Raw genomic sequence first — 1153433 nt, 5'->3', positions numbered from 1 at the left:
CCACTGGCAAGCGGACATCCCTCGAGGGCTCCTGGGCTGCCAGAGTGATGTCTGATTGCCATCTTAGGCCCAGTCCCCCGGGGAGTGGGCCTAAGCCAGCAGGTGGACATCCCCCGATGGATTCCAGACTGCAAGAGGGCACAAGCCAAGCTGAGGGACCCCTCTGCGTGCACACATTTTTGTGCACCAGGTGGGCCTCTAGTCTAAACTAATAAAAGACAAAGATGCTAATTGACCATACCTTCACTATGCCCATCAGCCAATCAGAAGAGCATGCAAATTAACCCAACAAAAATGGCTGTTAAATTTGTATACTGCAGGTAGGGCGGGACATCGCCATCCGTCACCTGCACGGCAGCCATCTGGGCCTGCTGTGTGGCCCAGAGAGGTGGGGGAGGCACCGCAGGATCGGGCCTGCCATCTGCCACCAGGGAGCAGGCCTAAGTCAGCATGTGGTTATCTCCCTAAGGTCCCAGACTGTGAGAGGGCACAGGTAGGGCTGAGGGACACCTTCCTCCCACCAGTGCACAAATTTTTGTGCACCGGGTCTCTAATATATAGGTAAAACCCTAATATGCAAATAGACCGAACAGCAGAACAACTAAACAACCAAACAAGCAGTCATTATAACATGTGCTGACAACCAGGGGGTACACGCCAAACATGGTGGGTATCAGCAGTAGGCAACAAAGTGTGGAACATGGTGGCCATTGGCCATGGCAGGATGCTGGAGAAACTAAGCAGGGGTGCCAGACCACAGCGAAGCGCTGGTCTCTGTCATTGGGGCGAACGTCTGGTGGTTACTGAAAATTCTTTGCTTCCATGTGCTGCAGTCCCACCAGGCGATTGCACCTGCTGCTGCCGCTTGGCCCTGCTCACACCTTGTGCTGAAGCCATTGTTTGCACCCACTGCCAGCAGCAGAGCCACTACTAGCACCTGCTGTTGGCACCTGGCACTGGTCCTGATCGCTCTGTGCTGTCAATGGGTGTGAGTGGCAGCTGCCAGTCTCAATTGCCCCTGAGGGCTTCACCTTCCCCTGCTCTTGAGGGGTGATCGAGGCAGCAGCCTGCTCACATGCCCTGCTAGTGCTGGGCCCCATTGCTTTTGCGCCATCATTGGATGTGAGCGGGGTTGGCGCCAGTGTGTGGGAGCAGAGCTGCTAGCAGACAGGGGTTTGGGGCCAGGGTGGGAGGTGCCAGATGGGGGATTAGAGAATGGGCCACGTCCCACCCCTGTGCCCACTGCAGCCTCACAGCCCACAATATCTTTCAAGGTGTATGAATTTGTGCACTGGGTCCCTAGTATAAAATAATATTGAATGTGTACTGTAATTGAATAAAAACAAAGAAAACCCTGAAGACTTCAGCCCACAACTGTAATAAATAAATTAGGTATAGTTGCAAGAGACAGAATCAGCATATAAAAATAAGTTTTTTTTAAATATATATTTTTATTGATTTCAGAGAGGAAGGAAGAGGGAGAAAAAGATAGAAACATCAATTATGAGATAAAATCATTAATTGGCTGCCTCCTGCACACCCCCTACTAGAGATTGAGCCTCAACCCCGGGCATGTGTCCTTGACCAGAATTGAATCTAGGACCCCTCAGTCAGCAGGTCTATGCTCTATCCACTGAGCCAAACCAGATAGGGCAGTAATAATAAGTTGTGTTTTTGTACACTAGCAACAAACTTCCTGAAAAATAAATAATGAAAACAATCTTATTCACTATTGCAGAAAAATCAATAAAGTATTTAGGAATAAATTGATTTAAGGAGTGTAAGATCTGTTCACTGAAACCTATAGGACATTACTGAAAAAAAATAAAAAAACACACACAAAATGAATAAATTTAAACAGAATAAGAGTAAATAAAAAAAGCCCCATTTTCAAGTATTGGAAGAATTAATGTTGTTAAAACATCTATATTTCTGAAGACCATCTATAGATCCAATGAAATCCCTATTGCTGGAGGCTAAGATCAACAGCAGTTAGCATATTAATGTGATATTCAGCAGAGCTGAAAATCAGCATAATATTGCCTGCCATTGGCCAAAGGCTCAAGGCAATTCCCTATCCTGATAATCCTTTTACAGTTTAGCAAACTTTATCTTTGATATGCCTGTTTGCATTCCTAAAGAGCAAATGTGTATTCAAGTGAATAAAAAGCAGATGGGAGTTTTCAGAGAACTTCTTCACTAGAGGCAAATTTCCACATGGCTCCCCCATGCCATCTAAATTCATATTTCTTGTCTAGTGTTTTCATTTGTGTGTGGTCCCTTCTTCAGATCCTGAACCCTAGCCACAAATGTATGTGGCATTCACACTCTATCATGATTCAATATCATTTTTTTATAGAAAGAGAATAAAAACTATCCTAAAACTTATATGGAACCAAAAAAAAATACCTCAAATAGCCAAAAGTTCTGACACAGACAAACAAAGTTGGAAATAACATGCTGTCTTAATTCAAACTGTAGTATAAAGCTTTCGTAATCACAATAATATGGTACTGGCATAAAAAGTAGGCACATAGACAAACGAAACAGAATAAGTATTCCAGAATTAAATCCATACACATACATTCAACTAATCTTCAAAATAATTGTCAAGAATATATAATAGAAAAAGTATAGGAGAGAACCAAGATGGCGGCATAGGTTAACGCCGGAGTTTGCTGCTTTGAACAACTACTTCAAAAGTGAAACTAAAAGACGGAATGGACATCACCCAGAACCACTGGAACGCTGGCTGAGTGGAAGTCCTACAATTAGGAGGAAAGAGAAACGCATACAGACACTCAGAGGAGGCGCAGTGCTGAAGTCAAATTCTGAGGTGCGGAGTGCGTGGAGCGGGCTGGCGGCGGAGGGCGCGGTTGGCGTTTTCAATCGGGAGGGAGTCGCAGACTCTGAGCTCCAGATCCGGGCGAGTCTTTAGGGACCCAGACTCAAACGGGAGAAGCGGGACTGCCTGGCTTCAGTCAGAGCGAGTGCAGCTTTCACTCCGAGCTTTGCAGCGGGTGCTGGGACTCAGAGAGGCAGAGCCCCTGGGGACAGGACTGAGAGTCGCCATAACTGCTCTCTCCGGCCCACCCTATTGATCCTGTGCGACCCGCCCCGCCCAAGCCCTGCACAGAGGTATTTGCCAGATAGCCTCAGGCAAAGGCTGGATTAGCACCTCCCTAGAGGACAGAAGTTCTCTCACTGCAGACACAGCTGATTCTCATAGCCACTTCGCCTGGAGGTCAAACCCTCCCTGGTATTAGCTACAGCAATCAAGGTTTAACTATAAGACCGCGCACAAAGACCACTAGGGGGTGCACCAAGGAAGCATAACAAAATGCGGAGACAAAGAAACAGGACAAAATTGTCAATGGAAGATCTAGAGTTCAGAACCACACTTTTAAGGTCTCTCAAGAACTGTTTAGAAGCCGCCGATAAACTTAATGAGATCTACAAGAAAACTAATGAGACCCTCGATGTTATATTGGGGAACCAACTAGAAATTAAGCATACACTGACTGAAATAAAGAATATTATACAGACTCCCGACAGCAGACCGGAGGAGCGCAAGAATCAAGTCAATGATTTGAAATGCGAGGAAGCAAAAAACACCCAACCGGAAAAGCAAAATGAAAAAAGAATCCAAAAATGCGAGGATAGTGTAAGGAGCCTCTGGGACAGCTTCAGGCGTACCAACATCAGAATTATAGGGGTGCCAGAAGATGAGAGAGAGCAAGATATTGAAAACCTATTTGAAGAAATAATGACAGAAAACTTCCCTCACCTGGTGAAAGAAATGGACTTACAGGTCCAAGAAGCACGGAGAACCCCAAACAAAAGGAATCCAAAGAGGACCACACCAAGACACATCATAATTAAAATGCCAAGAACAAAAGATAAAGAGAGAATCTTAAAAACAGCAAGAGAAAGAAACTCAGTTACCTACAAGGGAATACCCATACGACTGTCAGCTGATTTCTCAACAGAAACTTTGCAGGCCAGAAGGGAGTGGCAAGAAATATTCAAAGTGATGAATACCAAGAACCTACAACCAAGATTACTTTATCCAGTAAAGCTATCATTCAGAATTGAAGGTCAGATAAAGAGCTTCACAGATAAGGAAAAGCTAAAGGAGTTCATCACCACCAAACCAGGATTATATGAAATGCTGAAAGGTATCCTTTAAGAAGAGGAAGAGGAAGAAAAAGGTAAAGATACAAATTATGAACAACAAATATGCATCTATCAACAAGTGAATCTAAGAATCAAGTGAATAAATAATCTGATGAACAGAATGAACTGGTGATTATAATAGAATCAGGGACATAGAAAGGGAATGGACTGACTATTCTTGGGGGGGAAAGAGGTGTGGGAGATGCGGGAAGAGACTGGACAAAAATCGTGCACCTATGGATGAGGACAGTGGGTGGGGAGTGAGGGCGGAGGGTGGGGCGGGAACTGGGAGGAGGGGAGTTATGGGGGGGAAAAAGAGGAACAAATGTAATAATCTGAACAATAAAGATTTAATAAAAAAAAAAAAGAAAAAAAAGAAAAAGAAAAAGTATAGACTCTTCAATAAATAGTGTTGGGAAAAGTAGATAACCAGATGCAAAAAGAAGCAAAACTGGACCCCCTATCTTAGGTCACTTAAAATATTAACTCTAATTGGATTAAATATTTATATGTAAGGCTAGAACCCATATACTTTTGGTATGAAAACAAAGCTTCTTGACAGTGATCTTGGCAATAATATTTTTGGATATGACACCAAAAGCACAAGAAACAAACAAGCAAAAATAAATAAATAGGTCTATATCAAACAAAATCCTCTGCACTACAAAAGAAGCAATCAACTGACTGAAAGGCAACCTACAGAGTGGGAAAAAAAAAAAAAAAAACTTGCAAATCTTAGATCTGATAAGAGATTAATATCTAAACTTTATGAAGAATTCACAAAATCCAATAGCAAAAATACAAATAATTCAATTTAGGTAAATGGGCAATGGGCTTGGATAAATAATGCCAGAACCTTATCAATCTCCCCACCCTTAATACCTTTATCTAATCTTACACTCCTTTCCCCCATCAGAAACACAATCCTCAAATAGAATACGTTATCAAATTATTTGTTTGCTTTGTAACATTTACATTTGTTAATACCTCCTAAAAAACAGATTAATTTTGTCTTTAAAATGTACATAAATGGAATCATATTGTATGTATGAAATTTCAATTTGTTTCTTTTGCTCAATATTAATTTGTGAGATGCATCCATCATATTGTGCATCACTTTAGTTTATTCATTTCTTTCTATGTAATATCACAATTAATTTGCTCAATTGAGATAGACATTTGACAGATGATAGACAATACTTTTATTGTTGACTTTCACAATCAATGCTTCCAGAAACATTATTGTATGAGTATTTTAGTGCTCATATACCAGCATATAGTCACCTTGTGTTTATATGCCAAATTCGTAATTGCTGAGTCATAAGATAAACTTACCTTCAAAATCAATAAGCAATGGAATTCTGCTTCCCAAAACTGTTATGCCCTCCCACCAGCATTGTGTGAGAATTTTCTTAGCGATAAAAATTTAATTTTTGCAAATCTGACATATTATCATTTTCCTTTTCTTCTCCTGGGGCAATTATACTTTGAAACTAATGAAGTTTGAGTTTCCCTGCTAAATGATAATTATTTCATATTAATGTCAGTCATGTGACTGATATGCACTATGTGATTTCTAGCCACCTAGGTAGGAATGATTCCCAGCAATATGCTACTGAATAATTCTGTAGCACATCATGAAGGTGTTGGGTCAAAAGTTTTAACAAGATGTAAACATGTACTAATCAGATGATACTAGAATTTACATGTATGTAATAATATACTAAGAGAAATTTCAGGTAAAATGTTATGTGAGCCTGCCTGGTGTGGCTTAGTGGTTGAGTGTCAACCCATGAACCAAGAGGTCACATTTCAATTCCTGGTCAGGGCACATGCCCAGGTTGTGGACTCAATCCCAGTGGGAGGTGTGCAGGAGGCAGCCGATCAATGATTATCTCTCATCATTGATGATTCTATCTCTCTCTACCTCCCCAATGCTCTCTCTGAAGTTAATAAAAATAAATTATAAATGTTAATTGGATGTTAAAATAGTAATAATAGATTAAGTACAGATAAAATAAAAATGGGTGACTAATAAATAGATATTATCCTGCTATTAAAAAGCATATTCTTATCCGTTCAGCAACCCTATTTCTTTTGATTGGAGCATTTAACCTATTTACACTTAAGATTATTATTGATAGTTACTTATTTATTACCATTTTTTCCCTCTATGTTCATGTTCCTCTTTCTCTTCTTCTGAAAGCAATCCCTTTGCAATGCTGGTTTGGTAGTAATGAATTCCTTTAGACTTCTTTTGTCTGGGAAGTTTTTTATTTGCTTTTGATTTTAAATAATAGCCTTACTGGATAGAGCAGTCTTGGTTGCAGGTTCTTGCTTTTCATTACTTTGAATAATTCATGCCAATCTCTTCTGGCCTGAAATATTTGTGTTGAGAGATCAGTATCAGCAGAGGAGTTGATAAAAAAGTTATGGTACATTTACACATTGGAATACTATCCTATATAATAAAAGGCTAATATACAAATAGACCAAACCAGTCTCTATGAGGCACACTGATTACCAAGGCGCAGACACACAATGCAGGAGCTGCCCCCTGGTGGTCAGTCCACTCCCACCGGGGGAATGCCACTCAGCCAGAAGCTTGGCTCACAGCTGGCGGGCACAGTGGCAGTGGTGGAGCCTCTCCTGCCTCCGTGGCAGTCAGACATCCCCCAAGGACTCCCAGACTGCAAGAGGGCACAGGCCTGGCTGAGGGACTCCTTCTACCCCCCGAGTGCACAGATTTCATGCACCAGACCTCTAGTGTGGCTATAAGAAAGAAGGAACAACATGGATGAACCTGAAGAGTGTTATGCTAAGTGAAACCAGCTAGTCAGAGAAAGACAAATACCATAAAATCTCACTAATATGTGATACCAAGTCATGGGATAAAATTACTAATCCATAGCAAAAAATGATTTTAAAAGACTGATTAATGAATATTTACTCCTGTATACCTTTAGAATTTTAGGAGAAAATTAAGTTTTCATACCCTGATATATATGTTTTTATTGATTTTTAGAGAAAGAAGAAGGGAGAGAGAGTGAAAGAAACATCAATGTGAGAGAGAAACAGAGATTGATTGCCTTCTGTAGGACCCCCAACCAGGGATTGAATCCATAACAAAGGTATATGCCCTGACTTAGAATCTAATCGGCAGTCTTTTGATGAATGGGGCAATGCTCCAACCAAGTAAGCCACCCCGCCAGGGCTATAATATCTTATATTAGTGATTGTTTTTGTATAGTCACAGGATTCTTTACTTCCTCCCTCTTCTTCTCTCCCCTTCTCCTTTCCTTCATTCCTCCCTCTGTCTCTGTTTCTTCTGTTTTCATAAGGGAGGAGTTCTTTAGAAGAATCACTGTGGCCTAGGCTGAGGAAAGTGTATTCTCCAGGAATACAAAGTCACACAGAGCCCAAATCAATGCAAAACATCTGGAGTTTACCAAGAGGGAGTGACAGCAATTGAGACATATGCAGAGATGAGAGTGAATTGTTGATCAAAGCCAGAAAATGAGAAGGAAAGATTAAAACACAAGCACTTTCTGGGACTTTGACCGAATTAGAGCAATGTGATCCTAGGTTTTGTTGAATTATCCTAAAAGTCACAGAGTCAAGTTCAATGATACAGGCAAGTCATGCATTTAATATTTATATTTTTGTTAACATTCTCCCAGTTATGATATCGTCCTCATGAATGTACTCCTATGTAAAATAGGAGTATTGTAGTACAGTGAGGCCTGGTGCAAAAACTTTTGAAATTAATGCAATTTGTCAAGAAATAGAAAAGAGCCATTTAAGAAGTGTAAATAAGTAATAGATTTGCTCTAGCAGTATTGTTCAGGGAGACAGAAAGGGACTTAAGAGATTTCCATGAAAACATGTACTAGAGGAAAAATTCTTCTGAGATATATTTTATTGTATTTAATTGACCTCATCTAAATAACATAAATAAGAAAATAAATAACATCTGGGTTTTTGTCATGACATTTATCAAAACTAAATTCTAAAAGAAGTTAATTCAATACCCCTCCAACGTCCACTCTTTAACCAAAGTATTTTTATCAAAATTAACAAAAATACGTTTTTTTGATGGATAAGTTTTTAATTTGTTTCTACATTTATTTGTTTTAGAAGTGTAACAGTAATGATTTACACCCCTCATGAAATATGAATAGATAAGCATATTTATAGTTCTTTCCATCTTGTCCACCCCCATACCAACTGGTTTTATGGCATCAAATGAGATGTTGTCTTCTTTTTCCCTAAAACTATAATTTTTAAATTATAATATGTCATATGGTTATTTTAATAATTGTTATAATTGTACTATATATTATAATGTATCATAATTATATAAACTTGATTTATTTCTAAATGGACAGGATGTTCTTTGTAAGTCATTTCTCATGCAAATTCCTAAGTTTTCTTGATCATTGCCTAAAGTGCTTGTTTGGTTTTTTATTTTATTACCATAAAATGATGGTAATAATGCTATCAGATATTTTTCATATCAAAGCAAAGAAGTTCTTTGCTTTGGATTATTTTATGTGCAACAACTAAACTAGATGTGGAAATCTCAGTTCAACACATATTTTCAAAACTATCCTAAAATATAAAAAGCCAGGAGCCATCACAACTGAAACAACCAGATGGACGACTGAACAGCAGGCTGTGTGGGGCGACAAGGCTGGCAGGGGGGTTAGTGAGGGATGACCAAATGACTGAACAGCAGGCTGCATGGGGTGACCAGCCAGAAGGGGGGAAGTTGGGGGCAACCAGGAAGGCAAGGGGGGGAAGTAAGGGGCGACCAGGCCAGCAGGAAGAGGTGGTTAGGAGTGATCAGGCTGGCAGCGGGGGGAGTTAGGGGCAATCAGGCAATCAGGCAGGCAGGCATGCAGGTGAGCAGTTAGGAGCCAGCAGTCCCGGATTGTGAGAGGGATGTCTGACTGCCAGTTTAGGCCCGATCCCCAGCAGTTGGACATCCCACAAGGGGTCCCAGATTGAAGAGGGTTCAGGTTGGCTCAGGGAACCACCCTCACATCCCTGTGAAAATATGTCATGCACCGGGCCTCTAGTATAATATATTCTACTCTATTATGAAATAAGAATATGATGCTATTGAATAAAAGTCCGAGAACAGCCTATTTTTCTTTGACACTTTAGTTCAGTCTCAATATTTGGAGGATTTTAAAAATTATGTTTAGAATTAAATAAATACTCAAAAAATATAACCTCATGTTTGTTACCCCCACTTATCCTGGAGAATTAACGTATATCAACATATTTCCTTAGTGCAAAAAAATTATTTTATTTTGAAAAATTGACCTTTTTATTTTTTATGTACAGTTGGATAGGTTCAAATTAATAAATGTAACTACTGTCTGTTTTCTTTGAGGTACTTCACTAGTCCTGATGTCCTGAATTTCTCTTTTGCTTATATAGATATATTTTTAGACTACATTCTTTTTTTAAATATATTTTTATTGATTTCAGAGAGGAAGGGAGAGAGATAGAAAACTCATTGATCGGCTGCCTCCTGCACGCCCCACACTGGGGATTGAGCTGGCAACCCAGGCATGAGCCCTTGACTGAATCGAACCTGGGACCCTTCAGTCCATAGGCCGATACTCTATCCACTGAGCCAAACCGGCTGGGGCTAGTCTACATTCTTAGCATGGTATGGGAACCGTAATCAAAGTACTCCAGATGTTCAAGGCCAATCTGAGGTGGGAACCCTAATCAGACTATGCAGGATGCTCAAGGCCAATTTGCCATACACAGGTGCAAAAGCAAGGACAGAGCAATATTACTGCATGCACTGTGCAGACATACCTTTCTATAACCCAAATATTGATGTCACTATTTGGCAAACAGCCTCTTTTGTCTAAGTATAAAGATGTGTTATTGACCAACTGGTGTGTGGCTGTGTGGTATGGCTCCTGTCTTTGCTGTTGTATTAGCAAGGACTTCTTTGTGCAGCTAGTTTAAAGAATGGCTTTGTCCGATGGCTCCTTGTTAGCAATGGCTACTTGGTCTGCAATAAAGGCTCTCCTATATGCCTATGGCTGCTCATATCTTCTCCATTTAATGCCCAGCATCCATAAAGGTCTGGTTCCTGGTAGGGAACTAAGGACCCACAGTTGACGTAGTCAAGCAGGATCAAGGAGGAACTTACTCCAACCATTGGTGCAGCAAGCAGGGTGAGCAGGATTCAGGAGTAGGTACTCTGACACATGGTAAATTTATCTATTCTTTCATAGTGTTAGCACTTTTGTTAATTTAGTTTAAAAAGTACATAGTTAATGCCTAAGATTATATTTTTTCCCAGAGCTTGAATTGTTCCAAACTGTGAAAGTTCTCTAAAAATACACATGAATTTTCTTTACTTTTCAAAATGACTTTTACAGGTCCTATGGTTTATTTGTTTATATTGTGTGTCTTCTCTGAGTGGAAAAATCTCTAGCAAGTCTTCCCTTTTTGCTGAACAGATTGTTTTTGGCTCCTTAGTTTACCATGGCATCACTTTCATCATTCCTTTAGGAATGAAGCTAGAGGGCACATGCCATGGATTTCTAAATTAGATAGGCTAACATGTCAGCTATGGTAACACAAAGCACTAGCTATCAGTAGCTTAACAAAAGAGAAGGCTGTTTCCTGCTTACATAACAGCCATCCTGGTGTTCCAGGCCTGAGGTAATTAAGGAACCTAGGCCCCTCCATCATGTAACAATACCACCCACTAGGGTCCTGCAGCTTTCCCATCTAGTTAGCAGAAGGAGGAAAAGAGGATATGGAGGACATTTATCTGCTATTTTAAATGCCCTGGCCTAGAGTAACACACATTGTATTTGTCATCATTTTACTGACAAACTTAGTCCCAGGTAAACACCTAGACATTAGAGAGGAAAGCTGATAAGTGTGATGCCTGTGTGGGCAGTCTCTTTCAAGTACAACTTTTACATGTTTATCATGGAAGAGAGATTGCACATGTTGATGGACAGCTACCATCTCTGCTCCATTCATATTCTGTCCCTCTGACACTAAATATCAGTGAACACCCTTCTCACACAGAGTTCATAGTCAGCCATATCCAAGGAGACAACCCATAGTCCAGTCTCATCACAAAAGCTAGCTCAGAGAGCAGGCTCTGGGCGGTGTGCAGTCCTCTTCCGGTCTGCTGTGGCAGTTTGTAGTCCTGACCGTCACCTTACCCACCTTATAATGACAGAAAAAAAACCAAGATAACTGCAATAAACATTCTCATTCAGAAAAGGAGAGACCAGGAAACAAGTACCAAGTGTCTCAGTGGAGATACATTCCTGCTGGCAGGTGCCTTGAAGAGCTCCTGCCGTGGCAATGGGGGAGGTTCCTTGTGCGGATGCTGGCTCTCCTCCCAGGGGATAACTGTGCTGTCCCGGTTTCTCCAAATGCCTTTGGTATTGCCTTCTGGGTTATGATACCATATTTCTTTTTTTCCATATCTGAGGTGGTTACTGGGGAGTATGCATGCCTTGCATATCTATACGCCCCTCTTTGTGCCAGTTATTATGCAATTATTTCTCAGCTCCAAACCCATCTTTCTATCACCTGCTCTGTAACCCTGATGCTGGCACTGTGCATTCACATCTCTCTTTGCCAGCTGGCTCCTGCTGGTCCTTGCCAGGAGTGGCACTAAAGCAGTGGTTCTCAACCTTCTGCCCCTTTAAAGACAGTTCCTCATGTTGTGACCCAACCATAAAATTATTTTTGTTGCTACTTCATAACTGTAATGTTGCTACTGTTATGAATTTTAATGTAAATATCTGATATGCAGGATGGTCTTAGGTGACCCCTGTGAAAGAGTCGTTTGACCGCCAAAGGGGTCGTGACCCACAGGTTGAGAACCGCTGCACTAAAAGGAACCTGTCAGGCAGAAGTAGAGAGCAGAAATGTGCTCTTTCCTCTCAGCTCCCCAGCGATGCTTCTTCACCACACCTGCAGGGGAGCTCCTCCAGCTACAGCAGCTGAGTCCAGTTGGGTGTTTGGCACTTGCAGATGTAGCCTGGGGCACATCCCTCAGAGACACAAACACCAGCCCAGCAACTCCTCAGCCTCACAGGCATGGAACCCCTCCTTGAAACTCTAAAATGTAATTTCAATATCTTTCCTTTGTTCCTTCAGCTCTAAGGATGAGTTGATTCCTGAGGTGACTTTGTCTAAAATATCTTAGTCTTACTCTCTTTTTAGCCTTTTTAGTTATCTAATGAATAACTTTATGTCTGGTTAATAATTCTTTATATTACATTGCCTCTTGTTAAAATAACTCTGGTGACTTCTGCCTCTTGACTATCTGATACAGACATTGAGTCCAGGAAAGATAATGGAAAGTGCAAACACTAAGGATATTTATACAGAAAATATCCTTCTAGGGATCACATAAGCAGGGAAGATTTCTTTATAATTGGATCCCACCTACTCTGGTTAAGAATATGACCCAAGTAATCAATATTTGTGGAGAAGCACAGCATAGTGATTAAAGTCACAGGTTTTCAAAACCAACTAGTAGGATTCACATGGGGCTGCAAGTTGTTTGCTACACGTTTATGGGTATTGCTCTTTGAGTCTCAAATATTTTGTTTTCATCTGCACAATGGGATAGGGAAGCTAATAATAGTAAACTATCTCATAGGTTAAATGAAAAGGCTTATAGGACAGTTTCAGGTATTAGTAACTTTCATTAATATGCATACATATAGCATGAAGGGACCTGGAGAGTATTATGCTAAGTGCAATAAGCCAATCAGAGAAATACAAATATCAAATGATCTCACTCATAAGTGGAATCTAATGAACAAAATAAATGGATGAAAAAAATAGAGCCAGAGACATAGAAGCATGGAACATACTGACAAATCTCAGAAGGAAAGTGGGGGTTAAAGGGTGAGGGGTGGGAAGAGATTAACCAAAGAACTTATATGCATAACCCATGGACACAGACAATAGTCTGGTGAAGGCCTTGGATGGTGCAGAGTGGAGGGGGTCAATGGGGAAAAATAGGGTACATCTGTAATACTTTCAACAATAAAGATTAATTAAAATATGTACATGCATATTAATATGAATAAAATGGTGGTGGATGAGAAAGAGCAAAAATAAAATTATAACAGTGTTCAATTGTTTTTGATACATTTATTTCCAAGATCTTAGGGAAACACAGATGTGGGGCATGCAAATGAGGGTGAGAAGATGGCTCTACAACTATGAGTAGGAATAGATGGAAGAAGCAGTACCATGGAATCCAGAGAGAAAGCCAAGGTTGTGGAGAGACCTAACAGGGAAATCAGAAGGGGTGGGGGCCAGTCACAATCCAACAGGAGAGGATCCCACATGAAGGCGAGGGTCTTGTGCTCCGGGCCAGGTACTGGGCCTCTCTACTGGCATGTATGGGGAGCTACCGATGTACTTTAAACAGAGTAACTCCATACATAGACCTGCATTTTAGAACACTCTCCAAACAAAGCAACAGAAGTTTTGAAAACTGCCACAGGGAGCATCTGTACTACTTGGGGTCTGGTTGGATGGTGCTGAATGCAAGTGGGAAGAGTCCACGTTTTAATGCGTAAAAAACAGTTTTTCCATACCAATATGTGCTACTTCTTAGTAATACAGCTACTGCATAAAATACAATGTAAGTGTACATCATTAATATGAAAGTGTTATCCAAAGGTAACACGAGCCTACAGCCATTTACACAAAATTCTAAAATTCATAAAGCTTAGAAAACAATTTCTTCTTTTTTTATTTAACACAGAAGCTCACCCTACTTGGACTAATTTGTGACAAAATTGACTGGAACTTATATGAAGTATTCATTATTTTTTTAAATATAATTTTTATTGTTGATAGTATTACAGATGTATATTTTCCCACTTATGTAATATTTAAATAATATATATATACTTCTCACAATTTATTGTAATGCAGGGTAGGTATATTATGAAATATAGAACATGCACACTGAATTAATATGCTAAAGTTTACTTTTCTTCCCTATGGTGAATCTTGAAAAATAAATACTTCTGGTGCCAAGAGTTTTAAGATAAAAATATATGTCTCTGTACTATATAATTATAATAATTCAATAACATTAACATTATTATCCAAGTAAAAGCAAGGAAAGCAGTCAAAGCATCTAATTAAATGCATTTCAAATGGAGAGGAGAAAAATAATTATTTCTGTACACTTTACATTGTCTAGAGCTGGATAGTGTTAATGTCTAATCTGGTGGATGACTCCATACTCTTCCTAGCCTTGTTTCACCCTGTAATGCCTCCAAAGAAGCAGTCTTTTGTGACTGTCATATCTTGTTAATGAAGATAAAACCTGCAAGCTGGGGAGAAGGGAGAGACCGCTGCATATGGTCAGGGGATTACAGAAGCGAACGCTAACTAGAAATGAGAAGCACAGCCCACAGCTTTGTGCTAGAACCACCTGCTTACAAACCAGTGCTCTGGTACTTGCAAGCTCATTATTTCATTAATTTAGGAAGATTCCTTTGTGTTCTCACATAATTTAAAATAGTTAAAATGTCATTAAGCTATGAAAGCATTTGCAATAATTATATGCAGCCTCTGCCTCCTCTATAATTTAAAGGAACTTAGGACAATGAATCTGAATTGCCTTCAACCTATTTTATATTTCCCATAGGACTCAGCATATTGTTTCTTGCTCCTCTTTTGGCTTGTCTTGTCTCTTCAAAAATATTTGATATTCATTACATCATCTTTATTTCCAATATCATTTCATCTTTGTGCATTTTCATGACTTTCTAAGGAAGTTCATTCCCCAAATCACATGAATTGGTTTAAGGTCTCATTTTTAGACAACAGAAATGAACTTTCACAGGTTTCAATAGAAAAGGCACTTATAGAAAGCATATTTAGATATTCAAATATCTTTCTGAATCAGTGAATGAACTGCAGGACTAGACTCAGAGTTTGCAGGAGCAGCTGGTGGAAAGGCATAGACAAGGGTGTCATCGGAATGGTCTACCTCAGACCCCAGACAGGCACCCCCACTCACAGACACTCAGTGTCCTCTGGCCTCTGCTCTCCAAGACCCTCCCTGTCCAATCTGGTGGATGACTCCATGCTCTTCAGAGCCTTGTTTTACCCAGTGATGCCTCCAAAGAAGCAGTCTTTGTGACTGTCATATCTGGCTAATGAAGATAAAACCTGCGAGCTGGGGAGAAGGGAGAGACCACTGCATATGGTCAGGAGATTATAGAAACGAGCGCTAACTAGAAATGAGAAGCATGATTTATTAGAGACCTCTCCAATATTCCCTGACTTCTCTGAAATACCATTTCATCAAATTCCTCAGCTATGCTATCTACTTAGCCAACCTTTGGCCGCAGGGCCCACAAAGGGAGAAATATGAATTTTGCTTCTTTCTTGTTTCGAAATATTCTACAATTTAAAGGGTGCTTTGCGCTAGGCAACACACACACACACACACACACACACACACACACTCCATTAAGCCACTAATTTGCTGTTTGAATTATCATTTTTCTTACCTTTAGTGTGTATTGTTTATACTTATGTTGATGTATATGTGATTTTATAGCATTCATTCTTTTTATTATCTAGCTTTTTGTTTTAAATTTCTTCTTGCCTTTCAATTACATTTTAATCTCACACTATTACCCTATCCCATCTCTCATTTTATAGAATCCATGCTCCATAAATTGACTAAGACAAAAGTTACTTCTCTTTCCTACAGGGGATCTTGAAAAATACGTACTTCTGCCTTGTATTGTTATTTTGACATAATGGATTTCATTGGGTTTAATATTACTTTTTCTTCATCTTTATTCATCCTTTTGTAATGAGATAACTAAGAATTAGCATCTGTTTCCAAAACACAGTATGGATAATGGTCTTTGAGACCCCATGTTTACATTTTTAATTAATTAGTTAAATTAAATCTCTCTTGTTCCTTTCCCCCTAGTGACCTCTCCCAGCCCACCCATGAACACAGACAATCGCCCATGGACAGATAGTCCTTGGTGAAAGCCTTGATTACATTTTGAAGTGTCCTTTTGAATCTGTAGCTGGAGGGTTGACTCAGCAGCCCAGGCTTGTGAATAGGGCCAGTGTCACAGGGAATTAAGCAGGAGGAAGTTCATGAGGCTCCAAAAATCTCATGAGGCTCCTGCGCTTTCTTGCTGCTGCGATCCTCAGTGTCAGGGAATAACAAGTTCTCTTTGTGTAGCAGCTCCTGCCATTTTATCGCACTTCCAACAAGTTGATTTGGTAGCTTCCTCTCTGTGCTAACACCTGTCTCAACGCTGCCGTGCCCCCCCCGTGATGCCACAGGAGGCCACTTCATGATATGACTGGCAGACCGTGGCTTGATTGAATTATTTTCCACACATTTCCTAGCCCCTTTCTTGGTTCTGCTTTTAGGTGTAGTCACCCACTCCATGGGTCTCCCAGTTACAATGCCCCTCAAATTGACTGGCATTGGGCCAAGTGCTGCTTCCTTCTCCTCAGGCCAGCACCTTCGGGCTGGGACACCCCCTGCACTTGGCTTCTGTCGTTCACTGAATCCAAGTGGTGCTTTCTCCTGACACCCCAGGCTCTTCTATCCATTCCAAACTGCAGCAAAGTCATGGGATACAGAGTATGGTTCAGTTACTGTCTGCCTCATAAACACAACTTTCAGTCCTGGCCCTTCCTTGAAGGAAGTGCTATCTCAATATCAGGCATCCCTAGGCTGCAGCGGTGAGCGAGGCTCTCTCCTGTCACATGCTCCTGCTCATGTTTGTGGATGCAGAGATGAAAGGAAGGGGAGGCATCTCCTTCCCAAACTGTCCCCATGCCTGTATTTGTGTGAACTTTTAGGCATTCTCATGGATCTCATACCAATCTATTTTCTTACTTGTAAGTAAATTATAATGTACAGGCCTTTGGTCCCTGACTTCATACATTTAAAATAATTTTATGTTTATTTTTAGTCCAAGTTTTATAGCAAAATAGAGAACTACTGTCTTATTATTGGACTTCATTGCAATTCAAAATAATTCATTGGGATGATGTAGAAGAGTCTTACAACTGGTTGTAATATACCGTTACTTTTTATTTTCATTGTTCTGATAAATTTTAAACTTTTGCCTTTGAGTTCTTCTTTTAGATTTTCTATATATTCTGCTAATTTCCTGATGAAAGTGGCAACTATAATACTGCAAAGACAAAGTGGAAGCCATGTGATAGGAGCCTTTCTTTGAGACATTACCTGTCCATACATCACTATGCCATTTTTTATCACCATATTTCTAGGAGTGATGTGTGAAGCGATAGGTTTTGGTTATTAATAACTTAGGTTAAACTATCATAAAACTTTTCAAAAACTCCCTAATTCAAAGTATATTGTCATAAAAATTTAATAACTATAATTTTCTTTAATAAGTATAACTTTTTATTAATGTGTATAAAATCCAATGTCAATAAATTGTCTAGAATTCATTTATTTCTAGATTTAAATTTTTGCCACAAGTTCCTACACATCTTACTTGTATCATGATTTCTTTAAATATCTACAATAATAAAAGCATAATAAGCACTGAACAGCCGGACAGTGGAATGACTGTCTGGACGACTATGCTATGACACCCACTGGTGTCAGGCCAGCCAAGGCGGCTGTGATGTGATTGGTCGGAGGCCCAGCCATCGCCTCATGATTACCCTGCAGAGGGAAGCCCAGGCCACCGGCCAGCAGGGCAATCAATTGGGGGGCTCCACGATCGCCCCATAAAGGGAGGCCCAGGCCACCGACCAGCAGGCTGTGATGGGTGTGTGGGGCTTCCCTCTTTGGGGCAATTGATCATGGGGCTCCTGGACTGTGAGAGGGCGCAGGCCAGGCTGAGGGATCCCCCCTCCCCATGAGTGCATAAATTTTGTGCACTAGGCCTCTAGTCAAAACTATAATACACTAATTGCCTTGGACTGTAAACTTATTTATTTTTTTAAAATGCCCAGCAGCAATTGTTCTGTTTACTTTCTTTTTTTTTTTTTTTAAAGAAATATATTTTATTGATTTTTTACAGAGAGGAAGAGAGAGGGACAGAGAGTTAGAAACATCGATGAGAGAGAAACATCGATCAGCTGCATCCTGCAAACCCCCTACTGGGATGTGCCCACAACCAAGGTACATGCCCTTGACCGGAATCAAACCTGGGACCCTTCAGTCCTCAGGCCGATGCTCTATCCACTGAGCCAAACCAGTAAGGGTGGCTTTAAACTGAAAGTAACTTGGTACAAAAAATAAAAATAAGTTCATATGTTGAAACAGTTTCAGTATGAATTCCAGATTATTTAAGTGCTAAGAGTTGTTTTTTAATTTTTTTTAAAAAAATTTACAATTTAACTTTTTATTATTAAGCATGCTTTACACTGAAAACTATCTTCTATGATAAACTGAAAACAAATTATTTTGGCTACATGAAATATATATTCGAAGAATAATGTCAGAGAAGTTATGCATTTTGTTCTCTTATAAGTGTAGCCACAACAACTCTGACTTCCCACTGTCCATGCCACCCCTCCCCTTCTCTCCCAGGACCCCACTGTATTGATACTATTTTACCTGCCTGTGACACCTGTCTTACTGAGTGATGTGTAAGACTGGAGGAGGAAATGATTGGGTACACATACAGATTTAATTAGAGCATTTAATCAAGATGGGGCCCTACTTCACAATTGTCTGGGTATTCAGTAAAAATTCAGATTTGCAGATCATGTCTTGCTACTCTCCTTGCTTCCCAAGTACTGAATACAAATTATCTCTGGAGCTAGAAACTGGGATTCTGCATTTTAAAAAGTGCCTTACGTGGTTCTAAAGTGTTCATCTCCAAAGTGGTTATAATCCATATGTTAGCTCATTATCTTGATGGTTGTCACATCATTTCTGTAGACAATGAACTGTTTATTATTAACTAGAGGCCTGATGCATGAAATTCGTGCACTTGGGGGGAAGTGACCTCAGCCCTGCCTGCACCCTCTTGCAGCCCGGGAGCCCTTGGAGGATGTCCGACTGATGGCTTAGGCAGTTGGACATCCTTGGTGCTGCTGCAGAGGCAGGAAAGGCTCCCACCACTGAATCTATGCTCACCAGCCATGAGCCCAGCTTCTGACTGACCGGTGCACTTGCTGTGGGAGCACACTAACCACGAGGGGGAGCTCCTCCATCGAAAGTCTGCCCCTGGTGGTCAGTGAATGTCATAGCAACCAGTCGTCTGCTGTTCGGTCAATTTGCATATTTGCCTTTTATTATATAGGATTCTATTAATGATGTGGAAATTGAGGCACAAGGATTTTCAATGAATAATCTATGTTTATTCACTGAATGACAGCTAAACTAAGATGAAAATTATAGCTCTAACTTTATAGCCCACTGTTCTGTCTACCACATTGTGTACAGACTAAGCAAAAGTAGGTTTATAGTCATGAGAAACAAAACACACAATTTGTTCTTATATTATTACTAGAGCCCCAGTGCATGAAATTCATGCACTGGTGGGGGGTGTCCCTCAGTCCAGCTTGCACCCTCTCCAATCTGGGACCCCACAGGGATTGGGCCTAAACCAGCAGTCGAGCATCCCTCTCACAATCTGGGACTGCTGGTTCCCAACCGCTCACCTGTCTGCCTGCCTGATTTCCCATAACCACTTCTGCCTGCCAGCCTGATCACTCCCTAACCACTCCCCTGCCAGCCTGATCAATGCCTAACTGCTCCTCTGCCAGCCCGATTGCCCCCAACTGCCCTCTCCTGCCAGCCCTCTCGTGGTGGCCATCTTGTGACCACATGGGGGGCGGCCATCTTGTGTGAGGGTGTGACAGTCAATCTGCATATTACCTCTTTATTATATAGGATTTATTCTTGTATTTCTATTTTTTTTCCATGCTAACAACTGTATCCCTTCTTTTGCCCATGTAATATTTTCTTCATTACTTAATTATTCCATATTCATATTGGGTTATTGAAATGCCTTCATTTTGAAACTCTGGAGGGTGAGTGAAGATGAGGATATAAAGCTTATTCTTTGATTTGTTAGTTATTATTTTATCTAAGAGTACAACTTAGTTCTATTGAATTTATGCCTTTCTTTTAGTAGCAATTATTTTTAAAAGCAAATGCATTTAACTTTTCTAAAAAAAATAAGAAATTTTAGAATTTATAAAAATATATATTACAAACACTTAAATTGAAAATGTTGCCCTAGCCAGCTTGGCTCAGTGGATAGAGCATTGGCCTGCAGACAAAAAGGTTCTGGTTTTGATCCAGGGCACATGCCCAAGGTTCTGGTTCAGGCCACATGCCCAAGTTGTGGGCTTGATCACTAGAAGGGGCATGCAGGAGGCAGCCAATCAATGATTTCCTCTCTTTATTGATGTTTCTCTCTTCTCTCTCTTACATCCTCTCTGAAATTAATTAAAAATAATAAAAAAGAAAATATTTTCTTCCCTTAAACATATTTTACTTTTATTTATTTATTTATTCATTCATTTATGTATTGATTTTACCTTATTTTTATTGTTGACATTATTAAAGATGTCCCCATTGTCTCCCATTTTCCCACCTAACCTTTGCCCTCATCCCCTATACCCTCTGACTATCACCACAATGTTATCTATGTCTATGGGTTATGCATATATGTTATTTGGCTGGTCCCTCCACATTCTTTCAATATATGTACCCAATGTTCATAGCAGCTTAATTGACAATAGTCAAGATCTGGAAACAGCCCAAGTGACCATCACTAGAAGAGTGAAAAAAAAAAATGCTGTGGTACATTTATACAATGGAATACTATACAGTTATAAAAATAAGGGACTCTTACTTTGGGGGACAGCATGGGTGAACCTGAAGATTGCTTTGCTAAATGAAATAATCCAGTCAGTGAAAGACATATATGATCTCACTTATAGGTGGAATCTAATGAACAAAATAAGCTGACAAACAAAATAGAAACAGGCATGGATACATGGAAAATTTAGATAGCTTTCAAAGGGAGGCAGAGTGAGGGCACTGGATGAAAGTGTTGGTTTGTTTTGATTGACCAAAATCTTCTCTGAACAAAAATTACTTTACCTAGAAATAAACATTTCTTCATAGCTAGTGAAGTTGAGCAGGTTTTCATATATTTGTTGGCCTTTTGGGAAGAGGTAACTGTTTAGGTCCTCTACCCATTTTTTAATTGGATTGTTTTTGTTTGGTGTTGAGTTGTATGAGTTCCTTATATATTTTGGATATTAATCTGTTCTCAAATCTCCTGTTTGCAAATATCTTCTCCCATTTGGTTGGTTGTCTTTTTACTTTGTTGGTAGTTTCTTTTGCTGTGCATAACCCTTTTATTTGGTATAGTTTCATTAATTTATTTTTGCTTTTACTTCCCTTGACTTTGGGGTCAAATTCATAAAATCTCCTCTAAGACCACATTACATACATTTAGTACCTATGTTTTCTGAAGTCAGGGAGTAAGATACCTCTGGCTTTGTTCATTTCTGCCAGGATTGCTTGGTCTTTTAGGGTTCCACAAATATCTGATTATTTTTTGTTCTATTTCTTTAAAAAATGTCATTTGGATTTTTAAAATTCTGTTATTTTTTACTGTCATGTAACTTTTAATTTTTTATTTATTTTTCTTTATTTATTAAGGTATTACATATGTATCCTTACCCCCTCATTGTCCCCCACACTCCCACTCACCCCCTTGGTGTCTGCATCCATTGGATAGGCATATATGCATGCAACAAGTCCTTTGGTTGATCTCTCGCCATTACCCCCACCCTTCCCTACCTTCCCTCTGAGGTTTGATGGTCTGATTGATACTTCTCTGTCTCTGGATCTGTTGTTGTTCATCAGTTTATGTTGTTCATTATATTCCACAAATGAATGAGATCATGTGCTATTTATCTTTCTCTGACTGGATTATTTCACTTAGCATAATGCTCTCCTGGTCCTTCCATGCTGTTGCAAATGGTAAGAATTATAACCTTTTTACCACAGCGTAGTATTCTATTGTGTAGATGTACCACAGTTTTTTAATCCACTCATCTACTGATGGACACTTAGTCTGTTTCCAACTCTTAGCCACTGTAAAATATGCTGCTATGAACATAGGGGTGCATATATTCTTTCTGAATGGTGTTTCTAGTTTCTTGGGATATATTCCTAGAAGTGGGATCACTGGGTCAATTGGAAATTCCATTTTTAGTTTTTTGAGGCAACTCCATATTGTTCTCCACAGTGGCTGCACCAGTCTGCATTCCAAGTAGCAGTGAATGGGGGTTCCTTTTTCTCCACATCCTCCCCAGCACTTGCCATTTGTTGATTTGTTGATGATAGCCATTCTGACAGGTGTGAGATGGTACTGCATTGTCATTTTTATTTGCATCTCTCGCTCTGATGATTAGTGATTTTGAGCATGTTTTCATGTCTCTTGACCTTCCTTATGTCCACTTTTGAAAAGTATCTATGTAGGTCTGTTGCCCATTTTTTGATTGAGTTGTTTATCTTTATTTTGTTAAGTTGTATAAGTTCCTTGTAAATGTTGGAGATTAAACCCTTATTGGTGATAACATTGGCAAATATGTTCTCCCATGCAGTGGTCTTTCTTGTTGTTTTGTTGATGGTTTCTTTTGCTGTGAAGAAGCTTCTTATTTTGATGTAGTCCCATTTGTTTATTTTCTCTTTAGTTTCCAATGCCCTAGGTGCTATATCAGTGAATATATTGCTTCAGCATATGTCTGATATTTTGTTGCCTATGGATTCCTCTGATATTTTCATGGTTTCCCATTTTATGTTTAAATTCTTTATCCATTTTGAGTTTATTTTTGTGTATGGTGTAATTTATGGTCTAGTTTCATTTTTTTTTTTCTGCATGTATCTGTCCAATTTTCCCAACACCATTTATTGAAGAGATTGTTTTGACTCCATTGTATGTTCATGATTCCTTTGTCAAATATTAATTGAGCATAGTGGTTTGGGTTGATTTCTGGGTTCTGTATCCTATTCCATTGATCTATATGTCTGTTCTTGGGCCAGGACCAGGCTGTTTTGAGAACGGTGACTTTGGAATATGGCTTGATATCTGTTACTGAATTCCCTTCTACTTTGTTCTTCTTTCTGAGGATTGCTGCAGCTATTTGGGTTCTTTATTTTTTTCCAGATGAATTTATGGAGAGTCCATTATAGGTCTGTGAAATATGCTGTTGGTATTTTAATGGGGAGTGCATTGAATCTATAGATTGCTTTGGGTAGTATGGACGTTTTAATGATGTTGATTCTACCAATCCATGAATATGGCATGTTCTTCCATCTGTTTATATCTTCCTCTATCTCTTTTTTCAGTGTCCTGTAGTTTTCAAGTAAAGGTCTTTTACCTTGTTTGTTTAGTTTATTCCTAGGAACATTAATTTTTTTTTTTTGGTGTGTCTGAGGAGCAGCAGCATTGTGAGCAGCCCATCCCCATCCAAGGAGCAGCAACTGTGTGAGCATTCTGCCCCTGTCACCAGAGGAGCCACAACTGCTGCAAGAAACACCCACCAGAGGAGCCGCCACCAACTGAGAAGCAGCCAATGCCACAACCACCCAAGAAAAAGCCTCCACCCAAGGAGCCAATGCCACCCGAGTAGCCGCCCCTGCAGGACTAGACACTTAAATCTATCAGTGAGAGCAAAAATGGGGAGACAAAGAAACCCCCAAAGGAAAGAAAAGAAGGAATTGCCAGAAAAGCAGCTAAGTGGAATGGAGGCATGAAATATGTCAGAAAAATAATTCAGAATAAGGGGCATACAGTTCACAAACCAGATGGATGAAAAAATCAGCAACTTATGTAAGAATCAAGAAGAAATAAAAAGTGATATAGCTGCAATAAAAAACACCATGGAAAGTTTCAACAGTATACTAAGAGAAGCAGAAGACCAAATTAGTGAATTAGAACACAGGGAAGCAGAACACAACCAAACTGAACTGCAATTTGATAAAAAAAAAAAAAAAAAAAAAAATTAAAAAGACAGGAGGAGAGCCTAAGAGAGCTTTGTGACAACATGAGATGAGGTAACAGAAGAATAATAGGGGTGCCAGAATGACAAGAAGAGGAGCAAGGGTTAGAAAACGTATTTAAAGAAATAATGTCAGAAAAGTTCCCTGATGTGGGGAAGAAAAAATCACACAAGCACATAGATTCCAAAAGAAGATGAACCCAAAAAGACCCACACCAAGACATGTCATAATTAAGATGGCAAACATTCAGGACAAAGAGATAATCTTAAAGGCTGCAAGAGAGAGACAGAAAGTTACATACAAGGGATCTCCCATTATAATATCAAATGATTTCTCAACAGAAACACATCAGGCCATAAAGAAATGGAAGGAAGTTTACAAAGGAGTACAAAGCAAGAGACTGTATCGAAGAATACTCTATCCAGCAAGAATATCATTCAAAATTGAAGGGGAAATAAGGAGCTTCACAGACAAAAAAAGGCTAAGGGAGTTTATCACTACCAAGCCAGGAATTCAAGAAATGCTAAAGGGACTGGTGTAAATAGAAGAAATAAAAATGGAAGAAGGAACACAGGCACAAAAAATAAAAAAAGGCTACAAACAAGTACCTATCAATAACAAGACTAAATGCTCCAAACAAAAGATATCGAGTGGCTGAATGGATAAAAAAAAAAACATGACCCATATATATATACTGTCTACAAGAGACCCACTTCAGAACGAGGGACTCACACAGACTTAAAGTGAAGGAATGGAAAAATATCTTTAAGTATTGTTTAAAGTATTACATGAGTCTTCTTTTTCCCCCACTGACCTCCCCACACCATCCCCTCCCCCAAGCACAAGCCCTCACACTCCCCTACAGTCTGTGTCCATTGGTTTTGCTCATATGCATGCATACAAGTCCTTTGGTTGATCTCTTACCCCCTCACCCCCCACCCCACCTTCCCTCATAGGTTGCACAATCTGTTTGATGCATCTATGTCTCTGGTTCTGTTTTGGTCCAACAGTTTATGTTGCTCATTATATTCCACAAATGAAAGAGGTCATGTGATATTTATCTTTCTCTTACTTTGTCATTGGAATTTTGAGGGATATTTCATTAAATCTGTACATTGCTTTGAGAAATATGGACATTTTAACTATGCTTATTCTTCCAATCCATGAACACAGAATATATTTTCATTTCATTGTGTCTTTTTCAGGCAAACTTTTAATCTATCTATCCATCTATCTATCTATTTATACATATACTAGAGGCCCAGGGCACGAAATTCATGCATAGGTAGAGTTCCTAATGGCTGCCGGCTGCTGGCCAGGGCCTCCCTTGCCGAAGCCTCCCTTTCTCGTGGTTGGCCAACCAGCCCTACTCCCTGGTCAAACTCCCAGTCAAACTCCCAGTCAAACTCCCAGTTGAAGGGACAATTTGCATATTAGGCTTTTATTATATTGGATTGGTGACAGTATTGTATATGTCACCCACTTTCCTCTCTTTGCCCCTCTCTTAGACCCTACCCCACCCTAGGCCTTTACACACTATTGTCTGTGTCTATGGGCTATGAATACATGCATGTAAGTTATTTGTTTAATCTCTTCCCTTTCCACTCTAAGATCTGTCAGTCTATTCCATGCATTCATACCTCTGCAATTATTTTATTTGTCAGCTTATTTTGTTATTATATTCCACATATAAGTAAGATCATGTGATATCTCCCTTTCTCTGACTGGCTTATTTTGCTCAGCATAATACTCTCTACGTCCCTCCATGCTATCTCAAAGGGTAAGATAGCCTTTTTTACTGGTATAAATGTACCACAGCTTTTTTATCCACTCATCTGTTGATGGGCACTTGGGCTTTTCCAGATCTTAGCTATTGTAATTAACACTGCCACAAACATAGGGGTGCATAGTTTATTCCTGATCAGTGTTTTAGGATTCTTAAGATATATTCCCAGAAGTTGAATCGTGGGATCATAAAATAGTTCTATTTTTAATTTTGTGAGGAAACAATTTTGTTTTCCACAGCGGCTGCACCGGTCTGCATTGCCACCAGCAGTGCACCAGGGCTCACTTTGCTCCACATTCTCACCAGCACTTGTTTGATTGTTTATTGATGGCAGCTATTCTGGCAGGAGTGAGGTAATACTTCATTGTAGTTCCAGTTTGCTTCTCTCTGATCATTAGTGAGCATTTTTTCATATGGCTATTGGACATCCATATGTCCTCCTTGGATAAGTGTCTAGTCATATTTTTGCTCATTTTTTAATTGGATTGATTGTCTTCTTTAATTGAGTTGGATGAGTTCTTCATACATTTTGAAAATTAAATGTATCATTAGCAAATATGTTCTCTCATTGTAGGGGTTCCTTTTCATTTTGATGATCATTTATTTTGTGGTGCAGAAGCTTTTTAGATAGGTGTAGTTCTATGTTTTTTTTGTTTTTTCCTTTGCTTCTCTTTCCATAGGAGATGTAACAGAGACAATTCTTCTACTTGTGATGTCTGAGATTTTACTGCCTATGTTTTCTTCTAGGATTTTTATGGTTTTCACAACTTACATTTAAGTCTTTTTTTTCATTGTGAATTTATTCTTGTTTATGGTATAAGTTGGTGGTCTCATTGCATATTTTTGCATGGTCTTGTCCAATTTTTCCAGCACTATTTATTAAAGATATGGTCTTTACACTGCTGTATGCTCTTGCCTCCTTTGTCAAATATTAATTGACCATAATGGCATGAGTTCATTTCTTTGGTCCCTGTTCTCCATTCCATTGACCTATATGTTTGATCATGTGACAGTACCAGGATACTTTGATGACAATGGCTTTCTAGTACAGTTTGATATCTGGTATTGTGATCCCGCCACCTTTGTTCTTCTTTTCCAAGTTTGCTGCAGCCTCTCAGGGTCTTTTTTGGTTCAGATACATTTTTGGAATATTATTTTCTAGATTTGTGAAACATGCCATTAGTATTTTAATAGGGATTGCATTTAATCTATAGATTTCTTTGAATAGTATGGATATTTTAATAATGATAAATCTTACAATCCATGAACACAGAATATGCTTCCACTTGTTTATATCTTCCTTTATATCTTTTTTCAATGTCCTATAATTTTTAAAGTATAGATCTTTTACCTCCTTGGTTAAGTTTAATCCTAGGTATCTTATATTACGAGTATTTGATTTAATTGTAAATGAGACTTCATTATTAATGTATAAAAATGCCATCAATTTTTGGATATTAACTTTGTATTCTGCTACTTTGCTGAATTAATTTATTGAATCTAATAGATTTTGTTGGTGGCTTTAGGGTTTTGTATCTACAATATATTGTCATCTATTAATAATGGTTGTTTTTACTTCCTTCTTTCCAATCTGGATGCCTTTTACTTTTTCTTCTTCTCTAATCACTGTGATAGGACTTAATGTACTCTGTTGAATAAGAGTGGTGAAAGTGGACATCCTTGCTTTGTTCCTATTCTTAAGGGAAGTACTTTAAATTTTTGTTTCATTTATAGAGAGAGGAAGGAGAAGGATAGAGAGACATAAGTATTGATGAGAGAGAAATAGCAACTGGCTGCTTCTGGCATGCTCCTTACTGGGGATTAAGACTGAAACAGATGCATGTACCCTGACTGGTAATCCAATCTGTGTCCTCTTGGTTCCTGGGTCAACACTAAACCACTGAGCCACACCAACTGAGCAGCTTTTGCCCATTGAGTATGATGATGGCTATAGGTTTGTCAAATATGCCCTTAATTATTCTGAGGTATTATCTCTTTATTCACTCCTTGCTGATGGTTTTTAACAAAAATAGGTGCTGGATATTGTCTTTGGCATCTATTGATAGGATCATGTGATTTTAATCCTTCAATTTGTTTATGAGATATAGCACATTTATTGATTTGCAAATATTGTACCATCATTGCATCCCCAGAATAAGTCATACTTGGTCATGGTGTATGATCTTTATAATGTATTGCTGGATCTGAGTTGCTAATATTTTGTTGAAGATTTTAGGATCTATGATCATCAGGGATATTGGCCTGTAATTCTTTTTCTTTGTAGTGTTGTTATTGGTATGGAATTAGGATAATGCTGGTCTTGTAAAAAGAGCTTGGAAGTCTTCCTGTTTGTTAATTTTTAAAAAAATAGTTTGAGGAGGATAGCTGTTAGTTTTTTGAATGTTTGATAAAACTCACCTACGAATCCTCTGGTCCCCAATTTCTGTTTGCTGAGAGTACTTTTTTTTTTTTTTTTTATTAATGCTTCTATTTTATTAATTGTTATGAGTTCCTTTAGGTTTTCTCATTCTTCCTTACTGAGTTTTAGGAGATTCTATGCTTCTAGGAATTTGTCCATTTTGCTTAAGTTGTTCAATTTACTGGAATATAGTTGATCATCATATTTCCTTACACTTCTTTGCATTTCTGTGATGTCAGTTATTACTTCACCTCTCATTTCTGAATTTACTTATTTGGAATCTCTCTCTTTGTTTCATGATGAGTCTGGCAAAGTTCCATCAATCTTCTTTATCTTTTCAAAGAACCAGATCTTGGTTCCATTGATCTTTTGTATTGTTCTTTTAGTCTTTAAGTCATTTACTTCCAATCTGATCTTTTCTTGTTCTCCTTTATTTGACATTTTTCTTGTGTTTTATTTATGTATGTATGTATGTATGTATGTATGTATGTATGTATTATTTATTTATTTATTTATTTATTTATTTATTTATTTTTATGTGAACTTGTCATGGTATGAACTTCCCCCTCAGGACTGCTTTCACAGTCCCATAGATTTTGTGTTGCATGTTCATTTATTTTTTTCTAGGAAGTTTTAGATTTCTTCCTTGATCTCATTTGTAACCCATTCATTGTTTAATGGCATGCTATTTAGCCTCCATGTATTTGGATATTTTTGATTGTTTTTATTTTATTTTATTTCTAGTTTCATGCCATTGTGATCTGAGAAGATGCTTAATTGGATTTCAATATTCTTGAACTTGTAAATACTTGTGTCATAACATATGGTCTATTGTTGATAATGTTCCATGTGCACTTGAGAATAATGTATATTCTGCAGATTTAAGATGAAATGTTCTGTAATTATCAATTAAATTCATTGGATCTAGTGTATCATTTAAGCTTGCTGTTCACTTGTTGATTTTTTTGTCTGGAACATCTATCCAGTGATGTCAGTGGGGTGTTAAAATCCTCTTGTTGGAAAGATCCTTTAGTATTATGCAGTGTTCTTCTGTTGTTGTTGCTATGGCCTTTGTTATAAAATCGATTTTGTCAAAAGTAAATATTGTTACCCCTGCTTTTTTTAATTTTCCATTTGCATGGAATAATTTTTTCCAACCCTTCACTTTCATACTGTGTGAGTCTTTTGTTCTGATGTGGGTCTTTTGTAGACAGCATATAATTGGGTAATGTGTATATATATATATATATATATATATATATATATATATATCCTATATAATAAAGAGGGAATATGCTAATTTGTCCATTACGGTGTCCAAGTAACAACCAATTTGCATATTGACAGACCAGCAGGTGCATGCGCAGCAGGGCTCACCAGAGTCCTCTTTTTCTCCCAGGTGCATGCGCCCGACAAACACCCCTGCCACACCATGCCCCATCAGAGAGCACTCTGCCTGGGGACGCCACCAACCCCCCACCGAGGGGCGCCACCCTCACAGCAGAAGGCTGGTTCTCGGGGTGTGGTTGGCAGAAGGGCCCAGGAGCAACAACAGAGAGTGCACAGGTGACCCTCACACCATAGGGAAGCCACGGTGGCTTTCTCCAGCCGTCCATTCATTCATCTTCCTGCTCCCACCTGGATGGGATCTTGCATCCTGTGCCGAATGCCCCCCTAGGACAAGCCAGGTCCAACCATGCCTGCGCAAACACACCGGTCATCTGCGAATTCCTGAGGGGAGTGGATGGAGAGCCGCTAAAGGTGTGGGAGCGGGCACACCAGCACTCAACGCTCAATGGGAGAAAAGCCTTGCATGCGCATGAATGCACACGTACGCACAGGTAACGCAGTGGGTCCCAGGTCCCTGCGATGGATGCAGGCCGGGGTTGGCTGGACCCTCCCGCAACTTGAGGGGTTGAGGCGTGGGCCACTGTAGGCAAGACACAGCTGCATTGTCCCTTGGCCCCTCAAAGCCAGTGGGAGAGGGGTCCGAGTGCCCAAACATAGGCGGCTACAGGTCCCAGAGAGGAAAGTAGTCAGTACAAAGGGCAAAAAGCATAGAAATTTTGATTTTTTAAATGAGCCTGTAAAAAGAGTAAAAGAGTGAGAAAGGAGGGGGAGGTGGGGGAGAAGGGAAGGAGGAAGGGAAGAACTTTATGAAGGAGTCAGTAACAGCAGTTAAAGAAGGAAAGAGGATGTATGAGGGAACGGTAGGAGCTATAATGTAAATCAAGTATAGTTGTGTACTGGGGACAGATTTTAAAATTAGGAGTCAGAAAAGAAAAAGGATAAATTATAGTGAATAATTAGGCACATAGATAGATAGATGATAGATAGATAGATAGATAGATAGATAGATAGATAGATAGATATTAAAACAGTGGAAATAAGTAGAGAAGAGTATATGGGAAAGGTAGGATGAGAGAGAAAGAGGGAGGGAAGAAAAGTTTTAAAGGGAAGCTGGTAGAGCTTAAAAGGAAAATGGGAAGAAGGAATAAATGGGGCAGTTAGCAAATCAGGTCCAAGGGAGGAAGTGAAGAAAAAAATTAAGGTGGGAAGGAAGGAAAAGGAGAGGGAAGGCAGAGGTAAAGATAAAGGAAAGAAGGAATGTAGGGAGGGAGGGAGGGTAAGAGAAAGATGAGAAGAAGGATGATGAACAGAAGTAGGAAAGAAGGAGGAAAGAAAAGTTTATAAATGATGAGTCAGTAGGAAAAAGTATTACATAAAGGAGAGAGAAAAATTGTGTGAGAGTGAGAAGCCAGTAAGGAAGTCAAATACAATTGTGTGTGAAGGGGATAAGATTTTTTAAAAAAGTTAATAGGGGTGACCAGGCCGGCAGGGGAGGGCAGTTAGGGGTGACCAGGCCAGGAGAGTAGGGCAGTTAGGGGCATCAGGCCAGCAGGCAGAGTGGTTAGGGCAGGCAGACAGGTGAGCGGTTAGGAGTCAGAGGTCCTGGATTGCGAGAGGGATGTCCAACTGCCAGTTTAGGCCCAATCCCTGCATTGGAGAGGGTACACGTCAGGCTGAGACACCCCCTCCCATGCACGAATTTCATGTACCAGGCCTCTAGTGTATATATATATATAATTTCAAAGAGGAAGGAAGAGGGAGAGAGATATAGAAACATCAATAAGAGAAAATCATTGATTAGCTACCTCCTGCAGGCTCCACACTGGGGATTGAGCCCATAAATCAGGCATGTGTCCTCACTGGGGATGGAACCTTGGCCTCTTGGGTCATAGGTCAATGCTCAAGCACATGAACCACGCCAGCCAGGTCGGTCATGTTTTTGTATCCATTCAAGTATCTTAGGTCTTTTTATTGGAACATTTAATCCATTTGCAGTTAAGGTTATGATTGATAGGTACTTATTTATTGCTATTTTTATTCTTTAAGTCTGTGTTTCTCTCATTCTGTCTCTTTCTTATTATTCTTACAGTGGTAACTTTCACATTTCTTGCAATGCTGGTTTGGTGGTAATAAACTACTTTATTATTATCTACACTAATAAAATACAAACATGCAAATTGACCTTACCTTCGCTATGCCTTAAGCCATGCTCACCAGCCAATCAGAGCAACTATTTTCAAATTAACCCAACCAAGATGGCGGCCAGCAGCCACGAAGCTGGAGCAAGCAGGAGGCTTCGTTACCCCTATGATGGAGGAAGCCAAGCTTCCCGGCTGGCTGCTGCCTCCTCTCAAGGCAACAAAGTTTCAATTATAGAGGGTAAATAAACCCCAGATACCTGCTTCCAGTCTCCGTGGCCACAGAGCTGGAGTGAATAAAAAAAAAAAAAAAGGCTGGGAGCTTCGGTCGCCGGAGGGCTTGGTCAGTCTGAAAACAGCCATCAGCCCCTCACCCAGGCTGGCCAGGCACCCCAGTGGGGACCCCCTCCCTGAAGGGGATGAGTGCAGCCTGAAAATGGCCCTCAGCCCCTAACCCAGGATGGCCAGGAACCCCAATGGGGACCCCCACCCTGAAGGGGGTTTGGGCAGCCAGAAAACAGCCCTCAGCCCCTAACCCAGGCTGGCCAGGCACCCGAGCACGGACCCCTACCCTGAAGGGGCTGTGGCCAGCCTGCAAACAGGCATCAGCTCCTCACCCAGGCTGGCCAGGCACCCCAGTGGGATCTCCACCCTGATCCAGGACACCCTTCAGGGCAAACCAGTCGGCCCCCACCTGTGCACCAGGCCTCTATTCTATATAATGAAAGGGTAGTATACAAATTGACCCTAACAGCAGAAGGACTGAGAATGACTGGTCTCAATGACACACACTAACCACCATGGGCCAGATGCTCAATGCAAAAGCTGCCCCTGGTGGTCAGTGCACTCCCACAGGGGGAGCTCTGCTCAGCCACAAGCCAGGCTGATGGCTGCCAGCACAGCGGTGGTGGTGGGAGCCTCTCCTGCCTCCTCAGCACCACTAAGGATGTCCGACTGCAGCTTAGGCCTGCTCCCCGCTGGCAAGTGGACATCCCTCGAGATCTGCCGGGCTGCCAGAGGGATGTCTGACTGCCAGCTTGGGCCTGATCCCCCAGGGAGTGGGCCTAAGCCAGCAGGTTGACATCCTCCAAGGGCTCCCAGACTGCAAGAGGGCACAGGCCAGGCTGAGGGACTCGCCCGAGTGCACAAATTTTTGTGCACTGGGCCTCTAGCTATTATTAATTTCTGGGAAGCACTTTATTACACCCTTCATTTTAATGATAGCCTTGCTGGAATTGTCTTGGTTTCAGATCCTTGCTTTTCATTACTTTGAATACTTCATGCCATTCTCTTCTGGCCTGTAGTGTTTCTGTTGAGGATTCATCTGAAAGTCTTAAGTAGATTCTTTTGTTGGTATTTGAGTATGTCTCTCTTGCGTCTCTCTTGTGTCTCTCTTGCTTCCCTTAATATTCTCTTTGTCCTTAACATTTGTCATTTTAATTATGATGGTTTTTTTGTGTGGGTCTTTTTGGGTTCATATTGATTGGGAATCTCTATGCTTTCTGAACTAGTGTGGCTTTTACCTTCATCAGAATAGGGAAGTCTTCTGTCATTATTTCTTTGAACAGGTTCACTTCCCTTGCTCTCTTTCTTCTCCCTATGTTGTAGATGTTATTATATTTTATGTTGTACCAAAGTTCCCTTAAGTTGTCCTCATGCTTTTAAAGTATTTTTTTTTTTTTTTGCTGCTCTGATTAAGTGATTTTTTTACCTTATCTTCTAATCTGCTGATTTTATCCTCTGCTGCTAGCCTATTCTTTCTTTCAGTATATTCTTAATTTGAACTATGTCATTCTTCATTTCTAACTGGTTCTTTTTCGTAGTTTTTATGTTATTTTTTATGCTGGTGAGCATTTTAAAAACCATTACTTCATACTCTGTTTGTGATAATTCACTTGCTTCCATTTAATTTGGTCATTTTTCTGGAGATTCCTACTATCTTTCATTTTAGGCCTGTTTCTTTGTTTCACAATCTTTGTTGTTTCTTTGTGTTTGTTTCTGTGTATTGGATAAGACTGCTATGCCTCACAGTCTTGGTGGGGTAGCCTCCATGCTGGAACCAGTGGTTTAGTTTCCTTGATCTTTTGAGCTGATTGCTCTAGGAATGGCGCTGTTTGGGTTGTGTGGGCCTTCTTCTTGTATTTGAGTCTTGATTATTTTTCTCCTGTTTGTGGGTGGGCTCAGTCCTCAGGCTTGATGACTGTGATGCCCAACCCCTATTACATCATGCCAACTGCTGTACAAGTGATTTGGACTTGCTCTTTGTGGAGCTCACTGAATTTTTCCATGATGTTGAATCTGACCTTCCAGGAAGTTATCTGATGCTAATGTGAGTCATTGCACATCAGACCTTTTCTGAATTCTGTATATTCTTCATCAACCACCTGAACAAATTTGAAATGTCAGAGTAATCTTTGTCATACCCTGAGGGCACAACCACCATACCAGAACCCATCGTGTCTTTTCCAAACTGTGTGTTTTAATAATGCTTTGTAGCTTTCAATATATATGTATTTCACATCCTTTGTTAAGTTAATGCCCAGGTATATCACTCTTTTTATTAGAATTGAAAAATGATTTATTACTTTTTTTTTCTGACATTATATTGTTAGTATACAGGAATGCAGTATATTTTTGTACTTTAATTTTGTATTCTGAAACTTTACTGAATTTGTTTATTGTTTTTAATAGTTGTTTTTGGTGGAGTCTTTAGAATTTTCTATATAAACATTCATGTCATTTGCAAAAAAAAAAAAAAAATGACCCTTTTGCTTCTTATTTCCCAATTCGGATGACTTTTATTTCTTTTTCTTGCTTGATTGCTCTGGCTAGGACTTCCAATACTAAATTGAATGAGTGGTGAGAGTGGACAAATGCAAATAAAACTACAATGTGATAATACCTCACATCTGTCAAATGGCTATTATCAACAAGACAAGTAATAACAAGTGGCAAGAGGTTGTGGAGAAAAAGGAACACTCTCATTCCTGATAGGAATGTAAACTTGTACAGCTACTGTCGAAACAATATAAAGGTTCCTCAAAACATTAGTAATAGAGTTACCATATGAGACAGCAACCCCACTTTTGGGTATGTAAAAAATATTAAAGCATTTATTGGTAAAGACAAATGCATCCCTATGTTCACTGCACCATTATTCACAGTGGTCAAGACAAGGAAAAAAATAAAGAGTCTTTTGATAGGTGATTAGACAAAGAATATATGTTACATATATACAATGGAGTACTACTCAACAATAAGAAAAGATGAAGTACTGCCAAGTTTCATGGATGGACCTTGGGAATATAATGCTAAGTGAAATAAGTCTGACAGAAAAGTTAAGAATCATATGATCCTATTGATATGTGGGACATAAATCTGAAAGTAACAAATAAAGAAACAAGAAAGCAAGAAAACAAAAACTCATGGACACAGACCACAGTATGGTTGTTATGAGAGGGAAGGAAAGTAGATGTTAGTGAATGATAAAGGGAGTCAAATATAAAGGTAACAGAAGATGTTTTGACTTTGTTGGTGGCATACAATGCAATATGAAAATTATATATCAAAGAAATGTATACTTGAAACCTATGTAATCTTATTAACCAATGTCACCCCAAAAATTAATAAAAAGAAACAATATAAAGGCCAAAAAATAAATAAATTCTTCTTTTTTTCTAATGGAATACAATAATGAAGATGAAGAAGCAAATACAGTAGTTGTTTTTCATGGAAAAATGGAGTAAATGCCATTCATTCTATATTTTGGGCTGATCACTGTGAACACAATTGTGCAATGAGACATCAATTTAGACTGGACATTGTAGAAAATGCACAAGGTGTCATGATTCTAATACCCTCTTGTACCTAAGACTCAAAGCATCATTTCTATACTGACAGGAAGCTTCTCCCGCGAATGGGGAAAAAGTCACCTAGAAAAACACCTCTACTTTTAATTTCATATCACATTAAGAAGAAGGTGGAAAGATATGATAAGTAGGGAGACCAATTTTTGCAAGGTGCCATTTTGAGGACTTTACGGAAGAATAAGTTTATGCATTACTCATTTGTTTGATTATTACTGTTAATCTTAAATTGGCCAGATACATTAATATGAGGTGTTTTATAAACCACAAGCAAACCTCACTAACTTTTGGAGAGAGTGATTTTTGAAAAATGTTTTTGTTGTATTTTCAGTGAATGATTATCCCCGGAAATAGGCAGCCACAGCAGGCAGACTGCCTGGCATCAGGCATCTCTAGTGCAATTTAAAGATAGTCCATAATTGTCCTGCTTTCTGCAATGTTCCCAAACTAAGATCATGGTGTCCTAAATACTCAAAGGAACAAGGCTTATCTTACTTTCTCATCCTTGTAGAAAACTGAGCTTTATAACATACTTCGGAAAATGTGTACCCTTCTTTCAGTGGAGTATAAACAGGAGTCTATGTTCTTGGCCTTATTAACTAGAGGGATTTAGCATTTAAGTAATATAAGCTTAAGGATCTTCTTAAATATCAAATGTGGAGAAATATTAAATACAAAAAAAAATCATCAAAGCATTGCTACAATACTAACCATTAAAATCAAGTTTGTAAAAGTCTCTGGGGTCATCCATTATCATTAAGTTAGACATATCACTGTAAATATAGCTAAGCGTTAGGTTTAAAGAAGGGACAGAAAACCACGAATTTTTGAGATTGGACTTCTCTTGCAGACATGAAGAAGCTGCGGAAAGCATTACACAAGCAGCAAGAAGGGTACCCCATCTTTTATTTCCACTGGTTCCAACATTAAGAGTCTGCAACGTAGGCTAACACAGCCTCAGAAAAGGTGGTTTAAGCACATGTCTTTCCCACCATATACATAAACTAGAGGACCAGTGCACAAAATTCGTGCATGGAGGGAGGGGGGTCCCTCAGCCTGGCCTGCACCCTCTCCAATCTGGGATCCCTCTCGCAATCTGGAACCACTGGCTTCTAACCACTCATCTGCCTGCCTTCCTGATGTCCCTAACTGCTCCCCCACTGGTCTGATACCCCTAACAGTTCCCCTGCTGGCTTGATCACCGCTAACTGCCTAACTGCTCTCCCCTCCTGGCCTGATCCCCCTAACTGCCTAACTGATCTTTCCTACCAGCCTGATTGCCCTAATTGCCTAACTCAATGATGCCTAACCTTTTGAGCTCGGCGTGGCAGCATTTTGAAAAACCCTAACTTAACTCTGGTGCCGTGTCACATATAGAAATTTTTTGATATTTGCAACCATAGTAAAACAAAGACTTATATTTTTGATATTTATTTTATATATTTAAATGCCATTTAACAACAAAAAATCAACCAAAAATATGAGTTCACGTGTCACCTCTGACACGTGTGTCATAGGTTTGCCATCACTTGGCCCTAACTTCTCTCCCCTGCCAGCCTGATCCCCCTAACTGCCTAACTGCCACCTTCTCCCTTCTCCCTTCTCGCTTGGTGCCACCTTCTCCCTTCTGCCTTCCCCTGCGGTGCCTTCTCCCGTGGCCTCTGCAAAAGGGACCATGGCACTGGACCAGCCCTCACAACCACCGCGGCTGCCGGCCCTTGGGCTTTGCAGCCACTTTGGTTTTGTCTGGAGGGGCATCCAGAAGGAAGTCAAGAAGACATTCAGTCTAATTAGCATATTACCCTTTTATTAGTATAGATACATATTTATTCATGTAAACAAATATCCGTTTATTTTTTTAATTCTTATGGGTATTGAGAAACTTATTGATAATATAAAAGTAGAAATAAAATGAAAGCCTAGCCAGTATGGAACAGTGGATGGAGCATCAGCCTGTGGACTAAAGGGTCCTGGGTTCAATTCCAGTCAAGGGAACATACTCACGTTGGGGCTCAATCCCCAGTAAGGAACCAATGATTCTCCCTCTTCGATGTTTCTATCTCTCGCTCCCTCTTCCGTCCTCTCTGAAATCAATAAAAATACATTTAAAAAAAGAAATAAAATGAATGTAAATAACAATTTACATTAGATCATACACAACTAATGAACTATTAGGCTGTTGATTCAATGATTGTTCACATCTATAATAATAAAAGCATAATATGCTAATTAGACCGGATGTTATTCTGGATGACCTTCCTGACACAGCCATGGCTGCGAGGGCCAAGCCCCTTGCACGAATTTTGTGCATTGGGCCTCTACTTTGATAATAATTACTGTGAAGATAATTATGATGTATAATTACAAAGTTAAAGTGGTTGCATTTGGATATCAAATTATGACCTTTTTGCTTGTTTCAGGGTACTTATCCAAATGTTTTAACAAATCTTTAATAAATTTTGTATAGCAATAAAAACAACTTATCTTAAATATATGTATATTACAAAGTGAAAGAAGCCAATCTGAAAAGGCTACATACTGTATAATTATAACTGCATGGCATTCTGGAAAAGGCAAAGCTATGGACACAGTTAAAATATCAGTAGCTGCCAGGGGTTGTGGGTAAGGAGCAGGGAAGGATAAATAGATGCAGCACAGAGGATTATTAGGGCAGTGAAACTACTCGGTATGATACCATCGTGATGGATACATGTCGCAACACATTTGTCCAAATCAATAGAATGTACAATACCAAGAGTGAACTGTAATGTAAATTTTGAACTTTGGATGGTAATGATGTGTCAATGTGGGTTCATCAGTTGTAACAAATGTACCACTCTGGTGGGAGAGTGCTAATAGTGGGGAAGGCTTTTCATATGTAGGGGCATAGGGATATGAGAAATATCTTTACCTTCCACTCAGTCTTGTTTTGAGCCTAAAATTATTATTAAAAAATAAATTCTTAATTAAAAACAAAACAAAACACATAAATGTCCTTCTGACTGGGTAGTGCAGTTGGAGCACCACCCAAAACATCAAGGTTGCAGGTTCAGTCCTAGTCAGGGCACATACAACCAATGAATGCATAAATAAGTGGAACAATAAATCAATGTTTCTCACACTCTTTCTCACTATAAAAAGTCAATCAATAAAAATAAATCCAATTTAAAAACCATAGATGTTAATATGGGTTTTATTAAGGTATTTTAGTTAAAGTAATAATTCTAGATGCTGTTTCCAATAAGCCCCTAAACCCTAGCCCAATTTTAGACTATTTTAGCAATAAATAGTATAGTTTACAAGATTGGTAGCAATCGACACCATCTTGTATTTAGAGCCTAACAGATAAGTGTTTTACATGTTCTATTTTCAATCTCTGAAACTCATATTGACATATGTCATTGTATGTTCCTTACAAATGTGGAAACTAGAGGTTGGAAAACTTAAACAACTTACCAGAAATCACACTGCAGTTAAGTAGAAAGCCTGGATTCAAATCTACATTTATGTAACTCCAACTTCACTTTTCTCTCCACCTAGAATATTCATTCACTTTTCATCCATTCATAAGCCAGTATCTTCATGTTAACAATGAGGAAACTCAAGGTGACATTTCTCAAGGTTTTATTAATGTTTCTTTTAAAAGAAGATAATCCATCTTCACTTTGACCGGTGTTAAAAATTGTTTTCATAAAATTTTAACTCCCCACTGTGGGAAGGCCTCCATTTGATTAGCTATAACCATCCCTTGATTTACAAAGGCTATCATTTGGGGACAGTCACTTTTAGAGGCATCCATGATACAGTGGAGTACTTGTCCATGGCCTTATATAATTATAGTCCAATTGGCTCATGCAGGGACTGTCTAACCGCTCAGACATTTATTTTACTATCAGCCTTGATTTGAGCTTTAATTAAATAATAATTTATTCAGTACCTCCTTCAAAGAAGCCTGATGTGATTAATACTCATACATCATTTCAAGTGCCTATATTTACTGTGGAAACTCAATAAGTGGTTCTAACTTCAGGCCTGGTGGAAAGAGAAATATTTTTGAGGCAAATATGGTAAAAGAGACCTAGCAGTGGAATTGAATCAGGTGACCCTCATTGGTTTATATAGGGACATAGCCAGGCGTCAGATGAGAGATGCACTAGCAGAAACAGCTGCATCACCTCAATTTACTGTGCCCACTGGCGTATTTTCCTTGTCATTAGGAATATCAGATATGGCATTTTCCCCAAACTGGGTGGCATTTGACACAACAGGCTTCCCTGGAGGAGAGGGGGAGTTAGTTGCATAGTGACTCTGGGCTAAGCCCCACCAGCCACTGCAAGTTAGTACCCCTTCTTCTAAACACTGGGGTTTATACAGGAAATGGTCAGTGCATGCCGTTGTCAATAATAACACTGTGTTGTTTGTTTCTAGGGAAAGGAGTCAAGATGCATCTGCAATGAAGAGAGTTCACACTAGCTCCATGCGTACCATGTGCACTCTGCAGATAAGGATATAAACACCAAAGTATAAATAAAGCATAAATATAACGAATGAAGGTAGTCAGATCACATGCGCACCATACATACAAAGGAACAAAGCATTAACCATAATAATTGAGAAGTTTAAACTGCAATGAATATTTAAGAAGAGACTTACCTATATCAAAGGGTCAAAAAGATAAAGCGCCTTTGATTTATTACCAGAATTACTGCTAGGTAAACATACAGCGCATAGGAATGAATGAAGACAAAAGCCCATCTTTCCTCTGCACCTTTGAATTCTTTGCTTCTGGGGGATGCAGGAATTACTCTGCTCTCTCAGCTTGCGTTCTAAGATCTTTCTATACCCTATCTCAGCCAAAGACAACTATGACCCCTCTTCCCATGAACATATATCTCATGTGGTTCTCATCTAAGGTCAGCTGTCAGCTTTACTTCATCATAGAATTTCAAAAACCCCTGAGCACTAAGGCTAAGTAAGGAAGGGATAATGGAGAGCAACGTTATATTTTTTCTTAAGTAAAGTTAGAGCTCCATCAAAGTCAGGCACTCCAGAACTTTGCCTTTGTCCTGGATTATCTTTTCCCTTACCCTTCTTTGTCATGATGCTTGCTCTACACATTCAGAACCTGCCTCAGTTTTGAATTCTATCCCTAAACCTCTACCTGGATAATTAAGCTCTAGTTACCTGCAGTCAGAATTCAATGGGTCCTGAGACAGAAAGCCTGCCTTGGTTTCTGTGTTTAACCTGCCTATAGAATAACGGACTCATGTTCCAATTGCACAGGACTTAAATTAGCACCCTGTATACTCCAGAAAGAACACCTGTCCATCCTGCTATTATCATTTTCCCAGCTTCCAGAAATTTTGTTCTTCTTTCTGAATGATTTTATTTTTCAGAAAAGGCAGCAAACTCCTCCCTATATAAACAGCTTCCATAAGCTTCTAAGAAATTTACTGAAAATTGCAAAGCTGTGGAGTTGCAGAAAACTTATAGAGAAGTTAAACAAGAAATATAATAAAGACCATGTCTTGCCTCTTGTTCCACACTTACTCAACCTTCATAACAGAAGAGGCTGTGACTGAGATGGATATTTTGAATTCTTAAGCATCAGTAAACAATATATTACAAATGAGATTCTCTAAAAGTTCTCATGACCATTATTCTGCATCTGGGTAAAGCACAACGGTTTAACAGCTGCTCAAAGCCCCAAATACTTAAATCATTTTGACTCCTTTTCTTCTCTCCTACCCTATCTCAAATCCCTCAGCAAACCCTGTCAGCTTTATCTCCAAAATGTGTCCTCTAGTCCAGCCAGTTCGGCTCAGTGATTGAGCATCAATTTATGAACAAGGAGGTCACAGTTCAATTCCCAGTCAGGCATATGCACAGGATGCAGGCTCATTCCCCAATAAGGGGTGTGCAGAGGCAGCCAATCAATGATTCTCTCTCATCATTGATGTTTCTCTCTCTCTCTTCCTCTCCCTTCCTCTCTGAAATCAATAAAAATATTAAAGAAAAAAAAAAGAATGGAGGGGAGCATTTGCATGAGGGAGGAGGACTGCTGCCTTCGGAAGACGGCATATGGGGTGTCTAGCGGTAGTGCTACTGGACAAGCACAGCTGGTAGACTGCTTCATGTTTCATTGATGTTGCAGGTGAGCTTCCGAGGGAGTCCTGTTGTTTAGATAACAAATCAAGTATTTAGTGGGCTATGCCTAGTAGTGCCGGCATATGCACATGTTTCTATCACTCCCTCTTCATTCCCGTCTGAAATCAATAATATATATATATATATATATATATATATATATATATATATATATATTTAAAAAGTATTCTTCACCTGCCAACTCCTTTCTATCTTTTCTGCTACCAACCTTATTCAATTTTCCATTAGCTCTTGTTGGACTGTATAACATATAAGCATGTGTTTATTTCTGGGCTCTCTATTCTGTTCTATTGATATATGTCTCTATTTTTGTGCCAAAACCATGCTGTATTGATTACTGTATCTCTGTAATATTGATTGAAATCAGGGAGTTTGAAACCTCCAATTTTGTTCATTTTTCTCAAGAATGAATTGGCTATTAGGTGTCATTTGTGGTTTCATACAAATGTTAGGATTATTTGTTCTAGTTCTGTTTTAAATGCCACTAATATTTTGATAGGAATTGCAATGAATTTGTAGATTGATTTGTGTAGTATGAAAATGTAAACAATATTATTTTTAAATCTATGAACATGGTATATCTTTCCATTTATTTATGTCTTCAATTATTTCATTAATGTATTATAGGTTTCACAGTACAGTTTTTATCTCCAAGGATAAATTAATCCCCAGGCATTTCATTTTTTGATGCAATTGTAAATTGAATTGTTTTCTTAATTTCTCTATCTGTTACTTTGTTATTTGTGTATAGAAATGTACAGATTTCTTAGTATTAATTTCATATCTTGCAATCTTAATGAATTCATTCGTTTTAATGGATTTGGGGTGGAATTCTTAATGTTTTCTACATGTAGTATCATATCATCTACAAATATTAACAATTTTGCTTCTTTCATTCCTATTTGGATATTTTTATTTCTTTTTCTTATTTGATTGATATAGCTAGGCTTTCCAAAACTGTGTTGAATAAGAGTGGAGACAGTGGGAATCTATGTCTTGTTTCTAATCTTAGAAAAAAGCTTTCAGCTTTTCAACATTGCATATGTTAGTTGTAGGTTTCTCATACAAGACTTTTACTATGCTTGACATATTTCCACTCTGTTGAGAGTTTATATCATAAATGGACATTGAATGTTGCAAACTATTTTTTCTTCATCTTTTGAGATCATCATATGATTTTTTTATTCTTCTTTGTGTTTACATGGTATAACACATTAATTGGTTTGTGAATATCAAACCATTCTTGCATTCCTGTTATAATTCCACTTTATCAGTGTGTGGACATTTCAGTGTATTGCTGAAATTGTTTTTTTTTTTTCAGGTATTTTGCATCTATGTTCATCTGAGACATTGTCCTTAATTTCATTTTTTGTAATATCTTTGTCTAGTTTTGTTACCAGGGTAATGCTGGTTCATTGAAAGATTTTGGAAGCTTTCCCTTCTCTGCTATTTTTTTTTTTTGAAATACTTGTAGTTTGAGCAAAACAGCTATCAATTCTTCTTCAAATGTTTGGTCCTGGGATTTTATGTTGTTGTTGGGATATCACTATTCTTTTAAAACAAATTTTATTATATTATTTATTACCTCAAAACTCCTTAAAATTTTTTTAATGCCATTTAGAATAAACACAAAGATCCTATCATGGTCTAAGATACACTTAATGTCTGGCCTCTGTATACCTTTTATACCTCACTAGGTACCATTTCTTTGCCTTCACATCCTGTCAGACTGGCCTCCTACCACAAGCCTTCTCTAACTACAGGGCTTTTGTTATATTTTATTTATCTATTTGGAACTCTTCTGTAAGTGGTAAATAGACATCCGTAATTTCTGTGCATACATCACTACTATTTCCATAACATTGTAATCATACCAAGGAGAAACTCTACCAGTTAAACAATACCTCCTCAATCTCTCCCTCCTCCCAAGCATTAAAACCACTATTATACTTTCTGTATCTATGAATTTAACTGTATTTGGTAGCTCCTTTATCTACACAATATTCATTATTTTGTTTTTAATTTATCTTAGCAAATGTTTTCAAGGTTCATATATGTTATTGCAAGTAAAAAAATGTTATAGTTTTATATGACTGGATAATATTTTATTGTATGTTTATATCACATCTTACTTATTCATTTTTGTTGCTGTTGTTGATGGTCATTGCTATTTCCAACTTTTTTCTATGGTGACTAATGCTGGTACAAACATTGGCATACAAGTATTAAATCAAGTCCCTGCTTTCAGTTACTTTGGGTATATACCTAGGAGTGGATTGCAGAGTCATATGGTAATTTTATGTTTAATTTTTTGAGGAACAACTACATTTACAACAGCTACAGAAGGGCTCCAATTAGTCCATATCCTAACTTTGGTTATTTTTTGTTTTGTTGATAATAGATATTCTAATAGGTATGACATGGTATTATACTATGTTTTTTATTTTCATTTTCTCAATCATCAGTGATGTGGAGCATCTTTTCACAGGTTATTGATCATTTGCATATCTTCTTTTTGAGAAATGTCTATCTAAGTCATTTGTCCATGTTTAATTTGGTTTCTTTGTTTTGTTTTAGGATTTTACATAGCCTGGATAATAAACTTTATCATGTATATAATTTGAAAATATTTTCTTTCATGCTATTTCCCAATATTGATAATGCCCTTTGGTCACATTTTTTTAAAAAAATTGATGAAGTCCAGTTTATCCTTTCTTGTTTTTGTTGCCTGTGCTTTTGGTGTCATATCCAAGACATCATCATCAAGTCTAATGCCTTAAATGTTTTCTCCTTTGTTTTTCTATGAGGTTTATACTTTTAGTTTTTACACTATGATGTTTAATCTATTTTTACTTGTTTTGTGTTTCTCATCAATGAGTGTTAGAATTTATTGTTTTAGATGTGAATATCCAGTATTCTAATCACCATTTTTGAAACTTGTTATTTTCCCATTGAATAGTCTTGGTATCTATGTTGAAAATCATTTGATCGCAATGTGAGGATTTATGACTGGCTCCCTATTCTATTTAGAACGGAGATATATATGTATCTTTATCTCAGCACCACACTGAATTGACTATAGCTTTCTAGTAAGATTTGAAATGAAGTATGTTTTTTTGTTTGTTTGTTTGTTTTTGCAAGAGTGTTTTTGGGTACTCCAAGTCCCTTGAGAATCCAAATGAAATTCAGGATTTTTTTCAATTTATGAAAAAAATTTCCATTGTGACCTTGACAAAAATGCATTGTATCTGTAGATAACATTAGGCAATAATTTCATTTTAACAATATTAGATCTCCTAACTCATGAACACAAGATATATTTTCATTTATTTATGTTTTCTTTAATTTTTCAATGATAAATTATAGTTTTCAGTGTATATATCTTTCGTTTGGGTTAAATTTATTCCTAAGTATGTTATTTTATTTGGTGCTACTATAAATAGAATTGCCTTTTAAATTTTCTTTTCAGACCAATAGGCTGTTTAAGGTGTATTCTGTAAGCTCCACAGATTTGTAACTTACCCAGTTTCATTCTGTTTTTGAGTTTCAGCTCCATTTCATTGTGGTCACTATATATACCTTGTAAAATTTCAGTATTTTAAAAAAATTTTGAGACTTATTTTTGTGGTCTAACAAATGGTCTATCTGGAGAATGTTCACAGTGCACTTGGAAAAAATAGTGTATTATTTTGTTGGATAGAGTGTTCTATAAATATCTGCTAGGTCTATTTTTTATAGACTTGTTCAGGACTCTAGTTATTGATTTTCTCTCTAGAGGTTCTATTCATTATTAAAAGAGGTGTATTGAAGTTTCTAACTATTACTGTGGAATGCTATTTCAGCCTTTAATTCTGTCAATGTTTGCTTCGTGTACTTTGGGGGCTCTGATATCTGTTGCATAGATGCTTATAATTATTCTATCTCCTTAGAAAATTTATTCCATTTTCAATCTATTTGTCTTTTAAAAACATATTTGATGTAAAGTCTTGTTTGATAGCAAGCACATATGTATTTTTGATTACTATTTACATGAAATATATATTTTCATTCATTAAATTTTAGCCTATCTATTTCACCTATTTAAATATAAGGAAATCTCTTACAAACAGAAAATAAATGAATCATAAATATTTGTCTCTACCAATTCTTACATTTTATTTGAAAAATTTACATTTATATTTTAAGCAATCACTAATAGAGAAGGGATTACTTCTATAATTTCATTTATTTGTGTTTTTTCTTCACTAATGCTATCACTGCCTCTTTCCTTCATTCCCATTTACATGAAATATCTTTTTCTATCCTTTATTATTAATCTCTATGTTTCATTCTGAGGTGGGTCTCTTGTGGACAGAATATGCAATATATATATATATATATATATATATATATATATATATATATATATATATAAAATTTTCATATGCATTCAGATATCCTGTCTTTGTTTGGAACATTTAAGCAATTTATATTTAAAGTGAATGTTGATAGGTACATATTTATTGCAATTTTATTTTTTATAACTTCCTGTTTTTTTCTTTCTTCTGAAAGAAGTTTCTTTAACATTTCTTGTAATACTGGATTGGTGGTCATGAACTCCTTTAGCTTTTTCTTGTCTGGGAAGTCATTTATTTCTCCTTCATGTTAAATGATGTCCTTGATGGGTAAAGTAATCTTGGTTGTAGGTCCTTGCTTTTCATCACTTTGAATATTTTATGCCAGTCCCTTCTGGCCTGCAAAGTTTCTATTGAGAAATAAGCTGATAGTCTTATGGGAACTCCCTTGTAGGTAACTAAGTGCGTTTATCTTGCTACTTTTAAGATTTTATTTTTGTCTTTAACTTTGTCCATTTTAATTATGATGTGTCTTGTTGTGGGCCTACTTGGGTTCATCTTGCTTGGGACGCTGCACTTCCTGGACTTGTGTGTCATTTTCTGTCACCAGGTTAGGAAATTTTTAAGTTGTTGCTTCTTTAAATATGTTCTCAATCCCTTTCTCTCTTCTCCTTCAGATTTGGATATTGTTATGCTTCATCTTGTCCCAAATTTCCCTCAAACTATCCTCATTTTTAAAATTCTTTTTTTATTATTTTTGCTGTTCTCAATGGGTGCTTTCTGCTACCTTGTCTTCCAAATCACTGATTTGTTCCTGTTATATCTAACCTAAAGTTGTTTACTTCTAATGTATTCTTCCTTAAAGATATTGTATTTTTCATTCCTCAATAGTTCTTTTTACGGTTTCTATGTCATTTCTTATGCTGTTGACATTCTCACTAAATTCCTTGAGTATCCTTATATCTATTGCTTTGTACTTTCTATCAGACCACTTGCCTCTATTTCATTTACTTATTTTTCTAGAGATTTATCCTCTTCTTTATTTCAGGGCATATGTCTTTCTCTCACCATTTGGCTGCCTCTCTGTGTTTGTTTCTGAGTGTTAGGTAGATCTGTTATGTCTCTCAGTTTGGGTAGGGTAGCCTTATGTGGTTCTGTTTAATCCCTGTGGGACAAGTCTCCCTGATCCTAAGCTGGGTGCTCCAGGAATGTCCCTTCTTTTGGTTATGTGAACCTTCTTATTATAGATACCTCTTGATTACTGTTGGCCTGTTGATGTTGGGGTCGACCCTCAGGCTGGCTGACAGTGATAATCAACTCTGACCCCAGTGTACAAACTGCTGTGCAGGTGCAACACCATACAAAGAGGAGTTCGCCTCAGCAGGGTCTGGTGCCTGCCAAAATCTCCCATTGAATATGCCTCTTGTGGAGCTAGCTCAATCTTGCTCTAATGTTGTGTAAAGATTGTCACTAGGTGTATTATTTTGAGGACAACTTGATATGGACTCCAGTGCAAGTCAATGTCAGATGCTGCCTGTGACTGGCCCTGGGCAACCTGTTTAGAGCTTCAAAGTGATGCACATTTTGTGGCTGCCTCTACTGGGCCTAAGTGTGTGAGGGAAGGACCAAGCTGTGCACTAACACCAGTTTCCACCAGCACCAAGCATGTAGGCAGGTCAGAAATGGCTCAAGACACACCCAGATTCTCTCTGCCTGCTGGTTGCCTATTAGACTCAGTCACTGAAAGAGCCTATGGCAGTATGAGTTGTGTGAGTCACCAGGAAGAGCCAAATGATGTTCACCAGATTGATACAGGTTCAAACTTGGTGCCAGTTCTGATTTTGAGGCCACTCAGAAAAAATCCCAAAGTACACCAAGGCCAGCAGCCCGCAGATCTTTGTGGTGGGGTGGAGTCCCAGGGCGTCATCAGGGAGTTTTCCCTCTGCTATTGTCCTGTAAGCTGCACATGGTGACTTCTTTAAAAGAAATACAATATGGAAAGTAAAAAAAAAATTACAAGTTCTGAAATAGAAAAACCTGACAACATAGCCTCATCCAGACAATAAAGTTTAACACAAACAGTAATGAGTCATGTTGACCTTGATATGCAATGAAAATGACACTTTGCTTTATGGTCTTTTTCCCTAGACCACAAAATTCTAGTCTAATCATAAGCAAAACAAATTCCAATTAAGAGACATTATACAACACCTCAAAACTTCAAAATCATCAAAACAAGGAAATTCTGAGAAATACTCATAAGAGGAGCCTAAGGATATTAAAGATTAAATGACATGTTTTATGTTGAATGTGATCTTGGAACAGAAAAAGCACCTTAGGTTAAAACAAAACAAAACAAAATAGTACAATAAAAATAATTGTGAATAAATTATGACTGTAATTAGCCATAATATACCCATATCAGCTCAAATGATAACAAATGCATACTACCAAAAGAAGCTAATAACTGGGAACACTGGATAGAGTAAGTAGTACTCTGTACAATCTTCCCAATCAAAAACTGTTCTGAAATAAATAAAATTATTTTAAAGTGAAGACAAAATAAAAATGTTCTCAAACAAAAACTAAGCAAAATGATCAGTAGGAGGCAAGCCCCATAAGAGATTAATGTAAGCTATTTAAAAAAAAAAATACGTAGTTTTGTATTATTAGTGAATGTTATCATCCTTAAATGGTGCGGAATATTGTCAAATTGTTTTTATGACCTATTCCAATCTATTCTTTTATCTGATCAATTGAAATGCGTTTTTGTTGTTGTTGTTGCTGCTGTAGTTTGGCCTTCATTCTGTTGATGTGATATACCAATAGATTTCATATGTTGAACTACTCTTGCATTATAGAAATAAAATAAAAAGCTTCTGCACAGCAAAAGAAACCATCAGCAGCCCTAACTGGTTTGGCTCAGTGGATAGAGCGTTGGCCTGTGACTGAAGGGTCCCAGGTTCGATTCTGGTCAAGGGCATGTATCTTGGTAGCGGGCATGTACCTTGGTTGCAGGCATATCCCCAGTAGGGGGTGTGCAGGAGGCAGCTGATTGATGTGTTCTTTCTCATCGATGTTTCTAACTCTCTATCCCTCTCCCTTCATCTCTGTAAAAAATCAATAAAATATATTTTTTTTAAAAAAAGAAACCATCAACAAAACAACAAGAAAGCCCACTGAATGGAAGAACATATTTGCCAATGTTATCCTATATAATAAAGAGGTGATACACAAATTAACCCTCACGCCCTCACAAGATGGCTACCTACGACCAGGCCTGCAGGGGTGTTAGTGAGGGACGACCAAACAACTGAAGAAGAAGGCTGTGTGAGGTGACCAAGCCAGCGGAGAGGCCATGAGGGACAACCAGGCTGGCAGGGGGAGCAGTTGGGAGCAAATAGGCCAGCAGGTGGGGCAGTAAGGAGTGACCAGGCTGGTGGGGAGGGGGCCAGTTAGGAGCAACCAAGCCGGCAGGAAGTGGGCAGTTGGGGGTGACCTGGTTGGCAGTGGGGGCAGTTAGGGGTGACCAGGCTTCCAGGAAGGGCAGTTAGGGGCTATCAGGCTGGCAGGGGAGGCAGTTAGGGGCGACTAGGCAGTCAAGTGAGCAATTAAGAGCCAGAGGTCCAGGATTATGAGAGGGATGTCCAACTGCTGGCTTAGGTCCAATCCCGATAGAGCCTAAACCAGCAGTCGGACATCTCCCAAGGGGTCCTGTATTGGAAAGAGTGCAAGCTGGGCTGAGGGGACCCCCACCCCCGGTCCACCCACAGGACCCCCACCCACGGGACTCTAGTGTCTGGTAAGGGCCTAATCTCCAAAATTTATAGGGAACTCATGCATCTTAACAAAAGGAAGATAAACAATCCAATCAAAAAATGGGCAAAGGACTTAAATAGACACTTTTCAAAAGTGAACATACAGAAGGCAAAGAGACATGAAGACATGCTCAAAGTCACTATCATCCAAGAGATGCAAATCAAAATGACAATGAGGTACCATCTCACACCTGTCAGAATGAACATCATCCACAGATCCACAAAGGACACGTGCTGGCGAGGATGTGGAGAAAAAGGAACCCTCCTGCACTGCTGGTGGGAATTCAGACTGGTGCAGCCACTGTGGAGAAGAGTATGGAGTTTCCTCAAAAAATTAAAAATAGAACTCCCATTTGACACACTAATCCCACTTCTAGGTTATATCCCAAGAAACCAGAAACACCAATCAGAAAGGATATATGCACCCCTATGTTCATAGCAACACAATTTACAATAGCTAAGATTTGGAAACAGCCTAAGTGCCCATCAGTAGATGAATGGATTAGAAAACTGTGGTACATCTACACGATGGAATACTATGCTGCTGTAAAAATAGAAAGAACTCTTACCATCCGCAACAGCATGGATGGACCTGGAAAGCATTATACTAAGCAAAATAAGCCTGCCAGAGAAAAATAAATATCACATGATCTCACTCATTTGTGGAATATAATGAACAACATAAACTGATGAACAAAAATAAATCCAGAGACGCAGAAACATTGAGCAGACTGTCAACTTCAGAGAGAAGGCAGGGGAGGGTGAGGGGGAGAGTGGTAAGAGATCAACCAAAGGATTTGTATGCATGCATGTAAGCATAACCAATGGACACAGATACTAAGGGTGTGAGGGCATGTGCTGGGGCTTGGGGGTGGCCAGGGAGAGGTCAATGGAGGGAAAAGGAGACATATATAATACTATATGTGATACTTTAAACAATAAAGTATTTTAAAAAAAAACTAATTTGAAAAAAAACGTAAGTTGGTCATGGTGTATAATCCTAATATACTGCGTAATATGGTTTAGCCATATTTTGCTGATAATTTTTGTGTCAGTGTTCATTAAAAAAGAGTAGTCTGTAGTTTTTTTCTAATGTCTTAGTCTGGCTTTAACATCAGGATAGCGCTGGCCTCATGGAATGACAGGAAGATTGACATTAATTCTTCTTTTAAATTTGGTAGAATTTAACAGTAAAACATCTGGTTCAGAGCTATTCTTTGTTGGCAGGTTTTTGATTATTGATTCAATCCCCTTAGTAGATACATTTACATTCAGATTTTCTATTTCTACAGGATTCAATTTTAGTAGGTTTTGTGACTCAAAATTTTGTCAACTTTATATAAGTTATCCATTTTTTTTTAAAGAACCCTACTAGGAATTATTTTATTTTTCTTAGAAAAAAAAAAAAAATTCCAGGCATGAACAGTTGACATTTCAACAACAAAGTACTGATTGAGAGAGGTTTCAAAGAGCTGGGTATTCTACAATATCATGAAGAAAAGTTGGTAACCTGCTTCACTAGAGATGGGAGACTTCTGGCTACTAAGTCAAAATAAGAATTCAGTGGGATGACATTTCTTTCTGTAGTTATTTTTATTTTCTTTCCTGTCTCCCCTAGCCCTCAGAAATGCCACCATATAGAGCCCAGTAGCAGTTAGCTCAGGCTCCAATCTCCCCCTTGGGTAAGAAAGGGTGGAGAGAAGGGAGTCACTCCTGAGTCTCCATGCTTTCCTCCTCCTCTCCTTGAGGTGGTTCTTCTGTATTCTCCTCCTCTTCCTCCCCTTCCTTCTTCTCTGGTGGCTTCTCATAAGCCTTTTCTGAAGGTGTCACTATCACTCCATCCCAGGTAGATATTTCAGAAGCAAGACAGCTGGCATCACCCTCCTGGCCAAGGATCTTCCTAAAGCCACCATGTGAGAGGAGTCGGGCCAGAGTCTGAGCTGTGTAGCAGATCATGTCCCGCTGTTCCAAAGTCATGACCGTGTGGACTCCGAAGTTGCCACTCTCACAGGGGTCTGGGATACCCATTGACCCTGGCAAGAACAGTCCTGCAGCCAGAATCTGCAAGCAACGCCTGTATGCCACACTGAGAGCCAAAGGCTGTCTGGTGGGGTTGTTCATCACAGCATAGTGCCCGAGTAGGTCAAGGATCCAGGGTGTAAGGGTCTCAAAGCCAGAAAAATGAATCCTCAGGTCCTTCAGAAGTCTGATGAGAACTTTAACTGTGGACTGAGAAGCATTTTCTTCAAACCAGCGGGCATGTCGGATGGCTGCTAAGGCACTCTGCAACACCTTGATGTCCAAATGGAGTTCTGGATCCAGTTTTCGGAGATTGGGTGGCACTGTTGTAACGAGAATCTTCACTGTAGCATCAGAAGAACAGATCTCAAAGCCAGTTTCATTGGTCAGCATGGTCAAAACTTCAGAAGGATCCTGCGCTCTTAGGCTTTCCACGACTTTGTTCCCTAGAGCAGCAACAGCTTCCAACTTTGGCAAAATCTTTAGGATGACCGCCACGTCAGCCACATGATGTCCTGCAGTCATTGTTCCCTTTTTATATGATCCAACCTGTCGCACTTCTTCAATTTGCACTTCAAATGTCCCTGGAGCCACAATCAAATTGTCAATCACATTGTTTATTTTTGTCAACAGAAAAAGGATAGGGTCCTGTTCAGCAGAATTAGGAGCAAGGTCCTGATTTCTTTTCGGCAGTGCCTCACTGAAGGAAGATTCATCAGGTGCTGGCTTAACCCCAGGGAAGGCCACTTCACACAGATAGAAATCAAATGGGATGTGGGGCACAAAGGGCCTGACCCCTCCTCCCGGGCCTCCTTTGGAACCAAAGCGCCCTCCACGACCTCGGCCTCTGTCGCCCCTCATGGCGCCCCAGATCCTGAGCAATGGAAGCCACACCAACCGCCCCTCTCCTCCGCTTATGCCTACTGGTTTACCGTAGAAAACGGGCTTGTAAACCAATTAAAAATCCCTGCTGTGTTAGGAACTAGCCAATCAGAATAGACTAGACAATAATGGCGATTTTTTTTTTTTTTTTTTTTTTTTTTTTTTACCATCAGACATTAGACAACGTTGCGTAAAGAGATTAGGACAGAGATCACGTTGAAAACTTTCTAAGGAATCTGGAGACCCTTATACCCATGGAAGCAGAGTGGCGCATCGAAACATGCTGGGCCCATAACCCAGAGATTGATGGATCGAAACCACCCTCTGATAGCAGGACTTTTCCTTTCTTTTCCCCTCAACACTACTCAGAAGAAGCGGCTTTGAGAAAAGGAGGGTGTGTTGATTGAATCAGAGGGGAAAGCACTGATGGTGAGGGACTAGAAAGGAAACTGAGAGGCAGCTTCGGAAAGAGATTTCAGAGAAAGCGAGCAAGGGAAGAAGGCGAGAAGGACCCGGCCCATCCCGTGGCAGTTTCCCCGCACTTTTTTTCTTTCCTCATTCTACAAACTCAACTTATCCATTTTTTTGGGGCATATAATTCTTCATAGTTCTATCTTATGACTTTTTAAAGTATCTATAAAATTGGTAGTAATACCCTTACTTTGCCTTTTTATTTTAGTAATCTGAGTCTTCTCTCTTTTTCTCTTAGCAAATCTAAATTAATCACATAAATTTTGTTAATCCCAAAAGAACAAAATTTTGGCGTCTTTCATTTTCTCTATTTTTTCTGTTCTCTATTTTATTTAACTGTGCTCTAATTTTTATTCTTCTTTCCTTCTGTTAGGTTGAGTTCAGTTCATCTCTGTTTTTCTATTTGCTGAAGGTATAAACTTAGATTTCTAAACTGAGATATTTCTTCTTTTTTAACATAGAGGGTTACAGCTATACATTTCCTTCTCAGCACTGCTGTCACTGAATCCTGGCCCTTAGTGAAGCTCTTCCCTGACAGTCTGCAAAGTCTGGGAGTCTTAACTGTTATCGAAGTTTTATTTTTTAAAAATCTTTATTGTTGAAAATATTACATATGCTCCCCTTTTTCCCCCATTGATCTCTTCAAGTCTTCCCCGCCCCCCACCCCAGACCTTCACCACTCTATTTGTTGTGTACATGAGTTACGCACATATGTATACAAGTTCTTTGGTAGATCTCTTCCCACCCCCGCCCCCACCTTCAATCTGAAATTTGTATATTCCATGCTTCTGTGTTTCTGGATCTATTTTTGTTCATCATTTTATGTTGTTCATTAGATTCTACATATGAGTGAGATCATGTGATATTTGTCTTTCTCTGACTGGCTTATTTCACTTAGCATAATGCTCTCAAGGTCCCTAAGCTGTCCCAAAGGGTAAGAGATCCTTCTTTATTCCATGGTCTAGAAGTACCACAGCATTTATATCCACTCATCTACTGATGGGAACTTGGGCTATTTTCAGATCTTAGCAGTTATAAATAGTGCTGCTATGAACACATGGGTGCATATGTTCTTTCTGATTGTTGTTTCAGGCTTCCTAGGATACATTCCTAGGATGGGATCACAGGGGCAGTTTAATTTTTAATTTTTTGAGGAAATTCCACAGTGATTTCCATAGTGACATTCCCAGTCTGCATTCCCACCAGCAGTGTATTAGGGTGCCTTTTTCTCCACATCCTCAACAGTACTTATTTGTTGATTTATTGATGGCAGCCATGCTTACAGGTGTGAGGTGGTAACTCATTGTCATTTTAAGTTGCATCACTCTGATGACTAGTGACTTTGAGCATTTTCCAGATGTCTCTTGATCATTTGTATATCCTATTTGGAGAAGTGTCTATTTAGTCTTCAGCCCATTTTTTTTTATTGGGCTGTTTGTTTTCCTCTTGTTGATTTATATGAGTACTTTATATATTGTGGCTATTAACCTCTTATTAGATGAATCATTGGCAAATATGTTCTCCCATACAGTGACAAGAACAGACATATAGATCAATGGAATGGAACAGAGAACCCAGATATTGAACCAAGTCATTATGCTCAATTAATCTTTGATAAAGGAGGCAAGAGCATACAATTGAGTAAAGACAGTCTCTTCAATAAATGATGTTGAAATAAATGGATACCTATGTGTAAAAAAAAATGACACTAGACCACCAACTTACACAATACACAAAAATAAACTCAAAATGGATAAAAGATTTAAATGTAAGCCATGGAACCATAAAAATCTCTGTAGAAAACATAGGCAGCAAAATGTCAGACATCTTACATAACAAAATTTTTCACAGTTACAATTCCAAGCACAAAAGAAATAAGGGGAAAAAATATACAAATTGGACTACATCAAAAAACCTTCTGCACAGCAAAAGAAAATGGCATCAAAATAAAAAAGGGAACCCACTGTATGTTTTCAAACAAAACAATCTTTAGGAATTAAAAAAGCAGGAAATTATAGCCTGTTTAAAAAAACAAAATAAATCTCCAGAAACAATCTCTGAAAAAACATAGGCATAAGTCTTACCAGACAAAAACTAAATCTACTGTCTTAATATGGTTAAAGAGAAAAGATTATAAACAAAGAACTAAAGAATATTATGAAAGTAATATATGAAGAAAATCAGAATATAAACAAAGAGATAAATGTTATTTTTAAACAAGCCAATCAGCCCTGGATGGTGTGTTTCAGTTGGTTTGGCAACATCCTGTACCCCAAGGGTTGCTGGCTCGATGCCCAGTCAGGGCACATGCACGAGTTGTGGGCTCCATCCATGTAGGGGGTGTGTGGGAAGCATCCAATGGATGTTTCTCTCTCTCCCTCTTCCATCCTCTCTCTCTATAATTGTCAATAAAAAAATCTTTTAAAAATAGAGCCAATCGGAAGTTTTGGATCTAAAAAATGTAATAACTAAATTGAACTAAAATAAAAAATGTATGATTTAGAACTTAAACAGGCAAAAGAAAGAATCAGTGAATCCAATAATAAAACAATTGATATTACTGAGTCTGAGAACAGTGAAAAAAATCTATCTAATCTAATAAAAGAGAAACATGCAAATTAACTGTACCTCTGCTATACCCACAAGCCATGTCCACCAGCCAATCAGGAGCAAATATGCATATTAAACCAACTAAGATTGCAGCAGCCAAGGAGCTAGAGTGAACAGGAGGCTTGGGTTGCCCCCGGCAATGGAGGAAGGCAAGCTTACCGCCTGCCCTGCCAGCCCTGAGCTCTGCTTAAGGCTACAAAGTTTCAATTCTAGAAGATAAATAAATCCCAGATACCTGGTCCCAGCCCGCAGCTGTGGCCAGCCTGAAAATGGCGATCAGCCCCTCACCCAGGCTGGCCAGGCACCCGAGTAAGGCCTCCAACCCTGAAGGGGGTGTGGCCAGCCTGAAAACAGCCCTCAGCTCCTCACCCAAACTGGCCAAACCCTCATGGGGTGAGGGTCCCACTGGGGGGGCTTGACCAGCCTGCAAACAGCCATCAGCCCCTCACCCAGGCTGGCCAGGCATCCCAGCGGTACCCCCACCCTGATCCAAGACCCCCTTCAGGGCACACCAGCTGGCCCCCACCCGTGAATCAGGCCTCTATCCTATATAATAAAAGGGTAATATGCAAACTGACCCTAACAGCAGAACCACTGGGAATGACTGGTCACTATGACACACACTGACCACCATGGGGCAGATGCTCAATGCAGGAGCTGCCCCCTGGTGGCCAGTGCGCTCCCACAAGGGGAGCTCTGCTCAGCCACAAGTCAGGCTGATGGCTGCCAGTACAGCAGTGGTTGTGGGAGCCTCTCCCGCCTCCTCAGCAGTGCTAAGGATGTCCAACTGCAGCTTAGGCCTGCTCCCCGCTAGCAGTGGACATCCACCGAGGGCTCCTGGGCTGCCAGAGGGATTTCTGACTTCCAGCTTAGGCCCCTTCCCCCCGGGAGCAGGCCTAAGCTAGCCAGTGGACATCCCCCGAGGGTTCCCAGACTGCGAGAGGGCACAGGCTGGGCTGAGGGACCCCCTCCCTAGTGCACAAAGTTTTGTGCACTGGGCCTCTAGTCCTATATAATAAAAAGCTAATATGCAAATCGACCAAATGGCAGAGAAACTGGTCACTATGATGCACACTGACCACCAGGAGGCAGACGCTCAATGCAGGATCTGCCCCCTGGTGGTCAGTGTGCTCCCACAGAGGGAGAGCCACTCAGCCAGAAGCCAGGCTCACATCCCCTGAAGGATCCCAGTCTGTGAGAAGTTGCAGGCCAGGCTGAGGGACACCCCCCACCAAGTGCACGAATTTCATGAACCGTCCCTCTCGTATATATATAAAAGCCTAAGCAACCATCCAACAGTTCGACTGGTGGCTATGACACACAATGACCACCAGAGGGCAGACACTCAATGCACAGGCATGGAAACATGGAACAGACTGATGAATCTCAGCGGGGAAGAGGGAGAGAGGAAGGCCGGAAGAGATTATAGAAAGATCTTATATGCACACTAGAGGCCTGGTGCATGGATTCGTGCACTGGTGGGGTCCCTCGGCCTGGCCTGCAGTGATTGGGCTGAAACCAAAAGTCCAACATCCCCTGAGTGCATGAGAGGATACAGGCCAGGCCTAGGGCCCCCAATGATGCACAAATTTGTGCACCAGGCCTCTAATTATAGAGTAAAGAACAGAAATCAAAACCTAAGGGATTATGAGGCACTATTAAGTCAATATATGTATTATGAAAGTTCTAGATGAAGAAAAAAGAGAGAAATGGGTAGAAATCATTTGGTGAAATAATGGCTGAAAATATTCTATTATTATTATTATTATTATTATTATTATTATTATTATTTTAATTCTCACCCAAGGGTATTTTTCCATTTCCTTTTTATTTTTTTTAGAGCATGGAAGGAAGTGAGAAGGGGGAAGAGGAGAGAGAGAGAGAGAGAGAGAGAGAGAGAGAGAGAGAGAGAGAGATCAGAGACACTGGTGCCTCCAGCACCACCTCAACTGGGGGGTGGGGGGGGGATGGGATCAAGCCTGCAACCAAGGTAGGTACCCTTGACAGGGAACTGAACCTGTGACCCTTTGGTGTGTGGAATGATGGTCTACCACTTAGCCAAACCAGTGAGAGCTGGGAAAGTTCTAAATTTGAGGGCAGATATGAATCCACCAATTCAAGAAGCTCAATAAAACCCAAATAGGATAAACACAAGAAGACTCAAACAAAGATATTAAAATCAAACAATTGGACAAACACAAAGTGAGAATCATGAAAGCAGCAAGAGAATAGTAATTTATCTTTTAAAAGGGAATCTTTAAGAAGTTCATCAACAAATTTCTCAGCAGAAACCTTGGAGACCAGAAGGCAGTGACAAAAACACACACACTTAAATCAATAATTCTATATGCACCCAAACTATCCTTCAAATATGAGGGAGAAATTAAGGCATTTCAAAATGAACAGGAGTTGAGAGTGTTTGTTATTGCTATAACATTCCTACTAGAAATGCTAAATGTAATCCAAGTTAAAATGGAAAGACAAACTGTTTACTCAAAATTATATGTAAATATATACCTCTCTGTTTAAAATACATATGTGAACAAATGTAAAAACTAGTATAATTGTAATTTTGATTTGCAAATTCACTTATTATTTTCTAAAGAATTGTAAAGACACATAAAAGTAATTTAAAATGTATGTTAATAGGTACATAATATATAAGGATATATTTTGTGATATCAATAACATAAAGTAGAGAAGAAGCTGAGCTGTGAGTAGAGTTTTTGTATTCAAACAAAGTTAAATCGGTATTAATTTAAATATTAAAATTGAAGTGAGTAGTAAAAACCAACCAACCAAACAAACAAAAACCCCACCCAAAACCTTATAGCCACAGACAACAGCATGGTGATTACCAGAGGGAAAACAGGGAGAGGAGAGTTAGAAGAGGGTTAGGGGGTAAATGGTGATGGAAGGAGACTTGACTTTGTGTGGTGAACACATAATACAATATACAGATGATGTATTATAAGAATGTACACCTGATACCTATATAATTTTATTAACCAATGTCACCCCCATGAATTTATTAAAGAATATATATATGTATATATGTATATATGTATATATGTATATATGTATATATGTATATATGTATATATGTATATATGTATATATGTATATATATATGTATAAATTTAAAACTTTAGGATGTTACATAAAACTATGGTAAACACAAAAAATATATCTATAGAATATCCTCTAATTCAAACACATAACTGAAAGAATAAATTTAAAGTGAAGAAAAACACAGAATCAAAGTATGAGCTGTCTGCAAGTGGTTCAGTTTGCATATAAGAACATGCATAATTTGAATTTGAAAAAAAACAAAAAAACACACCAAGTAGATTCTATGTAAATATTAACCAAAAGAGAACTAATGTTAGACAAAATAGATTTTAAGTAAAAAAGTGTGGCAAGAGACAGAAGAATATTATATAACTAGAAGCCTGATACACGAAATTCGCAGCCCTGGCTGCCAACCCTTGCAGCCTCAGCTGGCCCTCACAGCCCCTGCTTTGTCCGGAAGGTCATCCAATGGTCATTCTGCTGTCTGGTCTAATTAGCATATTAGCTCTTTATTATATACGATGATAAAATGTTAAGTTCACCAAGATGCTAGGACAATTAAATACATATTTATCAAAATTTAGAGTTTTAAAATATATGAAGTTAACATTGACAGAATTGAAAGGTTAAATGGACAGTTTTATAATAGTAGAAGAGGATTTCAATACCCTACTTTCACTAATAAATAGAACAATATAGATTTGAACAACACTATAACCAGTTGTGCCTAACAGCATTTGACAAAATTTAACACATTCTCCTGATTAAAAATACTCAATATAACAGAAATAAAAGAAAAGTTCTTCAACGTGATAAGGGACACTTTTAAAAAACTCACAGCCAGCATTATAATCAGGGTTGAAAGATGGCTTAGCTGTCATCAAGAACAAGGCAAGGGTGACTGCTTTTCCAGTTTTATTCAACTTAGTACTATAAGTACTAACTAAATTAAACAGTCAAGATAAACATTTTTAATTAAATTTGAAAGGAAGCAAAATATGTTTATTTGAAAATGACATAATCTTATATGTAGAAAACTAAACATTTTACACACATAAGCACAACTGTTAGAAGTAATAAGTTCTAAAAAATTACAGGATGCAAAATCACCACACTAAATTCAGTTGCCTTTCATACACTAACAATAAACAGTTCAAAAATAAAATTAAATAAAATTTTATTTACAATAGCATCAACAGAAGTAAAGTATTTAGGAGTAAATTAAACCAGTAAGGCATACCTATACACTAAAAATATACATGTTGTTGAAAGACATTTTAAAGATGACATTAATAAATAAATTTTAAAAATCTAGTATTCATGGTTTGGAAGAGTTAATCTTGCTAAGAGGTCAATAATACCCCAGTGATCTATAGATTCAGTGCTGAACCTAGAAAAATTATAATGTATTTTCGCAGGAATAGAAATATCCATCTTAAAATTTATGTGGAGTTTCAAGGAAATTTGAATATCCAGAATAATCTTGAAAAAGAATAAAGTTGGAGGCCTCACACCTCCTGATTTCTAAACTTACTATGAATCACAAATAGTGTGGTGTTGGCATAAAAAAGACACATAGTCCCATGGGATAGACTACAAAGCCTAGAAAAATGCCTCATTCTTATGGACAAATGATTCTCATAAAGAGTTGCATTAAGTGGGAAAAGAATACCTTTTTAAATAAGTTGTGCTGGGAAACCTATATATCTACGTGCAAAAAGAATTAAGTTGAGCCCTTACACTAACAACAACAAAAAAATTAAAATTCAAAATGGATTAAAGACCTAAATGTAAGAACTAAATCTATAAAACTATTAGACTAAAACAGAGAGAGAACATTTTATGACATGTATTTGGTTATTACCAAATACTGGAGGCCCGATGCACGAAATTTGTGCAAGAGTAGGCCTTCCTTCCCCCTGCTGCCGGCACCGGCTTCCCTCTGGCACCCAGGACCCAGGTTTCCCTCACAGCCCTGGCTTTGTCTGGAAGTTCGTCTGGAAGGACATCCAGTCTAATAGCATATTGTGCTTTTATTATTATAGACGATAGCATAGGTACAGACAACAAAAGAAAATATAGGCAAATTGGACCTTATCAAAATTTTAAAAATTTTCATGTCAAAGGACACTATCAACATATTAAAAAAAGCAATGTACAGAACTTGAGAAAATACTTACATATCATATGTCTGTTAGTAATTAATATTCATATAATATAGAGAATTCCTAAAATGTTATAAAGAATGAGTTTCCGACCTAATAGCATTCAAATGCCAAAAAAAACAACAAACCCAAACACCAGTATATTAGGTAAACAAAATAAGTCTGTGAGTAATATTTAACTTACAAGCCATAAATGTAAGACCCCCAGTCTGGACTTACATTTCAAAAGAAAAACGGAATAAAGAAGGCATGTGAAAGCGTGTGTTTGGTGTCAAGGAGGGCAGGGCGCTCCCTCCAGGCTGAGGAGCCAGGGCCAAGTGGGCCTCCACCGCTGAGCCTGTTGGATCACCCAGCCTGCTCCCCGCTGTGTCTGAGGCAGTCCAAAGCAGTCCTTTGCAGGTAATAGGTATTGGATTGTTTATAAAAAATTCTATCTGTAAAATCGCTTCTTGACATCCATGTCTGATTCAGTTCCTTGATAGCTCATCTGCTTCCCAGCAACTAAAGATCTAAGCTCTAAACTTCCAATTTCCCAGATCATTATGCAAGTCCTTAATGTAAAGGCTCAATATAGCCCTGTTGCTCTGTCCTGCTCCCCTCTGGGCTCACATGGGGCAGCAATGTGGGATTGGTGATGGGACATAAAGAGACATGTTCCCCCTAGGGTTCATAGTTTGAAGGGTCACTGTGAAAAAGCAGTCAAATAAAACTTTCAGGGGTAAAATTCAGGTGTAAACAGAGCTATTCCATTATTAATCCAAGTTACCATCCTTTAAGGAGAGGTAACTGCCTGTTTTTCTGTCTGTTAATAAAGTAAATTATATAATTCCTTCTACAGTTGATACTTAGCAACAATGACACTTGAAGGGTACTGATTAGGCCATTGTGGAAAGGACTTTAGCAATCCTGCCTCCTACCTGCTTCAGGAAAAAAAAAAAATCAAAGCTTTAAATAGGGCTATTTGAAGTGATGTCGAAGAGGTACACATAATAGCTCTCTGACTTTTGCTCTTATTTATTTTTATTTTAGAAAACCTTTAAAGAAACAGCATGGCCACTAATTATTCCCACCCCACTTTTCCCAACAGAATTAGTATAAAATGCATTTCTTGGTTAGAACCACATGTTTCTGAGGTCTTTTGCACAACTCATTCCTAAAGAAAGTACTTCTTCCCTTAATGTTGCAGAGGCATATCTAAGAGATTTTGCAAGTTTGGTTCTAGACCACACCAATTAAGTATTGCAGTAAGGCAGGTCACCCAAATTTTGGTTCCCTGGAGCAAAAGTTATGTTTACACTATAGTGTAGTCAATTAAATGTACAATATCAGTATGTCTGATAAAACAATGTATAAACCTTAATTTAAGTCACTTTATTACTAAAAATGCTATCTTTTGAGCCTTGTCTTGCCTTGGTGGTAATAACTGCTGACTGATCAGGGTGGTGGTTGCTGCAGATTAAGGTGGCTGTGACAATTTCTTCTTTTTTATTTTTTAAATGTTTTGATTGATTTGAGAGAGAGAGAGGGAATTGAGAGGGAGAGAGAGAGAGAGAGAGAGAGAGAGAGAGAGAAAGGAAGGAAGGAAGGAAGGAAGGAAGGAAGGAAGGAAGGAAGGAAGGAAGGAAGAAAGAAAGAAAGAAAGAAAGAAAGAAAGAAAGAAAGAAAGAAAGAAAGAAAGAAAGAAAGGAAGGAAGGAAGAAAGAAACTTCAATGTCAGAGCGTAGCATCAATCGGCTGCCTCCTACACGCTGAAAATCTAACTGGAGACCTTTAGGTGCGGGGGATGATGCTCAACAAACTGAGCCACACTGACCAGCGTGAGGATATCTTAAAATAAGAGAATGAGGTTAGCCACATCGATTGCCTCTTTCTCAGATTTCTCTGTAGCATGTGATGCTGTTTGATAGCGTTGTACCCACTGTAGAAATTCTTTCAAAAGTGGAGTTAATCCTCTCTAACCCTGGCACTATTTTATCAAATAAGTTTATGTAATACTCTAAATCCTTTGTTGTCATTTTAACAATCTTCACAGTAACTTCTTTAGGAGTAACTTTCATATCAAAAACCACTTTCTTTGCTCATCCATAAGAAGCAACTCTTTTTTGTTAAAGTTCTATCATGAGACTTCAGCAATTCAGTCACAACTCCAGGCTCCACTTCTAATTCTAACTCTCTTGCTATTTCCACCACCAAAGTTTTGGAAGGTTGGAGTAATTCATGAGGGTTGGAATCATCTTTTTTCAAACCCCTATTAATGTTGATGTTTTTACTTTCCCCATGAATCATGAATGTTTTTAATGGCATCTAGAATTGTAGATCCTTTCCAGTAGGTTTTCGATTTATTTTGTTCTAATCCATTAGAGGGATATGCCTTACAGAATATATTCCTTAAATAATAGTCCCAGAAGTAGAAATTACTCCTTGATCTATAGATGCAGAACGGCTACTGGGTTAACAGGCATGAAAACATTAACCTCAGGGCACATCTCCTTCAGAGCTCTTGGATAACCAGGTGCCTGTCAGTGAGTAGGAGTATTTTGAAAGAAACCCTTTTCCTGAGCAGTAGGTCTTAACAGTGGGCTTGACTATTCAGTAAACCAGGTTGTAAATGGTGTGCCATCACTGAGGCTTTGTTGTTCCATTTGCAGAGCACAGACAGAGTAGATTTAGCATAATTCTTAAGGGCCCCAGGGTTTCCAATACAGTAAATAATGTAGTCACCAGCTGCAATCATTCTGAACAATAGAGTCAGTCTGTCCTTTAACTCTTTGAGGCCAGACCTTTGTTTGTTCCTTTGTCTCGCCATGAATACCCTAGATAGCATCTCCTTCCAACACAAGGCTGTTCTGTCTACATAAAAACTCTGTTGTTTAGTGGAGCCACCTTTACTAACTACACTAGCTTGATCTGCTATATAACTTGCAGCTTCTACATCAGCACTTCCTGCTTCACCTTGCATTTTGTTATGTAGATGGCTTCTTCCCACGAAATCTCATGAATTAACTTCTGTTAGCCTCAAACTTCTGTTCTGCAGCTTGCTCACCTCCCTTAGCTTTCAAAGAATTGAAGAGAATTAGGGTCTTTCTCTGGATTAAGCTCTATCCTAAGGGAAGGTTGTGGCTGATCTGATCTTCAATCAGAGCACAATAAAATGAGGTATGCCTGTACTTGCTTATCTCCATTACATGTGACAAAATTCCGATGCAAACAGGAGGTAGTTTAAGATCGCAGACACTGCCTCACTTTGCTTGGAATGCTTGCACAGGATTTACTGATTTATCTGCCATTTTTCCTAAATTCTTAAGGTCTAAATTTCTGTTCATAGAAAAGGAGTTCTTACTAATATATATAGCTCTTGAAATATTAATATTTTAAAGGGGAAAATATCATAGGAATGTAATCACTGAGTGTTGGGTATTATAAACAGGATAAATTTAGAGAAATTAAGGGCAGAAAAGTCTTCACAAAATAACATGGTAAAAGCCAGTGCTTCCCCCAGAACTCAGTGGAGTTTAAATGTTAGAGCCAGACTGTTCAAGACCAACTTCCTAAATTATCATTTGTAGTTGCGTGACCTTGGCAATTTACTTGTCTTCTCTGTACCTTATGTTCTTCATGTTTAAATTAAGCTTATAACAATAGTAATTGATTCAAATGATTTGTTACAAGGACCAGTAAGTAATTCACATAAATTATTTGGAAGGGTGTTTGACAGAAAATGTGCTCAGTACATTTCTAGCTGTAGTATTCATGCTTATTTTAGAGTCAGGCAGACTTGCCTCAAATCCCAAACCTACTTCCTACTAATTTAACTGCATAGAGCTTTAGTTTCCTCATCTGCAAAACAGAGACAAAAAGGTTAGATAAGGAATCAATGATGTCATGTACATAGAAATATTATTACAGCAGTGAACATCTAATATTGAATAACTTTTGATAAACATGATGATAATACATTTAAAGTAAGAGGATGGTATAAAGTCATTACTGAATAAATATTAGTTTACTATATCTGAAGGTCTAACCTTTCTATCAACACATTTAGTCTGTGTAAAAAATGTGACACATAGAAAAGAAACCCAAACAAACCATTTGACCCAGATTAACTATGATATTATATTTAGTACTTAAAATTCAACTCATGTTTGTAACTAATGACTATAGTAATCACCATTTACTGATTATCCTCTTCACATATCACCTTGGTACTTTTTTAGAGTCTTAGAACGTTATATTATTTAATGATTATTACTCCTGCTTTCCTTATAAGCGAAGGCTGAGATGATGAACCAACCCATGCACAGACATCTCAGGTAATGCATGGCGTGCAATGGCTTTGAAAGAGGAAGTGTCCACACACTTTTCATGACATATGCCTCAAAATTAAAGTACGTGGCCCCTTTAAATATTATAGATTTAGCTTTTTATAATGTCAATATTAATTTTTCAGGTCCTACAGCCTCTTTCTATAAATTGTTACCAAATATTGATATTATTAAAATAAAAATAGAAACTAATTTGATTCTGAAATAAATGCAGAGTATCTAGGAAGCAAATGAGCTTATTTAATGAAATGGTGAGTGAAAAAAATCATAGAACACCTTGGGCTGGTCATTTTCTCAGCCAAGTTTCTTTAAGCAAACAGCCTGGCCGGAGATTCTTAAATGATGGCCAGCTCAAAGGAAATGACACCTACCGAGCAGCTGAAAGAGACCCCTGAGCTCTGCCTCTCTGCTGTTTGCAAAGCCAGAGCTCGGAGGAAGCAGCAGCGTGTACACACTGTCTTTTTCTCCAGTACTGAGACTTTTAGATGGAGTGGATAGTATGTACGTTACTGACAGACTCCTTCATACACTAAGGGCTAGGTTGTGAAATTTTAAAATTTTACAGTCATTAGTGATACCTAGAAATAATTAAAATATTTATTAACAATAAATTAAATTACAAACAATAAAAACCAGTTTCAAGGAATAGTCTGGCCTGCCTTTGAATAAGCTTCAAAATGTTCCTTTGAACAAATATACTAGAGGAAAAGATCAAGTTTTTGTTGTTTATACTTAGCAACTCAGAAGGAGTAGAGTTCTGTCTTAAATTCGGTCACTTAGTCAAGTCCAGCCAACCCCAACATAATGGAATTCAACCACCATCCCGTGTTCACTCTGCCAGACACCTGCCATTCTGCCTGGCTGTGGGATCCAGCGATGAATAAGACATGGTCGCTATCCGCAGGAAGCAGCAGCCTGCTCTGGCAGACCTCTAGTCTAGTAGGAAAGGGGCAGAGTTCCTTTCACTGATAACTTGCTTTAATGAAGAAAGATATATTTTCATAGAACAGTTCTGGATTCCAGACAGGCTGTTGAGATGATGCAGAAATGCATATTTCACTATTATTATTCACTTTCATCCAGTATTACGTCTGGAGAAACTTGACAGGGCAGGAGGCAACTGAAGAACTGAATTCACCTTTAAGTATTTAAAATTCATAATAAAATTTATGTAATTCTGCTAAGGTTACAGAAAGATAGGTTAACTGTGATGCCAGTGTGCCCATCACAGTCTGCATTGCTTTGTGTGCTCTCATTCCATCTCCTGTAGAAAGGTCCCTACTCTCCCTGCAATGTTATGGTTCTCATTCACTGTGGTACTGAGTTCTTGTCTCTGCTGGATCCATTACTTGTATTTCAGCTCATAGTTTTATTCCCAATTGCCCCGTCCTAATCAGCCCTGATTTTACAGTCTTTCTCTTAACTGCCATCAAACTCTTTGGAAATTAGGGGATGTGGACAGATTATATTGCAGCAATGCATATAACTTTCAATTCAATGTTAGACATTTCTATAGTTAACAACTCACTCTTATTTCCCAAATTCAGACAGTCTTGCATGCCCTCATCTCTCCTTCTGTGTTCAATCTTCTCTCTCAATCTGCATGCTCCAATTCTTTCATTTCTAATGAGAGATTTATTCATACATTAACCTTTGTTTGTTCCTTTGTCTAGGCTAGAGATAACTTTGTTGCCTAGAGTTGCCCCTCCTCCAACAAGCATCATTTAATAAAATTTCTGAAAGAAAGACCCTCTGCACTAATTTCAACATGACATATAGGTTTACTCTTCTACCATATGTGAATAAACAGATAATTTAATAATAAAAGTCACATGCATAGCTTGTCTCCCAGATGGACTGCACATTCTTTGTGAATGAGACTGATATTTTAAAGTCACTTGAATAGTCTATTTCACTTAAAATAGCTCCCTAAAAGCACCACTCATTGAAGGCAGAGAATGTTCTGCATGCTAAGAGAGCATATGTCGTCTTTTTGTTTGCAACAGCAGAATGTAGGAACTAGAATGCTATGCAAAAACAGATTTTACATCTGGGCTACCCTAGCTGCTTATTATATGAGTTTGGGATAAATCATGTAAGTATTGTGAGCTTCAGTGTCTTCATTTGCAATATTGGTTTAATATGTCACAGTGATATTGTGGGAATTAAATAAGTTAAGAAATAAAAATACAATTTTATAATTATGTTTATAATGATAATTATAATTTTATAATTTTGCTTCTTCTCTTCACAGTATGTAGTTTTTTAATCAAAAAAGGTATAAAATAAATTCTTGTAAATGATTTCCATGCCCATCAAGGGCCAGTGCTGAGGGATGGGAGTGGGGGGAGAGGTTAATGGGGGAAAAAGAAGACATATGTAATACTTTCAACAATAAAGAATTTTTTAAAAAAGTAAATGAAAACTTTGAATTGATTGGGAATTTGGGTGTTCGGTTTCAGTTGCCCTTCAATCGACTGGACTTATTTCTAGTGGACAGCAGTGCATTAACCATATTTCTAGCTTCTGTAAACTGATGCATTAACATCTGCTCTGCACGCATATGCTGGATACATTCACCACTCTGGGGAAATCTGATAATTCAACTGAGTCTCCTGGCTTTGGCCTTGTGCCTCCCTTATCACTCCCTTCCTCCTTTCAATAACATTATTTTAAAACACAAAACAATCAATTCAGAGTCCACACCCCCAGCCACCTCCTAGTATTCCTTATGGGAGTGATGCCTGAGCTGAGATCTGAAAGATGAGTGGAAGTTAAATGGCAGAATAAGAGAAACTTCCCTTCTCTGAGTATACAACAGGCTGAGGAGTAACTGTGAGCTTTGCTGCTTCTTGCTGAACAACCATAGAGTCTTCTACAAAATCATCATCAACAACAGCATAGAAAACAACAAAATATGTATTTTTAATATACAGAATTCAGCTCAATTGGTATAGTTTTGATGTACTAGTAAATTTGATAGCAAAAACGCATATATACTGGTTAGTGACTAATGGCCCATGTTGAGCATACCCTATTTTTTAAAAGCTATTTAAATACACAGTGGAATACTACTCTACTGTAAAAAGGAAGAAAATATTACCCTTCATGAAAGCATGGATAGACCTAGAGAACATTATGCTAAGTGAAATAATCTGGTCAGAGAAAGACAAATACCATATGATCTCACTTATAGATGGAATTTAATGAACAAACTGAACTACCAAGCAAAATAGAGACAAACTCATAGATAGAGAACAGGCAGACATCTCTGGGGTTGTGGGGGCGGGGGTGGGGGGTGGGATAGAGGGATTGAGCAAAAAAGTTAAAAAGAAAGAAAGATAGAACTCATGGGCATGGACAACATTGTGGTGATTATAAGAGTGAAGGGGGATAGGTAGAGGTAGAAGAGGGCATAGGGGGACAAATGGTGATGGAAAAAATTAAATACCATCTAAATTAGCAATAATACAATATTATGATAATAAAGTTAAAATGGAACTAACAAAATATCAAATAATTATTCTTATAATGGAGAGACATCACAATGTATGCAATATATGTTTAATGTGCAGGTAACATGTTCATTCATTGGTACATTTATGAAATATGTATGGAGCAGCTACTAAGCTATCAATATGAGGGTGCGATGAAGAGTCGCACTTCCCATGCTCAGGCATTTGCAACACAGCTGAGGGTGCCGACAAAGAGATACGTCATTACAAACCAAAATGTCCTTCAGAAGATACCAAGGAGGGAAATCATCTCAGAGTCCCAGCAGGCTTTCTAAAGGAAAAGACACTTAAGAAGAGCCTTACAGAATTAAATAGCTTTTTTCACCTTAAAAATCTTGCCACACCCAATAGCTAAGCAAGAGAGACAGGCTGAGAACACAAAGACCCGAGGAGACTAGGAATAGCGTTCAGATAAATTTTCATGTAATTCATAATTACAGTCTCAGCAAGTATATCTTCATGTTATAAGAAAGGAATGTTGAGAGCTGGAGAGGTCAGGTAACTGATTAAGAACAACACAACGAATTGGCTCCTTAGCCAGAACCTGCCTCTGCCTCCTGGCCCCACAGCACATGGCAGCAACTGGAGCCGCTGAGGAAAAGTGAGAGCACTGTAGCACAGTGGTGAGGTATCGTAGGGCCACAGTCTCACCGTGGAGTCTTTCGTAAGGCTCTGCGCTGCCACAGCTCGGTGTTGGGCTTTAGGTTCATTTACCTTCCCCCAGGCAACGTCAGAATGTTATGCTGGCGCTGACCCACTGGGAAAACCCTCAGATGACAGGAAAGCGCCGCTGCAAAGAAGTCAGCTCACCCGTGGGGCTCGTAAATGGGACACAGAACTGAAGTCAAGGTGGGAAGAATTTTTTAAAATGTCAGAAACAAAGACAACAAATATTATACTGACTTGTTAGTTTTTTCTGTCATTCTTCCCACAACATAGGTTGGCACAATAGAGAAGCAGAAAATAATTTTTCCCCACTTTTGTCTATGATGCCCACGTAGGGACAAAAGTACAGTCTCACTTTTGTTAACTGTGTCTTCAAAGAGCTAAGACAAGCGCCTCGAGTAGTATATAATTGTCCCTGACTTAATATACTCAGTCAAAAAACGTAATTGAAATTTTACACTAAATTCATAGTGTACTTCCATTTGAGACAGACTATAGTTCTTGTTCTTTCAAATCTTCATATCTGTTAATGTTGGAGAGGAAAACGAAAAGCAAGCAGTGAACCCATCCCACCTTGTCAGTCTTGGTTGGACTTATTCACATAACCCCTTGATGGCCAGTTCAAGTATCGTCTTCTCTTTCTTTTCTTGGCTCACCATCCCCAAAGGGGTTCTGTGCTTTTTCGTTTTGCTCTGTCATCATTCTGTGTTTATTTCAATTATAGCACTAACCACATCATATAGTGATCATAAATTTATGTGCCTTTCTCATCCATTAGACTGCAGACTCTTGAACATCAATTACTATATTTTATGTATCTTTACATTGTGAGTATGAACATAGAGTATTGTAGATGTCAAAGCAATGTTTCTGTGAAGAAAATTAAACACACACCAAATAGCTGTACATTCCATATGAGTTGGGATTATGTCATATTCATAGTTGCATCTGAAAGAATTCTGAGCTTGATACAGAGTAGGAACTCAATAAGTTTAATGAATAAATATGAGTAAATAGTGGTAAACTGAGGGAAAAACCGTTATATGTAACTAAAAATAAAGAGGAGATTAATGTGAATTTTCCAAAAACAAAGGAAGTTTATAGATAACTAGAGGCCTGGTACATGAAATTCATGCATGGGGAGGATCCCCTCAGCCCAGCCTGCACCCTCTACAATCCAGGACCCCTTGGGGGATGTCTGACTGCTGGTTTAGGGAGCCTAAACTGGCAGTTGGACATTCCTCTCACAATCCTGGACTGCTGGCTCCTAATCACTCACCTGCCTGCTGGCCTGGTCATCCCCAACTGCCCACCCTGCTGGCCTGGTTGCTCCCATCTTCCCCCCCTGCCAGCCTAGTTGCCCCACGCAGCCTGCTGTTCAGTCATTTGGTCGTCCCTCACTAACCCCCCTGATGACCTGGTCATAGGCAGCCATCTTATGATGGCATGCAGGTTAATTTGCATATTACCTCTTTATTATATATGATAAGAATGTGTTAAATGAGCCTTGGAAGACCCTACATTTTGGGAAGAGATTAAGGAATGGGGCAGGAATTTCACTGGGAGATAAGTTTCATAAAGATGTATTACAGATAATAAGCTCAGTATGTTTGAAAACAGGTAGATTAGAATATTGGCATGGGTTGTCTAGTTCAGTCAGTCAAACCTACATAAGCTTCAACAGACATAACTTATAGGCCCCTGATTATATTGTTAATGAAATATTTATAAATACATATTAATATACAACTTTAGTCAATCAAACACAGTTATTGATTAGTGAAGCAATGGCAAATTTGTAAACAATCTTCTGATGACATTAGTGCTTGACTTTGTTAATTAATCCCAAATGGAGATACAGATTTAGCAATGTACATAATGTATTAGCATTTAATAACAATTTTTGCCAATATTATTTAAAAATACATAAGATTTTGTGAACATGACTTAATTTGACAATGATATTTTATCCCAAATATATTTTGTCCCAAATATTTAACTTCTGTTAAAGTTAATTAAAGGCATTTATCAGACCAGTGGACTTAGATATTGCCTCTCTGTGCCATACAATAATATAAGATCTTTTTAAGGATATTAGAGAGAACTTCCTTCAGCAAAGCCAGCATGTGCACTGGAACTAATAGGGTCTTCTTTCAGATACCTGTCTTACTACTTACTATCACAAAAGACACTTAATATTTCTGACATCTTCAAATCGATTTTCATTTCTAAATGCCTACTTTGCAATACTTAACTCAAAGAATTATTGTTATGACTAAAAATGTAATATAGTCTCAAGTGTAATACCTTAAATATACTAGACACCAATAAATGCTGGACACCAATATCTTATTTATTAGTTATTACATGTACTGGTATTTATGTATTCTTTCATATATTTATTGTGTGATAATTGTGTGTGTGGTTCTATGCATGTACTAGTAGGTCAATGAATTAAATGGACAAAAATCCCTACTCTTGCTTGTTTATGTTCTAGTGAGAAGAGGGAGAAAAATTAACAATTAGTAAACAAAAAAGTAAGCTGTAAAGTATTTGCTTTAACTGTCAATTACTAGGGAAGGGCTAAGCCAGGAAAAGGGATAGTGAGTATCAGAGGTGGAAGAGTCTCAATTTTAAATACGGTACTCAGGCTTTTAAGAGGATAAAAAAGTATCCCATTCAGGTATCTGAGAGAGAGTGCATTCCAGTCAGAGAAGAGCAGATGCTACAGCCTTGAGCGGGATATGGCTGGGCCTATCTGAGGGCAGCAGGAGAAGGGCATGGTTGGGGCAGGGAGCTAAAGAAAGCTGAAGACGAATTCAGAGAGGAAGTGTGGCCATTCATTTAAAAAATTAATGACTTTGGCTTTATTTCTGAGTATATGGGGAGAGTGGAGGAATTGAGCAGTGGTGTGGCATGATCTGACAGCTGACATATTTCATAAGATAATTCCGGCTGCCCTGTGAAAACAAACTGCATGCAAGCAAGAACAACTAGTTGTGGTCAGGGTGGGGGCAGATGAAAGACTGGCGGGGTTTGGACTCTGAATATATCACAGGTATGTCAGATGTGGAGTGTGAAAGAAAGAGCAGTATCAAGGCTGACGACGAGGCCTTTGGCCTGAACCACTAAGAGAATGGAGTTGCCATAACAGGTGTGCAGAGGACAGTGGAAGGGGTAACCATGTCCTTCTCCATGCCCCGTGCTTCCCCCAGAAAATTCTCAGTTCTTCAAAAGCCACACTCTGTCTATGTTCTACTTATATCACTACAGGTCTAGAAAAAAATATTCGTCTTCTGTAGCCAATGGTCATCAAATACTTAAACAGAAAAGGAACTAAGTTTTTATGGCCCTTCAATGTCACCATACTATAGTAGCACTTCACATACATTATTTCATTTAATGTTTGAAGAGCTTTTTGACAATGTTTTATATTAAGTAAAATATGAGACTCTGCATGGTCTGTCTACACTTTCAACAAAATTGTTTGTGATATCTGAAATCTAAGCATATAATTTTATTATTAAAATGCACCCAGATCTATAGAATCAGACTTTCTTATCTTCAGCCCTAGAACATGAAATTTTAAATAAGGATGTATAATGGTTGTCACTAAACTTGTAGAATCACTATTCTAAAGCATAACTGGTTGACTGATTGATAATTGAAAAATAATAAAGTTGTAGGTACATTTTCCATGGTTCCTATAACTGCACTTTATTATTGCTATGCTTGTAAACATTTTATTTGCATTTCAAATGTTTAAATATTGCTCTCTATAGAAAATGTCTGCCTATAGCTCCTTACTTCATTAATGAAAACTTGTATCAATGTAGGTAAGTCACTATCTCTCTAAAAATAAATATAAATAATATGTCATAGATTTATTAAAAGGATTACATGCAAAGTGTCCAGCCCATGCCTTTATTTACAGGATAAAAATAGTAATTGACTTACCAAATAACATATTCTTCCTTTGGAGGAAAAAAACTTAAACTATCAAGTGATATATCTGTTCTTGACATCACTGTATAATAATCAGTATTTAATATAGTAATGTTAGTAGTAAAAAAAAATAATCTGACTAATTTCAACCCAAGAACAGGCATATATTTTCATTATTTAAAAACACCAGAAATAAAGATTAACTTTTGGGACCAACAAAATAATTTGTGATATAGAAACATAAGGTAATTACTACTTAAATATAACTTAAAATACATGAACTATCTTTATTAAAACTGCTTTGTTAATCACTCCTTGTCCACCGCTCACCATCCTCACTCATTCTTTGAATTACAAAACCATATAACTATCCTGGCTGCATACTTAGCTCTACAAACAAACCAGATAGTGTTGATAAAGTTAGGAGCTTAATGAAAATCCTTCGATTATACTCACTGACATCAGTCCAGTATTGGAAATGAGTAAGATTGTTCCTATAACCTTTCCTAGTACCAAATCAGACTTCAACTCTGATCTAAATGCTTCCCTGTACATTAGGGTTTCCATTGAGCTAGACCATCAGATTATTTCTCAACAGAAACATTTCAGGCCAGATAAGATAAGCATGAAATATTTAAAATGATAAAGGACCTACAGCCAAAACTACTTTACCCAACAAGGCTAAATAGGAAAAGAAATAAAGAGCTTTTAACACAAAAAAATAATCTAAACGAGTTCATTACCACCAAACCAGTATTGCAAGAAATAATAGTCTTTTTAAAAAATAAAATAAACACACACACACACACACACACACACAAAGAAATATATTAATAAAGAATAAAATGGCTATAAATATTACCTATCAATAATTACTTTTAATTTAATGGCCTAAAGACCCCAATCAAAAGACATATGTTAAATCCTTGGCTGGGTAGCATAGTTGGTTAGTGCATTTTCCCAATATTACAAAGTTGGGGGCTCAATACCTGGTCAGGGCACATAAAAGAATCAACCAATGAATGTATAAGTAAATTGAAAAACAAATTGATCTTTCTCCCTTTCTCTGTCTTCCTCTCTCTCTTTAAAATTAATAAATAAAATTTTTAAAAAGACATATAATGTCTTAATGAATAAGAGAACAAGATTACTATATTTGCTGTCTACTAGAGACCCACCTCAGAATAAAAGATACACATAGACTGTAAGTACAGGGATGGAGAAAGGTATTTAATGCAAACAAAATTGAAAAATAATCAAACTAGGGCAGCAATACTTATATCAGACAAAGAAACTTTAGAACAAAGACTATAATGAAAGACTAAGGACACTCCAAATAATAAAGGAAGCAAACAAGAGAATATAAGCCTGTGAACATTTTTGCAAGAAGCGGAGGAGCACCTAAATATATAAATCAAATCTTGATGGAGATAAAGAGAGAGATCAACAGTAATGTAGTCATAGACAGAAAATTTAAAGTCAGATTAACATTGATGGATAGACTTTCCAGGGAGAAAATCAGCAAGGATAGCAGCCTTAAATCAGACATTGATCAGAAGGATTTAATTATTTTTCAGAGCTTTTCACAACAAAGCAGCAGACTCCACATTCATTTCAAGTATACAGGGAATATTTTCTAAAATAAACCACATATAAGAGAAATTTAAGTCTCAATAAATTTAAGATGATTGAATTCATATCAAGTATCTTCTCTGCTCATCCTATCTAATAAAAGAGTAATGTGCAAATTAACCATCACTCCCTCACTCCATCATTCCCTCATTCCGTCACAAAGATGGTGGTGGCCACAGAGCTGGAGCGAGCAGGAGTCTTGGGTTGCCCCCGGCAATGGAGGAAGCCAAGCTTCCTGCCTTCCCTGGCCAGCCCTGAGCTCTGCTCAAAGCTACAAAGTTTCAATTATAGGAGATAAATAAATCCCAGATACCTGCTTCCAGCCCACTGGCTGTGGCCAGCATGAAAACAGCCCTCAGCCCCTCACCTAGGCTGGCCAGGCACCCCAGTAGGGACCCCCACCCTGAAGGGGGTGTGGCCAGCCTGAAAACAGCCCTCAGCCCCTCATCCAGCTGGACAGGCACCCCAGCAGGACCCCCACGCTGATCTGGGACACCCTTGAAGGCAAACCAGCCAGCCCCCACCCGTGCACCAGGCCTCTATCCTATATAATAAAAGAGTAATATGCAAATTGACCCTAACAGCAGAAGGACTGGGAATGACTGGTCACTATGACACACACTGACCACCAGGGGGCAGATGCTCAATGCAGGAGATGCCTTCTGGTGGTCAATGCACTCCCACAGGGGGAGCTCTGCTCAGCCACAAGCCAGGCTGATGGCTGCCAGCACAGTGGTGGTGGCAGGAGCCTCTCCCACCTCCTCAGCAGCACTAAGAATGTCCGACTGCAGTTTAGGCCTGCTCCCCGCTGGCAAATGGACATTCCCTGAGGGTTCCCTGGCTGCCAGAGGGATGTCTGACTGCCATTTTAGGCCTAAGGCAGCAGGTGGACATTCCCCAAGGGGTCCCAGACTGCAAGAGGGCACAGGTCGGGCAGAGGGACCCCCAACTAGTGCACAAATTTTTGGGCACCAGGCCTCTAGTCTATATAATAAAAGCCTAATATGCCAAAATGTCCCTTTGGGAGTTTGAGTGGGAGACTGGGAGTTCGATTGCTCACTGTGACATGCACTGACCCCAGCGGGAGGCATGGAAAGAAGGAAGGCCCCAATTGGCAGCTGGCAACTGAAGAAGGGAGGTCCTGACCAGCAGCCAGAAGGCCCCCATCAGCCCTGATTGACGGCCAGGCCTAGGGACCCTACCTATGCATGAATTTCGTGAACCAAGTCCTCTAGTAATGGTATAAAACTATAACTTAATCATACGAAAAAAATCTAAAAAATACACAAAGACATGGAGGCTATATAGCATGTTGCTAAACAATCAATTGGTTAATAATGAGATCAAGGAAGAAATAAAAATATAACTTAAAACAAATGAAAATGAGAACAAAACTCCAAATCCCTGGGACATGGCAGAAGCATTTCCAAGAGGGAAAATTTCAGCATTACAGGCCTACTTCAAAGAATAAGAAACATCTCAAATGAACAATCTAACTTTATACTTAAAGGAACTTGCAAAAAACAACAACAAAGAAAACAACAACAAGTAGAGCCCAAAGTAAATAGAAGGAAATAAAAAGATCAGAGGAGAAATAAACAAAATAGAATCTAGAGAATATATCCAAACAATCAGTCAAACCAAGAGCTGCCTCTTTGAAAATATAAAAAATATTGACAAACCTTTAACCACATGTAATGAAGGAGAAGTAAGAACTGACGTCATAGAAATACTAAGGATTGTAAGAAAATATTACAAACAAGTATATGCCAATAAATTGAACACTCTGGAAGAAATGGATAAATTCCTAGAAAGATACAATCTTCCAAAATTGGATCAGGAAGAATCAGAAAATCTGAACAGATGAATTACAACTAATGAAGTTGAAGAAGTAATCAAAACACTCTCAACAGACAAAAGTCTTAGACTTGATGGCTTCACAGTTGCATTTTACCAAAAATAAAACAACAACAACAAAAAAACAACACCTATTCTTCTAAAACTGTTCCAAAATTTCAAGAAGAGGGAAGACTCCCAAGCTCATTTTATGAAGATTGCATTATCTTAATTACTAAACCAGATAAAGACACTACAAAGCATGAAATTATAGGCCAATAATTGTTATAAGCATAGATGCCAAAATTCTCATCAAAATATTAGCAAACCAGATCCAGTAATACATTTAAAATTATATATACCATGATGAAGTCTGTTGGGGATGCATGGTTTTTATAATACTGGCAAATCAAAAATCATGATATATCACATAAAAATGGATAAAAATCACATGACCGTATCAATTGATGCAGAAAAAAACAATGAATAAGATCCAGCACCCATTATTTATTTTATAATAATAAAAGCATAATATGCTAATTAGACTAGACAGCCAAATGACCTTTCAGATGTCCTTCCAGACAACCTTCCAGACAAAGCCAGGGCTGCAAGGGCCAAGACAATCTGCCATGGCTGTGAGAGCTGAACCCCTTGCATGAATTTTGTGCACTGGGCCTCTAGTTTATGATAAAAAAAAAACTCTCAGCAAAGTGGGAATAGAAGGAAATACCTTGAGAAAATAAAAGCCATGTATGACAAATCTTCACCAACATCATACGCAGTGGGCAAAAACTAAAAGTGCTTCTTTTAAGATCAGAAACTAGACAATGATATCTGCTTTCTCCTCTCTTATTCAACATAGTACTGGAAGTTCTAGCCACAGCAATCAGACAAGAGGAAGAAATATAAGGCATCTAAATTGGAAAGGAAGAAATAAAACTGTCATTATTTGCAGATGGCTTAATACTGTATATAGAGAGGCCTAAAGATTCCAGAAAAAAAACAAAACAAGAAACTACTACAACTGATAAATTAACTCAAAATGCAGCAGGATACAAAATAAATATCCATAAATAAGTTACATTTTTATACACCAATAGTGAATTATCAGAAGGAAACATTTTAAAAATAATCCCATTTAAAATTGCATAAAATCAACAAACACCTAGGAATGAATTTAATTAAGGATGTAAAAAAAACTATATTTGAAAAATTGTAAGACACTGTAGAAAGAAATTGAAGAAGATTCAAATAAGTGGGATCATATACAGTGCTTATGGTTAGGAAGAATTAACATCATTTATATATCCATACTACCCAAAGCAATTTATACTTTCAATGAACTTTCTATCAAAATACCAATGGTGCATTTCACAAAATAAATAATCCAAAACAAATAATAGCAATGGCACATTTCACTAGAACAAATAATTCAAAATTTTATATGGGACCAAAAAAGACTTCAAATAATTGAATAATTAAGAGAAAACATGAAGTTGGAGAATCATGCTACTTAATATCAGACTATACTACAAGGATGTAGTAATCAAAACAGCATGGTATTTACATAAAAACAGACCCATAGAACAGAATAGAGATCTTAGAAATGAACCCACTTCATTATGGTCAATTAATATTTGACAAAGGAGGCAGGAACATACAGTGGGGTAAAAACAATCTATTCAATAAATGTTATTGTGGTGATTGGACAGATACATGCAAAAAATTGAAATGACCACTTTCTTAGATTTAAAATTGCATAAAAAACAACATCCAGGAATGAATTTACTTAGGGATGTTAAAAACAAAACAAAAACCTGTACTTAAAAAATTATAAGACACTATAGGAAGACACTGAAGAAGATACAAATAAGTGGAAGCATATACAGTGCTTATGAATAGGAAGAATTAACATCATTTATATATCCATACTACCCAAAACAATTTATAGACCACTTTCTTACACTAAACCTAAGAATTAACTCAAAATGGATTAAAGCATTAAATGTAAGACTTGAAACCATAAAATTCCTAGAAGAAAACAGGCAGTACAATCTCAGACATTTCTTGTGGCAATATTTTTTTTCATATATCTCTTGGGAAAGGAAAAAAAAAATAAAATAAACAATATGACTATACCAAACTAAAATGTTTTTACACAGCCAAGGAAACTATCAACAAAATGAAAAGACAACACAATGAGTGGGAGAACATGTTCACCAATGATCCTATCTAATAAAAGGGAAACATGGTAATTAGCCGTACATCTGCTACCCTTCCCATTGGCTAATCAGGGTGATATGCAAATTAACTGCCAGCCAAAATGGCGGCCGGCAGCCAGGCAGCTTGAAGTGAACATGAGGCTTGCTTGCTTCAGTGACTGAGGACTCCAACGTTCCCTGCCTGCCGCTGTGGGACTCAGACCTTGCAGTCTGAAACATTGTTACAAATATAGAAGCTAACAAAACCCCAGAAACCTGCTTTCAGCCAGCCGGGATCTCGAGCTGGAGTTGAAACAGTGTTTCGATTATAGAACCCAAACAAACCAGATACCTGCTTTCAGCAGTGGAGGCCTAAGTGCTGGAGCCAAGCCTCAGAGCTAAAGCTGGCCAAGAATTAAAAAAAAAGAAAAAAAGGAGAGGTTGAGAGCTTCAGTCACCCGCCAGCCTGAAAACAGCCCTCAGCTCGTCACCCAGACAGGCCAGGCACCCCAGTGGGGACCCCCACCATGAAGGGTGTGTGACCAGCTGCAAACAGCCATCATCCCCTCACCCAGGCTGGCCAGGCACCCCAGTGGGGAACTCCACCCTGATCCAGGACACCCTTCAGGGCAAACCAGCCGGCCCCCACCTGTGCACCAGGCCTCTATCCCATATAGTGAAAGGGTAATATGCCTCCCAGCACCGGGATCAGCGGAGCCACGAGGCCTCCCGGCACCGGGATCAGCGTGACAGGAGGCAGCACTCAAACCCCCTGATTGCCCTGCTGCTCTGTGTGTGACAGGGGGAGGGGCCACAACCTCCCTATCCGCCCTGCTCTGTTCGTGACAGGGGAAGGCGCCCCAACCTCCTGATCAGCACTGCTCTGTGCCTGATAGGGGGAGCTCCCCAACCCCCTGATCGCCCTGTGGCTCTGTGTGTGACAGGCTGCGGCGCCAAACCAGCCACCCCCCCACGGGCCCTGCTCTGTGTGTGACGGGGTAGAGCAATAACCTCCCCATCGGCCCTGCCCTGAGTGTGACAGGGTGCAGTGCCCCAACCCCCTTATCCTCCCTGCTCTGTGTGTGACAGGGGGCGGTGCCACAACTCCCCTATCGGCCCTGCTCTCTGAGTGACAGGGGAGAGCTCCTCAACCCCCTGATCGGCCCTGCTCTGTGTGTGACAGGGGGTGGTGCCGCAACCTCCCCATCAACCCTGCCTTGAGTGTGACAGGGAGCGGTGCCCCAACCCCCCAATCGGCCCTACCCTGAGCATGACTGAGAGTGGCATCGCAACCTCCTGATCCGCCCTGCTCTGTGCATGACAGGGGGTGGCACCCCAACTCCCCAATCAGCCCTGCTCTGAGCCTGACCAGCAGCTTCACCTAGGGACTGGGCCTACCCTCTGCCACCCGGGAGCAGGCCTAAGCCAGCAGGTCATTATCTCCCGAGGGGTCCCAGACTGCAAGAGGGCACAGGCCGGGCTGAGGGACGCCTCCCCCTCCCCCCCCGAGTGCACAAGTGTTTGTGCACCGGGCCTCTAGTATCTGATAAGGGTTAATATCCAAATTTTATAAATTACTTGTATAACTCAATAAAAAAATACAATCCAATTTTAAAATGTTCAAAGGACTGGAATAGATACTTTTCCAAACAGTTCATACAGATGACCAATTGACATAAAAAAAGGCTCAATGTCACTGATCATCAGAGAAATGAAAATTAAAATCACAATGAGATATTACCTCACACCTGTCAGAATGGCTACCATCAATAAATCAACGAAAGAAACCAAGTATTTGCAAGGATGTGGAGAAAAGAGAACTCTGGTACACTTCTGGTGGGAATGGAGATTGGTATTGCTCCTTTGGAAAATATTATAGAGTTTACTCAAAAAATTAAAATTGGAACTGCCTTATGACTCAGCAATTCCAATTCTGCAAATTTATCAGATGAATCCTAAAACACTGAATTGAAAGAATATATGCAACCCTATGTTCCCTGCAGCATTATTTATAAATAGAGGCCCTTAGTGGCTGCTGGCTGCAGGCCGGGGCCTCCCTCCCTTCGCCCGGCCGGCCCGGCCCCCTGGTCAAACTTTGGGATGAACTCCTGGTTGAGGGGACAATTTGCATACTATGCTTTTATTATATAGGATGACCAAGATTTGGAAGCATACCAAGTGCCCACCAGTAGATAAATGGATTAAGAGGCTGTAGTACAGCCTTTACAGGTATGGCTCAGTTTTTTTGGAGCATCCTCCTGGAAGGGTTTGAGGGTTTTATTCCCAGTCAGGGCACATACCATGGCTGCCAGTTTTGGAACAATCAAGTGATCTCTCTCTCTCTCTCTCTCTCTCTCTCTCTCTCTCTCTCCCCCAAACCCCTCTCTCCTCTAAAAATCAATGAGCATGTCCTTTGGTGAGGGTTAAAAAAATAATAAAAAACTGTATTACATCTATATAATGTAATACTACTAAGCTATAAAAAAGAATAAAATCTTACTATTTGCCACAGTGTGGATGGACCTAGACAGTATTTTGCTAAGTGAAATAAGCGAGTCAAAGAAAGACAATTACCATATGTTTTCAATTATATGTGTAATCTAATGAACAAAATAAACAAACAAAATAGAAACAAACTCATGCATGCAGAAAAAGTACTGACAGTTTTCAGTTGGGAGGGGGGTCAGGAGACTGGGTGAAAAATATGAAGGTTTTAAGGAAAACAAACAAACAAACAAGTAGAAAATGCCTCATAGACACAGACAAAAGTATGGTGATTACCAGAGGGAAAAGGGTGTGGGAGAGTAGAAGAGGGTAAAAGAGAGATAAATGGTGATGGAAGGAGACTTGATTTTGTGTGGTGAGCACATAATACAATTTAAGATGATGTATTATATATGTGTACACTTGTACACTTGGGACCAATATGATTTTATTAACTAATTAGAGGTCTGGTGCACAAAATTCGTGCACTGGGGGCTGTGTCCCACAGACCAACCTGCACCCTTTCTAATCTGGGACCCCACAGGGGATGTCTGACTGCTGGTTTAGAATCAGGCCTAAACCAGCAGTCAGACATCCCTCTCACAATCCAGGACTGCTGGCTCTCAATTGCTCGACCTCCTGCCTGCATGCCTGATCACCCATTAATCACTCCTCTGCCAGCCCGATTGCCCCCAAATGCCCTCCCCTGCTCGCCTGGCCACGCCCAACTCCCCCCCCAAAGGCCTGGCCCCCCCAACTGCCCTACCTTGCAGGCCTGGTCCCCCTCAACTGCCCTCCCCTGCTGACCATCTTGTGGCAACCATCTTTGACCACATGGGAGTGGTCATCTTGCGTGAGGGTATGATGGTCAATTTGTATATTACCTCTTTATTATATAGGATGTCATTTCAATAAATTCAATAAAAATTAAAGTTAAAAAAAGAATATTTGCAGCCCTATATTCATTTAAGAATTATTTACACTAACCAAGATATGAAAGCAACCCAAGTGTCCATCAATAGATGAGTGGATAGAAAAACTGTAATAAAGGTATACACTATGGAATATTACTTGTCAATAAAAAAGAATAAAATCTGACCATTTGCAACAGCCTGGGTGGACCTAGAGGGCATTATGCTAAGTGAAATAAGTCAGTCAGAGAAAGACAAGTACCATATGTTCTCAATTATACTGAAATGGAAAACACAAAATAAACAAGCAAAACGGAAACAGATGCATAGAGTCAGGGAAGAGAATGATTATTTCCATATGGGAGGGGTTTTGGAGGATTGAGAAAAAAGGTGAAGGGATTAATAAGTGCAAATCCATATTTAGAAGATATTCATGTTGATGCAAAAGTTCAGCATCATCGGTATATAGTCAATACTATTCTAATAAGTATGTATGATGCCAGGTGGATACTGGAAATATCCTAGGTAATACTTTATAAAGTATGGTTGACTAACCACTGTACAGTGGGGCCTTGACTTACGAGTTTAACTCATTCTGTGACAGAGTTCGTAACTCAAATTACTCGTATGTCAATGCATAAAGTGAACGAGTGAGACACATGATGCTGGGCTGTTGTTGTGGCATTCACTATGACGTTCGCTGCACCAACTAGTGGTGGGGTATCTGAAGCTGGCTCATAACCCGAATTTTAGCTCGCAACTCAAAGCAAAAAATCGGCCAAGAGACAGCTCATATCTTGAAAAACTCGTTAGTCGGGACACTCGTAACTCAAGGCCCCATTGTACTGTACATCTGAAACTAATATAAAAATATTGAATGTAAACTTTACTTGAAATGTGAAATTTAAAAAATATAGCATGCCTTACTCATAGCTCTGTACCAACTCTCAGAAATCTGTCTATGGATAGTAAGCAGAGAGGAACTCAAGTCCAAAGTTGGATCTAATATGGATGATTAGTAGAATCAGGGGGCAGATATAGGAGCACAAAAATGTAGTCCCAAAGAGGACTGAGGGGAGCATTGTGGTCAGGAAAAAGGCACTGTACCCCCCAACCCTCACCCTTCAGTATTAGAGAAATGACACTCCCAGCCGGAAATTAGTCAGTGAAAAAAAGAGAAATAATTCTGTAAAAATGTGGCAATGTTTATATATATATTTTTAATATATTTTATTGATTTTTTACAGAGAGGAAGGGAGAGAGATAGAGAGTTAGAAACATCTATGAAAGAGGAACATCGATCAGCTACCTCCTGCACATCTCCTACTGGGGATGTGCCTGCAACCCAGGTACATGCCCTTGACCGGAATCGAACCTGGGACCTTTCAGTCCGCAGGCCGACGCTCTATCCACTGAGCCAAACCGGTTTCGGCAAGCAATGTTTGTATTTTTAAGAACCAAGTGAGGCAGCCTTTCATTTGCTAAAGTGAGAAATGATGATCAATGCACAGTTCACATGGGCTGACTTGATAAACTGGGCCTCAAACTGACTTACACTTTCTAAAGGCTCCTATCCTGGTGGCAATGCAGCCTCAGGCTTGGGGTAGAGCCCCAATCAGGAACCAAAGGGGCCCTAGGAGACTCTAGATAAATTTCTCCAAGACCAATTTGCTGGTATTTATTTTCCAAAAGTATCAATTGGCTCCAAGATCCCTGCCTGTCAACCTTTCAGGGAAGGGGAAGTCAAACTGAGTCCAGAACAATGGGATCCCAGTTTTTAGACTCTAAGCCTAAAGTTGGGGCGACGAAGGTTAGAAGGACAAGTCAAAAGTAAAAGCAGGATGTTGTAACCTCCTGCTGCAGTCACGTGGGGGCTGGTTTTCCTGCTCTGTCTCCCTAGAGCAGGAATTTAAAAAATATAGCATGCCTTGCTCATAGCTCTGGGTCCTGGGCACACAGACACACACAGACACACACACACACACACACACACACACACTCACACACTCACACAATCAAACACTCACATTCTGAAACCAAACCAGGAATCCATGTTGCTCCTTTGGCCATGGTAGCTTTCTCCTAGGCTGCTCAAATTTGTATTGGATATTCTCTTCACAAAGAAGTTATATGGTGATTTAGTCATATGAACATTTTTTTTTAATTTTCTGATAGAATTATTTATAATCCTCTACTATACAATGTAATATACAAATGTACACTTTAATTATACCAAATCACCCTTCCTGAAAAAGGCATTTTGCTACATGTGTATATGCATATAAGTTCTTTTTTCTTATTTTTTTTAAATTTCTTTACTGATTAAGGTATTACATATGTGTATTTATCCCCCCTTTACCCACCTCCCTACTCATGCCTTCACCCCCCTATTGTCTGTGTCCATTGGTTAGGCTTATATACATGCATACAAGTCCTGTGGTTGATCTCTTCCCCTTACCCCCACCCTCCCCTACCTTCCCTCTGAGGTTTGACATTCTGATCCATGATTCTCTGTCTCTGAATCTATTTTTCTTCATCAGTTTATGTTGTTCATTATATTCCACAAATGAGTGAGATAATGTGATACTTATCTTTCTCTGACTGGTTTATATCACTTAGCATAATGCTCTCCAGTTCCATCCATGCTGTTGCAAATGGTAAGAATTCCTTCCTTTTTACCGCAGCATAGTATTCCATTGTGTAGATGTACCACAGTTTTCTAATCCACTCATCTGCTGATGGGAACTTAGGCTGTTTCTAAATCTTAGCTATCGTAATTTGTGCTGCTGTGAACATAGGGGTGCATATATCCTTTCTGATTGGTGTTTCTAGTTTCTTGGGATATATTCCTAGAAGTGGGATTAGTGGGTCAAATGGGAATTCCATTTTCAAGTTTTTGAGGAAACTCCATACTGTTCTCCACAGTGGCTGCACCAGTTTGCATTCCCACCAGAAGTGCACGAAGGTACCTTTTTCTCCACATCCATTCTTAGCAAATAGTCTGCTTCCATCCAAGTCAGGAACCAGACAGGTCTTTCTATGCACCTTCTATTTTTTTTTCTTTTCTAAAGGCTATGCTACTATGTCAACCCAAATTGACCAGCAGATAACTCTGCTTGCTAGGCTGCCAAAATGAATGTGATTCACACTTATACTTCCTCTTATCTTTCTGGTTGCTATATCACCAGGAAAGGTTGAGAGGAGGTGTCTAGCACACCATCCCCCTAAATTCCTCTGCATTGGTGGCCTACTCAAGGATCTTATCTTTAATGATGTGTATGCTTTAAAAATTCTATTTTCCCCTTTCTCTATCTCAAATGCTTATTTCTTTGGTAATGTATTACAAAAAATATTGTAGATGAAATTAGTTTGTGTTAAGGCATGAATGGCTAAGAACCCATTTGATGTACCTATGGCTACTGCATCTTAATGAACTCCTTGCTGGCACTTATAATGCAAGTAAAGAATTTCCTATGAGAAGAGAGCCAAAAGTACTTGCTTAGAATATTCTAAAAGGTATTGATGAACTCTAGCCTATCTAATAATAGACAAACAAGGTAATTGACCGTACCTTCGCTACGCCTCCCATTAGCTAATCAGCGCGATATGCAAATTAACCACCAACAAAGATGGCGGCAAATTTGCATACTGAAGACAGGGTGGGACAGCGCAAGCCACCATCCAGGTCCCCATGTGCGACCCCAGAAGCTGCCTGTCTACCGTCCGTGATCGGATCCGATCCCGGGCCGCAGGTTGGCCCCAGAAGCCCCAGAAGCGAACTGATATGGCAGTAACTCTATCAGTAAACACTCTGAAAGTCAGTGGCATAAATGCACCAATTAAAAGACAGATTATGAGGGTGAATCAAAAACAAAACCCACTTTAAATATAAAGACACATATAGATTAATAGTAAATGAATTAAGCTGCAGCCTGTTTTGCTCAATGGATAGAGCATTATCCCATGGACTGAAGGGTTCCAGGTTCGATTCCAGTCAAAGGCATGTACCTCAGTTGCTGGCTTGATCCCCAGTCCCTATCAGAGCATGTGCAGGAGTCAACCAATTAATGTGTCTCTCCCTTTCCCTTCACTCTCTCTAAAATTCAATGGAAAAATATCCTTGGGTGAAGATTAACAAAAACAAAGTAAATGGATTCAGTAACAGTAAAGAGATTATAAGAAAAATATATTACAAATTCTGTTAGTTGTATAATGGTTATATTTAAATTATTAACACCTAAGAAATTGGGTGAAAGGTACATATAATATCCTGTAGTATTTTATAGTTTTTTTTACATGTATGAGATTATTTCAAATTAAAATATTAAAAAATTAAAAATTAATAAAATATTAATTGAAAAGTATCTGCATTACATGAAAAATCTCCTAATTCCTTCTAGCATAATTTATTAAATTGTGCTAAAATTTACAAGGGTTCAATTAAAAAATATCTTAACTCTAAATGATATCATAGAAAATATATAATAGTGCAGTTATAAGCACTTACCTAAAAATAAAAATTTAAAGAAGTGAATTTAAAAAAGTGATTAGCCAAAGAAAATATATGCACAAACCATGGACACAGACAACAGTATGGTGATGGCCAGAGAGAAGTGGGGGGCAAGAGTTGGGTAGAGGGGGAAAAAGGTGGGAAATAGGGACATCCTATATCAGTGATGGCGAACCTTTTGAGCTCAGCGTGTCAGCATTTTGAAAAACCCTAACTTAACTCTGGTGCCGTGTCACATATGGAAATTTTTTGATATTTGCAGCCATAGTAAAACAAAGATTTATATTTTTGATATTTATTTTATATATTTAAATGCCATTTAACAAAGAAAAATCAACCAGAAAATTGAGTTCGCGTGTCACCTCTGACACACGTGTCATAGATTCACCATCACTGTCCTATCCTATCTAATAAAAGAGAAACATGGTAATTAGCATATGACCGCTACCCTTCCCATTGGCTAATCAGGGCAATATGCAAATTAACTGACAGCCAAGATGGCGGCCGGCAGCCAGGCAGCTGGAAGCGAACATGAGGCTTGCTTGCTTCAGTGATGGAGGACTCCAACGTTCCCCGCCTGCAGCTGCCGGCCTCTGAGCTGCAACTCTAAGCAACTATGTTACAATATAGAAGCTAAACAAAACCCCAGAAACCTGCTTTAGTTGCCAGGCTACAGCCAGCGGGAGCGCAACATTGTTTCAAATACAGAAGGTAAACAAAGGCCAGAAACCTGCTTTCAGCAGCGGAGGCCTAAGAGCTGGAGCCTCAGAGCTAAAGATGGCCCAGAATTTAAAAAAAAAAGTAAAAAAGGAGCGGTTGGGAGCTTCAGTCACCCGCCAGCCTGAAAACAGCCCTCAGCCCCTTACCCAGACTGGCCAGGCACCCCAGTGGGGACCCCCACCATGAAGGGTGTGTGACCAGCTGCAAACAGCCATCATCCCCTCACACAGGCTGGCCAGGCACCCCAGTGGGGACCCCCATCCTGATCCAGGACACCCTTCAGGGCAAACCAGCCGGCCCCCACCCATGCACCAGGCCTCTATATAGTAAAAGGGTAATATGCCTCCCAGCACTGGGATCAGAGTGACAGGGGGCAGTGGCCAAACCCCCTGATCGCCCTGCGGCTCTGTGTGTGACAGGGGCCAGGGCCACAACCTCCCTATCTGCCCTGCTCTGTTCATGACAGGGGAAGGCGCCCCAACCCCCTGATCAGCCCTGCTCTGTGCCTTATAGGGGGGAGCTCCCCAACCCCCTGATTAGCCCAGCTCTGTGTGTGACAGGGTGTGGCACCCCAACCCCCTGATCCGCCCTACTCTGTGAGTGACAGGGGGGAGCTCCCCAACCCCCTGATCAGGCCTGCTCTGTGCATGTCAGGGAGGAGCTCCTCAACCCCCCTGATGGTCCCTGCTCTGTGCATGACAGGAGGGAGCTCCCCAACACCCTGATCTACCCTGCTCTGTGCGTGACAGGGTATGGAGCCCCAACCCCCTGATGGGCCCTGCTCTGTGAGTGACAGGGTGCAGCGCCCCAACCCCGATTGGCCCTGCTCTGTGCTTGACAGTGGGTGGCGCCGCAACCTCCCCATCGACCCTGCCTTGAGTGTCACAGGGGGCAGTGCCCCAACCCCCCAATCAGCCCTATCCCGAGTGTGGCTAAGGGTGGCATCGCAACTTCCCGATCCACCCTGCTCTGTGCATGACAGGGGCGGTGCCCCAACTCCCCAATCAGCCCTGCTCTGAGCCTGGCCAGGGGCTGCACCTAGTTATTGGGCCTGCCCTCTGCCACCAGGGAGCAGGCCTAAGCCAGCAGGTCGTTATCTCCTGAGGGGTCCCAGACTGCGAGAGGGCACAGGCCCGGCTGAGGGACCCCCTCCTTCCCCCCGAGTGCACAAATTTTTGTGCACCGGGCCTCTAGTATAATAATAAAAGGCTAATATGCAAATTTACTGAACAGCAGAATGACTGGTTGCTATGATGTGCACTGGCCACCAGGGGGCATACACTAAATGCAGGAGCTGCCCCTTGGTGGTCAGTGTACTTCTATATGGGGAGTGCCACTCAGCCAGAAGCTGGCTCATGGCTGGCCAGTGCAGAGGTGGTGGTAGGAGCCTCTCCCACCTCTGTGGCAGCACTAAGAATGTCCAACTAATGGTTTAGACCTGATCCCTTGGGGGCCTAAGCCTTTAGTCCGATATCCCCCGAGGGCTCTCTGGCTGCCAGAAGGATGTCTGACTGCAAGCTTAGGCCCAATCCCTCAGGGAGTGGGCCTAAGTCGACAGGTGGACATCCCCTAAGGGGTCCTGGACTGCCAGTGGGCACAGGCCGGGCTGAGGGACCCCCACCCCCGAGTGCACACATTTTTGTGCACCTGGCCTCTAGTCATTTAAATAAAAGTCTTTGTCCCCAGTCCAGACCATCAGAACAGATATTAAATTTGAGGCAATTTTAAAGGAAGAGAGATAGGATTAGGTTTGAGAATGATCTATATAATTGCTTTAATTCTGTTTTATTTGAGCTTCTCATAACTGGCTTTATCTAGAAAAACTCCTGCAAGAAGCCAAAATTAGCAATTCCAAAAAGCAATGAAACTCTAAGTATAGTTAATGGAGAATCCATACAAAAATAATGAGCTGTGAGTTTCAATTGTTGTCAGACTAATGCTGCTTCCTTACAGCAGAAACACTAATCAAGTTTAGAACATCCGGTTCATTTCTGATTTTTTTTTTTCTTAAGTAAGCAAATTAGTCACCCATATATTATTAAATCTCTTGCTCATTTTCCATAAAATGTTTCACTTCATTTTGGGATAGAAGTTGCTGAAATTAAACTGAGAGTGACACATAAAGTTATACCTAGTTTTCCTGTAAATGGTTGTCTAAGTATGGCATATATATTTCCCTTTCTTAAATTAAGCTGGCCTCACACACATCATAATTTCTGCAGAAAATTCAATTTTGATACTCAAAACAGAAATAGTCCTGAAAATTTTATTGTCCCTTATTATTTAGTGTAGTTCTCTATCTTTCAAAAGATTCTGTCACTTTGCAGAAAAATGGACCAACTAAATTAGTTGTTCTTTTGCTATTAAGGCATGACTGTGCATATGTGTGTGAATATTTAATAGAGGATTAGAGGCAGGGTTGGGTCAGAGTCAGAACTTTGCTTCCACATCATTGCAGCTAAATCAGATCTCATTCTTTAGGCTATCACTGGGCCCACTAGGGATTAAGGGAAAGGGAGTGAAGGAAACTAGCAGAGTAGAAAACTATGTTTTTTACTGCAGAATTGGAATAAATAAAGGAAGCATACAGGTTAGCTTCTTCTACTAATGGAGTACATGAACCTGACCTGGGTAGTGCAAGAGATAGAGTTGAGAGAGGGTGTACCTTCTGCACTTTTGTGTGCTGTTGAAGTCATCCTGATGGGAGGAGAGGCTGGGTAACCATGCATGTAAGGTAGAGGTACACAATTGCTTCTCTGAATCTATTTTAGTATGCAATTAATACAAGCAAATGTTTAAAATTATATTATACTAGAGGCCCAGTGCACAAAATTCATGCATGGGTGTGTGTGTGTGTGTGTGTGTGTGTGTGTGTGTGTTCCTCAGCCCAGCCTGCAACCTCTCCAATCTGGGACCCCTCGAGGGATGTCCAACTGCCCGTTTAGTCCTGATCCCACTGGGCAGGCAGACATCCATCTCACAATCCAGGACTGCTGGCTCCCAACTGTTCACCTGCCTGCCTGCCTGATTGCCCCTAGCCACTTCTGCTTGCCAGCCTGATCACCTCCTTACCACTCCCCTGCCAACCTTGATTGACACCTAACTGCTCCCCTGCCGGCTCGTTTGCCCCTAACTGCCCTCCCTTGACAACTTGGTTGCCCCTAACTGTCTTCCCCTGCTGGCCTGGTCCCCCCCAACTGCCCTCCCCTGCAGACCTGGGTCCCCCCCCAAACTGTCCTACCCTACAGGCCTGATTGCCCCCAAATGCCCTCCCTTGCAGGCCTAGTCCCTCTCAACTGCCCTCCTCTGCTGGCCTGGTCGCCTACAACAGCTCTCCCTTGCTGGTCACCTTGTGGCGGCCATCTTATGTCCACATGGGGGCGGCCATCTTGTGTGTTGGAGTGATGGTCAATTTGCATATTACCTCTATATTATATAGGGTATCTATGATTTTCTAAATTATTCTTCCTTTGAGGCTGCACCTCTGGAGAGAGGAAGGAATAGTTAACACATTGTACGCGGGAAACATATTTATACTTTTTACTTATACGTTTTACGTTGACTGGTAGTAGAGTGCGGGACACGTATTAATACATTTTTTATAGACTAGTGGTAGAATGCGGGTAACATATAAATATGTAAACTAAAGTAATTGTAATTTTACTGAACGTTGCCATTTGTGCAAAAAATTAGCAAAAATGGCCCACGCCACCTGTTAGCGCGCGATAAAAACTACCCACAAACAATGTGTTAATTGTGAAGGAGTATTTCAAAGGAGATGTTGTCCCAAGTAACATATCAACCAGCTGGAGAACACCTACTTGTTGACTTGAATGAACATTCTGCCATATTTAGCATCTGTCTTGCATAATATAGGACATTGTGCTGCTCTTGGTCTATTTTTGTTCTTAATATTTCATGTCCCGACAAATACATCTTTTTCTTTAGTTATGTTAAATTCTCCATTAAATCTACAGCCAAATAGCTGTTTCTTATAATTCAGTAAATGATCTGATTCTTCCTAGGTGTTAGAGTTTTACTGTGCAGAAATGACAACAATATTTCCTTTATCTAGAAGAGTTTGGGAAGCACCCGCCTTCATCCTCAGATGTTGCCCTCAGTGTATAACATTCTCTAGTTTCAAAACAACATTATAGACACTCAGATGCCCTGTGCAGTCAGAGTTGCCAAAGCTATCAGCAGAGTAGATGGCTGTTCCATTACAGATACAGAAGTTTAATGGGCAACATGCAATGCCCACCGGCTTCATAGAAGCATCATTACGCTTTCATTTGCCACCCCCTCAGCAAGGCTGACTGCCATGAGAAACTCAGGCTAAGGAATGATTACACTGGAAAGTGTCATCCACAACTGGTCGCACCATAAAATTGCACTAACCAAGCTGGGCCCCACTGAGCCTCAGCACCCCTTTCATTCATTTCCAGTTGTCTTTTCAACATACGTTTGGACATGGTTTGCTATTCCCAAAGCTGAGGCTCTCTCACTCTTACAGGACAATTCACTAGTGCTTAATTGAGATCACCTATGCCTCCTACATACCTTTTCTACCTCAAACATGATTTCCTTTATTTATTTTATCTTTCCTTCAATCTTTCTATTTTCTCTTTCTTTTTTGAAATATATTTTTATTGCTTTCAGGAGGAAAGAAGAGGCAGAGAGAGATAGGAATATCAATGAGGAGAGAGAATCATTGATTGGCTGCCTCCTGCATGCCCCCTACTGGGGATTGAGCCCACAACCTGCGCATGTACGCTTGACTGGAATTGAACCTGAGATCTTTGAGTCCACAGGCCAACACTCTATCCACTGAGCCAATCCAGCTAGGACTCTTTTTTTCTTTATGCTTTCTTCAGTTTTTAATTTGGATTAAATAAGCACCTGTGCTTATTAATCCAGGAATTTATAATTCAACTAGTGGCCTGGTGCACGGATTCATGCACATTGAAAGGAAATTAATTAGAGGGTGGCTGGCAGGGCAGGACTGGGCGAGATGGGCTGGACACATCCTGGAGCCAACCTCCCATGGTCTCTCCTCGGCATCTGAGGAGTGAGCAGGTCTCTCTGGCAGGTAGGGTCCCTCGGCCTGGCCTGTGGGGATCTTGCTGAAACCAGGTCTCTGACATCCCCCAAGGGGTCCCGGAGTGTGAGAGGGCCATCTGCAAAGTTGATGTCATACAGGGTGTGGAACACAAACGCAAGTGTGCAGTAAACCAGATTTGGGGCCAACAGTGCCCCAGCTACAATATAACCCATGGCTGAAAATGGAATTACATGGGCCCACAAGGAATCATGTTCCCTCCTCTCTGGTTTCAGAGCACGTCACCCGAGAACCACAGCTGCTAAGTCACTGCAGCTCGGCAGCTCCTGCATTGAGAGTCTGCCTGCTGGTGGTTAGTGTGCATCATAGCAATTGGACAGATGGCCGGATGCTTAGCATATTAGCCATATATATATAGACTAGAGGCCCAGTACATAAAATTCATGCACGTGAGAGAATCCCTCAGCCTGGACTGCATGCTCTCCAATCCAGGCGCCCTTGGGGGATGTCTGGAAACAGGCAGTCAGACATCCCTCTTGCAATCTGGAACTGCTGGCTCCTAACTGCTCACCTGCCTGCCTGCCTGATAGTCCCTAATGACCTCTGCCTGCCGGCTTGATCGCCTCTAACTGCCCTCTCCTGCCAGCCTGATTGACCCTAACTGTCTTCCCCTGCTGGCCTGATCACCCATAACCACCTCTTCCTCGGCCCCTGTCACCATGTCTTTGTCCGGAAGGAGGACTGGATGACCGGAATATGTCTGGTCTATCCAGTATAATTAGCATATTACCCTTTTATTAGTATAGATGCCAATTCCCTCTGTCTTAGAGGAGGTTCCCCTCTTGTCCCTAAGATGAGACTTAAAGACTCCAAGGTCTAATTCTTTCTGAGAGGTATTCTCTGAGCTCCCTACACTAACTTGGGTTCTTCCTTCCTGTGAACTCAGAACAAATGCTGACCTCACCCCTTACTATGGACTCTTCTGCTGCTGGCCCTGCTCACACAGTCACTTTGATCACAGCTGCCTTTGTTAATTTCTATGCTTTCTATAACATTAGGAACAAAATAAGTTCTCAATGATATTTATTGGATCACTGAAAATCACACACACAAATGAAATAAAAATGTTCAGATTTCTCTCTATGCTCGCTGAATAACTTAGTTCCTGTTTTTGCCTTAAACACGCCAACTTTCTAACATCTACTTTATTTCCTACATTTGTACTTAATCTCCCCATTTAAAAAAGACATGTTTAACCCTCCTAATAACTCAGAATGTCCTTCATTCTTGGGAGAATAATTTGCACTCATTGCCTACAATTTATCACCTCTGGTTCACCATTCTACTCCAGTAGTTTCTAAAATTGTGCTTCCCTGATGTGCAACATCACATGACCTGTGAATCTGTGACAAATGCAACTCTTGGCTCCTGTACAAGAACTGATGGATTAGAAGCTCTAAGGTGTGACCCAACCATCTGTGTTTTGTAAGTCTTCCTAGTGATACCAATGCATGCTAATGTTAGGGAGTCTCTGCTTTTGAATTGTTTTTACCATAAGATTAGAAATCTTGATTTGATTATCAAACTAAAATACCACCTTTTTGTTCTCCTCTCAATAAATATTATAAAATAGTCATGGATCTCAAAAAGTAGCACTTATTACAAACAATGTTTGTGACATACAGTTCTTAGAATAAAGTTTATACTACTAATTGAAATTATTAAAAGAAAGATTGATTCATATTATTATAATAAATATTAAAAGTGCCTCTAGGTTTTTAAGTATTTAATGACTTCTTGGTTTCTGATTTTATTTCATTGTGTCATAAAACAAGATCTGTATGGCATTGATTTTTTGTTATTTTTAAAAATATTTTCTTTGTGACCTAGAACATAATTATATTTTGTGTGTGTGTTTGAACATAATATCTATCTATAATTTTTGGCTATGGGTCACTATCTATGCTATATTAAGCTTGATGATATGCTTATTCAAATATCCATCTTACTACGTTGTTGTATGGAGATTAATATTACTGACAATTTTATATTGCACTAGAGGCCCAGTGCATGGATTCATGCACTGGTGGGGTCCCATGGCCTGGCCTGACCCTCTCTTAGTCTGGCCCCGGAGGGCCCGCAGGAGGTTGCCCAGTCCCAATCAGCCAGACCCCAGCAGCAAGCTAACCTACCAGTTGGAGCATCTGCCCCCTGGTGGTCAGTGCACATCATAGCAACTCGTTGAGCAGTCAACTGAATGATCAAATGATTGGGGAGACACTTAGCATATAATAGATATACTAGAGGCCCAGTGCACAAAAATTTGTGCACTGGTGGCGGGGTGGTCCCTCAGGTCAGCCTGCCCCCTCTCACATACTGGGAGCCCTCAGGGGATGTCCTACTGATGACTTAGGCCCGCTCCCTGCTCCCCTTGGGCTTTAGGCCTGGGCAGGGGGCCCCCAGCTCCCTGTCATCACCGACTCTGCCCCTGCCCAGATCCCACAATCGCCAGCTCCAGCCCTGCTCCCCATGATCACTGGCTCTGCCCCTGCTCCCTGCAATCGCCAGCTCCCCCCCTGCTCCCCGCCATCTCCGGTTCTGCCCCTGCCGAGGCCTAATGTCTCTGACCTAGGCATTAGGCCTGGGCAGGAGACCCCCAGCTTTCCACGATTGCCGGCTCCATCACTTCTCCCCATGATCGCTGGCTCTGCCCCTGCCCAGGCTTAACACCTGTGACCAAGGCATTAGGCATGGGCAGGGGACCCCCAGCTCCCCTCGATTGCCAGCTCCACCCCTGCTCCCGACCATCGCCGGCTTCCTCCCTGTTCCCCTCCATTGAGGGTTACGCCCCTGCCCAGGCCTAATGTCTCTGACAAAGGCCTTAGGCCTGGGCAGAGGACCCTCCAGCCTCCCACGATTGCCAGCTCCACCAACCCTCCCCGTGATTGCCAGCTCCACTTCTGCTCCCAACCATCGCAGGCTCTGCCCCTCCTCCGCACCATCGCTGATTCTGCCCCTACCCAGGCCTAATGCCTTTGGCTGAGGCATTAGGCCTGGGCAGGGGACCCCCCAGCTCCCTCAATCGCAGGCTCCGCCCTGTTCCCAGCCATCCCCAGCTCCGCCCTTGCTCCCCGCCATCCCTGGCACCCTCCCTGCTCCCCGCCATCCCTGGCTCCATCCCTGTTCCCCACCATCCCTGGCTCCCTCCCTGCTCCCCGCCATCCCCGGCTCCACCACTGCTCCCCATGATCGCCAGCTCTGGCCCTGCCCAGGCCTAACATCTGTGGCTGAGGCCTTAGGCCTGGGCAGGAGACCCTCAGCTCCCACAATAGCCAGCTCCACCCCTACTCCCCTCCATGGCCAGCTCCCTCCATGATCCCCACCATCACCGGCTCTACCCCTTTCCAGGCCTAATGCCTCTGACCAAGGCATTAGCCCTGGGCAGGGGACCCCCAGCTCTGCCCCTGCTCCCTGTAATCATTGGCTTCACCCCTGCCCAGGCCTAATGCTTGTGTCCAAGGTGTTAAGCCTGTGCAGGGGACTCCAAACTCCCTGCCATTGCCGGTTCCACCCCTTCTCCCCGTGATTGCTGGCTCTGCCCCTGCTTCCCGCCATCGCTGGCTCTCTCCCTGCTCCCTGCCATTGCTGGCTTCTCCCCTGCCTCCACGATTTCGGGCTCCACCACTGCTCCCCGTGATCGCCGGCTCTGCCCCTGCCCAGGCCTAATGCCTGTGGCCGAGGCATTAGGCCTGGGCAGGGGGCTCCCAGCTCCCCGCCATCACCAGCTCCGCCTCTGCTCCCCATGAATACCAGCTCCCTCCCTACAGCCCACCATCCCCTGCTCCATTACTGCTCCCCGTGACTGCAGGCTCCGCCCCTGCCCAGGCCTAATGCCTCAAGGCGATAGGCCTGGGCAGGGGACTCCTCAGCTCTAATTGCAGGCTCGGATGCCACTGGGTGACTACATATGCAAATTAACCGCCATATTTGTTTGGTTAATTTGCATACTCATCTGACTGGCTGGTGGACATAGCAAAGGTACGGTCAATTTGCATGTTTGTCTATTATTAGGTAAGATGTGGGTTTGTTAATTTCCACTTTAAATTATGTTACTTTTTTCTTTGTATATTTTGATAGTCTACTACTATTTATATAAAAGTTTAAAAATTTTATATTTTATTGGATATATTTTCATGATATAGTGCCTCTCATCATCTCTAAATATACTTTGCCTTAAAATATTAATATAGCTATAATTTTATTATCTGGCTTATTAATGGTGGCAAAACCTTATTTTCATGCTTTACTTTTGTGTGTGTGTATGCTTTAGAAACACTTGAAACATGAATTCAGTAAACAATTACTTAACATTTAAAAAATGCATACTAAGTTAAATAAAAGTGGAGTTTCTTTTTGTTGGAGGTGATAGAAAGTGAAAACCAAAATATTATTACAAAAAGAATAAAAATTAAAAACAGTAAAGAGAGCAATGGATGTGCTAAAAATGGAAAAGCTGAAGTAGAAAAAAAGGCTTGAAATAAAGTAAATGCAGAGGAAAAAGTCAGAGTAATAGTCAGAGTAAATACGTAAACAGAACACATATAACAGACTCGAAGGACAAGGAAAACAAATGATGAACTGCATCTCTCACTGCTGGCACATCAAATACAATGAGCACTGAGCACTACCTCTCAGATGGTACTGGGGGAGGCCCCAGGGATCAGAGCTTTCCCTTTGGAGGATGGTGCGAAGAAAGCCAGACTGAGGGGCAGTCATGGAATGAGGAGAAGAGAAGAGCTAGGAGGCACAGGCAACTTCTATGAGCCTTTGACATTCCAAAATAATGAAAACATGTTGAAATTATTCAGCAATAAGGATCGAAAGTGGAGTGATATGGAGGAAGAACAATGATTGTGGACAAGTGATGTTCACGGTCATTCTTATATTCATTGATAAATGACAGGAACAATTTAACTAAATATGTGAAAACTTAGAACTATAGGCTGTAGGTATGCCACTTCCCTTAAAAATTTTGGCAAAATCCAAACAACATAAATGGCTGTAGTAAAAATGCTATTTTATCTACAGAAGACTTGAAGCCATTGCTCCAAAAACCTATGCAATTTTAAATGCCCAAGAAATGTAGATTTAACCACGTTTTCATTTAAATATAAAAAATATCCTACAGACAATCCCAATAATGCAAAAAATCAGATTTCCCAAGATATGATGCATATTTATAACAGTTATATTTTGATGAACTGACCTAGAAAACATAAACAAAAATATTTACTCAGGAATAAAAAAAGCTATGGCAAGCCATCTGATGATAATACTTATTAAAAAGAATACAAATGTACTGAACTATAAGAGGATATATATATATATATATATATATATATATATATATAACTAAAAATATAGAGGTCAGAGGATGGAAAAGGTGAGAAAGCTTATGGCAATTTTAAAAGTTGTGAAGTAAGGAGAAAATTGCTACATATGTAAAATCAAAACAGTTAATGTGCAATCATTGTCAATGCAAAATGTTAATTATTTTCATGATAATTTTTTCAGTCAAAGGGATATTTTAAAATCCAGTATTTCTTATTTTGATTAAATATCTTGTTTATCGAATTTTAAAATTTAACCTTTTGTTATTTTTAAGTTAAAAGTAAATCTTATGATTTATGGTAAATGATATAATTTTAATGTTTTTAAAAATTACTTCTAAATATTTATTAAGATATTAATGTGTGCTTCTAAGTCTCTTTCAGTACATATCAATTCAAAGATTTTAGTTTTTTTCTCCCCCTTTTTTTATACTTTTCTATACCATTGAGTTTATCAGGAGCAGGACTCACATTTACAAAATTATATCTTAATTTTTATTAACTACTAGTGTAAAATAAAGTATGAGAACACAAAGAAAAAAATTCAGGCCTTTTGCATTTATTCCACTTGACACCAAATTTACTTTCTTATCTAATCCTTAGATTCCCTCTGCCATTCTCAACATGGAGCTAGGGTGACCCTGGAAGTCAAAGGCAAGGCTGTCAAGAGTCATTCCTCCTGGTTCTTTGTCAATTTGTATTGAGTAGGTAAAATGAATACATTTATTCAAGTGAGTGCATAGCTACAACTTTCCAACTCATTTCTTTTAAGCAAAATGGAAATGCCACTGACTTAGTCAGTTATTCAGAAGAGGAAGCCACACTGGCAGAGAAGAAAGGGCCATGTAAGTTTTGGATGAGATGAACTTGAGGTAAACGGATATCAGGTCATAAAAATTGCAGGATTAGGTGAGAGCTTGGGGCTGGCACTGTAAATCACAGACTGTAAGTCCACGTGGTGTGTGGGGGTCAGGTGGGGTGAGGAAAGTCTCCGAGGCTACTGCATGGGCGAGGGTTTCCGGATGTCATTGATTTCTTGGAGGAGCTTCTCTTGGGCACTCATGAGGGCGGCCCCGTGTATGCACTAGAGATGATCATATCCGGACTGTGATCACTGGTCCAGACAGCGTGAAGAAGGTGTGCATAATTAGAACATACAAACATCAATGGAGAGCAATTGTATTTTCACCAGAAATTTAAAACGTTACGTTACTATTTTTCTTGTGATTGTGCATGCAATTTTTTTTTACTATTTCTTTCAAGTTTTGTAGATCTGGGTCAGGATAATCAAGGAAAAAGGCATGAACATATAATTTATTCCATTGAATGTCATGTATACAGGAGTTTCAAGTATTCTTGAGTATTAGCTGAGATTGTATATTTACTAGGAAATTAGAATGATAAAATCAGAATTGGTGGAGCAAAATGTTTTGCAATGCTGCTCTTAAAGACAGTAATGTTACAAAAATAAGTACTGGATTTACTTGCATTTATCACTCCAGCTTAACATTTTGTTATATTTCATGGCATTTAGTAATTTGAGCCCCCAAAATTATGACAGCAAATGACAGATCATTGGTGGAGTAAACATGGACTTGGGGTAGTGGTAAACTAAACTAGTTTCAAATACCAGTCCCACCACTTAAGAGCTGCGTGATCTTGGGCAGAAAACTCAGCTTTTGTGTCACAGTTTCCTACAGAGCAATGTGGAGGATGTGCCTACCACACAGCGGGGTTGTGAGGATGACATAGAGTGATGTATGCAAAGAGCTTGGGAAGTAAAAGGGCTTAATGAGTAGCAACTACAGCTGCAATAGACTGCAGAAACTTATATTTTAAAAGTTTAGCTTTTTAAAGAGGTGCATAAATTGACACTCAAAATCCTTACAAATTTGAACATTTTTAAATTAGCATCCTTTCATTAGCAGATGAATTATTACTGGCTCATGCTGCTCTTTCTTAGATAGGAACAGTTGTTTTGGCTTCTTTGACTGACATTCTAGCCACCCCCTAACCATGATCTCACATTCTGTCCCCTAAGTCCCAAACACTCAAAAGCACACTCATTTTTCTCACATGGAACAGACAGGAATATGATTGCACAGTTGTTGATGACATAAAACAGTCAGCAATATGGTTTCCTCCTCTAAACCACATAAGTTATGCATACTGGACGTGATTTAAACAGACACATTTCCATTCTAATCCCAAAGCCTTAGAGCAATTTGGTTAAAGAATAAAGCATGGGTTGCACCAAGTTCTCCCCTACTGTACCTCAGTTTACACCCTGCACACCAATGCTTTCACTCAATAATATCTTAAAATTCTTTAAAATACCCATGTGTGAGGCAATGTGTTATGTAATTTATATACATTAGAGCATTATGCTAAGTGAAATAAGCCAGTCAATGAAATAAAAATACCATATGATCTCACTCATTTATGGATAATAAAGACCATTATAAACTGATGAACAAAAATAGACACAGAGGCAGGGCAGCATTGAACAGACTGTCAAACTACAGCAGGAAGGCCAGGGAGGGTGGGGTGGGGTGGGGGTGGTAAGAGATCAACGGAAGGACTTGTATGCATGCATATAAGCATAACCAATGGAAACAAGACACTGGGGGTAGGGGAGGCCAGGGGAAGGTCAAGGGGGGGGGTGGGAAGGAGACATATGTACCACTCTGTAATATTTTAAGCAATAAAACAAAATTTAAAAAAATACATTCATATTTAAATCCTTATAACCTGGAAAGTTTAATATATGCTTTTTTTTTTCTTCTTGTCTGATCACTATGGCTAGTACTTCCAGTACTATGTCAAAAAGGAGTGATGAAAGTGGACATCATCATCTTTTTCCTGTTCTTAGGGAAAATGGTTTTAGCTTTTTCCCATTGAATATGATGTTGGCTGCAGGTTTTTTATATAAGGCTTTAATTATGTTGAGGTATGATCACTCTATTCAAACTTTGCTGATAGTTTTTATCAAGAAAGGGTGTTGGATTTTGTCAAATGCTTTTTCTGCATCAATTGATATGATTATGTGATTTTTATCTGTTTATGTGATGTATCACATTCATTGATTTGTGGATATTGTACCATCCTTGATCCCCGGAATAAAGCCCACTTGGTCATGGTGTATGATCTTTCTAATGTAATGCTGGATCTGACTTGCTAGAATTTTGTTGAGGATTTGATCATCTATATTCATCAGAGATATTGGCCTATAATACTCTTTCTTTGTGGTGTCTATCTTGATTTGGAATTAGGGTGATACTGGATTCATAGAAAGAGATTAGAAGTATGCCTTCCTCTTGAATTTTTTGGAGTAGTCTTAGGAGGATAGGTTTTAGTTCTTCTTTGAATGCTTGGTAGAACTCCCCTGTAAAGCTGCCTGGACCAGGGCTTTTTCTGAAAGATTTTTGATCACTGTTTCAAATTCATCAGTCGTTATCATCCTATTCAGGTTTTTTTAATTCTTCCTGATTGAGTTTTGGAAGCTTGTATTTTTCTAAGAATATGTCCATTGTGTCTAAGTTGTCCATTTGTTGGAGTAGAGTCATTCATTGTATTTTTATACAATTCTTTGTATTTCTGTGGGGCTGTTGTTACTTCACCTTTTTAATTCCTGATTTTGTTTATTTGAGTCATCATCTCTCTTCGTTTCTTGGTGAACCTGGCTAGTGGTTCACCAATCTTATTTATCTTTTCAAAGAACAAGCTCCTGGTTTTATTGATCTTTTGTGTTGTTTTTTTTGGTTTGTTTTGTTTTGTTTTTGCTCTCTGTGTCGTTTATTTCTACACTGAACTTTATTATTTCCTTCCTTCTGATCACTCTTGGCTTTTATTATTGCTCTCTTTCTAATTCTTTAAGTTGGAGAGGTAGATAATTTATTACCATTTTAATTGTTTTTTGAGTTAGGCCTGTAGAACTTCCCTCTCAGGACTGCTATCACTGTGTCCCATAGATTGTGGATTGTGATGTTTTCATTGTCATTTGTTACCAGGATGCTTTTTTTAATTTTTTAATCTTTTTGGTAACCCAGTCATTGTTTAATAGCATGCCAGTTAGCCTCCAAATGTTTACTTTTTTTTTATTATAGTTGATTTCTAATTTTATGACATTGTGATCTGAGAAGATGATTGATATGATTTCTATCTTCTTCAATTTGAGGAGACTTTTCCTGTGTCCAAATATGTGGTCTATCTTTGAAAATGTCCTGTGTGCACTTGAGAAGAATGTATTTTCTGTGGCTTTGGGGTGAAATGTTCTGAAGATCTCAATTAACTCCATCTGATCTAATCAGTCATTTAGGATTGATGTTTCTTTGCTGATTTTTTGTTTAGAGGATTTATACAATGGTGTCAGTGGGGTATTCAAGTCCCCTAATATGATAGTATTGCTTTTGATCTCTCCCTTGATATCTTCCAGAAGATCTTTTATGTATTTGGGTGCTCCTATATTGGTTGCATATATGTTTACCAGAGTTATATCCTCCTGTTGAATTGTTCCCTTTAGTATTATGAAGTGGCCTTCCTTATCTCTTGTTATGGCCTTCTCTTTGATGTCTATTTTGTCAGATATTAGTATTGCTACCCCAGCTTTTTTTTCATTTTCATTTACCTGGAAATATTTTTCCATCCCTTCACAATCAATTTTTGTGAGTTCTTTGTTCTGAGGTGGGTCTCTTGTAGACAGAGATATATGGGTCATGCTATTTTATTCATTCAGCTACCCTATGTGTTTTGATTGGAGTATTTAATCCATTTATATTTAAAATTATTATTAATAGGTACTTATTTGTAGCCATTTTTATTCTTCTTGCCTGTGCTTCTTCTTCCCTTCCTATTCTTCTTTTTACAGTAGTCCCTTTAGCAATTTTTGCATTGCTGGCTGTGGTAATAAACTCCCTTTGCCCCTTTTTGTCTGTGAAGTTCCTGATTACGCCTTCAATTTTGAATGATAGCTTTGCTGGATATAGTATTCTTGGACTCAGTCCCTTGCTTTGCATCATTTTGTATATTTCATTCCATTCCCTTATGGCCTGATGTCTTTCTGTTGAGAAGTCAGTTGATAGTCTGATCGGAGCTCCCTTATAGGCAACTTTCTGTCTCCCTCTGGCAGCCTTTAAGATTCTTACTTTGTCACTGGTATTTGCCAATTTAATTATGATGTGTCTTGATGTCAGTCTTTTGGGGTTCATCTTGTTTGGGACTCTGTGTGCTTCTTGGACTTGTGTGATTTTTTTTTTTCTGCCCAATATCAGGGAAGTTTTCTGTCATTATTTCTTCAAACAGGTTTTCTATTCCTTGCTCAGCTTCCTCTCCTTCTGCCACCCCTACTGTGTGGATGTCATTTCATTTCATATTGTCCCAAAGTTCCCTTCGGATCTCCTCCGGCTTTTTAAGTTTTTTATTGTTTTTTTTCAAGTTGCTGCTCTGCTTGGGTGTTTTTTCCTACCTTGTCTTCTAATTTGCTGATGCAGTCCTCAGCTTCTTCTCATCTACTATTGATACTTTCCATTGTGTTCTTTATTGCAGCTATATCATTATTTATTTCCTCCCGTTTCTCATTCATTTCCTCTTGACATGTCGTTGAATTTGTCTTTCACTCTTTTCAGTGTTCTTATAATCATTGCTCTGAATTCTTTATCTGAGAAATTGCTTGCTTCCATTTCATTTACTTCCTTTTCTGGTGATTTCTCCTTTTCTTGTGTATGGGGGATGTTTCTTTATCTCCCCATTTTTGCTGTTCCTTTGTGGTTGTTTCTATGTACTAGAACAAACTTTTATGTCACCCAGATTTCTTGAATTTGCCTTTATAATAGATGTTTTGTGCAACTCAGTGATGCAATCTCTCAGCTCTTCTGGGCTGTACCCCTTGGAATATTTGGGTTCTCTTGGTGTAGTTGGGTCTTGAGTGTTATTTTATCATTCATGGATGGAGTGTTCTCTCAGGGTGTCTGGTTATGTGGTTCACTTTCTACCACATTGACCAAAAGGCACAAACTACAACTCAACAAGACAGGACACAGAGGTAACCAAGCATGAATGTATTCATGAGATGGATAACCCCAGTAAAAGTGACCACAATGGAAAAGAGAATTAGGAGAGAGAAAAGAGAGCAAAAATGATATTGAGAAAAGGAATAAAGATATGAGAAAAGAAAAAGAAGAAGAAAAAAGAAAAAAAGAAGGGGAAAATATACATGTATGGGGAGAAAACTCCACAAAACAAACAAATAAACCAAAAAAGGCAAAAAATCAACACCCGGAAAAAAAAGGGTGGGGGGAGGCAGAGAATCTGGAGAGGCAGAGCTTATTTCCAGAAAGTAAGTTAAAAGAATTGAATGAATAGGGTAATGGCTTTGGTTCAGTATAGAGAGGGTAGAAAGAGAATGAGTGGATAAGAAGAAAAGTAAGAAAACAAAATAATCAATAAATAATAAAAATAAAAATACTTTTTTTTCTTTAATCTATCTATTTACATGTCCATCCATTGTTGGGAAAGGAGAATGGAGAACAGAGCAGATAGACTTGAGTTTAATAAGTGAAACTAATTAAGCAATTAGGGGAAGTAGAGAGCAATAGAGGAGAGGATAACAAAAGCATAAAAATAAAAATAAAATGGCTAGCAAAGAAAGAGAAAAGAGAAGTCTGCAGGGACTTGGAGCAGGGGAGAGGAAATCCGATATGTGAACAAGCCAACAGAGACTACAAAAATAATAACATGTCAATAAATCAGATAAAGAAGATCAATTTTTAAGAAGGGATAAAATGAAAGGAGATAGAAAAACTAAAGCAGGAATAGGAAAAGAGAAATAGGATGAAAAAGAAGTGAGGAAGAAAAGGGTGGCAAAAAAGAAAGCAATAAGATAAAGCACAATAATGATAAAAACATAAAAATAGAATTAAGAAAAGTAATCCAAAATAAATAAACGGTTAATTTTTTTTAATAAAATAAAATAAAGAAAAAAATTTTCTTTCTTAAGTAAAAGATAAAAAATAAAAAAGTGAATTTTCGTTTGCTTCTGCCAAGTTTCAATGCCCCATGGGGGCCACTTTAAGACGCCTCTCTACTGTTCTGTCTGCCACTTCTCAGTTTCCTGTCAGGTAGTCAGGTCATGCTGAAGTTCCCAGGAATCCACCACTCCTCTGTGTCTGTCTCCACCGCCATTGTTACAGGCAGGTGGGACCAACCCGCCCACCTTTTTGTCTGCCTGCCTTCAGTCATATTTACACACGCTTCTATTTCTGACATGGGGTTTGATAGGAGTATCGCTTTATTAGTTTCCGGGACCAAATGGTCCTTCATCCCAGGCCCCAGGGGCTATTCAGATCGTTCATTTCCTCTGCAGAGCCTGAGGCTGGGTGTGGCTGCACCAGGTGCCGGGTGGCTTTGCTGGGAGGAGCTGGCTCTTCAGGAGAAAAATGGCTGTTTAGGGTTGGAGGTTCCAGAATGTCCCAGTGCCGGACGCCCTGTCACCTCCCCCTGCCCTGCTCCTTTCCACAGACAGCCTCTCCCCAGCCTCCACAAAACTGCACCGCAGCCTCGGCGAGTGTTTCTCATTAAACGGTTCTATGAACTGGGTTTAGTGAGTAAAAGCAGAGAAAATATAAAGGCAAAACAGCCACGCCACCACATGTGTCTCTCCCTCCGCAACCGCGTGGTTCAGGCGGTTCCTCGGGCTGCCTTTCTGGGCGCAGCCTCGCAGGCCAGCGGACTTAGCTCTAGATTCCCCGTTGCCAGCTGCGCTGTGGACCCCCGTCCACAGTCACGTGTTACACGTGTACCCACGGGACGCGGACCTGGTGCAGCGCAGGTTCCTCCTGACCCTCGTGTCCCAGTAGTCGGGGGTCTCTCTCTCCAGCCCAGCTCCCGATCCTCCTGTTCTCCGGGCGACCTCTGTCCTTTCGGGCCACAGATTACCTCACCAGCTGTGGTTAATTTGCCAATTCCGGGTGGGTGTTATTCGATTTAGTTGTTTCTTCTATCTGCTCCATGAGAAGGCGCAGGACACGTCCACCTATTTGGCTGCCATTTTGGTCTCCTCCAGGAAAGGACAGTATAAATTGTCCTTTTTACTTAAAGAATGGAATACACAGAGAATGTCAGTATATAGACATTTTATCAGTTATTTTCAGCATGTGCGTCAGCTGTCATGCTTGGCGCTAAACACTCCAGGGAGGTACAGAGAGGAATGAGAGACAGAGGCAGCCAGAAAGGCAAACCGATGCTGCAGGCACAGGCTCGCTTCTCATCCATGCCTGGTTGGTCCCCACACGCCAATCAGGACTGTCATCGGTTTTACAGTTTCACACGTTGACTTCATCAGAGAAACTAATGATTAGAGTCAAGTGTGCTTATCAAACCAAACGCACCTGACTCTGCTCTGTAAACTGCAGGTGAGGGTGTCACTTATAGCTGAGCTTTTTCCCCCTATGATCAAAATATGTCTTCATATTCAGGGCTCTCCCACTTGGAAGATAGAGACTCTGGAAATTGAACTCATAATCAAAATGTTGAGGCAAAGGGGAATGGCAAGTCCTTTGGTATTCCTTACTGAATCTAAGATGAGTCATCAATAAACTATTTGCCCACAATAGCATTTTCTGCACTAAGGATCGGAATAGCAGGCCAGAACAATCCCCTTGATTTTTATAAATAACCATCTCTGTAACGATAACACTATTTTTAAATGTCTTACTGTTTTTTGACCTTCGTGCAAAACTTGATTTTGAGAAACAGATTTTGCTGCTGGTTTGGGCCTGTCCTTTCTGATTACTTCCACAAGCCAATGGATGCATTCCCCGGGAGCAGAGACTGTGGAGTCTGGAGAAAGTGGAGCTGGGGCAGGCACCCTGAGCTTTTCATAGCCCCTGAGGAGAATCCAGGCGTGTCTCTCCCCTTTCTCTATCATCCAGGTTAATTCTCAAATTGTTAAATTGACTCTTGAACTTCTGCAATGGAGAACAGAGTGAAAATACAGAGGGAAGCAGCCAGGGTGGGTGTGAGGCCAGGGCTGGAGGGGAGGGTCACAGAAACGAGGCGGAAAGCAACCAGTGACAGCGCACTTTCACCGTAAGGCCCCCTCACTTTAACTTTAAGATAAGGGGAAAGTAATCTAATTTTTAAAAGTTTACAAAATAGATTTTGTTTTTGTGAAATTATGTCTTTTCCTTAAAAGAATACAAGTAAAATACTTATAACTTTGAAACTATTTGATTTCATAGACTGTAAATAAATTGAAAATTAATTCTTTATTAACTTTTAGCACAATACTACAGTAACATTGCCTTGCCAACTGCAGGCCACTTTTTCCATTTGCTGAGTATGAGTTCTTGTTGTTATATAAGGATGCAACATGTATATGATGCTTACACACTTTTAATATTTACATGAAAAGTCTATTGTTATATAGCACATTCTTCTTAGATGTTTTCATTACATACTTAGATTTTAAGTTTTATCCATACACCTGTGTGTACACCTAATGCTATGCTTTCAAATGTTACATAAAACCCTACATGTTTACTTGTCACTCTCCTGTTGCTGGACTCAGAACATTCTCCCAGTTCTTAGCAACTGTACCGAATACCAGTTAACATGTATGTGTGTGTTCCTGCATGGACCCGTGTGAGCATTTATTCCACATATACACACAGGGGGTCTTTGTGAGGCATACTCAGGAGCAGAATTGCTAAGTCAAAATATATCCCTATATTCTCATGACTGTTATCAGGTCCTGTCCAAGCTAGCCACCCTGCTCTCACTCCCTGCAGCCCTGAGAGTTTCTTATATTCTCTGTTCCTGCAAACTCCAGGCTTTATCTATCTTTCTAATCTTCAGATCAGAGCAATGATTTTCCACTTTTTTCATATCATGGCAGACAAACTAATTACTAAATTTCTGTGGCACACTATAAAAGTATATTTTGTGCTGATCTGACAAAAAATAGGTATACTTTTGATTCAGTCACACCAAAAGGCTTTCTTTGCTGAATGTTGTCATTTTTTATTTGACAGTCTAAGGGTCAGTGCCACTGCAGCAGCCAAGATGAAAAGCACTGGGTTAGATTAATGGGTGTAACCTGGTCTTCTAATAGGCATTTTAATTATGGAATTATTTTTATTTTATTTTATTTTATTTTATTTTATTTATTTTATTTTATTTTATTTTCACTGTCAATACTTTTGAACTATATCTTGTGGGTTACAGACGTACTACTGATAAACACTTTCATCTAGAGCTGTGGTTCTCAACCTTCTGGCCCTTTATTATTTTTTTAATTTTTTTTAAAAATATATTTTATTGATTTTTTACAGAGAGGAAGGGAGAGAGATAGAGAGTTAGAAACATCGATGAGAGAGAAACATCGATCAGCTGCCTCCTGCACATCTCCTACTGGGGATATGCCCGCAACCCAGGTACATGCCCTTGACCGGAATTGAACCTGGGACCTTTCAGTCCGCAGGCCGACGCTCTATCCACTGAGCCAAACCGGTTTCGGCAATCTTCTGGCCCTTTAAATACAGTTCCTCATGTTGTGACCCAACCATAAAATTATTTTCATTGCTACTTCATAACTGTAATGTTGCTACTGTTATGAATCATAATGTAAATATCTGATATACAGGATGGTCTTAGGCGACCCCTGTGAAAGGGTCATCCGACCGCCAAAGGGGTTGCGACCCACAGGTTGAGAACCGCTGATCTAGAGTAAAGCAAATGCAGGCTGCACCAGTCAAGAGGAAGGGAAGTGTCTACAGTTAACTTCTTTTAGGAAGACAGTGGGAAAGTAAAAGTCAAAGAACTCAGAGTCAAGCAAGAGCTGATCCTCGTGGCTCTCAGCAATATAATGGCCATCACACCATTTTATAATAAACTAGAGGCCTGGTGCACAAAAATTTGTGCACTCGGGGGAAGGGGGGGTCCCTCAGCCCGGCCTGTGCCCTCCGCAGTCTGGGACACCTCAGGAGATAATGACTTGCTGGCTTTGGCCTGCTCCCAGGTGGCAGAGGGCAGGCCCAATCCCTAGGTGCAGCCCCTGGTTGGGCTCAGAGCAGGGCTGACTGGGGAGTTGTGGCGCCGCCCCCTGTCATGCACAGAGCAGGGCAGATCGGGAGGTTGTGATGCCACCCTCAGTCACACTCAGGGTAGAGCCAATTGGGTGGTTGGGGCACCGCCCCCTGACACACTCAAGGCAGGGTTGATGGGGAGGTTGCGGTGCCACCCCCTGTCATGCACAGAGCAGGGCCAATCAGGGGGTTGGGGCACTGCCCCCTGTCACTCACAAAGTAGGGCCCATCAGAGGGGTTGGGGCTCCGTACCCTGTCACACACAGAGCAGGGCCCATCAGGGGGTTAGGGAGCTCCCCCCTGTCACTCACAGAGCAGGGCCGATCAGGGGGTTAAGGTGCTCCCCCCCTGTCACACACAGAGCAGGGCCGATGGGGAGGTTATGGTTCTACCCCGTCACACACAGAGAAGGGGCCTTGGGGGGCGGTTGGGGCGCTCCCCTCTATCACCCACAGAGCAGGGCTGATCAGGTGGTTGGGGAGCCACCACTGTCACACTCAGGACAGGGCCGATGGGGAGGTTATGGCTCTACCCCGTCACACACAGAGTAGAGCCCATGGGGGGAGGGTGTTGGGGCGCCGCACCCTGTCACACACAGAGCAGGGCCGATCAGGGGGTTGGGGCGCCACAGTCTGTCACACACAGAGCCGCAGGGTGATCAGAGGGTTGGTGAGCTCCCCCCATCAGGCACAGAGGAGGGCTGATCAGGGGGTTGGGGCGCCTTCCCCTGTCACGAACAGAGCAGGGTGGATAGGGAGGTTGTGACCCCGACCCTGTCACACACAGAGCAGCAGGGCGATCAGGGGGTTTGGGCACTGCCCCCTGTCACGCTGATCCCGGTGCCGGGAGGCCTTGCAGCTCCGCTGATCCAGGTGCTGGGAGGCATATTACCCTTTTACTATATAGGATAGAGGCCTGGTGCATGGGTGGTGCTGGCTGGTTTGCCCTGAAGGGTGTCCTGGATCAGGGTGGGGGTCCCCACTGGGGTGCCTGGCCAGCCTGGATGAGGGGATGATGGCTGTTTGCAGCTGGTCACACCCCCTTCAGGGTGGGCGTCCCCACTGGGGTGCCTGGCCAATCTGGGTGAGAGGCTGAGGGCTGTTTTCAAGATGGTGGGTGACAGAAGCTCCCAACCACTCCTTTTTTTCTTTTTTTTTTATTCTGGGCCAGCTTTAGCTCTGAGGTTTGGCTCCAGCTCTGAGGCCTCTGATTCTGAGAGCAGGTGTCTGGTTTGTTTGGGTTCTATAATCAAAACACTGTTTCAACTCCAGCTCTGAGATCCCGGCTGGCTGAAAGCAGGTTTCTGGAGTTTGTTTAGATTCTATATTTGTAACAATGTTTCAAACTGCAAGCTCAGAGGCCGGTAGCGGCAGGCGGGGAATGTTAGCTTCCTCCGTCACTGAAGCAAGCAAGTCTCATGTTCGCTTCAAGCTGCCTGTCTGCCGGCCGCCATTTTGGCTGGCAGTTAATTTGCATATAGCCCTGATTAGCCAATGGGAAGGGTTGTGGAGGTATGGCTAATTACCATGTTTCTCTTTTATTAGATAGGATGTTTGATTATTCCCTTTTATTATTTCAGAATGGATATTATAATGTAATTTACCAACAAAATTTTTTGAAGTATATTGCTCTAAGGCTATATAAAATGTAAATTAAAAAAGTAAGTTATCTATACTAATTAAAGGATAATATGCTAATTTGACCAGGTCAACTGGACATCTTCTAGTCATCTATCTGGTCCTCCTTCTGGACAAAGCCAGTGTGGAAGGGGCCTAGGCAGAGGTGGTTAAGGGCTATCAGGCTGGCAGGGGAGAGCAATCTGGGCAATCAGGCCAGCAGGGGAAGGCAGTTAAGAGTGATCAGGCCGGCAGGAGAGGGCAGTTAAGGGCAATCCAGCAGGCAGGCAGAGGGGTTAGGGGCAATCACTCAGGCAGGCAGATGAGTGGTTAGGAGCCAGCAGTCCCAGATTGTGAGAGGGATGTTTGACTACAGGATTGGGCCTAAGCCAGCAGTCACACATCCCCTGAGGGGTCCCGGACACCCCCCACCCATGCATGAATTTTGTGCACCGGGCCTCTAGTTATAAAATAATAATGCTTGCAAATGAACAGGAAAATCTATTAAGAGACATAAAGAAATAAATGTGTTTTCATTCATGCATAGAATAATAATAATTACAACAGCTGTAGAAGTTGCCTAAATCAGGTATATTTTATTAGCAATTCAAATATTGCAGCATTGGGTTCTCCATGTGCTTTGCCAAGAATAAGCAATTCTTGGTAGTGTTCTGAGCAAAAACAGTAAAACTTTGCCCCAATTTACAGGTTTAGCTGCATTCCTGGAAATTTCAATAACATTAAAATTATGCAAAAAAAGAAACACAAACCAAAGTGTTTTTTGTGGGGAGGGAGTAATGTAAAATGCAGTCATTTCAGGCTCAACAATTTTGAACAAGTTTTTTTTTCCTTGAATTAATTAGTCGATTCATATATTTGAAAATGACAGGGATTTCAGGACAATTCATTTTGGAGACCTCCTCATGTTCTACTATGCATGTCTCTGCCCATAAGATACCAGTAGCACCCCTTGAACAACCAAAAGCTCCCCTGGGTGTGGAAAACTGCTGGCTGGGCTAAATGATACTTAAAACTAAATCTAAATATGTTACTACTGCTTTAAGCATGGTTAGTTTTGCTTAACCCACAAAGTTACTAACCAGTCACCATTTAACTGAGCAAATACCAATGTGGAAAGACTCAGTTTAATTAACTTACCTACATAAAATCATAATGTATGTATAAAAAATGCTGAATGTGACTATCTCTCTTTCATCATCTATGATATAAGCAATAATTACCAAGAGTAGATAATCCAGGTGGTTATGTTTGGATTCCAATCCTTATTCCTTCTCTAAGATGTAGACTTAATGAAGTTACACATCCTCCCTAAGTTCTAACCCAACTTGGAAGACTGAGTTGCTGATATTTGTTACACAGCATTATTATTTAGTAACAATAATACAGGTACCACCATGTTTCAGAGCCATACAAAATGATGTCAGTGTGCTTTCAATGGCAACTGCTTTTTTCTAAAAGTGGATCTCATCTCTGGACCGTAGGAATTATGTTTTGCATGGATGCATCACAATAAGTACACAGAAAATTTTGTGGATTTATTAACTCCTAAATAATTACACAGAATCATTTAAAGTAAAGTCTACTTTAGAAACTTTAGTTTATGTTAATGTAAAAGAGAAAAAAGATTAGTAAGATCAGATCTTTGGTGATAAGGAGAGCTGATGGAACTGTGGGGTGGGGATGGAAGTCTGTCTCCCAGACTCACTCTGCAGTATTTCATTACTTCAGAAGCTGAGCAATTTGAGTTTCAACTGGGGTCGAAACTATTTGAAACAACGCACAACATGATATTTTTTAAGTCCTTTCTTACACCCTGAAGTGTGTTGTCAGGGGAATAGGTGCAGATTTACAGTGCAGCTCTCTCTTAACTCCATGATGAGCTTTAGATTCCTGATGTACAACTATAGAGTCACTAATGTGGATTCTGTTACAGTGTACTGTTTTAGAATTGATTTTTAAATGTAATCCCTCAATCTGCCATATTATTTATCAGAGGCCTGGTGCACAAAATTCGTGCACCTGGGGTGGGGGGAGGGTCCCCTCAGTCCAGCCTGCACCATTTCCAATCCAGGACCCCTTGGGGGATGTCTGACTGCTGGTTTTGGCCCGATCCCTGGGATTGGGCCAAAATCAGCAGTTGGACATTCCTCTCACAATCCTGGACTGCTGGCTCCTAACCGCTCACCTGCCTGACAGCCTAATTGCTCCTCACTGCCACCCTGCCAGCCTGGTCGCTCCTAACTGCCTTTGCCTGCCGGCCTGATTGTCTGATTTCCCCCAACTGCTACCCCCGCCCTCCCCCCACCAGCCTAGTTGCCCCACGCAGCCTGCTGCTCTGTTGTTTGGTTGCCCCTCACTAACCCCCCTGCTGGCCTGGTCGCCCCACGCAGCCTATCTGGTCCTCCGTTAGGTTGCAATGGTCGCTTAAGCTTTTATATAGATAGATGTAGTTGGTCCTAAGATATTTTTTCAAAATTCATTCTGAGAGACCACTCTCCCACAGAATTACATTTTACTATTTACTTACAATGTCATTTAAACAATTAATACGTTTTAGAGAAACGGGAGCAGCTCCAGAAAACACCTCACCTCTAAATTATTGCAGAGTCCATCGGCAATGATGAGATGCAGTTTCCAAAGGAGTGGCTTACATTCCATTTCCTCTCGGAGAACCAAGGACAATGGCAAGCTTTGTAAAGCATTTGTTGTGGTTGGATATCCCTAGATGAAACGCGTCCTACAAGAGCAAGGCATAATAAATGGAAGAGGCCGGCTTTTATCTTTGCAAAGTACAGTCTGATGTTCCTTTTTGCATCCGTTCAGCTGGGCACAGTGTGATGGAGGACGAGTGCGGGACGCACGGCGTGCGAGTGCGGAAGAGAGCCGGGCATAGAGATGAAAAGAACAGTGGGGGCTCAAACACTCTTTCCAGAGTAAGAAGCAAGAGGGCGATCGCCAGTGGACACGTTTCCAAGCAGCTCTGATGCTCCTTCATGCTGCTGGTGCTTTTCTAAAGCGGAGCGTTGCGGGGCAGACATAACTGTCTGCTGGAGACATTGTTTGTTAACAGAGCGCTGCACTCAAAGCCTCTGCAGGTGTGAGAGTTCAGACGCTCTTCTGCCTTCACCTGGGGCAGAAGGTAACCCCATCCCACCCCTCCGCGGCTGCCAATCTTGGGAGAGAGTTGGAGAGCAGAGGCGCATGTAGCTGGAAATGGAGAGAAACAGCCTGAAATCTCAATAAAGGTGCCATATCACCAAAGAAATGGATGTTCCAGGGGCAGATTGGTCCTGTTGGTAAAGAATGTCAGCAGAACTGACTTTGCAGTGGGAAATGGGAATGTCAACTTAGAGAAAACCAGTCAGGCAGACAGGGATGTTTCTATGGATCTATTCAAAGAATGAAGAAAATGAGGATCAATCAAAATGAAAAGGAAGAGAGAAATCACATTTTGATTTGCTGCACATAAGGAGACGTTGGCTAAGCCCTTTGTTTTGACTAGTTCAGTGGTTCTGAAAACAGTGCCCTGGACAGGCGTCTCAGCATGGCTTCAGCATCAGTGGAAATGCTCATCTCCACCCACCACACCCAGACTCAGAACTCTGGCAGTGGGGCCTGGGAATCTGTATCCCAGTAAATCCTCAGGGGAGTCTCATGTGCCCCTAAATTTGAGAACCTCGGTGTTAATTTATGTCATTTTCACAACAGTTCTGCAAGCTGATTTTGTGAATATTGACTTTTAAGTAATGAAACAAACCCAGTGAGAACAGGCTATGTGTGACATGTACCATCACACCCAAATCTGTTTGACTCAAGTACCTGCTTCTTGTCTGACTTTTCCCACACTGTTTCCCAGCAGGCACTATAAATATTCGTTATGAAAGTAAGGGCAAGACAGGTGTATACATAATCAGACAAAGTCTGCCTCCTCTGTGAGTAGGTGATAAGCATTGCACAAGGAGTTAAAGGCAAGGCTGGATGCTCTCAGATTCTAACAGGTTCAATTAGACTTGGTTATCCACAGGAAATAGCCATACACTGAGGCAGAGTATAGGGATAGGCTACCGGAGAGAAAGGGACAGCGCGAAGGCGGAGGAGGGTATGGGGATAAACGGTGATGGAAGGAGACTTGACTTGGGGTGGTGAACACAAAATACAATATACGGATGATGTACTGTAAATTGTACACCGGCAACATATAATTTTATTAGGCAAATTCAGTAAAAAAAGAATGGGTTACCACAGTAAACAGCTGGATACTGAGCCAAGAGCTCTCCTGAGCCAGGGCCTCTCTGGCTGAAGCAGTGATTTTTAAAGTGCACCCTGTAGTTGCCTGGCCGCCGTGGCTCAGTGGATTTAGCATCGTCACATGCACCAAGAGGTTGCTGATTCGATTCCAGTCAAGGCACATGGCAGGGTTTGGGGTTCGATTCCAATAGGGAATGTGCAGGAGGCAGCCTACTGATGTCTCTCTCATCAATGTTTCCATCTCTCTATCCCTCTCCCTCCTTTCTCTCTAAAATCAGTGATAAAAATACATATATTTAAAGTGTGCCCTGGACAAGGAGCATCACCTTGTTATACATGAAAATTCTGATTCTAGAAATCAGAAATTCTAATGCGGCCAAGCAGTCTTCACTTTAGTAAACTGTCTAGGTGCCTGAGATGCACCCTAAAGCTAAACAAACCACTGGAATAGAGGTGAAATTGGCCTCAGTGGGAGTACATGAGGGATGTCCTAAATAGGGTAATTAGTAGCTAACTAGCCTGAGTAAATGAAGACTGTGCAGAGAGCAAAACAGTCTGAAACTCTGCGTTGGAGGAAAGAGACACGAAGAAAGGACAGAAAAGCAAGGAGGCTTGTGGTCCTAGGTGGAGGCGGGTCAGTCTTCTTTTCCCCTGGCAGCTTCTTTTTGCTTGATCCATGCAAACCATGTGTCAAAAGGTCATGTACTCACTTTTAGTGAAATGGGTAATGGTGGTGTGATTTTTTATGAATAAGATACTGTGTACTTACTATTCCATGTATTTAACAGGGTTTGACATTAACTCCATCACTAACTGAGACTCACTGAGGCTCCTGCAGCCCCACAGGACATGTCCTCTGTGGGGTGGTATCCTCAGGGGGTCTCTCAGTGGTGGTCTTCCCAAGGTAGCTGTGTGATAGACACAGAAACAAGGAGCTTCCCGTGGTCGGTATCATGTTTGCTATTTGCTTGTTGTTAGGGAATATAACAATCACGTCTCAGTTTATGAGTTTATTTTGCTATTTAGTTTAGTTTGTTTTAGAAAATGGACCAGGTATAATTGTCCTAGCTCATTATGGAGCAAAAACAGTGTAGAGCCTCACCTTGAAACTCTTTATATTCAGATGTGGCCACGTCCCAGTCCCTGTCCCTGTCAACACCAATCCTGACCAGTTGTGAAGTGATGTGACATGAAACCCAAGGGAGTTGGCATCAGGCAAGCCTAGGTCTTCACACAGTATGAAGGAGAATGCCCTGCCTTTGAGTCTCTCTTTCTTCATATGTACATTGGTAACACGGAACCTTAAAATAACTGCTATTGTGGGAGTTAATCATGATAACGAACATACAGAGCCTGGAAGAAAAACAGTTACTTATCATGGAGCGGCTACTCTACACTAATATGCACTTACTCAAGTTACTTTTTGTTCTTCACCCTAGAGCTTCTCAAACATTACCACTCTAATAACTTTAAAAATAGAAGAGAATAATGATATCACAACAATCTTAGATGGAATCTAATAGCATTAAGTTTGAATAAATACATGCATTTTATATTAATTTTATGGGAAGGATAAATGTAATTTTGGAATATAATTATATTTGTTTTTATATAAAATACATAATTACTCATTTCAAGTAAATAAGTAACCAGAGATGTATTTTACCCCATTTACTTTAATGACAGTACAATGACTGGGAAACAAAAGCTATGGAGAGATTAGAGTTGTCTTTACGACAGAGAAAAGGTTAGGGCTTTATTTGCATATTCTTGTGCAATAACCCCACTGACCTCATGTGGTAGATTCTAAGATTATTCCCATTATATAGTTCAGGAGACTGTGCTTTAGAGGTTAATTAAACTTTTCAAGATAACAGCGCTTTAAGGGATGAGAATATGAACCCAACTTGTCTGCCCTCAGTCCCTAGGTTCTAACATCTCAGTGGAAGTTTTATTCTTCCTTGATTTTGTTCTTCACCAACATATCTTTATTTTTAACTTGATTTCTAAATAGTTCCTCAATTGTTTTTTCTAGTTTCTATTTTATTTATTTCTGTTCTTTGTTATTTGCTTCCTTGTGCTAACTTTGGGCATACTATGCTGTTCTTCTTTATCTAGTTCCTTGAGGTATAAAGTTAGGTTGTTTATTCGAATTATACACACACACATATATATTTCAGAGAGGAAGGGAGAAGGGGAGAGAGAGAAACATAAATGATGAGAGAGAATCTCCTTGATCGGCTGCCTCCTGCACGCCCCCTACTGGAGATTGAGCCCACACATGGGCATGTGCATTGGCTGGGAATCTAACAATGACTTCCTGGTTCATAGGTCAATGCTCCACCACTGAGCCACTGTGGCTGGATGAGATCTTCCTTTTTTTTTTTTTTTTTTTTAATGGTTGTTTACACAACTATAACTCCCCTCTTAGAACTGCTTTTGCAGCATCTCATTTTAATTTGTCTCGAATTATATATATAATTTCCACATATTCATGAATTTTCCAATTTTTTGAACAAATTAAATTGATAAACATTTAGAGAACCAATTACAAAAAAAGAGAATACTTGAATACATAAACTTATAAGTGAAACAGGAAGAATTACAATTGGTACCACAGAAATACAGAGGATGATAAGAGGTTACTATGAATAATTACATGCCTCCAAATTGGAAAACTTAGAATAAATGGATAAACTCCTAGAAACATACCACTTACCAAGACTGAATCAGGAAGAAATGGGAAATCTGAATGGACCAATTACTAGTAAGGAAATTGAAGATGCAATAAAAAATGCCCCAACAAACAGAAGTTCAGGACCAGGAAACTTTACTGGTGAATTATGCCAAACATTTAAAAAAGAATTTATGCCAATCCTTTTCAAATTGTTTCAGAAAGAAAGAGCAGGCACTACTCCCAAATATATTTTATAAGGACACAACTGACCTCATGACAAAGCCAGACAAGGACACAGGAAGCCACACAAGGGTACTGCATGTCAAAATCTCTGATGAATATAGATGCAAAATCCATAACAAAATACTAGCAAACCGATTTTAGCAACACACTAAAATTATTATACATTGTGATCAAGTGGATTTATCTGTGAGATGCAAAGATGGTTCAAAATATGCAAAAATCAATAACTATGATACACTAAAATAACAGAATAAAGACTAAAAATCACATAATCATTCAACAAATGGGGGAGGGAGGAATCTGACAAAATACAACAAAACCCAGCAGTCTCAAAGAACTAGGTATGGAAGGAATGTACCTCAACATAATACAGTTCCCTTATGAGAAACCCACAGCTAATATCAGGGTCAAAGGTGAAGAGCTCAAAGCTTTTGCTCCAGGGCCAGGAACACGACAAGGATGCTCATTCTCACCACTTCTATTTAATAAAGTCCTGAAAGTCCTAGCCAGAGCAAGTAGGCAAGGGAAAAAGGCACACCAATTGAAAGGGAAGAAGTAAAATAGTCTCTATTTGTAGATGACATTACCTTATTCATAGAAAATCTGAAAGACTCTACCAAAAGAACTGTTAGCAGTAATAAACAATTTCAGTAGAATTATAGGATACAGAATCAACATACAAAAATCAGATGCATTTCTATACATTAACAACAAGGTAACCTAAGAAATTTAGAAAATAGTCCAATTTACAATAGCATCAAAAACAATAAAATGCATGACATTTTTCACAAAGGAGGTGATAAATCTGTACACTGAAAGATATAACACATTAATGGAAGTAATTGAAGAAGATGAAAATAAAGGAAAGATATGCCATGTTCATGAACTTGGAGAATTAATAATGTTAAAATGTCCATATTACCCAAAGCAATCCACTGATATAATGTAATCCCTAACACAATCCCAATGGCATTTTCACATAAAATAGAAAAAGAAATCCTAAAATTTATTTGGAACCCTAAAAGATTCTGAATAGCATAGCCAAAGTGGAGGGGATAAAAAAGAACACAGACAAACAACAAGCTACAACATTACGCTACCTGATTGCAAGGTATACTACAAAGCTATAGTAATCAAGACAGTATAGTACTGACATAGAAACAAACGTATAGGCCAAGAGAAGGGAATAGAGAATCCAGAAACAATCCCACATGTTCACCATCAATTGATCTTCAAAATTTGCCAAAGACACAATAGGGAAAGGGCGGTCTCATCAATAATGGGGGTTGCAGTAAGCTCAAAAGCTTCTGCATGGCAAAGGAAACAATGGCCAGTGTAAAGAGACAACTTACGAAATGGGACAAAATTGGACAAAATAGTCCATCAATTGGACTATTTTCTAAATTTCTTAGGATACCTTGTTGTTAATGTACAGAAATGCATCTGACTTTTGTATGTTGATTCTGCATCCTATTTGCAAATCATAATCTGATAAGAGGTTAATATTCAAGACATATAAGGAACTCATACCACTCAATAGCAGTACAACAGATAATTCAATTTAAAAATGGGCAAAGGACCTGAATAGCATTTATCAAAAGACAACATACAAATGGCCAGCAGGTGTATGGAAAAAATCCTCACCTTCACTAAGTATTGTGGAAATGCAAATCAAAACCATAACATGGTATCCCTTTGCAATTGTTAAATTGGCTATTACAGAAAAAAAATAAAGGTAGGTATTGGTGTGGATATGGAGAAAAGGGAACTATTGTGCAATGCTGATGGGGCTGTAAATTGGTACAACCATTATGAAAAACAGTATAGAGGTTCTTCAAAAAAGTAAAATATATGTGTTACATGATTCAGCAATTTCACTTCAGGGTATTTATCCAAAGGAAATAAATCAGTATCATGAACAGATATCTGTACTTATATGTTCATTGCAGCATTCACAATAACCAAGACATCAACTCAACCTAAGTGTCAATCACATTTGCAACAATGTGTATAAGTCTTGAAGACATTATGCTAAATAAAATAAAGCCAAGCATGGGAAAACAGCTTAAACCTGCATGCTCTCACTCATATGTGGAATCTAAAAAAATCAGTCTCATAAAAAAATAAAATGAGTGTTGCCAGAGGCTGTGGGTTGGGGGAAGGGGGGATGGTGGTCAAAGATACAAAGTCTCGGTTCCGCAGAATGAGTCAATTTGGGAGATGGAATATGCAGCCTTATGACTACAGGTGAATAATGCTGTACTGTACACTTGAAATTTGCTGCTAACTACGGAAGTATAGCTTAAATGTTTTCACCATACACTACAATTACAGCTATATAAATGATAGATGTGTAATTGACTATGTAATCAATTCATAATACATACATATATCAAATCATCACATTTGATATAGTAAAAATGCATATAATTTGTGTCATTTATCCTATATAAAAGCCTAATATGCAAATTGACCGACCAGCAGAACAACCAGTGGAATTACCTGTCGCTATAATGAGGACTGACCACCAGGGGGCAAATGCTCAATGCAGGAGCTGCCCTAACTGGCAGGCCCCAGACCAGCCAAAGTGGGTGCCAGACGGGCCCCCCTGATCATCCCACCAATCACCCCACAGAGGGAGGCAAGCGTGGCAATGTCAGGGCCGGCTGGCAAGCAGACGGTGCCAGGCTGGCCAACGTGGGTGCCATCAGGGGACCCCTGATCGCCCCTTCAGTCACCCCACAGATAAGCCCTGATCACCGGCCAGGCCTAGGGACCCTACCCATGCATGAATTTCGTGCATAGGGCCTCTAGTATCTCAATAAAGATAGAAAAAAATGTATTTCAAAACCTTTGCATATTCTTCATTCTTACCCTCCTTTTTTTAGGATAGCCTCACTCTTCAATGGATGGCATGTAAGCAGTTATTTTTTTATAACAAATAACTTGATATGTGATACATAGTACAGTCTAGTACCAAGATACTTTAGACATAAAAAGGCATTAATTACATGTTTATTGAATTTAATAAAAACTTTTGAAGAAAGTTAGTAAACTAATTTAATCATCATCTTCCAATTTACTATATAGAATTACTGTGATAATGGATTATAATCCATAATAAGTTCCTCAAATGCCTTAAATTCCTTCAGTTTAATTCAAGCTGTTCAATGACCTTGTTATTTATTCATTCATTTATTCAACAAACATTTACCTGGTGCTTGCAATGTTACCAAATCTCTATGCCAAATCCAGACAATATAAAGAAAAATCAAACCTATTATTTGTTTTCAGGAATCAAAACCTGGTGAGACTGCTGATTTAATTTGTTTAATTTTTATATTATCTGAAACCAGTAAAATTGTCTATTTTTACCATTATTCCACAAAAGGTTTTCAACAATTCAGACTGACAAATAATCAAGTTAGATAGATAAGTAGGATTTGAGGTAGGGTTGCCAGGTTTAGCAAATAAAAATAAGAAGCATGAAATTAAGTTTGAATTTTATATACATAATGAATTTTTTTAGTACAAGTATGCCTATAAAATACTTAGTATGTACTCATATAAATTATTTCATGTTATCCTATATAATAAAGAGCTAATATGCTAATTAGACTGAACAGCAGAACAACCATCCAGATGACCTTCTAGACGAAGCCAGGGCTGCAAGGGCCAAGCCCTTTGCATGAATTTCGTGCATCAGGCCTCTGGTTTAATAATATTATAAAATATTATTGGGGTATTTTTTTTTGAAATTCAAATGCAGCTGTTTGTTCTGTATTTAATCTGGAGACTCCAGTATAAGGACTCTTATAATTCAATTTCCTCATCTAATTTTAAATTTAATAATTGTGTAAGTGTAGAGAAAAGAGAACAGCTCGCTGAGGCCTCTCCCTTACAGTCTGCCCAGCACCTTAAACAAAACCAATGAGGGTTTGAGACCCCTGTATGAAAGCATTTTTCTCAATGTAAATTAGGTACCCACAAGCCTTATTTTCCACTTGGAGAGCAAGTTTTCTCTTTTAGTCTGCCTGTCAGGAAAAAATTTGAGTGCAGTGATATTTTTAATATCATATTTCACTCCAGGATTTCAAAGCACTTTAGAAATAATTACATTATTAATGCCTTTGTGACCCCTTTGAAGCAGCTCGGGGGCATGGATTATTTATAATCACATTACTGATGGAGGAACTGGGAGAGTGAAGAAAGGCGCCGTGGTTTGATCAAGGTCACCGACTGAGTCACTGGGGATGCTGAGCACAGAACTCAGATTGGCGAGAGGCAAAGTCCTGTGCGATCAGGGCACCAGGGACTTCGCCAGGGACACCATTTGCTAGAGGCTCTTATAAAGAAAGAAATCATAATTACAGCAAATTAGAATTATTCTTTGAGTCCATTATTCTCTGCCCATGATCCCCTCCTGCCCTGGACGGGGTGGTCGCCTGTGGGTGGTTGGCAGCCGGCAGCGGATCCAGGGGAGGGAGGCTGAGCTGACAGCCGCCCCACTCTGTGCTCTAGGTCTCCTTCTCCTCAGAGGAGTGGCCAACCTCAGAGGCAGAATGAGCGCTGAAGCGATGCAAAGGTCAGACCCAAACAGGTAGTTCAGGTACTGGTCTTCTCACGGCACCAGATGTGAACCCGTGAAAGTCACCCCAAGCCTCCCAGCCTCTGGGTCCTTTCCTCTTTCGTAGAGATTAATATCAATCTCCACAGCTGTGCTTTCACTAAGGCTATTCATAAAAGACTTGGAAAGTGGTTAGCACAGATTTTTACCACCCAGGCTAGTATATGATGTACCATTTCTCTTTCTCTGGTCCTTGGTTTCATCAGCAGAAAGAATAATGGGGTTAGAAGAAAGGCCTCATTGGCCTTCCCTGGCTTTAACCTGATGGGATTTCATGGGTTGTGGATCTGGGGAGCAGGACTGAGAATCACCTTAAAACAGTGTCCAGCTCCCTAACCCGCCTCCTGAGCAGTGTCCAGGCTTCAGCTCCACACACCTCCCCTGCAGGATGCTGCACAGCCACCCACACAGCACAGGCGACTGGCTCTCACCAGAGCCCCTCTGGTAGCTGCAGGTTTATTTCAGAAATTGAAGTTTCTCAGACTGTTCTCCTGCGCGGGATTTGGCACAGGCTGTAACTGAAAAGCAGGGTATCCCTGCCTAGAGCTGCTGTTCCCCTGGAACAGCCCTGGCCTTGGAGTTAGAGGTTCATTTGACTTTGGGCAGGGATACCCTGCTTTATAATCACAGTCGGTGACCTTGATCAAATGTGATTATAATGTGAACTCTCTGAGCCTCCCTCTATATGTGAAATAGTAATGCTATATGTGAAATAGGTATAATATCTAACTTAGAATTTTGCTATAAAAATTAAATGACATAGTAAAATGTGTCATCTTAAATCACTATAAAGTTAAAGTTAATTATCCAACAAGTTGAGCTTGGAAAACCTCATCCCGGGGCCTCCCTATGTGCGGGTGTTTAGGGCACTCCACAACAAATTAAGACAAAAGTGTAACTTTTAAAGATGATTCACTCATTGCCAGAGGGGAGGCGTGTTGGGGCTCTGGGTGAAAGAGGTGAAAGAAGAAGCACAACTTGGTAACTCCAAAATAGTCCCGGGGAAGTCAGTTCAGATAGGAATAGTCAGTAACATTGTGGTAACTGTCTGGGGCCAGCTGGGGCACAGAAGGTACCAGGGGACACTGGAAAGAATATGATCGTCTAACCACTAAGCGTAACACCCTAAATGAATACATAATGAAAAGCTAAACAAACATGCATTCATTCATTCATAAAAATGCTCTTTTCATTTAAAAATCATAGCAAGCTGTTACAAAGAGAGCATTTATTAGTAACTAAATTGGATATTGTTTTTTTATTAAAAATTCAGCATTTGAAAACACATTCTTATTACATAGAGTATCCTTAATCTTTTCTTTTATCATCAATCTACTAATCCATTCTTCTTCCAAAATTTGAAATATTTGTTCCGTTTATAATGATATGGAAAATAAGAAAGAGGAAAATATTTTAAAACTGGTAGCATATTTACATACACACGATTAAAAAGAGATTTTGTAGTGAAACATATTTTTAAGTAAACTGCTAACCAAATATCACAATACTGACTCACCTATTTAATTTCATTTTTATAATCTCACTGAACCTTTGGCCGTGCTGTTTTATACCTATCACAGCAAAGGCCTTACCTGCTGTGGGTAGCATGCTTGTCTTCCACACACAGCCATGGTCCTGGACCCTGCTGCATGGCTCATCCCACCCCACATCCCATCCCACACTCTGCTCCACGTGTTAGCTTCCTCGCTGTGATGCCCCAATCCACCCAGCACCACCTGTCCCTGCTCCCACCGACCTGGTTCTCCTCCCACTGCCCTCTCTTCTCACTCCATGGCCAGTAGACCACAAGGACTCTCAAACGGTGTGCAGGGTCATGCTTCTGTGCTTCTGATTGTGCTTCTGTCTGTCTCGAACACTCTTCCCAGCACACCGCATTCTTGCTGCAGGTTCTCTACCTGGCTTCCCTGCTCTGTCCTCTCGTGGCTGGCAGAGACAGTTTCTGCTGTGACCTGTGATCCATGATGCTATGGCAATTAGAGCACCTATCATTGCACTGGCTGCTCATGAGCTTAGAAAGGCCCTGGGTGTCAGGGACCACATTTTTAATTCCTGAATTACCTCTGCCTAGCACAAAGGAGCTAAATATATGGTAAATGAGTAAACAAGAGGGTACATGGAGGGACATATGCACTGGTGTCCCTATGGGAACCTCTCCAGCTAATCCTCAGTATGAGCAGGAGTTGGTGTAGATCATGTAGGGGTTCATGTAGGCATGAAGAGTGTGACCCAATAGAGGGGGCCTAGAGGATCATGTTTAATGAACAAAAGACTCTCAGGAGACTGACGGGAGATGTACAGAGGCTGTAAGCATTGCTGTTGGAGGCAGGAGCCAGAAAGACACACGGGGAAAGGGAGGCACAAGTTCTATGAATAATGAGAAAACATCTGCCTCATAGGATTTTCACAAAAATTAAAGAAAGTAATGGAAAGCATTTAAAACAGTGTCTGGTTCCAAGGAAGTGTAAGTAATAATTCTCATATTTTTATGGGATCACAAAACTACATAGAGTTCCACAAAGATGCCCTAACTCTGCCTGAACTTCCAGGGTACTCTCTGACACCTCTACCATAAGCCATATTAATGATTTACTTGTCTTTTATTTAAAAAATCCACTTTCCAAATACACATTGCATGCCCATGATACCCCAAACAGTCTTCTTGACAGTTGTTCCTCCCCTATGTATCAAGCTTTTAGTGACTGTGTTTTTAAATGTCTAGTCACAAAATCGAAGAGTGACTGAGGAAAGGACGATTTCTATGATGGACCCACCCCCCACCCCCCCATCATGTGTGCAAGTACGTTAATTTAAACACGGCTCGGGTCACTCATGAAGATCGCCTCTGCTGCTCTCCCAACAAGCCGCTTCTTGTTCCAAGGTGTGAACACTCACTCAGACTTCCTAGTATCTCCAGGCTTTTCTGAAAAAGGATCCCAGTCTTTGCTTTTGAGTTAAGCCAGCATCAAACTGGGTCACAGTTGTATGAGGCATTTCCTGACTATTAATTCATAAACTTGTATTAGTGAGTACCAAGTTTATGTTGGACATTTTCTTAGATACAAGATATAAAGGGACAAATAAGAAAGAAATCCCAGGTTTTCCGGATCTCAGTCATGAATATAAATCCTGACAGAACAATTTGAAACTGTCCATCACACAGAGGAGCAGAGCTGTGACAACACAGACAAGGGTCCCTGAGAGCAGGGGAGAGGAACCAGGGCGCTGCCTACTGGCTAAAATGAATTTGGAGCCTGACTGATGTCACTCAGTGGTTGGACATTGACCTATTGTTATGCCCAGAATTCAAGATCCCCAAGAAACCACACCAGGGAGCCAGTCCGATGCAAAAGCAGAAGGTCCTTTATTGAGTTAGCTAACCCGACCCGGGTCTCCAGTCGACGCAGCGACCGGAAACCGAGTGCCACTCATGAGAAAATCAGGGCTTTAATAGTGAGGGGAGGGGAGCTGACTGTAGGCCCTCCAATTGGCCAGGCGCCAAGTCGGGTCTTGTTCCCGGGGGTGGCCAGCAGGGGCCTGGACCTCCGGGAAGAAGGCACTCCTCTGCCTCTGCCCCAACATGGAGGATCCAGGGCAAGATAGAGGGCATAGCCCTCGCCCTTTCACTATGAACCAAGAGTTCATAGTTTGATGCGCAGTCCAGGCACAGGCCCGGACAGGCAGTTGACTGATGTTTCGTTCTTATCTATGTTTCTATCTCTCTATCTTTCTCCCTTCCTCTCTCTCTAAAATCAATAGAAACCTAAAAAATAAAATGAAATTTGAAAAAAAAAAAGAGTCAATATTAATGAGCTACTAAAGAAGACATTTTCAGGAGAAAGAATGCTGCTTTGAGGGCAAACATATAAAAAAAAAAAAAAAACTTAGCAAAATGCATCCAAGTAATGTTACATACATATCTCAGACATGTTTAACTGTAATAAAGAGTATTATGATACACATCACACATATATTTTATAGAATTCAAATTACAAGAGGGAACACTTTAAAATAACCTATTTTGATGTGTGTAGCCCAGATTTTTTTATGTCTAAATTTCTTGGTGAATCAATTTGACCTTTTATAACTTGATTCTATTTACCTCTCTAGCGTCAAGATTTCCTCTTTCCTTAAAACCAGCATTTAATTTAGGTTTTGGCATATTTTTCCACAAAGAGCTAGGTATAGTATTTTAGGATTTGTGAGCTGCTCTCGGCTGTGACCACCAACCTTTTGTTGCATGAAAACAGCCACGGGGAATACAGAAGCACGTGAGTGTGGCTGTGCTCCAGCAACTACCTCTCATGGACTGACGTTTGAATTTCATGTGATGTCTATGTGTTATAAAACTATTTTTCCTTTGACTTTTTTCAATTATTAAAAAAATGTAGAGTTCTGGCCAGTGTGGCTCAGTTGGTTGAGCATTTCCTTCCTGTACACTGTAGGGTTTGGGTTCAATTCCCATTCAGGGCATATACCTTGGTTGTGGGTTCAAGCCCAAGTTGGCACATACAGGAGGCAGCAGACTGATGTTTCTCTCTCACATAGACATCTCTCTCTCCCTCTCCCTTCCTCTTCCTCAAAAAAATCAATAAAAATATCCTTGGGTGAGGATTAAAAAAAAGAAAGAAAGAAACCTATGTTAGCCTGCAGGGCATACAAAAGCAAGTGCCTGGCTTGATTTGGCCCTCAGAATGTATTACACCAATCCCTCTTTTAGAAAATCATTACAACTTAGTGATTGAAAGCTAAAGTATATGTCTGATTATATAGGGTTTACACTCAACTCAGCCACTTTATTAGCTTTGTAATCTTGAAATAAAGAGAGTTCAAGTAGTTTGCCTTGTTGGTGATGGGAAGTCATTTAAAAATTTTACACAGTACAGCAGAGTAATTTGATATGCTTTTTAGAAAAGTATTTCTAACTAAAAGGTGGACCAGACCAGGCCAGTTGAATAAAGACAAGGCAGTTAGAAGAAATTGTGAAACCAATTTCACTCATTTAGTAAGTTTTTTCTCCTTGTGAAGTATGAAATCAGTGTACACCATATTTAAATATATATATATATATATATATATATATATATATATATATATATATTTTACAGAGAGGAAAGGAGAGGGATAGAGAGTTAGAAACATCAATGAGAGAGAAACATTGATCAGCTGCCTCCTGCACACCCCCTACTGGGAATGTGCCTTCAACCAAGGTACATGCCCTTGACCGGAATCAAACCTGGGACCCTTCAGTCCACAGGCTGATGCTCTATCCACTGAGCCAAACCAGTTAAGACAGTGTACACCATATTTAGTTGTATAATGTATCTGTACTAAAGTTATAGTGTTATTTTCTAATGTCATTTACTAATATACTGTATTTCCCCTAACAAAATAATTAAAGATCAACTGCACAGACGACTGTGAGTATCACATTTGGTGGGAATGAATTCAGAATTTGTGAACTGCTGAGAGGGATGCCTTTGTAAAGCAATTTCACCAGGAACACGGACCATCTGTTTTTTTCTGTGATATGGTATCTCAGTCCACAATGTGGTTCCAAATGGATAATGGAGATTGGTTTTTACAAGTCAACTTCATCTGTTGCAGCAATGATTAATAGCCCCATGGTCAACCTTGCTTACAAAATGAGAGAAAAACATCTGAAAACTATTTTGTATCTGAGTGAGATGAATCCAAATTTTACAAATAAGATTAAAGTCAACAAAAGCAGATTCCATTGAGTTTGGAGCCCTTCCTTAATGGGCTATGTAAACCCCAGAGGGAATGTGGGCACTGGGGCCTGTGTTTATTGGGTTAGAAACCAGGTACCAAAATATACCTTTTAATGTGGCCTCAGTCAAATCACTTATTTCATCTCTGTAAAATGAGGACAGTAACATATGCCTTGTAGTATTAGGATGAACATTCATAATTTTGCATGTATAGAGTCTAAAACATGGTCACCCACATAGTACTTAAAAATGTATTTAACAGAATTATTTTTGGGAGAGAGAGAGAGAGAGAGAGAGAGAGACAGAGAGAGAGAGAGAGAGAATATGTCTACCCCCACTCTAATCCAAGAAGTTCTCATCAGATTAGCTATTCAGGAGGGCCTAATGATCTCCATGTCCCCAAGACACGTTCCCCATTTTTACCTCCTTAGCTTCTCATCAGTAACTCCACCATGTTTAACATTCTTCTCCCTTGGCTTCTTGAACACCATGTTTATTTATTTTTATTCCTACATCCCTGATCTCTCTCTCTTTTTTCTTTCAAACTCATGCTGACTTTCTCTTTGTCTGCTTTAGGTCATTAAGTGTTGTGTGAGACCCTTTAAGGTTCAGTCCTAAAACATCATTTTTCTCTTACTGTATGTTCTAACCCTAGGATATAATATGTGTGCTCATAATTTCAAATATCATTTGTACCAGGTGACTCACAATATACCTCTCCAATGCAAAATTTCCTTTGTGCTCCAGACTTAACCAAAACCTAGTTACCACATGCAACTCTATTCAGATGACTAAGCTGACAGTTTATCCCCTAAACCCAGTACCTTCCTGTGTTTCCTGTAGTGCTGTTAAGGCTTTTACTATTCTACAGTATCCTGACATCTGCTCTCTCACCCCACATACTCCACCCACCACCAGTGTTATCAATTTTCCTTCTAAATTATTCCTTTGCACCAGGTTTTCCATCCTTGTCTCCACTGACACTTCGATCTGGATAATTATTGGCTGGGGTTGGGGCTGTCTATGCATTGTCAGCATCCCTGGCACCTACTCACTAGTTCTCTTCCCAAGTCTGACAAACAAAAATTACTCCAGACATTGCCAAATGTCCTGGAGTGGAAGTACAGGGCAACATTTCTCTCAGTTGAGAACCATCATCCATCCGTTTCTGTCCATCTCACCTTGGCCTCCTAGACAAAGCTTGCATCTCCCCTCCCCTGGATGGCTCAAATAGCCTTCTAACTTGGCAGCCACATGCACTCTGTTCTGGTTCCCTTTTCTTACACGGTGGGGCAGTTTAGTTTGGGGGTTAACGGTGTGTGCTGAAGTCAGACAGCTGGAGTTTGCTCTGCCCATATTCAAAGCATGCACTTGGACACGGTCAGTGCAGTGTTTCTCAATCTCCTTACCCTTATGGTGGGGATGACAGTACAAACCTTATAGAGCTGTTGTGAGCATGCAATCTGTAATACATGCATAGTGCTTAGGCCAATGTCTGGCACAGGGTAAACTCTCAGCAAGTATTAGCTATGGCAGTCAGAGTGGTCTTTTGAAAACAGAAATATAATAATGCCCTCTCTTTCTTAAAAAATTTGCTCCACTCAATTTCATGCCTCCTAAGACAAATGCTGACAAAATGACGCTAATAGCATGGCCCACAAGGACGGCCTGTCATTGCCCCTAATCATCTCTCTAGTCTTAAGTTGCACAGAGCTCCCTCCTGATTCCTGGTGCCAGCAACGTTGTTAGTTTTGTTTTCTGTTTGTCCTGTGTATCATGAGTCTCTCATCCCTGGTACTTTGCACCTTTTGTTATCTCAGAAATCCCCTTCTCACAGTAGGAATAAACCTCAAGAGCGTTATGCTAAGTGAAATAAGCCAGTCAGAGAAAGACAAATACCATATGATTTCACTCATGTGGAATCTAATTAACAAAATTAACTGACAAGCAAAATAGAGACAGTCTCATAGATAGAGAGCAGGCTGACAGCATTGGGCTTGTGGGGGGGTGTTGAGGACTGGGTGGAGGGGTGGAGGGGTGGAGGGATTGAGCAAAAATGAAAAATAAAGAGAGCAAACTCATGGAAACAGATACCAGTGTGATGATTGCGGGGGGGGGGGGGTGGTGGAGGAGGGTATGGGGCATAAATAGTAATGAATGGAAAATTGTCTTGGGGTGATGAACACAATATAATGTACAGATGTTGTGTTGTGGAATTGTGCACCTGAAACTTGTATAATTCTGTTAATCAGCACCACTCCGATAAAGTCAATAAAAGGGAAAAATGACCTTTTTCCCCCCTAACGCTACATTCATCGCCTACATAACCTCTACTCTTCCTCATACTGCTGTCCAGTCACCACTTCTTCAAGAAGCCTGCCCTGGTCTCTGTGACCAGATCTATCATTCTCATCTTACTACTCTATAGATTCGCCCTTAACATTTAACAACATTGTGTTTGTGTGATGCTTTGATGATGTACGCTTTCTCCACTAGACTGTACACTCTTTGAGAGCAAAGTTTCATTGTTGCTATGTTAGTCTTGCATGCCTAGCATAATGTTGAACGTATTGTAGGCATTCAATATATATTTCATATTGAGTAAAGTTGTATAGATAGTTTATAACCGATTAAACATCATTGTAGATATAAAATTAATATGTGTTTCATTGTAATACAGACAGGTGTTCTAGCTAAGTTCCTCAGAAAGGCAGACTGAGAAAAAGGCTTATGTGCCATAAGTTTATCCACAGATTTGTTATCCAGCTGGTTACCGCTCTGGGAAGTGTTGACCCCAAGACTGAATATGCCTTTTGATAAGCACTCCCGGTGGCTAACTGGGCTCAAATTTCTAAACAGAGCCCAACAGTCACTGATAAACAGGAACCTGTCACGCAGACGGCACTTCAGCGAGAAGCCTGCACTGTCTGCCTCTGCACTGAACCGCCAGCCCGTGCTGTGCTCTTGCCATGAATCAACCCTTAGGAAGTAGTTTCTGAAACAGTATTTCAGCCAACAGGGAAGAGACTTACCTGGCCCAATCAAAGCTCACTGCTATTTCCCCATCAATATCTTCAGCAACCAATCAGAGTGGCTCTATTCTGACCAATCAGGACAGTACTTTTTTGACCAAACTGGGAGAATTTGGAATCCTCATTTGCATGAAGAAAGACTAATCAGGGGTCAGGAACAGGACTTCTCTGAGAGAGAGCACCTTCCGTTTTCACCAAGGGCTGAAGACAGTGTTTCCCTGGCTAGAGCTGACCCACCAGGGACATCTCCCAGCCCAGAGCCAGGCAGGGCAAGCAGAAGGGAGGGGTCTGGAGCAGGCAGACAGAGCAGAGAAAGCAGAGCAGAGCTGTCTATTCAGAGCGGGGCCTGCTGGGCCCCAGGGCATCCTCACAAGTGTGCGTTCCACAGCCTGGCCGCCTCTTAATGGAGCTGCTTCCTAGCCATGCTGTATACCAATGAGCTATGTGCACTTACAATGTTTCCGACTTTACCACACCCCAAACTGGGGATTCTGTTTGCTGTTGAAATGACATCAACAACAATCAGCTGATGGTGACCATGGCTGGCCTTTACTAGGTATTGTATAGAAGGGATCTTTAGAGAATTCAACTGAGAGATGTCTACCCAGTGACCAGAAAAGGGGGTTATTTATTTACCACCAGATACTCCCTGTGCTCAAGGGCCCAGTGCATGGATACTAACTTTCTATACTTCCATTCTTTTATGTAAACCAAAAGGCTGAGCACATGCCTGCAGGCTCTGCATACAGTGAAACCAGAGATCTATAGGACAGAAAGCAAAATAGCCAAAGAGCAAATATTGATGTCTAAAAATGTTAATTTATACTTCCAGACTTAGAGTTGCCAGAAGCCAATTCCAGCATGTCATAATTGCAAGAGTTTCATCAAAAGGTTGATGGAACTTGGGGATTCAACAAGGGCTGAGCCACATATGTTGTCACCTGTTGGGAATGGCTGAAGGGCATTTCCCCAAACCTGAAAAGGATGCATTAAATTGATTGTTTGCTGCCAGACAGCTCAGGGCATCTTAATCTACATGTTATTGCCTCCTACTGGCCAAACACCTGAACAGCCATAGACTAATTCTTCCAATCTGACAATGGACTCTGTATAGGAAACCCTACCCTTTGAAGTGTATATCTCTGCCTCGCCTCAGGACAATTTGTGTTAATAAAAAGCATGGGGTCCTGAGACAAGGAGATCTTAGTTTCCTTAACTAGGCTCCTCTGGCCCCCAAATGCCTTTCAAAATTATATTTCGTCACTAGACTTCTTATTATGTTACACACAGCCCCTTCTCCAGATTGCTGAACCCTTCTAGATGCTGGAACAAGAACCCTGGCAAGAGTGAAGTACATAATATTTTTATGTATTTATTGGCTATTTTTCTGATTCCTATAATGTGATTAATTTCCCAGCTGAGTTGCCTGTCTTGTCTATTCACAATTTTAGGCAGCCCTTTGCATAGCACTGGTATAATCCTTTGTCTCATCTTATTTCAATGTAGTCAAGTCTGGTAGTTGGTGCTTTATACATCTTTAATTTCTTCTCTTGCTTCTTGATCTCAGGACACCAAATAATCAACATTTTGCTTCTAATAACTTTATACAAGATATATAATTTTTTTTATGCATATCTTTGATCCATTTGGAACTTTTTTTCTATTTTTGGTGCATCTAAGTATTGCATGATTGAGTAACCAAGATTTGTTGTTACCTCTATTTTTTAAGCCATTTTTATTGTTGTGTAGTAGTAAATTATTGCAAACTGAGTTTGCATTTTCCTAATGGCCAACAATGTTTAACATCTTTTCCAGTTGTAAATGTTCTTCAATGAAATGTCTGTTCATGTATGTTGCTCATTTCTTAGTAGGATTACTGGTGTTAATATTTTTTCTCTCATTTTTTTTTGTCTTCCTTTCTTTCATTTTTAAAAAACTGTTGAGTGTTTATAGTTTTTAAATAATTTCTTTGATCTAGTTTTTGCTTGATATGTGGTTTGCAAATATTTTCTCCTAGTTTATAAGCCTGACTGTCTATTTAAAGGGATCTTTCATTGAGCAAATGTTTTTACTTTTTATGAAGTTTATTTTATTAATTCCTCTTTTTCTGGATCTTGCTGTTTCTCTTTCTTTATATTTTCTACACATCTCCTTGTTACTCATTTGCCATTTCAAAATACAAAGGTATAACTCATGAATGCCTGTTACTTACTATGTACACCTAATAAGCTCTTATTGTGTTTCCCTTGCCCATCATCAATAAAAAGTGCATCTACAAGCAACCTAAATATCCATTAAGATATTCTCTCCCTAGGATTTCACATCATTATGGAGCAAGAGGTTCAAATAGCCACTAGCTATCTTTAGCTATTTCTGCTCACTCAGAGGCATGTGGCTAGGCACAAGAAAAAAAAAAAAAATATATATATATATATATATATATATATATATATATATATACCCTAGTTTTCCATGTATAAGATGCCCTCCACTTTTCCAACCCAAAATTAATAAATCAATAATTTAAACATTTTACTGGTTTTCGTCTTAAGGCCTTCTTCTTTTTTGGCATCTTAAGGAGTTGTTCTTCCTGTTTTCCCCACTATCTGATCACACACTCAGTGGGAGGGGGTGCAAATGGTCTCTCTGAAGCTCTATTTCCATGCTCTTTTGCATAGCTGATTACATTCCATTTGAATTTTGCAGACTAAGACAACCACTTACTGGTATTTATCTTTTTATTTTTTGACATTTTTATAGTCTCAGAACGCTCTGGTCCCTGTTGCAGCTGTACACTCTCCACCTCCACCTGCAATTATGGCATCAGCTGATGTCAGTAACAATAAGTTTCATGATTGGAGGAAGCCGGTTTGACAAGGTATGGACAGCTATGCACCCATGTGGCTGAAGCCAGTTTGACAAGGTATGGGCAGCTATGCACCCATGTGGCTTCCTCCTTGGCTGACTTCCATGTATTAGACACCCCCCGATTTTCAGTCTAACGATTTTAGAAAAAAATTCATGGAAAAATACAATATACATACATATATAAGCCGGCAGTTGGACATCCTTAGCACTGCTGTGGAGGCAGGAGAGGCTCCTGCCACTGCCACTGCACTCACCAGCCATGAGCTCGGCTTCTGGCTGAGTGGCGCTCCCCTTGTGGGAGTGGACTGACCACCAGCGGGCAGCTCCTGCATTGATCATCTACCCCCTGGTGGCCAGTGCGCATCATAGCAACCAGTCATTCCACCATTCAGTCAATTTGCATATTAGCCTTTTATTATATAGGATAGAGGCCCTGTGCATGGGTGGGGGCCAGCTGGCCTGCCCTGATAGGGGTCCCTGATCAAGGTGGGAGTCCCTGCTTGGGGGTAGGGCTGTCTGGGGTGAGGGGCCACGGGAGGTTTGCTGGCCATCCCTGACCCCAATTGGGGTTGGGGGCCCTTGTGGGGAGGGGCTGGTAGGAGCAAGGGGCCATGGTCATTCTGGTCATATTGGTTGTTCTGGTTGTTCCGCTGTTTTGGTCACTGGGCTTTTATTATATAAGATATATATATATATATATATATATATATATATATATATATATAATCTCCAGATTAGAAGTAACTGTTACAAATGTCCTTTAATTATTAAGTGAGTAGTCAGTCTAGCATATAAGCTATATAAATTTAGAGTGAACTGATTATTGGAAAGATAAATTATCCAAGACGGGAAACTAATTATAATTAGACTAAAGGTTTAGAATTCTATGTTCTGGAAGCATTCTAATACAGATTCAAATATGATCTAGTCTGTGCATGAAATAACTATGTATTGATTTATTTGATGAAATACTAAGAATTGGGATGAATACAAAGGAAGAGAAGGAATGGAAGATAATTTTTCCCTCTCTGAGAAGACATAATCTAGCTCAGTAAACAGAATCTATGAGCACTGTGAGGTCTCCATGGCAGTGCCAGAAGTTCTATGTAAGATGGATGTGGTTAAGTACTAGATTTCTCTGAGAAAACAATGCATTGAACTTTGTTAGTAATTGTGGGATATAATTTTAAAGGAGAGTTAAGTTGAACCTGTCTTTAGATAGCAAAGAAAGAGTAAGAACTGTGGCTGGAGTTGGATGGGGTTGGGGAATGTCTGGGGGAAAGTTGCTTAAGCAACACTGTCAAGAGGACAGGGCATAAGCACAAAGGCTTTAAAACTGAAATGAAGTAGTTTAGTAACTTGGCTTCATTTAATTTAATTGAATGTAATAAATATTTCTCAAATCCCAGTCATGTGCTTGGCAATGCTAGACATTGGAGCTACGAGGAGGAGAAACCATGGTAGCAGAAATTAAACAATATTTTTGATTATCAGAAGAGACGATAACTTAAAAGTAGTTAAAATCCAATAATAATAACAATATGAACAGTAGAAATTTTTAGGAGAAAGCAGGTGCTGTTAATTAAATTGATTATAAGCACTAGTTCTAATACATACAATAGCATGATATCTATATTTTCTGTTTCTAAATGAAAATAAAGGTGTGTTGTTTTTCTTTTTATTAGTATTACTGTCTTAACCCTACTTATTTTTGCTGCCACTCTCACAATTCCTTCTGGCCCCTATAATACAGCTGCTCTAAACAGTATTCTGTACTTGTGGCTTTCAAATGCTTTGCCCTGTTCTCCCTTACACCTACCACAATCATTCATTCTATCTCTTTCATATTAACCTTCAATTGCCCCAGCCCCCTGTCTTGAAAGGCTATCTTTCCTCCACTGAATTGCTTTTGTACCTTTGACAAATATCAGTTGAGCACATTTATCTCATTGAACATATTTGTCTTCATGGCCTCACAGTGTTTCTTTCTCTAGCAGTATCTTCTGACCATCAGTCTAGGTAAAGTTTAGGTCTTCCGTAGGGTAGAGTGATTCTCCCACTTTCTTTTTTATTCCAAAATTATTATAGTTATACTAATGTCTTTTTCATATAAACTGTACAGTAAACGTGTGTTTATCTCCAATAAAAACATCTTACTGAGATTTTAGTAGGAGTTCTAATTAAACTTATAATATTGGTGAGAATTGGTATAGTTACTATTGAGTATTTCAATCCATGAATGTGATGTTTCTCCATTTATTAGGTCATTTTTAATTCTTTCATTAGCAATTTGGAATGTTCAACATACATATTCTATAAATATTGTAACTGTATACCAAGCTATTCCCTTTACTTTGCAGTTACTGTGTTTGTGTTTTGATTCTTGCATGTTTATTTTTGGTTTATAATAATGCAACTGATATTTGTGTGCTGATCTTGGATCCTGTGACCTAGCCAACCTCACTTATTAATCCTATACTTTTTAAAAATTCACTTATAGATTCTCTTGGATTTTCTATGTACACATTAGTGTGATGTCTTCTTTTCCAATCTACATACTTTTATCTATTTTTATTACCTTAATTAAATGGCTAGAATTCTGAGTACTGTGTTGGATGAGAATGTTGAGGCAGGAATTCTTGTCTTGCCTCCATCTTAGAGAGAAAGCATTCTGTCTTTTGCCATTAAGTAGAATGCTATATTTAGATCTTCTGTATATAGTCTTCAGCAAGTTGAGGTAATTTCTCTCTATTCCTAATTTGTGGAGATTTTTAAAATTTTCAATAAATTTTAAATGTTACCAAATACTTTTTTCCACATTAATTGATACAATCATATAATTTTTCTTCTTTAGTTTAAGAATTAGTTTATGTGACTTTTGTATGTCATAAAATAATTTTATCACCATAAGTTTAAAAAAAGATATGTTCATTGGTTATGAAATTATGCACTGACTCTTTGTTTTCTTAACTAAAATTCCACTCTGTTTTCTTTTGGCTTACACTGTTTCTGATTAGAAGTTAGACATCTTTATTTTTGTTCTTCTGAGTGTAATATGTCCAATCCCCTGACTGACTTTTGGATTTTTTTCTTAATCTTAGATCTTTAGAAGTTCTTCTCTGATGCTCCTGATTATAGTTTTAATTATATTAATAATGTTTTGAGTTTGTTGTGCTCTATAGATTTGTGAGTTTTATTTCTTTCATTATTAAAAAAAAATCTATCTGTATCCCTCTCCTATCTCTTACCTGGTGTATTAATAGTCTCCTGCAGTCTCAGACAGCATGTTCTATTTATTATTATTATTTAAAATTTAACTTTATTGTTTAAAGTATTAAAGATGCCCCCTTAATTTTTTGTTTATTTTCCCCATTTACCACCAACCCGGCCCTCCCAAGCCTTCACACACTATTGTCTGTGTCCATGGGCTATGTATGTATGCATATAAGTTCCCCTGTAAATCCATCCCTAATCATCCAACCCCATCTTTGCCTCCCCTCTGAAATTGATCAGCTTTTTTCCATGGTTCTATGATTCTGGATCTATTTTGTTCTTCAGATTATTTGTTCATAGATTCCACAAATGAGTGAGATCATGTGATACTTATCTTTCTCTGGCTGGCTTATTTTACTTAGCATAATACTCTCTAGGTCCATCCATGCTGCTGCAAGTGGTAAGAGTTCCTTCTTTTTTACTGCTGCATAGAATTACATTGGGTAAATGTACCATAGCTTTTATACCAATTCATCTGCTGATGGACACTTAGGCTGTTTCCAAATCTTAGCTATTGTAAATTGTAGAGTTATGAACATAGGCGTGCATATATTCTTTCTGACCAGTGTTTCAGGTTTCCTAGGGCAGGCAGATGAGTGGTTAGGAGCCAGCAGTCCCAGATTGTGAGAGGGGTGTCTGACCACCAGTTTAGGCTTGATTCCTAGTCAGCAGTCAGACATCCCCTGAAGGGTCCTCGATTGGAGTGGGTGCAGGCTGGGCTGAGGGAACGCCCCCATTCATGCATGGATTTTGTGCACCGGGTCTCTAGTCTATATATATAAAAGCCTAATATGCAAATTGTCCCCATGGAAGTTTGACCAGGAGAGCAGGAGTTCGACCACTCACAATGATGTACGCTGACTACAAGGGGGCGGCGTGGAACAAGGGAAGGCCCCAGATGGCAGCCAGAAGGCCCCAATTGGCGCTGATCCCTGGCCAGGCTTAGGAACCCTTCTCATGCATAAATTTCATGCACTGGGCCTCTAGTATAGGATAGTATGTGCATTGACTAATATTTGCTGAATTTTTCCAGGCTCTTCTATGTATCTAAATGAATAGGAGACATCAAAACAGCTCAATTCTGAGTAATGGAAAAGGAGAAGGGCACACCTGAAGAGGCAGTGAAAAGCTGTGAAAAGGGAAAGGAAGCTGTGCTAAGTTGATGTGGACAGTTATGTCCCCATAAATTGGAATATACAAAAAACAGACAGTTGTCATGGCCAGCATGTCTCAGGGTTTGGAGTATCAACCCATGTACCCAGGGATTGCGGACACATACCTGGATTGCAGTTTTGATCCCAGGAACTGGTTGGGGTGTATGTGGGAGACAACCATGTGTCCCTCTCATATTGATGTTTCCCTCTCTGTCTCTCTCCTCTCTCTCTCTGTCCCACTCTCACCTCCCTTCTACTCTCTCTAAAAATCAGTGGAAAAAATATCATCTGGTGAGGATTAACAACAACTACAAAAAAAAGCAGGCAGTTATGGCTTTCAAATACATTTATAATTACAGGTTGTCTTTGTAACCTTTATCATTATTTTACACTAGAAGCCCACTGCACGAACATCCGCACAATAGGCCTTCCTTCCCCTGGCTGCTGGCACCGGTTTTCCTCTGGCACCCGGGACCCAGGCCTTTGGTCCGGCCACAGCAAGGCTTGGCTCCTCCGCTGAGGCTGCAGTCTTCAGTCTTCAGTCTTCAGTCTCAGTCTCAGTCTTCAGTCTTCACTCCTCCGTGCCTGCATATGCAAATTAACCGCCATCTTTGTTAGGTTAATTTGCATAGTCACTCTGATTGGCTTGTGGGCATAGCAGAGTGACACCAATTTGCATGTTTCTCTTTTATTAGTGTAGATATGATGCAAACAAGAAACACAAAGGTTAAATTATCTGTCCAAGTTCACAAATTAATTTATTAAAGCTAGTAAGTGGTGGAGGTTACAAATTCAAGCAGCATAATTCCACATATTTAGAGACCAAAATTTGCAGTTAAGACCATTTATATGCATATATTATCCTTTAGAGTGTGAATAAAGTGGCATCCCTACTCTATGTCTTAATATTTCACAAATTTTGATTCATGGGCTACATTTTCAGGAAGTTTCACCTTTGGCTATAGAATCTAAAGAAATAATGAGCATCACATCTTTTTCTTTGAGGCAACAGTGTTTATTAACATGTTAAGACTCTGAGAAATCTGTAGTAAAAATAAGCCATATAACTATAATAGCTAAAAAAACAAACTTATTCAAGTGAAGAGATAAAATATTCTATCAAGAGCCCTTCATATCTTTCTATTCCTACCTTGAGAAGAGTAACTTGAGATCACACTGAAATTAGAACACATAGGCGATGGCAGAATATCTTCTTCCACAAATTAGCTTCATAGCACCTGATCATATTGTCATGAACTTCAGACATTCCTTGGCATAATCCTGGTACAGAGGTAATTATTATGTTTTATTTTTTTCAATATTGGTAAAGACTAGGGAACTTTAACTTGAAGACTTATGGTATTATAGAAAACATTTCCCATATGTAAACCCTGATCCAAGTATTTTTATCAATAAGAAAGTTTAAAAAATTGAATTAAAGATCTAATATTTGGCATGTTTTAAGATTCTCAGTTGAAATTTAAGAAAATATAGTTGAGCTAAAAAGTAAGTTAACTTGTTTTCTGAAAACAAACTTGGTGTTTGGGGGCAGAGTCCAAGCTAAGTCAACAATCTTTTTGCCCTTGCAGCTTCTTCAGCAAGTAAGACAACAAGACCAGACCTTCTGTGTGACATCATGGGTCCTACCTTTCATATATTCAAGTGATTCGTACATTAAAGAGTCCAATCTGTCTGATGAAAATGAGGACACACATGAAGAGTAAAAAGTAAAGAGGGAAAGGAAGCTGCCTGTACAAAGGAAGTTTGTGTGTACAAAGTCCTCTGTCCATGTGAGAAGATAAAAAAACGAGTTGGAATGTAAAGAATCATGCATCTTTGTCTTATAATTACTCGTTTTCTTCTTTGGAGAAGTCACTTGGCATGTCAGGACCTCTGGTGCTTCACCCATGAAGTGGATTCTAGCATGTTTCCGATTTTGCGTTAAGCGCCAACTTACAATGGAGAACTCATTCTCTATACATATACCCCTGATTCCTTCCAAAGATGCTTATTTAGGCAACTTACCAAAACTGTGGATAACTACGATAAAATGAATTTTTTAAAAAAAGAAAAAGAAAGATAAAGTATTAAAATAAAACCACAGCTACAGTGAGTACATAGAAGTACATTCATGCAGCAAGGACTTGCACCTTCTTGAAGATGGGCTATTGTTTAGTTCAGAGTTTCTTTAGACGCTAATGCCAACATAGAAAAACTAGAAGTTACCAGATTTATATGGAGAAAAATCATCCCTACTGGTGCTTAGCAGCCAAAAGGCAGTTTGTGTGTTGATGAGTTGAATAAACCGGGTGTGAGCTGCCTCCGAGCTGCACACATTGTTAACAGCTGGAATGGGAGCACGATCCCACATCATACCCAGGTGAATAGGTCTCCAACCTCTGTTTATTATAATCATTACCAACATATGTGGCAGCTTGGATGACATCTGTACAATGAATGCATTATAAAAAATTCAAAATGTCCATTTCTAATAACACTGATGAAATTAGACACCCATTCTTAGTCATTGTGATTTTTCTGGGTATCATGACATTGGTTCAAGCAGCCTAGCTCCAAGAATATTAACTTGTATCTGTTGCTCTAATAAGTGCAGACAGTGTAGCTTCTACCAGAAAAATGTTTCTGATTTGGAGAAAAATAAATGATTTGATTTTAAATATTCTTAAGTGACTTTCCTAGATGACATAATATGCTCTTTACCACCCAGGCTTAGTAGAAATTGTGCGTTCTCCACTCCATGTCTTAGCAGGGAAGCTATAGTGAAAAGAACATTCCACCTGCTGGCCTTGTGACTCTGATCTACTGCTCCTATCTCAGGATGTTCATCTGTATGAAAAAGTCAGTGGTGTTTACTGGATGATTGCTGTTCCTGGTACCAACCAGGTATCAAATCAGAATTGGAAAAAACATGTTTCTTATCTAATGATAATATGCATGAACCCGTAAAATAGCATTTAAATATTATTTATTTTTATTTATCATTGAAAAGACTCACACTCTAACTAAAAATGGAGTGCAAGAGTTATTAGGTTTGAGTACGAGTAAAGGTTATGGCGACTACTAATGCAATATCTTCTCCATCTTCCAAACTCTTCTCATCTATTCACCAGTGTTTGGAAAACTAGATGGCATGGTCTCGGCAGCTACCATGTGCTTGAAATGTAGAAATCTGTTTGAGAGATACTTCACAGATTTCATTTCCTGATAAGGTATTTCTAAATGGTGCATATTTGTTCATAAAACATTCCTGTGGCATTGTGCTAGATGAGCAGATATATACAACAATTACAGGGCATGATTCATATCCTAATTTGAGAGAACAGATAAACCCCTTTAAAATGCTCATTATGAGAAACTGTAAAACTATTCATTTATCAGAGAATTGTGCAGAACACTCTCTGGGCAGACCACAGTTGCAGCATGCCTTCCTTTATGAATAGAGACGTTTTTTTAAAGAGCTCCCTTGGTTTGGACAGATGGAGCTCTGTACAGGGCATGCGGCTTAGGTAGCCAGCATGTGCCAGACAGCAGCCCCTCATCACCCCTTTGGCTGGGCAGCTTTGGACAGGTCCCAACACACAGCAGAGCATGTGCAATCCTGAGTTAGTGCCACTAAAATGAATCCCAGAGTATTAAAAGATTAATTAGAAAATTAGCAAAGCAATGTCATCCTTAAGATATTCAAAGAAGAAAAGCTCACTTTAGGCAAACATTTTAGGAAGGCTTACAAAAGATGAAGAAACAGTAATTCCACTTTAAAAATTAGGCAGTTTGTGTAGGTAGAGAAAGTCACAAAGCTACTTTCAGTTGGTTGGCTGAAATTGAACAACAGTATGAAGATGGTAGAAGGTAATTTGTAGAAACAGCTAGTAAAGCATTTGGTTGAAACTGTTGATTTGAGAGTGAGAATCTATATATATAAAAGCCTAAGCGACCTATATGGTGGAATGACCGGAACAATCAATAAACATAAATCAATTGTAATTCTATACTAGCAATGAACAATCTGGAATTAAAATAACATAAAATAAAGAATTCCATTTACAATAGCCACAAAATGAATAAACAAATTAGAAATAAACTAAAAGAATTGCAAGACTTCTACAATAAAAGCTACAAAACATTGAAAAAATTTAGGAAGTACTAAATTGATGTTCATATATTCTATTCATGAATTGGAAGACTTAATATTGATAAAATGGTAAACTTATCTAAATTTGTCTACTGATAGAACTCAATTTCTATGAAAGCTAGCTGAACATTTATTTTTTAAAATTTATTAGCTATCCCTAAAATTTATATGGTAATATAAGAAATCCAGAATAGCCAAAGTAATAATAAAAAGAAAAAAAACAAAATTAGGGAAAACAAAACTTAATTAATCCTTACCAAAAAGCTACAAAAATGGATCCTGGGTATAATTGGAATAAGCATAGCTAAGTACATTAATGAAATAGAAATGAGTGTTCATAAATAGAACCATACATTTATGAGACGCTGATTTTTCAATGAATATGTCAAAATAATTCCATAAGAGAAAGAATACTCTTTAATTTTTATTTTTAATTCTTTATTGTTTAAGTATTTAATGTAGTACTACATATGTCTACTTTTCCCCCATTAACTTCTCCCCAGCCACCTCTACCCCCCCCCCCCCCAGCACATTCCCTCACACCCATAGTACCTGTGTCCATTGGTTTATGCTTATATGCATGCATCTCTTACCCCCACACCCAACCCTCCCTGCCTTCCCTCTGAGGTTTGACTGTATGTTCAATGCTTCACTGTCTCTGTATCTATTTTTCTTCATCAGTTTATGTTGTTAATTATATTCCACAAATGAGTGAAATCATGTGATATTTATCTTTCTCTGACTGGCTTATTTTGCTTAGTATAATGCTCTCCAGGTCCATCCATGCTGTTGCAAATGTTAAGAATTTCTTCTTTTTTTACAGCAGTGTAGTATTCCATTGTGTAGATGTACAGCTATTTTTTAATCCACTCATCTGCTGATGGGCACTTAGATTGTTTCCAAATATTGCCTATTGTAAATTGTCCTGCTGTGAACATAGGAGTGCATATGTCCTTTCTGATTGCTGTGTTTCCGTTTTCTTGGGATATATTCCTAGAAGTAGGATCACTGGGTCAAATGGGAGTTCCATTTTAAAGTTTTTGAGGAAACTCCATACTGTTTTCCACAGTGGCTGCACCAGTCTGCATTCCCACCAGCAGTGCACGAGGGTTCCTTTTTCTCCACATCCTCGCCAGCACTTGTCCTTTCTTGATTTGTTGATGATAGCCATTTTGACAGGTGTGAGATGGTATCTCATTGTTTTGATTTGCATCTCTTGGATGATTAATGACTTTGAGCATGTTTTCATATGTCTCTAGGCCTTCTGTATGTCCACTTTCAAAATGTGTCTAAGTCCTTTGCTCATTTTTTATTGGATTGCTTATTTGTTGAGATGTATGAGTTCCCTATAAATTTTGGAGATTTGGCCCTTATTGGGAACAACATTGGTGAGTATGTTCTCCCAAGCAGTGGGCTTTCTTGTATCATTGATGGTTTCTCTTGCTGTGCAGAAGCTTTTTGTTTTGATTTGGTCCCATTTATTTATTTTCTCCTTTGTTTCCATTGCACTAGGTGCTGTTTCGTTAAAGATATTGCTACAAAATATGTCTGATATTTTTCTGGCTCTGGATTCTTCTAAGATTTTTTCATGGTTTTCCATTTTACATTTAAAGTCCCTTATCCATGTTGAGATCATTTTTGTGTATGATATAAGTTGGTGGTCTAGTTTTATTCTTTTGCATGTATCTGTCCAACTTTCCCAGCACCATTTTTGAGGAGACTGTCTTTACTCCATGGCAGGCTCTTGCCTCCTTTGTCAAATATTAATTGAGCATAGTGGCTTGCATCAATTCTTGGATTCTCTGGTCTGTTCCATTGGTCTATATGCCTGTTCTTGTGTCAGTACCTGACAGTTTTGAGAACAGTGGCTTTGCACTATAGCTTGATATCTGGTATTGTGATCCCTTGAACTTTGTTCTTGCTCAGTATTGCTGCAGCTAATCGGGGTCTTTTTTATTTCATATGAATTTTTGGAGGGTTTATTCTAGGTCTGTGAAATATGGTATTGGTATTTTAATGGGGATTGCATTGAATCTATAGATTGCTTTGGGTGGTATGGACATTTTAATGATGTTGATTCTATTCTACAAATCCATGAACATGGTATATTCTTCCATTTGTTTATATCTTCCACTATATATTTTTTTCAATGTCCTGTAGTTTTTTGAGTACAGATCTTTTACCTCTTTAGTTAATTTTATTCCTAGGTATCTTAATTTTTTTTTTTCTGCAATGGTAAATGGGATTTTGTTTTGTTTTGTTTTGTTTCTCTTTCTGTGAGTTCATTATGAGTGTATAAAAAAGCCATCAGTTTATGGGTGTTAATTTTGTATTAACATTGCCAAATTCATTTAATAAATTTAATAGTTTTTTTGATGGAGTCTTTAGGATTTTCTATATACAATATCCTGTCATCTGCTAATAATGACAGTTTTACTTCTTTTCTAATTTGCCTGCCCTTTATTTCTGTTCTTGTCTGATCACTATGGCTAGTACTTACAGTACTATGTTGAACAGGAGTGGTTAGAGTGGACATCCCTGTCTTGTTTCTGTTCTTAGGAGAAATTGTTTTAGTTTGGTCCATAAGTATGATATTGGCTGTAGGTTTTTCATATATGGCTTTTATTAAGTTGTGATATGATCTCTCTATTCTCACTTTGCTGAGAGTTTTTATCAAGAAAGTGTGTTGGGTTTTTTCAAATGTTTTTGTCAAATGCTGATTGATATGATTATGTGATTTTTATCTCTCAATTTGTTTATGTGAGATATCACGTTTATTAATTTGTGAATATTGTACCAGCCTTGCATCCCTGGAATAAATCACACTTGATCATGGTGTATGATCTTTTTAATGTAATGCTGGATATGATTTGCTAGGATTTTGTTGAGGATTTTAGCATCTATGTTCATCAGAGATACTGGCCTGTAATTCTCTTTCTTTATAGTGTCTTTATGTGATTTTAGGATTAGGATAATGCTGGCTTCACAGAAAGAGCTTGAAAGTGTTCCTTCCTCTTGAATTTTTTGGAATAATCTGAGGATGATAGGTTTTAGTTCTTCTTTCAATATTTGATAAAACTCCCCTTTGAAGCCTTCTGGTCCAGGGCTTTTGTTGGCTGGGAGTTTTTTGATTACTGCTTCAATTTTGCTCCATGGTTATTGGCCTATTCACATATTTTTATTTTTCCTGAGTGAGTTTTGGAAAGTTATATTTTTCTAGGAATATGTCCATTTCTTCTAGGTTGGCCGGTTTTTTGGAATGGAGTTGTTCATAATTTTATTTTTAATTCTTTGTATTTCTGTGGGGTTGGTTGTTATTTTGGCTCTTTCATTTCTGATTTTGCTTATTTGGGTCTCTCCCTTTGGTTCTTGGTGAGCCTGGCTAGATGTTCATCAATATTGTTTATCCTTTCAAAGAACCAGCCCTTGGTTTTATTGATCTTTTGTTTGTTTGCTTGTTTTTTGACTCTGTGTCATTTATTTCCACTCTAATATTTATTATTTCCTCCCTTCTGCTCACTCTGGGCTTTTCTTGTTGATCTCTTTCTAAATCTTTAATTTTTACAGTTAGATAATTTATCACCAGTTTTTCTTGTTTTTTGAGGTATGCTTGTAATGCTATGAACTTCCTTCTCAGGATTGCTTTCACTGTGTCCCATAGATTTTTGTTTTGTTGTGTTTTCATTGTCATTTGTTTCCAGGATGTTTTTTATTTCTTCTTTGATCTCTTTGGTAACCTAATTATCCTATATAATAAAATCCTAATATGCAAACCGACTGAATGGCAGAATGACCATTAGAACAACTGGTTGCTATGACGTGCACTGACCACCAGGGGTAAGATGTTCAATGCAGGAGATGCCCCCAGCCCACAGGTCCCAGGCCAGCCACGGCAGGTGCCAGTGGGAGCCTCAGATCAACCCACCGATCTTCCCACAAATCGGCCCTGATCACCAGCCAGGCCTAGAGACCCTACCCATGCATGAATTTTATGCATCAGACTTCTAGTTCTTAATAACATGTTATTTAGCCCTCAAATGTTTGAATTACTGTGATTGTTTTTATTATAGTTTATTTCTAATATTATGCCATTGTGGTCTGAGAAGATGTTTGATATGATTTCAATCTTCTTGAATTTGAGGATACTTTGCCTGTGTCCCAATATGTGGTCTACCTTTGATAATGCCCCATGTGCACTTGAGAAGAATGTATATTCTGTAGTGTGGAGTGAGATGTTTTGAAGATGTTGATTAAGTCCATCTGATCTAGTGAGTCATTTAGGATTGCTGTTACTTTGCTGATTTTTTTGTCTAGAAGATTTATCCAGTGATGTCAATGGGGTAATAAAGTCTCCTACTATGATTGTGTTCTGTTGATCTTTTATTTGATATCTTCCAGAAGTTATTCTTTTTTTTAATGTATTTGGGTGCTCCTATATTGGGTGCATATATGTTTACCAGAGTTACATCCTCTTGTTGAATTGCTCCCTTTAGTATTATGAAGTGGCCCTCCTTATCTGTTATTATGGCCTTCATTTTGAGGTCTATTTTGACAGATATAAGTATTGCTACCCCAGCTTTTTTTTTTTTTTTTTTTTTCATTTCCATTTGCCTAAATGGTATTTTTTGATCCCTTCACTTTTAGTCTGTGTGAGTCCCTTGTTCTGAGGTTGGTCTCTTCTAGACAGCATATGTGTGGGCCTTTTTTTCTCACCCATTCAGCCACTAGATGTCTTTTGATTAGAGCATTTTATCCATTTACATTTATAGTTATTATTGATAGGTACTTGTTTGTGGCCATTTTTATTCTTTGTGCCTGTGTTCCTTCTTCCCTTCCTATTTCTTCTTTTTACAACAATCCTTTTAACATTTCTTGCATTGCTGGCATCATAGTGATAAATTCCTTTGGCCCTTTTTTGTCTGTGAAGCTCCTGATTTCCCCTTCAATTTTGAATGATTGCCTTGCTGGAGAGAGTATTCTTGGATTCAGACCCTTGCTTTGCATCATTCCATTTGTATACTTCATTCCATTCCCTCTGGCCTTATGTGTTTCTGTTGAGAAATCATTTGATTCTCTAATGGGAGATCCTATGTAGATAAGTCTCATTCTCTCCCTAGCAGCTTTTAAGATTCTCTCTTTGTTGTTAACCTTTGACATTGTAATTATGAAGTGTTTTGGTGTGGTTTTTTTGGGTTTATCTCATTTGGGACTCTCTGTGCTTGTGTGAATTTTTTCTTTCTTAAATTATGGAAGTTTTCTGTTTTTATTTCTTCAAATAGATTTTCTAATTCTTGCTCTTCTTCTCGTCCTTCTGTTACCCCTATTATATGTATGTTACTTCATTATGAAGAGGAATGTTTGGACTGGAACATGCAGTGTTCCCCTGGGTAGTCTGTTTTCTGGGTTCTTTGTCCATGGGAATGGAAGAATGAATCCACGGATGGTATCCAAGGTGGTATAACAAAGATGGAAATTTATTGAAGAAAAAGTACAGACTCCCACGTGGGGAAGAGGAAGGAATTTCACAGCACAAACTCCCACATTGGGAAAGGGAAGAGTACCACTGAGTTCCTTTTCTCTACAGCTTATAAAAGCTGCAGATCTTTGTGCCTTGATATGCCCTCTGATTGGTCACTATTCCCTTAGACTGGTTATTATATTAACTCCTAGGCTAAAAGGTTGAACCTCACATGGGTCACATGAGGTTTTCCTCCCCTCCATCCTTATTGTTTTTCTATTCCCTTTGGGGTTTCTTCTTCTCCTTCTGGATGGAGAGCTTCCTTCCTTTTATTTTGTAAATATAGACCATTTTCTGTTTACAGCTGCCTCATTCTATGGAAATGTACCTATTGCAGCTTTTCAGCTTCCCTGTTCTATGGAGATATATCTTATGCTGCTCTGCAGCCCTATGCTTCTTCCATGGTCCCCTTAATTTCTAAAATTTCCTAAAACCTTTCTTTCTCACTCCTAAAAAATCCTGTTTAAGTTTTAAGTTCTCCCCAAAATCCCTTAGGCTCACCTCCTGCTTTCTAATTTTTTCCTCCATTTGTTGTTCAGATTCAGTGTGTTTTTCTGCCCCATCTTCTAACTCACTAATTTGGTCCTCCACTTTTTTAATCTATTGTTGAAACCTTTCATCGTGTTTTTTATTATAGCTATAATATTCTTGATTTCCTCTTGTTTTTTACATAAGTTGTTGATTGATTGTCTCATCAATCTGGTTTATGAACTATATGACCATTACTCTGAATTCTTTTTTCTAACATAACGCATGCCTCCATTTCATTTAGTTCCTTTGCTGGTGCTTTCTCCTTTTCTTCCCTTTGGGGGTTATTTCACTGTTTCCCCATTTTTGCTATCACTGATTGTTCCATGCGTGGAGTTGAGCAGGGCCTGTGACTGAAGCAGAGGGCTTGGTGGGAGGGTCGTGTACCTCAAGAATCACTGGAGAGTCCAGGCACAGGGATGCACAAAGACTGTGCCACAGAAGTGGGTCAGCAGGACCTCACACACTCCTAGAGTCACAGGAGAGTCCAGGTGGTGGGATTCACAGGGCCCAGGGCTAAAGTAGCAGGCCAGCAGGGGAGGGGAGTGTGCTCTGGAACTCTCAGGAGCCTGTGGCCAGGAGGCTGGAGTACTGGTGTCAGTGGGTCTGCAGCTGCTGTGGCAGATCTTTAGCTGGAGTGGTGGTTAGGTCCCGAATGGTGTCTGAGGACAATCTGGGTGGTGGTGAGGCTGGGCTTCTAGTCACAGCAGCTCTCCCCTTCAAGATGGCATTGTTTCTGTGCCAGTGCCAGCCACCCAGAGTGGTTGCAGTGGTAACAGGGGATCCCTATCTATGAGAGCCCTCTCTGTCAGCCCCCAAAAGTCCTGCAGGATATAACTGTCCCTCATTCACACACACACACACACACACACACACTCTCCACACATATCCACACACTCCCCTTTCGCTCACTCACTCACTCACACTCTCTCCCCACTGCCAACTTGCCAGCCTCCATCTTGACTCCCCAATAATACTCTTTTAAATAAATTATGCTGGGACAACTGGTATCCTCATGAAAACCTGTAAGAGCTAAAATTATAAAACAAAAAAAAATGAAAAATATTTGTGAACTTAAATTAGTAATTGTCTCTTATAATTCCTAAAGCCTAAGCATCAAAGGAAAATATTAAAAAAGTAAAAAATAACTCACAGAAAGAGTGAAATATTTGCAATTTATGTATGTGATGAATGTAGAATCCAAACTCTTACAACTCAACAACAAAGGAATGAACAACCCATTAAAAATTTGGCAAAGAACCTGAATAGACATTTCTCCTCCAAAGAAGGTATACAAATGACCAAAAAATGCATGCAAACATAAATGCTAATCAACACCATGATATAGCACTTCACATCCATCAAGACTGCTACGATCAGTAAGTCAGATAGTAATACTAATTGTAGACAAGTGTATAGAGAAATTGGAACTCTTATCTATTTGTTAAAATGTAAAATGGTGCAACTTCTTCCTAAAACAATTTGGCAATTCCTCAAAAACTTAAATATAAATTTATCATATAACCCAACAATTTGATTCCTCAATTCTATTCTATCAATGAGAAGTGAAAATGTTCATACAAAAATGTGTATATAAATGTTCCTAGAAGCATCATTCATAATAGCCCCAAAATAGAATCTACTCAAATGTTCATCAACTATAAAAATAGATAAACAAATGTGGTATCTATGTAATGCAACACTATTCAGCTATTAAAATATAAAATATTGATAGGTGGCATACTATATATCAATTTTTAAACATGCTAAGTGAAAGAAGCCCAGATACAAAAGGATGCATATGGTATCATTTTATTTATATGCATTGTCCAGAATAGGCAGATCTAAGAGACTAAAATCAGACTAGTGCTTGGCAGGGCTGGGGAGAGAAGAATGTGGAATAATTGCTGGTGAATATGGAATTTCTCTTTTGGGGTGATGAAAACATCATATGTATCATTGCTGATAGTTACACAACATTGTGAATATACTTAAAGTCATACACTTTAAAGGATGAATATCATGGTATGTGAATAACATATCAATAAAAAGATGCCAAATCTAAATGTAAAGTATGATTCTAGATTGGATCCTGGAAAAGAAATGCAAAATGGTGTAAAGACATTATGAAGCACTGGCCAGTGTGGCTCAGTTGGTTGGGTGTCATGTTGTGCACAAAAAGGTGGCCAATTTGACTCCTGGTCAGGGCACATACACAGATTGTGAACTTGATCCCAAGTAGGGTGTGTACTGGAGGCAGCTGATCAATATTTTGCTCTAACATTGATCTTTCTTTATCTCACTCTCCCTTCCTCTCTAAAAATAAATAAAACATATTTTTTAAAAAGACATAATTAAGACAATTAGCAAAATTTGAATAAAATCTGTACTTTAGGCAGTAGATTTATATCAATATTAAATTTCCTGTTTGGGGATAATTTGGGAAGTTGCACTGAAATACTTTCTGGGAAGGGTTTCAATGATTGCTGCTTGGTCTCTAATAATTCAGAAAGAGAGAATAATAAGTCAAATGTAGCAAAATTCCCACAATCGCTGATTCTGGGTGAAGGGCATAAATATATTCTTAGTACATTTTTGTCATTTTTATGTAAGTTTGAAATTGTTCTAAAATAAAAATGCTTGTCATAAAGTAAGAGAGAGAGAGAGAGAGAGAGAGAGAGAGAGAGAGAGAGAGAGAGAATGAAAATCCAATTCATGTAGCAGCATCGTGATGTGGTTCTTTCTAAAAAATGGATAAATTAAAACCCACTGATTTTTCTTTGAGGTTGCCTGACACTCTCTTAGCCTGTTATGAATAGTACATGTATAACATGTCAGAATAGCCATTGAAAAATAAAATTTCTTCTATGTTTTAGAAAACAATCAGCAACACATGGACATTTATCTGTTGGATTTAAAAAAATTATTTTACTACCCATATTTGATTGTATGTGTTTACATTAATGGAGTTTATAAAACAAGTCTGTGCCTAGTGCCTTTTGTTGAAAAAGATCTACAGTAAACTGATTTTGCATTTTTGTCAACAAGAAATTGGAACATATCTGAGGGTCTGTTTCTGGGTCACCTGTTTTTTGGAGGGTGATTGATTTTGTTTCATTGATCTACGTGTCTGTTGTCCTTCCAACATAATAATGCCTTGATTCCTGCAGATATTAATCAGGCCTTAGCACTTGGCAAAGTGATTCTTCCTACTGAGGAGTTAGATATGCATGAGCAGATTTACAAAAGAACCTCAAACCAACCTCACACATTAACTGAAAATGGAATTCAAATTTAAATATAAAGACAAAATGATGAAATATTTAGAAAAACTAGAAAATTATCTTAGAAACCAAGGTCCAGGCAAAGTCTTCTTAAACTTGACATCAAGAGCATGATCCATAATGTTGTGGCAGAATGCACAAGAGAATAATCAGCCAGCACTCCGAGGGAGGAAAGTTTAACCTTTATTTCACAGATCTGCTAGTCCAGGGGAATTCCGGAATCAAAGCCTGAAATGAATTCGTGGGGAGGCTCTGACCTATATATCTCCTCCTGTGGCGGCCCCTGAGGGTCCCCACAGCTCTGCCCAAGTCAGTCTTGGCAGGGCCTTGTGGGTATGCTCTACAGCTCTGCCCAAGTCAGCTGTGGCGGGGCCCTGGGGTTAGGCTCTACAGATCTGCCCAAGTCAGTCAGAGTGGGGAAGTAGCAGTACAGTTTTAACCAGATACTGAAGTAGGTTGCAAGCTTCCCCCTCACCTCATTTTCCTTTTCATTAAATGTAAATATTGATTACTTAACATTTGATCAATCAAAATATTAAATTGCTTCATCAAAATTAAATACATTTGCTCTGTGAAAGATGTTGAGGGAGGGATAAGAGAAGCTACAGAATGAAATAAAATAAAATATTTGAAGCACATATACCTAACTAAAGATTTGGGTCCATAATCTAATCTAATAAAAGATAAACATGCAAATTGACTGCACCTCCGCTACGTCCCAAGCCATGCCCACCAGCCAATCAGAGCAACTATATGCAAATTAACCCAACCAAGATGGCGGCTGGCAGTCACGGAGCTAGAGCAAGCAGGAGGCTTTGTTGCCCTGGCGATGGAGGAAGCCAAGTTTCCCGCCTGCCCTGGCTGGCTATGGCCTCTACTCAAGGCAACAAAGTTTCAATCTAAGAAGATAAATAAATCCCAGATACCTGCTTCCAGCCAGCTTCCACTGGGAGCTTGGGTGGCTGGGGGCTGTGGCCAGCCTGTAAACAGCCATTATCCCCTCAACCAGGTTGGCCAGGCACCCCAGTGGGACCCCCACCCTGATCCGTGACACCCTTCAGGGCAAACCAGCAGGCCCCCACCCATGCACCAGGCCTCTATCCTATATAATAAAGGGGTAATATGCAAATTGACCCTAACAGCAGAATGACTGGGAATGACTAGTCACTATGACACACACTGACCACCATGGGGCAGATGCTCAATGCAGGAGCTGCCCCCTGGTGGTCAATGCGCTCCCACAGGGGGAGCCATGCTCAGCCACAAGCCAGACTGATGGCTGCCAGCACAGCGGTGGTGGTGGGAGCCTCTCCTGCCTCCTCAGCAGCGCTAAGGATGTCTGACTGCAGCTTAGGCCTGCTCCCTGCTGGCAAGTGGACATCCCCCAAGGGCTCCCAGGCTGCCAGAAGGATGTCTGACTGCCTCCTTAAGTCCAGTTCCCTGGGGAACGGGCCTAAGCCAGAAGGTGGTCATCCCCCAAGGGGTCCCAGACTGCGAGAGGGCACAGGCTGGGCTGAGGAACCCCCCCAAGTGCACAAATTTTGTGCACCAGGCCTCTAGTATGTAAATAATTTTCAAAACACTTCTAGGCCAGATGTCAGCAAGAGTGCATAGTACTCAAATCTACCACAACCACAGCTAAGTTAAAGAACAACCATCACTCACAATGCCTGAAATTTAGCTGAACAGAAGTCCTATAACTAATAATATAAAATAGAAATCACATAAAGATGGAATGGATGGGCAGAGAAACTGAATGGGCTGGTCCCACAATCACACATGGTTAAAAATCAGGAAAGATGCCTTGGTTGGAGTGGCTCACTTGGTTAGAGTGTCATCCCATACACCAGGTGGTGGGTTCAATTCCTAGGGTACATACCTGGGTTGTGGGTTTGATTGGCAATGGAGGCACATGCAGAGGTGGCTAATCCATGTTTCTCTCTCACATCAATGTTTCTCTCTGTGTGTGTCTCTCTAAAAAAAAAAAAAAAAAAAAAGAATAATTAGAATGGATATCTAGGTTGCAAAGATCCTTCCTGAGGAGTGAAGAGTTCCAGTCCCACACCAGGCTCCCCAATACAGGGTTTTAGTTCCAGGAAAAGAATACCCCATACCTTCTGGATGTAAAAACCAACAGGGATTTTAGCTGAATGAGACTGAGGGCAGCTGGAGACCAGGGCATTCCTCTTAAATGGCCTGCTCATGGTCTTACTTGGATTCACTGGCTCTGAGCTCCAGTGCTGGGGAAAGAGCCCAAAAGATGTCACGGACATATGGAGAGAAACTGGAGTGAATGAGGGCTGGAAGGACTGCTTTCTCTCAGACAGAAGAGCTGAAAGATGTCATTGTTCCTTAGCTGAGCCATTCCCTTACAGAGCCAGCAGGCGGGCATCATATCTTAGACTCCATATGCCTGTCTTGACACTGCCCCACCCAATTTTCAGGTCTACCCAAGCCATTTCCAGTGGCTTTTCCATACAAAGAGTCTTTCCTGGCTGATGCTTCAGAATTTCCTAAAATCTCTGTAACAAACAGAATCTGCCTTCTGCACATCCCATACCTCTTGATAAGTGACCCCAGGTCTGGCATTAGTGGCAGCCAGACTCGGTTCCCAGTTAGGCATCTCCCAGGTTCCTCTAAGAACAGCAAAATTAGCAGCATCTACAGTTCACTTTGTAGCTCATGCCAGTGGTCCTGGGCAGGCTATAGGCAGCTGCTGACCTTGCACCTCCCCAGAGGCCCCAGAGACAGTGTACCCTGTGAACAGCTTCAGACCACACTGCATTACAACCCAACCACCTCCACAAGTGATACACTCAAGGGACAAACGTGGTGGAAACCAAACCCCCAGTAAAGCAGGGCCTGCTCCATGAGGATGGTCCCTGCACATCAGCTTCTCTGCTGTAGTTGCAATCAGTCCTCACTGTCAATTGGCCTGGGGGTCAGTCCCTCCCAGTGACATCCCAACAGCAATCATTGCTCAACCACAATAGAAGCGCACACAGCCCACACAAGGGATGTACTTGGAGCACTCAGTTCAGGTGACCAGGGAGGCTTACCGACTGGGCAATACAGAAAACCTACTAGATAAGGCCACTCTACCAACACAGAGGAGCATAGCAGTCCTATCTGATAAACAGAAACAAACACAGGGAAGCAGCCAAAATGAGGGAACAAAGAAATAGGTCCCAAATGAAAGAACAGGAGAAATATTCAGAAAAATAACTAATAAAATTGAGGCAAGCAAACTACCAGACACAGAGTTCAAAACAATGGTTATAAGGATGCTCAATAAACTTAGTGAGAACTTCAACAGCATAAAAAATACATGAAAACCATAACAAGAACCAGTCAGAATTGAAAAATGCACTAACTGAAATGAAGAATAAATCACAGGGGATCAACATTAGAGTAAATGAAGCAGAAAATCAAATCAGTGATTTGGAATATAAAAAAGCAGAGAATACCCAATTAAAATAGCAAAAATAAAAAAAAAAGCATAATAAATGAGGATAATGAAAGGAGCCTCTGGGACATCTTCAAGAACCCTAAAATTTGTTTCATGGGGGTACCTGAGCGAGAAGAGAGAGCAAAACATTGAAAATCTTTAAAAAAAAATAATGACAGAAAACTTCCCTAACCTGTGAAGAAAATAAACACTCAAGTCCAAGTAGTATAGCGTGTTCCAAACAATATGAACCCTCAGAGGCCCACACCAAGACACCTCCTAATAAAAATAGTAAAGGTTAAAAACAAAGAGAGTATCTTAAAAGCAATAAGAACAAAGCAAGTATTTGCCTACAAGGGAGCTCCCATAGGACTGACTGTCAACTGATTTCTCAACAGAAAATTTGCAAGCCTGAAGGAATTGGCACAAAATATTAAATGGGATTAAAAAACAAGGACTACTTTACCCAGCAAAGCTATCATTTGGAACCAAAAGACAGATACAGAACTTCCCAGCCAAAAAAAAAAAAAAAATGCTGAAGGAGTTCATTACCACCAAACCAGAATTATAGGAAATGTTAAAGGGTCTTTTTGAATACTATGCTGCTCTAAAAAGGAAGGAACTCTTACCATTTGCAACGTCATGGATGGAACTGGAGAGCATTATGCTAAGTGAAATAAGCCAGTCAATGAAGGAAAAATACCACATGATCTCACTCATTCATGGATAATAGAGACCATTATAAACTTTTGAACAATAATAGATACAGAGGCAGAGCTGCCTCAAACAGATTGTCAAACTGCAGCGGGAAGGCCGGGGAGGGTTGGGGGGGCAGGAGGTAGGGGGGTAAGAGATCAACTAAAGGACTTGTATGCATGCATATAAGCATAACCAGTGGACATAAGACATTGGGGGATAGGGGAGGCTAGGGGACTGTCTAGGGCGGGGGGATAAAATGGACACATATGCAATACCCTTTGTAATACTTTAAGCAATAAATTTTAAAAAAAAAGAAGCAGAAAGAAAAAGGTCAAGAATGAATAATAAAATAGTAATAAATACATATCTATCGAAAAATACTTTAAATGCAAATGGATTAAATGCTCCAATCAAAAGACATACGGTGACTAAAGAGATATCAAAATAAGACCCTTACAGACACTGTCTATAAGAGATTCACTTCAGATCAAAAGATACAGAGACTGAAAGTAAAGGGATGAACAAAGATATTTCATGAAAATGAAAACAAAACAAAAATCTGGGATAGCGGTATTTATACTTTAAAACAAATAGACTTGAAAACAAATGTTATAACAAGTGACAAAGTGGGACCCATTAACTCCACTTCTGGGTATTTATTGGAAGAAATCCAAAACTCTAAATTGCAACATTATTTACAATAGCCAAGATATGGAAGCAACCTAAGTGTCCATCAATAGATGAATGGATAAAGAAGAAGCAGTATATATAGAGTGTTCCAAAAAATGTATACACACTTAACTGCTGATAGTTCAATTGATGTTTCTTTCTTTTCACATTTAACCCATTGAAATTAATAATTATTCAAAGTGTGTATACATTTTTGGGGACATCCTGTATATACAATGGAATATGATCCAGCCATAAATAAGAATAAAATCTTGCCATCTGCAAGAACATGGATGTACCTAGAAGGTATTAATCTAAGTAAAATAAGCCAGACAGAGCCCTAGCCAGGTAGCTCAAATGGTTGAAATATTATCCCAATATGCCATGGTTGTGGGTTTGATCTCTGGTCAGGGCACATACAAGAGTGAACCATTGACTATGTGGATGAGAGAAATGGCAAGTTGACATTTCTCTCTCCATCTCTCTCCCTTCCTCTTTCTTTTTCTAAAATAAATTAAAAATTAAATAAAAATAGTCAGAGAAAGACAAATCCATATGATTTCCTTATATGTGGAATCTAAAAATAAATAAAGTAAATAAACAAACAGAACAGAAATAGACTCATAGATATAGAGAACATTTTGATAGTTACCAGATAGGAGAGGGTTTAGGGGATGGGTAAAAATGGTGAAGGGATATAGAAGTACAAGTTGGTAGTGACAGAAAAGTCATAGGGATGTGAAGTACAGCATAGGGAATATAGTCGATAGTATTATAATAACTATACATGGTATCAGTTGGGTACTCGATTTAACAGTGTGATAACTTCATAAGTTATATAAATGCTAATCATGAGGATGTACACCTGAAAAGAATGTAATATTTTACATTAACTGAAATTTAAAAATTAAAATGTAAAAATAAAAACAACACTATACAATATTTTTAAACTAAACAATATGGAAAGAAACAATTCACTTAGCAAATTGGCAGAAAAGATGAATGGACATTTTACCAAAGAAGATATACAAATGTAAAATAAGCACATTAAAAAAATATGCAACATCACTATAATAAAAATATGTAAATTCAAATAGCAATGAATTTCAGTATACACATTACTGTGAAGAAAATTAAAAATAATAGTGACAACATCAAATGCTGGCGAGGATGAAGAAAAACTCATCATTCATACATTATTGGTAGGATTATACAATGGTAGATAGTTTGCTAGTTTCTTGTAAAACTAAACATATAACTACAATATGACCAAGTAATTGCACACTTGAGCCTTTATCTCTAAGAAATGAAAACTTATGTTCCAGCCTTAACTGGTTTGGCTCAGTGGATAGAGCGTCAGCCTGCAGACTCAAGGTTCCCAGGTCTGATTCCAGTCAAGGGCATGTACCTTGGTTGCAGGCACATACCCAGCGGGGAGTGTGCAGGAGGCAGCTGATCGATATTTCTCTCTCATCGATGTTTCTAGCTCTCTATTCCTATCCCTCCCTCTCTGTAAAAAATCAATAAAATACATTAAAAAAAAAAGAAAACTTATGTTCCATAAAAACATGTACACAATTATGCATAGCAGATTTACTCATAATTGTCAAAAACTGAAAATAATACAGATATTCTTCAATGGGTGATTAGTTCAATATCCTGGAATCAACCATTCCACGGAATACCACTCAGTAACAAACTACTGATGCACCCAACTACTTGAATAAATTTTCGTATAATTATTGTGAGAATAAAAGTCAATATAATCTCAAAAGAATATATAGTGTATGATTCATTTTTATGACATTCTTGGAATGACAGAATAATCTAAATAAAGAACAGATTCGTGGCTGCTAGCATTCAGGGACCAGAGGAGAGTGTGGGAGGACAATGTGGTGCCAAAAAAAGCAACAGGGGAAGTCTTTGTGATGGAGTACCTTCTCTGTGTCTTGACTATGTCAATGGCAATATCTCTGTTTGATATTTTACTATAGTTTTGAAAGATGTTACCACTGGTGGAAACTGGGTGTATTAGTTTGCTAGAACTGCAATAGCAAAATACCATAAAGTGAAATTTTTTTCCTCACACTTTTTAAAAAATATATTTTATTGATTTCAGAGAGGAAAGGAGAGGGAAAGATAGAGATATAGAGATAGAGATAGATCGAGATAGATAGAGATAGAGATAGAGATAGAGATAGAGATAGAGATAGAGATAGAGATAGAGATAGAGATAGAGAAACATCAATGATGAGAATCATTGATCAGCTGCCTCCTGCACACTCCTTACTGGGGATCGAGACCACAATCTGGGCATGTGCCCTTGACCAGAATCAAACCCGGGACCCTTCAGTCCGCAGGCCGATTCTCTATCCATTGAGCTACACCAGCTGGGGCTATTTCCTCAGACTTCTGTAGGCTAGAAGTCCAAATTCAGGGCGTCTGCAGGTTTGGGTTAACCTGCAACCTCTCTTCTTTGCTTGCAGACGGCCTGCTTTTCCCTTTGTTTTCACCTGTTCTTTGCTCTGAGTCTGCGTTCTAGTGTCCTCTTCATATATGACCCCAGGCAGACTGGATGAGGACCCACTGTAATTACTTTACTTTACCTTAATTAACTGGTTAAAGGTCCTGTCTCTAAATACAGACACATTCTGAGATACTAGGTTTTAGGACATAAACATTTAAATAGTGAGAGTCACAATTCAGCCATTATAAAGAAATTATTTCCTGCATTATTTATTATAACTGCATGTGAATCTATAATTATCTCAAAATAGTTTAATTTAAAAAATAATGTGAATCATTAGTATCCCTCATATATTAAGAAAATTACTGGTCTTGCAGTTATTCTGAAGTTACAGGCACTGTAACATAGCAACAGGCTATAATTCATTATATAATTAAATTGAGCTTTTAATAGGTATCCTATAAGTATCTACTGTGTCAAGTGATTTTTTAAAATTCTATCTATATATATAAAAGCCTAAGTGACTGAACGACTGAACAACCGGTTGCTAACTGACCACCAGGGGGCAGATGCTCAATGTAAGAGCTGCCCCCTGGTGGTTAGTGCGTTCCCACAGCCAACTTTCTGTGGCAGGCCAGCCTCCCACAATCCTTCACCCCCCGCCCCCCACATTCAACCATTTGACCAATCAGGCCGATTGGGACTGGGCTAAATGGGCTGGACACACCCTGGAGCCCTCCCACAGTCCCTCCGCAGCCCCGATTGTGCACCGGTGGGGTCCCTGGGCCTGGCCTTTGCCCTCTCACAATCTGGGACCCCTTGGGGGATGTCACTAAGCCAGTTTTGGCCCAATCCCTACAGGCCAGGCCTAGAGATCCCACGGGTGCACAGATCCGTGTACTGGGCCTCTAGTATAGAGATAAGATCTAAGTTACTGTGATGGTTAATTTTATGTGTTAGCTTGACTAGACTATGGTGTGCCCAGGTATCTAGTTAAACAATATTTGGAATGTGAGGTTGTTTTTAGATGAGATTAACATTTTAATTAGTAGAATGTGGGTGGTCTGCATCTAGTCAAGTGGAATAAAGAAGAAGGGCGATCCCCTCCTGAGTGAGAGAATCCTTCCTGACTCTTCCTGGGTCAGCTGAGCCTGCACCTTCAGACTGGAACTGAGCCATCAGCTCCCCTGGACCCCAGCTTGCTGACCCACCCTGCAGCTCTGGAAACTTACCAGACAGCCTCCATAATCATTACTCAATTCCTTCTCATAACTATATAATAATAATAATGCATATATATATATATATATATCCCATTGATTTTGTTTCTCTGAAGGACTCTATCATAGTAACTACAATATTCTCTTCAAACCCAGGATCAGTTTTCCCAAGTGCAGTCCTCAAGGTTTGCCTGTCTTGTTTACACACACTTGGGTAGTTGAGTGCTGTATATTTCACAGGCGACTCGGCTGCCAGAGGAACCCAGTGCTGCTGTGGAACGCTCTGGGCAGCTGAGGTGTACCTTTCTCTTGGCCTTCACATTATTTGGGCAGGGGTGCAAGCCTGCCCCACTATAGGGGAATATCTTTACTGTTTCCCGGAGTGTCCACCTTCTGGGCTGGAATAAATGACTAGAAGCAGGTGATTCCAAGCTAACTTCTCCCCAGTCAGAGCCTGGTTTGAATGAAGCTTCCTGAGAGAATGAATATAGTGAGCATGTTTATGCTCTAATACCAAGATCTGGAATAAAGTCTAGCATATGTTTGGAAGCAATCAGATAGATGGCAGATAAATGAATGGATAGATAAATACATCTTTTTAAAAAATGTATCCTTTTTGTTGAAAGTATTACCCATGTCCCCCTTTTTCCCCATTGACCACCTCCACCCCACACCTGCACCCGGAGACCTACCGTACTATTGTCTGTGCCCATGGGTTATGCATATAGGCATACAAGTTCTTTAGTTAATCTCTTCCTCCTTCCCTCTGAGATATATAGATCTTCTGAACGAGTGAACAGACCTTTTCACATGTATAAGCACATTAACATCTGAATGTACTCAGGCATGTCAGTGAGTCTTGCCTGCTTATCTGTAAGTAGGCGAGTGACAGGCTGTGGGTAGCAGACAGGCACTTTCTGCCACAGATTATGTTGTCGATAGTGGGTTCTCTAAGAACTGGTGACTGTATCCACACCCCAAGCCTTTCTTCTCCATCCATGGATATGCGCTAGTTATAAAAACAGGGGAGTTGTTGTCCTCAAAAAATTTGGCTTCATATGATGTTTCCTAGACACTTTATTAAATATTATTTTCTCTTAATTAAAGGTTTGTTCCAGTTTTTTTTTTTTCCCCAGAAATGAGTTGCCAATATTCATAGAAATTCTAAAAGGAACAAGCTAGAGGCAGGGGCAGACACCCATGATGGCACCACACTGTAGAATCAAGCCCCTATAGGGTCACCATGTGGCTCTTAAACAGCACACTTACTCTTTCATGGTGGGCTCACTTCATTGTCAAAGGAGCCTCTCCATAACTGCGGGGCATGCCTCACAGCATCCACATAACATACTTCAAACGGGGCTCCCTGCCTGGCTGGCCGGAGAGTTGTGGTCGCTCTTTTCGGAGACAAAAAGCAGAGCAGCAAGATCATTCACTGTACTAAGGAAACTGGCCTCTTTAATATACATTTAACAAACTAAGTCAACCATCTCATTTAGGAATCTCTCAAGACAGAAAAAAGTCAAGCAATGATTCTTGTTTTATCCCTTAACTGTCAAAATTGTCATCATTCAAGGATTTCTTGAAACACGATGAGTGAACATCACTATTGTTCTTGTTATGATGTCACCGTATTATGAATAACTGTTTCCTGTGTGCAGCGACTGGGCCAAGCATGGAATCTATAAGTTGTCCTGACAGGAACACAAAATGAGAATGGGATGATATTGAAAGTGTGACTGCCCAGGGGTGAGTCCATGAATACCAGGGCGACAGACCAGGATGCGGGAGACAGGAGCTGCTGCAGCAGTAACCGTGGGAATCACAGGGACGACGGTACCTGTGGGCAGGAGTTACTCTGGGCAGCGTTCTCCCAGTGCTTACTTTTTAATCCCATATGAGCCTTTATTTCATTTCAATGATGATGGCTTTGTAATACATAATTCCTTCTGCACAGAACACGCTTTCCTTCACGTTGCTCTTTTTCCTTCCTTGGCACCGCTCCTCAAGCTTACCCTCCACTTTAGTCAATAAAAAGCATTGTGCCAGTTGTTAAGCTCTTGTCTGTCAGCTTCAAACCTGCATCTTCATACTTTGCTGAGTGGTGCTGAAGTTGAGACTAACAACCACTTTTCCACTTTGCCGGCTGCTGCGTTTGGCTCTGTCAGCAGGGAATGTGGAGGGCTGACGAGGCTGGAGCAGGGACAACCAGCCAGTCCTCTCCACTTCCTGTTTCTGCAAGCCCACCACAGCCTCGCTTCTCCACTTTGTTGGCTGTAACTCATACCAGGAACAATGATTGCATTTAATTTTCAGTTTTTCCAACATGCAGGACTAATTTCACTGTGTCCCCTCAGAGAACCCCCTCCTCAGAGATGACAATTCTAGGGTTCCATTCAGAGACCCCAACCACAGCCGAAGGCAGGGCTGGCTGAACTCTGGCTTCTACATTTAAATAATCTCAGCTTCACCCATATTGCTTAGCCAGCCCTAAGGGTGGCAACTACCTCAGTGATATTTTAGTCTGATCCTAGAGGCCACCTTTTGAGGTGAGGAACCTGAGGGAAGGGGCTGGTTTGTAGCTTCTCCATAGACACAGCATTCATCTGCAGCAGGCCTGGAATTCCTATCTCCAGAATTCCCCCATCTCTCTTTATATTTTAATTGTTTATGTTCATTAATAGTTCTTTATATTCACTCTTTCCTCTCTGTTAAGATAGCCAATATAATTTGTCTCCTGCCTAAACATTACTTGATAGAAAAATTGGTAATAGGAATAGGACCAACCACAAAAATGAGATTCAGGGATTGCTTTAATGAAGAGCTGGGTAAATTATTTCTGTAAAGAGCAAGATAGCAAATGTTTTTAGCCCTGTGGACCATAGAATTGGTCACAAGGACCTAATTCTGTAGTTATGGCATTGAACAACATGGGGACAAGTGGGTGTGGCCAGACTTGGTCAATCAGCTGACACTTGAAATCACTGGTTAATGGATAGAGATGGGGGAATTCTGGAGACAGGAATTCCAAGCCCGCTGCTGATGAATGCTGTGTCTATAGAGAAGCTACACACCAGCCCCTTCCCTCAGGTTCCTCACCTCAAAAGGTGGCCTCTAGGATCAGACTGCTCTTCTCAATCTCTATTTCTATGCAGCTAGGCGTGGCTCACTTAATGTAATTACATACCGAGAGCCAAGTTTGGCACAAAAAGCGCTGTAGCAATGCACTTGCAGAATGACACCTTGAGGAGCTCCACTCACCTGCTTTCTAGAGAAACTGCAGAAAAGAATGAAAAAGCCACCGTTGCAGATATCTGCATATGGCCCCTAGGATACACAGCAAAGGAAGAATATATGTAGTCAAGCAAGTCTATGGAAATTCAGTAGGAACAGTAAGAGACTGTACTATTTGAACCAAGAGATTTGGGAAACTCACAAATATGTGAAAACTGAGAAGAAAAGGAAACAATTCTATATAACCCATGGCTCAAAGAAGAAACCAAAATGGAAATAACAGTTTGAGATGATGCAATTGAAGATAAATATCTTAAAACTTATAAGATGAATATAAATTAGTGCTTAGAGAATAGTTTATAGCTGCAACTTTATGGTAAAAGGAAGAAATATTTCAAACGAATAACCTAACATTCTACCTTTAGACACTGGAAAAATAGAAGGAAAATATTAAATACATTTCAATCAACTATATTTTTGTTAACTTCTCTTTTTTTCTCTTTTCTAACAAATTTACCTTTATTAAGAATTTCCTCCCACAACCACATCAAGATTACAAATAAATTATAGAACAGCCATCATTGAAAAGAACCTGAAGACCATCTGAACAGAAACCACAACTAAAGCTATAAAGGAGAAGCCCTGTGAAGATTGGTAGAAGGGATGGAGATGCAAAATGAGCAGGTCCGACATCCATGGGGGACAATTGAAAATCAGAAGGGATATCTCAGTTGTAGAGGTAACTGCCTGAGGAGCAAGAGGTTCCAGCCCCACTCACAGCTCCCCTGCCTGGAACACCAGTGTCAAACCGAAGAACCCCCATAACATTTGGCTCTGAGCCCAAGTGGGGCTTGTATACAAGTGAGAGGAAGGGTTGCTATAGTCCCAGGTGTTTATCTTGAGAGGCTGTGCATGGACTCGCTCTCCCAGACTCACTTGCTCTGGCCTCCAGGCTGGGGTTTAAGACTCAGAGTGCCAGGGACATATGGAGAAACCTGACTTGACTGGCTTCAGGTGAGAGCTGAAGGGGTAGAGGTCAGGGAGGCTCTCTGGGATAGAAGTGCCGGCAGGTGCTATTGTTTGTTTGAGAACCTCCCTCCACCCAGGTGGCAAGTGAAGGCAGATGTCAAATCTGAGTTCTCCATTAACCTGTCTAACACTGTCCACAGGGCCCTGGTGATTGCCTGAGCCTGGTTTATCTCAGCTTGCACTGCAGACTTTGCTAAAATTCTCTTAAAGGTCCACAAACCCCAAACAAGCAGTGTCATGAACCACTGTAAGCAGCCGAGACCTAACCACCACTAGTCTCAACTTGCACTGTAACTCTTACCAGATGGTCCCAGCATGGCAAAATCTGCAGCCAGTGTTGACCTGGAACGTTGCTTCAACTCAGCTGCCCAAGCCCAGTACATGAGGCAGCTGACCTCAGCTCACATTGTGGTACCCAGCTAAGGGTTCCAAACCAAGCACTGGTGGCAGCCAGCCTAGCTTAGTAGTATTGGTTCTCTCAAGTGTCTTAAAATCCAGTCAAGTGACAACCAACCACAGATTTCTTTGTAGCTCCCTCCAGGTGGACACACAAGTGCCTAATCATGGTCTGCACCACAACCCCTCCCAAGATCCTCCAGAACCAACAAACCCAGTGGCCACCTTCACACTCTAGTCTTTACTTTCTAGATTTGGCAATGACATCAGGAGCTGTGTGACCTCTCTCTGGAGGCAGCAGTGACTGTTCCTATGGCATCTGACCAGTGTGGCCACCTTCTCTCAGCCTGAAGAATCGAGGGCCAAGAAGTGCATTGTGTTTGGAGCCAGACTATGATATTATTAAATAGTTCAAATTATTAGAAAGAATATACTTATTCTATACCAGCCGTGGGCAAACTATGGCCCGGGGGCCGGATCAGGCCCGTTTGAAATGAATAAAACTAAAAAAAAAAAGACCGTACCCTTTTATGTAATGATGTTTACTTTGAATTTATATTAGTTCACACAAACACTCCATCCATGCTTTTGTTCCGGCCCTCCGGTCCAGTTTAAGAATCCATTGTGGCCCTTGAGTCAAAAAGTTTGCCCACCCTTGTTCTATACTGATGTCTCCCTAAAACTTCACCCGTGGATTTTGGCCACAGAGAACCAAGGGAAGTCTGTCAGTCTGTCCTTTAAAAAAAAATAAGGCTCCCTATGCATTTTCTTTTTTGGCTAAAAATATCTTTATCTCTGTTTCATCTTTCTTGTCTCAGTACATTAAATATGTTCAGTATTATGCATAGATATGACTTTTGGTTACCATAAGCTCATTTTTAAGTCCCTAAGATGAGAGACATTGAAAGAAGAGCCTGTATCTGAAATGAAGATTCAAGGGTGAGGTGTGATGAGGTCCACACACATCTCCAGATTTTCCTTGCAACCAGTTAATGGCACATTATAAACCTTTAATTCATTTAACTCAACATCTTTTACACTCTGTCTTATTTTAAACATTTTTTTTTCTTAATGTATGACTAAGATATACTTCTAATAGAAGAATTTGTAAATGTTGATAACAAACAATGAAAAAAGAACTTCATTAATAAAGAATATATACATAATTCAGAGTATTTGCATTTTTTATTTACATATTTGTTTTGTTTTTACAAAACTGAATCACATGAGACATGTTTTTAAGCTCTCTTTGAGAGGATGTATACTTTTCACCTCGGAGCCTGCTGCTGCACAGTACACAGCTACTGTGCAGGGGCCACTTACTGGATCTTCAAGATTCAAGTGGGGCGGTACGCAGGTCGAGTTGGCAGAAGACAATAATGTAGGGCTTGGTAAGTAGAGTGTGATCGTCTTTCCCTCCTGGTTCACAATGCTTTTATGCTCTTAACATGTGATCTCTCTCCTCTGCCTCTGTTTCTCTCTTTGTCTCTCCTTTTTGCATTTATATTTCAAGTAGTTCACTCATTGAAGTCATCTTTTTTTTTTTTTTTCATGGATTGTTGTGTTCATTTGATTTAAAAGTGTGTTATTTTAAGAAACACTGAAAGCTCTCAATCCTATATAATAAAGAGCTAATATGCTAATTACACCAGACAGCAGAACAACCTTCCAGATGACCTCCTGGAATGACCAGGGGCGGGGCCGCAAGGCAGTTGGGCTGTGAGGGCCGAGCCCCTTGTCTGAATTTCATGCTTTGGGCCTCTAGTACTTTAATAAATGTTCAAGTGAAAAGTTGTTTTTAAGAATTCCAGGTTGTTTTTATTGGGTTATATCTGGTTAAAATTCAGTCTTCTGAACACGCATTGCAATTCTTCTACAATCTTTTCCTAGTTGTAGAAAAATAAATCATGCAATCAAATTCTCATAATTTTAGGGTGGCTTATTTTCATTTTAGCAAGATTTTCCCCAAAGATCAATCTTTCTGAGGTGAAAGGAGCAGCTGTTGACTGAAAAGAGAGGTAATATAGAAACTAAATCTGTAAGCTATGTAGCATATTAGAAAGATGAAAATGCTAGGGTGGGGGAGAAGTGGCAAGACTATCAGAAGACTGTAGCTGGGTCTTTCAGGAGTGAGTAGTTTGCAATCATATAGAGTGATTGGGGAGGTGATGTTGAGAAAGGAATGTTTGAGCAAAGACCTGAGTGTTGAGCAAGAGCTAGTTGTGTGAATCCTGAGGGAAGGACATTCTAGGTAGAAGAAAACACATGCAAAGATCCTGATGCATTAGCAAGCTTGGCCCACCCACCCTGGAGCCAGCAGGGAGGTGAGTGTGGCTCAGGTGGCATGAGCCAGAGGCAGAGGAATGGCAGAGGAGTTCAGAGGTATTTCAGGACCCCAGATATTAGAGCACCTTGGAGGTCCCTGTAAGGCATTTGGTTTTGCTCTGAGTGGCAAAGGGATGCTTTTAGCATTTTGACAGAAGAGAGACACTAACTGTGTCAAAAAGCAACAAGGACAGAAAAGCTGGTGTCAGTCAAGAAGCTTTGTAAGAGTCCAGGTGAGACTGATAGGGCCCGAGACAAGAGGGCAGCGACAGACCTGGTGCAAAGGGATGCAATCTGGAGGTATTTTGAAGAGAAAGTCAACAGGATACCCGGCAGATTGTCCGTGGAACAATTGTCCATGAAGGGAAAGGAGGGCTGTGGACTGGGCAGCGGGGAGGAGCCAGGAATGGGCCTGCTGAGCTCAGCCACTCGCTCCTCATGCACGTGCCATGGTTTAAGATCTAACACAACGCACAGGAACCACAGCACATCACAAATAGAGTGGGGCATAGAAATTATCTGTGCCTTTATTTTACAGATATGAAAAGTGAAGCCCAGAGAGGTAAACGCAGTTCCTCTGAGACCTTTATGCCTCCCCTCCACTTGGTAAGTGTCACCTGTAGTAAGTAGAACACACACACAGCGACATGCACAGGTCAAAGTCACAGGGGCGATGTGCACATGTCATCACACCCAGGTCAGGAGTGTCCACAGCACCTCAGAAGGCCCCTGACCCTACTTCCCAGGGACTGCATTTCCTCCAGAGTAATAACCACTCCCCCAGGCTTAAACCATAGATTTTGCTTGTTTTTTTGACTAAAAAAATCATATGGTACATCTTTTTATTAAACATTATTTTCATGAAATTTGTGTGCTGCAAAGTGTGATTGTAGTTCATTTTCATTGTAATAAGCTCATAAATATACAATGTAATGATCCAGTTCACTGTGAACAGACATTTGAGCTATTCTTTCTCTCTTGGCCATTATGATTAGTATTGCTATGAATATTTTTGTATATATGTTTAGTAAACTTTTATTTCTTACCTGAAGTTTTACAACATTATCAATTAAAGTTTCATCTCTCTTCCAATAGTCCAGTGGCTTCACAAATATATCATCATTGGATGATTTGGCTTCAGCGTTGTGATTCCCCAGAAAATTTGTCAGCTACACTTTACAAAAACAAAAATCCGTGTGCCTCTCAAAGATGTGATTTCTGACAAATCACTAGTTCTTAAAGATTCTCCAAAGCAGGGGTCCTCAAACTTTTAAACAGGGGGCCAGTTCACTGTCCCTCAGACCATTGGAGGGCCGGACTATAGTTTAAAAACAAAACAAAACAAAAAAACTATGAACAAATTCCTATGCACACTGCACATATCTTATTTTGAAGTAAAAAAACAAAACGGGAACAAATACAATATTTGTATTTGCATGTGGCCCGCGGGCCATAGTTTGAGGACCCCTGGTCCAAAGGGTGGCAGAATGTTGTCCTTACATAAGGACACTTGATAGCTAAATAACATTAAAAAAGAGGTGAGTCTTATAATGCATGATTTCAGTGTCCAAGCTTGGTTATAAAAACATGGAAGAGTGAATACCAAAGGAAGATGATGGTTAGAAATAACAGGAATAATATAATAATCATGAAAGGTCTAAATTATTGAGGGAGGTGGCATAGCATAGCGGTAAATAGAATGGGCTCTGGACCCAAACTGCGTGGTTAGAATCTCAGCCTGCCACTTTCCAGCCACGTAATGTAAACTTGTTTGCCTCAAAGTTATCATCTGTCAAATATGAAAAATAATACTGCCTGTTTCAGAAGGTGTTGATTGAATGAGGCAACTTGTAAAGGACCAGGCACTATATTTAAAATATGGTAAGCATTGTGCATATATTAAGAGTTACTATTTTAATCATTTTGAGCATGTAGATACATTACTTATAGTTTTTATAACCTGTCAAAATATCTATAACTATTTCTAAACATATATAAAGTATTATTTAAAGTTGTTATATTTAATTTTCTATTTTTATGTGCTTAATATGGTTTCTTTCTAAAAGTAATGTATTTTGTATTATATGTCATTAATTTTCTTTCTTTCTTTCTTTTTCTTTTTTTTACTGGATACCTTCATTTGTCTTGTCTCAGTGAATGAAGAGTAAATCATATAGCCTGTTTTATGGATTTAGTTATATAGACCCATATAAGTTAGATAACTTATTCAAGGTTTTGCAGTTTATTAAGTAACCAAATTGATGTCTTCTAGCCTGCAAACCCAGTGGTCTTTTGCTATTTCTTGCTGCCCCCTGTGGCTTAATGGAAAAAATTAAGTCTTCAGTGGGTTTGGCTGTTAGGAGTTAGTATTAATAACCTGTGATAGTTGGATACTGCTGTTGTAAATCTTCATTTCGGGGCTGCAGAAACGACAAGCTTGCCTAAATCATCAGACCAAATTGTGGCTTTTCATTTTGATTATTTTGAAAGTTCATAAAGGGTAGAGGAAAAAACAAAAACAAAAAGAATCCAGACAGCAGCATAAACATTTTTGTTATTTCTTTGCAGCACTGTTAAGCTATACTGAACCTCATTTCTGTTGCAATTTAAAAATAGTTAACGGTAAATTAAGAAGTTTCCAGTGAGATGCTATTGTGTCTTCTGGTAGCTGCAACTAAAAGCCTGAGAGATACACCGAGAAGCTGGGGACGCTGAGAAGCCAATGATAGCAGAAGGATTGTGAGACAAAATTCGATATTTGTACTACAACTAAACTGACAGTAAGACCCCCCGTCCTTTCTATTTTTTTTAATTTTTTTTTCCCCTAGACCAGATCCAAACACAGCACACTACTTAGAAGTACGCACCAAATGTGGACAGAAAGAACTTAAAAATAATCTCTCTGTTTCCGGCACAAGTAGTGGGGAAGAGAACATTTATGGGGCAGATATAATAGGATAATGCCCACCAGCTTTCTTGTGGTTGTTATTATTGTTGGTGTTCTCCCCTAACCTGGCCCCCAGCAATCTCACATTAGCATAAAAGCAGTGGCAACTGAGAAGACTACTAAAATTCCAAGGAAGGTCACGTGAATCCCCATTGATTATTTTTTTTCTTCTTCTCCTAACTTCATCTCTCTTGTCCCCAGAGACAGACAAGACACATAGTCACAAAAAGTTCATGACAACACAAGAAGATGAAGCCCTGGTCTTGTTGTCGGAGGGTTTAGAACAGGGATCCCCTGGTGCAGGAAAGTTTCAGGGAGGTCATAAAGGGGAAAGATCTCATGAAAATGATCCCGTAGAGTTGCGTATGAAGTTCTGAGCTCAACCCAATTCTGTTCATGCTCAACCTACACAGCCAACCAAGCACATTAAGAACTGACCACCACCCAGGTTTTAGACTGGACACTGAGTGGTGCACACGGAAAAGATCTAAATCAAAGAGCGAAGGCTATGAAAACCAGCTTGACCTTGGAACCACAGCCCTCAGGAATGTAGGAACCTGACTGCTGACCATACCTCCTGCTAAAACACAAAGATCAGTATTTTCAATAGGACTCTGAGACTCATTTCAGAATATGCAAAATGCATAAATATAGTTCATAACATGATCATACGAAGGAGCAGGAAATCTTAACACCTTGCAAGGCAAAAAATGCCAATTGATGTTAACTCTGAGAGGACAGAGATGTTGAAATTATCAAATAAACATTTTAAAGTAGCTCTTATTAACATGATCCAAAAAGTAAGGTTGAATGTTTTTGAAACAAAACAAAAAAAAAGAGAGGCTCAGAAGAAAAGATGGAAGATATAAAAAAAGAATAAAATTGAAAATTTGCAAATGAAAACATAACAAAATTTTCAAAATAATTGTTGTATAGGCTAAGTAAAAATGGAGAAAACAAAGAAAAGAATTAATAAATTCAAAGATACATAAAAAATTACTTAATCTGAAAAAAAGATAAAGGAAAGAAGAAAATAATGACAGAAGAAAACAATAACAGAGCCTCAAGGAACTGTGAGATAAAACCAAAGATCTAAAATTTCTGTTATCAGAGTCCCAGAGGGATGGGAGGAAACATGACACAGGAAAAAATAACAAAAGTAAAGAAATAATGGCTGAAAAAAGTTGGCAACATATTTAAATTAAAAGATACAAAATTTCAATGAACCCCAAACATTCAGATACATCATAATGAAACAGCTGAAAACTTAAGAAATAAAGGTTAAAATATATTGAAAACAATTAAATAAAATTAAAGAATTATTAATAGGACAAAAATAATTCAAATGATGGTGAATTTCTTTAAAAAAAAAAAAGAAAGAAAAGAAAAGAAAGAAAAAAAAGCCAAGGAGGCCAGAGAACAATGAAACTGCATTTGGATTGATGAAAGTAAAGAATTGTGAGCTCAGAATCTACATCTATCAAAAGTACCCTGAAGGAATAAAAGTATAATAAATAAATTCTTAGAACAAGAAAAACCGATAAAATGTGTTAGCAGGTCTAAAAAAAAAAATGCTCAGGGAATTTATTTAAATAGAAGTTATACCTCATGGCACTTTGCACTTCCAGAATGAAAGAAGAGAGACAGAAATCTACACTAATAAAAGAGAAACATGGTATTGGCGTATGACCGCTACCCTTCCCATTGGCTAATCAGGGTGATATGCAAATTAACTGCCAGCCAAGATGGCGGCCGGCAGCCAGGCAGCTGATGCCAGGGAGGCATGCTTGCTTCAGTGACGGAGGACTCCAAAGTCCCCGCCTGACTTGCCGGCCTCTCAGCTGCAACTCTAAGCAACTATGTTGCAAATATAGAAGCTATAAAGACCCCAGAAACCTGCTTTACTCAGCAGGGCTTCAGCCAGCCAGACCACAACATTGTATCAAATACAGATGGTAAACAAAGGCCAGAAACCTGTTTTCAGCAGCCGAGGCCTCAGAGCTAAAGCTGGCCCAGAATAAAAAAAAAAAAGAAAGAAAGAAAAAAAGGAGCGGTTGGGAGCTTCAGTCACCCGTCAGCCTGAAAACGGCCCTCAGCCCCTCACCCAGACTGGCCAGGCAACCCAGTGGGGACTCCCACCCTAAAGGGTGTGTGACCAGATGCAAACAGCCATCATTCCCTCACCCAGGCTGGCCAGGCACCCAAGTGTGACCCCACCCTGATCCAGGACACCCTTCAGGGCAAACCAGCCAGCCCCCACCTGTGCACCAGGCCTCTATTCTATATAGTTAAAAGGTAATATGCCTCCCGGCACCGGCACTGGGATCAGCGGAGCCATGAGGCCTCCCGGCACAGGGATCAGCATGACAGGGGGCAGCGCCCAAAGCCCCTGATCGGCCCTGCTCTGTGTGTGACAGGGTGCAGTGCCCCAACCCCTGATTGGCCCTGCTCTGTGGGTGATAGAGGGCGGTGCCCCAAACCCCTCCCCCCCGGGCCCTGTTCTGTGTGTGACAGGGTAGAGCCATAACCTCCCCATCGGCCCCACCCTGAGTGTGACAGTGGCGGCGCTCCAACCCCCTGATCGGCCCTGATCTGTGGGTGATAGAGGGTGGTGCCCCAACCCTCTGATCCGCTCTGCTCTGTGTGTGATGAGGGGTGGTGCCCCAACACCCCTGATGGGCCCTGCTCTGTGCATGACAGGGGGCAGCGCCCCAACCCCCTGATCCACCCTGCTCTGTGTGTGACAGGGGGCAGTGCCCCAACTCCCCTATTGGCCCTACTCTGTGCGTGACAGGGGGGAGTTCCTCAATGCCCTGATCGACCCTGCTCTGTGCGTGACAGGGAGGAGCTCCCCAACCCCCTGATCAACCCTGCTCTGTGTATGACACAGTACGGAGCCCCAACCCCCCTGATGGGCCCTGCTCTGTGCATTACAGGGGGCAGTGTCCCAACCCCCTGATCCGCCCTGCTCTGTGCGTGACAGGGGGTGGCGCCACAACTTCCCTATCGATCCTGCCTTGAGTGTGACAGGGGGCAGTGCCCCAACCCCCCAATCGGCCCTACCCTGAGCATGACTCAGGGTGGCATCGCAACCTCCCGATCTGCCCTGCTCTGTGCATGACAGGGGCGGCGCCCCAACTCCCCAATCGGCCCTGCTCTGAGCCCGACCAGGGGCTGCACCTAGGGATTGGGCCTGCCCTCTGCCACCTGGGAGCAGGCCTAAGCCAGCAGGGCGTTATCTCCCGAGGGGTCCCAGACTGCGAGAGGCCACAGGCCGGGCTGAGGGACCCCCCTCTCCCCCCCCTCCCCGAGTGCACAAATTTTTGTGTACCGAGCCTCTAGTCCTATATAATAAAACGCTTATATGCAAATAGACTAAACTGAGGAACAACCGAACAACCAGTCATTATGATGTGTGTTGACCACCAGGGGGCATGCGCAGAGTGTGGTGGGCGTTGGCAGCAGGCAGCAGGGTGCAGAACATTGCGGGATGGTAGAGCAAGTGAGTGAGCATGCCAGATCAAACAGGGTAGCAAGTCGCTGTCATCAGGGCAAGCCTCTGGTGGTTACTGAAAATTCTTTGCTCCCGTGCACCGTGGTCCCATCTGGCACTCGTACCTGCTGCCAGCCCTGGCCCCACTCACAGCCAGTACTGGAGCCACCGCTTGCACCCTCTGCCGGCACCTGGCACCAGCCCCAATCACTCAGCATCATCAGCCGGTGTGAGTGGGGCTGGCACTGTCAGTACATGGGAGTGGCAGCAGTGGGAGCGGGGCTTACAGGGGACTGGGGGCCATGGTGGTAGGGGCTGGGTGAGTGTGCAGAGGATGGGCCAAGACCTGTCCCTGTGCCCACTGCAGCTTCACATCCCACAGTTCCTTTCAAGATGCATGAAGTCATGCACTGGGCCCCTAGTATTAAATAACTGGTTACATATAATAAACTAGAGTTCTGCTCTGAAGGTTTTAAAAAAGATGCATGGCAGTTGAAAACAAAAGCCCTACCATTGCCTGATTATGATCTTAATATATATAAACACTAGAGGCCTGGTGCATGGATTCATGTACTGCTGGGGTCCCTTGGCCTGGCCTGCACCCTCTCTCAATCAGAGACCTGTCAGGGAATGTTGGAGTGCCAGTTTCAGCCTGACCCCCTCAGGCCCGATCCAGACAGGAGGTAGCCTGATCCTGTGTGTTGAGCATCTGCCCCCTGGTGATCAGTGTGCATCATAGCAACTGGTCGAATACTTGCTTAGGCTTTTATATATAGACTAGAGGCCCGGTGCACAAAAATTTGTGCACTGGCAGGGACGGGGTGTCCCTCAAGCCCACTTGTGCCCTCTCACAGTCTGTGACCCCTCAGGAGATAACGACCTGCTGGCTTAGGTCCACTCCAGGGGGACAGAGGGCAGGCCCAATACCTAGGTGCCTGCATCGCAGCTCCTGGTCGGGCTCAGAGCAGGGTTGATTGGGGAGTTGGGGCGCCACCCCCTGTCACACACAGAGCAGGGCGGATCAGGAGGTTGAGATGCCACCCTCAGTCACGCTCAGGGTAGGACCGATTGGGGGGGTTGGGGCGCTGCCCTCTGTCACACTCAAGGCAGGGTCGATGGGGAGGTTGCAGCTCCACCCCGTCACACACAGAGCAGGGCCCATGGGGAGGTTGGGGCGCCGCACAATGTCACACACAGAGCAGAGCCGATCAGGGGGTTGGGGAGCTCCCTCTACCAGGCACAGAGCAGGGCCGATCAAGGGGTTGAGTGCCTTCCCCTTTCACGAACAGAGCAGGGCGGATAGGGAGGTTGTGGCCCCGCCCCCTGTCACACACAGAGCCGCAGGGCGATCAGGGGGTTTGGGAGCTGCCCCCTTTCACGCTGCTCCAGGGGCCAAGAGGCCTCGTGGCTCCGCTGATCCCAGTGCTAAGAGGCCTCGCTGCTCTGCTGATCCCGGTGCTAAGAGGCCTCCATGCTCCGCTGATCCCAGTGCTGGGAGGCCTCACTGCTCCGCTGATCCCAGTGCTAAGAGGCCTCGCTGCTCCGCTGATCCCGGTGCTAAGAGGCCTCGCTGCTCTGCTGATCCCAATGCTAAGAGGCCTTTCTGCTCCGCTAATCCTGGTGCTGGGAGGCCTCGTGGCTACGCTTGACACAGGGGCAGTGAGGACTCGTTGCTCCGCTGATCCCGGTGCTGGGAGGCATATTACCCTTTTACTATATAGGATAGAGGCCTGGTGCACGGGTGGGGGCCGGCTGGTTTGCCCTGAAGGGTGTCCTGGATCAGGGTGGGGGTCCCCAATGGGGTGCCTGGCCAGCCTGGATGAGGGGATGATGGCTGTTTGCAGCTGGTCACACACCCTTCAGGGTGGGGGTCCCCACTGGGGTGACTGGCCAGTCTGGGTGAGGGGCTGAGGGCTATTTTCAGGCTGGTGGGTGACTGAAGCTCCCAACCTCTCCTTTTTTTATTTTTTTATTCTGGGATTTATTTACCTTCTATGGCTGTCATTGGAGCTGAGAGCCGGCTTTAGCTGTGAGACCTCTGCTGCTGAAAGCAGGTATCTGGGCTTTGTTTAACTTCTGTATTTGAAACTTTGTTGCGACTCCAGCTCTGAGATCCCGGATGACTGAAAGCAAGTTTCTGGGGTTTTGTTTAGCTTCTATATTTGTAACAATGTTTCTTAGAGAGCAGCTCAGAGCCCAGCAGCTGCAGGAGGGGAACCTTGGCTTCCTCCGTCACTGGAGCAAGCAAGCCTCCTGTTAGTGTCAGTTGCCTGGCTGCCGGCTGCCATTTTGGTTGGCAGTTAATTTGCATATTGCCCTGATTAGCCAATGGGAAGGGTAGCTAAGTCATGGCTAATTACCATGTTTCTCTTTTATTAGATAGTACTAGTAGCCCGGTGCACGAAATTCGTGCACTGGGGTTGGGGGGAAGGGGGAGTCCCTCAGTCTGGCCTACACCCTCTACAATCTGAGACCCCTCAGGGAATGTCCAACTACCTGTTTGTGCCCACACTTTTCACAGATAACAGCTCCATTGTTGTTTCTTTCTTATGCTTAAAACCATTGGAATTAGTAGGTATTCAAAGTGTGTATACATTTTGGGGGGACACCATGTATATCTCTAGTCAGTGGTGAAAGAAACCAACAACAGATTTGGAACCCCCAAAACGGGGAACCTTGCTCACTCCCCACATGTCTCCCCACTTCACTTTCCACCTTTGTGGGCAGCAGGAGAATCAATGTTTTCTCTCATTAATTCGGAAAAGCATGTCCTGTCACCCGCTGCCCGGCAGGAGTGCGCTAGGCTCCAAGCAAGCGAGGCTCAGTCAGGGCAGCCTTCGCTCATGGGTGCTGGCATCCAAAGTGCACATTCCTCCTCTACAGTGTCCCCGACTATCCCACTGTTTCACTGAGAGGATGGAATTCCTCTCCGCCTCTGGGTTCTTGATCTTGAACGCTGACCAAAGGCACCTCAGGGAGGGCTGCCCGTGCCCACCAGGTGTGTCTGTCTGCATCTGCTCCTGCCTCAGCACCTGCATTAACGCCCCCAGAGGTGATCTCGTAGCTGCACTGGCCTCTGTGGGAGCAGAGCATCACCACTCCACCCTCTCACTGTCATCTCACAGGCGCCCACCCTCAGCACCCAGAACACCCAGACACTCTCCAAAGGACGTGAGCGGATCAGAGGGGATGTGTGCACATCCTGTGGGGGTGTTAGGCATGCTGGGTTGATGGAAGTGCGGTGGAGAGGCGGGGGAACTTGTGCACGCCTTGGTTTGCAACTGTTGCAGGCGTGGGAGGGTGACAGTGTGCTGGGGGATGTTCGCACACCAGGGGGGATGTGTACACCAGAGGCCTCTGGCTTTTCAGATTCGCAAACCCCCATGGTATGGCCAGGAGGACGTCAGTCTGGCCCACCACAGTGGCTGTCCCTGCAATCCTGCACCTTCTGGGCCAGGAGGCGGATGTTGCACAGCCACTCCTGGGAGCTAATGGCCTGCAGGCGCTACTTCAGCTCAGCCTGCAGGCTCCACTTGGCACAGCTGTCACCACTGTCATGTGGGGAATACAGGCCACCCTCCACTGGCCTGCCTCCCCTGTCCAGAGGCTCTCTGCGCTGCTCACCTGCCCAGAGTGACTGGGGCTGGGTAGAAGCCAGGCGTCCTGCCCTGCCCAACCCTGGCCGATCTGCCCCTGTGCGATCTGCTGTCCCACCGGGAAGGGTCACAGATCCGGGTCCCGGGACCGCAGACAGCCTCAAGTGCTGCCCCCGCGACTGCCAGGTCACAGATCCAGGTCCCAGGACCACGGACAGAATCAAGTGCTGCCCACTGCCCGGCAGGGTCACAGATCCAGTCCCAGACTGCGGATAGCCTTGCCCGCTGCTGCCTGCCTTCAGTATGCAAATTAGCCGCCATCTTGTTGCTTCAGGGTGGGGGTCCCCACTGGGGGCCTGGCCAGTCTGGGTGAGGGGCTGAGGGCCATTTTCAGGCTCGCAGGTGACTGAAGCTCCCAACCTCTCCATTTTTTCTTTTTTTTCTTTATTCTGGGATTTATTTACCTTCTGTGGCTGTCACTGGAACTGAGAGCCGGCTTTAGCTCTGAGGCTTGGCTCCAGCTCTGAGACCTCAGCTGCTGAAAGCAGGGATCTATAATTGAAACACTGTTGCAGTCCTGCTGGCTGAAGCCCGACTGGCTGAAAGCAGGTTTCTGGGGATTGTTTCGCTTCTATAATTGCAACATTGTTTCTTAGACTGCAAGCTCAGAGGCCGGCAGCGGCAGGCTCCTTCACTGGAGCAAGCAAGCCTCCTGTTCGCTTCAGCTGCCTGGCTGCTGGCCGCCATCTTGGTTGGTAGTTAATTTGCATATCACCCTGATTAGCCTATGGGAATCGTGTTGGAGGTACGGTTAATTACCATGTTTGTCTATTATTAGATAGGATAGATAGTGTAAATGACAACCTAAAGAGAATTGGTACACAATGTCTGTTTAGGAAAAGGTTTCTACATCTCACTTGAAATATGATAAAATATGGAACTACACAGTAAAAAGTAAATCAATTTTGTTGTATATACATTTAATATTTTGTAACGAAAAGGTTAAAAAACATGAAAGTTTAATAACAAAAAGTTATTATATATAAAGAACCATAAATATATCCATGGATGACACATTTGTTTTCAGCTCACAGTCATATTATGTTGTATGGAACTTTGAGTGTCTTTTGAGTACAGTATAAAGATGCCAACCTGGGGGACATAGCTAAGGAGCAGCTCCCTGGTGCAGCTTTAGCCGTAATAAGGTGGTCTGGAGGCCTAATGTAAATTGAAATGGAAAAGCTAATTATAAATCAAGTGCACTTGTGCAAGCACCATAATTCTCACTGCAAAGGCATTCTTTGAGTATAAAATAATAAGAATGACAGTTCCATAGAATCAGACATTGCCACTACTAGCTGTGATTCTGCATATGAAATCTGTTGCATCTTGACTTCTTCATTTTTTAAAAGGGGTCTAATAATATTAACTGAGCTGTTGGAATCTATGTACAGTATGTGGAACATGGTAACAACTCAATACAGGTCAGCTACTGTGGGAAGCCTGTTCAGTATGTCCATGTTCTAATCTCCAGCATCTACGAATATGTTAGCGTTAGTGGCAAAAGGGACATTGCAGAAGTGATGAAGTGAGATCTTGAGATGAACATGAATTATCTGGCTGTGCCCAATGTAATGACAAGGGTCCCTCCATGTAAGTGAGAGAGGCAGCCATGGGAGCCAGAGTCAGAGTGTGCCTGAGAACACTGTCATTGATGCTGAGGCTGAAGGAGGAGGCCACAGCAAAGAGTTCAGGTGTCCCCAAAAGCTGAAAAAGGCAAAGGAATAGAACCTCCCCTGGAACCTACAGAAGGAGCCAACCCTATTGAAACCTTACTTTTAGCCTGGTGAGACCCACTGCAGATCTCTGAATGTCAGAACTGTAAAATAATAAACATGTGTTTTATTAAGCCACTGTTGGTGGTCATTTGTTGCAGAATCAATAGAAAGCTTACAATTACTTAAAGCAGATAATTTCTATCTGGTTTTATTTTTAATTTAATAACTGCTATTCTACCACTCTCACAAAACTTTTTCAAATTCTCCACTGTTTTTCTTACAGAAAGTAGATGTTTTGAGATCATCCATAAAGGCTTCTGGGCAGTGGATAGGAACTGAGACTTGGAGTTGGCCATGCCTGGGCTGGGAGCCCGACTCCTGCCCTCACCAGCCCTGTGACCCGGACATGGTGTTCCCAGAGTTTTTGTGCTTGTTTTCCCGTAACCAACAGCGATTACATGATTGGCTGCCTGTAGGATTGTTGTAAAACGTAAAGGAGATATTGTCACAAATCATGTGGCACAGAAAATGACTCCATTAGTGGCCATCCAGTCAGAATTATTGAGGTAAGTGGTTATCCTATATCCTCACTTTCCAGATGAGAAAACTAAAGCGGAGAGAAGACAAAATGCTTGCCCAAGACACATGGCCAGTTCTTAGGCTCTTCAGGACTGAGCCACCACCTTTCTGCTTTAAGACAACTGCAAGCTCGTCATGGAGTTGGCTATTCATGAATATCTTGATGTTAATTTTCCTTTAGGAAACTTTGAGGAGGTAAGCAGAGACATAGAATCACAGACTACAGGTTTTAAATGTCTTCTTGTAGAAATTATTGTTCTGGGATCCCAAAGGAAATTCACATTTCCCTTTTCCAATCTCCTTTATCATGTGATAAAAGCATTTTTTTCAAAGTAGCCTTTTCAAATCCCAATTAAAACCAACTTCAAGTAAAGCTGCCTCCTTTATTCTTGCAAAAATAAAGGTCTCCTGTTTTCTTCCCCTTCAAGCATCTTCTTCGGAAATGAAATTAGTCAAATGTCATATGACAACATAGTAATGCCCCAGAGAAGCACTGCTTCCCAGGCCTCTCTCACTGAAGCACAGTGGACAGGGAGCCGACCCCTCCCGCCAGGCTTCAGTGCTGCTTGCCACCTGGTGGACACTTGCTCTCACTGCAAAAAAGTTTGCAAATCTGTTTTAAAAGTACCTTTGGTTGCATTTTCTGTCAGTGAGCAGATCTACTGAGAGGAGGAGAGCTGTAAGTGTGCAGTATTAGCCTGACTTTGAAAGGAAAAACATCTCTATTTAGCTAGCAATTAGTTTTCTAGCAGTCAGAATGTGTTAGGAGTTTCAGAAGACTTTAAAAACTAGCCAAAGGAACCTGCAGTTCTCATGCTATAAATGGAAATGCCTGTTATTACTTTTTTCAAAAACTATTTCAGATCCTTCAGTGGAGCCATAACCTTTAGGAGATTATATATATATATATATATATATATATATATATATATATATATTTAACTTAAATTATTTACTGTTTAAAGTTTTACATATGTTTCCTCCCCACCCCCAATTACTTCTCCCAGGATGATCCCCCCAGCATATGCCCTCTCCCCCTTACAGTCTGTGTCTATGCGTTATGCTCATACGCGTGCATACAAATCCTTTGTTTTATCTCTAACCCCCTACCCCCTTCCCTGCCTTCCTTCTGAGGTTGGACTTTCGATGCTTCTATGTCTCTGGATCTATTTTTGTTCATCAGTTTATGTTGTTCATTATATTCCACAAATGAGTGAGATCATGTGATATTTATCTTTTTCCGACTGGCTTGTTTTGCTTAGCATAATGCTCTCCAGGTCCTGGTAAGGGTTCCTTTTTTTCAGAGCAGCATAGTAACCCATTGTGTCCATGTGCCACAGTTTTCTGATTCACTCATCTGCTGATGGGCACTTAGGCTATTTCCAAATCTTAGCTATTGTAAATTGGGCTGAACATAGGGATGAATATATTCTTTCTGATTAGTGTTTTGGTTTTCTTGGGATATATTCCTAGAAGTGGGATTACTGAGTCAAATGAAAGTTCCATTTTTAATTTTTTGAGGAAACTCCATACTTTTCTCCACAGTGGTTGCACTAGTCTGCATTCCCACCAGCAATGCAGGAGGGTTCCTTTTTCTCCACATCCTCACTAACACTTGCCATTTGTTGATTTGTTGATGATAGCCATTCTGACAGGTGTGAGATGGAACCTCAATGTTCTTTTGATTTGCATCTCTCAGATTATTAGTGACTTTGAGCTTATTTTCAAATGTGTCTTGGTCTTCTGTATGTCCACTTTCAAAAAGTGTCTACTTGGGTTCTTTGTCCATTTTTTTATTAGATTGTTTATCTTCCTTTTGTTAAGTTGTATGAGTTCCCTATAAATTTTGGAGGTTAAACCCTTATCAGATATAACATTGGCAAATATGTTCTCCCTTGCAGTGAGCTCTCTTGTTGTTTTGTTGATGGTTTTGTTTCTTTTTGTTTTGTTTTGTTTTTGTTTTTTGCTGTGCAGAGGCTTTTTATTTCGATGTAGTTCCCTTTGTTTATTTTCTCCTTAGTTTCAATTGTCCTAGGAGCTGTATTGGTAAAGATATTGCTACGACATATGTCCACTATTTTGCTGCCTATGGATTCTTCTAAGATTTTCATGGTTTCCTGTATTATGTTTAATTTCTTTATCCATTTCGAGTTTATTTTTGTATATAGTGCAAGTTGGTGGTCTAGTTTCATTTTTTTTGCATGTATCTGTGCAATTTTCCTAACACCATTAATTGAAGAGACTGTCTTGACTCCACTCTATGCTCTTGCCTCCTTTGTCAAATATTAATTGAGCATAATGGATTGGGTTGATTTCTGGGTTCTCTATTCTATTCCATTGGTCTATATGTCTGTTCTTGTGCCAGTACCAGGCAGCTTTGAGAACAGTGGCTTTGTAACGTAGCTTGATATCTGGTACTGTGATTCCTCCAACTTTGTTCTTCTTTCTCAGGATTGCTATGGCTATTCGGGGCCTTTTTTAATTCCAGATGAATTTTTGGAGAGTTTGTTCTAGGTCTGTGAAATATGCTGTTGGTATTTTAACGGGGATTGCTTTGAATCTATAGATTGCTTTGGGTAGTGTGGACATTTTACTGATGTTGATTCTTCCAATCCATGAACACAGTATATTCTTCCATTTATTTATGTCTTCCTCTCTCTTTTTTCAATGTTCTGTAATTTTCCCACTACAAGTCTTTACCTCCTTATTTAATTTTATTCCTAGGTACCTTAATTTTTTGCTTGCAAAGGTAAATGGGATTTTTTTTGTTTGTTTGTTTGTTTCTCTTTCTGTAAGTTCATTATTGGTGTATACAGAGGCCATAGATTTCTGGGTTAATTTTGCATCCTGCTACATTGACAAATTTATTGATTAAGTCTAGTAGTTTTTTTTTTATTGTTTGTTTGTTTTTATATATTTTATTGATTTTTTACAGAGAGGAAGGGAGAGGGATAGAGAGTTGGAAACATCAATTTAGCTGCCTCCTGCACACTCCCCGCTAGGGATGTGCCTGCAACCAAGGTACATGCCCTTGACTGGAATCAAACTCAGAACCCTTCAGTCTGCAGGCCCATGCTCCATCCACTGAGCCAAACTAGTCAGGGCAAGCCTACTAGTTTTTTATGAATTCTTTGGGGTTTTCTATGTGTAGTATCATCATCTGTGAATTGGGACAGTTTTACTTCTTCTTTTCCAATTTGGATGCCTTTTATTTCTTCTTGTCTGATCATTATAGCTAGCACTTCCAGTACTATATCGAACAGGAGCAGTGAAAGTGGCATCCTTGTCTTGTTCCTGTTCTTCGGGGAAATGGATTTAATTTTTACCCATTGAGTATGATGTTGGCTATAGGTTTGTTATATAAGGCTTTTATTATGTTGAGGTATTACCCCTCTATTCCCACTTTGCTGAGAGATTTTATCAAGAAATGGTGTTGGATTTAGTCAAATGCCCTTTCTGCATCTACTGATAAGATTATGTGATTTTTGTCTCTCAATTTGTTTATGTGATGTATAACATATCTTGATTTGCAGATATTGTACCATCCTTGCATCCCCAGAATAAATCCCAATTGGTCATGGTGTATGATCTTTCTAATGTAATGCTGGATCCTATTCACTAGAATTTTGTTGAGAATTTTAGCAACTATGTTCATCCAGAATATTGGCCTGTAGTTCTCTTTTTTTGTGGTGGGCTTTATCTGGTTTTGGAATTAGGGTAATGCTGTCTTTATAGAAAGAGCTTGGAAGTGTGCCTTTCTCTTCATTTGTTTGGGATAGTCTGAGGAGGATAGGTTTTAGTTCTTCTTTGAATGCTAGGTAGAACTCCCCTGTAAAGTCATCCGGACCAGGGGTTTGTTTGCTGGAAGATTTTTGAACACTGCTTCAATTTCTTTGGTAGTTATCAGCCTATTCAGGTTTTTTTTTTTTTTTTTTTTTTATTCTTCCTGATTGAGTTTTGGGAGCTTGTATTTTTCTAAGAATATGTCCATTTCTTCTAGGCTGTCCAGTTTGTTGGAACAGAGTTGCTCAAAGTATTTTTTCATAATCCTTTGTGTTTCTGTGGGGTCAGTTGTTATTTTGGCTCTTTCATTTCTGATTTTGTTTATTTAGGTCTTCTCTGTTTGCATCTTGGTGAACCTGGCTAGGGGTTCATCTATCTTGTTAATCCTCTCAAAGAGGATAAATGTTGTTTGAGTTTTTCAGGTTGATACCCAGAAAAGGGTTTGCTGGGTCATATGGTAGCTTTCTTCTTAATTTTTTGAGGAACCAGCATACTGCTTTCCATAGTGGCTGTACCAGTCTACAATCCCATCAGCACTGATGAGGGCTTCTTTTGCTCCACAATCTCTCTAATACTTGTTATTACTTGTTGATAATAACCATTCTAAAAAGGTGTGAAGTGATATCTCATTTATAGCTAGTGAAGTTTAGCATCTTTACACTTATCTATTGGCCATTTGGGAGAGATGTACTTTTAGGTCCTCTGCCCATTTTTTAATTGGATTCTTTGTTTGATGTTGAGTTGTATGAGTTCTTTATATAGTTTGGATATTAATCCCTTGTCAGATCTGTTGTTTGCAAATACTATCTCCCATTTGGTTGGTTGCCTTTTTGTTTTGTTGTCAGTTTCTTTTGTTGTACAGAAGTTTTTAGTTTGATAGAATCCATTCATTTATTTTTGGCTTTACTTCCCTTGACTTTGGGGTCAAATTTATAAAATCTTCTCTAAGACCAAGGCCCATAAGTTTAGTACCTATGTTTCCTTCTATGTAACTTATTGTTCTGGGCCTTATATTTAGGTCTTCATTCTGCACAATCCCCTACTGGGGATTGAGCCAAAAACCTGAGTATGTGCCCTTGACTGGAATAGAATCCAGGACCCTTCAGTCTGCAGGCTCACACTCTATCCACTAAGCCAAATTGGCTAGGCTTCAAACTCTTAATAATGATTTGCATTTTTCAGTATACACGTATTTCACATATTCTGTTAAGTTTATTCCCAGGTAGTTTATTATCTTTGTTACAATTGCTAAATTATTCTTTTCATTTATTTTTCTGAAATTTCAATGTTTGTATATAGAAATGTAGTGGATTTTTGTACATTGATTTTTCAATCCTGCAACTTTATTGCATTTTCTTACAGTTTCTAATAGTTTTTGGTGGAGTCTTCAGAGTTTCTATATATAGAACTATGTCATGATCAACCAAAGGATTTGTATGCATGCATGTGAGCATAATCAATGGACACAGACAGGGGAAGGGGAGGGCATGTACTAGGTATTGGAGGCATATAGGGACAGGTCAGTGGGCGAAAAAGAGACTTATGTAATACATTAAACAATAAAAAACTTAAATTTTAAAAAATAAAATAAAATATGAAAAAACAGGCAAGAACAGGAAACTAGTAAAAAGAAGTATTTCTAATCTCACATCTTTGCTCATTAATAGATCTACATTCTGCTCAAAGACCAAAAGTGGGATTTCATTATAATAGAGACATTGATTCAGCTGGATCTGTATTTAAATCCAACTTCTTTTATTTCTCAACTACAGGCCCAGTGCACAAAAATCGGTGCACTCGGGGGGTGGGGGGGTGGGGGCGGTCCCTCAGCTCAACCTGTGCCCTCTTGCAGTCTGGGACACCTCGGAGGATGTCCACCTGCTGGCTTAGGCCCGCTCCCTGGGGGATTGGGCCTAAGCTGGAAGTTAGACATCCCTCTGGCAGCCTGGCAGCCCTCAGGGGATGTCCACTTGACAGCAGGAAGCAGGCCTAAGCTGCAGTCAGACATCCTTAGCACCGCTGAGGAGGCAGGAGAGGCTCCCGCCACCACCACTGTGCTGGCAGCCATCAGCCTAGCTTGTGGCTGAGCAGAGTTCCCCCTGTGGGAGCACACTGACCACCGGGGGAAGCTCCTGTATTGAGCGTCTGCCCCTGGTGATCAGTGTGTGCCATAGTGACCAGTCATTCCCAGTCATTCTGCTGTTAGGGTCTATTTGCATATTACCCTTTTATTATATAGGATAGAGGCCTGGTGCATGGGTGGGGGCTGTCTGGTTTGCCCTGAAGGGTGTCCCAGATCCGGGTTGGGGTCCCGCTGGGGTGCCTGGCCAGCCTGAGTGAGGGGCTGAGGGCCATTTTCAGGCTGGCCACACCCCCTTCAGGGTGGAGGTCCTGCTGGGGTGCCTGTCCAGTCTGGGATAAGGGGCTGATGGCTGTTTTCAGGCTGGCCAAGCGCCCCCAGCAGGGACCCTCACCCCATGGGGGTGTGGCCAACCTGGGTGAGGGGCTAAGGGCCATTTTCAGGCTGGCCACAACCCCTTCAGGGTGTGTGGGGGGGGTCCCCACTGGGGTGCCTGGCCAGCCTAAGTGAGGGACTGATGGCCTTTTTCAGGCTGGGCACCCCCCCTGGCAACTCAAGCTCCCAGCCTCTCCTTTTTTTCTTTTTTTTTCTGGGATTTATTTATCTTCTATAATTGAAACTTTGTAGCCCTGAGCAGAGCCAAGGGCCGGCCATGGCAGGCAGGAAGCTTGGCTTTCTCCATCGCTGGGGGCAACCCAAACCTTCTGCTCCCTCCAGCTCTGTGGCTGCCTCCATCTTAGTTGGGTTACTTTGCATACTCACTACTATTGGCTGAGCGTAGCAGAGGGACAATTAATTTGCATGTTTCTCTTTTATTATATAGGATTATGTGACTAATGAAGGTTGTTCATCCTCCTTGAACTGCATCTTTCATAACAATATGTGTCTTGAGTGGGTACTTAGGGATATGATATGTGACAGCAACATACCTTACATGATATTGGAACTCAATAAAGTTGCAACATAAACCCTTTGCCCTGTGGTCAAGAAAGTCCATGACCCATGAACAATCTAATATTTTGTCCAACTTCTTGGCAATAATAGACACCAAGATCCATTTGTGCATTTCATGCATTTGGCCATTTTCTCCCTGTAACTTTCCACATGCCATTTCCATGTCAGAAGTGTTGAGCAGATTCCTCCCACCTTCAGAAGTAAACATAATTGTGGGTGAATTTTAGAGAAAGCATGTTGGTTTGGTTGGTCTGTCTATTATGTTTGGGCATGAATAAACAGAAATATTTACTTATTACTTGGATTTTGGGAAGCATTTACTTTGCCAACTAAAGTGTCTGCCTAAATTCATGCACAAAAGGTTTAATATATTTTATACTTACTAGAGGCCCGGTGCATGAAATTTGTGCCTGGATGTGGTCCCTAGGCCTGGCCGGCGATTGAAGTATGAGAGTCTGGGATGGAAGGGCAGGTCCCAAGTGACCTCTGGCAACACCTAGGGGCCCTGGGCAACACCTAGGCTCCTGGGCCCCACATACCCTGTTCCTTCTGAGTCATGATACCTGAGTCCCCACACAGAGATGCAGTGAGACGGCTGGATGCTGCAAGCTGGGGAGCAGTGTGGGCCCCTGGGCCACCCAGTGGCACTGCACGGAAGCTGAGCAGGCAGTGTGCTCTCTCCCGGCCGGCCTTGCAAGCCAGCTCCTGGACAAACCCACGGGGAGCCCTACCAGCCCCCGTGGGCCCAGTGGTTATGGCCCAGCTCACCCAGAAGAGGCCACGCAGGTGTGGGAGCAGACACCTTCCAGGCACCCGGCATGTGAACGCGGGGGCTTCCCTGATGCGCAACCCCTCACACGCCAGGGGAGGGTAGCAGGGGGAGTAAGAGCAAGCTTGGAGGGCACCCCACGTTCTCACTGCACCTCCATCCCCATCACCCCTGCCCCGAGGTAGCTAGCAAGTGGTTGCAGCCTGTCCCCGATGCCCACCATGTTTCACGCCACCCCCTGGTGGTCAGCACATGTCATAGCAAGCAGTCAAACTCCCGGTCTCCTAGTTCAACTCCTGTTCGAATGCAACCTGAGGGAACATTTTGCATATTAGGCTTTTCTTATATAGGATTGAGTCTCTTCTGTGTACTAGCCTCAGAGGTGCTTTGTCTGTCATGTCTATCATTATAGAGAGGGAGCCTAAAAGTTAAAAGTCATACTATTTTCTATAGCACTCCAATCTCACCTGATATAAGCTCTGAATGAACTGAAACACCATACACAACCTCAGCACTGGGGTATGTTTATTGCCCCAAAAGGGGGACTACATTCCAAGAAACTGACATCAACTCCAGAAGAAAATGTCCCAGAGGTTAAATCACAACTGCCAGGAATGAGGCAGGGGCCTCACTTGCTTTGAAGAAATCTGCTGATGCAGTTGGATTTGGCCTGAGCTTGAGCTCAGAGCTCATAATATCCTGGTCCATCTCAAAATCAAATACAAGTCAATCAAAAATTATTTTGGGCCTGCACTAGGGAGGCATGTTGGAGATGCAGTTAAGCCTCATAATGTGTCTGCCAAGCTTCCTCCGTTTCCACAACACAATTAAAAACGGCAGCTCGAGGCATAACATCTACTTAGCCCCATTTGGGGTATTCGCCTTCTCGGGGTTGTCTGCTACAATCATCCTTCCAGGAGGACAGCCATCAGTAATGCAGACACGTTCTTTCCATCATCAGTTACATTAATTAAATCAATAGTCCACTGGCAAAGTAGGTTTCCTAAATTCTATAGGATTTGGCAATCATGGGCACTGGGAAAAATACATTTTTAGATTTACTAAAGGAACAGTCTAGCTTCTGAGTCAATCTTTTGATGAGTTTAAAAATACCATAAAACTAGACAAATAAGACAGCTGAGGAAATTGTCAATTAGAGCTCCATAACCTCTCTCTCTCTCCCAAAGTGTGCTGAGTCCATCCACAAATATTAAAAAATCTGTTTCTCAAACTTCAACACATAATGTAGGCACACACACACACACACACACACACAGTCACATAGAAATGTATTTGAGAATCCTATATGTGGGGCATAACAACAATATTGGATTCACCTTTAGAAGCCAGGCTAGGTCCCCAGGTGGGGCTAGGTATTTCTATTCTAGTGCTTCCCTGTCATCCTATGCTGCCTTCTATCCAAAACAAGACAGTGTAGCTCAATTATTAGTATTTTAGTGTAAATCTATAGACTTACTTTTTGAGAACATGATTGTAATTTATTCATCTGAAATTTTCCTCAGCAAATCACACAGGGTTTGATGTATAGGTAGTGCTCAAGAAATAGAAGTAAAAATGTAAAAGCAAAAACAAAACCCTCAAATTAGAGTGAACGTTAGAGACTAACTACCCGCACAGTTTTGAGGACCAGGCAATCAGTGGGGGATGATGTTAGGAAGGTATAAGAAGAAGGTGAGAATAGGTTACGAGTGTTTGCAAGGAGTTTATACACTGAGTGTTTAGATTATTATGACCACCTGACGTTTGTAGGCAAATTAGCTATAATTTCGCGCTGAAGTTGCTAGAGGGCCAGTTGTTTGCTAGAAGCAGTTGTTTGCCATGACAGTAGAAGTGAATTTTTCCTGAAGATATGGGTAAACAATGCGATTTAACAGCCTTTGAACATGGGATATATTTGAATGTGACTGGCCAGATTATTATACCACCTGAGGTTTGTAGGCAAATTAGCCATACACTGCATTGTATGGGATATGGAAGCCAAAGGCCTGTTCGAACACCTTTGCTGTCTGCAGTTACCAAGATAACATGTCTCCAATTCGCACAGGAACACAAGGATTGGACAGTCGAGCATTGGAAAAGAGTCATGTGGTCCGATGAATCACGTTTCCAGTTGCATCTTGCAGATGGCAGAGTGAGAATTTGGCAGAAACAGCATGAAAGCATGCACCCCACATGCATGAGTACAACCCTTCAAGCTGGTGGGGGCAGTGTTATGGCCTGGGGCATGTTTTCCTGGCATGATTTGGGCCCTTTAATTCATGTGGAAAAATGACTGAATAGCACAACATACCTAAGTATTGTTGTTGATCAAGTTCATCCTATTATGTTGATGGCATATCCCAATGGAGATGGCTTCCAACAAGACAATGCACCATGCCACGGTGCTCGTATTGTGCAGGAGTGGTTTCAAGAACATGAGGGAGACTTTACCTTGCTTAGGTGGCCCCTACAATCACCAGATCTCAATCCAATGGAGCATTTGTGGGATGAAGTTAAAAGAGCCATCAGGCAGCTGGTTCCACAACCATCAAATCTCACAGAACTGGACAGTGCTATTCATCAGGCATGGTGTCCGATTCCTCGCATCACCTCTCAACATCTCGTGGAGTCAATGCCAAGAAGAATCACTGCAGTATTAAAGGCAAAAGGTGGCCCATCTAAGTACTGATGGGGTGGTCATAATAATCTGGCCACTCATAATAATATATATCCCGCATCCAAAGGCAGTTAAGTCACATTGTTTATCCATATCTTCAGAAAAAAATCACTTCTACTGTCCTGGTAAACAACCTGCTTCCCTATGTATAATGGTCTGGCCCTCTAGCAACTTCAGCACAAAATTATGCCTAATTTGCCTACAAACGTCAGGTGGTCATAGTAATCTGGACTCTCAGTGTATATTTATCCATTTTAATTTTAAATGGCATTTTGAGTTTCATTTTTAAACCTCAATTCATTCATTCACTCAAACATCTTATATAATAAAAGCCCAGTGACCAGAATGACCAGAGACCGGAACCACCACTGCCCCTCGGCGGGCTGGCCCCGCCCCCCAAGAAAGCAGTTAGTGGCAATCAGGCAGGCAGGCGAGCAGCTGGGTGTGGTCAGGCAGGCAGGTGAGCAGCTGGGGGCGATCAAGTAGGCAGGCAAGTGGTTAGGGGCCATAATGCAGGCAGGCAGAGCCCCAGAATCAATTGCCTCAAAGAGGGAGACCCAGGTCACAGCCTGTGGGATGGATTCTGGGCAGCTGCGATGGGAGGCACTGGGTGGTGGATGCTACAGGGCAGGGCTGGCACCACTGAGGCTCCTGAGCGGGCATGGTGCCTGCAGCCTGGCCCAGGCCCCAGGGTCACAGCCTCTCCCTGTGGCTTCTGGAGGGCTGGACTGCCACTCCTCCTGCTATGATGCCTGGGCATATCCCGGACCCTTCCATGACTGCGAGCTCTCTTCCAGAGCTCGGCCCCCTGACCAGACTCCCCAGCTTGGCCCTGACTGAAACACGCTGACATTCACAACATTGGGACCATAATCACCCCTTTGCACTTCCTGGAGGTGAAACTGGGCAAGAGGCCTCAACCTGTGAAAAGTAAGCTAGGTGAGGAAGAGGAGCGGGGTGGCAGCCAGATGCCAGAACAAGAAGAAGGAGAAGATGGAGTTTCTGCAGCAGGAATCTGAGTGGCTGGAGCTCATGAATACAGAGCTGAACACCCAAATGGAGGAGCTGAAGCAGAAGCAGCAGCAGCTCATCCTGATGCTGAACCGGCATCACCCCACCTGTATCATTAGGACCAACAGCATTAAGACCCCCGGCTCAGAAGGCAGCCCACTGCTGGAGCAGCTGGAGAAGAAGTGACCATGGGCTGGGAGGAGGCAGAAGAGGAGGAGGATATGAGGAGAGAGAGGAGGAGGAAGGTCCCAGAAGGCTCTTCCTTGCTGCATGAAAAACTTTTCAATGAGGCTCAGCACAGCCAGCATCGGCCAGGCTTTTTTTGTGAAACTCAGATCAGCCACATCAGGGGAAGAAACCCAGGCTGATGAAACCCAGGACCAAGCGCTGAGACCACAGTAGTCTTGAGGGTGGGCTGTTTTGCCTGGGGCCAGGCTTGCAGGAGGCAGGACAGAGGCTCTGGGCCAGAGAGATGCTCAACCAGGCAGCTGTGGGCACTTCTCCGGCCTCTCCACCAGGGCACCCACCAAAGACCTCTGAGCAGCCAGGAAAAGCCATGAGTTGCAACCAAAATTAGGCTGAGTAAGGAACTCAGAGTGAAACTTCAATCTGCCTGCCCTCAGGGCTGCTTCTGACCCTGACCCTGATCCAGATGCAAGGCTGGTGAAGGGCACAGTGCCAGGCCTGGCTGTACCCACCCACCATCGTCCAGCTCAGTCCTGCCTGCAGTGGCAGCCATGGCACACCCTCGCCGGCCCTGATGGAGTTGCTGTGGGCACGAGGCACGGGGGTCTTTCCAAGGCACATGCTCACTGGATGTTTACTGACTCACTGTCCTGGTAGGGCTTTCAACTGTACATGTTCTTTATACTTTCTTTTTTAATATATATTTATTTAATATATATTTAAAATATAAAATATATATTTAATATATATTTTACAAAAGCAATATATAAATGGATTTCTATAATCACTCGATGTGATGCCATATAAATATGCTATAGTTTGTTACGAGCAGATATTCAGCAGTTATGGCTGTTGCGTGTAACTTCTAAGTACTGTAGTCTCTGTGGTTAGAGCGAGTGTTGGGGGTGGCAGGGGCGGGTGCAGTGCATTTCCATCCTGGTAAACCCTTCATAGTACTCAGTTCTGTATCACTCAGTAAACATTACTCTTACTTAAAAAAGAGAAAGAAGAAAGGAAGAAAGAAAGAAAGAAAGAGGGAGGTCCAGGCCACTGGCCAGTGACGCTGTGGCTGGTGTGTGGCCGGCCAGGACGCTGTGGCTGGTGTGTGGCCGGCCAGCGATCGCCCTGCAGAGGGAGGCCGGGGCCAGCCAAGCCATCACACTCCACACCTGTTGCCTGCAAGGGGCCGGGGACAGCACTGCACAGATGGCAAGCAATGGAAGCCATGGGGGAGGGGCCAGTTGCCTGCAGCTGGGGAAAGGAAAGCCCTGATAGACCCTGATCTCAGGCCAGGCCTATGGACCCTAACCAAGGGGCCCCGGATTGTGAGAGGGTGCAAGCTGGGCTGAGGGACCCCACCGAGTGCACAAATATCCATGCACCAGGCCTCTAGTATAATATATTAAGTTTCTTTTCTGAATCACATTGCATAGTAAACCCCAGGGGAGTAGCATTGAAAAGGAAGACTCTTGAGGGCAGTAGAACCTTCTCAAGGAACATGTCATCTAACAATTGCACCTTTTAGACAATGGCATATTGATTTAAATGAATTCCTGTTTTGAAAACTGAAGAAGAAAAAATATTATCTTAAGTCAGTAGGTAAGAACACTAAAGCTCATTTAAGTAATACATCATATATCTAGAAGGGGTTGATGTAGTATTCACACCCAAGACTGTCCCACCTAGAAGCTCTTCATTTTTTTCACTGCCCATAAAGCCTCCAATCAGCAGGAGGTTGTGGGTAGGTAAAGGGAACTGGACTGTGTAAGCAGGGAACAGGCGCTGTCTACCATGAGGAGCCTAACAGCAGCACAGGTTTGGTTTCAGGTGAGATACATTAGGGGTCTACTTACTGACCACTCTGAGCAGCTCCTTCTCTGAGCAGCCAATTTAGGCACCAAGGAAGTGAAAAATAGCTTCTCTAGACATTTTCCATTGCTCCAGCTCCAGGAGCTGACCACATCACCTCGCCTCACCCCAAATTAGTTCTCAATAAAAAGTACTCTGGCTACCAGCCATTTTTAGAACCATGGAAGCTGACTTTAGATCCAGCCCAAGCATAATTCCAAAAACAACACCGTGAAGAGAATGCTGTGGCCTGGAGAGCCTGGGCCGGATGGAGAGAGGTTATCTGACAGCATCATCCCGTTCATTTACTATTAATAACAAGGCAGCCTGCCTGCCTGGGCCTGCTCCAACCTGCTAATAGGTCCCTGGGGATGGCCTCCTCCCTCCTTGGCTGAGTGGAGCCACTGCTCAGGCATCTATGGACTTGAGTTATTGTTTCTAACACAACAGGACCCTGCAGGGTTCTGACCTCTGAGTGACTTCTAGATTCACATGGAAGAATTCTGGCTTCCTGGCCCTGTAGTCTTCCATCCTCCTGATAAATGAGAACATTTAGTATGTCATCCCACTTCTCTGTTTTCCATATAAACACCCCCCTTTAATAAAGGCACAGGCAATTGATTTAATTAAAGGTTAACACCACCAGAGCAACCTAATATTTACTCCGCACCCTTCCCATCTGATTTAGCATTTATGAGAAATCATGGAGAAGGAAAGAGGGAAAAGCATCAAGCCGGTTTTATAACTAAATAAATCAACAGTGGGGGAGGGCTTAGTGTAGTGACTAGCAACCTGCCTTTTCAATTGAGGTGTTTAGATTTTTAAGTCAGCAAGATTCTCATCCCTAGGTTTTTTGGGCAAAGCTCTTCCCCTTTCGAGGGTTCCATTTTCTGATCTATTCAATGACTAGGGTTTTTAAAACTTGCCTAATTATGAGACTCACATGAGATACCTGTCAAATGCAGATTCCCAGAACCCACCTCAGATAAACTACATGTGACTCTTCAGAGAAGCGGAGGACACCTCGGTGTTGCTCATGCTGGACACATTCAGGCCCTGGCGTGGATGGCCTGGGCTCTGACATCTCGTCATATCCGATGTGATTCTAAGGCACCATTTCATTTGGATTGTAGATAAAAACAAAACCAAGGCTTGGGATTTTTTCAAAACTTATTTGAGAGTGCTAAAATAAAAGTCAGAGTGTCAGAAAGTCATGATCAACCGTAGAAAAATTCAAAAGCCAAACAAACTTATTTTGTAGCTTCCCAAACTCCCTTTTAGAGGGCCCTGCTCTGTCTCTGCTGCTCTCCTCCTTCCTCCAGGAGTTCTTTGGCCCAATGCTGGGCTCTGACTTATATGGACTGCCCATCATGTCCACCTAAAGTGCTAGGGTTCCAGTTCCCCATTATCTCTGTCTCACTAGACAGTGTCTGAGAACAAATTAATATTAATATGCTAATAACTAGTTTTAGCATGAATGTATTTCCTCAGAAGAGTATTTGCATTTTAACTACAGATATTACCTACATTTAAAAGAATGATTCTCTGTTGGAATTTTGAATAACATGCACTGTCTAGTGTGGAGATGCTTGGGGCCGATGGGTTGCTTCTGACACACTAAATCACATCGTGTGGTCATGGAAGAAAGTGCATTTACAGGGCTTTTATTTTGTAACACTTTGATGTGTATAGAAGATTTACCTACTAGGCTAAAAATATTTCCGCTTCATCTACATGAAAAGGAATTTTGAAAATTTAATCAAAAATCCACTTAGCGCTTTCCGATGTTACCAACCAAGTTATTATTCCCTCCATTAGGAGCGTCCCTGCCCCTCAGCTCCTGCCAACACTGAAGTCTGGCTCCCCAGTGCAAGTGGAAGGATAAATTAGAACCCTGTGAACTATGTGCATCTTTGAAATGTTTAGAAAGGAATTATGATGGTGTTAAAACCACACATTATAGCATTTGAAAATAATGTAGTCTACTTTTTTTCTGTGAAGCTAAATGGACACACTTGATTTTCTAAATAATGTTGGCAACATTAATACCAAATGCCTGAAGATTTTCCTATGTGCAGATTAGACAACAATTGGAAGAAATGTTGCAGGAAAAGACACAATTTAAAGAAAAATATTTTCATAAGTATTCATCTTACTAAGGTCCCATAAACCCCGAATAGGTAGGCCAAACACAGTTTCGGGCTTTTATAAAGAAACTATTGGCCCAGTGCACAAAATTCGTGCACGAGGGGGGTGTTCCTCAGCCCAGCCTGCACCTTCTCCAATCTGGGACCCCTTGTGGGATGTCTGATGCAGATTTAGGCCCAATCCCACAGATCAGGCCTAAACCAGCAGTCAGACATTCCTCTCACAATCTGGAACTGCTGGCTCCTAACCGCTCACCTGCCTGCCTGCCTGATCACCCCTAACCACTCTGCATCCTGGCCTGCTCCCCCTCAACTGCCCCCCCACTGGTCGTCTCACCCCCAACTGCCCCCACCTGCCGGCCTAATCACCCCCAACTACCCTCCCCTCCTGATCTGATCATCCCCTAACTGCCTCTGCCTTGGTCCTGCCACCATGGCTTTTTCTGGAAGGACGTCTGAAAGGTCTCCCGGAAGGTCTCCCAGTCTAATTAGCATATTACCCTTTTATTAGTATTGATGAAGAGGCTCAGAGCCTAGGTTCCACACAAAGTTCTTGAACTATCATGGAGGCCCTTCCGTCTTTAAATTGAGTTACTGGGCAAATGAATGAATTCCTTATACCTTGGACTTCTCATTTAGAAAGCAAGTAATAAAATACTGCACACACAGTAGAATTTTTGTGAAGAATAAATGAGGTTATGCATACACAAAACTTAAAATAGTGCACCAGCACCCAGTCATCGCATAATGTTAGTAGCAAGTGTTATTATTGTTATCCAATAGTCTTCTTACACAGTGGGGTCATAAACATTAACTGAGGACAATCTTTGCAAATCCAGCTCTAAATACTGTCTGTCTCTTTGGTCCAAATCATGACCCACTTCCTTACAACATGCTGAATAATAAAGTCTCAGGGATGCATTTCCTCCCTGAGAATTAGACCGAGCAGTCCTGACCATGCCACCTGCCCCAGGCTTCCTCCTTCATTCACCTTCCAGGATGGCAGGGCCCCCCTTAATCCTCCCTCAGCAGCCCCCTCTGCAGGTGGGAGGGCAAGCCCAAAGAGAAGAGCAAGAAAACGCTCTCTGCTTGTTCACCTCAGGATCCACCGACAAAAACAACAGACAGACATATCCACTGAAGGTACAGTTGTGACTTTAGTTCTCCATGTGTCCGTTTTAATGTATTTAGTAATGATTTTAATGTGAGTGAACCAGTGTGTCTCTTGATAAATTCAATAACTAGTCATTGAAAGCCAACATTATGGCAAGTGCCATTTTAGGGGCAAAAGATATATTGATGAAAAAGGCAAACAAGATTTTCACTCACATGACCATATAATAAAGATATGTGTGTGTGTATATATAATATATATATATATATATATATATATATATATATATATATATCTCATATATATACATAACAAATGACCAAATATCTACAAGAATAGTATGCACCATAGAAGAAAAGTAGAAGTTGTCTAATATAGTCAAGGATTTGGGGAAAATAATGGCCATTCCCAATGCCACAAGAGGTAGAAACTGCAATCTATCATGAATCTAGAAAGAGGAAAGTCAGAAATAATTGGTGAATGGTGCTAATGAATAATTGGACAGGTGAAAAACACATTGCAGTTAGAATGATTAAAATAAGGGGAAAAGGTTTCTGTTCAGAAGAGAAAAATCCCTAAGAAGGTTATATAAAGAAGAACGTAACAAGCAAAAGCATCCTATATAATAAAAGGCTAACATGCAGATTGAGCGAACAGCGAAACGACTGGCCACTATGACACACACTGACCATCAGGGGGCAAATGCTCAATGCAGGAGCTGCCCACTGGTGGTCAGTGGGCTCCCACAAGGGGAGCACCACTCAGCCAGAAGCCGGGCTCACAGACAAAACCCGAGGGCTCCTGGACTGCGAGAGGGTGCAGGCCAGGCTGAGGGACCCTCCCCACCCCAAGTGCATGAATTTCATGCACCAGGCCTCTAGTAGTGCATTAAAGGAATGAGGATGGAGAAAAAAAGTAACAGAGAGAGAAGTGGGGCCAGTTTATTCATGGCCCGGGAAACAGTACTAAAAATTTAGATTTTTATGGCAGCTGTGGAAAATCATTGGAACATTGTTAATAGAAGAATTAAGAGTTCAGGATTATTTTTAAGAGACCACTCTATTTGCAATATAGATAAGTAGAACTTGTAAAATATTATGGTGGGCATAAGAAATGATGAAAAAATTTGATAGGGATGGTAGAAGAGATTCTGGATTGAAAAAATCACTAAAAAGGTATTGTTTCCTGCAGTGGGCATCGCTGAAGGAAGATAATTGGAACATGCTGAGTTCTAGAGGTCTGTAGGGCATCTAAGTGGCAACATTTGGAAGAAAGTTGAATGTGTGCATATGGAGGTCAGAGGAGTGATCTTGTTTAGCACATAATTTCCAACATCAAAGCTGTGTGAATAGAAGAATTCACCTAGGTAAAGAGTATATAGTAAAAAAGTAAAACAATCTAAATTGAACCTTGAGTAACTCCAAATTTTAAAGACCCAATAGAAGAAAATAAACTTTATAATGGAGCTTTCAGTGAAAAAGATCTTCAGCTAAACGGAAAATGCTTTTCAAAGTGAGAGGCAACAAGCATTTATTTGAGATCAGAGAATAGTTATTTGGAAAGCACTGATTCAGGCAGAAGCCCAACTAATGTTCTGATTAGGAAACAATGGTAATGGTATCTATTAGAAAGGTAGGGGAACAATTACATCAATAAAAGGAATGCATTCTACTGATGCAGGTGAGGTACCATAGTGACACTAATTCTAACCAACGTTTTTATTTTTCAGTCCAATAGTCATGGGTCTTGTAAAAATAATATCTGCTTTATTGTTACCTTGCAAATACTTTTTTGGGACAGAATGCTGCTTCAGGCCCAGTCCACAGGTTATTCTGTCCAGTTGAATATTCCAAATGTTTGAAACATAAGACATGCGAGGCAATTCCTCTGCCCTGGTAGCTCTGCTTCATTTCAAAGTGGCTTTGTTTGTGTTATTTTTTACACAGGAGACAATAAATCATTCATAGGAGCCAAGATGGAAGTATGTGTTAAAACAAGAGAATGGTATTGTGTGAACTGCTCATAGGAGGTCAACTGTGCTAAGGCGTGGCAGTGGTCGATGGTCATACCCTGAGTCTCTGTGATGACTTAACGTAGTTGGTATGATGAAAGGAGAGAACCTAGAGAGTAAATTTGATGTTTTAAGTTCTGCTGAAAGGAAGGAGAAAGGGTAAACGTTTATGTCGAATTGAGGCTGAGGTAATACAAGTATCCTATACAATAAAAGCTTAATATACAAATCAACCAAATGGTGGAACCACCAGTTGCTATGACCCACACTGACTACCAGGGGGCAGATGCTCAATGCAGGAGCTGTCCCTCGGTGGTCAGTGTGCTCCTACAGGGGGAGTGCCACTCAGCCAGAAGCCGGGTTCATGGCTGGCAAGAGCATGAGGGTGATGGGAGCCTCTCCTGCCTCCACTGCAGTTTTAAGGCTTAACAAGCTGAGCAGTAAGGAGCAGTGAGCAGGCAAGCGGTAAGGAGTGAGTGAGAGTTCCCAGATTGCGAGAGGGTTCAGGCCAGGCTGAGGTACCACCTCCCTCCAGTGCATGAATTTCGTGCACTGGGCCTCTAGTAAGATTGTAAAAGGGTGCCCATAATTAAAAATCAAGGATAAGATCTAGAGTAAAGGGAAAAAAGAAGTTAATCTATATCTCAATTCCTGAGAAAGTAAAATGCGCCAGAGAAGACATGAAAATATGGGTTTTAAATTAGGGAGAAACATATCATATTTTTTTTTCTGGTTATTAGGAAATTATAATATGAATACATGAAAGTTCTAGTAAAACTGTTTATATCATTCCTTCCAGGTTTTCTACTGCTAGTTCCACTGTTGTAGTTGGAATAGGAGTGGCACATGTGACTCGTTTTTCTGCTTCACTGGCCTTTCAAACAAGATTATCTATGTCTCTAGAACAAATGTAAAGACAACTGCACATCACCTTGAAATCCATTTGACCTTCATGCCTGGCTGGACGTATGCTGAGTTGTTTCACTTAATAATAATTTGAGTGTGTTCTTGTCTAGAAAACAGCAGCAAAGGAAATGTCTCTGAAAATAAATGTGGGTTTTTTTTGTTTGTTCTTTTTCCCCACTGTGCAACTCACTTCCGTGCCTGCCAATGGGCAGAGGCTAGACAATGGTTCAAGGCCACAGTTTGCTCTGGCATCGGGCACTGAGAGAGACACAGTGGGGCAGGCTTGCCACAGATCCGAGCTGGTGCATAATGCACTCTATCTCTTAATACTTAAATTGTCCCAGATAACCTATCTATATAATAGAGGAATATGCAAATTCAACCAGGTGCCATAACATCACTACTGGACAGCAGGGACCTGAGGCTACATGGTGCCTGGCTGGTCCGGGGGACCTCAAGGTGCACCCCATGCCTGGCGGGGCTTAACTGGGGATCTCAAGCAGTGCCTCCCACCCTGGTGCTAGGCCAGGAGACCTTAGGCCATGCTCCCCCACCCCAGCACCAAGCCGGGGACCTCAGGCTGTGCCCTCTGCCCAACAGGGCTTGACAGGGGACCTCAGACCATGCCCCTCACCCAGCGGGGCTTGATGGGGACCTGAGACTACACCCGCCCCCCACCCAACACCAGGACGGGGGACCTGAGGCTATGCCCTCCACCTGGTGCCAGGATGAGGGACCTGAGTCTGCATCCCCCTCGCATAGAGGGGCTTGATGAGGGTGGGGCCGGCCAGGTCTAGGTCTCCTGCATTTTTGAAGCACCAGTGGGTGGTAGCAGGGACTTAACTCTAGGTCCCACGGCATGCCCCAAACTCTGACAGGAGGGAGGTGTTCATATACAGTTTACTAATTTTCTTTCATCACTGACACTTTTATTATAGAGACTGGGAAAATAGCAACATTAAAATATTTCCTCTAATTAATTCCCTTTTAATGTGCATGAATTTTGTACACTGGGCCACTAGTCTCTGTAATAATCAGGATGGGATAAGTTTATACTACAAAAATAATCCCAAAAGTTTATTGTCTTTTTTATATGTCTATCGCAGGTTTTAAAGAGAAAAGGAGTTCAGGCTAATGAATGATCCACTGACCTAAACATCAAAACTCACACCCTCTAGTCTATACAATAAAAGAGAGAGAAAGCTGGACAGTTGTATGTCCGTTTTTGTGCCTCCGTCCAGAAGGGAAACCTGGTATTTCCTCCCACAGTTGTGGTGGTCAGAACAAATCACTTGGCCTTCCTACTTAGATGGGGGCTGGGAATGTGGGGTAATGCATGCAATTCTGGGAGACACTGCTGTCTTTGCCACAATCCACTCTTCTGGTCACAGAGCATTTCTCCATTATTTACCCTACACACATATATAACACATTCAAATGTTCAACAAGTGAAACAATCCAATGTTTCATTAATTCAGCACGTGAAGCTCAAAGTCTAGGATCTTGGGATGATGTGCTGTATTTTTATGCAATGGTTCCAAACAAAACTGGTCTTAGACTAGAGGTCTATGAATGGCAAAGAAAAATCATGGGCACCACCTGTGCTGCACTGATAATAGAGCGTAGAGATCAAGTAACTGCAATCAGACCCTGATCCATTCACGAAGGGAAAGGAAGAGACGGTCAGCTGGCACATAGGAACCAGAACTCCCATAGGGTGAAGGATGGCCCTGGGTCTGTCCTCCAGGGTGTCCTTGCTTTCCCGTTATCCTTCTGGGATATATCTTGTTAGTGTTGAGACTCTCCTTTTTCTTGGGAGCTATACAACTCTTGGAGAAAGTTGAAAGGCCTTGAGTCTCAAGGAATTTGTTAATTTAGCTCAAGCTTCCAGTTTCTTAGCAATAAAATTCTCTCAAAAATTAGTAGGTTTCTTGCTTATTTAATAACAATTTAAAGTTGGTGCTTATATTTAGGTTCTCATCCTCAACTCCCCCCCCCCCCACCTCCCTTTTCATTTGAAGGGCCTGCCTTGAGGCTTAAGATACTTTATTGAACTCAGCAGTTGTCACGACCTCTGCCTGTGTCAGTTCATTCAGTGGAAAGGTTTTACTATGAGACATGTCCTTAACCTTCTTGTCACCCTGCAGCATCGTTTTAACTTGAGAAGTTTTAGCAACAGGTATGAATATCATACCTGTCTGACACTTGTCAAGAAGTTGAGTGTAACTTGATCTCTGTCTCTCAAGGTCCCTCAGTATTATTTCCTAGATTTATGATCTCAAAGGTATATGCTCCTCCAATATTGGAAGGCTGGATCTCTGCAATCAGTCTGCTCTCTTTTATTTCTGCTTGACACCTGACCAATTTGGTTGTCAGCTTGGGCTTTCTTCTGTAAACATTAGCCCCTCTGGTATGTGGACCATTATAAACGCTCCCTCGCTTCTCTCCCAGCAAGGGGGTCTCTTCTCTTAGAATGCAGCTTCCATTTTCCTACCAGATTAAGATGGGGAAAGCACAATTCTGATCTGATTTAAGTACTTTCATGTATAACCAAGGGGGTACATAGATACCGAGTAGCTATTCTGGGCCAGATGCACTTTCATGTGTTACCTTATGTAATCCTGGCAGCAACGTGATAGACACGGGAGGTGGAACATTAAATGACTGAGTTCCAGGTGCCTTGGTATCCTTAAGAAGTCACCACAGTTTAGCACATCTTATCTAATAAAAAGGGAATATGCAAATTGATCATCACACTGTAATGGTTGAGATGACTGCACCCACAGTGGAGGCAGGGATTCCATTAAACAAGATGGCTGTGACAACAGCAGAGGCTGAGTTCCCGTATGAGCCTTAACGGGCAATCAGCAGGGACCTGAGGCTGTGTGGCACTGTGCCAGGGCAGGGGACCTGAGGCTGCACCCCCCACCTGGTGGGGTTGACAGAGGACCTCAGGCCGTGCCCCCTGCTCTGGCACTGGGCCAGGCGACCTGAGGCTACAACCTTCCACCTGGCAGGGCTTGAGAGAGGTGGGGCAAGCCAGATCTGGATCTAGCCCAATGGGGGTGGGGCCGGCTGGGTCTGGGTATCGCTTGATTTCAAGGCGCACATGGGTGGGCAGGGACTTGATTCTGGTTCCTGTGGCATGCCCCAGACTCTGACAGGAGGGATATTTTTATATACATTTTACTAATTTTCTTTCATCTCTGACAATTCTATCATAGAGAAAGGGCAGATGCAATATTAAAATATTTCCTCTAATTAATTCCCTTTTAATGTGCACAAATTTCATGCACTGGGTCACTAGTCTTGATATATTAAGAATGTCAGTTGTAGACTTTTTGATAGCTTTCTTTCACTTTCTTCTTTATAAAAATCTGGTTAGGGTTAGTGTGGGTGAGATGAGGGAAACCTCCTTCAAGTGCAAAAATGACAAGGACACCATACTTCATACTACAACCTGGTATCCACATTATCAAAATACTGTGTGTAAGGAACTGATAGAAATAGCAGTTGAAATTTTTTAATGCAGCCATTTTGTCTCACTCCTTCTCTAATTTCTGAACTCATACTGTGTTACTTGCAGATTTTTTAAACAGACCAGGCTCTTGTTTGGAATGCTCAGCTCACTCTCTCTTCCAGTTCTTTCACTCTTCCAGAAAAACATCACTGACGACTGACAGCCTGTGGCTTCCATCTTAATGTGCTCTGTCTTTTCTTCTGAATATTAATCTTGCCATGACTATTTTTGTTGAAAAGACATAGCCCAAAATAAAAGTAAAAAATAATGTTTATTCTCACTGTGTTAAATATAGTAGCCCCATGCAGTGTTTATAAATGGGACAAGACAGTGATATGAGTTACAATTTTCTTAGTGATCACACTATTCCATCATTTGGATTTTCTTCTCCTTTTTTTTTTTTTTAAGACTAGTGACAATCAATCATTTCAAATTTGTTTGAAAATATTTTTCAGTCATAAAATAATACATAATTATAAATAATGTAAAAGTTCAATAACCTAGAACAACTCAATCACTAAAAGACAAATAGTTTATGATTTTATGTTCATATATTTTACAGAGCTGTTCATGTATACTGTGTATATGATATATTTTGATTTTATTCTTCCCAATACAGAGGCATTTCTAACATCTCTGAGAATACTATTAATGATTATCATAGGCCACTTCATCATATCCTCATTTAGTGAATCCATCTACTACATCTACTTTATCTGCCTTTTAAATTTTGGGGGTGGGGTTGGGATGCAGGAGTAAATGCAACTCTGCCATGGATAGCTTTTGAGTGTTATTTCCTTAGAATTGATCCTCAAAATTGAGATTGCTGGGTCAAAGTTTAGTGATGTTTTCAAGCCTCCAAGTACATATTATGAGATTATTTTCCAAAATGAACATACAACTTCAATGTTTCAAAAGTAAATAACTGGCAGTCCCCTTACTCCAGCAAATGTTGGGATTGCTTAGAGAAAATGCCATCTTTTTTTTTTTTTTTTATAACTAGTTTACATTAAACACCTGTTGTGTATTTAGCACTCCAGTACCTGCCGGTATTTTTGAAAGTCCTTGAAGGTGCAGTGTTTCATTTAGAAAGCCTTGCAAACAGGCTCATTACTAGACTTTTTTACAGGTGGAGCATTAGAGGCCAATGACAGGCCAACCAATTGCTTGCAGTCATTCAGTGTAAGAGCTGAAATTGTAAGTCACATCCTGCACCCCTTTGCTGGTCCCTCTCCCTCTTTTCCATCTGGCCTGTCTGGGTGACCATCCCTTGGCCAATTCATGTGCATAGAGTCACACCTCCACAGCCCTTGGCCTCCATTTAGCTACTCCCTCACCCCCGCCCCCTATCAAACATATCCATTAAGATGGGTCCCACTAAATATTTTAAAAATATATCTGGAATCATCTGTATATATAAAAAGCCAGTGACCGGAACACCATAATGCTCAGAATGACCGGTCACTATGATGCCCACTGCAGCCAGTGAACTGGCCTGATTGAGGTGGGGCTGGCCAGCCAACCTCCCGCAGCCCCTTCCCCACAGCCAGCCCTGCCCCTGATTGGCCCACCCCACCCTGATCAGCCTGCAGCCCCTCCCTCTGGATGACCCTGCCCCTGATCACCACCCCCACCCCGATAGGGGGCAGGGCTAGCTGGCCAACCTCCTGCAGCTCCTCCCCCTAGACAGCTCGGCCCCCGATTGGGAGTGGGGCTGGCCGGCCAACCTCCCGCCATCTCCTCCTCCCGACAGGCTTAGTCCTGATCTGCCCTGATTGAGGCCAGGCCAGCCGGACCCTACCTGTGCACAAATTTGTGCACTGGGCCTATAGTACTTCTATAAAATTCTGCTAAGTGCTGAGATAGACCTTTAAATTATTGTACTAATTCCTTTATATTTCTTCTTAGTTCTTCTGGATAGCCTAAGAATTAAATTGATATGAGACAGGTTAACAGGAGAAAAATGACCAAATTTAATTACATATGTATATACAAAGGTTTCATAAGAATATGTGGCCCAAGGACAAATCCAGCAGTTAAGGTTTATTTGCCATCTTGAGCTGAGGAGAAGGGGAAAAGAATAGTAATTTAGGATTTCAAAGGGGAGAAAGGCAATTCACATAGAGATGGAAAAGCAAATGTTTGGTAAGCAAATATTTTCTGGGTCATCTTCAACAATTGGGCACAGAGAGAACTTGGATCAAATAAGCCTCATGAAGTTCCTATTGTCCATCACACACTGTCCATAGTTCATATTAAAGTATAGCTTTCCATGATGAGGGCTTCCAGAGCAGGTCCTCTATCTAAATTCTTTTCCACAGTGAGGGGGAAGGTGAAAGGTTCTTCCTGAGTCTTTTGTTTCTTAAAAATAATCACTTTAAAATAATAAATAGGCCAAAAGAGACATATTTTTAAAGGGGCAAACTCTGCTACCCCCCAGATGTCCACTGTGGATTTTCATATGTACCCTTTATTATGTTGAAGTAATTCCTTTAATTCTCAGTTTGTTGAGAATTTTATCAGGGATGGATGTTTACTTTTTGCCAAATGCTTTCTTTAATCTATTTAGGTGATTACATAAGTTTAACCTTTATTCTATTAATATAATATATCACACAAATTGTTTTTTTAATGTTGAACCAGTTTGCATCCCAGAGATAAATATTACTTGGTCATGGTGTATGATCCTTTTAATGTGCTCTTGAATTCAGTTTGCTACTGTTTTGTTGAGAATTTTTTAAAAAAATCTATATTTATTAGTCATGTTTACCTATAGTTTTTTTGTAATGTCTTTGTAAAACTTTTGGTTTAGTATCAGGGTAACACTGGCCTCAAAACATAAGTTTACAAGTATTTGATACTCTTCAAATTCCTAGGAGAATTTAAGAATTGGTGTTAATTATTTAAATATTTGGTGGAAATCACCACTGAAGCCATCTAGTTATGGGCTTTTCTTTATGGAGAGATTGTAGATTACTAATTAAATCTCCTTACTAGTTATAGGTCTGGTTAAAGTTTTTGTTGCTATATGATTTAATCTTGGTAGGTTTTATATTTCCAGAAATTTATTAATTTATTTTAGGTTATTCAGTTGGTATATAATTATTCATAAAAGTCTTATAATATTTTTAATTTTTGTGGTATTAGCTTTAATGTTTCCTCTTTTATTTCTTATTAGAGGCCCAGTGCATGAAAATCGTGCACTCCGGGGGGGGGGGGGTCCCTTCCCCCAGCCTGTGCCCTCTCACAGTCCGAGAGCCCGTGGGGGATGTCCCACTGATGGCTTAGGCCTTCTCCCCGTGTGCACAACTGCTTAAGCCAGGAATTTGACCGCCTTAGCGCTGCTGTGGAGGCAGGAGAGGCTCCCGCCACCACCTTTGCACTCACCAGCAGTGAGCCCAGCTCAGGGCTTCTGGCTGAGCAGCGCTCCCCTTGTGGGAGCGCACTGACCACCAGGGGGTAGCTCCTGTATTGAGTGTCTGCCCCCTGGTGGTCAGTGCACATCATGGTGATCAGTCATTCTGCTGTTTGGTTGATTTGCATATTAGCCTTTTATTATATATGATTGTATTTATTTGAATCTTCACTCCTATTTTTCTCAGTTTAGGTAATGGTTTGTCAAGTTCCTTTTTTTAAAAAAAAATTTTTTTATAGATTTCAGAGAAAGGAAGAGAGAAGGAGAGACAAAAACATTAATGATGAGAATCATTGATGAGTTGCCTCCTGCACGCCCCATACTGGGGATCAAGCCAGCAACCTGGGCATGTGCCCTGATTGAGAATCCAACCATGACCTACTCGTTCATGGGTCAAAGAAACTCAACTACTGACCCACACCAGCTGAGTTGTCAAATTTATTTTCAAAAATTCAGCTCTTACTCTCACTGATTTTTCTATTGTATATTATTTTTAGTTCTGTTCTAATTTTTATTATTTCTTTCCTTCCAAAAATCTAAAATTTAGACAGATCCCAAAGAACCCTGAATAGCTAAATTAACTTGAGAAAGAAGAAAACTGAAGGTATCACACCTCCTGATCTTAAAATATATTATAAAACTACAGTAACTCAGACAGTAAGATTCTGGCATAATGTCAAACACAGAGACCAATGGTACAAAATTAAGAGCCCAGAAATAAATCCATGCATATACAGTCAACTCATCTTCTATATGGTGCCAAGAGTACACAATGGGGAAAAGATAGTCTCTTCAACAAATACTGTTGAGTAAACTGGAGAGCCACAGGCAAAGAATTATATTGAACCCTTATTTCACACTGTACACAAAAAATCAACTCAAAATAAATTAAAGACATAAATGTTAGACTGCTAGGATAAAAATAACTCTAAAACTTCTGAAAGAAAATGAATGGAAACAGCTTCATGATATTGCCTTGGAAAAGATTTTATGGATATGACACATACACACACACACACACAAAAAAAAAAAAAAAAAAAAAACAGTAAAAAAGCAAAAATAGACAAGTGGATTTTAGTCAAATTGAAAACTTTTGCTGGCAAATGAAACAATTGAAAAAGTTACAGAATATAATTGAATATAATATTTGTAAACCATTATCTGATAAAGGGTTAATCTGCAAGATATTAAGTATCTCTTATAACTCAATAGCAAAAAATCTAATAACCCACTTTAAAAAATAGACTAACTACTTGAATAGATATTTCTCTATAGAAGACAAGTAAATGACTAACAGGTATGTAAAAAGATGTTCAATGTCAGTAATCATCAGAAAAATTCAAATTAAAACCACAATGATATCACTTCAATTTGTTAGTATTCTTATTAGTAAAAAAAAATTGTTGGTAAGAATATAGAGAAATTTGAAGTATTATACAATGTTAATTGAAACGTAAAATGGTACAGCCTTTTGGGAAAATAGTATAGATATTTCTCCAAAAACTAAGAATAGAACTTCCATATGATCTAACAATCAAACTTCTGGATATTTACCTAAAGGAATCGAAGTCAGAATTATAAAGCAATGTTAGCACATCCATGTACATTTTGGCACTATTCACAATAGCTAAGATGTAGAAATAACCTAAAAGCCCATGGATTAAGAAATGAACTAAGAAAATAAGATCTATACATACAATGAAATATTATTCAACCCTAAAAAGTGGAAAATTTGCAATACGTGATAACATGCATAATCCTTGAAGACATTATGCTAAGTAAAGTAAATACATCACAGAAAGACAAGCACCACATAATCCCACTCCTGTGAAGTATCTAGAATAGTAAAACCATAAAATCAAACCATGGAATGGTGGTTACCAGGAGCTTGGAGGAGGAGTAATGGAGGGCTGCTAATCCGTGGACACTAGGCTTCAGTTACGCAAGATAAATGAGCTTAGATCTGCTGCACAATACTGCACCTATTGTTAACAATGCTGTGTTGTACACTTAAAACCATGTTAAAATGGTGGATATCATGTTTGAGTTTTATTACCACAAAAATACAAAATAAAATTCAATACATTTAAAATGATTGACCTATCTTATATTCCTATACCATAACAGTAGTATCTATAGTATTTTCTAAGCCTAAACATAAATGGGGAAATTACTTTAGATAATTAATATTTTGCCTTCTGCACTGAAATCTCCTTTCTTACTAACCTAAAATCCAGACAATATTGACACATTTACTCTTTATCTTCTCATCATCTGTACATCCAAGGCATACAACAAGCGCTAGAGCCTACTGGGAAGGTCCACATATTCCTCAGCACAGGGCGCACACACAACTTTGGCCTTGGCCTTCCCCTGGTCTCCCTCCTCTACTCCCATAACTGATGAACTCTGGCTCATCAGCTCTGGATTAAAAATTCTTAGTCCTGCTGAGTTCCAGGCAGACAGACTCGATTTATTTCTTAGTTAATTCATAATTTATTACATATTTAGTGGATTTGGTGTCGGCCTCACCATCTGCATTTGCAAACATTTCAAGGACAGGGACAAACCATGTTCTGTTCATCGTGATAATATAGCTAGTGCAGCCATCATGGAACCTGGCACCTGGTAGGTCTTCAAAATGTTTGTTGGATATATACACCCCAAATTGTTTGGCTCCTTCAGTCCACATATTAAATTCTAAAGCAAAAGGTTTAGAACTACATCAGTAATGCAGTCCCCAAGGTTTTGATTATACATCGAGAGAATCTAACATAGCCTAGCTGGTGTGGCTCTGTGGTGGAGCATTGACGTATGAACCAGGAGGTCTTGGTTCAATTAATGGTCAGGGCACATTGCCCAATAGGGGGCATTCAGGAGGCAACTGATCAATGATTCTCTCTCATTACTGACATTTCTATCTCTCTCTCCCTCTCCTTTCCTCTCTGAAATCAATAAAAATATATATATTTTAAAAAATAACATCGAACATGTCTATGAAAATTGCCCCCAAAGAAAATATGTGCAATGCTTTTATCAATGTCCCCGCCATGTAGTGCTGTACAGAATTAACCCATGTGGGCACAAAAACACAAAAGTAATTGTATGTCCTGATTGTAACTCCTGAGACAAATAACCTGCATTCTTAAGTCAGTCCAAGTAGGGTAATATGTTTGTGAAATAAACCAAATATACCAAAGTCTTTAATTTTCTTCTCAGTTATAATACACTAAAGGCCCGGTGCATGAAATTCGTACACTGGATGGGCGGGGGTGGGGGTGGCCCTCAGTCCAGTCTGCATCCTCTCCAATCTGGGACCTCTGCCAGTAGTCAAACATCCATCTCACAATCCAGGACTGCTGGCTCCCAAGTGCTTACCTGCCTGCCTGCCTGATTGCCCCTAACTGCTTCTGCCTGCCAGCCTGATCACCCCCTAACCACTCCCCTGCCAGCCTGATCAATGCCTAACTGCTCCCCTGCCAGCCTGATTGCCCCCCCAACTGCCCTCTCCTGATGGCTTGGTCACCCCTAACTGCCCTCCCCTGCAGGCCTGGTTGCCCTTAACTGCCCTCCCCTGCAGGTCTGGTCCCCCCCAACTGCCCTTCCCTGAAGGCCCAGTTGCCCCCAACTGCCCTCCCCTGCTGGCCTGGTCACCCCCAACTGCCCTCCCTTGCTGGCCATGTTGTGGTGGCCATCTTTGACCACATGGGGGTGGCCATCTTGTGTGAGGATGTGATGGTCAATTTGCATATTACCTCTTTATTATATAGGATTATTAAGTGATGTTATCATCTTCCTCTGTTTCCCTCAAAACACATCTGGTCTGGGCTTTCTTTATTTTCTCTTTGATAGCAGAACAAACATCATTATGGAGTTATACAAATCATTCAAAAATGGTAAGCTGAAATAATTAAAATCCACCATATGAAAAGCCTGATCAAGATTAAATTGGATATATACTTTATTCATGCACACTTTTCCCCCTAATCTAATTGAATTCCATCCAATCCTGTAAATATAAAGTTGAACACGTAATTCATAGACTCATGATGAATCTAGTTCTCATTTTCATCCAATAAAAAATTGCTAGAACACCAAGATCTAGATTTTGAAATCCATTAATCAGATTTTCTGACAAATAAAAATTTAAAATGCCATTTATATAGAATGTCAGTAATAGAGCAAGGACATTTTGGAAGAAAAAGAAAGAGAGAGAGAGAGAGAGAGAGAGAGAGAGAGAGAGAGAGAGAGAGAGAAAGGAAGAAAGGAAGAAAGGAAGAAAGGAAGAAAGGAAAAGAAATGGAGAGAAGAGAAGAGAAAATAAAAGAAAAACATTTGAAGTTTCTCCATTCTCAGATACTGTTATTGGCAAATACTTCCTGGACTTATACACATGGGATGACTCCTTTGTAAACTAGAAAATAACACCAAGAGTTCTACATTGTGGGGTGGGGTTACAGTGGGTAAATTCTGAGCAATGGGATTTCCTGAAGAAGCATTTGTCTAGTAAGTTTTGCACCGAACTTTTAAATTTTATCATCTAAAAATGATCTTCTTCAATCTCTAATCATTCTGACAAAAATCATTGAGCTACAATTTTTTGCTTTTACTTCAAATAGCTCTTTAAATAAATTACTTTTAATCTCGTTTTTTCTATTATACATTTTTAGTATAATAGGCTGTAGTATGCCTATTCCTTTTGGCTGTGTTGAAAACAAACTCTGAAACTTGCTATTAATTCTTCATGAAAATAAGTCATTGCCCACTAGGAACAAATTGCCAGACACTTAAAAATTGCATTGTCACATTCTAAACATTTTGTTTATCCAAGAGAATATAATTATCTTTGATAATGACAGTAACTATGATCTTGCTACATCTATGAAGCTTTGCTATGTGAGAGGCATTAAATGGCACCAACCTGGAGTTGCTGAGAGTTAAAGTGTTATATTTAACTAGTGGCCCAGTGCATGAATTCATGCACCTGGAAAGGAACTGTGGGCTGCGTGGGCTACGGTGGGCACAGGGGCGGGTCTTGGCCCATCCTCCGTGCCCCCACCCGGCCCCACCTACCAGTCCCCAGTCACCACCATTCCCACGTGCTGATGACATAGAGCCATTGGGACTGGTGCCATCAGTGGATACGAGAGGCGGCTGCTGGCCCCAATTGCCCCTCAGGAGCAGGGGGAGGTGGAGAAGCCCTGAGAGGTGATCAAGGCTAGCAGGTGCCACTGGCACTGAGTGATTGGGGCCAGCACCAGGCATGGGCAGCGGGTGCAAGTGGAGTCAGTGCTGGCAGTAGGTGAAGCACTGGGCAGGACCGTGGCATGCAGGATCAAAGAATTTTCAGTAACCACCAGAGTCTTGCCCCAATGACAGTGACCAGTGCCCCGCCTTGGTCCAGTGCTCCCACTCACCTGCTCCACCATCCTGCCGTGGCTGATGGCCACCATGTTCTGTGCAATGCCACTTGCTGCTGACACCCGCCATGTTCTGTGTGTGCCCCCGGTGGTCATTGCACGTCATAGACTGGTTGTTTGATTGTTCCGCCATTCGGTCTTTTTGCATATTAGGGTTTTATATATATATATATATATATATATATATATATAGATGATAGAAAAATATGAATTGTACTACCCATTTACTCTGTATTCAAGCAGCAAGCATTGCATTTCGTTTACTTCATCTCTGATTTTTAAACAATCTTGTCATTTGACCTCATCCCATTTTACAGATAAAATAATTTAAATAATTTTCTCTCTGTATCATATGCCTAAATTGAAATGAAAACTTAATACATGCCCCATACTCAGAAGACCAACCCTCAAGTCCATGGGCTGCCATTTATTTGAGTAAAGTGTTCAAGATACCAGAAATGAAAGCAGGTTGAGTGGAGGAGTTGTATATTATCTCAATGTAACTCCTAATGCATCTGTAGGAAATGACCTGACTGGCATCAAGAGCCATAGAACTATAAAACATGGAACAACTAGTCACTCCCTTCCTTAAAAAAACAATTTGAAAATCCCTAAATAGCTTTTACTTGCTCCTACAATAAATATTAAACCTTTAACAAATTTTGTCCAGTCTGATGCTCAGCTAATCACCTTTCCGTTTGAAGGCCACCAGTAATATGGTTGTCTTCCTCCTGGCTATTCTGCTCCTTCCCCACAAATTTTTTACAGACAACATCTTTTTTTCATCTCTCTGTGCTCATAAGTTACTTTCCTAAGAACCTTTTCTGGCCACAAGGTAAGGTCAAATCCTTTTCCAGGTGTGAGTTCCCACTACCTTGGAGTTGATCTCCCTATCATGTAATGAAATTGTAATTAGTTTTCAGACAGAATAATACATATTAAATCATGAGTACCTATAAACATGAACTTTCACTGCTGTTCTTCTTGCTTGTCCACTTTCTGGACCATTTTTTGTGTTAATCCAGGTGTTGGGTGAGTTAAATAAATAGAGGAGTTATAGGAGACTATGGTGCATAGAATGAGAAAGAAAAAGGGAGTGAGAAGAAAAGGGGAGAGATAAAACTAAGTAAATTACTTTAACTTAGTTTTTAAGAATGCTGAAAGTAAAATGTATGTGAGAGTTCTTACATTATCTTGACTCTTTTATGTAAATTTGAAAGTATACCAGGGTACATACTAAAATATAAGCATGAATGGAAACATGTAGTTAATAATTCACAACAGGAGTTTATTGAAAGTTAGTGAAATCCTATATAATAAAAGGCTAATATGTAAATCTACTGAATGGTGGAATGACAGGTTGTTATGATGCACACTGACCACTAGGGGACAGATGCTCAATGCAGAAGCTGCCCCTGGGTATTCAGTGCACTCCCACAGGGGGAGAGCTGCTCAGTCAGAAAGAAGCTAGGCTCACAGCTGGTGAGTGCGGTGGAGGTAGCCAGAGCCTCTCCCGCCTCCATGGCCCACTCTAAGCCATTAGTTGGACATCCCCTGAAGGCTCCTGGACTGCAAGAGGGCGCAGGCTGGGCTGAGGGACACCCCAGCCCCCTCGCAAGTACACAAATTTCGTGCACAGAGACTCTAGTTGTTCAATAATCTGTAAAAATCACAGGAATGACAACAATTCAATGATATATTATATCTGTAGTAACTGTGAAATGGCTAATAAAGTGAAGATTCTAACATCTCATTCAGCAGAAATGGTTTTAATACTTTCTAATAACAACAACAATTCTACATATCCAGTCTATATTTTCCATAGACTTGAGAGATCATTTTGTTAAACAACTTATTGACTAGTCTCTGATAACATAGGTTCTTGATTAAAACAAAATTCTGAATGGATTATTGAACCATATCAGGTCTTGTATGGTACTTACCTTATATCTAATGGTGTACTTAGATTATATCAGGGGGTCAGTAAAGAATTATATAGTAAATAATTAAGGCTTTGTACTTCAGATAGTTTTTGTGGAAATTTCTCAACTTCTCAATAATAATGCAAAGGCAGCCCTAGCTAACAACAAACAAATTAGCATGGCTATTAAAATCTTTATTTATAGACACTAAAATTTAAATTTCATGTCATTTGCATATATCACAAAATATTATTCTTTAATTAATTCTTTTCAATCATTTAAAAAATGTCCCCAAAATTTCATAGCTTGAGGGCTGTTTAAAAACAATCATCAGACCAGGTTGGACATATGGGTCAAGGTTTGCAAACCACTGCAACCCACATACATTTTCTTATATACTAATCTTTCCTAAAATGAATAAAGCTTCAGAGCAGGTACTGTCTAAGGATACATTGGTAGATTCCCAAGCAGAGAAATCTTGTGTGAATTGAATCGAGACACATTCTGCTTAAATTAACTCATGTGACTTTTATTCCAAACTTCCTTATTTTAGCAGTTTGTAATGAAAAAATGTTAAATTCCGTTTATATATTATTTGGACCTTAAAAATAGAATTTCTTTTATGTTAAAACAAAGGGAAAATTGTATATACCAAATAGCAGGTGTCCCTGCCATTTGAAGGCATTTTGTCTTCTGTGCTAGGCCATGAGCCTTTCAAAACCACAGATTATAACTAATGAAACTGTGTCCACAGTGCCCTAGCCAGGGCAGGCATAGAGGAGGCACTTAGCAAATAGTGATTGAAGTGGCTTACAAAAAAAAGGAAATGAAAACGGGTTATAAAAAAAGGATATATAGCCCTGACTGGTTTGGCTCAGCGGATAGAGTGTCGGCCTGCAGACTGAAAGGTCCCAGATTTGATTCCGGTCAAGGGCATGTACATTGGTTGTGGGCACATCCTCAGTGGGGGGTGTGCAGGAGGCAGGTGATCCATGATTCTCTCTCAGCGATCTTTCTAACTCTCTATCCCTCTCCCTTCCTCTCTGTAAAAAAATCAATAAAATAAATTTAAAAAAGATATATAGTAAAAATGCATATATCAGTACATATATGTACATAGAAAACTCTGAAGATATTTTTCTAAATTGTACAGCTAGAAATAATTTTAAAAATTATGTTTCCCATTGCAAGAGATAGATGATATATTTATGTTTTAATAAAAAAGAGAATAATTAAGATAGTAGATATTATTTAATATGATGGATTATACACTTACATTATTCTTGATCTTGCATGATGTCATGATAGACATAATATTAAAGTTGTAAAAAAATAAAAAATAAGTCAACAGAGTTATTTTTCTGTGTCATTACCTCCTCTTGTCCTCTCTCCACTTACCCTCAGATGAACACAATTTAGCAGCTGAAGTTCCCACACTGCTGCTTTATTTTTATTATTTTTCCTACTGGTCAACAGTCCCCTGCTGGCTCTAGGCTAACATCCATTGCATCTTGGAAATCTTAATAAAAAGCATTATAGATGTGTTTCACTGTGTTTTTAATGGTGACTTAAATGCAAGAAGGATAAAAGAACGTAAATACAGAGGATTAAGCTACATCATGCAATAAAGCCTTTGAAATTAGCTCTTTCTCCTTCCAAATAATTTTTCCTCAAAAATACACTCATGGAAAATGTAATAATTTTCTAAACAAGTTCTCATAGTAGGGTTATCACAGATCTATGTTCCACTGTCAGTCCAACTTAGGTAAAATGTTCAGGGAGAGCACAGATTCCTACTGCTCTTTGTTAATTCTCTCAACACACTCAATAATAGCAGATTGACATGACCGATAGCTATCTTCTGGAGACAGAGCAAGGCATCAGTAACCCTAAATAAAACATTTTTCTTAAGTAGAAATCAAATTGTTGTCAAAAACTGTTTGCTCATTAGATTCCACATATAAGTGAAATATACAGTATTTGTCTTTCTCTGACTGGCTTAATTTCCCTTAGCATTATAATCCCCAGGTCCATCCATGCTGTCATAAAAGAGTTCTTTTTTATAGCCATGTAGTGTGTGTAAATGTACCGCAGCTTTTTATCCACTCATCTACCCATAAGCATTTAAGCTATTTTCAAATCTTGGCTATTGTAAATAATGTTCCTATAAACATAGGGGTGCAAATATTCTTTCTGATTGGTATTTTGGGCTACTTACTATATATTCCCAGAAGTGGGGTCTCTGGGTCAAACAGCAGTTTCACTTTTAATTTTTTGAAGAAACTCCATATTGTTTTCCGCAGTGGCTACACACCATCGCATTTCCATGAACAGTGTCCTAGGGTTCCCTTGTCTCCACATCCTCACCAACACTTGTTGTTTGTTGATTTATTGATGGTAGACATTCTGGCAGGTGTGAGATGATATCACATTGTGGTTTTAATGTGTATCTCTGATAAATAGTGATGTTGAGGTGTTGTTGTTTTTTTATGTCTTTTAGCCATCTGTATGTCATCTTTGGAGAAGTGTCTATTTAGGCTCTTTGCCCACTTTTTAATTAGATTGTTTGTCTTCCTGGTGTTGTGTTGTATGAGTTATTTATATATTTTGGAAATTAACCCCTTATCAGATGTGTCACTAGCGAATATGTTCTCCTGTATAACGGAATCTTTTTTCATTTTTTTGATAGTTTCTTTGATTATGCAGAAGCTTTTTAGTTTGATATAGTACCATTTTTTAATTTGTTTCCCTTGCCCTAGGAAATATGGAAATATATCAACAAAAATATTGCTAGAGAGATGTCTGAGCCTTTGATGCCTATGCCTTCTGTCAGGGATTTTTGTGGTTTTGGGACATACATTTAAGTCTATTATCCATTTTGAATTTATTCTTGTGTACTGAGTAAGTTGGTGGTCTTTCATTTTATTGCATTTTCTTGTCCAACTTCCCAGAACCATTTATTGAAGAGACTGTCTTTATTCCATTTTATGCCCTTGCTTCCTTTGTCAAATATTAATTGATTTCTGGGCTCTTTGTTCTGTTCCATTGATCTATATCCATATTCTTATGCTAGTTCCATGCTGTTTTGTTTATAATGGCTTTGTAGTATAGTTTGATATCAAATATTGTGATCCCACTGACTTGGTTTTTCTTTCTCAAGATCGCTGAGGGTATTAGGGTTATTTTTGGTTCTATATAAACTTTTGGAATATTTTTTCTAGATCTGTGAAATATGCCATTGGTATTTTAATAGGGATTGTGTTGAATCTATAGATTGCTTTGGGTGATATGGATATTTTAATGATGTTAATTCTTCTAATCTATGATGACAGTTTATGCTTCTACTTCTTTGTATCTTCCTCAATTTATTTCTTCAATGTCCTATAGTTTTCTGAGTACAGGACTTTCACCTCCTTGGTTAAATTTATTCCTTGGTACCTTATTTCGTTATTGTTGTTGTTGCAATAACAAATTTGATTTTCTCTTTCTGATAGTTAATTATTGGTGCATAGAAATGCCATCAATTTCTGGATATTGGTTTTATATCCTGTTATTATGCCAAATTCATTTATTAGATCTAGTAGGTTTTTAGTGGAGTCTTTGGGGTTTTCTATGTACAATACCATGCCATCTGCAAATACTGACAGTTTTACTTCCTCCTTTCCAACTTGGATGCCTTTTTATTTTTTCTTATTTCCTGATCACTGTGGCTGGGATTTCCAGCACTATGTTGAATAAGAGTGGTGAAAGTGGACATCCCTGACTTGTTTCTGATCTGATGGGAAACACTTTTACAAAATAGAGAGAATTTATTAGATGTTTTATTTCATTTCTGAGTATTGGTAGCAATGAGCAATAGCATGATTAGCCAAGATTCTGGAATCAGAACCTGTGCACTTGTTACTTAACAACTTAACAGCTTTATGCTTTGGATCATGTTACCTAATTTCATGAGTCTCAGCATCCATATCTGCCCAATGTAGGTAATAATACATCCTACAGCATCGCGCCATGAATTCTGAAAGATAAAACAAAGGCAAAATTCCTGTTGCAGTTTAGCAGTTAATAAATATCATTCTATTTTCCTCTAAAGAAGTTAACTAGCAGTGGCTTACACAACACACACGTTGTTCCAGAGCAAAAGTAACTGTGGTGATTAAGTAACTGTGCCTTTTGCCATGCCCTTGCCCTAGCCACCTCTTCACGTTTCCAAGTTGGCTACTAGAGATGCAAACCTCTTGCGCTAATGAGATATTGGCCATGCTCTGGGGAAAACTGCAGGGACAACAGCGTTTTTATTCACACTCTTCTCCCTTTTCCCAGGGAAGAAAACCTTTCTCTTCCTTTGTTGGTCAGAACAGGGCCACACAGCAGGTAGGAGATAATCACCCTCTAAGGGGAAAGTAATTGTTCTGGTAGGCTGAGTCAAATTATCACTGTTTTGCAACCAAGGAAGAAGTTGGAAATGGCTGTTGATTAAAAAAAACAATAATGGTTGCCACTTCAATGGACTTGAAACACACTGCATCTGGTTGTTTCTCATCAGGAGCATTCATTATTTATGTTTACATTACCTCCCCAGTTAGAAATCGTGGGGCCCCTAAGAATTGCAAAGACAGGACAGGTCATCTCATCTACTGCATCTCTTTAACCAAAAGTAAATAATACATGTGGAGGCACATGAATGTTGCTGGATAAATTCATGTTGGTTTGTAGAATTATTGTGATGTCTTTGAATAATGAATTATGCATATTTCCCATAGAATGGGTAATCTTTTTACATATATGCATATATTTTTACTCTAAGGATGAATTGACAAGTGAAATGCATGAGAAATCCAGTGGTTATGGGCTGAATAAATAGTCTTTCTTGAGTTAGGACTTAATATTTATAACTCATGGCTGTATAACAAAAATACTTTTTGTTATTCTATTCACTATGCAAAAATACCTAAGCCAGGAATTATCACACTCACAATTTACAGGTGTAGAAACTGAATCTCAAAGAGACCAATTTATATACTCAAGCTCTCATACCTAGTCAGCTGCAAAGCCATGCTAATACTCAGGGTTTCTGATTCTAAGCTCAGAACGCTTTTCATTAAAGCACTGCAGACAAGTTTCTCCTGAAACATGATATATGTCACAAATGTCTCCTCAGTGATTGTAGGCAGAACTTCCTTCAGAAAGAGCCAGAAATAAATGAAGAAGAGAGATTTTTTTTTTACATATGTTTCTGAATATGACATGGCTGGGTTTGTACAAATATAGCTATATATACTTTAGAGGATGAAATCCTCCCCCAAAATAAATCCAAGTATTTGAAAAATACATGGCTAGGAGAATGAACTATCACGATATTATTCTAAATTGCATTCTAGTTGGTTGTCCATAAATTTGACATCCTGATTTCTAAGGTAAATAAGGACTAATACCCTCAAAGGAGCCTCTGAATCTGGTAAAATGCCTGGATGGAGGTGAGGTGTGTGTGTGTGTGTGTGTGTGTGTGTGTGTGTGTGTGTGTGTAACCTCTAGTAAAGTTGACAAAGCATCTTGAGATCTAACATTCTTGATTCATCATGCATTTCTTGAAAGCCTACTATGTATGCTAAAAACTCAAAGTTGAATATTAAGTGATAAGCTACTCAGGGTTAGAAAAATATGCAAACAGAAATATTGTAATAATAAAGACCTCAAGAAAGAGGGCTTAGCTAAATTCGGACATGAATGGTGAATGCAAATTAGCCAGTTAGAGGGGAGAAGTCCACAGAAGAAAGAATGAGTAGTGCTCACAAACAGCATGGCAGGCTCCCAGCTGAGAAACATGCATTCCAGGTAAAGCTATTTAAAATGCTCTTCTGTTTACAGGAGACAGTTGATGACAGAGAACTAGCTTTGAGGTCAAGGATGAGTACTATGGTGACAAATTGAGTTTGAGGTAGACTAGGAGAGAGAAGTAGTGGTGAGAGGCTCAAGTGAATTTTTCTCAAGGTTTAGCTGAAGCCCATTTGCCTTAATAGAAAATTCCACTCTTCTGCAAAGTAGACTTTTGCCCTAAGACTTGACTTTCTGTTAAGCACATAGTCTGACTTAGCTTGACTTGAATATAGGCCTTATGTCCCAGGGTGACCGAAATCCCTTTACCCCCAAAGAGACAAAGGGCCACTTCATTCTGGCAACTGCAAGTTTTCCTTTCCAGAGGAAATATCTGTCAACTTACACAAACTCCTGTAGCACTTATTATTTGAACCATGTGGCACTGCATCACATCCCAACTGTTATCTTAACTTTTTAATGTGTTTACATGATGTTTTCCCAAATCATTTTTGGTTCCATAAAACCAGACATTTTTTTCCACTTCTTATACCTATAGGTTTTGTATATTACTGGTCACATAATATAAAAAGGGGAAAAAAGAATAAACTTAAAACATTAGAAAAGAATAAAAGAAAGATAATTAAATTAACCTTTTGTTACATCAATAGTTTTTAAAAATATTTTGAACATATGGGTGGCAACAGAAGTCTTCCTTCAATCCTTACAACATACCATAATATGTGAGGTTAAAAAGTATCTAAAAGTACTGCTAATCAAAATGGAGTGGCCTACTGGACCCTGGACAGACACTGCTCTCATCCAGACCATGCGCTCCTGTCATAGTGACTTTTAACTCTTCCCTCTCTAAACATAAAGAAAATGAAATTGGAAGTTTTCATTTTCAAATGCTGTATGGTGGAGGCCATTCATTCTGTATGACATTTAACATGTCAGTCTGTCTGCTTTTAAACCCCATCTATAAAATGGGATTCTATATGTTTTACAGAAATTCTATATGTCTTTCAGGATCACAAAATCAATCAGAAAGACCAGTTGTTGAATATTTGAAGGCTAAGAATCCAGTTTGATGAGTGACTTTCCACTTCTACTCTTTTAAGGAGAAAGAAATTGGAACTCTCAAGGGAAATAAAAAAGACACGAAAGGTTCCAGTTCCCTGTTAGCCAGCCATGTGCTCTATCTGTGCAGGAGTCTTAAGCCTCTTCAAAACAAGGCACTTGGAAAGTATGGGTTTTTCTTCTATGTCAATCAACAGGAGAAGAAAAGGGAGATTATTCCGCTTCTACTCATCTATTCAAAAGGAATATTTATTAGACTAAAAGGTTTATTAAAGAATTTCAATAGGTAAATATCAATCTGGCTGAAACGGTTTTAAGAGCATTAATGTGCCACAGCTAATAAAATCTTGCTGGCAAAATGTCCTCAGAAGATGGAATTGTTTGCACTATTGTGTAAGAGGAACCCCTGTTTGCCCCTCACCACATTCAGAGTTGCAGTCTTCTTATTGAAATGCTAACAAATCTTAGACAAATGTTTGCTTTTCAAGGCTCAAAGTTAATCTGAGAACAGGTGTGCTAGAGAAAGAGAGAGAGAGAGAGAGAGAGAGAGAGAGAGAGAGAGAGAGAGCTACAACTGTAAATAGAACTTCAATCTAGGTGCAATTTATGTACTATTCACTAGGCCTGCACATGGACATCTCTAAATGCAGAGTTCCAATATTTACTAATAATATGAAGATCTTTCACAGTTTGGGAGCTTCATGAAACAAATTTCTCTTTGCATTCTAATATATAATCCAAACACATTTCATTGACACAGATTCATTTTAAGTTATTCTGCCAGAAAACAAAGACATGGTCCATAATTTGTTAGTTTATCTAACTACACGATTTTGAGAGGTGTGGAAAGTGGTCGATAGAGTGGAGCAGTAGCCATGTGTTCTCTGGGTATCATGTTCCCATTTGTCCTCAGAGAGGACCTGCGTGTGGGAAGCATGTGAAGCAAGGGGGCATCGCAGGCTGCTGGTGGCAGAGGGGAATGAACTGCTGCCACCATTCCATAGAGAAGCTGTCACTACCTGCTGACACTGAAGGTATTTCCTATGATCAAAGCATTTACTCCCAAGTACATATTTGAGAAAATCCAAGAGATAGGTACAAGATTGTATAGTTTGTGCTGATAAAAAATCAGAATTAATCTGTAGATTAAAAAGAATAATCAATTGATATGTTGTGGTGTCCACATAAAATGAAATATAATACAGCAGTTAAAATGAAAGAATTCAGACTACACGTATCCAAATGTATAAACTTCAAAAATATAATGTTGTGTAAATTGCAAGTTGCAAAATGAAATATGCCATTTATATATTGGTTAAAGGCAATCAAAACAATACTATACATTTCTTAGGAATGTAAATATGTATGGTAAAGGTATAAAAACATGATCTATAGGAATTTTAAAAAGTTTACTTCTAGTTATGATGAGAAATCAATGGGATCAGTCAAGAATGCAAATTACACTTGCAATATATTTTTCTTTTGAAATGTGTGAGTGTTAAAGAACATATAAAGCAAGATAATGGTTCATTTTTTTCTTCTATATTCTCTAATATGATTAAACTGGCCATATACTTGTTTTTAATCCTGGAATCCTCAAAGGCGGGGGTTAGGGTAGCAGCCCTGGAGGCCCTCAGTAAGAGAAGAAAGCCCTAGAGCTGGCCTTTGAATCCGGCTCCTCCTCCAGGCCCTGCCAACAGGACAGTTCTTGCACCACCTCAGCTTCCAAGTCTGGTGAGTCACAACCTCAGGGCATGGCCTTTCTCCCACAACTGAAGCTTGTCCTGGGGAAGTCTTCCCCTTGCTCTAGAGCAGTGGTTCTCAACCTTCCTAACGCCGCGACCCTTTAATACAGTTCCTCATGTTGTGGTGACCCCCAACCATAAAATTATTTTCGTTGCTACTTCATAACTGTAATTTTGCTACTGTTATGAATCGTCATGTAAATATCTGATATGCAGGATGTGTCTTCATTATTACAAATTGAACATAATTAAAGCATAGTGATTAATCACAAAAACAATATGTAATTATATATGTGTTTTCCGATGGTCTTAGGCGACCCCTGTGAAAGGGTTGTTCGACCCCCAAAGGGGTCGCGACCCACAGGTTGAGAACCGCTGCTTTAGACTCTAGTAACTAACATAATTACTCTCCTTTAGAAACTTAGAGATAAGAGGGCCATTCACTTAATCTGTTGGAGGACCCTTGGAATCTTTCTCTAATAAAATAAAGTGTCGCTAATCCAATCGTCATTCAACTGTCTTTACTATTCCAGGAGGTGAGTCCTGCTGTAATCAAACCACAGGCCCTGTGGGGGCCCTGTAGCAGGGCCTGAGACCCAGCGGCCCGGGCTGGCCTGCTGCCCGCAGCTGAGGACCAGGCTCAGCGTTGCTCCAGCAAATGCGCCTGCACTTCTGCTGCTGCCTGAAATGGGGGGGGGGGGGGGTGGGGGGGGGGCGGGGAACCGCATCTTCCTCTGAAGTGATTCTACCCCAACTAGATTGCAATCTCCACACAGGAGAAATCACTGCGGTCCCTCATTTTGTTAGCTTTTGACGGCTGGCAGCTTCCAATAAAAGCAAAATAAGTTGATTTATGATAAAGCAGGAGAGTCACCAGATGTAAACTAGAAGCCAAAGACAGACCCTCCAGGGAGCCTGTAGGAAGAAACCGAAACTATGTCCCCCCTTTTGGAACTTTAATCGCTCCCGCGGAGCCCTCAGCTGTGAAATCTTATGAGCCAATCGGGACCCAGCCACCTCTCACCCTTAACAGACCCAATTGCTCCTCCGCCTCTCGGGCGCCAGCGAACCACCGGGCTCCGGACCCCAAAGCTCGGCGCGCCACGCAGCACCTGCCGGACCCCGTCCCCGCAGCCAGGGGCGCCGGAGGGAGGGCGCGCGGGCGCGGGCGGTGTTAACCCCGTAGTCAGACCTCGCAGCGCCGCCCGCGCCGCCCGCCTCCCCCAGCAGGGAGACACGCAGGGATAATGTCGCTTCCGCAGGCCCCCGCCCCCGCCCTCCCCTCAGTTCTTCGCAAATCTGTCCACAGGATTTTACTTCTTGTTAATGCGTTCGTCTTCCAATTCCTTTCAGTATCCCTTCAGCAGCCTTCTCCCAAAACCCGGTTTACAGCTCAGCGCCTGCACTCAGCCCCGCATTTGGGGGGCGGGGAGACAGAGGTTCCCTTCCACTTCCCTACCCCTTCCAGTCCCCTTCTGCCCCCGCCGCCGGCGGCAGCGAGCGCTCGGCAACGTCCTCCCATCCCTCCCCCCCCCCGCCCCCCGCCCCCGCTACCCCCGGCATTGAGCGCTCGGCAGCACCCCCGGATCCCCCCGCCGCCCCGGCACGGAGCGCTCCGCGGCGCCCCCCGATTCCCCCCCGCGGCCCCCGCCGCCGCCCCCTGGCACGAACGCTCCGCGGCGCCCCCATCCTCCCTCGGCCCCAGCCCCTGCCGCCCGGCACCGAGCGCGGGGAGCGCGGAGAGGCAGGAGCGGGCCCGCAGACGCGCCCAGCCGGGCGAGCGCGGAGCGAGGGGCGGGCCGGGCGGGGGCGGCGCCGCGCAGCCGGCGCGCCTATAAGGAGCTGTCCGGCGGCGGGTGCTGATTGCAGCTCCGCATCCAGCGAGCGGGCGCCTGTGGTTGCAGCCGGGTTTGGCGCTGCTTCCCGGGCAGGCGAGGAGGATCGGCGGCCAGGCCGGAGAGCTCCGCCAGCGGCAGTCGCGGGGACTGTAGCGCCAGCCTCAGCGCCGGGAAGACCGGCTCCGGGTTGGGTCGAGCGTCCGGGCGCGGGATGGACTGAAGCCGCGGTGCCTCTCCGAGGGGGTGGGTGGGTAGGGGTCACGGTGCGGAGAGAAGCGCACGGGAAGGAGGCGCCGGCGAATTCGGGGTTCCGCTGGAAGAGAGCGCTTCGCCGGGGCCATGGATTCTGGACCCCTGCTGCTGAGCATTTTCACTTTGCTCTTCTCCGGCTTGTGGCGTCCGGGATTAACAGCGACAAATTGTAAGTGTCCCTCCCGAGCCGGGGTGGTGGGGAGATGGGAAGCGCTACCATTTGGACTGACCAGCGTGCTCAATTGTGTCTGCTCTGAGCAGAGGGGAGGGGAAATGCTGGTTAGTGTGGTTCCATCACTCTTCCCATCCCAAAAGTTAGCGGAGCTCGAACGACCCGGCCCCCTGGATTTTCTGCCCTCTCCCCAACCGCAAAGTTCAGGGAGAAGGGAGGGGTCTGTGCCCTCACCGCCCGCGGGCCCCGCGTTCCAGCCCCGGGTCGATCGGGTCGTCGCCGCCAGGGCTGCTCCCGGGAAGGCCCGGGTTCAGGTTGTCTGCGCCGCCGGGCTGAGCTCGGGGATAGAGAGTCTCCCGGCCACCGCGCCTGGTGGCCGCAGCTTCCTCTGCGAATGCGGCTGCCCAGGGCTTGCAGGGTGCTCCCAAGACCTGGCTCTCAGCTCTCTGCTAGGCAGAAGGCGCCGGTTGGGGTGTCTTGCAACCAATGGACATCGGTTTACGAGGACAGGGAGTTTGGCCTAAGAGTCATGGCCCGGTGTAGGTGTAGTCAAACCACAAGATCAATGGCTGTCCCTGTTTCAGAGGAAGCCCTCTGATGCACACCCCACCCCAATCCTTGTGCCAAATGACACACCAGGAGTGCGCACTGAAGGTACACACTGTTCTCCAGGCTCTAACCTCCGCAAGTGCCGAGCATTTAATTTAATAGGCAGGAAGGCTGGACACCTGGGGATCCGCCACCTGCACTGTGTATTTAAAGAACTCAGTTTGTCAAAGTTGAATACATCTCTAGAACCATCAGAGGTTTCAGCTCAATTGCTCAGCTGCCTCTCTAGGCAGAGAAGGGGAAGTTTTCCAGCTCTGGAAACTCCTAAATGAGAACGAATGCCATTAAGCCATCTGTGTTTTTCCAACGACGGTTCACCAAGGTTCTTCAATTTTCTGGGCTTGCTTCTCTATCTGCTGACCCCACTGGAACCTCAGACACGTTTACTCATACGTTCTAATACTATTGCTTGTAATCGGAACCATTTCTGAAAGTAAGACAACGCCATACCATGAGTCCCTCTTCTTCACTCCCACCCTCTTAGGTCTGAGAAGGCCTTGAGTGAGACACTCAAGGGAAGAGACTTCGACAATTGTTATTTACTGAAAACTCTCCAAAGCGGAGCCAGTGTTTTTATCTGTCTTTGGAAATTGTAGACATTCAGAATCTATAGCTAGTGGTAATGCTTTCTAAAGGCTTTATTAAAGTTTGAATTCTAAAGCAGTGCTGACGAGGTCATCCTCTCTAAAAGGGAGGTCCTATGGGCTTTAGATTAGAAATTGTTTCAGAGAACAGGTAAGGACAGGCTATAATCTAATTTTTATTCTCCTCCTCCTCCTCCTCCTCCTCCTCCTCCTCCTCCTCCTCCTCCTTCTCCTCCTCCTCCACCTACCCCTGGTTTTCCTTCTTTTCCTTCTTTTAAGTGGAATTGTTCCCATGATGCTTTAGAGAAACATCTAAATCCTTTAGTAGGAGGAAGTTAGGCATGGTGCTGAGCTATCTCTCTACCTCCGGGAACACTAGAGGTCAGTATTGTCCCGACAATGTAAAGGTGCCGCCGAGAAATACGTTTTCCTTGGGCACATTCACCTCTGAAAATAGTGAATATTCTAAAGACACACAAAGATGGAGTGAGCAGTAGTGGTGAAACAGGTAGAATGTACTCTATAGGAATGTGATTTGGGCTTTATTGCATAGTCCGTTTTCTTAAGAGGAAGGAAAAATATAAATCCTTGAATGGCATTTTCTGTAAATTAATTGAATGATGGTTAATATGTTATAATAACAATTATAAAAGTATGATGGTATTAATTTAAGGCTCATCATTATCATTACTAATGCAGCAATAAAGCTTATTCTGATATTTAAAATAAAACTTTGTGATAATGAGCTTTAATATTTTGTCACTGACAGTTTAATTTCCTTATTTCCAATCAACACTTCAATTGAATGCACCCTGCTTGCTAAATACTTTAGGGTCAGTGTTCTTAAAAAATAATGGTGAATGTCTTTGTTATGCTGAACAAAATGGATTAAGTGAACAATAGTCTAGCAGCAGAAAATTACTTCTGAACTCAGTACCTCTTGGTTGGCTTCAGATTTGTGATGCAGAACCTCTGAGGAAACATAGAAAAGAGCTCTCTACAGTTCTCCCAGACCTCGACCGTCCTGCTCTTCACCCATCAAATACAGGGCTTTCATTTTCTAGCCATTCCAACCAGTTAACACGCACATGCATATGTTGAACAACAGTCCATTTGTACAAGTATATAAATTATTTTAATAAATTCTTTTTTTCAAGTTTATTCCTTCTATATTTTGAAATAATATTTCATGTCATTTGTGACAGTAGCCTTGAAAATGGATTAATTATCCAAAGTGCTTCATGGTGTCTGTGTGCTTGTGAACTTTTTTCAAGTAAAATCAACTTTTGTTTCCATTCTTTAATAATAATTTATTGTTGTTGCTATTGTTGTGTGCGTGTGTGTGTGTGTGTGTGTGTGTGTACTTTTCTCATAATCTTACCAAATTTGGGCACTTATCTGCAGGGGGAAAATGAATGCTTACCCAATTATATATTTTATACATTTCTAATTAAATAAAATTTAAATAAAGTTGGGTTAGAAGGCCACTACAGTACAGATATTATGAATTTGTGCAGAGAATATAATTATCAACCAGTAATAAAAACTCTGAAAATTCCCCCATTCCAGATTTTCAGGATATTAAATAACTACAGCACATTCTTTGGATTTACCCTGAGGGGATTAGTTAATTTCATATGTAGATATGATAGGCCAGTGTCAAATGAAAAACCTTTTTACATATAAAATCAACTCATTTGACACAGACACAAAAACAATGTAACCTAATAGTTAATTAAAGTGAAACCAGGATTTTGAAACACCATGGAGTTCTAGCCCTAGTTATGCCACAGCTAAGATGTCAAATGCCCATCAGGTTATGCAACCTTCCTGTGCTCACATGCTTGGGTATAAAATAGTAATTGAGATGTGTATCCTATACAGATCAGCTGCTTAATATTTTACTGAGGATATTCTTCAAATATTAGATATGTTGAAAGAACATTATGATGGGAGAACTTGAATTCTGAAGATAAGATAAGTGCATGGGATAACAGTGTCACTATTCACTTTTTTTTTTTTTTAACAATACTCAGATGTTATGTGATTATAAAGACCCTTAATTTTCATCAGTAAGTATCTTATCTGTTTGTTGTTACATATTAGGTTAACACAGATAATAACCTTGGAAGAGAAACACGAAACTCTTTATCCTAGCCCTCCATCATAGAACTTCATCTAAAATATACAAGGATGCCAATCATGTTCATAGAGACCTTCAAATAAATGATGCATTGTAGCTTCAGTTATCTGATATTGATGCACCGGCCCCATCGATAGGTAATATTACAGACAAGCAAAGGTTAGGTTGATTTCTCTCATCAGGAAAGTGTTTGCAGTATACTTTTTGTGGTATTATAGTCAGCAAAAGTGAAAGAAGTATATAGTGCTCATTTAGAAGAGTCCTAAAGATTTTCCCATGGTTGAATGGCCTTAATTTTGACCATCCATTTGAATTCTCTTTTCTTTCTATTCACATAGCCTCTATCTCCAAACCAGATTCCTGTTTACACTATTGGAAATTTTAAAGGAAATACTAGACTAGCAATTTTCACACGAGGGCACAGAATTATGAGATAATTTATATCCATAGGAATATGCTCCCCCTCCCTTATTCTCAAGCGAGTGAATGAATGTTCTCTAAATTGCAATTTTTCATTTTTCCTTCTTCACTTTGCCCTTTTTTTCTGTAGTGGGATCCAGTTTTCCTTTATAACATTGCTTTATTTTTCAGTGGCTGTTTGTTACAAAACAAAATAATGTGATATATTGTTTGAAATACTTCTAAAAACCTTTAGAATGTGATCAAAACGTCTTAGCTTATATGGCAGAAATCTGTTGAAATATGGCTTTTATACATGAGCTAATTATCCTTGTCATATAAGAAAGCAGGGGGAGGGTCTAGTTACCTGAAAGACCAGAATAGCCACTCGCTCAGTAGGACTTTATATTGAATCTTCAATGTACTGGTTTGGAGCCAATAATGGCATTTTTAATGCAGAAGGGAAGCTGTCTTCATTCATCAGCGCTCTGACACTGTCTGGCTGGTGTCCTTGTGAAGGTTATGAACGTATCCTAATGTTCTTGATGTATTAAATAAAGAAGTTGGATCAAATTATTATTAAGGACCTATCTCATCATAATGTATTCTTGCCTGCTGATGTTGCCTACTGGTCATTCCATTTGGATACTTCAGAAATAATTGTACTCAAAATTGTTAAGCAATTTTATTTATAACAACAGCATAATAGGGTTTTAATTTCTACTAACTGCTTTGTACTTTGTGTCTCTCATTTCATATGCTAAGTCCACATAATTTGGCCAGGCAACACTACTATGTAGACTTTATTAAATTCACTTTACAGATGAGTACATTTAAGGTTAATAGAAGTTAATAATTTCTCCAGGATCATAAAGTTAAGCAATGAAAAAAATCAGGATCTGGAACTATATCTATCTATCCCACCAACCACACTCTTTACAAGATATTAAATGGGTTCCCATGAAGTTAAGCTCTGTGTGAGCATCTGTGGAAAGTGCCTCGGGATTCCTGGATTAGTCTCTGTAGCTCTATCCTCAGCAAAGGGCATGGAGGTCCAGTTTCCACCAGAGCCAACTCTTAAGTCATTCCTTAAAGAAGTATCCAAACATTTGCAATCTATACCTAACGCAAGTAGCCAAGTGTTACAATGATGAGAGATAAGAGGCCTCACATCTGACATGTACCAGATGCTTTATTATTTATAAATTTCTATAAAAATGTGATAAGGAAACAGCATAAACTTGATAAAGACTTGTGACCACACACATACATACACACACACTCACTCACACCACAATGCCTGAAAGGTACCACTATAGACATCATGCCTTGTCAGTTTATAGATGTCAGACCAAACAGCACTGCCTAAAACTAGACTTCATCGTGACCACTTCTTGTACATCCCCAAATTTCTAACTTTATGGAACTCTTTCACACTCCACAAATGAGCCATGTTGTCTCACATCTCCTCACATCATTTATTTGCATAACTTGTCTGCTTAGTTTATAACACCCTTTCCCATTTTTTATCTTCTTTAACTTTCTCACAACTCTACACACACACACACACACACACACACACACACACACACACTTTCCCCAGGCTGGGTCAATTGCCCTTACATATTACTACTAGAGGCCCATTGCATGAAGAGATTCGTGCAATAGGCCCTCCATTCCCCTGGCTGCTGGCAGACACCGGTTTTCCTCTGGCACCCAGGACCCAGGCCTTTGCTCCGGATGGAGCCTACAGTCTTTGCTCTGCCACTTCGCCCCTACATATGCAAATTAACCTCCATCTTTGTTGGGTTAATTTGCATACTCTCCTGATTGGCTGGTGAGCATAGCAGAGAGATGGTTACTTTACATGTTTGTCTATTATTAGGTAAGATTATATTTTTATGGCACTTTTTAAAATCTTTGTCTCCCTAATTAAATGGTAAGTTCCCTGGTAATTATATTTTATTTTAATGTCTGTATTCAAACTAAAACATTGGACAAATGAATAGATGAGGTAATAAATGAATGGTCTCCAACTAAAAAAAAAAATATTTCTAAATTAAAATAATTCTATGGTTTATAGCTAGAATTTTTAAATGTTTTTGTTTTATATTTATTTTTTAAACTGACAAGCATTATCTGCTATTATTTTGGAGATAACAAGGAGTAATTAGCATATGGGACTGTTGGTGAAAGAGCAGACTCAGCTCAGATCTTTCTATTGGCTGTGCAAGCTGATTAAGAATGCTGCACTCACAGGAGCCTGCCTTTGCCATGACAGGGTTCTACTGCCTGTCAAGTGGTCGTTGGTTCCTTCTGTATCCATCTGAGCTCAGTACAAAGTTTGAGCTAATTTTATTAATAAGTTTTTTTAGTATTTTTGCAAATTTAATGAATGTTCTTACAAATATACATATATATTTTCTTCATAGTCCAGGCTTCAGTATAAAAAGGTACTATTTAATTGGGTTTTAGTCATAAATCACTGGACAGACCTTTTTTTGCCTACAACATAACCCAAATAACATTATTCTTAGTTTCCAATGTCATCTCATCAAACTGTGGTGGGGGAAGATTTAAGTGCTATTGGTTTGCGTGTTACTCATTTGAATAAATGAGTCCTTACTAAAGGTTTTCTTTCCACAACTCAAGGTTGTGGTTTCTTTCAAAAAGTAACCTGGAAAAATAAAGATGACTAAGAAGATATAGTCCATGTCCTCAAGGAAATTTGAATATGGGCAGCCAGAAAAACAATTTTTTTAACATGTCAAAGTGATACATGCTGTAACAAAGTTAATCACAAGATGTAATGTAAGGTGTTTGGGTCATCAAGGCAAGCTCTCTGAGGGGAATGAAAATTAATAAAAGACTTAAATAAAGTCAGACTTCACTGGCTGGAGAAACGCTGAGATTATTATAGGCTTTCTGTGCAAAAGTATGAGAGGTGTGCTCTAGTGACTCTGTAGGAGTGGCTCAGAGGCAGAGGGACAGAAGAAGAAACCATAGGGAAGTGTTGGGCTCTTACGTGTTTACTATTAAAGCTATGGAGAGTCATTGAAAGATTTTGTACATCTAATTAGATTTACAAATTCAGATTTCCATTTTTTTAAAAACATCACTGTGAAGAATGGACTAGAATGAGCCAAGACTAATAGTAAGAAAACTAGTTAAGAAATTATTACAATAACTCATATGATAATTAATAAGGGCCAAAAGAAGGAAGTTTCAGAATATGCAAAGTTTGCAAAGAATCAGAAAGAAAATAATGGCCAAGTTAATTCAAAACATGGAAGTGGATGAGCTAGTACAGTCACAAAAGGCACAGATTGGTGGTTAAAATGCATTCTACAGCTGCTTGCATTGTTTTTGACAAATGAGGCCTCTAGATGCTGAGAGAGGTGCTCTGTTCTCTGAAATGAACCTCTTCTCTGGGAATACCAAATGACCAGATTCTCAGTGTGGTATATTTCAGATTTGCATGACACCGTATAGCATATGCTGTCTGTATCTATCATCTTGATGCATCTCCCAGTCTGTAAATTATGCTGGGTTTTGTCAGCAGCGTGAGAACGAGTCATTAAAGAATGTGCAATTAAACCTCCGCATCCCCCTTCTCATTCTGCCTCTGGCAGGGGGTGAACCGGGATCATTACTACCATCTCTGGTTCCTCAGTTGAAACAGGAACTAGGGGACTTGGGAGTGCCACATTGATTCTCTGTCATTGGTGTTTAATTTGCATAAATTCCATGTCACTACTTTTCTAATGTCTTTTGTACATATTCTTGGGGTTGATTAATGCCATCTGTTCACAGGATCAGCTGAATTGATTGAGTTTTAAAGGATGACAACAGTAACGTTGAAGATAGAAAGTGAAGGGAAATGCCAAAACACCAATCATGATGTATATTATTTTTAACTATCCACCTTTGGAAGCAGAAATATTCCTCTGAAGACACTCTAAAGAAACTTGCCTAACAGACAGATGCTTGTAGGTGTTAATCTAGGCTACTGTTTACTTAATTTAGATATTCTCTCCCTCCCTTTATTCCTTCCTCTCCCACTCCTCTCTGTCATGGGGCCATGCATTTGGGTGTTACTTCTGGCTTTCCTCTGAGCTCCTGAATGTGATAAAATATGAGAGGAGGGGAGAAAGTCTGTTGGATCCAGGGCTGCCTTGTGAAACTCTGTAGGCACAATCACCAACCCTGAAACCTCCCAACAAAGCCTATTCTGAGGGCAGGCGAGGGCAGGCCTTACAGGGTCTGCCATCCCGGGCCCTGGGACAGCCCATCTGATATAGTATCCCCAGTCATCTGTCCCCAAACAACTCTCTGCTAACTCCATTAGCCCCCTGAAGCTGCAGATATGGGGGAAAGCCATTTAATTCATAGAGATAAGCATTACCACATAGAGCCCTATGGGGATAGAAAATATAGGAATGTAAATCTATATTGAACTCTACTTGACTGAGAGAAACACACCTTTTGCCAAAGAAAGGTTTATAGAAGAGAAAATACTGGGTATCTGAAGATGGGAAAGCATGTTTTGAGTTGAGGAAGAGCAAATAATAGAACATTCAGGATGTCCAAGAGGAAAGGCCTGCCTCTCCTCTCCTCTGGGAACAATGGGTAGATTCATATCCTATTCACTGTGGCTGGGTGTGAGCTGCAGGTTCTGGACAATCCATAATGGGAGGTGACGAGCTCTTACCCATTCACAGGAGGAAAGGAAACCCAAAAGCCTAAGTAGTGAGCAGAAATGGAGCTTTGTGGAGCAGCTGTGTGTAAGAAGTTCGCCCGGACCCACTCCAATCTGCGTGGAATCCACTGTGGTCACCTGGCACTGTGCTGTCACATCACAGTTTACCTTGGAGTGAAAGCTCTGCCAGGTGACAGGATTTGGGTCAGATTCTTCCAGATTAGAGACAGGCTGAGCTCACTAGGATATTAAAGGAGATTAATGCCTCTCATTGTACAACAATCAGTAACTTTTTGATACAATCAAAAGAAATGAAACCAGCAGATTGGAATGTTGGGATGTTGGAGAATAGATCAAGAAATGTGTCTCTTCTTGGGCAGGGTTTCTATCTGTGATGGAGCGGTAACTGACATGGTCTTATTTCACTCTTCACCTTAAGCCTGTGGACATTTGTTCTTCCCCCACTGCAAATTAACATTTGCCGAATGACTTGTTTTTATGCTTTTCTGGTAGAAGCTAAAGCTTTTCAAACTTTTCCATTGAAGTGCCACTCACCAGGAAAAAAAAAGTGCATAAGAGGCCAGGGGATTTAATATTTAAAATATCCCCCAGTGAGTATGTGCTGGCTTGGATGGCTAGGTAATTAACCAAAATTAAATAGGTAGAAGGTCACAGTGGGATTTTAATACATGTTCTCTGACTCCAAAATCCATACATTATTTTCACTCAAACTGTTGTTTCTTAAACCCAAAATTAAGGCTGAGCTATTCTTAAACTGGGAGGTGTTCAACTTTTCAGAGCCAGTCCTCTCCAATCTCTGGTGAAAAACGGCTTGTCAGTCACAGATTTCTCTTAGTGTTTAGGTAATTCTATTCTAACCTTGCAAGCAGTCCTTCACCCACACCTAGAAGTCCCTGTGGCAAAAGGTTTCTGTTAGTCTGACCACTGTAAAAGTCAATTGCATCATTCATTAAAGCTCCTGCCATCAACTCTTTAAGGCCAGGCTCTGTGCCTGCGACTAACGGCCTTGGATTTGATGATCTGTGCCCACCATTAGTGCGCCTGATCCGGTTTCATTCTCCCTAGGGACTATTTTCACTAAATGTCCTATTTTCATCATACATCATACCCCAACAGTCCAAGAATTTTAGATGGATGTGTGATATTTCTAAGTTGGTGTAAATGATGAAAACACTGTGAGTGATACTAGATCACAAGTTCAATGGCATTCAGTTCTGTTCTCCATCTCCGAGCTGCAGAGTTCAGCCCACACCCAGCCCATAACCCCCTTTCACCTGGTGGGAATAGATGGGGAGGGGTTAACAAGTCCATACCCAATACCAGTACTCTTCATCACACACCAGGTGCTTGGTAGAGGAGGACCGGCCTGGGTGTGAACTGCTTTCATCACAGACTGCTTGGGCATGCTTTGCTTTCTTCTCAGCTCTCCTGCACTTGCTCTTTTGACCTGCACTTGTTCTTTGGACCTGCACTATTGCTTGGCATTGTTGTGAGTTGTGTCTTTGTGTCTTTCTGCCTTCCTTTTCAGCTGTTTTCCTGTCTTAGTTTTCCAAGGCCGGGTGATTTGTCCTCCACCCTGTATCCTCACAGTCTTGACACTCTCCCTCTACCAATGCTGCTCTCAGAAAAGGACTTAGGGGACTCTGAAGTGGCTCACACTGAGGCGATTGATAAATGCTGGGTTCCAGCTCTTCAAAAGAATTAGTTTCAAGGAATAAGGCCTTAGTATTTAAACTTATTTTAGGAGCAGAACTTTTTGGTTTCCAAGATGAAATCATACACAGAATTTCAATATGTGAAGACAAAGATTCTGCTTTGAGGAAGAAGGGGCAAGGAGTGCAAAACCCTGGCCTCATCTGATCCTCACAGAAGGATGCATGAGGACATCCGCCTTGGTCCTCAGTACAGGCATCCCTCAGTGCACATTTCATGCACAAGCAATTAGGCACATGGAGGTTCCAGGAAAGGTGGGCTGGTGCCCTCGATGATCACCAACGCTTGGCTGCTGGCCTTCCCACCTGACTGTTTGCATCAGTCCGTTGAGATTATTAACATTTTTAATGTTACCTCTGCAAAGGTGCCTATTTTTAACCCTTTGGAAATCTGCTTTTTCTTGATGATATTTTATATAAATCTCAGGGCAAGAGAATGTTACTGACATTTGCTGACTTAAAAAAATAGTACCTTGTCAAAGAAACATCTCCTCATTTCCGTCTCCTTAGTTAATTAATAGTCAATAAATATTCTTATTTTTAAAGAAAAGTCATCTTGTGAATACCTTTATATATCCACTCCTGTCCAAGATATCCTCTTGGAACCTCCTCAGAAGAAGGGATTTCATGTTATCCATCAGTGAATGACAAAAAAATCACTTGATAAATTGGATTAAAGCATAGACCGGTAAAGGTAAGCCCCGGTGGAGAGATCAACCTTGGATCAGGGGGCAGTCTATGGACAACCACTGGATGTGGGCACGCAGGTCAGTGCTCCCTCAATAATCTCATGCCGATAAAGCCCATCTCTTGTGAGAGAAATGGAACTTGGCTTCCATCAGGAAGGCGCTCCCAGAGACCCTCATGATAATCAATGGGCTAGAAGTGGTGAAAATCTCAGATTAAATAAAATTGTTGCATGTCTGAATTCAGCCTTGGTTTCTAATTTTGACTGGACTATTAATTGCAGTCACAGGCTTGAATGTGTGCTTAGAGCACCATCCATTAGAAAATCCCATTGCATGTAGATTACAGAGCACTCACATATGAAAATAAATCCAAGTGAATGCCAGATGTTCTTGCCGTGTATTCTTGATGGAATTTCATATAATAAATAATGTAATATATGTATATGTGTGTGTATATATATATATATATATATATATATATATACACACACATATACACACACACACGTACACACGCACGCACACACGCACACATACACATACATGCAAATACTAGTACATTTGAGTTTCTTTTGGTTTCTTTCATGGTTAACATACCAGGTGGAATTTTACGTAGGTATATAGTCTACATGAACTGCTTTTGTTTTTTGTTACATGTCAAAATTTATTATTTCTCAAGGTCAATATTGATATACTAGAGGCCCATTGCATGAGGAGATTCATGCAATAGGCCTTCCTTCCCCTGGCTGCCAGCACTGGTTTTCCTCCGGCACCCAGGACCCAGGCCTTTGCTCTGGCCACAGCGGAGAAGCCAAGACTCTTCAGTCTTCAGTCGTCTTCAATCTTCACTCTGCACCTGCATATGCAAAGCAACTCATCTTTGTTGGGTTAATTTGGATACTCATCCTGATTGGCTGGTGGGCATAGCGGACTGACTCCAATTTGCATGTTTCTCTTTTATTCGTGTAGATTGATGTGGGTGTCACCTTTGTGAATATTTACTTCTCCAGATAACACATTGAAATGGGCACCTGGATGGGAATGAATATTTATTCGTTGGATGGGTTTTGCCAAAAGGATGGATAAATGCTGTTGGGAGGTGTGCTGCCACATTCCACTGTGGCTGCTCTGTTTTAGGGTGGCATTCAATATTCAGCCTTTGAATTTAGATTTACTGTGGTTATTTTTTTATGGTTTCCCCCCATGTGATTCTTTTATCTAATGGATAGAATGCAAAACTTTAAATATGTTCAGCTTGACATTTTAGTAACATAATCAGGAGATAATGGTACTTGAGCATTTGGGTAATACGTGTACATGAGATTAATGAACACCTTGCTTTGGAATTAATTAGGCAAAGATACCTGGTTCTGTTACTTGAGAAACACAAAACTTCTTCCAAAATGATCTAATTAAGGAATACAGGAAGAGACATAAAATTACAAAGTGGCTACTTAGGTTTTACGGTATTGATTTGTTATTTTGAAATAATATTATATTATGTCATGTGTTTTGGAGAAGTATGTGTGTGTATATTTAATGCTGCACCCTTCTTATTAACAAAAGTTAGTATCACATGTTTAGGCATCTTTGAACACATTAAAACAGTTTGAAATTATTTCTAAAAGTGTGAGTATACAATAGAAATATTTCATGATCTAATCAGCACTCCTTTATTAATTTTGAGTATGAATATATATATCTATATATAGATATAGATATTAAGTAAAGTTTTGGCTTAAAAGGTATAATTTTGATAGGTTCTGTATGCTATTATATATACATGGAATGTATATATGCTTTGCTAGGTAAATATTCACACATATTGTATTCATGGTAGTGTCCTTTATGAACAAGATGGACTTGTTTAGCTGTTACACCAGCAAATCTTTTCCAGTCATTAATGGCCTGATAAAAGGCCTGTACTTATGAAAAAATGCCATAATTAAGCACCGACTGTGGCTTAGTAGTCAGGGGAATAAAACATTGTGAAAATTCATTAGTAAAGTTAATCCAAGAAACATCTGAGCAAGTGAAATAAAAACAATTCAAGGGGAAAGTGTATAACTCTATTGATGTTCTCACCCTTGTTAATACATTATTTGGGGTAAAGATCTCTATCTTTTATGCACAAATATCATTTTTGTTGAAAAATTCAATTTGACTTATTGAGTTTCTATAGCTAAGTGTTTTGTAACTTCATTGTGTAAACAATACCATTTTGTATATGGTGAAATAAAAATTCCCCACTTGGCCGATGAGTCTCATGTTACACACCATCTAACTCTCACCCTAGATTAGAAACTAAAGCCAAGAGAGCACCTCTGCTTTGCTGCTGCTGCTGTGTGTGTGTGTGTGTGTGTGTGTGTGTGTGTGTGTGGTGTGTGTGTCTTAGGAAGGTTTGATTCCTAGTGAAAGCCAAAGACTTCTTTGAGAGTCCACTGTCCATGATATACATGTGTATGTACACACATGTCTCACACAGTACTCATATGCTCCCACTGTCAATTACTTAGTTGGTGTTTCTCTCATAACAGAAATTAAACCTGGTAGTATTAGATCTGTAGTTATCAATTAGAAGCCATTTTTCCCCAGGGGACATTTGGCAATATATGGAGACATTTTCAGTTGTCACAATAGGGAGTTTGCTACTGGCATCTAGTGAGTAGAAATCAGGGATGTTAGTGAGCATCCAGCAATGCACAGGAATGCATCACACAGCTGATAATTATCTAGCCCCATAGGACAGAATAGACAAGGTCTGATACACGGTTTAGATCTGTCATTCATGGATTTTCACATGTTAGTTGAAAAAAATAACCCACCATCCAAAAAAACAAACAAACCCTCTCTTCTAATGTCTAGTCCTGCACAAAGATCTGTATACTAGGAGAATAAATAAATAATGGTTCTGTCTGTGTGACTTTGTGCTTATTATTGCACATTTCTCCCATATAAGGATGATGATATCTGCCCTAAGTATGTACTTTTGTGATTAACAAATGAAACAAAGAATGTCTTTTGAGAAGCTGTACTCACATATTCATCTTAATTCACATTATTTAGAGAAGTAATGGCCTGGCTATAATGTTCCCATAGTCTTTAAAAAACAAGGGGTAACAGAGGCACAGTGTGAGCAGGGATCATCGGGACATATCCTGGACTGAGAACTGCAAGGATCAATTTTATACCATTTTTCAGTTTTTCTAGTTATCTTTTGGTTTAATTTTTAGCCTCATCTTGAAAACCATCTGGCCAGGCCACCTTTGGCACCAGCTGAAGTTCATGTGATAAGATAGCATTTTCTAACCATTTGCCATTTATTGTAGGACCCCTCTGGCATACCTATATATTTGAGAAGCTCTGGGATGAAACTAAAGGTGCCATAGCAGCCTATGTAACTGCTAAAGTGACATATGGGCATGGCTCAGGAAAGGCCATCAATCAATTAATTCAGATGACATATTGTACCTTATTTAGCAGCTCAAAGATCAGTTAGAAAGGATAGTAACTTTCACCTCTTATCTGGCCTAATCCAATCTTTAATTTTTAAAATCAATTAAAGCAGACATACAGCTTTTGATTTGCCTTTTCAATGGAAATGGGGTGGTTGGCCTTGGCCTCTACTGGACTTCTACTTTTTTGAAAAGGCAGGTTATAAATTCAGAGGCTGAAGAGTTGGGAAATGCAGACCTCTAGAGTTATTGTAGTCCAGCCGTGACCTGTAAAGCCTATGTAGATTTCCACATTCCCTAAGAGCATTCCAGGTAGGTGGCTGCTTAATCTTACTTCTTTCTCATAAGCACACACCCACAGGATGACTTAACAGGACAGTTAATGTTCCTACTCCACAACAACTATGACTACCAGAGTATCGTGCCTTTCATTGTACCCAGCTATCTCCAAGTAGCACCAAACCACTCCCCTGAGGTCTGCTCACGGGAACATCTCAAACCACAGTTTCTCCGTTTTTATCATGATTTTTCTGTATATACCTAAGGACAGTATCCACATTTCTCTTAGTGTTCTTATATGGTACTAGAGGCCTGGTGCATAAAATTTGTGCAGGGGGGGGGGGTGTCCCTCAGGCCAGCCTGCACCCTCTCCAATCTGGGACCCCTTGGGGGATGTCCGACTGCCGGTTTAGGCCCGATCCTGCAGGCAGTTGGACATCCCTCTCACAATCTGGGACTGCTGACTCCTAACCTCTTGCCTGCCTGCCTGCCTGCCTGATCACCCCCTAACCGCTTCTGCCTGCCAGTCTGATCGCCATCTAACTGCTCCTCTGCCAGCTTGATTGACGCCTAACTGCTCCACTGCTGACCTGATTGCCCCCAACTGCCCTCCCTGCCAGCCTGGTTGCCCCTATAACTGCCCTCCCCTGCTGGCCTGGTCACCCCCAATTGCCCTCCCCTGCAGGCCAGTCACCCCCAACTACCTCCCCTGCTGGCCCGATCCCCCCAACTGCCCTCCCCTGCTGGCCTGGTCACCTTCAACTGCCCTCCCCTGCTGGCCATCTTGTGGTGGCCATCTTGTGACAATGTGAGGGTGGCCATCTTGTGGCGACCATCTTGTGACGATGTCATGCAAGGGCGTTGCACGAGGGTGTGACACCACCTAAGCTTTTATTATATAGGATTCTTTTACTTTAAAAATGTTTTTTTTTATTGATTTTACAGAGAGAGAGAGAGAGAGAGAGAGAGAGAGTGAGAGAGAGAGAGAGAGAGAAATTACACACCCCTTACTAGGGATCAAGCCCACAACCAGGGCTTATTTCCTGACCAGGAATTGAGCCAGAGACCCTTCGGTGCATGGGTAGATGCTCAACCAGATGCGCTATACTGGTCAGGGCTATATTCTTTATCTTTATTTCTTCTAAGATACAACTCTTCATCTTTGGACTTCCCACCATCAAGTTCCCTTATTTTGTACATATTCTTTTCTGTCAATATTCTTTTCATAATAAAATGTCTAGAATATTGCACAAGCATTCCTTAGGTTTAGCTCTTACTGCCTGGGTGTCACAGTGTGTTGGCCATAAGGAGACCAGGGTTGCAGAGAAGATTCAGCTATGCTTCACAGCAACATAAACCTTCACATAGAAAATGAATCAAGCTAGAGAGCAATAGGAGATTATTATTATCCACAGGCTACTATTGTCTCTCCTTTTTCTCACTTATGATTTATTCTTAATTGGTCCTCAAATGATATAGATGTTTCTCCTCACTACTCAATAATATCTTGCAAAATGTTATCTTGAGGTATTCTCCTATATTGGGTGAACTGTAAACTCTCATCTTACCTCTATCTGTACAGATCTTCTCTTCATAATCTATTCTAGTATTCAATTCTTCAACCTTAATTAATTTTGTTATTCTGTAAACTCTGAAAGCCTACACAATATGCATTAAATTTTAAGCTCTTAATTGTGTACTGCCTTTTATAGGTCTCCATTTTTTTTCCATTAATAATTTGTCCAGGTTTACTTCAATGTGTGGAATTACATTTTATATAGTCTCTGTTTATAATAATAGCTACCATTATTGACTTCCTACTGTGTGCCAGACCTTATCATTAATATCCATTACTACTCATCTGCCACACAGCCCTGTGCAGTTAATATTTCTCAAGAAACTTCAGTTTGGAGAGGGTAAATAATTTGCCCAAATATATACAGCTATTATGCAGTTCTATGTAGTTGACTTGAGATCTAACCTGGGCTCTGATTCCAAAGCATTATGTTCTTTCCACTGAAGAGAGGATAATAGAGCCTGGCTAGGGGCTGAGCTCCTAGTATCATTCTGTTTGATTGGTGTCAATCACATTTATTTCACAAATATTTTTTTTTCAGGTTTCAAATTAGGAACTAATTTTAACTTTCCATGAAGTAACACATTCAACTTCTCAATATAAATCATGGCTACTTTCATAGTAGAAGAGAGAGTCCCACCAGCTTGAGGTTCCATGTTATGGAGTCGATGACTTATATTGGCTCATAGTCAATAGTCACCATCTGTGCTTTTACTCTTGCTTACATTTTTCAAAAAGCCCGATGGTTGCTTTAATATCCTCAGTAATATGATGCTGTAAATGATCATATTACTCAGGGTAACATTATCTCTGAACCCTTCTCAGCTGTAGCTTTAGCACCATCCACCAAGAAAGAAGCAATGATATTGAGGAAACACACAGAGACATACACACATACACACACACATGTGCTTATACACACACATCAAAAGAAAAGCCCATGTAGCCCTAACTGGTTTGGTTCAGTGGATAGAGCGTCGGCCTATGGACTGAAGGGTCCCAGGTTCGATTCCGGTCAAGGGCATGTACCTTGGTTGTGGGCACATCCCCAGTAGGAGGTGTGCAGGAGGAAGCTGATCGATGTTTCTCTCTCATCGATGTTTCTAACTCTCTATCCTACTCCCTTCCTCTCTGTAAAAAATCAATAAAATATATTAGAAAAAAAAGAAAAAAGAAAAGCCCATCTTTCCAGAGCACCAACATTCTCCATGGCCTAAGAAATGCACATTATTTTAATATTAAAGAACATACACAGTTGATTCCTGCATATCAGTTTTGTATCCTGCTACTTTATTGAATTCATTTAATTGTACTAATTTGAGTAGGTTCTTTAGGGTTTTCTATATATAGTTTCAAGCCACCTGCAAATAGTGCCAGTTTTACTTTTTTCTTTCCAATTTGGATATCTTTTTTCTTGTTTGATTGCCTTGGCTAAGATTTCCAATATTGTATTGAAAATGCAATGAGTTTAAAAGTGCTCCTTCATCTTCAATTTTTTTGGAATAGTTTGAGGAGAATAGGCATTAACTCTTTTTAATGTTTGGTAGAATTTCTCTGTGAGGTCATCTTGTTCTGGAATTTTTTTGTGTTGTGAGTTTTTTTTTTTTGTTTTTTTGTTTTTTTGTTGTTTTTTTTTATGACAACTTCAATTTCATTGCAAATAATCAGTCTGTTTGAATTCTCTTTCTTCCTGGTTTATTGAGGAAGTTTTATGCTTTTACAAATGTATTCATTTTTTCTAGCTTGGCATATTTGAGTTCAGTGTTCCTTAATGATCTGTTGTATTCCTGTGGGTTGTAATAGCTCCTCTTTCATGTCTGCTTTTCTTTATTTGGATTCTCTCTCTCATTTTCTTAAAAAGTCTTGATAGAGGTTTGCTAACTTTATTTTTCTTTTTAAATAATTAGCTATTTTTTTCTATTAAGCACAGATTTATTCTAGCAGAGAATATAAAATCTCATAAAATTTTCAAATAAAACATGAGATTTCAAACATGTCTCTGGCTTCAAAATGTGTACCCAGAAGCTCAAGGTTAGGATGTCTAGTCTTCTCTGACTTAGAGACTTCTCAGGAAAACCTTTGTAAAGTGTTTCCCTGAATCAATCACTATGGGCTCACATAAAGTTTTCTGGCTTGGCCTCCAATTGAAAATGTCTTTCTTCACATTTTTTAAAAGATTGAATTACTAGGTCATGCTACAGAATGTTACTAGACTGTATGTACAGAATGTTATAGTTGTGTGTGTCTTATCTCTCAGCACCTCTTAAACAAAGGCACTATGTAGGCAGCAACAGTAATAATACTTTCTTTTTATTTTAATACCAATTGTAGACCTATCTCCGCTGATGGCTTTCTGTGTTGGGAAAGTGGAATGCAATGAATTAGACAGAAGGACTGTTCCCCCACCCACCCCCACCTCCCCAGCCTTCTCACAGGAAGTCCTGAACAGTCTCTGCACTAGGACGCTTGGGGATTTTCATTTTGTGTTGCAGAACTGCTGTGAAATCCCTTAAACCACTCAAGCCACTTTGTATGTATGCACATTTGTGCATTCTTCTCTCTTTTTTAAAAAATATATTTTATTGATTTTTTACAGAGAGGAAGGGAGAGGGATAGAGAGTTAGAAACATCGATGAGAGAGAAACATCGATCAGCTGCCACTGCACATCCCCTACTAGGGATGTGCCCACAACCAAGGTACATGCCCTTGACCAGAATTGAACTTGGGACCCTTCAGTCTGCAGGCTGACGCTCTATCCACTGAGCCAAACCAGTTAGGGCTTGTGCATTGTTCTTGAATAAAGGTCTTATGTTTTACCTGGTTTGCAAAACATGACTATGACCCAGGAAAAATGAAGAGGAAAAAACAGTGAGAGCCTCATTACCCTGCATGTCCTCAGGAGAGGAGAAGACAACCTGACTCCCAATGCAGAGCAGTGCCTTTTACCTGAGTATGCATGAGCGGCTTGTTCTCCCCCAGATCCTCACTGGATGGGTGTGAGCTCTGGGGGATAGACTGGTGCAAGAAAGAGCCCCTCAAAGGGCAGAATTGTCTAGAATGTAAAAGGCAAGGACAGGAAAGGGAAACAACATTCACAATTTCTAGTAGCCAAATGTGTGCATCACAAAGAAGCTAGAATAATATGGATTAACATTTTTCATTACAAAGAACAGAGACTCAAAATAAATATTCAGAGTCTGTCCCCTTGTCCTTTGCAAAGCCTGCCCTGGCATCCCTTCACAGAAGAGAAAACGAGGGATGACAACAACCTAATATCTAGAATTTGCGAGTCTCTGAATAGCCACCTGAAATTAGTTGACCTCCCACTGAGGAACCACTGAATTTGAATCTTTTTTATTGCATCAGGAGAAAGATGGCTGAAAGGCCCTTTATTTCCTTCAAATGTCAGGTGCCCACAGCAATGAAAGAATCCCAATTCTACTAGGTCAGGCTCAGGATGATGTGCTAGAGAGAGTGAAAAACCACTTCCCAAGAGACAAAGCCTGCCCTGATGATCTTGGGGTCCTCTGAGTAATCCTGTGCCTTGTGCAGGGGACGCCAGGAAATGGGCGAGGTGTGCTGGAGAGGGAGATCTGCCCTGGGCCCACCTTTTTTATTAGGTTTATACTGTGATGGCCTTTAAAATCTCCAATGTAAGAGATTTCCTTTCTACTGTTCAGTACCCAGCATGGCCTAAGAATAGGATGCTTACCATGTGACAGCAATAAAAACAAGGGAATTACAAGAAAGGCCCAACATTTATGTAATACATTGTGGAGTGAAGCAATCCTGTTATTACTCTTGTTGGCATATAGCATCTTCATAACAACCCTGCATGGCTTCTGTGTGTTGAACTCCATGTTAATGTAAGAAAACATTCAAACCTGTAAAGAGTTTTTGTGACTTTATTTGAGCCAAACTGTTGATAGTTGCCAGGAAGCAGAATTTCAATAAATTGAGATAATGCTCTGGAGAATGGCAGTTTTTCACCTTGTTTTATACATTTCCATCAAAGGCAGAGACATAGGTGGGTTATATGAAATCCATTGGTGATCGATTAGGGAGGTGGGAGGAAGTGAAGTGGAGAAATCTCTGGGATTGGATAAAAAATAAAATGATAGACACATGCTTCTTTTACATAGGTGGGTACTGGATAGTTAATAGTCAACAATTAACACAATAACAGTAAGGGGATTTGGGTCTCCATCCTGGCATTCTGGCGCATTGATAGTACCCTGAGGGGTCCAGAAAAAAAGGAAGTTACAAGTTATCCTGACATTCCACAGGTGTGTTATCCTTGATGCAAAAAGACAATAGGCTCAGTAAAGATCCAAGTTGATCTTTGTCAGGAAGATACTGTCCTAGGATATAACTTGATCTCTAATTAAAATTTTTTTGTTTCAAACCATCCTTTGTGGTTACTTTAGATCTCTGAGTTTGCAAGACCGCCACACAGACCTTCCCTGAGTTAGTCAGGCTAGCATGTGGCCCCTTTTCATCCACACCTAATTTACAGAGAAGGAAAGAGAGACAAGAGGGAGACAGTCACTTGCCTAAGGTCACAGAGCTGGAAAGTGGAAATGTCAACACAGGCAGTCCGACATTAGGGCCCTCAATCTTCAGTCACAGGCAGCCATTATAATCCTCATGTGACAAAGGAGAGACTGTGCTGGGCCAGGTGAAGAACTCTGCAGGTTTGTCACAGCTACACACAGAGCTTGGGTTTGAGCTCGGGCTGTTTGACAGCACATGCCTTTTCCAATGCAGCATCTCTTCATATATCCTCATCCTGCATATCAGTGTGGGAATTCAGCTCATAAGGGACACTGCACCCTAATTCTGGTGCATGCACCCATCAATTAGAAAGGGTCAAGCTCAACTCCGTGGCTCATGCCACTGTCCTGGGCCTCAATGTTGTCTAGTCTTCTCCTAGGTGCCTGGTACGTGCAAGTGCATGAAGTGACTCAATTGTTAAAGGGATGAGCTCCAGGCTCCTTACTCAGAATTGTGAAGTCTTCCCAAGCCGGCCTCTCTCCCTGTTCAGTCACATTGCCCCATGCACTCAGCCTGTGCATATTGCGTGCCTGTTCTGTGCAGTTGTGCAGACATGGTAAAGAGCCAGTCTTCGCCTCATGACACTCCGTGTACCTGTCTAGGTTGTTGGCTAAAACACCCCTATAATAAAAAACAGAAAAAGAGGAGAAAAACAACCAGAAGTTTAATAACATGAAAACCTCGTGTATACATGGGAAAGATCCAGTAAAAATGAGGAACTCCCCAAAATGATCCAAGCCTTCACCTTCACTACTTTCTTCAGCTAAAGACAAAAGAGAAATGTCAGAGGGGGGGGCAGGGGCAACCGATTAGGGGAGGTAAAGGGGAAAGATGCCTTCTCCACTGATAAGAGTTTCTAGAGACTTAGTCATCTTCCCGGTGCAGAGAGGGAGACATTCCTACAAATGGAGATATTCCCGGTAAGTATAAATGTTTCTTACAAGAGCGTAGCTTCTTGGTTTTCAGAGTTTGTCCTGTGTCTGCTTTTTCTTAAAAATAACGAGCTCAAGATAATCCTTGTGCCAAAGAGGCATGTTTCCGGGAGGTGTGGTGTGCCCCCTTTAGCATGGAGAGGTCAGGAGCAGAAGCCAAGGGGCTTGTTTCTGGTGCTGCACTGTTTTTACAGTGTTCCCCGCTCCTGCCTTTCACGTGAGCGCATGGAAGCAATTCCTCTTTGCGGATCTGTCATAGCCCTTCCCAAGCCTATGCTGTTTTCCTGGGCCAGCTGGATCCAACCCTAGCTCTACCCAAAATATGTAACCTGGGAACCTCGGAACCAGCTTTCCATACCAGTGAAATGATAATTCTTCTCCCTCTTGTTTTTTAGCAAATTCTTGCCAGATGCAGTACTCACATGTTGTTTAGTGGCTGCCTTTGCTTTTTCTCTGCACCAAGTAGGTGCTCAGTGAAAGTTTTGTTGGTCCATTCTGGGGTATTACCTGAGAAAGTCATCATCCTCTGACACACTGGCTGGGAAATGAGCGGCTCAGGCACCTGCTTCCTCTCGGATTTCAGGGTGCAGCTCTTCACTGTGATGAAGAATACCTTTGACTGTCCCTAGCCGGTTTTGCTCAGTGGATAGAGTGTCAGCCTGTGGATTCAAGGGTCCCAGGTTCAATTCTGGTTAAGGGCCCATGCCCAAGTTGTGGGCTAGATCCCCAGTAGGGGGTTTGCAGGAGGCAGCCAATCAATGATTCTCATCATTGATGTTTCTCTCTCTCTCCTTCTCCCTTCCTCTCTGATATGAATATATATATTTTAAAAAAGAATACTTTCAACTAGATTTCAATTTCTCTAAAATATAAATCTCACAAACTGCAGCTTTGGTTACACTTGGCATGCTCTCCTCAGGACACTGAAATGAAATTTATAGTAGAAACCAGCTCAGAAACACAAGTGCTCTTCAAAGTGTGTTATTTTGAATGAAAGAGGCACCGGGAGAACATCAACAATGCTTAATGTTCATGGGTGGAGAGTTCTCTGGACCTGCAGCTGGTTAAATGTCCAAGGTTAAAACCTCAATAATAGTGCACACGATCGCCCAGTTGACCAAACATCGCAGGTAGCTGAGATGGGATAGGGACAGACATAGTGACAAGTGGCCAAATATTTCCTGGTGATATTACATCCTATGTATAAATCCACAATCATTTGAGGCCTTATCAATGATAAAACCTCCTTTTCTTCCCATCTCTTCTCTCTTCTGAACACACACATACACAAACACAATTCTATAGATAAACACAAAGTGTCCCAGGAGACACAAAGAACTGGTCTGAAGTTTGTTTCTGGATAAAGGGCTGATGCAAAGGCCCTTCTTAGTAGAGGCCTGGCCTGCTCCCGAGAGGCCTTCACCTGCTCACCTCGAGGGCTTGGTGCTGCCTGTACTCTAAGGCAGAGTGTTAATATCAAGGACAAGTGTTAATAAGGAGGCACCAATTATCCAGAATATATTGAAAATCAATGTTGCCTCTAGTGTTGCACTATGGTGTATGGCCATTTAAAATGGTTTATGATATGGCCCCAAACTTAATGAATGTTCTATCTCTTAAAAAAGTTAAGCCTAATTTTAGCAATAAATTATACGGTTTGTAACAGAGAAGCAGGAGCATTAAAAACAGTATTGATTTGGGGCTTACATAGATGTGAAGTTGAATTCCCACCCACATAGTCTAAAAAATGCTCCACCTCCTGTCTCTTCCTTTGCAAAAGGGCTGAAATAGTGTCCATGTCACAAAGCCTCAGTAAGGTCAAGTGACATCCAGTTTGCCTGTCTAACATGTAGTCACTAGTCAGCACTGCCACGGCTGTTTTCTTTCTTTTCTTTTCTTATGGTATTCTTTTGAAACACACAGTAGATATGGTTTGTCCAACTGTTTTTGAAGAAGAACCAACCCCTCCCACATTCCTATCTCTGGCCCCAACTGTACCAGATTAACACCTTTGTAAAGCAAAACAACAAACTAAACAACTAAAAAAGTAAAATGAAGAAATAACAAAGTTGTAGGAAATGCAGGCCAGCACTTGACTGTTATGTCCCACATCATGGAACATGCAGCCAGATGGCTTTAGGCTTCTCTGGCCCCATGCAGGTGCTCTGTGCAGTCTGCTCCTGCGCTGTGACAAGGGTCCTGGCCTGAGTAGGGCTGCAGCGTGGTCTGCACCTCACACTTTGAGAACCTAACTGAAAGGCAGTGATAGGGGCCTTAAACTTAATCTGATTAAGAGTAGAATTTACTGAGTTGATCTCTTTGAAACCTTTACTTCATGCCAATATGCACAGAAAGATCAACCTTCATTTGCAAGTGATGATTAAGACCTGACCCAGGGAAGTAATCGTGCCACAAAGTCATCAAAGACAGGAGCAGGGAAGCACTCAGAGGAAAGGTAGCCAGACCCACCACAAGAGATAGCAGAGTTAGAGGCAGCCTGGACATTCCTCTCAAACACGGGTACCAGTATTCATAGGAGAGGAAGTAAAAATGAATGCATGTGTCTTGCAGTGTAGAAATCTTAGTGTTATATAGATTTCCATCCCAGTTTCCAACCAGTAGTTTATTATCATTTTGTTTTCTTGAGAGCATGGAAATCATTGGCACTGTGGTGTGAGCTTCCACTTTCTACCTATTTCACTGCCTCTTACACTTTAATTCAGAAAGATCTATATAAATGCATAATTGTCTGTGTCACTACCCTCCTGCCACTACAAGCCCCTCCTTGTCCTGGTTCTGTCGACCTCTCTGAATTCAGCACTCCTTTCTAGCTCTGCAGTTAGTTTTGCATTTAATGTTCTAATAGTTCTGAAGTCTTGGCAGTTCCCTGCTCACACCTGGATTTTTCATTCATTTACTCCTTCATTTGTTCATGGATACATTTTCTGCTCCTCAGCCCAGCATCAACCCCTCCTTGCCTGGCTGACTTCTAATTACCCTTCAAGATTTACTTCCAGAAACCAAGATGGCAGCATAGGTAAACACGGGAGTTTGCTGCCTCGAACAACCACTTCAAAAATACAACTAAAAGACCGAACGGACATCATCCAGAACCACCGGAAGTCTGGCTGAGTGGAAATTCTACAATTAGAAGGAAAGAGAAAAGCATACTGAGACTCAGAGGAGGCATAGTGCGGAAGTAAAATACTAAGGTACAGAGGCACACGTGGAGCGGGCTGGCGGCTGAGGGCACAGTTGTTGTTTTCAATCAGGAGGGAGTCTCAGGCTCTGAGCTCCAGTTCTGGGTGAGTCTCTGGGGACCCAGACTCATACGAGAGAAGCGGGACTGTCTGGCATCGGGTGGAACTCGAGGGCAGCTTTCTCTCAGAGGGGCTTGCCGAGACACTGAAAAGCAGAGCCTCTGAGAGCATCCATAACTGCTAGCTCCGCCCTGTCAATCCTGTGGGACCCGCCCTGCCCAAGCCCTGCAGGGAGGCTTTTGTTGGATAGCCTAAGACAGAGGCTAGATTAGCACCTCCCTAGAGATCCAGGAGCCAGTGTACCCAGAGGTCAGAGTGGGACCATCCAGTTTGCAGCTCCATGGAACCATAAGGGACACACTCAGGGGGCAGACTCAGTGAGCACCAAAGCCCCATTGAAGCAAGTCTTGCCGAAGAGGGGTGTCTCCAGCACAGAAGTTCTCCCACTGCAGACACAGCTGATTCTCACAGCCAATTGGCCTGGAGGTCAATTCCTTTCAGTGATACCTACAACAATCAAGGCTTAACTACAACAAGACTGTGCACAAAGCCCACAAGGGGGTGCACCAAGAGTGTCCTCCTCAGGTAATTGGGGAGGCTGAACCACTGGGCCCTAGAGGACACTCAGCACAGAAAACCACTTTATCAACAAAGGGAAGCATAAAAAATGTGGAGACAAAAAAGGACACAAATGACAGAAATGGAGGAAAGCAAACTACTGGATATAGAGTTCAAAACCACACTTTTAAGGTTTTTCAAGAATTTTCTAGAAACTGCCGATAAACTTAATGAGACCTACAAGAAATCTAATGAGACCGTCGAGGTTGTGATAAAGGACCAACTAGAAATTAAGCATACACTGACTGAAATAAAGAATATTATACAGACTCCCAACAGCAGACTAGAGGACCGCAAGAATCAAGTCAACGATTTGAAATACGAAGAAGCAAAAAACACCCAACTGGAAAAGCAAAATGAAAAAAGAATCCAAAAATACGAAGATAGTGTAAGGAGCCTCTGGGACAGCTTCAAACGTACCAACATCCGAATTATAGGGGTGCCAGAAGAAGAGAGAGAACAAGATATTGAAAACCTATTTGAAGAAATAATGACAGAGAACTTCCCGTACCTGGTGAAAGAAATAGACTACAAGTCCAGGAAGTGCAGAGAACCCCAAACAAAAGGAATCCAAAGAGGACCACAGCAAGACACATCATAATTAAAATGCCAAGGGCAAAAGACAAAGAGAGAATCTTAAAAGCAGCAAGAGAAAGAAAGTCAGTTACCTACAAGGGAATACCCATACGACTGTCAGCTGATTTCTCAACAGAAACTTTGCAGGCCAGAAGGGTCTGGCAAGAAATATTCAAATTCAAAGTGATGAATACCAAGAACCTACAACCAAGATTACTTTATCCAGCAAAGCTATCATTCAGAATTGAAGGTCAGATAAAGAGCTTCACAGATAAGAAAAAGCTAAAGTAGTTCATCACCATCAAACCAGTATTATATGAAATGCTGAAAGGTATCCTTTAAGAAAAGGAAGAAGAAGAAAAAGGTAAAAATACAAATTATGAACACCAAATAAACATCTATCAGCAAGTGAATCTCAAAATCAGGTGAATAATCTGATGAACAGAAAGAACTGGTGATTATAATAGATTCAGGGGAATAGAAAGGGAGTGGACTGACTATTCTTAGGGGGGAAAGGGGTGAGGGGGATGCGGAAGAGACTGGACAAAAATCGTGCACCTATGGATGAGGACAGTGGGTGGGGAGTGAGGGAGGAGGGTGGGGTGGGAACTGGGCGGAGGGGAGTTATGGGGGGAGGGAGGAACAACTGTAATAATCTGAACAATAAAGATTTAATTAATCAAAAAAAAAAAAGTTTTACTTCCAATATCCTCTAGAAAGTCTCCCATGACTTTCCCTCCCCCGTTTGGGCTAGATTGTCCTGCTCTGTGTACCATACTTTCCTTTGCAGACCACCGACTACTGAACCAGCCACATTATTCTGAAACCATCTGTTTGTCCTCATTTCTTATTCATCTGCAAATGCCCAGGAAATGTTTGAGAACTGGCCATAATTGAGGTAGCTGTCCTGGCCATGTTGAGAGACACTCAAGAATAGACCTACATACTGATGAGCCAGAAAACAAAAATTATCATACAAATTGGGCTATGGCAAAGCAGAACCAAGGATTGTCAGATTCACCCATTAGTTAAGCAAGAATGACACGGCCAAGGCATTCTCTATCTGTAGCCCCTCTCCTTTCTCTCTGTTCTCTGGCTCTTCTTTTATATAAACTAAATACATGTACATACATCTCAAGTCCAATCAATGTCACCATCAGCTATCAGGGCAGAGTCTCCACTTCTGGGTAGCAGAGTGCACAAGGGACATGAGAATTGGTCTAGAATCATAGATAAGGCACAGGGTTTTGGTTGAAATATTGACATTGGTTTTTACAAACTCAACAAGATTTTGAACTTTATGAGTGTCTCTTTCCTCAACTGAAAATGCATGGTGATAACCTGTATCATGAGATTTGTTTGAGGGTTAAGTGGCATGATTTATAGAAACACCTGGTACAGTGTCAGGCATAATAAATGATGGCTATTATGATTTGAGGCAACTGTTTTTATTCTACTTAAAAGCTTGCTTTATGTTATTCTGCTGTGTAATTACCCAAAGCCTAATGTTTCATTACCAGTAAATAAAAAAAATTGGGGGACAATAAACTGAAGGCACATCACAGCATGCGTTTACTCATCTTAAAACCTTCTTAGGAAATTACAATAAACATCTAATCTAAGGAGTTGTTTCTTAGCCTTTCTGGTATCATGAAGATATTGGAAAATCTGAGTTTTTCCAAATTGTGGAGCCTATGCTAAAAAGCTAGGATGAAAAACATGAAGATAACTTCATGTTGGCATTAAAGACTTGAGTAGATTACAGTGTGGAAACATATAGATACAGATCTTCAGGTAGCCTAGTAGACCACTAAAGAAGCACAGCAGAGGTCCAAGGAAATGCCTCCATTTGAGCATAAAAACAGATTGTGCCTTTTGCCATCTCTTGAGAAAATATGTGCTCTTTGCTTTTTGTTCAAATGTTTGCATTGGTTTTCTTTTTAATTTTGGGGTGGAGGAACATGGGCACTTGGGCAGTGGGGAAATGCTTTTGGTTATCCCAGAAATGTGATGGAGAAAAATATTAAGCAGTGTTAAAATATTAAAGAACATATTATAACTAATGCATCACGGCCTGTGGGCTCCCAGGACCCTTTGACCCTGCCCTGAAAAAGGTGAACCTAGATCATACTTAAAAAGGGAGCAAAGGTCAAGGTTACACGTCCACTTAGAGCAGCTGACAACACCATCACCCACCTTCAGTAGCCTGTTTCAAGTTGCTGGGGAAAAGAATTATAGAAAAACTAGAATCCCAGTGCACAAAATTCATGCACAGGTGTGTGTGTGTGTGTGTGTGTGTGTGTGTGTGTGTGTGTCCCTCAGTCCAGCATGCACCCTCTCCAATCTGGGACCCTTTGAGGGATGTACAACTGCCCATTTAGACCCACCAGGATCGGGCCTAAACGGGCAGTCGGACATCCCTCTCACATATCAGTACTGCTGGCTCCCAACCGCTCGCCTGCTTTCCTGTCTGATTGCCCCTAACTACTTCTGCCTACCAGCCTGATCACCCCCTAACCACTCCCCTACCAGCCTGATCAATGCCTAACTGCTCCCCTGCCGCTCAATTGCTCCTAACTGCCCTCCCCTGATGGCCTGGTCATCCCAGAAATTGACCCAAGCCATTATGCTCAATTAATATTTGACAAAGGAGACAAGGATATACAATGGAGTCAAGACAGTCTCTTTAATAAATGGTGTTAAGAAAATTGGACAGATACATGCAAAAAAAAAAAAAGAAAGAAAGAAACTAGACCAACAACTTACACCATACACAAGAATAAACTCAAAATAGATAAAAGACTTAAATGTAAGTTGGGAAACCATAAAAATCCTAGAAGAAAACAGCAAAATCTCAGGCATCTCTGGTAGTAATGTTTACAGATAATCTCTTAGGACAAAGGAAACTAAGGAGAACGTAAGCAAATGGGGCTACATCAAAATATAAAGCTTCTGTACAGCGAAGGAAACCGTCACCAAAACAAAAAGGGAGCCCACTGTATTGGAGAACATATTTGGCAATGATACATCTGATAAAGGGTTATTATCAAAATATATAAGGAACTCATACAACTTAACAGAAGAAAGACAAACTATCCAATTAAACAATAGGCAAAGGACCTAAAAAGATACTTCTCCGAAGTGGACATACAGATGGCCAAGAGACATATGGAAAAAATGCTCAAAATTACTGATCATTAGATGCGAATTAAAATGACAATGAGGTATCACCTCAAACCTGTTAGAATGGCTTCCATCAACAAACCAACAAATGACAAGTGCTGGTGAGGTTGTGGAGAAAAGGGAATCCTAGTACACTGCTGGTGGGAATGCAGACTGGTGCAGCCATTATGGAAAAGAGTAATTCTCCAGAAATTAAATATGTTACTGCCATTTGACCCAGTGATCCCATTTCTAGGAATATATCCTAAGAAGCCAAAAATACCAATCAGAAACTTTCTATACAACCCCATGTTCATAGCAGCACAATTTACAATAGCTGAGATCAGGAAGCAGCCCTACTGCCCATCAGTATACCAGTGGATAAAAAAAAGCTGAGGTACATTTACACCATGGAATACTATGCAGCAGTAAAAAAGAAGAATCTCTTGCCCTTTGGGACCTGGAGAGTATCATGCTAAGTGAAATAAGTCAGTCAGAGAAAGACAAGTATCACATGATCTCACTCATATGTGGAATCTAAGTAACAAAATAAACTAATGAATGGATTGGATCCGGTGATGTAGAAACATGGAACAGAGTGTGGAATCTCAGAGGGAAGGTGGAGGAGGGTGAGTGGTTGGGAAGAGATCAACCAAAGAACTTGTATGCATAACCCATGGACACAGATATTAGGGTGGTGAAGGCCTGGGGCAGGGGCCTTGGGGATCAATGTGGGAAAAGGGGCCATATGTAATATTTTCAACAATAAAAATTTTACTAAAAGGTAAGGTAACACATTATTATATGGACACTTGAATGTTAACCAAAGTCCTTATAAATGTTAGGATCTGTATTTGAGGAACTATATACATATTGGATTAAACTCAACTTCTGTTTCCAGATTTGATTTGATATACTAGTAAATGAACAAACTGAACAGTTAAAAAAAAATAAGATGCTTAATGAAGACAATGATTTTTGTGCCTTGAAAACCCCTGACAAAAAATGAAGGCCTAATTTTCAAATCTTTCCAAAGCCTGAGACTCACTTAACTCTACTTTCTAACAGCCCCTAATAATATCTTTTCTCCTCATCTGCTTCAACACTTCCATGATAATTTACAGCCTTCAGATAATAATTTTATACATTTATCGTGGGTTATTTCTCTTGGAATATTCTTTCTCTCTACTCTCATCAGTCCACATCCTGTTTACCTTTCACAGTTCACCTCAATGCTCTCATTATTCATTTTTTGGCCCAGAACTATTCCTAACCAGTGATGTGTGATCATTCTGGCAGAACACAGAAATTGTCTGAAGTAGACATCAGGTTTCCCCACAAGTTCCATAGAGTTGCTTGACCATCACAATGGAGAGCATTTCAGGTCTTTGTCACCATCCTCAGTGGAACCACTTAAACTGCCTGGCCATGTTTCCACATGTCCTTGGTAACCCACTACTCCATGTTATTCCCATTTTCACTTTATTTTATTTAAGCTTCTTCTTCTTCTTCTTCTTTTTTTTTTTCTACTAGACACCATTATTTTTAGCTAATATATTTTAAGTCATGGAGAAAAATAGAATCCATCTATTTGGTAAATAATGGCAGAACTCTTTCTCTCCCCATCTAACAACGTGCTTATTTTTATGCCTGATTCACTTTCCTTAAACATTCCCGTATCCACTGCTAAAGAAGAACAAAGTTGTAGGAATCACAATACCAGATATCAAGTTATATTATACTAGAAGCCCGGTCTGTGACTGTAAAAATAACCCTTCTATGCCTGTCTCTCCTGTGTCTTCGTCTTCTCCCTCTCTACTGACTCCCCTTTTAATTAAAACATGCTTCCCCTTGCCCCCCAATGTAGCATATCTTTATCTCATGTTACTTTTCCTTAGTTTTCAGAGACAAAGTTTTAGAAAGAATCATTGGCATGAAATGTGTCTAAGGTATCACCTGCCATTCACCCCTCTACTTACAGGATGTGAATTCCCTGAAATTCCTGTGACTCCAGTTTCTGGGATGCAGCCTGTGGCAGAGGAAAGGCACAGCCTCCAGGTTGGGCAAACTGTCCATGTAAACTTGACAATTCGATAAATCTCTATTGTGCCTCAGCATCCCCTTCTATAAGATTAGAGAACTTTCCCTGCCATTCAGTCATGGTGTGAACACAAAGTGACCACATACATGAAGTTGGACATAAAGGACATCCTCACAAGTCTTTCCCGCGATCTCTCTCTCTCTCTCTTGCTCTCTCTATTTACATTAATTTCCCTTCAGTGATACCTCTCTCTCTCCTAGTCTACTTCCTGTCTGTTTCTAGTTATGCCTTCTCAGTTTTGTTATTTTTTTTTTTTTTTTACAAATTTTATCTTCTACCAAATGCTGTGTTCTCCCAAATTCTATGTTGCCTTTGTTTTCTTTGATGTCATTGTGTTCTTTACCTATCCAGGCTCTGACTTAGCTAACACTAATAGCTTCAAAATTCCTGAATCCTCATGCCCAGTACTAATTTCCTGAGCTCTATTACATGAACTGAAATCATAATTTGGAAGGAGCACAGGCAAAAAGAATGGCCATTCTGAGCTCATCTCTTTCCCCCATCAAACCCACACATCCCTCACTGCAGAGCAGCACCAGTTTTCAGGAGTCATCCTTGATTCTTTCCTCTTCCTTGTCCTCTACATCGGATACATTACAAAGTGCCACTACAATTCATGCATGTTGTGTTTCTTACCTGGATTATGGTAAAGAACTCTTAAGGAGTCACTCTGCCTCCACTTCTGGAGTTTCCAATTCATTCTACAAATAGACAAAGGCGGCCAACTCTCTCAGGTAAAACAAGTTGGCAGCTATGCACAACGGTGTCTTTTAGAACCATGACCCCAGAAGTACTAGAAATTCCAGAAGCACCAGAAGTAAGAGCCTGGAGAGATGGTTCAACATGCTGACTCCTAGACTAACTCAGACGTCTTGAATCAGAATCTCCTACCTGGAAGATGCTTATGTGCAATAAAGTTTGAGTCTAACTCCAGAAAAAGACCTAATTCCACAAGGCCTGATGTAAGGTTTTGCCTAATCTAGCTTCTGACTGCCTCACATGTCAACGTCCTGCCACATGACTTACATGTCCCCCATATGGTTTAATCCTTCTCACCACTATGTTTTTCCATAATGTCAAATTCCTTCCACTGCTGGTTCACCTACCACACTTGTTCATTTTTTAAGACTAGCTCACATCAGCCATCTCTCTCTTAGTGGGGATTTCCAGAGGCTCTTAATTTACCAACCATTTATTCTAAAACAAATGTCAATCTTCCCTGCTTCCCTAAAGCCAAGAACACCAGTAAGTCACAACCCCTTTTCTCCCTGTATCGTCTTTAATTGCTCATCTATTTGTTGGTCTTCCTCACCAACCTAGAAGCTTCCTAGTACTTATGTATGATGCATGGTACATATTAGGTGCTAAAATTATTTGTTAATTAAACAATTATCTCTCTTTAAATTATGTCTGCCAGCTGTCTCCTACCAGCCCAACAGGCTGAATCTTAACTATCAACAACTTTCTGAAATTCAAGTATTAACCTTGTCTGGAAGGTTCTCATCCCAATACTTTTGCAATAAGTACTTTTGCAAGCTGTTTTCTGCTGATCCAATCTCCCAAGAATATTTTATTGGCCTTGTGTCTATTCTCCTAGTATTTTCTTAGGTAAATTATTGTGCCACCTACTCTAGTGATAGAATTATTTCTTATCTTTCTCGGTATTCTTTAAAGTTATAGAAGTAAAATTATTATGAATAATATTGTTGTCAAAGATGTTATTGAAATTTTATCTACTAATGCATTTATTGCTCATTTTTATAAGTAATAGAAATAAAATGTATTTTCAATAACACTAGTGCATTTTTTAGTTATTGTGTTTACTTTTTACTCCTACCTTAAGCAGTAAAATTTTCCTTAGCACTGTTATTAAAATAATGGATTCATTAGATTTGTGTGCTTTTTATATTAGAAAGCCTTAATTATAAAATGGATACACTGTGTGTTGAAATGACATATGTAAATTACATAACTTGTAAACAAATGGTAAAATAACTATAAGCCTCTAATCATAACAATTTTTTTTTCAAAAATTGTGCTTTTGCTCTTTTTCCCCAAAGGGAAACCATGTGTGATACTGGAATGGGCACAGCTTTCCAAGTCAGACTAGCAGGGTTGGATCCCGGTTTGGAAGCTGTTAGCTATGAGGTCATGCACAGGGAATCATCTCCAAACCCAGAGTTTCCTTCAATAAACTGGGGATAATGATAGGAGCTTTGTAGGGCTGTGGGGGCAGGGGCAAAAATAACCTGAAGTTCCTAGTGTGATACCTGGCACATAATAGTCACTCAATAAATCTATTTCCTGTCATTTCATGTTTTCTGCCATGGTGGGAGGCAGACCTACTTTCCATAGAGCCATTAAGGGGGAGTTGAGAAACAGCTGTTCTCATTTTTCTGGTATTTTGTTTTTGTCAGCCTTGACTATCTCTTGTCTCTCATCACAGTAAAATTATTTAAAAGTGTGTGTGATTCCGATCTTTCCACAAGATGCAAGTTCCTGCCTGACCAGTATAGTTCAGTGGTTGAGCATTGACCTATGCACCAAGAGGTCACCTGTTCAATTCCTGGTCAGGGCACATGCCTTGGTTGTGGGTTCGATTCCCAGTAGGGGCCATGCAGGAAGCAGCCAATCATTGCTGATATTTCTCTCACTGATATTTCTATCTCTCCCTCTTCCTTCCTCTCTCTCTCAAATCAATAAAAAACATTTAAAAAATATTGCAAGTTCCTCAAGGACAAGGGCCTATAAATGCCAACAGGCACTGTGTGCTCAGTAAATCAAAATATATGATGGATACAATACTAAAATGCAGAAATAGCATTATGTAAGAGAAACAATATTATACTTGCAAACATTCCCCATTCTACCAACATAGATTCCTTAAAATGAGACATTAAAAATTCTTTAGCTCTTTTATGAATCTAATAGTCTATGTTAGATTTTTTTTTCTGTGGTTGACTAATGTCCGCACACATGAGAAGTTTAAGGAGAATTGTATTTCACTGTATGGGTGGTCCCTGTACCTTTTTGGATCTGAGCACACAGTAGAGTTCAAGGCTGAGAGGTGCCTGCATCCACTTGTACCAGAAACCAGCATGGTGGAGACATCTGTCATGATTAATCAGCCTAAGCAGCTCTCAGGAAGAAAAGCATGAGTTTGTTTTGCTGCAAAGCTGGCCCTGATCACATTAACTTGGGACGTAGAAAGAGGTGACAAGTTGCCAGGGAAAATCAAATTGGGGACTTGGAACACTGTTCTGATGCTCATGGAAGACTCCTCCTGTAATCCACAGGAAAACCTATACTTACACCTGAGAAACAGTTGCAGGACATTACAACCTTAGGTGGCCCAAAGGATAAAATGCAGGTACCCTGTTAAAGGGACACCTGTGTGCATGCCTACTTCACAGGCACACTCAGGTATGGCAGGGCCTGCGGTGTATAGTACAAGAACATGGAATTTGGAATTGGGCAGACTTTAGTTTGAATCCTGGCTCTGCTACTTCCTGGCTATGTGAGCTTCTACAAGTCATGGAATTTTGGCATCTACACCTCTAAGAGAGAAACAAGAAGACGTTATTCACAGAGTTATTTTTAGGATTAAATGAGACCAATGCAGTTGCTAAAAACAAAAGGCATTACCCTGCCCCTTCTGTTTCTATGTGACCAGGTAATATGATTTAATAAACATTTAAAAGGCCTTTGTAAAATGATCTCCCTCATAATCTTACAAAGTGCTAGCAATTTTCACCATGGTCATTTTGTTCATATGGTTAAAACAAGGAAGTTCCTTCTTAAAATGCAATTCTCCCCTCAGGAGAAAGATGACGTATTATATCATCATAAACATTAAATACAGGTAAACATTGTGGAGACATCTGCTATGCAGCGCTGTGTCTCTGTAAATAGGTATAGAGGCACCTATTGGGCTCCTCAAAGGCTTGACCTAAGATAAACGAAAGTCTGCTAATAGAAGTAGGGACACATTACTAACTTAGGGGATTCTCTGGGTGCTGTTCCCAAAACTGAGACCCCAAATCCAGAGATGGTCACCATCCAGGGAAGTGGGGGTAAGGAGATTATCTCTATCCCATCGGGCATCTTGATGGTGTGTATGTCCTATACAGCTCCATCCATATCCAGATTGTGACTCCATTAAAAATATAAAAAAAAATCCTCTTCATCTTTAAATTCCAGTGTCTAGAAGAGGGCCCGACACAGAATAAAGTTTCCATATCTGTTAAATTATGTCAGAGTGAAACTGTTTCTATAGAAAATCCCAACAGAGATACCAGGTCCCTTATTTACTTCAGAAATAAAAATAGCAGCTTAGGCTAGTATTCCTAAGAGATTGTAGAAATAGGTCCTCATCTGGAAACTCTTGGGTTTTTTTTTTTTAATCCTTTATAGTCTTTTTTATTTTTCTGATATTTTTGTCATAGATGTTTTCCAATATCAGTAGTTTAAGGTTCAAATTGTTTTTTGGGGGGATTCAAGGTCTTTTATATCCTACTCTCTCCTCCTTCGTCAACTCTCCCAGGCAGACTCTCTCCAGCCGTCCTGCTGTCCTCACCTCTGGCTTGCTCTCATGTTCCTCCAGTTCGAGTCTTCGCTCATGTTCGTCCTTTGCCCAGAATAGCCTCCTTCCTCAACCCTGGCCCAGCGAGATCCTACCCCTCAGCCACAATGTGAGCGTGAGCTCCTCCAGTAAGAGCACTCTAATACCACAGCAGCAGGCACAGATCTCTGCCTTCTCTGTTGTACCCCGACTTAACCCGCCTGTGCCATTTCACATGGCTTCAGCAGATGGTTCCATAAGTGAGCAATAATCACTGAGGTGGGCTGAGTGTTTTTCATTTTCTAGGCACTGTCTAAGCACTGTAGACTTATTAACTCTTGGAACCCTCACAATAATTCCAGGACGAAGGTAACAGTATTACTCCCATTTGGGAGATGAAAAAAGAGACATGGTGAGATTAAGTAATTTATCAAGTTTCATACCTGAATTCTGACCAATGCAGATTGCCTCTTGAATACAAGTAGATGGATCAGTGTCCACATGAATGAATGAGGAAATAAATAAAGAATAAATGAATGCATAGAAGGAATTTTGTTTGCTAAGTGGCCTCTCCTCAAAATAATAGCTTGTCTTTCTGGAATGAGTGATGATCAAGACCAAATCTGAATATTTCCAAGCATATTTGCATTATAAGAAAAACAGGCATTTCTTATGGAAAAAAAAAGTCCATACTTGGAGTTAAAAAAATTCACAATAGAAAAAAGGATTTTCCAATCAACATTTCTCATGTGACATAAGAGCTATGAGTTCTTACTTGAAGATTGGCATCAATCAAACTAAGTTAACCACTGTTAACATTTTCAGCGTGTTTTTGCATTGGGAATCCAATGCCAGGAAAATCATGCAGATGGCAGTGACTCAACAGTGAATGGCTCAGCCCATGTCAGTTCAAGCCTTCTCTGAGGGCCCCAGGAGTGCTTTTGGGTTTCAGTACCAACTTTGTCACCAGGATCTGGGCACATTTCCTTTCAGTTTTCTTTGGGCATTAGGTGCTATCTCCACTAGAATTGCATGTTCTCAAAGGCCAGAGAAGCCTGGAGTGGAACAATGTCCACTGCAATTCATCCTAAATTCATTCATGCTGTGCCCTATTGAACAAAGTTAGTATTTGTTTCATTATTGTATTTCCCTGCCAAAGTTGAAGAATTGAGTTCTAAAGCAGAAAAAATTAATGATTGTCTTTAATCCATCACATTATATACAAATCATTTACAATTTGATTTTGTCTTTGTGCAAATGGTCGGTAATACTTTTAGCTTATATTTGATCTCTCATGATATTAATAATTTTACTTTTTCTGATAGAAGCCATTCTGACCCTAAATCTATTATTAAAGAAAAATAAGGAAGATGTGGGCTTTAGAAGGGTGTTAATCCCCATATCCATAAGGCATATAGCTGGTCACTTTATCAAAGAAGACCCGAGAGGAAGATGCTCTATTAAGAATTGTCCTCTTTCTCTAGGGGGAGCCAGGGTTCACAGTTCTCTTTCTGCATTGGCAGGAAGGTCTCTGGGAGGAATATCTATTCATTTGTGATTCATCTCCTTAATGACTAGAAAGTGCTCTAATTAGTGTTATGAGATGCAGGTTATTATTGGGTTTCTTGTTATGTTTTTATTTCTTTTTCTGGGTTCTAATGATGTTTCTCTAATGATGATTTGCTTGTTGTAGCAAAAAGATCAAGAGAAACTTAGGGCTAGTAACATCTTTCTTTTAAAATGAAAATCCCTATAGAACCTAAAATATGATACAGACAAATCATGAGCTCAGAAGTACTAGATTATAAACTGGTAGAAACCCCCAACACATGGCAAAGTTCATTTAACACTGAATTTGGACTTAGAAGATCAAGTTATATTTTTAAGCTCAGTCACATCTAGTTATATAATCTTAGGCTAATTAACACCTCCAAGTATAACTTTTCTTTTTCTAAAATGAAATATGGGTTTAGATAATTTTCCAGATTTCTTACAACTTTGATATTTTATGAATCTAAATTCCACAATTTTAATTTAAGTGATTCCAAAGATATTTACTGAAACCTTATTCTTAGCAAAAACAGCTTCAAAATGAAAAGGTCTGGCCCTTGACCTTTCTATGTTAAAATGATTTTAAAGTACAAAAGACATTAAATGAGAATTATCGAAGCCCTTAGTCTGACATATAGTACTCAGCACAGACTTCTTACACTCAACAAACACTTTCTGAGTATGCCATGCAGTATAGTCAGTACCTGGAATACAGGGGTGGGAGTAAGCAATCTTTACCTACAGTCTAGTAAGCGTATAGCTATTTATTCAATCAGTTGCTAATTCCAGCCTACACCATTTAAATACATGATATTTAAATCAGTATATGACAAGATTGTCTCTGTTTTATCCTGTGAGATGGGACAGTTTCTCTTCAAAAGATGAATTAATCATTATAAAAATTATCAATTTATGCTTGTGTTCCATTGGCTGAAACTTAGTCTTATGCTCACTTATAGCTGTAAAGATGTATAGGGAATGCAGACTTCAGTCATGCACCCAGATGGAACTTAGTGGAAATCTGTCAGACGACTGGGGAGTCAATGATCTAACTCTTGTAAAAAGGGCCTTAGCTTGGAGTTCCTGTGACTAGGGTAGCAGGTAACTCTGGCAGCTCTTGCAGGATTTCCTGGCTGAATACAGTAGGAGGTAGAGGTGGGAGATGAGTGGAGAAGTGGGTCTAAGGACAACGATCCAGTGAAGATGCAAAAATCTTCTAGCCAAAGGATCAGGGCTTTTGTCATTATAAAAACTGTTTGAATAGAGAGCAACGTCAAGATGCAGATTCTGGTCCAAGAAAGAATCACACATACAAGGACCCAGAGTGATGCAGGTTGCAAAGGTTTAGCCCAGGCCTGACAGTGGACATGGGGACAGAGTAAGGTTCAGATCCCTAAATAGAAGTGCTGCTGTGAGAGTAGTGGAATACAGCTGGGCATAGGACTTTCCAGCCTGGGTGATTAGTTTAAGGCTAGCATGGTACATCCATACAAGTGCTAGAGATTTGTTCAAAGATGATTAGACCTATGTCCATTTGGGTTAATGCAATGGCAACCAAAATCTGCTATATTTTCTGGGAAAAAGAAGCCAGGCTTTTTTTTTTTTTCTTCTTCTTTTTTTCCTTTTGGAAATTATAAGAAAATAGGTTGCTCCCACTGCTGCAGAAAGCTATATTATGAAAACCTACAAAACCAGACTTAGAATGATGCTGATGTTTGTAGAAAGAAGAGAAGGAGTATGGGAAGAAAGAACCCCCTGATGATATAAAGGAGCAGCTAAATCAATTATCCCTAAGACTGTTATCCCTTTGGACTTCTGAGATATAATCATTCTTCAATAAGTGCATCTGATTTGGGGTTTCTGCTACTTAGGGCAGAGGTACTATAACTTATACTGTAAATGAACCACAAGTAGGTTTTAAAGTCCAAGAATTAAGAACACTATCTGATGGGTTGTATAGTGTAGGCTCACTGTAATTGTTTTTCAAGTATGGTAGAAACTATCCAGAATATAATTCTTCAACATATTTAATTAGTCACAAGTCATGTCAATTCTATGACCTCAGATGCCCTACAGATTTTGTTTCATTTCTAATGACATCAACCCAGTCCACGCTGCCACTTGCATAATGGGGTCACTACTGCGGAGTTCTCACTGGTATCCTGCATCCATGAACTATTCACCCCTCTATTATATCTGTCCCATACAAATTCGATATTATTATTTTCTTGTTTAAAAATATTTTCAACAGTAGGTCATTGATTTTTTTATAAATGAAAAACTCCTTAAAATAGCTTATAAATATGTCAATATTCAGGATTCTGTCTACTTACCCCATCATTATTCATTAATCAACTACTCTCTCATGACCAGACTTGACCTCAGCCATTCTGAATCTCTTTAAAATCCTATGGATGCCCCCATGTGTGAGCATGCCATCTGGCCCTCATCTGTGTTTTTCTCATTGCTGGGAGTGCTGTTCGCTCATGGCAGTCTCCTTTCTATCACCCTTCAGGATTTTGCTTCAATGTCCCTCAGTGTGAAAGTTCCCCTCTGACCATAGTTTAGATTTCTCCCTTCTCCTAGATGTTCCAACAATCCTCTGTATTTTCCTGTTCTCATTCTAGAATAATTGTTCATTTCTCTTCATTCTTGCAGGTTTCAGTCTGTCCTGTTTATTACTGTAAGCCCTAGTTTCCTTAGAGTGGTAACTGTTTACTTAATTGAAGAGATAGATCCTATGAGGCCCCGGATAATCAGGCAGACAATTCTTATTTTTTTAAAAATCTTTATTGTTAAAAGTATTACATATGTCCCTTTTTCCCATTGACCCCCTCAGGCCTGCCCCAGCCTCCAGCCCCAGGGCTTCACCACCGTATTGTCTGTGCCCATGAGTTATGCATATAGGCATACAATTCTTTGGTTTATTTCTTCCCATCCAACCTCCCTTCCCCTTTTCCTCCCTGATTCCGCACTCTGTTCCATGCTTCCATGTCTCTGGATCCACTTTGTTCATCAGTTTATTTTCTTAATTAGATTCTACATATGAGTGTGATCATGTGGTGCTTGTCTTTCTCTGACTGACTTATTTCACTCAGCATTATACTCTCCAGGTCTCTCCATGCTATCTCAAAGGGTAAGAGATTCTCCTTTATTCCTGCTGCATAGTATTCCATTGTATAAATTTACCACAGCTTTTTTTATCTACTGGCCTAATAATTGGCACTTAGGCTGTTTCCAGATCTTAGCTATTGTAAATTGTGCTGCTATGAATATAGGGGTGCACACATTCTTTTTTGATTGGTGTTTCTGGTTTCTTTGGATATATTCCTAGAAATGAGATCACTGGGTAAAGTTCCATTTTTACTTTTTTGAGGAAACTTCCATACTGTTTTCCATAATGGCTGCATGAGTCTGCATTCCCAACAGCAGTGTACTAGGGTTTCTTTTCTCCACAATTTCAGCAGCAATTTTCATTTGTTGATGACAGCCAATCTGACAGGTATGAGGCGATACCCAATTGTCATTTTAATTTGCATCTCTCTGATGATCAGTGAGTTTGAACATTTTTTCATATGTTTCTTGGCCATCTGTATGTCCACTTTTGATATCGAATTTTTGGACTGGAACCCAGATTCTTTGTCTGCTGGAGTCAAAGAATCCATCTATGAACAGAAAGTGGTATAGCAAAAGTGAAGATTTATTGAAGAACAAGTATAGACTCTCACATAAGGAGAGGGAAGAGTCCTACAGAACTGACTCCCATGTAGGGACAGGGAAGAGTCCCACAGGTTCCCTTTCCCTATGGCAGTGATGGCGAACCTATGACAAGCGTGTCAGAGGTGACACGCGGACTCATTTTTTTGGTTGATCTTTCTTTGTTAAATGGCATTTAAATATATAAAATAAATATCACAAATATAAGTCTTTGCTTTACTATGGTTTCAAATATAAAAAAAATTCTATATGTGACACGGCACCAGAGTTAAGTTAGGGTTTTTCAAAATGCTGACACGCTGAGCTCAAAAGGTTAGCCACCACTGCCCTATGGCTTACATAGGCTGCAGATCCTGGTGCCTCAATATCCTCTCTGATTAGTCACTATTCCCCTTTGAGTCGATTGGTTACTACAGTAACTCAGGGGCTCAAAGGTTGAACCTCAGGAGGGACATGTGAGGTTCTCCTCCCTCTGTCCCTATTGTTCTCCTATTCCCTTTGGGCTTTATTTTTTTCCATCTGAATGAAGGGCTTCCTTCTCTTTATTTTGTAAATATAGACCTTTCCTGGCTATTTCCAGTTCCCTTGTCTTATGTAAATGCAACTGTTGCGGCTCCCTTGTCTTATGGAGATGTAACTGCACCTGGCTTCCCTGTGTTATGGAAATGTACTTTCTCCCAGTCTGCAGCATGCTTTTCCATGGACCCCAATTCTAAAACCTCCCTAAGCCTGACTATGTTCCCTCAAAATACCTGCTTCACTTTGGAGAAGTATCTATTAAGGACCTTTGCCCATTTTTTAATTGGATGTTTGGTCTTCCTTTTGTTAAGTTGTATGTGTTCCTTATATATTTTGGATAATAACCCTTTATCAGATGTATCATTGCCAAATTTGTTCTCCCATTCAGTGGGCTCCCTTTTTTGTTGTGCTGTTAATGGTTTATTTGCTGTGCAGAAACCTTTTATTTTGATGTAGTCCTATTTGTTTATTTTTTCCTAAGTTTTTTTTGTCATAGGAGATGTATCCATAAACACATTGCTAAGAGAGATATCTAAGACTTTGCTGCCTATAATTTCTTGTAGGATTTTTTATCGTTTCCCCACTAATATTTAAGTCTCTTTTCCATTTTGAGTTTATTCTTGTGTATAGTGTAAGTTGGTGGTCTAGTTTCATTTTTTTGCATGTATCTGTCCAATTTTCCCAACACCATTTATTAAAGAGACTGCTTATTCCATGGTATGCCCTTGCCTCCTTTGTCAAATATTAATTGAGCATAATGGCTTGGTGTCGATTTCTGGAGTTTCTGTTGTGTTCAGTCAATCTATATGCCTGTTCTTGTGCCAGGACCAAGCTGTGTTGATTATGGTGGCTTTGCAGTATAACTTGATATCTGGATTTGTGATTCCTCCAACTTTGTTCTTTTTTCTCAAGATTGCTGCAGCTATTTGGGGTCTTTTTTGGTTCCATATAAATTCTTGGAATATTTGTTCTAGGTCTGTGAAATATGCTGTTGGTATTTTAATAGGGATTGCATTGAGTCTGTAGATTGCCTTGGGTAGTATGGACATTTTAATTATGTTGAGTCTAGCAATCCATGAACACAGTATATTCTTTCACTTGTTTCTGTCTTCCTCCATGTCTTGTTTCAATGTCCTATAGTTTTCTGAGTATAATTCTTTTACCTCCTTGATTAAGTCTATTCCCAAGAATCTTATTTTTTGTTGTTGCAGTGGTAAATGGGATTGTTTGTTTAGCTTCTTTTTCTGAGAGTTCATTATTGGCGTATTAAAAAGCCATTGATTTTTGGGTGTTGATTTTGTACTTGCTACATTTCCAAATTCATTTATTAAATACTAGGTGCCCAGTGCATGAATTTGTGCACCTTGAAAGGAACTGTGGGCTGCGAGGCTACGGTGGGCACAGGGATGGGTCTCGGCCCATCCTTAGCGCCTCTGCCTGGCAGCTCCCACCTCAGCCCCCAGGCCCCTGTCTGCTGGCAGCCCTACTCCTGCTGAAGGTGTGGAACGATTTAGGCTGGCACCAGCAGCAGGTGTGAGCGGTGGCTCTGGCTCCAGCAGCAGGTGCAAGTGAGGCCATTGCTGGCAGAGGGTATGAGAGGTGGCTGCTGGCCTCAATCACCCCTCAGCAGCAGGGGGAGGTGGGGAAACCCTGGGGGGTGATTGGGGCTAGTGCCAGATACTGGCAGTGGGTGCAACTGATAGCTCCGGCGCCGGCAGTGGGTGTGAGCAAAGCCAGTACCGGAAGCGGGTGCAAGCACTGGGCAGTACTGCAGCGCTCGGGAACAAAGAATTTTCAGTAACCACCAGAGGCTTGTCCCAATGACAGCGACCAGCACCCCACCTTGGTCTGGCACCCCTGCTCACCCGCTCCACCACCCCACCTAGGCTGATGCCTGCCATTTTGCGCGCTCTGCCTCCTGCTGCCAACACCTGCCATGTTCCGCACGAACCCCCTGGTGGTCAGCACACATCATAGCGACTGGTTGTTCCAACTTTCGGTCTATTTGCATATTAGCCTTTGATTATATAGGATAGCTTTTTGGTGGAGTCTTTAGGGTTTCTGTATACAATATATAATCATTTGTGAATAATGAGAGTTTTACTTCCTCCATTCCAATTTGTATGCCTTTTATTTCTTCTTCTTATCTGATCATTATGGCCAGGGTTTCCATAACTATGTTGAACAAGAGTGTTCAAAGTAGAAATCCCTGTCTTTTCCTGTTTTTAGGGAAAATGGTTTTAGCTTTTGCCCATTGAGCAGGATGTTCGCTGTAGGTTTGTCATATATGGCCTTTATCATGTTGAGATATGCCCCCTTTATTCCCACTTTGCTGAGAGTTTTTATCAAAAATGAGTGTTGGGTTTTGTGCAATTATTTTTCTGGGACTATTGATATGATCATGTGTTTTTGTCTCTCAATTTGTTTATGTGCTGTATCACCTTTATTGATTTGTGGATATTATACCAGCCTTGCATCCCACTTGGTCATGGTGTATGATCTTTTTAACATATTGCTGGACCCGATTAGCTAACATTTTGTTGAGGCTTTTATCATCTATGTTTATCTGGAATATTGCCAAATATGTTCTCTTTATTTGCAGTGTCTTTATCTTATTTTGGAATTAAGATAATGCTGGCCTCATAAAAAAAGCTTGGCAATGTTCCTCACTCTTAGATTCTTTTGAATAGTTTGAGGAGTATAGGTTTTAGTTCTTCTTTGAATGTTTGGTAAAACTCCTCTCTGAAGCCATCCTGACCTGGGCTTTTGTTTGCTGGGAGTATTTTTATTACTTCTTCAATTTCCTCAGCTGCTATTGGCTTATTTGGGTTTTCTGATTTTTCCTGATTCAGTTTTGGGAGACTATATTTTTCTAGGAATTTGTCCATTTCATTCACATTATCCAGCTTGTTGGCATATAGTTATTCGTAGTATTTTCTTACAATCCTTTGTATTTCTGTGGTTACTTCTCTGCTTTCATTTCTGATTTTATTTATTTGTGGTCCTCTCTCTTTGTTTCTTGATGACTCTGGCTAACAGCTCATCAATTGTGTTTATCTTTTCAACGAACTAGCTCTTGGTTTGATTTTTTGTATTTTTTATTTTATTTTGTTTTAGTTTCTATATCATTAATTTCTGCTCTAATCTTTATCATTCCCTCCCTTCTACTTACTCTCAGGTTTTCTTGTTGTTCTCTTTCTAGTTCTTGAAGTTGTAGGGTTAAATAGTATATTAATTTTTATTGTTGTTGTGTTTTGTTCATTTTTTGAGGTATGCATGTAGTGCTATGAACTTCTCTCTCAGGACTGCTTTTGCTGTGTCCTAGAGATTTTCTCTTGTTGTGTGTTCATTCTCATTTGTTTCGAGGAAGATTTTTATTTTCTTCTTGATCTAATCAATAACTCATTCATTGTTTAATAACTTGCTATTTATCCCCCGTGTGTTTGAATGTTTTGGGATGTTTTTACTGGAGTTTATTTTTAATTTCATTCCATTGTGATCTGAGAAAAAGACAGATAGTTCTTAACATGACAGCCAAGTTAGGGAAGGCACAGGCACTGATGATAAATAAAAGTGGTTACAATTCTAGCAAAATAATAACAAGTAATTATTCAGTGCTCTGTCCTAAGATCAAACAAATGACTAGCATTTTAAAGAGTAGACATATAACACTGGTGTGGTCCCATGTCATGCCTCCTGGCCAACTCCATTCAAATTTGTCCAGCCTGATTTCTATGTGCAACAGAGTTAATTATTCAACCTAATTATGTGGGTGCAAAGAACAGGTGATCTGGCAACAGCCACAGGTGAGCCAGAATGTCAGTATAGACATCACTGTGTCACGGAACTGGGGTCAGAGGTCAAGCCCCTTACTTTGGTCTTGTCTCCATATGCCCTGAGTGTCTGTTTCTACATCTTGCAAGTGGAAATAGTATTAATTCCTTAAAGAATTGTATAAATTGTAGACTTTGTATGCATAACAGCAACTATGTGCTTGGGAAATGGAAATTGTCATTATAATAACACAAAGGATCCAAATTTAGAAGACAAGAAGAATGACAGCAGTGACCACAAGAAATAGGAATTCAAGCCCTGAGCAATAGCCACGTCCGCTCACTGTTGGTGTTCTCAGTTTAAGATGGCTAAACTACAATTCACAAACTAGATGATTCATAATCAAAAGTAGAACGAATCCAATTTAGTTCACAGTGTTGATACTGCTGTTTGTTCCCATCTGGAGGTTCATCAGCTTCCAGTCCATCTGCTTTATAAAGCTAAGAAAGGACGATGTGTTCACAGTCTGATTTTGGTTGCAAATTGAGAAATACTTTTTGAAGCTATTAACAGTAAGTGGATATGCTCTCGAGGTAGAATAGCAGAGCAGTCATTACTACAGTCAGAGCAAGGCTTCCTGCAGCTACCTCAGTGCTGAGACTGGAAAACCTGCCCTCAGCTGCCCAGGGTGTAGTTGTGACAGCATTTGAGAAGCAGTAAGGGAGGTGTAAAGGGGGGGAGGCAGTGAGGATGTGGTGGCAAGGTCAAGGTGGGGAGAGGATGCTTGGCAGGGCATGCAACATTTTTTATACCTTGCACAGGTTTATGGACACTCACAGTAAACCTCTGGAATGCTTCTGTTTAATCCAAATGATTACGCTTTAGCCTTGAGCAGAGAATAAGCAGGTTACATTTTCAAATTAATTACATTTCCTGAAATCTAAGATAGACTTTATTTTGTTGTAATATTTGGAGATTAGGTTATGCATATTTAATCTAATGATGGGTATTTTCTCTCTGAAAACTATTATTAAATTCATGATCTATGGGATCTGAACATTGGATAAACGTGGCATATACTCCTCCAGGTGTCCCAGGCCCACATAATTAGGAGAAGATGTTCTATTTTGTGCTTGGAACCTTAGATGAAGAGGCATGTCACTTGGTCAGTGTTTCTTGATCTTTTTGCTGTGTTGTGATATTATCCTGACACTGAACCCAGACAATTTTCATTATTAAATATTCTTATTGTTTTCCATTATTTAAAAACCAGGCATTGGAAAACACAAAACAAAACAAAAAGTTAAACATAATCACTATGAACTCATCAGCCATAGAAAACTATGAGTGCTGCCTGCACCATACATTTCCTGAACATTTTTAATGCACTGTCAAAATGATTTAATGGCACTGTATTTTCAATAAACCAATACATGTGAACATATTTCTATCTATATATATAAAAACCTAAGCAACCGAACGACCAGACAACTGGTTGACCCATCACTATGGTGCGCACTGACCACCAGGGGGCAGATGCTCAATGCAGGAGTTGCCTTCTAGTGGTCAGTGTGCTCCCACAGCAGGAGAGCTGCTCAGCTGACTGATGGTGCCAGATGCAGGGCTCACAGCTGGCTGCTGCAGCCCAGAGCGGCAGCGAACCTACCCAGTGGTGGCAAGCATAGCGGGGCGGGATGAATGGGAGTGGCAGGCAGGAGCAGCAGGCGGCATTGGACTGTTGGTTTTGGCCTGATCCCCGCAGGCCACACCGAGGGACTCCACCAGTGCACAAATCTGTGCACCTGGCCTCTAGTATGTCAATAAATATGTTGACAACCTCATTTTAAATGGCTGAATAGTATTCCACTATCCAATGTCACTATTGCTAAGCAAGTTTCAGACTCTGAGTGATTACACTACATTGTAACTTGCACATCTGTTCATATGTTTGTTTAGACTAAAGCACCTATAAGACAAGAGGTGTTTTATTCAAACCTGTATTGCAGATACCTTTTACTTGGTAGGTACTCATTAAATGTGTTTGTGCATTTGAATTAACTCCATGAACAACAAAAAAAAATACTTGATGATATGCAAAGTCTAGGAAGATCACATATTAGTGTCTGCTCTAACAAATTACACCATCTTGATCTTTTATAACAACAGAAATGTATTCTCTCACAGTCTTGGAATCCAGAAGTCTGAAATAAGTATAACTGGGCCAAAAGTGCTGGAGGCTCTGAGGGGTATCTTCCCTTTGTTTCTTCCAGCTTCAGGGGGCTGCCATCATCCTTGCTTGTGGCTAAGCCCCTCATCTCAGGCTCAGAAGTCACATTGCCTCACCCTCTCCCCCTGTCAAAGCTCCTTATACCTAGCTCCTAACAGAATAAATGTGGTTGCATTTAACTCCCATCCAGATAATCCAGGATAATCTCTCCCTCTCAATGTCATTAATTTAATCACATCTGTAAAGACACTGGCTTTATTTTTGGCTCATAAGAAAAATGTATGAGATCCAGGAATGAGGACATTGATATCTTTCTTCTTTTGAGGAGGCGGTGTGTGTTTTGTCTCACCACTAATAGTGCATAAATTCAGCTGCAGATTTTAATCTTAGGTTGTGATTTTCAGAAATATTTATTATGGGTGACAAGAGTATGCAAGAGGATTATATACTATTGTTCAAAATATCCTTTTCTTGAAAAGATTTGGTGTTTGGTGTAATGAGGGCCATTATTTTTCTATTGATTTATAAGGCCCAGTGACTCAATATTATTCAATATCATTATTTGACACAAAAGCCTTAGTTTTACTTTTATTTATGAGTAAAGTAGGTGGGTATAGCCAAACAGCCCTCTGGTACTTAAGTAGAGAAAGTAAGAGAAATAAGTAACCAAACCAAACAAAAAGAATCGAGTGAGAGCAAGGAGAAGAAAGTTGGGGAGAGGTCTGCTACACAGAGAAAAAGGGACAGACAGGATGGTGCCAATCAAAACCTCTAAATCTGTCATTCTGCCCCATTTTCTTTCAGCCTGGCATCCCTGCGTCTTTCTTTTAATTAAATGTATTAGGGTGACATTGATTAATAAAGTTATACCAGTTTCAGGTATTCAATTTTATAATATACTAGAGGCCTGGTGCATGAAATTCATGCAAGGGGCTTGGCCCTTACCTCATCCCTCACAGCCTCAGCCTTGTTCAGAAGGTCATCTGAAGGACGTCTGATCTAATTAGCATATTATGGTTTTTTTTTATTATAGATCATCTGTACATTGCTTTGTGTGTTCACCATCACAAGTCAAGTCTCTTTCTGCCATCATATATTGGACCACCTTTACCGTCTACTAGCTCCCTCCTATCCCCTTCCCTCTGGTAACCACTATGCTGTTGTTTGTGTCTATGAGTATTTGTCAGTTTGTCTTATTTGTTTATTTGTTGCTTTCAGTTTTATATCCCACATATGAGTGAAATAATATTGTTCTTAGCTTTTTCTAACTAACTTATTTCACTTAGCACGATATTCTCAACATCCATCCATGTACTCACAAATGCCAGTATTTCATTTTTTCTTATGGCTGAGTATTATCCATTGCATATATGTCCCACTTCTTCTTTATCTACTCATTTCTTGAAGGGCACTTTGGTTGTCTCCATGTCTTGGCCAGCATGAATAATGCTGCAATGAACCCAGGGGTACACATATCTTTGCAAATAAATGTTTTTATATTTATTGGGTAGATGCTCAGAAGAGGAATTGCTGGGTCATATGGTCTCTATTTTAATTTTTTGAGGAACCTCTATACTTTTTTCTCATAGTGGCTGTACCAGTTTACATTCCCACCAGCAGTGAATGAGAGTTCCTTTTTCTCCACAACCTCTCCAACACTTGTCATTACCTGTCTTGTTGATAATAGCTATTCTCACAGTTGTGAGATGGTATCTCATTGTTGTTGATTGGCATTTCCCTAATAGTTAATGAAATTGAGCATCTCTTCTTATCTGTTTGCCATTTGTGTTTCTTCTTAGAAGTGTCTGTTCAGGTCCTCTGCCCATTTTTAATTAGATGGTTTGTTTTTGTTGTTGATTTGTAGGAGTTCTTTACATTTTGAATAATAACCCCTCATTGGAAGTATTGTTTGCAAATATCTTCTCCCATTTGATTGGTTGCCTTTGTGTTTTGTTGATGGTTTCTTTTGCTGTGCAGAAGTTTTTTTTTTTGTTTTTTATCGTTCTATTAATTTATGCTTTTATGCTTGGTTTTACTCCTCTAGCCTTTGAGGCCAAATTCATAAAATCCTTTCTAAGATCAAGGTCCATAAGTTCAGTAATTAGAAGCCTATGATTGATATTCTGGGTTGAGAATGCAGTGTGGAGCAAAAGGGTAAAGTAGAACTTATAAGTTCATCATCTTATGTCTTGTGTCTCCAACAAGTACCTTTGCATCAGATCTATCAATAATAATACTTATTGTCATCATTATTATTATTTGTACAATTTTTAGTATCACTGTTAGTTTAGTCTTACTGTTGTTATTCTTCATCCTCTTTTACTAGGCAAAACATGGAGCTGTCAACTTTACATAGTTTCCATCATTTAATCTTCCCAGTAATCCCTTTGTCTGTGAAATCTGTAACTGTGCAAAGCTGACTATATACAGTGGGGAAAATTACAATGGTCCTGTGACTTTAAAAAAAACTACTTCCAAAACATTATAAATTCTTGTGGTTGATTTTAAATGTGTAGTGACAAGAGAATAATAAAACTAATATTTTAATGCACATTAATTTGAAATATTAAAAACACTGAGAACTAAAGTATTTTATTTCTTTGCAAAAAAAATTACCAAGGATAGTTTGAGCAGGACTTGTGTTCTTATCGCATGGTTTTCTCAAGGCCTTGGTGAATTCTCATGCTTCTTTCTCAGTTTAGACCAGGCCTAACATTTTATGTTTGCAGTTTCACTGTCATGAAGTATCTCTGAGTGTGTCCTGAATGTGGTGTTTTTTTGTCATGGTTACTCCCTCTGGGACATCATCTTATTCCTCACAATCAATTTTCTCATTTATGTTGTTTTCCTTCACTGAATTACTCTCACTTAATATCTGTTCTCTTGAAGGGCAGCAGTGTTAACATTGCCAAGATCAGCTATTTCTTTTATCCCTCCATTTGCATTCAATTTGAATGTTATATCCTATTAGAGGCCTGGTCCACAAAATTTGTGCACTGGGGTTGTGTCCCTCAGCCCAGCCTGCACCCTCTCCAATCTGGGACCCCTCGGGGGATGTCTGACTGCTGGTTCAGGCCCGATCCCACAGGCCTGCACTCTCTCACAATCTGGGACTGCTGACTCCCAACTGCTTGCCTGTCTGCCTGCCTGATTCCCCCTAACCACTCCCCTGTTAGCCTGATCAATGCCTAACTGCTCCCCTGCTGGCCTGATTGCCCCCAACTGCCCTCCCCTGCCAGACATCTTGAGGTTGTGGGTGCCACCATCTTTGAGGGTGTGGCTGTCAATTAGCATATCCCCTCCTTATTGGCTGTGGGTGCCAACATCTTTGTGACAGTGTGAGGGTCAATTAGCATATCCCCTTTTTATCAGATAAGATGCTATCACTTTTTATTTCTTTATTGCACATTCATTGTTATTGCTCAATTTGCTTTTTCAATTTTGCCCTTTTGTAAAATGCCACAATTATATTACTGGGAACAAGGAGGCAACACAACTATTCACTTCTCTGTTTGTGTGTGAACTGAATAACAGATGAAAGTGACCAATCACCTGCAGACCTTGAGAGAAGTGATGCGATTGGCCACTTGCCATGATGCTTGTCATTACTTATGTGATGCTTGTGGACTAAAGAGCTAACAGCTGACTTTGTATTTTGTGCAATTTACCCACAGTGAGTGCACCATGATAACTAATATTTGAACCATGTCATTGAAGATCTTTGTTATTTAGCTGCAGGTGGTAAGTAAATGTGTGCATGTCAGATGTGCCAAGTGAGGGCTGCCTATACTATGAAGTAGAGACTATTATTTTGCCCATTTTATAGAAAAGAAAATTGAGGCTAAGTAAGATTAAATGATTTACTCAAGATATTAATTGGTGAACCCAGAATTAAAATTCAGGCAGCCTCATTCAAGATAATAGAGCTTCATATGTTTTGGTTTCTGCATGGATGTTATATCCACAGCCCTCTCAACAATGAGGTAAATTTTCATTGCTGACCTCAGGCAGCTCTGCTCCTTAGGGGAGGCGGTTTACTCTGCAGCAGCTCTAGTCCAGAAAAAACCCTATGCTCTTTGGACAGCAGGGCCTCTAGATTCTCAATGTTCTTGACCATGGGGAAGGTTTTGAAAGAACTACAGAGCATGTACTACCATGTTCAAAGGTGGTGCTTGCTATGCTCACAGTTCCAGTGTCCTCAATCCTCTGATTATGTCCACTTGGTTGAGAATCCCCAACTTGCCCTTTCTTTTCCTCTTTCATTGGGGCACATTGGGTCCTTTCTCAACTTCCCTTCTCTTCTTTATGTGTTTCCCCACAAACACTTTCTTGTTTCATTTAAAGTTTTCCGTTGCTTATTTCTGCCAGCATAAAAGAATCATATATGATTCTCTTTTCTTCCCAGATAGTTCCTTAGCATTTCTTTCATTTTTAGGAGAATGTACCAACTCTCATTCTCTAACTGAGATAAAATAAGTCTGAGTATTTGAGGCTGGAGGTATGAAATTGGTGCACAGTTGTTGAGAAGACTCTCTTCTGTCCACCTAGCAAACAACTACCCTTCTTATGAGGCCAACTGGACTACTGAATTCTTTGCTTTTGTTATCATTTTCCAGAAGGTGTAACAAATTTAAAGGTTAGGGCTTAGGAAGAAATTATTAACTGTTCCAAAATAGCGGTGCTATAGTTGGAGCCAGCATCTTATATAATAAAAGGCTAATATGCAAATCAACCAAATGGCAGAACAACCGGTGGCTATGACATGCACTAACCACCAGAGGGAAGACTCTCAACACAGGAGCTGCCCCCTGGTGGTGAGTGCACTCCCATAGGGAGAGCACCATTCAGCCAGAAGCTGGGCTCGTGGCTGGCAGTGGTGGTGGCGGGAGCCTCTCCCGCCTCTGGGCAGCACTAAGGATATCTGATTGAAGGCTTAGGCCCGCTCCCTGGACATCCCCCGAGGGTTCCCAGACTGCAAGAGGGCACAGGCCAGTCTGAGGGACTCTCAGAAGTGCATGAATTTTGTGCACTGGGCCTCTAGTAACACTATCAAGAAACAGTTCTAGATATGAAACCCATAGACCTGCCTGTGAAGGGCAGCTCTATCACTCACCTACCATTTCTGTAACTGTGGGAAAACTTATCATTTCAGAACCTGTGACCTCATCTACAGAATATAGAAAAACTCATGCTCTCAGTATCTGTAAGGATTTAAAGACAGTTCATGTGAAATTGGTGACATCTATAGGGATCAATCAAAAGTCAAGCTTTACACAATGCAATACTATGCAGCTATAAAAAAGAGGGACCTCTTACCCTTTGGGATAACATGGATGGACCTGGAGAGTATTATGATAAGTGAAATTAGCCAATCTGAAAAAGACAACTATCACCTGATCTCACTTATTTATGGAATCTAGTGGACAAAATGAATTGACCAACAAAATAAGACCTGAAGTATGGAGGCATGGAACAGACTGACAAACTTCAATGTGGGATTGGGGGAATGAGAAGAGATAAACCAAAGAACTTATAACTTACTAGAGGCCCAATGCACGAAATTCATGCAAGGGGCTCAGCCCTTGTAGCCATCGTGGCTTGCCTCAACCCTCACAGCCCCAGCTTCATCCAGAAGGTCATATGATCTAATTAGCGTAGTATTATTTTATTATTATAGATATGCATAGCCCATGGGCACGGGTAGTAGGGTAGTGAAGACCTGCAGGGGATGGGTAGGGACTGTATGAAGGGAGTACAAGGGGGGAATGGGAGACATCTGTAATACTATCAACAATAAAAATACATATTTTGAAAAGTCAAGCTTTATATTGGTACTTGGAAGAGAGGGGACTGTGGTATGCATAAGTATATGCAAAGTTTTATTTTCATTCATTTATTCTTTTGTAGGATCCCCTGATATCTTTGTTCCAATTATTATTGTGAGCAAGGCCACACACCAGTTTATTAAGTGCATCTTGGGTACTGTGCTTCCAAATGAGTCTCAATCCAGTACCTTCAATGTGACAGGTATAGTCAGATAATTGAAATCAGAATTGTAAACTTTGTTTGCGAACAGGTCATTGGCATAGATTGTCCTTCTAAGCTTACCTGTATGATAAATCTTCCAAATTCTCACTCCATCCCTGGTTTCCTGACATTTGTGGTGTCATACATTAGGAGATTTTACTTAAGAATTTTCCATGTACTTGTGACCACATGCAGTGTCTGTTGAACTAAGCACATAGGCAAGGGTATGTTGACACTGTCTCTGGCCCCTAACAATATTAATTACAAGAAACCTGGTCTTTGTCTCCCAGGGTTGAACTTCAAGGCCCTTCTCTTCATTGTTTGAGCTTCATATGTGTTTTTAGTATTCTCTCAGTGTCATCATGCCTTGGGTTTGAACTGGTCTTCACTCCTTGTCTTTGATTAAACAGATGGAAAGATGATATTAAGTCTGTAATATCAACCTTAGAGAAAGTAGGTAGGATCAAGAAAATTATTTTGGGCTCATAATACAACTTGACTGAGTTAACTTCGGGGAGTTAGGGGTTTGGCACTGCTGTAAAGGGATATGAACTGGGAGCTACCCTTTCAGGCTACATTGTTGTAAGCCCCACAGAGCACAGTGAGGGCATTTGGACATGGTTCTCCAATTGTTGTAAGCCCCACAGAGCACAGTGAGGGCATTTGGACATGGTTCTCCAATGCTTTACAATGCGCTCCTCAAGACTGCATAGTAAGATTGAAGGACAATAGCAATAGAGTCAAATGTATTATTTGTGGCATTAACACAAGCAATATATGCTGACTTCCAAAATAAAATATCAGCATATATAAAGAATACAGAAAATGCCAAACAAAATCTAGAATTCTACCATTGCAAGGGCAACTACTTTTTAAATTATAGTATATAACAATTGGATCTCATTTTCTTGTGGTTACATGTACATTTATTCCTGTGAATATTATGTTTACAAATAATATCACGGTCTACGTCTTGAAATGCAGTCTGTTGTTTTTATTCAACAACATGTTGTGAACATCTTTCTACACTGTAAACATGTTTTTTTATGTGTTGATGACAATTTATTGTATACAGCTATGATAATTTCACTTGTAAACATTCTTAAATATACCCTTCCAATAAACTCTTAGAAAATAATCTCAGTTAAGTTTTATGAAAACATTCTAAGCACCCAGCTGGGATGACTCAGTGGTTGGACATCGATCTATGAACCAGGAGATCACAGTTTGATTCCTGGCTAGGGGTTTGATCCCTAGTGTGGGGCATGCAGGAGGCAGCCAATCAATAATTCTCTCTCATCATTGGTGTGTCTACCTCTCTCTCCCTCTGTCTTTCTCTCTGAAATCAATTATATATATAGCTACAAAGTGACCTGGGTTCAAATTTCTGTCTCCCTGCTTACCCGCAATATGATGTCAGTTCTTAATTTCAAATTATTTTTTTGGCCCAGACACCTTGGTTTTCCCCCCAAAGGATTGTTTTTAATACCGTGATAGAGTCTTCAACAAGAAACAATTCACAGTTTTTGATCATTTTTCATGAACTAGATATTCAACTATACATAGTGCCATTTAATCCACAGAACCACAATTTAATCAATTCATCTTCTTTTTCTAAAAAAATATATATATTTTCATTGATTTCAGAGAGGAAGAGAGAGATAGAAACATCAATGATGAGAGGGAATCATTGATTGCTGCTTCCTCCACATTAGACCTAACCCACAACTCAGGCATGTGTCCTTGACTAGAGCAGGCGGACGCTCTATCCACTGAGCAAAACTGTTTAGGGCCAGTTTAACTTCTTTTAATTTGTGTTAGTTTGATGGTAGAGACTAAGGCAAGGAAGTGGGTGCAGGTAGGTTCCTTGTGAGGTGATTCTAGGAAGTGTAAGTAAGGCAGTGGGATAGTAATACAGAAAGAGGAAAGTCACTGGGTCTGGTAGCCTTTGTAGGCAATAGAGACTAAATTCTGAGACATCTATCCAAAGAGGAGAGGACAGTTCCCAATTGTCAGCTCCAGGGACAGGAAGTTGGGGGTTTAGTCACCGGTTGAAGATTGCCCCTTGGGAATTAATTCTTCTGAGCATGTGGTTGGATCTAGGGGATCCAAAAACTCTGGAAAGGACACAGAGCTGGACCACCCATGAGATTAGCTTAGATAAAATTGTGCACTGAAGTTGTAGATGAAATCATAAGTAGGACAAAGATATGTGATTTTTGGCAGAAAAACACTTTCTACATTTTGCAATATAATAAACAAAGATTCCGATCCCAGAGAGATTAATTTTTATTACTGCCTGCGAACACTCAGACAGCAGACTCAGATCCAGGCTTCAAACTCTAGTTTCTCGGCCCCAACACACATGCTCTTCCCATCATACCACACTGTCTCCAGAGAGCACACAGCCTTTAGGCTTGCGTGGAAGCCGGGTGCTGCTGCCCTTCGTCCTGTGTGGGCGGACATGGTGGCTTGCCTCCTGCACCACATCAACCTCCAAATCTCCGGTAACCTCAGTGCTTGGACATAGAGGCTGCAACCCCCAGCTCCCCACATCGCAAAGACAGTGCAAGTAAACATTTTATTTCAAACAGTGAGTTTCATATATTGATAGGTTGTGGGAATTCGTTCAGTGGGTCTTGACTAGAATTTAAAAAAATAAATGTTGAGAAAAATATCAAAAGTACATGGCTTATATCATTTTAAAAACCATTTGTTTCCATGATGCATGTGTGTATACCTGTGTGCATTTGATGACTGTGAAGAACTTATTATGTAACTGGTCCTGGATGGAATCTTGAAAGCTGCTTACTTGTAGGTGGTCAATCATGTTCAAAACACCTGGGGCCACATCCCAGCCCCACACACATTAGCTGGGTACACTTCAGTCTCCCGACCATTAATACCACTGACCTCAAGGGCTGTGCAGGAGGATGAACGAATGGCTACGTATAGAATGCTGAAAACAATGTTTGACATTCAGATCACTCAGTAAATGTCGCTTATTATTATTGCAAATGTATAATAAATCAGTGAAGTCTGCAGTTTATTGGTGATCTTTGTTCAAAATGAAACAAACATGTTGAAAATCACCAACATTTTCAAGTGGTTGGAAAGATGTATTATTAGGATTTAATTAAAATTAAAATGTCCTTTAATTTTCTCCATATTGTCTTCCAAATGCTCCTCACTACCTTGCTCTATATACATGTTATTGCTCTATGTACATAATTTTTTTTTAAATTTAAACTAAGTTAGGATGATTAATGTAAACATTTTACATTATTAATCTAATCTCCATTAAAAATATTCATGTTGTGTAGTATCCTAGAGTATAAATAATCTGTATATGGTGGTCTATGCCAGAAATAGTCTTGCAGTCTAAAGAAATGAACCTCAACATGCCATAAACTAAAAGAGCATTATCATCCTTCCTAGTTCAGGAAAACACTGTAACCTGCACTTCCTGCCTGTGGCAGTGCCCTTGACACCCTGAGTGAGTGTGGGCGTGTTCTGTTTTCTACCTAGGCTAGTCATGTCCTGCTGAAGTGCACACCACACTCATCTGGGGGACGTTGAAGGTAGTTTTCCAGTCACATTGAGCCAACTGTCTGAGAAACTGCTGCCCCCAGAGTCATTCTGAGAAAAGCATTCCTGGAAGGTTACAGTGGATCCGAAGAAAATATCTAGAACTTGCTGACTGGTCTTTCGTGTTTTGAAATAGTGCCATGATAATTATCTTTTTTAACTATGCAACAATTATACAATAAGTTAATTTTCACCATTCTTCCTAAACCAACCTCAGAAAATCACAGACTCTAAGATTCTAAAATGTCAGGAAGAATCAGCATGCCAACTGTGATGCGACCCCTGCCCTAGCATCTTTGATGAGTTTTGTTAGCTTTGACTGAAGACTTCCCGCAATGAACAGGCACTGCCTCCCATGAGAACCCACTGCTGCACTCATTGGTATACTCATGAACCACCTACACTGCTATTTATTTGTAGTTTTGCTTTTAAAACCATCTTTTAAATAGTAGGTATATTTTTAATAGAGAATGTGTATATTATGAGTGAAAATTTTGTATTATGTATATTAGTTTTATCTTTTCTAGTATACATTTCAATGAGAACATAGCAATTAACGTGAAATATGCTAGTTCTTACACCACTGAAAATTATCCACATGAACCACCCCTTCGGAAACTTTCACTCCTTATGAGTAAGAGGAACTAAGATCCCATTTATCGTACCTAACAGCCCTTTAAATTCACGTACCTGCTAACATTTCTCTTCCCCAGGCTAAACTTCTGTAACTTCCTTAACTACCCTGCATATGAAATGATTTCCTGACTGCTCTCTAAACTAGAAACCTTTTTTAGATGAACTCTGGTTTGTCAAAGTAGCTTTAAAATGTGGAAGTTCCTCTAGACTAAGGTGTAGGACTTGTCTCCAGAAAATGTTAACATCCCAACATGCCTTTCTTTCCTGAGCACGGACATGGGCCTTTCCTCTGGCAAGTGTAAATGAATAACTATAAGATGGGGACTTCTGCTGCATTTTAAGTTCTCTTTGTGTTGCTTTGATTAGGGGTTGAGTAGTGAGAGTTTGCCTCTAGATGAGTGCATAGGCAAAATATCAAACACAATTCTTCCAAAGGAGGATTAGTGTATAGCAAATGTCCTACCCATCCCATATTTTAATAATTATTTTGAGATAATTGTAGATTCACATGCAGCTCTAAAAGATCATAGAGGGAGACCCTATATTCCTTTTACCAAGTTTCCCCAACGGTTAACTCCTTGCAAGATGATACTATAACATCACAATGAGGATAATGGCATTAATACAGTCACAACACAGGGCATTTTTATCACCACAGGACCCCCCATATTGCCCTGGTAGTGTCAGTTATTTGTGTGAACATAAATTTTCTTTTCTCTGAGATAAATACCCAGAAGAACAATTGCTGGGCTATATGGAAATGACATGTTTACTTTTTAAAAATCCTGCCAAATTGTATTCCAGATGACTACCATTTTCTATCCCCGCTACCAATGTGGAGTGACCCAGTTTCTCCACATCCTAGACAGCCTTCAGTTTTGTCTCCTGCCGGGGTCCAGCCCCAGCGGGTCCAGGGGTCCCCAAAGGTGTGGACGGAGTCGGCGAAGAAGGAATGACACGGAGACAGCGTTCAGTTGATCAGCAGCCTAGCCAGGATCTCCAGCCAAGTTCTGGTCTCGATCTCCAGAGAGGTTCTGCTGTTTATTGTCTTGTTACATCCGTATTTATCCCAGTTGATTTTAATCCTGTCAATTTCTATTACAAAGGTTAGGGCATTTCTTATCTCCATTCCAGGGAGTAAAGATTATGTAGCTTAAGCATGATTGTTTGTAGTGATTAACTACCAGCCTGGCACTTAGTTAAGGAGTTTCATCCCCTCCCTAACTTCAGGGAAAAATCCCTACCTGGGGAAACAACCTTTCTCGGAGAGGTGACCTTGGTTAAAATACACAGCGCTAAGGGGAGCAAACATATTAAGAACAGTATGCTATATACGCCAGGTCCCTTGAAACATATGCTGTGCAGATGTTTCTTTCCTGCAGCGACTGTGTCAAGCAGCAAGGATGGACCGGCTTCCGGCAGTCTCCATTTTTAATTTTAAATATTCTGATAGCTTCAGAATGATAAGCTGCATTTCTCTACTTCCTAATGGTGTTGAACATCTTCATGTGCTTTTTTGCCAAGTGAATATATTGTTTAGTGAAATTTATCTTTGTCTTTTGCCCAACTGTAATTGAATTGTTTACTTTCTGCTGAATTTTCCAAGTCCATTTTAAATACTATTCCTTTGTTGGATATGAGATTTGAAAATATTTTCTCCCACACAGTAACTTGGATCTCAGTGCCATATATAGGGGATTTTGTAGCACAGAAATTATTCTTGTAAAGTATGCTTTTGATGTGGAGTTTAAGGACACTTACTCTTAGATACCAATGATTTGCTGCTTTTTTTCTAAAAAATGTATAGTTTTATATTTACATTTAATTTTATTTATGATTCATTTTGAATTAATTTTCATATGAGAATTTGGTCAAAGTGTTTTAGATGCTCTCTATTAAGTTGAAAATTCCTTACCTATTTTTATTTTCTGAGAGTTTTATCACAAATGAATGTTGAATTTTATCAAATGTTTTTACTCCATTGATTAACATTATCATGTGACTTTTCTTGATTAGTCTGCTAATATGGTAGATTCCCTTGATTGATTTTCAAATATTTAACCTGGTTAGCATCTCTATTGGGGGCTGAGGGAAGGGAAGAAACTCACTGGTAATCTATAATGATAAAAGCATAATATGCTAATTAGACCAGACAGCTGACTGACCTTCCAGACATCATTCCAGATGAAGGTGAGGTGGTGGGGGCCAAGGCAGAGGCAATTAGGGGTGATCAGGCAGGCAGGCAGGGTGGTTAGGGGTGATCAGGGAGGCAGGCAGAGTGGTTAGGGGCGATCAGGCAGATAGGCAGACCAGCGGTTAAAAGCCAGTGGTCCCGGATTGCTAGAGGGATGTCCGGCTGCCGGTTTAAGCCTGATCCCAGCAGCGGGATGAGGCCTAAATTGGCAGTCAGACATCCCCCGAGGTGTCCCAGATTCCAAGAGGGTGCAGGCTGGGCTGAGGGGACCCCCCAACCCCGAGTGCACAATTTTTGTGCACCACGCCTCTAATATATATATATATATATATATATATATATATATATATATATATATAATCTCCTATCTAATAAAGAGGGAACCTGCTAATTGACCATCAAACCATTGCAAATATGGTGGTGCCCACAGCCAATAAGGAGGGAATATGCTAATTGACTGCCCCACCCTCAAAGATGGCAGCACCTACAGACACAAGATGACTGGTAGGGGAGGGCAGTTGTGGGTAATCAGGCCTGCAGGAGAGGGCAGTTGGGGGGCACCAGGCTGGCAGGGGAGGGTAGTTAGGGGTGACCAGGCCGGCAGGAGAGGGCATTTGGGGATGAGCAGGCCGCAGTGGAGCAGTTAAGCATTGATCAGGCTGGCAGGGGAATGGTTAGGGGGTGATCAGGCTGGCAGGCAGAAGCAGTTAGGGGCAATCAGGCAGGCAAGCAGGCAAGTGATTGGGAGCCAGCAGTCCTGGATTGTGAGAGGGATGTCTGACTGCCGTTTTAGGCCTGATCCCACAGGCAGTGGGACATCCCCCGAGGGTCCCAGATTGGAGACGGTGCAGGCTGAGTTGAGGGACAACCGCCCCCCTCCCCCCTGCACAAATTTCATGCACCGGGCCTCTAGTGAGTGAGTGAGTGAGTGAGTGTGTGTGTGTGTGTGTGTGTGTGTGTATATATATGTTCTATAAATATGTAGGTGTAAAATTCAGATACATTAAAGAGTTTTCCCTCACCTCTATTTCCCAGTTGAGATTGTTTATAATTGATGTGCATTCTTTGGCAGAATTCTCCAGTGAAACTATTTGGTTTGTAGATTTCTTCTTTAGGGGAGTTATAAAAATTCTGAATTTAAGCTCCATAGGAGTTTAGGATTCTCCAAATGACATATTTCATATTGGTGAATTGTGGTGGTTTGTGTTTTTTAAAAATATTTCAAATTTATGCCATAGAGTTCTTTTATAGCCTATTATGTTTTTGATGTCTGTAGTGATAGCTCATGTTTTAGTCTTTATATTGGTTCTTCACTGTTTCTTTTGTCATTTATGCTAGTTTTTTTTTTTTTTAATAATAGTTTCTTTTCTTTTTTTAAAATATATTTTATTGATTTTTACAGAGAGGAAAGGAGAGGGATAGAGAGTTAGAAACATCGATGAGAGAGAAACAATGATCAGCTGCCTCCTGCACACCCCCTACTGGGTATGTGTCCACAACCAAGGTACAGGCCCTTGACCAGAATTGAACCTGGGACTCTTGAGTCCACAGGCCGATGCTCTATCCACTGAGGCAAACTGGTTAGGGCTATGCTAGTTTTGACAATTTTATTGACAGTTTCAAAGAAATAGCATTTTACTTCATTGATTTTCCATTCTTTATTCAATGTTATTGATTTCTGTTCTTTACTGTTTTATTTTTCTTACTTGGTTTTCTTTGCTCTTCTTTTTGTAAGTTCTTGTGGTTGGAGCTTATATTGTTGATTTAACTCTTATCTAATGCTTGTAGTTAGTCCTGGAAATTGTCCTCTTAGCACTCAGTACCTTAGCCATATGGTACAAAATTTAATATGTTGTATTTCCATTTTCATTCAAATAATTTTTAAAAAGTTTTTCTTTATTGATTTTAGAGTAGTGGTTCTCAACCTTGGCTGCACATTAGAATCACCTGGGAATCTTTTTAAAATCCTGATTTCTGGGCCTCATCCTCCGGACATTCTGTTTCTTTGTTACTAATGTTGTGGCCTCACCCCATCACAAAGAAACAGAATGTCCGGAGGATGAGGCCCAGAAATCAGGATTTTAAAAAGATTCCCAGGTGATTCTAATGTGCAGCCAAGGTTGAAAACCACTGTTTTAGAGAGAGGGGGGAGGAAGAGAGAGAGAGAGAGAGAGAGAGAGAGAGAGAGAGAGAGAGAGAGAGAACGAACAACTTGTTGTTGTTCCACTTACCTCTGCATTCTTTGTTTGCACCCTGACAGGATGTGGAACCTGCAACCTTGGCATATTGGGATGATGCTCTACCCAACTGAGCAATTGGCCAGGACCAAATCAAAGGATTTTTCATTAAACATCCTCTTTGACTGCATGGGTTACTTAGAAGTGTGTTGGTTATTTTTCACATGTTTGAGGGCATATATATATATATATATATATATATATATATATATATGTTTTTACTGGCAACCAATTTTATTCAATTGTGTTCAGAGAGTACATACTATTTGATTTCAATTTTTAAAAATATTTTGAGGTCTGTTTTATAGCCCATATGTGCTCTATTATTAGTGGAACTTTAAATTAATTTATATTTGGCTCCAGTTGGTTGATGGTGTTGTTGAGTTCTTCTATAACTTTGCTAATATGATATTCTGTATAGTTGTTTCATCAATTATTTAACGGAATAGGGTTATAATCCCTACCTATAATTTTGATTTTGTCTCATTTTCCTTTTGGTTCTAGTAGTATTTGCTTCAGATATTTTGCAGTTCTATAGTTTAGTGCATAAACATTTATGATGCTATGTCTTCTTGGTATATTAAACCTTTTATCGTTATGTACTATCCCTTTCTAGTTGTGATTTTCTTTGTTCTGAAGTATGTACTTTATCTGATATTAATTTAATCACTTCTGTTTTCCTTTGGTTAATGTTTTCATTATGTATCTTTGCCTTATATCTTCTTCTTACTTTCAGCCAGCCTACACTGTGATAGTTTGGTAAGATTTTTGTAAACAGCAATTTGGCTATAGTTTATAATCCACCCTGCTCATTTGTTTTTTAATTGGTGCAGACTATTTATATATGACTTAAATATTGATATATTAGAGCTTAACCTTTAATATTTTATTTTGTGTGAATCTGTTTTCACTTCTTTTTTTTTTAAATTTTTCTTGTCTTCCTGTGAATTACTTAAACAATTTTCAAAATTCCATTATGATTTATCTGTAGTGCTTTTGAGTATATTTCTATCTATGGTTTTATTAGTGGTTAGTCTAGCTATTGCATTATATATAAGTTATTTATCAGAGTCTACTGGTGTCATCATTGTATCAGTTTAAGTGAAGTATAAAAAGCTTAATTCCTTTTAAGTTCCTTTAACCTCACCCATTTATAACATAATTGTCTAAAATACTTCCTCCATATAAATGTAGAACTACATGAGACAGTGTTATAATTGCTGTTTCAACTGTCAAACATAATTTAGAAAACTGAAGATGAGAAGTAAAGCTAATTTAATCAACCCATATGTTAGCTTACTGTGCTCTCTTTTCCTTCCTGATGTTTCAAGGTTCCTTTTTGTTCATTTTCTTTGTGTTTAAATTAGGTGGTCTACCCATTCTTTTAGGGTAGGTCTGGTGATGACAAATTTTCTTAGATTTTTTTTTTAAATTTTTTATTTCCTCTTCATTCTCCGTTTTCTCCTCATTCTTAATGGATATTTTTCCTGGGATTGTGGTTGACAGTTGTTTTCTTAACTATGTGAAAATATATGCCATGTGTTTTCTGGCCTCCATGGTTTTTGAAGAGGAAACCACTGTCATTCTAGTCGTTTTCCTCACTTACGGGTAAGGTGCTATTTTTCTCTGGCTGCTTTTAAGACTTCTTCTCTGTCCCTAGTTTTCAAAGGTTTAATTATGATATGTCTTAGTATGGATTTCTTTGGTTTTATTCTATCTGGGATTTACTCAGCTTTCTCAGTCTATATTTGGGAAGTTTTCATTCATTACTTCTTTGAGTTCATTTTCAACTCCACCCACTTTCTTCTCTTTTGGGAATCTGATGAAACAAATGTTAAATGTTTTCTTTTTACAAACTAAGTCACTAAATCTCTGATTTTTTAAAAGTTTTTTTTTTTTTGGTCTCTTTTGCAGATTGGGCCATTTTTACTATACTGTCTTCCAATTTTCTTAGTCTTTCTCTTCCTTTTTGTTATTGAGCCTATCCACTGAGATGTTTATTTCAGTTATTGTATTTTTTTAGTTTTTAATATTTTCATGTCTTCTATTTATTTGGTGATATTGTTCTTTTGGTGAGGTGTCTAAGGCTTCATTTGCCATGTGTGTTAATTGATCACTGAAATATTTTTCATCACTCTTTTAAATGGATGTCAGATACCTGTAATATATCTCATCTTCGTACTGGTAAAGATTGATTGGGTTTTCATTTAGTTTAAGAGCTTCTAAGTTGTTGGTATGATGACTGATTTCTAACTGAAGTGTGCATGTTTTCATATTTTGGTATGAGAATCAAGACCTTAATTAAATTCTCTACTTTAACTGGCTTTTTTGGCAAAGGGAGGAGGGCCACCTCATGAGTGCCATGTGGATGTAGAAGCCAAGCTTCCGCACTTTCCACTGGCACCTGACTAGGGGGCTTCTCCTCATTGCTGGGCAGGTCAAGAATTCTGGCTCCCCCGTGGTCCCTGCCGAAACCCTGGGTGGGGTCCTCTGACGGCCAGAGGAGTGAAAGTGCTGGTTTCTGCTTGGCTTTCTTTGAAATCTCCCGGTGCCTCAACTGCTGCTTCTGAGGGGCAAGCGTAGGCTCCTCACTCAGCCTTTGCACAGGAGAGATGGGGTCACCGTTTTTCTGTGATGTTTGCCTGAAACAGCAGCTATTGGCTGTGAGTTTTCTGACCTGCCATGTTGCTCTTTGTTCCTTTGCCTAGAGGAAACAGCGTCTACATAAATATCATTGCCCCCCCCCCCACCCGCCCCCACACCCTGGGTGTTCCAGGGTTGCCAGCTTCCCCTGCTCCATGCTTGAGATGAGAGGCAGGAGAAAAACCCAGTTCTTTCACCACAGGCATTTGTGAGGTCCCAAGTTTTCTAGTCAGTCTGCCTTTTCTCTCTCCAAATGTCAGGGTGTTTTTGTGCTTGTTTTTACAATAATGCCCATAATTTTCAGTTGTTCTTAGTGAGAGGAATAGGGAAAAGTTTATGTACACTCTCTTTTCAGCAGTGGAAGACTCCATCTCTTTTTAAGTAGAATGACAGAACGAACAGAGTGTTGGATTACTATGCAGCAGACATTCAACTTGCATGATCTCATTCAGCTTTCCCCTGCTCTCCTCCTGTTTTCCCAGCTTTGCAAATAAACTATTTAGATTCCAGAAAGTTTAAGAACTTGCCCTGGGTGACAAAGTTGAACGATGAAATTGCTGAAATGTTGGTTCCTCCTGGGGTTGACTTCCCAGCCCATACTTCACCCGCTATGCTTGTGCCCTCTCTCAATGTTTGCTAATATTTTCAGAGTCTCAAAAGCTTTGCAAAGAAGTTTAACAAAAATCTTTCTCAACTACTATAACAACTCAATTAGAGGAGGGATTACTTTATTATATAATTTGAGCATAAAGAAGCCTAAAAAGGTTATTTTATTTACCCCAAAATATAGATGTTAGGGTTAAAAATATGTTTCCTAGTCTAGATTTCCTTGCCCTACGCTGCAGCTTCTATTACAATTTCACAATAAAGTGGCAATGAAGTAACCCATTTATTATTGAGCTGAATGCATCTTGTTGGAGCACAGCTCAACTTCTAAATGTTTACAGGGGCACTGGGTGGCTGCAATTCCTGTCCCCTCCACTCCCCCAGCTGTCCCAGCCCACTTATAGTCATCCTTCGAACGGTCCCCTGGGCTGTGAGGCGTCCCCACATCTGACTGCACATGCGTCATTATGACAGTCAGCTCCTTCCACCGTGGCTTTTCTGCAGTCTCTCTTTCCTCCTGCGAGTGAGGCATTGAGAGAAAGCGCTCATTCTCTTCATGTCCGCGATCCTAGCACTGTCCTGGCGACTGTCTCAGAAAACACTGTTGAGTAAATGGATAAAGAAAGAAAGTACAATCTGCCCCAAATAAAGAAGCATCTTATATTTGTGGGAAGGTATGTCCTGCTTGAACAGGGCTTTATTTAACAAAAACATGATATCTACATTGAAAAGGAATTAGAGATAATTATAAAATTATACAGGTCATCAGTTCCATCATGCTCTAATTTATAGCTGACCTTAAGAAAATAACTTTTTAAAAATCTTTTAAAAAATGTGTGTTTTAGTGATTTTAGAGAGGAAGGGAAAGGGAAAGAGAGAGAAACCTCAATGATGAAAGAACCCTCCACAGTCTGTATCCTGCACACCCCTTACTGGGGATCTAGCCCAACACCTGGGCATGTGCCCTGATTCCTGACAGGGTCTACACAACCACTGAGCATGCTGGCTGGGCAAGAAAAGAACCTTTTGATGAGAATATTTGTTATTTGTTCTCCTCCAATAGAAACATGAACAAGAAAGCTTACAAGGAACTGCCAGAGGGTAAACTTTCTCATGGGATTATGATGATTACTTTAGCTGGGCTTGAAGGTAAAACCATCGATTTCCCCCATTATCTATGAGATTTTAACTAATCAATATCAAATATTTATTGATTAGTTCTTATGTGTTCAACAACATTGTAAAAGCTAAAGTAACTAAAGAAGAAATGTAATGCATGATCTTGTCACATTGTCATGGAAATACACCATTTCTATAGCAGAAACAATGAGAAAACTATACAAGCCTATAGAAACGGAGCCCTGGTTCATGTCAGGTATTTTATATAAACACAGTGGTAACTTTAAAAAGAAGGGAAATATGCATTAATTACCTACTATATATTAGCTATTATACAAGACGCTTTCATATGTTATCCTTTGGAAAATCCTTTCAAAATAAATATTATTAATCTCCTCTTTTACATGTGAGAAATGTGAGGTTTTGAGAAGCTGAATAAATTGCTTAGTACTGCACATTAAGGAAAGAGCTGGGGTTCAAATGAAGTTTGAAACAAAATCGATGCTCTATCAAATGCATCAGGCCTATTGAGCTGAGTAACCGGCAAGAATTTAATAATATGTGCTTTAGGAATTCGGAAGGGAAGAGCAAGAATGAGAGGGAAGAGGAGTGTACATGGTGGAATGTGGAGACTGAAGACGGCCAGGGTTTGGATGCATGGGGAAGAGAAGGCATGCGGTGGCCTGGGGGGGAAGAGGTTCCTCCAAACTCAAGGCAGCCCCCTCTGATCATGACAGAGACACTTCTGGGAGAAAGAGTCATGCAAAGAAGAGAGCAAGCTGGCCTTGGTGGGAGGAACTGAGTAACACCAGAGCTTTTTAAACAGGGGGTAGTGCAATGGCAGTATGATTCAGAGACTGACCTTGTAGCTGGGCAGAACTGTCAGAATAAAGGCACCGTTTCTGTGAGGAAGAGCGACTAGGGGCCATCAGTTTACCCAGGCCTGGATTTGATAAGGCAGAGGCAGTGAGTTTACTGCTCTGAACCTCAGATTTTTTAGTGCAGTTTTTCAGTTTTATAATCCTATGTAATAAACGCCTAGGTGACGTCATGCCCTTGCCTGATGCCCTTGCACGATGTCGTCACAAGATGGCCACCACAAGATGGCCACGCACACAGCAGAGGTGGGGCCCAGTGGCTGCTCTGGGGGGTGAGGCCTGGGGGTCCTGTGGCTCTGCACGCAGAGGAGGCCAGTCCTGGCGCCTCATGCAGAGGAGGCAGTCCCAGTGGAGGAGGACGCAGGTCGCAGCAGGGGAAGGCAGTTGTGGGTGATCAGGCCGACAGGGGAGCAGTTAGGTGTCAATCAGGCAAGCAGGGGAGTGGTTAGCGGGCGATCAGGCTGGCAGGCAGAAGTGGTTAGGGGCAATCAGGCCGGCAGGCAGGCAAGCAGTTAGGAGCCAGTGGTCCTGGATTGTGAGAGGGATGTCCGACTGCTGATTTAGGCAGTCGGACATCCCTCAAGGTGTCCCAGATTAGAGAGGGTGCAGACCGGGTTGAGGGACATCCCCCCCGGGGCAGAATTTCATGTACCAGGTCTCTAGTGGGTATATAAGAGTCCCTCCACAGAGTTGCTAGGGAAATTAAATGAAATACAATATGTAAAGCATCTGGCCCATAACAGGCTCCCAACAACTGTGAGTTTATACAGTTAATACAGCAGTGCCTTTCTGAGGGGAAAAAAAGCACAGAAGCAGAAAGAAGATGTGTTTGACTTGGAAGCTTGACGTGTGTTGTATTGGGGTCCCACACACATTTGGAGGAAGATACTAGGAAGATCAGGAGTCTCCAGTTCATGAGGTCAGACAGCAGCCTCTGTGCCCTAAGATTCCGAGGTAAAGAGAGCACAGAGTTGTCTGTGCCTATGATATTGCCATTGGCTTCTGTCGAGAGCGCAAAGTAGGCCACGTACACTGCCTGCAGTAACGGGGGAATGCGGAGTCTTCTGCTTGCACATGGCATTATACAAGACACTTGGCTTTGTGCCATCTTTAGGCTAGTTTGAGTGGGTGCTGTTTTGAATTTAGATAATCTCTATATAACTTCTGAGAGCACCTTATATTTTCATCATAATATGCCTTCTGAAAAATTCATTTTTTCAACTCCACAATCTTTTTCTGGGCATCGCAATTGCACTATTACAATGTTAAGTTATTTTATACTGGTTACATAAGGATACAAGCTAAGGTATAGGAAGCTAAAGGAATTTATTTGGGTCAACAGCCCCAAATCAGAGCCTATTGGAGTAAAGCTGGAGTTATGGATCTAGAGAGGAAACAGGGTTTGAAGTGACTGTGCCCATCAACTGCTCTTGGGTATGGCAAACTTTGGAAAGTACCAGTTAATACATATTTCAGGCTTTGTGGCTGTATTTCAATCTCTGTTGCCTACCTGTCTCTTCTTCCTATTTTCTATTATTTAATAAACTAGTGGCCCAGTGCATAAAATTTGTGCGGGGGGGGGGGGGTGTCCCTCAGCCCAGCCTGCACCCTCTCCAATCTGGGACCCCTCAGGGGATGTCCAACTGCCTGTTTAGGCCCGATCTTACAGTCGGACATCGCCTCTCGCAATCCGGGACTGCTGACTCCTAAATGCTCTGCCTGCCCGCCTGCTTGCCCCTAACTGGCCCCTGCCAGCCTGATCACCCCCAATGCCCCCCCCCCCCACCAGCCTGATCACCCACAACTGCCATCCCATCCTGGCATGATCACCCAAAATTGCCCTCCCTCTTGGCCCCTAACTGCCTCTACCTCGGCCCTACCACCATGGTTTTGTCCAGAAGAATGTCTGGAAGGTCTCCTGGAATGTCTGCCAGTCTAATTAGCATATTCCCCTTTTATTGGTATAGATAGAGGCCTGGTGCATGGGTGGGGGCTGGCTGGTTTGCCCTGAAAGGTATCCCAGATCTGGATGGGGGTTCCCTTGGAGGGTGGGGCAGCCTGGGCAAGAGGCCTGTGGGTTTGCAGGCCAGCCATGGCTCCATTGGGGTGCAGGTCCCCAGTGGGGATGATGCCAGCCTGGGCAAGGGGCTGGGCCAGTTTGAAGGCCAGCCATGCCGCCATGGGGTGGGGATCCCTGCTGGGGGGGCATAACAAGCCTGGGTGAGGGGCTGATGGCTGTTTGCAGGCTGGCCACGCCCCCCAGCCGGGACCCTCATGCCATGGAGGCATGGCCAGCCTGGGTGAGAGGCTGAGGGCCATTTTCAGGCCCCTTCCTCGGCGGCCAGCCCAGGTGACCCAAGCTTCCCGTGGCTCAGACTGGCTCCGTGGCCGCAGCCCACAGACCCCTCCTTTGGCGGCCAGTCCAGGCTGGTGGGAAGCTTGGCTTCGTCCGTTGCCAGGGGTGACCCAAGACTCCCCCCCACTCCAGCTAGCTCTGTGGCCGCTGCCATCTTTGTCCCGCTAATTTGCATATTCCCTACTTATTGGCTGTGGGGCATTGCAGAGGTTCAGTCCATTTACATATTTCTATTATTAGTGTAGATCTTAAAAAGTTAAAAATCCTTCTTAGCTTAAAGCTGTTCAAACAGATCACAAGCAAAATTTGTTGCAAAAGCCATAGTTTGCTAACTCTAAGCTATTTTGATCCTTTCATTCCTCACTCACATTTTCCTCCTCTTCACAGTTCAATATCTTTAATATTGATATTGAACTCCAGGCCATGTCTCTCTCCTTCTGTGCCTATCCCCATCGCTCACTTTTTAATATAATTATTCATTGCCTTCATCCACAGGGTGCTTGAGGTCATGCAGAAATGAACTAAGTCCAACAATAATTAAATAAATAAGGCTGTCACATGAGGCACATAATAAAATAGGGAAATAATAATGCCAAGAAAAACATTAGCAGTAAGTAGTAAACTTTGCCTGAGACTTCCAAGTTCCCCGTGCTGAGGTAGATTCATAGTCACAAATCCAGTGACCCAAGCTGGACATGATAGCAAGAACCGGGGTCACTTCCATTCTGGGGAGCCCTACTTTTTTGTTTTTATGATGTGGGAGTGGGGATCCTCACACTTTGACAAGCATTTTAAGAAATATGATTTTTCTATGTTCTTAACAGATATCAATGTCAGACCTAATTTCTAAGTCCGACAACTGTGAAGAAAAGAACTCCCTGCCCTCTGGCCTCACTGTGGCTCTAAGGTTTCAGATAAAGAAGGATCTGGGGCAGGTGCAGCAACAAGAGCACAGTGTGACCCATGCCTGCCCCACTCCCCTTCTGGTTGAAGGCTTTATGAGCCACATCTCACCAGCCCAGCTTCAAAGGAGAGAAAAATGGATGAAAAAACAGAGGCTAAGCAAAGGCCTTCTACACTAACCCAACTCTTTCAATGACAGGAAAGTCACTATCAGTCATTATTTTCATTAAAATTACCAAGGCTGACCATCCAATAGGTACAAGAAGCTTCTAGACTTCTTGTCCACTCTGCTGTAATGTCTGCCCTTTTCCAATGTGGTTGAGGGTTTCCAAATTTTCAAAGACAAAATATACTGAAGTTTTCCCTTATGTCTGGTTGGTGATTCATCATTTTGCTGACTGATAGGATGATGGCTAGTCTTCATGTTGATTGGCCCAAGATGCACAACAGGCAGTATCTAATCCTACCGGCTATGGACTCCACCATGACATAGACAGTTTCCTCCTCTGTCCCGGGCCTGGTTCCTCCTGAGGGAAGATTAGTTTGCTCATTACTTCTTTGTTCAGCTTTCTCCAGGAGGTGCAGGCAGGCACGTGCTGGCCCCTGTCCTAGCCATGGCACTGATCATGTTGAGCCTGTCCACCCTCCCAGTCCTCATTTTCCAGGATCCACCTTCTCAGCCCACCTGCTCCTTCTCAGAACCACAGTTCTATTCTGTTTTCTCCCTCTGAATATATTGCTGTGCAAATAAGCTGGGAATGGGGATGGCGAGCAGTCACCCCACATTTGGAGCAACAGGACACCTGGTTATCCTCTTCTGATCTTAGAGCACATTGTCCACTGAGTTATTTCCAGGTCTGTACCTTCAATTATCTATCCATCAAATAGTAAATAACAGGAATATGATTTTTTACTTGCTATTTCAACAACCTGTGCACATTCTTTGGCTAGTTAGTATTCCTCTGTTCCCACTAAATACCTAGTCTTCCAACAGGCTTGTGTGATATTCCAGGGATATTCACATATGCACTACGTGTCCACTGAAGGGTATGATCTCTTCCCAAATTAATTTTTGCTAAAAAGTGTGGATTATGTTAAGAAATTAGGAAAGGATGGATTTCAGCACAAATCTATGTTGTGAAATGCCTAGATTTTACAAGATCTTAATTTCATTCATGTTTTTGATTCATAATGATTATAAGAGCCTGAATATTATATTATTATTTTTTGGTCAGACCATGGCCTGTGGAACTAGGCAAACTTGTGTTGGAATCTTATTCTGGCAAATTCTTACTATGTAGTTTTGTCAGGTATGTTGGGCTTTCTCCTCCTTCCTGTCTGACGTAGGAAATAAGAATAGCTACCTGAGGATGTGTGGTCAGGAATAGTAGATACATTTGAAGCTTCTAGTTGAGGCTAAAATGTGATCAATGTTCAGTACTGGTACCTATTTATAATAACTCACTGTATATTTTTGAGTTGCATTTTTAAGAAGTGATAATTATTTAAGCTAATTTAGCATTACATAAGTCCTGGCTGATTCTCTGTAAATGCCTGAATGATGAGACACTAGGTGTTTAAGGTTAGTATAGGAGATGGCAAAATCTTTTCATTTTTAGAGGAATGTGCAACTCATAATCACATTAAAATTTAAAGGGTGTTTGATATTATAAAGGTAAAGTACAACAAAGCTGCTGTTGATATTTCATCTTGCAAATCTCTAGCTTGAACTTGTTTTCACACTCTCTAATCTCCATACTCTGGTACAAGATAGGGAAAAAAGCTCATGGAACATGGACTGCAATAATGATAACATTGCATTTGCCTGTTAGCTTGATGGGGGTGAAAATAAAAATACTTATTTCAGCTCAGCATTGTCTTATATGATTTGTATTACTGATATCACAGGCTCTACGATCAAGAGCAAGCTTGGAAATTTGCAGATGGTACTAAATTACGGGAACAACAAATGCATTCTGATGGAGGAGAAATTTGCTCATTTGTGCGTCTCAGGCTAATAGAGAGCTAATGGATAGTAAATAAAGTTTGGTGTAGATAAATGTTGAATAATGAGTTTTGGAACATAAACTAAAAAGAGGAATGCCTAATGAATTGGAAGTGCTTTAGTACAATGAATCAGAAAAGGGTGGTGAGTTATTAGAGTGGATGATATAAATGTGAAAACTCAAAGTATATCTTCTTTGCAGAGAGAGGCAGATGTGGCCACCAGCAGGAACTCTGGGTAATCAGCATATCAGACAACAGAAAGGGCAGGACCTTTGGAGTCAAGCCTACATGAGTTTAATGTTTAATCTGTCATTTTCCAAAGTCCTGTGATTGGAACAATTCTATTCACTTAGGTGAGCCCAGTCCCTTCATCTGGGGGTAGGGACAGTAATATATGCCAGGGCTATTGAGATGGTCTTGTTAGTTGCAATGATCCCTCAGCGGAGTGGAACCTGCCCACATTGGAGACATGATTTATTGCAACAATGTTTTACCAATGGCCCCAAGGGACCATAGGAACTGGTGGGACCCCAAAGATTACATGGCTCCTGTGCCTAGAACACAGGAGGTGCACAGTGAGGGGTCAGTTTGGGGGTGAGTTGTGAGCACAACATCTGACGGTAACTCTCTCAGGGCTGGCACTGCCCACCCAGGGGTCTGTTTGAGGCTATGGAATATTACAGGATAAATTAGTCGATCAAGGCTGCAGTGTGGATACTGCCCTCCTCCCCCTACAGAATCCTAGATTTAAAATGCTGCACTGAAACTGTCAATTTACCTGTCTAACATTTTCTTTGGAGTTTGAGCTCCTAAATCTTAGTGTCCCAGTTTCCACAGGAAAGGGCCTGAGGGTATGGTACCTTGTTTTTGAAGGAGACCTGAATGAGACTCTGTTTTGCTGCTTCCATTGGGGACAATGTCATCCATTGAGGACAATGTCATATTTCTGGGATTAGTTATTTAACTTATCATTTTTTCCACTTTTCTACTTATTTTCTTTCATTCTTCATATTTAGATTTTTTTTTTTTTAGTCAACATTTGTTGAATATACAATGTGTGGCAATCATTGTGGTAAACTTTTCAGTCTTTATTTTATTTAATCTTTAAAAGAAACTTGTGAGATAAACGCGATCAGTTCCACTCTCTGGATAAAGAAACTGAGGCTCAGATAGAAAAGCAGTAACTGCCCAAGGTTGCATAGTTGGCAGATATTAGAGTGGAGATTCAAAGTGAAATCTACCTGTCTCAAAACTGCCCTTAAGCCATACTTGTTAGGATTTTTTGCAGTGAGCATTCTTCCCATCCTAGTCTCAAAAGTTGTGACACTATTTTCCCGTTTTCATTAACATATTCATGCTTGAACTATTTGTACCTCTATTATGTTATATAACTCCCAAACAAATTCGATGTCCTGTGAGTAATTCAACTTTCACTAATTGTCTTCAGTTTCCATTTGTGTTTAGATGAATAACCTACCCAATTGCCCTTAATTTTAACCTACCCATTGGTGCCCTGCTAAAAGAATTAAAGGGAAATCTTTTTGGACAAAAGTTACACATGATTTCATACTCTCTCATGCAAAAAGAATTCCAATGGCTCCTTATTGATTTAATAAATTCCATTGCTTGCAAGTTAAGACTCATTTTTTTGGTGACCTGGACACCCATTTCTAAGCATATTTCTCTTAGACTCCATGACATAAGTTGTCTTGCACAGCCCTCACATCTCTCTCTCTCTCTCTCTCTCTCTCTCTCTCTCTCTCTCTCTCTCTCATTAGAATATATTCTTAAAAGGTAGAAAGCATGTCTTACTCATTCCAGTGAACTCTAATGAACTGAGTTCACCAGTCGAGGCAAAGTGTTTTTCTCTGTGTGTCCCAAATAAGTAAAATCTTTTTACTTATCTACACTATTTCTCTGACTGAACTGTTGTTACACTTTTCAGGCATCCAAAGAGCACCCATTCCTTAAAAAAACTAAAATCTGTGTGTTCTTTTAGAACCCAGGAAGCATGTATATTATCTCATCAACTTTTTCCAATATCTTTATGAGAAAATATGTTAAGCATTATTTTCAGATGCGACATCTTGAGGTTAGGTGACTTGCCCATAAGGTGCCAATGAAGGCTTTTGTTGCTGGTATTATAACACAAACCTTCTGAATCTAAAGTCCACTTTTACAAAATTCTGTCAGGCTGCCTCAGTCCAGTTCTATCTCCCTCATGATAACATTGCTTTCTAATCAACATCTTTCAACCTTTATATACATGGATGGCAAATAGAAGTGAAGTCTACAGTCCTCCATTATTGGCATAACAACAACCAAATAAAGACACAATGTAAAACAGTATTCAGGTTAAGCAAACACATTAAAAAGAAGTCTCCTTGCCTCCCATATCCTCCTGTTCTCACCTTTTAATCAAGCCCCATTTATAGACCCTCTGGTGCCACCAGATCAGGCATCGTTTTACTGTGGCAGGGGCACCTGACACAGGCGATGTTGGAGAATGGTCTTGTCCTTCATTGTTATTTTCCCGTGCCTTACCTGAGAACAGTGGAGACTACCTCTGAAGCACATGTACCAAGATGGGGCCATGCGGGGGGACCCATCCCAGTCAGGGCATCACCAGAAACTGAATTTACTGACTAACACATGCTAGAGATGCTTCTCATGATATTATGTGTATTGAGTCATTTAATTTTCAAAGCAACCCTTAGAGGTACTATACTTTTTTATCCCCATTTTACAGATAAAATAAGTGATATATAAGTAAAAAACTTGTTTAGAGACAAACCTGGTAGATGGTCAACTTGAGATACACACCAAGACAAATTCTACCCCAGAGGCTATGCTACATACCAATATATGAGTCTAAGATAAGTTAGAGTTGGAAAAAAAGAAACTGGCTTGAAGAATAGCTTAGAGCCCTAGACGAATTGACTTTATTCCTAAGGGTATAAAGTGCCAGGACTTCTACTACAGCCATTTCACACTTACAAGAGAATCACAGTTCTGTTCAGCAACATCAGATATCAGTCTGAGGACACTGCACCAATTGCCCCCATCTCCCATTGATTGACTGCTTTGTATAACTTTCAGTGAACCTTCCTATTATCCTATACTAGAGGCCAGATGCAAGTGCAAGGGGCTCTGCCCTCACAACCCTGGTTTCATCTGGAAGGTCATCCGGAAAGATGTCCGGAAGGTCATTCGGCTGTCCAGTCTAATTAGCATATTATGCTTTTATTGTGTATATATATATATATATATATATATATATATATATTCTAATAAAAGAGTAATATGCAAATTGATCATCACTCCAACACACAAGATGGCCACCCCAATGTGGACACAGGATAGCCGCCACAAGGCCACAAGATGGCTGGCAGGGGACAGCAGTTGTGGGTGATCAGGCCTGCAGGGGAGGGCAGTTAGGGGCAATCATGCTGGCAAGAGAGAGAAGTTAGGGGTGACTAGAGACCCAGTGCACAAAATTCGTGCATGGTGGGGGAGGGGGTCACTCAACCTGGCGTGCCCCCTTTCACAGTCCAGGAGACCTCAGGGGATGTCCTCCTCTGCAGGAGGCTACTGAGTTGATCAGGGGAAGGTGCTGCCCCTATTACCCCGTGCTGCTGCCACTGCCAGACTCCACAGCTGTAGGCTCTCGGCCCTTGCTTCTTAGCGCTGGCCCCACCCCCACCCACTGATGGGTGGGGGGTGAGATGGGGACAGGCTTGCTGAGGGAGGGGCTGTGGAAGTTGAGGCACAGCAGGTTGCAACCTGTCCAGCCTCTGTGGAGGCCTGGTGCCTGGACCGGGCCTGCGCTGCTGCCTCTGTGGCTGCCTCTGCGGAAGGGGCAGCACTGGGAGCTGTCCACCGTGACCTGTCCTGTGTCATCCTTGGGAAGGGGGTGCACCCTGCCCTCCCTTTGTGAGTGCCAGAATGGCCCACCCCTCCTGTGTGTCACCAGCCCTAGGCCCTAGCAGATGCTGTGGCTTTGTCTGCCCTAATTAGCATACTACCCTTTTATTAGTATATATATTAGTATATTAGTATATATATAAAGAGCCAGGGCCCATAATGTCCAAAATGACCAAAGGCTCTACCAAACACCAGGCTGCACACACAGCAGTTTTAGCTGGATGGGGACTGGCGAGCAGGCTGAACTGCTGACCTCTCAGAGAGAGAGAGGCAGGGTTCATCAGCAGACACTCCAGGCTGCTGCTGCTGATGCTCAGAGAGAGAAGCAGGGTTTGATCTACTGATCAGCCCTTGCCTCTCTCTTTCTCCAGGCCTTGCCAGCAGCCATGCCTCTCTCTCTCTCTCTCTGAGAGGTCAGCAGTTGAGCTGACTCGCCAGCAGCTTGGGGCATCTGCTGATCATTCCTGCCTCTCTGATTAGGCCCAGAGATAGTCCCAGAGACACTGACTGCCATAGAAACTGACCAATCAGAACCAAATCTGTGTGAACTGTGAGGAGCCAATGGCTGTCTAGGAGGTGGAGCTTTTGACACTGACTATCATAGAAACTGACCAATCAGAAGCTAATCTGGGTGAACTGCAAAAGCAGAACCTAAGGTGGGGGCTAAGGAGGGGTTTTAAGGGCAACAGCTATTTGGTGTAAGGTGTAAGAAAGCGGTTCAATTTTTTAATGACCAGTTTGGCAGTACAGTGCATATGGCTAGCTATCAGTCCAGACATAGGGATTATGTATTTTTGTCTGCCAAGAGCAGACAAAAGGCTCCTCCTACTGAAAAAGGCTCCCTACCCGCCCCCCCCCGCCCCCCCATTTAAGCAAGCCTATTCTATATAATCTATCTATACTAATAAAAGAGTAATATGATAATTAGACCAGACAAACCCCTGTTGGTTGGAGCCGAGGCAGAGGGCATTAGGGGTGATCAGGCCTGCAGGGAGGACAGTTGGGGGCAAGATCAGGCCATCAGGGGGTTAGGGGCAATCAGGTGTATGTGAATAACCTGAAGGTAAGGAAATATTCTGTTAGCCTTCAAAGTTGACATTTTCCTCAGAAGGCACATTAAACCCCACCCTTATATTGATTAGGCACATTAATCAATGTGTCTAACTACCATCAGGGGAGGGTAGTTAGGGGCGAGATCAGGCCATCAGGGGAGAGCAGTGGGGGTGAGATTAGGCCAGCAAGGGAGGGCAGTTAGGAGAGATCAGGCAGGCAGAGGCAATTAGGGGCAATCAGGTTGGCAGGGGACAGCAGTTGGGGGCGACCAGGCAGCAGGCAGAGAGGTTAGGGGTGATCAGGCAGTCAGGCAGTGAGTGGTTAGGAGTCAGTGGTCCAAGATTGTGAGAGGGATGTCCAACTGTTGGTTTAGTCTTGATCCACGGTATTGAGCCTAAACTGGCAGTCGGACATTCCTTGAGGGGTCCTGGATTGGAGAGGGTGCAGGCTGGGCTGAGGGAACCCCCCCAACAGAGCACGAATTTTGTGCACCAGGCCACTAGTAGATAACAATAGCCTAATATGCTAAGTGTCTGGTTATCTGGTAGGCCATTTAACCAATCAAAGTGTAATATGCTAATGATATTCTCAGGCTGCTCAACCTCTCGCTATGATGTGCACTGACCACCAGGGGGCAGACAGTCAGCCAGTCCACCAGTTGCTATGATGTGCACTGATCATTAGGGAGAAGATGCTCTGACAGGTAAGTGAGCTTATTGCTGGAGTTCGGCCAATCGGGACTGAGCCACACAGGCCAGACACGCCCTGGAGCCCTCCTGTGGTCTCTCCTTGGCTGGCCAACCTCCCGTGTCCCTTCCCAGGCCCAATCATGACCAGTGGGGTCCCTCAGCTTGGCCTGTGCCCTCTTGCAATTCAGGACCCATCAGGGGATGTTGGAGAGCCAGTTTTGGCCCGATCCCACAGGACAGGCTGAGGAACCCCACTGATACATGGATTTGTGCAACAGGCCTCTAGTCTATGAATAAAGCCTTGGCTACTTGACCCAGAAGTTAAGAACTTCCCCAGTTTAGATTCTGCTGATCTCCTCTGACTGTCTCCCATCATGTCCCTCCTCACACTGTAAGTTCTGATAATAGCAGGACTCTGTATCACCCCTACACCCTCAAGTCTAAGGGCTTTGCTCATGCTCATCTTCTAGGAAACCTTTGGAATAGCGGTTGCCAACCGGTGGTCCCCAGGCCACTAGTGGTACATGAGGTCCGAAAGGTTGGCGACCACTGGTCTTGAGTGTCCTTCATGTTCTCCAATATGAAAGAATCCTTTCAGCCTCAATTCCACTATTTGCTAATCCAGGAAATCTCCTCTCAGCACACAGCTTGGATGGCATATCTGTGCTCTGGTCTCTCATATGCCAAGTACTTACATATATCTGGATATTTACTTATTATAATAACTGACCTCCATAGTTTGTATATCCATAACTCACCACATAGCAATATCCTTCAAGCAAAGTGTGTCGTATCCACATTTGTGTCCTAGCATATAATACATGATAAGTGTCAAAAGAGGATTAAATTATTTATTAGATTCTGGTTTGGCACTTTGAATCCAACTCTAATCTCTAATCTCATGAGCTTGACCAGTACAAAGCCTGATTTATAGATAAAGGCATTTAAGCTCAGAGAAATAGAGTAACATATTCAAAATTGCATATAATAAGCAATAAGTATAACAAGTAAGTGATAAATTCAGGAAAGATTTAAATCTGGCAATTTTCAGAGTGGAGAGTGGTTCCTAGGTCTGTACACTGACTTTCTCCCCAGAAGTGAAATCACAGTTGAAGTTTTGGAACTGAGAAAAAAAGAATCATAAGAATCAATGGAGCTAAAAAACAGATTAAGAAAGCATTTTTTTTAAACGCCCTAACATTTCCTTCTTATCATCCATGATTTAACAAGAATGAGGCAGGACACATAGAAATTGCCAAACCTCGATCACAGGTTTAGAAAGATAAGAGGCTCCAGAATGAGTCCAATAATGATGTAGCTCATAATAAAAATAGTCATAGCTAACATTTTTTATCACTTGCTATAAGCCATTCCATCTTTCTCTCTGCTCTCATTGCATTAACTCAATGGGAACCAAACTCCTCTCTCCACTCCCGAGAAAGCAGCCTCTGCTGAAGGCTGATTTCTCCATCTGTGCCCTGAAACTGCCTCCTGTCCCCTGGGGAAATCTAGCATGGGAAAAATCACTTAACTCCTCTAAGCTTGGCTAATTATCTATGAATTTAGATTAGAAGTATTACCTACTTTCTAAGGCTGCTGTAATGATAAAGAAGATACATCAGATAAAGCACTTAAGACAGTGCCAGGTACATTAAAAGCACACAATAAAGGTTATTTCTTAATACTTTTGGCTTTTATTTCCCTACATATAAAACATTTCCGATTGTCTGTCATCTTAAATATGTATATATAATGTAAACATAATTTAACCATTTTATATAATACTAGGGGCCCGGTGCACGAAATTCGTGCACTGGGTGTGTGGGGGGGGGGACACAGGGGGGGGAGAGAGTGTCCCTCAGCCCAGCCTGCCCCCTCTCACATACTGGGAGCCCTCAGGCGTTGACCCCCATCACCCTCCGATCGCCTGATCAGCCCCTTGCCCAGGCCTGATGCCTCCGCCAGAGGTGTCAGGCTTGGACAGGGGACCCCCATCTCCCCCCGATCACTGGCTCTGGCCCTCGCCCAGGCCTGAGGCCTCTGGCCCAGGAATCATGTCTGGGCAGGGGACCCCCATCTCCCTCTGATCGCTTGTTCCACCCCCCGCCCAAGCCTGACACCTCTGACCCAGGCTTCAGGCCTGGGCAAGGGGACCATCATATCCCCCCAATCCCCGGCTCCGCCCCCCACCCAGGCCTGATGCCTCAGCCAGAGGAGTTGACCCTCATCACCCTCCGATCACCAATCACCGGATCGGCCCCTTGACCAGGCCTGAGGCCTCCGGCAGAGGTGTCAGGCCTGGGCAGGGGACCCCCAGCTCCCCGCGGTTGCAGGCTCCGCCCCTGCCCAGGCCTAACGCCTCTGGCCTAGGCGTCCGGCCCAGGCAGCGGGGACCTGCAGTGGCAGTGGGGGGCGCCGCGATTGTGGGCTTCGCTTTAGGCCCAGGCAAGGGACCCCTAGCTCCTGGGACTGCCAGCTTCGACCGTGCCCAGCTCCCATCGCTGGCTCCACCCCTACTTCCTGCTATCACTGGCCAGGGCGGCAAAGGCGCCTGATTCTCCGATCATGGCTGGGGGGCAGGGCAAAGGCGGCCCCAGGGCCGCCTTTGCCCTGCCCCCCAGCTCTTAGCTCCCCCCTGGGTTTCAGATCACTGTCAGTGGCAGGGGGCTTCTTCCTGCTTTCCCTTTCGCCTCCCTGCATTGTGCCTACATATGCAAATTAGCCGCCATCTTGTTGGCAGTTAACTGCCAATCTTAGATGGCAGTTAATTTGCATATAGCCCTGATTAGCCAATGAAAATAGTATCGCTGTACGCCAATTACTATTTTTCTCTTTTATTAGTGTAGACTAGAAGCCTTTTGCATGAAGATTCGCACAATAGGCCTTCCTTCCCCTGGCTGCTGGCACCGGTTTTTCTCTGGAATCCGGGACCCAGGCCTTTGGTCTGGATGCAGCAGAGAAGCCAAGCCTCCTCAGTCTTTAGTCTTCACTCCAGCCGGAGCCTTCAGTCTTTACTCCGTGCCTGCGTATACAAATTAACCACCATCTTTGTTGGGTTAATTTGCATAGTTGCTCTGATTGGCTGGTGGGTGTAGCGGAGTGACACCAATTTGCATGTTTCTCTTTTATTAGTGTAGACTAGAGGCTCGATGCATGGAATTTGTACAAGGGGCGTGGTCTTCGCAGCTGCAGCAGCTTGCCTCGGCCCTCGCAGCCCCGGCTTAGTCCGGAATGTCATATGGAAGGTCTAATTAGCATATTATATTATGCTTTTATTATTATAGATTATTAAAATATATTTAATATATGAGCTGAGTTTTTTTAGATTCCACATATGAGACCATACAGTGTTTGTCTTTCTCTGCCGGACTTATTTTACTCAGCATAACTTGTGGGAATCAATTCACAATGCATGTATGCCAGTCATTCTGCTATTCACTACAAATTTATACAATCCTGTTTATCAGTTATATCTCAATAAAACTAAATAAAACTACAGTTAATCATAACAATAAATATAAAGTATATATATTTTAACCACCATTACCTGCATGGGGCAGGTGAAAACAGCAAGGAAACAAAGAATAGGGAGGAAGTGGCACTCCTCTGAGCTTTATGGTAAGCAGTCTCGTCAATGGCAACGGCAACCTGCAGCAGTTCATTGTACATTTTTGCTTTATCCTCCCCACTCCACCCCACCCCACCACGGGCAGCATACACTCCGAGGATTGGTTCTGAGAATTTGTATAAGTAAGAGAGGCATTAGAAGTTATACACAGCTTCCCTGGAACTAATTCTAGTCCATTACTTTCTCAATTAAAAAAAACAAACAAAACATAGCTGCTTGTCATATTGACAGCTTTTTTTTTTGTGTTGGGAGTAAGGTTTCTGTTTTCCTTACATTTATTTAGCTTTGAAAAATTAATGCAATCATTTTGTGCAGTTAGAAATGTACATAAAGATATGCAGGTAATAGTCTTCTGACATTCCCTCCCCCTAGGAAACCAGGTGCCCTTCCTTGGAACAATGCATGCTTAATCTCTTGTGGATCACCAGAGATATTCTACTGGTATACAGCATATATAGCTATTTCCTCCCTTTTTAATACACACATATTTGCAAACAGATGAACTCTTCTGCCTCTTGCTTTTTTCATTTAATGTATTTCCATGATATCTTCAGATCAACATAAAGAGCTCTCTAATTCTTTCTTAAGATGCACATTATTACTAAGTGTGGATGTATCATGATTTCTTTAACCCATTTCCACTATTGGACATTTAGATTGTAGCTTGCCAACCAGCACCATTAAAAGCAATGTTTCTGTAAATAACTTTGTACACTGAACAGTCTGCATGTTTGAGTTCATGTGTAAGAAATCTCTAGAAGTTGGATTACTGAGTCAAAACCTGTGAACACTTGTTATTTTAGAGATAGTGACAAGTTATCCACTAGATAATTCCTTCCAATACACAGTCCAATCAGCAATTAAATGAGTGGTTTCTTTCAAACATTCTCAGGAAAATTGTTTTATTAATTTTTCTGATCTATTAAAATTTAATTAATTATAAATGGTATCTTGTTTTAATTAATTAGCATTTTCTATCAGCTTTGTTTTATCTGGATCCTGTAAATTTTAATATGTTTATGTTCATTGTTGTCACTCGATATTTTATATTTTTTAGTAATTATCGTTTATTCTTTAACCCAGGAGTTTGTTTTAACATGATATCAGTGGCTTTTGCTGCTGTTGTTGGTAGATCCAGTTGATTTCTGGCTTTATTGATTCCAGGTTAGCCCCATGTGGATCAGGTAATATTTCTTGTGTCACTTCTACCTTTGAAAACATAGTCATACTTCCCCAGTGGCCATTTTTTCAGACTACTCTGGATCCTCTATTCCCTGTTACCAGGCTACAGAGGTTAAAATAAGATGATAATGCCTACTTTTAAAATTATTTTACTCAGGTTATCATTTTGGGAGGATCCACTTTATTTCTCATGGAATGTTTCTGTGTATCCTCTTTTCATATTTTTTTCTTTTCTTTATGCCTTTTACTAGAGGCCCAGTGCACAAAATTCATGCACTGGTGCGGGGGGACTGTCCATCAGCCCAGCCTGCACCCTCTTCAATCTGGGACCCCTCAGGGGATGTCTGACTGACAGTTTAGGCCTGATCCCTGTGTGTTTGGGCCTAAACTGGCAGTTGGACATCCCTCTCAGAATCCAGGACTGTTGGCTCCCAACAGCTAGCCTGCCTGCCTGTCTGATTGCCCCTAATTGCTTCTGCCTACCAACCTGACCACTCCCTAACCACTCCCCTACAAGCCTGATTGATGCCTAACTGCTCTCCTGCTGGACTGATCACCCCCAACTGCCCTCCCCTGCCAGCCCAGTCACCCCCAACTGCCCTCCCCTGCGGGCCTAGTCACCCACAACTGCCCTCTCCTGCTGGCCATCTTGTGGCTGTAGGTGCCGCCATCTTTGAGGGTGGGTCAGTCAATTAGCATATTCCCTCCTTATTGGTTGTGGGTGCTGCCATCTTTGCAATGGTGTAAGGGTCAATAGGCATATTCCCTCTTTATTGGATAGGATTGTGATAGGAATTCAGCAATCCCAGTGTGGGAGGAGCCAGGGGAGTGAAGGTCAAGAAACAGGAATGAGGGTATTGGGTCAGAAGGTGTCCCCTAATCGGCCCCTGAAGCACCAGTGCATTGGACGAAGGGGACTGTCACATTTTGAGAAGCCAGCATGTTCGGCAGCTACAGTGGGACTGTGCCAGCTTCCCAGGAAATCCACACACATGCACACGGGCTCCTCTGTGCTGAGCACAATTTTCCTCCTTAGGCGTGGGGAAATATATGCAAAAGTAGACAATATACCACATAGAGATTCCCCCTTTAAAGCTATATATAAATATAAGCCTGCATTTGACTCTAGGGTCAGTCCTGGGAGGGGAGGAGGTTAGGACAATAACTTAGTTGTCTTTCAAGAACAATCGAATTGGCAGCCAAGTACATGTGCGCATTGAAGAGAAACCAATGAAAATAATGATAGCCATGATGCTGTCAGATGCCATCCAGGAGCCCTAGGACAGGACTCTGTGTGATGCACACCTGCCACAGGACAGGCACAGTGCCGGCAGGCTACTCCTGCCATCTCCTCCTCCGTGCACCAGGCTGAGGGACGATGGCTTTGGGTATCTTCATTTTACTCAAAGTCTCAGATAGCTTAGGTTGCTCCTGAGGGTCACACAGCTGGTTGGCACTCAAAGGCAATTCTATGTGACCCCGAAAGCATTCTACTTTAAGAGTGTACCTCCCAAGGTCAACCATCTCTGTTTATTCAGTACAGTGCCATTCAAAACCCTTTCATATCTCTTACTTTATTTGATCTTTACAAAGGCCTTGATAGAGAGCTTACCACCAGAAAGGGGAGCTGGGGACACAGAGCAGTGAGGAGCCCGCATTCATTTTCCATTCGCAAGTGTGGCCCTCTGATCTCCCGTGATCCCTGTCTGGTAAATGAATGGACTGAAAAATGACTGTATAATCAAAGTGCAGTTTGTTCTGGGCGGTGCTGTATGAATAATTTATGTAGCATAAAGTCTGCTGGGTGAAGCACTTAACTAAACCCTGGATCACATGCCTGCTATTATCCGGCTGGCAGACAGTGAAAAAAATGAAATAATTTGGGCAAATTCCATATACACTTATTTTGGAAAGACCCAGAGAGCAAAGGGAGAACACACACAGAGAGGGGAGCCACTGTGAGTGTGGGGTGTGCTGGTTCCTGAGACTTTGGGGAGCTCGCCCTGAGAGCAGGCTGAAGCACAGCTCTGTCTCTTCCAGTGAGATCCTGCGCAATGACTGTGATCCCACAGAGATGAGGGTCTCCTTTCTGGCTGTGATGTGTGCTCAGCGCCAGCCTGTAGTGGCTGAGCCCGACACCATGCAATGTCTGTCACCTGGACACTGTGAGCACGTCTGCGACAGTGGTATTTGCCGCTGCATTGGCCATCAGACTCCTGAGATCGCCTAGGACGTGAGCCATTGCGCTTCGCCTCACCTGCCCTGAGAGGTGTGGGCAGCTGAGAGCGGCCTCATGAACAGCAAGATGGCTGGGCAGAGCCAGAGGCTGCATAGCCAGAGACTGAGCATCTGGAGCCCGAGGCCCCGGCAGGTGGCACACGGGGGTGTCGGAAAGTTTTCCATGACACCACGCTTCCCGCCTGCCTTCTCCGCAGGAATCAGAATGGGGCTCCCTTCGAAATCACAGCTTTCTCTTCTGACTTCACACTTTCTCCAAACCCTGGGCCTCTAAAATATGACCGTTCAGGGTTTTCATCCCTCCACAGTTCAGGGCTGCACGGTCCCTGCCACCTGTCCTGCCCCAGACACATCCTGGGGCGACACACCTGCTGAGGTTTGCCCCTCCCTGACATTGCAGTCCCACTCCAGGAGTCTGCTGGAATCTCGTGATGCTCTGAATATAAGGGTGGGGTTTAATGTGCCTTCCGAGGAAAATGTCAACTTTGAAAGCTAACAGAATATTTCCTTCCCTTCAGGTTATTCACATACACCTGCTGTCACAGCTGTCAAACTAAAGAGCCCAAGCACTCCCGTCCCTGGCTGGCTTCCCGAATCTTCCCAGGGCTACCTGCCAGGCAACTCCTTTGGTTTCTGTTTGCTTCACATTATGTGCTTTCATTCTCTAAGCCATCGCTTTCCCACCCCAGCTCCTAAAGCCCGCCTCAGCCTGTCCTGTAGTTGACTGTGTACTTGGACATGGATGTCTAGCTTGGACCCCGCCCTCTATCTCAAACATAAAGCATTGTTCACTCTTTGACCAGAAGCCAGAAAACTTTATTTAAGAGGTGTTCTCACTGCCTGCTTTGCCCAGAGCACCCGTCAGCTGAGCCCTTAGGGAGGAGGCACCACCATGGGTTGCTCTCCTGCTTACCTTCCAGTTTACTCAGCAAATCAGACACTGGTCTTCCGTGTATCAGCTTTGCTCATTTGTTGAGGCTTTTTACTTCTTCTTTTTAGTTTTTGATTAAATTTGTGATCCTAAAAATAAGTTTAAAAAGAAAACTGCTTAGCTTAATGATTTATTACAAAGTGGCTACTAGTGTAGGCAGCACTTATATAAAAAACAAAACAAATAAAAAAAATTATAAAAAAACAAAGAAAAACCATTACCATCACCCAAACCCCTGCTCCCTAAAGATAACCACCTCTTCCATGGTTGCAGGGACCATTTCCTGCCTTTGTTCTAGCTTACCTGCAGCAAGCATCCCTAGTCAGGATGTATTTCGAACTGCAGAGGTCGAATTATTATCTTGTGTTTGGCTTCTCTTGCTCAGTATGATGTTCCTTTGATGTTTTTTCAAGTTGTTATTTGTAGCTGTAGTTATTAATTTCCATTAGTAATTTTGGAAATAAAAAATAAAGAACAATTAAATTTTATACAAAACTGACAAAATGCTCAAAATAAAAAGAAAAAAACATTGACAATATCAAGATCAATAATATCGTGTTAGTAAAGACTGATACAGTGTTGGTGGGAATGTAAAGACGTACAGACACTTTGGGAACCAGTTTGCTTCCGCTGAATAAATGTTAAGATGAGCACCATACCCTGTGATAAGCCATTCCACTCTTGGGTTTACATCCCCCTGAAACACAAGCACAAGTTATACCAAGTCATATACAAGAAGAATCACAGCAGCATTATCCACAGCATCTAAAAACTACAGTCACTCTAATTGAGTATCAGCAAAGAATAAATTATTATATCCATGCAATGAATTATAATGTGTCCTTGAGTTTTGAGTTGTATATGCACTTTTTTGTACATGCATTGTATTTCTCACTCAAAATAAAAAAGGTTAGAAATAACCGTGACTTAAAAAATTTAAATAGAATGAGTACCCTGCACCTCCATGCTGGGTAAATGAACTACTAGGTCAGTTCAAATACTTTGCTCATTTTCTATTGGGTTATATAATACATTACTTGTAGGAGTCTATTTTTATATTCTGAATTGGAGCCCTTGGTCTATTATACATTGCAAGCACCCCCGTCCATGCTATCATTTGTTTGTTTATCCTCTTAAGTTCAAGCAGATGTTCTTAATTTAAATTGTCTAATTGTTCCTTGTGTTTCTTTATAGCACCATGCATCTTGTTTAAGAAATCATAAGATAGTCTACCAAGTGAAACATTATTTTACCTTTCAGATTTCTATTTATAACTCCTTTTGGAACTTAGTTTTGTGAATGGTGTGAAATCAGGTCACATTCTGCTTTATTTTTTTTCAATTGTCCCAGCACTATTGAAAAGATCATCATGTTCCCACGGCTTTATAGTGTCACCTTTGCTATAAGTCATGTGTCTATGAACAAGGATCTGCTTCTAGGTCCTATTCTTTTCCATTGGTCTATTTGCCTAACCTTGAATCAATATAAAATGGTCCTAATTACTGTAGTTATTATAGTTCCTGATAGATGAGAGAACAAACCTTCCCACCTTATTCAATAGTACCATTAACATGTTTTGTCTCTTGTTTTAATTTTCCACATACATGTTAAAATCAGCTTGCCAAGTTCCAAAAACAAATACTTTGGGATATTGGTTAGGATTGCATGGAATCAATAGATCAGGAATGCATGACATCTTTACAATCTTAAGTCATATGTCAATGGATGTGGTGGTATCTCTCTCTCTCTTAATTTATTACTCTTATTGTATACTAGAGGCCCAGTGTGTGAATTTGTGCATGGGTGGGGTCCAACCAGCCTGCCCTGATGGAGGCCCATTGGGCTGGGCCGGTGGGGAGGGGGGTACAGGTGGTTGGCTGGCTGAGGAGAGGGGCCAAGGCAGTTGGCTGGTGGGCCTTGCCCCTGATCAGGGTATTGGGGGCCGATCAGGGGTGGGACTAGATGGGGTAGCGGCTGCGAGCGGTTGGCTGGTCAACCCCACCCCTGATAGGGGTGTTGGGGGCCGATCTGGGGTGGGGCCGCCCAGGGGTAGGGGCCACAGGCAGTTGGCTGGCTGGCCCCGACCCTGATCAGGGTGTTGGGGGCCGATTGGGGGCTGGGCAGGCAGGAGGAGATCGGGGCCTGGGTCAGGCTGGTTGGCTGCCACAGTGCGCGTCATAGCCAACCGGTCGTTCTGCTCATTCCGCCATTCTGGCCACTGGACACCATAGTTCATTTCATTACTGCTCTGCAGTCTGTCCAGGAGCCTGAGCTCTGGTGTTTCTCCTCAGGTTGGTGGTTTCACACTGGCTCAGGGTCCCTGCAGGAGACCCGGATCTGTGAATTACCTGTGATTGGGCTTTTCCTAGAGGAACCATTCCTTTCTTACACACATTTAAATATTGCCCAGAGCTTCTACACATTCTGCCTTAAAATATAAAAACAAAACAACCCACTCTTTTATCTTAAAATCATTACTTTTTTCAGTCTAAGATAAGGTGAAAAAATTGATTACATTCATGTGAAAAATAATTTAAAATTTCTCTCCCCAAAAGTAATTTGAATGCCAGCTATGATTTAAAAATAAAAATAAATATTTTTTTTAAAAAAAGAAAGGACTTTCTTTCTATGTGTGGGCATAAAATGTGTGTATATAATATATATATATATGCATATATACATATATGCATATATATATATATACATATATATATATGCAAGTACACATCCTATATAATAAAAGGGTAATATGCAAATTGACCTTAATGGCAGAATGACCAGAATGACTGATCAACCAGTCACTATGAGGTGCACTGACCACCTTTTGGTCCCTTTCCCTGGCCGGCAGGCTCTGATTGCCTGATGGCGAATGGGGGACTGGGGGTAGGTGGTGGTGTGGGGCAGGGCCAGCTGCGGGCAGCTGGGGAAGATATTCTTGATCGCAGACCAGGCCTAGGGGCCATACCCGTGCATTAATTTCATGCACAAGGCCTCTAGTACTATATAAACACACACAACCATTTAAAAACCAATGTGTATTATTCAATATTTTGATAGCTGAAGAGTCTTAAAAGCCACAGCTGTTATTTCTGTAATCTACATTCCCTGCATCTGACTTCAAGAAGGTGACAAGTCCTCTCAGCCCTGCTCCTTCTAGAGGACACTGTCACTGGGTTGCTGGCAGTATAATAAGAGGGTGTACACATTGTGAACCTTGTTTCCCAGCAAGGAAGTGACATGACAGTGAGCCAGCTCACTTGCTGAACCGTCACGACTCAATCTGCATGTGCGAAGTCTGAGCATTTGAAAAGGAATAAGGGTAGTGGAAGGTCAAGGGAAAATAGCTTGGGGAGCAGGCCGTGTGTCTGAATCCAAGCAACCTGCTTCGTGACTGTGGAGACCTGTATGTGAGACACATTGAGTTAAGGGAGAGGAGAATTAACATGGCTGAGGGCCCACTAAGTCTTGGTATTTACATGCATTAACTCATTTACTCTTCATAGTAACTCACAAGGTAAAATCACATCCCTGCTTTGGAGAGGAAGCTGAGGTTCACAGGGGCTATGTAATTTGTCCAGGATTATATATGTAGTAAATGGGGTCAAAAAGCTTGGCCCAGGCTTCCACTACTCTTTTGAGCATAGTGCTTCTTAGGGCCTGGAAGAACCAGACATGTCAGATGCACTTCCATCTCATCTGTGATACTGCACACTCACACTGCCATCCTGCAGAGGCCACCTTGGCAAGGCCTGTGCACTTCCTGCTCCCTCTGCCCTGGTCTCTGTGAGGCTGGCTCTCACGGGCGCTCTTCTAACTCTGCTTAATCTAATCCACCCGTGTTGCCTGACACCCACAGTAAAGCCTGTTGTCAGTCCTGCCCATGGTATCACCCTGCTGCTTTGCTTGCCAGACACACAGTAACTGACATGTCTGTTCATTGCTTAGGTTTCTGATGACTCATTTATTGTCTCTGCTTTCCCATTTGAATGGGCATTCCTATGAGGGGTTTTCTTTCTTGGCCACTGTTGTATGCCTGATCCTTAGAACAATCCATAGCACCTAGTAAACACCTGTATGTACTGCATATTTTGATGGAGTGGGATGAATAAATCCTGTTAACAACAGTAGAAACAAAACACTTGCTAGTTTTAAGAATGTTTAGGAATGATGAGACTGAATGACTGATGTAACAAAAGATTACCAAATTCTACATGTGTAGTACCATGTCATAGGCAAAAGTGATTTAAGATAGACCATCACATAGTATTTTATTTAATAAGATCAGAATCTCAAAGTGTGTGGGCAAAAAGTGCAGTGGTCAAAAAGGGAGAGAAGAAACCATTGCTGGAGATTTTTACCAGAAATTAATGAATTCACTCATATATGAACAAAAATTCCTAAATAGTTAGACACTGTAAGGCAGTGTTTTTCACACTCAGAAATGTCTGAGGGGCTTAAAAAATACTCATAGTGAGGGCTCACCCATGTTCCCAGTTTAGTTGTTCTAAGGAGTCACCTGGGTGCTGGGGTGCTGGAGGCTCCCAGATCGCTCTGCTCTGCAGACCGGATTGAGAACTGCTGCTCTGGGGTGGCCCACCAGCCTTGAGGATGTCAGAATCCGATAAAATGACAGATACAGCAGTCACAGAGAGAGCGAAGTGACGTCTGATAATAACGGTGACTGAGGTGCTATGGGCACACAGAGTAGGTGCTGAGTAACCAGGCTGCTCATCACGCCCAGAGCCGATGAAGAGCCACACAGAACAGAGACCACCAGGGAGAGTGGGCATTTGAGGAGGAAGAATCTGGAAAGGATAAGTAACCTTGATTTGGCATCCTTGGGGAATACGGGAGTAGCAGGTGGGAGGATGGAGAAAAGCTAGGTCGGCTCAAATATTTTTGAAGGACATGATACATCAGCTATATTTTAAAAGATCATCAAATGTGAATGGATTTAGGTAAAAGCGGTTACTCGTCTTCGGGATAAAATAGAGTTACATAGAGTCTAGGAATTATCTGATCTGACGAGATGATTTACAGGTGAGGAAACTAAGGTGCAGAAAGAAGCATTGCTAACTTGGCCCAAACCAACAACCACAACAACCTCTATGGTGGTCATATAGGCCTGGTACATGATGTTAATGACCAAAGTGAGCTTGTGTGTTTGAAAGAGTCAGAATACAGCTTTGGCATAAAAGAAAAGTAGATACCAACTGGATGGAGACAAGTGTGCTGGGTAGCATGTTATGTGACCCCCAAAGAAGTCCTGGGCATGCAATCACCCACACTCTAGTCTTTTTTCCAAAGAGAGGCTGTACGTGTGAATCTACTACTGTGTCTCTGCAGTGGGGTTGGAGGGGAGATTGGGGAGTTAGACAGATATGAGAATTAATAATAATGTCACAATTGGTTTGCCATCGACTGTGTTCCCAGCCTTGGCCTCTTCCAGCTGACTGGCAGCACTTCTTTATCTTGAAAGGAGGGAAGCTTTTGGTATTAGTGACACACACACACACGCACACACACACACACAGAATCATGCACACACACTAATGGATTTTGCTACAGTTAACACACTTAAAGGCATTCATAGCCTCCTGTGATTGTCCTAACGAAGTCTGCTTTAGGCACAGCCTGCCCATCTCATTCATGCAAACTACAGGTGCCAAGGCCCAACGCTTCCTATCCAGGTGGTCTTCCAGCACATGTGTTTATTTCTTTTCCCTGATTTCCAAACTTACTTTCATCTCTGAAATGTATCTGAGGCTTCCTCCTGCTGTGCATTTTGATTTCATTGAAGTCTGCCCGTCATCCCAATCACTGCTCACGTCTGGCTTCCAGGATTTTATCATCACTGAGGAGTGACACAAAACTGAAAACCCATGCTTTGTGGTCAAGTGCTTAATTAAGCTTTAAAAGAGGCTAGAGTTGGGACAATTTTGAAGTATTTCGAATGGTGAGATGCGCCACAGAAAATGAGCTAAGGACTACTTTGCCCCTGTCCCCTGCCTTGAACTATCCAATGCACTCAACCTTTTAGCCTACACCCAGACCTGGAGCTCCCCAAACACTGCCACCCAGGCTGCCCTTTCTGTAAAGGAACATCCCCTGAGTTTTATATTGTGTACCAAACAATTGAGCACTTGGCGCTAATTAAATGAAGTTATACCAAATCACTTCTGTAGAAGCGCCTGCTGTGAGCTGTACCGGGCAGATGCCTGGTACTATTACCACAGTTAATTAGATTAATTGGCTTTGTATGTTCATTTTTCCACCTCAGCTCTTTTGTAAGCTTTTTACTGGCAGTTCCATGTCAGCTGATACGTGATGGGAAGTGAAGAGATGCTAAATAGCTGTGGCTGTATTAAAGGTGAAATTACTTGGTGGCATGACTCGTGGCTGGTTATACATAGCGGTCGCTCTCATTTCTTCTTGATGCCATTTTATCCTTGAAAAGTCTCACTCATCCCTGCAAAGGGAACCATGCCAGAACTCTATCAGCTATATTTAGGCAGCCAGAAATGAAATAACTGTATCATGATTGATAAACAGAAGTCCAGGGAAATGATATTACTAATTAAATCATGAAAGATTAGGCAGGATGTCAAGCACAGATATGTTTTACATCCTAATAACTCTTGCTTATTTTTCAAAAGTGTTTGCATATTGAATGATTCTGGCAAAATTGTTTCTATTTGTCAAACCAAGTTTAAAGTGCTCATTCCCATGCTTTCTGCAAACATAGCAGGCATCTCAGAAAAACCCAGGCCCCAGAGAGCAATCCTCTTTCGCCTCACAGTCTCCATTTCTCTGGAGTCTTTCCCTCCGTTTTGAAGTTAGCAAATTCAAAACTTTACAACTTCTAGAAACAAAGTTATACTGTACTGCATACCTATTTGTGCCAGGTTTATCCGTGGTTTGCTAACCTTAGCAGCCCCCTTTCGCTGAAGGAAGTAGAACAGAGATGTGGCAAAACAAACAGAAGAACCCTCTCTCAGGCTGCCAGGCTGCCAAGGGCATGTCGCGCTGTGAAGAGAGGGCTCTCTGAGCCAATGCCATTGCTCCTTCCACAAGGCCAGCTCCACTTCCTCTGAGGCTCCCCCACCCTACGTTCTCAACACATAATACAGCCTTAAGTTTACTGATAAGGAAGGCTAAGACAAAATCCTCTCACATGAAGGAGCAGATGAAGGTGCAGTTCTTCTCCAGAGATGGTCACGCTCATGAGTCAAATCCTTTGAAGTGATGAATCTTTAAAGCCAAGGAAGAGTGTGACAACCCCATGGGCCCTGGTCCAAGCCAATCTTTTGCCCCATTGGCTGGTCAGATGGAAAACCATGTGACTCTGGACACATTACTCCTCAACTCCAGGAATCTTCACCCCTTCTCTAAAATAAGACAATGTTATGCACTTTGACAGTGTTTGAGAAGATTTAATAGAGATCATTTTAGTTACCTACAAGGGGATGAAGGAAGACAAGGGAAGGTGAGAGGACTTCCCAACATTTCCAAAATTGTATTCACGTGTTTGCTTCGTCTCTGTTTTAAGGTGGCCTTAACTATAGCATAATGTACAGATATTGCCAAAGTTAGCAGGCACCCCTGGTCCAGGACAAGGCACTAGATTAAGGGTAATAGAGTTGTGGTTTAAGATGGAAGGGCTGAAAGCATGTTAAATAGGATAAGGAAGCCTTAATTGAAGCTCCAAAATGATTGCTTTAAATCTTTTTATCTGGGTTTTTTCTTTTCCTATCTGATCATGGAGGGAAGGGTGCCCCAGCTGACCTATCTTACATTCTAATAGGCTTTCTGTCACTGTTGCCAATGAATAAACTGATACTGTCCCTAATCTCAAGAGAGCCGCACAATCCCAGTAGATTACATTCACAGAGGCAGAGAAATGTCTTTTGGTATTAAATCCCTGTAAGGTCTCAGCTTCCTTCTGGATAGATTGCCAACTGGCCAAATTCATGGCTGCATATTAGTGTGGTATTTAGACTCTGGGAGCCTTTTTCTGAATTCAATCTTTCTGTGTCGAGGATTTGCTACTAAAAGTATAAATTGTAAATACATTTCAGGGTATGTATCTGATCATCTCCTATTCCCTCCTAGTCTCTAAGAAACGGCCTTTGCTTTCAGTGTTGAATCTGGGTGGCTTTAAAGTGCTGACGACTCTGAGATGAGTGGCCAGGAGAGGGAACAAGGGGTGGGCAGGCTCTGTCCCTTGGCAGCAGTGTCCTTCCCAAGCCTGAAACTGCACTGCCAAACCTTTGGGTCACCTGACTCAGCCTCCGCCCCCACAGCTCCACTCCGTCTTCCATCAGCTACCTGCCCTTCCTTTCATTCAAACTGAATTTTTCCCATGAAGTATCTGCCCTTTGGGAGTGAACCTATAATTTCAGAGTGAAAGGAAGGTAATTAATCATCATGGCTGGAAAAAATGCACACATTAGACTCATCTGGGCCAGCAGGACATCTGGTCACCTCTCATATGCCAATCTACACTCCAGCATTCTCCATGCTCCTCTACACTAATTGTGAGCCCCAGAACCTTTCTGACATGAAATCATTTTAATTTTGTATTATTTTGTTTTCATATACCGTATTTTTCTGTGTATAAGACGCCCCCCACTTTTCCAACCCAAAATTAAGAAATCAATATTTTAAACATTTTGCTGATTTTCCTTGCAAGGCCTTCTTCTTTTTGTCATCTTAAGGAGTTGTTCTTCCTGTTTTCTCCACTGTCTGATCACACACTAAGTGGGAGGAGGTCCAAATGGTCTCTCTGCAGCTCGATTTCCATGCTCTTTTGCAGAGCTGATTATATTCAGTTTGAATTTTACAAAGTAAGACCATCGCTTACAGGTATTTATCTTTTTATTTTTTCCACATATTTATAGTCTCAGAACGCTCTGGTCCCTGTTGCATCTGTGCACTCTCCATCTCCACCTCCAATTACGGCATCAGCTGATGTCAGTAACAACAAGGCTCATGATTGGAGGAAGCCTGTATGACAAGGTGTGGGCAACTATGCACCCTTGCAGCTCCCTCTTCAGCTGACTTTCATGTATTAGATGCCCCTCGATTTTCCGTTTTACGATTTTAGAAAAAATATAGCATCTTATACACAGAAAAATATGGACTTTGAATATATGCTCTATTTCACCAACTAGGCTTCTAAAGGCAACATAGAAACTCTCTTTCTTTGGTGCATAGTAATATGCTATGATATGGTCAGGGTAAACTAGCATTGAATGAAAACAGAATATGCCTTAACACTGTTTGATTAGTGTCCTATTTGTAAATTGAAAGGAAGGAAAGTGATATTGTCATAATAGTAGCAATCCTCAGAAGTATAAAACATTAAAGAATATTTCCATAAACATTAGTTATAGCAGCCTCTTTGAGGTTTGATTTCTTTAAAAAGCTCTGTAAAGTAGGGCACCACAGTAAACCTACTATCCATGCACATGAGTGGCTGTGTTTCTGTGAAAGGAGAATTGCCTAAGAACATTAGTTGTCTTGCACTATGATCTTGACCCTCATGGAATAGCTGTGTGATCTTAGCTGCATTATTCCCCCTTTTCTGATTTGTATATTGGTTAATAAAGCAGGGTTTTCTCACTCACATTCATACTCGATGCATTGGGCGCCACAACTTCATTAAGATCACAGTCTTTATATTCATCACATCAGGAGGGTCACAAAATGCTCCCAGTCAGAAACATTTTCTCTTAACAATCTTGTGTTGTGAGAATACTAATTCCACTCACAGATGAGGATGTGGGATGAAGAAGGGTTAAGTCAGTTGACCAAGTTGGTAACTGTGGAGCTGAGATTTAATCTCTGGTTTCTCAGACACTGTAATAAGGAGTTGAGTTGTGTCATTGCCTTAGAAAATCCAGACATTTCTTTTTAAATATATATTTGTATTGATTTCAGAGAGGAAGGCAGAGGGAGAGAGAGATAGAAACATCAATGATGAGAGAGAATCATTGATAGACTGCTTCCTGCACGCCTCTGACTGGGGATAGAGCCTACAATGGGGCCATGTTCCCTTGATTGGAATCAAACCTGGGAGTCTGCACACTGAGCAGACCGGCTAGAGCCAAACATTTCTTGATGAGTGATTGGGATGGGACAGGCTGGGGACTGATCTAGAAATTCCTTCGGCTTTGATGGCTCTTTGCAGATTCAGTTCAAACCTGTCTTGAACTGTAGTGCAGCTGCAAGACACTGATTTTATTTCTTCATTGAACAAAGTGGGTGTTTTTGGTTTTTGCATGAACTAAATAAAAGAATAAGATAAAAAGCCCCACAGTTATAACCATTTTATTTACATATGTTGTAGAAAGAAATAGACTCCTTCCTTATGAATCCCCCTCTTGGCGAGGACGAGGGCAGTGTTCCCTTGGGCCTTCTGTCTTGGCAGAAGCATGAGATGTCTGTGTGCAAAGAATGGCTGGGAGCCAAGGCCTTTGTCCTTGCAGGTGAGACCCTCAAAGAGGCGAGCTGACGAGTATGTGTAAACAGCTGCTCAGCCTATCGAATGTGCTCACATTCATTGGGAGGAGGGGATGTGCTGTTCTTCCTGGCAAGACACAGGAGAACTGAACGTCTTGCGCACCCTGTACTGCTCGGAATAGGGAGCCGATCTCCAGATCACCCGGGGCAGCAAGGATGTGTGCTCACCAAAGGGGCACTGCCTTCAAACACCTCCTGTGGTTCTTGCCCTAAGGAGATGCTGCCACAGAGCTGGAGCCCCAGAGAACACAAAGACAGGGAGGAGCAGCCAGAAAGACAGAGCAGCAGCAGCTCTTCCCAGGGTTGGCCAAGGAAAACTGCAAGACCTGAGGAGAGAGGCCGGCGTTCCAACTTGAAAGAGGCTGCAGCCTGAACCTGGGTTGGACTCAGAGCAGTTAGTTTGTTTCTTAGTGGAAGGACCAGCGACCTGACAGAGGTTTCTGCTTCTTTACCATTTGCTAACTTTGTAAACCCACCACGTGAGTGAAGGGTCATTCTCTCACTTCCTTCTGTTGGTTTCATGAATGCAGAGTTTATGGCCCCTATTATTGTAGTTAGATGTTTGAGTGTAGTGAATGAACTCCGTTCAACTCTTAGAGATAACATTTTCTTGTACAGATAACCAAATGTTTCCTGTGAAATAAGATCTTCCTGTAACTTACATTTATCTGACCACCTATACTAATAACAGCCTAGGGCCATCACAACCAGAGGGCAACCAAATGCGGAGGGTGGGGGAAGGGGTGGGCGGAGAGGCGGTCACAGTCGCTGGGAGGTCCTTAGCCTCCAGCCCTGGCCAGGCAGAGGCCTAGCGATCTCCCCTTTGCGTCTGAGGTTGACTCCAGCAGGACCTGGGACCTCCTCTCTGTGAACCAGAGGCCCTTTTCCTGATACCATGTTCCTAGGATCTCTCAGACCTGTTTCTGGAAGTCAGAAAACACTCCGTGTGGTCATCCCAGCCTGGGACTCCCAGGGCTGACAGCGGGGGAGGGCCTTGGCCGGGTCCCCTGTGGTGGGGTCCCCTGTGGTGGCGTCCAGAGTCCCATTAGTGTTTCCTCAGGGTCCTCACCTTGACTCTGGCAGGACTTGGGCCGGTCCTCTGCGTATCTGAGGCCCCGCTCCCTGGACCAAAACCCCCGAGTCTCTGAGACACGGATGCAGAAATCGCCTGTTGTCTCTTCCCTCCTCCCCTGCACCCACCTCACCTCTCCGCTGCTCAGGAGTGAAGACATGGAAGCGCATCCATCCACCTTGGAAGACCCGTCTTGGAGGCGGTGTGTGTGCTTGGAGCCCACCCTGCCCCCGGGCCTGAACTGCGAACAGGCCTGGGCCTGGGCCATGGACAACTTCCCTGCGCTGAGCCGCCCCTCCTGTGACCTCCCTCCGGTTCCCGGAGCGGAGCTTCGGGGCCCACAGGAGGCTGCGCCAGCCTGGCCCCTCAGACGGGGAGGTTCCCGGAGCTGAGAGGGACCAGGAATGCGGCCCAGACCCACGCCTCCAGGACCCACAGCCACCTCAAGGGGAGGCCCAGGTGCCGGACCACACAGCCCTGTGGCTCCTGACCAGCCAGGAGGAGCCAGCCCCAGAGGGGATGGAGGGACGCGGGCTCCTGGTGCCGCGCTGAGCCCAAGCCGCCTGCACCAGCGCCGAGCACCCAGGCTGCACCCCGGGAAGTGGCCAGAAGGTGGCCAACCTGCTCCAGGAGCCCGCACCCCTGGGGAGCCCAAGACTGCCCTGCAGGCAGCCCTGCTGCTTCTTTCTCTCCTGAGGGACGCACAGACTTTCCTGGGACAAATCCCTCCCCGAGTGCAGTCAAGAACATGCTAAGGTACTGACTTGGATTTTGCATCTACTTCTCATCTCTCTGTTCTCTTCTGGAACCCGTGGACCACGATTAAACCACGGATCTCTTAAAGAAAAAAGAAAGAAAGAAAAGAAATCACCTGTTGGCGTCATCCTGCCCAGGGTGGGATGATTCTGTTCTAGGGTCCAGGGTCCCTCCCTCCTCCCTCATGTTCCTCACCTTGAGCCCTGGCAGGTCCTGGGATCCTGCCTCTGTTGACCCAAGGCCGGACTCCTCAGAACAAGGCCTCACTGCCCTGAGTCCTCTGCAGGAAGTCGGTGTACCTCACACCCAGTACCAAGCCTAGCAATTCCGAAGCCTGATGGCAGGGCTGAGATGGGTTCCGTAGGGTCCTTTAGCCCTGCCTCTGATACATACTTTGACAGGGCCTGGGCCTCCTGTCCTCTATGAAACTGAGTCTGCAATCCTCAGACCAAGGGTCTGACTACCCGAGTTCCCTGAGGAGGTGGGGCAGTGGGAGGTGCAGTTTTCAACATACAAACAGGAAGCCCAACTTCAGGAATTTGAATTCCTGCTTCATTCACCTTATACTGTTAAACCCCAAATCTAGATACTATACCTACTATGATCACCCCCAAGATTTTAAACAAAGTTAAGATAACCAGTTGAGCCACTCTATTCGTTAAAGACAGCCTAAAGGCAATGGTTTCAACCTTGAAAACAGAAAGCTGGGGAGAGCCACATGGACAGTGGGAAAAGGGGGGTGAGATGGAACATTTCTCTGGTAGTAGCCAAGAAGTGAATGGTTTTCAAGGTGCATAAGAGCAGCCTGTACTAGGAAAGCAGGGTGATTCACATCTCCACAGAGACAGCCACATTACCTTGAAAAGGTGTTAGGTAAATCTTATGAAAAGTAGCTAGTGGTGAAGGATGAGAAAGAACAATGAACCACTGAAATGGGTGGCCTAGGGAAATGTTTGGAGGAAGCATCATCTCCCTACCATGTGACCCATCAGAACTGAACATGGGGTCAATAACTTTGAGAAGGCTTAGGAGTGCTAAAGAAATGCCCCCCTTCTCTTACCAAAGCATCTTGGCCGCCTCCCCCTCCCCATGGAAGTGTCAGGGTGATGCTGTATGATTTCTAAGTTTCTCTCCCAGAGCTACCATTAGCTGGAGGAGAGGCTTCCTGATTAATTAAAGCCTAGAGGGTGTGGCCCCTCATTGTCCTAGAGAAAAGCATATGTTCAGGAGGCCTAGGGTAGGACCCTGGGAAATTTTGACATGGTGAAGATGACCAGGAAACCACAAACTCCTAGCACAGTTATGTAACAACCAACCCCATTCACCAAAAGAAGGTAAAAGAGGAAGAAGCCCTGTTAACTCAGGTCTAGTGTCAAGGATGAAAGGACCACACCCAAAATTCTCGTCCTCCTCTTCAGTGGCATATCCCCAAGACTCCCTGGTCTTGCCTTTCAGATTCCATCCTCAACCCATACTTTTTCTCATAAAGACTGTTTTCCCTTTCATCCCAGTCATTTCCCCACAAACTAATGTCCTTCTGCACTCACTCTGTTGTCCTTCCAGGTACTAAAGACATCCATGGGGGTGGAAAGATGTCTTTAAGGGAATTCAAGGAAAGGAGCCTTTCTGAAAATTCCTACCCCTTCAAGAAAACCTACGAAAGCTATAAAGCCAACAATATGTGGCCATTATCACAGGCCAAATGAGGAACTGAATAAAAATGATTCAGAAAAAGACCAAAACAATGTAGAAAAATTCACTACCTTGAGTTATAACTTGGGCAGCCAGTAACTTCAGAGCAAGGCCAAAGACCTCAGAACTATCTATGAAGTCTCTGAGGTCTGGCCTCCAAGAAATGTTGACAGTGTGGAAGCCAAATTTTACACCTACATGGTACACCAATAGTAATGATTAAAATAAAATTGATAAGTGGTTCACTTCCAGTGTAAGCATAATTTGCAGATAATTTTTATTAAATTTATTGGGATAACATCCTATATAATAAAAGGGTAATATGCAAATTGTCCCCTCGAGTGGGAGTTCGACCAGAGTTCAACCAGGGGGCAGGGCCAGCCTGCCAACCTCCCTCAGCCCCTCCCCGAAGCCGGCCCATCCCCAATTGGCTCTCCCCCCACCCCTGATCATGGTAGGGCTGGCCAGCCAACCTCCCACATTCCCTCCCCTGGGCCAACCCTGCCTGGGGGGACCGGCCAGATGCTACCCATACACAAATTCATGCACAAGGCATCTAGTCTACATTATAAAAGACCAGGGGCCATCACATCCTAAATGAGCAGATAGATGACCGTTCACCAGGCGGGGGAGGGGGGGGAGCGGGGGGGGGGGAGTACGGGGGGTGCAAAGCAGATGCGGTGAAATTGTTAGCCTCCGGCCCAGGCTGGGTGGAGGCCTGACAACCTTGCCACTGCCTCAGCAGCTGCAGATCAGTCCTGGAGAGAGGCCTGGAGAGAGAGGCAGGGACTAATCTGCAGCCACCATGGCTGCTGGTGAGGCCTGGAGAGAGAGGGAGACAGGGACTGATTAGCAGCTACCATGGCTGCTGGTGAGGCCTGGAGAAAGAGAGACAAGGACTGATCAGCAGCTGCCACAGAGTCTGTGGATCAGGCCTGGAGAGAGGCCCGGAGGCAGAGGCAGAGGGAGAGGCAGAGGCAGGCAGAGGCAGGCAGAGGTGTTAGGGGCAATCAAGCAGGCAGGCAGAGGCAGTTAGGGATGATCAGGCAGGCAGGTGAGCAGTTAGGAGCCAGCAGTCCCAGATTGCAAGAATGCAGTCAGACATCCCCCAAGGGGTCCCCTATTGGAGAGAGTGCAGGCTGGACTGAGAGAAACCCCCTCTGTGCATGAATTTTGTGCACCAGGCCTCTAGTATTATATAATTTACTTCACCAATTTGATTTATCACTATTGCTCCTGGGACTATCCAAATATCCAAGCTCTATAAATATTAAATAATTGTGATAAAATAGTAAAAATCCTAATATAAAAATAGGACCAATACCTAATACTATTGAGCACTCAATATGTGTTCAGTACTCAGTTAACATTTATATTCATTTTTAACCTGTAAATTTGAGATAAAATTATACTCCTATGAACTACACAGGGTTATTGAAGAGATAGATGTGGTCATGCATGAAAGAGGGCTTTAACGTGTTAAATATTATTAAATAGTAACTGTTTTGTTTATCATCTTATCAACTATGTAAATAATTTTATCTCTCCAGCTCACTAAACCATGCATATCTGGCACCCCTATCTGTTCTACTTTTCTCAGTTACCCTACCACTATTTCTCTCCTTAAATTCTTAATTATCTAAATATATAAAAGGCTAAGTGACCATCTGATCAGTAGCTATGAAGAACAATGACCACCAGAGGGCAGACACTCAACCCAGGAGCTGCTGAGCTGCGGTGACTTGGCCGTAGCGGTTCTCGGCTGATGCACCCCAGAACCCGGAGAGGAGGGAGCACCGCACTGGCCACCTTCTAATTAATTTCCTTTCAGTGTGCATGCATCCATGCACCAGGGCACTAGTAATTTCAATAACAGCAAAACAATAAGCAATAATAATAGTTCATTCTTTCTATTGTAGAAGGCTTTCTGGTTTACAAAGAATATATATATATATAAACCTAAGCGACTGAACAACTGAATGACTAAATGACTAGTCGACCGGTTGCTATGATGCACACTGACCACCAGGGGGCAGGCACTCAATGCAGGAGCTGCCCCCAGGTGGTCAGAGCACTCCCACAGCAGGAGTGCCACTCAGCTGACTGACAAGCACCAGACGTAGGGCTTATGGCTGGTGAGTGCCGCTACGGCAGCATGAGCCTCTCCCAATAGGGACTGACTGGGCATGAGCCTGCAGCAGTTACAGCGGGGCTGGGATGAGCAGGAGCAGCAGGCAGGAGAGGCAGGTGGCGTTGGACTGCCGATTTCGGCCCAATTCCTGCAGGCCACACCGAGGGACCCCACCAGTACATGGATCTGTGCACCAGGCCTCTAGTTTTATATATTTGATCTAAAAATACCCTGTGAAAAGGATGGATTAGTTACCATATTTACCATTTTTCAGAAGAGGTAGTTGAGATTCAGACACATAGACTTTCCTAACTAATTCCAACAGTGGAGCTGACACCCACAGTTGTGTCATTTCCCCCATAGGAACCTGGGCTTCAGGCGTGTCCCTCTCCCTCACAGCCTTCTTGCTTAGATTCCCTGGTCTCTCCTCAGACTTCTCACAGTGGTGTCTGCAGTGCTGCCTGCTGCCCTGTGACCTGAGCTCCCTACAGTGGAAAGGAGGCCTCCTATGCAGATCATCTCCCTCCCTGTTTCCTGTGGAGGGGATGGCTGCTCTCTCCACAGGAAATGCTCCTCTTCTGCTGATGTCCCTGGAGCATTAGAAGATCCAGCATAGGTGTCTCCTCTCTCCTGAAGTGTTTGCCAGCATCCCGTCCTTGGTCATGGAGCATTGCTCTCTGGGTGTCTCTCTTGTGCCCAGCACGCACTGCCCCTGCAGCAGGGCAGGGCTTTCCTTCCCCGTAGTGTAGTCACAGGTCTTTCCCACCAGCAGGCTGGGGGACCCTTGGGAGCCAGACCACACCCAGGGGTACCTGAGAGTCCATGACCTACCTAGCACAGTAGGTGGCAAAGCTGCAGTCAGTTTTTGGATGAATGAATAGATTGATCAATTTTTCCATCCCACTGCCTCTGTTAAAGGCAGAGTGTCGATCGCTGTTCTAAAGCAGCTGTGCTCAGAGAAGTTGAAGTGGCCAAATCAGCTGCCTCTTTTTTGGAGTTTCCTTAATTGCTGTTTTTTTCCTGAACATTACCAGTTTAATGTGCTAGTTCTTTGTACATGTCTCCAGAACACATTTTCAAATGCGTGTGGAGCCTAATTCTGGTTTCACTCACTTGTAAAGGCCAGCGTTGAGGTGTTGTAAAAGTCTCACCTCCATGAATCAGGGTGTTTCTTTGGGGTTCATTCCGTGGGGTCATTAGTTACCTAATGTCATTTTCATTTTCTTCTTGGAATTAAAGGGAAAGCTCTGGAAGGGCAATGACTATCTCCATTAGAGGAACAAGGAGTGAGAGGATTTGAAATGCTCCCAGACTGATTAGCCATGGAAAATTAATGAACTTGGGTTTCAGACAGAAATTATGGGCTCTAATAATAAAAACTAGCTTGGGAACAACATTGCACTGGGTTCTTTTATATGGCAGGCTCTTCTTCAGAAAGCTTACTACTAGTAAAATCCTCCCAGCAAGGGGCCTGGCACAAAGCTGTTTCTATCTCATAAAATCCATATTGTCCACTTGTAGTCAACAAAATACATTTTATAATAAAACTTAATTGTGCCTGGTCCTAGGGCCCAGAAATCATGTGGATAATTAAGGCAAAAGACACAGAAATACAAATAATTGGCTGTAATCAATGGTCCTAATGATCTCTCCCACCTGGATTTTTGGTTATACCTGCACCTTCCCAGGCTTATCAGCCATTATTTCTCAGTACTCCTTCCCTGACTCCACCCCGGAAAAATGTGCTGTAGAAAGATCACTGAGCCGCTATGCAGAGCAGTTAGGCTTCAAGTTGCCAATGACTCTTCCTGGTTGTGTGACCTGGGATTTTATGCCAGTGTTTCTGTTTCCTCCTTTGTATAGTTAAATTAAAAAATAATATCGAGTATACAGATTGTTGGGAGAGTTAAATTAAATATAAAGGGACTGTATGCCAACATGACCAGCAGAGCTTCATGCTAACTCCCATTCCTCCTAAGAGAGCCCGAGAAACTAAAAAATTGTACAATTATTCTCTGCAAAAGTTAATGAATGGCCAAGTGTTTTACCTCTTATGAAGCCTGGTAATTACAACCTTTCTGAGCATCCCTCTGTACTGGATAGCAGGGCGTTTCCCCAGCCAGCTCTGGTTGAGAGCCAGGTGTGTGTCCAGAAAGCAACATGAGCTTTGGAGGCTGACAACTCAGCTACCCCCTGAGGCTCACCTCCGAGAAGTGGAGGAACCCTGGGCACCCTGGTAGCTTTTGTGGGCTTCTACTTCTACCAGGAGACTGTAAGTTGGATTGCCTCATTTTCTCTGTGTTTATATTGCACATGTCTGCACTGGATTAGTAAGGATGAATTTGAAGAGAGCCAAAAAAAAAAAAAAAAAAAAAAAGACTGGACAACTCAAATAGTCATAAGAAGAACTTATATTTATCACAGGAGTGTTTGTTTCTCTCTGAAGCTGCAAATATCTTTCCCCTTGTGGAGAGTTAAAGCTCATATTGCCATCTAGCTATTTCCACTCTTATTCCTTTGTCTCCTATATACCAACAATTACATCTACATCTCCACCTCTACCTATGTCCACATCCATATCAACATCTTTCTTTCCATCAAAAATTAGGTGTGGAGACCTGGCTTTAGTTTATTTGTCTTATTGTTTTATTTCTAGAGTGTTTATACAGCCTGTAATTCTTGTCCATGTCTTGTAATTCATGCTGCTCTTTGCCATATAAACCTTGTTTATTCCTATTTCATCCTCTAAAGCTAGAACAAGTATAACCTTCTTCATGAATGATGGCCTTGATCTTTATTCATCAGGCTATTCTCTGAACACCTGAATCATGTATTATTGTGGTAGCAATGAACCCTAAATCTAGATGAACTGTCTAACATTAGATGAGGAACATTAAAATCATGCCATCTAGATCATCTAGGCATGTGGTCTTTATACTTAAAAACTGTGATGCCAAATTTTCAATTAAATAGAGTGCCATATTTTTTTCTAAGATTATAGTCTTTTCTTATAATTATCTTAGGATCTCAAGGATAGGGACCCTAGTTGTTCCTCATGTATAGCCCTATAGCTGTGTCTGAATCAGAGAAGCCTGAAAAATGGCCTAACCCTTCATGTTTTGAGCTTTGTTGTTGCTTTGGCCATAGGGTGACCAGGATGAGAACAGGAACTAACAATAGGGGGGAAAGTGAGATAACTATTGTTAACCAAGAGATGTGTGTGTGTGTGTGTGTGTGTGTGTGTGTGTGTGTGTGTGTGACATAAACTCCACTTCACACTGGAACAAGCTACTGCTCGCTGGAGGCCGTGACCCTCATCTATGCACATTGCTAAGATTACTGGTCATGACCTCTCAGAAATGCCTCATCACCAGTACAGCTCTGTTCATTGTAAATAGCATGCCCTTCTTTGAATATACTCTATTCTTTTTTCCCCATTTAATATGCACAGAATTCTTGCCCAGGACAGGGGTGTTTCCTCAGCCCAGCTTGCACCCTTTCCAATTGGGGGCCTCCTGGGGGATGTCCAACCACCGGTTTAGGCCCAGTCCCTGTGTGGGGCCTAAACTGGTGGTCGGACATACCTCTCTCAGTCTGGGACCACTGGCTTCTAACTGCTCACCTGCCTGCCTGCCTGATCACCCATAACTTCCTCTGCCTGCCTGATCACCCCTAACTGCCCTCCCCTGCTGGCTTGGTCTTGCCCCAAAATGCCCTCCCCTGCCAGCCTGATCACCCCTAACTGCTTCTGCCTAGGCCCCCACCACCATGGCTTTGTCCAAGTCAGACTTCTGGATAATGGCCGGTCACCCCGTCTAATTAGCATATTACCCTTCTATTAGTATAGATCAGGCGAGGGCAAACTACGGCCCGCGGGCCAGATCCGGCCCTTTTGAAATGAATAAAACTATTCAAAAAAAAAGGCCGTACCCTTTTATGTAATGATGTTTACTTTGAATTTATATTAGTTCACACAAACACTCCATCCATGCTTTTGTTCCGGCCCTCCGGTCCAGTTTATGAACCCATTGTGGCCCTCAAGTAAAAAAGTTTGCCCACCCCTGGTATAGATAGATTATATAGGATAGGATTGCTTAAATGGAGGGGAAAAGCCTTTTTGAGCAGGAGGAGATGCTCTTGGCAGATAAAAATACATAATCCCTATATCTGGACTGATAGCCAGCCATATGCACTATGCTGTCAAACCGGTCATTAAAAAATTGAACCACTTTCTTACACCTTACACAAAACAGCTGTTGCCCTTAAAACCCCTCCTCAGCCCCCACCTTAGGATCTGCCTTCGCCTTTCTCCCAGATTAGGTTCTGATTGATCAGTTTCTATGTCAGTCAGTGTCTCCGGGCCTATATCCAGGCCTGATCAGAGAGACAGGGATGATCAGCAGCCCTGGCAGAGGCCTGGAGAGAAAAGAGAGAGGCAACGACTGATCAACAGCTGCCACGGAGGCTGCGGATCAGACCCTTCCTTTCTCTTTGGGCCTGATCTGCAGCCCCCTTAGCAGTCAGTGCTGGGATGCCGTGGTGACCCAGCACTGACTGCCATGGCTGCGGGCACAGCAACCCAGCACTGACTGCAGGACTGACTTCCGGTTGGCTGAGACTTTGGTCATTTTGGACGTTATGGACCCTGGGTTTTTATATATTAGGATTTTGTTCTTTAGGGATACTCTGTCCTAATTTCCTTAGGGATTTAGGCAAAACACTCTCTGAGAGGGGTGACCCCTTTATAGGCTTGATAAGATGTCCCTCATGGGTTATCCTGTCTCTCACTTTCTACTTAGCATGCCTCCTATTGTGTTGTGTTCTGTGCACATGCCCACCTCCTTAGCCAAAGCACTGTTTCTTTGAGGGCTAGAGGGCCTTTTCTATCCTCACATCCCACTGCCTACACGCGGCTCTGACTCAGCATAGATGTTCCTTCCGCGTTTTATGAGTGTGTGAATGGATGAATAAATAAACCTGCATATTACTCTTACGATATTTCTTTTTGTATTTTATTTTTAAATATCCTCTCCACATTAATTTTAATCAGATTGCATTTGTATATAAATACAAAAAGAGAGGGAATAAAAAGGCTCAATTTCTGTTGGTTCCACACAAGGTTTGGTGTAGAGATAATTCCAGTGAATTCTTTTGACCTTGACTGCTAATCTAACAAACTAAAACCATTCACTAGTTATAGTGATTTAATAGCATAGAACCAAATTACATGAATTAAATCCAATTCTAGGGAAATTTTTCATTAATTGAATACACACAAGACATTGCTTTTTTGGATGACTTAAGAGAATAAAGAATAGGATTAAAACCAGTCTCTGACTTTAAGGAGCTTACATTCTAGTAAGGAGACTATGGCATGTGTGGATATAAATCCTGTTGCAAATGTTGAAGCAGTGTCAAAGGTATAGCCATTGGGATAAAATTACATTGCCATTGAAGAAACGGTGGCCAGACTTGAACATATGGAGAAGTCGATGCTATTCTGTGTGAGAGCAACGACAGGATCATGGAAGCCAGGGATCTGAGGCTGAAGACTAGCATTTTGCTGAAGTAAACAGCACACGGACAAACGTACTGGGTTATAAGCCAGAAGGTAGGCCTAAGGGGTATCTTACTAATACCCTCTCTACCCTGTTGGGTCCATAGTTAAGGGCAATCCAATTTTGCTAGAATTCATAAAATATTTCAGCAGTCAGCACATATTTTCTTAATGAAAAAGAACTGAAAACTATTAAATCAAAGAGGAAAGTTAGAGATTGTCCATAACAGATGAGGAAGCTGAAGGCCAATAGAGGAGAACAGGCCAAAGCCAGGAATCTGTGACCATTTGAGTGCAACCCAGATACTGGCAAGAACCTAAGTGTCCCAGAGTCCCACTTTCCTTTAGCTCTCCCACAGGTCCTCTCCCAGGGATCCTCTCCCACAGGTCCCCTCCTATGGAATCCCTGGGAGGGATTCCCTCACAAGGGTCCCCTCCCATGGGCCCTCTCACAGGGGTCCCCTCCTCCCTTGGGTCCCATCCCAGGGGTCTCCTCCCATGGATCCCCTCCCAAAGGTCTTCTCCTGCACAGCGACAATCAAGAGGAGAGGGGCGAGCATATGCCAAGGTCTACTGATTCTTAAAAACATGTGAATCACGATTTTATACGGAACTATTATCAATACCTTGTTTTCATTCACGGAAAGAACTCACCTTCCCTGCCCTAGAGGATCTTAATGGAGCTGTATTGACATGAGTTTTGATATGAAGCCCAATTCACCAATGTTAGGGGACTGTGATTTCAGGAATAAGTGTGCATGGCTTTCCAAGAGGCACCTCTCCTCCCTCAGCTGCCCTACATGCGGTTTCTCTGCTCTGCACTGTCTGTGCAACTGGGAAACTGTGCTCTGCTCCCGAACCAATCCTCACATCAATCCCTAGGGTTGAAAGAAACCTACTTTTAAAAGCCTGAAAATGCTATCTGATCACCTTCCTGCAGTTGAACAAAGAATCATTCCCATTTGAAAGATACTAAAGGTGATGATAGTTAAGGAAACCTGTCTAAACTGGGTCCAGCCCAGGAAAAACAGTGGGGTGGTTGGCACTGTGAGGCTGCCTCGCTGGGGGCAGCCATCTGCTAGCTCCCCTGCACCTCCTGCGGAGAGCGGAGGTGGAGCTGAGTGTCACGCTCCAAGGTGGGGCACTGGCACAGGAGGAAGGCTCCATGCCCTGAGGGCAGTGGTCTCTGAGAGCAGGAAGGAGACCCTGCTTCATAGTTACCCACTCCTGCATTGTCATTAGCCCCTGTGGTGGCGGAGAACAGATAACTCTATTTTTGAGAATTCTGTGCCCATAAATGTTATTAATTACAGGGAGGATTTGATGTTTTAAAGCATTAAGAGGGATTTTGAGCTTTGCATGTTTGATGCGTTTCTATAGTGGCTGTAAATAGTGCAGAGCTGACAAACATTTCTCTTGCCAGTGTGTTGAATTGGCAAGTCTTGCCACTGAATGACAACTCTTGCTTTTAAAAGGGCTCTTGTGAGCAATACTTTGTTTTATATTCAGAACGGCTCATGTAAATCAGACAGAGCAGAAGCCAGCATACCTACCAACAAAGAGAAGGGGAATCGAGGTGCAGAGAGAAGCAGGCAGGTATTTGAAGCCAGGAAGCTGGTGGCAGCTCTCTTGACACCCGAACAGGTGCACTTTCCACTGGAAACTGCACTTGAGGTTGGCTCCTACTTGCTAAATGTCTAGATGCCAAAGGTGTCAAATCATAGCTAAGCTGTGTTCCAACATGCACACACACAGCCCCCCTCTCCCAGGATTCCCTGAGAGAGGCAGGACACATGAATATTGGACAATTTTCAAGTCAAATTTCATTTCCCTCAATGCTAAGGATTGTAATACCTCCCCTTTCACTTAGGAATTCTCCTTCTAAAAATTTACTAAATAAAGAGAAATGTGCACAAAATTTTATGTTTATCTCAGAATGATGAAAAAAATTCTTGAAAAGGGACTTCAACATTAGAAGAATACTAAAGATATTCTTGTAAAGATATTTTTTAAGTTTTGTAAAAATGATAAACTCAGTTAATGTATTCATTCATTCCTTGTGGTTCATTGAGCTCTGTCTATGTCCACTCTTGCCTTGGGGCTGGAATACCCCAGTCCCAGGCCTGTGGAGCTCCTATTTAGGGGCTAGAGAGAGGGGTATTACAAACGACAGAGAATAAACAATAAAAATACCAAATAAATAACATAGCATTTCATTTTCTAACAAACACCCTATGCTGTGTCCTCTGTGACAGGTGACACTAAGTAGTGAGAAGGTAACATAGGAAGGAGAAAAAGCATTGCACAGGATCCAGAGCCCAAGGATGAGGGAAGCTGCAATTTAAATGAGGTCATCAGAGTGGGGCTCAGCATCAAACGGGTAGCACTGGAACAAAGGCATGAAGGAAATGAGAGCCTTGGACAAAACACAGCCATTTTTTAAATCTTGTGGCCAGGTTTGTTTTCAAGACTTTTCAAAAACTAGAAATGTAATTCAACTCATATAGTGATAGTAACTAACACCCTAGTAGTGTCTTAGGCAGTGCTCTTAATCAAACACATTTATACTTCCGCAGGGAAGGGAAGGAATGTTCCCGCAAAGTGCAACAAATAAAGAGTCTGTCTGCTCACATTAGTTCAGGTTAGCTTTCTTCATCAAATGAGCTAGGAGTAACATTGGTTTAACTTCAGATCTTTTTGGATTTCTGAAATGCAGATAAAGGTTGTAGAGCTGTAATACAAGTGTTAGTGAGGTTCTGCAATCTGAAATAACCTTCTCATGCATTGCCATGGAGAGAATCCATCGTGCTCCAGATGTCTTCTGAGCAGGGATGGGCAAGAGTTCAGGTGTTTGCAGGTGGAGTGGGCTCTGTGCTGCTGGGCTGCGGGGCGTCCCTCACCGGGACCACTGGCTGAGGCTTCGCACTCCAGGGGGTTCCTGCTCTGCAAAGAGGCTTGGAGTAGCCACCCTCAGTGCTCTTCCACTGTAAGGATATGTGAGCCCACAAGCCATGAATACCCTGATAATCCCCCAGTGGAGTTGAGAGTTGCTGAATAACACCAACCGTTTACATGTGTGAACATGATGTTTGCGCCTCTGAGCTATTTGACAAATATGAGTGGAAGGGACGTTGGAATGAAGACAGCTGCCTGCACTCCCGCTGCTGCCCCGCCTCGCCACCCAGGCCTTCCCGGTGAGCTGTCCCATGGTGTCAGGCTTCTAAGCTACTTTACTAAATTATTTTCTTTTTAACTAAACTACATTAGCAAACATACTTTCTAAAAATGTCCAGGCCATTGCATGATTTGAAATATTGTCATTTAATTTTGGTTTATATATCCCTGAAGCTAATTCAGAAAATATTTTACCATGGGAATGAGAGCAAGGATTGGGTTGTTCTGTTATCTGCTATATTCTCAGTTCCTTGGATGCCTATAAAAAGTGATATTTATACATAGTTACATATGTGTGCATATGTCTATACATAAATACACATAGTTCAGACTCATGTACATGGGATGAATTAATATTATCAACAGTTTTCCTTGAACATTTTGAATTCCTACAAAATTGAAAGCAAATGTGTCTCTTTAACTTTTTGTATCCCAGGTTAGTCACATATATTATGTTTCCTTGGACTTTTCAAGGTTGTGAGGGTTCCATTAAATTTGTTTTTACTTCACCCAGACCATGCAACCCCGTCCAGTCAGTCTGCTCATATCTCCCACTCTACCCTCACCATTCTTGCAGTCCTTACATCATTTGGAGGTATTATAGAAAAAAACTTAATTTTGATTAATGGGTAAGAAGAGAGTGTGACATTAAATTGTCATGCTTGTCGTTACCAAGGAGAATTAGATGCAGGAAGGAGAGGAAATTAGAGTTTGCTACCCTGTGATCTGGGGTCGTGTCTATCACAAAGGAAATGAGCCCAGAAGAAGATCTGCTTTATTCCCATGGCAGTGAATATAGAGGTTAATATCACAAAGAGGTGGGCTTTATGGTGGCATTATCTAGACTCAGAACTCTCTTTAAGATGTGTAACTAGGGCAAATAGCATGATTTTCTGCATTACCAGTCCTTGGCTAAGAATTTTTTCAAACAGAAGAAAAAAAACAACAACAAAAAACAACAAACAAAAAACCTAGACCCTTTTTAAGAGCCATCGTCAGGTCTGATAGCAGACATGGAATGAGCAGTGAGGCTCTAAGAGGGAAGGAAGATGCCACCAGGCTGCCAGCACTCCCTCTCCGACTGTGACCCTGATGGGAAAATAAAATGCCTAGAACTTTAATGGCTCCAACAACACTGGGCAGCTTACATCCGGCCAGGCCAGCTGTGTGTCTTTTGCTGCATCCGTGAGCAGTGCAGGAGCAACTGCTTGCCCTTCCAGACCTATCCTGCCAACAATGAGAGGACCCTGACATTTGACTTTGGGGCAGGTGCTTATCCTGCTCCATAATCTGTCTGGGTAGTTGAAAATCTGAGCATCCAAAATTTGTGATATCTCTGTGTTATTACAGAAATCTTAGGAACTGTGGAGTGGGGAAGAAAATCCTTAATCCTGTCTACTTTTTGAAAAGTATTATGGAAAGCAAAGGACTTAACCCTCAATCAAAGTGTCTTTTTTTTTTCCCTACAAGGCCTGTAAAATTTATTTCTGATAAAAACTTAACATTGTATGTTTGCTGTTTTATCAAAACATTTACATGCTTTTGGCATCTCCTTACAGTTGTCAGTGTGTTAGAAGAGGAAGACTGAGATGCCGGGACACGTAGTTCTCAGCACACCCAAGATGGGAGCACCTCACCTTCCATAGCTTAATTTTATGCACTCATTTACTCACTTACCCAATGAAGGTTACAGCTACCAGTCAGGGTCTCTGCTAGTAATTTACCAATTGGGATAAATTAATGGGAGCAAATAATCTAGAGACATCGGATAATAGATTTTGGGTAGTTGTTACGAAAAACCCCTTTCCCACCTTCTGAAAGACTATCATTCTTTTGACATAGGGAAGTTTATTCAGGCGTTTTTAATGCCTATTTAACACTTGCTAATGCCCGGGTACTAAGTTCTGTGTTGGAGATACATACATAAGAGCAGCACACAGGGAGTTCTATGTAGAGGACCAACATGGTCTAGGATGTGATATCCAAGCCAAGACTTCTGGGTGGGCAGAGAAAGGACATTTCCAGGAAGTAGGGAGAGCACATGTCAAGATGCCAGGGGAGAGAGAGCCTGCCATTGAGATAAATCTGGGCTAATGGATCACTGAATATAGAATATATGGGGAAGAGGCCCATGATACTGTGTGAATTGGTGAGCTTGCAATGGAATTCCTGTGGTTGGTGTCAGGAATTCGGGCTGTAGCCTAAGAGCAATGCCAAGGCCTGGAGGGCTTCTATACAGAGGAGTGACAGACACATCCCCACTCTCCCACATCCCCTGGGCTTACCTTGCTCGGCCTGCTCACCACAGTGACTGCCCCTTCGCTGACCAAGCTTCCGAGCCTCCTTTCAGGACTTGACCGTTGCTGCTGACCGTGCCCACAGTTGGAAGTGTGACGAACCAGGCTTAGCCATCAGCTCTGTCAATTACTAACTGTGTGATTTAGACATTGTGGCGCTAAGATATTCTTGCTTAGTCAGACCTCTTAATGGGATCCTATATAAGTCTATGTTTTACTACTTTAAAGATGTTCTCCTTTGTCATCATATGAATTTCAATTAAATATATTAACTCACTGGCCTTAGTCCCTAAGTGGATTGCCAAAATAGGATGGATTCATGAATATATATATATATATATATATATATATATATATATATATATGATTTCCAGACTGCTATGTCTGAGCTATAACACAGGACTTAGCTTTATCAGGTTGCCTCGTGTGCCCTTGTCACCTCATCCTAAATAGTCCCTATCAGGTTGCCTATATGGGCAAATGCCTCAGACCCAGGAGTCAACAACAGCTTCTGTTAGTTTAGTCTGAGTGTACACTGCATGTGTACGTGTGTCCTCAGTCATATAGCAAAGTGATGTATTGATCATCTGGTGAAAACCAGACACTGTTAAGGAAATTACAACTTTTTCAAAAGTGGTAGGTTGATAAGTGGAACAAGGGAAATACATTAGTGGGCATCCACTAAAACACAATGACAAATGCTTTCCATGTGGTGACTCATTAAACTAAATTTGACCAAAACTCTTGAATTAGATCATGGCCAATAAATTTTATAGCTAAGGAAGTGAAGCCAGAGGGAGGCAGAAGACCTGCTGTGTGTGCTCTAGCTCATCCATCCTAAGGCACACACAGGAGAGCCGTGCAGACACTTGTCGATGGTCCCAGCTTTGCTCATGGTGCTTCCCAGCAAAGTGTCACAATAAAAGTGAGTGATGATCTAGTGATGAATACATACCCAGTGCTAGGCATTGTGCTAAGTACATTGTATCCATTATCTCATCGCTCTCTTCCATAAATTTGTGTGGTAAGATTTACTATTATCCAGATTTTGCAGATGGAAAATTTGAGCCTCTGGAAGGGGAAGCAAATAGCCAAGAGCTCAGATTTAATAAGCAGTAGAACTGGGATCACAGATCTGACTCTTGCCAATGTCTTTTCTATTAACCATCCCACTTATGTGCAATAATATAACCGTTATATGTGTCTTATGAAAGTAGAGTTGATGAATCATTGCTATTTGAGATGGCTTAATGAGGACTGCAGTTTTGGTGGAGGGAGAGCAGCAGACAGCAGATGTGGGACTAGTTGCTGGAGAGAGTCCAGAAAGGTGGGGAGAGAAATGGAGGGCATTCCAAATAAGGAGACATCACAAGCAAGTCAGTGTTTTGGAGAGGAGCATGACAGATCTGAGAGACCCTGACGAGGACAGACAAGCCGGGATTTAAACTTTAATTTTGAAGAAAATAGCTGGTAATCTTCTCTTATTATAACATACACCCCTCTGCTTGGTAATCATATTTCTCCTCTAGAGAGTTGTAACTCAGAGACTGACAAATGAAAATCATCCTCATTCATCAACTCTGGTTGCTATGGAAACAATTGGTGAGGTTCCATACAGCACCCTGGAACCAAGGTCATCTAGACCAGCCCTGAGGTAAGTGTTGCTTAGAATTGTCCAGGAGGAATTAGCCAACGTAAAGCAGCCCTTTGACTAAAGCTGACCGTAGATTTATAAAAATTTAAACCTTCATAACATAATTACATAATTTAAATAATTCATATTACCCATTGATTTTATGAAGAAAGGAGAAAAGAGAATGGCCTTGATCAAAAAACAGGAAAAATAGAAAACTAGAAAAATACAGAGATAAAATGTGGGGAGGTCATGTACAATAAATGCTGCTTGCTGAGTATTTACAATGATAATCTCTATCATTTAGAGAGGACAGAGAATCCTGGGTCAGAGTTGAGCTTCTGGCTGCAAACCATGCGGATTTACCTGCCTGAAAACTGAGTGCAATGGGGCAGATGCCTGACTTTCCAACCTTCAGCTTTACCAGATTTGGGATATGGAACTCTTACTTACAAATTGTGCTCACTCGTTGCTTTTCCTTGCTAGAGAGCCAACCCCCCAAGCCTGGATGTGCCCAGTTATTTTCTATCTGCTTAGTTTGGAAATCCTCAGGGCCAACCCTAAGACAAGCATTCAGCTGTAAGGAGTTTTGGAGATAAAGAGAACAGTGTAGGGGGCCAGGATGAGGGCAAAGAGGCCTCCTGTGGAAAGAAACAGTCTTCAGATGATGAAAAACAGGTGCTACTCTGGGAAGTCTGGTGTGTTGAAGTGTTAGGAATGAGGACATAGGGGTGGACACCACTAGCATCCGCTATAGTCTCTCTAGATCAGAGTATCGGCCTTACCTGTTGGCTCCATAATTATCTGTCAAGTGAATGACAGGAGAAACGCACCCTCCAGGCCTGAGCTGCTCTTCATGTTGCGCATTCGGACCATATGGGGGCGGGCCTTTAAATAACCTGATGTCCAGGCTCCACTGTGGACCAATTAAATTAAATTCTCTGGGGTGGGGCTCGAGTATTCAAGTTTTTAATAGCCAGGCCTGAGAGCAACTGCTCTTGTTCAACTAATGAGTAAATTCTTTCCACAAAATCCTGGACAGATGGCCACATAAGCCTCTTTTTGAAATAGTTCATGGAGAGGGACTTTGCTATTCTCAGAAGCAAACCGTTTCCTTTTTTGACAGCACTAATTGTTCCAATCTTTTTCCCCTTATATTGAGCCAAAACTTGCCTCTGTACCTTTCATCAGTCATCCTAGCTTTGCACTTTGGAACAATATAGAATGAGTCTATTGCATTTTCTACGTGACTACCCTACAGATATTCAAAGGAGAGGTGGTAATGCCCTTTTTATACTCTAAATACTCTTAGCTCCTTCAACAGCTGCTATTCAACCTCCACTAACCATATTTAAGTTTGCCAATAGCACTTTTATTCTGTGGAATCCTCAATAGAACCGACAATCTACATCCGCACATGGAAATGGAAAGAGAACCATGTGTTAAATAAAGTGTGTGTGTGTGTGTGTGTGTGTGTGTGTGTGTGTGTGTGTGTGTAAAATGTTATTAGTAATGGGCGCACACACAGTATATCCAGTTTAAGTAGCTTATTAGGAAAAGTTGAATTTTTCCTCTTTCTTTTCCATTTGCTTTCTGACTATATTTATTTTTCTCTCTTGGTAGATTTGTTTGAACACCTCAATCCTTGATTGCTTATCAGGGCAATGCATATATATTTTTAGCGTGCATCATGTGGAGGGGGTAGGGGGAAGGTTCCATGGAGGTTTGTCACCAGTCTTTGTAACAAGTACTGAGCCCAGGATTCGTGAAGTCAAAAACAAAGCAGTAAACTGCTGTGGTTCTGCAGGGAAACTAATTCTTCACTCAGTGACTAAGTCTTCTGCAAGTTTGGAGGGAAAGCAGCTGCATCCATTCTGGACCAATGCAACAGAACAAGCCTTTTCTACACTAGAGACAGTAAGCATGCCGGCTGACCCCACCCGTACACAGAGAAGGGCTCAGCTGGCTCTGGGAAGTGCTTCTGGAAGAAGATTTGGGGAGAAGGTAGCTTTATGCCAGTTTATGTAATGTAATCTCAGAAAACTCTGACAAATGAAACTGACAGATACTTGCAATCAATAATCTTGATCTGGAAATAGAATTAAGACTATAAGATTCTCATGGTCACGTCTGAAAGCCTATAAGGCAAGCATGTCAAACTCAAAGGCTAACATGAGCTAAATAAACGAGGCATGCGGCCCCAAGTTTGACATGCTTGCATAAAGAGATTGGTATTCTGGCAAGGCCCAGGGCAGGATAGTAGGAGGACAGTAGAGATGGCTTGAGGAGAAGAGAGAGCCTTGAATCAGAGATTCACCGCTGATCCTCAGAATGACCCTCTGAGTGTGATCTTGGCTTCCTGAGCCTGATTTCATGCATCTGTGAAGGGAAGGAGAAGAAGTAAATCATGCCCATGCCAACCTTAGCTCAACAGCTGATGAAGAAATGGCCTGCACTAACACCGGTGCCAGGCCAGAGTCCGGGCCCTTGAGGTGAGCATTCTGCCTAATTGCTAAGAGTTAGGTCTGTGTCAAACCCTACCTGCCTCATGGACCCAGTAACGTGATCAGGAAAGTCCCTTGCCATCTCTCTGCCTCAGCTTCCTCTTTTGTAAAGTGTGTTATTGAGAACTGCATGATCCAATGTGTATGCAAAGCCCGTGGCACAGAGCCTGGCACATTGTGAGCACACAGAGGACGTAGCTTATTTAAGAATTCATCCATCACAGTTTCCCATCAGACCCCAAACCTTTGCAGATCAGTTTGTTCAGTGTAAAATAGAGGAGGGGCACTAGAGCCATGGAAGGCCCTGGTTCTTGTATGTGGTGATTCTGTTTATTGTGGCATTGAACAGCTGCACTGCGGACCTGGTTGCCTGGCTCCCTCACCTCTGCTCTTCTGAAGAGCAGGGCCTGGGCATTAACTTTCCAGTGCCTGGACCTTCGATTGGACTCAGTAAATGTTGTGAATGAATGAATGAATGAAACACTGCATTTAAAAATTCATTCACACCTGCCCCTGTGCCATTGGGATTTGACCCCTTTATTGCTCTGTGTAGAGGAAGCTGAGTTGGGTCTTCGAGTCAGGAAAGCAAGAGGCAAATTCTGACTCTTGTTTCCTGTTTTTCTACCTTATTTTTCTTCTCAGTGATTCTATCTTTATGGTCCCTTTACTGAAGTTTCCCCACTCACTTCTTTTTTATCTTGTTATACTGCAGATAAAATTCTAATCTATTAAAATTCCTCTTAGAAGAAAAAAGGGGATAAATACCAAAGGTAGAAATAAAATACCATTTTTTATGATTTCAAGCAAATTTATGTAAATTCTCTCATTATTCATTTGACAAATGATATTTATAGGAAGTGACATTAATAACTGTCCAAAAATCCCTTTTATCCATTCTTTCTTCCTGCCTAAACTCCAGCTTGGTTCAAGCATTTACCTCTTCTGCTCAGCTGTGTGCTGCTGGGGAGACAGACTCCTCTTAACTCCTAGCCCTGAAGTCTCAGGCAATCACGGAGGACTGACACCTCTGCCAGGAACTCTCTGGCAGGCCTATGCGACAGAATTCTAGTAAAGCAAAAGATTTATTTGCCCTAAAAGAAGGTTCTTGGGAAGGAACAACTGATTTTTCTTTCATTAGATGTTGTCAGGACTGTGTTAGTTTGGGCAATTTGAAAATAAAAATGACATGCTGAAGATGGGTAAGGAACATACAGAAAGGACATGGTCTGGTTAACATCATTCGTCCACTGAGTTAAGCAGTCCAGGAGCCACTATCCCTTTTCTTGGTCATAAGGTGATGGATTTCCCTATGATTAAAACCAGTCAATTTGGCTTTTTCTGTTCCTGACAACCCAAAACATCCCACTTAGAGTACTATTCCTGCCATTAAGCAACTAAGGACTTGGTGAGATATTATTTACATCTGGATGCCAGGAATGTTAACCTGTTCAAAAATGTTGATGCCTTCGTGACAGTTCCCTCCTTACCCTGCTATAAAAGGACCTTTCACCTATTTCTAGCTTCCTTCATAGCCATGTGCCTGTTTCAGACTTAGGTTTCTTGGATTTTAGCCATCAAATAGCCAAATGTAATTCATCTTAAAACAGCAGCCCTCCAGGGTAGGCACTTGCTGTTACTTTCTGTTGTTAAGTTGAACCTGAATAGCCCCTTACAAGTGTAGAGCAGGTGCACTGGAGTGTGTGCCAGTGGCCAGTAGCTACTTGCATGTTGGTGAATGAAACAGTGAGCTGTCTTCAGTGGTCAGGGGTTCTTACAGTTCACCTCCCAAGTCTCCTTACATGAGCTCACTCTGTGCCTGACAAAGCTGGGGAGAAAGGGCATGGGAATGGCTTTAGGAGATAAATTTCTCAGGTTCCAACACTTCCTCTCCAGTCAGGTCCCCTACCAGGAACAATTGTCTTTAATGCTGAAGCATTTCTGACAATGTGTGTCTCTTGGAATAAAAAACTCAAGGGTAAAAATGTCAAATAGTATTAGTCAGATGATTTTTACACTCAGATAAAAAAATGATTTGGGTGGTAACTCACTTTATGAGTTGGAATTTTGTAACTGTTCTTAATTGGCATCCACAGACGTTCTCTAGAGTGTCACAGTGAGCATGCTCCACAGGCCAGATGGCCCCTGTCACAACACTCAGCTCTGCCTTTACAGCAGGAAAGCCAAAGACTATATGTAAATGAACAGAAAGTGACTGTGTTCCAGTAACATTTTATTTACAAAAAGTATGTGGCCTGTGATCATAGTTTGGCAAACCCTCTAATTAACACCAAAAAGATCGGTTTGAACACTGTGTCTCAATTTTGTCACTAGCACACTAGAAGGCCACGATGAAGTCATTTAACTTCCCTGGGCCTCAATTTCCTCATCTGGAAAATGAAAGCCCTGGACGAAGGGATCTCCGTGTTCTTCTACAAGAAACACATGGCATTCTGTGATTCCAGTGTGGCAGTGCAAAGACATAGATAAAAACTAAGCAGGTAGGATGAGAAGGTTACGGTAAACCTTTTGAAAGTAAACACATCTGAACAGACAGTATATCCACCTGTATAAAAGAAACAAGAGTTCTAGGGAAACCACAAGAATAAATGTAGTTCACCCAGGTTTTGAAGAACTTGAAGGATATTTATCTTGAGGGATGGATGCATTTGAAAGAGAAAGATAAGAGAGATTAAGGGATCCAACATGGTGGCTGACAGAACTGCAGGGAGGGAGAGAGTGTGACAGAGTAAAGAAGTGAGAGGGGCATGTGTGGATTTGTGTGGCATGTGTGTGGGTGAGTGTGGGACAGATAAATATCTCAGGAGTCCCAGGGACTGGCAGATCATGTTCTCCTAGATGCGAAGTCCCTGCTACTGCCGCTGGCACCCCCAGGACGGCTCAGCTTTGGCACGGAACCCATGACATCTTGTAGAGGGAAGCAATGGAGGCCAGGAGTGCTGACAGACTAACATCCAGACCGACCTCAGACAGTACTCTTAGACCTGTGTAGGTAGCCACTTATCAGCCATAACCTGAGTGGAACCACCACCGTACTCAGGCAGTGAGCAGCTCAGTACCGAGTTGTGGGTCCAAGACATCTGCAGTGAGAGTGCACTAGACAGACCTCCTTAGCTGTGCCTCCTAGCCAGAGCCCAAACTAAGCATCCTAAGATCCTGTGCTTCAGGTCGTCATGCTGTGAGCAAAAGTCACAGGTACCCCACTCCATGCTCCATCCCTGATCCCAATACAGAACCACAGCCTTGCACATGCTACATTCCCCTGCCAAGACAGAGCCCTTGCCTGGTGAGTGCTCTGCCTTGGAACAGACAGAGGACACTCTGCCACAAGCACAGACAGAGCCTTTGGCTGGTGCACACCCTGACCTTGGAACAGATGGAGCCACAGCCCAGTGTGTGCTTTGCCCCTGGCACAGACAGAACCTTTGGCCTGTGCGTGCTCTGCACCCAGCACAGACAGAGCTGTCACCCAGAGGTCACCTTACCCCCAGCCCAGGTTAGAACTGCTGGTGTGATATGGTGTGCCCAACCACAGGGCACACTGCCATGCTGTAAGTGCACTGCCAGAGGGACCTATGGCACCATCCTGCCTTAGGAGTTGCAGTGGCACAGTGAATTGCATGCCAGAAGGCTCTGGGCTCTTACAGAGAGTCACACACCTAAGGAACTGTGCACCTCCCCTGCCAACCCTATGAAACAGATAACCGAGGGACCAGAACTGTGGGAGAAGGGAGTACAACTCAGAGCAGTGATAATAAAGGTGTGAAAATCAAGGCAGATCCACCCCCTGGGCTAGCTAGTCCAAGACCATTGGACTTCTAGGGGCTTCAATCCATTGGACCTCAGGGTCAGAAAGAGACAGAAAAAATGGGGAGACAAAGAAACATCAACCAAAGGAAAGAAAAGGAGGGATCACCAGAAAAGGAACTAAATGAAATGGAGGCATGAAGGATGTCAGGAAAAATTCAGAGTAAGGGTCATAAAGTTCATAAACCAGATGGATGAGAAAATCAACAAATTATGTAAGAATCAAGAGGAAATAAAAACTAATACAGCTACAATAAAACACACACACACACACACACACACACACACACACACACACCACATGATGGGAGGTTTCAACAGTAGACTAGAAGAAGCAGAGAACCGAATTAGTGAGTTAGAAGATAGGGGAGAAAAACACATCCAATGTGAACAGCAATTGGAAAAAAAAATAAAGCAGGAGAGCCTAAGAGAGCTTTGGGACAACATGAAATGAAGTATCATACATATAATAGGGGTGCCAGAAGGACAAGAAGAGGAGACAGGATTATAAAACCTATTTGAAGAAATAATGACAGAAAACTTCTCTGATTTGGGGAAGAAAAAAATCACATAAGCACAGAGAGGCCCAAACAAGATGAACCCAAAAAGACCTACACCAAGATGTGTCATGATTACAATGGCAAATGTTAATGAGAAAGAGAGAAACTTAAAGGCTGCAAGAGAGAGACAGAGAGTGACCCACAAAACATTCCCAATAGATTATCAAATGATTTGTCAACAGAAATATATCAGGCCAGAAGGAAATGGAATAAAGTATACAAAGTGAGGTAAAGCAAGGATCTGTATCCAAGAATACTCTTGGATACAGCAAGGCTATCATTCAAAATTGAAGGGGAAATAAGGAGCTTCGCAAACAAAAAAGGGCTAAGGGAGTTTATCATAACCAAGTCAGCAATGCAAGAAATGCTAAAGGGACTGTTGTATAAAGAAGAAATATAAAGGAAAGAAGGAACACAGGCACAGAGAATAAAAATGGCCACAAACAAGTACCTATTAATAATAACTGTAAACGTAAATGGATGAAATGTTCCAATCTAAATAGATCAAGTGGCTGAATGGATAAGAAAACAAGACCCACACATATGCTGTCTACAAGAGACCCACCTCAGAACAAAGGACTCACACAGACTGAAAGTGAAGGAATGGAAAAATATTTCCCAGGCAAATGGAAATGGAAAAAAATAAATAAATCTGGGGTAGCAATACTTATATCTGACAAAATAGACCTTAAAGTGAAGGCCATAACAAGAGATAAGGAAGGCCATTTCATAATACTAAAGGAATCCATACAAGAGGATATAACCCTGGTAAACATACATGCACCCAATGCAGGAGCTCCAAAATACAAAAACAAACAAACAAACAACAAAAACAAACAAACAAACAAACAAAAACTTCTGGAAGATATCAAGGGAGAGACCAAAAGTAATATAATCATAGTAGGGGACTTTAATAACCTATTGACATCACTGGATAAATCCTATAGGAAAAAATCAGCAAATAAACAGCAATCCTAAATGACTCATTAGATCGGATGGATTTAATCAACATCTTCAGAACATTTTACCCCAAAGCTGGAGAATATACATTCTTCTCAAGTTCAAATGGGGCATTCTCAAAGATAGACAACATATTGGGACATAGGCAAAGTCTCTTCAAGTTCAAGAAGATTGGAATCATATCAAGCATTTTCTCAGATTACAATGGTATAATATTAGAAATCAACTACAATAAAAACAATCAAAAAATTCAAACACTTGGAGGCTAAATAGTATTTCATTAAACAATGATTGGGTTACCAAAGAGATCAAATAAGAAATAAAAACATTCTGGAAACAAATGACAATGCAAACACAACAATCCAAAATCTATGGGACACAGTGAATACAGTCCTGAGAGAGAAGTTCATAGCTCTACAGGCCTGCCTCAAAAAAACAGGAAAAAGCAGTAATAAATTATTTAACTCTACAACTTAAAAAATTATAAAGACAGCAACAAGAAAAGCTCTGAGTGAGCAGAAGGAAGAAAATAATAAAAACCAGAGCATAAATAAATTACATAGAGACAAAAAAAAAATACAAAAGAGCAATGAAACCAAGAGCTGTTTCTTTGAAAGGATCAGCAATATTGATGAACTTATAGTCAGGCTCACCAAGAAGCAAAGAGAGAGGCCACAAATAAACAAAATCAGAAATAAAAGAGGTGAAATAACAACAGATCCCACAGAAATACAAAGGATTATAAAAAAAAAATACTATGAACAGATCTATTACAACAAACTGGTCAACCTAGAAGAAATGGACATATTCCTAGAAAAATACAACTTTTCAAAACTTAATCAGGAAAATAAAAAAATAAAAAAAATCTGAATAGGCCGATAACTATGGAGGAAATTGAAGCAATAAAAAAAAAGCAAGCCCTGGGCCAGATGACTTCACAGGGAAGTTTTACGAAACATTCAACGAAATATAACCTATCCTCCTCAGACTATTTCAAACAATTCAAGAGGAAGGAACATTTTCAAGCTCTTTCTATGAAGCCAGCATTTCCCTAATCCCCAAACCAGATAAAAACACTACCACCAATATCCCTGATGAACATAGATGCTAAAATCCTCAACAAAATTCTAGCAAATTGAATCCAGCATTACATTAGAAAGATCATACACCAGAACAAAGTGGGACTTATTCTGGGGATGCAAAGCTGGTACAATATCCACAAATCATTAAATGTGATAAATCACAGAAATAAATTGAAAGATAAAAATCACATAGTCATATCAATTGATGCAGAAAAAGCATTTGAAAAAATCCAACACTTTTTTTTTAAATCTTTGCCTGAGAATATTTTTCCATTGATATTTAGAGCGAGTGGAAGAGAGAGGGAAAGAAAGAGAGAAATATCTAATGTGATAGAAACACATTGATCAGTTGTTCCCTGCAGGAGCCCTGACCAGGGCACAGGCCAGGGAGGAGCCTGCAACCCAGGTTTGTGCCCTTGACCAGAATTGAACTGGAGACCCTTCTGTCCATAGGCTGATGCTCCATTCACTGAGCCAAGCTGGCCAGGCCAACACCCTTTCTTGATAAAAACTCTCAGCAAAGTAGGAATAGAGGGATCATAACATAACATAATAAAAACCTTATATGACAACTTTATTCCAACATTATACTCAATGGGCAAAACCTAAAACATTTTTCCTAAGAACAGGAACAAGACAGGGATAACCACTCTCACCACTCCTGTTTGAGATAGTACTGGAAGTGCTAGCTGTAGTGTGATCAGATAATAATAAGAAAAAAAAAAGGCATTCAAATTGGAAAAGAAGTAAAACTGCCATTATTTGCAGATGACATGATATTATACAAAGAAAACCCTAAAGACTCCATCAAAAAAACTATAAAATTCACTAAATGAATTTGGCAATGTAGCAGAATACAAAACTAACATCTAGAAATCTATAGCTTTTTTATATACCAATAATGAAGTCACAGAAAGAGCAACAACAAAAACAATCCCATTTACCATCTCACCAAAAAAATTAAGGTGCTTAGGAATAAACTTAACTAAGGAGGTGGAAGACCTGTATTTGGAAAACTACAGGACATTGAAAAAAAGACATACAGGAAGACATAAACAAATGGAATAATATACCATGTTCATGAATTGGTAGAATCAACATCATTAAAATGTCCATACTAACCAAAGCAATCTACAGATTCAATACAATCCCCATTAAAATACCAATGACATGTTTCAAAGACCTAGAACACACTCTTCAAAAGCTCATATGAAATCAAAAAAGGACCCTTGATAGCCATAGTAATCCTGAGAAAAAAGAACAAAGTTGGAGAGATCACAATACCAGATTTCAATCTATATTACAAAGCCACTGTTCTCAAAACTGCCTGGTACTGGCATAAGAACAGCCATATAGATCAATGGAACAGAACAGAGAACCCAGAAATTGACTCAAACCATTAATATTTATGGCTCAATTAATTTTTGACAAAGGAGGCAAGAACATACAATGGAGTCAAGACAGTCCCTTCAATAAATGGTGTTGGGAAAATTGGACAGATACATGCAAAGAAATTAAACTAGACCACCAACTTACACCATACACAAAAATAAACTCAAAATGGATAAAGGACTTAAATGTTAGACTGGAAACCATAAAAGTCTTAGAAAAATACATAGGGAACAAAATGTCAGGCATAAATTGTAGCAATATCTTTACCAATGCAGCTCCTAGGACAATGGAAACTAAGAAAAAAAAAATAAACAAATGGGACTGCATCAAAATAAAAAGCTTCTGCATAGCAAAAGAAACCATCAACAAAACAAGAAAGTCCACTTCATGGGAGAACATATTTGCCCATGTTATATTCAGAAAGGGCCTAATCTCCAAAATTTATAGGGAACTTATACATCTTAACAAAGGAAAGATAAACAATCCAATCAAAAGATGTCAAAGGACTTACATAGACACTTTTTGAAATGGACATACAGAAGGTCAGCAGACTTATGAAAACATACTCAAAGTCACTAAACATCCAAGAGATGAAAGTCAAAAAGACAATTTGATACCATCTCACACCTGTCAGAATGGCTATCATCAACAAATTGACAAAAGACAAATGCTGGCAAGGATGTGGAGAAAAAGGAACCCTTGTGCACCTCTGGTGGGAATGCAGACTGGTGCAGCTACTGTGGAAAACAGTATGGAGTTTCCTCAAAAAATTAAAAATGAAACTCCCATTTGACCCAGTAATCCCATTTCTAGGAATATATCTCAGGAAATCAGACACCAGTCAAAAAGGACATATGCACCCTTATGTTCATACCAGCATAATTTATAACAGCTAAGATTCGGAAACAGCCTAAATGCCCATCAGCAGATGAGTGGATTAAAAACCTGTGCTACATCTGTACAATGGAATACTATGTTGCTATAATAATAATAATAATAATAATAATAATAATAATAATAATAGAACTCTTACCATTTGCAACAGCATGGATGGACATGGAGGGCATTATACTAAGCAAAATAAGCCAGTCAGAGAAAGATAAATATCACATGATCTCACTCCTTTGCAGAATTTAATATACAACATAAACTGATGAACAAAAATAGAGCCAGAGACATAGAAGCATTGAACAGACCATCCAACTTCAGAAACTTCAGAGGGAAGGGAGGGTAGGGTGGCGTGGGTAAGAGATGAACCAAAGGATTTGTATGCATGCATATAACCAATGGATGCAGACACTAGGGGGGTGAGGACATGTGCTAGGGGTATGGGTGGCTGGGGAGAGGTTAATTGGGAAAAATGGAGACATACACAATACTATATGTAATACTTTAAACAATAAAAAATTAAAACACACACACACACACACACACACACACACACCAAAGGGGGGCGGGACTATAACTTATTTAAACCTCAACAAACATTATACAATATTCTCATTCTTCACAGATGTTGTCTATTCTTAAAAATAGCCCATGAAGTAGATATTGAAATTCCTTTTTGAAGAAGCATTTAAGAAGTTGTCTTAAGATCACACACCAAGTAAATGACAGAGCTTTAAATTAACGTCTACTACTTCCCAAAGCCATTCTGTTTTAACCAAGTTTGGGTCTCCTAAGCTAATTAAGAAAAAGACTGCTATTCCGACCATGGGAATGAAAGAAACACCAAGCTACAGTGGGAAAAACTTGTCAATATTAGGGTCCCTCTCCTACCCCAACAATAAACTATTGAATAGAAGGTATCACATATCCCAGTCCTCTTCTCCCAGTGTTTGCTGCCTTGCCAATGGTTTTTCTTGTTAGGTTGAGGCAATTGACCATGGTACATAAGTAACAGACTATAAACCCTGAGCGTGCAGGTGTAGAGATAGTGGCATAATCAATTAAACTTACAACAGAGTTAATCTGACATGCACCTAATGATATACATAATTGAATTTTGAAGCATAGTAATTAGATATAAATGCCAAGCTATTGACATAAATGACTGAAATTATTATTGCCTATGCACAAGCAGGCCATGTGTTGAATTTTACATTTCTCATTTTGTTGGTTCCTGGGGATTTATAAATTATCAAATTTGTTGACAGATTTTATAACCGGAGAATTCAAGGCTTGGGAAGTTTATGGCCAAAAGATTATTTCTATTATTTTATTTGTTTGCTATTTTTTTATACTATAACTTACCAGTTTCAGAAATAACTATATACAATGCAATAGGGAAATATGCATACAATGATAAAGAAAACAGCAGGATCAGAGGAAATATGAGATCAATGAGAAAATGATGTTTAGAATATAAAAGACGCTAAAAGTTTTCTGTGTCTCTTAGAGCAATGGTGAGATGATAATCACTTTTGTGAACTGAACCCATAGTACATCAATTTATTTTGAATTATTGTAACAATCCTGCAAAGTACACAATCTAATTCTCATTATACACATATGTCAGAGAGGCACCAATATGTTTACTAAGTCCATTGAACTAGAAAATGAATAGAGCTGAGATTAAAATTCAGTCTGCATACTTCTAATCATAGTCTCCTGTGCTGGGTAGCAGAGGGCTTGAGGTGAGGTAGATGAGGGTGATGTTGGGCTGGGATTTGGAAGAAAGAAACTCTACATTCTGGCATCTAGAATAGTGAGGTAGACAGAAGTTAGAAACCTAGCATGGCCCTTGTACACATGCACACTAAGAGGAACCACAGGAAAAAAACCCTGAGACCATTAGCACTTAGCAAGTGCTCGGTATTTCTTTAATGATTTATTGACAAGAGTAGATGTCAATAAATTCAAGAAGGTTTTAGTCATGTGAATGCCAATACACTGGCATTGTCATCTGTTCATTTTCCTTTTGATATTTTCCTTACTTAAAAGAGACTTCTATGCTTAAAATAAGAAAAAGAAAAAAACATCTCTTGAAAGGTGTGCTCATCTCAAATTCAGAAACAACAACAAAAACAAATGGTCACTGTTCTAGGTCAAAAGAGCTAATAATCTACTGGCCTATGCCCACCCTCAACTTAAAATATAAAATAAATTAAACAAATAGTATTAATTAAATTTGGGAAATCTTTTGAAAATTTATCTAATAGATTTAACAGATGATTGTGGGTGATTGGAGATTGCCTCATGGTGAGATGATATTTGGAACACATCCGTATGTCTTAAATTTCAAGAATAGAAAAGAAAACACACAACAAAGTGTACAAAGAGAAGTGATTTAAAAATATAACAGAAAATACTTTATAGGCATTATTTCACTGTGTCTTTAGAATAAAGGTGGATCTATCGTGGATCCATCATCTGCATTTGCGGAAAAGTAAACCTAGACTGAGAGAGGGAAAGTAACTCCCAGATACTGCCCCGGTGAGGATGCCGGTGGGCTTCCCCGCACAGACCAGCAGGGCTGTTTCAGCGCTGGATAGTTCCACTTGGTGCTCCATGGGAGGCAGAGAAGACCTCATCAGTGCTTTGGGAATGCTGGCACTGTTATCAAAATTGAAGAAACACTATTCTTTGTCTCTATCCACCCTATCCTCATCCATAGTTTGAAGTAAGATAATTTTTACTAGAATTTCATGTAAAAATTTTAATAAAGAAAAAGGCTAATTGTTTTCATTTTGGAAACTAAGGAATTATTTAGTTACTGTATGACTGACTATATGACCAAGTAACTATAATAATCATAATAGCAATAGATATATCAGGATATATTTCAGAGCATGTTTCCTATGCATCTCCTCACATTCCTAAATATCACTAAACAGGAAGAAACTCCAAATATGAGCAGAACGCTTTAACACCAACATTTCTCTAAAATAAATATTAGCCTTCAAAGTTGGAATAAAAGGGAGTATCTTGAGTTGCTAGGAACATTATACCTGCAAAATATTACTTAACTGGCAATTTTCAACTTCTCCTATGACCATTATTAATTTAGAATTATTAGATTTAAAAACTGGAAACAGAGCAAAAACATATTAGGTCTCATCCATCCTTTCACTTCAGAAATGGGGAGAGTGGAGCCTAGACATGGGGACCAAAGAAAATGAAGGCAGAGCCCATAACCCTGACCACTATGTTTGCTGTGGTGACAACACCCCCCTCACGTCCCTGGTTACCAGCGGCAATGCCATGTTTCCTGCCAACCTAGGAAGCATGTTATGGCAGTAGTGGCTTCCTTTACATCATTCTTGTCATAAGAAGCCCTCAGAGGGAAGCCACCTTATCTGTTTATCCAGAGAGTTTTCATTTACTGCAAAGGTGAAGAAGGGTTCGCATGCCTGGAGAAGTCAGACTCGGGGTCCTGAACCTGATCATCATGAAGACACTTCAGGACAGAAATGCTAACTGTCAGGGGCCATCCTTCTACATGAAATTAAACAAGCTCTGTTCCCCTCTCTCCTCGAGGTCACTAAAAGCAACACTGACTTTTTGTGAAGCTCGCTTTCTGAAAGCAATGTGCTCCCCTCCCCTACACCTGCACCGCAGGAAGCCATGACTCCTCTGACAGCTTGCAAGGCCACTAGCCTCCCCCTCCTCATCCTCATAGCTCCCCTCCATATGCCATATATTTCTAAGTTAAGAAAAGGAGAAAGGAAAATAACATTTGCTTGTCTTTCATGAAGAACAAATCCCCTCTGTCATTGGCTCTGCCTGCATTTTTAAAGAATTAAAATCTCCCCTAACATTCACAGCTTATGTTTTTCTCTGCTCCAAGGTTTATCACTCTGTTCTTTGCTTTACTCACCTAGCTGGAATCTACCCAGACATCCCTTTCCCTACATCTGTATTACCCATAGTGCTTCTTTTTAGTGGATTTCAAAATACAAGTGTTCTCCTGTGTTTGGCTGTGAAAACATTAAAATGCATGCCAAATATGAGAGAATATACCTGCATCCTTAAAGTCACTAAGCCTTCATGCAAAAAAGGTATATTCAATTCACACTGATTCAGATACTGTTCTAAGTGCTCAGACACAGCTGCAAAAGTGGCAACACCCTGAGCCCCTGGAACTTACATTACAGGGAGGGGTACACCAGGCTTATATGGTGATCCTAGTATAAGATAATTTTAGAGAACTTTAAGAAATAAAATGAGAAATAAATCCCAGTTAGCTCAGGGACTCTATTTTAGATCATGTTTTTAAATAATGTCTATCTGAGGAAATAATACTTGAGCAAATACCTAAATAAATAAGGGAGGAAAACAATTCTCAGTGAAAAGGGCAGTCATGAGACCAAGAGACCTTTGGTTTTCTGGAGGAACAGCAAGGACACTGAGGTGATCATGCTAGCATTGGCATAGGTAGTTAGCTAGTTATTAATAAAGGAAGGGAGTAAAGGGAATCAGACATTCAGCATAATGAACTAGGAAGCTGAATCGGATATTAAGCCTAATCTACCAGGGACCTGAATAGGACATTAAGCTTGGTTCATTAGGAAGTACAGTATTCATAGACTCCCTGGTGATCTCAGCATCCTCTGGGTCTCTGACTTAATCCTGGGGCAATCCTCCAGCAATACTTATGGAAAAGGGTCACCCTGGGGAACTGCCAGCCTGCTAGGGGCTTGGGGCGGGGGGGTAGGAGGGAAAATACCTTTGCTAGTCTCAGAAGCAGTAGAAACCAGGACTCAGCAGAACTGTGGGTCATGTAGGAGCCACGATGGCATGGAAAGGGTGGAGCCTGGCCTGGGAAAGTTATCAGATAAGATGAGGGCTTGAACCTGGAAGGGTCAGGAAATACATTGTTTAGGGAAAGGACAGAGCACAAGTCCAGAAAAATCACGAAGTAGATTGGGTAATTTGAAAGAGGTCTCTTGTTCCTGAAGACCAAGAAAATATAGGGAGGATTATCAAGAATCTCAGGCAGTGGCTACTAGAGCCTGCCCGCCCTATACATCCCCGAGAGTGTATTATTTCCGTTCACCCCAATACATCTTCCCAGTACCTTTAAACTTCTCCCACATGTACCCTCCGAAATTTCTTTCTTGGGACACCACAAAAGAAGCCATTTTCACCACAACAAACAGACCAGGGCTTGAATCTCAATTTAACAAATCATAGGGTATTCTTTCATGTTCCAGGTGTGCGCTCTGAGGCTCCCCACACCCCCATATTTGAAAGATGTATGGAATAATATCCATCTCACATGGTGCATTTGAGAATTATAGGCAAGTGGAAGCACCTAAGATATACTAGTAGTGGATGCGGCTTAGTAGCTGCATGATTTTGGACTACTTCCCTCATCAGTTATCACCACGGTTTCTTCTATAAAATGGAAATGCCTGAAAGGTGTGTGAAGACAGAATAAGAAGATAGACCTGTAGGTTTTACCAGAAAGGCTGGTATACAGTTCATGCTACACACATATGTGTTGATACCATATTTATCATCAGCAGCACCTTTCTTTCAGCTCCCCGACTGCATGCACAGAAGCAAGCATTCACATTGAAGATCTGGTTTATGAATGGCCTTAGATACACAGCCCAATGAACGTCTGCAATCTTCCATCTCTGCCTTTTTATTACTAAAACCTTCAGGGGTGGCATGTGAGGTTAATGACATTAGGCAGAACCTGTAGTGACCTTTATCTGCCCTGTCACTAGCTACCTGCCCATGCACCAGTGCCTTTCACTTTCAGTACCATCACACCCATTGGTATCTTCTGTTAATTTATCCCATACATATTCAAAGGCCCATTCTTTTATGGCACCATACACTACAAAAGATACAAAACAAACAAAATTAAAATCAAGGGTTTTTAACATTTACATTGGAAACATAGCACAGATCAGAAGTTCCAAACTGATAGCCCATGGGTAGTTCTTGGGTGGTCTATGTGTGAAAAATAAATAGATAATATTATCTACACTAATAAAAGAGAAACATGCAAATTTGTGTCACTCCACTACGCCCACCAGCTAATCAGAGCGACTATGCAAAGTAACCCAACAAAGATGGCAGTTAATTTGAATACACAGGTGCAGAGCGCAGACTGAAGGCTCCGGCCAGAGTGAAGGGTGAAGACTGAAGACTGAAGACTGAAGACTGAAGACTGAAGACTGAAGACTGAAGCCAGAGGAAAACCGGTGCCCGCAGCCAGGGGAAGGAAGGCCTATTGCACAAATCTTCGTGCAATGGGCTTCTAGTCTATATGTATAAAAGGCTAACATGCAAAATGTCCCCTCGGGAGTTTGACCAGGAGACCCAGAGTTCAGTTGCTCCCTATGACATTCACTGACCACCAGGGATGGTGTGGAATGAAGAAAGGCCCCAATCAACCCTGACCTCGGGTCAGGCCTAGGGACCCTACCCATGCATGAATTTCGTGAAAAGTCCTAGATTATTAATGTTGCCTATTAAAATACGAATATTTTATCACAATTATAGGGAGCAGTATAGCAACTGACTCCCCATGAAGCACATACCATTCATTTCAACTCAAGCCCTCTCCTCCCACCTTCATGTTGCTTTCACACCCAGGCCACTCATTCATCCATATCTCCTACTGTGTATGCAGAGATTTACATGTGAAACCTTGGTTGATGGCAAGAAGGAATATGGTCTAGACATGGAGGCCCTCAAAATATCCAGACAACAGAATTCATTGCTCTGGTTGAAACATGAATGCTAATAATCTAAACAAAAGTCTCAAAACAGCCAGTGTTTGAGCTGTGATTTGCCTACTTTGCTTCATCATTTACCGCTCATGTGGCTTCACATCTGTGAGTCTGTAAACAGGACATGGACTGAATTACACAGACTCTTCTTTTGTTTAAAACTGATGTGCCATAATCCTGATTAAAACATATTTAGAAGTGTATAAAGGTATTTATATACAGTTCTCATTTGAATCAGTAAGAACCTAAATCACACTTACTCATCTAAAGCCTAGAGCCAGTTATGCTTACTTACCTCAGGATGTAAGTGCAGGGGTTCAGCTCTGAAGAGCTGGACATGGCTGCCCCCAGGCTCCAACAGGTCTCAAGCAAGCTGACCAGCTGAAACTGGTGAGAATCGAAGCTTTGCCTGGGAGACCTCTTAGCTAGGTGTCGCCAGTTTTCTCTTTTACCTTTATCTCTTATTGGGTCCCCCTTTTACTTATTCCAAACAGTGGTGGCAGCTCTACTATTGCATTAGGGACCCAAGCTAATCAACAGAGGCTGCCATGGAAAGGACTTTACAAGTTCTAATCCCTGGAATTCCTTTCCATGCAGTGCTGGCTACCAGAAAAAGTAAATGAGGCAACTGGATTTACAATTAGAATATTTACATTGACAAAAACTTCATCCCTAGGAGAGATGAGGGGTCTACAGAATTCAAGGGGTTCCCCAACTAGAGACTCAGCCCACTCTCTTTGTCCTTCCACACAATGCCTCAATTTCCTCTTCAAACCTTCCCAAAATGAATGGGAGGTCAAGAACTGCTCAGTACTGTTTCCTGCTTCCGTGTGACTTATCTCACTTGAGCATCCTTGCGTGTGGAGACAGTCACTCTGTAATCCAGGGAGCAGGACCATGGTTCCTGGGAAGTTAAATGCTGTGAACAGACTCTTTTTAATCACTTTGACTCTTGCATTTATGAAGGGAAACACTCTTCACTCTTCTCCTTATATCATCTTTTTGTCACACTATCCTCCCTAAATTCTCCAACTTAACACGTTCTAATTTGTGAGTTATGCCTCATATCTCTTTCTCTTTCAAAATAAAATATTTCTAATAAAACTCAGGAATACCTTTGAGTTTTTTCTCCACCAAAAAACTTCACTTTCAAGTGTTCTACAGTTTATAGAAACCATACCTTTTTTTTTATTGTTGCTTCTGCTCGTCAAAAAAAAATGAAGAGATTAAAACTTTCTTTCAGACTACAGATTCCATTTTTACTTGTCAATTTCAATTCTACTTACCACTTAAAGTTATCAAGTTAAAACAAAATATATTTTTAAACACTTTTCTCAACACTTTATACAAATTCCTGGGGGGAGGGGAATGAACGGAAAAAAAATAAACAAAACACCCTCCCTGGTTTGGCTCAGTGGATAGAGCATCGGCCTGTGGACCAAAGGGTCGTGTTTCAATTCCTATCAAGGGCACATATCTCAGTTGCAGGCTCCTCCCTGGCCTAGGCCCTGGTCAGGGCTTGTGCAGGAGACAACCAATCGATGTGTTTCTCTCACATTGATGTTTCTCTCTGTCTTTCCCTCTCTCTTCCACTCTCCCTAAAAAAAAAAAAAAAAAAAAAAAAAAAAAAAAAAAAATTAATGCAAAAATATCCTTAGGTGAGGATTAACCAAAAACAAACAAACAAATAAAACAAAGCAAAAACAACAATAACAAAGAAAACATTTCTCACTTTTTTTTTTAAAGCATGAATCCAAGGTAGCAAGCAGGTTTAAGTAGAGAAGCAGATTGCATTCATGTAGCTTAAGATTCTGACAACAGTCACAGCCACTGCAATCAGGCAGCTCTGGCACCTGGGAGCAGGCTGCACAGGGTCCAGGACAGCTGAGCCGCTTCCCTGCAGGGTCTGGGTTCTTAGGGCAGGACCAGGCCAGATGTCAAGGTCCAGAAAGGTCATGCACAAGGAACTGCCTTTCCTTCTGTTTGCTAATAGTTTACCCATTGGATTTGTTGGAGAAAGAAAAGGAAAATCCCTAGTGGTTCGGGCTGAAGTAGGGAGTGAACACCCCTGAAGAGCAGGGAGGACGAAAGGGAGATGGGAGGAAATGTCCAATGCGGGGAGGAAGGGAGGAGCCAGGTCCAGGAAGGAGGAGGAAAGGGGAAACCTCCTCATTCTCCTCGGCCTCCCTGGGTGTTGCCCGGGGAAGATCTGTGCCTTGCTGTGCAGAACTGTACGCATGTCTACAGCAGATGTGTGAGGGTAACAAGGACTGCGCATGAAGCATGTCCCTCGTGAACTAACAGGGTACAGGCTGTCTTTACCTCTCTCTGCTGGAGAGTCTCACTGTGAATTATGAATCACATCAGGGAGCAGAAAGCAGGGCTGTGTGTTGAAGGTCACAATGTGGTATAGATGAGACACTGATCAGTTTGTACAAGTCTATCAGGAGGGTGAGCAGGACAGAAAAGTGTGGCCTGGGGCTCTTGGAGAGCTGAGGGGAGGCTCCAGACAGAGCTAAGACAGGTCCCGCTTCCAGGATTTTGTTAGTGTAGCTTCTGTTTGTTTTGTAGCAGTTGTGACAGACATAAGCCTATTCTTCCTGCACATAAATCGTTCAATTTATTGGGCAGAAAGTCATTTTTATATTCAATTTTCAAATAAGTGTTGAGAGGCAACTTGGAGCAAATCTTCCCTGAGGTGGTTGGAAGGAAAGGGTAAGTGGGAAAATGTTCTCTTGATCTTTAAAAGTATCTGCAAGAATGTGACTTGGGATTAGGCTTGGCCTGGACAGAGAGAAGCACGAGAAAGAAAGAAGCAGCCAGAACTGCTTAGCATCGTCTGCATTGTGGGGAGATCAACACGGATCCCCAGCTGCCTCCAATCCTCTGTAGGGAAATATGGAGTATAAATAAATACAAATGGCAGTGCTCAGCATCATTAGTGTGTAGTAATGCCTATTCTTCACCAAAGCCAAGCTCAACACCTCTATATAATTGGTGATACAAGCCCTCCCCTGCTTTGAAGTTGATGCAGACTTAAAAAGATGACTTCACGGGACCTTTCACACCACCCGGATAGCAGGCCTAACAACCCGCACTACTCATACGGGCATAAGGCCCCTTGGGAATCCATAGGTTCACTTTTCTGTACTCAGCACAATCACCTTCGCTTCTTTCTTCCTGGTTCTTTCTGCTGTTGGATTGACACTCAAATGTTCTTTCCCACCAGACTGTAAGCCTCCAAGGGCACAGGCTGGACAGTACTGATCATACCCTGCCAAGCCCCCTTCCCCCGCATGGAAGCTGAGAGCTGCTCTCGCTGTCGGACCAGCTGGGTGGTGTGTGCTGTGGTGGGCTGAGCTTTGGACTGGCACAAGGAAGACAGAGAAAAAGGCCATGGTGTTGCCCTAAGCAACTGTTGGCCCCCCCAGACGGACATGTCAAAATGGAAGAAGCATTTCATCCACGAGGGAAAATTAATTGTGAGGATGATGGAAAAGGCCACTTTGAAAGAAAACTTCAACATGGAAAACTGTAAAAATCATTGAGTTACGGATAGAAATTAAAAAAGAGTTGACATTTGTTATGAACTTTCATGGAATGTTGCACAAAATATAGTACTTTATTTTTAGGAAAATAGTAACTGGCAATGAAATGGTATGCTTACAGAAAAAACAAACTTTCTAAGATCTAAGAATCCTGGCGTTAACAATTTAAATGTAATGCTGTTACTAATTCCTGTTCTATTTTGAGGTGTAGAGCAAAATGACAGTGTGTTAGAGCCCTCCTGATGGGTAGGCTCAGTGGGACCCTGAAGCTGACATGGAGACAGACCATGGAAGCCAGCATCCTGTCTCCAGGTGTTAGGGTGACGTGGTCCAAGGTCCTCCTCCTGCCACATGACGTCAGTCTGCCTTTCTCTTTTCCTCACGTGGGTGAAGACGGTGGACAGATGCCTGGCCAGGAGCAAGGTGTGGAACCTATCTATAGCCAAGGCCAAACTAGCACCACTGTCCACTGAAGGGAGTCAGGTATGTGCTCCCATCGTGAAGGGAGAAGAGGCAGGAAGTTAGAAACGCAGGCAGCAAAGGAGGACAGGGACACTAAAGGGGATAGGGTGTGAAGGCATGAATGGAGAGAATACAGAAAGGCCTGAGGCATATGGAGACTTTTATGAGGAAATTCATTTTAAGACTTTATATGTCTTTTCAAAATTTTTTTTATTGATTTCAGAAAGGAAGGGAGAGGAAGAGAGGGATAGAATCATCAATGATGAGGGAGAATCATTGAAAGGCTGCCTTCTTCATGCTCCCCCCCCCCGGCCCCCTCTCCCCCCTCCCGGCCCACACACACACACTGGGGATTGAGCCATACCCAGGCATGTTCCCTGACTGGGAATTGAACCTTGACCTCTTGGTTCATAGGTCAATGTTCAACCGCTGAGCCATGCTGGCTGGACAAGAATTTATATGTCTCAATTATTTTCCCTGAAAGGGCATTGGGTTGATTCCTGTCTCTGTCACTGACATAACCTTTACTTTTCTCTCTGAGAGTTACCTTGGGAGTCCTGTGTGGATTTGACTTGCTCATTTGGCATGATTTAGTGCCTGAGTTAGCTTTTCAGAAGTCTTGCCAATATTAGCATTGTGTGCAGACGCTTCTCAAATGAATGGCGCCCTGGGACTCTAGTGGAAATGGTGCTATTAAATCACACAGCAGTGTCCTCTGCCACTCTCTGGAAAGAGGACAGCAGAGTGGTGGCTTCCTGGTGCCACCTGTGGGTAAAATACCGAGGCTTTTCAAGTAGTGTCTACAGGAGCCTCCCAGCAGGCTGTTGGTGAGAATGGAGATGGAGCCAAGTCGCAGGCAGCGCGGCTGCCCTCGCCAAAGTGAACTATGTCAGCATCTCCCCTCACTACTGCAGGTCCAAGTAGACAAATGAACGGTAAGAAGACTGCAAGCGCAGGAGCAAGGTCAGGGATTGCCCACTGGGCCAGGCCATCATGGACAAGCATACAGACAGAGAGGAAAGATGGTGCTCACAGACCCCATGTCCTGCCCCTTCCAGTTAGTGACCTTGAGCCAGTTACCTTGACTTCACTGAGCATTAGTCTCATAGCTCTTAAATAAGGAATGCAACAGGCTCTTGTGGCCATGTTCTGATCCATTAGCCACTTGAGAAACCCCTACTTCCTTTTCCACCTCCTCCACCCCACCATGTGGGTTGATTTTTCCATTTCCAAGTTGCTGAGAACAATAGTAACAACCCCATATGTCTGTCACTCAGATAAAAAGGTTATTGCTTTTTCAACAGGATAGAGTTACAGCAGGGGTATAAAATGTTGGCTTCCACTGAGTAATTTCAGATGTCCTGTTGGCTCTCCTGCCCTCCGCAAATGCTCTCTTCCTTTGCCCACTGGCCTGAAGTTACCTTTTCTTCTTGAGCAAGGTCAGATGAAGACATTGAAGTCTAATTTCTGTTATTTATTGAACACACAAATCATAGTACCCCCATATGCCAGCTGCAAAACACCTTGCATGGTTTTTGACCATTGGGAGAGGAGCACAACAAGATAACCACAAACCTTCAGCACACAGCGCATCTGAGCTTTCTCCAGAATGAAAATAGTGAAGACTTGTGATGCAAGCTTCTGGCTATACACCTAGCGTCCATGGAAGGCAAGAATGATGGGGTAGGCATTTGACCTTCAGGGCTCTGCAGAGAGCTTGGGATTACAGTGCTGGGGATGTCCTTGGAGACCATATTATGCATAGAGTTTCTGCATTTCTCTCAGACTCTTGACCTCCTATTTCTGTGTTGGCGCTTGCTGCTTCCCCAGAGTTGAGGCCCTTCCCCAGTGGAAAGACAAGGTGTCCTCACTATTCTGGGCTTTCAGTAGCATAAATGTCAAGCTTTTCTGATGAATGTGGTAGATGCTGAAACAGGAATTTCTGAGGAAATGGTTCAGAAAGGCTTTCTGTGGTTCATGCTCTTTATCAGAAAAGAGTGACCCAGTGCCCCTCCACCCTCGCGCAGCCATGGTTCATGTTGGACAACTTACCAGACCAGTGCTCTCTGCTCACCTGCCACCATGTGCTCCATGCCCAGCCATGGAATCCGCCACAAAGACACCAAAAATGTTCAGTGACGGAACAACCAAGGTTAACAGTTCTATTTACTCTTTTCTATCAGAATTTTATTAAATATAGTTTATTTTTTTAAGCCCTCAGAGTTTCCATATCCCAAATGCTTATAGTAAAAACAAGTCATGTAGAGGATGACTTTATTTTTCCTCCCAAAACAACAGTGAAAGAGGTAGGAATTCTTCAGAGGAGTGGGAAATATATGCACATTAAAATGGACATTACTATTATTATTATGAATTTGGGAAAAATCCTTGTTAAATAACTACTAAAATATTTATATACATTTTGTTATCATTTTTATAAATTAAATAAATTGGAAACATGAAACAGCTGTAATTGAATTGCAGAGTAATAACTTTTAACATTTTGATATCATGGCCTTTATTTTGTTATTTTAAAATGTTGTATTTTCTCTCTCTTTCTATACATACACTTTGAATAATTGTAAAGGCAGTGTTCATTAAAACACATTTCATTTTCAAAATGAAATAGAATCAGCTGCTAAAGTGGGTATTCATTTTGGGGGGACACTAATTGTTACCTTATATACTAATTGTTAGCTTATAAATATATACATGCATATGCATTACACAAATGAGAACTAAATATACATATATGTACATTGTGTGTATTTGTTTACTTATTTAAAATTTAGTATCCTGAATTTTTTATACTTTACCTTATATTGTGATCATCTTCATGTCATTAAATAATCCTCAAAATATGATTTAATAATGGTAATGCTTGTTTTCATTTTTTATTAAAGTATATTTGACATATTATATTAGTTTTAGGGTACAACATAGTAATTTGACAATTGTATACCTCATGTTATCACCAATGTAAGTCTAGTAACAATTTCTCCCTGTAGAAAGTTACTATAATCATCTCAACTTATTTATTTTATAACTGGAAGCTTGTGATTTGAAACTACTTTAAATTAATATTGAAAATTCACACACTATGTGACAGACCTTGGGGCTAAAACAGCATGTGGTCGGTGAATGTGCGGGGTCCTTTCTCCTCCATTGCAGCAGCTTCTCTCATCCCTCGGGGCCCCACATCCTGGCCAAAGGGAAGGGCTGTGACTGCCAGAGGTCACCCTCTGGGCCTCGGTTTCCTAAAACACAGCAACAGGTTAGGAATAAGAGACAATACCCCGTGTCACACCTCACTATTGAGAGACATGAAATCATTTGTTTGGCTGAATTAGGAAAGGGAACACTACTTACTGAGCTTAATGATGACATAAGTCTAAGTGCAAAGATACTGGCTCTGAAAACGCCTTCCTCTTAGGGGTTTTGTGGCTGCTACTCCAGGCAACACCCATGTTAAGGGAGACATTGGGCTATCTGTCTTCTTCAAGAAGGCCTGCTACGTTGTCTATCAAGAAAGGGGGATGAGAACATAGAGACTCCGAAGTCACACAGCTCTGGACCCAAACCTGCCTCTTCCACCTGAAACATGTGCATCTGTGTGTGTTATTTCTTCCTTCCCTACATGGAACTTTTCTCTGATGTAAAATGATGGAAAACCCATATTTAGTTTGGTGTTTGCAAGGAATAGTTACATGAGTGTATGTACAGTGCCTGACATGCAGGTGCACACACTTCCCTCAGAACCTCACAGCTAGGAGATAGCCCGGATGAGTGCTGAGATGCCTCTCCAACGATTGGTTGAAACCCTTCCACTATCCATATCAGCCTTTTCATTTTAATGATTTACCTTTCCCTTCTCATTCCTCTTCTTCAACATCCATTCCTGTCACACCTGGTTATTGGGGATACTAAACAGCTACCTTCCTTAATATTGTTTTTCTTTTTATCGAACCCCTTATATGTGTAAAAATCAACACTTTCACACAACCCAGGCATTTATTTGGCTGTAAAATAAATTCCTTGTTATTTCTTATTATCTAATGTTTTACCTATCTTTTAAATGTGAGTGCTGCTCTGCACTAGACCTTATTCATGTTTTTTATATTATCATTCAATTTCTGAGACTAAAACCTGGACTAGCACTCTAATTATAGTCTGACTAATCTGACAAAATTGGGTGTTAATTGGATATTTCCCACATGCTGAGATATCCTATAGCTATTCTAACATCTTATTTAATGCTACTGTTCCATATGCCCTTGTACACTACTATTCAGTCTGTGTTCCCCTAATACCACCAAGTTCAGTTTGGTCTCTGTCCCTCAGAGCCAGTACTCATTCTTCCTTTTAGTCATGAAATGTTATTGTTGTTATGAGGGTCATGGTGGTCAGAGTTGTTTACTTGTGTGTGTTTTGTTTTGTTTTTTAATTCATGAGATTAAGGCAGACTTTTAAGGTCCTTGCATTTTTTTCTCTTTTTAGACTTTTGGTAGTTTGCTCATTAACACAGAATTGAGATAACTTGTAAATAGATGTCCTAAGCAATAGTTTGAATAAGAAGACACATGTCTGAAAAAGATCTCTGAATTTCATAGCTCTTTCAAAAAATTCTGTGTCAAAATTAGTCCCTAATTCACCCACCTACCCCCTCCCTCTTCCCGACTCCTGCCCCAGCCTTGCAGAGACAAACACCTCTGCTTACTTTGTAACTTTAATCAGATGTTGGTACTGTATGCTCCACAAGGTCAATTTACTTAGGGGGAAGTGTGAACTTTTTTTTTTTAATTTAAAAAATATCATAAAACAATCACAGTGAAGTATTTAATAGAATTATTACATTATTATCAGATGCTACATTCTTTAAAACTAGGAGTGGTCAACATTCAAGGTACAGATGCTTTCTTTAATTATCCTATATAATAAAGAGGCAATATGCTAATCAAGCATCACACCCTCACAAGATGGCAACACCCACAGCCACAAGATGGCAGCAGCCAGTCACTTCAGCCCCGCCAGGGGGTGGCAGTAGTGCTACGCACGTGCCACCAGAGTCCCCCAGTCTCTTCAGCCCCGCTGGCAGTGAATTTTCATGCAACCATTACCTTTTTAAAAAATCCTTACCCAAGGATATTATTATTTTTTTTTTAGATCATCTGTTCTCAGGGAGCAGGCCTAAGCCAGCAGGTGGGCATCCCCCAGGGGTCCCGGACTATGAGAGGGTGCAGACTGGGCTGAGGGACCCCCCATGTGCATGAATTTTCATGCACCAGGCCTCTAGTGTGAAACAAAGGTCTGCAAGTCACATGGAAAGAAAGGGGGGCTATTCCATTTCACTCAAAGACAAACGTAATTCCAATGTCCAACTGTTAAAATCCAAACTTGTGACTTTATCAGAATTAATAGGACTTCGATGCATTGCTGGTGATTTTGACTTTTAGAATCCAGTATTTGGCACCAGGCCTGTGCTTGATGCTGCTGCTCAACTGTTCATTTCTGCCCCCCAAGGACAAGGCTATTTAAGAACACACATTTATTTCCATCAAAACCAGTACAGTGTCAAAAACAAACCAAAAAACATCTGGTGCTTTTTCCCCTGTCAATGTAATTTGGATAATTCTGCAGCAAATGAAAGAGAAGAAAAGACCTGATCTAAGAAACATTAAGACTGTAAATATGGACAAAAATGTTTGGTTCCTGGTAACAATTAATTTCAGGAAAGAGTAAGTACTCTGATGATAGTTTAAAAATAATTGCATGAAAATGCGCAGTGGTCTTTAACTTCAGAGAGCCTGCAGTACTGAGCTGATTTCCATCACAGAAAATCAATTTCCTGTAAATGGTGAGGAAGCAAAGATTTTAGGCCAACATCAGATATGATTCTTGAGTGTCTATTTTCTGCTTATTTTCTGGAAGAGCTCAATGGGCATTTGAGATAGATATTTTGTACAATCATTTACTTTATCCTCTTTTCATCAGCATTGGTGATATTATAGTTAATACTTTATATATATTTTCAGACACAGTTTTCTTCCACAAAGTATTCAGTGGAAGAAAAATAAATATCAGGTGTGTCCAGTTTGCATTGTGACCCATTCAGTACGATTGGAAAAATAAATATTGGGTGTGTCCTGTTTGCACTGTGATCTGCTAATATGTTACTTGAAAACTTATAGTTAGCAAATGTTTCCATTTCTTCACCTCTGGATTTCAGAAAATGCAAACCACCCCCCTGCTAATTCCAGCTTTTCTCTGTGAGTAACAAAAATGCCTCCTCTGCCTCCCCTTCCTTGGGCTGTTCTCTGAGAATGTCCCCAGCCTCACTCAGGCCTCCCTCTAAAGTCAGAAGCACGGAGCCTGGAGAAGAGCCGGGTCACAGGCCATGCAAGCGGTTTCAGCAGAGCCAGCTGTGTGCCCTGGTGAGGTCTAGTTACTTAGACTGAGGCATTACTAGAAACGAAAACAGATGTCCTTTAAAAATAATGCCATCTTATATTTAATTTTATTTGCTTATTAATTTTACATTTATATTACATATTGTGTATATAATATTATGTGTTTTATAAAGCCCTTGATGTTCCTTTGAATAGCCATAGCAATTAGTATACTACCTTGCTTTGGGAGTTTATTGGATAATTATAGAATGAATAAAAGTAAAATATATAAGAATTTGTGCTCCTAAGTATGATTAATTCTTTCTTAATCAAAATTATATTATGTAGGAATGCCTTCCCTTTTCCATATGAAGCTTTTGGCATTATAGAAATCAACTTAGTATATTAAGCATCATGAAAATAATGCCTATGGCCAGGTTTACCGTTATTCTTCTTTCTTTAGTCTTTGTTTCTAGCCAGCTAATACCTATTTCCCAACGTATGCTATCCTAGAAGTAAGGCAGCTCTTTGATCTAGAAAGTGGGTCAGGGAGGGGAGGAGCCCAGTGAACTGCATGACAAGCATCCTAGAGGAAGTAGCAGGCCTCTCAGCTCCAGTCCCGGCTCTGATCATCACACTCTGCATCTACTTGGACAAGTACCTCCTCCTGTGGGAACTAGTGAAAGCCATGCGTATCTTGCCTGTTTCACAGTGTGTGTTAAAGATAAAAAAAAGATCATTAATGTATTCTAAATATAGAAAATGCTATATACTCATAAAATGGTGTTTATACACTGGTAGCAATAATATTAGTTATTAACTAATTATGTGTTAAATGACAGTATTAGTTAATGGTGGTGAACCTATTCTATCTAATAAAAGAGAAACATGCAAATTGACGATAACCCCGACACCCTTCCCATTGGCTAATCAGCAGGATATGCAAATTAACTTCCAACCAAGATGGCGGCCAACAGCCATGCAGCTGAAGCGAACAGCAGGCTTGCTTGCTCCAGTGACAGAGGAAGCCAAGGTTCCCTGCCTGCCGCAGCCCAGCTCTGAGCTGCACTCTAAGCCACTATGTTGCAATTATAGAAGCTAAACATGCTCCAGAGACCTGCTTTCAGCCAGCTTCAGCCTCAGAGCTTAGAGCTGCTGTGATGGCAACAGAGTTTCAATTATAGAAGCCAAACAGACCCAGACACCTGCTTTCAGCCCTCAGAGCTGGAGCTGGCTCTCAGCTCCAGTGATAGCTATAGAACGTAAATAAATCCCAGAATAAAAAAGAAAAAAAAAAGAAAAAAGGAGAGGCTGGGAGCTTAAGTTGCCCTCCAGCCTGAAAACAGCTCTCAGGCCCTCACCTAGACTGGCCAGGCACCCCAGTAGGGACCCCCCCCCTGAAGGGGGTGTGACTAGCTGCAAACAGCCTTCAGCCCATCATCCAGGCTGGCCAGGCACCCAAGCGGGACTCCCACCCTGATCCAGGACACTTTCAGGGCAAACCAGCCGGCCCCCACCCGTGCACCAGGCCTCTATCCTATACTACAGGCAGGGCGGGACAGTGCGAGCTGCCATCTGGACCCCATGTGCAGCCCTGGGCAGCGGGGCATAAGCCCTGCCCCAAGCCGTGACCCTCGTGCTGCCTAAGCCCCTCACTGCTAATCCCTGTCCCCAGCTGGGACCCTATGACTATTGGAGAGCAGGAAAGTGCCGCTGGGCCGTGGGTCACTGTGGTGATCTGGCCATCAGTAAGTAGAAAAGTGTGGCCTGTAGGCAGCCCCCAGCTGCGCCTGATCCTGGAGCAGGAAAGCAAGCCCGGCCTGTGGGAAGCCCCAGACTTTTCCTGCTCCCCGGTCGCCATGGTGATCTGGGAGCAGGAAAGCAAGCCTGGCCTGTGGGCAGTCCCAAGATGGGCCTGATACAGGAGCAGGAAAGCCTGGCCTGTGGACAGCCCCCAGCTGGGCCTGCTCCCTGATCACCCTGGCAATCCGGGAGCAGGAAAGCCCGGCTTGCAAGCAGCACCCCCATCCTGGCCATAGCTCAAGGGAGAGTACAACATGCAGTGGAGGCCAGGAGCCTGAGAGATCAATACAGAGGGGCTCCTGCTCCAAGCCTCCATGGTGTGGCTGGGGACAGGCCCCCGGCAGACACACAGACACGCACACACACAGTGCCTGCTCTGAGCCTCCAATGTGGCTGGGGGCAGACCCCCAGTGGGGACACACACACACACACACACACACACACACACACACGACACCTGTTCCAAGCCTCTGCTGCCAGACTGTGGCCATCAGTAGGACATCCACTGAGGGCTCCTGGACTGTAAGAGGGGCAGGCTGGGCTGAGGGAACCCCACGCCCCCAATGCATGAATTTCGTGCACCGGGCCTCTAGTACTTAATAAATAGAATAAGATTCTTCTACCCTTTCAAAACTGATTTAATCAGTAGCTATTCCTAGCTTTATGATGTTTTGAGATTCAAAGTTGGCTATGGGACAGAAGGATGTATCATGATTCTAAAATGTGTTAACAAGAAAATCGTTCAAAACTATGTTTAATTTTAATTTGACTTATATGGATAAAATTATTTATATTTTAGAAAAATAGATTTAAAATTAAGCTTTCATAAATAAGATTTATTCCCTAAAGAATCAGACCTGGCAGCACATTTTTTTAGTCATTTCATCAGTCTAATTCTTCTATCTATCTATCTATCTATCTATCTATCTATCTATCTATCTATAAAGAGCCAGGGACCATACATCTGAAACAACCGAATGGGCGACTGAACAGGCTGAGTGGGGTGACAAGGCTGGAAGGGGGGTTAGTTAGGGACAACCAAACGACTGAGCAGCAGGCTACGTGGGGCAACCAGGCAGGAAGGAGCAGGTGTAGTGAGGGGTGACTAAACAACTGAACAGCAGGCTGCATGGGGCGACCAGGCCCGCAGGGGAGGGGGGCAGTGAGGGGTGACCAGACTGGCAGGGGGCAGAGTTGGCAGCAACCAGGCTGGCAGGGGGGCAGCGAGGGGTGACCAGGCTGGCAGAGGGGGCAGTGAGGGGTGACCAAGCAAACAGGGGGGCAGTTGGGGGCAACCACACCACCGGGGGGGGGGAAGTAGGGGTGACCATTCTGGCAGGGGTCAGTTAGGGGCAACCAGACCAGTGGGGAGTGGCAGTTGGGGGTGACCAGGTTGCCAGGGAGGCAGTTGGGGGTGACCAGGATGGCAGGCAGGTGAGCAGTTAGGAGCCAGTGGTCCTGGAATGTGAAAGGGTGGAGAGGTCCCAGATTGGAGAGGGTGCAGGCTGGTCTGAGAGGACCATCCCCCGCCCCCCACCGTGCATGAATTTTGCGTACCAGGCCTCTAGTGTGTGTATGTATGCGTATGTGTATATATATATATCTCCTATCTAATAAAAGAGAAACATGGTAATTAGCCATACCTCCGCTACCCTTTCCATTGGCTAATCAGGGCTATATGCAAATTAACTGCCAGCCAAGATGGTGGCCGGCAGCCAGGCAGCTTGAAGTGAACATGAGGCTTGCTTGCTTCAGTGACGGAGGAAGCGAACGTTCCCTGCCTGCAGCTGCCAGCCTCTGAGTTTGCAGTTTGAAACATTGTTACAAATATAGAATCTAAACAAACTCCAGAAACCTGCTTTCAGCCAGCAGGGATCTCAGAGCTGGAGTTGAAACAGTGTTTCGATTATAGAACCCAAACAAACCAGATACCTGCTTTCAGCAGCTGAGACCTCAGAGCTGGAGCCAAACCTCAGAGCTAAAGCTGGCCCAGAATAAAAAGGAAAAAAAAAAGAAAAAAAGGAGGAGTTGGGAGCTTCAGTCACCCGCCAGCCTGAAAACAGCCCTCAGCCCCTCACCCAGACTGGCAAGGTACCCCAGTGAGGACCCCCACCCTGAAGGGGGTGTGACCAGCTGCAAATAGCCATCAGCTCCTCACCCAGGCTGGCCAGGCACCCAAGCGGGACTCCCACCCTGATCCAGGACACCCTTCAGGGCAAACCAGCCGGCCCCCACCCGTGCACCAGGCCTCTATCCTATATAGTAAAAGGGTAATATGCCTCCCAGCACCAGGATCAGCAGAGCCGCGAGGCTTCCCGGCACTGGGATCAGCGTGACAGGGGGCAGCGCCCCAACCCCCTGATCTTCCCTGCTCTGTGCATGACAGGGGGTGGCGCTGCAACCTCCCCATTGACCCTGCCTTGAGTGTGACAGGGGGCTGTGCCCCAACCCCCCAATTGGCCCTACCCTGAGGGTTACTGAGGATGGCATCGCAACCTCCCGATCTGCTCTGCTCTTTGCATGACAGGGGGGCCACCCCAACTCCCCAATCAGCCCTGCTCTGAGCCCGACCAGGGGCTGCACCTAGGGATTGGGCCTGCCCTAAGCCAGCAGGTCGTTATCTCCCGAGGGGTCCCAGACTGCAAGAGGGCACAGGCCGGGCTGAGGGACCCCCCCTCCCCACTGAGTGCACAAATTTTTGTGCACCGGGCCTCTAGTATATATATATATATAAAATCCCAGTGACCAAACAGTGGAACAACCAGAACGACCAGTTGACTAGTCATTATGATGTGCACTGACCACTAGCGGGCAGACATTCGATGCATTAGCTGCCCCCTTGAGGTCAGTGCACTTCCACAGTGGGAACGCCTCTTGGCTGACTGGGATGAGTGCCACTCCCACAGTGGGAGCAGCTGCTTAGAGGGTGGGTCCACAGCCACTCGGCTGACCAGGATGAGTCGCTGCTCCTGCAGCGGACTGATCCCTGCAGGCCATTCCCCCAAACAGTGCACAAATCCATGCACCAGGACTCTGGTTGTTATATAAAAATAACTATGCGTTTGTTCCTGATCTGCCAACATAGTATTTACAGTATTGTTTATCCCCACTGGAAATCACCCTCATGTTCTCCTCATATGAAATACTGAAAAGCAATGATCCTAACCACAGTTGTGTAGTCCTCCTTAAACGTAACAATGGGTGATATTATAGGCAGTATCTCATTAAATTATTGAAAAGTTTTAAAAAAATAGTTTTCAATTATAGTTGACATACTACAATATATTAGTTTCAGATGTAAAACATTGTGATTAGACATGTATATTCCTTAAAAATTATCATCACAATAATTCTAGTACCTATTTGACACCATACACGGTTATTATAATATTACTAACTATATCCCTGTACTGTACTTGAGATCCTCATGACTATTTTTATAATTGGCAATTTGTACTTCTTATTTTCTTCACCTTTTTACTCATCCCCCATCACGCCCCCCCCCAATCTGATAATTATCAATTTGTTTTCTGTATCTGTGAGTTTCTTTCTGTTATGTTTGTTCATTTGTTTTGTTTCTTAGATTCCACATATAAGTGAAATCATATGGCATTTGTCTTTCTCTGTCTGCCTTATTTCAGTTACCAGAATATTCTTTAAATCCATCCATCTTGTTGCCAATGACAAGATTTCATTCTTTTTAATAGCTGAGTAATATTTCTTGTATATATTTATCACATTTCCTTTATCCAATTGCCTAGTGGTGAACACTTAGGTTGCTTCCATACCTGGCTATTGTAAATAATGCTGGAATGAACATAGGAATGCACATATCTTTTCAAACTAGTGTTTTGAATTTTTTTAAATATATTTTATTGGTTTTTTACAGAGAGGAAGGGAGAGAGATAGAGAGTTAGAAACGTCGATGAGAGAGAAACATTGATCAGCTGCCTCCTGCACATCCCCCACTGGGGAAGTGCCTGCAACCCAGGTACATGCCCTTGACTGGAATCGAACCTGGGACCTTTCAGTCCGCAGGCCGACGCTCTATCCGCTGAGCCAAACCGGCTTTGGCGTTTTGAATTTTTAAAATAAATATCTAGAAGTGATTTGCTGGGCCATAAGGTAATTCTATTTTTAATTTCTCAAAGAACCTCCATACTGCTCTCCTCAGTGGCTTCACCCATCAGCATTCCACCAATAGTGCATTAGGGTTCTCTTTTCTCCACATCCTTGCCAACACGTGTTCCTGTTGATTTATTGATGATAGTCGTTTTGGCAGGTGTGATGTGATATCTCATTGTGGTTTTAATTTACATTTTCCTGATGATTGATGATGTTGAGCATCTTTTCACATGTCAATTTGACATTTGTATCTCCTCTTTGGATAAATGCCTCTTCAGGTTCTCTGTCCATTTTTGCATCTCATTTTATTCTCAAATTATTTCTGCCCTCACCAGGTTGGCTCAGGGGATAAAGTCTTGGCCTGTGGACTGAAGGGTTCAGGTTCGATTCCAGTCAGGGGCACATGCCTGGGTTGTGTGCTTGATCCCTATTGGGGAGCATGCAGGAGGCAGCCCATCAAGGATTCTTTCTCATCATTGATGTTTCTGTCTCTGTTTCTCCCTCCCCCTCTTCCTTCCTCTCTGCTAATTATTTTATGGTAACTTTGAAAACCATCTTTTAACTATTTTCAATAAATACTAAAAATGTATATTTTTCCATTGACATTCACATCTTATGAATAATTGAAAGTGAAATGCACATCCAATGTGTGGTAATCCAGTGGAATCAATTGATATTGAATGTATGTAACTGTACTCTGCTGGGTTGAATGACTTCCTTTCAGAAGCTATCATCTATTGCATTAATCAATCTAATCAAATAGTAAATCATTGTCATCCCTTTCTCTCTTGGCAAATGCATAAAAGAGAGTTAATGTACTTTATTGCAACTCCTTTGTGGTGTCTTTCTATTTTTCTAATGAAAGATTATAATTAGGTTGATTTAATTTATTCATACATTCATTCAAACCCATTTTTTAGTGTAATTTACAGAGAACATCTCAAACGCTTAGTGGAAAGAGATAAACGATAACATCATTCCTCAGATGTTCACTTTCAAGGTGAGAAGGTAGATACATAGATAATTATAACAGATTATGTTATTAGGTCTAAGAGATAGATATCCAGGGTTTTATGACAAAGAGCAGGAGGGGAAACCACTCAGGTCAGGGATTTGGAGAATTCTCGGGAAGCTACACATTTGCTAAAGGAAAGTAGCTGCCCATGGGGTAGTCAGGGAGGAAGCTGGGGAAGCACTTGAGGGAGAGAGCAGCACAAGCCAAGACCAAGGGACAGAAAGACAAAGCTGAGCTTGGGACTGGAACCTATCGCTGGGGTATACGAGTGTTGGATTTGCATATCTGTGAGAAGAGAAAGAGATAAAGCTGGAAATACACGCAGGAACTACCCTGAAAGGACATGCTATGCCTCCCCCAGCTTTTAGTTATGGGGAGTGGAGTTAAACAAGGGAGCAATGTGATCAGATGAACATTTGGAAAGCCCTCTGGTGTAGGCTTGTCAGATAAAAGTCAGATAAATATGATTATCTTTTTAATATAAGCACATCCAATTGTTGTGTAAGATATGCACTAATACAAAGTTAATCATTGCAGACTTACAGTTCAACTTTAACTGAGCAACTGTATTTGTGCATTAAATCTGAGATCCCTACCCTGGTGGCAATGAGGAGAAGGCGTGAACAAGGAAAAGATAAGGCAGGAAGGTCACTTTGGGGACAAGTCATTAAAATCTAGACTCAGCCTCTGAGCCACAGCGCCAGTGGGATGAGGTGTTGGATTCGAAATGGGGCCGCCTGATGACGGGCACTGAGAGTCAGACAGGCGCAGCTCGAGGAAAAGCCTGGCTTTAGGCCTTGAGACCTCACTCAGGAGTTAGTGGCAGCTTTGGGATGAGCAGATGCTTTCACTGGGCATGTCTGCCTGTGTTAAATTGGGGAGAGGGTGGCCTGGGTGAATGTGTGCCTGCGCCTGTGGGCTGACACAGATGAAGTAGCGATAAAACCTAGGGATACGAAGACCCAAAGTAGTTATCTTGGCCACAGGGGACCTTTGCAGACACCCTCCATATTGTTTATATTATGCTTTGAACTCTCCAAATTCTTCTCCCATTCATTATTTCATCTACACCCAATGGTCTCCCAGTGAGTTATTATTAACCCAACTCTACAGATAAGGAATTTGCATGCATAGAAGTACTTCACTTTACCTCTCCCTGCTAAACTGCTGTTTGCTCTCAAATCCCAGTTGAAATCTTATATTCCCCACCCAGATTTTTACTGCTCACAATATACTTGCCTGCCATGTACAGTGTCAGTATCATTCAATCCAGGACAAGCCTGCTCTCTGGACCTTATTTGATTTCATCTTAATGCAAATTGATGGAACTATAAGCTGCCTATGGACGATGGCAAGTTCTTGCATCTTTCTGTAAACTTCCATAGTATCTTAGTGAGTGTTGACATATAAAAGACTCTTCTTAAATGTTTTATTATGAAACTGTAAGTGGCAGAGTAAGAAGTAAGTATAAGTTTCTTGGGATGAAGACCTGTTCTGCGATTTTGGGTTGACCTCAGGCCCCCTTTTTATTCCATCTCTTGTTGAACCAGGCAGAGGCATGTTTGGGAGCAGAACAAACACAGAAAGTATAGGCCTATGTCTTGTTCAGAAGATGCCTCATTCACCCCCATGCCTAGTGCAGGAATGGGCCCATGCTACACTGGAGGGACAGGCGCCCATTTACCAGTGGGGCAGAGTGAGGGTTCTATTTTTGACACACACTTTTCCTCCTAAGAAGCCTTGCTCCCATTCTTGGCTTTTTTCCACCCGCCTAGGGGTATGAGTTGAGCCCTCCTCAGTGGCGCCTAGGGACTAGAAGTGCTGTGCTAGGGAGTGTGAGCAGGGTTCCTTCTGCATGCCGCTAACAAATGGCAGTTGCTTTATATTAATGATTATATTAAAATATTCATCTTATTTCTTTGCATAAGGGCATATGTCCATTTAAACATGTGCCAAATACACTTGCTATATATTTTATGCAAGAGCATTGTCATCGTAAGCATACATCACACTCCCCGGAAGGACTGTGAGACCATCCTGCTTGGACTCCAGGCTTCTGATTCAGCTAGTCAGGGTGGGGTCTCAAATGTGCAGTTTCAACATGTTCCGGGCAATGCTGACAGGACTATTCCTGACCACACTTTGAGACCCATGGATACAGGACGCATTGTCTCATATTTGCCTGCGCATGTACCATGCACATGTTGGTTTATATTTGCATCTCTTCTACAGTGTGTATTATTTTTGGAGACATAGTTTGCATATGCTTATCTATATATTTAATACCATATATAAATATATACAAATATTATGCATATTTATGAAAGCTGTTCATATGTGACTGTAAATAGATATAAATGCACGTGAAAAATTATAAATCTAAATATGCAATTGTGTGATACATGCATATGTGTTTGTTTATAGAAGTGTAGTTGTAAGTATGTTTGTAGGTGATGCCAATGCTGTATATGTACATGTATATATTATAAGTGAGCCACCATACCCCATGACTCACACTGCTGCATGACGAGGAGCAGTGGTTCAGTTCCCGCCCGGGGCAGAGCGTCTTCATGCTGGTTCTCGAAACATTATCAGTGGGGTGATTGGGTCACTTTCTCTGGAGTCTCGTCCATATTTGTCATATTCCACACATGGAAGGGCCGAGTTAAACAAGCTGTACATTTTTTCAGAACCACTAGAGTCCTCCTGCAAAGTCAAATGTCAGAGATTTCACTTCTTTGCCTTTTTCACACCAGATAGTGCAATCTTTCAGTCATTAAAGTGGTAAAATGAACGAAAATGCAGTACAAACTCAATGTGCTATGTGCCCCCGAGTCCTATCTCCTCCCCCTGCTCAAAGTATGTATTTTCATTAAAGGCAAACATTGTCTTTGGAGGAGGAAGAAATGAGAACCATGAGATTAAGGTATGATGCTTACAAGAGTAAAAGCAGTTTTTTGTTGTTTTTTCTTTAAAGCCTTAGGGTTACCAGATTTCATGGGACACTCAATATGATAATAACTTCTCTCTTTCTGCTAACCATCCTCCCCTCTCCATCACAATGGAGTAATCTGGAAGAAGAACAAAAGGGTAGAATAAAGAGCTGGGCAGGTATTGCTAGCTACTGTGTTTCACACGTGTGATTATGGTTTCTTTAGATCTCTTGACAGCACATTACAGTAAATATTATCCTTAAGGCATCGCTACGTTGATTATATAAAGTCTTTCAGTAGCATGCGCTAGGACAGTTGTTCTCAACCTGTGGGTCGCAACCCCTTTGGCGGTCGAAGGACCCTTTCACAGGGGTCGCCTAAGACCATCCTGCATATCAGATATTTACATTACGATTCATAACAGTAGCAACATTACAGTTATGAAGTAGCAACGAAAATAATTTTATGGTTGGGTCACAACATGAGGAACTGTATTTAAAGGGCCCGAAGGTTGAGAACCACTGCTCTAGGGTTCTCAACTAAAAGTGCAAGAGCCAGAATTTAAATAAAGATATATCTGATTCCAAAGTTTAGATGCCAAAAATGAGATCAGTGCTTCCCTAAAATGAACTGCAAGAGACAGTTAAATAATACATGTATCAAATTCCTTTGGATTTATGTGCCATTGGAGATGAGGGGGGCAGGAGGAGAGGCCCTGGTGGACTGTGCATTTTGAAGCAGTGAAGTAAATTTGGTATATGAGGGGTGAGAGAGGAGGTATATGCGGTGTGCTGTCAACATAAAAAAAATATCAAACACAGGGCACTGAGTCGCCCAACCAGAAATATTCTTGGTATAAAATCTGAGTTTTATGTATTTTTATGTCCAGAGCTTTTATCAAGGTGTCTGACCTGTGGCAAGTTCACAGCAAACACTCACTGAAGGGATTTCCCGCTTTGAGTTGACCCCGCTTAAAGTCTCTCCCTGACCAGTGGTCTGATGCTTGCAATTCTTCAGCAAGATCTAAGATTTGCTTTCCTACAATGAGACAGGATCAAATGCTAATGATGCAGAGAGAGGGGAGACACTGACTGAGCACCTGCGGGTATACATAGTCCCTGTGGGCCACCTTCTGAGATATTGGTTTATTGCCCAGGTGAGGAAGGTCCCGGATAGCTGGTTGGAGCTGGGGAGAGACACAGGAATGAGAGCGCCCTCTAGTCTCCCTGGGGCTGGTCTCTCCCCCGCTTCAGCAGAGGAAAGGTGAGGGCAGCTTTGGAGTTGGGAGACTGTATGCACAGAGGCTTTCCCTGCAGCCTCTCCCCCAGGGGCATTACTGTGAAACTTTTCACTGGAGCAGAAAAGTTAGTATCCATCCAGGGTAGAAAACAGGCGGTCCTGGAGGTAAAACAGAAAAGAAATGGTAAAGAGGCTTATGTGTCAGCTTAATCAGTGTTTTTAATGGTCCTTGGGGAAGTTTAGACATCAAGTCCTCTTAACAAAAGGCAGAGTGCTTCTTAAACTGAAAGAAAATAATTGAAATGCCTATATGCAAAAGAGAGGGAATGAGAGGGAGAACATTCAACACTAGCTGGAATTAAAGGGTTTTCCCTGTCTTGCTTTGGACTTTCTGCAGTCCTAAAGAGAGAGATCAATGGGGCCTAATGGCTTGAGGGGTTTTGCATTTGGCTGTCTCAAATCTGGTCTACATGACTGAACTCAAAACCATGCCCAATGGATTCCAGGAGGTGAAGATTAAGCCTTTCCTGAGCTCTTCAGTGTTTCCTTCCATCAAGCAGTTAAACTGAAATTAAGCAAAATATTTAGGAAAAGCATATTCTAATCATGTGCATCCTCCAGCTAATTAGACATTGTCACTTTACATTTTATTTGTCCTCATTCATACAGAAACATTTGCTGAGCAGCTGTGCCAGGTACTGCTCTCGGCGCTGCAGGTTACAGTAGAAACACAATCTCTAACCTCATGGAACTTATATACTAGTGAAGGTGAATAAGCAAAATAAATTAGTAAAGTATGTAACATACTACATGTTTCACATTGTCTTTCCCTCTGCCTAGGTAGTCAGGGTGAGTCCAGAAGCCACTGTGGGCCCTGTGTGGAGGGGAGGCCCTGCTAGAGGGGTCCTCACACATGTGTTCCACGGCTTCCTACTCCCTTGACCAGGGACAGATCGCTGCCCTACCCTGAGCCTCAATGACTTCAGCTCCAGTTGTGTGGTTATCACAGTCACCTTGACAGTTATGGAGTTTATAGGAAATCACAGATGTGAAAGAGCATGGATGTGACTAGTGAGGAGGAGAGCCCTGGGAAGTCTTCATACTTCACACTCTAATCAGCATAACTTAGGTTAACGGGGGAGGAGGGGTAGACCCCCTTTTTAAAGATTTTTTTCTTTTGTTTTGTTTGTATTTAGTAAACTGGAAAGAATTCTACATCTTAAAATTTGGCAGGACATTTGTCATTTGATTGCTAATAAATTCCAAAACGCCTTGTATGGTCACAGGGTGGCTCTGCTAAGTGCATGTGGTAATGGGCTCACTAAAGGACTCAGCGGACCCACAGCAAACACCCTGGGAGAGTTGGCGCTGCAGAGCGGACCAGGCACCACTCTCATGCCAGGCTTCCCATCTGCCTCCACTGTAGGCTGTGAATGTCTTTTAACTTCACTGAATTGTTTTTGCAACTGAAAACTTTTAAAAAATATCAACTTGGCTGACTATTTGTGGGGCTTTACAGTTGAAACCTCTTTCCAAAGAAAAAAGGAGACACAAAACCGTGATGCTTGAATTAAAAATTACAACATTGCTAAACACTTTTCTCAAGGATCTCTGAGGGTGAGCTTCCTTGCTCTCTGCGGCATCGTGTGTACACTATTTGCAGAACTGATTGCTTTGGTGATCTGAACAGGGATATGGCATGAGCCACTATAAGCTAGCAGTTGGTAGCAATGCCTTCCTGAGCAAACTTCAAGGGCAGTTGGAGAGTAGTCTAACAATAACAGTTTTATAAGTGAAACACACTGGTGGGTGATGACCAGCAAGGAAAGGCCTATTAGGGAGGAGAAAATGAGTATAGTTTCAAATAATGCACTTTCCCCCGGTGTGAGCTGAAAACTCAACTGGCAGATTTTACAACACCGGCCCATGGAGCACTTACTGGATCAATTACCTTAATCTTAAAATCAGAAATATCCCAGCCTTGCAGAAAACCACTTCCTAGTATATCAATTAATAAAAAATGTAGGTAGCACAGATGGAACTAGAGGGTATTATGCAAAGTGTAAAGTAAAATAAATAAAAATATACCATATGGTTTCACTTATATGCAAAATCTAAATAAACAAAACAAATGAACAAATGAAAGAATATCAGACTCCAAAAAACAGAGATCAAAGTGGTGGTTACCAGAGGGTAGGGGGTGGGACAGGCTGTGGGGGTGAAGAGGTGAAGGGGACTGTAGTCAACAATATTGTGATCAGTCTGCACGGTTACAGACGATTCCTAGCGTTAGTGGGATGATAGTATTGTAAGGCATACAACTGTTGAATAGCTATACTTTACAACAGAATCTAATATAATTAATATAATAATGTATACCAACTATACTTAATTTTTAAAAAAAAAATGTATGAAGCAAGAGGAAAAGAAGTTCAATCAAGGTGTTTGGACTCCTAGAAAAGAGGCATGAAAATGGAAATTTTTTTACACAGTATTCATTTCTCTGAATCTGCCTCTAAAACAGATGCTTCTTCCATTGATAATATTACATATCTAATAATATAGTTGGTAATAGCATTGTATATAAATATTAAATATTTACATATATTTGTAAACTCCATGTCTGTGAGGCTTTGTTTTAAGTATTTTTTTTTCCAAATTCCCTCATTTATAGAAATAATTGACTATGTGTTATTTTTCTTGGCATCAATTTTTTAACCTTTCTATTGCTTTGGGAGGATACCACTTAAGGTGTTTATTTTTTATCTTGCAAAGTTAGATTGATGGATTTTCAGCTACTGAATAATAATGATACAAGCTTTTTGTGACATATTTTATTGGAACTCAAAAGGCTCAGGACATACTTATACTTCTTTATGGACTGTGTTTTGTTGTTGGTGGTGTCTTTGAAGAAAGAGCGTGTGTTCAAATGAAATCTCCAAAATGCATCTGAGGCCCCTGGGTTTTCTGACTAAAGGCCTAAGAAAGACAAAGCAGCCACTTTATTTTTCCCCTTTCCTTAGGTCAACAAATATTTTTTTCCTAAAGCAAACTAAACAAAGAAAGCAGTATCTTACAGTACTTATAAATCAAGAGCATTAGCTCATATCTTTTATTCTGAATAAAATATTTTTATTTATCAAGATGCGTAATATAAGTCATGTGTACTGTTAAAGTTGACATAGAGCTTGTCTTAGTTCTTAACCCTCCAACATCTGAATATTCACAAAGAATAACTGTTAAGTCTCCACAAACAAACTCACCCAAGGCTCAGTGCACATTTAAACCATGTTGTTAAACATAGAGACTTTACTTTTTAGGTATCAAGGTATGTATTTCTCTTGCTTTACTATATTGGACCAGGAATAACTCTGGTTTACAGATAAAAGTTGAGCATGTTGAAATTAGCAGGAGAAATATGCCAGTCGATGTTCAGACAGTGAAATCTCCTAACTGGAGTGAATCCCTCACATTTAGATGAGGAATGGAAAAACAAAAGAAAAACAAAACAACAACAAAAAAACGTTTGAGAGCATTGCCTGGCTTCCTTGGATGTCCTGACATTTGAGGAAATGCTACTTGAAGGCACTTTGGGTGGCATTGCCTGGAAGAGAGAGGCTGGGGCTGCCTCCAGTAGTCTGAGACTCAGAACAGGCAAGCGATGGAGCTCCGTTCTTGAAGGGAAGCGCCGGCCGACTAGATGGAGAGCATAAGGATGCACCTTCAACATCCATGTGGCCATTAACCAAGGGGCACCGGGTGCTCAGGATACAGGAGCTGCTCTGGAGAACAATGCGGAGATGGGGGTGCTGTCTCGCTAATTTACATTCAAAGCGAAGTGACAGACAAATAAATCCCCATATGACAGTGCAACGGGCTAGGAGACACAGGCAGCCTAAAATACAAAGGGCCACAGAGAAGGCGCAGGTGCGCGGACTGGGCTGGCTGCCAGGGAGGGTCTGAACCCTTTTGGGGGAGGTAGGCTGGGAGAGGGGAGGAGGAGCCCAAGCCCTCTGGGTCCTGGTCTCCAGGGAACTTGCACTGGGCCCCTCTCCTTGCTCTTACTTCTCTCCCTGGGACGGTGATCTCGGTGAACACTCTCTAAGGAAACAAACACCTTCGCGGGGTAGCTAGGAGATACTCGCGCAGGGCTGGCAGGGACGCCAGGAGGTTTAAACACCTTATCCAGGGCCCGTGGGGATGAAGGCACTGGCCCACGCAGGTCGGTAAAGCTGGTGTGACGGGGACACAGAGAAAGCGGGCCGGTAAGCAGGGCCGTCGTGAATATGCTAGGGATTTGAGCATCACTTTTCTAAGCCGAGGAGCCAGGGATGCATTTCAACCTGAGTGACATGAAACAACACAAGAATAAGCTGCTTCTTGGTCTCCGAGGGAGATGGCAAACCCCCTTCCTGCCGGCGCCTTAAGGAGCTGCGGTCTCTGCGTGGCTTCCCTTCTGGGCCTTCGTGGGTCTGGGTTCTTCTCTCATCGCCATGAGGAGCCGCGGAGGGCTGGCTGGGACCTTTCCGTGGGCCCTGCAGTCCCGGCTCCGCCCTCCCTGCTCTGGGCGTGGGCGCTTGGACCTCAGCCGCTGGTCCACGTCCTCTCTGCGCTGCGGGGCTCTGTCCTGGGAAGCCTGGGGCACTCACAGCGCTCGGAGAGTGAGGTCAGGTTTGCGCCTCGCGCCATTCCTCCCCTCCTTCGCCTCCCGCTGCCCTGCGCAGCCCTGGCTCCCCGCTGACCCTGCCCACTGTGCTGGCAGGGGCTTCGCAGTCCTGCAGGGGTTTCCCTTCATCCTCCTGGTACTCCTTGCTTTCATCCTCCCTCACTGTCTGTTAGCCCGAGAGCCCCAAGCTGCTGGGCCTTTGTCCACCACTTCCTGTGCCCGCATATCTGTCCTTCCAGGTGCTCTGGGCCACCACCCTCAACTCCTGGCAGATTTTACGGTCACAAGAAGTCCTACCCCGACCCCTGTTCAGCGTTGCTCCTCATCCCGTGCTTTTCCAACACCCTCCTCTTGTCTTGCTCTATTTTTCTTTGTTTTGTAGTCTTTCTCATTTTCAAGTGTGCATGGTGCATTAGTCCCCGAAGGCTGCCCTAATAAATGATCCAAAACTGGGTGCCTTAAAACAACAGAAATGTATTGCCTGGAGGTTAAACGTTTGAAACTAAGGTGTGAGCAGTGTCACATGTTCTCCCAGGACTCGGTGGGGGTGCGGGGGGTTGCCTCTCACCTGTCCTGGCCCCGATGGCTCCAGGCCTTCCTTGGCTGGTGGGAGCCTTACTCAGTCTGTGCCTCTGTCTCCACAGGGCACCGTGCCTCTGTGCCATCACATGGGTTTTTATCTGTGTCCGTGTGTCCACATTTCCTTCTGTTTAGAAGGACACTGGTCATATTGGATTAAGGCCCACCCTCCCAAATGACCTCATTTTAGCCTAATTAAATCAAATCTGCAGAGACCTGGATTTCCAAATAAGTCTACATGCACAGGTGCTGCGGGTTAGGGCTGGAACTTTGTGTTGGAGAGACACAATGCCACCCATAACACACGGTGTACTTTACATCATGCCTGATGTCCCCATGTGAGGTCTCTCTCCACTGGACTTGGGACTGTCCAGGGCAGGGATCTGCACCTCCTCAACTCACAGATACACACATGTGCCTGAGCCCTGTGGGCAAACTGGCTGAGCAACAGAGATTTGTGGAGTGAAGGAAAAGTCTCAATAACAGGCTGTTTTAAGGATGAATGTAAGTGGAATTTTATTTGTTCCTGAAAATGAAATGTCTCTGAAGTTCTCCTTTGGTAAACCTGGCTTTGAAAAGCAAACAATTTGTTAAGATTTAGAAAAACACCAAACTACTACCCTTTCCCTGGGAAAACAATACCTCACTGGACAAGAGGGATCCACATTTTACACTAATGATTTCTTTTCCAATTCTGCAGCCCATTCATGAAACTTGAAACACTTATTTTTAAACCAATCCTTTTTAAACCCTCTGGATTTTAGACCTGGGCTCGGGCTGTTCAGCAGATGGTTGATATGTACCAGGGGACAGAGGGAGGGTGTGGAGGGAAGAGATAATGAGGGTTGGGACAAGACTGGAGCAGCACCTTGGCCCCAGAAACCAGGAGAAGGGTGGGCCAGCAGGAGGCAGTGGGGAGCTGGCCTTCAGGCTGTCCTCGTTTCAGGCTCATCAACCTCAGCACTGGGCTCTCTGGCTAGGCTAGCAGGGGTGCCTGTTCAGTGCACATGGCCCCAGCTCTCGCTCACCCAAGCATGCAAGGAGGTCCAGATCCTTCTATGGCTCTGGGACACAGCTGCTGGGCATCTCTTCCTGTCATGTTGCCTCCTGGCCCAGCCCCGTGTCTGTTCTCTAAACTACAGAGCCTGGCCAACACTGGCACAGCCACATACTCTCACACAGTCCCCAGATGGTGCAGCCAGCTCTGGAGGGCACAAGAAGGGCAACAGCTGTCAGAGATGTAAAGACACCCATGCTGCACAGGCTACTGGTCTGCAGCGGCCCCACCAACACTGCGGGGTGTCGCTCCTGCACACCATCTTTGAAAGGCATGCTTCCTATAGAAGCCAGCAAGTGATTTCAAATATTAAGAGGTAGTTCACAGTCACATATTAAGCCAGTTAAATATGTGCATTATTTGAAAATAAAAGCATATCTCTGAAAAGATTTATTTATAATAATTTAGTTATAGCTTTATGATAATAATATAATAATGTAATAATTTTTTTATTAATTAAATCTTTATTGTTCAGATTATTACATTTGTTCCTCTTTTTTCCCACCATAACTCCCCTCCACCCGGTTAGCACCCCACCCTCCTCCCTCACTCCCCATCCACTGTGCTCACCCATAGGTGTACGATTTTTGTCCAGTCTTTTCCCGCATCCCCCTCACCCCTTTCCCCCCCAAGAATAGCCAGTCTACTCCCTTTCTATTCCCCTGATTCTATTATAATCACCAGTTCATTCTGTTCATCAGATTATTCACTTGATTTTGAGATTCACTTGCTGATAGATGTGTATTTGGTGTTCATAATTTGTATCTTTACCTTTTTCTTCTTCTTCCTCTTCTTAAAGGATACCTTTCAGCATTTCATATAATACTGGTTTGGTGGTGATGAACTCCTTTAGCTTTTTCTTATCTGTGAAGCTCTTTATCTGACCTTCAATTCTGAATGATAGCTTTGCTGGATAAAGTAATCTTGGTTGTAGGTTCTTGGTATTCATCACTTTGAATATTTCTTGCCACTCCCTTCTGGCCTGCAAAGTTTCTGTTGAGAAATCAGCTGACATTCATATGGGTACTCCCTTTAAGGTAACTGACTTTCTTTCTCTTTCTGCTTTTAAGATTCTCTCTTTGTCTTTTGCTCTTGGCATTTTAATTATGATGTGTCTTGGTGTGGTCCTCTTTGGATTCCTTTTGTTTGGGGTTCTCTGCGCTTCCTGGACTTGTAAGTCTATTTCTTTCACCAGGTAAGGGAAGTTTTCTGTCATTATTTCTTCAAATAGGTTTTCAATATCTTGCTCTCTCTCTTCTTCTGGCACCCCTATAATTTGGATGTTGGTACGCTTGAAGCTGTCCCAGAGGCTCCTTACACTATCTTCGTATTTTTGGATTCTTTTTTCATTTGGCTTTTCTGGTTGGGTGTTTTTTGCTTCTTCATATTTCAAATCGTTGACTTAATTCTTGCAGTCCTCTAGTCTGCTGTTGGGAGTCTGTATAATATTCTTTATTTAAGTCAGTGTATGCTTAATTTCTAGTTGGTCCTTTATCACAACCTCGACGGTCTCATTAGATTTCTTGTAGGTCTCATTAAGTTTATCGGCAGTTTCTAGAAAATTCTTGAAAAACCTTAAAAGTGTGGTTTTGAACTCTATATCCAGTAGTTTGCTTTCCTCCATTTCTGTCATTTGTGTCCTTTTTCTTTGTCTCCACATTTTTTATGCTTCCCTGTGTTGATAAAGTGGTTTTCTGTGCTAAGTGTCCTCTAGGGCCCAGTGGTTCAGCCTCCCCAATTACCTGAGGAGGACACTCTTGGTGCTCCCCCTTGTGGGCTTTGTGCACAGTCTTGTTGTAGTTAAGCCTTGATTGTTGTAGGTATCACTGGGAGGAATTGACCTCCAGGCCAATTGGCTGTGAGAATCAGCTGTGTCTGCAGTGGGAGAACTTCTGTGCTGGAGACACCCCTCTGGGGCAAGACTTGCTTCAATGGGGCTTTGGTGCTCACTGAGTCTGCCCCCTGAGTGTGTCCTTTATGGTTCCAAAAAGCTGCAAACTGGATGGTCCCACTCTGACCTCTAGGTTTCCTGGCTCCTGGATCTCTAGGGAGGTGCTAATCTAGCCTCTGCCTTAGGCTATCCAGCAAAAGCCTCCCTGGAGGGCTTGGGCGGGCCCCATGGGATCAACAGGGCAGGGCTAGCAGTTATGGCTGCTCTCAGTCCAGCCCTCAGAGGCTCTGCTTCTCAGTGTCCCAGTAATCGCTGCAAGCCCCTCGGAGAGAAAGCTGCCCTCGAGTTCCAACTGATGCCAGACAGTCCTGCTTCTCCCGTATGAGTCTGGGTCCCTAGAGACTTGCCTGGAACTGGAGCTCAGAGCCTGAGATGCCCTCCCGATTGAAAATGACAACTGCGCCCTCAGCCGCCAGCCCGCTCCGCATGCACCTCCACACCTTAGTATTTTACTTCCGCACTGTGCCTCCTCTGAGTCTCGGTATGCTCTTCTCTTTCCTTCTAGTTGTAGACTTTCCACTCAGCCAGCCTTCCTGTGGTTCTGGATGACGTCCATTCTGTCTTTTAGTTGTATTTTTGAAGTGGATGTTTGAGGCAGCAAACTCCAGTGTTTACCTATGCCGCCATCTTGGTTTCTCCAATAATGTAATCATTTATAATAGATAAATATATATCATTATACTAGAGGCGTGGTGCACAAAATTTGTGAACTTGGGGGGGGGTGTCCCTCAGCCCAGCCTGCACCCTCTCCAATCTGGGACCCAAACCAGTAGTCAAACATCCCCCTCACAATCCAACCACTCGCCTGCCTGCCAGCCTGATCACCCCCCCAACTACCCTCCTGCCGGCCTGATTAATGCCTAACTGCTCCCCTGTTGGCCCAATTGCCCCTAACTGCCCTCCCCTGCAGGCCCCGTTGCCCCCAACTGCCCTCTCTTCTGCTGGCCTGGTCACCCCTAACTGCCTTCCCCTGCTGGCCTGGTTGCCCACAACTGCCCTCCCCTGCCAGCCTTCTTGTGGAGGCCATCTTTTGACCACATGGGGATGGCCATCTTGTGTGAGGACATAATGGTCAATTTGCATATTATCTCTTTATTATATAGGATGTTATATTACATAGATAATATAATAAAATGTAATGCAATTATATGTGAATATATAACATATCTATAATAATAAAAGCATAATATGCTCATTAGATCAGACAGCCAAACGACCTTCCAGACATCATTCTGGACATCCTTCCGGACAACCTTCTGGATGAAGCTGCATCACTGAAGGCTGAGGCAGAGGTGGTTAGGGGCAATCAGGCAGGCAGGCAGAGTGGTTAGGGGCGATCAAGCACACAGGCTGAAGTGGTTATGGGTGATAAGGCAGGCAGGTGAATGGTTAGGGGCAATCAGGCAGGCAGGTGAGCAGTTGGGAGCCAGCAGTCCTTGGATTGTGAGAGGGATATTCGACTGCTGGTTTAGGCCCAATCAGGACATCCTCTGATTGGGACTCCCCCCCCCCTCCCCCTGTGCCCCACACACACACATGAATTTCATGCACTGGGCCTCTAGTAAATAATAAATATGGACCTATAAGCCCTCCACCTAAATTTAGGAAAAATAACATTGTCATTATGTGAGAATCTGCCTGTAGTTGCCTCTCCAATCTTACTCAGCCTCTATTCAGAGAGGCAAAGAAACTTTACATCTCCAGTTTCACAGGAGACAAAAATCCACATTTCAGGAAGGTGAAACCAATGATGTGCAGGCCCAGAGTCAGAGGCAGTAAAGTGGACCTGACCCTAAGTTAGAGTTCCTCCTCCTTTCACCTCTTCTGTGTCACTTTGGCTCTGTAGATCCTGGAGATCCTCAGGATAATTCCAAATTCCAGGCAATAAAGTTTCCAAAAGGAGCTTGGATAGTGTTTCCTTTGGAATTTCAATGGTGGACACTTAGCCCTTGCTTGGTAATTTCAAGTTTGGTTTGGATATACCCCGATACATATTATAATAGTGGTTGGCAGAATGTATATAGAAATCACTTTTTTTTCCCCCTAAACTTTCCAAATTTGCAAGATGGGTCAAGAGATTGAGAGCAAATTAATAGAACGGATGGAAGTGAACTAGGTCAGTTGTGCAGGATGGTGATTAGGTAGGAAAGCTAACAAGCATTGGACAAATCTAGTGCCAAACCCAGCTCTGTGACCTCTGCCAAGTCTCTTAAACACTCCTTATGAAACTAGGATACTGATGTCTAACTCATAATTAGTATTAGGAGGGGCCCATGGCTTAATTTATGTAAATCATCTGCCTCAGTGCCCCTTTGTCTAAGTTCAAAAATACTGTGTGCTGTTGTAATGAAAACAGTTACAGCCACTGGCATGGACTGCACATGGCCCACATGGCAATACACTTTGTGGATAAGAAGGGACACTTTGTACATCTGACACCCTCACTGATTATCTCCCCTTGTCCTTGTCTACCATCACCTTTCCCACCTCTGTGGGCTGGGACAGCTTTGTCATTCTCCAGCTGTGCCCCCACTAGGGCTATTTAAGGCTCTAGAGGTCTGTGTTGGGCCAGTGAGGGACAGTTACCCGAAGAAGTAAATTGAGAGAAAGCTAGAAGAGAGTGGCCTCGTGTTGTAAAGATTTGATGATGCTCATTTACCACCGAATGATAGATTTGGGAGCTGGTTCCTGAATGAGATTCTTTATTCTATCAAGATGCCCCTGTTATTCATGTTCTCAATACCATTGAGAAGCACTATTCCAGGGAGAATCCCAGGAAGTCAAAGGAAGGTGCCTGGGCCCTCCTAGGCAGTAGAAGGCGGGGGGATTCTGGAATGGGGTGAAGTATTACAGCTGGATGGCCAGTGGAGGAATTCCATCACATTCACCTCTTTTGAAGGCACACACACAGAGAGGGGGAAATATTATCTTGTCCAAATGTCAATAGATATCAAACATGAGAAAATGACTACATATTTTCAACTTCTCAGTATTCATGTAGATTCAGTCCAAGTCTCCATGGAAAATGAAATATTTAGTATCCAATAGCATGCATTCCCATTTTCCTACTACACCCATGAATGCATTCCTAACACATTATATAAAGAACTAGATTCGGTGACCCAATTCATCAAAATGAACTTGAAAAATCCTGTCTGAAGCTCTCAAACCAATGCTATGCATTAAAGGATTTATTTCTTCATTCTGTCTTCTCTTCCAAGACTTGACTCCTAACCACTTGAGGTGGAGCTAAAGCTGACAGAGAAACTGAAAATCCTCTGCCTCCTTGCCTGGAGGACATGCTTGGCAGGAGATTTCCGAGCTGTGCTGTCATCAAAGCGAAACTTAACCTTGTTCAGGAAAAGAACTCTTCACTTTCAAACCAACTCCTTGTCAGGGCCATTCAACTTGCAAAGTACAATGTTAGGGGGGAAATGAAAATAGCAATGAATGCATTTCAGTTTGAGGTTATTGAGACTTGAAATGATGACTTCTCTTGTTTTACAGTGACATTAAATTTAAATGTCTCGGTTCACGCGCAGTTACCACTCCCTTCATCTCCATTAATCTTTGCTCACAGTTTTGAAATATACCACTTCTGTCTTCAGCAATGAAATGAAATTTCCCCGGGGTAATAATTGCTTTCCAGTGTGTCTTTCCTCATGTTATTTGATCGCTAAAGATTTCCTCCAAAATGGGAGATATTTAGTGAAACAGCACAATGTATTTCCCTGCTATGTTTAATCTGCTGGTGCATAATTTGAAGGGTTGGGTATGGGAATAATGGGAATTGAATTCATCTGACCATGACGGATTTTCAAACTTTGAATACAACTGAAACTTTATTGATGCTTTTAAATTACAGCACCAAATACCTGGACATGTCCATATAACATTTATAGCATTTTATGTCTTCATAGCTACAGCCAACATTTGCTTAAGAATCACAATTACAATTCAGTCTGAGCAAGAAGAGCATTTTGCAAGAGAAAGTAGAACATGCTGAAGCATTTTGCCTGGAACAAGCTTTTATTTTTAGCCTGTCCCCAAAAAATCATTATCTGGAGGCCTGAAATGTCTCAAAAATCATTACATTCGAGTGCGGCTAGGTCATTTCATAGAGTCCCGCAGGAGCACACTTGCTGTCGGACGGGGACACTCTCTGGACCACAGCAATGACAGGTGGAGTGGGTTGTGTGCTGGAACCCAGCCCTTCTCATTCTCCTGGGGAGCAAAAAGTCTCTGTTGAACAGAGCTTTCACAAACGGCACACCACAGTTTGATCCAGTGAATTATACCCAGGGGTTTTATTTTTATATTTTAGTTATATAAAAGGTGCTATTTCCAAAACTGAGATCTGATAATCAGGATAATTAATAACATTGATAAATATTACTTGATAAATAATAATATTTATCTGCCTGCAATCAGCTTAGGTCTTCTTTCTAGTGACTGTCCTTGGATAAATTGTGCATCAGTAGTAGCATACCAAAGAATGCCAGAAACAAAAGGGTAAGAGTGAGATTTGGCCCTGCACGCTCCCTGGTTCCCTCCCTTCCAGTGAGAACAGTCTTTTTAGAAAAGAATTGAGCACATAAGGCAGGGCCATCCATCACCAATTAGAGGGAGTCAGCTGGTGATGGGGACCACCCAGGTCAGTTTATGGGGCACCCCTGCCTAGCTCCCTTTCCAAAACATGAAAAGCCAGACCCAGAGAGGCCTAGGGAAAAATTCAGGGGGTTGGTCATTACGGCATCATTAAAAATTAAGGGAGCTGAATGCATTTCACTTGACAACTTTAGGACTCAAATTTATGCACTCGATAAACATCATTCCTTACTCAAAAATCTTTACAGAGGCCGTTGGATAATTACAATGTTGTAGTTACCATTAATTGAGCACTTTCTGTGTGCCAAGCACCATTCTCTCTGCTGGTGGTCCACAATAATCTCCATTTGTCACTGTCCCCTGTAGAGAGCAGCATCATCAACCCCATTTTCCAGGATGGACTGCAGCACAGAGAAGGGAATGGATTTGCCTAAATTTGCCAGGAAAGCCAATAGAACAACTGAATGTCCAAGCAGAGTGGTGGCCCCGCAGCTGCCACCGTTCCACTCCACCTCACACTGTTACATACTCTTTGGTCTTACACAGCCAGGTTTACCCCCAGCGCCCTCAGAGCCTGGGTTTTGTTAACCGCGGAGTGAGGGGTGTTTGAGACTGGAACGAGTACTCTGGAAAGCAGAGGTGTTTTTCTCCTCAGGTCGTATACGTGTGGCATTGACAGCTGGGTTCTTTGTCCTCTCAGAATGTGCTTGCCATCATGACTGCCCTGCCTGCCTGAGATGCTTTTTCTAAGGATCAATAGAGAACGTATTTGGAAAAAAACACATTTATAACCATAGTGATTATCTCATCCAAATTGTCTTCAAGTGCTCACAGTCTTGGTTCACTCCCTTCTGCGACTGGGCTGCCCAAACATTTCCCACTCAGAGAGCTGCCCAGTTCCTATCCAGATGTTTAAATGCAGTTTAAGGTCACCCTCCATTTTTCTGAAGTTCTACTGAGATAATTATTCAGCAACTGACCTGTGATCATCACTGCGAAAGGCCATGAAGACCGGAAGTCCGATGTGGTCCCCAGCTCTCAGGGGTCTGAAGTGCAGTAACATCCTCAGAGCAAGGCCCATCCTGGTGCCAGGCCCTCCTAGTGGAGTGGAGAATAAGCAGACAGGACCCCAGAGGCGTCCTCGCTTCCTGGAGAGGTAAGGCGTGCCTCTGGACGCACCTGCATCCTGCGCAGTGAGTGGGACTGGATGGCGGCAGGAGGAAGATGATGCAGGGCACTCCCAGTGGAGCCAAATGTGGACGGGCACAGAGGGGGTGCAGCACATCCACAAGGCTGCCGATAATTGGCAAGTCTGGGCACAGAAGGCGAAATAAGGAGTCAGAAGATAAAAATAACCAGAGGCCTAACCATGAAGAACTATATAGAACCACGGAACTAGAACTTTCCTCTGAAGGCAGGGAGAACTGCCCACCTCAGGTCCCCGTGTCGGTTTATTCCTGGAGATAGTACTTGCACTGGTGCTGGAAGCAGTACTCCTCTCTTTGGACGATTAAGAATGTTTCACTTTGCAACACTGTATAACTTGCCATCTCATATGTATCCATGTACAGTTTTTACTCCCATGATAACACTCATTATATTTATCGAAAAGGAGGATAAGGAGGTAACTATAATTTTGTAATCACTTTCATGTGGGGAAGTCATCATCTCTGTTTTGCTTGTCTTTAAGTTTTCAATTTAAAAAAATAATTTGAAGCTTCTTAGGTCTCTAGCATAACACAACAGAGAGTAATTGAAACCAGGCATTTGATATCCTCCATTCTTACCTCCCTTTCGGTTCACCTGGCAGTGATGGTTCTTATATAATATAACTAAATCTCCTTCCCTTTTCTTCTTTCCAATTGCCATTTTTAGTTCAGGGCTTTATTTTATTTTATTTTTTTCACTTTTACTATTTTTGAAGGCCTTACATTAACTTTTACCCTCACTACCCATCTTAATCCTTTTCACATTTATACACATATGCAAGCCCCTTTCTCCACACTGAAATCAGAGGAAGCTTTCTAAAATACAAATTGGTGTAAATCTCTCCCCCAAAGCAGGGTTTTGCAACTTTTTAAGGTTATAATCTAAAAACACAAACATGGCAGGCCTGTTTTAATATGTCAAAATTCCTTAAGTAAATTAAATGTAAGGACTAGACAGAAATCCAAACAGCCACATCCCTTGCATTGTTATATAAGAACTGTGGGTCCTATTTCCTTTAAAACTAACCAGTCTGTGGACCAGATCACATGATGCCTGGAACATTGTGCTTAAGAACTATTTACTAAATACAAGAAAAAATGAAATATAACTTGGAAAGTGTAATGAGTGTGGTCTTGGAGCTTATGTGCTAGTAATACATAAGCAGAATAGCTCTTTGTACAGAATTATCCTATGAACCCTGAAATGCTGATAAAGAAACAGTTTTCAAACCATTTTGATGGGCAAAGTCCAAAAGACTTAGTAGAAGATATAAGAAATGTCACTTTTCAAAGGCAATAGCTGGAAGTGGAGGTGATGAGTTTGAATTTAAGAAAGAATGATAGAAAATAAAGAAAATTAACACGTATCCAGTTATGTGCCTATCATTGTGTTAATATTTTAAATGCATTGTCTTTTTATTCTCATAACAAGCCTATAACTAGTTATTATCCTTACTAGAGGCCCAGTTCATGAAATTTGTGAACTCAGGGCGAGGGGCAAGGGGCGGCCCTCAGCCCGGCCTGCACCCTCTTGCAGTTCTGGAGCCCTTGAGGGATGTCCATCTGACTGCCGGCTTAGGCCCGCTCCCCACAGAGAGCACACTGACCACCAGGGAAGCTCCTGCTTTGAGTGTCTGTTCCCTGGTGATCAGTGCATGTCATAGCGGCCTATTGTTCTGCTGTTTGGTCGATTTACATATTAGCCTTTTATTATATAAGATTAAAAATAGAAAAGACTGTGATTAAGTAACTTTCAAAGGACATATAATTAATTAGCTGCAGAGTTACCTTCTGAACTCACACTGGGCTTGAACCCAAGTGTGGACTCTTTGTACATATACCACAGTTTTCCTCTGGTCCAGACACACACACACACACACACACACACACACACACATGCTTATGCACATGCACAGCCAGATTAGAATTTTTTAAAAATATATGTATATATTTTTATTGATTTCAGAGAGGAAGGGAAGGGAGAGAGAGATAGAAACATCAATGATGAGAGAGAATCATTGATTGGCTGCCTCCTGCACACCCCGGACTGGGGATTGAGCCTGCAACCCCACTATGTGCCTTTGACCAGAATCAAACGTGGGACCCTTCAGTCCACAGGCCTATCCTCTATCCACTGAGACAAACCAGCTAGGGTCAGATTAGAATTTTGAAGGGCTACTGCTTCTGTCTTTGGGATGGCATTATTTTTTCATCTACAAAGACCAATAAAGGTTAGCATTTGTTCAAACCAGCAATACATGTCCATCTCATCTACTCATAAAAGGTCTTGCTATCGGCCAGTGGCCAGTCCCAGCTCACAGCTATCTTTTAATCAGCCCCCACCCCCCACCAAACTCCAGTGAGCAGATTAATGACACACAGAGATTTTAGTGTTTCCTTTAGGAACTCCATGCCTAGACCCCTGAAAGAGGAAGAGGCTTTATGAATGAGTATGGATGGACTTTAGAGCATGGTTTTCCTAGTCACTGGGGTTTTCTGTGTAATTTAGTACCACTCAGTGCAGGACCATGATTGCCCACTGCAAGTTTAGCTCCATTGTACTGAAAGAATGAATAGATACCACTGAGGAAGACACAGCTCCAGAAAAGAAGTTCTCAACCAGAGGAGCATTAAGATGACACAGCAGCATTTCACAACTCTTCACTTTCTGCTTTCCTTAATCTTAATATTCCACTCATAATTATTTAACCATGTGCTGTTTAAAGTATAAAAAATCATCTCTACTTTTAACTTTCAAAACCTTTGTATCTTATTTCCTATGTTCCAAATCTTAACATTCTATACATGCCATTATTTCATTTATTTGGTTTTGCTTAAAAACCAAATAAATTCTGAAACTGTTTAGCACTGTGTTTTTTAATGGTGCTGTTGAATGAAGATAGAAAGAAGGGCACAAGGGTGTATAAAAGAAATGTTAAATTTAGAACAATTTTAAAATAGGGAAATTTTTATTTTTTAAACATTTGCTTTTTTTTCTTACCAGTTTCTTCTAAAACCCTCTGAAGTAACCTAGTCACCACTTTCAGCTTCTCATATTCCAGAAATTTCAAATTATTTTAACTTATTGAATTTTGTCTTTTCTACCATGAAAAAGGTCTTGTCTCCTAGCTAATCCAGTTAAGCTATGAAGGAATATTCATAATCCTAATGGTTTAATAACTTTAGCATATTTGTGTTTAGACTCTGGCTGAGTGGTGTTTGTGAGGGGCATGCTCCAAGCTCTGATTAAAGTTGATCCTGACAGCAGGCCCCTTGCTTCTGACCTGTGCTTGGTGGACCTCTTTCTGACTGGCCAGCCTGCTATCCTACCAATGACACTTGGCCTTATGCTCAGCTTGCATGTGGTATATGCTAGGAAGTCCCTCTTTTTTCTTTTGTCTTCATGATGCCACCTCTGGAAGCCTAATTTAAAACTGATATCCCTATTAAGTCTTGGTGAACAAAACATATTGAAATCAGGATTCTAAAAAGGATGGTTTAATGAGAGTAGAGCTCAGTGGTAAACTGAAGACAGAATATGATATTTGGAAAGCCTGACTTAAGATAAAGTAGTGAAGGTGGAAAAAAAAGTAAGTTTGAATCTGAGAGATAGTCCTAAACAACACAATGATAGGACTTATGTCTTTTATCCTTTAACTCTAAACGAATATTTATTAAACATATACATAGTCCCAGGTACTAGCAACAATGGCAAAATATATCCTTAATCAATGTGATGATTTATATTCCCCAAATAATTAATACATTGTATATCTCACATATGAGAAGTTTAAGTTTAATCTCATTCATTAAATGAGATTGCCATTGATCAATTAGATTTCAGCAGAAAAATAAATAAATAAAACAAACCAGTTAACTTGAATGCAATATCCCTAGCCTGAGAATTATATATATATATATATACACACACACACACACACACACACACACACATACACACACACTAGAGGCCCATTGTAGGAAGATTCCTGCAAGAATAGGGCTTCCTGAGGCCAGAGCAAAGCAGAGAAGGGAGCGAAGCCCACCGAGGCGATCTTCGCTCCCTTCTCTGCTGCTTCACTCCCTCCCGTTTCCGCTGCCTTGCTCCCTCACTTTTCCTCCACTTTGCTCCCTCCCATGTGCCCCGCCTCGCTCCCTCCTGTCTCTGCTGCCTCAGCTCCGCTCCTGTCTCCACTGCCTCGGCTTTGTTCCCTTCTCTGCTGCTTCGCTCCCTTTTGCAGTGCTTGGCTTCCTTCTATGCTGTCTTCAGTCTTCGCTCTCTTCCTATGTATGCAAATTAACCACCAACTTTGTTGGGTTAATTTGCATATCACTCTGATTGGCTGGAGGGCATAGCGGAGGGACGCCAATTTGCATGTTTCTCTTTTATTAGCGTAGATATCACCAGAGGCAGGAGGGGGATGGGGAGGAATAATTTGAGAGAAAAGCAATTTAGGAAAGCGTATTTGAGAACCGTTGACTTTGAGCTAACTGTGGCACATCTGTGTACGGTTGTTCTTGAAAATCCAAGAAAGGAAGGACTAAACTCAATGATAGATCAATGGGAGACTGGCCCTGGCCTGTCTCTGATAAATCGCTGCCATAATTTTAGGGACTTGAAGCAGATTTTTCAGACAGACACTGTACCAATAGCTACAGGGACTTTGTTCAAAGCCCAGTCTAGAGTATGGAACAGAAACAGGGACTTGTGGGTTCCTCCTCCAAACAATACACATGATGGCCTCCCCTGTGGCAGTGACGGCTGGGGAATGGGAGGGGGTGATGTGCCACTGCTGGCACTGTACTTACTAGGTGCAATTATAATGTCTTCCTGGCAAGCCACTTAGAATCACAGGTCAGGTCCACCACCAAATACTCCCTAAAACCTTACATAGGACTGTTTAAAAATCCTGGAAAGAACCTCAGAGCCTCTTGTTAATCCCCAGGCAGGACCACCTTGTTACAGGCACTGGGCTCTGAGGGAGGGTGTGTCCATTTCTATCAGGTTTAAGGAATTAACCAGAATTTCTGTTATTATTTTAAAGCCTGACAGAGTTACTGGCACCCAGAAAGTGCTCAGTTAAAGTTTTTTGCTTGAACAAATGAGCAATAACCCCTGCCATGATGAATCTGAAATACAGATGAAGGGAGAAGGACCCCATGCCATAGTTTTTTTACACACAATTGTTCATAAACATAAAGTGCTTCTTAAAGATATATGGGTTATCTTCAACCCACAGTAGATGCTAGGCTTCTTGAACTCAGCATCTGCATCTTTGAGTTTAATTCCATCTTCCACAGCAAAGAGCCACAGCCATGTGATCCAAAGCCTGGTACTGCCTTGAGTTGGAGATGATTTTGGGACAGAGGTTTAACCTCCTTTTCATGACTCATTGAGAGAGCCATATTTCTTAGTCTGCTCATTAGAATATAATTTATCTTGTAGGATTTCATGGTGCAAAATACAGAGAGGGTCAGATTCAAGAGTCACATTAAAGTGTTCGTTTTTGTAGTTTGTTAAGTGAAATTATAACTAACAAGAGAAAAAAATAAATAAATGAGAATAAAAGCATGAGCGGTCACATCTAAACACCATTGTTGCACTACACAAAATGCATGCTTTATGTCTTTTTTTAAAAAGTAGGCTATTATGCGCAAATGCTGAGAGTGATTTTGTCCCTCCTGTAAATGCAAGTTAGTCTTTTAGGCTCCAAATCCCCATTCTGTATAACAAAGAGGTAATATGCAAATCGCCTGTCACACCCTCACACAAGTTGGCCACCCCCATGTGGTTAAAGATGGCCGCCACAAGATGGCAGGCAGTGGAGGGAAGTTGGGGGGAAACAGGCCTACAGGGGAGGGTAGTTTAGGGTGACAGGGCCTGCAGGGGAGTGCAGTTGGGGGTGACCAGGCTGGCAGGGGAAGGGCAGTTGGGGGGCGATTGGGCCAGCAAGGGAGCACATAGGTGATAGTTAAGGGGTGATCAGGCTGTCAGGCAGAAGTGGTTAGGGGCAATCAGGCAGGCAGGCAGGAGAGTGGTTGGGAGCCAGCAGTCCCAGATTGTGAGAGGGATGTCCAACTGCCTGTGGGGTAGGGCCTGAACTGGCAGTTGGTCATCCCCCAAGGCCTCCCATATTATAGAGGGTGCAGACTGGGCTGAGGGACACCCCCCCCCCCCAGTACACAAATTTTGTGTACTGGGCCTCTAGAATTCATATAATCTACTGTGGTAATGAAGAAAATGCATGTTTGATTTGATTATCCATATAAATATTAATAAGAAAATAATATTACTTTTCTCTTCTTACTTTTCTTTCTTCCTTCCTTTATTTTATTTTTTATTTGTTCAGGAGGTTGGGTTTTTGGTGGATCAGAGAGAGTGAAAAGAGGAGATAAGGAAAGCAAAAAAAAAATAGAGAAGAATTTCAAATTCTTTTGGAAACTATAGATTGTTCTTTTGTTATGCCCAAAATAAAACTATATCTTTCCTTTGGCAGAAAAAAGTAATCAAACCATTAAAACAAATCTTGTGAAGAATAGCATGACTAATTGTTACCAGGCTTATGCACAGGTGGTAGGTAGCTCTGACTTTGTGGTCACCACCTGTGGTGAGGAAACCTGGATTTTGATCCAGTCTAGTCCACTAATCAACAGAGTAATCCTGGGCAGGCCTGCCATCTCCCTAAAACTTGGGATTCTCATTTGTAAAGTGGAGGGCTTAAACTCCACAGTGTTGGAGGCTCCTCCTGGTATTTTAAAAACTATTATTCATTAATGAACAGTTGATGTACAATATTATATTAGTTTCAGGTATAGGACACTGTAATTTCACATTTGGATACCTTACCCTGTGAGCACCATGCTAAGCCTAGTACGACCTAGTAATATTCCCCTTAGTCTATAAACACAAGGCTAAGTTGTTTCCAAGTAGGACTGGGCTTGTCCAGCAGCAGCTGAATGGAAATAGATGAGGTGCTTCCATCACACCTAAAGGCATGGATCTTTATCTGCCTGGGGTGTGGTAAGGTAGGAGGTGGCCTTTATGTTATCAAGGACAGCAGTAAAGATGGGAGTAAATGCCCTGACCAATTTGGCTCAGTGGATAGAGCATTGGCCTGCGGACTGAAGGGTCCCAGGTTCAATTCCAGCCAAGGGCATGTACCTTGGTTGCAGGCACATACCTAGTAGGAGGTGTGAAGAGGCAGCTGATCGATGTTTCTCTCTCATCGATGCCTCTAACTCTCTATCCCTCTCTCTTCCTCTCTGTGAAAAATCAATAAAATATATTAAAAAAAGAGATGGGAGTAAAATCATTTGTTGAAAAAGTGGAGGATAATATATTATATATGAATTGGGTTAGCATTCCTTAAATAGCCTTGTAATGTCATCTGATTTTTGCAATAAATCTTTTAGGATTTATTGAATGGACTTTTTAAGAGCATATTTTGAAAACATTCTTCTATGACACTGCATTTTGTATTCATGAAGTGTGAGACATTTTTGGAAAAATGGTCTTTGGGAAAATAATTATGGTCTGTCTCAGGTTATGTATTCAATTGGAACCCTGAGTTTTAGTCCCTCAGTATTTTTCTCCTAAACTTCAAACATCTCTCTCCCTAACCAAATTTCTTCACCCTTTCCTCTTCCCTCATGTAAATACACACACACTTTTAGAGGAATTGACTGATATATGAGTGTAGCCTAAAGTTTAATGGCAACATGGAACTATTTAAAACCTGCAGGTGGAGCAGATGGGGCTTTGATTCTCTCCTTCCCAGCCATGTGTTTGGTGCGATGTTGTCCCAGGCTCAGTAAGAATGCCAATCACAGACTGGGGAGGAGGGCCTGATGCTCGGCTGCCAATCACAGAGGGGGGAGAAATGCCCTAGGCAATATTGTCCTCACTCCCTGTGTGTGTCTTCACCCCTTTGTTTTTCCCCCATTTCGTGTTCTCCTTCTCATCTGGCGGATTGTAAACCGTTAGTGCCAAAGAGCTATTGGTGACACTAATTCTTGGGCAGGGTTTGTGACATAGAAACAAGATCCCAGAAATAAATTTGTTGAAATGGTTGCTTTCAATTGGAGCAGATATTAAAGGTGATTCATATGCCACTTCCATTCCATTCTGTATTTTTTTCTTAAAGGGGTTTCCCATCTATTTTTATTCCATCTTAAAATGATTCTATGGCTGCATCTGGCAGAGATGATCCCCTGCAAGACAACAATGGAGATAACACTTAGTGCTTTGAGTTCAGTACCTGGAGCCACCGAGGCAATAGCAGAGCCCAGTCAGAAGGGTCATCTCCTAGGCCTGGCCCTCCTGAGACTTTCCACTACCCCACACTGTCCCAAATCATGAGTTCAAAACAGCAAAAACAAACAAACAAAAAACTAATAATTGCTCTCATTTATGCTACATCAGTTTTCTTCTGCTTTAAGAATAACACAGGTGTCTAAAGAGAATATACACTTTTGGATTTAGAATGGTTATATGGATACCTTATTAACTCCCAGTGACTGGACAATTTAATTTAATTTAATTTAATTTAATTTAATTTAATTTAATAAGGACTGGTCTATTCGCAATGTAGGTGACTCCACGTTTGCTTCTGTGACATGGAGATGACAGAGGGAACTACCTATTGGCTGGGGGCAGGGAGGTCTTTCTCTCTTCCGATTTGAAATCTTCCCCCTCTTATTGTCTAGAAATAAGAGAGCAAAACTTTGGCCATGGTCTCCAGCAGCCACTGCTCCACTGCACAGGGTCCGGAAGGCAGGAGTCCTGGGGTGTCTGTGGGCCCTCCCGTGAGCACAGATTGTTTCTACGGCTTCACTAACTTCCAAAGTAGAAACACTGGTACCACACACTTAGACGCAGGTAAGCACAGTTCAGAATAAGGAAGGACAGTGGGCAATGGCAGCTGGTGTCCGGGCCAGCGGCTTCGGGCTTCTCTCTGCCCCTGGCAGTGGCTTGTGAAGGAGGGACCGTGCAGGGCTAGAGGAGAGAACAGATCTGGGCGGCTGGAGAGGGGGTGCCCATTTCACTGGCTTGGGGTGATTTTGGTGAAATTCCTAAACTTTCCCATCAGTTTATTTCATAAGAGTCTCTGAACTTCTTGAGCTATGACATTGAATTGTACTCAAATCTATTCCCAATTCCTAACCAAGGTCAAGCATAATGTAGGATCTTATACATACTTGTTGGACTGAATTACATTGAAATGATTAGGTCACTTCTAGTTCTACTTAGGGGAAAATAGGGTAAGGGACATGATACTAACAAATGCCACCAGTGACACATAAAAAGACCACAAGAACCTAATAAAAATGGTAGCACAGTTTTATGCAAATGATATGGTTAAGAAACACAAAAATGCTATAATAAATATTTTTTACCTGCGAAAGATCTTCAGTTTGCTTGTGAGACTGTTGTGCAGGGCTATGAGTTATTGGGAGGTGTGGGAGCAGTGTTATCTGAAAGCGGAGGATGACTGTGACTGGCATGTGGACAGGTGAGGCTCGGCGCCCGCTGTGCACTAGCTGCGATCCTCCGTGGTGTCTGCTGCATGCGCCCGTGCACGTGTGTGTGGAACTGTCCTGTGGGGCTCGGTCCACTCCGGGTCCATTTCCGCACTCACCTGCTGTTCTCTGACGATAAAGCAGGCGTACACAAGTACAAGGTCAGCGTTATGTTTCAATTGTTTCCCAATGAATAGTGTAAACAGTTTGCACTTCCGAACAAGTGACTTGGAGGTGGGTATGCACCTTCCCTCGCCTGCATCTTTGCGGAGAGAAGTGGCCGGAGCTCATCTTTCTCTTCAGCATGACCCAGTCTGCTGAGGGGCCCTGGCTGTGGTTTCTGTTATTCCTCTTTGGCGAGGATCTGGCTCTGTTCTGGGTTGGCCCAATAACTCAAAATGTTTTTCAAACATTTGTGTTGGGGAAAACTCAAAATATGCTTTGCCAGTTGATTTTTAAACACATTTCACAAACAGAAAAAATAACCCTTGTGTTTCTCATTAATGTTCCTGCGATTTGATGAAATGCTGCTCCCTCAGAATTTTCTGGATAAATTCTAAGCCTCAGAATTCTATATATATTTTCTCTAAAAAATGTCAAATTGACTTTTGATGAAAGCCATTAATGCCATGGAATTTACCTTTAAACTGAATAACAAAGTCGTAATTTGTTTTGACTGAAGTCTGTCTAGATTTCATGGAGTCATTTTGCAATGTCCCACAAGAGCAATAGTAAACAAAATGGAAAAAAATAAAACAGGAAAAGAGTGTACTGACATGTGAATGCCTTCTTTTCTTCCTTTCCTCCTTTCCTCACCATTCCATTCCTTAAATAAGACTTTATGAAAAGCCTAATATGTTCCAGATACTTTGTTAAGGTTGGCGAAGAGCATGCCACCTCTTGGAGGTTACACACAGATGAATAAGATACTACACACCTTTCAGATGACCGACATGCCATGCGAAGAGCAGCATACTCTACACGAGACTGGGTGGTCAGGGCATGAGAGACAACCTGGGAGAACATATCTATGTTGCCGTTATTGAGAACACACCTCTGTCCCACTGTGTTCCACATTGTGGCTGCATCAAAGACACTTTAGAAAGGATACCTACCATATTTAAGGAAGGCTGGACCGGTGACTCCTGAAGTGAATATCACATTAAAGATTGTGCAAGATCAGGTCTGTTCTCTATTACTTTGTGCAATTAAAGCTAGGAACATATTTTCCAAAGACTTTCACACAAAGGCAAATGAGAAATTCGCAATTATTCTTTCCTGATACAACTATTACAAGGGTCCCCATGGCCTGAATATGAGAGAGTAGTTCAACAATGCTTTCCCCTTTAAAACTCTTCCTTCTTGCAGAATGAGCTCAACAGCTATAACTTGAGGCTTTACTGAAACAGTTGACTCAGGAATGGATAGATAATTGGGTTTTACAATTAGACAAATATGGGTGAGAATTCTGGCCACACTATTTTCTTTTGTTGTGATGAAGTATGGTAGCAATCATCTCAGGTAGAAACTGTAGTTTAACTTTAACCCTGCTGTTTGGCTTCTGTGCTTATTTGCTTTGTTTAACAATAGAAAAGTTACTTTGATTTTCTGAACTTATGTATGCTATCCCATTGTTTGTGATCTCACTGGTTTTAGGAAGCACATTCTTCTGTACCTGGGAACCAGGACTGCACAATTATCCTAAATTGCCTCAGTGGCTCCAGATAATGTGTTTCTGTCAACTCAGTGGTCCCAAGACCCATGGCTCCAGGCAATGTGTTTCCGTTGATTCAGTGATCCAGAGACCCAAAACTATAATTTAACTAACATGCTCAATTCTGCTTCTGTAACTGCTCTGTGCAAACCAGGTTCCTCATTCCAAACCCAAAGATGTAATCGATACCTTTGTGACTTTTGCCTATATAAATCTGGTGTTGTGGCCATCTTATCACTACGAGATTTGAGAGAGCAAAATGCCCCCTTGTAGTCCCAGATTTGTACTAAATGTGACTCCTTAATTTGACTTCTTGAGTCTTCCTTGTGCGATTCATGGGGTACAGTACAACAGTGACCTTAGGCAAAATATCTTTAACATCTCTGATCTTTAGTTTCTCTAACTGTGAAGGAAACACATGTTTTTCAAGGTGGTTGTGAAGAGGAGTTGAAATGGCACATGGAAATAAGCAGTGCTGGCTTCGTTCAGAGCAGGTGTTAATCAATGATGGTGGGTAATGCATGATTCCTTTCTTGATGGGCTATCTCTCCCTGATAGAATGTGCCCTCTTTCTCCTGTTGTTTCAGACAACTGTGATGACCCGCTAGCGTCCCTGCTTTCTCCAATGGCCTTTTCCAGTTCCTCAGACCTCACTGGGACGCACAGCCCAGCTCAGCTCAACCGAAGAGTTGGTGAGTAGGGTGACTGCTTCTACAACGCAGCCGTGGGTAAATGGAAGAAAGTGCACCTCCAGGCACAGAGAGCATGCATGAGAACAGTGCTCAGGAGGAGGATGGAAAGAGGGGTTGCAGTGGGATGAAATATGTCTCCTGGCACAAAATGAATATTCAAATTATTCTGATTCTTGTTCCCCAAACCTGCATTATTCCTCCTTGATTATCATGAGAGGCTTTTGAGAAAATATTTAAAAAAAGAAACCCACGAAACAAAAAAAACAAAAAACAAAAAAAAATTGCTTTATTTTTAGTGTTTCATATATGTCACACAAACAGCTACAAAAATATATTATTATAGCATTTTTATAATAAGTATGCATGAAATCTAAGATTTTCCTATGATAAGTTTAATTTTTACAATTGAATAAATGTTGTTAATGTTTAAAAATATAACATGCTATTGAGTAGAAGTAAGATAATACAAAAGAAAATATATAACCCTACCAGCTAGAGATACACACAATAAAAGTTGGGTGAGTATCTTTACAATGTCTGATAGAAATAAGAACAGATACCCCCTAACTAGCCTTTTATGTTAAATTTATTTTAAAAGTATGATAGTAGATATCTAAATGTACATATTTTAAATCAGATTTTGATGTTGGCTTTTATTTTTACATAAATATATAGTTTTACAGTTAATTTTTAAATACTTAATATCTGATATTTGTATACCTAAGGAATGTTAGAAACTCTTTTTCAAATTGAGAAACATAATTTTGTATGCAATTTCAATAGGTGCACGGATCAATTAGAGCTCATACTAATAATTCTTAGCTATATTTTCCCATTGATAAGTGAGACCAATCACATTAGTAAGTTTTTCAATGTTGAGCTTTGCAATCTGGAATAAATTTTAACTGGTTATTACATTACTGATATTGCTTTTTTAAAGTGTAGGATGACTTAACTTGTTAACATTTTAACTTATAATTTTAATTTATTAATTATAAAATTAATTTGCTCTTTTTGCTTCTATATTTGTTGTTTATTTTATACCACGTTTCTTAGGTTCTATATTCAATGGGATCAATAATTCAGAAGTTAGCAAGTTCTGTGTCTTTGTTAAAAAAGAAGCTTAAGATATTATTTTAAAGAAAAAATAAAGAATGGCCAATTATATATACAGTGGTAAAATATTAACAGTAATCTACTAACATTCTCTTTGCTGAATACTCTGTGCCAAAACCTTTAGAAGGCATTCACCTGTAGGAAGGTATGTAGTTTTCACAAAGATAAAATAAGGTAAGCTTACCTTTTACCTTCAAGTAGAGTTCTTGAGACTTAGATAATTTCATAAACTTAAAATCAGAGATAAGAAAGAGAAATGCTTGGATTCAAATCTTAGTCATCTAATTAAAAGGCTTTGCCCCTTCCAACCACATAGGTTAAAAAAAGTAAAGCGTCCTTGAAACTACCAGGCAGAGGTCAAATGCTGGCTATGGCATTTACTTACAAGCTCTGTACGTGTCTACTCATCACTCACCTGCTCCCAACCGTGGGCATCTATTGGTACATTGCACCAGTATCGCCTGCCTTGCAGCATCATGTATAGAATGAGACCAGACTTGCATGTGTGAAAAGACCTTTCTCATTGTAGGATAGAGTTGCTCTGGAGTCAGGGAGCTCCACTTGTCATTTCAGGAAAAACTACCAATCAGCAGAGTTTTAAAAACTGTTTTATTTATTGATTGACGAGAGAGAGAGAGAGAGAGAGAGAGGGAGAGAGAGAGAGAGAGAGAGAGAGAGAGAGAGAGAGAGAGAAAGAGATTGACTTTTGGTCTACTTATTTATGCATTCATTGGTTGATTCTTGCCTGAACCCTTACTGGAAATCAAACTAACAACCTTGGCATACTGGATGGCACTCTAACCAACTGAGCTATCTGGCCAGGGCCCAGGTGGGCAGATTTTAATGTGGTCTCCCAACAGGGCATCCAGAGCGAGAATTTGCCTGGCAAATGTGTAGTGTTACAAAGTTATTACCACCTTGTAGTTCCTCTGCAGGTTCTGGGGAAGCTGTGAGTCTGATCACATGCCAGCTACTTTCATAATTAATAGATATTGAGGGCACAAATGTCTCTGATCCAACATATTACAATGGTCCTGATCACAGGAGAATCGGGGTGCCCAAGCCCAGGTCAGCACAGTGATACAGAGACCACTCTTCTTTCTCCCAACTAGAGTTTAAATTAGGAAGACCATGCAAGAGACACAGTCATGGATCTGAAATGCATTGGCCTACAACTCACATCTAGCATAGCCCTCAGCGGTGACAGCCTTTCTTCCATTCAGCAGGAGTTAAGCACAGACTTAAGGAGATACTAGATAGCTAGTTCTCATCCAAGCATCGTGCATTTGAGTCGCTTGGAAAGCAGTGCCTGGTTCCATCTCTCAGCTATCTATCCTATGTAATAAAAGGCTAATATGCAAATAGACCAAACAATGGAATGACCAGTTGCTATGACATGCACTCACCACCAGGGGGCAGGCACTCAATGCAGCAGTTGCCCCCTGGTTGTCAGTGTGCTCCCACAGGGGGAGCGCCGCTCAGCCAGAAACCGGGTTCATGGCCGGCGAGCACAGCAGTGGTGGCAGGAGCCTCTCTTGCCTCCGTGGCAGCACTAAGGACCCTCGAGGGATGTCTGACTGCCAGCTTAGGCCTGAGCAGGCCTAAGCTGGCAGTCAGACATCCCCCAAGGGGTCTCAGACAGTGAGAGGGCACAGGTCAGGCTGAGGGATTATCCGCCTCCCCAGTGCACGAATGTTGTGCACTGGGCCTCTAGTAATAATAAAAGCATAATATGCTAATTAGACCTTAGATCAGACTTCCTTCCAGAAAACCTTCTGGATGAAGCCAGGGCTGCAAGGGAAGCCCCGGTCCTGGGTGCCAGATGGAAGCTGGTGCCAGCAGCCAGGGGAAGGAAGGCCTACTCTTGCATAAATTTCATGCATTGGGCCTCTAGTTCTAAAATAATTGTCTGGAATGGAACCCAAACACAGATATAGATAAAGTAAATGAATACAAGCTTTTCAGATGATTTCAAAATACAAGGTTTTCAAACCACTAGATCAAATGAATTTGTGAATAACAGATCCTTCTATTAATATTTATGGAGCACTTGTATGTGTCAGACACTGTGCTAGAACCCTGATCCATACTTAGTAAAAATAGGCATGAACCCTGTTCATAAAGTATTTATATGTACCAATGGCTTTTATAGAGAACTGGAACATGTAACCCAAACATTTACATGAGATCACAAAAGACTCAGAAGAGCCACAGCAATCTTGAGAAAAAAGAACAAAGGTGGAGGTATCATGCTACCTGATAACAAACTGTATTACAAAGCCATAGTAATCAAAACAGCATGATACTGGCATAAAAACAGACACAGAAATCAGTGGAACAGAATAGAGAGCCCAGAAATAAACATGTGCCTACATGGTCAATTAACACATGGGTGGGCAACAGTAGTTTTACAGTTGTGACTGCACAAAACACAGTTTATTCTTGTGTTATTATTTATTAATCATTATATTATTTATTTGTAGTATAACTGTAAATCTACTTTTGCCCAACCCTGTACATTACAAAGGAGACAAGAACATACAATGGAGTAAAGATAATATATTTAATAAATGGTGTGGAGAAAATTGGACAGACACACGCAAAAAAATAAAACTAAACCACCTTCTTACAACAAGCACACAAGAATAAACTCAAAATGGATTACAAACTTAAATCTAAGACTCAAAAATCATAAAATTCCTAAAAAAAATCCATAGGCAGTAAAAATCTCTCATATTTTTCTCTTAGCAATATTTTTTTCTAATATATTTCCTCTGACAAGGGAAACAAATAAAAAATAAGCAAATGGGATCAACATCAACCTAAAAAGTTTTTGCACAACAAAGGAAACCATCAACAAAACTGGAAGATAACTTACTGGATGGAACAAAATATTCACCAATAATACATTCAATCAGTTGTTACCCAAAATTTATAAAGAACTCATGCAACTCAACACACACACACACACACACACACACACACACACACACACATCCAATTAAAAAATGGACATAGAACTGAGGAACTGCAAGTTACTTATCCGAAGAGTACATGCAGCTGGCCAATAAATGTATGAAAAGCTGCTCAACATAACTAATCATCTGAGAATGCAAATTAAAACCACAATGAGATCTTATGGAAGGTCCTCAAAAAATAAAAAAAAACGAAACTGACTGTGACCCAGTGATTTCACTTCTAGGTATATATATGAAGAGACCCAAAACACTAATTTGAAGGGATATGTGCACCTTATGTTTATTGCAGTGTTATTTACAATAGCTAAAATATGGAAGAAATCCAGGTGCCATCAATAGACAAGTGGTTAAAAAAGTGGTGGTATATGTATACAGTGATGTATTACTTAGCCATAAAAAGAAATGAAATTTTACCATTTGCAACAGGGTGGATGGAGCTAGAGGTATTATGCTTAGTGAAATAAGTCAGGAAAAAATGGCAAATACCATATGATTTCACTTATATGTGGATTCTAAAGACAAACAAGCAAACATAATGGAAGCTGACTCATAGATGCTATGAACAGACTGATGTTGGCCGGGGGGGGGGGGCGGGGGGGGGGGTGGAAGCTAGGTGAAGGGATTAGGAAGTACAGATTAGTGGTTACAAAATGGACACAGAGGAAAAAGGTAAAACATAAGGAATGTAGTCAATGAAATCATAATATCAATGCCTGGCGCCAGGTAGGTACCTGAAATATTAGGGGGAACACTTTAAAGTATATGATAGTCTGACCACTATACTGTACACCTGAAACTAATATAGAATAATATTGATGTAAACTGTAATTGAAAAAATAAAATTTTAAAAATCATTTACATGTGTAATGCAAATTACTATGCAGTTAATAGCTAACTTAATAATAAGTATTTTGTTATATATACAATATAAATTATGTGCATGTATATATAAACATACACATATGGTAGGTTATATAGGGTAAGTTGAATACATATACATGTGGCTAGATATGTATAGAGTCAGAATTATATATAGAAAGATGTGCATACATACAGGGCTGAATATTCATATACATTCATATATAATAGAATATGTACACACATAAATATACAAATATAGGCATATATAAATGTATATAATGATATATGTGTACATATACACACACAATACATATATAGACTATGTACATACATAGTTTATAATATAATAAAATAATTATGTAAATGTTATTAAGAACAGATTTGGTCTATACGTTTTCTAAATATAAAATTCAGAAATTTAAGAAAAATATAACTTTTATTCTTATTGAAAATATCAATGTAGAGCAATGATTAATTTTTTTTCTAAAAATAGACATGTTCTGTCTCCACTAAAATGGCTGAGAAGTAATTATAGTCCTATCAAATGAATACTCCTTTTCTACATTCCTTCCTTTAAAACTTCCTTTTTTATTTTAAAGATGAAAGACATCAAACATACCTCAAAGAGTAAACTATTACACATGGTTTGAAATCTAGGATACTCTCAGGCTGTGGCCAGTGGGCTCAGTGGTTACAGTGCAAGCACACACAACCTAGGGTCATGGGTTTGATTTCTGGTCAAGGGCACATATCTGGGTTGTGGGTGCTTGTGCTCCCAGTTGGGGCTCCTTGGCAGATATACAGGGAGATTTAAGAGAGCATCCTGTTTTTATTTTGAATTCCCCATATAGTGTTTTAAACTGCAAGCTCACAGCCAGATGCTAAAGAAGTCCTGCTCTACACAGTTATTATCAAGTACTAGAGGCCCGGTGCACAAAAATTTGTGCACGGGGGGGAGAGGGGGGTCCCTCAGCCCGGCCTGTGCCCTCTCGCAGTCTGGGACCCCTCGGGAGATAACGACCTGCTTGCTTAGGCCTGCTCCCGGGTGGCAGAGGGCAGGCCCAATCCCTAGGTGCAGCCCCTGGTCGGGCTCAGAGCAGGGCCAATTGGGGAGTTGGGGCGCCATCCTCTGTCATGCACAGAGCAGGGCAGATTGGGAGGTTGCAATGCCACCCTCAGTCACGCTCAGGGTAGGGCCAATTGGGGGGTTGGGGCACCGCCCCCTGTCACACTCAAGGCAGGGTCAATAGGGAAGTTGTGGTGCCACCCCCTGTCATGCACAGAGCAGGGCAGATCAGGGATTTGGGGCGCTGCCCCCTGTCATGCACAGAGCAGGGCCCATCAGGGGGGTTGGGGCTCCGTACCCTGTCACACACAGAGCAGGGCGGATCAGGGGGTTGAGGAGCTCCCCACTGTCACTCACAGAGCAGGGCCCATCAGGAGGTTGGGGCGCCGCCACTGCCACACATGGAGCAGGGTCCCTGGGGGGCGGGGGAGGTTGGGGCGCTGCCCTCTATCACCCACAGAGCAGGGCCGATCAGGGGGTTGGGGCGCTGCCCCCTGTCACACACAGAGCAGGGCCGATCAGGGGGTTAGGGCACTGCACCCTGTCACACACAGAGCCACAGGGCGATCAGGGGGTTTTGGGTGCTCCCCCCTGTCATGCTGATCCCGGTGCCAGGAGGCCTCGCAGCTCCACTGATCCCGGTGCTGGGAGGCATATTTCCCTTTTACTATATAGAATAGAGGCCTGGTGCATGGGTGGGGGCTGGCTGGTTTGCCCTGAAGGATGTCCTGGATCAGGGTGGGGGTCCCCACTGGGGTGCCTGGCCAGTCTGGCTGAGGGGCTGAGGGCCGTTTTCAGGCTGAGTAAAGCAGGTCTCTGGGGTTTTGTTTACCTTCTACATTTGCAACATAGTTGCTTAGAGTTGCAGCTGAGAGGCCGGCAAGTCAGGCAGGGAACATTGGAGTCCTCCGTCACTGAAGCAAGCAAGCCTCATGTTAGTTTCAAGCTGCCTGGCTGCCGGCCGCCATCTTGGCTGACAGTTAATTTGCATATATCGCTGATTAGCCAATGGGACGGGTAGCGGTCGTACACCAATTACCATGTTTCTCTTTTATTAGTGTAGAAGATAGCTTCTCCCTGAACGGTTGGATTGCGTGCCTAGCAGTTTATAATTTTTCTGTTACCAGTGTATGTCCATCAGCACACAACTAAATATCAGAACAAAAATACGCTGTTGACGTAGAGAAAAAATATTTCTACCAAGAAGGGCTCCTTATGTCCAACTGGGCTCCAATTTACAAACAGCCATTGCCAAACAGCAGCCTCTCCCACAAGCAGCACTTCAGTCAGAAACCAGCACTGCACAGTCTGCCTGCACAGGGTCCCTGCTGTCTGAGCTAACCCTTATAAAAGAGTTCCTGGAATCCTGTTTCAACCAACAGAAGTGAGACTTTCCCCATCAATTGAAGTTGTACTGCTATACTGCCATTTAACAAGTTGAGTGAACTTGTTAAAAATTGCCGCAGAATGACATCTTCATTGACCAAACAGAGTGGCCCCACTCTGACCAATCAGGGCAGTTCTTTTGGGACCAATCAAAGTGGGGGGATTTGGAGTCTTTATTTGCATGAGGTCAGACCAATCAGGGGTTGGGGCGGGGACTTCTCTCTATATAAGTCAAATCCCTGTAGCTCCGGAAGTGCACTTTCCCATTACAATGAGGGCTGTGTTTCCCCAGCTGAGTTGAAACATCAAAGCTGTATTATGGAGTGAAGAGGAGCCGAGAAGTCTAATGGGACAGGAGCCTCGCTGAAGAGCGTCCTGCCTGAGGCCTCGCCACAGTGTGCTGTTCCATAGCCATGCTATGCTGAGTCATAAGTGAGCTGTAGCACTCTTGAGCCATCTCACAACCATGCTACTCTGCTGCAAGCTTATCACAGTTGGGCTGTGTGCACTGAATAAAGTTTTCTTCCTTACCATACCCCAGGCTGAAGAGTCCTGTTGCTATTGCATGGGTGCCATTGACTATTGATTGATATTACTTAGCACTATGACAAGCCCTCACTATTCTAAAACCTCAAAGTATATTAACTCCACCTCACAACTACCCCCATGCAGATGTCATTGTTATCTCTATGTCATAGGTAAAAAGTTCCATTGCAGAGAGAAAAACGATGGATATTAGAACAATTCTAGGTAGATCCAAAGCTTGCTAATGTCTTACAAGGTAATACAATTTGGGGATTATGTCTTTTCTAGTGAACAAACCTAAGTTAACATGTAACTTCAAATTTCTAATGTATAATCAACCAGTGAGAAGCATAACCAAATGACAAATACATTCTCACGGAGACTTAAATAATCATTGTGTGAACTTGTTAAAAATTGCCCCAGGATGACATTGAATGTTCACACTGTACTCTCTTTTGATTTCCAAGCTTCAGGTAGTTTTCTTTCATTCACTCCATTCATTCACTTATCACTGTAGTTTATGAATTCCTGCTTCTATCTGTCATCCAGCCTCTGTGCACTTTTTAAGGAATGTCTTGGCATTCTACCCAAGATGAATTCAAATTGTAAAACCCTTGGCCTCCATAAAACTAAGTCCTCTTGATTGAGTGGAGTGTGCTCGCTGGCATCCTTGCAGCTCATCACTGATGAGCGGTTTCACAAAGGTGAACTTCCTGCACCTTTTAAAATTAGCTGCTGAATCCCCTGGGATCATAGACAGGTTTCCCCCGCCACCCGAAAGCACAGTGTTACTATGAAATCTTCCATAAGCCAAAAATGGCATAAAGAAACAATTACCATTAATGAATGTTGTGAAGCAGAATCCTCCTTGAATTGATTTCCATTGGCATAAACAGGTACTAATGCAGCTCTTTTGTAAAATCAAAGTGTTGTAATGCAAACTTTCAAAAACCAGGCAGACCTTTGACATACATCTAAAGTGTGTGCTCAGAGCTCAAGTACTCACATCCTCTGACCTACTCCCAGGAAGAAATGTGCACAGCTGGTAACTGTGTCCTGGCAGAAGTAGGGATCAATCAAAAGTTGAAAAGAAGAACATAGGAAAGGTGTGATGATGTGAACCCTCAGAGTCTGACTAAAGCAAGTCTAATGAGCTCTCAGCGACAAACTCATCTTTCTGAGAGAAATGCACCCGGGCAGCAGCCCGTGAGCTGAGGCAGGGCTGTGGTGCGCAGGGTCTGGGCCACCTTCCACCGAGGAGGATGTTGGAGGGCAAAGCCACTATCATAGCCTCCACACGGCTCTCTCACCCACGGGAGGGATCTACCAGTGGAATCTGTGTTCTCTCACTTCCATACCCTTCCACCCCCATCTCATCCACACACAAAGAAATGAAAAGCAACAAAGAAAACTAATTATTTTGGGGGGAAAATACAAAATAGATTAAACTAGATGGCAGATCACCATTTACGTAGCTTGCCAGGTCCATCTGTATAGTTGTGGCTTAGCAGGGATCTGACTTTGTCAAATGTGATTTGTTTTGTGGCAAGAAAGCTTTTGATCTGGGCCTCAAAGCCAGCTGGCTGCAAGAAGCACTTTCTGCCAGCAGGAAGCCGTGGAGCTGTGGGTTAGACCTGCTGAAAGTGAGAGGAAGGCTTTAAGTTACTTTAGATGATTAAAAGCAAATAGGAGCAGTCATCTCTGGCCCCGTGAGAGGAGAGGTTTGTACTTTTCTTTCCCAACCCCCTCAAATATAGTTTTGCAAACACTTATGTTTACCTTTTGTTCATTGAAATGCTAATTTGTCTTCCACACTCAATATATTTTTGAGATGCTGCCTGTGTAAATTGAGATTATGTGTTTCTAGCATGACAATTGGGTTGCCATGGAGAATTTGATTTCTTGTGTCAAAGCATTTTCAGCTTCCTGTGCTCATGGGCTAATGAAGAGGCTTAAAACTCACGCCTCCCTTTGGCAAAGATCCATGCACACCTTTTCCTCCCTAGGGCAGCACTGGTTGCAGATAGCCAAGGACACGTGAAGGTCTTTGGGAGTTGCTTTTCAGCCTGCCATTATTCGTCCCTCCGTGAAGAGTGGATTGGGACTGCAGGAATCAGGGTTCGCACAATTAGCATGATATCAGATGTCTAGGGACTTGCTCCAGATAGCTAGGCGGCCATCCTGGGAACCCAGCTTCACAGGCAGCACTCCAGCACCCGCTTGCAAAAATAGTGCACGTCTCCCATCGGGATCCATTGCGCCAGACGTGGCATGGATAGGCTCTAATCTGTGTAAATGACAGCCAGGTGTCCAGAGGGCCCTTTCCGGCTCGCCAGTACCTTGTCTTCATGCTGTCCTGCCCTAGCTGCCCCCGGAAGGCAGGCGCTGGTCCTGTGCTTTCCTTCACTGCCTTGTGCCTACGTCCTGTTCCCTTACTCCTAGAAGCACAGACCCTGAGTGGGAACAGGGCATCGCCTGGGAGCTTGTTAGGAATGCAGAGCTTGGCCTCTGCCTCAAATCTGCTGGATCAGAAGCTGAGCTTTAACAACACCTGCATTTGCTGATTCAAATCTGAGACGCACTGTTCTAGAGCATCCCTGAGTCCTGCTCTGTCAATTCTTACTAACACTGTGTTTTTACTCTGGATCTCAGGGGTAGGAGAGGATGGAAGTGTTAACCTAAACATAAAAGCTCTTTCAAATTGAGAGGCAAAAGCATTTATTTGTGATCAAAAATAGCTACTTGTGAAGCACTGATTCAGGCAGAAACCCCAATAGCACTTGTGTTAGGAGACAAAGGCAAAGGATCTCTATGGGAAAGAGGGAACCATTACACCAATAGAAGGAAGGCCTTTCTATTGGGGAAGATGACATAAAATAGTGATGCTAATTCTAAACAACGTTTTTAATTTTCAGTCCAGTAGTCCTAATATCTGCTTTCTCATTATCTTTGGAAACAGTTATTTGGAGCACAATGTTACTTTACGTGGAGTCCAAAGGCTATTTTGGCCTGTTTTGACATCCCAAAGGTTCTGGACATAAGATGTGCAAGGCAGTTTCTCTGCCATGGCAGCTCGGGCTCCATTTTGAAGTGCCCTTGTTTATATTATTGTTGACAAATAAAAAGCAAAAATGGCTAAGGGATTATGAATAAGGAACCGTGCTAGAAACTGGAAATGTAAATTCCATTTTTATCATGTTAGTATTCTAAGGTAGTTGGTGTTATTCACATTCGTAACGATGAGGAAGCAGACTCAGAGAGGCCAAGTCACTGGGCTAAGGGTACTCAGCTAATTATCAGTAAAACTTGGCTTTGACTTTAATTCTCTCTACTCCATATGAACAATATCTTCATTCACATTGACCTGGATCTTCAGCTGAGTAAAAATGCTGTTGGAATAATAGCCACCCACGTCAGGTAATGCTGGTGTTTCTACTAGCACTGTTAGTGTTTTAACAACAAAGCTTGGGTGTTTAGGCATCAAGGGAGAAAGACAGATATGGGCACTTCTGCCTCCCCAGTGTCCCTAAAATCATACTGTGGCCTAATATGCTTACGGAGAAAATGCTTCTTTACCTGGATATTTAAATAACACCTGGGTCTCTTCTCTTACTAAGACAGCTATGGAGCAGTGAGAGAGATACATGAGCTATGTGTGAAAGAGATGCAGAATAGAAATCTGAGATTGAACATGAGTCTTGAGTTCCTGCCTCAAAAGAAGACAAATCCAATGCGATAACCCTTTCTATTCAGCCAGAGTAATTGCAAAGCAAAATGATGTTAAGAGAGGAAAGGGGAAACATATAGATCCATTTGCCCACTAGTAACATAATGCTTAAAAATTCTAAACATCAACATTTGGCATAACAGAAGTTATAGATAGGTCTGCACAACTCAAGCCTTACTTTTTCTTTCTTTCTTTCTTTTTTTTTTTTTTTTTTTCTGATAGCTAATCACTTCCCTTGACAGGCCACACTGACATTTTTTCCTAAGGGGCTCTCTTTAAAATGCTTGCTCAGTGAATCACCATTGATATCCCTAATACTTTGCAGAGGCAAGATCTTATTCTCCAGTTCACTTCATCTAACTTAAATCATTGTAACCCAAAAATGTAGTAATGGAAGTAAGGGAAGGATAATTAGTGACATATATTTGTCTACTGACTGGCCGTTTACGCCTGTATTCAATAGGGTGGAGCCAGGAGCGAACAGGCTGTATTTGAATAGCATGGTGCAGAGTGAGTTCCCTTGCTTTGTCTAACCTGCAGTTGTTTGAGAGGATCTACTCCATTGAGTCATTCAATTCATGTAGAAAGTGGTTTTCACTGAAGACATAGTGGGAATGGCATTGTAGAGATGAGGTCAGGATTACTGCATCCATCATACCGTGGAAATGGTGACATAAAACCAACCCCAAGGAACCAGAAACAGGAGTTGATATAGACAAGAGCTCATCTTTCTCCAGGAATCCAGCTTGAACGCTCCTCATCCCATGGTGGTCCCTTCCCTGGGACTGCTTTTCAGTGTCTCAGGCTATGATTACCATACTTATATTCTACACCATCAGTTGCTTATGACTTGAATTTATTTTTCTAATCAACATACATGTTTGATAAAAACCCAGACTTTATAAACACATCATTATTATTTGTTTTGCTAAGGACTTGTTTCCAAAGAATCTCTTCCACAAAAATACCAGAGCAATAAGATATTGTCCTTGAAATAGCTCTCCCAGCTCAAGTATGTGTTCAAGGAACAAAAACTCACTGGTTTTAAAAAGAATCGTTAGCTTGAAAAAATTAAATTTTTGAGACTAGGCACACAGAGATTAAGAGATGTACATATTTCTATTTCTATAATAATTAATTAAGCTAACTATTTGGTGATATTTTTTTCTGTTTCTGACTCATATTTTTCATTTTTATAAAAAGGATTAGAAATAACCTTTTGAATGAGAGCTGGTGCATTAAGTTCACGATGCTGTCCTCAATGTTGACTTCATTTTGGAGCTAACATGCCTGCCCAGCCCAGCACCTCTGCCGAACACAATGTTCCAGGAAAGAAAGCATGGCCTCGGCCTGTGCAGCTTCTCTTCAAGCGTCTGAAGGGGGCTCCTCAGAACTGCTGTAGGATGGACATCACCTAGGAACTCCTTAGAAAACGCGGATTGTCTGGGCGTATCCCAACTACCTAAGTCAGAAACGCCAGTAAAATATCCCAGAAACCCCTATTTTCCCAACCTTCCCAAGTAATTGTGATGCCCCAAAGTTGGAGAACTGCTGCTTAGAGCAATGATGCTTTCCCAGGACTCAGGGCCCAGGACCAGGACCCACAGCACCCAGGTCTTCCAATCCACAGCAGCAGCGGTTCCCTCAGGTCACTTCGCCCTGAGCCCTGTCAAGTCAAAGGGAGGAGGGGTTACCTTACTGACTGATCACCTCCTTCTCTTCCTTCAGCTGTATCTCCTGCCTTCTGTATAGTCAGGTTGTACATCTTCCAGTCAAAAAAGTAACTTCCTGATGGGGTTTGGACTGATGCTGGAGTTTTTTTCTTGGGTAAAAATATATGATGAAGCTTTGGGGGCAACACATACACACTTCTCTTTAAGCATTTTGTGCCCATAGGCAAGAAATTTATGTTATCTTACTTGAGCCTGATAAAGTAGACACTAACTACATAATTTTTATAGAAGTAGATAAATGACTTTAACAGTCACAGAGTAGAAAGCAACACCAGACTTAGACCAGGCACGAGCTTTCCAACAAAATTGCCCAATTTTTTTTTCTTTTTTCTATATGACTAAAAATAGGAAGAGTGCCTTATCTTGCTGCTGAATCTTTTACACTGTTTTATTCATGGATTGGATTCAATAATTATATATCCATTAAATCAGGAATAGATCATCCACTAAAATTCCCCCAGGCCTGAGCAGCGGATGGGATGGGTAGAGTTAGACTGTATTGATTTGCCAAGTTAGAATGGAGCCCCGCTTCCCCACTTTCCCAGGGAGGTTCTAGAGCAGCGTCAGGCAGCAGCAGGCCCCGCAGGCTGCAGGCGTTCTGCAGGTGTGCGTGCTGATGGGGGAGCCTCCAGCTACACATGCTGTTGAAATATGGCTACAGCTACCAAGGAACTTAATTTTCAACGTAAGTTAAATTAATTTTAAATTAAATAGGCACATGAACCTAGTGCAGGGGTGGGCAAACTTTTTGACTCGAGGGCCACAATGGGTTCTTAAACTGGACTGGAGGGCCGGAACAAAAGCATGGATGGAGTGCTTGTGTGAACTAATATAAATTCAAAGTAAACATCATTACATAAAAGGGTACGGTCTTTTTTTTTTAGTTTTATTCATTTCAAACGGGCCAGATCTGGCCCGCAGGCCGTAGTTTGCCCACGGCTGGCCTAGTGGCTACTATATTGAACAGCATAGTTCTAGAGGCCTTCCAAGTGTTATGCATGTGACTCTCACCTATGTTTATAAAAATGCCTTGGTGCTTTTATGAACATATGAATCAATCCTTGGTCTGCAAAGGGCATGGATTTGAGATGTCATTCTTGAAACAGGAGTCTCAATTTTTCCATATGCAGTGCACTCCTAATATCCTCCCTGACTTCTGGTAACTTCTGCACCATGAAATGTGCAGCCAAATAATCTTGTCTGATCCAGAAACACCGTAGCAAGCCCAGTCTTCACAGGGAAGATTCTTGTTGCAGGCTGTCCCAGAAAAACTATCCAAAAAGCGTGCACCAGACCCTCAGAGTGATGGCCCAGCTCCTCCGTAAGCAAGGAGAGTCCATACACTGTCTCAGAGGCTGTTGGTGAGCACACCCCTCAGACTTCATTTTAATGCAAGACACCTTAGAAGCTGAGTAGCGATGGGACTTCTGTTCAAAGTATTTGTGGGGCTGTGTCCTCTGGAGACCCAGAGGAAAGAAGGGGGGAAGCCGCCAGGAAATGTGGTCTCAGCTAAAGTCTACCTTCCTTCAGATCCCAAAAGGACATTCTGGACACAGGTTGCAGCATAGATACCAGTCATGCCTTGAGACTGTGGCTGGGCAGGGACAGGAGGGCAGCTTCCCAGGCAGGTAGGCTTCTGTTTGGCCAGGAGCAAAGCTCTGGAGGAGGCACAGACTGTGCCACTTGCCAGCCACACCCACAGCTGGGAGATAAAGCCACCCTCTAAAGCGGACCTGAGTGGAGGCCTGAGAACACCCCAACAGAACGACTATGCTTCCACCCCAATAGCTCAGTCCTGCACTACCTGTCCAAGGGCTTTCTCTTTGTGTGTGAGCGCTCAATCCATGCCTGACAGAGTTGTTGCATGAAAAACCCATTTCCTCCAGCTCTGGCGTAGCCCTAAAGCGCATCCTACACCTTAGGACTATGCCCCCTGTGGAATGGCTGGCAGGCTGATGCTCCCTGGATTGGCTTTTTTCCCCCTGTCTCATCACCTGACTTCCTGAGGTCAATTCCCAAGTGAACCATTTATATGCGAATTCACGTCTCAAAGTTGACCTATGGGATCCAAACCAAGTCTCAGCCGGAGAGCCACACCCCTTTGTTGTTCTGGAGTCAGACTCAAACTTTCCCCTCCCTTACAGGAACCTCCTCATATGAGCTCCTTTGTCCACTCCTGCAAACTGGCCTCAAGTACGGCCATTCCAAATTTTCCTATCGATTTTTATCTTTTTTTGAAACTCACAGGGCATGTGGTCAAATTCCCACTTTCCTTTTCCTCAGGAGACTCCTGAGTCCCAGAATAAGTGTGCAGGTGGAGGTGAGGGAGCCCGGGCCAGGCCCAGCCTGCAGTGCCCAGGTCCCGCTGCACCTGCCCAGGAGCAGAAGGAGAACGCTGGGTGCCAGTCAGCAACTCCTCAGACTCAGCAATCCTTCCCGGCCACAGGGCCTCCTACTGATGATGATCAGAATGCTCTGAGCAGAAGTGCAAGGAGCCCCCTGAGCCCTACAAGCTTGTGAGGGTTATCACTCTTACCCACACTGTACACATCAAATATGTATGAGGAGCCTCTCAAACATCACAAGGTAGTTTGTGCCTGAAACATCTCAAGCCTTTGCTTACAGAGGCACCACTGTTTAATAATTAAAGGTGCAGCTTGTAATTCAGCCTAGCATCCTAGTCACGTGTGAGAATGCCTTGAAGCTGTTGGGGCTTGTGTAATCAGGGGAGGCACAGGCCTGGGAAACCTGTCCCCTAGGGCCGTGGTTGGCAAACTGCAGCTCGCGAGCCACATGCGGCTCTTTGGCCCCTTGAGTGTGGCTCTTCCACAAAATACCACAAAATACCACGTGCAGGCGCACACATACAGTGCGATTGAAACTTCATGGCCCATGCGCAGAAGTCAGTATTTTGTGGAAGAGCCACACTCAAGGGGACAAAGAGCCGCATGTGGCTCGCGAGCCGCAGTTTGCCGAGCCACAGTTTGCTGACCATTGCCCTAAAGTGTTTGTTTTAGGGGTTTCAAAAGTGTACTCCGAACAGGTTAGATGTGAAAGTGTTAGCTGTGGCTCGTAGCTTCCTTTGGTCTGGTACTAAATGGACTCTGGGTTTGAATGATAGTTGTAAAATATCACTTAGCAGAGACTGGCATGTGATCCATTTTGTGCCCATTTCCTGTGTGTGACATCAATCAATTATCATTTCCCTTTCTGAGTCAGAAGTGGAAATACGTGTAGAAAAGGAATTTCTGCATCTTCGACCAGTTATTTTGTTTCATGCTTAGAGCTTGCCTTAGCACGTGAAGTTGGGAATAAGTGTTGTGGTGAAGGGGGCCGAGCAGAGAACTGAGCTGGGCCTCTTGTCGTTAAGCCTTTCTTAGAATTCTCCATCTGAGTAATGTTCTGCTTGCTCAAGACCTTGTTTCTGATATAAACTCCAGGGGACAAGAGCTTAGAAGAACTGGGTTGCAGAGCAGTGTCTCACCATATAACCGGGATGAGCAGGTTGGCCCTTCGTGGCTGCTGGGTTCTCTGGTAAATTGAAATTAAAAATACTCTTGCTGACTGCTATGAGAACCAAGTGAGATGCAACAAGTTTTCCATGTGAACTGTGATTCTAGTGAGAACTGCTGAGAGGCGGAAGAAGGAGGAGTAGAGGACAGTGCCCGTCCTTGCTGCTCAGAGGCTGTGTGGGTGAGTGGTTAGGATTTTGGCTTCCTGGGTCCCCGTTTTCTGCATTTGAATCCCCTGCTCTACCACCTCCTACTTAGTGATCTTAGGAAAAGCTACCCAATCCTTCTGGCCTCAGTTTCCCCACCTGTGAAATGGTTGGTGATAAAACCTCCCATGCAGAGCTACTGTGGTGATGAATGAGCTGATGCTGGTCACGTGCTTAGGGCAGTGCTGGGCACTGAGAAAAGACCGTTAGCTAAGGGGGTGAAGGAATGGACTCTCAAGAGCTCTGGGAAGGAGATGGTGAAATGGAGCCAAGGGCTCACTGAGCGTGAGAAGAACTGTCCAAGCAAGAGGAAAGATGGCTATTTCTGAATTCACAAATTTCCTATCTGCTTGGCAATTGTGATTCTGACATTAAGAATCCATCCATGTTGGGGTTGGGGGTCAGAAACAATTTTGTTACGACTGTAGAGAAATACAATCCTTAATGACCATTTGTAAGCTTCCAGCCACAGGAGGACAAAAGTCCAGGAAAAACTCACTGGGCACCAGAAATCAGACCATACAAGGAATGGAAACTGTCCTGAGGGCACCTGATCACACACCTGCATTCCCTCCGCATTCCCAGCCCAGCTCAGCCCGAGACCTTCCTGACAGTGAGGACCCCTTGGCTTGGTGCTGTGCAGCCCTTCCCTGTGGATATGCCATCCCTCAACACCTTCCCTTAAGTAGTCATTTTTTCTTTATCCACCGTCTGATATGCCTGTTTAACCTGCCTGCACACACCATCATGTTCACCTTTCATTTTAGTGGTCTGTACAGGGATATCCAGAAGGGAAGCCCTTTTCTTCCCTCCCCCCACCCTGACCCCTAGAGTCCAACATGGCCTTCTGCACTCCCTAGTGGTGACAGGACCTCCTGATTCCTACTAACAAGTGAGTCACTTCATTTTAGGAAGAGGGCAGTAGGGACCTAGACTCTCAGCTCCCCATGGGGCCACCACTTTTGGGCGCTGGTCAGCCACTTAAAGCCACTAGGGCCGTTGCCACTAGAAGCTCCCATGACCGGATAAACTGGCTTGGAATGGGCAAGATTGTACTAGGCAGCTCAGGTCGCAAACAAACATCCAAGCAACTGAGACACGCTACGAAAAAGCACACACTCACCCAAACCCCGGCCCCAAACACCCTATAGGGTTTTATTTTGGGGATTGTGTGTCTCAGCATTGCCAATTCCAGTGTTTAGGGTCAGAAAACTCATTTGTAGTCTGGTCATGTCACACAAGGCACTAGGAATCCCAGCGCTGGGTCTGACCAGCAGTTTACTAGGGTATGAATAGCTGGGACACCCCTCTTTATCCCTAGCCACTGGGGTACTCTGGGTCCCGAACTGAGCCTTTCTTAGGCACTGGGGGATGCCCCCTAGAATAAGCCTCAGCACAGGGAAGAAGGGCAGGAGCCAGGCTGGGATGCAGGCCCTCGGTTTCTCCCTCTCACTAGGTGACTCTCTCTCCTGCAATTGCCCTTATTATAGTAAGACCAGGGACTATTCAACCTTGACCCCGCCCAAGGACTCACCTCTGGTCTGCCTTTTAAAGGATTGTCAGGCCCTCAATTTATGAGACAAAATTAGATCTAAATGCCTCATTTTGTATTGCAATACAGCATGGCCACAATATAAATTAGACAATCGGGAGATTTGGCCCCAGAATGGCACCCTTAATCATAACACCATTTTCCAATTGAATTTATACTGCTGCCACCTAGGTAAATGGCCCAAGATTCCCTGTGTTCAGGCCTTCTTTGAGCTCCACCGCCACCCAGAGTTCTGCTTCTCCTGCTGCATCCTTTATGCCACCACCCTCAGGCCCCTAAAGCCACAAGAAACGCCTGGTTTTGCCTTCTCCCCCCCTCCCCCCAAATTAGCTGCTGTTTAGCCCTCTCTTTACTCCAAAAGTGCAAACATTTACTTAACAGTCCTGCTCCTTCAGAAGCAGAATCCATTACCACCCAAACCTCTGCATTCCCAGCCCAGCTCAGCCCGAGACCTTCCTGACAGTGAGTGATCCCTTGGCTTGGTGCTGTGCAGCCCTTCCCTGTGGATATTCTTAGCATGTTATCTCTAAGGAAAGTCATAAATAAAAAGCCCTCTTAAAGGAATTCTTTGAGTCTGTTAAGGGTCCAGCACTGTGGGGATACATTTTATCCAATAAACAGCTCCAGACATTAAAAAAAATTATAAAAACTAGCCTTAGTACACCAGACCCCACTGAGCAACGGGTAGAAATAACTTTCAGTGTTTTTAAAGGGCAGAGAAAGAGCAAGAAAACCATCCCGTAGAAACAGCTCTAAGCCATATGTCACCTCAAGCGTTGTGCCACCTTTGTCACAAGTTTGGCCACTGGAATGTGGACTGTCTCAGGGAATGAGAGCCCCTGGATCAAAACCCAGCCACACAATGGCCTCGAACTGACGGGGCCCAATGTTCCAGTCAGCCCCCACCAAGAACATCATCTATGAAGGGACAGAGCTAAGGGTGACCCTTGATGTGAAAGGTAAGCCCACATTTTTTATTAGACACAGGGACTGCGTGCTCTGGTCTGATCACTCACCAAGGCCTCTTTCTCCCAAAATCTGATTGATCACTCACTAGGGAAATGGGGCTACCATTTCACAACCTCACTTTTAGTCATGCCTTTCTAAGCCTCTGGATAATATAATTAAAGGAAAGAATGTGTCAGTTTAGTGTTTCTATCTCTCTCTCACTCTCCCTTCCTCTCTCTCTATATATATTTCAGAGAGGAAGGGAGAGTGAGAGAGAGATAAAAACACCAATGATAAGTAAGAATCATTGATCAGCTGCCTCCTGAATTCCTCCTACTGGGGATTGAGCCCGCAGCCCAGGCATGTGCCCTTGACTGGAACTGAATCTGGGACCCTTCAGTCCGCAGGCTGACACACTATCCACTGAGCTAAACCAGCTAAGGCATACAAAGTGAATTTGAAGTTATTGAAGTTGTATTTAAATCATGTGTATAGTCTTCATGTATGTGTCTATATGTTAAATGTAATGTGTTTTCTGCCTTTAGGTGGCACCACTAGGGTATAATGTTTTATTGTGGTTCAGAAACTAAATAGTTATATAAATTAAATAGAATCCTATGGTCTAGACCCGTGGTCGGCAAACTGCGGCTCGCGAGCCACATACGGCTCTTTGGCCCCTTGAGTGTGGCTCTTCCTAAACCTTAGGAGTACCCTAATTAAATTAATAACAATGTACCTACCTATATAGTTTAAGTTTTAAAAATTTGACTCTCAAAAGAAATTTCAGTCATTGTACTGTTGATATTTGGCTCTGTTGACTAATGAGTTTGCCGACCACTGGTCTAGACAAAATATTTAATATTGAAATTGGTGTAAATTTAATTAACATCCTTTAAAGTTATGACCATAAAGCTATATATTTGTTTTACCTAGATTTACAAGTGTTATAATATAATTTTTTGGTTAAATATTTTTGATAGCCTTCCCAAAGTTTAAATTTCAGAAGACATTTTTTAATAGAGAAATGATTTTGAGTTATCCCAATGGGTCCTGTACTACCTCAAGGATTCATTCTCCCTCCTAAGTTTTTAAACTAATTAGGCCTATTTAATATGCTTGGGAAATTACATGGAAAAAGCTTTGCCAAATAAAAATACACATATTTTTATTAAAATGAATATTTTAGAAATTCCAGTCTCCTCTAGGAAAGAACTTGCAAATATTCAGAGCCAAGTTTAAATAGGAAGTTCTCAGAAGTAACAGATATCTTGTCAGTGACACTGGACAAGCTTAGAGTAAGAGTTCCCTATGGGAGGCATCTGGCAATAGACACTTCCAATGAGCTAGGTGCAACATTTTAAAATTTTGCATATTGTTTGTTCTTTATATGTATTTTAAAATTCTACATTGAATCTAAAATATAAACTTTATATTGTTTTTTATGTCATTCCAAAATAATTATTATTTACTAAGAAATTATCATCTTGAAATGTTATATCTTACAGAAAAGCAAGGTTCTTTGTCAATTGTTTTATGGCCAAGTCTATAATCATATAATTTAAGTTTGTCATTTACAGACCATCATTGTTTTGCTCTGATTCATTTGCAAATGTGTTAGTTAAGTCTTTGAAAAGATTCATAACAGGGCCTCCAACTTACTCTAAATTATAGCTTTCTAAGCAGGTCATCTTTTTAAAGTAAGTAAAAATTTATAGACCTCTAAAGAGTGACTGAAAACATAAAATAGTGGCAAACCTTAAGGACAAACAAAAGATTAGTTATATGGAAATCTTCATGTCTTCCAGATACAAGAAAGCTTGTTTTTATTTCCCTGGTACAATTTGGTAAATTATAGCTTCATAAGCAATGTGGAAGCTTTTATATTTTTCTCCTTTCCTGATCTCTCCAGAATTTGTCAATTTGTAATGAATAAGTAATGGCAATATGTTTCTTAGCATGAATTCAATAAAACCAGTTTCCAATTGTGGTTTTATTAACCAAGACTTTGACTGGAATGCCATATCTGAGAGAGACACGCCTGCCTGTGACTGTACCAGAAAGCCTTAAGAAGTCAATAAGATCCCCATGGAGAAAGCCTGGTATCTTGCGTGATCATGTGGTTTATGGTAGTCTTTCCAAGACCAAAGGTTGCTTTCCTGAGAGATGGCAAGGAAGGAACTTCGAGATATCACTGGGGACCTCAAGAACACGAGGAATTTACCCAAGTCTGCAGGTATTGCAGGCAAACCCAATGGAAGCCAGGTGGCTCAGCTTCTTTGTCCCTACCATAAAACTAGTCAAGCAATTTGGACTCTTGATTTTTCATATCATCAAATCAAGTGGTTTAGATCCCCTAAACTTTTCCTCCCTAAAGATAATATGTAGGCCTCAGTTGTATTTCAGCTCTGGGTCCAGAAAAACAGCAAAACCAGACAAGTGATGCAGTGGCTGCCTCAGGACCAGCTTTTATCATACAAGTCATTCAACAGGTGTCCTCAGCCTTGAGTCTAAAAACTCCACTCAGCATACCACCCCCAATCTGTGGGAAAAATAAAAAGTGAACCATACCCTAAAGATGACTATAGCCAAACTATGTCAAGAGAGTCATCTGCATTGGGATCAGGTATTGCCAATTGCCCTGCTCAGGATTAGAGTAGCTCCCTGAAGTGGATTGGTTTGAGTCCTATGAAATAATATATGGGTGACAATTTCAGGCTGCTATAGGAACAGATGTGTATGTTAAAAATTAAGAATAATTAATAACAAAGAGAAAGAGGAGTGAAATGTTAGGACTGTAGGGCAATAAAGCCTTAATGGCCATCTGTAAGCTTCCCGCCACAGGAGAACAAAAGACCAGGAAAGACTCACTGGCTACCAGGAGACAGACCACGTAAGGAATGGAAACTCCTGAAGGCGCCTGGTTGCACACCTGCATTCCATCTGCATTCCCAGCCCAGCTCAGCCCCCAGACCCACCGACAAGAGCTTCCTGCCAGTGACTGTGCATAGGGTGAAACTCCAGCTCCTGGGGGATGCCAGCATCGACCCCATGCCCCCTTGGCTCAGTGGTGTGCAGCCTTTCCTTGGGCATCCTATCCTCCATCCCCTTCCCTTAAATGAAGTCAATTTTTTTCTTTATTCACCATCGGAGATGCCTATTTAGCCTGCCCACACACACCACCATGTTAACCTTTCAGACTTCATATTGTTATTTTTGTTTTTATTAATCAAAAGCATGATGTATCTTTAATTAATTTAGACCATTAAACACATAAATAATGAGATGCTTATCAGTCAAATATTAGAGCTGACACCCCAGAAGCTCTCTCGTCTTGTTTTTCCCAAACCACCTGGCATGTCCTGAGCACTTTTCTAAAAATTCAGGTTCTCAGGTTAGGTTCCCAAGCCATTTATCAAGGGTCAGATCAAGGAGTTTGCAGGTGTGGCCTTTACAAGCTCTGTAGGTGTTGCTGTTGGTTGAGCCATTTGAGAATCTCTCATTTGATCTACTCTCTGGAGAGCAGCTGTGCCCGGATCCAGGTCTCCTCATTTTTAGTTCAACATTTCCTTTTACCATCTTTTCCCCGAAAGGCTAATAATGTAGAATGGAAACCTGGAGGCTTGGGGTGTGGTAACGATGCACTAGATAAAGCCTCCAAATCATTCAATATCCCACGTTTGAAAATTATTAAAAAACTCTATGCTGCAAAAATCTAAGCTGAGGTTATTTTTCTTTCAAATTAAAATGATTCTTTAAATTTCCATTAAATTCCTCTAAATTTAAACCACAGGGTTTATGGGAATTGTAGTTAATAATCACTGACATCACAGCCACAATTACGCCAGCACTGCCTTAGTTAACGCCTTTAACTTGCCAAACACAGGTATCTGTGCGTATGTTACACCCCCAATTTAGAGAGTAATTTAGAAACAGAAAGCTAGCATGGGTCTGGTGTGTCCTCAGAGCAACTGTAAACAGTACCTTCAGGCTACTCTCATCCTTTTTAAAAGCATGTTTATTGTTCTGTAGAAGGAAGAAAGTATTTGCCATGGCAACCATGGCTACCCTGGGCATCTGGCCCATTAGCTGTGGTGCAGGGAGCACCTTCAACAGCAGGGGGAAGGGAGGTCCTTGGCAGTTATCTCGCAGAGTGTTCCGCAGTTTAAGAGCATAGGTGATGGACCTGGAAAGCATCATGCTACGCTAAATAAGCCAGTCAGAGAAAGGTAAATATCACATGATCTCACTCATTTATGGAATACAGTGAACAACATAAACTGATGAACAAAAACAGATCCAGAGACAGAGAAGCATCAATCAGACCTCAGAGGGAAAGTAGGGGAGGGTGGGGGTAAGCGGGAGAAATCAACCAAAGGACGTGTATGCATGCATATAGGCCTAACCAACGGACACAGACACAAGGGGGCATGAGTGGGGGGATGGGTGGTAATGTGGGGATAAGGACACATATGTAATAACTTAAACAATAAGAAAAATTAAAAAGAAAAGAAAAAGCGCATAGGCTGAGGCTCCTGGGTTTGGATAATCCTTGATGTGTTGAGGGATGCTAACAGCAACAACTCCATCTGGTTAATTTCAGGGGGATTAATAAACTAAGGTTTTTACTGTGGGCAAAAGGGAGATGTGATTTTTTTCTTTAGACAAATTTGAAGAAATCTTTGTTTTAGTAACAATTCTCCCTGTGTTTGTTTGTTTTTGGTCAGCCTTTTGTGATTTTATGCTTCGAAGGTGGTGGGGTGAATTCCTTGTCATTTTTTGTTTGTGTCATCCTCAACATAAGTCTTATAATACATGCCTATGAGAAAAATGATTAGAATAAATGAAGGAAAACACTCTAAAGGATAGCTAGGAAGCCTCACTCTGGATTATTGGGGGTGAAAGGAAAATAGTTAAAGTTTGCGGAGTCTCACAAAAGCCATAAGCCCTATATCATACCACCAGCTGTCCAATTGCTACATATACTCTTTGTGCAATAAACCATATAGATATGGCTAATGAGACCTCAGTTTATAAAAGGGAGGCACGGTGATAGTAGAAAATATGTTATGTGCAAAAAGCAGATAAGTCATTTGGAAGGAGCACTTTCACCGCTCAGAAGAACTCACCATACAGATTTTTATCTGTCATGTTTTAATACTGTTAATATCATGTATTTTATACAACTTTGCTTTTTTGCCTAAGAAGAAAGACCTCTTGAAATGGAGAGATGAAGTAGAAATAATGAGGAGCTTTAGGGTAATTTTAGATTTCTTGCAAGTGTGAAATCCTCTCAATATTCCCTGACAATTTTGAGAAGTTGGTGGTGTTGATTGGAGACCATGCCCATGGAGGTTAAGACAGAGCTGGGGGATCTGGCTCCTTAAATGCCTCTTCCCATTGCCTTTCATCCTTATCAATTTTCTGGGGTTTTTTTTTTTAAGAAACCTTTTTTTTTTTAATTCTTTTTCCTATTACATATTAGTCTCAAATAGCTCTGCTTGAATCCTGAGAGCCAGGTGTTCTAAACTTGCTGGGCCTCAGGCTCCTCACCCATGTTATGGGGATTATGCTGCCACTCCGCAGGGTATGTGTTGTCTGTGTGTTGGGGGAGGCTGACCCGCAGCAGCACATGGGTTCCCGTGTGCAACGGCACAGACGTGATAGCTTTGAGTTCTCACCCGCGTCCTGGGGGAGGGCGGGTGTGCAGGTAGCAGATGCTCTCCTCCGCGTGCTGAGGCTCTGCCATCACCCAGGACCTTGCTGGCAACCGTGTCCCTCAGCCGTGGGAGGAGAGGCGATGGGGCCAGGCTGATGGCCTGCACGTGGCACACCTTCCTTCCACTCACATCTTTTCTTCTCTTTTTTTAATCCTTACCCGAGGATATGTTTCTGTTGATTTTAGAGCCAGGCTCAGACTTCTGTTACCAAGGAGAAGTCCAATTGACTCATCCGAAGAGAGCCGGAAAGTAGACTGTGGCATCACTAAAATGATTGTCAGTGACACTGACAATCTGAAATAAATGGCATTTATTACTATCCCCGCTGAATAAAAATCCAGTTAGCTCCCGTGCCTGATGCCCCAAGGAAGGTGCTAGAAGGGCTGCTCCCACCCCCACGCCCACTCGTGGCATGGGGCATCGTGCAGTCGCTCCAGCTCAGTGTTCTGAAGTTTTGTAAACTCTGGGGTCAGTACAAAGGGATGTTACCTACTTATTTCTATGTGACATAAAAACAGAAACCTTAGGCCACAGGTGTCCCAACTAAGCAAGAGCTAATACTGATTTTCTGCAAAAGTCCAGTGTGTCAAATATGGAAATTTGGGGGCCCAACGGTGTTTGTTAGTCTGTCCCTGCATGTCCAGCACCCCGAGTCACATGCAGGCCCAGGAGTGTGGCACTCTCCCTGTCTCTGAGGTGTGTGCAGCTGCTCGCTGGCTCCGGCTGATCTCTCCAACGTGTCCTTGTCCTGCCTCGTCTGCCCGGAAAGCAGCCATACCTCCTTCAGGCTGCAGCTCCACATCGCTGTCCTTGGGCTTCCGATCTCCTGGGTCCGTCTGTCTTCTGTGCTCCTACTGCACCTGTGTTCTCCTCTTGTAGCCCTTCCTTCCCCAACCCTTTGCTCATTTGCCTCCGCAGGCCTCTCTCCTCAGCACCCAGCGTGCTTCTGGTGGACGAATGAGTACAAACCTCTCAGAGGCATAGTCACTGATTTTCCCACAGCAAAACACTGGTCTCCAAAAAGGATGCCTTTTGAGAGAAATGAGCAGAGAAAGGAAAAAGGGGGCTAAAAGGAAAATGAGAGGAAAGAAGGAAGGAAGGAAGGAAGGAAGGAAGGAAGGAAGGAAGGAAGGAAGGAAGGAAGGGGATATTAGTGAAGCAGAGGACGTAAGACATGTTAAAGGTTGTAAAAAAAAATCCACTAGGAATGCAGGAGATGGAAATGGTGATGACTGAAGACAGGGAGAAAGAATCATAGAGGGAACAGCATTGGAAGTAAATCTTAGTCCATGAAAGCAACCATGAGGCTGTCAGCCAGGTGAAGAAATCACCAGGTGATTAAGCTCAGAGCCAGAATATGTTTTGGGTAAAGATGTCCTAGTTGAACACGGTTTCATTTCTCTTTGAGAATCAAAGTCCTGAGATGTGAGATGTCACCTCCTCTCTGTATCTGATCCTCTTGCAGGAGCTGGCGGGTGGTCCCCGGAAGATTCCAACGCTCAGCAGTGGCTCCAGATGGACCTGGGGGGCAGAGTGGAGGTCACCGCAGTGGCCACGCAGGGGAGATACGGGAGCTCTGACTGGGTGACGAGCTACAGCCTCCTGTTCAGTGACACGGGGCACAACTGGAAACAGTACCAGCAAGAAGACAGCATCTGGGTAGGACATCTTTTTCTCCAGATAAATGAACCCGAGATGTGACCATGGTCACTGGTAATCTTGTCTGCCATTTTTCTGTGTCCAGATTGGGGGTAGCTTACTAGCTGTTGAGTGCTCATCCACACATATTTAGGCCATAGATAGGTCCAGCTCCAGCGTGGCTCCAGGTCCTAGGACATTAAGATGTCTGTTGCAAAAACTTTAGTGTTTTCCTGCTTTTCTGGGATCATGGTTAATTCATGGACAGCGCCTCACTTCTTTCATCTATGAAAACAGAAATACATCATCAGAGTCTGATTGTCAGTGGGGATGTGACCCAATTAGCTCAATTACAAAGTAGAGCAAAGCTGCACGTCTTCTGAATCTGGGCATGAGAACCTGCCCTCTGGTCGGATGTGGGAGCCACTGTGCCCACAGCTTTTATCCGCGGTGAGGAAACAATTGAAAGGCTGAAAACTACAAAACAAATATACATTCAAAATTATTCCATTCTCATAAACCATCTTCAGCTTGGAAGTAAAGAACAGCCCCAAACTGTGGGCCTGGCAGTGCCAGGCCCCAACCAGGTGGCGGGCAAGGGGGCGCAGGCAGAGCGGGGCCTCGGGGAGGCCTCAGACGCTCACACCCTGAACCAAATACTGTGCTATTTTATGTCACCTTTGGTTTAGAACATCACCAAATGTCTGTTTTTTTCTAAGTACACATACAATGTGAAGATCTGGCAATTGATAGGCTACTCTTTCCTTTTCATGTCTCCTCAGCTCTCCCCCTGGCATCGCTGCCAAGTCAGTTGTCAAACTGCTGTGGTTTTGCACGTGTACTTTCCTATGCTGTCCCCACTTCAATGGGAAAAATCGACTTTCTATTCTTTGTTATTTCTTGATTGACCACCCATCACTATTTCTAATTGAAAACAATGGTAAATTGAGGGTTAAGTTTTGTGATCGCAGACTGAATTTGAGAATATTATCATCATATCTATTCTCAGTCACTAGTAATATTAGGTTTTAATACTCACAGAGATCATGGGTTTCTTCCTTTTTAAAACTAAACTTTTGGAAACTATTCTACTTTTTTCTCAATTTTGAAGCCCCCATACATTTTTTTACAGGTTTTTGTTTTGTTTTGGGTTTGAAATAGGAATTAAGCACATCTTCCATTTTAAGGAACAATTTTAAGAATTTATGTTGGCTTTAGAGTGACAAGTAGATGTGGGGCTATTTATTTCCTTTGGTGTTTTTAGTCCGCCTGGCTGTTTTTTCATAGTGAAGTGCATTTTTGAGACATTTTGTCTAATTTTTTAAAACCATGAGTTTCATAATCTTTAGAAGCCAATGGCCATTGTTCAGCCCATCCTCGGGATCAGACGTGATGCAAGGACTAGCAGTTCCCCGGGCTCGTAGCTCCTGAACTGCTGGCTGGAGGGAGTTTCCCTGCTTTGCCCCTGCTGGTTTACCTGTTTCCAAGGAACTCCAGCCACTTTGAGGACCGGGCCTGTCTTGGAGGTCCTCGCAGCCTCAGGCTACTGTTGCTGGACACACAGTAAGAACGAATGTTACTTGAAGCACTGCAGGATGACTGGGGCTTCTAGATCTGGAGGGCAGAAGACTATTTCCATCCCTCACTTCCCCCTCAAAACAGCCTTCAGCCTTCACATTTCTGGGGAGACAAAAGATGCTGGGTGGGCAGAGAAGGAGAGGCAGGGAATGATGTGTGCAGCAAGGTGGTCACTTCCACTCCGGCTTCCCTGGCCCTTACAATGCCTGAAGAGCACTGGAGAGCCAGTTGCCTCCGGATTGGCCCTTCAGGTACAAACAGTGGGAGGAGAAGAGGCTTGTGGAGGGATCTTCACAATTCCAGCTGAAAGAGTCGAATCCAGTGACATTGGGCACAAGCACCATGATAAGTTATGCTTAGTAATGAGACTCAAATTTGGAAAAATGTATATCCACTTATATCAATATTGAGGAAACTAACAGCTACTGAACACCAATTACAGGTCACATTTGTAAGCAAACATATAAATATATGTATGTATACTTATATACTTTTCTATAAACAGCCACCCACCCAAGCTGGTAGAACCAGAAACTGCTGGTGCCAGAACACAACACTAGGATTTATCCTAAATAGACTTGATTGTGAAACCATGCTTTCTATTTCTCCTTCACTACACATGACTTTAAAACTTTTTAATGAATCAATTAATTTTCTCATCCTAAATGTAAACTTTGTCAGCACCACTCTGTAAGAACAATGTTAAATTCCCGCATGTGAAAAAGCAGCTACAGTATCCATGTGGCTTCCTATGGGTTATGAACAGTGCTCTAACTCTCAGGAGCTGGTCAGGCATCAGGAACACCCTTCAGAGACTCAGGCTATCAAACAAACACTTCACGGATACATATATATGTGGAAAAAGGAATTGTAGCTAATATTCATTGATATTTCTATCAAATTGTTGGATCAATTTTCTTGGGAGTTTTTAGCTTTTATTATTTTTTTTTTCAAATTTAACATTATTAATAAGACTGGGTTTATCAGAGATAGCATCATGAAAAAGATGAGAACAATAGTCATATATATATATATATATATATCTCCTATCTAATAAAAGAGAAACATGGTAATTAGTGTACAGCCGCTACCCTTCCCATTGGATAATCAGCGAGATATGCAAATTAACTGCCAGCCAAGATGGTGGACGGCAGCCAGGCAGCTTGAAGCTAACATGAGGCTTGCTTGCTTCAGTGACGGAGGACTCCAACGTTCCCTGCCTGCCTTGCCGGCCTCTGAGCTTGCAGTTGCAAACATTGTAACAAATATAGAAGCTAAACAAAACCCCAGAAAACTGCTTTCAGCCCGCCAGGATCTCAGAGCTGGAGTTATACATTGTTTCGATTATAGAACCCAAACAAACCAGATACCTGCTTTTAGCAGCAGAGGCCTCAGAGCTGGAGCAAGAGCTAAAGCATGCCCAGAATAAAAAAAGAAAAATAAAAAAAGGAGAAGTTGGGAGCTTCAGTCACCCGCCAGCCTGAAAACAGCCCTCAGCCCCTCACCCAGACTGGCCAGGCACCCCAGTGGGGACCCCCACCCTAAAGGGTGTGTGACCAGCTGCAAACAGCCATCATCCCCTCATCCAGGCTGGCCAGGCACCCCAGTGGGGACCCCCACCCTGAAGGGTGTGTGACCAGCTGCAAACAGCCATCATCCCCTCACCCAGGCTGGCCAGGCACCCCAGTGGGGACCCCCACCCTGATCCAGGACACCCTTCAGGGCAAACCAGCCAGCCCCACCCATGCACCAGGCCTCTATCCTATATAGTAAAAGGGTAATATGCCTCCCGGCACCGGGATCAGCGTGACAGGGGCAGCGCCAAAACCCCCTGATCAGCCCTGCTCTGTGTGTGACAGGGTGCAGCGCCCCAACCCCACCCCCCCGCCCCACCCGCCATGGGTCCTGCTCTGTGTGTGACAGGGTAGAGCCATAACCTCCCCATTGGCCCATCCCTGAGTGTGTCAGTGGTGGTGCCCCAACCCCCTGATCGGCCCTACTCTGTGAGTGATAGAGGGCAGAGCGCCAACCCCCTGATCTGCCCTGCTCTGTGTGTGACAGGGGGCGGTGCCACAATTCCCCTATCGGCCCTACTGTGTGAGTGACAGGGGGGAGCTTCCCAACCCCCTGATCAACCCTGCTCTGTGCGTGACAAGCGGGGAGCTCTCCAACCCTTGATCGACCCTGCTCTGTGCGTGACAAGGGGTGGCACCGCAACCTCCCCATCGACCCTGCCTTGAGTGTGACAGGGGGCGGTGCCCCAACTCCCCAATTGGCCCTGCTCTGAGCCCGACCAGGGGCTGCACCTAGCGATTGGGCCTGCCCTCTGCCACCAGGGAGCAGGCCTAAGCCAGCAGGGCGTTATCTCCTGAGCGGTCCCAGACTGCGAGAGGGCACAGGCTGGGCTGAGGGAACCCCCTTCCCCCGCTAGTGCACAAATTTTTGGGCACCGGGCCTCTAGTATATATATGGCTAATATGCTAAGTGTCTTTCTGGGTAATGATGTCAATTAGCAACACCTGACCTTCCTTCCCTAGTGACTAGCCTCCTTGCAGGTTCCTCAGCCCAGGAACATGACTTACTTTATAGCCAGGTGCAAACATTTCACACTTTAAACAAATGTCTGTGAAGCATTTTCCCTTGCCTCATCTCATTTGATCCTCACAGAAGTCCTACAGTAGGTAGATAGGAGACTTGGTGGAATCCTATTTTCTTTTCATTAGCCGAAAAACGGAGATTTAAAAAGCTTAGAAACTTGACCCTACTGAAAAGAAGTAAGAAGTAGTGGACCTTGCAAATGACTTTAGGTTTTCTCACGGCAGAGAATATAGTCAAACACTGCTGCAGTTAAATATTTCACTTTTTGTTCTCCCTGCGTGATCTATAATAATAACGTGTTTCATGTTAATATTTACTGCTGTGTTGCTGACAATTAACTGTAAAAGAAGTTGGGGTGCTTCAACTGGGCTGGAAAATGTTTAGCTAAATGAGAAAGCAGATCTAATTCAGTAAGTTTACTAAGTAGACTCACCCATGAGCGATACCTATTAAAGCTCTCTCTAGCGCCAAGTGCACGTGTCTTTGTTGATCATGAATTTGGCTGACACTTCTATTATAGAGAAAGGGTGAATAGCAATATAAAAATATTTCTTCTAATTAATTTCCTTTCAATGTGCAGAAATTTGTGCACCAGGCCACTAGTTCTTTTATAAAACTCTCTAAGTTTAACTTGTTAGAAAAATGTCAACAAGTAAAAATGTCAAAGTCAAATATTGACTTAATTAGGAATGGTGTATCAAAGATGTGGAGAATCTGTTGAATGAGGCTCTCACCAGGTCTTTTAAAGATGCTCAGTTTTTAGAAGATAAGGCATTTGAATGTTTTCTGAGATTGATTTACCAAACAATACCACTGCAGTATGCACCATGCATGGATATCAGTTTACCAGGACTTGAGAGATGTATTTGATTTTACAACGTTCACTTTAGAACAAGAATCCTGAACATATATCTGTTCAATGTACAGTAGCAAATATTCATGCCCTGAAAATCCAATTTGTAGTGTTTCTGCTCTGGCAGAAAGCGATGTTCATGAGTGAGGCCACCATGCACCGCTTAGTGATGCGTCATGATTTATGAATAAGCCACAGCACCCCCTTTACTAAATGCTCAGGCGTGAAGGTGTCTCAGTGACAAACTTAGCAACAACTTTAGAATCTTAGCAGACCCAAAATCTCTTCCTTGTTGATTTTGTAGACACTACAGATATTAAGACTCTAACTCTGAGCAGCACCATTTAGCTGATGTATGGTAAAATGGATGAATTTGGAACAAAGGAACCTCTAATTCTCTAATTAAATCCACCCAGACCAGGGCATTCTGTCATTTTGAAAGATAAACCAGAAGAAAGAATCACTGTGTCTCTTGTATTCATGAATCATCTTATATTCTGAGTCCTTGTGAATGCTCAAACCCTTCATCAATCCACCTGTTTTTTTTTTTTATATACAACTTTGAAGTGTTCAAAAATGCATTTTCCTATGTGCACTGGCACTTTCCTCAATTTTCTGGTATTTTTCAGTCTAAATTTTCACAGACTTGTGCTTGTGTTTTAATATAGGGTGTCCTGTTTTGAAATCACCTTACCGATACCTCTCATGGTCTTAGACAAGTCATCCAGGAACTATTCCCTTTCTCATATTAGACTATCTCCATCTTTTCAGTCAATAGTAAAACTTCAGTGGTAATTTTAGTTGTATTTCTCTTAAGCAACCCACCTCCCCAGTCTTTATTGGAAAGTTAGTAATGCCAAATATTTTAGGTGTGGACACAAAAAACTTATATGAGGATACAAATATGTCATTTATTTTGTTTCCAATATCCTCCTTGATGGCATCCATTTCAGCTACAACAGCATAGTCAATGAACTCACAGGAATTTAATAATTTATGACTAGGCCAGAAGCAACTACAAGGTTTTCAACCCACAAGACAGGCTCTACCACATGCTACAGTGTATTTCTCTCATCTCAAAGGTAATTTCTAATGCCACAGTCCCTGAATCCAATCCCCCTTTGCCATGTTTTTTGGATGTGTAACATGACATGCATCTCAATTCTCTTAACCTCCTGTATCTAGAAACTTCTCCACAGGAACTCAGTGTGCAGAAGCCACAGCGGAGTCTTCCCTAAGTCCCCAATACCACATTATACATGATCAACAGATCCCCATTTTCAGTCGATTTTAGTTTTTAGGACTTTATTGAGCGTATAGGATAAAATCTTTGCCTTCCCTGACCACTTCTATACATATGTCAATGTGCTCAAACTTTCTATGATTACCTAAACAAGTTGGTAATTTTTACTATCCTCCTTCTGCATTTTTTATGAAGATACGAGTATTTAACAACTGGAAGAAATCTGCAAAGATCCTGGATTTTTCAATTTCTCTATTTCATAACCATTTGCCCAAGTCAATTCTCATATAATAAATGGTAAATGAATGTCCATCTTTGTGGAATAAACTTGTTTTACTTTTCCTTTGCAAGAGTACTATAGGGAACCCTGTGGAGTGCTGGTTTTAGACAAGTATTTGCTGATGTTAAATTCCTCAATACTGACCATGAAGAATTAGTGGTCTGATTTATCTATATGTCCAGTCATTTCTCCCAAGTTTCCATTTATTTAAGCATTCACAATCAGCCTCTGTCTGATGCAGCCCGTACATTATAGGATGGTACCATTCTAATCATTCCTGATGTCATAACATAGGCAGGCTCGCTCAGTGAGGGATGCCAGGGTCACATTGTTATGAACCATTGTGGAGGAGAAAAAAATCTTAAAGAGCTGAGGCCATTGATTAAAGGAAGGCCTTTTGCAAGGCTGACACCTACAAATGAAGTGAGAGAAGTTTAGATTATAGTATCCAGTGGGTTACAGGGAACCCAGTTCACGTCTCTGGGGTGTATATCCCTGGATGCTCAATTCTGTGGGTCAGCTACACATAACTGTGGCATAAATTCACTATGAGCAGGTACTTTGTAAGATTACTAAAGATATCATTTAAGATCTTCTAAATAATCCTAATGATTCATTTCTATGGTATGGAAGAAGAAATGGAGGCTTAGAAAGGTCCAGGAACCCAGCCCATATCACACAAGTAGTACTGTGGATCTATGAAACCTGATCCCCTAAATCACCTGATAAGACCTTAGCCAGCAGTGCTGGCATGGGAATGCAGGCCCAGTATTCTCAGACAAAGTGCTGTTGCAACCCGGGCTGGGCCTCAGGACACATTTGCTGCAGTAGGGAAATAGCCTGCGGGGCTAAAATGAAGTGGAAATTCAACCCAGCCTGGCCCACCTCCTGGGAAAACCAATGGGCATGAAAATTCCCAGGACATGTCGCTAGCACAGTGGATCCTGGTCAGCTAGTTACAGAGAAAAGGTTAGAATTAGCCAGCCTAAGTCTCGATGTGATTATTCTGTAAAACGGTCATGGGAGAGATGATGCACATGGAGCTAAATCTATGTCCTTCCTGTGGTTACACATTGAGCCCCAGTGTTGGCTTCATCAACACACATGTGAAAACTTCTCCCTCCTCGTGTGCAGATCCTCTAACAACAGGCGTCGATACCGTTTCTTCACTGTCCCAGTTCCATACAGCAGTAAGGCTACTCGCTGAGCCCCTGTCCCCACATGCATGGTCTTTCCTCACAGGCTGCTCGCTGAGCCCCTGTCCCCACATGCATGGTCTCTCCTCACAGGCTGCTCGCTGAGCCCCTGTCCCCACATGCATGGTCTCTCCTCACAGGCTGCTCGCTGAGCCCCTGTCCCCACATGCATGGTCTCTCCTCACAGGCTGCTCACTGAGCCCCTGTCCCCACATGCATGGTTGGTCTCTCCTCACAGGCTGTTCGCTGAGCCCCTGTCCCCACATGCATGGTCTCTCCTCACAGGCTGCTCGCTGAGCCCCTATCCCCACATGCATGGTCTCTCCTCACAGGCTGCTCGCTGAGCCCTTGTCCCCACATGCATGGTCTCTCCTCACAGGCTGCTCGCTGAGCCCCTATCCCCACATGCATGATCTCTCCTCACAGGCTGCTCACTGAGCCCCTGTCCCCACATGCAGGGCCCCTCCTCACAAGTCTGATTTAAGACCCTCACTAGCCATCACTCCCCTCTGAATACATTAATTATTTTGTATTTGTTCATATTTAGCTCACAGTTTCCTCTTCTAAAAACATCAGTCCTTCACCACAGACTCCCCAGCTTGTGTGACAGGTGGCCTGTGTCCCTGCCCTGGAGTCTGTTGTCCCGGGAAGCCTGGTGCTGCCTGCACTGTTCCCATGTGGTCAGTGAAGGCATTCCATCTTGAGTTCCCAGATTTCATCTTCAAGTGACTCACAGTGTCTCTGGAGATGCCCTGCTCTTCCTGATTTATACACATTTGTTCTGCCGATTTGGCCTCAAACATCTTGAGTATTGATCGCTGTTTGATATAATTTTCTTAACCTACCAATTTTAGAAAACAATTGAGTACAATCAACATATATCTTTTAAACTCTCATTATATGCCAAACACTGTGCCAAATGTTGGGCAAAAAAAGGGGCACAAGATGTGATTACTCCCTCGTCATGAATGTGGTGACCCCTCTTGTGAATGTATGTGACCCTCCCATGAATGTGTGTGATCTCTCCCGTGAATGTGTGTGATCCCTCCTGTGAATCTCTGATCCCTCCCCTGAATCTCTGTGATCCCTCCCATGAATGTGTGTGACCCCTCCCATGAATCTGTGTAATCCCTCCCATGAATGTGTGTGATCCCTCCCATGAATCTGTGTAATCTCTCCCATGAATGTATGTGACCCTCCCATGAATGTGTGTGATCTCTCCCGTGAATGTATGTGACCCTCCCATGAATGTGTGTGATCTCTCCCGTGAATGTGTGTGATCCCTCCTGTGAATCTCTGATCCCTCCCCTGAATCTCTGTGATCCCTCCCATGAATGTGTGTGACCCCTCCCATGAATCTGTGTAATCCCTCCCATGAATGTGTGTGATCCCTCCCATGAATCTGTGTAATCTCTCCCATGAATGTATGTGACCCTCCCATGAATGTGTGTGATCTCTCCCGTGAATGTATGTGACCCTCCCATGAATGCGTGTGATCTCTCCCGTGAATGTGTGTGATCCCTCCTGTGAATCTCTGATCCCTCCCCTGAATCTCTGTGATCCCTCCCATGAATGTGTGTGACCCCTCCCGTGAATGTGTGGGACCATTAAGGAGACAAAGGATGGCACTGCAGTGCAGCACAGATACATGCATGGCACCAACAGTCGTGCAGATGCAAAGCTGTGGAGAAGGTGTGCCAGGCGATGTATGAGTGAGGACTTCGATGAGTCAGAAGGACCATGGTTGTGCTTGTTACTACTCTGGCTTCTCAGCAACTATAAAGTGCTGCACGCCTAATAATAACTCCACAAATACAGGACGGCTGGAGGAGAAAATAATAGAAAGGGGGGAGTCTTCACAACAGGAGAAATGTTATAAGCAAGATCTTAATGCAAGATGCATCAGACATGTATGAGAATTAATCAATGTAGGTACACTATTTCCCTAGTCTGTTACCCAAGATAAGCTTGGAGAACGGTTGGTTAGAGATTGTAGACTGCATGCACTCCATATCTTCTTTAGTTACAGACCAAAGCAAGTAATTCATTATGTGCCAATCATTTTATTTTGATGCCTTTGTGTTAAATAACAAAGATTACATACAGGAAAATGCTGTCAAATATACTTTTCAAAATTTTGTTGATAGTACTCTCCTTTGCTCTCTCTCACACACACATATACATATAAGCTTTTAATACAGCTATTCATGTTATAGTTGGTATTATTAAGAACTCAGATAAAAACACAGCATGTTAGAACTCACCCCTGATTTAATGAAGACCAAGGCAAAGCCAGTTATCACCATGTACCAGACCTACGGAAAAGAGGCCTGGAAGGAAATGCAGGCTTTTGATTGAGGTCAGACTCCGCCTGCACCACAGGCTGCTTGTATGGCATTGAATATGTCCCTTAACCTCACCAGGTGATCCTCCTTGCCAGCTCTGGCAGGCATACCCCTGCAGCCTTTGAGGCCCTTTGCATGCATTCCTCTCCACTTCCCTGTTCCGCCTCCTTGGTATATGGGCTGCCCTGGGGGACATAGTGGGAACTACCATGGGAAATCCATCACCCATGGATCCAGCTCAGAACAGACAAGCAAAGACCCTCAGAGCCTGATATCCCCCCAGTCATCCCCAGGGCTCTGTCTAAGCATTTACTGACCTAGAGTCTGTCACTGGGCAGTGCTCTGCAGAGAAGGGCCTGGGGAAACACAGCTGGTCTTTCCCCAGAGCTGGCAGCCCCGCAGCCCTCTGTTCCCCCTCAGCCGAGCCGGCATGCAGACTCTCTCTGAGGCCACCCACTCCTTGCTCAGTGCCAGAATATGTGGAGGTGTTTCAGAGGAGCTGATACTTTCACACATTTATGCCTGTGCCATTTAAACACATCACAGGGACAGTGAGTCAACATGTAGTTTTAGGGTTAATATTCATAGGGGCACTTTGTAGGACAGAGGTTTGAACTCTCCTACAAACTGGTTGTATTTGTGATGGGATATGGCCCAACAGCTGATCCAAAGCTGATGATCAGCTTAAAATTAATTCCTCCATATTCACCATGATTAAATTAATCTGATTGTTAAGGTACTTAGTGGTTCATAGGAAACAACTTAAAGTCGTATTACTAATATGTATAAACCAGTTAAATTTTGGTGATACCTACCTTAGATTAGGAGAAATTGGAGTTAATATCTCAGCTTTAACATGTAACAAAGCATTAAATGCTCTATGTATCTATATCGGATTATGTTCTCTAGGTATAATGACTGAGAGGAAGAAATCTTGTTAACTACCCTGTATTTATTTAGTCTTTACCATATATATAGTTTTTCTTTTTAAGTCGATTATCTCAGGCTTTACAGTCTGACAGCTAGAGATTCTGTGACTTTGATAAGTGACTAAAACCTTGGGAGGCCCAGTTCTCTCCTCTGGAAAGGGGGTGTGATGTGTGTGATCTGTAATGTGCACCCACTGTCCCAAGGGCTCCTTAAGGCCTGGATTGCTGGGTCCCCAGCAGAGCTTCTGATCCAGTGGGTCAGGGAAAGCTGAGAACGAGCATTTACAACAAATCACAGGAAATGTTGGGGGCTCACCTGGAGGAATGCTGGGCTACCTGTACGTGGCTGAGTGCGCATCCACTTCACACAGTGCTTAATAAATAAGGGACGCCGTTATTCTCACCATCGCAGGCAGGCACGTGTGATACGCCTGTTAACACCAACAAGAGGACCCTGGCTCTTCCTGTTCCTTCTTTGGGCTTCGTATACAAAATGGAAAGGAAATTTAATAAATCAGCCTCCGCGTGTGTGCATGTGTGTGTGTGCGTGCGTTTGTGTAATAAAATAAGTGTTCAGTGGAGAAGGTAAGCTCTCTCCGTGGTTACAGGCAAAGCCAGTTGCCCACCCAGGCTCATTTGAGCCAATTAGCTGAGAGTCCTGGGAGCAGGCAGAAGAGCTAGGGGAAGGGCCTGGGGGAGTTACCGACACCTACAAGAAAGGACTTGAGGCCAAGTTTTAAGCTCTAGTGTCTGCTTGGCTCTACCCAGATGGAAAGATTACAGGCCTGGCCTGAACCTAAGGAGGAAAGAGTCTCTTGAGTGTTTAATATCAAAGCCTGAAGGAAAGCAGGCATCGTTAGGCTTACTGTGACAGTGGATAACAAGGAGAAAAGCATAATGAAGCAACCGCATGTTTCTATTCCTGTTGAGCATGGGTTCCAGTTGCACAAGGAGAGAACACAGCAAAATGAGAGGCAGCAGGAGCGGGCCTGCGTTTCAAAGCTGCGGTGGCTGGGAGTGTCCATGCGGAGACCAGCCCCTGCGGCTGCGGCTGCGGCCGCGATGAATCAGAGAGGCGCTGAGGGAGACCACACATCGTCTCCGCTCCAGCCTGGAGAAAATTCTCTTAGTGACTCCAGAATTCTTTGGAAATTAATTCACAAGTCCATAGAAAAGGGACTAATTTTCAGTATTGAAAGTAAAGAGAGGGAGTTATAAAAATTGGGCTGGAATTATTTTGACCTGCAGTTCTTCCATGCCTCCTTGTATGGGGAGAAAGATGTACCTCAAAACAATCTCTTCCAGAGAATCCTGGGCCCCTAACATCTTGTCTTATCTAATTATAATTTAGGATGGCAAGCATCTGTTAGGCACATGCTGCATGCACCAAATCAGGGAGGCTTCAAAAGTGGAATAAATCGCTGGTCAGAAGTAAGATGAATGCCTGGGACGGCACCAAGGAGGGATGTGCACATATGGGCATGTTGATGAGACAGGAAGGTTCGGACTTGGTAGTAGAGTAAGTGCTATCCGTTCTTCCCCAGGCGCTTTCTGATCTTGCCGTGGCTTATCCACAGTTTCGTCCTATCCGACCCCATTTATAAGCCAGGGCCAGGGGCCATGCGCAGAGGAGGACCGAGCAGACAGTGCGATGTTCTAAACAACCCCACTGCCCGTGGCTGGCAGCGTGGCTGAATAGGAAGAATCCCAGCGCAGGTGGAGGAAGGCGGCATTGTGAGGGAGCGGCACGCCAGCCACAGCCAGTTATCTGAGTGGGTGTGTCCCTTCTGCCGCCTTTCTATGCCTGGGCCTCCCCCACCAGCAGCTGCATATTTCTGTGCGGTGCTGCATTTCCGACACTGTGTTAGTGTTAATGCTGTAAGTATGTGAGAATTAAGCATGCGTGTGTGTGCAGAGGCCACACCAAGCCATAGCTTGGGAGGGACATCCTAAGCCACTGCCACTAACACATAAATCAAGGGAGGACCCTGTCTTGCCAGCAGAGCTCTGTTTGGCAGCCGTGCCCTCAGTTCACACTCCACCAAGCTGGATGCGGCTACACCCCTCACAGCCACAGATACCTGCACTGCCATCACTGGCATATGTGCACATGCAAATGCACTTCAGGTGGCTCCCTGCCCAGCCAGCCCCGCTGCTCTGGCCTCTGCATCTCTGGAGAGCTACTGCCCGGACACCCTGAGCCCCGCTTCTGCTTTGGGGGCGATTCTCATCTGTGGCTCATGGTTCTGCAGAGGGCCTTCCTCACTCCGCAGCACGTGTTGGCCTCTTTGTGGCAAGGTTTTGTCACATAACGATAATTTCTGAAACAATTAAATGACAACTCAATAAAAGGTTTTTTCAATTTTGGGTAATGGAAAGCCACGTGTTTTTGTTTTTTTTTTGTGTGTGTGTGTGTAAGGAAAATGCAAAATCTTTCTTCTAATAACATTGTGGAGAAGTTTTAAAAATAACTGCCCATTTACAAAGTCTTTCTGAGATAGTTAAGTTGGCCAAATCAATAAGAAAACGTTGTAAACTTTTCCTCTGGGATCTTGAAAGCCTATAAATGACCTTATTTAAATGGAGAGCTGTGAATGAAATACTGAGGTTTTTAGAATGTGATACTGTTATTTAAGCTAGAGTTCATAATTAAATTAATGTGGGGTGGGCAAAAGTATGTTCACAGTTGTCATATGGCAATATTATGATAATTAATAAACAATAATACGAGATTAAACTGTTTCATGTACTCACAACTGTAAACTTACTTTTGCTCACCCCTGTATATATCTATATACTAGTGTATAAAAGCCAGCGACCCTTATGGTGGAATGACCAGAACAACCGGTTGCTATGATGCACACTGACCACCAGGGGGCAGACGCTCAATGCAAGAGCTGTCCCCTGGTGGTCAGTGTACTCCCAAAGCAGGAGTGCCCCTCAGCCAGAAGCCAGGCTCACGATTGGGGAGCACAGCAGCGGTGGCAGGAGCCTCTCCCACCTCCACAGCAGTGCTAAGGAGCAGCGAGCCAAGTGGTAAGGAGCGAGCAGGCGGGCGGTTAGGAGTGAGGGGTCCCGGATTGTGAGAGGGATGTCCTACTGCTGGTTTAGGCCCAATTAGGCCTAAACCAGCAGTCAGACATCCTCCGAGGGGTCCTGGACTTTGAAGGGTGCAGGCTGGGCTGAGGGACCCTCCCTGCATGAATTTTGTGCATTGGGCCTCTAGTTTATACATAATATCTTTACTATTAATATTAAAGATACATATGTAGATATATTTATGGATGTAAATGATAGGAATATAGATGTATAGACTCAAATACATATATGTCTATCATTAAATAAAGTAAAATATACTATGCTGTATATGTGTCTTATATACATGCATATACCTTAAATCTTATATGTTTCATCTTGATTTATTCTCAATTATAAATGTTGATCTTTCAAATGTTTTACCTTTCTGATAGTTACTAGAGGATTTAGAAGATTTTTCCTCCATTTATTTCATAATACATTTTGGTATTGGAATTAGACATCATAACAATAGTAACGCATAGATCAGGCCACGGGTTTGGTTACTAGTCGCCAAAGTCTTATTAAAATGCAGGAAACAAGGGGAGGAAACATAGGGCTTGAATGATATAATGACCAAGCTGGACTCCAAACTTTTGTAACAGTGGCCTGTGCATGAGAGCCTGTTTGATGGGCTTGCAGACTTTCCTTTTTCCCTTCTGCCTGAGTTCACCTTTCAGCACGTTAGAAGCAATGGCACTTGCAATGCATAGTGTTTACCAGGAGCAGCCTGTGTGCTGAATGCCTCTGTGGCCCTGCGAAGGGCGGTTATCGCTGCTTAAAACAAGACGGCGGCTCGTGGAGCTCATGGGGAACTGTTCCCCGTGAGGAGCAGGCCGAGCTGTGACAGGGGCCTCCTGAACCAAAGCCTGCCCTCCCCTGTGCAGGCCCGGTTCACATCAGCACCGCACCCCCGCTCTACTGCCCAATGACTTGTACAATTTTCTTTCACAAACAAGAAAAATGAGCAGAAGAAAATCAATGAATGCATTTTGAAAATAATTGGCACCACTGGCAGAGTCCTTGCATACTGGACGCTAACAGAGAGAGAGGAGTCTGATTAATTGTTCTCCAGTCTAAACTACTTTTGCTCATCCAGCACTGAGTACATGCTGCCGGTGCCCCGTGCTGCGCTCCACAGATTTAGATAAGAAGATGATGGAGAAGGAGGATTTGGGTTCAGACTGGATCAGGATTACGTTGCTTCATTTGAGTCTCTTTAATTTAAGAGCATTTAATAAACTCTCCTTTAGGAATGGATTTGGAGCATGTACTTTGGATTTAGGCAAATCTGATATGGAATCCTTACTTCTTCCTAACAAAGTCACCCCGAGCAGCATTTTAACTCTCTGAACCTTGGAGTTCATAACTGTAAAAGTTTGTAAAATGTCCATCAGAGTGATGCAAGAGTTTGTGGAGGAACAAGTCAATGCAGACATCCCTTCCCCCAATGTCTCTGAAGTATTAGAAATCATCAAATTAACATCTTTGAATGCCAATTTGAATGTTGTCCAAGACTTGGTGATAATTCTAAAGGGCAGCTTTCTTCTCTCAAATGTAAGATGGTAAAAAGGGGACATCTATAATACTTTCAACAATAAAGATAATTAAAAATAAAATAAAAACCCCCAGCTCAGCTGCTGCTCCCAAATATATTTTCTGGACCCATAGCATTTTCAAATTCCAGAGGCCACGCCATGCTCCGTGCCTCCCAGTAAGAGACTGGGGCCCCGGGCATCTGCGTGGGTGAGAATTTCCCTGGTGGGATGCTGCTGCTCAACTTGCTCCCAGAATAGACGAAGCACCTGCCATTCCTGTGGGTAGATCCAGGTTACTAAGTAACATGACAGAAATGGAAGTCGGTCTGGAAACAAAGTCAGACCCCTTTACCACTGAGCAGATTTGCATCCACACGCAGTTTAAATGTGTTCCCAGGAAGACCATTTGAGCTTCACTTCAAATAAGAGCTGATGCCTTCCTTGAGGATAGAGTCTTATGTCAGAAGCATTGCTGCAGGCCCAGACTTGCAGGACCCACTGACCCACATCTCTTCTCCCAGTGCTAGGTAGCGGCAGAGCATCACTTGTTCCTTTCTGAATGCTGGCTAGCCAGTCAGAACCAGTCAAAGTACTGACTTCTGATTTATTTCTGAAAACACAAGCCTGTTTTGAAATTTGTTTTACCTTTGACATAGATTCCTTAGCCTCTTAATAAAGATATTAAATAAAGATGTTGTCTAACAAAGATTTTTGTGTGAGCAAACAAGGTGTTATTAAAGTCTCAAGTAGCAGCTGGCTTTGGACAAAGGTGTGGAAATAAGGCCTAAAGAAAGGGGCCAGGGAGACATCAGGAAAATGAGAGGCTGCATCCAGAAGGAAACAGGAATGGCGCCGGGGAAGATTGGGAAGGTGTTTAAGGAACCAAATTCAGAATCGCCCTTATCTGATGAGACATAAAGTACCTTTTAAAAGAGAAAACAAGTAGAATTAATACACAATTTGGAATTAAACAACCTACGCCCCAGCCCTGACTCTGCCTGTAAGAATCGTGTGCATCTTCAGGGTCACTGACCCTCCCTGAGCCTGCAAGGATGTCTTATACACACGTATTACTTTGTCCAGCCACATAGTAGGTATCTTGAATGCTGGCTGTGAAGAAGCCAATGTTATATCACTTCGCTGAGTATGTATTGCAGCAAGTCACAGATTGAGTTTTGGGAAACAATACCTATAGTATCTTTTACCTGCCCAGTGATAGCAGAAATGTCATCTGTTTATTTGAAACACGGGACTTGGGTTGGGAACATAGAGGATAAGGCTGGACTGGTGTGTTGGCTCATGTATCTTCTGCATTTGGGAGGGTAAATTTCTTGTTTACTCATGTTTTTCCAGTGTAGTTTTTAATTGAGTCACTTTTCACTCTCAAAAATTGTCTCGGATGATAAATTATATGGTCAATGTACTCCTAGGGCCCATTAATTCAGAGTATGCAAATTATAATTAGTTCAGCAGAAAACAAAGACTAAAGAAATGTAGTATCTTTTGAAGGTGTGTGACTGGAGGCTAGGTAACGATAGTAAATGATGTTGAATGATCCCTGCCCTAATGTTAAATCAGAAGATGGCTACCAATATTTTTAAGAGTTTAAAATAATTTATTTAAACTCTTAAAAATATTTAATATTTTAAATGTTAATATTATTTAATATTTAAATGTTAATAACATTCAATATTTTTAAATGTTAAGCGTGATGAAAGGGCTGTTAATGGATAAAACTTTGGTTGTAAGCCTCCAGGGGCTTTACAAGTTCAAGGTCTTTAGGAATATGCCATCCGAGTGAACAGTAATGCCATAAATGTGAAAACCCCAATTTCTAAGGAGGCATGTGAAGGTAAAAGCAAAGGGGGTTCACCTTCCTCAATCGATTTTTATTCAAGACAAAATCAGTTTATCTGAGAGATAGGTGCAAATAAAAGAAGAAAGTGGTTGGCTTCAAAGCTTCAGAAGAATTTGGCGACTCTACTATTTAATGAAAGTGTATGTAGAGGATTAAATTATACACTTTTTGTCACTTTTTAACTGGTGCACGAAGTGACTTGTTGTGGTAGGTTGAATACAGTTGCCCACCCCAATTCATGTCCACCTGGAACCTCAGAATGTTGCCATTTTTGAAAATAAGGTCTTTATGAATGTAAGTAGTTAAGGATCTTGAGGTGAGAGGATCTTGAATGATTGGTGTCCTCATGAAAAGAGGAGAGGACACTGGGAAACATGGGGACTGCCATATTGATGTGGAGGTAGACGGTGGAGTGACTGGCTACAAGCTGTGGTGCACCAAGGATGGCCAGTAGCTGCCAGAAGCAAGGCAGAGGCAAGGAAGGACTCTCCTCTGCAGCTTCAGGGAGAGCATGATCATCCTTTCTCTTTGATTTGGGACTTTTGATCTCCAGAATTATGAGACAACACACTTCCTGGTTAGTTTTAAACCACTCAGTTTGTGATAATTTGTATGGCAGCCCGAGGAAACTCCCTTTATGCCTGTGTGGAATGTGCTGATTCCACTCATGTAGCATGAGCTTCTCTGTCAGAGGCTGGACATGTTGAGTAGCAGCCCTTTTATAACAACCTTCGGAATTCCTCCACAGCACCCAGCGCAATGTCGCCACTGCACCCAGCACTCCATGCAGCCAAACTTACTGTGCATCTTAATGCATTTCCATCTTTGAGCCTTTGCTCATAGTAACACCTGGAATTCTCCTAAAATCCCCTCACATCTCCTCAATGCACACATCTCCACTTCCAAAAATCCTCTCTCATCTTTTTTTTTTTTAATTTTGTTTTATTGCTTAAAGTATTACATATGTCTCCTTTTTTTCCCCCTAGACCTTCCCCCGGCCTCCCCCACCCTCTAGTGTCTTGTGCCCATTGGTTATGATTATATGCATGCATACAAGTCCTTCAGTTGATCTCTTACTGCCCACCCAACCCTTCCCAGCCTTCCTGCTGTAGTTTGAAAGCCTGTTCTATGCTGCTCTGCCTCTGTATCTATTTTTGTTCATTAGTTTATAATGGTATTTATTATCCATAAATGAGTGAGATCATGTGGTATCTTTCTTTCATTGACTGGCTTATTTCACTTAGCATAATGCTCTCTAGTTCCATCCATGCTGTTGCAAATGGTAAGAATTCCTTTTTTTTATATAGCAGCATAGTATTCCTTTGTGTAGATATACCACAGTTTTCTAATCCATTTATCTGCTGATGGGCACTTAGGCTGTTTCCAAATCTTAGCTATAGTAAATTGTGCTGCTATGAACATAGGGGTGCATATATCCTTTCTGATTGGTGTTTCTGGTTTCTTGGGATATATTCCTAGAAGTGGGGTCACTGGGTTAAATGGGAGTTCCATTTTTTTAAAATATATATTTTATTGATTTTTTTACAGAGAGGAAGGGAGAGAGATAGAGAGTTAGAAACATCAATGAGAGAGAAACATCGATCAGCTGCCTCCTGCACATCCCCCACTGGGGATGTGCCCGCAACCCAGGTACATAACCCTGACAAGAATCGAACCCGGGACCCTTCAGTCCGCAGGCCGACACTCTATTCACTGAACCAAACCGGTTTCGACAGGGAGTTCCATTTTTAACTTTTGAGGAAACTCCATACTGTCTTCTATAGTGGCTGCACCAGTCTGCATTCCCACCAGCAGTGCATGAGGGTTCCTTTTTCTCTGCATTCTCTCCAGCACTTGTTTGTTGATGATAGCCATTCTGGCAGGTGTGAGATGATACAGCATAGTTGTTTTGATTTGCATCTCTTGGAAGATTAGTGACTTAGGGAATGTTTTCATATGTCTCTTGGCTTTCTGAATGTCCTCTTTTGGAAAGTGTCTATTTAGGCCCTTTGCCTATTTTTTTTTATTGGATTGTTTATCTTCCTTTTGTTAAGTTGTATGAGTTCCCTGTAAATGTTGGAGATTAAACCCTTGTTGGATTATCCCCAATGTTGGAGATAACATTGGCAAATATGTTCTCCCATGCAGTGGGCTTTCTTGATGTTTGGTTGATGGTTTCTTTTGCTGTGCAGAAGCTTTTTATTTTGATGCAGTCCCATTTGTTTATTTTCTCTTTAGTTTCCAATGCTCTAGGACCATGGTTGGCAAACTGCAGCTCGTGAGCCACATGCGGCTCTTGGCCCATTGAGTGTGGCTCTTCCTAAGCCTTAGGAGTACCCTAATTAAGTTAATAACAATGCACCTACCTATATAGTTTAAGTTTAAAACATTTGGCTGTCAAAAGAATTTTCAATCATTGTACTGTTGATATTTGGCTCTGTTGACTAATGAGTTTGCTTACCACTGCCCTAGGAGCTGTATCGGTGAAGAAATTGCTTCAGGATATGTCTGAGATTTTGTTGCCTTTGGATTCCTCTAGTATTTTTATGGTTACCATATTCCTAGAAAAATACAACGTTCCAAAACTCAATCAGGAAGAATCTAAATATCTCAATAGGCCAATAACTATGGAAGAAATTGAAGCAGTCATCAAAAAGCTTCCAGCAAACAAAAGCCTGGGGCCAGATGGCTTCACAGGAGAGTTTTATCAAACATTCAAGGAATAACTAAAACCTATCCTCCTCAGACTATTCCAAAAAATTCAAGAGGAAGGAACACTTCCAAGCTCATTCTATGAAGCCAGCATCACCCTAATACAGTGGTTCTCAACCTTGTGGCCCTTTAAAACAGTTCCTCATGTTATGACCCCCAACCATAAAAATATTTTCATTGCTACTTCATAACTGTAATTTTGCTACTGTTATGAATTGTAATGTAAATATCTGATATGCAGGATGGTCTTAGGCGACCCCTGTGAATGGGTCATTCGACCACCAAAGGGGTCGCGACCCACAAGGTGAGAACCGCTGCCCTAATACCAAACCCAGATAGAGACAACACAATGAAAGAATTACAGGTCAATATCCCTCATGAACATAGATGCCAAAATCCTCAACAAAATTCTAGGAAATCGGATCCAGCAATACATCAGAAAGATATTACACCATGACCAAGTAGGGTTTATCCCAGAGATGTAAGGATGGTACAATATCCGCAAATCAATAAACGTGATACATCACATAAACAAATTGAAAGAAAAAAAACCCCACATAGTCATATCAATTGATGCAGAAAAAGCATTTGACAAAATCCAACACCCATTTTTGATAAAAACTTTCAGCAAAGTGGGAATAGAAGGATTATACCTCAACATAATAAAAGCCATATATGACAAACCCACAGCCAACATCATACTCAATGATCAAAAATTAAAATCATTTCCCCTAAGAACAGGAACAAGACAGGGTTGCCCACTCTCACCACTCCTGTTCAACATAGTACTGGAAGTATTAGCCATTGCAATTAGACAAGAAGAAGAAATAAAAGGCATCCAAATTGTAAAAGAAGAAGTAAAACTGTCCTTATTCACAGATGACATGATATTGTACATAAGAAATCCTAAAGACTCCATCAAAAAACTATTAGACTCTCTTATCTTTTAAGATTCAGTTCAATCTAGTCCCAGGCCCTCAGTGATACCTCTTCTGATTCAACCCCTTGAGGAGTGATTTCCTGCCCAGATGCACTCCCTGGGCACTTTGTTGGGCCATCCCAGCACACCTGTTGCAGTTCTCAATATTTTGTTATAATCCCTCGAAATGTTGCTCCCTGTGAGTTTCTCTTGTCCACAAAACTGATGGGATGATATTGGAAGATGGAGACCAGTCTGATTTGCATCCCCATCTCCCTACTTTGCCTTGCACAAGGGCAATATTCAATAGTAACCTGTGACTATTGCCCTGGCTTCCTCATTCCACCGTGATAAAACTAAAATACTCTCTAAAATTATTTTTTTTCATCATTATAAATTGGACTTGAAAGCCATGCAATTGATGCATTTGCTGTGGGTTATCTTTTGCCCATAGCTTACTAAAACTGCCCTCATATAGCCCACTTATTTATAGGAACAGCGGAACTTTAGCCCCCAAGCAAAGACGACCCATGCAAATGGGCTGCGTGAGAAAGATACCCAGAGCTCTTCAGGGCATGGCATGGCTCTGCTGGTGCTGCAGATCTGGGTGTGGGCAATGAGTGAGTTGACTTGGAAGAGGCAGCAGAGTTGTCAGGGGGGAAAAAAGATATAATAATTAATTCATTCCCAGGAAACAATTTTCAAGGATCAACAATGTAGTGATGCTTCCAGAAAATGCTATTTGTAAATGACCAAAGATGATATGACAAGCATTTCAAACAATGACACTGCTGGGGAAGAAGGGCTCATTATACCTAATTTTGAAGATTGTGAATCTGTTGCACAGATGGGTTACAAGGTGGCATTTGGGCAAAAAGGCAGGACAAGTGGAAAATTACATTACAGTGCCTCAATGGATGCCTTAGATACAGCACACCTCCTCTGACCCTTCATTATTTGAAGAGTGTGAAACAATACTGTATGTACTGTATGCTTATCAGGGCAAGTTTAAATCCAGGCCAGCTATGTGCTGGCAAATATGAGGCTGTGGCTGTGCTATTGCAGTGTTTTATTTACAGGGACTCCACCAGACAAAAGTACTATTGTGGCAAAGAGAACTGTATGGTCCTTTCCTTGTAAGACTCACACATCTCCTGATAATAATGCAAATATTCATCAGTGGCCATTTGACATTGAACAATGTGAAATGATTTAAAATTCATACACTGGTAGCAATACTTAGTAATACTCAAAATGTACATAGCTTATTTTTTCCATAATACAAAACACTTTGATGAGACAGTATATTCTTATATCTAAAATTTATAAGGAACTTATAAAACTTAACACCAGCTCTTCCCAGTATGGCTCAGTTGTTTGGGTGTCATCTTATGCACAGAAAAGTTGCTGTTTTGATTCTTGTTCAGGGTACGTACCAGGTTGTGGGCTCAAATTCCCATGGGGGTGTGCAGGAGGCAGCTTGTCGATGTTCTGCTCTCACAGTGATGTTTCTCTCTCTTCCCCTCTCCCTTCTTCTCTCTAAAAATCAATCAATAAAAAAATAGCACAGACACAAAGGGAAAAAATCCATAAAAATAACACAAGAATCCAATTAAGAAATGGGAAGAGGACCTGGATAGACACATCTCCAAAGTGGAGATACAGATGGTTGATCGACATATAAAAATGCTCAAAATCACTAATCATCAGAGAAATACAAATTAAATCCACAATGAGATATCACCTCATACCTGTCAGAATGGCTATCATCAATAATCAACAAACAACAAGTGCTGGGAGGGATTTGGAGAAAAGGGAACCTTTGTGCATTGTTAGTGAGGATGCAGATTGGTGCAACAACTGTGGAAAACATTCTGGAGTTTCCTCAAAAATTTAAAAATGGAACTGCCTTATGATCCAGCAATTTCACTTCTGGGAATATATTCAAAAATCACAATAACTAATTTGAAATAATATGTGTACCCCTATGCTTATTGCAGCCTAATTTACAACTAGAGGCCCGATGCATGAAATTCGTGCAAGAGGCTCAGCCACAGAAGCTTGCCTCGGCCCTCACAGCCCAGGCTTCATCTGATAGGTCATCTGGAAGGACATCCAGAAGGTTGTTCTGCTGTCCAGTCTAATTGTCATATCACGCTTTTATTATTATAGACTAGAGGCCTGGTGCACAAAAATGTGTGCACTCGGCGGGGAGGGGGGGGGGCGGGGGGGTGTCCCTCAGCCCGGCCTGTGCCCTCTCGCAGTCTGGGACCCCTCGGGGGATGATCACCTGCTGGCTTAGGCCTCCTCCCCTGGGGATTGGGCCTAACCTGGCAATCAGACATCCCTCTGGCAGCCCGACAGCCCTCAGGGGATGTCCACTTGCCAGCAGGGAGAAGGCCTAAACTGCAGTTGGACATCCTTGGCGCTGCTGAGGAGGCAAGAGAGGCTCCCATCACCACTGCTGTACTGGCAGCCATCAGCCTGGCTTGTGGCTGAGCAGAGTTCCCCCATGAGGGAGCACATTGACCACCAGAGGGCAGCTCCTGCATTGAGCATCTGCCCCCTGGTGGTCAGTGTGTGTCATAGTGACCAGTCATTCCCAGTCTTTCTGCTGTTAAGGTCAGTTTGCATATTACCCTTTTACTATATAGGATAGAGGCCTGGTGCATAGTGGGGGCCAGCTGGTTTTCCCTGAAGGGTGTCCCAGATCAGGGTGGGGGACCCGTTTGGGTGCCTGGCCAGCCTGGGTGAGGGGCTGATGGCTGTTTGCAGCTGGTCACACCCCCTTCAGGATGGGGTCCCCACTGGGGTGCCTGGCCTGCCTGGATGAGGGGCTGATGGCTGTTTTCAGGCTGGCCACACCCCCTTCAGGGTGGGGGTCCCCATGGGGTGCCTGGCCAGTCTGGGTGAGGGGCTGAGGGCCGTTTTCAGGCTGACTGGTGACTGAAGCTCCCAGCCTCTCCTTTTTTTAATTTATTTATTTTTTATTCTGGGATTTATTTACCTTCTGTAATTGAAACTTTGTTGCTGCTCCAGCTCTGAGGCTGGCTGGCTGAAAGCAGGTATCTGGAGTTTGTTTAGCTTCTATAATTGAAACATTGTTGCTTTCAGAGCTTAGAGCCCTGATGCAGCAGGGAGGAAGCTTGGCTTCCTCCATCACTGGAGAAAGCAAGCCTCCTGCTCACTTCAGCTGCATGGCTGCTGGACACCATCTTTGTTGGCAGTTAATTTGCATATCTCACTGATTAGCCAATGGAAAGCATAGTGGAGGTATGGTTAATTACCCTTTTTGTCTTTTATTAGGTAGGATAGCCAAGTGCCCATTAGTAGATAAGTAGATAAAAAGCTGTGAGACATTTACACAAAGGAATGGCATACTAAAAAGGAAATCTTGCCTTGGCATGTGTGGCTCAGTTGATTGAGCATTGTCCCATGCACCAGAAGGTGGGCAGTTTGATTCCTGGTCAGGACACATGCCCAGATCGTGGGTTCTATCCCCAGTAGGCAGGAGGCAGCCAATCAATGTTTCTATTTCTCATCAATGTTTTTCTCTCCCCCTCTCCCTCTCCCTTTCAATCTCTCTATAATCAATAAAAACATTTCATAAATGAAGGAAATCTTACCTTTTGCCACAGCATGGATGGATCTGCAGAGTATTATTCTAAGTGAAATAAGCTAATCAGAGAAAGGCAAGTATCATATGATTTCACTTCTATGTATAATCTAGTGAACAAAATAAACTAACGAACAGTATAGAAACAGAAGAATGAACAAATAGAACAGAGTGACAGCTGTCAGAGGGGAAAGGGATTGGGGGATTGGGTGAAAAATGTAAAGGGATTAAAGAAAGCAAAAAATAACTCCTGGACACAGAAAAGATTATGGTGATTATTGAAGGGAGGAGGTGGATGAGAATGGAGGAGAGAGAAATGGTGATGGAGGGAGACTTGGCTTGGGGTGGTGGACACACAATATAATAATATACAGATGATATATTTTAGAATTGTACACCTGCAATCTATATAATTTTATTGACCAATGCCACCCCAATCGTATATAATAAAAGGATAATCAGCAAATTGACCCTAACAGCAGAACAACCAGAAAGGCCACTGGACCAGTCACTATGAGGTGCAATGACCACCTCTTGGTCCCTTTCCCTGGCTGGCAGGCTCCTATCACCTGATGGCTACCTGCTGCGGGGCTGGGACCAGCAAGTGGACGGGAACAGCCAACCTCTTGGTCCCTTCCCTGGCTGACCATCAAGCACCGATCACCGATGGCAAACAAGGAACTGGGGGTGGGTGGCAGCAGGGGGAGGGGCTAGCTGTGGGCAGCTGGGGAAGATGGCCCTCATCACAGGCCAAGCCTAGGGACAGTACTTCTTATCTAATAAAAGAGAAACATGGTATTAGTGTATATCCTTCCCATTGGCTAATCAGCAAGATATGCAAATTAACTGCCAGATATGCAATTAACTGGCGGCCGGCAGCCAGGCAGCTTGAAGCTAACATGAGGCTTGCTTGCTTCAGTGATGGAGGAAACCAATGTTCCCCGCCTGCCTTGCCCGCCTCTGAGCTTGCAGTTTGAAACATTGTTACAAATATAGAAGCTAAAGAAAACCCCAGAAAACTGCTTTCAGCGAGCCAGGATCTCAGAGATGGAGTTGAAACAGTGTTTCGATTATAGAACCCAAACAAACCAGATACCTGCTTTCAGTAGCAGAGGCCTCAGATCTGGAGCCAGAGCTAAAGCTGGCCCAGAATGAAAAAAAAAAAAAAAATAGAAAAAAAGGAGCAGTTGGGAGCTTCCGTCACCCACCAGCCTGAAAACAGCCCTCAGCCCCTCACCCAGGCTGGCCAGACACTCCAGTGGGGTCCCACACCCTGATCCAGGACACCTTTCAGGGCAAACCAGCCAGCCCCCACCCGTGCACCAGGCCGCTATCCTATATAGTAAAAGGGTAATATGCTTCCCAGCACCAGGATCAGCAGAGCTGAGAGGCCTCCCAGCACCGGGATCAGTGTGACAGGGGGCAGCGCCCAAACCCCTGATCACCTTGCTGCTCTGTGTGTGACAGGGTGCGGCGCCAACCCTCCCCCCTTCCCCCCACGGGCCCTGCTCTGTGTGTGATGGGGTAGAGCCATAACCTCCCATCGGCTCTGCCCTGAGTGTGACAGTGGCAGTGCCCCAACCCCCTGGTCGGCCCTGCTCTGTGGGTGATAGAGGGCAGCGACCCAACCCCCCCTCCACGGGCCCCGCTCTGTGTGTGATGGCGTAGAGCAGCCGTGGGCAAACTACGGCCCGCAGGCCGGAGCTGGCCTGTTTGAAATGAATAAAACTAAAAAAAAAAAAAAAAAAAAAAAAAAGACCGTACCCTTTTATGTAATGATGTTTACATTGAATTTATATTAGTTCACACAAACACTCCATCCATGCTTTTGTTCCGGCCCTCCGGTCCAGTTTAAGAGCACATTGTGGCCCTCGAGTCAAAAAGTTTGCCCACCCCTGGGGTAGAGCCATAACCTCCCCATCGGCCCTGCCCTGAGTGTGACAGTGGAGGCGCCCCAACCCCCTGATCCGCCCTGCTTTGTGAGTGACAGGGGGGAGCCCCCCAACCCCCCTGATTGGCCCTGCTCTGTGCGTGACAGGGGGTGGCGCCAAAACCTCCCCATCGACCCTGCCTTGAGTGTGACAGGGAGCGGTGCCCCAACCCTCCAATCAGCCCTACCCTGAGCATGACTGAGGGTGGCATCGCAACCTCCCAATCCGCCCTGCTCTGAGCCTGACCAGGGGCTGCACCTAGGGATTGGGCCTGCCCTCTGCCACCTGGGAGCAGGCCTAAGCCAGCAGGTCATTATCTCCCGAGGGGTCCCAGACTGTAAGAGGGCACAGGCCGGGCTGAGGAACCCCCCTCCCCACCGAGTGCACAAATTTTTGTGCACCGGGCCTCTAGTAAAATAAATAAAAGAAAATGTTCATTCATTCATGAATAGATAAAGATGTATAAATTTATTTAAATAAATTATGCCAAAACCGGTTTGGCTCAGTGGATAGAGCATCGGCCTGAGGACTGAAAGGTCCCAGGTTCGATTCCGGTCAAGGGCATGTACCTGGGTTGCAGGCACATCCCCAGAAGGAGATGTGCCGGAGGCAGCTGATTGATGTTTCTCTCTCATCGATGTTTCTAACTCTCTATCTCTCTCCCTTCCTCTCTGTAAAAAATCAATAAAATATATTTAAAAAATAAATAAATAAATAAATTTATTTAAATAAATTAAAGCACCATACAATGTAAAACTCATAGAATCCCTTGCCTGCAAATCTGATTCCAGGTAAATGTAATACATATCACACACACACATAGAAATGGAGTGCTGTTTTCACACCTTAAATGATTTTGACAAATTACTAAATTTACTGAAGAATTATTCCATTTCCCAGTGTCTCTCACAGATCTGGGCAGCAGGGTGCTCCTCCCGGGAGACTGCCTGCCTGCTGCCTGCCACCACATTTGCCTAGTAACCAGGCCGTTCTATATTTGGCAGCTGCAGGCAAGATATCATTTCTGTGGTGACATTTCCTTCCTTCTTCGCTGCCATATGCAGACTGTTCAGGTACCAGTCCTCACACTCTTGAATAAGAGAAAAAATGCTATATATATGTAGTTGGAGAGGTACAGGTTAGACCAGGGGTAGGCAAACTTTTTGACTGGAGGGCCACAATGGGTTCTTAAACTGGACCAGAGGGCCGGAACAAAAGCATGGATGGAGTGTTTGTGTGAAGTAATATAAATTCAAAGTAAACATCATTACATAAAAGGGTACGGTCTTTTTTTTTCAATAGTTTTATTCATTTCAAATGGGCTGGATCTGGCCCACGGGCCATAGTTTGCCCACGGCTGGGTTAGACTCATCAGGGTTTTCTAACCAAAAGGGTCAAGGAAACAAAGAAAGATTAGATTAGTACAGCTCTCAGTTTTATTGTGATCCTTATAGACCTTATAAGTTATTTATAATCCACCTATTCTAAGCAGGAATAAAATGACATGTGATAATGCAGACAATAGGAAAATATAAAATTAATCAGTGAGGGAATCATGGAAAAGAAGAAATAATGGTACAAAGACAAAATAAATTCAACACAAGTCCAAGACAACAAATTAGACCAAATGCATAGCAGGTTCCTATACCAAGCATCATCTTTGTTAACATTGCTATTGCATATGAAATATCACTCTGAAAATTAAATAAATATTAAGATAGAATAATGACAACTTACCTCCTATTCCTCTTTTACTTCTATGAAACCAACTAGACAGTTTTCAGTCAGTGAAAGGGACCAGGACTGTTGATGGAGGATAGCACGCTATTTACCCAAAAGCCACCCAGGAAGTGGCAACACCCAGGAGGCTTCAGCATCAGTGAGTGGCCTGGAGTGCCATGCTGGCAGTGGGGCAGCAGATGAGGGGCAGGGGGACAGCTGTAGGCCATGCGAGATTACACCCTCCCATAAGAAATTCCTTGTTTTAAAATGTATAGAGCATGAACCACCTGCTCCATAGTCTCTAGGTAAAATCCAAGGATGGTTTCCTCCCCCACCTCCTGCCAAAAAATTAATTGGCTTCATGAACAAACTGTCTTGTTTATTCTGTCTAATTTTTCAAACATCATACATGATTTAGAGGCTCATTGCTCTTCACTGACACTCTTTTGTCTATAAATTGTTCCCAAAGTCCAACTGAAGGAGATGAGCATGTGCAGGAAGAACATGGGTCACAGGTCCACAAGGCCTGGCTTTGAATCTCAGCTCCAACTTTCCTGAGCCACTAGACTAGGCCAATGATTGCACTTCCTGACTACCCAATTTCCTTTCCTTCAGAATGCAAACAACATAGTCCCCCATGCCAGATTATTAGGCAATTAGTGGGCATTGATAAAATGTGTCTGCTGCATAGGTTATCAAGAAATGGTTGCCATTATCAGCCCCTTTGCTTTAAGCTAACCCATTTCACTGTGTACAGGAAGAGGGTGTCTTTAATCCCTAGATATCAAAGTAATGGAAACCAGCCTGCCCTTAGAAAGGATCTGGATACTCAAACCATGGGCACCTATGAGGGACTTCTGAGTTGAGTAACAAAGTGAGTTCATTTAGCCATGAAAATATTTGAACCAATTTTTGTAAATGACTGTCTAAATTGGACTTTTCCTATAAAACAGTACAGAAATGATCCTCTGGTTGATGGTCTTTGAGTAAACTAAGTATTGCTCAAGTCTACACACACACACACACACACACACCAATCACCATGGCATGTGATCAATATCAGGGTTAGAATCCACAGCACCAGCACAAGGACTGCTGACTCCTCCTGCATCCACATGGATGGGGAGGGCCCAAGGGCTGGCTCTCCTCCCCAAAGAGATGCAGACTCAGCACCAAGGACAAAAGGCCCAGAGCAAGACTGAAGTTAGAGTCATGGAGGGTAGACAGGAGTGAAACCCGATCTGGTTCAAGGTGGGGTCCCTAATGAACCCCTCTACTCTCTGGTAGCTTTATGAACTTACCCAAAGGCCAGAGGCAGTTCACACAACCAGGGATCCAAAGGTTGCCCTAGACATTCTTGTTATTTTATTTACATGCTTCACTGGAATCTCTCTATAATATTGTGTGTGTGTGTATGTGTTTGTGTGTGTGTGTGTGTGTGTGTGTGTGTGTGTGTGTGTGTGTATGTGTGTAAATAAGTGTTTCCGAGTGTTTGAGTTTATGTCTGTTCGTCTGGATATATTTGCTGGGAGATGACAATGTGCTTTCATGAAAGAATTTACTTAGTGTGAAGTTTCAGTAACACAGACCTCAGAAGACACCCCAGCATCATGGCTCTCACCCATAAATGGTGTTGCTAGAAGATGTAGCGACCTTCCTGCTCAAGGGGCTTAGGTGGGTAGCGTTCATTGGTGGGGAATGTTAGACAAGGACCATGATAAATACCCTCACAGGTGTGCAGTTACACAGCAGTTCTGTCCCCAACTTGGCACAGAAAGAGCCATGAATAAAGCTCCCACTGAGCATGCTTTGTCCTTAGGAATCCGTGGGTGAGAACTGGGTATTCCATCCCTGCTCATCAATGCTGGCTTGCCTCCTCCCTTAAGGTCAGTTTCACTTTCTGCATCCAGTAAGGTCCAAATGGATGGCCAGGCACCTCTGCACACTCCATCATGCTAATAACGGCTCATTGGCTACAGTATCGGGGTCATTATCCCCTCATGTTCATGAGGTACAAATTGCCACTTTAACATCCATCACTTCTGTGCTAATCAATCACTACCTTCACACCAGCTGCTCTTAAAGCCTAAGAAATTTGTAGCTAAAAAGGAGGCTGAGAGCCTTGCTTCTCGAAGGCATTCAGAGATGAAAGAATGAGGGTCCTAGGGCAACATTCCTGAGAGAGATTACAGCAAGTTGGGGAATAGAGAAGGCCCTCCGGCAAGGTTTTCAATGCAATGAGTAAATGAATTCATGAGCAGAGGATCCTGACATGAAACTGGGCTGGCGCAGTACAGTCTGCTTGTCCAGGTGACAGAGGGCTGGTCCGGGGCCCGAGGCCTATCGTCTGCTCCAGCAGCCTGGCTGGACTACACAAAATTAATGGGCCTTCGCGTTTCCATTTGCAGCCTGAGAATGGTCAGTCAGTCAGGATTCAGGTCAGTGCAAAGTCAAACATCCAACCTATGATTCACAGGAAGCCACAAGAAGACAAATCACAAATTGAAGAGGCTGGAAGAATTTATCAAGGTCCTGTCTGAAATCTCACAACCACAAGAAGACAAATCACAGAGTCTCAAATGTGCCTCGTGTTGATAGTCCTGCCCGCTCCCACTGCACTGCCTCTGCTTCCTGAGTTAGGTGCTGGGGTCCTCCAACCCTGACCAGCTGGTGACTTTGAGAAAGTTGCCTAATCTCTCCAAACCATAGTTTCTTCATCCATAAAAAGAAATGAAAAAAGTCACGGACTCCATAGATTGATGTGATTATTAAGCCTTCTCCTGAGTCTTGCATGGACTAGCAGCTCAGCCAATGACTATGGAGAGTATTTTCAGCTACAGAATTGGATGAAAGTGTGAGGTGTTCCTGATGCTCTGCTCACCCAGCATCGCCAGGCCTGCTAATCAGTAGGAATTTTCTGGTCTACATGACCAGAAATGACCACTTTACAACGCTGAATCAACATGTTACCTAACTGGATTAAATCAACCCCTGGACCATACGGACACGATACCAGTTTCTTTGCAGAGTTTGGAAACTGATTTGGCTCTGTTTGGTTTTGGGGGAAAGTTAAATTTCACCTTACAAAAAAATAAAGTTGGGCAGCCCTCAGAATGATTTATGAATAGGTCTCTGATGCATAAAATCTCATTTTCTTCAGTGCATTTGTCAAGAGCTGTTCTGATGTGTGTCTTGTGCAGGACTTGGTTCGTGTGATCCCTCGGCCTCCCACGCAGGAGGCGTATCTCTGCTGAGACTTCCTGTTGACAGGCGTCGGGAGGACCACATTGGGCAGAGCTCTTGGTATTCTCCCTTTAACTCCCGCATTGTGAAGTTTATCTCATGTTTTACTTCCCTGCGCAATAATGCTAGCATCTTTGTGCGCCGAGCAAGGGAAGTCCTAAAACGCAGTCCTGTCAGCCAATTAGGTTTCCCTTGGCAAGTGACACGCTGTCTTTTGTGTCCTAACCCAGGAATGGTGAGCAGACAGCGTCTTCTTTGCCTTTCAAAATACACGCCTCCGTAGAATAGAAATTACATACGTTCTTTGCTGGTTTAAGCATAATGTGCATTTATTATGTGGGAAAGATGGATGAGAGATCTTTTAACATGCTGTAAAGGCTTTAAAATTATGTACAATCCTCATTATTATTAGGAAACAGGCATTATCATATCTATCTCTCCAGTTTTTTATGGCAAAACTATTTTAAGATTCGTCATTTTTTAAAATGTATTTTTATTGATTTTAGAGATGAAGGGAAAAGCATAGGGAGAGAGATAGAGACATCAATGATGAGAGAGATTCATTGATCAGCTGCCTCCTGTATGCCCCCTACTCACGATTGAGCCCGCAACCCAGGCGTGTGCCCTTGGCCAGAATCGAACCTGGGACCCTTCAGTTCACAGGCCGATGCTCTATCCACTGAGCCAAACCAGCTAGGGCAAGATTCATCATTTTTAAACACTGCCTGCTCCCACACAGAATACGCACACTGCACCTGAAGAAGGGTGTGTGATGGGTGTCCCATTGCCTTCACAAAAGCACAGTTGAAAATTGTGAACATGTTTCGTAACAGGATGTAAACACTGGTATTTAAACAAAGTGGGTGCTGCTTACAAGACTATTTGGAAAGAAATGGCTGATGAACTTATGTAGCATGTGCATTTAAAGTAAAAATTCAAATACTCACCTTTAGGGTCATGGTGATTAATTTTCATTCTAAATATAACTCTTTTTATAAGCAAGAAATCCAGTAACTATTCCCCTGTGACCAGGAACCTCAGAGGTGGAATTAATAAAGCTGTCAGGGTTTCTCTGGAATAGTGCACATCTCCCTGTGCGTCACTAATTGTGAAGTGTAAATATGCATATGGCACATCAGGAAGCTAAATGTATTAGTCTTCCGGGCTTCAGTGCCTGTTTCTGCTCTCATTTATCAAATTGTATTAAATTTGGGGAGACCATTTTGATATAAAAATAAATAAAAGTTATATAATTTTCCAGGAGAGTGACTTGCATTTTTTATACTCTCTGACAAGGGAGAGTATATATATATATATATATATATATATATATATATATATATATAATTTCTAATATATGGCTTTGGATATATAAAATGTTCTGTATATAAGATTATGTTCACAGCTTGGCAGAATTTGTGGAAATGCTCCTGGCAGGCAAACTATTTTTAGGTAGAAAAAGTCGAAAACCCAGAAGCAGAGGAAAGCAGAATGCAGTTCAGTTAGCCTCTCTTTACAATGTGCAGCTTCTCACTGCTGTCCAGGTGAGGGCTCTCTCAGGGGGGTCCTGGGCATGGGGAGGCCATGCTGTCTGCTAGGCAGCTTCTGGTTACGTCAGAATCCCGCTCTATTCTTTTTCTTTTTTTTTCATTGATTTTTCAGAAAGAGGAAAAGATATAGAGAAATACCGATGCAAGAGAAACACATCGGTTGATTTCCTTCTGCATGAGCCCTGACCAGGGTCCTGGGCCAGGGAGGAGCTTGCAAACTAGGTACATGCCCTTAGCTGGAATTGAACCTGGGACTCTTCGGTCCTCAGGCCGAGCTCTATCCACTGAGCCAAATCGGCTAGGGCTAGCTCTATTCTTCAAAGCAGTGCTGCTCTCCAAGTGAATCTCACCGAGAAGGCGCGTGGCCCGTGCTTCACTGGGTGAACTCAGGCCCGGGGCCCACCTGTAGGCCCCGCCCTAGCTCAGTTCTGGCTTCGAATGCCTAGAAATCGGCCAACACAGGAATAAGTCAGCGCGCTTTTTGCTTTGAAACAGTCAAGAAGGAGGACTGCCATTAAAAGAGTGACAAGGAATTTATAAGTGATTTTAATTGAACCAAGTATCGAAATGTTTGTCTAGTTGTTTGTTTTGTCTTTTTCTTCCCTCGGTCTCAGGTAAAATATTTAAAAATTTTATTTACTGACAGGTTAGTACATTCCTGTGTTGTTACAAAAGTTACAAAATTAACTTCAAGGAAAAAATAGGTACCATTGTCTCATTTTACAGATGAAAGAATTGTGGTTCATAGAGATTAATAAGTGCACTTCAAGTCCTATGGGAGGCAGTGCTCTCCTGAGCAGTGATGGGCTTGGGGCAAATTATAAACTGATATATTGTACTACATGCTTACATATGCAAATGCTGTAAATCACATCAACCATTAAATAACTTGTGTTCTCTCTCCTTCATTACCAAATATCTATAACAATAAAAGTGTAACATGCTAATTAGACCAGAGGGCCAAACAACCTTCAGGGTGACCTTCCAGATGAAACTGGGGCTGTGAGGGCCATGCCCCTTGCACGAATTTCGTACATCAGGCCTCTAGTACTTTCATAATGATGTGAACATCTGGCTTCAACTGAGAACATGTAATACCCACTGTGCTCTGCCCTGCTAATGCCCAGGGCCACCTGGCATACCTGCAAGAACAGAGCTCACCTGTCCACACTCTGCCCATCCGCTGGTGTTTGGCCATGCTTTGGCCCTAAGTTCACCCACGCTAACCTGGCCCATCCTCCCTGAGATGGATACACCTGGGGGAGATCTGCACAGGCCAAGCAGGTGGCTCAGGGCCATTTGGTCATGGGATTCTGAGGTCATGGGATTCTGATGTCTGGGCACCTGACAGAATCATGGTCTAAACTGGAAAGGCAGGGGAGGAGCACATGCTCCAGAGAGCTCATACCCTGCCAGGCCCCACAGAGGCCTCACCTGTAGAGAGAAATTCAAGGAAAAGAGGGCTGAGGAGCACCCCTACAACCTGGACATAGGAATCAAAATGAATGGATTCAAATGAAGACCCTGTGACTCAATAACTGCTATTTTATCTCTCTTACCTTGGTACTTCCTAGTGCTTTAAAATAAATAAACAAACAAATAAATAAAAATATGGATCAGGCTAACTTACCAAATCTGGAATCCTTCTTGCATGAACAAAATAAAAGTTATCAAGAGTCAGGCCTCAGTGCAGAACCCTAGGGTGCCTGTATGCCTTTGAGCCACAGAACCCACAGCAGTTTCTGGAATAAGACCTTAGGAGCCCCCAGGACTACTGCTCTGCTGGCAGTGGCTCTGGTGCATTAGGTGTGGCTCTGCAGATTCCCCAGTTTGTTTCTAGTAAGTCATAGGAGCTCTGGGCAGTGTGTCTGCTATAGCTGGGGAAGAGAGGCAATGGCCAGCCCAGCCCACAGCCTGAGCATGGAGTGATAAAGGAGGAAGGCCTTCAGACTGACCCCAAAAGCACATGCCAGCGAGCAATCGGGAGCATGGAATAGAAAAGGATACGGCAGCTGCACAATCACTAACTGGCTGTGGGATATCTATCCTTTTAAGTCACAACCTTGTCCTATAGTGCATACTGGAACACTATATATATATATATATATATATATATATATATATATATATACACACACACACACACACACACACACACACACACACATACACACACACACAAAGTCTCAAGGTCTCTACTATTAAAATAGGGCAAAGCATCCAAGCAAATTGGAAAAAAAAATAGGGCAAAAACATGAGTCACTTGGAAACCTGGAGGCATTGCCTGGCCAGATAGATAGCCTACTTATCACAGATTTTACAGGTATTAATGAGGATGTGGTCGTTCTGGAGTAGAGAAAGCACAACAGTCCTTACATAAAACACAAGTGTTAATAATAGTCTCTAAATAATTTTTAAAAATCAGACATGAGGTCACTCATTAAGGAACATGAGGATGTCACAGTTATGATCATCAATCCCATGAAACAGAGCTACCTGGTTGGCGTGTTATGGCAAAGATTGAGTTAGTTTTATATAGAGCCCTTGATCATCGCAGCCCTTGGAGCTTCTGGGCAGTGCCTAGTGGAGTTCTGTCCTGACCACTGAGCACTTCCTGCTGCACTGAACCTAGCTAATCACTGGATGTTATGATTTTTAAAAGTTTGAAAACACTGCCAGGTGAAAAGAGGACAATGAAATGGAGTTGCATAAATTAGAGAAAACTAATAGAGGATGTATGTACTGCATATATATATATACGTGGAAAGAGTACTGAATCTGGAAACAAAAAAGGGAGGAGAACAGCTTCTGCAAGAGGGTAATAGGAGAACATAATTAGAAAAGTGCCATTAAAAGGTTTTAAGGAAATAGAAAGGCAGCTGACATTCTGAAAGGACATGTTCAGGCCATGATACATCCGAGGCCAGCTCTGTGGTCCAAAAGGTCTGCGGATGGTTTGGGGTAGGTGGCAAGACGAAGAGAACATCTCAGGGCCCAGGTGTGATATGATAAAGGTTGGGCTCAGAAAACTGTGCCTTCTAGGTGCAGGCATGCAGGACTGATAGGAAGAGAAGGTGATAGGGTTCCAGAAATCCTATAAAGGGTCATGCATCATTGGTGTTTCTCTCTCTCTCTCTGTCCCTCTCCCTTACTCTCTGAAATCAATAAAATATATTTTAAAATGCTACTGAACTTACAGTTTTTTCTTGCTTTTTTTAAAGCAGTTAGTTACCTACAAGGGAGCTCCCATAAGACTTTCAGCTGATCTCTCAATAGAAACCTTGCAGGCCAGAAGGAATTGACAATAAATATTCAAAGTGATGAAAAACAAGCACCTACAACCAAGATTACTTTACCCAGCAAAACTATCATTTAGAATCAAAGGACAGATAAAAAGCTTCCCAGACAAGAAAAAACTAAAGAAGTTCATTACTACCCAACCAGTATTATATGAAACTAGAGGCACAGTGCATGAAATTCGTGCACGGGGAGGTCCCCTCAGCCCTGCCTGCACCATCTCCAATCCAGGACCCCTCAGGATCGGGCCTAAACTGGCAGTTGGACATTGTTCTCATAATCCTGAACCGCTGGCTTCTAACTGCTCACCTGCCTGCCTGCCTGATTGCCCCTAACTGCCCCCCCTGTCAGCCTGATCACCCCTAACTGCCTCTGCCTGCCAACCTGATAGCCCCTAACTCCCCCCGCACCCCCCCCGCTGGCCTGATCATCCCCAACTGCCCCCCCCTCCCACCAATCTGGTCGCCACAACTGCCCACCTCCTGCCAGCTTGCTCTCCCCTCAGGCCCCCACTGCTGGCCTGGTTGCCCCTCACAGGCCTCCCTGCCAGCCTAGTCACCCCCAACTGCCCCTGCCAGCCTGGTCACCCCATGCAGCCTGCTGTTCAGTTGTTTGGTTGTCCCTCACTAACTCCCCTGCCAGCCTTGTCACCCCACTCAGCCTGTTTGGTCGTCCGTTCAGTTGTTTCAGATGTGACAGCCCCTGGCTCTTTATATATATAGATGTTAAAGGGTCTTCTTTAAGAAGAAGAAGAAAAAATAAATGAACAATAAAGTGGTGATAATACATGTATATCAATAATTGAATTTAAAAAACAAAATGAATGAATAAGCAGAACAGAAACTGACTCATAGATACAGAGGATGTTTTGACGATTGTCTAATGGGAGCCGTGTTGGGGGAAAGAGTATAAAAAGTGAAGAGATTAAGAAGTACAATTTCGTAGTTACAGAATAGTCATGTGGGTGTAAAGTACAGACTAGGGACTATAGTCAATAATATTGTAATAATTATGAGTGGTGCCAGGTGGGTGAGATTTATTGGGATAAACACTTGGTAAGATATGCAATACCTAATCACTGGGGTATACACCTGAAACTATAATGTATAGTTGACTATAATGTATGTCAACTATATTGAAAAAAATTATGAAATTTAAAAAATGCTATCAGACTTTCCTTCCTTCCAGGTTATTTTGAGTTCAGAAGATATAGTGGGTGATATAGCAATGTATATCAGGTGTCACTACATATGTGAACTAAAATTAAAAAGTTATGAGATCAGTGTCCTGATATGAAACAATGGGTGAGCAAGGTGCCTTTATAGCTTGAAGACAAAGACAGACTTTCAGATTCCTTCATATTGAACGCACACTTTGCTTCCTCATTTAATCTGCCAGTGTTTGGGCCTGAGACTTACAGGGTTTTTCTCAGCCCTAATCATTAACATTGCTGACCAGGACAACCCAGCTTTCTAGTTACCACACAAAGCAAGTATAAAATGTGCTTCTGATTGGATGCCATATTTACCCTACTCCCACCTCCTGTCTGACAGGTTGGGACACTTGCCTCAACTTCCTGGGACGGAGTTTGGTACTGTGGTCTCACCAAGGATCCCCACAGGGAGACAAGCACAGTGCCATTGGTAAAACCCAATTTACAATAAAAACCTGTGCCCTCTGTAATTTCCTTTTTATCCTCACATGAACTCTGAAATATACATTATTTATAGCAATAATTTGTATGTTGACACTGAAACTTAAAAAGTGTAAGAACTGGTATAAATGCATAGACCCACATGACTCCAAAGTGTATGCACAAGGAAATGGAAAGCAATCTTCTTGTGTAATTTTATATTTTCTAGTAGCCTCACTAAAAAAAAAAAAAAAAAAAAAAAAAAAAAAAATTGGAAGACTACCTTTGGCTGGGTACATTAGATGGTCAAAGTGTCAACCAGATACAGCAAGGATGCAGGTTCCATCCATGGTCAGGTCACATGCAAGAATCAACCAATGAATGAATAAATAAGTGGAAAAACAAGCCAATGTCTCTCTCTCTATCTCTCTCTCCCTTCATCTCTAAAAGATATGAAATAAAATTGAATCATAAATAGAAACAGTTGACATTATTTTAAAAATATATACAAAATATTATTTTAATATATAATGGTATAAAAGTATTACTCAGATACTGTGATTTTTTAAGTCTTTAAAGTAGAACCTTTTAACTACTTTTGAGGTACATGTTTTACGTATACAAATTAATGAGTTTGGAAATAAGTATGATGTATATTCATAAAACTACCACCACAATCTATGCCATAAATATATCCATACCACCAAAAGTTTTGTCCTACCTTATTTATTTATTACTAGAGGCCAGGTGCACAAAAATTTCTGCAATCAGGGTGGGCACTCAGCCCAGCCTATGCCCTCTTGCAGTCTGGGACCCCTCAGCGGATGTCCATCTGCTGGCTTAGGCCCGCTCCCTGGGGGATCGGGCCCAAGCTGGCAGTCAGACATCCCTCTGGCAGCCCGGCAGCCCTCAGGGGATGTCCACTTACCAGCGGGGAGCAGGCCTAAGCTGCAGTCGGACATCCTTAGTGCTGTTGAGGAGGCAGGAGAGGCTCCCACCACCACCGCTGTGCTGGCAGCCATCAGCCTGGCTTGTGGTTGAGCAGAGCTCCCCCTGTGAGAGCGCACTGACTACCAGAGGGCAGCTCCTGCATTGAGCATCTGCCCCCTGGTGGTCAGTGTGTGTCAGAGTGACAGTCATTCCCAGTCTTTCTGCTGTTAGGGTCAATTTGCATATTACCCTTTTATTATATAGGATAGAGGCCTGGTGCATAGGTGGGGGCTGGCTGATTTGCCCTGAAATGTGTCCTGGATCAGGGTGGGGGTCCTCACTGGGGTGCCTGGCCAGTTTTGGTGAGGGGCTGAGGGCCATTTTCAGGCTGGCCGAACCCCCTGGTGATGGAAGCTCCCAGCCTCTCCTTTTTTTATTTTTTATTTTTTTATTCTGGGATTTATTTACCTTCTATAATTGAACCTTTGTAGCCATGAGTGGAGCTCAGAGCCAGCCAGGGTGGGCGGGAAGCTTGGCTTCCTCCATTGCCAGGGGCAACCCACGCCTTCTGCTCACTCCAGCTCCGTGGCCACAGCTGGCTGAAAGCAGGTATCTGGGGTTTATTTATCTTCTTTAATTGAAACTTTGTTGCCTTGAGTGGAGCTCAGAGCTGGCCGCGGCAGGCAGGAAGCTTGGCTTCCTCCATCACTGGGGCAACCAAGACTCCTGCTTTCTCCAGCTCCGTGGCTGCCGGCCGAAATCTTGGTGGGGTTAATTTGCATATAATCGCTCTGACTGGCTGGTGGGCGTGGCTTAAGGCATAGCAAAGGTATGGTCAATTTGAATGTTTGTCTTTTATTAGTGTAGATTATTTTGGAAGGGATAAGTACACAATATAAGATCTATTCTCTTAACAAATTTTAAATTTACAATACAGTGTTATTAACTTAAGACCCTGTGCTCTCTAGCATGTTTCTCAGAATTACCTATCTTAACTGAAATTTTTTATGGCAATCACCATTTTTCTCTATTTCTATTAAGTTATACTGTTTAAACTGCCTAATATAAGTAGTATCGTTTAGTATTTGTTGTTCTGTGTCTGACTTTCTTAACTTATCATAATGTCCTCCAAATTAGTCTATGTTGTCACAAATGAGAAAATGTCATTCTTTTTTTAAGGCTTGGTAATATGCATTTGTGTATACACCACATTTTCTTTCTACATTTGTCTGGCAATGGACATTTAGGTTGCTTCCTTGTCTTGGTCATTGTAAATAATGCTGAAATAAACATGGCAGTGCAAATATCTCTTCAAGATCCTGATTTCAATTCTTTTTTATTTATACCAAGCAATGGGAATACTGGATTAAATGGTAGTTCTATTTTTTAATTTTTTTGAGGTGTCTCCATACTATTTTACATAGTGGCTGCACCAATTTACATTCTAATCAACATTGTACAAAAGTTCCAATTCTTCTTATTCTCACCAACACTATATTTTGTGTTTCTTTTAATAGCCATCCCAACCAGTGGGAGGTGATATCTCACTCTGGTTTTACTTTGTATTTCTTGAATAATCAATGATGCTCAGAAATTTTTCACACACCTATTGGCCATTAGTATGTCTTCTTTAAGAAAATGTTTATTTGGTTCTTTTGCCTACTTTTTTAAAATATATATATATATTATTGATTTTTTTACAGAGAGAAAGGGAGAGGGATAGAGAGCTAGAAACATCGATGAGAGAGAAACATCGATCAGCCACCTCCTGCACACTCCCCACTGGGGATGTGCCCACAACCAAAGTACATGCCCTTGACCGGAATCAAACCTGGGACCCTTGAGTCCGCAGGCTGATGCTCTATCCACTGAGCCAAACCGGTTAGGGCTCTTTTGCCTACTTTTAATCAGTTATAGAAATTCCCTATTTTGTATATTAATCCTTCATTAGATATATAGTTTGAAAATGTTTTCTGCTAAGAAACATCTGCCTTTCATTTTTTAATGTTTCCTTTCTTGTGAAGAAGCTTTTTAGTGTGATGCAGTCTCACAAATTTAATTTTTTCTTGTGTTGCCTATTCTTTTGATGTCATATCTAAGAAATAATTGCCAAGATAAATGTCAAGAAGCTTTTCCTCTATGTGTTTTTTCTAATAATTGTAGGTTTTTACATTTACACCTTTAATTCACTTCAGTCAAAGTGATTGATGCATTCAATGTAATCCTTATCAAAATTCTAATGACATATTTTACAGAAGCAGAAAAAATTCCCTATTTTCATATGAAATTATAGCAGGTCCTGATTAGAGCAAGAAGAACAAAACTAGAGTCAACACAATTTCTGATTTCAAAATATATTACAAAGTTTCAGTAGTCAAAACAGTACAGTAATGGTGTAAAAATAGACATATATACCAATGGAACAGAGTAGAGAGCTGAAAAATAAACCCACATGTATAGTCAACTAATCTTCAACAAGGGAGCCAAGAATACACAATGGTGAAAAAATAGTCTCTTCAAAAAATGGTGTTGGAAAAACTTGATATTCACAAACCAAAAAGTGAAATTGGACGCATGTCATATTCCAAGAAGAATATTTTAATTTAACTAGTAATATGTCAGTAGCTCACTAGCCACATATGGAATAGCCAGACAGTTCTTTTCACTACGTTGTGCTACCTCTCTAGCCATCTCTCTTCTTTTACCACATTCTGCATAGAGCATCTAAGACTAAGTCATGTGCTACCCTTTAATTCTGTGGTGCTTTTGTAGGATTGAAAGGGACCAAATGGAATTCCCATTTCACTCTTAGTTGTCTTGCCAACATTTGCTTCAATGGAACTGTCTGCTGCCTGCCAGTGGAAAGATTTTTATTTTAATTCTCTAATTTCAAGTTCTATGAGGTTTCTCAGATAAGCCTAGCATTCTTACGTAGAAAACCTGTCACTGAAACATTCTTCATTCCTGGTTGATATTTGAGAGGTACTAAACCAAAGGTATGTAGAACAATTTCATAAATAAGAGTTTCCCCATGAATTTAGGTTTTCCATGTATGATAGAATGCAGTTCTGAAGTTAACAAGTACAGGGGACTAGAAAACAAAAAGGAAGAAAAACTAATATTGTGTGCCTTAGGGCAAGTTAGTCATGCTTCTGATATGAAATTAGTTAAAAGTATAAGACCTTTACAGGAAAGATTTTTATTTCTGATTTTACCTTGAAGGAAGGTTTGACTGATCCAATTAAAATCTAATCAAGAAAAACATGGACCAATATATCTCCCAGTTGTCATTTATGATAATATATCCCTTAATTTATTTAAACTTTATACTTAATGAATGTCTAAGGATGGATCCATCAAAATCTGTACATGATCAGATGGTGAGCCCAATCCAAGGAGAGAATATTCAGGGCCAAATACCCAACATTCTAAATTTAGCCTTCCTGAAAACTTCTTTGCCATTTGGGTAATTTAGTGACTTTAACAAATATCAAAGTTGATATTAGTAAACATGTGACATGCTCTTTCAATCAAAATTCATTCATGAGAACTTCAGTATTTTTCTTCTCTGGGCTGCTCAAGAAAAAAATCTTACTTTGGAGTTATTTGGGGGTGTTACACATTTAAAGAATAACACAGACAAAAGAGCGTGCACCACGTTTAAGGACCAGGACAGTAAGCAGTAAGCACATTCAAACGGAGTCAGATGAATTGGGTGGAAAATACTACAGATGTCCAGTGTAAAGGTATTTTAGGAGAATTGGGAATGAATGACATGTGACTCCCATGACAAGAACAAGATGCAACAAAGGAAGGGGGATGCAGGAAACATCATCCAGCTGACCACCTCCTGTGGGCGATGGTGCAGACTTAAGATGGGGAGAGAAACTTAATGGCTTTGAAGGGCATCTCCAAACTTGAGATTCTACCATAAAATATTCTTCTCCCAGAGCCACATGTAAAATATGTGTTGCCTTCTGAAACGTAAGTGCAGAGTGCTTTTAACCTTGTCCGTAAAATGGGATACCTGCTAGTGAGGAGTATATATTTTGACCTGAGACTTGTTTTCCCATAAATAATTAGCAATATACATTTCCATGCAAGACAGGGCTCTCCTCATCTCATTATATGGAGGGTGAAAAATCCAGACCCTCTTTGGGCAAGGAAGTTTTGTTGATACTTGTCATCAACCATCTGCAGCCAAAGAGGAGGAACCATAGAGTCCTATAAACTACAAGTTCTGGCATTACACTTGCCATGTTTCAAAATGAATACAATATACAGGAGCTATCCTGAAACTTAAACACGCCATATAGTTATCTCTATCTCCAGGAAACCCCAATATGCACTTTCATATCGGAGATTGGGTGAATCCATTCCTCATTAAGTTTCAACTACAAAAGATTTACTCTATATTACTCTGTTGTATTAAAATACTGAGCCAATCCTCTTTTTTTCAATATTATTATTAGTAGTAGTACTATCATGATCAACAATTACCTTAGCACATCAATTAGGATAGGTCTATATGCTAGCAAGAACACTTTTAATTAGGAACTGGGGTGTTAGGTGTTAGGCGGAAATGAGAGAGAGAGAGAGAGAGAGAGAGAGAGAGAGAGAGAGAGAGAGAGAGAGAATAATACGTTTCTATTTGTTTTTCTGCAATGAGAAATCCCATGGCAGGCAATCCGGGGCTGGTAGAGCAAATATCAAATAACTAGTCGGTGTAGTCAGTACAGGAGTAGAATTTGAATCCAGGTTTGTCTGAAGTCAGGGCCCATACAGTTGAAGTCATCACTATGTTGACATACAGAAGGAGCCAGTGCCAGCCTCAGGACCAGGTCCTCTTGTAACTGACTATTACCTTTCTGCCAAGTGTGCCCAGGCTTGGGGCAGCAATTTCCTCACTATGTTAGGCTGTCAGCGCCAGCTCATCCGCTAGGCACTGGGGATATTGCAGCATCTCCACTAGATGTTATTAATGCAAAGACAGCTGAAGGAAGTTTCAGGGCAAAAATTGCATATTTCTCAAATACAGATGAAGCCAGTCCCTAAATTAGAAGTTAGATGGGAAAATAAGATTAATCAACTTTCTCAAGATACTCAAGATCATCAGGTCTAATGGACTTAATGCCATATTCAAAGGGAGACATCAAAGATAACAAGATTATAATAAGGTATAAGAAGATTCTACTGCCCTAGCCGGTTTGGCTCATTGGATAGAGCATCGGCCTGGGGACTAAAGGGTCCCAGGTTCGATTCCGGTCAAGGGCATATAACTTGGTTGCAGGCACATCCCCAATAGGGGGTGTGCAGGAGGCAGCTGATCAATGCTTCTCTCTCATTGATGTTTCTAACTCTCTATCCCTTTCCCTTCCTCTCTGTAAAAAATCAATAAACTATATTTAAAAAAAAAAGGAAGAAGAAGATTCTACTCATTTAAGTTCTACCAAAGGAATCACAAACTATTTTCAAAAGAAGAAAATACTGGAAAAAAGTAATTCATTTGCTTCTACAGATAAGTAATCCAGACTTTAGAAAACATTTACCTTTGCCTAATTATTCATTATAGTCAACCTTATATGTTAATAAGCAAATCTTAATACCCCAGATGGCCAATCATGTGTTCACTTACCTGTCCACAATCAGAACGGAGCCCTAGACAAGCAAATTAGGAGATATTTGTAACAAACCGGTCTCAGGTGGGGGATATAGTACCTTTCCTGAGTGACCAAAAGTTCAAGATGATTAAGAATGCTTCCACGAGACCCAGGCATTCCAAAGTGGGACTTCTGGCTAAAGAACTGTACCTTTGACAAAGAGCCCAGACTGCAGGAGAGCCACATTCTCATATTGAATTACAGGTGGTCTCCAGCCCTTTATCATACCAATGCTTTCAGTGAATCTTCCTTATTCTTTTCCCACTTTTCCCCTTTTAATTATGTCCTAGGTTCTGTGTAAGGAAGCATATGCCTTCTATATAATGCTTCTACCATAATTTCCCATGTGCTTTATTTTCGCCTCAGGTCACAATTTTTAAAAAGTCCGTTTCTATTTATTCCCTCACTTTTGTATTTAATATTTTCTGAAAACGTGCTAGGCGTCAATTGTTTTATATTGCTCACTTTGTAGAACTAAAAGAGACAAGTTTCAGAACCACCCTTGTCCGTTGCCCCAAAGCACAGACAGAACTCAGCATTTTGTTGACTATATGCCACTGTTGCCCAGACAATCCTGACTTTTGCTTATGGTCTGAGCATAACTACTTCCAGTGAGATTTTTGTCCTCAATACTTATCCTTTGGAGGATGTATTCATCCTAGTTGGAACCAAAGGAAATGTGGTGGCTGAAGGTGGTGACCATTTTCCCTGTGTAGCTTACAAGAGATTAAGACAACTTATGTCATGTGAGTTGACAAAGCAGTACCATCATTGCACAGGGAATTGAACTTCAGAGTCTCCCAGAACTCAGTCCCCCCTAGAATGCTCTGGGTAGCATTAGCTTACACAGTAAAAGTGATGCTAGTCAATTAATACATATTGACTATATACTATGTACTAGGCTGGGCTAAGCGCCCTCAACAACCAACTAACCCTCAGCAACAATCCTTAGGGCAGGCATGTGTATGTCCATTTTCTTGTTGTGGACACAGGTTCTGATAAGTGAAGTGAGATGCCCAGGTTATTTAATTGTAACGTCACTGGAATTGAACTTGGGTGATGGATATGAGTTCACTGTATTAAAATAGTTCTACTCACAAATTCCACAGACCCTGTTCTTGCTTGGCTGTGGATACAGGTGCTACAGTGATCTGAGACAGAGGAATGGGGTAGGAGTCATACCATTATACTCAAAGAGTATGTGTAATCGCCCACCTTCTGGTAGAATCTGTTAGATTCACACTCCAACCCCCTTCCCTCCACCCTACCCAATATATAAATATTTTCACCAAAAAATAAGGTGTTAAATCTAACCTTTGACCCATGCCTTTCAGCCTTCTAGCATTATCTTTCATTTGATACTTATATAACTTAAACATCTATTTGCTTGAAGAAAACTTAGTATTTCCCACCAATCCTTAAGCTCCCACTCTCTTTTTAAAGCTTCTGTTTTCCTAGCTTTATTTATTTACATGTAATATTGTGTATTACATGTGAATACCATCAATAAGGTGTATAACTGCTGAATTGATACGCTTATGAATTGTAAAGTAATTACCACCATAGCTTTAGTTGTCACCTCCATTTTACCACAAAATGACCATTTCTTGTTTGTGGTGAGAACAGTTAACATCTATTCTCTTAATGTTCAAGGGCCACTCTCTTTTAAATGTCCCAGTCACCTTCTCTGTGGTCACTGCTTGCCAGGAGGCCCCTACACCCCCACGTGAAGAAGGCTGCTTCTTGTATACAGGGAACTTCTGTTGAAATGTTGGTCACAGTGTAGAGTGATTGTAGTAACAAAAAGAAGGCAATGAGTCAGCCAAGACTTCGAGCCACTTCCCCTGTAGTCGTCGGCTGTTCTCCAGGAGATACACTGGCCTCTCCCTTCTTAAATCCCAGTTCCCCGAAAACATCCCATCTTCAAATCAAGCCCCTTCTCTGATCTCATCTTTTTACATAACCCTGCCCCCCCAAAAATAGATTTTTATTTTACTTACAATAACTTTAAAATTCTAAAAATAACAAACAAAAATTCCTCTACATCAGAACAACCACTTCATCCTAAGAAGAAAATGCCCTTTTCCTGTGGCTCCTGCACTCTGCCATGTAAGTAGCTCTGTCTAGACCTTCCCATGCCAGGGCACGTTTCCTGGAAGGTTTTCCTACACAGAAGAGTGAGCTCGCTCTTCTCCACCACTCTAGAACAAAAACATGCTGAAATTGGCTTTGAAACCAGCATTTTTCTTCTAATGATAGAAATAAAACCTATTTAATTAATCATTAAACACACATTTATGAGGCACAGGCAATGCTGCCGCAGTGTGAGGAAGACTGTGAGGAGTGCAGCAGCATATGGATCCGCAAAGACCTTGCAAGTCGCTTGAGAGAACAAATCCGGGAAGAACAGATACAAAAAAAGAAAGGGTGAAAAGGCCAGTGTTTCTCCCACACCTCTCCTCTGGCCCAGTTACAGGAAACTGGTTTGACGATTAAAAGGTAAACATTTATGGAAAGAAATATGCTCTGTAACTTTAAGTAAATCAATTAAACTTAATTGAATGCTTACTTATTTTCCAAATGCCTGTCTTTTGAGTAAGGGATGGCACCCATGGACTTTAACAGTACTTTAAAACGCTATTTTGTGAAATATTGAGCACTGTACAAGTAGACAACATAGACTGATAAAAACACTTTGCCATAGGAGTTTTAAGGTGAAGAATTTCTTCTCAAAATGAGATATTGTTTTGTTTTGTTTTTACACGTGGAGGTATTCACACCACTACTGTCTCTATAAAACTCATGAACATCAACTACAAGGAAAAGCCAGATAATTGAGGAAACTTGGCAAGGGTGGATTCTCCTGGGACCAATTACACAAGAACAAGAAAAATGAGCTTTAGCTCTCTTTCTTCAGTGGCAGTTTCGCAAACCCGCTGCAGGGGTATTGCTGACCAGGTATGGAAGCTAGGTGGGACATTTTAAGGCAGAAAGTAAAAAGCATCTTGTACAGCTCTCCTGCCCCAGGTTCAGGCCAAGCTGCTGGCTTTTTTAGTAACTCACCCATGCCCTGCCCTCACCCAGATGGCATTTGTCCGCAGGCCAGTTACACCTTCATTCTCATTCTTAACTCTGTCCCGATCCCTTCTAGTCCTAGAATGAATCAGCCCTTCACCGTGTTTGAGATGCAAAGATGCCAGGCAGTGTGGCTTTCCAGCAGATATCTTAAAGTTTAAATCAGTGGTTCTCAACCTTCTGGCTCTTTAAATACTATTCCTCATGTTGTGGCCCAACCATAAAATTATTTTTGTTGCTACTTCATAACTGTAATGTTGCTACTGTTATGAATCGTAATGTAAATATCTGATATGCAGGATGGTCTTAGGCGACCCCCATGAAAGGGTCGTTCGACCGACAAAGGGCTCGCGACCCACAGGTTGAGAACCGCTGACTTAAGTAGAGCTTCTAATCAGTGCTCAAGAACAAAACATCTCATCGGTGGCAAAACAAAGGCCTTGGAAATTAAAAACAGCTGAGTAATTTGAGTCTAATGATTAGCTACAATGAGCCTCAGTATATGTACTTCTAAAATGGGAATATTAGTTCGTTCTGAGATTTGGAAGTGATGGGTATTAAGAGCCAGGTGCTCAATCGGCTATGGCTTGTGATCTGGTCCTGGAGTGGTTCTCCCTTCCTTCACCATTGGAATTGTCCGTGATGGCTGCTGAACGCCGTGGATGCGGGGCAGCATCACAGCCAGCCTTCCTGGCAGGTTGGCCTGTCTCGGCATATGCCTTCATCAAGCACCTCTCTTCCGTGCTTCACAGTTGACATTTTCTGTCTATTCCTGCAGAGACTTGAGATGCGTCTCCTACTGGCCATGAGCTCCATCAGGACAACACAATTTTGTTGTGTTTTCCTTTTTGCATCGGTGGGAGCACCCCAGGCACACAGAGAGGCCCAGTTGGCACACATGGCTACTGACCAAATTTAAACCCTTGAGAAAATATATTCCAGTTTCACTGGTGAGAAAGCTGAAAACCTGAAAGAACAATCGTTCTAAATTAGCATAGGTAGCACATGGATGCCCATAGATTCAGACCTAAAAGTGATTCTCTAGAGCAGTGGTTCTCAACCTTCCTAATGCTGCGACCCTTTAATATAGTTCTTGATGTTGTGGTGACCCCCAACCATAAAATTATTTTCGTTGCTACTTTATAACTGTAATTTTGCTACTGTTATGAATCATAATGTAAATATCTGATATGCAGGATGTATTTTCAGGGGTTGTGAGCCACAGGTTGAGAACCGCTGCGAGACAATACAGTTTCTACTAAGATAGAAGATATCTCATTACCATCTTTTATTTTACCTGGTATTTATAGGTGAATAAAAAGAAGCTTACAGGATGGTAAAGAGCTCAGCCAGGCAGGTGTCTGCCAAGGTAGGGCTCAGACCCAGGCCCCCTAATTAGATGTCCAGAGCTCCTTCCCTCTCACTCATTCTCTTTTAACCATGAACACCATTCTCAGGATGGGCCTGGCCACTTAACTGTCCTGTCTGCTGGCTGCCCGGGATGTGCTTGACCCAACAAGAGCAATGCTTTTTTACCCCCAAGGTCCTGAAGGAATCCATCCCACCAGAGCTCTGGGTTGGCATTGCTTGGGAGTGGGCTTTAGCTACTACCTGCTTGCTTGTTCTAGTTTTTGCTGAGGAACATTTTCTCTGAATATTTCTGACAAGCAGTCAGGCCATTTATGGAAGTGTGTCTTGAACCTAGGAGGGCAGGAGTGCAATGCTGCTGAGAGGTTAAGTAAGAGGGGAGGCAAGATTCACCAGCTCTATAGCAGAGGGTGAGCCGACTGGGTGCCAGGCAAGTCTGTGTGAGAGAGATCCTAGCAGATGTGCCTCTGGAGCCCAGCGTGGGCTCTGAGCTGTTGCTCTGATAAGCCAGGAGGCTTGTGGGCTTCTCTCAAGGATGTCGGATGCAACTTCAGCCTGCCAAGGCAAATGACTTCAGGGGACCTTCTCTGTCTTGGCAATATTAATTTTGCTAGCGACCTTTGTCTAGCCCGCTGAGAATAAAGAGGGCCTTTTCCCGTAGACTAGCCCAGTATCTGTGCTTATCCTCTACTCAAGCCTAGGATGCACCAGTACAGCTGAGCCAGTGGCAATATCAGAATATTTTCTGGCCAATTGATAAAATGCCCAAGCTGTTCAAATAGCCCCCATGACACTTAGGCCATCTTCTTGCTCCCCAGAAACACCCAGTCTTACCTGATGTAGCATTTAAACCAGGGGCAGCCATGACCCATCCGAAATGATGGTGCCAGAACCGTGGTGGGCAAAGACTCATGAATGACTTTAAATTCTTCTCTGCTTTTGAAATTCTTTTGACTTACTTCGTTTCTCATTAGACTGTAAACTTTTTGAGTGGCAAGACTGTGCTTAGCTTACTCTTTTAGCCCTAACCCTTCAAGCAGAGTTGGGAACAGCCTATGGTCTCGAGAAATGAAAAGACACAGCAGCTTTTTAGTGCAGTTTGCTGTTTGAGGGCAGGTCAGTGGTTGAAGTGTGAACATACAATCAGTGGTGTGGACGTGCTGTCTTTCCCCAGGACCAGGACTCACTTTAGAGGGTGAGGTCACAGGCAGTTCCTCCTTATTGCTCATGTTACATGATTCTTCTGTTTACATGGAATTGTGCCATGTCACCAGAGTCCCCAGACCTTTGTCTCGTGAGCTGTGGCCACCTGGGCAGCCTCCCCTAATCTGGTACACCTAGTGACATCTGCATAGGATGTCTCTATTTTCGTGGTCCTCTTTTTTAAAATATATTTCATTGTTTTTTTACAGAGAGGAAGGGAGAGGGGTAGAGAGTTTGAAACATTGATCAGCTGCCTCCTGCACACTCCTTACTGGGGATGAGCCCTCAACCAAGGTACATGGCCTTGACCGGAATCAAACCTGGGACCCATGAGTCCGCAGACTGACGCTCTACTGACTGAGCCAAATTGGCTAGGGCAGTGGTCGGCAAACTGCAGCTAGAGAGCCACATGCAGCTCTTTGGCCCCTTGAGTGTGGCTCTTCCACAATATACCGACTTCTGTGAATGGGCCATGAAGTTTCAATTGCACTGTATGTGCGCCCGCACGTGGTATTTTGTGGAAGAGCCACACTCAAGGGGCCAGAGAGCTGCATGTGGCTCGAAAGCCGCAGTTTGCCGATCACTGGGCTAGGGCTTTCGTGGTCCTATTCAGTATGCGATGTAGGAGGCAAGATTCCATAGTCATTGAACATTGCTGGCCAACCTAGTGCCGGCTTTCCCCTCACCCACAGCTTTGGATCTGTGTCTTCCATTTTATCACAGATAGCATACTGCTTTTTAAAACTGAAAAGTTCAAATCTTCCAATAGATCTTGGCTATTGTAAGTAATGCTGCAATGAATATAGGGGTGTATATATTTTTTAAAATTCGTGTTTGGGTTTCTTCAGATAAATTCCCAAAAATGAAATTGCTGGGTCATAAGACAGTTCCATTTTTACTGTTTCCACCAGGAAGCAGGAGGACAGCTGTCTGTGTGGGCGGGAGCAGGGGAGGGGACTGGGGCTGGGGTAGAGGGTTGAGCACAAAAGAAAAAGGAGAAAAAACAACAACTCATGGACAAGGACACCAGTGTGGTGATTACTGGGTTATTAACCAGTGTTACCCCAGTTCATTCAATAAAAGGAAAGAAAAACTGAAATGGTCACATTTTCCTCAGAACATCATTAAATGCAGGGAGTTTTGTCACTCGGACACATTCCATCTGGAATAATGAAAATATTGTTACAAATAACACATTTATTTAGTCAATACTTTTTATTTATTGATCTCCTGCCATGTAGCAGATGCTTTAAATACATTGATTTTTTTGTTGTTGTCGTTCAAAACACTCCAAACTAGGTCTCGTCATCTTACCTATGAGAAAACCAAAAGCCAGAGAAATCGAATCACTTCCCTGAGGCCGCCCAGATGCCAGTTGGTGCTGGGATGCACTTGGGTCTGCGTGGCTCCAGCTCAGACACCTTACCCCTGGCCGTGCCACGTCTGTCCCTCCCTCAGACTGTGCCCTCTCAGCAAGGCCTGCCCATTCTGCCAGCAGACATGCAACCTTACCAGCCTCACAATTACACTTTGCAGCAGAGCCTAGAAACCCCAAATGACTTCGAGAGCTGCAAAAATTCAGATGCCTGGGTCCCGTGCGCAGACATTCTGCCTGCATTGGTCTGGAGAGGCCAGTGCAGAAGCGACCCTGGGGTTGTTAGGAAGACCAGATTCCGAGGACAGGTTGGGCCTGAGTTTCTATATTACACCAAGGCCCCAGCTGGTCCACAGATAAACACGTGGCTGGCAAGGCCCAGAACTACGCCAACCCCCTCCCAGCAAGCCCAGCTGCTCTCCTCCAGCTTGTGCTGTTCCTGAGGCAGGTCTCCAGCCAGGGCCAGCACTCTACTCTCGGCTGCTTCTTCCAGCAGCTCCTGTGGAAGCGCTGGTTTGGACTCAAATACCTGGTAGTGAGGAGAAGAAAAGGGATTGTGTGATGAGGTCTGGGATTGTGTAATAAAGGGTATCTATACTAATAAAAGGGTACTATGCTAATTAGACTGGATACACTGGACGTCTTCTCGATGTCCTTTGGGACAAAGCCACAGTGGCTGCAAGGGCCAAGGAGACCCAGCAGCCATGGTGGCTGGAAGTGGCAGCAGCAGTAGGGTGGTGGGGGGTGCCTTCTCCTGATCAGCCCAGTTGCCCCCCCCCACCCCCCACAGAGGGTGGCCAGACTGCAGCTTAGGCCTCCTCCCTGAGGGGATAAGGCCTAAGCCATCAGTAGGACATCCCCTGAGGGCTCCTGGACTATGAGAGAGGGCAAGCCAAGCTGAGAGACACTGCCCCAGTGCATGAATTTTCATGCACCAGGCCTCTAGTTGTGTGATAAGTCAGGCTCAGGACTGAATGGCACAGGGAGCACATAGTGTTCTCCCCTCCAGCTGGGCTCCAGGCTAGCCCTCTCTAGGGAGCGCTGGCTCTGAGGGATGCACTGCCTCTGTCATTCACAAAACACTCACCAGAAAAGCCTTGTCTGGTTCCTCCTCACAAAGAGGTCAACATCATCTTGGTCTTGATAGGAAGTAAGCATTCAGCAGGGTCAGCTGTAACTGACGCTTCCGTGTTCTGTGCTGAACAAGGAACTTCACAGTGTTCTAGGAGATATAGTCTCATCTTCCCCAGTGCATAGGGTAGGAAACCGAGCTCATGGCTTTAATCCTTGACAGCCAAAGTCTGTAAGCACACTGGGAGACTGGAACCAAGACTGTGTGCTGCATGTTAAGAGCGTAAATTATGGATGGCAAATAATTTGCAGCCTTTTAGGGATGGAAACTTAAACATGCATCTTTCTTAGCCCTTTCTTGATGCTCTGTATTGCTCCCTCGGTTTCTAATAATGATGACTATCTCACTGGTGAATTGGACTGCCCCTCTATTGAAAAGGGACGCAACACCTGATCAACTATGTAACATTGGGAGTATGTTAGTTATGCCCAAGATGAGCAGCAAGTGTATGTATAGATTTGCCCACCATCACAAGGGCTGGGTCTTCAGATGCACCAGTTTAGAGCCGATCCGTCCTCAGTTTACAAGTAGCCTAGGAGCTTCTCTGTTTAACTTCAGATTTCATTCCTGTGCAGCTGATTGGTTTTAGGTCCACAACTAAGGAAAGCTGCATATATTTTGGTTTAATGTTCAGAAATATAAAATTTTGAAATTTAGAGTGAATTTGAATACTAAAAAATGGAGGAAATCTTGATTCTAGTAAGGTTTAAAGTGTGTGTAATTAAACCAAATTGCTAAAAAATTAAGTACCAACTATCACAACTCTTCAGAGATATTCCCATTTGCTTGTCAAGCCAATCAGCTAGTCAACACATGTTTAGTGACAACTCTGTATACTGGATCCCTCTTCAGTTCTAGGAATCGAACCACTGAGACATAAAGCCTGCCCACATAGAGCTTTTGTCTTTTATAGAAATGGAAATATTTTCTTTTCCTTACTTTTTCTTCCTTTATTCATTTTAGAGTGGGTGGGGGGAGGGGGAAGGGGCAGAGACAGAAAAGTCTATCCACTGCCTTCCACAGAGCCCTGACCCAGGATCCAGGATCGGATCCAACAACCTAGGCATGTGCCCTGTCCAGGAATGGGAATCACACCCGTGTCCTTCTGGTGCATGGGATGACACTTAGTCAACTGAGCCACACTGGCAAGGACCCTTTTCTTTATTTTTAAACAGAACATTTGCTTGTTATTCCTAGAGTGTTTCACCTTGTTCTAATAGAAGACCTATAAATTCTGATAAATACTGTTTTTGAGTTAGTGATCTTCAAGGTGCTTCATGTGGTAGTAAAAAATAAGACTCTCTGATACCTGCTAGTTTAACTAAAATACATCCCTAAATCTCCCCATCCAAAATGATTCTCCAATCCTACATCCTGCCTTATTTCCCACTGGCATTTCATATTCTGTAAAATTATTTATGTATACCTTCACACATCCTGCCCACCTAGCAGCATTGGATGTAAGTGCTATGGCCACATACATTTTTGTCTAGTTTGATAGTATGTCACCAAAACCAGGAACAGGACCTAGGAAATAGGCGATATCCAACAAATATACCTTGGATAAGTTAATATTAGTCATGGGTTCCATAGCAAAGAATTCTGCACTGAATGAGAGGTTAATAAGAAATGCCATCTTAGGCTTCTCTATCCAATCAGAGATTTACAATTCAGTTTCCTGGTTCCCATTAATAATCATAATTAATTACCATTAATAGTGGGTTGAGCTGAAGTGGATGATCAGTGTGATTTTGTGGCTAGTGATCCAAGGACACTTCTCTCCTATCAAAACAGCACTCAGTATTATCGTCTACTGCATTGTGCTGTTTCAGTCTTCAAAGATTTCTGGTACAAAAACTATTTTTTTTTCTTTCCCACCTTCTGAGGACTATTTCACTAATTATAGACACCTTTGACTTTTGTCAAGGATCCAAAGTTAACATTCCCCATATTGCTTTAATAAATATTGTTTTTAATGAAGTTGGTGACTAGACTATTGCTAACAACAAAGTAGAGGAAAGAATATATGGTGAGGTTTTACCTGCCTTAATAGCCATAAAATTGGTTTTATAGGGCTTACATTTATGGCCATTTAAAGAAGTATAAAAATGGTATGCTTTTATGTATACACACTTGTCACCAGTCCCTATAATATTAAAACATAAGAACATTTGTTTAATAAAATAAAATTTATGTGTTTTGTTTTTTTTTCTCCCAGCAATTGCCATTTATAAGTGTCTACTATGCAGTCAGACAGCGGACCAAAGGAACAGACACTCAGTGTATTTTATTTCCTTTAAACTTTATTAAAGTCCTGTGAGGTAGAAAAAACATTTTCCAGAAATGCAGAAACTGAGAGTCACAGAGATCAAAGAGCTAATGAGAAATTTAATCCCCATTTTGAACCAGACATGCTCACTGTCCCGGGCTCTGTGCATGCTGTGGTCGAGGCTGATATTAGACTCAGTGTAGCTGCAGATTGTGAGAGGTACATATATAATGTAAATCATAACCTTTTATCTAATGATGTGTCTGGGAAACGCTACTAAGATATATATCATTTATTTAAGTTACATATTAAAACACATAAAATATATGTAAATTACATTACATCCTTATATGTATATACATATATGTATATGTACATATATATTCTGTTGCTAGGATTATGAGTGCTTCTTTATTTTCTAATTTATATTTATTGTTCTAAATTGCTACAAGGAACATATGTTACCTTTCACGTGTATATTGTAAGATAGCGAATAGGTTTGGGGAGAGCATCTATACATCTTTGGAGACTAATTTTAAATCGCGCTAACCATGAGACCCTCCCTGTGCCTTGGAACTGCTGAGAAGCAGGTTGTTAGGCTGATGGGTCACTGGTCTGCCTCGTCACCAGGTATCTGGAGATGAATTACTTATCAAGCCAGTGCGAATGCGCCTTCCCTTCTGCAGCACTTCCGACAACTCACTAGCTACTAGATGACATATTCAAACAGCACTGAGCTTGTTGACTGTCCCCCGGTGAGTTGAATTTGGAAATCACTATAAAAGTTATGACTACGGTTATTTTTTGCTTTCATCTGCTGAAAGAAAGGGGGATCACTTCAGCCCATACCTTGAATGCAAGGCTGTTCTAAAAATCCGTTGTCTCTATCTACTCTATACACAGATCTTTGAAATTGGGCCCAATGATGCAACATAAATTTTACAAAAGTGATTTTCAACTGCCAAGACTATTTGGAACAAGATTTGGGGATTTACCATTCAATTTCTATTACTCACAGGTCTTCAGTTTTTTTTAGGCAGTTCTAGTCCTAATGTTCTCACCAAATAGCTCTGTCATCATCAGTAGGTCACTTGGTCTCCCTCTATCCCAGTATTTAATTATGTAAAATGGGAACTATCACATCTGCAAGGCATTCAACAGAAATTCTGTGACTGCTGTTGGCTGTGGTGGTGCCAGGGCAGGCTGTGTGCTTGGACAGCTGGGTTCTCTAAGTTATGCAGCAGCCCACCCTCTGGCTCCACTTGTTACTCACTCCAGCTGTTGGTAAGCCTCTAGCCCTCTTGAAGTCTTAGTTCCATATTCTTTTTATTTTTAAAATATTTTGTTGATTTCAGAGAGGAAGGGAGAGGAGAGAGAGAGAGAGAGAGAGAGAGAGAGAGAGAGAGAGAGAGAGAAACATCAATGATGAGAGTGAATCATTGATTGGCTGCCTCCTGCACTCCCCATACTGGGGATGGAGCCCACAACCAGGAACCCTTGACCCATGGAACCTGGAACCCTTCAGTCCACAAGCTGACACTCTATCCAGTGAGCCAGAACAGCTAGGCAGTTCCCTACTCTTAAAGTAGGAATGATTACATACATACCTCAGAGTTGTTTTGGATAGAAAACTAAACCATCTTTGTAGAGAAATTGGCACAATATCAGTCACAGAGTAAGTTTTTGGTGGATGGTAGATGCAGCTGTCTAAAGAGGTAGATACAAATTATTTTGAATGTTACTTCCAAAGATATGCTGGTAATTACTTCATTTATGTGTGCTTGCATATATATATTCATTATTGAAAAATTGGGAGAAAAAATGGAGCTAGGACTCATAACTCTATCACTACTTTCTACTACCATTTTTAACTACTATTGACACTTTGGTATTCTTTTTCCTTTATATTAATTCTTTAATCATTTTTATATATTTAGTCATATACATTTATACAAGTTTTATGATACATTTATCATTCATCAGCAATCAAAGTACTTAACTTTGCTATTACAAATAATGGACATTTTAATTAATATTTTCACTGTGAAGCAATTATGGGAAATTTTTAAATTTAAAAACTATATAAAATAAGATGAAAAATTATACTCATTTTTAACTTCATTGGCAAGATATAGTCACTATTAGCATCTTAAAATATTTCTTCTGGACTGTTTTTAGACGCATACATCTAAGATTTGATTCAAGGTACCAGTCATTGTAAGACCTACCATTATCTCCTTTAAAAAAAAGAAAAATGCTACCAAATGAACATTGAACACAATGCTTTCTTTTCACTTAGAACTTTTATTTTGTATGTTTTGAAATGGCCCTCTTAAATTATATAAGGAGAGCTTTTTTTTATCATAGTATTACTAGTATTATTGTACATACATAATAAGAAAATAGGTGAAAAATACAATGAGAAAAATATTTATAAAACTCTCCTACATCTGGAGCCTCCGTCCTGACATACCCATGTCTGTGTCCAACACCATCTCCTCCTCTGTGCGGTTGCTCTCCCACATGAGCACTGAGTTTTTAACACTGAGTCACAGTATAGTATTTTACCACAATATTAAATCAACACTTGTAGGACTAACGGTGCACATAGCTAATACAGCAGCAAAGCTATGCCTTCGCTCTGCTCAAGCCCACACAGCTCTCCTGTGGCCAACGGTCTCCTGAAGCCTGTGAGCCATTCCGAGGGCCAGCCTGACCTGAGTCATAGGCAGCTTAGAACTAGCAAAAAAGAAATATTTCACGTAATTTTTAATTAAATAATTAATTATTTTTTTGCATTTTTTTCTTTATTGATTAAGGTGTTACATATGTGTCCTTATCGCCCCATTGACAACCCCCCCCGCCCCTCCACTCATGCCCTCACCCCCCTGTGTCTTTTTACATAAACTTTAATTTATGTAAAATATTTATAAAACTCTCCCACATCTTGACATACCCGTGTCTGTGTCCAAACCATCTCCTCCTCTGTGTTGTTGCTCTCCCACATTTAAATTTAATCGTTTCTTTTTAAACATTTCCCTTTAATATTAATTTGGGACCACTTCCCAGTATCTTCAAAACTCTTTTAAAAATCATTCATTTCAGAGTATTCAACAAATGAAGAGCAAAGATCCTTAGCTTTTGAGACTACTAGAAAATTACCATTATTGAGAACAAAGCTTGCAAATGGAAATACATTGCAAACTCTATAACTGCATGTTGGAATATCTTGACATCTGGGAAGAATGCTTTGATGGAGTGTCTATTTTTAATTAGATAAATTCATGTTCTATATCAGAAGGAAATGAAATTGAGAAAGCCTATGACTTCATGTAACTCTAAATCTGATAAAACATGCAAGAGAATCATAGAAACAATTTATTTGACAAATTTTGTTGTATAAAAGTATCTATCAGGAAAAAAATACTGTGAAAGAAGGCATATACCCTGTTTTTTGAACTGGAATAAATCCAGTGACTGAAGTTTCAGAGAAAAATAAGAATGAGAGGGGTACGACAGAGATGTGGAATGGAGGCTAAAATGCCTCTCAAGCTTAGAGATCTTGATAAAAGGTTTGAATATAATGCTACGTGCTATGGCAGCTACTGGAATTTTCTACAGTGAAATAATGTGACCTTAAAACCTACTTATGCCCTAGCCATTGTGGATCAGTCGGTTGGGCGTTGTACTGTGCACTGGAAGATTGTTGCTGGTTCGGCTCCCTTTCAGGTATGCCTGGGTTGTTGGCTCGATCCCTGGTAGGGGTGTTCCGGAGGTGGCCAATGGATGCTCACAGTGAGGTTCTCTCTCTCTCCAAAAAATCAATAAAATATTTTTAAAAACTACTTATTTTCCTGTAATAAAAAAAAGTTTATCTATAATGTTATTCTAATGTGGAAGGGAGAGTATACTATATGTCTCAGAATAATGCATTTCTTAATTATCTATCTATAATAATAAAAGGATAATATACTAATTAGACCAAACGTCTTCAGGATGTCATTTCGGACATACTTCCTGATGAAGCTGGGGCCAGAGGGAAGCAGCCAGGGTCCTGCAGATGGCCCGAGGGAAGCCAGTCCAGGTCCCAGGTGCTGGAGAGAAGTCAGTGGCAGCAGCCCGGGGAAAGGAAGACCTACTCTTGCACAAATTTTCGTGAATTGGGCCTCTAGTGTATATGTATGTATGTGTGTGTGTGTGTGTGTGTGTGTGTGTATACAGCTTAAGTGACCTTCTGACCATTCAACCGTCCGACTGGTAGCTGTGATGCATAATGACCACCAGGGGGCAGATGTTTTGACCGGTAGCTATGATGTTCACTGATCACCAGGGGGCAGATGCTCAATGCAGGAGCTGCTGAGCTGTGGTGACTTGGCAGCTACAGTTCTCAGGTGACGCACCCGGAACCAGAGAGGAAGGAGCCCGATTCTGGGTGCATCACCTGAGAACCACCCTCTCCCACTCTGGGACCCCTTGGGGGATATCGGAGAGCTGGTTTCAGCCTGATCCCCGCAGGCCAGGCTGAGAGACCCCACCTGCTAGAGGGACCCTGCTCACTCTGTAGATACCCTTGGAGCCCCAGAGCCACCCCAGGTGTGGCCACCCAGAGAGGGACTGTGGGAGATTGGCTCCAGGGCATGTCCGGCCCTTCTCACCCAGTCCCACACCGCCGACCACCTTCTAATTAATTTCATTTCAATGTGCAGGAATCTGTGCACCGGGACACTAGTATTTTACATTTTAATGTATAACTTTGTATAAAACTAGAGAGTAGAACTTGAACATGATTCTCAAATTGACTTTTTTTTTTTCTTTTGAGTAACTATACAGGTCATTCCAGATTGCTTTTTAATGAGACTGTTCTCCGTTTCAAGCTCTGGGGCTCACCGTGGGCAGGGGTGGTGTGAGTCAGCTCCCAGAATTGACCATGTGGTTCAGGGGAGAGAACACAGGGCTGTCTACAGGGCTGGTTCTCAGCCTGTAAAACTGAATGCATAGGGAGCCCTTCTGATGACTTTTCCTCATGTATATTATCATTTTAAAAGAGAGTTCATTTTCCTTCTGATTGTCTTTATGTCAGTGGATTTTGCCAGACTGTGACTTTGCCTTTTTTGAGGAAGTAATCATCTTTTTGAGAAAATTGTAGGAAAGGAGGAATTAAAGGAATCTTGTAAGTGATTAACAAGCAACAAAAAACTGTGGATAATCCTCTCCTAAGTACTGTATTATGTTTGTATATTCAAACTTGAAAGTCTTCAAAAACAGTTATAGACATTTACATAACACATTGTCCTTCTGTTAATATTTTGGGCTATTCTCTTTCTGTCTTTGCTCTATGTATATTATATATACTTGTGTTCATATCATAGAGACTGCTATTCACTTGGTCACAATGTAAGTGCACATTTTTATGCCATTTGTTAAAGTAATTTTATTATTTTAAAAAATAATTCTTTATTGTTGAAAGTATCACATATGTCCCCCTATTTTCCCCATTGACTCCCTCCAGTCCGCCCCTGCCCTTCTTCCCCCTCCCTATCCCAGGCCTTCAGCATCCTATTGTCTGTGTTCATGGGTTATGCATATGTGCATACAAAGTCTCTGATTGATTACCTCCCACCCACCCACCCAACCTCCCCTGCTTTCCCTCTGAGATTCTGCACTCTGTTCAATGCTTCAAGTCTCTGGATTCACTCCATTCATCAGCTTATTTTGTTACTTAGCTTCTACAATGAGTGTGATCATGTGATACTTGTTTTTCTCGATTGACTTATTTCACTTAGCATGATACTCTCTAGGTCCCTCCATGCTGTCTCAAAGGGTGAGGGATCTTTCTTTTTTACTGCTGCATAGTATTCCATGGTATAAATGTACCAAAGTTTTAATCCACTCATCTGCTGATGGGCACTTGGCCTGTTTCTAGATCTTAGCTGTTGTAAATTGTGCTACTATGAACATAGAGGTGCATACATTCTTTCTGATTGGTATTTCTGGTTTGTAGGATATATTCCTAGCAGTGGGATCACAGGATCAAATGGCAGTTACATATTTAATTTTTTGAGGAAACTCTATAGTGTTTTCCATAATAGCTGCACCAGTCTGCATTCCCAACAGCAGTGTACTAGGGTCCCCTTTTCTCCTCATCCTCACCAGCACTTGTTATTTGTTGATTTGTTGATGATTGATAGGCATTCTGACAGGTGTGAGATGGTACCTCATTGTTGTTTTGACTTGAATCTCTCTGATGATTAGTGACTTTGAGCATTTTTTCATATGTTTCTTGGTCTTCTATGTGTCCTCTTTGGGGAAGTGCCTATTTAGGTCCTTTGCCCATTTATTAATTGGATTGTTTGTCTTCCTTTTGTTAAGTTGTATGAGCCCCTTATATATTTGGGGTATTAAGTCTTTATCAGATGTATCATTGCTAAATATGTTCTCCCATGCAGTGGGCTCCCTTTTTGTTTTGTTGATGATTTCTTTTGCTGTGCAGTAGCTTTTTATTTTAATGTAGTCCCATTTGTTTATTTCCTCCTTAGTTTCCTTTGCCCCAGGAGATGTATCTGTAAAATGCTAGTAGACTACAATTGAAAAACACCCTTGGAGTCTCAGTGATTTAATGACACAATATTTATTTTTCAGATCACCTTAGGAGTGATTGGGTGGCCATCCGCCCTCTTAGAACAGGCACCTTGCACAGCTGTGTGGCAGGGAGACAATGTAGAGCTCACATGCACAGCGCACTTATCTGCCCAGAAATGTCACAGAGCACGTCCTAATAGCTGATGGGCAGAGCTGGCTTCATGGAGAGGTACAGTGGAGGACATGGGATTGTGTGAGCACTGTCTGTCCCCAGGCCCCTGTCCCCAGATGTCTGCACCCTCACATGCACATAGACTCCTAATATCTCCAGTGCCTCACACACTGGATTCCTCCCACCCTCAGAAGGAAGACTTTCCAAACTCACACCCAGTCACTGTATCTGCTTCCAAGTCCAGGTGTCTGGCTGTGTCTCCATAAAGTCTCTTGATAGAAAGATCCTGATTTTAAGAAACCAAACAAAATCTGAAAGCATACCCTTTCCTGACGCCCTGCATTCCATACACACGCACATATGTAATCCACTGTGCAAAGATGAGACAAGAACATAATAACGCAGTTCCCAGAGCAGAAGCCTGGACGGGGCGAATGGCACACAGTAGTCTAGTAATTGGCTGTGGGCACAGCAACCCGCCAGCTGGAGCTGCTACTACGTCCCCTGCACGGAGCCAGGAGGACATCTGCTCTCAGGGGCGGCTCTTCTGTCAATGACCCGCTGGGCCATCGCCTCCCCTCTAGAAGGTTCTTCCCTTCCCATGATCTTCACTGGCATCAACAAAAGGATAAGGGGATCTGCCCATTTGGGGGGCTTATCTCAATTTCTGGTACAGAAAATTAGGGCCACAAATAATATATATATTTTTTTTATTGCTTAAAGTATTACAAAGAGTATTACATATGTCTCCTTTTTTTTTTCTCCCCTTGATCTTCTCCTGGACTCCCCTACCCCCCAGTGTCTTATGTCCATTGGTTATGCTTATATGCATGCATACAAGTCCTTCGGTTGATCTCTTACCCTCCCCTCCTGCCCCTCAACCCTCCCCGGACTACCCACTGTAGTTTACCAGTCTGTTCGATGTTACTCTGCCTCTGTATCTATTTTTGTTCATCAGTTTATAATGGTCTTAATTATCCATAAATGAGATCATGTGGTATTTTTCTTTCATTGACTGGCTTATTTCACTTAGCACAATGCTCTCCATTTCCATCCTTGCTGTTGCAAATGGTAAGAATTCCTTTTTTTTTTTTTTTTACAGTAGCATAGTATTCCATTGTGTAGATGTACCACAATTTTCTAATCCATTCATCTGTTGCTGGGCTCTTAGGCTGTTTCCAAATCTTAGCTATGGTAAATTGTGATTCTATGAACATAGGGGTGCATATATCCTTTCTGATTGGTGTTTCTGTTTTCTTGGGATATATTCCTAGAAGTGGGATCACTGGGTCAAATGGGAGTTCCATTTTTAACTTTTTGAGGAAACTCCATATTGTTATCCACAGTGGCTGCACCAGTCTGCATTCCCACCAGCAGTGCATGAGTGTTCCTTTTTCTCTGCATCCTCTCCAGCATTTGTCGTTTGTTGATTTTTTGATGATAGCCATTCTGACAGGGGTGAGATGGTACCTCATTGTTGTTTTGATTTGCATCTCTTGGATGATTAGTGACTTTGAACATGTTTTCATATGTCTCTTGGCTTTCTGAATGTCCTCTTTTGAAAGTGTCTATTTAGGTCCTTTGCCCATTTTTTGATTGGATTGTTTATCTTCCTTTTGTTAAGTTGTATGAGTTCCCTATAAATGTTGGAGATTAAACCCTTATCGGTGATAACATTGGCAAATATGTTCTCCCATGCATTAGGCTTTCTTGTTTTGTTGATGGTTTCTTTTGCTGTGCAGAAGCTTTTTATTTTGATGTAGTCCCATTTGTTTATTTTCTCTTTAGTTTCCAATGCCCTAGGAGTTGTATCGGTGAATAAATTGCTTTGGCATATGTCTGATATTTTTTTGCCTTTGGATTCCTCTAGTATTTTTCTGGTTTCCCGTCATACATTTAAGTCCTTTATCCACTTTGAGTTTATTTTTGTATATGGTGTAAGTTGGTGGTCTAGTTTTATTTTTTTGCATGTATCTGTCCAATTTTCCCAACACCATTTATTGAAGAGACTGCCTTGACTCCATTGTATGTTCTTGCCTTCTTTGTCAAATATTAATTGAACATAGTGGTTCAGGTCGATTGCTGGGTTTTCTAGTCTATCTCATTGGTTTATATGTCTGTTCTTGTGCCAGTACCAGGCAGTTTTGAGAACAGTGGCTTTGTAATACAGCTTGATATCTGGTATTGAGATCCCACCTACTTTGTTCTTCTTTCTCAGGATCACTGCAGCTATTGGGGGTCTTTTTTTTATTCCAGATGAACTTTTGGAAGAGTTTGTTCTAGGTCTCACAAATAATATTTTAAGAGTCAAAGACTAAAAGACTTTTCTGTTCCAAAATCATTATTTGCATATTTATACATATACTAGTAGCCCGGTGCACGAAATTTGTGCACTAGGGTAGGGGGAGGAAAGGGCCCCTCAGTCTGGCCTTCACCGTCTCCAATCTGAGACCCCTCAGGGAATGTCCAACTACCTGTTTGTGCCCACCTTTTTAACAGATAAAAGCTCCATTGTTGTTTCTTTCTTATGCTTAAAATCATTGGTGTTAGTAGGTATTCAAAGTATGTATATATTTTGGGGAGACACCCTGTATATCTCTAGTCAGCGGTGAAAGAAACCAACAGCAGATTTGGAACCCCCAGACAGGGAACCTCGCTCACTCCCCACATGTCTCCCCACTTCACTTTCCACCTTCGTGGGCAGCAGGAGAATCAACGTTTTCTCTCATTAATTTGGAAAAGCACGTCCTGTCACCCACTGCCTGGCAGGAGTGCGCTAGGCCCCAAGCAAGCAAGGCTCAGTCAGGGCAGCCTTCGCTCATGGGTGCTGGCACCCAAAGTGCACATTCCTCCTCTACAGTCGCCCCAACTATCCCACTGTTTCACTGAGAGGACGGAATTCCTCTCCACCTCTGGCTTCTTGATCTTGAACGCTGACCAAAGACACCTCAGCCAGAGCCGCCAACGCCCACCAGGTGTGTCTGTCTGCATCTGCTCCCGCCTCAGCACCTGTATTAACCCCCTAGAGGTGATCTCATAGCTGCACTGGCCTCCGTGGGAACAGGGCATCACCACTCCGCCCTCTCATTGTCATCTCACAGGCGCCCACCCTCAGCACCCAGAACACCCAGACACTCTCCAAAGGATGTGAGAGCATCAGAAGGGATATGTGCACATCCTGTGGGGGTGTTAGGCATGCTGGGTTGATGGAAGTGCGGTGGAGAGGAGGGAGGGACTTGTGCACACCTTGGTTTGCAACTGTTGCAGGCGTGGGAGGGTGACAGTGTGCTGGGGGATGTTCGCACGCAAGGGGGGGATGTGTACACCAGAGGCCTCTGGCTTTGCAGATCTGCAAACACCCCTGGTGTGGCCAGGAGGACGTCAGTCTGGCCCGCCACAGTGGCTGTCCCTGCGATCCTGCACCTTCTGGGCCAAGAGGCGGATCTTGCGCAGCCACTCCTGGGCACTGATGGCCTGCAGGCGCTACTTCAGCTCAGCCTGCAGGCTCTGCTTGGTGCACTCACAGCTGTCACCACACCACTGCCATGTGGGGAGTACAGGCTGCCCTCTGCCGGCCTGCATCCCCTGTCCAGAGGCTCTCTGCGCTGCTCACCTGCCCAGAGTGACTGGGGCTGGGTAGAAGCCAGGCGTCCTGCCCTGCCCAACCCCTGCCGATCTGCCCCTGTACTAGCTGCCGCCCTGCCAGGAAGGGTCAGGGATCCGGGTCCTAAGACCGCGGACAGCCTCAAGCACTGCCCCCCGCCCGCCAGATCATGGATCCGGGTCCCAGACCGCGCACAGCCTCAAGTGCTGCCCCCCGCCTGCCAGGTCATGGATCTGGGTCCCGGACCACGGACAGCCTCAAGCGGTGCCCCCCGCCCAGCAGGGTCACAGATCCGGGTCCCGGGACAGCGGACAGCCTCAAGCACTACCCCCTACCCGCCAGGTCACAGATCCGGTCCCAGACTGCAACAGCCTTGCCCGCTGTCGCCCGCCTTCAGTATGCAAATTAGCTGCCATCTTGTTGCTTCAGGGTGGGGGTCCCCACTTGGGTGCCTAGCCTTTCTGGGTGAGGGGCTGAGAGCCGTTTTTAGGCTGCCTGCACCCCCTTCAGGGTGGGGGTCCCCACTGGGGTGCCTGGCCAGCCTGGATGAGGGGATGATGGCTGTTTGCAGCTGGTCACACCCCCTTCAGGATGGGGGTCCCCACTGGGATGTCTGGCCAGTCTGGATGAGAGGCTGAGGGCCGTTTTCAGGCTGGCGGACGACTGAAGCTCCCAACTTCTCCTTTTTTTCTTTTTTTTACTCTGGGATTTATTTACCTTCTATGTCTGTCACTGGAGCTGAGAGCCGGCTTTAGCTCTGAGGCCTGGCTGCAGCTCTGAGACCTCAGCTGCTGAAAGCAGGGATCTGGGATTGTTTGGATTCTATAATTGAAACACGGTTGCGGTCCTGCTGGCTGAAGCCCAGCTGGCTGAAAGCCAGTTTCTGGGGTTTTGTTTAGGTTCTATAATTGCAACGTTGTTTCTTAGAGTGAAAGTTCAGAGGCCGGCAGTGGCAGGCCAGGAACATTAGCTTCCTCCATCACTGGAGCAAGCAAGCCTCCTGTTTGCTTCAGCTGCCTGGCTGCCGGCCGCCATCTTGGTTGGCAGTTAATTTGCATATCACCCTGATTAGCCAATGGGAAGTGTGTTGGAGCTATGGTTAATTACCATGTTTGTCTATTATTATATAGGATTACCCTAAACTCTGGAAGACATTTAATGCATGTGTTCCCACTGATTTCTATGTGTCGGTAACTGCACCCAAAGCTCTTCCTGAAATGTTTCTCTCTGTCTCAGGAGCCTGTTCTCCAAGTCTTTCTCTCTCAGCCAATGGCAAATGCTTACCTGGACAAACACAGGAAAATGGCCCATCCTTCATTTGGCCTTTGCCTTGAGTTGCTTTTTCTAAATGGGCAGTCTTCCCAGGTCTGTTGCATGAAGTCTTTGTAAAAACCCACATTTCCTCTGTGTAGACACAGAGGAAAGTGGTTATTTTTTTCTTCCAAACAGGAAGACCTCAAATTTCTGTAATTTCCTTTATTTCTGCAGTAAACTGGCAGATTTTTTCCTGACCTTATCTCTTTCTTTTAAACCTTCACAAATAAGCAAGCACAGCCAGTACAAACTTCTCACATTCTGATCCCCCGCCTCTTTCTTGAAGCCATATGTCCACTCTGCATATGCCTTGCCCTCAAAGTTAATGATTTCACTAAATGTTATCCTCTGCAAACACGGGTCTCTCTCGTTTCCACTTCCATATCAGACTCTGTGTTGTTTAGCAAAGAACCACTAAGCCTGGCCACCACCCTACAATTATTTACTTACTTTTCTTTTTTTTCCTTATTTGTTTCTTTTTGCAGTAGATTTGCATGTCAAGACTCCAATTCCCATGCTACTCTAAGTAATTAGTACTAACTGCTCACAATAAGCAAACTTCTGAAACTTCATTGTGAAATGCAACCATTTGCTCCTCAATAGAGTGCAAACTACAGATGGGGGGGTGCAGGCCTCCTTCATCTCCAGCTCTGCCCCCTGCAAGGCCAGCTTCCATCTGCTCCCCAAGCCATAGGCACCCTCCATGTGTCTCCTCAGTGGAGCGAGTTTGACGACCCCAATCTAAATCCAAGGAGGCTGGGAACCACGGGAGGACAGCAGCATCTGGTTCATTCTCTGGGCCACAACACTGCCAACCAGTTCACCTGTGCACAACCGCTTTCACAGGCAGGACTTAGTATAAAGTCCACCTTTCTCTTGGTGTCTGCAGGAAGCAGGACCCACTCCAGACTTGAGGAGGAGAAAGGACCTGTGGCATCTCTGCCTGGTGCAGGGGCTGTTACAGTGTATCCTCTTATCTCAAGTCTAGTTTGCACAGAACTCTATTTGCTTATATTCCAAATTGTGTCACCGTGCCCAAACGTCCCTGCCATCACAGGAAAGTCAAAAGATGCCAACGGACTCTGACAAGCACTAAGGGACTCTGTGGCTGAGTCCCTCACCTAGTCTGTGAGTGAGGAGTGGCCTCTGGGAGCTAAGGGCCTTTAAACTGGGTGTTAGTATGGGCAAGAATGAGCCATGTGAAGACAGGAGAGCAGAGGGTGGTCCAGTCACAGAGCAGAGAGCAGCGCAGGCCGGGAGGAGCGCTGTCCTCGGGGCCTCACAGAAGGTCAGCAAGTGGCAAAGGAGCTGAAATGAAAGGTCTGGTAGGCCTCACTGAGGACTTCAGAGTTTGTCCTTAGGACAGAAGATTTGAAGAAACTATGGCAGCTGTGAGGATTTAGGAGAACTTCTGGCTGAGGGCACAGTGCTTCTCAGGACTCAGGTCTCCAGCTACCTCTACAAAGCAATCAGAGGGCCAAAGGCTGGACGCAACCTTGGAAAACTGGGGAATGTACTAACCCATCAGATGGAGCTATAGGAACTACAGAATCCAGGCATCCTATCAAAATTAAAGCATCCTATCCAGAATCCAGTTATCCTATCAGAATCCAGGCATCCTTTCAGAATCCAGGCATTATTCTATCAGAATCCAGCATCTTACCAGAATCCAGACATCCTTTCAGAATCCAACAGCCTATAATAATCCAGGCAGCCTATCAGAACCCAGGCATTCTATCAGAATCCAGGCATCTTATTAGAATCCAGGCATTATTCTGTCAAAATCAAGGCATCCTATCAGAATCCAGGCACCCTCTCAGAATCCAGGCAGCCTATCAGAATCCTGGCATCCTATCAGAATCCAGGCATCCTATCCAGAATCCAACACCCTATCAGAATCCAGGCACCCTATCAGAATCCTGGCATCCTATCAGAATCCAGGCATTATTCTACCAAATCCAGCCATTATTCTATCAGAATCCAGGCACCCTATCAGAATCCTGGCATCCTATCAGAATCCAGGCATTATTCTCCTAGAATCCAGGCATTATTCTACCAAATCCAGCCATTATTCTATCAGAATCCAGCATCCTATCAGAATCCAGACATCCTATCAGAACCCAGGCATTATTCTATCAGAATCTAGCATCCTATCAATCCTGGCATCCTATCAGAATCCAGGCATTATTCTCCTAGAATCCAGGCACTATTCTACCAATTCCAGCCATTATTCTATCAGAATCCAGCATCCTATCAGAATCCAGACATCCCATCAGAACCCAGGCATTATTCTATCAGAATCTAGCATCCTATCAGGATCCAGGCATCCTATCAGAATCCAGTCATTATTCTCCCAGAATCCAGGCATTATTCTACCAAATCCAGGCATCCTATCAGAATCCAGGCATTATTCTACCAGAATCCAGGCCAGGGGTGGGCAAACTTTTTGACTCGAGGGCCACAATGGGTTCTTAAACTCGACCGGAGGGCCGGAACAAAAGCATGGATGGAGTGTTTGTGTGAACTAATATAAATTCAAAGTAAACATCATTACATAAAAGGGTACGGTCTTTTTTTTTCCAATAGTTCTATTCATTTCAAACAGGCCGGATCCGGCCCGCGGGCCGTAGTTTGCCCACGGCTGATCCAGGCAGTATTCTTTTTAAATATATATAAAATTGATATTTTTATTGAAAAGAAGGGAGAGGAATAGAGAGTTAGAAACATTGATGAGAGAGAAACATCAATCAGCTGCCTCCTGCACACCCCTTACTGGGGATATGCCTGCAACCAAGGTACATGCCCTTGATCAGAGTCAAACCTGGGACCCTTCAGTCTACAGGCTGACACTCCATCCACTGAGACAAATCAGTCAGGACCAGGCATTATTCTATCAGAGTCCAGCTTCCTATCAGAATACAGCATCCTATCAGAATCTAGGCATCCTATTAGAATCCAGGTATTATTCTACCAGAATTCAGGCATTATTCTATCAGAAGCCAGGCATCCTATCAGAATCCAGGCACCCTATCAGAATCCAGGCACCCTATCAGAATCCTGGCATCCTATCATAGTCCAGCATTATTCTATCAGAATCCAGCATCCTATCAGAAGCCAGGCACCCTATCAGAATCCAGGCAACCTATCAGAATCCTGGCATCCTATCAGAATCCAGGCATTATTCTCCCAGAATCCAGGCATTATTCTACCAAATCCAGCCATTATTCTATCAGAATCCAGCATCCTATCAGAATCCAGACATCCTATCAGAACCCAGGCATTATTCTATCAAAATCTAGCATCCTATCAGAATCCAAGCATCCTATCCAGAATCCAACATCCTATTAGAAACCAGGCATCCTATCAGAATCCAGACATCCTATCAGAACCCAGGCATTATTCTACCAAAATCTAGCATCCTATCAGAATCCAGCATCCTATCAGAATCCTGCCACCCTATCAGAATCCTGGCATCCTATCAGAATCCAGTCATTATTCTCCCAGAATCCAGGCATTATCCTATCAGAATCCAGCATCCTATCAGAATCCAGACATCCTATCAGAACCCAGGCATTATTCTATCAGAATCCAGGCATCCTGTCAGAATAGATTTCTGTTTTGGACACTAATGTGCCATTGATTAGCTTTGTACACAGCACACAAGTAAAAATTGTCACTTTATTTATTTTTTAATGAAATGCACTTTCTAAAGTTGCACTGTCTTAGGGCACATGTTTCCTCACCAGCTTGTGACTTAGTAGTTATGTGGTTAAGCATCACAAGCTTTACAAGGATGTAGTCTGTAATTGCCACTACCGCTAACCTTTACTTTGGTGATGTGCTATGTAATACATGCAATTGACAGTCTCTGAATATTTTCTTTTTAGAGACAGTGCATAATCTCCCAAACTGGCCCGCTGTCCTTGCTAACTGAAGTGTAGTATCAACCACCCTCTTAAACTCTTATGCCTTTAGTAATTTGTGAACTAACAATGCACTATTCATGTTGCCTTTATCCATCACATTTGATTCTCGTCTTTTCCCTGCATTTGTGAAGGGAAATCATTAATGAGGATTTATGCATAGGGTGGCATTACTGGTTCTCTTACTACAGTTAAATTTTATTCACCTTATTTTGAAAAACGATCTTTCATTTATTGATATACTGTTTTACTAGATTATACTACTCAGCTTGGCTTACTGCCTTTCATTCTGCCTGGCCCTTACCCCCGCAGAGCGCTGCAAAAGTGGGCAGGACACCACTCGCCCCTCCGCTGGAGCCCCCGCAGGCCTGGTCTGCTTCCGCCCTGGCCTCCTCTGCTGTCACCAGGCCTGTGAGGGCCCTTGGGTCTGTCTGGGGACTGGTCTGCAGGTTTTCTTTAAGCACTCTGCTGCTTCAGATCATTTGTGGGAGAACACCCACCAGGCTTGAAACTTCACTGAAGTAGACTATTTGATTTTAAGAAAAATAACATTAATCAAAGCACGGTTTCTCCAGCTCTTCACGTTGGAGTGCCCATTCTCTCCCCCTGTGCTCCTCCCCTTCACTGATCCAGTTCTCAGCCTGAGGAAGCTGAGTGTATAAGGGATGCTCAGGTTAGGAAGCCGCTGACCTGCCTGCAGTCCCTTTCCTGCTGTTTGTGGAATGTGCCTGGTGTCCTGATCTCTGGCCTCAGAGCTTTGGCTGGTCGCTGAATCCCCTGTTGCTCTCACTCTTGGGCATTCTGCCTTCGTGCATTTCATCTTTGATTATGTAAAGGTAGTTCCTTCCTCAGCGATTCTGTCTTTTTGTCTGTGACTGCAGTTCACCATGAATTGCTTTCTAGTGTCCTCCCCGGTGTTGCTGAGACCCTCGGTGCCTCTCAGTGACACGGGGGAGACCCAGGCTGCCCTGTTGTGTAAGGAAGCCCTTTGCCAGCATGTGGGGAAGAGGGAGGCAGGAACCTGACGTCCTCCCAGATCCGCACAAGGCGGCAAACACTGTGCACATAGTGTTTCTGTAAATCATTGGCATATACAGTGGAATGTAATTTTCAGCTATTTATAAGCTAAATACACAGGTTAACTGAGAGAACCAAAAATGATGGCAAGGGTACTTTGGGTGGGGGGGTCCACTGTTTTGAAGCTGCAAGGCGTGACCTGAGTCACCTCTCTCCTCGCCGTCACCTTCCTCAGCCAGAAGGCAGGGGAAGTATGTGTGTAAGTCTATGCCTCCGTCATGGCACACGGTTTCCAAAGGGTGATCTTCAAAAGTAGACGGTTCCCTCTTACAAACCCGTGTGCAGATGTTTGCAGCAGACAGACCGGCAGCTGCTCACTGTCACGCAGCCGCTGGGACTCCAGACCCTTCCTCTGTGGCTAAAAGTAGCTGTTGATGAACTAACAACCATCACGACAGGTGTTCAGTTTAGAAACAAACAATTTGCCTACAGTGCTACTCCTGCCCATCAGCTGAAGTGGGATGTCATTTCCAGCTACTCGTGAGCTAAATACACAGGTTCTCTGTGGGAACTGGAAGCGGTGGCAAGGCCACCCTGGGGGCTCCACTGTTTAGAGGCCGCGAGGCATGACCTGACCCACCTCTGTCCTCATTGCCTGTGTGATCTCCTTCCTCAGCCCCGTCCTGTGCTGGGAACCAAAGGTGAACAAGACTGACAAAGGCGTCGTTTTACTCCTTGTCTGTCCTAGCAACAGGGGTAATTACAGAAATAATTAAGCAAATAACTAGAGACACAGGAATTTGAATTACTGTGTTGAGAGGAAGTGCTCTGTGCAGGGAGAATTCATGATCTGAGCATTTGACTTCAGCACCAGGACCAAGGCAGGCTTCCCTCAAGTAGGGACACGGGAGACAGAGCTGGCACAGGGAGACAGAGGAGGGTGGGCCCGCAGGGGGGCTGGCTGCCCATCCTGGCATTTAGCCCTGAGCCAGGGAGCTCATCCAAACTGCAGGAGACAGAGGAACTCGTGGGACCAGACCTGGCCTCTGGGTACCTGGCGGCAGTGATACCTCACTGATCACCAGAGTTCTCAGCGACCAGTCCCTGTCAAAGGATCTAACATGTAGAGTGGTGGTGGGATCAGTCCCCCCATTTAAAAATGATAATTCTGACTACAGTGTGGAGAGTAAGTTGGAGGGAGGCAGAAGCAGCCAGGGGGAAGTCAGGGAAGGAACGATTACCAGTCATGATGTGACAGTGGCTGCCCTCAGCCAGGCCTCTGGGTAAGACTGTCAGAGACTTGCTCTCTGTATTTCCCAGAGTGCTCATGGCCCCAGTGCTTCTTTAAAGGTGTCCTCAGTCACGTATTCACCCACTGAACCTCCTCCATTGTGCACTGGACCTGGGCAGGGGACGGGTTCAGGGAGGGAACTGCAGCCCAGGCCTGGGAGCGCTCTTAGAGAGGAAGATGATTGAGTCACAGCTGCTGGGCATCACAGGAGGCAGGGGGACAACAGTTACTCCCCAAAAGGCACCAAGCCGGGCCCTGACCCAGAGAAGCAGCTCTGTAGATGCACAGAACTGAAGGAGGAGTGAAACCGAGGCAGCTGTCTCTGATGAATATTAGTTTGAGACTTAGCAGTATTGGAGATAAAACTTCTGACCACTATTTTTAAAAATTAAATCATCTTTGGGGTATTGAAAAGAGAAGATATCCTGTTTTTATTTGTGTTCCTTATTGCTCACTATATCAATTTCCCATATGTGCCCTGGCGGAGGTCCCCAGATGTTATTTGAATCAGGCTTCATTTCTCCTACACAAACTCACTGTCCACCCTTCTTCAGCCCACCCAGCATTTAGCAGTGTCACCTTACTCCTATCACTCAGAGAAGCTCCACTCAATTGGCTGAAAAAAAGAAAGAAAGTGATTGGTTTATCTAGCTAAGCTTTAGGACACCAGTTCCATGCATCTCAGGATACAAACATAAAAATACGCACTGGCCCTGGAGGGTGTGGCTCAGTTGGTAGGAGCATCGTCCAGTACACCAACGGTCTCGGGTTCAATTCCTGGTCAGGGAACATGCCTAGGTTGCAGGTTTGATCCCTGGTCCTGGTGTGTGTGTGAGGCAACAGTTTGATGTTTCTCTCTTCTCTCTCTCTCTCTCTCTCTCTCTCTCTCTCTCTCTCTCTCTCTCTCCCTCTCTCTCCATATACTAGAAATTAGGGACTCAGAGACAGGGGGTCAGGGATTTGATTTCATGGACTGAGATGATAAAAACTGAAGATAGTTAAAGTCTTCTAAAGTACAATGTACGCTCCAGTGGCATTTCTTAGGCTTGGAGAAAGGAAGGGGACTCAGCAAGCAGACTTCCTGGCTTCTTGATATGTCTGGCCTGACCTGGCCCCTGTCCTCCAGAGCTTAGGCTACTGGCTCTAACACCTTGCTAGGTTGGCTAGAAATGCAGAATCCAAACCCCATCCCAGCCTTGAATCAGAACCAACCACCGCTAACAAGGCTGTCAGGTGATGTGTGGACACGTTACAGTTAGAGGAACCTTGCTCTGAAAGTTTCCGTCTCAAGCACAGTGTACTCTGTGGTATGGAGAAAGATTCAAGACTCTACATTTGGCCATAATGTTAATGGGCATAAGTTGCTACCAAACTCTCCCGACAAGCAAGGTGAATTTCAAGGGAGACATGTTGGAACTACCCATATATTCTTTCATACATAAAAACTCTCCCTTCATTGCCAATATTGGAAGACATTTTTTTAAGGTTAGAAAGTCATCTTTTCTCACATACAGATGACTGTTAGTTGTGACCTCAAATGCCGGAGAGCCGGTTTTAGCCACTTCTCCACAGTCTGACTCTCCCCTCCACCCCCTTCCTCAGCCTCCAGCCTGCTTTCTAGCAGGATTCCTTACCACCTGCTCAGCTAGAGATGGAGTGCATTCCGTTTCCATTTCCTGTGGCACAGGTAGCCAGTCCCACCCTTGCTAACTAATATCAAACCAGATGTGCTAAGAATTTTATTGACTGTTTTATGTAACAACATGAATTACAAGAAGGCTCAAACCAAATTCATGGAAATGCAATGCATAGGAGATTTAAGCCAGAAACTATTTAAACAGGCTTAAAAGGTTACAAAAGGGAAAGAACAGGATCAGTGTGTTTGAGTGATAACATAAGAATCTAAACTGAATCTGGGAGAGAAAACCTGCCTCTTGACCTATAGATTTACCTCCTAAATTAAGTATCAGCTGTTCTACTGTTTTTGAATTTTAAAAACGAACTACTATAGAAATATAAAAGCACTGGCAAATTCCCCACCTCTGGTACTGAGAATCATTCTGTAGATTTATAGCATCTGAAAGCAGAGACTGCAAAATAGGGAAAGAGAGTGTGTCGGTGGACAAGCCTGAGCTGGCGTCGAGTCCCTAGGAGCGATGCACTTGCGTGAGTTGCTTCAACGCACAGAGTTGGGCTCCATATCTATACAATGAAAAGTAATAAGTCTATGAAGACCGGTTGTGCAGATTAAATGAGATGGTTTACTTATTGAGCCCAACTTGTACTACAGATATTCAGTAAAGGGGAGCTAGTGATGTTAGGAGAGCCAGTTGAGAGGTAAGTAGTGGCAGGAATGAGGCACGTGTGATGCTAGGGAACCTTTGTCAATCTAATTACATTTTAAAAAGTCACCTCTATTCCCGTATTCCCACAGGTAGCTTTTGGAGTAGGGGACATGAATATTTTTCCAATTTAATAGACAGATGGAACACAAGAAACAATGGCATTATGTGACTGACAAGGCTCCCAGCCAGCTTGTGGAGAGCCAGGGCTGCACCCCAGCTGCCAGGTGGTGACAGTCTGGGGCCTTTAGCCACAGCTGTGCCTCTGCTAGGCTCCCGCTACTCTTCTTGTAGCCCCTGCCCCCTGCCAATGAAGCTTCCCAAACAAATAGTTAAGAGATGGCAAAGAAAAGGAGCTCTGTCCAGAATCCACAGAATGCTGGCACTGCAAAGCAGGGTATCCCACATACCTGCAACAGTGTCTCTCAGGTAGCAGGCACCAGACATGCCTGTTGAGTTCAGCACTACATGTGAGTACATGTTTTAATATTGCAAGGGAAAGATGAGGAGGCTCATAGCATAGGCAATTTTCACCAGCAAAGGACTGGATTTTATTACTTTTCATGAGCATAAGGGGGCAGACATTCAATGAAGGAGCTGACGAGATGTGGTGACTTGTCAGTGGCAGTTCTTGGGTGACTCACCTGGAACCAGAGAGGAGGGAGTCCGATTCCAGGATGTGTCACCCAAGAGCTACCTTCTCACAATCCAGGACCCCTCAAGGGATGTGGGAGGGCTGTTTTGGCCCAATCCCTGGAGGCCAGGTCAAGGGACCCCACTGGTGCAGGAATCCGTGCACAAAACCTCTAGTTAGTTTATAAAGAATAATCTTTTAGGGCTCTTGTTAAAACTGTAGATTTCTGTTCCCACCATCACTCTGAGTCACATGATCAAGGATGTTCCCAAGACTATGTTGATATTGTGCATGTGGGTTACACACTGCAATACATGATTTAGATTCTAGGTGAAGGGGTTGGTGTGTGTGTGTGTGTGTGTGTGTGCATTTATTAACATTGGCTGGTGAAGAAGGGAGAAAGAAGGTGCCAGGTGAGAAAGAAAACATTGGTAAATTCTTTCTCTTCTTTTAATAATCACACTTATCTTTATATTTCTACATAAGGAAAAGTTAAGGTTGGTAAGAACCATAATTTCCATTATAATTTAACTAGAGGCCGGGTGAATGAAATTTGTGCATAGTGTGGAGGGGGGTGTCCTGCAGCCCGGCCTGCGCCCTCTTCCAATCTGGAACCCCTTGGATAGGATCCCTAGGCCTGGCCGGCAATCAGGTCCTATTAGGGCTTGCCTTCCCCCAGCTGCCAACAGCTGGCCCCACCCCCGCCGCTGCCACTGTTTGCCATCTGTGCAGTGCTGCCCCAGTCCCCTGCCACTGGCTGCCTCCCTTTGAGGGTAACAGGCATGGGGTGTGATTGCTTGGCTAGCCTGGGCCTCCCTTTTTGGGGTGATTGATCACAGGGCTCTGAGATTGATCGGCATGCAGAGGAAGGACCTATCCACCCACCCAGGGCTCCATGATCGATCGCTGTGCAGAGGGTGGCCTGGGACACCTTCTTTGGGGTAATTGATTGTGAAACCCCCTATTGATTGCCCCACAGAGGGTGGCCTCTGGGGCGATCATGGGGCAATGGTGAGGCCCCCTGACCAATCTCATTGTACCCGCCTTTGCTGGCCTGGTACCAGTGCGTGTCATAGCATGGTTGTCCGGAAGGTCATCCAGATGGTCATTCTGCTGTTTGATCATTTGGTCAATTTACATATTATGCTTTTATTATTATAGATTCCCTTTCCTCCTCCACTTCCCCCTGCTCTGTATTCAACCACTCCCTAAGGAGCCCTTGTGTTGGGAGAAAGCCCCCAAAAGACTAAATTCAGGATCAATTCCTAACAACTGAAACATGTCCTTATTCAAATTCATAAGAGCTTTAATAGGAGAACCTGTCATACAGGAGCAAAGCAGCTGCTACAATCGGTGGCCGGCTGGGAAGAATCCACACCCAGATCAGGATCCCATTTGATAAGAAGTTAATAGTAAAACAAGACAGTGGGTAGTCACATAGACGACCAGAAAAAACGTATTTCTAAATTGACAGATGACATCAGGCACTTATCACACTCTATACACTCTGTAATCTCCTTCCTGGGCCTGACATTTAACTTTGGGCAGCATTTTTGTTTTCTGGATAGTCAGCCAAGCCTAAGGCTACAGAGAGTTAAACAGTCATAGAGGTTAAACAGAGAGCCCAGCATTTCCCTGATGTCTTCGCTGCTGGAGACTTATTGCATCTAAAGTGAGTTCCCTACACCTTGGAAAGAGTGGGAAAAGAAAATTGGCCTCATCAATTTCCATACTGTCTCTTTCAAAAGGCCTTCATTACCTTTTTTATTTTTAGACCTGTTCACACAATGTTTCTTTTAGAGCATTGTCAAAGATCCCAGGAGAATTATGAAAACTTTCATTAAGAAAAGTAGGCAATGATTTCAAGGATTAAAAAGAGCTGTCTTGAACGTTATAAATAAGGAGAAAGTTCAAGTAGTTAACCAGATGTGCAAGGGGAGCAGGAGGTGGGCAGGAGCATGGCTGCCTGGGAGGAGCTTGGGTGTGAGCTGACTCGCCCATGGCCGCATGCAGGTGCAGAGGTAACCTGAGGACAAATCCACCTCCTTCACTGCTTTCTTTATGCTTCACTCTTTATACATTTTTGGATTAAAATGAGACAGTGTCTGTAAATAAAACTCCTATATGTCCTCAGTAGTTAGAAAGGCATTCAATGATCCTTGAACCCCTTCACTCTGATACTGTTTGAAAATGTCAAGTCTTGTTATTTTACTTCTCTTACAGTCTCTTCAGATGAGCTTCCTTTCTTCTTCTTCACAATATCTAATTAGCCCATTTTTCTCTACCACTTCTGTTAATTAGCTCAGCTGCTATAGCCAAGTACCAAGGACTGGGCGGCTTAAGCAACAGACATTTATCTCTCCAGTTCTGGAGGCTGGGAAGTCCCACATCAAGGGGCCAACCAGCTCAGCTCCTGCTGAGGGCCCACCTGCTTTCTTGAATGTGTTGCATTCTCCACCTGAAATGTACTCACCGTGCCTTTCTTCAGTGCCTGGGGGTGGAGAGAGATAAGGAGAGTTCTCTCTCTTCTTGTAAGTCCATAGGTCCTGTCAGGTTAAGACCCCACCCCAATAATCTCTTCCAACCTTAATTACCACCCAAAAGCACTATCTCTAAATACAGTTACACTGGGGGATATAGGACTTTAACATATGTATTTGGGGGAGGGGCAGGGCACAACTCCTCAACTGCAGTCCTTATGTTCTCCAATTTTTAATGTTCCCATAGGAAAACGTTGACCATTTGTACAAGGCTCCTGATGGCCACATGTGTATTCATTCACTAAAACTGTGTTAACTTACTTTACTAGGATGGGCTCTATACTAGGACCTGGGATTACCAGACTCTTTAAAAATATGGAGCAATAGAATATTACTGATATGATCACAGAAAAGGTTCATTACACTGTGTGGTACAAAGGAGGTATCCTCACTTGTGGCTATTAATTATGATTACATGGATTATGTTTTTATTTTTATTTTTTAAATATATTTTTATTGATTTCAGAGAGGAAGGGAGAGGGAGAGAGAGAAACATTAATGATGAGAGAAAATCATTGATCAGCTGGCTCCTGCATGCCCCCTACTGGGGATTGATCCCCTCAACCCAGGCATGTGCCTTTGGCTGGAATCAAAACCTGGACCCTTCAGTCTGCAGGCCAATGCTCTATCCATTGAGCCAAACCAGCCAGGGCTGATTATGTGGATTATTGAAATGCTGCTAGAAAGAGATGTAGAGAGGAAATGAAGGACAAGAAACAGCCTGGTGCAGGAAAGGCAATAAGCCACCCACAGAAAATTTGGGGTATCTAGAAGCAGGATTGGGAATGGTGATTCAGTGAGTTCCAAAGTAACCTTTCAGACAGAGGCTGGTTTATAGTAGACTCTATATATCTTATTGGAAAGCAACTTCTTTGTCCTTGAATGCATTGGGTATATTTTAATAATAGCGTACAATGCTTAATTGGGTTGGAAATGTGAAGGACAAGGGCAAGTATGAGTTTGGCAATTGAGTAAGAATTTCACATTATAATTGCTAGTGATGAGCTCTGTCATCAAATAACTATTGAATGACTAGTACTTAGGGTTCTGAATAGGCTGGAAACTACATTGTATTAATTTGTAGAACATTCCTCATTGTTTCTCAATTAACCCAGTGCCATCATAGATATTTAAGAGTTACTCATGCTTGTACATTCAATTCATACTAAAAATAGTCTATGAAATAATTTATTTCAATGATTATATGATTAATCACCTGTCAGGAATAGTTGAAAAAAATGTAAATTAGTTGTAGGAATCTGATCCTTAAATATATTTGTAACAGAAAAGACAAAAGTTCTAGATTCTCTCTAACTATGACAGGAATTTGTTCAAGATGTGATCCCTAATTTTAATAACATTGAAATAATCAACTCCCTAGCCCTGACCCTGGGCTGGTACCTCAGGTCAGAAGCCAACTCAAGGGAGATATGAGCAACAGCCCAAAGAAAATCAAGCTACAAGGACTCTATTTCTATTCATAGAATTGCCTAGAAACCCACATTTTAGCTTCTGCTCTCCAACCCTTTTTCTTTCTCTATCATAATATACTTAATTTGTCTTATGACTTAAACACAAACAAACAACAACAACAAAAACAACAACAATGAAAATTCTGGCTCTGTCCTCAAACCCCTTCAACTCTTAGAACTTGTCAGGCATTTGGGTTTATGCTATTTTCTGGAGATTCCTATTCCTGTCCATGTGGCTAGCTGTACTACAGAGACACCAGGCAATCGAGCACCATGAGAATAATCTGGTATTCAACAAAGCTAGAGGCGGCAGGGGAAGTGGGTGGTGGTGGTTTGGGGCTGGGGTACAGATAGCAAAATATTAAATCTAGATTATTCTTATTCTCCATTCATTGGCAATGGTTTGTTGAGATGCCAAATTTGTCCTGGCAGATGAACTTGGTAGTTTCCTTCATTTTATCATCTTCAGTGATAGAGTTAAATCACAGACTTCAGTTGCTTGTCTTAATAACCAAAAAATACTAGATTATATTCTTTGATTTGTTCTCCAAATGGATTTTCTTTCTCAGAAATACTATAGATCACTAATTTGTAAGAAAATTCAAGACTCTATATTTTCAAGTACTGAATTCACAAAGAGTAATGTGATAATGAGGCCTTGTTTTCTCCAGCTTTCAGATGTGCATGCCTGGAACTGGCAACTTGCAATCTCTTTCTCTTGCTCTTTCATCTGAATTACTTAAATTGTAGAATGTCTGTCTGCATTCCATTACTGATTTTCTAGTTTAACTACCTGTAGTTTTTCAGTCTCCAGGAGTTAAGGAAACAGCTCAAATTAGAAAGTGCCTTTTCACAGCCCGTAAGAAAAGCCATTTCTCCTTGATATGCAGTGCCTTCTTTGAATATCCATAGTGGGACCTAAGAGACTCATATTTTGCCTTTAGAAGCAGGTGCAACACAGAGTAGATTCATGATTTTAGTGGAGGGACACAATGAGGCACCAGCCGGCCCATTACTTTCAGGAGAATAATGTACTGGGGCCTCCAATTGATCATATCCACCTTCTCCCAGTCTGAGCTCAGAATTCCCATTTTCACTTTTTAAATTAATAATAACCATGGGTTTGTTTTTCCATTTATAAAAGTAATAGATGTTCATTTCATAAATATAATACATTAAGAGGAAACATATTTTATAATCTCACCATTATTGTGGTGTCTTAAAGATCACTCATATATATATTTTATGCATTCATCCATCCAGATAGCCAGATAGCCAGCCATGCACTTGTGTGTATTTTGCTCTAAAATTGTATTTGAGACAACTTAGTTTATATTACTAAAAAATCCATGACATTATTAAAAATACTTTAAAAGCATGGTTTTTCGTGTCTGAAAATTCTAACTTTGAAAATAAAAAGATAAAAGGAAATGTATCAGAATGTGTATTTGGTATATTTATGTTTGTAAATTACATATATAAGGCATACAAAAGGCAAATACACCTTTCTGTTTGATTGGTTAGTTTTGTGTTCTGTCTCGCCTGAGCTATCCTTCCTCCAATTGGAGGAACACTTGATTATGGGGAGTATACAATTTTGAGGTTGTATACTCAAAAAAGAGAGCCCTGAGACCATCTGCCCTGTGGTTTCAAATCTCAAGGGCTCCCAGAAGGTGCCTCAGGGGCAGTAGAGGTTCCTGTTGTGTTGCTAGAGCTGCTCCACTCCCCTGTTTTCTAAACAGTGTGTTTCACAAGATAACTTATTTAATGCTGTGTGTGTGTAAAGGTTTCTACTGCTTTGAAAGCTCTTGGTCTTGTTCAACTTCTTACTCAAGGTGGTGGCCCATCCTACAAACACCCTACAAACAAGGGCCATTTAGATGATACTTTATCTCCCCAGTGAATATTGTCTAAGTACGTGAGTACAAACCCCTTTGCCAGGGAAGGGCGTGAATGAGTCAGGAAAAACCCATCACCTCATGCCAGTGCTTGCTATTTTAGGAAGCTAGGTGACACTCCCTTGAGGGTCAAATGAACAAAAAGCATGAGAAGAATGTTGCTGGGAGCTTCTGAGAAAGACAATCTTTTCTTATGAGAAAAGAACAAAACAAACAGAAAAGGTGGGTCCCCCTCCTGTCCGCTGATTCGATGCCTGGAAGAACTTCCATCGCTCCATTAGTAGCCTATGAATGAAGGGGCCAGGAAGATTAAAATAGAGCTCAGGGAACAGAGGTGTGGAAACACATTTCTTGTTGAAACTCACTTGCTTTCTGCCCTTCTCCATCAAATCCTCAACTCCCAACTCTTTTGTTTTATTTCCATAAAGATTTAGGCCAGTGGGACTTTGGTGATGTAAAATATCAACCTCATCATGCCTGTAGACCAACCATTCTGGGACAAGCTTAGTAATATGTTGGGTATTGAAAACAAAAACAAATTTGACTGAGATCAGATAACTTAATCTGATTTCAAGCAAAATCACTTAATTTTTGTTCATGGAAAATTGCCTAATTCTTTCATATCTCAGTGATCACAATAGTAAATTGATGATCATTATCTGTACACTACTTACTTTACAGAATTGCTGGGAGATTAATCTTAAGTGTGTAATGAATTGTGATATGAAATGGAAGATAGCGTTCTCACATCTGTGGTTGCTAAAGTGCACTAATGAAACCTGGCACTTAGGGAGGCTTACTACATGCCAGGGCCTAAAGTGAAATATTTCACTTTCATGGTCACTAAAAACATAGGAGGGTTAATAAAAGAAACATCAATTGGTTGCCTCCTGTACATGCACTGATGGGGATCTTATTAGAAACTTAGGTATGTGCCCTAAATGGGTATTAAACATGTAATATTTTGGTGTATGGGAGCACCTCCGATGAACTGAGCCACTAGGCCAGAGCATGAGTGTAATACTGATGATGGTGATGATAATTATGATAATAATAATCATATTATTATGTCAAAATAATAATATTTTTCAAAGATTTTTGGAACTGAGAATTGTAGATTGTGTTGTACTTATTCCATTTTATAGATAAAAACGAAAGCATGAGAAGGCTATGCAAATGTCCTCACATCACTCAGCTTTTAAGTGGAGAGGCTCAGGTTGAATGCAGGTTGTCCTTCTCAGAGGGACTCTGAATCTTAACCTCTCTGCTAACAATTGTTTACACTCCCACATAGCCATCCCTCTCCTGCCTCACATTTAGTTCAGTGACCTACGTTATCTTCTTAAGAGGATTTTTCATTTCATTTCTTTTATTGATTAAAGTATTACATGTTTGTCCTTATCCCCCCATTGCCCACCCCCAACTCATGCCCTCACCCCCCTGGTGTCTTTGTCCATTGGTTAGGCCTCTATGCATGCATACAAGTCCTTTGGTTGATCTCTCCCCCTTACCCCCACCCTCCCCTACTTTCCCTCTGAGGTTTGACAGTCTGATTGCTGCTTCTCTGTCTCTGGATCTGTTTTTGTTCATCAGTTTAGGCTGTTCATCATATTCCACAAATGAGGGAGATCATGTTTAAGAGGATTTTTAAGAACATCAAAATTATGTTAAACATATTTCAGCAAGTAGTCTTTAGAGCAGAAGAATCAACATTTTTTAAGTGCTTTTGCTTCCATGATTTCTGTACATTTTCATTGGTCTTAAAGAGAAATCAGACACTTATGAGAGAGAGTACCAGAACTGATACAAGCTCAGTTCAGTCAATTATAATGATTTATTATTGAAATCCTTGATTTAAAATAAGCACGCCTATATTCAAATTTATATCTTTATATTTATAGGATATAAACATAAAGGGTATGATAGAGACAGATAATCAGAGACAGCACTCATACCTTTTTTAAATGGATATTTATTGTTGAAAGTATTACAGATACCCCGCTTCTCCCCCACTGACCCCCCCACGCCCACCCACCCCCAGCATTCACACATATAATTTAAAAAATAATACTGTATGTGTACGTTTAGAGTGCACCCTGTGCATGGATCTCAGGGTGAGATGAACACAAACTCCCGCTGGGTGCTTCCAGCGGACCCAGCCCTGCAGCAGGGCCAGGAGGGAGAGCCGTGCTGCTGGGAGGAAGGACAGAGAGGCAGATGCAGCCTGGGAGCAGCACATGCACATCCCCCTCATGCTGCTGGGCCACCACACTGCAGGATGGGCTGTTTGCAGGGATGAGTGGACAGGAGAAGCAAGCAGGGGCCAAATCATAAAGGCCTTCTTTGTTATGAGGAAAAGCTGACATGCTGATGCTAAAGTTAATATTTAATCATTGAATAATGTGAAACTAGAAATCACTGTTAAAATATGCTTTTGGTTCGAACAGAATATATATTTAGACGACCCATGTTGACTGAGCCCTGTGCTAAAAGCATGACTACCTAATCAGTAACTCCTCACGGTATGGATGGATCTGCCTCACAGTCCAGGCACGGTGCATAGACTTGTGATCAGGAAACATGGAGAGAATCAGATTCTTTTATGTTCCACAGTTAAGCTTGATCACTTTAAAGAATGTCTAAAATTCTATTACCTTTAATTGCTGTGGCTTTTAATTAACCACAAGAAGAGTTTGGAAAACAGTACATTCAGCTTTATTTTAGTGATTCAGATCATGTCTGAGGATAGATAAAGGATGTTTATAAAATCATGGGCCAGCCCGGCCATTGTGGCTTAGTGGTTAAGTGTCCATCTATGAACCAGGAGGTTATGGTTCGATTCCAAGTCAGGGCACATCCTCAAGTTGCAGGTTCTATCCCCAGTGTAGGGTGTGCAGGAGGCAGCCAATCAATGACTTTCTCTCATCAATTGATGTTTCCATTTCTCTCTCCCTCTTCCTTCCTCTCTGAAATCAATAAAATATATATTTTTTAAAAATCCTGGTCCAGAATATTTTTGTCATATTTCAGTTTATTCCAATGTTAATAGTTGGCCATACAACCATCTTTTTCCTCAGCCAGAAACCCAGGCATGTCTTTCACTATCTTCACCTGCTACTTCCAATCATTTTGTCATTTCTCTCTCTTAACTACGGTTCCCTCCATTTCTTTCAAACCTGTTGCCACTGCTCTCATTACGCAGTTTCTAGCCATCCATCAAGACTCCAGCCACTCCCCATGAATTTTTCCTACACCTTCTCCTCCGGCTGGGCCAACTTGACCACTCACACCTGCACCTCCCAGGCAGTTTTGGGCTGTTTTTACTACATGTCTTTCTCCCCTCTTGAATTCTGTGTGACCTGCCTTCTGAAAGCAGACATGGCACCTCATGCATCTTTTTACCCTTGAACTTGGCACATGGTGCACTCCCAGCACTGTAAATGACTGGCCAGCACTCACTGAGTGAGGAACAAAACATCTGTTAATGTTTTCCTGCCCAATAATTCTATTCTTTAGTTTTTTGGAGGTGGCTTTTCATATTCACTTACATGCTCATTAGTATTTTGGGCCACAGTTGGTGGCAAATTTTTGCTCTTGGGTTTTCTGGACATTGATAGGTAAATGGCAAAAAATGTGTACAAACAATTGGTTTTTATCATGACACGAAGAAAATGAGGCCTCATAGGTTCTTTGTGTGGTGTATCAGGACACGTCTGCCAAGATTCTGCCTCCTGGCTCCGGGACAAAAGGTTAACTCTACAAGGGGAATGTTCAAGAGAGGTGCATGATCTCATATTGCAGTTTAGACTTGCATATACATGACTCTTGTTTGCACTTGTGTTTGTTTGCTTGGTGCACACGTGTGCACATGTGCATGTGTGTCTGTTGCAATAGATTCCTTTAAAATACACACATATCATTTTGTTTTTTGCTCTACTTATGTCCCTCCCGTGTTCTCCTCCCCCTTCCTTCTTCGTTCTCCAGATCAGCATTTCTCACCCTGGGCACAACAGGCTTTTTGATCCAGACCAGTCCTCATCGTGGGGGCTAGACTGTGCATTCACCCTGTTTATTAGTAGCAGCATCTTGGGCCTCTACTCACTGCCGGTAGAGCCTCTGCCCAAGCTCTGACAGTCAAAATCATCCCCAGATATTATCTAGGGAAATGGAGGTAAAACAACTGCTCTAGACAGGCGATGATAGGGTCTGATGGATATCCTTTATAACGAATTGTATAATGTGTAGCCATATACTAAAAGGCATACATGGAATATTTAGTTGTTCCTTCTTTTATTACTCTAGGCCTTATTAAACCCCTTGCTCTGCTTCCTCCAAGCCAATAGATAAGACACCAGCTTGTTCTTTTTCAATGTCCACACAACCCGCAGGGGTGCTAGGCTTTTAGCCACTGTGTCCTTTGAACATTCTCTGTGTTTCTGTTTGGGTCCAAACACACAATGCTGCAATAGGCAGCTTTGCTGTTAAAGCCACACTACTTGGCACTTTTATTTCCTTGGTCTACCTCTCTGCAGTGAGCTTTCCATACTGCAAAGTTTATATATGTTTAATGGAAATGGGTGTTGATAGATCCATTTCCTAAAAGACTAAAGCAATACACATTTTCTTCACTAAGGTGAGAGGACCCACCCTTCTTCCTGCCAGCACCCTAACCAGCACGTTTTTCCAATCTAGGATGAAGTGCATCCTATTGTCGCCATAACTTGCACTTTCCTCATGGCAGTGATGTTGAAGAGCTGGTTAATGGAGCATCTAACTGGAATAGCATCTCATCAGACACTGGTGGGGCCACCTTTAATTTCTGGAGTGGCTGCCAGAGAGGTCTGTGCAGGCAGGAGCTCACCTCACTTTAGGAGCATCAAGATGATGTTCTGGGCCATAGGGCTTCATTCCCCTCCTTCCTCAAATAAGCCTCTCCTTTATCAGAAAAATACATAAGGATTTGTATTCTCGGCATCATTCAGAGAACAAATGCTTTATTTATAACTGAATTGTTTTTTTGTGCTTCTCACATTTTATATTTGTGTTATTTGTGTGTTGAGTATGTATGTGCCCCTCAAACAGAAAATCAGAGACCGTCGTTGGCAATGCATTCCCGATGCCACGTTCGGTGTTCCCGTGTAGGAATGTGCCCACTGGGAAATGTGCCAGGTGTGAAATGCTGGCTGCTAGTTGCTGGTTGTAGTTTACGGGAAAATGGAGTGCTCCGCGAGGGGATGCTAGATTCAGGATCCAGGTCAGCAGTCATTCTGGAACTCGTGGAAAGCCTTTCAAGAAGTTGCTTCAATGCAGCCAAAACCGGTTTGGCTCAGTGGATAGAGCGTCGGCCTGCGGACTGAAAGGTCCCAGGTTCGATTCTGGTCAGGGGCATGTGCCTGGGTTGCGGGCACATCCCCAGTGGGAGATGTGCAGGAGGCAGCTGATCGATGTTTCTCTCTCATCGATGTTTGTAACTCTCTATCCCTCTCCCTTCCTCTCTGTAAAAAATCAATAAAAAAATACATATATATATATATATATATATATATATATATATATGAAGTTGCTTCAATGCAGGTCCACAGAGGACTGGCTGAGAAGATAGGTTTATACCAGGGGTGGGCAAACTTTTTGACTCAAGGGCCACAATGGGTTCTTAAACTGGACCGGAGGGCCAGAACAAAAGCATGGATGGAGTGTTTGTGTGAACTAATATAAATTCAAAGTAAACATCATTACATAAAAGGGTACCGGCTTTTTTTTTTTTTTAGTTTTATTCATTTCAAATGGGCCAGATCTTGCCCACGGCTGGTTTATACCATCACAGGGAGGATGAAGGAGAAAGTATGTGTTATTGCTAAAAGTAAGGGAAAGAATTAGAATTTTGTTGTTGTTAATCCTCAACATAGGATATTTTTACCATTGATTTTTAGAAAATGACAGGAAGGTAGGGAGGGGGAGAGAGAAAGAGGTAGAGAGAGCGAGAGAGGAACATTGATGTGAGAGAGACACATTGATAGCCACCCGCAGGCTCCCTGACCAGAGCTGGGGATCAGGAACCTGAAACCCAGATAATTGCCCTTGGCAGGAATCGAACCCATTACCCTTTGGTGCATGGGCCAGTGCTCTAACCACTGAGAAACTCCAGCCAGGGCTAGAATGTTTCCCCCTTGTGCTTTTATCAAATAACAAAAGGGGAAAATATTAATTCTACTTTGATTTTTTTTAAAAAAATATTTATCCCATTACAAGAGAACATACATTCAGTCATTAGATGAAACTTGAAAATATAATTTTTAATAGACATATAACAATGATGGGCTGGTAATTTTGTTTTTCAACCAAATATGATTGGAAGTCAGTGCAAATGCTTCTCATATTCTGGAATCTGGGTGATTCCAGTCTCAATGGTATAAGTTTTGACATATTCTGGATCTTTTAAAATATAAAATACAAGAAGTCAGAGCATATTATACTAGAGCCTTATGAATCTGAAGCAACACATTTAAATATAAGATTCTTATATTGGTTGTATAAGCTATTTTCGTATACATTTATTTTTGAATACAAATATCTAAAGATAATAATTCGTATTTAATATGATGACAAACTCGGAATTTAGATGGGCCAGGTCCATGCTATGTAGGTTCACTGTCGTCTTCATCTCTGGCTCTGCCAGGAGCCACGCAGGCCATTTCACTAGTTTGAGCTGGTCATTGTCACCTGAGAGCTTAACCTTCTGTAGTTACAGGTTAACCCAGCAAGGTCACTGCAGCCAGATATCAGACAAGACAGGAAGGTAATGTAAAGGAGTACATGGACAAAGCGGTTTGATAGCCTGTGTGAAAACAAAGCTAATCATGCTGACAGTCAAGTCAACCAGGAAAATAAGTTTGTGTGAAAACAGTGACTTCGGAGCTGGTTATACCTGTTTGGGGAGTCTCCGCAGAAACACTGACTGATAGGTGATAACATTCTATTAACTGCTTTGTCATGACCTCTGTGTGCAGTGGGGACTTTCTATGCAATGGCTGTTCATGGGGCAGGTGCTCAGATGGTAAAAGCCCCTCTTCCTCCTGGGGCACACCACTTCGCGTGGCAGAACTGCAGTCGCCCGCACCTTGGTTCTGCTCCCCTAAACTCCAGGCACTCAAAACTGCTCCTCAAAAAACACAAACAGGGTCTCGCCTGTGACTAGCGCTGCTACGGGGAGACTGCTTCTTCCATGAGGAGACCATGGTGTCCTTGATGAGTGATCTCCTAAGTCGGTGGTGTTGACGGAGCTAACGTCCAAGGCACAGAGGGGAGTTGCCATATAGGCCTCGAGGGCTCATGGACTCCTTCCCAGGAGAGGCATGTTCTCTGGACACTGAAGTTCTCACAGAAATCAGGGATTTACAAAAGAGGCAAGTCCGGTCCATGACTCTCAGTACCTCTAGAGGCCTGACTTGATCCTAAGGCTTTAGAGCAGCCCCCAGATAGAATTTCACAGACTCCAGTCAGAAGCTAACCTTGTGAACAACCGTGAATAGGTCTTGGTCCAAGTATGAGAACCCTAAGTGTCAGCAGCATCTCTCTTTTTTTTAAAAAAAAAATATATTTTATTGATTTTTTACAGAGAGGAAGGGAGAGGCATAGAGAGTTAGAAACATCGATGAGAGAGAAACATTAAACAGCTGCCTTTTGCACGCCCCCTACTGGGGATGTGCCCTCAACCAAGGTACAGGCCCTTGACCAGAATCAAACCTGGGACCCTTCAGTACGCAGGCTGACGCTCTATCCACTGAGCCAAACAGGTTAGGGCAGTCAGCAGCATCTCTTGCATCAATTAAACTATCCAAGGGAATCAGGAAGAGTAAGGGAGCCAAGGCAGTATCAATTAAACTACAAAACAGCCGCACTCAAAACAGCCTAGTCATGGCACAAGAACAGGCATATAGACCAATGGAACAGAACAGAGAACCCAGCAATTGACTCAGGCCATTACGCTCAATTAACATTTGACAGAGGAGGCAAGAGCATGCAGTGGTGTAAAGACACACTCTTCAATAAATGGTGTTTGGAAAATTGGACAGATACATGAACAAAAATAAACTCCTCATGTTTAAATAGGTAAGTAAAAAGAAATTAGAGCGTAGGTTTATTCTTAAAACTAAAAGTTGTTATAGAAAGGACTTTTTAAATTATATAAAAGGCAGAGTTATAGGGAAAACCTTTGAATTTTTTTCACTCATGCTTAACTTAATGCCCTACAATATATATGACATAGTTTGAAAGACAAATCTTGCTATCATATTTCATATATCATACCTAAGATGAATGAGGTCTAAGAATTACTCTTTTTGGAAATCAATTCCATAAGGGAAATGATAGTTTCGAAATTGCAGACTTCATATTGCCCTTCTATGTTCTTCAAACCAGTAGTTCTGTTTCATGCCCCCCTCACTTTGCTCACATCATAAAACGTTTTACAAAACTACTCACAATATCTGCTTCTTATTCAGAATTCTTGAGCTCATTTAATTGTTGGTCTTGTTGTGGAGCTTCATACACAATTTCCCTTATCTTTCCAAAATTAGTGTCTTCTCTCTCTCCATACTCCAGGAGGCTGATTAGAAATCCCTTATTTTTATCATTCCTTTTATTTTATTTATTTTTTAAAGTATAGCTGGCTTATGCTATTTTATCACTTTAAGGTTTAAAACATTATTATTAGACATTTATATACCTTAGAATTTGACTAGCACACTAATTCTAGTAACCATCTATCACTAAGCAAAGTTATCACACTATTATTAACTGTATTCCCCCTCACATTTTTCAAACATCCCTCCACCCCTGCCCTTTGGCAACCATCTATTTGTTCTTTGTTTCTCTGAGTCAGATTTTCTTTTTTTTGTTTGTTTGTTTTCATGTTGTTGTTTTGTTCAAATTCCCAAATACAGCTGAAATCATGTGGTATTTTTATTTTTCTATATGACTTATCTCACTTAGCATAAAACCCTCTAGGTCCATCCATGTTATCACAAATGACGGAATTTTATTTTTTTGTTGCTGAGTAATTACCGATTTTTTAACCCATTCATCTATCTATGAACACCTAGGTTGCTTCCATATCTTTACTATGATAAATAAATCAACAATGAACATAGCGGCGCTTTATATCTTTTTTTTTTTTAAATTAGTGTTTTTTATTTCCTTGGATAAATATCCAGAAGTAGAATTGTTGGGTTGTATGACAGTTGTATTTTAGTATGTTGTGCAATCTTCATACTGTTTTCTACAATAACTGCACCAACTTGAATCTCCATCGAAAGTACAGGAGGGTTCCCTTTTCTCCACATCCTTGCCAACACTTCTTATTTGCTGTGTTTTTATAGTACCCATTCTGACAGGTGAGAAGTAGTATCTAATTATGGTTTTGATTTGCATTACCCTGATGATTAATAATGTTGAGCACTCTTTCATGTCTGTTTGCCTTCTTAATGTCTCCTTTGAAGAAATACCTTTATGTTCTCTCACCTATTTTGATCAGATTATTTCTTTTCTGTTATTGGATTATAAGAGTTCATTATATATTTTGGATATTAGTCCTTACTGGGTATATATCCTTTGTAAAATCTTTTACTTTTCAGCAGGCTGTCTTTTGTTTTGTTGATGGTGTGTAGAAGATTGTTAATTTGCTAAAGTTTCTTGTGTTTATTTTTGCTTTTGTGTACCTTGATCTATGAGATATAGTCAAACACATTATTCAGACTGATGTCAAATAGTTTATTACCTATGTGTCTTTCTAATAGTTTCATAGCTTCAGAGCTTACATTTAAGTCTTTAATACATTTTGAGGTTTGTTTGTTTTTCATATGGTGTAGAGTTGTCTAGTTTCCATTTTTTGCATGTATTTGTCCAGTTTTCCCAGCACCACTTGTTGAAAAACTGTTTTTTCTTCATTGTATATTCTTGTCTCCTAATTGACCTTTTAGCAAGGGTGTATTTCTGTGCTCTGTGTTCTATATCATTGATCTATATGTCTGTTTTGTTTTGTTTTGTTTTTTTGTGCCAGAACCATACTCTTTTTTATTGTTATAGAGTTATAGTATAATTTGAAAGCAGGAAACATGATACATGCAACTTTGTTCTTTCTCAAGATTGTTTTGGCTATTTATAGTTTATTGTGGTTTCATATGAATTTTAGAATTATTTGTTCTAGTTCTGAGAAGAATGCCATTGGTATTTTAATAGTGTTTGCTTTGAAAATATAGATTTTGGGGTAGCATGGACATTTTAATGATGTTAAGTTTTCCAGTCCATGAGTACAGTATAGTCTTTCATTAATTTGTGTTGTCCTCAATTTCTTTCTTTAATATCTTAGAGTTTTCAGAGTAAAGTTCTTTCACCTCCTTGGTTAAATTTATTCCTAAGTATTTTATTGTTTTAAATGAATTAAATGTGATTGTTTTCTTTATTTCCTTTCTGATCATTTGTTATTAGTGTATAGAAACGAAACATATTTCTGAATATTCTTTTTGTGTACTGCTACTTTACAGAATTCACTTATTATCCTATTAATTTTGGGTGGATTATTTAAGGCTTTCTATAAAAAATACTATGTGATCTGCAAATAGTAACAATTTTATGTCTTCCTTTCCAAATTAGATGCCATTTAGTTATTTTCTTGTTTTATTGTTTGGTCCAGGATTTCCAATACTATATTGAATGATAGTTTTTCACAAATAATGTTAGTTGTAGGCTCGTCATATATAGCCTATATAATTTTGAGGTAAGTTCTTTCTATAAACACTTTCTTAAGAATTTTTTTAATAAATAGATGTTCAATTTTGTCAAAAGTTTTTATTCATCTATTGAGATGATCATGTAATTTTTGTTCTTGATTTTGTTGATATAATGTATCACAATTATTTTCAGATATTAAACCCTACATTCATTGCTGGTATAAACTTCTCTTGGCCATGGTATAAAAAAGTTTTATTGCGTTTTGTACTTCATTTGCTAGTATTTTGTTGAGAATGTCTGTATGCTAAGCAGGGATATTGGGTTGTTCTTTATTGTTTGTTTGTGTAGTGCTTTGGTTTTGGTAACAGGGCGATGCTGGTTTCATGTATTAAGTTTGGAAGCATTTCTTCCTCTTTAATTTTATGGAATATTTTGAGAAGAATCAGTATTAAGTTGTTTTTTTTATTATTGTTTCAATTTCATTGCTACTAATTAGTCTCCTCAGATTTTTTCTTTCTTCCTGGTTCAGTCTTGTAAAACTGTATCTGTTCCTTCCATGTCGTTCAAGGCCTTCTCTTTCAATACTGTACCTAATATATAAAAAATACAGATAATTCAGGCTTTTGTATGTCTTCCCAAACAGACTGCTGCCCTCAACATCATTAGAAATGTTTCCCTTTACCTTTCCATTTTTTCCAAACGCTTTGACTTACACTGCTGACACTCCACTGTGGTCCCCAGACGACAGAGAGTAGTGCCTTTGATAGTTCCATTCCTCTAGACAAGAGAACAGGTTTCCAACATCAAACCAGGAAATGCGTTTCCTTTGAGGAACAGGGAAGTGTTGGCAGAGGTGTTATAGAAAAGATGCTTCCTGAAACACTTCGCAGGCAAAGTCAAGACAGAGACAAGGTGTTGGGCAGTTCCTTCCCTTCTGTGACTAAGCATACAGCTTCTACTGGCTGCGACCATTTGTTAATTCACTTTCTCTGGTAAGCAGGCCAGCCCTCCTGGCAAGTGCTCTTGCTGGTGTGATAGAATCCTCAGGGTCTCACCTCTAACCTGAGTCATAGACAGGGAGATGCAAAGAGCGGGTTCAAGTGGGTAATATTAAAGAAGTTCATCTGAATGGGTCTTTAAAGCAAGAAGTACACATTCAGGTTAGCTGTTGGAAGGAGATAAGAGAATGAGGAAATTGAGGCAGAGCACATAAGAAGAGTAAGTCAGTCATGGAAAATGAAAAAGGAGTGTTACCTTATATTTATTGAATAATCTGGCCAGATTAAAGAATCTAGGGCAAATTGTGTAACAATCAGTAGTGCCAAAGAGTATTTTACTTTGAAATTAATGGAGATTGACAGACATTCATCCATCAAATGTCTATTATATCACTTTTAATTTAAATTATATTATCAATACTGAAGTGGAAACAATAAATACACTGCTCTGAGATATGATCTTGCATGGAAGAGTAATCCAGAAAATTTAACATAGTAACTGCAATGATAGATCAAGGGAAGGAACAGAGGAAGGACACAGCGTAGACTTGGGGTGGGGGGACTCTAAGAGTAGGCAACTACTGTGCTAGAGCATCAGGGTATACTGTCACTCTAAAGAAAACCTTTGGAGAATGCCAGTGCACTTTTGCCTATCTATCCAAAATTAACATTGCTATGAAGATTCATTTTCCTAGGAGGCTGTATACTGGTTACCATGTTGAGGAGAGAATTGTGAAAGAAGAAAAAAGTGAATTAATATTGTGTTTATTATGTGTCCAGGACAACTTTACCCATCAGGTGTCTCAATTACAAGACTCTCTTCTGCATAAATGTTGCATGTATTTTACACATGAGAAGCTGAGCCTCACTCCAGTTACGCAGCTTAATCAGGGAACATATAGAAGTTGAGGGATGGAGCGCTCCTGTGCTTCTAGAGTCTTAGAAACTGAGAATTTCCCCCTCTGGAGAAAAAGTGCTGGTCTTCCAACCACTGGTTGGGGCATCAGCCACTAACCAGTTTTGTACATTAAGGATGTCACTTGATTCCTCTGACCTTATGCAACTGCTTTGTAGAGCAAAGCTATCAACCCAAAGATGCTATAAATATGGAGGTATACAGAGTTATTTATAGCATGTCTGATAAAAACTGTGAAAGCACATTTCTAGAAAAAAGTGTATGCTCCAGGGCTGGATATAGGTAAAATCGCTCTGCTTCTGAGACAAGAAAAAAAAAAATAATGTGGTGTTCCTTCAGAGTGTAAATAGAGCAAGTAGTATAACTGAAAATGGGAAATCCAAGAAGAGACCCCTCTTTCTAATTCCACAAAACTTTGGTAAAGTTATTAAACTCATAAAATACTTGGGTAAAGTTGGCTTATTTTGTTTTTAATAGGAGGGAATAACTAATAAAGTAGTCTAACTTTAGGCCTGGATTGAGAAGGGATAGGATTGAAGCAGGATATGTGACTTAAACAAAAAGATTAGCTTGAGGAAGGGCCCCTGAGCTGGGGTCAGACCACACTGAGGTGTGTCTCTCTGGAAAAAAGAGACACAGTTGATATTTTGCAAAATGCTACAAAAAATTATAATAAAAAACAAACAGAATGAGCACATTTTCAATACAGGGTAATACTACCATGAGTTTGTGGTGCTTGGCCTCATTATGAGGGGTTGAGTGTGTTGATGTGAATTTAAGTCTTTGGTTCTGTATTTTCCCACTTATCACAAAAAGAGAAACAGAGAGGAAAAATGAAGGCTGCAATCCTATACAATAAAAGGCTAATATGCAAATTGACCAGTTGCTATGAAGCGCACTGACCACCAGGGTGCAGACGCTCAATGCAGGAACTGCCCCCTGGTGGTCAGTGTGCTCCCACAGGGGAAGCACTGCTCAGTCAGAAGCCCTGAGCTGGGCTCACAGCTGGCGAGCTCAGTGGTGGTGGCAAAGCCTCTACTGTCTCCGCTGCAGCACTAAGGATGTCCCTGCGTGGAGCAGGCCTGAGCTGTCAGTCATACATCCCCCAAGGGTTCTCAGACTGCTAGAGGGTGCAGGCCGGGCTGAGGGAATCCCCCAAAGTGCACGAATTTCATACACTGGGCCTCTAGTAATACCATAAGCCTAGAGGGTAACATTGAGCTAATGTTCTGAACCTGGAATATTTTTGCAGATTAGGGGTCTGGTGCAGATGGGCAATGAAGTGCAACCACAGAACCATGTGTGCAGCAATCTGTCTGCCTAAAAGAAGCATGTTTTAGAGTCAGAGATGCAAAGTGTGTTTCAAATAGAAACCTAGACAACTGCCTTATTGCAGGCTTGCTTTGAGGCAGTTCAAGGCTGTACCATATCCGCCTACATCTCCATAGAACATGTCTCAAATTCTTATATAGATGTTCATATTCCCACAACATTGTAGAACAGAAGTAGTGATAGTTGTGCAAGCTCAGAAGGAGACACAAAATTCAAAGGTAGAAACTTGTATCTGATAAAGTGGTTTCAGACTGGAAGATTGTCAATGAAATACAAATGGCATTATGCCATCCATCAGGCAGAAGGACATCATATACTACTTGAAAAAAACATTTTATAAAAATTCAACAGGAATCAAGAATACATTCACAACACAGTAAGAACATAAGTATGTATGGAATATATAGGAATGAAGAGACACCATCATGAGTTGAAATAAAAAAAAAATGGATTAAATAAAAAAAAGGAAATTGAAAATATTTACATAGAATTTAATTTCTTCTTTTCGGGAGTTAAGAGTATAAATAATCCTACAGATATTTAAAAATAAAGGTGAAGGGGAAAAATAAACTTCAAGGGATCTAGAAACAGAGTGATTTGGGTTATTTGGCAATGTCTACCGCAACTGCAAAGACAACCATAAGCACATGTTAAAGCAAATGTATGAGACCCACTACTGTCTTACCGGAGAGCCTCAATTTGTTGTAGGCTAAGCGATGCTTCAGAAAATGAAAGGCCTATTCTTAGGGGTCAAGAATCTGGGCTACATTGTTTTGAGGCTAATCTTGCAAGATGGGGAATTGGTTGGGACTCAGCAGAGCTTATATACCCAACACCTTTGGGTTGGTGGGCACAGAAATCAAGATCTCTAAAGTTATTAGTCTTGATCAGTTAGCTATTTTAGTTGGGTCTCTTAAGAAAAAGTATTTCCCAAAGCAAAGAATAAATCATGTTTGTTTATTCTCAATATCATTTATTAAAAGGGCACGAAACTTAGTTGGTTTTAGTTCTCAGTAATTTGGCTTGTATTTCTGACTAGATATTTTTCCTTTCTTCTTCTCTTTAAAAAAAAAAAATATGCCACCAGATATTTCCTTACATGAAGTTTTGGTCATTAATTTTCCATGAATATAGTTCTCCTTTCTTCTTCATTGAAGTAAAAGTGTCAAGTAATATCCTTTTAGTTTCAGGTATGTATCATTATGATCTAATATTTACATACATTATAAAATAATCGCCACAATAAGTCATTATTATATGTCAAAAAGTTATAATGTTATTGACTATATTTTGCTTCTGTACATTATATCTTCATGGTTTATTTGTTTACAACTGGAATTTTGTACTCTTAATTCCCTTCAGCAATTTCTCCAAACCCAACCCCATCAGCCCTCTGCTAACCACCAGTTTGTTTCCTGTATTTATAAGTCTGTTTCTATTTTGTTTTGTTTTTAGATTTCACATGTAAATGAAATACAGTATTCATCTTTATCTGACCTATTTTATGTAGTATAATATCATCCAGGTCTATCTATGTTACCACAAATGTCACAGTTTCGTTTTTTTACAGATAAATAATATTCCATTGTACATATCTAAACCACTTCTTTATCCATTCAACTTTCAATACAAACTTGATTCCATAACTTGCTTCTATAGCTTAGCTATTGTAAATAATACTTTAATAAACATAGGGGTGCATATATCTTTTCCAATTACTATTTTTATTTTATTTGATGAATGCCCAGTAGTGGAGATGCTGGATCATGTGGTAGGTCTATTTTTAATTTTTTGAAGAAACTCCATACTCTTTTCTATAGTATCTACACTAATTTACATTCCCACCAGCAGTGTACAAGAGTCCCTTTTCTCCACATCCTCACTAACACTTGCTTGTATTCTGTTTTGTTTTGTTTTTGTTTTGACCATAGCCATTATGAAAGGTGTGAAGTGATATCAATAGGGGCTTTTATTTGCATTTCTTTGATGATCAGAAATGTTGAACATATTTTCGTATACCTGTTGGCTCCCTGTGTGTCTTCTTCATAAAATGTTTATTCAAGTCCTCTGCCCATTTTTTAAAATTCTTTATTGATTAAGCTATTACATATGTGTCCTTATCCCTCCCATTGTCCTCCCACTAGTCTGCTCTTGCCCTCACCCCCCCCCCCTTGGTGTCTGAGGCATACAAGTCCTTCGGTTGATCTCTCCCCCTTCCCTCCTCCCTCCCCTGCCTTACCTCTGAGGTTTGACAGTCTGATAGATGCTTCTCTGTCTCTGGATCTGTTTTTGTCCCTCAGTTTATGTTGTTCATTATATTCTGCAAATGGGTGAGGTCATATGATATTTATCTTTCTCTGACTGGCTTATTTCACTTAACATAATGCTCTCCAGGTCCATCCATGCTGTTGCAAATGGTAGGAGTTCCTTCTTTTTTACAGCAGGGTAGTATTCCATTGTGTAGATGTACAACCATTTTCTAATCCACTCATCTGCTGATGGGCACTTAGACTGTTTCCAGATCTTAGCTATGGTAAATTGTGCTGCTATGAACATTGGCACCTTTCTGATTGGTGTTTCTAGCTTCTTGGGATATATTCCTAGAAGTGGGGGATCACTGGCAGCCACACGATATGTTATTTGTTATAATAAATTGTGTAGGTTCTTTACAAATTTTGGATGTTAACACCTTATCAAATGTATCATTTACAAATATCTTCTCCCACTTATTAGGTTTTCTTTTTATTGTGCTAATGATTTTCTTTGCTGCACAAAAGCTTTTTAGTTCAATGTAATCTCATTTGTTTATTTTTGCTTTCCTTGCCCTTGTCAGAGGAGACTGGTCCAAGAAAAAATTACTGGCTCATGTCAAGTAGCTTATTATGTTTTCTTCTAGGAATTTATGGTTTCAGGTCTTACATTCAAATCTTCAATACAATTTTAATATATTGTTGGACATGTTTTAAAATAGTGGTCCAGTTTCTTTTTATTGTATTTATTTATTTTATTTTACATGCAGCTGTTCAGGTTTTCTGAACACAATCTATTGAAGAGACTGTCTTTTACCCATTGTATAATCTATAAAGCCTCCTTTGTTTTAAATTAATTGACTATACATTCATGAGTTTATCTCTGGGCTCTCTATTCTGCTCCATTGGTCTGTGTCTGTTTCTGTGCCAGTTCCATACTGATTATTAGAACTTTGTAGCATAGTTTGAAATCAGGGAGTGTGATGCCTCCAGCTTTGTCTTCTTTCTCATGTTGACTTTGGCTACTTGTGGCCCTTTGTGACTTTATACAAAATTTAGTATTCTTTGTTCAATCTCTCTGAAAACTGCCATTGGCATTTTTTTTAACAAGGATTGCATTATGTATATTGCTTTGTGTAGTGTGGACATATTAATGATAGTAATGCTTCCATTTCATGAGCATGGTATATCTTTTTATTTATTTTTGTTATCTTCAATGTCTTTCATCTTTGTCTTATAAATTTTAATATGTCATATTTATTGATTTAAGAGAGAGGAAGGGAGAGGGAGAGATAGAAACATCAATGATGAGAGAGATTCATTGATCAGCTGCCCCTGCATGCCCCACACTGGGGACCGGTCCACAACTCAGGCATGTGCCCTGACAGGAAATCAAACCTTGACCTCCTGGTTCCTGGGTCAACACTCACTCAAACACTGAGCCACATCAGCCAGGCAGGTACATGTTTTTTTATTCCCCATACCTTTAATCTTTTTCCTCATCACTTTTTTTTTTCTTTTCTGTATAACTTATATTTTCTACAAGAAGCACATAATACTTTCAAAAGTGAAAAATAGGCATATATATATATATATATATATATATATATATATATATATATATATATATAAAGCCAGCAACCAGAATGCTATAATGAACAGAATAACCGTTTGCTATGACACCCACTGTGTATAGCCAGTGAACAGGCCTGTTCTGGGGGTGGGGCTGGCCCGCCAACTTCCTGCAGACCCTCCCCTCACCCGGCCCCAACCCAGATCGCCCCCAACACCCCAATCAAGGCAGGGCCAGCCAGCTAACTACCTGCAGCCCCTCCCCCCAGCTGTCCCCACCCCTGATGGGCCCCCACCACTCTGACTGGCCCACAGCCTCTCCCCTCATCCAGCTCCACCCCGAACACCCACACACACACACCAATCAGGAGTGGGGCTAGCTGGCCAACCTTACATGACCCTTCTTCTGGCCACTTGATCCCTGATCGAACCCCCGACCCCTATCGGGGGTGGGGCCCACCAGCCAATCACCTGCAGCCCCTCCCCCCAGCTGGCCCAGCTGTACCCCACTCCTGCACAGATTTTTGCACTGGGCCTCTAGTATTTACATAATGTGTACTAAAATGGTTTAGATGATAAATTCTCCACAGTCTTTTTGAAATATTTTTCTCTGATAAAAATGGGACACATAGGTGAATTTTTAAAATCTATTCTCATTTTCCCTATCACTTTTTGAAATAGGTGTACATTTTGACATAGGTAAAAACCTCATTTTAATTTTATACAAAAACACAATGAAAGACATATAAAAAGCTCCAGGCCCTCCTTCCCTACCTTAGCCTTTACATGTGCCCAGTTAGTGTGTGGGGAAGTGCTGGCAGAAGGGAGCAGAGCTGTTAATGTGATCGCGAACACCCTGTGGCAGCCTCTCACTGAGCCCCTGTCCACTTCACTGAGCCCTGCATCCGTCTCACTGGACCAGCTCTTCCTCACTCTGTGTGCTGCAAGAGCCACCATTTGTAGAAAACCCGGGTGAGTGGAGAGCCTCTTCTGTAGTCAGTTCACAGGTGGCTCCAGAGGTTCTGTCTCAGTCACCCTCATGGGAGTGACATGCTCTGGCTTCCACTTTCAAGAGTGAGCCCAATGTTATGGAAGGCAAAATGCCTACATACATTTTTGAGGATTACAGCCATTTTTATTTTTCCAACTTAAATCTAAACACAGAAGTGAGTCTTTGATGTCTTTATTTCACATTCACTGGATGTGATGAAAAGCTGCAGATGTTGAAGAGGGAAGAGTTTGTTTCCATGATTGGAAGGATTGTTTTGTGAGTTGTTGTTAGCATTTGTCATAACCAATATCAACAAGCCCAAGTGTAATTCAGAATAACACATCTGCAAATGAACTGAAAGTGGCTAACTTCATGATTCTGTGGGTGTTTAGAGTGGGTGATTGACAATGCTTGTAGATGAAACTAATTCCCTCCTGCTAAGTCTTAGCAGTATTGATAAGTATGTTATGATCAAATGAAAGAATCATGATCATCTCATTATTTGACCATTATCTTTAGTAAAATAATTATAAAAATATGATAAAATCAACTAATTCTTTAGAAGATGTAAAAACTAAAGATAATGTATTTCTATCATCAATACATGTACACACTCAATGATTTTAGAATTTCTCTTGAGAAATAATGCCCTGAGAATTATTGATCAATAGAATCACAACCTTAAATATCATGGACAAGAAATAGTTAAATGCTACTGAGAGTCATTGTATGTGTCTACTCAATACTGTTGGTTTTCAGAATCTTATCACATTGTTTGATGTCTTCTCATAAATTTGGCTGTTTGGCTTATTTTTATATAACTCACTCATTCCAAAACCCAGGCTGTCATTCTTAGCCATTGTTATTTAACCATTGTTTACTCTAACTTGGGGCATATCTTTCAGCTTCTCTACCATGGATGATTGCATTAGTTTAGAGAAAGGAAACTGTTATCCACTGGGCTTAAGGGAATAAACAAAATAGCACTCTGGCTGAATAACTCAGCCTTTACCTTGCTGTCAGTTTTAATAACTTTCAGATTTCTAGGTCCAGCCTTTGATTTTACCTCATTGCAAATGCATTCTGTGCTTTCTCAGTCTAGCTCTCTTAGCTGTCTTCACCCCACTTCATAGCAATAGATTCTATGTCAAGTAAACACTTACTGCACTGTTAATAATTGACTACATTTAATTTTTCTGTACATATTCAAATACTCTTTAAAAATACTTGTGAGTATACCTACTTTATGCCAGTCAGTTTTGTCTAGGAGCTCAAGATACGTCAGAAAACAATCAAAGAATGTACCTTATAGTATGGTGGAGAAGACAGAAACATCTAATAAGTAAGTTTTGCTCATTATGGTTTGGTAAGTAATATAGAGGCACTATGGCTGTTCCTAATATCTCGTATTATTTGCCTATTGCTGTCTATTAATCAGGGCGTGTGTAACTGTAATTCCACTTTCAAACATTGCTTCCTTCGGTGGCTTCCTAGACATCTCATTCTTTGGGCCTTCCTCTTGTGTAAGTGGTGCAGCCTTGTCAGAATTATCTGTTGGACTATTCTCTTTTCTCTAACTTGATCTTATTAATTCTCATGTTTCTAATTGTGTATCTCCAAGTACTTCCCTATCCTGAACTGTAGATGCATAGATTCACCCGCCGTCCAAAGAGCTCCCTTGGATCAACTCAACATGCCCAAAATAAAATGACTTTGTCCCCAAACTTGCCAACCCCCCAGCCTTTGAAATCTTAGTGGATAGGCCTCAATCATTCCAATAGCCCCTGCAACATTTCTTCCTCTCACACCTCATAAATACTTTTCACTCCTGCATTACTGCCTCTTGCTCTAAACTACTATCACCCTGCCCAAACACTATCCCTACGTCTCCCCCTTATCTTGTTGGAATCTCTCCTCAACACAGAAGGCAGAGGCATTCTTTTAAAGTTAAAATCAGTGTATTCCTCTCCTCTACTCAACCTGACATGGTGGGTCCCTATTGAGCTCAGAAAAGACAAGATCCTTAGACAAGATCCCCAGTCATATGACACACTCACTCCCTGCACTCTGACCTCTTACTGTTCTTTTCTCGCCCACTCACACTGCCTTACTCTCCTGAAACACCAAGCTCTAGTTGTGCCCTATTTCTGGCTCTCTCCTCCCATATCTGTACGGTTTACTCTCTACTCCTTTAACTCTTCGTTCAGATGCCACCCTTTCAGTAAACACTTGTATGATGAACCACTTAAATGCCACAAACTGCCACACACTTTCACCTGTGCACTCCAGCTGTTGTGACTCAGCTAGCCTTTTCTTGTCCATAGCACCCTTGTCTTTCTTTCATGCTACATCATTTACTTACTATCTGTCCTTCTCATAGAATCCATGAGGGCATCGGTGTGGTTTTCAATTAGTGCATCGATACTCTGAGTGCTGTGAAGACTATCTGGCACAGAGTAGGTGTTCAAGGAACCTTCAATGAATAAGCAAATGAATGAAATACTATACTTAGTGATTATTTCTCAGGGAGGAAATACATTCCATAATGGTGGTTAATTTTCAGAGTTAGAATCCTTTACTTTTAAAAAATATATTTATTTTTGGGTGATGTTAGTTAATAGAATTATATAGGTTTCAGGTGTATAAATCTGTGATATATTATCTACATACTGTATTATGTTCACCACCCAGAGTCAGATCTCCTTTCTTCACCATTTATCCCACTTTACCCCCTTCTCTTTCCCCACCCCCTTTCTCTCTGGTAATCACCATACTGTTTTCTGTGTTGATGGGTTTGTTTTTTGTTTAATCCCTTTACTTTTTTCACCCAGTCCCCCAAAACCATCCCCTCTAATACCTGTAAGTCTGTTTTCTGTATCTATAAGTCTGTTTCTATTTTCTTCTTGTTTTTTAGAATTCTTTAAGTCTTCTAGATTCAGACAGTGACTGCACTAGGAAGAATATCATAAAAAATAAATGAAGTACATGAGAAAAGAAATTAAATTAAAAAGATTATATAGTAGAACTTTAATTCTAAGAGTTGTAAGACACAGCTGCTTTCTTCCTAAGTCATTTCTCATTATCCTCCTTCCTACTCCCAGGGCATACAGCATGTTAGGCACACCATGTTTGCTGAACTAAACAAATGCTAGAAAAGCTATTAATTAATCACCAGCAATCATTGGCCACACAGTTGATATCACTCTAATTAGTGATTCTTGAATGGATTTTTGTTTCAAAAATATATTATAAATCCTAATAAATTATTAATAAAACAGGAGAATTATTAATGAGGAATTTGTGGAAAAACTAATTTGGAAAATCCCCTGCCTACTTTGCTATGCTCAGAAATGCATTACTCGCATGAATATGTTAGAGTTTATAAATGTATTTCTTTGCCACAATAAGACAACTCATTTAGTAAAATTTAGCTGAGTATATTCCACATTTCTCACACATCATTGTGCTTCAGAATATAGGAAGCACCAGAAGGGATAGTCCCGAGTGGTTCCTTACAATAGTAATACCGAAGGGAAGCAGAAGAAAGGCTAGGCATTCAGTCCTAAAACTTGACTTTGAGGTCCAACTCTATTATTTCTTAATACAGTTTCCTTAAGGCAGTCCTTTCTACATTGTGAGGCTCACCTTATTCATTAATCACATGAGAATCATAATAAACTTCTTTACCAAATGGCTGTGAGGATTACTAGTGTATGTGTCAATTGATAGTCCTTCTGTTCCTCTTCCTTCTCATCTTTCTCTTATTCTTTAAACAATTATGCCCTTTAGTCAAATATGACAAAATTAAAAATATAACAAATTCAATCATATTAAATTCTGTTATACTTGAAATTCCTAGGCCAATGGCCTCAGTCCATCCACAGGGAAAGTGATGCACATGAGTGTCCTCTATACCAGAGCCTGTGTTGTTGGGAAAAGGAAACCGACCATGAACAGAAGCTCTGTTCTAAAAATGAAGTTATTTTTTTTTAGAAAGTACCAGAGGAACTTTCTCTAAAGAGAAGGAGCAGCCAAAGTTTTTCCCAATCTTACTCCCCCGCACCCAAGGTGTTATTCTAAAAACAGGCCACAACAGCACACTCACCAGCCAGGTTTTCCTCTAGGACCACAAGGATGTACTCCAATTATAACAATAGAGGGGAGTGCATTTATTGTTACTGATTAAATATTTTAGTTAGGGTAATTGATTTAAAACTATTTATTTTAAGATATGAATTGAGCAGAAATGCTAGAGTCAATTTCTGGGTTCTCTGTTCTATTCCCTTGATCTATATGCCTATTCTTGTGCCAGTAACAGGCTGTTTTGAGTACAGTGGTTTTGTAATATAACTTAATATCTGGTATTGTGATTCCTCCAACTCTTTCTCAAGATTGCTGAGACTATTGGGGGTCTTTTTGGTTCCATATAAATTTTTGGAGTGTTTGTTCTAGATCTGTGAAATATGCTATTGGTATTTTAATGGGGATTGCACTGGATCAATAGACTGCTTTGGGTAGTGTAGGCATTTTAATGATGTTGATTCCACCAGTCCATGAACACAGTATCTTATTTCATTTGTTTATATCTCTTTTTTCAACATCCTGTACTTTTCTGAGAACAGATCTTTTACCTCCTTGGTTAAGGTGATCTCTAAGTATCTGAATTTTTTGTTGCAATGGTAAATGAAGTTATTTTTTTTTAGATTCTCTTCCTGTGAGTTCATTACTGTTGTATAAAAATGCCATAGATTCCTTTGTATTAATTTTGTGGCCTTTTATGTTGCCAAATTCATTTATTAAATCCAGTAGTTTTTGGGGGAATTCTTTAGGGTTTTCTATGTATAAAATAATCCCATCTACAAATAATGACATTTTTACTTCCTCCTTTCCAATTTGGATGCCTTTTATTTCTTCTTTTCTGATCACTGTGACTAGGACTTCCCAAACTATGTTGAATAAGAGTGGTGAAAGCAGACATCCCTGTCTTTTTCCTATTCATAGAGGAAATAGTTTTAGTTTTTGCCCATTGAGTATGATGTTGGCTGTAGGTTGGTCATATATGGCCTCTATTATGTTGAGGTATGATCCCTCTATTCCCACTTTGCTGAAAGTTTTTATCAAAAGGGTGCTGGCCCTTGGGACAGTATGGATGGAACTGGAAAATATTATGGTAAGTGAAATAAGCCAATCTGAGTGGAATCTAATGAACAAAATGAATTAACAAAATAAAAATTCCAGCAAACAAAAGCCCTGGTCTAGATAGCTTTCTAGAGGGGTTTTACCAAACATTCCAAGAAGAACTAACACCTATGCTCCTCAAACTATTCAAAAAATCCAAGAGGAACAAACACTTCCAAGCTCTTTTACAAGGTTAGCATTATTAAGACCTGAAACACAGAGGCTCGGAACAGACAGACCTACCTCAGGGGGACGAGAATGGCAATAGGGTGGTCGAAGACCTGAGTGAGTGGGTAGGGGCTGGGAGGAGGGAGTAAAGGAAGGTAAATGGGAGAAATCTGTAATATTTTATAATCTGTAAAATATATATATATATATATATATATATATATATATATATATACACACCAGAGGTCCGGTGCACAAAAATCATGCACATGTCGGGTCTCTAGGCCTGGCTGGTAATCAGAGCCAATGGGGTCTTCCTTTCCCAGGCTGCCTGCTATTGGCTGGGGCCTTCCTCCCACATCATAGTGAGTGGTCAAACTCCTAGTCGGTTGAACTCCCAAGGGGACAATTTGCATATTAGCCTTTTATTATATAGGATGAGAATAGGTGTGTTGGACTTTGTCAAATGCTTTTTGTGCATGAGTTGATGGGATTTTTGTCTTCCAATTTATTTATGTGATATATCGCATGTATTGATTTGAAAATATAGTATCAGCCTTGCATCGCTGGAATAAATCCCACTTGGTCATGGTGTATGATCTTTTTAATATATTGTTGAATTTGATTTGCTAATATTTTGTTGAGGGTTTTAGCATCTATGTTCTTCAGATATATTGGCCTGTACTTCTCTTTCTTTGTAGTGTCTTTATTTGGTTTTAGAATTAGGATAATGCTAACCTTGTAAAAGAACTTGGAAGTGTTTGTTCCTCTTGGATTTTTTAGAATAGTTTGAGGAGCATAGGTATTAGTTCTTCTTGGAATGTTTGGTAAAACCCCTCTAGAAAGCTATCTAGACCAGGGCTTTTGTTTGCTGGAATTTTTATTATTATTATTATTATTATTATTATTATTATTAATATTAATATTATTATTATTACTTCAATTGGCCTATTCAAGTTTTCTAATTCTTCCTGATTGAGTTTTGGAAGATTGCATTTTTTCTAGGAATATGTCTATTTCATCCAGCTTGTCCAGCTTGTTGGCATATAGTTGTTCACAGTATTTTTATTTTTTCAGGATCCTTTGTGGAATCAGTTGTTACTTTCCCACTTTCATTTCTGATTTTGTTTATTTGGGTCCTCTCTCTTTGTTTCTTGATGAGTCTGGCTAAAGTTCATCAATTTTGTTTATCTTCAAAGAACCAGCTCATAATTTTATTGCTCTTTTCCATTGTTTTTGTTTTGTTTTTTTGTATTGTTGTTGTTGTTTGTTTATTTGTTTTTAGTCTCTAGGTCCTTTATTTCCACTCTGATATTTATTATGTCATTCTTTCTACTTACTTTGGGTTTTTCTTCTTGTTCTCTTTCTAATTCTTTAAGTTGTAGTGTTAGATAGCTTATTTGAAGTTTTTTTTTTTTTGTATTTTGTTTTTTATAGGTAACCCTGTAATGCTGTGTAGTTCCCTCTCAGGACTGCTTTCTCTGTGTCTCATAGATTTTGGGTGATTGTGTGTTCATTTTCATTTTTTCCAGGATTTTTTTTTTATTTCTTCTTTCATCTGTTTGATAACTCACTCATTGTTTAATAACCTGCAATTTAGCCTCCATGTGTTTGAATGGTTTTGAGTGTTTTTATTTTAGTTGATTTCTAATTTCATGGCATTGTGATCAAGAAGATGCTTAATATGATTTCAATATTCCTGAACTTGTAGAAACTTAGTTGGTGTCCTAAGGTGTGCTCTATTTTTGAAAATGTCCCATGTGCACTTGAGAAGAATGTATATTCTTTAGCTTTGGGGTGAAATGTTCTATAAATGTCAATTCCATCTGATCTAGTGTATCCTTTAGCATTTCTGTTTCCTTGTTGATTTTTTTGTCTAGAAGATCTATCCAGTGATGTCATTGGGGTGTTAAAGTTCCATACTATGATTTTATTTTTTTCCATACTATGATTTTATTGCTGTCAATCTATCCCTTAGAATCCTCCAGAATTTTGTTTGTTTGTTTTTATATTTGGATGTTTCTGTATTGAGTGTATATATCTTCATCAGAGTCATATCCTCTTATTGTATTTATCCCTTTAATAGTTGACAAAGGAGGCAAGAACATACAGTGAAGTATGCCAGTCTCTCCAATAAATGGTGTAAATTGAAGAGGTACATGCAAAATAAATAAAACTAGACTCAAAATAGATAAAAGACTTAAATGTAAATCATGAAACCATAAAAATCTAAGAAGAGAGCAGAGGTAGCAAAATCTGAGACATCTCTTGTAGCAATATGTTTACCAATACATCTCCTAAGTCAAGGGAAATTAAGGAGAAAATAACAAATGAGACTACATTAAAATAAAATTTTCTGCCCAGCAAAAGAAACTATCAACAAAATGAAAAGAGAGCCCAATGCATGGGAGAGCATATTTGCTAATACACGTCGGATAAGGGATTAATTTCCAAAATATATAAAGGACTCATACAACTTAACAAAAGTAAGACAAACAATCCAATAGGGAAAAAAACAAACAAACAAAAAAAACCAAACAAACAAACAAAAAAAAAAAAAACGGGCAAAGGACCTAAATAGACACTGCTCCAAAGTGGACATACAGAAGGCCAAGAGATGCGAAAAATGCTCAATGTCCCTAATCATCTGAGAGATGCAAATTAAAGTGACAATGAGGTACCACCTCACACCTGTCAGAATGGCTACCATCAACAAATCAACAAATGACAAGTGCTGGCGAGGATGTAGAGACAAGGGAACCTTAGTGCACTGCTGGGCTGAATGTAGATTGGTGCAGCCACTGTGGAAAACAGTATGGAGTTTCCTCAAATAATTAAAAATGGAACTCCCATTTGACCCAATGATCCCACTTCTAGGAATATATCCTGAGAAACAACAAACACCAATCAGATAGGATATATGTACCCTATATTCATAGCAGCGTTATTTACAATAGCTAAGATTTGGAAACAGCCCAAGTGCCCATCAGCAAATGAGTGGGTAAACAAAGCTGTGTTACATTTACACAATGGAAAACTAAGAGGCTGTAAAGAAGAAAGAACTCTTACCATTTGCAACAGCATGGATGGACCTGGAGAGTATTATGCTAAGGGAAATAAGACAGAGAAAGATAAGTATCACATGATCTCACTCATACATGGAATGTAATGGAAAAAAAAAAAACTGATGAACAAAATAGATTCAGAGACATAAAAGCATGTAACAGACTGACAAATTTCAGAGGAAAAGGGGGTTAGAAGGTGGGGTGGAGAGATTAACAGGGGAACTTATATGCATATGTGAATAACCCATGGACACAGACAGTAGTGTGGTAAAGGCCTGTGAGGGGCTGGTGCTTGGTGGAGGTGGTCCATAGGGAAAAGAATCAAAGGATACATCTCTAATACTTTTTACAATAAAGATAAATTACAATAAATAAAATAAAGTTATTTATTTTCTAAGCACCTTAGAACAGTTTCTAATCCTGTGTTATAAACTTGTAAAGTAGGTAACATTGCCCCGCTTTCTAAATGCAGAAAGTGAGGCTCAAAGAGGACTAGTGAATTGACTCAGGTCACAGAGCTGGTCAGTGGCTGAGCCAGGACTGGAGCCTTCACCAGTCTGCTCAGGCTTTTTAATTCCTTAATTCTAGACAATGGCAAACATGACATGAAACTTCTTAAAATGTATTATCTCCCACCATAACCAACAGGCGGCCCAGAGCAAAACTGAGGAGCAGCTAGGATAAAACAAAATATGATGTAGGAAGCTCTGTGCCTGTGGAGAAGAGAGATTCCTCTTGATATCACTATATTAAAAAGCAGACATTGTATTCTCAAGATGTCTCTTGCATTGCCAAGAGGCTGTATACATCTTTGACTATATCAATCAATAATAAGGGAATAGAGTGCCTTTGGTGTTTGATTCTCACAGTGATTTATTCTGAACCTATCACAGTGCTGGCAGAGGGGATCAGTGATATGCAGTGTGATCATTGCTGTACCTGGTGCATATACACAGCAGAGAACTATACAGAGGTTACCTTTGGGATTGCAGGAAAGGAGGCACAGGGACTATTTAAAAGCAATGATTGGGGGCTCATTAGGTTTCTTCTTTGCCAGACAGAACACAACCATCTTGAGGCATGGGATATTTTACTTCCTGTTTTGTCTTTCGTTAACCCCTCTGTTCTCAGGACCTAGTGAGTGCATGGCACGTGATAGGCTTTTAATAAATGCCTGATGACGAATGGGCCAATGATTGTCATCAGCAAGTGAATGCACATACCTGGTAGCGGGAACCAGTGCTCCCAGTTAGATAGGAGCCCTGGGTGCTGCACACGGTCTGTGTGGCAGACTCTGGCACAAAGATTGGAGGCAGGAGGACTATTGGGAGGTGCTCTGGAAGTCAGCAACAGCTGAGGGGAAGAGAAGGTAGCACAGCAAGGCAGAGGGAGGAACTGGGGCGATGACAAAATGGTAAGTCGGCCAGTCTCATGCGGACCTCCAGAGCAGGAGAGCTCCTTGGAGTTGTCCAAACTGTGAAGAGAGGCTCAGTCTTGTCCAAACTCCCCCACAGAGGAAGCAGTCTTAGGTCACAGGTCCTGGGGAAGACATAACCTTGGGCAGGAAAGTTCTCTTCTACTAGGAGAATGTCCAGAGAGAGACTTGGCTGAAGACTGTCAGCAGCCAATATCCCCATCAGCTGAGCCAACGAGAGCCTCAGCTGTGAGGGGAGGCCTGGGACTGGGGCTGCATGTTTCCCACACAGGTGAGCATCATAACCAAGTTAATGGCATATTAAGGTACAGGCCTGATACCCATTCAGAGGGAAGGAAAAAGTAGTTGGAAGATCAGAATGGCCCTTCAGGATAACTGTTAGTTTCAGTGCCATAGTCTAGCTTCAGAGACAGAGGAACATGAACTTTAACTCGTGAAAGCAAAGAGGAACAAGAGACATCTTTATGCGGAGGACTAGAGGCCTGGCTTCTGATTCCAGTTGGACCCCCAGGAGTGAAGCTATGCACACTGCACACACCCATGGTCTTCCTTTCACATCTGAGCTGTATGTTGGCAAACATTGATTGCTAAGGGCCTTGGGTGTTAGCTGTACTCCATCAGAAACACAGAAACTCACCCAGGGATGCACCATCTGAGCTTCCCACAAGCTCATCTTCTCCTCCCTCTCTTCTCCCTGCTGCATTGGAAAATTATAAAATTCACAAAACCTTCTAAAATGCTCACTCTTTCATTATAGCCTTTTAATGACCTTCAGTCAAAGAACAATTAGGGAAAGAAATCAATTCCTGAAAGGGGACGAGCAGACAATTTCTGGGAGCACGCCTGTGGGGCACTGGGAATGTGAGAGGACCTGTTCTTGTTGTGCCCAGATTTCAAAGTTCCCAAGACCTCCAGGGAGCCAGTCAGTCTGATGCAAAAGCAAAGAGTCATTTATTTCAAACCTAGGTTTGGCTCCCCTGCCACACTCACCGATGCAACGGTAAGCTCCAGTGGCCGAGAGAGAGAGAGGCCTGATGGGACAGGGGGTTTTAAAGGGGGGTGGAGTGAGGGCAGGAGAGGGGACTGTGGGCCCCGCCGATTGGCCAGGCGTGAGTCGGTACAGGATGTGGTCATAGTGATGGCGTGCACTTCCCTTGATTATTAATTGGTTAGTCCAGAGAAATCCTGGGTGTGGCTAGCAGCGGCTTCTTCCCGTGGGGAAGCACATGGCACCGTCCCAAAATGGAGGACCCAAGGCAAGATGGAGGGCGCACATGGCTCTGTCCCAAGATGGAGGACCCAAGGCAAGATGGAGGGCGCAGTTCTTGTCCGGCTCCTGCTGCTGCCACTCGAACTCGCCACAAGGCAGGATGGCCCTCCCGCACAGCACCCGCAACTGGCCTGCGGGCAGACCGGGACTCCACCGTGTCTGGGCGGCACAGGCCCAACAAACAGGGTGCGGCCGGTGGAGTGGCCCAGCTCCGGAGGAGCGGCATCCGCTCGGAGCAGGCCCGGCCCACAGGGCCCCACTCCGCTGCCGCCGCTGCTGCATTGGGCCCCGTCCGGGGGTCAGCGGGCGGGTGGCAGCCCGCGCCGGGTTCCCGCCATGGGCCGGGGAGCCAATGCCCCCCCCATGGGGCCCGGCGGTCGGCCCACGCAGGCCCCAGTCCCCCCGACTGGGCCCCAAGGGCCGCATGGACCCCCGGCCCCAGCGCAGGCAAGTGGGGAGCCGACCACGAGGGAAGGGAGGAAAGAGCCAGGCGGTGAGGCCTTCCACTCCCATGACCTCCCCCGTGGTCGGTCGCCGCCGGGCCCCACCCCTCGGCCCGCCGCTGGCCACCACACATGTGGTCCGGACTCGGACCCGCTCCGGGGAGGCCAGGCCCTACGGCGGGCGCGGAGGGATTTCAGAGCCCAGCGGACAGACTCCTCCTCCCGCACCGCCAGGAGAGGTGGGCGGTGCACCTTTCATTCTTTCCCTCAGGTATGTCACGTCCCTGGGGCAGGCTCAGAGGCCCCAGGATCTCCATTGCATGCTTTTCAAGCATGCTGTTATTCTGTTACATGGAAGAGTAGCGGATTATTTTTTTCTTAAAAAACTATTGTAAACACTGGCTTTTAAAGATCTTGCTGCAGATTTTAGCACATAGCAAGTGTTCAACAAATGGAATGTATACATCTATCACATATATGTTTTAAAACCTCAATGGACAAATGTAAGGAGGTACTAGTTACACTCATCATGATTATACTATCTGCACATCAAAATGAAACAGGCAGTTCCCTCCACTTAGTTAACCGTGGCCTGCAAACTGCGGCTCGTGAGCCACAAGCAGCTTTTTGGCCCCTTGAGCGTGGCTCTTCCTAAGCCCTAGGAGTACCCTAATTAAGTTAATAACAATGTACCTACCTATATAGTTTAAGTTTAAAAAATTTGGCTCTCAAAAGAAATTTCAATCGTTGTACTGTTGATATTTGGCTCTGCTGACTAATGAGTTTGCCGACCACTGGCTTAGTAGGAAGAGCACATATACAAGCCAGAACCCTCTTGGTTCAGTTTCACTAGTTACCTGCTGTGCGGTCATAGGCATGGGTCAGCTCAGCTTCAGTTTTCTCTAATACAAAGTGGCCATAACAGTACTTACCTTGCAAGGTTGTTGGGTAAAAATAGAGAACATGCAATGACCCTGAGAAGATGTTTAAATAATCAGTACTCACAATAATTAAAGCAACTTGGTGTATAGTATTTAACAATCCTGGAAAGGTCAAAATAAATAATAATAATAATAAAAATAAGGAAAATGTATATAAATAATTGAGGAAAAATGGGTTCACACAATTCTCTAGTGGGAAAATACTCCAACTCCACAAGGAAATACAGTGTAACACTAAAGCTAGGTATGTGAATGGCATGCTTTGTAGAGGCCACATATAGGCCCTGAAGTAGTCATTCCGGTCTGTGGAAAGCTGGGGCAGTTGAGCATTAACAAGAGAGAAGGTTGCAATGGCTGAAGGAAAGTAAATGCGCCGTGGCGAGTCATGTGGAGCCCGGAGAGAGGCAGTCTGTGCGCGGGAAGCTTGCTTCCAGGATCTCTCTACCAAGGACTGCCAGAGTCTCCCAGATCACAGCGCTGACCCAAAGGACTGACCACTGACCGAAGAAATCTAGACAGCAACTCTTGAGATGTAGAAGTGCTTGAAAGAAGACTGAACTCAGAGATTTGGGGCATTTCTATTTCCTACTTACCACTCCAACTCAAAGGAGATGGGGTTGGGGAAATACAGTTGAATACAAACTGCTGACTCTGGACTTGATATTTGACAATGTGATTTGATTTTTCTAATCATGGTTTAGAAGATGTCCATATCACTGGCCTTTGGCTGGGAATTGATATGGAAAAAAATCCCATATGATATGGGAAAATTTATCTACTCTGACATCTGAAATCTTATCAGAAATTTTCTGTCTATCAAAGTATGTAACAGGAGTTGAAACATCAAGTGGAAATAATTGTTATATCCAATAAAGAGGCTTTTCCAAAAGTGTCCTCTTGCAAACATTACTGCCATAAGTTCAAAGAGCCAATATGCAACGTGGAAGTTCCATGATAGAGCAAGTTTGGGAAATGCTAGTTTAAATATGTTAAATGGGACTTTTATTTTAATAACAGTACTTCTCTTAGAATTTGGAAATATACATTATGAATCCCCTCTGACAGATATACTTGGATTTCATAAACTTGTGGGATTCATGTAACTCAAATAACTTTTCAGAAACATCCCAGTGATTGGTAAGAATAAAGTGAAGTAACATCAAATGTAGGGGAAAATATGGAAGGATGTAGGGGGGTGATTTATCTGATCTTAACTTATTGTATACAAACACTCCAGCTATGAATAATGAAGAAATAGATGAGGTGAGTCTACAGCAGCCTCAGTTTCAGGGATGAATTTAAAAGTACAGAGACTGTAGCCCTTGGGGATGGGGGCATGCATCTTAAGCTTTCAAATTACCCTGCAAAGGGAGACTTGTATTTTATTGTTGGAGAGATATAATTATTTTCCTACTTAAGAAACCTAGGATATAGATTGCCTGGTAATGTCTCACAATGCAGTAAATCAATCACATGAGGAAGTTGGACCTATGGGTGGTCTGAGGACAGTAGTACAGAACTCGAGTTCCTGACCATATCACAGAAGTACTCAGTCAACCCTAAATTTTCCCAACTTCTGCACTTGCTAATGGATGAAATATTAAGTTCTCTTTTATTTAAACCAATTTGAATCAGGGCTTGTGTTATGGCCGATAAAATGGTGTTGCCTGACATATCCACAAATAATTAATAATATGATATCAATCGATACAAAATGGAAGAGTAACTACTAGTATGTCCAAAAGAAGTATATACTTTTTAAAAATAAGGTAGATGGGGTCAACTATGCATGTGAGCATAATATGCTACTGTGAAGAGTTCCTTAAACCTCTGTGTTGAGTGTTTCCTTCCCAGGACCCATGTGGTTCAGGGTTCAGGACCTGGAAGCAGAGCCGCACACAAATGAAACAGAAGAGACAAGAGATAATTTGGGAATATTGGAAAGTCAGGAGGGCAAGTCCAACTCAAGGGGAAGGACTCCCCTCCCCCCACCCCCTCAGGCCTCACCAAGCTTTTATTGATCTGGGATACACTCATAGCATAGCCCTTAGGCAGATGACCCCTGGCAACAGGCAGACTAGCCCATCAGCAAGGATTTACATAATAATAAATGGGGGAGTAGTTTCAGCTACCACTGTCTGGACAAACAGAGGTGGCGCCTAGCTCCAACCTTTGCTAGGGCTTCAAAGGCACCCAGCCTTGGGGGGGGGGGGGGTTCTCTGTCTATGCTTATCAGCTAGTGAAAACAATAGGTGGTCTTCCACACCTCTGGCTTAAGCACATTTGAGAAATGTGCAAAAAACAAAGACAACAGAAATTATACTGTTACTCAAATTAGGTCCAAGGATGTGGCAGTCCAAAGGCAGGTAACAGAAGAGTCACAAGGGAAAGGTATCCCTGTGTGGGAGGAGCATCCCTGCTCTTGACATTAACTCAGAGCCCAGCCTAAAGAGGAACGTTTCATAGATTTGATTTGCCTCACAGGCAACACTGACTCTTAGAAGGCATGAGAAGAGATCCATTACTTCTTATCCACAAAGATATGCTGCTTTATAAATTAGAAACCATAGGAGACACATGAATACATCGAATCCCATGCATGTAAAGGACAATAAACCCTCATTCAATGGTAAACACAATTATTCTCAGAAAGGAGAATCATAAAATAAGTATGTCAAGAAAATTGGGAGAAAGTCCAACCTAAAATTGTGATTAAAAAAAAAAATGATTAGCAATGACCATGACAAATAAATTGACAAGAAATAACTAAAAGATTTGAAATGGCTACATGAGGAGTTCACTGATAAATTTAGATTTCAGCTAAATGTCCACAAATTATGTAAAGACATGTTATTAAGCATAAGTACAAAAGCATGGTCGAATTATAAAGTCCAGAATAATTGAGGCTTTCAAGAAAGAAAAAAAAAATGACTATATTAAATACATTTTCAGTTATGTTAGAAGCAATGTGGTTTATTTCTAAAGATCTCTCTTAAAAGGGTAATTATAAATGTGGAAAAAGATTTATGTACAAAAATTTTTATTACAGTGTTACAATGGTACAATATTGAAAGGACTCTAAAGACCTAATGATAGCGATTTAATTAATTCTAATGGACACATAAAATTATCAGCTAATCTATTTCTTCTACTACTAAAATTATAATTATGAAATTAGCACATATGTTCTTTTTTAGGCTGAGACTCCAACAGTGAAATTACTTGGACTGTGAAGTGTTAGGTAAGAATAGGGGGATATATTAATATGTGTATTCCGTAATCTAACTTTTGTGTGTGTTTGTATACATGTTTGTATGTGTGCACAGGAGGTACAATGTATATCTCTAATTGTGACATTGTGGAATTTTTTATTGTACAGTGACTTTATATTAAAGGAATGTGGTATTTTAAGTAAAGATAAGTTCTTAAACTTTAAGTAAACATTAAAATCACACATATTTAGAAATAACTATATTAAGAAAAACAATCACATGTAAGGAGTGCAAATATATTCTGATAGCAGCCAACAGACAGAGAGTTCTGTAGTTTTATTTATTTATTTATTTATTTATTTATTTATTTATTTAGTTTATTTAATATATACTAGTGGCCCTGGTGCATGAAATTCATGCACATTTAAAGGGGATTAATTAGAGGAAATATTTTAATATTGCTATTTGCCCTTTTTCTATAATAGAAGTGTCAGAGATCAGAGAAAATTAGTAAAATGTATATGAAAATCTCCCTCCTGTCAGAGTCTGGGGCATGCTGTGGGACCCAGAATCAAGTCTCCACCCACCCACATGTACCTCAAAATCTCACAAAATCCAGACCCAGTCGCCCTCCCCCCCCCCCCCCCCCCCCCGCATTGGGCTAGATCCAGACCCGGCTGGTCCCACCCTTGTCAAGCCCTGCTGGACGGGGGGTGCAGCCTCAGGTCCCCTGACTCGGTGCCTGGGCAAGGGGGTGCATCCTGAGGTCCCCCAGCCTGGGCTGGGGCAGAGTCATGCCTTGAGGTCCTCTGTTCAGCCTTGCTGGGTGGGGGATGTGGCCTGAGATCCCCTGTCCAGCCCCACTGGGAGGGGGCGGGGAGCAACTTGAGGTACCCTATCAAGCCCCACCAGGTGGGGGGCACAGCCTCAGCTCCTCTGTCAAGCCCACTGGGAGGAGGGCATGGCCTCAAATCCCCCATCTAGTCCCACTGGGCAGAAGTGCACGGCCTGAGGTCCCTTGGCCAGGGGTGAGGGGAGCAGTCTGAGGTCCCCCGGCCCAGCACTGCAGCAGGGTGGCACACCTTGAGGTCCCCCGTCAAGCCCCGCCAGATAGGGATACAGCCTCAGGTTCCCCGGCCCGGCACTGGGACGGGGGATGTGGCCTCAGGTCCACTGGTCCAGCGCTGGGGTGGGGGGCATGGCTTGAGGTCCCCCTGCTTGGCACCGTGGCAGAGGGTGCAGCCACAGGTCCCCTGGCCTGGCACCAGGGCAGAGGGTGCAGCCACAGGTCCCCTGGCCCAGTGCCGGGGTGGGGGCATGGCCTGACATCCCCTGTCAAGCCCCATGGGGGCAGGGGGAAGTTATAGCCTCAGGTCCCTGCTGACTGCTCATTAAGGTTCATTACAGGAACTCGGCCACCGCTGTGCATGCAGCCATCTTGTGTTATGGAAACCCTGCCTCCGCTGTGGGTGCTGCCATCTTTGTGGCAGAGTGATGGTCGATTTGCATATTCCCTCTTTATTATATGGGATACTTTTCTTCAGATTAGAAGGGACTGAACCAACACAGTCAGTAGGGACTTGAACTCCAGGTAGTGAAGGGACCATAGGAGAGAGTCTGCTGGTTCTGCATGTGTCCATGTCCCTGGGTCCTGCTCTCCAGGCTTCCTACGCTGCTGGTACTGAGTGCACTTGCAGAAAGACTCAGCGCTATTCCTTTTGGGAGGCATGAAGAGCAGATGTGCTGGATTGCTGGGAATGGTCCCAATAGCCCCAATGTTTAGGAAAGTAAAGATAATAGAGTCCACAAAATATGCGCTAGTGAATGAAATATTTATCTTTGGAAAAATAGAATGACTTTGTTAAGAAATAATATGTGAGTGCCTGGCAAGTGCAATGCTGATCAATGAAAACTGGTAAGAGGTCATCAAGAGTCAGTCAGACTTACTCCGATAGGAATGAGCACACCTGCGTGCAAGAGCTTTGTTTCTAGACACCACCTTCCAATAGACATACCGAAGGATACCTGGAAAAGGGAATAATGCCAAAGCTGGGTCTGTGAGGATATAAGATGGCCGGGGGCAACCAAAAAGGAAGTATTAGAGAATGGATGGGGCCAGTTATGGGAACACAGGAAGCAACCTAAAAGAGCTCCCAAAGCTGGAACAATTTGAGAAAAAAAACAGCAGCACAAAAGCATGGTCTTTTCAGATAATAACCCACAGATTAAACTGACATACTCATATAAATCAATAATTGAATCAATAAATAAGAAGTGAGAAAAGGGACAGATTTTTTCTTAAATAAAATTTTAAGTAGCAAAAGTAGAATGAATAAGAAAAATACAATATCACAGAGAGTGTCACAATAATAAGCAAATAAGAATCATCCATGGATGCTAAAATTAGTGGGTAAAAGTTTGAGAGGCAGGATATCTGTATAGTCTCAAAATTTCTCTCCAAAGACAGTAATTAATTACAAAGGGAAAATAGTGATTTTATAATAAAGAACTATACATACTCCACCATAACTGAGTGTTCAAGTTCCCATCACCACTAATAGAGCATATCAACTTCACCATCCCCCAATCTGATGCACTGTCAAGGACAGGTACAATGTCACCTCTGTGGCATTCTTGCCCAAAATACAAAACCTAGTACCATAATTAAAAACCATCAATGAGGCCAAAATTGATGGAAATTCTAAAAAATAACTGACCAGTAAGTACCCTGCAAGTCTGAGAGTAATGAAACCCAAGACAAGACAGAGCTACTGTCACAGGTTAGAAGAAACTAAAGAGGCAGGACCACTAAGTACCATGTGGGATCCTGGGACAGGCAGCAGCGCAGGAAATGATAAAATGCAAGGGAAAACTGCAGAAACGTGAATAGGTTTGCCCTAATACAACCCCCTGGCTTTGGTGATTGTGCGCTGCTATGATTATGCCGAGTTGTTCACAGCAGAGGAGTCAAGCTGAGTCATATAAACAGGTACTCTCTGAGTTATTTTTGCAATTCTATGTAAGTCTAAAATTATTTCAAAATAAGAAGTTTAGGAAAAAAAAAACAGGTCAATCCAGATTAACATGTTCTTATATGTCCACGTATATGAAATAAAGAAATACACTACATAATATTGATGAATTAATACTGTTGACCACAAAGTACTGCAAATGCTGCAGCGGTTCTCAACCTGTGGATTGCGGCCCCTTTGGCGGTCAAACGACCCTTTCACAGGGGTCTCCTAAGACCATCCTGCATATCAGATATTTATATTACGATTCATAAAAGTATCAACATGACAGTTATGAAATAGCAACGAAAATAATTTTATGGTTGGGTTACAACATGAGGAACTGTATTTAAAGGGCCTGAAGTTTGAGAACTACTGGATTAGCACATCATCCTGAAGAGTGTCTTCAAGAAGGAACCACAGGGCATTTCAGAATTTGGCCTGCTGCTCTGTTGTGTAATCAGGTTGGCATGAATATCAAGCCTGTAAGATTCTCCTAAGATACAAAATTGGAAAGACAGAAGAATATAGTAGATAATAAAATATGGGTCCCGCAATTAAGTGAAAGAATTGGGTTGAAAAATGATTTTAAGAGGAATAGGGGAGGAATACTGCCCTTAATTTCAAAATAACCATCCAGACCAATATAGAAATGGGAACATGGTGCCTATCATGAACTCAGGTGAAACAGGTTGAGTGACAGCTGCCATTCATTTAATAAAATTGACCACTTGGATAAAAAAAATCTATAATGAAGAATACAAAGGGTTTTTTTATTGTTTAAAGTATTACATATGTCTCCTTTCCCCCCCCCATCCATACTTCCCCAGCCACTCCCATCCCCCAGAACAAGTCCCCACCACCCCAGTGTCTGTGTCCATTGGTTATGCTAACATTTATGCATATAATTCCTTTGGTACATCTCTTAACCCCCGCCCTGACCCTCCCCTTCCTTCCCTTTGAGGTTTGAAGGTCTGTTAGGTGTTTCTCTGGCTCTGGCTCTATTTTTATTCATCAGTTTATGTTGATCGTTACATCCCACAAATAAATGATATCATGTGATATTTATCTTTCTCTGACTGGCTTATTTTGCTTAGCATAATGTTCTCCAGGCCCATCTATGCTGTCGCAAAAGGTAAAAGTTTCTTCTTTGTTATAGCAGGGTAGAAGTGTAGAGATGCCACAGTTTCCTAATCCACTCATCTGCTGATGGGCACTTAGGCTGATTCCAAATCTTAGCTATTATAAGTTGTGCTGCTATGAACATAGGTGTGCATATGTCCTTTCTCACTGGTGTTTCTATTTTCTTGAGATATGGTCCTAGACATGGGATTACTGGGTCAAATGGGAGTTCCATTTTTTTTTTATTTTCTTTTAACTTTTTGAGGAAACTCCATACTGTTTTCCACAGTGGCTGCACAAAGTGTTTTAAATACTATCTCTAAATGCAGAGGTGGGAACAATAATATAAAGTAAGGGGAAATAAACGCTAGCTCAGAATCAGGAAAACTCTTGCAATGGCTATTTATGAATCAATAAATACATTTAGGAATCCCAGGTAAGGGGAAGTGCTGAAGAGAAGGGGTCACATTGTAGCTGATGGGGCCATGGTTCTCTGTATTGGGATGAATGACGTTCATATCCCTCAAAACCTGTCTAAACCGAAGTGCTAAAGCGCCAGGGTGCTGGCCCTGGCATGGTGGCTCAGTTGTTTGGAGCGAGCATCTGCCCCTACAACACAAGATGGTGGGCTCAATTCCTGGTCAGTGTGCTTGAAGGAGACAACCCATCCATGTTTCTCTCTCACATTGAAGTCACTCGTCACTCTCTCTCTCTTCCTCTTCTCTCTCTCTCTCTCTTTCCTTTGCTTTCTCTAAATATTAAATAATAAAATAAATAAAATGCCAGGATGCTGTAACATTAGAATATGCACGTGGGTTGTGTGTGTATTGTATGTGTGTGTGTTTGTATGTGTAATTCAAAGTTGAATGTCCAATCAATATTATTATAAAGTTTGGCATTGGAGGGTGGCATTTTGTATGTGCATAAATGAGCATGCCATTTCATGTTAATATCCACTTTCTCCTATTTTTAAGAAGATCTATACTTCAGTGTGAGCTCCACAAGGGGTCCAGATACCGGAACTAATTTTCTTTTAAGCTTAAGAAAGTAAGGAGGGATTAGAATTAGAATTCTTCTATGAATAAGGCTCCAGAGCTCCAGTGAAATGCAAGGAAGGCACTGCTTCAACTCATTTCCTGTATGTAAATGGATGATGGAAACCTGAAAACAGTTTTCTCCTGAGGTGTGTGGATGTGAGGCTGTGTCTTGTATTTGAATCAAAGTAGGATTCAGATCTTATAGCACTGAAGTAGGACTAGCAGGGAAGGAAAGTAAAGAAGCTTGGGAAAGCCTTTGCTAATAGCCTCAGAGGCAGTTACTACCAGCTTTCAATACCAATGCAGCAGGTGAAACTCAGGCTCACCCACTAGCTAACTAAGGACGTGGTTATTTACAGAATGAAGTCATTCTTCCACTATAAACAGTTTTTGCTTTAGCAGAAGAATTTATTCTCCTAAAAAGAGTCTGTCTGTTCCCAAGTATTTAAAATATTAGCATAGAAGTCACTTTTGCTTGAGAAAGGGAATGAGGAGAGCAGCTCCTTCACTCCCTGCCCAGTAATTGCCCTTACACTGGGAAGATGGCTATTTGCAATCCACCCCAGTGCCTTTCTTTGTAATATCTTGACTCTCCCGTTTTAGCCCTTGTGTAGAAAATCCAAACAGGGCTAGTGAGTCTCCTTAATCCAGAACATATTTTATTTTCACCACAAACAGCAAGGATACCAGGCACCAGGAATGGCAGGTGGAAAAGGCAAGGCCAAGTGGCGAAACATGGATCCCAGTGAGAATCATGAGAGGGACGGGGATGTGGGTGAAGGAACAGAGCAAAGTGACTTCTCTCCAGGCTGCTTTGAGCCCAGGAACTTTAGAATGATGGGTAAGGATATTTATCAGGGGAAATTTTTAAAAGGCCAATTAGCGCTTACTATATTGCTTAGTGTGAAGAATTGTTAGCAGAAATGGAGAACTGTAAAAGCTGACAAGGAAAAGGTATAATAATCTAAACATGATAAAATGGTATATTCTCAACCATTACCCCTAATGATGGGAATGAATGACTTTGATTGCCCTGAAAAGGAAAACACTTGAAAAAATGTTAATCCTTTAAGCCAGTTGTCTTTGCAAGTCTCTGGGAATGAGTTAAGTAGCTGAAATTTCTAAATGGCTCAATACAGTCACAATACACAATCTTCTTAAAAAAGACAGAGCTCCGAGGCATTTTCACAACCACACTGGAGACTCAGGCTGAGATTGCATCATAGAGAAGTAGAGCTTGTGGGCCCAGCTCTTGCTGGAAGTTTTCCAGGTTTGTGTCCTATATATAACATTTGAATAACACTGACTTTTATTTATATTTTGTTGTTCTTTGCCAAAAGAAAAAGAAATAGAAAGAAGGAAAGAAGGGGGGGGGGAGGGAAGGAAGGAGAAAAAAAGAAAGGCAGGAGGGACGGAGGGAGGGACGGAGGGAGGAAGAAAGCACTAAAAACCAGCTTTGGTCAGTTTGTTTTGTCAGTTGGCTTTGGGGTTAATGAGGAATTATGAGGAAGCGCTTTTGGTCTAATGCTTTTTAGACCTCTTCCTTAAACATACACAGGCATGTACAGACAATTGAGACTAATCTAGACTGACCCTGGGACACTCCTAATCATTGTTCTGCATTTTAATTTGCTTTGTAACCTGTTTCCAAATATTAGCTTATTTTATTTTTGTTATTTTTTATCTAATCAATTAACTTAGGCACGAGAATGGAGACCTCAAGTGAGTGTAGTTGTGTTACATTTGCCCTCATGCTTTTTTACTGTTGCATTATTTAGTAGCAGCTGTAGAGCCTGTGTCATGTCACACCCCTGAGCTCTCTGTCTTCAGATGGCACAGCCCCTTTAACCCCCAAATGGCATTCGTCCAGCTTTCCTTTCCATGCCTGCCCTGGCCTGCAGGTATTTCTGAGACATGAAGGAATGCATGTGCCTTTCCAGTCACCTTGGTTGTTATTCTTCAGCTCAGCCAAGAGTCATGGCCTTTATTGTTGTACTAGAGGCCCAATGCACAAAATTTGTACACTGGTCGGGTCCTTAGCAGCTGCCAGCTGCTGGCCAGGGCACCTCCCTTCCCCTGGCCTCCTGCAGCCTCCCCTGGCTGTGCTCCCAGGTTGAACTCCTGGTCGAGTTGATAATTTGCATATTAGGCTTTTATTATATAGGATTAGGATCTGTTTCTCCAGGTTCCTCAGGGGAAGACAGTTTCCTCTAGTAATTCTCTAAAGACTAGGTAAAACTTAATTGTAGGGTTTGAAGATAAGAGGAAGGCTTGAGCATATAAATAAAAATTACATCCTGAAGATCCTGGGCCCAGATGCAGTCCAGCCCCTCCTGAAGGGCCCCACTGGGCATCTCTCTCCTTCACCCCACACCACCCTGCAGCAGAGGCCTCTACACTGTTGCACAGGACCTTTGAGAAGACTTCCTGTGCTTCAAAACTGGATGCTGACAATGGCCCCAGCTGCCTCCAGGGGCCTGTGAAAGGAGGCAGGTGCACCTTCCCATAGCCCAGGCACAGGCCTGCTCTGGGCTTGGCCTGGAGGGCAGCTGCACCCGCATTGTCTGGGTTCTGCCCACCCCAGCAGGCACATGGCTCTACATTGGCAAGACCAAGGGGTCCACTGAATCACCATGTTTTATTTTTCACAAAACAAATATGCAATTTCTCTCTCTCTATATATATATATGAATAAAAAATGCAGTTAATTTTAGAGTATAGTCTTTCCATGCTTCTAGCCACCATGGTTTAAATGTTCAGATTAAATCAGATAACCCTCCTGGGACGTTTCAGCCATATTTGGAACCTTTTTAATACTCAGTTGCTGCAGCCATCATGTGCTTTCTCTCACCATTCATAAAGAGAGATGAAGAGCATGGAAAGAGGGGAGACAGGAAGGATGCATCACTGGACCAGCAGACCTATCCCCGGCGGAGAGGGCGGAGACTCCTAGGGATAACTTGAGCCCACCCTGACTCTATCCTGGCAGGTGACCTATGAACAAAGCAGGAACGGCTGAATAGTGAACCTGCAATTTGCAAGCGCTGCATGCAGGGCTCATGGAGTATTTTATACATACCTTCGGCTTCCGTCCTTGTGACAGCCTGATGGATGCCATTTCACAGAAGAGACAGGGCACAGAGAGGACAAGTGACTCACCAGGTCCCATCGTGATGGAGACAAGATCACGCCCATGTGGTGTGTGGTTGGATCGCACCCTCCTTTGGACTGCACTGCCTCTAGGGAAATCACACATTTCCCCTACTCCACACGACATACTCAGACTAAGCTCGCTATTCCATAGAAGCTCAAGGTCTCATGTCATGGCAGTCCTTTATTTAAAATACTTTTTATTGCCCTAGCCGGTTTGGCTCACTGGATAGAGCATCAGCCTGGGGACTGAAAGGTCCCAGGTTCGATTCCGGTCAAGGGCATGCACCTGGGTTGCAAGCACATCCCCAGTACGGGGTGTGCAGGAGGCAGCTGGTTGATGCTTCTCTCTCATTGATGTTTCTAACTCTCTATCTCTCTCCCTTCCTCTCCGTAAAAAAATCAATAAAATATATATTAAAAAAATAAATAAAATACTTTTTATTAAGTCAACAAAATATGTATTAAAATACATTACCCTATGGTAAATGCTGAGGTAAAAGAACCTTCCAAAAATTAAACTTATTTAAGAAATATGGCCGAAACCAGTTTGGCTCAGTGGATAGAGCGTCGGCCTGCAGACTGAAAGGTCCCAGGTTCGATTCCGGTCAAGGGCATGTACCTGGGTTGTGGGCACATCCCCAGTGGGAGATGTGCGGGAGGCAGCTGATCGATGTTTCTCTCTCATCGATGTTTCTAACTCTCTCTATCTCTCTCTCCCTTCCTCTCTGTAAAAAATCAATAAAATATATTTAAAAAAAAAAGAAATATGGAATCTTACAGAGTAAGCAAACATATCTGCTGATAAAACAAAGGCATGGACACAGATGGGAAAGGGGAGAACAGGGTGAGGGCTGTAAAAGTCAGGTTTTAGCACTTGTTGACTACATGATGCTAAAGAAGTGTGGAGGTTATCAGATAAATATATGTAAGTGTGTTTGCTCTGAAGATAGGAACACGCAATTATAAATTTTAAAGTAGTAAGTACCGAAATGGAGTTAGAAATAATGCACAAGAGCAGTTCAGGATGGGGGAGTGCGCCCCTGTTAAGCAGCAGGGAGTGGCTGTGTGAACAGATTTGCAGACCTGGGCTTGACTCCGAGCCCTGCGGTGGGGAGCTTGCTAGGTGCCAGGTCTCAGTTTCCTCACGTCTAAAAGCCCAGAAACATCATGTGATGTGACAAGGACTGGCGTTAGTACATGTACCTGGCCCATCATCTACATCCAATGAGTACCAGTTCCCTTCCTTCTGTTTCATGGGGAATTAGAATATTTAAAACACTCAGCATCTAACACAAACTTACGAATAATCATGATTTAACAAAACATGGGGATTTAACAATGGTATCACCTTACACTTCCATGGCCATGCTAGCCAGAACTTTGCATTCCATGCAAGAACTAGTCTTAAGTAATATCCAAGCAATGTGTCTAATTAATGTAATACATGTAGTGTGGCATCAAACACATATACACACACATCACACACACACGCACTCTTCTGAACAATCCCCTGAGGAATGCCCTACCATCCTCACTTTAAAGTTGGGCATATTTTGGAACAGAAAAGCTAAGCACTTGCCCAAGTTCTCACTTTTAGTAAGTGGTGGAGCAAGGGTTTGCATCTTCCTGCATTCTCCCGAGTCCATCCTCCTAACTCCATCCCAAAGTGCTGCAGTCACAGCCCAAAGGTAAGGAAAAAGATTGCATGTGATATCTGAGACCAGTGACAGTGAATAACCTAGTCTGGGGAGTTTACAGTGCATGCAGGGATTGTGAAAATTAAGACTCATAAAACAGAATGGTTTTTAAACTAATTGGGCCTATTTAATATTTTTTGAAATTACATGGGAAGCTTTGCCAAATAAATAATAATAGTGAAAAAATAGAATGGGACCAGTTTAGAGGGCCTTGAATGTCAAGCTAAGGAACTCTGTTTGACTTGGTTCAAATATTGACAAATATTGAAGTCGAGCCAAGTGTGGAATTATCAAGCTGGAGAGTCTGAAAATCATCATTTAAGTCTGGGAATAAAGCAAAGTATGAACAGAGCCTGAGTGTCCCTCCACTAGCGAGGTACAAACACGTTACCCAGCCTTAATCCTCAGCATTCGATACGGAACATGCATGCCTCCCTGGTATTATGCACAAGAGCAGCTGGAAGGATGATTAATTTCAGCAGTGGAAGACACTGTTGCAAACTACTGGACATGAGCTAATCAATTTATAGTTCTAGGGGATTTTATTGGATAAAAGAAGCTCTAATATGAGATTCTTTTCATATGAATTATTATCTCAATTTAATAGATAAAGAAGCCAAGATTCTGAAAGATAATACAAATGGCCTTTGGCTACACATAAAATAATGATGGGAGGTGATTTTCAAGGGTGCCCTGCTCCAAAGCCCAGCAACAGCACACTGAATCAGCAGCCCAGGCTCCAGCACCACTTTGCAAAGGAGACGAGGAAGAATAAGGGAAATGAAGAAGCCTTGCGCTCTCCACCTTCTGTGTGCCATAACCTGTGCCAGGTGCTAGAGACACACACTTATTGGGGGCAGAGATCCTCAAGGTGACTGCTGTCCAGAGGAGCCCACCATAAGCACATACATTCTAGCCTTTCGGGGGTTGCTATGACAGAAGGGACAATAGGGATAAGCACGGAGTGTCACCAGCTTAAAGGTGGGAAGAGCCCATGGGAGAAGATCCTTAAAGAAGGGTTTGCTGGTTTGCTTGAGGGAACTTTTAGCCTTCTGACATGACAGAGAGAAGACAGGTGGCTTAAAAAACAGAGCTTTCTGAGGTATACTAAGAATGCTTTCCTTGATCTTAAAGGCAATGGACTCTCTTTTCAGATTGATTGGATGGAGGAAGACTGAGAGAGAAAGATTATCCAGAGGCAATTGTGGTGATGCAGGGAAGAGGTGATGAAGGTGCTGGTGGGAGGGAAGGAGGTAAACCATACACCAGATATTTACTTAGGTTTTCATTCACTCTGGGCTGGAACTTAGAGCTTGCAGCAAATATCTAGGCATTTTATCATGGTTTATTGGACAAACTAGCACTGGAAATTAATTATTTTAGTATGTAAAATTCTCCCTTTCTTCTTTCTTTCCTTCCTTCTTACCATCCTTCCTTACTTTCTTTCTTCTTTCCTCCCTCCCTCCCTCCCTCCCTCCCTCCCTCCCTCCCTCCCTTCCTTTTTCTTTCCTTAGTGCTTCAAGTGTTCCTTTTAAAAACTTAAATGCAATTTCCTAACCGGTTTGGCTCAGTGGATAGAGCGTCAGCCTGCGGACTCAAGGGTCCCAGGTTTGATTCTGGTCAAGGGCATGTACCTTGGTTGTGGGCACATCCTCAGTAGGGAGTGTGCAGGAGGCAGCTGATCAATGTTTCTCTCTCATCAATGTTTCTAACTCTCTATCCCTTTCCCTTCCTCTCTGTAAAAAATCAACAAAATATTTAAAAATAAAAATATTTCTTAAAAAAAACCCAAAAAAATAACTTAGATGCAGATTTTCCTAGGGAGGGTCATTGCTCCAGCTACTAACAATTTAAAAGACAAATGTTGAAAGTCAGGTAAGAGCAGAAATGGAGCAAAGGAGTGATGGAGAGGAGAGGAAGTTCATGATAACCTGGGCATACTATGTGCTACAGACACACATTTTTTCAGGCAGAGATCCTCAATGTGAGGATCTAAGCTTCTGTCTTCTCTGCAAAGTGTTAGTGTGAGATCCAAATCTCAGGAAAATGAAGAAAAAAGACACATGATTCTTTGGTGTTCCTATCTTCAGTGAGAACCTGCTATTACCTCAAAGGTTTCCACTCAGGGAAGTTAAATTATCTTAGGAGAAAATAAACTACTTACATGACAGGTGAACTGAGACTCATGTGCTGGTATAGACATTGATATCTGAAAATGAGCCAGAAAAGCTTTGTGAAGGAAATATGATGAGCATTCTAGAACTTTTAGTCATCCCTTGGCCCTCATAGGGTGAACAAGCATCAGGCTTATCCTCTTCTCTGCTCAATTAAATGTGAGAGCAGTCTGCAGCAGCTTGTGGGGTCAACAATGGATCCTCACCCACACTGGTTGCCATTAAAAAGCAGCATGGACAGTGTGTGCTGCCCACGGATTCCTGGTACTTCCTCTCAGATAGTTTCTGAGGGTCTGGATGGCACAGGGTTTCTTAACTACACACGTTGAAATCTGACTCAGGATTTGCCTTTGAAAGGGCTCTAGTCTAGGATTAAGAGCATTAAAGTCAACTGTGGTAGTAGAAGGAACTCTAGTATGTAATATTGTTTCAATTCCCTCTTCAGTTAATGGTATTTCATTGAGAAAATGTCTTAAAACTCATATCTTTGGTTTGTTCAACAAAAGCTGTGAACATGAAGTTCCTTCATGAAGACTTAGTGTTCACATTTCTATGGAGCATGGTTCCTTCAAGATGCTCCAGGAAAAATCCTGTACAATAAAAGGGTAATATGCAAATTGACCCTAAGGGCAGAACTACCAGGAACCACCGGTCACAATGACACACACTGACCACCAGGGGACAGAGGCTCAACACAGGAGCTGACTTTGGTGGTCAGTGTGCTTCCACAGAGGGAGCACCGCTCATCTAGAAGCTGGTTCATCGCTGGTATGCACATCGGCGGTGCCAGGAGCCTCTCCTGCCTTCGCAGCAGTGCCGAGGATGTCCGACTAATGGCTTAGGCCCACTCCTGGGCTGCCAGAGGGAGGTCTGACCGCCAGCTTAGGGCCAATCCCCCGGAGAGTGGGCATAAGCCATCAGTCAGACATCCCCCTGCCCCGTGAGTGCCTGAATTTTTGTGCACCAGGCCTCTAGTAAAAAATAACAGGGTCCCTTAATGAACACCGATTAGGGGAACCAATGATGCATATCATTCCTTCATTTGTTCTAGGATAAGGCCCTTCTCTCATGGAGCATGCAGTGCTGTGGAGAGAGATACACATGCAAAGTGGGAAGAATTTGGAAAGAAAAATATAGCAAGAAAGGAGGGTGGGTTGTGCTGGGCAGGGGAAAAGGAGTTGGCAACATCACCGATGAAAGCCATTGCATTGTGCATACAGCAGCTCCCACACTCGGCACTTTCTGGGTTTGACTTTGATTTCGCATTGCCCCATGGCTTTGCCCTGGATGCAGCAGTCAGACTCTCTCCAGCTCAGGGCACAGCCTTCATCCAATGTCTCCTTGAGTCCAGGTCCTACAATAGCAGGTGGGGCCTCCCCTCATCTCCCATGCTCAGTTCCAGGTTAGTCCAAGAGAAGTTCAGGAAGCTTTCTATTTATTTTTCAGAAAGTGAAGAAGAGAGGAGGTATTGTTTCTTTCTTGCTTTAGTGAAGTGTGAAAAGTGTTATTTTGCTAAGTGGGTATTTCCGTGTTCCTGGTCGTGGACCATATGGTCCAGCTGCCATCTGTGTTGGTGTTATAACTCTCAGTGCAGAGATGGAAACAAATATATGACACTGTTGTCATCACTTGCTTTATTACCCTTTACACTGACAACAGAAATTTCACAAGACTCAGAGCCTCTGAACACACACAGCCATAGCCAGGATGCTGGTGTCCTGGCATCTGCTCCTTTATAAGTGAATGTGCCTTCACGTGCAGTGTCCCCGTGAATGGGCAGGGCCATGACTCATCCAGCCACACCTCTATTTAGCTGAAGGGTCATACCCGGGGTCTCTACAGGACTAGCTCCTCATAGTTTACTTTCTAGCAAACACTGACCCAGACATTATAATCATCATAGTGAAGCTGACAGTGTAACTGTACACACAGGTGTCTATTGTTCTCGGGAGAGCACTGAGCAACTTCACCCAGGAACTTCCTTTAAATCAAAGACACTTATTTGTAAAGCTTTCAGTGAGAGGAGGCTGATGGTGATCTGAGAAGCCTTAACTTTGAATTTAAACTAGCTTTCCCAATGCCCTTTCTTAGTGCTTCGTCTAAGTGCACTAGGGCTTAGTGAACCCTATTTGTGCTGAAATTGTGGACAGGACAGTTCTAATTCACAGTGGAGCACACAGCTTTATCTAACAGGAGAATGAGCAGGAAAAGTGAGACGTAGGCAGCTTGATGAGGAACAGGCGGTGGAGGCCCGGATGCCCAGGGACAGGTGCTGCACCTGTGAGAAGCCAGGATGCCCGCTGGAGACCCAGTGCTGGGCTCAGACAGCACGGAGCTTCGGGCGGGATGGGAGGTGAATTGAGGACATTATGTGCAACCGTTTGTTGGCTACTGTCAAGCTAACTACATCCCTTCACTCGAAATATACAGGGACCCATGCGATGTGTGAGGAGGAGACTTTGGCAGTGTTGGGAGACTTTTTATCTGATGAGATTTGCACCACAAATAACTTTAATATGGACAAATAAATAATCAACTGGCCAATATTAGGATTTCATTTAGGATTCCATTTCCCAAACCAGCCACACAGTAACCACATTTCAGGAGGATGACTGACAGCCAAGGTCAGGACAGGGAGACTAGGATCAAATGACAGCATGGGTAACAGAACGCATGTATAACGCAGGTCGTGTCAGGGCTCAACGGGAATGAGGAAGAGTTAATGCCCACTGCAGGCCATTCTTACTGGCAGAGACAGGCCAATACACAGGTGCGTCTTCAGCGATACCTTCCCAGGGTGGGAGAGTAAGAGCACGCAGCCCCAAGAGAGGAGGACAGACATCAGTGCAGTATTGCAGAGCCCAGCCCCAGCTGAGTGTGGGCTCAACCCATGGCTCACAGCCAGAGGAAAGGAGAGGTTTTCTCCAGCGCTGCCTGAACCCATGAGTTTTCTTCCACTCTGGAGGTCATCCCAGGCAGAGGAGCTATAGTAGCGAGGGCATGAACCAGTTACTCTCTTTTCCAACTATCAGGGTCAAACCAGAGAGCTGGGGCCATTCTTACACAGCTCTCAAGTTCTGGGTGGCCTTCTAAACGAATGAATAACTGCCGCTGAGGAGTCACAGGTACATGTGCTTCCCACGTATGCACTGGCAATAAGGCAATACGTACGCACTGCACTGTGAACCTGTTAGAGGAGAAAAAAGTATCCAGTAGTCACTTCTCCCTTTTAACACCAGGTCATTTTAGCAATTCTCTCCACCATCAACAGCGCCCAGTGCCAATACCTGCCGCTCCCATTTTCTTGTCTGCAAGTGCCAGTCAAATCCATCTCGGCACAGACACCTGTGCAGCCTTTCAGAGCATTGAAGCTGGAGTGGATTTATCAATTTTAGTTTTAACTGTGTGGTTTGCACATTAATTACCCTCCACCTTATTAAATATGTCTTATTAAATAAGACAAGTGTATTTATAATTAGCTCTGGGCTGCTGGTCCATTTTTAACTTATTTTGCACTCTTATTTGGGGAGACTCCTTTGAATGTCTTTCAGAAAATTTAAGTATGATTGACAGATAAATGCCTTGCCTGGAGCTTGAGGGTATTAATAAGCCAAAGCTTCAGCATACACTCACACACAGAGATTTTTAAAGCAAACTAAGTATTGGAGTCTCTCCGTTAGAACATAGTCTGTACTAGTGAGAATCTCTATGTGCAATCTCATTTGCATGCAAGATTTAATATAAGGTTTACCATTGCCCTCGAGAATTTGTTTTCTCTATTTTCCTGATAAGAAAACCAAGATTCAGAAAAAGTATGTCCCTTTGCTTATTCATTCAATCAGCCAGCAACTCATGAATAACTGTGAGCAGCGTTCAGATGCTATTTGTAATTCACTGGTTTTGAAACAACTACACAGATGTGGTTTTCATTACTAACTGCTATTTCAGCATACCTCTAAGAAATGCTGTGCTCCAGGCACTGGGCTGGACATCCCAGTTTGCAATAAATGCGATCTTTATCCCCAAGGAAATTACAGTGGCCCGTGGGGATAACTGGGCAGGTCAGCAGGTGGGAAGGCTTGGCACCGGGGCCCATTGGCCTCCCTCCCGCCCCTGCTGCTTCCCTGGCGCCAGCACCTCAGGCAGCATGGCTGGTTTACAGAGCACCAGACTTGAAACAGGAGTCGCCCTGAGAACTCTTGATATTTTCCGTTTGGTTACTGAGGCAAAAGTTGGCTGTTGCACCTGTTATTTCTTATTCAGACTGTAATTAGGGAAATTGCTAATATCTTGTGGCACCTGGGTTCCTGCAATCTCACTGCCAGTCAAAGTCATCAGTGCGGGTTGTCTCCATATGGTGTATTAATCGAACCCAGTGAGGTGCTCTGGAGGCAGCTAACCCAGTCCGCTCCCCAGTGGTAAGTGCCAGCGATCTTCCCGTCTTAGCCTCACAGCTTCTGCCCTATTACTTGCCTAATAACGTGGGAGAAAAACATCAGCCACTTCATTACGGCCACAGGTTCTTCCATTCATAAGGCCAATGTTGTTTAGTGCCTAGAAGAGTGGTTCTCAACCTTGGCTGCACATTAGAATCACCAGGAATCTTTTTTAAAATCCTGATTTCTGGGCCTCATCTTCCGGAAATTGTTTCTTTTGTTACTCATGTTGTGGCCCCACCCCATAACAAAGAAACAGAATTTCCGGAGGATGAGGCCCAGAAATCAGGATTTTAAAAAAGATTCCTGGTGATTCTAATGTGCAGCCAAGGTTGAGAACCACTGACCTAGAGGAAGCAGCTGCGTGTTGACTCTCGGCCTCCGTTCATGCTCTCTGTGTCCTAAACGCTGAGGGTGAGGAAGCTCCCAAAGCCCCTTTGCCTGCTCCTCCACCTCCACAGGCACACGGAACTTGTGTCCTCAGGATTCTCTAAATAACGGGCCGGAATGGGGGAAGGGAGGCTGACTTTTGCACCCGGTTCCTGAACAGGGACAAAACCGAAGAACAACTTTGTCAAGAACCAGATCCATGACATCTTAAAATAATAACACTGTTCTCATGACAAGACTGCATGGTAGTCTGTGCCCACATTCAGCAAGACACTGTTTGAGGTAGGCTGAGGGGAAAATCAGACTTCTAAGAAGTCGTGTATCTAACATGGCTGTGAAATAACCTCTCTGAGCCCCAGAGCTGCTGGTGAGTGGAGGAGGCTGCATTCGGCGACCATACAATTGTAAAGTGCAATGAGAGCAGAAGGTTAAACGTGTGTGTGGTGGGAGTGGAGGGGCTTCCTCGGTGTGGAAGTTGGCTGATACCTCCTGCTGAGAGATGAGTGGCGTGCAGGGAACTGTAGCATGCAGGGACCTGGTGTGTCTGGTGTGGAGGAGACCGTCACAAATGGTAGCTCTTATTGTGCCACTGAAGTTACTTGGTTGGTTTCAGAGACCTGGCATATGGGGCGATAACGGGAGTGAAATAAAAGAGTCACTAGACCTTAATCAAAATCTCTCTCATACATTCCCAATTTTATAATTTATTGATTTATGACTTTTATAACCTAATTTAAACTCTCCAAAACAAAGTTTTTTATCTCTGAAATGAAGAGAATACACATTTCTTCTCTTACAAGGATACTATCTGCTGGGGTTCTTGTTCCAGCATCAAGAAGGGTTCAGGAAATCTGGAGAAGGCTGTGCGTAGATTAAGTAGGAGTCCAGAGATGAAGCATAATTTTGAAAGGCATTTGGGGGTCAGAGGAGCTTAGCTAAAGGAGCTAAGATCCAAGATCTAAATTCTCAGGTCTTAGGTCTTAGGTCTTAAAGTCTAAATTCTCCTTTTCTCAGGACCCCATGCTTTTTATTAACACAATTTGTCCTGAGGTGAGGCAGAGATATACACTTCAAAGGGTATACACAAGCATTGTCAGAATGGGGGAATTAGCCTATGGCTGTTCAGTTGCTTGGCCAGTAGGAGGCAATAACATGTAGATTAAGATGCCCTTTAGCTGTCTGGCAGCCAACAATCATCACTTTTCAGGTTTGGGGAAATGCCATCAGCCATTCCCAACAGGTTTCTACATGTGTGACTCAGCCTTTGTTGAGTCCCAAGTTCCATCAATCTTTTGATGAAACTCTTAAAATTATAACATGCTAGAATTGGCTTCCGGCAACTATCTATATATATAAAAGCCTAAGTGTCCATCCAACCATTCCACCATTCAACTGGTAGCTATGACACACACTGACCACTAGGGCGGAGATGCTCAATGCTCAGGCATGAAAACATGAAACAGACTGATTAATCTCAGAGGGAAGGGGGATGGGGGAGGGTGGAAAGAGATTAACCAAAGATCTTATATGCATATTAGAGGCCTGTTGCACAGATTTGTTCACCCATAAGGTCCCTCGGCCTGGCCTGCAGGGATTGGGTTGAAACCAGCAGTCAGACATCCCTGAAGGGGTCCCTAGTGCAGAAATAAATAGATGAACATTCTTTGCAGTCATTTTCTGCCTCTCATCATCAAGACAATTACTGACCTGATTTCCACGTCAGAGTTGGTTGTTCCCTTCTGCACACATGCGCACCATCATAGTGTGCTGCCATCAGGGCTGGTTCTTCTGCTCAGCATCATGTTTTGTTGCAGTAGTTTGTTATTATTTATTATTGAGTAATGGGTAATATTCAAATCTGCCAATATTATGAGTTCAATTTACACTTTTTCAAAATCTCAGGCATAAGCTGAGATTTTTAATTGTATTCCTTTCTTCCTATGTAAAACACACACACACACACACACACACACAAACAAACCCACAAACATTTCTTCTAAGGACTGCTTTGGGTGTGTTCTATACATTTGTATACAGGGCTTTTATCACCATTTAATTCAAACTAGTTTTAAATTTCCATTGTGATTTCTTCTAATTTAGAGGAGTGTTGGTTAACTTCCAGATATCTGAGGATGTTCTAAGTAATATATTAGTATCAGTTCCTAAGGTAATTTAATTGTGGTGAGGGAACAAGCTGTCTGGTTTCACCAAGACTTTATCATATGGAACGCGCTCTCTCTTAGAGATGTCCCCCGTGTACAAGGTGCATGTGCGGGTGTGCCCTCACATACTGCACAGACTGTCATTAGGCTACTTTCACTGACAGAGTTGTTTGAAACTTCTATACCTTTGATATTTTTTTTTCCATTTATTTAGTCAGTTCTTGAAAATGTTTAAAGACAACTAAAACTGAGGATTTTTCTCCTTTTTGTTTCTGTCAGTTTTTGCTCATTGTGTTCTGAATTTCTAATGTACCTTCCTACACATTTAGTGTTTTATGTCTTCATGATAAATTGACCCTTTATAATTTAAAAAATTTTTTTTTCTTGTCTTTTGCAGCATATTGCCTACTTTGTATGATATTAATAGAGGAATTTCAGGTTTATTATGCCTACTATTTTCACATAACATCGTTTCCCATCCTTTTACTTTCAACCTGTCAATTTATTTATTATTAAAAAACAAGAGGCCTGGTGCATGAATTCATGCATGAGTAGGGTCCAGCCAGCCTTCCCCAATGGGGGCCAATTGGGCCGGGCCAGTGACGGGGGCGGGGGCGGGAATCAGGGGCAGGGCTGGCTGGGGAGGCCACAGGAGGTTGGTGGGCTGGCCCCACCCCCAACTGTGGTACGGGGGCCAGTTGGGGATGGGCCCAGCCTGGGGGAAGGGCTGCAGGGGGTTGGGGGGGGCAATCAGGGCCCCAGGCAGGCTGGTTGGCTGCTGCAGTGCACATAATAGTGACCTGTCATTCCGGTCATTCCGTTATTCCAGTCACTTGGCTTTTATATATATAGATGAGTATCACATAAAAAGCTCACAGACAGGTCTTTTTAAAAAATCTAGACTTTTGCCATTTAACTGGAATTGCACTCAACTTTTTAATGCGATTATCAATAGGGTAAGTTTAAGTATACTATTGTAAAATTTATTATTATTTTTTCCTGTTATTTTTCCTTTTTTTTTTTCTCATTTGCTGCCTTATTTTGTATTAGACCAAGATTGCTGTTGCTCTTTGTTGTTGTTTTCCAGCATTTCATCTTTGCATATTTATTGCCTTTTTGGCTTTACCTTTTATTTTATTTTTATGCATCTGGAACTTATTGTAGTTTACCTCAAATTGAGATCATATTGTTTTATATATAATGCTAGGGCCTTTCAATAGTATAATTTTATTTATCCTAAATTTCATTCTTCATGTTTTTTTTGACAAATGTTTACTTGTGCATATGTCATAAATACCATAATACATTATTTTTATTTCAACTATGTGTTGACTTTTAAAATGTTTAAGAAAGGAAAGAAAACTAGTCTTTCATTTTTACCCACATATTTACCACTTTGAGTGCTTTTCATTCCTTTCTATACACTGAAAGTTCTATATGGCATCAATTTCTTCTGATTGTAGAACTTATTTGGCAATTCTTAATGGCAGGTTATAGGTCATAAACTATCTCAGCTTTTGCTTATAGAACATACTGCTATTGTTTTTTTTTTAATATTTAAAAGTTATTTTTGCTGGATATAGAATAATACGATAATAGTTTCCTACTTTAACAATTGTCAGTCTTCATTGTTTCTCAGCTCTCATTTGTATTGTTGTTAAATTACTGCAGCCATGCAGCTGTCTTGGGTATGCAGTAGCTTTAAAGAATCCAACAGGGCCTTGGAATTCACAGGAGAGTGAGGAGATCTTTTCTTGTTTTTCATCTCCACCTACAGCTTCCTGCATTGTTATGTGGTGCTTGTCTTTGATCTTGTCAGAAGGTGAACTTGGTGAGAGTTTAGTCTCAGCTTCCTCTAGACTCTACCTGCCACCGCCTTTAATGTTTCTGAGCTGATTGTAGGCTTCTAGCTCCAGGAGGGCCCTGGGACCATACATTACACACTTTGAGATCTCAAAAGTTTGGGTCTGCTTGGACACGAAACTGTGAAACTATGAAACTGCAAATGATAAGGCCCTGGGTTAGTGGGGCTTTTTGAAACTGTGAAATTTATGATTAAAAGACTGAACAACAGAGGATTAAGTTGATTGAACAATGTTACATAATCATCCAGGATATTGCCCCCTAAGATGTGAATTCAGGATCCTCCCATTGGAACACACAATGCATGAGCAGAGGGATCCTATAAAGGACTCCACGCTCACAAAATAAGTCTTTTGTCTGGAAATATGCAACCAGGACTTCAATATCAGTTTTAAATGCACTCAATCTACTAATTGTATAGAACCCAGAGAGGGCACCCCGTCACCCCATTGAAAGTTAAGTTGGTAAAAGATGCTCCTGACCCAGGGACTTCACATGGCCGGGGATGGGCTATAGCACATGTGACTGAGGGAGTCCAGAGGAATGAGAGGCTCTCCTGCTAGACTGTAGCAAAATGTGAAATGTCTTCACTCTATCCAAAACAATGCAAAACCGCAGAACTATCATGCCCCACCTCCCCACCAAAAATAAAAAAAGCATGTATATATCAAAGAAGTATGAGTGCAAGTGAATTTTAAAAAGAACTATACAAGGAAGAGTCCTTCCTAAGTGAGCAAGGGAATGTTTTACCTGTGTCAGTTGCTAAAGTTAGGAGTGAGACATATGGAAGGACCAGCCTGCCAAATAAAGATATTCTTTTTTTGATAAAGAGAAATTGGGAAAAACTGAGAAATCTGTGGAATGTGAGATTTGAATCTTGAGGAATTTCTCTCCACCAACTCATTTGCTTCAAAAGGGTTTTGTTGCAGATACAGCTGAAAAATAGGAAGTGGCTTTTTCATAAGCCATTTTGTAATTTTAATGATTATATCAATTGTTTAATGTCAGAGTTATTAGCTAGTATGTGTTTTGTGTGCAGCACAAATGTCAGATTGTTCAAGGTGTCCTAGATCCACAAGTGTTTAAAGATACACCAGGTTGAGTGTTGAGTCTTTGAAAATGGATGTCACTCAATAGACAAAGCATTTGCTTGGTGTTCACATTGGTCATTTGAGAAACCAGTGGGTCTTTTACTTACTGGTTGGCTTGAAGGACATTAGCCAGCAGGCTTTCGCTGTGAATACTTGAATCAGGAAAGAGGCCGATGATGACTGATAAGGAAGCAAGCAAACAGTGTGCTAGCTGGCACCTACAATTGGAATCATGGGTTCTGTGGGTGGATCGTGGGGACGGATGGCTGAACAACAATGTGAATGTACTAAATGCCATTGAAGTATAGACTTTAAAATGGTAAAATTTACGTTGTGTATATTTTACCCTAATGAGAAAATAAAAATTTCAACTCCAGAAATCATTTATTCAAATGAAAGCTGGGAGGTATAATTTTAGCTTCCATGTTTTATGTTCCTTTGCTTAAATTTCACAAGGAACTAGGGAAAGGAATTACATAAAAATTGGATCCTCCTGTTTCCCCTCTAATAACTGTCACCCTAGAATCTTTGAAGAGTCTGAGGCTGTAGAAAACCCACAGGCTTAGGAATAGGAAAACATTGGCATTGGGTCGCAGGCCCACTACTAGTATTAACCAAATGGACAAATTGAAGACTTTTTTCTTCCCCCTTTTTTTTTCTTTCTAGGCGTCAGTGTTTTGTTTTGTTTTTATCTGGAAAATGGTAATAATGGAAGGTGCTTAGCATAGTGAGTGCCCTCAATTATTAGTAACAATTACTTAAAAAATGCCATTCCTTCAAGAGGGCACTGCCGGTGGTTTTCCATCCCACAGTGATATGAGCATCAGGGATATCAAAGCTTCATTGCATCACCCACTTTCTAACGCTTCTAGGTGTCACATCATATGACTTGCTAGGATTGACTTATTGATAAAACTGAAGGGGGGATTAAAGAATAATGTACAGTGTTTCCAAAAACATATAACAGCATATAATGCAGAGTTTCAGCCAGCTCTGATTTCCTTTGAAATACCTGCGGAATTGAGAATGTCCTTGGGCAGGCTTGGTGGAGTAACATGTGTGGGTCTGGCATATGAAGGAGATGCCCCACGTGTGACAGATCTCACTGGGCCTCTTCTCTCTGCAGACCTTTGCCGGGAACACGAATGCAGACGGCGTGATGCACCACAGGCTGCTGCACCCCGTGAGAGCCCGGTTCGTGCGCTTTGTGCCCCTGGAGTGGAACCCGAGTGGGAAGATTGGCATGCGGGTTGAGGTGTACGGATGCTCCTACAGTAAGTACCCATGTGGACCGCCAGCACTGGTGGCTTTGGGAGGGCACTATCCACACAGTGCCAGTTTATCTACATGGAGAGCGGCAATCTCAACCGTTTTACATATTCTATGGGCTTTAATAACCTATAAACATTTGAAAATGTGAAATTCTACCCAGGGAAGAGAAAAAACAAACACTTCTTCTATTTAGAAATGAAGGAGCTTCATTCGAGGTAGCAGATGATGATAGCTTAACAACAAAAAACAAAAACAAAAAAAAGTTCAAAATTAGAGGCTTTTGAAGTTTGAGTTGCCATTTTTCCTTGCAATGAGATAATAATGTAAGCTCAGTTCTTTCCTAGCCGCGGGTGAGTATGAGATAGTTCTCCCCTTTCTCAGAGCCAGGAGGAGAGAAAGAAACCTTCTCCTGTTTACGTCTCTAGAAGAGAAGGAGAAGGAACATTTCCACCCAGCGCACCCTGCGTTCTCTGTCCTGGAATTATGCTGCCATTATTTCCTCTGGGAGTTGTTTGCACTGAACTTAAAATCAGAGCCTATCTTGTATATAGGGAAGATTGTAAACATGGGTAGTACAGATGACCACTCTAAAAGAAGGTCAAAATTATACAAGAGTTTTCCACCCCAATAATTCTCCTCCTTCAGGTTTTATATTTAAATCTAAAACTGTGTAAAAATAGATAGTTTTCCTGCCTTAGCAGTGACATATATGCTATGACTTCTAATAAATAACAGATTTGATCACTGTCACTTTAGTATAAATTAGTTCAATAGATTCCTGGTTTGGGTGACAAGAGAGCCTAATGGGTTGCATGTGTGTTCTCTTTCCCACTGTTTGACCAGTAAGCACCTGCAGAATCATAGTAGGAGAGCTTCTTAAAAATGCACTTTCTTAGCCCTGTCCTGTTCACACTGGACTACAACTTCTGGGGGTAGGGATTCAGAAAGCTGAGTGTTCACAAGCTCCCCAGAGATGCTATGGACATAGAGTGTTACTGAAAATAAAGTCCTGCACATAGGAAATTCACTTCTGAAATGACTGTCTTTATCTTGACCAAGCCCTTTCAGGAAGAATGTGTTTTACAACAGATGGGTCGACAAACCATTATGTCAAGGAGATGTTGCCGTCCACAGCAGCCTTCACAGCACAAAGCACAGGACATCTATATACACAGGCCACCCATCCAAGCATCCTGGGCATCCAGATTATCTCATTGCCTCTTTTCTCTGTTTTAAAAATCAATCAATTAATTTTATATAATTGTATTTAGCATATGATATTATATTAGTTATATTAGTTTCAGGTGTACAATATAGTGATTTGAATATAATGATTTGATATTTTTACAACTTATATTGTGATTACCACACTAATTCTAGTATTCATCTGTTGCCAAGTACACCTAATACAATATTATTATCTTACATAATAAAAGCCTAATATGCTAAGTGTCTGATCATCCAATCATCCATTCAACCAATCAAAGCATAATATTGCTAATGATATGCTAAGGCTGCTCAACCACTTACTATGATGTGCACTTCCCACCAGGGGGCAGATGCTCTGACAGGTAGGTTAGCTTGCTGCTAGGGTCAGGCCTATCAGGACTGAGTGAGACAGGCTGGACATGCCCTGGACTCCTCCCACAACCCTCCCCAACCCCAATCATCCACCGGTGGGGTCCCTCAGCCCCGCCAGTACCCTTTCGAAATCCAGGACCTCTTAAGGGATGTAGGAGAGCCAGTTTTGGCCCGATCCCGCTCAACGTAGGAGCTGCACCCTGGTGGTCTGTGTGCTCCCACAGGGGGAGCGCCGCTCAGCCAGAAGCTGTGCTCACAACAGGCAAGCGCAGCACCAGTGGTGGGAGCCTCACCCACATTCTTGGCAGTGCTAAGGATTTCTGACTCCTGGTTTAGGCCCACTGGTGTGAGCCGGACATCCCCTGAGGACTCATGGACTGCAAGAGGATGCAGACTGGGCTGAGGAAACTCCTGCTCTGAGTGCATGAATTTCAAGCACTGGACCCCCAGTTGCCTATATTCCTCATCCACCTTTTTCACCCAAAGCCCCATCCCTTTTGTCATGATCCTTTTGATCCTTCTTTCTATGTGTCTAATTTTGTCTTGTTTTATTTGTTTATATTCCATATATGAGTGAAACCTTATGGAATTTGTCTTTGTCTGTCTGACATATTTAACTTACCATAATACCCTCTAGGTCCATCCATGTTCTCATAAATTACTAGTTTTTATTCTTTTTTTAATTGCTACATAATATTCCATTATAATTGTAAGGCCTGAAACCATAAAACTTCATGAAGAACACATAGATAGTAAACTATTTGACATCAGTTGAGTAATATCTTTTTGGATATCTTCCCTTGAGCAAAGAAAACTAAAGCAAAAATATACAAATGGGACTTCATCAAACTAAATCACTCTGTACAGCTAAGAAAACCATCAACAAAACAAAAGACAACCTACTGAATGGGAGAATACATTTGCAAATTATATATCAGATAATGGTTTGATATCCAAAATATATAAGGAATGCATACAACTCAATAACAAAAGATAAATAAACAGCCCAGCTGGCATGGCTCAGTGGTTGGTCAAGTGTGGACTTATGAATCTAGAGGTCACTGTTCGATTCCCAGTCAGGGCTCATGCCCTGGTTTGTGGGCTTGATCCCCAGTGGGGGGGGGGGGATGTACAGGAGGCAATCGATCAATGATTCTCTTTCATCATTGATGTTTCTATCTCTCTCTTCCTCTCCCTTCCACTCTGAAATCAATAAAAATATATTTTAAAAAGTTAAACAATTCAATAAAACTTGGGCACAGGACATGAAGAGACATTGTTCCAAAGAAGAGAAACAGATGGACAATAGCCATATGAAAAGATATTCACCATCAATAATCATTAGGTTAATAAAAATCAAAACCACAATGAGATACCACCTCATGCCTGTTAGAATGGCTATAATCACTAAATCTACAACAACAACAAAAATGTTGGCTAGGATGTGGAGATAAAGGAAACTTTTATGTACTGTTGATGGGACTGCAAATTGGTGCAGATGCTATGGAAAACAGTAGGGAGAGTCCTCAAAAATCTGAAAAGACTAGATCTACTATAAAACCAGCAATTCTACTTCTGAGTATTTATCTAAAGAAAATTAAAACAGGAATCCAAGAAGACATGTGCACCCCTGTTCTTTGCAGCATTATTTACAATAGCCAAGATATCCTAGGTGCCCATTGTAGGATGAATGATAAATGGATAAAGAAGCTGTGGTATGTATGTTGTTACATCTTCTCTTGATGACAGTTGTTACTACTAGAGGGTTAATTTTTAAGTGTAACATGAACCTTTTATGCTGAACTACTTATCACTTCAACTATCTATTTTGGTTTAATAACCCCATTACGTGTTAACATGTCCTCATATTTTTGTGTTCTCTCAGTCCAGTCAGTTGTCCTTGTGTTTTATGGTGGTGTTGTTGCTGCAAGGAAGACTCATACCATCAAGTCAAATAAAAGACTGCAAGTTTGAAGAAGACCTTTGAGAAGCATGCCTAGCTACCACTGGTGTGGATCTTTTTGTTAATATGATGGCAGCAAGGGGTCCTCTCTTAAGTAAAGTGCCTACAGTGATAAGCAAATTGTTCTACAATATCTGGAGGTTCATAGATCTGCTAAAGCCTGATTCTCGACCAAGCTAAGTGATTTTGTCTTTGAAGTAGCTCAATACTATGTGGACTCCTCCCCAGGCATGCTCCATGTCTAGTAAGTACATCTAAGGGAATAAACTACCTCCAGGTAAATATCCTAGTGATGAGCAGTTAAGCACCTTCAAGGGCTGTTGGACACAGAAGGTCCTCTGTGATGGTCCTCGAGCTGGTCCTGTGTGTTGATGCGTTTTCCTTCAGAAAAAAAGAGAACGTTTCACAGTTTCTTTCCAAAACCAACATCTCAGCGTGTCCTCTGAATCAGAAACTCCCCTTCAACCTCACCCATCCCCCTTTTTACTGGGTTATTCCTATAAACATACAATTTTGCTGTCTAAGCTATCAACCAAAACAAGGACAACAAAGCCCGTAACCCTGTTTATCAGCTTACTCTCCTCCTCTCCCCTCTTCCTCACAGAATAGCTTCTCTCCAAAACTCGTCTTTGTTAGGATCCCATCTGCTCACCTCCCTTCATACTGCAAGTGATTTCAGTGGGTCTTTAAACATGTGGTAGTCAGTTTAATGTGTCAATTTAGCAAAGCAATAGTCCCCCGTTATTCAACTAAACACAAATCTAGGTGTTACCTAGGTGTGGTTAACATATATAATCACAATCATTTGACCTTGAATAAAGGATATTAGGCTCCATATTCTGGGTAGGGCTGGCTGATTCAGTCACTGGGAATGTTCTATGATCAGAAGGAGGTTTCCCTGAGGAAAAAGAAATTCCACCTGTGGACTGCAACTGCTGCTCCACCGGAGCCCAGCCTGCCCAGGACACAGCACTGATCCTGTTTTTCTTGACTGAGGCAGATGCACCAGAGCAACTGCTTCAGTCAAGACTGCCAGTGACCTCCACACAGCCAACCCAATGGTCACCTCATTGTTCTCACTCTACTCAACCCTCAGTTGTATTTGGTTCAATGAGCTATTTCTTCTTTCTAAAAACCTGCGTCCCCTTCTCTCTGACTTGTTACTTCTACTCAGTCACAGGCTGTCTCAGGACTTCCACTTTCCATCTACCACACCCCCAAACCTAGCTGAATTACAGTGTTTCCAACATTTACACACCCACCTCTGCAGCTCCTGGCCTGACTCTGGAATTATACATGCAGTATACTTCATATGTCCACCTGAAAATCTCATCTACAGTTAATGTAGCAGAAACAATTCTTGATTACCATTCTCTTAAGGTCCTGCTCATTCACATCCCCGCCTTCATCTCAGTAACGGGCTCCACCTGCTAAAGCAAAAACCCAGGAAGCAGCCTTGATTGTTATTTTCCCAAACCTTTACTCCTGTGAAATTTATCCACAGTTCACAGCGGCTCTACCAGTCCTTTCATCCAAGTCATATCCTAAATCCATGCACATCTCCTGACTTCCTGAGTAGAAGCCTCTGTCAGGACCACCTGGAGTTCCTAAACAGACCCCTACCTAAAGTCCTGCTCCAGGACACAATCCCCCCAAACCCACTGTTTCCTGTAATAGCCAAAGTGACTTTTATAAATAAGAAAAAAAACCTCATCATTCCCCTACTGGCTTCACTTAAAAGTGAAAATCCTTACCAGCAAATAAAATTCCTCATTGAGTGTCTTTAATTTTCTTCTACTTCTCCCCATCCATACAGACTCTCCTGTTATTTCTTAAACACACCAGGCTTTTTCTACCCCGGCAGCTTTGCACTTTCTATTCTTTAGCCACAGAATACTTCTCAGAATTATTTTGTTCTATGTTATTATCAATTATAATGTCACCTCTTCAGAGAAGTCCAGTCTTATTGCCCCTCTAAAGTCACCTACTTCCAGTGCACTCAGCATTAATCCATAGTTATATGTTGTGCTTTTATTTTATTCCTGGTGTCTCCAACAAATCAGAATAATGTTTGTCTGGGCTCACTTGTTTGTCATTTGCTCTCTCCATTCCTGTGCCAGAATGCACACCCTGGGAGCAGGCACCTTGCCTAGTGCTAGCACCCAATAGGCACAAGTGGGAATTGGATAAATATTTGTGAAATGGCTGGGCACACACATCAGTTATTCTTGTTGTCCCAGAAAGGACAGCTGGACAGTTAACAGCAAGCACTTGCTGTGAATACACCCATTCTAAAGAACTACTTTTTACTATGCACTTATAAACATTTTTCTCAAAATTACATTTAAATATGTTGCTAAAGACTGGTAGAAATCTTATAGTCCTAGAATGTCTTAAGTCTTAAACGTTTGCCATTTTGGAAATTGCTGCCTATTCCTTCATTCATTCACTTCAACATGTAATTAGCACTTAAGATGTGCCAAGCATGACATAAAGCTTTAGAGATGTAAATCATACATAAAACCTTTTCTCTGTACTTTCATAATTCCAGAATTTTACCTTTAAAGCATTGCTATGATTGCATTGAATTAATTGTGTGGTTGTTTTGTTGTCAACTTGCAGACCCAACCCAACTCTAAGCCTCCACAAGGCTGTGCCTGTCACGCAGCCCCAGGCTCAGAGCTGAGTAGACAGTATCTTTTCAGTAAGTGTTGGTGAATGATTGGCGTTGCTGACATTCAAAGATGGAATAACAGGTGTGTAAATAACAGCCTGCAATAAGGGATTGTATGTGCCTGATAGCAATCTGCAAAGGAAGCAAAGGGGAGAAGCAAGCAGGTGTCCCTGCCGGAGTCAGAGTCTGGACATCGTGGCCTTGCCTCCTGAGTCTCAGAAGTTCAGTAGCCACATCCCCCAAACAGGGGCCCAGGCAGTAGGAGGGGCCAGCAGGAGAGGGGTGGGGGGAGCTGCAAGGTTGGTTATGCTTAGTGCACAGGAGACAGGCGATGAGGAAGTGGGAAGTGAAGACAGGTGCCTCTCTATGCCTGTGTTTCCCACACTGTCTGCACCTTCTTTCCTGTAGGTTAAAATAGAATCCATGCGGCCTGCAGGAGCACAGGCCTTTATCATAGGAGATGGTCCTTCCCTGCAGATAATGTGGACCCTTTCAGTTCAAACAGCCTTCTCCTCATTGGAGCACTCAGAGCAGACTGGGACATGAGCACTTCATGGGCTTTCAGTTGCCGACCAATAGGATTTGGCCCCAAATGAAGGCTTCTGTTTTGTTTGTCCTTCTTCTTCTCTCCCTAAACCTGGCTTAACCATTGTGTGCTCTAGATTTCTTTTGCAAGCACTGTCTCTGGACCCTGCATGTCCTCGTTCCTCCGGGATCAGCATGCATAGCACTTGCAAGTTTGTCCCTCCTGACCCTCCCCCAGCTCTCCAGGAGCTGCTCAGATGGCCTCCTACTGCAGGACTGCTGAGGGGAGCACCAGCTCATCCCCTTGGGGACCCTCACAGACCTGGACTGCCCCCTTTTACCTGCCACACCCCATAGTCACCTTCCTCCAAGTGCACAGACTGTGAGATTCTCTCCTGACTCCCTGGGCTCCTAATTGCTGCCCCTGTTTTCTTAAATATCCTTATATCCTTATTCTCCGTCACCAGGATGCCTCCGGATGGCCATTCATTGCCCAGATCCAATATTACCACTTGTAAAGTTCCCAGACCTTGTCACAGGACCCCCCTCAGGTTTTAAGCTTGAATTCCACATCTTGCCTGGTTAGATTAAAGTTAGCTGGCCTTCCTGCCTGCTCCCCGGCCTGTTCTGTAAGGCAGGAACCCCTCCTTCCTCTGTGCTCCCCGGGACCTAATTCAGTGTCTGAAAACTGCCATAGGTTCCATGGAGAGTTAATGTGTATTTAATTGTTTACCTGGAGGCCAGTCAGCCTTACTCATTTTTGGGGCTTTTATTGTATTTTTCAAATGTACAGTACTGTTTCTATCTTGTATGTGTATGTGTGTGTGTGTGTGTGTGTGTGTGTGTGTGTGTGTGTATATATGCATTTTATAGATAATAAAAATTATTAGCTTATTAGAATTTTCCTTATACATGGGTTTCTCTAATCCCTCATACTTTTTCTTCTTGAATAATTGAAATTATGCATAATTATAATACATAAATTGAAGGTTCTTAGATCCTCACAAACCTATTTGTGTATATTCTGTATTTAAACCTCCAGAAGTAAAGCATGTCCCATTTTTCCTAAGTATTTATGTTTTAAACCCTTTCTCTGAGTGCTGTTTTCCTTTATAAATGCCAGAATGGCTGTCCTACTTCCGGTGGTTCCTGCTGCCGTCATGCCGCCAGAGCCATCTTTTTGCCCTGGTCACAATGAATTGGGAGCAGCAGGTTCCTTTGTGAGTATTCATATATAAGCAATTGGACGAATGGTCTGCTCTTGAAAATGATGACTCTTCCAGCAAACACTCTTGACTTCTTTGAGCTCCTGTCTCCTCATCTCCAAATGACAGTGGTGATTGCGTCAAGGACTGCTATGCCACTTTAGTTGTGATTAATAAAGCATAGAGCAGAGTGTCTGACAAGCAGCCTGTCTTAGTGAGAGCTAGTACCAATGTGAGTGCATGTCTGTGTTGCCACTGCATGCTGCTTTGGGAGCGACATGAACCATGTCCTCTCCCAGGCAAGGGCCCTCTCTCAGATTCAGCTCTCTGTCTGTGGCTATTTTAACTTATGCTTTATAGGTTCCAGGAGCTCATATATCTGCCACCTCTAAGGTTCTCTCTCTATGCCCAAGAGTAGAATCAAATGTGGTCTCCTACTACATTCTACAAAGATAAAAGGTCTCCTGTTATGATTACTACTGCTAAATAATTCCATGGAGTAAATAACTCCATAGTAAACCAGGAAAGTAATTTTAACGTCCTTAAAAATAACTATTATGAACCAGTTATAAGCTCTTCTGGCTGTATATCAAGTTCATTTTGGCTATGAGATATATACCATGTACAGATAAAATTGCTACAAAATATTTCCATAAGAAGTATTGCGTATGTCTTTCAGTATCATTTCCCTCCAGTGTTACCTCTGTCTAATGGGATAGATGGTTGTTAAGTTTTGCATTTGTGTTTTCTTCCTCTGGTCAATTGATCAGTCTTTGGCCAAACATGTTCATGCTGGTGAACCAAGTAAATGAAGGACATGGTTGTGCTATATCACCAAGTTGGTGAGATAAAGATGAACACTTAAAGGTGTCAATATAGAATTGTGTGAAATATTTCATCTCTTGTAGAGAAGACTAAAGAAAAACAGATGATGAAATGAGGGAAATCATCCTGAGTTGTGATTAATGGCAACTCTTTTCTTGGAGACAGAGCCAGTATCTTTCCTCTTGATGGCAACTTTCCCATCATTAAGTGAGCAATTGCCATTAGAAATGCCACCACCATCATCATCAATATATCTTCCCCTACTGTCATTCTATCTGTACTCTATGATACAACACACTCCCAAACTCAAAATAGTCTTTTAAGTTAGGGATTAGTAAATTGAATTAGTAAATGGAAGAGGAAACTGACATTTATAAGGGTGAAGTGACTTATACATAAATTAAGTAATTTGCATCCTGAGGCAAATATTTCTTCTGAGCTCTAAAAATATATTTTAATTTGCCTCATTGATATTCCAGGTTGGTTATGTCTTAAATACCTTCAATTTGGCATGTCCTTTAGGGAACTCTTAATCACTCGTACCCTTCAACCACACTCAGTATCTTCTTCTTGTGGTATTTATTTAATTTTATTGCTTAATAACATTTATGTCCAAGTTTTGTAATTGTTCTTAATCTAAATTTAATAGGAAACATTTCCAAGGTCTTTTTTTTTCCTTTTCATTTAAATTATTGGGGTGACACTAATTAACAAAATTATAGAGGTTTCAGGTGCACAATTCTACACCACATCATCTGTGCGTTCATCACCCCAAGTCAAGCCTCTGCCCATCACCATGTATCCTCCTTTATCTTCTTCTACCTTTCACCACCCACCTCCCCCTGGCAATCACTACACTATTGTCCATGTCCATGAGATTTTCCCTTTTTTAAATGTTTTGCTCAATCCCTCCACCTTCCCACTCCACTCCAGTCAGCTGTCTGTGTCTTCTCTCTATCTATGAGTCTGTCTCTATTTTGCTTGTTAGTTCATTTTGTTCATTAGAATCCAAATATAAGTGAAATTATGTGATACTTGTCTTTTTCTGACTGGCTTATTTCACTTAGCATAAACACTACCAGTTGCCCAAACTTGACATGAGAATCTTTCTCGAAATTTTTTCTTTCCCTTACTTCACACAGTAAATCAATTACCAAGTACTATCGCTGTTACTTCCATGAAGCATCAAAAACACATGTCCATTGTTTTCATCTTCACAGTTACCAGCCGAGTTCAGATACATCTTCCATCACCTGAAAGTTGCACCTCAGCAATCGCGTTCACTCTTTTCTTTCAGTCTGTTATCTTGCTGCAGCCAGCAGTGTCATCATTAAATCCAGAGCTGAGCCACTTCCTGCTGAAAACCTTATAATGCCTCTGCCTTTCGATAGCTCTGCCTGCCCTTAGGAGGAAATCTAAAGTCCTGTGCATGACGAACAGGCTCTGTAGGATATATACATATGGCGGGGGGGGGGGGGGAGATGGAGAGGGAGAGAGAGAGAGAGAGAGAGAGAGAGAGAGAGAGAGAGAGAGAGAGAGGTTAAAGAAATGATAGATGTATTGATAGACAGATAGATACACTATAGACAGATAGTGATTTATATGTGTATTTCATTGTGCACTACCTGTCTCACTCTCTAGTTTTTGAGCTCCATAAGGGCAAAGACCACACCAACCAAGATTCCCAGTTCTCAGCTCAGTGAAAATCCTGTTTTCATTGATAGCAATTAAATTTATTGAATGTACAAGTTTCCCAAAATGGAATGCCCCGTAGCTTTCTGAGGCAGGACTTGAACCCAGTTTGGTGTTGTTCTTATTGTCTTGGGCCTTCCACTATTTGTCTGAAAGTATACCGGGGGCATTTTATTAGAGGGAAACATTATATTCAACCTTCTAATGCCCATCTTATTGTTTTGTTCACAAGACTAAGGAGCAGTCTGCAGTTCCTGAGCATATGTAGCTAGTGTGTCCAGGGACGAGGTTGAACTGTTGACTAGGCCATGACTCCTGGGCTCACACATCTCTGCTTTGCTATTCCATGCCTGTGCTCTCCAGCCTAACTCTGCATGAGATCACCTGCAATATGTCCTTACTATCTACTCTGGCCATACTCCAACTAAGTCATAATCACTGTGTATGGGTGCCAGCTTAAGTTTTTTTTGTTGTTGTTCCTAAGTGATTGTAACATGGATCCAGAATTTAAAACTATTTTCTCAAAGTGCTCATCTAACTCTGAGAGTCCATTCTTAGTCTACATTGTGATGCTTATGTTTGTGATAGCTAATCTTAATTTAAGAATTTTCAGGGAAATATTAACTCACTTTTAAAGGCCATATACAGTGATATTAAACACATGGGATATACAATCAAACCACACATATGCAAACTGATTTTATCACCTAATAGTTGTGTAGTCTTAGACAATCTTGGATCCACTGTAGACATAGATTTTTTTGTTTTTCCTATATAAAAAACAGGTAATAATAGTGCTCATCTTACATATGCAAATTTCTTGAAATTGTTATTAGCATGTGATGATAAGTATTCAAAAGTATTAGGTATGGCTATCATTATCTTAATTTGATATATAAGGTAGTCACCTAACTTCTCCCTTTTTTATTTTCTTCCTCCTTCAGGACCCTATGCCCCTGTACCTCAAAGCAAGTTGGTAAACTTCGTTACACACAGGTGCAAAGAGTTCTGACACCTGCAAGAGCCCATCTGGAGGCTTAGGTTATCTGGGTTCCCGTCTGGGGTTTCTGTTTGAATTCTTTAAATGATGAAAAGCTAAATAATTTTAAAGCATTATAAATTCTGGTAAGATTTAATGATCTGTCAGGCTTCCCAATTTCATCATTAAAAAATGCTGACAACAGGTTATACCTCAGGTTGCCTCCTTTAAAACAAACAAACAACAACAAAAAACCCCACACAACAACAAAAAGCACATTTCTCCTATTGGGTTAATTATTGCTAAATAGTGCCATCCAAAATGCATCAACCCCTGAGCTGAAGTCCTATTCTTCCCCCAGAGAAATCTCTTTGCCATTCCAGTCTCAGCCGCCCTCATTGTGGTTGCTCTCATCCTCTGCGGCCACTCCCCATGCATGGTGGAGGCCATGAAGTTGTAGCTTTGTCTTTGGCTTGCTAAGGCCCTGTGGCCACATTACAGGGACCCTCAAGACGCCAAGTTTTCAAGCACTGGAGAGGGGGAGGCAGGATGACAGCCATCAGACCTGGGCTTGGAGACGCCAATGTAGCTTTGAATTTTATTAAAGGTATCATAGCATTTTATAACCGAAAAGCAGCCAAGGCCGTTCACTGTCATTACCCCATTTTATTGATGAGGAAATTGAGGCCTAGAGATATCTTCAAATTGAGTTAGTCTAAGAAGAAATCTGCCTACCCTTCTTTCTCTTACCCCCTATAGAATTATCTAAAATACTAGGGGCCCGGTGCACGAAATTTGTGCACTGCGTGTGTGTGTGTGGGAGAGTGTCCCTCAGCCCAGCCTGCCCCCTCTCACATACTGGGAGCCCTCAGGCGTTGACCCCCATCACCCTCCGATCGCCTGATCGGCCCCTTGCCCAGGCCTGACGCCTCCGCTAGAGGTGTCAGTCTTGGAAAGGGGACCCCCATCTCCCCCTGATCACTGGCTCTGGCCCCCGCCCAGGCCTGAGGCCTCTGGCCCAGGAATCATGCCTGGGCAGGGGACCCCCATCTCCCTCTGATCGCTTGCTCCACCCCCCGCCCAAGCCTGACGCCTCTGACCCAGGCTTCAGGCCTGGGCAAGGGGACCATCATATCCCCCCAATCCCCGGCTCCGCCCCCCACCCAGGCCTGATGCCTCGGCCAGAGGAGTTGACCCTCATCACCCTCCGATCACCAATCACCGGATCGGCCCCTTGACCAGGCCTGAGGCCTCTGGCAGAGGTGTCAGGCCTGGGCAGGGACCCCCAGCTCCCCGCGGTTGCAGGCTCCGCCCCTGCCCAGGCCTAACGCCTCTGGCCTAGGCGTCCGGCCCAGGCAGCGGGGACCTGCAGTGGCAGCGGGGGGCGCTGCTATCGTGGGCTTCGCTTTAGGCCCAGGCAAGGGAACCCTAGCTCCTGGGACTGCCAGCTTTGACCGTGCCCAGCTCCCATCGCTGGCTCCACCCCTACTTCCTGCTACCACTGGCCAGGGCGGCAAAAGCGCCTGATTCTCCTATCATGGCTGGGGGGCAGGGCAAAGGCGGCCCCAAGGCCGCCTTTGCCCTGCCCCCCAGCTCTTAGCTCCCCCCTGGGTTTCCGATCACTGTCAGTGGCAGGGGGCTTCTTCCTGCTTTCCCTTTCACCTCCCTGCATTGTGCCTACATATGCAAAGTAGCCGCCATCTTGTTGGCAGTTAACTGCCAATCTTAGTTGGCAGTTAACTGCCAATCTTAGTTGGCAGTTAATTTGCATATAGCCCTGATTAGCCAATGAAAAAGGCATCGCCGTACACCAATTACCATTTTTCTCTTTTATTAGTGTAGATATTTTCTAATGGGAGACAAATATACATATGTATGTGCAATAAAAACATATTAAGTAAAAACCAGGTCTTGGTTGATTGAGGATCTGAATATATTTCCCACAATCAACATCTCTCAGTACCCCGTTTCTAGACTTTGGAGATACAGCACTGAATAAGAGGAGCCCTGCTCTTTGGGAACTCAAAGGCTGTTGCAGTGTGGAAAGCAGACATCAATTCTTTTGGTGGAGGTGGAGGGAACCCCACCCCGTGAGGCTTGCACAGGAGGGAGATCCACAGCTAACACTTTTCATGATGGACTCATGTTTGTGATTTTTCTGACTATGTGGTTTTGCTTCCCTTGAACCTATGCTAATGGTGGCAATTTTAACAGAAATCTTAAAAGGGAAAATGACCAAATGTAACACTGGTTTTCCACACCATGTCAAGGCTTTGCCGCCTGCAGCTTGTTTTATGTTTACTCTGTTGAAATGGTCACCTGGGTAATTTACTGTTACTCCTCCCACTGGCCTCTTGTACAAAGTTCAGAAGACTGTGCCCAGGGAGAATCATTAACAAAGTGTTCAATTTTCCCAAATATAAAACCATGGCAAGTTGTTTTTTTTTCTTTTTTTTTTTTTCAAAAAATAAATAACTAGTCTTGGGAGGGGAGATTGCAGTTCTCTTCTCCAATTTTGACACAGCTCTTTAAATGCCTCTCCTTGTGCAAACAGCCTTTCAGGGAGGAAGTGTATGTTGTGGCTGAAGACCACGGATTGTCCTCTGAAGCCGAAGCAGCTCACCGCTATTTTATGCTATTTTCACAGCAGCTGGCTGCTCAGTGTCGGCCTATGTCTTGAAGATTCTTTCTGTGAACTGATGAATAGATTGTAAAACCTTATCCCCTTCATGAAAGCTTTTGTTAGCCTGTCTGCTCCCTAGTAGGGGTGACCTGCCATGGTTCACGCTGCACTTTCCACTGGGGATGATCAGTTTGCTTGCTGTCGTCTGAGCCCGTGCTGTTGTTCCAGTTTAAATATCTAGGGCTCTCTGCGTAGTTGTTATTGTGCCTGAGCCCCTGAATGGAGTGACCTGCATCTCAATCATCTTTGTCTCTCACAGCACAGCACAGTGACCGAAAGGTGTACAGAATATGCCAATATGTGTCAGTGAATTTAGGAATAAACAAAGCATTTCTACTGCTGTGGAAGTTCCATTAAATGAATAAATTATTTTGGCATAATCTTTGTGATTAGTGAACAGACCCGTTGAACTAGAAATTGGAAGTGTACTCAGAGATGCCTACAAGTCTGAGGTATGTGCAGGCAGGTCTCACTCTAAGAGCTAAAATACTATGCTGAAGTTAGGATTGGAATTTGGAGTTTCGTCTTTTTAATACTATGACTGTTTTTCTGTGTTGCCTCCTTGACCCCTGTCCTGTTTTTGCCTGCTGTCATGCATAGCAATGTGAGAAATTCTGTAGGAAAATCTATTCTTAGGAGTTGGCACAGTTAGCTTTAGAAATTCACCTACTTCTCATAGTTTATCTGAGGTTATCATGAGCCTCTGATGAGGCCTGGAAAAGTCTCAGAATTGGTGGAGGATCTGTGCAAATTTGAATTGATGGTGGGAATCTGTGTGGTTTGTGGATTGCTAACCAAAGACTTGGAGTATTCAGAGCAAGTGTGTGGTCTGAGTAATGATCATGTTTTTTGTATGGTTGTTAGGAGAGTAGCTTTCACTGTGATTGTATTGAAAACCTCGCTAACTTTGAATAGCTGAAGGGTCTGAGTGAGAGGAATTATCTCCAGGGAATCGAGTTTCTCCTGTCCACACTGAGCTGGGCTTTCCAGACCTTGAGGACGCCAATTCAGCCAGAGCCCTGCTCAGCTCACCTGGGATTCCCGGTGAGAATCTTTTATTCAGTGGAGCTCTTTTTCCACTGGTTTGTTGACAAACTACTAACATCCATCAAATGTGACAGACTATGCCCCTCTCAGAAAACAGGCTATGACAGCCAGGTTAGCAATTATGGGCTCAGTGGAAGTCAGCCAGCATGGTTGTTTTTCAGCACTCTGGGACGCAGGGGGCATGTTTCAGTACTCCTGGTTGGATGAGGGGGCATGTCTCAGTACTTCTGGTTGGATGAGGAGGCATGCCTCAGTACTCCTGGTTGGATGAGGGGGCATGTCTCAGTACTCCTGGTTGGATGAGGAGGCATGCCTCAGTACTCCTGGTTGGATGAGGGGGCATGTCTCAGTACTCCTGGTTGGATGAGGAGGCATGCCTCAGTACTCCTGGTTGGATGAGGGGGCATGTCTCAGTACTCCTGGTTGGATGAGGAGGCATGCCTCAGTACTCCTGGTTGGATGAGGGGGCATGTCTCAGTACTCCTGGTTGGATGAGGAGGCATGCCTCAGTACTCCTGGTTGGATGAGGGGGCATGTCTCAGTACTCCTGGTTGGATGAGGAGGCATGCCTCAGTACTCCTGGTTGGATGAGGGGGCATGTCTCAGTACTTCTGGTTGGATGAGGAGGCATGCCTCAGTACTCCTGGTTGGATGAGGGGGGTGTCTCAGTACTCCTGGTTGGATGAGGGGGCGTGTCTCAGTACTGTGGGATGCGTCTTGGTGGGTGCCTCATTTATCCAACCTAAAGGGAGAGTTTTGTGAGCTGTGGGAACTGCCTTTCTCCTGAGGACTTCCAGGTCCATAGCTCATCTGTCTTTTATGCTTTAGAAAAGTCTGCCAATGTATGGCCACCTTAACAAGCCACCAATTGAATTGAATTGAGTTTACAATAATGAGATTCTAACAATCAATGTTTAAAAGGGGAGAAATTGTCTACTCTGGGAAGTAAATGCCTAAGAGCTGGGTCCTGGGTGTCACTGCTGATGAGTTAAGAAGCTCTGATGTGTGGTCAGCTTGCATCAGTGGCAGGAATGGAAAAACACAGCAAAACACCCCAAAGGACATATTAGGACTTTACACCTTGTCAAGGGGCAAAGAAACTGGAACTGGGTAATTCCATTGAGAAGGGTGCGCTAAGGAGCCAGGAGAGGAATGGGAGCTGATCAAACAAGTGGCTCAGATAAACTTGCTACAAACCAGTCTTTCTAAAATCCAAGCCTGACCCTATGCTTTCCCTACTTCACATACTTTCATAATTATTTCTCTATTGACTTCAAGGTCACATTGAAACTCACATTATTTTATTTGTAAATGACCCTCCATCATGAAACACTTCACCCTGCCCCCAACCCTAGACTCCCTCTGCCCCGGAGGACCCTGTGCTTTGGCACAGAGTTCTCGGACTTTGGTAAACATCAGGATCACTTAAAGGTACAAAACAGACTTTCTTATCCCATAGGTCGGCCACGAGGTCCCAAATCCTGTCCTCCTAAAAGCTCCCTGGAGATGCCAAGTGCGCAGGGACAGAAAGCACACTTCTGGGGCCACCGCTGTAGCAGGTGTGGATCCTGGGGACTGAGGTTGGCCCGTGCTGTCCTGCTTGCAGGAACAGTGGCTCTGCCTCCTGCTGGACTGCATTCTTGGGCACCACATCTCCACCTCAGCCCTTGGGCAGGGACGTCACTGAGTTTATCAAGGTCGACCTGTACTGGACTGGGCTCTGCCATGTTGAGCAGCTTTAGTAAAGGTTCACATGCAAAAATGTCTGAGTGATGAGAGACCGCAAAAGTCAGCGAGGATGGGGAATCGAGCTTAGTGGAGAAAGTGAGGGCAGGAAGGATATTGCACATCTCCCACAAGAGCCCCTCAGATGTGTGGTGATTTCCACGTCCTTCCGGGAAGGAGCCACTTTTCTGAGTGGACGTGGTCTCTGAAGAGCGGAAACCACAAATTCATATCAACTTTCAAGAAAACGGAAACTTCCTGTTCAACATTACCTTCCTTTAACCCTTTGAGTGCCAACCAATATCCTAGGAACTATGCTAAAATTGCCAAGGCATTTTTGCTGATTTTACATCAGTTTAGAAAAAAAAAAAATATGAATCTCAAATAAATGAAGTTACATATTCAAAAACTTAAGGAAAGCTTTACTACATTGACATATTTAGCAATATCATCATCACTAATAAAAGCAGACTTAGAACTGGTCACCATTTCGAAGCGTTGATAGCGCTCCCGGCACTCAAGGGGTTAAAATCGGTATGTCCTTTCCTACAGACACACACACACACACACACACACACACACACACACACACACACACACCTATACACGCACACTCTCCATCACATATATGCTTCTCACTGCATGAAGCCAGGGACAGTCTCACTATACAGAAGATATAATTCTTACCCATCCCCCGCTTTTTTTTATGATGCTGCAGGTATGGCTCATTTTCATGTGTACATCTTTGGGCAAGTACGTGGTCATTCTGTGCTTTGTCTTCCCCTTTTCATAAATTGGGAAAACATGGACATTGAAAAGCTGTTAAGAGTATTAGATTAGACAAATATACTAATGAGTTCCTTTTCTGTAGAAAATGAATTACTAAATTAAGAGTGAGAAATCTCTATGAGTTGCTAAGGAGATAAAAGAAGGTCTATTTACTTTTCTGTTATTTTCATTGTACCCTTAGGACCACATTCTGAGGTGATCATACAACTCCCCATCTGCCAATAGGAGCCTGTTTCTACACCTTCCAACAGTCTTAGTTTTTTGTTTGTTTGTTTGTTTTTGTATTGTTAAAGAGAATCTTCTTTCAAGATGTGTGAGTTGATGTCATAATAAAATCCCATGCCCCAAATTAAGTATCAAACCAGAGGATCAGGACAAATGTTTCTAATAATATCTAATGTGAAAACCAGCATAAAATAGGATTTCTTAAAGAGCAATATTTGTATAAATATGGATATTTATTGTTATCATTTCAAATCTGTTTTATCCAAGTGAAGTTGGAAATGCTGACTACTTTACCTTGCTCCCGTGCCTGGGAGGAATATTAAGTATTTAGTTGGGGAAACCTTTCATTTTTCTTAAAAAGTTATTTTTTATTTTTTTTACCCCCTGTTTTTCCATTTGTGAAACAGCTGATGCACTTTGTGTGTGACTTAATGCGTATTGCAAAGATCCAGGGTGTTTGCTGAGTCCTCTTAGATTGGTCAAATTTCTGTCATTAGTTGTTGGTGGCCCCAGAGGGCAGCTCTGCTCTTTGTCAGGCTGATTCTCTGCTCTCCAAAGGGCGCTCTCACCTCTATACTCAGGAGCATGCATGACCAATGCAGGTGTCACCTCCCTAGTGGCTGAGTGTATCCCCCAGGGAAATGAGCCCTTAGTGCAGTGGTTCTCAACCTTGGCTGCACATTAGAATCACCTGGGAATCTTTTTAAAATCCTGATTTCTGGGCCTCATCCTCCAGAAATTCTGTTTCTTTGTTATGGGGTGGGGGCACAACATTAGTAACAAAGAAACAGAATTTCCGGAGGATGAGGCCCAGAAATCAGGATTTTAAAAAGATTCCCAGGTGATTCTAATGTGCAGCCAAGGTTGAGAACCACTGGCTTACAGAGTCCAGGCAGGTGATGCTTCAGGAAGTCAAGGGCAATCAGCATCATCACGCTGGGGCCTGCATAGCTCACTGGGTTACTGAGCCTTTTCACAGGTGTTTCTCAACAGATCAATGCTCTGACTCAATGAGCTGGTTAATACACATCTGACCCTGCCCCCAGGGGACGCACTGCCATGCTGCAGAGAAGGCCTGAAAACAGATCAGGGAACAGCCATGTATCCAATTCCAGTTGGGAGGTGACTTCTGAAGGAAGTGGTAGGACACTTAGAAGACCAGCTAACTAACTAATGAGAGAAAGCTGTTAAAGAAAGGAACAAGCTGAACTGAGCATCAGAGTGTCAGAGAGAGGGGGTCAGCGCTTGGAAAGTGCCCAGCACACACAGAGTGGGGTTAAGCCAGATGCCTTAGGTTCTTAGCTCTGCTACTGGCTATGTACTTCTTCATTCTTTGTGCCATAGTTTCCTCATTTGTAAAACAGAAATAATAGCAGTCTGTTCCTCATGGGGTCTTATTTAGGTTAAATAAGTTCATACACAAAAGCATTTAGAGCATTACAGGGTTCAGCATGTACACTTTGTAGATGTTACCCTCCCCCGGCTCCTCCACACAGGGCATTCAATAACAAACACATGAGTACAATGTGCTCAGAGGGAAATCAGGGTTGATGAGACAGTAGCAGATGAGGTGGGAAAGGAGTTCAGTGCTAGATACTGCTGGGTTTTAGAGATCTGACTTAATTTTAATGCAAGAGGAGTTCACTGAAAGGCTTCAGCAAAGGTTATGTGTGATGTAACTTGTTTTATGAAAATGTTAGAATGGGACAGGGGCAGGTGATGAAAGTTGAACCAGAGAGGATGGTTAGGAGGTTATTTAAGAACTAGAGCCCTGACCGGTTTGGCTCAGTGAATAGAGCGTTGGCCTACAGACTGAAGGGTCCCAGGTTTGATTCCAGTCAAGGGCCTGTACCTTGGTTTCGGGCACATCCCCAGTAGGGGGTGTGCAGGAGGCAGCTGATCGATGTTTCTCTCTCATCGATGTTCTAACTCTCTATCCCTCTCCCTTCCTCTCTGTAAAAAATCAATAAAATATATTTTTTTTTAAAAAAGAACTAGAGGCGCGGTGTGTGCATGGGGTAGGGAGTGTCCCTCAGTCAGGCCTGCACCCTCTCCAGTCTGGGACCCCTCGGGGGATGTCCAACTGCAGCCCAATATCCCTCTCACAATCCGGGACCGCTGGCTCCTAACTGCTTGCCCATCTGCCTGCCTGCTTGATTGCCCCTAACTGCTTCTGCCTGCTAGCCTGATTGCCCCCAATTGCCCTCCCTTACTGGCCTGTTTGCCCCCAACTGCCTTCCCTGCCGCAACCCACCTCCTCCTCCAGGACCAGCCTCCTCTGTGCAAGGTGGTGAAGATGCTGGGACTGGCCTCCTCCATGCTGTGTGGAGTCGTGGGACCCCCAGGCCTCACTGCATGGAGTGGCCTCTGGGTCCTGCCTTCGCTGTGCGTGCGGCCATCTTGTGGTGGCCACCTTTTGGAGGTCACCTTGTGGCGGCCATCTTGTGATGACATCGAACGTAAGGGCCACCTAGGCTTTTATTAATATAGACATGGAAGGTGATGATGAGAGCTTGAATGCATGCCTGCTCAGTGTGACATGAAGGATATGAACTCCACACTCTAACAGAATTTCTTCATAAAATGTTCTTTATATTGTCCATATGGCATGCTCCAAGCCTTGGTCACTGCAGAAATTCTTTGGATTAATGATGAAATGAGAGAATGCAATGCTCTTGAGTGACTAGTCATCCCCAGGTGTGAGATTTATGTAATTCTCACAATGACTTTGTGGGTAGCTTTCTCTTGGCTCTATTTTACAGATAGGAACACTGAATCTCAGAGAAGTTGAAAAGGTTGCCTTGCCCTAACCAGTTTGGCTCAGTAGATAGAGCGTCGGCCTGTGGACTGAAGAGTCCCAGGTTCGATTCAGGTCAAGGGCATGTACCTTGGTTGTAGGCACAACCACAGTAGGGAGTGTGGAGGAGGCAGCTGATTGATGTTTCTCTCTCTTTGATGTTTCTAACTCTCTATCCCTCTCTGTAAAAAATCAATAATATATATATTTTTTAAAAAGGTTGCCTCAAGTTTACCTGCCAGTCGGTAGCAAAAACAGAATTGAAACCCATATCTGTTGGACTTCCACAATATTTTTTTTTTGTTCCTGTTATATCAATTGGCTAAGTTTTCCTAAGATCCCACAGCAAAATAGAAATCTTTTCTTAGGGATAACCTATGTCATCTAATTTATGTCATTAATTTATGTCACTATTTTAGCTAGACATTTGAGGAGATGGAATTAGATGATGAATTCTGTGGCAAATTGGGAGAGTTATTAGAGTAGAGAACTCAGATGTCTGAGACTCACAGCACAGTGTCTTTTTTAAAAAATTACATTTATTGTTGAAAGTATCACAGCTATCCCCTTTGTTTTTATTTTCCCATTAACCCCTTGCACCCTGCCCCCGTCCTTCCCAGGCTTTCACCACATTATTGTCTGTGTCCATGGGTTATGCATATATGTATGTAATGTCCCTATTGAATGTCTCCCCTTCCACCGACCCACTCCCATCTTTCCTCTTAAATTCATCATGCATTTGTTTCATGCTTTTATGTCTGGATATATTTTGTTCATCAGTTTATTTTGTTCATTAGATTTCATATTTGAGTGAGATCATGTGATACTTATCTTTCTCTGACTGGCTTATTTTCCTTAGCATAATACTCTCCAGGTCCATCCATGTTGTAGCAAATGGTAAAAATTCCTTCTTTTTTTTTTTTTACAGCAGCATAGTATTCCATCGTGTAGATGTACCACAGTTTTCTAATCCATTTATCTGCTGATGGGCACTTAGGCTGTTTCCAAATCTTAGCTCTTGAAAATTGTGCTGCTATGAACATAGGGGTGAATATATTCTTTCTGACTGGTGTTTCTTGTTTCTTATGGTATATTCCTAGATGTGGGATCACTGAGTCAAATGGCAGTTCCATATTTAATTTTTTTAGGAAACTCCATACTGTTTCCCATAGTGGCTACACCAGTCTGCCTTCCCACCAGCAGTGTACTAGGGTTCTCTTTTCTCTACATCCTTACCAACACTTTCCCTTTGTTGATTTATTGATGCTAGCCATTCTAACAGGTGTGAGGTGATACTCACTGTCATTTTAATTTTCATCTCTCAGATGATTAGTGATTTTAAGCAGTTTATTCATGTCTTTTGGCCCTCTGTATTTCCACTTTATAGAAGTGTCTATTTAGATCCTTTCCCCATTTTTTCATTGTATACCTTGTCTTCCTTTTGTTAAGTTATATGAGTTCTTTGTATATTTTGTAAATTAACCCCTTATTGCATGTATCATTGGCAAATATGTTCTTCCTTACAGTGGGCTCTCTTTTCATTTTGTTGCTGTTTTCTTTTACTTGCAGAAGTTTTTTTTTTATTTTGATATAGTCCCATTTTTAAAAAATTTTCTCCTTAGTTTCCTTTGCCAAAGGAGATGTATCAGTGAACAAATTGATATGAGAGATGTTTCAGATTTTGCTGCCTATGGATAGTTTTAAGATTTTTATCATTTCATAACTTACATTTTAGTCTTTTATCTATTTTGAGTTTATTCTTGTATATGGTATAAGTTGGTGGTCTAGTTACATTTTTTTGCACATACCTTTCCAATTATCCCAATGCCATTTATTGAAATACTGTCCTTAGTCCATAGTATGCTCTTGCCTCTTTGTCAAACATTAAATAAGAATAATAACTTGGGTCAATTTCTGGGTTCTCTGTTCTGTTCCCTTGATCTATTTCCCTGTTTTTGTGCCAGTACCAGGCTGTTTTGAGTACAGTGGCTTTCCAGTATTATTTGATATCTGGTTTTGTGATTTCTCCAACTTTGTTCTTTTTCAAAATTGCTGCAGCTATTCGGGGTCTTTTTTGTTTCTGCATAAATATTTGGAGTGTTTTTTCTGGATCTGGGAAATATGCTGTTGGTGTACTAATAGGAATTGCATTGTGCCAGGGCTGACAAGCAGACCTGAGCGATGGATGAATGATTACTCTGACACACATTTCTGTGAAAAAGAGGGCTAAGGGACTCCCTGGCTAGAGTAACCAAACAGTCCCATTCTCCTGCCTCCTTAGTCTTTTAATTTAACAACAACTTGAACTAAAAATAACTATCAGATACTATCAGTAGAGCAAGCATCCTTGAGAAGACACATGTGTCTGCAGTGTCCTCTAAGGAAGGACATCTAAAGACTAAGCATAAAGATTCCAGTAAACATCCAGGGGCTTGCATATTCACAGACTTCTTTGGAAAGATCAAGGCAAGGGCTGTTGCCTTCAGACAAATCCCCCAGGAAGTTCTGATCTTTCAGAGTTTCCTCCTTACAGATTTTCCAACCAAGTCCCATTCTTCCCTGCAGCATTGAATCTATAGATTGCTCTGAGTAGTAGGGACATTTTAATGATGTTGATTGCACCATCCATGAACATGGTGTATTCTTCCACTTGCTTATATCTTCCTCTATCTCTTTTTTTCAACGATCCTGTAGTTTTCTGAGTACAGGTCTTTTGCCTTCTTGGTTAAATTTATTTCTAAATATCTTAATTTTTTTGTTGTTGCAATGATAAATAGGATTTTTTTTCTTTAGGTACTCTTCCTGAGAGTCCATTATTGATGTTTAAAAAAATACCATCAAATTCTGGGTGTTAATTTTGTATCCTGTATGCGGCTGAATTTATTTATTAAATCTAGTAGTTTTTTGGTAAAATCTTTAGGGTTTTCTATGCACAATATCATGTCATCTGTTAATCATGACAGTTTTACTTCCTCCTTTCCAATGTGTTAGCCTTTTATTTTTTCTTCTTGTCTAATTGCTGTGGCTAGGACTTCCATTACTATGTTGAATAAGAGTGGTGACAGCAGACATCCCTGTCTTGTTCCTTTTTTTAGGAGAAATGGTTTCATTTTTTGCCCATTGAGTATTAGCTATAGATTTGTCACATATGATCCCTCTATTCACATTTTGCTGACAGTTTTTTATCCAAAAGGGGTATTGGATTTTGTCAGGCACTTTTTCTGCATCAATTGATATGACTATGAGATTTTTGTCTTCCAACTTATTTATGTAATGTTTATTTGTTTACCACATTTATTAATTTGCAAATAGTGTACCAGATTAACATCCCTGGAATAAATCCCACTTGATCATGGTGTATGATCATTTCTATATGTTACTGGATTCTATTTGCTATATTTTATTGAAGATTTTAACATCTATGTTCTTCAGGGTTATTGGCCTGTAATTCTCTTTCTTTGTAGTGTCTTTATCTGGCTTTGCAATCAGGCTAATGTTAGCCTCATAAAAAGAGCTTGGAAGTTTTTTTCTCTCTGATTTTTATTTTTAATAGTTTGAGGAGCATAGGTGTTAGTTATTAGAATGTTTGGTAAAACTCCCATTGTGAAGCCATTTGGACAAGGGTTTTTGTTTCCTTAGAGATTTTTGATCACTGCTTCAATTTCATCAGTATTTATTGGCCTATTCAGATTTGCTGATTCTTCCTGATTGAGTTTTAGAAGATTGTATTTTTATAAGAATATGTATATTTTGTTCATATTGTCCAGCTTGTTGCAATATAGTTGTGCATAGTATTTTTTAATGATCCTTTGTATTTCTGTGTGGCCAGTTATTACTTAACCTCTTTACTTTCTAATTTGTTTTGATCCTCTCTGTTTCTTGATGAGTCTAAGTAGGGGTTCATCAATCTGGTTTATCTTTTCCAAGAACCAGCTCTTGGTTTTATTGATCTTTTGTAATTCTTTTGCCTCTATGTCATTAATTTCCACTCCAATATTTATTATTTCTTTCCTTCTACTTACTCTGGCCTTTTCTTGTTTTCCTCCTTCTACTTCTTTAAGTTGTAGGGTTAGATAGTTTATTAGAAGTTTTTCTTGTTTTTTGAGGTAGGCCTATAATGCTATCAAATTCTCTCTCAGGTTCATCTCAAGTTAATTGTGTCCCATAAACTTTGGATTGTTGTGTGTACATTTTAATTTGTTTTCAGGAAGTTTTTAATTTCTTCCTTGTTCTCTTTGGACACCCATTCATTATTTAAGAACATGCTATTTAGCCTCCATATTTTGAATGTTTTTGAGTGTTTTTATTATAGTTGATTTATAATTTAATGCCATTTTGATAAGAGAAAATGCTTGATACTATTTTGATCTTCTTGAACTTGTATAGACTTAGTTTATGTCTTAACATGTCATCTATCTTTGAAAATTTTCCAACATACACTTGAGGAGAAACTATATTTTGTATCTCTGGGGTAAAATGTTCTGTAAATTCCCATTAATTACATCTGTTCTAGGGTGTCATTTAGAATACTGTTTTCTTGTTGATTTTTTTTTTTTAATCTAAAGATCTATCCAGCAATGTCAGTGGGGGTGTTAAAATCCCTACTATAATTGTGTTGCAGTCCATTTCTCCCTTAAAATCCTCCAGAGATTGTTTTTTATATATACTAGAAGCCCAGCACACAAAACTGTGCAGGTAGGGTCCCTAGGGCCTAGCCTCCTGCGATCAGGGCCATCTTCTGCCCATTCACCAGTCCCCAGGCTGAACACTGCCTCCACCACCAGGCTGTCAGGCCGTTGGGATCACTAGCTCATCCCTGTTTGCTTGGGGGCTCAGGCCTACAGGAAAGCAGGTGCCAGGCGACTTCACCTTCATGTGCGTGCACCAGGCCAGCAACTAATGGAATGTGCTGCCTGTTTGGGGCTGCTGCTGCCACTGCCGTCACCACTGCTACTGCTGCTACTGCTGCTGAGGCTTTAGGCGCTGACAGAAGCTGCGGGGCATGCCCACCACCTACCCGCCCCAGTGTTTGCAGCCCCAAGTGGGCAGCACATTCCTTCCATCAGTTGCTGGCCTGGCGCACGCATATGGAGGTGAAGCCACTGGTGCCTGCTTTCCCGCAGGCCTGAGCCCCCGAGCAGCTGGAGATGAGCTGGTGATCCCAATAGCCTGTCAGCCAGCCTTGTTCTCCTGCCACCCACCCAGTTACCCCGTTCACCATTACTGATCCATCAGAGCCTGGGAGCCAGGGGAAGGGACCAAGAGGTCACCCATTCATCCCACTCACCAGTCCCCAGTCCCTCTCTGCCCTGCTTGAGGGCTGGGAAGGGGGAGGGACTGAGAGATGCTCAATGTACCTCATGGTGATAGGTCATTTGGTGGTCATGGACACTGGCTTTTTATATATAAAGAGTTGGATGCTCCTTTTGGGTTGCATATATGTTAACAAGAGTAATATCCTATTTTTGTATGGATCCCTTTAGTATTATGAAGTAGTCTTCATTGTTTCTTATAATGGCCTTCAATTTGAAGTCTATTTTGTCAGATATGAGCATTGATACCCCAGCTTTTTTTTTTTTTTTTTTTGCCTTTTTTTTTTTTTTTGCCTTTTTTTTTCATTTCCATTTGCCTGGAAAACTTTTTTTTTCATTTCTTCATTTTCATTCTGTGTGAGTCTTTTGTTATGAGGTGGGTCTCTTGTAGACAGCATATATATGGGTCATGTTTTCTTATCCATTCAGTCACCCTATGTCTTTTGATTGGAGCATTTAATCCACTTACATTTAAGGTTATTATTTATAGGTACTTATTTGTTGCCATTCTTATTCTTTATGCTGTGTTCTTCTCTTTCTCTCTATTTATTCTTCTTACAAAAATCCTTTAGCATTTCTCATAATGAACTCTTTAGTCTTCTTTTGTCTGCCAAGCTCTTTATTTCACTTTTGATTTTCAATGATATCCTTGCTGGATAGAGTAGTATTGTGTGTAGTCCCTTGGTTTTCATTAGTTAGTATACTTCATTTAACTCCCTTCTTGTCTGAAGTGTTTCTATTGAGAAATCAGCTGACAGTCTAATGAGAGCTCCCTTGTAGACAACTTTCTATCTCTCCCTTGCAGACTTTAAGATTCTCTCTTTGTCTTTAATGTTTGCTATTAAATGTGGGCCCTTTGGGGTTCATCTTGGCTGGGACTCTCTGTGTTTCCAGAACTTCAGTGACATTTTCCTTCACCAGGTTAAGGAAATTTTCTGCCATTATTTCTTCAAACAGGTTCTCTATTCCTTTCTCAGATTATTCTTTTTCTGGTATCCCTATGATGTGAATGTAGTTACGTTTCATGTTGTCCCAAAGCTTTCTTAGTCTCTCCTCCTTCTTTTTATTTTTTTTTCCAGTTGCTGCTCTGCTTGGGTGTTTTTTTCTACCTTATTTTCTCACTTGCTGATTCAGTCCTCAGCTTCTTCTAGTCGACTTTGAAACTCCCCAATTGTGTTATTTCAGTTGTGTCATACCTCATTTCCAATTGACTCCTATGTATTGTTTCAAAGTCTATTTTCATGTTGCAGTAGCTCTCATTAAGTCCCTTACAATTATCATTAAGTTGCTTATGGTTCTCACTAAATTGTTTGAGCACCTTTATTAACATTATATCTGACAAAGTGCTTGCCTCCATTTAATTTAGTTCTTTTTCTGATGATTCCTCCTTTTCTTTCATTTGAGGGTTGTTTCTTTGTCTCCCAATTTTTGCTGACCATTTGTATTTGTTTCTATGTATTAGATCGAACTGCTATGCCTTCCAGAATTTGTGAGGTGGTCTTAGTAGTAGGTGTTTTGTGAATCCAGTGGTGCAATCTCTTAGATTTCCTGGGCAGGGTGACCTGGGAAAGCCCCTTGCTTGGTTTATTTGGGTTTTCCTGTTGTATTTGGTCTTGAATATAATTGTCTCATTGGAGGATGGATAATCTCCTCTCAGGCTGGCTGACTATGTGGCTCACTCCCAACCACATTGTGTGAGCTGTTGTGGAGGTGCACTGTCAGAAACTGTCCTCCTTTGGCTTTAACAACCTTCTAGAAGCTACAAGTGATCCATGGTTTGCATCTGTCTCCACAGGACTTGGCTGCAAGCAGGAGGGGCCAATCTGCCCTCTAAAGTGGGTTTGTTAGCAACTTGGGGCACAGGGCTATGTCAGCAAACCTCCCCTGGCTCCCTGGGCTCTAACCATGCCACAAGTGTGTCTTTTAAGTAGCAACAAATTCTATGTCTATTCATGGAAGCACTTGTCCCACTTCATAGGCAGTGTTTGAATGTTGTGTTCCCATAGCACTGGTGCTCCTCTCTATTTTATAATAGGACTAGAGGCCCGGTGCACAAAAATTTGTGCACCGGGAAGGATGGGGAGTCCCTCAGCCCGGCCTTTGCCCTCTCGCAGTCTGGGACCCCTCGGGGGATGACCACCTGCTGGCTTAGGCCCGCTCCCCAGGGAATTGGGCCTAAGATGGCAATCAGACATCCCTCTGGCAGCCCAGCAGCCGTCAGGGGATGTCCACTTGCCAGCGGGGAGCAGGCCGAAACTGCAGTCGGACATCCTTAGCGCTGCTGAGGAGGCAGAAGAGGCTTCCACCACCGCCGCTGTACTAGCAGCCATCAGCCTGGCTTGTGGCTGAGCAGAGCTCCTCCCATGTGAGAGTACCCTGACCACCAGCGGGCAGCTTCTGCATTGAGCATCTGCCCCCTGGTGGTCAGTGTATGTCATAGTGACCAGTTATTCCCAGTCCTTCTGCTGTTAGGGTCAGTTTCCATATTACCCGTTTACTATATAGGATAGAGGCCTGGTGCACAGGTGGGGGCCAGCTGGTTTGCCCTGAAGGGTGTCCTGGGTCAGGGTGGGGGTCCTGCTTGGGTGCCTGGCCAGCCTGGATGATGGGATGATGGCTGTTTGCAGCTAGTCACACCCCCTTCAGGGTGGGGGTCCCGCTTGGGTGCCTGGTCAGCCTGGATGATGGGATGATGGCTCTTTGCAGCTGGTCATACCCCCTTTAGGGTGGGGGTCCACACTGGGGTTCCTGGCCAGTCTGGGTGAGGGGCTGAGGGCTGTTTTCAAGCTGGTGGGTAACTGAAGCTCCCAGCCTCTCCTTTTTTTCTTTTTTTTTTATGCTGGGATTAATTTATCTTCTATAGGTGTCACTGGAGCTGAGAGCAGGCTCCAGCTCTGAGGCTGTTGCCGGCTGAAAGCAGGTACCTGGGTTTGTTTAGATTCTATAATAGAAATTCTGTTGCCATCACTGGCCGCTCTAAGCTCTGAGGCCGCGTTGGCTGAAAGCAGGTTTCTGGGGTTTGTTTAGGTTCTATAATTGCAACATTGTTTCATCTGGAGCTCATAGCTGAGCTGCGGCAGGTGGGGAACGTTGACTTCCTCCATCACTGGAGTAAGCAAGCCTTATGTTCATGTTCGCTTCAGTTGCCTGGCTGACAGCCGCCATTTTGACTGGCAGTTAATTTGCATATCTCGCTAATTAGCCAATGGGAAGGGTAGCGAAGTTATGGTTAATTACCATGTTTCTCTATTATTAGATAGGACATGTCAGCATCACTGTCCTCACATTGCATGTCCTGTCCACTACAGCTCCTAAGGACCTCATTCCAGACCCAGTGTCTGGTGCAGTGGAAGAAGGGAAGCAATCAGAAGAAAGCATTCAGACACAATGCACACACCATGTACAGATGAGGAATTTAAATTAAAATGTGGTGGAATAGGAAAGTTGAGGCTAACTGGACATTCCCTGGGCAGTAAAACATTGAATAAAAAATAAAAAAATTAGAGTCATTTCTCATGAGGAGGTAGAGTGTCTGCCACTAAAATGGACTGAATAGGAACTCAATCCCTCTAGTTATACCAATCACTTTAATATTCCTTCTATAGTTAATTTACCACAAATAATGTGCCAGACACAATGGCATCAATTTATGCATACTATCACTTTATATGTATTTTCACATTAATTCTCATAGTAGTCTTCTCTGAAGAATATATATTTCCCCACTTTATAAAATCAAGTCTTAGAGAGGTAGTCTGTCCCAAGGTGACCCAGCTAACAAGCCATGGCTACTGTATTTGGGACAGATACAGGCCACTGCTGGGGTGGTGTGGGGAGGGTCTGAAAGAACTGGGGTTTTATAAAAATCTCTCTATATGTGGACGGTTTATTTTTAGGGTCTGAACAGTCATCAGCAAACTTTTGGTTAAAAACACTTTACTCCTGAGGAATAAGTTATAAATTTGTATTTTAAAACTGATTACAATAAAGTATGATTTATGCTTATTTTCATTTCAGAACTTCAGTTTTACAAACAATAATTTTAGGTTATTGGTCAAAAAACTTTCTTAATGTATCATTGTGTATACTCAAGCTGTGAATTATAATTTCTTGGTAAATAATAAAAAATGAGTATTTTTGAGTAGCTTATTTCAAATATGACTAAACCCACCCCCATCAAATACCCATTCACCATCATTTCACCCGCATAAAATAGTATATAATGAATCTGTTTAAAATTATAATTAGCCTTATTTTTCTACTATAAAAATAATAAAATATATTATGAAGTTTTTTATAATAAAAATAAAATATAATGTAAAAATAATTTTAATAACACCTCCCAAATTGAGTTCCTACTAACTTTTTAAAATACTTATTCTTAAAGCAGTTTTAGATTCACACCAAAATTTAGAGATTTTTATATCCCACTTTCCCCAAACATGCATGGCACCCCCTCAACAGAAATACTGCATTTATTACAACTGCTGAACTTAAATGGATACATCATAATTACTCAAAATCTACAGTTTGCTTTACTGCTCACACATGGTGTTGTGCATTCTGTGGTTTTGTATAAATATAATGACATGTATCCATCCTTATGGTATAATGCAGAATGTTTTCACTGCCCTAAAAATCATCTGTTTTTCCTCTTCATATTTCCTTCACAATCTGTGGCAAACACTGATCTTTTTACTATCCTCTATGTTTGCCTTTCTCAGAATGCCATATAGTTGAAATCTCACAGTGTGTAACCTTTTCAGATTAGCTTCTTTCACTTTGTAATATACACTTTATTTTCTTCCAAATCTTCTTACACCTTAGTAGTTCATTTCTTTTCAGCAGTAAATAATATTCTATTGTCTGGATATATCACAGTTTATTGATTCACCTATTGAAGAACATCTTGGTTGCTTCCAAATTTTGAAAATTATAAATAAAGCTGCTTTAAACATTTACATGCAGATTTTTGTGTATTCATAGTTTTTAACTCCTTTTGATAAATACAGAGGAATGTGATTCTTGGATAGGATGGTAAGAGTATATTTAGATTTGTAAGAAACTGCCAACCTATTATTCCATATCCCCACTAACATTTGGTATTGTCAGTGCTTCAGAGTTAAGTCATTCTGATACATGTGCAGTGATATCTCATTGTTGATCTAATTTGTATTTCCCTGATGACATATGATATGGAGCATCTTTTCATATACTTATTTGTCATCCGTATATATTCCTTAATGAGGTGAAAATCTCTATTAACTTTTTGGCATACACTTTTTAGATATGTTTACACACACCCATTATATAAGTGTATCTAAATTACAATTACTTGATCTCCTTTTTTTAGCAATCATAAATAAACATTCTTGTATATAAAGACTAAAATTATAACTATCACCTGCACAGGACAGAGCCAGAGATGGTAAGATGCAATATATTTGCCCTGTTTCCAAATAGCAAAGTCTTCCTTACTGCATATTCATTTCTACCAAAACCAAATAAAAATCTTAGAATCCTTCCCAACACAGGGTTCTCAGACTACAGTACTATTTGGTCAGAGTTGAATAATAGTCTATATTTTCACCTCTAACGTTGAGCCTGCGAGAAGGGGATCAAGCAGCTCTGATTATCAAGCAAAGTCATAAGGAAGACAAATCAGGAGGTATTATTGTAAAGCAACATCTGACACAGCAGATCCTGATCTAGGTACTTGTGGTATTCTCATCCTGTTCCCTCAACAAAACTGACATATCACTAATGAGAGGTTTTGCTTCTGATGATCAGTTCATTTTAACTCAGTGTGTGGTGGTTGCCCGTTCATGAATTATTCCCTTGAGTCTAATTAGGGTGGGTCTAGTCTATATTCTTCCCCTTCAAACAACAGGTCTTTCCAGATGTCGAAACATGCCTATAAAATGGACAACAGCTAAGCTGGGAAACAGAACTGGCAGTTAAGAGAATATGCATTGATTTTTCTCCTTCTCTCTCTTTGTGCCCAGAATCCGATGTTGCTGACTTTGATGGCAGGAGCTCCCTGCTGTACAGGTTCAATCAGAAGCTGCTGAGCACCCTCAAAGACGTGATCTCTCTGAAGTTCAAGAGCATCCAAGGGGATGGGGTCCTGTTCCATGGAGAAGGTCAGCGTGGAGACTATATCACGCTGGAGCTCCAGAAAGGGAGGCTCGCCCTGCACCTCAACTTGGGTAAGGTCAGGCTTTCCCCCTATGCAGGTCAGCCTGTGGGAAATTCCTCTTGGTAGCAGATCACAGTCCTTGTCCTTCTAGATTATCAAGTGGAAGTCCTTGGAGCACAATCCATGTTTGAGAAGAAAAATACCACATTTCAAAATGGTTAAGCCATAGATAGCATTATTTACATTGGATAATATTGGTCTGTAAGAAGAAATACAAGCTAAGTGCTGGGGTTTATATTGCTTGATTAAGTATTTATTTACTAGTGGCCTGGTGCACAGATTCATGAACATTGAAGGGAAATTAATTATAAGAAATAGCAACATAATATAACAACAACAAATATATGATATAAAAACAACAAAAACATGATATAAAAACAATGACTGATAAATTGATTAAACTTATTCTAATATCTCCTTGTATACTACTTTCAGATTGCTTGACTAATTTCACTTGTGATGAAGTATTTACAACTTTAACTTTAACATCACATGATCTTTAAACTCGAGAGAAAGCAACATATAACTGAACATGTCCAAAAACAGGTTCAGGTAGGAATATTCCTACTCTGTCTAGATTGGTGCCAGTGAGAGATTTATATGTATGCCACATGTGAAAGTCAACGTTTATTTTTAAATTGCCAGTGTGTGTCATATGTACTGGCCAGTAGGTTGGTCGGATGGAGTGTTGGTCACTAGCCTTTTATATATCCTATCTAATAATAGACAAACATGGTAATTAACCGTACCTTCACTACCATCGCCATTGGCTGATCAGTGGGATATGTAAATTAACCACCAACAAAGATGGCAGCTAATTTGCATACTGCAGGCAGGGTGGGACACTGGTAGTCACCATCCAGGCCCCCCTGTGCGACCCCAGGAGCCCCGGAAGCCAGGCTGCAGGCAAGGCAGCCCCCTGGGACCCAGGAGCTTGTTGGTGAGGTCTGCAGGCGAAGCAGCGATCAAGCTATGAGGGGGAGGGTGGGGGGGCGGAAGGAGCTACAGGAGAAGCTCTGGCCAGAGACTGAAGACTCTGGCCAGAGCGAGGAGCAAAGACTGAAGGCTCCAGCCTCAGCGAAGACTGTGTCCAGAGCAAAGATGGAAGGCGGTGGCCAGAGTGAAGGTCTGGGTCCTGGGTGCCAGAGGAAAACTGGTGCTGGCAGCCAGGGCAAAGAAGGCCTATTGCACGAATCTTCATGCAATGGGCCTCTAATATATATATACCCACACAGTGGGGCCTTGACTTACAAGTGTCCCAACTAATGAGTTTTTTGAGATACCAGCTGTCTCTCAGCTGATTTTTTGCATTGAGTTGACAGAGTAATTTGAGTTGATGAGCTCCTTAACGAGCTCCTTAACGAGCTCGGTCTCGGAACAAATTAAACTCGTAAGTCAAGGCCCCACTGTATATATATAATCTACCTATTTATCTATTTATATGTTAATGTCTTCTTAAAATAATTGACTGATTAAAACACACATGCACACACACACACATGTGCACACACATAATATAAGGAGGCATTTTCACAATCCATTCTATTTAGTACATTTATGAAAATTAAGTTCCAGGAGAAAAAAGGAAAAGAACATTTTAATTTCTTGGTGTTTTTTAGGGGAGTAAAGGTGTCATGTGTATGAGGAAAAATCTAAGTTGTTGGGCATTCCTGGATCTTATTAAGGGAAGTACTGCTTTCTTTCGGTGTCCTGGCTGGGCCAGGGTGAGCTCTAGACTTGCCAAATGCCGACTACTTGAGTACAGAATGCCCTCTTGTCTTCCACACATGTAGGTCACAGGCTTCTCACTGTGGGTTGGCATCTATAATGGCCTTCCTCACCTCAGGCAGATCTTCATTCTACTGCAATCAACTTCCCATCTTTTAGAAAAAGAGAGGGCTCACACTCCTTTATATGATCAAAGGTACTTTTGAAGGAATGGTGAGCCAATTGCAGAAGGTGGGGAGCAGAGTTCTAAAATATTCAAAAAAGAAATCAGAAAAAGAGCCAAGTGGAGGGAAAAAGAAGTGACCATTTTCCTGTCTCCCATTTGATAAACATTTGTATTAAGGATTGGGGTGGATATTATACCTGTAAAAGGGAATTATCAATCAGTATTTACTGTCAGATAGTAACAAAAAGTCTTAGCATAATTGAGTATATAAGTTCAAGTTGCATCAAAGACTGGGGAAAATCATAGATGAATTTTAGCAATTAGAAGGAGAGACATAAGAATGAAGATTAGTTCAGACTCACCCAAACATTCAGCAGAAATGCATTGGTTCATTAACTGGCCTTCAAATCCCAGGATATATGTATGGATAAATGAAGTGGAGCCCCTCCCCATTTATAGGTGGCTTAAAGAACATTGTGGGTGAAATTAGTATCACTTGCCAGTATATCCAGTGTCTTCTGTTGGTAATATTAAATCTATCAGTTGAAGCTATTTATATTTCCAATTTATATAACCATTCACCCTCTATAACTTTGTTATCTCAGTGCATGTTGATGGAAAGGAACAGGTGTGGTCATGCAACAAATTTCACTGTAATTGCAGACATGTGCTGACTATGTATTATAGGGAAAGTTGCATTATTTACAAGTCTTTTTTATTCATTTCTGATGAGGGCTAATAATAACTATCTTACAGAGCATGAACATAAAAACCACAAAACACTATAAATGAGTAATTTATGACAGTAAATAAACATGGGGAAGTATCAAGAACAGAAGCTCTTAATATTACTCATTTATTCAACACACATTTTCATGTCCCATGCCCCGTGCTACCCCATCCTCCTGAAAAGAGATGGATATGTTGAGATAAACAGGACCTGCTCCTTGTGATAATACATAGAATACAAAGGAAGCCTTTTTTCCCCTCCAAATTTCATCTTTTCTATATTTCTAACTGTGGTGGAAACAAAGTAAAACCTCATTTAGCAAATGATTCAGTAGTAAGAATGACTTCTGTCTGTATTCTTCATAGTTTTGGAATGCTTTCATATTTTCATCTGCTCATGGATTCTCCCCATTTCTATCAGTTTCCATGGTTTCCTGTATTTACCTGTTCATGCAGTCACCTAGGATAGTTTTTTAGTAGCTCCCTCTTCTAGAGAGACGCGTCCACATGTCAGTACTGTATCTCTCCATATCTCAGTTTTAGCCAGCAGATCCCTGGGAGCATCCACTTACGGGGAATTGCTTTGAGTTGCCCATCATAAAATCTCTGTAATTCAGCTTTCACGGGGGCAAGATAAAACTTTGTTTAGGGCACCTACCTGACATAAGCTCTTGAGGCAAATGGAGTCCATTGGAAACAAGGGTTTTCCATTTCAAACATCAGGCCTGACAAATACACACCATTCCTGTTCGACTGGCTCATTACCAAATCTATTCTCCTAAATGCCTCATGAGCCATTCTCTTCACTACAACAGTGTCTGATATTTATAAATAGTCACAATGGGCTAGAATCCCATCCAAACCTCAGAGCTTGCCTATTAGGTAAGTAAACATTAACTTCAATTTACTCATGGAGAATATTAGGCTCAAGGAGGATAAATCACTTGTTCAATTTGCACCGCTAGCTATTAGGTGTTACCACTATTAATATCTAGTTATGTCAACCATTTTTTACTATTATTTTAAAACTAGAGGCCCAGTGCACGAAATTCCTGCACTGGGCTGGGGGGGGGGGTGCTTTCCTCAGCCTGGCCTGCACCCTCTCACAGTCCAGGAGCCCTTGGGGGATGTCCGACTGATGTCTTAAGCAAGCCATCATCAGTCCGACATCCTTAGTGCTGCCACAGAGGCTAGAGAGGCTCCTGCCACCACCGCTGCATTCGCCAACCCGTGAGCCTGGTTCCAGGCTTCTGGCTGAGCGATGTTACACTGTGGGAGCACACTGACCACCAGGGGGCAGCTCCTGCATTGAGAGTCTGCCCCCTGGTGGTCAGTGAGCATCATAGTGACTGTTTTTTCTGCTGTTCCGTCAATTTGCTTATTAGCTTTTTACTATATAGGATATAGTTTTATTTATTTCAGAGAGGGAAAGAGAATAATTGGTTGGCTTCCACCTGCATGCACCCTACTGGGGATCAAGCCTACAACCCGGGCATGTACCCTGAGCAGGAATCTCACCGTGACCTGGTTCAGAGGTCGACACTCAACAACTGAGCCGCACAGCCAGGCACTATTATTTTAAGATTATAAAATGTGTCAATGATACATCTAATAAGGAATTGGCATCCAAAATGTATTAGGGTCTTACACAGCTCAACACCAAAAAATCAAACAATCCAATTAAAAAATGTGAAGAAGACCTGAGGAGCCAATTCTCCAAAGAGGACACACAGGAGACCAATAGGCATATGAAATGATGCTTAACATCACTAATTGTTAGAGAAATGCAAATTAAAATCACGATGAAATATTTCACACCAGTGAGAATGGCTATCATCAATAAATCTACAAACAACAAGTGGAGCAAAGGGAACCCTCCTGCACTGTTGGTGGGAATGCAGACTGGGGCACACTGTGGAAAACAGTGTGAAGGGTTCTCAAAAAATTAAAATGGAACTCTGCCTTATGACCCAGCATTCCCACTTCTGGAAATATATCCAAGGAAATCCAAAACACTAATTTGAAATGTATGCACCTCTATGTTCATTGCAGCATTATTTACAAAAGTCAAGATATGGAAACAATCCAAGTGCCCATCAATAGACAAGTGGATAAAAATGCTCTGGTATATACAAAGAGCTCTGACCATAAAAAAGAATGAAATCTTACCATTTGCTACAGCCTGGATGGACTTTTATGTGAAATAAGTTAGTTAGAAAAAGTCAAGTACCCCATGATATCACTTACGTAAGGAATCTAAGGAACAAAAAAAAAAAAAAAAATGAAACTGGAACAGACTTGTAGACACAGAACTGACAGTTGTTTGCCAAAGGAGAGGGAGTTTGGGAGACAGAGTAAAAAAAGTTTAAGGATTTAAGAAGTAGAAATTGGTAGTTACAAAATAGTCTGGGAGGATGTAAAGTATACTATAGGGAATATAGTCAATAGAATTGTAATAACTACTAATGATTCCAGGTGGATACTGGAAACATCAAAGGGAAAACTGTTTATTTTGTATGATCTTTTAAAACATATTATCAAATGTTTCAGTTTTAGAAAACTTAAAAAGAAAAAAAAAACAATTATAACAAAGTGAAGGAAAGAATCACTTGAAATCCTATAGCCCAGTCATGTCTCCTATTAAAATTTGGGTACATTTTCAAGTGTGTTTCTTCATTATTTACACGATTTCTTAAAACATATTATGTAACATCTATGTTCTTCTCAAAGTGAAAAGAGCTCATACCATCCATGATTGTGTTTGCTTATTTATTTGTTTTGGAAAAATGAAAGAGAGAGAGAATCCCATGGGATAGGCTCCAGAATGGTGCTGGGCCAATGTAAAAGGGAGTTTCACTCTGGCTTCTGTGGACACTCCAGCAGTTTCTTTTAGTGGCAGGTCTCCAGCATGTGTTTCTTATCTAACCTCTGACTTTACCTTTTAGATACTGGATGAGGTGGGGGTTCAGTGCCATTACAGGCTGCAGATGGTCTTTGAGGGCAGATAGACTTTGGTCTTTCCATGCAACCCTCTTTGCAGACCACCTGACTCATTACCTACTTATCCCTGCTGTGGCTGATTCTAATAGATTACCATATTTTTCCATGTATAAGATGCCCCCATGTATAAGACTGTCCCCACTTTTCCAACCCAAAATTAAGAAATCAATATTTTAAACATTTTACTGGTTTTCCTCTTAAGGCCTTCTTTTTTTTAGGCATCTTAAGGAGTTGTTCTTCCTGTTTTCTCCATTGTCTGATCATATACTCAGTGGAAGGAGGCCCAAATTGACTCTCTGTAGCTCTATTTCCATGCTCTTTTACAATAGATGATTACATTCAGTTTGAAATTTGCAGAGTAAGACAATTGCTTACCAGTATTTATCTTTTTATTTTTTGACATTTTTATGGGCTCAGAACACTCCAGTCTCTGTTGCATCTGCACACTCTCCACCTCCACTTCCAATTATTGCATCAGCTGACATCAGTAACAATAAGGCTCATGATTGGAGAAAGCCTGTTTGACAAAGTATGGGCAGCTGCCCACAAGTGCGGCTCCCTCCTTGGATGACTTCCATGTATAAGATGCCTCTCAATTTTCAGTCTAACGATTTTAGAAAAAAAAAAAAAAAAGCATCTTATACCCGGAAAAATACGGTAGTTCTGTGTAAACTTGAATTAGATGGACCTCCTTTGATTACTTTCTTAGAATAGAAAAATGATTTTTCTATAACTATGAATAAGAGACTTCTTCTCTCAGTTCATAAGAAGGTTATAGAGATTCTGCTTCTTGGTTTTTACACATCACTCAGGTCACTGGTGGCAGTGTGCCCTCTGTGCTTTTATAGCAGCACAAACGCAGACACACAGGAGGGGAAATCAAAGAGCAGAAGTATTATGCCACTGGGAACTGCCATAGGAACTAAGCAAGACATCAACAGTAAATGTAGGTCACTCATCCTCCCCACAGACCAGTGCCTTGGAGCTGAGGCCGAGTTCTGTGCTGCCTGCAGGTGCAGCGGTGGTGAAGTGGGAGTCCTGGAGCCGAAGAGACAAACACATGCAGTGCAGGTGTCCCAGAGCCAAGCATGGGGTTTACAGGCAAGAGCACTGGATTGTATGACCCCCATAAAGATATCTTGAGAAATCATTCTCCAGAGTCAGATGGACATTTACTTCAGCTCTTTCAAAATCCGGGCATTTTAAGCCAACCACATGTACTTATAGAAGTTTGGACACCCTTTGTAATACTTTAAGCAATAAAAAAAAAAGAGTAAAAAAAAAAAGAAGTTTGGTGATGTTTCTGAGCTCGTATGAAGTACTAGGGAAGAATTTTCAAAGGTTGCTGCTTTTGAGATCCCACACTCAAGCACTGTACTAGACATTTAAATATAGATTTAGTTTGCATTACACGGGCATGGTACACATTATATATAACCCCATTTTACAGATTAAGAAACTGATGATCAGCGTTGCTTAGTCAGTTTTTCAAAGTCACATATTTGCATAAGTGTAGAGCTTGGGTTACATCCCTCTTTGATCCTACACCAATGTCCTTATGTTAATGATTACAATTTTGTAAACCTTCATTAAACAATTGCATGCTAATTTTCAAGTCCATATGCATATGTTAAATTGTGAAAATGGGGAGAGATGGGTGAGAGAGGGGAATCCAGAAAGGCTTATTAATTAACCTTGAGTTATCTAGAGATTTTATTATTTAAAAAAAGAGGAAGACAGGCATTTTATACAAAGTGTCACCGAGAGAAGATTCATCACATTTTTCATAAATGTTCTTATTCATGCAATAAGAATTTTTGAACAAATATATTAAGTCAGGCACTGAGCTAGGCCTAGGGATTAAAGATTACATTTAGCAGTCCCCATTTTTAAGGAGCTCCCAGACTGATAAAACAGTTATTTCTATGCACTCAAATTTTGTAATATTAATTTAAAAATATAATTATGCATCACCAAAATCATAGCATTTTCTAAGATAGCAAAATCACAGAAGATGGATACAGAGGAGTGACCAAACTTGAGCAATAATCCCTAAATCTGGAGAGTGTTTTATTGAATAAAGAAGTTCCTAACAACTAAAGATATGCCTTTCATTCATTGCTTCAGTGATACCTAAGGATTTGCTCTGGTTTGAGGGCCACACTCTCTGTAATCACATGACTTCCTGTTAGTTTCTTTTTATTTTCTTCAGAAGGTCTCACTTGAGTACCTCGGAGAATATTAATTAGCTCTGCATATACTCACACGGGATTTTTATGATAATGAATAGCCTATGTAGGTGAAATATTTTTTTTTTATTCTACATCATATCTCCCCCCTTTTACTGTTGCCCCATTTTTGTTTTCAACCAAGCTCACTTTTTCGATCCATTACATTATTTCCTGAGACCCTATATTCCTCTATATAGCTAATGTATGTGTGATGGATGCAAATGGTCAGAACATAAGACATAAAGGTAAAAGAGTATCATTTTTTCCAGTAGGGATCCTGTGAGAATTTGAGCTTTAGGATCAGAGAGAGCTGAGTTGTAACCCTAATTCTTTGTGTCCTTGAGTAAGTCATATGGCTTCTTTGAGACAGAGATTTTGAAGGGTCGTGTTCAGAAACAATCAAAACAACATACATAAAGTCATTCCCTCATGTGAGAAGTTTAATAAATAATCTGAAAAATTAAAGGTGGGTCAGTCAGTTCTGAAGATCCAAGGAGGGCAGACATCAGGAGCATCCATATGAATGGGCAACTATTTCAACAGGGAATCCATCCTTTGTAAGAGTGACTTTTTTTTTCTGAAATACAGTCTTAAACAAGAGAGTTCCTAAGCCTTTTGCTCAGGGTATCTGAAATTCACAGACTCTGCAAGTTAAAGTGGCACGCATTTCTTCACTAAGATACGACCAAGCAAGAAGCTTCAATCAAAGACTTTTGGGTGAAAACACTGTGAAATGCACACACTTAGTCAGAAAATGTTCCTTCTAAGGGAGAAGAAATTGACATGTTTATGTTAGGGGTGGAAGATAAAAAGATTAAATTAGAAATGCTTTGCAAGCATTTCATGCTTCCTATACAAATTGTACACCCTTGCAGCTTTTGAGCAATATTTATACTATTTTCATTTTAACTATATCTCAAGCCACATGAGAACCAGTTTATTTAAATTAGAAATAAGATTTTCCTTAAATTTTTTAGCCTAAAAGATAGCTACTGCATATTTTTATTGTCTTTTCCCCCTCCACATCTGTGTATGGGAATTTTATATTGCCTTAATCTATTGTAAACTGGTTAAAGCTAGTAGTTGGACCTCAATTGTCACTAAAATAAAACTTGCAATATATATTCCAGGATAAAGAGTTTTATAATCTTTTGAAAATTGTTTTACTGTGATCTTTATAATGACATTTCTTCCTGCTGACACTAGTGTAGATATAATTCAAAAGCCCTACTTCATAGATTGCAGAAATTCCATTTCTGAAACTGTTTAAACAAACTAACTTTCACTCAATTTGTTTTAACACATGATTTTTGAGTATCAACATAGAATAGGTAATGAAAAGGTGAGTGAAATTCATTCACGCCAGTCATTTATTGGTTAACTAGAAGCCCAATGCATGAATTCGTGCACAGGTGGGGTCCTGAAGCGGGTGGGGAGGGCCGGGACATGATTGGTCTTCTGGGCGGATGATGGGATGCCCTTGCTGGCCAGGGATCCAGATCCATCCAGCTGACTTTTGCCCCGGTTGTCAGGAGCCACCTGGTGGCCGCTTTTATATTGTTTCTTCCTTGAGGAGCATCTAGGGAGGGGAAGCAGCCACAGTGCCCAGCTGACGATGGCACTGTTGGGATCATGCCAGCAGCGCCGGTCTGTTGGTGACCGGCCCATTCTCTGGACCTGCAGGACTACTGAGGGAGGGAGAGGCTGCTGCGGGGCTGGTGGGCCATTGGGCCAGATCTCAGCTGAGGGGTGCTCCCGCTGTGGGAGCACTCTGACTACAGACGCTCCTGTGTTGAGTGTCTTCCCCTGGTGGTCAGGGAGCAGCATAGCAACTGATTGTTCCAGTCTTTCCAGTTGTTCCAGTCGTAGGGTCGCTCTGTCACTTAGGCACTTAGGCTTTTAGATAGATAGATAGATAGATAGATAGATAGATAGATAGATAGATAGATGGGTGGGTGGGTGGGTGGGTGGGTGGGTGGGTGGGTGGATGGATGGATGGATGGATGGATAGATAGATAGATAGATAGATAGATAGATAGATAGATAGATGGATGGATGGATAGATTTAAAAGTAACTTGAGCCCTGGCCAGTTTGGCTCAGTGGACAGAGCATTGGCCTGGGGATCAAAGCGTCCTGGGTTCAATTATGGTCAAGGGCATGTGCCTTGGTTGCGGGCTCGTTCCCCAGTGGCGGATGTGCAGGAGGCAGCCAATAAATTATTCTCTCTCATCATTGATGTTTCTCTCTCTCTCCCTCTCCCTTCCTCTCTGAAATCAGTAAAAAAAGTAACTTGATTTGAAAAAAAATATATGCACTCCTATGTTCATTGCAGCATTATTTACAATAACCAAGCTATGAAAGCAACTGAAGTTCCCATCTATAGGCAAGAGGATAAAAAAGCAGTGGTACATGTACACAATGGATTATTACTCAACCATAAAATAAGAATGAGATCTTAACATTTTCAAATTAAGAAGTACAAATTGGCTGTTACAAAATAGTCATAAATAATTATGGGGATGTAAAGTAGAGCAGAGTCAATAATCCTATCTAATAAAAGAGAAACATGGTAATTGGCGTACGACCGCTACCCTTCCCATTGGCTAATCAGCGAGATATGCAAATTAACTGTCAGCCAAGATGGCGGCTGGCAGCCAGGCAGCTTGAAACTAACATGAGGCTTGCTTGCTTCAGTGACGGAGGACTGCAACGTTCCCCGCCTGCCTTGCCGGCCTCTGAGCCTGCAGTTTCAAACATTGTAACAAATATAGATGCTAAACAAAACCCCAGAAACCAGCTTTCAGCCACTGGGATCTCAGAGCTGGAGTTGATACAGAGTTTCGATTATAGAACCAGATAATTAAACAAACCAGATACCTGCTTTCAGGAGTGGAGGCCTAAGAGCTGGAGCCTCAGAGCTAAAGCTGGCCAAGAATAAAAAAAAAAAAAAAAAAAAAAAAAAAAGGAAAAAAGAAGCAGTTGGGAGCTTCAGTCCCAGTCTGAAAACAGCCCTCAGCCCCTCACCCAGACTGGCCAGGCACCCCAGTGGGGACCCCCACCCTGATCCAGGATACCTTTCAGGGCAAACCAGCCAGCCCCCACCCATGCACCAGGCCTCTATTCTATATAGTAAAAGGGTAATATGCCTCCCTGCACTGGGATCAGCGGAGCTGAGAGGCTTCCCGGCACTGGGATCAGCGTGACAGGGGGCAGCGCCCAAACCCCCTGATCACCCTGCGGCTCTGTGTGTGACAGGGTGCGGCGCCCCAACCCCCCCACCCCCCACGGACCCTGCTCTGTGTATGAGGGGATAGAGCCATAACCTCCCCATCAGCCCTGCCCTGAGTGTGAGAGTGGCGGCACCCCAACCACCTGATCGGCCCTGCTCTCTGTGTGATGGGGTAGAACCATAACCTCCCCATCAGCCCTGCCCTGAGTGTGACAGTGGTGGTGCCCCAACCCCCTGATTGGCCCTGCCCCGAGTGTGACAAAGGGCGGTGCCCCAACTCCCCTATCGGCCCTGCTCTGTGCATGACAGGGGGGAGCTCCCCAACCCCCTAATAGACCCTGCTCTGTGCGTGACAGGGGTTGGCGCCGCAACCTCCCCATCGACCCTGCCTTGAGTGTGACAGGGGGCGGTGCCCCAACACCCCAATTGGCCCTACCCTGAGCGTGACTGAGGGTGGCAACACAACCTCCTGATCACCCTGCTCTGTGCATGACAGGGGAAGGTGCCCCAACTCCCCAATCGGCCCTGCTCTGAGCCTGACCAGGGGCTGCACCTAGGGATTGGGCCTGCCCTCTGCCACCCGGGAGCAGGCCTAAGCCAGCAGGGCGTTATCTCCCGAGGGGTCCCAGACTGCGAGAGGGCACAGGCTGGGCTGAGGGACCCCCCCTGCCCCCCGAGTGCACAAATTTTTGTGCACCGGGCCTCTAGTATTATAATAACTGTGTATCATGTCACTGGGGCACTGGAAATATCAAGGAAAAACTTTGTAAAGTATGTGATTGATTAACCACTATGCTGTACACATAAAAATAATAAAAATAATATTACATGTAAATTGTAATTGAAAAATTAAAAAAATATATTTAAAAAGCAAAAAAAAGTAACAATGTGGGAGATGTTCAATAATTTGCATATCATTCATATTGTGTTCAATCAGTCAGCCTTGCAGGATAAGGATTATGTTTTTTAAAAGTTTGTTTTTCCCATTATCCAAAATAAGTATGCTTACTCTAAAATATAGAAAATTAAAACCACTGTATTTTACTAAACACATTATTGTCTAATACTCTTATCTATTTTTTTCGTATTTATAATTTAGTATATGTTTATACTTTTCACTTTGCATATACATATATATATACACTTCAAATACATTTTTTATTGATTTTAGAGAGGAAGGGAGAGGGAGAGATAGAAACATCAATGATGAAAGAGAATCATTGATTGGCTGCCTCCTCTCTGCCTCATATTGAGGATCTAGCCTGCAACCCAGGCATGTGCCCTGACTGGGCATGGAACTGTGACCTCCTGAGCCTCAGCACCACAGCGGCTGGATTGCATTTTTTAAGTTTTTAAATCAATAAGGTATAAATTATTGAATATCCTTTCATTTAATGTTATGTTTTTATTTGATAAAAAAAATGGCAGTCATGCCCCCAACTGGTGTGGCTCAGTGAATGACACTTGACCTATGAACCAGGAAGTCACAGTTTGATTCTCCATCAGGGCACATGAAGGGGTTGCTGGCTGGATCTCCAGCCTGGTGCATGTAAGAGGCAGACAATCAATGATTCCCTCTCATCACTGGTGTTTCTATCTCTCTCTCTCTCTCCCTTTCTTTCTGAAATCAATAAAAATATATTTTTTAAAAGGCAGCTAGTACTGAGTATACTTTTAAAATCAAGTAAGTACTTTTTAAATTTATTAATTTTTAGATGTCTCTATAATATTCCATCTGCTGATTCTAAGTTTATGCAAAGTCTTTTTTCTCTCTTTCCAAATAATGGAATGTTATCTCCAATTTTTAAATTATTGGATATTAAAACTATTTTACTATATTTTAGTTTGTTTACTTAGGGTAGATTTCTGGAATGTAATTTACTAAGTAAAAAGTTATTAAAACATTTTACAAAGTACAATATTGATTGCTAAAATATTTATTGGCATAGGTGTTTTGTTTTAAGTTTGGTGGATTTCATTTTGCATTATCTTTGGGCAATAAAAAAACGGATTGGCTAGCCCTAATCGGTCTGGCTCAGTGGATAGAGCATTGGCCTACAGACTGAAGGGTCCTAGGTTCGATTCTGGTCAGAGGTATGTGCCTTGGTTGCGGGCAAATCCCCTGTGGGGGGTGTTCAGGAGGCAGCCGATTGATGTTTCTCTCTCATCAATGTTTCTAACTTTCTATCCCTCTCTCTTCCTCTCTGTAAAAATCCAATAAAATATATTTAAAAAAAAAAGGATTGACTAAGTAAATGAACAAATAAACAATGAGCAATACTAATCCATTTTTGAGGAAAGGTCAACAAATTGCTTTACATATTTATGAAAATGTCATGAGGTATTTTACAATGAAAAGGTAAGTGTGCTAACTAAGATTTTTGGTTTCACTACGGCTATTAAAAAGAAGTAGCTGAATTTTACTTAAGATGATGTACACTTTTATTCCTTTGAAGTCTTAAATTTATGAATGACATTATTGGATGAAATGATAGCAGCAAATTTAGGGAACCAGGGTTAGAGCACAGGACAGGAAGCTGACTTTCAAACGTGATAAGAGTAAGAATGGGGTAAAGCCAGACCCTGCTTCCTGCTGCTCAGATGTTCTGACCCATTAAGATGGTGGCAATAATGGTGGCAGCAGACAAAGGGAAACATGGCTGTAACAACCAACTTGGAATTTTACTCCTCAAACTTCAGGATTTAAATGTTCCAATCTACTGCTGAGATAACCGTGACCTAATCATTGTGACAAATCAACTCATTCAAGTCAGCTGTATTTCTCAACACAAAAGTTGTACACCTGATGTACTGAAAAGAGATCATTCAGGGAAAATTAGGACTTGAGATAAGTAGGTAGCCATCAAGAATATACAATAAAGGTGTAAAACTGTATCTCATACTATACACCAGGATATATTACAAATAGAAAATGGGAGAAGTCTTTAAAAATCTCAGAGTCCTAGTCAGCTAGGCTCAGTGGGTAGAGCATCGGCCGGCAGACTGAGAAGTCCCAGGTTCAGTTATGGTTAAGGGTACAGAACTCGGCTGCAGACTCAATCCGGCCTGGTCAGGGCACCTGCAGAAGGCAACCTGTGGCTGTGTCTCTCACATAGATATTTCCCTCTCTCTGTCTGTCTCTCCCCTTCCCATTCTTTCCAAAATTCAATGAAAAAATATCCTCAGTTGAAGATTAATAGCAACAAAAATGTCAGAATGGAGAGGACCTTTAAAACTGTAACACAAATCCAGAATCTATACAAAGAAAAAGAAAACACAAACATTCCTGAGTAGTAAAAACAAACAAACAAAACCAGAAAAAAACAAAATCAAGACTATTACATTATAGACAAAAAACTAAATATAAATTGATTTTAAAAAGGATAGAAAATAGGCAAGTGGTATGAGGAGGTAGTTCCTGAAAAGGTAAATAAAAATAAACATATTTTAAATTTAATTCATATTAAGAGAAGCTTATAAGAAAACTATCCAGAATTGTAATTCTTTTATGTATCATACAGACAAATTCCAAAAACATGAATGGATTTTGTTGACAAGCCTTTGAAGAAAAGGCAGTTTCATAAATTGCTAGTAGGTGTTTAAATAGATTGAAATTTTATAGAGGACAATTTGGCAGTGCTTACCAAAATTACCATCTCTAAAAACCTTTGGCCACCAGTTCCTCATCTAAGAATGCATACTATAGAAATTCTTGCACACATAAAAATGACCTGTATGTATAAGATGTTTTAGCAGTTTTAAGTAAGACAAAAAGCTCAAATATTTATCAGTAAAAAGCTGATATGAATTTAATGGAATACTCTACAGCTGTAAAAATTTAAAAAGTTCTTTATTTACTTTTTATTTTTTTTCAATTATCTACACTAATAAAAGAGAAACATGCAAACTGGTGTCACTCCGCTACTCCCACCAGCCAATCAGAGCAACTATGCAAATTAACCCAACAAAGATGGCAGTTAATCTGCATACACAGGCGCACAGTGAAGACTGAAGGCTCTGGCCAGAGTGAAGACTAAAGACTGAAGACTGAAGACTGAAGATTGAAGACAGAAGACAGACTGAAGACTAAAGACAGACTGAAGACTGAAGAGGCTTGGCTTCTCCGCTGTGGCCGGACCGAAGGCCTGGGTCCCAGGTTCCGGAGGAAAACCAGTGCCAGCAGCCAGGGGCAGGAAGGCCTATTGCGCGAATCTTCATGCAACAGGCTTCTAGTACTGATATAAGAAAATACCATGAAAGATGAAATGAAAATGAAAAGGTACAGAAAAACGCTTATTGTATTTCATCATTATGGTAAAATATTTAATGAGGGGAATAAAGAATACATATCTTTGCTGGTTTGCTTTTTGCCTATAATTTTTCTTGATAAAGAATAAGACATTCATATCAGTGATGACCTACAGGATAACATGCACAGCTGGAGGCGGGGATGGGAAGATTTGTTACTATATCTAAAAAGTTAAATAAAAAATATTGTTAATGTTCATAATTAAATTTGTCTTTTGAAGCAGAAATCATAGTGTAAAATATGTTCAAATATTTTACACTAAACATTATTATCAGCTCTATTAAAGAATTCAGTGTATCCCTGAAACCCCCAAACAGCACATAGAATAAGTGGGTTGTGATTATGTGATTACTGTGCCATTCTATGGCTTGTTGTGATTTAGAGTTGTTTCAAGGGTTTTTTTTTTAGGCTTATTATTATGAAATTCTTATTAAATGTCTGTTTTCCGTTCAAGAAAAAAAGTGAGTTACATGTTGAATTCAAAGTGAAAGCTCTAATATTAACTATATTTGATTTATTACTTAGAACCAACAGTTATATAAGACAAATTCCCTCCACCAATTCTTGGCTCTTCTTTCTAAATATTTTCTTCTATTTATTGAAAAATTTTTATTCTTTTTTTTATTGATGTTTAATGGACATTTAAAAATGCAAACATTTACATTACACAGTTATATGTTCACATATGTGCATACCCAGGAAATTGTCATACCAGTCAATATGCCTCTCCTTCCAGCATCTGCATACACCTGTCCCCTACTGTATCCCCACTGAATAATTCCAGCATTTTTGATAGATTCCCTAAGGTTTTCTACAGTTCTGTTCTTTCCTTTATTGTCTCTTTTGTATTACTTCTCTTTTGTCTGATTGCACTGGCTAGAACCTGCAGGGAAGGTTGGAGATAAATGGTAAGAGCAGACATTTTGACTTGCCCCTAGTCTTAGCAGGAAAACATTCATTTTTTTCACATTAAGTGTGATGCAAGCTGTAGGTTTTTGTTGATTACCTTTATCAGGTTCAGCAAGTTCTTTTATTTCTAGTTTGCTGATAGTTATCAAGAATCAATATTGAATTTTTGTACAATGTTTTTTCTTTGTCTATTGAGATGATCATGTGTTTTATTGTTCCTCTTGACCAATCATTAGCTCTTGGATACGTTTTATTTTAAAATAAAAGGGGTATGTGTGCATGCATCTGTGTGTGTGTACATGTGTTTGTGTGTGTGTGTGTGTGTGTGTGTGTGTGTGTGTGTGTAGATGGGGGGGTTGTCTTTATTCTTTCTTATTTCATGACTGGTATAACTTCTCATTCACCTTCTCAAAAATCCTAGAACGCACCTGAGTCTTTCCATTATTACCCCATTTCCAATGTCCAAGTGACTCGTGAGACCACCCCATCCTTCTTGTGCTCTCTATCCCTAAGCCCTTGTCCCCATCTACACTTTCCCAGTAGCACTGCCAGTTTGCCCTGTAATAAAATTGCATAGAGCAGCCAAAATGACCTTTGCTAAATGTTAATCAGAGTTAGTATCTATGATTAGTGATTCAACTATGGCTCCCATTCCTTAAAGGTACAATTCAACCTGTAAACTCCCACCCACTAGCACAGTCATCTGGAATGATATAAGCCAGGCCTGTGGTCATGACACTGGGCCATATGGAATCCCTCTACCCTGTTCCCAAACTATCCCTCCAAGCTGAGGCACCTGCTTCTCCTGACTGTGTACCATGTTCCCTGTTTTTGCCTAACAAATCTCAGGCCTGTCACCGCCCTATAAGGAGGCCTTCACAGCCCCTGGCCACAAGTTACCTTGGCTCCCTGCACTGACTGCTGTGTACCAATGGCATACTCTATGTGGCTTTACTTACTAAAAATCTCCACAGGAGACCTTCACAGAGGGCAGTTCGCCTTTTAACTCTGTATCTTCATCTCCTTTATACATCACTTGTCACTGTGAGTCGCATGAGTATATCTCATTACCTCTTTATAGGAGGAAGAAGAAAGGGAGGAAGGAAGGAGGAAGGAAGGAAGGAAGGAAGGAAGGAAGGAAGGAAGGAAGGAAGGAAGGAAGGAAGGAAGGGAGGAAGGAAGGAAGGGAGGAAATGAGTGAGAAAAATAAGACAAATATCTATGAGTTTATTAGCATGATTTGACAAATTGTGAGAACTCAAAATCTATGAAAAAAACAGTAAATAAATCAATGAATTCCCTGGCTCTTATTTCAACTACAGTATGTTTGCTGTCTCCTCCCTACAGGAAGCGGTGATGGAGGCCTTTACGGAGGTGGAGTGAATGCCTCCAGGATAACGCCGCTTCCTGTCCTGAATGCCACACTGAGCAAGCTGTTACAGCTGCTCTGGTAAAACACACTGAAGAGAGAGGAAGGAGGCCTTCAGCTTGCAGTTACTAAGGGGACCAAATATATAAATTATTTTAAAAAAAACCCCGAAAGTATGTATATAAGTAATAATGAGTTGCATTTATGTGTTCATTTTGCTATGTCTGAACCATTCTGTAGATGAAAAATATGATCTTTTTGACAATAGGGTAAAGGCAGGGACTTCCTTAAAATTGAAGGAGGGTTGGGGAGGAGGGAAAACCAGGCTGACTTGATTAAAAATGTACAGAAGGTGGCCTTGGCCCTGGAGAATGGGCTCCAGGGTGAGCACAGACAGGATGCAGGGAGCTGCCCTGCGAGCCTGCCCCCTGAGGTCCTGGGACGGCTTTCCTTCTGCACCCAGTGTGACCTCGTTATTTTGTAATGTTCCAACTCCTAACCACCCACGGGTTTTTCAGTGTCGCCCTATGTAATTGGAACCATATCTCTGGTCCCATTAAAAACCATTGTTTAAAAAAGAAAGAAAAAAGCACGCCTCTTCCCCTAAGTCTGGCACATTCTCCCAAGGGGTGTCTTTCAAGCTCAACTTGGGCTAAATCAACACATATGGCCCATGGCATGGTGGAGTGGACAGACCTCTGGACCTGGACTGCATCCCTGGACACACCTCTGGGGCACGTGTGCTTGCGCTCACTGAGCCTTAGATTCCTTATTTGTGAAATGCAGATAATACTTTTGCCTTCGCAGATGAAAAATGGAGGTGGTAAAATTCCTATTTAACCCTTTGTAAGCCACAAGTGTCTACAGATGCAAATACATTCAAACTACCGTGGTGTGTGGGGATGGTTTCCGTTTTGGACACATGGCAGTTAACTGGTTAAGTGCCACTCATATAATAGGCACTTAAAGTGGCAGCTAAAATGCCTATTTCCTCCCCTTTTGCTTTGCCCACAGACTTACCTAACTCACTGTGAATTATCCAGTTCACTCTCTGCTGAAGCACAATTCAAGGTCCACTTTCTCCATTCAACACCCATTCAAACATGAAGAATGAATACTGTTTCTAAATAGGATAACCACAATTTTCGATAGAGTTCCATTAGGATAGAGTTCCTTTATTATTTAATTGTTCAAGTCCTGAAAACATGTCATTTCATGTCTAGAAGGAGATAGGCATGTCAATTGACCTATAATTTGTTCCTGGTACTTGTGGGAAAGCTTGTAATTCCTTCCCAAGCCCAGCAGTGTTCCAGGCCTGTAGAGATAGAACTACCTTTGCCTTTAGAGCGAGCTGGCCTTGCTTGCAGAACAGTCTAGTCTCAGGCTGCCCTCAGTCACAGATGCCATCCTCTCTTCCTCTCCTCTTTACAGATGACAGCAAAACCAGGTTCAGCAGCAGCCAGCCATCAGCCACCCTGGGCAGCCTCCTGGATGACCAGCACTGGCACTCGGTCCTCATTGAGCGGGTGGGCAAGCACGTGAACTTCACCGTGGACAAGTACACGCAGCATTTCCGGACCAAGGGAGAGGCCGATGCCTTAGACATCGACTATGAGGTGAGTTGATACTCCCTACAGATCCCCAGGTGCCTTGCTTAGGATCAGTGTGAAAATCAGTAAAAAGAAGAGCAATAGAGGAAAAGCTCACACTGGGGCTTATCTTCCCCTCCATCAAAGCCCAGGCAGCCTACAGTGGAGGACTCCTTGGAGAGATTCTGAGCAGTGAGCTGGGGAAAATGCCCAGGAAATAATGTTGGTAACCCACAGGCATCAGCTAATTGTGTGGAAATTTTAAATCAGCAAGACTCATTTGTATTTGATTTCTTTTTTTTCCCCTACTTCTAGCACCCTGTATCACTATTTAGTCTCCTGGTTAATTAAGTCATTCTTTAAAAAAAGAAAAATGAAATTCAATTAGCTGGGGTAATGGAAGATATAAGAATTATACTAACATAATGTTACATGTCAATTATACCTCAATAAAATAGGAATGATAAATAATACCCAAAGTAATCTAAAATATGCACTGTGGGCACTTGTCTTTGACTGTAATTTGTAAGCAAACTTTTGACTAACACACATCAACAGTTGTTTCTTCCTTATAGGAGAAGCACAATGACACACCAATGCTGCAAAACAAAAAGGCTGTGCAAAATTCTGCAAAGTGAAAGTCAAAAGATAATCCTTTTTGCTAGTAGTTCAGTTCAAAAATATGTGCTTTGCCCCTACTGTATCCCAGGGTCTCTCTCGGTAATAAAATTAAAGATTACAGAGGCAGAGTTCGTGAGCTGAAGAAGCTTACAGCCTACTAAGCAGAAGCAGACCTGGAAGGAGTGGTGCAGAGCAAAGAGGTGAAAGCTATGGTGGAGAGCAGCACTGGGCACTGTGGGCAATTCTGGGAAGAGGTCACTGAGCTCAAACTAGAGAGGTAGAGACAGGGTTCCAGCAGGAGACTCGGCTAAACCTCAAATGAATATGGGTTTGGCCTGATGAGCAAGGTCAGAAGGGTGGACCAGGCCAGAGACCCACTGCAGAGCACAGGGCATAACTCTCATCGTCCATTGTCAATGGGTTTTAAACAAGAGACAGGCAGTTGTGTTGTAGCCAACTGCTACTGCCTCATGTAGACCAACTGGTAGACTTTAATGAATGTTGTAAGCTAAGTTACATAAACTTAGAATTAAATAGAGTATTTAAAAGGTCATACATTTATTAATTTTTAATTATTTACTACTAGAGGCCCAGTGCACAAAATTTGTGCACTCGCTGGTGGAGGGGGAGGGGTCCCTCAGCCCAGCCTGCACCCTCTCACAGTCTGGGAGCCCTTGGGAGATGTCCGACTGCCCTGGAGGCAGGAGAGGCTCCGGGAGCTCACTGACTACCAGGGGGTAGCTCCTGTGTTGAGCATCTACCCCCTGGTGGTCAGTGGGTGTCATAGCGACTATTTGTTCCGCTGTTTGGTCAATTTGCATATTAGCCTTTTATTATATAGGATAGAGGCCTGGTGCATGGGTGGGGGGCAACTGGTTTGCCATGAAGGGTGTCCTGGATCAGGGTGGGGGTCCCACTGGGATGCCTGGCCAGCCTGGGTGAGGAGCTGATGGCTGTTTGCAGGCTGCCCAAACCCCCTTCATGGTGGGGGTCCCCACTGGGGTGCCTGGCCAGCCTGGGAGAGGGGCTGAGGGCCATTTTCAGGCTGCCCACACCCCCCTCAGGGTGGGGGTCCCCACTGGGTGCCTGGCCAGCCTGGGTGAGGGGTTCATGGCTGTTTTCAGACTGACCAAGCCCCCTGGCGACTGAAGCTCCCAGCCTTTCCTTTTTCTCTTTATTTTTTTATTCTCTCCTGCTCCGTGGCCATGGTGACTGGAAGCAGGTATCTGGGGTTTATTTACCTTCTATAATTGAAACTTTGTTGCTTTTGAGTGGAGCTCAGAGCTGGTGGCAGTCTGGCTTCCTCCATCACTGGAGCAAGCAAGCCCTCTGCTCGCTCCAGTTCCGTGGCTGCCGCCCACCATCTTGGTTGGGTTAGTTTGCATATAGTCGCTCTGATTGGCTGGTGGGCATGGCTTAAGACATAGCGAAAGTATGGTCAATTTGCATGTTTGTCTATTATTAGTTAAGATATTACAGCTATCTATATAGCCACCACTCCATCCTAAATAATAAAAAGTTAATATGCAAATCAATGGAACAGCAGAACAAACAGTCGCTATGATGTGCACTGACCACCAGGGGGCAGATGCTCAACGCAGGAGCTTCCCCCTGGTGGTCAGTGCACTCCCACAGGGAAAGTGCTGCTCAGTCAGAAGCTGAGTGCATGGCTGTCAAGTGCAGCGGCAGTGTCCGGAGCCTCTCTCACCTCCGCAGCAGTGCTAAGGATGTCCAAATGCTGGGTTAGGCCCACTCCCTGCAAGGAGCAGGCCTAAGCTAAGAGTTGGACATCCCCCAAGGGCTCCTGGACTGGGAGAGGGCACAGGCCAGGCTGAGGGAACCCCCCAGTGCCCAAATTTCGTGCACTGGGCCTCTAGTCTATTTATATGTGCTCAGGTTTCTTACTTCTGCAGTAACTGTGTGGTGGATATGCACTCTATTGGGCTGTTACAGTGCATCTCTTCCCAATTCCATGTCCAGTAACATTCCTTTGACAGCTTGAAATCCACCATGGTGGGAATATTTTCACCTGGGATATTGACAAATAGTATAAATCATGTAGACAAGCTACAGCCTGTATGCCAAGCCTGGCTTAAAGCCTGTTATCCCCAGACTGTGTGTTAAAAAAACAAACAAACAAACAAAGAAAACAAACTTGTAAAGGGTTGTCAAGAAATTAAGAAATAAAAAGGAATGTAACAAAGACTGTATGTGATTACATATAAAAATAGTTCAGTGAAAATTCAATAAAAGCATTCTATAAGATCTAATTGGTTACATGGAATTTACAATAAAGATTATTATACATTTTTTGGTAAATTATTTACACATTGCTTATACCAGTAAAATAAGCCTATGTTTGTTTATATGCATATGTACACACACACACACACACACACACACTCACACTCACACACACACATGCATGTCTCTGTGTTGGCAGAGCACCATGAATAGCCATATTTTAAATCTTTATCAACACACCACTTAAGGCAAGGGATAGTGTAAGATAAAGCAAGAGTGAGTGAATACCCAGGTGATGATGAGTTATGTGAACCATGTTAAGGAACTTAAATTATGAGGGATGAGTGAATGCTGAACCTGAATCCAAGTTTGGCTGCCTGCTGCAACAAGAGCCAAACTTGTGAACCAAGGTGCTGGTGAGAAGGAAAGTGGTTTATTCAAGTGCCAGTGACTTGAGAAGAGGGGATTCCTATCCCAAAGCCCATCTTAATAGGTCTTGCCAACCCAGCTAATTATACATGGTTAAAGGGAAGTGGAAGTTGAGTTGAGGGAAACAGCAGGGGATTTTTCTGCAGATGTGAAATTTGACTTGGCTGGTCCTGTTTCTGATACAAATTTTGCTCTCCTGTGTGTCATCTGGGTGAGTCTGCATATCTGGTGGTGACTGGAAACAGGAACGCCATGTTACACTGTGTTACACCAAGACACTTAAGCAAAAATATGTGATTTCACAAGTATATAAATTTCTACTTCATTGTTAGTTAACCCTTGCCAGGATTTCAAGGTTAGCTCAGTAGTAGCATGAGGAGACACAAAAAGATTTTTTGCGGGATGATGACATGACCAGTTTTATGGTTTAGACTAGTAATTCTGAATGTATGTTTCAGGACTCAGTCCAATTAGTATGCCCTGGAAAGTTGTTAAAAATGAAAATACTCAGTTTCCACTTAAATTTACTAAATTAGAAACTCTGGGAGAGGAGCTCAATAATCTGTTTTTCAAAATCCTCCAGGTGACTCTGATACAACCTAACATTTGAGAAACACTCTTTTAGAGCAGTTACTTTGAAGCAGGTATTCTGAAGCTTAGGCTTCTGGGTAGGAGGAAGGAGGGGGATGCTGGGCATATAGTTGAAAGCCTTGTTAAGAGACAACTTCAATAACCAGTGGGATAGAGAATAGAAGAGCGGTGGTAGAGATGAATCATTGTAAAATTAATATCTGACTTATGTTTTTATTCAATAACTATTATGAGCTAAAAATTATTTCTTTTGATACTAATCTTAGTTTAGGATACCGTGGATAAGATATGACATTCATTAGCTTCCAAAGAGAATTTGTCAGTCAGTCTTTGACTAAGAATCCAAGATACTCAAGACATTATTTGAGTTGCTTATAACTAGAAGTAATGGATAACCATCTTTAATTTTCAACCTTGCTTAAGTGATTGAAAAGAGAAATTACACAATGTTGAAATTGTCTTAAACCAAATAGACATATTTTATGAACTTGAGTATAATAAAAATCACAAAATTATGTTTAAGTCTCAATATTCCCCCAAATACCTTATCTCTAATGGCAAAAGATGATTGTAAAGTTCACCTAGTTGTCTGATTTCACATTTATTTCCAGATTAATGTCTATTTGTCTGTGGTCTCCTTTGTAGAGAATCTTTAAGGAATCACAGCTGAGTGGCATTAAAGTGAATGTCACCATTTAGGAAAATAAATCAAATGAAGTCACTCAATTTGTGAAGTTGGAACAGATTTTTTTTTAAAAGAAAAAGTCTAAATTTCTAGGTACTTCATCAAAAAGGGTTTCCTAGTTTGAGTATATATATTTAACTATTCCAGTGAGGCAACCTCTGCTTCAGAAAATGCCTACCCTTTCCAGAGCATGAAAGAAGAAAGATTGACTGGAATGGTGAGGTTGGAATGTAAGAGTGTATATCAGGAGAACTCTGGAACAGCTAGAACTCACCAGGTTTTGAAGTTTCCCCTTAAAGGTCATGTGTAGAAGAAGAGCACTGGGGACAAAAATCCAAGCTCTAATCAATCACATTACCATTAACTAGTTGTAGAAGTCTGGAAAATTAACATTCTTAACTTCTGTTATTCAGAAGTAATATTAGCACTTTTATTGGAAGGAATATTTAAATCTACAATTTATTTTATAACAGTATTGTCCATTAATCAGAATTTGGGTTATTGATTTGATTTCTGTCATGGTCCTACACCTGCACATATGAGCCCTGGACACCACTGGGATGACTGATTTCAGGCCCTCTGGTTCCATGACCCATTGTCAGAGCATATACTTTTGCTCGACAGCTAAACCCTATCAAATTCTAGATCAGGGCTAATTATATTATGCAAATCTATGTTCCTCTTCAAATTTTAGCATGATACAATAATATTTGGCAAGAAAATATGGTAGTCCCATTGCTCTCTTAGACTATGTTACTGACATCAATCAAGTAGCATAATGCCTTTCTATATGGCATCTTTTGGGAAATTTGCCATATTATAAAATATGCAGTTGTCTGCTTCTCCTTCACTTAAAAGATTATTTGAGACAAAGGCTCAAATAATCTTTTATCAAAAAATGAAAAGCAGAAATAATGTATTCCTTTGCTTCTCATTGGAATGTCATCCCAGTTCACATCACTCAGCCTGTGTAACTTTCTCCAAATGCTTGTGAGGAAGACACCAGCAGTTCACTTCACTTCCAGTCTGGAGCACAAGGGCTTTAGAGAAGAGATTTTTAGAATCTTACAGATCCCAGTTCTCTGAGATCTTACAATCCCAAAAGTCTTTTCTTATTAAGACTGCTAACTGATCCCATTTTGCATGTCTGTCTTACAAGCACCAAAACTATTAACATATTTTAAGATATATGATTTACATGTTCTAAATACCAATAAGGCATTTTACAAAATTAAAAAAATGTATTTTAATAAAACTTATTACAAAAAAAATGCTAGATTAAGTCAAACTCTCTAAATATTTAAAATTATGTGTGTGTATATCCTCAAAAATAAGTTTTATCAAAGTTTTAAAGAAAATATGAGGTATCATTTTTATAATTGAACTAGAGGCCTGATGTACGGAATTTGTGCAAGAGTAGGCCTTCCTTCCCCCAGCTGCTGGCACCTGCCTCCCGCAGGCACCCAGGACCCAGGCTTCCCTCTGCCCACTGGCACCTGGGACCTGGGCTTCCCTCACAGAGGAAAGCCCTGCCCATCCGCCGCAACCCACTGGTCGGTGGCCTGGGCCTCCCTCTTTGGGGCGACTGTGGAGCCCCCTGATTGATTGCCCCACCAGCTGGTGGCTCTGACCTCCCTCTGTGGGGTGATCATGGGGCAATGGCTGTCTTACAAGCACAGGCCTTGACTGGCCTGGTGCCAGTGGGTGTCATAGTGTGGTCCCAGATGGTCATTGTGCTGTTTGGCTGTTCAGTCAATTTGTATATTATGCTTTTATTATATAGGATAGTGTCAGAAGTCCTTCTAAGTATGATATAAATTTCAAAACCCTGGAAATACAATGTATGAATACATTTTTCCAAATTAAAACAATATATATTCACAAGACCTTCCACAAAATATCTATATAAAACCCTAATATGCAAATCGACCAAATAGCAGAACGACCAGCTGTCACTATGATGCACACTGACCACCAGGGAGCAGATGCCCAATGCAGGAGCTGCCCCCTAATGGCCAATGCACTCCCACAGCGGGAGTGCAGCTCAGCCAGAAGCCAGGCTCAGGGTTGGCCAGTGCAGCGAGGTGGCGGGGGCTTCTCCCGCCTTTGCAGCATCTCTGAGGAGCAGTAAACCAAGCGGTAAGGAGCGAGCAGGCAGGTGGTTAGGAGCAAGGAGGCGGGTGGTTAGGAGTGAGCAGGTGGGCAGTTAGTAGCAAGGGGTTCCAGATTGCAAGAGAGTGCAGGCCAGGCTGAGGGACACCACCCATGCATGAATTCCGTGCACCGTGCCTCTAGTGCAGTGATGGCGAACCTTTTGAGCTCGGCGTGTCAGCATTTTGAAAAACCCTCTTAACTCTGGTGCCGTGCCACATATAGAAATTTTTTGATATTTGCAACCATAGTAAAACAAATACTTATATTTTTGATATTTATTTTATATATTTAAATGCCATTTAACAAAGAAAAATCAACCAAAAAATGAGCTTGCGTGTCACCTCTGACACGCGTGTCATAGGTTCGCCATCACTGCTCTAGTGTATATACAATGACATCACCTCTCAAATAACTTGAAAACATACTTCAAAATTTAACTAGTAAAAACTTCTACAAATTGTTTTTAAAATGGTAAGTCAATGGAAAAATAGGTAAAGGACATGAATATATTAAAAATATAAATTTCTCTCAAATATATGAAAAGATGCTCAACCCTCACCCCCCCAAAAAAAACATGCAAATTCATGGTACAATAATATTTTTAACTTAGATTGCAAAGACCAAAAACTTTAGAATCTTGGCATGCACATGAAGAAACAGAGTATTTCATACAATGTTTGTGGGATTATAATTAAGACAATATCAAAGAGAGGATGGTAGCTTTAAAATTGGAAACACGCATTTCAATCCAACAATCCTGTTTCTAGCAATTTATACTAGAATGATAAGCAAATGTTTGCAATGGGCAATATTTTATGAATAACAAAAAATTAGAAATTCCCCAAAAGTCCACCAAAAGGGGGTTGATGAAACTGAATGGTAAATCCATAGGGAAACGGACCCTCCAGGAGGCCGAGTGACCTGCACTGTCCCATAAGCCATGCAGCCAAAGCCTTGCCTGCAGCTGATCTGGGTCTGGCAGGACACCTCAGGGATCTCCCTAAACACAGGTGAGTGGAGGCCTGCAGGAGGGGCTCCAGCCCATCTCCCCCGTGCCCCTGCCCCATGTGAGGCTGCCATAGCAGTTTCTCATCACCTGCACGTGGAGACTGGAGCTGCACCGCCTGGAACTGCGTAACTGTCTGGATCAGGTGTCCAGAGCAAAGGCTACCACAGCTGGCACTGTGGCCATCTGGTCTGATTTCTTTCAGTTTTGTCTCTTTTTGGTGTGTGGGACAGGGACCATGGGCAGCTCCAGTGCTCAGCCACTCTTCCCTTTGCTGTCTGTGTAAATCAAAAACTATGTGAATTGAAAAGTGGCTGCTTCTCCTTTACCTTCACCAGCCATCAGGCAGGCCTTGGACTTGGGCTCACCTGTTCTCTGTGTGCTTGAGAAACCCCTGCAGAAGTATTATGTACCATTAAAAGAATGAGGCAGCCCTACATGTTCTGATATGAACCATCTCCAATGTAAATTGTTAAATGAAAAGAAAAGGCAATGTTCAGTGCAGTGTAAGCATTACCTGTGTTTAAAAAAGAGAAAAGACTGTATAGGCTTGAAAGCACAGAGAGAGACAATACATCTGGAGGGTATAATGGGATGGAGAAAGCAGGTAATCAGAGAGTGGGATCAACGAGTAAGAAGCCAGACTTGCTGCATTCATTGTTTTTAAACTCTTTGAATTTTGTATGGCATGCCAAACACTATTTCAAGAAGAAACCGAGGAAACAGAAGATATGACTTAAAAGGTATTTCTTATAACTGCTTCAAAAATTGCATCTTCTGATTTCTGTTTATAGTATTTTTCAAAAACATTTCACTTTATAATGTTATTAATTACTTATTTTTAACCATCTCTCTCATCGTCTTCACCCCAGCTTATAGACTTTAAGATCATCATAAGGGTGGAGACATTCTTTTTTACTTTTATCTATCTCTAAAAGTTGTGTCTAGTACATAATACACATTCAATAAATATTAAGTAAATGCAAAAAGCTTCTTGTTGTGAATTATAAAATACTAGATGCCCATTGCAGGAAGATTCCTGCAAGAATAGGGCTTCGCTCCCATCTCTGTTGCTCCTACCCCGCCCTTCTCTGCCACTTCTCTCCGGCCTGTCTCCACTATCTAGGCTCCGTTTCTTGGCTTCCTTCTACAGTGTCTTAAGTCTTCCCTCCCAGCCGATATATGCAAATTAGCCACCATCTTTGTTGGTGGTTAATTTGCATATCACTCTGATTAGCCAATGGTGGGCGTAGCAAAGGTATGGTCAATTTTCATCTTTGTCTATTATTAGATAGGATAACATTTTATGCCTTATTTCCCATAAGAAATTCCTAATAGGTCTTGAATGCTCAGAGGTCAGCGCTTTCTGCCACTCCTACTTTAGTTCATATTGCCTCTCTTAGAGCTCAGATGTGATTGAAGGACTGGACAGACACAATGCAACCTTTTATTTGTTGATTGAAATAACTACAGATCATTAGAGAAATTGTTTTTCAGATCATGTGATAGTATAATTATTATTGATCCTGTTTTTCTTTGGAAAAATCTGTTGCAAAGCTAAGTAGAAGGCTTAAAGAAGAAAATAAATAGATGAAAATAAAATAAGGGGAAAAATGAACAGTTGCAAAATGGACTAATAAGAAAATATAGAAGAAAAAACGTTCTTATTTTGAGGGCATTGTGTGATTTTGTTTAATCCTTGCACAGCCTGGTGAGGGAGTTTGTTATGTCCTTTATCACATACATGAAACCAAGAAGGAGGGAGTGCTGAGTGCCCATCCCTCTGCCCAGGAGCCAGAGGAACCGCAGCAGGATTGGAGGCCAGGTCTACATGGCCATCCAGGAAAGACCCTCCTGATCAAAGCTTTCTCTCTGAAGGAGGGTTAACCCTGTCCACAGGGTACTAGCAGCTCTGGCCCTTATCCTGGGATCGACATGAATTCAAGTCTGGAAACGCCATTACCTGGGGCTGTTATTTCTTCCTAGTTTTAAGTTGAAGATGTGATTTGTGGACTTGCTAATTTTATGTTTGCTCAAGATTTATAACAGTGAAATGGAATATAAAGACTTCTCCTAAATGTATACTGAAAGTAAACTAATTGTGTGGAACATGATCGAGGGAATATTTTATTATCAGTATTATACACACACAAAAAAACCCATATTGTTTTTATTAACAAAAACTAAAAAGAAAACACAAAAATTCTTGTTTCATTTTAACTATTCCTAGGGGGTGGGATGTGTTTTAATTATCTAATTAGACAGTTGAGGCTTGCTGAATTTGGGCTAAATTATTGTAATGATCAGTAAATAGTACCAAGTCAGTCAGGCTCCGGCTGGATGCCTTAGGGCTGAGGCAGAGTGCAGATGGAGTTCCAAGTGCCAGAGGTCTAACTCTAGGAGTTAACAGTAAGCTAGCCAACTATTGAATAAAATATGTCTGTCTCTCTGACTTTGACAAGGGTACCTCAATAAATGTATCCCACAGGTCCAAGCATTGTCCACACCATAAGCAGCTGTCCCGTCAGTCCCCAGCCCTGTGGTCCATGTCCACCACCAGGAGGGCAGAGGCCAAGAGAAGAGTTCAAGGCCTCAGAGTGGTTCCGGGCTGTGTAGGTAGGGAGCTCTGGGGTGCTATGTGGGGCAGGCACCATGCCGAAAGGTGGTGCCAGCTATACCCCCCCATAACCCCCTCCCATGAGGCTGGAGGAGCTGGCGATGGCCCTGTGTTTCAGCAGGTGCTCTTCTGGCCTGGCTGAATGGGGGTCCTAAAGTTAGGATTTCCAATGAGCTTCTTGCTTGGATATTGAAATGTAGATGATTTAACCCATTGTCTAAGTAACCTGAGGTAAATATTGTGCATTCATTCAGGAAAAAAAAAATATATATATATATATATATATATATATATATATATATATATATATATATATAATCTTTAACCAGTTAGGCTGTGTCTGCACCTGATTTCTGTAAGTCTGTAAAAAGATATTGTATTTGGAGACAGGAACCATAAGCTAGCAATTCATCGGGTTTGGGCCAAGAGCAACACCACCAGCGATAAAAGGGAGGATGGACACAAGCAGTGATGCTCCCTCTGCCTGCAGGTGTAAAGTTCCAGAAGCTGGAGCTCACAGGGCTGCTCCCGCAAAAAGGCGGAGGACTGGTCATGATGGTGGGAATAGTGGTGGTTTCCCTGCTGTATTGGACATCATCTCCCCCTTGGGGCCTCAGCGCCTCTCCAGGTGGTGTGGCACAGTGTGTGCAGGACTAGGGAACCTTGGGGATTTGGATGCTTTAAGACTGGGAAAGTGTCAGGCAAACTGGCACGCAGTTCACTTCAGCCTGGCCTTGTTCATTGAGACTTTACCCTCTGGTACAAGACACACAGGAAGCTGGAGGCCAGACCATTGAACAGTGGGCCGGAGATGGGCTCTAGACTCAGGGATGATGGTCTGGGACCCACTCTTGACTGCAGGGCCTTAGTCAAGCAGCTACGCCCCTGTAGGCCATTGTTGTCTCAGCTTTAAAGTGGAGCAAATCATACTATACAACTCAAAGTTTTTTAAAAAATGAGAAATTAAAGACAGTTGTTTATATGGAAAATAATACAACAATCCTATATAATAAAAGCCCACTGACCATAATGGCATAATGACCAGAACGACTGCTCGACCAGTCACTATGAGATGCATTGACCACCTCTCGGTCCCTCCCCCCAGCCTGCAGGCTCCCATTGCTGGATGGCGAATGGGGTACCAGGGTGGGTGGCAGCAGGGCAGGACTAGGGAGTGGCAAGAGGGTGAAACAGCCTCTTGGTCCCTCCCCATGGCCCTCAGGCTCTGATTGCTGGATGGCAAATGAGGAACCTGGAACCATGGGGAACTGGGGTAGGTGGTGGCAGGAAGGGACTGGGGACTGGTGAGCAGGAGGAAGATGGCCCTGATTGTAGGCTTGGCCTAGAGACCCTACCCACGCACAGTTTCATGCACTGGGCCTCTAGTTAATGGATCTACACTAATAAAAGAAAAACATGCAAATTGGTGTCACTCCACTGCGCCCACCAGCCAATCAGGATGATTATGCAAATTAACCCAACAAAGATGGTGCTTAATTTGCATATGCAGGCACGTAGCGAAGACTGAAGGCTCCAGCGCCAATGAAGACTGAAGACAGAAGACGACTGAAGACTGAAGAGGCTTGGCTTCTCTGCTGCAGCCGGAGCGAAGGCCTGGGTCTCGGGTGCCAGAGGAAAGCCGGTGCCAGCAGCCAGGGGAAGGAAGGCCTACTGCATGAATCTCTTCGTGCAATGGGCCTCTAGTCCTATCAAATAAAAGAGAAACATGGTAATTGAAGGACGACTGCTACCCTTCCCATTGGCTAATCAGGGAAATATGCAAATTAACTGCCAGCCAAGATGGCGGCCAGCAGCCAGGCAGCTTGAAACTAACATGAGGCTTGCTTGCTTCAGTGACGGAGGACTCCAACATTCCCCGCCTGCCGCTACAGGCGTCTGAGCTGCAGCTCTAAGCAACTATGTAACAAATATAGAAGCTAAACAAAACCCCAGAAACCAGCTTTAGTCCGCAGGGCTTCAGCCAGCAGGATCGCAACATTGTAAGCAAAGGCCAGAAACCTACTTTCAGCAGCGGAGGCCTAAGAGCTGGAGCCAAGCCTCAAAGCTAAAGCTGGGCCAGAATAAAAAAAAAAAAAAAAAAAAAAAAAAAAAAAAAAAAAAAAAAGGAAAGAAAAAAAGGAGCGGTTGGGAGCTTCAGTCACCCCCAGCCTGAAAACAGCCCTCAGCCCCTCACCCAGACTGGCCAGGCACCCCAGTGGGGACCCCCACCCTGAAAGCTGTGTGACCAGCTGCAAACAGGCATCATCCCCTCACCCAGGCTGGCCAGGCACCCCAGTGGGGACCCCCACCCTGATCCAGGATACCCTTCAGGGCAAACCAGCTGGCACCCACCCGTGCACCAGGCCTTTACCCTATACAGTGAAATGGTAATATGCCTCCCGGCACTGGGATCAGCGTGACAGGGGGCAGCGCCCAAACCCCCTGATCACCCTGCTCTGTTCCTGACAGGGTGCAGTGCCCCAAGCCCCTGATCAGCCCTGCTGGGTGCCTGATAGGGGGGAGCTCGCCAACCCCCTGATCGCCCTAGAGCTCTGTGTGTGACAGGGTGAAGCGCCCCATCTGTGTGTGACGGGGTAGAGCCATAACCTCCTCATCGGCCCTGCCCTGAGTGTGAGAGTGGCGGTGCCCCAACACCCTGATCAGCCCTGCTCTGTGCGTGACAGGGGGCAGTGCCCCAACCCCCTGACTGGCCCTGCTCTGTGCATGACAGGGGGCAGTGCCCCAACCCACTGATTGGCCCTGCTCTGTGCGTGACAGGGGGGAAATTCCCAACCCCCTGATCGGCCCTGCTCTGTGGGTGATAGAGAGCGGCGCCCCAACCCCCTGATTGGCCCTCCTCTGTGCATGACAGGGGGTGGCACCGCAACCTCCCCATTGACCCTGCCTTGAGTGTGACAGGGGACGGTGCCCCAACCCCCCAATTGGCCCTACCATGAGCGTGACTGAGGGTGGCATCACAACCTCCCGATTGCCCTGCTCTGTGCATGACATGGGCAGCACCCTAACTCCCCAATCGGCCCTGCTCTGAGCCCAACCAGGGGCTGCACCTAGGGATTGGGCCTGCCCTCTGCCACCCGGGAGCAGGCTTAAGCCAGCAGGTCGTTATCTCGTTATCTCCCGAGGGGTCCCAGACTGCGAGAGGGCACAGGCTGGGCTGATGGACCCCCCTCCTCCCCCCCAAGTGCACAAATTTTTGTGCACCGGGCCTCAAGTAATAATATAAGAATAAACTGTGTTGCATGTACTCACAACTGTAAACCTTCTTTGGCCCCACCCTGTATAAAGCCAATGGACACTTGCCACTATTGTTATTACTAAAATAAAACCTTTTCTGAGAGAGTGTTGAGGCCAAACGCAGCTGAAGTATAAGGGCCAGCAGCTGGCCTTGGTCTGAAGTGGGAGCCTGAGTGGAGGGGTGGGTTGCGCTGAGGCAGGAAGCATGGACATGAATAAGACACCGGATATCAACAAGGGTGGGGTTTTCTGATTGATGTTTCCACGTCGGGACCTGAGGCATTAGACAGGAAGCATGGGTGTTAATAAGACATTTTATTTCAACAAAGAAGAGTTAAAGAGATCAATATTTTTTAACCATTTTGATTCCTGTTAATATTTAAAAATCAAAAGATTTTACAAGAAAATGGAGGTTTCTGGTCTCATTTGAGATGGCAGAAATTACCCTCCCTTTGAGGGCATCTTCCAGAAGGGCCAGGAACTCTCCTTGTTGTTCAGCAAGCACCAAGCCAGGAAGTTTTAGAAGTGTTTAAGAAGACAGTCATTTGGATCCTTTTCACATATGCCATTCGTTACAAAGTGGACAATCAGAGCACAAGTGAGGCAATATTGACAAATTATCAGAAATGCAAATCAGAGAAAGTCTCAAATTTAAACAGGGCCAGAGAAAATGCCAATAAGGAGGAATAAGCTCATTGCCATAACATTTTCCTAAATTAAAAAAATAATAATTGAAAATAGGCAATGATCATAAAATGATAGCAAGAGCTGTCCCTTTTTTTCATTTTTCTCTTCACAAAAATATGAAGCTCATAAAAACCAATGGGCTTTTTAAAAGGAAAACACAACATAGTTAGTTCCAGCTTTCTGACAACTAGAAGGAAAATTATGTTTATTAATTAAAAAATGCATTACTCAGTTTAATTACTATTAATATAAAATATAAATTAAAAATATTACAAGTTTCAGACAGCAACATATTTGAAAAGCTGCTATTCATATAGTTCTTATTCAGAAATCATTGAAAATAATGACATAAGGTAGCGTTTTGGAAGAACTTCGTAACAGAAGTTTCTGCCAGTAAGAACAGTCCTGCCAACAGCACCCACTGTGCGCCAGGATCCACTCTAAATGCTTCCACTTTACAGACTCATCAAGCTAAGTTACTTATGTGAGATGAGTATGAGCATTATCAACATTTTACACATGAGAAAAAAAAGAACCACCAGGAGTGAGAAAGGTATTATGACCAAGGCTCACAGAAAGTACGAGGTGGGTCTGTGCTTCAATTCTGCCAGGAAACCCTTGAGATGGTGCTTTTGACAATTCACTGTAAAATGGTGGAGGAGGGATGCGGATACACCTCACGCATGCACCTGCATGGTCCTGAGGAAGAAGTCTGTGCTGCTGTGGGGTTGGTTGGAGGCTGACCCACACTTCCTGCGTCAGCAAACACGGTCGCATTGGTGTGGCAGTTCCTGCCACATAGCAGCTGAGAGAACTTCCTGAAGGTTGAAGCAAAGTTTCCACACACATTCAGCAAGGGGAGCCCTCTCCTGTTGGTTCCGCTGTGTTTCTCTCTTACTCTCTCGCCCGCCCGCCCGCTGGGATTTATTTTGGATACCTGGGATTTTCCTCTTGTCAATATGAAGCATATGTTTTCATTCTAACTTATTTGCTAATAAACTAAATCTGTAATTCAATAATATGATTATTGATTATAATTTCAAATTCTCAACTACTTAAAAATATAAAAATACGAAGCAGGATAAACTTGACCACTCACCTGTGCTTTTTGTCTCCAACCGAATGTGCTCATCAGTCCCGCTTCCCCGCTGGCGGAGAATCCGGCCTGGTGATGAATGCTGACTAGCTGCTGCCTATGCAAAACAATTACTACTGTGCAATCGTGGGGATGTTGAGCCTTCCCCTCTCCCACTCTACTTGTCTTTTCCCTGGTTGGGTCATGGGTGGGAGGCTGGAGGATTGTCCTCTGTCAGCAGAGGCCTGGGGTATGGGCCACTCCTGCAGCTGCTGGACATAGACCTGCCATGGCCTCAGAGCTTTGCACTCTCCCAGACCTCCAATCCAGACACCAGCTCTTTACACATTGATGTGGGGCCTTCGTTCATCCTTATTCCCTATCCTGCTCGCACAGGTCGGGGGTCCTCAGAAGCCTACCTCTCACTATGCCGGAGTGGCCAGTTCATTCAGAAGCGGCCTTGACACACTTCTCTGTTGCCACCTTCCCTCGGCCATTGCTAATCTGTCTTCCTTCCAGCGAAGTTTTGCTCTGGAGCCGGAATGAATTTAAGGCAACTAGAATAGGCTTACAGCCACCACTGTATGGGAAGCAGAGGAGAAAGAACTCTGACTTCCAAAATCTGTGACCTCCATCCACAGCCACCCAAACCTTATCAGGTTTCAATCTCCCAAAGGGAACCAAAGCCCAGATCCGCACTTCTATCTCTCCACCCCGGTCTCCACCAACCTTCTCCAAACATCATCCATCCAGGCTAGAAAGAGTTTTTGCCCTCCTCAATGTGATGGGAAATGGCAATTTTATAATATGCAGTATTCTTCATCTTAGTTAACTTTAAAAACTCTACCCCAAGTCCTTCAAACTCTACATTTGGCTATTTTAAAATAGTCTTTTCTCCTTTCTTTTCAAGATATTGCCCTGTGACTAATATTTTCCTAAATCACAACTAAGTTAAGTGGATTCTTAATTTTTATTTTATTTTTTTACAATTTGAAGAAGCTGGTCAACATAAAAATGAAAGGAATAAAATTACCATTACATATTTAAAATTATAGAAATTAATAAGAACTTAAATCCACAAAAAATTTTATACACAGATGTTTGTTGCAGCTTTATTCATAGCTTCCATATTTGGAAGCAATGAAAGGTCTTTTACCGTAGTAGGTGTATGAACAAACAAACTGTGTTACGTCCAGTCAATGTCATATTATTCAGTGCTTTTAAAAAAATGAGCTATCATGCCATAAGAAGATATAGCGTAAAAAACTGAAATCTCTATCACCAAGTAGAAGAATCCTATATAATAAAAGCCTAGGTGGCATTGCATGATGCCCTCACATGATGCCATCACAAAATGGCCACTGCGACTTCGTCACAAGATGGCTGCCGTGATGCCACCACAAGATGGCCACCACAACAGATGGCCAGCAGGGGAGGGCAGGGGAGGGCAGTTGGGGGTGATCAGGCTGGTAGTGGAGTGGTTAGGGGGCAATTAGGCTTGCAGGCAGAAGTAGTTAGGGGCAATGAGGCAGGCAGGCGGGCGAACGGTTAAGAGTCAGCAGTCCCAGATTGTGAGAGGGATGTCCGACTGGTGGTTTAGGCAGGATCGGGCCTAAACTGGCAGTTGGACATTCCCCGAGGGGTCCCAGATTGAAAAGGGTGAAGCCTGGGCTGAGGGACACCCCAGTGCACAAATTTCATGCACCGGGACTCTAGTCTAATATAAAAATGCTGCACACTATATGAATGTCATACAATTGTATGACATTTTAGGAAATAAAAAATGATAAAAATGATAGAGACAGTAACAAGATAAATGCTCAGCAGGGAGGGATGAACTGGAAGAGCACAGAGGATCTTTAGTGCAGTGAAAACATTGTGTGTGAAGCAGTAACGGTGGATGCATGACATTATACCTTTGCTCAGACTCATGGAATGTGCTAACTGAGAGGGAACTATGATGTAGACCATGGACTTTGGGTGATTATAATGGATCAATGTAATTTCACCAATAGTAACAAATGTACTGCTCCAGTGAGGGATGTCTGTCGTGATAAAGGCTGTGCATGTGTGAGGGCAGAGAATGTAAAGGAAACCTCTGAACCTGCCTCTTATTTTGCGATTAACCTAAAACTTCTCTAAAAATTATCTTTAAACAAACAATAAGTAAGAGAAACAAATATTTAATTATATTTGTACATAATACATTTGATTTATGCAAACAATTTATGATACAAAAATTTAGTTTTTATTAATGTAAATTACTCAAATTGAAAATATTTGAACTCTGCAACAAATCAACAAGGAAGATTTGGTCAAATAAATATTTTACAAAACATTTGTAGAAGTAACAAGTTCACTGATTTTTTTTTTTTTTTCAGAGTATTTCTTTCCCAAGATTTATGAGCCATTCTTAAAGAGTCAAAGATAAAACTCCCTTAGTTTCTCTGAGAGACAAATCTAGATTTCACATAAATACTTGAAAAAATAAAAAAAGACTAGATCTTAAACTTGTTTACTACATAAAATATTAGCACATATATTTTAAGGTAAATGAAATACAAGTGTTGTTTAATCAAAGTTCATTACTAATTTGTGATCTATTAACATAATTCAACTCATCAGTAGATTGAACATAAAATACCCAATATGCCATCACATGGATTTCTTCAAAGCCAATGGATGAAACTAGGCATTCATTTTTAACTTCAAACTAATAAATAAATATGCAAATAAATGATTTATGTGTAAATGGCAGTAGGAGACCTATTATGAGTAAGCATCAATATTATATGTTCTTGGAAAATATATCAAAAGTACACTACTTTTTTGAAAGTTATATACCATGCTAAATTTTTTATTTACTAGATTTTAGGAAGTTTTGACCAGGTCATTGAAACAAACAAGCAAACAAACAAAATATATAAAAATTGAGTATACAAGAGTAAAGTGTTTTTTGTTTTTTATTTTATTTTAATTGTGTAACACTAGTCAAATTGAACACATAGGTTTCATGTGTGGATTACTAATTTACAAAATCTGTATATAGGACCATGTGCCCACCACCCAAAGTCAAATCTTCCCCTGTCACCTTTTTTCCCCCACCCCACTCCCTCTGGCAACCACACAATGCTCTTTGTGTTCATAAGTTTCAGTTTTATATTCCACATATGAGTGAAATCCTACAGTTCTTAACTTTTCCTGTTTGACTTATTTCACTCTCATAACTGTCTCAAAATCCATCCAAATTGTTGTAAATGATGCTATTTCATCCTTTTTATGGCCATGTAGTACTCCATTGTGTATATATACCACACATTCTGTATCCAGTCCTCTATCGTAGGGCACTTTGGCTGTCTCCAACTCTTGGCCACCATAAATAATACTGCAATGAACATAGGGGTGCATATATCTTTGCGTATAAATGACTTAGAGTTTTTCAGATATATATCCAGGACTGGGGTTGTTGGGTTGTATGGTAGCTCTATTTTTAATTTTTTGAGGAATTGCCAGACTGATTTCTATCGTGGTTGTACCAGTCTACATTCCCACCAGCAGTGAATGAGGGTTTCCTTTTTTACCACAACCTCTCCAACACTTTTGCTTGTCTTGTTGATAATGGCCACTCTAACTGGTGTAAGGTGTTTTTTTGTTTTAATTTGCATTTTTGTTTTAATTTGCATTTCCCTGATTGCCAATGAGGTGGAACATCTTTCATATAGCTATTGGCTGTTTGTATGTCTTCTTGGGAGAGGTGCATTTTCAGGTCCTCTGCCCATTTTTTTGATTGGGTTGTTGGTGTTGAGTTTTATAAGTTCTTTATATTTTTTGGAATTTAAACCTTTGTTGGAGCTACTGTTTGCAAATATCATCTTCTATCTTGTTGGCAGACTATTTGTTTTGTTAGCCTTTTTTTTTTTTTTTTTTTTTTTTTTTTTTTTTTTTTTTTTTTTGCTGTGCACAAGCTCTTCAGTTTGATATAGTCCTATTCATTTATTTTTGCCTTTACTTTCCTTGCCTTTGGGGTCAAGTCCATAAAATGTTCTCTACCACAGTATATTTTGAAGTCAGGTAGTGTGATACCTGCAGAATTGTTCTTTTTTTTTTTCTTTTTTCAGCATTGCTTTGGCTATTCTGGGTCCTTTGTGGTTCCATGAAAATCTGATGATTTCTTCAAAAAATGACATTGGGATTTTGATGGGGATTGCATTAAATCTGTATATTGCTTTGAGTAAAATGGCCATTTTAACTATGTTGATTCTTCCAATCCATGAACATGGGATATTTTTCCATTTTGTTGTGTCTTTTTCAATCTCTTTTAATAATGTTTTCTAATTTTCAGTATATAGGTCTTTCACATTCTTTGTTAGGTTTATTCCTGGGAATTTTATTCTTTTGGTTGTGATTGCAAAAGGAATCATTTTTTTCATTTCTTCTTCTGAAGTTTTGTTGTTGGTATACAGGAAGGCAATGGATTTTTGCACATTGATTTTGTATCCTGCAACTGGACTGTATTTGTTTATTGTTTCCAGTAGTTTCTTGGTAGAATCTTTAGAGGTTTCTAGGTACAGCATCATGTTGTCCACAAAAAGTGACAGTTTGACTTCTTCCTTCCCTATTTGGATGCCTTTTATTTATTTCTCTTGCCTTATTGCTCTGGCTAGTATTTCCAGTACTATCTTATATAATAAAGAGGTAATATGCAAATTAACTCTCATGCCCTCACAATATGGCCACCTACAACCAGGCCAGCGGAGGGGACAGTTAGGAGTGATTAGACCCACACACAGAGGCAGTGTGGGGCGATCAGGTTGGCGGGGGGGCAGTTAGGGGTGACCAGGCAGGCAGGCAGCTGAGCAATTAGGAGCCAGCAGTCCAGGATTGTGAGAGGGATGTCTGACTGCCGGATTAGGCGCAATTCCTGGGATCGGGCCTAAACCAGCAGTCAGATATCCCCAAGGGGTCCCAGATTGGAGAGAGTGCAGGCTGGGCTGATGGGACCCCCACCCCCTGTGCACAAAGTTCATGCACCAGGCCTCTAGTGTTGACTAAGAGTGGACATCCTTGTCTTGTTTCTGATCATAGGGGAAAAGATTTCAGTTTTTCACCATTGAGGATGATATTGGCTGAGGGTTTACCATATTTGGTCTTAATTATGTTGAGGTACTTTCCTTCTATTCCTATTTTATTGAGCATTTAATCACAAATGGATGTTGTATCTTATCAAATGCTTTTAATGCATCTATTGACAAGATCATATGATTTTTATTCTTTCTTTTGTTAATGTGGTGTATTACGCTGATTGATTTGTGAATGTTGAACCATCCTTGTGCCACTGGAATGGATCCCACTTGATTGTGATGTATTATTTTTTGAATGTACATTTGTATTTGATTAGCTAGTATTTTTGGTTAGGATTTTTGTATCTGTATTTATCAGGGATATTGGTCTGTAGTTTTATTTTTTTGTGATATCTTTGCCAGGTTTTAGTATCAGGGTTATATTGGCCTCGTAGAATGTGTTTGGAAGTATTGCCTCTTCTTCAATTTTTTGGAAGAGTTTGCAAAGAACAGGATTTAATTCTTCCTTGAACATTTGGTAGAATTCACTGGTGAAGCCATCTGGTCCTGGACTTTTGTTTTCTGGGAGGTTTTTTATGGTTGTTTCAATTTTCTCACTGCTGATCTGTCTATTTAGATTTTCCAGTTCTTCATGGTTTAGTCTAGGAAGGATATATATTTATATATATATATATATATAAATATATATATATATATATATATATCCATCTCTTCTAGTTATTGAATTTTATGGCATAAAGATTTTCATAATATTCTAGTATGATCCATTGTATATCTGTAGTATCTGTGGTGATTTCTCCTCTCTCATTTCTGATCTTGTTATATGGGTCTTTCCCCTTTTTTCCTTAGTGAATCTAGTCAGAGGTTTGTCAATTTTATTAATCTTTTCAAAGAATCAGTTCTTTGTTTTATTGATTTTTTTGTATAGTTTTTTTTTTGTTTCCTATTTCATTTAATTCAACTCTGATTTTTATTATTTTCTTTCTTCTGCTAACTTTGGGTTGCTTTTGTTCTTCTTTCTCTAGCCTTTTAGGGTGTGATGTTAGGTTGTTTACTTAGAATTTCTCTCGTTTATTAAGATAGGCCTGTAGTAATATAAATTTCCCTCTTATTACAGCTTTTGCTGCATCCCAGAGGTTTTGATATATTGTATTATCATTGTCATATGTCTCTATATATCTTTTGATCTCATCTGTTATTTCTCTTTTGACCCAGTCATTTTTTTTGTAGTATATTGTTTAATCTCCATGTATTTATAGGTGTTTTTTGTTTTCTTTTGTTTTTCTTCCTTTTTGCAGTTGGTTTCTAATTTCATGGCATCATGGTCAGAAAATATACTTAGAATAATTTCAATCTTTTTTAATTTGTTGATGCTTGTTCTGTGACCCAACATATGGTCTATCCTTGAGAATGTTCCATGTGCACTGGAGAAAAATGTATAGTCTGATGTTCTGGGATGGAATATTCTGTAAATGTTGATTATGTTCATTTGGTCTAGTGTTTCATTTAAGGCTGATATTTCTTTATTGATTTTTTGTTTGGTTAATCTGTCTAGGGCTGTCAATGGAATATTACAGTCTCCAACTCTAATTGTGTTTTGATCTGTTCCTCCCTTTAGTTCTTTGACTAGCTGTTTAATATATGTTGGTGATCCCTGGTTGGGTGCATATATATTAAGAAGTGTTATGTTTTCTTGATGTAGTATTCCTTTATCATTATAACATATCAATCTTTGTTTCTTGCTCTATTTGTTATCTTGAGATCTATTTTGTCAACTATAAGTATGGGTACCCCTGCTTTTTTGTGGATGTTATTTGCTTGGAGAATAATTTTCCACCTTTTTACTTTGAATCTACTTTTTTCTCTGCTGTTTAGATGTGTCTCTTGTAGGTAGAATATGGTTGGGTTTTGTTTTTTTTCATCCACTCTGCTACTCTGTGACTCTTTACTGCTGAATTTAGATTAGACCATTTACATTTAGGGTACTTATTGATGTCTGAGGATTTCTTATAGCCATTTTATCTTTTGTTTTCTGGTAATTCTGTGCCTCCATTGGTTCTTTTCTTTATGCATCTACCTGTTGTTTTTGTTTGGTGGTATTCCATACGTTTTTCCTGTGTTTCCTCTTTTTTTAAGCTATATGTCTTGTTTGGGGAATTTCTGTGTGTGCTTGGCATTAGTTTTATAAAAAGTGAAGTTGCATATATACCATAGTGTTGTTGTTTTTTTTTCCCTTTTGAGTGCATCTGATGTTCATCTTCCTTCGCTTGTTCATACCTGTCCCTCTTCTCCTTGTATATTTTTATTGTCACAAATTATTCCTATTTATGCTGTGAGTTTTTGGCAATCCAACTTATAGCATTATGACCTTATGTTCTTTGTTTCAGGTAGAATAACTCCCTTGAGTAGTTCTTGCAATGGAGGTTTTCTAGTGATAAAATTCCTCAGCTTCTGTATGTATGGAAATGTTCTTATTTCTCCTTCATATTTAAAGGAAAATTTTGCTAGATATAATATGTGTGGCTGGTACTGTCTCTCTTTCAGACATTTGAATATTTGGTTCCACTCTCTTCTGGCTTATAGAGTTTCTGCTGAGAAATCCAGTGAAATCCTGACGGGTTTTCCTTTGTAGGTCACTTGCTTCTTTTCGCTGGATGATTTGAGGATTTATTCTTTGTCACTAATTTCTGACAGCTTCATTACCAAGTGCCTTGGAGAGGGCCTCTTTGGATTGATGTAACTGGGTGTTCTGTTTGCTTCTTGGATTTGAAGATCTAGTTCTTTCCATAGATTTGGGGACTTCTCATCCACCATTTGTTTTCATAGACTATCTGTTCCATACGGTCTCTCTTCCTCTTCTGCTATGCCTATGATTCTGATGTTATTTATTTAATGGAATCAGAGAGGTCTTGTAGGGCTGTTTTGTATTTCTTTATTCTCAGGTTTCTCTCTTCTTCCCTCTGCATCATTTCTTGATTCCTGTCTTCAATATCACTAGTTCCTTCCTCTAAATGGTTGGTTCTGTTTTCTATGCACATCAGCTCACTCTTCATGTATTTAATTGCCTGGTTTATTTCCAGGATTTCTGCTATATTATTTTTTAAAATTTACTTTTGTTCATTGATTTGTTTTTCTGAGTGTGTTTAATTGCCTGTCAGTATTTTCTCACATCTCATTAGATATTTTCAGAACCACAATCTTGAAATCTCTGTCATTCAACGCACATAATTCCATGTGTTCCAGCCTGTTTGGGGGAGATTTTTTCATTTTCTTTCTGGTCATCCTTGTTGTGGTGGTTGTTCATGGTGTTCGCTTTTCTTCTTTGTTTTCCCATTTATCTCTGAGGAGGTCTTTCTACTCTGTTCCACTTGATGGAGTTAAATTGCAAGATTTTTACCCTCTGTGGCCTCACAATTTTGAGCCTCTGTGACTTCTGTAGGGCTGTACAGCCTCTGCTGCTTGGGTGCGAGATTTGTTTTTCCCCTCACAGAAATGGCAACCCTTGACCTCCAAGGGTTCAACCCAAGCACCCCTCCTGGGGCTCAGTCACAGAGGGAAACTGTGTTTCTACTGTAACAGCTCTTGGCCTACAGATAATATACTCCTATAGCCAATTCCAAGGGCAACGGGAGGTGAGACCTGGAAGTTTAATTGGTGGCAGGGCTCTGCAATTTGTTTTCTTTGCCTGAAAGCCTGCAGCCAGGCCCAGCTGCGGGGAGCAACTCTGTAGGGAAGGTGTCTGCTGACTGGCAGCTCAAGCATGCATCTCAGGTCCCATTCACAACAGGCCCCATGGTTCAGACACTCTCTCCCTGTGTGCATGACCACACAGTGCCACCACGCCAGTGGCTACTCCAACGGCCAGCCACGCGCCGGGTTGGGTTAGCCCTCTGTGCATCCACCGGCTGAGGAAAGTGCCCGTGCCTGCTGCTGCCAGTTCCCGGTTCCACTGCAGGAATGCCGCTGTGCTGTAGCCCTGTCCCGCTTCTCTCTCTTCTCCTCTCCCCGCCGACCCCAAGGAGCCCACCTTAGTTGTTTCAGTGTGCAGGTCGCTCAGGCGTGCATTCCTGTTGAGCAGGGACTTCTTTGTTGAATTATCGGTGGTTATTTTGTTTTAACGTTAGAGGGAGAGGATAGATGCGCCCTTACACCACCATTCCTCTGACATCACTAGCAAGAGTTAAGTGTTTTAAATATGTCATGTGATAATTACCTCAAAAATGCAGTGATAATTATATTATTTAATATAAAGTATCTGGATAAAGAAAACAATAACATTGGTAATTAACAAATAATAAAATGTTTAATTCATTAAAATAATTTATAATGAAAATTTTCTAAAAAATAAAATTCACAGGACTTAATTAATGAAGAATATGTGAACTAGGGAAAGAAAATATCAACCTTAGGAACAAGGCCTTACAAAAATATTTTTAAAATAGAAAAGGCACTGGGATTTTGGACAGGAATATGAAATATTTCAAAAAAATATCCATTTTTCTCCAAGTCAATGTGTTAATGAATATAATAAATTTTCAATAAAAATTTTCAACAAGCTATTTTAAATAAAACTATTCTGAAATGAAATTTTAAAATAAAATGAGTACGTATATCAAATAATTCTCTTAACAGAGTAAAGCAATATTAAGTAAAAGTGGGCAATAGGATAAATAAACTTTATTGTATGTTACATGTATAAAGAAACATTTTTTTAAAATAGTGTTGAACTTATGGGGAAAAATATACATTTAACAGTAGCCTTGCGTATATCACTTAGCTATTCATCTAAGGCAGTGGTTCTCAACCTTACTAATGCAGTGACCCTTTAATACAGTTCCTCATGTTGTGGTGACCCCCAATTTCATTGTTACAAATTGAACATATTTAAAGCATAGTGATTAATCACAAAAACAATATGCAATTATATATATGTTTTCTGATGGTCTTAGGCGACCCCAGTGAAAGGGTCGTTCGACCCCCAAAGGGGTCGCGACCCACAGGTTGAGAACCTCTGATCTAAGGAGACAGTCTGATTGGGAGCATACATTCTCCCGCAGCACCCCCAGTCATCAATATAGTCTACAAGTATGATGAAGACAACTTGTCACACCAGTGGGGAAAATAGGGCTTCTCCTCAAATGGTGTTGGGATAAACATGATTCCAGAAATGAATGATTATCTTGTATAATAGGCAGAGTATTCATAAGAGGTCATGCTTGTTTTTAAATAATATTTTCATTACAAAAAGAATTTGTGGTAATTTTTACTGGAACGGAAAGTGGCAAGGAGCACTAGGATCCCATATTCTTTCCAGAGACAATTATTATAATAGTTTTGGTGTGTCCCCTCCAATTCATATGAAATAAGCTCCATTTCTTATTGTTGACCTAATATTTTACATCTAATTATAACTCTTGCATTTTCAATAAATATTCTTCTCATTTTCTATTTTATCACAAATATTTAATACCATTATTGACAATTATGTGAGATTCCATACTATTGATTCTTGATGGTTTTCTTTAAAAAGTTTTTTGGGGGGTGGGTATGGGCTATTTGAAGTTTCCTTTTTTTCATCTTTACTGAACATAATCTGTGAACAACTATGCACATGTTTGTTTGTGATTTTTTTGGGATGTAAATGCAGGTTTTATAGTAGGTCTCTCTGTAGCTGAATAGAGGAATATTTTGTTGGTCCCTTGGCTTCAGTTTGGCCACATTCTCTCAGAGATTTGCATCAGAGATAAAAATAAAAATGTTGATTTTTTTTTTCCTTTCTATAAATTGTTGTTTTATTTAGTATTAAAACAGTTCCAAAAGGAAGTGAGTAGTTTCATAGTTATTTAAAAGCAATCAATTGCAGTTATTTTTACGGGGCTAATCAGTATCCTTTAAATGTGTAATCAAGTGGCAGCTGTAATTACTTGAGCTACTTGGCTCAGGCCTACAGCTGAATCTACAGAAATTCACCCACTTTTCTTTCCTGTTCCTTCAGAGACTGTAACTAAGGTGTTCCATTTTTTTTTTTTTTCTCCTCATAAAGCTTAGTTTTGGAGGAATTCCAGTACCAGGCAAACCTGGGACCTTTTTAAAGAAAAACTTCCAGGGATGCATGGAAAACCTCTATTACAATGGAATCAACATAATTGACCTGGCTAAAAGGAGGAAGCATCAGATTTACACCGTGGTAAGTCGGCATCTTCTCAGCTTGGTGGTTTCTAACCCTTTACACATCCCACCCTTGGCACTCTTCACCGTATGTTTATAATCCTTTTGGAGGCCCCATCCACCTCCATGGAGAGGGGAGGAGATGCAGGGACGGGGTCAGTGTGAATTACTTTACTGGGAGAAACCAAGGCATTAGAGGTGCCTGGGGAATTTCATGTTTCCGGCTATGATTTCTGTGGCAGCTGTGGGTAAGTTTTGCATTCTACACTGGGCCAACATGATTGTCTTTATTACCTGTGGGAAATGAAACAACAGAACCAGTGATTCTATCAAATTGTTATTGTTGATACTTAACATAGGGCATTTTGAACGAGAAGTTAAACTTTTGGTGTTTTGAGATTCCCATTCAGCAAGTAAAATAAACTTTAATCACTAAATATTTCCCCTCTCCAATAGACGGTGAGTTTCCTGCAGAACAGGGCTGCCTTTTTCTTTGTCACTAGAGCATTTACAATGCCTAGCAGGTGCCTTGCACATGGTTGGTGCTCACTAATGCTATTTCCAGCCATACCTGCCGATTTGTCGGTTTCTCCTTCCAGTTCTGTCAGTTGGGGAAGGGGGGGTTATATGTGTACAGCTCTGTGGTTCGGTGGGAACAGTAAAGGTTGTCTCTTCCTCATGGATTGGCCATTTTATCAATACATCATGCTCTTTTCTGTCTATGATCACTGTCTTTCCTTGTTATCACTGGGCTGCAGGGAAAGTCCTGGCCTGTCACTGAACCTTCTCTGATGCCATCCCTGCAGGGACTGGGTGGGGTCCCTCCTTACTGCTGAGTCCTGTCCTAGACATGTGGTCTCCACTGGTCTCACAGGAGAGGCTTCCTAGGTCTGCAAGGGTTGAAGTCCAGCTCCCTACTTAGTCTCCCTGACACCTGGCTGGGAGCTCTGGGCGCCTTGGGGTAGCCTGGCGGGTCGTGGGTGGTGGGGCCCTGCTGTGTCTGTGGTGCTTGGCCTGCGTAGAGCAATTATCATGTGAAGGTTTCTGAGGCACTGTGCTTCCTTTTCCTGGCCCTTTGATGACAGAGAACAGACTTCTAATGTAGATTTTGTCCTACACCAGTTGGTCTCTGGGTTTCTAGCTTCTTCAGCAACAAGTTTGGGACAAATAAGGCCAAAAGAACACCTAGGGAACTCACCCTCTTGTCCTTTGGGCCTCAAAACACTTACATGTACTGGCTTTCTTCTCTCCACCGTTCATATTCTTAGTTCTGTTTTACACATCATGTGTGGAGGATTTTCGTTGTTCTTTGTGGTAGAAATAAGGAAAATCATACTATTTCATCTTCCCAGAAGCAGAAGTTCCTTAACTGACATGCATTTAAAACCCATGTCATTGACAGGAAAAAACGGATTCTCTTTGCGATCTGGTCACTGGGCCATCTGGTCAAACTGAGATTTACACGACCTTTAAGTGCATTGCTTTCCTGTGATGAGTATAAGCTCTAACTGAAATTTCTATTTTGGGGTTCCACAAGTTAGCACATTTGTTAATGTGCCCATTGGATTCCAGCGTGTGAGGCAAGGTTATTTGGGGGAAATCGCACTTGGGTTAAAGTTGTCAACATTTTAAGAAGTTAATGCCAAATGCCTGACTGTTATTCAGAATGTAGAGTGTGGATGATGCTAAGGGGTTTAGTTCCCTGCCTGTGGTTCTAGGAGATTCTGGCCCAGCCCTTGGCTCCGGACAACTCTCCCACCACATGTGCTTAGGCTCCTGTCTCCTCATGAAGCTAAGCATTAGCTTGCTAATGACTCTTCCCCTGTGTCTAGGCCAGGAGACTGGAGCCATGTCATACATACAATGCCATCCATCCCCCAATGTTACGCCCAGGAGACATTTTATAAGATACCAGTTTCACCGAGCTCCACCTGCCAATGCAGTGGATCACACCCGCTAGAAGTGTAGCTTAGGTGACTGTCCTGAACATCAGCACATTGGGAAGGCAGTGCAGCTCTGCTTGATGCAGGGCCTGTTGCAATGCCTGCTGCAGTGCCCGCTGCAGTGCTAGGAGCTGGCAGGGCAATTTGGAAAACAAGGAGCTGAGCAAACATTGCTCACTGTCACTGCCCAGCACCTGAGCTCTTCCTCCTCCAATGCCTGAGCTCGGCTGTCAATCAGGTCCCTGTGGCAACATTCCCGAAGGAAGTCTTCGTAGATATTATGTATTAGAAATATTTTAATCAGATATATTAGATAAGTCACTGAGTTTGTGGTGCAGAAAAAAGAGAAATAAGGAAGGACAAGGAAAAACCCCATGAATTTCCAAATATTGGCAAACTTACCTTTTTTTGTGAGAATCATTAACTAAAAATGTAATAAATGTTTTGCTGAGTTTAAACTACCAAAGCACTTGCCAAGTTTCCTAAAACTCTGCTAGCATACTTTATTCCTCAGAACCTAATTGGTGTTATTATTATTAGGAGGCACAAAGACTCCATTCAGTCCTAATGTACTTGCAAAAAAATCCCAAGAAAACTGTTTTACTTTATAGGTAGACAACCTTTAGTTTTAACCTTCATAATTTAAATGGAAAAAAAAACATATTTTTCTTCCAAATAACTTTCATCACCTTGGTTAAGTGGGACTGTAGATCACTACACACACACACACACACACACACACACACACACACGTATACCCAAGTCTTTTTTCCGCCTTTAGAATTCCATGTGGGAAAAAAATGGTTTGTACTCATAATTACAACATCTTTTATTTCCCTAGTCAGGCTTAAAGTTTCCCCAAGACACAGTATCAACTACAAAGTCAGCTTCGCTCCAAGTCCCTGAGTCACCTCTGTGCTAAGTGAGGACCTTTAAAGGAATGGTGTTTGGTCCTTTTCCAGTGCCCACCGATGCTCTCCCAGGCCCGGCGATTTCAGAGTTTGTGGGAGACTCAGGAGCCAACACAATGCTGTGCATGTATGGTGATGCCCATGCATTACAAAATGTGATGCGAGGCTCCAGGGAACACGGCTGGGCTGCATCCAGCTCCGGCCCCTCCAGTGGCTGAAGTAGCAGTGTCCCCCATGCAATCTGTCATTCCCTCCTTTCGGGACCTGCCCACTCCCTAGAGATTGAGTAGCTGCTCCACCGGGATAATTGGATTTAGTCTTTATAGCTTTATTTGACTATAAGATGATCTTCCACATCCAGAAATGCAGTAAAACTAACAGCTTAAAATAGACATAAAAAACACCTCCCTATTCTTCCTCAAATCTTTCATCCTATGCTAATGTACCGCTATATAATAAACTATCAGGAAGTGAATGGCCCATTGAAATGTGTGTACAGTACCTGTAATGGGTGTTACTGTATAAATAAGAAAATATTGCCCTGCTAGTTTCCTGAGAATGATTAATTTCATACCTTCCACTTCATAATAAATGATGCTTTCTGATTGTTACATCACCTCTCCCAGAGGCAAGGGGAATTCTGATTGTCTAGGAGTTGGTTGGAGTCTCACCAATTTATTTTATTGTTGAATTTAAAATTATTTTTTATTTAAAAAAAGAGCATAGTAAAAATGTTCATGTTAATGTGCTTTGATTTCAATAGAAGGGAAGACAAAATAAAATGGTTATAGTAGAGCTCTGGTTACAAAGCTCCATTGGCTTTGGAGCTAACTGACCATGTCAATTCACTTCTTTGCCTTTGTCTCCAAATAATGGAAATCAAGGCAATGGATGGGCGATGGCCAATACGAAGCATTTACAATGATGCCCACACCATTACGGCTAAAATTGCTAAACAGTCTAGAGGGAAGCAGCACAGTCTTCTCAGCTCACTGCTCCTGGCAGCACCAGAGTAACATAAGGGGTGATGAACTGCTTAGGTTCCTAGTCCCCAATCCATGCTCTCTCTTAAATATCTTAAATGATATTAAATAAAATTAAAGATGTAAAATAGGGACAGTTATAGAATCAAACTGAAAGTGTTATTGTGAAGATTGACTCTGTATTTGGCACAATACAAGGCCCACCACAGTAAGCACTCAAAAAGTTGGACCTGTTATTAAGAAAAATTTCTACTCCTCCATTTGACTGAAGTAGGCATGCAAATGACTTTTTATTTGTCATCTTAGATAGACAATTGATGGATCACATACAATTTGCATTCTATAATCAAAGTAGATTGGAGAGAGCTCATGTTTTACCTCCGGAGTCTGAAGATTAGTTTACTCAAAGACTGTATAAATTATTAAGTGAGTTTTGGGTTAAAGACATTACAAAACTTATTCATCTCATTCATTTGAGAGAATTTAATGACCAGTTCTAGACCAGACTTGCTTAAATGATGTGCTCCTATAAAAATACAGCCTTTAGAAAAGACGTTACCCAGTGGACTGGGAATAATAAACATACTAAGTAACAGTGGGGGATGGGGAAGTTTATTACCTTCTGTATCCCTCTCTCAGTCATTCACCTTATTGGAGCATAATTGTTTATTGGAGCATAATTGTTTATTTCTTGCATTTCTGAAGCCAAAGAAATGCACTCAGAAACTTATAAGTGTACAGATGACAACAGACACACATTCACATCTGAAGTCACACACACACACACACACACACACACACACACGTCTAGCAACCTTTGTCTTACCTTCCTATGACCCAGAAGCTCATGAAAATTGCTCAGCGAAGACTCCCTTGTGTCTAGTGAAGCCTATAATCTCTTGAGCTTGTCCCTGGGATCATGTTTCATCTCTGGGGCCTGCTCTGTGATAAATTATACTTTGCTTTGATGGAAGACATCATTTGAAAAAGCACTGACATATCATGTCTTCTCTCGGAGCACTCCTGCTGTCTCCCACGGCCATTGACCAGCCTGACATTCACGTCACCTGCTTCTACACCCTATGCTCCTCATTCCCTGGAAAAATTATTTCCAAGTTATTAGCATCCAGAGGAGTTACTTCCTTTCTTTCTTTGAAAAAACTGAAATAGTTTCAAGGTCATATGAGAAATCATATGACTTAAGACTTAAAAAATAAAATAACAATAAAATGGTCATCCTCTCTGAAAATTATTCTACCTTATATCAGTGTTATAACTTTCTTTTTGAAGGTGACCTGTTTCATTAGCTCATATAAGGAAATCATTACTTGAAGTTATTAAAAACTACTTTAGAATGCTAAAACACACACACACACACACACACACACATATATATATATATATATATATATATATATATATTCCTGAAAAACATTTGGAATATACAGAACACACAAACAGCAGCCAGATAGAAAAACACCATTCATTCATATATATATATATATATATATATATATATATATATATATATATAATTTTCATATTTTAAATATATATTTTATATAGCATATTTTATATAGCATATTTTATTGAAAGCTTTATATCTTGTTTTTTATGGTTAATATTTTCATTAAATACTTTCTCTCTTTAAATTTTTATTAAAACTATTTAATATATTTATTTATAAGCATCAATACCTCATTTAAATGTTAAATAAATTCACCATAGTTTATTTAATATTCTATCATGTTAAATTTAGGCTTGGATTTTTACTGCCATAAATAATTACAAAAATATATATTTTGTGACTCAACCCATATTGTTTAAAGTCTTTACCAACTTCCCTACCCCCACACAGTGTACAGAGGAACATGAGTCTCCTGCCAGTTTCACCTTATGCTTTCCAGCCATTTGAATATTCAAATGATTTTAATGGGGTTAAATTAAAGTTGGAATGAACTCAGTTTCTATTCAAACTTTCAGCTAATGAGCTGAGCATGTTTATTTTTTCCACAATAATAATGCCAATTATAGTCCCTTCATTTGAAGACATTTTGCTTCAGAGAACTGTCCTATAGACAATGTCAATGTTAATTCCAGAGGACAGTGAGAGGAATGACAGATGGACCTGCCTTTGTATTAGGTCTTATGTCCCTAAAACATCTGTGAGAGGCAGACAGAGGCAGACATTATAATCTACTTTTTATACTAAAGGTACTTATGCTCAGGACTAGGCAAAGTCAATGATATATAGTCAATGACTGAGTCATTCACAGTCTTCTTCCTCTTCTTCTGGAAAATACTACACTATCAGCTTTTGTTATTTTTATTATACATCTATTTTTCCTAGGGCCCTGAATGACTTTCATGTCAAAGTGAAGAAAGCAATTCAAAGCTGGACAGATTCATGAATAGCGCCACTGACCTGGGAATTGAAGACCAATGAGATGTTTCAGAAATGGCCCCTATGTAGTTTGTTAATTGTCAAAAAATGTTCTCTTGGGTGCCTCTTGCATGTAAGAGCTTAGGGGCACAATCCTTGCCTTTGGCAAGAGAAAGAAAAGTGGCAGCAGAGGGTGGAGTGTCTGGGGGGAGCCTAATTCCTGAACCCAGATTGCTGTAACCCTGGCATGAGCTTCTAACTGGTCCCAAAGCTCTCAGTGTGTCTAGTCTCTGGCATCTGGCTGCCAGACTCTTCCTCTGAAGATTAAGGAGATGGATGAGAACCTTGTATAGGGATTAAATGCTTTCTCAGAAACTCAGCCCTCTGTTAGCAATGGCCCTTGTAGTTCTACAAGGTGAATAGAAACTTTTGAGCTTGGGTTTTGAATCCTTCCTAATCCAATATATAAAAGTTTATTTCACATAGTTTCTCACCAGGGCTTCTTCTTTCCCAGCCAGGCATAGACTATCTGCTCTTCCTGGAACTCACTCTATGCATGGCCTCCTCTAAGCCTTTCATTCTGTGCTCTCTCACACCAGCTAAGATACCTTTCTTCATCTTATTTGATGCCCCAACCCCAAACTAGCCATCCTTCTTCAGTACACCCTGAACCATAGGGATGCTCAAAATCTTTATCTGATTCTCAGAGGCAGAGCAGGGTTGTGGAGCCCCCAAACCTGTGTCAACCAGGGAACCTTGAATTTTGCCTTGGGGAGAGGCTCAGAGTAACTGGAAGTCAGGCAGAGAAACCTAGGTTTCAGGGGCTTTGGGACAAACAATTGGAAAGTTTTAAAATTATAAAAATGGAACCACTGTTAGGGTGTACTAGTGTGAGCCCTCTGCATGTCCACCCTGAACGAGTCCTCTCCAGTGGATTGTCTGTGCTAGGAAGTCCTGGGGCCAGGTGCAAACTGGATAAAAGTAGGTGCTACAGTTCATAAGCAGAATCCATGGGTTTAGGAAAATAGTGGCGTAGAATGTGCTGTCACTCGCCATGTTAGTGCCTTTCAGATTCACCTTCTCCTCAGAACTTCTCTCAGGCTCTCAGGTCCATTATACTTTCCTTGCTGTCACCCACACATTTACGTGATATGATGCAACTTAGCACTTGATTCATCATCATCATCAAAATAATGTTTTTGAGTACTTACTGTGTTCATGAATAATGATCCTTGCCTTTAATGGATGAGGAACTTTAACCATTTGTATGCCATAAGTGTCTATAGAAGCAAGCAGTGGACCTTTTTTTAATTAAATTCAAAATATCGTGGCCGTTAACTGGTTAAACCTCTCTGTGCTCCAGCATCCACACACCATTTCAGTATTCAAAATTCAAAGCTGATGCTCTGACGTTGGCCATAACCTTACAGGTGCTTCCTGCTCTCTTGCCCACCAACCATTTTGATGGCCACCCCTCTTCTTCTCGCCGCACTTGACTGTGTGGTTTGACGTGTACTTTTTGTTTGTTTCACCACATTGATTGCTCTTAATAAGTACCTCTGGTTTCTCCACAGCTTTCTGCTTCGCTGCTCTGACTACACCTCATGCCCTGCAGCCTGAGAGGCTGACAGTGCTTCCAAATACCACCTACCAGCCACTGCTCACTATTGGCAAAGTCACAGGCAGCCTACAGGTTTAGAAGGAGAGGTCACAGGGATGTTAGCCAAGCAATACTTAATGAGAGTGTGGGAACTTGACATGAACATTGAAGAATGATATCACTTAAATAATTCCAAGGTGATAAGAAGGCAGTCCATGCAGAGGAATGTCTATGCAAAAGCTCAAGTATTTCTAGGGAACAATATGTTTTATTCCAGTCTAATTGTTTGCAAGAGTTTTTCCTATCACCCTAAGTATTTTGAAAGTTTCACAAAGTAACCTTAGCTTTCTGTGTAACTCACAGTGTTGAATATGTGACAGTAATTATAGATAAAGGTGTTATGTGTTGAGAAAGAATAGGATCTTCATTTTTTAAATTTTTCCTAAATATATTTTCACTGAGAGAGTGAGTGGAGAGAGAAAGAGAGAGAGAGAGAGAGAGAGAGAGAGAGAGAGAGAGAGAGAGAGAGAGAGAAACATTGATGATGAGAAAGAATCATTGTTCCGCTGCCTTCCTATTGGGGATCCAGCCAGCAACCCAGGCATGTGCCTTGACCAGGAATTGAATCAGGACCTCCTGGTTCATAGATCAAAGCTCAACTATTTAGCCACACTGGCCAGGAAGGATATGAGCTTGAAGCCAGTAAGGTTAAACCTCAGAACTACTGCATAATAACTATAGAATCTGGATATAACAGTCAATCCTGAGATAATATAGGCCTTGAATCACTAACAGTTAATAACAGTGTCACAATTATATTTATTACCCCATTTTGCTCATCATTTCTTATTGTACGTTCCCCACAAAGAAATAGTTCTGTGATTGTGTCTCTCCTCTTCTGTAAATAGCCTTTTGCAAGTGCAACACCGAAGACTGCAGATCAGTGATTACTAAGATGTTAAGGACACCCACCTCCGTAAGAATATAATGAAAACTAGGTACACATTTTATTTTGAATAACATTTTAGGGGCACAGAGATGTGCTGAGGCCTCCATGAACCACAATCAAGAGCTTCAGGTTAAACTTTGAATTAGGAGAATAGTAGATAAAATTAAATTTTTTCTCCATTTTTACAAAACCCTAATCATTTTATGTAAGTGTTCCTTGTTCAGTCACCAGGACCCTGATTAAGCAGTTCCATGTGGGCTAGCTGGGCTATGGGCTACTTCTCAGAAACTCTCACCTTCTTTCACAAGATTTAGAGGACACCCATATCTGCCATGGTGCAGGTTATTTGAAATGGAAATTTTTAATATAAATATTGTTAGCTAGTAGAAGATGCTTAACTATTAAAATGTTGTAAGAGGATTGTGAGGGGTTTAGAAATATCAAGTACAAGAAGTCAGGTCCTTCCTCTAGATGAAGAGAGTATATTGAAGAAACTAATGCCCAAGAGAGCTCCCCCTGCCCACCTCCCAGGCTGAGATCCAGGGAGTCATGATTGCCAGGGGAATCATGCGGCCCACAGACAGCAAAGATGCTCGCCAGAAAGCATAGTTCTCAGCTGCCTGTGGAAGCTCACCAATGAGGAGTGTGGGCTGAGTGCACACCTGGAGCTCAACTCTGGGGATCCACTGGGCTCCCACTGACAAACACTAATGGAGGAAAGGGACCCGGGTGGGAGGGAAGTATCTCCAAAGGCGATCCCCAACCCTGCAGTGCCCCTCCATACCCTCTACTATAAAGCCTAACTTTTGGCCAGGGCACGAAAGAGAAATGTTTATAGGGTCCAACTCCAATAGCAACATCAGGACAAAGAAGCTGGCTTTGGAGCTAAGATTCAGAAAGCTAACCTTTTTTCTTTGAAAATTTAGATTAAAAATTAGATACCTTGGACATCGACAAGAAAGGGTTGGGGACACAAAGGGAGGCACACACATGTTCATGACTCAGTGTAGCCTGCCACAGCCTTAGGCAATAATGGCATGTCTCACAAAGGTGTGAAATACAATTTATTTAACTCAGTCACTACATATTTGCTTAATAAAAAATATAGTGGTAGTACAACCACTCTCTTTAGGCATCTATGTACGGAATTATATTAGAGAGAATTTCTTGTCCTCAAAGATTAGGGCCCTCTGGAGTAGACTTGCTTTGGAAGTACCCAAACAATTTACCACTGGACACACATTGTGCCAAATATGCATATGCTACAATTCTCACAAAACTCAAATTATACCTAAAGGTTTTCTCATGCAGCTTGCTCCCCCTCTGCCTTTGAAATTGTTTTAATTTCTCACTATTGTTTTTGTGTTTCATCTAATACCTTAGCTGAGCTCATCACTCCATTTCCGTCATCCCTCAGGATTACCCGTTCTTCCCGTGGCGACCTTCCTAATGACACAAGAAGTCCCAATTTCCCCTTGCTTCAGCCAAGAAAGCAGGTCCTTTGAGAGGCATTCATATCTGCCCTCACTGCATCAATCCAATCTGTCTTAGCTATTTAAAAATAATATGTTTAATGCAAATTAAAAGATTGTCTATGCCTGTAAGAAAGTAGCTCAGAGACCAGAATGAGGTTGAGAGGACACATTTAGCCTCCAGCGCTCACATCTGATGTGTCTGGTGGAAATGCACATTTGAACGGATTTGGGATGGTGGAATGCCCTAAAGCCCACGATTCACTTGAGTTCTGGGCGCTGCACGGTGAAGGCCTGCGAGCACAGAGTTCTGTGAAGATTGCTGCGGCAGCCACAGCTGAGGATCGCACTGAGAAAGGACCACTCAGTGCCAGCTCCCCGAGGCGAGTGGGGCTCCGGCTGCACCAGCAGATGCCCCAGTTTTCTAGGCAGCCTTGGATGCGTGTTCCTCATTCCACATGCCTGGGCAAATATAATGCTTCACCCTGGAAACAGAGTAATGACCCATTCCACATGCTTTTAGTAAACTGGGAAGCATGTGAATGTATCAGACTTTTAATTCAGTGTGATGAGCACCGAAAAGAAGTAGGACAATCTAAGGATCTTTTCTTCATGTTTTTACCCATAAACCTAAGTGTGATAATGAGGGATTGGCCTTCTGTGCTGTGTTGTCTGATTTTGGGGGCTAAAGAGAGATGTCCTGCAGCCCTCACACCCCCTGTAGGGAGCAGTGGCCCTGTGTTTCGGAGAGCCAGGAGGTGATCAGGGCAAACGCTGCTCTGGGAAAACACAGGAACCCCAGCCCTCTCAGTCATATAACTAAGCAACCAATGGATGAACCCAGAAGTATTTTGAAAATAATATACAATCCTCATTTCCATTAAAAATTGATGTTTACACAGTACAGGAAATTTTGGTAAAAACAGAAAAGTAGAAAGAAAAAAAGTACCCGCTTGCTCAACAAAGCCTACCACAATATTATAAAAATATATGTTTTTTAGTCTTCATTTTTAAAGGAATATCTTTAAATATTCTTTGTCCACATTTCCTTTTCTTATCTGGACACCAGTCAGATTGGCTTGTAAGGCCCACTGTGATGGCCTCATTTTGTCATAATCACCCCTTTAATGCCCCCATCTCCAAATATGGCCTCATTCGTAGATACAAGGGGATAGTGCTTCAATATTCAGCCCATAATACTCACTTAAGATTTATTATCTGGAGACCACTTACTTTGCTAGTATCAGCTACCTATTGCAGAGGTGCAAAAATAATTTTCCTCTAGTCTTTCTAAGTTTTATTTTTTGATGGGTTAATCATGAAATTAACATGAGACAGCTTAACAGGAGGAAATGTGCAAAGTTACCACATGTGTACACACGGGGTTACACAAGGAAAGGAAACTCCAGAACACACTGGCCGTGAGGCTCATGTGCCATCCTGGACTTCGGAGAGGGAGGCGGGGCTGGGACCTCAAAGGGAAACCAGGCAGGTGAGAAAGAGCCAACATGTGGTCGACGGTCCCGCTGGCCGCCAGGAACCATGGCCACGGAGGGTACTGACGCTGCTGGATCCCCCCGTCTGCGTGTGGTTCACATGTGCTGAGGGGAGCATGCGGGGGCTGCTCCCTTCCTGCAGCAGGTTCTTCTACCTGAATACCTTTAGGCAGGTGGTGGTGGTGGGGAGGGGGGTATCAAAGGTTTTTTCTAGTTTCTTGCTTCTTAATAACCAGCTTAAAGTCAATATCTCAAAAGGCATATGTTGGGCTGTCAAATTCTGCTCCCCTTTAGTCTTGCCTTTTTAAGTTTGAATAAGAAGTTTCTGATCCGGAAGGTAAATGGGTAGATTGCTCAGTTCAGCATTGTGTCTCACTTCCAGGGGAATGATGCAGGTGGGCTCCTAGCCTATATTGCAAGTAAGCAATCAGGTGCTCAATAGGAGGCACTTCTGTAGAAACAAGATAAAAACAAAGGTTAGCCCTAGCCTGTCTGGCTCAATGGATAGAGCGTGGGCCTGTGGGCTGAAAGATCCTGGGTTTGATTCCAGTCAAAGACACATGCCTGGATTGTAGACTCAGTCCCCATAGAGGGTGTGCAAGAAGTGGCCAATCAATGAAGATCAATGATTTTCTTTCATCATTGATGTTTCTATGTCTCTCTCCCTCTCCCTCTCTCTGTCTCTAAAAATCAACAAAAATATTAAGACAAAACAAATAGAGAGCACCCAAAGGACTTGTATGCATGCATATTAGTATAACCAATGGACACAGATGCTCGGGCAGTTGGGGCTTGCCCAGGGTGGGAATGGCTGGGGGAAGGGGGGAGTCAATCGGGGATAAAGGAGACATATGTAAAACTTTAGACAATAAAAAAAGGTTAATGTTTAGAGCAGATTATAAATAGCTTTTGAGCCTGAGTCATTGACAGTGGAGAGCATTTCTGATGTCAGACTTTGCCTAGAGTACCTTTAGATTTGGGTCAATTTTTCTCTTCTCAAGTTCCCCAAGATATTGTGATATTTCTATGCCTGCCAGAGGTTGACTTCTTTACTCACCTGGTAAGGCTGCTGTTGTTTTCCAAGGCCTTTCATAGTCATTCTTGTTTCTTCAGAGCATGAATGCTCCTCTCAAACATGACATTCAAGCAAAAGTTTTGTTAATATAACAGTTTCTGTGTATGTCATATTGCAAATAGATTATTATTAAACTTAGGCAAATGACCAGATTACTATGAAAATAATACTCACTGAGTTTTTAAATTCTGGAGGGATAAAGTAGGGAGAAAATGATAAATGTTTTAATTCTGCTTAAAAAGGTATAATTTATCGAATTGCTCTAAGTCATATGTAGTTTAGGAGAAACATGTTTCCTTTTTTCTGGAAAATAAAAGGTTAAAAAACAATCAAATATTTTAAACAAAAAGTCTTAAAAATTATAATCATCTTCATCAATTCATTCAGTCTCATGTAATTAATTCCTATTTATCTTTCTCTCCTGTTACCAGTTTTATGAATCCAGTTTTTCTTAGAGTTTGGCAAATCTTCATCAGTTTAAAGGTATGATCTGAAAGTTTATCAGAAACCTGTATTTTAGAATAAGTCAGAGACCCCTCAGTGGATCCTTCTAAAGATGAAACAGATTTGCAAAAACACCAAAGCAAAACAAGAACTATCTTTAAATGACAAAACAAAAACACCTTAGAATGACATGGTTAAAGGTTTAAATACAATGAAATTTAAAAAAAGTTTTTTTGCTTTTCTTTATAACACACAACATTCTGAGATAACTATAATTGCAATTGAAAATATTATATCAGGACATGTCAGAAATTTAGAAATTTCATATGATTTTTTTAACATATACTGATAGTATTACCCATGTAAAAATACTAGAGGCCCGATGCATGAATCCATACATCTGTGGGGTTCCTTGGCCTGGACTGTGGGGTTGGGCTGAAACTGGCTCTCCGACATCTTCCAAGGGGTCCTGGATTGCAAGAGGATGCAGGCCAGGCTGAGGGACCCCACTGGTGCATGAATGGGCCAGAGAGAGATGTGGGAGGTTGGCCAGCCAGGGAGGGACCACAGGAGGGTTCCAGGGTATGTCCGGCCCATCTTGCTCAGTCCAGATCGGCCAGACCCCAGCAGCAAGCTAACCTACTGGTCAGAGACTCTTCCCTCTGGTTGTCAGTGCATGTCATAGCAAGCAGTTGAATGGCCTTAGCATACCATTAGCATATTACCCTTTGATTGGTTGAACAGCCAACCAGATGACCACTTAGCATATTAGGTTTTTATTATATAGGTACCCTGGAAGTTTTTCATCATTTACTTTACAATGCTGCCTATGCAATTTAATTCACCAAATACACCTAAGTAGTTTAATATTTCTCTTTTATAAGAACAAAAAAACTAATATTTTGAGGTATTCCAGGTCAAGGAAAGACTTCATCTAAACTTTGAATTTTGAGAAATTTGTCAAACATATTACAAGGTTTGGACATTTGACTAACAAGATCACAGATCATTATGAAACAATATTTAATTAGTCACTTAACCAAAGTGACAATAAAAGATTTCAAAAGACAAATAAAAAAGGTTGAATTATTTGTTATCAAAACTAGTTTTTACTATTGACGAAATTCAGTTTTCCTAGTAGTCAGGACCTGATTACGACAACATAAAGCACAGAAAATTATTTTGGTAAAACACAGAATCTTTGCTTCCTAGGCAGAAAACTTTATATAATTTTATTATGAGTAAACCAATCAGTACAGGAAAATTGTCCCTTTAATAGGGAAAGACGAAACCAAACTCTAATTTTGCATGACCTTACTTTTGATATTTAAATTCACTTAATTAAATTCATTTTAATCTTATTCACCTTATCGCCCATGAAATTTTCTTTCTAAAGATTCCATTTCATAAGCCTTCTACAACTTTTGTTGTAATTCCCTCAAAAATAGCATTTCCATAATTTATACCCTCTTTTACCCAAAACATACATTAATTTCATTTCATCTTAATTAGAAATTTCAATCATTAGAAACCTTCATGCTTAGTAAAAAAAATAATAATAAAAATAAGAAATTAGCTTCTTTTAGACTGGCCTTGAAGTTGTTAGGGACTCTGATGCTTGGATCCTTATGGTTGGCCATTCTTACCCTGTTGCTTCACCCTGAAGGTACCACAGGCTTCCAGAACCATGGGCCTTCCATCCACATGCACAGCTACAGAAGAGCAAAAGGAGAGAAGGCTAAAGCAGTGTCCTGCCTGCTGAGAGAGCACCCCTCAGGGAGCCTCCCAGGAAGCCCCACACAATGTTTCTGCCCTGCCTTACCTCCTGGGCCAGACCCAGTCACCTGGCCACTAATACCTGCAGGGCATGCGGGGAAATGTGGTCACCCAGCTGACCATAAATTGGAGTTCCTCTACCGGGAAAGGCAAGGAGATTTGACTTTGAGTCTTGACTAGGTTTCTCTGCCAAAATCTCTTTGAATACTAAGGTCAGAGTATGGCAGTTCTCACATAAGAAATGAAAGAATTTCTATTTCAGTGTCACAGTAGGAAAGCCCAATTCTAACATCACCATTATAGCAAGGCTCTAGATTGTGCTGTCCTATATGGTAGTAAAGCCATATGTGGGTATTGAGCATTGAAATGTGGCTAGGTCAAATTGAGATGTGTTATAAGGGTGAAAAAATCTCAATAATTTTAATACAGACTGCATGTTTAAATAATATTTGTATATATTGAGCTAAAAAAACAATATTCAAACTAAGGTTAAGTTAATATGTTTCATTTTACTTTTTAAAAATTACTTATTTAATAATTTTATATCAATACATTATTTTTAGGTATATAACATATATAACATAATGACTCAATATTTGTATACATAGTGAAATGATCATAAATCTACTTAAGATTTTTTTCTATAATTCTTTTTCATGACTACCAAAAAGTTTTAATTGGATATATGGCTTTCATTATATTTATATTAAACAGATTTTTAAATGTCTTTATTGTTGAAAATATTACAGATGTCCCCTTCCCCCCAACCCCTGATTGAGCCCCTGCTTCTCCCCTCTCCCCAGGCCTTCACTCTGCTATTGTCTTTGTCAATTGGTTATGCAGGTATGCATGTAAGTTCTGTGGTTTGATGTAGACTATCTATTACCACAAATTTACATAATGTAGTGCATGCTCTATCTTTTCAAATCATTTTCATTAGAAAAACTTTTAATGTTTATATATAGTGATAATAGCAATAATCATAATTACATATGATTCTTGCCATCTTATAAAGCATTATTGATGCAAATGAAATGCTGAGTTTTATAAAGTACTTATTATTGAGCTACAAATGTACTTAGTTTTCTAGGCTAATTGGTGAAAGTTGCTCTTCACACTTATTTGCTCTTTTTCCAATCTCTACCCAAGAACCAAGAAGCACACACTGTGTTTTGATATCTCAGAACTTTTGTTCCTCACTAAAGAGAATGTGGTCATAATAGCACCAATGTGTGCTTATAGAGTGGACAGTCGCTTTGTGTGTGGAACAAGCAAAGTAGTTTAGAAAAGAAAGTTTACTCCAAAGGAAAAAGTTCACACACACACACACACACACACACACACACACAAATACTGTCTTCCTTTGTCCTTATACTACTGTAATAATTTGTTACCTTGGCGGTGAGTAGAATAGACACACAACTAAAGATTGCAGTAGAGGGAACATACAATTATGGAATTACTCAGAAGTGGAAACCATTTGAAAAATAATAGTCAAATGAGGGTTTCATAGCTAGCTGCTTCTATCCCTACTTAGATTAATGACTATTTTTCCTCAATAATCCACACTAATGCCCTTGATAGTAGTTACTAATCCTGAATATTGCAATGAAAGCTTTTAAGTGAAATACTTGGAAAGCTATTTCACCAACCTTCTTCTTTGTAATAAATTAAACATTGAGAAAAATTTAATTATGTAAATAAAAATAGATATACTTCCACTTCCTAGATACAGTCAATATTTTACAAATTAGCTCTGTTTTATACCTACCTATTTATTCAGGTCTACTTATATGGGCAAATTTGTATCCTGTTTCCTTTATTTGGTATTATATTATAAACAACTTTATGTTTACCATAAACATTGCTAATAGTGATGGCAAAAGAGTATGTCATGTGGAAATAGCATAATTTATCTAAGTATTTCTTCAATTTTAGACCCAGGTCTTTATTATTACAAATAACAATGCTTATTGTATAAATCATAGTCCAATGTCAAATTATTTCCTGAAAATAAATGTCTAGAAGTGAAAGTTAAGTACCAAAAAATATTATTAATATTTTTAAGCTTCTTAATTTATATTTTATATAGCTTTGCACAATATTTAGTGCAAAAAATAGCGAATGTTTAGAATAAAGTTATAGCTTTATCCTGTGCCTTAAAACTAAGGGCTTATCACTTCAATCATGGGTCTACTTTTCATGACTTTCCATTCTCCAATTCCCAAAGTCTGGATTTTATTTCTAGGTAAAAGGAGCTCTCTGCAAAATCCAAAAACTCATATGGGAGTGTTCATCTTTGATGTAAAGGGAATAAGCACAAAATAGTCAGAAACAGAGACACACACTGACAGGAGGAGCAGGAAGTGGGAGTTGGTAGGCCCAGGAGAGGCAAAGGCAGGAGAGAGTCTCTAAGGCCAAAGGTGGTCTGTGGCTCTCATTGGAGCTCCATTTACTGGTATGTGTAGGCAGCCAACTCACAGAGGGTCAGAGGAGAGGGCTGTGTGAGGGAACACCTGCGAGCCTGCCCTACGTTTTGGCCAATGAGTAGGCATTCCCTCCAATCTAAAGATGCTTCTCTCCTGAGTGTCCCACAAATGAAAACCCAAGGAAAATTATTTCTATCCTTGAAGTTTTTTTTTTTTTTTTTTTTGGCAGAAACAAAATGTTGCATTGTATAGATTAATGACAAACAACTAGTCTACCTTAAATTTTAAAAATGCACTTTTTGTCTTCTCACCCTTTAATCTATTCCTGCTCACAACTCCACTCCTTGCTACTTATCATCCCAAGCACAGATCAAATCAAAAAGGCACCTTTCTCACTCCTGGTGAATGCTGTTCCAGCAACAGACTTCTCTCCAGCATTACTGACAGCGCGGTGGCATGGTCCCCGTCCAGAAGCAACGCAAGCTCCAGGAGGACAAGGGTTGAGCCCGCCTGTCTCTTGGGCTGTGTCCTTCCCACTCTTCCCAGCAGGACCTAGCCGGGCCCATGTGAATTACTTAATACGAATCTGTTGAATAAATCAACTCGAGAATGAAGGAGCCTATCTCTCCACAAACATAAAAAAAAGAGATTTATTTTGGTCCCCTCCTCTCCCTAGTTTGTAAATTGGGAAGACAGCTTTAGTTCACACTGCAGCCTTTCCCTTACATTTGCTGACAGATGCTAGTCAGTCCTGATAGTTTGAAGACAAATCAAATTAGAAATGGTTGTACTCATTTGGAAAATCAAGAACTGGCTTTGAAATCTTTTCCCACAAATTAGATTAAATCAAGAGCATTCCCCTACAGCTTATAAATGCTTGATTGGCTTTGTTTTGGTGCCTCATAATTGAAGCTCAGATTTGCACTGCTAACTTTTCTCCCACTCACCAGGGAGTTGCCATGTCTGGATGATGATTAAAAAAAACACAGCCCCAATGGAAATGCTTTATAAATAACAGCTCAGCACAGTGATATAACCCTTGGAAATGTCACATTTAGGAGACTCTAAAGTCAGTCAAGGCAAGCAGAACTTCAGCTGGGTCTGCTGCATTCTCTTGAGGCCTAAAAGTTTGTTTTCTGCTCCTCCATATCTGACATATCATCTCCACTCACAACTGAAGGAAGGGATGTACCAAGAGTTGGCTGTAGAGCACTGAGGAGTCCCAGTGGGAGTAGGCTAGATGCCCATCCATCACCACCCTTGCCCACCAATGCAGTCCCTTCCTCTAGCTACTGACCTGACTGCAATCAAACTAATTCTACCTTTGGTCAAGGCCTATTCTCAATCTGTTTGTTGTTAATTTAATGTTGAACAAACTCAAGAACAGTGGATACTTTGCTAGAAATCAATGATAAGGATTTATTCAAGGGTCTTAGGGTTTGCAAATTGAAAACACCACCAGGTGATACACAGAGTTTTCCAAAGAAGAAAGAAACAGTGAGGGTTCTTAGGATGAATAATATATTCTTGAGAAGAATCAGGCCAGCATTATCAGCCTCCGGATTGGCCTGAGATGGTGATCCTCCAGATGACTTGTGGTCTAGATCACAGATGTCAAACGGCCCTGAGAATACATGACAGGTGGACAGTACATGTAAAATTTTTGCTAAGTCCTACAGGGAGTAATTAAGGTGTTATCTGGAGGTTTCATATATATTCAGCGATTGAATCAGGAGTGAATAATTCAAAAGCTTAAGTTCTCAGGTTAGTTAAACAACAACAACAAAAAGACTAAAATTGTCTCCTCAGCCTCAACCTATTTGATTTTAGTAATTTACCATCTTGACTATAGTGAATTTATTTTATTTCTTCACTCTTTCCTCACTATCTGTGACTTCAGGTCCTTTTACAGCAGAGTGGTTCACTCTTTAAATGCCCTCCTCTTTTTCTATTGGGGAATATCTAGCAGAGAGACTCTTGGGATAAAGATCCTGGGCCCCAGACTGGTCAGATGGATTTCTGATCTATCAGTAGGTACCCTTCCAGCTGACACCAAACCCTACCACCTTCCACACACACACATCAGAAGCATATGGAGGGCTTTTGCCTGATGGTCATATAGGGAAACAATGACTAGAGCAGCAGGTGTAGCAAACCAAGTATGTCACTGTAGTGAGGCCAAGGCTGCCAGAGCCCTGGTACTGACACAGCTCCTGGGAGCCAGTCCCATGTCTGAGACTGCACAGCCCAAGCATATAAGTTCTACTGCACATCCAGGGCCATTGACCTTGCATTCTCCTCACAGGCCTTTTGTCTGTAGCTTCTCTATTTTCAGATTATCATCTAATGCAGAGCTGAGGATAACTTTATGGTGCCTGTCACAAAATAGCTAAGTGGCTTTATTGCTATCACAGGCAGTAAGTGTCTTTGGGCAGTGAAATGAATGCAAAGGAATGCATTTGCCAAACCAAGACGACTAGAGAAAGATGGTGGCTGTCATCACTGCCCAAGGCTTGACTGGAGGAAAGTGCTCACAATTGAAAAATACCTATGAGCAAATCATCAGTGTCGGCCCCGTTAGCCATAGCCTGTGGTGTGTGCAGCCAACAGGAGACCAGCAAGTAAGTAGACATCTGAAAAGGCAGTGGGTCCCTAACAAAGAGATAAGATGAGAAATTCGGGCACAGTTAACTTTTGCTGCTAAGGTCTGATGTCTGCCATGTACATTCACAACTTCAACTGAACTTGTGTTCAATCATGAGACACAAATGAAGCCATCTGGGAATTTTGTTCTTCTCACTTCTGCAGGTTCCCCATTCCAGCCTAGTCAATTATGACATTTTCTTCAGTGTTAAGACCTGGCTAACATTCCCCATGGCCCATGAGCAAGTGATAATGGAGTCCATGCTTAGGAATGCTTGACAAACATGGAGACCATTAGCTCACTGTTTAGTACATTTCAGTCTGTTCCATCCATCATGCACTCACATTCAGACCATGAAGGTGTTTCCTGCACTGTGTCCATAGGCAGAACAGCATCTCTGAAATTGGCCCCTCTGTACCAGATAAGCTCCATTTCTGACAGCTCATCTGATCCGTGCCAAAGACTTAATTGATTCGGAGTTCTCTCTGTTAGATGTTCCTTGCCCACCGAACTGTAACATCTTCCTTTGGAGGAGTCTCCTCCACTATGGGGTGGGTTTTATTGGATTTCTGTCAACATTTGACAAACTTCGAGTTTGGTGGAAACCTGTTGTGGATGTGTTTGGAGGAAGGTGCTGCTCAGAACCTGCCTTCACTCAGGGCTTTCTCATGATTCCCATGGCACAGACCACGGACCAGCTCCCAGTTTAGGCTCTTACATATGACGTCTCTCATTTTATCATCTCCAAGAAAGTTTTAGCTACCTCAATTCCTGGGAATGTTCAGCATTGACCTGGCATTCTCATTGTAAAGTATTTTTTATCCTTTTTCTGAAAAGGGGAGAGAAGGAGGGATATTCAATGGATTGGTTGTTGTACCCTGATTTTACAAATTAGGCTTTGTTTTTAAAAAATATAAAACAGGATTATCTTCTGTTTACTTACTATTTTTATATCATTATTTATAGAATCTCTTGCTCAATTCCCTGTAGTTACAAAGATATTGGTAGGGAAAGGCCTACTTTCCTTCCTTATGCTCTGAACTCATAAAATACGGTCTTTTAAAATGTAGATGCTTGGTTACAGTTCTCATGACAATGGAAATGATTCAGAGATGCCTATTCACCGCCCAGAGAGAACATAGGTGATAAGAATATGTGTTCAGTATCAGATACCCAAAGAACGAGGGAGTGAGTGGAAACCTTAGAACCACCCGTTCAACATCCTCAGGTTGCAAACAAGAAACCAAGTCTCTAGAAGTGACTCCAGGAAAGCTGAGCTGGGATTGCTCACATCCCTGGGAGAGCAGGGTCAGATTGGACAGAAGGCTTTTCCCATCCACTCCACTTCTCCTACTCTACTCTTCCTAGGACTCTGTGTTGAAGAACACAGTAGTGGGTGCTCTAAAAACAGAGCTTTGGACATTTCAGGCATGAGGGCAAAGACAACAGGGCACAATCTGAAGGGAAGCCATCTAAATGCCGAGTACACACCCCAATGCATTTTCAGGTTGTGTTGGTCATCACACAGCTTCCCTTCACCAGGGAGAGGAACTCGGGCTGTATTTGGAGTCCTTGCCACCAGAATCTAGCCAGGGACACTTGAGTGTCACATGCATGCCCCTCATGAAATGCTGAGTCCTCTGGCCTGTTGAACAAGAGGTCGGTGCCCGTTAGACATTCACTAGGACGAAGTGCATCTGAGCAGGGAGGTCCCAGGCAGATGTGAGGGAGCTGATCAAGTAAGGGGAGAATCTCAGCTCCTCAGGACCCCAAGTGTCCAGAGACCCCACTTCCATGGCTTCCAATCCAGAGGACACAAGGAAAATGGCTAGGATTGATCTAAACACCGGATTTTTCACCCATAGGATGTGGGATCCCAAATGAGTGTCCTCAGAGTGTGGCAACCTGGCATGGGGGTGGGGGGTATTTCAAGCTGAAATCAAGTGAAGCTCCAGGCACTCAGGAAGAGTGTGTTTGTTTGGTTTGGTTCACGTTCCCCTTCCTTCTTAAAGGAACTCAGATAAAAAAATAAAAAAAAAAAACAAACCTGCGGGGGGTGGGGGGAAGATTATACTCACCTCCGCTTATTCACTTGAGCACATGTGGATTGAGTGTGGTAGGCAGGGTGTGTCCAGGCCAGTCTCTCCGCCTGGTTTCCCTCTGTCCCACTGTTTCTGACTGGTCTAGCAAGAATGTGTTTGCCACTTTCTCAGTTACCTACGAAATGCCTATTACCGCTTTGAAGTCTCAAACCCATTTCCCCCTTTCCCCTTTGTCCAAAATGACATTTATACCATATTTGGCATCACTGGTTTTAGAATTTTCATGTTGATGTGAATCCCTCATGCACATGCATTATACATTTGATTTTCTCCTATTAGAATTTCAATGTTTTTGTGTGTGTTTTATTATCCTCACCCAAGCATATGGTTTTATTGACTTTGAGAGAGAGAGAGGAAAAGAGAGAGAAACATCGATTGGTTGCCTACTGGCATCCAACCCACAATCTAAGTATGTGCCCTGACAAGGAATCAGACCCACAGCCTTTTGGTGTATGGGTCACCATCCAACCAACCAAGCCACCTGGCCAGGGCTGCTGCTAGTCTGCTTTATGCCATTTGCATTATTGGATGAGCCAGGAGAACTAATGGGTAAGAGAAAAGTCCCTGGCCCCACAGGAGAAGGGAAGAGGGGCATTGCTGTGACCCCCGCGCTTCTGCCTACAGCCTATCACTGCTGGCCAACCATTCCCTCTACACAGCCTCAACCTGGGGTACAGCTTTGCTCTGGCGAGTTGGTCACCAGAGGATGTGAAACTGACCTCAGGAAGGAAAGGGGGAAGAAAGGTTCCTGCCCTCTCTTGACCTCTAGAGCAGCATTTGTGATTTTGATTCTCCCGGAAGAGAGCCCGCCTCCATGAATCTGCCAGCAGTGGGGACAGTGTCATTCTTGAATGGAAACCCACCAGAAACCAAATAAAAGCACATTGAAACAACAATGCAATGTCATGAGCAAGTGGGTAGATTCTTAAATGGTGGAAGCCAGTACGGAAGAGGGAGGTGTCAGAGATGGAAGCTAAGGCCTCCACCTCAGGTCAGGTAGGCTGGGCTGGGCTCCCTGTCCCTGCTGAGGGGGCTTTTGTGCAATTGCCTCCCTTTTGGAAGTCCGGTTGGTGCATTCGTTAAACCCACACAAGATTATTGTGCAGAATGGATGGCTCTGCGTGGAAGTGCTCCGCCTCCTGCCGGAACAGTGGGCATGTTTGATAGATAGCAGGAGCTTTACCCTTTGACACATTAATTACCTTCTGGGGACCTAAACTTCAGAGAAGAAAACATCTAAGCAACCAGAGCCAATGATTAATGCAAGGATATGCTCATGGCAGCCTGCTTGCGGAGTGCACCACTGGAAACAGACTGTTGGTAGAAGGTTGTGTGGAGACTGCTGCGTGGTTTCAGAAATACCAGACAATCGTGAGTGTGCTTGGGACTGAGGGAGGTGTTTCCAGATTCTGAAATGTTTGGCGCTGCACCATTCACCTGCTCTGGAACTCAGAAGTGCACTAGTACCTAACCCCTCTACCTGACACCTTAGGGGAAATTGAACTCAGCAGCTGGCCAAGCCAGGTGCTCTCCCTGTGGAAATACCTGACTCTTGCATAAGTGGCACTGGCCAGCCGGCCTTGGGAGGAAGGATTTACCTGGAACTTGATGCGTCTATGACTATTTAGATGAAAATATTGCGTTTCACCAGGCATGTAAAACTTAAAGGCTAACACGGGCCAAATAAACAAGGCATGCGGCCCGTGGGCTGCGAGTTTGACATGCTGGCGTTACACTCACCTGGGTACATTTGCTGCATTGTCGTAGGGATTAGTTTGTGTCTAAAATTGATGAATGATAGGGATGGAAAACAGCATGCGGTTGGCTATGGGGTTTGAGATAAAAAATCCAAATGGTTTTCATAATGTAACACCTCTTCACAATTTATAAGGCACCCCTGCTACCTCCTCATTCACCTAGTAGAAGTGAGTCCTGCACATGGCTCAGGTGGGCACATCCCTTTTCTCTGTAACTTCCCGCTGCAGAAGCTTACTCTAGTCATTGCAGGCAACCGTGGAGCAGTTCTCCTCACCTGTGCAGACGATAATCATCTTCCTCTTCTTTCTGGTTCTAGTGGATGCACACTTAACATTCCACCCTCTACTGCCTGTGTCTCCGAAAACATTCTTAATGAGTTAAAAATACGGCCAAAGCCACTCAGCTGCTTCTGAGTTTGAATGATAACATTAGCAAGCACAAACGGGCTTTTAAACACTGCCTCATGCCCCTGACCCTCTCTGCCCCACGTAATGTTTAGAAATGTCAAGTTCCCTGTAGTTCCCCAGGAAGGCCATTTTGTAATTTCTCTAAAGCTTTACACATCCACGTGCATTTTGCTGAAAAGGTTGAGGGCACATCCTGCCCCTCTTGCCCACTTCCTCCAGGAAGCATCACTTCTCTGGTGAAAACTTCACTTGTGTCCTGATTTCTTCTAAGAATCCCCAGGAATTCCCTAGCCAGTTTGGCTCAGTGGAGAGAGCATCGGCCTGTAGACTGAAAGGTCCCGGGTTCGATTCCGATCAAGGCATGTACCTTGGTTGTGGGCACATCCTCAGTAGGGGGTGTGCAGGAGGCAGCTGATCAATGTTTCTCTCTCATCGATGTTTCTAACTCTCTATCCCTCTCCCTTCCTTTCTGTAAAAACTCAATAAAATATATTAAAAAAAATAAGAAGCACCAAGAGCTAGTGTCTATCTTTCCTTTAGCACATTCCACATTGTATCTGTTTTTCAGGTGTATCTCTTTAAAAATGATCCTTGTGCTTGGCACATAGGTGACTTACAATACATATTTGTTCAGTGAATGGATGTAATTATTTTATATCTGGTTCTCTAAAATGCAGGGATGCTTGCCATCCCCCACCCTCCCAGGTCCTGGATGGCCCCCTTTGCAGGCAGCACCGTGAACCTTGGCCCAGGTATGGAAACCACCTTGGGGGTGTATATGAACAAAGCTGACACATTTTTCCTTTAAAATCTTGCAGCTGAATGTGAACTGATCCTGAAATGAAGGTCAGCTCCAGGTGGTGGTTTATATCAGCTGTCAGGTTGCAGAATAAAAAAATGGCTTTTATATGTTTGATTTTTATTATTTTCCAGGGCAATGTCACTTTTTCCTGCTCCGAACCACAAATTGTTCCCATCACATTTGTGAACTCCAGCAGCAGTTACCTGCTGCTGCCTGGCACCCCCAACATCGATGGGCTCTCAGTGGGTTTCCAGTTTCGAACGTGGAACAAGGATGGGCTGCTTCTGTCCACAGAGCTGTCTGAGGGCTCGGGGGCCCTGCTGCTGAGCCTGGAGGCCGGGACCCTGAGGCTCCTGATTCAGAAAACGACAAGACGGGCAGCGGAAATCCTCACAGGTACCATCTGCTCACTACCTCTAGGTCAGTTTCTGATTCAGCCAAATCAACGAATGTGTTGAGGTTCTGACCAACGTGTACAGACTCCAGCTCCAGGGCTGGGGGCTGACCCAGTGCTCACAGAGGCTCTCAGTCCGCCCCACGGGCAGCAGCTGTAGCTGGGCAAGCCTCTACACTTCCCCATCCCTCAGCGCTTTGAGCTGGGAAGCAGGAATGAGAGTCCCATCTAGCACCGTGGAGCAGAATGGAGACAGTTCACAGAGCACTTTGCTGGTCTCCACAGGCAGGGTCTATGCCAAAGAATCGTCACCATGCTCGCTCAGGTAAGGCATTGCCCTCACTTTACAGACGAAGGTTCCTGGAGGCTGGAGACTGGAAGCTAAGCAACTTCCCAGCTCACATGGCTACCGGCGATGACCAGTTTCATCTTGAATCTGTCTGACCTCATTCTGTAGCTTTGCTGTATGCTCCCCCACCATCAACGTTTTCAGCCACCTCATTCTATTTCAAGTAAAAGTTAGTGAGTTTTAAAAAAAATATTTCTAAATATACATTTTTAAGTTATTAAGAGAGTGCTGCTACAGATGGCATCTGGCTATGATGAGACTTAAAATTGTCCTTAAATAGTTGGCATCTGAGAGCACTCACTGTCTGCAGCGACATGGTACCGATTCTAAGGATAGCAACATGGAGCCCGTCTGAGAACATGACTCTGGCTCTGCCGTTTCTTCAACAAAACGGTGGGACTTCCCGGCCTTCTCCATCTATTGTCTCACTGGCACCTCTGACTTGCCACAAGAGATGCTGACTAAGTTAATGAGTACCTATGGAGGTCAGACCACCTGCCCTGCCTTGGGTTAGGGCTGAGGCATGCTATGAGGCCAGCATCCCTTTGATCAGCCCCCCCTGGATACACAGTGTGATTCAGATTCCCTCCGCCACATACCCTGGGCCAAAGTTCATCCAGGATATTGCACAACATTGCATTTTCATTTAATTTAAATGACTTCCTTCCCACGCTAGACTGTGAGTTTTGTGATCCAAATAAATTAGAGAAATTCAAGTTAAATTGTAAAGGATGTTACTTAACAATCAAGATTAGGTCAGACTATGGGAGAGTCGCAGATGCCTCCAACCCCTGGGGATAGCTGCGATGCCTGGGTCTTGGAATCAGACAGGTTCAAAAGGCACCTCTCGCCCTGGCTGGTTTGGCTTGGTGATTAGAACATCGCAGGTTCGATCCCCGTCAAGGGCACATACCTTGGTTACAGGTTCGATTGGGAGGCAACCAATGGATGTGTATCTGTCATGTCCATGTTTCTCTCTCTCTTCCTCCCTGCCTTCCACTCTCTGAAAATTAATGGGAAAAATATCCTCAGGTGAGGATTAAAAAAAGAGGCACCTCTTCTCCTTGCTACTCTTTAGTCCTTGATAAACTGTAATGTCTTTACATAAGTGGTAGTGTGTTGGTTACCTAGGGCTGTATGACAACTTACAGCAAGATTCAGTGGTTGTAAGTGAGATGCCTCAGTATCTAAGAGTAGGCCTCCAGGTCTCCTTGACTGGGTGAGCCTGGCTGGAAGGGCACAGTCATCTCAAGGTACAACTAGGAGTGGTCTGCTTCCATGCTCACTCCTGTGCTGTGGGCAGGTTCAGAAGGTCATGTGCATGCTCATCCCCTTGGCCTCTGCAGAGGCTGCCCATGCTGACAGCACTCTTACCCAGAGGGAGGGAGCCACAGGCAGAGGGAGAGGGCACCCAGGACAGAGCCTGGTCTATGTGGAACCCAGTCCTGGAAGTGGTCTCCCACCACTTTGCCGTGTTCTGTTCATTAGAACCAAGTCAGTAAGTCTAGTCCTTCCTAAGCCGAGAGAATGTGCAGGGGTGGGTAGAAGCCATGGGTCAGTGGGACCCTCTGAGAGTCTACCTGAAAAAGAAGATAAAACCAATTCCTCCATCACAAGCCTGTGATGTCTAGAATCCTGAGCATGCCAGGAAGCTATTGCGCAATGTTTCTCCTTCCCATACTGACTCAAGACCTATCGCTAGAAAAGGCCTCATGCCATAGAGTCAGAAAAGCTACGTGAATGTGTGCAGTCACGGGACTTTTATGAAATGTATAAGATTTCCTGTAATGGTGATGAATTAATAACTTAGAATCATAATATTTTATGTGTCCAGTTATAAAAGTTAAACCTCAATTATCCTTATTTGAAGTAGAAAAACATAAACTGGCACTGGGCAATTTCTATCCAATCGGCAAAATGTTTGAGTACAGAGACTTGTCAGCCTCAGGTCAAAAATGCAGTTTTAATATAGTGCAAGCCCTGGCGGCCCCTTGCTCAGAAGCACCCAGGTGCGGCCAGTATTATTAAGCACATGCCAGTCCAAGAAAGAATGTTTCTGAGTGAGAGAGTGGCTGGTCCAAGCTGCCAGGAACCCAGCAAAGAAGGGGAAATAATTAGTTATTTCAGAGCTCTCTCAAGAAATGAGTAGAAGGGGGTTTTAAAAATGTGCTGAGTGCCTCAGATGTGTCTCAGAAGCTTGATTCTTCTCTCCATTTTGGAAAAATTGAGCTTCTTTAATCTTTCTTCGAAATGGATCAAGGTTTTGTGTCTGCTGGCATTTTTCTACAGAGGGGATAAAAAACAAAGATACAAACAAACGGAAACAGCTTTCCTCTCCCTTACATTTTTAAGGAGACTTATTTCCCTGGAACTTGAGATAGTATTGCCTTTATAAGAGACAACAAATTCCCATAAGAAACTAGAAAGTAATGACCATTGCCCCAATAGTTTCTGAGGGACCATGGGCTACCCTTGACACATGGTAATCACAGGAAATGGGAAATAGCACCACACTCTATCAATTGAGCAGGGATCCAGCTTCTCCAGGTTTATTTCAGAAAGGTCCCGGTGTTCCTAGTGCCTTGGCCACAATGAGCAGGCGACCCTGGGAGAGGCAGGACCCGGCGCCTGGCCCAGCCACTCCTGCTCCAGAGGTCTGTGCTACGTGCCTGGGTTCCGGGTCACTTGGAGCTTTCTGCATGGCGCCCAGGGAGAGGAGTGCAAGCGAAAGGCATCCTCACAATAGGAGGGAACTGAACGCCGTTGCTCTGCGGGACAGCGTTCCAAACAGTGAAGGAGGACAGTGTGATGCCTCCCTTGTATTTTCCCTTATTTTCCATTTTTGTCGTCTTCCTTCTTGAGAGTCATACACATGTGCATGCGAGGAGAAACCAAGGGCACCATGTCCCCAGAGGTGACGTGGGAGTAGAATCAACAATGCCATGGGCCTCCTGAGGCCAGAGCTTGAGCTATCACCTGCCAGGTAATGGAAAAATCCGCTCATAACACTAGGAGGCAGGTGTCAGTTTGCCGACATGCACAGGAGCAAACTGAGAATCAGAATTAACTTATAATGACCAAGATGGGTCCCCCCTCAGGCCTTTCCTTTGGATTCCATGTGCGTGGTCTTTATACTACATCTTGCCGCCATCCATAGTCATGTTTTCACACTGGCAATTGCTTAAATAATTCAAATGCAAAAACATCCTGCTTTAGAGGAAAGATTTGCAGACAAATGTACAATAGGCTATTAATGAGAAGAGGCTATTTAGGATCAAAAGTTGAATTTTCCCAAAACAGTTCTGTTACTCGGTGGTACTCTTATTTCCAGAATCTTCTGTGACGGAGGACTGACACAGAGGGAGCGCTTGTCGTCTTGGCAGACTTGTGGTCTCATTTAGCTCAGGCTGCTGTGTACTGCTATAAAGTAAACCACACATATCTGCATGTCAACACACACCTGTGAACACACACACTCCCACACCCCAACATTTATTTTCTATGTGCGACATACTTTCTAAAGACTTTTCCAGAGACTTGATGCTGATTCTATAGTAAGAACATCAGCTAAGCACTACGGGAACTAAGTGACATAGCCGCTAGGAGGAGGCTGTCTGTCTGCTTCCAAAGCCTCTGGCCTCTACTGTGCGGCCGGTCCCACTCAGGTCACCCCTGCACCCTAAACCCCATGGAAACCTGGGGGCTGCACCGGAGCGGAGGGGGGGTACCTGCAAGGAGTCCCACCGCATGTTGATCCTTGCCCTTTCCCCCTTCAGGACTCAGAGCAGCCATTCAGGCAAACCTCCACTTAATGGACCAACATCTGGTTTTCCTACTATAAACGTTTTAAATCTCAGCTCTTTAGCACTTCTCCTGAGGTACTATGTACTGGCGGACTCTGTCTCTCAAGTCCACACCTGTTCATTGAACAATAGGTACCATGTTCTATTTTTAAAAAGGGAATAGCTGCCGTTTTAAAGGCTCTTAAGAAGATGCTTAGAATGGAGCCTGGTATTATCCACGCCTGAATTACTGAAAATTGGGAAGTTTTATAGAGGTAAAGGAGACCACCTGGTTTGTTTCTTTGGAGAGTCAGGGCACAGTGTTGGTGAGGAGGTATCAGAAAATGAAAGGCATTCAAATTGTATCCATAGAGGTACTAGAGCTGCTTTATGTGGAGAGAAAATAAGACAGAGACATAATAATGGTCTTTGAACATGGGACACGCTCTCTCACAGATGAGCGTTTATGTCACTGCAGGATGCAGAACACATACAATAAGATCAAATGGCAGAGAAACCACTCTTGGTTTTCATTAGAGAGTATCCCATTCAGAGCTTTCCAGCTTCACTGCATGCTGCTCTCATGTCACTAGGGCTTCCATCATAGAGTGGAATTCTCAGCATTTGGGGATGAGTCTCGGTGCCACATAATGGGACCCAGAGATGGGGAAGGAAGCCTCAGACAGGACCTCTGCCCGGCAGCTGGGCACCACTAATGATTATAGGAAGGTGAGGCCCATTGCCAGGCACAGAATTCCTGGGCAAAAGGAAACACAACTAGCAAAGGTCCAGGAATCAACCAGGTGCCATGGAGAAGTTTTCATTTCAGGCAAGTAAGTGACTTATTGAAAAGGCCATCTCAGCTCAGTCCATTTAATTCCTCATAGGAACAAACAATGGTGTTCTTCATATTTCCTCAACCACATTATAATTTCTCAGTATTTCTCTAGTTTCTTAAATAGTAAGAATGAGAAGGCTTTACAAAAATAACAATGAAGCAATCCATTCTAATCAGTAGTTAATTTTCTATACTTAGTAGACTTCTGCATTTGACTTGTTCTTTCTCTAGCTGAAGAGGTGACAAAATTCTAATAAAATAACCTTAATCAGCAGCTATCCTATCTAGTCCTATCTAATAAAAGAGAAACATGGTAATTAGCGTACAACCGCTGCCCTTCCCATTGGCTAATCAGGGCAATATGCAAATTAACTGCCAGCCAAGATGGTGGCCGGCAGCCAGGCAGCTTAAAGCAAACATGAGGCTTGCTTGCTTCAGTGATGGAGGACTACAACGTTCCCCGCCTGCCGCTGCCGGGCTCTGAGCTGCAACTCTAAGCAACTATGTTACAAATATAGAAGCTAAACAAAACCCCAGAAACCTGCTGGGCTTCAGCCAGCAGGATTGCGACATTGTTTCAAATACAGAAGGTAAACAAAGGCCAGAAATCTGCTTTCAGCAGTGGAGGCCTAAGAGCTGGAGCCAAGCCTCAAAGCTAAAGCTGGCCCAGAATAAAAAAAAAAAGAAAAAAAAGAGTGGTTGGGAGCTTCAGTCTGAAAACAGCCCTCAGCCCCTCACCCAGACTGGCCAGGCACCCCAGTGGGGACCCCCACCCTGAAGGGTGTGTGAGCAGCTGCAAACAGCCATCATCCCCTCACCCAGGCTGGCCAGGCACCCCAGTGGGGATCTCTATCCTGATCCAGGACACCCTTCAGGGCAAACCAGCCAGCCCCCACCCATGCACCAGGCCTCTATCCTATATAGTAAAAGGGTAATATGCCTCCCAGCACCAGGATCAGCAGAGCCACCAGGCCTCCCAGCACTGGGATCAGCGGAGCTGAGAGGCCTCCTGGCACCAGGATCAGTGTGACAGGGGGCAGCGCCCAAACCCCCTGATCGCCCTGCAACTCTGTGTGTGACAGGGGGCGGGGCCACAACCTCCCTATCCATTCTGCTCTGTTGTGACGGGGAAGGCACACCAACCCCCTGATCAGCCCTGCTCTGTGCCTGATAGGGGGAGCTCCCCAACCCTCTGATCGCCCTGTGGCTCTGTGTGTGACAGGGTGCTGTGCCCCAACCCCCTGATCGGGCCTGCTCTGTGGGTAATAGAGGGCAGCGCCCCAACCCCCACCCCACGGGCCCTGCTCTGTGTATGATGGGGTAGAGCCATAACCTCCCCATTGGCCCTGCCCTGAGTGTGACAGTGGCAGAACCCCAACCCCCTGATCGGCCCTGCTCTGTGGGTGACAGGGGGCGGTGCCCCAATTCCCCTATCGGCCCTACTCTGTGAGTGACAGGGGGAAAATTCCCAACCCCCTGATCGGCCCTGCTCTGTGGGTGATAGAGAGCGGCGCCCCAACCCCCTGATTGGCCCTCCTCTGTGCATGACAGGGGGTGGCACCACAACCTCCCCATTGACCCTGCCTTGAGTGTGACAGGGGACGGTGCCCCAACCCCCCAATTGGCCCTACCCTGAGCGTGACTGAGGGTGGCATCACAACCTCCCGATTGCCCTGCTCTGTGCATGACAGGGGCAGCGCCCTAACTCGCCCTGCTCTGTGCATGACAGGGGCAGCGCCCTAACTCCCCAATCGGCCCTGATCTGAGCCCGACCAGGGGCTGCACCTAGGGATTGGGCCTGCCCCCTGCCACCCGGGAGCAGGTCTAAGCCAGCAGGGCGTTATCTCCCAAGGTGTCCCAGACTGCGAGAGAGCACAGACCAGGCTGAGGGACCCCCCTTACCCCCCGAGTGCACAAATTTTTGTGCACTGGACCTCTAGTAAATTATATTTATTTGGTGATTCTTGTGTTTCAATTAAATAAGTCATTCTACAACTATGGTCAACAGGATCCCACTTATTCTTTAGAATTCATAACAACTGTTATTCTTTCACGAAGCCTTGCAATAGCAGGCCAGATGCCCTGTTATCCAGTCTTCTAGAGAGTTTGCTTTGTGGCATTGAACCTAAGTATGTGTGTATATGTATGCATTAGTTTGCTAGGACTGCCATACAAAACATTGCAGATTAGGTGTCTTAGAAATTTATTGTCTCACAGTTCTTTAGCGTAGGATTTTAAAATCAAGGTGTCGTTAGGGTTGATTTCTCCTGAGGGCCTCTCTCCTGGCTGGGAGGAGGTTGTCTGCTCCTTGTGCCTTCACACGGTCTTCCCTCTGTGCCCATTTGTTTCCTACTATCCTACTCTTGCAAGGACATGGAGCATATTGTATAGGAGTCTGCTCATATGCACTCATTTTACCTTAATTACCTCTTCAAGGTCCTGTTTCCAAATGCAGGCACATTCTTTGGCATTGGGGGTTAGGATGTCAGCATGTGCATTTGGGGAGGGGCACAATTCAGCCCATGACAATGGGTGTTAATCATATGTCTATACAGTTGGTTGCCCAAGGCTCCTCTCACCACCAGGTTGCACAGTCCGTGGAGACAGGAGCTCTGCCTGCCCCGCTAACCACTGTTTATCCAAGGCCTCGTGGAGCACCTCACAGGTCCTCACACTATTTACCACACATGCGGGCAGCTGTCTGAAGGAATTAGCTAGTAGGACTGACCCCCAAAACATTTCTAAAAGATAAAATCTGTAACAGTGAAAAAGGGAATTAATAGTGATTTTTAACAAACAGTCATGTTACAATGATTACATGCTGCAGAATGTGTCAAACCCAGGAATGAGCTACATTCAGGGAAAGCATTAATTAGGTAAAGGCCAGCTGGGCTCCCAGAGCTGGGAGAGCTGCATCGTGAGGAGTAGAAGTACACAGTCTGATTAATACTAGAGGCCAGATGGTGTTAGTCTGAAGCCCTGCGGTCAATAGCACTGATCCCCAAATATTGCCCTTTTCCATATAAGCCATTTGTAGATAGTCACCATCTGCACATCAAGTAAATGATAACTGTGTGAACTTCATCCTCTGCTTCAATTCAGTTGTCTGTAATGTATCTGTGCTTTAGCTAGACAGTGTTGGTAAGAAAATCCCATTAGTGAGGGTGAAACAATAGGTAGCCATGAGGCTGTGGCTGTCACCACAAGCTGTCCAGCTTCAAGATATCAGTCAAAGCCTGGGAAGGTTTCCCAAGGTAGTGATGTCTTTGGCAACTTCAGCTCTTTCAGGTCTGAGTAATGACCCCAATACAAGCATTTTATTTAACTTACTCGTTGTTTTTCACCACTAACTGACAAGAACAACAGAAGGATCTAGATTTTTATTAGTACAGCAAAATAATCCAATAGTCAAGTCTGCTATCACTTCCTTTGATCTTTCATAGTTCCTACTTTCATAATTTCCTCATGTAATGCACTTGGCCTCCATTTAATTCAGGAGGCTGTTGCCGTGTCTACGTTGTGCTGGTGCTATACTCAGACCTGAGGATGGAGGCATGCCCTCCAGGAGCTCACGTGTATGGGTGGGAGCTCAGAGGAGAGGCTCCAGGAAGGGTGAGAAAGGAAGGTTTCCTAGGAGTGAAAAGGACACAGCTTGGTTTTCAAAAATGAACAGAAGTTGGCCAAGCTGAGAAGAACAGACAGATGCTGTCCAAATGGGTAGAAATGGGAGGAGATCTAAAAGGGTCAGATCCCAGAGACGGCTGAGAACACTGGGCCAGCGGGAAGGTGGGCAGGCAAAAGATGCATCCACATTTTGGTCAAGGACACGGCGTTTGGGCTTTGTCCCGAAGGGCACAGGGAACTATGGATCTCTGAGTTGAGCTATGTTTTTGTCACATAGACATTTGAGCTGAGCATTCACGTCGCCTTCACCACCAGCACAGACATTCTCATTTCCTCTCTGACTGTAGCGGGTGGCAGCCCAGCTGTTTGGCTCTCCTGTGCTGACCCAGGGTTTTGAGGATCCAGGTTACTGTGACATGTGAGCCTGCCCGGAAAGGTCTACCTGTGAGTTATGGCCCATGTTCTGCCACAGACACTGGGCAGTGGAATTGAGCTGGTGTGAAGCTCAGGCAATCAATGAGCATGCGGAGAGGCACAGTGTGCCTGCGGATGCTGGGGTCAAACACCAAATCCTGGCTCGGCCTCTGACCCCCAGGAACCTGTCATGGCCTTGGGGAGATAAGGCTTATAGAGATGGACTATTAATGAACAGTATAAGGCAGCAAATAATATAAACTGAGCATAGATCAAACAGCAGCTGCTGCAAGAATTTTTGAAGAGGAATCAGTACATGCTGGTTTGGTCAGGGAAAATCTGCTTCATTCATTGCATGGTTTATTAACTTACTTATTCCATCTTTCAGCACTTTTTATGTGCCCTCTACTATGCAAGGTGACAGCGTCAGAAAGTAAAATGTGTGTGTGTGTATGTGTGTGTGTGTGTGTGTGTGTGTTTATGCTTACCGGATCTATAGTTTAGGAAAGGCAGCACTAGGACAAAACTGGGCACTGGAGGACAGGAGGACAGGGAGAGGAACTAGATAGTGGAGAGCTGGGAGGGTCACATAAGGCTCCACGCGCAAGCAGCAACCAGTTAAGTGCATTCAAATGGAGAATATTGAATGCACTAGCAACACTAGAGTAGTGAATTTGTGTAGGAATATTGCAAAATGAGATTGAGAGTACAGGTGGAAACTTAATTTTAGAAGGCATGGATTGTCAAGATAAGCAGTGTGAGTTTCCTCCTCTGGGCTCCATGACTGACTGGAGGGATTTTTTTTGCTGTGAAATTGACAATAGCTGCTTGTTAGACAGTTCAACCTAACAAGGTGCCCTGAAGCAGAAAGGGTCAGAGGCTGGAAAGAGGGAGCGCATCACAAAAATCACAGCTACACTGATAAGGGATGGGATACAAGTTGGAGATGGAGTTTAAGAAATGTGTGAATTCAACCTAATGCATGTAGGAAAGGGTTAATAGAATTTTATAATTGATAGACAAATGGCTTCCAAAAAACATCGGGACCCAGGATCTAAATTGAAGTATAATGGTACTAATAACTGAAATGTTCTTAAATCATGTAATTGACATTTTAAATCTGCCTTATTCAGTTATTTATATAACCTCACTTAGTTCTCTCAAAAATTGAAACTATCTTTCAACTATGAAATAAAGGTAGTTATGACAGGATACAGGAGTGGTGGTGGGGAAGCTGCACTGGGTTTTCTGTGGAAGATAAAGACTAGACACTTTCAAGTAAAGCCAGGCAATTCTGTCGCTGTTACAGATGAGAAAGCAGGTATAGAGAGATTAAGAAATTTGTCTAAATTGCTAGCAATTATAAGTGGCAGGGCTTTGAGCCAGAGGTAATGGGTGAATAAAGGCATCAAATGAAGTTGTTTCAAATTATTCCTGGGGTTGAAAGTAGAGTTTTCGGGAGATCTGCCTTGGCCTGCGCTGCAGCCTTGCATGTCCACATGTCCTGCAAGGACTGATCCTTAGAGGTCCTTGGACAGCCACTCCCGTCCCATGGTTCTGTCTTCAAACCATACAGAAACAGAATGGTTAGGGATTTGGCAGAGAGATGAGAGAGACGAGAGAGAGAGAGAGAGAGAGAGAGAGAGAGAGAGAGAGAGAGAGAGAGGTAGCACAAGTGTCAAGGATCTGTAACCTCAAATTTATTCCTTCAATCCACTGGTTCTAAACCAAGGGAAGTTCTCCATTTCCACCCATCCCAACCTCCCATGGATACCAGGGCCAGCGAGCAGGAAGTCTTCCCAGGCTGTGTCTCAGAGAGTCAAAGAATGAAGCGGCGGACCAGAAGAGTTCAAGAAAGTTAGCAGTTTATTGCAGGCAAACACAGGCTCCCCCTCTTGGGAAGGGGACCCCAATGATTGCCTTAAAGCACTCTGCTCTTCCCCTTATATCTGCTAAAGTCCTGCTCTTTGTCTGTCTGTGCCGTGCCCTGATTGGTTCCTGGCCTGTTGCAACATTTTATTTTGCACTTGCAAGTAAAACATCCTTGTCTCAAAACATCCTGATTTCTGACATCCTGTTTCACTGCAAAACATTTTGTGATTTCAGCTCTGTCACATCCATCCTTCCTCCTTCTTCCACCCCTTACCCTGTCTGCCTAATCTTGCTTCTAACGCTTCTCACCATTACCAGACCCCCCTCAGGGGACTTTTAGTAATGCCTGGTAACATTTTGGGTGCTGGGGATGGGGACCTGTTATTAGCATATAGTGAGTCAGGGATTCTCCTAAAAATTCTATGCCTCTGGGGATGCCCCACCACCCACTAAGAATTATCTGGTCCAAAATGTCCAGTGCCAGTGTTAAGAAACTGCTTTCAGCAAAAAACCTTATTCCTATATGAGAGTTTAGGGCTTTAGAATATTACTTAACCATTCTGAGTCTGTTTCATCAAATGAGAACTGTAAATTGGTGTAAAGGTCTCATTACAAAAATAATAAAAAAAGACAAATGTTCAATAATATTATTATCTATAAAAATTAAAGTAAAGTAATAACAATTAGCTAGATTTCCAACGTCAGACCCAAGTAGACATTCTGCGGTACAAATTTGAATCGTACTTAGATTTTTCTTAGAATCTAGAAGCTCCACAAAAGACAGGACCAGAGTTTGAACTCAGTGCTGCAAGAGGAAAGTTGCCTGTGGGAATGTAAACTGGGACAGCCACTTTGGAAACCTTCTGGCAGTTCAGTTCCTTAAAGGCTGAGGATGGAGTACACATACGACTCAACAATTCCACTCTAGGTGCACATAAGAGAACTGGACACACAGGTCCATGCAGAAATGCGCACACAAATGCTTACAGCAGCAGCGTTCAAAACACCTGCAGAGTGGAAACCGCTCAAATGTCCATCAGCTGGTGGATGGATACACACACGCGGTGCCTCCATACAATGGAATGTCATTCAGCCATATAAATGTGCTACACACGCTACGACATAGATGAACCTGAAAACATTGTGCTAAGCAAAAGAAGCCAGTCACCAAAGGACACAATGTATGGTTTCATTCAAATGAAATGTCCAGAATAGGCAAATCCATGGGGAAAGAAAGTAGACTGACTAGGACTGGAGGTGGGGGGTGATAGCCACATATTACAACGTTGCTTTTGGGGATTATAAAATGTTTTAAAATTAAACGTTGTGATGGTTGCCTAACTCTGTGACTATATTAAAAATTATTGCACTGTACATTTAAGATAATGGATTATATGGTATGTAAATTTTATCTCAAAAAAGCTGTTCCAAAGAAAGAAAGAACGAGCCCTAGCCGGTTTGACTCTGTGGATAGAGCATCTGCCTGCGAACTGAAAGGTCCCAGGTTCAATTCCAGTCAAGGGCACATGCCTGGGTTGTGGGCTCCATCCCCAGTGGGGGCGTGCAGGAGGCAGCTGATCAATGATTCTCTCTCATCATGGATGTTTCTCTCTCTCTCTTCCTCTTCCTTCCTCTCTGAAATCAATAAAAATATATGTTAAAAAATGGAGCTGCAAAATATTTTTTTTAAAAAAAGAAAGAAAGAGCAAATCCAACAACAGAAAAAGGAACCTTGCAGAGGGAATTTCACATGGAGGGGATTCTAGAGCAGGGCAGGACTGGCTTTGGAAGTGTGGAGAGAGGATGGTGCTCAGCCTGGGTGCCTGATATCTCCCTCTGAATTTTGGCTCCACCCCCAAGTAGTCATTGGACCTTGGGTAGCTTCTGACTTTCTGTTTTAGCTTCTCTAACCTGCGGACAATAAAACTTGGTCTTTGGGACTCTTGTGAGAATTAGGGAACATATATTTAAAATGCCTGACACACTGTAGATATTCAGTACAGGTAGTGTGTACTATTAGCTATTTTTTACAACTGGGTCTTTTGCAAGTTCAGTTGCAACCATGAAAACTGTCTTTTTTCTTAGTCTTGGTTTGGCTCCTGAGCAAGCACAGAGCAGCTTACTTGTCCTGTCTGTTGAGGCCTTTTCTACAAATGCCCTGGGGCAAACCCAGGACCTGGGAGTTTGCTGACACAGTAAGACCAGGAAGTGGAAAGGAATGAAAACTTTTTTTCCTACCCTTATCTCAGTTGAAACAGTTTGTTAGCTTTAAAAATTAATTATTAATGTTGTACATTTTCTTTTTAGAAACTGAAAATTCCAGTAGTGTGTATAAGAAAGAAAAAATAATAATCTGTGATTCTATCATTCAATGCCATTCCAGTAGTTCTCTTTGCAGCAATTTTTTTAAAAATATATATTATTGATTTTTTACAGAGAGGAAGGGAGAGGGATAGAGAGTTAGAAACATCAATGAGAGAGAAACATCGACCAGCTGCCTCCTGCACACCCCCTACTTGGGATGTGCCCACAACCAAGGTACATGTTCTTGACCGGAATCGAACTTGGGACTCTTCAGTCCACAGGCCGACGCTCTAGCCACTGAGCCAAACTGGTCAGGGCTTTGCAGCAATTTTTAACAAAACCGGAACAACACTACCTATGCTATTTAGCCAGCGGTTTTCAAATATCAGCATATCACTAGCATTCTTGGGCATTATGATTTTAATGACTACGCTATAGTCCATAGCATTAAATATACCACATTTGATTTAACTAATCTATTATTATTGGAAATATTGGTAGTTGTGAAATTTTGCTATTATAAATAATGATTTTATGAGGTCTTTTCACCATAAATCTTGGCAGTAGCTCTATTACTATTTTAGGATGAATTCCTCAGGATAAAGTTCATGGGAGACGATGAATGACTTCTTTGGGGGATATTGACAGGTATCAGTATGTTGTCTTTCAGGAAGGACGTACAAACTTATGCTGCCTCCAGCAAGGTAACAAATGCCTACTCCCCTATTTGTCTGCTAACTGAGAGTATAATTGTTTTTTATTCCTTGCCAGTCTTGGAGATGGCAAGTAATATTTGACATCACCTTAAACTTCAGAAGTTTTATGTTTGTCATTACCCAATAGTCTTTTCAGAAGCCAAGTCCCACCTTTGAGGCCTCAGCTCTTAAATCATATAAGAGCTTAGCTCCACAACTACCCTGCTTTGCCCTATGAAGGCATACCTGCTTTCCTGTTCTCCCCTTTGAAACGTCTGTTTTCTCAGAGCTATGTATTTCAGGGAGGTTTTGGGGAAAATGTTACCTAAAAGAATTGATTTTTTCTAATTTGTGAACAATTAATAGCACTTAAACCTGTACCTTCAAAAGAGTGTTCTTAAAAACAAAACCTTGAGAACCTCCAGGCGTGTTATTTGGGGACATTAACAGAATTAAGTGGAAAAGAGTATGAGACAAAAGCGGGTTGTAGGAGAAACATACCATTTCGCTTGCTTTGGAATCTATTCTGAGATAAGCTCCTCTAAATTAGTCCTGTGGGTTGCTTTTTTCTAGCTTCTTTCCCTCCTCTTCTGTAACCTCTAATAGAGTAGTTCTCCACCATGGCTGCACAGCTGAATCTCTGGGGATCTTTGAAATGTCTAAGGCCAGAAACCACCCCAGCCGGTGCACCAATTAGCCTGCTATGGAGCCCAGGGCCTCTCTACTCAGAAGTTCCCCATGTGACCGCTTTGTGTGGTCAGTATCAAGAGCTCCTGTTCTAATAATTGTCCTCTAAAGAGCTAAGATTTCACACAGGCCCCCTCTGCAGAGACTCCAGACCATGTAGGCACAAAGCAAAAGAGATCAAATCAGATGGAAAAGCAGACCAAAAAGAGAAAACCAAGCAAGGAAGCAAACCTTCATTAAATAATAATTTTAAAGATAAACTTGGAGAGGGAATTCTGATCAAGATGGCTGGGTAGGTAGATACAGTACTCGAATCTTCCCACAACCACATCAAAACTAAAACTAAGCTACAGGCCAACCATCTTTCAGAGCCACCTGAAATCTAGCTGAACAGAAATCCTGAAACTGAAGATTTGAAGAAAAAACCACATTGTCGGAGGAAACGAGAAAAAAAGCTGGTTCCACACCCATCTGTGGGAGGGATGTCTCAGCTGCAGGGGGTTCCCCTGAGAAGTGAGGGGTTCCAGCCCTACACCAGACCCCTCAGCCCAGGGTTCCAGTGCCAGGAAAAGAAGAGCCAATACGTCTGGCTGTGAAAAGCAGTGGGGATTGTGGCTGAGTGAGATGGAGGCTCCTGGGACGCCAGGTGTTCCTCTTAAGGAGCCCATGCACAGACTTAGAGCTCACTCCCTCTGAGCTCCAGCACTGGGGCAGTAGAGTGAAAGGCACCAGACACTTAAGGGAGTACTTTTTCTATAAACAGGGTGAGGGTTGGCAGGGCAGCTTTCTCCTAGGTAGAAGTGCTGGCAGAGGCCATTATGTTTCTTTTTTCTGAGTCCTCTGTCAACAGAGCTGACAGGCAGGCATCATATCCAGCTAACACTGCCCACCTTTTCCTGGTGACTCCCTAGACCTCACCCCACCCAACTTACGGGCTTACCCAAGCTGTTTCCAGTGGTTTTACCATATGAATGGTCTATCTTGGATCTTGCTTCAGACTTTTCATAAGCTTTTAAACAAGCAGCATCTAGCCTTGGCCTGTCCCTTGCATCTTGTTCAGCAGCCCCAGGGTTGGCACTAGTGACAGCCAACGTTGGGTTGCAAATTAGCTTCTCGTGGGAACCTCAAAGCCCAGCACAAGTAACAGCCATCTGCAGATTGCTTTTTAGCTCATGCTGGGTGGCCTCAGGCAGAACACAGATGGTGCTGACTGACTTGGCCTGAACCTCCTGGGAGGCCTCAGAGCCAGCATATATGGTGGAAAGCTTCAGGCCATGTCAAAGCACCACCCAACCACCTCCACAGGGACACTCAAAGGGCACTGGAGTCTTGTTGAACTAAGTCCTGCTCAGTGGGGTGACCCTCCACGGTGCTCAAAGCCAGTCCTTACAGCCAATCAGCCTGGGGGTAAATTCCTCCTATTGATATGCCAATAGCAATCAAGGTTCAACCACAATAGGATGGTAGTATACACAACCTGCTGTGCATTGGTTGAGGGATTGGAGTAGACAGCTGGAGTGATCGAGGAAGCTGTGATGATGGACCTTACAGAAAACTTGCTACATTAGGCCACTTACCAAGCTCAAGAAACATAGCAGCTTCACCTAGTACATAGAAACAAACACAGCATGGTGGCCTAAATGAAGAGACAAAGAAACATGTCCCAAATGAAAAAAAAAAAAAAAAAAAAAAAAAACAGAACAAAGCTGCAGAAAGAGAACTAAACAAAATGGAGACAAGCAATCTACTCAATGATCTACTCAATGCAGAGTTCAAAATACTGGTTATAAGGATATTCTATGGACTTAGGGAAGGAGTAGATAACTTTAGTGAGAACTTCAACAAAGAGATAGGTAATAAAAAGGGAACTAGAAAACGTAAAAAAGAACCAGTCAGAAGTGAATAATACATTAACAGAAATGAAGAATACATTACAGGGAATGAACAATGGAGTAGAGGAAGCAGAGGATCAAATCAGAGGTTTAGAAGATAAGGAAGCAGAAAAAAAAAAAAAAAAAAAAAAAAAAAAACAGAACAGCAAAAAGGAAAATGAATCCAAAAAATGAGGATAGTTTAAGGAGCCTCTGGAACCTTCAAGTGTACCAACACTCACATCATGTTGGTACCAGAAGGTGAAGAGAGAGAGCAAGATATTGAAATCCTATTTGAGAAAAGAATGACAACAAAACTTCCCTAACCTGGTGAAAGAACTAGACATACAAGTCCAGGAAGCACCGAAAAGCCAAAACAAGATGAACCCAAAGAGGTCCACACCAAGGGACATCATAATTAAAATACCAAAGGTTATAGAGAGGATCGTAAAAGCAGCAAGAGAAAAGCAGTTAGTTAACCTACAAGGGAGCTCCCATAAGACTTTCTAATTTTTCAACAGAAACATTTCAGGCCAGAAGGCATTGGCAAGAATTATTCAAAGTGATGAAAAGCAAGGACCGATAACCAGGATTACTCTACCCAGTGAAGCTTCATTTAGAATAGAAGGGCATATAAAGAGCTTCCTAGATAAGGAAAAGCTAAAGGAGTTCATCACCACCAAGGCAGTAGTACAATGAATGTCTAATTAGGGGTCTTCTTTAAGAAGAAAATAAGATGAAAACAAAGATAATAAAATGGTAATAAGTACAAATATATTAAAAATTTAATCTAAAAATAAAATAAATGAATAAGCTGAACAGAAACAGACTCATAGAACATTTTGATGGTTGGCAGATGGGAGGGGATTGGGGTGATTGGTGAAAAAGTAATGAGATTAAGAAAAACAATTTGGTGGTTACAGGATAGTCACAGGGATTAAAGTACAGGATAGGGAATATATTTAAAATATCTTAATAACCATGTACGGTGTAAGATGGGCACCTGATTTGTGGAGATGATCACTTAGTAAGTTATATAGTGTCTAATGACTGGGTTGTACACATGAACAAATATAATATTATATGTCACCTTTAATTGAAAAATTAAAACAATTTAAAGAAAAACAAAACAAAACAAAACTGAATAGTGAGGTGGGACGGGGAGAAGACCCAGAATCATGCTGATGCTCTGGCCCTGCCACCTCACTGAGAAGACTTTGCTCTTCAGCCTGGTCCATCTGTGATATAATTAGAAAACGTATCCCTAATTAGATGGACACTTCCTGTGGCCTCTGTGTGTAATTCCTACCGCAGGGCAGCTGATGCCAGCAGGGTGCTGGGCCCTTAGGGCTTATTTACTCCCTCTTTGTTGAACTCCTTCCTGACCCCCAACCCAAACAGTCAATAGTCTGTCTGCAAATGCAGCCTCATATGTTATGCCGATGTATTTAAAGTACTATGAAAATGAAGTTAAAAGTGAGGACCTAAAGCTGGCTATGTCCCTGAGAGTATTCAAATGTTCATCCCCAGGAAACACCTGACAGACCCTCCACCTCATCAGAGGAATCCCTGTGGTTAGGGACCAGCGCTGGGCTTTGGGGGAAGGTAGGGGACCAGGATGAGCAGCCCCTGGGTTCTCCTCTTCACCCCATAGGTGTTCAGGGCTGCAGGAAAGATGGGCTGCCAGGGAGCGGCTGCAAAAGCAGGAGGGGCCCTCCATATGGGCTGTTCTGAGCAGGTGGGACAAGCTGCCCATCGCCATGGAATTGGGCCTGCAGCCTTGTGCTGTGCTCTCCCCGGCAGCTTCCCCAGACATCCAGGGCTCAGGCACAAGCATGTCAGTGGTTGTCCCGAGGAGCCTGTAGACCTCTGTTCCAATTTCGAACTCGTTCTTTCTAGCTGGTTCCTCCTGGAGGCTCCAGAAGGCTCTCCCAAGTCTGATCTCTTCTTTCTCAGGGAATAGCTCTTAATCCACCCCTTACTGCCCCTTTTCACGGTTGTTACTCTGGCTGAGACCTCATCCTTCTGTCTCCTGGGGCTGTGCAAGCAATAGGCCCCACCAGTCCCGCTTCTAGCCTGTCTCCTCTTAGCTCGCAGAGTCTTTTAATATGTCCCTCCAGCCAGGTGATTCCCATGCTAAGGAAGCCCATGGACTCCCACGTTCTAAAACAGTGATTTTAATTCCTGGCTGGACATTGGAATCACCCATGGATGCTTTTTTAAAATGCAAATGCCTGGGGCCTCATCCTCAGAGACTCTGACAGAACTGGCTTGGGTAAAGTACCCTCCAGAACCACATGTCAAAGCACTTCGTTGAAACCCCTTCCTTAGCGCTGCAGGCGGGGACCCAGGGCGAGTGTCTTCTCTGCACCTGCCTTCCTGCTGTTCTCCCGGCCTCGCACTCCAGGCCTTGCTCTTTGTGCAGGCTCTGCATCTCCTGGAACTCTGGCTGCGGGAGTGGCAAACTCTCGCTCATTTCCAAAGCATTCCTAAACTGCTACCCTCTCTTTCGTGAATTCCTAAACTGCTGCCCCCTCTTTCATGAAGCCTGTTAGGGTCCTCACATGAAGTTGGTTAGGTCTTCCTTCTTTCCCCTTGGCCACACATTCACTGTTCTCCTAGAATTGCAAGAGCCTGCTTCACTGTCTGTCCCACATGCGGCTCTTTGGCCCCTTCAGTGTGGCTCTTCCACAAAATACCATGTGCGGGCGCACACGTATAATGCGATTGAAACTTCGTGGCCCATGCACAGAAGTCGGTATTTTGTGGAAGAGCCACACTCAAGGGCCAAAGAGCCGCATGTGGCTTGCGAGCCGCGGTTTGCCGAGCCGCAGTTTGCCGACCACTGCTAGCCTGACACACTCAAAGGACGGGGCTTTTATCCACTTTGCATATGTCTCTTCTCTTAACCATGGCCTACCCAGGACAGAGGCCATGCGAGGTCAGTGTCTACACGCGTCAGCGCAGGGACTGTCTTGTAGTCACTGTGTGCCCATTTGTTTTAACATTATCTTCTTATTTCGTGATATAAACTGTTCGCATATGCTGCTCTGCTAACAATACCCTCTAAGTGTAACCGTTATGCCCATTTTGCAGGAGAGGAAACTGAGGCAAAGTAAAGGAAGCAGGATAGAATACATGAGTGTGTAGAAATGTGTGGCTCCCTGTTCTTGTATAGACAACCATGGTGACTCATCTGCTTATGGGGCTGTGATCTTCCGCAAGCCCTTTGCAGTAGCAAAGCCTTCACAGATGACAAACTTTTGGAGGAAATAATTGCTACCCTCATGACTAATTTCCAACACAGTCTCCTTAGTAAGGTCGGCCAGCAGTGTAGTGTGCACCAAAGACATCTAAGCCAAAGAACAAGAGAGGAATGAACTTTTAATAAATACCTACTATGCCGCCATCTGGCCCAGGCCTGATGGTAACTCTTCCCCTTAACAGTGACACAGAGGAGAAATGATGGCATTGCAGGCGATGAAACCGAAGCTCGGGCATGCTGGTCACTCAGCCAGTGTCCTATCAGGGGCCAGGGGAGGTGGGAACTGGCTCGTCTGTACCTCTCCAACAGGAGACCTCCTCTGCCTGCACACAACTCCGGCTCCAGCTTTCCTCTTCTACCTTTGCCTTTAAAAATACTTTATTTACATATGCATTAGTAGAAAAATATAAGAAAACAAAAAATGCCTGTAACCTGACAACCCAGAGAGAAAACCACCAGGAACATTTTGAGACTTTTTTTTTGTTTTCAGCATTTTGCTCTGCATTTATATCTCAAGGGATCAATTAATGTGTCCTGTGCCCTTGATTGTAGTTTACATACAAATCTATGTTTTCCCCTTTTGTTCCTAAAGCAAGCAGCTGAAGTTGTTCAGCCACTTAAAAATAGACATAAGTGGTAAAAAGAGAAAGAAAAATGAACCCTGTGAGGGTTTGGTTTGAGCAAAATGATGAGTGGGAACCACTCAGAGAACTCACAGGGACCGTGGCCGGGAAGGAGCGGGCCCCCTCCCCGAGCTCTCGGCCATTCATCCCAACACCTGCTCTCCCTGTTTCTCTTGCAGGCAGCAACTTGAACGATGGCTTGTGGCATTCAGTCAGCATCAACGCCAGGCGGAACCGCATCACTCTCACCCTGGATAACGACGCAGCGTCCCCTGCTCAGGACACCAGCCAGATACAGATTTATTCTGGAAATAGCTATTACTTTGGAGGTAAATTACTCAGCTTTGAGGCTGAAAATAAAGGAGAGAGGGAGAATGTAGTGGGCAATTATTTTACTATGATGATTCTTCCTTTGTCAATTAGACCATACTTCCAACACACACATATTCACACACACTCACTCACACAGGTGCCACCTCCCCAAACATACAGAGAGGCACAAACACCCACCCCAAGCCCAAAATAACGGGAAGCAAGCCCTCTCACAGCTGTGCAGATATAAATTATCTAGGTCAGTGCTGAGGAAAAAAAGACTAGCAATAAGAGCTGGTGTTATGTAACTCATCCAAAGGAGATTTTTTATAGCCCAGCAGGCTCCCTGATCACACTCGAAAGGGGAAACTCAGCTGTAAACTTGGAGAAAGAACCAACAGTCAACAGTGCCTAAAAGAGGAAGTATCCAGGGGAGAACGCACAGCCAGCACGCTCACCCACAAGGCCACTCCTCTGGCACCTACTGCCTCTGTCCCCACCTCCCTGGAGCCATGCCCATGAGGAAGACCTAGGAGGCCCATGAGCAAGTAGCTCCTTGTGGAGCAGCCAGAGACCCCACCCTCTCCAATGTTGGGTGAATCCTCGGAGCTTTTTATATAGCAAAACACAGGCAAACAGCCCTAGCTGGTTTGGCTCAGTGGATAGAGTGTTGACCTGCGAACTGAAGGATCCCAGGTTTGATTCCAGTCAAGAGCACATGCCTGGGTTGCAGGCTCAATCCCCAGTAGGGGACATGCAGGAGGCAGCTGATCAATAATTCTCTCTCATCATTGATGTTTCTATCTCTCTCTTTCTCTCCTTTCCTCTCTGAAATATATATATATATATATATATATATATATATATATATATATATACACATATACATACATACAACAAACAAACAGGTAAAGATTAAAAAATAAAAGCACAAGCATACATGTAATTAGCCACCTACTGCATTTTTATAGATGCAGATATATTTTTATTTAGTCTTTTTCAAGGAATTTCCTTCATTAAGAAAAATAATACCTAACTTTCTGCCCATGTGTTTATATTTTTTAAACCATCTCTAAAGAGCAATTAACCTCAGTGTCTATCTGACCATGAGCAAGACACTTATGGGCCCTGAACTTCCCCATCTAGGCGATGAGAGACAGAGCAGAATTGTTGGGACAGTTCCTTGGGGTCAAAGTTTACATGCCTAACACAGGGCTTCCCATCTGGCAAGGAATGGACAAACTGGCTTCAGACTTTGTAAATATAGGCATGGACTGAGCCTGGTCGATGGTTACCAATCCTTTTTCCATGAGGAAACTGAAGAGAAATGGTGTGTAAAATCATAAAGTGCAGTCTCCAATAGAATTTACAAATCACTTTTCTCAGCCCACTGACATGTGATTAAGCTTTGAAATGTAAGAGATACTTTGCACAGAAGCAGTACACACATGGGGGTGTCCCAAGAGGGAAGCAGTGGAGCCATCATCTATTTGCCCTTTGATTTTAGGGCCTCAGGAAGGGACTCTGTCCCTCACTCTGCATCTCCTCCACGTGTACATGACAACAAAGTCCTTAAAGGGAGAACACTTCCGTTTTCTGCAAGTGTGTTAGCTCACTTAATTCATGTGGTGACTTTGTGAAGTAGGTAAATGTAGCCCTGATTCATAGAAAGTAAGAGTGGTGTTTGCTTAAATGAAATAATTTGTGTGAGTAGCAGAACCAGGATTCACCCCCAGATCTGTGTTCTCCACAACATACAACAAAGGGATGCCAATGCATGTAGCACAAAAGCGAGTAATTTTGCATCACATGCAATGCTTCTAACAGAGAGAAAAGTGATCTCATAGTTATTATTTTGAAAAGTGCTGAGCAGTAATTATGATGTGTAGCACCTGAATGCCTCAAAGTAAAAATGCCCCCTGCCCCAGTTGAAGAAGTATTCCTGGAGGTGATTCTTAAGGGCACTGCACTCAGAAGGTAAAGATGAATCTGTGATTTGAGCAGCGTTTGAAAAAAATGTCCCACAAGTAGACTGTAAACTTAAGGAAGGTAAAAAACGAGGTTGAGTAATAATAGTCAACTTACATAAATTCTCTCTACAGCCTCAATTAGAAGTCGTAACATTTCTCTTCACTTTATAGTGTGTGCTTGTGGGCTGTTAACCAGCTGCCAGACTTCAGCCCAGCAGTGACTGTCTATTAGAGATGGCGGAAATAATTCCCAGTTATTTATGGGTTATTGCCATGTTTTCAAGCTTGCATTCCCATATGGTCTGAACCTATTAAGACAATTAGGATGTAGTTTATAAGGTGCTCAAGCACTGATATACCTATTCACTTTCTACCTGTCTTGATGAGGAGTAGATGCCCAGGTGGCAGGCTATGCTAAATATACATGATGCATTGTTTTTAAAAGAACACCTTTGTAAAAATGTATGGTGTTAACCTTTCGCGCTTGCTCTTACAGTCCAATAACTGTGTGCATTTAAACCCTTAGTCCCTTTAGTGTCTGATTTAGTCTGCACAACACTTCAAAATTCCAGTTATGTTTCTACATGTACCTTTGTCAGGTGCATTTAGTCTGTTAAGGCTGACAATTAACCAGATAATCACTCTGTCACCATCCTTACCCAATGCATAATTTCCCTTGAAAGTTAATCCAGAATTGAATTGTGCAGTTGGAAGTGTGTTTCAGGACAGAGCCAGCATCCCTGGGTAGTGATAAAGTGTTGTGTTCTTGAAATGAGTGAAGTGTCCCAGGCAGAAGACTGGCACACAGCTGATGCAGGGAAAAATGAAGAACAAGATGCATGTTACGGCGTTGGTAGTCCCTTCCATACTTTTGGTTTTAGCTCTGTACAGTGATGGAGGTTGCCCCCTTTTGAACCAATTCTGTCCCCTCTCTGAAAATGCTAGGATTTACAACTACACTGTGTGCACTTCTGTGAGTGAAAAAGCACCACAATAATTGGACCTCAAGGTCTCCCATGGATAGGTCGCCAGAGCAATGACTGATCATCTCAGTGTTCTTCATTTTTTTCTCTGTCCCACAGGCTGCCCTGACCATCTCACCGCCCCCCAATGCTTAAGTCCCATCGAGGCTTTCCAAGGCTGCATGAGGCTCATCTTTATTGATAACCAGCCCAAGGACCTCATTTCAGTTCAGCAAGGCTCCCTGGGGAATTTTAGTGATTTACACATTGATCTGTGTAGCATCAAAGACAGGTAATTATTGCCTCTTCTCCTCTGTTCTCCCACCCCCTCTTCCCATTCTCACTGTTCTAAATATGTGTTCTTTAAGCAAAATTCTAATCCACGGACTTTAGCCACTTTAGATATAATTGAGTTGCCTAATGGAAAATATCTCTGAAATGATTTCAGATCCAGAGAAAAACGGTTTAAATTAGTTGAGTCTCTATTCATGTTGACTTGCAGTAAATGGGTTATGCAAGTTAAATCAAACTACAAATTTGTGAAAGGATTAAAGTTTTGTGCATAAACGCCACTTGATGACTTTGAAGATAAGAGTAAAGTGAAGAGGAGGGATGAATCACTTTTTCCTCCTAAATCATCACGTTTTTCAGTGCAGTAGGTGTCCTCTCGCACACCGTGAGCCTCGGGCCCTCTGGGACCCTAGAGCAGCCGTGGGCAAACTACGGCCCGCGGGCCGGATCCGGCCCGTTTGAAATGAATAAAACTAAAAAAAAAAAAAAAAAAAGACCTTACCCTTGTATGTAATGATGTTTACTTTGACTTTATATCAGTTCACACAAACACTCCATCCATGCTTTTGTTCCGGCCCTCCGGTCCAGTTTAAGAACCCATTGTGGCCCTCGAGTCAAAAAGTTTGCCCACCCCTGCCCTAGAGTATAGGTTGGGCAGTGCCCACTGTACACAGACAGGCCCGGAGCCCGGCCTTGGAAGTCACTGCCCCTCAGTCTTTTCTTCTGGGGCTCAGCAGAGACCAGACTCTGTCAGGGAACACCCGCACATTCACTACAGCCACACATCCTGCAGGAGCTGTGTCTCTCTTTCTCCTGGGATCTGGCTTCTCTTACATTGGAAGTTTCTAGATTCAAAGACACACTGAAGACAATTAAAAAGGATGATTCTGAATTTTCAACTAGGTTTGCCATGTTCCCCATTTTTCTTCTCTAGTGCTTGCCTCCTTCTCTCTAATTCTACTCGCCCGGGTTAAAATACCATCTATTAAATGGGTGAATGATGCGTGTTAGTTGCAAGCCTATGTGTTAGTGAAACAGGGTCTTTACTCAATTTTCACAGGAAATAAATTAGCCATTACAGTGAAGGGCAATAAATGACCAAGAAGTCACCCTTATTTGTAGGACATATGGCAACAGCAACTTCGCCTGGCGCAGAGAGAATGAGGGCGATACGGTTTTCAGAAAGTGTGCTGAGCTGAATCTTATAGGACAGGGAGACCTGCCTGAGGGGGGAGGGGGTGGAGGAAGAGTTGACAGGAGGCAGTATGTCAAATGGCACAGAAATAGGAAGGGCCATGCTTGCAAGTATTTCATTAATTCAATACAAATATTACAGATTCATTTTAAAATCTGTGATATTTGGATACATTTGAGAGCTGATAGTAATAGTTTAATTGGCAACATTTACTTATCTTATTGGCATATAAAATAGTGGAATGTCTTACAAATAATGGTATATTAGATTTAATAAAATACAGCTCAGTGAGGATGGCAGGGCACTGTGGTGCAGCACATGGTGAGAATATGGTTAAAGATGGGGGTCAGGGGTCAGTATTAACATGAAGAACTTTGAGTGCCCATGGAATTTGTCTTCATGCTCTAGGCAAAAATCAGAAAAGACAGCATCAGACTGCCTACTGAAATAGTACTCAGGAAATAGTAAGAAAGATGGCTAGAAGGAGAGCCATCCCTGAGCTTGAGGTACTGTCCCATTCCGGGGAAGCAGTGAGAAGTAGTAGGTCCCTCTCGTGAGCACAAAGTCAGCTACACAGATCAGTCTCCTCTGATGCTCAGAAAGACCAGTGTGATTTGGCGGACCTTTATGAGAATGTATCTCTGCTAATACCACAACACACGAGATGGCCATTGAATGGCATAGACTTTCTGGCTCTTCTACTTCATATTTTTTTCTTATATATTTTTATTGATTTCAGAGAGGAAGGGAGAGAGAGAGGGAGAGAGAGAGAGAGAGAGAGAGAGAGAGAGAGAGAGAGAGAGAGATCAATGATGAGAGAGAATCATTGATTGGCTGCCTTCTGCATTTCTGCATGCTCCCCACTGGGGATCGAGACTGCAACCCAGGCATGTGCTCTGACCAGGAATCAAACCATGACCTTCTGGTTCATAGGTTGATGCTCAACCACTGAGCCACACCAGCTGGGCTGTCTTTTTTCCTATTTGACCGGACATCTGGGTAATAAAATGTGTGCTTCACCACGATATGCTCATGTCGGGACCTGAGCATAAAAGATACTACACATAGTGGCTGCCGCCCCTGTAGTCTTTACTGATGATGAGCTCTGTCAGGCAGCTCAGCCTTTGCAAAGTGTAGATCAATAGAGGAAGCATTTATCAACAGAATCTCCAACCATACCTTAATTTCTAATCAAGGAAGCTCTCATTTTTGCTGACAGAAAGTCATTGCCATCTACACTGCATCATTACTTTTGTGTGATTGTAGTCTGTGTAATTGTATTACACACAATTGTGTTTTGGTTAATTGTACAATAATAAGGCATTGTGCTTAGTTTTGTGGGTAAATGGTATGTTTTTCTTCATTTGCCAGACAGTGTCTCTAACAGAAGGGAAAGCCATGGTAAAAGGTTTTGCTTAATTAATTATCTCTTGAACGTACATTTAATATTTGTTGGAAAGGGACATGGTTTCTGAGTTTTGTGTTTTGTTTTTAATGTGTTAATTAACGTAAGCCTGGCTGAAGGGCAGGCTCAGTCTTTGCCTTCAAGGACCTTGCCCCTTGAGGATGGGGTGGTTGTGGTGGCAGAGATGGGGGTGGAGTGGAGTCTGACTGTTTTTCTTGTGTTCTTGTCTGGAAAGTTCATGGAGGGCAGCCTTTGATCTGGCCTAAGAGTCTCTTCTCTCCCAGACCAGGCTCCTCTCTGCCCCTTCCTCATGGGCTCTGTATGGAGATGCAGGCTTCCTCCTTGGCCTCAAGAGGCCGCCCTACCCACCCCTCCTGCCTTCCCTCAGACTGCTCTCCCGGGCTGTGCAGAGGGGCCAGACTTCCCAGCTCCCCTTCCATGTGGCCATGTTTCACATGCAAAGGCTCCTACTGCTGGTCACGGTGGGGAAACCCAGGTAGCCTGCACAGAAGAAGCACACAATGTTATGAAATTGTAGGAGCTTTCTCCAGTGGGGGTTCTTCAGGCATGTTCCCTGGAGATGGTGCCTAGCTCTGCTGGCCCAGCCTGGGCAATGCTTTGAGAGGAAGTGGAAGTCACACCTGATAAAACCCATTAATTCACAAACCATCCTTGGAACAATGCTTTTTGTTGAAGCTGGAAGAGTCCCTTCCTAGGGACCAAGGACCTAAATAACAATTTTTATCTTAATGATTGTCAAATCCCAAATTCTCTGGCCTTGGGGAAGAAAGGACATGGCATCACTGGCCTGGCTACAGCTCTGGCAACAGGAAAGTGCTTGCTTTAAGAAGCTCCAGCTGCAGAGCTGCCCCGTGTCTGGCAGTTCAAGGGCAGGTTGGAGAAGGGGGCCAAGCACCCTTGGAGGAATCGCAGTTGGGGCCAGAGGGGTACACTCCAAGCATGCACTTGCGCTGGTCTGCCTACGCCTCCAGTATGGACTTGAGATAGGCAAGACATGATAGTCTAAATTGTCATAGAGCCAAGTCACCCTCGATAAATGCTTTATTCCTTCCACACTCTTTATCACACTCTCAGTTATTTGGCATTACAGATGGGCAGTGGATGAATAGGTGAGGCAGTCTCATATATACAGTGGAGTAAGATAAGATGTGCTGAGAGCTGTACAAGCCATGGGAGTTCAGGGCGAAATACACAATCTTCAAATGTGGTCTAAGAATTTAAATACAAGACAGGGTTCAAGGTGGGGAGGAGCAAAGGGATGCTGATGAGTCAGCTGTCTGACATGAGAGGAAGTGGAAGTCACACCTGAGGAAATCCATTAAGCCCAGTGTGACTGTCAACAACTCTGAGCAATAGTAAGCCTGTTTAATTCCCAGTCCACTACTCATCAACTTGGATGACACATATTATTTAACCATTTTTTATTCTTTATTGATTAAAGTATGACATATGTCTTCTTTTTCCCTCATTGACCTCTCCCCAGCCACTCCCACCCCCCAGCACATCCCCTCACCCCCCTAGTGTCTGTGTCCATTGGTTATGCTCATATGTATGCATACAAGTCCTTTTAATCTGTTTTCTCTTTTGCAAAACCAAGCTCATAAAACCTTCCTTTGCACTGAGCATGAGCCTGTGAGAAGCAGGGACTCAGGGGTGTGTCTAATGAGCAGATACACAGTAAATGTTGCCATGTGAATTCCCATGGTGAAAAGTTTTCTAACTCTACTTTCCAAGGGAACAGGAGAAGCCCAGGTCTCCCTCTGAAGCTCCCCCAACCCCCACCATGGCCAAGGGATCCCCAGTAGTTTGTGGGGTGGATCCCCATAGATATACTGCTCTACAACTCCCTTGGGCTTTGATCCCCACTTATTGAGAGGGCTGTCTCCTGGAAAACCATTCACCACCCATTAGGAACATTTGGTGCCAAGGGGGCTCTGGTCATTAAATTCTTCTAAAGCATTGGCCTCAGGGCCTAGAGACAGTGACAAAAGCACATGATGTGCCTAGGGCACCCAATTTAAGGTGGTCCCTATTTCCAAATGCATGCATATGCAGACTGGACCTGGAAGTGAATGCCTTCTTAAATTTTGTAGGTCAATTCCAGCATAGGTGCACCAGAATCCTCAGAAAGGTTTCTTAAAATCCCAGTTGCTTGGTACCACCCCTAGAGTTATTGTGAAGGCCAATAAAATTTACATTTATATCAACTTTCAGGGTGCTGCTGTGCTGGCCTTGGGACTAGACTTTGAGAACCACTGCCCTAAAGCTTTTCTCATCCTGGAGGACAGCAAGTTGCATGGATTCTGTACAAAAGGGGTGCAAGGGCACAGGAGGGGTGGCTGTGGCTCCAGCTGAGCCCCCCCACCCCTCCTCAGCAGCTCTCCTCCTCATCAGGGTCTCACGGGCTCTGAGAAGTCCCGGCAGCTCTATCTCGATGTCCTTCTCCAAACAGGTGCAGAGTTCAGTCCAAGGGACACTGGGCATCAACTGAATCCCCGCTCCTCCAGTCATCCCTGGTCTTTGTCACTTATGACCCCCCCGCCCCCTGCTTCCCACTACAAAGGAAGCATTCATGGCTATAAATAAGCAAAAATCCTCAGAGGATATTTTGGTTGGAAGGTAACTTGGTCTTAGAATAGCTGCAGCAGCCAACAAACGTGATTTGTCTTTGCTATTTTGAGGACAGGTGACTCTCTGAGCCCATTGAAAGTCACAGCTTAATATTTCCTTCTAGACCAGCTTCATGCCCTGTGTGTGCGGGGGTCACATTATAAAGCACATGAACACCAAACACCAAATATTGCTCCGTACCTTCATAAAGATCAATAGAGGCTGATTCCATCCAGTTTTCTGCACCAACAAAGGGTTGCTGGGACCCACCTGCTTCATTCCTTGGGTCCTTTCCTTAGAGGAACAACACTGGGGAAGGCCCCTGGAGCTCAGCGAGCTCAGGTTCTCTCTGGAAGGAAATGGAGTGTCAGTGTGGCCCGTGTGGCGGCACCAGGTGGGAGCGGGTCTCTGCTCAGGGCGATGCTGCTGCATTCTGGGTCGTCCCTTTGCTGCAGTCCTTTCTAACATTTAAGAATTTGCTTGTCCTGACTGAGTGAATGACATGTGGGTGACTGCATTAAATGTCTTGCAGCCAACGAAATTATGATCTGTAGCTTTTCACTCCATAATCACTTCCCTTTCCCTCAACACTCATTCTTTTAACAAAAGCATCTGCTAATCTCCCTGGCCAAGATTCTGACCTTCTTGGTTCAGATGCGGGTGTTGGAAACACTGAGGGAAACAAGAATTCTGTTGGATGACCTCCCATAAGCAGACTCATGCTAAAAACTCACCCAGTGCGTGGGAGCTCGTTAAAAACAGTATTTTATATAAAGAGATTACATTTCAGGGTAATGCATATGTTTTAGTTCTTCTCTAAAATTGAAAACCATTACATTGGATGCCGGGAAAGTATTATAAGGGCAATGCCCACACAATCTGAGCGCCTATCTCTAGAGCCAGAAATGCTGCCTGTAATGTGATGTTCTCTGAACTCATGGGATAGGGCAAAAATCAAAACTGAATACTTCTGCTGTTTTTATTTATTATTTTTAGTCTACTTCATGCAGGAAAAGAAAGGTTATATTTTACATAACAGTTACTGAGCAAACATTCTCTCAACAGTACTTCATTTAATTATCTACACAGTCCTGCAATATCCTCAAAATGGCTCTCAGAGCCTGGCTCTCAGCTCAGCATCACCTGGCAGCTTTTGAGAAATGCATGTTCTCAGGCCAGGCCCTTACCTGCTGGGTCAGAACCTGGAGACAGAGCCCATCTGAGTTTTAACAAGTTCCCAGGTGAATCTGAAGCACACTCAGACTTGAGAACCGTTGGTTTGCTTCATCGTTGTTATTTTACAGAGACTAGTAAGACCAGTGGTGTTCTCAGAAGCTCAGTAAGCTCTGAAGGTTGCAGGGTTAGTGTTTGGTGGGGTCAGTATTCATGAAGAATTTGCTGATTCTGCTATCCACATAAATGTGGATGCCTATTGAGTGAAGGCCAGAGAGCGAGGAGAGATGGCTTGGGCAGCCAGAATGTGTCAAGGGAATATCACCAAGGAAGTGAGATTGAAGAGGAATTGGAAGGCTGGGCTGAGTGTAGGGAGGTCAAGCAGGGTATTCCAGGTGGGTAGAGCATGGGGCTGGGACTGAGAAAGGGAGGTGCTGGCATCTGCCTGCCAGGACTGGGTAGCATACCTTGTCAGCAAAGGTTGAAAGAGAACTTAAAGCTGAGGCCATAGTGTACTTGGAAGCACACAGCAGTTTAAAATCTGAAGAAGACACAGTATCAATATCCAGTCCTTAACTGCAGCTTACTGTGCCCCAGGCATCCCGTGTGTGTGTGTGTGTGTGTGTGTGTGTGTGTGTGTGTGTGTGTGTGTGATATACTCACAATAACTTTGTGAAGTAGGGAATGCTATTAACTCAACTTTACAGAATGAGATGAATAAAGCACAGAGGCACTGAGTAACCTGCCCAAAGACACACAGCAAGTATATAGCTGAGCTTGGCCACAAGCCATGGCATTTGGTTGCAGAGATTACACCTGTCTTTGCACTGTACCACTTCTGACTTTGCAGTTAGGAGACATCCCACATGGTTCAGCAGGATTGCAAAGCAGAAGATGATGTGTTTTCATCTTGGGTTCAAATCATGAAGCAGGTTGTGTTAACAGAAGACAAGGGATATGGGCGACAATGTGTGGACCACCACAGGTGCCACCTATTGTTACACTTGTGACAAGCCCCCTGAGAGATACTCAGAGATAGCTCAAGGCTCTTCCAGGAGAGTCGCCCTTATCTATTTATTTGGGCTGATTAGTCTGGGAACTAGCTCAGAAGGGCTATCAGGAGGAGGTCGATTCTGAGCTGATTTCTTGGGACTTTCCATCTGGAACTTCCTAGAAAAAGTACTGATTAATGTCTCTCTTCTTAAAAGAGGGCTACTCCTCATCACCTGCCCCCACCTCTTCAAATGTCAGTAGGGACTAGGAGCTTCAGAGGAGGTTAAAACCTGGATTTGACCTGAGCAAGTGACATTAAATAAGTGCATGCGTGTTCTGTAAGCTACCTCCCTCCCTCACCGTATGAAAGGGTGCTTCTCTGCCTGTGCATGAGGAAGGACACCAGACACCTTTGATTCATGAAAAACACAGAGTTCCCACCAAGCCAAGGAAGCACTGCATTCTATCCAGTCAGATGGCCAGACTCTCCCCAACAACTGGAATCGGAGGTATCTATGCTGAGCACAAAGCCAGCCCAGTGAGCTGGGGATGCTCACAGCCCCGCAGAAGGCGAGGACCCATCCCAAGGGCTACAGGCTTGAGGCTGAGGTGGGCATGCGTGTTCAGAGAGCAGGAGGAAATGTGCACCCAATCATCTCTCCTGAGAAACACTAGCTCTGAAATTAGGAGGGTTCAGATGGCACAGAAGCTAAGGAAATCTTTTGATCTGGATTGAAACATGAAGAAAAGGTTATTTTAGATCCTCAAGGCACCACTGTGAGACGGTGCTTCTGTTTAACTATGCGGAAAATATTCCTAAATTAGTAATCAGAAGAAAGAGGTTCTTCTTTGCTGCTCCCTTCACACAATCAACACCTCAGTGAAGCCACCCTCCATCATCCAGGTGACGTCCTCCCGTCTGCTCTCACATTCTCCAGAGTCCTCCGTTCGTGTGGCCAGTGTCACCTCTGGTTTCTCCTCATGTGCACTGGTGGCCACCGATCGGGCCGCTGGGGCAAAGCACCTGTGGCCTTTCACACTGCGTTGCTGGCGTCCAAGCCAATCCCTTGTCGGCCCTGAGTAAGCACAGTTTATAAACGCAGCTGGAGGGCAATGGAGCGTCATATGCTGTGAGTTGGGAAAAAAGTAAGCCTGGCCTGTGATCAAATACTCTCACTTATTTTGGCAGTGAAACCTAAAATTAAAATTAGCTCTGTCATTTTACCCGGCGTTAAGTATCTGTTGGGAAGCTCACAGAGCGGGAAAGCGGCCTCCAGGGCTGTCCTGCGCCTGGACTTCTGAAGGCTGCTAGGCCCACTGCTCAGACACAGCACAGGGCGTGGTCAGCAATAGCCCACCATTCGCTGCAGCTTTTGAATATCCTAAGGGCCTCCCTGTGGGCAGACGAGGAGAGGACTGACAGCGTAAGCTTAGTAACTGACCTCAAAACATGATCACACTCAGGATTTTGAGATGGTAAAGCCGCTGCTGTTTACATTTTAGCACAACTTTGGACAAAGCTAGTCACTCCACCGCTTCATAACTCAGCCCGCTCTATTGTCAAACCGGGAGGGTATTCACTGTGGAGGGCATTAACCAAGGCAAGGTGCTGGTGGCCGTCCCCCCTGGGGTGGCAGTGTCTCCCCACCCCCACTGAAATAGTGTCCCCCAGGGGCGACAGCCCCCCCTCCACAGGTGGCAGTGTCCCCTGGGGGTGCGGTGAGGACTTGCTGAGAGCAGGAGGGTGAGACTTCTGAAATTTAGGAGCAAGAGGGACAGAAACGGGGCTCCATGGCCTGGGCCCACCAGACTGGAGAAAACCAACACAGGCAGGCAAGGGTGATGCCTTCTAAATATCTACAAGCATCACCTATTTTATTTTCTGGACAATTTTCCCTCCTGGTTCAACTTCATCTTAGAAAGACGCTTCAACATGACTTACTTGGCTGGCCAACTGTGGGCCTTTCTCTCCCAAAACCAGGATAAAATGGGGACCAAGCAGGAGATGTCTCAACACCTGGAAAAGGCCAGGGAGACACATCAAGCTGCACGAGGGTCTCTGTGAGGCCACGTGAATGTGTCCGACTTATGGTCTATGACCTCCTGCACCCAGAACACCACTAAACCTATTATGACGGATGTTATCATAATCTGGCTACTGCTTTTTCCATACTGAAAAACATTATTTTCTTAATATTTTTAATTTTTAATTGCAGTTAATGTACAGTATTATATTAGTTTCAGGTCTACAACCCAGTGAGTAGACATTTATAGCACATACAAAGTCATCACTCTGATAAATCAATACCCACCTGGTACCATATATAATCATACAATATTACTGATTATATTCCTTATGCTGTATTTTACATCCCCTTAACAATTCAGCAACTACCAATTTTTGCTTCTGAATCCCTTCACCATTTTCATCCTCTTCCCCAACCTGCCTACCTTCTGGCAACCGTCAAAAAGTTCTTTGTATCTATGAGTCTGCTTCTGTTTTGTTTGTCTATTTTGTTCTTTGGATTCCACATATCAGTGAAATCATATGAAGTTTGTCTTTCTCTGTCTAGCTTATTCAATAAACAAACAAACAAAAAAACAGAGTGGCTGCCCTGTCCAGGTGGCTCAATTGGTTGGAGTGTCATCTGTAGAAGGTCACAGGTTTGATTCCCGGCCAGGGCACATACCTAGGTTGTGGGGACAGTCCCTACAAAGGGTGCTTATGGGAGGTAACTAATCGATATTTCTTGCTCACATCTCTCTCTCTCTCTCTCTCTCTCTCTCTCTCTCTCTCTCTCTCTCTCTCAAAAATAAAATAAAATAAAAACATATCCTCAAGTGAGGATTGAAAAAAATAAAAAACACAAGGGTGGCTCAATGGATATGAAAACGAGACCATTGCATACGCTGTCTACAAGTGACTCCCTTCAGATTTAAAGACACACCCAGACTGAAAACAAAGAAATGGAAAAAGATAGTTCATAAAAATAGAAACAAACAAACAAAAGCTAAAAAAGGCAATAAGTATACCAGACAAAATAGACTTGAAAACAAGGGTTATCCCAAGGGACAAAGAAGGACCGAACAATTTGACTTCTGGGTATTTAACCGAAGAAACCCAAAAGACCAACTAAAAAAGATACGAGCATCCCTGTCATTAGTGTGGCATTATTGACAATAGCCAAGAGCTGGGGGCAATGCAACTGCCATCGATAGATGAGTGGGGAATGAAGATCATTCTTTTCACTGTAATAATTAGCGAGGGGGCCATTCCTGCTTTAAAAATGAAAATGATCCCAGAAGTGATTCTGAAGCAACTCAGGGCTTATAGACCAAATACTTTATGAGAATCACAGAAGTTCATACTCTAGATGTCATATGATATCACTGATACGTGGAATCTAAACAAAACAGAAGCAGACTCATAGATACAAAGAACTTTTTGACAGTTACCAGAAGGTAGGCAGGTTGGGGAAGATGGGTGAAATGGTGAAGGGATTCAGAAGCAAAAATTGGTAGTTACTGAATCGTTAAGGGGATGTAAAATACGTGGAGACTTGCATGCCTCCCTGTCAGCATGTGGTCCATGCAGGTGGTTAGATGCTCACGCAGCAGGCGTGACAAGACACACCGAGTCCCGAGGCCCTCCTGCTCCTCTGGCTGCCGGATAGGCTGTCTCTGCTGGTCTGCATGTGACTTGGCTGCTCCTTCAGCTGCTCTGGTCCCTGTGCAGCCAGTTCCTTGTCCTGAGATCCAGGAGAGAACAAGACAGAGAGTTGCTGGTTTTCCATGCTCCGGTCTTCCTCCTGTTCTTGGATTGGAGGCTGTTTTTCACTATCCATTTGGCCTTTCTTCCATTTATTCACTTGTCCATTTATCCACTCATTAATCTGTCTCCTGTATTTGGGACATCCTGCTGTGCCAGGGGCTGGGTAGGAGCTGAAGGTGTAGCTGAGTGCCCAACACAGTAGACTCTGAAGAAAGTTCCATGGAGGTCCAAATAATGGTGAAAATAAACATATATGTTCCCAAATACTGGCATGAGGAACATAAACAGTGCACGAGGAGACCACCTGGGAGGCAGGCTGGTTACTGGAGCTGGATTAGTGTGGCCGAAAGGGCGATGTGTCCTCAGGGTCTGCAGTGCCAGGCTGCTATGGTCACTGCCACCTTAACCAGTGCCCTCCAGGCCTCCTGCACTCCTCGCCAGTAATCCCGACCACAACCTCCTGCCTGTGTGCTCCGCTGAAGTCACTACAGTGAGGGTTCAGGGCTAAAAAGAAAAATTTTGCTTTCTTTAGTGGTAAGAGGCTTTCTAACTGAGATTTTAGCTAAAAGCAAATTTCCTATGTTTTCCCAAAACACTGTGCTGGGAATTCTTCTTCCTTTAGTAAGATCCCGTTACTGAGCCCCTCCCCATTGCCCTGACTTCAGTGGGTAAGGGTTTACTCCTAATAGTATTTTGGCTACACCTACACTCAGCGAAACAGGAGAAGAAAAAGACCCAAGGTAAACCCCGTGTCACGGCGGGAATGGCATTTCAGCTGGCAGGTGGGAAATCAGAGAATCAGGAGTGAGAGGAGGGCTGTGCCTGTGAAAGGTCATTCCAATCACTACACTTACTCACGTTAAGCAGTTGCCTCCTGAGTGTACATGAGAAGACACACATGTTGGGAAATGAGAACATGTTGCTGGAACGGACTTGAGCAAAGAGGGAAGAGAATGTTACAAACTACTGTTGTTTCTAGGGAGAGGAAGAGAATCTTCAGCCTTCGAGATACCTGGGAGTGTAGGAAAGCCCAGCGTTGGCCCAGAGAAGAGCAGGGCCTCGCAGCCCTAAAAGCCTAGGATTCCAGCAAACCCACATTCCCCATAGTCCTACGGGAACCCACACAAAGAGGCCCCAAGAATGAGCTCTCAACTGCATTCAAATCCACTTTAGTCTCCACATCATAGTGAATCCATAACACAACTTTCTCGATAGAATCATTCTCAATGTAAAAGCACTTTTTAGAAAGGGAAGTAAAATGTTTTCTCAGTGACAATTTGCCTCATACTTCTCTCCCACTTTCTAAAATACGAATTTTATTGCAACTCTAGCTCTGGTGAAATTCAGATTCCATACATGCATTTCACATGCCTTCCAGCACATGATGGAGCCTGAGGCATTCGTGTGGGTCCAAATCCTCCAGCTGACTTTGCCTCTTCCTTCCCTTCCACATTTATTATCCTCATCTTTTTCTCTCCTATATTAATCCATCATTTGTCTATATGCATTTGCTAAGCATCTGATATATATATATCTTATCTAATAAAGAGGGAATATGCAGATTGACCATCACACAGTAATGGTCAAAATGGCTGCGCCCACAGCAGAGGCAGGGATTCCATAACACAAGATGGCTGTGCCCACAGTGGAGGCTGGCTTCCTCTAAGGAGCCTTAACGAGCAATCAGCAGGGACCTAAGGCTGCACCCCCCTGCCTGGTGGGGTTTGACAGGGGACCTCAGGCCGCACCCCCCGCCTGCCTGGGTTTGATGGGGGACCTCAGGACATGCCCCCTACCCTGGAACTGGGCCAGGGGAACTGAGGCTGTGCCCCCCACCCAGTGGAGCTTGACAGGAGACCTCAGGTTGTGCCCCCTGCCCAGTGGAGCTTGACGGGGAACCTCAAGGCATGCCCCCCACCCCAGCCTGGGCTGGGGGATCTGAGGCTGTGGCCCCACCAAGCATGGCTTGATAGGGACCTCTAGGTGTGCCTCCTGCCCTGGCCTGAACCTGGACCACAGGCCATGAAACCTTCCCTGGGCCAGGGGACCTGAGGCTGTGCCCCCTGCCTGTCAGGGCTTGACTGGGGACCTCAGGCTGCACCTCCTGGCCCAGGCCAGGGGTCCTCAAAGTGCACACCCCTGCCTAGGCCAGGGGACCTCAGGCTGCATGATTTTGAGGCTCACATGGGTGGGTGGGGACTTGACTCTACTTTCTGTGGCACACCCCAGACTCTGACAGGAGGAAGATTTTCATATATATTTTACTAATTTTCTTTCATCTCTGACACTGCTATTATAAAGAAAGGGCAATAGCGATATTAAAATATTTCCTCTATTAATTCCCTTTTAATGTGCACAAATTTTGTGCACCAGGTCATTATATATATACATATATATATATATATATATATATATATATATATATATATATATCTTCTGTCTTCAAGAAGCTCAAGAGCAGGTGAGCCAAATCTGAAGCCAGAGATTGTGCACAAAGCAGCTCACAGCACTGTCTGATAGGCTACACCTGAGCTGCATTTTGGGAGGCAAACAGAAATGGGCACAGGGGTGGGAAGTCACTTCCCAAATGGACCACGCTGGTCTCATAGCAGCCATCTCATTGCAGCCTTCAGGCACCTGCTGCTACTTCACTGCGTTCCCTTCTCAGTTCTTTTTTGCTTAAATTCTGCCCATCTTTCAAAGGCTGGTTCAAATTGTGCCCACTCTGCGAAGTTTGATGTTCAGGATTATCTTCCTCTCCTAAGCGTTTCTGGCACTTTCCTTCTCTAGCTCATTTTGCTCCCAATCAGGATTGTTACCTGCTTTGTGTCTGTGTTTTGCATTCCCAGAGAAAGACCTTGATCCATTCATTTGAGAGCAGGTGTTTTGCTATTATTTGTTGAATAATTGCCCCTTCACAGCATTTGCTCTTAGTAGCTGGGGGTGAGCTACACGTGGAGCTTATGAAAATCAACACACTTCCTAGAGTTGGATACAGTATTGCCTCGAGATATGGAATGAACTTGATAGTCTTTAACAGTTTTACACATCCCAAACTCTGTTGACTGCTGTCCAAGCTTTGGAATTAAAGCCCTTCATCTCTTTCTCATCTTGAAAACTTCCCAGTGTGGTTCACACCGTATAGCTCTTTATTTGAATGGCAGTGGTGCCCACGACAAGCAGCTGGCGCCAGCTGTCATCGCTCACAAGGTGCTAAGTGCTCCTTCTGCAAGAGCTAGCGAGCGAGAGTATTTTCATTTAGCAAGGCCATCACAAACTTAGACAAGCAAACCACAGTAATGTATTTGAGCAATGTAATCTATAAATATTGCAGTGGAAGGAAGCATGCCAACACATTATCCTTATTATAATCACGTGCTTTAAGAAACGGGGTAGCTCTGCAAGAGAACTCAAGTTTGGGAAGAAGGCAACTCTAGAGAGCACGCAGCATCTCCTTGGTGACTGAAAGAAGATGCCATAGCCTCCTGGTGACAGAGGTGGGTGTGCCCCCTGTGGGTTCAGTGAGCTCCAAGCAGCTCCTGGAGACTAATCTGGGAAACTTGTGAAATTGTCATTGTTCACCTATTAAAAGTGGGACCAAAAAAATGTTAATGACGGGAGGCAACGTGTCTGCTCATTATCAGAAAATGAAGTTATTGCACTGCATTGGCTATGTCACTTTCTCCAGTCTTTCACCATAGAAGTTACCTTCAATGTTTTCTAAACACCATCTAAATCCTCTTTGTAAAAAACAAACAAACAAACAAACAAAAAACACCTTAGCCCATTTGGCTCAGTGATTAGAGCATAAACCCAAGGACTGAAGAGTCCCAAGTTGGATTTTGTTCCAGCACAAGTACCTTGGTTGCTAGCTCCATCTTTGGCCCTGGTCTGGGCATGTGCAGGAGGCAACCAATCCATGTGTCTCTCTCACATCCATGTTTCTCTCTGTCTCTCCCCCTCCCTTCCACTCTCTCTAAAACTCAATGGAAAAATATTCTCTGGTGAGGATTAACAACAACAACAAAAAAAAGGATACAGAAGATGATTTTTTTTCTGTGAATTTTGTCCTATTATTGTTTCTACACTGCACTCTAACCAGAGCCACCTACATTTAGTAGAATTCAGCCAGGAGCCAGTGGCCATGCTGGGCTTTCCCTCTACTAATCCAGATCTATGGAGAGAAATATTCAAATGTTAAAATGACCTGTTTCTATTTAACAAACAAGGAACTGAAGTGTGTGGGTGTTAAATGAGTTTTACAATATTGCATAGTTAACAAGTATTTTTCAGAGAAGTTAATGGGGCCCCAAATGACATAGAAGTAAAAGAAATAATGTTGCTCTTTGAAAGTTAAACTCAACATCAAAAAGCCTTAATGTATTATCTTGAAGACACACATGGTGCCCAGGCTAGGCAGGACTATGCCTGGACTCAAGATAGCCTTTCTGAAGAAAGAAATGTCCAAAACAAACAAAAAAAATGTAGGTGGGTGAGAAAAATCATAAATAATGAAATCAAATAGTTAAAAGTAATTGTAGCTTAAGAACTTAATTGAGACCTCTTTAACATCAGACATTTAAAAAGGAGTTCATTCCTGTAGCACAACATCACGTGGGAAGAAATGAAAATGGCATTGGATGCACACCCTGCTTTTCTTGCTCCCGAGTAAGAGGGAAGGGCCACTGTGGGCCCCCATAATTCTCTCTAGAAGTGGATGAAGCCTATGGCACTGTAATAAGTTTGCTTCAGTGAATCAAACACTAATTGGATGAGGCCAGCATGTCCAGTAGATCATGGAAATTACCCCACTTATGCTGTCCAACACCAGTCACCAGCAGCTATGGAGAAGTTGAAATGTGAATATTATGACTAAGAAGTAAAATTTAAATTTGATTTTAATACATTTAGATTTAGATAGCCAGGTGTGGCTGGTGACTACCTAGCTAGTTAATCCAGGACTGGACACCCTCAGGACGGGACTCCTAGAGCTGACAGTCCCCCCGGTCCCCTGCCCCCCGAGCCCCACATGCTGCAGTTGGGGTGATTCTGATGATGAAGTTTTGAGGATTGGGTCTCAGAATGGTGGCCTGGTGGGTACATATGGTGCCACCACGAGCAGCCAGTACTCCTTCCCCAGAAGAGAAAGGCTTATCATTTTTTTTTCTTAATTTCTCCCAAGATCCTGGAAAACAAATGCTTTAACTGTTATTAGTTCAAAATGCTAGAAACTTATTATTACTTAATAAGATAACTTTATTATTTCAAAGTATTATTTTGCTATATCTTCTAAGGTCATTTGGAAATGACCTTCTAGGTACAAACATATTTTGAGTAAATGTGTATTTATAATTTATAATCTAATTATAGACCATCTATTAGGCTTTGGCTTCTAAATTTCTTAAGAAAATAATCTTTTTTTTTTTAAATTCCAAATATCATAGTGAATGCTAGAGTTATTGACAGATTTCTAAATAACTTCCTGGCCAATCCAAGGCACTTGGAGCAAGGGGTACCCGTTGGGCCAATAAAATCTGTGTGAGTTCGGTCACTGGGGTAAGTTTGCATCAGTCAGTCTGCCAGGAAGCAGTGGCATTAAATCTAGAACTCCTGGACCATCCTGTTCTGGTTGCAAGTTTAATTTGGCAAACTTCTAACATCTTGCAACCCCATGAAGTTAACCTAAAGAAAGAAGATGTGTGTCAATCAGGTGAAAACATTGGGCCCTTTGTGAATCATAGCTTTCAATGTTAGTGTATGAATTGGAATTCTAGTACACACCAGCCACTTGTGAGACACAGTCCTGGTAACCAGTGTTCCTAGGAATTTGTCTGGATAGGATTTCAGTGTTCTCCATGTTGAGAGCCCAACCTTTGGATGCGATGCTTTTCAAGGTAAAGGCCACCTAAGGGGTCTCTGTAACTGCCAGTTGACTTCACCAAAATCCTTGTAGAGATACGAATGGCCTCAGATAAAGACACTTGCTGGACTGCAGATATTAACCTGAAACAATTTCAGTGATACCACTGGGTTACAAGTAATCTTAAGATTTTACCCCAGCCCTGGCTGGGTTGCTCAGTTGGTTGGAGTGTTGTCCCGTACAACAAAAGGTGAAAGGTGGTGGGTTTGATTCCCACTTAAAACACATACCCAGGTAGCCAGCTTGATCCCCAGTTTGGGCACGAGTGACCAACTGATTGATGTTCCTCCCTCTATCTCTTCCTCTCTCTAAAATCAATTTTTTAAAAAAGAGTTTTGACCCCACCCTTATTAGATAGTAGTTTCTGATTTTAGAAGGCAGGCAAATGACTTGGAAAGGTCTTTCCAAATGCACATTTCTGGACCCTGGAGTCTGATTAAGTGGGTCTGAGATTTGGAATCTGCATTTTATGAAACACCAGCAAATCTGTGGATCGGTCTTTCATAAAAATTGTGTCAGAAGATTTAAAAAAAGAGCTTTGCAATTGAGCTCATCGTAATATTGCCTGATACAAATTTCTCTACACAGTGGGGGACTAGACTCCTGGTGCTGCTGACGTTAGTGGCATTTTGTGTGAAATGATTCCTTGTTCATGTAAGTTTGAAAAATCACTGGATAAATTAGTGTTAAATGGGATTACTCATGTGAGTGTGAGTGTGTGTGTATGTGAGAGAGTTTGTGATTGTATGTGTGAGAGTATGTGTGTCAGTGTGTGAGAGTCAGTGTGTGAGTCTGTGATTATGAGTATGTGAGTGTGTCTGTGTGTGTGATTGTGTGTGAGAGAGTGTGTGTGTGAGAGAGAGAGCATGTGTGTGAGAGAGTGTGTGTGTGTGTGAGTATGTGTGTGTGTGAGAGAGAGAGAGAGAGAGAGAGAGAGAGAGAGAGAGAGAGAGAGATTGTGTCTGTGTGTGTGTGTGTGTGTGTGTGTGCAGGTGTATCCATGATCTGATGGCCTGGGCAAAAGGGAATTAATTAGAAGGTCACAATTTCACAAATTTATTTAATCATGAATCCTTTCTTTCTACAAACTACTCATCCATATAACATACTTTTAGAAATGCTGCCCTGGAGTGTAGGAAATCAGAGCGATCACCAGGAGGTGGTCAGTGGGGTAGACAAAGTGGCTTCAGAAGCCAGCATGAAGAGAACCAGAGGCATAAGTCAGCACTAGCCTTCCCTTTCCTCTTTTCTCAACAAAGCAAACATTTACCCAGCACAGTCATTCTTGCGTCTTTTTCCCATATTAATTCTAATGCCCAGGACACCTGGTTTTGAATGTGTATACCTCCTAGATTTACAGCTGCCTTTTAAAGTTCTGTGATCTTAAATGAGCTGCTTAATTTGTGATCCTCACTTTCCTAGAGATAGTGATTGCTTTCTTAAAGGGTCGTTTTAGTGATTAGCTGAAATAATTGTTGTGATGGCCTAGCATTAAGTCTAGCACATTAAGTGTAGCTGTAGCATTTAATAAATGGTAGAGAGGTTAACATTATTCCACATATGTAAACATTTTGGGCTACTCACTGTGATGCTGCCCTCAGACAGTATTCCAAGGGATGACGGAAACTCAGGCTTCTAGGAGAAAGACCGGTGAGCAACTAGAGGTGTCTGCCACAGACGTAGGAGGGAGAAAAAGTAAGATGAGTGGAACTTCTTTCTTAGTCATGCAGGGGAAAATGAAAGTAAACAAATGAGAGGTGCCCTTAGTCCCCTAAGACTGACCATCAGCATGCTATTCCAGTCCAGCGGAATAACAATGCAGTGATGAATTGTTAAGGACTGAACTTTGTGGATTAATTGTGAGAAGAAACAGGCTAGTGTGGGCTGGACCAAACATTCATTTCTGGGCTATAACTTAAGCTGACCTGAATGCCAGGGAGGTTTTCATTCGGAGGTGAGCGACGCTGAGTGCAGATGTGCATGTTTGCATGTGAGAGTGGGACCACAGGAAGCCCTTTAGAAGCCATCCATTGTTTTGTCTAAGATCCCACCTGCTATCATCATCTGGGCTTGCTCTTTCTCTCTCCATTCCTCCTCCTGGTTCTGTGACACTTCTGCACTCATTTTTTAAAAATTTTTATCCTCACCTGAAGATATGTTTTTATTGATTTTAGAGATAGGCAGGGAGAGAGAGAGAGAGAGAGAGAGAGAGAGAGAGAGAGAGAGAGAGATTGAGATTTGTTGCCACCTGTATGTGCCCCCAACCTGGGATGGAATCCATGCCTTTTTGGTGTATGGGCCAATGCCCAACCAACTGAGCCACTGGCAAGGGCAAAACTCTTTCATTTTTATATGACTCCTGTCTGTGGTCAGGAGGACTTTTCCATCAGGATGGGCCAAGCCTCTTCCAGGACGTCCAGCACTGAGATTAGAGAAGAAGCTTATTTTCTAATAGAGGAAGCCTTAAGTAGTGGAACTTAGAAAGTGGCAGCCATGCCCCAGCTGGTTTGCTCAGTGGATAGAGCATCAGCCTGTGGACTGAAGGGTCCCGGATTCGATTTCAGTCAAGGGAACATGCCCTGGTTGTAGGCTTGATCCCCAGAAGGAGACGTCAGGAAGCAGCCAATCAATGATTCCCTCTCATCATTGATGCTTCTATCTCTCTCTCCCTTTCCTTTCCTCTCTGGAAATCAATAAAAATAGATGTTTTAGAAAGTGACAACAAATTCCTTGCAGCAGGGAGGAAGTGGGGGCACAGGCTGAGTGAGTGAAGTCGGTCCACAGAGAAAGCAAAGCCTGGCGTGGGAGGAGCGAACCCCAGCCGTATGCCAGGGCCCGTGTGGCTTTTCCTGTGGCCGCTGCTCTCCCTGGGGCTGGGCCTCAGCTCTTAATTGGACTCATATCTCCATGTCTCCTCCTTGACCCAAGGTGACTAACATTTTGAATATTTCAAGGTTTTCATTAATATAACACATTTTAGACCTCATTTTACATAATTTTAAGTTTAATAATGAAAAACTGAAATAAGTAGAAAGGAAGAAATAGGATTGTGTGAGGCAGAGTGTGGCGTTTTTCTTCTTGTGTATGTGTTCTCCACAGAGCCCGTGTGCGAGGGCGCTAGCACATAGGACGAGTCAGATTCAGAGCCAGCCCAGAGCGGATGCCAAGTCAGGGGCCAAGGGAAGTGCTGGTCGGCTGCTGTTGGTGTTACTAGCAACATGCGTGGCCACTAGCGGCTCTAGGCAGAGGCCATGCATGGCCACTGAGTTTGGTTCCCGTCGCTGCTGCCACACCACTCAGGCCCCAGGTCCCGCCCCAGGTCCAGATCCGAATTGAAACAGAGCAGTAGGGTCAGCGTTTCCTAAGCCTGGCGCTGCGCAGCTGGACGGGACACTGATGGAACGTAAATGAGGGAAAATGAAGTGACCTTTCGTGGCAGCCCCCGAAGTTAGCAACTGAGGGAGGAAATGCCAGATCTGCATACGTGGCTAAATCACAGGCTGAGCTTAGCACTTGCAGACGGAACCTCTCTCCCCAAAGCGGGAAAAACATATCCATTATGAAAGAGGAGAAAAACCCACATTCCATGTCTCTGTCACAAGCCACCTGCAAGACAGATGAAAATAATAAATATTTACGCTTATTCAATAAGGCTTTATTTAATTCCCGAAATAATTCAGAGATTGTCTTGATATCACTAGGAAGAAAAGTGAAGTCGGAATCCATTCCAGATGTCATGCAAGCTAGAGAGTGACAACCCTGGGGTTTGAAGTCTCTCTAGGCTGAAGTATGGGTTTCTCGCTGCACCCTGTCGCCTCTGTGAAGGTGATACATTGCACCTCAATTGGGACACAGGGGACAGTGCCAGCCCAGCCCTCACTCTCCCATCATGAGCTTTAATTTAATGCATGACCTTTAAAGTGAAAAACCAAAGAACCTTACAAACATGTCCCAACAGACCAGCACCTGGGGAATCCAGACCCTGCTGGGATCATGTCTGTTCACACTTCTGTGGGACCCAGACGACTCGTCTCACTGGACAATGAAACCTTGGGAGGAGCCTGGATAGTAAAACCTGTAGGAAGATCGATAAACCCGATTCTAACATGGGTCCATGGCTTGTGTCATGTGAGTTGGTTTCTTGTTGCAGGGAAATATATTTATTCTATGAAATAAAATCATAGGACCATCGATACGAGACAAAAGCAGCATTGGAAAATCAAATTAAGTACTTCTACACTTGGTCTGTGAAAATAAAGAAAGGCTCACAGGCTGCAGCCAGGCCTTCGCCTCCACACCCACTGATAGCATTAGGATATTCTTGTGTCCATGAATACACAGGGAAGGCATGAGGAGATTCTCATCAACATTTCCAGGGTTAACCTGGAGTACAAAGCTAGCATACCCCTAATACACTGTTTTAAAATCTGATACCAGAAAGCTATAACATTTTAATTTAAAAAATGGAAAAATTTGCAAAAAGAGACTAAAAAATCAGCTCCAAGGTTTGCAAGCCCCTGACCCCTCTCTGCAGGGTGCTCACTGCAGTGTGAGGACCAGCAGCCTGGCTTCTCCGGGAGCCGCAATCAATCCAGAGCCTCAGGCTCCACCGAGACCCATTGTAGCAGAGTCCACCTTTTGGCCAACATTTGAGAAGCTCTGAATGAGACAATCAGAGTGTACTTATTTATAGTGGGATAGGAGGGATGTCCTCAATTTAAGAAGGCCACCCTGATAACGTGGAGAGCTCGACTGTCTGCTTTCCTCAACATAGCCGTTAAGACATCTATATAATGCGAAACCAAGCCATTGTATTTCCTGGCACTTAAAAGTTTTCCCCTCACTGCTGATATATAGGGAGAGTAGAAGAAAGGGGGAAAGACAGAGAGAAACATCAATGTGAGAGAAACACATCGATTGGTTGCCTCCTGCACAAGCCCCAAGCAGAGCACTGGGCTGAGGAGGGGCCTGCAACCAAGGTACATGCCCTTGACAGGAATCCCGGGACCCTTTGGTCTGCAGGCCAATGCTCTATCAACAGAGCCAAACCGGCTAGGGCTCCCCCCCTCACTGATATTAAGTAGAAAAACCAGACCTGGCTTTCCTCTCATAAAAGCCAGGGCCCATCAGTAGTACATGGTGTTGTGCGTTTTCATTCCTATGAAGCACTTCTAGCCACTGAGACAAATTGATCAATTAGAGAAATTTGATTATATCTTATTGAGTCAAAATGACAGAGAGTTCTCTTCCCCTGTGATAAAAACACAACATAGTATTTCATTATTTGGAAAAAGACAGTATGTATTTTTGCTTCTTAAGTAACCAGGTAGCAATGATTTGCTATTGGACTCATGACCTCAGGTTGCTTCTCATATTTACAGTGTTGGAGTGGATAACACTGGGAAGTTGATTAAAAACATTCTCCGCTTTGAAGAGAAAGCCTTTGAAGAGCATTGGGCATCTGTTGATCGTAAACTTTAGGTTTTCAGAAGAGTAGAAAGAGGGCTTTCTATTTTCCTGTTCATTGGCCACCACAGCTAGTGGCAGCAGGATAGCACACTGTGGGTGTCCAGGTCTGTCTTGAAGCCCAGCAGGTCTACTGGGATCACTGATGTGCCTGCCAGCTCATTTGACCATCAATGCTTTGTCCATATCTAGGAATCTTCTCAGCAACAATTGCCGATTGACTCCCTGTTGTGAACTAGACCCTGAAAGGTTTAGGAACTGACTTCTTACAATTTTCTTATATTCACTTCATTCCTTAGTGTCTGCATCTGCTGTAATTACAACGAATTTTAATTATAATGAAAGTCCAACTGTGGGGTAAAATGGGATTATGGTAATTGTTGGAATGGAGAGACAATGAAATAGGTTTCAAAAGCTTTCAGAAAGCTATCTGACCAAAACAAGATCAATGCTGTCAGCTGCTAATTAAAGCAAACAGACAAAGGAAGGTAACCTAGCTGATTTTTAATGTAGGAGCTTCATTAAAATGCTCATATTGGACTGTTGAAATGTTTTGTTCATTTGTCTCTAAGGAAAGAATATAGAAATTGAAATTGACCTTCAACTGTATAAAAAAGGAATGCGGATTTTTCAAAATGGAAGTAACATTTATAGAACAGGTATCATTGAAATTTGGAGCATAAATACATTCAAACTCACTTATACATAACCATTTATCTGTACATTTGGGAATTTCAAAGGCTTATCAATAGCTATCCTATTTATTGCAACCTGTTATAGGAACTGGAGAAGAGAGAAATTTAATATTGAGGGAAATATTTTCATAGATGTTCATATAAATTCACTGAGTATTTTTGAGGCTGATTTATGTTTTAATAGATGACTTCCTCCAGATGAGTTCAAGGTGGGGATCTGGAGTAAACATGTGTCTAAACTATGCATACGTTTATATAGTCACTAGAGCATCAGACCCAAAGTTAACCATTGTGCTCTTTTTTTAGACAGAAGATACTTTTATTTTAATTTTTACAAGTGACTTTTAAAATTTTCATGGCTCGATAGAGAGCCCTAATAAATGGTGATCATTAGGCCTGTATTACCAATGGGCTTAGTTCCAAAGAGGAAGGTGCCACACACTGAGTTTTATTTCCAGAGTTTAATCAGGGAGGTGGACCGTGGTCAGCTATACCTGGGTTGAATGTTCGCTCTGCTCTAGCTGGTGACCAGGGAACTGACTGAGCCTCAATCGCTTTATGCATTAAGGGAGGCTCATGCTCTGGGACCTCTTCTCATGCCCGCTGGTCCAGGCCCTGTGCTGGGAAAGTTTGGGGCAGCAAGAATGTCTCTTCTAAGAGACCATTTCCTATGTGGGCAGAGGTCCTCTTTGTTGTTTAATAGCAAAATAAAATATTAATTTAAACCCATGTACATATTCAAGTTTCGTTGTCAAAACCATGACTGACCCAGAATACATAGAGACTGCGATGAATTCCACAGTTAACTTCTATTAACAGATTATTTATGTGCTCTATATCCTCACAAACCTTATTCTCTCTATGTGATGATAAGACCACTAACAGCAGAAACTACCCATGTTACACTCAATGTGCTTTTGGCCTTAATAGTCTATTACCCATGGCAAAGTTTCCCACATTGACATGCATATTCATTGTAATTGCTTCATAGCACACTACAGTATGAATGGACCATCATTTATTAACCATTTCCAAAATGATAGACTATTTCTTTTTTAAAATCAGTTACTAATGTTAATAATTTTATATTTATCTTTGTATGTTAAAAGGTATTTCTGGGGAATTACAGTAAGAAATAGAATTTCTAGGTCAAAGAAGATACATAATTTTAAGTTTTGGAAATGCCACCTCCTATGTCAATGACAATGGCCTTCACGTGTAGCATGAGAAGAAAAAAGCATAACAGGGAAACAAAGGGAAAGGCCACTGGGACAATGTGTAAAACATGAGGAAATCCTTGGAAAAATTTAAAAATCCAATATTTTAAAAATAATGCATATGAAAGGAGGTGATGAATTTTCCTTAATGCTTGCAAATTAAGAAAAATAAAATAAAATTCAAGGTTGGCTAGATTTGAATAAGTGTCACCTAAATACTGTTTAGGGAAGTTTAGGGAATTTGGGAGGAGGATTTGGCTAATAGATTAAACTTAAAACTCTGTTATTTTCACCCAAAAGTACTCACTAAATTTGACAAAGAGACCCAGAGAAGCAGGGGAAGTGGTGGCGACATTCAGTGCTTTAGGCTCAGTAGCTGGAAGGCACTCCCAGGGGGAAGCTCAGGCCTGTGCCAAGCCTGGTGGGCGAGCACAGTGCTCCCTCAGAGTGGGCTGGGGAGGGGGCTTCAGATCTGAATCAGGAGATGCACAGGTACAGAAGGACATCTATGCCCACAAAGATGACTTGCATTCAGGTAAGAAGCTGTGTTTACATGTTTATTTACTTTTGAGGTAGATCAATTCACTGCATTAAAAAACAGAATGCCACAAATATGTGTAAAACTTAAATATTCAGAAGATGAACATTTAACATTGGTGAACTTAATTTACATGAGACATTCTACTATGGAGGTTTGTGTGTGTGTGTGTGTGTGTGTGTGTGCGTGTGTGTGTGTGTGTTTAATTGGAATTTACAAGGCTTATACTCAAATAGGTCAAATCCCCTTAAAAATCACAAATACCAAACTATTGATTTTTTTTTCAAAGTTTGATTACAGTTTTCCTACAAGGTAAAAGACCTATCTCAGGCCAATTCAAAGATCCATTCTGGTCAGGTGTCTTTTTAAAAAATATGATTGATAGACAATTTCATGTTAGTTTCAGATGTACAACATAATGATGCAACATTCATATACCTAATGATATGGTCACCTCCATAAGTCTAGTAACCACCTGTCACTACATAAAGTTATTACATTATTGATTATATATTCCCTGTGCTATAGATTGTATCCCTATAACTTATTTATTTTATACATGAGAGTCTGTACCTCTTCTTCCCCTTCACTGTGTTCAGCAGCTCCAGACCCTCTGCTGTTCTGCAGCCCATAGTTTCTTCTCTGTATCTATGAGTCTGTTTCTGTTTTGTTTGGGGGTTTTCCAGTTTCCACATATAATTGAAATCATATGATATTTTTCTTTCTCTGCTTTATTTCACTTAACATAATACCCTCTAGGTCCAACCATACTGGCACAAATAATAAGATTTCATTATTTTTTATTGCTGAGTAATATGTCATTTTTTTAAAAAAAACTTTATTTTTATGGTTAATCCTCACCTGAGGATATTTTTCCATTGATCTTTATGGAGAGTGGAAGAGAGAGGGAAGGACAGAGAGAAACATTGACATGAGAGGAACACATTGATTGGTTGCCTCCTACACGAGACCCAACCAGGGTCTGGCCAGGGAGGAGCCTGCAACTGAGGTACGTGACCTTGACCAGAATCATACCTAGGACCCTTAGCTCTATCCACGAAGCCAAACCAGCTAGGACTAATATGTTAATTTTTAAGAAAGGAGACTTAGAGGTTTCTTGTTAGAATAAAGCATAAATTAAAAAGCCATTTAATAATTATTAGACTCCTTGTCTTGATGCAAGACTGTTTAATATCCTAAATAAGGTTCCTGGTAAGGCTGACAATCAACTGGCATTGATCTTAAGTCTATTAAAAACCATTATAAATACCCTTAAGCATTTTTTTTCAAAGTCAAGAATGCTAGTTTCTTCCCAGAAAGTTGCAGGTTACATTATATAGATGTTCTGGCTAAGATCAGCTTTGGGGCCATCTTTATCTTTCAGTACATATTACTTCTTCATGCCAAAATATTAATACTAAGATTTTATTTATTTAAAAATTTTAATACTGAACTCAGGAATCTCTGGGATTAAAAATGTCACACTTAAAGAAGACATTGACTGTGCTAAGTGATGAAGGTACAGGCATGGATCACTTTGGCCCTACATATAGGTGCTCAATCAAAGGCTCCTAATATCCCTGCATCAAAAACCAAAGAGAGACTCGCAATGTATTCTCCATTTTGCTTGCCAGTCCGTGATGGGCTTCTGCATTTTTTATATTTATAGGATTACACATTACTTAAGTTTATTTTAAGTAAGATGTCACCAATCTTTTGAGTCAGTAAAATGGCGTTGTCTTATTTGAAATCATCTATAACAATAAAGGTATCATATGCTAATCAGACCAGAGGACCTTCCAGACAAAGCCGTGGCAGTGGGGGCTGAATACCCCTTGCACGGATTTAATGCATCAGGCTTCTAGTAACTTATAAGGACCTTCTATCAAAAGGAGGAAGAGTCTAGAAGTGATTACATTAACTATTGCTTAAGAAATGTAGAAAATATCTCTGTTATCTGAAAAAGTAAAATTAAAATAAAAGCAGAGTAGAGACAGGGACTATCTTCTTAGCTACTTATTTTAAGGCTTTCACAAGTAAGTAACGAAGAGGGATTGAAAATGCTTTCCCTACTCTTCATCACTGTAGAGAATTTATAGAATGAATTATATATTATTATGCTACTTATTTCCTCCCAATTAACCGATTAAACATTGTCATTGACTTCTTTCCCACAAAAACTATTTTTAAGAACTAAACTGAGAGCTTCAAGTTTGCTAAGGGATTTCTGTAATCAGTGGGCAACTATGTGAAGCCCTTTCCCACATCCTCTGAAGAAGTGGTGCCTTAAGAAATACAGAGTTCACTTCTAAGGAGATGGACTGACAACCTGACATGTGGAAATGGAGGGCTGCACAGTGCTGAGAATGCAGGCTTTAGTGATAGGTAGCATGGCTCCCATCTGGCTCTGTGACCTCATCTTGTCTTACATTCTTCATCTATACCAGGGATCCTCAAACTACGGCCCGCGGGCCACATGCAAATACAAATATTCTATTTGTTCCCGTTTTGTTTTTTTACTTCAAAATAAGATATGTGCAGTGTGCATAGGAATTTGTTCATAGTTTTTTTGTTTTTTTTTTTTTTAAACTATAGTCCGGCCCTCCAACGGTCTGAGGGACAGTGAACTGGCCCCCTGTTTAAAAAGTTTGAGGACCCCCGATCTATACAATACAGGAAATATTGTATTTAAAGTAACATCTCAGGTGGGATTGTGAGTGCATGCCAAAGTTCATTTCAAGCTTTTAGCTATGGGAAAGTCTTAGAAAGCCAAATGTAGATTGCCTCATGGTGGTGATATTTTGTTAGAGACTAGACAGGAAATAAATGTTTAGTTAATATTATTAGTATAATCACAAAGGTCAACACATATTTGATTATCTGTTAAAAGTAACAGGAATCAATGTGACCTACATAGGTAATTTGAATTTCTCAAACAGACTTTTTATCTCATTAAAATCTATCCAAAATTAAACACAGACTTATCAGGAATGCTAGATGATTCCTCAAAGGAACTCAAGTTGCATCATTCTAAGGTGTTCTGCTTCTGACCATTTTGGAGACAATTACCTTAGGAGATAGTCATTAGTGCCCCATAACACAGCCCTGACAGCCAGGGTCGTCTCAAAACCATGTGTCATTTCCTCCTGTCCTTACCAGCCACTAAAGAGAGCCCAGGCAGTGTCCATCTGCCCCACCTCACCAGGTTTCCCCTCCCCTCTCTGAACTGACCCTCACCTGCACAGCACAGAGGCTCCTTGTACCTGCCTCACTATCCTTTCACCAATGAAAAAGGTGAGGCTTTCATCTCCCCTCCCCCCACTCACGGTTCAGTGGCAGGCAGGTAATTGTAAACAAGCGAAGGCCAGATAGACTGTGGTTATCTCAAGAGGCTTAGCTGAAAGAAGGCAGCTTCAGGTGGTTGTTGCACCCCAGAAATATTTTAATTCATTCATACATTCATTCATGCATTCATTCTAACAGCAGTGATTCCTGAGTGCCTACCTGTGTAATGCATTGGTATTCCATGAACAAAGCAGACAACAACCAGTGCCTTTAGGGAGTTCACATTCTTTTGTGAAGAGATAGGTAACAACTCATTAACTGAATGCATAAGCAGAGTATACATGTGTGAGAAGATAGTAAGTGCCAGGACAAAAAAAGGGGACTCGCAAAGGGGATTGGAGGTACAGAATGAGGGAGCGTTGCCACCTAAAATAGCAGGCTGGGGGTAGGTCTCTTTGAAAAGGTGCCATTTGGGCCTAGACAAGGTGAGTAGTGGGTCACGTGGACATCCTGGCACAAGCTTCTGGACGGAGGGAACTTCTGTGCAAACACTCTGACAAAGGAGCCTGTCTGTGCTTTAGGGGCAGTGAGGATAGCAGTGTGGCTGGAGGAGATGAAGAGAAGAGAGAATAGGGAGAGTTCAGAGAAGTAAAGGGAGTACAGATCGGAAGGAACTGGTAGGTAATTTGAAATATGTTCCTTTTACCCTGAATAAAACAAGAAGCCATTGGAGGGTTTAATGTGACCTGCCTTAAGTGTTCCAAGGCCCTCTCTTGCTCTTGCATTGGGAATTGACTGAAGGGATGAAGCTGGAAAGCTGGAAGCAAGGTAGCTGATAATTATAGTTGTTCAGGCAATAATAAATGCTGGTGGCTCAAACTAAAATGATAGCAGCACAGGTGATAAGAGTGGTCGAAGGCAGGAGAACTTCTGTGGGCAGAGCCAGAGGGTGTCTCCTGCCTCAGATGCAGGCTGTGAGGGAAGGGAAGGCCCTTCAAGTTGTGGGGTCAGCACAGTGTAAGCATAAAGTTGCTGTCATCTGGTAGTGAAGGAAGAATGTGGGTGAAAAAGGTGGGGACAGGGGGAGGAGGTAGGAGTTCAGAATTTAGATTGGGTCAATCACATTTTGAAATATTTGTTAGACACCCACGTGGAGTTGTGAAGCAAACAGCTGAATTTATGAGTCTGGAACTCAGGAGAGAAGACTGAACTCAAAATATAAACTTGGCATATAAAGTCATGAGATTGGCTGTGACTGTTGTTCTGTATCTGATTTTTGCTTAAGAAAAGCCAACAGTTCATAATTCTATGAAACTTTCTAAATTATAAGCAAACTGACAGACTGCATTTTCTGGAAGTATCTTGAATCACCCTCCTTTCCCAATGCCTTTCCCAGGCCCCGCCCACTCCAGCAGGAAACCCCCGCTCCTTTTCAGTTAAGGGGAACTAAGCAAAGTCACCACCCTGGTCATTTTCAAGGAATACCACTGGAGTCACCTTTCTCCCTGCTGGTAACAGAGAGAATTGTGCCAGGATGCTTGAAACTGGGCTGGGCTTAAATTCTTAGAAATGTTTGCCTCTGCGTAGCTCATTCTCCCCTCACTTGTAAAATCATTTTCCTTCTTTGAAGAGCACCATTGCTGTCTCCCCTGCGGTGCATCAGCCTTGAAAGAGAAACTTTTGTCTTTTCACATTTCCTTGTGTATAACCCAGCACATCACAACACAACAGTGAAGCCACTACCACACACCTGTGCGGGCAGGATGGCAAGCACTGCTGAAGGCCAGGGGCCTCTGTGGACAGCTCTGCTTCCCACTTCTTCTCTTACCTCCATTGTCCCCAATGGTCCTTCTCTTTTGGAAGAATGCTGGTTTGGAGGAAATTTATAAATTCTTACATAAAATGTGTATATAACTTTTGTCCCTGTTGTATTGATTTTTGTTTTTATTTCTCCTTCCATTCCTAACCCTTTTCAACCTTTGCTTCAACACCTTCTTTCCTCTCCCTTCAGAATGCACGCTGTACATTTACACAGGTGGACAGCTTCCAGGGGGCCCGCCCTCTGAGCTTCCCTGGCACACATACTGTACTAGCGTGTGTGCGCCCCTGAGCAGTGCAAAGGAGCTGTGTGTTCAGCTGAATACTTTCTTTGTTAAACATTGCACAACAAGAGATGGCACATCCACTCAGACCCAGCCAGGTATGCAATCTGTTTAGGATTGTAGAAGAAGGGCTCAGCGTGAGCATCTCGAGCAGTTTGAATTAAGCACCCTGCGTTTGAGACTGACTGTCCCCCGGCTACTGCAGGCCTTTCCCTTTGGTAGCTCGGCAATAGTCTCTTTCTGAGTTCATGGCTTCAGTGCTCAGTTCAAACCAAATAGGAGAAAAAGACACAAAATACCAGCTAAAATGAACTGTTTAAAGAATATGAAAATTATACACATGAAACTGCCCTTTTTAAAGAAGGAAAATGGGGTTATGCATCTTTTATTTTGAGTGACTACTTTACAGATGAGTTCTCCCAATCACAGTGTGTATTGAACAGAGTGAGTCAAGCTCTGAGGCAGCCCCATAGTAATTTTTTTTTTTTTTTGTCATTTTAGGGATATTAGGTTTTCCCATAAACAAGTATTCATTTATTCATTTTCCCTACTGGAATACATCATTGTTGGGTTTGTTTGTTTGTTTGTTTTTGAGTGACCATAAAAGACATGAATTTCTAGCAAACATTTTCATTGATAAACTGAGTTTATTTATATTTTAAATATATTTGTAATGATTTCAGAGAGGAATGAAGAGAGAGGGAGAAACATCGGTGATGAGAGAGAATCATTGATTGGCTGCCTTCTGCATGCCCCACACTGGGGACCGAGCCCGAAAACCAAGCATGTGCCCTGACCAAGAATCAACCGTGACTTCCTCGTTCATAGGTTGATGCTCAGTCAACACCAGCAGGGCTAAAATGAGTTTATTAATATGTCAATACAAAGGCCTGTGTGAGGCTTATTAAAGATGTGCTCAAAGTGCTCAAAATATTTCTTACATTCCCCCAAGATCCCTCCTCCTGCATGCCCAACTGGATTTGACAATCATGAGTTTCAAAATACTCTAAAGAAAGAATGGGTTTATACTGAAAATGTTTTTATTTCTTTTTGTGTTTATAGAATGCTGATTTACAAAATGGTAAAACTCTGTGAGATGAACTGTGGCTGGTGTTTCTCTGTGGTTAGAATGTCAGACTGCAGGACAAAGAGTCTCAATTTCTATTCCCAGTGAAAGGCACTTATCTGTCTTGCAGGTTTGATCACTGGTCCCTGTTAGGGCCTATAGGAGGGCCAGCCAATTGATGTGTCCTTCTCACATTGATGTTCCTCTCTCTCTCCCCTCCCTCCCTTCTACTCTCTCTAAAAATCAATGGAAAAATATCCTCAGGTGAGGATTTTTAAAAAAAGACTCTGGTCTGGCCAGTGGCCAGTTTGGTTCAGTGGTTGAGCATCGACCTATAAAGCAGGATGTCAAGGTCAAATTCCTGGTTAGGGCACATACCCAGGTTGTGGGCTGGATTCCCAGTGTGGGGTGTGCAGAAGGCATCCAATCAATGATTCTCTCTCATCATTGGTGTTTCTATCTCTCCCTCTCCTTTCTTCTCTGAAATCAATAAAATCTACACTAATAATAGACAAATATGTAAATAGACCATACCTCTGCAATGCCCCACAGCCAATCAGGACAGAATGTGCAAATTAACTGGACAAAGATGGCGGCGGCCACGGAGCCAGCCTGAGTGGGCGGGAGGCTTGGGTCACCCCGGCGATGGAGGAAGCCAAGCTTCCCACACACCTGGGCTGGCAGATGAAGGTGGGGCCTGTGGGCAACGGCCACAGAGCAGGCCAGAGCAAGTGCACTTAGGTGGCCCTGGGCGACAGAGGAAGCCAAGCTTCCTGCCCGCCCTGGCCAGCCTCTGAAGGAGGGGCCTGTGGGCGGGGGCCATGGAGCCAGTCTGAGAGTGTGGGAGGCTTGGGTCACCCGGGCTGGCCGCCAAGGGAGGGGCCTGAAAGTGGCCCTCAGCCCCTTACCCAGGCTTGCCACACCCCCATGGGGTGGGGGTCACTGCTGAGGGGTATGGTCAGCCTGCAAACAGCATCATCCCCTGACCCAGACTAGCCAGGCACCCCAGTGGGGACCCCCATCTTGAAGGGGGTGTGGCCAGCTTGAAAACAGCCCTCAGCCCCTCACCCAGCCCAAACCCTCACCCCATGGGGGTGTGGCTCACCTGAAAACCACCACAAGCCCCTTGCCCAGGCTACCCTGCCCCCACCAAGGGAGCCCCCAACCTGATCTGGGACACCCTTCAGGGCAAACCAGCAAGCCCCCACCCGTATACCAGGTCTCTATCTATACTAATAAAAGGGTAATATGCTAATTAGACTGGGAGACCTTCCAGAGGACCTTCCGGACATTATTCTGGACAAAGCCATGGTGGCAGGGCCAAGGTAGAGGTGGTTAGGGGCCAAGAGGGGAGGGCAGTTGTGGGTGATCAGGCTGCTGCGGGGGGGTATTGGGGGTGAACAGGCCATCAGTGGAAGTCAGTTGGGGGGGGATCAGGCTGGCGGGGAGGGGCAGTTGGGGGTGAGCAGGCCTGCAGGAGGACAGTTGGGGACTAGCCGGCTGGCAGGGAGGGCAGGTGGTGGAGTGCAGGCCGGCAGGAGAGGCAGTTGAAGGTGATCAGGCTGGTTTTTGGGGGGGCAGTTGGAGACAAGCAGGCTGGTGGGGGATAGCGGTTGGGGGCAAACAGGCCAGCAGGCAGAGTGGTTAGGGGAAATCAGGCAGGCAGGCAGGTGAGCCAGCATTCCCGGATTGCGAGAAGGATGTCTATATATATATCCCGGTTAGAATAAAATAACAGAATTCCAACTTGAGCTGGCCTGCATGAAATGGGGTTTTCCTGAAAAGATCTTGGGGAATCTCACAGAACCTAATATAGATGAAACAGCCAGCCCTCAAAATGTTCAGGGGTACAACCAAATTTTGGGAATAAGAGGAACCAGCCACATAAGCTGCACCTGTTCTTTCTCTCTCTCTTTCTCTTTCTCAATCTCTCACTGAAGAAAAGCTATCTTCTCATAGGTGAAACATTGCTACTGAGAACTTCTGAGTTTTCCATTTCATAGTTGCACCCACCAAAAAGAGGCTGATCTGAACTTTTTTTATGCCAAAACCAAAAGAATCCTATATAAAAAAAAGCTTAATATGCAAATTGAACGAACGGTGGAACGACCTGCAGAACACCCGGTCGCTGTGACATGCACTGACCACCAGGCAGGTACCAGCAGGGGCCCCCTCAATCTCCCGCTAGCCACCTAGCAGAGGGAGGCAGCCATGGCAGCAGTGTGGGTGGGGCCGGAGAGCGGGCAGTGCCAGGCCCGGCCAAGGCAGGTGCCAGCTGTGGGCTCCCAAAGACCCCACTGATCAACCCACAGATCTGCCCTGATCGCTGGCCAGTCCTAGGGACCCAACTGGTGCATGATTTCATGCACCAGGCCTTGAGTTGTAGGATAAGAACCTACTGGCCTGGCTTTGCTCAGCTTCCCTTCTTTAAATCTGTGTGTGTGTGTGTGTGTGTGTGTGTGTGTGACTGTGTGTGTGTGTGTTTGGGGTGGAGGAGTGAGGGGGAATGGGGTGAGACAGGGTATAGAGAGGACATGTCAAATTTGACAGCTTCAGAGGAGAAACTATGGAGAAATATAAACTGCAAAAGAAGCAATATTTAGGAACAGGGAAGTATAGGGTGCAAGAGAAAGGTATGTTGCGGGTGGGCATCTATAGGCTAGCTGCCAGGCACTCCATCAGGGCACACCCAGAGGCAGAGCCCCTTGCTTATGTAACTTGCCACAGCACAAGGTTCATGGGAGGTAAGGACTCTGGTTTATCTCAGTGGCAAGCGTGTTTCTTTTATTTTCCACCAAGACCTGGAGCTGGAAGTAAAAATCAAGAAGAAGGGTAACATTTGGTGCAGGAAAGGGATCACTTTTTTGGTTTTTTTATTCACTCATTGTTTGGATTTGTGGATATATTCCATAGCAAAATTACTGGACCCTATTTTTCCCCCTGTTCTTTAAGCCATAGCTGGATACCAAGGGGTTACCAATAAGCTCTCCCCAAACATAAGCCCTGTCAGCACAATTGAGTGTATGCTGTGCTGAGCAGAATTTTTCTAATAATGCGTCTGAACATATGCAGGGATATTAGTTTCTGGGCTTTGAAACAATCACTGCTAGAGGGTTCCTTACCTATACAGGGCATTTAAGGTAATCACACGCTCAGTGGCTACACAATAAATGCTTTTACTGTATTAGACCACTTCTGTTACTTCATTGCTCCACCCTCTCCCTTTTAAGTCCAGGGATGTTTTTTAACTGTAAATATGGTTTTCAAGATTTCCGTATTTATCATTGTTTTTACTCTTAATTTGATTCATTACAAATATGATGCACTGCCAGCTTATCTCTTAGTAGTAACAGGACCTGCAGTGTCAAGATTTTAATTCATATGTATAAAAGGCGAAGAGAATTATCGAAAGGCACTGTGTAGCAAATGCCTGGCGCTGGGATCAAACTCAGGAATGTGTGACCTTAAAGTCCAAGATCTCCGTTCCGAAAAAAATGAAATAAAACATTGTCTTCACCCCCATTAGACCAAGGGACACTTAACCTTTGCTTTCCTATCATTTTTGCAACACAAAGTGTTTTTCTTATTTTGTTGTGGCCGTGCTGTACAGCTGGAATTTCCACTTAACCCAGTCCCAGTCCATTATTATCCCATTTGCTAACATCATTTGTAGCAGCTTTTATGATAGCACATTAATTTTATGTGCTACAACTTTCCTAAGAAATTTTCTAATCTTGAACACTTAACTTGATTCATCATGACATCATTGTGAATAATGATAAGTAGCATGCATAATTTCCATATTTAAAAATATATCCTAAAGATAGAGCTATTTAAGTGTGATTACTGGGTCAAATTATGTGAATGTTTCAGAGAATTTTTAACACGTATGGTGAAAAAATTTTTTAGAATAGTTACACTATTTTCAGTATAACCTAGTAAGAGCCTTATTGTAAGGGTGATATTGGCACTTTAAACAATGATATAATTTTTTTGCATGTTTAATGAGAAGGTACATCTTTTAAAATGTCATGTTGCTTTTTAAAAATAGTGGTTTAAAATAGATTCCTGACTAACCCCCAAAAGAGCAATGTGGGGTCAGTGACCACAATTATCTGCACATCTCCCCTTTTCTTTAAAAATGCAAAACCTTTCCAACATGTGAAATTACAAACTTTGCACATTTTGTTCTGTGGAAAATGAAAAGCCTTACAGATTCTGACTACTTTATAGTAACTTCAAATCAATGAGATTTTGTCCCAGTGTTGAAATCCTTAACTTAATTACCTAAATCAACTCAAAGCTTTTATTGCCCAATAATTCCACCCATTTCTTACGGTAAATCAGTTTTTATTTTGATGGATTGAAGACTGGTTACGTAGAGAAGTATACCTGACCGATTTACTCTATTAATTCATGCAGGTCGATATTTATTTTTCTCTTTATTCCTACTGATTGGGATGCTCTGCTTTATCTCCTACTAGGTGCTTGCCAAACTACTGTGAACATGGAGGAAGCTGTTCCCAGTCCTGGACCACCTTCTATTGTAACTGCAGTGACACGGGCTACATTGGCCCCACCTGCCATCACCGTGAGTAGATTTGTGGTTTCCACAATAGAATGGGAAAAACTCCAGGAACACCAGATTACCTTCATGATGTAGTCAGCATGGGGAAGGCACTTGTTATTCATTCATTCATTCAACATGCTTTTCTTGAGATAATACAATATGCCAAACATTGGGGTGGGCATGGAGGATACATGGATATGAGCCATATCCTCATGGAATGTATGGCCTATGAGGAAGACAGACAGGATTGGGAAATGTTATGGTACAGGCAAGACAAGAGGCCACAGGTGCATAGAGGTGCATAGGGGTGAGGTATTAAGTCAACTGTGTTGTCTTTGTGGGCTGAGTTGTACTGTGATAAACAACCCAACATCTCAGTGGCCTAAGTGGCCAGCAGTTGTGCCATCCCTGTGTGATATGCTCACCTCACATGGGCAGAGGGCTCTTGCTCACATTGTCGCATTCTGGGATGCTGACAGAGGCTCCCTCTCTGGAACTTTGTCATGGCATGAAGGAAACACAGGGAAACATATGCCAGTTTTTTAAATCTACCTGTAAGTGGATAACAGGACTTCTATTCACATTCATATGGGCACACCTAAATTTAAGAGGGAAGGAAACACCACCTTATCATGAGATCTGACACAGCAGAACCAACATATTGGTGATAAGTATGATGACCATATGTCAGTGTTTGGGAGGCTTCAAATAGAAAGCTTGAACTGAACTTGTGGTGGGACTATGTTAGGAAAAAATGGAAAAGTAAACTGAATCTGCAAGCAGTTTTTTTGCTGGAGGATTGGGTGGGTGGAATTTCTCCATCACTAGTGGGAGAAAAGTAAATTTCTAAGACTGGCACAGGAGAATGAGTGGTTTTTATTTGCATGGAATTATAATCCTCTTTTTCCAGTGTCCTATTGTCTTTAAGCCAGTCCTGGAAAATATGCAGCTGAGGGTTCAGTAGAGCTAAAAAGCAGGGCCAGTGTCCAAAGTTCCTGTGCCATGGTAGAGTTGAATATGATGTAGCATCAGTACAGTTTCAACCCTGATAAAGACGTAAGTTCAAGCTACCTAATTTTTGACAAAAATTCATGCCATCATTTCTATCAGTTTTTTTTTTAATATATTTTATTGATTCTTCACAGAGAGGAAGGGAGAGAGATAGAGAGTTATAAACATCGAAGAGAGAGAAACATCAATCAGCTGCCTCCTGCACATCTCCTACTGGGGATGTGCCCAAACCCAGGTACATGCCCTTGACCGGAATCGAACCTGGGGCCTTTCAGTCCACAAACCAATGCTCTATCCACTGAGCCAAACCAGTTTCGGCATTTCTATTAATTTTAATGTTTATTCTATTCACTTTTTCTAAAGTAATTTAACAATCTTTTAAGGAGTTCATCCTATGAATGCTATTCTACTTTAATATTATCCATCCACCAGCTTAAAAATAGAATTTTTTAGCTTAAGAAAATGAAATTGATGGAACACTGTAAAGCTGATGAGCTGAACAATCAGCAGACTAAGCTTATCAATATCATTTATTTAAAACCTTCCCATTCTCCTTCCTGTGAAATTGCTCAGTGCTTACACTGTGGGCTGTAACACTAAAAACCCCATGTTTCCTTCTGGAGACCCTGCCAGGACAAAAAAGGAGCATCTGTGTGACTCTGAGGTTGGAAAAGCACACTTTGGATGCCTGTGCAATTCAAGAATGTGTCCTCCCTCTAACAAACCCCCGCCACCCACCACCTCTAGTTGGGTAAGAACCATTGTTTTGAATCACTTGGTAAACTAAGTGCATCAAATTTGCCTTCATGCTGTTAGCAAGCATGTGAGTCACATGTGGGGCATTAGAGACACAAGCTGCCAAAGGGAAGAAAACATCACCTAGGACACCTCATGAAAACAAAACAAGGAAGTTCAATATTCTGCTCTTGTGGAAATGACAATGTTCTTGGTATGTTAGGCATATTTTCTTAAAGCAATCATTTACAATCAGAAAAGTAAATATAAGGTCTTCAGAATTTTTAAAATTGATAATTTCTTGAGTGTTCTCTTAGTATTTTGTCCTTTTAAGCTCTTCAGGGTTAGTTTAATTTTTTTCATTATTGGTTTGTTCCAGTAAATGTGAACCAATGGGGCTGACTGAAAACAGATAGGATAAACTTTTTTAGCTCTTATGCCACATCTGGGTGAGGTGAAGAAGTGTCCAATGGACTCTCTGAGAAATGACAAAATGAGAATTCTGAGTCTAGACACATTAGATTGCTGTGGAAACTTGATATATCATGATTCCATTTCAATATTCTTTCCACATTATCTGATGACAGTTGAAAACTTGGGTATGCAAGTTAGGTTACTTTACAAATGCACCTTGTTCAAAACCACCTTTGTAAGAAAATGATGATGAATATGTGGGCAATTCTTATCCAAACTGTGGCAGCTTCCCCATATAAGGAAAGAATGAGATCATTGTTTCCCATGGGCTTCCATTGAACACTACTATATCAGGACTGTCAGTTGTTTTTGGTTAAAAATTTTCTTATCTAAGTTGTATCCTATTCTCTAGAATAGTAATGAAAGGTAAAATAATTTTAGCCATTCAACACAAGCCCTGGAAAACCAACCAATGTTCATGGCCATCAGACCACCAGAGACAGTTACCATGGTTATTGGTTTTATACAGTGTGCAAGTTTAGAAGTGTGTACTTGAAGCCAAACTTCTAAGTACTCAGGGTATGACTTGGTCATAATATATCATGTCCACCTTATTACAAATCCAAGTTAAGATAGAAAGAATGATTTTTATTTTATTTTATTATGGGAGCATAATGCACAGATTGGTCTACAACGTGATAAACTGAGATGGCATTATTACCATACTAGAGGCCCAGTGTACGAAATTTGTGCACTCAGTGGTAGAGAAGTATCCAAGCCCTCTCACAGTCCAGGAGCACCATGATCAATCACCCCAAAGAGGTAGGCTCTGTCCACCCAGCGGGGGCTTCATGATGGATCACCCCTGTAGAGGGACGCCCCACCTACCCACCACAGCACCACCACAGGGTAGCTTGTGCCTCCTTCTTTGGGGTGATCATGGAGCCCTCCAATTGATTGATAGTCCCACTGGCCAGTGGCCTGGGACTCCCTATTCAGGGTGATCATGGGTGATGGTCAGGCCCCCGACCAACCGCATCGCACCCGCCTTGGCTGCCCCAGCACCAGTAGGTGTCATAGTGTGGTCATCCGGATGGTTGTTTCGCTGTTTGGCTATTTGATCTACTTCCATATTACACTTTAATTATTATAGAAGATTTATTTTATAGATGAGCACATTGAGGCCCAGAAAGGATACATAACTTTCTCTAGATCACATAGCTAGTAAGTGCTGGAACTGGGACTCGAAAGGAGTAAGTATGGTGGAAGATGTCAGATCCTTAGGCCTTATATCTGATTTCCTTTCTCCAACACACGAGATATTTGCAAACCACTGTACATGAACTTATTGATAGGGCATTCATGATATTCTTCATATAGTTATAGACACACTATGATATTGTGATACCCTAATTGACAATGCAATCCTAGAAGACAGTGATGAGGACGTATTTGTGTTCTAGGATAATTGTGAAATCATCACAGAAGTAAGTAAGATGCATTAGGACTTGAAGAACTGCTGAAATTAGAACTGGAGAGACTGGAAAGAGCCAGGACCTGGTGGTGGGAGTATATATGCTATGTTCTGGGATGATGCTGATGTTTGCCTGGCTCAAGACAGGAAAAATGAAGAGCTTTATTTATTCCCGAAGCCCAAATTGGATCCCTATAAAGCACTTTTCTGGAAGGGAATCTGAGTACACTTTCTCTTATGAGCAGTTTTTTACATGTTATTTGAAAATATCTATAAATCCCACTTTAATGACTGCATCATAAATAGTCTACTTAATGAGACTTTTGTTTTTATTTAATTACTTTAATATTCTGGCCTTTTGAGGGGAGGGACCCTGTGTTTTTTCCAAATATATGTTATTATAATCAACATTTCCAGGGAGCACTTTGTGCTTAATTTTTAACCCCACATGTCTTACTGTTTTCTTGAACTAGTCTTAGAAATGGCATTATTGAGTCAAAGATTATGAATAGTTTTTAGGATCTTGATTCATATTACCAATTTACTTTCTTAAAACCTTACTATAGTTTATACTCTCATTAATATTTTCTGGCATCTTGTTTTACCTCCTCTGTTTGAAATGTACTTTTACTAAAGCATTTGCGTATTGAAGTGGAAATTATTTTTGACTGTCATGGTGTGTTCCAGATAAAGCAAAGTTTTGTTTTGTTTTTTTGATGACTTGTATAATAGGAATAAGATTGTTTCCACATAATCTTATTTTATCATTCAGCAAGTACTTCTTAAAACACATCTGGTGTCAGTAACAATGCATTTGATTATTAGTCTCACAGTGAGTGAATTCAATACATGATACAAGTACTTACTATTATCCGTGCGTCTCCTGTTGAGTGGGACTTTCCTTGATCTTCTCACTAGTTCTGCCTGATGACAGTCACCATTTCTCAGCCTTTGCTAATCCCTTTCATAGTGCAGTCTCTGTGACACCCTGATAATGCCTTTTAGCTCACTTCTCAGCTTGGCAAGAGGATGTCAATTTTTTTTTTCTCTTAAGCCTGATATAGTGCTTCTCCCATTGGGCAGTCAATAGCCAGGTATTGACTGGAAGCATATCAAGTTGTCTGGCAATCATGCCCTATAGTCATCACAGAGGAGTAGCACTTTTGTTATTTCAATAGTAGGTAAATGGTTCTCTAACTACATTGCATTTTATGGTTGGACCAAAAGGTTGGAGATGGTGGGGGATTTCGCTAAGTGAGTTTATTTATTTATTTATAAAGTATCTTTATTGTTGAAAGTATTACAGATGTCCCCCTTTGTTTTTGTTTTTTCCCATTGACCCCTTCCACCCAGCACCTGCCCCCACCCCAGGCCTTTACCACACTATTGTCTGTGTCCATGGCCTATGCATATCCTATGTAATAAAAGCCTAATATGCTAAGTGTCTTAATCAGTTGGCCGTTCAACCAATCAAAGCATAATATGCTAATGATATACTGAGGCCACTCAACCACTTGCTATAATGTGCACTGACCACCAGGGGGCAGAGAGTCAGCCAGTTGACTGGTCGCTATGATGTGCACTAACCACCAGGGGGCAGATGCTCTGACTGGTAGGTTAGCTTACTGCTGGGGTCTGGCCAATCAGGACTGAGCGAGATGGGCCATACATGCCCTGGAGCCCTCCCAAGGTTCCTCCCTGACTGATCAACCTCCCGTGTCCCTCCCCGGCCCCTATCATGCACCAGTGGGGTCCCTCAGCCTGGCTTGCACCCTCTCGCAATCTGGGACCCCTCAGGGGATGTAAGAGAGCCAGTTTCAGCCCAATCCGACAGGCCAAGGGACCCCACTGGTACATGAATTCATGCACCAGGCCTCTAGTATGCATATAAGTTCCCCTGTTAATTGCTCCCCTCTCGCCTCAACCCCTGCTTTCTCTCTGAAATTTGTTAGTCTGTTCCATGCTTCTATCTTTCAATATATTTTGTTTATCAGTTTAAAAGCATCACTCATATCTCTTAGCTCAGGTGAACTCATATTCTAAAGTTATTCTGTGGGTTTCCTATTAGGATGTAAATAGATGCTTAACTCTGAAGGTTATCAGCAGATGTTCCCAGCTGCAAGTAGACACCCCAAAAAGAACAGAAAAGCCAGTAATGTATTGTTGAGTCCACACCTTGCTTTTATGACACTAACCACAGTTCTTTATGTCATTATTTTTATTCATGTTAACTCTCTATTGAGACTATAAACCCCTTTAGGGAAGGAACTGTGTCTCATTTATATTTGTACTAACTGTTTCCAAGGATTGGTGACATAGAGGGCATGTTATATATTTCCTGTAATAGACAATTAAGCAAAGAATAATAATTTGGTGTGCTATTAGACGGGGCCTTGGTCAGGACAGGATAATGTTTGAGTCTTCTATTTAAAAAACTTGTCTAATCCCTGAAACATAGTATAAATCTGCTATTGGCTATATATGCACATAGATACATGAGATATATGCACACAGTTATGTCTAGGTAATGGGGTAAGGGCACTGTCCATTTCTGTGGAAGGTGAAAACTTTTCAGAATAATTGACGCTTTAGCAAAGACCTAAAGGATGTGAGAGGACAAGAGCAAGGAGAAGTAAGAGTGAGCAGAATGTACAATAGCAGAGGGGCATGAAGGATCCTGCAGCAAAGCGGGAGCTTTGAGATGTCCAGTATAGCTAAACTCTGCATAGAAATGGAGGAAGGTGCAGAGGCAGAGAAAGAGGCCAGACTAGAGATAAGTTGAGAAGAAGCTTGCTTCTCGCTGGACATCTAGAAGCAGCCATAGTTTGTTAGTTTGACTTTAATGCTGGAATGGACTTCCTAATATTTATTTTGTTGTTTGCTTTTTTTATTTATTGTCTTCTTTTTGGAAATATAACAGATGTTTTTATTGAGCATGCACTAAGCTGGAAGGTATGGATGACAGAGTTATTTGTTGGTAATTGTTGAATGACCAGATAGGTTTTTACAATTGTGTGGGTAGCAAATAATGAGAGTCAGCAATTTAGAAAGATGGGATACAACCTGAAAGACATATCTAAAATTGGATATAATACTCTGGTTTCTCTTCAGATCGTATAAATCTTTCGCCTTTTTCATAAAATTGGATATAACACTTGAAAACAAATCAGACGCAGCAGAGAGAAGGATGACTACTAGTTTTTTAGGTTGGAAAACTTCCTGAATGAAGGATGTGGTGACTGCATTCTAAGATCTGTCTTAGCCTGATGGTCTAATGTCAAATCCAGGCCAACAACTTACAAGACACGTAAGTCAGGGCAGTTGTGTGGGTTCTATGTGCTTCATCTTCCTCATTTGTGATATGGGCTAATAATAACATCGACCCAGCAGGGATATCATGAGCATTTAATAAAAAAATCTGTGTATTTAGTTTGGTTCCTGTCAAATGTTGTCTTCAGTTCAGTCAGAGATGCAGTGTTTGCATGGAGAGATGCTCACTGTGCAGAAGTGACTGGGAAACCCCGGAGAGAAGTCCAGGTGAGGACCAGAGTGGCTGGGTGTATGGGTGCTGAAGCCTTTTGAGCATATGAGGTATGGTAGGCCAAGGGTGGAACCTGCAGTGTCACATTTTTTTTTAAATATATTTTTATTGATTAAGATATTACATATGTGTCCTTGTCCCCACGTTACCCTCTACCCCCCCCCCCCTGCTCATGCCCTCACCCACCCCCCCGTTGTCCATGTCCATTGGTTAGGCCTATATGCCTGCATGTAAGTCCTTTGGTTGATCTTTCCCCCTTACCCCCACCCTCCCCTACCCTCCCTCCAAAGCCCGACAGTCCAATCAATGCCTCTCCGTCTCTGGATCAGTCCCTGTTCATCAGTTTATGTTGTTCATTATATTCCACAAATGAGTGAGATCATATGGTATTTATCCACTCTCCAGTTCCATCCATGCTGTGGCAAATGGTAAGAGTTCCTTTCTTCTTCCTCTTCTTAAAGAATACCTTTCAGCATTTCATATAATGCTGGTTTGGTGGAGATGAACTCCTTTAGCTTTTTCTTATCCGTGAAGCTCTTTATCTGACCTTCTATTCTGAATGATAGCTTTGCTGGATAAAGTAATCTTGGTTGTAGGTTCTTGCTATTCATCACTTTGAATATTTCTTGCCACTCTCTTCTGGCCTGCATGGTTTCTGTTGAGAAATCAGCTGACAGTCGTATGGGTACTCCCTTGTAGGTAACTGACTGTCTTTCTCTTGCTGCTTTTAAGATTCTCTGTTTGTCTTTTGCTCTTGGAATTTTAATTATGATGTGTCTTGGTGTGGTCCTCTTTGGATTCCTTTTGTTTGGGGTTCTCTGCGCTTCCTGGACTTGTAAGTCTATTTCTTTCACCAGGTAGGGGAAGTTTTCTGTCATTATTTCTTCAAATAGGTTTTCAATATCATGCCCTCTCTCTTCTTCTGGTACCCCTATAATTCTGATGTTGGTACGCTTGAAGTTGTCCCAGAGGCTCCTTACACTATCTTCATATTTTTGGAATCTCTTTTCTTTTTTCTTTTTCAGTTGGGTATTTTTTGTTTCTTTGTATTTCAAATCTTTGACTTGATTCTTGGGATCCTCTTGTCTGCTGTTGGATCTCTGTAGATTATTCTTTATTTCAGTCAGTGTATGCTTAATTTCTAGTTGGTCCTTTTTCATGTCCTCCATGGTCTCACTATACTTATTGAGGGACTCATTAAATTTATTGGCGGTTTCCATTAAATTCTTGAAAAACCTTATAAACGTGGCCTTGAACTCTATATCCAGTCGTTTGCTTTCCTCCATTTCTGCCATTTGTGACCTGTTTCTTTGTCTTCGCATTTTGGCTGCTTCCCTGTGTTGATAGAGTGGCTTTGTGTGCTAGGTGTCCTGTAGGGCCCAGTGGCTCAGCCTCCCCAGTTACCTGAGGTGGACACTCTTGGTGCACCCCCTTGTGGGCTTTGTGCACAGTCTTGTTGTAGCTATGCCTTGGTTGTTGCAGGATCACTGGGTGGAATTGACCTCCAGGCCAATTGGCAGTGAGAATCAGCTGTGTCTACAGTGGGAGAACTTCTGTGCTGGAGACACCCTTCTGGGGCAAGACTTGCTTCAGTGGGGCTTTGGTGCTCACTGAGACTGCACCCTGAGTGTGTCCCTTATGGATCTGAGGAGTTGTGATCTGGATGGCCCCCCTCTGACCACTGGGCACAGTGGCTCTTGGATCTAAGGAGGTGCTAATTTAGCCTCTGCCTGAGGTTACACAGCAGGAGCTATGAAGAGAACTGCAGCTTCCCCTTCCTTTTTTTGGAGTTTGGAGGTGCCCTGATGAGGCTCAGCTGTGAAGCAATGCAAGTTGCTGTGGGGCCTTGGGCCTTCTCTTGGAAGTTCTAGGTCTGTCTTGCCCAGCTGCAGTTTGTTAGGTAATTACAGGTTGCAAATGGTCAGGGCATTCATATGCAAAAGCCTCTGCTGCAGCCTGGGCGGGGTGGGGTCTCAAGGAATCAAAGGGTGGAGAGAGCAGCTATGGTGGAGCCTCAGCCCCGCCCTAAGGAGTCGTGAGTCCCAGTGTCCCGGCAATGGTTGCAAGCACCTCTGAGGGAAAGCCGCTCTCAAGCTCGCCCGCAGCCAGAAAGTCCAGTTTCCCCCCATATGAGTCCTGGGTTCCCAGAGACTTCCCGGAACCGGATTTCAGAGCCGTCGGGAGCTTGTGTCTCCCTCCGGATTCAAAAAGACAGCCGTGCTCTCAGGTGCCAGACCCTCTCCTTGCGTGCGAGCCCCTGTACCTCTGCACTCCACCTCCGCAGCTCCTCTGGCTCTCAGTGTGCTTTTCTTTCCTTCTAGTTGTAGAATTTACACTCAGCCAGCCCCCCTGTAGTTCTGGATGATGTCCACCTTGTGTTTTTGATGCATTTATCAATTGTTGCGGGAAGCAGCAATTTCCCGGTGTTTATCTATGCCACCATCTTAGTTTCTCTCCCAGTGTCACATTTTAAGGGACTCAAGAAGATACAACTGAGACACAACTTAAAAAGAAATGGTAAGGGAGAAAAACAGAACAAGAAAGTAGAAATCTAACAAGCAGAAAGAAAAGTTTTCAAGAATAGATTATAAAGAGAAATGCCCAATGATATCCCCAAGTGATATATGAAGATGAGTTAATCAACATGATTGGTGATTATTGAATGACCAGATAGGTTTTTAAAAAAGAAATTCGAGAAAACCCAATAAGGGAAAGAAAGAAACCATTTTTTAAATAGGTAAAATATGACTGTGGCAGTACTGGAATGTATTAGAACTTTCTATTCCAAGAGAATTTGTTAACTGATGATTATCATAGCTGTTGTCAGGATGAAACAATTCAAAACTATTATCTGCCACTGATATGGTTGTGCTCTCCTTTAGGAGAAAAGTCTAATGCCCATGAATAAACAAGTAATGCAAGGCAGGGTGTGACTACATGCATCAGATTGCCTGCAGGGTGGTAGTTACTCCTTGAAAGGAGAGATCGGAGCAGGTTGAACTGAGTGTGAAAGAGTTCTTAAAGGATTGATTGGGACTGAAATAAGAGCCAGACTTAAATAGGCAGAGAATTCTCAGGAGAATGTTGTTCAAGGGAGAGAATCAATAAAGGAGTTTAAATAAGGATGCATGGAGAGTGTTTGAGTTTCACTCAAGGGACGTGCCTAAGAAGAAGAGAATGAACATTTGTTGAGCTCCTGTTAGGTCAGTAAACTGTACTCAGAGGTTTATATAAATCATCTCAATTTCTGAGCCCCCCTTATATTCTTTACTCTCATCTTATTGACTGTGACAATTCTTCAAGCATCTGGGTCTTCATATATGCAAATTTCTTGACCAGGAAGAATCCTTGCCACTTTCTTTGCCTGAGTCACTTCTGTGGATTCCTGGTAGAAGTCTGCCCAGTTCTTTTCTTGGTGTTGCTTTTCCCTGCTCCTTTAGCATCCACTCATGGAGAACTTATGGCACCATATTAAACTGTAATGTTTGGTTCTTGTTTTCCTTTCAAAACTGTAAAATTTTTGTGCATTCCTCTGTATATCTGGCATCTACTTTCACATAGTAGATCAATAAACATCTCTTTATAGCCAAAATGTTTAAAACCACTGAGCTGGTAGAAGTGGGGTTTGAACTCAGATCTAGATGGCTTGAAAGCAATTCCTCATCACATTTCAACATTTATAAGTGGAAGGAAGAAATAGTTATGGAACATGCAGGATTTAAAAACAAAACTGATTCAAAAACTTCTTATCAGAGAGAGAGAATAATGAAGGGTATATATATATATTCACCTCAGATTGATTTTCTTCCTTTTGAACATATATCAACAATTTAATAGTTCCACACAGTCATTTCCGACATGTTAATTTGTTTTATTTGTTCTTTCCTTCCTTTTTCTCAAATCTCTTTCCCCTCATTAATTGAGACAACAGTACAGCTAACTTCAAATACATTGCATTGACAGAGTGCAAGAAATATAATCACAAGTTTTGGCTTTATTCCAAGTCCTTAGAAGTAATAAAAAAAATCCCCAAATATGAGAGAATATCATTAACTGGAGATGATTTAATCGTTGATGTTGCCTTCCTTTAGAGAACCTCTGATATGTACTTTTTGAACACTGAGCAGTAACAATGAGCGTTTATTTCTACTTTCAATCAACAAAAGATGAATTACCCTAAAAATACAAAGTTCCAGTATGTCCCATGAGTTAGTGGTAATCTAAATTTGGACACATACATATTAAACTCAATACATGAGCACACATCTTCCATCTGTGCCTCAGCTGTGGATCCAGAATGATCTATGTTGTATTTAAGGCTTTCTGGTCTTGGACAAATAACTTTTTTTTTCAGTTTAGGTTGCTTAGTCTCTAAAAGAATAACTCATTGAAACAGCTATTTTGTGGATTGGAGGAAAGGAATGGAAAATATCTAGCATAATGTTTGAGATTTGGCATTTCTATGTGAAATGATATCTATTATATATTTAAAATCATGTTTTTGAAAGTTTAGGGACATTTTTCATGTAAGAGACATTTGATAATTTATTCCCCTATACTACCAAATCATATAGATCTACGGACACTGTTTACACAGCAGATTACGATATAAGTAGTAGTTGTCATCAGCGGAAGAGCTGAAAGGTGTGATGCCACTGAAAAAAGACTAGTCTGGGGCTCAGGAGGTCTGGGTCAGATGTGTATCTGCCACAATGACCTTCAGCGAGTCATATGCTTCTTGTAATTCATATTCCTCATGGGACTATGTAAGTTATACACAGATTATACATGGTACCTAAGAAAGAGGAATTGTACGTGCTCCAGCAGTATGAATCAGAATGAGTATATTGATTCTCTGAGGTGTATTGGAATCATACTGTACAGTTCCTCTTTTTCCTCCTAGCTATTTCTTAATGTTCTAGCTCAGAATAATATTTGCATCTATTATATAGCCCAACTCTTGTCTACAGTTTAGAAAACATTTGGTGCTTTTCCTCACTATTACCTCAAATAACCTTTAAAAAGTAAAACAAATGAAAACGTCAGAGGTGCTTTGTAAGGGTCACAGATATTTACAGTGCTTGCATCTTGCCCTTGGAACATTAGGTTAAGTTAAACCACTGTGGTCTTCATTTGGAACAGATCAAATCAAAGAATAATAAGAGTAATAAGCAATAAGAGTATGAGAGTGTGATTTATCAATATAACTTATCAGTTTTATTTTAAATAATAGAGTGAGACTTGACTACCTAAGTTTTCATGAAATTAAGGGAATTCTCAGTATGCTCAGTTTGAAGCTTGCAAAAAATATTTTGATTATGTAATTGAGAGATAGAATTCATAAAATGTTCCTTCATTCTTTAAAATTCTACAACACAATAACACTGTGATATGTGGCAAGTTATTTCTCCAATTTGAGTCTCACTGTGTCATATGCCCAGAGAAAATAATAGGACCTGTCTCTATTGCTGCCGGATGAATTCATGAGCCAGTGGGCGTGAAAACTCTCTGACAAGTTCCATTCTAACCCTTCCTTGCAGATTCCTTCTTCCTATATATTTACATAATTGTGTTCTCACTGTAACCTTGGTTCAGGACAACGCAAGTGTTTAGAGAAAGGACTCAAGGCTCAGAGCAATTTTGAATGGAGAGGCCAAGGACATTTGGTTACAAAACCTGAGTAGGGCTAAAACCTAGATATTCTGCTTGTCTGACTTTGTCAGTGTGAGGATCCTGCAAAAGTTTCTCCAGCTACATCACAGTCTACCTATTGTTAGTGAGATTCTGATATAATTTTAAAATTTCATTTTTGTTACTTTTTTTCTAAAAGAAAAACTCTGACTATGCCATTGCTCAGCGTCACACTCTCCGCTGAGTTGATGTTAGGCCCCTGCTTCTCAGCTCAGTGAGTGTGGTTCTTTATTTGGAGTCTTCCTGAATCACAAACAGTTCCTGGTCATGGCCCCATGTGTATACATGTTATAGCAGCTCTGATCCACTCTTCATTCCTTAAACACATCAACTTCTTTTTATCACACAATTTTTCTGACCCTGAATGTTCTTCCTGACTTTTCCTCCAGGTGATTCTGAGTTCTACCTCGGCGTCTGCTTGAGTGTCTCCTTCCCGGGCACACTGGTTGCACATTTTGCTGTTTCTTTGGCAGGAGTTTGAGCTCCTTGGGGTCAGGCACTTTGGTTTTTCCACACACCGATCCTGGTACCGAGCATGTCGAGAATACTGCATGCACAGAATATGTGCTGAAAGGATGGAGTTCCTATTCTGCACTTGTCAGCACGTCCTTGAGTTGTTTTTGCATGTCTTTTCCATTGGGAGAAGGTAAAACACAACATATCACGTGACACTCCACAGCATCTGTCAGCCTTTCTCTCTGGCCATGAAGAGAAATATCCAATTTTTAATTTGATGAAAGAACTGAAGTCACTGCTTTGAATTCAAAGCATAAGTTCTTAAAGATCTCCACATCAAGGCCCTTATGACTCCCAAACTGACTTATAAATCATCTTTCAGTTGGCAGAGTTGTAATGTACGATTTCAAGACACTAACATAAATAGGACTTTGGGTAAGTAAATATATGTTGAAAATATAAAAAGGAAATGAAGCTGTCCATCATCATGGCAGGACATGTAACTGAGTTTATTAGTCTGTCAAGGAGAAGATGTCAAAGTCAATTTTCAGCAGCAAAGACTCCCTGCTGGCAGCTGATGTGATGATGAAGGCCTTGGCAATCGCCCCTCATCCCGTCTCCCTGATCCTGCTGATGTGATGGCTGGAAGGGAAAACAAGTGAATGTTCTGCTAACACTTTATTTTACTGCTGCATGTTGATGAAATGGTCATTCAATGGGATGGTCGTTACATAACTTGCAGACTGAAGATGCCAGGAGCCCACAAGCCTTTTGAGTAAAGACCCGTGCTCTAGCTTCTCCTTAAGATGGTGTGTCGCCCAATGACAGCACTAGGACAGTGGTCGGCAAACTCATTAGTCAACAGAGCCAAATATCAACAGTACAACGATTGAAATTTCTTTTGAGAGTCAAATTTTTTAAACTTAAATTATATAGGTGGGTACATTGTTATTAACTTAATTAGGGTACTGCTAAGGCTTAGGAAGAGCCACACTCAAGGGGCCAAAGAGCCGCATGTGGCTCGTGAGTCGCAGTTTGCCGACCACTGCACTAGGAGAATGTCAAAAGAAGCAGAAAATAAATGTGTGTTTTTTGAAAATGTATCGTTTTGGGGAGATATAAAGCATGAAAATAATTTTTTAAAAAATTAGGTTCCCTTGTGTTCAATTCCAGGCTCTAGCAATGGCTAATAAGCCTGGGAAAAATTACTCAACTTCCCTGTGCCATGGTTTTTTGATCTGTAATACAGGAATAATATACCTGTGTTGGGATATTTTGATGATTATGTAGGGCAGCAGTTGCAGTGCCTCTATAACAGGCACTTGATTTACTTAATTTTTTTTTTTTTGGACCTCCACACTTTTACCTTTTCTCATCTTCTGTGGATAACATCTAGCTTAGTAACAATGCTGGTTGCTATGTTTGGAAAGGATCTTTGAATATAAGCATGTTATTTGCATCCTTCCTCAGGTCAATGCTGTAGAAACATCCTAATCAATACCTCTTGCTTTTATTGTGCTCCTCTGGTGGCTAGAAGGCTGATTTCTCTTAGAAGCTAACTTTCTCTGGTTAGACATTGTTGTGTCCTCAATGAGTCTACTATGGAAACCTACCACGCACGTCCTCTTTGCAGAGTTTTGAGGTGTCCCCAAAGCATAGGACATGCCATCACTTTCTCCCAACACTGTATCACATCTCGGGTGCCCAGAATGAAATATGATGTTTGTGGGCTCCATAATACTTGGAATCACTGGGTTCAGAATTAGGTACTAACAATCAGGGTGAGAAAATGTTTTTTGCTTATAGTATACTTATCATCATATTATTATATTTATAATTGATCCCCAAATCAGTGAACAAATATGATTAGACACTTTATTTTGGCTGCTTTGTTAGGATTGAATTGAGAGACTTATTTTCATTTAGCACAAGTTCTTACAAATTTCTGCTGTTTTCTTCTCACTCTTCCACACAACATGCATTTATAAGAGGTATGTATAAATTAGTATCATCTCTGGGTCCAGCAGTGAGCACTGTGGGTGACATGGAAAAATTAAATATCTGATTCTTATGCTGAAGGACTTTAAAATTAGCAAGAATTGGAGGGGGGAAACATATTATATTCAGGAAATAATACAAGGTTGTTGTACATGAATAAATCAAATATAAGTGTAGGTCAGAATTTAGGCATCAAGCATGGAGCATGTGATGAGGCCTAAGGGGAGGGAGGCATCAGTAATTCTGTACTTGAGGAGGTACTGGTATAGACATATGACCTGACTAGTCACAAAAATTGGGGAATGTCGTGCCCAGCCAGGGTGGCTCAGTTGGTTGAACACTTCCCTGTGCACTGAAAGGTTTTATTCACAGTCAGGACACATACCCAGGTTGTGGACCCAATCCTGGGTCAGGGAATGTACAGAAGGTGATCCATTGATATTTCTCTCTCGCTCCCTTTCTCTCTTTAAGCATGCTCTTGGGTAAGGACTTTTTAAAATAAGAAAAAAACAACATAAAAATTTAAAAAAAAAACCCATAGTGGGACAGGTAGAGATTCCACAGTGTAATTAATTTGTCTTGAGTTGGGGTAAGGAAGGAGACTGACATGTGCAACTTGAAGTACTTATTAGTGGAGAACAATGATGATAAACAACATTGGTATATCAGTCAAACAGGATTCAAGCAGAGAAACATAACCAGGAGGGTGTGTGTGTGTGTGTGTGTGTGTGTGTGTGTGTGTGTATGAGAGAGAGTGTATACAGTTTTGTGTAGCAAAACAGAGTTTGTCCTTGTGTTATTATTTACTAATTGTTGTATTATTTTTCATGCAAAAATACTATAAACCTACTTTGCCACACCCTGCATGTATACAGAGATTTTTGCAAGAAATTGGCTTGCATGGTTTTGGGAGCTGGCTAGGTAAGTCTGAGGTCCAAAGGGCAGGCAACAGTGTGGGCAGGCTGGAAATCAAAGCCATGAGCTGAAGGTACAGTCACAGGTGCAGTTTCTTCTTCAGGGGAACCTCAGCTCTGCTCTTAAGGCCCTTCAACTGATTGCAGCAGGCCCACCCACATTTCTTAGAATACTCTGTTGCCTAAAGTCAAGTGATTATGGACTTTTTGTGAAAGAAAAATAAAAGATTATGTATTTTAATTGCATCTACAAAGTACTTTCACAGCAGCACCCACATTGGTGTTTGACTGAAGTATTGGATACTGTAGTTGAGTCAAGTTGGCACATAAAACCGATCATTAGATCATTGGAATCTGTCTCTGTGGCACCTGTATTCATCTCCTTTAACCATATTTAGCTGTACTTCTGTCTAGCAAGTCATACTTCTGCTCAGCACGCACAGCTCTCCTGTGTACACCTGATAGCATTTAGTTTGCGTAACATCTCAATTAGAACATAGTGTTATACCTATTGGCCCTGGTGTGACTAAGATTCTGAAAATGTGATACAAAACACAACTTTATATTTTTCTTCTGCCTTAGCTTTAAATTTAATTAAAGAAGATTATTTTCTCTTGCTTTTGGTTACAAGACTCAGGAATTTTCTTCCTTCTCATAGCTGATAGGTGTTTTAATGAGTCCTATACATCACAGAACATAAATCCAATGCAAAAATTACAAAGGCCTAGTTTAAGATAGGTATCAATACTTCAATCTTAAACAGACTGTCCAACTACAGCAGGAAGGCTCGGGAGGGTTGGACGGGGTAAGAGATCAACCAAAGGACTTGTATGCATGCATATAAGCATAACCAATGAACACAAGACACTGGGGGGGTAAGGGAGGCTGGGGGAAGGTCAAGGAGGAAAAAAAGGAGACAAATGTACTACTCTTTGTAATATTTTAAGCAACAAAAAACATGATATTTTAAAATGCTAGTGGTGCCCTGGCCAGTTCCACTCTGGAGTTAGAGCATTGGCCTGTGAACTGAAGGGTCCTAGGTTAGATTCCACTCAAGGGCTCATACCCTGGTTGCAGGTTTGATCCCTGTCCCTGGTCAGGTCTGTGTAGGAGGCAACCAATTGATGTTTCTCTCTTCCTCTGCCCCCCCCCTCCCTTCCACTCTCTCTCTCTCAAAAAAAAAAAAATTAAGTGGAAAAATACCCCCTTGGGTAAAAATTAACAAATATAAAAAATAAGTAAATAAAAGGTTAGTGGTAGGTGAGAACCTGTGAAACGGAAAGGGATGTTTGTGTGAAATAACTTTGTCATCCAGGCTACTGACTTTTTATTCACTCAATAATATTCCACAGTATGCACCACCATTTGTTTTTCTAGATCAAGCAGCTAATTCTCAGACTTCCTGGGTCAGGCTGCTAGCTTCTGTCACAGCATTTGTCCTGTAGGTGCCAGCTGGCATACCCAGTGTCTCCTGATGGGGGAGGTGAGTGTCAGCCCAGGGGTGAAGGAGAACTTTTCTCCTGGCACCTACTGGTAATGGGGTCCCCAATGAATCCCCCTTACTGGTACTGCCAGTTCACCTGGTGTGGTTAGAGGTGGGCCTTGTGATTCAGTGGAGTGGGCATTGGGGGAGAATGACCCTACCTGGCTGCCTTCTGTTGTTACATTAGAATTTAGAGTCAGAAAACACTAGACTTGGGTCATCTTCTTGGGCCAGGGCAGGGGTGGAGAAGCTAGGGCTGTGTTACCTCTTCAGCCCTGAGTTCCCAAACATGTCACTTGCCTTCTTCAATATCTGACAGTTCTTTTTGGTTCCTTTTACATTATGTTGCAGTATGATAGTTCTAACTGGCAAGGAAGAGCAGAAGAAACAAGTCTAAACCACCTTGTCTGAACTGGAAGTAACTCCATAGATTTCAGAATGTGATTTTTAAATATATACAAACAATATGTGAATTTTTTTAATTCATATTTTAAATAGCTAAGTTATTTACAGGAGTCACAAACCAATCCCTATAAAAAGGTTTGCAGAAAGATTCTGAAATACAAATGCATATTATATACACTATTTTGCATTTTGCTGTTTTCAAACAATGATCTGTCTTAGAGTTCATCTTTCCACATCACCACGTAAAGGGTTTCATCATTCTTTTCTCATTCACTTGGAATTCAGTTGTAGAGTTGAGCCATAATTTATTTTATAAGGCAAATTGATCATATTTTAAATATTTTTCTAATCTCATACAAATAAAACCCCAATGAACTTGAATATATGCCATTTCTCACATGTGTAAGTATATCTGCATACATTTGCAGAGAGGGATTTCTAGGTCCAGGGGTGATATATGCTATTTTGCTACACATTACCAAATTGCCTTCCACAGGCATTGAGCCAGTTTTCACTCCTCCTAGCAATGCATGAGAGTGCCGGGTCCCCACATGCTCTCTGACAAGAAGTGTTGTCAACAGTTTGGATTTTTGCCAGCTTGATCATTATTTCTTGAGAAAACAGAAATAACATTCTTTAAAGGCCTGGTGGCACTGAGCAAATGACAGCAGAGCTCTGAAAGTTGGGTCCTGCTCACAGTGTTAGTTACGCTTGTTCAAGACTATAGAAAGGATGCAGTCTATTTCTGTAGTTATATATTTCTATCTTTATCTGAGTGTATTCTTGTATCTATACCTATGAATCTGTATTGAGAGAAATATATGTGGCCGAAACCAGTTTGGCTCAGTGGATAGAGCGTCAGCCTGCGGACTGGGAGGTCCCGGGTTCGATTCCGGTCAAGGGCATGTACCTGGATTGCGGGCACAGGATGTGCAAGAGGCAGCTGATCGATGTTTCTCTCTCATCGATGTTTCTAACTCTCTCTATCTCTCTCCCTTCCTCTCTGTGAAAAATCAATAAAACATATTTTTTTAAAAAAAGGAGAAATATATGTGTATATATACCTATGTGTGTATATATATATATATATATATATATATATATATATATATATATTAGATATGCTATAGTTTTATATAAGTATATGGTTATAAAACATGCAAATTGCCTTAAAGAAGTTTAGAGTGCAAAACTCTATGTATCAGAAGTGATTGACAAGGCCTTTGATTCTTTATTAACTAGTGGAATAGCAAAATTTCAGATTTCAGAACAGTATGGATGCCCTAAGGTTGGGGCACTTTCCTAGGATGAGGAGGAGAAAGACCTTATTGGATAGCAGTGTTTGCACAGGTGGGGAGGGCATGGGGAATGGGAGTCACTGGAGACAGAAGGAATGACTGCTCCTTAAAGATCTCACTAAAGGATCATGGAATGTTGATGCAAGAGCTGGGGGGCCTGGATGAACACCTTGGGGACAAACAGGAGCTCAAGCTGACAGGACAGACTGCAGAGGGCAGCCCGGCACAGCCAGGCTGGATGTCACAAGTAATTTGGGGCAGGGATATTCTCTTTTACACTTTCTAATGCTTCAAAAATTTTCTCTGAACAGCATGGATCTTTTTATTCTCTACTAGAAGCCTGGTGCATAAAATTAGTGCATGGGTAGTGTCCCTAGTCCTGGCTGGCGATCAGGGCTGATCTGTGGGGTGACCACTAGGGCGATTGGGGCCCCCACTGGCACCCGCCTTGGCCTGGCGCCACCTGCTTGCCCACCCTGCCCCTCACCGTCAGTCACCATCTGCATGGTGACCAGGGCCCCTGCTTGCACCCGCCTTGGCCTGACATCACCCACTCACCTGCTCCACCGTCCTGTCGCAGTCCCACTCTCATCAGGGCCCATAGGGGCCAGCAGCCCCTGCAGTGCCGCCCGCTGCCAGTGCTGTGTCACCAACGCCCACCATGTTCCATGCCGCCCCCTGGTGGTCAGCACACGTCTAACTCCAGGTTGGTAGAACTCTCGCCTGTGGGGGAAATTTGCATATTATCTTTTTATTATATAAAACTAGTAGAGATCATTTCAAGTTTCTTTCTTCCTTTTTTTTTAAATCTTCACCTGAGGATATTTTTCTATTGATTTTTTTTAGAGAGAGTGGAAGGGATGGGGAGAGACACAGAAAGATCAATGAGAGGGAGAGAGAGAGAGAGGGGGAGAGAAAGAGAGAGAGAGAGAGAGAGAGAGAGAGAGAGAGAGAGAGAGAGAGAGAGAGTCTTATTGGTTGTTTCCTGCATGGGTCCTGACTAGGGCCAGGGATGGAGCCCACAACCCAGGAACGTGCCGTGCCCTTGACTGCAGTTGAACTGGGGACCCTTCATTCAATGTGCTGGCACTCTATCCACTTTGCAAACCCAGCTAGGGCTCATTTCAAGTTCTTAATTATAAATTAAAATCATGCTAATGTAGGAATAAAGTGGAAGAGGAAAAAAGTGAAGCTTGAAATACTATTTCTGTGATAGTCTTCTTGGCTCCCATCATTCTTCCTGCTTAAAAAAAAAAAGTCCAACTCTCTAATTAGGAGAAAAAATAAAAGTGAGTGCATTGGTTCCTCCATGTGATTTCCCTCAGAAATCAAAGCTCTCCCATTTTCAATTTTCTAACATGACAACATAAAACGATCTCATTAAGGACTCTGTGAAATATTGGTAAAGTTTAGGCAGAGTTCAGGCAGTGAATTAAAAAAGTGCTTGAGAGTTTGTGGGAAAAGTGGATAACTTCAGATTTAAGTTCTCAGGAAGCTGAAACTGAACAAAAAGGGAAAGCTCACAGGTAATGATCAAAGACATTCCCAAAGCGCAGACCCTGCAGGAGCAAGGAGGCCGCTGAGGCCCTGAGAGGCCCGCGGATTGGGAAGACGCGTGAGATGCGTGTGCGAGGCTGCGTGTGCGGTGCCAGCAGGGACGCTTTCGGCCACAGGTGCTGTCGGGGCGCCCGCTGCAGCCGCGCCCTCTTCCCAAGGCCACGGCCCGCCCCGTGGATGTCACACAGAGGCGGTGTGCTCTCACACCGGCTCTCCTCTCAGGATGGGCTGTAACTTGCCTTGCAATGAACCTTGCCAGGCTAACATGTGTGATCTGAAACCCTGCCACTGAAGGTCCCGTACATCTGATGAGGTTTTCTTTTCCCGGAGTTCCCTGTTGGGCAGAAGGAGCTTGTTTCCTGTGGGTGGGCGGCTGGTGCGGTGTCTGTGGGTGTATGGGCGCGAGCAGCCGCGCACGTGGGGCGCTGGCCTGGCCCCGCTCCCTCCGCCACCAGCCTGGACCCTGCGAGGCAGGCGCGTCCCCATCAGGCTCCCATTTCCAACAGCGCCCCAGCAGGCGCTGCAACTCCAGCCTGACCAGGACAGTGGGGTGAGCGAAAACTCCATCCAGTTCGGAAAGGGAATGAAGTTCAGTGTAAATGTCTGTTCATGAAACAGGAAGATAGATTCCGTGAACGATGAGACCCGCGCCAGGACCGCATGTGCGGGGAAGCTGCGTGCGCCCCCCACCACAGGGAACGGCTCTCCCGCGGTCTCTCCTGTGGGTACCAAGCTGGCCCTCCCTCTTGCCCCTGCCTGCCCCTCACTGTCTGACCAGGAATCGCATCTGCTTTCTCTAGAAACCTTTGCAGAGAGTCCTCCTCGGCATATGTCAGGGGTCTGAAGGGAGGCTGTGGTCACTGTGCCCTTGCCCCTGCCCCAGTGGCTGTCCGCGCTCCCCTCAGTCCGGTCTGTGGTCTGTGCGTCCCTCCAGGCCTCTCAGGGCGTTTCCAACAGCCCAGGTCCACCCTGTTCCCGCAGGTGCAGCTGGCTTCCTGTTGGTTTGTCTCCTCCAGACAAGCATTCGCATGGCAGGCACCTCTGAGGCCTCGGACGGTCTGCGCGCACACCCCCATGTCCCGTTAGTCTCCAGAACAAGTCCGCATGAAATTATGACTGTTGCGTTTTACAGGAGAGGGACTAGCCAGCAGTTATCGGTAGCTTCTCCCTGTCTGGCCCCGTGGTCGAACTGATTTTCCATTTCTGTACGCGTTGTTCTACTTCATGTGAGCTCTCAGCAGAAGGGAGGCCCTTGCCATCAAACAAAGCCCAAGGCCAGTCCAAGGCGCCTGCTTACCCTCGGGAGGAGAGGGGAAGAGCTCAGACCAGCCTCTGCGCAAGACAGGCCGCAGCGACGCGGGGTGCCCGCCATCAGGGGCGGCCACACCCTGCTCAGCTCCCTGCTCTGAGCTGGTCAGACCGCAGCTCCAAAGGGCCTGGGAGCTACGGGATTCTGGGGATCCCATTTAAGCTTATGTTTTCTAAATTGCTTTTAGAATGAGAAAACAAATCACTAGAAATGACAACTTTTTAAAAATTAACAAGCATCGTACATATTTCCAAATTTAGAATGTTTTTATCCACTCTCTGACAATTTTATAGTACTTTATTCCCTGACAGCTCTTGAGCACTTTTTCTTTGGTTGCTTTCTTACATGATGTTTTACAGCTTTTTAAACTGATTTCAGAGAGGAAGGGAGAGGGAGGGAGAGATGGAAACATCAATGATGAGAGAATCATTGACCTTCTGCTTCCTTCACCCCCACACTGAGGATGGAGCCCACAACCCCCGTATGTGCCCTGATGCGGAATCAAACAGTTACCTCCTGGTTCATAGGTCAACACTCAACAACTGAGCCACTCAGGCTGTGCTGTTTTATAATATTTTTACAGAGGATAAATGATAGTTCACTTTTCCTCTATTATGGTTTATCTCTATATTTTTAAATACATCAATCATTTAGAAAACACTATTTCCAGTTTCATATTTAATTTTGATAAAGTCATATAAACTTTCAAAATAGTCATTGCTCTTTTCTAATTAAATGTAAAACAATGTAACAATAGAATACAAAAAAATAAAATATATGTTCCTAGTTTTTATCTGGTTACACAATAAAAAAAACTTCATATAATGGATGTTAAATATTGTCATCTTTTAGGTATCTTTAGTACCAAATATATCTATTTTTAGAAATATCTTCAGATCTTTATAAGCAAGCATTCAAACTTGTTTCCTTTTCCCCTGTTTTTTTTTTTTTTTTTTAATAAGGTAAAATACATATAATTTAAAATGTACTGTCTTAGCCATTTTTAAATGTACAGTTCAGTGGTATTAAATGCATTCATTATGTGCTACCATCACCACCATCCATTTCCAGAACTTTTTCATCTTGTAAATCTGAATCTCTGTACACATTCAATAATATCCCCTATGCTGGGTATACTTTTATGCATGTGGTTAAAATTGGGAAAATTCCTGTCAAGTTCATAAATACATGTGTGATTTAGAAGCATTCCCCAGAGGTAGCATTTGGTTGGGTTCCCATCAACAAGCGCCACCCCCCCGCCCCCAGCCTCCAGTGCACTTCTGGTGCTGGGTGCTGGGCTGGCACCCTCCTGAGGTGGCCTCTGGAAGCAGGAGCCCCTAAATCACAGCAGCAGCACTAGGATTCCTGAGAGGGGCTGCAAACCACACCCTCTCTGGCCTGCCCCTCCCTGGATCCCCGTGTCTGTGGCATCTCCAAAGAGACCTAGCATGGGAAGGTGGCAGTGGGGAGGGCAGGAAAAAGGCAGTGCTATTTGCCAGGTGGAGTTAAATCTTTTATTTTAACCTATTCTCATTAAATATCTTACTTTTACAAAAATGGTAGCTTTCTAACTTGTCAACCTGGTTTGGCTAAATGGTATTGCCCCCAATTTTCTTTCCTAGCTATCTTTACTTAGGGGAACCCTCAAAAAAGACAACTGTGGGAGGGCTAAAATGTGGAGGGAAGCAGCAGGCACGCGGCCCCTCACCTGCTGGCATGGGCAGTGCACAGACAGCAGGACACCTCACGGTTTCCGCGGGTCCTCCTGGAAACCCGGCATGCGCAAGGGTGTGCTTGTTTTTCTTCCCTCACCTCATGCCCGTTTACCCTTCTGGACTAGACTGCAAGCTCCAGCATCCCAGGCAAAAAAAGCTGCCTACAGGCGGCGCGCCCACTCCCACAGAGCCTGTTACCTACAGATCCCTGTCCATCTCCCCGTGGTCTGCTCCCCCGCTTAAAGCCGGCTGATACACGTGTCTACAAAACCACAGCACCCTGTGAGCTCATTGCCAGGTTACTGTTAGGGCTTTGCTAGGGGGCTGATAGCTACAGCTTCTGTAGCTTTACCATAAATTTATCTCTAGCCCAAAGATCGTGTCTGGGTTTCCCCTTTGGCGGTCATGTGGCTCATAACAATCAATATTCTGTGACCCCTGGGAGGCTGCGGAAGAGTTGTGAGGGTAATCCGGGAGGAAAAATTACAAGCCTTCAAGTGTAATCTGGATGGAAACTGGCATCTCATGCATGAGTCCCCTGGGTAACAAAGTTAAATGTCCTCCCGGTGAGAGCGGCGTGGGGCATTTTGGTTCAGCTTCGTGTCAAATATTATGTGGACTGCTCATACTAAAAGATACACATTTTCACTGTAAATGCCCCTCTTACAGTTAAAAAATAGGCATTCACCAACTCGTACAGGAAGACAGTCTTTATGGTGTGCAAAGGCAAAACAGTGATTTCTTTCGCAGCCTGGCCTCTGCACAGAGGGCTCTGGGCTCGTTAACAGCGACGGAAACAGACAGACAAGCATGGTGGAATTGCTCTCGTGCTTTCAGTAGGGTTTCCTTATTTCTCTTTCTATTTGAGACCTGTTTAGAAACCTATGGTCACAATATAACTATTTTATGAGTGTCTGTTTGTTTGCAGCAGGCAGAGGAGAGAACAAGGAGAGTAGAGCCAAAGCAATGTCAGATTCGCAGGCCCACCCCTTCCCAGCAGGTGGCCTGGGAGAGGCTCACAGTGTAAGAACGTGTTTGCATTTCCACAGATAGAAGTGCTTGCTACCTGGGGGGCACTCAGAAATTTCCCAGTGACTGAGCTAAATTTGAAGGGAAAGGTGGGCTAGCTACAGAGGACAAACAATCCCAAAGCTCAGCCAAATAAAAGCTTCTCTTGGGCTCACATCACACTGGACTGTGCAGTCACATGGAGATTCGGGCCACTTCTACCTTATGGTTTCTCCTCCTTCTGGAACCTTGGGAACCTCCACCTGCCTGGGAGAGGAGAAGAATATGAGAAAACACACATGAGAAGCCTCTAGGGGTCTCATGTGCAAGTGGGGCCCATGTCCCCACCTCACTTCTTCTGGGGCAATGCTAACCACTAGCCCACAGGTGCCATGGTGCCCCACCTCTGACTCCTAGGCATGCTGTCACTTGTGGTGGGGAGGCTGCAGGATGCTCGCCAGCCTATGGCACTGCTACTCAGCTGTTCAGGCCCAACTCAAGTTTATTGAGCATCCTGGCTAGTTTTAGCAGGCCTGGCTAGTTTTTTTGTTTGTTTGTTTGTTTGTTTGTTTTTTGTTTTTTGTTTTTTGTTTTTTTTTGTCAAATATAAACCAGACTTTGTACATTTCCTCATCGTCCCATGTTATGTTGTAAATGGTGACTTGTCCATTTCTTCATGATTGTGTTGGAGAACAGAAATTGATTTTTCTTCTTAACATTCCTCAAAATCAGTATAACTATTAGTTATCAGTATAGTAACTGCAGAGCAGAAGTTATGCGTGGAATCCACAACCGATGGTGGAGGAAGGACACTGACCCACCAGGGAGCTGCTCACCCAGCCAGACTGCGGGGCACAGCTGTGAGCAGGGCCCTGCGGGCTGGCTCGGATGGATGTTCTCAGTCCACCCTAGAGGACACAGTGGAACGGGGCAAAAGAGGAGCAGGAACTGACAACATTTGAGCACCAATGATGTGCTTGACTATATATAAGTTTATTACAAACCTTCTGAGAAGTATTTCCTTCATCAGAAAATAATATCTCTGCCTATTTCTCTTTAATCGCTGCCTAATTAATTCTTATCAATATGATGCCACAATCTCAGGTCTATTAACAGCACCTTCTTATGTTAAAGAAAACAGGAACTTAGAACAGCAAGAAGGCTACAGTTCCAAAACCCATAAGCAGCTCAGCCAGTGTGGCTCAGTGGTGAGCATTAACCCATGAATCAGGAGGTCACCATTTGATTCTGGTCAGGGCAGGTGCCTAGGTTTTGTGCAGGATTCCCAGTAGGGTGCATGCAGGAGGCAGCCAATCGATGGAAGTCAAGGCTGACTCCCATAAAACAAGCAGGGATGCTCCACGGTGATGTGTGGCCCCTGCCAGGGGCAGCAGATAGGGGAGTACACTGCCCCAGGCCCTGCGGACAGGGTGCGGCAGGGCCCCCTGGACTAGTTTATCACGGGACTGATGGGGTTGGAGCTCTGCACTGGGAAGCTCCACTCACCCAATGGAGCTTTCAATACTGAACCAGGGGGCTTAGGGTGACACCATCTCTGTTGCTGTTCCCAGCACACACCCCCTATTATGCTTCCTTCATGTGTATCTATAATTTGAAATGTATTTTGGATGGCAATGACAGTTACATTTAAGGCTTAATCTTAACATTGTATTAAATCAACTTGTAAACAATTATTTCCTTCATGAGAAAATAATATTTCTGCCTATTTCTCTTTAATTGATGCCTAATTAATTCTTATCAAGTATGATGCCCAAATAGGTGGAGTTGTAGATAAGCTATAGGATCATGGTCTTCAGATTCAGCATGCACAGACTGGCCCTGACCTCCTTGCCCTGCCTTGCTGAGTGCTTGGTTCTCCCTTGGCGGGAGTGAGGGGGGGGGGTGCAATGGTCTCCTCACTTGTTTCTGCCCCAGTCTCTCTCTCAGGAGGGCACCTCCGCCAAGGACTCATGTGGCCTTCCTAGGTCCCCTCCAGATTCACCATCCACCATGTACTGAACACATACTAGGAACGAGGCTAGCCCCTGAAAATATAGAAACATTCAAGATCCAATTTCAAAAAAGTCATCATATTAGTGAAAAATAGAACACAGCTTCCTCCCGGACCTGAGTTACCTTTGGAGAGTGGGGCAATGTCTTACTCACCTATGGATCCCTAGCACCTGCCTCTAAACCTAGCACAGGGTTGGGATAAGGTGCACATTTGATCAAGTCCCTGAAGGACCATGCGAATGCACTCAGTCTTTTTTGTTTATGGGACAAAATGGTAAAAAGCTCTTGGTATATTTCACCATTTAATAAGCATGGCTGTCAAAGTTTATTTGGAACAAGGCTTCTTAGGTTTTAAATTGCAAAAGAATCACCGGGGGATTTGTTAAAACACAGTGACCATAGCCTTATGCGCAGAGGTTCTGATTCAGGATGGAGTCCATGAATCCATGTGTCCTGCATGCTCAGGGGGGCGCCAATGGCTGCTGGCCTTCGGAGCGCACAGCAGAACCACTGCTTTGGAGCCACTCCTTCAGGAGCTGTGCGTGTCCTCGAGGGTCATGCCAGGTCACGCCTCCAGATTCCCCCGCTTCCTTCCAAGCATTCCATCACCCGGCCTTACTCCACATGCACAAGGGGCACAAGGAAGGGTCATATTACGGATGTGTGCATATTTCTACTTTAAATACAGCACATTATTAGGGGTAATCACTGTCCATTTTACAGATTCATTTACTGGATCACAGGGTAAGATGGCATGATATATAACAGGCATATTAAAAACAAGATTCTCAATCTGTATTTGGCAACTGTTGCTTCATTTTATCTTTGTTTCAATGAACGTGTTATGGTTTCTAAAGGAGAAAATGAAATATCGGTGTGGTTTGGGAGGGAAGTGAATATGGACACAGGCATACCTCTTTGCTTTGGAACTCACCAGAAGTCAGCTGACAGGCCTGTTGCTCTATGGACACCATGGGCCAAAGGACAGGGCTCCAGACACTGGGCACGATGTCCTGGAGGAACCCAGAGCACCTTCTGGGACCTGTCCTGTGACCTAATCTCTGCCCCCCAGCTTGGTTCAGGTTTATGGAAATATAATTTACACCATAAATTTCACCCATTCAAGGGGTAGAAGGTCATTGTTTCTAGTATATTCACACAGTTTTACAATCATCACTACCTAATTTCAACACCCCAGAAAGAACCTCCCTACACTTTAGCAGTAATTCCTCATTCCTGATGACCGACCCCTCAACCCCTATCTCCAGCCCCTGGCTGCCACCAGTGCACTGCCTATCTGCGTGGACTTGCTTTATACGGACATGTCACCTAAAGGGAGCCATCCTATATGTGACCTTTGTGACTGCTTCTTTCCCCTAACACAATGTCCTCAGGATTCAGGATCCATCGGTGTTGTGCCATGGTACGCATCAGCACTTCATCCTCTCTGAGACCTAACAGTATTTCCCGTATGCAAATATCACCTTTGTTTGCCATTCATCAGTTGATAAGCATTTGGATTGTTTCCATTGTAGGGCCATAGTGAATAATGTTCCCAGGAAGATTCATGCACAGAATTCAGTGGGGACATTGTTTTTATTTCAGTAGAGTAGCTATTTAGGATTTGAATTGTTGGCTCATCTTTCTCTTTTCATAAAGCTTTTATTTTGAAATAATTCACTGTAAATTGAAAAAAAATAGTATCATAAGATCCTATGCACCCTTGACTCAGTTTCTCCAATGGTAACATCATGTATAACTGTTGTATATCATCAAAACCAGGAAAACTACATTGGTAAAATGCATAAAGCTTATTCAGAATGTTCCATTTTGACACGCACTCCTGTGTGTGCATGTGTGTAGGGGTGTGTGTGTATGTGTGTAGGGGTGTGAGTATGTATGGTTCTGTGCAATTCTATTATGTGTAGTTTTGTGTAATCAGCACCTTAATCAAGATGCAAAACATTTCATCACAAGAACTTCTTGTGTTGTCCTTTCATAGCCACATACCCATCTTACTCCCATCCCAACCTTCACCAACCTTCACCAACCACTGATACGCTTCCATCTCCACTAGCCTCCACTTCAGTAGTGACAATGTTACAGAATCTATGTCTATTTTCAGCATGTACCAACTATGTGCTGACTGGGACATCAAATATCTATTTTCTGCTTGAAGCCCTAGACATTTTTTAACTAATTTCAAAAATCCCATCAGCTTTAACATTATTTTTCTTCATTGAAACCAGGCCAAGGCACAGTCCCACAAACCTACTGCACAAGGAGTTTGAAACCAGGCCAAGGCAAACCTACTGCACAAGGAGTTTGATAAACTAAGTTAAGTAGCTATTAAATGCAAAAAAGATTCACAAGCATTTATTTGATAGAATTAATTAGATCTTATTTATGTCTGTAAGCCTAGGTACATCTATAACTAAATATGCAGTCACTTGGTAAATATTAGATTTCTGGGGACATAAGGAGCAAGGAAGGAAATAGGGCTGAAACATTTTTAAAGCCTTAAAAGTACTATTTACTTGTCATCTAAGTTTTATATCTATGCCTATAGTCTTACAATAAGAATATAAGTAGTGAGGCAGAAAAAAAACATAGCTCTGACCTTGGTACTTGAAAAGGTGAGTCTAAATAAAACTATTTTGCTGTCTGAATACTATCATTATCTTTAATGAGAATGGGCTTCACAAGGACATTTCAAATTGTACCTTAGACAATAAATTAGCTGCCAGGACTAGATTCGGACTATTTTCCTTAAATATGAAAACACTGATTTAACTGCCCTGTCCAGCTACATTTTATATCTGCACATATTAATTTAAAAATCGATTCTAAAGAATCTTAATATGTCCATCAGTGTCCTTGTCATTAATGAGCACAGATCTTCGTGTGCCCATAATGCCAGACCTTCCCACCAGCACTAGCACTCACTGTTGGTAATGGAGACAAATCTAGCCACTTATAAAGCTTCTTTTATTTTTCCTCCATGGGTAGGCATCTTCTTCCAGCAGGAAATTTGATGGTTGTCCTAGAGTGGCCTCCAATGCCAAATCAGAACTTGTATAAGACATAGAATGTCTTTTTAAATGAGTGGAGATGATATTTTAATTGTTCTCCATATATCTAGATAGATAGATAGATAGATAGATGATAGATGATAGATAGATAGATAGATAGATAGATAGATAGATAATTTGGAATCACTCTTGCAATTTTTGGATTAAGCCCCCATTTGGCCTTTGTGTCTTTTTAAAATACACTATTGGGTATTAACTGCTGATTATGTAAGTTTTTAGTGATATTCACAAGTGAATCTGAAGTTTTCTTTATTGGTGTGGTCTTGGTTGGACTTGGGGATCACCTTTGGGCTTATTGATAATGGTGAATGACACCAGAATATTAGAGCTCAGTCCTTGAGTTCAGCTGAGAAAAGAATTCAGAGCCAAGGAATCAAATACTAGTGAAAGTTTATTAGAAAGTCAGAAGTAGAAGAAGTGAGCCAGCCAGCTGTGCCGCATGGACTCAGGAAACATATTACAGAGGCACAAGAAGGGCCCTAGGAGCTTAGGAGAAAGAAAACACACCTGAGGGAAGGAGGCAGGGGGGAGGTGCAGCTTGCTCCAGAGCAAGAGAGAGAGAGGAAGAGTGCACTAGGTTCTTTATCTTAAGGTGTTGTATCTATTTTCTAAAGGCAGGAATTTTCAGCAGAGGATTTCAATAGAATATTCATCAGCTTTCCAGGTGTGTCCTTTTAAGGCCATGGGCTCTACTGATTGGCCAGCACTAGGATAGAGGATCGTTGGTCATTGCATCTGGTCCTGATGTCAGCCATGGCATTGCTCTGTCTGATTTTTCTGCTTCTCTAGGTCTAGAGCTAAATCACAACTGAGCCTTAGATATTTTCTCTAGTTTGACCAAAACTCTGTCTCTGTTATCTGGGGTCAGAGGCTCTATTGCCAAGATTATGTGATGTGGGTCAGACTTCATTGTCTTGAGGGTTTAATGCTTAAAGGAAGTAGTCATGAACTGTCATTAAAGTGGTCATCAAAGGCTTCTATGGTAGTCATATGAGGCTCTTCTCTAGCCCCTTTGTTTCTCCTTTAAGGGGTCTACCACGTGACTAGTGACATGCCAGGAAAGGAAAGCTCAGGGGAGGGTCTGAATCACAGGACCAGCTGATATACTAGAGGATAAAAGGTCACCCTGTGTGCAAGTTCCCACCTTACAATTATCCACTGCTAGGCCCTGGGTGACCTTCCGTATCTAGCCTCTTGTTCCTATTCTGCCATGTCTCTCTAGCTGCCTACTACATCACTTACTCTGTGTAGCAATTTGAAAGATTTATCTTTTCCCTATGCTTTGGAGAGATATAAGTGGCGTTATAATACTCTACACTTTAATAGATACCATATGATTGTAATGTCTTGTTGTAGAGGAGACCTTTAAATAATTTTTATTTATTTAATAGAAATTGGTCTTTTAATATTTTTCTACTTGTATTGAGGTTAATTTTGGTAAACTTTAAAGCCATGAATTACCTGAGGTGAAAAACCATGTATTTTTTATTTAGTTTCTGAGAGCCCTAGGCTAAAGTTACTGAGAAGTTTGTAGGGTGTCAATAAATTTGCATTCACTTCCTGTTTTGCAGTGTGTGAGGCCTGCAGTACAGGAGGAGCAATGCAGCTTACAGGTAGCGGGCTTGTACTTCCTGGAAGTGTGGGTGGACTCAACATATGTATAACCTTCACTTCCTTCTAAAGCTTCACATAAACAGCAGTAAATGATATAAATTTCCTTAAATGGCTCAGTCTGCAGCTGATCGGAGAAGCACCTTGAGTCTTAACCACAACCAATCCTTCAACTTTAGTGATGGGGTGATCATAAGAGATCTAAACACGTACATGGCTGGGAGCTAGGGAAGCTGGAGGGAGAGATGGCCCATCTGGAGCAGCAGCTGGCATGGCGTGGCCAACTCACATTAACAACTGAGGTCTGCCGTTAAGTGACAACATGTGTAACTATATAGCACCCCGTGCCCTGCACTGACTTTCCAAGCGTAAAATGAATGTGTGCACGGTGTCACTTCCACCTTCCACATCTCATGTCAAAGACCCTCTAAATTATAGAACCTAACAACACCAGGAGAAAGCACTGAAGACACTACATGGGGTTTCCAAAGATGTGGTCCAGCCAAGTAATACTACAGTGCAGTCCTCGGAGGACAAACTACCCATATTTGCTTACAGCAATCAGTAATTGAGAGACCACAGTTAGTATGAGAGGACTACCTACCGAAGAGGACCTGACATCGCAGAAGAGAGTCTAGCATGAAACACACACACACACACACACACACACACACACACACACACACACAGTTGAGGGGAAACAGTATGATTAAAGAGATGAAAGTGTCAAAGAAATTATGTTATAATAAATATTTTCACAAATATTAGAGAAATATTGAATCAATGAATCAGGAATTGCATATTATTAAAAAAGGAATATTCAGAGGGAATAATATTCCTCTATTATAATAATAAACACTCTATGGAATTTAAAAATGTCACAACTGAAATAGCAAAACACTGAAAATAATCCAAATGAACTGAGAATTACTAGCAAAAGCCAGCATCTCTGCACAGAAGGGCTGTTGGGTCTACTAGTTTTTCATAACAAACCTTGTGATTCATGTTCTAAACACCCCAAGGCTTGTTATCATTAAAAGAGTCAAGTAAAAAACCTTACCAAAAAGAGGCAACATTTCATGAAACAATGCAATAGTAATAATAATAGTTATAATCATATTTATCAAGCATTTCCTAAGTGCCAAGCACTGTGCTAGGTGCTGTCTGTGGATTATCTCTTTGAATCCTCACTACAATTGTACACAGATACGTTTATACCTATATCCCATGAGAAAACTAGTGCTTTGAGAGTTTGTTAGCTATCTAGTGCTGCAAAATGTTGCAACAGATACCACCACTTCATAGTTTCTCTGGGTCCTTGAGCAACTTAAACTGAGTGGTTCTGCCTGGGCCTCTCACCGGGCTGCAGTTAAGGTGTCAGCGAGAGTTGCAACCATTGCAGTGTTTGGCTGCGGAGCTCCGCATCAGGGCCCACTCCCATGGCATGTCTCATGAGGGTCCACGCTCACTCATGCGGGCCTTTCCTCAAGGCTGCCTCTGGCATAGCTTGGCTTCCCAGAGTGAGTGACCCAGGATTACCCAAGGTGGGAGCCACTGTCTTTCTATCATCAAGTCTTGGAAATAACATTTACCCTTTTTGTCATATTGTCTTAGAGACGCATCTGTAAGTCCAGCCCACACTCAAGGGAGGGCATGAATTCATGAGCAAGATATGAATACCAAGAGGTCAGGATAGAATGAGTTAGCTTAGCGGTTGCCTACCACAGGTGAATTGGCTTATCCAACCTCCAATAGGTATAAGTGGTAGCCCTGTGATGCAACACCATCCAATTTAACTCCAGGGTTCAAGCTTTTTTTTTTTTTTTTTTTTAATATTTTTTATTGATTTCAGAGAGAAGAAGGGAGAGGGAGAGATAGAAACATTGAGGAAAGGGAAATATCAATCAGCTGCCTCCTACTGGGGATGGAGCCCACAAGCCAGGCATGTGCCCTGATCAGGAATCCAGCCAGTGACTTCCTGGTCCATGGGCTAAAGCTCAACCAACTGAGCCACACACCAATCGGGCCCACGGCGCCTGTTCTTAATCGCTATGTAACCCCCCAAATATGCTTGAGTGAGACAGCAACAACCCTTTCACATGGTTGTTATGTTGGGAGTGTGGGAGTGGCTGGGGAGAGACACCACACCTAGAGGTGACTTCCACACGCATGACACATACCCATAATGCATGACACAGCAGTTATTAGGTTTGGGAAAAGAGAAATCAGCTCTATATTATGGTCAGTATGTAGAGTGGAACTATAACTCTCTCATTTATTTCCTAGTTCAGAAAGTGTATATGGCTGCAAGAGAGAAGTCCATGAGTGCAAAGATAACCTTGAAGTCACTCTAATTTATAAAAGCTCAAATCCTCTCAAGATTTAGAACTTTATCGGTAATGAATTATTTGAGGCACCCCTCATCCTTGATCATGACAAACTGCAGCTTCATTTTCCTGGGACGGGACATTCGTCACAGGGACATGTTGGCAAAGGTGAAGATTTGGTGCTCTATCTTTAAAGCTTTTGGGAGCCACTGTCTTTTAAGCATGGGATGATGACACAATTGGATGTGTACCTGCTGCTCAAAGTTATACCATTTTGTCGAAAGCATCAGGGAGCATCCTGTATTCTCATGCATAAGACGGCAGATGCCTCCTTTATACCCTGCCAGATTCATTCATGTTAGTGTAATGAGATTTCTATGTTTCTCACATCTGTGGATGGGTCAAGGTAGTCTATCTCAGGGCTTCTATGTCTGCCTATCTCTGAACACAGACAGACCTTCATGGCAGCAACCAGGCTGTGAGCTTCATAAGGCCCAGACTGGTCGCCTTCTTCATGTTCTGTCTTCTAGTGGCAACCACACTGTTGGCATATGTTAAGGACTTGATAAATGCTTGTTAAGTTAAAATAAACTTGATCAGTTACCGTGTTGAGCTCTGGACATACATTAATAAGTTAGTGCCATTTTACTTTATTAGTAAAAAGTCATGACTGTATGTGTCCATTCGGTTTTACATTCATTGATCAAACTCCTGCGGTGAAGGTGGCACTCTGCCAGATGCTGGAATGTGTGCCAACAGCACACAGCCACCACTCTCACATGCTGTCACTGGTAGTCCTAGCTCAACACACCATGCAGGCATCCAGGAGGGACATACCCATCAGCACACAGAAGATCATAGCCGAGGGAAGGGGGGACTCTTGAACGGTGTGACTTCCGAGCTGGTGAAAAGAGTGACTGTTAAGGTGAATGGAGGGTGGGATTCCCTCAAGTATTGGGATGCTGGTTTGTTAAGACTTGAGGGGAAGTTGCGGTTATGGGGGAAGGAAGGAAGCCAAGATTGACAGTCAGTAGAAGTAGAAGTAACTGATGCATCTAAGGAATATGCAGAGCCATGCAAAGTTTCCTCTCCCCTGTCTTTGTGTCTCCCCAGCCCTCTACGAGCGATCCTGCGAGGTGTACAGGCACCGAGGGAACACGGCTGGCTTCTTCCACATTGACCCGGATGGCAGCGGGCCGCTGGGAGCTCTCCAGGTGTACTGCAATGTCACAGGTGAGGGTGCAGACTTCTCACTCAGCTCTGTCCAGCTGTGTGATGGCACACGGCCAAGGGAAGTCCACGGCAAGGGACACGCTTGCAAATAAAAGACCACATTCTGGGGGAAATGGCATTTTAGTAAATAATAGAATTAGCAGCTAGGTTATTTTCATGAGAGAAGAAAACTTGTTAACAGGCTTCGTGTTCCACCAAAACCAAGAGCTAATTACCAAGAATTTTCTATAGAACTTGTCACGGATGTTTTCTCTCTTAGAACTCAAAACCAGAAAGCACATGAAAACATCCAACCAACAAAAAACAAAACACAAAGTGAATAGGAAGCTTGACTCAGGTGGTGGGAACGCCTGGCCCAAGTCTGGCCCTGAGGACTGTGAATCGGCGTTCTCTCAGAGCTTCTGGTGCAGTACACCAGTGCGGTGGGAATAGCGCTTTCTACTGCTCAGAGCTGTGAGGATTAGGCACATTCCCGTGTATCCTGTACTGGAGCAAGCAGTCAGACTAGTTACCCTGTGGATGCCTCAGGGAAAAGGAAAGTGAACTATTTGCTTTTTTTCTGGAGATTTTATTTATGCTGCCACTTTGTTCTAAGTGCCTAGTCAGAGTCAGTTATTTCATAGGCTTAGAGACTGCATCTGATCACTACTGTATTTTGAGAGCTTGTTTGGAGGTTCTAGCAGGGGAGCGCAGCTACTCGTATACCCTTGACCAAAGACCGGTCCTCTCCTGGGGGGGGGGGGGGGAGTAAGGTCGTCCTCTTAGACCGAGCATGCAGCTTCGGGAGGGACGCACATGGATCGGTGAGGGAGGAGGGGGACACCCGCTTAGCCAGCCAGATCAGCCGAATCAACCCTGGCGATCAATGGGGTGACAGATGTCACAGCCAGATCGCCCTCACATCCTGTATTTTGAAAAATAATTCCACAAAGTCACAATTTGATGTAATAGTTTCCGAAAAACATCGCATGGTGAGTGCACTCTCCATTGTGAGCCATAATGGGCACATCCACGGGTTGGGGTTCCATCCTGACTTGGAGGGGCCACAGAGTCATGCAGTGAAATGGGATGCAGGGAGTTGCTGAGACACACCGAGTCTTGGTGAATCTCAGCAGCTCTAGCTCCTCAGCAGCAAGGCGGCCCCTCCGTGGAGCTCGGTCCGTAGCAGACTCTGTCCTGGGCTCTAGGGAGGCACAGAGAAATAAGACATAGTCACTGTCCTTCACGAGGCAGTAAAATGGGTGATACTAATGTGCAAAAATCACAGGTAGATATGCAAGCAAACCTTTGCAAAAATGGTGATTAAGGACACTTAGCAATCCACCCGTCTGAATACAAAGGGCCACATCTTTTTCTGCAGAAAATGCTAGTTTCATGGAATTGATTGCCATTTCATTGAATTTCCATAATTTTTTATCTGCAAAATGCATATATGCTAGCTGCTTCTCCCCAGCTTTATAAATAAATTAGGAATCATGATGCTGTTTCCTTTTCAAGGTTTTGGTAAACTACAATGCTCAACAGCCTGGTCAAGTACTAGGTAGGGTTTTCTGTGGATCCCAGTTATTTCAAAACTAGGGGCCCAGTGCATGAATTTGTGCACCTTGAAAGGAACTGTGGGCTGTGAGGCTGTGGTAGGCACAGGGATGAGTCTCAGGCCATCCTCCTCACCCCCACCCAACCCCTCCCGCCGTGGTCCCTATCTGCCAGCAGCCCCACTCCCACCACTGCCACTCCCACATACTAACAGTGCTGGCCCTGATCGCACCCGCTGATGGAGCAGAGTGATTGGGGCCAGCGCCATCAGTGGGTGCGAGCAGTGACTGATGCCCCAATCGCCCCTCAGGAGCAGGGGTAGGTGGAGAAGCCCTCAGGGGCAATCAGAGCTAGCAGCCACTGCTTGCACCCACTTATGGTGTAGAGTGATCGGGACCAGCGTCAGGCACTGGCTGCAGGTGTGAGCGGCGGCTCTGGCACCAGAAGTGGGTGCAAGCGGGGCTGGTGCCAGCAGCAGGTGCAAGTGCCAGGCGGGACTGCAGTGTGTGGGAGCAAAGAATTTTCAGTAACCACCAGAGGCTTGCCCCATTGACAGCAACCAGTGCCCCATCTTGGTCTGGTGCCCCAGCTCACCTGCTCCACCATCCCACCACAGCCAATGCCTGCCATGTTCTGTACACACCCCCTGGTGGTCTGTGCATGTCATAGCGACTGGTTGTTCGGTTGTTCCACTGTTTGGTCTATTTGCCTATTAGTCTTTTATTATATAGGATGTAATTAATATGTGGATCTGTGGGGGTTCTTGCTAAACATATAGACTTCCCTGCCCTATAAATTTTAATTCAGTAAATGCACATTTACTAAGTTCTCCCAGTGAGTCTGATGCACATTGTCCTTGGTCCATACTTTACCAAAATCAAGGATATGATTTGGCTGCAGCATAAGGCAAAGATCCATGCTTGCTGATGTGTGATCAGCACCTACCACCTTCAGAAACTGAACTGAGAAGTTACAGATATCGTTTCTTTAACTCTGAGGTAGTTCGCCTCACCTCTATCTTACATAGAAGGAAAGAGAGTATGAGAATTTCACAGTTTGCTCGAGGTAATAATCTGGAACTAATAGTCAAGACTCGGGAAGCAAACAAAAGCTTCTGGCTCAGTAATAATGTGTATCACTAAACATTAATTAGATACTTTGTATTGCCTATGTTTTACTTTCAAAAGTGCTTTTATTTTTGTTATAAAATAAATCAATATCAATTATAAAAATTGAAGGGGAAAAAGGTTAAAGAAAATGTTAACTTCACCTATCAACCACAATCCAGAGATTGCTGTTGTTATTTTGTTAGAATTTTCTTGTGGCGTTTCTCTAAGAATATATGTGTTTTAAAGTATATGTCTTAAAGTTGTGAAGTTAATAGACTAGCATAGACTTGTCCATATATCATTAAAATATGTACAGTAAGTAAAGTATAAGTTTTAAAACCCTCTAAAATAACCAATGGCCAGTGGCTCCATTGGTTGGGCGACATCCTATGCACCAAAAAGGTTGTTGGTTCCACATGCCCAGGTTGCGGCTCCATCCCCAGTGGGGGGGGGGGGGGGTGCAGGAGGTAGCCAAACAATGTTATGCTCTCATATTGATGTTTCTGTCTCCCTTTCCCTTCCTCTCTCTAAAAATCAGTAAAAACTATTTAAAATAAAATAATGTAAGTTCAGTGACACAGAGGTATGATGGACTCAGAGGTCTCATTGGCATGGAATCTCTGTGTGTCTTTGGGAAGCTTCGTCTCAGGGTTTATGTTGGTATTTTGCCAGGAATGGCTAGAGATGACTGTCTGCTGCATTTAAATGTGCCTGTCTTGCCGATGTGACCCTGAAGGAGTCAGGACCTCTGAGTCGTGTCCCTGAGGTGCAAGGTTTCATTATGCATGGCTGGGCATTTCTTTAAGTATGTTATTTGGTCACATCCAGTTGGAAAGTATACAGGTTTTTGTGTTGTTGTTTTTTCCTAAATCAAACCTCTGTGCAGGCTGAATTATATAATTCTCATGTTTAACTGAGAAAAAATTTTGTACATAAATATATGATAATCAAGTCCATACTTTTTATTTGTAAAATGTTAAATGTTCTTAAGTATGAGTAATTATGACACTAGCAAAGTGTGGCATGGAGTGTTAGGGAAGAGGGAAGGAGAAGGATGAGAGGATGTGGACAGAGCACGGAATGGGGGTGGAGGAGGAAAAAGGGGGCTTGGTCTACGTTTAGCTCCCTTTTATGAAAGCACCAAGTTGCTGTTCTCTGCCCTTGGGGGTAGCGTCACTGGGTAATGACACCGGGAGTATAAATAGCCCTGGCAGGCAGTGGTCTGGGTTCTCTTCCTGACACTGACCAGCAGCTGGGCACTCCTGGCCTCTTTGTAGGTCTCTAATTAAGGACTTGGGACCAGGCCATCTCCATTCAGCATTCCCAAGAGACTTGTGAGGTTCCACAGAAGGGGTAGTTTCTAAGAAGTCTGCAGATATTTGCAAATAGAAGTACTGAGGGTGAGGAAGGATGGTTTAGTCAGGGAAAACAGTTCATGTAAATCCCAAAGGCATCTCTTTAAAACATACCCTCAGGGAATAGTAGTTCTCCTTTCTGTAGGCACAGTAGCACCCCACCCTTCAGGAGGTCTCAGTCTGTGCTTCTAGCCACCATGACCTACCCCTACAACAGGAAGAGCCCAGCAGCCACTGTCTCCTGGGATGTAAGCATCATGACCTGTGCAGGGGGAAGGAGGCCAGTTTAGGGAGTAACCTGCAGGGCTAACTAGGGTTAGTGAGGAAGCGGACTGACCTAGGCCTCTACAGATTTTGACAATGTGTCACCCTCAAGATTGCACCACTGCGCCCAGGACTAGTGGGTGGCGATAGGGAAGGCCCCGAGTTTGGATGGAGGATGGACTGAAGTTGTGGATGAAGCAGATAAAGAGTAAGTTTCTGTAGGAATACACATTTGGCCTACTTTTCACGTCTGAATGATTTACAATTCATTTCAGCTCAATGTAAAAGTGCACATTCCAGACATTGTGCAAACTGCTAGTTTTGTTAATAAGAAATTGTGTCTGCATTATTTTCTCTAGGCTTCTACAATAAAAATACAAATTGACTGGCTTAAAAACAAACAAAAAAAACAAAGTACATTGTTTCGTAGCTCTGGAGACTAGAGTCCAAAACCAAGGAGCCTGCAGTGCCAGGCCCCACTGAACCCTGTGGGGGAAGCCTTCCTTGTTCCTCATCCTTGGGCCTTCCTAGGCTTACAGAGGCAGCACCTCAGTCTCTGCCTGTGGGGGGCTGTCACCTGCCTCATGGGACATAGTCACAGTGACCATCTCTTCCAGTGACAGTGTCTCTCTTCTCTTCTTGTAAGGATACTGGTCATATTGGATTATGGCCCAATTTAATGTGTATAACTTCATCTTTATTTTATTGCATTTGCAAAGCTCTGGAGGTCAGGACTTTACATATATTTAGGGAAATAATTCAAGCCACAACAATGTCATTTCAGGAACAGTCTGCATCACAGGTATCACCGTAGAAACATCCAAACATGTAGAGAATTTTTCTGAGTTTATTTGAGTCAAGCTGATGACAATTGCTGGGAAGCAAAACCTCAATGGATTGTAAAAATGTTCCAGAGAATGGCAGTTTTGTACCTTATTTTATACAATGCAATTTAAAGAAAAAATGGAAGTAGGTTACATGAAATCCACTGGTGATAGATTAGGGAGGTGGGAGAAAGCGAAGCAGGGAAACCTCTGGAATTGAATAAAAAGTAAAAAGATAGACACTTCATATATATATATATATATATATATATATATATATATATATATAATGTATATTTCTGAGCAGAAGAGAGAGGGAGAAAGATAGAAACATCAATGATGAGAATCATTGATCTGCTTTCTCCTGCATGCCCCCTAATTGTGATAGAGCCTACAACCCGAGTATGTGTCCTGACTGGGAATGGAACCATGACTTCTTGGTTCATAGGTCAATGCTCAACCACTGAGTCACACTGGCCTGACAGACACATACTTACTTCATTTACATAGGTCGGTATAGTTAACAGTTAACAGTTAACTCAATAACAATGATGGAATTTGTGGTCTCCCCAGAGAGGTAGCTGTGCTTTGAAGGGTCTGGAAATTACTTTGACATTAAAATGATATCTTATGGTAGATGCAAAAAGACAATAGACAGACTCATTTAAGGTAAAGATTGACTTGTCAGGGAAGAATCTAGCCTAGGACATGACTAGCTGCCATATTAGTAAATTGCTTTTTGGCCCAAAAAGTTTTCATTTCAGACCATCCTTTTTGATTACTTTATGTCTCTGAGTTTGTAAGGCTGCTATATAGGCTTCCCCCGAGCTTGTCAGGTTTAGTATGTGGCCCCTTTTCATCCGCACAGGCTAATCATGAGGGAGACACAGCAACAAGTAAAATACAAGGACGATGACAAGGTATGAATAATGTGTGTTTGGAGCAGTGGAAGGGCCTAGTCCAGGCTCTTGTGCAGTGGGGGGACCATTGGGCAGGAAGGCAATGTTTCTAAGACCTGGACGGGAAGGCAGCTGCTAAGAGAAGAGGTACAGGAAAAGCAAAAAATGTCAAAAATAAAGTTATCGGTCTCTTGAACCTGCACATTAGTGGCGGCCACCAAACTCGCCAAGATGTGTTACTAGCTTAGAAAACTAAAAAACTAAAAAAGGTAAATGAAAAGAAAAAGGACCAAAGTAACTTAAGTCAGTGCAAGCAAAAGCTGTTGAAGGTCCACAATCTGAACTAGTTTCCCAGCAAGGAAATCTGCTGACTCAATTCCAGGAAAAAGAAGGAATAGTTTTATTATAAAGAAATCTTTTTAAAATTGAATTAATTGAGGTTATATTGGTTCATAAAATTATACAGGATTCAGGTATACAATTCTACAATACATCATCTGTATATTGTGTTGTGTGTTCACTACCCCAAGTCAAGTCTCCTTCCATCACCATTTATCCCTCCTTTGCCCAACCCCTTTCCTTCTGGAAATCACCATTCTATTGTCTGTATCCATGAGTTTGTCCTTTTGAGTTTGCTTAATCCAAGAATTCTTAAGCATGCAGGGCTATTTACTATTCCCGAGTGAGAGATGAACACATTTCTGAGCACCAGCACCAAGACACCATCCTAATACCATACATGCCTATTAGCACAGCCCCCCTATCTTAAGGACAATAGATGTAGCAAATGGCTTGCTCACATGAGGACTGTGTACGAAGGCATGAGCATATAGGAAGAAATAAGGAGAGGATCATAGTACAGAGCTTGTAAGAGAAGGGCGGTTCCCATCATCAGACTTGTAGAAGTGAGAGGAGAAAGGATGGCAGCATGTGGAGGAGCTGTGCCCTCCTGGACGGGAACCACCAGCAAGGAGCTTGGAGCATAACCTCAGTCCCTCCTGGCTTGTTCCAGCCTCCTTCCTATGTCTCCACTGAGCAAACCCTGCAATAACTCAGAAGGCAAGGCCATTCATTGATGTAAGGCTTTCAGTCAGTCTTCTAAAGCACAGGGAAGGCTGCAGAAGGGTAAAGTGCCTCTGGAGGGGTAAATGGAAAATACTCATGTTGGCCTGTTTAATGAGCTGTCCAAAGAAGTCTATGGAAAAGTGATTAGAATCCATCAAGAATCAAAGATGGTGTTGAAGCAAAACTCACAAACCTTGCAAATATATAAAGCATGGACTTAATCAATAGACTCCAACCTGAAGTAGAAAGACCTCCCTGTGCAGGTTACATGGGTTAGGATGCTGACTTACAGAACTAACTGACTAAAAGGCTATGAAATTCAACTGATGAATAATTGAAGGAAAAGTAAACAACTAAGATAAACTGTGACACTCTAAAATGCCATGTCTTATTAAAAGGGACATCTGGGTCCTGTGCCATTTCTGAGGGTAAACGTCTCCTAGCCTGGGTATGGACAATTTCCACCAATGATGTAAAGTTTGTGGTCATTCTTACTTATGTCAACCTGACTTGGCAAGTAGGAAGGGATGCGTTTAACTAACAAGGAATCCAGTAAGGACTTCAAATTGTGCTGCTTGGTGAAAATGCATGCAAGGTGGGCTGGCAGGACAGGTTAGATGCCCTCAGGAAGTGAAGGAATTCTGAGCACTGGGATCAGTGCAAAGAAAAAAGATAGGAGTGAAGGAAAGGCAGGGCACAGTAAGTAACAGTGGCATGAGTGATGGCCTGAGGTACCCCCAGGACGCCTGGGTTATTGGGACATGAGAATGGAGTTTCTCAGTGGTTTCCTGCTTCCCTTGGTGCAATGGTACTTTTATGTTTCAGTTTGGCGGAGCCACATTGCCCAGATATTTGCTAAAGCAATATCATTAATGTTTCCATGAGGGTGTTTCAAATAGGAAAATAACATTGCTATCAGTGGACTTTGAGTAAAGCAGAGTGCCCTTCAAAATATGGGTGAGCCTCATGCAATTAGTTCAAGGCCTCCACAGAACAAAGATTAACCTCCCTCAAACAAGACTGCCAGCAGATGCCTTCAGACTCTAACTGAAACTCTTTTCTGGGTATCCAGCCTGTTGGCCTACCCTTCAGATTTTGGACTTACCAAGCCTCCATATCATACATGAGAGAGAGAAAGGGAGAGAGAGATTTAGAAATGTATTTGCATCCTGTTGGCTCTGTTTCTCTGGACAAGCCTACCTAATAACACTGGGGTTCTGGCCATCTGGGTGGTTCTGGTCTCAGCTTTCCTTTCAGTTTCTGCATATTTTCACCATGGCACTGCTCACACTGTACTATAACCACCAGTGTTTACTTGCATGTCCCCACTGGGCTCTGAGCTCCTTATGGAAAGTGAGGGACAGGGTGTGAGGAATCTCTTCATACTTGCTCTCATGAGTCCCAGTGTAAACAAAACTCTGAGCTAACACAATCAAATTAAAGATTAATTTCTAACTTTCTCCTTTTCTTCTTCCCCTTCCCATAACTTGTCTTAGACTAAGGTCCTGTTCCAGTAAACCAATAGTTTGGTACTGTGGATACTGCCTCAATGTCTAATCTTAATCTCACTCCTACACTCTTTGCAACCTCTTCTACAAATCCAAGAGTAAATGTGCTCAACTGTTCTTCATTGCCTTCAAGCCCTTTCATGGCTACCATTCTTCCCCAAAGGACTACTTTGCAATGACTAGTGGGGGTAACACATACCTTGTAATCATCTTGGAGTTCAAATTCTAGTGCTGACACATTCAAGCTGTGTGACCTTGCACATTTCTGGATCTTGGTTTCCTTATCAATAAAGTGGAAATGATAAAAATGGCTTCCTTTCAGGATTAATGTGAGTGTTAGAATAAAGCAAAGTTTCTAGCCCCAAAAAGCAGAGGTCTTAAAATAGAGAAATCTAGTATTCACTGGAGCCCTCCCTCATACTCACCACTGTCCCAGTGTGGATGGTACCTATATAGTCACCCTTTCCTGAAAGGACAGCAATGTCCTCATGCCAGCAACAAAGAATCACCCCTTCTTCAGTTGCCACAAGATGCCTGTGCCACTAGGTGCCTGGAGGGAACATTTCTGAGGGAAAGCTTCCAGTATCAATAAAGACAAATTAGAAGGATGAGGCACCCTGACAAGATGTTCCTTAGAACTTGACATTTAAACTTATTCTACTCAGCTTACATTTTACCATTTTTAATGTTAACAAGACATCTTGTCAACGAGTTAACAAATGTGTCCCAGCCATACACCGTCTTTCCCCTGTAGAGTACAAATGCATACTGATATGCAAAATTGTTCATCTAGAATCAATAACAAAAATACATTTATTTCTTATCTTGATGAATACAATGCCAGTTCCATGCATCCACACTTGTATAGAAATCATGAGGCACTGAAAGGAATTTTGCAAGGAATGTTTAGTCAAATCTCTAAAGTAAAACTTGTTTCCATTCTCAAACAGCTCATAATCAAACCACCATACCAGTCTCTATATCTTATCATTGTCACTGATATGATGCTCTGTTTCTCACTATCTGGAGGCAGGCTCTGTTTTCACTAAAACTCATCGAAGAATGCATAATGGAGTAGGTAGAGAAGCCACAACTGGAATCTCTGTAAAATGCCTGCACATAAGAGTGGAGTGTGATGGCAGATAATAGATTATTATCCAGACTATTGATTGACAGAAAGATGTCCATCCAGTTAGGTCTAGCAGTTGTCAGCCTTGCCTCCCAAAGTCAGACTTACTAGTACAGAGAGGAGACCTTGGTTCTTGTCTTCTTGAAGAAAAAAATTCAATCAAGAGACAAGATGTAGAAAAGCAAGCAAGAATTTATTGACTGCAGCAAAAACTTACTTAGGGTAGAGTAGGAAGTGGGCCTCTGTGATCCATCTCTAGCATAGGCAGCTTTTGATGGAAATGGTCACTGAATTTCCCCAGGACAAAGTGTAGGGAGGAGGGAAGAGGATATAAAAGCAAAGAACTGTGGACATGGGCCAGCATCATGGTGGAAACCCCTGAGATGACTGCCCCAATTAGACAGGAGGAGGTGGAGGCAACTAGAAAAGGCCTCAGCCCAATTTTTTTAAATGGCCCAATGGGAGACAACAAGACCTAGGTAACATATGAGGAAACAGGTGACCCCATAGTGCTCAGCCAATGAGGAACCTGAGGAGGGACTGAATAAACAGATTGTGATTGCTGCCTCAGGTGTGCCTGCACAACCCAAAGGACACCAGCTCTTGAGAATGTATTAAAAGTCTCATTTTTGCAGTACTTCTGTCTCCAAGTCCATCATTTGAATTCAGACAGGTGAGCATTTTTGTGAAACAAGGAAAGGCATAGAAGAAGCAACAGGAGAGCTTAGGATGGGCTGACTTGGCTCACTAGAGGTCAGAGAAAAGGGGGAGAGGGGGGCCTTGGAGACCAGTGCAGGAGGTTAGCCTGGGGGTGAGCGGTGGCTGCCTATTGCTTCCCTGGTTTCTATTCTCATGGGATCCCTTGGAGGTTAGAAGATAAGTGCCTGTAGGGGAAGGAGAGGGGCAAAGAATGGCACAGGTGTGCTCCCTGGAGGGAAAGTGCATTGGGACCTTCATTTTCAGCATTTTATAGTCTAGGTGTTTAGGGGAGATCTTAGGGGCCAATCAATAGAATATTCATCAGCTTTATGCTGATGTACCAAAATGAGATTTATTCTCTTAATTTGTCTGTCCTTGGGTCTGGTTGGCTAATGGCATTTAATTGGATTTCTGTTATCTGTCTCCCTGAGTGGGGTGATTTAAGCTATTTACACTCTGGTTGGGGAGGAGAAGTGCAAACCATTTACCCTTAAGTGTCCATGGTTTAGGAAAGATAGGATTTACTAGGGGGACACAAACTGCTGTTTAACTATCTATCTCAGTTTCCCTAGTCCGCTTGTCCTGGAACTTTCCAAACTTCCTACTAGTCTGTAACAAGACCACTGTCAGTGAGTTCAGTTTATGAGCGGGTGACTCAAGGACCTGACAGTATAGAGGAAACAAGAGTTACTCAAAGCACATGTATATCTCACTGAGGTTCTTAGTATATAGTTATTTTTTGGCAGCTTTTGGTATATTTTACATCAAAGAAAAGTATAATTCAGTAGTTAGTGTCATATCAATCTATAATAAAGTTCTATCCTTGTACCTTCTATAGGCATCTCACTTATGATTTCCACTGTAAACACTTACTTCCAACAAACACACACACACACACACACACACACACACACACACACATGCGGAAGTGTTAAATTTACTGCCTGGCAAACATTTCTACAAGAACAAACTGGGCTCAAGTCCTCAAGTTTGTTTTTTTCATAAGTTGTTGGATGGCCATTGCTGCAGAAGGACTCTTTCTGGAAAGGTGTCACTTCGTTAGAGACTACATAAGATTATGTTGAGTGTCTACTGGATGCTGGCCTAGTCCAAGTTTCATCCCTATGAAACAGCTGGAATGATTTTGATTTACAAATGTGTTAATAAGGCTAATAAATTATAGAGGTAAGATTCCCTTATAGCCATCAGATCTAAAGTGTTTGCCCCATTCAGCATGCAGACCTTCTTATCAAAGTGTGGGTGGCAACCCTTGTTCTATCACTGTGACTCAATATGCATTGGTTGTCTGCTAGGCCAGGTACTGATGAGGCACTGAAGATGTGGAGATGATTATGGTATGGTTCCCCACTCCACAGAGTCTATATAATCTCAAGTCCTTGTGGTAAAACAACAACAAACAAACAAAAAAACCCAAGTCTTGAGCCTTCCCCACTCTACATCGTCCAGGATGAGCTTTTAAAAACATAGATATCTTGGAACTTGAGGGGAACCAAGATGGTGGCATAGGTTAATGCCAGAGATTGCTGCCTTGAACAACCAAATCAAAATACACCTAAAAGATGGAATGGACATCATCCAGAACCACAGGAAGGCTGGCTGAGTGGAAATTCTACAACTAGGAGGAAAGAGAATATCATACCCAGACTCAGAGGAGGCGCAGTGCTGAAGTGAAATACTCAGGTACGGAGTGCGCGAGGAGCAGGCTGGCGGCGGAGGGCGCAGTTGGTGCTTTCAATTGGGAGGGAGTCTCAGATTCTGAGCTCCAGATCCAGGTGAGTCTCTAGGGACCCAGACTCAAACGGGAGAAGCAGGACTGTCTGGCTTCAGTCTGAACTCGAAGGCAGCTTTCTCTCCAAGGTTTGCAGCGGTTGCTGGGACTCTGTGAGGCAGAGCCCCTAGGGATGGAACTGAGAGCCGCCATAACTGCTCTCTCTCTCGCCCACCTTGTTGATCCCGAGCCCGAGCGACCCACCCGCCCCATCCAAGCCCCGCGCAGAGCCATTTGCCAGATAGCCTCAGGCAAAGGCTAGATTAGCACCTCCCTAGAGGACAGAAGTTTTCCCACTGCAGACACAGCTGATTCTCACAGCCAGCTGGCCTGGAGGTCAAATCCCCCTAGTATTAACTACAACAATCAAGGCTTAACTACAGGAGGACTGCACACAAAGACCACTAGGGGGTGCACCAAGAAAGCATAAAAAATGCGGAGAAAAAGAAACAGGACAAAACTGTCAATGGAGGATATTCTGTTCAGAACCACACTTTTAAGGTCTCTCAAGAACTGTCTAGAAGCCGCCGATAAAGTTATTGAGATCCTCAACAAATCTAATGAGACCCTCAATGTTATGATAAAGAACCAACGAGAAATTAAACATACACGGGCTGAAATATCGAATATTATACAGACTCCCAACAGCAGACCAGAGGACCGCAAGAATCAAGGCAAAGATTTGAAATGCGAAGAAGCTAAAAACACCCAACCGGAAAAGCAAAATGAAAAAAGAATCCGAAAATACGAAGATAGTGTAAGGAGCCTCTGGGACAGCTTCAAGCATACCAACATCAGAATTATAGGGGTGCCAGAAGATGAGAGAGAGCAAGATATTGAAAACCTATTTGAAGAAATAATGACAGAAAACTTCCCCTACCTGGTGAAAGAAATAGACTTACAAGCCCAGGAAGCATGGAGAACCCCAAACAAAAGGAATCCAAAGAGGACCCCACCAAGACACATCATAATTAAAATGCCAAGAGCAAAAGACAAAGAGAGACTCTTAAGAGCAGCAAGAGAAAGAAACTCAGTTACCTACAAGGGAGTACCCATACGACTGTCAGCTGATTTCTCAACAGAAACTTTGCAGGCCAGAAGGGAATGGCAAGAAATATTCAAAGTGATGAATACCAAGAACCTACAACCAAGATTATTTTATCCAGCAAAGCTATCATTCAGAACTGAAGGTCAGATAAAGAGCTTCACAGATAAGGAAAAGCTAAAGGAGTTCATCACCACCAAACCAGTATTATATGAAATGCTGAAAGGTATCCTTTAAGAAGAGGAAGAAGAAGAAAAAGGTAAAGATACAAATTATGAACAACAAACATGCATCTATCAACAAGTGAATCTAAGAATCAAGTGAATAAATAATCTGGTGATCATAATAGAATCAGGGACATAGAAAGGGAATGGATGGACTATTCTTGGGAGGGAAAGTGGTGTGGGAGATGCGGGAAGAGACTGGACAAAAATCGTGCACCTATGGATGAGGACAGTGGGTGGGGAGTGAGGGCGGATGGTGGGGCGGGAACTGGGAGGAGGGGAGTTATGGGGGGAAAAAAGAGGAACAAATGTAATAATCTGAACAATAAAGATTTAATTAAAAAAAAAAAAACAGATATCTTGCCTCCCCATCCATTTTCTTCTATCTGTGCAAAATCCAAGCCTTATTTATGGATTATAATTTTTGAAGGACATAGTTGTACAGATATAGAAACTCAAATGCACTAATTAACTGTCTTAGAACAATGCCTATACTTATTGCATCCTCCAAATAATTATAGTTAAAGATTATTATAATTATTGTCTGTGGGACCATGGACAAGGCCCTTGACTGTTGCATCTCAGTTTCTCTGTCTGTAAATGGAGGGTGATTGTAATAGCTTTTTACTATTGCCGTGTAGTCAGTTACATGACAACATTTCAACAATGCTGGAGAGTGACTGACAGAGCAGGTGATAAGGGCAAGTAAGGTCGTACTCACCTTTTCTTCTTTCCCTCTTCCTCCCTTGGAAACACATCCACTCTCTTAATGGGCCACAGGCTGAGTCCCTGGTAGCACCTGTCCTCTCCTGTTTGGGACTCACGCATGGGCGACTCTTGCTGTGGCTCACTAGCAAATTACTCAGTTGGAATAACACTTGTATATCAGAGGGAAGGACACTTTTTATTGTCACTTGTTTTCTGTGAATGCAGTGTTGTCTAGAGGACTTTTTGTAAATAAAGAAAAATGATCCCAGCTTAGAGGCAGGAAGATCTTTTTAAGTGTATTTCTCCCTGTTTCGTACCCTGTGTTGTCAGCCAAGGCTTGAGGACCGCATCAGTATTCCAGCAGGCTGGTCTCTAAGGCCAAGCTGGGATTTGCTTGTGTGAAAGTCCTGAGCTTTAAAGTGGTCTCTGTGGGCTAGCAGGCGGCATAATCTCCTGCTAAATGGGGCCATTAAATGAAACTACTAAGTCATAAAGATTAGCATTATCCTGAAATTAAAGCATTGTCACCTTTGAGTTGCCAATAATTGTAACAGGCACTCAGAGAAACTCCTTTCATTCGGAGAGTTGACTCCAACCACAGGGATGAGAAGAGAAGGCTCAGAACCAAGGCACAAAGTGGTTGCAGTGAGATTCCCACTCATTTATCTGCTTATTCATACACTCACCCCCTTTACTAACTCCCTCTCTGATGTCTTGCATTCCTTTAATAATAGCCTTTTACTCATTTACTCCCACATTTATTTTTATGTGTTGAGTTACTTATATATTATGCATTCATTGAGCCAGTCACTCAGTTATTCAGTTGCTCATTTAGAAATTGTAATTCAAGTAAACTTTTGAGCAAGGATGTGCAAGTCACTAAGGTTACCAAATGAATGTGTGTCCTTGTCCTACAGGATCTCACAGTTTAGAGAGCAAACAGACATTGCAAACAGATATGTCTCACAAGGTGTAGGAAATAAATTAGAAGCCAAAGACGCTACAGAAATAATACAAAGGAGGCCATGGTTGGATCCCGGGGAGCTGGAAACTGGGAATGGTGGTCAGAGAAGCTGACCTTGAAGGGCTGCCCTCTGGGCTGCATTTTGTAATATAAACAGCTAATATTTAGTTAAGCATCTAGTATGAGGATCCATCCCAGACACTTTATTCTCATGATGTTATTCACTTTCGCAGAAATCATGCAGAAGACACCATTCTTTTCATTTGCGTAGGGAGCCAGTGAATTCTTGAGGCTGCACCATTGTCCAGGGTCACATGAATTGACATACGTTGCCAGAAAGAGGAGCTAGGTCTGTGATTCCCATTCTTGGGTTACTAGGCCGTGAGAAATAGAGGCTCTGGAGAAAAGAAACACCCATGTGTCTAAACAAAACAGGCCCTCCTCTGGCCTGTGTGCCCCACCCATCAGTCAGTGCCACTGCAGAAAGGTCCTGGAGGGAGGGAGCCTGAAGGAATGGTGTCTCCATTCCACTCACCTCACCTTCCTGATCATCACTTTTCTCATCTGTCAATGGAGATAGTCATACTCACCTTGCAAAGCTTTTCTGAATATTAGATGAAGTTTATAAACACCAAAGATTCTTAAATTTTATTTCTTCAAAGAATGACCTAAGATGAGTAAAATGCCATTTTCTAGGCTATTTCCAACAATGTTTCTTCAGTAGGTTTAGAACAGTGATAAGAAATAGCATTTTAACAAACACCTGAAGACATCAGACTTTGGGAAATACCTATATAAGTTGATTAGCACATTGCTTAACACTTAGGTCCCATTCTTCAGTCCTCTCCCCAGTACTCAGTGACTGAAGAACTGCTTGTCTTAAGACCTTCACATAGAGCTCATCCTAAGCCCTCCTGTTGGACGTTTCACAGCACACATTGTAGATCCCTGGAGAACTCTTCCTTCTGTGCTGTGGGGATCAGGACAGTCTTCCATCCGTGCTCAGCGCTGTACTGGCTATTTTAAACCACTGACCTTGAAACCCAAAAACCTCATATCTAATATCCGGTCTTAAAACACTTTCATCTAGACTATTCTGTGTAATTTGTAGAGTTACATAGGAAGTAAGGTACTCCACAGGCATGGAATCCAAGGAGAGTTAACTTCTATGAGACTCAATTCTTCATCTGTGCAATAGCGATAAGAAGTTAGTCTTAACTCAATGGATTGATGTGCAGATGAAACACAATTAAATGAGCAATGCACCTAATACAATCAGCACAATCTCTGGTACTCTGTAAGAGCTTCTGAAATAGAAGTCAGCATCACCACCATCATAGGAGGACCTGGATGCTGAAGGAGTTCAGAGACAAGAGCGATCAAGAAAGGCTTCCTGGGAGACATAGTGCTTGATAGATAAACAGGTGTGACCTTGATAAGTAGGGGTTACAGGGCCAGGCAGAGAGAACAGAGAGGAACCAACCCTGTTGAGCTCAGGGGGTGACAATTGGGAGAAGCAGTGAGCAGGTGCCTAAGGGCCTTCCCCTTGCAGGGAGGCTCCTGGATCACTTGTGCATCAGATCAGAAGAGTGAAATAGTAAGTGGGAGTCAAGGATGTCTCCAGAAAGCTTTCTTGTTGCTGCTTGCTTTTGCTCTGAGTCCAGGATTACAGGGAGAGATGATGAATCAGAGTCTGTCTAGATGCCCCAAAGAATAAAAGAGCCAAGATGTGCAAGTAGCTTACGATCCCAGGTTCTGTGAAGTAGAAGCAGTAGAAAAGACACTCACCTCAGCGTTTTCTTTCACTGGGAGGGTCCCTCAGCCAGGCCTGCACCCTCTCACAGTCCGGGACCCCTCAGTGGACATCCCCCTTACAGTCTGGAACTGCATCATCTCGCTCCTTACCATCTGCCTGCTCTCTGTTCCTTAGCGCTGCTGCAGAGGTAGGAGAGGCTCCTGCCACCTCTGCTGTGCTCTCCAGCCGAGAGCCCAGCTTCTGGCTGAGCAGTGCTCCCCCTGTGGGAGCACACTGACCACCAGGCGGCAACTCCTGCATTGAGCGTCTGCTCCCTGCTGGTCAGTGTGCATCATAGCAACCAGGTGTTCTGGTTGTTCCACCATAAAGGTCGCTTAGGCTTTTATTAGTATAGATTACTGGGATGCAGTAATTAAAATAACAAGCAATAACTTTCATGAGCGCACACATCAGACACACTAAAATGGTTCACAAATGTCAATTCAACATTACTAATCAGTATTTATAGTTGAATCTGAATGTGCTGTCGTGGTGTCAGAGGTTGAAATGAATAATAATCTTTGCTGTTTGATAATTGTGTTGCCAGTTAGTCCTTAGTCATGCATGTGTATGTCTCTGCATGTGTGTGTGCCTGCTTGATCTGTGTGTCTATGTCTGGGAGTGTGTGTCTCTGTATGTATCTGCATGCCTGTGACTGTGTGTTTGTGTGCATCTGCATCAGTGTGCCCATGTGTGTTTTTGTATGTGTAAAAATCTGTGAGTGTGTGTGTCTGCATGTATGTGTCTGTAGCTGTGTGTATGTGTCTCTGAATGTGTGTCTATGTATGTGTCTGTGAGTGTGTGTCTGTGTGTATCTGTGTGTGTCTGCATATGTGCATGCTGAGGGTGTGTGTCTGTGTGTGTGCTGTGTGAGTGTGGGTGTGTAAAAGCACTCCCACATGGATTTGCTGGAGCACACTAGAAAAGCTCTGAACACTTACTGTGAAGCACTGTGCAAAGCACTATTTTGTTTTCACCAAAATTTTTATTCTGAAGTGTCCAAACATACAGAAAAGTTGAAAAAATACTAAAATGAGATTCTATATACTTTTCACCTGACTTCTCCAAATGTAAACATTTTGCACATCTGCACATTTGTGTTGCCCTCATCTCTCTCTCTCTTATTCTTTATCTTCCCTCTCCTTCATTCCTTCTCATAAATTGCCTTTTCCTTCCAGAACTATTTAAAAATAACTTGTAGACACATTGATAATTTAAACTTAAAGACTTCAGTTTGTAGCTCTTAGAACAAAGACATTATTGAACATAACCACACTACTAAAACCCTAAATAAAAATAAGCATTAATTAAAATACAATATATAGTCTATTCTGTCTCTATCATGTCTTTTATAGCAGGTTTGTTTTTGTTTTTGTTTTTAGAGAGAGAAAAGTAGGGAGAAGGAGAGAGAGATAGAAACTTCAATGATGAGAGAGAATCATTGATCGGTTGCCTCCAGCTTGCCCCCTACCCGGGATCAGCCTGCAACCCGGCATGTGCCCTGACCAGGAATTGAACCAGTGAACTCTTGGTTCATAGGTCATCATCACTCAATCACTGAGCAACGCTGACCGGGCAACATTTTCTGTTTTCATAGTTTTATTTACGATTGAAGCACCTTCCACATGCTGGATTTGATTGCAAGATCATTTTAGTCTATTTTAACTAGAAGCCCCTCTCTCCTAACTCATACCATTTTGTTTGTTTTTCATGACAGTTTTTTGAAGAGTAGTACATGTCAGCTCTGAGGTAAAATGTTACATATGTTTGATTTTTAAAAATTATTTGTCATTGTTAGAATACTTTGGCCAGATAGCCTCATGGGTCATGTGTGGTCTCCTCAGTGCACCCCGTCAGGTGGGATATGATGTCAGTTCGTGACCCCAGGGCACCAGCTCCCTCCTTTGGCTAGCAGAGTTCTGCTGCACCTCTGCATCATGAAGATAGTTTACAATCAGTAAGTAATCTATGTGGGTGGTAATAACCTGCTCCCCAAAATTTCTCCCAAATCTGCTAATGAGCCCAACCTATATAATTTATTACACCAGAATTTGTCATGTTGTTTTTCTAATTCTACATTTTCCTACATTTGTAGCTGTCATTCTGCATTCTTCACTATTTCTCATCCTCCTTCACTTGCCTTTGTATTACTAAAAACGTGTTATTCCATTTTAATAAATTGTTACCATTATCTTTACTAGTATATTGTTATGTGAAAATTGCCATTGCTGTGACTAGCCATGGTCCTTTTAATTTTGCTCCTATGCCTTTCTTACTTGCCTCTATAATCCTGGAGTATCCTGTAGCTTTTTAGCACAAGATGCTAAAGTGATCTTCCCCTGCCTAGTCCCAGACTCAGCTGTTTTCTAAAAGAAGTTAGGTTCACCTCTGTAGCAAATTGCTTTTGGAAATTAAGATCTAGGCATGAGGTTTGTTTATGTTTCTAGAGCAATAGGCCTGACTCTATGGGAAGCAATTTTAGTGAACACAGAAAGAAAACACATGTGTGCTCCAGAGCAGAAGTGTCCACTGGAAGGGAGATAGACTGTTCCACTCTCCTCTTTGGGCTTGGGGGTGTGCTTGTCAGTAACCTCCAGAACCAGAGCATAAGACCCATGAAGCAGGGGATGTTCATTCACTGAAGGTGTGTGTCCCACTGTGGCCTGGTGGGAGGAGAGGTGAATAAGGCCCTGACTCCTTTAGGGCTAAGGCAAGGCCTCTGCAGCCAGCCCACTGCCTGCGGCTGCCCGAGGTCAGCCTCAGCTCTGTCAGCTCTCCTGAATATAGGGAAGGCGCTCTTTACTATGAACTGGTGGCCCGGGGATGGGGTATAGTCTTAGGGTTGATCCCATTTAATTCACATGATGTATTGGGAGGTACAGATTCTCTCTAATGTGTATTTTGAGGAAATGTGGGCTCAGAGAGAGTGGAGAGTGTGGCCAGTGTCACTTAGATGTGAGAGGCATTAGGTCTATGCAAGTGCCCAGCTTTTTCCTGGGAAGCACCCAGCAGGCCCTGCCACAGACTCCTAAAGACCTAGTGTGCCGAATCGGTTTGGCTCAGTGGATAGAGCATCGGCCTGCGGACTCAAGGGTCCAGGGTTCAATTCCGGTCAAGGGCATGTACCCTGGTTGAGGGCACATCCCCAGTGAGGGGCGTGCAGGAGGCAGCTGATCGATCTCTCTCATCGATGTTTCTAACTCTCTATCCCTCTCCCTTCTTCTCTGTAAAAAATCAATAAAATATATTTAAAAAAAATAAAAAAAAATAAAAGACCTAGTGTAAGGGTGAGACGTGTAAGGGCAGCTACAGCCTGTCCACCCGCCCCACAGCCCTCTCCCTACCAGGGGTTGGATCTGGAGCCCCTGCCTCCTTTTCCCCTGCTCAGAGGCCAGGCACTGAGCTCAGCCTTGCCTCCTCCTGCCCCAGCCAGGATCAGGTTTCCTCTGAACCAGGGGGGATGCCCTCAGGGTTCAGAGTGCCCTTCAGCCTTCATCCTACCTCCTCAGTCCCTAACATGATGCGCAGCACACACTAGGCACCTCATACTTTTCTTGAATAGCCCAGCAGACAAACAAACAAGTAAATACAGTGTGCATGGAGTCCGTTCAAAAGCATACCCTCCAACACCATAAACTTCCCCAGGTCTCTTTGATCTTGGCCCCTATTTTAAAGCAAGCAGAGAGAAAAATAAACTCCCACAAGTTATATAAAAAGGAAATTCTAAAGAGAAGGGGGGGGATCAGTCACACCAGGCCAGTTGTGCGGAGGTCATCCAGTGTGGCCCCTGCGGGCAGTGGAGCGCGGTCACAGGCGGAGCTGGCTCCTGGCCTGACGACCGGACATCTCTGGCTACTGCAGTGATGTGGGCGCGCCCGGCCCAGAGGGGGACGCCCTCCCCAACCACAGCAGCCCCAGAGCAGAGCTGCAGCAGGGCAGCAGGCCTGCAAGGCTCTCCTATCCACAGGGAGGGAGCATGGCCCTGGCGCGAATTCTTGTAAAGGAGCTGAAAGTACTTTTATTCTCTCTGTCTCCCTTTCCTTTAAGTTGAGAGGAAGGTGGCATTGACTCCTCAGCTCAGGTTCCCATAACTGTTCCTAATGGTGAGGTGGTCCCTTCGAATCCTCCCTGGATCAGAGCGGCTTGTAGCAGGTCACATCACTGGACATGGGTTAAGTCCAGCCTACAGCTGAGGAGACTGAGGTCAGGGGTCAGTGTCTTTGCCACACTTAGGAGCCCGTGGGGTGGAGCGGCCTTGCCTGGCCCAGCAGCCCGAGCCCCAGTTGCTCCGCAGCATCTGCCCCTGCATCCACAGAGGCCTTCCACGCAACATCCACCAGCAGTCACTGCTTGTGATTTAAACGGGGAGATAAGATAGGAACATATGAAAAATTAAATAAACTCAAAGCAAAACAACAAGAACTGTCACGAGGCTGTAGATGTGTGGATAGTAAATGAGTGGTGGAGACGGTGCTTGGAGGGTTATTTACACTGTCTTTACCCTTGGCGTGGGAAATGCACTCTGTCAACACAGATAACTGCACCAGAAGCGACCCCAGGGACCTTAATATAGGCCTGCTTTATCACAGTAGGCGGGTAAGTGAATTGGCACATTTTTCAAAGGACTCTAAGCAGCTCCCCACAGTGATTTAAGTTCAATTAAGCTGGGTATTGACAATCTGTAGAGTTCCTTCTAAGTATTATGATAGAAAAATTGAACTTTTTTCTTGCTCTGCAAAGAGACAAATATGTGTATAGAATGAGGTCTTATTAATCAGAGTTATTTTTTGCCTCTCTCTCCTTTTTAACTTTTATTTTATTATTTTTTTCAGAAGAATGATCACCATGGTAACAGATGAAACAACTTGCAACATCTGTAATTATTATTATTAATAATAATGATTATCACAATAATAATAGCAATCAGATAGAATGACAGGAAGAAAAACATGAAAAAAAATTGGCTGGTTCTGTGTGTAAACAGTTTTCAGCTCCTGAAATGAGTGTAAGGGGCCTCAGACAGGCCCCTGGAAAACCCAGGATGAGGTCACAGAGAGCTGTCTGGTAATGACTTGGGAATATGTCACAACATCATAGAATGTTGCAGAATATTCCACTGTAACTACTCTGCTGAGACTTGGTGCATACTCTTCTCTTGTTGATGTTGTTGAATGTATGTGTGTATTGATCTTATAACTTGAAATTCCTTTTTTTAAATCTGGTCCATCACATAACAAATGTATAAAAGAGCTGCTTTGGAAATGCTGGAGGAAAGACCTAGCAGAATATAGATGATAGTGATTGACTAACCTCCTCACTTGACAAGATTTCCTGAAGAGCTACAGGCACCCAATGCTAGGCCAGGCTCCTTGGCCACAGGATAGAGACCCCCGTCCTTCTATAGTCCATTTTCAAGGAGAAAAAGGCACAGTATCCACTGGACAGGCTTCTCTATCAGCCCCACGCAACCTTTCCCTCATCAGATCTCTAGTAGCCCCATCACTCATGAGCTCGAGAGTACTTATAACAGTGCCAGATGTTTGTCATTCTTGTGTACACACTGATGTGTGCACTGGAGCTCAGCCGTGCATATGGTCCTGGGTATGTATGCTAGTGGCAAGCAGGGCACTAACTGAGCATAACTTTGAACAGAGGAATGCATGATACGTTTTACATCTTGGGAGACCTAATAGCTTTATGGGAATAGACTTGAAAGCTAAATTCACAGTGCAATTAGAAGAATGCTTTACTAATCTGCATAACAATGTATTGTTAACTTTTTAACTTTTACAGTAAAAAGTTAATGTAAAACTTTTAACTGCTCAAGAGCCATTGAGCAACCTTAGCATATTATTAGCAAATTACGCTTTGATAGGTTGAACAGACGACTGGCTGACCGGACACTTAGCATATTAGGCTTTTATTATATAGGATTTTCATTAAAATGATATTACAAGCCCTGCTTTCCAAGAAGGAAACCGGAGGTGGCTATGTAACTTGATCAAAATGCATTTGAAATGATGCATTGGAACTTTATCACACATGCTGTTTGTTAGCCTATGGCCTGCAGTTCCTTTACTTGTAAAGGCGGCGTGCTAGGGGGTGTGGTGCATGGTCAAGAGCTCATTCTCCTTTATGCCAGTGAATGATCATCATGGCTAACTGATGCTCTTAAAAAGCAAATATTTTATTTTTATTTTTATTTTTAAAAATGTAGTGAGATGTTTTTGACGTATAACATTGCTTAAGGTGTTCAGTGTGTTGATTTCATACATTTATATATTGCAATATTACCACTGCAATGGTGTTAGTGAACATCGCTAGCATATCATGTGATTATCATACTTTTTGTGAAGAATAAGATCTAGTCTCTTAGCAATTTGTTTTGAAGTTTATAATATGAAAGTGTGAACTAAGCACTAAGCTTGTATTAGATCTCCAGAATGCATTTATTTACAAGCTTGTGGCTTTAAACAACATCTTTCCATTTCCCTAAAGCTGTAGTTATTAAACAGCATGGCACTGGTATAAAATAGATATACAGACCAATGGAACAGATAGAGAGCCCAGAAATAAACCCTGGCACTACAGCCCACTCATATTTAACATGGGTGCAAAGGATACCCAATGGAGAAATAAAAGTTTCTTCAATAAATGGTGTTGGAAAACTGGATAACCACATACAGAAAAAAATGAAATTAGACTTCTATCTTACACCACTCACAGAAAAATTAATTCCAAATGGACTAGAAACTTAAACATAAGACCAGATACCATAAAACTCCCAAGAAAAAACATTGAGAAGAAGCTCCTTGACATCAGTGTTACTGATAATTTTTTGGATATGACACCAAAAATACAAGTAACAAAAGCAAAAGTCAACAAGTGGGACCACATCCAACAAAAAAAGCTTCTGCACAACTAATATAATGGAAAGACAGCCTATGAAATGGGAGAAAATACATGCAAAACACATATTGGAGGGAAAAAGCAAATATTTTAAATGTATAATAACTATTTCGTTAGACTAACTGAGATACTTAGTGAACTGAACAGATTCTTTCTAGTTCAAAATTTCAAAATGCTTTTTGCTATTGAGCAGAAAATGTGTCCTGGATGACTCCATACCTGTGTTCTTTTGAGCAGGTAGAGAGCTGGGCTTGATTGTTGGTAAACAGCAGAATTATAACCAGAAAAATAATGGGTCCATGCAGCCAGTCACTACTTGAGGAAATTGAGCAGAGACGAGGTTGAATCATCTGAGTGTTTATCCTAACACTGCCAGTTGTGTGAGAGAGCAGCAGATCACCCACAAAAATCTGCTCTGCACCCCAACATAAGCCAGCTGCTTATATTGGATAGAAGGACAAAGATTACAAGGGAATGTAGACAAAAGGTATCCAAATGGGCAGTTTGCAGGTCTGGAGATTTGCAAAGGCCTGTGATATGCAAAGGGCTGGGGGTCTTCAAAGGGCTGGCAATCCTGGTTTCTGCAACAAGGTTAATCTTTCCATGATAACAGGCAGCTCCTGATGGGAGGAAAGGATGCATTTCCAGATAGGGTAGAATGTGCCTTCTTTAATCAGAATAAAACAATCACGGTTAACAGAGGATGATTAATATCTCTTACAATTCTAGCTGGTCCCCAATATTCTATTTCTGCCCCTAACAGAATGAATGATAGGGGATGAACAGATAGCAAAATGGGAGTATCAATGTCTTTTTTTCAGGTTTCTGGGTTCATAAAAATTAAACAACATATTCTGCTGATGAAATTTCAGGAGATGTAAAGGACATCAATAAATACAGACAGACATGAGGCTATTTCCGAGTGAAAAGATAATTGAACAGATGGTAATAATTCATCATGTACAGCAGCAACTATAGTACAAGGAACTGCACTCCATCCTGCTTTTTAACCTCATTTGCCAGATGAGATCCCAACTCCAACTCTCCAGGGAATGAAGTTGAGATCTTCGTTCTAATGCAATAAAGAAAAAGTTCTAATGTATCAATTCTTAACTCTTTTGCATGTTGAACAACTTATTATGTGTCCATGTAGAACATATAGTTTTAATATTATAAAACATTATAATACTACTAGAGACCCAGTGCACAAATTAGTGCACCAGTGGGGTCCCTCAGCCTGGTCTGTGGGATCGAGCCAAAACTGGGTCTCCAACATCTTCTGAGGGGTCCAGATTGTGAGAGGGTGCAGGCCAGGCTGAGGAACCCCACCAGTGCACGATCGGGGCCAGGGAGGGATGCAGGAGATTGGCCAGCTGGGGAGGGACCATGGGAAAGCTCCAGGGCATGTCCAGTCCAGCTCTCTCAGTCCCAATCGGCTGGACCCTGGCAGCAAGCAAGCTAACCTACTGGTCAGAGTGTCTGCCCCTGGTGGTCAGTGCACATCATAGAGAGTGGTTGAGCAGCCTTAGCATATTATTACCATATGACTTAATGATGCTATGTGGATCACTTTTGAAATGAGACAGATTGGACACAGTACAATTGGGGACACATTTACTTCTCTCTCTCTCTGAGCATTCATATATCTGCATAGCTACATCTTTATATCTGTATAGACATAGGTAAAACTATAGAGGTAACAATATATTGTAGAATGTTCTAGTATGAGGCAGCAACACGCCATCTATTATTGGACTTGGTTTCCCTCTTCTGCTTCTAAGCACCTTGGGCATTTCAAAACTGTCCATCATTCTTTGTCCCTTTACAGCAGTGGTTCTCAACCGCTTTGAAAAGTTGAACAGATGACCGGATGACCGGACACTTAGCATATTAGGCTTTTATTATATAGGATTTTCATTAAAATGATATTACAAGCCCTGCTTTCCAAGAAGGAAACCGGAGGTGGATATGTAACTTGCTCAGCATCTCCCAGCTGGCATGCAGCAGAGCCCAGGTTCTAAGGAATGGATGTGTCCACAGTGCAGGCTGTCTCAGCACACCTTGCAGCCCGGAGACTGTGACACACCCTGTGCTGGGGTCTTGTGCTGGAGGCAGGCCAGCAGAGGCTGGTGTTTGGAGCCTGGAGGACTTTATAATGCGTTTCCAGTCTCAGCATAGATGATTCACCCTCATTCCCTACATGAAATTGGACTTTCTCGAGTTATAGGCAATCTTTGTAGGTTGAATCGTGTGACGTTCCCAAAACTTCAAAAATAAAGCAATTCCTGTTCTGGGTCTTTTGAAATGGGTGTGTTTTACTCATGAATTTCGATGGATTTGGGGAGGGAAGGTTGGGCAGAGTTTATCTTCTCTCCCCATAAGGCATCTCTTACCTTATGCTCTGGGAAAGAACCTGCACACCATCCTGAGAACTACCTGAGGCCACTCTCCGCTTGCCCTCTCCTGGATGCTGTTGCTAATAATAGCAGCACCGGCCACCTGTGAGACACCGATGCCTTTATGTATGATGGGCAGCATAGATTTCTGTGGAATGCCGTTCATTTGGTGAATAATGGGCCTCCTTGCATAAACCCCCTCACTTCATCTTTACAACAACCCTGTATAGTCGGCCTCATTGCTGCTTTTCAGATGTTACTGAAGAGGAAACTGAACTTTAGAGAAGTAATCATTTGACAAGGTTGCTAAGCCTTGCATGCCAATCCAGATCTTCTGACTCCAGAGCCTGACCACATACACTAACCTTCGCCCACCCATGGACCAAAGAACCACCTTGAATACTTAGCTTCCAGAGCCATGTTTTAGTACAAGCATGTGTGGGTTCGTGAATGCATCCCCTGCATCCACGTAATGGGCTGTTTAGAACAAATTTTACTTGTTTGAAAACCCTTCAGAGCTGACTTCACATGGACCTTCCCCAGGCGAAACCACAGTACCCGCCCTAAAGCAGGGAGCAGGAGCTGGCCCATGGAGGCTCTCACGAGGGCCACCATCCACTGGCCTTTACTATTGTGTCCAGGTCAGGGCTTAACCTACACTACTGCCAATGACTTGGCAGGAGAGGGGGAATAATACCAATTTACCCATTTGCTTTCAGTCTTTACTCTGCTATCTCCCAGGGGAAATGTAGTCAGAGGACAAGGGTATCTTTGAAAGGAAAGGCAACAACGAGACCAAAGTTTCCAGTAATCGCTATCTTCCTATCGCTCCCGCTGTGTTTGCAGTGGGGGCTTGTGACATCTAAGGGAATTGTGGGGAGTGTTTTGAAGCTCTTAGTGTCCCTTTGCATCTCCTGAATATTGCATATGCCAATAAGTGCCAATAGCTGAATTATTAAAACTTCAATTCACCCTCAGGGTCCCGAGGCAGAGTTGGCAATAGTAGTGACTTTAAGATGAAAGATTGTCTGACAGCTTCCTTTTCCATCTTGCCAAAGATAGAATATGATTTTGGCAAAGTGAGTCAATGATTAAATGAATAAGCAAATCAATTAATGGATGTATGAACAATCAGGTGAATGAATATACAGATATGAAAGTCTGTGTTCATTGGAAGGGAAATCTAAATCCATATGACTTAATGATGCTATGTGGATCACTTTTGAAATGAGACAGATTGGACACAGTACAATTGGGGACACATTTACTTCTCTCTCTCTCTGAGCATTCATATATCTGCATATCTACATCTTTATATCTGTATAGACATAGGTAAAAATATAGAGGTAACAATATATTGTAGAATGTTCTAGTATGAGGCAGCGACACACCATCTCTATTATTGGACTTGGTTTCCCTCTTCTGCTTCTAAGCACCTTGGACATTTAAAAACTGTCCGTCTTTCTTTGTCGCTCTACAGCAGTGGTTCTCAACCTTCTGGCCCTTTAAATACAGTTCCTCATGTTGTGACCCAACCATAAAATTATTTTCGTTGCTACTTCATAACTGTAATGTTGCTACTGTTATGAATCATAATGCAAATATCTGATATGCAGGATGGTCTTAGGCGACCCCTGTGAAAGGGTCGTTCGGCCGCCAAAGGGGTCGCGACCCACAGGTTGAGAACCGCTGCTCTACAGCGATGCATTATTAAGAAATTACTTATATTTAATTATTTTGTCAGCATTTATCTATATTGAAATTTTAAAGATTTTTATTAATTGTGTAACATTATTATTTCTACCAATCTGAATCATGTACTAATTTTACTTTCGAAGTCAAAATCCTTCATTCTGATATTTTTTTTTTTGACTTTTTAGAAAATGTAATTCTGTCTGTTAAACATTGGAGACATGTGGGTTATTAGTGGGCTGGCTTAGGAAACAGTCTTAAGATGAATTGGAATGTTTGAGCACAGTTTAACTTTATGCTCCAAGAAATGCGTCCTTTTTTAGAGCTGGAAAATACTTTAGAGATCATTGAAACCAAACTCAAACTCTTTTTCCCTTTCCTCCCCCTATTTTGTTGACCCTAACAGGCAAGGCGGTAAAATTACTTATCCCCAGTCACAATCTTGCCTCTTAGTGTGCTAATCAATGGTGGCTGCGCGCAGTGTGCGTGCTCATCATTCTTGTCCCATAGGCCTCGGAGCATTTTTACTTCTTAGACCTTGGCTTGCGCATTTGCAAGACTGAGGAGGTGAGGGTGAGGGAGCCACGGGCGTCTACGTGGGGCTCCTCTCCAGCCCTGAGAACCGAGGAAGAGGAATGATGTCACGGTGGTAAAGAAGCTCAGATGACGAAAGCTTCCCGAGGTGTCCCCTTTCCTCCTTGGCTTCATCCATAAGCAGCTTCAGAATTAAATTCAACCCCCATCACAGTAAAGGCTTTGCCCTAAGTTATTGTTACAGAATGTCTGATGCCTGCCAGATAGTGTCTTGAAACTTTATATTTTGGGTTGTTATTCCACAGTAACTGCCCTGCCACAGGGGGGATGGTTTTGCTGTGCTTATATTTTTATATTTTTATTTTTTTTACTGATGATAACACTGACCCCCGCCCCCCCCCCCCCCATAGTGAGGTGACTTGTCTAAGCTTGTTCTCAGCAGAGAGAGGTTTCACATACAGGCCTCCCAGTTTCTAACACTCACATCCCTCCCCTCTCTCCTAGCCTTTCATTTTCCCTGTTCTGGGGAATGCATGTTTTAAAGGTCCCTGACTTAAAGGTCTTCGCCCCTGCATGTTCTTTTCCTGTAAGCCTCCGCAAATACTTTTGACAAACAGGATGAATAATAATAACATAAAAAACCTGCAGTGAAGTGCCTTGGAATTCAATGGGGATTGCCAAATTCTATCCTTGTTAACTGTGTTTTACAGAGACTCTGTGTGTAGGTCTTATTTCCCCTGGAACGTGTGGTTTCTGTGATAACCACGGGTGCTAGTGTTTCTCTTGTGAAGGGGGGGTGTGCCAGTAGATGGAGGAGGGCTTTGGGGGACTCACACCCGGGTTCCAGTTCCTGCATCGTCACTATCTGCCATCCTGAGCAAGCTGCCTGAGTCTCTTCATTGCATTTCCCCCACTTCTGACCTGGCCATGTCGGCTCCCTTCGGATTTAAGTAGCATTGATTTTAAATGAGATAACGGGATTAAATGCTTAGCTTGCAGCCTGTGGAATCAGCTCCAAAACAGCAGCTCTTAAGATTACTAACCTGCTTTCTCCCCTAGTGGAGCTCTGTGAGGAGCAAAAATTCTCTGGTCAAACCCTGGGCATGAGCAGAGCAGCCGGTGGTGATCATGGCCCCCTGGGGAACCGCCATCACATGGCCTGCACCAGCCTCTTTTTTCCAGTGTGATCCTTTTCTGAACTTTCTTCTAACCCTCCTTCCTTGGGCTGTGTTTTCTGGGCAGAGGACAAGATCTGGACGTCGGTGCAGCACAACAACACAGAGCTGACCCGTGTGCAGGGCGCCAGCCCCGAGAAGCCCTACTCCATGGCCTTGGACTACGGGGGCAGCCTGGGGCAGCTGGAGGCCGTGATCGACAGCTCGGAGCACTGTGAGCAGGAGGTGGCCTACTACTGCAGGAGGTCCCGCCTGCTCAACACGCCAGGTAAAGCTCGCAGGCCCCCTGCTCTGGTTGGCCATGCAGGGTGACCACAGCGGCAGAAGGGCTACATAACCTGGAATATCACAGAGGTGGGTGTTTGCCCACAAGGAAGCTGCACTGAGCCGGGAGGGAAAGGCTGCCGGGAGAGGACTGTGATGGACCACCTACTGATGCCCAGGGTGGGCCGGGAGCAAGTTCCATGGCCTCTGAAGGTCTCTCCCCATCTCCCAAAGGGAAGGGCGGCCACACCCACCCTGCCACAGCAGTGACCATGAAAAGGGCCTTGAGAGCAATGGCACTTGAAGTGAGCAATGGAGCCAGACATAAAAACGTGCAGGCGACAGCATATGGGAAGGCAACAGGGGCTCTGCACATTCCCCAAGAGCAAGGAGTGGTGTCTGGGGGCAAAGCGTTGGGGCTCAGTGCGAAACAATGAGCCCGGTGGGTAGCAGGTCCTGTGTGCTGCCTGAAACGCGGAGGCCTCTGGAAATGCATTTTATAAAAATAACACTTGATTTCAGAAAAAAAAATTAGATAAACCCTATTTTTTAATCTTTTTTGATGGTTATTTTTTAGAGTGGATAGTTGATTTTGTCATTAACATGCTTGCAAGAACAAAGAACAAAACCAAACAGAAATTTCCTAGAATTGCTTACAAAAACACCCAGGCATGTCGCAAAATGTCAGGTGGGCTTGGCCAAGATTATGCCCACCCTGGGAATCGTCAGTTTTGTAAACATAGCTCATCATTTGTTTAGTTGCAGTGTGTGTGTGTGTGGGAGGGGGAGGCGGGGGGGAGAGCTGGGGCAGGGGGGGGGGGGGAGGCTGCCCACCATGGGGATGTGAGGTGGCCAAAAAAGTGTGTCAGAATCTTTAGCGTCATGTAATTTAGAGCCCAGTGCTTGGAAGTTGGGAATGGTGAAAGGCCTGGGAAAACTAGACCCTGAAATGTCAAAAAGGAGAAAGCCTGTGCCCCTCACTAAATGTGACCCACAGCCGCCCTGATCAAGAATCTTTAGGGGACACCTTGTTCCACGTGAATGAGTTTTCCAGATAACTATTTCTTATTCCTTTAAGCACCAGAAATCTTTAAAGGAGTTTCTAACTATTTGAAGTGAAAATCTTTTTCAAATAGATTACATGCTGCCTTGCCTTCTTAAGCAGATAATTCCGAATATAAAATGTAACCTTTTCTTGATGACTCAGTACCATCACTGGGAAAATCAGTTACTGCAGGGCGGTGGGTGCACGGAGCACGCAGGCTGAGGTCGGAGCATGGTACCGGGCCCTTTCCCAGGCCTCAGTCCCTGTCCCTCTCCCTGTGTCTCAGCACCCGGCGCCCCCTCTGTAGGGTGTTGGTCCCAGGTTTCCCAGGTTGGGTTTGGCGGATGTAGGGAGGAGGTGAGCATGTTGCTGTGACTCTGGGATGTCCTCCAGCATCTGCGTTCTGTGCCGTCCGTGTGGCCACCCGCTGACGTCCTGCGTGTTTTATTTTTCTGCCGTCACTGCCTTTTACTTGACGTGTACATTGAGCAAGAGGGGCGTGGTTTGGGAGCAGGCCATGCTGGGAGTGAAGTCATGCCTCCTCTTTCTAGTTATGTGACTGTGCAAGTCACTAAACGTCTGGTTTCACCGCCAAACCATTTGCCTCAGAACCTGAGCGGCAGAGGCAGCAGGAAGATGGACAGAAGGGAGCCTGTGCTCCCACCACGGTGCGGGGCCAGCAGACCCGGGGGCCCTGTTTCTTTCCTTGCGCACAGCCTCCAGCCCAGAGGGAAGGCCCCAGACTGGTGCCAGGATGGGAAACAAGCTCAGGGAGAGGCTATCCTTATTTTAATGTGTAAATAGAATGGTTATACTGATCATAACTCATGCGAGACAATAATCTCACCCCCCAGAGCACACGGATGTTGTATTTGGTGTGTATCCTTCCAGATGTTTGGCCACATGGATATGCACAAAAGCACAGTTGGAACACACTGTATGTGTGTCGGGGTTTGAAGGTGTTCATTAATCCTCCCTTCCCCCATGGGTCTGAGTCAAAGGAGGTAGAGGAAGGAGGACAGTGGGCATGCTCCTAGTGTCTGTGTCCTCCTGGTGAGCTGGCTTGAAAAGCTCAGTGTGGGCCAGAGCCTAAGGGGCCCCTGGGCCTCCACCTGCAGTGCTTGTGGCACTGGGTGAGGTGGTGCTGCTGATAGAGTGCCTCCTAGCGACATGGCCCCAGCCTCTCAACCGTCACAACTAAAGGCCAGCCCAGGTGTGCTCACCTCATAGGCATGAGGCAGCCAATAGTGTACACAGGGATCCCAGAGCCAGGGCACTGGCCTAAGGGCGCTCCTATCACCAGTCCACAGACTGGCCAGTCCCTAAAGTCAGGGTTCTGGTCAGGGCCTCTCCTGGTCACACAGCTACTTTTCTTCATGTCCTCACATGGCAGGACTAAGGAGAGTGAACCTGCACTGATCCCGTTTCTGAGGGCTCCACCCCCTCCCCAAGACCCCCACCTCTTAATACCATCACACTGAGGGCTCCACCACCTCCCCAAGACCCCCACCTCCTAATACCATCACACTGAGGGCTCCACCACCTCCCTAAGACCCCCACCTCCTAATACCATCACACTGAGGGCTCCACCACCTCCCCAAGACCCCCACCTCCTAAGACCATCACACTGAGGGGCAGGGTTTCAACCCTGTGAATGGATTTGGGCGGGACTCAATCAGTTCATAACAGGCACATACATGCAGGAACACTGTACTAATCCCCCTCATTAAAGCCAAGCGCTTACCCTGGAAGACCAGGGAGCAGAGGGGAGATGGTGGAGACCCACTTCGCCTTACCTGGCCCTCAGTCTGGAAGAGCTGAGCAAGCATCCCCTTATCTGCCCAAGCGGGAGCCTGTGATATTGTTTTACTCTCTGAATTTCTCTCTCTCTCTCTCTCTCTCTCTCTCTCTCTCTCTCTCTCTCTCTCTCACACACACACACACAGACACACTGTACAAATACTGTTCCATATCAATAACTATGACTTTATGCCAAATGCTCATTAACAACAGAGTCTTTCATTATGTGGTTGTGCCGCAATGGAGAGTCTCCTTGGTGCCCAGCATCCTCTTGTGCGATTTCTTTCTGGTGTGAGGATTGGGTGGATGCACTTTTACACCCCCGCACTGTGCACTGAGAGGCGGGTTGGGAACCCTCCCCCATCCAGCTCTGAGCTCCCGGATCAGAGGTAAGAGGTCAATGCTGTTACAAGGAGACACCTTGATCTGAAGCCCATAGCTGCTGGAGAGCCTGGCCGAGTTTACTTCGGGTCAGTCATGCGAACAAGTTTGCCACTTGGGCTGTTCAAGTTCATCCATAGAACTAAGGATCAGTGCACTTCCAGCCCCCTTTCCCTGCCTCTAGGCCAGTGGTTCTCAACCTGGGCTGCACATTAGAATCACCTGGGAATCTTTTTAAAATCCTGATTTCTGGGCCTCATCCTCCGGAAATTCTGTTTCTTTGTTACTAATGTTGTGGCCCCACCTCATAGCAAAGAAACAGAATTTCCAGAGGATGAGGCCCAGAAATCAGGATTTTAAAAAGATTCCCAGGTGATTCTAATGTGCAGCCAAGGTTGAGAACCACTGCTGTAGTCTAGGCCGTTCAGTTATTCCACTCATTTCCTGATGCAGCATTTGAGTGGTTTCCACCTGGAGTCAACTGCTTCCCCTACTTATGTTGAAAAAAGGAAAATCCTATTTCCTTTAAAGTATTCTATAATTCTCAATTTTCCTCTTTAACTGATGATAGTTTAGTGAGCATATAGCAAATTAGCTATTGGCTACATATGCTAATATGTGGTATATAGTAATTTAGACTCTAAATCAGTGGTTCCCCACAGGGGGAAATTTGACTTTTAAGAGGGGCAATTTGACTTTTAAGGGGGGAAATTTGAGAATGAGTTATTAACAGTGAATTTTTTGCATTTCTTATGGTTCTAGGGGCCTCATATACAATATATAAGTATATTTTGTGACATATTTATGAATTTCAGTTCTCCATTATGTTTTGAAATGTTATTTGCTATTTTTTCATATCACTTCATATTATTATTTTAACAATTTTTAGTGATTTCTTCCTCAGTACTTCAACTGTCCTTTTGTTCTTTTATTTTTCTCTTTCATGGATGCCATATTCTTTCAAAGCTTGTTTAGACCAAGTTAATGGCCTATTAGGCTGATAGGAGTTCACTTTCTGAATAAGAATTAGATGTGCCCTAACCTGTTTGGCTCAGTGGATAGAGTGTCGGCTTGCAGACTGAAGGGTCCCGGGTTCGATTCCAATCAAGGGCATGTACCTTGGTTGCAGGCACATCCCCAGTAGGTTGTGTGTAGGAGGCAGCTGATCGATGTTTCTCTCTCATCGATGTTTCTAACTCTCTATCCCTATCCCTTCTTCTCTGTAAAAAATGAATAAAATGTATTTTTAAAAAAATAATTAGATGTAACAGGGAGGGAATCAGAATTTTAGAGATGCTTAAGTGGGGCATGGCCAAAACAAGGTTGGGAATCACTGTTCTAAATAAACATATATGTCTGAATATACAAACACCATGTTTACTAGTACATATTATAGAGTCTATGTTGTATAATAACATTGTGCATCGGCACCTATACTCATCATATACTCTTTGTATTCCCAAATAGACATATGAATGCCCTCATGTGTATAGACCCTCAGGTTCCATGTGCACAAAACTAATCATTATGTTTAGAAATCTCAGTAAGAAATTGTGATACAGAATAGTCACATTGCTGATAAAGAAGAAGTAACACTTCAAGGTTCTCTGGGGATTACTAAACGTAAAACACTTTGTGCCCAATACTTCATCCATTAACAGATGATTACATTTCCTTTCATACAATAAGTATTATTGATTCTTTATCGTGTGCCACGAACTTTTCTGGCTGGTGAAATGAAACAATGAAGAAAAAAAACAGTTCCTGTCCACATGCTTGTAGTAGGGATGACAGAAACAAACCAAACACACACAAGCATGCACATACACCACATATTTGCACACACATGCATACACACACATGCTAGTACACATATGCACACCAAGCATACACACACCACAAATTTACGCACATGCATGCAGTTATATACGCACATGCACACATGTTTGCACACATGGGCATGCATACATATTCACATACATGTACAGACATGCAAATGCCAATTTACACATCATCAGTTCATGGAAAGTGTGAGACAGAAAAGTGAAGACACATCAGGGGCCTGAGTGTGACCATAGTGGGAGTTCTCTTGCAGACAGGCAGGTAGGAAAGGTGCTCTTGGCTGCGAGGGGTCCTGCCACTGCCACCAGAGTCCTGGTTAAGGGACGGGTGGGGCCTGTGAAATCTGGGACTGAGGACTTCAGGCTGAGCATCAGCACCAGGTCAGTGCAGCTTGTGAGAGGGAAGAGGGAAAAAGGGTAACAGGAAAAGGACGTTGGGGTGCCCAGAGACCAGGCCATGCAAGGCTGACGATTGGATTTTATTGTAAGTGTGCAAGGGAGTCACTGGAACAAGGGATTTCTCTTTCTCTTCTATTGCAAAGCCCAGAGCTAATGTCTGCTTATGTCAGGCTAAAGCAGGTATTTGCAATATGCTAAGCACGTAGGTATTTTAGGTTACTGCCTATCCCTGGTGAACCCCCTCTGCCCCATTCTCTCTTTCTCCATCCCCTCCCTCCTTCCTCCTCATTCCTCTCCTCTTCTTCCCCACTCCCTCTCCTTCCTCCCTCCCTCCCTCATTGCTTTCTAACTGCCCTCTTTCCGCCCTTCCACATGCACACAGACACAGAGCATGCGGATAGAACTGACTGGAAGCCCATCCTCCGTTCAGCACACCACCTGCCACCATGCTATTGAAACCCATTTTGTCATGGGACCAGCATAATCAGAAGCTCAAACGTATGCCGTGACATCTGCACAGCAAATACTGGGGCAGTACGTGAAATACCTTGATTTAAAGGGCATTTCCCCTTTATGTACTGTAAACTCTATCAAGACACTCATGGTTCCTAGAATGCACCTTTTTGATCACCACTGCCACTACTGCCATTGTCTCTAAGCTTCTGAGCACCTTTTCTCTTCAGACATTTCAAAGGTTATTTTATTTAATCCTCTCAGTGATCTTATGGCATGTGCATTATCACTCTCTGCTTATTGATGGAAGGGGAGGTGCTAAGAAATAAGGTGTTTCCCCAAGGTCATAGCTGCTGAGTGCTAGAGACCAGTTTCAAAGGAATGCCTCTGGCTTTAACCTCCACCTCATTCCTAAATAATGTGCAGAGGAAGAAGAAAGGCCGCCCGGAGAGAAGGGAACCATGCAAGGGGGGGTGCAGGTGTCCGAAGAAAAAGCGCATCTTGGTCTGGTCATCAGCTCCTATTTAATAAACCACCTTTAAATTCCTTGGCTTAAAACAGGCAACAAGGGACAGATGAGCCACAGCGGTCACCTTCAAAGCGAGGGAAACTCGAGTCCATAAACTACCTTATTTTCAAAAATTTTCAGGGATAATCAACTAACCAAAGAAAATACAGCAAAAGAGGGCAGCATCAGGAGCCAAACCCAGGTCAGAGCTAATTCATGTCTGACTCTCCATTTTTCACCTTCCAGGGACTGCCGTTGCCCTCAAAGTAACCTGCTCTAATGCAGTTATAGGAGTTTACCAAAGGACTTAAGAACATAGAGACCATCGCGTGACTCAAGGCAGTGCACTTCGCTGCACGTGAAAGCCACCGTTCCTCATAATGTCCCCACTGCTACCTTTGAGTCAAAATCAGAGGTGGGTTTTATAAAGAAAACATATACCGTAACGAAGCTGAAGAACTGGGTGTGTATCTGAGGAAAATAAAACTGTCCACAAAGTTTATGACAGAACAGGTGTCTGGCTGCAAATGAATTGCTGTTCAGACCATGAGCTACTTAACTAATCAATGAGGATTGCCCCCAAAGCCACGTGCAGATCTTGGGTGAGCTGTGTTCTAATTTCCTCACCTCCGTGTGAAAGGCCACGCCCACTTCATCTCACGTGCTTGTGGGAGGCAGAACCCTGTTTTCTAGTTCTAACCTGCAGTGCAGCGGAAACAACATGGAAAAACATGGATTTTGGAATCATGAACCTGATATTAAACTTTACTTACTAGCTGTGAAATCCTGAATAAGTTACCTAGGTCTTCTGAGCCTCAGTTTCCTGATCTGTAGCATATAACGGCAGATGCCGTGTGCTGCATGTAGTAGACATTCAGGGCACACCTGTTATTTTACCCCCTGTCATGTCTGGTGGTGAAAGAGTTCTACCTTGGGACTTGCCTCTTGTTGGTCTATGGGCCTACGTACTTACTTTCTACACTGCAGTTCCCTACCTCAGAGTGCTGTTGAGAGCTAAATCCATGTCCCCTACCCAGCTCTAATCCACCCATCTATGTTCTCATCGCAATGACTGGTGCCATCATCTACCTAGTTTCTTAAGGTGAAAGCGCGGGACTCATTGCTCCTTCCCATCTCAGTTCCCAGGCAGCACACACACACCAAATCCATCCACCAGGCGGACTTTGGCTCCAGCCTCTTCTGCCCATTTCACTGCTTCTGCCTGAAGTCACAGCTCCTCGCCTCCTGACTGGACAAGGGCATCCGGGCCCTGCTCCCTCTCCTTTCCAGCCTTGACCCCACCCCCCACAGTTCACATCTCACACAGCCAAGTGACCATCTTTCCAAAACGAGATTCTGGGCCCCGGCTTCAAGCCCTCCCCTACCTGTGAGGGGGAACCCAGAGCTCTGAGGGTTCTCATCTCCAACTGCTGCTAAGCGGGCCCTTCCCCTGCATCCTGATCCTTGCCACGGTTCTCCCCACCTGGTGTTGCACCAGCCGCTCTCTCTACTCAGGTTTCATTCCACTTCCTATGCTTCTCTCTCAACTTACATTTACCTACAACTAAAGTCTCCAGTCCATCCCACTTCATCACCTCGTCCCATTTTAATATTCTGCAAAGAGGTTGTTACTACCAACCTCTTTCTTGTTGCTTTCTTCCAATTCGTTTATTTTTTACTGTCTACCTCCATTAGAACGTGAGCTCCATGAAAGAGGAGCTTTCTTTGTCTTGCTCAGCATTTTGTCCCATAATGCCTAGAATAGCACCTGGCACCTCGCAGACATTTAGCAAGTGGTTATTGAATGCATGGGAGATCCCTCCTCGATTAATAGGAAGTACCACTCCTATCCCTATGCCAGAGGACCCTGGTACAACAGCGCCTGGGGCTAAGCCTGCAGCACAGTCTCCTGCTGGGAGAAAGCGCGCCACAGAGTGGGAGGTGGGGTAGAGGGGGGCTGGGAGGGGGCTGCCCACCCGCTCCTGGATCATCTACCATCGCCTCCTTGACCCTCAGAAAGTTCCGTTTTATGGGCCTCCCGTCTCGCAGCTCTGATCCGTGCAGGTTATATATAGTCGCTGCTCTCCACTGCCCTTTCTTCCCTGACGCGCCGCGACTCTGTACTAACCCACGCTCAGTGAGGTGAAATACGTGCAGGTTTCCTGTCTTGTCACAGTAAAGAACTAGAGGGCTTGGTTTAAAAAAAGACTTTTTTAGACTCTTAAGACCATGAAATATGATAATTTATTTATATAGTAGGTGATGCTTTTTGACACCTTCATGCACCTGGTCGTCTCAGAATATACTTTCTTGTGGAAACACTGGTTGTGCAGAGAAGGTATGAACCTTTCCCAAGGCCATTACAAGCCAAGAATCATGAGAATAACACATTCTTACCTGTAAGTAGTTATGACTCTATTACAGTATTTACTTTGTAAACGCATTCAGTTAGACGTGGAAGACAGCTGCACAGACGAGGCCCAGCAGTCTGCAAAGGCTCCGCGCTATGGCAGCTCCCCAGCGGGACTTCCTCCCGCCTGAGCCCTCGCATACCCAGGCCAGTGAAGACGTGGACTAGGAATCTAGGCATTGGCGACGTGATCTTAGATATGGTATTCAACATCTCTAGGCCTCAGTTTCCCCATCTCTCAGAATGAGGATGACAAAAATAACATAATAGCATCCATAAGAACAAAAATGTTTGGAAACTTTTACGCTTTAAAGTTTAACTTCTCAGTTTGTCTAAATTTTTTGAAATGACAGAGGTGATTTTGTAAACAATGTTCACTGTCCTCTCCTTTTTGCTGAGAGGAAGGAACGGGTGAATTACAGTGTTTTCATTCCTGTGTGCCTTCCTCCACATGCATGTAGGTGCATGTATGTGCTTGTGTGTGTGTGTGTGTGTGTGTATGCATGCATGTGCGTGCCCGTGCTTGTATGTGTGTAGGGATTGCTAAACCATAACCTTAGTGTGACACAGTAGAAATGTTTTAAGGTCTGAAGAAAAAAATAACTGAATTCCCTGCTCTGCCATTTTCTTGCTGGGTAGCCATGGTGAGGTCATTACTTGAATCTGTGAGTCATGTTTTCTCATCTGCAAAATTTTCACTGACCTTCCAGGCTTTTCCAGGAAGCATGATGCATAAGTAAATGGAGCTGACACAGTGGCTACTGTCATTGAAGGAGCTTGTGTCAGTGTCGGCAGAATTAGAGACGGCGCCTACATGTCAGTGAGGTGCAAAATGCTCAGGAAAGGAGGAGGTACCTTTTCTTGGGTAAATACCATGGATCTTCTAGGAAAGGTATCACTGCCTTAAGGCACAGATGGAGAGAGAGGAGTCAATGTGGTGGGAAAGGCATGGAGTGGGCCAGTGTGATTCACCCTCAGAGGGTAAGGAGAAGACGGATTTGGGAACTAAACAGCTTAAGTTGTTGCTGCTTCTTGCAGAGGAGGAGGCCGAGAAGGTGGGAAGAAAGGAGGGCAGGATGGGGGGGGGGGCACTCTGACTCAGGTGCTCGGCAGCAGGCTTCTGTGGTGAACTCATCTACTGCCACTGAGTGAAGGGTGGCATGATAGGAACTTGACCAAGTGGCTGTAGAGAGAGAACTGACTGGGTCCAGAAAAGATGGCAGAAAAAAAATTAGTTAGTGGTAGAGAAAAGAGGTAAGAAGCAAGAAGTCATAGAACTAGAAAGGAAATAACAGTGATTGGCTATGTTAAACAAAGTAGCCGCTAAAACAATATTATTCAATAGATATATAATGTGATCTACATGGGAACTTTAAAAATTTTTGATAGCTACATCCTATATAATAAAAGCCTAATATGCTAAGTGTCTGGTTGTTTGTTCAACCAATCAAAGTGTAATAAGCTAATGATATGCTGAGGCCGCTCAACTGCTCACTATAACATGAACTGACCACCAGGGGGCAGACGCTCTGACCGGTAGGTTAGGTTGCTGCTGGGGTCCAGCTGATCAGGACTGAGCAAGATGGACATGCCCTGGAGCCCTCCCATGGTCCCTCCTTGTTTGGCCAATCTCCCACATCCCACCCCCCCAGCCCCAATCATGCACCAGTGGGGTTCCCTCAGCCTGGTCTGCACCCTCTCATAATTTGGGACCCCTTGGGGGATGTCAGAGAGCCAGCTTCAGCCTGATCCCGCTCAACACAGGAGCTGCCCCCTGGTGGTCAGTGTACGCCCACAGGGGGAGTGCTGCTCAGCCAGAAGCCAGGTTCATGGTTGGCGAGCACAGCAGCAGAGGTGGGAGCCTCTCCTGCATCTGCAGCAGCGCAAAGGATGCCCAACTGCTGGAAGAAGGCCTAAGCCAGCAGTTGGACATCCCCTGAAGGCTTCCGGACTGTGAGAGGAAGAAGACCAGGCTGAGGGACACCCCCCCCCCCCACACACACACACTCAAGTGCATGAATTTCGTGCACTGGGCCTCTAGTTATAAAAACAAAAAACTACCTCATTTTAATCCATATAATCTCATGCGGTATAGGTTAGTACTAATGAACAAACTGAGGTTGAAAGAGGTTAAGTACAATAATAACCACATGACCCTATTCACATCTAAAGAAATACACCCCCATCTAGTTAAAAAAAAAAAAAAAAAGCAAACAAACAGAAAACCCAAACAAACAAAAAGCTACTACATTTAAATTCTGTTTCATGGACAAACAAAAGCAATATTTTCTTAAGTCTGCCCTGTCACAAGCTGCCCTAATGCCAGTTATACAAAATTTCCTTGGACTGAATCAGACTGTGACTAGATTTTGCCTAGTAAACCTGCATTATATAGATACAGTCAGATGTCATTCCAAAATCCATCTGGCTAATCATTTCATAAGATGCCTGCAAGAATAGAAAACTAATTCTCTCTGGGAAAATATCCCAGACAGGGAGAAGGAGTCAGATAAAGAGAGAATTAGAAATGAAGTTGCTGACACTAATAATCCATCCATGTATTCAGCAGAATAGTTTGATTGAGCTTAGAAATGATAAGATGTCAGGATAGTGGAGTAGCTGCTGAAACCACCTTGTGAGGATTAAGAGAGAGGAAATGAGGAAGAAAGGAAGGAAGGAAAGAAGGAAAGAAGGAAGGAAGGAAGGAAGGAAGGAAGGAAGGAAGGAAGGAAGGAAGGGAGGGAGGGAGGAAAGGAAGGTCAAACAACCTTTTGGGGAATTATCTCTGAATCAGGATCCTGTATTTTGTCTCATTTTGCATCATTAATGGAGTAAAAATGATTCTCAACCACGGAGACATGATTTTAGACAAATAACCCTGAGTAGTCTCCTCAAGAGCCTCAAGTGATGATGTTGAAAACCGGGAGTCCATTATTGTGGGCACACCATTTCCAACAGTGCCGCCCACAGGGGCTTCTTAACTGAGGAGGTAGGGTGGTGGTAGGAGCCCTGGGATGGCAACTTGTTGGCAGCTAAAAGGCACAGAGGACATGCGTTTCCTCCATGGTAGCATTGAAATTAAAATTCCTTTCCAAGTGAGAATTCTCCAACTCTGAGAATTATTCAAGAATAACTACTGAGTTGTATTCATTTGAATACACAGAGCCTTGCTTGGCAAGGGTACAAAGTAGGTCCTCAAAAAATCTTCTTGGCATGTAAATGCATGTGGGGGTATGGTCAAAAAATCACTTTGAAAATCAATATTTAGCATTCCTTTATCAGTCACAACAGGCTAAATTATACTGCAACAACAACGTAAAGCCAGAACAACTTAATGACTAAAACAAGAGTTTATTTTTCAAATAGGCTAGATATTCATTGTGGGTAGGCCAGGAGCTCTGCTCTAGGTCTCCCCTCCCCCCTCCCTGCTGTGGACCCAGAGTAATGGAGTTGCTCTTGTTTCAAGTATCACCTTAGAAGAAGAAAGGTGCCCCCAACCTGCTGCAGTCTAGGAGTGACACAGGTCACACCTGCTTACAACTCGTGGAATAAAATATGTAGTAGAAGAAAAATAACTTTCCTTCAGACTTCTGAGGTCTTGGCTGAAACCCTTGGAATGAAAGACAGATTAACAGAGAAAAAGGAACAGAAGTTGATTAGCATGTATATTTCATGTACACGTGGGAGAGACCCATGGACAATTATGATAATTCAAAGAGGTGTCATAGGGCTCCAGCTTATATCGCGTCTTTAACAACAACAACAAAACATACACAAACAAAAACACAGTACATTTGTGGAGAAATGATAGGACAAAGGAAAGTAGTCTGGAGATAAACGCTAGCTGGTAAGGCTAGTTGGTAAGGCTAGTTGGTAAGGCTAGTTGGTAAGGTTAGTTATATAAACCCTCTGATGCCACCTCCAGGCTGATAGGTCCTGAAGTTGTCTCAGGTGATTACATTTGCTCCTTCTTGGAGAGGAGGAGGAACTTTTGAAAATGCATGCCCTGCTTTTAGGAAAATAGGGGAAGAGCAAGGAACTTTCTAAGTCTTTGCTTCTTAATTGCCTTCAGCTATAAATGATCCTTTACAAATTGGCATATTTGGGGTGGCATATTCTGCTGCCCTTCAATTACCTACAGGACCAGAAATTATCATCCTTTCATATGCCTGGAAGGTGAAGAAATAATAATTGGTGCATAACTTCAATGCCCATCACACAGTGGAGGGAACATAGAAAAACATCACACCTTAATAAGAATTGAAATAAGATGGCCTGCTTGCAGTGTTATTTTTCCTTTGTATCTACTGTCAAAGGCATGTTTGTCTTCTTAATGTGGCTCACCAAATAAAACTATATCAGACCTCTGAAATACTACAAACTATTTTTAACTTATGATCCTCATTGTAAGCATAAATACACAAAGCCTGAATTTTAGTTTTAGCTAAAATCAAACATATTATTAATATGAAACCTCGCTTTGCTATTTAGTTAATATTAGAGTTTCAATGTTAGTCCACGCTAATGTCAACATCAATGGTCTGAAAGCGGGAGAGCCAGCGTGGCAGATGGAGCTGAACGCTCTCGGCCAGGAGGGCTGGTGCCCGCACTGCAGCGCCAGGCCCAGGCGCCCTCCGTATGGCCGCCGGGCAGTGAGTGTTCTCCGGGACTTGGGTCACTTCCCACCGTGGCTTCTTCTGAGGCTCCATGTTTCCATGTGGGGGAGTTGTTTCCATCCTTTCTGACTTTCAAAGGTCTTCAGGTAATGAAATGGTGCATAAACCACAGCTAAGGGGAGATTGTTACTCAGACTGTTAAAACAACACAGTTTATGGCAGCTGGGGGTGCTTTTTGGAAAAGATGTTGGAAACACTAAAATGACTGAGCAGTTATTAAAAATAACTGGAAGTTAGAGATTGGCAGAAATCCATTGATAGGATGAAGGGCTTTAAACTCCCTGGCAGCTGGAGAAGATTAACCAACAAGTGAAGGAAGAGGGAAGAAAAATGGCCTGAGGTGGTTCCTGCCCCAGGCGATTCAAATGGTCCCTTAGGTTCTGCTAAGAAGACTACGGTGCTGATCCACTCACACAGGGAAAGCAGGTGTAGCTCCTGCCCGGTGCAGGGCTGAAGGGCCCAGGCTCCATGCTGTCTCAGCAGATTCTTTAACCCACACACCTGTTCTGGGTGCCACACAGCTCCATGTCCTTGATCTGACAGTTTCTGTCTCGGGTGCATTCACAGTGTGGATACAAGGTGCTGGGCTCCAGTGCGTTCATGTGCGTGAACATGGCACCTGCCCTCTGTGCCACTTCAGTCAAAATAAGTATGATGCCTCCTCCAGCTACCCAGCAGTGCCCATGCTCTTTGTTGGGTGTGTTTTCTTCTGCCTCGGGGAAGCAGTAATTTCATTTCATCCTCCATCATGCCTGAATACACAGTTTACCTAAAGGTTAAGAATTATGCATCTAATTAAGAGGATGGAGCAATTCTGCTACATTAACATTAATAGTGCATGGAAAGCACTCCCCATGGCAGCATTTTTTAAGCAGAAGCTATTTCCACGTCTATTCTCTCTTTCCAATTTTTTCCTCCTGCACCACTAAATGAAAATTTAATGGTAGCAATGGCACCTGTGTTGATGGAAGAGAAAAGGTGAGAATTGTTCCTGCTGGCCTCTTTCTCATTCCCCCTGGATAAGGGCAGCATTCTTGAGACAGGCTTGCTTTGCTGACCAAAGCCAGGGCGTGGACTAAGAGGCCGAAGGATGGGGAGTTGTCAGGAAGCCCTGCGGCAGGTGGGTATGATGGAACTCAGGCATCGAATGATGGCATGTGAACCTTTATGCCACCCTGGACTTGGACGGTCACACAGTAGAGTGAATTTTATAAAGGCTAAACGTTTAAGTGAAATAAGCCAGTCAATGAAGGAAAAATGCCACATGATCTCACTCATTCATGGATAATAGAGACCATTATAAACTTTTGAACAATAATAGATACAGAGGCAGAGCTGCCTCAAACAGATTGTCAAACTGCAGCGGGAAGGCCGGGGAGGGTTGGGGGGCAGAAGGGAGGGGGGTAAGAGATCAACTTAAGGACTTGTATGCATGCATATAAGCATAACCAATGGACATAAGACACTGGGGGATAGGGGAGGCTAGGGGACTGTCTAGGGCGGGGGGATAAAATGGACACATATGTAATACCCTTTGTAATACTTTAAGCAATAAATAAAAAATAAAAATAAAAAATAAAAAAAATAAAAATTAAATTCTTAAGAAAGATATGAGTTAAGTAACTGTGCAGGAAAAAGGTAGGAAACTTAGCTGGTTCTGCTAAGACAAAGGTTTGGAAGCACAAGGACACTTTCTCTGCCCGGACGCCCAGGCTCTGTCCCGCCTCCCTCTTACTCACACCCGGCTCCACTTCCAGGGGTGCCCCCTCATGCAAGCGGCTGGTAACATGTTCTTTTTCCTTCCCAGGAGCGCCTCCCTGGGAATCCCACTGATTCATGGGGGCTGGGTTAGTGTCTGCTCTTTCGATTCCCTTTTTACCTGGTTCATGTTTTCACCGTATTAAGGATCCACGTTTGTTATAACCAGTTGCATAGCTAAAGCTGATATGCAAATGCTATTCTTTTTTAAATTATCAGAACCTGGACATGCATTTAGACGATACTACATAATCAGTTCTGAATGCACAGTTTCTCCAGAACTGCTCTTAGCGTCACCAATGATCTCCTTGGTTGTCAAGCCCCTGTGGCCCTGGGAGAGCATCTGATTTGGCAGCATCTGGGACAGACGCTCACCTTCTCTTTGAAATACATGCTTTGCTTGCCTTGTAAGACACACTGTCCAGTCCATGCCTCCCTACCTGACTGCTTTCGCTACCTTCTTGTTTTTCTTTTCTCCTCACACCTATAAGGAGGAGTGGGCTTTGGGGTTACAGTTCAGTCACATGACAAAGACTTTTAATTTAGCTCCCCAGCCAAGATGCCTTTACTGGATGTGAGGTTGACAGGCCTGCCCGCCTACTGGTCTTTCAATGTCCAAAAATAATTTTCTGATTTTCTTTCTCTGCATCTGCTCCCCCAGCATTCTTTCCCAACTTTGTAAATGGCAGATGCTCAAACCAAGAAACCTTGGTGATATCCTTGATTCCTCTTTTTCCCCTGCCTTCTCATAACATTTTTGCAATTACATTTTACATGCAATAGTATTATGTATTAATTTTAGATGTACAATATAGTGGTTAGACACCATACAAAGTTGGTTTACATACACTTACAGACACAATGTATATAAACCATACACTTATAGAGTTCTCACCCCAATATTTCCAGTACCCACCTGGCACCATACATAGTTATTACAATATTATTGATTATATTCCCTATGCTATAATTTATATCTCTGTGACTATTTTGTTACTACCAATTTTTAAAAAATATATTTTTATTGATTTCAGAGAGGAAGGGAGAGGGAGAGAGAGAGAGAGAGATATCAATGATGAGAGAGAATAATTGATTGGCTGCCTCCTGCATGCCCCCTACTGGGGATTGACCCCACAACCTGGGCATGTGCCCTTGACTGGAATTGAATCGGGACCCTTCAGTCCGCAGGCTGATGCTCTATCTATCCACTGAGCCAAACCATCTAGGGCATGTTACTACCAATTTTTAATTCTTAATCCCTTCACCTTTTCCCCTAATTCCACAACCCCCCACCCCTCTGTGAGTCATTTATAACATTCTTAATCCTGTTGTCTATAATCAAAATATATCCAGAAATTGACCACTTTTACCACCACCTTTGTCATTCTCCAGGCTTATGACTCATCATCCCTTGTTTAGATTATTACAGACGCCTCCTAAATGGATGTTCTTGCTTCTTCCCACCACACTCTTTAGCTTATTCTCTACACATAGGCTGGTGTGTGCTAGTTCCTTCCTGAACTCAGTGATCCAGTGTCTCCCTGTCTCACTCAAAGCAGGGCTGCTGACTTCTCAGGTCTTCCATATTCTGGACCTGCGTAGCCTCTACCTCCTCACCAATCCTTGTTATTCCCTGCCCCCCCCCCCTTTTTAATTAGAACCATCCTAGCAGGTGTAAAGTGAAATCTCATTATGGTTCTGATTTCATTTCTTTAATAATCAATGATAAACATCTTTCCATGGGCTTGTTGGTCATTCGCATTCTTCTTTGGAGAAATATGTATTCAAATGTTTTGCCATTTTAAAATTATGTTGTTTGTTTTTTTTTGTTGCTGAGTTGTTGGGTACTAGATTCTTATTAGATATATGATTACAAATATTTTCTCCAGTTCTCTGGGTCATCTTTTCACTTTCTTGATAGCACCTGTTGATGAAAAGTTTTTAATGAAATCCAATGTATTTGTTTCTTTTGTTATTTGCACTGTCACATAAAATCTAAAATCCATCTTAGAACTTCTGTACTTGTTGTTCTCCTGACTGCAAATCTCTCTTCCAATTTATCACCTATCTTGTTCCTTTACCTCTTCCAAACTTTGTATAAATATAATTATCTTAGCATGACTTTCACTATTCACCCTATTAAAAATTGCAACTCCTTCTGGTCCCAACACTCTCTAGCCCCTTTTTCTTATTTTATTTTTTCTTCAACACTGATTTGTATATGCTATAATTTACGTATGCATGTGAGGTAAGGCAGAGATTAGTGGTTTTTAATGAACTGTCGTATTTCCCAAGCCCAGATCCAACCTGCTGCAGAGGAATTACTTAGAACACCTGGCAGCAGAAGATCGGTTCTTTCTGTGGACAAGCTGTCTTCACCTGGTACTTCCTTCATCACTGCTGAAATTCGCAGCATTATGATCACTGTCAAACAATATTAAGAAAGTTTCTACTTCCTCTTAGTGCTAAGTTAAGTTTAGCTATAGAAGCACATATCTGGGATTTTCAAGACAATTTTGATTTAAAAATAAGTTTATTAGACAATGTAACCCATTTTTTGTCTCAAAAAATAAAAGCACAAGCAAAAGAAGCAACAATTCTGCATTGGTGCATCAGTTTTGCTAATGAGCTGAGCTTGTGACCCTGTCTCAGTTCCATGCCTTTTCTGAACCAGTTTCCTCATCCGTAAAACTCGATTGTTGTGAGGGTTAAAGAAGATCGTTCCTGAGAGGTCTCTCACCAAGTGAACTGGTGAACTGTGTGCTCATTTCATTTGCTAATAAGCCAGACACAGACAACTTTAAATGGTAGCTGTTTTAAGGAGCATAGAGCTTACAAGTAACAAAAACCACGTTGTCTTAGTTGAATAATTGGAATACTAACTACTAAAGCACGGAATCATCTTAGAAAGATTAACATGTGCTGAGAATATGCTTTCTGAATGGATGCAATTCAATTATTACACTGTGAGAATCGTCCTGATGATGATGATGATCAAAATGAACAGTACTTAATTAAGAATCCACAATTCCTGATAAGATAGTAGCAGTGCAGTAGTAAGGCAATGTCATGATCAATGTGAAGGTATTAGTTACATTTTTTTCTGCTTTTAAGCCTGATTTCCTGAATATTTCAGCTAATTAGCAAACTAATGTTTCTTTAAAGCTTTAAGGGTACATGGTACTATTTTCAATAGGCTTTGCTTTTTGGGATCTGCTTGTATATAAAATACAGTTACTACCAGGATAATAAAAACATTATACACTGAATGAATACCTACAGTGTAATAAAAATCAGGCTAATTGCTTTGTGCATTAGATAATTTAATGATCACAAAAGCTTTTTATTTTATTTTATTTATATAGAAGCACCAGAGGCACAGAGAGAATCAGGAATTTCTATAGTCAGACAGCTAAAATAGGAAAAAGTAGAGATTGAACTCAGTTATTTTTCTGATGTCAAAGCCTAAAATTATCTTCACAATGATGAAGTGTTGTTTTTTTACATCTTTATTATTATATATAGGGGCCCAGTGCAAGAATTTGTGCACCTTGAAAGGAACTGTGGGCCATGAGGTTGTGGTGGGCACAGGGGGAGGGGTCTTGGTCCATCCTCTGTGCCCCCACACAGCCCCTCCCACCATGTCCCCTGGTACCCTGTCTGCTGGCAGCCCCACTCCTGCCACCACTGCTCTCATGTGCTGATGGCACAGAGCCATTGGGGTCAGCGCCAGCAGCAGGTGAGAGTGCTGGGTGGGACTGCAGCATGCTGGAGCAAAGAATTTTCAGCAACCACCAGAGGCTCACCCTAATGACAGCGACCAGTGCCCTGCCTTGATCTGGTGCCCCCGCTCACCTGCTCTACCATCCTGCTGCAGCCAATACCCACCATGTTTCACACGTCCCCCCTGGTGGTCAGCACACATCATAGTGACCTAATGTTGGTTGTTTGGTTGTTCTGCCATTCTGTCTATTTGCATATTAAGGATTATATATATATATATATATATATATATATATATATATATATATGAGGCCTAGTGCGCAACATTTGCCCTCAGCCCAGCCTGCCCCCTCTCATAGTCCGGGAGCCCTCAGGGGATGTCCTACTAATGGCTTAGGCCCACTCCCCACAGAGTCTGGCCTCCCCCTGTGGGCTGATCAGGGGAAGGTGCCACCCCCATCACCGCTCTGCTGCTGCCACTGCCGGCCACCAAGATGTTTTCATCAACATGGACTCCAGTCCCTTCACCATGAAAAATTACAACTTTCTTTAGGCATTTTTCAAGATGTCTCTTTCATAAGATATGACATTACTTTCTTTCTTTCTTTCTTTCTTTCTTTCTTTCTTTCTTTCTTTCATCCTCACCTGAGGATATTTTTCCACTGATTTTTAGAGAGTGTGGAAGACAGAGGGAAAGATACAGAGAAACATCAATGTGAGAGGGACACTTCAATTGGTTGCCTCCTGCATGAGCCCTGATCTGGGCCCCGGCCAGGGCGGAGCCTGGAACCTAGGTACATGCCCTTGATAAGAATCAAACCCGGACTCTGCAGTCCACAGGCTGAGGCTCTACCCATTGAGACAAACTGGCTAGGGCAGGATATGACATTTCTTAGCCCTCCAGCAGTGGACCTTCGTTTTTTTCCTCCAGGAATGAGGTGGAAAAACCCTAGATCACCTTCTTGGATTCTTATTACCCAAGTTATCAAGAACGTGTCCAGTGGCATATGGGATGCTTAGCCAATGAGTGGTCAGAAAAGGTGTTTCCTCTGTAGCTCACATGCAGAGGTGGGCCTGCTGGGGCTGGGCGGCAGCAGCAGCTTGAGCCCAACCCCCTGCCTCCACTCCCGGGCTGTTGGGGCCAGACAGCGGCGGTGGCTTGGGCATGACCCCTTGCCTCTGCTCCAGGGCTGCCCCATCTGTGGCTTGACTCACAGCACAAGCAGTCCCCTCCCGCCCATCTGCACACACAACCTTCTCCTGAGCCATTTGTGACTATTATGGCATCCCAGCTAATTTGCATATTACCTCTTTTTATATATATATATTTAACATACCACAAAATTTCATTGAAAGTCTATAGTTTGTAGTTTTGTATATATTTGCAGAGTTTCAAACATCCCCACTGTCTAATTTTAGAACATCTTTAACATTCCCTAAATAATACCTCCTACACATTTTCAGTCATTCCCCATTCTGTCTCCCCACCTGTCCTGTCTCCCACAATGCCATGTCCCAGGCAAATACTCATCTACTTCAGTATTACATATTTTTCTATTATAGACATTCCACACAAGTGTAATTATACAATATGTGGTCTTTCTAACTGCATATGTTTACTTAGCATAATGTTTTTAAAATTTCATCATATCACTATATTAACTGTGATATTGTTAATTAATATTCCAGTATATGAATATACCATATTGTCATTCTTTCATCAATTTATGGGCATTTTAATTTGTTTCCATATTCTTGGCTATTGTTCACAATGTTGCTATTAAAATTAATACACAATTTTTGTGTGGAAATGGCTTTTCCTTTCTTATGGGTACATATTTGAGAGTGGAAAAACTGGATCATACGAAAACTCTATATTTAACATTTTGAGGAACTTTAAAAACATTTTTAAAGTGGCTGTACCATTTTATAGTCCCCTCAGTAGTATATGAGGATTCCATTTTCATTACATCTTTGTCAACACTTGTTATTGTCTTTCTTATTTTATCCAATTGAATGGGTATAAAGTGATATCTCATTGTGACTTTGTCATTTTCCTAATTACAAATGTTGCTGACCACCTTTTCATGCTGATTTGAATTGCTTATATCTTCTTTAGAGAAATGTCTATTCAAATGATGTACACATCCTTAAATTGGATCATTTGTCTTTTTATTATTGACTAGAGGCCCAGTGCACAAAAATTTGTGCACTCGGGGGGAGGCTGGGTCCCTCAGCCCGACCTGTGCCCTCTTGCAGTCTGGGACCCCTTAGGGGATGACCACCTGCTGGCTTAGGCCTGCTCCCCGGGGGATTGGGCCTAAGATGGCAATCAGACATCCCTCTGGCAGCCTGGTAGCCCTCGGGGGATGTCCACTTGCCAGCGGGGAGCAGGCCTAAGCTGCAGCCAGACATCCTTAGCGCTGCTGAGGAGGCAGGAGAGGCTCCCACCACCACCACTGTACTGGCAGCCATCAGCCTGGCTTGTGGCTGAGCAGAGCTTCTCCCATGTGAGAGCGCCCTGACCACCAGAGGGCAGCTCCTGCATTGAACATCTTCCTCCTGGTGGCCAATGTGTGTCATAGTGACCAGTCATTCCCAGTCCTTCTGCTGTTAGGATCAGTTTGCATATTACCCTTTTACTATATAGGATAGAGGCCTGGTGCACAGGTGGGGGCCAGCTGGTTTGCCCTGAAGGGTGTCCTGGATCAGGGTGGGGGTCCCCATTGGGGTGCCTGGCCAGCCTGGATGAGGGGATGATGGCTATTTGCAGCTGGTCACACCCACTTCAGGGTGGGGGTCCTCACTGGGGTGTCTGGCCAGTCTGGGTGAGGGGCTGAGGACTGTTTTCAGGCTGGTGGGTGACTGAAGCTCCCAACCTCTTCTTTTTTTCTTTTATTTTTTTATTCTGGGATTTATTTACCTTCTATGGCTGTCACTGGAGCTGAGAGCCGGCTTTAGCTCTGAGGCTTTTCTCCAGCTCTGAGACCTTGGCTGCTGAAAGCAGGTATCTGGGTTTGTTTGGCTTTTATAATTGAAACACTGTTGCAACTCCAGCTCTGAGGCCTGGCTGGCTAAAAGCAGGTTTCTGGGGTTTCTTTAGCTTCTATAATTGCAATATTGTTTCTTAGAGTGTAGCTCAGAGGCCAGCAGCGGCAGGCAGGGAACCTTGGCTTCCTCCATCTCCGGGGCAACCAAGCCTCCTGTTCACTTCAGCTGCCTGGCTGCCAGCCACCATCTTGGTTGGCAGTTAATTTGCTTATCGCCCTGATTAGCCAATGGGAAGCATGTCGGAGGTACGGTTAAATACCATGTTTGTCTATTATTAGACAGGATTTTTAAGATTTGTTATATATTCTGACAATACTCTCTTATCAGATATATGATTTGAAAAAAAATTCTCTTATTCTGTGGGATGTCTTTTCACTTCTTGATGATATGTAACCATTAATACTCAATTTTTTGACTTTTGATGAAATTTGCCTATCTTGCTCTTCTGTCACTTGTGTTTTTGATGTTATATGTAAGAAACCATTACTTACCCTAGTGTCACAAAGATTTATTCCTATGTTTTTTCCAGAGCTCATATATTTTTAGCTTTTATATATAGATTCATTTTGAATTAATTTTTGTTTATGGTGTGAAAAGGTATTCAACACCATTGTTTTGCTTATAATATAAAATTGACCCTGAACCATTTTTTTAGAAGACTAATCTTTACCATTAAATGGTATTGGCACCCTTGTCAAAATTATATGAACATAAATTTAAGGGCTTATTTCTGGAATCACACTTATATCACTTACGTATTTCATTGATCTATTTGTTTGTCCTTATTCCAATATCACACTGTCTCAATTACCTTGGTGCTGTATTATGTTTTGAATTGACAAGTGTGAGTCCTGTAATTTTTAAATTTCTTGTCAGAATAGTTTTGGCTATTCTGGGTCCCTTTCATTTCCATGTTAATTTTAGGTTTCATATGACATGTCAAGAAAAACTAATTTTGATAGGGCTGTGTTGATCTGTAGATCAATTGAAGAGTATTGCCTTCCTACCAAGTTGTCTTCTGACCTATAAACATGAGGTGTCTATCTATTTATTTAGATCTTCTTTATTTTCTATCCATAATGCTGGTTATTGTACAAATCTTGCAGTTTTTTTGTTAAGTGTATTCGTAGGTATTTTTATGCTATATAGCTGTTTACTTATTTTTGATGTATATATCTATATCTTGATTTTTACTGTATAGACTTTTTCTTAATTTTATTTTTGGACTGTTCATTGCTGGTATGTAAAAAATAAAATTAGATCTTGAATCCTGATACATTTTTTAAATCATTTTTAATTCCATAAATTTGTATTGAATTTCTTAGGATCTCCTACACACAAGATCGGATTATCTACAGTGAGAATTTGAATTATTTTTTTTTCTAAATTAGATGAATTTTATTTTTTTTCCTTCCCTTATTAATTGCCCTGGATTGAATCTCTAAGACAATGTTGACTAGAAATAATAAAAGTGGACATTCTTGTCTTGTTTTTGAACTTAGGAGGAAAGTGTTCAGTCTTTTTCTACCATGTACTGTATACAGTAGGCATTACATAAGTATCAGTCATAGGTTTAAAAAATTTTCTCCTAATTTTAGTGGGTTTTTTTAATCTTTAAAATGATGTTGGGTTTTGCAAAGTGTTTTTTTTTCTCATTTTATTTAGATGATCATTAGGTTTTTTTATTTTATTAATATTGTGCATGACATTGATTTTATATGTAGCACCAAATAATTTGTCATGTTGTATAATCCTTTTTATATGTCTGTAGTGTTGTGTGAACATTTTCTGCATCAATATTCATCAGTGATATTGATCAGTATAATTAATTTGTTTGATTTCCATATCAGGGTAACAGTGGCCTCATAGATGAATTGGGAAGTTTCCCCTCTTCTATTTTTTTGGAAAGGTTTGAAAGGGATTGAAATGAACTCTTCCTTAAACACTTGGCACAAATCACTAGTAAAGTCATCTGTTCCAGTGCTTGTGTGTGTGTTAGGGAGGAGAAGGGAAAGTCTGCAGAGAGGGGATGTTTTATATCAGTAATTCAATATCTTTACTTATAAGTCAGTCCCAATCTAATTTTTTGAGTCAGTTTTAGCAACTTGTTTGTTTCTAGGATATTTTTTTCATCTTATTTAGACTATCTAATCTGCTTCTATATAATTTTTCCTAGTATTCCATTATTATCCTACAAGAGGCCCAGTGCACGAAATTCATGCACAGGGGTGGGAGGGTCCCCTAGCCCAGCCTGCACTTTCTCTATTCCAGGACCCCTCGGGGGATGTCCTGGGGATTGGGCCTAAACCAGCAGTCGGACATCCTGCTCACAATCCGGGACCACTGGCTCCTAATTGCTCACCTGCCTGATGGCCTGATCACCCCTAACTGCACCCCTGCTGGTCTGGTCGCCCCAAACTGCCCACCCCCCTCCCCCCGCCAACATGGTCTCCCCACACAGCCTGCTGCTTGGTCATTTGGTCGCCACTCACCAACCCCCCTGCTGGCCTGGTTGCCCCACGCAGCCTGTGCGGTCATCTGTTCAGTTGTGATGGTCACTCAGGCATATATATATATATATATATATATATATATATATATATATATATAAATTTCCATAAGTTCAGTAGTGACATACCTTATTACATTTCTAATTGTAGTAATTTCAGACTTCTGTGTGTCTTTTTTGCTCAATATAGCTAAAGTTGTTTTCAAATGTGTTAATAATTTCAAAGAATCATTTGTTTTATTTATTTTTTTCTGCCATTTTGCTATTATTTCATTTAATCATGTTCTAATATTTATTTTCTTTTTCTAGTAGAGTTTGTTTCAGTTCATTCTTTTGTTAGTATATTAAAAGTTATAAAGTAAGGTTGTTCATTGAGCTATTTTTTAATATAATAATTTATAGCTATGGATATTCCTCTATGCCACCTTTAGCTCTGTACCATACATTTGTGTGTTTTTTTGGTAGGGTGGTGATTATTGTTTTTGTTTGTTTTCATTTACCTCAAAGTTGTTATTTCCCTTGTGACTTCTTTTTTAACTAATTTGTTATTTGGAAATTTGTTGCTTAATTTCCACTTTTTTATGACTTTCCCCAGTTTAACTGCTGATTTGTAATTTAAATTCAAGATATTTGGGTGACATACTTTGTATGATCAATAATTTAAAATTATTGAGTCTGGTTCATTTTCTAGCATATGATCTATCCTAGAGAATGTTCCCTGTGTACTTGAGTAGATTATGAACTCTGTCATTGTTGTTGGATTGTCCCACAGGTCTGCTGCGTTTAATTAATGAATAGTTTTGTTTAAGCCTTCTGTTTTCTTGTGGATTTTCTACCTAATTCTACTCATTATTAATACTGGGATATTGGATTCTCCAACTATTATTGTTAACTTGTCTCTTTCCAATTATCCATCTGTTTATATTCAACATGTTTGTTTGTGTCTTTGAATATATCATGTATTTTATAGACAGTGTATATTGACATCATATATTTTCATGTCTCTTCTCTTATTTTTTGTTTTTATTTATGCCTTTTAATTGGTCCCTTGATCTATTTACATTTAATTTGTTATACTATTATATTTGTTCTATTTTTTTATGTCTTATGTCATTTTCCCCAATACTTAATTTTTGTCTTTTTAAAAATAGGTATTATATAGTTTATCTTTTAAACTTCCTGTGATTTTTCTCTTACTGTATTGAGTTATATTTTTACTTGTTATCCAGGGGGTTGCAAATAGCATCTTAATGTAAAACATTCTAGTTTGGAAAAATGCTAACTTAATTTCAATAGCCTATAAAACTTTTCTATAAAATACCTCCTTTATTTTTCCCTCTTTTGTATTACCATAGTGATATACATCAAATCTATACATTCAGTGTAGGGCAAAAGTAGGTTTATACTTCCAAGTACATGAGCGTTTGTTCTTGTATAATTATTTATTAATTATTGTATTATTTTCCATATGAGCAACTGTAAACCTACTTTTGCTTCACCTGTATTATAGGCTCATGTTTATAGTTTTATATTTATTTCTTTATTGATGTGTCATTGTTATACTTTTCTTTAATTCTTTAAACATGGATTCCTTTACTAGTATTTCTTTGAGCATATTTATGAAGGTTGATTTAAAGTCTTTGTCTAATAAGTCCAATCTTTTGGCTCTCTCACTGGCTTTTTTATTGACTGCTTTTTTTTCTGTTTATGGGCCATGATTTTCTGTTATATTTTGTAATTTTTCTTATAAATTGGACATTTTAGATGATTGAAAGTTAAGAATCTGACATTTAGATCTCCCCTCCGCAGGTTTTGTTGATGTTGTTCTTCTGTTGTTGATGATGATGATGTGTATTTAATGACTTTACTTGAGTAATCCCAAAAGTCTGTGCTCCTTTAACTCTGTGTGTGCCACTGAGGTTTCTGCTCAAATAGCAGCATCTATGCCTAATGATTGGGCAGCTTTTCTAAAATGCCCAATGCTTCTCAGATTGTTGTAAGCCTTTAATTTCAAAAACTTTGAAAAAAATATTTTTATACTGTTAGGACTGTAGGGCAATGCAATCCTTAAGGGCCATTTGTAAGCTTCCAGCCACAGGAGAATGAAGGACCAGGGAAAACCCACTGGACACCAGGAGTCAGAGCATGCAAGGAATGGAAACTGTCCTGAAGGCACCTGATTGCACACCTATATTCCCTCCGCATTCCCAGCCCAGCAACTCAGCCCTCAGACCCACTGACAAGAGCTTACAAAGGGTGACTGCACATAAGGATGAAACTCCAGCTCCTGGGGGCTGCCAGCATCGACCCCATGCCCCCTTGGCTGGGTGCTGCGCAGCCCTTCCCTTTGGAATTTCCATCTCCCAACCTCTTCCCTTAAATAAAGTAAGTTTTTCCTAAATCGCCATCTGAGATGCCTATTCAGCCTGCCCACACACACCACCACCATGTCTGCCTTTCAGACTCAGCTGTCATTGCATTTGCAGAGGAGCAGTGTTTGGGGTCCTGCCCCCGGCCTGCGGGAGTGCTTCCCCCAGTGGCGGTTCTGCACTCACTGTGAGACCTGATGCTTAGTCTTCTTCAATGTCATCTACTGAGATGGTGCTGCCTGGCCCAACAAGGACTCCCAGTGTGCTGGAAGAAAAGTAAAAAATATAGCAAAATGAAAACTGCTAAGCAAGGGCCAGGCCAGGAAGCGATGTGCCCGGGTTGTTACAGCCTCCTCTTCTGCCTGCGCAGGCTGGATATTTGGTTTTTCTAGGTTCCTTTCATGCCTACTTCTCTTTCCAGCTCTGACTGCCCTCAAACTTAACTGTTGCTTCCCTGTCCCTTCACCAGAAAAGGAGCTCCCTCAGGAAGGAGCCGTGCTGGAGTGCTCTTGCATCCCATGGCTTAGCACAGCGCTTAATAGATGGAAGGCATCCAGTCAGTGTTTATAAAATAAAGTGAGCTGCATACACAGTTCACTTCAGACTTTCAAACATATGACAGGCAGGGCATGTTAAAATCTCTGCTAAAACCCCTTTCAGGCAGGGAAGCAAGTTGTCCGCAATTGAGGAAAATGGCCAGAGGCAGTCACCACCAACAGGCAGGCATTGGCAAGGCACAGCAGGAGGCACCTCTCTGGAAACAATAAAACAAACCTGGCAAGTGACAGATCTCCTGAGGATCTCAGCTAAGGAGTGGCCCTACCTCCTGGTGCACATACCTGGAAAAGCAATGTCTAAGACCCAGGAGTCATATCCTTTCCTAACAAGGAGAGCCAGCCACCTGGGTTTTCTATTGCCACTGAAAACAGTCACTGCCAGTTACCACCTCCTCCCCTTTGAATCAAAAGCTCTTCAAGATTTACAAAACAGTCACCTCTGATGACCCTCAGCACCTGCACAGGGAGAGAGGGCAGTACTTTTAATCTCTATTTTACAGGAGAGGAAACATGCTGAGGAGCTCTCCTCAAGTCATTCATCTAGAGAAGTCAAAGAGGTCAGCCTGGAACCCAGGATTCTGGCTAAAAGTTTACTTCTTTTCTTGTTTCTCTTGAGTTCACATCAACGTGTATTTTTTTCTTTTCCTTTTCCCCCTGATTTTTTAAATTGAATACTAGAGGAGCGGGGAGGAGAGAAACAACCATGTGAGAGCAGAACATTGATCAGCTCCTTCTTACATGCCCCCTACCAGGGATCCACCTGCAACCCAGGAATATCCCCTGACTGGAAATTGAACTGGCAACCCCTTGGTGCACATGACGATGCCCAAACAACTGAGCCACACCTGCCAGGGCAAAATTCATTTATTTGCTAATTCCTTTGAGTGCATGGCTTTTTCTATGCTCACGTGGTTCAATATCCATCCAACTCTATAGCTGCTCTCCCTCTCTCCATTCTCTCTGTAGTTTGTGGACACGCTAGTTTCTACAGTTTTCTAAATTTAAAGTAGTAGAAATCTTATCTTATCCTTAATCGGGAATGCAACCTGATTTTCTAGGGGCTACACCATAGTCAGTGTGATTTAGCAGTCAATAATAACTACTCAGAAGATTTCCTTACATACCATGCCTCTATACCACTCTGTGACAAGGGCTTTATGGGAAAAGGCACACATTTGAACTTCAGGAATCTGAAACAGGCATGCCATTATTTCCCGCTTGTGCAAGGCCACAAGGTTGGCCAAATACAAGTGACTGGTGTCTCTCCTTTCCCAGGTCTTTTCTGGTATATGCACATCCTTGCCTTTGAGATCACCAGGGACACACAGGAGCTATTTAAAGTCTCTACAGTCTCCTAGTTCTCCCAGGTTTCTCATTAAATCCCATGTAAGCTGTTGTTTGTTCCAGGTGAAATCAGAGCCTTAAGAGCTGAGATGCTGCCAGCCCTCTGCGGCTGTTTTGGTAATGTCCTGGAATTGACCCCTCCCCTACCACCCAGCTGAGCTCCCAGTTCAATTATATAGTCACCCCACTGTGAAAGTAGAGATTTCCCAGGGAAATGCAAGTTTGGACAAAATGTTGACTGTGCTCTGATGATGGTATTTTCTTTTCTTCTTCTTTTTTTAATTTTTATTGAAAGTATTACAGATGTCCCCCTTTCCCCTTTCCATTGTCCCTCTCCACCCTGTTCCTGCCCCTCACCAGGCCTTCACCACCCTATTATCAGTATCCATAGGTAATGCATATCTACACTAATAAAAGAGAAACATGGTAATTGGCGTACGACCGCTACCCTTTTCATTGGCTAATCAGCGAGATATGCAAATTAACTGTCAGCCAAGATGGTGGCTGGCAGCCAGGCAGCTTGAAACTAACATGAGGCTTGCTTGCCTCAGTGACGGAGGATCGTTGGAGGAAACCAACGTTCCCCGCCTGTGGCTGCAGGCCTCTGAGACGGCAGTTTAAGAAACATTGTAATAAATACCACCGGACTTCAGCCAGAAGATTCGCAACATTGTAAGCAAAGTCCAGAAACATACTTTCAGCCGCAGCAGAGGCCTAAGAGCTGGAGCCAAGCCACAAGGTAAAGCTGGCCCAGAATAAAAAAAAGAAAAAGAAAAAAAGGAGCGGTTGGGAACTTCAGTCACTCCCAGCCTGAAAACAGCCCTCAGCCCTTCACCCAGACTGGCCAGGCACCCCAGTGGGGACCCCCACCCTGATCCAGGACACCCTTCAGGGAAAACCAGCCGGCCCCACCCATGCACCAGGCCTCTACCCTATATAGTAAAAGGGTAATATGCCTCCCGGCACCAGGATCAGCGTGACAGGGGGCAGCGCCCAAAGCCCCTGATCGCCCTGTGGCTCTGTGTGTGACAGGGGGCGGGGCCCCAACCCCCTGAGCAGCCCTGCTCTGTGCCAGATAGGGGGGAGCTCCCCAACCCCCTCCCCCCACGGGCCTTGCTCTGTGTGTGATGGGGTAGAGCCATAATCTCTCCATCGGCCCTGCCCTGAGTGTGAGAGTGGCGGCGCCCCAACCCTCTGATCGGCCCTGCTCTATGGGTGATAGAGGGCGGCACCCCAACCCCCTGATGGGCCCTGCTCTGTGTGTGATGGTGGCAGCGCCCCAACCCCCTGATTGGCCCTGCTCTGTGCGTAACAGGGGGTAGCGCCGCAACCTCCCCATCGACCCTGCCTTGAGTGTGACAGGGGACGGTGCCCCAACCCCCCAATGAGCCCTACCCTGAGCGTGACTGAGGGTGGCATCACAACCTCCCAATCTTCCCTGCTCTGTGCATGATGGGGCGGCGCCCCAACTCCCCAGTTGGCACTGCTCTGAGCCCGACCAGGGGCTGCACCTAGGGATTGGGCCTGCCCTCTGCCACCCAGGAGCAGGCCTAAGCCAGCAGGTTGTTATCTCCAGAGGGGTCCCAGACTGCGAGAGGGCACAGGCCGGGCTGAGGGACCCCCCTCCCCCCAAGTGCACAAATTTTTGTGCACCGGGCCTCTAGTATACATATAAAATCTTTGGTTAATCTTTTCCCGCACCCCCTTCCCTCTGAAATTTGTCAGTCTGTCCCATGTTTCCATGTCTCTGTTTCTATTTTATTTATTAGTGTATCTTAATCATTAGATTCCTTGTTCATTTATTTTGCTTTTTAGAGTTAATTGCTGAAAGAATTTTCCTTTAAGATTTCATGTAATACTGGTTTGGTGGTGATGAACTCCTTTAGCTTTTCTTTTCTGTGAAGCTCTTTACCTGACCTTCAATTCTAAATGATAGCTTTGCTGGGTAGAGTAATCTTGGTTGTAGGTTCCTGCTATTCATCACTTTGAATTTCTTGTCACTCCCTTCTGGCCTGCATGGTTTGTGTTGAGAAATCAGCTGACAGTCATATGGTCACTCCCGTGTAGGTAACTAACTGCTTTTCTTTTGCTGCTTTTAAGATTCTCTGTTTTTAACCCTTGGCATTTTAATTATGATGTGTCTTGATGTGAGCCTCTTTGGGTTCCTCTTGTTTGGGATTCACTGTGTTTCATGAACTTGCAAGTCTATTTCTTTCACCAGGTAGGGGGAATTTTCTGTCATTATTTCTTCAAATAGGTTTTCAATATCTTGCCCTCTCTCTTCTCCTTCTTTTACCCCTATAATGTGAATGTTGGTATGCTGGAAATTGTCTTAGAGGTTCCTTACACTATCTTCATTTTTTTTTGGATTCTTCTTCTTTTTGCTCTTCTGATTCGGCATTTTCTTCTTCCTCATATTCCAAATCCCTGATTTGATTCTCAGAATCCTCTACTCCAATGTTGAATCCCTGTAAAGTCTTCTTTATTTCAGTTAGTGTATGCTTAATTACTGACTGGTCCTTTTCCAGTCAGAATGTCTTTGACAATCTCACTAAGATCATTGAAAGTCTCACTAAGTCCCTTGATGTTCTCATTAAGTCCCTTGAAAGTCTCATGAAGATCCTTGAGTAACCTTATAACCACTGTTTTGAATTCTGTATCCAGTAGTTCATTTGCTTCCATTTCTTTCATGTGACCTGTTTCTTTATCACTGCAGGCTACTACCCTGTGTTTGTTTCTATGTATTGGGTGTGATGCTGCTATGTCTCCTGGAATTCATAGAGTGGCCTTGTGTAGTCGGTGTCCTATAAGGTCCAGTGGCTCAGTCTCTGCAGTCACCTGAGCTGGGCACTCTAAGTGCACCCCTGTGTGGGCAGTGTGCACTGTCTTATTGTAGTTGAGAGAGCTCCAGATCTCCCATTGTCTGTAATATCATAAGCTGGGGGCTCCCTGGCCTCAGAGCTGGGGATGGGGGGAAAGCCAGACCTTCACATCCCCTGTCTTCCTCCAGTAGTTTCACTCAGATGGGTGATTTTCAATTGGTTCTGTGGCTCATGTTAAATACCATAGTTCTGAAATGGTTGATTTGAGTAGTTTTGCCTGTATTATTATTGTTTTAGAGAGAAAGTGAGTTCACCTCACTTGTGCCATTTCAGGAGGTGCTAATTATATACTGTTGAACTTGTGAGAGTGTGGGATGGGCTTGGACTAAATGGTATCTTGCTACCAGCTACAGAACAGGATATTGGATAATTAGAGATGTAAAATAGAGGTTACAAGTGAGTTAGGTACTTAACAAAACAAATTGTTTCAATTAGGCTGTAAATATTTGCTTACAAACTATAGTGATCATCATAAATCTTCTCATTTATTAAGATGGCTTTGTGGTTTTTTGCTTCTGCAGGGTGATAGGAGTAGTAGTGGCATGTATGTATATGAATGTGTGTGTGTGTCTGGGTTTTGTTTTAATTTTAGAACACTTTATTGGGATAAAATCAACTATTTTCCAAAACCGAGAGAATAATCTGGGTGTTTCTTCCAGTTAATGTAAATAATTAAGGAGTGCCTGTAAACAGAGTGTGTGAGTTGTGAATATCAGCTCTTGGGAGACCAGTGTGTCTCTGCTCTTTCCAGAAAATGATGTAGATAGCGCTGTGGACTACTTGGTCAGTGCATGGTAGGTTTCAAACAGGGAGACTACAAAGTATCTTCTAATAATTTCACTATGTTTATGTTTTGTTTCATTAATCACCAGAAATAAGGAAATGTTTGTGTCTTTTTCATCTTAAATTCAATGCTTCCCATTGAATTCTGGACACACTAGGTTATACATGTACTATATTTGTTTTTCTGCCATTTCCATGATAGAAGAGGGGAAAAAATAGCCCACTTGTCAATCCTCTAAAATATTAGGCAACTAGCATTTAATGATTGAAAATCACCTTACTCTTTAGAATACATAATCACTTTATCTGCACTGTGCCAATGAGGAGATAGTAAGTTGTGGAATGCCTCCCTGGGCAATTCATTTAGTCTTTTTGCACAAGGCCTGGGGATCCTTCCAGCCAGATTTTACTTAAGAATGTTGTATTTCCAAAAGAGAGGTTTTATCTTCCCTGAGACAGATCATTTGCAAAATTAATAGGTAAATTAGCAAAGTGTTAACAGCCCATTAGGCCCACTGTCATAGTTTAGAGTCTGGGTAGGGGAAAAGAGCAAAGGCTAAATGTGTGGACAGAAGCTCTCTGCAATGACAGGAGCCATCTGCCTGTGGTGGGGAGTTGTGGCCAATCAAAGGAAGCTGGCAAACTGCTGTAACATGCGCCCCCTCCCCTCCTGTTTCAGTGCACACTCAGCCGGGGGAACTCTGGGCTTTAAGACCAGAGCTCAGGATCTTAGTTACTAAGTGTGTGTTAAAGTCATTGTATTACAGCAGAACTGCCTGAGCCTTTTTATACTAACCATTTCCTCGTTTATTCAAAAAAATATCTATTGAATGTTGGTAATGTTGAAATTTTAATAGCCCGAGTTCTCTCTACCAAGGTCAGGATGTAGCCATTGTTTTCTATTTGGAGAGCTAATTCTCTTACATACACTGGCAACTACTGTCTCTCTTCCAAGGAGACTTGTTTTTTAAATCCTCAGCAGATGATAGGTTTTTTATTGATTTTTAGAGAGAGAAAGGGAGGAAGAGAGAGAGAGAGACATTGATTGGTTGCCCCCTGTACATGCCCCAACTCAGGATCAAACCCTCAACCTAGTTGTGTGCCCTGACAGGGAATTGAACCTGCAACTTATTGGTGTGCCAGGTGACCCTCCAACCAACTGAGCCACCTGGCCAGGGCTTTCCCCAAGAGACTTTTGGTCATACTGGCTTAAAGCCATGGGCTTTGCAAATAGACATGTGATCTTGGGTATATTTTTGTTTTGTTGTGCTGTGTGTGTGTGTGTGTGTGTGTGTGTGTGTGTGTGTGTGTTTTGGTTTTTTTGTTGTTGTTGTTTTTGCCTGTTGTTTGAGGTTAACTTTATCAGATGTAAAGTGAGGATAATATCACCTTGCAGGATGGTTTTAGTTGTAGTGATTAAATGAAAACACTTATGCCAATAATAATCATAGGTGGCTCTTATTGGATGAACCCTTAGTTTGTACCAGGAAGTGTGCTCAGAGATTTACATACATTATGTTTAATTCTCACAACACATCTGCACGGTGGGAACTATATTATGTACACCTTACATTTGGAGAAAAAGATTTGAGAAGTAAAACATTTCTCCATGGTCGCTCAGCAATTAAGTTGACTTCAGAACTATGCTGTCGAAGCCCAGAGCCTAATCAACCTTTTTTCTGGTCACCAGGCGTCACTGCGTTTGGAATCAGTATCACTGGGCCGAAGCCACTTCCTTTGCTCTTACTGCCACTTCCACCTTTCACATCTGCCATAGGGTTAAAGCTCTATCTGAGTACTTTTCTAGCTAACCTCTGAGGTACACAATCTTCAAAATTGGTTAAAGCTTCTTGATCTTCAAAATGTAAATTAATTGAAAGCCAAAGTGCACTTGGATGAAAATCCCCTCAGATGCTGCTTTTAATTCCAGCTGCCAAGGTGCAAGGGGTTCGTTTTCCTTTTGCTTCTCGGATAAATTAAAGAAGACACATTATTTCCATTTCCTGTCTGAAATCTCATCTACTTCACTATTTTAGAGGCTGTGCAGAATAAATACGATAAAATGGCTCATATCTGCTTACACTTTATTTCTTAGTACCCCCATAGATCATCTCAATCACCTATAGAAATATTTGTGTCAAAGGCTAAGGCAGTTGATAAATTCTTTTTCCTTGTAGGTTATGAGTCTGAATATCCCAGCATCTCTGCATTGAAAGAAAAATAGTTACATTTGGCGTTTGTGATGACTTGAGGTAGTGAAAATATTTTTACTGCCAACAAAAGCAGTTTTATGGTGTTCAATCCTGAATTGCTAAGATCTGGATTTTCAGTAGAGCAAATTGCACTGCTTACAACTGAGTTTTTTTAAAAACAAGTGCAATTCATTCTGTAGGCAGTCTTCATTGGCAAGTTTGTTTATATAGTAAATGCCTTTAAAGAGTCTAGAGACACTTGACATCTAGAGTAAGTTTGTGTGCATTTGTGTGCGTGTGCTGCATTTTGAGTGTTCCTGTGAGAAACAGGAATGGCACATAAGTGAAAATGCTGAGCTAGTAAGCAATACAAGGTCCAGAATTCTCATGTGATAATTCCTCTTTGAGTTCTCATTTTTGCTCTTGTTGCCTTTACCGTTTTTTTACTTCTTACTCTATAATTAACTTCATAGACTGAAATCAGCTCCACATTACATTATGAATAACTTACAATTGTTTCAGAAACAATATGATGTTGTGCAGTATTGGATCTGGGATTTAAACGTTGGTCCATCTAACTCTAAATTTATTGTTATACACCCTGCATAGAAATTGATGGAAGTGGATAGAAACTCTTCTGATGTTGAAGAGAGACAATGGTAGTGGAGGGTAGAATCAATTCAATATTTTATTTATTAATGGCTTACTTTGTGCATAGTACTCAACTAAGTGCTGGCAGCCTGTGAGAGGCACAAAGATACTAAGAAGCAGAGGGCCAAATCCCATTGTTTAAGAAACTTAACAATTTTAGTGAAATGGGAGCAGGAAGTATTAATTCAAGGAACATCTGAAGAACAACTTGGCACTCATGTGAAGAGCAGAAGCAGCAGCATTAGAAAGTAAAGCCCCCTGAGGACATTCCTGAAACTGTGCCTGATGAGGTGGGACACCTGGTGGAGGACTACGACTTAGTGGATGGATTACATGTTCTCTAAAGATGGCCCACCCACAGAGAGAGAGGGCTTGGGAAGCCGTACACTGAGGGAGTGAGAGAGAGACGGGGAGACCCTGCTTCTCTCCTGGAGCTCAGCCTTTCCAGCATGCCAGGCATCAAGGTCAAGTCAACAGTTCCTTCCACATGTGAGTTATGGGGGTGAAGTCCTCTTGGACATTTCACATTTGAACTTCAGCTGCCACCACATCACAAGTATGAGAACCTCCAAGTGAGACCAGAAAATGATTGTTCAGCTGAGATTTGTTCAACCCACAGAATTATGAGAAATAAAATAGTTATTTAAAGCCACTAATTTAAGGGTGGCTGGTTATGTGTCAATGGGTAGATGAAACACTGGGACTTTGAAGGTTAGATAAAATCTGTATAAATAGATAGTAATTATAAGCACCAGCACTTATAAGAAGTAATTTGATATTTATTGACTTATTATTAATTATTAATTAAATTATTTAATATTCTAAATACATTTTCTAAACCAGCAAAGTCCAGTAGAACTCACTGCAGTGGTAGAAATGTGTGGTTATACTGTCTCATATGGTGGCCATTTGCCATATCTGGCTATAGAGCACGCAAAATGTAGAGATTGTAAATAAGAAATTACATTTTTAATTTTGCTTTATTTATTTAAATATAAACCTAGTTAAATAATCTCATGCAGCTATGATAATGAACAGCCTAGCTATAAAGTTTTGGAAGTCAATAACTGTGAGTGGTGAATAAATAACCCCTGATATTCGCAGAAGCTGAGTTGATGGGATAGAATTAGCTGACTTGGTGGTGATGTTGCTTCTAGGTTTGTATGTGAGTGGTTGGGTAACGAGGGCGGAGGTGGCAGAGGGGAGGAGTACTAAGGTACCAAGAAAAGACTTTCTATTATTATATGTCCAGTTGTGGAACGTCGGGCTGTAGTGCACATTCGCAATGCCCACACCACTGCTTCTGTGTGAGGAGCCCAAACACCGCATTGTAAGAAGATGCCTGATTGATGGGCACCCGTGCAGTTTCTGAACACAGCTCTTCTCTTAGTGAGCATTTCCTTTACCCAGATGCCTATGCTTAACATTCTCCAGTGCCCTTTCAACATTATCATATTGCAATATGATCATGTACATGTGAAATATTAACATATGATAATATATATATATATATATATATATATATATATATATATATATATATATGCAATGCACTGCTCTGGGAGTTTCACTATGGTTCATGGGTTTCATTTTCCACCAGAATTACATTTTCCTTAAGTTCCTCTCTGAAGTGCTTAGAGAACATTGATGTGAAAAGGTAGTTGGTAATCACAGGAAGCAATGTCTACATGTATGAAGAGTAGTACTGCTGTGCATGGAAACTACTGAGAAACTTGGAAGTAACAGGCAGGCAGAGCCAGCTGAGTTACAAAGTCTGTCTTGAAAAATAGCTGTTTTGTTTAAAATAGCTGTTTTCTGTCCTTTAAATCTACTTCTGATTGTAATGAATGCAGAGAATCATGAATAGTCACTAGTAGCCATGTACTTAAAATTACATATTACAATGTTAGGAAATGTGATGTCTCCAACTAGTTAATTTTTCACTTTTGCTTATACTGAATTAGACATTACCTTATCAAAATCTGTTTTCAAAAAGTGAGCAATGTGTTCAAGTACATTTTATTGGCACTAATTCTGACCTAATGGCGTCAGACATGTGGAACTGCTGTGCTCATGAGAAGCATGGCGGACCCCTAGCCATGCACTGCTCACACCTTACTTTTCCTGCGTACATACAACACTATCTGAGATACTCACTGCTGAGATTTATCAGTTTCTGTTTCAAATCCCATAGAGAACCAAATTCTTATGAGCTGCCAAGAAAAACAAATCGTTAATTGGTCTTTGTTTTGTTGAAATGAAATCATAAACAGACTTTGGCAGTGATATTTTGGAACTGGTGGCTTATTTATTGATTTATGTTTTTTTAATCAAGAAGAATACTGACGGCCTTGGGGCGGTTTGGGATGGTCCATGGGGCCATGTGACATGCCTGGTTTCTGCCTCAGAATTCTCAGCCCAATGGAATTGAGGAACAAGGCTGAGGAGGGAGATGGGCCAGGAGCTGGCCTTGCCGTGCAAATCAGAGATACCGAGATCCTATCTAGGGCGCTGTCAGGAGCTGAGACAGAAGATGAGGCAAATTTCAGGAAATAAGTCAGTAAGCCTGATGACTTTTTGAAGAAAAAAAAAAAGAGTGCAGGGGTGTTAGGCAGATAGAATGATCTGGATTCTACAATAAGTTGTAGAAATGTGGCTTCCTGAAAGAGGTAAATAATAATGCAATTAATTCAATACGGGGGGGGGGGGGGAGTGGTCCCGTGGTATGATTGGAAAAGGACTAAATTTATTTTGGGACATGCAGTTAACCACCCTGTGTTGTATCTTGGGGGGAATTAAAAGCTAAGGTGCGAAGTGTAGAATCGGATGGACCTGTTAAACAATAATGTATTGCCAAACTGATGAAAATCCATTACCCTTAAATAATGGCTCACATCTGAGATTTAATTATCACAGGGTGAACTTATTGGTGCCTCATGAAGAGAAGGTCAATTATCTTACACCCATTGAAAGTGTAATATGATAATTCACAGGTAAAAGTTAGCTGTGAAACATTAAAAAAATACAAGGTGGTGAAAATACAAAATTCAGTGGCAATGTATTTTAATAATTGCAGGCAGATAATTACATGTGAGGAATGTTCATACCCAGTAATAAGGAATTACTAATTAGATTGGTAGACCTAATTAGATAAATGGACACATCAATCCTTGCCACTCTCCTTTCCTGAGAATATTAATAATAGCAATAATATTCGTTTTTAGCGCCAACACTAGTTCCCCTTCGAATCCCACCACACCCAGCTCAGTAACCATTTATAAAGCCTTTGTTCTTTGCTGCGTCTACAATAACTCCTGGGGGCATAATGAGGAGCACTGTTCTAGGGAGCCGTGGTCTAAAGGAAGAGATGAATCAGTGAGCAAATTAAACAGAATAGTCATTGTTGGGACAGAGGTGGTCACAGGGACCTGCCCTGGGTTTGGTTTCTTGAGAGAGATTAAGTCTAAGCAGGTCTGGAAGGACGAGTGGGGATTGGCCAAACTAAGATGAGCACAGGGGATGTATGTGGATTGCAGTGAAGCTGGGCCATTAGCAAAGGCTCAGCAATGCAAAACAGCATTGTGTGTATACGTATGTGTGTGTTCATGTGTGTGCCGTGTGTGTGTCTGTATGTGGTTTTGTGTGATGGGAGGAGGGCAGTGGGGCTAGAGGTAGCTGATTATCTCTAAAGTATAGATCAAAAACCATTTCAGTCCCAGTATACAAGCTCCATGATCTTTTTATTCTTAATTCAATTGGTTTTGCTCTGAACACTATACTAGAGACTTTTATAAGAAACAAAATTAACATTATTATCTTTTTCTCTTCTATTTTGCCTACTTGTGCCCATTATAGGACAATGAATGTTCACCCTGGGCAGAGAAGAGGAAAATTATGGGAAGCTAATGGGACGTTCTATTCCGTCTTATGCTCTCTCTCTGTTACTTCTCTTTATTTTTATTCATTGGAGACACTATAATTAATGAGTCAGCATCACTTCTATAACTTGAAAAAAAAAAACAAGAGATGCATTTAATACATGCTTAAAAACTCTGTATTCAGCCCTGGTATTAATTCTTGATTCCAGTTATAAAAAGAGTAGCCTATATATGTTAACAATGTCTGGTCAGTCCAAGGTTCATTATTACAGGTAGAATGATTTGATTACTGAAGGTCAAGTTAGTTCTTTGGATTCCTTCAGAATTCAGTTTTATTCAAGTGAGTTTATATAAGAAAACATGCTTTGTGTTTGCTGTCTCTTCACCCACTCTTCCTCAACACTGTTATCCCTCTACCCCAAAGTCTCCTGAAGCAGTTTCCCCTCACTGAGCTGCACACACACAAAAATGTTCAAATGTGTGTGTGTGTTTCCCCAATTTGTCACCAATTCTTGCCTGTAGTACCGCACAGCATTTACACAGATACTCCTGCCTCATTTATTGTTTCACCAGTTTCTGCTCTGCACTGCTGTTTAACATTCTGAAACCCTGCCTCCCATCACTTTTCACCTATGGAGTGGATGCAGGGCATCCTCGCCTGTCACTCAGGCCTTCCTGACTGTTCCCAGCTGCACTCTGCAACACCTTCCCTAGCGTTTATCTCTCATTCCCCTGGGCACCCAAGCTCTTCTACTCTCCCCACCTTCATACACTGCCTCTGTCTAGAACAGCCCTACTGGTCCATCATGTCAATCCCTTCTTATTAGTTAAGATTTTATTTTAATACTAGAGGCCTGATGCATGAAATTCATGTGGGGGGTGGGGTTCCCCTCAGCCCAGCCTGTGCCTTCTAGCAATCTGGGACCCCATGGAGGATGGCTGACTGCTGGTTTAGACCCAATCAGGCTTAAACCGTCACTCGGACATCCCTTTCACAATCCAGGACCCATCACTTCTAACCGTCTGCCTGCTTGCTCCTAACCACCTGCCTGCTTGCTCCGTACCACCCGCCTGCTCACTCCTTATTGCTTGGCTCACCGCTTCTTAGCACTGCCATAGAGGCAGGAGAGGCTCCTGCCACCTCCACTGAACTTGCCAGCTGTGAGCCTGGCTTCTGCCTGAGCAGTGCTCCCGCTGTGGGAGTGCACTGACCACCAGGGGGCAACTCCTGTGTTGAGCGCCTGCCCTCTGGTGGTCAGTGTGCATAATAACAACCAGTCGTTCTAGTCGTTCTAGTCATTCTTCCAAAAAGGTTGCTGGGCTTTTATTATATAGACTAGAGGCCCAGTGAACAAAAATTTGTGCACTCAGGGTGGTCCCTCAGCCCAGCCTGTGCCCTCTAACAGTCTGGGACCCCTCAGGGAGTGACCACCTTCTGGCTTAGGCCTGCTCCCCAGGGCATTGGGCCTAAGCTGGCAGACAGACATCCCTCTGGCAGCCCGGGAGCCCTCAGGGGCTATCCACTTGCCACCGAGGAGCAGGCCTAAGCTGCAGTTGGACATCCTTAGCACTGCTGAGGAGGCGGGAGAGGCTCCCACCACCACCAGTGTGCTGGCAGCCGTCAGCCTGGCTTGTGGCTGAGCAGAGCTCCCTCTGTGGGAGCGCACGGACCACCAGGGGGGCAGCTACTGCATTGAGCGTCTGCCCTCTGGTGGTCAGTGTGTGTCATAGTGACCAGTAATTCCCAGTCATTCTGTTGTTAGGGTAAATTTGCATATTACCCTTTTATTATATAGGATAGAGGCCTGGTGCGTGGGTGGGGGCTGGCTGGTTTGCCCTGAATGGTGTCCCAGATCAGGGTGGGGGTTCTGCTGGGGTGCCTGGCCAGCCTGGGTGAAGAGCTGAAGGCCGTTTTCAGACTGGCCACATCCCCTTCAGGGAGGGGGGTCCTGCTGGGGTTCCTGGCCAGCCTGGGTGAGGGGCTGATGGCTGTTTGCAGGCTGGCCAAGGCCCCCAATGGAGACCCTCACCCCATGAGGGTGTGGCCAGCCTGGGTGAGGTGCTGATGGCTGTTTGCAGGCTGGCCAAATCCCCCAGCGGGGATCCTAACCCCATGAGGGTGTGGCCAGCCTGGGTGAGGGGCTGATGGTTGTTTGCAGGCTGGCCACAGCCCCTTCAGAGTAAGGGGGTCCTGCTGGGGTGCCTAGACAGCCTGGGTGAGGGGCTGAGGGCCGTTTTCAGGCTGGCCAAACCCCCTTCAGTGTGGGGGGGTCCTACTGGGGTGCCTGGCCAGTCTGGGTGAGGGGAAGATGGCTGTTTGCAGGCTGGCCAAGCCCCCCAGCGGGGACCCTCACCCCATGAGAATGTGGCCATCATGGGTGAGGGGCTGATGGCTGTTTGCAGGCTGGCCACAGCTGCCAACCACCCAAGCTCCCAGTGGAGGCTGGCTGGAAGCAGGTATCTGGGATTTATTTGTCTTCTATACTTGAAACTTTGTTGCCTTGAGCAGAGCACACAGCCACTGGCAGGAAGCTTGGCTTCTTCCATCACCGGGGCAACCAAGCCTCCTGCTTACTCCAGCTCCATGGCTGACGGCTGCCATCTTGGTTAGGTTAATTTGCATATAGTTGCTCTGATTGGCTGGTGGGCATGACTTGGGGTGTAGCAAAGGTAAGGCCAATTAGCATCTTTGTATTTTATTAGTGTAGATTATCTCTTTCTCAAAGCCTTCTCTTAACATCTCCAGGCAGAATCCCCCACAGTGTGGTTCCATAGCTTTTTTGGTTATTTCAATTTCTATACTATAATGAAGTATGTTGCTGAAATATTTTCTTTCAGGCCCTTCTTTCTCATATCATGTGAACTCGGAGAGAGAGCCCTGGCTGTCTATGTTATCCTTGGCATTTTAGGGCAGTGACTGGTGCTTATTTAAAATTTAACCAGTTTTTGGCCCTGGCTGTTGTGGTTCAGTTGTTTTGGCATCATCTGGTGCATGAGAAGGCTGCAGATTTGATTCCTTGTCAGGGCACATGCCCAGGTTGTGGGCTTGATACCTCATAAGGGGCTTGCAGGAGGAGCCATACTATGTTTGGCTATTATATCAATCTCTCTCTCTCTCTCTCTCTCTCTCTCTCTCTCTCTCTCCTTATGTCTCTCAAAATCAATAAAAATGTATTTAAAAAAAACAAAAAACTTAATGAACTTTAGAGGGATGGATTCTTCTTTCCATACACTCAGTGGTACCTCTTTCTTTTTCAGTTCGACCATAAACTTCCGTGATCTGGTTCTTCTGCACACACCATTACCTGGCAATACATTATGTGATGCAGGTGATAAGTGCTATGGTAGGTTCTTTGTAAAGGTGACCAGCACCAAACCCCCCATTCCTGTGTTGCATGCTGTTCTTCCCAGAAGGACATAGCTCCTGTCTCTTCCCCATAAGTTCAGGCTGCCTGTCCCTATTACTTGCTTTCACCACGTAACTTTTTGCAAGTTCTCTGTCTGGGCATAAGGTACTGTGGACGCTTCTGCTTCTGCGCTCTTGGGATCTACCTAACTTTCATGTAATAAGTGGGAGCTGGACTGCTGAGTGACAGGAGACACATGTAGAGAGGAAGGACAGGAAGGCCCCAGCTGTTTCAAGGACCCCAGTTGAGGCACCAGACATGTGAGTTATGCCTTTTGAGATGTTCCCGCCCAACCCAAGCTCCCTGGTTAATGTGCTCACAGCCGATATCACATGTGGAGAGCAGCCCAGAAAACTGTTAGAAATAATAAGTTGTCATTTCTGCAAAGGTCACTGCTTGTAAATGAAGTTGATTGGAACGCAGACACACTGTGTGTTTATACATTGCCTATTGCTGCTTTTCCCTAGCCGGGCAGAGTAGTTATGACTGAGACAAAATAGCTTTCAAAGCCTAAGTAAATATGTTATCTGGTCCTTTACAGGAAAATGTGGGGACCTCTTTTTTTTTTTTAATTTGTGTTTGTTTGTTTTTATTTAGCAGCTTAAAATAAGACATATTTATTAGATCACTTACTTTATGAGGTTTAGGAGTTAGGAACAGTTAAGCTGGGTGGTTGTGGGCTGTGTCATCTGAAAGCTTGACCAGGGCTGGAGGGGATCTTCTTTTAAGGCACCCGGTTTGGGAAAGGTTACTGAGCAGTAACAGAACTGCATGTAGGCAGTATCAACTGACCTCTGGGGGGACAAGGGATACAGACAGATGTCACAGGTGACAGGACTTAGAGGTAACGCCTTGATGTATAAGTGTTGGTACAAAAAGACTGCTTTTTTAAAATCAATACATTTTTTTCTATTTTAGATATTTTTTTTTCCTTTCTTACTAACATTGGAAAAAGTAATATTAGCACAGACAGAGAAATTAAGTAAAAATACTCCACAGTTGTGTGCAGATAAGGAGATTAAGGTTGGTTAAGGTACAATCTTCTGACATTACTGACTGGGACCCAAGAATAAACTATCCAGAAGCCAGGGGTTGGCTCCAACGGTCCCCGAGGAATGTCCTGGCTGACGAATAGCCCTCTTCTCAGTTTAGCTTCTCTTACTTGCTCTCAGCCCTTCCTGGTGATTCCCCAAAGGGGACATCCATCTGGTCTGTTGAAATCAGGTAGATAATTTTTTCTAGGACACATAAATCTTTTCGCAGAGTTCTGAAATTCTTCACAGACAAATTCTCAGTATGGAAAGACTGCCGTGTGCCACAGTGGCAAAGTCATACGTTGTGGACTTCCATAGTTACAGGTTCAAACCTTGGCTTCACCGTTAACTTGCTGTTTGTACTTGGACAACAAACTTCAACCTCTCTGTGCATTACCTCTCAATAAAGTATGGACAGATTGGGAACATAATTGGCATATGATAAATTCATATTTGTGCTTTTATATTAAAAACAGACAAGCATCACATGATCTCACTTATATGTGGAATCTAATGAATAAAATAAACTGATGAACAAAATAGATCCAGAGGAATGGATGCATGAAACAGACTGACGAATCTCAGAGGGAAATTTATTATATGCCAAATATATTTCCAAGCGGGGGAGAGGAGGGGGAAGATTAACCAAAGAACTTATATGCATATGTGCATAGACTATGGACACAGACAATAGTGCTATGAAGGCCTGGAGAGGGGCAGGAGCAGGGTGGAGGGGATCAATGAAGGGAAAAAGGGGAACATCTGTAATACTTTCAACAGTAAGGATTAAGTATGTATGTTTTTAACTAATCAGCTCAGAGCTGATCTCATGCGATGTAAAAAAGAAAAAAAAAAATCCAGGTATATTACTGCTTCTCCAGAATAGTTTAACAGTGATAATCTCAAGAATCTGTGCCAAGATCTGATATTACAAAGATAGATATTGCAAGTGACACTATCCTCTTCAATTTGAAGAGTCAGAGGTGATAACTGCTGGATCTACTGGGACATAGGACTAGGCTGGATTTTACTCGGTATTTTCTGAACGAAAAATGTAAACACCTGACATCCACCCAGTGCTGACCATGTGCCGCATTCTAAGCACTTTCTCTACACAGCGACTTTCCTGCTGTCTATATGGAGTCCATGGCTGTGACCAGAATGTCTCACTGTGGGCCCTCTGGTCCCTACTGTCACATCACAGGCATAGGCAGATCTGTTCTCCATAGAATGAAGCCATTTTTCCCTTCTAGGTATTTTAAAAATTTTGAATTAATATATAATTTTAAATGATGTTACACGGCAAACAAAATAAAACAAATACAGGAAAATAAAATCAAGAGGCTTATCTGCTGTGATTCATCTCACTGACTCTAATGAGCTGAAGTCGAGATGGGTCAATGATCTTTGGCCTCGTTACTGGCCCTAGAGAAAGACCCTGGCCTGGCCAGGAACAAATAGGATTGCCTATGACCAACTGTGTGCAGACTTATGGGCTCGTTCCATTCTGTCTGAGTGCTGGTTTTATTGCTGAATAGACATGATTGCAAACCTTCACTTTCCAGCCTTGAACAAACCCTTTCTCCTTCATAAGTGAGCACTCCCTGGCCTAGCAAGTAAACAGACACAGCATTGTGATTTTAAATAGTTATTGTTTCGTTTTATTTTTACGCTTTAGTACTTTTTGTTTTATTCATTGATGCGGCACTGAGTAAGCCGTTTGTCTGCAGACATTAGCTTGTAAACGGCAGGGCTGGGACGGGAAGCCTAGGCTGTCTGCCCGGGAATGCACGCTCCTGTCATCTCACCTGCAGACAGTCAAACACTTAGCATCGGCTTCTCTTCTATAGTGAATGCCAAGAAGTTGGACACCTTTTGGAACAAGCTCATAGTTGTATGGTTTAGAGAAACATTGGTAAGGACCTTAAATATGAAAAGTTATGACTCATTCACTATAATGCATGTAAATATGACATATAGACACATTTTTGTAGTGTCCATGGTAAATGTGCAACACTAGCCTTCCAAAAAAATATGTATATATATATATATATACTTATGTATATATGTGTGTGTATATATATATAAGTTTATTATAACTAGAGGACCAGTGCACAAAAATTTGTGCACTCAGAGGGGAGGGGGTCCCTCAGCCCAGTCTGTGCCCTCTCACAGTCTAGGACCCCTCAGGGGATGACCACCTGCTGGCTTATGCCTGCTCCCCCTGGGGATTGGGCCTAAGTTGGCAATCAGACATCCCTCTGGCAGCTCGGCAGCCCTCAGGGGATGTCCACTTGCCAGCAGGGAACAAACCTAAGCTGCAGTCAGACATCCTTAGCGCTGTTGAGGAAGCAGGAGAGGCTCCCACCACCACCACTGTACTGGCAGCCATCAGCCTGGCTTGTGGCTGAGCAGAGCTCCACAATGTGGGAGCTCACTGACCACCAGAGGGCAGCTCCTGCATTGAGTGTCTGCCCCCTGGTGGTCAGTCTGTGTCATAGTGACCAGTCATTCCCAGTCTTTCTGCTGTTAGGGTCAGTTTGCATATTACCCTTTTACTATATGGGATAGAGGCCTGGTGCACGGGTGGGGGGCAGCTGGTTTGCCCTGAAGGGTGATCCAGATCAGGGTGGGGGTCCCGCTGGGGTGTCTGGCCAGCCTGGGTGAGGGGCTGATGGCTGTTTGCAGTTGGTCACAGCCCCTTTAGGGTGAGGGTCCCCACTGGGGTGCCTGGCCAGTCTGGGTGAGGGGCTGAGGGCCATTTTCAGGCTGCCGGCGACTGAAGCTCCCAGCCTCTCCTTTTTTTCTTTCTTTTTTTAATTCTGGGATTTATTTACCTTCTATAATTGAAACTTTGTTGCCGTCACTGGAGCTGAGAGCTGGCTCTTGCTCGCTCCAGCTCCGTGGCCACGGCTGGCTGAAAGCAGGTATCTGGGGTTTGTTTAGCTTCTATAATGAAAGTTTGTTGCTTTCGGAGCTCAGAGCCAGGCCACGGCAGGTGGGGAACCTTGGCTTTCTCCATCACTGGAGCAAGCAAGCCTCCTGTTCACTTCAGCTGTATGGCTGCCGGCCGCCATCTTTGTTGGTGGTTAAGTTGCATATCTCCCTGATTAGCCAATGGGAAGCGTAACAAAGGTATGGTCAATTACCCTTTTTGTCTTTTATAAGATAGGATTTTCTTCTGTAGAAATACATAGCATACAATTTATAAATAAGAGTAAAAATATATATGAGTCTTATTGTACATTTCATATAGTCATGTGACTCTCTCAGAATGTTGATTTTCGCAAATGCTGGCTTTCATAGTCAACCTATGCTTAGAATTTGTTAAGGAGTTTACCTCCAACATGAATATGACTGACATTTTCATTTATGTTAATTAGGAATGTGAAAGTGAAGCTAAAAGACAGTTGCTGGAACTGCACTTGTTTGTCAGTGATGTGAGAGACACTTTGATGAATTAGATAATAATTTTTGAATACTAGTAAAGTATTTGTTCAGTTTTTATATTATTTAAATACTAGAGGCCCAGTGCACAAAATTCATGCATGGGAGAGGGTGTCCCTCAGCCCGGCCTGCACCCTCTTCAATCTGGGACTCCACAGGGGCAGGGATCAGCCCTAAACTGGCAGTCGGACATCCTTTTCACAATAGGGGATAGCTAGCTCCTAACTGCTCATCTGCCTGCCAGACTGATTGTCCCCTAACTGCTCTCCTACTGGCCTGATTGACTCCTAACTTCTCCCCTGCCAGCCTGATCACCCCCAGCTGCCCTCCCTTGCCAGCCTGATGGCCCCCAAGCCCTCCCCTGCCACAACCTGCCTCCTTTGTTGGGACCCGCCTACTCTGCCTGAGGTGGCAAAGATGCTGGGACTGGCCTCCTGTATGCCATGGAGAGCCAAGGAACCCCCAGGCCACACTGCACAGATCACCCTCTGGGGCCTGCCTCTGCTGTGCACGTGGCCATCTTATGAAAGCCATCTTATGATGACTTGAGGGTGTGATGCCACCTAGGCTATTTTAAGTATAGATAATGGCTGCAGCAGGACACATTTTTCAGATATTTTGTATTGTTATATTTTCTCCAACACTTTCTGAAGTCTAGACAGTCAGTGAGAAGGTCTGTGGTGCTTGCCAGCTCCTGTGATGTGGCTGCATCACTGCAACTGATTCCAGGCCACTGGCCCACCTGAGGGTGGAGCTGAGGGAGACTCACAGAGCACAGGTTCTGTGGCATTCCAGTCCCACAGTCAGAGACAAAAATAACCTCAGAACATAGATGGCTGTGAAATGCAGGAAAATAATTTAAAAATAATTATGAGCAGTCCCTTTGTTTTTAGTAATATGGTTTATTAATTGTAAGCTTATATAATTTATTTTATTTTTTATTTTAAAAATTAACTAATATATTTTTTTTATTTTTTAAAGCTGTTCCCTGTCTCTCTTTTTTATTTTTTAAAAAATCTTTATTGTTGAAAGTATTACATATGCCCCCTTTTTCCCCCCAACAACCTCTTCTAATCCTCCTCCCCTTCCCCCCCCCCCAGGCCTTTACCACCCTATTATCTGTGTCCATGAATCAAGCATATATGCATACAAGTTCTTTGATTGATCTCTTCCCACCCACCCACCCTTCCCCACCTTCCCACTGAGATTCCATAGTCTGTTTCAAGGTTCTATGTCTCTGTACCTATTTTGTTCATCAGTTTATTTTGTTCATTAGATTCCACATGAGTGAGATCATGTGATACTTGTCTTTCTCTGACTGGCTTATTTCACTTAACATTTACTCTCCAGGTCCCTCCATGCTTTCTCAAACAGTAAGAGATCCTTCTTTTTTACCACTGCATTGTATTCCATGGTGTAAATGTACCACAGCTTTTTTATCCACTCCTCTACTGTTGGGCACTTGGGCTGTTTCCAAAACTTAGCTATTGTGAATTGTGTTGCTATGAACATAGGGGTGCATACATTCTTTCTGATTGGTGTTTTGGCATTTTTAGGACATGTTCCTAGAATTAGGATAACTGGATAAAAAGGAAATTCCATTTGTAATCTTTTGAAGAAACTCTATACTGTTTTCCATGAAGGCTGCACCAGTGTGCTGTTCTCACCAGCAGTGTACTAGGATTTCCTTGAATCCACATCTTTGCCAGAACTTACTATTTGTTGATTCATTGATAGTATCCATTCTCACAGGTATGATGTGATACCTCATTGTTGTTTTAATTTGCATTTCTCTGATGATCAGTGACTTTGAGCATTTTTTTCATATTTCACTTGACCTATCTGTATGTCTGCTTTTGAGAAGTGTCCATTTAGGCCATTTGCCCATTTTCTTTTTCTTAAATATGTGTTATTATTGATTTCAGGTAGAGGGAGAAAGATTGAAACATCAATGATGAGAGAATATATATATATATATATATATATATATATATATATATATATATAGAGAGAGAGAGAGAGAGAGAGAGAGAGAGAGAGAGATTTCTATTATTACTGCAATCCCTCAACATTTCTTGCAGTACTGGTTTAGTGGTGATAAAATCCTTTAGCCTAGTTTTGTCTGGGAAGCTCTTTATTTCATTATCTATTTTGAATGATAGCCTTATTGGATGTAGTAATCTTTGTTTCAGATCTTTACTTTTCATTACCTTGAACACCTCATATCATTCTCTTCTAGTGTGTAGAATTTCTGATGAAAAAAAAAATCAGCTGACAGCTTTATGGGAGCTTCTCTGTAGCTAACAAATTGCTTTTCTCTTTCTGCATTTAAGATTCCCTCTTTGTCTTTAATTTTTGGCATTTTAATTATGATGTGTCTAGGCATGGTTCCATTTGGGTTCTTTTTCCTTGGGACTCTCTGTGCTCCCTGAAATTGTGTGATTTTTTTTTTTCTTCACCAGATTAAGGAAGTTTTCTGCCATTATTTCTTCAAACATGTTCTCTATTGCTTGCTCACTTTATTCCACTTTTGGCACTCCTGTGATGCGAATATTGTTAAGTTTCATGTTGTCCCACAGCTCCCTTAAGCTGTCCTCTTGTTTTCTTCTTTTTTTCTTTTTGCTTCTCTGATTGAGTGATTTGATTCTACCTTGTCTTCTATTAAACTGATTTAATTCTCAGCTCCCCCTAATCTGCTGTGTATTTAGTCCAGTGTGTTCTTTATTAGTGCTATGTCATTCTTCATAGTCACTGTATCTTTTTTCAAGCTACTGAGAATTTTTGACATCATTATTCTGAACTCTATGTCTAATAAATTTCTTTTATTTTATCCATTTTATCTCTTGTTATTTCATTTGGGGCTTCTTTTCTTTCCTTCCCATTTTGGCTGCCTATTTTGGTTTGTGTCTGTGTACTAGGTAGAATTGCTACAAGTCCCAACCTCCAGTGAAGGACAATGTCAGATACTGTTTGTGACTGGCCCTAAGTACATGGTTTGTAACTTCAACAATCCATTTCTTGTGGCCCCATATGCTATGGCTGGGTGCCTTTTGAAAGGACCAAGATGTGCACCAGGGTCTTCTTTTCCTATCCCTTGGGATCATATTAGATCAGGCAAAGACTCAAATTCTTCAGAGACCTGCTTCTGCCTGCAGTCACAATGACACTCAAAATTGATTAGCGTCAGGCTATAAATCACAGGGTGGGGTAAGAGCTCTTACAACAGGGTGTGACAACTGCCTTCCCCACAGGCAAAAACTGCTTTGATAACAAAGATTTGCTAGAGAAAGCTGTCTATTGTATTGTGAGAGAATGACAGTACAGGGAACTGACATGATTGCCCTCCAAGCTCCAATCCCAGAGCTCCCAAACCTAGATTCTGTTCACACATCTCCAATCCACTCTGCCCTTCCTCTGCCAGAGCCCAAAGTGAGTGACTGCACACAAATTTTGTGTGTTGGCCCTTTAAGAGGGTACCTGCATTCCCAGCCCTCTCTCTCTGGCAGATAGCAATCCTGCTGCTTTTTGCAACCACATTGGATGGAGAGTATAGCTTGGATTTTAGATCCAAAAGTTCTCAGTTGGAATCCTCCACAACTGAGATATCCCTCCAAGAACTTCAGCTGCTGTCTGTGGGAGTCCAATTAGCAGTTTCACTTCTCTGAACTTTCTCCCAGTCTCTAGTTGAACTCCCTGTTCTATCCTTGGTTGTTAGGGTTCTCTCCAGTTAGTATTCAGTTGATTATTCAGGGTGGTTTTTCTGTATTTTAGTTATTTTTCCAGTTTGGTCCTGGGAGAGTGTCAATGTAGCTTCCATTTCTTCCATCACTATTTTGGAATCTATAATTTTATACTATATAATAAAAGGCTAATCTGCAAATAGACTGAACTGTGGAACAACTGGTTGCTATGATGTGCGCTGGCCACCAAGGAATGCACAGGGGACATGGCGGGCGTTTGCAGCAGGCAGCAGAGCACGGAACATGGCTGGCGTCTTCAGTGGTGGAATGGTGGAGCAGGTGAGCGGGGACGCCAGACCAAGGTAGAGTGCCAGTCACTGTCATCAGGACAAGCCTCTGGTAGTTACTCAAAATTCTTTGCTCCTGCACGCCGTGGTCCCACCCAGCACTCACACCAGCTGCCGGCACTGGCCCCGCTCGTACCCACAGCCAGTGCCTGGTGCTGGCCCGAATCGCTCAGTGCCATCAGCAAGTGCAAGTGGCACTACCAGTCCTGATTGCCCCTCAGGACTTATCCACCTCTCCCTGCTCGAGGGGCAATCGGGGCCAGCAGCCACCTCTCACACCTGCTGCCTGTGACAGCCCCACTAACACCCCCTGCCAGTGCCGGAGCCACTGCTCACACTCACTGGGAATACCTGAAGAATTTGGATACAGGAAAAATATAACATCAATTTTGAATTAGACTTTAAAATATGCATCTGAACTGTCAGACACGTCTATATCATCAAAGAGAGACCAAGTATCCCCCACACCAAGTAAGATATGAAGCATATCTATAGAAAAATGTGTTAATCATAAGGAGCTGGTCAGCCCAGGAACTAGAAGCCCACAACAGGTACAGATAGAGTCTGGCCCAGCAGGCTGCTGGTGCTCATGTCCCATCCAAAGGCTGTCCTAGAGAGTGGATGACAGGACTGCCTCTCTCAGCTCTTTTCTGGGTAGGTCTAGATGGAGTGGAGACTGCTCAGTACTGTGGTAGGTGTTTCTGCATAGGTTTTTGCTTTAAATTATTAAAGAAAATTTTCTAGGTAAAAGTATTTAAAACTATGAAACTGAAGTTGAAGAATGGTAAAGTAATTTGTTCAATATTACTTATCTGTTTAGAGGTAGGACTAGAATGGGGACCTGGACAGGAACTCCAAAGCCTTCACTCTTTTATCCTGTAGATTTAGATAGAGTCATCCCTGCTCAGGTGGTCCAGAGAAAGATGGCCAGCATGATCTCTATTAAAAGTGAGATGCTATCAGTGGAAAGTTTGGTATATTTGAGAGCACTTGCTTTTGAGATTCTGGTTGAGGAAGAAGACTTTTCAACGTTTTCTTCTGTCTTTGACCCCAAACAATGACTAATTTGCATATTAGTCAAAATAGCAAGGAATTATGAATTAATACCACTGATCTCACCGCTTCCTCTTGCCCTTTTGACCTAGAATTTCAATTCAAATTAAATAAAAATGCTTGAAATCTTTTCTATCCCAGAGAAATAACTTCTTTGACTTTCTATATCATCTTAAGTTTACTTATTTTTATCTCTTTTATTCTTTTGCTTCTCAGTGAAAAGTGTTATTTCAATGACCAGTGAAAAGCTATTTCTTCCATAGTACCCATAGTTGCCTCTAACTCAACTCTCTCTAGGTACTCCATCCTGGTCTAAATCATTGTCCAGTATGTTATCAAAGAGGGTTTAGGAAGTTGAGTTTATTTTAAAATGCATTGAAGTGTCCCCTTCATCCACAGATTAGTGAACTGATGAAGACAACCATAGACAGGCCGATTTGCAGTCCATTTTTTTAAGCATCCAAAATTAATAAGTCAAGGAATAAGTGACATTCTTTAATTCTCAAACTTACTGCCATCCCCAATAGCATCACATCATTAAACACCCACACACATACATACACAAACATGCACAAATACATACTTACAAAAGTATAGTTTTCTTTTATTTTTCAGATTAATATTTGATTAAAGTTTGGCAATAGCTAGTTCATCTATAATAATAAAAGTATCATATGCAAATCGACCAAACAGCCGAACAGTGGAACAACTGTCTGGACAACCTTCTGGACCAAGCTGGGGCTGTGAGGGCCAAGGCAGCAGCCAGGGTGGCCCAAGGCACCTGGGACTTGCAAGGGCCAGGGCAGCCTGGGCTCTGAGGGCCTACCCTTGCATGAATTTCATGCATCAGGCCTCTAGTCATTTTATAATTGTGTCTTCTTTCTCTATTCAAATTCATAGACTTTTAGAAATTTGTGAGAAAGGAAAAGATTTTCCTCTCAACGATCTCATTGCATAAGTAAATAACATCTCAGGAAGGTTAATTAACTTAATCCAAGCCACAGTTATGCATCTACTCTATGGTGGGTTTGTTTATACAACTCAAAAGTCCTGATTTTTATAAAATATTTCTATAGCAGCTTAGATTCACATAAAATTAGAGGGAGGTACAACATTTTTGTATATACATCTTGTCCTCCAAAATGCATAACCACCTTACCATAAACATTTCCTACCAGACCAGTACATTTGTTCCAATTGAACCTACATTGTCACATCATTTCTACCCAAAGTTCATAATTTGCATTATAGTTCACTCTTGGTATTTTACATTCTGTGGATTTAAACAAATGTATTATGATATGTATCCCTCATTATAGTATCATACAGAATATTTTCACTGCACTAAAGAGCCTCTGTGTTTTGACTATTCACTCCAACCCTGAAAAACACTGGCCTTTTCTTCCCTGTTATTTTTTTAAAATTTAAATTTATTGGGGTTACATTAGTTAATAAAATTAGACAGGTTTCAATTGTCCAATTCTGTGATATATCATCCCAGTACAAATCTCCTTCCATCAACATACTCTCAAACCCCTCCACACTTCAATTCCACCACCCTATTCACCTTCCTCTCTGGTAACCACCACACTGTTACATTTGTCTATGTGTTTTTGTTTGTTTGTCTTATTCTTACATTTGATGCTTTCAGTTTTATAATCTACATATGAGTGAAATCATATGGTTCTTTACTTTTCTGTCTGAATGGTTTTGCTTAGCATGATATTCTCAATATCCATGCATGTTGTCACAAATGGAAGTATTTCATCTTTTCTTAAGCCTATTATTTCATTGTGTGTAGGTACCACATCTTCTTTATCCAATTATCTATCCAAGGACACTTTGATTGTTTCCCTGTCTTGGTCACTATGAATAATACTGCCATGAACATAGGGGTCCATATATCTTTGTGAGTAAATGTTGTTGTCTTTTTGTTTTGTTTTTTAATTTCTGGTAGATATCCAGAAGTGTGTTTTCTGAGTCACATGGTAACCCTATTCTTAAATTTTAAATTTGAAAATTTGAATTGGTTCTATAGTGGCTGTACCAATTCAAATTCCCAACAATGAACGAGGGTTCCTTTTTCTCCACAAGTGCCCCAACACTTGTTATTACTTCTATTGTTTATAATAGACATTTTAACAGGTGTCAGGTGGTATTTCATTGTAGTTTTGATTTGCATTTCCTTAATACAGTGATGGCGAACCTTTTGAGCTCAGCATGTCAACATTTTGAAAAACCTTAACTTAACTCTGGTGCCATGTCACATATAGAAATTTTTTGATATTTGCAACCATAGTAAAACAAAGACTTATATTTTTGATATTTATTTTATATATTTAAATGCCATTTAACAAAGAAAAATCAACCAAAAAATTGAGTTCGCTTGTCACCTCTGACACGCGTGTCATAGGTTTGCCATCACAGCCCTAATAGTTAGTGAGGTTGAGCATATTTTCTTATATCTGTTGGCCATTTGTATGTATTCTTGGGAGAAGTGTCTGTTCAGGTCCTCTCACACTGGCATTCGTACTGCCCTCATAGTTTTGCCTTTTTCAGAATGTCATATAGTTGGAATCCTATAGCATAGTATAGCCTTTTCAGATTAGCTTTCTTCATTCACTAATATTCACTTAAGGTTCCTCCATATCTCTTAATGGTTTGATAGCACATTTCATTTAAGCACTGAGTAATATTCCATTTGATAAATGTGTCACAGTATCCATTCACTTACTGAAGGACAACTTGGCTGCTTCCAAGTTTCAGCAATTATGAATACCCAAGTTTTTAATAGTCTATGTTTTTTTAGGATAGATTTAGATTTTCAGAAGAATTGAGAGGATTAAAAAAGAAAGTATCCATATACACTGTACCCAGTTGTTCCTCTTACATTAGTACAATAAATTCATTATAATTAATTAATTAATTCATATTCACACATTATAACTGTCAAAAGTCTGTAGTTTATTTAATTTTCTTAGTTTTTGCCCAATGTCTTTTTTCTTTCCAGGATCCCACCCAGGACACCACATTACATTCACTTGTCCTGTCTCCTTAGGCCCTTCTTTTTTTTTAATTGTTTTATTGCTTAATGTATTAGAAAGAGTATTACATATGTCTCCTTTTTTCTTTGTCTGTGACATATTCTCAGACTTTCTATGGTTTCAATGAGGACAGTTTTGAGAGGTATTGTCAGGTGCATTGTAGGTTGATGCCCTGATTTTGGATCCAATGATATTTTTCCATCTATTTAATGCTGACTTTTTTTTTCCTGGCCATTCAATAAGATTTATCGTAAGTGAGCAATGTTAATGAGTAATTTTATGGATATATCTGAAAATTCCTCCCTTAATAAAGAAGAAGAAAGAAAGAAGGGAGGGAGGAAGGAAGGAAGGGAGTGAGTGAGAGAGGGAGAGGGAGGGAGAGAGACCCACTCTGTCCTTTTTCTATGGCCAGACATCTGTTTCTTTTCTGTAATTGTTTCTGCCTCTCTTCCTCCCAAGGATCAGAGCCAGTGTGTCTAATGATATAATCTGTGGTTGTGGAAATCTCTACTCTGCACTGTCCAATTCTGTAGCCACTGGCCACATGTGGCTCTTAATCACTTGGAATAAGGCTAGTGCCCATCAGGAATTAAATATTTCATATTATTAATTTAAATTTAAGTTGAAATAGTTTCACATGTCTATTAGCTACAATATTGGAGAGTATAAGACAAGGAAAGACAAATCACCCCAAAGACTGGGAGTACAGAAGCTTGGTCAAGTTCTTAGAACAAGGAGGAGAAATGTGCAAATTGCAATCACAATATATCATTCTGACCCAGATATATTCTCTTTCATTCTTACATTGTGCAGTATCTATTTATAGGTTGGCTGGAAGAGCACAGATTGATAATTGAAGATTCTTTTTCCTATGAATTTGCCTATTCAGATATTTCATATAAATAAAAACATGCAATATATTGCCTTATGTTTCTGGCTTCTTTCACTTATAATGTTTTCATGACTCATTCATGTGTAGCATGTATCTCCAGTACTTCATTTCCTTTTATAACTGAATAATATTCTATTGCATGTACATACCACATTTTGTTTATCTGTTCATCACTCAAACATTTGGGTTAGTTCCAGTTTTTGGCTATTCTGATTGAAAAACACTGCTGTGAATGCCAGGAACAAATTTGGGCATGAATGTACATTTTTTGTTCTTGTGGGTGTGCACCTAGAAGTAGAATGGCTGGGTCACATGGTAATTTTAACTCTTTGAGGATCACCACAGTGTTCTCTGCACCATTCCACATTTCTATCAGTAGTGTTTGTTGGAGGGGACCCATTTCTTCACATCCTTGCTAACATTCTTCAGTATTTATCTTTTCTATTTTAGTCATCTTCATGAGTGTGAACTGGTATCTCACTATGGTTTGGAATTGCATTGTTGAGTATTACAATATTTTGAATATTTTGTAATATTCAAAAATGTTGAACAACTTTTAATGAAAAAGGATTTGTCATTTTTAATTGGGTTATTTATCTTTGCACGGTTGAGTTGTAAGAATTCTTTATGTATTCTAGTTACTAGACCAGCCTTGGGAAAACTACGGCCCGCGGGCCGGATCCGGCCCGTTTGAAATGAATAAAACTAAAAAAAAAAAAAAAAAAGACATTACCTTTTTATGTAATGATGTTCACTTTGACTTTATATTAGTTCACACAAACACTCCATCCATGCTTTTGTTCCGGCCCTCCGGTCCAGTTTAAGAACCCATTGTGGCCTTTGAGTCAAAAAGTTTGCCCACCCCTGTACTAGACCCTTCCCAGATATACAATAAAATATTTTCTCCCATTCCATGAGTTGTCAATTCAATCAATTGTATGATAAACTCAATTTTTACCCTATTTTTTTAAACATTTTCTTGGAAACATTTCTAATATATATAATAAATACAGTGAACACTCATATCCTTATAATCTTGATTATCTACACTAATAAAAGAGAAACATGCAAATTGGTGTCACGCTGCAACGCCCAACAGCCAATCAGATGAGTATGCAAATTAACCCAACAAAGATGGCAGTCAATTTGCATACACAGGGCAGATTGAAGACTGAAGTCTCCTGCTGGAGTGAAGACTGAATACTGAAGACTGAAGGCTGAAGAGGCTTGGCTTCTCTGCTGTGGCCGGACCAACGGCCTGGGTCTCCGGGGCCGGAGGAAAACTGATGCCGGCAGCCAGGGGAAGGAAGGCCTATTGCGCGAATCTTCATGCAACGGCCTTCTAGTACATTAATAGTTTGCTTTTATTTATTGATTCATTTATTTGTTTTTGCTTTATCACATATCTATCACCTGCTAGTGTTATTTTTATTTTCCTTCATCCTTTCTGGGTATTCCTAGTGCAACCCTTCTTCTCCTTCCTAAAGTTTAATACTTTTTTTTTTTCTCAGCAGGAAAACAACAGCAAGAAAAACAAACTATTCTGTGTAAAATGGGGACATTTATGTTGAAGATCTGACTTTAGGGGGTGCAATCAGTTGTCCTAAGAATCACACTTAGCATGAGCAGTTATGTCCTCTGAAGCACGTGGAATTCAGGCGATGATTTCCCCCTGAGAACTGCTTGCACTCTCTTCCCTTTTGATGGTGAGGGGCTTCTGAGATAGAAAAGACGTTTCATGCATCTCCACCCCAGCAGCTAAGGCAATTGCTTAAGGATGTGGACTCTTTGAGGTCTGTGAGTGGGGAGTGATCTCCTCTGGTGCCTCATTTTATGTCCCTGAATTTAATAGTGCCAATCCCACGGCTATTGAGTTTACCTGCTTTATTTGCTCTAAAGAGAAAGATCAGCAGAATTTCAGAAGGGGCTGGAGAGCTGCATATCAAGCAATGTCTACCCTGTATCAATTTTGCACATCATTGGGGAGGCAGAATTGCAATGAAATTTCTCCTTATATAAAAGCAGCTGTTAGTAAGATGCAACCTAATTTAAGATGATTGGCAACGAAATGAGATATAGTATTACAGGGAGCTGGGTGCACCATCAAAGGATTGATCTGCCCCCTCTCCCCACTCTCTCTTCCAGGTTGTGTCATTAACTGCAGCAGATATCAAAAAACACTATTTTACAACCAATATTAATTTTTGTACGTTACCAAGGATGTTCTTATTTTGATACATGAACATGAACAGATGTTTACATTATAACGTTAAATGCGCCAGCTGCTCTTATGTCAGGGTGAGCACCTGTGCATTTTATTTAAAAGTCAAACAAAGCTTTTAAACCTCTTTTCTCTCAAACATCCATATAAATCACACAACCCTTCCTCACTTCTTTCCTTCCTTGATTGCTTCCTTCCTTATGTAACAAAATGAAGGTTTCTTGGAACAGTTTCTCCCATTTCTGGATGTATCACAGACGATCCAGGCTCCGTGGCATCGGCCACATCTGTGAATGCCATACCCCTTTTGTGAACAGGATAAAATCGAGTTGAAGTAATTTTCCCAGATTTGGGTTTGAGCTTTCATAGCTGTGAAAGGCTGGTTATATATCTGTAGGCGATTGTGAATGAATTCTGATGGCTGTCACCCTCTGAATAGCATTGCCTCTGGAGGTTTTCGTTTTTTTTCTGATTGTGGTATACAAACTAGAGGAGCTCCTATTAAATCCCTTCAGTTTTGTATTCTTTTTTCAGATAATAACATGAAGGATTTCTCTCTCCACCCATAATGCACTGAGACAGCTCAATTCACTGGGGACAGAAGTGGTGGCCTCAGATCTAGTTCAGCTGTTGCAAGTGCAGGTATTCCAGCAGAGGGCGCTCTGGGGCTCACCTGAAAACAGACCTGCTTGAAAAGATCACTAATGCCCAAATAAAGGATTTTTATCGTTTTTCTCAAAATCCTGAGCAAACCTAACAAGGGAGTGCTTAAACATAAAGTGTGAAACTCATTATGTCATTATTCCAGGAATGTGCCAGGGGTTATAGCTGTTCTCTTAAGCCTGTTCACTGGAAAAATACACAGACACTTGTACAGTCCTTAAATGTGTTTATGCAAAATACTTTTATATCATTAAATAATTTTAAAATATTAGAAATTGATAGTCCAGAGTACCTCTTTTATATTTAACATTTTAGCAAACAATTGAAAATGTTTTTCTGAGTATAAACATAAAAGAAAATTCAGAAGAGAAAATACCAGGATGTTTATAGCTAACTTCTAGTTAAAGTGTTTTTTGCAGGGGCCTAAAAATACTTGGCTGCCTCCCTCCCCAGCCCTGTCCCAGATGCCACTCTCCTCTTTGCTCAGCCTTGCTCCCCAGTTAAATCGGAATTGTTATTCCTCCAGCTCTCAAGGTGACACATTTGTACCAGCTGGTCCTACTGCCTCAAGCCTTCTCCCGGCACATAGCTGCTTAATATATCCCATCACCTTCAAGTTTGACTCAAACACCACTTGGCTATGAACTGGATGCTTGTGCCCACATCCCAGATTCACGTTGAAGCCCAGATTCCTCATATGATGGTGTTAGAAGACAAGGCCTTTTGGAGGTGATTAGGTCACGAGTGGGAAACTAATGAATGGGAAGAGACAGAGAGATGCTCTCCAGCAAATTAGGATATATCCAGGCACCAGATCTCCAGCTCCTTGATGTTGAACTTTCCAACCTCTACAACTTTGAGAAATATGTTTGTTGTCTAAGCCACCCAGCCATGGTGTTTTTGTTATACCCATCTGAACTGAAACATGCTTTTTCCGGGTCTCTCCTCAAGGAGGTCCTCCTATTTAGCACTGCCTCTGCTTCTTCTTTTCCCCATAGACAATCCCTTAGTATCTTCTACTTTTGCTTATTTAGTACTTTCCACTTGATTGTATGTTATGTAATTGTGTCATGTAATATATATGGTTATACATTACACATACATATTCTATAGAGTGGTGTGTGTGTGTGTGTGTGTGTGTGTGTGTGTGTGTGTGTGTGAACTCCCCTTTCCACAATTTAGATTCCATTCAGCAGGGCATGTTTGCTCTACTTAAGTCCAGTGTTGTATCTCATGTGCATAGAACAGTGTCTGGCACATAGTAGGCATTCTCAAAATATTTGGTGGATGAATGGGTGTTGGCAATATGAATACTCTATCATAATAATAGAGGAATGCAAATTTGATAAAATAGTGATTCTTTAAAAATGGAGAGAATAGTCTGTATAATAAAATGAGTGCTATAAAAATTTGAATAAAACTTGAAGATGTTCAAATGCATAGAAACAAACTGGTTTTGTAACTAATGAAGTAACTGCCAGCAAACATGCTTTACCACCCTGTCACAATACATTTCAAGATATATTTCAGTTTGAGACTACTGTGGACTTTCATTATGGCTCGTTCCCAGGGGAAATAGATATCAAACAGATCCTTCTGCCCAGGTCTGCCTCTCCCACCTGCAGAACAGGTACAAGGCCAACAAGAGAAGAATGAGTCTTTGTAGTTTTGGCCTTGACATCAGAGACTTGTGAAATGGCAGCTCTAATTCTAGGTCACTGGTAGCTAAGGGAATCACCAATATGGCCGATGTCTCCTTTCCAAATGTTAGATATCATTGGTTTTATGTGACTTAGGGTCAGTGTCCCTCATTTAGAAAGAAAAAAATTGAAATTTTATGAGGTTTCAACTCTTAGCCACAGCTAAAACACAATGCTTACTACTAATTTTAGGGTAATTTTATTTTGAGAGAATTTACATTGTATGAAAATACGATGATATGTAAATTTTCTTCCAAGAATTGTTTATTAGTCCACTGCTTACTTGTCACGCTTTTAGTGTCCCTCAAAGTACCCTAAGGTAGAAGAAGAAACTTACAACCCTTCATTGACACTGAGGAGACAGGGAACTCTACCTAGTCATGATGACAACTGCTGACCTGTGATGGGGCAAGAGAATAGAGGTTGATCCCTGCAAAAATTTCTATTGACATTTGAAATAAAGTGTTGTACTGTGTGTGTGTGTGTGTGTGTGTGTGTGTGTGTGTGTGTGTGTGTGTTTTAGAGAGAAAGAAAGAGAGAAACATTGATGTGAGAGAGAAACACCAATCAGTTGCCTCCCAACGTCTCCTGACCCGGGACCAAACCCGTAACCTGGGTATGTGCCCTGACCAGGAATTGAACCTGCAACCTTTGGGTGTACGGGACAATACTCCAACCAGCTGAGCCACACCAGCCAGTTGCATTTTTTGATATGGAAAATACCATTTTCTCAAGCAAGTGGGGGTAAAAATATGTCTAACAGGCATTGCTAATTTATTGAGCTACATCACAAATTATCTAAATCAACATAGGGTGCAATAACTGTAAATAAAGTTTGGAAAACATCTCTAACTTCTTTTATGCGCCCCATCATTGCTATGTCTTAACCATTTAGAAGACTGATGATCCAAATATAACATTCACATTTAGGCCATGGCCAGGACTTGCAAGCATATTCCGAGATGGCGAAGGCAATGGAGATGGGAGAACTGGATTCCAGCTTCAGTTCCGCAGTGGCTCAGCCCACGGCACTAAGGATTTCTAACACACCTCTGTCTCACTTCCATTTCTATAAAATAAGCATATCTTCCTTATCAGTCTGGATTTTTAAAATTCAGTTATAAAACAGAGTTCTCTCATCAGCTTCAAATATTTTAAAAAAAATTTCATACAAATGAGATTACATGATAGTATTATCCAAATTTTAATATATTAAATTGTAAGTGATGATGAAAAACTTTTCATATACTATCTAATGTTGGCAATATAAAAATCAAAACAAAAATTACATCAATAGTGATGAATATTGAAACTACTTAATTGAATAAGGGGAATTTGTATGTCAAGTAATTAGTTTGGCCTATATGGTGTTTTGGCTATTGTTGTTTTCTGAATCACCTAAATATTTACAGTTGAGCTTTTAATGTTTTTTGTGTTTATAGTTAATAACTTAGAAAATCAAGTAGACTTTTTACTCACATTTATTTGTTGTATGAATTAGACTTCAACTCAGATAGTTAAAATGAAGAGGTTTTGGGGTTATCAACACTCCCCAGACACCAAACACCAGCAGACATGGGAGAGGATCAGTAACCCCAGAACATGGAGGAAATAGAGATGGCATAGGGGAAGAGGGCTACCAGGGAAAAGCTGGATTCAGTTAAGAAGTTCAACCATTGGTACTTCCACCAAACAGAGAGGAAGCAAAAAAGAAACAGCCTGACCTCCCCCTCTTCTCAACTTCCTGCTGGTGCTCCCATGGGCCAGTCCATAGAGGCAGCTTCTGAGGCAGCATTTCTCATCCTATGGGCCGCGACCCCTTTGGCGGTCGAACAACCCTTTCACAGGGGTCACCTAAGACCATTCTGCATATCAGATATTTACATTAAGATTCAAAACAGTAGCGACATTACAGTTATGAAGTAGCAATGAAAATAATTTTATGGTTGGGTCACAGCATGAGGAACTGTATTTAAGGGCCAGAAGGTTGAGAACCACTGCTCTAAGGGAACACAGAAAGGTAAGCAGAGGCAGAGACTGCATCCTGGGGACTAGAGGCACAAGAAACAGATTAACAGGAGAAAATCAAGTTTTTAAAATGTGTGCATAGAGAATTTACATAAACATGACAATGTCAAAGACAATGAGGCAACATTGGGCACATGTGTCATTTTTGGACAAAGGAGAAAGGGAAGATTTGGTGTTAGGTTTCAGAAGTGAGAATAGGCAATGCACAGGTAGTTGAGGAAGATAGAAACATACATGGCATACATTCTTGGTAGACAACTCAGAAACAATGGGACATTTAGCAAACAGTCCTGGAGTCTTAGGTGATTAAAAAGTCTCCCTTCCTAAAGCAGGTTTCTCTGTCTGAATCATTGGGCAGGAAAGGGGACAAGGTCAAAGATTCTTTCTTAATTTTGTTTCCTAATAAACAACTTAAAATCAATATTCCAAAAAGTCAGCTTTATGGTGTCAAAATGTTGGTTCCCTTCACCTGCTACCACCTCATTCTTAAGAATGAGTGTGACTCTGTTTTTGGAGGCAGTGGGTTCCCACACCATTTCTCAGTGATCATCAACCACTGGTGTTTGTTGAGTTCTCTAAGTGGAAATCGTGCAACATTGGGCAACTGTGGTGAATCAGTGATTATTTACAGACAGATTCTCTTTAATTTTCTAACCTGACTACATAGATGCTTCAGAAATGGGTTATTTCTGCTCTGCACCCTGGGTGGACCTCAGCTTATGGTACCCTTCTCTGAACACTATATTATAATGACGACTCACTCACTGTGAATTGTGTTCAGTTCGACAGTGTGTAGCGCAGTCTCTCCCAGCACAGCTGTGAAGTGACAATATCTAACAACACTTTTATTTGATATTTCTCCTGCCTCAGGCCCTTGCAAAAGCAGAAGCAAGTTACCTTGGAAATCCCTGTTGCAATCACCCACACTGAGATATAGGTAGAGATGGTGGCTTAAAGAAGCACTGTCAACTTTGTGTGTGTGTGCTCATTGTAATAGAGAAGACAAATGACAATGCCTATAAAGGCTCACCAGCTAACATAAATAAAAACATTACTTCTGGACCTACTTTGTGTAAGTAATAAACATTTGGGAAAAGTTCTGTTAAATTACAGTTTTATACAATATAAAAAGGAACACATTGAAGATGCACATGAGTCATTAATGAGACAAAGTCAGGTCAAAGAGCACTTGAGGTACACATAGTTATTCAGGAAAACATAAAATAAGTTTGCTTTGTTAGTGTCAAAATTGGTTAATGTTTATAGAGCAATAAAACCATTATTTTTGGAGTTAGATGTCGTTTTTTTTTTTATTTCTACTAGACAAAACTCTACAAGTTACCATGTTTTGTGGCTCTATTCAAAAGTAAAGAGCAAGTCAAACAAAGATAAATCCCTTAAAGAAATAATTAATCCCATAGATAATTAAATAATCTTTTAAAGCATTACATTAAGTATTGGATGTGCCTATTAAACATACTTGAATGTGGCCTTGAGAGGGTACCAGTCATACTTTGTCTGATTTCCAAGTTGCAAAAAAACCTTTCCTTAACAAAGGACTATGCTTGCCTTCTATTTTTCTTAAACCACACAACTACCCTGGTTTTCTTTGTCTTCCCAATTATAATAGATGTAAAAGTAAAAGAAATAGTTACTGCCCTTTTAATTCTTCTATAAGTACCCCTTCCCCCCAAAAAAATAATAAAGTGGATCTAGGTACACTTTTTCCATCCATGGTGAATGAATAGATGGCAGCTGATGCTCGACCTTGGTGCCTAAAGATGATGCTGGAGATGATGGGGACAGGAATTAGAAGTCCAGCTATATCCTTAATGAAGCAACTGGTTTGTAGGAATGTGGGCTCAGTACTACCAGATCCTCTGATTTTCTAAGTGGGTCCAGAAATCCAGACTTTTTATATTAAATCTCTTGATTTTTTAAATGTTGACAAATTAATTTAAAAAGTTAGGCTCACTGTATGGGTCAACAGTTATAGACTGTCTCTGCTCAGGGAGCTTCTATTGGGCAAATTTTTCTTAAGTTAAATAAAACAACCAATGGTAAGGAAATTTTAGTTTATTAGATACAGTGTAGATGAGCTGTGCTGGAAAACCAGTGAATTTGCCCTATGTAAATTTAGGTTGTCAGCCTAGAATGCTTAAGTATTCTAAGTTCAACAAAAGGATTCACTATCCATTGTCTGCCCATCTGTCTTTATCCATTCAGCAAATGTCTGTTGTGTATAGATGATGTGTCAAGTACTACGCTGAACATATGAATGAAGATGAATATGACACCATCTTTCTTGAATCCTGGCATCCAGATTTCCCAGCCTCAAACTTTTGACCCCAGCTGCCTCCTTAATCCATGGCAGAATGACTCCTCCTTTTAGCTTGTTTCTGAACCTATTCTTTTCAGAGTATTTGGGACCAAATCATTGTTAAATAGAACAAACATTTTTTTGTTATTATTCAACCTGAGTTTTCTGTGTTTATCTGAGACTGTTCTAATTTCTTTTAAAATCCATCCTTTGGAATCCAAGAAAGCTTTATCTGCTGTCTTTCTTCTCCATTTCTTTTCTTTGTCCTGCACATGTGTCTGCTAGAGGATTCCTCTTGCTTCCCTACCCAAATTCTTTGAGCTTGTCATTCCTCACATTGCAATTTCTCTTTCTCTGCAAAGTCTCAGCAGAGTGGTACCGATAGACACTGCTCCCTCTCTCCTTGTCCAAAACATCCAAATGGGTACTCTGCCTTATATATTCTATATTCTTAATATTCTCAAAACTGACTTCTTTCTTCAGTCTCTATCTGCTTTAGTTCAGGCTGTTATTTTGAATGAATTGCAACAGTTGAGATGCTTGTGCCCATAAGTGCAAAATGGGTTGTATAATAAAGGGACTTGCTATCTTGTTTGCAATGTTTTAAATTTGGACAGTTTCTAGGATTGTTTAATTCAACCTCACCCTCATGATACACATGTAGAAGTTCCAGTATCTCAATATAAAAAAAATTGACACCTATTAGCAGAAGAAAGCCTTCCTTATGACTTAGTTTAAGCTCCTGTCCTGATATCTTTTTACATTTTATTGGCCAGAGTTGTATAATGTATCTAAATATAAAACAATTACTGAAAAAGAATTATTTTGATCAACTTATACCAGTTAGAATTTATTTCTTTTGGGACACACCTCTTTTAAGCTCATGTTAAGTTGGCACATGAACCAAATGACAACAACAATGACAATAATAGTTAAACTTGAGCATGCCAGATGCTCTTCTAAGCATTGGCTAGATTACCTCATTCAATCCTCACAACAACCATACTTGGTAGATAATATTATCTCCATTTTACAGAAGAGAAAACTAACAGTTTTCTCTCTCTCTGCACCTTAGTTCATAAAAACTCCCCTTGTACTCTGTGCTTTAACATTGACTTATCAATTACAGTTTCAAGATCACAACAAATTTTCTCACATTTGTGAGATAAGGCAGGTATTTCAATTTATTTTTATTTCCAGTTATTTATGTGGTAGAGAAAATGCAATAATGGTCCACTTGCTCAAAAAAAGAACCCCATTGATTTGAATACAATAATTTAATTCTACTCATCTCTAATAATCCATATGCACCACTTGGTGAGGTTTTGCACGCAGTTGGTGAAAAGTAAGGGCTCCTCATAGAATGGGAGAAGGTATATATAGACTTATTCCCCCTTTTATTGTATGATTCACACTGACCATACATCATGGGCAAGGCACTTGAGGCATGGAAATTAAAAAGCAGAACAAAGTGAAAATGCAAGGGGGCGGTGATTACTCTTGTGGTTTACTCTGTCCAGGTGCAGATAAATAAACAAGTAGTAAAAGGTGAGATCCATTCTGTCAGCAATATGAATACAGGGGGTTCAGGGCCAGAGGAAGTGTCTCTAAGCAACTGGGGAAGGAAGAAAGACCTGTGAGTGTTGGGAAAGTCAAGCTTAATAGCGCAGTGTGTCTATGAGTCAGCTGTCAAGAAGGGCATTCTAGATGGAGGGTTGGGGTGTGTTCATGTGCCTCCCTTTACATGATTGCTTACATCTCCTGTGTCCTCAGAGATGATCTTAGCCTTCTGCTTATAAACTCCCATCTCTAGTTTTTTAACTGTTGTCACTCTGAGAGATCCACGTGTCCTTTGGATACTATCAGCTTCTGCAGCCTCATTGAATAAACATTCCACAGAGATTTTATACTGAGTGGTCTTCCGAGTATGGCTTTAGGGCTTCATTATCTGAGGATATGTCAGAAAGTGTTTTGAAATGCTTGAACTTTTATTCTTTCAAGGAGTGCATACCAATTTCATGATAATTTGGATCCAAGACATGACAAATACATGCTAATCACTGACAACATAGAATTTATAAACTGAGCAGATATGGGCTCCTCCAATTATGTGTGTGTGGCCAATACTGGTGGGTAGGAAATTCTTGGGTCAAAATTAGTAGCTCTGTGCATTCACCTACCCCTTTTAGTGCCTGAGATGGGTCCTTATTGGTTTTTTAGTTACTTCCCATGGGGGCGCGTAGAGCCAGGTGTTTATATTTCATTTTCTCTCCATTACCTAAAATTTTGAGATAAGAATGACAATTATGATGTACTTTTTTGATACTTTAGAAGATTATTTTATACCTAGAAGTAACTATTCAAATTTATTTTTGGTTTGAACAATTGATGTTCAGTATATTGCTGTTAAATAGACTTTAAAAACAGTGTTTTATGCTTATAAGTTTATGTTAGACTCATTCCTTTGGTAAGACTAAAATATTTTAACAATCACACTTTGAATAAAGTCACTCTTTGAATAAAACTTAGATTTACTTGCAACCTTCATTAAAGCACCTTAAATGTTTCCATATTTATTATGTATCTAATTGATCCAGTTTCTTCTTAAATAGAGTAAAACCTGGGAACACAAATTTTAACAGAAAACCCTGGTAATTGGCACATTTTCTCAGCCTGACTCCAGGCTCTCAAATGATATGGAGGAAGGGGTGTCACATATGAAGAGCCTGGTGGTCTTACCCCCTTGCTGCCTACTTCGCCCTCAAGGGCAACTGTAAGTGTCTGTCCTGTGCACTGGAGAGTAGTAGGAAATTTTGAATGTAATGTTGCTTATGAGTTTAATTATAGACTATGTAATATGTGCATTATATCTTACTAGAACTATATGTACATATAATTTTAATTCTCTAAATATATCCAAGAATCCAGAGACAATTTGGTAAAACCTCTGATCTATGAAGAGTCATAAAGGCATGTTTTTTATTTGTAAAAAATTCCCATTGACCTTTGAGGTATAACTCCAGCACAAATGGTTTATTAACTTTTAAGGAAAGTTAAACATATAATTTTCCAAAGAAAGACAAGTGTACTAGAAATAAGATGAAAGACGGTAGGAAATTGTAGTCACGGGCAGAAGCGTTCTTACGACGGTCCCCAGGAATGCAGAGCACGTTTGATGCTTGGTCAAATACACATGGCAGCTGAGCTCAGTGGGCACTCTACTGGGGAGAATGCCAGCTGAGCCCTGAGCGCTCTGCCTCCACCTTTTAGTCACTCACTGTGTGTCAGGCACTGGGCCAGCACCTATGCAGGATCCAAAATGAGTGATGTCAGACATATGGCTCATGACATCTGGATCCTGCCACATAGAAAACACATTGGACTGCTGAAATAAAGAGTAAAAATAGCAATGTCTTGAGCATGAGATACATTTATGTCTCTCACAGAATGACCCTTTGTTCTAATTGCTCTGCCATCCCCAAGAAACCGGATTTCTCTGCATGATCCTGGGCACCTCCCATAGATACTGAAGCACAGAGGAAGCAAGGGTGGTCCTGCCTTTGAAAGACACACATTATTTGTGCTTATATCCCACTGATCAAAACTTAGTCACATGGCTTTACCTTTCTGCAAAGGAGCATTGGAAATGCAATCTTTATCTGGATAACTCTACTCTGCTAAAAATGTCATTGCTACAGAGAGAGGAAGAATGTGTACAAGGGAACAACTGCCCATCTATGGTCCCTCATCTAATAGAGAAAGATGGACATGTGCATGAATAAGCAGATACACAAAACACCTTCTAAGTCTCCTGACAATACAAAATAATTATAGAGTGGGCGCTTGGCCAAATGAAAATAAAATGTGGGAGATGCTTGCCCTAACTTGTTTGGCTCAATGGATAAAGCATTGGCCTGCGGACTGAAGGGCCCTGGGTTCGATTCTGGTCAAGGGTACATGCCCAGGTTGAGGGCTTGATCCCCAGAAGGGGGCATGCAGAGGGAGCTGATCAATGATTCTCTCATCATCGATATTTCTATCTCTCCCTCTCCCTTCCTCTCTGAAATCAATAAAAATATGTTAAAAATAAAATAAAATGTGGGGATGCTCATCTAGTGATTTAAAACCTTAAGTGTAACCCAAGTAATCCCCATTGAAACATATGAGAATCTATTAAAAATGCAAGTTTATATCTAATCTAAAACCAATCCTTCTAAATCTTGTAAGAAATTAGTTTTAAGCTCAGGTGTACTTTTGATTTTGTTCCTCTTTTATTTCTTAAATTTTTAAGTTTGTTCTGAAAAATAAAATCATCTTCACTCTTACATTTTTCCTCCCACCCCTATTGAAAATTCTTTGTTGTTGTTGTTGTTGTTGTTTCTTTATTGATTAAGGTATTACATATGTGTCCTTATAACCTCATTGCCCCCCCACCCCACCCACCGCTCATGCCCTCACACCCCTGGTGTCTGTGCCCATTGGTTATGTTTATATACATACAAGTCCTTTGGTTGATCTCACTTCCTTACCCTCCCCCCACGCCCCCGCCTTCCCTCTTAGGTTTGATTCTCTGATCGATGCTTCTCTGTCTCTGGATCTGTTTTTGTTCATCAGTTTATGTTGTTCATGATATTCTACAAATGAGTGAGATAATGTGATATTTATCTCTCTCTGACTGGCATATTTCATTTAGAAGAATGCTCTCCAGGTCCATCCATGCTGTTGCAAATGGTAGGAGTCCCTTCCTTTTTACAGCAGCGTAATATTGTGTAGATGTACCACATTTTTTTAATCCACTCATCTGCTGATGGGCACTTAGGCTGTTTCCAAATCTTAGCTATGGTGAATTGTGCTGCTACGAACATAGGGATGCATATGTCCTTTCTGATTGTTGCTTCTGGTTTCTTGGGATATATTCCTAGAAGTGGGATCACTGGGTCAAATGGCAGTTCCATTTTTAGTTTTTTGAGGAAACTCCACACTGTTCTCCACAGTGGCTGCACCAGTCTGCATTCCCACCAACAGTGAATGAGAGTTCCTTTTTCTCCGAATCCTTACCAGCACTTGTTCTTTGTTGATCTGTTTATGACAGCCATTCTGACAGGTGTGAGATGGTACCTCATTGTCATTTTGATTTGCATCTTTCAGATGATTAGTGACTTTGAGCATGTTTTCATATGTCTCTTAGCCTTCCTTATGTCCTCTTTTGAAAAGTGTCTATTTAGGTCCTTTGCCTATTTTTTGATTGGATTGTTTATTTTCCTTTTGTTAAGTTGTATATGTTTCCTGTAAATGTTGGAGATTAAAACCTTATCAGAGATAATATTGGCAAATATGTCCTCCCATGCAGTGGGCTTTCTTGCTGTTTTGTTGATGGTTTGTTTTGCTGTGCAGAAGGTTTTTATTTTGATGTAGTCCCATTTGTTTATTTTTCTTTAGTTTCTCTTTCCCTAGGAGCTGAATCAGTGAAGATATTACTTAGGCATATGTCTGAGATTTTGCTGCCTGTGGATTCCTCTAAGATTTTATGGTTTCCCATCTTATGTTTAAGTTCTTTATCCATTTTGAGTTTATTTTTGTGTATGGTGTAAGTTGGTGGTCTAGTTTCATTTTTTTTTTGCATGTATCTGTCCAATTTTCCCAACACCATTTATTGCAGAGGCTGTCTTGACTCCATTTTATGCTCTTGCCTCCTTTGCCTATTGACAATTCTTTATACTTAAATTCTCCTCATATTCCTGCCAAGTCCCCTACATGACCGCCACCAAAAGGAAATTGATTTTAAAAAGTGAAAACTCTTCTATTTCTCCCTACTGCTTCCATACTTCAATAGCAATAGAACATCTATGTGTAAGGACCCATGCTAGATATGGGGATGGCTAGCAAATAGAAAAAAATCACTTTTTTAAATGGGCAATTATGAGACAAAGAGTAAATAGGTATTGATTACCTGATAGATTTTTCTGGCATGGTACCTAGTTAGAATGAAATGAAATAAAATTAGGCTGTTGGTCTCTTTGAAATTTCCAACAACCTGTGGATAAATATTCATCTCTTGGGAAATTATCCTGCTCTGAAATAGGGCTGGGCTGGCAAAACGTCTATGGTATCCAGTGTAAATGTTCTCTGCCTAATTTCTTCCTTTTACTCATATTCACCCCCTGCCTGAACATCCTGGGTACTTATCCTCTTCAACAAGGTTCTAAATCACTAGATAGCACTCCCCCCACACACTTTATTTTCATTTGGCCAAGCTCCTGCTATATAATTATTTTAATCAGGAGCACCATCTTCTATAACCATGCTAGCAAACGGTGCCATTTGCAGAGCAGGGAGGAAAATTAAAATGGTTAGATTCCAATTTGATTTGCTGTGGAATGGAGATTCAAAGGGGATGGAGAGAGGAAGGTGTGTTCTGTTCTGACATAGTGAAGCTCAAAGGCTGCATGCTGCTAGATTGGCATCATTTCTATGAAGTTTTGATTTTAGAAAGAAATTGTGTATGACTTATGTTGATATAGCATGATATTCTCAAGAGCCACGTCAGACAGAAAATGTCAGAACTATATAATTTCATTCATATATGGAGTATAAAACTGAAAGCAACAAATAAGCAACCGAAAAATAAACAAACAAAAACTCAAAGACAGACAATAATATAGTGGTTACCAGAGGAAAAGGAGTGGGTGAAGTAGAAAATGAAAGAAAAATACCACATGATCTCACTCATTTATGGATAATAAAGACCATTATAAACTGCTGAACAAAAATATATACAAAGGCAGAGCAGCATTGAACAGACTGTCAAACTACAGCGGGAAGGTTGGGGAGGGTTGGGGGCGGGGGGCGGGTAAGAGATCAACTGAAGGACTTGTATGCATGCATATAAGCATAACCAATGGACACAAGACTGTTGATCTTTTTGAAATTTCCAACAACCTGTGGATAAATATTCATCTCTTGGGAAATTATCCTGCTCTAAAATAGGGCTGGGCTGGCAAAACGTCTATGGTATCCAGTGTAAATATTCTCTGCCTGGGGGGTAGGGGAGGCTGGGGGAAGGTCAAGAGGGGAAAAAAGAGACATATGTAATACTCTTTGTAATACTTTAAGCAATAAAACAAAATTTAAAAATAAAAAATAAAAATAAAAGGGTAAAGGGGGGTAAATGGAGACAAATATTTGACTTTGGGTGTTGGGCACACAATGCAATATAATTATTTACTTAAAACCTATATAGTTTTTTTTTTTAATTTTTATTTTTTTTTAATTTATTGCTTAAAGTATTACAAAGGGTATTACATATGTGTCCATTTTATCCCCCCGCCCTAGACAGTCCCCTAGCCTCCCCTATCCCCCAATGTCTTATGTCCACTGGTTATGCTTATATGCATGCATACAAGTCCTTTAGTTGATCTCTTACCCCCCTACCTCCTGCCCCCCAACCGTCCCTGGCCTTCCCGCTGCAGTTTGACAATCTGTTTGAGGCAGCTCTGCCTCTGTATCTATTATTGTTCAAAAGTTTATAATGGTCTCTATTATCCATGAATGAGTGAGATCATGTGGTATTTTTCCTTCATTGACTGGCTTATTTCACTTAGCATAATGCTCTCCAGTTCCATCCATGACGTTGCAAATGGTAAGCGCTCCTTCCTTTTTAGAGCAGCATAGTATTCCATCGTGTAGATGTACCACAGTTTTCTAATCCATTCATCTACTGATGGGCACTTAGGCTGTTTCCAGATCTTGGCTATGGTGAATTGTGCTGCTATGAACATAGGGGTGCATATATCCTTTCTGATTGGTGTTTCTGGTTTCTTGGGATAAATTCCTAGAAGTGGGATCACAGGGTCAAATGGGAGCTCCATTTGAAGTTTTTTGAGGAAACTCCATACTGTCTTCCATAGTGGCTGCACCAGTCTGCATTCCCACCAGCAGTGCACAAGTGTTCCTTTTTCTCCACATCCTCTCCAGCACTTGTCATTTGTTGATTTGTTGATGATAGCCAGTCTGACAGGTGTGAGATGGTACCTCATTGTTGTTTTGATTTGCATCTCTCGGATGATTAGTGACTTTGAGCATGATTTCATATGTCTCTTGGCTTTCTGAATGTCCTCTTTTGAAAGGTGTCTATTTAGGTCCTTTGCCCATTTTTTGATTGGATTGTTTATCTTCCTTTTGTTGAGTTGTATGAGTTCCCTATAAATTTTGGAGATTAGGCCCTTATCAGATATGACATTGGCAAATATGTTTTCCCACACAGTGGGTCTTCTCGTTGTTTTGTTGATGGTTTCTTTTGCTGTGCAGAAGCTTTTTATTTTGATGTAGTCCCATTTGTTCATTTTCTCTTTAGTTTCAAGTGCCCTAGGAGCTGTATCAGTGAAGAAATTGCTTCGGCATATGTCTGAGATTTTGTTGCCTTTGAATTCTTCTAGAATTTTTATGGTTTCCTGTCGTACATTTAAGTCCTTTATCCATTTTGAGTTTATTTTTGTGTATGGTGTAAGTTGGTGGTCTAGTTTCATTTTCTTGCATATATCTGTCCAATTTTCCCAACACCATTTATTGAAGAGACTATCTTGGCTCCATTGTATGTTCTTGCCTCCTTTGTCAAATATTAATTGAGCATATTGGTTCGGGCCGATTTCTGGGCTCTCTATTCTATTCCATTGATCTATATGCCTATTCTTGTGCCAGTACCAGGCAGTTTTGAGAACAGTGGCTTTGTAATACAACTTGATATCTGGTATTGAGATCCCACCTACTTTGGTCTTTTTCAGGATTGCTGTAGCTATTCGGGGTCATTTTTTATTCCAGATGAATTTTTGGAGAGTTCGTTCTAGATCTCTGAAGTATGCCATTGGTATTTTAATGGGAAGTGCGTTGAATTTATAGATTGCTTTGGGTAGTATGGACATTTTAATGATGTTGATTCTACCAATCCATGAACACGGTATGTTCTTCCATCTGTTTATGTCTTCCTCTATATCTTTTTTCAACGTCCTGTAGTTTTCTGAGTAGAGGTCTTTTACCTCTTTAGTTAAGTTTATTCCTAGGTAGCTTAATTTTTTTGGTGCGATGGTAAACGGGATTGTTTTTATAATCTCTCTTTCTGAAAGTTCACTATTGGTGTATAGAAATGCCTCAGATTTCTTAGGGTTAATTTTGTATCCTGCTACATTGCCAAATTCATGTATTAAGTCTAGTAGCTTTTTGATGGAGTCTCTAGGGTTCTGTATGTATAATATCATGTCGTCTGCAAATAAGGACAGTTTTACTTCCTCTTTTCCAATTTGGATGCCTTCTATTTCTTCTTCTTGCCGAATTGCAATGGCTAACACTTCCAGTACTATGTTGAACAGGAGTGGTGAGAGGGGGCATCCCTGTCTTGTTCCTGTTCTTAGGGAAAATGGTGTTAGTTTTTGTCCATTGAGTATGATGTTGGCTGTGGGCCTGTCATATATGGCTTTTATTATGTTGAGGTATGATCCTTCTACTCCCACCTTGCTGAGAGCTTTTATCAAAAATGGGTGTTGAATTTTGTCAAATGCTTTTTCTGCATCAATTGATATGACCATGTGGTTTTTTCTTTCCATTTGTTTATGTGATGTATCACGTTTATTGCTTTGCGGATATTGTACCATCCTTGCATCCCTGGGATAAATCCTACTTGGTCATGGTGTATGATCTTTCTGATGTACTGCTGGATCCGATTTGCTAAGATTTTGTTGAGGATTTTGGCATCTATGTTCATGAGGGATATTGGCCTGTAATTCTCTTTCATTGTGTTGTCTTTACCTGGTTTTGGTATTAGGGTGATGCTGGCTTCATAGAATGAGCTTGGAAGTGTTCCTTCCTCTTGAATTTTTTGTAGTAGTCTGAGGAGGATAGGTTTTAGTTCTTCCTTGAATGTTTGGTAAAACTCCCCTGTGAAGCCGTCTGGTCCTGGGCTTTTGTTTGCTGGAAGCTTTTTGATGACTGCTTCAATTTCTTCCATAGTTATTGGCCTATTGAGATTTTTAGATTCTTCCTGATTGAGTTTTGGAATGTTGTATTTTTCTAGGAATTTGTCCATTTCCTCCAGGTTGTCTAGTTTGTTGGAGTAGAGCTGTCCATAGTATTTTTTAACAATCATTTGTATTTCTGTGGGGTCTATTGTTATTTCACCTCTATCGTTTCTGATTTTGTTTATTTGGGTCCTCTCTCTTTGCTTCTTGGTGAGTCTGGCTAGAGGTTTGTCAATCTGTTTATCCTTTCAAAGAACCAGCTCTTGGTTTCATTGATTTTCTGTATTGTTTTTTTGGTCTCTATGTCATTTATTTCTGCTCTAATCTTTATTATCTCCTTCCTTCTGCTCACTCTGGGGTTTTCTTGAAAAACCTATATAGTTTTATTAACCAATGCCACCTCAGTAAATTACTTAAAAAAAAGAAAGGAAAGAAGGAAGGAAGGAAGGAAGGAAGGAAGGAAGGAAGGAAGGAAGGAAGGAGGGAATGTGGACTTTGTATCATTTTAACATTTATGGGATACGTAGTAGTCTTGAATGTTACACGCTAGTGTGTAGAATAGTTGCACTTGAGACACTCAATAGCTATTGATTTTAATCAATGATAACATAGAGTCTATGTCATAGACAATGGTGAAATTAAACATTTTCTTGACACAGCATTTCCCAAACCATGGTATGCATAGAGTCGTCTGAAGACCAAGCTAAAATGCTGATTTCTAGTCCTGTCCCCCAAATTCTGACTCAGCCAGTGTGGTGTGGGGCCCTGAAATCTGCTGTTTAATTAATTGAAAGACACACTATGCTTCTTTCTGTTGCAGCTTGTACTTAGATGTCAACCTTTGAAGAATATTGGGAAATGTGATGTCAACAGTGTAAGCCGTGCTGGTTAAATTAACTGTGAAACTAAGTGGGGATGAGGATGAAATGTTTTCAGGTTACTGTTATCTTCAACAGGGGGATTGACTTGTTTCTTCTTAAAATCTTATTTGATTGACTGTTCACAAATATGTTAATAGAAGGTTTTACAGGTGTAAATAAGCATGGGATGTCCCATAGTAAAATTTAGAAATGCTTTATGTTTTGGGATGCCCAAAGTTTCAAATATCTTGTGAACTCCTTAAAGTTTGGATGCAGATTTATCCATATGTATGTCACATGTTGTGTTTAAGTTTATCACTAGCGGTTGTTTCACACCTTTGTACCAAATCAATTATAAGATTAACAGATGCAAAGAGGACAATGGTTTGATTGATCTCACCTAAATGCCTACATTTCCAATTCTACCTCACTCTGCCCAAATGGCAGGTGTAACATAAAAACTTTACATGAGAAAGATACAATAATATAAAGACATTATTCACTAGGCTCTTCCTTAGTGCCTAAGAAAGCTATCCCATCTGGGTTTGACCATAGGGAAAGGTGACCTGTATACTTTTACTACATAAGCCCACCATTCTACCCAGGTGGGGGGGAGGGAGTGTAAACATTGATCCAGCAACCTCTTCATTTTTCAGTAGAAGCCACAGTCAATTAATTTCCTTGACCCTTGTTTCCTCTGTTTGTGCTTTGTGACATTTCCAGTTAAGTCACTATGTGTTAGGGTATAAACTATGGGAGAGGAAAGGAAAGAGCTCAAACTGTCCATTTATTGGAACACAAACAAACAAAACCCACTATTGCTTTTAAATAGGCTGCAGCTACTGAACAATGCTGGTGGATATGAGGGCCGAACCCAATCAAACTGGATGTGATGGGTTTTCATACTCAGTTTCCCTTAGGGACCAAATATTTAGGTTTCCTAGAGCCTGGAAACATTACGGAAGTGCTATGAGGTCAGTGACTTAAAGGAATGCATGGGTCATTCAAGGTCAAGTCAGTGACTTTGCTGAACACAAGTTACCCAGTGCCGCTCAGCGTAAGAGAGAGAGCCCTGTCGTGTGTGAGAGCACAGCTGGATCTTGACAAGGCCAGCTTTACATTCAGATCCTCCTCCTTATACTTCGGGTAAATTGTTTAACCTCCCCGAGTTTCAGTCTCTCCAGCTACTTGGGTATAGTAAAACTCCCTTTCTAGAGTATTAAAGTATTGAATGGAATGGTGTATCTAAATCACCTCCTACAATTACTAGAAGATAATACACATTTAAGGAAGGTTTAATTTCTCATTGTTTCCTGTGTTGTGCATGCACCATGGGGGATACATAGCTTTTTGATACTGTGCTTGACACAAAGGAATGTTTGACAGGTGATGAAATTAAAGCTCCTGTCTCTGAGTGTGTACAATCTATAAAAATAACAAGCACACCCATGAAGAGTGACTGACCAAGTAATAAACTCATTGTGGGCTTGGAAATGAAAGGGAAAGCACGTGTTATGATATCTGGTTATTAAAAAGTACTTTTAAATGACATTTACTTTTAATTTTATTTCTACATTGCAATCTCATGATAGAAATCTGCAACACTTTTGCATAAGACTATTTTGAGTGTCTGCATAATAGTTCCTCATGCAATTGTGTGACAATCTATTTATTTCTTTGTTGAAGGAATTTAGATTATATCCATTTTTTTACACTGAATCATAACATGATTCATATTCTTATCAAAAAATTTTTAAAAGATTGTTAGAAGTGGATTTGTAAAGCCCTAAAATATATTAACTCCCAGCTGGCATAGCTTAGTGGTTGAACACCAACTTAGAAATCAGAAGATCACTGTTTGATTCCTGGTCAGGCACATGCCCAGGTTGTGGACTCGATCCTCTGTGTGGGGTATGCAGGGGGCAGCCAAACAGTGATTCTCTCTCATCATTAATGTTTCTCTCTCCTCCCCTCTCTCAAACAAATAAAAATATATTTTAAAAAAATATTGCCAATGGTTCTCTGCAAAGTATGTCTTACTTGATATTTCTGCCAAGAATATTATGTGAGTGAATGGCTAAGATTTCTACATGAAAACATAAAATAAAAGGTAGGTCTTTGAAGCAAAGGCCCAGTGATTGGAATGTTGTTGGGGGACTGTTTGTAGTTCCCTTTGCCTGGAACAGATGATTTCTTTTGGAAAAGTCATGGATAAGGAAGGAAAGGATGAATTCTGAAACAGGTGAGATTCTTTCAGAAATGAATTAAGAATCATGGACAGCCAAATTAGCAGTGAGGATGAATGTCAGTGAAGCTCTTAGCTCATAAATTTTTAAAACATTTGTGAATCTAGTGTTTCCTCCATGATTCCAAGATGTCTGGGTCCATGTGTTGATCCAACACCTTGCAGCCAAGCCCCAAAGTGGGACTTCCGTTCCTCTTCTTCTGAGGTGGGTTTGTGCTGCCTGATGTCTCATGTTGAGTAATTTATTACTTGTTTTCAGAGTGTGTACCCAAAGCATCTTAGCTGCTAAGTACTGTCATTGAAGCTGTTGAAAGACCCAGTTTCCTCTTTTGAATATTTTTTGAAAACATGTGTTCCCATTTCCCCAGTCAAAGCTGAAGTCACATCTGGTTGTTTCTCCCAATTCTCACCCTGCTTTGATGAGCCTACTGTGCACAATTGATGAAACCAGAAATAACTTAGCAGCTGATGGTATTTCAGGAAAAATTTATTTTTTAATCACAAATTTTTAAATGACTTAGAAAATGAATTTTTAAATTTTATTTTATATTTTTCCTTTTTATTGTATTTATTGGGGTGACATATTTTAAATTTTCAGATGACTACAACTTTTAGAGCTACTTTTAGTAGAGACCAGATCATGAGACATGGAGAGAAAAAAGTAGAGCCAGGAATTTTACTTTCCCTGAGTAAGCCTATGGGAGCCTTAAAATACAAACACAGCAATATCCAGAAATTAAAATGTTAACGTTAATGTGATACAGAAATTTGCAATATGTTGTTGTGCTTTTTCTTTTCCCATGACAAAGTATATGATTTTTGTGCCTATGAAATTAGAATGCTAAATTCTTGAAGTCTAATGATAAGTTTACATTCTACTGAATTGTACTGAAAATATAATTTCTGAATCTTCCTTTTTTTCTCCTTTGGTATATATTTAAGGTGGCAAATGGTGTTTTCTTCACAAACAACCTACATAATGCTGTCGCACATGCTGTGGAACATTTGTGTGCTTCCATTGCCGTCTTCTTGCAACACCACTGTAGCTGCCAAGGTGTGAAGATGGCCCAGACAAAGGGAGGGAGTGTTCCTACAGCCGGCGCTGCCTCTGCCACCCCCTCCTCACCCTGGGCCCAGGCAGACCTCTGTGCTCAGAACTGGCAGACGGATTTTTGCTTGACTCATCTGTAAAAATCCAACAGAGAGTGCTAGAAGCAGACATGAGCCAATCAAAAGCAAAACAAAAATCACATAAGACAATTATAGAAACACTCAGGCAAACTACATTTCTCCTACCCTATCCCCTTTCATGAACACCATACCCCCTGTCATAATTAAGGACCATTGGAGTTTTCATTGACTGTGTTAGTAATTTTAAAATTCAAAACTCAAAAATTAGGGAAAATCCTAAATGGTACTAGTTTAGTTTACTAGGGCTGCTAAGAAAAAATGCCGCAGATTGGGTGGCTTAAAAATAGAACATTTTTCTCTCAGTTCTTAAGACAAAAACTCCAAGATTAGAATGTTTTTAATTCTGAGACACCTACTGCTGGCTTGCAGATGTCCACCTTCTTGCTCTGTCCTCAGATGGTCCTTCCTCGGTGGGTCTACATCCCCAGTGTCTCTTCAGAGGAAGAGACGTTATAAAGATACCAGTTCTATTGGACTAGGATAGCACCCAATTAGCCTCATTTCAACTTAATCGCCTCTTTAAATACCTTATCTCCAAATACCAATACAATCTGAGGTACTTGGATTTGGTACTTCAATATGTTAATTTTTGGGGGGGAAACAATTCATCCTGTAACAAGGGAAAGGAGATTTCACATTTTATCAAGTAGTTAACAATATTTTCTGAAAGCCTCTTGTGTTCAAATCACCAGAACAATGATGTAGAGCAGGGACACAAAGCTGAAGGATCCAACTTACTCTTGCCTTCCCTTCTCCATCTTGAGTACACAGGATGGACGGTGGCTACATTGTCTCATCTGTTCTCTGAAGCATTGGGTCTAAAGCAGCATCATGTATCACAGGCCCTGATCTGAGAGTACATTCTCAAAGTGTTTTCTATCAAGCACTTACCCAAAGTCCAGCTCAGATAAGCGGTATTGGGGGAGGAGAGGGTCATAGGAAGGCCATGAAGTCAACCTTTTCCTTAATTTCACTCTTGGGAACAAGCCAGCAATTTAAAGGCTAAACTTTGACAATAATAAATTTCCTTATCAACATTAGTCCTTTTTTTCAAATAACTTTCTTCTTATAAGTCCTCCAAGAAGCTCTTTCATTTGACATTCAGTGCGTTCCCTTTGTGGTTATTGAGGACCTTTTCCAGCGGATTTCTATGTGTCCTCCTATGAGATTTTTACATAAAAACTTACTTCCCATATTGAGTATTAAACAACATTTTACCTTGCTTAAAAAATAAGATTTCTTCTTTTTCTAAGAAATGCATATTCCTTTCATTTTACTTCCAAATTAGAAATTAAAAACATAATTTATTTCAATTTTATTCTCAGTTATTAGAACAATTCTAATCTATATCTTACCATGAATTTATTGATCATTTTCTTTTTGAAAATAATCAGAAATAAAAGAAATGAATTGATACATGTAATAGTAATTTTCCCTCAAGAAACTTAAAAATATGTTTATAATACAGAATTTTATTACATATACAATATTTTTTTCACAAAACTTTTAAATGAGTGGTAGATGAGTTCATCAGAGAAACTTCATGGGAGAGGTAATATTTGTAGCAAAATCTGAGAAATAAAAATTTTGGATAAAAAACATTAGGATGATTCTAAGTCCTTGTGAATCTTCTAAATTTATCTTTTCAGAAATTTGTAACTCCACAAAGAGTTGAATGGCTCTTTACCATACAATTTTTAAACTAAACTAAATTATAAATTTATAATCAAATTTATAAGCTAAGCCATTTTCTATTATTCTGTATCAAATTCCAAATGGAAGGGCATGCTAAGGCTACTAGATAGGCATTATCACTTCTTGGTGTACAATAGGGTAGTGTTGTAGGCTCACAAGTTGTAGTTAGCAAGGGTCTCCCATGAAATTACAGCCCAGGAACTACAGGACATGGCCTGATAGAAACTTATCTACAAAGTCACTTCCATCTGCTTCATCAGTGGAAGCAGTCACAAGTCCATCAAGATTTAAGGAAGAGAAGTCTCAGAGAATTGTTGGTTGCTCCTTTGAAATCGCTACACTAGTCTTCAAATATTTTTACAAAATACCTGTATCAAATGTTTAAGTTACCCTAAGGTATGGTTATTGTGCATAGAAACTATTAGAATCTTTATAGATTTGTTGTTATTGTTTATATTGTTGATATTATTATTCATCCTTGTTATATATATAACAAACAAAAACAAACACTAAGCCATTTTCCTGACTAGATAAAAAAGAACATTAATTGCAGATGGAGTGAGTCATGGGAAGCTTGACTCTATATGTAAAAGTAATCAAAACCAATCCTTTTTTTTTTTTTTTTTTTACACATTTTATATTTCTAAGAGTGGAAGGAACCTAACAATCAATGGTATATTTAGGTTGAACTAGTAGTACTGGCCCAGCTTACTATTTTGGCAATTAACATTTAATAAAATGTGGTAGATTTTATTCACAAGTCCAGGATAACCAAAGATGACCAGAAATGAGTCTCAGATCTTCATTAAATTACAGTGTTCTATAAACTATTTAACTCTCAGAGACTCCCCGCCCTCCCCTCACTTTAGTAATGTACTTATTTCTATAATTTGATTCTAGTCTTCTTAGATCAGTGAACAATGCATCCGCTGTCTACCAAGGGAAATACCCATTAATTGACTTGTTCTTTTTTTTTCCCAAATATATATTTTATTGATTTTTTACAGAGAGGAAGGGAGAGGGATAGAGAGTTAGAAACATTGATGAGAGAGAAACATCGATCAGCTGCCTCCTGAACATGCCCTACTGGGTATGTTCCTGCAACCAAGATACATGCCCTTGGCTGGAATCGAACCTGGGGCCATTGAGTCCACAGGCCAACACTCTATCCATTGAGCCAAACCAATTAGGGCTTGACTTGTTCTAATTGACTGAGATCCTAGAAGGTGGCCTCCAGGAATGGTGACTCCTGGTGGGAGACAAGGAATGGGTTTGCCACACTGAGACTGAGATTTGGATGCAGTAGATCATGTTATATTACAATCATTTAGCTTTTCCTTGTGACAGCAACAACCTGACTTCTTGGAGGTTGAACCCCTACATCATGTTACCCAATAAAATGCATATCTGCATGTGAAAAGCACAGCTGCAGACCTAATCTAATAAAAGACAAACATGCAAATTGACTGTACCTTCGCTTTGCCTTAAGCCATGCCCACCAGCCAATCAGAGTGACTGTATGCAAATTAACCCAACCAAGATGGCGGCTGGCAGCCACGGAGCTGAAGCGAGCAGGAGGATTGCTTGCTCCAGTGATGGAGGAAGCCAGCCTGCCGCCGGCTCTCAAATCCACTCAAAAGCAACAAAGTTGCAATTATAGAAGATAAAAAAAACCCAGATACCTGCTTTCAGCTGGCCATGGCCATAGAGCTGGAGGGAGCAGGAGCTGGCTCTCAGCTCCACTGAAGGCAACAAAGTTTCAATTATAGAAGGTAAATAAATCCCAAAATAAAAAAAAAAAGGAGAGGCTGGGAGGTTCTGTCACCGACAGGCTTGGCCAGCCTGAAAATGGCCCTCAGCCCCTCACCCAGGCTGCTCAGGCATTCCAGTGGTGACCCCAACCCTGAATGGGATGTGACCAGCTGCAAATACCCATCAGCCCCTCACCCAGGCTGGCCAGGCACCCCAGCAGGGACCCCCACCCTGATCCAGGACACCCTTCAGTGCAAACCAGCCAGCCCTCACCCATGCACCAGGCCTCTATCCTATATAATAAAAGGATAATATGAAAACTGACCCTAACAGCAGAAAGACTGGGAATGACTGGTCACTATGACACACACTGACCACCAGGGAGCAGATGCTCAATGCAGGAGCTGCCCCCTGGTGGTCAGGGTGCTCTCACATGGGAGGAGCTCTGCTCAGCCACAAGCCAGGCTGATGGCTGCCAGTACAGTGGTGGTGGTAAGAGCCTCTCCTGCCTCCTCAGCAGTGCTAAGGATGTCCGACTGCAGCTTAGGTCTGCTCCCCGCTAGCAAGTGGACATCCACTGAGGGCTCCTGGGCTGCCAGAGGGATGTCTGATTGACAGTTTAGGCCCAATCCCCCGGGGAGCGGGCCTAAGCCAGCAGGTGGTCATCCTCTGAGGGGTCCCAGACTGCGAGAGGGCACAGGCTGGGCTGAGCCCCCCCCCCCCACCGCCAGTGCACAGCTGGTAAGCAGTGTTGTTGGGAGCCTCTCCCGCCTCTGCAGCAGCAAGGTTAGGATGTCCGACTGCTGGCTTAGGCCCTGAGAGGATGCAGGCCAGGCTGAGGAACCTTCCCACCATGAGGGCATGATTTTCATGCACTGGGCCTCTAGTGAGTAGTAAATATTTACCATACTTTGTGAAGAAGTATTGGAAAATACTGATGGAACAGTCATGTCTAACAAAAATCTCAGGAAAAGATGCAGAGCTGGGTCTAGAATTTTCAGCATTTGTGTGTAAGAAATAGATGGAATATATATGATGAACAAGGAACTATTCAATATTTCCATGGCCTGAGCATGGAAGGATTGGGGGTGGGAGGAATTAAAAAGAGCACTCAGGCAAGAAAAGGCATGGAAGTATGGTGTGTGTCCAAAAACAGCTAAATGGATGGATGTGTGGATAGGCAAATAAGAAGGCAGATGGGGAATTAAAATGAGTAGAGAAGAACTTTATCACCTTCCCATCAAGACAAATGAAAAGTGAGCACAGGAGGGCCATTTGGTACAGGTAGTGAGTGGGTGGTGACAACTGTTTTTGATTGCTTGTTGGTTTTTCTTTTACTTTATTTTTTTGAGTCAGAGTAGAAAAACATTAAGAGAATTGGACCTCCCTAATCTTTTCAGTGCATATGACATAGATTTTGTTAAGGATATATACATTTCTAATCACTATGTTGTACTCTTAAAACAAATTCAATATTATATGTCAACTGTAATTGAAAATTATTTTTTTTTAATAAAATGAACTAAAATGGAATGAGAATGGGGGCTAGGGAAGGATGGATAACTGTAGAGCTGCTTTTCTGGAGGAACTTTTAGGAATTCATTAGATGATTGACAGCACACTAACTGGCCCCGGCCAGGTGGCTCAGTTGGTTGGAGCAGTGCCCCCACGTTGGGCGCCATATGCTGGGGTCCAACCCCAGCGGGTCCAGGGGTCCCCAAAGGTGTGGACGGAGTCGGCGAAGAAGGAATGACACGGAGACAGTGTTCAGTTGATCAGCAGCCTAGCCAGGATCTCCAGCCAAGTTCTGGTCTGGATCTCCAGTGTAGTTCTGGTTAGGATCTCCAGCCAGGTTCTGTGTCCATGTTGTCTTGAGACAGCGTTCAGTTGATCAGCAGCCTAGCCAGGATCTCCAGCCAAGTTCTGGTTAGGATCTCCAGTCAGGTTCTGTGTCCATGTTGTCTTGCTAGGTTCTCCAGCCAGGTTCTCCAGGTTCTCCAGCCAGGTTCTGTAGCCATGTTCCCTCGCTAGCTTCTCCAGCCAGGTTCAGTCACCAGGTTCTAGTCAGGTTCTCTTGCCAATTTCTGTAGTCAGGTTCAGTCCAGGATCTTTTGCCATGTTCTCTCGCTAGGTTCTGTCTCTAGGTTCTGAGGCCAGTTTCTGTCCAGGATCTTTTGCCATGTTCTCTCCAGCGAAGTTCTTCTGTCTCTAGAGAATGTTCTGTGTAGGTTCTGTGCCAATTTCTGTCTCTCTCCGTTCTGTCTCCTGCTGTCTTGTTACATCTGTATTTATACCAGTTGAGTCAATCCTATCAATCTCTATTACAAAGGTTAGGACGTTTCTTATCTCCATTCCAGGGAGTAAAGATTATGTAGCTTAAGCATGATTGTTCGTAGTTAAAGTGATTAATTACCCGCCTGGCACTTAGTTGAGGGGTTTTATTCCCTCCCTAACTTCAGGGGAAAATCCCTACCTGGGGAAACAATCTTTCTCAGAGAGGAGACCTTGGTTAAAACACATAGTGCCAAGAAGGTGAGCAAACATTTTAAGAACAGTATGCCATATATGCCAGGTCCTTTGAAACAGCAAGGATGGACCGGGTCCTGGCAGAGCAGTGACTCATATACTGAAAAGGTTGCATTTCAATTCTCAGTTGGGGCACATTCCCAGGTTGCAGGTTTGATCCCTGGTTCAGGGCAAGTATGGAAGGCAACCGATATCTGTTTCTCTCTCCATTGATGTTCTCTCTCTCTCTCTCTCTCTCTCTCTCTCTCTCTCTCTCTCTCTCTCTCTCTCTCTCTCTCTCTCCCTTTGCTTCTCTCTAAAAAAAGAAAGAAAGAAAGAAAGAAAGAAAGAAAGAAAGAAAGAAAGAAAGAAAGAAAGAAAGAAGAATATATTCTCAGTGAGGTTGAAAAAACACACACACTAACTGGATTTGCATCACACAAAGACAAGAGAGAAGAAATTAGTTAATGCATACTCCAGTTAGTTTCTTCTCTGTTACAATTTAAACTTAATTTTCATTATGTATTTTATTCATCTGCTCCTATCATTATATATTTTTTCAACTGGAACTAATATAACCAAATGCATGTTGTTTTGATAATGGAATGAAAGCTAAAACTAAGTAGCTCATTAGTACTTGGCAATCTGTGTCATTAAATGAGTTCTTCAAAAATATAAAAGAAGATATTTGGATATTTTGAATAAGGTTCAAACCTTGTAACCAGTGATTACAAAATTTTAGTGTGTAATACTTCATCATCATGTATTTAAAATGTGTAATAAAAATGGAGAACCGTGGGCTCCACTCCCTGAGTGTCTGGGAAAAGCTCTCTGAACCCCTGTTTTCATGAGCACACCAGATTATTTTGATTGCAGTCAGTTAGAATTTACACTTTGAGAAACACTGGTATAAGGTTTAGAGAAATTTCAATTGCCTTCTGGTTTCTTGTTTAACCTGTCACTCCCTTAAATGGATGTTGAACAAAGTTAGAGGAGTTCAGGCACATTTGCCTTTTTCAGAAACAATAGTAATATTAGAAAATTTATTTTTTCAGGTATTTGTTTGATTGTTGGTTAAATAAAAAAATACATTTGGGGAGAGAATAGAATTTGGAATATCCCCAAGAGATTTGGAGATGCATACTCAGTAAATCTTTGCAATTTACCAATAAAATCATTATTTAGTGTATACACTTATAATTTTGACTAAGACAAGTTGCTCTGAAGACGTATGATACCCTTTTATTTTTTTATCTATCATAAGATTAGGTTTTATAGGTTTCATATATGTAATAAAATTATTATTGGGGTTGGAGCTAAGGGATCTAAATTAAAGTCTTCCTACCTGTGTGATCTTAAGAATCTTACTAATCCTTTATTAGCTTTAATTTATCCATAAAATTAGAACAAAAATCTTCACAGAGTTGCTGGAATGATAAAATGTGATGCATTATGCAAAATTTTTTTGAATGAAAAGAGTACAAATATCCAATTTTACTTCACTGGTTGGAAAACAGAAACAGCGGCGGATATGTTCAAAATAAGAATAACTTTAGAGTTTTCCCCTTGAACTATATTCTTCACTACACATGAGCCATCCTTTCCTCTTTAATTTCTACATGATGCTTAAAATTTTACTTCAAATTTATTTCATTCTAACTTGTATTAAAGGTCATGTTTCACCTTTTTTAATTTTTTTCTCACCTGCCACATTGTGAAAGTCCCAATGACAGGGTCCGTACCTGTTTTATATTTTCACTAGAGGCCTGGAGCACAAAATTCATGCATGGGGGTGGGGGGTGGCATCCCTTAGCCTGACCTGCACCTTCTCCAATCCGGGAGCCCTCAGGGGATGTCCTATGGAGGGCTTAGGCCCATTCCCTGTGGTTCTCTGCTGTCTGCGGGCCCACTTGGCTGTTCCTGGGTCTCCACGGGCCATGGCCAAGCAGGCCCTGCTGTGTGTATTCTGCAGGGCCCACTTGGCTGCTCCTGGGTTGCTTGGGCAACAGCCAAACAGGCCCTGCTCTCAGCAGCTGCCCCCCAGGACTGGAGGATTCCAGCGGGGCTGAGAAGACTGGGCGCTGTCATCTTTGTGTCAGAGTGATGGTTAATTTGCATATTACTCTTTTATTTGATAGGATACTCAAATGAGACTAGCATCTTGTCCATTGTAGGTGTTTTATGTCATTTTGTTAAATGCACGAATGAACTGGGATGTGAAGACCTATCTGTATGGTGATCTCTTTATGCCACAGTTATGGTAAGCACACACAGATGTGTCCTTCTCTGGGATAATCACTAAAATGACAAAATACATAATGTTTTTAATTATGGCACAAAATGCCAAAGATGAATATACCTATATAGAGATTAATGGCATTACAATCATATTCATTTCTACAACAAGATCTTTTCTTTAATGTCATCTGTGGGAAATGCTTCGATGCAAATCTCTTTCTTTCTTTCTTTCTTTCTTTCTTTCTTTCTTTCTTTCTTTTTTTCTTTCTTTCTTTCTTTCTTCTTTCTTTCTTTTTTTTCTTTCATTTTCCCTTCTTTATTATATCTTCCTTTCTTTCTTTTTGGCATTTAGTCATTTGCTTATTTAGCAAATATCTATTGACTTCCTAGAACAAACCAGGCACATTCTACATGCTGGGTGCATTCTCATGAACAAGACAAAAAAAACCCTTGCTTTCATTCTAATGAAGGATAATATATGTGGAACATATTATACAAAAAAAAAAAAAAAAGCATGGTTCCAGGTAATAGTAAATATTGCTAAGAAAATAATGGAGTGACTTCAGATCCCTTCAAATAGGGTCAGTGGGGGAGAGGTGAAATGTAATTTCAGGACCCAATGATATAAACAGTCACCCTCTGTGAAAGCGCATGGGAATATGGATTTGGGCAGAAAGTGGCACACACAGAAGAGCATGTGTGAGTGGCTGTGGGAGGTCAGTGCAGTGGAGTGGGCAGGATCAGGGCAGGGACGAGGCATAGAGGAGTCTTAGGGGCCATGTGGAGCATTTGGATTGTGTTGCTGTGGGTAATAATCGAGGATTTTCATCAGAGAGCTAAAATATCTGATCCAGACTTTACAAGTCCCCACTGGCTGCTGTCAGAATTCAGAGTAACTTTTGGGGCATGGAAAACAATGGAGGCAAACATTTTACCTTTGAGTCCATTGCAGTCACCTACAAGAGATCGCTGTGGCTTTGGCTAGGTCCCGTTGAGGTACATCTGGCCAGTAATTTATCCTCTACCCAACGCCTTTGTAGCCTCATCTGTAAAGGGGGTGGAAGTATTTTCCTTAGGTAGAACCTGATTGAACTATGATATAAAAAGTGCTTAAAACTGCCTGGGGTATTTTAGATGCTCAGTAAATGCTGGACTTTTTAAAATTAGGGTTATCAGTGAAAACAGACATATTAGCTTTAGTACCCAGATGCATTGCAATTCTCTATTTCTAAGACTGTGTGTATACAATGGGTATTTTCTAACTTACTTTTCATTGCCTCCCACTATATTAATCAGTATAGATATGGTAATAACTATGTCCCACCCCAAGTGTCAGGGTCTTTAACACATTCATTTCCTTCTTCCATTACAATCTTTCCCCATTACAATTTGATGTGGATATGGGACTCTCCCTCCGTTCCTGTTGCTCCAATGCTGGAAACCCTGCTTTCAAGTTTGCCATATCAGAGGAATTTTGTGGCAAACTAAAGATACTATGCCAATGCTGCAGCGTTCAAGTATTATCATCAGTTTCCACAAATGTATAGCAACTGATCAGTTTTCCTAACTGGTTATTTTCACCTGCAAGACTCGCATTACCTCCATATGCTTTTAGCTCATTAAAAGGTAAAAAAAAAAGTTTGTGAGTTTCTGTGCAGGTGGGTTTGGAGGATACAAGCCATGCAGGGGTAGCCTAGAGGTTCAGATCCTTGGGCCTACATTTGCCCTCAGTTATCCTGTGACTTTGAACAAGTCATTTAACATTCTAGGATTTTTATTACAGCTCTTCAAATAAAATATACTACCAAAATACGAAATGTTATCATATTCTCCCATGAAAACTTAAACAATGCAAATAAAATCATTTAAGTTAATCGTTTAGTCTTTCTCTTTGCCTAACCATGAAGGGTCCGTATGGTATATTCTGGAGAGGTTTGTCTAGTTTAGCTTTAAATGACCCATCAAAGTGACTTTTATCATTTGGTTGGAGAGGCATACCATTAATCTTTTCTGCCCTCCCCACTTTTGGGCTCACTTCAATTAAACAAGCAGGGAGAAGAGAATATTATAAAAACATTATAAAATGTTAATTTCTAATGCCATTTATGAGCTCTTAATCACACTATGATACTTACGTTTTTATTTAATGATCCTGACCAGACGCAATGAGACCAAGATTACTATGATGAACATCCGCCTTTATTTCTGATATGAATGAGGTTGTTTTTCTTTTTGACTAGACATTTCCTTAGAAAGATATTCTATTTAGGTAGAAAGAGTGTACAAAATGCTTTCTTTAGCAGCCAGAGTCTTCTTTACTAAACCAGTGTTTGATGGTTTGTACTTTGATCCTGCAGTGAGACAGTTTGCAGCAATTACCGATAATCCTTTGGCCTTATAACCTTCATGGTGTCTTTCTCTGCTGTTGTGTTTAGGCCTCCAGTTCTTAACTTCAGTCAATGAAGTCGGATATCTTTAGTCTGTGCAGAAATCTCATTCTTTCAAGCAGTGGCTTGCTAATACTACTGTATTGCCACCAGAATGCTATACAACGAGGTGCAAGGGCTCCATGGCACACAGAATTCAGAGCATACATGGCTGATCAGTAGGGAAGTGCTTGCTTCATGGGACATGCTGAGGCCCGAGCAGGAGAAGCTGAGGCTATCTGGGACATGTTCCCCTGGTCTTGTCAGAGAAGTTCCCTGGGAGCAAATGGAAAGACGCATGCCCCTTACTGTCTAAATTTTGAGCTTACATCCTATCATTTCTGTCCTCATTCTAAGAGGCAAAGCACGTAGCAAGATCACATCTAACATCAATGGGGCAGGGATGTTTCCTACTGCCATTAACCATTATCCTATACAATAAAAGGCTAATATGCAAATTGTCCCCTTGGCCAGGAGTCCTACTGGGAGTTAGACTAGGATGTGGGATAAGCTGGCAACTGCCCATGTGCCCCCCCCCCCCGCCACCCTGATTGGCCCCCATCCGGATGGGCCAGCCAGACCCCACCCATGCACAAATTTATGCACTGGGCCTCTAGTACCATATAATTATGGATCAAGGTAGACATTTTTGAAGTGGCAAAAAAACTTTTTGTTGACATATTGAGTTTACCAGAATCTAAGTCTATGATCACACAATTTCTAAACTTTGAAATAAAATAAAGAAAATTAATGACAACAAAACTTCAGCATAGTGGCATCATCTCTACCTAATTTACAAAACTTTCCAGGTCCAATCTGGTTTTGTTTGGAATTATGCATGTGCTGTTTGTAGCAATGGGAAGAGGCTGTAGCTATAAGTTATCTCTGGGAAGTCATTGCACTTCCTGTTTCCAAGATTATCAGTCTTTGAATATTGCAAGATTATAGAGGGATCTCAAATTTGAATTGTTTCAAATCTTGTAGTGATTAAGCCATAAAATTGTACAGTTACCCTGATTTATGATGTCTGCTAATTTTCTTACATTAGGAAAATTATAACTTAATTAAGCATGGACAGTTTGGGCTTAGTGTTAGGTGTTCTATAAGAGACTGTGGTTTTCCTCTCCTTGAACTGTTTCCCTGTATCTATCATGTGAATGTCACACTGGAGGAGAACTTAGGGTCAAGATGGTGTGCTTGTTTACTCATTAGCAAAACTCCCAGATTTGACCACTGTAACGTTTATATTCTTTTCTAAAACTCTTCATATAAAGTTAATATCGACTCAAATTTCTGAGATCAAAAGTGAGGAAGAGTATATTGCTCCTGTTTCTCCTTCACAACTCTCTCTCTCTCTCTCTCTCTCTCTCTCTCTCTCTCTCTCTCTCTCTCTCTCTCCTTTCTCTACACACACACACACACACACACACACATACACACACACACTTCCTCTCCAAAACTCAAAATCCCTTTATAAGATACTCTAGAATATGCGGTTTGTTTTAGCTTTCTTTGTCTGTTTTGAGAACTCTTTTTCTCTTTTATGTTGTATTATCTTCTTGAGGATAATTAGAATAGTCATGGGCTGGTAAGCTAAGTGGAGGGCAAACACACCCAGATGTTTCTGCACAGAGCCCAGGGCTGGAGAAAGGCGCATAGCCTTTGGCTTCTTCTCTGCACTGGCCAGGCAGGAGAGAGCCTGGCTCTGCTGAAATGACCCTTGGAGTTCTCTGGTAACAGTCATTATGCACAAACCTAAAGACACACACCCTGTGTAGTCTGCTATTCCAAGTGCATTAAATTATGATTCTGCACAATTTTCTATTTTAATTTGTTTTTCCACAAAATTAATTGGTTTATACACTTTAAAACTTAGGGAACAATTCAGGTCCTAGTAGATGGGCATAAAAATTATGAGCAAAATCTCAGAAAAGCAATAAACATTTAAAATGAATTCCAGTTACAGGGCATATGCTTTGCCTCTCAATTTGCAAGTTATCTGCAATAAAACCAAACATGCTGTGGTTATCTCCTTGGATCCTGGAGTGAGGCGTTCTCTGAGGTTCTAGTGAACAATGCTGACATTAAATTCTGCTGTGATATTATTGTTGTGTGTAGATATATAATAAGCTAAATATGTTTATTTATTATATTATTTTTACTTTAGAGAATATAAGAAATTATCTACCACTTGAAATTTTCTTAGTTACCTCTTGTCACTTAAATCCACCTATATGTATTTTGGGGAAAGGCTGTAAGTTTTTCCACCATGAATTACATTCCCAATGCCAGAGCACAGCAGCAGAACATAGGGGTTAAACCCAGAGACTCGTGGGCAAGAACATGTAGTTTCAAGTCCTAAATCTGGACTTTCTAGTTGTGCAGCCTGGAGAAGCTACTGCATTCTTCTCTGCCTTGGTCTCTACCTGTAAAGTAAAGGATATACTAACTACCTTATAGGGTGGTTGTGATTATTAAATGGGCTAATATATGCAGACTGCTCTACAACACTGCTTATGATGTGCACACCCTCAGTGATATTTCATACTGCATTTTGCATAATTTTTGGTATTTGCAAAGGGTAAGCTATCACCTTCCCATTGTCACATATTGCCATACACAGAGGTCATTGACTCTAAGCTATATACTTTTTAAGGAATATTTTTATTTATGTACTGTACTAGAGGCCCAATTCACAAAATCCATGCACGGGGGTGGTCCCCTCAGCCCAGCCTTCACCCTTTCCAATCCAGGACCCCTCGGGGGATGTCCAACTGCCGGTTTAGGCCCGATCCTGGGGATTGAGCCTAAAATGGCAGTCAGACATCCTTCTCACAATCTGGGACAGCTGGCTCCTAACTGCTCACCTGCCTGCCTGCCTGATCACCCCTTCTGGCCCCCCTGCCAGCCTGATCACCCTTAACTGCCTCTGTCTGCTGGTCTGGTCATCCCTAACTTCCCCCCCTGCCAACCTGCTTGCCCCCAAATGCCCACCCCCCACCGGCTTGGTCATCCCTAACTGCCCCCCTGCCAGCCTGGTCACTCCTTACTGACCCCCTGCAGGTCTGGTTGCCCCTTACTGACCCGCTGCCAGCCAGGTTGCCCTCAACTGCCCCTCTGCCAGCCTGGTCACCCCTCACTATCTCCCTCTGCCAGCCTGGTTGCCCTTAACTGCACTCCACCCCCCTGCTGACCTGGTTGCCTCCAACTGCCCCCCTTTGCTGGCCTGGTCACCCCTCACTGCCCCCCTCTGCCAGCCTGATCACCCCTCACTGCCCCCCTCTGCCAGCCTGGTCACCCCTCACTGCCCTCCCTGCTGGCCTTATTGCCCCACTCAGCCTGTTTGGTCATCCGTCCGGTCATCTGTTTTGTTGTGATGGCCCCTGGCTCTTTATATATATAGACTAGGGGCCCGGTGCACGAAATTCGTGCACTGGGTGTGGGGGTGGGGGGAGAGTGTCCCCCAGCCCAGCCTGCCCCCTCTCACATACTGGGAGCCCTCAGGCGTTGACCCCCATCACCCTCCGATCGCCTGATCGGCCCCTTGCCCAGGCCTGATGCCTCGGCCAGAGGTGTCAGGCTTGGACAGGGGACCCCCATCTCCCCCTGATCACTGGCTCTGGCCCCCGCCCAGGCCTAACGCCTCTGGCTGAGGCCGTCCGGCTCGAGCAGCGGGGACCTACAGCTGCAGCGGCCCCGCGATTGTGGGCTCTGCTTTAGGCCCAGGCAAGGGACCCCTAGCTCCCGGGACTGCCAGCTTCGACCGTGCCCAGCTCCCATCGCTGGCTCCACCCCTACTTCCTGCTATCACTGGCCAGGGCGGCAAAGGCGCCTGATTCTCCGATCATGGCTGGGGGGCAGGGCAAAGGCGGCCCCAGGGCTACCTTTGTCCTGCCCCCCAGCTCTTAGCTCCCCCCTGGGTTTCCGATCACTGTCAGTGGCAGGGGGCTTCTTCCTGCTTTCCCTTTCGCCTCCCTGCATTGTGCCTACATATGCAAATTAGCCACCATCTTGTTGGCAGTTAACTGCCAATCTTAGTTGGCAGTTAACTGCCAATCTTAGTTGGCAGTTAACTGCCAATCTTAGTTGGCAGTTAACTGCCAATCTTAGTTGGCAGTTAATTTGCATATAGCCCTGATTAGCCAATGAAAAAGGTATCGCCGTACGCCAATTACCATTTTCCTCTTTTATTAGTGTAGATATGTAACCTGAATTTTCCCTAACCTTGTTCGTATACAGGAGGTCACAGAACAATAATACCAAATGCATAGAATTAATGCAAACTAATGCAATTTCGTAGTGGTCTTTCCAGTATCCTGCCTACTGAGGGTCTTACCAACTCTCTGAGCCTCAGTGTCTACTGCAGAGCTCCTGGTGGAGTCTTCCTGGGGCACCAGTCCTCCCACATTCTTGTCCTGCTTCTCTTGTATTGGACATCACTGCTGGGCTGAGCATGGAAATGCTGCTTCCCTGCCAGGGGCTGGCCTCTAAAACCCCGGAGCCCCAGGGCCCAGTAGCACAAAGCAGTGTGCAGATGTTTTCTTCACTGTTGATCCCCCCCAGGTGTAGGCAGCCCTGGATGCAAAAATGCTCCCCTATTCTGCTCTGTGCGAGGTCACCTAGCTCTCAACACAAAAATGTTGTCTCTCCCACCCCTAACACACACACACACACACACACACACACACACACACACACACACACAGGCACGCACACACACTCCTCTGTTTATCAGAAACCTCACATGAAGTAGATTTTTGGATTAATCATTCCATTTTGTGCAGAAAGTTGATATTTTAGAAATTTTAAAGACCTGATCCCAGCAAGTGATCTTATGTTCTGTTCAGCTCCACAGCAGCCACTTATCTTAGTCACACCTGCCCATGACCTCTGAGTAGCCTTTCTGTGTTAGTGAAAATGCTCATCGTGAGTCTAACCTCTGACGTGAAATCAAAATTCAAATTTCCAATCTCCCTCCAGCTGGGATGCAGGTGTGATTTGTTTCACCACTTTGACCACCCATGTCGGGCTCTGACTGGGAGGTGAGCACTGGGCAGCAGCCTCTCCAGGGAGCTTCCATTCTGCCTGTGCTTGTGTCCCAGAAACATCTTTCTGTGGGGTGAGCGACTCTTGGCCTGAGAAAGAAGTGGCTGTGGTGCAGGCAACTTACCAGCTTCGGCTGAGCAGGTCTCCTGACCTGTGATGTTCTAGACAGCAAGCCAGGCAAGGTTTCCTCATTAGGCCAGTTTGGCAACAAGGTTTTCCCCTTAACTTAATGGCCATTTCTTCAATTGCCATGGTCTGTAGCAACCAGATTTGTTCCTAATAAATACCTTTATCTGTAAACTATTAGAATGAAATTTTAGTTTGTAACCAAGAACCTGATTAATATAAGTTTAATTTTGCCTGTTTTTCCCCCTACACTTTTTTGTTCTGTTAAAACTTACTATTAGCACTTCCTCAAATTAAAAAAAATAAAACTATTTAAAAACTTGTAGATAAAGTGTTATCAGCATCATGACAGAGTGGGAAGACCTTTTGTATCTCCCTTTTAATTTGAAACAATCTAGAAAACTATAACTCAACAAAGAATCCTGTGCTTAACACATAAACACATCTGAGACATCAAAGCATCATTACATCTAAAGGTGAGAGAATAGGAATGAGCATGGAAGGAGGGACAAGGGGAAGAACAGAGATGGTTACTGCCTACACAACTAAGAGCATGCATGGTCCCAGCTGACACAGTAGCAATGCAGGAACCTTGCTGCAACTCTCACATTGTGGCCTGGAGAGAAAGGGCAGAAGCAATGGACATGCCTGAAAAAGTAGCTCCCATTACATCAAAATCCAGTGGTAGGCATGGAGATGACTCATGGTGGTCATTTCTTATAGAGAAACAAAGCTGTTTTAGTGGCCATTCCTGGAAGAGTGGTAACGATACATGAGGCAGTCATTATTTGCAGAGAATTAATGCTGCTTGTGGTGGCCATTACTGGAAGAAAGGCAAAGCTATGGTCTCACAATGGCTATTACTGACACATTGGCAAAGCTGAAAAATTGTGATCCCACCTCCAGATGCTCACCCTATTGCATTGGAACCTGGTAGAGGTGGACTTCACTGAGGCAGCTAACATGCTTCTGTTAGCACAAAGTGGCTGGTGGCTGTTGGTAAAAGGAGGTAACCCCTAGAGCTTGCACAGGTCACCAAGGAGTGGTGCCCTGTGACTGAGGTCAACTGGATATAGTGACGATGCCCACTACCCTCTAAGCTATTTTCCATAACCTAAGCCTCGACCAGACAAGAAGTCAGTTCTGGGTTGCTGTGGCGACCCACCACTGACTGGGGCTGATGCAGAAACCACGACCCAGCATTGACTGCCTAGGGGGCTGCAGATCAGGCCCGGAGAAAGGCCTGCAGAGAGACAGGCAGGGTCTTATCCATAGCCTCTGTGGCATCCATTGATCAGAACTTGCCTCTATTTCTCTATTGGCCAGGCCAACAGCCGAGCCTCCATTTCCCTCCAGGCCTTCACCAGGGCTGCTGATCAGCCACACCTTTCTGATTAGACCCAGTTGATAGACCCAGAGATGCTGACTGGCATAAAAACCAACCAATCAGATCCAAATCTTGGTGAATGTAAGGAGCCAATGGCTGCCTAAGAGGTGGAACTTTTGATGCTGAATGGCATAGAAACTGACCAATCAGAACAAAATTGGCCAGTAGAGGAGGGCAGTTGGGGGCAAGATCAGGCCAGCAGAGGCAGTTAGGGGTGATCCAGCAGTCAGGCAGGTGAATGGTTAGAAGCCAGCAGTCCCAGATTGTGAGACATGTGTCCTGATTGGAGTGGGTGCAGGCTGGGCTGAGGGAACCACCCCCTCCGTGCAAGAATTTCATGCACTGGGCCTCTAGTCTATATATAAAAAGCCAGCGACATGAACGCTGTAATGACCAGAATGACTGGTCTCTATGACGCCCACTGTGGCCTGCAAACCAGCCCAATCATGGGGGGGGGCCGGTGGCCCACCTCCCGCAGCCTCTCCCCCAGCCTGGCCCTACCCCCAATCGCCACCCTACTCCAATTAGGGGCAAGGCCAGCCTGCCAACCACCTGTGACCCCTCCCCCAAGTCAGTTCCACCCCTGATCAGCCCCTCTACTCCAATCAAAGGCAGGGCCAGCTGGCAACTGCCCGTGGCCCCTCACCCTGGCTGCTGGCCCCCAATTGGCCTCCCCCCACCCCATTTGGGAGTTGGGCCAGCTGACCTCCACCCACAGCCCCTCTCTATGGCCACCCCACCCCCAATCAACCTCCACCACCCAGATTGGCCTGCAGCCCCTCCCCCCTGGCCAGCCCCACCCTGATTGAGCCCTGATTGGGGCAGGCCATCCAGCCAACCTCCCACCATCTCTCCTTCTCACAGCCCTGACCCCGACCCACCCTGATCAGGGCCAGGCCGGCTGGACCCTACCCATGTACAACTTCATGCACTGGACCTCTAGTGTAGAATATAAAACAAAAAGTAACAAGAAAATGAAAAAGCAAACAAGATACCAGACTCATAAGTACAGACAACAGAATGGTGGTTACCAGACAGGAAAGATGGAGGGGGCAGGTTGAAGTGAATAGAAGGAGTCAAACACATGGTAATAGGAAGAAACCAGACTGTCAGTGGGGAGAGTGCAATAGAGTGCATGAATGTCAAATTATAAGAGTGTACACCTGGAAGTTATAGTTATCAACCAAAGTCACTGCTACAAATTTAATCTTTAAAAAACTGGTGGTAGATTTTTAGGAATTTCCCTGATTTGCTCTTTGGCCTTTACATTGACCCATGAGCTCTTTCTTCTTCAGATAGCCAGCCAGTTGGGCCTTGCTCTCTGCCTTCAGGTTTTGCTGAGTCATTTTTTTCATTGAATTTGACCCTTACCATTCTAAAATTGTAGCAAACCCTTCTGTACAGCACACCTTAATTGCCCTAATGTATTGTTTTCATACTCATCTCTTTCTAAATACTAAATTATTTAAGTATTAGAGGCCTGGTGCACGAAATTCATGCATGGGTGGGGGTACCCTCAACCCAGCCTGCACCCTCTCCAATCCGGGACCCCTTGGAGGATATCTGACTGACATTTGAAACCTGATCCTGGGAATTGGGCCTAAATCTGCAGTCAGACATCCATCTCACAATCCTGGACCACTGGCTCCTAATTGCTCACCTGCCTGCCTTCCTGATTGCCCCTAACTGCCCCGACACCACTGACCTGATCACCCCTCACTGCCTCTGCATGTGGACATAATCGCCCCTAACTGCCCCTCTTCCAACCTGTTCATTTCAAACTGCCTCCCTGCCAGCTTGGTCACCCCACACAGCCTGCTGATCAGTTGTTTGGTCATCTTTCACTAACCTCCCTGCCAGCCTGGTTGTAGGCAGCCATCTTGTGAGGATGTGAGGATTAATTTGCATGTTACCTCTTTATTATATAGGATTATTGTCTACTGTTTATAATTATAATGTACTCTTTTGAGGGCATGTTTTATTTGTGTATTTGTATTGGTTTGTTTAAATGATTTAGCCCAAGTGCCTAGAATATTTCCTCGAATATTATTGATCTTCAGTAAATATTGTTGTAGGAATATTTATAATATGTATATTAAATTATTTATGTATATATGTAATTGTCAGGAGAAAATAAATGTGATTTCTACAATGCACCCACATTTGTTAGGTATAGATTACACTCCTGCCTATATCTGTTGAGTCATGAATTAAGGCACACGTTTCCCACTTTAAGTCTTCAGTTTCTGTGTTTGTTGTGCTCTATCTAGTACTTCACAGGAAAGGAAACACAAAGACAGGAAATCTGAGGAGAAAATTTAGCAATCTCCCTCCTGCTCTCATATCTGGCGAATCCATGCCATTAGTAATTTTGTTAATATGATTACAACCTTGGTTTAGCATTTATTCAAAATAGTACAAGATGACATTGAATGTTACTGTGTGATTTGGGTTTTGGGTTATGGGGGAAAGTCCTGAGCAATGCTGGAAGGAAGGAGAGGTGGAGAAATTCCTTCCATTTCTTGGACCCAAAGCCAACATGGGAAAACATATTCATATGCACAATGCTTTAGCCTTATGTTGCCTGGGTTAACATCCTGAGAAGAGCTACTTAAGCTTGCCTCAGTCCTAAAAGAACTTTATGCTCTAAATAAACCATTAGCCCTCTAAGGCATCTTGAGGTTGGCCTATTTGAGCTAAGACTTAAAAAGAAAGGGATCCATTTGAAAGTGTTCAATGGTTTATGGCTGTTTGAAACTAGGAAACATAGATTCATAGATTTTAAAGGTATTCAATAATACCTTTAAAAAGACACTGGTTAACAGACATCTCTAACTGTAATTCTAGCTTTAAAGAAAATAGAAGGGCTTGAAACATTTTAGGCTGAAAGAAAGGTGAAATTTTGTCAGGAGTATAGTCCTTCAGGCTATCTGTCCTGATTACACACCCTTGGGATACTTCTGCTTTTCATAGCACCTTCCTTCTTGTTCTCATGCCCTACTGACTCTTGGAAGCCCCAGATTGTCATTGCACTTCCTACTAGCCTCAGTAATTTCCATGGGAATAGCAGAGAAAGTTGTTGTTACTTGCATACATAAAAAACTTGACCAATATATGTTTGTAAATCAGCAATTGCACAAAAATTAAATCCTGCATAGGCAAAATGTCAATGCAGTAGCATTCTCAGACAATATCATTATTCTACTTTAAAGTGGTAAATCATTATTAATTGACCCTAATATTTTTTCATGTTTAAAAATAAACATATTAAGTGCCCGTTTTATGCTCAATGGGAACAAAATAAGCAATTTCTGAAGGGAACCAAACTAACCCCATTCAGCCTAAAATTGTATTTATTGAGTGCCTCCACCTCTACCTAAACTTGTGGATTTGATACATCATCATTTTGTGAATAATAATTTTAATTACAGAAGTATTTGAAATCACGAAAAAACACCAAAAGATTTTGATAGACCAAGTTATGCAAAAAAAAGGAGTTGACAAGGATGAGAATCAAAAATACATTTCTTTTTTTTTTCTTTTGGAGCATAATTTTTTTATATTTCATTTTTTAAATTTATCTTTACTGTTGGAAGTATTACAGATGTCTCCTTTGTTTGTTTTTGTTGTTACTTGTATGTTTTTCCAATTGACCCATCCTTCCTGCACCTGCCTTTCCCAAGCCTTTTACATACTATTATCTGGGTCCATGGATGGGCTACATATATATCTATATATCTATATATCTATATATCTATATATCTATATATCTATATATCTATATATCTATATGTCTATGTATCTATGTATCTATGTATCTATGTATCTATGTATCTATGTATCTATGTATCTACGTATCTACGTATCTACGTATCTATCTATCTATCTATCTATCTATCTATCTATCTATCTATCTATCATCTATCTATCTATATATATATATATAAACCAAAGTGAGCATTATGGCTGGTGGACCAAACAACCGGTCATATGAAGATGCACTGACCACCAGGGGGCAGATGCTAAATGCAGGAGCTGCCCCCTCATGGTCAGTGCACTCCCATAGCCAACCTCCTACAGCCAGCCAACCTCTCTTAGTCCTTCCCACCAGCTGGCTGGTCCCTATCGCTGCCCAGACCCAGGGACCCTACCCATGTATGAATTCTTGCACTGGGTCTCTAGTATGCATATAAGATCCTCGGTTAATCTCTCCACCACCCCCATCCCACCTTCCCCCTGAAATTCATCAGTCTGTACCACAGTTTTATGTGCCTGGATCTATTTTATTTATCAGTTTATTTTGTTCATTAGATTTTACATATGAGTGAGATCATGTGATACTTATTTTTCTCTGACAGACTTATTTCACTTAACGTAATGCTCTCTAGGTCCACACACACAGTTGCAAATGGTAAGAGGTACTTATTTTTTACTAGGGGCCCGGTGCACTAAATTCGTGCACTGGGGGGGGGGAGTGTCCCTCAGCCAAGCCTGCCTCCTCTCACATACTGGGAGCCCTCAGGCGTTGACCCCCATCACCCTCCAAACGCAGGATCGGCCCCTTGCCCAGGCCTGACACCTCTAACAGAGGTGTCAGGCCTGGGCAGAGGACCCTCATTTCCCCCCATCACTGGTTCTGCCCCCAGCCCAGGCCTGATGCCCCTGGCCAAGGCGTCAGGCCTGGGCAGAGGACCCCCAGGCCCCTCCAATTGCTGGCTCTGCCTCTTGCCCAGGCCTGACGCCTCCGCCAGAGGTGTCAGGCTTAGACAGGGGACCCTCATCTCCCCCCATCACTGGCTCTGACCCCCGCCCAGGCCTGAGGCCTCTGGCCCTGGAATCATGCCTGGGCAGGGGACCCCATCTCCCTCTGATCGCTTGCTCCACCCCCCGCCCAAGCCTGATGCCTCTGACCCAGGCTTCAGGCCTGGGCAAGGGGACCATCATATCCCTCCAATCCCTGGCTCCACCCCCCACCCAGGCCTGATGCCTCGGCCAGAGGAGTTGACCCTCATCACCCTCCGATCACCAATCACCAGATTGGCCCCTTGCCCAGGCCTGAGGCCTCGGCCAGAGGCATTAGGCCTGGGCAGGGGACTCCCAGCTCCCCGCGATCTCCCACTCTGCCCCTGCCTAGGCCTAACACCTCTGTCCAAGGCATTAGGCCTGGGCAGGGGACCCCCAGCTCCCCGCGGTTGCAGACTCTGCCCCTGCCCAGGCCTAATGCCTCTGGCCTAGGTGTTAGACCTGGGCAGGGGATCCCCAGCTCCCCGCAGTTGCAGGCTCCACCCCTGCCCAGGCCTATCGCCTCTGGCCTAGGCGTCCAGCCCGGGCAGCGGGGACCTGCAGCTGCAGCGGCCCGTGATCGTGGGCTACGCTTTAGGCCCAGGCAAGGGACCCCTAGCTCCCAGGACTGCCAGCTTCGACGGTCCCCAGCTCCATCGCTGGCTCCACCCCTACTTCCTGCTATCACTGGCCAGGGCAGCAAAGGTGCCTGATTCTCCGATCATGGCTGGGGGGCAGGGCAAAGGCAGCTTGGAGCCGCCTTTGCCCTGCCCCCCACCTCTTAGCTCCCCCCTGGGTTTCCAATCACTGTCAGTGGCAGGGGGCTTCTTCCTGCTTTCCCTTTCACCTCCCTGCATTGTACCTACATATGCAAATTAGCCGCCATCTTTGTTGGCAGTTAACTGCCATCTCAGTTGGCTGTTAATTTGCATATAGCCCTGATTAGCCAATGAAAAGGGTAGCGCCGTACACCAATTACCATTTTTCTCTTTTATTAGTGTAGATAGCTGCATAGTATTCCATTGTGTAAATGTACCACAGCTTTCTTATCCACTCATCTACTGATGGGTACTTGGCTGTTTCCAAATCTTAGCTATTGTAAATTGTGCTGCAATGAACATAGGGGTGCATATATCCTTTCTGATTGGTGTTTCTCATTTCTTAGGATCTATTCCTAGAAGTGGAATCACTGGGTCAAATCGCAGTTCCATGTTTAATTATTTGAGGAAACTCCATACTGTTTTCTATAATGGATACACCAGTCTGCATTCCCACCAGCAGCTTATTAGGGTTCCCTTGTGTCCTCATTCTCACCAACACTTGTCATTTGTTAATTTGTTGATGATAGCCATTCTGACAGGTGTGAGGTGATACCTGATTGTTGTTTAAATTTGAATCTCTCTGATGATCAGCGACTTTGAGCATTTTTTCATATGTCTCCTAGCCATCTATGTGTCCAATTTGGAGAAGTGTCTATTTAGGTCCTTTGCCCATTTATTCATTGGATTTTTTGTCTTCATTTTGTTAAGTTGCATGAGTTCCCTATATATCTGTCCAATTTTCCCAACACCATTTATGGAAGATAATGTCTTTACTCCATTGTACACTATTGCCTTCTTTGTCAAATATTAATTGGGTGTAGTGGCTTGGGTTGATTTCTGAGGTCTCTGCTCTGTTCCATTGATCTATATGTCTGTTCTTGTGCCAGTTCAAGGCTCTTTTGATTATAGTAAATTTTTAGTATAATTTAATATCTTGTATTGTGATTCCTACAACTATGTACTTCTTTCTCAAGATTGTTGCAGATATCCAGGTTCTTTTTGGGTTCCATATAGATTTTGGAGTGTTTATACTATATCTGGAAATATGCCATTTGTATTTTAATAAAGATTACATTGAATATATAAGTTTTGTTGGGTAGTGTGGCCATTTTAATGATGTTGATTCTATCAATCTATGAACACAGTATTTTCTTCCACTTGTTTATATCTTCCTCTATCTCATTCTTCAATGTTCTGTAGTTACCTCCTTGGTTAAGGTTATTCCTAAGTATCTTAATTTTTTTTGTTGCAATGGTAAATTGGATTTTTTTTTCTTTCTGAGTTTATTATTGGTGTGTAAAAATGCCATCAATTTCTGGGTGTTAGTTTGTATCCTGCTACTAGATTCATTAAATCTAGTAGTTTTTGGTGGAGTCTTTGGGGTTTTCTATGTACAATATCATGTCATCTATGAACAATGACAGTTTTACTTGTTCTTTTCCAATTTAGATGGCTTATATTTATTTTTGTTGTCTGATTGATGATTCTAATACTTCCTTTACTATCCTATATAATAAAAACCTAATATGCTAAATGTCCAGTCAGACAGTTGGCCGTCAACCAATTAAAGTGTGATATGCTAATGATATGCTAAGGCCGCTCAACTGCTCACTATGACATGCAGTGACCACCAGGGGCAGATGCTCTGACCTGTAAGTTAGCTTGCTGCTGGGATCTGGCCAATCAGGACTGAGCAAGTCCCGCGGACACACCCTGGAGCCCTTCTGTGGTATCACCTAGAATGGGATTTTTGTTTTCCTGCCCTGTGACTGTTGAGAATAGCTAGCTCCTCTCAGGAAAAATGGCTGTTTGATTTGAGCACATACAAATCACCAAATGCAGGACCTCTGGCTGTTGCTGTTCCACGTCCCTCTGCAGTGCTTCCCACCCGTCTCTCTTTAGGCACCTCAAGTCTGTGTCTCCCTCCCTGCACCAAAACCTCAGGTGAGTAGCTGCAATGAAAACTCCTGTGCTCTGGGTTTGGAGAGAAAAAAAGAAAAAAAACCCAAACCGCAGCTTTTTCTCTGACCTGCTCTGGTCTGCCATTTCCAGATTCCACTGCCACCTGCAGTCCTGCCACTTTTCATGCTTTACATGGACTATAAGTCTGGGCTCAGTGCTCTGGGCTGTGGAGCCCAGCCTGGGTTCCCTGCCTCTACCTTCTGAGGGAACAGACCCTCCCATAGCCCAACACACCCACTTCTCTCTCAGCCTGAGATCTGCCACCTCTGAGAGCTGGTTCAGCTCCACTAGTGACCTCACTCACCCTTCCTACTATAAACATCTAAACAGTCTGCAGATGTTTTCTGCATTGCTTATATGTACAAATGTATATAGATATCTATCCTACATATATTGAGGATGATATATATATATATATAGATATATATAGATATATATATATATATATATATATAGAGAGAGAGAGAGAGAGAGAGAGAGAGAGAGAGAGAGAGAAGAGAGAAAGAAAGAAAGAAAGAAAGAAAGAAAGAAAGAAAGAAAGAAAGAAAGAAAGAAAGAAAGAAAAGCAAAAGAAGAAAGAAAAAGAGAGAAGGAAGGAAGGAAGGAAGGAAGGAAGGAAGGAAGGAAGGAAGGAAGGAGAGAGGAGAGGAAAGAAGAGAGAGAGGAGAGAGAGGAGAGGAGAGGAGAGGAGAGGAGAGGAGAGAGAGGAGAGGAGAGGAGAAGAGAGAGAGAAGAGAGAGAAGAGAAGAGAAGAGAAGAGAAGAGAAGAGAAGAGAAGAGAAGGATATGCATATTCTTCATGACATTTTTATCTGTGTTTGTGACTCCTGATGTGTCATTTCTGGCTTGCTCACCCGAGTTTTGAAATACTTTGTCTTTCAGATGGAGTTCCCTTTACCTGGTGGATGGGCCGATCAAAGGAAAGGCACCCTTACTGGGGAGGCGCTCCTCCCGGGGTTCAGCAATGTGAATGTGGCCTGGATGAGATTTGCCTGGACATTCGGTACTTTTGCAACTGTGATGCTGACAAGGAATGAATGGTAATGAGATCATGACCTTTCTGCAGGTGTGGGGGAATTACATCAATTCATGCCTAACATTTTCCCCAAGAGACAAGGACATAGATGAGAAATTCAATATATACTTGGGCTTCCTAATGACTGTGATAGTTTTTAACTTTGAAAATTACCAGTTCTAGTTCTTTTAGGGGTATTGCTGAGGTTTGTGATATAAAGCACATGGTCCTATCATCTCCTCTTTATATTCTGAACATTCTATTTTAATCAAAATAATGAAATGTGATATTTAGTTTTGTGATTTATTCAGTGTTTCTATAATATCTTTGGAGGAGGGTGAAAGAAGATAGGGATTGCAATTATATAGATAGGGTTTTCATTCTCCCATTTCCCCACTATCTTAGTTACCGGCTAGGTCTATTACTGCCAATACAAATAAAGCAAAGGAAATTTATATTTATTGAGCATCTATTTAATCGCTCAACAACATATTAATTCCTTATAATTTTCTCACTTAGCACAGAAAGTTGAGGAATGTGAATTGCAGAGAAGTTAAATAATGCTCCCAAGGTCACACACACACGCTATTAAGGGTCAGATGCAGAATTTGCACTCAGGTATGGCTAGCTGAGGTCAGAGTCTCTCTTATTGTCTTACAACAAGTTACCTTTGCCAAATAAAGGTTAGTTTTTCGTTCATAATATGCCCATAATATCTACTTTCCTTTATTCTTCAGATGAACTGTTTGTTTTCCACTGTGTTGATTATGAAAAAATGCACAGAAACTTCCAAATCCACTTTTGTTTTGACTGAATTTAAAGCACTCTTCGGGTTTAGCTTTAAATTTCACTTGTTTTATCAGACACTGCTCAATATAATTAGCTATTGCCATGTCAAGCTGCTTTCAATCCAGTGAAAATTTAAGTACTTTTCCTTCACTGTTAAGCAGCAGGGACTGTTTCAAATGAAATTTAAGGTTGAATCAAAACCTCAGTTCTTCAAGGAGAGGAGCAAACATTTGTTTCCATCAGGTTCTGCTAGATCAGTGATGGCGAACCTTTTGAGCTCGGCATGTCAGCATTTTGTAAAACCCTAATTTAACTCTGGTGCCATATCACATATAGAAATTTTTTGATATTTGAAACCATAGTAAAACAAAGACTTATATTTTTGATATTTATTTTATATATTTAAATGCCATTTAACAAAGAAAGATCAACCAAAAAAATGAGTTCATGTGTCACCTCTGACACGCGTGTCATAGGTTCGCCATCACTGTGCTATTTGAACCGCCTCTTCAGAATGCTGTAGGGCTGCCAGGACCTCAAGCCAAGATGCCTGGGTGCCTTCTCCAACCTGGAATCCTGACTGGGTTAATTCAGGTGAAGTTGACTGGAGGTAGGATGGGCAACTTATTTGGGCCCCACTTTACCCTGCAGTGGCTTCTATCACAGCAGCACAGATTCCTGCAAATCAACTGTAAATGGTGACTCTGCTAATACTTTGTCACTCAAGACCTACTCCTGTGCAGTAAATCTCACTCATAGTCAGCTGAACAGATGGATTTAGAATACCTTTGGGGAGAAAGTATTACAAAATGGCATCTCCACGCTTGAGAGCTATGTGTGAAAGGGTTGGATGGGAGTGTTGTCAGGAAAACAGATTTAAAATCCTCTGTAACAAGAAGCTTAAATTCACTCATTTTTTATTCTCTAATTCCCATTCTGTATGGATAACATTAGAAGTGTATAGATTTAAAATCTTGAATGGAAACGTCTTTACTTCATTTTGTATAATCAGAAAAGTTGCTAAGGGAATTAGAATATAAATAATTATTGAAAGGGAAGTGCTCTAATTACCTTCAACTCTCACTCTGTTTTTGTTTGAATTCTTGATCTTCACTCACTGTTTCATTCCCTACTGTGTAGCCTTTTCATACTGATACAGTCCTTCCCCGCTGCCTTTATGCCTTTCCTTTCTAGGGACCTACTGGCCAGGGCTGAGCTTAGTTTCCTGAACACTGGGAGGCAGTGTTGGGAAGTTATACCACATCACTTGAAAGTGGAAGATTAGACCATCTTGTTGAAATGCCTCCACACTCTCTTCTCCAGAAGTTTCCACTGATCATCTCTTGTACTCAGATTTGAGGTCCTCCTTTGACTTGTTCACTAGTTTAATACCCTTTGGACCCCTTATCTGTTGACTTAACTTCATCATCTAGGTTTTGCTCATAACTCTTCAAAATGTCTTTTCCCTAAACTCTGGATCCATCAATACCTCTATCAATACCAAGGTTACAGCATATATCATAACTCTTTCCATGTTTTATAGAGTCAAGGAAAAAGCCCCATCATCTACTACTTTCTGTGGCAAAGATCTCTGAGAGAGAACCAGAATTTGATTTTAGGTATAGGTTTTGATCAACAACCAACTTACCAAGGATCAAGAAAAGTGATCTAAACTTCTATTTGTAAAGTAAAAAGTGATCTAAACTTCCCTCATGGGGACATGCTGTGCATTTCAGGAAAAAAATCTAGGTGAGATCTGGAAGTTTCTTCTATCATTGCACCGAGGGGATGGAGGTTGAGATTCTGATTTAATTCTTCTGGTTTTCATTCATTATCCTTGGACAAGACATAGTTTGTCATAAATGATTCCACGAAATGATTTGTTACAGAGCAATTGTGTATACTACTCTCTCTTACATTTGCCACATGTTTACTGAGTTTCTGCTCTGCGCCAGCCAAGCAGTTCTCTGTGCAGAGAAAGCAAGAGCATGATGATCTCTACCCTTGAGGAAAGTGTCGCAAAGTGGAAAATAAAAAGCTAGTTACTGAGCAATAAATGGACCAGTGTGATGAATTTGGTAATAAAAAGAAGCACAGTTGTTCCCATACCTGGGGTGGATATGGGCTGGGATAATTAGATTTCATGGAAAAGTGATAGTTATATTTTGAAGGATCAGAGTTAGCTAAAGATAGTTTAGTACACGGTGGTGGAACCTCCATGTGCTCAGACAGGGAAACATGAAATAATATGAAAAGTACTACTTGCTCCAAACACAAGTAAATTGATGTGTATTTGTTTGTTTGTTTTCCCCAGTTCTTATTTGGGAAACTTACAAAAAATGAAGGCAGGGAAGAAAGTTGAATCCAAAACATGATGTTCCTCGTATGTGAAATAGCAATGAAATAACAATGAGACACATTCAGATGTGAAACATGGAACAGACTTCTGGAAATGTATTTATTTTTCATCTATTCAACTTTATTATTCATAGCAGAATGGGAAGTGCAAAAACTGACACAATTGTGAAATAGTTAATCATGTTATTTAACATTTTTTCAACCTCATTCTTGGATAACATGTGGACAAGCTGGTTTTCCATTTCTTCATTTTTTTTTTCCAGATAATCATGTGCCTTTAAATATCACTGGCATTCTGCGTGATCCTAAGAAACCTCAAATATATTTACCTTTTAAATTTTCTCAAGTTCTTGCTTTCGGTAAAGTTAATCAGAAATCTGATTTGGGCTATTATAGCATCTAATAGACAGAAGTTTAATATATTACAACTCCTAAGTAATGTTGTCATTTAAAAATGTTACCTATCATATTCTGAATTATTCTTATTATTTAATACTAGAGGCCTGTTGCACGAAGAGATTCATGCAATAGGCCTTCCCTTCTCCTGGCTGCCGGCACCGGTTTTCCTCCGGCACCCGGGACCCAGGCCTTCGCTCTGGCTGGAGCCACCTTCCATCTTCCGTCTTCACGGCCCCAGTCGGAGCCGCCTTCCATCTTCCGACTTCACTGCTCCGCTTGCCTTCAGTCTTTGCTCCGCCACTTGGAGCGTACATATGCAAATTAACCACCATCTTTGTTGGCGGTTAATTTGCATATCACACTGATTAGCCAATGGGAGGCATAGAGAAGGTACGGTCAATTACCCTGTTTGTCTATTATTAGATAGGATATCCCATGTCTCCTATAATAATCCCCCAAATTCTTGAGGTTTGTTTATTTTTTCCCCCAGAAAAGGACGCTGAGGCTCTGAGATAGTGACTTGCGTGAGGTCACATGATTGGAAGGGTAGTGTTGGGCTCCAGCTGAATTCAAGGGTCTCTTGTTGACTGCATCAAAGGAGCTGCTAAGTTGGGATTTTGAGCCATGGCCAGTAAGGATGCCAGGGAGACCTCTCTCAGGGCTTCTCAAGTCAGGCCATGGCAGCCTATGTCTTTCTTTCTGCTGTCAGGCTGTTCAGGGAGCCTCACCCATCTTCCAAGTCTCTAGTAATTGATAATACTTTATTCTGGTTTAATAAACATGCATAACTGAATAAATAAGTTGCTGCCATATATATATATTTAATTTAAATATATTTTTATTTATTTCAGAGAGGAAGGGAGAGGGAGAGAGAGATAGAAACATCAATGCTGAGAGAGACTCATTGACTGGCTGCCTGCTACACAACCCCCACTGGGGATTGAGCCCACAATCCAGGCACATGCCCTTGGCTGGAATCAAACCCAGGATCCCTCAGTCTGCAGGTCAATGCTCTGTCCACTGAGCCCAACTAACCAAGGCATATATTTTAATGACACCCAAGTAAATGATGAAAATGCGTGTGTTGTGAGGGTGAAAGTGTGGAGCTCATAGCATGGAGATGGGTAAAGAGAGAGAAAAACAGTCTCCCAATGAACACCGAAAACACACTTTTTTCCTCAAAGGGAAAACCTAGCTAGACCTCTAAATCAGTGTACCATGAGTCACTTTTCCAGGGGTTTTTATCCCAGCCAAAGAATTAAGCAGGGAGGAAAAATTGAGAAAACTTATAACAAATAACAATTTCATAACCAATGATTGTTTGCAAAGGAACTTCTCTTCAATTTAGTGATTCAATCTATAGTCATTTTCCATATTGGGTGATTTCTGATTCAGCCCCTTCAGAGTGATGGACTGCTTGGAGTAGGAAAGAAAGTGGTTGATAGATTTCAGCCTAGAGATAGAACAGGCAAGTGTCAGACTGTGTGGGACATACAAATTCAGACATCCAGCCAGAGAGATTCAATGGAGGATTGTAGATGAATACGAAGGATGATAGTACGCTGATACAGAGGATGGTTCTTCAAGGGGACAAAGAATGATTGCAGATGAAAATGAAGGAAGATAGTAGAGGAATACAGAAGATGTTGTACAGAGATACAGAGGGCGGTTCTCCAGGGATACAGAGGATGGCTCTATACAGGGATACAATGGATGATTGTAGGTGCACATGCAGGATGGTAGTACGGTGATAGAGAGGGTGATTCTACAGGGATAGATAGAGAATGGTTGTACAGGGATAAAGAGGATGTTTGGGGTGACAAATTGGAAGGCCCAGGTACATGTTCCAAAGTGTGCCTCTTGGGGATGGGCCAAATAGGGAGTTTTCTCACCCAAACCTCCCAGTAGTACTAAAGTGAAGCTCTCTTAATAGCCAAACTTTCTTTTATTTATTTATAAGAATATACAGACATATTTATTTAAACTTTAGCACCTTAGTTCTTTGCCTTTTGTTCTTCCTACCCCTTTGTATAAAGTGATATGGCTTAAAACAGGAATATAAATGGTATAAGGTTTAAATTCTGATAAAGGGTTTAAACATTTTGCTGTGGATTGCTTTTCTCCTGGCTACCAAATAGTAGTTATAAGTGATTGTTATTCTCCAAATGTTTCCTTTCTATAAATTTGACTTCCACATTTATCATTGGTAAACTCATGTCTAATCCAGAATCAGGACCTTGACTTCACAAAGGCCTTTTATCCCCTTCCCATGAGATTTAATGAGACAGTGCCTTTAGGCCAGCGGTTCTCAACCTGTGGGTGGCGACCCCTTTGGCAGTTGAACGACCCTTTCACAGGGGTCGCCTAAGACCATCCTGCATATGAGATATTTACATTATGATTTATAACAGTAGCAACATTACAGTTATGAAGTAGCAACGAAAATAATTTTATGGTTGGGTCACAACATGAGGAACTGTATTTAAGGGCCAGAAGGTTGAGAACCACTGCTTTAGGAGGATGTTGCTGGATATGTCCAAAGGGTTAAGGGCTTTGCTGTTTCCTTACATAGGCTCTTATATATAATTGACAGATAACTGATGTAATGGCAGCTTCAGTCTACACCTTTAATTATTTCCTATACATATAAAAAGGAGTCTTTCATAGCTGTTTTGTTTTTTATAAAAAACATGTTTTAAATTGTTGATATTAGTTATTTTCCTAATAGACGATCAAAAGGTGGCATCTATATATAAGCCTAAGTGACCAGCTGACCGGCTGGTAGCTATGACACACACTCACCACCAGGGGGAATATGCTCAATGCAGGAGCAGAAACCACAGGCATGGAAACATGGAACATGAATCTACATGGCATGTAGAGCTCTTCGACTTATAAAAGCATTCCTATGCATATAATCTTAAATATATATTTATTTATTTAATATATATATATATTTATATATTTTATACTATATATGTTTATATTTATTTATATATATGTTTATATATTAAATATATACATATATATATTTCAGAGAGAGGGAGAGAGAGAGATAGAAACATCAATAATGGCAGGGAATCATTAATCGGCTGTCACCTGCACACCCCACACTGGGGATTGAGCCTGCAACCTAGGCATGTGTCCTTTCCAGGAATCAAACTGGGACCTCCTGATTTATACCTGCCAGCCTGGCATCATATAGGCTCTTATTGATTCTCATTTGATTCTTTGAGATTTGCAGACTCAGCGCAGTGAGGGTATCTCTCACTTGGTAAAATCCTAGATGGGTGAGGAATTCTGAATCCTAAGAGAAAGGAAAGAAAAAGATAGAGCCTCAGGACACACTGAGGCTCTATCTCATTACAAAACAGTATTATACAATATCTGCTTTTGAATTGTACTATACATAAATCTGTGTAGGAGCTATTTCACTCTTTATTGAATCTTGCAAGTGCCTTTACTCCAACCTGGTAGGAATTATGTTTTTACTCATTTAGTCCCAGAATTTCTGCATGCATCTAGCAGTATATTTAGGGCCAGCACCTTGTGTTGAAGAAAATGTGCTTGGCATAGAGTAGTTCTTTCATGCTTTAACTGTTAAATGAATTTAATGAAAAAATAATAAATAGGGTTATTTCCTTTCTCCCCATACTCTCTTCCTGGTCAAATACACCCTCTACTTGGTAGTCTGCTTTTTATTCATTAAATTTTCACTTCAAGTGTATATCCTGAGGCAATGTGGTACTGGCTCGATTACACTAATGATCCCATGACTGGATTCAGATTGTCTTTAGACAGAATATCTGTGGTGTATCTGATTAGAGATAATAAAAGGCATTGTACACAGTCAAGAAAAGAAGAAACAATGCTAAAATGAGGAATAGGAACTTATAACCAGAGTTTGATAATGCAAAACCAGCATATCACATCATTTTCTTATATCATTCTAGATAGATTAAATGGTTGATATTTTGCTGAGGATAGAATTAAGGAGTTTGCTTATGTGATTGTTTTTTATTTAATGACTAGAAGCCTGGTGCATGGATTCATGCACTGTGGGATCCCTCAGCCTGGTGTGCGGGGATCAGGCCAAAACTGGCTCTCCGACATCCCCCAAGGGGTCCCGCATTGCAAGCGGGCCAGTTTTAGCCCATTATCTGTAGGCTAGGCCTAAGGACCTCACCGGTGCAGGCCTCTAGTATGAATATAAGATCTTTTGGTAATCTCTTCCTGCCCTCCCCCCTCCTCCCTCTCCTCTGAGATTCATCATTCTGTTCCATGTTTCCATGCCTGTGGTTTCTGCTCCTGCATTGAGTGTCTTCCCCCTGGTGGTGAGTGTGTGTCATAGCTACCAGCTGGTCAGCTGGTCACTTAGGCATATATATATATATATATATATATATATATATATGCCACCTTTTGATCATCGATTAGGAAAATATCAACAATTTAAAACATATTGTTTATAGAAAACAAAACATAGCTATGAAAGACTCCTTTTTATATGTATAGGAAATAATTAAAGGTGTAGACTGAAGCTGCCATTACATCAGTTATCTGTCAAGCTATAAAATCATACTTTCTCTAAATTATCTGCAGATTAACATTATTTGGATAATTGTAAAATGTTGAGTATTAGAAATAGAACTCAAAGTCAATATTAATATTAAAAGGTGCATTTATGTAGTATATTTATACAACATTTTGGTTTGGACTATTATCATCTACACTAATAAAAGAGGAAAATGGTAATTGGCGTACGGCGATACCTTTTTCATTGGCTAATCAGGGCTATATGCAAATTAACTGCCAACTAAGATTGGCAGTTAACTGCCAACAAGATGGCGGCTAATTTGCATATGTAGGCACAATGCAGGGAGGCGAAAGGGAAAGCAGGAAGAAGCCCCCTGCCACTGACAGTGATCGGAAACCCAGAGGGGAGCTAAGAGCTGGGAGGCAGGGCAAAGGTGGCCCTGGGGCCGCCTTTGCCCTGCCCCCCAGCCATGATCGGAGAATCAGGCACTTTTGCCGCCCTGGCCAGTAATAGCAGGAAGTAGGGGTGGAGCCAGCGATGGGAGCTGGGCACGGTCGAAGCTGGCAGTCCCAGGAGCTAGGGGTCCCTTGCCTGGGCCTAAAGCGAAGCCCACAATCGCGGCGCCCCCCGCTGCCACTGCAGGTCCCCGCTGCCTGGGCCAGACGCCTAGGCCAGAGGCATTAGGCCTGGGCAGGGGCGGAGCCTGCAACCGCGGGGAGCTGGGGGTCCCCTGCCCAGGACTGACACCTCTGCCGGAGGCCTCAGGTCTGGTCAAGGGGCCGATCCGGTGATTGGTGATCGGAGGGTGATGAGGGTCAACTCCTCTGGCCGAAGCATCAGGCCTGGGTGGGGGGCAGAGCCGGGGATTGGGGGGATATGATGGTCCCCTTGCCCAGGCCTGAAGCCTGGGTCAGAGGCATCAGGCTTGGGCGGGGGGTGGAGCAAGCGATCAGAGGGAGATGGGGGTCCCCTGCCCAGGCATGATTCCTGGGCCAGAGGCCTCAGGCCTGGGCGGGGGCCAGAGCCAGTGATCGGGGGAGATGGGGGTCCCCTGTCCAAGCCTGACACCTCTGGCCGAGGCATCAGGCCTGGGCAAGGGGCCGATCAGGCGATCGGAGGGTGATGGGGGTCAACGCCTGGGGGCTCCCAGTATGTGAGAGGGGGCAGGCTGGGCTGAGGGACACTCTCCCCCCCACACACACCCAGTGCATGAATTTCATGCACCGGGCCCCTAGTATACTATAATATTATTATTCAACTTAAAATAAATATGACTTTAGCTTCTATTTGAATCTCCCTACTTAATACTAAGTATATGGCATTACTCACCCGGCAATAGCAAACCTCTACAAGCATGCTTACAATTGTCAATTTTGATGCAATCAATTTAGGTGTTTATATTTAATAGTGCATAGAGGCAATACTTTGTATGTGTTTTTATTTTAGGAGTCTTTTTTTTTAACAAGGAGGTGCATTATACATATATATCATATACTTACTAGAGGCCTGATACACGAAATTTGTGAAAGAGTAGGGCTTCCTTCCTCCAGCTGCTGGCACTGGCTTCCCTCTGGCACCAGGGACCTGGGCTTCCCTCGCAGCCCCAGCTTGGTCTGGAAGATTGTCTGGAAGGACATCTAGTCTAATTAGCATATTATGCTTTTATTGTTATAGATTGTAAAATTTAAGTATTTTAGATTATTTAATTTAAAAAGTTGCCCTGACCACATGGCTCAGTTGGTTAGACCAGTGGTCGCCAAACTGCAGCTTGCGAGTCGCATGTGGTTCTTTGGCCCCTTGAGTGTGGTTCTTCCTAAGCCTTAGGAGTACCCTAATTAAGTTAATAACAATGTACCCACCTATATAGTGTAAGTTTTAAAAATTTGGCTCTCAAAAGAAATTTCAATCGTTGTCCTGTTGATATTTGGCTCTGTTGACTAATGAGTTTGCCGACCACTGGGTCAGACCATCATTCCAATATGCCAAGATTGCAGGTTTCATCCTGGGTCAGGGCTCATACAAGACACAACCAGTGAATGATTACATAAATGGAACAACAAGCTGATGCCTCTCTCTCTCTCTCTTTCTCTCTCTCTCTTTCTCTCTCTCTCTTTCTCTTTCTCAAATATATATATATATATATATATATATATATATATATATATATATATATATATTTTATAAAAGAAGCAGTCCCTCATCACCACTTGGAATCCCTCACTTCTGCCACATGTGTGAAATCTTGCACACAGATATAATAGTTTAGCATGTAGAGCTCTTCTACTTATAAAAGCATTCCTATGCATATACAATATTAACCTGTAAGTTTATTCATTTTTACTAAATGTGACATTATATTAAACATATTACTCTGCAACTCACTTTTTTTCCACATAAAATATGTCTTGGGGAGCTTTTATTTGGCATAATTAAATAATCTTGAAAATGAGTGCATCCTTTTCATTTCAATGGCTAAAAGGTTCCCCATAGCATAGCTATATCATTATTTATTTTACCATTCCTTTGCAATAGACCTTAGGTTAGTTGTGATTTTTCACAATTAAAAAGGACAGTCAAGCCGAAACCGGTTTGGCTCAGTGGATAGAGAGTAGGCCTGCGGACTGAAGGGTCCCAGGTTCAATTCTGATCAAGGGCATGTACCTGGGTTGCGGGCATATCCCCAGTGGGAGATGTGCAGGAGACAGCTGATCGATGTTTCTCTCTCATCGATGTTTCTAACTCTCTATCTCTCTCCCTTCCTCTCTGTAAAAAATCAATAAAATATATATTTAAAAAAAAAAGAACAGTCAATTAACATTTTTGAATCTTGATTTATACTTTTTTTCCACTTTGAAAATTGTTATTTCTATTGTAAAGATTCCTTGTTTGGAATTGCTAAATTATCCACTTGCGCTCTTTGATAGATGTGTCCAAATTGCTGAAGGGACTTAGGACTTTGTACAGACCCCAGGGAAATCTGTTCAGAAGGGGCTGCCCTGACTCTGGGTGAAAGGGTCTCTTCCCACAGAGATAGGCAGAGGATGACATTAGTCACAACCTCTATTTGCTCAGAGCTTGCTGGAACCCTTAGCAGGTGAAGCCAGCGCTGACAGAGGCCTGGTGCTGCGGAGTTCCTCATTTTCTCTCTCTGCCTTTGTCATTTGTACTGTGCTTGGCGCTACATCCAAGGTCCACAGCAACACTTAGCTAACTGCACACACATGCTGGTGTCTGCCTTCTTCCAAAGCGCAGAGTCTTCATCACTGGGAAGGAGAGAGAGGAGGAAGAGGAGCAAGCGCAGGAGAAAAAGGGGGAGACATGCTTCTATCTTCTTTGCAAATATGCTGTATAGGCTTTTAGTGCAAACACTGTGAATTGATGCATGTAATATATTTAGAACTCACACAATTGAATTCATATTTAGAAGTCACAGTGCGTTTTGCTGGATGCACCCTCATTGTCTGTAGGTAACATGTAATTTATTCCAAGTAATGTTTTATCATGTAATGGGATGGTCACGTCCTGGATTTGCCACTTATTAACTATAGATTCTAAATCACTTAGCCACTCTGAGCTTCAGGTTCTTATTTTATAAAAAAAATAAATTAAATTATCTCTGGGGAGTACTGGCTGAGTTTGCAATAATTTACACAATTTATTTGGCCCTCAAAACGTGTTAGCCATCATTTCTATTAATCTTTCTAATTTTACAGTATCTTAAATAAACTGTAAAAGGCCACCTTTATTTACAGAAGTTAAACTAATTTCTATGAAATGTATATAAACATACCTACACTAGCACAAGATAATCAAACTAGCATACACGAACAGTCAAAGATATCACTCAGCCAATAAACTCTAGCCGGCCCCTCTCCCCGAAACAGGGCTGCCCTCTGCAAATTCCCCAGTAAAATCACCATATAAATGATGGGCGGCCTGCACTAGAAACCAGCCAGGAGATTGCTTGCAAGTGTGGAACCGGAGAGTGTGTGGACTCCCGAACTCCTGTCAAGGTGACGCTGTGTAATCTTAGGGAACACAGGCCTGGGAAATGATTGCAAATGGGTAAACTGAAGCCTGATCAATTGCACTGTATCTTGGGTGAAGAAAACTTGTGTGAATGGAAGGGGCATGGTCAGCCTGAGACCCAGGAGAACAGCTCACGGGCTCAGGGCCTGGTGCTGGTAAACTGTCCTGAGAAGATGGAGACTAAAGGTGGGAAATGGCAGCTTTCGCTCAGCTCATAGGTGAGCTGTTCTCTGTGGGAGCAGTACTAGGCCAGGGGGACAGGAGAGCCTGGTGGTTTCAGCAAAGGCTCTGCCATTCATACCCTGGCCTCTCCACTTGCAAATGATTTACCCTGAGAAGTTCGGTCACCTCTCTGAACCTCAGTGTCCTCTCCTGTACAGGCAGGTAATGACTATCACATCATCAGGGGGTTGATCTGAGGATTCAATAAGATAAGCTGTAAAACTCTATCTTGATGTTTACATGGGCAGGAAAAGGCAGCTCCTACGCTCAGCTCCAGTGATGTGAGGTCCGTGGCTGCATCCCAAAGCCATCAGCAGATTCTAAAAATAGAGGCCCCACACTCCTGCAGTGCCTCTAACTTATGGATCATTTTCTTTAGAATGAACTTCTCTTCTCTTCTAATTGTCTTGTAAAAGACAATTATGGTTTTAAATAATGTTTTATTCACTCTATTATGTTAAGTATTTTGGAATTTGAACCCTACTTATAAAAAACAGAGACCTCTTCAAAGGCTTTAAGCTATGAAAAAATGAATTCTATAAGCTTTGCCTCTGTAAGCATGTTTCTGGAAACACTGTGGAGAAGAATAAGAATTGAGATTAAAAGCAGGTAGCCAGGTTAGGTAACCAGACCAAGGCCCAGGATGAGACTCTGAGGCCTCCAAATAAAACTGAGGCCAGGGGTTCTTTTTAAATCCAAAATTTATAAAGAACTCAAGCAACTCAACATTAGAAAAACAAATAATCCAATTAAAAACTGGGCAGAGGACCTGTATAGACACGTTTCCAAAGAGGACACACAGATGGCCAATAGAAATGAAAAGATGCTAGTCACTAATCATCAGAGAGATGAAAATTAAAACCACAATGAGAAATCATCGCACATCTGTCAGAGTGGCTGTCATCAATAAATTAGCAAACGAGTGCTCATGGGGATGTGGAGAAAAGGGAATCCTCATGCACTGTGGGTGGGAATGCAGACTGGTGAAACCACTGTGGAAAACAGTGTGAAGTTTCATCAAAAAATTAAAAATAAACTGCCATTTTTAGGAATATATTTGAGGAAACATCAAACACTGATTCAAACAAATATGTACACCCCTATGTTCATTGCAGCTGTATTCACAATAGCCAAGATCTGAAAGCAGCCCAAGTGCCCATCAGTAGATGAGTGGCTTAAAAAACTCTGGTACATTTACAAGGGAATACTATTCAGTCACAAAATATAAGGAAATTTTATCTTTTGCAGCAGCATGGATGGACTTAGAAGGTATTAAGCTAAGTGAAATAAGCCAGTCAGAGAAAGACAAATACCATTTGACTTAATTTATATGTGGAATCTCATGAACAAAATAAACAAAGAATAGAAACTGAGTTATAGATACAGAGAACAGACTGACAGCTGTCAGATGGGGGGAGGGCTGGGGAAGCTGGGTGAAATAGGCAAAGGGGTTAAGCAAGCAAGCAAACAAACAAACAAAAAAACTCATTCACATAGATAAACAGTATGGTGATTACCAGAAGGAATATGGGTTAGAAGGAACTGGAAGACAGTAAACAGGTATTAATGGTGATGGGAGGAGACTAGACTTTGGATGGTGAACACAATTCAATATACAAATTATGTGTTATAGAGTTGTACACCATGGCTCAGTAGTTCAGTTAGAATATTGTCCTGATACACCAAATTTGTGGGTTAGAGTCCCGATCCCCCGATTGGGGTACATACATGAACCAACCAATGAATGCATGAATGAGTGGAACATCTCTCTCTCTCTCCCACCCCTACTCCCATTCCCGCCTTCCTCTCTAAAATCCATCAATGGCTAAAAATAAAAATAAGTATGAAACCTATATAATTTTATTCATCAATGTAACCCAAATAAATTCAATTTAAAAAAAGAGAGAGGGGAAAAACAAACAAACAGACAAAAATAAACCAAGGCCAAGGGGATGAAGAAAGGGCAGTTGAGCTGAGAGACATAAAGAAAGTGAGATGGATGGAAGTCGTTGATCAAGAATAAGTGAGGAGCCCGGCCGATGACTCAGTTGTTTGGAGCAGTGTTCTATACAACAAAAGGTTGAGGGTTTGATTCCCAGTCAATTAATATACCTATGTGCCTGTTTGATACCTGGGTAGGCAGACAACGAACCCATGTTTCTCTCTCACATCAATGTTCTGCTCTTTCTCTCTCTTCCTTTCTCTCTCAAAAAAATCCATAAAATATATTCTTGGGTGACAGAAAAAAAGTGAGGAAAATGTAAGAGGTAAAGACCTGCATGGGTACAGAATTAGCAACTGGGGGCACAGGGCCAGGTTACTCACAGAATTGAGTAACACAGACAAGCAGGATAGCCAATCCCTGGGAAAAGCAGCAAGTGGAGCAGGTTAGGGCATAATAGTTAGAAATGGCTTCTGTTGACATCTAAGGGAAAGCTTAGTAGGCAGTTGAAAAATATATATTCATGGAAAGAAAACATTCGTGTGTAATAGGAAAGATGGAAACACTGTGAAATGCTGTACCAAAGTGGAGTAAGTTAGAGGTTGACATATTTCATGGAAATTAGCAATTCAGTGAGAGCAATTTCTATAGAGTGAAGGGAGAGAAGACTGACTGGTCCTTGAGGGAGGAAAATGGAGAGCACACTGATCTGGGAGAATGTGGGCAGTGCCATGAAGAGCTTCCACAGCACCTCTGAATGTTCCTTCTTTCATTTTCCAAACACCTCCTAAATCTTCATCGTGGTAATATTTCATGATCAACTATAGACTCATAAAATCTTGAAGCCATTTTAATTCCTTAAAAATCAAGAAACATTGGGTAAACTTTGGTTGTATCCTATATAATAAAAGCCTAATATGCTAAGTGTCCAGTCATTTAGTCATCAGTTCAAATAATCAAAGCATAATATGCTAATGATATGCTAAGGCTGCTCAACTGCTTGCTATGAGGTGCAATGAGCACCAGGGGACAGACAGTCGACCGATAGACCAATCAGGACTGAGCAAGATGGGCTAGACACACCCTGGAGCCCTCCTAGTCCCTCCCCAGCTGGCCAACCTCCTGTGTCCCTCCCTGGCCCCGATTGTGCACCAGTGGGGTCCCTCGGCCTGGCCTGTGCCCTCTTGCAATCTGGGACCCCTTGGGGGATGTCAGAGAGCCAGTTTCGGCCTGATCCCGCAGGCCAGGCTGAGGGACCCCACTGGTGCACGAATTTGTGCACCAGGTCTCTAGTTTATATATAAGACCTAATTTTGCATTCTCATGTCTACTTGAGATGAGCTCTACAGTTTCAAGTTTCTAAAGTGTTTATAGAAGAAATGTAATTTCTGAAATGTTTAAATTTCTGCCAGAATCATCTTGTTTTACTAGGAACTGAAAACAAGATTCCAGCTCTGGTTTGGCCAGTGTGGGGCATAGCTGAGCAGATACTCCCTCAGGTGTGGAATTTATATGAACACAGTAAATGCTGGCTTGTTGTGTTTTTTTGTTTGTTTGTTTGTTTGTTTGTTTTGTTTTGGTCAGCCAAGTGACACTTCAGCTCATTTTGAACTTCTTGTCATTTAATCCCATAGTTCTCTTTTATCTGGAAATCCTTAGCAGGAAGACAAAAGGGAAATAATTACCTTAGGCAAATTTAGGATAGAATTATTGGCAAGTATAACATGGTCCTTTAGACTTGCAGTGTTGCTTGTGGGCATCTTGCTGCTAATTTTGCTTTTGAAGCCATAGGCAATGAGGGACATGTGTCACCCACTTAAGGGAGGTGTGCAGAGTGTCTTGAGACTAATCTACTCAGACTCACACAAGGGCTTCAAAGGGAGTTGAACTCTGAAGTCTTTTTCATAAATTTCTGTTTTTCTATCCTATACATAATTTTTTATTTATTACGTTTGAGTGACTGAAATAGAAGATATAAAAAGGAAAAAACAACTCTTTATAGACTCAGTCACCCAAATGACTCCTCCAAGAAGCTTACAGAGCAGCAGTTCACTAACAGCTCTCCCTCTCTCTCTCTCTCTCTCTCTCTCTCTCTCTCTCTCTCTCTCTCTATATATATATATATATATATATATATATATATATATATATATGGTTAAGCAACCATCTGACCAGTAGCTATGATGTCTAATGACTGCCAGGGGGCAGACGCTCAATGCAGGAGCTGCTGAGCTGCGGTGACTTGGCAGCAGCGGTTCTCAGGTGATGCACCCTGGGAACCAAAGAGGAGGGAGCCTGATTCAGGGTGCATCACCCAAGAACCTCCCTCTTGCAAACTGGGACCCCTTGGAGGATGTTGGAGAGCTGGTTTTGGCCCAATCCCCACAGGCCCGGCAAAGGGACCCCACCTGCCAGAGGGACCCCACTCACTCCACAGATGCCCTTCGAGCCACCGTGCCACCCCAGGTGTGGCCTGTAGGGAGGGACATGGGAGGTTGGCTCTAGGGTGTGTCCGGTCCATCTGCCCAGTCCCGCCCTGCTGGCCACCTTCTAATTAATTTCCTTTCAATGTGCATGAATCCATGCACTGGGGCCCTAGTTGCTTGATAAAAGCAAGTGGGAGCATGTGACGTCTCATCATACATTAACGATACACTGATGAAAGAGAGGCCCCTGCTGTGTATGCAGCTCTGAATTTGGTAAAATCTCAAGATTCAGACTCTAAACTGAGAAGAGACCACATTTGCCGGGAGCCGGTCCATGCTTGCTGTTTCAAGGGACCTGGCATATATGGCATACTGTTCTTAATATGTTTGCTCACCTTCTTGGCACTATGCGTTTTAACCAAGGTCGCCTCTCTGAGAAAGGTTGTTTCCCCAAGTAGGGATTTTCCCCTGAAGTTAGGGAGGGAATAAAATCCCTTAACTAAGTGCCAGGCGGGTAATTAATCACTTTAACTACGAATAATCATGCTTAAGCTACATAATCTTTACTCCCTGGAATGGAGATAAGAAACGCCCTAACCTTTGTAATAGAGATGGATAGGATTGGAATCAACTGGTATAAATACAGTTGAAACAAGACAACAGCACACAGAACTTAGGAGACAGAAAGAAGGCAGCACCTACACAGAACCTACAGACAGAAGAATTTCGCTGGAGAGAACATGGCAAAAGATCCTGGACTGAACCTGACTACAGAAATTGGCAAGAGAACCTGACTAGAACCTGGTGACTGAGCTTGGCTGGAGAACCTGGACAGAACCTGGCTGGAGAACCTAGCGAGGGAACATGGCTACAGAACCTGGCTGGAGAATCTGGAGAACCTGGCTGGAGAACCTAGCAAGAGACCATGGACACAGAACCTGGCTGGAGATCCTAAGCAGAACCTCTCTGGAGATCAAGACCAGAACTTGGCTGGAGATCCTGGCGAGGCTGCTGATCAACTGAACGCTGTCTGCGTGTCATTCCCTCTTCGCCGACTCCATCCACGCCTTTGGGGACCCCTGGACCTGCTGGGGTTGGACCCCAGCATCTGGCGCCCGAACAGGGACCCCTAGGTAAGCGCCCCACACTCGGGACGGATCGGACTCCACCGTAGGAAGAGGGTGGATAGTCTTCGCCGACTCCGTCCACACCTTTGGGAACTCCTGGAACAGGATTCCCCTAGGTAAGGCCCTCCCCCCCATTGAGAACCCCACACTCGGGATGGATAGGACTCCACCAGGGTACTGCAGACCCCCCTACAGAGGATAAGTAGGTTAAGAAGGTGGACAGTACAGAACTCAGATTGAGAAGATGTGCCATACTGAGTCCAAAGAAAGAAGACTCTGTATTGATTCTTAGATTGAGAAGATGTGCCATACTGAGTCTAAAGAAATAAGACTCTGTATTGATCTTTTAACACATATGCTTGCTAGCAGAGGAATTAAGGTTACTCCCAGTCAGATGGAACATTTTATACAAGAAATATGTCCATGCTTTTCTGAGGAAGGAAAGGTGCCGGAAAGGTAAATGTAGAGGCATGGGAGAAGGTAGGCCCAAGGAGCCTTATCCTTAACCCCACTGCAGCCTTTCCACCCCAGGAAAGTGCAGGATTGGCAAGCTCTACCTGGGGTGACAGATCAGGACTCAGGTAATAGCGGAAAGCGCCAATCCTACTCGTAAAATGGATACAAGAGAGCATTTCGGGTTTTTCTTTTTAATGCCCGCTTTTAAAAAAATAAAAAAGGGGGAATTTGCCGGGAGCCGGTCCATGCTTGCTGTTTCAAGGGACCTGGCATATATGGCATACTGTTCTTAATATGTTTGCTCACCTTCTTGGCACTATGCGTTTTAACCAAGGTCGCCTCTCTGAGAAAGGTTGTTTCCCCAAGTAGGGATTTTCCCCTGAAGTTAGGGAGGGAATAAAATCCCTTAACTAAGTGCCAGGCGGGTAATTAATCACTTTAACTACGAATAATCATGCTTAAGCTACATAATCTTTACTCCCTGGAATGGAAATAAGAAACGCCCTAACCTTTGTAATAGAGATGGATAGGATTGGAATCAACTGGTATAAATACAGTTGAAACAAGACAACAGCACACAGAACTTAGGAGACAGAAAGAAGACAGCACCTACACAGAACCTACAGACAGAAGAACTTCGCTGGAGAGAACATGGCAAAAGATCCTGGACTGAACCTGACTACAGAAATTGGCAAGAGAACCTGACTAGAACCTGGTGACTGAGCTTGGCTGGAGAACCTGGACAGAACCTGGCTGGAGAACCTAGCAAGGGAACATGGCTACAGAACCTGGCTGGAGAATCTGGAGAACCTGGCTGGAGAACCTAGCAAGAGACCATGGACACAGAACCTGGCTGGAGATCCTAAGCAGAACCTCTGTGGAGATCGAGACCAGAACTTGGCTGGAGATCCTGGCGAGGCTGCTGATCAACTGAACGCTGTCTGCGTGTCATTCCCTCTTCGCCGACTCCATCCACGCCTTTGGGGACCCCTGGACCTGCTGGGGTTGGACCCCAGCACACATTGACTAATTCAGGGCCATACTTTTGCTCCTGAGAATATTTTTCCAATTCTTTTTCTTAAAGTATATATTTTTATCAGGTCATGTGTGTTTGTTGAGACCCACATTCCTTGTGCCCTTAAGGCCTCCATAAGCTGGAATCTGTAGCTGGTCTGCTCCTTTATCTTTCAGCAACAGGGGACTTGTTTTCTTATTTTCCTTTAAAAATTGTATTTCACATTTTAATTTCAAACTTTGCAGGGAATTTCATCAACTATTTGAGTCCCTACTATGTAATAGTTAGTGTGTTAGTTGACATCATACAAGGAGTGTGTTGAGGATCATTGATTCAGCCCATGCCAGTCTGAATCAAATGACAATGCTTTTCCATTACAACACAGCCACTTATGTACTTATAACGTATGTAAGTACCCTGTCTCCTTAGGGAGAGCCTCCTATATTCCAAACAAAGACAAAGTCTCTAAAGTGTTTACTCAAATAAAACTGGTTCAAAAAAAACAGTTAATGTGTAGGAAGGCGAATCTACAGCTATAGACTCGCTGCTTATCAATAGGCACCACCATAATTTGTATCATTTTCTTGCTATTAAAATCCACTACCACCACCCACCCTCCAGATATTCTACCTATTAATGCTTTCAAAGGTGTGAATCATATGTGTCACTCATGAATTAAATCCAATCTTATTATCAATGTGACCCTAAGAGTATGAATAAATATTCAAAGTCCTTTCGATGCCTAGGTTGTCTGTCAGCTGAACATATTTCTCACATGGGTTTTATTGGTCAGTGCAGTGTGGGTTCCTACCACACTATGGTTTTAAAATTTTTAAGTTAATTTCCAAGATTTAAAAATTGATAATTTTTGCATTTATATTCATGAATAGCATAATTACCTTTTTACTAATGGATGTCACTGCCTCCTTTAAGACAGGACACCTACTTTCTACCAGTCTTCTTATCTCTCTTTTTCTCCCTCTTTTTCCCCTGACAGTGAAGCTGTGTGTCAGGTTTCATTTAGCATCTAACACAAAGCCATTTTTATTCCTTGTCTGGTCCTTGTAGGCATTTGACTGTGGATCTGTTTCTATCTGATTAAACAACTTTGGAGAATAGTTACATTTACTTACATGTTTATTTTAGTTTTATGGTCAAAATTGTTTTTGGTAATGTGCATTGCATCATCAAACCTAATGAGTGCCTTTTCTCTTTTATTTGGAAAATATTTTTATTCTTAGAGTGCTATTTGCATATCCCAATATTTTGACACAAAGACATCAAATGGATGTAGGCAAGAGGACAGTGTGTAAGGGAGGCAGTGGTTAGCTTTAATGAATTTACCATTTCACCTTAAAACTAAAATGGAGAGAAACAAATCATATAGAAATACAGAACAATTTGAGAGAGGATGTGAGTTTGGTCTATCTACTTTGACGGCTTGCAATTTGCTTTGAAATCTCTTACTGAAAAGATATCAGAATGTGAAGACTCAAAATTTATCCTGTGTCCAAGTAGCATTCAGAGATGCACTTTCAAATAGAAACAGAAGTCTTAGTTCAGATGAAAATTAGTGTTACTACTCCCATTGTTCAGCATTTCCCATAAATCAGACACCATGCTAAGTGACTATATAGTCTCATATAATCCCCTCTATAACTCTGTGATATAGAATATATATCCATTTTAAAGCTGAGGATACTGGGAAATCTCAGAAATATAGTGGTTTGCCCAAGCTAACACAGCTATAATCTCAGGTAGGGCCTGAGATTCCAGAACAAATCTGTCTATTTCTAAAGCTCTATCCTCAAAAATCACTTGTCACACTATTTGTTCCTTGTTATGTTTCCCAAATTATTAATCTGGAATATTAGTTTGTTATCTCTAAACTCAGAGCTGCAAATGATATTGAAATATAATGTTGGTTTTGAGTGTTTTGTGACTTCTTTGTGGATATGGAGAGAGAACCAATATGAATCTGCACCTTCATGCTCTTGTTATCAACTGGCTGCATCAAGTACCTCATCCTGAACACTGGAGCAGGTCACTATGCCTTCGAGTTCCTATTGCCAGCAAGATGACCAACCCTGCATTTAACTGAGGCTGTTCATGAGATGTCTGCCCACTTGTGTGTAGTTCTCAGACTGCCTCATATGATTCAGTTCTGCTCAGATTAACAATAGATTTATGACATACTTGTCAAATTATACTTGGGATATATACCAAGTATATGACTACGCCCCTGTCCCTTCTGTCGTGTGACCTTAGACAAGTTTCCTAATATATCCAAGACTTAGTTTCCTCATTGCTAAGCAGGAAAAATTGCACCACCTGCCATAGGGGTGTTGTGTGGGAAAAATAAACTTATTCCTTAGCATATTGCTGGCTCAAAATATTTATTAATTCAATATCAGTTTCTTACCTACATTTTGTTTTTATTTTCAGTTAAATGGTATGTTCTCATCAGTAGTCCAGAAACACAACTTACAAAGAGAAAAAAAATAATCAACAGCTTAGCCCTATTATTTTAAAATTATTTTTCGTCATAGGGTGATTAGTCAGTTCCCTACTTGCATGGTTAACAAAGATAAAGCCAGAGTCTCTAACAACCAACATCCTTAAAACACAGAACAATAGGAAGAGCAGCAAAATGAAGAGTGGCTGCAAAGACTTGCCTGTACGTAGAGTTAAAAGGTGACAGAAGCATCCTAAGCTGTTTGACACTGTTGTGGCTGAAACAAGTCCCTGGAGTGATTCATGTGGGATTTGTGATGCCCATTTCAAGTGAGCTCTGGAGACGGGCAGTCTCTTTATGGAGAGAGGCGGTATTTCATGTTCTCAGCATTGCACTGGGCAGGTGTGTGCTCTCAGCCACGGCAAGCAGAAGCAAGCTCTGGAAGGACTTAGGGAAAATGTAAAATCTGCTTGTTTGGGGAAGCTGGCCATAGGTTTTGCAATTGGCATTCTAGCCTCTCACACATGTTTAGGAGATGAAAGGCCCTCTGTTACCCTCCTCCCTGTCCCATCCTGCTGCAACTACCCAAGTCACCTTTAAAAAGAGGAGCCTTGAAAAAGAGTCCCTAGGTTATCCACGTTTTCTCCTCTTTTGTCTTACATTTATGTTTTTCAGGACAAATGATACTGGTTTTCTTTCCTTCAAAGACCACTTGCCTGTCACTCAGATAGTTATCACTGATACCAACAGATCAAACTCAGAAGCTGCTTGGAGAATTGGTCCCTTGCGTTGCTATGGCGACCGTGAGTACTAATGAAAGAAGCTTTCCTTTTGCACTACATAAGCACAGGATGCCCAAAATTCCCCCCTTCCCTTTCCCTGCAGTTCCCCAGGCTTCAGAGTTATCATACACTTGCCCAGCTCTCTGTACCCCATTTCGGACCAGTCAAGCATGCTCAAGGCTTTTCTTACTTGCAGGACACTTCTGGAATGCAGTCTCCTTTAATACAGAAGCCTCCTACCTCCACTTTCCTACCTTCCATGCGGAATTCAGTGCTGACATTTCCTTCTATTTTAAAACCACGGCTCTCTCTGGAGTGTTCCTAGAAAACCTTGGCATTACAGACTTCATCCGCCTTGAAATAAGCTGTAAGTTCCCTCCTTTATGAATTACTAATGTAATTGGTCAGCAGGAGAAACTTCAGTCTTACCTTTGCCACTGAGTGCCTGTTTGTATCACAAAATTAATCTCACTGGACATCTGCAAAATGAGCAGTGACAATTTCTAGTTCCTTCTAAGGCTTTTTGCATTATTATTATTACCTATCAGTATTTAATCAGTCATTCTCTCACCACGTTACTGCATCACCCAAATGTTCATGGCTACCTATGGCAGCGTTCTTGATCTGATCCATGGGTATTTCTTACCTGTGACTTAAGCTTCCAAACCACAGATGTGTTCATGACAGTTTCCATGGAAAGCTAAAGTGTTGTTATTATGCCTTCCATTCATAACTGGGGCCCACTTTTTTTGTTGTACTTTTGCTCTGAAAGTAATTTCCTCACTTATGTTCCACCACTAGGATTGTGTCACTACCCCATGAGATCCCCACTGTTCCTCTCCCATTGCACCATGAACCTGGGTGTATCTAGTGCATTTGATGACAATACATATCATTTTTAACATCCTATCTCCTATATACAAGTTATATTTAGAAATAATTATAAAGTTAAATGAAAAATAATAGAATTCAGATGGCAAGATGTTCTATTATGAAAATTTAATATGTAATCTTGTCAATAAAATAATGCAATACAGAAAAAGACAATATAATAGATAAATACTTTCCACTTGCATTAATTACTTTTTAGAAAAAAGAAAAGATCATACCTACTTATTGGTTTGTCTAGTAACAATAATAACATTAAAATTTCTGTTCCTTAGACCTTAATTCTACAAATTTATTAATGACTTCATAAAAAATATTTTAAAAAACTATAATCAGGTGTATCTACCTATTTTCTCTCAGATTTATCAAAAAGGTACGCTTTATGAATTTTGAATTAATTGTTTTTCACATGGGTAATTAATAACAGGATAAATGTCAGGAACTGTTTTAGACATAAGGATAAGGTTGGCACAGATTCATAAAAATTCCATTTTATAATAAATTTTAAAAATTGCAGTCCTTCCCATGTAATTTTTTCAGAATTAAATCTAATAACTTCAAATATCTCTGCAATAAATAAAATAATCTACTAAAATATTTTTATCAGAAAATTCATCAAAGATTGTTATTCTATTTGGTAAAAATCTAAGAGTTGCTGGGGATTTGGAACTGCTTGAGCTCTCTCTGTGTGCAGTTTGTGTCTGCAACCTCTGTGATACTACATGTGTGTTTCAGCAGATTTGAGTTAAACAATATTAGCACAGTAATTATAAAAGTGAAAACTCAGAACTTGAGTCCTTACCCTTAAAAATAAATACATACAGGGTGTAACAAAAGAAGGTTTACAGTTGTGAGAATGTGGAACAGTTTATTCTTGTGTTATTATTTATTAACTAGAGGCCCGGTGCACAAAAATTTGTGCACTCAGGGGGGAGGGGGGGTCCCTCAGCCCGGCCTGTGCCCTCTCGCAGTCTGGGACCCCTCGGGAGATAACAACCTGCTGGCTTAGGCCTGCTCCCGGGTGGCAGAGGGCAGGCCCAATCCCTAGGTGCAGCCCCTGGTCGGGCTCAGAGCAGGGCCGATTGGGGAGTTGGGGTGCCACCCCGTCATGCACAGAGCAGGGCAGATTGGGAGGTTGCGATGCCACCCTTAGTCATGCTCAGGGTAGGGCCAATTGGGGGGTTGGGGCACCGCCCCCTGTCACACTCAAGGCAGGGTCGATGGGGAGGTTGTGGCACCACCCCCTGTCACACACAGAGCAGGGCCCATCAGGGGGTTGGGCACCGCCCTCTATCACCCACAGAACAGGGCCGATCAGGGGGTTGGGGCGCCGCCACTCTCACACTCAGGGCAGGGCCGATGGGGAGGTTATGGCTCTACCCCATAACACACAGAGCAGGGCCCGTGGGGGGCGGGGGGGAGCTCCCCCCTATCAGGCACAGAGCAGGGCTGCTCAGGGGGTTGGGGCCCTGCCCCCTGTCACACACAGAGCCGCAGGGCGATCAGGGGGTTTGGGCGCTGCCCCCTGTCACACACAGAGCCGCAGGGTGATCAGGGGGTTTGGGCGCTGCCCCCTGTCACGCTGATCCCGGTGCCGGGAGGCATATATACCCTTTTACTATGTAGGGTAGAGGCCTGGTGCATGGGTGGGGCAGGCTGGTTTGCCCTGAAGGGTGTCCTGGATCAGGGTGGGGGTCCCCACTGGGGTGCCTGGCCAGTCTGGGTGAGGGGCTGAGGGCTGTTTTCAGGCTGGGAGTGACTGAAGTTCCCAACCGCTCCTTTTTTCTTTTTTTTTTTATTCTGGGCCAGCTTTACCTTGAGGCTTGGCTCCAGCTCTTAGGCCTCCATGTGGCTGAAAGTAGGTTTCTGTCCTTTGCTTACAATGTTGCGAATCTGCTGGCTAAAGTCCGGCGGTATTTGTTACAATGTTTCTTAAACTGCCCGCTCAGAGGCCTGCAGCCACAGGCGGGTAATGTTGGTTTCCTCCAACGATCCTCCTTCACTGAGGCAAGCAAGCCTCATGTTAGTTTCAAGCTGCCTGGCTGCTGGCCGCCATCTTGGCTGACAGTTAATTTGCATATCTTGCTGATTAGCCAATGAAAAGGGTAGCGGTCGTACGCCAATTACCATGTTTCTCTTTTATTAGTGTAGATTAGAGGCCCGGTGGGTGAAATTTGTGGAGTGGATGGGAGTTCCCTCAGCCGGGCCTGCACTTTCTTGCAGTCCAGGAGCCCTCAGGGGATGTCTGACTCCTACACCGCCACTGCGCTAGCCAGCTGTGAGCCCAGCTTCTGGCTCCCCCTGTGGGAGTGCATTGACCACCAGAGGGCAGCTCCTGTGTTGAGTGTCTGCCCCCTGGTGGTCAATGCACATCATAGCAACAGGTGGCTCTGCTGTTTAGTCAATTTGCATACTAGCCTTTTATTATATAGGACTATTGTATTATTTTTCATATGGACAACTGTAAACCTACCTTTGCTTCACCCTGTGTATTTGAGTCTGCATGTTCAGGAGTCACCAGTGGATCTGGCATTCTCTGTATTAATTTCCCTTTTGCACATAATATTTTTTAAATAGTAAGTAATAAAAAGTGCTCTTTGAGGTTTACATGCACATGATTAAAAATGATACTAACATTAGCACTGGATAGAACTTAAACAAAAAATATTTTTTTTTTGTTAGAAAACTGTGTTATCATTTATGTTTAGAATCACTGGTGTATGGCAATGATGAAAAACAGATCTACTTTCAGCTGTGTGGGCTAGTTTTCCGATTTGCTGCACTCAGGGTACCCCTTTATTTCTCATGCGTAGGTGGACTGCTCACACAGTCTTGCCCATATTGTACCCATAACCATGGAGACCCATGCGTGTTATTATGAGGCTCATTTATCTGTGTCTAAATGGATGTGTTCTGTAGCTTGATTGAGGCAATTGACCATATTGCAATAATGTGACCACATCATATTCCCTTGAAAGCACAAGTAATGTCTTACCATGGAAATCTGGAATTTAAGAGCTCCAGGAAGAAGGCAAAGGGCCCTGGCCAGAGGGGATAGCGTCTGTGTCTGTGTGCTTCTCCTGCAAATCACCCGCGGCTGAGTGTTCCCTCTGCAAGTGCACATGAGGCATGAGGCATACAAGGGAAGGGATTCTTTTATTAGCAGTTTTGACCTCCTTTCACTACAACAACTGAGGCTATCACTGGGAGGAAACTCCTGTCTTTAGTGTAAAGTAAGATCCCTGGTACCTAACGGCCTGGAACTGAAAACGTGGAGTTGAGTGCCAACCATTTCATAATGTGAATATAATAACCACAACATAAATTTAATAAAAATTAGGCCCCAAGGCCACTTGATTCATTCCAGGAGCAGCTAATGTCATGGCTTATCATCACAGGCTAATGAGTGATGATTTGGTGTTAATTATGTTGCAATGTCCAATTTTTACTTTCTGGTGCTGTATTTTGACTTTGGGATTATACAAAAATGTTTTAAATGCAAGTAATATTACATTTGATGAAAATGTAAAATCCATGAGGATTAAGTTATAAACAACTTGACAATTAGGTACTGTTTTTATTCCTATTTTGCAAATGAGAATACTGAGCCTACACAAGATAGAAAATGCCTCAGGTCATGGTGGCTCTGGAGTCTACTCTCAAATTTTACTCAAAGGCCTTTAACGTATTACTTCCCTCTAGGTCAGGCCTCACATTTGCCAGATGCAAAATAATTCAAGTTCTCAGCTACATGAAATTTTGCAGATTGGGGTTTCTTACACCAGGACTGGCTTTCTGTTAGGGTTTAAAGCTAAGGAGGGAGAGTTCCAGGGTGGCATTTGACCTTTGGTAATTCAAGTCTTGCAGTTGATGACTTTGTGAAATAAATACCCATGTTTGTTTTAGAGGTAAAGGAGAGGAGCCATCTCAGGGTGCTGGGAAAGAAGGGATGATTCCAGCTATGGAAACGGGCTGTCTTCTCCTCAGCCTCAGTGTATTATTTACCTCTCCACTTCCTTCAGATTCAGAAAAATTTTATGTAATAATTTATATATATAAAAGTCTAAGTGACCATCCGACTGTCTGACTGGTAGCTATGACATGCAATGACCACCAGGGGGCAGATGTTCCAACTGGTAGCTGTGATGTGCACTGACCATCAGGGGCAGATGCTCAATGCAGGAGCTGCTGAGTTGCTGTGGCTTAGCAGCGGCGATTCTAGGGTGATACATCCCGGAACTAGAGAGGAGGGAGCCTGATTCTGGGGTTTGTGACCTGAGAACCTTCCTCTCACAATCCAAGACCCCTCAGGAGATGTCAGAGAGCTGGTTTTGGTCTGATCCCCACAGGCCAGGCTGAGGGATCTCACCTGCCAGAGGGACTCTGTTCATTCCACAGATGCCCTTAGAGCCATGGTGCCACCTCAGGTGCTGCTGGCTGGAAGGGGCCACAGGAGGTTGGCTCCAGGGTATGTCCAGCCCATCTTGCCCAGTCCCACCCAGCCGGCCACCTTCTAATTAATTTCCTTTCCGTGCACCGGGGCACTAGTAGAAAATGTAATAGCATACACTCAATTGAGAAAAATATGGTGATTGATTCTACTTTTGGAGTCAGATTCTACTTGCTATTTGGGAAACTTAGAGAAAATTAGTCACGCTGATTTTTTTAACCTATAAAAAGGAAATAACAATGATGCCTTTCTTAAAAGGTTATCCTGAAGATGAAATGATGGAGTCTATGGTCACTGCTTAGTGCAGAGCCTGGAAGAGCTCACTATTCCAACTGTGCTGTGTGTACTTCTTCTGTCTCTCTCTTCATGGATCTATCACCATTGCTGCCATCCAGCACCACCATCATCTTCATACCCTGACTTGAATGCAGATTGATACAGAAGGGCAGAGTCAGGGAAGGGGCCCAGAGTTGTGGGGGGGAGGGTGCCTGTGTTATCCCAAGCACCAGCACTTGCAACTATGTCTTCTTGGACAAGACACTTCAACTTTCTGAGTCTCTCTCTCTCTCTCTCTCTCTCTCTCTCTCTCTCTCTCTCTCCCTAGTAATAGGGTGAATGCTCATATCACATGTATTAATAACATAAAATGGGAGGAGCACTAGATATTCCAGGGAGTGGGTCTTCTCCTTGCAGGAACAGAGCTGCCTAGCTAACCCAGCATTGATGGAATTCTGGGAGAACACAGTCGGAGCCAGAATAGACACAGGAAACCCAGAACCTTGGCACAAATTCATATTTATCAGATTAACATTGGTGTCCCAGGTCCCTACGCTATTACCTGAATTCTCACAATCAGGACCAACTGGGCCAACATGAGAGCTTGATGCTTCATGTTTGGTAGATATTACTGCTAATGGTAATTTTGATAGTGCAAGGTCTCAGTGAAGCCCTCTTTAGCTGGCTGTCGACATACGATCCTGTATGCTGCTCATTCATGACATTATTGTGCCCTGAACACACTGACAACTCCCTTCATTTCTATCTGTCTCCCTTTCTGGTTTCAGCTCCTTCTGAGATCACTTTTGCAATTGATGTTGGGAACGGCCCCGTAGAGCTCGTAGTCCAGTCTCCTTCTCCTCTGAATGACAACCAATGGCATTACGTGCGGGCCGAGAGGAACCTCAAGGTGACCTCGCTGCAGGTGGACGGCCTCCCGAGGATGAGCAGGGAGACTTCGGAGGAGGGCCACTTCCGGCTGCAGCTGAACAGCCAGCTGTTTGTAGGTAGGGGAAATCTTAAGGCGCCCTTCCTGCTAGAAGCCCTACAAAACCACCCTGTGACCAGGCCCAGGGAAACTGCTTTCATTTGGACCTGAGAAATGATTAAAATGTGTCATAAAACATTTATAATGGTAAATTTTATTATACAAATTCTTTCTTGCTTGCTTCATTAGCCACAGCAATAAAAGATTATGCCACCCCATAGCAAATTTTAAGGTGATCTCAGACTTTTTTTGTACCTTTTCTCCTTGCAGATATGACCTCCAGCTATCCAGGGGCCCCTATTATTTTCCATGTATGATTATATAATGCCCTTAGCAAAAGAACAGATCAGCTACTTATCCCTTAGTGGTGCTGGCTCCAAGTCAGTGGGCCACACTCCCCCTTTCAGCAGATACCTAATTCCTAAGAATTATCACTAACAGTGTAATGAAATATACTGACCTTCTGAAATGGATTTCCGTTATTAATGATACGAGGAAGAAAGTGCTAGTTTTTAAACGAAGGGCTTCGTTGATCCTCCTGAAATCACATCCTTGGGTGGCTGCCTTACTCTTGCACAGAAAAGCAGTCCTGGTCTCCAGCAAATGACTCTGCTGCTCATTCCCTCCATGAGACTCAGAATCAGGGTTCAGACAAGTGGTTCGACAGAACTGGCTGCCACTGCTGGTCACAGGGCTGGAAAGGCTCAGACATTATTCACTGACTCATTCATTCATTCATTCATTCATTCATTCATTCATTCATTTCAGTCACCGAGCACATAAAATATGTCAGGACCTTGTTGGATGGTGGAGATTGGCAGGCAAGTTGTGTAATGACACTACTTTCAGAGCACACAGTTGTGTTGAGAGAGAGAGAGAGAGAGAGAGAGAGAGAGAGAGAGAGAGAGAGAGAGAGAGAAAGGCAGGGGAGAGAGAGATAGAAAGAGAGAGAGAGAATGAAGGAAAGTGAAAGAGCAATTTTAGCTATAGTAGTTCAGGTAGGAAAGGTCAGGACGGACTTACAGCTATAATTTAGAAATGACTTTTTATAAGAATGTGGAGCAGGGCACATAATGCTTTAACTACAAAATAGAGCTGTAAATGTTGGGGATATTATAATATTATCAAAGCCAAGAAGCTGCTCTTCCATAAAAGGTGAAGTTTAGATGTTTAGAACAATTATATAAATAGGTTCCAAATGTGGCCACTATATAGGATTTCATTTCCTTTCATTTTTCTTATTTAAACAACTCTCACAGTACATCACCTTCTTGTTAGCAACAAGATCCCATCAGCAATCAATGGATGTTTTTATTTGTTTCCTTTAAATTTGGGTCTGTACAATTTTTAACTCTGAGGGAAGCAGTCACTAAAAACACATAAGGTGAAAGAAAAATAACAAAATACGTAATATTTTATTTTCTCAGCAGGAATCATTCTTCATCTGTCATGTTTTTCATTTCTAACAGAAGCTTAGATATAAGTGATTAAAATTATATGTTTATAAAGCATTTACTTAATTAATAACCTACTTAAATGATATAATTTACTATTAAAACATTTATAAAATTTATATGGATGTTTAATTCTATTTAAACATCACATTTTATTTTTCTGAAGAAGTCTGTTAGTTATCAAAATTTAATGTGTTTCTTTTTGAAATCAATTCAAGTAGTTTCCAATTTTCATAAATTATATTCATGCCAAAGTTTAATTTATCTTCAGGCAGTATGTATGAATCTTTCAGGCTAAAATGTGCATATAAAGATGGAATAATTTTTTATGCTTTCATGAAAATTTCATGGAGCTATGAAATTATCATATGTCCTGAATATGTGATAACTTTCTGCAAGCCAACAGGGAAAAGGAGGCAGCCATGCATCGTGGCAGGTTTTTCTCCTGATGTTCTGACTAAATTGCTCACAGAGACAGTAAGCTGGGAGCGGGTGGGTCTGGAGGAGATATCGGTCTTGAGGTGGAGCCAAGGCCAGCTGTGGTGAGAGCACCTGCTTCTGTGTTTCTCCCCAATACATTCCATCTCAAATGTTACTCAGCTTTATTGAATTTGTCTTCATGCACTTGAAGAAAAGTGCTGTTGAAGGCCATTTTAGTTTGTTGGTTTGAATTTTGTTGTTTCATGTTCAGTGATACATCCATTTAGAAATATCAGGAGGCTGAAAATGCTGAAGTTGCAATATTTCTACTTTTATAATTGACTGGTTCATAAAAAGAGAAAAAGCTAAAATAAAACAAACAAATAAAAAGCATGCTCTACTTAGTTATAGCAGCCAAAATGAAGAATCACATTCCCTATCATTTAGAAATGTAGAGACACTGGATATTGTTATGTATTAGGCAGAAAAAGCTAGCATTAGTGTGTACGCCTTTCCTGGGATAGATTGAGTGTGACACTACTTAAATATTAATTTGGTTGTGTCTGACCAGTTACCTTTAGCCATTGAACTATTTTTCAGTCAAAGCAGAGCGTGGTTCAGCATTGCATCACTGGTCCCACTGCTTGCTCATGGGTGCTCCCTGGGCAGGAGAGATGGGCTGAATTCATAATATAGGACGCCCCTCTGGGAATGTGACAAGCTGGAGTGTTGCTACATTAGTCAATACATGCTGGATTCCCATAAGTAATATTTTCAGTCCAGGCTTTTATCTCCATGAAGGTTACATTTACAACCATGCGATTTTGCTGGTCACTTTCACAGAGTAGGAGAAACTTTATAACAGGTGGCCTCTGAAATGTCTGCTGCATGCCTGGGCTTCCATCTTTAGCACTCACGGAGGTCTCACTGTCAGCTTTGCTGTTTCCTGCTAATGTGCCAGTCGCTGTGAGAATGAGGCAGGGGAAGCCCAAGAACAGGCACCACGCAAACAGTGAAGCCAGGAGATCTGGGTATGGATCCAGATGAACGGCCGACAGGCCATGGGGTGTTGGTAGGAAGACAATAGCCTGAGCATGCTCACTGTCCTTACCGCAGAATGAGAAAGAAGAGGCTGGGAACTGATTTTTTGCAATTTGAGGATCTGCTATTACCACGCATCTATGAGGAATGGCATCTTTATCCGTGTGCCGTGTGTATGCAGCAGCAAGGATAAGTCTCATTCTCCACAAATCTGACATCCCAGTGTTCCAGATGTGCTGAAATCAGAGAGTTGGCATTTCGTAAAGGTGTTGGCCTGGGAGTCTCATTTTTGTGTGGCTTTACTTCCTTCTTACTTTTTTGGTCTTTCATGGAAACCTTTCCACCCTTTTTGGCTTCGCTTTTTATTTGTGCCAAAACAAACTAAAGTTACTCCAACATATAACTCCTGGGGAAAATTCTATAGTGACTTGATAAATCATAAAATTGCAGAAATCCCAAAATGCTACTCTTGCTTCCCCAGTGGCAGCGAATTAAAATTCCTGTTTTCAGGTGAATCATTTCGAATGTGGTGAGGGCACACAAGAGAAATGGAGGCGCCTGTACCTGCACTCAGGAGGGCCCGGGATTGAGCTGTGTCTCTGGCAGCAGTGAGCCTTTGCCCAGATGCCACATGGAGGTTTTCTAAGAGGCTGAAATGATAAAGGTCATGTTTTGAAGAGTTTATTCATACTTAGTCCAAGGAAGAAGCATCACAATGAACACTCTTAATACCAAGAGTCAACTGAGGAGTTTCATACAAAAGTGCTTCTAGTGAGGCCAGCTGACGGAGTAAGTTGTCAGGAAGAGTAATATGAAAGCAAGAGGATAAATGCGCATGTGCACATTCCTTGGCAGAAGAAACCACGGAAGACACCAGGGGAAGGAAGGGAGAAATCACTTAGGTGCAGCACTGACCCAAATTGTCTAATCAAATAGTTCAATTTAGGATTTTAAGGATGTGAAGGTATATGGCTTTGAAGATTAAAAGGTCCCAGTCTGGTTCCTGGCTATGCTATGTTAAATCTGTTTTCATCTTGACTCTGGCCAAAGCAATGTCTTTGACATTAAGTTTTCTCAATTATGTAAATGTGAATAATATAGATAATATGTTTTTCCACATTGATGAATTCATTATGAAGTTTCTAGCAGACAGCAAATGTGTTTGATTGTTTTTAGAATTACAGGCATTTTTCTGATTCTCAAACGTCTCACAGATTAAATATGACCCTCAATTAAATGATTTTCAGTAGCTTTAAGGATAATGCTACATTTTTGTTGTTCTTTTACTTTCAACCTTGTGTAAACTCTAGACAAGATGCAGCCAAGTAAAGATAAAAGTATACAGGAGCATGTGAAAAATAAAATGAGTGCAAAGTCCAGGAAGGCCTTGTGAATGATGGAAGTGACCATGGTGGGGATGCGCTCTCTTAGTTCAGCTGAGTTTCGGTGTGCAGAAAAGCAAGTTCATTGTCAACAGATCGCCTAAAATTTTTAAAATAGTTTTGTTTTTAGAAAATGGGAAAATTAAAATAAATAGAGTGGGGAAGAAGTATGTGAACTAAGGAATTCATGTATATGAGCGTAGGTGTGTGTTTTTGTGATGGTCGGGATGGAGGAGGGGAGCCATGGAGTGCATGGGGGAAGATGCCACACAACATAAATTCAAAGTACATGAGGAGTTCTAAAGTCAAGATGGACCATGGAGCACTGGGGAGCCATTAGCAAGCAGTTCAGATGCCTGCTGCCCTGAAGTCACAGCAGGAAGATGGAGAGATAAGTGGAGACTAGATCTTTCATGGTATATCAGCTGTGCTAAGGATTTGAATTTGATTTTCTGCAATAACTACTCTCTGAAGGGTATCAAACAAGACTGGCAGAATGAAATTTTTATATGTGGTTGTTCTATCCCAGTGATGGCGAACCTTTTGAGCTTGGCATGTCAGCATTTTGAAAAACCCTAACTTAACTCTGGTGCCGTGTCACATATAGAAATTATTTGATATTTGCAACTGTAGTAAAACAAAGATTTATATTTCGATATTTATTTTATATATTTAAATGCTATTTAACAAAGAAAAATAAACCAAAAAAATGAGTTTGCGTGTTACCTCTGACACACATGTCATATGTTCGCTATCACTGTTCTATCCTATTGCAAAATGGCAAGTGGATCGAAAGAGTCAGGGTTGAGACTGGGAATAACAGTTAGACAGTTGTTGCTGGGATTCAAGTGGAGTGTGCTCTGGGTGTGGAAAGAAGCAGATGATCTCAGAGGAACCTGGGAGAGCAGGTCCACCAGGCTGGATGGGAGAGAAGGGCTGTGAGAGAGTATTTCTGCACAGTATTTGAGTTTCACAGAGAGTCACACCTCCAGCACAACTGTACACATAGTAGGTAATGTCATAAGTGAAGGGTGCTGACAACCTGACAGGGCCTGGGTGTGTGGGTGGGGAACACCTTTTCAGAATTATTCTATACTGAGTCTACATTCAAGGGTGGGCAAAAGTAGGTTTATAGGTGTAAGGACGTGAAAAACAGGGTTTCTTCTTCTATTATTATTTATTAATTTTTGTATTATTTTCCATATGAAAACCCATAAGCCTACACTTGCCAACCCCTCTATTACTTCTCCGTAAAGAATAAAGGAGTCTAAACTCTAGTTTTTCTTCCCTCATTCTATCTAATAAAGAGGGAATATGCAAATTAATCATAACTCTGTGACAAAGATGGTGGCGCCCACAGCAAATAAGGAGGGAATATGCAAATTGACTATCACTCTGCAACAAATATGGCAGCGGCTGAGCCGGGATGCAGGCATTCCGCCCCACCCTGCCCATGGAGGATCTCTGGGTTCTGCTTCGTTGCTGCTGCCGCAGGGGCCAGAGGAGCAGGGGGCTCAACACCCAGCAGCCCCAAGCCCCATGGCAGCGGAGGCGCTGGGGCTGCTGGGGCCGCAGTGGAGACACAAACCCGCAGGATACCTGTGGAAAGGGTCATAAACTATCATAACTTTATCTCCCTTTCCACAAGATGAGGAAACTGACACTGATTTATTTAGTGATATGGCCCACACCTTTCTACAAGCACAGGGTACGTTATGACCACTCCCAGGAAGGTCTGGTTAGAATAATGTCTTCAGGGAATAACGTTACTTTGGCAAATCATCTAAGAGAGGAAACAAGCTTTTATTGGGTTTATTCTGAAGGTCAGAGAACAGGCCACCCCAACATATGCCATGTTGCTATATTGATGATCTTGAGCTGTAGATGCTTGAAAAACAGCAAATGTAAGGAGAGGCTTTCACTGAAGTCTCCTGATATTCCTAAAATCAGACCCCCCCAAAAGTTTCCCTTGATTGGAAAAGTGCCATCAGCCAGTGAAGACTGACTCCTGTCACAGGACAGACTAGAAGTTGACATTACACCCAACTTTGTTACAAACTAACCCCCCCGATGCATCTTTCCTAAAACTCATTTACTCTCCTCTAAGAGGTCTACATATCATATAGGTAATATGCTAATTAGACTGAACATCTTCCAGATGACCTTCCAGATGTCCTTCCGGAGAAAGCCATGGTGGCAGAGCTGAGGCAGAAGCAGTTAGAGGCAATCAGGCACACAGGGAAAAGCAGTTAAGAGGATCAGACCAGACCATCAGGGGAGAGCAGTTAGGGGGATCAGGCCAGCAGGGGAGAGCAGTTAGAGGGATCAGGCTGGCAGGCAAGTGAGTGGTTAGGAGCCAGCAGTCCTGAGGGATCGCAAATTGAAGAGAGTGCAGGCCAGGCTGAGGGACACCCCCTCCTGTGCACGAATTTCATGCACAGGGCCTCTAGTAGAGAATAAAAATAAGTCAGGTAAAAACTGAAATTTAGTTCATTTGCCATTTAGTTCATAGTCCTTTGTGTCATTGTGTTTTGTCAGCATGTGGGATTAAGCTAATCCCCTTGTCTAGGCTCATTCTCACCATGCTCTCTAAGTCTCAACTTCAAGGGGTGCTTGTATGCCAGAAAAACTCCCACAGCCACCTTTTCCATTTATAAACTTGTCAACTTAGTCACACACACACACACACACAAAAAAAGGCAATAGATCCTGCATTCTCCACCTCCGCTAAAGAAAAATACCACTAACAAGACATATGAAGAATTATTTAAATCCATCACAGAGAGTGACTACAAAATGAGGGAAAGTAGAACAAAACATTGGACTACCTAAGTCCTGTCCTCTTTATTTTACACAATCTCCAGGAAAGAAAGAATGAATATTCTTTCCTCTATGATCTGCTGTATTTACAATTGATTTATCTTGTGGTTAAAGGAGATTTACTCACTAAAATTGAGACAGACAGGAGAATGCAATTTGGGTTTGACCTCCTGGCCAACGTGGGTATCACTTACCAGAACTGAAAATACAATGGGGTTTTATCATTCCTTCAGGATAAGAGACTAGATAAATCCTTTAGGAATATTCTGTCTTTAGGTGCAGATCGTGACTGACATACATATATTTTCATGTCTGATGACCTCGTGTGGTTCAGGGAAGGAAGAATTCTCCCTGCGTCTACCTTATATCACCACCATCCCCATTTCCAATTATTTGCTTGTCCACCCTGCCAGGCTAACTGATGCCAGAAAATTTTACATTACATATTCATTTCTTTAACATACCCAGCTTTGTTTCTTGTTGAACATGTATATTCCCACATTTGGAATTTATATCTGTACCCAACTTAGTGAGAATATATTTTATCTGGTCATTTGCTAGACCAAGATTTAATGAGGTTGCAATATGAGGGACTAGAAATAATTGAGGCTCAGAAGCAGAGATGACTTACACAGAAAATAGATGGCAGCCAGGCTTTGTCCTCCAACACACCTTCTCCTCTCCAGCAGCACTCCATGTAGACCTGGAAGACCTGAGTGCCCTCCAACTGCCTCTGTGCATGGATTTGAGCCCAAAGCATTGAATTTAGAATAGAATTTAGGTTCTTTAATGCCAGACATATATGTCCTCTGGGACCTTCCAGAATTCTCAACACAAAATAAATATCTGCTGATGGAATTTAGCTTAATTTTTTGACTTTTTGTTTCTCAAATGACATATTTCTGATATTAGAGGTTTAGGCTAATAGAATCCTGGATTTCAAATAGTAACAAAACATTATGTATCTTTGAATTTACTCTGTTGATAAGTAATTTGCAATGACCATTGTGGTTGTCTCTGAAACATTCAAGATATGCCCTCAGCTGAAAGTTGGATTGCAATCTTTTTCTGTATTCCAGAAGAAATTTGTCATCTAAATAACAATTTGAGTGTAATCTCTGAGATCAATATGTATATACCATTGTGAGGGCTCAAGAGAAGGGGTAACAAAGAGCAGGGATTAAGACGTACTATATCTTAACTAAGCTTTACTATATACACATGAAATAGACTTATTCTTATTTTACAGACCAAGTAGCTGGGGTTCATGTGAGTCATGGTGGATCATCTAGCAACATGGAGTTGGACTCCGTATCTGTCTTCTCCTAAAGTCCACCCTCTTTCTAGTCCATCGCACTGCACCGATAAGCACTGTAATGCTTTTGCAGTTTCTAATTTCACAAGCCTAACAGCTCGCTTCTAACTTTGCCAGAGACACAATTTCCCTCTGTGTGTTCCACTTCAGAGATATGTCTGCAGTAGACTACAAACACATTTTATTTCACTTGCAAGGAGCATGGCAAGTTTTTATCTTGAAGGTTCTACCTTACATATGTAAAGTACAGGGTTCCACATGAACTATAGTATTTTAAAAACAATTTCTGGGTGTGTGTGCATGGGAATGGGAGGATGGAAGGAGTGTTTCTCCTAGCCTGAAAAGGCATGCATTTCCCCTAAATTTCTAATTCTCTATGGAAACTTTAATAAAAAATTCCACCACAGCATCACAACAGAACAATAATTGACTGTTATGAATGCCAATATTAAACTTAAAAAATATAAACCCTCTGATAACTTATTATTTTAATTTTGTTTTTCACCTCTTAGGAGGAACGTCATCAAAACAGAAAGGCTTTCTAGGATGCATACGCTCCTTACACTTGAATGGGCAGAAACTGGATCTGGAGGAGCGGGCCAAGGTCACATCTGGAGTCCGACCAGGATGCCCAGGCCATTGCAGTAGTTATGGCGGCATCTGCCACAATGGGGGCAAGTGTGTGGAGAAGCGCAGTGGATACTTCTGCGATTGCACCAATTCACCATATGAAGGGCCCTTTTGCAAAAAAGGTACACTAGTCATGTTTGTTTTTCAATGTACCATGTAGTAGTAACTACAGCCTATGGCCAAGTCATATTATCCCTTCACCTTACAGAATCCTCAATCCATCAGTTAGTCTTCCTTGTTTTTTTTTTTTTTCTCTTTTAAGAGACTCTGCATATATCCTCAATATAATTGAATAGAGTCATCATCACTGTGTATAGGCCCTGACAGTGAAATTGTACTAAATGGATAGTAATAGGGCAAATAGGCTCGCTATGGCCAAGAGTCAGCTGAGCACTGGGAAAGATCGACTCTCACTTATGTTGGGTCACCTGAATCATGAAGGATGCACTGAACTTTCCAGTTTCAATTATTAAGTCCATAAATATAATTAAAGACTCATAGCCCAGCCAGCATGGCTCAGTGGTTGAGCATCGACCTATGAAACAGAAGGTCACAGTTTGATTCCCAGTCAGAGTACATACTTGGGTTGTGGGCTCGATCCCCAGGGTGGGATGTGCTGATCAATGATTCCCTCTCATCATTGATGTTTCTTTCTCTTCCTCTCTCCTCCTCTATGAAATAAATAAAAACATATTTAAAAAAAATAAATAAAGACTCATAGAATCTAGCCCTGGAGGAACCTTATAGAACCTTAAGCAATTCTAAGTAATTTTTTCAATAGGAATAGTAGAGGTAAGTTAGTAAAATCAGTATCTTGTATTTAATAAAATATCACTATTCTACAGGTGACATAATTGGGGTTTGAGTCTTTAAAAGTGCTCCACAGATACTCATATTTAGTTTATCAAGGGACTGAAGATAGAACAGCAGAGTCAAAACTCCAGTCCTGATGCTTTACAACATCCCCTCAGAATTTTATTAATTAATTGCATTGACAAAAGCTAAGTGTGATGGATACACACCTTAGACAAGAATGGCAGTCATGATGTAAATTATCTAGATGAATTCAAGGTAATGCTACAAAATGTAAAATCTAATTTTTCATTGTAAATACGTATTTTTTAAATAGAATGACGAAAAATTTGGTCAACTATCTGTCTTTGCAGAATCTTTAAGCTTATTTTATTGATAAAATATTTGTTGAATAAATAATAAAAAAATAATTTTTCAAGCGCAATATCTAGAGCAGTGGTTCTCAACCTTCCTAATGCCACGACCCTTTAATACAGTTCCTCATGTTGTGGTGACCCCCAATTTCATTGTTACAAATTGAACATAATTAAAGCATAGTGATTAATCACAAAAACAATATGTAATTATATATGTGTTTTCCGATGGTCTTAGGCAACCCCTGTGAAAGGGTAGTTTGACCCCCAAAGGGGTCTAGACCCACAGGTTGAGAACCACTGATCTAGAGAGAGATCCAAGATGGTGGTGGAATAGATGAAAGCTACACTCACTTTTTCCAGGGCCATACTGGAATTACAACTAAAATATAAAATAATCAACTTAAATAACCAACTAAAGGTTAGCTGAAGAGAAGTCTTATAATCAAGGATTTACAGAAGAAATCACATTAAAGGCATCATGACAAGGGCTGGCCCTGCTATCAAAGGCTGCAGCTGAAAATTGGGAGGGGTATCTCAGCTGCAAAGGTGCTCCCTGAGCAGTGTGAGGTCTCAACTCCACACCAGGCTCCCAAGAGCACCAAAGCCAGGAAAAGGCCCTTACAGAACACTGCCGGGAGCCGGTCCATCCTTGCTGTTTCAAGGGGCCTGGCATATATGGCACACTGTTCTTAATGTGTTTGCTCACCTTCTTGGCACTATGTGTTTTAACCAAGGTCTCTGAGAAAGGTTGTTTCCCCAGGTAGGGATTTTCCCCTGAAGTTAGGGAGGGAATAAAACCTCTTAACTAAGTGCCAGGCGGGTAATTAATCACTTTAACTACGAACAATCATGCTTAAGCTACATAATCTTTACTCCCTGGAATGAAGATAAGAAACGCCCTAACCATTGTAATAGAGATTGATAGGATTGCATCAACTGGTATAAATACAGATGTAACAAGACAGCAAGAGATAGAGAGAGAGACAGAAATTGGCACAGAACCTACACAGAACGTTCTCTAGAGACAGAAGAACTTCGCTGGAGAGAACATGGCAAAAGATCCTGGACAGAAACTGGCCTCAGAACCTAGAGACAGAACCTAGCGAGAGAACATGGCAAAAGATCCTGGACTGAACCTGACTACAGAAATTGGCAAGAGAACCTGACTAGAACCTGGTGACTGAACCAGACTGGAGAACCTGGACAGAACCTGGCTGGAGAAGCTAGCGAGGGAACATGGCTACAGAACCTGGCTGGAGAACCTGGAGAACCTGGCTGGAGAACCTAGCAAGAGACCATGGACACAGAACCTGGCTGGAGATCCTAAACAGAACTTTGCTGGAGATCCAGACCAGAACTTGGCTGGAGATCGTGGCTAGGCTGCTGATCAACTGAATGCTGTCTCCGTGTCATTCCTTCTTCGCCGACTCCGTCCACACCTTTGGGGACCCCTGGACCCGCTGGGGCCGGACCCCGGCATAACACCTGGCTGTAAAATCAGTGGGGTTTCTGTCACATAAAAAGTTAGGAGTCTTCTAGAGATCCAGGTGCCCTTTTAAAGGGACAACATACAAAATATCATTTGCAGTCACTCACCCTGGGCTCCAGTGGAAGGAGGAAAGAGCAGACTGGAGTCATGTGAGAAGAGATTGGCATTTGTGGCTCTGGAGAGAGTGCTAAATGGACAACTACCAGTGCTAAATGGACAACTCCCTGTGCTGAGTCCTTCACCGAAACCGCAGATGCCATCTTTGTTGAGTGAAACACTCCATTACATATGGCATCAGCCTGGGGGAATGCAATAGCCCCACTCTCCAGACTCCCTTTCACTCCAGCCTTCAAAGCTCATAACCTATGGAGGAGTCAGCTACATGGACTCTGGGTGTAGAAGACTGGGAGGACTCAGTGTCAGTAACTGAGCTCTGTGGCTCTAGTATGGGGCCTGTATTTCCTTCACACATATGACCGGTGCAGAGTCCTTACTTCAAGTGGCCAAATCTTGGTCTATTTGGACCTGATAAACACTACTGGTCTCACCCGGATGACTCTTTGAGACCCTGCCACACCTTTAGATACTTGACAGGTGGCAGCTACCCTTGGATGTTTGCTGAGGAGTCTCAGACCCAGCACTGGTACTGAGTTTGAATCTGTATTTATCTGGTGAACAACACATCCTATCTGGCAACTCACTGACAATCAACTTCTTGCAACTTGAGTACCATCAGAGGCTTTTCAGTGACTCAGCCTAACAGGCATCCAGCAGGCAGAGGCAGGTGGAGGAGGATCTTGGGGTGACTTGGGCCATTTGATGACCTGACCGTAGGCTGGTCCTGGAAAAAGCTGGCCTTGGTGCACAATTTGGTTCTTTCCATGCACACCCAGGCCCAACAGAGGCAACCATAAACTGCGGATTGGTTGGTAGTTCCAAACAGGTAGGCCAGAGCCAGTCATAAGAGCATCTGACATTGACCTGCAGCACTGTCCCTCCCAAGAAGCCCCAAAATCAAAACACTTAGTGGCAAGTGTCAGATGACATACGAGCAAGATCCAATTAGCTACACAAAAGTCACATCCAAAGGGACATCTCAGGAGGCACCAGATCCTGCTGAGGTGAATTTTGTTTTGTGTGGTCAGCACCTGAGCAACAGGTTGTACACTGTGGTCATAGTTAATCCTCAGAGTCAGCCAGCATGAGGGTTGACTTCACACATGAATGGTCTACTAGCAATCAAGATTCAATTACAACTGGAGGATTCATAGAACCCACACAAGGGACATTCCTAGAGCACCCAGCACAGGTGATTCAAAAGATTACACTACTGGATCCAAAAACACACCTACTACATAAGCCACTATAATAAGACTGGGATACAGAAAATTTACTTATTAACAGAAATGGACACAAAGAGGCAGTCAAATGGAGAGAAAAAGAAACATTCCCCAAATGAAAGAAAAGGATAATTCTCCAGAAAAAAAGAGATAAATGAAATGGGGGCAAGCAATTCACCAGCTCTAAAGTTCAAAAAATGGTTATGAGAATGTTCAAGGAACTTAGTAAGAAAGTTAACAGTGTGAAAAACAATATAGAAACCATCAAAGAACCAGTCAGAAACTAAGTACACAATGTTACTGTAAACAATAAGATGAACAATACACTAGAAGAAATAAATATTAGATTAGATAAATCAGAGTATTAAATCTTGACTTGGAAGACAAGATAGTATAAAATACCCATCAGAGTAAAAAAAATAAAAAAAAATACAAAAACTGAAGATAGTTGAAATGACCTTTCAAAGAATATGGATTGCAATAGCATCCTCATCATAGAGGTGCCAGAATGAGAAGGGAGAGCAGAGGATTGAGAAACTATTTGAAAAAACAATGGCTGAAAACTTCCTAACCTGGTGAAAGAAAAAGACACGCAAGTCCTTGAAGTGCAGAGTTCCAACAAGATGGACCCAAAGGGCATTACATCAAGACACAATGTAATTAAAATGCCAAGTTTAAAGACAAAAGGTGAATCTTAAAAGTAGTACGAAAAGACACTTAGTTAGCTACAAGGGAGATCCCATAAGACTGTCAGCTGATTTCTCAACAGAGATATTTTTTAACAGGCCAGTAAGGAGAGGTATGAAATACTAAAAGTGATGAAAAGCAAGGACCTACAACCAAGATTACTTTACCCAGCAAGGCTATCATTAATATGGAAGGAGAATTAAAGAGCTTCCCAGACAAGAAAAAGCCAAAAGAGTTTATTACCACCAAACCAATATTACAAGAAATGTTAAAGAATCTTCTTTAAGAAAAAAGAAAAAAAGAAGAAGAATATAGTATAAAGAATGAAATGGCAATAAATATGTACCTACCAATAATCACTTTAAATGCAATCAGTTTAAATGCTCCAATCAAAAGACACAGAGTAACTAAATCAATAAGAAAACAAGAGCCATATATAATATTATCTGCAAGAGACCCAACTCAGGACGAAAGACACACACAGACTAAAATTAAATATATATAAATATATATTTCATGCAAATGAAAATATAAAGCTGGGATAGCAATACTTATAGCACACAAAATAGACTTTAAAACAAAGGCTATAGTAAGAGACAAAGAAGAAACTACATAATGATAAAGAGAGAAATCCAACAAGAGGATATACCCCTTGTAAACATATATATGCCCAACGTAGGAGCACCTAAATATATAAAGCGAATCTTGATGGACATAAAGAGAGATATCAACAGTAATAAAATGATAGCAGGGATTTTAACACTCCACTGACATCAATAAATAGCTCTTACAAACAGAAAATCAACAAGAAAATAATGACCTTAAATGACACACTAGATTAGATTATTTTTATTTATTTATTCAGAGCATTTTACCCCAAAACAGAAGAATATACATTCTTTTCAACTGCACATAGAACATTTTCTAGGATAGGCCACATGTTAGGATACAAAAACAAATCTCAATAAATTTAAGAAGATTGAAATCATATTAAGCATCTTCTCTGACCATAATGGTTCGAAACTAGAAATTTATCAGAAGAAAAAAACAAACACCTAAAAACCAAAAAGAGAATGAGGCTAAATAGCATGTTAGTAAACAATGGATAGGTTAACAGTGAAATCAAGGAAGAAATGAAAAGATACCTGGAAACAAATGAAAACACAACTCAAAATCTATGGGACATGGCAAAAGCAGTCCTAGAGGAAAATTAATAGCATTGCAGGCCTACATCAAGAAATAAGAAAAATCTCAAGCAAGGTGTTCAACTTTATACTTAATAAAACTAGTAAAACAACAACAAAGCCCCAAGAGAGCACAAGAAAAAAATAATAAAGATCAGAACAGAAATAAGCAAAAAAGAGTCTAAAAAACAATACAAAAGATCAATAAAACCAAGAACTGGGTCTTTGAAAAGATAAACAAGATTGATGAACCTTTAGTGAGACTTTTCAAGATGAAAGGACAGTGGATCCAAATAAATAAAATCAGAAATGAAAGAGAAGTAACAACTGACAACATAGCAATAAAGAATTGTAAGAAAATATTATGAACAGCTATATGCCAAGAAATGGGACTGATGGATAAATTTCTAGAAACATGCAATCTTCCAAAATTGAATCAAATAGAATCAGAAAATGTGAACAGACTGAATATATATATATATATATATATATATATATATATATATATATATTCCTAATATGCAAATAGACTGAACAGCAGAACAGCCAAACAACCAAACAACTGGTTGCTATGACATGTGCTGACCACCAGTGGGCACGTGTGGATCATGGCGGGCATCAGCAGCAGGTGGCAGAGCACGGAAGATGGTGGGCGTTGGCCATGGCAGGATGGTAGAGCAGGTGAGCGGGGGCGCCAGACCAAGGTGGGGCGTAGGTCACTGTCATTGGGACAAGCCTCTGGTGGTTACTGACAATTCTTTGCTCTCACCTGCTGCCGGTGCCAGCCCCACTCACATTACTGCCAAGCTCCTTTCCCAATCACTCCGCACTGTCAGTGGGTGTGAGTGGCAGCTGCTGGCCCCAGTCGCCCCTGAGGTCTTTTCTACCTCCCCCTGCTCCTGAGGGGTGATGGGGGCAGCAGCCACCGCTCACATACACTGCTGGCGCTGACCCCAGTAGCTCTGCACCATCAGCGGATGCGAGCAGGACAAGTGGCATCAGTGCATGGGAGCAGTGCCAGCGGGTGTGGGGCTGCCAGCAGAAAGGGGTCTGGAGGCCCAGAGGAGAGGCCAAGACCCACCTCTGTGCCCACTGCAGCCTCGCAGCCCATGAATTTCAAGGTGCATGAATTCATGCACTGGGCCCCTAGTAATTAATGAAATTGAAGCAGTAATAATAAAAAAAAATAACAAACAAAAGTCCTGAACAAATAGGTTTACAGGAAAACTTTACCAAACATTCAAAGAAGAGCTAATACCTATTCTTCTCAAACTATTCCAAACTGTTCAAGAGGAGGGAAGACTTCCAAGCATCATCCTAATTCCAAACCCAGATGACACTACAAAGAAAGAAAACTATAGGCCAGTATCCTTGTTAAAAACAGATGCTAAAATCCTCAACAAAATATTAGAAAACCAGCTAATTCGTTAAAAATTTCATACAGCATAACCAAGCGGCATTTATGCCTGAAATGCAACATTGTTACAATATCTGCAAATCAGTTAACATGATACACCAAGTAAACAAAATGAAAGCTAAAAAGCACCTGATCATTGAATAGATGCAGAAAAAGAATTTTATAAAATTTTGCCTTCTTTTATTTATAATAAAAACTCTCAGCAAACTGGGAATAGAGGGACCATACCTCAACATCATAAAAATCATATATTATAAACACACAGTCAACATCATACTCAATGGCAAATTTCCAGAAGCATTTCCCTTAAAATTGGGAACAAGACAGGGTTGTCACTCTCCCCATTCTTAGTCAGCATAGTTCTAGAAGTCCTAGTCACAGCAAAACAATAAGAAGAAATAAAAAGCATGCAAATTGGAAAGAAAGAAGATAAACTATCATTATTTGCAGATGTCAGGATACTATAACAAGAAAACACTAAATATTTCACTTTAAAAATATGGAGCCCTGGCTGGTGTTGCTCAGTGGTTATAGTGTCATCCTGAGCATGGATGGGTCCTGGGTTCATTTCCCGGTCAGGGGCATGGGTTTCGGGTTCACTCCCTGCACCCTAGCAGAGAGCATGTGGAAGACAACTGATTAGTGTGTCTCTCTCACATTAATGTTTCTCTCTCTCCCCCCTGACTCCCTTCCACTCTCTGAAAAGCAATGGAAAAAATATCCTCATGTGAAGATTAACTGATAAATAAATTTAGTAAATTAGCAGGATACAAAATAAATCTCCAGGAATCATTTTTTAGACATCAATTATGAACTATCAAAAGTAAACAAAGAAAATTATCCCATTTATAGTTGCATTAAAAAATAATACCTAGAAATAAATTTAATCAAGAATAAAAAAGATCTCTACTCACAAAATTTTAAGACATTTAAGAAATAAGTTGAAGAAGATACAGATAATGGAAGCATATACAATGCTCATGAATAAAAAGAGTTAGTATTGTTAAAATATTCATACTACCCAAAGTAATCTACAGATTCAATGCAATTCCCAACAAAATATCAATGGTGTATTTCACAGAACTAGAACAAAATATATATGGAACCACAAAATACCACAAAATATATATAATTCAAAATATATATAACCACAAATTATATATAATTCAAAAAAATATATATGGAACCACAAAAGACCCTGAATAGCCATAGCAATCTTGAGAAAGAAGTACATAGTTGGAGGAATCATGCTACCTGATGTCAAACTATATCACAAGGCCAAAATAATCAAAATAGCATGACACTGGCACAAAAACAGACATATAGGACAATGGAACAGAATAGAGACTCCAGAAATAAATCCATGCCTCTATGGTCAATTACTATTTGACAAAGGAAGCAAGAACATAATGGGGTAAAGACATTCTATTCATTAAATAGTATTGGAAAAATTGGACAGATACATGACATAAAACACAACTAAAGAAATTAGACCACCTTCTTACACCATTTACAAGAATAAACTCAAATGGATTAAAGACTTAAATAGAAGATTTGATACCATAAAATATCAGAAGAAAACATAGGCAGTAAAAATCTCAGACGTTTCTCTCAGTAACATTTTTTTTTCTGATGTAACTTTTGAGCAAGGGAAACTAAGAAAACCATAAACAAATGAGACTACATAAAACCAAAAGGTTTTTGCACAAAAAAGGAAACCATCAATAAAATGAAAAGATAACCCACCAAATAGAAGAACAGATTTTCCCATGATACATCTGATAAAGGGTTAATACCCAAAAGGTATAAAGTACTCATACAACTAAGCCTGGTTGGGGTGGCTCAGTTGGTTGGAGCATCACCCTATGAGCCAAAGGGTCACGCTTCAATTCCCAGACAGGGCACACATGTAGGTTGTGGGTTCAATCCCTAGTCAGGGCACATGCAGGATGCAACCGATCCATGTTTCTCTCTTTCCCTCTCCCTTTTCTCTTCCTCTGTCTTTAAAATCAATTTAAAAAATCCATACTGGCATGGCATGGCTTAGTAGTTGAGCATTGACCAACCTAGGAACCAGGGGATAACGGTTCAATTACTGGTCAAAGCACATGCCTGGATGTGGGCTCAATCCCCAGCAGGGGGAATACAGAAGGAAGCCCATCAGTGATTCTCTGTCGTCATTGATATCATTGATGGTTCTTTCTCTCCTTCTCCCTTCCTCTCTGAAATCAATTAATATATATTAAGCCTCAAGCCAAAGGATCCACTGTGTGCTCTCCCTGCCCACACCTTGAAAAAAAAAAAAAAAAAGAACTCGTACAACTTAACACCAGAAACACAAAAAATTCAATAAGAAAATGGGCAAAGGACCTATATATACACTTCCACAAAGAAGACATACAAATGATCAATGGACATATGAAAAGATGCTCAAAGTCAATAATCATCAGAAAAATGGAAATTAAAACCACAAACTGATAGTACCTCACATCTGTCAGAATGATTATCAATAAATCAACAAACAACAAGTATGGCAAGGATGTGGAGAAAAAGTCAACCTCATGTTGGTGGGAATGCAGATTGGTGCAGCCACTGTGGAAAACAGCATGGAGTTTCCTCAAAAAATTAAACTTGAAAATGCTTTATGATCCAGCAATTCCATTTCTGATATATAGACAAAGGAACCCAAAACACTAACTTGAAGGAATATATGAACTCCTATGTTCATTACAGGGTTATTTACACAGTAGCCAAGCTATGGAAGAAGCCCAAGAGAATAGACAAGTGAATAAAAAAGCTGTTATACATATATACAATGAAATATTACTTGACCATTAAAAAGAACACAATACTGCCTGGCTGGTGTGCTCAGTGGTTGAGCATCAACCAATAAACCAGGAGGTCATAGTTTGATTCCAGGTCAGGGTACATACCTGGTTGTGGGCTTGATCCGCAGTGGGGGGTATGCAGGAAGTAGCCAATCAATTATTATCTCTCATCATTGATGTTTCTATCTCTCTCTCTCCCTTTCCCTTCTCCCTTCCTCTCTCAAATCAATAAAAATAGATATTTTTAAAAAAGAACACAATACTACCTTTGTGACAGAATGAATAGATCTAGAGGGCATTATATAAGGAAATAATTCAGACATAGAAAGAAAAATACCATATGATTACACTTATATGTGGAATATAAAGAATAATATAAATGAAAAACAAAACAGATAATAGACCCATAGATACAGAGAACAGACTGATTGTTGCCAGATGGGACGGGAGTTGTGGACTGGGTGAAAAATGAATAGATTGATAAGTAGAGATTGGAAATACAAAATATTTATGGGATTGTAAAGTAGCATATCTATACTAATAAAAGGGTAATATGCTAATTAGACTGGACATCTTCTGGATGACCATCCGGACGTCCTTCCTGACAAAGCCGGGCCCGAGTGAAGCCACCCATCCCATGGTCCCAGGCACCAGCGCCTGTGGCTGTGGCCCGGGAGATGGAGAAACCACCCACCCACAGTCTACTGCAGCTGCAGGAGGCCCAGGCAAAGCCGGCCCAGGTCCCAGGTGCCTGCGGTTGGTTGGAGGAAGGAATCCTGGGTCCTGGGTGTGGGGCCGAGGCAGAGGCAGTTAGGGGTGATCAGGCAGGCAGGCAGAAGTGGTTAGAGGTGTTCAGGCAGGCAGAGGTGGTTAGTGGTGATCAGGCAGGCAGAGGTGGTTAGGGGAGATCAGGCAGGCAGAGGGGTTAGGGGTGATCAGGCAGGCAGGCAGGCAAGCAGTGAGGAGCCAGCGGTCCTGGATTGTGAGAGGCATATCCAACTCCCGGTTTAGGCCCGATCCCATAGGTCCTAAACTGGCAGTTGGACATCTCCCGTTGGGTTCCGGATTAGAGAGGGTGCAAGCAGGGCTGAGGCCCCCCCACCTGTGCATGAATTTCATGCACTGGGCCTCTAGTACATATATAATCTTATATAATAAAAGCCTAGGTGGCATCATATGCTATGTCATGGCCACCACAAGATGGCCACCACAAGATGGCCGGTTGGGGCGAGATCAGGCCAGCAGGGGAGGGCAGCTGGGAGCGAACAGGTCAGCAGGGGAGCAGTTAGGCAACCAAAGGGCTAAACAGCAGAACAACCGTACAGATGACCATGCTATGACACACACTGGCGCCAGGCCAGTCAAGGCAGGTTCTATGAGATTGGTTGGTGGGCCCCCATCATCGCTCCATGATCACCCCACAGTTGGAGGCCCAGGCCACTGGCCAGTGGGGTGATCAATTGTGAAGGAAGGAGGATGGCGGCAGACGTGGGCAGCTCTAGGCCAAGGTGGGTGTGGGTGCGGGCAAGGCCGGCTGCCAGAAGCAGGGGGAAGCCCATGTCTCAGTTTCTGGAAGCCAGAGGGAAGCCGATGCTGGCAGCAAGAGGAAGGAAGGCCTACCCTTGCAAGAATTTCATGCGTAGGGCCTCTAGTACAGTCAATAATATTTTAATAACTATGTATGGTGCCCGTTGGGTACAGGAATATTAGGGGGAAAATTTTTAAATTTCATGATTGGCTAACCATTATGCTGTACATATGAAACTAATAAAAAATAATGTTGAATGTAAACAGTCATTTACTTTTAAAAATATAATAATTTTGAAAAGGAGCAGCATTTCAATTATCAAAATAAAGTGTTTTAATCACCATTTTAAACACCACTTATAGTCAAATGATGATGACAGTTATATGAAGTGGCCTTCCTTTACTCTTGTTATGGCCTTCACTTTGAGGTCTATTTTGTCCAATATAAGTATTGCTACCCCAGCTTTCTTTTCATTTGCATTTGCCTGAAAGATATTTTTCCTCCCTTCACTTTCAGTCTATGTGAGTCCCTTCTTCTGAGGTGGGTCTCTTGTAGACAGCAAATGTATGGGTCATGTTTTTTTATCCATTCAGCCACTCGATGTCTTTTGGTTGGAGCATTTAGTCCATTTACGTTTAAAGTTATTATTGAAAGGTACTTGTTTGCAGCCATTTCTTTCTTTGTGTAGCTCTTTTCTTTCTGAGCTTTTTATTTCTTCTTTTTACACCAGTCCTTTTAGCATTTCTTGTATTGTTGGCTTGGTGGTGATAAACTCCCTTAGCCTTTTTTTGTCTGTGAAGCTTCTTATTTCCCCTTCAATTTTGAATGATAGCCTTGCTGGATAGAGTATTCTTGGATTCAGTCCTTTGTTTTGCATCACTTTGTAAATTTTCGTCCATTCTTTTCTGGCCTGATGTGTTTCTGTTGAGAAATCATTTGATAATCTAATGGGAGATCCCTTGTATGTAACTTTCCGTCTCTCTCTTACAGCCTTTAAGATACTCTCTTTGTCCTGAACATTTGCCATGGTAATTATGATGTGTCTTGGTGTGGGTCTTTTCGGGTTCACCTTGTTTGGGACTCTCTGTGCTTGTGTGACTTTTTTCTTCCCCACCTCAGGGAAGTTTTCTGATATTATCTCTTCGCATAGGTTTTCTAATCCTTGTTCCTCTTTCTGTTGTTCTGGAACCCCCGTTATTCATATGTTGTTTTGTTTCATGTTGTCCCAAAGCTCCCTTAGGCTCTCTCCTGTCTTTTAATTTTTTTCTCCAATTGCAGTTCAGTTTGGGTGTATTTTGCTTCCTTGTCTTAAAATTCACTAATTTGGTCCTCTGCTTCTCCTAGTCTACTATTGATATTTTCAATGGTGTTTTTCATTGCAGCTATATCACTCTTCATTTCTTCTTGGGTCTTACATAAGTTATTGATTTTTTCATCTGTTTCCTCTTGCGTCTTGCATAAGTTGTTGATTTTTTTTCTCCTTCCGGTTTATGCACTCTAGGACCCTTATTCTGAATTCTTTTTCTGTCATGTTGCATGCCTCTGTATCACTTAGCTGCTTTTCTGACGAGTCCTCCTTTTCTTTCCTTTGGGGGTTTCTTTGTCTACCCATGTTTGATCTCACCGACATACCTAGATGTTGAGTCGTTCAGTGGCTGCTCCCTGGGTGACAGTGGCTCCTCGGGCTGTGGTTGCTCCTCGAGCGGTTGTAGTAGTAGCTGCTCCTCAGTTGGCAGCAGCTCCTCTAGTAGGTGCTGTTCACAGCTGTGGTGGCTCTTCTGGCTGGTGGGGGGAGGCTTCACGTACAGCTGCTATTCCTCAGACAGAGGGTGTGGTGATCAGGAGGCTTCTGTTGCTTGGATCTGCTGCGTTGATTTAAAGGCACAAAATACAACACAACAAGGCACAACATACCAGGCACTGAACACAAATATATTCACGATATTAATAACCCCAAATAAAGGTGACCACCTGAGTTAAGAGAATTAGGGGATAAGGAAGAAAGAAGAGAAAAAGATAAAAGAGAAAAAAGAAAAGAAAAAAAAGGAGTGCAAAAATGAAATTGGGGAAAAGGAGGGGAAAAAATAAAACAAAAAGAGAGAATGAAGTAGAAGTGGGGAAGAGACTATTTATATGAGGAGAAAACTCTGATAGAACCACAACTAATCCCAACAAATTCCAGCAACAGATTCCTGGAGATGAATGCAAACTACAAACAACCAATAATATCAAGTGAGGCAAGGGACAACAGAAGCACAAAAATAACCGGGGGTGGGGTGGGGGGAACCAGCAGAAAAATAAAAAGAAAAAGAAAAACAACCTCACAACCAATCCTGAAAAAAAACAAAAAACACAATATACTCAACAATCAAGCAAACAACAACAAAACAATAAAAAGATAAAAGAAAAACAATTTGGATACTGAAGAAAGATAAGGGAGAGGTGTATAAGGATTTAGAGCAGTGGATTGGAAATAGGATATATAAGTAGGGTGAAATTTTGACAGGGGGTAAAAAGAAGGAATAGGGAAAATCTAAAGCAGGAATAGGGTAAGAGAAACAGGACAACAAAAGGGGAAAAGTGAGGAACAGGGTTTTAGCATAGGGGTAAAATTGAGGTAGAGAAAAATGATGCTAAAGGATCGATGAAAATAGAATGTAGAACACTAATCCCAAAATAAAATAAAGAGAAAATAAAATGACACTTTAAAAAATGGTAAAATGGTAGCAGTAATAATACTGTTAAAAAATAAAAATGTAGTAATTAAAAGGGTAAAATCAGGTGATGGAAAAAGCAAAAAAAAAAATGGTTTCTTAGTTAAAAGGTGAAAAAAGAATAAAAATAAATAAATAAAAATTTGCAGTAGTGAAGGTCCTTCGGTTCTTTTACTCTTCAGTCTGGCTTGCCTTAGTCCTGTCAGGTATTCAGGAGAGTGTTGAATTTCCCTGTAATACACTGTTCCTCCATGTTGTAAACCACAGTCCTGATTTTCATGCAGGCCGTATTTGTGTCCCAGACTGCCTTAATTTGTATTTACCTAAGAGTCAGTTTGTGGCTCAGCCTCTGGGTGGCAGTGTTTCTGGATTGGCCTCTGAGGCTATACGGCCTCTCTATCCAGTAGCTAGGGTTTATTTTCTCTATTGCACTTAAAACTGGTTTGGGGAAGTCCACTGCCCAGAGCTGGTTCTTTAATTGTTACCCTGCTCTGTCTCAAATGATGATGACAGTTATAAAAACTCTTGTTAATTCATTAAGACACATTTCCCAAGCCCCTATGCCAAACAATGCTTTATTTAATCCAACTTCTTGTTGGAATTTAAAAACATTGTGGACAGAAGCACCTGTGCTTGTCTGCAAAAAAATATGTAATTCATACTCTTCATCCAACTGCACTGCCCAGTTAGACATCCCCCAAGGAGTCCCAGATTGGAGAGGGTGCAGGCCGGGCTGAGGGACATCCCTGTGCATGAATTTTTAAGTCTTAATGTTGCATAATATTCCATCTGGTGGAATGGTTCCTGCTTATTTAAGCAATCCTATCACCAGAGCTACCTTAGCAATAGTGGGACTCTGCCTCCAGATCTGCTGGTGTTCATATTCTGGCTCATCCACAATCTACAGATAGGACAATGGTTGTGTAGCTCAACCTTATGATTCCTGGTTTTCATGCCTGTAGATATAAAAAGTGTGGACAATTCAGGAATTCTTCACAAATGTTTGTGGTGCATATGCAGTGAGCACTTCACAAAGAACTTGGGATGATGCCTGACCTACAGAGTCTCACTAAATAGTTGCTCTTATATTTTGGAATTTTAGATTATCCCAGTGTTTTCACATAGATAATGCTGTGATGTGCACATTAATAAATTATTTCCTTAGTAATAGAATTTCAGTGAAAAGTAACATGTATATTTTAGCTTATACTTTACTAATTGTAAAAAAAAAAAAAAAAAAAAAAAAAAAAAAAAAAAAACTATTGAAAATAATTGTCTAATATTTACCTTTCTGAGGACATATTATTTTTTTACTTTTTACTACAGAAAAATATCATTTGTGCACTCTGGTAGAGAGAAGAATTTTACAATGCCAAGCACCTATTATTTATCTTCAGTAATTATCAACTCATGGCCATTTTTATTTAATCTAAATGCTCACACCCACTTATCTTCCTTTATTATTTTGAAGCAAATGCCAAATAACTTATCACTTTATCTGAAATATTACAATATGTATTGTTAAACAATAAGGACTCATAAAAACACATATCCACAGGATCATTATTATAAAATTTTTAAGAACAAATTTCTAATACCGTGCCAATTTTTAAATTTATTTTTAGTGTGTTTGATGATTTCCTGAAATAATTACAACCTAATTGATTTTTAGGTAAGCACTAGCTAACTCATTACCCAGGATTGGTCTTCATGCTTGTTCTAATTTATTCTATCACAGTTATAAAGACCAGCTATTATTTATTGAGTTCCAACTATGTGCTATGACTTTACATGATTACTTCTACTCTTTCTACCACCACAAGACTGAATTCATCCCTGTTTATATGTGAGTGAACTGAGGTTAAGTGGGATCCTGTGAATGCTGGAGAATGGTACAGCCAGTTTCCAAGTCAGTCAGACCTCATGTTTGACTCAGGGACACACACCTTCTGCAGCACCACCCTGTCTCCTGGCTCCTTCTCTTAGTTCATTCCACACGCCATGGCCTAATCAACAGTGAGCTCCTCTTTCAGATTTTTTTAGGCTACTCCTGCCCATGGAGACATCCAATCTGGAAATTATTTTCGGTCACTCACACATCATCTACTAGGCTATCTTTCATCAGTGTTATTTTTTAATGTGTATCCTGTATGCTCAGAATATAATCAGCATAGTTCCTTCTACCTTGTAGTTGCTCTAAAGGTGTGTTAATATTGGCATTGTGGTCCTGCAGTAGCACCATGGTCACTGATGAACGTCTTCACAGTTAAGATGTTTCTTCTATTTATCCCGATGGTTTTGTATGTTAAGGCCAATCAATCAGAGAGTTTAAACTCTTAGATTATAAAATACAATCAACTGATAGAATAATAGAATCCAGGTGGTTGGCTGAATTTTCTTTGTGTTGAAATTGACAATTGAATAAACAATAAAAATAGTAGGAATAGGGGAGGAGGGAGGAAAGAAAGTTGGTATAACATTTCTTGTTTAAAAAAATACTTTTAATTTAATTTCATGTCTTAAGTATCAAGAAAAAATGTACTATGTATGCCCATATTTAATATCCTATATAATAAAAGCCTAATATGCTAAGTGTCTGGTCAGCTGGTCGGCCTTACAACCAATCAAAGCATAATATGCTAATGATATGCTAAGGTTGCTCAACCGCTCGCTATGGCATGCACTGACCACCAGGGGGTAGGTCCTTTGACCAGTACGTTAGCTTGCTGCTGGAGCCTAGCTGATTGGGGACTGAGTGAGACGGCCAGACATGCCCTGCAGCCCTTCATTGGTCCCTCCCTGGCCTGAATCCTGCACCAATGGGGTCCCTCAGCCTGGCCTGTGCCCTCTTGCAATCTAGGACCCCTCAGGGGATGTCTGAGAGCTGGTTTTGGCTCAATCCTGCAGGCCAGGCTGAGGGACCCCACTGGTGCACAAGTTTGTGCACCGGGCCTCCAGTGCTACATAACAGAATGCTCTAAATTATACTTACACTTGCACACACACACACACACACACACACACAAACCAAACATCAAATGAAAACCATTTATCTGTTAACTAGGAGACAGTAGCTCAAAAGGCAGGCAAAATGTCCCCAAGGAAGTTAGTTCACTCAAGGAAAGAGCTTGAATCAAACTAATAATTAACCCACATCATCATGGTCACAAGTCTCTACTGCACATCTTTGTAATTAGAAGGACTTGCTTGTAAATGTGAACACTTTCTCTGAACCTTTAGCAAAAATAAAAGAGTATTCCCTATCTTCTAACAATATATATAAATATGCAGCCTTCTTTTTTTGTTGTCACGGTTGCAGGTTGTTATAGAGTTTTCACAAAAGTAGAACAAATTAGCAATCAAATTAGAAAGCAAAAGCCAGGTTTGATTATGTTCTAGGTGCCATTAATTCAATGAGATGATTTCATGGGGAACTAGGAACATTGCATATGTCAGTTGGAAAGAGAAATTATGTCAATACAGCTTCTTGCTTACTATTTTTATGACAGAGGCTTGCTGCCAGACCTAAGCTATGCTGTTCTAAGAAGGAACCTTTGCTGTACAGAGACAAAGTTGAAAGGGAATTTCAGAGTGGCCTTGATTAAGAGAAGAGTGTATCTCAGCATTTAGATAAACATATAGTCAATAAGCAGATGTTTTAAATGAAGAAAATTGGAATGGGTTCTGGTTAAATTGTCTTCTGCTTTGGGAGCCTATGAGTTCAAACTGTGATGGGCGACTGTCTTAAGTGCTTTGCACACATCATTTACTCCTCCACAAAGAAGTGTTGAGGTAGGATCCATGCTTCCCATTGGCCCAAGGAGAAGACAGTCTTCACCGTGTTCTCCTGCTTCCCTGGGACTGCACAGCTAGTATGGAACTGAGCAAGGCTTCCCGCCCAGTGCTGAAGCCCAGTCCCACGCTGGCCCCACTAACCTGGCAGTGGGACAAGGATGTTGCACAGTAAGATCTGGGGCTGGCATGTTCCTGCTGATTGAATGTCATCAGTGTGGGGACGCTTCCTTTCCTCATAGAGGTGGCGGAACTCTATGTAGAGCATCACATGAGGCCTATTTGCCCAAGCCTTTTCTCTTTTTGGGGATTGGATGCCAATTCCTAGACATTTAGAAAGTTGAGTCCGAGAGTAGGATATCTATGCCTTTCTCACTGTTTCCATAAGCCCCTCTCTTCTATTTCAATGGATTCCCACCCTTCACCCAACACCAGAGAGCAACGCCGCTACGTCCCCTGTACCCTGCTCTCAGTAATTTAGAACCCACTTAAAACCCTCCTGATACAGGAGAAAAAGGCAAACCAGAATTCTTAGCATCTCAGTTTTAAAAGTAAGATGGTCCCAGTGAAATTTCTCTACACTGTGTTGAAGGCAGGGACATTTTATCTTTGCTTCTTAAAAAATGAGCCCGGCACATGTTAGTTATTCTGCAAATATATATTACACTGGACCTGAATTTCACAATGCAAATCCCAGTTCTCTCTTTTAACTGTGCAATCTGTGCAGGGTTCTTAGCCTCTGTAAGCCTCATGTTTCTCATTTGGAAATGAGGTTGATGATTTCTGCCACTTGAGAATTATTGTGGAAAGCATATTATATAATTAATGTACAAACCCTCACACAGTGCCTAATGCACAGGAACAATAAACAAGCTATGATTATATCCTGAATACTCAATTCATATCTTAATGTGTGTTTTCCCCTCTTTTATTTTGCAGAGGTTTCTGCTGCTTTTGAGGCTGGCACTTCAGTTACTTACATGTTTCAAGAACCCTACCCAGTGACCAAGAATCTAAGCCAGTCTTCCTCAGCCATTTACGCAGAGCCAGCTCCATCTAAGGAAAACATCGCACTTAGCTTTGTGACAGCCCAGGCACCCAGCCTCTTGCTTTATATCAATTCTTCCTCTCACGACTTCCTGGCTGTCCTGCTCTGCAAGAATGGTGAGTGCTGATGGCAGGGAGCTTGATGGAGTGTCATATTGGGCTAGAGGGAAAGTACTAGTATATGCCCTCTAGAACTCTGCAAAATTTCAACCTAAATTTGGTGTCACCTGAGCAGCTTATTTCCAGACCTCCAGGCAAACCCTTGATTGAACTTGACCTTTATGAGATGCAATTGATATTCCAGGCCAGTGTCAGTTCATCACTGAAGTCAAATGCATCCACTTTAATTTGCCTCGACTGTGCAGTGGTAATTCTTTATTATTTATTCCATGCTGGGATCCATTAAATGTAAAAAGAAGATCATAAGCATATCTGAGTTTCAGAAGGACAGTTGTCACATATATCCTGCCATCTTTACTGCAGTCTCCTTTACTAAGGGCCTTTAAAGCAACGAGCATAAATGCAGGCTGTATTAATAGAAGTGGATTTCTAAATCTTGGAGAGAAGTGGTATACGTGGATCATAACCTTGCTGGATACAGATCTGAGTTCTGAGAATCAAATTCTGAAAAGAATGTGAACAAAATGGAATATCTGAAGCTTAGAGGGATAAAGGAGTTAGAACCCATCTTATATGAGGGATGGTGAAAGACACCAGTCTTGATAGCTGTTAGGAAAAGTCAGGTTTTCTGTCCTCACAACTTAATTCCACATTGACGAAATGAGGACTGTTGATATGGTCATGGCAAGGGCACTATGTGATCAGAATCCTAGTGGAACAAACAATTATTAGGATTAGGCAAAGGGGGCAGGATGTGGACATCCCTGTAGCATGGTCTCAAAGACACTTTTCTGTCATCAACAATATGTATTTTCTCTTCTTGTAATTTTCTGTTATAATGAGATGTGTCTGGGCTTTAGAACCACCTCCACAGGGATCAACAGTGGTGAGGGATGGAAGAAAGGGCCTGAAATATGCAGCTCACACTGTGCCTTCTCCAGACCTCAGACACAGACTCTTGCTATTTCTCTTGCACTACTTTTTCTTGTGTTTTTTTTTTTTTGTCTTTCTTCTTTGTTTGATCTTGCTTTAACTATTTACAGCATTGGAAATAAAGAATGGTGTATAGGACTAAAACAAGGATCAAAACTGGTGGGCCCCTGAGTTGAATCAGGCCTGAATGGCATAACGGAGTAATACATATTTAGTCCGATAGTGACTTCTGTAATGCATTGCCTGTATCCATAGGAATGGCCTGACAGGTACAGATAGATGTGCCTGTGGGACCACACAAAAGATGCTTTGGGGGAATCTTGCATCTCAGTGCTCTGGAACTATCTTACTTAGAGTTCAGCAATGTCCAACCAGAACTAAGAGGATCATTCATTCTCAGAACAACATGATGGAAGCAAAAAAGAGAGAGGGAGAGAAAGACTAGAAGGATAACTGGTAGTTCCAGAACTATTTGGTCTTGAAGAGCCTTCAAGAGAGAAAAGAGACAATATGGGTTTTAGACCTCTTAATTATCAGAAGGCATTTGTATGATTAGAACTCTTAGTTGTCAGTCTTTCTTTCCATAGGGTCTCTGTGAGGTTAGAAGGCTGGCTGAGGACACTGGGGCCTGGATTAACTGGTTAACATGGGTCAGCCAGCTAATTCATGGCATAGCTGAGACTAGAAGCCAGATCTCCTGATAATCGGCCCAACAACCTTTCCTCTAAACTGGATGACCTTACTGTGATGTGGTTGAACTCTAAGTAAGATAGTTCCAGAGCACTGAGATGCAAGATTCCCCCCAAAGCATCTTTTGTGTGGTCCCACAGGCACACCTGTACCTGTCAGGCCATTCCTATGGATATAGACAATGCACAACAGAAATCACTATATCAGACTAAATATGTCTTACTCTATTACTCTGTTATAATATACTAGAGACCCAGTGCATGAAATTCTTGCATGGGGTTGGGGAGTTCCTCAGCCCGCCCTGCACCCTCTTGCAATCCGGGACCCTTTGGGGGATGTCCAACTACCAGATAGGGCCTAAACTGGCAGTTGGACATCCCTCTCACAATCTGGGATCACTGACTCCTAACTGCTGGCCTGCCTACCTGCCTCATCACCCCCAACCACTCTGCCTACCTGCCTCATCACCCCTAACCACTCTGCCTGCCTGTCTGATTGCCCCTAACCACCTCTGTCTCTGCCCTGCTGCTGCAGCTTCATCTGGAAGGATGTCTGGAATGACATCTGGAAGATCATTTGGCTATTCCATCTAATTAGCATATTATACTTTTATTATTATAGATACTCTATGGACACTATTCTAATTAATGCACACATTAATTCTCACAATAACCCTGTGTGATTGGTGTAGTTGTAGAAACTAAGACATAAATGTTTAATATCTTGATTAAAATTCTACAGCAAATAAAGAGAATAGTTGGGACTCAATCCTCCTTCCCAAGACTGACAGCTTATTCTGTATACTCCACCACAACAGCTAAACTAAGAGTGTTATATTTTTTGAAACATATCATGTTTTAAATAATTTTAATTTATTTAATTGGTAAGGCATTATTGAACTTTACCTTATTCCCTGTATTCTTATACTCTAAAGCCCCCTGTCATTGAAAAATGTACTTGAATTAATGGACACCTGCATTTTAATTTATTTTTTTAATTTTATTTATTAATTTTAGAGAGAGAGAGAAAGGGAAATGGAGGAAGAGAAATAGAGAGAAATATTAATTTGTTGTTCTACTTATTTATTCATTCTTTGGTTAATTCTTGTATGTTTCCTAACAGGGGATCAAACCGGCAACATTGGCATACAAGGATGATGCTCTTACCAACTGAGCTACCTGGTTAGGGCTGGACACCCACATTTTTAAAACCCTGGCTAAATGAAGGAAGCAAAGAGAAACCTGTGCCTTGCTTGTTTATTTTAAGTTTAGATCTCAGTGCAAAGGTAAAAGTGCAGGCCTGGCAGCTCCATCTAACTCATGGGAAATAGGTGTCCAAGTCATGGTTAGTAATGAAGTGCCCCCCTCTCTTCACTCAGCCTCAGGTAGAGAATCACCACCCAAAAGCCCCAAACCCACGCCCCCACCATTGCTCTAGGGAACTCCTATCGCAGTAGACATTGATGGATGGCACAGAGATTTAGGATACTGGGCATTTCCTGCCATCTCTCCTCACTGCAGAGGCACAACTAAGATATGTGCTCATTCACTCATCCTTTCATTGACTCTCTGGGTGTTTACTAGTCCCGCTGCACAGTGTCAGGGCCTCAGGGACTATGAAGATCAACAAAGATAAGCAGGATAGAGTTCTTTCTAAACATAATGAGAGAGAGAGAGAGAGAGAGAGAGAGAGAGAGAGAGAGAGAGAGAGAGAGAGAGAGACTGCCTTAAATTTCCTGGAAAACAACCTAGATACATAAAATATCCAAGTTGCTCATATGTCCCCAGCAGACCAACTAGAAGTCAGAATTTGCCTGATTTAAGGATGAATCTCCTAAGAACTCAGGGATTGTAATAAGAAAGTAAAATAGCTTAAGTGATAGTGGATTCCTTGCTTTGGAAGTCATCAAATAATAAATAAATGACAGTTTATTAGGGATACCATAATAAGAATTCCAGCAGTGAATGACCCAGAATAATGAACTCTGAGTGTGTTTCCAAGTCTGAGATTTTGTGATTTTGTATTCCTTTCTTGTGTAGCCCTGCATCTGTATTTCTTTCTGCCAGAGTTTCACTTGCAGACTTTGGAATGCTTCAGTGAGGAATTAAGAACTGATATCCCTACAGCTTGTTCCCAGTATGTTGGTGGTGTTAGGCCACTGATATAATTGCCAGTGAACAATATAGGTGACCCTGTATTATAAAGAGGTAGGGATATTTTAATGTGACTTGGATACATTCCGGTGAAAAATAAGCCTCTGAAAATACTAATGGAAGTTAAGAATATTTATAGATGGAAACAAAAGATTAGGAGATCAAATATGGTAAAGGGTTAACTGGGAAAAGTCTTTCTCTAAAAGTTTTATAAGATTGATTCTCACCTTCCTGAGATGGATTAAGGGTCTTCTGTTGGTTCAGGTTTCTTAACCTTTCTTTGATGTAAAGTGCCTTTGGGAATCCAGCGGAAATGATGATAAGAGCATCATGCTTAAAAGGAGTTCTCTTTGTTCTCCTGGGAGGAAGAAAGTGCCCACAGCCATTGTCAATCCCAGCACTCAGGGTTAAGAAGTCAGGGGTGAAGACAGCGGGTGACCTGTGTAAATACTGAGTGGAATTCTTGGCTTGCAAATTCATTTAATAAGGTTCCCAGGCCAGGGAAAGAAGAGCAATGTGACTTAAAGTCATGTTTGCAGGCCTCTTCCTGGCAGGGACTGGATTTGGCAGGTTCGGAATTCTTTGACCTTTATCTTTTTTCTTGAAATTTCTCCCACTAGAGAGTTATTCAGGTTAAGCTGTCCTCTTATCTTTTCAAATGAAAACACGTTCTTCTTCTTAAAGAAAGAAAATCATTTTAATTCCTGGGACAAAAGAATAGAGAGAAGAGGAGGCATTTCTGTCTCAGAGGGTCCTTGAGAAAAAGAAGTCCATTGTGGTTTCATAGCCAGGGCTTTGGTCCACAGGCAACTTCTCAGAGACCTGGCCTTTGGAGGAGAAAGGGCATTGGCGGAGAAAAAGGGTCTGGAGGAAGAGACATTAAACTTTTGCAGAATTTTATTGAGTGATGGCTCTGCCTCTCCATAGTACCATGGGCTCTCTCCCTAAATAATTATGTTTAACATTCACCAGGTTCTACCATGTGTCAGGCACTGTTTCATGTGCCAGAGAGACCGAGATAGATAGTGTCCTGGCCTGCCTCTAATGGTCTATTCGGGGAACAGAGACATAAGACATACTGAAGGTGACAGTGTGATGTAAGTGCTGGGCTAGTCTATTAGGGGTCCAGTAAGGCAAAGAAGGGAGTGGACAATGCTTCTTGAGAGAGGCATAGTGCCCCTGGCATTGGGCCATGAAATAGAATAAGATGCTTTTTTGTTTCTTATTTTATTTTCTCTATTTCAATTCCCTATTCAATTCCCTATTCTACTTGTTTATCATCAATCCTTCTTGGTCTCTTTAAATAAAATATAAAATACGGCCCTGGCTCAGTGGTTCAGTTGGTTGGAACATCATCCCGTATACAAAAAGGTTTATGGTTCAATTCCTGGTCAGAGCACATACCTAGGATGTGGATTCAATCCCCAATCAAGGCGCATAGGGTAGGCAACAAATAGATATTTCACATATCTCTCTCTCTCTTTCCCTCTCTCTCTCTCTCTCTCTCTCTCTCTCTCTCTCTCTCTCTCCTTCTCAACATATATTCAAGTAAGGGTTTAAAATATATATAAAATATATATTAATATAAAATATGTGCTAATTCTAAGGCCATCCATCTGTGGTTAGATCACTTGGGTTCAAAGTATAAACAAGGCTTCCATCACCCTCCCTTGGTGGCTGCCAAGCACCCTCCAGCACTGAATAGTCCCTTCCACTTTGCTTCATCGTTTCCTTTTTATCAATCTTTTTTTTAAACATGTGCACTCACACGGTGCACTGTCTGTCTGTGATTGCACACACCTTGGAGGGAATGAGGGTAAACCCAGACACTTTGCATTTCCAAAATCCTGAGTCCAGGGAGACAGTTATGAGGAGAAATCCAGGGAGGGGCCTCTCCCAAGTGTCAACCTCGCAGCCACTCCCAGAGCAGAGGGGGCCCGGGCAGTCCCACGGTTGCTGCTTTCTCGGGGAAGACTGTCAGTGCTTAACTGTGTCCCCTGTCAACTGTGCCCCCACACTGACGCCAGCATTTGGGCATGTTCTGAGCTTCCTCAGAGCATCAGGAATTCGGTTGCACAGCCAGAGAAGAGCCTGCCTCAGAAGGCACATTTCCTTGGCCTTACTACTCCCTGACTACTTCATTCTCTGGGCTTGTATCAAGCAAACGTTGATACTTTTGAACTTAAATATCCCAAAAGTCTTTTGCTACCTCCTGGACTCTTTTTAAGTTTGTTCATTTCCTATATTTCTGGGCTTCCAGATCATCTTTTCCTGGGAAATACCAGGTCCTGTGGTCAGGTCCATTCTCCATTCCACAGTAATGTGGATGTGGATATGACACACTATGGCCTTAAGAGGGCGATCAAGAGTTCCTCCCTCTCACTTCCTCCTCTAGTGGGAGCACAGCAACATGGGCAGGAATAAATGGCACCTCAGTATCATGCAGTCAATCCACTGTGCCAAGTGGTGGGCCTGAGAGGAGAAATGGAGGCATAATGAGAAAAGCTGCATCCAGGTAACCTTTCTTGCTTCTCTTTGTTGTAGTGATGTTTTCATGTTGTGGTATTTAAAGTCCTTAAGGATTGCTATGTACCAAATTGGGTCCAGCCCTAAAATTCACAAGCTAAAGTGCTGGCTCCTGTGGCTATATTTTTAAATTGAGAAAGTAATTAATGTTAAATGATATTATAAGGGGAGAGCCCTGACCAGATAGGGTTGGGGACCTTATAAGAGGAGATGCCAGACTCTCTCTCTCTCTCTCTCTCTCTCTCTCTCTCTCTCTCTCTCCCCCCCGCCCCCTCCCAAGTGAGGGCACAGTACAAGGTGGCCATCTGAAAGTCAACAGGACAGTCCTCACCAAACACTGAATTGGCTGATGCCTTGAAATTAAAGGCTCCAAAACTGTGAGAAAATGAGTTTCCATTGTGTGGGCCACCCAGCCTGCAGCGTTTTGTTATTGCAGCTCAATCAGTCTGAAACAAAGGTCAGATGAAACCATGGAGGTAGAGCACATAGACTGCAAAGTACAAAATTCATTACATTTTCTTATTGATGATAATAACAATATGGGGACACCAGGTCCAGATGGGCATGGAAATATTAATGGGTGTTGATGTTTTTTGTTTGTTGTTTTGATTTTCTTTTTCTGTTAATCCTCACCTGAGGATATTTTTTCATTGATTTTTAGAAAGAGCAGAAGAGGGGGGAAGAGAGAGAAACTTCAATGTGAGAAAGGCACATTCACTGGTTGCCTCCTGCATGCAGCCCAACCTGGGCTGGGGGTTGAACCTGCAACCCAGGTACATGCCCTTGACCGAGAATTGAACTTGTGACCCTTTTGGTGAACAGGCTTATGTTCTAACCACTCAAGAACACTGGCCAGGGCAGAGTATTGATATTAATACTGTTCTTCCTGAGATTCCATCCCATCACCTGTAATGTACCTGTGAGAGGCAGAGTTGTTTGGGCAGCGGGACTGTGGAGCCTTTATTCTTTGATATTATTTTGAGAGCCTCTGGGGTCTTCTCACTTTGTACTTTCCCAGTTTAAATAAGTCTTCAGAAATTTTCTAAGAATTGAGCAACTGTTTGTTTTTACAACCAGGCCGATTACTTACAATATAGTGTGAGAATCAAGAGAATCAGTACCTGCTCTTAGGTGCCATTGCAGAAAGAGAAAGGGGAGAGACAGGTGTACTAGGTGCCTGGGGTTCTTCATCCATAACTTTGGGAGAATTGGTCCAGGGCCTGGCCGCAGTGTTGTTGGGGTAATGAGATCCTGTTTGTAAAGAGTTTGAGGAACTCAGATAAAACACAAAAAGGAGTTATTACACACAAACCAAAGAGCTTGCTAGTTACGGAGCCACTTTCATTTTCTGTGTTGTAAGCCAGGGGTGGAGAGAATGGGGCACTGGAAGCTTAGCTTTTGGACTAAGCCTCTAATTAGAGGTTCAGGATTAAGGAAGTGGTTACTTCTATGTGACAAGAATTTTATCAGAGAAAATGCGTGTTTCCATTCTCCTTAGCCTGCCTGACCAACACAGTAGGAAGTCCCGGCTCAGGTCACTCACCTCTCTGTGCAGCTGGCATTTTTGCAGCAAGAAAGCCTGGGATTATAACTATTTCTCTTGATTCAAAGTCACAGAAGCTCTGTTCCCACTCTAATAAGTAGCTTGACCTCTCCTATTTGGAAAGGAGGGCTCCGGAAACGGACTGCCCTCTCTTAGAGCTGCAGTGGAGATGGTGACTAGGTTTTCAGCCCTGCAAATCCACTTCAAACTCCAAGTCTGCTCACACAAAACTTGATCAAGCAGCCAGGAAACAGTCCCCAGCAGCTCATACTCACAAGGAGGTTCGTGTGTGCCTGGACACAGACTCCTGCTTTCTATATGTCAACTCTTTTCGTCCTCACAGTGGCTGTGAGGTTCCTCCTGACACCTCCCACTTCACCAATGAGGGCTCTTAGGCACCGACAGGTTAAATGACTTGTCCCTGAAGACACAGCAAGGACCATGGGGCTGAACATCACACGCTGCCAGTCTCACTTTTTAACTTGCAGATATTCTGCTCTGTTCTCTGACCCCACCTTGTCATGTGTGCTGTTCTCAGGGAAGCGGCCATTTTCTCCCTGGGGTTTGTGTTAGCTTTCATGCAGGCTGGGTGCTCTGTCAAGAATGTCATATTCACTTCCTGGGGTTCCATACTCAGCTTTGTTTGCAAAACGCTGGTTAAAAGATGACCCAGTAGATGCGTGCTCACACCCTGCTGGGATATTTGAAACTATATTGCCAGTAATAGGAGGTGCCAGGCATCTCTTATATTTGGCAGATTGTACTCCAGTGCGCACTGGCGCACACAGGACTACCAAGTGAAAACCCTAGTGTTATCACTGAGGCCGTGTCTGTGATGCAGGCCCCGGGGTGGCTAGAGTGCCAGCACGGAGGCTCGCCAGCTGAATCTGACAGTCCCTGCCTGTGGAAAGTGTGACGTGAAGGAGCTCATGGGGGAGTGCTCTGCTCTTGAAATAAGTGATTTTAGTGTTGTTAATAGGACCAGACAGAACATATTTGGTTTACAAAAGCACATGGAATACATGCATGTTCTTATTTAAACACGAGGGATGGATGCACAAATATATTGTCCCTCTCATTTTTAAGCTCCTTCACAATGACATGAAGAAATGTAAAAATGAAAGAAGGTAGACATGCAAAAGGCGAAGCAGAGCAGGGCTTAGGGTAGGGAAGAAGTGTCCCACATTTTGGAAATCGGGCAGCATGTGGAGGCAGCAGGCTGGCTCCCTTCAAGTCTCTGCGAGGGGAGGACGTCCAGGAGAGGCTCAGCCTGGGTGCTCTGTGTACTGGGCAGCTGCTCCAGGCATGATGACGGAAAACGAGGTAGGATTACTCAGGGAGCTGCTGACCCCAGACCCGTGTTTCCCTGTCCAGGCATATAAGCAAGTTTCTTTCCACCTCCATCCCAGAGGTCCAGAAATTTACGTGGTAGTCCATGGACATTCGAGCAGAGTTTGCAAAGCTGAGGGCCAGCTGAGCTACAGGGCTGCAGACAAATGTGAAGGGACGTCCGTACAGGAGGCTGTGGGGCCCTGGCCTTGATTTTTCCTTCTTCCAAGAGCTCTTACAATTTGGCTTTTCTTTCTCCATGCAAGAGATTAGACGGTTTCTATAAAAGAACTGAACAGCCCCATGAATGATAGCGATGCCGCACTGGAAAACATAGCTTACCCATATGGCCACCTGCCCTTGAGTCCCACCTGTTGACAAACTCAGCTGCTGCATGTAGAATTCTCAGTCCAGTATACAGTGCCCCAGTCACAGTGTGAACAGATAGCTAGGGCCATCTGATACCTCCAGGATGAAAGACAAAGAACAAAACAAATAAACAAAGGTACTTGGAGAAAACAAAAATAATGCAAGAGGCAGAAAAAAACATTAAAAACAGTGTCTTCAGAGAGGTGGAAGAATATATAAATCTATGACACTAGAATATGATACTTTAAAATAAAACTGGCAAAAAATAAAATAAAATAAAACTCTTGGAAATGCTGTAGAGGAAATTATGAAAAATCTAGAAAATTGAGAAATTTCCCAGAAAGTTAAACAAAAATGCAAAAATGTGGACAATGAGGACAGAAGATAAAACATCAAAACATGAAATTCAGTATCTAATAGGATCTCCAGAAAGAGAATAGATAGGGAGAGGACATTAGCAAGGATATAATAGAAAATACTTTGTAGAATAAAATAAATGCAATGTAAACGTTTGCTTCCTTACCCAACACAGTGAACAGAAGCAGACACACACCGAAGCACAGGCACACCCGAACTCCGTCTGCTGAGGACCAGCAGCGAATTTCACAGAAAGACTGGTGATTGGAGATAATGGAAGACCATCTTCACAATATTTAGGGAAAATGGCTTCACACTAGAATTCTATGGTTCTTCAAGTTATCAGTCCCATGTTATGAATGAAGGGATAAAAACAATTTAATACATAAAATGGCAGAGGTATCTCATGAGGTATATCTGAGACATCAGAAATACTTTTACTGAGATGTTACCTGATATGTATGTTAGTTATTTAATGCTGCATAAAAAATTAGCCCAAAATTTAGCACGTTAAAAGAGCAAACATTTGTCACCTTTCACAGTGCTGTGAGCGGTCAGGAATGTGGGATTGGCTCAGCTGGATGATTCTGGTTCATGTCTCTCATGAGGTCACACTCTTGTCCGGCCTCAGTAACCTGAAGGGATGGGACAATCTGCTTCCAAGATTTATCCTGTGGCTCTTGACTGGAACTTTCAGATGCTGGTTCTTTGATTTTTCAATAGGGCTGAACAGAGGACGTGTCTGTTGGCCACCCGCCCCCGACCACCCAGCCCAGAGAAAGTGGTGAAGGGAAAGGGAGAGAGAGAGAGGAGAGAGAGAGAGAGAGAGAGAGAGAGAGAGAGAGAGAGAGAGAGAGAGAGAATACTAAATTCAATAGCACCACCTGGTACAATGTGAGGTTGTGGAGGGAGGTTACATAAAGATATGAATACTAGGAGGCAAGCATCATTGAGGGCCACCTTAGAGGCAGTCTGCCACAAGGTGCTTTCCCTGAAGAAAGAAGTATATAAAAAGGGCCCTACCCAGTTTGGCTCAGTGGATAGAGCATCAGCCTGCAGACTGAAAGGTCCCAGGTTCGATTCCAGTCAAGGGCATGTACCTTGGTTGAGGGCACATACCCAGGAGGGGGTGTGCAGGAGGCAGCTGGTCGATGTTTCTCTCTCATCGATGTTTCTAACTCTCTATCCCTCTCCCTTCCTCTCTGTAAAAAATCAATACAATATATTAAAAAAAAAGAAGTATATAAAAAGGAAGATATGGGCTCCAGGGAATCGGTTACCCACCTCAGAACAGGCAAGGTGATTTCAGGGTAACTGTCTGCAGAAGTCCTAGTGAGCAGCCACTGGTTCTCCACTGGGCATGATTTTAACCACCAGGTAACACTTGGTAAAACCTGTGGACATTTTTAGTTATTAAGATGAAAGGCAATGCTGATATATAGTGGGTAGTAGCTAGGGATGCTGCTAAACATCTTTCTTTGTTGTTAATCCTCACCCAAGGATATTTTCCATTTATTTTTATTTTATTTTATTTTATATTTTTTAGAGAGAGAGTGGAAGGGAGGGGAGAGACACAGAGAGAGAAACACCAATGTGAGAGAGACACATTGCTTGGTTGCCTCCTGCATGGGCCCCAAACCAGGGCCAGGGATCAAGTCTGCCTCCGAGGTATATGCCCTTGACTGAAGTCAAGCCCAGGACTCATCAGTCTGAGGTCCGACACTCTATCCACTGAACCAAACCGGCTAGGGCACTGCTAAACTTCTTAATGACCCAGGACAGTAAACCCTCCCCCTGCCACACACACTAATTATCAGATCCAGAATAGCTGTGAGGCTGAGAAAACCTGGCCTAGGATGAGTCATGCAATAAAGGGATTTTGGAGGGAGGCACTTAGGGACAATATGCAGGCCCTAGCGATCAGCAAAGTGTGATATTTACATCAGACAAACAACATGGACTTCGAAATCCAACCTAACCGACATTGTGGCATACCTGTCCTGGAGGCCAGGGGAGGTAGGCTCAGATGTGACTAGGTCCACGAAAGGTAATTCCTCATCTACCAGAATGGGAAGACAAAACATAATGTCTAAAATGGATAAAATCAAGAAATAGCAATGCATTTAATATAGTTGAAGGGAAATAAGACGAAAACTGATAGAACTGAAGAACTTATGAGGAGGAGGGCCTTGGAGTAGGAAGAAGTGAGGCAGTGATTGTTTCATCGTATTAAGTCTTTCTATACTATGTGGCTTTTAAAATGCAGTATTTCTATAAACAGTATTTAAATGCATAAAAATCTGTTGCTTAAATATCAAGATAGAGGTGTACAGTATAGCTAGTAGAAAACTAGTTATTTTCCCCAGTTATAAATGCATAAAACTATGTAAGTGATATTGGCTGAAGGCACCTTTATTTTTTTTAAATATACTTTATTGATTTTTTTTTTTTTTACAGAGAGGAAGGGAGAGGGATAGAGAGTTAGAAACATCGATGAGAGAGCAACATCGATCAGCTGCCTCCTGCACACCCACTATTGGGGATGTGCCTGCAACCAAGGTACATGCCCTTGACTGGAATCAAACCTGGGACCTTTCAGTCAGCAGGCCGATGCTCTATCCACTGAGCCAAACTGGTCAGGGCTGAAGGCACCTTTAAAAAGTGTTTGCACAGTTGCATGCAGACCTTGTTTCCAAGTTTTCTATTAGTGAGTTGAGTCCTTCCATGAATGAATGGAAGAATAAATTAATTACATAATTTATTTGGAAACACTCAACATAACAAATGATTCCACTTCCTATTTAAATAGTCCATTGCAAGACCACTAAGAAGTGCCCCATTGACAAATCTATTTCAGACCTTACCCTGCGAGCTCTAGGACATGAATGCTTTTTCTCAGCCTTCTGTATGCGTGGATACCTCATCTAATCAGAGGCCCTGTAAGTGTCAGCTGCCTTTTAAACGTTGGCTTTATTGTGGCAGTTCTGGCTTTTCTGAAGGAAGAATGCACCCTCACTGAGATATGTCATCCATGCCCATGATTTCAGTTAGTGAGGAGGTATCTTACTTGTTTTAAAAGAATTGAGGGGCACTTTATTCGACTGTCCCAAAGAATCCTCAAACTCTGTATGTTGTAAACTGACCTCAAGTTTAACCCTGCCTCCCACAACACACACACACACACACACACACACACACACACACACACACACACAGAGCTATACCTTTTCTGCTTGTGTTTTCCCTTCCCAGAAAAGTGCTCTACATTCAACTCAAGTGCCCAAGTCAGAAACCTGCTTCATCCACGTCTCCCTCTTTCTTGCCTCTCCAGAATCTATCAATCAGCATTTTATTCAGTCTTCTTGCATTACATTGTATTTACTTCTTCAGTCTCATTTATATATACCCAATTTTTTATGTTCCCACTATGATTATCTTCATTCTGGCCACCTTAATATCAGAATCAAATTATTGCAACAGTGTTCATATACTTCTTCTAGCCTCTAGGCCTGTGCCCTTTTAATTCTCTCTTCTGACCAGGGTGATCTTTTTAAAATTCAAATATATTCATGTCATTCATTTTTTGATAACTCCCCATTGCCCTTGAGCAAACTCCCTTCAATTCTAGATTTTTACTTTCCTGTGAAGTTTTCATTCTCATTATTCTCACCCACTGTCTCCTCATTCCACATTGAATTATGTTCAGATCACTGAGGGCATCATGTCTGTTTCCCCTCAAGTTATTGCACATTTTGTTACCTTTGCTGGAACATCCTTTCCTTTCCCACCTTCATCCTTTCTTTGCTGGCAAACTCTTATATTTTCAAATCTAACTTCAATGTCACTTCTGGGAAGCATTTCTGGTTCCCAACCAAAAGTGGTGGCCAGCGCCCTTCCTATGACTTCCGTGGTGGCCTGTTATAGAAATGGTCACAACCTCTAGAAACTTGTTGGATCCATCACTACAACACTCACTGAAGGAACCAGCACTGGTCTAGCACCATTCAAGCACCCAGTGTCCATACACAATAATTATGCCGCCATTAGATACATTTTCCAGTGAAATTGCTTAAGAGCTTTTAATGACAAGAGGGCACAGTGTGTGTGTGTGTGTGTGTGTGTGTGTGCACGCGCGCAAAAGAGCATTTTTAGAAGCATATCTTATGATTCATATTTAAAAAATGTCACTGTCATATCTTCACAGCTAAGAATCAAAGAGAAAAAATTAAAATAGATTACCACTTTACTTAAAAGCATGAAGCTAAAATGAGAAGAAAACCTTAAGACATAGCAGAATCTAAAAATGGTTTATTCTTATCCTCTCATTTCTAATTCTGATAGGTGTTTTTCCTTTCAAAGTATGTTAAGGGTCTGAGAAAAAAATATATCCAAAAAGAGCAACTTAAAACAGATAAAATATTGCATTTTAAAAAGATAGAGGAATAAATGTGACCAAGTCCATAATGGTAATACTGTCGGGTTTTACTTGTTTGTATTGCCATCTATAGGTGGGACCTTCAGAAAGATAAATGAGATTTGAAGATAAAATTCCTGATGGTTCAAATGAAAGCATAGCAATAAAAATCAAAGAAACAGCACACATAAATCCCTTTGAAGGTCCTGATTTCTAGCTCTCTGCAGCAATAACTGAGTGAGCTTGGGTGTCCTGTAGCTTAGGCCACTGACATTTGTCAGACTTTTCAATAAAATGGCAGTGGAAGACTAAATCCATGCAGGATGGGAGATAAATTAGCACACAGCCAAAGGTACTGGAGAAACGAGCACTGCTTTTTTAGCTGAAATATTTTTTGATAAAGTAATAATCCCCTGTAATCTCTCTCCAGCTTTAAATAACAGCCAGATTTTGTAGCAGCAGTTTAATTTTGTTGGCTGCCCTTGTCTTACAAATATATTTAGTGGAGTCTGAAATATCATTTTGTGCTGAAAGCTGAAGTCTTAGTCGGGCTGAAGCTGGGAAAGGGCAATAAATCAAGAATAAAGTGAAAAGGACTAGAAATGGGCGATCAGAAACGTGTTCCCTAGAGCGAGCGAGTGAGCTTTCTTCTCCGGAAAGCAGGTGCCTGGCATCAGTCATGTCGTCCTGTTAAGTGCCTCTGTTGTAATGATATTGACTTATATCTACATTGCACCCTGGTTGGCATTGCTCCAAAGTGCTTAAGATGCATCTATGGGAAATACATGCTGAAAATAGCATCATGAAAATATACAACCCCATTTTTTCCCTCCTCTAAGATTATTCTTCCCAGGATATTGTGCTGAGATGTCCAATCTTAGCTTTTTCTGCCTGTTTTTGTCTGTTTGTTTATTCATTTGCGTCTCACTTCCTGAGTTATGGGGCCACTATATATTTAAAATTATTAAATAAGGACTAATATAGTGCAAGATTTATATTTACCAAATTGGTTGCTGAAAATGGATTACAGGAAAAGAATGTTGAGGCGTTACAGGGTTTTGTTCTAGTAATGAAAAGGAATGACAATCCCTGTGCTAGAAAGCAGGGAGATGGGTTCTTGTATTAGTTTTCCATTGCTAAGTAACACCTTTCCAAAGACTAAGTGGCTTAAAAGAGGCCCGTGCCTTATCTCACAGGTGCCTTGGGTCAGAGTCCAAGCAGTTTACCTGGGTCTTCAGCTCAGGGGATCATGGGCTGTAGTCATGGGATCAGGTGGACTATGGTCTCATCAGAGACTCTACTGGGGAACAATCTGCTTCTAAGCTTCCTCGGGTTGTTGGCAAAACTTAGTTCCTTGGGATTTCAGAATCGGGGTCCTAGTCCTTTGCTGGTTCTTAACCAGACATTGCTCTCAACCCATAGTTCCTGGCCCTGGGGTACTCCCCACAGACCCTCTGAGCTTACTTTATTAAGCCAGGAAGGGAGCACCAGCATCTGCGTGGATTGACAAACCTTGAAGTGTTGTCACAAGAGTGCTTTTGCTAACCTTCTCTGTGTTAGGAGCAGGCCACAGGTCTCACTCCCAGTCATGGACAGAGTTTTATGCAGGGTGTAAACCCAAAGCCTACTTTAGAGCCTGTCTACCACATTTCTGTTGGTTCTTGGTCATTAAAATGTGGTGCTCTCCTATATTCCCTCAAAGCAATAAGAATGAGTGATTTATATATGCATAAAACAAAATTGATAAGTTTCACAAACTTAATGTTAAAAGAAACCAGACATAAAAATGTACATTCTCTATAATTCCAATGTTTTTATAAATTTCAAAAACATACAAAATTAATCTATGCTGTTAAAAATCATAATAGTGGCTAACCTTGGGGACTAGCAACACTAAGGAGATGTGAGGAGCTTCTGGGGTGCAGGACTGTTGTCTCCTGAACTCTGTGTTGTCTTCCTTTGGAGAGGTCATATGCCCTTTACTAGACATAGTATAATTATACATTGTACTTCAATACAAATTAAAACAAAACTAAATAGCCCCTTTTAGGTCTGTGTGGTTCAGTGGTTGACCATTGACCCATGAGCCAAGAGGTCACCAGTCAGGGCACATGCCCAAGCTACAGGCTAGATCTCCAGAGGCAGCCAATCAATGTTTCTCTCTGATGGATGTTTCCATCTCTCTATTCCTCTATTTTCCTCTCTCTCTAAAATCAATAAAAACATATTTAAAAAACAAAACAAAACAAAACAAAACAAACAAAAAACTAACAGCCCTAGCCAGGTACTCTCTTGACTGGAGTGTTATCCAGTACACACACACACACACACACACACACACACACACACACACACATAGGTTGTGGTTCATTTCTAGTCAGGACAAATGCTGTGCTTTGAGTTGAATCCCAGGTCTGGGGATGTAGAAGAGGCAACCAACAGATGTTTCTCTCTCACATCGATGTTTCTCTCCCCACTCCCCTTCTCTCTCTAAAACATATATTCTGATGAGGATTACAAATAAAATTAAATTAAATTAAAACTAAACAAAAATCACAGGTAAACTTAGACTAGTCACTTTATTTCTATGGATCTCAGTTTTCTCATCCTTAACATGAGGTTGACCTTGATGATTTTTGAGGCCCTTCTAACACAATGTGGTTAGAATTGTATGACATATTGAAGGACCTATAACCCTCATTGGATGACTGTGAAGTTCCCAGAATTTGCATTGTCTCCAAGGAGAACACCATTAAGTCTACACTTACTTCCACTTACAAAATATTGGCCTTGAAAAAGCCAATTAATATCACTGAATGCATGCCTTTTAAAAGTCTCTTTCAGCTCAGAAAATATCTATGACCTGTTGATTTGGCAATTTCTTCAGACCAGGCACCAGTGGTATAGCAAGAGTGGGGGCCAGCAACAGGCAAGGTCTGATCTATGGGTAGGCAAAAATGGAGTGCATTGCAGAGAATTTAAAACAATAATCAAATTTTAAAAATTGTTCTCCTTTAATTATCTCTTGCACATGCAACTCAAGGTGACGCCACTGATCTAACAGTCATGCCCACCCAATGGTTCCACCACTGACCTTAACTGGGGATACCGTTGCCAGGAATTGTGTTAAGCATGTTAAGCACAGAGCTGCAGAAATAGTTAAGCTATGCTGGACAGTGCTGGACACAGGACTGAGGAGATGGGTGTGCACCAGCTAAATAATGTCTATTCTAAAGAACCCCGTTCCCTTGCCTGGCTGGGTGGCTCAGCTCAGTTGGTTGAGCATCAACCAATACAACAAACAATGTGCAGGTTGCATTCCTGACCAGGAATGAATGAAAATACCCTCAGTTGAGAAATAAATAAATAAATAAATAAATAAATAAATAAATAAATAAAATTCAGGCCCCTTCTACAGCAGGGCCTGTATTTTCCCTCAAGGTGGGACAATTCAAGTGATGTACACTCATTTGTCCATCAGCTTCCTCCTCCAAACCTCAATGACCAATCATGGCCTCCTGAACTATTAGGTCAGTGGCTCCCAGAGACACTGGTCTACATTAAAATTGGCAGTGAACTCATAAAATAAATCTTCAATTTAACAATTCTCTGGTAATCCCACACCTGTGACCCCAGAGGAGAACCTGCACCCTGCACTGAGGACACCTGCCCTGCCCCAGACTTGTCCCCGCCCCCTGCTACTGTAACCTCCTACCAGGCCTCTCTCCCTGATCTCCTGCCCTTTGGCATTGATTCTCCACACAGCACCCAGAGGCATTCCTTCCCAGCATGAGGCCCATTGGGTTACTCCTCAGCTCAAAATTGTGCACTAATTTTTCTTGTCACTCAAAAGGAAAGCCAGGTTCCTGATCTCACCCCTGCGGTCATCTTCAGCCTTTCCCACTTTCTGTCGCAGGCCTGGCTCATGCCTCCTCACCGCTGCTGCAACCCTGCAGCAGACCAGTGATGGGCCCTGCACTACCTTTTTCTCTGCCTGCAGCCCTCTCACCAGATGTCATGTGGTCCATTTTCACCTCAGCCCCTATGAACATTACCTCATCTGAGCCCTTCCCCGACCACAGGCTACAGATGAGGAACCCAAAGCCTGGGGTGTATGCAGTCCACACTGTCTCTGAGTGAGGCTCGACCCTTCTCTCTCTGCTTTCTATTCTGCTTGGTTTCTTCATCAGTGTATTACCTGGCACAATACAGGGTGGGGCTGAAGTAGGTTTATGGTTTTTGTGTGGAAAATAATACAATTATTATTAAAAACTAGAGGCCCAATGCATGAAGATTCATGCAAGAATGGGCCTTCCTTCCCCTGGCTGCCGGCACTGCCTTCACTCCGGCAGGAGCTGCCTTTCTGCCTTCCCACTCTGCCCAGAGGCCTGGAGCAGCTGGGGCCGTGCAGAACACAGGCGTCATTGCCATGGTAAAGACACAAGCATCCCATCCTGCCCCTGGTCGCTCGACACCTGCGTATACAAATTAACCCACCATCTTTGTTGGGTTGATTTGCATACTCACTCCTGATTGGGTGGTGGGCATCATGAAGGTATGGTCAATTTGCATCTTTCTCTTTTATTAGTGTAGATAACATAAGAACAGACTCTGTTTCGTATACTCACAGCTATAAACCTGCTTTTGCCCCACCCTATAGTCCACATATATTATTTATTTGTCACTTGGCATCAAAACTAGAATGTAAGCTCTGAGGGCACAGACTTTGATTTTTGTTATCTCCAGACCTAGGATGCAACCCAGCACATTGTAAACATTCAGTAAATTATTAGTTGATTGAATGATTGAAAGTTCTGTTTAGCTGCTGCACTGGTAATATTAGACCCCCACTATTGTCACTGGGTCCTGTTCCCTACTGGTAATTTTTTCTAGCTAATACGATCTCAATATGGGTCTGTTAGACCCCATGATGTGACATGAGGATTGTTAGACACCAGAATTTTAACATATTTTTATTTACAAAAAAAGCAAACAGTTGGAGATGCTTTCATAGAGCCTGTCCCTTAAAGCAGCGTTCAGCCCACTGTAGGATTAAAATTATCTTTGAAGTAACAATGGGCCATGGACCTGATGAGCTGAGATTCTTTGATTATTTATTCCTTTAGTTTCAGGGCTCAATCCGAGAACCATATAAGCCCATACATTAGGACAGTGGTTGGCAAACTGTGGCCCCTTGAGTGTGGGTGGCTCTTCCACAAAATACCATGTGTGGGCGTGCACGTACAGTGCGATTGAAACTTCGTGGCCACACTCAAGGGGCCAAAGAGCCACATGTGGCTCACGAGCCGCAGTTTGCCGACCACTGCATTAGGAGAAGGAAATAAGGAAGTAAAAGTAAGCTAGAACAGGGATGTCCTGTTTCACAGGCTTTCCTGTCAGGATTGACCCCCGATAGCTGCTCACCGTCCAGGTGCCCTTGTATTGACACTCTCTCCCTGTTTTCCCTGCTTTCCCATATAGGCCTTGTCTTACCTATCAGGCCTCTCTATCCAGGAATTTTAGCCTGGGGTGCAACTGTCTGTCACCTGAAGGCCTTAGAGCAGCACAACTGTGTAAATTGTAAATTATCTGCTTGGTGTTCAGCTAATTTTACCCCTGGACGACTCTCGGTTCTATGCTCTGTACCCTCAGGGTTCATCACTTCCCATCCCCCCCCCCCCTAATGTGGATTCTCAGAACTTTAGGTGCCAAGTTGGTGTGGGAGGTTTAGGCAAAGGTGTTCTGGGTAACAGCCCGGACTCTCCTGGCTTGCTCTCTTCCATCACAAGTCTCCACTCTCCTTTATCACATTACCTACTTCAATCTTTTTTCCCGTCCTTGGAGACGAGCATTGTGGACAGTTTTAACCAATATATTAAACGAATCGTTATTGTCATACTATTGTGTGCTATGGAGCACAAATCATCTAAAGAACCAACATGAATGCCTCTGCATGAATGTTTTATGGAAAAACATTATGCAGTTGCCAGCATCTTCCCAACTACATGGATTATTGTCATTTTTGAAAAGTGTTTCTGTATCTACAAGTAATTTAGTTGTATCTTTAAATAAAACTTTAAAAAGGAGAAAGAAAACAAGGCCTCAAACAATGAAATCAAGGAAACAGATCAGCCTTTCAAATGACATCTTGGAAAACTGAGTCCTTTCAGCCCATGTCAGGCATTTGTTCAGCAAGTGCAAATGGCCTGTCATTCACCCCTGGAGCACCTGTCAGGCGTTAGCTGGTGTGGAAGACTTCTGCAGGAAACCTGTTAACTGTGCATGATTTGTCTGCTGAGAGAAGTTTAAAAAAAAATCCTAAATATTTGGCAGAAATGGAGGTATGTGCATGTTAGCTGAAGACATCAGGGAGATGATACTTAGGTGGTTACTGAGCCCCAACTGTACCGTGTGTGCTGAGCATGGTGGGGAAAGGTGGGGACTCCGCTTGTTCCCTAGGAGCTCATGAGCTTACAAAATAAAAATAACACAAAAAATACTCAGTTTGTCATAAATGTTATGGTAATTTATTACCAGTGAAGGAAAACTTCTAACAATAATTATGATTTGACCTTCATAGTGCTTTGGCACTGTTCCTGACACAGCGGTTACACAGCACAGTGTGGGGGACGAGGCTGGGGAAGCCAGAGAGCCAGTGTGAGGAACGGATGCCGCATCGCCACATCATACGCCAGAGGACACTCATAATGTATGTCTGCGCTGTTGTGCTGGGTGTCGAATTGGCTTCTGTAGCTGGCCCACTGTCAGATGCTTAGTCTCCCCAAGCAGCAGCAGCCCCTATCCCTGTGATGCCCCTCACCACCTTACACAGGCCACCTTGGCAAAGAACCCTCACCACACTTGCCCTATGCCCTATAGTTTCAATGCAGAAAGATTTACAGACTAAGGTATATAAGCGCTTGAGTTTGAATCCTGACTTTATTGCAAACTAGCCAAAAAATGTTTTACAAATCGGAGAACTTCTCCAACTTCAAGCAGGAAAGCATGCCCCTGCTCACATTGCTTTTTGGCGCCCTCGTCAGACTGAAGTGTGGAATAATAGATAGAAACAGACTTAGGACGGACATCAGCTCTGGTACCTACGAGCTGGTGACCCTGGATAAGTCCCTGAGCCAGAGGCTCTCTATTTGCAGTAACTGCAGAACCACAGCGGGCAGTTAGGAACCTGGCAGCAATGACGAGTACAGTACGTGAGGTGCCTAGCACAGAGTCTGCCACAGATGATGCACCAGCAGCCTGGCGAGGAGATGCTGTCCTTCCTGTGACTGATGTGGCCGCTGGCTGCACCGCAGGCTGGTGATGAGCAGCAGCTCGGGTGTTCTCTTAGACAAGGGACCAAGCCCTTTCCCAGGACCATCTGGGAGTCATTATTCCTTTTTTCCGTCTTGTGTGTTATTTTCAATTTTCTTGATAAAACGCCAGAAACAGTTTTCTGCTCATTCCCCTGCTGCATTCCCGAACAGGAAGTAGCATGCTTGCTGGCAGGTGTTGGCTTTTTGACGGAAGGAAGAAACAAAAAGCTGTGGTGACACGGTTTGCAATAATGGTTTATCCATTGTGTGCAGGGAAGGGGATTGCTAGCTGCCAGCTCACTGGCGGGTGCTCAGAGCAGAGCAGTCAGGGGAGCACCACTCAGGATTGGCACTGGGTGGGGGACGGCATGAAAAAGCCTGTGTCTTGTCAATTATTTAAAACATTGTCTTGTCCAGAGATGGTGAATCGCCTGGCAACTCCCACTGGTTAGTAATGGCTGCAGGGGAAGAGCTGGGCAGGTCCTGGATCTGGTTCACAGGAGGATGTGACTGATCAGTGGTGTCTGCCCAGATGGAAGGAACAAGTGCAAATACATTCGCCTCTGGGCGTACCAGTCGTAGTCCCTGAAAGGATTGCCTGCCCACAGAACTATCATGCAAGAAAACAATCTTATCCTTTTTTCATTAGTTTACCCATTATCCAATAGTTATTGTATTTCTGGATCTAATACACTTGTAAAAATCTGAGAGATAAAACAAAGACTAATGTGCATGAATGTTGTTCTCCCCACTCACTCCACTGATTTTTCTTGCAAACAATAGAATTCTATTCATGCAAATGTTATAGCTACTCATATATTCTTAACCATTTTAAAAATGAGAGAATGGCCAAGAAATAAAACAATGGCAAAAGTTGATAATTATTAGATAAACAAATACAGTATACTGTATATTTAGAGTTCTTATAAAAATATTATGTTCTGATAAGGTCTACACATAATCCATTTGGGATACATTTGTAGTCTTAAAATGCCCAGAAAACTAATTTATTTGCCTACAATGGAGTTATTGACTATGTTGTTTTCATCTCCAGCAAACACTTGTTTGTATCCAGAGGTGGCTATGTCAGCCTTGGAAATGGTTTCATACAATTGTTGATCTAAAATCCCACTTAAGCCTCCGCTCCCTCAGGAAAGGCCTTTCCAGGTGACAGGGCAAAGCCATGAGAATCCACTCCGGACATTCCATATTGACTGCAGAACAGGCCCCTGCTCTGTGAGTAGAACAGAGAGAGTGAGGACCTTACAAGACAGGAAGTAGAGCCTTAAAGGGAGAAATGAATATGGTAAAGGCACTTTCTTGCTCCAATATGTACCCCTTCCCAGTCAGAAGGGTGTTTGAGAGACAAACACTTTGGTGGTATAATTTAGGGCCTGGGAATGATTCCTGATTAGTCACCTTTTCTTCTGGAACCGGGGGAGGAATTATGCTTCCTGCCAAAGACCTGTTGTCTTGTCTGCACTAGGCAGTCTTGTCTGCACTAGGTGTTCTCGTAATGGGACCATAATGACAACCCCTCCAGCACCCCTGGGAACATCTGCAATTAGATCCTTGTGTGTGATATGTGGGATGATTCTGTGGACAGGATACAGAACTTTCACTAGAACTTCAAAAATATGTTTAATTAGAGAAAAGTAAGAAGGCTCGGGAGTCTTTCTATCATTTTATTTTACCTAATAAAGGAGAAAAAATTTAAGTATTTAAATCTCTATTTTGGTATTTTTGTATTTTAGAATGCATTGCTATTTTTATATAACCAAAATACTTGTATAGTATGTCAATTTAATTGATATTTTATTTTCAAATGTAATTTTTTAAATCTGGATCATTGGAATTTGAGACCTTGCCAGAGATTTATGACTGCATTAGCTTTTAAAACTGATAGAGGTACTTTAGCTTAAGAAACTTTATGACCATTTGCCTGCTCTTTTTAAAAACCTTACCAAATAATTTGCTCTTGTTACTCCCCCCGCACGCCCCCCCTCCCCCCCATCTCCTGAGTTAGTCATGAAGTTAAATATCTTAACTTAGTTGCATGACCTTTTCAGTCAGTCTTGGCCCCATGGATGGTCAGATACTGATGAACTAGGCTTAGAATTGGGAGCAGGAAACCAAGAGATGTGGAAGTGGGAGGTAAAAAGAGAAGATGGGAGACTAGATGGTGAGGGAGGCCTCTAGGCTCAAATCCCAGCCCCTCCCCAGACCCTGACTGTTTATCTGAAAGGCAACTGGACACCCCTATGCTCCTCTCAGCTGATTTGTTCCAGGACCAAGAGGCTCCCAAAGTATGGTCTCTGGCCATTTATTATAAACAAACATCAGATGCCCCAATGTAGACCTTCTGAATTGGGAAATTTGGGATAGGGCACAATGGTCTGTGCTTTAAAAAGCCTCCAGGTGACTGTGACACAGGCTCCAGTTTGAGAACCACTACCTTAACCAGATAATATTTTCAAAACTTCCCTGTGATAGGACTCACCTGGGAAGTTGGTTAAACATCTGTCTTCCCAATTCTATTCCTGATGATTTTGACTAAGTGGGGTTGTGATGAAGCTCCAAGAATGTTGATTGTATCTAAGGGGGATTCTTATCAGAAAACTGCATGGCTGGCCAAGGTCCCTACCATGTCCCATGATGCCCAGTGTGCTGTCAATGGGCCACACAGGTTCTAATGTCATAAAACATATTGTCCCTTCTGACAATATGGGATAACACTGTCTTCCTTCCTCTGAGCTAGACTGAGAGAATATCTATTAGAGCAGTGGTTCTCAACCTTCCTAATGCCGCGACCCTTTAATACAGTTCCTCATGTTGTGGTGACCCCCCAACCATAAAATTATTTTCGTTGCTACTTCATAACTGTAATGTTGCTACTGTTATGAATCGTAATGTAAATATCTGATATGCAGGATGTATTTTCATTGTTACAAATTGAACATAATTAAAGCATAGTGATTAATCACAAAAACAATATGTAATTATATATTCAATATGTGTTTTCCGATGGTCTCAGGTGACCCTTGTGAAAGGATCATTCGACCCCCAAAGGGGTCGCGACCCACAGGTTGAGAACCGCTGCATTAGAGGGAGGAAAAGGAGCTTGGAACTCAGGTTGATCATCATGGTAAAAATCTTCAACTTTATTCTCTTATGAACCAGAGAAAGACAGGGAGGACAGAAAGAAACATGAAGAGACACTGGGTAAAATATTTCTCAAGAGAGTAGTACTTTAAAAATGGGGAGCTAGAAGATGATTGACAATTCTTCCTCAGCCCCAAGCTTGCCTGCAAGATTGTGGAGTCAGTGGTGGTGAGCAGAGGGCTCTGTAAGTGCAGCCACAGGAGTGCAGTTGTATGCTATTAGTATCAGTTGGAAGTTAATACGTCAGGGCAGATATTTAATTAAATATCATCTGAAATTAAAAGTGACCTCTACAATGTAATTATTTGTGCCACAGACAGCTCACCACTTTGCCAGTTTTCAGGGCAAACACAGATATCCACTTTGTGTACTGTTTATGGAGGGAAGAATTGGGTATAATGGTTCACTTTCTGTCTTGATGTTCGATTCCTTAGGAGGGATTCTTGGCACATTTAGTCATAATGTTGTCACTGCTCCTTCCTGCCAGTCATCAGGAGAGGCTAGTGGAGTAGTATCCAATGGGTACATAAGCTTTGGTGTGCTGGGATGAGAGCGGATTGAGATGGGCTGTGTCTGTGATAGCTTCCATCCATGTCCTTGAAATTCTGCAAATGAATTCTTCCTACATCTAGGGGGAATAGATCTTGATAGTTTTTAAATTGAACTATCTTTCATGAGTGTCAATATATAAATATGCTCTTACTCGAAGAGGCCATAATCCCTACTGAAATTATTAATTACACACATGCCTAGTGTTTGTATTTCGGCTTTCCTCAGGGAACCCAAAGTACTTTGCAAATATGAATTTTAAACAACGAATGCTGCCTTTGATTTCTAAGAAACCAATCTCTAAGGGTTTAAGTTTAAGCTTCTCATCATTCTTATAGAAGTTAAGACCTTACAACCCAAGGGCAAGAATAACCACCTCACACATCCTACAAAAAAATAATTATGGACTATTAGTCAACTATTAATTTACCATGCTGAACCTGTATATGTGAGGGAATTATTTTTTAATTCAGTTTTAAAAACAAGATAAATGACATGTAGTGGTATTTTTAAGAAAAACCATGGGTTTATCCTAACTTTATACCATCAGAAATTGTCATTAATCAACAATAAAAATGAGGGGGGAGAGAGTGAACAAGGCATGGGTTACAGTTTCACAATGCTTAGTTAATTACTAGCTAAAAGAGTTCATTTATTTTCCTATTGAAGGGAGTTATCTAGATGAAATGTGTGTAAATTGGATGGACTTACTTGTTTCACAGATTTCTCTACCCTCAGTGCTCACCCAGGGAAACCAGTGGTCCATTTTTTGGTTTAGCACAGAATTCAACTATAATTGAATTAGTGTATAGCAAATGTGATATTTTAATCACAGTTTTATTTTAAAAACTACATCAATAATGACCACTGGTTACTTTCTATATAAACCTACTTCTCTGAGAAAATCATCTGTTCTAAAATTTCCCTGTCACTATGCAAAAATTTGAACTTGACATATGGATTAGGTTTTTCAAAACTCTTGCAGGCTTTTGCTGACCTAGCAAATTATACATATGCAATTGATATGAATTGGCAATCAGACCAGCTCTCCAGGTGGCTGTTTCTGTGTTCAACACCATATTTGCCTCTTTCCAGTTCCCTGTTGTGTAAATTGAGCTATTAAATGTGGTGTTATTTTAATAGAACTCTTTTCAGAATCACTTTAACAGCAAAAAAATGATAATTATAATAATAATGATATAGAGGATCAAGCCCAGAACAAGTGATGATGATGATGATAATGTTGATGCATTCTCTCCTGATTCCATATGGAATTTCTGCAAATGTAGCTTCAGAGAGATTAAATAAAAATCTATCTATATAAAAGCCCAAGTGACTGGCCAACTGGCCAACTGGCCAACCGACCGGTAGCTATGACACACACTGATCACCAGGGGGCAGGTGTTCAAAGCAGAAGTTGCCAAGTGACAGCAACTTTGCAGAGTGTCCTCTCGCACTCGGGGACCCCCTGGGGAATGTCAGACTGCCAGTTTTGGCCAGATCCCCACACACCAGGCCAAGGGCCCCCACTAGTGCACAGATCTGTGCATCAAAATAATAACTATGTTACTAGCTAACATTTATGAATGTTATGTGCCAGATACTCATAAAGTACTTAATATAGCTTTAATCCTCATAATTTTATGAAGTGCATACTATAATTACGTCCACTTTGCACACACAGGAAGTAAGGTACTAGAGTCCATTTGATTTTCCCAAGGCCTCACTGCTCACATGTAGAGAGGCGAACTGACTCATTGTAACTACTACTCTGTCCTGCCCACAGAAAACATGTTGGCAGGTACACAGGCTTCACCACATCATGGAACTCTGCAAGAGTTCTGTCATTGGAAAGGCTATGGGGCATCTTATGAAAGAATGTGGATTTTGTTCTTATTCATTATATCCAGTCTTTGAACTGGGAAGCTGGGGAGAAATAACCTGAAGGCAACAGTCCTAACTTACTATGAAGCAATGTGCTATTACACATGGCTGACTGTGAATGTAATAGGGCTGCAGTCTGCATCACTTCCCTCTCAATGACTCATAGATCTCTATTTCCAGTCTCCATTTCTTTCAAAAATCCCAATCCCTACATTTATCATTGGTTGTTGCCATGTTTACTTTTATGTTTATATGATAACTTAAATATCTCACATAGTAATTTAACAGTTAAAGCTTATTTTTGTCCCACTTTAAAACTTGTCTTTTTATCCCTATATTGCCTATCTTTTATACAGCTACTAATTAATTCATTCTTTCCTTCATTAAATGACAATTTATTAACTACTGTATGTCAGATGCCTTTGATAAGTGCTGAAGTTATGGAGGTAAGTGACACAGACAGAATCTCTGACCTCATGGACCTTGCATTCTCTGGGAAGAGCCACATATTAAAAATAAACATGCTAATAGAAACATAATTACAAACTGTGAAAAGTTTCATGTGAGGAAATACAGAGTATTATGAGAGCTCATATAAAAACACGGGGTGAGGGACCAAAGAGGGCTGACCTGAGGGGGAACTTTATGCTAAAATATGAAGGATGGGAGGGGCTGGCTTCTGAGTGGGCAGACAGTGTGTGTGCAAAAGCTCTCTGAGGAAAGAGGATGGCACATGGAGGAACTGGAGGACAGTCCAGCTGGCCACAGATGATGGGGGCAAGCATGTGAAAGGGGTTAGAGTCAGCTGAGCTCAATCATCCCAGACCTGGGATCATCCTTGGGTCAGGGTTCTCATTTTTGCCTTCATGCACCCAAGCTACCACCAAATCTGTTGCACTTCCTGTCAGTGTCCCTCTCAGATGACCTCTTCTCTTCTTTTATCCGGGCTTGCCTTCACAGGCCTCTAGAAGGTTTTCGCCTCTCTCATCGTCACCACCCCTTCACTGAGGCCTGGACTTTTCCTCTGTGATTTTGCCAGAAGACATCTTACAATAGTCTCTCCATTAGAACCTTCACAGACTCTTCAACCTCTGCATTGTAAACCCAAACTCTTTAGTACAGAGCCCTATGACAAATGATCAAGCCCAGTCTTACATGGAAAACTGAACTTCCCATCCGTTTCCCACTGTAACCCTTTCCTCTGAACTAGAGTGCATTGTCAGTTATGAAGGTGCTACTGCACTAAAAGGATCCATTTTCCTTTAGTGCATCAAAGCCCAGTAAGACACAAACAGGAGCTTGCAGCAAAGAAAACAAAGGTTTATTAGTTAAGAAATTAGCCCACACCTGGAGTCACAGGTGACCTAAAGTTCAAATACCTGGCTTCCTGATGATATCCAAGGGGATTGTTTATAGGAGAAAATTCAGTAATCATGGTGACTAAGGGAATTAGGTTCATGGTCAGTGATTGGTTGGTACTAGGGTAGAAGGTAGTTGATCAGTTCATTTGGTCCTGATGTCAGCCATCTCGTGGCTTCCTCTTGTTTCGCCACTTTTCTGGGGTTGGAGCTTGAACACAAGTGAGGCATAGTTTGATGACACTGTCTCTGGGGTCAACAGATGTGAGGCTTACTCCCTAAGATTATTTGATGCTGGTCAGAACCTCACTGCCTTGGAGGCTTAATGATTAAAGGAGTGGACATGCAAGTGAGAAGGAGGCAGGTAAGTCAGGGTTCTCGAAGAGGCCAGTTTGAACAAAAGGAAAAAAAGGAGAAAAGGTCATATTAAAGAAATGACGTTTCAGGGATTTCAAGATGGTGGCAGATTAAGTGGAAGTTACACTTACATTCTCCCAAGACCAAACTGGAATTAAATCTAAAATATAGAAGAGCCATCCTGAACAACCAACTGAAGTATAATTGGACAAAACCCTCATAACCAAGGACATAAAGAGGAGGCCACATCAAGACTGACAGGAAGTGCAGAGGCTTGAGCAGATTGTCTGGGCTCCCACAGACAGCAGCTGAGATACTGGAGGGATAGCTCAGCTCTCGGGGGCTCCCCCTGAGATGTGTGTGGTCTAAACCCCAAACCGGGCTACCCAACCCAGAGCACCAGAACTGAGAAAGGTGCCCACATAACATCTGGCTGTGAAAAGCAGTGGGGTTTCTGCCTTCCAGGGAGAGATAGCTGGAAATGTAGGCACCCTATTAAAGGGCCAACACACAACATTTCGTGTACAGCCACTCACCTGGGCTCTGCAGAGGGAGGGCAGAGTGGAGTTTAGCTGTGTGAAGAGAATCTGGGTTTGGTGGCTCTGGGGAAAGAACTCAGGGGACAGCTGCCTGGATCCCAGTGCTAATTCATTCCTCCATACTTCAGAGGCCATCCTTCTCAGGCAGACCTTTACCATCCAGGCAGCTTCAGCCTGGTAGAGGGAGAGGAGGGAGGAATTACCCCCACCCATTGAAAACCCTCTCAGCCCCAATCTGTGGAATTTATACCCTGATGACCTCCACAGCCTAAGGCTCATTAAGTGATTTATACTAACAATCAGCCTACAGTCAGAGACAGATCTCTGGTGATTTAAGTCTTTGCTTGACCTGCTTGTAGGCCAAGATCTAGGAAAAGCAGACCTTGGTGTGCAGTTTGGTCCTTTCCACACACATCCAGCCCTAGCAGAGGGAGCCACAATTTGTGGATCTCTGATAGCTCCAAGCAGGGTACCCAGGACCTGTTACAAACAGTATCTGACTTTGGCCTTCACTATTGACCCTCCAATGAGGCCCAAAACCAATACCTGGTGGCCACCTTCAGACAACAACAGAGCAGAATCCATTAAGCTTCATAAGCAGTTTATCCACAGAGGAATATTTGCAGGGTCCAAACCTGGCTGAGGTGAATTCTGTGTCATGTGATATGCACCGGCACAGCAGTCTGCGTGCTGTTTGGAGGTTGAGCCTCACTGTCAGCCAGCCTGAGGGGCAAGCTCACACACGAATCAGCCAATAGCAATCAAGGCTCAACTACTCAGCTACAAAAACAAAACAAAAAGAAAGTCTCCCAGCCCTAGTTGGGACACATGCTGGAAGCAACCAATTGATGTGCCACTTTCATACTGATGTTTCTCTCTGATTCCCCTTCCTTCCACTCTCCCAAAAATATCCTAGGGTGAGGATTAACAACAACAAAAGACTCAAATAAAACAGGAAGGCCCACATGATGTGCATAAGGACATTATTAGAGCACCCAGATCTGGTGATGAGGGAGACTGTGCCACTGGGTCCCACAGGTCACCTAATAGATAAGGCCACCCTATCAAGACTGAAAGTCATAGCAGACCTATCTAATAAATAGAAACAAACTCAAAAAGGCAGCCCAAATGGAGAGACAAATAAACAAACCCCAAATAAAAAGAAATGGAAATAAACAATGTATGAGAAAAATATCAATGGTATATTTCACAGATCTAGAGCAAAAACTCCAAAAAAGAACCCCAAGTAGCCACAGTATTATTGAGAAGGAAGAACAAAGTTGGAGAAATCACCATACCAAATATCAAGTTGTACTACAAAGCCACTCTTCTCAAAACAGCATGGTAATGGCACAAGAACAGGCTTATAGATCAATGTAGCAGAACAGAGAACCAAGAAATCGACAAAATAGATCCAGAGACATAGAAACATGGAATAGACTGAGGAATCTATAGGGTGTGGGGAGTGAGAAGAGATTAACAAAAGAATTTATGTGCATATATGCATAGCCCATTGGCACAGTCAATAGTGCCAAGAAGGCCTGGTGAGGGGGTAAGCAGGAGGTGCAGGGGTTAAATGGGGGGGGGAGGGAAGGTGGACATTTGTAATATTTACAAAAATAAAGATAAATTTAAAAAATGAAGTTTCTACTCAGTTTCAAAGGGTCTGCTTGGGGAGCTCTGGAGACATCTGCTAATGTTGGGGAAACTCATATACACTCACTTTATTTTTCTTTCAAGAAAAGCATACTTGTCTCTTTTTTAACTTTTCCATAAGTAAACATAAATGCACAGTAAAAATGTACCATGACTTTTGTTTCTATGCACAGGTTTTCTGAAGTGCATTTATTTATTCACTTGGTAGCACTTACTATATGAAAGGAACAGTAGAGAAAAAAAATAATAAAGCTTGCAAGGACATGAACCTCTTTGGGCCAAAGTATAGGCTATTAGGGCAGGATTTGTGCAATATGGTTAAAAAACAGGCTAAGATAAGTTTCGAGAACATAGGCAAGGTATTGGGTTTTATTATGTTGATAAATACAGTTTCCTTCACAGTTAAGTACCATTGTCACAGGCATGAAGGAATGTAAATTTTTGTTAATGCTGGAGAACATGTTAGAGAAAGGATGGACGGTGGTAGGTAGGGTATGAACTGGCTCAGGCATTGGAGAATATTGGAGGGATTTCTTGAATATGCCGGCCCCCTGTCTACCTGTCCTATGCTCCCATAGAGCCTGGGACACTCCCTCTAGATCATGACATTTGTTTTATTTGTAGAGGTGGGTTTACTTCCAGATCTCACTGGGAGGTGGGGTTTCCATGAGAGCAGGAGCCTGGGCTGTGTAGACCCAGTGCCCAGATGAAGAGAGACGCATAGTAGGCACTCAATAAGCACTTCCTGACTGAGTGTCTAATGGATGACCTCATCGCATCACATCTCATTTTTATGGTTTCTAAATTCAATTTTTTTTTTTAATTTGTAAAAAACATGAGTGACAACCTAACGTGCTCTGATTTCCTCCCTAAGGACTAGTATTTGCTCTTTATTTTTTTTGTCTGTAGGCATAATAGATGACATTCACCATGTCAGTAAGAACAAGGTTTCCTGTTATTTCTTTTTATTGCATATGCAGTGTTTAAATATGTTTTTGAGATGTTAAACTAGTTAGGAAAGGGCTTGCTGAGTGTGTAAGTGTGTAGGGGTGCAAGTGTGTGAGTGTGAGTGTGAGTGTGTTGGTGTGCTGCAGGGCCGGATGTTGTTCTTTATTATTATCTCAGTGCTAATGCGCCCCATGTTCAGGAAGGAAGAACTGGGACAAATTAAGAAAGTACCGAAAGTATTCTGGGCTATAACTGTAGTCTCCTCTCTCTGTTTTGTCTCAGATCAACTTCTTTTCTACCTCATGACGTTGTTTAGCAGGAATCGTATGGGCCTGGGGTTCAGAACCTCCTCTAACCACCGTGCCTCTCCGTACATTTTTTAACTTCCCTACATTTTATTTTTTCTCATTTGTAACAGAAAATAATAGCTGTGAGAAATTGCCGTCATGCCATTGCATCTGGCACAGAGGAGTGGCTGGTTCCTCTTAGCGATGAGGACGAGAATCTTGGAGGGGTTAACAGGGAAGGGCCAGAATCAGACTCTGTGTGCCTGCATCCTGGCACGTCCCAAATACCACTCTTCTCTCAAGTGAAACATCATACTTACGTAGTACGCACAAGCTTGTACAGGCTTGGCATGCAGTCAGCATTCAGCAAATCTCACTCATTCTCTTCTCTGAGTGCCTCATTCAGACGCAAATGAACATTTTGTTTCTAAGGCCAATGTTGGGGGAAAGGCACAGGGGGTCCAGAAGGGACAGCATCCCAGGGAGGTCCCTCGCTTCTGAATAGGTGGGAGCCACCAGCAGAACCGGGACGAACCCCGCCCCTCAGAAAAGATCTCCACGCGAATGTCCTCATGCCTTTATCCGGGATCCATGATTATCTACTGATGACTTTGCATTGCGAAAAGTGCCTCAAGATTTGTCAGAGCTAGTTACACTCTTCGATAATGATTTTATAAGGTGGCTTAGGAAACCTCCTCTAACTGAGCATCATTTCTATTTTCCTTCAGGAAAGGGCCTGAGAAGTGCTGCCAGCTCCTCTGTGCCTGCGCTTGGCAGGCAGCACGGGACTGGCAGGAACTGGGGAAACACGAAAGGCACAGGAGAAACAGGAGTGTGGCACATTCTGACCATGCTAGACTTTTCAGGTTTAAATTTTTAAAAATATATATCATGCCATGTAGATCAGGCATGTTTGCTTTTGAATGTTACTTTGTCACCACTCCGTTACGTGGTGCACACAGTACTAGAGGTTGAGCGTAGCTTCCAGACCTGGTTATTAAAGGCCGTGTGGCCACTTCCGTGTTATATGCATGCATTTGTGCTGTGGGTCAAATCCCCATCTTCACCCCTGGAATGAAACATTAGAACATGCATCATGGCCATCGTCCAGAAGAGGTCTTTTGAAATTATCTTTGTAAATAACACTTAGAAAAAAAATAAAATAATGAGTTAAAACATTATGATTCAATAGATATAATGGATTCCTCAAGGGACAGTTTTGGTTGACATTCCAAACTTTTCAGTAAGTATTGTCTTTATTTATTCTCTACATGAATACATCCCTACCTCCCACACACCACAGGCATGCATGTGCCTCATCCTCTTATCCTTCTCCCTGCCTCTGTCACAGGATTTCCTCTAGTAAAACCCTCTTTTTCTTGTCCACCTGGTTAACATTCGTGTGCCCTTCCGGACTCCCACTGGGGATTTACCACCTGGACAATTCTGTCCTGATTTTTCAGTTTTCTTACCTGTGCATGTCTTTTCCCAGCACTTCTCTTCACTGTTTGTAACAGTCTTCTTATTGCTGGAGGTTTCTCACTAGGATGCACGTGTCCTGAGAGAAAGGCTGTGTCTTTCTTCTCTAAGCCAGTGTTCAAGCACAGTCCCTGACACATTCTGGGTGTGGACTTCTGTTGCTGCAGGTTGGTGTGGGTACTGCTCTCTGCACTGGGCTCCACGGGAAATGAAAGGACACGGGCAGGATCTCCTTGGTAGGACAGGCAGTGGTTCTCAGTAACGTTTTAGTCAACCAGGTAACAAGTCACAAATCATGACACAATATTTCTGGGAATTGTCATTGCTTTACACTGTCAATATCTGTAGTCATCAAAAATTTTTAGGTGTTCAAAAAACACACATAAAATGACTATTAGTTCCAAATATTGTATCATTTTAAGATCAAAAGCATTTCTATCTAAAAGCAATTGGATAGTAAAAAGTGAACATAAAATTGACAAAGCTACCTCATCCTGAATACTTTAAAAACCACTATGTTGAGTCTTATTGACCACTGCCTTCATACCCCAGGAGAGACCAGTCAGGAGTCGAAAACCAGGATTACAGGCTTTATTAGGGGAAAGAGACCTGCCGGGCTGTCTCGCAAGGGGAGAACAGCAACCTGTGCAGAGGTGAGCATACCTTTAGAGGGGCAGATTGGGAAGGAATGGGAGCTTAGTGTACTTGGCACATGCTGATTGGTGGCTTAATGTATGGTCCATATAGGAACAGGGCTTAGGGTATTTGGCAGGTGCTGATTGGTGGTTCAATGTATAGTCCATATAAGGTACATGGTTAGTCACTCAGGTATTCCTGGGCTGCAGGTTACCTAATACTCCACCCACCAGTTGGGGGAATGGAGGATCTATCACCCCATCATTCATATACAGATAAGAGGAGAGAGTTTTTAAATGGAAGTGAACTCACATGGGGTCTCAGAAGAGAGAAAAGCAGATCTTTAGAAGCTCAAAGAACTGGATCAGCACATAGGGCATCACCCAGTCCCTCCCATGGAGTTTTGTGGACTGTGCCTTTTAGATACACTGTACGGACTGAATTCAGGACAGAAGACTGAACTAGACGAATCAGTGTGGTTTCATTCATTCATACCAACTAAAAAATAAAAACCAAAGAAACCCCTAGTGTTATAACTAATGTGTTCTTCTTTTGTTGAAAAATGTCTGCCTTTCCATGCCACAGGCAGTAGGAGAACGGCCTGGACAGGATGCCCTGGGAAGGGGACATGGGGTCTGCATTTATTACCAGTAAAGGGACTCTCTGCCTATGCAAATGACTTTTGAGTTAAAGGTAAAGCAGGTTGTGGAATATTTTCTGCAAATGTAAACAGAAGCACTGAAATAGAAGATAATCTTTGCTTATTAAGGTGCTTAAAATAGGGCTGAATGAAGTAAACCAGAACCCATCACCAAACAGGCCAGAGGATTTGGTACCTGTTTATTGCTTCCGCTGAGAGTTTTCAAGGTTGTTTTTGAATAAGAAATGAATTGAGTCCTAGAAAACCATCATAGCTGAGTGGATCTGGGAATGCTCAGCACATTGCAGCTACTGACTCATGAGAAATTCTCCAGTAGCTGAGAATGTTTTCTTTGGGATGGCTGGTTCTTCTCCATACTAATCTGTCCTCACCTTGTCCAAAATAGAAACTAGGGAGAACAACCTGAATGTTTAACTTTGCCATGGAAATTAACTTTTATCTTCCGTGGAGCTTGAAATGCTTTTCAGTTTAAATTTTCTCTTCCAAGAAGCTTAACAATATAAGATTTTTTTTTATTTTGGAGACATCTCATTAACTTTAGCATTTAATTGTCCAGGACAAGCTCTGGACAATTGGGTCTGGCTTCAGAATGACCACAGAGTGATTTTTAGTGGGTTTTTTTTCTGTGAACTCTCACTAAGTGGAATTTTCACACAGACACACACCGAGGCTTTTATGAAATGCTGTATCTTTGTGTGGTGGGTGCTGAGGAAGAGACGCAAAGCATTTCTGCTGCCCTTTAGGAAGCACAGATCACAGGTTAGGGTGAAGTCCTGTGTGACATAGCTGATAAGCAAATGTCCAACCAGGCTAGGCAAACCAAAATGTTTCCTTATTGTAAAATTAGCATAAAATGAGTATGATATGTTTTCTGAGGTCTAGAAATGAAATAAAAGAAAAACATTTAAGATAATCTCTAGAACAAAATGGGCAACCAATGATATTTTAATAATACTGATTATAACCATAGCACTGCTAACATTTGTAGCCATAGCAATGATAATTATTAACTGCTTAATCATTAGTATTATCAGCTGCTGAATTGTATTTATTAGTATTATCAACTGTGTAATCATTATTTTAATTATATATGTTTAAGCATGGGTGAGATAAAATATTTTATATGTTACTGAAACTACCTACTATTTATTCATTCTATTAAAAGTTATTATTTACATATTTATTGAGTCCCCAATATATACAAGATAATTTTTCTTGGCAGTGGGCATATCCTAGAGAAAAGCATGGATAAAGTTCTCTAATCATGGAGCTTGTAATTAAATGGGGATGAAAATCACTAAACAAATTTTAAAATGTACAAATTAAGAACTGAGCAGGTTGGTGATAAATACAATAAAAACTTTTTTTTAATATATTTTATTGATTTTTTACAGAGAGGAAGGAAGAGAGATAGAGAGCTAGAAACATCGACGAGAGAGAAACATCGATCAGCTGCATCCTGCACATCCCCTACTGGGAATGTGCCCGCAACCAAGGCACATGCCCTTGACCGGAATCGAACCTGGGACCCCTCAGTCTGCAGGCCGACGCTCTATCCACTGAGCCAAACCGGTTTCGGCTAATAAAAACTTTTTTTTTGAAAGACCAGATCTTTCCAATGATGGCTGACCAAAATCTATATTCAGAATGTCTCACATAGTGACCCAGCTTGGATTTGTGGGTATTTGTCTAATGGGACAATCAATGGGTCTATGCTGCCTGTCACTACTTGAGCCAGTTAAGCAGAGACAGGGTTGAGTTATATATGAGCATTCATTTTGATACTGTGGGCAGCATGGGAGAGTAGCAGTTCACCCACAAAAATCTGCTCTCCACCCCATCATAAGCCAGCTGCTAATATTGGGTAGAAGGACAAAGATTACCTGTGGAAGTAGGCAAAAAGGTATGCCAAGTGGGCAGTTTACAGGTAATGCAGGCTGGAGATTTGCAAAGGGGGCCTTCAAAGGGCTGAGGATATGCAAAGGGCTGGGGGTCTTCAAAGGGCTGGTGGCTCCAGGTTCTGCAAAAAGATTGTTAATCTTTCCATGTTAATAGGAAGCTCCCAGATGGGGAGGATGGGCCACATTTCCAAGCTCCAAGGTCTCACACACAACTCCCAGCCAGGTTAGAATGTGCCTTCTTTAATCAGAATAAAATAATCATGGTTAACAGTGCATGATTAATACATCTTACAATTTAGATGGACCCTAGTATTCTACTTCTGCTCCTATCATTTGTATGGCTGAAAGATCAGCATGGTGAATCACATTCATATATTTTGTTCTAAACACATCCATTTTATTAAATTTCTGCTCTTAAAAATTTGCATTTTCGTAGTTGTAGATGGACAATAAATAGTAAATGTAACAATTAGCAAAAATTTATAAGATGATAAGTTCTATGGTGCAGGGGGAGATCAAGGGTAAAAGAATCAGGAATATGATGCAGGGGGTGCGAATCTTGCAGTTTTTAACATAATCTTCAGAGAAGAACTATTGAATCAGGTGATATTTAAGCAAGGACTTAAAAAAGTTGAGGTGGTATTGTAATGTACCCCACAAATCACACAAGGACACCCCAAGAAGTCGAATTAAGGAGTCACATTTATTTCAAATCTGAGACTACGAGGGGGCATTTTGCTCTCTCAAATCTTGTAGTGGTTATATGGCCGAAACACCAGATTTATATAGGCAAAAATCACAAAGGTATTAATTACATCTCGGGGTTTGGAATGAGGAACCTGGTTTGCAAAAAAGCATTTTGTTACAGAAGCTACATTGAGTCGATTAGTTATCTACAAAGATTAATTACAGTTTCGGGTCTTGGGAACGCTGAATTGACAGGACACATTATCTGGAGCCACTGGGGTAATTTAGAGTAGTTGTGCAGTCCTGGCCTCCAGGTACAGAGGAATGTGTTTCCTAAAACCAGTATGACCACAACCAATGGGGTATTCAAATTACAATGAATAGGGTATTCAAGCAAATGGGATGATTTATATAATTCAGAAAATCAAAATAACTTTTCTATTATTTTAGCAAGCAAATAATGACAGAAGCCAAGTCAGCAGGGTTAAAATATCAAACAGCAATTCCCACCAAGCATGGTTGCCACCATGCTTTAGTGGGAGGAGCCTTATGCGTATCTACTGATAACTGTTTCAGGCAGAGAAAACCGGAAGTGCAAAGTCCTGTTGCAAGCTTGTTGTCCGGTAAGGAAAGCAGTGGCTGGACCCCTGAGAGAAGGGGGATGTCATAGGTGATGAGGAGGGAAAGACCGTGAATGACTTAGGACTCTGTAATCACAGCAGAGATACTGCATTTACTCTGGGTAAGATGGAGAGCTATTGAAGAGCTTTGAGCGGTGTGACCGATCTGATTTACATGTTAGCAAGATTGTTCTAGATTAGTGGTTCTCAACCTGTGGATCATGACCCCTTTGGGTGTCAAATGACCCTTTCACAGGGGTTGCCTAAGACCATCAGAAAACACATATATAATGACATATTGTTCCTGTGATTAATCACTATGCTTTAATTATGTTCAATTTGTAACAATGAAATTGGGGGTCACCACAACATGAGGAACTGTATTAAAGGGTCTCAGCATTAGGAAGGTGAGAACCATTGTTCTAGATGCTCTGGAAAACAGTCTGTAAAGAAGAAACAGGAGAAAAAGAGTAGTTAGGAGGCCACTGAAATAATCTGGATAAGAAATGCAGGTTGTTTGGATAAAGGTAGTAAAAATAACATTGGTGGGGATTGAAAGAAGTGGTTAGGCTCCAGATAAATCGTGAAGGGGAAATAAAAGTATAGCATATTTTACTGGAAAAAGGGTATATCAGGGATTATTCCAAGATTTTTGGCTGAGACCTGGGAAAATAGGATTGTGAATGCTTAAGGTAGGAAAAGTTATGGAAGGAACGTGTTTGGAATCAAAGATCATTGTTAGGGTCACCGAAAGGGGAATGCAAGAGGCCAAAGGGGGTGAAGAATTGTGAATTTATGACATCATCTGGAAAACCAGGTGGACTGAGCCCCAAAATGACACCAGCCCCCAAAGACAGAGAGTCAGAGGGTTTTAAAGGACTCTGGGTAGGCTTTTCTGGGAGGGAATTCTCTGGGCAGGTCCGGATTCTTGGAAACTCCAGAGGGGAGAGATAATGGTCTTAGCAAGTGGGATGTGGTCTAAGCAAGTGGAATGTCCATTGTGAAGTGGCCTAAAGGTCAGTCCCCAGGGCAGGGGGTACTGATCAGACCTAATATCCCAGCCTTTTGTTTTATGGAATAGGGACAAAGGTCATATCTTCCGTATTTACTTCCTGCTGAGTGGGAACATGGAGATCACAGGGGAACGGACATTGATAGTAGTGAGCTGGACGAGGGGTCGCAGAAGCATGATTTCCCCGAGAGACTGGTTGGTGAAGGCTCGAGAACAGTCCTGTTGAGGGACTTGGGAGGCGGCCACAGTGTCACTTGTCTGGTTTTGCTGACTTTCTAGGCCTGCAGCTGAAATATAGCTGAGGCCTAGATGTGATCTTTAGGGAAAAAAAGGATCAGGATCTTAGTTACCTGACTAGTTATTTGCTTGGGGAGGGTAGGTTACCCTGGGGGCGAGGCTCTTGTTTTCCCAGTTTTGCCCCTTCCTAGCATCCAGAGCTTTCTGGCCCAGTGAGTTTCTATACCTGTACCTGGCCCATCATCCTTGCTCTGGGGGTCAAAGGGATGATGAGGCCTGGGCACAAAAGGAGGTTTTGATGGTATCTGGGGGTGGTATTTCCTGACTACAAGTAGGGCTTGTAACCTGGTGAAGAAAAACTGTTTTATAAATTTTAATATTACTGGGGCAAAAACTAGAAGAACAAGAATTATGATAAATGGTCTGGTGGAAGGAAAGAGACATTAGTTTGGAGGGCTGTAGTCTAATATACCAAAATGAGGTTTACCCTCAAATCATTTGCTCATAAGTGTCCTTTGTTTAGAGAAGATAGGATTTTCTAGATGGCTACAAACTGTTGGCATCTGGATTTTCTAGACGGTTGCAAATTGCTAGCTATCTCAGTTTCCTTATTCTTCTTGTCCTAACTTACTGGCCTGTGTCATTTATATAACTTCCTTTTAACATTTCTCTCTACAAACCTTCTATAACATTCACAAACCTTCTTTCAAGTTTCACAAATATTCTTACTTAAAGTCACTTTCTTTTTCCTTCAGAATGAATGTCCATGCCTTATGCCTTCTATTGTCAATGCTTAGAAACATTAATTTTCCAATGATAACCAAAAAGTAAACAGCCAGCATTTCTTAGACTGAGATTTGTGAACATTCTCACTTTCAAGAAATATACCTTTAACAAAGCACAAAACATTATATTAACAGTTTAAATCTACTTTATAGGTTTTCTGTAATAAAAGCTAAAATCAGGTGAACTTAAAACTTATTGAAATATTTAGATGTTTATCATTTAACCCAGCAATGCTTTAAATATTTTAAGTCTTCTTTTCAAAAGAAGACTTTGGAAAATTATGTATAGACATATGAGGCTGGAGAAAGGCAGAGGGAGGAGGCAACAGGTCCTGCAGCTTCTTCTAGGACTGCTTTGTCCAGGCCTCCAGGTGCTTGCATTTAAAACTGCCACATTTTTCCTTAGAGATAACATGCTAAGTTTTGAGTGATAATGAGTTCAGCTTCTGATAGTAGCCAGACTGTTAAGTAAGCATGTGCAATAAAGAAAGTTGTTCTTTTGGAAAGAGAGGGGGTCGGATGAGAAGGTGCTGAGGTAAGAGCAGTTTTCAGAGCATTAAAGGGGTGAGAATGATGGCCTTGGGCTCTAAAGGCTCAGTGAGGGGGTCCCTTTGCCATGTCATGTCATAGAGGAGCTTTGCAAGGAGTCTGAAATTGGGAACTGAGAGGCAAGAATACCCAGTGAGCCTGAGAAAGGAGAGTATTTCTTGTTTAGAGGAGGGGGCAGTCATGGAGGAGTTAAGGCATTTACAGTCTAAGGAATGACATGGCTTTAGGGGGTGAGAGTGAAACTAAAGTAGGTAACTGTCATTTGGGATAACTGGACTCTATGAAAGGATTCATGGTAGCCCTGATTGGGCACTGAAGTAGTATGAGAAATGAGTGAATGGAGGTATTTAGTAAGATGCAGTGTAGAGGTGAGATGGCTAATGGCTGTGAGACTAGTCTGTCAACCCCCATAATAGAGGCTGAGGAGGAGATAAGGGTCTCAGAGAATTCAGAGAGGGCAGAATAAGTGGCCCCGGTGTCAATTCAAAAGGAGATTGGCTTACCTGCCACCTCAGTCATTACCCAAGGTTCTGTCCTGGTGATGAAAGTCTGGGCCCTGTCAAGGCCTGGGAAGCTTAATCTTCAGTGGCCAGCCACAGGAGGTCTGGGAGCTCCAAACCAGATCTAGAGGCTGGCCTTGCTGAGGTCCAACCTGGAGGGGCCAGACTACCATCTGATTTCCAGTGGTCTTGCCTTCTGAACCTTGGGTAGGGCCTAAGTGGGGGTCTTGGGTTTGGGCAGGACTTGGCCCAGTGTCCTTCCTTATTGCATCTGAAGCATGGGCCCAGGAGAGGCTTAGCACCTGACTTACCCTTAGAGGACGGGCACTTTGTTTGGAGTTCATGAGAGCGGTGGCTAGGAGCTGGAAGGCCTCCTCTGGGCTTCAGCCTTGGCCTGATCTCACCTTTGTTTTTGGATTTGGGTCTCCTCGTCTCTATTATTAAAGACCTTAAAGGTCAGATTAACAAGGTTTTTCTGAGGGGTTTATGGATCTGTGTCGATGTTTTCAAAATTTGCTGTGTATGTAGGGGCCTGATTGGGATATAAAATGGGTGTTCAGAAGAAGGGCTCCCTCTGGGGAGGTGGAGTCTAAGGTGGTCAATTTCTGTAAGGCCTCTGTGAGGCAGGAGAGGGAGAGAACTGGGTTTCTGTCAGAGCCCTAAGTGATTTCATTAAGTTCGTTATAATTGACTGCCTTATGGGCAGCCTTTTTGAATCCAGCAACAAGACAGATGACTACGGAGCTGGCACTCTGGATAATTGACCTGATAGTTCTACCTCGGGTCAGTTTAGGGGACTGTGTCAGCGCCAACTGGGTTGGCCACCGAGTCCTGACTATGGAGGGCCTCTGCATGGTCCTGAGCTTCTAGCCAGACAAGCTGCTTCTCCTCTGGGGTGAGACAGGAGGACAGGATGACTTAGATGTCATGCCAGGTAAGGTCATAGGACTGGGTCAGTTACTTAAATTCTACAAGGATGGGGAGTCATCGCCCTGGCTTTGGTCACCCCAAGTTTACTACTTTAGAGCAGTAGACAGCAGCAGCTCAACCTGGGCTTGGAAAAAGACCTAAGATGCCTCTCAATCTGTGCAAGTTCGGACATGGAAAATAGGATGTGTACCCAGACAATACCCTCAGTTCCTGACACCTCCCTCAGGGGTAGAATGTGCATGATAATAGAAGAAGGTATTGAGGAGGTGGTCTTTGGGTGGCAAGAGAGCAAGTGTTAGGTGGGAAAAGGCTGTTTTGGAGCTTGTGTTCTTGGGAGTTGGGCTCCCAGGGGCCAGGGAGAAGGTGGTTGCTGGTTAGGAGAGTCTGGGTTTGGGAATCTACTGCAGGTGAGGGAGGGGGCTTATAAAGGGGTGGAAGTCGGTGGTCTTCTGGGTCAAAAGTAGAATCAGAAGTGTTAGGGGTATAATGTTTTATGTGAAGGAAAAGGATCTGATGGGTAGAGAAGAACTGACAGAACTGGAGGGTGCAAAGGCCTGGATGTAGGTAATCTCTGACCATTTTTCATTGTGGTGACAGAAATTATCTAAATTGCTTGGTGTGTCAAAATTGAAAGCACTGTTTTCAGGCCATTGAGACTTATTATCTAGTTTATGTTGTGGCCAAACAGTGTTACAAAGTAAAATGAGTGATTGTGCATGATCTCCCCGTGAGTGTGCAGAGGGAGTGTGGCGTGGCCCACGAGAGAGGAAGGGTGAGTGACAGACCACAGATCCAAAGGTGACTGTTTAGGGTAGGTGTCCCCACTGCTAAACAAATCACCACAAGAAAGGAGAGATGTTCCTCTGGACTGGGCGTCCCCAATCCAGAAGGACCCAAAGCCGAACGGCTGAGGAGCCGTGTGGCCTAGTGTTAGGACTTTTGAGATGAGAGACTTTCAGGAAGTCAGAGAGAGTGGGTAGGAGACTCATGACAAGGGAAACTGTGGTATGTCACTCACCTGGAGAAGGTTGGCCAGTGTGGGGGGGGGAGGGTCAGCGATGGAGAAGGAGCTCTTTTACATGTCCTCCGGTGTCGTCCTTAGCTGGTTAGCGAGGGCCTGTGAGGGAGGGAGGCCTTATGGAGGCCGGCAATTGAGTCACCTGAGTAGGATTCGGAGGTAAGGCCAGGGCAAGCTGCCACTGCCTATTGTTCTCCAAGTAGCAAACTTGGAGTGACTGAAGCTGGGGCAATGGCTCCCCATTCCTGTGGAACCCCCTCAGGTTTTGGCCCCAAATTTTAGGGTCGTCAAAATAGGAACACATGAGGCCAAAGGGGTGAAGAATTATGAATTTATTACATCATCTGGACAACCAAATGGGCTGAGCCCCAAAATGGCAACAGCCCCCAACGACGGAGAATCAGAGGGTTTTAAAGGACTCTAGGTGGGGTTTTTCTGGGCAGAGAATTATCTGTGCAGGTCTGGATTCTGGGAAACTCCGGAAGGGAGAGAGGATGGTTTTAGCAAATGGAATGTGGCCTAAGCAAGTGGAATGTCCATGGTGAAGTGGCCTAAAGGTCAATTCTCAGGGGAGGAGGTATAGATTCAATTATTTGATCAGACCTAACAATCATGAGTTCAGTCTGGAATATATTAGCTTTAGGTTAGTAGGCATCAAAGCAGAGATGTCTAGAAGGTATCTGAATAGAGAATTGTGGAGCTGAGGGGAGACCACGAACTTGGAGATATAAATTTAGAAATTGGTCTGTGTTTTGATAATATTCTGGGTTCAGTAGTACCCCTCTCCCTAATTTGCAATCACATGGAACTTTAGAATGTAACCTTATTTGGAAATAGGGATCAGATGTAATTAGTCAGTTAAAATGAAATCATGCTGTATTACAGAGACCCCTAAATGCAACTGATGTCCTTGTAAAATGGGGTGAGATATGAATACAGAGACTCAGAGACACATGGAGACATACAGAGGGACAAAGACCACGTGACATGACAACAGAGACAGATTGGAATGATGTACTTCTAAGCCAAGGGACACTACAGATTGCCAGGAGCTACCAGAAACTAGGAAGAGACAAGGAAATACTTTCCCCTAGGGCCTTAAGAGGAAGTAATGAATCTGCTGACACTTTATTTTAAACTTTCAGCCTCCAGGACAATATGTTACAGCAGCTTTAGGAAACCAGAGAGAGTATGGAGATACATAAGACTGGACAAGATTGTCAAGGCAGTGAGTGCTGATAAAGAAGTCCATAGACTGAGCCCTGGACATCAACATTAGGAGAGCAAAGAGAAACAGAGCTATCAGTAACAGAAAGTGAGGAAGAGTGACCAATAAAGAAGGTAGAAAACTAGGAAAGCAAGATGTTCCAGATGCTGAGAGAAGAGTTTAACAAAGGGAATAGAATTTAGAATGCCGATGAGAATAAGATGAGGATTGTACATGGAACATTGATTTACCAACATGGAGGTCATTTATTGACCATGGCAATAAAAGTTTAGATGGAGAACCAAAGATGAAATCTTACTAGAGGAAGTTTAAGAGTAAAGGGGAAAGAGGAACTGGAGACAAGTAGTATACATAATGCTTTAGGAGTTGTATTGTAGGCCAGAAGAAAGAAGAGAAATGTGGTGGTGTCTATGGTTAAGAGAGCTGAAGAGATTTCCTTTATTTTACCTGTAATACAGGGGAATTGTTGATCCAAATAATGTAGTAGAGAGGATAAAATTTAAAAACAAATGTAAAGGAAGGGGAATGTTGTCTGAGTGATGTCTTCAGATAAGTGATGCATGAATTAATATTAGATAAAAGCATGGCCATTATTTTAAATTAACAGAAAGAAAGTAAAATGTATAGGTCCAGAAATTGTTAAGTTAGAAAAGGCATTTATAGAAGTTATTTTCTGATTGCTCAGTATTGTTAGAGAAGCAATAGGCAAGGTCATTGACTGAGAGTGAGGAAAAAGGCAGAGCTAGAGGTCAGAGGAAAGATGGAAGACATTAAATAGTTGCCTGAGCCAGTAATTGAATGGACTTAGGAAATACTCTGAGATTAGGAGGACACAAGAAAGGCCCTCTCAAAGTTGGTGGTGATAAACTTAAAATTGCTTAGGAGCAGTCCACTTGGTTTGTATTTTTTTCTGCCACCTAAACTGAACAAAAGTAGGATAGGTGTAGGTTGGATTTTAGTAGCTATGGTTCTGCCAAGAAAATATCTTTATTTAATAAAGTAAGAGTGGACCAACTTAATTAAGATGGTATATAAGATGATCATCTTAGTGATGGGCCAGGCAATTTGAGCTGGGGAAGGGGAGGAACGAGGAAATGAAGGTGTTGAGGAACACTGAATACTGTTAGATTAATACTTAATGCTAAGGATTGTGGGAGTCTGGACATTAGTGTGGAATGCTTATATTTGGAATTATGGAATGGAGAGGCTGTATGTCTTAATAATAACAAACACTCACTTCTGATATTGGATCCATGATGTACTAATCAATCATGAATAACAGGAAAATATTGCTGGATGGAGGTACTGAGGGAGCTGTGCATGGTCTCACAACATCAGATGGAAAACAGATGAAGAAGAAGACATCACTGTGTGGGTGGCATCTGATCCTTGAATGAGGAAGGGCCTCTGGCAAAATTCTGTAAGAGGAGCATTCCAAGTGGAGAGAGGAGAAAAGCAGGTGTGAAAACTCTGAGGCAGAAGAGACTGCAGCACAATAGGGAAACATAAAAGAGGTCAATCATGGTTGGAGTTTAGTGAGTGAAGGCAAGTATGGAGTGAAATGATACCAAGAGGTACAGGGGAAGATTAAATAAGATTTTACAGGCCATGGCAAAAAATTAGGATTTTATTCTCAGTACACTGGGAAACTGAGTTATAAAATGTTTTAAAACATTTTATAACCAATAGACACAAATGGGGGGGTGCTGGGGGTTGGGGATAGTCGGGGAGAGGTCCATGGGGGGAAAAGGAGACTTATATAATACATTAAACAATAAAGAACTTAAATTTACAAAAAAAAGAACAGAAAATAAATCAATCCATAATAAATAAATAAATAAATAAATAAATAAATAAATAAAACATTTTAGGCAGTGACATCAGGTCTACACTTAAAAAGCTTATTTTGACTATAATGAAAGAATAGATGGATGTGGGGAGAAAAGAGGAAAGACTATAATCTGGGAGGTAAGTTTCGATCTTTTTGCAATGGTCCAGGTGAGAGAAGGTGATGAACTGGATGAGTCGGTAGTGGTTGAGCTGGAAAGAGGTGCAGAAGTTGAGCTGGACAAAGGTGCAGGATTTGCTTTGTAGAGATTAGAGGGCTGCTGGTGACTTGGATGCACAGCCTGTGCGTAGGTGCTAGTAAAGGAAATGAACAGGATGAGTCTTTGAGATTTGCTCTAGGCAACCACTAGCTAGGTGGTGTCACTCAGTAAGGCAGTAAAGATAGAAAAGTATCTAGTTAGTAAGGGCAGTCTGGAATAGACAGGGTTGGACATGTAGAAGAGATCCTTTCAAAGTGAAATAATGAAGTAAAAAACTGCAACTCTTTTAAAGGAACTATGAGAATGGACTCCTGCTCACCAAGGGGGTCCAACTCCTTCATCTGTTTTCCGTTTGATGTTGTGAGATGAGGTGTTGCTGTATGTCTTCCTTGTAGATCTCAAATTACCCAGACTAAATGATGATGTGTTTTTTGTTAGTTTGTTTATTTGGATGTTTGTTTTTGTTTTTGTTTTATTTTTGTGTGGTTTTTTTTTGTTTGTTTGTTTGTTTTTTTGAGAGAGAGAGAGAGAGAGAGAGAGAGAGAGAGAGAGAGAGAGAGAGAGAGAGAGAAAGAAAGAAACATTGATTGATTGCCTCCCATATGTGCCCCAACCGGTGATCAAAACCATAGCCTAGGTATGTGCCCTGACCGGGTATAGAACCTGCAACCTTTTGGGGAATACAGGAGGACACTCCAACCAAGTGAACCATCTGACCAGGACCCCAGGATAAATTTTTAAACTCTCACTTTGTGTAGATCCACCCAGTCACACATGTGTTTAAAGTCCTAGGAGATTCTTTTTTACAAGAAAATGTGCAAATTGTTTGTCATTTTAGTACAAGACTTCTCCATATGACCCACCACTCTCTTCCACATCCCACTCACTTTGCAGTGTCTTAGATATGTCCATCTTCCAAAATGAGGAAGTGAACTGGGTATATGTCTGCAAAAATCTTACCAATTCGACTGGCCTAAAGTTCTAGCACTTTGAGCATTGTAAAATTTACCCCATTGTTCTGCTTCTATCTCTACAACTACGTAAGCATATCAGTTTTTCTTGTTGTTTTGCCTACGTTCTACCTTCCTCCAATAAAGGGTTTTCTCTGAACACACTCTCTTATTGCCTTAACCACAAAGTATGTTCTCATTGTCTATCAAATCATTCACACTCCTTTTGCATGGCCATCTGCTTCTCTATCTGTCTACTCATTCATCTACCTAACCACACATCTCTTTGGAGACAGCATGGTATAGTGGAAGGAGAATATACTTTAAATTTCTGTACTCCTGGATTTAAACCCGATTTCATTATGAATATTATTATTACTATTATTGTTATTATTTGGGGATATTTTCACCTCTCTGAAATTTCATTACCTAATTTAAAGACTTTATAAAAAATATCTTTTGTACCAGTTTAAATACCTAACACCTGGTAATCATATTTTAGCAGACAAGTATGACCATTGCTTTTGTCTCCTTCAATTAGCTTATAACTCCTTAAAGATATAACTATCTCATTAAATGGAGCAGTTTGCCAGACAGATAAGGAGGCAGAGGGATATTTCCAGCTGAGAAGAAAACAACAGTCACAGAGGCAATAAAGAACATTATTTGGGGAGTTGCTGAGTTTTCAGGTGTGATTAAGATATGGACAATATGTGATAAAGTCCAAAAAGTAAGAAAAGAGCCTTGCATGTCAGGCTATGAAGTTGGAATGTATCATGTAGAATTAGGAAGCCTTGGAATTTTTTTAAGTCGTTGAGTCATATGTTGAAATATGTGTTAAAATATGCTAATGGCAGTGTGGAAGATAAATTATAGTAGAAAGATTGGGAAAGTTAAAACAGAAAAAAACAACAACAAATGTCCTTAATCAACTGAGGTGCACAAAGTTTTACCATATGAACCAGCTCCAGACATTGGGTAATATTTGACCTTTTCAATTCTGAGTTTCTTTTTACTAAATTTCCCATTCTCGTGATAAGGTAATTGTCAAGCAAGATATACTAGTAAAATGCCTTGGTAAAAGAGGCATGGTTACTCTTTGTTTAGTATTAAAGCATCTTTGAAGATAGGTCCCACAGAGACACAAGGGGGAAAGGCCATATGAAGACAGCAGAGGTCATTGGAGAGAGGCATCTATAAGATTCCATGGATTGCAGGAATTTACCAGAAACTATGGAGAGGCAGGGAGGGATACTAAGTGCATAGAGCCTTTGAGAGAACATTTTGAACATCTGACCTCCAGAACATAAGTAGAATAATTTCTGTTGTTAAACACACACACACACACACACACACACACACACAACAAAGGTATAAAATAGGTCCAACACTCTCAAGAGATCATGACTTTTCTTTAATCTTTAACCTAAAGGCCTTTGTCCTGAACCAGTTACATCTACACAGATATGTGCAGATTCTAGCACTGACCAATTAAAGCCAAGCCAAATCCAATAATAAGCCTGTCAGATTTGACCTCCAGACATTTGGAGTGTGGATTCCAAAGAGTTTGGACTGCAGAGAGGAACTGTCTATGGGCTGTGGCCATAGATCCGAGAAGTTGTCCAGCTGTCCATGTGACCAAATTCTAATAGGCTGAGTTATCCCTTTGAAGAGGTAAGGATTTCCACTATGCTTCCAAGAGACCAAAGAATCCTGTTGTACAGCATGAGCTTGTGAGGTGGGAGAGGGAGGAGGGGCAATAGCAGTGGCAGCCTAGAGTTTCTCACTCCCACTTCAACCCAAGCTGCTCCACATGCTTCTGTTTTCTATAAGAGTCATCACTGTGTATTTTATTCAATAAAGTGTTCTAAATTGAAAACTACCTATAAATCCCTGATCTAGGTATATTTCATCCAGATACATGAAAAAGAGATGGAATCCTAAACACTAACAAGAGGCAGAAGGTTGGAGGCAGTGTATGGGATTGCAAACCTGAATAAATTCCGAGACATCATGATCTCAGTTGTAGGTAGGAAGGAGGGTAAAACAGTACAGATGCCACTCAATTCCAGAAGGGGCCTCCAGGGCTTATCCAGGACTTTGGCATGTCACTTGGAATTTTCAAGACAGATGTTGCCCCAAGTCCAGGTTAATAAACTACAGGATGGAGAAATATCTATGAATAAGTCATTAGTCTCAGGACATATATTATCTAACGAAATAGAAACATGCAAATTGACCATACCTCCACTACACCCACAAGCCATGCCCACAAGCCAATCAGAGCGACTATATGGAAATTAACCCAACCAAGATGGCGGCTGGCAGCCATGGAGCTGGAGCAAGCAGGAAGCTTGGTTGCCCCGGTGATGGAGGAAGCCAAGCTTCCTGCCTGCCTTGGCCAGCTGTGGCCTCTGCTCAAGGCAACAAAGTTTCAATTATAGAAGATAAATAAATCCCAGATACCTGCTTCCAGCCAGCCTCCACTGGGAGCTTGGGTGGCAGGGGGCTGTGGCCATCCTGCAAACAGCCATCAGTCCCTCACCCAGGATGGCCACACCCTCATGGGTGAGGGTCCCCTCTGGGGGGCTTGGCCAGCCTGCAAACAGCCATAAGCCCCTCACCCAGACTGGCCAGGCACCCCAGCAGGACCCCCACCCTGATCTGGGACACCCTCTAGGGCAAACCAGCCAGCCTCCACCCATGCACCAGACCTCTATCCTATATAACAAAAGGGTAATATGCAAATTGACCATAACAGCAGAACGACTGGGAATGACTGGTCACTATAACACACACTGACCACCAGAGGCCAGACGCTCAATGCAGGAGCTATCTCCTGGTGGTCAGTGAGCTCCCACAGGGGAAGCTCTGCTCATCCACAAGCCAGGCTTACAGCTGCCAGTACAGCAGTGGTGGTCAGAGCCTCTCCCGCCTCCTCAGGAGCACTAAGGATGTCTGAGTACAGCTTAGGCCTGCTCCCCGCTGGCAAGTGGACATCCCCTGAGGGCTCCCGGGCTGCTAGAGGGATGTCTGACTGCCATCTTAGGCCCAATCCCCCAGGGAGCAGGCCTAAGCCAGCAGATGGACATCCCTTGAGGGGTCCCAGACTGCGAGATGGCACAGGCCGGGCTGAGGGACCCCCCCAAGTGCATAAATTTTTGTGCACCAGGCCTCTAGTCTATATAATAAAGAGTCAGGGTCAAAACAACTGATTACCACCAAAGTCTCAACCAGACCGGAAGTGCTGGGTTGCCACGACACTGACTGTCAAGGGGGCTGCAGATCAGGCCAAGAGAGAGGCCTGCAGAAAGAGAGAGGCAGGGTCTGATCTGTAGCCTTTGTGGCAGCCATTGATCAGAACTTGCCTCTCTTCCTCTCCAGGCCTGGCCAACAGCCATGCCTCCATTTCTCTCTAGGCCTCCACAGGGGCTGCTGATCAGCCCCACCTTTCTGATCAGGCCCTGTTGATAGGCCCAGAGATGCTGACTGGCATAGAAACTGACCAATCAGAACCAAATTGGCTGGCAGGGAAGGGCCGTTGGGTGTGAGATCAGGCAGGCAGGCAGGTGAGTGGTTAGGAGCCAGTGGTACCAGATTGTGAGAGAGATGTCCCCAATTGAAGAGGGTGAAGGTTAGGCTGAGGGAACCCCCACCTTTGTGCACAAATTTTGGGCACCGGGCCTCAAGTTGAGAATAAGTACCACCCTGGCTGGGTAGTTCAGTAGGTTTGAGTGTCATTCAGATATACCAAGGTTGAGGGTTCAATCCTGGGGCAGGGCATATATAAGAATCAACCAATGAATGAATAAATAAGTGGAACAACAAATTTCTCTCTCTCTCTCTCTCTCTCTCTCTCTCTCTCTCTCTCTCTCTCTCTCTTCCTCCTTCTCTCTCTCATCAATAAATAAAACAAAACATAAAAATATTTTTAAAAAGAGAATAAGTACCACTCTTATTTATACTACTTCAAAAACATTTTTTATGTAAACAATTTTCTAAGCTCCACTGCATTTTTGTGGACCTTCCTATATTTGTCCATCCCGCACTCACTCCCTTCTACCCTTTCTTCCTTCTTTCATCCCTCCTTCTTTTTCTCACCTTCTCCCTTCCTTTCTTATTTCCTACCTTTCAAATTTACTGAATATTTACAATGGACCAGGCACTGGGAATCTACAGATATATTACACATATACAGATTCCCAAGGAGTTAACAGATTGTGTAAGAGACAGGCAAGTAAGTAAACAACACAACCCAGTACATGCTTAGATAGAGGTGAGCACAGTGCTTACGGGAACAGAAGTCAGGAAAGGGTTTCTGGAAGAGGTAATCTTACACTGAACTTTGGAGAATGGGAAGAAGTAAGCTCAATTAGAAAGTCTGGAGTGGAAGAGAGTTCTAGGCTGAGCTGATCACATATGGTCCATGGAAAACCATGTTTCCTGGAGACAGCCAGATTTAGTTTCTAAATCTGAGTCCATCACTCACTATGAATGATGAAAAATTATTTACCTCTTAGCACCTATGTTTTTTTACTTGTAAAATGCAGGGGAAATGTATTTTAGATGAAAATGGAGTTATAAGTAGAAACTCAAGCATGATATAAGCCATATTGTAACTTTGTCCTTGAAGCAGCAAGAAAGTTTATCAGAATATGACTAACCCTCCTTGATTTAAAATAGATTTCTTATCATTGTGTTTAAATATTTTGTATAAACATAAATTCCCCTCTCAGTTTTTAAAAGTGACATTGATATTCCCTATTATCTGATTCTGAAAAGTAAAACATGTCATAGATTTTGCCTAAAGACTTTAAAAAAAACATGATCTTGATACAACTAGAGGGCTTCAATATTAATGGGCTCTGTTGACAGTTTTACAGAGCACTTGCTGGTGACAAAGCTCATTCCATTATATGTATTTTTATTCTAGAATAATATTTGGGAAAGCCCTAAATGGGACAAAAATCTATTTCATTTCTAATTTCCATATTGTGAACATTTTATCGCCATCTATATGTACACAATGAAGATGTATGCTCTCTATTGTATATATACTAACATAAAAATATAACTGAGACCAAATAGAAGAGGATGCATTATAGTTCTTTAGATAAATTGTAGTGAACTCCTGGTCAGAACAATGAATATTTTGGTTTATTATATTTCTAGACATTGTCTTCCCTCAGTCAGTGGTCTATGGGACTATAAACTTGTTAACAGAAGGAAAGATGGGCATAAGAAACTTTATGGAGAAAATGAAAACATGCAGATAAAGCAGATAGTGTAGAAGAAGTTGAGGGCAGTGACTGCAGGAGAACCCTGAGACCAGCAGACATGATAGTGCCCTCCAAGAACTTGATGCCAATCAGCTGAATCAGCAGAGTACATGCTGGAAGGAGAGGTTTGCCTCTTAGCTCATTGACTAAGCAGTTAAAGAAGATACTGGAGGAAGCTGGTAAATTAGCCTCCTTTCCTGACCCCACACTATTCTCTATCTCAACCCAGTGCCTTGTAGCAGACTAAAATTCACTCTTTAGTGGTGTCAAACATATTATATTTTATTAATCCTTACTGGACAATATTTTCCATTAATATTTAGAGAGAGTGAAAAGAAGAGAGGAGAGAGAGAGAGAGAGAGAGAGAGAGAGAGAGAGAGAGAGAGAGACATTCATGTGAGAGAGACACATCAATGGGTTGTCTCCTGCATGCACCCTGGTGATCTGGGCCAGGGATGGAGCATGCAACCCATATACATGCCCTTGATCAGGAATCAAACCCATGACTCGTTGGTGCGCAGGCTGGTGCTCTAACCATTGAGAAAACCAGCCAGGGCTCAAACTTATTTTTAAGTTAAGAATTGGGTTTTTTCTTTCTATGAATTATAAGAAAACTAGAGGCCCAGAGCATGAAATTCATGCACTGGAGGGGGGTGTTTCCATCTCAGCCTATACCCTCTCCAATCTGGAACATCCCCTTCACAATCCGGAACTGATGGCTCCCAACTGCTCTCCTGCCTGTCTGTCTGATTGCCCCTAACCACTTCTGTATGCCAGCCTGATCACCTCCTAACCACTCCCCTGCCAGCCTGATCGATGCCTAACTGCTCCCCTGCCAACCCAATCACCCCCAACTGCCCTCCCCTGCTGGCCTGGTTCCCCCCAACTACCCTCCCCTGCCAGCCTGGTCATCTGTAACTACCCTCCCCTTCTGGCCTGGTTGCCTCTAACTGCCCTCCCCTTCTGGCCTGGTCACCCCTAATTGCCCTCCCCTGCTGGCCTGATCAGCCACAACTGCCCTCCCCTGCCAGCCATCTTGTGGCTGTGTGCGCCACCATCTTTGAGGATGGGGCAGTCAATTAGCATATTACCTCCTTATTGGCTGTGGGCAATCTTTGTGATAGTGTGAGGGTCAATTAGCATATTACCTCTTTATTAACTAGGATTAGTTAGTGAAAGGTTTCAGGATATCTCATTGAGAAATTCTGGGAGGGATTTGTTGCAAAAAACACCAAAGAAAATAAGGTCAATATTTGTAGGGCTGTAAAATAACTGGTTGAGATGTTTTATTTGTTATTAATTTATTTTTAATTATAATTGACATAAATCATTATACCAGCTCAGATGTACAACATAATGACTCAAAATTTCTATATCTTACAAAGTGATCACAGCAATGAGTCTACTGACCATCTGTCATCATAGTTATGATGATGGTGTTGACTCTATTGCTTATGCTGTACATTACATCCGTATGACATTTTATAACTGGAAGTTTGTACTTAATTAATTCTTGTCTTCTTTCTCAGTGTTCCCCCACCCTTTCCCTTCTGGCAACTATCAATCTGTTCTATGAGTTTGTTTCTGTTTAATTTTGTTTGTTCATGTGTTTTGTTTTGTTTTTAGAATTCACAAATAAGTAAAATCAGACAGTCTTTGTCTTTCTCTGTCCAACTTATTTTACTTAACATAATACCCTCTAGATCCATCCATATTATTGTAAATGGCAAGATTTCATTCTATTTTATGGTTGGGTAACATTTCATCCTATGTATAAAGCACATCTTATTTATCCATTTACCTATCAATGAATATCTAGGTTGCTTTCATATCTTGGCTAGTGTAAATAATACTGCAATGAATATAGGCATGCATGTATTATTTCAAATTATTATTTTTGTTTTCTTTGGATGAATATTCAGAAGTGGAATTGCTGGGTTGTACAGTAGTTTTGTGTGTGTTTCTTTCTTTCTTTCTTTTTGAGGAACCACCATAGTGACTGCACTAATTTGCAATCCCCCAACAGTGCACTAGGGTTCCCTTTTCTCCACATCAGTGGCAACACTTGTTACTTTTTTTCTTTGTGATAATAGCCATTTTACCAGGTGTGAAATATCCCATAGCTTTGATTTGCATTTCCCTTATAATTAGTAATTCTGAATATGTTTTTCATATGTCTTTTGGCCATCTGTATGTCTTGTTTGGAGACATGTCTATTCAGATCCTCTGCTCATTTTTTTTAAATGGATTGTTTGATTTTTGATGTTGAGTTGTATGAATTCTTTATATATTTTATAATATAACTTTTTACCAGATATATAATTCACAAATATCTTCTCCATTTCAATAAGTAGCCTTTACATTTTATTGATGGCTTTCTTAGCTGTGCAAACGTGTTTTTTTTTTGTTTGTTTTTTTTTTAGTTTGATGTAGTTCCACTTGACTTTTTTTGCTTTTGTTGCCTTTGCCCAAGGAGACATATTAAAAAAATAACATTGCTAAGAAGGATGTAAAGAGTTTCCTTCTAGGAGTGTCAAGTATTACAATTAAGTCTTTCATTCACTTTGAGTTCATTTTTGTATATGGTGTAGGAAAATGGCCTAGTTTCACTTTTTGTATATGTGTGTTTTGTTTTCACAACCCCATTTATTGAAGAGACTATCTTTTCCCCTTGTATATTTTGCCTTCATTGTCACAGATTAGTTGGGCTTATTTCTGGGATGTCTATTCTGCTCCATTGATCTATCTGTTTTTGTGCAAGTATCATACTGATTTGATTTCTATAGTTTTGTGATATAGTTTGAAATCAGAGAATGCGATACTCTAACTTTGTTCTTTTTTCTCAAGATTCCTCTGGCTATCCTGAGTCTTTTGTGAAAAATGCCATTGGTATTCTGATAGGCATTGTGATAAATTGGTAGACTGCTTTGAGCAGTGGGCATTTTAACAATGTTAATTATTTGAGTACATGACCATAGTTTAGCTGTTCTTTTATCTGTGTCCTCTTCACTTTCTTTTATCAATGTCTTATAATTTCCAAAGCACAAGTCTTTTACTTCCATGGTTAAATTTATTTCTATGTATTTTATTGTTTTTGTTTCAATTGTAAATGGAATTGTTTTCTTAATTTCTCTTACAGATAACTCATTTTTGTATAGAAAACAATAGAATATTAATTTTGTATTCTTTAACTTTATTTTATTCAAATATTAGTTCTAACAATTTTTATTGGGATGTTTAAAGTTTTCTATAATATAGTTTTATTTATCTGCAAATAGTAAGAATTTTACTTCTTTATTTTCTGTTTGAATCTTTTTATTTCCTTTTCTTGTGGGATTGCCTTGGCTGTTGCTTCCAATATTATGTTGAATAAGAGTAGTGAAAGTGTGCATGCTTATCTTGTTCCTGATCTAAGAGAAAAAGCTTTCAGCTTTTAACCATTGAATATTATGCTCTCTTATGGGTTTGCTGTACAGCCTTTTGTATATTGAGGCACGTCTTTTTATAGACACTTTTTTAAGTGTTTTATAATAAAAAGAATGTTGAATTTTGGTGATTCCTTTTCTGAATCTATTGAGATGTCATGATTTTTCTCCTTTATTTTGTTGTTATGGTACAGCACATTGATTACTCTGTGGATATTGAAGCATCTGTAATTCCTGGAATAAATTTCACTTGATCATATTGCCTTATCTTTTTAATATATTATTGTATTTGAGTTGCTAATATTTTGTTGAGAAATTCTGCTTCTATCTCTATCAGGAATATTGGCCTATAATTTTCTATTTTAGTAGTTTCATTGTATTGTTTGGTATCAGGTAACATTGGCCTCATAGAATGAGTTTGAAAGTTTTCCTCCTTCATTTTTAAAAAAATAATTTTAAATAATTTTAAATTTTGATTGTTTGGCTGCAATTATCTGTGAATATGTCTGGTCCTACACTTTTGTTTGTTGAGTGTTTTATTGTTTGTTTGTTTTTGTTTTGTTTTGCTTTTTGAGTACTGATTCGTTTTTCTTTTTATATGGAACTAGATGCCTGGTGCACAAAATTAGTGCACAGGGTGGGGGTTTGGGGGAGGGTCCCTCAGCCTAACCTGCATTCTCTCGCAATCTGGGACCCTTTGGGGGATGTCTGACTGCTGGTGCAGGATCGGGCCTAAACTGGCAGTCGGACATCTCTCTCTCAATCCAGGACCACTAGCTCCTAACCACTTGCCTGCCTGCCTCATCATCCCTAACCACTCACCTGCCAACCTGATCAGTCCTAACCTCTCACCTGCCTGCCTGATCACCCCTAACCACTCTGCCTGCCTGCCTGATCGCCCCTAACCGCTCACCTGCCTGCCTCTTTGCCCCTAGCTGCCTCTGCCTTGGCCCCCGCTTCCAGGGCTTCATCTGGGATGACATCCTGAAGGTCATTCAGCTGTCCAGTCTAATTAGCATATTAAACTTTTATTATTATAGATATTAATCAGTATGTTCAGGCTTTCTGTTTCTTCCTGGTTCTTTCTTAGAAGATTACATGTTTCTAGGATATTATCCATTTATTCTTGTCTAATTTTTTGTTCATAGTATTCTTTTATAATACTATATAGTTTTGTGTTGTTGATTATTCTCTTTCATTTCTGATTTTATTTGGGTCCTCTATCTTTTTTATTTCCTTGATAAGACTGGCTGAAGCTTCATCTATTTTTTTTTTTATCTTTAAAAATAAACTAGCTTAGTTTTGTCAACCTTTCCTATTTATTTTTTTGGTGCCATTTTATTTTTTTCTGCTCTGAACTTCATTTCCTTCTACTCACTTTGGGTTTTGTTTGTTCTTCATTTTCTTTTTTTAATATTTATTATTGAGATTATTATAGATGTTCCTCTTTTTATTTCCCATTGCCCACCTCCATCTGGTTCCCACCCCACTCCAGGCCTTCACTACCCTATTATCTGCAGAGATAATGCGCAGATGCATATAACATCTTTGGTTAGTATCTTCCTGTCTCCCCCACCCCCTTCCTTCTGAGATTTGTCAGTCTATTCCATGTTTCCATGCCTCTGATTCTATTTTATTCATCAGTTTATTTTGTTCATTAGATGTTTTTGTTCCTTTATTTTGATTTTTACATTCAATGTTGATAGATATGTATTTATTGCCATTTTTATTGTTCAATCCTTCTCCTCCTCCTCCTCCTCCTCCTCCTCCTCCTCCTCCTCCTCCTCCTCCTCCCCCTCTTCCTCTTCCTCTTCTTAAAAAAATCCCCTTCAGTATTTCATGTAGTACTGGCTTGGTGGTGACTAACTCCTTTAGCTTTTTCTTGTCTGTGAAGCTCTTTATCAGACCTTCAATTCTAAATGAGAACTTTGCTGGGTAGAGTAATCTTGATTGTAGGTCCTTGCCATTCATCACTTTGAACATTTCTTGCAACTCCCTTCTGGCCTGCAAAGTTTCAGTCTCAATGTGCTTTTTTTCTTTACTTCTCTAGTTGTAGGACTTTCTTCTTTATTCTCTAGATTTCAGGCAGTTCTGAATGATGGTTTGCATTTTATTTGAAATTTTTATGTGGGTGTGGGAGGTGGTATGTATCAGTGTTTACCTATGCCGCCACCTTGGTTCTCTCTGTTCTTCATTTTATATTTCCTTTAGGTGTAAATTTAGATTATTTATTTGATACTTTTTTTTTGTTTCTTGATGTAGGCACACAACACTATGAATTTCCCTCTTATTACTGCTTTTGCTGCATCCTAACAATTTTCGATCATTGTGTTTCCATTTTTATTTGTCTTAAAATACTGTTTTATGTCTGCTTTATTACTTTATTAACCTAATGATTGTTTAGTAACATGTTGTTTGGTAACCTGTGTTTGTATTTTTTTTCCAACTTTCTTATTGTAATAGATTTCTAGTTTTTTAACATCAATAATGAGGAAGATACTTGATATGATTTCAATATTCTTAAAATTTCTGAGATTTGTTTTGTGGCCTAACGTGTGGTCTATTCTGGAAAATAGTGCAGATACACTTGAAAAGAATGTGCATTCTGCTGATTTGGGATATAATGTTCTGGAGGCATATGTTAAGTCCATATGCTATAATGTGTTGCTAAAGCCACTTGTTGATATTAGATCTGGATGATCTATTCATTGATGTAAGTTTTAAAATACCCTATTACTATTGTGTTATTGTCAATATCTCCCTTTCTGCCTGTTAATATTTGATTTAGGTATTTATTTGCTTTGTTGTGGTGTTTTTGACATAAATTGTGATGTTAAGGAAGCTTCAGAATTCTTTAACAGGATTCCCATTGAGATTATTGACATCTAAAATGAATGGTTGTGAAGTAGATGTTAGAAAAGATGTATGAAATAGAAGTGATTTCTAAAATGGACAAATGCATACATATGAATATGTGTATGAATGAGCCAAAATGTGGGATTGTAAAAGACTCCAAATTCCCTTCAGGATTGTGATTCTTATCATTATGACTGATACATAATTGTCACATGCTGATATTGTTTATTTGGTTGAATTAAATATTAAAACACTCAGATTCTTAAAATTAGAAGTCTGAAAGAGAATACCATCTAAAGCAACTAGTGAACAAGAAGTGTCTATAAGCTTTCTCTAGTATTGGCAGCCAGGGCCCCTTTGCACAAACCCCTACCCCCAACTCCTATCAGCACCAACTATGCTACTGATAGGGAGCTATTATTAATTATTAAGTGATAAAATAACCAAAAGTATTAATATTTGAACATTTTTGATGGTCAGAACCAAAAGATGAGGAGATAAGAAAACCAGGATTGACTATAGGGAGCTTCTCCTCTTAGCTGACTGTTAGGTAATGGCCTCATAACCCAAAATTATCTTTTTATCTTCTGCCTTAGGTTATTTTACATTATAGATTATGGAATTTTATGAAGGCAGTTAGGAAGAAAAGGAGGAATAGGATATGGTAGGAATTAAAGAAAGAGTAGAAAAACACTCTGTCTTATTAAAATTTTCATAATTCAATTAAAAAATAGACTTGTGGCTGTTTTATTTTACAAACTGGTATTTTGGTTTCTGATAACACACTCTACACACACACACACACACACACACACACACACACACACACACACACATGCTTTAATTTTGCAGCTATATTCAGAGATTTCTTTATGCACCCAAATGCTATAATAATAGCATATCTTTTAAAAAGTTAAATGATAAAATAATTAAAGCATGGATTTCTTACTTAATTTAAAATTTCAATTTAATTGAATAATAATGATCAATTAAAATACAATCTGATCATACTTCTACATTTTATGGGTCTTATTTTTAATTCTAATTTCTAACATTTATTTTTCAAGGAAGCTTACAAGTTCACTATAAGCTGAGCAAGGAAGAAACCCATGTGTTCACCATTGAGGTAGAGAACTTTGCTAATAGAAGGATGCACCACTTGAAGATTAACCGAGAGGGAAGAGAGCTTACCATTCAGGTAACTTATTTTCCTCTTTTTATGCCTTGGATGCTCAAAAAACACTCTTCTGCGCTTCTATCCCATGCCAAGTATGGAACCAAGTTCTCGAGATAGATATGAATTACATTTGGCCCAGTCTTTGAAAAGGTTGAATAATGGTTCTCAGAGTGTTGCTGCACCCTTTCAACCAGCATCAGCATTACTTGGGGCTTTATTAGAAATGCAGATTCTTGGGCCCTACAACAGGTCCACTTAATCAGAAACTTCTTTGCAAGGGAGTCAGCAGGTGATTCTGATGCCTAATTAAGATTATAACCCTGAATTGTAGTAGAATGGGAAGACATGAGTGAACTGGAAATCATGAGAGACTGGCCAGGGCTAAGACAGAAGTGTGCCCATGTGAAATGAGAGCATGGAGGAGGGCATTGGACATCAGTATTCAATTCCTGGGTGAAGTTAGGACTAAAGTGAGACTTGAAGGTTAATAGGAATTGGCTAGATGAAGAGAGAGCAAAGTGCTCAGGCAGGGAATCTATGGGAGCATTGGTAAAGTTGTCCTGAAGAGTACAGTATGTGGCCCTGGCTGGTTAGAGTGTCAGTCCTGTGGACCAAAAGGTTGTGGGTTCAATTCCTGGTCAAGGGCATGTACCATGATTGTAGGTTCAATCCCAGGCCCTGGTCAGGGCACATGCAGGAGACAACCAGGCTCGCTCTCTCTCCCTCTCTCTACCTCTCTCTCCCTCTCTTTCACGCTCCATAAAAATTAATGGAAAAATATCCTTGAGTGAGAATTTTTTAAAAAGTACAGTATGTGGCAGGCACTCCATAGAATTTCAGTGTAAAATTCATGGTATAAAGATCACACAGGAGACGATAGAGAATTGGCAGAGTCCACATCATCCTTTCTAGAATCATGACCTGAAGTTCACCTTTAAATCTTCCCAGCAGTCACCCCTTATTTGTTTTAATCCATCATATTTTTTATCTCCTAGGACTCCATTGTTGGCAAACTGCGGCTCGTGAGCCACATGGGGCTCTTTGCCCCTTGAGTGTGGCTCTTCCTAAACCTTAGGACTACCCTAATTAAGTTAATAACAATGTACCTACCTATATAGTGTAAGTTTAAAAAATTTGGCTCTCAAAAGAAATTTCAATCGTTGTACTGTTGATATTTGGCTCTGTTGACGAATGAGTTTGCCGACCACAGTCTAGGGCAGTGATGGCGAACCTTTTGAGCTCGGCGTGTCAGCATTTTGAAAAACCCTAACTTAACTCTGGTGCCATGTCACATATAGAAATTTTTTGATATTTGCAACCATAGTAAAACAAAGACTTATATTTTTGATATTTATTTTATACATTTAAACGCCATTTAAAAAAGAAAAATCAACCAAAAAATATGAGTTCGTGTGTCACCTCTGACACGCGTGTCATAGGTTCACCATCACTGGTCTAGGTGATCATTTTAAGCCTCCTTATGTTTTCTATACCACCAACAATCTTAACTACATATTTACTCTCAGCAGATGACATTTTTTTCTTCTTTCCTGTGAAAAAGATTTAACATTCGGACGGTATATACTCACCATCACATTCACCCAACCACCCGCATCTGTGTCTTTGTACTCTTTCTGTGACTTGTTGTTGACTATATAGAGTTAATGGCCCTAGCTAAGGCCTGATCCACCACTGTGGGCTAAATCTCATATTCTACTTAGAAACATTCCTTCAGCATTCTGCGCTTTCCTTCTCTTTTCAACATTTACCAGCTCTATCGGATGGCTTCCCAAAGCATAAATCATGCAAAAATTACATAAATAGCAAACAACAACAACAGAAAACAAACAAACAAACAAAAAAAAAACACTAAAAAACATGCTCTAAGGCAGGGAAGGAGAACTTTTATCCTCTTATCTAATTATATTTTTTCTGTTAGTTTATTGCTCACATCCTTGGAGATATTTTATATATACTTGGTCTCTGAATTTTGCATATATTTTTTAAAAATCCATATCAATGATTTTTCTCCCTGTGTTACAGCAAAATAATACTTCTCAAGACACCATGGCCTTATTTTGCAAAATCCAATGGTCTTTTCTTACTTGTCTTCTCATCACCATTTAACACAGCACTTGCTGTCGGCTCTTGGGTCATATTGCCATTAGGCTTGCAGGACATACTTTCACCTGGTGTTTCTTCCTGTGTCTAATGTATCTTGTTGGCACCCCTTTAACTTCCAAATTCTAACCTTTGGAATCTTCCTGGACTCCATCTTCAGAGTCTTCTCTTTTTAAACTGCACTCATTCTGTGGCTCATTTCACTCACCCAGTCTGTTAGGGGCAGAAATAGAATATTGGGGACCAGCTATAATTAATTATAAGAAATATCAATTGTGCTCTGTTAACCACGATGGTTCTGTTCTAATTAGAAAGCAGATCCTAACTTTGTTGGGAGTTATACACCCTGGGACATGGGAGCTAATATTGGAATGCAGTCCATCCTCCTTCTGAGAACTGACTGTCATTATGGAGAGATTTACAACCTCGTGTATGAAATAATCTAGTCCTGGAGGCACCTTCTCTTTACAACCCCCAGCCCCTATTGCCTGTAATCTGGTCCCAGGGCACCCAGAGGCACCTGCCCTCTGTGCCCCACCACCCAGCCCGCATGACTAGTAACCAGTAATGACTATACCATGCCTACTTCCCCATGCCTATAATTCTTACTTTCCCAAGTAATCTTTGCCTTTCTATTCAGTATAAGCAGCTTGTTTATGCAGAGGGGCAGAACAGATTTTTGTGGCTGACCTGCTGCTCTCCCATACTGCTGGAAGGATTGGAATAAATGCTCATATATGACTCAACCCTGTCTCTGCTTAATTTGCTCAAGTAGTGACAGGCAGCCCAGACCCCTTGGTTGTCTGGTTACTGTGAGGTGGCCCAGAAAAGCGGCGAAGAGAACAAAGAGAACCGAGTGAATCAGAAAGAAAAAGGAGAAGTTTATTTGCGTTCTCGGGCGAGACCCACTGACCCAAAAGGTGGGGTCAGTGAATGTCGCGCCTCCAGGGAGGGAGGGGGATCTTTTTATTCAGGTGTTTGGTGAGGGCGGGGGCCTGAACTGAGGAAGTCTGCATTGCAGGGATCATCTTGACATTCAACTGAGAAAAGTCTCATCTGCAGGGGAGTGGGCGGAATATTCAGGACGAAGTTCTTATCTTATCTGTGTGGGGGTATGTGAATTCAAGGGTCTGGCACGTTGATCTGTGAGAAATTCCAGGGGAAGTCCATTATCTCATCACATGCCTGCATGCATCCGAACCTGGGCTCTCTCCGACCTAACAGTTACAAGTCCATGTGAAATGCTGATAAATTAATCCCAAATGCCATTTGTATGCTGATGAATGAATCCCAAATGTATCTCTAACATAAGCCCTTTCCCTGATTTCCAGACCTATGTATTCACCTGCCTACTTGACATATGTGTGTGGATGTCTCTCAGACATCTTGAATGTAACCTCTTAAGGCTGAGTTGTTGAAAATCTTCCTCCAAATACCCATCACCTTCCATCACCTCCCATAGCTCAGGTAATGGCAACTCTGCTCTTGCAGTTGCTCAGTGTTAAAATTGTGGTTTCATCTCTGTTCCTGCAACACCCTATTGATCAACAGCTTCTAACATGCTCCAAGCCACTCTCATCGTTTCCTTGGTTATTACAGCTTACAGTGGCCTTTTAATGGAAGGGCCCCTGCTGTTTGTTTGTTTCTCTGAAGCCTATTCTCAACACTAGCCAGAGGGATTCTGTTAAGAGATTAGTCAGATTGTGTTACTCTTCTGTCCAAAGCCAAAGATCTTGCACTGACCTGAGAGGGTCTCCATGAGCCAGCACCCTTGCAACCTTCTCATCTATCACCAATCCCTTTGAAACTCCACACTTCCCACACAGGCCTTCTTTTATTTCCAGAGTTCATGAAAGCTCCCTATCCTTTTAAGGTCATGGGTGTGTGGATATGGCCTAGGAGAGAATCTAGATTGACTGTTGGTTCTCCTGATTGGGTGTAAATTCGGGATTAACTGTCAAATATGTAATACAAATTGTAATCCCTAAGTGATTAAAATTTAATGTTCTTACTCTAACATTTGCTCTTGAAATACGAAGGAAAATCATAGGAGAAAATTTGGACGTAGGCCAGATTGAAGGAGGAAAGGGATGGAAATGATGAGTTGTTGGTTGAATATGTTTTGACTGAGGTCCTGGGGGGACATCTGGGATGCATTCTGGTGAGCATTTATATAAGATGCGCTTTTCCTCCTCCTTCTTTATAATTTCTAACTTCTTTTCCACAAATGAAAGGCACAAACAGGGAAGTGAGAGAATAAGAAATGGTATTTTATTTTCTCCCTCTAAAGAGTTCCCACCAATCAATTAATAGGCAATGATAAGCACATAGTAGTTGAGGACATACAACTTCCAAAGCATTGAAGGGAGCAGAGAGAGCTGGAGGCAGGGACATTTTTTCTATTTAACTTCAAATCAACTTATTTAACCAGTAAGGTAAATAAGTGCCTCCCTGACACTCCCCCCTTCCCTCTCGATCCCTTCTTCTTCCTCTCCATTTACAGTGGTTCTCAACCTTCCTAATGCCACGACCCTTTAATACAGTTCGCTATGTTGTGGTGACCCCCAATTTCATTGTTACAAATTGAACATAATTAAAGCATAGTGATTAACCACAAAAACAATATGTAATTATATATGTGTTTTCCGATGGTCTTAGGCGACCCCTGTGAAAGTGTCATTCGACCCCCAAAGGGGTCATGACCCACCAGTTGAGAACCATGGATTTAGAACAAACTGTTCAGTACAAATAGAAAAGGGGAGGCTACTCTACTCATCCATTTCCCCCTACCACCACCACTAACCCACAACTCCCAACTCACCACCACCCCACCCCACCCAACTCCCCCCACTCCCGCCTGGCCTGTGGCCTGAGGGTCTCTGGCAGCACTCAGACCTGTTAGACTCCATTCCCTGCCCTACCACCACCACTAACCCACAACCCCCCACCCCCACTGGCCTGTGGCCTGAGGGTCTCTGGCAGCACTCAGACCTGTGAGAAGCAGGCAAGCCAGAGGCATCCAGCACCTAATAGCAGACCCTCCCATTCCCCAGGCCTGGAGCTGCTCCTCCTCCTCTCTTCTATTTCTGATGACAGGAAGGAGACCTTGGGGGCTGGGTCTGCTGCCAGAAGCAAGAACTCCTGGTGATGTTTGGAGAATTGTAATGGGATTAGTGTATTTTAAGACAGGTCCTTGCAAAAATGCTTTGGTAGGGAAGTTGAACTTTAATCTAAAATGCACTTATGACATTAAACAGATTAAGCCAGTGCCCAAAATGCCACAAAACAAGCTGTAAAGAAGCAGGTGTCAGGCATTTTTGAAACCAAGTATCTAATTACTTCTTTTGAAAGATGAAGATCTGGAGGTCAAGAGAGGCATTCCCAGTGTAAAACAGACCCGGGTGTGAATCCATGCTCCTTACTGGTGCTATGTGTCTTGGACCAGCGATGTGCCTTGGACTCACCTCCCCGAGTATCAGCATACTTACCTTTAGAAAAGGGGGTTGCAGATAGAACTGAGCTCAGTCAGTTCTCGTAAATATCATATGAAAGAGCAGAGCTAAGGAACCAAGTCCACGGCCTGGCATCTCGGCATTTTCCTCCCTTTCTCATCTCAGTCAGTGGCAGGGTCCCAGATTCTGAGGTCAGTCAAGCTTCTCAGCCAGGTTACAGACCTGAGCCTCCAATCGTAATTAGGAATAAAAATGTTAAACCAGAAAGTAACAATAAAGTCTAAAACAAAAATGCACTTCCCACTGAATACTTAAATGATGCCCTCGACTAGGCCATCTCGTACATATAGAATTCCTAAGAATAAATGTTTGTGGTACCCCCATTACTGCCCCTTTATACTGTTTTTACCTTATGCATTTCCTACATTTTTCACATTGGTAACAGCATCTGAAGCAGTATAGTTTTCAGGTGCCCTCATCCCATGTGCTGCGTGGACCACACTCCATCACTAGCCTCCAGTCTCTTTTGAGTCACTCTAACTTCCTCTCCAAACCTCTACAAATACTCATTTTTCTAAAACTCCTTTAATTACCATTTGCCTCCCTTTCCCTTCCTTAGCCATCCGGTACGTCCCTTCAAGCAGGAGAGAAGGATAGGAATGACTCTGCACTTGAATCATTGTCTCTCCCACGTGGGGCATCTGAGCATAAGCCTGTCAATGTCCAGGGAACCCTTTCCCCAGGAAGCCGACCCTGTGGAGCCTGGGGAGGAGGTGAGGGCAGAAGCCAGAGGAAGCTCAGCTGAACCTTCATTTCTCCGAATCCAGCCGCTGCTTTCCACGCAGCAGGAAATCCCCACTCACTTCAGCCTCCTCCCCACCTGCACTGTGGAGGACCCCTGCCCCTGCTGGGAGGGGCAGTTCCAGAGAAAGGGAAGGCAGCTGAGAGCTCCGAGGTAGCACAGGAAGCAGCTCCTTAGGGCATCTGAATCCCTGAGCCTGGGGATGGGCACCTCCTGCGCAGCAGGCATCCTGGTGGTGCCATGCGCTCTGTCTTCCTAGCCCACAAGGTAGAAAGGAAGTAACACGGACGCTTACTTAACCGCTCAGCAAGCCCGTGCTAGGAATTATTTTGCCATTTTTTGTAGTAGACCCTTTAGAAGACATATATGGATAAGATATCCATATTCTCAAAGAGCCAATAGGTTATTGGAGAGGATGAGAGAGAAAAAGTGGGTCATTATGGTGCAGCGTAATGCAAAGTTAGAGCAGAAAAAGGCACCATGAGGTGAGGGTCCATTTACCGGAGCAAGGGATGAAGGAAAGCTTCCAGGAGCTGTGGACTCTGGGAGCACTTAGAACAGTGTCTGGCACTCAGTAGGTACTTAAATATTGTTAATTAATTTTGTAGAAATTCAGAAATAAAACACACAGTGATTGTCTAAAAGTTGCTCACATGTCTAGAGAGGTATGGATAGTAAAGCCAAAAACACAGTGCCTGGGGCCCTGCTCCTGGACACTGTGTGTGGCCTTGGCCACATCGTTGATTTCTGGATGATATCACTCCCCGGTCTGTGATGCAGGGACAATACTGCTTACTTCATAATGTTCCAGAGAAGAATACATTTCGAAATATGCTTCAGTGCAGTATCTGACATGACAAGTGCTCAAAAAATAACAAATATTACTACAGTCTAGTTTCATAAGTGAAGGGTAATAAATCATGTAATCACTCACCACAGGTCACAGCCAGTGACTTCTCTCGCAGCAGAAGCTACTGCTCGGCAAAAAGCGGCAGAAAGTAAGTCCTGGCAGTAGGAGCTGGGAAAATGGTTACTAGTCCTCATCAGTCACTCCCCAAGGGCACCCAGATAAAAGGGTCCTAGGTTCCTTCTCTTTCAGATAAACCTGAAGACAATGAGGATCCCTTCCAGGGATGGCATTTAAATATTCAGAGTAGAGTTTGAAAGAAACTGGCAGGATCTGACTAGACCGGAAAGAGTGAAATGGGTTGGGGAAATACTGCCTTAGATAGAGGAGTCAGACAGCAAAGAGGTGAAACTGGAATTAGTGGTGGGTGAGCCATGAAGGGTTCCCTAAAAACGATTCTAGCAATAAAGTCCTGAAGAACCCCAGTAGCGGCTTTTTCTTACACCTGTGAGATGGGGTTCATGTAGGAGGCAACTATCCAGCGAGGCTCTCCTCCCCAGGGCCAAACTTCTGCCAAACTGAGATATTTGCCAAATAAAAACCCCCAGTGTCCATACCTGAAGGTCAGAACTAATGGAGAAAAGGAAACAGCGATGACTCCAAGAACAAAATGGGGAAGAGGGGGGAGAAATGTGGAATGAGCGCCTGCTTTCCATTTCATGTTAATCCTACACAGCAGGTTCCTGGCTTCTAAGAAGGCTTTACTTGCTTGATTATTTGCAGCAAAGAATTTGGCGAGAAAATCTCAGTGGGGAGATAAATACTGTAAAAGCTGCACAGAATTTCCAGGGAGAAGACTTGTGTGAAAGCCAAGAGAAAGGAGAGGGCCTTTTGCGTGCACTGTGGGAGGATTAGTGAGGCATTTCCCATCTCTCCAGGGGAAAGCCCCAGAGAGGGGTCCGCCCCATGGGTGCCGCAGCTATTTTCAGAAGAGGTGTGCCGTGCCCTTTGGGGGCAGACTTTGTTGATACATCTTGTTTCTTTTCCCCGCAGATGGATGAGAAGCTCCGGCTCAACTATAACTTCTCCCCAGAAGTGGAGTTCAGGGCTGTGAGGTCACTCACCTTGGGCAAAGTCACAGGTTTGTACTCTTGTCCACTGGGCTTTGTTAAAACACATGAATGAATACATGATTTTCATCAGGATATTAAGTGATTCAAATCTAGAACCAAGATTTCTGCGACGGGAGAAGCTATGTTGTGTGTGTGGTGGGTTGGGAATTGGCATTTGCCTCTATATTATGGAATCTTGAATAGGGTAAATTAACAAAAAAACACTGTGATTTTTTTTTTACTCAATTTAGAATTAATCTATTAATTTAAAAGTCTTACTTAATTTTTTACTTAAATTTACTTAATTTTTACCTAAAGACATTAAGGATTTGAAAACCCTAATTATTAGGTTGCTCAAATCCTTAATCTCTTTACTAATTCATCAACAATTGAAAAGGGATTGAAATATCTTACTATAATTGTGGATTTTCTTTTATTTTACTGGAAGTTCTATGAATTTTTATTTTATATTTTATGAAGGTATTTATTAAATGCAGGGAAGATTAAAACTTTCCAATGATTTTAATGATTTTTTTTATTACTGGCATTATTTTTAAACTTTAATTTCTCTTTGTGATAAAATCTACTCTGTCATTCAGTTTCACTTTAGTAAATATTTACCAGGCCTATTTTTTCCATATATTTTCTTTTTTAAAAAAATATATATATATATTTTATTGATTTATTACAGAGAGGAAGGGAGAGAGATAGAGAGTTAGAGACATCGATGAGAGAGAAACATCGATCAGCTGCCTCCTGCACACCTCCCACTGGGGATGTGCCCACAACCCAGGTACATGCCCTTGACCGGAATCGAACCCGGGACCCTTCAGTCCGCAGGCCGATGCTCCATCCACTGAGCCAAACCAGTTTTGGCCATATATTTTCTATTAATATTTATTTTTCTAAGTGTCATGTATAATCTTATGAAAAGCATAGAGTTTAATTTTGCAATTTATCCAGTCTAACCGTCAACTTTATAAGTTGGCAAAAGTAAGTCCCTTTACAATTTGGGGCCACTTATTAAGGTTGAATTTGTTTCTGCCTCCTCATTTTCTACTTCTTCACCTTTCCCTGTGCTTCTATCTTGTTGTCATTTACTCTCTCAATCACAGTACATTGCAGAAAACAAATACCAGGGACATTTTAAGGAGGAATGAATTTAATACAGGAAATTATTTGCTTACAAAATTGTGGCAGCTCTTCTGGTGTGGACTCTTGTTAGTCTTTCAAAGCGACTCCCCCAAATTTTTGAGTTGGTTAATGGGGAGTTGTCACTAACGAGGACATCACTGATGCTAGCCTGAAGACCAGAGGCCACTGTGACCTAGCACTGCATGTCAGCTCCCTAGAGGAGAAGAAGGGCTCTGAACAATGGTGGCAGAGGACACTTCATGTTCCATGACTTGGTAGGGCAGTAGACACAATTGAGAAAGCAGGACAATGACTCTGGTCTCACTGCAGCCTCTCAGATCCATAAATTGAATACTTTGGTTTTTCGAGAATAATGTGCACCCAGAAATCTAGCTGCAGTTAGGTCTAAAAAGTTACATTTTAGTTTCCAGTGGCAGTTGAATGAGCCAATCAAGTGACCGAGCTCAAAGTTACATTTCATGTTACTTTCTTATTCCATTACCTCTTTTTATTAATTAGTATTTGATGTAAACACTTCTATTTTTGGTTTACTAAGGCGGGCAGTAATCTACTTGTTGTTCATTCCTTCCTATATTTCTGAACACTCTACTTACCAGGTTTTCTCTTAATTTTTCTATTGTTTGCAAATACAGATGAAATTCCATATTATATTTAGCATAGTAGTTAAACATTTATATAACTTATGAAGTGATCCCCAGTAAGTATAGTACCTACTATCAAACTTCTGTCAAGCTGAGATATTTGCCCAAGAAATCTAACTGGCACCATACATAATAATTACAATACTTCTTACTAGATTTCCTAAGCTGTGACTATTTTGTAACTGCCAATTTATAATTCTTAATCTCTTTATATTTTTTACCCAGCCCCAATCTGACAGCCTCCTCCAATCTGGCAGCCCTCAGTTTGGTCTCTGTGTCTGAGTCTATTTCTGCCTTGTTTGTGCATTTATTTTGTTTTATAGATTACACATACTAGTATAAGTAAAATCATACAGTATTAGTCTTTCTCTGACTTATTTCATTTAGTATAATACTCTCTAGGTCCATCCATGTTGCCATAATCAGACTTCATTATTTTTTATATCCTAGTAATATTCCATTGTATTTGTATTGCTCATTATCTTTATCCAGTCATTTATTGATGGACATAGAGTTTGTATTCATTGCTTGGCTATCTATACCAGTGATGGCGAACCTTTTGAGCTCTGCGAGTCAGCATTTTGAAAAACCCTAACTTAACTCTGATGCCGTGTCACGTATAGAAATTTTTTGATATATGCAACCATAGTAAAACAAAGATTTATATTTTTGATATTTATTTTATATATTTAATGCCATTTAACAAAGAAAAATCAACCAAAAAAATGAGTTCACGTGTCACCTCTGACACATGTGTCATAGGTTCACCATCACTGATCTATACTAATAAGTGGCGTTACGCCCTCATGTCGTCACAAGCTGGCAATCATAAGATGGCCGTGCACACAGGGGAGGCAGGGCCCAGAGGCCACTCCATGCAGTGAGGCCTGGGGGTTCTGCAGCTCTGTGCAGCATAGAGGAGGCCAATCCTGGTGTCTCCACCACCTTGCGTAGAGAAGGCAGGTTCCGGCAGAGGAGGCGGGTTGCAGAAGGGGAGGGCAGTTGTAGGCCATCAGGCCAGCAGTGGAGCAGTTAGGCATCAATCAGGCCAGCAGGGGAGCGATTAGGGAGTGTTCAGGCTGGCAGGCAGAAGTGATTAGGGGAAATCAGGCAGGCAGGAAGGAGAGCGATTTGGAGCCAGCAGTCCTGGATTGTGAGAGGGATCAGGCTTAAACCAGCAGTCAGACATCCCCCGCGGGGTTCCAGATTGGAGAGGGTGCAGGCCAGGCTGGGAGACACCCCACCCTGTGCATGAATTTTGTGCACCGGGCCTCTAGTCTATAATAATAAAAATGTAATATGATAATTAGACCAGACAGCCAAAAGACCATCCCGACATCATTCCAGACAAAGCTGCAGCAACAGGGGCCAAGGCAGAGGTGGTTAAGGGCTACCAAGCAGTCAGGCAAGCAGTTAGGGACAATCAGGGAGGCAGGTAGAACAGTTAGGGGTGATCAGACAAGCAGGCAGAATGGTTAGGGGCGATCAGGCAGGCAGGCAGAGTGGTTAGGGGTGATCAGGAAGGCAGGCAGGTGAGTGGTTAGAGCCATCGGTCCCAGATTGCAAGAGGGATGTCCGACTGCTCGTTTGCCCGCAAAATTGGTCCTAAACCAGCAGTTGGACATCCCTCGAGGGGTCCCGGATTGCGAGATGGTGCAGGCCAGCTGAGGAACCCTCCTCCCCCTGCATGATTTTCATGCACTGGGCCTCTAGGTGTAAATAATATTTCAATGAACATAATGTTGCATACATCTTTTCAAATTAATGTTTTGGATTTCTCCAGAAAATAAAAAAAAAAAAAAAAAAAAACAGAAGTCAAATTGCTGGGTTATAGGATAGTTACATTTTTATTTTTTTGAAGAATCTGCATACTGTTTTTGATAGTGGCTGCATGAATTTGCAATCTCACCAAAAATTCATGAGAGGTCCCTTTTCTCCACATCATCACATTGTTATTTGTTGATTTATTGATGAATGCCATTTTGATAAGTATGAGGTGATATCTCATTGTGGTTTTAAGTTGCGTTTCTCTGATGATTAGTGACATTTAGCATATTTTCATAAATCTACTGACCATCTATATTCCCCTTTGGGGAAGTAATTATTCAGGTTTTCTGCCCATTTTTTAGTTGAATTGTATGTTTGTTTTTAGTGTTATGTGGCATGAGATATTTATAATTTTTTTTATATTAAACTCTATTGGATGTATTATTGTTAAATATCTTCACCCATTCAGGTTGTTTCTTTTCTATTTGTTGATGTTTTTTTCTTTGTTGTACAAACACTTTTTTGTTTGATATAGCCCTATTTGTTTAATCTTTCTTTTGTTTCCCAGACCAACAAGACATATAAGAAAAAAATATATATTACTAAGAGTAATTCAAAGTGTTTTCTGCCTATGTTTTCTTCTAGGTGTTTTAATATTTCAGGCTTATATTTTTTTTTAATCTATTTTGAGTTTATTCATATACTAATACATGGTCAAAGAAAGTGACCTAGTTTTAATTTATTTTTTATGTGTCTGTACAGTTTTCCCAACACCATTTATTGAAAAGGCTCTTTATTCCATTTTATGTTCTTGACTTTTGTCATATATGAATTAATTATAGAGGTATGGATTTGGTTCTGGGGTTTTTATTGTGTTCTATTGATTTATGTGTGTCTTTATGGCAGTACCATGCTGTTTTGATTACTATAGTCTTGCAGTATAATTTGATATCTGGTAGTGTGATACCTCCAGCTTTGTTCTTTTTTAGGATTGCTCTGGCTAATTGTAGTCTCTTGTGGTTCCATATAAATCTTAGTATTATTTGTTCTAGTTCTGCTAAAAATGCCATTTGTATTTTTATAGGGATGATATTGAATCTATAGATTGCATTGGATAGTATGCACTTTTTAATGTTAATTCTTCTATCTATGACCACAATATGTGCTTCCATTTATTTGTATCTTCCTTTATTTCTTTCTTCAGCATCTTATAATTTTACAAGTATAGTTCTTTTATCACAATGATTAAACTTATTCCCAGGTGTTTTATTTTATTTTAAAATTTATTGGTTAATTTTAGAGAGAAAGAGAGAAGGGATAAAGAGAGAAACATTGATTTGTTGTTCCGCTTATATATTCAATTATTGGTTGCTTCTTATATTTACACTGACTGAGGACTGAACCCAAAACCTTTGTGTATCATGATTATGGATATATATGGTAATTGGGTAATTGGAAATGGAATTGTTCTCAATTTCTCTGATAGTTTATTATTGAGGTATACAAATGCAACCAATTTCTGAATATTAATTTTGTATTCTCCTAGTTTACTGCATTCATTTACAAGTTCTAATAAATTTAAAAAGATACTTTTATTGATTTTTATAGTGAAAGAAAAGGAGAGAGTAACATTGATGTGAGAGAGAAATATTAATTGGTTGTCTCCCATATGCAACCAAACTGTGGACGAAACCCCCAGTCTGGGTATGTGCCCTGACCAGCAATCAAATTGGTGACCTTTTGGTGCATGGGATGATGCTCAACCAACTGAGCTACACTGTCCAGGACTCTAATAAATGTGTTGTTGTTTTGTTTTTTTTTTTGGTGTGGATTCTTTAGAGTTCTTTATATATATATATAGTATCACTAGAGGCCCGGTGCACGAAATTTGTGCACGGGGGTGGGGGGTGTCTCTCAGCCCAGCCTGCACCCTCTCCAATCTGGGACCCCTCGGGGGCAGTCAGACATCCCTCTCACAATCCGGGACTGCTGGCTCCCAAACACTCACCTGCCTGCCTGCCTGATTGCCCCTAACCACTTCTGCCTGCCAGCATGATCACCCCCTAACCACTCCCCTGCCAACCTGATCCATGCCTAACTGCCCCCCGCCCCTGCTGGCCATCTTGGGGTGGCCATCCTTGACCACATGGAGTGGCCATTTTGTGTGTTGGAGTGATGGTCAATTTTCATATTACTCTTTATTTTATAGGATGGTATCTGCAAATAATGACAGTTTTATTTCTTCCTTTCCAGCACAGATGTGTTTTTATTATTATTCTTATCTTATTGATATGGCTAGCACTTATAATACTATGTTGAACATGAGTGTGAAAGTGTACATTCTTGTCTTATTCCTGATCTTATGTGAAATGCTTTTAGTTTTTGCCCATTGCATATGATTTTAGCTGTGGGCTTGTCACATATGGCATTTATTATGTTGAGGTGTTTCTTCTATTTCAATTTTGCTGAGAGTGTTTATTATAAATGGGTGCTTTTACTGCATCAATTATATCATCATACAAATTGTATCCTTTATTTTGTTTATGTGGTGCATCACTTTAATTGATTTGCAGATATTGAACCAATCTTGCATTCTCAGAATAAATCCCACTTGATCATGCTGTATGGTCTTAATGTGTTACTGAATTTGGTTTACCAATATTTTATTTATAATTTTTGCATGTATGTTCATCTAAAATATTGGTCTATAATTATTTTTATAAAGTCCTTGGTTTTGGAATCAGGGTAATGCTGGCTTCAAAAAATGAGCTTTGAAGACTTCCCTCCTCTTGAAATCCTTGGCATCATTTAAAGATAGGTATTAATGCTTCTTTGACTTTTTAGTAAAATTCACTTGTGAAGTCATCCAGGACTATTCCTTAATCCCCCTCCCTTATTGCAACCATCAAAATGTGCTCTGTATGTATAAATTTGTTTCTATTTTGTTTTTATTTATTTTATTCTATAGAGTCCACATAAAAATAAATCATATAGTATTTGTTCTTTTCTGTTTGACTTATTTTACTTAGCAGAATACTCTCTAGGTCCTTCCATGTTGCTGCAGATGGCAAGATTTCATTTTTTTATAGTTGATTCATATTCCTTTGTGCATATATACTATCTGTTCTTTATCTATTCATCTGTCAGTGGACACTTACATTGCTTACGTATCTTGGCTATTGTAAATAATGCTGCAGTGTAGTGATGAATATGTCTTTGAATTAGTGTTCTGGGTTTCTTCAAATAAATACCCCAAAGTGGAATTGTTTGGTCCTCCGTGTATCTTATTATAGCGTATGTTTTAAAGTCTATTTTGTGTGATATAAGTACTGGTTCTTGAGCTTTTGTGCCTTTTTCATTTTCATGAAATATAGTTTTCCATCCCTTCTCTTTTAATCTCTGTGTGTTTTTATCTGAAGTGAGCCTATTCTATACAACATACCTGTGGGTCTTCTTTTCTTATTAATCCTGCCACAGTAGATTTTATTGAAATATTTATTCCATTTACATTTAAAGTAATTATTTATAGGTATGTAGTTATTGCCATTTTATTCATATTTTTATCATTCTTTCCCTTCTTTTTCTTAAAGAAGTTGCTTTTCTATTTGTTCTAATACTGGTTTGCTGGTGATGAACTCCTTTAACTTTGCTTTTCTTAGAAGCTCTTCATCTCTCCTTCAATTTTAAATTATAGCTTTTCTGGGTGTAGTATTCTTATTATAGGTCCTTGTTTTTTATCACTCTAAATATTGTGTACCAATCCCTTCTGGTCTGCAAACTTTCTACAGAGAAATCAGCTGACAAGTCTTATGGGTGCTCCCTTTTAGGTAGCTACTTTTCTCTTGCTGCCTTTAAGATTCCCTCTTTGTCCTTCACCTTTGGCATTTTAATTATGTGTCTTGGTGTGGACATTCTTGGGCTCATCTTTGTGACTCCGTGTGTTTCCTAAATTTGTATGTGCTTTATTTTCAGGTTAGAGACATTTTCCATCATTATCTCTTCAAGATCAGTTTTCAATCCCTTCCTCTCTCTCTTCACCTTTTCATACTCCTATGATGCAAATATTGTTACACTTGATATTGTCACAAAGATCCTTTAAAATACCCTCATTTTTTAATAATTCTTTCTCCTTTTTTTTGTTCTGCTGGGATGCTTTTGCTGCATTAGCTTCTAAATTGTTGATTCAATCCTCTGCTGCTTCTAGTCTGCTGTTGCTTTCTTTTGGTGTATTTCAATTTCAGTAATTGTATTTTTTTATTTTAACTTGTTCTTTTAATTGTTTTCTATGACCTTCTTATGTTTCTATCCCCTTTTTAAGATTCTCACTGAGTAAATCTATTCTTCTTAATTCATTGAGCATTCTTATAAGCACTGCTTTGAACTGTGCATCTGGTAGATTGCTTACCTCCATTTCAATTCAGTTCCCTAACCCCAGGTTTTCTTTTACTCTTTTATTTGGGACATATTTCTTTGACTCTTCATTTTGGCTGTCCCTCTGTGTTTTATTTCTGTGTACTAGGTAGATCTGCTACATCTTTCAGTGTTGACAGAGTTGGCTTATATAATAGGTGTCCTTTTATAGGTCAGCCTTGATTGCTGTTGACATGTCATCAGGTAGTATTGACCTTCAGTCTGACTGGCTAAAAGGTTTGGCCTTGAACACATCATACAAGCTACTACACAGCAGGATTCAACCCAGGGGGTGAGAGGTTAGGCACGACTGAGACCATCCTTTGGGTTTGCAGCTTGTAGAACTAATAGGGTGGTGCTCTGTTGTGGTCTGAAGTGTGCCATCAAGTGTCTTGGTTCTGGGCCCTCTTGGGAAGGGCTTTGGTGCTGGCCAATTTTAGCCACTGTTTCTGACTGGCCCAGAGCCATCTGGTAGGAGCCACAAAGCAATAAGCAGTTGGTAGCTGCCTGTACTAAGTCTTAAGGTTCATGGTAGAGGCCATGCTGTGAATTTAGGTGGGGTTCCACCAGAACTGGTGCTGCTCATCTAAAGGTACAGGGCACCTCAGGGCCAGCTGCTACTTGCTGGCTACCTATGGTGCATGAGTTGGTTTGGAGGCTCTCAGGGAGTCACTGGGATAGAGCTAATAGTATTCACCAGGTAAAATAGATTTAGATTTGTCACCCACCTGCAGGATGTGTGAGAGGAGGGCTCAACAACAGGAGCCACACTACTCAGTTTCTCTCCATAGGTCTCTGGTGCCTTTGCAGTTGCTGCCCCTTCTTCACTGAAACTTAGGATGAGTGCCTATGAGCTAGGGAGTCTGTGTGCAGACCCTTTAAGAGGGCACTGTGTTTCCAGCAACATTTCAATCACAGGGATGTATGGAATTGTCATTAACTTTCACAGCCAGATGTTTTGGGGCTCCTCATTCTGGCACTGTAATTCCAGTTTGGGTACCCAGTGTGGGAATGAGATCCTTGACTTCTCAAGGGTATTATCTGTAGCTGAGATACCCTTCCATGTTCTCAACCACCACATGTGTGTGGAACTAGCCTGTTTTGGCTCTCCACCCATTCTATTAGTCTTGAGTTAGCTTCTTCTTTATATCCTTACTTGTAGGACTTCTGTTAAGCTAGTTTTCCGATGGATTTCCTGGTTGATTGTTCTGTACTTTAGTTGCAATTTTGATGTGTCCTGGAAGAAAGAGGCCCAGCATTTACCTACTCTGACATCTTGACTGGAACTATTTACCAAGTTTAATTTCCTTCTCTTTGTAGTAAATCCTTTTGAAGTTTTTTCTTTGTCAGTGATTCTTTACATAAAATTTGTCTTTATTTTACATTTATTCTCAGAAGATGTTTTTGCTAGACTTATGATTAAATATCAAAAGATATTTTCCCTGAGTTTAGAAAGAACTATTCAGGTGTGTAATGGACTGAGCTCACTCTAGATCATAAGAACCTATGATACACATCTCTGCCCAATTACGATTTCAGAGATGTTACAAAAGAAACGTGAAAATGCCCAACTAGGAATGGTTATTAATGTTAATCAGAAATGCTACCAGAGATTTCCAAAATGTTGGTGGAGTAAGTGAAAGCTACACTGACACACATCTAGGACCAAACTGTGAATACCATGAAAATACAGAAAAGCAACCCTGAAAAATCAAATGAACACTAGCTGGAGAGAATCCTGATAACCACATGGAGACTAGTAGGAAGTGCAGAGGTGTGGAAAGGCTGACTGAGCTCCCACAAACAGCAGCTGAAGTTCCGGAAGGATATCTCAGTTGTGGGAGGTTGTTACTGAGAACTCTTGGGTCTAAATGCCAGGAGGGGCTCCTCAGCCCAGATGACCAGAACTGAGAAAGATGCCCACAAAACATCTGACTATGAAAAGCAGCAGGGTTGCTGCCTGCCAAATGACAGCACCATCTTCAAGGGCCAACACACAAAATTTTGTGTGTAGCCACGCACATTGGGTTGAGGTAGAGGGAGAGCAGAGTAGATTGGACCTGAGTGAGCAGAAGCCAGGATTGGGGTCTCTGGGGTTGGAGCACAGAAGGCAGCCATTTTAGTTTTCTGTGCTGAGTCATTCCTTCCTGCTGAGGAGGAAATCCTTCTCCTGGAGACCTTTGCTATCTGGGAAGTTTTTTCCAGGGGAGAGGCACTTACCACACCCTGTGGGCAAACCACTTGCCCCACGCTGTGCTGCATAGCCTGAGGCTAATCAAGTCTGAGTGTCAATGGGACTGCAAGCAGAGGTGGGTGTCTGGAGGCTTTGAGTCTTTCCCTGATCTAACCCCAGTCCTGGGTCAAGAAAAAACAGACCCTGGTGCATATGTCAATCCTTTCCAAAGCCACCCAGTCTCAGCAGAGGGAGACACAAGCTGTAGATTGCTGATAACTCCAATCAGAGTACTCAGGGCCAGTCACAAACAGCATCTGACATTGTCCTGCACTGGACATGGGGACTCAGAGCAGACACAAACCTAAACAGGCAGCCAAAATGGGGAGACAAAAGCACAAGACCCAAATGGAAGAACAAGAGAATTCTTCAGAAGAAGAACTAAATAAAATGGAGATAAGCATTTATGAGACATAGAATTCAAAAAAATGATGGTAAAAATGCTCAACAGCTTGATAAAAAATACAGTAACTATGAAGAATGACATAGAATTCATAAAGAACACTTTGGAAGGAATGCACAGCATATTAGGGGATGCCAAGGACCGATCAGTGAATTAGAAGACAGGGTAAAAAAATAAAATCACTCAATCAGAGAACCAAAAAGAAAAAAATAAATTAAAAACAGGAAGAAATATTAAGGGAGCTGTGGGGCAACATGAAAAATAACAATATTCACATAATTAGTGTGCCAGAAGGTAAATAAAGTGAGTAAGGGATAGAGAACTTGTATGAAGAAATAATGGCAGAAAAATTCTCTAACCTGCTGAAGGAAAAAGTCACACAAGTTCAGGAGGCACAGCGATTCCCAAGCAAGAAGAACTCCAAAAAGCTTATGCCCAGACACATTATAATTAAAATGCCAAACATTAAAGAAAAAGAGAAGAATCTTAAAGGCAGCAAGAGAAAAGAAATTTGTTACCTACTAAGGAGCTCCCATATGGCTATCAGCTCATTTCTCAACAGAAACTCTATAGGCCAGAAAAGAATGGCATGAAATATTCAAGGTAATGAAAAGCCAGGATCTGAAACCAAGATTACTACATCCAACAAGGCTAGCATTCAAAATATATAGTGAAACAAAGAGCTACCCAGACAAAACAAGGCTAAAGGAGTTTATCACCACCAAACCAGCACTGCAAGAAATGCTAAAGGGACTGCTATAATAATAAGAGGAAATGGAGAGAGAGAGAAGCATGGGTATAAATAATTGAAGTGGAAATAAATACCTATCAATAATGACATTAAATGTAAATTGATTAAATGTTTTAATCAAAATACCTACCTAGAGAAGCTGAATGAATACAAAAACATGACACAACTATATGCCATCTACAAGAGACCCACCTCAGAACAAAAATCACACAGGATGAGAGTGAAGGGATGGAAAAAATTTTTTCCATGCAAATGGAAATGAAAAAACTTGGGGTAGCAATACTCATATATGACAAAATAGACTTCAAAATGAAGAACATCACAAGAGACAATAAAGGACACTACATAATACTAAAGGGATCAATCCAACAAGAGGATATAACCCTGGTAAACATATATGCACCCAATATAGGAGCACTTGCATATATATTTAAAAAAAAGTCTAAAGAACTTTAAGGGAGAGATCAACAGCAATATAGTCATAGTAGGGGACTTTAACACCTTGCTGACTTCACTGGATAGATCTTCCTAAATAAATAAATAAATAAATAAATAAATAAATAAATAAATAAATAACAAGAAATCAGAGACACTAAATGACACATTTGATCAGGTGGATTTAATTAACATTTATAGAACATTTCATCCCAGAGCTGAAGAATATATATTCTTCTCAAGTGCATATGGATCATACTCAAAGATAGACCACATGTTAAGACACAAAACAAGTCTCTACAAGGTCAAGAAGATTGAAATATCAAGCATCTTCTCATATCACAATGGCATAAAATTTAGAAACCAACAACAGTAAAACTACTCAAAATATTCAAACACATGGAGGCTAAGTAGCATGTTATGAAAATGATTGGGTTACCAATGAGATCAAGAATGAAATCAAAACATTCCTGGAAACCAATGAAAGTGAACACACAACAACCCAAAATCTATGGGACATAGTAAAAGCAGTCCTGTGACAGAATTTTAAAGCACATCAGGATTACCTAAAAAAATAAGAAATACAAACTTTTTAACCCTACAACTTAAAGAAGTAGAAAGAGAACAACAAGAAAAGCCTGGAGTAACTAGACAAAAGAAAATAATAAAGATTGGAGCAGAAATAAATGACATAGAGGCTAAAAAATTCAATACAGAAATCAATGACACCAAGAGCTGGTTCTTTGAAAAAAATAAGCAAGGTTGATAAACTGTTAGCCAGACTTATTAAGAAACAAAGAGTGAGAACTCAAATAAAATCAGAAATCAAAGTGGTGAAATAACAACTGACACCACAGAAATAAAAAGGATTGTAAGAAAATAATATGAACAACTATATTCCAACAAGCTGGACAATATGGTTGAAATGGACAAATTCCTAGAAAAATACAAATTTTTAAACTGAATTGAGAAGCATCAGAAAATCTTAATAGGCCAATAACAACTGATGAAATAGAAGCAGTAATAAAAAATAAATAAATAAGTAACTCTCAGCAAACAAAAGCCCTGGTCCAGATGGCTTACAGGGGAGTTTTACCAAACATTCAAAGAACAACTTCCACTTTTACTCCTCAAACTATTCCAAAAAAAAAAAAAAATCCAAGAAGAAGAAACACATCCAAGCTGTTTTTATGAGGCCAGCAATATTACCTTTTTATCATATAGGACTAGTAGCCCGGTGCACAAAAATTTGTGCACTGGGGGGTGGGGGGTTAGGGGTGGGGCCAGATCCCACAACCCTACCTGCACCCTCTGTCATGTTCCGGGATCCCGGCCACTCCTGGCCTAGGCACAAGCTTATAGGCTTGGGGAGGCCTGGCTCCTGAGGCCCCATTTTATCAAGTGAACAAAGCCGGCCTTAGTTACAGCCCTCACCGAACCCAGTACAGTGCATCTGCACCTACAACTGCCTCATTCATGTGCCTGCTTCACTTACTGAATTACTAACATCTTGAGGACATAGCTCTGTCTTATCCTGCTTCAACTTCAGTGCCTGCCCTGGTGCCAGAGACCTGAGAGGGTTTGCTGAGTGAGTGAGTGAATAATGAGTGAGTGAATGAGTGAATAAATGAGCGAGTAAGTGAATGAGCAAACAGCTACGAGGCAGGAACTTCTGCCGCATTGCCATGACAATGCGGCAGAAGTTCCACCCCACAGCCAGCTGACTGACACCCACCCCGGGAAGTTCCCGCCCTATTCCCAGCAGCCAGGTGCCCCTCTCCTGGCTGCATAGTTCCACCTTGCTCTCTGCTGCCTGATACAAACCCCAGGAAGTTCCCGCACTGCTTACAGCATCCCCACGCCCCTCTCCCAGCTGTATAGTTCGCGCTCAGTAAAGGCGGCCCGGGTTTTCTGGCTGGCCAGCTCCCTGGAGCTCTCTCTCTCTTATCACCATGGGGATCACAGGCCGCAGGCCATCCAGCAACCCCCGGTCCCCGGACTTACCAGCTGGCCTGTGCCCTGGCTCTCTCTGTGTCGCCTTACCTGCTGCCTGGCTTTCTGATGATGATCACTGGCTGGGGCCACAGGGCCACCTTTGCCCGCCCCCCAGCTCTTGCCTGCCGCCTGGGTTTCCGATTACCGTTCTTCCGTCCTTCCCTTTTCGCATCCCATCATTGCACGTATGCAAATTAACCGCCATCTTTGTTGGCAGTTAATTTGCATATCCTGCTGATTAGCCAATGGGAAGGGTAGTGAAGTTACGGTCAATTAACCTTTTTGTCTATTATTAGATAGGATATTCTAGGGCAGTGGTTCTCAACCTGTGGGTCGTGACCCCTTTGGGAGTCAAACGGCCCTTTCACAGGGGTTGCCTAAGACCATCGGAAAACACATATATAATTACATATTGTTTTTGTGATTAATCACTATGCTGTAATTATGTTCAATTTGTAACAATGAAAATACATCCTGCATATCAGATATTTACATTACGATTCATAACAGTAGCAAAATTACAGTTATGAAGTATCAAAGAAAATAATTTTAGGGTTGGGGGTCACCACAACATCAGGAACTGTATTAAAGGGTCATGGCATTAGGAAGGTTGAGAACCACTGTTCTAGGGCAAACGAAACTAAGGGGAAAATAAACACATGGGGCTGCATCAAAATAAAAAGCTTCTGCACAGCAAAAGAAACCATCAACAAAATGAAAAGGGGGTCCACTTTATGAGAGAACATAGTTGGCAGTGATACATCTGATAAATGGTTAATATCCAAAATATATAAGGAACTCAGAAAACAAACAGTCTAATTAAATAATGGGCAAAGGCCCTAAATAGGCCAGAGGGCACATACAGATGCCCATAGGACATGAAAAAATGCTCAAAGTCACTGATCATCAGAGAGATGCAAATTAAAATGACAATGAAGTATAATTTCACACCTGTCAGAATTCCTACCATCAACAAATGACAAGTGCTGGCAAGGATGTGCAGAAAAGAGAACCCTAGTGCACTCCTGGTGGGAATGCAGACTGGTGTTGCCATTATGGAAAACAGTATGGAGTTTCCTCAAATGATTAAATATGAAACTCCCATTTGACCCAGTGATACCACTTCTAGGAATATACCCTAAGAAATCAGAAACACCAATCAGAAAGAATGTATGCACCCCTATGTTTATAGCAGAACCATTTTCAATAGCTATTAAGATCTGGAAACAGCTCAAGTGCCCATCAATAGGTGAGTGGATAAAAAAGCTGTGGTACATTTACACCATGGAATACTATGCAGCAGTAAAAAGAAAGGATCTCTTACCCTTTGTGACAGCATGGAGGGACCTGGAAAGCATTATGCTAATTGAAATATGCCAGTCAAAGAGAGACAAGTATCACATGATCTCACTCATATGTGGAATCTAATGAACAAAATATACTGATGTACCAAATTGATCCCGAGATGTAGAAGCATAGAACAGACTGGGGAATCTTAGAGGGAAGGTAAGGGAGGGTGTGTGGATGGGAGAGATCAACCAAAGAACTTGTATGCATATACGTATTACCCATGGACTTAGACAATAGGGCAGTGAAGGACTGGGGCAATGCATGGGGACTAGAAGAGGTCCATGAGGAGAAAAGGGGACATATGTAATACTTTCAACAATAAAGATTTAATTTTAAAAAAAGAAGAAGGGCTCACTGGCACTGGAGATCACTTTTGAAACCCTCTTGGGCACATCACTGTCCTCTTCTCTCCTGTTTCTGCTGTAGCTGTTGACAAGCTGCTGTCAGCCTTTCCTGCCTTTGAAAGTTCTGTGACCACCCCATGTCATGCCCACATACTACTTGTAAGGTCATCTCTTTTAATTTGGTGTTTTGCACTTCTATTACCATGTGTCTGGTTGTAGATTTCTTTTTATGTGTCTGATTTGATTTTTTTTTTGTTTTCTATATCATTCATTAGTTCCTGTGTCTATCTATCTAATTCATATGTATTTTACATCTATTCATTTGTTCTAAAAAATTCTCAGCATATCAAGTAATAATTCTTTTTCATATTCTTTCTTTTCAATTACTTTAGACCTGCACTCAATAAATCTTAGACTTTATAAGCTTATTTCCATGACTATTACCATAGTTTTATAGTAAGTTATACCCTTTGTCTTACTATATTACATTCTGAACAATTTATTGGGCTTTATCTATAAATTCACTAATTCTCTCTTCATCTATGTCTAATGTCCCATCAAATCTAGTCAATGAGTCATTTATTTTTTATTATTTTTTCTAAATTTCTGTATTTTGTTTTTTCCACATGTGCTTGTTAAGATAGTCTGTTTCCTCACACCTCTTTTTGTTGTGTTTTTGTCTTTAAGATAGTATTTATTAAACATTTTGTCTCTCGTGATCCCAATATCAGAAGTCTGTAGGTATCTAAATCAGTTATTTTCTGTTTTCTAAATTTTTCTTATGATGGCTCGTTCTTTTATGCTGTGTGTGTCTGTACACACACACCATGCCCGCACTCTCATATTTGGTTGAAATTAATTTGAAAAATTTGGTGATCAGAAATTGTGGAACTTTCTTTCAAGCAAGATTTGTGTTTACTTTTTTCAGGTGCCAAGAGGTACTACCAATTTAGGATTATTTCACTTTTTCACCTTGGATTTTTTCTGAACAGACATTGAGTATAAATTTGAGCTTCAGGCCTGTATGAGAGCATGCCCCTGGTTGTTAATATGAATACCATAACCTGTCATTTTATTATTATCTTTGTTCCTTTTTTTTTCCAATTCAGAGCCACATCAGAAGTGGAAAGGCTTTATGTTTATTCCTTTGCTAGTGTGTGTGTGTGTGTGTGTGTGTGTGTGTGTGTGTGTATATTGGGGGGAGGGTTAGCCAAAACTTTGTGTGGGAGTCTTAGGTTAAATATCATCAATTAGCAAGGGTTCAAGGCTTGGGTCCTTCTTCTTCAAGATGGTTCAGGGATTTTCCCCATGATGTATGGATCAGTGCCTTAGTTTCATTCTTTCTCCCCTCAAAAGTTTCTCAAACTTAGGATTCCTCTTTGTTTCCTGAAGCTTAGCAAGACCTTAAAATTTTTGTTGTTTTTAATAAAGCAGAATTACTTTGGGGGGGGGGGCATATAGTCTATTATATGTCCTTTGCTACTTCGGAGTAGATCTTAAGTCATTTAATTATCATTTCAATCAAATCAGAAGAATCTTGGGAGGAGAGATAATTAGGGCTTTGTGACCAAACATCCAGGCTCTTCTCGTGGCACCCGCCTTATGCAATGAAAGCTCTAGAAACATCTTCTTGTTTAAAATTTTTTCTCCATTAATCTTTCCATTGTGTGTGATTTTTCTGTGGCCTTTCTGTCTTTTGAATTAAACCCATAATACATGAGAATAAAAGGATGAAACTTTAAAACTAGGTACTAAATTTTGAGGGACATATTGTCTTTTTCTTAATTATTTGTGAGGAAACATAGGAAGAACTTGCTTAAGTTTGAGGAAAAGTACCCAATAAAATGTCTTCATTGTGCAGAGGAGAGGAGGCTCCTGTTTGCTGACCTTTCTTCCCTTTGAAAGTCTTAGTGACCTGACGGGAGGGTGAGGACACAGCATTACCACTTACTCTGATCTCTAGCTGGAGGTGAGGGGAGGTGATGTGAACATTATCATTATCATTTCTGTGGAGGAGCACTTTTCTGGGGATTATCTTATATAATAAAAGAGTAATATGCAAATCGAATGACTGGTTGCTATGATGTTCACTAACCACCAGGGGGCAGACACTCAGCACAGGAGCTTCCCCCTGGTGGTCAGTGTGAGAGCTGCTCAATGCGTCAGTCGGACATCTCCCCAGGGTTTCCAGACTGTGAAAGGGCTCAGGCCAGGCTGAGGGACCAGGCCTCTAGTTTGGAAATAAGCCTCATTCATCAGAAAGAATGTAGATCGGGATGGCAGATACAGGAAAGACTGATGCAGAGGTGGATTAAGTGGTGTTAGTGACAAAGGCAGTGCTTCTCCACAATCTTTCAAAAGTCTACTACTCTGTTGGATGTTTTCACTCTAAAGCAATGATTTGCAAATATTTTTTATAGTAGATAACAAAGGCGTACAAGTGTGCCCAATTCATTTTCTCCATTTTCTTTAATACCACTAACAACATCCTATATACTAAAGAGATGATATGCAAATTGACCATCACTCTAACACACAAGATGGCTGCACCCATGTGGTCAAAGATGGCTATTCCCATGTGGACACAAGATTGCCAGCAGGGGAGGGCAGTTGTGGGCGATCGGGCCTGCAAGGGAGGACAGTTGGGGGCAATCAGGCCTGCAGGGGAGGGCAGTTAGGGGAAACCAGGCCTGCAAGGGAGGACAGTTGGGGGTGACCAGGCCTGTAGGGGAGGGCTGTTAGGGGCAATCAGGCCGGCAGGGGAGCAGTTAGGTGTCAATCAGGCTGGCAGGAAGTGGTTAAGGGGTGATCAGGCTGGCAGGCAGAAGTGGTTAGGGCAGCCGTGGGCAAACTACGGCCCGCGGGCCGGATCCAGCCCGTTTGAAATGAATAAAACTATTGAAAAAAACGACCGTACCCTTTTATGTAATGATGTTTACTTTGAATTTATATTAGTTCACACAAACACTCCATCCATGCTTTTGTTCCGGCCCTCCGGTCCAGTTTAAGAACCCATTGTGGCCCTCGAGTCAAAAAGTTTGCCCACCCCTGGGTTAGGGGCAATCAGGCAGGCAGTCAGGCGAGCAGTTGGGAGCCATCAGTCCTGGATTGTGAGAGGGATCCCATATTGGAGAGGGTGCAGGCTGGGCTGAGGGACACCCCCCCCCCTTGTGCACAAATTTCGTGCACCAGGCCTTTATAGTTCTACTATAAAGCAGCAAGTTATTCATTTTCTTTCTGTTAGAGATAGGTCCAGTTCAGCATGTTAGATGATAGTAATTTAGTGCCAATGATGGTGCAACATGTATGTGATACAAACATACCAGGGTAAATAAAACAGTCTCTTTCCTGAGAACTGATATGATGTTGAGACAAGTCCAGGGAAGTAGCAAACAATCATTGACATTGTGTTATGAGTTTTCACCTGTAGTAAGTCCTGGGATATACCAAGGTTTATTCCTTCATTTAATTATATTCCTGAATTTTCAACAAAGATTTATTGGTTTGGTCTATTGCATCAATGAGTTTAAGGGATATTAACACTAAGAGAAGTCATTCTCTTAGACAAGATCACCTGTTTTTGGAAAATTACTTAATTTTTTAGAAGATATAAAAGTGATTACATTCAAACACTGTGACTTATCTGTGTTTATAAGTCTCTATCTAACTTGGTCCTGGTACAAGATCATAGACATTCAGACAGATTTAGGAATTTAAAAAGCTTGAAACTTCTCAAAGAAACTAAGGAAACTGTACTTTTTTGTTTTTCCTTTTATTTTTTCTGGTCTTTGTTTTCCCTAATTTACTGTGCCAGACTACATCATTAAATTTGATTGTAAAATAAAAACCAAACAATTAATTTTGGGTGCAATTTAGAATGAAAGAATGTATTATTATTTTCTTCTTGAGAGGAGACTTCTTACTGTACTGCAGATTTAGAAAGTAGTTACTTTGTGCAATACAGAAACATGTTAAAGGTTAGGTGGGAAGGGATTGTAGTACTGCTTTAAAGCTTTAGCTACCAGATTGTGAATGGATATTAAATGAGGATCTGCTCATGCCATGCTTGCAGAATTATTTGTCTATGCAGCCAGCATTTACTAATTCCCTACCTACTTGCCAGTTTGATAGGCCAAAGCTCACACCAGCTGAGACATTCTTCTTCATCTCAGATGGCTATTTCTGCTTTTCTGTATTTTCAAAGTTCACTTGGCCCTAAGAAGCCACAATTGGAACAATTCCCTCTCAGCCTGCATAGCACTGAGCTAATCTGGAAATTGCAGGACTAGCTGTGAGCACTTTCCCTGGGCCTGTTAGAATGCAGTGAGCTCTCATTGCCTCTGTAAAACAGCGATCTTTAATTCTCCTAAACCCCTCAGTTTTGAACTTGAAGCCTACTGTGTGTTCTGCAACATCAAAGTATTATTGAATGAATTTCCTGACTGTTTTCATGTTAAATCATTTCCCAAACATCTTGTAGAAGATGAATTATGGCTGCCATTTTTACAAAGCACAGCAGAATGTATGCATACACATGAAAGGTGGCCACTTCAAAGGTGGCCACTTCAAAGGTGGCCACTTCAAAGTGTTGAAAGACTGTTACGCTCATTCTTTTTTCCTCTTCTTTTTTTTTGTACACAGTTGGCACTTATGAATCAAATCCGGTGCAGGTGATATTAGACTGGAAGCAAATTTATGGAGGGAAAGATGCAGCTTATAGAGACAAATGAACTGTATTTTGCTCTCTCTCCTGTAATTACTGTTGTGTAGCATAATGAAGTTTTCTAAGCTACAGTACCTTGTTGGTAAGATGAGGAAGGTGACACAATTCAGTTAATTCATAGAACTGTGCAAGGAGTCCATGAGCTATTATATGCAAAGTGTTTGGTATTTAACACCACCCAATAAACATTGGTTTAAATCATTTTTGCTTTTTAAAGATTGTGGGAACATAAAGGGAACTGTTGTTTTACTGAGTCTGGAAAGGTGACCCTGAGTTAACTTCAAAGATGCTCTCAGATGTGCCCTAAATTGGCAGCTCTGAACCAGGGAGCCTTTAAGGTTTAAGTGTGAGTCTCTCTCAATTAGTGCTCTGTCAAGGATGTGTCAGGCTCATACCAGCTTAAACGGTGATGACAATAGAGAATATAACCGTTTGTGCAAATGGGAGGTTCCATGTATAGGTTTTGCTTCAGGCACAGCGAGGATCATAAGTTCAAATCCGACTGTGATTCTGTCTCTCGCTCCACTTCTGACTCTTCTCATCTCCCTGCAGGAATTCATGCTCAGGCAGAATTTCAATGATAACAGAGTGGAATCAGCAATCTCATGCTTAAATACTTGCATTTCAGGGAAGATTATCATTTCTAAATTTTTTAGGAAAAGTTTTAGAATGAGACTGAAAGTACCAATTTGTGTCAAGTGAAAATCCCAGATGGCGACACTGTCCAAGAGATTGGAGTACACTGACTGGCCATGACAGGGCTACACACCCAGATCTGCAGGGAAAGGCACAGCTCTGATTATTTACATGTGTTCTTAGAATAAGAAAATGTTATTTTCAATGGAAACAGAGGTGTTCTTATCAGAGAGGGAGATGGACTGTGAGGGGGAAAATAACAATAATCCAAAAATATTGTCTCTTTTTCTCACTCACACTCTGCTGGCTGTTGTAAGCAGGAGTGAAAGGATGCAGTTCCAGGGACAGGCTAGGACTTGTGCATGATTTGGGGACTGCATGGTGCTCATGTACATCAATAATAGTTCATGTGTGTTTCAACGGAAAAAATAATAGTTGGAAGGTGCTTTTAGGAAGTACATGTTACCTTAGGACAGGTTTATGGCTTCCCAAAACACCCCTCTGAAGAATTATTACATTGTGAGTGCATAGGTTTGTTAATGCCTCACCTTGTTTATGGTAATTTCTAGTTCTGTAGTAAATAATATTTCCAAATCACAGCCCCTTCCTGCCTCAGATTCTAATAATGTGGGTAATTTTCTCATATTATGTGCAGGAGTTTCCTAGTGAAACTATTTCTCTGAGTAATAAACTGTTTTGGATTTATTAATGTAATCTGACCTCCTCTTGAAATGAACGAATGTGTGTAGAGCATCCTGAAATATTAGTCTCAGTAATCATAACAACTTTCTAAGTGTACACATCTTGTATTTTCTACTTTGAAAATAAGCAGTGTTGAATTGCAACTGTGTTATCTGGGATCCATTACTGTTTCTTTTAAAAATAATGGACTGCATTTTTCCTGCGGAGAAATGCAATAGGTGGTTTAGTGTCACCTAATGAATGGGAATATGTATTGTCTCCTAATATAAAAGGCAATTTTATTTAAATGAATCTCTTCATGGCAGGAGCCCAGACCTACTCCATGCTGTGGTACTCGGTAAAAGCCATGCCTGTTTGGTAAAACCAAAGCACCCATGGCCAACATGCCCCTGAGGTACTTGTGCAATATGACCACTTGCCCATCTGCCTATGCAGGTGGACAATCAATGAATGAAGCAAAGGCAGCTATGGTATGTTGTTTCCAACTACAGACAGTCCTCAGTGGTGAGGAGCTGTGGCTACTAGTCTATTTCAAAGTGAGGTGGCCTTCACAGGACGTGCCCAGCTCTGTATGTCCTTGCCTGGTGTGTTAGCCAAGTATGTCTTATGTGGTCCATCAGAAGCCACACACGACTGTTATTAATGAAAAGTTTAAATTAGTTCTCATTACACAAAAATTATTGAGCCTTACTGTGGAGCATGCAGGATGCTAAGATATGTAGATACAAACACAAACAAACAAGTGGGCTGCCCCTGTTCTAAGATCCTGCTTACTTACAAATGGACTTCGTTCAAATGAAAATTATCAGGTGCAGTCAGGATTATTAATTTTTTTTGAGGTTTTGGAGTGTCTCTTTTAGGCTAAGCTAAATACTAAGTATCCTCACTAATCAAATAATAAAAATAGCATAACATTTATTGCATTACCTTATAGTATAATAATAAAAGGTAGTTATTTTTACTATCATCCTATATAATAAAGAGCTAATATGCTAATTAGACCAAACAGCCGAACGACCTTCCAGGTGTCCTTCTGGACTACCTTCCGGACGAAGCCAGGGCTGTGAGGGCCAAGCCCCTTGCACAAATTGCATGCATCGGGCCTTTAGTTATTTAATAATATACACCTCTGTTCTATTTCTAAGTTATTTTTAAACGTAATATTTCTTAATTTTTATTTATAAAATTATTTTACTTATTAAATTATATTATATTAGTTTTAGGTGTACAACATATTGGTAAGACAATTATATAATATACCAAGTGATCCCCACAGTGTCTAGTACCCACCTAGCATCATACATAGTCATTACAATGTTATTGACTATATTCCCTATGCTGTACTTTACATCCCTGTGATTATTTTGCAATTGCCAATTTGTTCCTTTTTCCCTAACCCTTTTTTTTACCCAGTTCCCCCATCAGGCAACCCTCAGTTTCCAAGTTCTCAATTTTTTCTCAGGAAGGAATTACTATTATTATTCCTGGTTTATAGATGAGGAAACTAAGTCACAGAATTAAGCGACTTTCCCAATGTCACAAAACCAACAAGCGATAGATGTACAGTGGGGCCTTGACTTACCAGTGTCCTGACTAACGAGTTTTTTGAGATACCAGCTGTCTCTCAGCCGATTTTTGGAATTGAGTTGACAGAGTAATTTGAGTTAACGAGCTCCTTAACGAGCTTGGTCTCGGAACGAATTAAACTCGTAAGTCAAGGCCCCACTGTAGTACTCAGAATTGGACACTGTGAGTCTGGATTCCACATTCCCAATAGTGCTGCCACAGTTTGGTTTTTCAGGAAGAACCTGACATATTTCAGATAATGTGCACTCTTTTTTCTGTGCAGGCTCCTGAATCCAAGCCTGATGTTCTCAGCTGTAGTGTCCTCCAAGTGGATGCAAGGCCATACTTTAATTATGGATGACGAATAGCATGTTTACTATAACTCAGGCTTTGCAATTGGCAACCCGGGGCTCAAATCACAACTTCAGCACTGTCTAATTGCCTGGATGAATTACTTCATTCACTGAGCTGCACTTTTCTCAATTGGAATATAGGTTATATTATCACAATGCCTGTAATTATTTAAATGATCACGTGATGCTAAAAATAAGTAGTATAAACACTAACATTTAATAAAGGCCCAAAATAAATGTTTGCAATAATAATAACATAAGAAGCCACCCAAGCCAGCCCAGCTTCTCTGCATGTGTGAATGAGAGAGGACTCTAACTGCCTCCCGGATATGCAGGTGTCCGTGGCAACAAAGAGATAAGAAGGTTGCCCCTCCTTGGTCTTGAGTAAGGCAGCTTGCATTTAACTCTCCTTTGTGCTGTGGGGGCAGGGAAGAATGGGTAAGTCGCTGTGTAGTCCTGACTCCAGTTGTTGCTTGGTAAATAGTGTGCAAGGATGTGGTCAATTCTTAGTTCCTGAAGGACTCACCTTGAAAGAGATAATGCAGGCCAGACCTACCTGACATTGTTAAATGCATGCTCGCTGAAGCAAAGCTGCCTCTGAGGCATCGTATTCATGTAATACTTGGTAGATAAATTAAGTTTAAAAATATGGGCTATAGTCTGATTTTTTTGTTTGTTTGTTTAATCCTCACTCAAGGATATTTTCTCATTGATTTTTAGAGAAAGCAGAAGGGAGGGGGAGAGAGAGATAGAGAGAAACATCTACGTGACAGAGACACATGGATTGGTTGCCTCCCGCACACACCCCGGCCAGGACTGGGGATTGAGCCTGCAACTGACATTAGTATCCTTGACCAGAATCAAACCCAGGACCCCTCAGTCTGCGAGCCAGTCTCTGTCTACTCAGCCAATCTGGCCAGGGCTGTAGTCTGATTTTGAAAGATGTGGACCACCACCTCCAACTCATTCCCATTCTCAGCGCGGGATGTTCATGGGGCTCAAAGGCAAGTCCTGAGTCTTATTTATGGTTTTCCCTCCTTGTTCCATAACATACTGGCAGGCACATATGAATTGCTCTATAATGTTCTTTTAAGGAAAATATGTATAACATATAAACATTACAACTAGGAATGAAAGGCAGTTCTACTCACATTAATGTGCTTAACCTCATATAATGAAATACAGCTAGACCTTGGATGAGGGTCCCCAGGCTCTTACACACTGTGTTTCTTTTCTCACACTGGTGCCTGGCAATAAAGTGGAAAATTAATGGGTTTAGAGTCAGACATTTTAGAACTCAAATCCTGTAATGGTCACTTACCAGGATCGTCACTACCAACTCCACCTCTCTGAGCCCTGGTTTCCTCCGCTATAAAGGAAGAGGAGTAATAATTGCTTTAATGATTTATTCTGAACCTAAGAGATAATGTATGTCACATGATGGTATTTGAAAGCAGCAGCTATTGTTAATCTGGTCATACAGCCATCCTACCTATGGTTTCCTTTGGCTGATACCCCTTTCCTTGACAATGGCACTGCTGTTGATTTATTTACCCGTTGCTTGAGGTTCTAAGTCAGTGTGATAAGTGTCACTGTTGACAGGTAATGAAGTGAAGAGGATCCAGGTAACGAACAGTAATTAACTCCCTGCAGCAGCCTTCTAGTTACCTGAGCTTGGTGGGAGTGGATGCCCCTAGTTGGCCAGAAGCTGAAGGAACAAGTGGAATAAGCACAGAATGAAATTCTAGACATTTTCCCATGGATAAGAAGAGGGAATGAAGGCATGGAGAGGGTCATGTGGCCACTGGTTACTCACTTAGTCTACTGGGATTTTATTTTTGAAGGATGTCATTGATGATAAATTGAGTATTAAAACAGGTTAAAATAAGATGAAACTCATGTCCACTTAAGAGTGACTATGGGACATGCAGTTCTAGGAGAGATTGGATCTGAGCTCCTGGATTTTTCCATTTCTCTTGCACGGGATTATTGCCAGTGACCAGTGTCAGTACTCCCCACCTGCAGCTAATATGCTAATGTTCTCTACCTTTAGCTTGATAAAAAGTCACATTGCCTGCTTTCCGGTGGAAAGAATAAATAAGTAATTCATTCTACCTGGAACTTTTCTGGTTTGAATTTATTACTGAAAATAAATAACTGCCTATTCTATTCTACCCCAAAACTTGGATATATGCATTATCTTTCCTATTTATTTTCTCATCCTGTCACAAAATTCTTCTATATAATATAAGCTCTTCATAGACCATTCTTCTGGTAAAAGATTAATATCATATAAATGTTTGCAATTAGGAATATTCCCTAGTATTATTTGTGGAATATATATATATATATATATATATATATATATATATATATATATATATACTAGGGGAGAGAGAGAGAGAGAGAGAGAGAGAGGGAGAGAGAGAGAGAGAGAATCTATTATGTATAAGGCAAGATATTAACTGAAGCTGAGAATATTTTAAAGAGGTATAGCCTAAAGTCCTTGTTCACAAACTGATAAAAGCGGAGACATTTAATCATCACAATATAAATGATTTCGTTAAGTGCTAAGGAGATGGAGTGTGCTTAGGATCGTAAGAGGGAGAGGCCCTTTCCAGCTGAGACGATCCAGGGCAGTGTCATGAAAGAGAGCCCCTGACTCCAGTTCTGGAGCACAGGTTTGGTCTGAATGGAGTGCACTCTGGGAAGGAGCCGAATATGACAGAAGGAAAGCAAAGAGTGTGCTGGGGACAGTAAATGGCCCGTGTTCAGCGGGTCTCATGCACACAGGGGCACAGGGAGGAATAAAGACATGTATGCTGGTGGCAGAGTGCGGAGGACCTACATGCTCTGCAAAGTGGGGCAGACATCACTATGAAGGTGGGCAAAGCCACTGATAGACACTGGTTAGAACTGCTGTTACCTTATGTGGGTAACAGGTAGGACAGGGAGGGACTGGGTGCAGAGGATGCCACCATCTGGCCTTCAAGTACAAAAGGACAAGAGTCTGAATAGCATTGGGACTGGGGAACAGGTGCAAGTGAAGACTGTGCAATAAGAATTGAAAAATGTGGGTACATCTCTGGGTAGGTGGGTAGAAGTGTAAGGTGGACTGGATAGGGAGCACAGGAGAATAGGAGAAGAGCTGAAGCTCAGGGCAGCCACTGCAAAGGGAAACCCAACAATTCTGTTCAGGACCGAGCCATGTTGGCTATCGTGGAGGCCACTATACAATGGGTTATATACCTGGCACTTTTGGATTTGTGAAATCCCTACCATGGAGGGATGGGAGAGCCACAGACCAGATCCTGTTGAAGAGAGCCAAATCCGGGGCCTTCCCAGTGGTGTTTCCCACATCAGGCTACCACTGCATGGGTGTCTCTATGCCATGCTTACTCACAATCTCCTGGCTTGCAGTTCTCTGTGCGTGTGGCTGTTTCCCTTGGGAAGACTGTGGTCTTTGAAGGCAGGGACCTCCTGTCACCCACATTCTCACCACCCATCTCCAGACCATCCTTTGTGCTCTGTTCTCCACGTGTATGTACATGACAGATGTTTTGGTTAGTGTACGAAAATAGAGTGCCTGCTGTCTGTTCAGGAGGAAAATGCCTGTGTTCATCTTCCTGAATTTATGAACCCTACTAGTGTGAACAACCGTCCTGGCCTGCCGAAGACTGAGGGATTCGCAGGGACGTGGGATTGTCAACAGTAAAACCAAAACAATGCTGGGCAATACTAGGCAGTCAGTCACTCTAAGCCACACTTAGTTTAGGAGGCCTGAATATTTACTGGCACTGGACTCAGTGGTTGAATTCCAGATGAGCAAAGTGGCCTCAAGTTTCTCATGGTCACGGCTGAGCCCTTCTGCCAGCTTCCCAGCAAGTGTGCTGTAGAGTGACCCAGATAAGACTTGGGAAAGAGAGGGAATGAACCAATCAGCCGACTAATTCACACTTACTCCATCCCTGCTGGGGTACAGTTCGCAGCAGCTGCATGTGCTGAGATGATTGGAGAAGGGTGTGAGTTTGTTTCTGCCCTAAAAATCCAGTTGGCTGGGTGGGGTCCTAAGCAGTAATTGAGGAACAATTAATCTCTAATTCATGGAAATTGGAATCTAAGGGAATTAAGAGGTCAGGGAAAGAAGAAATCAAAAGTAAACCATCTGTAACCAGGATACTGTTCCCTGACGGCTTCTGAGAGGACAGCCAGGCCCTTGTTCAGGAGCACATCACCCCACCTATGTCTAGCAGTGGTGTCTTCCCATTACAGAGGCACCAGGCAAACATGTGGGTGCCAGTGCTCATCACACCAGCTGTTCTGGAGCCCCAACAGGAAGTCTCATGTGTATCTTCCATGCAGCAACAGCTCACATTATGTTGGGACCTGTGGAGGCCACCATGCCATGTTGTGGGAGGCAGGGACTTGGCTAGATGTGTTGGTAGAGTGCTTCTGCTGAGAGATGAATGGCCATTTTTATATAGGGGGGCCAGCTTAGCTTTCTAAGATTATTGTGGGGTTTCTTATCACCCTGAGTATATATTAATGGCCTGCATGTGTGTGTCCCTGTGTTTTGCTTATCTTTGCATAGTTTCTTTCTCCAAATTGTCTTCTCTCTGTTTTGTCATTTGATCTTTCTCATCCCTATGAGTTGATTTCCTCACACTTGTGATGTTCCTGGGTTTTCTCCCCACATACAAGGATGATGGCTAGAATGCATGGTTAGGGAGCTATATTGAAGGATATGGCTGGGCCTTTAATTAGAGAAAACCCCCACTTTATCTTTAGGTCATTCTTTTTGGAATACATATATGTGGTAGGAAAGCCTTTTCTAATCTCCCCTTGGGAGGATGGGAACTTCTAAAGTCATACTGGGAAAGAGAGTTGGTGGGTATCATTATTTGCTGAAAAAAACACCAGTTTATTTTATCTTATTTATTTATTTTTATTATTTTATTTTTTTTCAGTGAGCATCCTTGGCTCACCCTTGGACATTTCTCTCACCAGCCTGCCATAATTCTACAGTATCAACATACCTACTTGTCAATTTCTTTAAATGCTATTGGTAATTGAAGTTACAAAGTGCAAGGTTGGAACTATTTGCTCTTTCTCTAGGATTTCTATCTGTGTGAGGAGATTGGTACAGAATCAGCTGGGGAAGAACAAAAGGTTTCGGATGCCAAACCTTCCAAATATAGAACCAACTTATGATAGTCAGGGTTTGACCCCTGAAGCCTAACTAGTAAAAGAATATAAATAAGACTTATTGTAAAGAATTGGTTGGCATAATTATGGCGTCTGAGCATGATATCTGAAATTTAGGTGGTGGGCATTGTGAGTTACAGGCTGGAACCCTCAGTCATGTGACTGGGAGGATGGGTATGATGTCTGGAATGGGGTGTAGCTATCAGGAGTGCAGGCTGGAGCCCTCAGTCATGTGACTGGGAGGATGGGTATGATGTCTGGAATGGGGTGTAGCTATCAGGAGTGCAGGCTGGAGCCCTCAGTCATGTGACTGGGAGGATGGGTATGATGTCTGGAATGGGGGGTGGCTATCAGGAGTGCAAGCTGGAATTCTCAGGCCTGGGCTGTCCACAGGTGGAATTTCTTCTTCAGGGAAAACGGAAGAGCCACTCTGCTCCTAAATTCCTGCAGTTGATTGAACCACACTCACGCAGATTACTGAGGATAATGAGTTAACTGGTTATGGATTTAGTCATATTCATAAATTAACTTTTCAGTAAGACCTGGGTTAATGTTTGATTGAAAAACAGGAGGCTATAGCCTAGCCACATTTACATAGCAATGGACCCTAACACTACCTTCTCTTTACTTTTATATTTTATTAAAGTAAATTTTGCATAATGTAAAACTAACCATTTTACTACGTACAATTAAGTGATATTTGGCACATTGGGATGTTGTGCAATCACTTCCTCTATCTAGTTCCAAACATCCGCAAAGAATACCCTATACCCAATGGGCAGTCTTGTCCCATCTCCCCTTCCTCCTTTTCTTGGAAAACACCAATCTGCTTTTTGTTTCTATTGATTAAGTATGTATGTGATATTTCATACATATGGGCTACTACATTGTGCCCTTCTGTCTCTGGCTTTTGTCATTCCGCGTAGTTTTGAGGCTCAGCAGCGTTGTAGCATGAATCAGCACTGCACTCCGTCTTAAGGTTGAGTGCAGTCCGTGGTATAGATATGCCACTTTCGCTTATCCATTCATCAGCTCGTGTAATTTGGGCTGTTTCCACTGTTTGTCTGTTGTGAACAGTGCTCCTGTGAACACGCATGTGCATGTGTTTATTTGCACACCTTTACCAATTCTCCTAGGCATCTATCTACGCGGGGAACGGGCACCTGCAAAGTCGTCATAACCAAGGCTTGGCCCAGCGCGGCCACTCAGGAAATGCTACTCTGTAACCTGTGCTCCCCCACAACCTCCTCCTGTCACACAAAGAGGCCTCTACCCAGCATTCGGCGTGTTTATTTTTTTTTTTTTGAAGACCCTCCCTGTGCATATCCCTGAGCCGGCAAACACACTGCCCTACTTTCCCCGCTGAGCCTCAGCTACCAGATAGTTAGACAACAGTCACAGGGCACATCACCAGGTTTGCCTGTAACATGTGTTTCAAGGAGGTTTTTGCAGCGATCGCACCTGGGACAAGTAGTAGCATCAGAGGCAGGAGTTTCTGTTCCCATAGGAGCCACGTGACTGATCAGCTGTTTAAACCCTCTGGATGCCAACTCCTTCTCTCTGACACGGCAGGGTGTGCCACAAGGTCTTTGAAGTGTATGCTGATACCGAGCTTGTATCATTTTGTGATCTATAACATGTTATAAACTTTGACTTTGAAAATTTCAATTCCAAAGCAGATCCTAAAAGTCATTTTTAAATACTATTAACAAAACAATGCAGGGGATGCAAGAAGATAGTTTTCCTGATGCAAATTGATGAATTATTGGGCTGTAAGTAAAAATACTTTTCAGTATCTGAAAAAAAGAAACTGAGCTTTACGATATTGTGAGGTGAATTATTGACACAAATTCAATAATTACACTTTAGCCAAACTTTGGATTTAAAAAAATATACATATTTTTTACATTTTACATGGAATCGCAACCTTCCCCTCCCTACTCACTGGGCAGCATGGTTCTTACCTGGGTACCTTGCACCTGTGCATGTCCTGCAACGCTCCTTTCACTGATTCTGCAGCTGCACACACCTGCCTGGCACGGACCTGTCAGTGAGTGCTCCTGGCCCTGTGAAACACAGCATTACTTCTGCTTCTGCAGGGGGCCATTCTGTTGAGGTTTTTTTCTTCCTCTCAACATAGTAGAAGCCATGTGGGGTTTGGAGTCACAGGCCTCCCACTGGCACTGTCCTCTGGATCCTTTAGTGTAATCACTTTGAGAATCCTTAAGCCTCTGGATAAAAATCCCAATCCATGGTACTTTAGTGACAAATCACATAACGCTTTTAGTTTCACTTTAGGGGACCAGTGGCCTGAATAAATTTGGGACTCAAGGTGCTGGGCATGCCCCAGGCTTTAAAAAGGGAATAGAGTGGGATTTCTAGAGATGTGAGGTAATCAGACTCGCAAGCTCCAGTCAGGGCATCTCAGCCACCCCAGTGCTCTGTGGTGAAGTCTGGGTGGGCAGCTTGCTCAGGGTCATCCCATCGGATCCTGCAGGAGCACCGGGCAGGATCTTTTCTTTGCCCCCAAAGCTTTGTTTTGTGCCACGTATATCCATCCATCCTGTGTCCTTGTAATCGGCTCTTCCTGATGTTTTAATAGCTGTAATAAGACAGTGATCTCGTGTAAGGTCACGGGGAAAAGATTTCAATCAAGAGAAGCTGCACAGTGTGTTGTCCTGTGTACAAAGTGGGTGTGATGGCTAATTTAATGTGTCAGCTCTACCGGTTCACAAACCACCCAGACATTTGCTCAAACACTACCCTGGGTGTGAGTGTGAGGCAGATTCTGTACAAGGTTAACATCTGAACCAGTGACTGAGCAAAGCAAATCACGGTCCCCAAGGTGGGTGGGTCTCATCCAGTCCCCTGGAGCCTGAACAGAACAAACAGGCGACAGAGACACAACCCCTGCTGCCAGACTGTGAGGGCTCAGGTCTCTCCTGCTCTTCCCCTGGGCCTGCGACCTCAGCTCTCTGCCCTGGCGCTGTTGGCCCTGGGGCTGGGCTCTACCATTGGCTCTCCTGGGCCTCCTGCCCGCTGCCGGCCGATTTGGGGCTTTTCAGTCCTCATAAGCATGTGATCCAATCATGCATAATCGATCTTTTTTGCTATGTATATGTATATTCCCTGGGTTCTGTTTCTTTGGACAGCCATGGCTAGTGCAGGGGGTTTCTAGTTCCCAACTAGCCCTCGTCATCTGGGTGTCAGTCAGGAAAATGGGCCCTCACACATCAGTGAGGTGGGAATCACTGGTCTTTCCTGAGCCTGCCTCTGGAGACTCTAGAATTTCACAAGTCGCATCGAAATTATTAGCAATTGCAGTTCGCGTTGAAACATGTCAATTCTCTTGAGAGCACAGGATTCAGATCTTCAAGTGTTGTCCTTCAGCTCATGACAAAGCATATGTGTGTGGTGATAGCAATGTGGAGACCCTTTCTATCAAGACTTCCACAGACAGCGAGAGATGCGTTTCACCTACTTCTGTATCTCAACCAGCAGTCTCACCTCCCCAAATATGTGGCCAAATGTATACCTCTCATTTGGGAGAGAGCTGCTGCTTACTTACTCATCACCCTCAGGGGATCGTGTGAGCAGCAGGCTGAAGGAAACTGCGCAGGTTACAGAGGACAGACAACCTGAGCACAAGAGCTCAGCACAGGCGACTGAGCCTGAAGCTTGGTGCAGCCACTGTTTGGCAGACACCCATGTTCCTCGTCTTTGGGGGCCCTGATTTTCTTCTCTGTAAACAGAAAGAATCATGACTACCTACCAGGATCGTCAGTGTTTGTGTGGGAGTGTGTATAGGGCATTTGCACACACACTGCTAGGGCACAACCTCTGACTGATGTGAGAAGTCATGTGGAGGCACAGCAACAGAAGGGCATCTCACAGTGGAAACGGCAGAAAGAAGGCCTCTGAGTTTCAGGCCAGGAGAAAACTTGGCAGATGAGGAACTCCGTGCCTTCTAGTTTTCTCTGTTCTACACTATCGTCACTCTCTGCCAGGCATCCCGGTGTAAAGGCATGATTCTGGAAAGCCAGGAACTAAGGCAATGGGTGGGATGGGAAAAACAGGCAGTCCTGGTCCTGAAAAGTCACAATCAGTCCCTTGTCTTACTTTGTCTGTAAGATGGTGGAAAGTGATGGATGGTTTTAAACAGGAAGAAGACAGAATTCTTAGCGTGCTATTTTTGTCTTCTTTACCTAGAGAGCTGTTTTCCAAGGTGTGCCATTATCTTTTGGACCCCAGTGTGCAGCGTTTTTGTAGTCATATGTACAAGTGCTCCTCTGAGATGCACTGGGTGTTTATTGATTAGATTAAGATGCAAGCATGCCTCCACCCTGTCAGAGCTGATGCCAGTGATTGCTGGGATAAACACAGCAGCAGTTGCTTTGCTATTATCATTATTTCACATAAGGTTTTTCCTCTTGCTCAGTATATTCTTTTAGCTTTTATCAATTTGATAGATTTAAACTAAGAAAGTACTATCTCCACTGTTATCTCTGCTGTTTCGAGGATGATGGGAATAAATATCTTAAAGAAAGTTATTGTTATTTTTAATCGAATGATTGAGTTTCAGTCAATTATCATCTGTTGTCCCCAGCTATTTCACCAAATTTATCCTATGATATCTGTGATTTGGGATTTGAAAACAGTAGAAAAAAATATACTTAGAGTTCGAACAATCACGTATTGGATTAGCTATTTTTATCCTAATGTGAGAGATAGGAAAGTTAAGTTTCAGTAAGTGCCCAAGGTTACTCTAGCTGCTAGAGTTAGCAAATGAGCTTAGTATGCCATCCTGTCTGCTTGCCTTTACCTCTCCAAATGCCAGCTCCTTTACAACTCACAGCACCTGAAATCATTTTGCTGTGAGCTTTCTTTGGCCAATGATGCTTGCTTTGCCTGTATACACAGAGCCAAGAGTGTCAGGGATTTAATGACTGCTGGGAGCACCCGTCAATGATAACTGTGTACACATACCCTAGCTCCTTGCCATCAGTGAGGATAAGTCTGATAGAATTTTTCAAGTATGAGTCAGTCCCTGGCTTGCAGCAGTGGTTGGTTTGGTAATGCACCTTACTCCTTTCTTTTTCATCATGATCTTCTCCACCACCACACCCCATGCTTTCATCACTTCCCAGTTATACTGCCTGCACTCCAATGTCTGCCTTAGATCAAAATGTCTGGCTTCTGGTTGAAGTCCAAATGATAACATTCATCTATTCTTTCATTAACTGACTGACCTGCTATGCAAAGCCAGAGTTGTCTGCCGCCAGAGATCACATGTATTCTACTCTGTAATACAACCTTTAATAAAAGACATATAGAGCATAAACCCCACTTGACAGCTTGAAATCTTAGAGACAGAAGAGACTGGTATGTGAAGAGTGAAGGAGAAATAAAATGGCTGAATCAAAGTAAAAGATTAACTTAAAGTCCAATCGAAACTTAGTTCTGGGTGGTGAGTACATGTTAAAGACCTAAGTTGAATGGTGAGGTGAGTCTCCTCACAGGCAGGTATATGGGATCCTGGAAGATAATAAATAAGCTAAATATTGTTGAGGACTTACCATGTGCCAGGCCATAAGTTAAAAACTTTACCTTCATTATTATATTTAATCCTCAGAACAAATATATGAAGTTGAATCTTAAGTACCTACTGCTGTGTCTCAAACTACCCCATAGCTTAATATTTTAACCCAAAATCTATCTTAAAATATCTTATGATTTGTCGATGAGGAATTTGGGCAGAGTTTGCCTGATTGGTTCTTCAGCTCTTTGTGGAGTTGACTAGCATCTCTTGTGAGTGTCCACCTAGTAGCTGGGCCAGTCTGGAGACTCTAAGACCAGTTTACTCACATGTGGAGCTCTGGCAGGGGCATCTATAAGGCTGAGCTCCTCTTGGCCCCTGTCTCTCCATTTAGTCTCAAGGTTTCTCCACATGGACTCTCTAGCAGGACAGTAGGGCTTCTTACATGGTAGCTTGGGCCCTAAACCCCAAGGGAATATATTGCAAATGATACTTGCAATATATTCCATTCATCAAAGCAGTGACAAGATAACTCATATTCAGAGAGAGAGGAAATAGACCTCTCAGGGGAAGGAGTGTCAAAGACAGATGCCCTCCTTAACCTACCACTACACTCATCCCTGCTTTATAGATGAGGGGACAGTCCAAAAGATATCATGTAAGTTCCCTAAGGCTACAATGTTAATAAGTACAAGTGAATGTTGAACCAGGGAGTTTGAGTCATGGATCATGACATCTGTTTCTAGAGGGAAAGTTGCATAATTGAAAGAAAGTACAAATAAAAACGGTATTTGCAAGAAAGGAGTTAAGTTAGAGACTGTTAATAGCCTATTTAATATTCAATATTTCTCCTCTTTTTAATTGAACACAGTAGTGTATCTTTTGTTTTGTTTTGTTTTGTTTTGTTTTGTTTTGTTTTGTTTGTTTTGAGGGAGCAATATTCCCAGTTAAAAACAGTATATTCTCAGCCTTCTTCTTGAGTTAATAATGGTCGTATGACATTGTCCTGGACAACAGGCTCTGAGAAGTCATTAGGGATTGCAAAAGGCCTAATCAAGGAAGTATGTACCCTTTTGCCCTTGGCACCTCTTACTTTCTGCCTGGGACATAGTGGTGATAGATGGGGCCTTAGAGTCATCTTATGAGGAAGAAGATAAAAGCTACGGTCTGTGGAGAGTATTAATCTAGGAAAAAATTCTGGGCCCCTAGTGATATTTGCAGCAAAAACATCAACTCTATCTTGGATAGCATCAGACTTCTTGCTAACTGTAAATAAACCCTGACTTTATTTGAGCTACTATTCTCTCTCTCTCTCTCTCTCTCTCTCTCTCTCTCTCTCTCTCTCCCTCCCTGCACTCAAATACTCAAATGCAAATTATAACTAACAGGGATAATTTGTGGTTTTATCTTTTCTGAATCAGATTGAGAAAGAGTAAAGAAAATGCTACAATTTCAGCCAAATCCTAAAGCTCTGATGGAAGAACAATGATATGAATTACCAGGAGCTGATGACTGAGGGCTGGAACCATTTCTTATGGGTTTCTTGCCCTACAGAGAAGTCGTTGGATGAGTATATTGCTCATACTGGGTCACTGAAACCAGTTTGATCTCCATTATGCTAAAGGCCACTTTGTGTATCAAGAAAAGAGCTCAAGAGATCAAACAAGGAAGCATGAGGTTAAGACTGAAGCAAAAGCTGTAGATGAGGAGATATGTAGTCTGCAGTGGAGGGAACACTCTTGAAACTGGGAGGAGCCTGCAGGAGGAGGCTTCTGGCCTGGGCCATTCCCCAGAGCAGGGGTCCTGTACTGTAACTGTGGTGTGTCTGTCTAAAAGCTAAGCCGACCCAGCCTTATGCAGACCACACGACCAACACTTTGTGTACAATTCATTCTGAATTTTATATTTATTGAATTGAATCTGTGGTTTGATTTGAAGCAAACTGCAAAACACACTGCGTTAAAATGACCTCTTGTAATGAAATCCCAGAAATAGTTTTTTCATGGAGTTATCCCAGGTCCATTTTGCAGGATGAATATGCTGCCCCTAGGAGAAGCATAGGAACAGCCACCACACTTCCTCACCTCACACACCTGCCGTCAGTGAGCACCTTCCCCAGGAAGGGAGAGAGTTGCCGCCCCTGGACTCGGTCTGAAGTCAGGCTTCATCATTTACTGTGAGACCGTGGACAAGTTGACCTTAACTTCTAAACCTTAATTTCTTTTGCCTGAGGTGTGTAGATTAACATGCTTCTTATTTTACAAGGTTGTTGGCTGGGGACCAAGTGTCTCTCAGAGTCCGCAGTCCCATGGTCAGCTGTGTCTTCCATAAGTCTATTTGCATTTGAATTTTGCTTCCAGTGTTACCGCTTTCTGTTTCATTGCTGCAGTTTTATCTTTGCTGGCCAATTCCTTGTTTAGGTTATCTATTTTTATAAAAGTCACATGGGTTTATTACTGAGGGACCAAGAAGCAGTATATTCTTTGCTGCCTGTGTGTGAGCTGAGCTATATTCTGTTCTGTCTGTGTGAGAACTGAGTAAATGACAGCACAGTGACCAGTCTGGTCTCTAACCGTGATGTATGTCTGTTATTTGCATATTGATGTATGGAAGGAAGAGCTAGCTGCAGAGTTTGTAGTTTATGTAATTACTCCTGGACTACGCTTAGACCAGGATCACTGAAACTTGGCCCACATCATTGTGGCACGGGTGTTAATTAAATGGTGGTAACTGAAATCTGTGCATCTGGGACCACAAAAAAATGGTAATGATGTTTGCAACTGCCAATTTTATCGAATGGAAATATTTAAACAAGAAAATTATCATTGTCTTATAGCCAATACAATATTACCATCTGGGCATGTTTTAAATATAGAAACATAACCCCTCTTTAGCATGCACAGAGTGTTCCTCTCCCACTGCTGCTGTGGCAACTATCAAAAACTCGGTGGTTCAAATGTCGAACTAAAATTGACATTGACTAGGTACTTAGTCACCAAATGGGTTTATTCAGGAAAAAGAAAAGGCTGCAACCCACTGCATGCAGACATGGCAAGCCACCCGCACACTGTGCCGAGAGCCAAGCTAGAAAGGCATTTAACCAAGAAAAACGGAGTTAAGGGCAGTGGAACTGACAGCCACAGAGCTTTGGTATGAGCATATAGTTCTTCCATGGAGTGTGTACTCTCCAGATTGCATGCAAACTTCCATGGGCCCTAGTTCCTTCCATAGACCCCCCCCCCCCCAAAACAGATTACGTCTCCTTAAAGTTTATCAAACACAACATCAGTTTGTCTTCCGGTTCTAGAGGTCAGAGTTAAGTGAGCATCTGAGGCTGAATGCCTTCTGGAGGCTCAGGGAGACACTGTTCGCTCCTTCCCTGGTTGCATGTCTTGGCTTGCAGCCCTTTCCTGGATTTGCTGGAACCTCTTGCTCCTGTCATCACATTTCCTGCTTCTGCCTTTGAACTCTGGACACCTTATAGGGGCCGTTGTGATGAGCGAGTTTTCCTGTGTAGCCAGGACAAGATTTGCCTCTGCAAACCCTTCACTTAATCCTACCAGCAAAGGCCCCTTTGCCATATCCAGTAACACACTTGCAGGTGCTGGGGATTGGGGTGTGGATGTCTTTAGGGCAGGGCATTATTCTCTGCTATACCTTGTATCCTGGAAACCAAACTTAAGATGTACACTGTGATCACTCAGTTTTACTGATAAAAAACTCTGAGGCTTAGCGATGACGTTTCTTCTTCATGGTTACAATGTTAGAAATGTTATTTTAGTGGGCTATTGTCATCTAATATTAAAAAACCACCAGTCATATATCGGATGATACCCTATACCTATGAAGACAAATATGTTCTCCCTTTGTCCCTCCTTCTGCCCATCCCTCAGGCCCTGGAAGCTGTGTGAACCCTGTCAGTTTCCCAGAAAGGTCAGCTGCCAAATCCTAGGGCTGTTCTGATCCATTCACTCCTGGACACATGGTTACTAGGACACAGCTTTCAGTCCTTCCCTGGCCTCAGTACCTAGTGTCTCTCACACCCAGGCTCATCCCAGGAGACTTGAGGATGGTTTCTTCTTAAATAGGTTTCCTGTAGCCCCACCATACCCCAATGTATTTCTATTTACTAGTTGACTGTCTAAAATTACAAGATGAGCCTTTTGTAAAGCCAGACACTCTGTGCTGGGGGTTTGGTTGTTAAGCTGTGATCTGTGGGTTGAAAGAAAGTATGTATAAGAAGAAAAACATAATAGAAGAGCTAGGAATTCTAGCTACAGTGTTTTTGAATCCCTTCAAATGCTTTTTTCTTATCTGCAGAGTGAGTATAATGCCAAACTACTCCATCTTTTCCAAGTCTGAAAGCTAATGTGTGTCATTTGCATGATGCTTTATGACATAATTTGATAAATGCTCAGTAATTAGTTTCACCTAATATTATTATGGAGCACTACTTCAAAGTCATCCTGAATGACATAATATTGACTAGTGGTATGAAGTAGGTGGATACAGATAAGTACCAGAAAACACACACACACACACACACACACACACACACACACACACACACAATGAAGCAGCACTAAATATAATTATGACCAATGGGGTAATTTTACCCATGGCTGGTATCTATTCAGTCCCTAAAGAATAGCTCTACTTTTTTCTTATTTAGAGCAACCAAATTTAGGTTTTTCAACCTACACATCAAGTTCTTTATAAAGGTCAATGTATGACTATATATATCTTGCTTGGCTTCCAGAGTTCGGTTTGCATGTAACTGACATTGTTTGTTGTCTACCCAATATTCATTTTGAGTTCTCTCTTTCCTAAAAGAATTCCAATTCTATTTAAGCATTCATGTTCCTTCATGAAGCCATGTGCTTCTTCATCTGCAATCTCTGAGGGTTCCTCCTAATTAATCTGAGCCTGTGGTTCTCAGTTTTGTCCAGGGGTCTTGGGGGAGGGAAAACTGCAAGGTCAAACTCTCTTTCTTTTTATAACGGGCATTGTTCATCTCTATCACTCATCTTCTGTTACATAAGTAGAATGGAGTTGTTCAGAGACTGCAGGCTGTGTGATGATATCAGCACTTGGACACTGAATAGAATGTGTTCTGGGTTCTTTTTAAGTATTCTTGGTTTTAATTTTGAATACAGTGGATATATAGAGTATTGTTGGCACTTCCAGGGTTCAGAAGGTCCCACTTTGGGCATCCATTTATGCCAGGGTTCATGTCCCAGCATCAAGAAGTGTTCAGGAATCTGGAAAAGGGGCTGTGCATAGATGACATAGGAATCCAGAGACTAATAAAGAGTCCGGAGACGAGATATAATTTTGAAAGGCATTGGGGGTCAGAGGACCTTCAGCTAAAGGAACTGAAGACTCCCTCCTTGTCTCGGACCCTTGCTTTTATTAACACAATTTGTCCTAAGACAAGGTGGAGATAATACACCTCAAAGGGTAAGGTTTCAAAGGGTACAGAAGCATTGTCAATTTAGGGAATAGCCTACGGCTGTTCAGGTGTTTGGCCAGTAGGAGGCAATAACATGTAGATTAAGATGCCCTTTAACTGTCTGGCAGCCACAGTTTCCTATTCAGGTTTGGGGAAATGTCTTTAGCCATTTCCAACAGGTGACTATATGTGTGACTCAACCCTGTTGAGTCCCCAAGTTTCATCAACCTTTTGATGAAACTCTTGAAATTATGACATGCTGGAATTGGTCTACGGAAATAGAGATTCAAAATAAGTATCAATATCTAGAATCTCTTCAGGGTTTTTAATAATGAAAATAGGTCTGGAGAACTGCCATTCCATTGCCAGAGATGGATCACAAGCATGTGATGCAATGTGGCCCATTAGAGGGCATCTGAAGGGTGGCTGCATGTACGTGATTCTCAGAAAGGATCCTTCCTCCTTAAAAGGAAATGCAGGGTGAGGCAGTCTGTTTTTCCCTGTGGACATGGGTGCATCTGAATGTGATGCTTGGATCTCCACCACCACCTTCCTCAACCTGAAGATGAGACAGCCACAGAGGTGAAACCCCCAAACTTCATCTCCAGGGCTCTCCTTGCCTCTGAAACCTTGTTTTGAAATCAGTTATCCCTGCATAATTTACATCTCTGTAAGTTAAATCGTGTGTTACTTGTAGTAGAAAGCCTCCTAACAAAATCTGCATTATGCTTGCCTCTCTAAACAAAAAAGAAATAACATCAAATCACTGAGTGTGCTCAATATGGCTGCTACTCTTTTTGGTGCTTTTAAATCCTGGCTAGCCATTCCATATCAGAGTGAAATGTATTTCTACAGGTTATTTTTGGACTCTGTTAAAAGATTCCTTGTTGGGGCATGCAGGACACTAATTCTGCTCATTTAACAGACTAAAAAACATTGGTATAAATCAATACACATAAGTTGTCTGGGTCTGACCACACAGCAAATAACTAATCAATACCCAAGGAGGAATTATTATTATTTTTTAACTTCAAAAAATTGAGTTTATACATCAGTTTTCAAATCTTAGCCTTAAATTCAAGAAAGTGATTTTTTTTCTGTGAAAAATAAGCAGAAATTGCATTGGGAGTATGATAACTAGAATTTTTACATTTGGAAATATTGCTAAAGTTTTACTGAGTAAGTAGTTACTGTCCTATATCCATAAACCCAGTTAAAAATGGAAGAATTTGGTTCAGCCAATGAGTTCAGTTGAAATAATGAGTTCTCAAATGGCAGAATTTGTTTACTCAACTGACTCGGTTATTTCTTAGACTTCTTGCATTATCACTAGTACCTATTTACCTATTATCTGCCATCTATCTACCAATCTACCTTTCCATCTGTCTGTATATATTTTTATTTAAAGAGAGTTATGGAAGACCTACTATGTGCAGACCTTGTGCAATGCAGACTCATTCATCCCCCCCAAATATTTAACAACTTTTATGTCCCAGATACTGTGTTAGGAAAGAGGCAGTTAGTGGTCAGCAAATAGACACACTTTCATCATGAAACTGATGGTTTGGGGTGGTGCATAAAAAGTGAATCAATAATTACAACAAACACAGGCACGCACACAAGTACAAACTTTGTGGAAATGAGTTGGAAAGGAAATCAGCTGTGTCTGTGCTGGAGCATGAGGGTGGGGGAGTAGGCTGTGATCTGCAGTGGGGTGTCCCAGGGAATCCCCACTGAGGAGGGATCCTCAGCCTGAGCCCCAAAGTAAAGGAGCCTGCCATGCAGCACTGGGGGGCACCTCTTGGCAGTGTGAAGGCTCTAGCTCTTAGAGCCTATGGAGTTGCTACCAACATAAGACACTGTGGCATGTAGCAAAAAAACTTGTATGGCCACTCAGATTCCATCTCAAGGGTTCACTGGGCTTTAGGTAACAAAATACTGAAAATAATGAAGACAGATATTCCAGCACACTCTGGGCAGAGCTGTAAGAAATATTAACCACATTCTTGTCAGGATTTGGCCTCATCAAAGAGAGTTCCACATAACATGCCATGAGTGTGAATATAGAAGTGGGGATGCTGTATGCTTATAAATGACCAGAAGGAAGAAGTTTGAGATATATGTAAGTATTCCTGACTAGGCTGCATTACTGATGATGTTGAGAAACAATACTTTTTTTCTTTCATTAATTTCTCTTACTGTTTACTGACTTTGTGTGTTGGGCACTGTGTCCTGGTTGAAAATCTGAAAAGCAAAGCAATACTAGTAAACTTCCCATCTAGTGGGAGGACAGACTTGTTAACATTATCTCTATATACAAAAGACTAAGTGACTGACCGTATGTCCATCTGACTGTCCGACTGACTGGCAGGCCAGTGCATATGACGCCCTCACTGGCAATTTAAAAATAAATTTTGACTCGCGCATGCACAATACATACAAAGCTCTTGCTGGCGCCAATCGCATGTGTGTGTTTTGATCTGTCACTTTTGACCATGAATTTGGTTGTTTTTGTTGACATTCTGAAGCTGAAAGAAAGCGACATCGTCGACAGTATATATCTGAAGTCCAACTATTGGCACAATGTACCCCTGAAGCTGAAAAAATTTTGGATACACTTGATGGAGATTTTCACACCTATTTGAGTGATGATTCCATCAACTCAACGGATGATGCCGAAAAGAAAAATTTTCCCATCGAATTTCTTAATAGTATTACTCCTTTGGGAATGCCATATCATAAATTAAAATTGAAAGTAGGTGCAAACATCAGACTACTGATAAATCTTAATAGTAAATGGGGTCTTTGTAATGGTACTAGATTAATTATCAAAAGATAATCGAAGCTGAGGTGTTAACAGGATCTGTGGAAGGAGAGGTTGTTTTGATTTCAAGAATTGATTTGTCCCTGTCTGACACTGGCCTCCCATTTAAATTAATGCGAAGACAGTTTCCCATGATGCTAGCATTTGCAATGACTATTAATAAATCACAAGGACAAACTATAGACAGAGTAGGAATATTCCTACCTGAACCTGTTTTCAGACCTGGTCAGTTATATGTTGCTTTCTCTCGAGTTCGAAGAGCATGTGACGTTAAAGTTAAAGTTCTAAATACTTCATCACAAGGGAAATTAGTCAAGCACTCTGAAAGTGTTTTTACTCTTAATGCGGTATACAGAGAGATATTAGAATAAGTTTAATCAAATTATCAGTCATTGTTTTTATCAATGTTGTTTTTATATCATATGTTGTTTTTACATCATGTTTTTGTTGTTTTTATATCTTTGTTGTTATATCATGTTATTGTTTAATTTATTAATCAATTTATATATTATTTTTATAGACATTTTACTAATTTTCTTTCATCTCTGACACTTCTATTATAGAGAATGGTGAATAGCGATATTAAAATATTCCTTCTAATTAATTTCCTTTCAATGTGCACGAATCCATGCACCGGGTCACTAGTTGTGAAATAAAACAAGAGTGATGGAAGTCAGGGAGCAAAAAGCCTTGGGGAGATGCAGGGTCGTCCTTCACTCTACCTGGCCCCTGCCTCTCTCTTCAGCACCATCTTTATTTTAAGGCAGAGATAACTTGATATTTCAGTGTTTGGAAATGTGATGGGCTTTCTTGCTCTTGGCCTCATACAGGCTTTACTTTGTGTCTGGAACATTCTTCTGGCCTTTCATGCATTATTATTGTTTATTTGTTACTTAAGCATTTACTTAAATAAATTTAATCTAAGCCATCTTTCCTACATCAGCATTTATTCAAGTGAAGTTTATAAATCACCCATTTCATAATTGTCAAAGTATGTGTTTTAAAAAATGTAAATTCTTAAAATAACAGACATTCCAAAAAAAAAAATCAAGTCTTGGGTAACTCCACACTGGATGAGTAGAAATCCAGAAGTAGGCATTTTCATATATACCTCTGGGAATTTTTGGCAGGCCCAATTTGATCACCACTCTACTAGATTGTGTCAAGGGTGCTCCCACAGCTACAATGATCTCCCCCAATCATAAGAGTGCCTAAAATCACTGCTAGTCTATTAAATTCATCTTCTATTAAGGAAAATGTCTGCTTGCTAGCGATTGTCTGTTCACTGTCCCATACAGAGAATGGTTGTCATAGAGACCCAATAAATAAATATATGTTTTACAGAGAAGAACAGATATTACCCAGGTGGATGAGAAACAAAACGGCCTTCCAGGCAGAGAACAATTTGCCTATTCGGGGCAGAGGGAGCAGTCAGGTTGTGTGCAGCACAGATGGGGCTGCATGGGCGGGAGGAGTTAGAGAGTGAATGGCTGTAAGTCATGCTAAGGAGATGAAATTTCTCTTCACCTTATCAATCAATAATCAACACTACATAATACCCTCCAGGTCCATCCACCTGGGCCTGAAAGGTATTATTCTCTGTTAAATAAGTCAGAGAGAGAAAGACAGATACTGTATGATTTCACTTACATGTGGAAACTAAAGAGCAAAGGAAATGGACAAACAAAACAGAAACAGACTCATAGATACAGAGTTTAAACTGGTGGTGGCCAGAGAGGAAAGGGGTTGGAGGGCTGGGTGGAAAGGTGAAGGGATTAAGCAGTACAAATTGGTAGTTACAAAACAGTCATGGTGATGTGTAGTACAGTGTAGTATAGTGTACTACACTTTAGTACAGTGTAGGGAATACTGTATTGTCAATAATATTGAAATAACTATGTACAGGGCCAGATAGGTACCTGCAATATTGGGGGGGGATACTTAATAAAATATATGATTGTCTAACCACTATGCTGTACACCTGAGAATACATAATAATATTGAATGTAAATTGTAATTAAAAATATATTTTAAATGATAATACTATAAATAAGTGTTAAGTATGGAATAATAGGAAAAAGGAGGATAAATTTAAGAGATCTAGGTAGGAGGCCTGGATTGTCCATGGACTGGTTACTTGCTTTAGATAAGTAATTGATCTTTTTTTTTTTTAATATATTTTATTGATTTTTTACAGAGAAGAAGGGAGAGGGATAGAGAGTTAGAAACATCGATGAGAGAGAGAAACATCAATCAGCTGCCTCCTGCACGCCCCCCAGTGAGGATGTGCCCGCAACCAAGGTACATGCCCTTGACCGGAATCGAACCTGGGACCCTTGAGTCCGCAGGCCGATGCTCTATCCACTGAGCCAAACCGGTTCGGCAAGTAATTGATCTTATGGCCTAGTTTTCCTCACTGGTAACTGAACACAATTATGTCACCCTTTCTCATTTCCCAAGGATGACTATTTACCTAGGGTATGCAGATGAACATATCATAAAAGCATAAAAGCATTATAACTGGTTAATACAGTTGACATTCCTCTTTCAGGATTAAAAGCTTCATCTGAGGGACATGGTTCTTGGACTGTGAATCCTCCTGGTAGTTATGTCTTTGGACTGCTGCTCTGCTACCTCAAAGTCACAATGGACTCAAGGGAAAATCTCTTTACTTGTATATACTGCTCACAACTTCCATTAACATTTATATTTCATGTTGGTGCAACACTTCACTCTTAAAGCTCAGGTTGTATGGATCTGTATGGCTTGTAGTTTGATACTTCAGATTCAAATCTGATAAATGGCTTTTGACATATAGTACATGTCCTTACATCCCAGAGCAATGTCTATTTTTAGCAAATTGCTATATTTTCTTCTGTTTTTAAAATCCAGAAAAAAGCCCTAGCTGGTTTGACTCAGTGGATAGAGTGTCATCCGGCAGACCAAAGGTTCCTGAGTTTGATTCCAGTCAAGGGCACATACCTCGGTCCATACTCCTCCCTGGTCCCTGCCGTGATCAGGGCTCGTGCAGGAGGCAACGAATTGTGTTTCTCTCACATTGATGTTTCTCTGTCTTTCCTCTCCCTTCTACTCTTCCTAAAAATGGGAAAATATCCTCAGGCGAGGATTAACAAAAGCAAACAATAAAATCCAGGGAAAAAATGCCTTGATTGGCTCTATTAATCTTTAGTGTAAAAAAATTGTGAAGATGGGAAATGTTACACATTCTGGGGCTAAAATTGATTTTGTGCTGTTTTTCATGGCATCACTGAATCCACTTGATAAAATAGAGGGATAGCTTTGCTTTGAGGAAATGAGTATCAGCAAATTAATGTAGAAAGTCAAGTTTTAAAATGCTGAGAAAGGTAGTCTGTAGTAACCTAAAAACTGAGTCATTCATTGAAAGTTTTAGGACCAGGTTTATTCAGTTGTGAATCCTTATCAGGTGGAAATTCAGTGGAAAATTCTCATAGCAAGCACATCAGAATTCACATCTGAGTTCTCCCATACAAATACAAAGGTAACCTGGGCATGTTGAGGGCTATTGAATATAATAAATGAATTTGAAGCTCCTTGGGTGAGTAGTAGTAAGAGTAATAATAATTAATAGTAATAATAATAATAAATGAATTTATGGGCACTAACCTAAGAATCACACTTCTATTGTTATATATAGTTCCACCATAATTCATGTGGTTGATACTATTAATCACTATTTTACAACTGAAAGTCAGAAATGAGAACACACAAGTCATATCTGCAGGAGCCTGCTTCATCAACGGGAGACTAATGCAAATCAGAAACCATATATCAGTGATATAAAAATATTTTGTTGAAATTATTGGGGTGACACTGGTTAATAAAATTATACAGGTTTCAAGTGTGCAATTCTATAATATGTCATATGTAGATTACATTGTGTGTTCACCACCACCATTTATCCCACCTGCTTCTTCCACCTCCCTTCCCCTCTGGCAATCAGCAGACTGTTGTCTGCATCTATGCTTTTTGTTTGTTTATTTATTTGTTTTTGCTTAATCAATGATTTTTAAAATGTTGTTGAAAGAGATAAATCTATCTAATCTAATAATAGACAAACATGGTAATTGACCGTACCTTCGCTATATTTCCTATTGGTTAATCAGGGTGATATGCAAATTAACCACCAATAAAGATGGCATATGTAGGCGCAATGCTGGGAGGCGAAAGGGGAAGGATGGGAGAAGCCACCTACCGCTGATAGTGATTGGAAACCCGGGCAGCAGGCAAGAGCCAGGGGGGCAGGCCAAAGGCGGCCCCCAGGTGGCCCGCCTTTGCCCTGCCCCCTGGCCCATGATTGGAGAACCAGGACCGCCTTTGCCCGCCCCCTGGCCAGTGATTGGAGAAGCCGGGTAGGGCAGGGAAGAGGTGGCAGCCAGCAGCCGCCTCTTCCCTGCCCTTCCCCCCTGGGCCAGTGTTCGGAGAAGTACCTGTATTTTTTTTTTTCAAAGTACCTGTATTTTTAATAATTTCTTGACATGGTAAAAGAATTTTACATTACGATCCAAGGGTGGTGGGGTGAGGAGAAGGAGCAGCAGAACAATCCAACAAACAAAAAGGGAAAATAGAAATGCATGGTGAAAGGGATTTGAAGGGTGGGTAGGGGCATTGCCCAACTAAAATGCAATTGGTTTTTTACTGAGTACTATTCATGGGAAGACACCATCCTGACTCCTTCTCTATATAACATACTGGGAGTAAAAATGATGCATCCAGGTGGAAATATGATTAGGAGTTGGAAGACAGACAGGGAAAGAAGAAGTCAGAAATAGACACTGAGAGAATCACTGGCTGGCTGGCTGAAAATACTGACTCTCCAGTAGTGATAGAATAAAAAAGTGGGGGATATCTCTGGAAGATTCAAGAGATAGGGGGAAACTCTTCTATGGTTTTGACTTGCCCAGCAGATTTCCACATACACACATGTACACGCCTACGTTTGCATGCACACACATATACACATAACTGACTACCCTCCCTGGAAGCGCAGAAGAAGAAGAAGCCACCAGAAGAAGCCACCAACTTTGGTCCAGGCGCCAGCGCCTGCGACTGGCTGCAGCCCAGGAGACGAGAAGCCACCTGCCCGAGGTCCCAGGCTGCAGCCACCCAGAGAAGCTGCCAGCCCTGTGGTCCAGGACGCTAGCGCCTGTGGCCAGGGAAATAGGTTCCCTCTTCTCCTACTGCAGTCATTACTTCAATATTCCCCTTCTGAATTTCTCTCCTGTGCTGCAATCCAACTCCACTTTTCATCGGAAGGATACAGAACAGAGAGAACAGTGTTAAAAGCTTACATTTTTAAGCTGGTAAGGTTGGTACTTAAACATATAAATGGAAAACTAGAGTCCTTAAGGTAACAAAGGCTACAGAGGACAGGGACAGCACATGACCTATTATATCCAGCAATCCATATGGGGAATGAAAACTTTGCAATGATGACAATTAGTGAAGATATGAATCAACTAAAATAGTTGACAGGGACAATTCTTCCATCTTTGAAAATATCTACATCAAATCTGTTTAAATAGATTTTCATCTGCATAATATAACACATTCTGAAAAGACCACCACCAATGTGGTCAGTGTTGTGTGAATAAATGTTTAATAACTGAGGGACCCCCCCTGAGTGCACAAATTTTTGTGCACTGGGCTACTAGTATATATATAAAATGCTAATATGCTAAGTGTCCGACTGTTCGACCGTTCCACAGTTCAACAGTTTGACTGATAGCTATGACATGCACTGATCACTAGGGGGCAGATGCTCAACACACAGGCATGGAAACATGGAACAGACTGATGAATCTCAGAGGGAAGGGGGGAGGGGAGAAGGTGGGATGAGATTAACCAAAGATCTTATATGCATACTAGAGGCCTGGTGCATGGATTCGTGCACTGGTGGGGTCCCTTGGCCTGGCCTGCGGGGAAGGGGCTGAATCCATGTACCAGGCCTCTGACATCCCCTGATGGGTCGCAGATTGTGAGAGGGTGCAGGCCAGGCTGAAGGACCCCGCCAGTGTACGAATCTGTGCACCAGGCCTCTAGTTTTCAAATAAGATATTCTGTAGGTGGTTGATTTTTATAAGATACCTGTGGTTTCTCATGGTGGTGGTACATATTCTGTGAAAAAACCTTTTAATTCTTGATTGGTTGGAACTTTTATATGTTAGCAGTAAATGTTGGAAAGAATGAAAAACAGAACAGAGGCAGTCCCCAAGGTGGGGCCTTGGTCACACCCTCCTTCCACGTCCTCTGTGGAGCCACACGTATTGTCAAGTCTGTCTTCCATATCACTCTTCAGCTTAGCACATACCACAGTCCCCTCATCATGTTCCTTATGAATATAATGCAGCAGTAACCTAAAAACTGAATAAAATGAATTAGGAAATGCACTATATCTTTAATATAATAGAGTTTACTGAGTTTTGGGAAGCATTCAACCAAAATTACTTGTGCTTTTCTTATTTTTTGCTAACTATTTCTTAGCTAATTTATGTTAAAATATCTTACTCTGCCTAGAATGTTTCTGAGAGATTTTTAAGAAAGCATCACAGCGTAGATAAAGAGTTTGGCATTTCCAGGCATAGAGACTTTGGTTTAAATCTCAACTTTGCCAAATGAGCCTCTGTACATCTTTTAACTTTTAAGATTGTCAGTGTCTCCATCTGTAAATTTGGAATGATAATAGAATATAAATGACAGAAATTTTTAGGGGAACAGTAATTATACCTTTAAAACAGGTAGTGTAGTTATACAGTAGTTATTTAATAGACAGTGAATATTGAGTACTTGAAGCTTTTAATTTTTTTAGCAAAGAACTTCTCTCTACCACATTCTCCCTTAACAAGATTATAAAAATAATTTGAAACCATCCTAAATTTGTTTGCCTATCTCTGTAAGAATCTGAAAAATCATTATATCAGGCCTCATACTGAGAGTATTTTCTCCTATGAGGAATTCACGTTCTCTTTCTTTCTGTTAAGAAACATCTCAAAATTTTCATGATTATTATACATCTAGAATAAATACACTTCCTCAGAAATAAGACTTTATTTAAAACAGTTCTTTCTTTAAGGAGAAAATGTCATTTTCTGGTATTTCCCCTGATTCATCCTTGTGCCTATTCTTGTACCTGGAGCTTGTATTCATGGGATTCATCATAGTGATGACTTTCAGAGACCTTCCCAGCAGTCTGGGCTTCTTTCTCACTGGGTTCTGGGAATGAGGTCTGGTACTTTTAACTTACACTCGCAAGGTATAGCTACAATGACATGTCCCTTTCTACTGCTTCCAAATCCTACAGAGCAAAACATCATGCCAGTTTATACTTTCTATGACCTCTTCCTCTACATACTTCTGCTCTATAATTCTATCCCTTGATAACTGTCAATCAGTAGCTACAATGCATTCTGAATTACAGCTAGTTACACTGATTTTTGGAGCCATTCAGCAAATAGCACCCAGTCTTAAAGTTTCTTGGTCTGGAAGACTGTTGCATAACACTGTCCAAGAAATCTTTTATGAGTTGATGACATTTAAAGCTAAAATGAGAAATAAACCAATGAATTATTCCAGTAGTAAGTAGTGACTATGCACCAACACTGCAGGATACCTGGAGAGTTCTCACAGAATCCAGACCTGGAGTGGTGGGAAGAATAATGACCCACAAAGACATCCAAGTCCTAACTCTCAGAACCTGTGAATGTGCTAGGCCAAGGGTAAGAGGAGTTAAGTTTGCAAACAAACTTACTGTTGCTAACCAGCTGGCCTTAAAATGAGGTAATCACCCAAGATTATCTGGGTGAACCCAGTGGAATTGCAATGGTCCTTAAAAATAGAAGAGGGGGAAAATAGAATTATTTGTAGATGTACTAGAAGGAAGGCACAACAAATAGAACTTTGCTGGCTCTGAAGGTAGAAAAAGACAGCTATAAGCCGAGGAACATGGTGACTTTTAGGATCCAGAAAAGGCAAAGAAATGCATTCTCTCCTGGAAACTCTAGAAGAAATGTAGCCTTGTAGCACCTTGGTTTTAGTACAGTAAGACCCATGTCAAGACTTCTACAGAATATAAGATCGTAAATGTGTGTTGCTTTATGCTGTTTAGTTTAAGTTTGTGGTAATTTGTTACATGGCCATATAACATTAATTCACATGTCTTGTTTCGTTTTTCCTGTGAGAAGAATGACAAGTTAGTGATATTCACATGTGGGTACTGCAAATACTGGGGAGGTCATTTTGTGAAGTATATGATTGTTTCACCAATATGCTGTGCTTAAAGAGGGAGAGTATAAAGAGAGCAAAACTAGAAAAAGAATTAAGGGATGTCGATTTATCATTTTCTTCCATATTCTTATTGCATCTTTTTCTAAATGCTGCCAACAAAATGCTTGCTTAGAAATCCAGGGAAGCACTCATTGACTGTTTATGAATTGAAATGTTATAATCTATAATGGTAGAGAGGAAAGTCTCTGCCCTCTTCCAAAAACTAAATTGTCATACTATTCTCTCTCATCATTGATGTTTCTGTCTCTCTCTCCCTCTACTTTCCTCTCTGAAATCAATAAAAATATATTTTAAAAAATAAATCATCATAATAAAATAACTATTTGAAACATCTAAGAGTGTCAAAACTATGACACCTCAAGACAAAAAAGGCTCATTGTGTGTTATACTTTTATATGATTCCATCATAGCAATTTGTTCAAATGATTCCTGTTAAAAACAATGGGCCACTGAGTAATCTTACTACAAACCTTGAAGAAAATGAGACATCGGTCTTTCTGTGAGTCGCAAATGTTTGCCTCTTCTTCTTTTATAAATACTCAAAGATACTTTGGGAGACTGAACGCTGTTTTAGAAAATCTAGGCTCACCAATGAATACCATGGACAGTACTGAGAAGGTCCCTCTACACAGGTCACTTAGCACATTTGAATGTGATGAACTTCTGGGAGGACCACTCTGACTTGTAATCTCTGTCTGCCTCTTTTCACTTATTTCCTTCTATATGTTTGAGGTAAATGTTGTAATGAGCATTGTAGTATGTTTGAGCTAGTTACCAGCATTCATTGATAAATGGTGACGGACATAATGATATACATTCTATAAAACATATAGAGTGTAGAAGAGATTTATTGTCTTTGTTACAGCTCATAAAATATGTGAATAAAATTTGAAAGTTTGAAACATTGTCTCAAAGCAGAGATGGCCCTAGCAGGATTTTTTTTTTAACACTCTGTGATTGATATATTGATGCTTTAGTGGAAGAAGAGTTTGGGGAGAGGACATAGAAAGAGATAAGGGGTGATCAAAAATAAGGTAATATCTGTGATTTCAGGCATTATGTAAAAGAAGATAAGATGGTTGCCAGAGGAAGGAGGACTGGGGGATTGGGTAAAAAAAGGTAAAGAGTTTAAGTACAAATTGGCAGTCACAAAATATTTGGGGATGTAAAGTATAGCATAGGGAATATTATAACTATAAACTAGAGGCCCAGTGCAGGAAATTTGTGCACAGGTAGGGTCTCTAGGCCAGGCTGGCAATCAGGGCCGATAGTGGCCTTCTGGCTTCCACCTGCTGATTGGGGCTTCCCTTAGTTCCATGCTACCCCCTGGTGGTCAGCACACATCATAGCAAGCAATTGAACTCCCAGTCTCCCGGTCAAACTCCCGAGGGGACACTTTGCATATTAGCCTTTTATATATATGGATTGTTCCAGGTGGGTACTGCAAATGCAGGGAGATCACTTTGTAAAGTATATGATTGTTTAACCACTATGCTGTGCACCTGAAACTAAAACAAAATAATATTAAAGATAAAATGTAAACAATAAAGATTTTTTTAAAGAAGATATGGAGCATAGTTTGAAAAAAAAAGGCCCTTGTCTTTCATGTTGCAGAGAATGTCGGATTAGATTCTGAAGTCGTTAAAGCAAACAGCCTGGGTTTTGTTGGGTGCCTGTCTTCAGTCCAGTACAACCACATAGCACCACTGAAGGCAGCTCTGCGCCACGCGACCATCGCACCTGTGATCATTCAAGGAGCCCTGAGAGAAGCCAGCTGTGGCTCTGGGACGGATTCGGATGTGAATGCAGTGACTACGGTGCATTCTTCCTCAGGTACACAAGAAAATACCCAGTGGAACTTATACCAGTAGCACTGCTTTTGATGTCTTCAAAAGCTTCCAGGTTAACGATCAATATTACTCAATTCCTTATCTTGTATGAATATAGGTGGTTAAAAAGTATGATTGATTTCTCATGGGCAATTTTCATTTATATTAATGTAGTCCTACTTTTAATACAATGAGTACTTAGAACTAAAAGCATATTTACATATATTACTAAATAGACATATGTTAGTTACTACTGTTTAAAATGGCTGCTCCTCTAAGGATTAAAGAGTTTAGGGCTCAGAAAGGCAAGCTGGCTGTTGACTAATATAAGTCATGTGATTAAAACCTACTTTTTTAATATAGGAAAGCCCCACAGCACTTTCATCCACACATACATCTGTCTTACACTCCGTAAAGTACCTATTTTATCTTGTCATATTCATGATCATTCTGGATGTCTTGAAGTGTTCCTGGTATTTGTTTTAATCTAGAGTGGTAATCAGCTGCTGAATAAGTTATTAAATATCAGCACAGAAAGGGCTGAGTTTTGCTGCCTCTCACTCTGATCTCTGCATTTTCCTGCAGCAACGAGGTGCAATAGAAAGAACCCGAATGTGACAGTTGGCCAGCCCTGATTTAGTTCCAAATCTTCTATAAATGAGCTCTAGGGCTCTGGACAAGTTAATTATTGGCATCAATGTAATGTCCTTATCTGTGAAACAGGAAAAATAAAGAGTACCCATGCTATCGTCTTTTTCTAAGGATTAAATGATCATAGTGACAGATGCTACAGGTCCTGGAAATCTCACATGTACTCTATGCATATGTATGGGTGTTATTAATAAGTGTCACCTATTAATGCATTTGCAGATTATGTAAACTTGTATCTAGCTCAATGTCACTGGACCAAATGGCAGAGCAGTAACTCAAACCCACATATATGTGCTTTTAATGCAGTGTACTTTTCCTTATCCCATGTATGCTAATGTCCATAAAGTAAAATCCCCTCTCCTTGGTGAGGGTTTGAGATATTAATTCTTCAGCACTTTTGTCCCTCCCTGTCAATGGGCTCAGGGTCCTCTTGCAGCAGAAGCAGAGGGGCATGTGTGCTTGCGGTGAGAAGCCATTGTCATGCATAGGGACTGTCCAACCAAGCACAGAGGGTAGGCCAAGAGGGAAGCAGTAGGCCACAGCACACATGGGCAGGGTACTGCCATCATCTGTTTTAAGCACTGATCTTACAAATTACATAGAAGCTTACCAGGTCATGCAACTATGGGTATTAAGTATGTGTTTCAAATGCTTTTTTATGAATATCTGCTTGATTTTTTCCCAACATCCCAACTCACCATCATTTGGGAGCAATTGGTCTCATCCTCAGGTGTGTCATCCCAACTCCATGCAATAGTCCTCTTCCCAGGACTTTCAGTGAGGAGTGAAGGCTCCTGTTTCTTACTTCTTTCAGATCCATTTGGGAAGAGGGATGAGCGGGAACCACTCACCAATGCAATTCAAAGTGACTCGGCTGTCATTGGAGGTAAACCATTCTTTGTTGATGAAAGCAGAAAAGGCACAAGTAATTCTGTACTTTGGGGAAGTGTATCTGAATCCTTCCTGAATCCAGGACCCAGAACCCCACTGTTCCTGCAAGTCCATGGGCCTTTTCACAAACAGTTCTGTGTGCTGTATGGCGCCAGCAGCTCCATGGATGCACCACGGATGCACCCCACCCTGATCCTCAGGCAGCTGACTGCTGACTCAACAGCTGGATACTTTACTTAGAGACAGGCAGTGTGCATTGTATTCATTTCATCCTGGTGTCTATTTTCCTGAAGCACAAGCAAAGCAAACCAGTAAAATTACATATGGGAAAGGGCCATACTGGAGTAGACAGATGGGGGAAGCTGCATCCTGTTGGGTTGCTCCGTAAGTGATTGGGGTTGGATCTAATGAGCTGGATGTGAATCCCTCAGACTGTAGTTTCGATCCAGCAGCACATGGTACAGATGCAGATCTTGGTTGCTCTGAGGTGAGCTCAGCTCTCCCACTCCCTTGACTTTCCATCGTCTCACTGCCTGCTGGCCTCCCAACCCCTTTCTTTCGCCTCAGCTTTCTGCAGCCTCCAATAGTCTTGATTTTTCCATCTGGATCTTGCAACACAGATTGCCTCCCAAACCTGTTTAATGGCAGATGCCTGTGAGATACTAAATTCATTTCCATCTGAGGACCACTGCCTCTGGCCGTTAGGTGGGGTTCTTTTAAAAGATGGCAGTAGCCACTGATTTAACTTCTATTTGATGAGCCCCAACTTTGGGTCAGGCCTTGTGCTCAGTATAGAAATAGAGGGTGAAAGATATGGGCACTGCTCTCAAAGAGCTCTTGGTCTGGTCGGGGGCAGGCCGAATAAACAGACGACATGGAGGCCATGAGCAGTGCTTTGAGGGGAAGTGCAAACAGCTGTGGGAGCTCAAAGGCGCAGCATCGCAGTGGGATTGTGAGGAAAGAAAACCTGCCTCCTTAAGGAAGGTCCTAAAATGTCTGACATGAATTTCCGCATCAGGGAAGAGAGTCCAACCTGATTGTAGTTTGGCATCAAGGAATGTAGAAAATAATTTGGGCCTGTTTCGCTTCCCGTAATTAATTTCTCATTTGACAAGTGGAGAAAAGACTTATGTGACCGCTCGCTTTTTCCCACCTGTGTACATCTTTTCGTAAGTATCTGTAAGAGCAAGAAAGTCATCCCACCCCCAGGGGACTCTCGGAAGCTGGCGCAGCCTCCCACTCTGACACTCTGAGTACCGCATGTGCGGGGAGGAGCAGCCAGTTTGTGTTTCATCTCCTAAGGCTCAGCTGTTCCTGGGAGTCACCCACCGCCCCGCTCATTCATAGGTTTGTTAACTTAGGAGGTTTCACTCTGTCTGGTTCTAAAAGCGTGGCAGACATATTACATAATGCTTTATTTCCAAAGGTAAGCTGTCTTAATCAGGGCCTCCGCTCTGATAAAAATCCATAGGGGATATGCATTTAATGTTTTTAACTCTCTAAAGTTCCTGTTCACAGAAATCACAATGCAGGGTGTTCAAAAATAACTTTGTTAAATAAACATGTTTTACCAATATCTATCCTACTTAAAGGAAAACAGAAGGTTACATACTAATATTTCAACAATATTTGCAATAACTTAAAGAATAAATAGTTTCCAAATGTTAATGCTGAGAAGCCTCCATTCCCGTGTAGACACATCCTCCTTTTAGAAGTGGCAGCGTCCACATTTCTAATATCCCTTTGCTGAGTTTGCTCTTCATATCCCAAGAGGCTTCCTGCAAAGACAGAAGTAAGCCCTTAGAGGTCAGCAAGGGCGATTTGCCAGGTAGGCCCAGTAAAATCACAAACAAGCAAAGCAGGAGGAATCTGACACAATTGGGCAGAAACTTGCATTTCAGCTGGCTTTGCGTTTCCGAAGGACAGAGGCATACCGTCTCTAGCTAACCTGTGCCTGGCAGCATGCAGAGCAGGGTAGGAATGCCCTAAATGTTTGGGAAGCATTTTGTTATTAATAAAACATTTTAGCAAAGCAAACCTATACCATCACCACGTTTACGTCAGGAGAGCATTATTGTGATGTGAGATAGTTAAATATTATTCCCTAGGATGCAAAAGTAATCATAAAATGCTTATTTGCAAGGTGACAAAAATGTGTTAATTGCAACTGATTCTGTCACATTCTTTAAAGAGGGTCTTGAAGAAATTTAATAAAATATTTTGCTAGTCTATTTATTTAATAGCAATCTTAGTCCATTAAATACAACCGCTGATGTAAACTGGCTTTCTCCCTGTTCTGGAGCAGGATGCTTTTTGTAATTGAAGACTGCAGGTGTTTCAGCTGCCCTTTATTTCTGGGCCTGTAGCAGAGTTTTATTGTTGTTTTGTTTTATTTTCTTTTGTTTCCTCCTAAGCGGCTTCCTTGTCTGACTGAATCATCGCTCTGGAGTGGATGAGCTGTGACAATGTTTTTCTCTCATCGCCCCCTTTCTCCACAGGAGTAATCGCGGTGGTGATATTCATCATCTTCTCCATCGTGGGCATCATGGCGCGGTTCCTTTACCAGCATAAGCAGTCACATCGCACGAACCAGATAAAGGAGAAGGAATACCCAGCAAACTTGGACAGTTCCTTCAGAAATGACATTGACTTGCAAAATACAGTGAGCGAGTGCAAGCGGGAATACTTCATTTGAAAATCTACAGGGTCAACTAATACTCCTTTGTTGTTAATTTTTTCTCCTCCTCTTTCTCTGTCTCTTAATTCTGGTCCTTTTCTTTTTCTTATTTGTTCCCCAATTATTTTCGGATCATACCTGCATCAACCATGGCATTTACCCCTGACCCAGCCCAGAAGACCAGGCAGCTATGGCCACTGTCTTCCTCTTTGACAAACCTACTGTGATGGTAATGATCACTTGAGACTGACTTGACTTCTAGACAAGGAAGAGACACGTGTGCACCTGTACATATTCAGTTCTGTATTCGTTTCTCAGATGCACCTTTGGTTCGCTCCCATCTGTCGAGCAGGCTTACTTTGAACCTGAGGTTGACTTAGCTATTATCAGCCATCTTTGACATCCTCCCTATCTCAAGTCTGTTCCGACCAGGGAACTGAGGGTAGGAAAGAAGATGCTAGAGGCCTGGATTCCTTCAGTGCCATTTTAAAAGGAACAAGAGAGGATTGTTTTGTGTTAATATCTGTATCAAAGGAATCCCACTAACCTAACTCATAACCTCTTTTAACTCTGACTCTTATCCCCTGAGTATTTTTAAACATAGGGGTCCTGATTGCAGTGAGCTGTCCTTGTGCTCCTGCCTTACCACTCTCTCCAGGGCCGACACACTGAACAGCATACTCCAGCCTAACATTAGAGGAAATATATATATATATATATATATATATATATATATATATATATATCTGAAATATAAAACATTCAAATAACAGTTTAAATTGGTTCCATGAACGAGCTTAAGCCATCATAATTTAGCTTAAAAAAAAAACACAAAAGAAGAAAAATACCAACCAAACATAATTCTTCCCCTCCATCTACTCACTGGACATCTTGTGAAGAAAGTAGATGCAGGTTGTATATTTCAGAGCAAGTGTGATGATCCCCCTGTCCATCGAGCCAGCTCCTAGGAGGTTCAGGATGCACTGGCCTGAGGCATGGTTAGCTACAGCCAATCCTCCCTGCTAACCTTCGGAGGAGCCCCTGGGCTCTGGAGCACATCACATTTTCAAATCTGCACACGTGCACACTCACACACATACATGCACACGTCTTCTTATAGGCATAATGTGCTAGACAAGGTGGTGACAGATTTCCTAGCCTTTTCCCCTTTGATAACAAAGCATCAGAGAAACACAATCATTCCTTTGAGAAGGCATCTGAGCTCACCCACCAGGTGGAGGTAGGAATGCTGGCCATTTTGCTGCAGCAATATCCCTCACCCTTTGCCTCTGGGCCAACTTGGAGAAAAACATAAGGGGAAGCAATATAAATGCTCCAGGATGTGGGCAAGCCCATATAATGATGCTCAGAAGTGGAGCGTTCTTGCTGCTTCTCTTTACAAGGCAGATTCGATGGGGGAAACAATCACCGCATCACTGTTCCCGGCCTTGACAGTGGGCTGTCCATCTTGTCCCCAGGGTTAAGGCACCCTGCGTGAGGAGGCTCCCAGCGAGGCACACACTGGCTTCTGGTTTTCGGACTTTTCAGACTCTGCTCTCAGAGAACGTGGTGTAAGGATTTCGTTTGTAAGCTATTTCTCAACTTTAAGATGTTCTAATTACACAGGCTCTCCTTGAAATTGTCTCCGAACTGTTACTTAATCATTTCATCACTTCCATTATATCTTTTTGCTAGTAAATTTGTTTTAATGTGATTCTAACAAAGGCACCGTTTTTTTTTCTTCTACTTTAATAAGATGAATGGTCTATTAATAGGAGAGAAGGTCTTTAAATACTGTTTTCTCCTGCCCTGTCCTTTCCTATTTCCACTTTTACTTTTGAGTTTTCTATTTCTATAAAAAGTCTGTATAAATCAGCCATTTGCTAGGCTATTCAGTCCTTTGTCCCGGGAGATAAAAGTCTCCATGAAATGTAGTGGGTTTAGCCTGAAGCTTCTCTGATAATGAAATGGAAGGTGTGAATAATAAAGCTGGAAAAAACAAGCTGATATTTTGCTGATGCAGTGCTGACGGAAGAAGTGGAGGACTAGTCAGGCCAACGTAGAGTATTTGCTTTTCTCATCTACAGATATATGATCATAGGCAGTTCTGCAGGTGAAGAATTTGCAATGCCCCGTCCTTGCCACTGGGAACCTGCCAGTGTAGCTCCCTGCATATGCAGACTCTATATGCCACACACTACGTATCCTAGGCCTGAAGACAAATGACATGACAAGACAGCGCACTCTGCATGCCACTCTTAGAGGAGAGTCTCAGGGCTGCAGTAGAAATACCTTTACAGGGAGGGATTATTTCATAAACTCGGCAAACCTTCTTTTACTAGATCAGTGATGGCGAATCTATGACACGCGTGTCAGAGGTGACATGCGAACTCATTTTTTTGGTTGATTTTTCTTTGTGAAATGGCATTTAAATATATAAAATAAATATAAAAAATATAAATCTTTGTTTTACTATGGTTGCAAGTATCAAAAAATTTCTATATGTGACACGGCACCAGAGTTAAGTTAGGGTTTTTCAAAATGCTGACTCGCCGAGCTCAAAAGGTTCGCCATCACTGTACTAGATGCATATGACAGCAAGTGAGCTGCCTCCTCCAAAGAAAATGCAATTTTCAGTTAGAAATAGTGCCAACTCTGCCTGTCTTTTCTCAGTGGTACCACAATCCATGTAGTTTTGTGCAGTTTCTTAATTGTGTGAGTTTTTCAATCTTTGAACAATTATACTCTGAAAAGGATATTGAAATCTTTCTAATTCCTCCTTTACCACCCTTCCTGCTTCAGTAATCACATTTTCTGAATGCCTTCCTTGGCCAACTGGACTACCATAAGTCTCCACTTTAACCTTCAGTCTTTGTTAACTGCTGTTTACACAAAAAAAATTTTAATCAAATGCGGTCACCGTACAATAAAACCAAAAATACCTGTGTAATTTCACATTCTAAGGGGGATATTTCATTGATGTCCTTCCACCAAACAAATATATTTATGCAAGCAATAGTACATCTGTTTACCATATAGCATATTTAACACCCACTGCATCATTCATTGTATCAGTAAGTTAGATTGCCAGGGTTTCTATGAGAATTCATCTGGAGAATTAGAGACTTGTCACTTCTCTAGATATATTTTTATGAATAGCTCAGCCTCTTCTATTTGCTCTCAACTGCATATGAGAGATTTATCTTAAGGATCCTGGGGCTGCTTTTTAAAATAGGTATTATTCTCTTTAATATTAACAGGCATGGTAATAAGCCAACTTCACCCTTTTGGCCACCATAAAGCAGGACCAGAACAAAAGAACTAGATTGTTATCTTTCTTTCTTGATTCACTCATGAGGTATTTATTCAATACTCAGTACCCCAGGGGCTGGGCTAGATTTTGGGTGTGAAATATAAATTACGCCTTGTGCTTGCCTGAAGTCTAACGCGTTTTGTTGTAACAAGCATATCTTGTTATAGTAGGGTATGCATAACGTGCTGTAGAATGTAGAACAAAGGTACTGCACAATTATTTTTGTGAATCCCTTGCTAGAGACTTATAAACACAAAAAACAACAAAAAAGGGCAAATTTCTGGAAAATATTTGTAATCTTTTTTCTTGTTTATTACTTTCACCTTCAATAAGCTGCTTTTCTTCTCCTCAAAGCAAATACATATTGATGCAGATATGTTCCTGCAGGGGGAGACAGAATTCATCTTTCAGGGCAGCAGGAGTAAATGTCTTTGTCTCTAAAGTATAGCTGGAGGCTGAATTCTCCTTATTCACTTCTGGTTGGGGGATTCTGAAAAGCCCCCTTCCCATCAACCAGTCCTAAGTGACAATTTAGGAACCCTCTTCTCCACTTCTGCTCCCTCCTCCTCTTTTATTAGTTCTTCTTTAACATCCAGTTAGGATTTATTGCATGCCATTGCTTTTCCAGATGCTTTTAAGGGTCTTTGTTGTACTCCAACTCCTCCTAAAACTCTCTTTTGTCCTGATGAGCATTCTGAGAACCAGATGAAGTGTATCTTTGAGCAAATAAGTGACTAAATGTTGTTGTCCATTTAAGTGAGGTCTCAGCTCTGTGCCCCGGCTGAATTTTTTCAATCCTGAGAGTCATACATGTCTCCTCAGCAGAAAGCTCATTCAATTAGAGGAGTAGCATGGGGGGCTGAAAGGAAAGAGTCTTTTCCAAGATGTTCAGAAAGATAGGAACCAGACCATTGGAATTATCCTATATAATAAAAGCCTAATATGCTAAGTATCTGATCATCCATTCAACCAATCAAAACATAGTATGCTAATGATATGCTAAAACCACTCAACCACTAACTATGACGTGAACTGACTACCAGGGAGTGCACGCTCCAACCAGTAGGTTAGCTTGCTGCTGGGGTCCAGCCAATCAGGACTGAGTGACATGGGCCAGACATGCCCTAGAGCCCTCCCACAGTCTCTCCCCAGCTGGCCAACCTCCAGCATCCCTCCTCAGCCCCTATTTTGCACCAGTGAGGTCCCTTAGCCTGGTCTGTGCCCTCTTGCAATCCAGGACCCCTCTGGGGATGTTGGAGAGCTGGTTTCAGCCCGATAACACAGGCCAAACCAAGGAACCCCGCAGGTGCATGAATTCATGCACTGGGCCTCTAGTTTCTTATAAAAAGGATTGACAGTTTGATCACCAACACCTGGATTTTCTTTGAATTCTTCCATAGCTACAATCTAACAAAACCACCTGGTAACACCAGCCTGAACAGGGGAATGTGAGATGCACTTAACCTAAATGATTGGATGCATTTAGTCTTCAGTTCTCCTAAAGGTCACAAGTTGACCCAATAAATAAAGAGGGCCCCTTTTTCCTGCAGATGCAAAAGTGATTAATGGAAAAAGTTGAAACCAAACTCAAAACTTTCAGAATATTTTGAGCACAACTGAGTGCTATTTCATGTGTCTCATGCAGTTTGAAAATGTTTTCTCTAAAAGAAACAAAGTGTAATTGAATTACTTCCATACACTGTTCTTCAGTTGTTCTTAACATCTCCTCCTATTCCCTCACCCACACACTTGTTAAGCCATCTAATTTTTAGATATTGGTTGTCTATGGTTTTATCATGCTTTCATAATTCCATATAGTTTAACCTCCTAGAAAGAATAGAAATGCAAATACACACATATACAAACACTTCGTAAAAATAGGGCTGCTGTTTATGCTTTCTTCAGGACATTCTATACACGTATCTGTTTAATAGGGAAAGGCACACATTCCATTTTGAGGTGTCATTTATTTGAAACCATCATATAAGTTTTTAATATTTTATTCTTTTGCTATTTTAGTAAACATTCTCTTATTTTGCACTAAGGTACTCTGAGAAAGAACAAAAAAGCACATTTTTTTAGTGAAATATTGTACTTTGTAAGCTAGTTGTCTGTCTTTTGTAGCATAGAAAGTCCATGAAGTGGTTAAGCAGACATGAGCAAGAATTAAGACAAGAGTTGTTTTGATGTTCTGAGCACAACTGCTGGGAACATGTTGAGGAGGAATGTGTGGCAAAATTTGGTAGCTGTCCCAGGTGAAGAGGGCCACTGAATCCACCATGGACTCGTGGCATCAGCTCTTCCCATTCTCCTGGCTCCTAACTCAGGAGTCTCTTTAGTACGTCTGATCATTGGCTCAAACATTAGGGAAAGAGGCAATATCCTGGGCTTTGCATGAAGAAATCTTTACTGCACTTTGCCTAATATTGTTGACAGTTCCCAGCCCTACTCTAACCACATCTCTTTTTTCATGATTTTAATTTCATCAGGATTTCTCCAGAAAATTTGGAGCTATCACCATGTGATCGAATGTGCCTAGGTTGAGTACCTAGATACAACTTTAAAGAAATGAAATGATCAGAAAAATCCTAATTCACTCTCCTGATCTATCCTGTTTGGAAACCCCATTGATGGAATCCCTGACGTCCTGATATCCATGGGCATATCATAATGACAAAAAAAAAAAAAAAAGTAGGCCCGCTCCATTCCTGAAAGTCAGGGACCCACCATCTAACATTATCTGAGAATACTGTTTTCTTCAATCCTCCCTGGTGACAAAGAAAAACTCTTACAGATAATAGTAAAAAATTAGGAGAGTAGTCCCAAGCCATGAACAAAAGTGAAGCTAATTGTTTTAGGGATTAAATTTTCTCTTATTTTGATTAGCATCATATTCTTCCCTGTCTCAAATGCCAGAATAATCTCAGAGCACATGTAAAGGTACCGTGTATGCAAAAGAAGCATCGCAGTGCCCTGGAGAGTCTCTGGGAGACCCATAAAATAAACATTCAGTGAAACTTTAAGAGATAATATTAATAGACATCTAGACATAGATTTCCATTATGGCCAACCCCATCCCAAAAGCTTTACAGGAAATATTAACATACTTTCTTCTCTTTGAATGGCCGTGTCATCTGTATAAACCTATTCTGTCTAAATACACAGAAATATCAAACCTTGCTTAAATGGCATAGTTATATTGTGTGAGGGACTTTGTGTTTAGTGAGGTCCAACAAGCACTTTCCTTCTGAATCTGGTTGTTTCCTGGCTTCCTGGTGGCCTGTGCTATCCCAGGCTGTCACTTCCATCAGTCAACTGGAAGAAGCAGAAGGTCTCTGGGAGCAAGAGTGCTGGCTGAGGGGGAGCTGAGGCTCAACCTCCATGAATGATGGGTAAGGAGTCAGTTAAGATTTTTCTGTAGAAACAGAGAGTCTATATTTTAGGATTTGTAGACAGACTCTGTTGCAACAGCTCACCTCTACTGTTGTGCAGGAAGGTGGCCATGCATAGGCAAACAGGCATGGCTGTGTTCCAGTGAAAATTTATTTATGAAAAGTAGGCAAGAGGTCAGATTTCATCCACAGGCTGTGATTTACTGGTCTCTTTGACAGAGCATTGAAGTGTCCATTTCAGATGGGAGATCCATGTCATACTGGCCTGGAGTCCTTTCTGAGGAATGAGAAAGAATAGGGGGATTCATGTTAACAATTAAACAATAAACTGCAAAACAACTTCCTGCAAAAAATATACATGTCATACTCTATTTATGGCAAAAGCAGACAACAGGTCATCTCTCTTCGTAGATCTGTCAGAGACTAGTTTTTCCTCTTGACCTCCTTATTTTTCTTTTCAAAACAGAATCCCAAGTGATGTTGCCTCTTTCCACCAGTTTTGTAACCCATGTAACATGTCTTAATACACTGTATGGGGAAAATAAAAGTTAGCCTTAGATTTCTTTGTTTTCTATGGTTATTGTTGTACAGAAGAAAGATTTAAACTGTAAATAATGTATATTTAATAAAGAGAAAATTTTGTATGATTTTGTGTGGAAGAAAAAAAAATGTGCCTTTCTGTGTTTCCTTGAGTTAATGAAGAATCAAACAATTCCTCCCTTAGCTCCCATTCTCCTTCCTCAGACTGTTCACTCCCAGACAACATGGCCTGTGGGGCTGCTGGAGAAACATGGATCTCCGGCTCCCTGGTTTATTGATTTCAGCAGAACTGTAAGTGCTGTCATGAGCTTTCTTATTGCTCAGCTAAATTACACCGGCCTGCTTGCCTGGCTCAAATGTGTGAAAAAGCAAGTTTATTGACTTGATAAAAAGTCATATTCAGGGCTCTGAAGCCTTCCCGTTTTAGCTGTCTGCATAAAACCCAGAGCCTCTTCGTTACCCTCATGAGCACCCACTCATCACAGCCGCATTTCTTATTTCACCTCACCCTCCTCCTCTCACAGAGTCTTAACCCAACTGGGGTGTGATGTGTTTGAGATATTAAGCAAGCATTAGCGTGAAACAGAACTCGCTCCATATGGTGTTAAGACTTCTGTATAGGGGGTAGTTAGCACACAGAAATTAAAAACTAACACGGGTTTTAAACAAAAAAGTGACACTATCAGTTTTACCTGTTAAAAAAGAGCTGCTAAATGGAAAATGGGCCATAGGAAAATGAAGGGAGGATACAGATTTGTTAGACTGAGGGTGGTGATAATGGCTTGCATGCGGGCTGTGGAATCAGAAATTGTAACAGTACCTGAGTCCAGACAGAACGGAGAAAGCTTGCTGCCAGAGTGGGGAGTGTGAGGGGTATAAAAGGATCAAGAATAGAATTTTTTTGACTGAAGCAACTGAATGAAAGCAAATAGATCATTTTTGTTTTGAGAAATAGTGCCTTCAAAGTGAGAAGGGCAGATAATAATTTCAATTTGAGGTTTTTGTTCAGTTTGAGATTTCAATGAGGCAACAAGTGTAGATGTGGAGCAGGTTTCTGGTATATGCCTGCAGTTGAGGAGTGCTGTTTGATCTGGAGAGACACTTGAGAACATATGTACATGTATATGTGTATACATGCATGGGTATATATGCTTTACGTATGCAAATACATGTGTGAGGGAGAGAGAATGGGAGAGGGAAAGAGACTGAAAGCGCTTTGAACACACGTGAGCTGTGGCTGAACAGCCTTTACAGCAGCGCAGCCAGGTTTCTGAAAACCAAGCCTGGGAAGTGAAATCCACCCTTGAGCGGGGGCAGAGCATTAGTGACAGAGCTGGCTGGTGGACAGGGGAGCGCGCCTCAGCTGAGCCCTCGAAGGGCTCCAACTGTGTAAATGGCCCTTACAGAACCACAGCCTGCTTAGAGCTTCCTCTCACCGACAGGAAGAGAAGTGCCATCCCTGGGTAGGGCAGGAGGATGCTCCTGAAAGGGCAGGTGTGGCAACTCTCACTTTGCTGACACTTTAGTTTGTAGAATGTGACAACTTGTCCTTGTTCTCCAGGGTCCTTTGTTGTGTGGGAAGCTCTCATTTAAGAGATAACAGTTTTCTGAAGAGAGTAGGCCTGTGTCCAATATCCTCAGACAATAATAATGGAATAATAATATAATTACCAATGGCTGTGGACCTATGGTATGTCAAGTGTTTTATACATGTTGTTGCTTAAGGTCACAATAAAACTATCAAAGCCCAGCCAGTGTGGCTCAGTGGTTGAGTGTTGGCCCATGAGCCATGAGGTCATGGTTCTATTCTTGGTCAGGGCACATGCACAGGTTGTGGTTTTGATCCCAGTAGAGGGTGTACAGGAGGAAGATGATCAATGTTTCTCTCTCATCAATGTTTCTATTTCTCCCTCTCCCTTCCTCTCTTTAAAATCTATATATCTATATCTATATCTATATCTATATCTATATCTATATCTATACTAGAGAGGCATTGGAATTTTTTAAATTTTCAGATAGAGTTTTTGCCTGAGAAAATTACTTTGCTGAGAGAATTGCATAATCTTCTATGTCACTTACACTTGTATTTAATGTCCACTCTGTAACTTTAGGCAATGCTCTTACCCTATCTATGACTCAGTTCATTTCTAAAAAATAGGACTATTCACACCAATTTCCCAGTAAAAAAATTTAACCTGTTTCAGCCTTAACCTATACCCAACTCTACCTAGGTGCTGCTAGAATTAATTCAAATAAATTCTGGCCATGATGCAATTTTTGCTATCCCTGATTTCTACTACTCAATGAAATGAGAACAAAAACTCCAGCTACAAAGGTAAACAGGTGATAAAAAAAAAAGAGCTGTTAAAGGCCACAAATACCAAAATAAGGCTTTCTCAAGCTCTAAGCAGATACTCTGAACCAACATTAAAACTGAGATGCCAGTAGAGTGTGACTCGGGACTGTAGGAGACACTTTCTGTTGCAGAAAAACCTCTGTAATATGACTACTCTCAAGGCCAAGCCTTGCTAATGGGGGAGTGTAGCTAATATTTCCTTGGTAGATACCCAAAGAGGCAGAGTTTCTCCTTGAAGGAAAGAACATTATTCAATGCTCACTTAAAACTCGGACTGACAGGAAATGTTTTTAACACATAAATGTACGCCCAGGTAAAAGGCAAGTGCTCCCTTCCACTGAGCAGGGGGAGCCCTCACAGCCTGGCCCCACCTCGGAGAGCGGTTGTGCGCTATGCAGTGCTGTACTCCGGTGCCTGTGGATCTTCCCTCCGGTGAGCTTATTAAGGAAGCTTTACGATGCGACATTAATTGGTAGCCTGCAGTGTGTTAGACACTGAACTTCCCATGGAAGCTTTTGCTATTTAAAGTTTCAAAGGCAAGCAAACTTGCAAATCAAACTACCAGAAATCAAATAGACAGGGATCAACTTACTGTGTGTGTATATATAGGTTCTTTTCAAACAGGATATTTTATCCTGTATGAAAAGACATCTTTTAACTTGTCATCCTTTAAGATTTGTAAGATAACTTTATAGCAAATGAGCATCCCGGACGACTGTCTGGACAAAGCCGGGGCTGCGAGGGAAGCCCGGGTCCTGAGTGCCAGAGGGAAGCCGGTGCAGGCAGCCGGGAGAAGGAAGGCCTACTCTTGCATGAATTTCATGCATCGGGCATATATATATATTATCCAAGAGTTACTATTAATTTTCTCATTTATTCATTCAACAAACATTAGTCAGCACTTTTGATGTATATTCTGACTGAGGTGTTGTGAATAATCACATAAGAAGACATAGTATCTGCTGGCAAAGCACCTGCAGTCCAAGAGGGAAGGCCAGCAGGTAAACGACAAGCCTATCAGGTATAATAGAGAATGGAGCTGAGTTCTAATTAGCCCAAACAAACAGAGAGCAGGCACTTGAATACTAGTAAAAGAAGTGGTGTTTCTGTCCTGTCTCCAAGGTCTAGAGAATGATGAGTAGTTGGTTAAAAGTGGCAATTAAGGTAAAAAAAACAGCATTTGAAAGAAGGCACAGAGACAAGAATGAGGGTGCCAGTTCAGGAAACTGTACACAGCCTAATAGGGCTTAGAATGACATTAAGAAGTTGTTATTAAAAAATGACAGGCAGCATAGAAAAAATGTAAGAATGACCTTTTATATCAGAGTTTCCACATGGGATAAGACAAGCAAAGATGACAAATAGGGGACATGTTAAACGTGAAATGGGATGATATTTGAGTCACATCATGCCCAAGCAAGCATTACCTGGGACTTGATGCCAGACTATTTCTATTCTGCCCCAATCTTCTCCTTCCTGTGTATAATAAGAGCAGTTGAATCACTCTTTTGAACTTTGGGTGTCTAATTTTAGCATGAGTTTGAAAATATTTACTTTGTGAAGTTCTAATGAGTAGTTAATAAAATAAAATATGAAATATCTTTTAAACTATACATAAATAAAAGAAATATGTGTTAGTATTACCACACTTGCAAGCTGGGAGAGGAAGAAAATATTTATCAATTACAACAGGACTGGGCAGTAAATATTCCAGGCTTTGAGGGCCAGTCTCTGTTTCAATTTCTCAATGTTGCCCTTGTAGCGTGAAAGCAGCCATGGGCAGGGTGGAAGCAAATGAGCATGCTGTGTTCCAGTAGAACTTCTCATATGGAAACTGAAATTTAACTTTCATATAGCATTCACATGTCATAAAGTATTAGTCTTCTTTTGATTTTTTTCCAATAAGTTAAAATATGTAAAAGAATCGTGCGAAGCTTGCAAGTAGCACAAAAACAGGCAGCTGGTCAGACATGACTCACAGGCTAGAGTTAATAACCTCTTAATTAGATAAACAGTTATTGAATTTGAAGTCTGGCCTCTTTCTTTTTTGGAAAACGATACCATTAAAATGTGGTGATAATAGCAAATAAGGTTAACAATGCTGAGCACACCCTGAGAAGGGTGGGATTCAAGAGATCTTGCCCTGGCTGGGTAGCCCCGTTGGTTGGAGCATCATCCTGATTTACTAGCATTGTAGGTTCGATCCCAAGTCAGGGCACATACAAGAATCAGCCAATGAACGCATCAATAAGTGTAACAACAAATCTCTCTCTCTCTCTCTCTCTCTCTCCCCCCCCCCCGCACTTCCCCACCTCCTGTGCCCCGCCCCCACCCCATCTCGTTCTAAAACCACATCAATAAAAAGAGATGGAGACCGCACTGGAAGGATGTAAAGCCTAGGGGCCCCTGGAGGCACAGCTTTGACAGATATGAGCTGGATGACCTCACTGTCCTGCTCACCACACCATGAAAATAAAATACAAAAGAGGCAGTGTATATAAGCATACTTATTATCCAGAAAGCAGGTATAAATATGAGTTATGCCAGAGATAAACTCTCTTTGGTTTTAATCTTGCTTGTTTTGTGTGGGGGACCCAAAGGAAGTTAGAATCTTTAGCAGAAGCCACCGGGTATGACTATATCAGACATTTAATAGAGTGATCAAGTTAATTAAGTTGAGTCACTTCAAAGAAAAATAAACATTATTGTGGAAGAAGGATATTTTGTTTCTCAGAATAGTTGGTGATAATATATAGGAAGATCAGGAGGACAATTCTAAGCTGCCCCCCTGTGTGTTGAGCATGGGTAATGGGTATGTAGAAAGATATTGATCCCTACGCCCTTACTGGGGACTGGCAGGCATTGGGGGGTGGAACACTCAAGCTGATGAACTTGTGCCCTTGAAATGATGGCCAGCTTAGAAGAGACATAGCATGAATAGTTTCATCCCTGATCTTCATTTTGGTATTGGAGTGGACAATAAAACAAAGTAGCTAAATAGAAAGCGAAAAGAAAGGCTATTCACAGCAAAGTTAGAAAGGCTTACACATTGTCTAGCAAGACAATGATAAGCAAAGGATATAAAAAAGACAAATTAAAATTTACAGAAGACAGTTGCTCAAAAAGTTTTGTGTTCTTCTCAGAAAAAAAATGAAAAATTGCCCTTTACAAAAAGCTATACATATTCTGAGAGTTTATATGACTTATTCACTTCTCACTTTTAACAAAGCTGGATATAAGTTTTGGAGCTGAGGTCCAGTCTAAATGCTGAAAGGTAAAGAAGAACCAGCAACAATGTCATAATTAAAACAGAAGAATGGAATGCAGCCTTGCTGACATTCAATGGGCTTGGCCATGGTTCCTGGCATTGACCCTGTCTGTCCTCAAGAGGGCAAGGGCAGCATTCTGAAAAGTTATGGGCCAGGCAGGAAAGAAAAGAAAAATCCCAGAGAGCCATCAGATAAGCCATCTGGGGCAACCTACAACAGCATTAGATGCTGTGGTATTTCACACAAAATTCTGAGAAGAACAAATCTTTCTAGATCAATTCAATTTATTTCAGCCAAAAGGTATGTGGAAACAATATCAGCCATCTATTTTTAAGAAGACTTTAATTCTATCTCAAAAGTCATTTTTCTTAATAAGTGACAAAAACTTTAGTATATTTGGCACAAAATAATTAACTTTAAGAGTGATTCTTTAGTAGTCTCAACTAGAACATAAATATTATTTAGCAATAATTAATCCTAGAGTATATTTCACAACTTAAGATATTTTTTTAAAAAAATTCAGAGTGGGGAGAAACTAAGATGGCGGCATAGATAAACACCGGGAAATTGCTGCTTCCCACAACAATTGATAAATGCAGCAAAAACACAAGGCGGACATCATCCAGAACTACAGGAGGGCTGGCTGAGTGTAAATTCTACAACTAGAAGGAAAGAAAAGCACACTGAGAGCCAGAGGAGCTGCGGAGGTGGAGTGCAGAGGTACGGGGGCTCGCGCGCGCGGAAAGGGTCTGGCACCTGAGGACACGGCTGTCTTTTTGAATCCGGAGGGAGACACAAGCTCCTGACGGCTCTGAAATCCAGTTCCAGGAAGTCTCTGGGGACCCAGGACTCCTACGGGGAGAAACTGGACTGTCTGGAAGTGGGCGAGCTTGAGGGCGGCTTTCCCTCAGAGGTGCTTGCAGCCATTGCCGGGACACTGGGACTCGCGACTCCTTAGGGCGGGGCTGAGGCTCCTCCATAGCTGCTTGCTCCACCCTTTGATTCCTTGAGACCCCGCCCCGCCCAGGCTGCAGCAGAGGCTTTTGCAAATGAATGCCCCGGCCATTTGCAACCTGTAATTACCTAACCACAGCCGGGCCAGATAGACCCAGAGCTTCCAAGAGAAGGCCCAAGGCCCCACAGCGGCTTGCATTGCTACACAGCTGAGCATCATCAGGGCACTTCCAAACTCCAAAAAAAGGAAGGGGAATCTGCAGTTCTCTTCGTAGTTACTGCTGTGTAACCTCAGGCAGAGGCTAAATTAGCACCTCATTAGATCCAAGAGCCACTGTATCCAGTGGTCAGAGGGGGACCATCCAGATCACAACTCCTCAGATCCATAAGGGACACACTCAGGGTGCAGTATCAGTGAGCACCAAAGCCCCACTGAAGCAAGTCTTGCCCCAGAGGGTGTCTCCAGCACAGAAGTTCTCCCACTGCAGACACAGCTGATTCTCACTGCCAATTGGCCTGGAGGTCAATTCCTCCCAGTGATCCTACAACAACCAAGGCATAGCTACAACAAGACTGTGCACAAAGCCCACAAGGGGGTGCACCAAGAGTGCCCACCTCAGGTAACTGGGGAGGCTGAGCCACTGGGCCCTACAGGACACCTAGCACACAAAGCCACTCTATCAACACAGGGAAGCAGCCAAAATGCGGAGACAAAGAAACAGGTCACAAATGGCAGAAACGGAGGAAAGCATACAACTGGATATAGAGTTCAAGGCCACATTTATAAGGTTTTTCAAGAATTTTATGGAAACCGCCGATAAATTTAATGAGTTCCTCAATAAGTATAGTGAGACCATGGAGGATATGAGAAAGGACCAACTAGAAATTAAGCATACACTGACTGAAATAAAGTATAATTTACAGAGATCCAACAGCAGACAAGAGGATCCCAAGAATCAAGTCAAAGATTTGAAATATAAAGAAACAAAAAATACCCAACTGAAAAGAAAAAAGAAAAGAGATTCCAAAAATATGAAGATAGTGTAAGGAGCCTCTGGGACAACTTCAAGCGTACCAACATCAGAATTATAGGGGTACCAGAAGAAGAGAGAGGGCAAGATATTGAAAACCTATTTGAAGAAATAATGACAGAAAACTTTCCCTACCTGGTGAAAGAAATGGACTTACAAGTCCAGGAAGCGCAGAGAACCCCAAACAAAAGGAATCCAAAGAGGACCACACTAAGACACATCATAATTAAAATGCCAAGAGCAAAAGACAAAGAGAGAATCTTAAAAGCAGCAAGAGAAAGACAGTCAGTTACCTACAAGGGAGTACCCATCCGACTGTCAGCTGATTTCTCAACAGAAACCATGCAGGCCAGAAGAGAGTGGCAAGAAATATTCAAAGTGATGAATAGCAAGAACCTGCAACCAAGATTGCTTTATCCAGCAAAGCTATCATTCAGAATAGAAGGTCAGATAAAGAGCTTCACGGATAAGAAAAAGCTAAAGGAGTTCATCACCACCAAACCAGCATTATATGAAATGCTGAAAGGTATTCTTTAAGAAGAGGAAGAAGAAAAAAGAACTCTTACCATTTGCCACAGCATGGATGGAACTGGAGAGCAGATAAATACCACATGATCTCACTCATTTGTGGAATATAATGAACAACATAAACTGATGAACAAGGACTGATCCAGAGATGGAGAGGCATTGATTGGACTGTCGGGCTTTGGAGGGAGGGTAGGGGAGGGTGGGGGTAAGGGGGAAAGATCAACCAAAGGACTTACATGCAGGCATATAGGCCTAACCAATGGACACGGACAACGGGGGGGGTGGGGTGGGGTGGTGAGGGCATGAGCGGAGGGGGGGGGAGGTAGAGGGTAACGTGGGGACAAGGACACATATGTAATATCTTAATCAATAAAAATATATTAAAAAAATTCAGAGTGCACTTATCAAATATGTAGATAACTTCACTAGCAGAACTATTACTATACAAGAAGTAAATATGTTTCAAGGTGATATTACACACTGGCCAAAGTAAACAATTGGACAAAAAGTGACAATGTTTGATGAAATAATAAAATATAACAAACTCAGATATTCAGAAAGGGAAATGATTTATGCAGAAGAAAATAAACTGGGGAAAAAAAAAAAAAAAACCATACTTTTAATGTAAATAAAGGTCAAACTGAAGGAATTCTTCCGAATTGTGTGTTATTCATATCTGCCATGGACACCTCACCCTCACATTGTCTCTTGTTGCTACATATGTATGCTCCCATGATGAAGACTGTCCCATGGACAGATGTTTTGTGCCCGTGCTTGCTTGTTCATCTCTGCTCTTCTGGAGAGCAGTGGCTAGGCCTTAGTGCCTTCTGTTGTTCAGTCCTGAAAACACAGAAGGTTTGAGGGATAATTTATTACTATTTTCAATGGATCAATGGTTAGATGGGAGACTAAACTGCTATGATGACGTTAGTGATAAGTGTGAGACAGAGAGGCCTGTGTAGTGTTTAGAAAATGATAACAAGTATTTTAAAATATATCTCACAAAATATTTAAGACTTGATGAAGACAAAAATCAAGTAGAGCATAAAAAAAAATCCCTGAAAACCTTGGAGGAAAGTGTAAAATTTATTTATCACAAAAATGTAGCTGGTTTCCCTAGTTTCTTATCATCAGATTTTATTGAATTTTATTATATTGAGTTTCATAAATGTCCTTTAAATATTATTAACCTCATGTTAAGTAAAGTATTTTTAGAAGTTTCAGTTTATTCTTTCTTTACTGATAGACAAAAAAGATTTCCAGTCAATTTATTAAAATAAATCCCAATAATAGCAGAGTAATTATTGCAGAAGCATGAACTTCCACTTTGTTTCAGTTATGGGGATAACTGCTCATTAGCATGATTTTTATTGTGATAAAAATAAAAAAAATAAGCAATAATATTCAAAACCCACTATATGCTAGGTCTTTAATGGGCTCACAGATACAGGAGGACTGAGGCTGGTGCTATGATCAAGGGCATTAGGATCAGGCTGACTTAGGTCATGCTGGTCAATGCAGCACCATTTAAACTCTGCTCCCAAAGCTGTGCATGTATGTCCTGTGGAAAATTAAAATGCTATAAATACAAACATGGATATGAATAAATAGCATTTGAGGAGTAAGTATCTTCTAATCTGACGCTTCAATGTATGTGGACCAATTGCAACAATCTCTGCAGTGAAGACACACGAATTGCGTTTATCCACAGAAACATAAAGGCTCGAGAGCCTCTAGAGCTCTCAGCTGATGACACTAACAATCATTTGGATTTTCACCATTCACCTATGCCAAGCCTAAAAACACAATATAATATTAATGCAGCATGAGAGCAAGGTTGACAAAATTAGTTATCTCTTTGGAAAAAAAAAATAGTACAGGCAAAATCATTAAGATTTTTAAAATCGTGCCATGAATATGAGCAAGAATTTGAACCCGGACTTGTCTGAAGGGGTGAGCAGGAGAGCAGGAGACGTATGGACAAGGTCAGAGGCTCTGGCACATCACCAGGCCTCCTCACGCTGTGTCTTCCTTCTCTGTTACGTCTGGAGTCAAGAAATGGTCTTAGTCACCAAATCCGTGTTTGAGCTACGGAATTTCATTGCCTCTCATGTCTTGATTTTTTTCATCTCTTTCCAACATCACAAATGTACTCTAAAGACACCTAATTGTCTTGGCCTTTCTCCATATTCTTTTGTCATAAAGAAATTCCCCGCTGAGTCCATTCAAATAGATTAAATGCCCTTATACTCTGAGAACCTCCCTGTAGGGTGAGAAAAGAGAGGAGGCTGAGGAGATAATGGACCAGCAAAGTAGACCCCAAAAGAGAAATTAAGAGAATTAGTATTATTCAGATGAAAATTGAGAAGCACTGGTAAATGTAAGGATGTGATCCAGTTTCTGAATTAGAATATAAAAGTGCCCATGTGATGAGAGCAGCTTTGGTTTTAAGGAGCATTTTCTGAATTGCTCCAAGGAAACTGGAACAAGCTACTAGACACAATCACTGTCCCTGAAACTTGGCTTTAAACAAGTCAGCAGTATTAACTGGAAAGGTTAGGATGCAGTTCTGCACATCTAAGATAGCCCAGGTGCTCTGTTAAGGTTGGCGAGAATGAAGCAAGTGTCAAGAAGAATGGCAGTGCTGTGCCTTGTCACTGTTAACTTTGCACATATACACCAATAATCTCAAATGGTGACGAGGCTTCCGAAAGCAGGGACCTCTGCAGAGAACACACACGATCACTGCTCCATAACATGAAACCCCTTGATGGGGCAGAATTCTAATGAGCTATGTGGGTCTAGGCCAGTCCTTTGCTGGGAATCAAACCAGCAACCTTGGCATAGCGAGATGACACTCCAAATGAGCTACATGGTCAGGGCAAACATTTGTTGAAATCTTAAAATATTAGATATTGTGCTAAAAGCATGATGTTATGATTTCCTTTAATGCAACAGCCTTATAAAAGAGGCAGTCTTGTATTTGCTCCCTTCCTGATTTTCAAATAAGGAAGCAGACTTAAAGAGTTTAAGAACCAACACCTTCCAGTAAGGCCAGGTCTTGAATCCAAACCCCATTATCTCAACCACTGTGTTCTGTGTCTATGCAGCAGCTGATGAAAACATGTCTGCTGTTAGAAAGCCTGGGCTGAGGCCTGGAGACATAAGGTTTAGTTTCTAGAAGTTGGCAAGTACATGCAGCATCATGTACCCCCAGCATCTTAAGGGTATACCCAGGAGGCTGGTAATTCATGAAGAGATTAAATGCTCTGCTCTGGGTCAAGCATCAAGACAAAGTACTCAAGTCCATCAGCACACAAGTTAAAGGTGCTGGGACCTATAAACCTGGCTGCTTTCCAAACCTAGAAGCCACTGACCTAGAAGCTAAGCTACAGCCACCTTTCAACCATGATGGAGAGGACCTATGGTCACAAGAGCAAATGAGCTGGTGAATTATTAAGTTTGTGGATATTGGGTGCCTAACCACCATCCACTTTTGTTGTCTTTTCCTTTTCCTTTTTAACCTGGATAGCTACTGCTATTTACATTGTAAAAACAAGACAAAAATATGCTAGGTGCATGCTGCTGCCAGTACCCATTCCCAACTAAGCCCCAAGGAAAATCAGAATTGGGGATTATAAGACCCAATAATAAGCCATAGAACAGCGGTTCTGGGTCGAGATCCCTTTGTGGGTCGAACGACCCTTTCACAGGGGTCGCCTAAGACCATCGGAAAACACATATATAATGACATGTTGTTTTGGTGATTAATCACTATGCTCTAATTATGTTCAATTTGTAACAATGAAATTAGGGGTCACCACAACGTGAGGAACTGTATTAAAGGGTCGCAGCATTAGGAAGGTTGAGAACCACTGCCATAGAAGAAATCTCAAATTTCACTCACCCTAATATACTTAGTTTTCAGATGAGAAAACTGCAAACAATTGTGCAACTTGCTCATTTACCCCCAACTTGTGGCTTAAAATGTGTGTAGGTTTGGGGAAGATACTCAACTTGTATAGCCCCCCAGGTGCTTCCTCTATAAAAGACGACAATGCTAATTAAGCCCACTGCACGGCTGAATCAAGAAGTAGATGGCCCCTAGCCAGTTTGATTCAGTGAATAGAGTCGGCCTTGCAGAGTGAAGGGTCCTGGATTCAAATTGAACTGAAAAGTCCTAGGTTCAATTCTGGTCAAGGGCCCATGCCAGGGTTGCCGGCTCGATCCCCAGTAGGGGAAGTGCAGTAGGCAACCAATAAATGAATCTCTCTCATCATTGATGTTTCTCTCTCTCTCCTTCTCCCTTCCTCTCTGAAATTAATTATATATATATATATATATATATATATATATATATATATATATATTATATATTTTAGAGGCCTGGTGCATGAAATTTGTGCACAGTGCGGGGGCGCGGGGGGCTCAGTCTGGCCTGGACCCTCTCCAATTTGGGACCCCTCGGGGAATGTCTGACTGCCGGTTTGTGCCCACACTTTTAACAGATAACAGCTCCATCGTTTCTTTCTTTTCATGCTTTAACCCACTGGAATTAGTAGGTATTCAAAGTGTGTATATTTTGGGGGGACACTTTGTATATCTCTAGTCAGTGGTGAAAGGAACCAATGAAGGTTTGGAACCCCCAGACATGGAACCTCACTCACTCCCCACATGCCGTGTGGGGAGTACAGGCTGCCCTCCGCCGACCCGCTTCCCCCCTAGAGGCTCTCCACGCGAGCTTCCCACTGACCCAGAGTGGCCAGGGTGGGGCAGGACACCTGCCTTTGTCACCGTGGCGATGAAGTCAGGTGTCCTGCCCCACCCCTGGCCTCTCAGCACCTGCACAAGTGCGTGATGCCCACAGGCCTGCCATCTTTGTTGGGTTAATTTGCATACTCACTCCTGATTGCCTGTGGACATCATGGAGGGCTGGTCAATTTACATATTTGTCTATTATATATATATGAAGGAGTAGATGAAAGACTGAACAGAAATGGTCAAGGAGAGCACCTGACGCAGAAGCCTGTGGGGTAGCCTGCTCTGCTACCTGCTGCTCCACCACATGAGCATTTCAGTTATCCTTCTGTAAGTGGTTCAGGCACCAGACTTTGGCTCTTAATCCCAGGTGCTCTGCAGAATATATTCTGAAATTTCTCCAGTATTTCCATATCCTCTACATGCAAATTTCAATTCCTTGGTCATGGCAGGTATCCACAATTAACTTTTAACTTAATAATTAAATTTAAATTATTTAACTTCAAACCCACACTTATTTTTAAAAAGTACAGTTGATTAAGTCAAAATAAAAATAAAAATTATCTGCCTCACTTACTTCTTCCCCTGATTTTAACTCCCCATAGAAAAGACTCTAATCTATTTAAATTGTTTCTTCTGGTACCCAACATCCACTTTGCTAAATAACTTATTTATGCTGCTAACTTTGGACTTTTAAATTTTAGATATCATTATAGTTTTCTTTCTGTGGAAAATAAGGATTTAGCTTTCTTATACACCCTCTACCATCCACCCAGGAGAATTAACGTGCAATTGTTGGTTACATCAATATTCAGTGTTCATATCATTGTCACACATAAATATTAGCCAACCCAATCTATTTATTGTTAAACTAGAGACCCGGTGCATGAATTCGTGCATGGGTGGGGTCCAGCCAGTCCTCCCTGATGGGGGCCCATTGGGCCGGGCCGGTGGTGGGAGTGGCTGCAGGCAGTTGACTAGCTAACCCAGCCCATGAATGGGGGGGGGGGGGGCCATCGGGGGCAGGGCTGTCTGGGGGGAGGGACCAATTGGGGCCCGAATCATGCTGGTTGTCTGCCACAGTGTGTGCCATAGCCAACATCATTCTGGCCATTCTGGTCGTTCCACTGTTCTGGACACGGGGCTATTATATATATAGACTAGTGGCCCAGTGCATGAAATTCATGCACAGGGATGTGTCCCTCAGCCTGGCCTGCACCCTCTCCAATCTGGGACCTCTTGGGGGACATCACTCTTGCAATCCAGGACCATTGGCTCCTAACTCTTCACCTGCCTGCCTGCCTGATCTCCCCTAACCACTCTGCCTACCAGCCTCCTCGCCCCCAACTGTCCCCTCCTGCTGGCCTGATCACTCCCCAACTGCCCTCCCCTGCCGGCCTGCTCACCCCAACTGCCCCCCCCCACCACTGGCCAGATCACTCCTAACTGCCTCTGCCTCGGCCCTGCCACCATGGCTTTGTCCAGAAGGACATCCAGAAGGTCTCCTGGAAGGTCTCCCAGTCTAATTAGCATATTACCCTTTTATTAGTATAGATAAGTGCATTGATTCTCTTGTAAATCTTTTTTTCTATATTTTCACCTGCTTGATCTGCTATATGCTTTTCACAAGCTTATCATTAAACTGCTTAAGTGCAAATCCTTTTTCAAAATAAAACACATGAGGGATGTGGTTCCATGTCTTCTTCCCTCCTGCTGCCTTTGATCTGCCTGCTCCAATCAGGTCCTGCTCTCCAGGCCTGTCCCTAAGCTATTCTCCTGGATTTCCTTCACCATCTTCTAGGAAATACATTGTGTTGCATTTTCATTGTATCTCCTTTGTCTAGACACCAAGAATTCCTGCTCTTTTGTTCTCTCCCTCTTTTGGGAGAGTGTACCCCCTAAAAAAAATTACATGTTTTTAAAAACTTGCTGAACTGTAAAGCCCAACTTTTTTTTTTTCAGACTAGATTACTAGCTATAAGAGGTGCAGAATTTTTAGCTGAAAGGTATTTTCTCTTAGAATTTTGAAGGCATTTCTCCAAGGCAATTTCAGCTTCTGCTAGAGTAACTAAGAAGCTTACACCATATTGATCAGTGATGGCGAACCTTTTGAGCTCGGCGAGTCAGCATTTTGAAAAACCCTAACTTAACTCTGGTGCCGTGTCACATATAGAAATTTTTTTTGATATTTGCAACCATAGTGAAACAAAGATTTTATATTTTTGATCTTTATTTTATATATTTAAATGCCATTTAACAAAGAAAAATCAACCCAAAAAATGAGTTCACGTGTCACCTCTGACACGCGTGTCATAGATTCACCATCACTGACCCCTCATTGATGATACGATGCCTGCTTATTTAGACTTTGTAAAAATTCCAGGACTTCCTTTTGAAGTCGTTCTGAAGTCAGCAGTGTGCAGGAGGTGTGAGTGCTTCCCGCCCACTGTGCTGCGCTCCCAGCCAGCACCTTCCTCCATTCTCATGTCTGTGTTTGGGGAACGGGATGATTTGGGGCGCCTGGGTTTAGTCTCTCTTTTTTATCTTTCTTCGTCATTTTACTCTTCTTCCTCTGAAGTTATTCACTCTGTTCTTAAGGTTTGAGTTTTCACTACCATAATTTTGCTTTTCAAGCGTCTTCATATATTATCTTAATGTTTTCTTTATTATAACATTCTGTATTTTTATTTCATTTCATTTTTACCTTTATTTTATAAGATTTAACTATATTAAAAACATGGCTTTGAGTGAATCTGCACGACAGGGATGCAGTTCCATGTCTCCTTCCCAAATGTAACTCAAGTTCACTTTTAACTTACATTTGAGAAAAACTCGTGAGTGAAACTGGCATTCAAACAGACTGCAGTAATTATACTTGACTTGTTCAAATATACACATGTGATACAGGTGTGAGGAAATGCTCCAATCAGCCAGAGAACAGCAGGATTGTGGGGAGGGTAGACTGACCGGCTCCTTCCTTTCAAGGCCTGTTTCACTGCCCCATCCTCCCAGGAGCTGGTCATCATGTGTGATCTCATCTCATCAGCTGGTACTCTTTGACTTTGTATGGTACTCTCCTGTCACATGATGCTGAAATAAATGCAGCACTCGAGAGTACTAGCCAGTTATTCTTTTCTCTACCAGGATTATTTTATTAACTGAATTGTGTCATCCCCACCCAAACCCAAATTCATATGTTGAAGCCGAATGCTTCATGTGACTGCATTTGGGGATAGGGTCTTCAAAAGAGTAATTCAGGTCAAATGAGGTCAGAAAGGTAGGTTCCCTAATCCAATAGGACCAAGGAGACACAGGGATCTCTCTCTCTCTCTCTCTCTCTCTCTCTCTCTCTCTCTCTCTCTCTTTTTCTCTCTCTAACTCTTTCCACAGAGAAGAGGTGATGTGAGGACTCAGGAAGGAGACAGATGCCAGGTGCCCACAGGAAAGCTCACACTGGATTTCCAGGCTCCAGAATTGTGAGGAAAGGGATGCCTGTTGTTTAAGCCATTCAATCTGTGCTGTTCTGTGATGGCACCCCTAGAGGACTAACACAAGCGCTCACTACCACTGCATGGCTATCCCATCCTGGTCCTGTGGGAAAAAGCCAATCCCTAAACTCGGGAAAGAAAGAACCTCCGTTTCTACCCCTGGTAGAAAACGTTGTCTCTACAACTTTTTGGTGGTCTTAGATAACTGAAATTCTAAAGTTACTTTAGATCCCAAAGAGATGTGCATTTCAATCATTCTAAATTGTCCAGAATCAGTAATTCATCAAAACTTCACTACATGTAAACATGAAACTCCCCTCGCCCCAAGGAGCGGCTGCTGCTCCTGCTAGGGGCCTACTTACTGTGAGGAATGGGAAGGTAATGAGTTTCTTGCTCAAATACCCCATCCTTGAAGCAGTGCACTCATGAGCGGATGTCCCCAATCCCATAGAAAAAAGCAGAAGTAAGGGAGCAGAATGTATTGCTGGCCCCAGTACACACGTTCCCTAGAAGAGTAAGTTGCAGGGGGGAATGGCTCAAGCTTGTTCTGGAGCAGGACTAGAACACAGGTGGTGCTACACAGGTTCCCTCGGGAAAAGCCAGGGGTACAACATGAGGAGACGCAACTTCAGTTATTTCAATAGGACCCACTGGAATTTTTATTCAATTAAACGTGGTTCTAGCTTTGTTGAGATAGAGTTGAGAAATAACAGTTGAATCTATTGTGGGTGTACAACATGATAATTTAATATATATATACATTGTGAAATGATTGCAACAATCAAATTAACACATTTATCAAAAAGTGAGAAATGTGAGGTATTTTTTATTTCATAAGTACAAGTACAAAACTTAATTCATACATAAAATTTTATTTGTATATGAATAATATCTTTACAGTAGCAATTTATCCTTATAATTGGCTTGCCTTTTTTGTATTATAATGTTCCCATAATTTTATTTTTTATTTAATTTTTATTTCTTATTGAGATGGTTATATAGACACAGTTCATTAAATGAACATTTTCACTATCCATGCTTCCTTTCTTTGACATTGATAATATTAGTTTTATTGATTATTAACACAGAAAGTAATTTTTTACAATAAAGGCAAGGTAGAGCTGAGCATCTGGCCCAGACATGTCTAGGGCAGAGAAGGTGGCGGCCTTCCCTCCTCTGCTGGAGTCTTGGCCACAGCTGGTGACAGCCATGACGTTCCCACACAGGTCCCCTCACGACTCCTTGCCAACCGTCACACACTTTCTTCTAACTCCCATTTCGTTCGCAAGGTGCAACCCTTGGGCACTCGTGTGAGGCATGAAAGCTTAGAGGCAGATTCATCTTCTTAATGAGCCTTTCTGGTCACTGCTCCAGTAGCAGAGCCCAGGCCCTTGTCTGGGTGTCCCTTCTCTCCAAAGAGATGGCTCCCTTGGCCCTTCTAGGACTTGTGACATATTTCAAATATAAACAAAAGTACAAAAAAAATAACACTCTCATGCACCAACTGAGCAGAATTAACAAATGGCAACACTGCCATGTTGAGTTCAGACCTTTAATTATTAATAGTTAACAGTATTATTACTGAGGACATAAAATGCAATGTATACCATTGAAAGTCATTTATTTTCTCATCCCCATTTCAATTCATCTGTCAGCGAAGGTAACCAGTATTCTGAACTTGATACATATTTTTCTAAATAAAAATACAGATTTTTTTCTATATAGTTACTCTATATGTGTGGCCATCAAAATATCAACTACATAAATAATTATTTTACATAAATATACACATAATAGATACATGCATAGTATTTATATATTTTTAAAAATTATTTTCTACTTTTTAAATTTTTTAAAATTAAAACACATGGTATCATAGTACTCATATCCTCCTGCATGTTTATTTTCATTCACCATTAAATTTTCAGGTTTTATCCCCTTGGACCTGATGTGAGAGCTGTTGTGTAAAACACACTGTTGCGTATGTCACTATGTATCCACTCATCTAACAATGGCAGGCTCCAGAAGCAGTTTGCTCTCACGTCTTCAGAGCACCTGAGTGCCTGCTTCTCTACATTTTTGTCAGCTCTTAGAATCTGCGGTTTCTTTAATACCTGTGACTTAACGGGGGTGAAATGATATCTCAGTATTTTAATTTGCTCTTTCTCAGTGAGTGGTAAGTTAATGTGTTGAGCATCTGCTATGTGCACATCACAGTTCTCACTTCCTGGAATACTCAGTGGACAAATGATAGAAAGATGCCCACTCTTACAGAGCTGACAGCTGGTGAAGGCAGGGGACACAGCCAACACACAACAGCAATCTATATATATATATAAAACCTTAATATGCAAATAGACTGAATGGCGAAACAACTGAACAACCAGTCTCTATGACATGCGCTGACCATCAGGGGGCACGTGCAGAACATGGCAGGTGTTGGCAGCAGGTGGCAGAGTGTGGAACATGGTGGGCATTGACTGTGGTGGGATGGTGGGGCAGGTGAGCGGGGGTGCCAGACCAAGTTGAGGCACTGGCCGCTGTCATCAGGATGAGCCTCTGGTGGTTACTGAAAATTCTTTGCTCTCACACACCACGGTCCCGCCTGGCACTCGCACTCACTACCGGCATTGGTCCCACTCTCACCCCCTGCTGGCACCGGAACTGCCACTCACACCCGCTGCCAGCACCCTGTGTCAGTCCCGATCACTTGGCAACGTCAGCAGGTGCGAGCAACGGCTGCTGGCCCCAGTCATCCCTGAGGGCTTCTCCACCTCCCCCTGCTCCTGAGGGGCGATCGGGCAGCAGTCGCTGCTCGCACCCACTGCTCACACCCACTGCTCACACCTACTGCTCGCACCCACTGCTCACACCCACTGCTCATACCCACTGCTCGCACCCACTGCTCACACCCACTGCTCACACCCACTGCTGGCACCCACTGCTCACACCCACTGCTCACACCCACTGCTGGCACCCACTGCTCACACCCACTGCTCGCACCCACTGCTGGCACCCACTGCTGGCACCCATTGCTGAGACTGGGCCCAATTGCTCCACACTGTCAGTGGGTACCACTGGGGCTGGCACCATCAGTGTGTGGGAGCAGTGGCAGCAGGAGTGGGACTGTAGGCAGACAGGGGTAAGGGGCGGGGGTGGGAGGGGTCTGGCGGGGGTGCAGAGGGCAGAGGATGGGCTGAGACTCGCCCTGTGCCCACCGCAGCCCACAGTTCCTTTCAAGGTGCATGAATTTGTCCACTGAGCCTCTAGTAATACGTAAGTAAATTAACAAGTTCATAAAACCTTAGAAGTACATTACACACACATTATAGTTACAAAAGTTAATAAAAAATTAGAGTAAAAAATCATGGAAACATGGAACAGACTGAAGAATCTCAGAGGCAAGGGGAAGGCAGGGGACAGAAAGAAATTATATGCACAATTTATATGCACAACCCATGGACATAGATAATAGTGCAGTGAGGCCCTGGGGGAGCAGTAGTAGGGAGAGGAAGGGTCAAGGCAGGGGAAATAAGGGGATATACTTTCAATGGTAAAGATAAATTTTAAAAAAGAGTTAATCATATATGCCACTAGTTATTTTCTACTCAGAACAATTGAGATATAGTTTTTCCTGCCTACTCAATTGATTTTATAGCAGACAAAGCGACCCATATAGATGGAAAATATATCATCACATAATTGTGGTTGGTCTCAACACCTCAGGATGATAACTTAGATTAACCTTAAGGGCATTTTTTTTTTTTGATGGACATACCATTTCAACAACCTATTGCTGCAAAACAGTTCACTCCAAATCAGTAGCTTAAACCCTTAGCAATATCTAGTGTGCTCACCAATTTGGGGGGTGACAGGGCTCAGAGAAGCAGTCCTTATTTGGGATTTTTCATGCCATTGCAGTGAGTTGCTTGCTGAGGCTGGAGTCAGGGAATCTCTATCTCAAAGATGCTCTCCTCTTGGTCCGCACATACGGCGGTCTCAGGTAGCAGGCATCTCACATGTCGGCTCAGGGCTCTTGAAATGAGTCTCTCCAAAGAAACTAGCGTCACTCTTTTTTAAACTAGCTGTGGAAGTAAGGCCATGCCACTTTTGCAACTTTCTATACATTGAGGCAGTCCCAAAGACACATCCAAGTTCATGATGAAGGAATATGGACTGTATTTTGATGGCAAAGGTTTCAAATCATTTTCAAATATTGTGTAAAACCACTACAATAGCAAATCATCATCACATGTCAACACAAACTCTATTTCTGCTTAAAGCTACTCATTTTAAAAATACCTAATATATATATATATATATATATATATATATGTGTGTGTGTGTGTGTGTGTGTGTGTGTGTGTGTGTGTGTGTATACATATATATATAGCCAGATTATTATGACCACCTGACATTTGTAGGCAAATTAGCCATGCATTGCATCGTATGGGATATGGAAGCTGGAGGCCTGTTCGAACACCTTTGCTGTCTGCAGTTACCAAGATAACATGTCTCCAATTCGCAAAGGAACACAAGGATTGGACAGTCGAGCATTGGAAAAAAGTCATGTGGTCCAATGAATCACGTTTCCAGTTGCATCATGCAGATGGCAGAGTGAGAATTTGGCAGAAACAGCATGAAAGCATGCACCCCACATGCATAAGTACAACCCTTCAAGCTGGTGGAGGAAGTGTTATGGTTTGGGGAAGGTTTTCCTGGCATGATTTGGGCCCTTTAATTCGTGTGGAACAACGTCTGAATAGCACAACATACCTAAGTATCGTTGCTGATCAAGTTCATCCTATCATGTTGATGGCGTATCCCAATGGAGATGGCTTCTTCCAACAAGACAACGCGCCATGCCACGGTGCTCGTGCTGTGCAGGAGTGGTTTCAAGAACATGAGGGAGACTTTACCTTGCTTAGGTGGCCCCCATAATCACCAGATCTCAATCCAATTGAGCATTTGTGGGACGAAGTTAAAAAGGCCATCAGGCAGTTGGTTCCACAACCATCAAATCTCACAGAACTGGACAGTGCTCTTCATCAGGCATGGTGTCAGATTCCTCGCATCACCTTTCAACATCTCGTGGAGTCAATGCCAAGAAGAATCGTGGCAGTATTGAAGGCAAAAGGTGGCCCAACAAAGCACTGATGGGGTGGTCATAATAATCTGGCCACTCAGTATATATATATATATATATATATATATATATATATATATATTCAGAATGAAGTTAAATAATTTTGTTGAAATTGCTTTTCTAAGACTGTTGTCAAATAGAGAACCTGTCCACCTTACAATAAACCCTACGGAAAGCAACTTTTCCCATGCTGAGTTATTTTATGTCAGAGTTTTATCTCAATAGAACAAAAAAGAGAGAAAATAAGCAGCTCAGTGTAAACAGACTGCTACTATTTGCATGCGTAGACTTCCATGGACAAGGGCCCTTGATGAAAGTACTAGGGACAAAACAACTTTATAAAAGACAAGAAATCCATTTAAAAAGTGATAAATATTTTACCAAACAGATATGTCTCTACCAGCATATAGTATCTTATGCTTGGATGCTTCCACTGCACAAGTCTTCCATAGTGGATAATAGCAACTAGGGACATGAGATCAAAACTGATTTGATGTTTTTGACTTTCAAGGCGTTTTGATAGATGCAAAGAATAAAACAAAACAGAACAAAAAATAACTTTGGCTAGATTTTCTGTCCTCCAAAAATTTACAACATTCTGAAGTGTAAATATATATGCTTAAATATAATCAAAAATAATTAAATAGTGATAATTATAGTGAGGACTTCTGGAGTGTTTACTGTATGCCTAATCAGTTCTGAACATACTGCTTATGACAATTCTTTATTCCTGGTTTGATTTATGATGTGCAAATATTCTCACTTTTTAGATAAGAAAAATTAAGGGTGAAAGACATTGTCACTGACCAAATTTATGGAGAAAGCTTTTAGTCACTGTACTAAACTAAAGACCACATTCACTGCCGATGTGTATATTATGTGGGAAACACAATGCCGGGCGGAGACCCTAAATATTACATCTCAGCTCAGAGATGTGGAGCGGTGGTTGGAGAGCACTGAGGGAGAGTCAGAGCTGGCTCATGAAAGATGCCGAGGTGAAACTCAGATAATCAATAAAGGTGTAAGAAGCAAAGCGTTAGCAACAGAACAGTTTTAAGTTTTTATGGCAAGATGGAGAAAAACATTTAGGGAGTTATTTTTCTATCTACTACATCATCTAACTAAAAGATAAACTAGAGAACAAATAATAAAATGTGTCTAGTATTATATATAAAGAATGCTGGGGGCGGGGGGAGGAACATCATAATATATGTCATTCAAATAAGAGTTTATAAGTCCCTTGGGGATTCTTAATGAATGTTAGAACTTATTCTTTGTGTATTAAAAGGAAATTGGTAGTTTATGTGAAACAAAGTCTTTGACACACAGGAAGGGAAAATATTCAAGTTACAACAATCAGTGCAACTCTTGGAACTATGCTGCGGAAACGGGGAAAGGACTCTTGCCTCTTCTCCACTTGATCAGAACCTGAAAGCACGTTCCCTGAGGGCTGCAGACAGTCACCCCAAGACCTCAGGGGAGCCTCTGACAGTGACTCCAAAGAACTGTAGTCTAATAGCCGGACAGAGGAGAGCAGAGACGTAACGACAGACTAAGTTACATTTCAGAATATGTACATCTAAAGTCTGAAATGTTCACTGTGTGACTTTTTTGTTTGTTTGTTTGCTTAAGTCAACTTTGGCTGCTTTGTTTTTATTGACAATGAAAAGATTCCTAAGTGACATACCATCTTAAGATATAGCATTAGATAATACACAAAATCAAACTATAAACACAAAGTAATTAACCAACAATATCCATTTTTAAGTCATTATTTATCAAGTAGTTAATTTTAGTCCTGTGTTGTAAATATATCTAGTACCTAGCTAAAAGATAGAGAAAAAATTCTTTGTTCACTCCTCTTAAAGGGTTCATAGCCTAGTAGGAAGTTTTCTATGCAAATGGTCTTAGTGTAGTGTGATTAGTGTTATAATTCAACAAAGAAAAAGTTAAGATCAATGTTACTTAGACCTGGAACATCTAGATCTGTTTTGCCTATAAGGAACTTTAAAGCATATCCACCATATAATTCTTACTTTGTACTTTGCCATATTTGCATCACAGGGCACTAATTTTTAAGGGGACTTATAGTGGTATTTTTCTTTCCAAGTCCTTTTCAGTGCAATAGTGTTCGAATTAACTTGAGTGAAACAGCATGCTTGGAAACCCTTGGTAGTAATAAAACACCAAAACTCCAGGGTCAAATTCAAGGTATTGACCTCGCACAGGAGGTATGATTGTTGATGACCAATCTCACAGGCAGGAAGTGGGCCAGCTTCGCTGAAAGTCACTAGTACATACTTGTGGTCTTGGAATGAGGTCCACATCTTTGACATTTACATGCAATTTTATGAAAAACATGCATTTCTTTTTATCTTTCAAAGACAAGGGAAAAAGTTGTGTTGGTATAGTGGTGAGCATAGCTGCCTTCTAAGACAAAGGAAAAACTAATGTGTCTGTTCTTTGGCCAAATTATCTCTGAGCTAAAGTGGTATTTTGAAATCCAGGAAGGCCTATGTGAGGTCATATTCAGATGGTGGCATGGCCACCAAATAGAGGCAATGGAAACCTATAATCTCTTTCATTCTTTTGCTTTTATTCTCATTTTATTTTTTCCAAAATTTTATTACGAAAAATTCTCCAAAATACGGCAACACTGAATAAATTTTACAGTAAAGGTGCTCTATATCCCACCATTAACATTTTACTATGCCTCTTCAGGATGGAAGTGAGGAGAAGAGACAGAGAGAGAGCAACATCAATGGGAGAGAGACACATCCATTGGTTGCCTCTCACACACACCCCAGGGCCAGGGATTGACCCTGCAACTGAGGCATGTACCCTTGACCTGAATCGAACTTGATGCAACCCTTCAGTACCAATCCGTGAGCCGACACTCCATCCACTGAACCAAACTTCCTAGGGCAGTGGTTGGCAAACTCATAAGTCAACAGATTCAAATATCAACAGTACAACGATTGAAATTTCTTTTGAGAGACAAATTTTTTAAACTTAAACTATATAGGTAGGTACATTGTTATTAACTTAATTAGGGTACTCCTAAACTGACCTTTGCTAAAAACATCCTCAATCTGATTGAGGTACCTTGCTGAGGTCAACCCCTTCCAACTCTCCCATCCATGCTCATCTTGTATATTTGTTTCGTCTATCTCCTTTCCGAAAACTGACTTCTGCGCATGGGCCACAAAGTTTCAATCGCACTGTACGTGTGCACCCGCACGTGGTATTTTGTGGAAGAGCCACACTCAAGGGGCCAAAGAACCGCATGTGGCTCGCAAGCCGCTGTTTTGCCGACCACTGTGCTAGGGCATATGTCTGTCTATTCTATCCATCCCTATTGCCATCTATTAAGCCATCATTTTGATGCATTTCAATGTAAGTTAAATAAATATACATACAGAATACTGTACCATGTGTATCACTAAGTGAAGTTCAATTTTGTTAAGAGTGTTCCCCAACTCCCTGTGAGGTACCCTTCACAATGATGACCTACATATATTTTATTTTTCTAAGTTTTGACAAATGCATAAACTGTAGAGCTAAACCTTTATCTATATATTAAACTCTGCCACTGCCTTAGAACATTTTTCTATGATCTCTTCCTCTGATTTCCAACTACCACCACCTCTGACATCACAACTGATTTTTTTCTGTCAACCATAGACTAGATGTGTGTATTTTATGAATTCCCATAAATAGAATCATCCAGCATGGTGTTTTTACATAAGGCTTCTTTTACTTAGCATAATATTTTTGAGATGACCCTTATTGTACATAGTTTCTTACCTTTTCATTACTGGGTAATTTTTTTTTTTTTTAATCTGGCTATACCACACTTTCTATATACCGGCTGTTGCCATATCTATGCCTGCCATAAGACAGTTTATATATATGAGTTATTATACATACGATTTTATAATGTACTAGGGGCCCAGTGCATGAATTTGTGCACCTTGAAAGGAACTGTGGGCCATGAGGCTGAGGTGGGCACAGGAGCGGGTCTTGGCCCATCCTCTGTGCCCCTGCCCAGCCCCTCCCACTGCGGCCCCCAGTACCCTGTCTGCAGGCAGCCCTGCTCCTGCCGCCTCCACTCCCATGTGCTCATGGCACCGGCCCTGCTCACACCCACTGAAAGCGCATAGTGATTGGGGCTGGCGCCAGCAGTGGGTGCAAGCGGGGCTGGCGCCATCAGTGGGTGCGAGCAGCAGCTGCTACCCTGATTGCCCCTCAAGAGCAGGGGGAGGTGGAGAAGCCATGAGGGCGATCAAGACCAGCAGCCACCACTCGCACCCCTTTATGGCACTGAGCGATCGGGACTGGCACTGGCAGTGCATGCGACTGGGGCTGGCACCAGCAGTGGGTGCGAGCGGAGCCATTGCCAGCAGGAGGTGTGAGTGGCTTCTCCAGCACTGGCAGCAGGTGTGAGCAGGGCCGTCACAAGCAGCAGATGTGAGTGCTCGTGGACTGCAGCATGCAGGATCAAAGGATTTTCAGTAACCATCAGAGGCTGGCCCAGATGACAGCGACCAGCACCCTGCCTTGGTCTGGCACCCCTGCTCACCTGCTCCACCATCCTGCTACGGCCAATGCCCACCATGTTCCACACTCTGTTGCCTGCTGCTGACACCCACCATGTTCCATGCAGACCCCCTGGTGGTCAGTGCACGTCATAGCAACTGGTTGTTTGGTTGTCCTGCTGTTCAGTTGTTTTGCATATTAGGGTTTTATATATATATAGGTTGTTTAAGTAATCTTGTAAGTGTATATTTTTATTGCTCTTTGGTTAATACATAGTTTTAGAATTGCTGGGGAAGTGTGTGTTTAGTTCCATTTTATATTCATACCAACACTATAAGATTTGATATTGCATACACCTCTAAACATTGGCTGTGGAATTTTGGGCATCCTAGTGAAGATAATTGTATCTCATTTAGTTTTCATAGTTTTTCTCTGTTGCTTAAAAAATTTAAGCGTGATACAACAAGAAGATATAACTCTGGTAAACATATATGCACTCTATACGGGAGCTTATAAATATATAAAAGAAATTTCTGGAGGATTTTAAGAGAGAGATTGACAGCAATACAACCATAGTAAAGAATTTTAACAGCCCACTGACATCACTGGATAGATCTTCTAGACACAAAAAAAATCAACAAGGAAATAGCAATGTTAAATGATACATTAAATCAGATGTAATTAATGGACATTTTCAGAACATTTCACCCTAAAGCTACAGAATATATATTCTCCCCAAGTTCACATGAGATATTTTCAAAGATAGACCACATCTTAGGACACAAAGTCTCTACAAGTTCAAAAAGATTAAAATCATATTGAGCATCTTCTCAAATGACAATGGCATGAAATTAAAATCAGCCACAATAAAAATACTCAAAAACATTCCACATAAAGGCTAAAGCATATGTTATTAAACAATGAATGAGTTACCAAGGAGATAGAGAAAGAAAAAAAAATCCTGTAAACAAATGAAAATGAACACACAACAACCCCAAATCTATGGGACAAAGTGAAAACAGTCCTGCGAGGGAGCTTCACAGCAATACAGGCCTACCTCAAAAAATAATAGTAGTAGTAATAATAATAATAATAATAATAATAATAACAACAACAACAACAATAATATACTTCACCCTGCAACTTAAAGAATTAGAAAGAGAACAACAAGAACAAAACAGAGTAAGTAGAAAGAAAGAAATAATGAAGATCAGTGTGGAAATAAATGACAGAGACTAAAAACACATACAAAAAAAATCAATGAAACCAAAAGTTAGTTCTTTGAAAAGATAAACAAGATTGATGTATCTCTAGCTAGACTCATCAAGAAATAGCGAGGACCTGAATAAACAAGACAAGAAACAAAAGAGGTGAAGTAATAACTGATCCCATAGAAATATAAAGAATCATAAAAAAATACTATGTAACCACTATATTCCAATAAATTGGATAAACTAGATAAAATGGACATATTCTTAGAAAAACATAATTTTCTAAAATTCTGTCTGAAAGAATCAGAAAACCTGAATAGACCATTAATAACTGATGAAATAGACACAGTAATCAAAAACATTTTCAGCAATCAGAAGCCCTGGTCCAGATGACTTCAATGGGAGTTTTACCAAACATTCACAGCACTAAAACCTATCCTCGTCAAACTGTTCCAAAAAATTCAAGAGGGAGGAACACTTCCCAGATCTTTTTATGAGACCAACATTACCCTAATTCCAAAATCAGATAAAGAAAATACAAAGAAAGAGAATTACAGGCCGGTATCCCTGATTAACATAGATGTTACAATCCTCAACAAAATATTAGCAAATCAGATCCAGCAATACCTTAAAAAGATCATACACTATGACCAAGTGGAATTTAACCTGAGGATGCAAAGCTGGTACAACATTCACAAATCAATAAATGTGATACTTTACACAAACAGATTGGAAGACAAAAAGTACATGATCATATCAATAGATGCAGAGGAAGCATTTGACAAAATCCAACACCCTTTTTTGATAAAAACTCTCAGCAAAGTGAGTATAAACAGATCATAACTCAACATAATAAAAGCTTTATATGACAAACCTATAGCCAATACCATACTCAATGGGCAAATGTTAAAACCATTTCCCCTAAGGACAGGAATAAGAGATGGATGTCTGCTTTCACCACTCTTATTCAAAAGTACTGGAAGTCCTAGCCATAGCGATCAAAGAAGAAGAAAAGTAAAAGAGACTCAAATTGGAAAGGAGGAAATGAACTATCATTATTTGAAAATGAGATGATATTACACATAGAAAACTACTAGAATTAATAAATTAATTATAGCAGGATACAAAAGTAAGACCAGAAATCTATGGCATTTTTATACACCAATAATGAACTCTTAGAGAAATAATAAAAAAAAATCCCACTTACCATTGCAACAAAAACAAAAATTAAGATACTTAAGAATAAACTTAACCAAGGAGATAAAAGACCTGTACTTGGAAAACTACAGGACCTTGAAAAAAGAGATACAGGAAGAAATAAACATGTGGAAGAATTTACTGTGTTCATGAATTGGTAGAATTAATATCATTACAATGACCATACTATCCAAAATAATCTATAGATTCAATGCAATCCCTATTAAAATACCAACAGCATACTTCACACATCTAAAGAAAACACTCCAAAAATTTATATTGAACAACAAAAAAATAATAGCCACAGTAATCTTGAGATAGTAGAACAAAGATGGAGGAATCACATACGAGATATTAAATTATATTACAAAGCCACTGTATTCAGAACAGTGTGGTACTGGCACAAGAACAGTTATATCAATCACTGTAAGAGAACAGAGACCCCAGAAATTAACCCAAGCCATATATTCAATTAATATTTGTCAAAGGAGGCAAGAGCATACATTGGAGCAGAGACAGTCTCTTCAATAAATGGTGTTGGGAAAATTGGATAGGTATATGCAAGAAAATAAAACTAGACCCACCAACTTACACCATACATAAGAATAAATTCAAAATGGATAAAAGACTTAAATGTTAGTTGTGAAACCATAAAAATCCTAGAAGAAACCATAGACAGCAAAATCTGAGACATCTCTTATAACAATATGTTTAATGATTCATCTCCTAGGGCAAAAGAAACTAAGGAGAAAATAAACAAATGCAACTATATCAAAATCAAAAGCTTCTGTACAGCAAAAGAAACCATCAACAAAATGACAAGAGAACCCACTGCATGGGAGAACATATTTGCCAAAGATACATCTAATAAGGGGTTAATTTCCAAACTATATAAGTAACTCATACAACTTAACAAAATGAAGAAAAAAATCCAATTTTAAAAAATAGGCAAAGCACCTAAATAGACACTTTTCTAAAGGGGACCTACAGTTGGCCAAGAGACATATGAAAAAATGCTCAAAGTCACTGATCATCAGAGAGATTCAAATTAAAATGACAATGAGGTATCACCTCACACCAGCCAGAATGGCTATCATCAACAAACAAGTGTCTACAAGGATGTGAAGAAAAGACAAGCCTAGTACACTGCTGGTTGGAATGCTGGTGTAGCCACTGTGGAAAACAGGATGGAAAACAAATTTCCTCAAAAAGTTATAAATGGAACTTCCAGTGATCCTAAGAAACCAGAAACACCAATCAGAAAGAATGTATGTAGGCACATGTTCATAGCAGTGTAATTTACAATAGCTAAGCTCTGGAAACAGCCCAAGTGCCCATCAGTAGATGAGTGAATAAAAAAGCTGTTGCACATTTACTCTGTGGAATACTGTGCAGAAAGTAAAAAAAAAAAAAAAAAGTATCTTTTACCATTTGAGACAGCGTGGAGGGACCTGGAAAGTATTATGCTAAGCAAAATAAGCCAGTCAGAGAAAGACAAGTATCATAATCTCACTCATGGAACAGACTGTGGAATCTCAGAGGGTAAGCGGAGGTGAGGGGATGGCTGGGGAGAGATTAAATAGGGAACTTATATGCATAACCCATGGACACAGACAACAGTGTGGTGAATGCCTGGAAAGGACAGGTATGGGGTGGAGTGGGTCAATGAGAAAAAAGGGGGAAACAAAAAAATAGTTATACAGATTGGACAGAAAGAGATAAAATTGTCTTTGTTCACAATAACATGATTGTCTACATAGAAAATCAGAAATAATTAATATGAACAACAAAATTCCTGGATGTAAGAAGCGATGATAGTAAAGTTGCAGAGCACAGGGTTCAGATATAGAAGTCAATCTTTTCTACATAAAAAAAATAAAAATTTAAATATAAAAAAAGATACCATTTACATTAGTATCCCCTAAAATTAAATGTTTAGGTAGAAATGTAAAAAATATAAAAGATCCTTGAGGAAACCTACAACCTCTAATGAAAGTAATCAAATAGTGAAATAACTGTATAGCTATCCTATGTTCATGAATAGGAAGACTCAATGTTGTCAAAATGTCAGGGTTTTTGGTTTTTGTTTTTTTTTTTTCAATATGATCAATAGATTCAGTGCAATCCCAATCAAAATTATGGGAAGTTACTTGGTCAATATTTACAAACTGATTCTAAAACTTATATAAATACTCAAAGGACTGAGAATAGCCAACATGATATTGAAGAAAAAGAACAAAATCAAAAGAACTATCTGACTTCCAGACATACTTTAAAGCTACAATATTTAACACATAGTATATGGGAAACATATTTATACGTTTTACGTATTTATATGTTCTACCAGTGTAGTAGAGCACGGGACACGTATTAATACGTTTTTTATAGACTAGCAGTAGAATGCGGGTAACGTATAAATAGGTAAACTAAAGTTGCCATTTGTGCAAAAAATTAGCAAAAATGGCCCGCGCCACCTGTTAGCGTGCAATAAAAACTACCCGCAAACAATGTGTTAAGATAGTGTGGTACTAGGGAAAGGACAAAAAAAGTCAATGGAGCAGAGTAGATAGCTCAGAAATAGACCCACACAAATATGGTCAATGATCTTTGACAAATTAGCAAAGGCAACACAATGGAGCAAGGATAGTCTTTTCAGCAAATGATGCTAGAAAACTGGGCATCCACATGAAAAATAATGAATCTAAGCAGACCTTACACCAGCAGTTCTCAACCTGTGGGTTGCAACCCCTTTGGCGGTCGAATAACCCTTTCACAGGGGTTGCCTAAGACCATCCTGCATATCAGATATTTACATTACGATTCATAAGAGTAGCAACATTACAGTTATGAAGTAGCAACGAAAATAATTTTATGGTTGGGTCACAACATGAGGAATTGTATTTAAAGGGCGAGAAGGTTGAGAACCACTGCCTTACACCCTTCCAAAAAAAACAACAACTCCAAATGGGCCATCCTAATAAAAGAGCAATATACAAATTGACCATCACTCCAACCCAAAAGATGCCCACCGTCATGTGGTCAAAGATGGCCGCCACAAGATGGCCGGCAAGGGAGGGCAGTTGGGAAGGACCAGGCCAGCAGGGGAGGGTAGTTGGGGGCAACCAGGCTGTCAGGGGGAGGGCATTTGGGGCGACCAGGCCTGCAGTTAAGGGCAGTTGGGGGTGACCGGGATGGCAGGGGAGGGCAGTTGCGGGCAATTGGGCCAGCAAGGGAGCAGTTAGGCATCAATCAGGCTGGCAGAGGCGTGGTTAGGGGGTGATCAGGCTGGAAGGCAGAAGCAGTTGGGGTAATCAGGCAGGCAGGCAGGCGAGCAGTTGGGAGCCAGCAGTCCTGGATTGTGAGAGGCATGTCCGACTGCCCGTTTAGGCACGATCCTGGTGTGGGATTGGGCCTAAATGGGCAGTTGGACATCCCTCAAGGGGTCCCAGATTGGAGAGGGTGCAGGCTGGGCTGAGGGACATACCCTCCCCAAGCACGAATTTTGTGCACCGGGCCTCTAGTAGACCCATAAAATACAAACCTTTAAAACTCCTAGAATATAACAGAGCAGAAAGTCTAGATGGCTTTCAGTTTGGTGGTGAATTCTTAGATACAACATCAAAGCCATAATTTATAAAATAAATTATTGGTAAATGGAACCTAATTAAAATTAAAATTTTCTGCTTTGCAAAAGACGCTTTCAATGGAATGAAAAACATGCCAAAGGCTTGGAGAAGATGTTTTCAAAAGACATATATGACATAGTACTCATACCTAAAACATATTTGAAAAGCTTTTAGAAATCAATAAGAAAAGAAACAACCAAGTTTTAAAAAAGGCAAAAATCAGAAAAATAGGTGTCAAATAAGCATATGAAAAGATTATTGACATAGCCCATTAGGGAATAGCAAATTAAAAAGAGAATGAGATAACACTAAATACCAATTGGAATGACAGAATTCCCAAACACTGACAACATCAAATGCTGGTGAGGATATGGAGCAACAGAAATTTTCATTCATTTTTGATGGGAAGGCAAAATGGTACAACCACTTTAAAATGTATTTAGTTTCCTACAAAACTAAATATACCCTTCACATACCATACAGCAATCATGTTCCTTGATACAAGTTCAACAAAGTACTTCTAAATGCTAGTACTGGACACATGGACATTGAAATGAAAAATACAATGCTGATACTGTTCTAATTAGGTAGTTATTCATAACTAGAGTCCCAGTGCACAAAATCTGTGCACAGGCAGGGGGTGTCTCTCAGTCCAGCCTGCACCCTTTCTAATCTGGAACCCCTCGAGGGATGGCCTGATGGCCCCCAACTGCCCTCCCCTGCCATGACCTGCCTCCTCCATGTGAGGTGGCAGAGACGCTGGGACTGGCCTCCTCCACGCCACGTGGAGCTGCGGGACTCCCAGGCCTCACCACGTGGAGCAGCCACAGGGTCCCACCTCCAATGTGTGCATGGCCATCTTGTGGCATCCATCTTTGTGGTGGCCATCTTGTGACAAAATCATGCACGAGGACCACCTAGGCTTTTATTAGTATAGATAGGAAAGAAGCAATGGGAAGGCCAGACATTGTGGGCATGTCATTTAGGCTTCTTCACCAGGAACCTGCAACTTTGACTACCCAGGGAACCACCTGCCAGTTCCCTGCAGAACACTGGAAGAGGGATCTGATAAAGAGAAGATCAGAGCAAAAAGCATTCCCAGTAAAGTTGGGGTGACATATGGAAAGCACTTGCCTGTCAGTCACATTGGAGAACAGAAATCATTGGTCAGAATGGGTTTGGCCATGGTAAATGCCCCAAAACTTGGGAATACAGACTCTTCTAAACAAAGGAGTTCTCCCTCTATTGTTGTTGCAACCCTCTCTTGATTTCTCTTGGCTCTCTTGTGCTCTTGGCTTGCTCTTGGCTTCCTTGCATTCGCCCATGTTTCCTCCATAGCCAGGTCGCCCTGCAGATCCCACATGCAATGGACGGGTGGACTGCAGTGGGGAACACCGAGTAAGTAGCCTGATTCTGGACTGGACTGTGCAGACATGGAAAGGAACTCTGGCCACTGGCTCTGATTTTAGCTTTACTGAAGCCCCCGGCTGTACTCCTACTGTGACTGGGCAAAGGGAAATGGGACTCTGGAAATTCAAGAATACAATTCTACACAAATAAAAATCATCCATTCTCCTGTGTGAGTCTCAAAAGGTCCTTTTCTTTGGATATCACAAGAATTCCACCCCCACTAGCAACCGGGGGAGATGAAGACCTCTCTCCTTCACTAACAATGCTATTTTAAACTATTCAAAAATGAAATAGGTGTAAGTCTTACAAAATATGCACAGGATTTTATGCTGAAAACTGCATAATACTTTAAATATATCAAATATGATTTAAATTAATAGAAAGACATATATTCAGGAATGAGAAGAAACCATAAAAATATGTTAGTTCTCCCAAAATTAATATGTAGTCTTAGCACAAGTATTATCAATATTCTAACATGATCTTTTTGAGGATATGAACAAGATTGTTCTAAATTGTATAGGCAAAGAAAAATAAACTAGAATAACTAAAACAATTTTGAAAAAAAGAACAGTAATCGAGTTTACATTTTTTAAAAGTTTGCTCTATGGAAGTTCCTGTTAATAGAACAAAAATTGCTCCTGATTGGAAGAAAATATTTGCAAACATATATATGACAAAGGATTAGAGTATAAAATATATAAAGAATTTTTAAAACTCAAGAGTAAACTAGCAAACAACCCAATTAGAATATGGGCAACAGACCTGGGAGATGTACAAATGAAAAAATGCACACGGTGGGATGTTGTACATCATTAACCATTAAAGAAATGTAGATTAAAGCAATAATTAGCTATCTTGCACATCTACCAAACTGGCTGTAATAAAAATATAGGCTGAGCATTACATTAGAAAGCTCATACACCATGACCATGTGAAATTTATTCCAGAGATGCAAGGCTTGTACAATATCCACAAATCAATAAATATGACACATTACATAAACATATTGAGAGACAAAAATCACATAATCATATCAATTGATACAAAAAAGGCATTTGACAAAATCAAACACCCTTTTCTGATAAAAACTCTCAGCAAAGTGGGAATAGAGGTATCATACCTCAACATAATGAAAACCATATATGACAAACCTACAGCCAACATCATACTCAATGGGCAAAAACTAAAACAATTTTCCCTAAGATCAGGAACAATATAGGATATCCACTCACTCCTGTTCAACATAGTATTGGAAGTGCTACCATAGTGATCAGACAAGAAGGATAAATAAAAGGCATCCAAATTGGAAAAGAAGAAGTAAAATTGTCATTATTCACAGATGACATGATATTGTACATAGAAAACCCTAAAGACTCCCAAAAAACTACTAGACTTACTAAATTAATTTGGCAATGTAGCAGGAATGTAACACCCAGAAATCTATGGCTTTTTTATACCAATAATGAACTCACAGAAAGAGAAACTAAAAAACCAATCCCATTTACCATTGCAACAAAAAGAAAAAAGAAGATACCTAGGAATAAATTTAACCTAGGAGGTAAAGGACCTGTACTCAGAAAATTATAGCATGTTGAAAAAAAGAACATACCATGTTCGTGGATTGGTACAATCAACATCATTAAAATGTCTGTAGATTCAATGCAATCCCCATTAAAATACCAGTGTCATACTTAAAAGTCCTAGAACAAACTCCAAAAATTTATCTGGAATAAAAAGAGACTCCGAATACCTGCAGCAATCTTGAGAAAGAGAATAAAGTTGGAGGGATCACAATACCATACATCAAGCTATATTACAAAGCCACTGTTCTCAAAATTGCCTGGTACTGGCACAAGAATAGGCATATAGACCAATGGAACATAACAGAGAACCCAGAAATAGACCCAAGCCATTATGCTCAATTAATATTTGACAAAGGAGGCAAGCACAAACAATGGAGTCAAGACAGTCTCTTCAATAAGCGGTGTTAGGAAAATTGGACAGATACACACACAAAAATGAAACTAGATCACCAACTTACACCATACACAAAAACAAACTCAAAATGAATAAAGGACTTAAACATAAGATGGGAAACCATAAAAATCTTAGAAGAAGCCATGGGCAACAAAATAGCAGACATTTGTTGTAGCAATATCTCTACTGATACAGCTCCTAGGGCAATGGAAACTAAGGAGAAAATAAACAAATGGGACTACATCAAAATAAAAAGCTTCTAAAAAAATAAATAAAAATAAAAATAAAAAGCTTCTGCACAGCAAAAGAAACCATCAACAAAACAACAAGAAATCCCACTGCATGGGAGAACATATTTGCCAATGTTACCTCCCATAAGAATTTAATCTCCAAAATTTATAGGGAACTCATACTACTTAACAAAAGGAAGATAAATAATCCAATCAAGAAATAGGCAAAGGGCCTAAATAGATACATTTCAAAAGAGGACATATAGAAGGCTGAGAGACACATGAGAACATGCTCAAAGTCAGTAATCATCCAAGAGATGTAAATCAAAACAATTATGAGTTACCATCTCACAACTGTCAGAATGGCCATCATCAACAAATCAACACATGACAAGTGCTGGTGAGGATATGGAGAATAAGGAATCCTTGTGCACTGCTGGTGGAAATGCAGACGGGTGCAGCCACTGTGGAAGACAGTATGGCATTTCCTCAGAAAATTTAAAATGGAATTCCCATTTGAACCAGTAATCCCACTTCTAGGAATATATCCCAAGAAACCAGAAACACCAGTGAGAAAGGATATATTCACCCCTATGTTCATAGCAGCACAATTTACCATAGCTAAGATCTGGAAACAGCCTAAGTGCCCATCAGCAGATGAATGGATTAGAAAACTGTGGTACATCTACACAATGGAATACTACGAAGCTGTACAAAGGAAGGATTTCTTACCATTTGCAGCAGCATGGATGGAACTGGAGAGCATTATGATAAGCAAAATAAGCCAGTCAGAGAAAGATAAATATCACATGATCTCACTCATTTGTGGAATATAATGAACAAAATACACTGACGAGCAAAAATAAAACTAGAGACATAGAAGCATCGAAGAGACTGTGCAACCTATGAGGGAAGGCAGGGATGAGGGAGTTAGAGATCAACCAAAGGACTTGTATGCATGCATATGAGCATAACCAATGGACACAGACTCAGGGAGGGGGCGTGGTGAAAGGCATGTGCCGGGGGCGGGGGGCGCGGGCAGTAGAGGAGAGGTCAATGGGGACAAAGGAGACTTATGTAATACTTTAAACAATAAATAATTTAAATAAAAAAATAATAAATAGGCTGATTAATATGCCAGTGTGTGTATAACAATTTCTTTAGCCATGCATCTATTGATGAACACTTAGGTTGTTTCCATATCTTTACTATTATAAATAGTGCTGCAATGACCATAGGAATGCATGTATATTTCTGAGTCAGAGTTTTGTTTTCTTCTAATTAATATTCAAAAGTGGAATTGCTCTATCATATGGTAATTTTATTTTTAAAGTTTTGAGGAACCTCCATATTGTTTTCCATGGTGACTGCGTTAATTTATATCCCCACCAACAGTGTTCAAGGGGCCCTTTCCTCCACATCCTTACCAACAGTTGTTGCTCTGTCTTTTTTTATAATAGCCATTCTAACAGGTATGAGTCACGTCTCCTTATGGTTTTGATTTGCATTTCCCTGATGATTAATGATGACAAGCAACTTTTCATGTACCTGTTCGACATCTATATGTCTTTTTGGAAAAATGTCTATTCAGAACTTTTGCCCATCTCCTAATCAGATTGTTTGTTTTGCAATTGAGTTGTATGGGTTCTTTATATTCTGCGTATTAACCCCTCATCAGATAAATTATTTGCAAATATTTTCCTTAATTTAGTAGGTTGCCTTTTTATTTTTGCTTCTGTGGGTTTACCTTTTGGTGTCAGATTTTTAAAAATCATTGCCAAGACAAATTACTTTTTCCTTTTTTTCCATTAAATTTGCCAAGTTTATTGTATCCCTTTGTTCCGTCTTCTTTACTTTGGCTTGGAAGCCTTTCTTTAATTTGCATGGTTTTTTTGGTTTCCCTTAAAATATAACATGTACCCACAAAAATTTTAGAGTTTATATCTTCACCCTCCTTACCAACAAACATGTATTATTTGTGTACTGTGTTCTAAAATATTATTTCTGCCTTGTTTTAAAATTCAATTATCCATTATTTTTTATTTTGTTTTTCAATAGATGCCTTATTAGTTTTTCATTTATGTTTATATGTTTAAATGCATCTTTTATTCCATTTTCTTTGTTTTAACACCCTTTTTTTATGAATTTGTTTTTATGAGAATCTGTGAACTATAAACGATTTTTAACTGAAAGTACCTTGCATTTATGCATGTTCTTGAATGACAGTTTGCTGCGCAGAGAATTGTTGGTTGACGGTTATTTTCTATCAGCACAGTAAGAATAATATTATTGCACTTTGGAACCAAGATGGCGGCATAGGTTAACGCCGGAGTTTGCTGCTTTGAACAACTACTTCAAAAGTGAAACCAAAAAACGGAAGGGACATCACCCAGAACCACAGGAACGCTGGCTGAGTGGAAGTCCTACAACTAGGAGGAAAGAGAAACGCATACGGACACTCAGAGGAGGCGCAGTGCTGAAGTCAAATTCTGAGGTGCGGAGTGCGCGGAGCGGGCTGGTGGCGGAGGGCACGGTTGGCTTTTTCAATCGGGAGGGAGTTGCAGACTCTGAGCTCCAGATCCGGGCGAGTCTTTAGGGACCCAGACTCAAGCGGGAGAAGCGGGACTGTCTGGCTTCGGTCAGAGCGAGTGCAGCTTTCTCTCCGAGGTTTGCAGCCATTGCTGGGACTCAGGGAGGCAGAGCCCCTGGGGACAGGACTGAGAGCCGCCATAACTGCTCTCTCTGGCCCACCCTGTTGATCCTGTGCGACCCGCCCCGCCCAAGTGCTGCACACAGGCATTTGCCGGATAGCCTCAGGCAAACGCCAGATTAGCACCTCCCTAGAGGACAGAAGTTCTCTCTCTGCAGACACAGCTGATTCTCATAGCCACTTGGCCTGGAGGTCAAACCCTCCCTGGTATTAGCTACAACAATCAAGGTTTAACTATAAGACTGCGCACAAAGACCACTAGGGAGTGCACCAAGAAAGCATAAAAAATGCGGAGACAAAGAAACAGGACAAAATTGTCAATGGAAGGTATAGAGTTCAGAACCACACTTTTAAGGTCTCTCAAGAACTGTTTAGAAGCCGCCGATAAACTTAATGAGATCTACAAGAAAACTAATGAGACCCTCGATGTTATATTGGGGAACCAACTAGAAATTAAGCATACACAGACTGAAATAACGAATATTATACAGACTCCCGACAGCAGACCAGAGGAGCGCAAGAATCAAGTCAATGATTTGAAATGCGAGGAAGCAAAAAACACCCAACCGGAAAAACAAAATGAAAAAAGAATCCAAAAATGCGAGGATAGTGTAAGGAGCCTCTGGGACAGCTTCAAGCATACCAACATCAGAATTATAGGGGTGCCAGAAGATGAGAGAGAGCAAGATATTGAAAACCTATTTGAAGAAATAATGACAGAAAACTTCCCCCACCTGGTGAAAGAAATGGACTTACAGGTCCAAGAAGCGCAGAGAACCCCAAACAAAAGGAATCCAAAGAGGACCACACCAAGACACATCATAATTAAAATGCCAAGAGCAAAAGATAAAGAGAGAATCTTAAAAACAGCAAGAGAAAGAAACTCAGTTACCTACAAGGGAGTACCCATACGACTGTCAGCTGATTTCTCAACAGAAACTTTGCAGGCCAGAAGGGAGTGGCAAGAAATATTCAAAGTGATGAATGCCAAGAACCTACAACCAAGATTACTTTATCCAGCAAAGCTATCATTCAGAACTGAAGGTCAGATAAAGAGCTTCACAGATAAGGAAAAGCTAAAGGAGTTCATCACCACCAAACCAGGATTATATGAAATGCTGAAAGGTATCCTTTAAGAAGAGGAAGAGGAAGAAAAAGGTAAAGATACAAATTATGAACAACAAATATGCATCTATCAACAAGTGAATCTAAGAATCAAGTGAATAAATAATCTGATGAACAGAATGAACTGTTGATTATAATAGAATCAGGGACATAGAAAGGGAATAGACTGATTATTCTTGGGGGGGGAAGGGGTGTGGGAGATGCGGGAAGAGACTGGACAAAAATCGTGCACCTATGGATGAGGACAGTGGGTGGGGAGTGAGGGCGGAGGGTGGGGCGGGAACTGGGAGGAGGGGAGTTATGGGAGAGAAAAAAAGAGGAACAAATGTAATAATCTGAACAATAAAGATTTAATTAAAAGAAAAAAAAGAAAAAAAAAGAAACACTTGAGTGCAACATACATTAAAGGAAAAAAAAAAAGAATAATATTATTGCATTTTGTACTCTTATCCCCAATATTTGGTGTTGCATTAATTCACTAAAATTTTTTTAGTAAGGATTGATTTTATTCCTCTTACTCAGGACTTGGCATGCTTCATTAAAGAAGGATTCATGTCTTTCATTGAACCTGGAGAATTCTCAGCCATCATCTTTTATTTTGCATACTTTCACTTTCTTGTTCCTTCAGTTCACTTTCATGCCTCCTTCTGGTATTTGATGGATATTATTATTTCATCTCCATCTGTAAGTACTGCATTTCAAAGAGTATTCCCACATCTTTCAGTTTAGCTGTACAGTCTAGTGGTAAACTTAGCTGTTAATATTTTAATTAAAATTACATTTTGAAAGCTGCCCTTTTTATTTTATATTTTTCTATTTTTTTATATTGCATTTTTATCCATTTAATAATTTGAAACTTATTTTTAGTGTCTCTTGGGATCATTCATCTTTCTGATGCTTTTCCCTCATTACCTTGAGGGGTTTACAACTTTTCTTCATGGGTCCAACCAATAATATTAAAGATTACTTTTCCTGAAATATTACTTTATTCTTGATTTATGGAGGTATCTTTAGTGAGCTAAACCAGGTTTTGAGTTAATTTCTCCGTTTGCTGTTCATATTTAGAATGTGATATTTAAATTCTGCCTCTGAAGAATGTGGGTCTCATTTTCTCACAAAAAGTGTTAATTTTTACTTGACATTTTCCTCAGGTTTTTTAAATGAGGGGGTTTTAGTTCTTCTTACAGCAAAATAAGGGCATCTATTTTAAGTTTCCTTTACTCAGAGTCCTTAGTTCCAGCCTCCTCTTTCTATAGATCATGTCTCTTGCCCCAAAATGATGTTACAAACCTATCTCCTGACTATGAAAGCCCATGTCCTCATGAGATACCATCCCTGGCTACAGCAGCAGCAGCATAATGTATTAGAAAACCCAGTCACCTCAAAAAAAAATCACAACTGCAAGCTTTCAATTTGCAGTTGGTGTGGGATGCAAAATAAATATTGGTCTGTCTTTATTCCCATGTGAGAGATTTCTGAACATGTTCTCACCTGTCAATCAGGGTTTTTTGCCTTATTATTAACACAAATGTTATAAAGAGTATCCACTGGGAAATCGTTAATGGTTCTTTTTGGCTGGTGGACACTGATTTCTGCCTACTTGTCTTGAAACTTTGCATTCACTCCACAGCATTTTAAACAATGATATGCACCCAGATTTTTAACAACAGGCTCCTTTCTGTTTATAGCTTCACCCTAAGCTCCGTGATGACTCATTTACAGTTGTCCATTTTTTTAGTAAAAGAAAAATAGTCAAATTTGGAAATTTTCTAATTTAATTTCTACTTGTGCTTCCCATGTTTTAAAAGTGATATCTGCCATTTATAATTTTTCAAGCTGAGCCGCAGTGTACATAGCTTGGAGGTAAGTAGAATAAATTTTAACATCGAGGTCATGGCATCAAACCTCTGAGTTTCATGTCAGCAACTCTGAAATAGGTAATCATGTGAGGAGAATACTGTGCAGGTAATATTAGAGAAGGCATTGAAACTTCTTAGGCTATTAATTAAAATTATTAGAAGTAGATGTTTCAAGAATAAAATGAGCTGACAACCATCAATAGCCCTGGCCAAGGGGAAAAAAATTGAACTATTTTTTAACAACAACAGAAAAATAAGATATTTTTCATTGGATAGAAAGGAAATTACCACATTACAGTTCTGGTAAATAACATTAATTTACATAGAACATTTCCCCCAAAATCTGTACTTCATTTTGTAATGCTTTATGTTGAACTCTGAGAGAGAGATGGACTTTAAAAATCTCTTTCTATGGCCTGTGAGGAGACTGGAGCCGGAAAGACTTGCAATCCCCAAAGTCTCGCCCTGGCTGCAGAAGAGGTGCCGCGCATGGAGACAGCCCTGCAGGGACGTTCCCCGGGCGCTGTGCCGCCTCCTGCAGTTTTCCAAGTACGTGTCTCTTACCTCCTTGGTTACATTTTTTTCTTAGGTAACTTATTTTTTAGTTGCAATAGTAAATGGGATTATCTTAGTTTCTCTTTCTGATAGTTCATTATCCTATATAATAAAAGCCCAGCGACCCTTACGGGGTAACCACCAATGACCAGACGACCAGCCTGTAGCTATGAGGAGCATTGACACAGACCTTGCTGTTGGCACCCTGACAGCCCCGAATCCTGTTCACCCATACCCAGACTCTGAGAGGAGGTAGGTGGGAGGTGGGGGCCAGATACCCACACACGGAACCCTGACAGTAGGGAAGCAGGAGCCCCATTTCTTGCAGAATTGGCTTTTGGTCAGCTTGCTGTCCGCGCCCTGACAGCCCCAAATCCCATTCACCCACACCCTGGACCCTGACAACAGGGAGGCGGGAGCTGGATACCTGCACCCTTGACCCTAACAGGAAGGAGGAGGGAGCCCCATTCCTCGTGGAATTGGCTGTTGGTCAGCTTGCTGTCCGAGCCCTGACAGCCCAGAATTCCATCCACCCGCACCCCATCAAGATTAGCTATTCATTTGCCAAATGATCAGAATTTATATTTTCATACTGATGATTTTGCTGAAGTTATAGATAGGGCTAAAAGACATAACTCAACTTTGATGGCTTGGTTTTTATTGAATAGAGAAGATTCCGACGCGCGTAATTATTATTATTGGGAGATTCCACAACATTATGCGTTTAATAATTCTTCGTGGAAAAAATGCCAAAAGGGCGGGAATAAAAGTATTAGAAAGAATGTTGACTGTGAGCTTTAGAGAACCAGAACGAGTTTTGCTTCTGCATGTAAAAGTGCGTTAAGTTTTGCTGATCTGCGAATTGTAGGAGGTGTAATTTATGATACATTTTGTGAAGCTGCTAAACACCGAGGATTATTAATTGACAACACTATTTAGAAAGATACGATTGATGATGCAATCATCTTTAATATGCCCAAACAACTTCGGCAACTTTTTGTATATATATGCATGTTTGGATGTCCTTCTGATGCAGACAAATTATGGGATGAGAATAAATCTCATTTTATAGAAGATTTTTTTTTGCAAATTACACCAAAGAGAAGGTGCCTGTGTGAACTGTGAAATGCATGCCTTTGACAAAATTCAAGAAGTATTCACATTGCATGGAATGAAATGTTCACATTTCAGACTTCCAGACTATCCTTTATTAACGAATACAAATATATTTGATGAATCCTATGAGTGACAACAGGCAGAGGTATTGATAAATTCTTGAACAATGAACAGTTGGTAGCCTTTCAGACTATAACTTCCACCATCAAAGATCAAACAATACACCCCAAATGCTTTTTCTTGGCTGGTCCAGGTAATGGTGGAAAAACATATCTTTATAAAGTTTTAATACATTCTATTAGAGGTCATATGGTACTGTTTTACCCACAGCATTTACAGGAATTGCTGCAAATTTACTACTCAGTGGAAGAACCTTTCATTCCCAATATAAATTATCAATTCCATTAAATGAAACTTCAATTTCTAGACTTGATATAAAGTGTGAAGTTGCTAAAACCATTAAAAAGGCCCAATTTCTCATTATTGATGAAAGCACCATGGCATTCAGTCATGCTATAAACACCATAGATAGATTACTAAGAGAAATTATGAATTTGAATGTTGCATTTGGTGGGAAAGTTCTCCTTCTCAGAAGGGATTTTCGGCAATGTCTCAGTGTTGGGCCACATGCTATGAGATCAGCTATAGTACAAATGAGTTTAAAGTACTGTAGTGTTTGGGGATGTTTCAGAAAGTTGTCTCTTAAATATGAAAACAGAGGATTCTGCTTATAGTGAATGGTTAGTAAAACTTGGAGTTGGCAAACTTGATAGCAGCTTTCATTTAGGAATAGATATTATTGAAATCCCCCATGAAATAATTTGTAATGGATCTATTGTTGAAGTTACTTTTGGAAATAGTATATCTATAGATAATATTAAAAAAATATCTAAAGGTGCAATTCTTTGTCCAAAAAAAATGAGCGAATTCATAAATTAAATGAAGAAATTTTGGATATACTTGATAGAGATTTTCACACCTATTTGAGTGATGATTCCATTGATTCAATGAATGATGCCGATAATGAAAATTTTCCTATTGAATTTCATAATAGTATTACTCCTTCAGGAATGCCGTGTCATACATTAAAATTGAAAGTAGGTGCAATCATCATACTACTGAGAAATCTTATTAGTAAATGGGGTCTTTGTAATGGTACCAGATTTATTATCAAAAGATTGTGACCTAACATAATCAAAGCTGAAGTATTAACAGGATCTGCAGAAGGAGCGATTGTTCTGATTCCAAGAATTGATTTGTCCCCGTCTGACACTGGCCTCCCATTTAAATTAATTCGAAGATAGTTTCCTGTGATGCCAGCATTTGTGATGACTATTACAAATCACAAGGAAAAATTCTAGATAGAGTAGGAATATTCCTACCTGAACCCGTTTTTGGACATGGTCAGTTATATGTTGCTTTCTCTGGAGTTCGAAGAGCGTGTGACATTAAAGTTAAAGTTGTAAATACTTCATCACAAGGAAAATTACTCAAGCACTCTGAAACTGTCTTTACTCTTAATGTGGTATACAGGGAGTTATTAGAATAAGTTTAATCAATTTATCAGTCATTGTTTGTATCAATGTTTTTATATAGTGTTTTTGTTTTTTTATATGTCTTTGTTGTTATTGTTTATTTATTAATACATTTATATATTATTTTCATGTACATTTTATTAATTTTCTTTTATCTCTGACACTTCTATTATAGAGAAAGGGTGAATGGTAATATTAAAATATTTCTTCTAATTAATTCCCTTTCAATGTGCAAGAATTCGTGCACCGGGCCACTAGTTGGTGTATAAAAAGGCCACCTCAGGAAATAAAGCCTAAGAATCCTGAAACATCAATCAGAAAGAATATATGCACCCCTATGTTCATAGCAGCATTACTTACAATAGCCAAGATGTGGAACCAGCCTAAGTGCCCATCAGTAGATGAGTGAATAAAAAAGCAGTGGTACATTTGCACAATGGAATACTACATGGCTGTAAAAAAAAGAAGAATCTCTTATCTTTTACAACAGCATGGATGGAGCTGGAGATTTTTATGTTAAGTGAGATAAGCCAGTCCGAGAAAGATAAGTATTACATGATCTCACTTATATGTGGAATCAAATAAAAACAACAACTGATGAACAAAATAGAAACAGAGGCATGGATACAAGGAGTAGACTGACAGCTGTCAGAGGGAAAGGGGGTTGGGGAACTAGGTGAAAAAGGTGAAAAGATTAGCCAAAGAACATATATGCATAACCCATATACACAGACAGCAGTGTGATGATGGCCAGTGGGAAGGGGACAACGGGTGGGTGGAGGGGGGGAAAGGGGAGCTGTAGAGACATCTGTATTAGTGTAATCTATAAAAAGAAAATTTTTAAAAAAGAGTATTGTACAAACAGAAGTTATACTTTCAATAGCAGCATTGGAGAGAAACCACAACCCACTGGTAAATCATTTTCTGAACTAAATCAGATTTCCAGATAATAGGTAAAACAAGATCAGAAGTAGAATAAAAACTTCAAACTCAGGGAAGTGGGCTTTTTAGCATTTGAGTCTCTTTCTGTTTCAGAGATACTATGATTGACTGAATAGTAATGACGAAACTAGTAGTCAGGTAGATGACATAACTTGTTTAATCTTTCTAGAACTCCACAAGGTCTGTAATAATACTTGTTTACGTGCAGGGAAACAGAAGCCTGCAGGTTAAATAACTTCCCCAAGATCACAAAGTGAAAGTGAATGCAGATGCATCCCTACCTTCAGTTGTTGACTGTCATTACCTTGGTTGTCCTGGCGATGGAGGAAGCCAAGCTTCCCGCCTCCCCTGGCTGGCTGTGGCCTCTGCAAAAGGAAACAAAGTTTCAATTATAGAAGCTAAATAAATCCCAGATGCCTACTTCCAGCCAGCCTCCACTGTGAGATTGGATGGCTAGGGAATGTGGCCAGCCTGAAAACAGCCATCAGTCCCTCACCCAGGCTAGCCAGGCACCCTAGCAGGACCCTCCACCCTGAAGGGGGTATGGCCAGCCAGAAAATGGCCCTCAGCCCCTCACACAGGCTGGACAGGCACCCCAGTGGGGACCCTTACCCTGAAGGGGCTGTGGCCAGCCTGCAAACAGCCATCAGCCCCTCACCCAGGCTGACCACACCTTCATGGGGTGAGGGTCCCTGCTGGGGGGCTGTGGCCAACCTAAAAACAGCCATCAGCCCCTCACCCAGGCTCTCCAGGCACCGCAGCGGGGACCCCTACCCTAAAGGGGTTGTGGCCAGCCTGCAAACAGCCATCAGCCCCTCACCCAGACTGACCAGGGACCCCAGCAGGACCCCCCAGCCTAAAGGGGGTGTGGCCAGTCTGAAAATGGCCATCAGCCCCTCACCCAGGCTGGCCAGGCACCCCAGTGGGGACCCCACCCTGAAGGGGCTGTAGCCAGCCTACAAACAGCCATAAGCCCCTCACCCAGGCTGTCCAGGCCCCCCAGCAGGACCCCCCTCCCTGAAGGGGGTGTGGTTAGCCTCAAAAAGGTTCTCAGACCCTCACCCAGCCTGGCCAGTCACCCCAGCGGGGACCCCCACTCTGAAGGGGCTGTGGCCAGCCTGCAAACGGCCCTCAGCCTCTCACCCAGGCTGGCCAGGCACCCAAGAAGGACCCCACCCTGATCTGGGACATTCTTCAGGGCAAACCAGCTGGCCCCACCCATGCACCAGGCCTCTATCCTATATAATAAATGGGTAATATGCAAATTGAGCCTATACACAAATTGAGCCTAACAGCAGAGCGATTAGGAATGACTGGTCACTATGACACACACTGACCACCAGGGGGAAGATGCTCAATGCAGGAGCTGCCCCCTGGTGGTCAGTGTGCTTTCACAGGGAGAGCTCTGCTCAGCCAGAAACCAGGCTGATGGCTGCTGGTACACCTCTTCAGCAGTGCTAAGGATGTCCGACTGCAGCTAGGCCTACTCCCTGATGGCAAGTGGACATCCCCTGAGGGCTGCCAGGCTGCCAGAGGGATGTCTGACTGCCAGCTTAGGCCCAATCCCCTGGGGAGTGGGCCAAAGCCAGCAGGTGGTCACCCCCCAAGGGGTCCCAGACTGCGAGAGGGCACAGGCCAGGCTGAGGGACCCTCCTGAGTATACAAATTTTTGTGCACCGGGCCTCTAATATATATATAAAAGCCTAAGCAACCATCCACTTTTTGACAGTTCAACCAGTAGCTATTACATGCAATGACCACCAGGGATCAGACATTCAACGCATGGAAACATGGAACAGACTGATGAATCTCAGAGGGAAGGGGTAGAGGGGAGGGAAGGAAGAGATTAACCAAAGATTTTATATGCATCCTAGGGGATGGGTGCATGGATTTATGCCCAGTGAATAGATTTGTGCACCAGTGGGGTCCCTCAACCTGGCCTGCGGGGATCAGGCTGAAATCAGCAGTCCAACATCCCTTGAGGGGTCCCAGATTGCAAGAGGGCACAGGTCAGGCCGAGGGACCCCACTGGTGCATGAAACTGTGCACCAGGCCTCTAGTCTAAAATATCAGGTTTCCCAAGCTCTTTGCTCACTTTCCTCCCTCCTTGCTTTCCTTTACTTTCTTATTTCCCTTTCTCTTTTCCTCATCCCAAAAATATGTGTTTCATGTAAAACCAATGAGACATGCCACCTCCTCTCAGACTCTTTTCCTTCCAGTCACTTTAGACATCCAGAGATATGGAGCAAAGTCTTCTTTTATAGGAAAACAGCATATTTTCTTTCATGATTTCAGAATGCAGTAGCTTTTAACCCATCTAAGAGAGAAGGGCTGCTACTATTCTCAGGCTCCTATGGGAAGAGTCTTTAAATCAGGTGAGGGAAAACTGGTGTAGAGATTTAAAACCCTGCTGGGAAAATGGGATTGCAGTGCTTTTGTTTTTCCATTGTTGATCTTGAAAAATATTCATTTTATTCTACAGAAATCTTTAGAAATGTCACTTCTACCCAGACCTGAATTACCAAAAAGCTAGCATTCTGCGGAGACAGGTTTTAAATAGTGTGCTCTGGAAAATCATTAATCAATCCTATTTATATGCCTCCCTTCCCCCAGGAAGCTCTGACCTCATATCTGCATTCGGCTTAGGCTGGGACAAAAGGCTTCATTTCTCTGTGGTGGTTGGTCTGTGGGACACCAGATCTTACTGTTCTAAGGAGTGGTTCACAGGCAGTGACTGCGGCATTGAAGTGGGTCCTGGGGTGGACGAAACTGACCTCCCGTGCACTCCATAGGATACTCTTTCCAAGGCCTGTGGGACCCAGATGCCCAAAGGAGCACAGTGCTGCCATGCTGGGGTCCAACCCCAGCGGGTCCAGGGGTCCCCAAAGGTGTGGACGGAGTCAGCGAAGAAGGAATGACACGGAGACAGCATTCAGTTGATCAGCAGCCTAGCCAGGATCTCCAGCAAAGTTCTGGTCTGGATCTCCAGCGAAGTTCTGTTTAGGATCTCCAGCCAGGTTCTGTGTCCATGGTCTCTTGCTAGGTTCTCCAGCCAGGTTCTCCAGGTTCTCCAGCCAGGTTCTGTAGCCATGTTCCCTCGCTAGGTTCTCCAGCCAGGTTCAGTCACCAGGTTCTAGTCAGGTTCTCTTGCCAATTTCTGTAGTCAGGTTCAGTCCAGGATCTTTTGCCATGTTCTCTCGCTAGGTTCTGTCTCTAGGTTCTGAGGCCAGTTTCTGTCCAGGATCTTTTGCCATGTTCTCTCCAGCGAAGTTCTTCTGTCTCTAGAGAACGTTCTGTGTAGGTTCTGTGCCTAGGTTCTGTCTCTCTCAGTTCTGTGTTCTAAGCTCTGTCTTCTAAGTTCTGAGTCTTGCTGTCTTGTTACCTCTGTATTTATACCAGTTGATTCAATCCTATCAATCTCTATTACAAAGGTTAGGGCGTTTCTTATCTCCATTCCAGGGAGTAAAGATTATGTAGCTTAAGCATGATTGTTCGTAGTTAAAGTGATTAATTACCCGCCTGGCACTTAGTTGAGGGGTTTTATTCCCTCCCTAACTTCAGGGGAAAATCCCTACCTGGGGAAACAACCTTTCTCAGAGACCTTGGTTAAAACACATAGTGCCAAGAAGGTGAGCAAACATATTAAGAACAGTATGCCATATATGCCAGGTCCTTTGAAACAGCAAGGATGGACCGGCTCCCGGCACTGCCAGGCCTGTCCATTTTAGGTGTACAGGACTGTCCCTACCTAGGACTCTGCACCTGAACAAAGCCAGTCTACTTGAGCCTGCCAGCTGTGCTCAGTTCAGCATGGGTTAATATGATGTACTTACTTGATCTCTTCTTCCCCCATGTGAATTCCTTTCATATGAATCATGCATGTACATCTCCTTGTACCTTTTATTTTTTTTCTGTCTGCTCCACTTTATCTACACCTAAAGGAATATGCCCAGGCTGAGAGTCTTGGAGTAGCATGATGAGGAGAACGTTCTAGAATATGTATTGCCTCACTACTGGATTTTGAGACAGGCTATGTTCACTGATGACTACAAAATGGTCTAAAAGGTGAATAATCTCTTGTTCAGGCATTCATTCATGCAGGAACCTAAATTTCAATTAGGAAATTTTTCTGTCTAGGCAGATGGTGGCACTATTATTGGTAACAGTCTAAAGTTGCAGTAGTTTATCCTCATCTTTTATCCTGCCAGCCCCACACTGGAATTTTAAAAAGTCTAGTGCCCAGTAATGACATCTGTGTCTATTATGAAGTCCACGTGTAAATATTTTTAAAGCACCCTAGGTGATTCTATTTCGCAGGGCAATTTGAGAAATATTTATTGTGCAGAGAAATTTGATAAATATTTCTTGTGCAGGCCTTTGCAATTACTTGTGGATGCATTACAAGGAGACATGGAAAATTTTCTCTAGGTGTTAAACTTATTATATTTTAACAAGTGTTGATTTATAATAAACCCAATATATCTGCCATGATAGAAGCTAGCACCTTGTTAAATTCTCCACAATATACATTTTGCCCTTTTCCTTGCTAGACTAAAAACTGGGCTTTATAAGTACCCAGAGAAAATGGAGCTGATTTATTAGTTTATTAATATGTTATCGGTGTGTCAATAGCTTTTTTTTTATTGACAAAGATCTTGTCTTCTATGCTAGGGCTTGTTATATATGAAATCATACCAAAGAGAAGGGGATAATGTTGAGAACTTCCATCCCCGAGATGGTGAGGTGCGATAAGCCAGTCCCCTCATCTAAAAGAAAGTGTCTTAGAAAGGACTGCTGCTCTCTTTGTTTGGAGATGAAAGAATGAACATTGCCAGTTTTGCCTATGGCAGGCAGCCATCTCTTACCTTCTTGCTCACATTACCATGTAGGGACTTTTCCTCACACAGTCTCCCTGGCGGTAAGTGCATGACCCATCACAGCTCCATGGGTTTGGGTGGTGAGCTGACCATAGAGGAGCTGAGCAGCTAAAAAGACTACATTTCTAGAGATCTGGAATTTGGAAGTGAATGATATATATAGTCAGTGAGATCATATATACATATATATGGTGTGTGTGTGTGTGTGTGTGTGTGTGTGTGTGTGTGTGTGTTTGCCAGAGTGAGTGATGATGGGAGACAATTCCACTGCCCAGCAGAGAAAACATGTGCAGGCAGAGAAAGTTGGCCTACAGAAAAAAGTGGTTGAATAAACTCACTGTGCAGAGAAGCAGACCTGCAATGACATACAAGCCTGTGACTGATGGGAATACGTCTCGGTCCCAGTGCCTGCATTCCCATTCTTTATCTTATAAAGTATTCTCTGGATCCTAGAAGTTTGAAATCATAGTGTCTCAGAGCCAGGCTCCCTACGCAGCTCTACAGAAGACTCCTTCCATGGCTCCTCTAGCTAACGCTGCAGTCCTGGGCATTCCTCAGCTCTCTGCTCTCTGTCTCCATGGTCACATGGTGTTCTCTTCCAAGTTTTTGTGGGTCTGTGTTTTCCCTCTTACAAGTAATTGCATTAGGGCCCATCCTATTTCACTATGACCTCATTTTAACTTAACTAATTAATTATCAAAGAGTATGTTCAAATAAGTTTATATTCTGAGGCTCTCCCAATTGGGACTGACTGGGCAGGAGCCCGTGGCAGGCACAGCAGGGTGGGATTAGTGGGAGTGGCAGGCAGGAGGGGCAGGTGGCATTGGACTGTGGGTTTCGGCCAATCCCCGCAAGCCACCCCAAAGGATCCCACCCGTGCATGAATTTGTGCACCGGGCCTCTAGTGTTCAAATTAGTTTACATTCTGAGGTTTCCAGTGCAAGTGAATTTCTGGGGAAACCTATTCAACACAGTATAATGACTTAGTTTATGAAACTCCTGTGTATTTGGGAAACATTCTGTTTCAAGGAACCTTCACACTGAGTGCCCACTTGAAGAATTAAGTGAGTTGCCAAGTTGGTGTAGCTTGCTCAGTGGTTGAGTGTCAACCCATGAACTAGGAGGTCATGGTTTCATTCCTTTCCTGGTCAGAGCACATGCCCATGTTGCAGGCTCAATCCCCAGGGGGTAAGGGCGGGGACATGCAGGAGGCAGACAATCAATGATTCTCTTTCATCATTGATGTTTCTATCTTTCCCTCTCCCTATCTCTCTGAAACCAATAAAAACATATTAAGAAGAATTAAGTGAATTTAAGGTGGGTTATTTATTTACTTTACATCACTATCATAAATTGGAGAGAGGCGATTGAGGATGAAGGAAACATAGTGGTTAGTTTCTCCTGTGGCCAAGAATATAGATCTACTAGATCCTGGATGTCAAAGATCACAAAAAATAAGATAAACTAGGAAGGATCTTCTCAGAGGTTATGAAAAGGTAAAACTATAGACTAAATATGAAAAAAAAACTGCAATAAATTTTCTTTGACAAAACAGAATTTAATCAGATGGTGGTGTATTGTGCAGAAACACACTCTGCCTCATTGCCTTTTACTCAATATTTACCATCTTTCACCTGATGTGTCACTCACTATTCATAGACTGTCCTGACAACAGAGGACCAGATAAACTTCTTCCCTCAATATTTACACAAGGTTTCATACTCTCCCAAGCATGCCAATATATCCCATTTTAGGCAGCCTCTGGTAATTTCTGTGTGAATCCCCTGCCATTTCCCTATCTGCATAAATTCAAATTATCAGTCAGACCACTGTTAGAAAATCTAAGCATAATCAAATATCCTTTTGGGGGTTAGTCCTTAGTATAAAACCTGCAGCCTTAGCCTATATTGGTATTTGGGTCACAATTTAATGATGATATGTACTTTTGTGACAATGATCCTTTTCCATATGACTTGCTGATTGACAAAAAAAGAATACCCTAGAGGTCACTAAACACAGGAACTTGATCAAATCATCAAATATCCCCAAATCCTTGCTCTGTGCAGTGTAAAAGGCGGCAGGAAATAAACAGCACTGGAAGGATTCCCGTGCCTTTTCCACTGGACCATGTGTTACTTGGAGCAAATAAATTAGCAACTTGACTTCAGCTGCTTTATTTGTAACACATTCTGCAATAGAACACAATGAAACATAAGCATACAGCAACTTATTTACTGAAGAATAGTAAAATTTACCTGGTATTGAAGTTTATTTTATTTTTTTAATAGAGGGGCCTTATGCTAGTATATTTACCCAACATAAGTTCATTTCATTTTCAGATTAATCTTTAGGTTATGTGTGGTAGTCAACAATCTGAAGATGGTAAAACTGGGATTTGTGTAAATTGACTAGTTAGTTTGTCCTAAGCCACTGTTTCTCAACCTTGGCTGCACATGAGAATCACCTGGGAATCTTTTTAAAATCCTGATTTCTGGGCCTCATCCTCCGGAAATCGTGTTTCTTTGTTACTAATGTTGTGGCCTCACCCCATAACAAAGAAACAGAATTTCCGGAGGATGAGGCCCAGAAATCAGGATTTTAAAAAGATTCCCGGGTGATTCGAATGTGCAGCCAAGGTTGAAAACCACTGGTCTAAGCAAACAAAGCAGTAAGTAGCACATTGGGATTCAGGTTCACTGACCAGGAGTGGATTCACCTGGGTCTGCAGTGCTGTCTTTACCGAGCTTGGTCTGGATGACCTCTTGAGGTCATTTATAATCATAGTGACTATACAGATGCACCACATCTGTACAGCTTCTCTCCCTGTCCCAATGGCTTCCAGCTGCTCCTACAATGTAAGTTTTATTCTCTGCCTCTTTTATCTGAACCCATCCCCACCCGTACCCCATTTCCACAAGTATAAAACAGCAGCTCTCACTTAGGTTGTTGTCCATACTGTCTACAAAAGTCAGAGAGATAATACATTTTATGTAGTGTCTTATGGAGTGAAGAAAATAATACTCATCAGGTATTCTGCTATAATCATGTCATAGATATTCTCACCTAATTTGCATCACCAAAGGCACAAGCTGGCTTTGTGATAATGTGTCTTCTGAAAGCAACATCAATCTACAAGCTTGGAGAGTCACAGAGACCAGAGGAGAGGAACAGGCACAGAAATTGCTTTTGTGAATCTACTCCCACCCACAGGCTCTACAGTGCCCTTTCCAGATGAAAGCACTAACGTCCAGATAATTTAAATATCTTACTCAAGACCAAACTGCTTGACTTTGAGCTTGGATTCAAACCGATGTTTTCTGGCTCCGGTCTAGCCACACTGTCTCCACTCTTCACATCCTTCTCCTCCGGTCCAGTCTGAAAGGTGTGCATCCTGGGTCAGGGCCTGTCCCAGGTGCTAGAAATAGAGCCGGGAACAAACCCAAGTCCCTGATCTCACTGACCTGATACTTAATTCGAGAGTGACTGAGAATAAACAAGAAAACTGATCAATAATCAAAGATGACTTTGTGCAGTGCTGTGTGTTATGAAGGATACAACTTCAGGGTGTGAAACAGAAGTAATGGGGCTTGGACTGCAATTTAGAGGCAGTTGAAGAGAAGGCAATTGAAAGGAGGCGCAGGGAGGTGCAAGATGACGGTAGATTAGGAAGACCTGAACTCAGCCCTCCCATGAGCAAACTCAAATAAGCCTGTCTACAGGGAGCACTTACTCCTGTGAGACAACTGAGGGCTGAATGCACAGCTTCTGCACTACAAGAGAAAAAGACTAACTAGAGAAGGCTGGGAGCCACAGGGGCCCTCCAGCAGATACCTTGGTGGGGAGGGCGGGAGCTCTATTTGGGTGCGTTGACTTACCTGGGAGACCGACACAGTGTGTTTTCAGCTACATTACCCAGAGCCTTTTGTCTCTGAACACAGGGAGCAAGCAGGAATATAGGACATCACCACAGGGCCCTGGCCTCCCTGCCCGGAGCTGCTCCAGCCCATCAAACCAGGGCCCAGGTGCCATAAGAACTTGTCCAGCTCCAACAGCCTTCCTAAAACTACACAGCACATAAAGCTTACACAGAGGCTGATGCTTCATAAGACCACGTTCTGTACAACAAATGAGAGAACCTGTATAGAGAAGTCCAGGAGTTGTGGGAGTTCACCTGGGAATTCTCCAGGGTCAAAGGAACCAGTAAGCACCATTGTTTCCATCCCAATTCACCCCCATAGGGTACCTGCAAGGCCACTGCAGCATGTACCAAGACATATTGCCAGAGCCCATTTGGCCCCAAACAAAGGGGGCAAGCAGGATCAACAAGACATCGCTGCACACATAGCCTCCCCAGCTGGAGCTGGACACCTCAGGCACCACTCGGCTTTCACAGCCTACACAGAAGCTGCTTCTACAAAGTGGCTGCTTTTTTCCAGACTGCGAGATATGGGTCTTGGTTTGTTATATAAACAAACATAGAAAGTCAAACAAAGTGAAAAGGCAAAGGAATATCTCAAAAATAAAGGAATAAAGAAAAACCCCTGAGGGGCTTGGAGTGACCTACAGTAATAGAAATAACTAATTTGCCTGAGATAGAACTCCAAGAAATATTTATAAGGATGCTCACAAAAGTTGGGAGTGTAATAGAAGAACTAATCACCATTTAATCAGCTTTCAACAAAATGTTAGAAAATAAAATAAAGAACCAAGCAGACTTGAAGAATATAATAATTGAAATGAAACATACATAGATGACATGATGGAAGATTAGCTAATACAGAAGAATATATCAGTGAACTGTTTGATAGACTAGTGGAAATCAACCAATCAGAACAACAACAAAATTTTAAAGATAGGATAATTTGAGTAAATCTGGGATAACATCAAACACTCAAACATTCACATTATATGGATCTTAGAAGGAAAAATGAGAAACAGCACAATTATTTGAAAAAATAATGGCTGAAAACTTCCCTAACTTGAGAAAGGAAAAAATACCCAGATCCATGAAGTACAAAGAGTTCCAACCAAGGTGAACCCAAAAGGACCCACACATACTTAAAATGTATATTTAGAATGCCAAAAGTTAAGATAAAGAGACAATCTTGAAAAACACAAGAGAAAAAAATGAGGTACATACAAAGAAACCCCATAAAGTTATTAAATGATTTTTACTAGCAATTTTATAAGCCAGAAGGACATCACTAAAGTGATGAAAGAAAGAAAACTACAACCTAGAATAATTTAACCAGCAAGATTATCATTCAGAATTGAAGGAGTGATAAACAGGCTCCTAGATAAGCAAAAACTAAAGGAGTTTAATCAGCTTTACAAGAAATCTTAAAGGTTTTCTTTAAGCAGAAATGGAAAGGCCATAATCAGAAATAAGAAAAAATGAGAAAGGAAAATATCTTACATGTAAAGCCAAACAATTAATAAATACAATGAATCAGACATTTAAGTAGCTACTATGCAGGTGAAAAAAAGTATCATCAAACTCAACTCAACTACAATAAGTTCTTAGGAGAGACACAACATGAAAAGTTCTAAAAAATGGCATCAATAAACACAAAGCATGGAAGAAGTAAAAATGTAGGACTTATAGTACATATTCAAATGTAAATGCCTATCTGCTTAAAATAGACCCCTACAATATAAAATGACTTACATAAACTTCATGGTAACCACAAACTAAAACATACAAAAGATGTACAAGGAACAAAGAGAAAGGAAATCTAACAAAACACTAAAGAAAAACAACTAACTACAAAGGAAAAGATCAAGAGAAGTAACAGAAGAGAACAATAAGAAAAAAAGCAATTAATAAAGTAGCAATAAATATTTATCAATAATTACTTAAATGTAAATAAATAAAATGTTCCAATAAAAAGACATAGGGTGGCTAAATGGATTAAAAATATATTCCATTTATATGCTGCTCACAAGTCATGCCAAAACAAAAGATATGTGACTGAAAGTGAAGGGATGAAAAAAGATATTTCATGCAAATACAAACAAACAAACAAAAGTGCTGAAGTAG

At 41.7% G+C, this 1153433-nt stretch overlaps 2 protein-coding genes and 1 pseudogene across 3 annotated transcripts; 2 read left to right on the top strand and 1 right to left on the bottom strand.

The window, feature by feature from the left end:
• Positions 1-51818: 51818 nt before the first annotated feature.
• LOC308522782 (interleukin enhancer-binding factor 2-like) lies at positions 51819-52991 on the bottom strand (the record flags this gene model as incomplete). The annotated part of the gene is made up of 1 exon (XM_081096345.1): positions 51819-52991. The coding sequence occupies one exon, from the start codon at positions 52989-52991 to the stop codon at positions 51819-51821; it is 1173 nt and encodes a 390-aa protein (XP_080952471.1).
• A 138476-nt stretch (positions 52992-191467) lies between these two features.
• Positions 191468-191937, top strand: LOC308522482 (jun dimerization protein 2-like; annotated as a pseudogene). Its single transcript has one exon. The product of its transcript is annotated as a jun dimerization protein 2-like (transcript).
• Positions 191938-224829: 32892 nt separating this feature from the next.
• On the top strand, positions 224830-1089940 carry CNTNAP5 (contactin associated protein family member 5). Its single transcript, XM_081095918.1, is given in 25 exon segments — positions 224830-225138; positions 405950-406054; positions 432847-433040; positions 572694-572841; positions 604867-605070; positions 624163-624347; positions 650809-650952; positions 676239-676503; positions 697005-697154; positions 700190-700361; positions 736303-736409; positions 771554-771673; positions 801360-801560; positions 906528-906679; positions 906681-906685; positions 929091-929218; positions 929394-929564; positions 935600-935818; positions 944744-944983; positions 963949-964173; positions 1024412-1024542; positions 1032797-1032884; positions 1085273-1085491; positions 1086953-1087024; positions 1089528-1089940. Coding segments are annotated over 25 exon segments (3924 nt in total). The 5' UTR covers positions 224830-225056; the 3' UTR covers positions 1089725-1089940.
• The last annotated feature ends 63493 nt before the right edge of the window (positions 1089941-1153433 follow it).

Source organism: Myotis nattereri (genome assembly GCF_964212035.1).
Source record: "Myotis nattereri genome assembly, chromosome: 7".
In the NCBI taxonomy this organism is placed as follows: domain Eukaryota; kingdom Metazoa; phylum Chordata; class Mammalia; order Chiroptera; family Vespertilionidae; genus Myotis; species Myotis nattereri.
Note: the sequence above shows the minus strand (reverse complement) of the source record. Positions and strands in the feature narration are given on the sequence as shown.